The following is a 961,404-nucleotide window of genomic DNA, read 5'->3' on the forward strand; positions in this document are numbered from 1 at the left end:
GCAAGTCGGAAAAAAAAATAAGGAGTGAGAAGAGCTTCGTTTCACGCTCCTCGCAGACACGCAGACCGCAGGTGGAAAGCAAGGCACGCTCGGTCAGACACCTACAAGGAGGGAGAGTATGTGAGAATAGGGCAAGAGCAAGAGCTCCCCCCAAAATAAAGAAAAACAGCGCGTTGAACGTCCAACTCTCGACTATTTCACCGATTGGTGTGGCGGGTAGGGGACGGGGAAAAACAGTTTTGCCAAAAAGGTCGCTACGACTATTGTTCTGGATGAAAAGTTGCACGAGGAATTGATTTCATTTTCATTCATGCACTTGTTATCGGCACGGGTCAATCGCACAAAGCCTGGCCAAGACAGAAGTGGGTTTTACCCTCAGAGTAAAAGTTGAATCAAAAGGGGCATCATTCCAGAGTCATAGCCCTCAACAACACCATCACCGTTTGCCGTGGTTCACCCTCAGCTCTTTCAATCCTGCTATCTTCGCTTTCTTTTTTTTTTTCTTTTTCTGTTCTTGTCACTTTGAGTTTGGCTGCTGCATCCTGGCGGCGGCGACGGTGGTGGTGGTGGTGATGGAATTGGGCGTTTTATAATTTTTCTTTTTCGTTGGAGTAAATAGTCGCCAGTGTCCGAAAGTGGATCCACACAAAGAAAACCCGATATATTCTGCATGTGGTTAGCGCCCTGACACCGTTGGCGAGGACAACTCACAGGCCCCACAACCCACACCCCGGAGGAATGACCCTCTTGGATGGGTACTACTTCCTCAGCGGCAACAACCAACCACCAAAAGTCATATATCGAAAAAAAAAAAAATGAAAGTGCGGGAAGAATAACGAAACCAGAAGGGGAAGAATCTGTCTCGGATCTTGGGAATCAAACGAGTGCCGCACGGGCTTCCATCTTGAGTAAGACGGAAGAATCCTGATTTCGAGGGGTTCGACTCGACTCGGTTCTGCTCTCTCTCTTCTTCTTTTCTTTTTATATATGTACGTACACATGTATATGTGTATTTTGCTCCAGGTATACATCGCATGCATCAAGAGGGTGAGAAAGGGAGAAAGTGGGTGTGTGAGTGTCATGATGAGCCGACAGGACGTCTCTATGTTCCTTTCAGGCATAAAAACACTGGTTGTCATGTACCCTGAGGCAGCAATAGCGGCTGCGACTGCAACTTTGGCTACGGCGCGCTAGATTCAGGTTGAATTTCATCGGATAGGAGTTTGTGAGATTTGACCATGGATCCGTCTAGATGACAATCCCACTAACCAGACACTGCCACTCCCTTGTCCCCTTCCCCCCCCTCTCATCCTCCTCACCAGAGGGGGGTGGAGTTTGAGGATAGAGCGAAAATATGCAGCGTCAATAGCAACAAGTAAACGCTGGCTTATTTCTTTCCAAAAGTCTTGGTCTCATTCTTTGGCTGCGATTTTGTTAGTCGGATCCCAATAGAGAAAAATGCCCTTGCTTGTAAAATATATAGAAAAGTGGCAGAGTTGTACAAGTTTCCCTGGTGGAGTTTTTTTTTTTTCTTTCTTTTCGCTCAGGGCAAAGAAACAGACCCATGAGAGGAAGGAAGGGGGAGAGGACCAGGGGCAATTGGTGAGAATGGACGTCATCCGGGTGGGTACGCACAAAACGTTGTTGGGTTTCAGCAATTTGCAGGTTCATCCTCTGATGAAAAGAAAAGAAAATAACGTGGGACGTCAGCCGGCTTAACCCAGAGTCTCGCGCCTTTCTCATGTGTGCTAATTAATTGCCAAAGGATGCCTCTGTATGTCGAGAGTGTAGTTAGTCAGTCTCTTGCTATCTCCATCGCATCCACCGTCTACCATTTTCAAAAAAGGGAGCTCCTCCTCTTCTACCTCCTCTGCCTTTGCCTCCTCTTTCCAGTCTCGGCACTTGTCCTCTTTTGTCTTTTTTTTCTATTTTTGAGTATCGACAATTTAGAAATCCCCATCCATCGTCACGGCTCACCACCCTTCATCGCCATCTTCAGAGCATGTTCAAAGCTAAAAGCAAAAAAAAAAAAAAAAATTAATTAGGTAAAAATTAAGTCTGACTGTGATTTGTAGAAGGATAGAAACGAGTGATGTGGCATGCTGTGTTTGAACTTGAAAATGCCCCAACCTGAGGCAAGGATATTGGACGCTTATATATCAGAGAGAGGGCCTGTAATCGATATACTAACTATAGCGGCCACCAAGCAATACCGTTTATTGTTTTTTTTTTCATTTCTTGAGGTGGTGGTGCTACGAGTTGGTTGAGTTAATCCCATCTGGTGTCTGTTCCTGTTAAGACGGGTTGTGCTACTCCTGTTTTTTTTTTTTTTTGCCTATTACATATTCTTTATTATGGCTGTCTCCTTAAAAGTCTCTCTTATCCGAATGTCTTGTTCTTCTTAACTACTATTACTGCCACCACCTCTGCCAATACCGCTACAGCTAACACAGCTAACACAACTGACACAACTGACACAGTCAATACTGCTAGTAGCGCTACTACTAATACTGCCACCGTGACTGCCGCTGCCTAAGTTTGCCAGTTAGTTACGAAGCGTGAGAGAGTGTGAGAAATCAACCAGTATACAGTCTGCAAAGTAACAGTATATACAGTACGAGTTATATTCCCAAGTTATTTCTCCAAAAGATAACCCGTATATCACCTTTGAAATTCTCTCCTTTTCTAGTGACCCTTTTGCCCCTACTTCTTCTCCTCCTTTTCACAGAGAGGTAAAGACTGCCACATCCTATCATGTCTTCAAATCAACCACGTCAACCCTACCTTTACCACCAGAGCCAGAACCGTGGCCACCACCACCAAAATAGTTTGTCAATTAATTCAATGACATCGATAATTGAGCCGACTACTCCACCGAATCATGCTCCAAACTCAAATTGTTCACATACAACCCAGGATCATGCTACTCACCTCCAACAGCAGCACTCCAAGACCCCCTCCACTTCAACGAGCACTTCGTCGTCTTCGACCAACAACACTTCATATATGCATAATCGGAGTTTATCTTCAAATGGCTCATTTACAAAATTCAATACTCATAATATAGGTAAATCGGTCTTGTGGGACTCCTCCAACAAGTTGAACCACAATTTGAACTTGCCCAACTTCAGTATCGGCAATGAAGTGGTGTCTACGCCTTTGGTTATGCCTACGTCAAATCAATCCACTTTTGATCCTGCTGCTTCGACTCCATCTTCCCAGCTCTCCTCCTTTCAAAAATTATCATTAGACACTACCATCACTCTTAACAACAACAACCACCACCACCACAACCAACACAACCAACACAACCAACACAACCACAACAATAACAATAATTTTCATGATTTAAACTCGAACACCACCAACACCAACGCTAATGGCGGTCTCGGTCTCGGTGGTTACAAATGTGACATCAATGGTGACAACAAGGAAAACATCTTGAAGAAACACGACAACGAGTCGGATGCTGCTGTCAATGGAAGTGGGTTTCTTTACGGAGTCTTGAGTGAAGCCAACTCGACCTCGTCGGCCTCGACACCACCGTCAACCAATTACCCAAACATGGTGCCAGCCGCAGGAGGGTTCCCACAAAAGATTGACAAGGACTATTTGGCTTCAATTGGCAAGGTCCCCTTGGCCCAGCTCAAGCCGGAGATTCTCAAGCTTGCCAAGGACCAGCACGGTTGCCGATTTTTGCAAAAAAAGATTGACGAGAACTTGATTCTCAACTGCCAAACAAGAATCAACAACTTTGAAGTCATCTTTGACCAGATATACCCCTATATGCATGAGCTCATCATCGACCCCTTTGGAAACTACTTGGTGCAAAAAATGATTGTTTACTGCAGCCAGGCAAACTTGAATTTGGTGTTGGAAATCCTACAATACAACCTCTACCAGATATCCATCAACCAACACGGAACCCGTGCATTGCAAAAGATTATCGACAACTTGAACTCTGCTTCCCAGCTCAGCTTATTGATCCAAGGTCTCAAGCCGCACATTATCGACTTGATCAAGGACTTGAATGGAAATCACGTGATCCAGAAAATCTTGAACAAGTACCAACCAACAGATTGCCAGTTTATCTATGAGTCTATCATTGAAACCTTGTACACGGTTGCTACACATAAGCATGGCTGCTGCGTCTTGCAAAAATGCTTGAACCACGTGACACCCGTGCAATTGGGCCAATTCTCCGAGGCCATTCTTTGCTTTGACAACTTTAGATTGTTGATCAATGACCAATTTGGCAACTATGTCTTGCAGTATTTGATCTCAATCAACTCCTTGGAGGTCAATTACCACGTTTTCCAGAATTTCGTCAAGTACGGCATCACCAATCTCTGCAACTCCAAATTCAGCTCCAATGTCGTTGAGAGGTATTTGAAAAACTGCTTCAACAACGAAGTGGTGAATATTGCATTTGCCGAGTTGAAGTTGGAGTTGATCCACAAGGTGTTGACCAACGAATTGAACATGCTCATCAACGACCCTTATGGTAATTACGTCATTCAAACATTGATTGACATATTGATCAACACGCAAGTCTCGTACCAAAACGTTGAAAAATTGTCCTTGTTATTGCCCAGCATGAGCCATCAAGAAAATCTCCCGGGCCTCCAAGGGCTCCAGGGCCAATCGTTACAGGTGGTTATCATAAAATACTGGTTCCAAAACTGTAAAATCGTTTCTTCTTTTGGAAAACGAATCCAATCAAAGATCAACACCATTTTGAACAACAACAATGTCGCCTTTATTGCCTCGGCGCTGAGCAAGGATCCAAGAAGATCCAGCCAAATGAATGCCAACGGCGAATTTGTCATCAACGATGGCCAAGGCCAATATTGCAAGCAACTAGGCCCAAGCTCTCGTCAGAACCAAAGCTTCACCCAGTCAAACATGAAATCATCAAACAAGACGACTGCAGCAGCCCAAAAATCCTCCGCCGCGCCACCGTTACAGTCGATCCCCTTCCGCAACAGCCTTGCGCAATTTGACAATCGCAACGGCAGAAACGTTGTGGAATTCAACTACCCTTATAAGAGCGTTCTGACAAGAACTCATTCAGTAGCAGGTACCTATTACGCCGAGAACCCTAGAGTCACGAACAACAACTATAATGTCAACTCCCCCACTGCATTCAATAATGACCATCACCATAATACTAATAATATCAATAATAATCATAATAATAATAATACTATTAACAATAACAATAACAACAACAACAGCAATTCTTCTTCTATATACATGACCAATGTCTTGACATTGGGACACAAGAATTCCACTTCATCAACGCATTCCTCGGGCTCAACCACCAGTTTCAGCAATGAGGCATTACCACAAGCGCCCAATCTTGTCCCCAACGAAGACCCTTCCGGTATGGGCGACTACTCCATCCAACGAGGCGCTGCTTTGAAACAGCCAGTTCCATTTGATCAACAAATGAACCCCGGAAACGTGGACCCTGAGTACGCGCACCCACAAGCTTATAATGCCCCATACTACCCAGCCAATGTCGCTCCCCATCATCATCACCATCATCATCATCATCTGCATCATTCTTCCGTGTCGTCCATTTCTCAATCTCACACCCCTCAGCAACAATTGATGGCCAGTTACCCCATGGGAGACGCTCGCAAAGAGCAATTCCCGCCAGTTTTTGGCAATGGATTCAGCGAATGGCCGATGCAACTGCAACCACCCCCAATGCCAACCACCATCCAGGGACACCCTGGTGCACCAACGGCCAATCGCAATTTCATTCACCACTCGCACAATTCCTCCTGGTCTCCAGCTACAGCCTCGGCTCAATCGGGTCCAGCATTCTCCGTGCAAAACTGGTGATTCCATTGTGCAATTCCACACAATCTGGTCTAGTCTTTCATCCAATCCAATCCACAAAAGAAAAAAAAAAAAGGAAACGAAAAAAAAAATCCTAGAGAGAAATGGGCACAATGCACTTTAACGAGTATCAGCTTCTTTTTTTTTTTTTTTTGGTTTTCTGGTTTTCGATTTGTTTTTTTGTACACATCTTATAAAGAGCCTTGTCATGTTTAAAGTCTTTTGTGTTTTATATACCCTCATTCTTTTTTTTTTTGGTTTTTTTTTTTTTGTTGCTCATCAATATTGAAGAAAAAAAAAACGATACAAGTGGGTTTACACTCACCTAGATAAAAAAAAATTCAACAATTTTTTAGTTATTGACCTGTATAAGTGTATAATATAAAAAAGAAGGAATAATCTCTGATTTATTTAAATGATGATAAATTCTTCACACTGAAGGAGGGGGAAACAATGCTACACGAGGGCGATCTTGACGTGAAAAAATAACAAGATCCATTTGACTTCCCGAATTGGCAAAGAAATCGTAGCGTGGAGAACGAAGAAATCGAAACGTATACTTCAACAGCCTTCTTTTATGCAATAATATCCCAGAAAAAAAGAATCCAAATTGGCGTTTTTAAATTTTTATTTTTCGGATTCTTTTTTTCCTTCTTCCTCTTTGCGGAGGCTGAACCGCCCTGGAGCTATTGGAAAGCACATGTTTCAACTCACGTTGGTTGGTTGGTGTTGCACGATTGCGCTGCCTCAGTTTTTTTACCTTATTTTATTTAGTTTTTTTTTTGTTTTTGTTTTCTCTGTTTCTTTGTTTATTTTTTTGCTTCTCCACGATCTCGAGTGCTGCAACCGAACTCGAATTTTTTTTTTTGCAGTAATTCGTTTTTTTTGCAGCATTTGATTCGGAAAAGAGAGGTTTCGGACAGTTGGTAGCAGTGCTGTTTACGTAAGCATTTTTTATGCAACACTAGCCACACCTCTTGTATAGCTCCATCCATCCATCTCTTTGGGTATAGGGCAGAGAGATCCCCACTAGAGATTTTCTACTTTTTTTTTTTTTTTTTTTTTTTCTTTTCTTTTCTTTTCTTTTCTAAACTTCAGCGTTGATAAAGTTGGCAACTGCCTCAGTTAGTAAAAGAATGACATCCTTTTCGGACCCCTCTCCCAAATCGTGAGTGCCGCCAGGGATAATCCTGCTATATTTACTCCAGTACGAAGCAGGCGTCGCTTTCTCAAAATTTTCAAACACTTGCTGCTTGTCCACATGAGCTGGCACAAATTGGTCGCTTCCAGAGTACAAAAGCAAAAGCGGCTTGCTTACTTTCCCAAAAGTTTCCTTCAAGTCCTCCTGCGTCAAGTAGGAAGAAAAAAAATCGTCGTCGCCTCTCTTTGCGGCTAATGAGTAGAATCTGTAGGCTGTGATGGGGACATTAAAGGCGATTTTGCGATACTTTTCCGGTAACAACTCCCTGTCTCTTCCCGTGGCGATATATTCGTCGTAAACTTCCTGCGTCAACTGCTCGAAATCGCCGCCGCCTGTGTAAGAGGCACGAAGAGCCTCTTGATCGGAGACCGGCGCTTGCAATATAGCCCCCTCAATCTGCGCCTTGGACAGCAGCTCCAACCGCGCGACCACGGTGCTCAAGTAATGTAGCGAGTTCTGGCACCCCGTCGAATGTCCCATAACCACAATCTTCTTCCTGCGGCCACCTGCATACGACCGGAAATACTCAATGGCTTTGGCAAGTTGGCTCGAGTCCCGTTCCAAGCTCGCTGTGCCCCAGCCGGAGTAAGCCGAACCGAGAAGCACTTGCACCAAGCTCCACTTGCCCCCGCCATTGGCATGAAATCGGGTAGATGCAGCTTCCGCCAATGCAGGTAGGTACGGAACGTTCAATAGCCCATTCCCCAATCCTCCAATGAAGAGCAAAATGTTGGCCGCTGCTTCCGTTTCTATCTCCCCGGAGTAGCCGGTAAATTCAAAAGCGGTGAGGTTGAAACCGTACGTGTGCAACACTCCCTTCTGGGGAGGAACTTTGCTCAACGACATCCTCTCTTTGAAGCTTGGGGTAGCTATAAACCACTCAATTGAATAAAAAAAGAAATTACTTTCAAGTGGTCTGGCGTAGCAGATAGGTAAAGAAAGCACCTGGATCGTCGTGGTGCCCCAACATTGTATAGGGGTCATCTTTTGACCTTGTCTCAATTTAGTTAGGAGTGTCGCAAAAAATTCAGGTCTCATTTGCGACACGATTTTCCGACTTTGGCGAAAGACAGTGACGTTATAGAGACACACCAGTATCACCCCTGGCGGTACACTCCAAAGTCAAAACCAACCCCGATTGAAATCTTTTTCAACAACCATCAGTTGTTACTTGTTTTTTTCTTTTGAAGCTTTCTGTTTTCAATCAATACAATGGAAAAGTTTGGTTTCAATAAAGTATCAAATCACCCCACTTCTCCGTCTCAACCGAAAATCACTCACAACATTCATATCCCGCACCCTCAGCTTCCGGCACGGGCGCATGCCGATCAAAATGTCAGGAAACAGTTGATTGTCAGCAACTCTCCGGGCAACGACGTTGTCGTGGCCAACTGTGTTGCTGTCAACCCAGGTGATTTTGCCCATGTGCCCAACAAGAGTCCCGTCATATTGGACGGGGTGATTGTCTACTCAATTGCCAAAGATGACCGGATGAAGCCCGGCTTTATTGGGTTGGCGGCCAACATGCGGTCATGGGGCAAGTACTCCTACGACCAAGCTGTGCATGTGGAAAGCTACGATATATTCAAGTCGGGGCAGCAGCAGCAGTACTTGGGGGCGGTAGATTTGCTGATAGACTTTGTCAAGCAAAAGGCCAATGCCTCGCCTTTGAACCATGATGAATTGGTGAGCAACTTCCATCAAAAGTATGACAATCAAATCTTGCAACCGACCCAGGTGATTTACATGGAGTTGCATGGAGTTTATTACTGTGTCAAGGTTGAGCTGGTGCAAGTGATTGATGTCAACACCAAGGACAATCTCCCAAGCTTCCAAGACTCGAGCGATATAAACACCAAGGGGATCTTGATCAAGTCGTCCGACGTGGTATTCTATCCCTATGAAGGGTCCAAGATTGCAATCAACAAGAGCAAAAGTTTGAAATCGAGGATATTTGGAGGTGGTGCTAGCGAGTCTCGCCATCGCACCAGAAAGCAAATCATCAACCCGGATTTCAAGCTAGAGGACTTGGGAATCGGTGGTTTAGATGCCGAGTTCCAAGACATTTTCCGTCGTGCTTTCAACTCGAGAATCTTGCCGCCTGAAATTGCCGAGAAGTTGGACTACAAGCATTGTAAAGGTTTGCTTTTGTACGGTCCTCCTGGTACAGGTAAGACTTTAATTGCTCGTAAGTTGTCGAAAATGTTGAATGGTAAAGAGCCCAAGATTGTCAATGGTCCCGAAATGTTGAGTAAATTCGTTGGTGCTTCGGAAGAAAACATTCGTAACTTGTTTAAAGACGCCGAAGCTGAGTATAAACAGAAAGGTGAGGACTCCGATTTGCACGTGATCATTTTCGATGAATTGGATTCCGTTTTCAAGCAAAGAGGTTCAGGCAAAACCGATGGCACTGGGGTTGGTGACAATGTTGTGAATCAGTTGTTGTCCAAGATGGATGGTGTCGACCAGTTGAACAATATTTTAATTATTGGTATGACCAACAGACTCGACTTGATCGATACGGCCTTGTTGAGACCGGGTCGTTTTGAAATCCAGATTGAGATTGCGTTGCCCGATGAAAAGGGAAGAAAGGACATCTTCGCTATCCACACCAAGAAATTAAAAGACAATGGATTGTTGACTAAGGATGTCAATCTTGACGAGTTGAGTATCTTGACCAAAAATTTCACTGGTGCCGAAATTGAGGGGCTTTGCAACTCGGCCAAGTCGCATGCCATATCCCGCCACACCAAAAAGGGGTCCTTGGCTCAAATCGACTCGAGCTCGATTGCCGATATGCAGATTACGAGAAACGATTTCCTCTTGGCTTTAAACGATATCCGTCCCGCGTTTGGTACCGATGAGGAAGACTTGACGCTGCAAGCCAAGCACGGGATCATACAATTCAATCTGACGATAAGGCACATTTTTGAAAAAGGCCAGTCTATTATCGATGTGGTTAGATCGAGCGAGTCGGAGACGTTGAGAAGCATGTTGCTTTATGGTCCCCCAGGTGTCGGCAAGACCGCTATTGCCACCACATTGGCATTGAATAGCGATTTCCCTTTCATCAAGCTATTGTCAGCTGAAACCTTGGTTGGGATGGGCGAAGCGAAAAAGATTCAGGAGATTGATAACACGTTTAGAGACGTGCACAAGTCGCCGTTGAATGTGTTAGTGATTGACAAGATTGAAAACATCATCAACTACAACCCCATTGGTCCGCGATTCTCCAATGACGTTTTGCAAGTGCTCATGGTTTATTTGACGAAGCAGCCACCCAAGGGCAGAAGATTGCTCATCATTGGTACAACTTCGCAATATTCCGTGCTCAAGCACATGAATTTGACTGATAGTTTCAACGACGTGATTCCCGTGCCCCCCATCAAGAACTTTGAGGAGGCCGGCAAAGTGTTGGATAGATTGGGGTTCATGACCGCGGAGGACCGACACGAGATCTTGAGGCAATTGTCACAGTACGAAATAAACATTGGAGTCAAGAGCTTGATCGATGTGCTTATGGTGAGTCAGTACTCCAGAGATAGTGTGGATGAAGTTGTCGCCAATATTGTTGAGAAAATGAATGCCTAGAGCCGTGCGTGAAAGAACACATACATACATACGTACATATATATTTACACACAACAATTGTAAATTAAATTTTTTTATAAATTGTCTTTGTTCTATTTACCGATGATGGAACTAGCGGCCGTCTCCTTGAGCCACTTCAAATGCGGTATAAACACCTGTTCGCACCTCTGCCTGTTTGTTTCCTCGTCAGCCTCGAGATAGACCAAGTATTGGCCCATGTACCCACTATGGAAATCGAGCGATACATCATTATCAATCGCCAACCCATCCGGTCCGTAGTAATTAGGACAGATGGACTCAGTGAAAAATTGCAACACACGAAGGTCGAAATCGTAGCCGACATTATCATTGATGCTTTCGTACATCCGGATATGTTCGCCTGATTTTTCATATACCAAGTCGTGGTTATCGACGAGCCAATTGGGGTAGAATTTGGGATAGGACAAGTGCATGAAGATGATGTCCACGTCTTCTGGTTGTGGGTTTTGGGCAGCCTGAATTGGGTCGTAGTGCGCGAGCGCTTTCGACGTGAAAGAATCGGTGGCTTTGGAGACGTACCCGGTCCATTTGAACTGTTTCATTGTTTGGTACCAGGGCTCGTTCATAACGGTGGCGGCGGCGATGAATGTTTCCTTGTCGCCTTCTCCTGCGGAGCCTTGGGTCAAGATCGGGTAGTAGAATTGGGGGCCAAAGACGTTGTAGTAGAGACAAAGTAGCAATGTCTTGAGGTGCTTGGTCTTGTTGATCATCAACATCCCGGTTTCGGAAGTAGGGTCGGGTAAGGTGCCTTCAAAGTCGTGGAACCACGAGCTTGCAAAGGTATAGTCCAGCAATGGTTTCAAGTTGGCTTTCCCGCCAGCTTGCTTAACGTCATAGTTTGAGTATCTGAGTTTATTTTCGGTAACTTCAACGCCGGCAATATCGTAAAACTTTGGGTTGGTTGTTCGTGCCCATGCGTCGGGCCACAAGATCAAGTTTGTCTTTTGGTATATGTAAGAATCAAATAAGTAGTCAACGTTTCTAGTGGGAAAATTATCAGAGTCCATGTACAAGACATTTTCAAATTTGGAGCTCAATAGCGCCAACATCTTGTACTGGTACCCGCCAATGCTGTATTTGTCCAGAAGATAACCAGCCAATTGCTTGTCAAAGACATTGCATCTGGCGTTATATTCCTTTTCAATGTGATCGCAGAATCCCTTTTCGTACTCGTCCTCGGATGCTAAAAAAAGCTCAATGGGGAGCTTGGCCCCAGTGGCTCTGATTTGCTTGATGACAAGATACGAGAGCCAGCTGTACTTGCCACCTCCGACAAGGACGTACCCGCTAGAGTCGACATAGTTTTCCCATTCAGGGTCGCTGGGTATAAGATTACCAAATGTTGCCACGCCCTTGTGGGAAATGAGGTCTGGTATATATGTCTGGACATACCGTTGGTGGCTCTCCTTCATGGCGTTGAATGTAGCTTCAGGTATATCCAACACATTCTCGAGATACTCCTTGCTGAAGAAAAACGAGTCGTCGGTTGAAAATAGTTCCTTGGCCTTTTCCGTCTTGTATTTGTTCTTGATGGGCGGCTCGTCGATTTTGAAACTATCCAAATCATCAAAAAAGATTCTATAGTCATGTATTCTTGGGTTTTTCGGTTTCGGCTTGCTTGCCAAGTCGACTTGCACCCCCTCGTCGGTACCGGAGAGACTTTCTCCCGGTGGCCTCTTCCCTCTATGTGTCTCGGACTGTGGTTGTTGGGTATTTGATGATGTTAGTGAGTTATTCAAGAATGTTTGCAAATCATCGGCTCGGATCCTATCTGAGAAAATCAAGTGTGCTCCAACGAGGCATATGGCCACTAGTAGAAGCGCTCGGATTTTCAGCTTGATGATCATTATTTGGCCAACAACGGTGATAGGTAGAGGCAGGGAGGTTGTGCAATTTGTTACGCGTGGAAGAACTTCTTGACAGATTTTCTTTTAGATTCTGTCTGCTTGTATAACGCGGGAGACTATAACGTCAAGCTTGAAGGGAGGGGGGAAGAAGAGGCAATGAAGTGGTTCATTAAAAAATGCATGGGCGAGTTGAGAGGCTCAAGATGGGCGGATAAATAGAGATTCTTTGTATTTGTTAATGAGTGAGTATGTCAACTTTGGGTTGGCGGCTACACAGAAATAGAAACAAAAGATAGCTTTAGGAGCCACTTTCGCTTCATGGATTGGGCGAAAGAGGGTTATGATGATAATGATCCAAGCTTTGTCATCCTCGTCTCGGATAGAGAAAAGTTGATTGTTGTTATTAACACGGTGTACTTTTTGAGGTTCTTGAACTCTGGGTCGTCTAAAACATCCACGTGCAGCTTGCCTTGCCTTGGTTTTAAGACCTTGATTCATGAACTAAATGTTACCCTCTCAATGGGAAAGGGTGGTTAGAGAGGGTTCGTTTTTGAAGGCCCTCCCAGTCCCTCCCAGTCGGCGGCAAATTTAAACTGTCAGCCCAAACCTGCTATCCTCAGAATGATTATAGAACTAAGGTTGAGCTGAGAGCCGTCAGGTTTAGCACTCAGGGAGTCACTTTACGTCATCGAGTGAGAGCAATCGTCAAAATATGCAACTTTTGCCAGTTTATACTCTCTTGCGCTCGGTTTCCCCTTCTCACTTGATGGGAAGGGAGGGGGGGATTTTTCCAAGGGTAAAGAAAGACCTTGCTTTGATTGTCATCTTCTCGGAATCCACAACCTGCTGTTGAGGAAACTACCTGATGGGCATACTCTGAAATCAAAATTAACCGGATCAGTCTATACCAAAACTCAACCGTTTGTCTCTCCTCTTTCTTTTGGTCTATTCTTTCCCTTAGGGTCAAGTAATTGAGACGGTTTTCTTTCATGTTTAGAGTGTCCAAGAGAATGACGCATACATCGAAACTACTCACTCTACCAAAGACATCATCATTCACAAAGCACATTGCGCCTGATAAAAGAATCCCCGATGTGGAAACCGCCCTCAAAAATGAAAATGCCGTCACCAATACTCCTAGGAATTTGATTGGAGGCGGCTTTTCTTGGGTGTTGCCTACACCACGGAACGACTATGATTTTCTAATTGCCAACCCCAGGGCTATGCGGGATTTGGGCTTGGACGCTAGCGAAGCAGGGGAACCAATCTTTCAGGAAATTGTCAGTGGCGAGTTCTACAACGACAAAAAGACCTTTTTGGAGAAAGGGTTCCCCATGCCCTATGCGCAGGCATATGCTGGTTGGCAATTTGGCCAATTTGCAGGTCAATTGGGCGATGGCCGCGTTGTCAACTTGTTTGAAATACCCAAGCCGGACGCCAAGGGCAAACAAGATAACAGAGGAGTCTTTGAGATTCAGTTGAAAGGTGCCGGCAAGACCCCGTATTCGAGATTTGCCGATGGGAAAGCAGTGTTGCGATCGTCGATTAGAGAATATATCATATCTGAGCACTTGAATGCCATTGGGATTCCAAGCACACGTGCGTTGGCGTTGACCTCGCTACCATCGACGTTGGCACAACGGCATGCCGCAGAACGGTGTGCTGTCGTTGCCAGGTTTGCTGAGAGTTGGGTGAGATTGGGCACTTTTGACTTGTATAGGTATAGAGGGGACAGACACGGCATTAGAGCTTTGTCAGATTACGTGGTGAATGAGTTGTTTACGATTGACGGCAAAAAGTTTCAAAATTATGAACAAATAGCCCAATTGAGGCCCGATTTGCTCACCATAAAGGATGGGGAGCTTAGTGACTACGACAAGATGTACTATGAGATAATCATTAGAAACGCAGAGACAACGGCAATGTGCCAGTGCTATGGGTTCTTGAACGGGGTTTTAAACACTGACAACACCTCGGTGCTTGGGTTGACGATAGATTTTGGCCCCTTTTCCATCATGGACAAGTACGATCCAAACTATACGCCCAATTCTGAAGACCATCAGGCACGGTATGGGTACAGGAATGTTCCAACTGCTATATGGTGGAACTTGACCCGCTTGGGTGAAGATTTGGCGGAATTGATTGGTGCTGGGCCAAAGCTCTTGAGTGATGCTGCTTTTGTTGAAGGAGTTAAAGAGGAGTGGGAAGATGACATAATCAAACGAGCAACCAAGATTATTGAGATTGGCTCCGAGATATACATGTACTCATTCACCAAGAAATACGTTGAGACTTTTTTCCAGCGGTTGGGATTGTCGACGCAATTGATTGACGTCAAGAACCCCGATTTGCAAAATGTCAATTTGATTGATGCCATGTTGCAAGTGTTGCAAAAGTTGCAAACGGATTTCAACTTGTTCTTTTTGCAGCTACAAAATGTTGACTATCTGAAGACGGACAAAGAGATTGCCGAGTTATTTTTGGCCAATTACGATGCCAACACCCACCGCGACCACAAGGAAGACATTGTCAGCCAGTTTGTGGCGTGGTTGGAAACTTTTAGAGAATACAGGGAAAAATCCGCAAAAAACTTTGCAGATACGCCAGATGCGGCCAACTACAATCCCAAGTTTTTGCCACGAAACTGGATTTTGGATCAAGTTATAGCTCAAGCGTCGGACTCTCGTGGCGGGAATATAACCTATTTGGAGAAGTTGCAGCGGATGAGCTCGAACCCGTTTGATGAGACTAAATGGGGCCCCGAGTTGAAAGACGTGGAAGAATCGTGGATGCTACAAGGGAACAAGGGAGACGCATACTCGATGTTGCAATGCAGCTGCTCTAGTTGAGTGTCAAGATTATTTTGGAACCTGGGTTGCATCTGCAATTGCATTAGCCACTTCATGTTTTTGCATCTCGTGCAAAGGGCAATCGATATGCTTAATTTTTTTTTGTTTATTCGGTCTACCGGGTGAAGCAATGAAGAACTAGATTTTGTTAGACAAAAGACTTTTCGAGCTCTTGTTTCATTTCCATCTCCATCTCCATTTCCATTCCCGTTCCCATTCCCACTCACAACAGCCAATACAAAACTGCAAATACAAATACATACATCCACATATCGTCGCTGGTGCCAGTGGGCTGGATCTCCGTCAATGAGACGCGTCTTGAAAGAATTTGCTGCTTAAACGGGTGCGTGCACCCGTGGCCAAAAAAAGCCATTCTCAATCGCGGTGGATGGGCCAGTAACAACAGCAGTAGCAGTCGAGTATGTAGAAACACGGTATAGAAAAGAGGGAAAGAAAACACCACTAGAGTGCTGACCCATGCTAGAGTCGATGGTGATTCGCTGCTGTAACGCACGGGATCTTGACCATCTTCTTCGTGTTCCGTCCATGCTATTGTGGGCCCTATACGAGGCCAGCACGCGTGTGCTCCGAACCGTAGGGAGGGTAGTAAATTTTTTCCCTCGCCCTGACTCTATTGTACGGCCACTGCTACTGTTGGTGGTGGGAACAAAAATATCAATAAAAATTTGGCAGCACCTCCAGAATTATTTACAACCAATTTGTTACAACCCTCTGAAAGCTCAACTTCAACCGGCACAACCTCTTTTAAAGTGCTAGAACTCTGCTCTGCGATCCTCTTGTCTGAGCTGGTGGGAGTATCAGAGTCGCCACCCGAAAAAAAAACCAGGTTGGTTCAATTTTTTTTCCTTTTCTACACCGGGAAAGTTGCCAGTTTCACTTTCTGTTCCAGATTTATAAAAGAAAGAAAAAACAAACCTAACCAAACGAATAGTTTCAAGTCATGAGTGAGAGAGACCTTGTGCATCACTACAAGGTGTTGAAGCAGTTTCTTGATATTTCGGACGACCAAGAGACGAGGTCAAAGTCGGCCTCGTCACGAGCTCAGCGAGCTCGTGAAAAACTACTCAAGTTGTCAGCAGCCCAGTTTAAGGAATTGAGCACTGATGTCTATGATGAATTGAAAAGAAGAATAGATGAAAGTCGGGGAGAACCCGACTACTTGTTGCCCAAGTCGAACTTCCATCCAAAGAGAAACCAAGCAAGGCAGAAACTAGCCTCCTTGCCCCAGACGCGTTTCAAGGACTTGGTGGCGGACATTTCTTACGAAATCGAAAGACGTGATCTACATCTTGACCGTCGTCACCAATCGGCCGCATTTAGCCACCACAGCCAGAACAGCCACCACCCTTCGGTTTCATCGGGTCAAAATGGCAGTCATAGCCACATTCATCAACACCTCCAACAGGGTCATGAAAGGACTGCTTCGTTGGCATCGTCACATCCGACTTCCATGGACCAGAACGGCCGCCATAGCCGTCTGGGCTCTCGTCAAATGAACCACTACAACCCTGAAGAGAGTAAACAAGAGTTGAGGAAAGGCAGCGCTGCTGACGACAACACTATCGTCAAGAGTCCCGAGAAAAATGGGTTCCCCATGGTTCCTGAAGAAATCAATACGCCAAACTTTCTTGAAGAAAACAAGAGGCCAAAATTCCCCGAAGAAAAATCCACCTCTAGCAAGAATATCACTTTGCCTAATGCAGAAGCCTCGAATCAGTCAATAGGAGTGCAAACGTCTACCGTTGTACCTATAAAGGCAAATCTTACATGGTCTAGTGATGAAGAGGAGCAAGGAGAGGAAGAAGAAGAGGAAAACAAAGAAAAAGAAGAAGAAGAAGCTGTGAAGGGGGTGAATGAAGCTGACATTGATGACGTTGATGAAAATAATCCAAGGTTGAAGGAATTGAATGGCAGAAATTTTGAAAATCAAAATGGAGGCAATCATTTCTTGGCTGATGATGCAAAACTGCAAGAATTAAAGGAATTGCAATCGCAAGTGGAGCATTACAAAACCGAGATGAGCTCGTTGGCTTTGGCAAATGAGGCGTTATCCGACAAACTTCGATCCTTGGAGGAAGACTATGCTACTTCTATCAATCAAAGTAAATCGTTGAGTGAAGAGTTGGAGCTCTTGGGTGAGGAAAAGGCACGTTGGATCACCAAGCACGATGCCTTGGCAAAATCGGTGAGCGAAAGTGACAAGGCGCTCGAAGAACTTGAAAAAATCAAATCGGCAAATGCAGTCTTGAGACTTGAAAACCAATCTTTGAAAAGTAACACCGCTCCTAATCGCTCGGTGGATGTTTCTCCAAGTCGGTCAACACCAGCGCGTAGGCTACCAGGCGAAGCCACAATTGCAGACTTTTTCGATAAACTCAATAATATGAAACCTCCACCACCACAGCAAACGCTGTCTAGCGCAGAGTTGAAGAACCAAATCAAACTCTGGCAAAGGAGATACGAAGATGCGAGATCAAAGACCATCGCCAATGACATTAAAAAGTCCACCTTGTCGAAAATAGAGCTCAAGCCATTTGTTTCAGCGCAAGGAATGATTTCCATCAAGTTGGTGAGCGACGTCCAAGCTCTCCTGGAATCATTCTTGATGTACCTTTCTCAGGAAAATAATGACCCAGATATCATGTTTGCCAAAGTCTCCAAGATTGCAACTGCAGTCAATGAAATCGCCGCTCAGGGCGATGCTGATCGCGCCAATAGCAACGAGCACTCGGTTCTTCTTCGGGAATCTGCAGCATACTTGCTCACTGCCACTAGATACCGTGCCACTTATAAGCAGTTGTTCCCCAGGTTTGTGGTTGAAAAGGCCCTTGGAGAATTAACTTGCGTGCTTTGCGAACTCATTGCCGCTTGCAAATTAAATGAACACTCTACCAATTTGAGGAAACTCGAAGTGGAAAAGAAAGTTGAGCGGAAATCCATAAGCGAAAATTTCGGCGCAAGACCATTGCGTATGGCCAATAAGTTGAAGGAAGCTCAAAGTAAATCGGAAGGGCAAGGTCAAAGTCAAGGTCAAAGTCAAGGTCAAGGTCAAAGTCAAGGTCAAGGTCAAAGTCAAGGTCAAAGTCAAGGGCGGGCCACTCAGCAAAAGAATCCAAACGTGAGTAGCAAGCCTGGAGATGGATCCGAGGCTGCTTTTCTGGAAACAAAAAGACAGCATATGAATGATGAAAGAGCCCCGAACGTGAGCCACGAATCGAGCACCAGTAACAGAAAGTCGCTCGATTCTGCTGCCGTGGCACACGCGACAGAAGCTCAAACGCCGCTTACACATTCTCATGTTTCAAAAACTGACAACGACCTTGAAGCCAAGATAAGAACTAGTCCCGAGAAATCAGAAGCAAGCCCCTTCATTGACAGTGCAACAGAGACTCCGTCCAGGTTTAAAATACCCAATGTCTTTACAGCATTACGGGACCGGAATCTAGACCAGAAAAAATCAGACGAGCGGCAACGAGACAGAGACCCGCATGAGCCAGTAACTGCAAACGGCTCCACTTTACCACGACAACACACAAACGAAGCTAGATTAAGAAACGAGACACCATTGCATGAAATCACCACCAATAGCAATTCTGCGATGAGGGACCGCTCGTCTCAAAAATTGACCGAGCACAAGCCGGGCGAAGGAAACCATCAAGAACTTCAAGTGCCTGATGAGTCGCTGGTTCGAGTATCGGGCCAAGTACCAAACGTGGTAGTGACAAACGAAGACGACTCTTTGCATGACGCTGCCAACTCAAGTACCTCGCCAGGTGGGAGGGGAATCCCGCAAGTTAATGTCTCTGCCATTGGCCGCAAGTTTGAACCGTCTCCAGAGTCGACCAACACCAAAACGCTGCCATCAACCAAGCCGCTTCCGTTAAAGAACGGCAATATTCTAGACAGGGTTAGGAAATATGAATCCCCTGAAGCCTTGGAAAAGACAACATCATCAACTCCATTAACAACATCAACAGCAACCACGCAAGCCGCCTCAAAAACATCGCCTTCTTCTCTGAAAGCGAATGTTGATGGCAAAGCATTACAGTCGTCGCCTGTGGTGGCTGACAATTTAACTTCTCATGCGCCAACAAGCCACTCGCAGAAAGACCAAGAGCCTGCGTCTGAAGCTCCGCAAGCACGAGGTATTTTTCAATCCCTCCGGAGCAGGTGGGCAGCGGAAGCGAATGATGCACCCAATGCAGGCGAGAAGGAAATCTCACCTTCTCTGAAAGCTGAAAGCCACCCCAAGATTGAAGCCAACACACTGAGAAGTGTAGCTTCAACCAGCAGCCCTCCCCGCGAGAACAACACTAGAAAGTTAGAACCGCAGCAAAACGCGGGTGCAAATGTTGACACTGGGGTGAAGTCAGAGATCGCGCACCGTGTAGTTATGACTGAACCGATGGCATCACATTCACAAGAGCACAACCAGAGTAAGCACCAACATGATAGAACCAAAGCAAAAGAAGAAGACGGGGAGGAGGGAAACGAGGATGGGCAACAGTTTGAAAGGAAAGAGGAAGTCGACGACAACGACGATGACAACGAAGAAGAAGAGGAAGAAGAAGAAGAAGAAGAAGAAGAAGAATTTGAGGGAGAGAGAAGTGAAGCAAGGCAGAGACAAGAGTATCGGAAGTCCATGGCAGCACAAACCTTCAACGTGGATTTGTTTGACATCGATGATCCCGACAACACTTTGACTCAGGTGCTACTTTATTTAGAACACCAAACTGTTGAAGTGATAAACACGATCCAGTCTTTACTAGGCACAATCAAGAAACCAAATGCCACCAGAGGCGACTTGCGTGAGAAATCCAAAGCCATCACCATCGTCATTTCTCAAATGACGGAGGCAACAAACACCTCGATGAATCAGACTCGTAATGCGCAGTTGAGGGAACACGGTAGTTGGGTCGTGAGGTCGCTAGAAGATTGCTACAGAAGAATGAATGCCTTGTGCAGGCCTGGAGAAAGAGCCGACACTGAATTTGCTGATAAGAATTTCAAGCAGAGGCTAGCTGGGATTTCATTTGATATTGCTAAATGTACAAAAGAATTGGTCAAAACGGTTGAAGAGGCTAGTATAAAAGAGGATATCGCTTATCTTGATGCCAAACTACTCAGGCACGAAGATGACTTGACTTAAAAATTCATTTTATTAGAGCTTTCGGCAGGAGGAGGGGGAGGGAGGAAAAAGCTCGGATTGTATATTTTCATTTTTTTAATTTTTGAATTATGTACTTGATTCCTATTAATTTATCCCACGAATTTTGAAAGGAACTCGCGATGAGACTTGGACTTGAGGGTCTCCGTGGTGAAATCTCGCTGCAGCGTGCTTGCGTCGCCGCTAGTTCGTTTAAATCTAAACGGCGTATCTCGCCAGTTTGAACTCGGGGGCTTGTTTGTGTTTTTGTTCTCGGGCTCGGGCTCAGCTTTAGATGTCTCTATCCTGTGCATTAATGCAGCTAGCGTGTTCTCCTTGGGTTGGGCTCGTTCCCGCACCGCTGACGATTTTTGTTGCTTGATCTTGTTGATCTCGGCCACGAGCGCCGCTGTCTCCTCCGCATCATCATCATCATCATCGTTGTCATCGTTTGAGTCTGAGTCTGAATCACTAGCTGGATCCGCAACTGACGGCAGCGCAGCACCTGATTTGGAAGTTGATATGGTATCCAGCGACTCGACTTTCGGTTTCTTCAACTTGTGCTCATCCCGCATGGCATCGAGTCTAATCGAGCCATCATCGATCTGGTCGCTCTTTTTCAAGTCGTCGTTCGCTTTGGTTCGCGTTTGCACGTGGTCGTCGTCTTCGTCATCGCTGCTGGCGTAACCTACAAGTAAACGCTTCTTCTTCAGCAGTAGCAGCAGCAGCGGTGGCGGATGAGTGCCATTTTGCTCGTGTTTCAACTCCTGTACTGCTCGAGTAAACTTCTCCTTTGGTATATCTGATCTGTATTTTAGCTTTTGCTGCTGTGGCAATGCTCTCGCGTGGACTATCGACCCTTGGATATTGAGCCGTCTGCCTTTTTTTGCTTCTAGCTGTGGTCTGTGATTCGTAGTCATTGTTTGAATAGGAGAGAGAGGGGGGGGGAGGGTTTGGGTTAGTGGAAAGTCGTCCTGGGGTTATGTGCCGATAACAAGGTGAATGATAATCATCATCTCTCTATCTCCAAAAAAAAAAAAATCAATTACAGAGCTTGTGTTCATGAAAAACTGAAACCACCAACAAAATAGTTCTTTTTTGAATATAGTCTATGTTTTATTTAGAATTACTCTTCATAGTCAATTTCATTTTCCCAATCTACATCATCGTCTTTCTCACGCTTGGGCAACAACTCACTCATGAGTGGTCCGCCCAACAGCAGCAAGAGCTCATTGACCTGATCAACCACAGAAAGGTCGCACTCATCAACCAACTCGCTATTGATGATCTTGAACCCTGAAGTTAGATTAGATCTAGCATCAGCAATCAACGCCGCGATCTCTTCATTGCTGTCGTTATTGCTGCTCTTTTGCAATTGTGCGATTTCCACATCTCGATAATCTCCTTCTAGTTGGGGATGCAAGCTCGCGTAGATTTCCTTTGCTTTGAACAAGTTGGCGATAGCTTCAATGTAGTAGGCGTCCAAAATTGAATCATTTATATCCTGGACATGGCTCACGATATCGATTGCCGTGTCATATCGTTCCAACTCGATGGCGAGTTTGGACAAGGTGATTAATGGTTGGATGAGCTCAACGTACTCCATTCCAACTTCAAATACATCATCTGCAGCATCTTGTTGCGATTTTTTGGAGTTGGCAAAGTCTTCCAATTGCGTCTTTTTATCCTGGAACAAATCCCATGCCCGGTTGAGAGCTTCAATTGCCTCATCGTTTTTCTGCTGCGAGATTCGAATCGAGGATAATTGGGAGTACGTTTCTGGGTTAGTGGCGTCGACTGATAAACTGTATTGGATCAACTCGTTGCATTTCAGCTCGGCTTCTTCTTCCATGCACAAATCGGTCATCCAGATTTCGATACTGGCAAATATACCCTGGTTTAATTTATTTATAATCCACTGTAGACTCTTATCCTTCCCCGCCTCCGCCTCCATCACCACATTCTCGTTGCCTATTTCAGCTAGTTGATCATTGAGTTTATTCAAACCGGTATTGATGTAATTCAACCCATCTTGTCCCCCAATGATTTGACCAAGATACAAGAATTTCTCCGTGCCTTGTTGCGCCTCTGGGTCAAGCTGGCACGCAGTTGTCAACACTTGGTAAGCTTCCTCGAGCTGGTTATTCTCTAGCAAAGTTTCGCCTAATATCGAAAGGAACTCGGGCGATGTTGAGTTTGATTCGATGTGTGGCGATAGTATTTCGAGGGCTTTGTCTGGCTGTGAAGTAGCTAAGAAAGCCCTCGCCTGTGATATCGTCTCTGACATTATATACCTATATATATACGCGTGTGTGTGTGGTAATGGCGTTAACCTTGTTGGTGTTGTAAAATTGCTGAAGAATGTTGAAATTTGAAAACTTCGAGGCATCTCAAACGAACCCACATCTGATGCGCTTTACTCTCGCCAACTAGAACCATTCAGAAAACACCTCATATGTAATAGACCCACTAGTGATGGACGCATTGACATTCACCCGACTACAAAATGAATATGATATACTCTATTTACTCCAAGTACGATCCAAAAATCAACATCGCCAACAACATTGGTTCAAATATCTTAATCTAACAAGTCGGAACTTGCGCAAGATTCTCAAGTTGCAAATAGATATAGACAGGCTAGACAACGGCACAAAGGTCTCCAAGTTGGGATACAAGAAACAGCAAATTCAGAAATTGGCTCGTTCAGTGGTGAAGATTTCCAAGCTGGCTTATTTCGCTTACGAGTCCATCTTGGTATTGGGGCAGTACCTAACTTTGGGGTTCGCGTTGCTTGGGAACCTAGCTGCCATTGTGCATTTGTTAGGTGAGATTCCTGGGGTTAGAGTTGGTAAATACGAGGTGGGTTATTCGTTGCTGCGACAAGCTGGCTCCACTGCTGGCGGTGTTGAAGCTGGGGCTGGAGGTGACCTTGACGATGATTTCGGCGAAGAAATTCCATTCGATGAACAAAACCACGAGTCTGAACCTGAACTTGAACATAAAGCTGAACTTGGCCTGGAAATGGGAGCTGAAGCGAGCAAAACAACCATCGCGGATCAAGTGGAGAGAACCAAAGTAGAAGACAAGAAAGCAAAGCGACGACAGTACGATACCATGAACCCGCCAACCTCGATCTCAAAGAAGGCCAAGCTGAAAAGTAGCACTAGTAGCCACGCGAGCGAAACCAAGGATAAAATGGGGTCCTCAACGTCTGCTCCCGTCAGCACGGAAAATGTCGCAGTTGTCGCACAAACATCAAGGGATGAGAACACGTCTCCTGCGTCTCTGGTGAAAAGCACCAGCGCAATGTCGATTGACGATATCTTTGGATCAAGTAAGACAAAGAACAAGAAGAAGAAAGGAAAGAAGAAAGAATTGAAAAAAGTGATGTAGAGTAAAGGACAGGGTTCGAGTGGGCTGTGTGTATCTCAGGTGTATACACAGAAGCAAATACAACGGAGCAAAACCAATTTCAGAAAGTCTTTGCCACGTTATATTCTAAATTGATGATTCCTCTTGATGAATGTTGAGTTGATGCAAAAAAGAAAAAAACCCTTCTCAGAGGTTAACTGCAAAATCAGCCCCGTTAAGTTAAAACAAATCTTCTCTAAAATCGCGTAATAATTTTTCTAAAAAACCTCAACTTTACAAACGTCCACTAGCTTTAAACAAATTGTGTGAAACAAAGATAAAAACCGTAGCCTAAAAAAAAAAAACAATAATGAAACTGCAATAATACATTGAAATGAATTTTGGAAATGCCAAAGCCTTAACTCCCCCGCCACGTCTAATTCATCATCAACGCCAGCGCGCGGTTGACAAAGAAAACTTTGTCACTCACCGTGAATTTTGATCCTGCATGTGCATGGCAGGTTGCTGTTGTTGTATTGGCGATGAAAACTGGTCCGCCGATCCAAACTGCTGGTGTGGATACAGCTGATATTCCACATACACGTACGGTTGCGACATTGCGCCCGTCATCAGGCGCAAATATTGCTGTTGCGGTTGCTGTTGCTGCTGCTGCTGCTGCTGTTGTTGCTGCTGCTGTTGTTGCTGTTGTTGCTGCTGCTGTTGTTGCTGCTGCTGTTGTTGCTGCTGCTGTTGTTGCTGCTGCTGTTGTTGTTGTTGGAATTGCAATTGGTATTGTAGCTGTAAATTTTGATATTGAGTAGGGGCGTATTGTGATGGCTGATAAGAAAATAGTTGCTGTGGCTGTTGAAAAGATTCACTTCCGGCAATTCCACCTGTCGATAATTTAGTTAATTGATCAATGTCGAGACAAAACTCGTCGTCGTAATCTTCTCTAGTGGCCATCGCTGGTTTTGGTTCATGTGCAGTAGCTATTTGATCAAACAGGTAAGGAACACTTATTGTTGTTGTTGTTGCTGTTGTTGAACGTGGCGGTGGTGGTGCAGCAGAGTTGGTTGTCGTGTAGTGCATAGGTGGAGCTGTTTGTTGTGGAAAACTTTGAACATTCATAAAGCCCAAGGGAGACCTACTCAGTTCTGACTGTGGAGTGTAAGGAGAATAAACTGATGAAGTTGAAGGGTCATAAGCTGAACAAGAAGTGACCGAGTTTGGAGTATCTGCCTGAGGAGATGAATGAGTTTGATGCTGGCGCTGATGATTATGGTTATGGTTATGATTGTAATACTGGTGGTTGTTGCTGGTTGCGGCTGCTGCGGTTGCGGCTGCGGTTCGTCGAATGTTGGCACTAGTGTGGATGTGTTTCTGATGCACCAAATTATGGTTATACAAGTGTTGTCTCTTGCGCTGTTGTTTTGCCAACTTTTTCAAATTCCTTTGCTGTTTAACTTCTTCGTACACTTTCGAGGCATATGGAAGCAATTCAGGGTCAGTGATGGCTTCATTTTTCTGAAGCTTTTTTCTTAATCTATTCTTGATTCTCAGTTTACCCTTGTAGTCGGTTGGCAAGAATTTACACTCGCCTCCTTCAACGTGGATCTCGCACCACATCTCAGCATTGGTGAAATGTTCTCCACAAAAAAAACAGTTACCGGCACTTGTAGCCCGATCTTTTGTCTTGGTCCCCTTTGGATATTCAAAATGTCTTGATTTTAAATGAGTCTTGTAAGTGTCTCTTCTTGAAAACCCACCTGTTGGATGACACTTGTGTTGGATATTGTTGTCATCAACATAGGTACTTTTTTCAAAATAAGGACATGAATAAGCTTTGTTGCTGGAATGCTTTTTCAAATGCCTGGTAAGGTAACCTTTCACGGTGAAGACAGCGTCGCATTGTGGACATGAAAAGGATTGCTTACCATCGCCAATATCAGATCCAGAATCTGCTTCTTCTTCTTCTTCTTCTTCTTCTTCTTCTTGCTCTTCATTTCCCGCTTCTCCTACTTCGACATCGTCATATGGAGATGCTTCGCTATTTGGAGAAATCGATTGGTCCTTGGTCAAAGTAGCTAGTTTTTGAGATAAGGTGGTTTCGTTTGATGAGTTGGACATTGTTGGCGACAAGTCGTGGAGATGAAACTCGGTTTCTTCTTTGAAACCAGGCTGCTGAGGTGGTGGCATGGAAGCTAGAGCCAGATCGCGGTTCCTGCTGTTGCCGGTGTCGTCTTCGGTAAATATCCATTCTAGCTCCCCTTTGGAGTTTGTGAATGGCAATAGTTTAGTTGTCAAGCCCATAGAACATGACGTTGGGAGCAATGATTGGTGTTTCCTGACCTCCTTTGTTTGTTCAGCAGCTGTGAGATTCATGGACGGGAACAAGGAACAACTACTAGCAACAACAGCTTTGCTGTTGTTGGCCAGTTTTAAATTTTCCCGTTTCAAGGTTGCTTTTCCATTCTTTCTCGAGTCTACCGGAGCACTGGGGACTATGACAAGAGTTGAAAGCGACTTGATGGCGTCTGCTACAAAGTTGTAGATAACGGCGACAAAGGACAATATGACCGATGACATTGCAACCTCGAAAAAAGTAATCCTCATAGTGCTGCCCTCATTCTTGGGTCCAAAATCCTTCATTTGGTGGTGGTACGGATGCTTATCTCGATTCAGGAGTCTATCGGGAGACCTCAGCTGAGCGTGAAATGTCATATTAACAAAGTCCGTGGTTGAGCTTGTTGAGGTGGAAATCAAACAGAATTTTTTCTTTTTTTCTTCTCGAGACAAGCCAAATTACGAGGGGGGGGCTTGCTCCAGTGATGAATATGTATGCAGCCACACACAAGCAGACCTCTACAGTGGCAATAAACGGTATGGGTATAGATTCAAAATTGGTTGTCAAATTGGTTGTCAAATTGGTTGTCAAATTGGTTGTCAAATTGGTTGTAAAAAATGTGTTGTAAAAAAGAGAAAGAAAAAAAAGAAAATTGGCAGAGAGAGAGAGCAAGGGTTGTGCTATGTGTGTTGAGTGTGTGTTGTAAGTGTGTGTTGTGTGTGTAGTGTGTGTAGTGTGTGCAGTGTGTGACCCTCTCTCCCTCTCTTCCTCTTTGGTGTCGCCCCCCCCCTTTTTATTTTTTTGTCGTTTTATTGTCTGTCAGAAAATTTTTTTTGTCGCAATTTTCTTTTTCCTTTCCTTTCCGGCTCGGCAAAAGAATCCGTCCTTTCTCAAGTTTTTGTCCCGCTGTCTCGGGTATTGTCTTTATTAGCGTCTATAATCTCTAGGTGGGGCTTAGTTCATGGGTGGATCGCATTGTGTTGCTGTATCAACATTATGTGCATGTACCAGATACGTTAGAACACTATTACTGCTACTATTCCTATTACTGCTTAGATGTCCGGGGCTGCATTTGTATTGGTTGTCAAAGTAAGGCCGGGGGAGGGGGGGGGTTAATCGATCATGCTGGCGTTCATATGGTAGCGCGGGTTTTTTCCCGTCTGTTTCTCTCTCTCGAAGTGTTATTGTGTGCAGTACGCTTTTGCGAGGATACTAATAGCGACAGACAATAGATAAAAGTGGTTGTTCCGGTTTCACGACTGTATGCCAACCAAGAGCTCCCCCAATGACAAGGAGACCGATGGTTATGATGGGAGATAGGAGAACAGACTGCGGTCAAACTCGATTTTCCGATAAAGTTTTCTAGTAAAACTATCTCCTCACCTCTGCACACTCTAAAAGCTTGCCGGGCCGAACGAGACGCGGCCCTTGAAGGTTATTTTGAAGCTAACCGGGGCCGAATCCCACCACAGTCGAGCCTGAGCTACGTGATGAAAATAGGAGAGAGAGAGGGAAAGAGGTATTTGCTCAATTGTTGTTTGAATATCTCCACCTTTCCTCCATGCAAGTAGATAATACGTACGTAATCACGGATGTAGAAAAAAACACTTTTGGTATCCGTCGGGGTACGGGTGCTTCCTCGGAGTTGCGTAAAAAAGAAAAAAAAAATATCCAGCCAAGGGACCCCGATCCCTGCCCCATAGGCTCAAGACCATGGACCCTGGTTCAACCCACGTAATGAACAGCTTCAACCATTTTACAAGTGAAACAACAAAATCAGAAAAAAAAATAAGAAAATAGAAAAGAAACCACCAGTTGTACGACGTGGTTGGAATTATAAATGTCTGAGGTATGGAAAGATCCCCCTCTGCATCACACTTCCAACCACAACCACATGCCCGTACGCATGACGACCTTTAGCGCAAACGTCTGTATGTGGCGAAAATCTCTTTGCTTGTATAATTGCCAGGACTAACAAATCGTTGACCTCATGTGAAGGAGGTTAGGGGGAGGAGGGTCTCATCATATGATCAACCTCTATGAATATATTCTACGTTTTTCCACTCCTGCTCTGTCTTAAGTGGTAACGCTCGAGTTGAAAAAAAAAAAAAAAACTGTGCAATTATTCCTGAATCATTTGAGAGAACTTGAAATGGTAAAATTGGAAACGGGGTTGGCTTTCAAGCACATCTGGCGTCGGTCAGCTGTAGAGTCAATCTAGACCTTTAAAGAACTTTGGAGGCACTTGATAAAGTTATGCTTGAATTCCAGCAAAGAAAGAAATAAAAAAAACAAACGCAAAATGTCAAGATTTCTCTCACCACACTCATGACACTTTATTCCATGTTAAGATGCGCGATTCTCTTTCCCAACTATACCCAAAAAGCTACGTCGTAGGCTGTATGGTCTTTTTCAGTGAGTAGTAGCAGGATATAGCTGGGTATAATTTGACGTCACAAGACGTCTTGCCGGATCGTCTTTTTTTTTTTCAACCCCCCTCCCCCTCAAAAATAATGAAAAAAAGAAACCTTGATCTGTGGGATGAAGGAAAAATTTTAACCGAACTTACCCTATAGCGTAGTAGTTGGTACCACATACTCAAGAGAAACCGCACCTCCCACATGGAGATCATACAGCAACTTCCCCATATACTGCCCAAAATGACATCCAGCTTGAACAGTAATAATAGTAGCAATAGTAATGGCAGCAGCAGCAGCAGCATTGTACCACAAGCCAAAGCCATAAATCTAGAGACTTTCCACCATGACACGATAGTACACCACGCAAAAGATAACCTGTACTGGTTCTACGAGAAATCAAAAGAGTCATTCCCCGGGCAAGCATTCGGGTTGGAGGTCGTGCTGGTGCTCTATCACACAAGATCGGAATTTCAAGACATTTTAATATTCAAATCGTCAACTTTTGGGAATGTTCTCGTGTTGAATGGTATAATCCAATGTACAGAAAAGGACGAGTTTGCGTATCAAGAGCTAATCACGCATATCCCAATCATGTCCCATGCTAGCCCCAAAAGAGTATTGGTGATTGGAGGCGGCGATTGCGGCGTGATTCGAGAACTAGTGAAACATGTCGAGGATCACACGGTGGAAACGATAACCATGGTTGAAATCGACGATATGGTGATTAAATTGTCGACAAAGTACCTACCGCAAATGGCCAAGTTCCACAACCACCCAAAAGTCAAGCTAGTCATTGACGACGGGTTCAAATTCCTTCGAGAAACCAGCGACAAATTCGACGTGATAATCACAGACTCGCTGGATCCCGAGGGGCCAGCTCAAGAGTTTTTCGAAGCAAACTATTTCAAACTACTTTCGAGTGCATTGAACAAAGACGGCATCGTGATTATGCAATCGTCGGAAAACATATGGTTGGAAATCGCGTATCTAAAAGAATTGAAACTGAAAGCTTCGCGAGTGTTCAACAATGTCAAATATTGCCAGTGTTACATGCCGAGCTATACCTCGGGGCAATTGGGGTTGATTGTAGCCTCCATGGATCCAAATAACGACTTGACGGTGCCCTTGCGGAGATTCGATCGTAGAAAGGAGTCAAAGTTGTTCAAATACTATAATCTGAGGGTTCATAGTTCTGCATTTATATTACCGACTTGGGCTGACGACTATATCAATGGTGAGGAATAAGGGAAATAAAGAGACCAAAAAAAATTCTATACTTTGGGATTTTTTTTTCAATGATTTCATATGATGGCATGGGAGTGAAAGTTTGTGGTGTCACTGTAAATAGCCTACAACTTGCAAAACCGACTAGAAAATGAAAAACTCTCTGCTGTGGGGGCGCTGGATGAACAAATAAATACGAAAGGTGGTCTTTTGTTGTTAAAGTGTTTTCAAATTTGTTTTGTCACGGGCATTTTACTGTTAGACAAGCCCCCAGTATATTTTTTGCACTAGTCGCTAGCAAAGGCCTAAATTGGTCAATGAGTGTAAAGTAATCGAGAGAAAGTGAGTTGTCGGGGGGAGGCAGTTATCTGGAAACTCCCAGGCAGCTCCAGCTGTTGTCATAAATGGTAGATGTCCTTTATGAGGCCCTTCTTGAGGTATACCCGTTTGGTTCTTCTCCAAGTGTGGCGTTTGCGGATTTTCGAGGTCCAACGAGTACTTGGCGGTACGGTGATTCCATTTTACATTGTTACCCTCCGGTGAGTGTAGGAAGTTGAATGGATCAGCGCCAATGTTGAATTCTCAAGGTCGAAGGGACTTTCTTGTTGAACCCCACATATGTGGGTCATTGGTCTCAGTTGTCTCACTCTCGCCCTGTGTGTTTGTTTATGTCTAGATGCGATTGTTATCAGTCTGATTCACTCTGTTTTCAATTTCTCTCTTTAAATTTTTCCATCTTCGTACCCTTTCTTGATCTTCTCCAAACGCAGCATTTTTTTATATTCATGCAGAGCTCCATCAAGGGACTGTTTTTACTATAAGGAAACATGGACGTTGTGAAGACACCTACGAAGCAACTACAGAGGCTAAATCTAACCTCGCCCGGCATCGCCAAACCGGACTTTGTCGTGAGGAAATACTCGCGCACCCTCGCCAACACCGTGCTCAGCGAGCTAACGACAAGAACCCAAAACATCGGAGAAAAGACCAACTTCAAGATTGCAGAGTTCCCACGTTTTACAAGTTCGCCTCGCATCTCCCCGCGCGTGTCGCCGGTAGGGAGAGACTCCATTGCGTTGCACTATTCTGTCCATCCTCGCTCGGCCAAGCGTCGGAAGACTGAGTCAGGGTCGTCGCCAACGGCGCCCGTGCCTTTGGAAAGCTATGAGAAACGAAAGCAAACGCAGAAACCTAGAGCCGCAGCGGCAGCAGTCACGGCAGCAGGCCTCGAGAAGCGAAACCCAAAAATCTCGGCAACATCAACCACAGCAATACCCGCGACAACAACACCCGTGCCATCGGAAAGTTGTGACAAACGAAAGCAAATCCAAATGCAAGCGCAGAAGCAGAAGCAAAACATCTCGAGAGCTTCGTCGAGGATACCCCCCTCGAGGATATCGCCCAGTAGAGGCTCACGCGACTTGCACTCGTACTTGCGCCAAACAACAGACTCGGGATCGCCCAATAAGGAGACCACGGCGCGGTCCAAGGTTTCAGTGAGCCTCACGCCCGCCCCGCTGTTGAGACCGCCTCCTGCGTTGTCCTCGTCGCGCCATGCTTCGGCTCCAGTTCCTGTCTCGTCCCCTACGCGCTACGACTCGCCTACAGTGTCGTCGTCGCAGAAGTCGCTCAAAAAGTACCTCAGGTTTAAAGAACGGTACAACTGAGAAATTATTAAAGTCAAGAAGACGGTAGCGAGCACAATGGGAAGAGAAAATGAAGGGGGAGGGGGCGTTTTGAAAAAGCTCCTATTGGATTCTATAATTATTTGAAAGTTTACCATTTAATCGACAATTTTCGTTTCTTTTATATTTATTCATTTATCATGGGTTCAAGGCTCTACGCTTTTCTCTTGAGTAGGATATACTCACTGCTCTATTGAGTCGCTCCCGCCACGGGCTGAGGGTAAGCCTATTTTGTCGACATGGCACTGCTATTCCCTTGGCCTGTGTTGCCTCTGCTTCTTTGGTGAGCCATCTTTCTCTCTCCTTCTCCCTCTCCCTCTCCCTCCCCTAGCATCTACACTCACTGGGGGGGTTACTTGACTCTCCCGTAAAGTCACTCAAAAAAAAAATCACGTGCGTATCACGTGGTTGTCACGTGGCGTGAGTATCAAATGACTGTCACGTGCTAAATATATCACGTGTGTTTCACGTGGCTACGTATCATGTGATAAACACGTGAAAGCCACGTGATACTCAAAATTTTGTCTTTTTTTTTTTGAACACTTCAACACTCCCTCCCCCCTCTGCCTTCCACTTGTTGGTCGCTCGCTTTTCTCCAGACAAAGCACAACACACTCACCACCAGAGAGAAGGTGTGCACCAACGTCAATTAAAAGTAGTGCATTTGCCCACGACGGTTGCAAAATAACCAGCTTGCAACAAGACCCCCCAACCGCTACTACCTCCCCGGTTTTAACAAGACGAAGCCAGAAGCTAGAATCATGTCTAATCCTGAGGACGACTTTGCCAGCAACATTGACGAGCAGTTGTTGTCCAGCGTTGACCCCCATGGAAAATTGAAGTTGGAGGAGATTGCTCATGCTGCTGCAGTTGTCAATAGCTCCAAACACCAGCTGACCTTGGGCCAGTTTGATCCCTCCATAGACCAGCAACTGCAACAGCAGCCAAAGACGCAGAGACAGAAGCGGAGTAGAAGGCCTAGCAAAGCCAAGCAACAGCAGGTTGAGCTTAGTGATGACGAGTTTCGAAACTTTCAATTGCAACAGCAGCAGCTGCAGCTGCAGCTGCAGCAGCACCAACAACAACATCCACATCAACAACATCATCATCACCAACTACAACAACAACAGCAGCACCAGCACCAGCATCACCACCACTTGCAGCACCAGCACCAGCAACAACACGCTCAACAACAGGCAGACCATGATTACAGTAGACAACAGCAGCACCAGCAACAGCATGCTCAACAGCAAGCGGCCGCTGCCGCGGCCGTGGCTGCTGCTGCCGCGGGCATCAACAACTACACCCACCCACACCACCAGCAGCAGCAGCAAATGCAGTCTCAACCTTCGCTTCCCGAGTTGCAAGCAAAAGTGGACATGTCCGAGTACAACATCCAGATCCCCGACCCCATCGTGGACTCTAAGCTGAGAATCTTCCCCGTGACGGAAAACACCATCACTGCCGAGGGCAACTTGATTACGCGCCCTTACCCCGAGCAAACCTTCAGCAACCGTGATGATTTGAATGAGTTTATCGCCGAGTTTGCCAGAGACAATGGCTTTGGTGTCGTGATTGCCCATTCCAACAAGAAAGCCATATATTACACGTGCGAGTTGGGCGGTCGTTATCGCCATAAAAAGACCAAGAAGATTGACGTGACAAAGCAAGTTGACGTTGGCGACGGATACATGTTGGATCCAGATACCAAGACCAAGAAGTTGAAGTGCCCCTTTTCCATGACGGCGTCGTATAAGAAGTCGACGGGGATGTGGACGTTGCGAACCACTTGTAATGAACATAATCATCCGCAATTGGACCCGTTGATGAACCACCCGATGCTTCGCAAACGCAGCGATGAGCTCAATTTGGTCATTTTGGAGTTGTACAAGTTGGGCACCAAGCCGTCTCATATCGAATCCAAGATTAGGAACCAATACCCTGATGTCTTGATTAAAAGAGAAGACATCTATAATGAGATTAGAGGATACAAGAGGAAGCTAAAGAAACAGCAATCGAGATTTGGGTTTAATAACCCGTCAAGGATTGCCAATGCTGCGTATAGGAAAAAGGCGGCTCAACAAGCGGCTGCTGCTGCTGCTGCTGCCGCCGCCGCTGCTGCTGCTGCCGGTGTCCCCGATCCAATGAATGGCGTCAATGCCAATCAATCTATCCCAGGGGTTCAGAATAACAATGACGCAGCAGACGCAGTAGCTGCCGTTGCTGCCGCCGCTAGCGCTAATGCCTTTTTGCAAAGCGACGGCCAAGACATTTCGTATGATCCGTACCAACACCAAGCTCAACAACAGCAGCAGCACAATCATCAACATCAACATCAACTCCAACATCAACATCAACATCAACAACACCAGCTTTCTCAGCCTCCATCCCATCAGCAACAACTCCAGAATCCGCAGTCACGTGGCAGCCATCACCAACAACAACAACACCAACAAACACATCAGAAACAACAGCAACAGCAACAGCAGGTGCAAGTGCAGACTACCCAACAGCAGCAACAACGCGAACAAGAAGAATTTCAACGCCAATTCGTAGCAGCGACACAAGCACAACAACATCAATTAGACGAGTCGCAGTACCAGCACTACCAGCAACATTTGCAGGACCACGGCTTGCAGAACGACGATGGCTCCGCTGCGGCTGCCATTGCCGCTGTGGCGAACGCGGCGCGCCAGCATCATTATTCCGAGAATGCCGATTTGTCGATGGACAATATCGATAGTCGCTTAGTTGGCGAGTGAACATCTCCTATTTCCCCTCTTTTTTTTGCTTTTCTTTCTTTTGAGATGAATTTGATGTGTTATAGAGCGGTCTATGCTTGCGTTCCAGTTGTATAATCAGTATTTTTGCCTTATGAAATGCAAAATATATATATATATATTAAACCTTGATGAACCTACTTCTCTAAGTTAGAGTGGTGGCGATGACGATGTACCTCACGGTGCAAATTTCACATGCTTTTCAAAATGTCGATTCCTTCGCGTCTCTCCTCGAACAACTTGGCTAATTGGGAAACTTTGCGGCCTCGAATCACCAATTTCTTAGGTGTGATCGGCGTCTTACCATTCATCGAGGCAGGTTCACTAAATTTCGAAAATGCAGCAGCTGTGGTGGCAGCGGCGGCGGCGGAGGCGGAGGTAATCTTATTGAATGATTTGCTTCTGTTGGATGGGGTGTAGTTGTCTTTATTTGATGATTGGAAAGCGGACGCAGTCGACTTGGCGGGGTTGAACCTGAGCTCGGGGCGAGGAATCACTGGCTGATCGCTTGGTGCTACTGAAGCTGTGGATTTGGTAACGTGTCCATTCTCGAAGTTATTTTTGGCGGTTTTAGTGCTTTTGTTTGAAAGGGGTGGTTTCGGTGCAGCTTGATCTTTGTCCTTGGTGGGAGAAGATTGCTCCTGCTTGTTTTTAGCAATATCATCATCTTTTGCCTCTTTCGCTTCGCTGCTTTCTTTTGAGCGGGGTTTCTTTGTGTCTTCCACGCCGCAAACCTTGGTTTCTGAGGAATCGATGATTTTATCTTCGGAGGGGGATGAGTTACTCAAGATATCCTCCGCTTCGAAAAGCACCTCTCTTTTGCGACTAGGTAAAGTGGGAGGAGGAGCCCCAGCCCCCGTCCCATGCTTGCTGCTGGATTTCTTCTTTTGCAAAACCGGTGGTCGAGTCTCCGAAGTTCTCTGAAGCGAGCTTTCTGCGTTCAACCGGGTTATCGAAGTTGAAGAACGAGATTTTCTCTCGGGCAACTTCGGCTTGGTCAAAGACGAGCTCAGGCTTCTTCTCCTGATTGTTGCTAACCGAGGCGAAGAATCGTCATTCAATATACTCAGTGATGAACCTGAATGCACACTCGATGACGATGACGATTTCGACGATTTCAAAGTCGACACGTCATCCAGCTCCACTTCCCTCGATCTCAATTTTGTGTTTTCGCTGAGCATGGACCTCGTGTTGAATGCTATACGTGACTCGTTGTCATTATTCTCGTCTTGAAAGGTAATGTCATAGCTTTCATCAAACGAATCCTCAACCATAGACGTTTCTTGATAATTGCCAAACACAATGTCTTCCACGGAGGGAAACTCAAACAGACCCCTTATTTGCTCCCAATGCTCCAAGACATTCTTGATGAATCGCAGGATAATCTGGGTGTCGCTGTTATCAGATGAAACGACTGTTTGTGAAAGACAGTGCGACATGCACTTGCCGATTGTTGACGAAGTGTGCTTAGTGACGGCTTCATTGAGGATCAATTCATGGAAGCACTCGAAAAGCTGCAATAATAGCGTATCGTAGTTTTCAGTCTGCTGGCAACATCGGTGTCTAATGTTGATTTTCTGAAAGATGCCACTGGTAAACTCAAAATTATCCTCTACAGGCAAAATGATTTCATCCATGGGGATCAATGGGTGAGGAAGCTCCAGTAAAAGCCGTTTGAACGTGGTTGATATGCTGTACAAGTCCCAGTCGTTGATCCAGATCAACTGGTTGCGCAAGAGACACTGGTATAGAATGTCAATCTTCGCCTTTTTACCAGGTTTATAAAATAACAACTCGACTTTGGAGCCATTAGAATCGATAATGTGGAAAAACTGGTATATGTGGTGGTAAAATAGTGGGTGCTTCACGGGTGAAAGCGTCACGTACGGGTTGATCGTTGGCGTCAACTTCATGGACAACTTTATACTCTCCTCCAACTGAAAGTCGTACTCGTAGACATTTAGAGACGTTTTCAACTTGGTAATGTCCAAATACTCGCTGAGCTGGCTCAAGTTGTTGCAGTGGATAACCTCTGTTTGGCCGCCCAAGCCATCCGAGTTTAATGAAAAAGTGTCCATGAGCTTGTTCAACATGACGAGGTTCTTTCTCGTGGAGTTGTAGTTGTACAACATGGAAGTGACAGACTTGATGAACCAGCTATCGTGAACAAGAAAGATTTTCACCAAGTTCCGCAAATTGTACCCACTGTTGTTATCAACCATCATGAAGTTCTTGATAAATTTCAACCCCCAGAGCCAACTTATCCTGTTCAACCCGCTTGAAAATATGACAAGAACATACGGCTTCAAGGGAAGGCACTGCATTAGCGTGGGAATAAGCTCATTATAGTCAATGACCTCCGTGGACGGTAGATACGAAGTATCAAAGATGTAAATAGGATAGTTTGTTATTGGATCACGATAGTCCGTGCCATAGAATATCCTCTCCATGGCAGAACAAAAAACCTCTAAAGTCGCTTTTCAAAAGACAATGCCAACGACGCTGCTCATCCAATTCCTCTTTCTCCTTTTTCTTTTTCAAGAAAGAAGCTTGAATCAACTAGAAAATACCCTTGATATTTTGGCACAGCTTGAAACGGAACCCTTTCCCTCGTATGGTATTTCTATATATACATTGAGCGCGTTTTTAGTGCGTGTTTCGCATGTGGTAGCGTGGGTGCTGCAGATTTGATTGCAAAGAGAGTCCCCCATGGCTCGTCTTCATTGCTGAAGGGCCTCCATTATCCTTTGATGAAAAGCTCAAGGAGGTGGGTGGGGATCCCGACAAACGGGTTAGAAATGGAATGGCTGGGGTTTCGTTTTCTCCAACTCTGGCCTTCTCTGTTCGTGCTATAAAAACAAGCAGCAGTTTTCAAATTCCAAAAGAGCTGAAGCCACTGACTCGGGTGATTGTACCAGGGCTGATTAGACCGCACACAGCTTTCTACTAAGATAAGCACATCATCGCATTGCATTGCCGAGGAGAACCATCCAGCTCTTGCACTGCTTGGTGGGATTGAACCCCCGTGATATCCGCGCCGCACCGCGTGCGTGTATGCTCATATGGTAGCGCGCGCACGTGACCGGCTACAAACCACCATCAACTCTTTCCGACTTTCATTTTGCCACTTTCTCGTCAAGTCCCCACTGTAAAAAAAAAAATTGGATTGAACGTGAACTTGACGAAAGCTGAACTAGACCATCACCGGCTTCTGTTAGTTTGATAATTGATTCTGTTCGTTTTCTTGTTTTCGTATAGCAAAATCGCTCACTTGCAGAGAATTTTAGAGGATGGCACCTGTTCAGGAACAAGCAAAAGAGCAGCATGGTGAGTCCAAGTCTTCTCTGGCAAAGGAAGTTGCAGCCAAAAAAGCGGAAAAGGAAGAAGAGTTGTCTGAAGAAGACCAGCAATTGAAGGACGAGTTGGAGCTTTTAGTGGAAAGATTGAATGAGCCGGACCAGAGCGAAGATGCCTACAACAAGTCCCTTGAAGCGTTAAAGACGTTTATCCAGGAGTCAACAACGTCAATGACTGCCGTGCCCAAGCCGTTAAAGTTCTTGAGGCCCCATTATCCCACGTTGACGGCCTTATACGACCAATGGCTGCAAAAATACCAGGCAAAGAATCCAATTGTTACAAAATTGGCTGACGTGTTGTCGGTGTTGGCCATGACCTATTCCAACGAGAACCAGAAGGATTCGTTGAAATATAGGCTATTGTCTGGCAACGATACTATAGCCGATTGGGGCCACGAGTACATCCGCCACTTGGCTTTGGAGATTGGCGACGTGTATCAGGAAAACTTGGGCGTCAATGAAGACTTGGTGGCACAAGTAGTCAAGCTCGCGTTAAAGATTGTTCCGTTTTTCTTGAAACACAACGCCGAGGCTGATGCCGTTGACTTGCTTTTGGAAATCGAGTCTATTGACAAGTTGCTGCAGTTTGTTGATGAAAACACATACGCTAGAGCATGTCTATATGTCACCAGCGTGGTCCCTTATTTGGCACCACCTGATGACTTGTCATTCTTAAACACAGCATACGCCATCTATTTAGCACATGGTCAATTGACCCAAGCACTAACTATAGCCATCAAGCTCGACGACAACCGGTTGATTCAGCAAACGTTTGACTCGACAAAGGACGATTTGATCCACAAACAATTGGGGTTCATTTTGTCACAGCAGAACAGCAGTTTCAAATTGCCCGAGGAAAATAATAATTCATCTGAAGTTCAGGAAACGATTAGCAACGTCAAATTGGCCGAGTATTTCGCATACCTCAGTAAAGAGTTGAACTTGTTGGACCCAAAAGTGCCCGAAGATATCTACAAGTCCCACTTGGAAAACTCCAAATTTGGATTGGGCACTTCAGGATCTATCGACTCGGCTAAGCAAAACTTGGCAGCTGCTTTTGTCAATGCCTTTATCAACCTTGGCTTTGGCAAAGATAATCTTATCCAGACTGAGGAAGATAACAAATCGTGGATTTATAGAACCAAGGGGAAAGGCATGGTTTCCACGACTGCCTCGCTTGGATCTCTTCACCAATGGAACGTCAACGAGGGTTTGCAAGTTTTGGATAAATTTACTTACTCGGACGACCCCGAGGTCAAGGCGGGTGCTTTGTTAGGTACCGGTATCGTTTCTGCAAACGTTCACGATGATGTCGACGCTGCGCTCGCCTTGCTTCAAGAATACGTCAATGACCCAAACAAGCTTTACCAAACCTCGGCCATCACTGGGTTGGGTATCGCATTTGCCGGGTCCGCTAATGAAGAAGTCTTGAACTTGTTGCTCCCATTGGTGTCCGACTTGGACGCCTCATTAGAAGTCTCGTGTCTTGCAGCATTGGCATTGGGCCATGCCTTTGTCGGGTCCTGTCATGGCGACATTACTTCCACAATTTTGCAAACGTTATTGGAAAGAGACTTTACTCAGTTGACCAACAAATTCATCAAGTTCATGGCCTTGGGCTTGGGTCTCTTGTACATGGGCAAAACGGAACAAGTTGAGGATGTTTTGGAAACCATTGACGCCATTGAACACTCGATAAGCAAGACGTTGAAAGTGTTGGTGAATATCTGTGCTTACGCGGGAACAGGAAACGTTTTGCAAATACAAGCCTTGTTGCAGATGTGCTCATCAAAACCAAAAAGTCAATTGGAGGAAGAAAAAAAATTGGCACAATCGGAAGAAGATCAGCAAAAGGCTGCAGCTGCAGCCAAGAATGAAGGTGACGTTGAAATGACCGACGCGGAAAAAGACGATAAGCCTGAAGGCGAAGGAGAAGGTGACCGGACCACGACCAGCAATACCACTGCCACTGGTGAAGACACTGAAGGCGATGCAAAGAATACTAATAATGATAATAATAATAACGATGATGAGGAGGATGAAGAAGATGATGAGGAGGAGATGGACGCAGACGAGGAGTTGTATCAAGGCATAGCCGTGCTAGGCTTGGCGTGTATTGCCATGGGCGAAGACATTGGTCAAGATATGTCATTGCGCCACTTTAGTCATTTGATGCACTATGGTAACTCCTTGATTCGTCGATCTGTGCCATTGGCTATGGGTTTGGTTTCAGTGTCAAACCCTCAGATGAAGGTTTTCGAAACATTATCTAGATATTCACACGACCCCGATTTGGAAGTTGCCCAAAATGCCATTTACTCGATGGGGCTCGTGGGTGCAGGTACAAACAACGCCAGGTTGGCGCAGTTATTGAGGCAGTTGGCTTCATACTATATTAAATCGTCAGACTCCTTATTTACGGTGAGAATTGCCCAAGGGTTATTACACTTGGGTAAGGGGACATTAACCTTGTCGCCATATAATTTGGAAAGGACTGTGTTATCCAAGACTTCCTTAGCTGCGTTGTTGACAGTATCAGTTGCATTGTTGGATCCAAAGGCGTTTATTTTGAACGATTCCACTACGGAAACATCCCACGAACTATTGTATTACTTGACTCCCGCGGTGAAGCCAAGAATGTTGGTGGCAGTGGATGAAAAACTAGAGCCTTTGAAAGTGAATGTACGGGTGGGCCAAGCCGTTGATGTTGTTGGCCAAGCAGGTAAACCCAAGACCATCACCGGATGGGTGACACAATCCACGCCCGTGTTGTTGAACCACGGCGAGCGCGCAGAATTAGAGAATAGCGAAGAATGGATCACTTTAAGCAACGCATTAGAAGGAATCGTGATATTTAAGAAGAACCCCGAGTTTATGGATATAGATTCATAGAGCCCCCAAATTAAACAAAACAAACCAAAAATATTAAAGAAAAAAAGACAAAAGCATTTGATTTAGTAGTTTAATGACTTTCTTTTCCCCTTTTTTACATATACGTAGCTATGTATATATATATATCATTGTTTTAAATCTATAGTAGATCACACTACTTAACTAAACTCTTGAGCTTTACCAGTCATCAAAAGCCCCACAATCAACCCAAACAATCCCAACACCGACCCAAAGATCTCCACCACCAAGATCTTGACAAACAATGCACTATCGGCAGCATCAGATATCGCAGCCGTCGAGCCGGTAATCCCAACAGCAATACCACAGATCAAATTCGAGATTCCAACAGTCAACCCGGCCCAAAACAAGCTATAGCCAGTATAAAGGTTCTCCTTCGTGTACAAGACCTCGCTACTGACACTAGTCAACTTCGCACTAAAGACAATGGCCATAATCAAGCCGTAAATAGCAACAACTTCACAGAAGATAATCGAGATTAAGTTCTTGGTGGTGATTCTCGGGGCCTTGACACCAGCGCCAAGGATCGACGTGCCCGTGATGAATATGCCCCATGCCGCTCCCACGACCGAAAACCCTATGCATGATGCTATGCCCAACGACGCCCACATGTAAGGCGACGTCGATGTCAAAAAGTCGCCAACGTTGAAGGACTCGCCGGAGCCCGTGAAGAGCATGTACCCGCCCACGGTCAATAGGGAGGCTGCTACTAGTGTTGACGTTGTATACGACATGCTATTGGAGCTCTTGCTACTGTGATGGAGGAGATGCAATTGGTGAATTGAGAAGCTGACGGGCCCAGTTTCTTGCTTTCGTGGGGCTCGATGAAATGTTGATGAAAAATGGTAAAGGTGCACGCACCTCAACAACAATATCAAGACCAACTACAACTACAACAGCAGCAACGAAAAGTCACTGAAATCTCATAGTTTTTACTGTGATTGAAGGTTGTGATGTGGCATTGCTTATGCTGATGTTTGAACCAAGTGTGCCTTTCTCGAGAGTTTGGTTTTCGCTGTTGTTTTTTGCTGTTGCTTTTGGATCACGGTGAGGATTGCTGGATGCCAAAATTGAGCTTGCCTCACGGGTTTGAGCATCATGGGGGTCAAGACACAAGGCAAGTGATGTTTCTGTGTGCTCGGCCCAACCAAATCTTTTTCTTCAACGCTGCTGCTGCTGGTTTCAGTTTTGTTCAATCAAGAGCTCGAATCGTTTGGGTATAGAAGCTTCTCAGATCTTGTTATGCCGTCCCAGATCACTTTGGTTGCAAAGTTTAAAAAAACCGAAAGACAGATGGGCTTTTAAAGAAAAGATGATCCACCATTAAAAGATGCCGAACTGGCAATAATTTTAAAAAGTACCAAAAGTTCAATTAAACAGGTTTTATCCATTTCAAACTCAAGCACGATTATGATGTTTTTACTTTTAATAATATATTGGTTTTGTCTTGTACCAACAAAGGGATACGAGAGTGACTCAGGTATGGTTTTTCCTTAAAAATAAATTTCGGTTGAATCCATTTGATGGGAATCCTGATGATGGTGTTGTGCGTGTGAAATACTGACTGTTTTGCTTTGTTTTTGCTTTAGACTTTGTTGAGGAGAATGAATTGGTTACGGGCAACATGGTGCAGCCCGTGCCTGAAGACGCATCGACGTTTGAGTCGAGTCAAGTACTAGAACAAATCCAACAATTGCCCGAGTTTAATCAGTTGATTGCTGGTTTCGAAGAGATGGAAGAATTGGAATATCAAGGCCAGCAGCAACAGAAAGAGGACAAGGAGGAAGAAAAGAAGCTTCCACCTCAATGTCGGAAACTGGAAATATACATTCACTCTTTACAAGATCTCAACAATATCATTGATTGTGAAACCATTGTTGGTGATATTATCATTAGTGAGTTCAACTACCCTATAATCACGTTGACCAAGCTCAACACTTTGAAAGGGAACCTTACCATTTTCAAGTCGCCCGAGTTGGTTCGTATTGAGAGTCCTCATTTGACCACGATAGACGGCTGGTTCAAGCTTTTTGAGTTGACCTCGTTGGCGTTGATTAGTTTCCCCAGTTTGAAAAAAGTTCAAGTCTTGTGCTGGGAGATTTTACCCATTTTGAGCAACGTTCAATTCCACAATGAAATCCAAGGCATTGAAAGTATAACCATCTCGGATACTTCCCTAACGGGGTTTTCGGGATTCTTGACGAATGAATTAAAGAGGCTCGACATTAATAATAACAGGTTTATGGACAACGTCGAGTGCAACGTCGAGACCATTTCGGAGTATTTCCATCTCAGCTCCAACAGTAAAGAGATGAAGGTAAATTTGCCGAACTTGAAAAATGTCAAGGAGATAAGTATCAAAAACGTTGATATCTTGCAATTGGAGAATTTGGAAAAAGTTGAAAACTCAATGAAGTTGCAGGATAATTACTTTAAGCTGCTCAAATTCCCCAAGTTGAAACTAGTGGGCGGCACGTTGAATCTAGCCAAAAACTCCAAACTAGTCAGTATCGATACTCCGCAATTGGAAGAAATCGCCGGCGGATTGATGATTATCAACAATGCCAAGATTTCCAAAGTCAATAGCTTCCCCAATTTGAAAATCATCGGCGGCGCGTTGGAAGTTAAAGGTGCCATTGACGATATCTCACTCAAGGAGATCAAGTTGATCAAGGGCAGTGCCATTGTCGCTAGCACGTCACCGGCGTTTGACTGTGGCAAATGGGCCAAACTGGAGATTTTACTAGTGGTTAGAGGCGGCAAGATTGAGTGCACCAATGCCAATAATGAGAAAACCACGGCCAGGACGAGAGAAAACGGAGGCAAGCAGCAAAATAACGGCGGCGGAGGCTCAGGAGGAGGGGGACAGAATGGTAGAGGTGATAAACTGGGCCTGGCTCAACTGAAGAAGAATAATAATGGGACTTCCTCGGGACTAAAACAAGCTGGAGGTAATGGTGGTGGTGGAGAAACTTCTACAAATGGCGCCTCAATGAGAATCCCCGCTTTGCAACCGTCGATTTCATTGACTCGTAATATCGTGGGCTTGATCCTAGTTGCATGGTTATGTCTTGATCAATTGTAGAAGAACCAAACTATAAAAACGATGAAAAAAAAGAAAGAATTGAAAAATTGAAAAAAAAGAGAAGACGAAGAAGAAGAAATCTTTTTTTTTTTTACATAGCTAATTAAAAGTAATAGTAATGGTGCTAGTTTGATTCATAAAGATGGTGATTTTCAATATAGCTCGCAACTGAAGGAATCACTTGATTCTTCCAACGCGGATGTAAAACTGCACGATCCTCGTTATCGTTTTCGTCATCATCGTCATCATCATCGTGGGAGCGCGCGCCTCCTATTTGTCTTCTAATGCTCGAACTGCTAATATCAGCCACGGCCCGGTTCAAGTTCGTCACCAAGAAGATATTCTTGGACCAATGACTAGGGATATCTTCATGGACGCCGCTCGAGATCTCCAGGATGTAATCCTCTTGTTTGGCAATCGTAGTCGAGTCAACCTGTCGCGTAAGACAGAACAAGTCGGTCATCTTCATGAAATGTTCCAACGACAAGGACAATTTATCGGGCAAGTAGTATTTGGGGTTCAAGATCCGGATCAAGGTGTCGAAGCCGATCAAGAAGGTGAGTTTGAAATTGGGGTGTTTCACGATGGGGAGACCCTCGGCTGCCGAGTTCAAGATTGCATCAGCGTCGATGTACTCGATGATTGAAAGCGACTTGTCGACAAATTTGGCGTGTTTCGTCAAGCCGATGGCGATGTCGACCTGAGGAAACCGTGCTGCTAGATCATCCGCCATCAAGTGGATCATATCTAGTCTGTGGCTATACATCTCGCCCGATAGATGGTTCGTCAGTTTATCGGCGTTTTGAGTCGACAAGAGAAGGAGGATGCTCTTGTTCGCCATGGGGGTGTTGTCGTAGTTGCTCTTTAACAGCTCTTCGACTAGGGTGTAGTGGCCCAAATGCGGGGGGTTGAATGATGAGTCCAAGACGCATACTCGCTGGGTGGTTGGTGTTATGAGACGACCTTGGCTGTGGTGGTGGTGTTTTGATGCCGAGTATATCACGGAAAAATCTGATTTTGAAGATATGAATTCTTGGAGAGTCTTGTTGAATCTTGACATTGGAATTGGAATTGGAACTGGGTTTGAGGTTGGGAGTATCGTTGCACAAGAAATTAGGCGGTTTTGATTGCAAATATTACATGACGCGATTTTTATTCAGTATAGCCGTGAACTCACGGAGACAGAAACAAGGGAGAGTTTTGGGGAGATTAGAGAGCCACGGGAGTGGGTGCATCACCAAAGTCTTGTACAAGTTCAACGTAGGTTTCCTATTCAGAATACCTCACAATTCATCCTTTTCCGCAGCGACTGCTTCTTCCGCCTCTGGCTTTGCTTCTGCCTCTGCCCCTGCCTCTGCCTCTGCCTCTGGCTCAACACCAGCAATCCCCACCAACTCCGTGTCAAACAACAACACGGCATTGCCCGGAATAGGCCCAACGCCACGCTCGCCATAAGCAACATTGGGATGGCACCACAACTTCCTCTTCTCCCCAACGCACATGTCCAACAATCCCTCGTCCCAGCACTGGATAACTTGTCCTTGGCCCACGCGGAAAACTAGAGGCTGGCCTCTATCATAGGAAGAGTCGAATTTCTTGCCATCTTCAAACGTACCTTTGTAATGAACACTGACTGAGTCGCCCCGCTGTGTTTTTCTTTTGCAGGTGACGGATTTGACAATGTCTAGACCGTGTTAGTTTGGCCGATACAAACTTCAATTTTTGTCCGGTGGATACGACATACCAATCTTCAATTCATCTGGAGATGGAGTTGCTGCCAAGACGCTTGAAATGAGTGCTGACGCAATTGTAAATGTTGTTGCAACTCTCATGGTTGTTGACCGACTTGTATACTACAGGTTGCAAGGGGCAAATAGAAGAAAAAAAAAAGAGTTGAACTGGTTCCTTGAGATCTATTTTTGAATACTCAAGGGGTATTTATGCGCCACTTGAGATAGGCAGTGAATGAAAAGATATATACATTGACCAACTTCAAGACAACTATTATACAAGATATTTATATATATATGTTTACAATGACAAATGTATAACACCAGTTAGAAGTCACCCTTCTTTTCATCCCAAAACTTTCAAATAATGTTACAGCATATTGAACAAAAAAAATCAAAATCAAAATCAACTCCCAAAAAAAAAAAAATCAACAATGAAAGAATGGGAAACTTCCCCACACATCAAAACAGTCAAAACAATCAAACAGTAATGAACACAAACAATCAAAATCAAATAACAAAAACCCATTCTCTGAATTAAAATTTCAAACCCCAAGTTATTAAAATACAATGTATAAGTTAGTTGGTTCAAATTTCCAAGAAAAAAATTCAGAAAATTTGGCGCCCTTCTTCAAGTTCATCTAAAACATCATCGTCGTCTTCCATTACATCCAACATTTGGTATTTGGTGACATCCCACCGGTGCCAGAATTGTTTGATATCACTTGCATCGTGTGATTCAATGTGATCTTGAAGAAATTCCTTTGATCTGATTAACCTCTGCTTGAGATTCATCAACTCCTGATCATCATTGTCGCTTCCAGAAACCAATGAGGCAGGTGTAATATATCCATGCACGTCGTCTTCGACATATGTGGTTGCATCGCAGTATCTCGCCCAAGCTTCGTCAATGGCTCCAATCAAATAATCAAAGCATCTCGCTCTAGCTTGTTTGTCGGCAACTACAATAGAAGCAGCAGCATGGCTTGAATCACAATCCTTCTGATCCTTCTCGTCCGCCTCTGCAAATTCGTCGCCATCGTCGTCATCGTCATCATCATCGCCATTACCCTTTCCACTGACATTGGCATTGGCATTGGCATTGACATTGACATTGACATTGACATGTTCGCCACCTAGTACCTTTTTCAAGGAAATGTTGCTGCCAATGGGACTTGAAACCAATTTGCAGTCTAAATTCTCAATCTCGTCGTCAGACTTCAAAATCTTGATGGCGGACTCGGACGATCTGCGTGATCCGTAAAAGACATGTTTCCTGATGGCATCGCTTCTCTGCGAGTCATTTCCATCCTCGTCATCGTCATCTTCTTCATCATCGCTATACTGGGAAAGCGCTTTAGACAATTGCGCATTACTAGTGGAAAAGGAAACTCTAGTCGAAGCCCTGCGTTTTGCTCGGATCTGGTCCGCCTTGTAACACGACTGCTCGTCATCTGAGTCATTATCCTCCGACGACGACGAATAGTAATTCTTTGTAGCAACCAAATTCTTATTCATTTGGAAATGACTCCTCTGAGCAACAGCGTCATTCTTCAACTGCTGCAAACAGACTCTCTTATTGGCGGCAGGTGCATTGTACAAAAAGTCGCACCTCCGCTTGTTGTTCTTGTTGCCATTATTCAACGAAGCAGACTTCTGGGATGCAATATCTTTTTCAAAACTGTATGGTTTGGGACATAAAGCCATCTTCTCCTTGCTAGTGAATATGTACCTATGTGTTATGAGCAGACTTCCAGTGCGTGTCGGAAAAAAGATATTTCACGACACTGAGTACGACAATAAACTGAAGCGAGAAGAAAAAAAAAAAAAAAAAAAAAACTTTTCTAAGCAACCAACAAAGGCGTCAGCAGTTTCTTTCGGGTGGCAAATCTTTTGTGGTATACCAAAGGGCAAACTAGTAGTAACAGTAGTAGAAGTTCCCCTTTATATGGTAGAATCTATTGACTTATGTATATATATATATGAGACTCCACTGATGATGTGATGTCCAGTATGTATATATATATATATATATGTTCAGATGAAAGACTCTTTCAAGTTGTTGTTGTTGTTGTTGTGAGTATGGTTGGTGTATGGTGTGTGGTGTGTGGTGTGTGTCGACTTTATACTGGCACAGTACAAAAAAAAAATGCTGTGATTTGATTGGTTGGGAGCTGGGAAGTGGCAAGTGGCAAAAGAAGAAGAGAGAGAAAGAGGGAAAAAAAGAGATTGAAAAATTTGGGAAAAAAATTGTGTGACCGATTTATTCTCCTGCTCCGCCGTCTCTCTGTCGCATGCTCTGCTGTCGTCTACAGTAAAGAGAGAGTGTGTGCGTGTAAAGTGGCGGGATAATAATAGGGGTAAGGCTGTTTTCTTTTTTTGTTGTTATGTATGTTTGGATCTTGTTGTGGTCGTGCACCGCGGCCGCATTTCTTGCTGTTTTTTTTTCTGTTGTCTGCTGCAAAGGCGGCACTTGGTAGCGTGTGGATTTCCTGTTCCCGATTGGGTTAATTTTAGCTCCTTTTTTTTTTGACTGACTGACTGATTGAGTCACCGAGTGGACACGTATCATGAAATATTCACTCATAGTGCCGCTACTGCGAACAACCATAGCTACAACAACATCGTTTTGTTACAACGCCGTTTGAACTCTGAAACTCTATTGATGATCATCACAGCTCGTGTTGTCGGAGAAAGCACGCGTCTTTCATCATCCGTCGAAAAAGCCTCTGTTCAATAACCTCTTGTCCCCCCTATTCGGAGATGCGTGTCTGGCGAACAAACCACCCCCTTTTCCATCTACGAAGCCAGTGACAGTCAAAAAAAAGACACAACTAATAATTGGCAAAACTGCAGAAGTTGCAGAATTGCAGAGAAATTGCGGCTTCATGAGTTGCGATTGCATAGCGCAATATCTCTTAATGTCCCAACTCGCCTATCCTCTCTTGTACCCCTTACCCTCACTTCTCCTACTTGTTTATCTGATCTGGATCGTATTGGCGATGGTGCAAAATCAAAAGGGATGTGTCCTTATCGCATGTCCCGTATGTCCGTTGTCGTTCCTCCCAGTCCAGTTTAGACAAGAGCAGATGCTGTCCAGGCACAGAAACGTTTTAGCCTCGCTCCCTCTTCCCACGTTGAGAGCTGAGCTTCTCTCACCCAATCTCGCTGGCACAAGGCCAATTTTGTAGTAGAGTGGTCGCGCCCTCTACAGTTATCATGGACACATTGCACTGCCCGTTTCCGGTGACCCACGAGCTGGAGCTAGAGCTGAAGAGCACGTTTTTCACATCAAGTTGCCTCAACTTCCCCTCCCCACACATATTTTTTCTATATTGCTACAACTGACGCACGGCATGAACAAAGAGCGGACATGAGGGGTGACGCCTAGAAACAGACTGGGTTGAATCCCTTTCGCTTGCCTCTGCCACCCGTGTAATTACCACATCAAGTGGTGGAAAAAGTAAAAAAAAAAAAAGAAAAAGGAAAAATTTCTAGTGAGTTTCGTACCAAATCTGATTACAAATTGCAAATTTCGCAAATAAAAAAAGAGGAAGAAAAGTATGCTGTAAGCTTGCTTTGCCGTTTCATGTGGGGGAAGTGGATCGACTGCAGAAGAGACGTTTCAGCACAGACACTTTTCAGCTGATGGGTTGAGTTGCTCATCACTGGACTCTTTGCTGAGGTTGTGGGGGTCCTTACCTCGATAGTTGAGATTGTAGTGTCAGATCTGCTACTGATAAGATTTACTCCCAAAACAACAATACTGAAGATCACGTGCAATTCTTTTCTTTTTTTCAAAAAAAATCTAATCTAATCTAAACTCCAACTAGAAAATAATCAACAACTTACAACAACCTCTCCCTGGCGTCCCCCGCACTCTCTCTGTGGCGTCACCACCATTTAAAAAACGATCCTCTCGTGTCTAGTACCAGTCTAAAACAGTCAACGAGATGAAATATATACGGGGTATTGAATCAATGAATCAATGAAATAAATGAATGCAATCCGTTTTATCCCCTTTGTAGATTTCTATCATCATGCACCTTTTTCCAATTGCTGGATAAAGCGATCGGCAACCTCTATAAATGAAACATCATTATTGCTGTTGCCGGCGCTGCTATTGCTACTACTATTGCCCTTGCTTCGAGCCTCAAGCGAAGCAAACGATGTCGACTTTGACAGTCCTCTGCTGTCGCTACCGCTAACACTACCATTGCTGATGGTGGCTTTAACGCTTTCTGCAATGCTTTCACCTCCACCGTTGCCCACTGCCCTTTTATTTGAATAATACATGGCATATTCGGGGTCATCCCGGTAATTCTTTTCACGTGGGGTAGTACCAATCATGTAGTCGTAGACCCCGCGCGTGAAAAAATCATCCTTGGCGAGAAGCCTATTCTTGATGGCACTGGGCTTGAGGTAGTTGCGGGTACGACTGGTAAAGTCATTATAAAACTCTTCCAAGTTCTCTTCGGCCTTGACGTAGTCGTGTTGGCTCACTCTCTCGATAAAGTCCTCGTTGGAGTTCAACTTCATGTCTAAATAGCTCATAAACCGAAGCACAAAGTCGATAAACCTGTTGACGTTTTTGGAATTGATGATGAACAATTCGTTATTTTGGAATTTGTAAATGATGTATTTGGTTATGGGGACAAACAATTTGATACCGGTCATCAACAACTTGACTGATATAATGATAAAGATTTGAATCTTGTCAATGGTGGAAATGCTTTCGTCATAGTAGATATTCTTCACACTCGATGTGGAAGCACCATCATAGACTTGCAAATCCTTCCGTAGCGATTGATACAAATTGACTTTGGTCTTGGTGTCCAACGAGTCTAAAAATATATCAATCTTGACTTCGTCATCCAAATTGGCCATCAATTGATCAAAGTCCCGCTGATCAACGGGGCACAGCTGAGTCAATCTCGATGCCGTGGGGTCGTACTCAACAATCTGTTGCGAAGAGGCACCGCCGCTTGTTGGTAGTAAGCTGGGCGAGCTCATGGGGCTTCCAAGAACCCTTTTCTCAGATGTCGACTCGTAATTGCTCTCAACGTCCGTTTCAACATCGGTCACCACTTCCTCAACAATGGGTTTGCTCTTTTTTTTATTGTTGAAATAGGGAATGTGAGGTAGTCTTGCGCTCAATTGGTTCTTACCAAATTGGTAAATTGAACTAGCAATGGCTCCTTTATTGTCATAGGCCATCTTGAACAAAACCTCGTTTGGTGTTGAGCTCTTGACCAAACCGGCAATTGCTTCTTGTGTTTGTTGAGCCTGGACTTGTTCAGGGTTGAGTACAACGTCAATGTTGTTGGTGATGAGTTCGTTAAACTTGTCATTTTGGTCATTGAGGTATTGGCCCATTCTATTTTCTTCTCCTCTTCCTCCACTTGCACTCCCTCTTGCGCGGTCTTCACTAAGAGTGTCGTCTTCAGCCAAACCACTACCGGTGCTGGAGTTGGACATTGCAGATGCAGATCCATCTCTCAAGATCCCGGAAGAAGATACAGCCTCTGGTTCAAACGAGTCACTGCTATTAACTTTGCCGTTTCTCCTCTTGCTCAATCTAGTAGACACAGGTCTAATGTTACTCCTGTCGATGGAACTGACGTTTCTTCTTTTACTAGGTGAACCCAACCAAATGTCTGAATCTGATAGCTCATTGCTAGTGGCAGGATTACTATTAGCGCTAGTGGGTGCAGGCATTTCGGTATTGTGGTTTAAAATAAGATGGTTGTGGTTATCGGGCGAGGTGGTAGCCAGTCGAGCTCGATTACTGATTATTTTCAAATGTAGTTTTTCCTTGGGGCTTCTGTACTGGTTTTTGATGAAGATAGGCTTGACTTCTCCGTTATCCTCAAAATCTGAGCTGTTTTCGTCCGAGGCCGACGTGTATATCGACAATTGATCTGATTGTGTTTGCTGGGAAGGAGAAATCTGGGGTGTGGTTGTTGCCGAATTTTCGGACGATCGACTGAACTTGTTAACTATGGGGATCCTCAGAACAACACCAGATGCCAACGACCTCAAGACCATGATTCAAAAAAAAAAAAAAAATAGTTTTGGGGTTGGCGGTAAATATAATGACGGCACTCGTTGGCTATAAATATAGGATGAGCCCTGTTAATTTCAAATACCTGCGGAGGTGGCGTTACTGGTGCTGGTGGTGCTTCTTGTAAATGTTGACCCTTCCCTGTGGTTTTAACTCTTATATGTAATCAGTTGCTATTGTTCTCCAAAAAAAGAAAAATTGACAAAGGATTGTTTGTTTTTTATTCTGTTTTTTTTTGAACGATAAGGGCCCGATTGGCAGACGATGCAAGAGATGGGAATGCGTGTGGTTATATATCAATGTGTCTATGTCTAATTGTGACGTTTAATGGGGGTTGAAGATGCCCTAAAAATATATGCTCCTTGAATGTGATGCGTAGTGGGGGATATAAAATATCAACAACTTTGGAGAGGCCAAAAATTACCCCGAGACTCTGTGATGACGTTGAAGATCGAATTTCAAGATTTGCTGCTCGACAGGAACACTCGCTCACTATCTCTCTATAGCTGTGAAGCTGTTTAGTGCTGAAGAAAAGGGAGAAATTTAAATGAATACTTATATGAAGATCAAGATGGACGGTGACAATTTGTAGATGTACCTAAATGTTGAGATGATAATTCTTGTCAAAAAAAAAAAAATGTTGGTGAGCTCGGCCTGTGAAAAGATCAAGGACAAGAACAAGGACAGGAGCAAGGACAGGAGCAAGGACAAGAGCAAGAGCAACAAGAAAGGGTTTTTTTTTTACTTTAAACGAAGAAGAAAAGAAAAGAAAGCAAACGGGGGATTTGAGAGATGAACCTGTGAACGTGAATATGAATATGATAAATGGCCTTTGCAAGAGTGACAACTCTTGCAAATCGGCCAAATGAGTGACAGTGTCTCCAGTAACAGCATGTTGTAGTTGTTAGCCTGCGTGGTCAATATGGGTTGGGGTTATAGCGACTTTGGCGAGCTGGTTACCCTGTGATTTGTATTTGGTTAAATTAACAACAGCCACATTGGGACCGTGAGGAGAAAAAATTAAAAGAGTCTCCTCTGGGTGTGTCCCACGTACTTTCTGTTGGCTCAACGCTGATCTTCAACAATCCTGTTGTGTTAAATACACATTTGCACATGAGCAAAAGAGCATAAACCCAAATTGGTTCGATTTTGGATACTAAGTGTGTCGGTGTATAGCTCATGTCCGTTGGCCCACCGAGAAAGGTTATGGCTGGTGGAGCTTTCCCCCCATTAGGTACAAGCTTATTCTGTCGTGTTTGGTGGGGAGGGTAGTGGTGATGGCGGTAGTCACCCTGCGGATTATCACATGCTCAAAAAAGTCAATACTTAAAATCTGTCCCTGCGAAACTTACGTCACAATTTTTTTTTTGTTTTTTGGCTGCAACAACCGATGTGGTGGTGAGTTGGATGAGATGCGGGTATTAATGTCCGTGCACGTGACACGGTTCAATGTCGTATTTTTTCTTTCGTCAATGTCCCGAAAAAAATAATTAATTTCCGCGACACCGGTGCCATCCATCGTGCGTCTCGCTCGGAAATCACTTTTGCGATGTTTCACCATTGACAACGCTTGGTGGGGAAAAAGCAAAGTACACAACTTTTGGGGAGAAATATAAGGTGTGTTTCTCTCTCCGACCAAGTGTTGGATTAACTGTTCAATCCAACCTAATCCCTAGCTAGTTAATGTGAGGAAGCGGAGGAAGGGAAAAAAGGCTAGTTCATGGCTGAACTATAGAGAAAAATCACCAATTCCGGGGGTAAAAGCGAGGGTCCCGACTTTTTGCTGTAGGCAATTACACTGTTAGGGGTCCATGTAGAAAAACCTGATAGCTCTAGATTGACTTGGCCCTGGATGTTGATGGAGAAGAACGAGACTCCTTGTCGCTGTGGTAGTTGTAGCTGTGGTTTTTGTAGTTACCGGAGGCCGGTGTTGAACCTGGGGTCTCCGGAACAACAGGGCGCTCTTCCATTGCTCTTTGGGAATAATAAATAAATAAAAAAAAAGGAGGACACAGATGTAGAGGGGATCCTCAATTCCAAGATGAGCTGATCCTCTCATTACCCAGCACAACTCTATGAATCTCTAGAGAATTGCCCCTTCCTAGTCCCTCCTCTTGGTACTCCGTGCTTGCGTGCTTTCTGGTGTGCCGGAAGTGGTGGGTTCCGCCTAGATCCCTATGTTCGGAGATTGGTTAATATACAGGATGACAAATGCCTCTGCACAATGTATATAAAGACCCGTTGAGAATCGCCGATTTTTCCCCCCAGCAATTCACCCGTGGCCATCTCTTTTTCTTTTGGGTTTTTTATTGGATTCTATCTCCACACCACACCAGATAAGTTGCAATTCGAATTCACCATGTCAAACACTTTGGAAGAGCTCAAAAAGTACACTCAAGTCGTTGCAGACACAGCAGACTTCAATTTGATCAAAAAATACACTCCCATTGACTCGACAACTAACCCCTCATTGATCTTGGCTGCGACAAAAGACCCCCAATACGGCTACTTGATTGACGTTGCCGTTGACTACGCCAAGGACAAGGGCTCGTCTCCAGAGGAAAAAGCCGACCTTGCCTTGGACAGATTGTTGATTGAGTTTGGGAAGGAGATTTTGAAAATCGTCCCCGGGAGAGTTTCGACCGAGGTTGACGCTAGATTGTCGTTTGACACCGAGGCCACCGTTAAGAAGGCCTTGCACTTGATTGACTTGTACAAGCAGCAAGGCATTGACAAGGACAGAATCTTGATCAAGATTGCCTCCACGTGGGAAGGTATCCAGGCTGCCAAGATTTTGGAATCGAAGTACCAAATCCACTGCAACTTGACGCTTTTGTTCTCCTTCGAGCAAGCCGTGGCCTGTGCCGAAGCCCAAGTCACCTTGATCTCGCCTTTTGTCGGTAGAATTCTCGACTGGTACAAGGCTGCCACCGGTGAGACCTACACCGCGGAAACCGACCCCGGTGTCAAGTCCGTTAAAGACATCTACAACTACTACAAGAAATACGACTACAAGACCATTGTTATGGGTGCCTCGTTCAGAAATGTCGGGGAGATTGAAGCCTTGGCCGGTTGCGACTACTTGACCATTGCGCCAAAATTGTTGGAAGAGTTGCAAACTTCAACTACTCAAATCACTCAACAATTGAGTGCTGCTGAAGCCAAGAAGTTGGACATTGCCAAGGTTTCATATATCGATGACGAGCCTGCCTTCAGATTGGGCTTGAACGAAGACGCCATGGCCACTGAGAAATTGTCGCAAGGTATCAGAGGTTTCAGTAAGGATGCCGTTACCTTGTTGGGTGAATTGGAAAAGAGATTTTCATAAAGCTCTCCTCAATTGAACTTGCAATCATTTGCAACACCAGTTTCTTCTTCTTCTTGTTTAGGGTGTATAGACTAGGCTAATGTGAAAAGAAAAGAACAGAAACTTGATGAAATCCTGGTTCTGACAAAAGCGCTTAGAGATTCATTACTAAAAGAGAACCACCAAAGCCAGAGCGATATTGTGGCTCGGTAATTTTTTTTTTTTCGGTTTTTTTCATCGTGAAAATCTGGGTGCTGGGGAAATATGCCCTCTTCAACCTCAACCACAGTGCAGCTAGAGCATCATCACTGCCTGTTTTGACCTTCTGTATTGTCTATTCCAAGCAAGAGAATGGCCCGGCCAGAGACAATAGTCCCAGAGACACCCACAGCGCCCTACCCAATACACGAGAAACAATCGATCATATCGGGGTTCGGTCGAGGTTCGGCAGAGTTGGGCATCCCCACCGCCAACATCGCCGTGACTCCACAATTGAACTCTTTGCCAACGGGGATATACTACGGCTGGTGCAAAGTTCATCCTGATCCCCAGCAATGCGACCTGACGCACGCGCGACCCGATGGCAAGACCATCTTGTTCAACCACGGCAACAAGTTGCAGCAGCTGGAACTTTCCGTGTTCCCCATGGTGATGTCGATTGGGTTGAATCCTTTCTATCATAACAAGGAGAAGGCAGCCGAGATCCATATCATTCGGCGGTTCGCTAGTGGGGACTTTTACGGGGCCTCGATTGAGTTTGTCGTTTTGGGGTACGTGAGGCCCGAGTTGGACTATACTACCAAAGATGCTTTGATTGAGGATATCCAGTTGGATATCCGGATCGCCAAGGAGATCTTGGAGAGGGGTGCCTATGCCAAGTACAAGCACGATCTCGAGTAGGTGGGTTGGGAACTGGATAAGAGCATGAAACATATACACACACACGAATTATTTACATATACATATATAGACACAGTAATAGAAATGATGATCGTTATGTTTGTTTTCTTTCACTATCATCCACCAAAGTTGGGAAGCTTGGGGCCTAAACAGATGTAATGGACATGGCCATAGCGCCATAGCGCCATGACTCCTAAGCGTTTGGCGACTAGTCTGCTACCACATGATCTTTATGCCTCAATCCCCCCCCCACGAGAGATTTTCGAAAAGAGATTTGGTTGGTGGCGGCTTTTCAAGATCTAACCAGTGTGTAAGGAAACCAGCGGGAGACGGCGAGACAGGAGAAGGAAAGAGATGGCATTGCGTGCCGGAAGCTCGTAGGGAAAGTAGAACAACTGTTGACAAAATAACGGGCAATGAGACCAAACTGACTGACGGGGGCAAGCCAAGTGAGTGTATGCAATTAGCGAGTGGCGGGTAATGATAATAAACAGACCATGGAAACATGAGAGCAATTGTAACTGGTCCCTTTATACCGCCTGTCTTTCTTCATTAAGGTGACAGCCACCTGCCCTTTTCTTTTGCTCTCCCAAGGTTTGCACCCCTCACTCGGGCTGTTTGGAGTGCTACTTTGCCTCGTAGTGGCGACAGCGCCTTTATCACGTCATTATCGACGGGGCGTTCCTTTTTCCTGTTTCCTCTTTCTCTTCTGCCACGCCGATAGCAATGGTTAAATTTAGCTGCTGAAGAGCAAGTGGAGTTATCAAATGACATTTTTCAACAAACGACTTTTTTTTTTTTTTTACAATTTACCATAATTGATTGCAGGTTTTATATCGATAGCAGGTTTTATATCGACAGCAGGTTTTATATCGACAGCAGGGCTAGTTTACAAAGTACATATGTATCTACTAAGTTTCCACTTGTGATGGATCAACAATTGCGTGCTAATAGGACTTTGCTAGAAATCTAAGAGAAAACCCCCCTTCCCTACTTCTGCCCCCCCACCCCCCTTATCCACGGCTTATCTTTTCACACAACTCATCTCATCCATACTACTTTCCTTCTAACTGTCCGTGATGAAACTTGCTGGGTTGTCACTGCTGCTGCTGCTGCTGCTACTACTACTACTATTACTGCTGGCTTGGGCTCTTCCTGTGGCGGAAGCAATTGCAGCATTTGATACCAAAGTTGACCAGTGCGTGCTACCCACAACGACAAGTCCATTTTCAGCCAAGGCCGCTTGCAACTACATTGAATCCAATTGCGATGTTTCATACTTCAAGATTTCCCAGCTTTACTACTGCCATCACTATAGCTTATCCTCGCTCATCTTCATTTCATCGTCAATCATACTAGCATTGTGTTTGATTTTGCTAGCATTGAGCATCTTGGTCTCCAACTATTTATTCCGCAATCTAAATGAATTGACGACAGAGTTTGGGCTCAATAACCAGATCTTGAGCTTCATCTTGATCCCACTTACAAACTCCTTCCCCGATCTCATCAACTATTTTGTGATTTTGAAATCGGGTAGCTCGAACTTGGTCATTGGCCAGCTCATGGGCAGTCTACTCATCATGTTCACCATCATCATTGGCTTGATTTCCATACTCACCGGTGTATTTAAAGTGCAACACCCGAAACTACTCATTATTGATCTTTCGTGGATCTTGGTGGTACTTATCTTGTTTTCGTACGTTTTATCAGATGGCAAGATTACACAATTGGAATGCATCATCATGACAGCAGTGTACCTTTGCTACATTGTGTTTCTTAGCATTTTCGATAAGGAAAAAATGAAGACTTACGATGAAGAGTTGGTGATTTGCCATGACGACCATAGCCATGTTGTCAGCCAGCCTTATAATATCGAAGATGCGTTGAGTATCATTACCGATGTTGAGAACCGGCCTGGATACGGCTCGGTTCAAAGTCGCTCGAGGTCGGCGTCTCCTTCGCCGGTGTTGAGTCCGGCAATCACCAGATCTCCTTCACCGCTCCCGACTACACTTTCTTCGATTGATAGTAAGACTCAAAATCTGGGATTAGGTCTAGGTTTGGCGCTGGCGCTGGCGCTGGCGCTGGCGCTGGAACTGGAACTGGATCAAACCATACCACATTTACTGGTCAATTACGCCCCCAAAATTGGAGGCACCACCCAAACTGCACCTCCAATGTCACGACAATGTTCGTACCAACAAAAAGCCCTCACCGCCGGTGCCACCGCTAGAATCACACCCAAGCTCGTGTTCACCTACACCGTTCAAGCCGTGTGCAATTGCATCGACTTCTTTCTCATTTTCCTCATTCCGTTCCACCGGTGCATCGACAATGAAGATAACCCTTGGAAAGCCAAGATACGGCATAGCAAGGTGATGACACTTTGGTATTTCTTTGAGGTGCCGCTCTTGGTGAATTACCAATTTTTTCAAATACCCTTGCATATCCTCATCCCGATCTTGGTTGTTTCGTCACCGTTGGCGTTGCTTGGAAGAAAATACTGCAATTACAACTCCAAACTCATCCTAGTATCAACATTGGGGATCGTGGCCAGTTTAATTGTAGTTTCCAACATTTCAGTCTACATTTTACAAATACTCAAGAACCTCGGCATAATGTGGAGAATCTCCGACTATTTATTAGGCATGATGGTGTTTGCCATTAGCAATTCCATCAATGACATAATCACCAATATAACACTCGCGACAAAGATCAATCCTATCCTCGGCATAAACTCGTGTCTCGGCACGCCATTGTTGATTATGTTACTCGGAGTTGGATTCAACGGTTTTTTAGTCATCAAGAGTAACCAGGGACGTTCAATCAAATTCGACCTCAAATCGAGTGTCATCTTGGACACTACAGCATTAATCTTTACCATTGCCTTTTTGTTGATATTTTTACCGTGGAACAAATGGCAGTTGGATAAGAAATTGGGCATTTGTTTGATTGCGTGGTATTTCTTGATTACAGTTATTAATTTATATTTGGAATAGACGTTACCCAAAAAAAAAAAAAAACAAAAAAAACTACGAGAACATCGCTACGGCCATGTCGTAGTATTTATGCCCCTTGAACTCGTCCATCTCTTTCAAAAACGCCACCTTCTTCTCCCGGTCAATGGCATAGTAAGTCAAGACATTGAAAAACCAGTCGTTTTGAGTCTCCTGGATAATCTCCTTGAACAACGCCAACAAGTGCTCGTCGCGTGCATCTACAATGTGTTCAACATTCAACAATTTCTCATAGATTGCAATCGGCACCGAGATGGTATATTGCAAGTAATTGGTAATCAAGTCCCTTGCTCTAAGAAACTGCTTCAAGAATATCTCCACGTCAATCAACTTGATCAATACTTCATCATTGCCTAAATACTTCCATCCGCGTATGAGCACTTGTCTCGCCAGATTATACCGTTGATGGAAGATGTAGTAATCGGCAAACTTGGTCCATGCCTGCGGGTAGTTGGCGCAAATGTACAAGTATCGGTTATAGTTCATCTCGATGACGCTTACGGGGTAATTTTTCAACTCCAAGAAATCAAAATATTCAAGCCATGCATCTAGCTGTTGTCGCGATATGATCCTGACGTCGTGGTATTGTCGCTTGAATTGTCTTTCGAAATGGTACAACTCGTATACTCGGTTCTGCGCAGCAGTGTAAGCGTCAGTGAAGGTTTTTTTGAGTTGCATCACGAGCTTGTTTCTTTCCCCGCGTTGCCAATCTCGTTCCGACACAATGTACTTCAACTCTTGGTCGCTGACGATCCTGGGGTCGGCAATGTCGCGAATGAGCTCAAACCATTTGCGGTAGAAATACTCATAGTGGTACATGGGCACCTCCAACACTATCCTCAAAAGGATGTAATATTTTCGCTTGAACTGGTTCTTTTCCGTGGCATAAGTATCGAGAAAGCCAAGGTACAAACTGTAAAACTCGTAGGAATAAAAATGGTTGCCGATTGACCGTCTCGCTTCTTCGAAAATCGCCAACACTTGCTCGACATCGTCACTAATGGTATCGACTCGAAACTTCAAATACTCATGCCAGAGCTCAATGCAGCATCTTAGATGCTGCAAGCCACGTTGGAAAACTTCAATTGCCTTGGCGGCGTCCTCACCCAACTTGAATTCCCACTCAGCTAGTCGTACCCAGTACCGGTAACAATAGGGGTATCTTTCCAAAAACTTGTGGTAGGAAGTGCGTAGTATCTCTAGTTTGTCCCACGGTGTTGACTTGGATATGCCTTGTTTGTCATTGTATTCTGCTGATTCAATTAGTCTTTGCCATAGTTTAAAGTTGTTGGGGTCTTTGATCAACTCGGTTGACACGTCTGCCCATTTCTTGGACGCCGACATACTTTAGTATCCAAAACGGCTGGTGGTGGTTGCTCAAGTATCAAACTTGATGCTCAAGAGTTCATGATGTGTATGTTTTTTTTTACGTCCCCGGCCCATCGCGAGACCGAGAGAGGAACTGAGAGAGACCACCATATGGACAGGAGGCCGCTGAACGCCATGGCAAATCTAAGGATTCATTTCTGGTCTTTCACGGGAGTAGCAAAGTCATTATAGCTGATCCTGCCCTCAATCGTGGCCAGCTACATCCATTTGGCCCTTTTCTACACCTCAAATGTACTCTGTGGTCCCATTTCGCAGCCTTATCGCACACACTCTCTCGCTCTTCATAAAAAAATTCTAGTTGCAAAAACGGGACCATTGGCGATATCCCACCATTCATCTGCCATCCCCAGATACACAGCAGCACGAATGTCAGACGACGAAGTTTCGATCGAAGGAGGACTATTTGAAGAGCCAGATGGGTTTCTCCCGCTGCCACCGCAATCGCATTTCGCGACCTACAAGCGCAAAACCCCAAAAGCTCATCCCGAAGAAATCACCATGAAATTGGTGGGCAAGTCTCCACTTTGGGGCCATCTACTCTGGAACGCGGGGATATACACTGCCGATTACCTAGATCGCCACGCGGAGGAGCTCGTGAGGGGGAAACGGGTGCTTGAACTCGGCGCAGCTGCTGCATTGCCGAGCTTAATCTGCGCTGTCAATGGTGCCGCGCAGGTGGTCGCGACCGATTACCCCGACCCTGACTTGATTGACCATATCAAATTCAGTTTTGATAATTTGGAAAAAAGGAATAGCAACCACGGTGATAATGGTGGTATTCTGGAGTATAAAGTGTGTGGGTACATTTGGGGGAACAACGTTGCTGAAGCAATCTATGGCGAAGACAAGCGTGAATTGCACGAGGATGAGAAGTTCGATTTGATCATCTTGTCGGACTTGATATTCAACCACACTGAGCACCACAGACTTTTAAAGGCATGTCGAGAAAGTTGCAAACACAATGGCAAGTGTTTGGTTGTGTTTAGTCCCCATCGTGCCAAGTTGCTTCAAGAGGATTTGAGTTTTTTTGCAACTTGCACGCAGTATCAATTTGAAGCTGAAAAGATTGAGATGGTTAACATGACGCCAATGTTTGTCGAGGATGAGGAAACGGCGGAGGTCAGATCGAGGGTGTATGCGTACTTCTTGATCCCAACTTGGAAAATAGAGTAAAAAAAGACGAAATAGAACCTTTATAGCTCAGCTTAGAGATGTAGAAAAGATGAACTTTTGGGACCTCCCTGAACAAACGGTTGGATCTCCACCGAGTAGCAGACCTCTCTCAATGCGTCCACTCTTGTCTCTCTCTCTCTGTGTGTGTTTTTTAACTAAGTTGTGTATTAACAAATTGTACAAAAGGAAAAAATGATGATGTTGAAGACAACAGCAGCAGCAACTATATTGAAAGGACCATCAACTCTGATGCTGAATCATTATTTTCAAGTCGTACATGTAGTTGTAGTTGCTGATAATCTTGATGTGGATGATGTCGTGAATTTCTTTGTTTTTCGTTCGCTTAAGCGGATTGAGCATTCATTTTTCTCTTACCGTTGGTCAAAGTGACATTGACGAATCTTCTGGTGTACAACAATCTCATGTAAGCTCTGCCCTGGGGCTTCTTTGGCTTTTCTTGCTTTTCAACTTTTGGAGTTTGTGACTTGACTTTACCAGCACGAGCTAAAGAACCGTGAACTTTTCCCTATAGCGACTCAGTTAGTATCAAACGTCACATTCACAAAAAAAAGGACTCTTTCGTGGCATGATGGTGATAAAATGCTATGGGCATTTCTGTCCTCCAAACTTGAAGCACATTGATGGTCTTTTCTCCAAAATTTCGACATGGTCTCCGTGTGCATCCGTTCCTCTCATCGTATCATGCTGCACTCCATCACGGACGATTCAATCGGGGGGTCTTTCGACATACCATTTTGACTTAGTATTGGTGATTACTGTTGTAGATTATGGTTATTCGCCTCTCACTGGTAATTTTTTTGGGGGTTGGCTTTGGCTGACGATACCCATTTCTGTGTGCGTTCTTTTTTTTCCCCGTGCGTGTATCTGCGCCGAAATAGAAGCACGTGCCATATTGACTAGTCACGTGACTATTTGGCGTTTTACAGTGCGAGTGATAAAACACTTGCACGTGCCTTAGGGCTACAAGATCCTTGTTGGCCTAACCTTCCTCCCGTCTCCTTATCTTACATCCCCAGTTTTCTCCTAATTTGCATCTCTAGTCCCGGTACAAGTTGGAAATCCTCAGCAGCTCGTGAGCAGTTCTTCAATTTGGCACTGCTAGTCAATTCGAGGCCCGGGAAAATTCACAATGTCTGTTTACCTGGTATAGAGGACTCAACTTTGTCTCAATCAAGAGACTGTATTTCTTGAATCCAGCACACACGAAGATGCAAAAAAAATGAACTAGAGTTTATCGAAAGCAAATAAAGAAATGCTGGTTCGTGCCTCAAACGTCTACTGATTCTAAAAGAGAAATCTAAGAAAAACCCCACCCGTGTTGGCTCTTGTACCAACCAGCAACAAACAACCTATGCTAAGCTCGCCTTCAACACCATCGCCAACGTAGCCAATACAATAGCCAACACCAAAAAGATCAAAACCGCCACCCCCAACCTCGTAGCGGGGTAGTAATTCTGAGTCAAGTACTTCTGCACGTGGAAATACCGATAAAAGCCAAATAAAAGCGTCAAGATGCCCAAGAGGATGAATATGGCACCCAAGGGTTTCCCATACTTGATCAAGTCATCATCGTCACCATCCCCTCTTGAGCCTGTACTGAGCAATGTGATCACGGAGTTTGTAGTTTGTAGCTTTGCCCCCTTTTTGTCTAACCGGAACAATTGCGTCACGCCGATCCCCAACGTGATAAACGCGAGCGAAGTGCGTAGCCACGCGAGAAAGGTCCTCTCGTTGGCCATGTGGTCTCGTGCGACTGAACCTTTGTTTTCCAACGTTACCGATTTGAAATCTGCCATGTCTAACGCGACTGAGAATTGAGGTAGTTGGTCCTTTACGTGCGCTGGTTTCGATTTGGAATGACGGGGCAATTGATTCGGGGCTGTGTCGTGGTGGTCTCGTTGTTGGCTGCTCGAACCGCTTGGTGCTTGTGTGCTTGACGACGGTGAAGTTTCGTTCTTGTCAATTTGAGATGCGGCGGTCGGTGATTGTGTCACCCGAGGTTGCTCGCTGGATGACATGGCTGATTATTGATTTTTTTTTTTTAACAATACCAATGATAGTTTCCTGGTGGCTTTTCGACTTATTGAATGATTGATCTGTGACTCTACCTGAAGCGATACTTGAAAGAAAGTGTTGTCTCTGGAAGTTTGGCGGGGGTTTTAGTTTTTGAAATTGATTGATTTTTAGGTGTCTTATCTCTAACAATCTCCGAACTTGGGCTCTCTTTTTTTTTCCTGGCTCGTAAGTGGGATTGGGGGTGGAGATTGTTTCGCGTTTAAGGACCAAATGACGTAGAGAGGGGACGCCCAGTCTTGATGCTTAAATTCAAGAAAAATTAACGTTATCACATGTGACCAAATCCAACGCCACAATACGAGGACTCGAAGGTGCCCTCTTTGAACTAGTCATATCAACGCAATAAGGGGGAGGAGGAGGAGGGGGGGAGAGACGGAGGTGTGTAGAAGAGACTGTAGGAGTGATATCGAATAGTCAGCGGCTAATGACTGTCCTTCCAGACGAAACGACGGTTAGCTCTATGTGAAGCTCTCTCTCTTTCTTGTTACCGTGATGTGCATGCGCTTGAGTGTGAGTAAGTGGCATCCAACCGCTGAAAAACCGTTCTCATTGCCAACGAGGGCAATTCTTCAGTGGCCCAAAACAATACACACTTCAACATGATTAACATGGTCTCTTGCAGTTTCATGAGCAATGTGCTAGAGTCCTCGCTAAGTTATAGCGAGGAAAAAACGCCTTTGAACCACGGCAATTTCTGTGTAATAGGATTCGGTAGAACGTCAAAACTCTGGAAAAAATCACTTTCACTAATCATTCCAAAAGGCAGAACTACGTAGTTATTATATCACGGTATTCAGTTTCCGTTTCCTATTCTGTTTATAATCCATCAATAACGTCGAATTATAGGATCCTTAAATTGTTGTTGTTTCTTCGTACTCAGATATTATATTTGATTCATTTTCGCAACAATTTTGAAGGAAAAAAAAAAAAAAAAAAGGTCATTCCATTACATGGATTTTCAAAGGCTTTAGAAGTTGCTAGTGTGGACTTCTAGCACTGTAAACATCATTACCTCAGACGGGAAAAGTATTACATGACCATTGCATTGCGTCTCCTTTCAGTGTCAAAGTTGGTAAAAAAATTTCACTGTAATTCAATGACGAGCCTGGGATTCGAAACTCGGGTTGGCTCGCTGATATTGCCTCATTACACAAAACCCTTCCCTATCTTTTTGTTTTGTTCTTTTTTTGCAACCCGTTCCTGATAGTAGTGCGCTACCAAATGGAATATTCTTATTGGCGTATCCTCCTGCCACTCTACCAACAACTAGTGATGTGGACACCGGTGCAACGTCTGCGTTTCATCAGCTCAGCTTGAACTGGGATTTTCAAGACACAGAGCCAAGAAGCAAAATGTGATGCTACCAACATCAGTGGTTGCTCCTTGAAGAATACGGGGGGGGGGGCGCAACACAAACAATGCACGTGCAATCAAGCAGATAGTCTTCCCACAAGAGATACACAGGGTCTACCCGATCAAAGATGCTGAAATTGCGACAGAACCCCTTCCTCTCGAACCCAAGTAGACTCTGCTTGATTCCAATGAAAAGAAAAGAAAAGAAAAGAAAACAAGAAAAGATTACGTGTCCTTAACAAAATTGTTCTTTTGATACCAGTTGAAACGGACATTCGTCTCTAAAATACAAAGAGCCGAAAAAAAATCCATTAAACAAACAAAAGTGACGAGATGAAGGAGACCATGGTGCAAGTGAGAACCATAGTCAAAGTTCTGCCCATGCCGTCGCCGTGGCCATCTTGTTGTCCGTAAAACACCAGCTGCAACCCATTCTTCAAGTGAGCAGCACCAGCAACCAGCGAAACGGTGGTCACTTCGTACGATCTAAAGCTTCCCAACGAGATGGAATCGGTATCGATGCTGCCGACGCCTATACTTCCCAGGGAATAGGTCTCTTCATTCGCGGTGTATGTCTTGATGAACGTCTGGTAAAAAATGGATTGTGTAGTTCGGGTGATTCCCTGGCTATCTGTTCCCGTCACCCATACCAAGGTGGGACTAACCGATGAAGCCGACGACGACGACGAAGACGCTCCCGCCGACGAGGAGGAGCCCGATGCAGATGCCGTGGTTGTGATGTCTGCTTGGCACTTTGCAATGAGCAAGAATATTACTGAAAGTAGTAGTTGAAAGTTCATTGGTGGAAATAAAAAAATGTATGCAAGGGTGTCTCTATAATCTAAACTCGGTAATGCTAGTAGCGAATAGCGGAAAAATGTTCGCTGTCTCTATCAATGTATTGAGTTGGGTTGGGAAGAAACCTGACTTTGATGATTGGTTTGCGGAAAAAGTAAAAGTCCCGGTAGGTTGAAAATTGTCGAAAAGAAGTGAAAGTGAACGAATGTGAATGTGAATGTGAATGTGAATGTGAATGTGCAAGTTAAAGTGAAAGCGGTGGAGATATAAATCAGCGCCTGGACCCTACTTGAAGAAGAAGAAAAAAAAAAATTTTATAGCCCAGCAAGGAAAACCAAAGGGTTGGGGAGGAAGACGGTGGTGAAGATGAAGATGAAGATGGCGAGGATCTACCCAACTATAAATAGTAGCCACATTCCTGATTTCAGTAGTCAAGAAAGAAATGTAATGTTGCATGTGCCTTGCACAAGCAAAACCCTCCCACAATAAGAAACAGCACAAACCGTAGGATAAGAAATTTAAAAGAAAAGAAAAAAAAAAACAGAAACGACAAACAAGTGCAAGGCCCGGGTATAGGAAGAGGAAGAGGAAGTGGAAGGGCAAGTTGATTGTGATCAGCGATAACCTCGAGGAAAGGAAAGAGGAATAGAAACTAAAGGGAAACCGAAGGGGGGGGAGGGGATTTCTGATTTATTTTTTTAAAATCACCAATCGTCTTATAAATCCTGTGTTCTCGATCTTGTTCTTGGTGGCAGTAGCAATAGTTACCGGCTGCTGGGGTTAACCAACTAAAGAAAAACTGCAACCAAGAATAAATCGCATCATCTCTCGTAGGGATGTGGGTCTGTTTATTTTGGTTTGCCAGTTCAAAGCGGTTAAAGTACATAACATTTCACGGTTCACAGCTCACATTCACATATCGCACATCGCATATCTGATATTTCACACTTGACATTTCCTATTAAATATACAGCGAAACAGAGGACAAGAACAGTTTCAGCTTTTTTTTTAAAACTAAACTCCTACTCGAGGCGAAGGGGGACTCCAACTAGACCCAAGGGTGCAACCCTAGTAGGATCGAGACTAGAAAAGGCTGTGCAAAAAGTTGTCCACCTGCGAACCCCTTCATCTCTTTTCCTCTGCCCCCTCCCCCACTGCCTGGTCGAATCATCCAAGGACTCTGCCTCGGTCCACTCTCGTCCTTCATACCCCTTCCCCTTACCCCCTTCGGCAAAGCAAGCATGCGAGGACTGGGCAGGTTGAAAGCGAATCCAATCTGAACAAAACAAACAGAAACAAGAAGAGAAAATATTGCGCTGAAAACAAACAAAACAATGTCTGTTGCCGTAAATCAAAATTGCACAGCTTGTTCGTTTCTCGTTCTTTTTGTTCTTGGTGCATTTTGCAAACAAAACATCAAATAATTTAATCCAACCCACCCGGATTCAAAGCCACGCAGGTGGCCCAAGCTCATAATTCGACAACAATGCAGCTTCGACCGCGGTCGCGACGTGGGATCCAGGCAACTCTGTTTCGTGTTTCTTTCTTTTTTCTTTCTTTCTTCTTTTCGCTTGTACCGCTGTTGGTTGACACTTATCTCTGCCGCTATAAGAGTTGGTGAAGCAGGCTGGGCGTTTAACCAAGCGGTGCACCTGAAATTCGCGATTTTCAAGCGCCGCTTCAAGAAAGGGGGACAAGGGATTAGGGGGTTTGGCTTGGCAACTTGACCTTTGAAGCACTCTTAGTCTCCACCTAAACAACCACAGGTCTCAAACCACACCCACACACACCTCTCCTTTACGTGAATCAAGACTCCTCGAGGCCAAGAGACAAGCTCACTATAGGCAAGATCAAGATGAAAGCTTATCAGAGTGGACAAACTAAGCAGCTGATAATAAACCAACGGCTAAATTAGCACTTTCTTTTGACAAAACGTGTGTGTGTGTGAGGTTAGAGATAATAAGCCAAAGCTTGTCGGTGCCGTTTTCGTCTCCAATGTGAACCATTTGGGAAAAACCACACGGCGTTCTCGACTCCGCTGCACTTTGGTTGTGGTTTCTTTTCTCTTTGTCTTTTATTTCTCTGCGAGGTGAGTTACGAAGAGCCAGATGTGGAAGTTGTTCCGTCGGGACAGTACCCGTTGCCAATCATCTCACGATGATGAAACTGAAATGAGAGTCCTTACCTTCTACATCTCTCTCCCTCTCTCTCTGTTGAAGTAGTTGTCTACAGTTCAACATTTACATCATAAGCGAGGCAATTTTTTCTTTAGAATTAGACTTTCAAGGGTTAGGATTTCATCCCGACAACAGGGCTCAGCAGCCCGCTCTATGTTTATATTAAAGCTGGCTGGCCAAGATCGCTAATCGATACTACAGAAAGTTTATCCCAGATGAAACTTAAATACAAGTTACTTTTGGCGAGTCTGAATTTGGAACCTCTATCACTATTTTACCCACCCTCCCTCTCGCTGGATCTATCCAGCTGGGGGGGGTTAATCAACGGAAGTCGTGCCGAGTTCTATCCGAGACTTCGGGAACAAAACCTACACAGACACAGGGTATAAAACTCAACCGGTGTTTACAATTGACAATTCTGTATACATCTTGGCTGTAATTCTTCAACAACAAGGCTTTCTCGAATGAGAGTTTTTGGCAGTTGGAATTCTCAAGGGGCATAGCATAGTTATTGACCCTGAGCTTCTTTTATCTTTTTTATTTTTTGAGGACAAACGAGCCGCGAGCTGAGCCAAGTTTTCGTGCTTTGGTAGTTTTTGGCTAGTAGTGAAGCTTGAAATGTGTGCCCTCTCATCCAAATACAGCTTCAAAATTTGTAAAGTTAACACCTCCAACTAGATGAAATAATCAACAGCGGGTTTCTTTGCCGGGATAGCATCCACCTCCTGCGTGCTCGCCTCAAACACAATGTAATTGCGGCGCAAATCATCATCGACCCTCAACACACTAGCAACATTACCGCACCGATAACAATAATTCGGCGCACTCCACACCGTGACCAACTTGTCATCGAACATCTCCCGATACCCCTCCATCACCAACTGGTGCGCGCGCGCAATCAAGCTGAAATCATTCAAGTGCAAAAACTTGCAAACTTCATTCTCGCCAAAGAGGAAACCAGCCCCACGCGGCGAGATGCTCCACCCGGCAACATCTTCAGGATCGCTCCATAACAAATCGCACATCCCGCCTTCGTGCGGCACTTCCTGTTTGCGGTCCATGATGCGGATCTGGTCCACGGTATCGATATCGGGACTCAAGCCGCCATGGATGCAAAAGACCCCCTCTTTACCACTTGAGCCCGGCGAGCCCACAACGGCGCCGATGCTGAGGTAATCAAACACTTCGCAGCAGTAACGCCACACGTTGGCGCTGCCGTATTTCCGCATGCACTCATCGTAGAACCCGTACACGGTGGTGATTTGCCGGCTCTCGTGGTTGCCGCGTATGAGATAGATCCGGTGCGGATATAGTAATTTGTACGCCATGAGAAGGAGGAAGGATTCGAGGCTGTAGAAGCCGCGGTCGACAAAGTCGCCGAGGAAGAGGTATTGCGTCTGCGGTAAGCTGCCGCCCATCTTGAACAAGGTGATCAAGTCGTGGAGCTGCCCGTGGATGTCGCCGCATATGGTCACTGGGGTCGAGATCTGTTGAATGTTGGCTTCTTCTATGAGAATGTCGATGATCCGCGTGCATATCTCTTCGATCTGGCTCTCGGGGATGTATTTGCATTGCTTGATGCTGTCTATGGCTCTAAAGCGGACGATTATGTTAGCTATGGTTATGACTATTTTAACTTCAAGTTGTTTTTGGTACGTACTCTTCTAGATCTAGCATCTTGCCCAGTTGGGGGATTGAATGTACCTGGACGTGGACGTGTGTGGTGGTGGTGGTGGTGGTGATGTTGTTATTGTACGGTACGGGTGTTTTGTCACGTCCCCTTTTTTTTTTTTCAGGCACGAGAGAACACTCCATAAGCCAAGGGTCTCTCCATACTCCCAGGCCATTTGACGGGCAAGCGACCTCGCGATGACACAACATCAACTAGAACCATGCTAAAAGCCAAGGTCAAATCAAGTAAACAATGAGTCTTATCAAAATTACTACTGACTAAATTAATACAAAATCCCCATACGAACTGAATCTAGAATCAACCCCTAAGCTAAATAAAACCATTATTTCTACCTCGCCCGGGTTGGCAAGGTGTATTTCTGGAATTTGGCCAGCAACTGCTTCTTAACAGTAACCTTCTGCGCACCAACAAAGCTGTCTATGCTCACCTTGATAGCCCGGTTCAAATCGTTTTGACTAACAAAGTCACTCAATCTCATCTTGGCAAACGACTCGGCGATTCTCAATATACTCTCCAAGTGACGCACAGTGATGGGGAACGATCCCGTCGAGATGCTCTCTTTTCTCAAATCGGCATAGACTCGAGCAACTTTGTCCATGTCCATTTGGTGCAATTTCGGCTGACACTTGACTCGCGCATACTGGATGTATTTGACAAGTAGATCCTGCGAAATTGGCGAGATTTCTTGCTCCCTCTCGTAACGTATCTTTTGCAATTTCTCTGACCTTGTCCGACTGGCTCTCTCAAGTAATGAATCTTGTTCTTCTGCGGCAGCTTCATCGAATACATCGTCGAGTACGTCATCGGCGTTTGCCGGGTGCGATCTCATGTGTGAATCAATCACAAAACTAGCCAATCTTTCGTCGGCCTCGGGGTTGACCAAATCCCTCACCACACATAAAATGTCAAATCGAGACAAGATGGGCTCGGTTAAGTTGACATTTTGCGAAAGGGGCAAAGTCGAGTTGTATCTGCCACCATTGGGATTTGCTGCTGCGATAATTGCACAACGTGCTTGCAAAGTGGTGACGATACCGGCCTTGGACACCGAGATGCTTTGTTGCTCCATGGCCTCATGGATAGAAGTACGATCTTGATCATTCATCTTGTCAAACTCATCAATCATACAGGTTCCCTTGTCGGCCAACACCAATGCACCGCCTTCCAAAGTCCATTCCCTGGTAATTGGATCCTTCCTCACTGATGCAGTAAGACCAACTGCCGAGGCACCTTGTCCCGTTGCAAAAACGGCTCTACTAGCGGTTTTCTCAACGTATTTCAAGATTTGCGACTTGGCGGTGCCGGGATCACCCAATAGCAAGACATTGATGTCACCTCTTATCGACAATTTCCCATTGACATCCTTGGGTACCCCACCAAAGAGTGAGCACGCAACAGCCGTCTTGATATCCTTGTGTCCATAAATGGACGGAGCCATCGACGAGATAATCTTATCAATGACCCCCTTTTCACGAGCTAGTTTCCTAAACTCGCGTTCTTCTTCTTCAGTCCAGACATTGACCAAATTGTTGCCCCCCATAAATGCACTACTTTCTTTTCTTCTGATTGAGTTGGCCTCAATAATCGTGGCAAAAACGGGGAATCCATTCTTGGCATTCAAATTGCCATCATAGTTGTTCTTGTAAATACCAGTGACTTCTATATCTTCACCGGGCTTTGCGACATCAACCAAGTCCGATAACAAGACGACTTCTCTATGTCTGGGCAATCTACCGGCTGGTACGGTACCCGGTGCTTCTTGCAAGGTGATTCTCTGGTAGTTTCTATACAAGGTCTTTTCCGAGTTCATCTTGAATGGGCCTTTGCTTTGACAATTTGTGCAAAAGGAAATCTTGATTTCAGTATTGGCATCTTGAATAAACGGTCCCAACACAACCCCGCATTTCAAACAGTCAAATTTAACGTATTTCAATTGCGGAAACACCCCGGTTCTTCTGGTGACTACCCCGGATACCTTGACCAATTGGTTCATATTGTTTTCTCTCAAGTCTCTCAAGTTCAACAAGTTGGGGAAATCGGTGATTCTAACGTGAATCTCTTGATGGATTTGAGAATAGTTTGGATAGTGCAATTCTACCGCCTCCATGGCAACAATGTCGAAAATCTTCAACATTTCTTGAGGGCTTGTTGCTAAAAACAAGGCCAAGATGGCTTTTGAGTCCGCCAAATCTCTATAGCTCACCTCTAGTGACTCTGCATTAACCTCACCCAAAGTCCTCATCTTGTTACCATAGACTGAATCACCATTTGCATCAGTATATTCCAAGAAAAACGATTTCAATTCTCTTGCAATTGATCTACTAACGGCTGGTTGCAAGATCCACTCGGTTATACTTGGTGCTTTGATATCAGTTAAGCTTTCCAACGATAACTCTTCATTGAAAGGATCAATCTCCATATCATCCAACATATCATCTTGATCATCTTCAAACTGTTGTCTTCTTCTTCTTCTTCTTTGAATAGGCAATCCGTACTGATCCATTCCATTGTCATCGTCGCCATCGTCGCCTTCATTGCCATCATCATCCAAAAACGCCCCACTTCTGGAACGGTTGGCATTGTTCAATATGGCATCTCTTCTATTCAACTGTTCATCGATTCTTCTTCTCGTTGCCATATCCATTTCGTCAAACTCGGCCGTGTCGTCGATGTTACCATCTCCCAAATCGTAGTGGTCCTGCTCGGGGTTTTCACGATAATCTCTTTCCAAGTTATCCATTAAATCATCACCATCCTCTTCATCCGACGGGTTGAGATCAGCGACATCGTTTTGAATTTCGTTGTCGAGGTCTTCGTCGTCCAAACCTGCATCGAATGGTATAGCTGGCGACGAGGGTAATACTTGCGGCGAAGAAGCAAGATTAGGTGGCGGTGGTGAAGACCTTGTATCGAATGAATCGTCTACGTTGTCGTCTTCCAAATCTTCTTCATTTGGCCTCTTTCTTGACAATCTTCCTCTGCGCGCTGGTGGTGGTGGACTTGACATTTAGCGAATGCGGATTGTTCGATTGAGGTATGAGAGCTGGAAATGTTGGTGAAGGTATCCGTTGTAACAGAAAGGTCAAGATATCAATATGGTGTTGGGTTTAAAAACCAAAAAGAAAATCAACCATGAGATCGACAGTGGGAGAGAAGAGAAACAAGACGCGTCTGGGCTTCTCAACGTTTCCACTTAGATTTCCCAATTGGGATAAATTAAGCGCGCAATGTCGTGAGAACTGTAAAAGGTTATTACGACATTCATAGCACCCACGACATCTCCGACGACATTTATTTTCTTCTTTTTCTGCAGTCGACTGATGGAATAGATAACAGAAACGTGTGTTGAAGCACAGTCTATACACGAGGGTCCCTCAACGCTAGTAACAACTACAATAGCTAGGTGATGGGGTTGTTTATTATTATTTATGTGCCATCGCGAGCATTTAGACTAGCTGCTGCTTGTCTAGTTAGTTACGCATGACATGGCGACACGTTGTCATACCCTATTCATCTCTCCTCGTTTCTCCTCCTCTCTCATGTGTTTCGAAGTTTGGCTTAATGGGCAATATACTTGGTTGATATCACTCCTTTTGATAAACCGGATGACTTGTGGTGTTCACACTGGAGGTAGGGGGGAGGTGAAAAGGAGGAGAGAAGGTGAGGTCTATAGGAACTTGAATGGAGTTGATGGGAAAAGAACCACGTTGTCTATTCATGTAAAATACGCTTACCACGTTGTTTGCTGCTGTGTGTATCTTTACTTTTTGGCAGTTTGCGATGATTGACATCCGTCTGGTTTTGCTTCTCGCTTCTTCCCCTCCTTTCTTTGTGCTGAGACAGCAACTACCAACTGCCCCTGACACAAGGGTGACACTCGGAAAAACCCCTCCCTACTACCTATTGAGCTAAACAGGACAGTTTCAAAATCGATGGAAAGTATCAATACCCATTTCTATTAAAACTACCTACTATGTACCCAAAACTCCAACACAGGAAAACAAAGCTCCAAATTATTAACGAGAAACAAAAAAAAAAAAAAACACACAAAAAACACCATTATATAAACTAAATGCAAAAGAAGGAATACCATTCAAAAATCAAAAGCTCATTTTGTCGAGCTTGAGAATCAACACTCTCATGGCGGGCTAATCAGGACCTCTGAGTAATGGGAAATCGGCTAAACCAACAGCACCAAGATCGTGGTGGAAAAAGCCTTCCCCTGCGCCATGGAAATGTCCACAAGGACATTCAAACAGCTCTTCCTTTTCCACGGCGTGTGTATTCTGTTTGTTTTTGCTATCAAATTGTTTATCAACGAAACCAGGAGCCATCTTCTCCATAATCATTTCATCTCTAGAGGCACTTTGGGTTATTGGTGTATAAGTACCATGAGTACTATTGTGCAGTGCAGTAGGTCGTGAGTGACTTGTCAACTTAAGCGTCTGTTCTTCACTGAAAAACTGTGGTTGCAGCAGCAGCAGCAGCAGCAGCTGTTGTGTACTCATTGTGTTAGCTGGCATCTGTAACGAATATAGCTTGTCTTGATGATCTGAAGTGGAGCAAACAAGTTTGCGCTTTTTACAAGCATGCTGGAGATGATGGTGGGAATTGGTCAATTTATGTACTTTTGCACTTGTTGTAGCCACCATCTTGAGTTAGATATCTAATAAAGAAAATTAAATTGCAAAATAAAGAAAAAAAGGAGGGGAAGGGTGCTGCACGTTGAACAATAACAACAACACCACTTTCAAGGGCTAGTCTCAGGTGAATGAAAACGTGGGAATGGAAATAAGAAGAAAACGCCTCTTCAACCGACAAAAAAAAGCAAATCCTCTGTATCTAAAAAAAAAAAGGGAAAAGAGAAAAACAAAAATTCTAAAATTGGATGGGGGACGTGAGGGGACGTGAGAGGATGGCAAAACGTGTGTCTGTGTGTGTGTGTATGTTTGTTGAACCCAACTTATGCTCTCTTGTTCTCGTTGTTCTGTTGTTGTTGGAGAGCTTTGCCTTGGTGTTCAAGTGATAGCCGGCAACTCTTCTTGTCGATTATATTTGACGGATCCAGCCTCCTAATTGCTTGGTTACCTCCGAGATGCAAGATGCTGCAGTTATTTTGAAATCTCTCCTTACCTTGTGGCGCCCGCCGTGTGTGTCTCTCGTGATGTGGATATCGCTGAACTGACAATTTTTCAGTTCTTTCTTCTTTCTCTGTCTATGGTGTGCTGGTGGGGGGGAAGTCGGGGCGGTAGCGCAGTGCTTTGGGGGCTGCCCACGTCAAAACCTCTGCCCAAAATTCTTCAGTCACGGATGGGTGTCAGCCGTCGTTGTGGTTGTAGTTGCAGTTGTAGTTGCAACTGTAGTTGCTCGTTGTCGTTACTTGTTGTCTCGTTTTCAGAGTTTGTAGTAAAGCGTGGTCGTTACCACAATCAACCCCCAAGGAGAAAACATAAGAAGCCCAAGAAACATCTCCCACTTCAACCACAATTGTTGACGACTTCTTGTTGGGAAACAAAACTGCTATCCGTCAAGATTAACCTTGATTTCAGTAAAAAAGGGGATGTGCGATGTGACAACCACGCATGTTTCAAGTTCCTTTTGGTATCAGTAAACCCACCTCAAGAATGTTCACCCTTATTCTGTAAGCTGTCCTGGCAGCCGTGCTTAATCTCCTCCCCTCTCCCCGCCTCAAACACGAGAGAGCTAGCCTCTCATATTCAAACCAAAACTTGTACTAAATATTGTCGCTATCTGAAACCATTCATGTTTTCTTTTTTTTTTCTTTGTGGATTGCAACCTCCTTTAGAGAAAACGTCAGCTCTTCCCCCCTGACTCCAACGCACATGACTTTGCTTCTGGAGGACCATATCTGTCTGTGCGGCTTATCGCTTCCACCCCAAATGGGGAAAGAGAGCCCCCCCGCTACCATATGCGCAAGTCAATTAGATTGCTTCAAAGAAATTGGAACATTGCAACTTCGACTCGGTTCGATTGCAATTTCTCAGCGAAATTTTGGGCTTCCGCTAGAAAGGAATCCGGTGCTTCTAAAGCTGTGGTGAAAGAAAAATAAAGGACCTACTCTTTTAAACTGTCGAATATATACATATATCTAACATAAAGATAGGGCTGACATTCTCGACAATTTGCAATTGTATATTAGCCGAGAACCTTAAATTTGCAATAGATCTACAGGGCTCGTTCACCAATCGCCCAATCGATTCCATTACGTCAGAGAGGTCTATTTTCACCCAACAACCGCTCGTCAACAAACTCATTCTCCCTCAAAATTCCCCGTTTTATTGGACCAAACTGACCACTGCCATAACCGCCGTCATAACCACCACCGGCTGAAACCTTCACCAGTTTCGAAATTTAGACCAGACAGAATGGAACCCCGCCAACGTGAGCATGGGCATGAGCATGTCCAAGTCAAGGACTCATTCCTAGTGGGCAAAGCGTTGCTCAATTTCACTTCCATTTTCGTTTCGCTAGGTGTCTTTTTATTTGGGTTTGAACAAGGGTTGATGTCCTCCTTGATCACCAACAACTACTTCAAACACTATTACCATAATCCAAGCCCTGCGGCAATCGGTATCATGATTGCCATTTTGGAAATCGGGGCGCTTTTTTCTTCGTTTATTGCAGGGCGGGTAGGAGATTTAGTTGGGCGCAAGAGAACTATCCGGTATGGCTCGTTCATCTTTGTTGTGGGTGCGTTAGTGCAAGCCATGTCGCCAACTATCTTGATCTTGAGTGGAGGCAGATTGATTGGAGGTGTAGCTATCGGGTTCCTTACTACCATTGTCCCCATTTATCAATCTGAAATCAGTCCACCTTCAGATCGTGGCTTTTATGCATGTGCTGAATTCACGGGCAACATCATCGGTTACGCGGCTAGTATATGGGTCGATTACGGATTTTCATTTTTGGATAGCAATTGGAGCTGGAGGAATCCACTCATTGTGCAGCTTGTCATGGGGTTTTTGCTTTGGTGTGGCACTTTTATCATTGTTGAGACTCCGCGCTGGTTGTTGAACCATGACCACGATTTGGAAGGTATGGTTGTTATTGCTGATATGTACGCCGATGGAGACGTTGAGGATGAACATGCCAAGAATGAATATCGACAAATCAAAGAAGGCGTCCTCATTGACCGCATCGAAGGCGGCGAGAGATCTTATGAGTACTTATTCAAGCGTTATGCAAAGAGATTGTCTGTCGCGTGCTTTGGCTTGATGTTTGCTCAGTTGAATGGTATCAATTTGATTTCCTACTATGCACCAATGATTTTCGAAAGTGCAGGCTGGGTTGGAAGACAAGCTATACTCATGACGGGCATCAATGCCATCATTTACGTCTTGAGCACCATCCCACCTTGGTATCTCGTTGACTCGTGGGGAAGGAAACCATTGCTCATGTCGGGCGCGTTGGTCATGGGCATCACCTTGTACACGGCCGGTTGGTCATTACACTTGAACAACGAGCACACTGCTGCCATTGTTGTCACCTCCATCATAATTGCCAACGCCGCGTTTGGTTACTCGTGGGGTGGAATTGGATGGCTCTTGCCTTCTGAAATCTTGCCCCTTTCCGTGAGATCCAAAGGCGCCGCCATTGCCACCGCTACAAATTGGCTCTCCAACTTCGCCGTGGGATTGGCATCGCCAATCTTGCTCGATGAGATTAAATGGAAAACCTATTTGATACCAGCTACATGTTGCATCGTGTCCTTCTTTGCCGTGTGGTACTTGTTTCCTGAAACTAAAGGGTTATCGTTGGAGGAAATGGGGTCGGTGTTTGATGATAAATCATCCATCTTTTCCTACCATGCCTCGGGCAACGTTGGCGGCGATGGCAATAGCAGTAGCAGCATTCGAAACTATGGCGCTACTGCAGATGTTGCCGCTAGACCAGTAGGAGACTTGGCTGCTGCCACCGACTCTGTCCAAACAGTAGCATCAATGCAAAGAAACCCGGCCACCATGCGGCCCGAAACCAACATCATCACGGGCGCCAGCTCCAGCCAGATCCCAACTCACACAGCCGTGAAGTCCATCAAGTCCGACGTTACTGCCACAGACGACACCGCAGCTGATATCAACGTGATTCAAGAGATCGAGCCACCTTCATTGGATGCCATATTGATGTACAAAAAGAATGAACAGCAAAAGCCACCTTTTTACAAGAGATGGTTTGAAAAGGAAGCCACATCAAAGAGCATCAATGATGAAGAAAGCAGATTGTTGTGAAATAAAAAAAAGAAATAATAAGAAAATGTAAAGCTTTTAGATTAGACCAACCAAACAAAAAAAGTAGAGGAACCAGCTATATACAAGAACCCACTTCCAAAAAAGTACATCAAGTCATGTGGATATCCACTTCTATGCTATTTGGTCTTTCGCCTCTTTCGCCTCTTTCAAGGGCTGTTTTCTCTTCAAAGAGCTTGTTCAATTCCCTCTCAATCTCAGAGAGGAGATCTTCGTAATTGCAAGCTTTGGAACGCACCCGCGACTCCCTCAAGTACCGTTCAGCCTGGTCGTACTTTGACAAGTGCAAATTGATCACCCCTAGTCCATAGGTGGCCAACGCCACAGTCTCGCTGATCTTGTTGTTTTCCTTGACAACGTCCTGAGGTATCGACTTTGCAAATTGCAACACGGCCTCGTATGACTTTATCGCCAACTCAAGACAGATTTCCCTCGTGCTGGCAACGTTGTTATATGCAAGCTGCTCCTCGGCGGGGATTTTCTCCTTCAATTTCAATCTCAACTTCGATTCCAGCTCCAGTCCTGATTCGGTATTACCGGCAAGGTCGCCCGAACCTTTGATATCCTCATAGTCGACGTTGGCGACACTGGCAAATTGTCTCTTCATGGCAATCTCTTTCGCTTCCAACTCTTCCGCTTGCATGTAGAAAAGCGACCCCAAGTTGCATTGCGACAAGAGCAATTTGCTAGGCTCAACGTCGGCGAGCAACATGTCCTCGGCCATGTTGACCTTGACCTTGGCTGCCATGGCGAGATCCCCCGTGGTTATGCATATTGCGCTGAGCAAGTCCATCGCGTTGAAAAACTCCTCGGTGAAGGGTTCCCACACTTCGGGGGTCTTTTTAATGCGCGCTACTTCCTCATTCAGCTCGGCGTCGCTGATCAAGATAGTGTCATTCTCCAATGACGCTGTGTAATTTTTCTTCTTTTCCTGTTTCTTTGTATCGCCATTCTTGCTTGAATCGCCGCCATTGGCTTTTGTAAATAGATTGAGCCCGTTGCGGTCGCCAATCAATTTGCTCACTTCATCCTGTGCCACAATCAAATGCGTCACCAAGATGGCCTTGCACAAGTTTGGGTTATAATCACTCAATTCGACCAACTTGATCGCGATGCGCAAATCTTTCTGGATAAGATGGCGCCGATGGTCTCGATCTCTGATTCGCTTTTTGAGCTCGGGGTCGCCTCTCGCGGTCAAAACACTGAGATACAACGAGGCAATCTCATTGTAGATCAACGAAGCATCCTCCATCATGTTCAACCGTTCAAACATTTCCCCTATTTTCAACTGGATGCCAGTATACTCGTCGCTCAAGGGGTCCATTCCGAGCTCCTTGCAATGCTCCAATGCCTCGAGATAGTATTTGAGCGCCAATTGGTAATCGTATTCGCCACGGTCGCTTTCGGCCCAGAGCCCCCTGCGCAAGATCTTGGCGACGGACTTGGGGAAGGTGTGTTTGGGCCACCACACGTAATATGCCATCCCCGTGAACGCCGCTAATCCAAGCGTCGCGTAGAGGAGCTTTTTGGCAAATGGAGTCTTCGGTGGGTTGTAGTTGGCGTAGGTTTGGTTGAAATTGTGGTTGTACTGGGCATAACTTCTGCTGATGATGTAACGTGCCGATCGGGTCCGGCTCTGCTGGCGCACGCAGAGTCTGCTTGATTGCAAATTCCTGAGCATCTCTAGTGTGGATTTTCTTCAAACTTTTAGCAACTGGCTGTATCTCGTTGGTGACTGGTGATGAATCGGTTGATTGAATGCTGGGTAGAAACTTTTGGTAGAAGTCTCCAGAGGTAGTCGTGTACCTTTGTGGCAAACCCCGTTTGATCTGCGTGATATGGTGAATCCCTGATTCTGCAAACTCGAAGCCGGTTCAAACTGGACATTGACTTGCTTCTGTCGTTCACCATTGGCTTCTTGCTTGTTGTTTGAGGGTTTCTACATGTCAAACATCCTTTCCGTGTTCAATCCGCCCCCTTCTAGAAATATACCCGAGAGCGATCTCCAGGATTGTCTACCGTGCACTGCGATTCAATCGGCAGTTGCCATCGCGGGAGGACTATATTTCAGTTCACCAAACCAGTTCAAGGACAAAGTCACCGGCAAAGTCGACATTGTCAAGAATCCGATCTGGTGGCAGAGGAGTGTACGAGGAGCAGGAATCATTTTGTTTGCGTTGGGTGCATATCGAGCCGGTGAAGTTGTTCAGATCTTGTACCATAAGAAGTTTTCTTGATTTCAGGAGATGTGCTCACTAGAAGAGGAAAAAAAAAAGGACATTGTTCATGCCAATCTCAAGATATTGTGAAATTTCGACGGTAGAGGTGTTCAAATTCGCTTGTATTTATTTGTTTTTGGATATCCTTGGGCGCTGCTCAGGTGGAAAAGGGGTGAGGAAATCTTGTATATAGCTCGTGTCAATACCGTCTCCCATTTGTATTTGCACTTGTATTTGTAGGATATGCCATATTCTACGTCTCCCGGACTTGAGCAGCGGGACAGTTATGTTTGTTCATTGAAGTCAAGCTCAGCATCATCGGGTCAGCCAAGTTTTAAATCGTGTTTACTCGACGATGCCAAAAAAAAACAAACGTCAAGTGCCCTTCCTTGAGCCATGATGTGGCTGTAAACTGCTTGGGGCTGGGGCTATCGACTCTTGCGCTTATCAGCAAGCGCCCGGCAAAAGAGAGAAGCTGCGATTCTTTTTGCCAGTGATTGAACATCTCTTTTTGGAATCGCCGGTTGACTTCCTACTCCTACTACCTCTACCTCGCTCTTCGTGAGAAGACGAGGGTCGAAAATGAGAACCAGGAATCGCCTTACCAACGAACGCAAACGGTCAGAAAGAAAGCAGAAGCAATTGAACTGATCCAAGATGAGTCCCGTATGCACTTTTCTGGGTTTTTTGTTGAGCTGCTGCAATGAATGCAGGTAAATTCAAGCCACACACACACGCACTGTTCTTAGGGGGTCCTCAATTACCGGATTTAACTCGGTCCTCGTGTTTGTTGGTTGGTTGCAGCAACTTCCCGTACTGAGTTTGCAGAAGCATACACGGTGTCTGCGTCTTTTGGTTGTGAGCAACTAGCATGTGTACTGTCATGTTGCTCCTCCTAAAAAAGTTGCCTCTTTCGCTGCACACATCCCGAGGGGTGTACACTTTGCTTGTTCTACTGGGTTGAGCAGTTTGAGATGCGCTTTTGTCTAAATGAAGGCTCGTAAAGAAGGCCGATATCTCGCCCCCACATGATGTCGGGCCGGCCGATCAATAATGTGGAATATTCGGTGAGGAAGAGGAGTTTAGAGGAACACGAACAAGGGGTAACTTGCAAATAGTGCCGTCTTGGGGGAAATGCTGCAGTTTTTTCAAGAAATAGAAAATCAAATACACCTGCTGAACGACAAATCGTCCTTACGCAGTCGGACTTTTTATCGTTGGCTCAGGTTAAGGCACAACGGGATTTGAGAGGTTTAAAGTTTGAGGTTAGAGGTTAGAGGGCTGAGGTTTGAGGTTTGGGGATCGTATCCACGGTGGCTAGTGCCTGGCAAAAAAGTTATTTTTTGAAGTGAATCGTAACCAGTGGAATAACCAGGCTCTTAACGTATGTGATGGTGGGTCCACTTCTACGCCAATTTCTGGACTCTGGCTCTTGTTTTTTCCACCACCATCAACACTCACCTCCTTTTTCAAACTCGCCCCCATCGGTTGCTTTTCCGGTTTAAGAGGTAAATGCAAAGCAGGTTACTACTATTACCACCGCCACCAACATCACCATCACCATCACCAGTACCCGCTCCACTGTTAGTTTAGCTAATAAGCAACCATGCTTTCTACGGGTTATCAGTTGCTCCTACTATGATGCATGAAAAAATGGAGTCAACTCCGACTTTGTACAACCAAGAACCATCGATCTCAACGTTTTTGACAATCAATTGTTCTTTTTTTTATTTTTTGTAGGTTGGCCATTTTGGCTTTTTTACTAATCTGTTAGTGATGAACTTTTTTCCGACCAATGGCTCAGAGTCACCCTCATTGGCTAAATCAATTGATACTTGAAGTTGTCTTTTCCAGGTTGGTCTAGATTAGATTCTGGTTTAGACTTGAAGGTGGGCTGCTTTTTTGTTCTATCGTAGAGTCTTGGAATTTGGACGACGTTTGTGTATATGCGTATTTAGGTTGACTGCAAGTTGTTTCACTTTGCACAACGGCAATAGCTCACATTTTTCAATTGTTACCACCACAACATGACAGATGGGATAATCGAGAAAAAAGCAAAAGCACAACTTATGATACTACGGAGAGCAGTTTACAATCGGTGCAGAATGTTGACTTGTCCCATCCGCCTTGCAAATCATGGTCCGGTGAAGGTATAGACACCAGCAGCAGCACCACCCACGTTCAATATCGGTATTTACGACTCGGATCGATACCAGAAGAACAAAACAAAGAAGCAAAGAAATCAAGAAACCAGGAAGTTTAAACTTTATTTGTTGCTGTTCTCTTTTTTTTTTTTGTTTTTTGGCTTTCGACAGGAAAACAAGGAGTACATGTCACTTCCGCGGATTACCGTCTGAAGCCTTGAGAAACCAGAACGGGATGAACGTTCATGGGTTCTGTTGTCATCTGAACTTTGGATAATCTCAAATCACGACGAGAGAAAGAATGGCACCGAAGAAGCCGCTCCAGCCTAACTTTGAGGGGGGGGGAAGCACAGGTGGGCAACAATAGCATCTACGAAAAGGTCGGAATTGAACAGTGAAAACAAACAAAGCAAAAAATTAAAAACTGCTGGAGGGGATATTCGTGCGTCCTCCAGGATTGAGCATCGACCGCTCATGCTTGTCCCACCATGGGCTTACCCCAAGCTCAATCTCAAGTTTGTAAGCTGACAAATGACAAATTTAGTCTGAGTAATGTCATGTGTTGAGCTAAAAAAAAAAGGTCGATTTGACCCAATTACGCAAATCCTTGAAAACAACAGTTTATGCATGAGGAGATAGAGATAGAGAGAGAGAGTTCAGTTTGTACTCGATGGAGTGGATTGTTCTTGAACCAACTTTTACCTAGTTTTGCAAAGTCCCAGACTAGAAACGATGCGTCAACAGTGCGCTCTCTCTTGTTTCTAGTTGGTAAGAACACAAATGCACCCCTTTTTACCCCAACGCTGAGAGGAGAGCTAGAAGAAGCATTACTCTGTAGGTTGAGGGAATTGCGTTGCGCACAGGAGAATAAAGTTTGAGTGCATAACAATTGACCAACTTTGATGAGAAAAAAATATATGGAGCTTGTTATTCATGAACTGATTTATTTGAAGAGAGTGTTTTTGCTGCTATGCTTTAGATTCGCTTTCAACTTCAAAACAACTCATGCTTGAAGGAAAAAGAGCACGGCTAGAGGCGGAGCTTTCCAATGGAACCATTTGCTAACACACTGCTCTTTCTGGGATCAAGAAAACTGCCGTCTAACAAGAAAAAAAGAAAAGCGAGAGAGAAAGCAATGGGGGAGAAAAAGAGAACTAACCAAAAGGAAGCATCGGTGGTAACCACAAAGCAGAAAACTATTCCCGGACTGACCATCGGCCTTTTCCTTTTTGCTCTTTTTTTCATACCTCCTGGGATCCACATTGCTCCGGACAAACGTACTGACTTCCACTCATGTTTAGAGTGAAACAAAGACACACTCAATCATGGACATTTGCCTCCATGAGAGAATTTCGCCATGAGGCGGGAAGGCCTGTAGTACTTCATGGAAGCATCCTTTTTTTTTTGGCATCTGCACAGTTGTATGGAAGGGTGACTACTGATCGGCTGGATCCATTTTTATTTCCGATCTGATGTTAAAGTTTAAGCTTTTTTTGTTTTTTGTTCTTTCATAATATTGTCGACAAGTTGAAAGGCAACTAAGAAAGTTTGGCATTGGGAAAGAGAGAGTGCCTAAAAAGAAAGTCAGACACTTTCTTTTTGTTTTTTTGACTAGCAAACGGATAGGTGTAGTCTGTTCAAAAGTCTTGGCCAGTAATTGACGTTAAACTGTTTTCAACTGGGGAAGAACACGAATTTTGAAAAAAAAAAAAAAACTAACCAAAGAGAAAACTTCTGGATCAATTGTCTTTTTTTTTTTATATATTTTTAGATCCCCGTTGATAATGCAGAATGTAGTAAAAATTAGTCCCGAGACAAACTACTTGAAGTTACTGCAAAAATTAAAACTTAGTACTACGAACAGGAATGGAGAAGTAGAGGAGGAGGAAGAAGAGGAAGAGGAAGAAGAAGCAGGAAAAAAAAAGAACAAATCTGCACAGGGTATGGCACCGACACGGCGAGTGCATTATGGGTAAGATGAGCAAATGGGAGCAAGAGAGGAATTCTAGGAAACTTGACATACATCAAAAGTTGTTCATTGCAGATGGGACTCTATTGTAAGTACGTCAAGTTTGCCGAAAGGGTGGAACGGTTAGAAAAGGATGACGTGAGGCTCGAATTTGGCTTGTTTTTGTCAAACTTACCGAAGGAATCAGCTTAGCTTTACTGCCTAGCAAGTTAAAGTGGACCTAGTATTGCATTGAGCTTCCCCTACCCTCCCCCCGTGTAAATTACTAAATAAAGAAAAAAAAAAAGAAGAAAGTTATGAAATGTTGAAATACCAGCCAACTTGTTCCGTGGAATTCATGATATAGGTGTGGCTATCTTTTTCTTTTCTTTTTTTTTTTTTCTTTTCCTTTTTTTATTTGGTTTTTTTCCAATTTTCTTCTCGGAATTATCGAGAGAGCCCGCAAGGGAGACACTCTATTGCCAATTATGATCAAAGTTTTTCCGAAGTGTATCTGCATAATTGTGGGTGAACATCAGCTTTGATAGTCCTCTTGCTATTGTCATTCGCTACTCACCCACAATCACTTGGGTTGATATGGTATGGACTCGGTGGTCACTACGGCAATAGCAAAGAATGAAATATACCGCTCAGTTGTTCTTTACTTGCGAGAAAAGAGACGTGTTAAGAAGCAAAGAGAGTGCATGGGCGAAACATGATTTCGCCCCGTCGCCCCGTCGCCCCATCTCCCTCCATACGGTGCTTGCTTATCCTGTATTTGACTCCACCAATTTGGCAATTGGATCAGTTGCTAAAACCTTTTGTTTTTTTTTTATTATTCCTTTTCCACGTTGGTTTTAGTCGATCCTGTTTTCCTTGTCACTTTTTACTAAGAGTCGGGAAAAGGACTGAGTGGGCGAGTCAAGTTGGAATGGTTGGGTCGCCAAAGTGAGAAAAAGATAAAAGACGAGTCGAGTCGAGTCGACAAAGCCAAAGACAACGACAACGACGCTGGAGAGGAGTGTTTTAATACAACATTGGTTAAGATACTTTGGGCTGGACAGCACTTTTTTTTTTTTTGATGGTTGTTCCATGTTTGGTCTTGCGCAGAGCTTAATGCAAGCAGCAGCAATTGCTATCTATTCTTCAAGAGAACTAGTGGCAATGCAATGGTCGTCGTATCAGTGGCGGTGGTAAAAAAAGAGGTGGCCATAATGGGGGCCATAGTGAGCGGGAGTGACTGGTGGGAGAAGGGGTGGTACAAACAGTGGGTAGACTCGTCAGGTGCAAGACGCTACCAGCTGCAAAAGTTTAAGACGTTTTGCAGCAAAGTTGTGTTTTGTGTAATTTTTGGCTGAAAATAGTGTTTTTAAAAAAAATCTAAAAAAAGCCAAAGTGACACAAACGCAAGAACAGAAAGAAGAGCCTCAGGAAGCATAAGAAGAAGCACACGAAACGTACCAGGGACTATAAGCATTTTTTAACTACAACTAGAGCACAAGCACACTGCAAGCACTGCAGGTGCTACTAGCTCTGAATACTACCAAAAATACCGGATATTAGCTGTGTCAACCATTTGTGCCAACAAACAGAAACATTCACTCCAGTTCATCTTCAGTTTCATTCTATAAATGAATATTTATTTTCCTTTCAAAAGGTGATACAAGAGCGAATTTTTTTTAAGGTTCTCACTTTCCAAAAGGTTACTTTGATAGCACCCACAGCCATCAGTTTACCAATCCACTCACTCATTCATTCATTGAAGAAGCTCCTACCAAGTTCAAATCTGCCACTATTGGTTATTATACCTATATAACCAGAGTTGCCGCGGATCCCGAAATATTTTTTTTTGTTTTTAAAACCCCTTCAATTGCATCCTTCTGCCCCCCCTTTCTACCCACATCGAGATCTCGAATCTATATCTTAACCTTTGAAACCATATTCACCAGAGTATAAAACAGGTTTGCAATAAAAAAGAAAAATCCACGCGATTATTAAGAGAACAACAAAAAAGAAGGTGAGATCTTTGCTCCAGGAACTATTCAGCCTAAACTGGGAACATCTAACAGTCAGAAATATTTGTTTCATCTTTCATTTTTTGAATTTTATATTCTGTTTTATCTTTATTTTTTATTTTATTTTTTCCATAATCCGTAACGGGGCCCCTCGAGAGACACCATTTGAATAAACCCAGTCAAGTTGTCGACCGTAAATACAGCATTGCCGTCGCATTTTCAAACCCTTCTGATGGACCAGCATTATCAAGAGGGGAGCTACGAACAAAATGTGAAAGCCAGTACTTCGAACCAGCGGCAGTCGCCAGAGCAAGGCTCGGGACAAGAACAACTTCAACAAGTGTCGAATCCACAGTTGTATCCAGACCAGTATTTGCAACAACGTCCTCATTCTGGTTATTATACCGATGCCAGGTACTCGTCGACCCAGCCGCCTCAGCACCTACTGCTCGGTCAGCAGCAAGGTTCATACAACTACCAGCCATTGCAACCAGTTCGCCAACTGATGGGGCTTCCCCCAGCTCCTCAGTTTCCATTGCATAATTCAAACTATATTGCGAGTCTGTACACTCAAATACCCACGCAAAGCCCTTATCCGACCCCGTCACAAGCACCACAAGCACCACAGGCAGCGTCAGCGCCACAAGTGCCACAGGTGACAGCGCAACAACAGCTGCGCTCATCCCAGCCTAACCAATCGCCCGAAACAAACGCTAGGGAGAGACGTTCATACGATGACAGATACGAAGATACGAACAATACATTGTATTATGGCAATGACAGAAACATAATTGCACCCATTCCACCTTTGCATATTCAACAACAATTATTTACGAAAAACGAAGGACATCCACTCGGAGTTGAAAACCCTGAAGCTCCAGGCGGAGAAGGAGGAGGAGGAGGAGGAACCTCCATGCCAGCTTCGCAAGGAAACATTGCCAATGGAAATGGAGCACGCGATGAAGAAAAGACTTTAGCCGAGGTGAAACTTGAAGCTGAAGAGCACGAAATGATTAGGTCGACTTGCACTAGATGCAAAAAGGAATTCATGCAACGGATAATTATCCCCAAGACGAATGAAACTTCTGGAGGAGGACTGAAGGCATTGGCCGAACCCAAGATTTTCAAATTATGTGACCACTGCCGAGATTTGCAGCGGCAAAGGTCACGGAGATGGCAAAAGAAGACCAAAGACAAGCAAGGTGTTTGTAGAAGGTGTGGTACTGAGATTCCGCACGATGAGAGGAAATTCGTCTTGTGTCCATCTTGTCGGCAAAACTTGAGGACGAGAAAAGCGAGTCGAGCGGCGCAAGGCAAATGCGTTCACTGTTCTGGGCCGTTGGACGCTTCAATCTTGATAAAGAATGAAGACGGCAATGTTGTTGTCAGTACTGACTTGTCGCCGACTTTGCGTGCTCACGACGACGAGCCAGCCACTAGAGATGGCCATGGTGGCAGTTACAAAGTCTGTCAAAGGTGCCGTGAAAATGACAAGATTAGAAGAACCAATTTGGAGAAATTGGGCAATTGCAATCGATGTGCTAAGCCGTTGGATTCAAGTGACTATGGCAGACACAAGGTTTGCTCGTATTGCAGAAGCCGCAAAAAGAGAGTCTCTAGAACCTCAGTTGGTGGTGGTGGTGGTGGTAACGGGGAAGAACACTATGCCATGCCACATCCTCAATATGGTGTTGGTCACGATCAACAGCAGCAGCACCAACAAGGTATGATGCATCACCACGCTGTAGCGCACTTGCAAAGCATCCCCGGTTCTTCTGCAGTTGAAGCACCTTATAGCAACGGAATAAGTATGCAACACCCAACTGGCTATCCTCAGCCGTATTTGCCATACCCCGGCTATACACCACAACCTCAACAGCAACAGCCACACCAGCAACAGCAACAGCCTCTACCTCAGTCTTACCCTATAGTGCCAATTGGTCAATACCCTACACATCAGCAACAGTACTACACTCAGCAAGCGCACCAAACATTGCCTCCTTCAGCACACCACCAACCACAGGAACAAAGCGAGGAGTATAATTCAGGTAATTATCAATCGCACCGGTAAGTTTGCGTGAAGCAAAAACAAAGAAAAAAAAAAGAGCTTAAAATATTCACGAAGAAGACGTATATCATCGTTGTTTTAAAACGGGCAACTTTGTCAACTTCAATGGTGAAGAAGGTAGGAAGAGATATGCGTGATTGGATATGGGGTTCTAAAAAAAAGGAAAGCAATTGTTCCTCCGGGGTTTTACGACCCATAATTGATATTTGTTTGGAGGTATTCAATATGTATTTTTATATTCTCATGAATCTAATGTTTGAATTGATGGATAGATGGGTGGAAACATGGATAGTGCATGCTTGAATGGTAAAAAATGTGCCTGTCGTTGACAAACAAACATCGGTATTAAAAAAATGCTCACGACCCCCTAATTATTACACTCTGCTCTTGATTACATTTGCGCTATTGTTGCGATTATAACAGTAGTGGCAGCGACGATAGAAGTAAGAATACAAGAGGAGGCTGTATCAATAGGCCCAGAAGCTCCTGTTCCGTAGATTGCATATTGCATGAGTATATTCAGCGGCAATGGCCCTGGAGTTGTACATTCCGAGGAATTGGAAGACACGCCCCACATACTCGCTTCTAATGAAGAAGTTGGTTAGTCTCGTTGTTGTGATTGAGAAAAATTTGAACAAAAACTCACGAAGCTTTACCTTGGAGAGCTTTTGCCGTGTTTGAAAGTCTCGATCGACTTGCACTTGTTCAATCACGTGCGGTGTCCGATCTTGATCTTGGCTTTCCCTTGTCTTTTGGTGCTTCTGGGTGAACGGAGAGAGCACTACTTGCAACATGTGGCTGGAGAAGTGACGATAGTAGCTCAAAAAGAACATTGAGTTTGCGAGACAATAATCATGAGTGGGTATGTTTACCAATCTGCTCAAACGTATTTCTTCCTCTTGGGGAAAAAAACCCAAGCTGGTTCTGTTGCACTGCAACAAAAAGAGAAACATGCACAAGTGTAGACTCAGCCGACGCCGAATCAACAAAGCTGGACAATGTGTTAGCCTAAGCCGCCTCCCCACTGCTCCTAACTCACATCCACGTTTCTCTCCAAGAGTTCATCCACCCGAGCGTCATCTAACCTTGTGCATTTGAAAAGTGTAAAAAAAAACGCCTTGAAAAACCCGAAGCTGAAAGAGAAAAAAACGCCTTGAACTTGCTAATTAAAGTGGAAGTGATTGTTGCGTCAAGTATACTTGAAATACCTTATATTCACGCTTCTATGTTGTTGCTCTGGTGGGGATAATTGAGTGGATTGTCCATGGGGGCGGCAAAGTTGCGAAATTATCCGATGGCGCAAAAATTGTTCCGTTACGCAAGGGGGCCGAGAGGGGCGGATTGCAGACGAAGAGGCGGAAGAGGAGGTGGAGGCAGAGGAGGAGACTGTGATGTATGTGAGAGACGCGTCCAACGTCCAGCACATATAGCTCGTTTATCGCAACAACGACCACAACAACAACAACAACAACAGCAGCAATAAGTCAGTGTCTACAGAGGTCTCGGTATTTCTCTATCTGACGATTATCCGATACACCCCATGCGGTGAGAACCGGAGAGCACCACTGCTTGAGATTGGATTCAACGCAAACGGGAAGAAATCTTTTTCGGTTTCTTCTATGAATATGAACTTCATATTCCATGTAAAAGGAAATCCCACCGCAATCTCTGTCCAAGATGTATGTATCTGGCGGTGATTGTAGATTGTAGGCGGAGGTTGGCCACGGTGATGGTCGAGCCACGGGAGCGGGCGCTACCAAATGGCGGCGCTCAGACGGACAGCTGGCACGAAAAAGGAAAAAGTTAATCAAACCGATCGAACGTCTTTGGATCAAGAATCACGCTATTAGGTTGAAAAGAGGCCAAAGAGACAGATCCAAGGTATAGCAGGAAAGAGACCGACAGTTTTACAAAGATAGACCCGTTTTTATTTTGCTTTTTTCTCTATTTTCATTTGTCAAGAGCTAGCCGATTTAGTCGTCTTTCGAAAAAGAATGGATTCCATGGCATCAGAATCTACTTCAACTCCAGTTTCAAGGTCGAGGATGAAATTGTTGCCGACTGAACCGGATTTAATAGCGCACTCCAAGCCCGCGGTGGGCACCAGCGCTTTCTCAACCACGCCGCCGATGCCAGCTTACGTCGGGCGTGAATTTTCAGGCCAGCAACCGTCTTCCAATGCGCATATCCTAGAGGCCAAGACGTTGCGGAGAAAGAACTTCAAGAAGCTTTCGCTAGATGCGTCGCCCGTTAAGAGCGAAGTTCCCGTGTTTGACGACTTTGACCAGATACGGCAGTCACAGTCGCTACGACTGTCGAGACAGCGACCTGCGCCCATGCTCAACTTGGCCAACACATCGCCATTCACATCCACATCCACCGGCATAATCCCTCCCGAGTCGCGGAAACTATCGCCGGGTGAAATAGTCAGCCAAACTTTGAATCGGCCTTTGCTGGCGAAAGAGGCTGCGTCTGGCACCACTGCCATGGGGCTATTCGATATAAATGGGAGCAATAGAGACGTTGACCCTGAACTGCGCGCGTCAGCAGCACTCATCATGAATCAAATTTCCAATCTCGATTTGAATAGTCGGCATTTGAAGAAAAACGGTGGCAATGTTTCTGCAACTTCAACAACAACAACATCCTCCACGCGCGGAAATCGTAAACGTCAGACCATCATCTCATCCATCTCACCCAATGCATCGAAATCTGCATCGCCGTTGGAACCAAAACCTCAGATTTCCCTCGACAAACTCTCGGGGAGTCAGTCCCCTCTTGCTACTACAACGACGGGCGGGCTCAAATTGCGTAACCTGGACCTAATAACATTGAAGCAATTGGGACTGGGCAACTCTGGAACGGTGTCAAAAGTGCTACATCTACCCTCGCAAAAGACGATGGCCAAAAAAATCATCCATTTCGATCTGAAAAGCGTTGTGCAGACTCAAATCATCCGCGAGCTACGAATCTTGCACGAGTGCTCGTCCCCCTATATAATTGAATTCTACGGTGCATTTGTGCCTAGTCCCAACACCGTGGTCATCTGCATGGAATATTGCAACTGCGGCTCACTAGATAAGATCATCCCCTTGTGCGAACACCAACAGTTTCCCCTTTTCGTGTTGAAGAAACTTTCCTATGCCATCCTTTCCGGGTTGTGCTACTTGTATACCACGCACAAGATCATCCATCGGGACATCAAGCCGAACAATGTGCTCATGACCCACAAGGGCGAGTTCAAATTGTGCGATTTTGGCGTTTCGCGAGAATTGACGAATTCGCTAGCGATGGCGGACACCTTTGTCGGGACATCGATGTACATGTCCCCCGAAAGGATCCAGGGTTTGAACTACGGCATCAAGTCCGACGTGTGGTCAATGGGGTTATTGTTGATTGAACTCGCCAGCGGGATGCCGGTATGGCAAGACGATGATGATGAAGACGACGAATATGATGAATTGAGCGGGGCTCGGAGAAGTGCCTCGTCGAATGAGGGACCGGAGGGTATATTGGACTTGCTACAGCGGATCGTCAACGAGCAAGCTCCGTCGCTAAAGAACAAAATCAACCCGGTGTCTCGTAAACCGTACGATTCGCAGCTTGCGGATTTCATCGATTCGTGCTTGGTTAAAAATGACGTTGAGCGCAAGTCACCTTATCAGTTGCTCGATGACCAAACTGGGTTCCTTTGCGGGGTCGCTGATGAGAAATACGACGCTGAGCACAAGCTTTGGGCGAAACGGATCAGGAAATTGAATAAGGAAAAGTACGAGACGGAAACGTAAAAAAAGAATTTGTAAATCAGATTCGACAAGTTTGGTTGCCAGTTTTTTATATATATATATGTAGATTGCATTTATATATACATATATATATATTTATATATATATTTATATCGTCATGGTGAATTCACTGTGCGTTATTACATTACACTCACATATCATCACTAACAGCTTTAGAAACCTCGACACCTTGCACTTTCTGGTTATAGCTGGTGCTAGGCTGGATTTTCCTCGTGCTGCGGATCTCATCCATGGCGTAACCGGGGATCTTGATGTTCCAATTCTTCTCCAAATGCAACTGGACATCCTTGGCGTCGATGCTATCGACTTTCCGATGCTTGGCCAACCGGCAAGCAAAGCTAGTAACGGAATAAATAAACTCATCAGCTAAATCCAACAACACCTCTTCGACATTGCCATCAATGGTAGTCTTGCCGTCTCCTTCATCTACACCCACCGTGCTTATAATGTCTTGCAACTTCCGCTTGTTCAACACCCGCCCATTATCGATTGTTGAAGTGCCGCCTTCGAAATCAAACTCGGGCAATTTGGTGATGGCAGGGGTATCCAACAATATACTCAATGAATTGGCCGCGCCTCCAGTCATCGTGGGCCGCGTGTCCACTGCAGGGTTGAAAGGCACTATCGTGGGAGGCTTGATGTCGACCGAGGTCGATATCGGTATCGACGGTACACTGGGCTTGGTTATCCCGGCAAGATTCAACGCCATGGCTGATTTCGATCGTTGCGGAGTCGACCGCGACTCGGTTCCAGGAGACCCAGCCCTAGTTGCACCTCCGGCATTGGGTGTTCCAGCAGTCGACGCGTTAGACGGAGGTGGTCCTCCACCAGATCGGAGCTTCTCCGAATTCGATGCCGAGACCTGCCGACTAGTCACCGGTTGTTGTTGTTGTTGTAGTTGTTGTTGTTGTTGAAGCGGAGTTTGTGAGGCTTGTCGACTTGGTGCTCTTGAATGAATTTGCGCCGCCAGCGGAGGCCTAGGCGCTGGTGTTGGCTGAGACCCGGGATAAGCAGACTGAACGGTTTGAGAAATGGGCTTCACGGGCATTTGAGGCGTTTGTCTTGCTGATGCCAACGAGGGATCTTGGAATGGGACCTGGCCCTGCATCATTTGCTGCGCTTGTGCCTGAGCCGCTTGAGCCGCTTGTTTCTGCTGTTGTTGCGCCATCATCTGTTGCCTTTGTTGTTGTTGCTGTTGCTGTTGCTGTTGCTGTTGCTGTTGCTGTTGCTGTTGCTGTTGCTGTTGCTGTTGCTGTTGCTGTTGCTGGAATTGCTGTTGAAGTTGTTGGGGCTTCTGCTGCAGCTGCATCTGCGGAGAAAACTGCTGACCGTTTGGAGTTTGTCCCATGGCCAAGTGAGGTGAAGGTTGACCGTGGGTTTGTTGTTGTTGTAAATGTGGTGGTTGATGGCCTTGGAATTGATTCTGCTGCAGCTGCTGCAGCTGTTGAGGCTGGAAGGGTACTTGCAGCTGTGGTAGATCATGGTGCTGATTCTGTTGTTGATGTTGTAACTGCATGTGCTGATTCAGCAGCAGCAGCAGCAGCTGAGCCATGTGCGTTTTTTGGTTCTGCACGTTCCTTGCGCCCTGCTGTCCCTGTTGATTTCCCTGTTGATGCCCCTGTTGTTGGTGTCCCTGTTGTTGATGCCCCTGTTGTTGTTGTTGTTGTTGTTGTTGTTGTTGTTGTTGTTGTTGTTGTTGTTGTTGTTGTTGTTGTTGTTGTTGTTGTTGTTGTTGTTGCTTGGCCTGCTGAACCAATTGGTTTCTCATATAAATACCAATTTTCTGAAACTGCTGAAACTTTGTCTTATACTCCACCAATTCTCGATCTATGATTGAAATCTGTTCCTGAGTAGCATTGCCCGCCTTCTTACTCTGCTCCAACAATTGAATCTTCCTCTGCACTTCGGTGAGTTTTTGTCTTATTTGGTTAAACTTTTCCATGGATATTGTGTTTGACGAGATATTAACCCCATTCGCCGTGCCACTACCGGCGCCACTCGAAGTGCTCGAGCTCATGCTTCTTAGTAAGTTATTATACTGATTCAGACTGTTTTGGTTCTGGTTCTGGTTCTGGATTTGACTTTGTAGTTGCAGTTGCTGTTGAAGCTTTTGTCTCGCTTGTTCATCCAATTGCTGCTTGGTTTGAGACGGTTTCGACGATTGATTCATGGCGCTCTGGGGAAGTTGAGAGTTTTGTAGATGCTGGGGAATCTGCTGGTTGTTGTTCATCGGCGTGGCCGAGGGAATATTGTTGATTCCAGTGGTGGCAGGGGACTGAAGCATAGGATTGGGAGACTGGTGCATCATGGGCGTGCCCTGGTTGTTTTTGGACATGTCATTGACCGTGTTTAAAGCGTTGTTGCTATGCAAGTTTTGTTGCGACAAGGGTTTTGGGTAGTTTTGGTTCTGCATAGCTTGCTGATCGGTGGGGTACTGTTGATTTGGATGGGTGACGTGTGGATGTTGGTTCTGTTGAGCCTGGGCAGCTCGTTGCTGTGCCTGCTGCTGTGCCTGTTGCTTTTGAGCTTGGTATCGGGCAAGAAGCCTTCTTATATTTTCGGCTCTACTGAGATGATGTTGCTTAACCTGATCATCGGTTGCCGTTTTGGCAATCTCAAAGTCATTCTTCATGGCCTGAACTAGCTGTGCTAGTTGCTGCGGAGGTATATTCTGCAAATTAGGTGTTTGTTGCGGCCGAGGCTGCTGCTGTTGTTGTTGGCCCTGTCTTTGCTGCTGCTGTTGGTGATGTTGCATGCCTTGCATGCCTTGCACCTGCTGCTGAGACCCGTTACTTGCATTAATGTTATTTGTCATATTATTGGCTGTGTGGTTCTGAGAAGGTCCATTATTTGATGAAGAAGTATTCATGAATTTTTTAGCGATCCAATGCCAATGGTGGTGGGTGCGGTAGCAGCTAAGCGACAGACTTTTTCCAACAAAAACTACGATTCTTCAAAAAAACCAACGTTGCTCTTGATACGATGCCAGCTATCTCGGGAGGGTTTCCAATAGCAGTGCTCTCTTGTTGTTTTGTTTTGAATAGATCTTGTAAGTAAAGTATTTGTCTCAACTGTTGCAAAAGAGGAGGTTTATCAAACGGTGAGTTTGGTTGAAGTTCACGTTTTTTTTTTTTGGCGTCTCATCTTTTCTTTATAACTCAAGACAGGCCAGAAGTCGTAACGGAACCCCATCATCACCACCTACACTCTCACCATCTATCCTAAGAGCTTGTCACTGCATTGATGCGTAGAGAAAGGATTGCTTTTCTTTCCAAATCGATTCAGATCGCTAATTCTATTAAATAACAATGTCTAGTTTTGTTTTCAATAATTCCTGGAATTTATACTTTATTCGCAACGTTCTTCTCAACGTTTGTTCCTTCACGGGGTGCTGGGCCAAGTTTTTGTTGTTGCTGCTGTTGTTGTTCCCTCTGAGCCTTCTCCGCAGCCAATCTCTTAAAGTAGGCAGCATAAGTGAGTTTACTCTGCAGTCTAAGTCTAGGTCCAAAGTGGGCAAACACAAATGGAAGAGGAACCAACAAGACCGAGATTAATGCAAACAAGGTGCCTGCCCAGCCAATGCCTAGATTCTCAAAACATTGCACCGTGAAAAGCGGGAAAACAGATGCTAGCAAGTAACGCAACAAGTTATTGGCAGCTATGGCCGAAGCAACAATGATGGGAGGATAGGACAAGGAAAAATACAACACCACTGAGAAAAAGACCAAGATCAAGCCAAACCCAAAGGGGACTCCGCTGGCAACTGGCGCCATCCAGTGAACCGAAGGTCTACTTGTCCAGCCAAGCCAAAACAAGGCAATGGGTAAACCAATGGAACCAACTTTGCCCACAAGCAATTTTGTTTCTGGTGGATCATAAATCGGCTTCCCGTCGGCGTCCTTCTTGCCTCGCGTGCCATCGGCATTGCGGGGGTAATAGATGGTATAGTCCAAGATGACGTAGAAGACCACGCCCAACACTAATCCAATGCCAACAGAAAGGAACGGTAAACCGGAGACGCCCAAGTCCATGTGGTACACGCCTCTGAATATCACGGGGAAAGCTTCGAAAAAACCAAACAAGACGGCAAAGATGAAAGCAACGTAGATCGACATGAACATCACAATGGGTTCGGAAACCAACAACTTGACTGGCACAATAAGATTGACCCTGGCAACCTTTTTCATAAACGCCAAGTCGAAAACGGGCGTCTCCACATTGAGACCGCGCTTCTTGGCTCTTCTATATAAAATCACCGGTTTAAACGTCTCGGGGCACAATATAGCCGAGGGCCAGATTGCTCCAAAAAACATGAGCAAGACCCACGCGGCTGGCCATTGCCAATTCTTGTATTCGGCTGAAAATCCTCCAATGATTGGTCCCAACACCGGTCCAAGAAAGGGGCACAAACAGAATATAGCCACGGCAAAAGATTGTTCCGAAGGGTCGTTTGACCAAACATCACTAATTGTGCCGGCGGCAATCGATAACGAAGGGCTCGAGCAGAGTCCGCAAAAGAAACGAAGAACCAAGATTGTTTGTATGTTGCGGGCAAGACCGACGCCCATGATAAACAACATTCCAAGGGGCCAACTAAGAACGTAAACGGGTTTTCTTCCCACCAACTCTGAAAGCGGCGCCGCCACCGCGGGGCCGATTGCCAATCCAATCAAGTACAACGTGAGGCCAACCAAGCAAAGTTCTTGAGACGCGCCAAACTTCTTCATAATCTCGGGTATAGCACCGGTGTAGAGCGACGATCCCAACGAGCAACAAAGACACATAATCGCGGCGGTGTACGTGACCCACCATTTTTTCAACCGGGACCAATTCTGCGGGTCGTCTTTGTCATCGGGCCCATCCCAGTCTAGTTCACTCACGGGGATCAACGCAGAGCCGTCCTCACCGCGACTGGTAGAGCTTTCCTGGTTTTCGCCGCTTGAATAGCCTCTATTGTCGACGTGGTCCAGGTCGGAGTTGTACTTTTTTTCGTCGTCGTTTGAAAGTGGCTGAGATGGACCCTGTGCCATTGGTGCTGGTGCTGGTGGTTCGTCCTTCAAGCTGGCAGCTGCAGAGGTAAGCTGTTCACCCTGAGCATTTGTAGATTTGAGCGCGCTGTCCCATTCATCGATCTCGTGATAGGCATTGCCACTGTCGCTGAGATGCGTCGATTTTGCATTAAAATCGGACGAGTTTCCAACAGCTTCACCACTGGCGGGGCTATAGTCAACGCTCATGAGATTCTATTCAAAAAAAAAAAAAAAAACTGCCAAACTTGAATCTTACTTTCCCACAGGGGCCCACTCGCTCTTTTTCCAGAAGAATTCATGATACATATATAGTTTTCTCTATTTTTTTCTCTTTGGATTGTTTCCTTTCTTTTTTCTTTTTTTGTTTGCTTCTGATAAAATTATTGCATGAACAAGAGCAGGTCCGGAAAGGGCTGAAGTTTTCGGCCGGAGATGAAGATGCCAAAATCTTGACGTTGGCGTTATGTCCGAAGCGAGCACAAAACTGGCGGGGAAGCTCTGCTCTTAACTGCGAGACTGGCGCAATGTTCCGCTGCAACGAGCGCTCTCATCTTCACGTTCACCACCACCACCACCACCACTCCGGTTGCCATCACTTGTTTTTAACCCGAACAGCACCAGTGTTGTTTTTTTTTAGCATCTATAGCGTTGTTCGGCATTCGGGATTTATTGCAACGGCTGTTGTTGCCAAAACTCGGATCACGGAACCCGGCTGAATTGACCAAGGGGGGGTTAAAGATGTATGTATTGGCTGCGCTCGTGAAGGTGGCCAGATCCAGTCGTTCCGGAAAAGGAAAAATGGTACACGTGAGGCTCAAACAATCACTGGGTTTTTCCGACGCCCCTTGACAAAGGACCGTGGGAGCTGTTTGAAAAGCCAAATAGTGAGAATGTGAAGATCAAACCCTATCCTCCTTTTCCTGCCTTTTCTTCTCGCCCTCGGGTAAACGACTGGATGAAAGGCGAGCAGGTTGATGGCGAAGGAGGGCGCCCCACGAGTCAAAACGCGTCTCATTCCTCTCGTGTTTTTTAGTTTTTTAATTTCGTATTCCAGAAGACGATGGCGATCCCTAAACTGCTCTTCGGGTCTTCTCGTCTCTCACGGGATATAGGCTTGGTGGAACTTTCAGATTCCGTTTGGAGCCTTGTGTCAGGCTCATGAGGCTGGAACGTTGACAGGGCTAAAAAACGCCACGCCACGCGCTGGGTTTGCTCTGCCAGGGACTAATCTTGCACGGGGTAAGTTCCCTCTGCGCCTTCTCTCTTGCTCGAAGCGACCATGTTGGACCAGCTGGACTCGGAAAGAAACCGTGCCTTCAGGGTCTCCAAGGGGAATAACCAGGGGGGCCACACGGGTGTTGGTGTTGATTCTGCTGCAAAAAAAGTGCATTTTTTGCAGCAGAATCACGAACTGGCCGGGGTTAATTTTCCAGTAGTGACAAGATCAGGTGCTATCTGTAAGACACGAGAGACCCGAAGACAGAAAGATACAGGTGGCTTTTTCCTCCACCAACGACGTCCTTGGGGCGAATAAGAAAGGGGGAAGGCAGGGAGGGGGGATGGATCCGCTTGCAGTTCGTAATTGGCTTTTGCCAGCCTGATGCGGCATATTGCCCTCCCTTACGGGTTCAACGATTTCGAGTCTGTGTTGCAACATTACAAGTATATTCTTGCGAGTCATATCTTCAACGGTTGGCCAAAGTTGGCCAAAGTAGAAGTTAACGGAACGCATGGAGAAATAGATATACACATACCTACCTAGCAGGCTGCGGGCTCTACATCTTATTAATTTGGCTGCCGTCTATAGTGATATATCCGGGGATTGCCTCCACCGGGGTTTAAAACTGGTTGGGATCTCGACGCAAGGGGGCTTGCTTGGTTCAGGCATGGATCCGTCTCGTTATTGAAGTCATCGAAACACGCCACCAAGATCATGCTATTCGTTCCCCCCTAGAGGACGCTCGAAAGGGTTGGAAAAAGAGGTGGAAGAAGAGGATGCAGGGGGTTTACGACGTTTTGAAACCTCCGCTTTTGGCCTATATTCTATCTAATACCGTCTATCGGGGACATTGTTTTCTCCATAGTATGTCTTGGCTCGCACGTATCCAAAGAAGAAATTGCAGCCAAATACAACAAACCCACACCAGAGCACAAATATAAAAAACTTGAAGCTCAAAGGCTCAATCATGGAATTCAAGATCATCCCCACAATCTGGGCATTGATGATTGACAAATTGCCAATGGAATTGGGGTTCTGGTTCATGCATTTCCGGAATTGGTCGCATTTCTTGCGCATCAAGGGCAAATTCAGATATTCCACATCGTCACATTTGTTTTCGTAGTATTGGGTTCTGCAGTTGGCAATTTGCGACGCAAGGTTGACTCGTTGTTCGTATAGTTTGTGGTTAACGTCCGATTTGATCGACGCAAAGACGTAGTAAATCAAATAGACCATGTATAAGGATAGGATGAGGTTGATGGCGAGTTGTAAATAGGAGGATAAAATGTAGGGGATTCGTTCAATGGGGCTGATGTCGGATTTCCAAGGCGCTGGCAACGGTATTAGACTGTTGTTCTCAAATCCAGCCATTTGCTGCTGTTGTTGTTGTTGACGATCTTTGTGTATGCGCAATTCTTGGTCTTGACTATTCATTTGTAGTTCCTGCTCCAACTTCCGTTTGTACCGTTGAAGTTGCGAGTCTTCTTGCGGCTGATCGCCCTCTTGAAAATGGTGATGATGATGATGATGATAATGGTGAATTGTAGAAGGTACCTGATTTACTCGACCGAGCCTGTAGTCCAATAAAGAATCACCCTGGTGAGTTGGAAACAAAGTCGATTGGTCAAAGTTTGCTAGCTCCCGTCGCCTGTTGGATAGTTGGTGGTTGGAGGAACTAACCGGTTGATACGCGCTGATATCAAATTCATAATCAACCGAAGGCTTGCGTGTCTTTGCGTGCGTTTGAAGCGACAGCTGTGAGTCAAAGGCACTCTCCACTTTCGGCGACTTTGGCGATGGGGGCATTAAAAGCAACGGTCTACGAACTGCAAGCCGGGCGCCTAGCATTGTGGGAGAAAGAAAGGGAAACACGCTGGGCTCTGTTGGTGGGCGTTCCAGGCGAATTATGTCTTGCTTGTCGTCGTCACTAACTTCACAGAAATCTCCTTCTTTGTTCCCGTCTTGATCACCGCGGATCATCGACATCGACCCGGCCTCGGAGGCAAGCTCGGCAAGCTCACTGGGCTCATCGATGTCCATCATATCGTCGTCACTCTCGTACACTTGCAGATGATAAACATTGCGGTGAAGCACTTGTTGTCCTCGTAGCTCATGTTTTTTATCCTCTAATGAAAGCGACAGTAGCAACTGTTCATTCAAACTCCCAAACGTATTGAAATCGCCAGACATGAACTCGTATTCAACAAGAAGGAGCGATGACAGCTTCGAGTGTGAGCGTGAGTGTCAAGTTGTGGAATGCTTTTGCTCACAGGAATCAAGTAAATGCGCAAAATTACCAAGTTTGGCTTTGGCTTTGATCTCATCTCCCAAAAAGTAGAGATCCTAACCAACTCAAACCAAAGGAAGAAACTAACAACACCCACACACACGGCCATGGGCTCTAAAAGGAAGCAAAAAGAGAAACAAAAAGACTTTAAAAGGGCCAAATTGAAAGTTGGTAAAACAGCCCAGAAGCCTGACAACTATACAGATACCTCATTCAAATCCAAGGCCATCTCCATACCAGGCCAGTCAATCACCTTCTCCCATGACCCCGAGAATCTTACACACCGGCTCTCACTAACCAAGCATCACTCCTCGGCTACAAGAAAAGAAGTCGTTATAAGTATAACGCAACATCTTCCCGCGAATCCCTCTGCATACAAGGAAATCATCACCAGCATTGTTCCCTTGATTCTCGATGAGTCAAAACTGGTACGGATGGAAGTGGCCACCTTGCTCCAAGCCATCGGCGAGAAACAGCCGGGGCTACTTGATTTGCACAAGCGGAGCGTGGTTCTTTTCATCACATCAGCAATGACGCACATACAACCGGATATAAGAAACACAAGCACCAAGTTCTTGGGCATCTTGCTTGAATATGCCGACTTGAAGCTCTATTTCGTCAAGTTGCTCAAGAACTTCTTTGTGCTCATGAGTTGGTCATTGAAAGATGATTCCAAGTCCAAGGGAGTCTCCGTCACGTCCAACTCCTCGATTCTCCTAGGTGCCAATTCCAAAAAGGCTCGTGTTGAGCATTTAAAAGTGTTGACGAAATTCTTGCAAGTGTCGTTACTCAAGGGTGAATCTGAAGCGCAGGGACTGGATAACTTCCACAACTGCATCATGCCCCACCCGCAAACTTTCAAATATCTCATTCCAAGCGTGCCGCAGGCGTTTTCCCCCTTGAATTTATTTGCCAACGAGTTCAAAGGCGACTTGTTTACTAGTGGCTCAGTGGCTGTTCAAGAGCTAGAGTCCGTGACTACGGAAGATCTAAATACCCGACTAATGATCATGAATGGAGTTTTCAAAGATCGCATGTTGAAGAACTTGACTAGTCTCCATGCTGAAGGCGGCGACGTGGGACGGGAATCGAAGAATTGCAGTGTCTTGCTCGAGGGGATTTAGCCTGTGTATTTCATTGAAATTTCTTCCCTTCTTCCAAGGACCCTCTCAAGAGTCAAGAGATATATAGAACTACCTACATAAACGTTTGTTGTGACTAGAAGTCTGTTTCTACTCCTCTGATGTTTGCTTCATCATGGTGATGGTGATGGTGGTGGTTTTGATAGTGGTGCTACCAACAAGTGGGTTGCGAAATTTTTCAAATCTTGCACCTCAAATCTCTTGAATCTTGGATCTCTTGAGTCTTTTGATTAACCCACTCTTGGTCCAAGTGAAAGATGTTTCGACTGCTCATCAGAACGTCACCGGCAAGATGGTTCCTTGTCAGAAGAATACCTTCCGCCTCTACCACCACCACCCCCTTGCGAAGTCTCCACGCAACATACACCTTAAACTCCAAGAAAAACAAACTGAAATCAAAAAAACTCGACAAGGAGGATGAATATGTCCAACACGAAGCAGAAACAGAGAAAATCACCCCCACGATAGACTTTAAATCCACCGAGACCAAATTCGAAAACGTCCTAGCCAGATTCGAGAAATTGGCCAACGAAATCAAATTGGGCAAAATCAACCCCAAGATATTCGATAATTTGACCGTGAACGTCGGCAACAACACAAATGTCGACGAGGTGCCCTTCACTTCAGTAGCGCAAACGTCGGTCAAGGGCAGAAACTTCATCGTTACCATGTTCGACCCGCTGAACGCTGACAGCATCATCAACGCTATAATCGGCTCGGGACTCAATATGAGCGGCACCATTGACCCCGCCAACAAATTCAACATCAGGATCCCCTTGCCTCCCATCACTCAAGAGACAAAGAAACACGACGCCAAAACGTTGAAGGAGCTCTATGAGAAGTTCAGGAATAACAAGACAGGGTCGATGAATAGCGTGAGAGGCGAGACGAGAAGTAAATTTCAGGGCCATTTGAAGCATCATAAGTTGTCCGACACTGAGAATAAGCAGTTGGAACAATTGGAGAAATTGCACAAGGTGTTTGCCGATAAGTTGCAGGCTTCGTTTAAGCTGTTTGAGAAGGCAATCTTAAAGTGATGAAGAATGAAAACTGGATTAGATTCTTCTCTATAAAACATCTCTTTCTTTGTAAATAGTTTTTCTTGAAAAAAAAATAAAAAAAGGGGGTCAGGTGAATAGCCGGGACTTGTTCTTCTTGCACCATTTGACTATAGCAAGACTAATGTCAATCAACTTCTTGGAGTTGACGTCGTCGTCGGTGATGCAGTAAAACTCGTACGAAGTATCGCTGAGCATGAAACCCGAGACTTGCCCCCACTTAACATACGATAGTTTCTTGTACTCGACATTTTTTAGCGACTTTTTTGCCGTGAGGTGAGATTTGCAATTCAAAAGGGCGTTATAGTAGAACCCCATTTGCAAAACAACGTCTCTGTTATCCTGCGGGTATTCGCTCATGATGAATCGATTAGCGTCACAATTGGCGTCGCGGTTGACGTAGATGAAATGTTTCACGACAAATGGAACCAAGCTCGAAACGGGCACCGCGAGCTCATGGTTGAATTTCAGCAAGAATTGACCTTGCTGGGCCTGTTCTGCACGAGTAGTTATAGCATTGGCAATTTCTTTGAGTTTGTAAAATGCATTCTTGCTGCCGCTGATCAAGATTATCGTCAACTGGTTCCAACTTCGCAGGAAAACATACAAGAACCCATTCTTGTTGAAATTGGGCATGCACAAGGGCACCCACAAGTCTTCGTTTTTGTTTTTCAACGATGACACTATAAAGAGTAACAAGCTGAGATCGGCATCGGGCAAGTTGTGCGGCTTGGCGTGGATATAGTTGGTAATCACGGTGTCCCTAGCCAAAATTGAAAACAATAGTTCGTCATCTTGAAACTCTCGCAATATTTTATCCATCTTGGACCTCAAAGTATACGGAATTCGAAGGCTTTGTTGCGAGTTGAAGATTTGGGTCGCGTAAAATGCAAATGCTTGATCTCCCCAGCCGTAGGTCAACCTCGTGCATAAATCATCCAAGTTTTCCAAATCCAAAGCACTTAAAATCCTCCTCAAGTCGTAGTTTAATCTATTGTGGAAATACTTGTCGATCGCGGGCTTGGACAAGATGCTCAATAAATAAGAATACAACACATGTAGTTGCCCCAAGATCAAGTGGTCAGTCTCGTGAGGTAATTTCGAGATGGCAACCAAGATAATAGGCGCCTTGTTCATCGCCACGAGCTTCAAACCATCTCCCAACTCGACAATTTGCAAATCCTGCTTGAGGTCTTCCTGAAAAGTGTATAGAATAGTAGTCAAGATGCCCATGTACCCCATGACCAAGTCATCGGATCCATTCATGGTATATATAGGTTTCCCCGCCGTTGAAAATATGAAAAAGTGCTTCAACTTGTCGTGGAACTCGATACTGTCGCTACTCTTTGAAATCTTGACGTATCTGTCAAAATACTCCGCCTCCTTCAAATTGCCACCGGTTTTGCTGCTGCAATGGGGATACAAGTCAAGATACGTTGGAGGTTCTCCACCATTCATTGCAACGTGGGGTGATGCTTGAACTCTTCGTCGTACACTAGTGGCGAAATTCGAGATCTCAGACACGTTGAGTTCAGAACTAATACTGGCTGTTTCTATCAGTCGAATCGACGGCGAGCCTATCCTGATCAGTTGGATCTCCAGGTTGATGTTTTCATAGCTTACAGCTGTGGTTGCATCCGTCGTGGAGTTGACATTGGCGTTGGAATCTGTCGGTAGTAGACTTGTTGATTTGGTGGATATTCGCGAGAATTGAGGTCTCTCCATTCTTGGAGCTGTACTAGTAGTATCGGTAAATGTAGTATTTCGCTTCACCGAGGAGGTCGGGCTTGGTGAACCTGGCGCTTGGTGATGATGATGGTGGTGGTTGTGGTTATTAGCGTGAGAAATTGGATGTGGTTTTTCAGATCTTGTGTGGGGAGAAATCGCGGTCGGAACTCGGATTTGCTTATATTACTCGGTATTGGCAACCTCTTTAAGTTTTAAAAACAAGCCAGTAAATGAATGTTAAATAAAACAGGAGGTTCTGCGAGCGGCTAGCTGATCACTAGCTCTAGTTCTTGGTTCGGTGGTTCGTGGTGCTGGCGTTGGCCTTGTCAGCAAAGTGAAAGGACCTGGAGAATTGCCGCCGCCACTTAAGAACACACACATACGTTGGAAAGCCGCCTAACGGATTTGGCATTGCCCAAAAGTTAAGAAGAGTATGCAATCACGAAAGAAGTTGAACCCGTACTAGAAGCTTCAACGATTGTTGAAGTTGGCTATTGGTTGTTATCTCCAAGCTCAATTTTGATTCAAATTACTGAAATTGTGGGTGTACTTGTTCTGCAGTATGAGTTTTTATTTTGGGCATCTCTAGATGCTCGGTTCTTCAATGCTATACCGGTCCTCTGAAGAGCTGGTACATCTACAGAATGACAGATTCTGAAGTTATATTTTACCATTATTAAGTGAAAATTTCTACTACTGATATATAGTTTTAAGTAAAGACATGGATATGTGTCCCATGTCGTGCCATCCAACAACAACCCGCGGGGCTCAACCCATCTTCTCACCTTCTCCAGTAATACCAGCAAATGAATAAAAAGATAAATCCCACCCCGATGAATGGTATATACTGTTTAATCAAAGCCTCTAAATTGATTCTCTGAGCTCTTCTTCGGTATTTGAGCGAGTCCTGTTTCAAGGAACTCGACAAGTCACTCATCTTGTCCAAGGAATCACCTCTATACAACAAATCTTCAATGTTCTTTGTCATGACTTTTTTGACGTCGGCGAGGTCATTATTCAATTTGTCCAAGTTCGACTGAGCTCTTTGGTCTTGATATATCTTTTTCGTCTTGTTGAGGAAATTGTCAAATGACGAAAACCCAAACGGTCTTGCCGTGGGCGCCAAAGCATCATGGCCATGACTGTTGTAGAACTCGCTTGCAACTTCGCTTAGGTACGAAAACGCCAATTTCCTCGGATACGATTTCTTGCAAATGCAAATGTACACGATGTTCTGAGATATTAGATAATGAATGTTGTAGTCTCCCGACTCAATGGTGGCTTGTGGCTCGGAGTTTGGGGTCATCCTGCTAATCAAGATCTTGCATTTCTTCTTTTGTTCCAATAACGACTGCGAATTGTCATTATCATCATCGACCGATCCACACAACGGCAAGGCTAAACAAAAAATAAAAAAAAAATGGTTCATGAGTTAGTATCAGCCCTTTTGGAGCTTCTTGAACTGTAGTTTGAAAGATGGTTCCATACCGTCGTATCTATATATCAAAGTAGACTCCACCATAATCGCTGTGCGCTAGTAAGCCAGGGGTTCAACTCAAGGGGGCGGTCAAGGAGTAGTCCAAGGCGGTTGGTTCCGTTGACGTAGAAGGTGTATCCGTGGTATCTGTAGTATCCGTATGATGTGAGGTGTGTGGTGTATCGTGTTGAGAAATTTGAACGGTGCGAAATTCACAGGAGAGAAGAAGCGGAAGAAGATCACCATCCTGTTTCAACAAAAACCCCATCTCACCAGTTACACCCACAGCCCGTAGCCAAGACCAAGCTCAAGATGGATTTATCAAACTTGTCAAATACTCTACCGCATCTGAAACCGTTGCTGCATCGCAAAATAGACTCGAATAGAAAGCAAGAACGGGAACAGGAACAAGAAGAGGACGAAGACGGCGTGGCAAAGTCTTCATCATCGCCGATACCTTCGTCCACGTCCACTTCGACTTCGACTTCGACATCGTCGCAAGCAAGTCTAGCCGACTATGCCGATCTTACTTCAAACTTCAAAGATGCAGCCAAAGCAATAGCTTCACTATATAACACTGCCTTGAACATGCTGAAACAAAACGCTGGTGAACCAGATGATCCGTCGTCGTCGCTCTCAACCATATTGAAAACGGAATTTTCAAACGCCGCCCGGTCAGTCGCCTCGTTGTACAAGATGGGGCAGACTACACATGCGAAATCTTATGAGCAAGGCTCGTTGGATTGCATAGATGAGCTATTGCAAGTTTTGACTAATGACGAAGATGTTGAAAATTGGGCATTGACCCGGAGAGCAGAAATCATCAACAACAATAAGAAAAAGGACGCCTCCAACACCGCCATAAGCTCTTCTCAGGTGTCGAATACCTCGAATCTAGCAGCAGCAGCAGCAGCAGCAGCAGCGATGCCGACGTCACCAACGACAACAGGGTTTACCAATGACTTGGAGGGTTTTAAAATCCCTCATGATTTTGAATTTCAGTATACCCTGGATTTAAAACCACCTGTGCCTATAAGACCCAGTATACCACCGATTTCCATACAACACAATCTAAGCCAGCGTAATCCTATTGTCAATAAAAAGAACCGGTTATTACATCAGCAAATGTACAAGAAGTTTTACTCGTCAGAGGATTCGAGTGAAAGCGAAGGCGATGATAACAATAATAGCAGCAGACGAATCAAAGTTTTCAAAGACCATCTGAATAGCCCAGCAAAGAAAAAGAGTAAGAAAAAGTAAAACAATAAAGCCAGAAGCCAGAAGCTGTTTTGAAACGATTTTTTTTTGTTTTTTTCACTTTTTTTTTGGGAACAGGGTTCTTTGCAAGAGGAAAGATAACCCTGGAATTTAATGATGAGCAACAAACACAGACTTGAGGATAGTGAAATCGATTAAATTATTTGGAGACGCCGTCTATAAGTCAAATACACACTACAATACACTGACAAGTTTTGCGTCACCAATCTTTATACATATACTCCTCAGTACGCAAATAGTCCATCTTCATTACCTGTATATTCATCTTCAAATTCACTTTCCTCCTCGCTCTCTTCATCTTCTTCCGAGTTGTCTTCATCGTCGTCATCTGAAGATCCCGTGGCCAATGCAAACTCATCATCTCCTTCGTCGCCGTTTGCCAAATTCTCTAGGGTCAAACATAGTAAAGTATCACCTTTAGATTGCGTGCCCGCGATAACTTCATTTGTAGATTCGACTTGACAATTTGTGAGCCTGGATTTCGAGCCAATAATCACGTCACAGCCAATTATGCAATTGTCCAATTGAACGTCATCTTCGATTTTGACTCTATCCAAGAGCAAACATGCATTTAACCTCACTTTTTTACCTATAATGCAATTGGCGCCAATAACACTCTTTTTGACATTGGTCTTTTCGCCCAATACAGTCTGTTCACCAACCATGGAGTCATTACCAACATGAGCCCCTGCTTTATCTTTTGATTGTTGTTGTTGTTGTTGCTGGCTTTGCGATCCTTTATTCATCGCTTGCTGTTTCATGAAGTATCTGTTGGCCTCCATCCACACTGGCAAATTGTTGACTCGGAAAAATGTAGCCTCGCGCGGAATAATCATTAATCCAACGGTTTCCCGAGGCTTAGAGTGTCTCCATGATCGCCTGGCCAAATCACGAACGATTTTGTTGATGCTTCTTGTTTGGAAATAGGTTTCGGTGAACTTGTCGCTTTCGTTTTGGATAATTTCAAATATCTTGTTGGATCCGAGGAAAATACCGCTGTTGAGCAATTTCGTGCTTATGATTGAGTTGGGGTACCTCCAACACATTTGAGTTCGCAACTGCAACATCTTTGAAGCTTCAATGTCTTCCAATCCATAGTGGTCCAACAAAAACGAGTCGTCTTCAATCGAATTGCTATTTGAGTAAACGGTATAGCTCTTGGGAAATGTCTTCAGCTTCTTATCCTCTATATCTAGCTGGTTCTTGTATGCAACCGATAATCCAATTTGATTTGCATCGGTGTTGCGAAATGCCTCAATGAGCACTTGAGGTGGTAGATTGGTAACGAAATCGCAAGGCATGATGATGAAATTTTCAATCTCAGATCTGAACACTGAATTCTTGTAAAGGAAATGCACAACTTCCCCACTATGCTCTGCCGTAAAGGGCATCAATTCAATGGGGGTAGATTCAAACCCCTTTTGCACCTCTTCCGACAGCTCGCTGGCCTCTTTCTTCTTTTTATCCTGTTTGTAGCGGTAAATCTCGTGTTGAACTGCATCTCCGGTTTCTTCAGAAGTCACCACGACAATCTTGGCAAAATAGGCCGATTGGCACCAATCCAAGACATAGCTGAGTATAGGTTTATTAGCCACTGGAATCAAAGCCTTTGGTATCCCTGTTGATCGCGTTTCCGAAAATGGAGTCAACGCTTTTCCCTTTCCGCAGAATATCACTGCAGTAAACTCCATCTTCAAAATATCACCACCGCCACTATTACTACGAGCGACTCTTTCGCTTGCAAGATTGTTCTTGACGGAGGTTGATGGTGGTGGGTTTGGGATGATCAAGAGGTGGAATGCATCAACAGTTTTGGAAAATTTGGCGCTACCAATTTGAGCCTTTCTTTCCATCAATGGCGATTTCAAAAAACGTCGAAGTTGTCCGTTTGCCACTTTGAACAACAGCCAGGGCAAGAGGTCTACAGCAACGTCCAGGGCATATAATAGCAGCATTGAAGCAGAACAGTTGAGCGCAAGACATAAAAAGATTCAAATTTGAAAATTTGCGAGTGAAAACATGAGTTTTGATGAAAATGACCCGTTGTTAAAAGCACTCAATGCCGATGAAGGATCATCGTCAAACCAATCCCCAAATCGCAACGCTGAGGATAATTCTAACCAACAACGACAGGAGAATCCTTCCTCTTCCTCTTCGTCGGCCTCATCGGCGCAGCAGTCAGCACCGGTGGATCCCGAGAGAGAACGAGCACTTCTGAAATTCAAGGACAAGTTGCTTGAGCATAGGAAATGGGATGCAAGGTTGAAAGATTTGCGATTGAGCATACGAGATTTGGAAAAGGATTATGACAAGACGGAAACTGACATCAAGGCGTTGCAATCGGTCGGACAAATTATTGGAGAGGTGTTGAAGCAATTGGACGACGAAAGGTTCATCGTCAAGGCATCTAGTGGACCGCGTTATATTGTGGGCTGTCGTAATACCATCAAGAAGTCAAATTTGAAAAATGGAGTGCGTGTATCTTTGGATATGACCACCTTGACCATTATGAGAATATTACCCAGAGAAGTTGACCCCTTGGTTTACAACATGACCACTTTTGAGCCCGGGGAAATATCATTCAATGGTATTGGTGGTTTAACAGACCAAGTTCGAGAATTGAGAGAAGTGATTGAATTGCCGCTTAAAAACCCCGAGCTTTTCATTAGAGTTGGCATCAAGCCTCCAAAAGGTGTGTTGTTATACGGTCCGCCAGGTACTGGAAAGACTTTGCTCGCCAAAGCAGTTGCCGCCACCATTGGAGCAAACTTTATCTTTTCTCCTGCCTCGGGTATCGTTGACAAGTATATTGGAGAGAGTGCCCGGTTAATTAGGGAGATGTTTGCTTACGCCAAGGAACACGAACCATGTATTATATTTATGGATGAGGTCGATGCAATCGGTGGACGTAGGTTTAGTGAAGGTACCTCGGCCGATCGAGAAATACAACGTACATTGATGGAGTTGTTGAACCAAATGGATGGGTTTGACACTTTGGGCCAGACCAAGATCATCATGGCTACAAACAGACCCGATACTTTAGATCCAGCACTCTTGAGAGCTGGTAGGTTGGATCGGAAAATAGAAATACCTTTGCCTAACGAAGCGGGCAGATTGGAGATTTTTAAAATCCACACGGCAAAGATATCGAAGCACGGCGAGTTTGATTTTGAAGCTGCTGTCAAGATGAGCGACGGGTTCAACGGTGCAGATATAAGAAATGTTGTTACCGAGGCTGGCTTTTTCGCGATCAGAGATGATCGAGATTACATTCTTCAAAACGATATAATGAAAGCTGTACGTAAAGTGGCAGATAACAAGAAATTGGAAGGTAAACTCGACTACGAAAAGTTGTAGTTTAATATTTTTTTGGAAGCACATTTTTGAATGAATGTTATTTACAATGCTATATATATATGTGTATATATATCGCCCACATTTTAGTTTCTTTCTTTCGTTCTTTTTTACATTTCCTATTTCCTCTCTTTAGCTTTTGCCACTCTGAGCAGCTTGTTCAACTCTGAGCAGCTTGTTCAGCTTTGGCCGTCTCTTTAGCTTTTGCCACTCTGAGCAGCTTGTTCCGCTTTGGCCGTCTCTTCAATCAATTGCAAAGTCTTTTCGTAATCTGGGATTTTCTGATTCGACAATGCTTCCAAATGTAAACGCAATGCCGGACTTTCAATCCTGTTCATATGTTGCGCCATCTTTGCACCGATAAACTCTTGAACTTCTTCCGACAATGGCACCAATTTCTTAGCAGGCTTGTCAGCCTGTTTAGCCAACCAGATCTTTTGTTCCATAGTCAAGGGCATCTCTGGTCCCTTGAGTTTAGCAATCTGGAACCCTGAAAGAGTTCTCCTCTTGAATTTACTATATGGATTCCTCAACTGGTTGACCAATTGTTTCGGTATAGTCGACTTGCCAATAGTGTTGAATTCAAACGTCTTTTCCCGAACCACCGCCTCGGGAGTCGACAATGCCCCATCGTTGATCTTTTGCGGTTGGGGCCATGGCAATTCGTAATCGTGGTACTTTATGTATCTTCGAGGTATCCACTGCTTGAATCTGTCATCGTAGTATTTTTCCTTCATGACGACTTTTTCAGCAACAACATAGCGCACTTGCCCCTGTTCATCTCGGTCCTTGCCGACGACTCTGACCTTGTCGCGCGGCACGTAGTCGGGGAAATCAAACACGTGCGACGTGTGGCCTTCGGGCCACATGGGTTTTGGAATCAATCTCTTGGACGAAACATTCGCTAAGGAAACACAGTCGTACTCTGGCGCGTAATTCAACACTTCAACAACTTTGCCTTTATGGGGGCCCTCCGTCACATACGCCAAGTCGCCTTCCATTATACCTGCTTCAAACCTGATGAGTTGCTTCTCTTTGGGAAGCACCGTTGGTAAGAAGCCTTTGAAGCCTGGCAATAGCATTCTGTCATTTTTCTTTTGGTGTTCCACTTGGAAACGCCTGGGGACTTTGCTGAGTTCATATTTGAACCTGGAAGAAGAAGCGACCCAGGACATATTCAAAGAGCCGTAGTTGTGCTTGTTGTTTTGGTGTCGATTTGACCTTCTCCTGCTCTTTCTTTTGGTGGTTTGAAGTGTTCTGAAATTTTTTTTCAGTCTTGATAGAGAGAACATGAGAGGCCATCTACACATAGAAACACATCCTGTTCAGATACGACGACAAGAGTGGGTTGGCAGACATATCAACGATATACATTAGATTCGCTTAGGATTAGCTATATTACAGTATTTCCAGTTATAAAGGACCATCTCAGATGATGTACACTCGTGTTTTTTTTCTCGATTTTGTAATGACATCGAATAAAGAGAGAGGGCAGAAACCCCCATTGACTCTGACAGAATGCTACTCTGTACAGATTCTGATAAACTCTTCCTCATTGACTAGAGTAATAGTGTTAGTAAATGAACAGTTTCTCTCCAACCATTGAAAAACAGGGGGGGCGGGGCAGTCTTTTGTTTTCCAGATACATACTTTCTCCATCTTCATCTAGATCAAACTCGTCAATCATAGCCTGTAGCTCTTCGTCGCTCAAGTTCTCACCCAAATCTCGCGAAATCTTTCTTAGGTTTCGGAGACTAATCTTGCCCGTGCCGTCAACGTCAAACAACTTGAAAGCTCGGCGGATTTCATCAAGCGGGTCTCTCTTGATGATCATTTCGCCGACCGTCTTGTAGAAGTTGTCGTAGCTTAGGAGATTGGAGTCGTCGGCGTCATACTCCCGGATGATATCCAAGACCTCACGCTTGGTCAAGTCGAATCCAAGTGCTCTAAACGCAACCTTGGTCTCGTGGTAGTCTAACGAGCCGTCGCCGTTCATGTCGAATAGCTGAAACGCTTCTCTGATTTCTAGTTTTTGGTCCTCGGTTAGCTCCTGCTTGATATTGTTCATAGTGCTGCCGCTGCTGTTGTTATTGTTGCTGTTGTTGTTATTCGTATTGCTATTGGTGATACTGCTGGCGTTTCGTTTACTGGTGAGCCCATTACTTGTATTTGAACCAGCAATTCCTCCACCTAAAGACGACAATCTATCCGCTCTATTGCCATACATTGATGATTCAGGGGAAAAGAATCCGGCGGGTTGCTTGAGAGCTTGAAGATGAAGGTGAATGGTTTGGAAACGAATCAAGTTCATGAAAGCGACGTGCGCGTATCTTGCAATTTTGGCTGCCATAATTTGGAACGCGTTCAAGAAGAGGACGACGAAGAGGAGGAGGATAAGGAGGAGGCAAGACACCAATACACGTGAATCTTGTCTCGTTGATGCAGAAGATAACAAGAGCCAAAGCAGGAAATGTCCAATGGGGCTCGCAATAGGTGATAAAGTAACTGTGCATGATGAAAAAGGCGTCGTCAGACATATCGGGTACACAAGGTTTGCCCCCGGTGTCTGGTACGGAATAGAGTTGAATGAACCAAGAGGCAAGAACAACGGTACGGTGCAAGGTGTCCGCTATTTCGATTGCACAAAGGAAGGGTTATACGGTGTGTTTGTTCGAGAGAACTTGGTCAAGCCGGACAGAGCTGATGAGGAAGGAGGAGACGAGGAGGATGTCACTAGGGGCATGAACGGCAGTATTAGTCTGATTCAAAAGGAACTAGAGCTCAAGACCAACGAGTGTAAAGAGTTGAAACAAAAGGCGCAGTTGTACCAAGCAGACAACGGATATCTTCATCTGCTCAAAAGTGAACTAGAAGCAAAACTAAACCGCTTGACAAAAGAGCACGCTTTGTTGCTAGAAAAGCATGCTATTGCACAAGAAGAACTCGAGATCAGCCATGAGTTGGACAGAGAGTTGAAGCAAGCAAAAGTTTCCGACTATAGCCTCCAGGACTTGCAACGGCTTGCCGTGATTGCAAAAGACAGTGAATTGTCATTGCAACGGTTGGAGCTGGAACTAAAGGAGAAACAGGCCGAGGCAACACAACTTGCTGATCAGCTAGAGCAGTCCCTGCAACAATTGGCAAAGTTGAAAATGGCTGTACTGGAAAAGGAAGCGGACTTGGTCTCGCTAAAGGAAAGATTGGAATCTTTTGCAGATCTAGAGGCCATGGCGGAGCAATTGTCGTTGGAGAATGACAATTTGAAGAAAGCAGAAAAGGAGTTGCGCAATGCAGTACAGGAAATGAATGAAATTCACGCGTTGGATAAAATCTTGGAGGAGCAGCATATCGAAGTGGAGAAACAACTAAAGCTGGAGTTGCAGCAGTTGCAATCGTTGTGGGAGTCAGAAAAAGAAAAGTGCAGAGATTTGGAAACAGAGATTCAGAAAGCTGCCACAGCAGCAGCAGCGTCGTCTGCAGCCAAGCCGACTCCCAGAACTCCTAAAACGCGACAAGTATGCGCGGAATTTGACACTGATCAGGATCAAGAGCTGTTGTTGCTGTTGTTGCTGTCGTTGAGAGAGCAACTCGATGCTCATGTTGCCAAATCAAAGCTGCACGCCATCCGTTTTCAATTGCTTCAACAAGAGCACGAGTTGGTGTGCGAGAGGCTTAGCCATCCCACGTTAACCACATTGAATCGCGAGTATGTTGACTTGATCTTCAACTTGCGCACGGTAAGGTGCCAACTTGACGTTGTAATGAAGGAGCTTGCACAAGCATTTGGCAAAAGAATCTCTTTTCTTCATGCTTTGGGAATGGTTCGGGCATCTATTTCTGTCGCTATAACTGCTCTCGAGTTCAATTATGGTCATGAATCATTGCAGTTGTTGATTGAGAGCAGTGCCCAAGCTGCTGAGTCGTTCAAGTCTTTGATGGAGCAAATCGTCGAGAGCCTCCTTGAAGGATCTTTCGAATCGGATGAACCAGAGCTATATTTGAAATTGATTGCGGATTTGGAGCAATCTAGGCTTATGCAGTTATGGGACGTGCTTTCCAGAGGAGATGTACATTTCAACGCGTCTAAAGCTTTGCAGATTAGATTCATTTCCGCAATGTTGGATAATTTGACGCTCTATGGGGGAGCATCAAACGAAAAGGAGAATAAAGATGCATCTGTACAAAAACTTCAGACTGCAAATTTGGACAGCGTTGCCGTGGCCTTTAAGCAAAAGTTTGCCGAGGTTATCGATGATGAATTGGCAGATTTGGAAATGTCCTCAAACTTTAGTATTGTGAGCTTGTTTGAGATCTTCCTAGACTGTGCCAAGAACAAGAGAGGAAGCAAAGGCAATGAGAATAACAAACTGGACTCCTTGGAACGATTGCATGATGCCCTTGCAGGAATGGATTTGTTGATCTCAAATGGGTACACTGTCAAACACCATTTGGACAAGTGCGTATACGACATGGAAGTACCTCCTCAAGCAGTCCCGAAACCAGCAACAGAAAGTCAAGTAACCACCACCGCAACTGACAAAGCTCATGTGGAATACATCATACAGCAAAAAGAGGAGCAAATCCGCGATTTCAAATTAAACATATCCCTTTTGGAGCAGAATATGAAACAAATCTCCAAAATGGCTAGTAAAGAAGTTGACATTTCGCGTAGCGAATTGGCTGTCGCCAATCGTGAAATCAAGGAGAAGAACGAAAACATTTCACGTCTAGAGACCGAGAAACTTGCACTTCGGAAGCATTTGGAAATCGCTCAAGAAGAAGCCCTCCTTCTCCATTCTTCGGCTTCAGGTGACATCAAGTCTCAGGAAAAGTACCAAGAAACAGTGCTGCGGTTGGAACGTCTTGTGGATCTCCGAGCGAAAGCGAAACAGAAACAAAAACAAAAAACTGATGGGATTTCCATGTGGTCTGGCAACAAGAAACTTCCCCGATGGAAAGAAACATCCAATTTTCAAAATTTGTCACGACTGTTGAGAAACCTTGCTGAAGTTGCAGAACCAATCGAAATCACTTCATCGAATCGTCCAACGTGGACTCGCAAGCGGTCGTTACCATCATACATTAACTCGGTTCTAACAGAGCAATACATACAAATTACACGCATGCAAAAGGATATCATTTAACCATTACATGAGACAGATTGACGTCGCTGTTTCCTGGGCCATTTCGTCACCAAGTCAATGTTTGCTCGAGGATAAAACCATTCCAAAAACGTATAGACGAAAATGTCCACAATGACAACAAGAACAAAAAGCTTGCCCGCAAACGCGCCAAGTCGATAATACTTACCAAGTCGATCCACAAGCGACTCGTTCACCTCATCTAGATCCAACGAGTCGTACACCACTTCTGTTCGCCGTGCAATATCCCCCCAACTGTACATTTTGCCCACAGAGTCATGGAAATGTGTCGTGTCAATCTCGCCCGATCTGATCTTTTGGATAACTTCAAGCGTGGTTTCCACTAGTGATGTTTCTTCAGGCTCAGCAAAACTCGTCATGTTGCCTGGTAACACCTCGGGTATACCTCCAACTTTTGTAGTGACTACATACAATCCACACGAGACCGCTTCAACAAGCACCGTGCCAAACGCTTCCGTCAAGGAAGGATGTAGATATATGTCACCAAGAACCATGACATCGCGCACTTCTTCATGTCGCACCGCGCCCAACAACTCTACTCGTTCCTGTAAGAAATACTTTTCCCTCGTTTGCTCCAAATCCAAAAACTTGGGTCCGTCGCCAGCAATAACGAATCTCACCCGCGAGTCGGCCATGCATATCTTGGGAATAATAGCATTCAACAAATCGGCGCCTTTATTAGGGAAAAGCCGCGTTATAACGACAATAGTCACCACATCATCATCACCTCCGCCGCCGTCTTGCTCTTCCCTCTCCTCCTTTTTCGTACCGCTTGCATTCTCATCGCCTTTCCGCGGCTTGAAGTCGCGCGAGACAACAGCATTCGGGATAACAGAAACTTTCGCCAGCTCCACCCCAGACCGCAACACCGTGTTCTCGCGGCACGTATGGCTGACGCAAATCACATGTCCCGCGTCCACGAGCGTAAACTTCAAGATCTTGTTGCCCCAGATCGAGCCCAAGTCCGCAAAGCCAAAGAGCGAGTGCTCCGTGAACACCGTTCTAAGCCCCATGGTGCGCGCATGCACGAATGCCTCGTGAGCTAGTGCGCTCCATGTCGCGTGGCCGTGCACTATTTCAATCTGCTCTCGAATGAAGACGTTGCGGAGCACGGGGAAAGAGATGAATATGCCTGGCAATGAGGCTGACCTATACACGGTCTCGATGGGGAGATAGTAGACTTTCAAGCCGTTGGTGAGGTACCTGATGCCGCTGCGGTGGCCGTATTGGTGGGTGATGATGATGATGGAGTGGCCCCGGTCAATTAGCTTTTGCAGGAGGTGGTAGACGTGGAACTCGACTCCGCCAGGTTGCGGGTAAAAGAAATCCGTTACCATTGCTATATTGTAGCCCATCTTGACATCATTTGTGTGTGTGTGGGTGGGTCAGTGTTGGTTTGATCAGCTCTGGAGTAATGGAGATCCATTCGTGAGCGGACTTTTGGCGCGGAGGTGGAGAAAAAGAAGAATTCGTTGCAATAACTCCGATGGTGAAGAGATTACTTGGATCAGCTCTGGAGACAAAAAACCACGAATAAACATATAATCTATGCTTGGGTATATAAATATAAATATATATATGTGAACTTTCCAGAAAAGAAGTTATATGAATGCGTCTCTAGGTAATGAACTTGCCGAGTTTTTAAAGTTTATCACACTCTGATCGTAGTTCCAATTACTCTGCTCGCAAAGCATCAAGGCAAAATCTAAATTGAGTTTTGTCTCCAAGACAATCTTCACGAGTATTTCCTGTTGCACTGGCTGCAACCTTGTCTTGAGTTCGGCGGGAAGATCAGCCACAGTGGGGTTAAGAGCGGGAGCAGGAGCACCGGCACCTGCAGAAGTAGGTGGCTGTATTGGCATGGCGCCGGGTACGTTAGGTATAGGAGCTGACCCAGGAGCTGTAGTTGCAGTTTGATTCCATGGCATTTCATCAGAATAAGGTCTGACAAGCAAGAGATCGCTTGCAACAATCAAGCTTCCATTGGGGCCCGGTATCACCAAAAATGTGCGATCAAAGCATTTCTTGGCCAAGGCAGCCTTCTTGGGCCGACTATGCGAGGGGAAACGAGGTCCGCCGCGGCCCGATCCGTGCGAATCCTGAGTCTCTGATATTTCCGGTTGTGCTGTTTCTTCAAATGATCCATGGATGGTGATAACTATCCCGTTGAGCGTGGGGAATTTGCAGCACTCCATACTAAATGCGCCAGGTTTGTTTACAATGTCGTGCTTGGTCCTGGGTAGTTGTTGAAATTGTTTATAGATTTGTTCTTGGCCCACAGCCACTTTGCTCATTCGCATCTTGGCCGATGAGACACGTGCCAAGTTTCTTGAGTTGGCAATGTAGTTGCCATAGTCTGTGTTTGAACTGTTGCTATTTTCGTCAATGAGGAAAGGTTGCGATGAGTCCAACTGCATCGAGAATTGCGATTCGTTTTGATAAAGAACCATGAGACCGGCTCTGTTTGTGTCCCACAAGTTTAAGAAATTGGTGATAAAGTTTGTCGATAGCACGCGCACATCTTCATCTTGGAAAAACATCGGTTGTGGAGCTTCAAATGGGAAAGTGGAGTTGGCATGCAACACTTGTTCGTTTCTCAAGACTTCCCCATTCAAGACAACTAATCTGGGGAAGGACTTCATCAACTCCAATTTGATCAGCTGGATTTCCGCGGGGTTTGTCGTTTGCACCAAGGGGTTGTTGAAAAGTATAAGCTCGCGCAAGAAATTCAACTTGTGTCTCCACGTTTCAAATGCCTTGATCTTGGAGAATTGGTTATTCAGCAAAGAAAGATTTTGCAATTTGGGAAACGTCTGAGCCATTGAGGAAAGCGACTGCAAGTCGTTCAACTCGTTACTGGATAAATCGACACTTGCGACATCGAGTTTCAAGTCCAGTGCTATTTTCATCAACGCGGGAAAGAACTTTGAGCTCACCGAGACGCTGCCAAAGAAGCCGAGCGAGTTCAACGTGGGGTCCTGCTTCACATTGCTCAAATTCAACATTTTATTTTCCATTTGATATCGAGATTTTAAAAACTCGGTGATTGTCTCTATTGTGTTGTTGGAAGCGCCCAGTGGTTTTGTCCCCGTAATTTGATTTGACAATGCCGATGGCCCTTTAGCAAACCTCAACGATTGGCCGGCAAATTTCACCCCTGACCAATTCAAAAGTGTATTTGCTTGAGATTCATTCTTGACATACCCTTTGAGTAAACGTGTGTTATTGTCAACGCTGTAATTGGTCACGATGACTCTACATTTTCTGGAGATGAAGTTGATACACTCTGACGGACTATTGGCCCCGTCCCATCCCGCTATTTCAACGGGGTACGCGTTGGCTGCAACAAAGGAGTCGACGTTTTGCTGGTGGTCTGCAAATGAGTTCCTGCCTTGGTTACCAGGATGGTAGTTGCCATTGTATCCTCCACCTCTTCCTCTTCCACGATAACTCATACGGACTTGTGTCTTGAGAAACCGGTAAAAATGGCCTTTGAGAATGTTGCTGCTGCCGCTGCTGCTGCTGCCTCTTCGTCTTCTAGACGTTACTGGAACTATACAATGTTTGGTTCTTCACTTCCTTCATTCCCTTCGTTTTCGTCTTCGTTTTCCTTTTTTTTTCAACTCACTCACGTGACTTACAGCGTCACGTGAGTGTGTCACGTGCGTGGGTCACGTGCGTGGGTCACGTGAGTGAGTTCAGCTTGCAAAACACATCACATGCATTGAGTCAAGAACAACCATTGCTACTGGTACTGGTACAGCTACAACTACTCTAAAAACGACAAAACCACCCTATAAGCTCTTTTCATCCTCTTCCTTGACGGTACCATTCTCATGTAAAGTGCCCACAATCTTGTATCTATTTTCAAAATGTTCGTCCCAACTTTCCAACGATTCTAGCTCAATTTTGCTCAAGTTCTTCAAATCGTCAATTGGCTGGTCCAAAGGCGTCAAGACCGCGGGATCAAACGAATTGAGAGCCAAGCCTCTCGAGGCATCTCTACCGGCAAAATTCTCATATGGCCCACCTGGTCCGTAAAAAGCGGCACCCTGCGTCACGTCGTAGACTCTGTTTTTGACAGAAATGAAGATCCTGTCACTGTCTCTGCCGTTGTACTTGGCCAATGTTTTGGGAGTGAATTTGCCCTGGACAATTGTTGCGTCTCTGAGGTGTTCGCCTGCTGCTAGTGGGTTTGAGCTGCTTGCTATCTCCGTGTAGATTTTTCTAACAAAGTATAAGATGACTAATACAACGAGAATTGTGGTGATCATTGCGGCGGTGGTGGGGTGGCTCTAGCGAATATCGGTGGTGGAGTTGATAAATGAGTCTCGGAACCAAAGTATACTCCGGAGGCAAAGAAGAAGTAGAAACGGTGGAACGAGGCACGGCACGAGGAAGGCAAGGGGGGCCAAGGGGGGAAAAGGCCGGTGAGGAAAAAACGGAAAGTTCACGAGATCTGAAATGTGGAGAAGAAACGGAGCAAAAGAAGAAAACGCTGAGAGTATGCCTATTGTCATTGTATTGAGAAATATTAAGCCTCCAGTGCTTCTCCTGCCTGTTTAGTTCTACTTGAGTATGCCAAAGTATCATGGTTTTTGATTGACTCGTATATAAGAAACAGCTGGGATCTGGATCTTAGCCAGAACACACCTCAGTAAAGAAGAGAGCTTTTGGCTGTGGCCAGTTATGGCACTGCCATTGGTAATGACTTTGTTACAGTGCAAACGCAACATCTCAATTCATCAAGGGTACCAAACAAGAAAACCAAAAACAATAGAGTGTTTTGGAGATGTATGCTTTATCCCAATGTGCTCTGATGATCTCCTTTTCCGTCTCTAGGTCGTTGAAACCGCTCCACCACCACCAGTCTCGGCTGAAGTAATGAAAATGTTGAAAAACTGAAAAATTGCCATCTAAATCCAACAACTACAAACCCCTGAAAAAAATATAGAAAAATCACCTAGAACGTAGGCATTGCAACCAATGGGCAGAAACGTGATAGCACTAGATGACCTCACAGTGAACAACGTCGGCGTGTTCAAAAAGATAAACAACGTGGTGCTCGCATGCAAATACCCAGAAGAATGGTACCAGCAATCGCTCGACTCGCCCGATTCGCTAGTGCAATTGGCGTTTTACGCCGAATTGCCAGTCGGCGCAATCAAGGCCAAGTCGTTCAATAACAACATGAGCCATCCCACATTTAATGAGCTGGCCAACTCGTCCAAGATCTTGCAGAAGGCCCCCAATTGCGTCTATATTGAGAGTCTCGCTGTGCTCGATAAATACAGGGATTTGGGGATCGGGCTGCAGTTGGTGGAGTGGTTGGTGGAGCAGACTAGAAATCGATTCATTCATGAGATCATGATCCACGTGGAGGCACGCAATTCAAAGATTGTTGAATGGTACGCCAAGAGAGGATTCGTCAAGGGTGAGATTGTGGTGGATTACTATAAAGATCAAGGGTTGCAGGATCCTGATGCCTTGATTATGAAACGTACAATTTAAAACTAGAGGGGCGGGTGTGGGTGTTTACGTGTATATGTATATATAAATTCTGCTATTCAAAACTAGCTAGTGGGTAGTTAGCTAGTTCCTTCTTCATCTTCTGTGTCTGTGTTGATATCCGTAAATACATCCTCTTCCACTTCTTCCTCTTGGTCACCATCTTCTCCCTCATCTACTTTCTTGCTCTTTTTCGCATTTTTGGCAACTTCACCTCTCAATGCTGCTAATGCACCAGCTAAACTATCCTCCTCTGGATCCGATATATCGCTATCTGACTCTTCTTCTTCCTCCTCCGACTCGTCTTCACCCTCGTCGCCATCTGCTTCCGCCTTCTCCTCCTTCTTCTTCTTGGCGTCCATCATCTTTTTAATACCAGCTAAACTCTTTTCTTTCGACATTGGAGTAACTTCCAAGTCAACTGGAATGTCAACATCAGCACCAAAATAGATATTATTCTTCATCACCAATCTAAAGTTGTATGTGCCAACATTACCAACGGCTGTTGGATAGGGAAATTTAAACGTGCTAACCACAACCTTGTCACCCGCGATCCACTCTTCTTGATTCAAACTCAAATTTGAAAGATCGATATTCTCCAACAGGTAAGAATTGCTTCCTTCAACCAACTTGTTTTCCTTTTGTGCAATGAGATAACAAGACCATTTATTTCGTACTGATTGCGGGAAATATGGTGCATATGCATATGGTAATTTTGGTTGCTGCTCATTGACAATCATGGGGTTTTTCATGTATTCCAATGTTTCTTCATCCTTTAATCGCTCGTCGCTAATCTCGGGACAAGATTTCAAATTGGGCGACTTGACCAAGAACTTGACAGAAACATGAGCATTTGAATGGGGTGGAACCGAGCCATCTTCTCCCGGGACCATAATCGCAGCATCAACTACTCGAAGTGTAGGAAGCAGCCGTGCGACAGACAAGGCTTTTTCCAACTTCTTGTCGTCAGTGATCCCCAATGCGGTTTTGGCATCTTCAGCAGACAAGGTAAGGAGCTTGCCCAACTTCTTGACTGGCTGCTTAACCACAACATCTCGATCAACAAAAGGAAGCTGTAAAATGTCTTGATATTTACCATTTGGGCGAACAGCTTGGATAAGCGCTTTTTTCAAATCCTCTGCTGCGAAAATCGCTTCGTGCAACTTGAAAGCAATGGCGATATCAACCAAACCATCGATTAAAAACGGAAGTATGGCAAGCAAGTCAATCTTCTGCTGCTCCTTGGCGTTATCCAGACTGAAACTTCGATCGAAATGCGACTCAACCAAAGCTCTCTTTTCCGCCAAATTCAACGTGGGTAAAAGCTCCAGTACTTCTTCACTCTCCAAAATGTAGTCCAAAATGGTATCTGGAGTAATGACTTTTGCTGGATCTTTATCGGCGAATTTAAGAACAATGTCACCGGCAGTTCTAACATGCAACCCCTTTCTCGTGTGGTTCTTGACATTGCTCCACCACTTGCCGACAATCACCGGCAACAAGATCCCAATGAGTACAAAGTAAATGACAACCACGACAGACGAGTATTTACCCTCGACCAAGAATTTGGGCAAGGCAATCCCATGAGTTATCGGCTGCTCTCCATCAGGGTGGCCGTATCTGAGGAAATTTTCCCTGGTGGCTTCATCAGTGAGAGCCTTGTAAGCGCTGGTCAACTTGATATACTCCTGCTCCATCTTGAGTCTCGCCTCCTCCGTTAAATCTCTAGGCAATTTATCCGGGTGGTATTTCAACGACAACTTTCTGTAATGGCTCTTGATTTGCTTTTCACTAGCAGTAAACGAGACATCCAAGATCGTGTACGGGTCAAACATACCGGACATGTCCCCTTCTTTAGTCAAATACTTTGCAATGTAAACAACAGTGGCCCATCCAACAATCAACACGAGCAAAGTCTTGTTGAAAATTTTCAGCGATCTTTGCTTGCTCTTGTATGCATTGATGTTGCTTAAATTGGGGACATTGATACTGGCGGAATTCTCCTTGATCGAGCCCTTGATTGCGGCATTGACCTTGTCGGGGTCTGCTGAAACTACCCTCGTGACATAAGTTATCGTCATCGGTATCAAAATAAATGACAATATCGCCAAAACAAAGAATGGCCACGTCTCGCCTTCTTCGTCATAATTATATTCTGACATGGTCTATAAAGCGGTGGGGAGGATGAAAAGGGGATTGAACTATCGGAGCAGCGTCTTTGTATCTTGTTCTTCTTCGTCCTGCTACTGATCTCCATATGAAATCAACTCTTCTGTACTGTTGGAAAACTATTGAGCGTAAAAATTTAAACCGGTTGACGTGTTTCACGCGCACCTGCCACCATCACCATCAAGAGTGAATGTGGTAGCATTTTTTCAAACTACACCAGGGTTCAAGTCACCCTCTTGACCACGAAAGATATATATATGTATTTCATATGACATTAAATAACTAATAATAGTAACTAATGATGGAATAATCTGATTGGATTCTCCACATAAACTATATCATTAGCATCTGCTGCGCTGAAAACAGCCTTGTCCATCACAGATCCGCTTGGTGCAGCAATGAATTTAACACCCGATCTTGCTGCTCTGTAAACATTGTCTGGGAATGGGAAGAACGCATCAGAGGACAATGCGACATTATTCAACTTGCTCAACCATTCTTTTCTCTCTTCTGGGGTCAATGGTTTGGGGATTTCCGCGAATTTGGATTCGTATTCCGATTTCTCCGGTTCATCGGTTGGAATCTGGTTCGATACATACAAGTCGATGGCGTTGGACTTTTCGGGTCTCTTGACTCCCTTGGCCCATTTGAATCCCAATACTCTAGGATGTTGTCTCAACCACCAGTTGTCTGCTTTGTCGCCGGCAAGTCTGGTGCAGTGTATCCTAGATTGTTGACCAGCACCCAAACCGATCACCATACCGTTTTTAGCATAACACACAGAGTTGGACTGGGTATATTTCAAGGCAATTGTAGCAATGGTCAAGTCGATTGTGCCCTGTTCGGTCAAATCCTTGTTTTTGGAAACGATTTCCTTGAACGATGAACCTTTGATGATGGCGTCGTTTCTCTTCTGCTGCAAAGTGACACCATACACTTGTCGGTTTTCCAAGTTTTCAGGAGTAAAGTTGGGGTCAATTTGCAAGACACAGTATTTACCGCCTTTCTTCTTTTTCAAGAGCTCCAAAGCTTCGTCTGAGTAGCCAGGTGCAATGACACCATCTGAAACCTCTTTAGAGATGATTTGGGCAGTTGGCAAATCAACAATGTTGGAAAGAGCAATAAAGTCGCCAAACGACGACATTCTGTCGGCACCTCTAGCTCTGGCATAAGCGTTAGCCAAGGGGGACAAGTTTTCGATATCTTCAACAAAGTAAATCTTCTTTTCAATGTCGGACAACGGCAACCCCACAGCGGCACCAGCGGGGGACACATGCTTGAATGAAGCGGCAGCAGGCAAGTTCAATGAGGCAGACAATTCCTTAACCAATGGCCACGAGTTTAAAGCATCCAACAAGTTGATGTAACCGGGAGAGCCGTTAAGGACCTTGAATGGCAAGTCTCCCTGGGAAACAAAAGCCTGTGCCGGTTTCTGGTGGGGGTTGGCACCATATCTCAAGGGCAATTGGGAAACGTCTTCTGCATACTGTTTTCTGAAAAAGTCCGAAATGGCCACGTCGTAGTCGGCAGTGTGTTCAAATGCCTTCAACGCAAATCTGTTTCTGGTCTCCGTGGTGATGTTGCCATCTTTCAACTCCTCCAAAAAGCCAGAGTAGTCCTTGGGGTCCGACAAGATGGTGACCCTCTGGTGGTTCTTGGCTGCGGCTCTCAACAAAGTGACGCCTCCAATGTCAATCTCCTCAATTGCCTCGTCAACTGTCACGGCAATCTTTGACACCGTCTCCTTGAAAGGATACAAATTGCACACGACAAAGTCGACTTTTTCAATGCCCTGAGCTGCCAAGTCTTCTTCGTCGCTCTCCAAATTTCTAGCCAAGATACCCCCATGGACGGCTGGGTGCAAGGTCTTGACTCTGCCACCCAACATCTCGGGAGCATGCGTAATCGAGGAAACGTCTTCAACTGGGAACCCGGCCTCACGGACCAATTTGGCTGTACCTCCAGAAGCCAAGATCCTGACATTGGCAGCAACCAACCCTTTGGCAAGATCCAAGAGCCCCGTTTTGTCGTAGACGGACAATATGGCTGTTTGCTTGTGTTCACTCATGACCTTGACAAGATGAATAGGAACTAAAGAAATGTGACAACGACGACTACGATTGGTGGGATCGATTGCTTCAATGAGTAGTGACTGCTCTTCCAGCTAGTGTTGAAAAGATTTTTTTTTATGTAGTTGTCCAGTGTATGCAAGATAGTGAAAAAAAATTAAAACCACCCCTTATTACGGCGAATAGAGAGCCAAGTGTAATTACACCAAGGAAGAAGTAGTAGATGGTCAAGTTTGACTGATCTACTCAATTGGATAGAATACCTACAACCTAGCTTTCGAGGGTGGGAGACAGACTCTATAAAACAAGGCTGATAGAGAAGGGGGAAAAATTGTAATGATCTAATGAGATGACGGCTCGATAGAGCCATGGTCTTCCCCCCCCCCCCCCTTTCCTTGAGCCCGCCTAAGGTTGATTGCAATTTCAACAAGTTTGACTTCTTTTCCCCTCCTACCTTATCATCAAATGAGCGCTAGCCGTTTTGCCGCAAACCGGCGGGCCAAACACACAGGCTCATCCCATTTCGAAAAGCAATCGTATCACGTGACCGCCCAACAAATCGAAGCCATTTTATGTGAGCCCCTGCTTCTAGAGATGAGAGTGGAAATGCATGCCTACGTAAAAAGTTGACCAGATTTGTTTTCACCCGGACCTAATTATGATATGAACTATGTGTATGTATGTATATTTGGAGTGAGTATCCAAAGGTTATACACTAGCCAAAGAGCAAAAAAAAAGTAAAGCGTGCAACAAGGCGCTTACTTTCTGTATCTCCACAAGGACAAAGTGTTGTGCTTCTTCCAGGTGTGTCTTCTACCGGCTCTGGTCTTGTTGTACAAGTGGCCCTTGTTGATACCTCTAGATTTCTTACCAGCAGAAGTAAGACCTCTAGACTCTCTGTGTTTGTGGACAGCGTTGGCGATCCATTGGTATCTTGGGTCGGTTCTGATGGCCTTGTGTTGAGGGTCAACTAAAATGACCTCGTAGTACTTGTAGGTGGAGTCTTGGTTGACCCAGTACGAGTTCAAGACTCTCAAGTTAGCAGCTCTTCTGCCAACTCTTTCCTCAGCAGTGGATCTCAATGATCTTTGGTATTTCAAGTGGTTGACACCTTGGTTGGTTGGCTTTCCGTAAGTAGCACCTTTTGGAACAGGTCTCTTTCTGCCACCTCTTCTGACTCTGATTCTGTAGATGACAAAACCTTGCTTAGCCTTGTAGCCCAATCTTCTGGCCTTGTCTGGTCTCGAAGGTCTTGGGGCTCTGTGGATGACGTTCTTTTGTCTGTACTCCCAGCATCTGACCCTGTAAAGGAATCTCATAACATCGGATTGCTTCTTTCTTTGCAATTCTTCCAAGTATTTGTAGGCACCCATGGCTGCGTCTGTGTCTTTGGTTGGTTAGAAAGGGGGACTGTCTATCAAGTGTAGATTTTTTTTCACCTTGTCTTGAAACTTTTTGTTGTTTTTTTTTTCAACCAGTCTCTGTCTACGAGAGATTGTATGTGTGATTGTGTGTGCGCGCAAAGAGTAAGAACTGACTACAGGAACGCTTGTCTTTAAGTACACATTCTGCGTAAAAACCAACGCTTAGGGTCTTAGCATTCTCTATCCTTCAGTCTACAGCTCCTAGTCATTGGCTATACTGGAGACTATGTAAATTTACTCTGTTGCTGACCAGCAGCTCGTGTGGATTGGTCTTTGACGAGTGGTACCAAGATCTCTCGATGTTGGCGCTACCGGATATTTCGGTCTAAGCCCTAAATTGGTCACGTGCACAAATCGGCACGTATTGAAAAGTCACGTGATGTCAGATGAATACGTTTACTGCACATCTCCACTCACACAACTTGACTTTGTAGATCCCAATTCCATACTTGGTGGTAATATGACTTTTCACTAAGCTTTGCCTGTGGTCAGTGTTGAGTGACTATATGTTTAAAACAAATTGGGTGTTTTGCTTCTTCCTCCAAGAATTTGGTGAGCAACTGTTGCAAAATATTAGCTCAGTAAAAGAGTGTCTAGGTAAAAAACAATAGGTAGAGTTCGCCCAAGTATATCAGTTTGCTGTTTTCGACAAGAGTGCGCAATTGCAAGTTTACAAATAAACAAAGCGCACTCACTTTAGATGGCTCTCTTGCTGGACCACTGTAAAGCAGTTGATGTTTGCCCAATATAGGTTTGATCTCACCCCACCTTGAAACTCTGCGGGCCTCGAAAGCGCAATTTTCCCGATTGGGAGTAGGAATATGTTTTTTGTGTAAGTCCCCTATAAATAGATTTAGAGAGAGCGAGAGGAAGAGAGGGAGATGAGATGAGAATGACAGGTGAATGGAAAAGAGTGGAGCAACAACTTGCAATAACATCCACCATCATGACTTTGCAAGACATTCAAGAGCTGACTTCTGTTGTGGGCAATAACGATTCAGAGCTTTTGAATGGAAAAGAAGCGAGTGAATGTCAGATAGCTGATAAAGATTCACAGTTGCAGGAAAAGGGACGCCCATCGGATGTGAATGCACACGAGTCGGCCCATGGACAAGTTTCGGGTGCAGCTGCTGGAGTCGAAACGGAAACGCATCCTGCAAGCAGCACTGAAGAAGAGAGTATTGCGTATGTAAAGGAGGAAGAGGCAAAAACAATTACCACACTGCGAGAGGACGAGACCACGGCACAGGGCATCGAGGAAATGACCCGCAAGGGCAACGAACAGGTGGGACATCAGAACATACAAACCGCTGGGCCCGAAGCCATTCAAGAGATGCAATATAAAGCACGGGAGAATCGAGATGAGGAAGTTGAAAACGCTTCTACGGGTGTACAGACTACTGTAGAAGAACCCATTACAGAAGATTTGCCAGAGAGCGGTCCAACTGCACATAGTGGTGACATCAGCAATCAACCAGATGAGATCGAGATCAAGAATACGAACACGAACACGAATGAGGAAGGTATTGCAGAACAAGAAACGCTCAAACACAGTGAAGTTGGTAGTGAGAGTATACCTCTGGTGCCCCAAGCCACGAGTCAAGATCACCTCGAAATTGCCGAGGAGCAGCTAGAACAGGCAGAGCAGGCAGAACAGGCAGAGCAGGCAGAACAGGCAGAACAACTAGAGGTGCTTTCGGACGAGGAAATCGACGTCGACGATATTTCGAGCTCAAGTGATGGCTCCAGTGACACCGAAGATAGCCAATCTGAAAGTGAAAGTGATGAAAAACAAGAAGGTGTGGCCAATGGGGAAAACGACAACGTTGACGACGAAGAGGACGATGTCATTGATGGACCTATCAAGTCCGTAAACGAAGTCGAGGAAAAGGCCCCCGTCTTGCCCGAAAACTATAAAATCCCCGAAAGTGCCCCCATTGAGATGATTGGCGAAATCACGGGCCTTGTGGATAACGCAATTATAATCCGGGCCAACACCTCGGGGAAATTCCGAGTCTTGAAAGAAGGCTCGATCTTCTGCTTTGAAGATAAAACCGCCATTGGACCAATGTACGAAGTGTTTGGGAGAGTGCAGCAGCCCGTATACAGTGTCAAATTCAACACGAAGGAAGAGTTTGACAAGTTCAAAGACTGCAAAGGTAAACCTGTTTATTACGTGGTTCCAGATTCACAGTTTTTGTACACCGATACCATTAAAAATGTAAAAGGCACTGATGCCAGTAACTGCCACGATGAAGAATTGCCCGCCGATGAACAAGAGTTTTCCGACGATGAAAGCGAGCTTGCTGCTAAACAAGCAAAGAAGAAACGGAAGAACAATGAAGGTAAAAGAGTCAACACCGAGAAGAAGAGCGAAGGGCGCCATTTTGCTAAAAGACAGCATGTTATGGACTATAAACCCATAAACAACACGGCCCCGAGTTCGAGACGATCAAACCCCAGGACGCATGAAAGCCACACCGCTGCATACATCCCCAATCCAGACCAGTACCAGTACCCACTGAGAAATCACCAGGATATGCATGCCCAGTACGCTCCGTACAATTATAACCAGCAGGCTGCACAGTATGGCATTCCGCAAAATCCACAGACGTTTCAACCTCATTCGTCGCCAGCAGGATACCCCTATGCTGCCAATCATCATATCAATAGTGCTAATAACAATCAGTACCCTCAGTCAAACCCACCACCTCCTCCTCAGCATGCCCCTTATCCTTCGCATCCTTACCAAAATATTGGCCAAAATGCGTACCAACCAATGATGCCAGCAAACCCATATGAGCAACAGCAAATTGCTCAACAACCTGGTCAAACTGCAGACCCAGCCCAGCTTGCCCAGTTGCAGTCTTTGCTCATGCGACAGCTTCAAGAATACCAAAACCAACCTTATCAATGGCCACCAAACGGAAGACCCAATCAGTAAAAATAAAAAGAAAAAAAAGAAAAACAAAGCAAATGTGTATATATATAAACATCTGTATATATATGCATTGTGGTATATAACAGGTCTATGTAATGGTATGTATTGAAACTATATACATTTATGGTTACGAATCACGTTGATTCTAAGACCGCCTCTGCCTCTTTCAAGGCAAATTCCGGGAATCCCGCTTGACGAGCAACTTCCAAAGCGTGAGACCGCTCGCTTATCCCCTCTCGTAAGGTACGATCAATAATCAACGGACCGCTATCCTTTTCAGTATTCAATACCCTCGTCTTGTAAAACAGAAGCTTGTCCTGATTGACCCCCTTTTGATCAAGCAACTGCTTCAACTCCTTGGCAAAATGGGTCGCAAAAAATGTCCTGCACTCGCAAATCTGGAGCAAGCTGATCAAGGTTGCGTACGCGATAGCCAAGCCTTCTTTGCCGCTGGTGCCTCTGCCCACTTCGTCGACAATCGCCAACGACTTGTTGGTTGCATTGAGCAAAATGGTGCTCGTCTCAATCATCTCCACCATAAATGTGCTGAGGTCATTGTATAGATCATCCGACGCGCCAATCCTAGTGAATATCTTATCGACAATGCCGATGGTGGCCTTCTCCGCAGGCACGAACGACCCAATTTGTGCGAGTATCACCATGAGGGCATTCTGGCGTAAAAAAGTGCTCTTACCACCCATGTTGGGGCCCGAGATGACCCACATCTTGCTGTTTTTATTAAGTTTCGCGCTGTTGGGAACAAACATTTGTCCAGCTGCCTTGAGGCCCGAGTCAACCACGACATGCCTGCCTTGAGTTATGTCCAAGGTGGGAGTCCTGACTATTTTCGGACACACCCAGCCGTGCTCCTCGGCGAGAACCGCGAACGAGGAGGTGACATCCAAAAAGTCAACCACTTTTGCCAATGCTCGAATCTCGGAGGACTTGTCTGCTACCGCGGCCTTTAACTGGGCAATAATGTTGTTTTCGCATGCTTTGATCGAGCCCTGGATGTCCATGATCTCATGCTGCAAGTTGACCCATTCCTTGGGTCGGCACGCCAAGACTTTGGCCTTCTTGTAGACCACGTTGTCGGCTTGCAATTCAGCAACGGAATCGGTGGCGGCCGGTTTGGCGTTGATGAGTAAAATGTTGGACCAGCGTCCCCACTGCTCTCTTTTCGTCACAGTTGCTTTCGGATCTTCAATTAGCAAATCAGCAAGTATACTTGTCTTGATATTGTTTTCTTTCTCCTCCAATTCTCGAAGCTCGTCATAGAGCTCTTTCAATTTGGGGAGGTAATCACTCCTGATTCTAAAGCTGGGAGCCTTGTCTTGTTCTTCCTTTGTGCGGTACTTGTCGATAAAGGTGTTTGAATAGTCAGCATCATTCAACTCCTCATTCTCCTCCGCTTCAAGTTGTGAACCCTCCACTTCTTCGTTGGAATCCAAAATTGCCGGTGAATCATCTATAATCGCACTCGAGATGGTGCATGCCACCTGTTCCGGCACGGCAAACTCACCAAGTAGCCCTTTGAAAACAGCTAAACCCTCCGGGTCTTTCCCATACTCATCTAGCAAAGTCGACCTGAACAGCTGCAAATCTGTCAATGCCACCGCTACCATTTTCAAATTGTAGATGTCATCGGCACTTCCAACCAATATCTTTTGCAAGAAACGAACAATGTCGGTGCTTTTTTGCAACTGCTGGCGGGTGCTTAAGGTCAACTGCTTATTTTGCGAAAAGCATTTGACAAAGTTTTGCCTGTATTCAATCTCCAGCACGCTCGTCAGAGGAGCTTCTAGCCACTGACATAAAAGTCTGGAACCAGAAGTAGTACGCGTTCTTCGTATAGAAGACAACAATGTCCCCGTTGAGGAACTTCTCCCCAGCGTTGACCTTTCCGTCAACTCCAATGCTTCTCTAGTTCTCGCGTCCATTTGCAAGCTATTTCGACTTTGGAAAGTCGATGGCAAGTCCAAAAGCATCGTCACGTCAGGCAAGTTGACGCTGATATACGACGACGCGAGATTCAACGCCGCCGCGCATTCTTTGCTCAAACTTTCCAAAACTTTTCTCACCGTTTGGAAATTACCCTTAAACTGGAGCTTGTGGTCCCCGTGTATTGTCTTGTGGTACCTGATGAAAAACCTATTCAAAATTTGCAACGGAGGGTACCACTCTGCAAGCTCCTGGTTCGTCAACGAGTACTCCTTTGAGATCAAGATCTCGCTGGGACTGATTCTCGATAAATCCGCCGCCAAGTTGCTCAAGGTTGTCCCTTGCACAAAAGACTCCCCCGTGGATATGTCGATCCAAGATAACCCGACACTCATGTCAGGATTCGCGGGAAACTTGGTCATGTTTGGTGGAAAGTAGATTGCCGTTAGGTAGTTGTTTCTCCCGTAGTTCATGAAGCTCTCATCGATCAAAGTCCCCGGTGACACGATTCTCGACACTTTTCGGTGAATCAAGTTTTCCATGGTCCGGCTCTGAGAGTGGCATTGGTCAACTATCGCCACGGACACCCCGTGGTCTTGGATTAACATCTCGGTGTATTTTTTGATGTGGGCCACGGGAAAGCCTGCCATGGGGATGGTAAAGTCGGCTGTCCTTTTATAGGCAACTTTAAGTCCAAGTTTCGGCGCATAAGTTTCGGCTTGGTCGAAATGTAGCTCGTAAAAACTGCCAATCTGAACTAGTGTGACGCAGCCTTGGTTTGAATCCATGAGGCGCTTGACGGAGTCAAACACGGGAGTGAAGGATGAGCTGGCGGGAGATCCCTGGGCATTTCTGCCTTGACGACCACCCCTATCCCAACTTTCCAAGGACTTTGCGGCCTTTGTCTTTGTTTTTGTCTTGGACTTGGGCTTTGACCTTAACTTGGACTGGGGTTCAGATTCAGATATGGATTTGGATTTGGAAATGAATACAGACGCGCTTGTCCCGAATGATCTGCACCATATTCGACAAAGCCCCACTTGTATCAGTCTTTGCATCACCAAATGAAATACTATACTCTTTGAGATAGAGTCATAGATCTTTCTTGGATCAAAAGGAAAGAAAAAGGACTGTTTCGAGCTCCGCCGTGGAGTGTAAAAGTCAACCCATGCTGGGGATCTCGAGCTGAAAAATTTGAGAAGTCAACTGAAACACGCCAAAAGTTACACAAAATCACCCCGATTCAGACACCGAGATGAGCCGCACATAATGAGGCTGAGGCTGAGAAAGAGACGAAGAGACAGGAAGAAGAGTACCCATATGGGTTGGTTGAAAGTGAAGATAACGTTCGAAAATGTTTATTATACGGCCAAAGATACTTTCAGTCACCCTCACCCAGAATCCTGAACCAGCAGGTAGGAGCAAATACTTCACCTTTTTCGAGTACTTCTCCTGACTGCGGCAGGACGACCCAGCGATGCTCCAACTTTACTAGGTCTTCTACCAACAGCGGTTGATTTTTCGAGTTCTGCTTTAGATGGTTTATCTTTTTCTGCTCCTCGCGCTTTTTTAGGATCTTCCTTAAGAGGGCTTGCATCTTTATCCTTCTTTATCTTCTGTTTTTCCTGTTCCTGTTCCTTCTCCTGCTCTTGTGCCCGTTCCTGCTCCTGCTCCTCACCGTCATGGTCATTGTTATCGTCATCGTCATCGTCATCGTCATCGTCATCGTCGTCGTCATTGTCGTCATCGTCGTCGTCGTCGTCGTTGTCGTCGTCGCCATTGTCCAGGTCAGAAGACTCCTGCGCTTCGCCTTCATCTCCTCCTCCCGCATCGTCGTGCGTCTCGGATCTTGTTCGCCTTCGTGTTGCAGGAGACACCACGTCGGCCTCAGTATCCGCGGCTTTAAGCTTGAGTCTTGGAGATTTGGTGGCTTCGGGTGCATCGTCGCCGAACTTCGCAGCCAGCCGTGTTCTCTTTCGTGAAGGTAGCACGGGTTCCAAATTGGCCTCTGATTGCGTGCGCTTGCGCCTGGTGACCATCCGCGCAGGCGTGCTTTCAGCGGGGGTTTTTTCAGCACCTGTTTCCTCCTGCTCCGAAGTTGCACCTTGTTCGGCGTCTTCTGTCTTTGATTTCAGCGGGTGAGTCTCTGTTTCGTCCGGTGCCGGTGTCGCCTCTGTTGCCTCTGTTTTGGTCTCGTCAGCGCTATCGGACTCATCAGCTTGATCCTCAGTAGAGGCAGCGCCACTAGCTGGTTGCTGTCGACTCGCCGCTTTGCGAGGGGCACGTTTGGCCACAGCAGTGCCCTTCAGAGCGCGTCCTCGCCTTTTCCACGTGCGTGGCTGAGGCTCCTCGGATGGACTCTTTTCCTTCCCGACTTTCGTCGATCGCTCGGAGTCGCTGTTTTCGTCGTTGCTGGAGCTACTTTCGTTGTGACCGTTATTATCATTATTATTCTTGTTATTGTTGTTGTTGCTGCTGTTGCTACTGTTGTCACTTGCTTCATCTGGAGTGTCTGGGCTCTCCTCGCTGCCATTGTCTTCAATTGCATCAAGCTTTGGCAAGTCATAAAGTTGTTCGAGCTTCTGCCACACGTCGGACGCTGTAAGCGGCTCTTCATGAGCAACGCCTTCTCCGTTTATCTTGCTTATAATCATCTCCACATTCTGATGCTTCTTCTTTCCCGCAGGCTTGTAGTCGCAGATCAAGCTGAATAGAAGCACTTCTTCCTCGGTGGTCCACCCTCGCGCTGCTTTCTTGGGTGGGGGTTGGGATTTGACTCGTAGCACAACCATGGCGAAAGTGACTTTTTGTCTATAGGACTCAACCAAGCTTCTCTATGGAAACACTTCTGGATATCGCAAAAAAAAAAATTCACAGTATGGTTGACTCCAAGATGATGCAATTGCTTCTGTCTCTTCCTTCTAGTATTTCTCAAAGTTAGACTCGGAGCAGTTGTGATGGTTATGGTGATGGTGGTGGTTGTTGTTGTCTCGTGCAAGCGTGTTCCAGGAACCTTGCAGTTGCGAAAAGAAGCCCAAAAAATTTTTTTCAGTTTTGAAATGATTGGGGACCGAATTTCTTCAACATAATCGACAGGATTTCAAAAGCCAAAGCCCAAGGTCTAACGCCAGCATATAATAATGCCACGGAAGTTGGATAAAGTGTCCCACTTGATGCGTGGTCAAGTGGGGATGTCCATGAACGTTCAGAACTTGTTCAACCTTTACCGAAAGAAACCGCTCAGCTACCACGGCAAGACGCTATATCAGCAGAAATGGGCAGCCAAAGCGGAAACGAGGGCGTACCACGGAGACCAGTTGAGAGAAAAGAGGTTCAAAAAGGTGTTGTTTGAGCCCGAGCTCAAGACCAACTCTCAGTTGGATGCATCTTTGAAAGGAGAAGATGTCGCGCCGACTCCAATCACTTTGCAAACGTATGCTGTTCTCGAGAAGAGGTTGGAGTTTGCTTTGTTCAGGAGTATGTTTGCTTCGTCGGTTAGACAGGCTCGTCAATTCATCCTTGGTGGCTATGTCAAGGTCAACGGAGTTACGATCAAGCATCCTTCGTTCCCATTACAGAGCGGAGACGTATTTTCGGTTGATCCCGAGCGTGTGCTCTTTGCCTTGGGAAGAACAAAGCCAAACTTGAAAAAGGCAATCAGGGTGGATAACCAGCAGATTGCCGCTTGGAACGCTCATGTTAAACTTGCAAAAGCCAATCCGGAAGAGTTTTGGAAAAAGCAACAAAACAAGCTTGCCTCTTTGGACGACGTGGCCAATCTCAAGTTGCAGGAGAGAGAACAGAGAAAAGAGCTGGTACGGGATAAGGAAATGAAAAAGAAGCAGAATGAAACAACCAAAAACACGGTTTTGAAGGACATTGTTCTTCTCGGCAATGCCGCTGCTGCCGCTGCTGCTGATGCGACTGCGTCTGGTGTCTCCGTTCACACATTCGAAAAATACGGGAAAAATGCAGATAGCAAGTGCCTCCAGGTTTACCAGATGCTATTGGAAAACAAAAGCCCGCTTTTGGAGGACGCTTCCGACGCAGCCATCGACAAGTTTTTCGCCAAGGATGTCGAAAGGACGCCAGACGAGACCAGGTCGGTGAGAAAAGTCATCTCCATATTGAAAGAATTGGAAAAGAGCGAATGGGACAGGATACGGGGCGCTCAAGACGAGTTTGTCGACAAATTTTACCATCCTTCTTTGATTGAGAAGCTCACTCCAAAGCCATTGTTGGATGCAGAAAAGATACTAGAGGACCCGTCGACTGCAAAAGTCGACTTGCAATGGCAGAAAGGTCTCTTTGGCAGAAAAGACCCTTCAAAGTCATACTTTACTCCATGGACTCCACGACCATTTCTCGGCGCGTTTGCCATCTTGCCCTCCCACATTGAGGTCTCGTTTGATACCTGTCATGCCGTGTATTTGAGGGACCCCGTTGCCAGACCTGGCCACTCAGAAGTTATATCTCCTTTCCCCGACCATGTGCATGAAAGAGCTTACATGTATTATATCAAGAAAGGTGCTTAATGAAGAAAAAGGAAAAACAGAAATCAAACTTGTACATATCTATATCTGTCTATATACATATAGAAACTTTTTTGAAGGGGTTACTTGTGAAAATGTTCTCCAACTGTAGAAATGCTTTGAATCCCGGACGCAAGAGCTTATACCAGGAAACATCATGAAATGATGAATTGAAAAAACAAACAAAAAAATAAAACAACAACCTAAATACCAAAATACGAACAAGAAGAAGGGAGTTTTGAGAAAAGAACCTGGATCTTGGTTTTGTTTCGACATGACTCGTGTCACGGCAAAGTTACTCCGCCAAGCGCGGAGTATTTCACCACTACTACCCCCATTACTCAGGGCAACGCGAGATGCAAGGTTGGCTCAATTGGAGTTGAAATGGATCAAGGAAGAATTGCTCTCTTCAGAGTGGGTCCGTGCTGTCGCTTTGAGAAGCCGACTAGTTCCGTTGCAATACATATTAAAGTCTCAGCCGTTTGGCGAGTTGTCCATAGTATGCCGCAAGGGAGTGTTGATTCCGAGATGGGAGACAGAGGAGTGGAGCACCAGGTTGTCTGAGATCTTGGCTCGAGACACGCAGCACGATGAGTTGAACGTTGTCGATGCGTGTTCAGGATCCGGCTGCGTGCCGCTTTTATTGCATCACTTGCTATCACTGAAATTCAAATTGAACGTTGTGGGCTTTGATATCGCCGATCGAGCTGTTGAGCTAGCGAGGGAAAATTTGCAAGTTTACAAGTCGAAACACCCAAAGTGCTCGTCGCTCAACGTTGCGTTTGTCAAGCGCAGCGTATTCGATCCAGATTTAGTCCACCAGCTACCGGGCCCCAAAGAAATTGACCTTGTCACATCGAATCCACCATACATCCCTGCTGCAGACTACAAAAAGTCGATGCAAAGGAACGGTGTCGAGAGGTCGGTCAAACTACACGAGCCCAGTTTGGCGCTAGTTGGCGATAACGAATTCTACATCCACTTGGTACGAAATCTCGTCGAGCCTTCTCAAGCCAAAAGTTTTGTGTTTGAGCTTGGCTACGATCATCAAGCTGAGTGCGTGCGGAGTCTACTAGATCCCTCGGTTTGGGATGTTGGTGTAATGTACGACTCGTGCTCCAAAATCCGATGCGTGGTTGGTTGGAAAAAGCTGAGCAGGTTTACAGATCTCAGAGAGCTATGCAATCTAGTTTATTAAGTTTATCAAAAGGTCTATGGGGATGATTATGGTGAGATTTCGTTGCCGCTTTCCAGAGCTTTACTGTCAGACGCGTCCAAGTCGGACTCCACCGACTCTTCCCGTTTCCTTTTGATACCTTTGCCGACGGCAATGACACTCTCATTGGGGATGACACGTGTTCCCCACAACACATACCCACCACCGCTTCTCATTGTCATCACCGGGTGGATTCTCCCCGGTATGGTTTGGAATGGTCGCACTCTGGTCTCGAATATAGAAGAAGCCAAAATTCTACCATCTTTGGTGAAGTTTTCCTGGACTTCAGCAAGCGGCTCCTTAAATTGGTTATATATAACAATCGGTTTAGAGCCTCCAATTTTGGGCAAGACGTATTCCAATACATCGGGCATGTACAACGTCGATACTGAAATGAAGCCGTCAAAGTTGGCTTTTTCAACCAAATCTATCACTGCATTTACGCTAATCGCTCGATCTCTTCTCTTGATATATTGTTCTTTCAATCGCGTCTTTTTGATCTCAGACTCATCTTGCTCTTCAAATTGAATCCTTTCATTTTCTGGCTCGGCAAACTGTAGCCAGTTAATCGGCTTGATAACTTGGTCAATCACCTTGTCTTCAAAGTCCGAATTGGCCAAAGCTATGACATTGGGGTGCTCATTTTCATGCAAAAACACAATCGTCCCCTCATTGCCCATTCGTTCCATCATCGCATAAGTGAGAACACCTCCAGTTTCGTCAATCACCAAATAATTCCCACCGGGGCGAACATTACCGTAAGATAGCATCAACCCAAGGGACTCCACGGACAAGCCCATCACTCTATTGCTGTCCTTTTCAATATAGTATTCCAAGAGCTGCGTTGCTCCAAGGTAATCCACGGTGAAACGTCTCATGAACTTGGACTGCTTTCTCTTTAAATACTTTTGCTGGGAAAAGATTGTCTTTTTGTCGAAACCTTCGTGGCCAGCAATAATTTTCTCAATGATGATCTGACCAATGTTCGACGAGGCGCCGCTTTTCTTGAGGTCGTCAATGTCCTTCCGTGATAGACTCTGGATCTTTTCGCCAATGTCAATGATATTCTGATTGTTCTCGGCGCTATTGTTGAACATTTTCGACAATTCCTGTCTTTGGACACTTTCATCAGCTTGGCTTAGGTCGAACTGCTCGTCTATACTCTTGATCCTCCGTACTTTGTTGTCTTCGACAATCTCAAATGATGAGCCAAGCAGATGCCCCAAGATATTCGACACTTCAAATGTACCAAACTTCCCCAAACTGATCAACCCGGACTCCTGTAGATGGACAATTTTTAATCCTTCAGATGGCAAGCGCAAGACGACATGCTCTCCAGCGGCAATGGTAGAGTCGTTTCTGCGAGAAACCATTATTCGCTTTTGCTTTTGCCTTGCTTTGTCTTATGTGAAGTCGGCCCTTTTGAAAGTTGAGCAGGTCCAGTGTTTCTTTGTGCAGATGTATTTTTATTTATTTTTTTTTTTTTTAGTGTCTCTTGGATCGTGAACCTCATCTCTCATCTCGATAATTTTCCACTTTCTTTGAAGATATCACCAAACTTGTTACCACCACCACCACAACAAGAGGAAAAGAATGGGTAGAAGAGCTAAGAATAAACAGGGGGCTCCACCTAGCTTTGATGAGTTTCAAGCTCTGAGGGACAAGAAGTTGCAAAAGAGCCAGAAGAAGAGTTTGAAAACTGAAAAGCCAGAGATCAAGTCTAAACCAGCCAACACCAATGCCAACTCCAAAAGGAAACATGAAGCTTTGGAATCTACAAAGCCAACCAAAAAGACAAAGGTGGAGCGCGCACCTAAAGATGTAGAGGAAGAAGAAGAGGAACTTCCCGAAGTAGACTTGCAAGAATTGGCATCTGCTAGGAAATCATTGTTTGATGATTCCGAAGGTGAAGAACAAGGTGAAGACGAAGAAGACGAGGAAGAACTCGACGATGACGAATTTGACGTTGAAAATTACCAAGACGAACAAGATCCAGAAGATCTCGATTCCGACGAAGAAGGTCGGGTGAAGCACATGTTCTCCGATGACGACGACGACGAAGAAGATCTCGAGGGCTTGAACGCCCAAAACATGGAGCTTTACTCTAAACAATTGGACGAAGAAGACGAGCTCGAGGCCGAAGAGGCCCAGAAAGAGCTTTTGGAAGAAGGCACTGTGCAGCCGAGAGCCAAAGTTTTGCCCACTGCCGCCGAAGAAGAACAGATGTCGCAGGGCCCACAAGACGTCACCATGGTGAGGACTAGAATGTTGGAAATTGTAAAGGTGTTGGAAAACTTCAAAGTATTGGCCGAGGAAGGCAAATCGAGAGCAGACTACGTGTCGAGGCTAGTCAAAGACATCTGCGAATATTTCGGATACTCCGAATTATTAGCAGACAAGTTGTTCAACTTGTTTTCACCAGCGGAAGCGATCGAGTTTTTCGAGGCCAACGAGATTGCAAGACCAACCACTATCAGAACCAATACTTTGAAAACTAGAAGACGCGACTTGGCCCAGAGCCTAGTCAACCGAGGGGTGAATTTACAGCCCATTGGCTCGTGGACCAAAGTTGGCTTGCAAATATTCGACTCGCAAGTGCCCATCGGGGCTACACCCGAGTACTTGGCGGGACAGTACATCTTGCAAGCAGCATCGTCATTTTTACCCGTAATGGCTCTAGATCCGCAGGAAAACGAACGTATTTTGGATATGGCTGCCGCGCCAGGCGGTAAGACAACCTACATTTCGGCCTTGATGAAAAACACCGGCTGCATCTTTGCCAACGACGCCAACAAGGCACGTACAAAGTCTTTGATTGCCAACATCCACAGGCTCGGTTGCAAGAACACGATAGTGTGCAACTACGACGCGAGAGAGTTCCCGAAAGTGATTGGTGGGTTCGATAGGATCTTGTTGGACGCCCCGTGTTCGGGAACAGGTGTCATTTCCAAGGATGAAAGCGTCAAGGTAAGCAGGACGGAAAAGGATTTCATTCAAATCCCCCATTTGCAAAAACAGTTGCTTTTATCCGCAATAGATTCAGTCGACGCCAACTCGCCCACGGGCGGAGTTATAGTATACTCCACGTGTTCAGTTGCCGTGGACGAGAACGAAATGGTTGTCGACTACGCTTTAAGAAAGAGACCAAATGTCAAATTGGTCGAAACTGGTTTAGCGATAGGGAAAGAAGGGTTCACTTCGTATCGCGGCAAACACTTTAACCCATCCTTGAAGTTGACAAGGAGGTACTATCCTCACATATACAATGTCGATGGTTTCTACGTTGCTAAATTCAAAAAGATTGCGCCATCGCCACACGATGTTTCCAAAGCTGGTGCCAGAGAAAAGGAAAATGCCGCTCGGGCAGAAGCCGAGAAGGAAGGAATCATCCATGATGATTTTGCCACTTTTGATAACGACGAAGATGAGGCCATCATGGAAAAGTCCAAAAAGATTAGTTTGAGGAAGAAAGGAATTAACCCGCACGCAAAAAAGATATAGAGACAAAAATAATTATTTGCTTCATGAGATGATGTCGTGAACCTTCTTCTTCTTCTTCTTCTTCTTTTCTTCTTGTATATTATTTAAAGTATACAGGCATTGCCTAGACCATGCTCTTTGATATACTCTGGTCCATACTCCTCGTACTCTGCTAGTGAGACATACGCGTCCTTTGAATCTTGACTGTTTGCCCACTTGCTCATTCCATGCCATGGGTCCAACAATGGGTCCTTTGCAATACTCACATTCATTGGTGTACCTGTAGGCAAAAAGCCCCGCAAGTCTCGTTCAATTCTGCCCTTGAAACCAGGGAGAAGCGCCAAACCTCCCGTAATAAACACGTTTTGGGCCATCTTGTACGAAAGCCCTTCTATTGAGAAGTCTCCACCGAGTCTTCTCCTCAACAAGTCGCTGGATATCTCGCTTATACCTGCTTGGTCCAACCCGCCGATTGTCGGTTGGAAAAGGATTTCAGGTACTCTGATCCTTTCCACGTTCAAGTGAATCTGGTGATTCTTCTTGACGATTTCAGGGTGATTTGCAATTTCGTCCGGTGATAGCCCTTCCGCTTGCATGGCAATGGTAATGTTTGGTCTTGGTCCGTGAATGAACTTGTGCAAAACCAGGTTTTTCCAGTCAAAGGAATTGGCTGCTGCAAATGTGTCTTCGTGGTGGAAATTCGGGTCATACTTGAGCAATTCTTCCTCTACTTGCAAAATGTTTTTATTTATCTTTTCCAACTCTTCCTCTAAGCTTTGATTCGAAATCTCCCGGTAAGCATTCCAGTCATCGTCGTTTGTTCCAAAGGTGTCATTGGGGTCATTATCGATTGTCGCGTTTGCATTCCGACGCCTCTTTCTAGACGCTGCTGACGTGGACCCGGTCTCGTCGTTAGCCAAATCGGCAATGTTTTTCATTCGCTGCTGCGCAGCCGCAGATTTACGGTCCTTCATTGACTCCAATAGCTTCTGTCTCTCCTTGTACTTGCTAATCAACTCGGCCAAGTGCAATTTTTTGGTTTGACACCAGTCATCCAAGTCGCGTTCTCTCCACTCCTGTTCCTTTTTCTCCAATTGAGCTTTGGCTTCCTCTTCTTGCCTCTTCAACTCCCGATTTCGCTCCCTAGCTTCGACGTTTGCCTTGTGTAGTTTTTGTTTCCGTTTCTCCTTGATTTGCTCCTCTGTCAATTGATCATCAGGGATGCCAACCAAGGGCCACGCGGTGGCGGCGTCAACTTCATCCTCGCCGTCATCCTCCAAATTCTCTTCACTCAGTGCTGCGCGTTTCAAGGTTCTTTCGAGCGAAGCCATGTATTTTTTGAAATCGGCCAAATCTTCAAAACCAGCGCCAATCAAGACATTTTCAAACTCCTCGGGGCTCAAGTCGGCATTATCTTGCTTGAATTTGGTGTAGTAGTCCCATTCTTCTTGCTTTTGAATCAATTTCTCGGCGCGCTTCTCCTGCGCCTGTTTCTGCAACCGCTTACCTTGCTCCCTTCTCTTTTCGGCCTGCTTCGCCAACTCTTCGTCACTCTTTTTGGTCTCCGCTTTTACCGTGACATCCACCGGCGCTTGAACAACGATATCCTTGTCCTCTAATATATCCATGTCCAAAATATGTTTCAACTCCTCGTGGTAGTCTTCAGATACGTAGCAGAAGTCCTGAAACAAGTTGGTGGTGTGGGTCGCGTTAAGTTTACTGGGGAAATAGGGGTACTTCAAGCTCAACAATTTTGACAAGTACAGCTGTGATTGCGAGCCTCCCCAGTCTATCCTCTTTGCTTGCGTCATCAAGCCCTTGCCATCAACCACTGGGATCACTGATGTCAGTTCATTACTGGTGCCAATCACCAAACCAGTCGACTTCCCATCCGTGTTGGCGTAGAACGAAAATAAGGAGTCCAAGCCAAAGCTGACCTTGGGGACCTGATACGCCTCAAATAAAAGTTCATACATGGACTTGCGCTGGTTGAAGGTGCAAGTGATAGGCTCGGTCATAATTATGGGGTTGTTCAAGCGGCCATTGTCACTGGTGACGCCAAGATGCTCAAACGAGTAGTCTAGCATGAACTCGATATAGTCCCAGTTGGTGATCAACGGACCATCGTATGGAGTTTTGGTGGTGGATTTCAACGCTGGATCACTGTAGACGTCATTGCCTATTATCGTCAAGGTCTTCATGGCCTTTCTATCTCGGTGTCGAGAAATCACACCGGGGAAAACGTTATTTGGCTCGGGACTGTTGGTGAGACCGACTCTCCATGTTGATGTACCAAGGTCAATTGCAATAGGGATATTTGCCTGGTAGTGTTGATAAAATGGCTCAGGTTTGTTGGAGCCTATCGTGACATCTTTTAGCAAGTGCACAGTCTGCGGTTCCCATTTCTCCCTCTCGGGTTCTCTCTTGGACGGTGACATCTGTTAAATTGTACCAAGTCCCGCGGCCTCTCGCAAGTTGGCAGAATTCTTCCGAGGGTGTGTATGTTTCTTCTAGCCTTTCTTGCCTTGGCTGCCTAACTCCTCCCTTCATCCCTCATGGCTATATTATCCACACGTATTTTGTATTTTTCACGTGTCGCGGATATTTGTCGTTTTTTGTTCGCGACAATTTGCGACACCGACAGTGTCGCAAATATTTGTCTTTTTTTGTACGTGTCGCGTAATATGCGACAATTCGCGACACCTGTCGGTGCTCCCTCCGCTTTCCTTTCCCACCTGCCACCCCCCCCAATAACCCGACAAACCAACCATCTGAAATCGATCCACGTCAATTCAACAGTGTGTCCACATTTGCTCATTCCGCTACACATAGAACAACAACAGTCAATCGGTACAGCATGTCCACTGAAGAGAGTCAATTCAATGTCCAAGGGTATAATATCGTGACCATTCTCAAAAGGTTGGAGGCGGCAACTTCTAGACTCGAGGATATTACTGTGTTTCAAGAGGAAGCCAACAAGCAAAAGCCATTGACACCAACAACAGTCGCTGCTGGTAACCAAGCGGCGGATAACAAGTCTCCTCAATTGACTAACACGTCAGGCACTGGTGGGCCAGTTGCTCAACAAGCTAAAGATGTTTCTCAAGCTGCTGCTGTTGCACCAACACCACCAGCACCATCACAAGCAGTGGAAACCCCCAAGTCTGTCCAAGTGTTCCAGCGATTTGTCGATGAATTTGTCAATCCATTCATCAAGATTTCCAACCAGATTGACTCGTTAACAGGAGAAGCTGCGCAATTGTTTGGCGACGCATTTGCTGAACAAGCCAAGTTTTTGGCGATAGTTGCGCAGTCTCAGAAACCGGACATGACAGATGCGGCATTTGCGCAAGCAATGACACCTACCAATGAGAAAATCACCAAGATCAATGCCCTCAAGGACGCGAATAGGAAATCGCCATATTTCAACCACTTGAACTCCTTGAGTGAAAGCGGTGCCGTCTTCTTTTGGATTGCCTTCCCAACGCCGGTTTCGTATATTTCCGATACCAAAGACTCGGCCAAGTTCTGGCTAGACCGAGTTTTGAAGGACTTTAAAGGCAAGGATAAGATCCATTTAGACTGGGTCAATCAAGTGACCAAGATCTTTGACGAGTTGAAGAGTTATGTCAAGGAGTATCACACGACAGGTCCATCTTGGAATGCCAAGGGTGAACCGTTTGCCGAAGTTGTAAAAAAGAGTGGGAGCCAGTCAAGTCAGGCTTCAGCATCTGCTGCTGCTGCTGCTGCTGCACCTCCCGCAGCGCCTCCCGCAGCTGGAGCTGGAGGAGCTACATCTACACCTCCTCCTCCGCCTCCTCCCCCTGCATCTGTCTTTGAAGTTGACTCTTTGAAACCAAAAGAAGTCTCCTCCGGCGGAGGAATGAATGCCGTGTTTGCTCAGTTGAACCAAGGAGCCAACGTCACCTCTGGTTTGAAGAAAGTCCAGAAATCGGAAATGACCCACAAGAATCCCGAATTGAGAAAGCAACCGCCTGTGGCCCCCAAGAAGCCCAAACTGTTGACCAAAAGCGCCGAACATCTGTCGACCTCTTCAAATCCAGCCGCAAAGAAGGAGGCGAAGAAAGAGTTGGTGGACGGCACCAAGTGGATCATTCAGAATTTGACCAAGGCCGACGCAAGTGAGCCAATCATCATTGAAACAGAAATGCACCAGTCGGTGTTTATCGGTAACTGCAGCGACATCACCATCCAATTGAAAGGCAAAGCCAACGCCGTTGCCATATCCGAAGCTAAGAACATTGGCGTTGTTGTGGACTCGTTGATTTCCGGCGTGGAAATCATCAAGGCGTTCAAGTACGGAGTACAAGTCACTGGCGTAGTGTCCATGATCAGCGTCGACAAGTCGGACGAAGGCCAGATCTACTTGTCGGCCGAGAGTATAAAGAATGACTGCCAAGTGTTTACAAGCAGCAGCACCGCTTTGAACATCAACACTCCCGAACCTGACGGTGACTTCAAGGAACAACCGGTGCCAGAACAGTTTGTTTCCACAATCAAGAACGGTAAGTTGGTCAGCGCAATTGTAGAGCATGCGGGATGAACCAGCCAAGGGCCTACTAGGGAAGCTCTTTTTGCTCACATTCTACATAGAACCAAATTGAAGACTGGGGACAACCTTTACCCGTAGTTGTTGCAAGTTGTTGCAAGTGTAGTGGCTGCTTTTTTCGTTTTTCTTCTAGAATGTTCTAGGGTCTCTCTCCTGGAGCGGGGGTCGTGTCTTTCCGGTCAATACACTATGTAAACGCGTAACTCGAAAGCGAGAGCCATGAACTGTGACGTTCAATAAAGGGGGGGAGCTAATAGCAGCAGTTGGACTCGGGGTGCTCCTCAAAATGAGATATATGCGTATATCCACACCAGCAGAAGAGTTCCAACCTTCCAAAGCACATTGCCTACCAGGTGCACCGTGGCATGGAGGCTGTGGGCCGGGGGTTGGCTGTAAATTTTTGCCTTTCCGCTGTTCTCTCTGGTTGTGTGTGTCTCTCTCGCTTGGGCCCAGTGGTGGAGAAAATTTGACAAAGGTAAAGACATCAAAAGATGAGAGAAATTTTTATGAAAAGATTCAGCAGCGTATAAAACAGCCATTTTTTTGCCATTTCCTCTGACAACTGCATCTTACCCCCCCAACGTACACTCACACCTCGCCGAGACCAAGTTACTACTATACCCTTGCCTTCATTCTTTGGTCAACTTTTCATCTATAGAGAGAGGATAATTTTCAAATTTTTTTGTCACCGCGTTGGAGATCAGCAGAATTAATAAAAAAAAACTCCAAGCTCTAGGTATATATATAAGACACACCGGTTGTTTTAGCATTCAACATGGTCAAGGAAACTAAGTTTTACGACGCATTGGGAGTAGCGTCGAACGCCTCCGACGCAGAGTTGAAAAAGGCATACAGAAAAGCAGCGTTGAAGTACCACCCTGACAAAAACCCAACACCAGAAGCAGCAGAAAAATTCAAAGAAATCTCGCATGCCTACGAGATCTTGTCCGACGACCAAAAGAGAGACATTTACGACCAGTATGGAGAGGAAGGGTTGTCGGGACAAGGAGGCGCCGGCATGAATGCCGACGACATCTTTTCCCAGTTCTTTGGTGGCGGGTTTGGCGGCCAGCCACAGAGACCCACTAGGGGCAAGGATATCAAGCACAGTATCTCGTGTTCGTTGGAGGACTTGTACAAGGGCAAAACCACCAAGTTGGCGTTGAACAAGACCATCTTGTGCAGGGAGTGCGAAGGAAGAGGCGGGGCTGTAGGCAAAGTGCAGGAATGTCCCGATTGTCATGGTAGCGGCATGAAATTCGTCACGAGGCAAATGGGTCCAATGATTCAAAGATTCCAAACCGTGTGTGACAAGTGTCAAGGCAAAGGGGACTTGTGCCACGAAAAGGACAGATGCACCGTTTGTAAAGGCAAAAAGACCGAAAATGAAAGGAAAATATTGCAAGTCCACGTTGATCCCGGTATGAAGGACGGCCAAAGAATTGTTTTCAGTGGCGAAGGTGACCAAGAACCCGGCATTACGCCCGGTGACGTCATTTTCATTATTGACGAAAAACCAAACGCCGAGTTCCAAAGAAAAGGCAACGACTTGTTCAAAGAATACGAAGTTGATTTATTGACGGCTTTGGCGGGTGGAGAAATTGCCTTCAAGCACATTTCTGGGGACTGGATAAAGATAAACATCAATCCGGGCGAAGTGGTCTCCCCCGGTGAAGTCAAGTTGGTTGAAGGTAAAGGTATGCCAATTTACAGACAATCAGGTTACGGTAACTTGATTCTCAAATTTTCAGTCAAATTCCCTCCTACTCATTTTGCCGATGAAGATAAGCTTAAACAGCTCAATTCCATCTTGCCTCCTAGACAGGAAGTCTTCATTCCTGAAGATGCCGAGGTTGACGACTGTGATATGGTGAAGTATGATCCTGCTAAGCACCAACAAAGAAGAAGACACGATGCATATGACTCTGATGATGAAGAAGGTCGTGGAGGCAACCCTGGTGTGCAATGTGCTTCACAGTAAATGGTTCATTTTTTTGTTTTTTTAAAGATCTATAGATTTTTTTATATACTACTAATAATAACTGGAAATGTACATAAATCTATGTCCTTATATACTGTTTTGCAGAACGAGATCCAAAAAAAAAAAAAATGCTACAGTTGTGGTTATGATTGACTTAGTGCTCGTGTGTAAAACCTAGTTCGGTGCAACCTTAGTGGCCGGATGACTCAAAATGGAGAGACAGGGACAACTGTGATGGAGTAAGGGTTTCAGCAGTCAAGATGTGCCAGGTGAGTGCAACCTCTCTCTAATTGTGCAACTGGCTCGAGTTTGGTGCTTGACAATGTTTACTACTGCTGTGCCTGTTTTCGAATAGTAAACCACCCCGTCCTCCCCGCGTCCTCCTTCCAATGTGGCTCTTTACTTCTCTTTTTCACGCACTGAGTGGTGTGTTGAAGTATTCGTGGTCGAGTTAGTCCGTCTTGAATATTGTGTGATGACTTGACAAAGTCGCTACAGTAAAAGGGTATCCAACCGCCTTCAGGAAGCAAAGAAAACCACCGATTTTGCACCCGGCTACTGTTCTTTCACGGGCCTCTTCCAAAAGATAACTACCGTTTTAAGGTCCTGCGTCCCCATTCTATCATTGATCAAAATGTCAATCGCAAGAGCTAGAGAGTCAATGGCTCAGTGGCCAACAAAATAGGGACCACGTGAAGCGCAAGACTCCTTCAGTATTTTATTTTCCTTTTCAAGTCATGGAATAGATCTGACTGGCCGGCGTCTTTGTCTTTGTCTTTGCTCTTGCTTCATTCAGAGCAATACCCCAAAATTAGAACATGAAATGATGTGAACAAAAGAAGGTATTTTCTCTCATTTTATTTTATTTTTTTTTTTTTTTGCACCCAAACTTGCAGCCATCTACAAAGTTGACATGAGGTAAAGGAAACAGTTCTCACTTTGTAGTTTTCAACTTCTTGTTGACTTTTACTTTGTAGCCCACTCAGTCAATACTGAGGTGCACTTTGCGAAGGAGAATTTGCTATTTCCAGCAAGAAACTTGATAACCACGACTTGGGATGTGCCTCCGTGAATGAAGGAAAACGCCGTTGTAGGCCGTTTGGTCGGCGAAGAGTCTGCCAGGGAAGACAATAAAGATCCTTGGAGTCCTGAAGAGAGCGGTCTAAAACATTGTACCCTTGTCGTTTTGGCGATCGCAGTCTTGTTTCAATTAGCATATTTGGGAAGGCTGTCAACCTATTCGATTCATTCGTGCCGAGTTGGAAATGCCTTCAAAACGAAGTGGAAGTGATTGAAAATGGGTACCTCAGAGCGGGAGAAGAATAGATTGAAATGGGAGCCAATGGCGACTTATTGAAACAACCACAGTTTTTTCATCACGTCAACCATAGAAGTAGTTGTCACCGTTACCGACTGAGAAGAAGACGTCACTTGCACCGAACGAGTAGTCCCTCACCACCATTGACCAGGTTTTCACAACATACCACACTGAAGTCACCACCACGGTGACTTTATTCCGTCTCTTTTCAAACAGCATGTCTAAGAGGTGAGGTTGTATGCGTACCAGCTGAGGACCCCTCGTTTGAGAGGCGCTTTATTCACACTTTCTCAAAAACTCCGTCTTACGTCTCTCTTTCCTTCCCCCCCCCCCCCCCCCCCATTTTTTTATGGTTGGAGGTTTATGGTTGTCCCACCAACTCTATTCAAAAATATGGTTCTAGACGACCCTTGAGTGCAATCAAGAACTCTGCAAAAAAAAGAGGATCGGGTATGGATATGATCCAGTATAAATAACGCTTGGTTTTTCTTACCACCCGTGCTGCTGGGGGTGGTGATGGTGGTGGCGGTGGTGGTCCACATCATTTGTGACGGCTAGCAACCACAATGAAGCATCATTGCAAATTTTGTCGTGAGTTCTTTGATAACGACATAGATCTAAAGTTGCATCTAGTGCTATATCATGGCATTAAAAAGAAGAGCTGAAGGAGACAAAGATAGTCAGTCAGGGTGGTGATCAAAATCAACCCCCTTCACCCCCCCTTTTTCTACTCCTGGGGGTTTATGGAAGAACATGGGATTTAATCTAATTTTTATGTCTCTATAAACGGTTCATTGCCTAACATCGATCAATGAGTTGGCCCTGGAATGCACCTTGGTGCTTTCCCTCAGTGGGAACTTTTTGTTCTTTTGATTTGCTGAATAAAGAACATAGACCAAGCACGCATCGGTTATCAAACACAATCCAGCAACCAATGTATAAGTACCCCCTAAGTCCAAACTCGAGATCATATTGTCTAAAACACCAGTGAACAAGGCTGCGAGCCAGCATCTCACCAAGTTTAGACAGCTTGCCGAAGCACTTCCCTGGGAGGGGTACAAGTCAACCAAGATGGTGGTGCATATGGAAATGAACAAGGTTGAGGAAAAGGCAATGAGGCTGGATGATATGATGATCGAGACAATATGTCTGCGAAACTGAATGCACCATCCAAATATGACCAACCCAATAATCATCAAAGCTGCAGGCACCACCGTTAGGGTCAATCTTGTTTCAATGATGTTTAAAGGAGGCCGGTGGTCGATTGGCACATCTTCCATCTTTTTATCGTAAAGATCTCTCCGGTATTTGTAATACAAATCCATGCATTTACCAACAATCAAGGAACCAACTAGGCAAGCGATACCCTGGGGCAAATAAATCAATCCCACGCGCATCACTCCATAGTTGTATTTGGGACCTTCAAGCTCAGTGGATATGGAGGCCTGCATGATGGTCCACGCGGCAAAATGCATTCCCAGAGGCAATAACGTGAGAAAGATTTCCTTTTTGGCCAATATTTTCCAGGGGCCCAAGATATCAAATGGTTCCCGCGGAGAAATGGTGCACACGTCATTGGTCATCTTTTTCTTGAAAAAGGGCCAGTATATCAACAAGGCCCGGTTGATGATGCTCTTGGGCATCACCGTGCCGTTCCCAACAATCTTTCGGGAAGTCTCCGCCAAGAGCAAAACCGCTGCAATCAACGTGGCTCCACCACCAATCGCCAAATAAACGAAAATCGATCTCCATGTGCCAAAGCCGCTTATCAACGCAGCTCCCAAGAGCCCGCCAATCCCATTTCCAACCAATTGGATACCCGACACGGCACCAACCATGGTGCCTCTATTTTCCCTAGTGCAGACATCTCCCGAAACACCCGAGCTTATCGCGATCACCGGCGCAATCCCCGCGGCTTGGATGCAACGCAAGACAGCAAGGAGCCAAAAGACATTGGTTTGAGACAAGGCGACGCATGACGCGATGTAGATCACCAAACTCGCCAAGAGCACCGGCCGCTTGCCGAAATAGTCGGCAAGGTTCGACGAGACCGTTGGCGCGAGGCCCTGGCATATCAAATAGACGACGACGGAGATGTTCATTATCGATGTCGACGTGTGGAAGTATTTGGTTAGAGTAGGCAACGCCGGGAAATAAATGGGTGAACTTGACGTGCTCCAAAAACCAATCATGCTTAGGATGCTTATTAGCAAGAGTTTTTCGTTCCTTTCAAAGATCGTGTAGGGAACTTCCTTGTGGGTACGCTCCTTGGTCAAGCTCGGGGTGTTTTCTTTCTCAGATTTGCCATCTTCTAGTGGAGTGTTGTTCATGGTGGAGGGTAGATGGTGAGGAAAAGATGTTGTCAGTGGTGGTTCCAACGCGATATCTTCATGAGATCCAAAAATTAATTATATATACACATATATTCAGTACGTGACAACCCAAAAAAAGAATGTGGCTAGCCCCCCGGGGAAAGCCCTTTCTTTATATGTACCTGTAAAAGAATACAAATGACATTCGTGAAATTGGTAATTGTTGAAAAAAAAAGGCTTCATCATCAGTTGTGGCTATCCATGACTGTTTGATGCAAATGCACCTATTTTTTCGCAGCCATCATGTCAAACAAAAAAAGAAAAAAAGGAAAGGAAGTAATTCTCTTCTTATCTTGAAATCGATGTCATGAAACGGTTGTGCGGTTCCGCTCCGGTCTCACCTTTTTTCGACCACAATCTTGGTGCCCCAAGCGCAATGAAGCAAGTATCTCAGGGGAGGGGGGGGAAGCTCTTTCCGCAACGGCTGATTCATTTACCTTGAGCTATGGAACCTCTCTATCTTCAAACGTAGAAGCCATATGGTTGCCCATTCTCCATCGGGGTTTATGGCCACGCGATCGGAGAAAAAAACCCCGAAGAAGATTACTTGATCGGGACTGATCGTTAACGCCGTAACACCGCGCGCGCTCTCCCTTACCCGCGACACGCTACGTGGGAGAAACTCGCCATAGCCAAAGCTATCACCGCACACACTGAATATGGCAATTGCGAGCCTCGGCTCCGTTCCAACACCATCGATCACAATCTGAGTGTCAATCCAAATCAAACACATTGCAGTCACTGAAAGCTAAATAAACAATACGAGCCCTACATTTCACATCAGTCGCTTCAAGCGTTCTCGAAATTTGCGTAAATGAGGTAAATGCGTATAATGATATTAAAATGATGTAATATATATAAAGAATATGCGAATATCCAAACTACGACACCCCCGTGAAGAATTGAAAAAATAAAAATATACGATGTGATCTTGATCCCAGAAATGAGCCGTGCCGTTGACGAAAAGTAAAAAAAAAAAAAAGATTGATAGAAAATGAAGTTGTAGTAGGGTGGGGTGTTGTCCGCTTATTTCTCCTTTGACGGAATGTTGTATTTTCGAGCTGGGGGGTTTTTCGGAGTCGTGATCATGAAGTTGATGTTTGCCGTGCCCTTGCCATTCTTGGGTTTTTTGGTTGGTGGACTGAGGTCTCTCTCTAATTTGAAGACACTCTTTGAGGAGTCGGGAACTTCGAAATGATGCGACGGGACCTGTGGCACTTGAGGCTTGTGCTTTTGCGACGATGATGAAGCGGGTGGGTATGGTGCCGGTGGTAGTGCTTGTGGTGGTGCGTACGGCTGCGGAGAGTGCGACACTGATGCAAAGATGGGGCCCGCTTGCTGTGCTGGCGTGGTTGCTGGAACAGAGTTGAATCGGTGTGTCCCGGGAGCAGCATAGCTGTGGATATTTGTAGTTGCAGTTGCATTTGCAGTTGCGGGTGGTGACGACGATGCATACAACGAAGGCTGCTGCTTTTGGGACGAGGATGTGGATGCGGTGGTGGTGGGATTTGTGGTGGCGGCAGGGTAGATTGGTTGGTATGACAATGCTCGCTTACGAGAATAGGGTGACTCCAACTCCAAAGCACTGGACTTGCGATGAAGATGCGAGCTTGGTGTAGGCTGTGGTAAATGCTGAGTTTGAGGCACGGGAGGTGGCTGGGGTATAGCTTGAGGAATGGGATAGTAGGAAGGATATTGAGTGGATGTGACTAGATGCGAGGGAAATGACAAAATGGGCAGATGTTGCAGCAGCCTGAGGTGAACGGGCGACCCTTGGTTTTTCTGAGCGTCCAACTTCTGCATTGCATTGGCCTGACTCACGTTTGGAGGTGCATGTGCTGTTGCTGTTGCTGTTGTTGTCCCGGCTTCATCAACTGAGCTTCTTTCCCGTACAAAGGTCTTCAAAATTGAACCGGCACTCGAATCACTACCATCTGAAACAATCCGCCTATGGGCAAGTACGGGCAGCTTATCGGGCGACCTCAAGGGCGACACGAGCGAGCCGTTGGCTTGTATGCTTTGAGTGGTTTCGGAAAAGGAAGGAAGCAACGTGTCCGCATGTTTTCTCTTGATGTTGTGGGAGTCGGAAGTATGGTGGTGCTGGTGGTGAAATTTATGAGATCGTTCCGATAATTGAGCAACAAACTCTTCTGGTTTGGCTTTGAGTTTAATAATTTGGCCAGAAACATGTTCCGAGCTGACTGACTCCGACAAGAATATAAGGGGAATCAAATCGGGGTCGACTCCCAACTCCTTAGCCAACTGCAATAGTTCAGTGGTCTTTGCACCCAAATCCATTTTCATTTCCCATTGTCTCGTTTTCTCCTTTTCCGTCTGCAATTTGATCAAATCCCCCAAGTTTTCCGTATTGTACGGCCATGGCAACTCCTTGGTCTCTTGCAATGGCACATCTAATAGCTCCGACAACTTCTGGTTGATCAAACCCCTGGCTGACCCAGCCATGGCAGCGCCATTAGTTTCATTGTCGCTGTTGTCGATGAGATCTTGAATTGAATGCGAACTCATCAGCGCCTGGTGTTCATAATGCTTATATTGACCACTGTCTACTTTGAAGCTATGTTTCAAAGAGTTGAGGATCTCTCGATCCGAAGCTGATCGTGGTGGAAGCGGTTGCAAACTTTGGTTGTCTGCACGTGAAGATGCAATGGTGGTGGTGTTGCTGCTGGTGATGTTGCTTTTGGTGGAGTAGTTGGGATATGCCTTGGGCGGAGTGGATTTTGAGGACTGAGTTTGAACCAAATCATTGGCCAGAGGACCACTCATTAAATTAACGATCGATAACACTTTTGAAAGATTTTATTTTTGAATTTCTCGAGGAGGGTGCAATGTATCTGCTAGGAGATATCAAGTGACTTTTAAAGTGAGTGTGAAAAAAATGTAAATGTAGGTGTCAAGGCAATTGAAGCAATCCCTGTTCCTCCCCAAGTTGATCGTTTTACTTTCGGATCTGTGATGTAGGATTGAGGTAATGGTTTTTTAATCTTTGGATGGCACCCTCTCTTATACGAACAAGCGCTGTCACCAAGTGCTGAAGCTCAACTGGAGACAATGTGCAAGGCTGGAATCTTGTGCAAAAGGTGGACTGATATTAAAAAGTTCCAAAAGCAAAGAATCACAAATAAAATAATGAAATAAAATAACATAAAGATAAATAAAAGAATCAACGAAGTCGAGTCACGGTATTTATTGCAGCCATGTGGAAAACCTCCTACAGCAACCAGACGATCTTCGATAAAGGGGGATCAACTACTTTTTAAAGTTGGATCCGGTCACTCGGGTTGGTCGTAACCTTGCAAAAGGGGTGTTTAGCAAAAAATGGAGATTTTTCCATTTTCAAACAAGTTCTTGTCCCAGATATTGCCCAAAGCAGTTAATCACCCAGTTGGAGGTTTTTTTAAAAAAAAAGGCTGCGAAACTTTTTTTCTTTCCTTCCCTTGTATTATTAAGTTACTTTAGTTTAATTTAAGGTACATATTATACGTGATGCCTACCGTCAATCTCAAGCAGCACTAATAGACACATACAGATGGATATATTTTGTCAATCTATATACTTAACAAGATCACAAGAAACTACATGGCATTTTTTTTTCTTTTGTTTGTTGGCAAGGACTTAGAGATCCAAGAGATGCAGAACTTGACCTAAAAATATTTCTGAGAAGTTTTTCGAGCTGATGAACCTGTGGGACTCCATATGGCTCTATCCCTTTTCTTTCGTTTCTGTTTGTTTTGTTCTTGCATCAGGCTGTGGCTGTGATGTTCTATATTCGAGCAATACTGTTGCATGAGTGTAAGAAGTATCTTGTATTCAAAGCAGCGCTTTTTCTTTTACTTGTTGTTGCTAGAGTTGGCGGGTAGAGAGAACCACCATCGATTTCCCAAAAAGGGAAATACTTTCAGCATCTGATCTGCACTGAAAAGGAACAACAGCAGCACCACTGGAGTCTAAAAGGTGGCCCATGCGCAGCATCTAAACACTGTTACCTATTTATCAAGCAGAGGTGTTCCATCTCGACGAAGAAGAAGAGGCAAATTGGCTTCAGATTTGTTTGAGATGGAGGATTTTCAGCGATTCTAGCTCGCCTGCTGCACCAACAGCAAAAACTGCAGTGCCGCTGCAGCTGGCACTTGCTTCTCTGGATTAAAAATCACAGGCAATTTTCTATCTCTTCTTTGTCTGGCTCTCTGGCCTTTGTCAAGTGAACATGCGGTGGAATTGGCAAAAATTACCACTATTGCTGCTGAACATGCGCGCATATATACGCGTCAAGAGCCTGCTGCTGCCTCTACCCAGCTTAGGTGAAGTACACTGTCTTGTGAAGAACTCACGAAGCAGGGTAAATGGCGCATCCGTGAGTCCAAACCAGCATCATGCCTTAGCAAGGGCCCTTGAAAGACGGTGCGGCAATTTTCCAAGGTTGCGGATTCCCCTTTCTGGAGACCTTTTTTTTTTTTTAAATCAACATTTGCCAGCAAAGTTGAAGAAGCAAAGTACAGTGCAGTTTCTAAAAACAGTGGAAGCAAAGTAACTGTCTAATGGAACAAGTTTTGGCCAATCTTCCAAAGACGAGACAAAAATGAAGCAAGGGTAAAGTTAAGACGAAAAGCAGACCGGGGTTGATCTATCCTGTAGGCGAACACCTGGCATCAAAAACAGTACACTCACCATTTAGGATACGAGAACATCCTCTCAACTTAGAGATCTTATCGTGACAACTTTTGGAAAGACTTTGACAAAAGCAGTTGCGTTTTCCAACTGTCCCAGAAGAATAGAAAGCTCATTGCGTTTCTGGAAAATAAAAATTAAAAATAAAAAATAAAAAAATGAAAAAGAGCAAAGGAAAAAACCAACACTCGCAATCTTCACCGAGATCTTGATCTACAATGTCCAGAGACGACTAAATGAGTCAAGGAGCGACAAGTAAAGTGGTGCTTGTTGCATTCGGAGGACCGTCATCCAGTGGAAAGACCACCGTGGCCACCACACTCACATCGTTGCTCCCGCACGTGACCCTCGTGCAGCTCGATGATTTCTACTTGACCGATTCCGAGATCCCCATTGACGCCACGACTGGGTACCAGAATTGGGATTGCCCGCAAGCACTCGACTTTGACAAGTTCACTTCCTATCTAAAGGCTTTGAAAAATGGGACTGGAGAATCACCGGTGGAGTCGGTTCAGCTGAAGGATGTCGATTTAAGCTTGAGTTCTAGCGAGCTCGAGACAATCGAGCTGGTGATAGCCTCGCAAAATGATAAATTTCAGGGGAAACATATTGTATTTGTTGATGGATTCATGCTTTTCCACGACCCTGAAGTGATCAAGTTATTTGACATCAAGCTCTTTTTCCATGCTTCTTTTGAGACATTGAAAAAGCGCAGAGAGTCTAGAAAAGGATATACCACAGTGGAGGGCTTCTGGGTCGATCCACCAGACTATTTTGAAAAGATTGTATGGCCCGCGTTTGTCGATAGCCACAAGTATCTTTTCAAAGACGAGGATATGGAGGGTAATTTGAAACCGTCACTGACATCTGCAGAGTACAAGATAAACGACATTGCCAATGAAGAGAGTAGCACGTTATTCAGCCTCGTGAACAAATCCCTAGACGCTATAATAGAAGACTTGTAAACTTGTAAACTTATAGACTTATAGACTTTTTTTTTTTTTTTACTTGTGACTCTTTTTGGATTTTTTGACGGCTTTCATCTCCTTTTCGTAGATGTCACTAGCGCTCTCTTTGGACTTTCTCTTGCCCGTTTTAACACTCACAGTTCCAGATCCGCCCGATTTGCCCTTGGCAGCTTTCGACATGGCTTTTTCATCCCACTCCTCATCGTCGGCAATGGCATATTTCTCCAAATTCAAAGCATTGATCAACTCCTTTTGCTTCTCCCGCATTTCGGAGATCGCTTCACCTCCAGCTTCGTCCAAGTCAGCATGCATCCGTTGTTCAATGTCATCATAATTCTCCTGCTCCTCCTGCTCCTTCTCCTCGATTTCCTTCACCTGCTCATCCTCCAATTCGGGCATCTCACTTTCAATAGCCTTTGATAAAATTCCCCTGAAAAATGTGGAGAATTTCCTCATGGTCTTGGCAAACATCGCCATCGCTTGATTCAATTGTAGATTCAACTCCTGAGCTATCTGATCCATATTTTTATGCTGCAAGCCAATTGCCAACAAGATGGCCGATTGCACTGACGACAAGCTCACGTGATTTTCAGCTCTTCTCGTAAAATAGATTCGGGCAATGAGCGGTAACAAGTCGACAATCACATGGTAATCCAACAAGTTGTTGGCGTACGAGTCCAACCTCTTCAAATCAAATGGCGATAGAGCCTCGTTCAACTGCTCGCTTGTCAAAGGTTTACCTCGTGATTCACTTCCTTCGCCTTGTTCTGCTGCTTCAATTAGACCAAGTGCCTGAACAGCTGGCAATTTCTTGAATTCATACGACAAAAGTTGCAAGAATCTCCTGTGGAAATCCTTGGAAAACTCGTGGAGCCATTTCGTTTCTCTACCTGGCAACGCGTTCAAGACGACTTCCGTGTGCTCTCCCGTGAGATCATTTGGTGTTTGTCTCAAATAAACTGGAGTGAAGCCTGACCTCTTCCAAAACTTCAGCAACTGCGGCGTGAACCCATACGAGACCCCCAAGTAGTCCAAATAGTATGGCGGTTTCTCAGAAAGCTTCAAAAGCAACGGGGGCAACGATTTGGCCTCGCGCAAGGTGATCTCATCCTTGAGCGAAGCATTGGCAAGCTCCTTGCCGGAGACCCTAGTCAAAGTGTGGTCATTCAACTCCGACGACTCGCTTATATCGGTGAATTTTCCAGCATAGTAGTCCGTCAACAACTCCATGGCCCTTGAACCGTAGCCCATGCCCGCGTATTCAGGATTGGTAGCGATTCTCACGACTCTGGCACCTGACAACGAGGCAAACTCTTCATCTTGGAACTGCTGCGATATCAACCATGGGATCAAATCTCCGCCCGCTCGTTGGCCTCTACTCAACGATTTCCGCACCGACTCTTTTGAGATCTCACCTTCTAAAGCCAATTGTATGACACACAACGGGTCGGGGATCCTATTGTCGCCTTCCTCGACTGGCGGGAGGAGCACAAATAGTTGATGAGCTGGAGCGTCCGACATCAACTGAAGATCGTTGGGGGAGTTTTTATAGTGCGAGGCAACATACAAGGCCATCATCTTTTGCAAAAATGCTTCCGAAACAGGATGGTAGGAAAATAACGTGTCTCTGTTTACGTAGAACAAATTGCATTGCAGTGGGTGCGGTGTGCCCTTGGAAGCAAATTTTGCATTCTTGGAAAGGGAAACATCAAGACAAAGCAATTTGTTGAGCCATTTCTCTACTGGGTCACCAGGTGCGTACCTGATTGGCTCGTCCAAGACAACTTCCTTTAAATTCCTCGTCAATTGGCCGCCACCATTCGTCAGTGCCTTATCTCTCGATATAATTTCTAGGTCACTTGCGTGTCCCGTTTGTTGTTGCTGGTCTCGCAACTGCTGGATCAATTTCAAGGACAATGAGCGACCAGTACCTTCGTAACCGTTGATTGTTGACGCCATAAACACCAAGTAAGGTCCCATTAGTTTCTTTACAATTGGAAGTGGAATGGCTGCCGCTTCGTCAATCACAAGTAGTTCTGCTTGGCCCAACACGTAGTTGTCGTTGGGAGAGATGTACTGGATCGTTTGTCTGTGCTCTCTCTTGATGTCGACACGCACAATAGCCTTGTTGAACGAGGGGTTTGTCGACTGTATAATATCGTAATCGGCATGCTCGGTGTACCCCAAGGCGTCAAACCCTTTGAAAATAAACTCAAACAAAGTTTTCAAATTCTCGGGAGATGGAGATGTGACAAATATGTTGGAGTAGCCCTGTGACACTGCCGCCGCAATCGCGACACCCAATGCGGCTGATTTCCCGCGTCCTCGTCCTGCTGTCAAGGTCACCGTGCTTCTCAAGGTCTTTTCGGTAATCACATCGATAAAAGTCAAGATGGCCTGAGCCTGATTGATGGTCTTGGCTAGATTGACTAGACTTCCAGCTGGCTCCACGTCAACCAAGCTCTCCTTGAGCTCCTTCAATTCCTGCTGTTTGGGAAGCAACTCCTCGTCATCTCTCGGAGGCAAGCGCTTGACGTGTTTGCCCCCTGAAACGGGCAACACGTTCAACTCGTCATCCACAACGAGACAGTTGCTGCACGATCCCAAGGATAAAAGAAACCGTTCGTTGAACCTCGCAACAACGTCATCGTGTGCCTCGGTTCTATACCTCGCGTGAATGTCCATGCTCATGGTGTACAACTGCTTCAAAGATGTCATGCTCTTCAACAAAATCACCACGAGCCCGCCTCCTTCAACGGTTTCTATTGTCCTGGCAAGCAAGTTTGGCGTCATGGCCTCAAAGTCCTGGAGTATGCACATTCCATAGGTGTTTCCCAAGATTTTATCGGTTTCTTTATAGTAGACGTATCTGATATGTTGGTTCGAGATGAACGCCTCGAAGGGGTCCTGGTCATTCACTTCCCTCACGCCTCTCTTGATGTCTTTTTTAATCTTTGCTTCTCTCTTTTGTCTGTGTGACGTGAATCCCAAGAGCTTCTTCTTGTAGGCCCAGAGAACAGACTTGTTCATCTTCAAGTCGGCACTCATCATCAAGTAGTGCAAGTTCGGCAACTGATTACGAGCTTTGTCTCCAACAATAATGAAGAAAGATCTCTGTTTCTCCTGAACCCCATTCCTAATAAGCGCCGGGATACGCGCATCGATAGCCTTCTTGCCCATTTTCCTTTTTGACTTATTTTTGCAGCGCAATTAAATGGTTCCGTGGATCGGAAGAGGGCTCTTGATGAGATGCCCCTTGGAAAAAAATCTGAACTGAGCTGTTAAGGAAATGCGCTTTAATGTGCTACCAAGTGTTTCAAAAAATACTTGTACGGGGTTGTCGAAAAGACCTTGGAGTTTGCAGCTTGCAGTTCGCTCAGTTGATCAGAATGTAATAGAAAGAGAAGCTCAAGGCTAATAAACAAGACGAGGAAGTATAGCGTTGTGGTTTTTACCTTGAACAACTGAAAGCAGACCATCAACTTTACATTTTTTGTTGAAACATTCTAGTTCTCCTTTTTTTTTTGTTTCAAAGAGAACAGGTTTTTATGGATAGCCGCCTAAAAAAATTAAAAGTTTTGCAGCACTTTTCCAACCAAAACATGTTTCGACAACGAGGTATCAAACACCCTCCAGACATCATCATCAAATCCGATCCTGTTGTCGGCGTTGGAAATGAAGCTTACGAGAGGGTAAGGGTTGCACCTAGGTCACAGGAGCAGTACAAGATTGGGCCCCCATTTGGAGAAACAACAATAGTCAACCAAATACGGCTTGACTCAACGCGGGAACTAGTTCACCCAAGATTATCGGCGAGGATAGATCGAGGCTTTGATTTGTTTAATGACGACACATGGGTATGCTACAAGAGAAATTACTTTTCGGTGGTTGCAAGTTTTGACTTTGACGAGTTGGGGGCCCGCCAGTCGGTGTTTCAAGAAGACACTTTTTCTTTGGCGGATGATGACGCAGATGGTGCGGCAGATGGTGCGGCACACGGTGCAAATATAAAGCGTTTCCTCATCAGATTGAGCAGCCAATACGCCAATGAAAAGACAAAAGTCAATCTCAATCAACATACCCCGAAAAGAGACAAGGGACCAGTGTCCGAGCCACCAATGGTTCCCGTGATACCGGGCAGAATACCCGAACACCTGGTGATTAAACAGACCTCCAACGTGAAAAAGAGTTCCAAATTGCAAGAGTTTGAGCATCTATTCAAGTGCGAGTATAATCGGCTTTTGCCAACACGCCCGAGCTCGATATTGCTAAACTATGAAAAGGACAAACCATACAACACAGTTGCAAAATACGAGAGGTTGCAGTTTGCGTACGCGCCCAAAAGGAGAGTGTCAAATGGGGCCGAGCCCAAACTTGTTTTGCAAGTGCACCTTCTAGCTGAACTAGCCGATTCAAGCAGGCTTGCTACAGTTGCCGCGGTAACTACTGTTCCCTTTCTTGTGCGCGGCCGGTCTCCTTCCAACTACGAATCAACCTCAAAAACAGACCAAATCTCTCATAAGACCCATAAAATCCATAAAATCCATAAAAGCAGCCCATTGAAGCGGGTGACCAATGTGTCTAATCTCGACAACATTGTGTTTCGCGAAAGACCAACACCAATATCGGGGCTGGTGGATTTTCTGGGAAACAAGGAGAATAATTTCTATGACAATTTTTCCAGCTCCGACGATAAGCCTTTTGAAAACAGTAATCCGTATTTAAAGGACTTGCCCAACGTATCGCTCGCTCTGGAACCCGATTTGAGAGCGCATTACAACATCTATGATGAGATACCACCACTGCTGCTTGATCCTCACTATTATTGCACAAAATCTATTGAATCTGGCGAAATTTTGGGTTTTGCTGAAGAGTTTCAAGACCAGCAGCAGCAGCACCACCACCATCGTCGCCAATTTGCTAGACAATCGCAAACATCACCCGTAAAACCAGACAAGCACACGAGTGAGTTCGCAACAGACCAGTCGGTGACTTGCGTGTCGCCTCGGCAGCTCCATTTTGATACTCACAAAATGGTAAACTCTACTACACTCAAGAGGCGAGAGAGAGAGGCTAGAGAATAGTTACAGAGAAGGGAAAAAAAGAAAAACATACAAGGCGATTGTCTGAAATCAGTCTGGAAAAAAAACCCCAAAGCCGTCAATACCTCCAACCTGCCAACTAGATCAACCACCCACCACACCCACTAAGCCGCTGCTGCAAAACCCAAGAAAACGATGTTATTTTTTAGCTTTTTCAAGACGCTAGTCGACCAAGAGGTGGTAGTGGAGTTGAAAAACGACTTGGAAATCAGAGGCACTTTAAAGTCGGTAGACCAATATTTGAATTTGAAGCTCGACAACATAACATGCAATAATGGTGATAAATATCCATATTTACAAGCTACCAAGAACCTATTCATAAGAGGATCGACGGTTCGATACGTTCACATGAATCCGAATTTGGTGGATTGCACCTTGCTTCAGGATGCATCGAGGAGAGGTACGTCGTTTCAAAATCAGCATTGTTCCAATTTGATCAAACAAAAAAAAAAACCAATGATACTAACCACAGTTTCTTTTTTAACAGAGGCCATGGTGCAAGCTTCAAAATAGTGAGTCGTCGACGGATAATCATGAATGTGTACTATAAGATATTAAAAAAAAAAAGAACAAAAAAAAATTGGCAAAACCATGTTAACGTTTCGGTGTACCTAGTCTTGTCGTGCATTTGGCTCGCGTGTGTCCCACTTCTTTGCAAAAAGAGCAAACTACGTTTCTTCCGTGTTTGTTTTTCGATGAGCGATGTGTCGTTGGAACCGGCGTCGTGGTGGAGTTGGGAACTGTAGTGGTGTGGCTTCCCTGTTCATAAACCAGCAGGCCAACAACAACTCTTTTCGGTATTAGAATGAACTCGCTCTCTCCCTGTCCGTGTATATCCCTATCGCAGTGGGGACATCGCAGCGCCTGCAGTTGCAGTAGTAACCTCGTAAACTCTTGCTCCGATGTGGTGCCCGTGGGGTCAAACTGCGGAAGGCTTTGAATATAGCCATTTACAACGTCTAATTTTCTCGCGTACTCAGCTTTCAAAGCTTCCAATTGCTGGTTTTTTTCAGCTACTGACTTGGCTAGGTTTTCGAGCTGCAATTGCACTTCGCTGAGTGACATAATCTGGTGATGTAGGTGGTGGATGTGGTGGTGGTTGTGTACGTAATGACGGGAATGGCCATCTCGCTCTCCCTACTTTTCGCAGCGACTTTTTGACAGTCACATTTAAGTAGTCACAGTTTTTGTCTCCTGCGGCTGTGATGGCCATTTGGCGGAAGTGAACTAAGTTGCGGTCCTCGCGGCTACTAAAAAATTTAATTGTTCGAAGTGTCCAGTTCGATCCTCGCGGTTGGGATTCTGGCTTCTTGAGGAATCAGACCTGCCATCTCCTGGTAATTAACGACTCAACAGCTAGAGGGAAGTAATTCAGCACAGCAAGTCGTCCGTGACGGAGGCGATACTGGATGGCACATCTTGCATTACTAGTAGCTCGAAAGATCCGTGGTCTACGACTCTGATTTTTTTTTACCTCCTTTAATTTAATTGATTTCTGAATAAGAACAGTTCTCTATAAAAAACCTACATTTTATTAAGTCAAAAACAAAAAAAATCATAATGCATGCGTTTTTTTTAAGACTAATATACCCCTATTGTCTCTGTTTTATGTCCTAAAGATCTTTAATTTTAAACACTTTGGCAACAGTGTGACTCAAGTTCTTTCTCTCGAGGATCATCAAATTGGCCAACAAATAAATCGAGCAAATGGCACTCTTACCAAGCTCTATCCAGTCCTTCGTGAGGATTGACTCTCTGTGGAAAACGAAAAGATATTGCCCTACCCATACAACGACTAACGTGAAGACCGAGGGCCCGATATAGTGAAGCACGGTTCTCAAACTCAACTTGTAGTCGGTGGCGCTGTAGTAGTTTCGAAGCGCAAGAAAACAGTAGCCTATCCTCATCGACATGTTGGCCATGTTGGCAAACAAAAGCCCCTGCAAGCCGAGATTCAAGACTGAGATTAGACAGTACAGCATGCCCAAAATGGCAACGGTGAGTAACGTCATAAAAAGGGAGTACTTTTGCAAATCGCGAGACGTTCCCAAGCTTGTGAAAAAGGCCTCGAGAACACCATTGAAGGCCAAGAATGGCATGTAAGCCACGTACAATGCAAAGAGCTCAAATATGTTTGTATCTGCCCAGTGTCCCCTGGCTCCGAGCATAAATTTCAAAAGGAACGGTCCATTGGTGACACCAGCGAGAAGGATGCACAAGCATAAGTTGAAATAAAACAAGCTGATCATTTTGATATAAGTGAATGATTGCGCAACCGTGTCTTCTTTCGTCTTTGTAACCGCAGTGGTGATTTTGGTCAACATGAGCCGCGTCGACTCTTCCAATGGTTGGAACAAGAGTCTCGCAATGATTGAACCGTAGTTGGAGATGACTGCATAAGTTCCCTGTTCTTCGATAGTGCAAACGTGGCTGATTACAATCTTGTCTCCCTCGGTCAAGAGCTGTTTGAATATCATTTGAACGAAAAAGCCTTTGAATATCTGCAAGACACCGGCGTCAAAGCATTTCGAGTGGGAGGCAACCACGCGATGCAAAGCGTACCGCACGGGCAAGTTTTTGACGTTTCTGTACTTGACAAACGAGTTTGAGTAGAGCACAGCTAGCGTGAGAGCATAGGCGAATTGGCCAGATGCAAACGAAAGAACCGCAGCTCCATCAAACTCGTTTCCAACGACAAATAATTTGCGGGACAAGATGCCCACGCCGAAAAACGTTACCGCACACTTGACAAACACGGCAACCCCTTCATATTTCGACCTCTCGCTGAACTTCAACTCGTACTGGTACAAGCAATAAATCGGCTCAATCGCCAACTCCAACGCAACCGAGGCCAAGAGGAGACCAATTGCTATTCGGCTAAAGGGCAAATGTAGAAGGTGATCTTGAAAATTGGCGGAACGGTACCCTTGCACATAGCCCACAACCAATGTAACGGGCGCACCAATGACGATGGCCAAGAATCCAAGGTTTATAGTCTCTTGCAACGATTTCCATTTGGTTTTCCTCTGCGGTATGCGCTGGGCCGATAGCCTGACTGCCTCTCGGCTGAAAAACAAGATGGTGGACTGGAGCAACTCCACATAGGCGGCTAAGCCAAACACCTGTGGGGTGATGAAGCGAACCAACCCTTGGTTGAGGATAAACGTGAATAGCTTCGTGACAACTTGCACCAAAACCAAGGACGAGATCCCCTTGGCCGACAATTCAACGACGTTTTCCTTGTGTTTGAGCACAGCCTTGGTCATCTAGGAAAAAAGTAAACAGACAAACAAACTGACAAACAAACTGACAATCTGAGATATTTGTATCACTACTGAAGCATACGTTAATCACCGGGATAGGAAAAGTAAAACCATCTTTACAAACAATGTGAATTTTCTGAGGAGAAGCAGCTTGGGTGGAGGAGGAAATCGTGCAACTTCTGCCGGACTGGCGAGAGGGAGAGAGAGATCTCTCGCCACCAAAGCCCGCTAGCGTCCGCACGGGAACAGCGACAACAGCGACAATAGAAACAATTTTCCAGGTGGGTTTTGAAACTTAACAACTTCTAGAAATTCTAGCCATTAAACAGGGTGCTAATGGTAATATACTCAGTACATGCAAGGTGATAATTATATATAGTGCAACCAACAGCCAATATACCTTAAACAAGCCATCGTTCTTTCCAACACATCCCCCATTTTCCAACGGTCCAAACAGCTGGAAAATCTGACCTTGAAGAAGACGGAGAAGAAAAAAAAAACACCACAAACGATTTTCACCACCATCATAAAATACAACAATGGAGCAGAATGCCCGAGACATCGAGCTTCGGGAGCAGGACCGATGGCTACCTATAGCCAACGTGGCCCGGCTAATGAAAAACACCTTGCCCACAACGGCCAAGGTCTCCAAGGACGCCAAGGAGTGCATGCAAGAATGCGTTTCCGAATTCATCTCCTTCATCACCAGCGAGGCGAGCGACAAGTGCTTGCGCGAGAAGCGCAAAACCATAAATGGCGAGGACATACTATATTCAATGTACGACTTGGGGTTTGAGAACTACGCTGAGGTGTTGAAGATTTACTTGGCCAAGTATCGCGAACAGCAGGTGTTGAGGCAGGAGCGGGGCGAGACCAGAATGACGAAGAAACAGTTGAAGCTTCAAGCTGCTCAAGCTACACAGGAGTTAGAAGAGGAGGAAGAAGACGAAGGTGAAAACGGCGTTGGTGGTGTCGGGACGTTGGATGGTGAAGAACAGTTTGAGCTGATACATCCTGCGCAATCCTATGAGTCGATGAGTCTAGGTGAGGTTGACGCCCTAAGTGTCGAAGGAAATTTGGTAGACTCGGCTCAGCCTTAGCCAGCACGTGGTACGGTGTATCGAATCTTTTTTGAGTTGTAATATTACAGGGATTTTCCCATGAGCTGACCTCGTGAATTTGAATGGGTGACTTGACAAAAGGCAGTGGAGAACGCGTGTTGGACGAAACGAAATTTCACCTCATTTTTTTTTTGTCTCTTCTCTCTGGATTCTACGTTGGATCATGCTTGCCATGTTCTGCACCGTGGTTTTTGATATTCTAATTTTACATCGATTTAGTTCTTATGTATTTTCTGTTTCATTTTCCTTTTCCTTTTCGGTTTTCTTATTTTTTTATTTTAGAGTAAATCGCTTCATAGCTTTTACACTTCTACTCTCCAACCGCGGCTCGAGAGACGCGTTGTTCGCGGGAGGGGGGTGGACCTTCCATTATTCTTCTTTATATTCTTCCCCCCCCTCGTCGTCGTCGTCGTCGTCGTCATCTTCCTCAGGAGCAATCTCTTCTCCTTCTTCGCCCTCAGCCACCTCCTCCAAGAGACCGTTCTCCTTGTCCAATTTTGCAGCAGCTTCGTTAAAGTCAATTTGCTTGCCTCTGGTACGTCTACCGCCAGTGATGATGTTACTTTCGTCAATTTCATTCAATTCATCGCCTTCTTCTTCGTCGTCGTCCTCTCCGTTCGCCTTGGAGTCATAGTACTCGTCATCTTCCTCCTCTTCGTCGTCGTCATCGTCGTCATCGTCGTTTTCATTGTCATCTTCTCCCTCATCTTTGGCACCTTCGTCTTCTTTTGGCTTCGACTCTGCTTCATCGTCGTCATAGGTTCTTCTCTTTTTCTTCTTTTTCTTTTCTGGCTCAGACTTGGCTGGCCCTTCAGGCTCCCTCTTCTTGGACCCGTTGGTGCTTTCAGATGCAGTTTCATCTTTTACTTCGTCCTCCTTGCTTTCCTCAACAGCTTCGCCTCCCTTGACATCCACCGGTTCCGCTTCTTGAGCTTTTCCAGCGGGAGCAACCTCGGCCTGTTGATCTTCCTTGACTTGCTTCACCTCGCGTTCGGACATTTTTCAATGAAAAGATTGCTTGTCGTGGTTTATGACTAGTAAGATATCTCCTCAATTGATTCAATTGAAAAAAAAAAAAATGAGTACACTTTGCTGAGCTACTCTGAGATCCCAATCACTCCAATTGACTTTAATTCCAACGGGGAAACTGTGGTTGTCCTTGTAATGGAAACAAATTAGCAACAAAAAAGATGGGGTGAGTTTTTTCGATTGCTCGGTGGATGAAAGTGGTGGAAATGCTGACGCGCAACCGCAACACCAAAATGCCCCTTTTCGTCTTTTTTTGTTTAGTGTTGGAGATGGAATTTTAGTTGGCGGCACTATCGCCAACGGCATCGGGAAAACTTCACCACCTTGACGAGGCAGAAAGACAACCACCAACAAGCAAATACACACACAGTCAGTACGAAACGATGGTATGTGAACACAGCTTTGCGAAAAACCCTCATGATGAATCACTACTAACTTGACTTTTTTCTCTCATTCTAGTCCATCAAGCTACCTTTTAACAAAAAGACAAGAATGTCGGACTTGATCAACTACCGTCTCAAGATATTGACGGTGGACAATAGGACGTACATCGGCTCGCTCCTATCGTTCGACAAACATCTCAACTTGGTGCTATCGGATACAGAAGAGACGAGAATCACGAAAAAAAGCTGGCTTGACATGAAAAAAAGAAGCGAAGCTAGCGATAACAAGTCTGCCGTGAGCGCCAATAATGGGTTGTTGTTGCCAGAGAATGGCCCCGCTGCCAACGAATCACAACCGAGTGTAACTAAGAGACATCTTGGTTTGATTATATTGAGAGGAGAAAAGATCATCAGCTTTTCTGTTGAGACTGCGCCGTTGACCGATGTCAAGACGCGGGTGGCTACGGGCAAGGGAACCAGTCGACCTTTGAAGCAGCCAGTGAGTCGATTAAAGAAGTTGGCATAATGGCCAATCAACAAGAGTGCTGGTTGCATTACTGGATTCGGGCCACGCAGTTCTCAACTCTACATGTCATCAAGGAAAAAAAAATACACTCAAAAATCTTATACATATATATTCAACAACAATTACTATTGTTTTTACCACGATTCTTCTCCTGGGGCGCAGGAGTTAAACTTATAGTTGGTCCGTTGCTAGCCGACTTCAACCCGCCCTGCTCGTTAGTGTCCAATTGATGCTTTGAAATCATCTCGTAGATATTCTTTAGCAACTGATGGAAACTCAAATCCACGTTATCGGAACTCAAAGCAGACGCCTCGGTAAACAACAAATTGTTATCCATGGCGAAATTTCTAGCTTCGTCAGTGGGCACAGCTCTCAAGTGGTCCAAATCGGACTTGTTGCCAACCAACTCTATCACAATATTGGCGTCGGCGTGCTCCTTCAACTCCTTCAACCAACGACTTACACTCTCATAGCTCTCCGTCTTGGCGATATCGTACACAATCAAAGCGCCCAATGCGCCCCGATAGTAAGCCGAGGTGATGGCTCTGTATCTTTCCTGTCCCGCGGTATCCCAAATCTGGGCCTTGACCCTCTTGCCGTCGATCTCCAAAGTCCGAGTAGCAAACTCGACCCCAATCGTCGATCTGCTTTCCAAATTGAACTCGTCCCTAGTGAAACGGGACAACAAGTTGGATTTACCGACTCCCGAATCGCCGATAAGGACAATCTTGTAAAGGTATTCGTAGTCGTACGAGTAGTCGTCCGTGTTATCTGACATTGTAAACCTGCTGCTGCTGCTGTTGTTGGTGGTGGTGGGGGAAAATATCGACGAAATTCAAACCAAGATGAGAACTATGTGTGTGTGTGTGGAATTCCTGAAGGATAACCAAATGGCTTCTGTTAGCGAACAGAAAAAAATATTAATATAGGACCAGACCTGGATGATCTCGATACAAAATTGGAAAGGGTGTTCTTTCTATATTATGTTTCACCTTGCGATGGCGGTGGGGCTAGCAAAGTAAAAGGGGGGGGGGTTGTTTCTGTTTTGCAAGTTGGAAGTAGAAGTTGCCCTAAGCTGTCCTGTGGTATGTTGTATTCTCCGGATGTGTTGTCGTCTTGTTATCGAATACAACCATCTTTTTTTTTCTCTTTTTCTGTTTCTTCCTGTTGTCGTTGTCTCGTGGGGCATTTGCTGCTGCGGTGGCCGTCGCCGCCCCACGGGGCGGGAGAGCGCGGGAAAATAGCACGAGGATAGGTCGATTGTCGTGGTGGAAATGCGAAAAATGGGGCGGTGTCGTCGTACAGCCTCGCCAATATCCATCTTTTTTCTTTCTTACTTTTCTCCACGCGTACAGCTCTAATAGAGACGCAAAAGTCATATTCATTACAAGTTTTAGTCTACAAATGTCTTGAATGCTAGTGCTGGTGTGTTGGCTTGTGTTTTTATTTGGCCACCTGTGACCTAATGTCGGAATCTCCTTTCAACAACCCCGATCTTTGCAAGCTCATTAGATCGACATGGCCGTCGTTTATAATTGAAATTTCAATCAACTCGTCCGCATTCATCTCGTACCCAGATATCTTTTGCGGGTAGTTCAGCTTGCGAATGTGCTGCTCCAAAAACGAGGTGATTTGAATCTCCTTGACCCCAACACGCTCAACAAATTCTTTCCTCACAGTGGCAATATTGTGGATAGTGTGCCTCCATTGGTTTGCTTCATTGAGTGCAAATTTGCTCGTTGATGCATCGAGCACTTGAAGCCGGTAGAGTATACCGACTCTTGTTTGGAAAAACGAAGTGAGTCGAATCAAGTACGAGGCCATGTACTTTAGTTCTCCCACATGTGGATAATAAAGCTCATCGCTGAATTTTTTCGTGCTTGGATACTCAATTTCGTAATTGTAAATGTCAAAATCATCATAGCTTGCAAATACGTCCATCATCAAGGGACTATCAAAGTCTCGAAGAAAGAAAAACTTCATTTGCGGACAAACGGCAAAGAATGCCTTTTTAAACGCCTTGTAGAACAAATACAAGACTTTTTCAATGGGACCTTGCACTTTCTTGCTGGCAATAAACTTGCCGGGAAACACCTTGACCCATTTCAGTATCATCTCATAAAGCAACTCTCGCTGCAAGTCCATATCGTGTAAATTGTCATTGATTCGAGGTATATATTTGTCAATTGCCTCATTGACGAATTTGTAAAGCTCGCGGTATTTTGTACCGAGAAATTGATGCGTAAGATATTCTCTTGAATTGGAAGTGGGCCTAGCGCTTTCAATCATTGGTAGTAAAATCTCTCCAAACCGGCGCAAAAAATGTCGCAACTCATGCAAAAAGGTAGGGTTGTATCCGGGCAAGTAGATTGATCTTGCGATATTGGTCATGAGCTTCAAATAGATGGGCACCAACACCGGCGGCTTCAACGCTGTTGCCAGCAGCTGCACGTTATAAGTCAACACTCCAAACAATCCGTCAACAAAGCATATCGTGGAGTTTAAAGAGCTCTCGGGATCGTAAACGGACATGAGACTCAATATGTAGGACACAGATCCAGCTGTATCGGGGTCATCGTTCTTGCTGAGCATGCTTCTTAGTCTCTTGACAACTTCCCCGTAGTATTTAATGGACTTGACAAACAATGCCTGTCTGACTTTGGCCAATTCGTTACCTCGTGCAATCAGGGCAACGTCGCCGTTACTGCTATAGTACTTGTAGGAGTCGCCAAAGCAATTGGTTATCAAGTAGTTGGTGTTCAAGTTCAACAAGCAGTTAAACATGAGCGCACTGGAATAGCCCAAGTATATAAAAGAATTGAGCCACAGAGTGTACAAGTCTCTGATTTGGGGCAACGAGGCAGTTCCGTCTCTAACCAAGGGAGCAATCGCCTTCATTCGTTTCATGTATTCAATCTGGTGGTTGATTGTTCTTCTCCGTTTGTGACTAAATGTCATTTTCATATGCAATACCCCGTGAATTTGAGGATTGCTCACAACCTTATATGGACTTTCGATGCCAGGAGAGCCTCCATGCATGCTATAGTCAGGATAAAGAAGCTCACTCTGGGCGTCAGTAGGTAAAATGTTGGAAAAATTCTTGAACACCACTAGGCTAGAGTTGCTTCGATTGAGTTTCAAGTTGTCCCTAGTGGTGGTGGAGATGAATTCGTCATCGGTTCTAGTTTTCACCATGGATGGAATCACGCTCGAGCTAACGGCTTTCTTGGTCAAGGTTAGTCGTTGCGGCAACGGCTCTTGCGCCTTGTTCAACATCGACGTTGATTGGCGTCTCGACCGCGGCTTGCTTACTTTCCCCGCACTGGTTCCGGTAACAGTCGTCAGAGTCGTCAGCACCTCTTCTTCGTCTTCATTCGAGTCACTAGAGTCTCCCTTTTGTCGCTGGTTTTGCAATTTCAAAAAGAGTTTCTGCTGCTTAGCTTCTCGGAGCTCTTTCAACTGTTCCTCGGTATAGTCGAGATACGAGCACTTCACTTTATGTTTCCTGCAGTTGATACACGAGGGTAAATCCTCCGAGCACTTGACGCGTCTTTTTTTGCACTTGGCACAACCCAACTTGGAGTTCTTGTGTTTCCGCCTCTTGATTTTTTCAGTCGAGACCAGCGGCGACAGAATAGCCGCCGGTGCAGCCTCTTGGGGATCTATTCGGTGGACCATGGATGAAGAAACCTCTTTGCTGCTCAGTTTCTCCCTTTTTCTAACCATGTCATTTAGGGATGAAATGGATGATGGTGAATTGTCAATACTCTTGGGGATGGTGGAATGGGAGTCGGGTCCGTCGCTTTGCAGAGTGCGACTATTGATGCTGCTAGGTAATATGGGGACGACTAAACTGTTGATATCGCCTTCAGTGAAATTACCGTAATTTACCAAGTTTACACTCGATGTGTAACTTAAAGCATTTATGTTGAAATTGTACTGTGTCTGCGTCCGTGACTGTGACTGTGACTGTGGTTGCGATAGTAATGATGATAACAAAGAGGCGGACCCAGGTGCGTGGTAGCTATTATGGTGGTTTTGATGGAGTAGTTGTTGTGGTTGTTGTTGTTGAGGGTAGTGATTGGTGTTAATAACATGGGCTGGGTAATTAAAATTGATAGTATCATTTGCATGATGCATCATGTTTTGGTAGTGAAGGTGGTGATGGTTGTGGGTCGTGTCTATTGGATAATTGGTCAAGCTGTCGCTGCTAGGGTCGAATGCCGTGCTGCTACCAACCACAATTCTGTTATCAACATCTGTAAAGGCAGCGTCTTTATGAGAATAACCAATATTGCTTCTGTCGAGAGATGTTGCAGCAGCAGCAGCAGCAGTTGTAGTTGCTGTCGTATCTGTCGCTCTTGTTGTTTTTGTTGTTGCGGGAGATGGTGGTAGCGGAGGTGGTAAAGCGTGATTGGCTAAACTTTTCATGTCTTGGTTGTGAGCTCCGCCAATTTGTTGATGGAGAGTAGAAGGGTCGTATGTGGCATGGTTTAAATGGCTGCTTGCATAGATAATCTTTATTTCATCATCTTCTGCACCAAAGTCATCATCGTGATGGGTTGTGGTTGTGTTTAGGGAAGTTGCAGCTACCCGTTGGTTCACATCGCTTTGTGAAGAAATTCTTCCCATGGTTTGCAAGTCAGTAGGCGATTGCTTATGTGCATCGTTGGACCCTGTGGACGTTGCTGCTGAATTATACTTGGAGTACAAATTGAAAATCTCGTCGTCTTGCTTGGCTCGAGCAAGCTGGCGGAGACTCAGATTGTGCAGCGGGTTTTGTGCCATGGTACCGGCGAACCTATCTTGAAGCATGTCCATGAAATCATCCAGCGGCAGCGAGGACAAGTAAGGCAACTCAGACGTTGAATCAAAGTCAAAGTCAAAATCAAAGTCAAATTCTAAAGGAAACCCCATTAACCGCGTTCTGTCTTGAAAACCAATGACGAAAACAATTGTTCCGTCTGCAAAAAATTGTATGTATATATATGTGTCCTGATGTGCACTGAATTGAGTGCCGCCCTCAGGGTATATCTATGTTTGAAAACAGAAAAATTCGATTCCGATAACGGCAGATTCCGTTAACAAGTATACTTATTCTTTTCTTTTTCCCAACTTCTTCTTGTTCCAGCCAAGTGTCAATTAAAAAATACGCGGACGTGTCAAAATTGAATCTGTGATAGCCTGTTTCTCTTTTTTTTTCCAATTGATAATGTATCAGCAGCCCTGTAAAACCAGTGGTGGTTCCCTGCTGTATGTTTGTATGGGTTGAAGGGTGTTGCAAAACTTGTCTCGCTTAAAAACAATCAAAAATTGGGGGATCACGTAAGCGCGAGATTCTCTTTTGAAACAAACAAAAAAAAAAAAAATTGGGGGGCAGGATAGGGAAGGGGAAGGGTGGACTTTTGGCAATATTGTTCAGACCTTGATGAGAAACGATTAATGCTCCCCAGCCGCAATTTTTTATCTAAATTGCACTCAGACAGGGAAACTCGTGGTGTTTCGGGGCTAGGGGTAATCAACAATATAGGGAAAAAAAAGTGTTACCTCGTGCTTTGTTCGTTAGTAAATGGAAAAAAAGAAAAAATATTTGGATTAATTTGCCTGTCTATATTTGTTTGCAAGTTCGTAAATCAACCAAACAATTGGAACGCAATAATAATCAACTAGCGTTGGTGATTCGGATTTCGATAAATCGGTAAGTTTCTTTCGCAACAACCTGTCAAAAACAAAAAAAAAAGTTCACGTCTCTTGGTCTTTGTTTGCGTCTCGAAACTGGCTCTGTTCCTGGATTCTCTTGTCCCGTTTTTTTCTTGGTATGAGATCTTTGGAATTGGACAAGAAACCTGGGGTATGTAATTGTATTTATATATGTCAATGTGGGAGTACCGTGAAAACAAACGATAACCATTTCTCCCCCATTGGTGACCTTTTCTTTTTTTTTCGATGTACGTCCACCACGGGAAGATGCTGAAAGGTTAAACAAAGCAATATCGTTAAAATGCCTTGTGGATTTCACACAAGCGCAAATTCTAGTGGGTTTAATTGAAGATAAAAAGATACATGTCAACACACAGCCCCTGCTGCAGCTGACGAGAGATTACCATTTCCATTGGCATTAACATCACCGTGGGTTGTTCTAAAGAGAAAGAGAGAGAAAGAGAAAAATGTCACGATGTGTTGTTGATTATAGGTACTGCAAAAAGCACATCGCTCACAACGCATCAGCTTTGGGACAAAAGTCACACTCCTATGTCGATACCAAAAAAAAAAGATGATGATGGTTCGCATTGTTTAAAGTGGGCTGGGGTGTGTCATCTGCTGAGGCTATTTGGGCATCAATTGGTTCTGACGAGAGTCAGTAAAGAGAGATAGAGATAGGGAGAGAAGTTTGATTTTTGTTTTGAGAAAAGGGTCGTTTGATGGAGATTGAGATCTTCGTCTTGAATTGTCAACGGTGCATGAGACCGCTAATGTTTTTGTCAAACTAATGGAGCTTGCAAAGAAAATGAGAAATGAGTCAACTGGACCACATTTGTCACAACTAGTAAAACTTCTAGACCTTCCAAAACTTCCAAAGCAGCCCTCAACAGCCCTCTTTTCTTTTTGTTTTCATTTTTCTTCTTCGAGGCGTAGTGACTCGAAGGAACTCAGGTCAAGCTGCTCGTAAGTTGATAGAAAAACACGAGCGTGTCACGCGTGGCTTGTACCAGCTGGGGCATGGTTTTTGGATGATCGTTGATGCTGGTGTTGTTGTTGTTGTTGATACAGCCTCACTTGTCAATAGATCTTTGCCATGTGGAGTGCGTTTTGTCGTTCTCTATGCAATTTACGAGAAAAAGTCACGTTTTAGTCACGTTCCCTCACATTGCTTCTTCCTCCCCTTTTTTTGCTCGCACTAAAATTAGCACGGAGTTGACAGCAGAAAGACGCTGGGGGGAGGGGGGGGAGGGGGTAGAAACAATAGCGAACGAATCTAAATTGCTGCGAAAAAGAAGTATCAGTGCATTGTTAAAGAAGTATCAGTGCATTAATAAAGCCACCTCCAAGGTGGAAAGCGAGCCCCTTTCCTCGATTGAGTGAAGCGACAGAACGCCGTGGGGTTTCACAAAAAAAGAAGTCTTCAAGTGCCAAGGTATCAGCATCTTGACATCTCAAGTATACTGTATTCGTTTCAGAGAAAAGGAGAGGTTCTCATCGACATACCTCTCCAAATCAGTCAGAACACAACTAACTTGATTTTTGACTTGACAGTGTGGCTCCAGCTAAAAGTCTAACCGTTTTTAGTCAATGGTCATTATTATGGGGTCAACACAAGCAACTTGTTTTTAGAATACGACCTGATTGCAAAATTTCGGTTTGCAATGAATTACACGTTGTGAAATGATAAACTAATGCATGTAGCATGTCTTTTCTCAATAACTATAGAAATTTATCTCCAAATAGAACTTTACTGCGCAACACCACTAAAAAAAAATCTGGCGATCTTTGATTGTTATATTGTCTGGCCGGGTCACCAAAAAAAACTGCTTCTAGCCGACTAAGAACCCTAGTTGGTGGCGCAAATGGGCTGTACTTTGAAAGTGCTGATGGTGAAGGTTCCTTAGACTAGCCCTATACTTTCAGCATTCTGGGAGCGGCGCAGGCGTGGATGACCCATTACCCATGTCCTTCGATAGCCGTCACTATCCCTCAGCCCTTTTTCTGCCAGCAGGTTAGCAGCAAGTGAAGAAGCAATTTCCCTGAGAGACCCTTCCGAAGCTTGCAAGAACAAAGTCCACCATATGCTCCGCATTTATCGGTGTTTTTTTTTTTGCTTTTTGCTTTCTTTTTTTGTTTTTTTTTTTTTTTTTTTGATAAGAACATGACATTTTCATTCTGTTTTTTGGCCCACGTCACCACAGCGCAACATCCTAATCAAAAGGAAGTTAATCTTCTATTCCGCTATCGAGCGTGGGTACATGCGCGGCGTTCTCAACAAGCGGGAAATTTTGAGGAGAGAATGCCGAGTCTCCTGGAGGGGAAAATGATAAACACAGCAAAGATATCTTGCTATAACGTGCAAGCAAGGAATTGATCTCCGTTGGAGCGAGCGGAGACTCAAATAGACTAGCCAGAATAAGTCTGATGGCAGAAACACGCAATTCCCAACGGCACAGCATACGCTATTGTTTTTGCTTGAAAAAAGAAGATAAGCTTGAAGAAACAGCCTCTGCTGGGGAAATACAATCAATGCAATTGTGGCCACAAGATAATGTCATCACCGATCACTTACTTTTCGACGTTAGAACGCCGCAATGAGGCAATGTTTATAGGCTGTAGCTTACACACACACCCCAGGTCAACCCGAACCAGCTTGACTCCAAAATTGGAGGAAGTTTATGCGCAATTCTGCCGAACTAACCATGTTGTGGTCAGAAAAAAAAATATACAAAAATAGGTTTTTTATTGTTCTCCCAGTCTTTGCAGGGTTTGGTTTTTTTTTTCTTCTAGAGCTAATAAGCCACGGGACAGTTCCAGCTGGGATAGGGTGGTTTACACACCTAACTGTCTCGTTCAATTCCCAGGGTTCGTAAATGGCAACGAGCATAATGCCGCTTTGTCACCCCCAAACTCAATCACCAACTTTTTATTTATTTTTTTTTTTTGACAAAAATTTTGCGACACCAGGCGAGCAAACGGGTCCACCGTGTAGATTCACTCTTGCGCCGCCAAAAAAAAAAACCAACCACCACAACGGGAAAAAGAGGTGATTTGAAATTCGACTTTGGGTTGGTTTTCTTTTGGAAAGGAAACAAGTTTGCACTGGTGTCATATAAACTATATCATAATTTTTGTTGTCATGATTTCATTCCAAAGTGAAAATTTGTGACATTAGGAACTTGCTAGCTAGCTCGGGCTAGGATGGAAAAAAAATTTACAAACGAACTAGCTTAATAAGCAGCTCATTAGGGGTTTCAACGACATGTTCTTTATTGGACTCGGACTCTCCAATGCCTCAGCATAGAAGAAAAGCAGAGAAGACAATGAATTGGGTATCAGAGAGAAAACAGGGTCGTACTGTTTTCACGAGCCGCCTAAGTGAAAAGCTCATTGCAACCAACAAGGGTCCGAAAAAAATACACATGCAACAATGATGAATAATTGGAAAGTCAAACCAGAGGGGAGAAAGGGCCAAGAGGGGTGAGTCTGGGGGGTTGATTCACGCGATGTTACTAGTGGAGGTGGCAAGCTGAACAGAGCCTAGGACACAAGTTTAAAAAAGTGCTCGTGGCATCATCATGCTCTGTTGAAATATTTTCAGCTTCTACAAGTAAGTTTAACATCTGCTCAGTTTAGGCTCAAGGCAGAGACAGGGACACCAAGGTTTCCAATGTTCACACTTGTTAGTGTTCCAATCCATCCGCTAGGTTTTGATGTTGGTTATTTTATCTGAAACCCATCCGCCTTGGCTCTAACGACAAATCTTGTTTCGACGGGGACTCTGTTTGATGTGGATTTTGATGTGCCTGAACATCGATGGTCGTAAAACACAAAAAGGGAATATAATTTTCTTGGCGATGATTTTTTGGTCCCTGGCAAACAAAAAACTGAGTTATTTATACGTGGACTAGTGGCTTGGAGTTGAGGCATTGAATCGTATAATGATAAGCCGGGTGTGATGAGGATCTTCGGTTTAGAAATATGGTAGGTTCATTTCAAGTACTCTAGATCACGACATCTGCCCCCCATTACCCCCGAAAATCAGATTCGAAAATTGATTGATGTTCACCTTTTTGCGGGAAAAAATATCAACCAAAGCACAAGCAAAGCCCGAACACTAGGCAACTGTTACCGAGTGAAACATCATCGAAATGCAAACCTGTTAAAAAGAAAAAAAATAACAAAACAAAAAATATAAAAGGTTAATTAGCAACAACAATCGATGTGCTGGTGATCGATTGTGTGTTTTAGTGTCGATCTTGCATTAAAACGAGCGGTTAGAGAACTAAAAATTAAAAAAAGTCCACCCTTGATCAGTATGAGAATACGTTCAACAAGCCAAACTCAACACACAAGAGACAATATCTTGCATTGAGCGTTTAAGCTCGGTCTTTACATGGGTTCAAAACGATAAACCGAACAAAAATATGGCAAGCTATTTTGTTTCTGCAGCGTGCATTTTTGGGTCACGTCGGAATTGTTGAAGGGTGAACTGCTGAAGAAGAGCAAGCTCAAGCTAGAGTGCACCGAAATGCTATTGATCACAGAGACATCCGGTAGTTGATTGTGACGCCGTGATTAGACCAAGAATCCAAAAAGCAAAGTGAAAAGAAAACACTCCAAAAGATGGCAATGTTTCCACCTAGCATGCAAGAAGCCCCCCGTGCGTTTGTTCTCCTCCCGAGCCGCGAAACGGAAAACAACAGCAACATATACATATACACATATACACATACGTGCCTGCATTTGCATCGTGGCGAAGCCTTTAATGTTACCGGAATTTCGACAGCGTTTGATGTACCGCAGTGGACTCCCTCGGAGCTTGATTAGGGCTACAATGCTTTTTTCATATAGTGGGGTGTCTTTGGAACGGCAATTGCCAAGATAGAAACCATCATCTGGTTTCAGCACGAAGGAGAAAAAAAACTTACAACTGAAGAAAGCATCAGGATTCTCGGACTTGTCACTACTCACCTTTCCGTTAATGCACACGCCACGCTCGCTGTTGTCCATTCGCAAAGTTCTCGCTGTCAACGTTTTCGCCGATGTCACTTGTTACTGCGTAGTCAGAGCTACTGCCGTTCCGCCCCATAAGGTAGTTCTTCCCCATTTTGAAATTGCTCGCACCGCCTATTCTTGAAAGTCGAGATCTCAACCGTCGATGAATTTGGTAACCTGAGTCCACTGCCCTAACCACCAGCCGTGAAAAGCATGGGGAGATTAAAGTCGAGCCAAACGCACCTCGCATCGAATCAGTCGATCAAGCAAAAAGAGTCACGCAGACGCCGGAAAAAAAAAAAAAAAAAAAAAAAAAACAAAAAAAAACAATATTCCGAGTACGACGCCTCGAGCCGGTAATATATGCACCTTCCACCTGGCACCTGGCACGGAGGGTGGCGTCGGTACCGTGCTCAAACCTCGTGGTTTTTTGATTGGGTGGAGAACCTGTCGCGCGGCGCACGAGATTGTTTGCTTTCAACTTTGCTCCATTGATGAATGTGTACGCACTGCAGTCAATCGACGTGAGCTCGTTTCAGCGTAGAGCTCATGTTGCAAAAAAAAATTAAGCAGTTGGCAATAGTCTTGCCGGTATTAATTTACAAGTTCTAAACATTAACATGAAAAGTTCTAGTCTATAACGATTTGCGATTACTCGTGAAACACGTTTGAGAAAGATGCCGGTCATATTCATGATGATGATTTGCTAAAGATGCTCGGAGCTGAACCTGGCATCTCGTCAACCTTGACTTTCCGCATCTCGCGCAACTTATTGAGTAGTCTGCGGATTTGCGCAAGTGACGTATGGCGATTTTTATGCGGAACCATGATTTCATCGGGTGGCCAGAAGTCTTCCTGGGGAACGGCACCATTGAATAGGTCCCTATAGGCGTTGATCAAGCATTGTTCAAAGTCGCTCGCGAAATGAGCGATAAACGTGTCACTTAAGCTGTACGTTTCCTTTGTAAGGCCGAGGCCCATGTTCCTATAGTGCAGCTTGATCATGGGGTCCTGAAACTCGTTCACTTTGTACCTGGTCCAATAGTCCTGTTGGTGCTTATTGTTGAACAAAAGTTGCAAATCAATCTTGTTATTTAGCTTGGCATTCAAATCTTGCAACGGTAGTGTCATTGGGAAATGCGGGTAATTGTAGAAATTAAAGTTGGTGGTCATAAATTCGTATATGGGGACTTCGCTCAAGGCCTGTGAGACAATCTCGACATTATCAAGGTCGTCAAGAAGATGCTGTAGTATCTGTTTCCTTTGGTGGAAAAAGGTAAAGACCCTGTTGCTGTAATTGTAAATGTCTCCCAAGTGCGGATCGGTAAAATTCGTCGAAACGGATTTGCTCGGTGCTATTGATGCAATGGGGTTCAAGTCCAATAGATGGAGGTTGAAAAACAAGCTTCTCGGGCACATCAGCTGAAGCATGCGCTCCAACGCTCGATATATACTGAGCAATACAGCTTCAATTTCATCAAATGGCGGCTGCTGATCTCTTCTGGAGAAATACGTTTTTGAAGGAACTATAAGCATCCACTGCCGGAACAAGTGGTACGTTGTCGCCATCTGCGCCGGATTGTCCAAAAGCTCCATAAACTTCACCAAGTTGGTGTACATGCGCCGCGTTGACTCATTCTGGAACAATTTTTCATATCGCAGCAAGCCATAGACAATTGCTCGAAGTTCTTGGATGCACGTTGGGTCATAGGGAGGACAGTACCACGCCATGTAAACGTGCTTCAAATAGACCAAGACAAAGTCGTTGGCGAGTTTCTTGTGGTTGGAAATCATGTCGTCTGCTAATTGGATGGTGCCCGATGAAAATGTAAAGCTCTGATCGACGCTCTCGCATTCGTACATCGATATCGTGTTTAAATACATGGACGCGGTGAACGCCATGTTCAAGCTGTGCATGTCCTTGTTGTTCAACAGGAGCCGCAAATTGTAAAGCGCAATCCCGTAGTATTTTACAAAGAGCCTCACAAGGTTTTCTCTAAACTCAATCACTTCGTCTTCTTCTTCGTCGGAGAAAATAGAAAAGTACTGGTATGCGTTGCGATATAGAAACGTGCATGACGATGCTAACAAGGTCGACAATAAAGCTGGGTTGGAAAGCTGGCTAGCGGACAACTCATTGCAGTTGGCCATCATCTTCAGCCGGAATTTCTTGTAGTGCAATTTCAAAAACAGAGTCACAGGGGGTAGTCGCTGATGTGCAGTGGGGTCTGTTGATGGTGGTGCGATGTAGCTATTTGCCATTGTAGAATCATTTTGATCCGCAGTCAAGGATCTAAACTTTGCTTCTACGGGATCTAAAGCTGGGTCCTCGAGAAAACTGTGGTCTGGGGAGGGCGCTATCCCGTTACTTCTATTTCCAATTGGCCCCGCCCTCGAGGTTGTAGACGCAAATAAAATTGTGGAAACCTTTTTGCTTGTTTGTAGAAGATAAGAAAGGGGGGACGTTTAGCGAATTGGATTTCCTTTTTATAATCTTTTTCCTTTACGCCAAACGGGTTCGTTGAGCTAAATATTTGGGGTCTTGGCGATCACTTAAAGTCAGATGGCCGTGGTTTAGGAAGGGCCGCCTTTAGAGAGATACCTGTGCATACGGGTGTCTATATATATACTTACATATGTAGAAGTTGAAAAATTAGATAGCAAGCTTTAGCAAGTGTGTGTGCTCTTTCTGGTTAATTCTTTTTTTTTTTATTTTTGCTTGTTTGACTGCCATCTCACGATATATTGAACGTTGGGCCCGGGTGCTCAATTGCATGATGCGAGTGGCTTGTGGCCAGATCGAAGAATCGTACCCTTACCGTGATAGCTGATAAAGTGTATGTGAAGTAATAGCCGACCGATTTCAGAGTGGCGCTCCCAGAGGCAACTAAACTCATGACAAGCGGCGTATTTTCTTCATTTGTGCATTCTTCCTCCCCCCTCTTCCAAAAATAGGTGATTTTTACCGATACAAATTCCTCAGCAAAGCGTCTTAAACAGTGATATTGTCAATGCCAGGTGCACTTCTTTTTTTTTGGCGGTGGCACCGAGCAGTGACAATCCATTGCAAGAATAAACCGCAAGTTGGGCTTCACAAAGAAACTCCACAAACAATTGGAAATAGACAGTCATAAATCACGAGGACAATAGCGCAGACTATAGACACTCAATTACGCTCCTGCTTTCTTCAATATAATAACAGTACTAAACAAGAAAGGACCAGGGCCTTAGATCAACCGCTGTCTAAAACTTTATAGTTAAAAAAAAAAAGCATCTACTGGTTAAACGATCTCGGGATTAATGTCTCACAGCTCGCTTAGGAACGGCCTAAGATCTGTACGCATCTCTTGTTTTTATTTTTTTTTATTTTCTTCTTCTTCACTTTTCCAGTCGAAAACGTCGTTGGTATTTTGCTTCGATGGATAGAAGTCTGAAGTTTGAAGGTACATGACATGCACGTCATGATATTAGCAAACAGCCAGCATGTAAAACCACATCAACACGAGAGCAGAGCAAAAAACAAATATATAATAGAATCATGCACAACCACACAAGCGCTACAAACCGCCCTTTCTGCTCTTGTTGACGGGGATCATGACATGGTGCTGTTTGGAATTCTGTCTCCTTTTTTTTGTTTTATTTATTTGTTTGTACTTTTTGCAATAGGATCAAACTACTAGCCACACTTCCATTAGCTAACCCCTCCCCCTTTTCCCTTGTCTCCACCTTCACCCCCACCTGACAGTTTCTTTTTTTTTTTTTTTAAGGGGTGAGGAATGCAAACAATTTCACACCTCTTGAAAACGCGGCTCTCAGCACAAATCAGCGCAAATCAACGCAGGTTAGTCCACGTCAGACGACGGACGAAAAACAGAAAAAAAAAGGATAATTGATCATGATCATGAGGTTCAGTCCAGTTGGAACATCACTCGTAAGCACAACCCCAACAAACTGACGTACTCTCCGGTTTTAAGAGCTCGGGGGATATATTTTTTTCTATTATTTTTTGGTATGCGTAAAGTGCAGACTGTTTTGTTCTATGGCAGGAAACATGGATTGGGGTTCCGCAAGCTAGCTCTACCTCATTTGTATACCCCATAAAAAAACAACTTTTAGTGGAGCATTGCACATTGCAGCAAAGCGCCAAAAACAGCAGGGCAAAATTAAACAATCGGGCATGAGTTCTAGACCTTTCTCATTCCCGACTCAAACATGGCCACAGAGAGAGAGAGAAAGAAAGAAGTTCGGTGTGCTGCTGTCCAGGGTTTCAAGCTTTTTTTTTTTTGGCTCATTTTGCAAGCTGGCAAAACTCTCACCCAGGTGTGGAAATTCTTCATCCTGCTGGTCCAAATGGTGCCGTTCAACAAGGATTTTGAACTTTCCTTCCCCAACGCACTCGTAAAAAAAAGGCTCCCAACCCATGTGTCCTTCTTTTTTTTTCTTTTCTTGAAGCGTAAGAAGTTCACCTTGCAAATATGCGATGGAAAGTTCTTGATTTTTTCTTTGGAGATGCGCTGCAGAGAAGCATTCCATAGTGGAACACTCTCACCTCGTAAACTCTCTGTAGTTATCTCTCGCTGATACTTGACCCCATTTGCCTTATTTAGAATGCAGTTGTTGGCTGTTGTTGGCAGCGGTGTGTTCTACATTTCCGGTACGTGCAACTCCGAAGAGGACCGAAGAGGGATTTTTTTTTTATTCAGTTAGCTATTCCCGGCTTTTTGGCGACTTCGGGTTCATAACATTTGAATTTTTCAGTAATCAGCCGACGGCTATTGAATGTGCTTTTGTACTGTGGGAAACAGCCAGAACCGAGACCCAGAGATAGCTCAAACTCTATGCTACACCAAATGACGATTTTAGAAGTCCCACCTTGACGACCCCCCCCTCCACACACACACTTCATCAATTGACAACAATCGAGATTTGACATTTTATGTCAACTGCGTCTTCTGCGAAAAAAATTAGAAACACAAATTGCTCCGTGCACACTTCTTCTTGCACTGACGACTTTTGATACTCCCACTTTATCTGCAATAGTATTCACAGTGACAGATGTTACCCAAAACTACAGAAACAAAAACTATGAAAATACTGAATCTCTACATTTGCCAGGGCGGCAGGAGGCTTGTTTCTTTGTCTGCAGTATCGACCCAAGTTTCACGTCAGCCACGGCAGGAGCTCCGAAACTCGAATGTCCGCCTTGCCTCTCCATCCCCAAAAACTATTGTCAGCACCGCGCAATTTGCGCTTTCGTGGTGCAACGTCGTCTTCTTTTGCGTCTTGGATGTGTCTCAAAAATGACTTTGTGTCACGTCGTGGCTTGGCGAGTCCATCTCCCAGTTCGCTATTTCTCCTCAATGGAGTGTTCAAGTTATGGTGAGTTTATTGTCAAGAGTAGTATACAAGGGTAGCCTCGCAACCAAACAAGCAGACTACTACTGTCCGTGCCTGGCTCGCTATGTACAGCATTTTATGATCCTCTTGCTGGACTGTTATCAGCAGCTCGGGCGACAATTTTTTTTTTTTCATGCTGGAGCACTCTTAGCATAAAACTTACTTCTCCTTGACTATTCAGAGTCTCGTCTCGAAAACAAAGCCTGACATCCGTCAATCCCATTTTCTTTACACCAGAGAGGACGTAGTTTTACAATACTTGAAAAAAGGATCTTTTCACAACTCTATATACAATCCAAACATCTTCCCACTACGGCAGCTGGGCCCACTTTAAAACCTCCAACGAGCACACAACAATAAAAATTGTCGTTGGCAAGGTCAACACTACATAGCCCCAGAACAAAACACCAGACATTTCACGCTGGTAAATGCCATTCAACTGCGAAATTTGGCTCAATTGAATTGCCGGTGGACTTATTGTCAAGACAAAAGCCACAATCAAAAAGATTGGATCGTCCAAGATGGAAATGTTGACATACTTGACAAAGCATGCAATAATTGGAAGCAAGATGATTGACGGTAAGATCATTCTTGAAACTAGCGAACCAAAAAGTATTCTATTGTAGTGCTTTGACGGAGCCGGTATATCTGACGAGGGACACAAATTTGAGCCCAAGACAATTAAAATCAAGGGGATGGAAACAGACCCCAAGCTTGTGATAGCCTCGGTGAATGTATTGTGGATAAACGTTCCTTCGCCATTACCCTCGCCGGCATCGAAAAACATCTGTTGCAACGGGGTCGAAGCCACAATGACACTAATCAACATGGCGTAAAGTGGAGGATTCATAAATGCAAGAAACTGCTTGATCCCTGGAAGCTGGGCCAACTTATAGAAAAAGCCGCCAATTTTGCTGCTACTTTGTCTCTTGTCGTTATCCACCTCTTCTTCGCTCGAGCTGGTTGAAGTTGCAGAAGCAGACGATGGTTCAACTTCATTTGAAACCTCTTGCACTTGATCAATGTACAAAGCCTGCTCGCCATCGTTCAATAGCCGCGTTTGTTCTGAATGCACAACCACGCCATTTTTGGTGTAATACGTGTTCAACTCAAAATGCGATCTCTTTCTCAACAATCTATTAAAGCCCCAGGACCACCTCAAAATTTGTCCCAATTGTTGAAAAATAAGCAAATACAAGATACCTCTACCGGCAACGCTGTTGCTATTGTCATCTGGGATATCATCCCAGTACAAGCCGGGCAAAGTATAAGCTAGACTCAAAGTCAACGACACTGGCAACGAGTTTGAGTTTCCAAACACAGCCATGGCAGTGACAAAGTCCGTTTCCGGGTCATTCAACTGCAAAATCCATGAGGTAAATCTCGAACAGATATATGCAATCAACGTGGAAACGGCGAAAAAGATGGGAATGACAATAATGTCAACCAACTTGGATATGCTTAGCGAGCTAGCCAATTTGGAAAAGACAAGACATGGCGTAAACAAGTCGACATTTAGCGAACTTAGAAGCTTCTGGCCTTGAGTATTGAGTAAACCTGTTCTAGCTGCAATGTATCCAGCAAAACATATAATGACAACTTCGAGTACTGCTTCAAATGTGAGCAAGGATGTATCGAGGTACGAAAGGATGTTGCTGCTGCTGCTAGCGTTATGTTGACCTTGACTGCTGGTATCACTATTACTAATTTCTTGAATAACCGAGTCCAAGATACTATATCTCATTGATTGTTTGGCAGGCGGATTAAAGAAAAATGGATGTTATTTGGATGTACTGAACTCTAGATTCCAAAAATGATTTCCAATGATGATGACGATGATGAATGTGATATAGGTCAGTATCTGTTGTTTGTTTTTTTTTTGAGAAAGTGTAGACCTTTACTCAAGAAGTGTCCCTTTCGTGAAAATATGTACCTAGACGTGTGTGTGGCAGCCAGAGGGGCAAGAGGGAGATTACTGTGTTTTTATATTTGACCCTTAACAGAAAAAAAAAATATACACCATCACCAAATTCTCTGTCTCTTTATCAGCTTACTAGTATATATACAAGTATTTGTATGTATATATACATTCATACAGAATTAATGCTATTGTTGACGTGTATTGCCAAAGCAGCTTCATAGACCGCGGAAGGAGGCAAGAAAGGCAGGAAGGTAAAGGAGGAAAAGAAGGAAAGAAGGAAGGGCCTTAGTCTAGCGTTTACAATAACAATTAATGATGTGATGAAGCGAAAGAGGGAAAGTGTGGCACATACTGCAATTTCCCCCCACCCATATAAATCACAATCCCTTTGTTTCTTTGTCTCATCCCTGATCTGACGCTCAACACCCTCTCTTTGCTCAAACATGCGTTTGGGTCAGGAGAGGGAGGAGGGGCGAGGGGAGAGACAGAGAGCAAAAGCGAAGGTCACTGATTGTAGGGAGAACTAAACGCGTGGGGCAATTTCATCTGGACTGCAAAACAGGCTGATAAGAAGTGAGGAGAGGAGTCGTATATTCTTGCTTGCTTCACTTCCGATACACTCACAACTTTGCTACTCTGCTAAGCCTGCACCTTTTAGAGAAGCTGCAAGAAGAAAACAAGACATGCGAAACATTCTTCCGCCTTTCCCCCTTTGTAAAAATATAACAAGGTCTCTGCTCTTCAACAAGCTGAGAAATTATTTAGCGAACAAAGTTCAAGCAGCAGCACCGTCATCCAAAAAGTTGGATATCACTACAGCCTGTGCTTGCGCCGAATGTCTGGCAGAAGCAGGCACGTGCCTCGCGTCACTTTTCGACATCAAATGGAGATGAGCAGAGATTTCCACTTTCACTTCCTCGCAGCTACAAGCGAAAAATAAACTCTTTTTACCTGTTTCTTGTTCCCAGCTTAAACTTGCTTCATCTGCAACTGATTTTGCAAGGGCTTAGCAGACGTTCAGATCCATCTCGTCTCAGGGCTTAGAATTTCTTGTTCTTTCTCTCTTGTGTATCGCCCAAGCCTTCTCTCTCTCGCGCACTTTCCGCCCCCTTCCCCTTCTCCTCCTACCCTGGCTTGTTTTATTTTCAACTCTCTGTCTCTCACAATAGGACCCGCCCCGTCTTCAACAACAATCAAGTTGCAAGATCTTTATTTTTTTATTTTTGCTTCTACCATGCTGGCAAGAGAGCAACCTCTGCAAAAAAAAAATTTCCTTTTTTCTTTTTTTGCATTTGTTTAATTATTAATTTATTGCTCCGTTGTCAATAGGGTGCATCCAAGTAGGGAGCACGTGCTCGTTCCTTTATCTTCTCTCCTATGCTTGAGAAGTCATGGTAACCTGAAACAGCTGAGTACAGTAACTGAGTATGGGCGCAACAAACAAGGTGAACATTAAAAAAAGAAGATGCTCGAAGTGAGCTGGTTTGCAAAGCCAGAACAGCGTGCAATCTCTCACTTTGCTGCTTTCCCCTGACCTCGGCCCAGAAAATAAACAATTTACAGTCGACTTTACAAAAAAAACAATACTCCTTCTACTTCTAGAAAGGGCTACACATCACAGAAGTGGAAACCTTCGCTCCAACCCCCACCCCCCCCTGAAATTTCTTTTTTTTTCTTTTTTTTGGATGCAGATGGATGCAGTGCCATTTTCGCCATTCTTCTTGTTCATTCCATGCTTGGGTCACGTTCCGCAGCGCCCGTCATTAGCATTAGTAAGTGGGTGGGTGAGTGCATGTCTTTCGAGGATCGGTGCAATTCTAGACTAGCAGGTCGAACGTTTTAACAGTTGCTCTTGAAGCTCTCATCACGGATTGAGACTGAATTGCAGCAGATGGAAGAGAAAACCCCAGTGTTGCAACCCGTGTAGAGCCCTTGTGGAACTCTTGTGATCTCTCTTGTGTGGTGACCCGTATGTGGTACCTCTCTCGCCACAGGCTTCTCGGCCAAGAGGCGCACAAATAGCCTTGGCCATGTCAAATGCCATATCTCGCTTTGTAGACTCGGCGTGTTTTTGGCTTTTTCTAAATCGTGCGTTTGAATTTACGAGGCAAGCTATTAGATCGATCACACCTAGGCAATTGCACAAGCGAAAGATTGTGCAACCTAAGCGTTCGACGGTGGATTTATTTTCGTGGTTCCTTGATACAACCTTAATACAAGCCGCCTCCGCTGCCACCGCTGCCTCCGCTGCCACCGCTGCCACCTCTGCCCTCCCCCTCCCCCTTTTCATCAATATGACGTCTCTGTGGTAACCCCCATCATATACACATTTCAGACTTGCGCGGTGGTAGATACATAGAGAGATAGACAGATAGACAGATAGATAGAGTTAGCAACAGATACGTGGGAGGGTCGCTACCACAGGAGAGTTGTGTCGCGAGTTCCCGGTCAATCGCCGTTATTCTGCGACACGACATTGTTTTCAAACAACATTATAATCCATCATAGTCACCATCCATCATCAGATTAATCCGAAACCAAAACATAAACAAAAAGGCAGGTAAAAAAAAAAACCACAATTCACATCATCTGAGCTGCAATTTTTGATTATCAGTGACACACTTTCTAGAGCTTTATCACTGTATTGACTTACTCAGCACACAGAACACAGCTCACTCACACACTTGCACACACACTCATGAGGAAATACTCGTACACGGGTTAAATGGCGCTATCAAGAAATAAGACCCCCTTGCTTCCACATGTGGCTAGTGAGCGGAGCTGGTCGGCGTCAAGAGCACACCAGCATAACCAGCACAGCAAGCAAGGGTGCCGGCGTCGGAAAGAAACAGCATGTGTCGATAACGAAGAAATGGCAATAAAGGACGAGTTGAGAAACATTGAAGAGGAGTTTGACTACGAAAGATCGTGTGAAGACGACTGCGATTCGTACGATAAAACGCCGTCGCCAAATAAAATCGTCAACTTGAATGATGAAGAATACATGGGGTTTGCGTCGACGCCGCTAAACTCGAACCAGACATTGTCCTTTCTATCGCCGATCAAGAGGCTAAACGATCTTCATTTGGAGTCGAGGGTTATCGACGATGTGGTTTCGGACGAACAGGGCAACGAGAGAGATTGCGAGGATGATGACCAAAACGAACAAGATGATCAAGATATACAAAACGAACAAGACGACCCAAAGAGCCACAATGACCACATTGACGAGGACATTTATGACCAGTACGCAGCAGGGAACAAGACAATAGCAAACAACTCCGACGACTCCGGAGATGAACTAGACATTTCACCTCCAAAGTACATCAACATGAAGAAACGACATCATCTGAATTTCGAACCTGTGCGGTTGGTTACTCCTGTCATGACAGCAGACGCCACTATCGGCAAGGAGTCGAAAATGTCCACATGCCGCACAATCTCGGGAAGCACTCCTGGGTCAACTGTAAAGTACAGTTTTTCTCCCAACGATTCGACCCCATGTCCCATACAACCGAAAAGAAAGAAGCTTCGATTTAACCACACTTCCACAAAAAATATTCTCGACCTCAACTGCGCCAGAAAAACATCAGTACAAGACTTATTTCTGAGACAAGTGTCAGCCGGTAGTCAACTTGACGACGAGTTTGACGAGAAAAACCATTCCACATCCTTTGACAAGCGCAACGATATGGAATCGACGCCGATATCCCAATCGACTCCGTCGTCGCTGCGAGCCTCTACACCTCCATTACCATTACCTGTGCCGTCACAAGAATACGGTCCTGCCATCAATGGCTACAAGTTTGTTCAAAAAGTACAGCCCAAATCCTCCCAATTCAAGTACGAAACTCCCCTCAACTTGAACAGGTACAATCATTTGAGAGACTCGTACAATAGTCGCAATTACCAAATCTTGGGAGAGCTACCCATTACATCAGCTGGTTTGATGAAGGAAAGCGAAGAGAATGTCCATGTGGGGGACAAGAGGATTAAAACTCCTGCTTACGATCCTCTCCACTTGCCGCGAGCGCTGTCAACTTTGGACTTGAATATAGAGGCGATTCGCAACGAGTACCACGGCAGTGCCATATGTTTACCGCTATTACCGCCTCTTTTTGACCAAAAGGACATTCTTTCAGAATCACAACTACTACAAGAACTTACTCCGGTCAAGGTAACCCGGTTTTACGAACTTATACAGGCGGGATCCATGATGGATTTTTTAAAACTGGAACGGTTCAAGTGGCATCCTGATCGATGGGTGGGCAAATATAAAGTCGGCGGCGACACCAAACTGCCGATTCCATTGAAGATTGTTGAGCAATTGAGTCAAATCATAAACGGGTTGATTGAGCAATATGAAGATGCATAAAAAAACAATCCTGTCATACAAGGTCAAAAGTAAAAAAAAAAAAGGCAAATAACGAAAGGATATATATATACATCTATATATATATAGACACAACCATATCACGAGTCCTTTGGAGTTGCTACTTCGATATTATCACTCTCGTCTTTGCTGGCCTCGGTGGGCTCAGATCCAACTTTGCCGTTGCTCCGTGTATCTTCATCTTTATCATTTAAAGTCGTTATCTCATCAGCTTCGTCCGCCAAGTCCACTTCCACATCGTCGTCACCTTCTTCTTCTTCTTCTTCTTCGATATCTACTTCTTCTTCTTCATCCTCGTCCTCTTCGATTTCCTCATCCCCTTCATCACCCTCGTTTATTTTTTCTTCTTCCTCCTCCTCATCCTCCTCCATCTCTTCCTCTTCTTCTTCCTCTTCTTCCTCCTCCTCTTCTTCCTCCTCCTCCTCTTCTTGCTCGGGAGGATACTCATCCGCGGCACCCTCATTATCCCACACGATGTTAAACCTCGTGACCCTCGGCTTTTCAGCCAAGATATTCCTAACCACATGGTCAACTTGCACCTTAGCAGGCGGATTCTCCCTCAACTCCTCCGAATCATACTCGTTATTCACGTAGTAGCCAACGCGCACAAACTCCCTCTCATTGTAAGAACAACTCAATATTATCACGGTGACGCTCACTAATTCACTAGCTGGTATCAACTCGGGACTCGGTGCATCAGCAGCAAATAAGAACGAATTAACTCCAACGGGGACGGGACCAACGAGTATCAGATCTAATTCCTGATCGTGATCGAGCGAATCCGATGAGCCCACGTAGGTCAACTTCCATTCCAAGTCTTCCTTTAGTGGTTCTAGACACTCGAATGTGATTTGGAACTCGTAGGGGTCGGTGAATTTGGCGGGGTTGTTTAGCACTTCTATGCCTGTTAACGACACAATTGACATTCTTAATGGGGTATGTCTCTGATGGAGTGAGTGTATGTGGGTGTGTAGGTGTGGACGTGTTTTTGGATATCTGAGATGCGTCCTTTTTAAAGTTGTTGTTTCGCCTAGGGAGGCCCTGGGCTTGCTCCGCGGAGCAGCCGGCGAAAGAAAAAAAAAAAGCTGGTAGAGATTCTGAGAACGATAGTATTTTAGTGTAAACGAGACGCGTCGTTGTTCACACTCGGTTCAGCGACAAGTACGTCTGCCGTTATGGTGCCTTTTGTATATGCTCAGGAAAGAATGTCAAAGGCAATTCAAACCGGGCGCAACTCTCAATAGTACTTTATACTGGAACACTCATCTCAATCTGAGTAGAAATTGAAATCTGCAATTTGCGAAATTGCACACTCACCAGGCCAAGAAACATATCTCACAGCATGCTCAAATCCGACTCACCAAATCTGCCACACAAAGAGAAAACTGCTCTCCAGATGAGATCACTTTTTAGTAGATGTGATGTATATTAGCAATGGGATAACTATATATTGAAAAGGAATCATGATCCAAAGATCAAACCGAAATGAAATTTTATTTTTTTTGCAAACCCCCTTAAAAAACCCAAGCCGAACAAAAAAAAGCCCCTTAATCAGAAAACCAGATTGATAACCGAGTCAACAGCCACCAGGAATCCAGGAAGAAATGAAAGAATGAATGAAAAAAAAACCAAAAGAAAAATAACCAAAACTCACATCTAGATCAAGTTTTTTGTTCCCAAAGCGTTCTGTTGCCACTTAGTAGCATTTGTCGTAAATAACGACAATTTCAACTTCTCTGCATTGGCCACCGATGCATTTGTCGTAGATCTTGTAAGTGCCACAGTCATCAACGGCACATTCCCAGAAAGTGGTGCATTTGTTCAAGGCCAACAAGTAGTAGCCGTCTTTGTAGACAATAGACCATCCACAGGTAAACAAGGCATCTGGTTGAGTTGGGAAATCAAATTGGAATTGGTGGTTAGCGACAATTTCCCCAATTCTTTTTTCTTCATCGGTGATCACGCCATCGCACAAAGTGAAAGTATCGTAGCAGCTGATATCAGCCGAGCAGTAATCGTAGCACAAGTAGTCATATGAGCTCTTCTTTTTGGAGTAGTAGTCGCCTCTCTTCTTCTTGTAGCCGGAGTAGTATTTTTTGTGTTCATCGCAGTCGTCGTCACAGCAGTCGTCGTCACAGCAGTCGTAGTCACAGCAGTCGTCGCCATAGTAGTCGTCGCCATAGTAATCGTCGCCATAGTAATCGTCGCCATAGTAATCGTCGCAGTCATCGTAGCAAGTACTGTAGCAGTCATCGTAGCAAGTAGTGTGGCAGTCATCGTCACAGTCGTAGTCGCAGTCCTCATAGACTGGGTCTGGGTAGTAGTCATCGCCACAGTCATCGTAGCAAGTGCTGTAGCAGTCATCGTCACAGTCATCGTAGCAAGTGCTGTAGCAGTCATCGTCACAGTCATCGTAGCAAGTGCTGTAGCAGTCATCGTCACAGTCATAATCATAGTCATCATCATAGTCATCATCGTAGTAATCGTCGTAATAAGGTGTTGCGTAAGCAACATCACAGCAAACAGTGTCACAGTTGTGTTCCAACTGGCCATCATCGATTTCAAATGCAATGTAAAGTTTGTCCTCACATAATGGCTTGATAGCTAAAGCAAAGTAGTCATCAAAAGTGGTGATTTCACTGTCTTCACAGCACGAAGTCTTGTATGGCTTGACGTAACCAGCTTGGACAGCGGAAACAACAGCTAAGGCAACGGTGATTGAGAGATGCATATTGATGATGAGAAGTTATCAATGGAAGTGATTGATGAGGAAAATATTCATTTCAAGATCGAGGATTGAAGGTGGATTCTGGCTCGATATTTATACCATTTTTTGGTGCTTGTGGATGAGGTTTGGAGTTGGGAAGGGTCAGTTTTCAAAACGATGTTGGAGATAAGTATGAATGCCATCTCTCATGTAGACAAAAATAAAACAACAACAGCAACAACCACCACCACCACCACCGGCATTTTTCCAAGTCTGGCCCGTCTTTTCACCCATGAGCGGTGTGTGCCAAGCATTCTTGCAATAATCGAGTCCATGAACAGTCTTCTCACAAGTAAGAGTCTCCCTCTCGCCCCTGAATAACGAATGCCCCCTTGAATTTTGCAACCTCTTGATCGAACGGTGTCGGACTTGTTTTTTTTGTTTTTTTAGATCCGTTTCAGGGAAATTTGCGCAAAGACCTGCGGCTCCAAGAGACAAATGAGCCAAAGCAGCGGCCCCGACATCACCCTTCATCCCCAATTGTGAACATTTCTTCACTCAATCGTCTTGTGATAATGATTTTTGAGATTTTGCTTCCGTCACCCCCCCCTGACAAAATGGGCTGTATAACACATTTTTCTTGGATCCATTTTGCTTATTGTTGAGAAGATCTGGGGGTAGGAAAAAAAATTTGACACGCCAAAGCCGTTGGACAAATACGAGAAATTTTTGAATTCTTCATTTTTCATCACCAGGTCGTAAATTGTAGACTTAAAGAAAAGCATACGCATACATCAAGCAACGGCAGCGGCGGTAGTGTTGTGCGCGTATACCACTGGCTGAGATCTTCCCGCTGGTACTCACTCGCATCAACAAAATGAGGGTGACTAATTATCAAAGACACCTAAATGAAGATCTTTCCACTCGCAAATCTCAACTCAGCCCAGTCTCCCCTGCCCCCCCCTGAAATCGAATAATAATGTTTCACCGGTGTTGAAAACGGTGTGGTGTCGGGTCTTGATTTTGCGTCATCTGTCTGAACGACCGATCCAGGGGCGGGGCCGCCTTTCATGGAAAACTACCCACACGAGAAGACATGAGAGATAAGCGCAAGATCGCTTCATCAACCACCCATTGTTCGTGTGTGTGTGTGTGGCCAACACATCTTGATCGAATGCCCAATGTCCCTAGCACAACATGTGTAGTGTTCAGCTTCACCTTCTTTTTGTGATTTCCCTCTTCTTTCCCCCTTGAGCAATTGGTACACATTCAACACCAGAGGCGGGAGTCTTGCTTGACAAGGGTTGGGTTCAACAAGTCAGCATTGGCCCCAATTACCACAAACTCCCTAGAATGTCTAGAATCCCTAAAATTCCCGCGAGTGGGGTCAAATCAGTAAGGTAAAGGTTGCGTCATCTGTGTTGGTTTAATGTTCATGTGGGGGTGGGCCTAAGGGTTGCGGGATTTTCTCAAAGCTCCGTGTACACCATATACACCAGACGTTGACTGACACACACACTGTTTTTTTTGTTTTTTGTTTTTTTCGCAACCGTTTGAATGAAGTGCCCACAGTGCACACATTTTCAAATTCGTCAAGCAGAATTGAAATGCGTTTCACATCTATTTTCTCTACACTTCTTCTCAAAACCCACTCTTCGTGTATGTGATTAACGGGGCCTTTCCCTTGCTCTGTCCGCCCCGACCACCCCCGTCTGGGTGAGGGATTTTCTCCCACCTCCATGAATTTTACTCGAACGCAATCTTATTTTTGTACCCAGAACTGGAACCATACACATCTCAAATTTTTTTTTTTTTGCAATCTTAAGTCACCACAGACACTTTTGAGCAATGATCTTCACAAGTGCAGTGGAAATGAGCATTAGTAGTAGAGAGAATTGAAATGATCCACCGCGGTCAAAGTCAATCGACTCCTGAAAAAGAGACGGATCGACGTCGATCTTGATGCCCACGAGATTTTTTGTATCTTTAACTTTTTGCATATTATCTATCACAATTTACTGTATGTGTCCATAATCTGCTTCAAAGCTCCGCCATCTCTACAGAAGAGCAACCAGTGCTAACAGGTTTGATGTTTTTGTAGCTTAAACAATGCCATCCTCGTAGCTCACTAGTGTAATGAGCGCTTGAGCGGCATTTCATTCGTCCTACAGTGATTTATAGGCACACTTTATTCCCACCAAGCGAGATCTACAGGAGAAATTTGGTTTCAATACTGCTTAAAACACAACTCGATAATGCAGATTATGGCATCCAGAGTGAAAAAAAAGGATAGAGCCGTTTTCGATATTTTAAAAAGAAAAGATGTGGCTTTTTTTAAACTCTTAAACCGGAGACTATGAGGACCTATATATGACCTGTAAAAGATCAAACCGAAAAGTTGAATTTTGAGAACGGACCGAAAAAAAACCACCAAGATGTATATACAAAAAAGACAATAAAAAAAAACAAAGCACTTTGAACCCATGAAAAGCAAAGACTCTCAACGGCATGCCATGAAAAATTGAAAACTTAAACCGAACCGACAACAGGGAATGCACATCTTTTTTTTTCCTCAAAAAGTCTCCGTGATGATAAACTTAGTAGCACTTGTCAAAGATGATGACAATCTCAACTTCGTCACATTGACCACCGATGCATTTATCGTAGATCTTGTAAGTGCCATAGTCATCAACGGCACATTCCCAGAAAGTGGTGGATCCGTTCAAGGCCAACAAGTAGTAGCCGTTTTTGTAGACAATAGACCATCCACTAGAGTACAACGCGTCATGTTGAACAGGGTTATCGAATTGGAATTGGTGGTTGGCAACGATTGAACCTATTTTCTTCTCCTCGTCAGTAAGAACGCCATCGCACAAAGTGAAAGTGTCGTAGCAGCTGATATCAACCGAGCAGTATTCGTAGCACAAGTCGTCATATGCACTCTTCTTCTTGGAGTAATAGTCTTCACGCTTATAGTAAGTCTTGTACTTGCTCTCATGCTTCGTCTTTTCCTTCTCACATTCTTCGTCACATTCTGATACCGGTGCTGTATAGTAGGTGGTGGTGCTGTAGCTGGTGCTACATTCATCCTCACACTCATCAACTGGTTTAGGATAGTGAGTAGGGTAGTAAGTGGTAGAGCATTTTTCATCACACTCATCAACTGGTTTAGTAGGGTAGTAAGTGGTAGAGCATTCTTCATCGCACTCGTCGATTGGTGTGGGGTAGTGAGTAGGGTAGTAAGTGGTGGAGCATTCTTCATCACACTCATCAACTGGTTTAGTAGGGTAGTAAGTTGTAGAGCATTCTTCATCGCACTCATCAATTGGTTTAGGGTAGTGAGTAGGGTAGTAAGTTGTAGAGCATTCTTCATCGCACTCGTCGATTGGTGTGGGGTAGTGAGTAGGGTAGTAAGTAGGGTAGTGAGTAGGGTAGGTTTCACAGTAAACGGTCTCATTGTTGTGTTCCAATTGGCCGTCGTCAACCTCATAGGCAATGTAGATGACATCGTCGCAAATGGGTTTGATGCCTAAAGCGAAATCATCGTCAAAAGTCGTGATTTCGCTATCTTCACAGCAACTACTAGACGTGGAGTACTTGACGTAGCCAGCCTGAGCAGCAGCAACGGAAGCGAGAACAGCGGCGGCGATGGTTTGAAACTTCATTATGAATGTTTTTGCAAAGAGTGGTGGTGATGATGATGATGATGATGATGACAAAAATCCACGAGAAGGGAATGAGGTTGACCCTCTTTTATATTCCAATCTCAAGTCAAGTTTGTAAAACCTGATACAACGAGGCAGCAAATTTGCAAAGTTATCCCCAATAATAGACTCTGCTGCAAAGCTCAGCCACCCCCCTTCTTCTTCTTCTTCCTCCTCCTCTTCCTCCTCCTCCTCTTCCTCCTCCTCCTCTTCGTCCTCCTCTTGTTAAGCCTTTGCTAATGTAGACTATAGCAGTGGATTGAATCAAATTTTGTTGAAGAATGGACATAGCCGCAGTACCCAACACGTTGCCCGCTCCATTAACAACAACAACCGCCGCCGCCGCCGCCGCCACCCCACTCTCACCATCTGAGTTTAAATTCAAATGATATTTTGTTGCAAGTGCAGCAATAACTGTCCCCACCAGAAAGGTTGCCAAAATCCTCCCCCCCCCCTTCCCTTCTCACCACCTCGCTGCCTCCTTGAATGTCTGAATTATTCATTCGATAGGGTATTGAATAAACCACACATGTCAAGAGCCAGTTTATCTTTTCCATTCACTGATAAAGTCCATCAAAATGATTTCCTACAGCAGCCTGCGAGCATTTAGGAACGGCTTTGCCATCCAGCCGTTCCAATTTCCAGCATCAATTGGGAGTCCAAAAAAGGGAAAAAAAAGGCAGCAGCAGCAGCAGCGGCCATAGTGACTGGTTCAAGACCTACCACATTTGCTAAAAATAACTCCCATATAAATTTATATCCTCCCGTATGCCTCTTCCCCTCTTTCAATCTTTGTCACATAGTTCTTCAAGACGAGCAGCAACAACTTCCGTGGGCCGCAGCAGACATACACACAATCTCACGTTCTGATTGGTGAACCCCTTGATCGAAATCAACGCGCCGACTTGCACTTCGGGAAGACAAGGCTGTCAAAACCTTAGCAAATACCAGTTCGCTCCCTTGCTTCTATATTTAGGATGTTGACAACAATTAGCGGTTCGTCGGTCACTTTTGAAGTGGTGGTGACGATTGTGGCTGCAAGTACCTCAGGAAAGCCACCAAACCCTTCTGCCCAATTGGAAATGGTGAAAATATAGGAATCCCTCGAGTCATGACCCAGTATTTTCAAAGCACCTGCAATTTTTCATTAAAGTAGGTGTATCACGTCATGGTTGTGGGAACTCCCTCTGCAAATTTGGCAGCAAAATTGAGAATTGAAGGGATATGCGCAACTTGATCGAGTGGGGCCATGACCAGTGCCCCAGAAATTGGGTTTTAAAAGATAACACACCTAGCTCATCCACGCTCTGGCTTATGGCTATTCCCACTTTGTAGCAACTCGAAGGGGAAGAAAGGTAGAGTTTCATCTCTCTTTCCCGGACGAGTGTATTCGCCATTGATGATGGCATGGAATCAACGATGTATGTGAGACATAACTTCATTCATATGGTAGCGCCTTGCTGCCGAACACATCAAACAAAGTATCAATTTCACCCACCATCCTAAGAACTCGATCAACTCAACTTGATCTTCACAGAAGTTGCTTGAAAACAAAAAAAAACAAACAGAATAAAAAAGGGAAAAGAACCAATGACGGAACTATTAGAACCACCACCACCAGCGGAGGTGAAATCAGAGCCGCATTCACATAATCCACCAACTACAACATCTCCAAGCGTCAACCACACAACCACCACCAACACGACCAACACGACCAACACGACCAACACGACCAACACGACGACCAACACGACCAACACGACGACCAACACGACTACCACAGATCAAGATCCATATGAAGGTTTACCAACTGAGGAGGAAATCAAGAGCAAGTCATTTGACGGGATTCAAGCGCTATACGAACAACTTCAAGAACGGTACAAAAAGGCCTCAATGACGTTAGAAAAGAGCTTTCAAGCTGAAAAGTACCTCAGGATAACATTGTCGTATTATCAGCGTCGGAATCAAGCAATATTGAATATTCTAGATGAGTTGGAAGGTGGTGGCGCTGAAACTAATTCCCACCTCCACCATGGTGATGATCAACGATATGTCATTGATGACGATGAATCTAGTCGACGATTAAAACAGGTGGTGAAAGACGTGCCGAAATTGTCTAAAACGTTAGCATTGTTAATAAACGACAACGACAACGACGAGACACACGACCACAAGAACAGCGAAGAAGAGCAAACATCAATCAATGCAAACTACTTTTTGAATCTATATCTTCTAGAAAAGATACCGGAGCTGGTCAATGACGAATTGATCCAATTTGAACAGAACCCGCAGAGCGTCGACTCGTGGGCGATAAGAACTCACCCCAACTTAGTTAACGCCAACAACAAGCCGCTCACTATTGACCAAGTCAATCAGCTGAACCAGCATCATTATAACGGTGTCGAATTCGATTTGGGAATTGATGGGAAGTTGGTGTTTAGTCCCATGGCTACTACCACCCCCGGCAAAAAGAGAAAGAAGAGGCAGCAAATGTGAAAAAAAAAAACATATTTCTCATTTACATATACGTATATATGTATATCAAAAGATGACGAAAAAAGCTGTTAATACATTATTGACTAATTCTGAATCCGAAATGAACCTCCTCTTTCTTTCTTTAGCACATCTTCCAAAACTCTCGTGTCTTTGGTGAACAATCTAAAAATGAATGCCCGCTTATGGAATGAGAAATTGCCCTTGTCAATCAACCGCACAACTTCAAGAAACAAATCAACGTCATTGAAGATCTCGCTTGCCTGTTCTTGAATTTTCAACCGCGACAAGTCTCGCACAGACTTGTACTCGATTTTAGATAATATCGCATTCAAGTTTTGCAAGTTTTGAATGACCTTGAGCTGTAAAGGAGGCAATGAGTCTTCAATGGTTTTTTCGACGAGACTGCTGAAGATGAGATAGTATTGGAAATCCCGATATGGGTTAACAATTTCAAGATTGAAAAGATTAGCCCGATCCTGGTTTTTCTTGGTGGTGGTGGTGATGATATCCGAGCGCGATTTGGGGTACGCTAACCCTTTACTCTGGCCATACTGGTCCAAAACCACATACCAGCCAAACTCATCCAAGATCTCGATGCCTTCAACCGTGGTGGAAAACAAGCCAATGACGTAAAAGCACAAGCCTCGGATTTCCCAAAGCGGGCAATGGCTGAAATTGTCCAAAACAAGCTCGATCACTGAAGATTTCAAATTGATATTGTACATGGGGTCAAGTAACTGGATGCCATATTTGCCGGAACCGATTTGCCCAATCATCCATAGGTTTTGTTTGAGCAAGTTGAGCAAATCGCAATGGATTTGGTCCTGGTTATCAATGTCCAAAAACTCATCGTCCTTGTTTATCTGGTTGAATATGATTTCAATCGTGGATATCAAATGATCAAGAAACGCTTTCCCCAGACCATCCTGGAAGAAAATCAACCCTTCCTCAGTCGACAACAAACATTTGAAAAAATAAAGCGACGAGCTTTCAATCCCACTTTCGCATGTTTGAACTTCAATCGCGCTGGTATTCACATATGGGTAAAACTGTTGCCGGATCAACTGATCGATTTTCCTGGTAAAGGAGAAATTTTCAATATGGGTAAACCTATTAAATTCGTCTTCCAAGAATCCGTCCTCCAAGAGATAGGCAAATCCTTCTGGATTAGTAAGAAAATGCACCAAGAACTTGCGTCCAACTTGATAATTTGACAAAATGGCGACCGCGGGGCGCCGCGTCAATAACGGCTCGATGTTATTGAAGTCATTTGCTTTGTAGTGCTCGTATAGTTGTTCGATTGACCGTAGCACAATGTCCAGATGCGAATCATACAAGTTTTCAACGAGAATCTCGATGCATAGCAACTCGCAGTCTTTTCTTGCAAATAAGCTTGGGATGAGATTTTTAAGCAAATGGATTTTGATCTTGTAGCTTGAAACACTAAAGCACATCTTGAGGAGACCGCGGAATGGCGAGTCACTCATGGTAAAATTGACATTTTTGAAAAGACTCAAGACAAAAATCTTGTTGCTGCTCTCGGGTTTGTTTGTTGCCGAGATGATGTTGAATATCAAGGTGAAAATCTGCCACGACGTTAAAAGTTCCAATCCTTCCGATGTGTTGCTCAACACTCCAATGAATTTGACATACCCCAATGACGCTGCGCTTTCAAACCTGCGTGCTCCCAATATGGGGTCATTGGAACTAATGCCGCTGTATGGGTCGATTTGGGCAACAATCTCTGAAAGTTGCGGCATCATTTTGCTATTGGCAAGGTATTTCAACCCGACATTTGAAGTGAGCAACATTTCAAGTAGCAGGCAACCGGCAGTCAAGTACTTTTGGAAATTCTTGGCCTTTTTCGAAGTGTTTGCAAATCGATATTTAAACGGCCTGAAAAAGGACATTAACCGCTTAAGAAACTTGGGTGACCTTTCCAAGACTTCTTCGAGCCGTCGTGGGTTGTTCAATGGTCCTTGAATGATGTCAATGAGCAAAGTCCAGTTCCATTCCTCGTACTCCTTTATAGCCAATACCCTGCTGTTTGTGATCATTGCTTTAAACTCGTCGTCATTGACGTGGGAATTGGACTGCACGTATATGTCACTGATCTTGGACTTGACGTAGGAGTTGAACTCGGTGTTGGCGTCAGCTTTAGAGCGCGTCATTCTTACAACTTCAAATGACACCTGGGTGGACACGTTTGGCAACCGCATCTCACATGTAATCAGCTCGTATGGTAGTAAATTATTGGCCGCGGTGTATAATTTAGTTAGCAACAAAGTTGATTTTTTTTTCAAATCATTTGGACTCTCCGGTCCATTTATAATCGTGAGCAAGCTTTCAAAGATGCCATTCTTTATAAGTACATATGTAAGCAAGCCGGTGTAATGGCGTACAATCCCAGCGGTAAAATGGTCCTTGATCTCATCATATTCAAACGGGAAATTCCTGCGTTCATGTTTCTTCCAATTCGAACCTTGCGTGCGAACCAGTTGCAGTCGTTTGAGGTCGTTGAAACGGGTCAAGAAGTCACCAATTGGACTGCTTTGCAACCACGGAAACACTTGAAACCTCAAGCAGTCGAGCAAGATGTCCAAGATGAAATTCTGGGCACGAGAGTTTTTTTTCGTTAGATTTAGCATTAGGTTTCTGATACTGGTAAAGTCATGTATCGAGAATGCCATTAGCCCGTTGAAGTCCTTTAGCAAGGAGGAAATGAGAAAAGCGACTCTCTGTAGTTTATAGTTGGAGATTTTTTTAAACTTGTTGTTGAAGGACTCTAGCGACTCCAGGGTGTCTGGTTCATCAGTGGAAAACACCGCAATTAAAGAGTCCAAGTCAAACCCGTTTCTCAAGAACTTGCGCGAATTTTCAAAATTTAATAGTCGGAGGATGATTAATAAACAACTCGACGAAATTTCAAAGGGGTCTTCGATCAACGAAGTGATAATCAATTTGAACCCACCGGCATGGAAAATCAACTCGGGTTTCACCAATGCAATCTCACACAAGGTCTCCAAACATGCATGTCTAAATCCTTCGGAGATGGGTTCGACAGCTACGCCGTAGTTGGCCACGATAGCTGAGCTCCGATGGTCGTCGATATCGTTACTTTCCACCACGGCAATCAAGGACTTGATCACTCCGACAGATAACAAATTAGCACCCTTGTCGATGGTTAAAAACTTCCTGATCAATTTCAACGCCTGCTCCATTTCCACCAAGTTATACCGCGATTGGTCATTAGCCAAGCTCATGATGATGAATATGAGTATCTTCAGCTGCACAAGGAGAATGAGGTTCTGGTAGCTGGTTATCAAGTGTCTCAAAATCCGATAGCACGCTGACCGCACCTCGGAAACGGGGTGATATAGCATAAATTGAATTCGCGGTAGAACGGTTGTGATTTGCACTTCTTCCTCGAGGTGAGCATAAGTTTGGAAAAGATGCACGAGGTCGTTGGATATTTGGACAATGTAGTGCTCGTCTTTATCCTTTAACGAGCTTAGATTCGATAAAAGATCGCTCAATAGCCAAGTGGGGCTTTCAGGATGGCTCAAAGTGACGGATTTTAAAGAAGACGGCGACGTTGCCGTTGGTGTTGCCGTGGTGGAAGTTCTCGAAGCCTTCATTGATTCAAGGTGGAAAATCTCGGGAAAAGTGGCACTTCGCTCGCGCATCATCTCCGGCCGTTGCTTTTGTAGATTGAAATAGCTGTTTTTGGATCCCGAATCATGGGAATCGCCATTGCGCTGTTGTTTGATCTTGTCTCTTTGGCTATGTTCTCTCTCTACTGAATGGAATGGTATATCTAGTGAAGACAATGTCGTGCTTCGATCTCGCTCCATCAGAGGCCGGACCTGCGGTATCGAGGATGCTTGAGATAGCAGTGGGGAATGCACACTTGCCAACGGCCGTAGCGGTTGAATTGCAGGGTTTGCTTGATTTATCGGTTGGAATGGGTATAAAGACTGTAGGGACCTAGCTGATAAACTCTTTTTTGGTGGTGGTGCTTGTGGTGGTAACGCTGGTGGTGTTGGCGACCGCGGCGAGGCCTGCTGCTCGTTGTCCGAGGCATTGTTGTTGGCAGGCCCCATTATTGTTGCCTCTGTTTGTATGTAAAAGCTGGTTTTATATAAGTTGCCAAGTGTGGAGGATAGTGTATTGACGTTAGTTCCATTGTGATTATTCTCCAACAATGCGGATAGAAAAAAAAAAAAAAAGATTCAAAAATAAAAACTCTATGGTTGCAAAAAAGCTGGTGCTGGAACAAGTAGTGGCAACACTCTAACAAGATGAGAGTCCCTTACAAGAAGCCTATCATGGTCAATGCTCACACTCTGAATGCGTATATGGAGAAGAAATTTTGAACCCAAAAGAATTTCTTTCTTTCGTTTGGCAATTTTATGAATGCTGTTTTGGAGTAAAGTTTTTTTGGTGCTTTATAGAGACGACGTGATTCTGGTGAGTCCAATGCACCCTCGAGCTGGATGTTATAAGTATATGCGCATTGACTGTGTATGAAAGATGTTGGAGAACCGAGATACAAGCAATTTTGAAAGAACTGTGGTAGAAACTGTGGAAAATGAGCCCCCTTGCGCTTAGTCTAAAGGTGTTTTATTATGCATCAACATGAAGCGCAAACCGGCCAAAAAAAAAAAAAGGAAGCTTATCAACAGTTACACTACTGCTGATCAAAACCATGCCGTTGATGAATGCCTCCCTGGTCAATTAACTGATAAATGTGGTCCGTAGATTTCTATACTCTCTACAGATGATTAAAAAAAAAAGTCTGCATTTTACAGCGAAATATCTGTGTGTTGAGAACTGGGCAAATCCGCAAGAGTTCATCATGAGAAAACCCAACGGATTTTGACAAATCAAGTTTCCAGCTATGAAAGAAGGCAATTGTCATGGTATGAATACAATTCCTTCGGTTGTGGTTAAGTTCTAGCAGAAAAAAAAAAAAAAAAAAAAACTGAAACTAAAGCTAAAAAACAAAAAAAAAAAAAGGTTGCAAATGCCCTTGAGAATAGGGGTATATCCACGGGTACTCGTCTTTATATCCCATAAACCATCAACTACAGCTGTAATGAGTTCCCCCAAGAGGTTTTGAAGGAACTCAATAGGGGTTTGGGGCACCAGTTTGATTGATGACAAACTTTTTTTCCAACTTTTACAAACCTCTAAATTTTTAACTCCGAAGCGGGTTTATTCTTTTGTAGTTGGCAGATCGGGAAATGAGAAATAGGCTGCAAATAAACGAGGTAAAGAACTTAGCCGGGTTATAGCACGAATACGTCATAAGCCGGGACCATCATTACCCTGATTCCAACCCTGATGTTCAAAGTACACTAAAACGCCAGAAATAATGACGTTGCAAGTTGCGACAGTCACCATAGCATGCGAAAACAAGAGAACAGCCTCTCTATCAATCAAACGGGGTTTTGAAGAATAAAGATCAAGACAGGTAAAACATGTCTAAAACCAATTTGAAATCATGCTTGTCACGCATGACATGAAAAAAAAGGGTTGTGTTTGTTTATTTTTGCAAAGAAAACTATGATGTCAAAATGCTTGGGAGGTCCAGAACTCAAAGGGTTTTTTTTTACACCGTTTGCATCGTTGCTCAAGTCAGTCAAGGCAGTGTGACGAAGAGGCAGGCTTGGTTGTTGTCGAGACATTAGGACTGCCCTGAGATGAGCAGTAGTTACAGAGGGTGAGAGTACCAACGAAGATCCAGCTACATGTGCCGTTCCACGCACCCCCCCCCCCTTTCTCTCGCACTTCAAGGCGTGACCTGCGCAGTTGCACCTTCAACAAACTGGTATTGCATGGTATGTGCGCAGCATATGAAAATGTGGCCAATTTCATAGCGAAGACCCTATTTTCGCAAGTACCAAGTCTGAGTGAAGTTGGCGTTGTATCCCGATAGGTAAACTCATGAAGATCTCCTTGTGGCCAATTTTAATTAAAGAAAAAGACACAATCAAACGCCTTGTTTTCTTTTTTTGCATCCATTGGTTACGTCATTGGTAATCGAAGCTTAGCTGGAAAATGAGAAGAGGGGGGGGGTGTGAATGTCTCGCGTGCTCAACCACGAGCTGCAACATACATGTCTGAAACCAATAGATTCACAAGCATCTCATCGTTGATGATCTTAAAATTGAAAAGGTGTGACTTTATGTCTAAGACATGGTTCTATGTGCCAATAAGATGGCTTTTGTTGCTTTTCGTTCGAGCCTTGCGGCTTTTTACACCCTCTTCTTATCAAGGAAATAAACTTGAAAAACTGTTGCGAGTATTTTGTCTTGGCTCTTGCAATTAAAATTTTAGTGAGCTTGGGGGAAATCTTCACAGGTATCTGTATCACTATCAGCAGCAGTGCCAGTAGCTGTATCAATCATCTGGCAAGTAGAGCTAGAGTATTTCAAATTATGGGGCGTCACCTCCTTGTCAAATTTTGAACTTGGACAAGGTGTGTTGCCATATAAGGATGCAGAGTGTGAATAGCCCACGTCCTTCTCTCTAGCGAGGCTTTAGCTTTGGCTTTGGCTCCGTCTCGCGCGCCATCATCATTGCCATCACTCAAAACGGGGTCTAGGGGGTCTTGTTCTTGCTCTCATCGTGTCTGTAGACGACCCCCAGCCGCCTGAGACTTGAGCAAGAGACACATACGCTCAAAGAAAGGTTGTTGCGAGAATTGCAACTTGAAGAAATAAAAACGAAGAATTAAAGATTCACCCGAGATGCTTTTGTACGGCACCAGAATCTTTTTTTTTTTTTCTTCCTTTCTTTTCGCGAGCGAGGTGTTTCCGGTGCCCAGAGCCCAGGGCCAGCCACTAGAAAAATACGGCTTCGGCAGCAGTGTAGTTGTTTACCAGTGTGGAAAGAGGTGGACAAGTTTCTCGAATTTAGCACTAGAAACTGCAAGACAAGGAACAAAAAGCATGGGTGCCTTGTTTTTAGCTGTTCAACAGACGCAAAGGGAGAGGAGGACGACGAGGAAGTGCTTGTTGAAACAATTAATTTCTGATGCAACCTCAGACCCCGTATTCGAAGGGGGGGGGGCAAAAAAAGAGCTTGTTCTTGTTTTCGATAAAGTGACAATAAACGACCCTGATCTCGACTCTGAGGGAACCAACCAAAAGAACGAAAACGGAAACGAACTAGATCTCTTATTGAAAAAGATGAAACGGGGTGCACGTTGTTTGAACAGAAGCAGAACTGTGGATGTGAACGACAGGGGCAGATAAAGAGAGCATAAGAAGAGGAAGAAGGAGGGGGGGAGGTTTTGGTTAATCTAGAACCTCTCACCAACAACGGCAACGGGAGCCAGTGCAGGTCGATAAGAATCGGGCGCTCTAAAATTTTCTTTTTGTTTGTTGCATCGGGGACGATCGGAAAATAATTTGAGAATTAATTGGGGAGAAAAAATAGCCAATCCATCAACCACAACAACCACAACAACAATAACAACTTTAACAGCAGCAGCAGCAGCAGGCAAAAGAGATAAGCCATGCATTCCGTTTGTTAATTTTTGTTTTTTTTTCAAAAAAAAAAGGGAATTTTCATCTCCGTTTGATATCTGATATTAAGAGTGGGGGGGGGAGAGATACAGATGAAGCATAAGCTGCTGCCAGCCTTGAAATTCCGTTCATTAAGAAGAGCGCTGGCTCTTGTTTCTTCTTGTTGAGGTTGTTGCTGTTGTTCTTGTCTAGTGGTTGTAGTACTGGTGGTGGTGGGGGGGGCAGGGGAGTTGAGTTTGGGGATCTGGAGGACGTCACACTTTTTCAAATTTCTTTCATTTCTAATTGGGCGAGGGAAAAACAATTACACAAAACCACTGAATGTAATTTGGCAGTATCGTGCCCTGTAGTGCACTATCAAGGGCGGTCTATAGTGGGGGGGGGGGGGGGGTGTGAGGTTCGGCCAAAGAAACAACAAATGAACACACTGATACTGACACTCGCTGGGCTAGAATATATATAAGCACTGAGATTCTAACCATCCCCCCCATATCCCTATACACCCATATCCCCTGCTCTGTTTCCATACTGTTTGCCAGCCTTCATCAGCCCGTATATCCAATCACTTCTTGGTTTATTAAAATTACAACCCCATATATATATATTTATATTCACCTACAGTTGGCTTGCCCTTCTTTATTCGTTTCGTTTCAGCTTCTATCCACCCCATCATTTCATTTGCATTCTTTTTTCTTTTATTTTTAAGAAACAAAAAAACACTTTCAACTTGGACAAGAGCCCACTTTGAGAGTCGAACGTAAAAACACACACACTAATCAGCTGTATATTGCCATCCGACCCACACTTGAAGTTGCGGTGACGTCAAACAGAAGTATACCAAACCCACACTGGCGCCATGGCAACTAAGGTGATTTCAAAACAACTGCAGAGCAGTCCCTCCAGAGCCAACTCCACAAAGCAAAAGTTGGCCTTGTTTTCGTTTGGGTCTGAGGATTTGAGCGAAGAGCAGCCAAGCAGCCAAAACTCCGACACACACAACATTGCGGCTTCGGATATCGAACAGGCTTCATCGTTGTCTAACCAACCTTTCAGCGGCAGTGGCAAGTTGCCCTCTTTGGAGTCGAAAGATTCCTGCATTTTCGAAAGAGACTGCTGTTTTTTAAACCCACAAACTGACAGATCAAACTCAATCTCGTCGTTATCAAACTCATTCCACAATTTCTCACAACCAGCCACCGCTTTTTCCAACCCATCGCAGAGATCGAGATCTTCTACCCACAACTCATCCATCTCGATGAACACATCAAACTCACCAACCAGCAATCCCTTTCAAACCTATTTCAAACACGAAGACCTCATTCCACCAGCGTTGGATGCAACTGCCCACATCTTGAACAAGGAAGATGCAAACTTGGACAATGTCAATATGGTTTACTCGAGCAGAAGAAGCTCGTCTGTTGTGGCACTCAACATGGCCTTGGGCAGACCAATGTCGCCAGCATCTAGGAAAAATTCCATCTACAATACTTCATTCACGCAATTGGACAAGTTGTCCAAAAAGCAGCTGGATGAGACAAACTCGAGTGTAGCACCAGCATCAGCTCAATTGCAAGCACAATCACCAGCACAAGCGCAAGCGCAATCACAACCACAACCACAAGCGCAAGCTCCAACATCGCCCTTGAGTCCCTCTCAAGCCTGTGCTCCACAATTGAAACATTCCAAATCGCAAGTGAATTTCTACTCCTATGCGGAAATGATCAATGAAGAGAGCCAAACGTTGAGAAGACCAACAATGAGCAGAGCCAGTGTTTCTCAGGGAATGTTGCCCACTTTGAGACAGGGCAAGTTTTCAACTACTCCTAGAAAGAGAAACACGTTGAGCTACTCAAACTCTCTCAAGGGAAAATCATTGAACCAATCAGCACCTTCAGCACCAACACAGCTGGGCAATTTGTACAAGTGTTTCATCAAGTCCAAAAACCCAAAAGATGATGATGACAATGTCAGCGACAGCAACACCGATAACGAAAGCTTGATTAGTTGTTCAGTTGCCGATTGCATAAGAGGAGCAACTACCGAAATCAGTGGCCACTGAAGGGAGGGAGAGCCGTAATGAAAGTTTATGCTATTTAGTTCAGCGTTGGAATAATTATTGGAAAAGGAAGAAGAACAGATTTCTCTTTCAACAGCGGGAGAGAAGTATACAGATTAAAGTCGTGAATTCAAAGAGTAATATTACTAATTTTTCATTTCTAAATCTTGGGTTTTTGCTTTTTATATTTTTAATAACTTTGCAAGAAAATGTGTGTTTTTCTTGTGGGGGGTTTTGATTGATTGGTTGAAAATAAAAAAAAAAAATACTTCAATCTGTCTCAGGAGTTGTGGTTGCTTTTTTCACTACATTTAAAATCTAAAGTACTGTGTTTATTAAGTTTGATTGATTGATTGATTGATTGGATCTTTTCTTTTTTCTTTCTTTTGTTGTTTTCTGGCGTATTAGGCGACTGGAAGTTTGTAAATACACAATCAAAAAGAAAACTGTTCTCAAGATAAAGCCGGCTCCTAAACACGCTGCTCTGCTTCCATAACATGAGGGAATAAAACAACATGGGCAATACTCTTATGCAAATGAACTTAATTGTGCTTTGTTTCGCTTCGTTTCGCAAGGCGTGAAGGTGGGATGTGGAAATCAACCAACCCACTCGATGACGACACCCATGAGACTATTCCTATGCGTTGTAGAATAGTAGCATGATACGCTTGTAGAAGTCACTGAAAAAGCTCTAGGCCTGAATTAGAAAGAGGGGGGGGTTAAGCAATGTGCTTATCGCAGCACATTCCCCATGAAAATTTTGCAAGTTTGTGATAAGAGATAGAGCCGGACTCATCAATGAGATTTCCCCGGTTCTTACTTTTAATTTTGGAGTTTTGCCCTGTAGATTGCGCACAATTATATTCTTGTCTCTTTGGTGGATGTCCTACACTCTAATACTTCGTCGATTGCGAAACCGAAACTGGTTGCGAAAGGTGAGAAAGGTGAGAAAAGGGTATTTTCAGTGTCGCAAAAAAACTATGTCTCACCGATTGTCGCGACAGGCTGACAAAAAATTTTCCACCATACTCAAATATCTACGGTCTGGAGATACGTTTTTTCCATCAGTTAAACCAGCCTGTGGCTTTACATTCATTCAACCATGTCATTAGCTCTTCGGTCATGGGGACTCTTCTCGCTCCAAGAGACTGTGCTCGGCGCCATACCGAGACTTCCCTCCATATCATTCCGCTGGGGCGCATCTCACCCCTCGCCCCGAGCCTGCCAACACCACCATGACCATCATGAAGATCAACGATTATCAGAATTGCAGGAGTGGCTAGAGAACAGCAACAACGCCAGCAATCCTCCATTTATGATCGACAACGGCGCAATCTTGAAAGCCGCCCCCAAGAAACGCTCCTCGTACATGCGCAAGAGAATCAAGTTGTACATGCCCGGCAACAAACAGATCAAGCCGCTCTTTAATATCGTGAGGTGTCCCGCTTGCGGAGCCGCAAAGAGATCGCATTTCATGTGCATGAACTGCTTCGGTGAGATTCGTGCCTTTCTCAAAAGAATGAAGCGGGCCGATGGTGTAATTAAGGACCAGGATTTGAATCCTCAAAAGCATTTGGATCCCGTTGATGAGAGAATCATTTACCCGGGGAAATATACTAAACATGAGGAGAGGTTGTTGAGGAAGAAAGATTGGGTTCCGCAGAGGGAAGAGTCGCCGTTGTTTAGCAAGGAGCATATGGTGAAGCAGAAGAGGAGCAAGAGCAAATAAAAAAACAAAAAAAGAACAAAAAATCAACATTCTCATGTATATATATAGAATATTTGCTGCTAGTTCAATAACCACGAGCCTTTAAAAGTAACACGTATACATAGATGTGTATATATATTCAACCACTCTAAATCTCTGTTGCGTCTATCTATATATCAAAAAAGTAAAAATTCTATGGAGCTAGTCTAAAAATTTCCCAATTCTTGTCGTGGATCTTGTCTCTTCTGAAACTGATCCTATCATGTAGTCTACTCAATCCACCTTGCCAAAACTCAATTTCCAACGGCTCGATCCTAATTCCGCCCCAGTACTCAGGACACGGGATCTCGTCATCTTTCAAATCTCTGAATTTCTCATCGAAATCGTTGTTCAACTTGTCCAAATCGCTCCTCGCGGCAATGGTTGAGCTCTGCGGACTGGCCCATGCGCCAATCTTGGAGCCGCGGGGTCTAGTGTTATAGTAGCGCTCGCTAGTTTCTCGAGTAACGTGCTCCATTACCCCTTCAACTCGAACTTGGCGTTGGATATGGGGCCAGAAAAAAGTCAAGCTCGCATATTTGTTAGTGTTGAGATCTTGCGATTTTTTCGAAGTGCCCCAGTTGGAGTAAACTAAAAAACCGTACTTGTCCAACTCCTTCAACAAGACAATCCTGCTGGAAACTCGACCGCTGGGCAATCTCGCCGTCGAGAAAGTTGTCGCTTCAACGATGATGTCTGAACCCTTGGGTAATTGCTCTTGAGCATCTTTAAACCAGCGATTAAACTGTTCCAATGGGTCACGAGCGACATCATCGATGTCTAAGTGCCCTTTGGTGTATTGATACGTCTCGGGAGCAAATATAATCGGTTGCTGAGTCGTCGTTTCTGGATCTTCGCCGCCATCAGTTTCTGGAGTAATGGAAGTTGCTGCTGTTGGAGTAGGCTTCGTTGCTACGTCAGGTGGCACGGGGGTTGATTTCGATGTCGTCGACGACGTAGACGAAGAGACGGTCATCGTTAAGGGTCTGAACTGGACTCGGGCTCTAGCTTGGATAAACAAAGACCTGGCACTGCGTTTGCAAATGGTTTGAAGAGTCATCACCATCATTAAGTCGGGTGATTTTACCCGCTGTGGTCACTGCGCGTAAGATATTTTCTGTTCTCTCATCAAAACCAAAAAGAAGCTGGGCCAAATGAGAATTAATTTTCATTTTTTGCATCTCTGTTTGAGCAGAACTATGCCATCGGAGATCAGCACCGTTGTTCAAGAACCACCACTAAAGAGACAAAGAGCAGAACATGTTTACCCTACGCAGTCGAGAACCATTTCTATTTTAAATATAGCCAATAAGCAGCATCCTTTAAATGTCAAGCCGAGCGGTAACTCGCTTCTTTCATCCACGGCGGAACTTTACCAAAGAAGAAAAGATCTACTAGGTAAACTTTCAGTTTTGCCTAATGAAATCATCTTGTTCATAATAAGCCACGTTAGCGACATCGGGAGCCTTCTATCGTTGTCACATACGTCTCGAATCCTATATGCGTTCCTCTATGATGACGAAAATTGGAAACGAATATACGTTTCCAATATTGGGCAGTTTGAAAAGAAGCCGTGGCTCGGTTCATGGAGAAACACAATCTTGGCTATACCGCAAGAACACGATGCCAAGTTGCAGTTGGAAAACAACCTCTTGTGCTGCGATGAGCTATATCGACCTTACCAGTGCTCGCAAGTCGACTACGTCAAAATATTTCTGAAAATATTAAAGGAGGAAGAGATGTATCATCGCGACTCCTTGCTTGGTCAGTTGGGCAAACTACCAAAGGGAAGAATAGCGAGGATATCGGAGCAAAGTTTCGGTGCCACCGGCGATGACAATGACCAATTCAACACAAAGTACCACGATGTTCCCTTTATTCTCACCGACAATGACCCAAACAGGTGGCCCCAATGGACTTTTACCTCTTTATTCGAGAGATTCCCCCACGTTAAATTCAGACAAGAAGCCGTGAGCTGGGACTTGCAGAGATACGGGCAGTATCTCAAGCAGAATCGAGATGAAAACCCATTGTACTTGTTTGACTGCAACAGCGACGCCATGAAACAACTAAGACAAGAATATACCCCGCCCCATATTTTCCAAGAAGATTTATTCCAACTTTTCCAAACGGCGCATTTCAACTGCCGACCCGACCACGCGTGGCTTATAATGGGATCAGCTCGCTCGGGTTCGACGTTCCATAAAGACCCCAACTCCACCTCGGCGTGGAACGTAGCGATCCAGGGACGCAAACTCTGGATCATGCTCCCTCCCGATGTGCAGCCACCGGGAGTCTCAACCGACGACGAAGAAAGCGAAGTCACTTCCCCCGTGGGCATTGCAGAATGGGTCATTTCCGGCTTCTTTAACGATGCAGTCAAGATTGACCAAGTGCAGATTGGAGTCACCTTCCCTGGCGAGTGCATGTATGTCCCTGCTGGCTGGTGGCATAGCGTCATCAATATCGACGACTCGATCGCCATTACTCAAAATTTCGTGCCGCGGTCCAAATTGCCCCATGTGCTCAACTTCTTCAAGAATAAGCCACTGCAAATTAGTGGGTTCAGAATCAAGGAGATTAAGCAGTGCCTCGATGTGTTGATTCAATCCAGCAACGACGAGTCCTTGGTTGACTATGCTGCAAAATTGAGACAATTGGCTGATGTTATCGAAGACGAAGCCAGGGCCGGGGCTGAGGCTGGGGCAGGTGCAAGGGTCATTGATGATGATGAAGATTGTGGTGAAATTGAAAAATTGCCTCGCTTGCCCATATTTGAAATCTTTCGACAACTTTTAATTGCCGCTGGAAAGGAAGATTTGGTAGGTGAGGCAATGTCACTTGTTGCCAAATGGGAATTGAAGGAGCATCAACTTGAAACTGGCAAGAGCAAAAAATGGGAGGATTTGACTCTGGTTGAAAAGTGTACGGGTTCGACTTTTGCGTTTGATTTCAACGAAAGTGACTCGGATTAGGTCTGGGGCTAGAACCAATTCAAATATAACGGGTTTCTATTTCCACTATATAAAGATTAAGCGGTATTTGGGGGGGGAAACAGGGGTAAGATCTCACCCTGGAAACATTAAAATTCATTTGCGACAAACGATCACTACTTACTCTGCTTGTTTCCGTCTGTTCCAACATGACGTTGATAAACTCTCAAGGCCACCCCCACCGAAGCTGGTATTTTTTTCTTTTAGTATTGGCACCGATCGGTCCCAAGCTCCCAAAAAGAGTTCCTTTCCTTTTTTCTAATACATTTGAATCTCTATTTCCCCTTAACAATCCTCAATTCAAGTTCATTCAAACCTGAATGATCTATTTAAAAAATATATACCCTAAAAACAGAAAATTAATCCAGCACTTATGACAAGTATTTTTGAGCAATTCCATAGAATGATTTACCTTGAGCAAGGGCAATTTCCTTTTCCAACTTGCTAGGTTGTCTCGAGCCATCGCCGCCAGCAAAAGTACCAGCACCATAAGGTGAACCACCGTGGACCTCATCCAAGTTAGCCTGCAAGGCAAATGCATGGGCATATCCCAAAGGCACGAAAATCACACCATGGTGAATCAAAACCGACAAGGCGTTCAACACGGTGGTTTCTTGACCACCGCCTTGAGTACCAGTGGAAACAAAGATACCGGCAATCTTTCCCGCTAAGGCCCCCTTAGCCCACAATCCACCAGTGGCGTCCCAGAAGGACTTGAATTGAGCTGGGTAGTTGCCGAATCTTGTTGGAATACCAAATAAGAAGGCATCGTATTCAGTTAAAGTTTCCGGGGTGGCAATAGGGTAGTTTGGCTTTGCGGGTGCGTGCATCTTGGTCAAGACGTCATCGGACAAGGTCTCTGGCACTTGGTAGATGACAGCCTCGCCACCAGCGGCTTCAATGCCCTGTTTTTCAACTTCTGCCAATTGAGCAATGTGGTGGTATAATGTGTAGATGATGATTGCAACTTTGAAAGCCATTTTATTATTATTCTGGGTGTATCTGTGTATCTATTTCAATTGAGTTTAATGGAAAGGTGTCAATTGATTGAACTGTGAATTGAAGGTCGAACCAGGAATTGCTGCTCTGTATATATATATATTTATACGTATATCTGTGTCTAGGTGTCTATATCCAAGGAGAATGGACAAATACTGTGAGTTGTTTATTTTTGGAGTTAGTGTGGGTCCTAATTAGTTGATGAGTGTGGTGGTATTTCTCACACAAAACCACTTTACTAATGGAAATGTAATCCGGCACCCACCAAAGATCTGTCCTCATAACATCCCGAATCTTTCCACTCTGGCCGTAATGAAAAGAAAAAATAAAGTCGTCGGTTCATTAGGAAGAACAAGTTTATGCTTCAACCAGTCGGACTATACTCTAGCTACTGTCATGTTGTTTCAGACTGGCTCTACTTGGTCGACTACGATTTCTCATCTTATTAATGGTCTTAGTAAAATGCGTGTTAGATTTTGCTTTTTTTTTTGTTGTTTCTCTGGATTCCCAAGTCGTTATGTAAAAAACGTCAGATACCTTTCCTTCTGAGTAAGTGCAACTGTGGCTCGGCCTGTTTTAAGTGGACATAACCGATGAAGTTCAACAGGTAAGAGGCAAGGGGGAGGGAGAGGTCCAAAGCATCTCGGCCGGTTCAGGTTGAATGAGACGCACCTGGTGAAGAACAAGAACTAGCACTTTTCGTTGGACAAGCGGATACGTTTGATGCACTCATGAACGAGTTTTTCACCAAACGCTTCTTACTTGTGAATGTCTTTGAAAAGGTTTCAATCACCTAGTGTCGCTTAAGCGGTGTCAGGGAGGTTTTGGTGCGTTACATCTATATGTCTTAAATTTGTCACATAAAATATTTTTCCTTCATTACGGATTCTTCTAGAAAGACCGAGACCGACGAGGTGATGAGATACGTCAGATTCCTTCCCGGTAATTTGCCTGCACTTTGTCTACATGCTGCGTTGAATGAGTGAACCTGCTGTTGATGTGTATATCGGCTTTCCTTCTCCCACTCTCTTTCTCGTACTCTTTCTTCGAATCTACTCAAGATGCAAGCAGAAACATTCAAGCATTATACAATGTGCACTGTGAACGTACAATTCAACTGTTTTCCAAAAAGTCTCCTTAGACGAGTCTCGTCTCTGTCTCTCTCTCTCTCCGTCTCTGTCTAAGTTTAAGCGCCTCCGATACTACAACACACACCACGCACTTATTATACTTCAAAATTAGGTGTTCATCCCATCCGCATCTAATCCAATGATCTAATCCATTAGTAAAAACAAAACGGCTTACAAATGAACTTATCAAAAGTGAGCCCTGCGAGAGATAGACGCGCGCCATCAAATGAGGTGTGTTATGTTTTTGTTTTGTTGTTTTTTGTCTTTATAGTGCTGCTTCCAAAATATGCGCATGGCGCCTCATAGTGCTGCTAGTGCTTATTGGTTTGTTACTTATTAACAGGACTTGATAAAAAGCCATGAGGGTGGGCTAACTTGCCGGCGGTGGTCAAAAGTTTTAGGTGAAAAAGAATTCGAATTCAGCCACTTTGAATCCTATTTTATCTTTTTTTTTTTCGTTTTCTTAGTCAAGTGCTTTTTGATACCCACCACGGCCATGAAGATTGCAATCATCTATTACTCCACCTACGGTCATGTCACCACGTTAGCCAAGGCAGTTCAAGAAGGTGTGGCAAAAGCCGGCTACAAGGCAGATCTTTTCCAGATCCCCGAAACGTTACCTCAAGATGTTCTTGATAAAATGCATGCTCCGCCAAAGCCAACCGATATCCCAATTGCCACTTTGGACACCTTGACTTCATACGACGCCTTCGTATTTGGCATTCCAACGAGGTTTGGAACCGGTCCAGCCCAGTTTTTCGACTTCTGGGGCTCTACAGGTGGATTATGGGCTCAAGGTGCTCTTGCTGGTAAGCCAGCAGCTGTGTTTGTTTCCACTGGAACTCAAGGCGGTGGTCAAGAGACCACCGTGCGTAACACTTTGAGTTGGTTGGTTCATCACGGTTTAATTTATGTTCCATTGGGCTATGCTAATGCATTTGCTTTACAGGCTAACTTGGATGAAGTCCACGGTGGTTCTCCTTATGGTGCTGGTGCTTTTGCTGGAGGCGATGGTTCAAGACAGCCAAGCAAGTTGGAGTTGGACGTTGCTGAAATTCAAGGTCTGTCGTTTGCCAAAATAGCTGCTAAACTTGTTGGAGGAGGTAAAGCCGTCTCGGCGGAAGACAAGAAGGCTGGTGCTGGTGCTGGTGCTGCAACCACCAACGCTGCAGGTAAAGCCGCTCCTGCTGCGGACAAATCCAAGTCAGAAGCTGCTGAAAAACCAACCAAGGCTGCCGCTGCTCCACAAAGGGCGAAGCAATCAGTTGCACAGCCAGATTCGGCCGATAAAAGTATGTGTTCTAAATGCACCATTATGTGAGCTTCACACCTAGAATATAAACATAAACAGGAGAAGGGTATAGAGGAAATTTAATTTGTAATTTTGAGCTTTTTTTTTTGGTGCGTTTTGAGTTTCAGGAGCAGATGTGCCTTCTTCTTCGTCACTCTATTGAACCACTTTGGTGAGGAAAAAAAAAATAAAAGAAAGAACAAGCACATACCCTCCAGTGTCATGTCTTGGGTTAGTAAAATACTGTCAATGTTGAGGTGGGGGGCAGTTTGCAAGATACATACAAAAATAAGGTAAAAAAAAAAAGGAAACAAGCGAACAAACAAACAAACACCAAATTCAATCTTTCTCACTAGCCAAGTGCAACAATCACCCAAGAACAACCATTTCAAACTTCAAAAAAATGATGTCTGTCTTTCTCACTAATCGAGCTTTACTTTCACGCAATGGTTCAACTTCCTGAGGAGCTTTCCCCCACTTCAAAGTGTATGAGATTCAACGGAAATGGCTTCCAGTTATAATCAAATCATATCAGATCAAATTAAAAGAAAAGAAAAGAAGCTGTGACTGGCTCAAGTTCCTAAACCCTAGGACACACCATTTGTTTACCCGGTTTGAAAAAAAAAATCGCCTCAACACATACCCGAATCACGAGTATTGGTACTATCTCTCAAAGAATAGCCCGTTGATTGGATAATTTTTAACCAGCGGTGTTTGCTCAACAAGGGCTGCAACGAAAATGATACTACCAAGCATGCTTTCTCCTCGACAAAGGGCAAACAAAGTCAACACACACACACACCTCCATGACAATGCCTTTTTCTAAGCTAGCTTAGGATTAAAACCAAGACTGAGGTTTCTCCACACTCACACCCCTGAGTTGAGAAAATCACCAGATTGAAGTCCTTGTCCTAGTGTCCCTTTTCCTCGCGAAACCATATTAAACATGTTTGATTTTTGGTTTTTTTTTTTAAATCAAAGTTTTTATCTTCACGGCGGTTGCTTTTATCCTCCCCATTAAAAAACGTAAAAAAAAACTGAACATCAATAAACATAAAAAAAAAACAAAAAAAAATTTTGGCCACGGGAGTGTTGTTTTTAGGTTTTAAGTTCCTTGGGGATGGGTATCGTGAACGAAATTAAACATAAAAAAGAAAAGAAAAGAAAGGTAAATCCGAGTCAAGATGGGGAGTCCGAAAACTGTAAAGAATTAGACTCTGGTGCGGATTTTCGAGAAATAAGTTGGAAGTTTTTCTTGATAACAGTCTTGATGTGCACAAATTGCTCTTTAGAATGACAAGATCAAAACGTGATGCGTTGGAAAATGCACTAATGAGACGAGCTCCGTTTGTAAAGCATTAATTTCTTCCACACTCGTGATCACTGTCATCTCGAACACTTGAAACAAAAAGTCCCTCGCGTCCGATTCAGTGCAGCATCTTGGTTGCCTGAAATCTCATAAGGGTTCTTCCCTTCTGTCCAACCCACACCAATAAAAAATATACCCAAAACAAGACAAGGAAAGCTTCCCAAATACAAATCGCCTAGTCCTTTTATCTGTCCTCCCCATTCCCCTTGTTTGTGGAGCTTGCAAAAAAAAACCTAAAATATATTGCATGGTGTAAGGATGCACATAAACTCTGGTGTAAGTAGTAGTGTTTCTCAATGGAATCGGAAGTACTTTCGAACGGCTCAACGACGCATCATGGATCCTCTAACTCATTATGTCTGGTTAGTACTGCTGAAGAACACCCCCAAAAGGCATCTTCTTTGCCCGCTTAGTATATTTTGAACATGTGGAGGTATAAGCTCTTTTTCGGAATACATAAAAAAAAAATCTGAGATCGCGATAGGCGGCTAACGATTAGATCCTCGAAAAGACAATATCGTCTTGTTGTTAAAGACAAAAAGGTCCAGTCCTGTTGTAGAATTGTTGTGGCAGTGAGCATATCAAAGACACTAACCAAGAGAAAAGCCTGATACCGCTTGAATGAATGGCGTTATTGTTGTTGTTGCTGTTTGAAGAAGAAGAAGAAGAACAACAAGGTGGGGAAGATTTGTTCGTAAATGTTAGTTTTGTTGACAGGAAAATGTTTGGTAGTGTGCATGTGGATAAAAACCAGGCACGTCTTTGCATCATGATCTACACCAGATTTTACAACCAATTTCACGTGAAAAGAAGGAAAGTTAAACCACCTACAGTTATCCTTTCCTTCCCCTCTTGTGAGAAGTGATTCAGTATCATTCAAGCATGTCGGTACAGCTGGAATGGAATGTAGTGCGAAAGCGACAACTACCGCACATTTACAACGCAGATCAGATGGCTAATCTAGACCAGAGCCAGGCCGCGTCTGCATTGGTTGCAGCAACAGCATCAGGCACAACGACCAACACCATCGCCAAGCCGCTAGGCGTCCCACCTTTAGCTGCATCTAATTCTCAACCCCAGCCAAGCCGCCCGTCTGTTTCATTTGACTTGACCCACTTAAGTGACAGTGAGGAAGACATTGCGTTGGTTTACAGCCGAATCTTTGATCGCCAGCATTTGAGTTCTGAGTCGGTTTCAACTACTCGGACGAAACTGAACTCTGCGGGAGACTGTGGTGTCACTGCAGACAACTTTACAGCGATGCTTGACGCGGAAGAACAGGACAAGTGCAATGATGTTGATCAGCTAAACTCTTCCCAACTCAGCAATGATAATTTTCATCAAATGGACTTTGCTGCCGGTAATGACGAACTCGATGGATACTCAAGGGAAGAAGAAGAGAACTTGCAGTCTCAAACTAGTCATGACGCTGTAGACGATGGAATGGCGAATCAAAAAAATGCAAAAGTCAGGTCTCGCAAGCAGAAAAACCCGGTCGTCGTTTTTGATATCAGCAGTGGTGACGATGACAGTGACGATGACAACAACAATGACAACAACAATGACGACGAAGAGCAGGATATGAGCGACGGTGACGATGAAATTGTGCTTCTTGTTGATGAAAAACGTGGCTACTCGGATGCTCAAGAGGCAAAAGCACCGATGGTGGCAAAGGAAACGCAACATTTGCGAGCTGTACGGAAAGCCCCTGGAAGCAGAGACGATGTTTACGATTCTGATTTTGAAGCAAATTTAGTCACGTCGGGCGAATCCACTAAAGAACTAGACAAAAAGGCCATTTTGGAAGATTTCGCCAAGGTCAAGATGCCCGATCCATACTTTTCGGATCGCGAAGAGGCTGATTGCAAGGCCGAGGAAATTATGAGCAGCTCTACCCAGTGCGATGCTGCTGGCCCACTCAAACAAGTGGTTGCCATCGAACGGGGCCTCATTCCCAAGAAGAGGCCAAGTCTGCTTAGAAAAGAGGCAGATGTCCCCAAGCCGGTTTTGGATGAATGCGAGGCACACAGTCTAAACAGTGATGAGTTTGCCTCGACATCTTCGAAGCGACGAGAGTCGGACGTAGTTTCGATCGATTTTGGGCCCGTTGCAAGGGGCCAAAGTTCAATCAGTGATATTGATGAAAAGTTCAACTCGTTGAGTGAGAGTCTCACGATGGGGCCGGAAAGTGCAATAACAAAGAGTTTTGAAAATTGTAAGCAGGAAACAGAGCTCTTTGTGAAGGAAGAAACGCGTGAGATGGACACATTAACCACTTTGGAGCAACCCAGTTTGAAAGAAGTGCAACCCTGTGAGGTTAAGGAAGAGACTAGGCGGAAGAAAAATTGCATATGTACGAAGTTGCCGATTGCGGAGCAAAAGGTGAAAAATGAGGTGGAGGTGGAAAACAAGGTGGAAAACGAGGTGGAGAACGACGTGGAGAACGACGTGGAAAACAAGGTGGAGAATGAGGCGGAAAATAATCCTAAGATGCAAGTTGATTACGGTGTTGAGGATGATAAATGCCTCGAAACACTTGAATTGCCAGTTGCAAAGGTGGAGAGTCTAGAACCGAAAGTGCGTCTGCAAAAGAGGTCTCTAGATACTACTAGGCAAGAATCAGCAGAATCCAAATCCGGCTTGGCTATTCCTCTGAATTCCAAGTCTGAGGGCAAGTCATTTAACAAGGAGAATGATCCAGCGTCGCCAGCTAGAAAAATGCACAGGAAACGAATCGCTTCCAAGCCATTATCGGCTATTTGCAACCAAGGCTTGAGATCGAGGGTTGGGTTGTCAAAGAGAACGAGGATCGATAGCTTGCATGAGAACATCAAGAGGAAATCAGGTACCTGATCCAAAGCAGCAGCAGTAATAGTCGTAGTCGTACTCGTAGTAGTTGTAGTCGTAGTAGTAGTAGCATCCTTAAATTATTCAAAAAAAAAATGTCACGCTTCAGATCTGATATTTTTACTTGGTGTGTAGGCCCAGGACACCTAGATCAACTCGTAACTCACGCTACCACGAATTCGTTGCAACCACATTGCGCAACGACGCGAAAAGAAAAAAATTCCAAACCTCTTCCATCTTTTTCATCTCTTTCTTTTCATCTCTTCTTTCTTTCCTTCTTCTTCTTTTCTTTCTTTAGCTAATATGTCGGGACAACTTGCATTGAGCGGTCATGCAGGTACGATAAATACCCTAGTGTGGACGTACTCTCTAGCCCGGCAGATTAAAAAAAGAAAAATCTGTTTTTTTTTTTTCGAAATGCTAATGTTCAGTTGTGACTTCTTTTGCCAAAATGGAATCTTGACTCTACGAGCTTTCGAACAGTTTTTTAATTTGTTATTTTTTGCCTTTCGGGTTTTGAAAATTGTAAAATTATTGGGCTGTCTATCGATTTCAAATTGCGATTGGATTTTAAGTTTTTGGATTGAGGTGTTTTCGCGTGAAGAATATGCTAGAGTTTATGACGTAGTTGATTGAAGTTTATTTGGTGGGAGGGAGGAGAAAAGGTAAGGATGTGGTAGAAGATGGAACCAGACGAAACGAAACGTTTTTAGATGTTTGAGGTTGTGCTTCTTTCGTACTTGTCCACTTGAGTTGCATGTTTTCATTTTCTATTTAAAGGAACTTGGACTTAATTTACGTGATGTTGGGTTCACGTTTTTCGTAAATGACGATGTTGGATCTAAAGCTTGAAAAGGGTGCTTGGGTCTCGCTGGACTAGCAGTGCCGCAGATTTCACTGAGATCATCAGGATCTCTTTGCTTGAAGAAACGTGTCTTCCAGTTACGAGACGAGAAAGCCACAAGCAATAAAAAGGGTATTTACGAACTTGCTTCTTCTCCCTCCCCCTCAATGAGTACAGTAGTGAGAATTTAGTGCACTTATAAACAACTAGCCTCTAGTTGTCGCCGCTTCCCTACTTACAATCCGAAACTAATCAAAAATACACAGGGTGTCCTTGAAATGAAAATTTGCCAAATGTTTTAAATTGAAGAATTCAAATTTCAAACATGAACGAGGCCTGGTACGTGACGTGATTAATATAACTTGCTAAAGCAAAAGATCAACAACGAGAACTGAAATATCCTCAGTGCAGGGTTTTTCAAAACCCTTACACTCCTTCTCTCTGACTCGACAACTTCTGTTCAAAAACCAAAACTTTTTTCCTATTTTTTTGTTTTTATTTTTGTATTTGCTAATACGTGTTGTTTGCATTGGGCATTGCAGTGTCGGTGGTGTCGCGTTGTCACCCTCACTTACCCAAGCAGAAAGTGACGGCCACGGGCTTTGTCTTGATTTTTTTACAACGCTTGTTATAGTCTTTCAACTCATCAAACTTCTTGAATGAATTGCAGCCACCTTTGTTTAAACCAGATGATGCTGATGAGTTTGAAGACCTTCTTGTCTCGTCACTTTTCTTACCAAATAGACCCATTTTCTTTTTTTTTTAGTTTTTTTGGAAGAATTTATCTATGCTTCTACCTAGAAAGCCCTTTTTTGTCTAATATGTTGCGAAAGCGGGACTCGACCAAGATCGCGAGTCTTAAATCAAATAGATTCAGTAGTTTCAAAAAATCAAAAAAAACAAGAACACACACACACACAAATTAAAAAAAAATGACGATTATGACAAAGGATGTTGATGGTGAAGATGAATCCTAGAAACTCATCTTGAAGTGGTTGGACCTTGTAGTACACTGGAAATTCGAATAAAAACAAATGACAAAATATGCTAAAACCAAAAAAACGGAGTGGACTGAGTGAGCTTTTGCTGTGTATATATATATACTAGTTTATAAGGAGTGACTAAGATCAAAAATATAAGCTCTTTCTCTCTCTACTTTCGTTCCAAGTTGATGTGAACTGGATCCTGTCTAGATGTGAGCACTGGTGATGTCGATAATGATGAAGGTGGTTGATGAGCAGACTGAACCTCCAGGAAACAAAAAAATGAAAAAATAAAAAAACAGGTATAAGTAAATAAATAAAAAAAAAACTTTCTTAAGTGGTAGTGGGATGGAAAATCAGATGAAAATTTTGTTACTTGAGACGTGTGGGTGTCTGTTAACTCTGAATTGACCAGGCGTCTCCTTCCTCGCTTGCCGTCTCCTCCCTGGATGAAGCTATGAGGAATGTAGCAATATATATAGCAATAACTAGCAATATATATGTAAATATATCCCACACCAAACCTGGTAACTGACTCGAGTGAAATAAAATGAAATAAAAAAAAGAAGTGAAATGTTTGCTAATTGACTGGAATATATACCAACACCAACAACAACACCACCACTAATATCAGTACCAATATACCAATATATCAATTGATCAAATTGTGTGTGTGTGTGTGCGTGTGTCTCTCCTGCAAATATGGGAATAGAACAAATTCTCTTTCTTTTTTCTCTCTCTTTCTTTTCTCGCTGGGGTGTTTGGTGTGTTTGTTCTCGTCACTCGCTTTGGGTGAGGTCCCGCAGTTTTGACTCGCACACAGGAAAAAAGTCAGGGGAAAACAGGAAAAAGCAGCCCCAAGTGCACGCCCCTCGTTTGGCATCCAGAGATACATAATACTGGATAATTTTGCACGTCATTTTTTATTTTTTTTTTTTCCTACACTCCCCCTCCCCCTCTCTCTCTGTGTGCGCTACCAAGTGTGGCCCGCTGCTGCTGTTAGGTTTTGCCCTAATTCAGTAGTATGCAGTCGTGCAAAGTAGGCAGCAATTAGCATATAGGGCACAAGCTAGCTGGTTTGGCTATCTTGACTATGAGGGATTTTTTTTTTCGCCTTTCTTTCACTCGCTCTGAGTCTCCTGGCAGGAAATGGCTGCTGTCTCTTTCTCCTTTCTCCTCTCTCCACTTCTCTTGTTGGCAGCTAGCAATAAGGAAATTTCGTCTTGCAACCGTTGTCGGTGTTTCGAAAACATCGAGTGAAATCTTTCCCCCCTCTACAGAGTATACTGGATAATATGCCGATGTGTTTGTTGCTGGTGTTGAGATGTCGTTAATCTCTCAGGCAAAACAGTCCCACTCCCCTTCTCGCCCCTCTCTACCCCCTGGGTTGTACCCGAGATTTCAGGGGCCGATTCACAAACGACGTTAGAGAGAGAAATACTTTGGAGCCGTACAAAATGGCAAGACAATCCACCCTCACCCGCACCAGCTGAGCTATCTGACTAACTTAAACCGCATACTAAACCGCATCCTGTTGTGCTTATTCTACAGGACGTTGCTCTTGACTACATTTCTCTGGCTCTCTAACCCACTCTCTCTCTCCCTTTAGAGTTCCCCATTTGAAAATCTTCTCGTCAGAGCCTCGACCAACTGCGAAATAAACCAATCGCCACTAAAAAAGGAAACAGAGAGAAAAATTGTGTGATAATCATGGGAAGAAAATCTTAAGCTTTGTTGAGTCATTTCTAAAACAAACAACAACAACATGAACAACATGAACAACATCGTCAGCGCCTCTACTTTCTTTTTTTTTTTTTTCTTCTTACGAGCTGGACTATGATGTAACGTGAACCTCACGAGAAATTGGTCAAAGTTTAAACCAGCTCCATCGGACAATGTCTTTGTTGGCACATAAACTGTTTTGTTTTACTATGTGTGAAATTTATCATTTCCGTGAATTTTCGGTGCAAATTCATCCAAAGTGAATTTTTTTGTTTTTTTGCAACCACAAACTCAATTCACTTCAAAGTCACCACTCCCCCCTCTCCTAACTTCACCTCATTCCGCCAGAACCTTTACTAAGAGGCAGTTTTCTTGTTCTTTCTCCATGGCTAACGTTCCAGAATCAAAAAAACGTTGCGTCCACTCAAGAGGGGAGCATAAATGCATTCTTTGCCTTGGAGAAGAAGAAAAAAAAAAAAAAGAAGAAAAATTGGCGTGGTTCAGAAAAATGACGTTCTTCACGTGGTCTTGTTCTCTTGAAGTGACACTGTATATCATCCGTTTACCTCACTTTCTCTTGTGCGTCGACTGTTTTGTTCTCCGTTCATACATGATTACAGCTTGTATCATCCAGAAGATGCGTTCGTGGACGGATGGCGAGGGCAAAGTCACGTGAATCCCCCGAGAGGTTAAACTATTTTATTCGGATTTCTCAAGGTGATTTGGCACACGGGGCCTTCTTTTTTTTTGACGATGTAATTAATCCCACTGCGTTACATCTGTTTAAGGTGACTTTGCTAGCTGAAGAAGAATGCAATCGTTAACAGTTCAAATTACCAACGAATTATTACTTCTGCTTCGCGTTGGCGTAGGTGTTTTTTTTTTCCTCCCTCCTTTTTGCAGCCAGTTATTGAACGGCGTGCTCGCTTGCGTTCCTCTGGCAAGTCCAAAAAGAATCCGATTTACAGAAAATCAGAACTTCATACAAAAAACACAGCTGTTTAAGCACCTCCACTGCTCTTTCTAGTACTCTAAAGATAGCTTCCTTCATTTTTCCAATACAAGTAAAGGATGTTTGACACCATTTCTTCAATTTTTGCGTTGAATATGCAAATACTGCCGAGAGTTTGCGAAGATTCAAATATTGGCGATAGCAGGCAAGAAACGCTACCGCAAACTCGAGTCGGGGGTCCGTTTCTTCCTTGATTTGATTTTGAGCCAATCCTACAGCGCCTCATCTTGTCGTATCAGGTGTGTTTCAACACTGGCGACTATCAAAATGGTGGTTTTAGCAGTTGTAATAGTGCACTCTAGCTCAAAACGCTTGTCTCAAAAATTACGAGACACGCAGCAGGCAAAGTAGATAAAAAACGTCACACGCGTAACAAAACATCAGTTTTCAGTACGGAGAGGGGCCCAAAGCAGTAGTTGAAAAAAAACAAAAAAAAAAAAAAACAAAAGTTAGAGAGTCGCCATATCATACAAATCAGATCAACGACAACACCAGTCACCAAACCTCAATCACCATCCCACATTCTAGCCACATTTAATTTTCCATTCACCTTAAAAAAAAGCTAAAGAACAAGATAAAATAATGTCATTCTCAGAGGTGGATGTCAAGTTTGCGCAGCCAAAGAAATACGTCGGTTTCGACACCATAACAACCCAGATTGAGAACCGGTTGCTCAAGAGAGGATTCCAATTCAACGTTATGGTCGTGGGAAGATCGGGGCTCGGTAAAAGCACGTTGATAAACACATTGTTTTCCTCGAAGCTCGCCGACTCGCAGGGCCGGAAACTGCCATTTGAACCCATTGAAAAAACCACTGAAATCAAAGTTACTCATCATTCCTTGGTGGAAAACAATGTGCGTTTGAACATTAATGTGATTGATACCCCAGGTTTCGGCGACCAGATCAACAATGAGAAATGCTGGGACCCCTTGGTCAAGTACGTTAAGGAGCAGCATTCTCAGTATTTGAGAAAAGAATTGACGGCTCAAAGAGAAAGATATTTACCCGATACAAGAGTGCACTGCATCTTGTATTTCATACCTCCCAATGGCCAAAAATTGAGACAATTGGATATCCAAGCGTTGAAGAAATTGGGCGATATTGCCAATGTAGTTCCCGTGATTGCCAAGTCCGATAGCTTGACTTTAGATGAACGCAATGACTTTAAAAAGCTCCTTCAATCGGAATTCATGAGACACGGGTTCAACATTTACCCATATGACTCGGAGGATCTTTACGAAGAAGAGAGGCAATTGAATGAAGACATCAAGTCGTTGATCCCCTTTGCCGTGGCTGGTAGCGAGATGGAGATTGAGGCAGGCGGGAAAAAAGTGCTCGGTAGAAAGACCAAGTGGGGGGCCATAGACATTGAAGACGTGACCCAGTGCGAATTTGTCTTTTTAAGAGATTTCTTGACGAGAACCCATTTGCAAGATTTGATCGAGACCACCAATTTAACCCACTATGAAACTTTCAGATCCAAGCAATTGATTGCGTTGAAAGAAAATGCTAGTAATAACAACAACAGCGGAAGCAACAGACCATCCCACACGCAAGCACTGAACACCGCGTTTGCCAACAACGCCGGTGGTAATTCAACGACTGCAAATGCAGCCGCCGCCGCCGCTGCTGCAACTACAAATGCCCATTAAGTGAACATGAAAAAGAATTAAACAAATAAAAACAAAAAAACAAAAGGAAACAAAAGAAAACAGCAAATGCGGTGTGTTTTTGAGATAGCTATATTTATATCGCTCAATTAAGTTCTCTAAATCTTGGTTTGTCACTAATCTAATCTAACTGTCTCCTCTGTTGGAAAGACTGATGATACTAAGACAATAATCTGGTGACCTAGTTCAGTCTCATTTTCTTTGTTGTTTTCAATTTTGACCTAGCGATTTAGGGATATCGGACATGCTCAAATGACTCGACTCAGATCTACTTGGTTTACACTATCAGAGTGGGGATTAATCAAAAACTCAATACATGAATAACTGGTGCATACATACATGCTCTACATTTTTCCTTTACTTCTCCACCTTCACCCACGCTCCATCGAATAAACACATGGTCAAATGAGTCATTTTCCGAGGCGGATAATCGTATCCATTACGCAACGTCAACAGGCTATAAGTCTGAGCCATCCGCGTGAGAACGTAGCTGGCTTCCGTGAGCGCAAACTGCTGTCCCAAACAGATTCTGGGACCACCGTTGAATGGCAAATACGCCCATCCCAATTTCCTCGTTGACTCTTCGAACCATCTCTCGGGTCTATACACATCGGCATCTTTGCCATAATAGTACGGGTCGCACTGAGTTGCTGATATGTTGTAAACTACAAGTTGTCCCTTGCCGATGAAGATGGGCGATGCGCCATCGGGACCACCGCCGTGGGGCAACGTTGTGTCTTTGGTGGCGTATCTCGCGTTACGTGGCACGGAGGGGTACAACCGGAGTGTCTCGTTCAAGACTGCTTTCAAATACTCGCACAGTTTCAAGCTTTCAAATGTGATATCTTCAAGATCAGTTGGTCCGAACCTTTGCAAGATTTCCGCACGGAGCTTGGCCCATTTTTGCGGGTTCCTCGCGAGTTCAAATATGGCAAATGATAGTAAACCAGCGGTGGTGTCTCTCCCCGCGAGCAAGATGTTCAACGATTGGTCGCGTAAGATTTTGGGGTCGCGCACTTGCTTGGCCAACTCGTACAAGAAAACGTATCCATTGCCCTTTTCTTCGAGCTCTTCTGGAGAATAGCTCAAGACGAGGTCGATGTAGTGGTTAGCGAACTTGTGCACCACTTGATTGCAATTTCGGAACTCCTTGGGGTTTACAAGCCAATAGAGATTCAGCAAAGTGGTTCTCACGGCGAGGTAAACTTGCGCCTTGTTGAACGAGTCTGCAAATTGCAATCTTCCAGCGAAATCGAGCTCCTTGGTGTTGCACCCAATTGATTCATCCTGCAACGAGCTAACGCTACTACCGAATAAAAACTCGGTAGCCGAGTCAACGGTGAATCTAAAGAATAGCTCCTGGATATCGAAATACTCGCCCTTGTGAAGATCAATGTGTTTAAACAAATACTGAATGTGAGGTTCCAAGGATCTCACATGGGCAACTTGTTCTCTAGCAAACTGCGGTCTCAACATTGCTCGTGAGTCCTTCCACCCTGCATGGTCCAACGTGAATATACCTTCGCCCAACAATGGCCCAAACGCCTTTAATCTCTCGCCCAAGACGAAATCCGAGAATTGCGTCGCCAACATCGCCTTGATGTTTTCAGGGTCCTTCGTGATCACGACGGTTTGGCCAAAGATCCGGTCCTGATACGTGAAAACCTCCGGGTGATCAACTTCACGGAACCGCTGCTGGCTTATCGCGACCGCTGTCCCTTCTTTCTGGTACTTGACTGTAAGTCTCCCCGTCTTAAAGCCGAACCATCCGTCTCCTCGCTTGTTTAAGATCAGTTGAGCTCCAAGTTTCCTTTTCACGTATAGTGTTCGAACATAGTCGACGACTTTGTATATGACAAAGATGCACGGGACGGCAATGTACCAATGCTGAAAAATCGACACTGATTCAATCATCTTCTCTTGGTTCTTCTTGTTTGAACCACCCCGATGTATGTATATCTCGACTCAGAAAAAAAAAAGGTAATTGCTCTACTACAGGCCACAGAGGGGTGGCATTTGTGGGGGGTCTATATAACCCATCAGCATCACCGTAGACTGGAGATAAGTAACCTCAGGGGTATAGGTCGTGTTTCTCTTTTTGTTTGCTAGAGCAATTGCTTGGTATCTCCGCAACGTCTCTTTTTCCGCAGCAGTACATGTCTATCTTTTGTGCTCGCGCTCGGAGCTAAACGTTGCCTCGTGGCATTCTTCAACGTTTAGGGGCAGAAGCCAAGGCCTAGAAGCGGAAACCTCATTCTCCGTTTTTTTTTCCTCTTGTTTTTAAACATTTTTCCTTGATGTTTGAAGTATAGACGGCAAGATAGCATGCTGGGCCCCAGGGGGCCGTGATTGTACCAAGCGTGAAAGGAGTCGGCTGCTGAATAGAGGGCAAGGGGGGGGTTGGAAGCAAATCGCGGATGTCGGTGATAGTGAGCTATCATCACGGTTAAAGTTATCCGGGGTATCAAATCTCGACGGATGAAAAAAAAGAACAAAAATTCGCTACTCCTGCCTCAGTTCCCTATGGTGCTGACGCTTGGCTGTTCTTTCATAGGACGCTTACAATTGCTCTTTTTCAAGGATACATCTCGCTTACCAAAAAAAAAAACGGTAAACCAGGCTCAACTTGCTGCTATTGCAGAGTATTGATATCCACCATTGACTCGGCGAGTTTTGTAGACCTGATCCATCACGCAAAAACCAGCAAGCCTCGAAAGTAACTACAGTAGACTTTTCCTCCTTATTTGAGAATAATTGTTGTGGCTCAGGAGTGTGGTTGATCTACAATTGGAAAGTTAGGGGCTCAAAACTACATGTGCACACTGCTATTGCAATTCTCAATTGAGGGTTTTTTTTTGGCATTTTCAGCTACAAGCGCTAGTAATCGCTATCCCCACTCCCCCCTCTTCTCATCTCTCCATTTTGACCCAAGCACCATCAAAAAGACACATGGTCAAGTGAACCAAGGTCTTTGGTGGATATTCATAACGGTCCTGCAATTCCAACTTGCTAAAAGTCTGAGCTATTCTTGTAACCACATAGCTCGCTTCCGTGAGTGCAAACTGCTGTCCCAAACAGATTCTGGGACCACCGTTGAATGGCAAATACGCCCATCCCAATTTCCTCGTTGACTCTTCGAACCATCTCTCGGGTCTATACACATCGGCATCTTTGCCATAATAGTACGGGTCGCACTGAGTTGCTGATATGTTGTACGTTACAACAGCATTTTTTGGAATGAAAATGGGAGACGTTCCGTCTGGTCCACCACCGTGGGGCAACGTTGTGTTTTTGGTGGCAAGTCTGGCATTGCGTGGCACCGAAGGGTACAACCGGAGTGTCTCGTTCAAGACTGCTTTCAAGTATTCACACAGCTTCAAACTCTCAAATGTGATATCTTCAAGATCAGTTGGTCCAAACCTTTCTAATATTTCTTTACGAAGTTTAGCATACATATCTGGATTTCTTGCTAGTTCAAATATGGCAAATGATAGTAAACCAGCGGTGGTGTCTCTCCCCGCGAGCAAGATGTTTAAGGATTGATCCCTCAACACTGCTGCATCTCTAGTTTGCTTAGCCAACTCGTACAAAAACACGTATCCGTTACTCTTCTCCTCGAGCTCTTCTGGAGAATAGCTCAATGTCAAGTTCACATAGTGGTTGGCAAAATCGTGAACCACTTTATTGCATTCTTGGAACTCCTTGGGGTTTACAAGCCAATAAAGCGTTTGCAACATGTTTCTAGTTGCAAGATAGAGCTGTGACTTGTTAAAGGCGGCAGGAAACTGTAATCTTCCGGCGAAATCGAGCTCCTTGGTGTTGCACCCAATTGATTCATCCTGCAACGAGCTAACGCTACTACCGAATAAAAACTCGGTAGCCGAGTCAACGGTGAATCTAAAGAATAGCTCCTGGATATCGAAATACTCGCCCTTGTGAAGATCAATGTGTTTAAACAAATACTGAATGTGAGGTTCCAAGGATCTCACATGGGCAACTTGTTCTCTAGCAAACTGCGGTCTCAACATTGCTCGTGAGTCCTTCCACCCTGCATGGTCCAATGTGAATATGCCTTTCCCGAGCAATGGATCAAAATAGCGCAACCTGTGGCCCAATCCAAAATCGGTAAACTGGGTAGCCAATATCGCCTTGATGTTTTCAGGGTCTTTTGTGAAAATGATGCCTTTGCCAAAGATTCTCTCAAAGTAAGTGGGCACCTCGGGGTGATCCACCTTATAGTATTTGGCAACACCTAAATGCAAGACTCTGCCCTCCTCGATAGCTTTGAGCATGGCTTTGCCTTCTTTAAAGCCGAACCAACCATCAGATCTCACATTTAGCATCGGCTTAGCGCCCAACTTCCTAATCAAATACTGTGTATGAAAGTATAGGGCAATTTGAAGGACGATGAACAAGCATGGCAAGGCGATATACCAGCTTTGAATCAATGAAATGGATTCAATCATTTTCTTTTTCCTGCTTATTTCTTCTTTTTTTTTTTATTATTAAAGGGTGGTGATTCAATTATTGCAACGCTCTAAGCGGTTGGCTTAGTTTCTACTGAGTGGCTGATAATGTGGAGTTGCTATTTTTTTTTCCCTATGGTTCAACAATAAAACGGCTGAGACCGGGGGTTATAATTATATATAGCAAGAAACAAGAATCCTTTTGATCAAAGAAACTGTTGAATGTCACACCGAATCAAACCCAAATCTCAATGGGAACAGACGAGTATTTACAGGAATTTCCTGGTATCAAATTTTTTATTTACCGTGCCAATTTTTTCCCGTAGAACCTGTGTTTTTAACTTCTTCTGCTGGCAGGCCAAACAGTAGTAAGAGATAAGACGAGGGGCTTGCGTGTGTGAGCGTGTGTAGAATTTCACACTCAAAAACGGAATAAGTTATGTGAAACTCAATTGTATGGAACAAGCTTCCCGTGGTTGGCTCGTTGATTGGTTCGAATCCCTCAGCAGAAGCAGAGAAAGCAGAGACAAGGAGCTTTTTGAATCAATTTATACTTCTGTTCACTTCTCCTTACCATTGGCTAAAGCAAACCTACTACGCTGGGTGCCATCAAACCACCCCCGCACGGGTTTTCTTTGCTTGAATACCATATAGCACAACTACTGCTACTAGTAAATCAGAGGTCAGACAAATAAAGGGGGTTGTAATACGCATCTAAACATACATACTTGGTTTATATAATAACGGAATTACAGCGCACGATAAATCCGCTCTCGACCAAAGAGGCAGTGTGCCTCCACCCACACACACTTTGAGTTCAAATCTAATCTAATCCACTTGGCTACAGCCAATGAACAGCACCCAATTGGCAATAGTCAACGAGGGTCCCACCACTGGAGAGAGAAAAGGGCTAGAGTTGATCATGGGGATGGTGGGATACCCAAACGACAGCAACTTTTGACTATCGAGCAGGGGTTATCTCGTGTCTACTGTCTCTTCCTGTGACTGCAGGGACAAGTAAGAGCTTGCACTGCCAGTCAAAAACCTATAACAACTGATGCTTAAAGTGCATGTTGCATGTACGCTTTTTCAACTCGGAAAGGTCAGTTTTTGATTCCATGGGTCTTGAAGAACATATTGCAAGGCAGAATTCACCCCTAACTGAAACCTGAACAAGTGTAACAAGCGGGTGGCCCAGCGCGATTTCTCTCTGGCCCCTTTCCCCCCTCAGGACCTCAGATCGGTTTTGATTTTTTCTGTTTGATTCTTGTAACCATAGAATGTAGGGTTTATCGTCAAGTGGGGAAAAGTTCGCCAAGTTCAATTTCGAGTTGATATTCAAAAGAGCCTATCGCCGCCGCCACCATGAAAATGACTTGCTTCTTTTCAGCTCCCACCCCTCGCTCTCGTTTTCTTCTGTTACACATGAAAAAGATTTCCACTGCTAGAAACTGAAGAAAAAACAACAAGAAAACAACGAGAGCTGTGTATCTATAAATGCTACTTGAACTTGAACCCCAGAGCGACGAACGCTTGACTAGATAAAGCCCGGAGACAACTACGTATTGTTGAGGGGCTTTTCATGTGACTAGTAACTTGGTCGGAGCGCGGCGGGGGGGGGGGGGGGGGGGTGTGGGATAAGAAGGGGAACTTTCGGCGATAGAAATAAACTCTGGTGTAAATAAACGCCACCCCCCCCCCCCTCGAAGAGCGTATGTGCTTGACACCAGTCAATGCCAAATGGCATGGAATTCCCTCCTGTTACTGAGGACCTCCTTGCATGTCTCTCTTCCTCGACATGCTACGAGTCTTAATTACCCTGCTCCAGTGGGTAAACTAGCGAACCTCAAGACATCTGTAGCACCATCGTCTTTCTTTTTGACCAGAGACGCGTCTCCAGAATAGCTTTCTCGAGACCAATGTGCAGGAAAAGCATGGAGGTAGCCACATCTGAGAGCAGCAAAAGCGAAGGGCTCCCTTGATAATCTCAACATCAGAACATTGCAAAAGTGCCCAAAACTTGAATAGGCAAGAGCCCGAGGAACCAATCTAAGCTTCGAGAAAGAAAGAAAGAAGAGTGACACTTGAGTGCATTGAAAAACTAGAGGAACCTTCCGCTTGGCTACAATTACAACTCAATCACTGCACTTGTCAAAAAAAAAAAAATAGCTAGAGCATGGGCGTTAAGGGACTTAATCAGCTCATCAAGGAGTACTCTCCCCAGGCTTACACGGAGTACCAACTCAAGAACCTATTTGGTCGTAAAGTTGCCATCGATGCGTCCATGTGCCTTTACCAATTCTTGATTGCCGTGAGGCAGTCGGATGGTCAGCAATTGACCAACGAAGAAGGAGAAACAACATCACACTTGTCAGGTATATTTTACCGTACAATCCGATTAGTGGAAAACAACATCAAACCAGTTTATGTGTTTGACGGGAAGCCACCCGTTTTGAAAGGCGGCGAGTTGGAAAAACGATTGTTGAGAAGAGAAGAAGCTCAAAAGTCAATGGACCAGATTAAAGATGATGGCACTGTCGCAGAAGTGATGAAGTTTGAAAAAAGACTAGTTAGAGTCAGCCGCGATCAGAATGATGAGGCCAAGAAATTGCTTTCGTTGATGGGCATCCCCTATGTCGAGGCACCATGTGAAGCCGAGGCTCAGTGTGCAGAATTGGCTCGTGGTGGCAAGGTCTATGCTGCTGCGAGCGAGGATATGGACACGCTTTGCTATGAACCGCCCCAGTTGCTTAGACACTTGACTTTTTCAGAAGCCAGAAAAATGCCCATCGATGAAATCAAGTACAAGGATGCCATTGCGGGGCTCGACATGACCAAAGAGGAGTTTATCGATTTGTGTATTCTATTGGGCTGCGATTACTGCGAAACGATAAAGGGCGTTGGTCCAGTCACGGCGTACAAGTTGATGAAAGAGCACGGATCGTTGGATAACATTGTGAAGTACCTACAGGAAAACCCCGAAAAGACCAAATACAAGGTGCCCGAAAACTGGCCCTACGACGAAGCGAGACAATTGTTTCTAAATCCAGAAGTGACTCCGGCGAAAGCGGTGGAGTTGAAATGGAAAGAGCCCGATGTGGATGGGTTGGTTGAGTACATGGTGAAACAAAAGGGGTTCAGCGAGGATAGAATCAGGAGTGGTGCTGAAAAGTTGAAAAAGGGGTTGAAAGCCGGTGTCCAAGGACGATTGGATGGGTTCTTTACCGTGGTGTCGAAACCAGCAAAGGAAACAACACCGGTAAAGAAAAATGATAAAAAGAGGAAAGGTAGTGATAAAAACACTCCAGAAACAAAGAAATCTAAAAAGAAGTAGAAACTATTCCCCCCCCCCCCCCTTTTTTTCACATATGTATGAGATTTTAACGAAGTTCTAATCTAATCCTTTGACTTGGGTTTCTTCTTCTCCGCCTCGGCCTCCTTTTCAGACTCAATTTCATCAACGTACTTCTTAATCTCCTCAATGGTCAACTTTTCAATCACGCCGCCAGCTTTCATAACGCTGATTTCGATATTCTTGGCTCCAGTCTGAACAACTTCCAACAACGACTTGACAGTCAACTTCACAGTTTCGCTTTCCGACAAGCCATCTTTCCATTGCTTTTCCAAAAACTCATTGACCGTTTTTGCCGATCTTCCAATCGAGTGCGCTTTCCACGCATTAAAAACGCCCGATGGCTCAGTCTGGTACAACTTGGGCACCGTGTCCAACGCATCGAACCCGGCAATCAACGTCGCGATCCCGAAAGGTCTCGTTCCGCCAGATTGCGTATACTGTTGCTGGACACCAGCCACGTATTTCGTTAGATAGTCGACGCTGACAGCATCTTCTAAATTTAGTCTATGCGATTGCGCTTCAACGCGGGCTTTATCTATGAGGATACGAGCATCAGCATTGAGCCCCGCAAAGGCAAGGAGGATATGGTGATCGATTTTCTGGATCTTGGATGGGGTAGTTCGTGGATCTTGTAGCTTTAATGTTGTTCTTCTTTCGCATCCGAGAACTACAACGTCGCTGCCCTTGACTCCAACGGCGCACGTTCCTCTCTTCACTGCTTCCGATGCGTACTCGACTTGGAAAACATGTCCATCTGGCCTGCAAAAAAAAAAAAAAATCAATATCGTTAGTATATCCAATTTTTTTATGCTCATAGCGGTGGAGGAAATCCAGTGGTGGTGGTGGCGGTGGTGAAGAAAATGGCCTAGACCCCAATTCAATTGGCGGCGTGTGGTGGTACATACGAGAAAATGGATAAAGCACTATCGTATCCACTCATTGCTTTGTACTTGTGTACTGTTGTATGGTCGTTAAATCGGTTGGCTACTCTGACTTGCGCCTTGAGGTCGATCACCGTGAAGTATTTCCCTTTTTTTTTGCCGTTGGAAACAATCGAAAAACAGAAAAAATCAAAAAACCAATTATCAATTATCAAGTATTGCGCATACTAGTCGAGACCTGTACCATCGTAGACCCTTTTAGATACCGCATAGACAAGGCAAAGTGAGCCCAAAGGAAAAATGGGGAAGAAGAAAGAGAAGAACAACAGCAAGCAGCTCAGTACGTCCAAGCAAATGCCAAATAAAGAAAACAACACACGTCTAACGTACTTGTACCAATTGAGCAACATGTTCACTACATCCACCACAAGCACCACCCGTAACTCAGCATCTATACTAGCGAGAGGCTACGACCGCAACTTCGACCTCATCGCGAAAAAGACCGTGTCCAAAATCTCGCCCAATGTGAAACGCACCATGTGCAAGCGATGTCACTGCTTGCTCGTGCCTGGCCTAACCATGTCGATGCGGATTGAAAACTTGAGCAAGACAAAAGACGAGAAACTGGATGTGCTTATATACGAATGCTTGCAATGCGGTCAGTGCAAGAGGTTCCCCGTGGGGCGGGACCGCGAGTATGTTCCGTTCCACGAACGAAATACCGTGGTGACCACCAGCTGACATCGCTCGTTCACTTGAGATCAAGAAATTTTACGATTATTGATAAACTTCTAAATAATTGGGTTATTGATTGGGGTTTGGGGGGGGGGGGGAGAAAATGTCTATACAGATAATACAAGTCTCTTTGCGGGAATGTAGTGGGGCTGGTGAATGACTTTGTTTTTTTTTTTTTCTTTTATGTTTAGACAGCCGTGGCAGCGATTAATGCAGCACCGACACCGGAACCGTCTTTTGCAATCTTCAAGTGCACTTGTTTGGTGGATCCCTTCAAAGGGTCAATCACTTGGAATGCCTTCATGATTTCGTCTTTGAAACCAGGATAAAACTCAATAACGGACCCGTCGCATCCAATTTCAAAGTCCTTGTCGTCGTCCTTGTATTGGTCCTTGACGTCCCTTACAATTGTGGCGATGGGGATGGCAGCCAATTGCGCGGCTCTCTTGGAAATCGCTCTCGTGAGTCTTTGAATGACGATTCTCTCGTGGGTGTTGGTTGGTAATCTCAAGGTGTTTTGTAAAATCAACTCGGACATTTTCAAATTTGTCGAGTCGTCGATTTGGATGTATGAGAGAACCTCCGAGTCCAACTGCCATGGCTGAACCAATCTATGTGGCAAGCTTCCTCCTCTATCGTTGTACAAGTCTTGGAAAATGAACCCCTTTTCAAACAAGTACATCAATGCCACTCTCAAGATCTCACCGAGAAACAACCCACTGATTCTCTTTTCAAACATGTGATAGCCCTTATTGGCGGTTTCAGAGTCGACAATCTGGTCAAAGATTGTGTTTGGCAAGATGTGCAATTCATTGTCAAATGAACCCCACTCAGTGTTGATCACCATCCCCTTAGCTCCCTTGGGCGCATTTTCCAATTTGGTGATTTTGTCGATGGTTTCAAAATAAGCACCATTGGTACCGGTACCAAAGATCAAGCCAATGATGGTGTTGGCGTTGGTGTACGCGGGGTTGTTTGCATAAGATCTCGACAACAAAGTGCCCACGGTGTCATTGGCCAATGCCACCACCTGCACGGGTATTTCCAACACGGTCAAGTTGGCCTGTAACAACTGAACAACATCTCTGCCCACGGTATCGGGGATATCGAAACTCTTGGTCCATCTGAGCAATTTGCCTCTATCCAAAGCCGTTTGCTCCACGGGGAAGGAAAAGGTGAATCCCAACTTCAAATCCTCGCCTTGAGTTTCCTTGACGTCGGCGTGGTGCTCATCGAGAAAAGTCTGGATCTTGTCGGCCAAGTATTTGAAAAGATGGTCGGCGTGATTTCCAACCATTAAATCGTGGGGGATCTTGTATTTCGATTGCTTGAGATCAAAAGTGTGGTCGCCGTGCAAGTCGACCGAGCACACTCGGAAGTTGGTACCGCCCAAGTCTGCTGCCAAATACAACCCACTCTCCTTACCACTGGGCAAACTTGTAACGTAGGAAGGAATCATGGGCATGTGCTTTCTGTCGGGCTTGGAGGCTTCCAACCCCTGCTTCATCGACTCTTCGAAATACTCCGACGCTTTGATCAAAAAGTCGTCATCGATGTAGAACTGGCCTTCGATGTCCTCCAAGGCAGCGTTCAATTTCTCAGGAAGTGTAGTTGCCATTTGCGCAAGTGACTAGTCTCTATTCTTTTGTTTTGGATGAAGAAAAATACCGTGTTTTGAGTTTTTTCTGTGGTAATAAATAGTGGGTTATGAAATTGCTCAAGTGTTATCCCCAGGTGGATGAAATTTTAACTTGCAAGGACTCAATTGGATATCTAGCGACGAAGAGAGGATGTTTTCAAAGGCGTTTGCCAGCAACTATAAAAATATATCAGATGAACAGCCCGATGTATTTCTCTTTCTCGGTTTGTTGCACAACTGGACAATCAAAGAAAAAAAAACAGGCAGGGGAGTTTGGGGGGTAAGAGAGTTTCGCAACAGTTGGGGGAGGCTCGAGATGTGTGGAGAAAATTGCCCTCCTTTTTATATGCACAGAGTAAATGTCTTCTGACAGGAAAGGTTTTGGCCATCTTGTTTATTTGTACATCTGACCCAGTAGCAACAAAGTAGCATAGCTCTCGAGTACAGCCTCTAATTCGCTCAACCGCTTCGGTGGAAGCTTGCCCCTTTAGAGAGTGACGATTTTTTTTTGGGGGGGGGGGGGGTTCGCAGCTTCGGCTGAATAAATTCCATTACACAAAAGCCAGAGGGGGGAACCAGCGTCCGTGATGAGGGAGAGTTTGGGGTTGGGGGTTGGGGGGTCGGGCAAAGGCCCTCTTTTTAAAGAAAGTCTCACGAGTACTGGACGAGCTCCATGGAGATCCCAGTTGGAGCCAATTTTTGACCGCTAGAATAATCCATTTTGGAGAGGAGCAAGGTACTAGTGTTGCCGCTCCCCTCTCCCACGCCGTTCTACAGCTGCCACAGCTGCAATTCCAAGTGCTCCAAAAGAAACGCGGTTGGTTGTGAGACAAACGACAAGGTCCTGTTGAACCTCTCCTCTTCCCAGATGCTCGAAATCCACTCATGCTCTTTCTTTCCTTTTTTCTTTCTTGTTTTGTTGGTCTTTCTCGCGGCTTGCGGCAGAGATCCGCAATGGACACATCTCTAGTCTCTCTTCACCATCTTTGCTTCAAAAGTAGTCCACGCGGGCAGGCGCATCTTCAAGTGGCGGGGGAAACACTTATCAGACATGAAGACACATTAGGGAGTTGCTACTATATATATATATATACATGTATATAAAACAGATGGCAAAGATGGCAACGGCGTAAAGTTGACCTCGCTCAGTGTCAACAAACAAGCACCAGGTGATAATGTACGGGACCAGGTCAGCCGGCGGCCGTCGTTACGCGAGCTACGGATCGGGGCAAGCCTCGTATGGTGCTTCTGGCACCGCATACACTCCGCAAGCTAAGTCTAGTAGAGGCACGCAGTATGGCCAAAGTAGCGAGTACAGCGGATACTACCAACAGGCGGAGAGAGGTCAAAAGTCAGGTTACAAAGGCGCATCAGGTGGGTCAGGCGCAAAGCAGCCCGCTGAAGCGCAATACCAGGGCAGAGGAAGTGAATATTATCGACGGAAGACGCAAGGTGATCCGAATTATAAGCTGGGTAAAGATGGTGTTCAAGCTGATGGCAACAAGCACGACCAAGCCAAAAGGCCAATTGCCGGTTATGGAACGAAAAACCAAGGTCAAAATCAGGCCACGTCGAACAAAACCGTCAACAAGAATGTATCCATCAAGAAGCAGCAGCAGCAGCAGCAGCAGCGTCGCCAAGGCGGGTGGGGTAGGATGACCCACATGATGAAGTGGCCCATGATGTTTATGTTTTGGAGAGGTTTAGGAAGAAGAAGCCACGACGTTGCACCCGTTGCACGTGACGTGCCCACCATTACTCGACAGTCACCACCATCGTCGGAGCCCCGCGGCAAGCAGCAGCACGCAGTGAACTTCAGCGACCAAGCTCCCCAAGCAAGTGAATATGTGACTCCGTCGTCGGATTTAAAGGGCGAAGCACGGAGCGAGGCTGAAGACGTTGCTCCGTGCCCAGGGGGTAACGTGAAGGAAAAAGCAACCACCCCCGCCACCACCAACATTGTTGCACCACAAGCCGCGAGCAGCAGCTTCCCTGAACTCACGCGAAGCCCGAAGATACACGAGTCGCCCGTTTTGGAACCTGCTGATAAAATACATACTCTCAGCGAAATGGTGGAACCGGTGGAAACGGGCGAAAAGGCAAAGGCATTGCGCGATGCTGATTTAAAAGACGAGACTCTGAAGAAAGCTAAGAGAATGAGAATTGTTTCAGCGGATGGTGTTCGGGACACTACAAAGAGTCTACTGGTGCAACCGTCGGAGGGCTCCGCCGACAAAGTAAGAAGTAAGCAGCTGACCCCGCTCAGCGACATACACGCACCCATGCTGTCGCCACATAATGCTCCGGCGTAAGAGGTTAGTTAATGCTAGGTATAGGGTTCAATTCGATCTGGTGATTTTTTTTTGTTTTTATTTATATATTTGTTCTTTTCATTGACAAAACAAAGGTAGTGGAAACGATAGAATGCTTGCAGCTGGTTAAATGTGTCACAGCTGTTGGTGTTTTCCAATCGTAACTCTATCACTTGCGGCGTTCATGGTTCCTCCTCCTCCAGCCGTGTGGGTTAGGGGAAAGAAGCGCCACTTTTCGCGATAATCAACAAACTATTTGGTCTCAAACGAAAACTTCAGAATTGGCTCTTGTGCGCAGGGAAAGAGGGCGAAAAAGTAAACAAAGAGATCACCACCATCCACACTGAAACCAGGCCAATTCCAGGAAACTCAACGAGTGCAGACATAATTGAAAGCAAAGACAGAGAGGACGAAGGAAATAGAGAGCTAGAGAAAGCCATCTTAGTACAGATGGCACCATTCAGACCGTATGGAGGAGACGAGGTCAGAGTCGTTAGTGACTTGTCTCGGTTCGACTTTCTGGGGTCACACCCCAAACTCCGCTCGAGAAATACAACACCGACCAACGCCGAGGTCACCGAGTCCGAATACTCGAGCAAGTTGACCATTGACACTTATATCCCGCTTTACTCATCAAGACTAGATAACAAGCACCGGTACGAGCCTCTACGGAAGGACGAAAAAGAGCATGGAGACAACAAGGCACAAAGGGAAGCGATAGTGTTGCCCAAAAGACGACGATCGGTTGAAAGGCCACCAGTTCCAAAACGCTCGGTTGGGGTCCAAGTGCCTCAGGACCATATCCCCCCGGCTCCAACGCCGCCACCGAAGGACACGAACCTACCATCGCGGGCGAATTCGAAACGCGATTTTTTGCCCTATCCATCCTCCATCACTGCAGTCGAGGGGAACCCTCGTCGAGTCCAGCTTCCTGCCATGCCCCAGCCGTCGGAGTTATACAGCAAGGGCAATCAACAGTTTGACGAAGACGGGTCAAGCGTCTCGTCCAACCGCAGAAAGTTGGAACACGACTTGGTGAGGCAAGTAATGAATCGACCGCTCATCTCGTTTCGCGCAGATCGGTTCGGGCCCGAGTACCATGGCAAATTCATCACCATCGCCGCCAGTTTCTTTCTCTACTTGTTTGAAATATGCTGCAGCATCATTGAAATCGTGCTTGCTTCGGTATTGCTACGGCAAGACCGTGACGTGTCCGTTGGGATATACCGCTACTTTGTAGCTGATGGCTCAATCTCGTTGATCATCTCATTGCTATTTGCACTTCAAGTCATCAATTACGAAAAAAGAAATGGCAGCTTCTATTGTTTGGCAGCCACAATCATCAAATTGGTTTCTTTCTTCTTGATCATTTCGTATATTTTCCCCTTGGCAACCTATGCCACGCTGAAGATCTGGCTGATTAGAAGAGCCAATGGGGCATTCATTATAATATCAACGTTTCTTTGGGTGATAAATTTGGTCATGTTTTCCACGACATTGTACATTTCGCGATTGAACTTGTTGGAAGAGTTGAATATTGATTATTCTAGTAAAGGAGTAGACGGCACATCGAGCAAGTCAAGGGGACAAGGCTACTGGAGTGAAAAGGACCACAAACCGCTTAAGGAATACTACTTGAACGAGAACGGCGAGATGTACGCATTGAATGAAGACTGGGAGAAAGAAGAGCATAAAGACAAGAACAAAATTTTGGTCTACACTTTCTAAAAAAAGTGGGGCCGGCACAGTGACTGTATTTGCAAACTAGATGAATAACGATTTTTTCACGCTAGCACTCAGGTCCACGGGGTTTTGGCTTTTTTTCGTTTTTTTCGATTTTTCGATTTTTCGTGTTTTCTTTTTTTTTTTTTTTTTTTTTTTGCAGCCTTCTGTTAAAGCTGGAAATTATTATTATGCAAATGACAGATTTGCACCCATTTTTCCCCTAACGACACCACCACATAACAAACCTTCAAGGCTTTTTTCGTTTCTTTCTCGTTGAGACAAGTGCTACACTGTGCTGTACTAGACTATACTACGCTGGCCTCATACTATTCTGCAATGAGAGTGTTGATTACTGCCCTTGTACTACAGCTCGCGGCAACGGCGTTGATTCCCCCCAACTGGGCCATCGTGAAGCCGACCATGTTTACACTTTCAGAAGTAAAGCAACGGTTGATAAACTCACTACAGGCGCTAGTGCCTCCCACACAAGGCGACAGGGATCGGATCTTGTTCCAGCCACTATCCAACATCACCGAGGCCGAAGTCTCAAGTACGGCCGCCGTGGCCGAAGAGAATCTCCTATTCATACCTCGCGAATTGATAAACCCTACCATGTTTGAGACGCTAGGCTTGTCGAATTTGTTTGAGCGCACGTTCAAGAATGGCACGATTGCGCCTCAGAAATGGTTGAATTTCACTGCAAAAGACCAAGTCCTCATTCCGCAGGAATTCAAAACGTATTTGCTCTTCAATACGACAACGGTCTTCAACTCCGGTTTGGATTTCATCCAGAGGTACACCGAGCACCGCGCAGGGAAAAGCTATCGCAGTTCCTCCTTCAGCCGATTCTTGGCAAATGCCGTGCCCTTTGAAATCCCAAAGTACTTGGAGCTCACGGATTATTACTTGGTTATTCCCGGAAGTAAGAAATTGCAAAACTTGTCCTCGAATGTGTACAACCGTGGCTTGTTGATGTTTTCCAAGGCCCAGTTGCCGGCATTTAGATCGCAATTGAGCGAGGACAAGCCGTTGATTGTGTTTATGTTTAATGAAACGGAGCCTAGACATTTCCTAAAGCTGACTAACAATGGCGGCGGGCCCAGCTTGCTCAATGCACCCAGGGTCCAGACCCCACCAGAGAATGACCGGCCGAAAACCACCCCCATCATGTCGATAAAGGACTACCTCAAGCAAAACCAAGTTTCCAATTTTTTCGACAGGTTTGCCAACCTTTGGATCAAACAAGTTGGCTACGACTCGCTAATCTCAGCAGTTTTCTGCAACATCCAAAACAGCGGCGACGACGGCGAAGAAGACACGAACCAAAGCTATTGTCTCAAGATCAAGAACCAAATGATTGACGTTTTCCCCGCCTACCAAAATTTCGTCAACCCCCGCAAAGGCCATCTGAAGTTGCATGCAAACTCCTTACACCCCGACCCAAAGGAATTGGACTCTCTTCTGGTTGAAAGCCAAGCCGTGCGACAAGTGCACGACAAGTTGCAAGCCAAAAAATACGCCATGACGTTAGCCACGTTAAGCTTGCTCAAGCACCCCAAGCAAACCATCGAAGCCGCCGACGAAGTATTTGATAAGAAAGTTGATGAAAAACTCACTAGCTTGTCACGCAAGAAGGATCACCTCAAGGACTCCCTCGATGACCGCAAGACTGCCCTCAAGATCGACCTCAGTGAGAAAAAAGCGTATATCGAGGATAAATCGGACGCGTTGGCCGATAAGATTTCCCGCAAGAGAAAACAGCTTGAGCAATTGCATTTCCAGCCTAAGTTGTTTGATAAGTCAGATTACGAAGCGTGGGATATGGGCGATTACGAATGGGATTGCGACTATGAGCATCACCCGGCCCTATGCAGCTGCTCCGATGACGAAAGCCCCAACAAGATCAAGAGCAAGTTCGAAGTGGACGAAGGCAGCTGTTCCGATGGAGATGAAACTGACAAAAACGAGAAAGCGAAAGAAAACGAAGGTGATGATTGTTTCTACGCCAAAGACAAGAAGTACGCAAGCAAAAGGTCGGAAATCCTTGAAGAGGATTCAGTTGAAGATAATCCTCCGAGCCCAGGAGGTGTCAGCATCGGCGGCGGTTTCACTATACCTTTATCCTTGCTCCACTTTGACGACTTGCACAATTACTCCCCACGGAGAACCTCGTATAGCCAAGTGATAAACCTCGATCTGTGGAAACCCGAGCGATTGAAAAAAAGAATTGAATTTAGTGATGATATAACTGAATGCAAGCCGATCACGTGGTATAATCTTTTCCACTATAGCATTTTCGGCGATTCAAAATTGTGCAACGACGAGGTCAAGCTTGGTGCAGTGGACTCCATGTCTTCTCCTGGAGCAGGCTGAACCGGAATCCTCTTTGGCTCAAGATCGAAGACAGACAATACAAAAAATAAAAAGGTATAGGAAGATGTAAAAACAAAAAAAAAATCTCGCGCATAATATAGGTTCCATGAATAATATAAAAAAAAAAAGTCGTAAAATACAAAAGTAGTAACTGAAATGAAGTATGATTTTATGCTCAAAAAAAAAAAATGAAAAAATATGATGAAAAATGAGAAACAAGAAAATGTTATCTGAAGTTCACTTTACCTTGTTGATATCTCTGTTGTTGCTGTTGTTGCTGTTGCTGCTGCTGCTGCTGCTGCTGCGGTACTTGCTGGTACGTGTTGTGCTGAACGTATGGATTTTGAGGACTGCTGAGGCTTCCTTGATAGGCATCTGTTTGACCATAGCTGAACCCACCTGTCGAGCTGCTGCTTGCTCCTCCTGCTCCTCCAGGAAGTGCATTGTAGGGATTGCCCACCATTGTCGTCGAGCTGAGTTGATTCAACAAATCCCTCTTTGAGCTCGAATCGTGACTGGAAGCTGACCCCGATGTGGACATCAATACTTGGCCACTCAAATTCCTGGTCTTTTGGTATACACCATCTTCTTCATACAAATCATCGTTGTCGTCATCAAACATTGTGCTGTCCTTTTTGTTGTTGCCACCATGTTCGTGTCCTTTCATTGCTGTTTCTCCCAAAGCCAACAACTCCATATCATCATCGTGGCTTAGCCCACCGGGACCACCGGTCTTGTTATTTACTGTTCTAGGCAAGAATGACACCCTGTCATCTTTCATGGGTTGGTATCTTGTATCTGGATTCTTGTAGGTCAAGGCCAAGGCACAGGTAATGATGGTGAATAACAACAAAAACAAGGCAAACACGGCATTCAAGATAAAGTAGACGATTGCCATGACAGATGACACAACGTTGGGTTGGCCAAAGACCATGGAAAAGAACATAAAGAACAATGCGTTTATGAAATTGATGACTCCAATGGTGATGTTGAACGCATTTGTTCTCTTGTCCATAAATGGACGAATCCAGCATAATAAGACCAAGTAGACCAATTCAATTGCCCAAACAACGATTGATTGCGGTTTGCCATTCTTTTGCAACACGGCGACAAACAAGGATTTCAAGAAAATGTACAACAATGAAACCGAAACAAACCAGTAGCAGTCAGCTCGATATTGCACATAAAGGAAACCAAATCTATTGAGAAATTTCACGTCTCCAAATAAAAGATATGCTGGGTTCTTGAATTGGGCCACCGATCTTCTACCTTTCATAAACACTCTGATACTTGCTTGTATCAACAAGACGCAGGCCAAGACCAATAAAAACACAGCCACCACGATTGTGCCTGCCGAGTCTCTCGAGGTCAACTCCCAGATACACAACAAACTTATTTGCGGTAAGGCAATAATCAACAAACGGTAAATTGTTCCCTTTATTATACCATTCCATTGCTGTCTGTATTCGTTAAATTTACCTTCATTCATCATCTTGGATCTGATGAGGATCTCAATAACGGCCTTGAACAACGTGAGACACACAATGATGACAAACGCAAAGAAAAATAAAAAGCAGATACCCGTCATGAAAAGATCGGTGATCTCGATTCCCAACAAGTACGCTACTCTTTGAATACCTCTCAAGACCAAGATCTTGCCGGCTAAATCGTCGGCCTTCTCGTCGGTAGAATACAACTCCGGGTCCAAGCTATCTGAGCTACCGAATTCGTCGGAAACTATCTGGATATCTGCTCTCTTTTGGAATCTTTGTTGATGCTCACTAACGAATTGGTCATAAACTTCAATAGCGGCTCTCTTGACCAATTTCTTTTGCACCGAGATTGAAAGATAGCTTGATTCTAAGATATCTGTGGGAGTACCTCCCGTCGATTGCATATACCAGTTGGCGATATTCTGCACAAATCCAACACGAACCAAACCCAAGGACCACATAAAGTTTTGCGCCCATGCAGCAGCAATCGGGGGCACTCTTGCAACACCCATCATTGCCGTGATTGCCAAAGATTGGAAATAGACGAAAAGTGACATTGAGTTGGAAGCAATGTGCGCTGCCGTGCTGGAATGGCCAATAACCGAAATGACACCAGAGACAATGACACCGGCACCTGAAACGGCGGCGATTGGCCAAGCCGCATACTTGGTTTGCACCGTCTTGCCGTTTGACAATGTTGCTTCAACACAAGCCAATTGTTGGAAAGTTTCCGTGTCATAAGCCACGACTCTGACTCTGGCGTCCAAATCGGGAATCGTGTAAGCTATACCAGGTATATCTTGAGTGACCGATTCATTCAAGCGATGTGAAGAACCGATATTGAAATGGCCCGAGGTCAAGGGACACAAGGGGTTGTTACTGGCACCGGGTTGTTCGAAGTTTAAATCGCACAAGGAAAGGTTTCTTTGCAAGACGTTTAATCCATAAGCAATGAGATTGACATTGATACCAATGGTTCTGTTATCAATCGACGACATGGCGTTGACGTTGAAGTAAACGGTGTTATTTTCAGGGTAGAACACGATATCGAAAAATGATGCTGTAAACTGCGAGTTATCCATACATGTTAAAAGTGACGATGATCTAATGAGTTTTTCTGCAGATATGAGATTGACGAGGAATGCCATGCAAATGAAGATGTAATTATGCAAAATCATCCTTGTTAGTAGATTCAATTCCTTAGTGGTGAATGAAAACGCTGAGCAACCGCGTCCTTTTTGACTCTAACTTGGATCAAAGGTTGAAAAAAAAGAAAAAAAAACCAAAACCAAACAAAAAATGACTTGAATCAGTTCCCCACGACGGTTTTCGAGAAATGAGTCTTGAGCTTTCGAGCTTTCGAAAGTTTTTTTCGTTTTTTTTTTCTTTTGTTATTTGATAATAGAACTGTTTCTCTTGGATTAGCAAAAGAAGAGCTGAAAAATTGCCGAAAGTCCCTATAATCTGGCTGTATGTATATATATATATGTGAAGGGGGAAAAAAAAAGGGTAGCAACTTGTTTTAGTTGAAATGCTTTGAAAATCCAGTGCAACAAGTTATGGTGGTTTAGTTTGTTGAAGTGGTGTGGATGGTAAAGTTGACCGAAAGTGGGTTCTGTCGAAGTGAAGTAAATGTAGGCTCTATCTGTCCTTGCCGTTGTTGCAGGAAGAAGAAGAAGAAGAAGAAAGCTGTCTGGTTGAAACAAATTTGGTTGTAAAAAAAAAAAAATTGGAATTTGGTTGTAAAAAGTGAGCACTCGCCCTTTTACTCTCTCTCTTGTGCGCGTGTGGAAGAGTGTGTTGTAATTATAACTAGAGCTGTCGTAGTGAGGTTAAATATAAACCAGTCAACAAACAGCCACCCACTCTGCTGTGGTTGTAGTAATGACTAGTATAGGCTCAACAGTCAGGTGACTGCACATACGTGCATATACCACGTAGTAGTCACTGTCGATGTTCACCAAGACACCCCAGCTGAGCCCCCCTCACTACCACCACCAGTGCTACAACCCCAACTGCCACTACTACCAGTGCTGGTAGTGCCATGTCTACTGCCGCGTCTGGTGGCACCGAGAAATAAATTATATCCTGTTTGAGTTTTGGCCCTTTTCAAGTCACCCCTTTGGAAGAACCCACCGCTGCCTCCAAGAGGGCGCACACCCGTATTCAATAATAATAACAACAGACCGCCAGACTATAGAATAAATACGCGCATTTCAGCCAAGGTTCCACTTGAAGCATCCACCACCACCACTTTAATTTCCCTCTCGCGTACCGATCAGATATACCAAGAATCTCACCTTCGACTTCACCTTCAACCTCATCTTGTCACCATTAGGAGCCCGTCTCCAGTACACGCAACCGACCAATACAAGTCACGAGATCTCAACACTGTAAATTGGCTACATGAAAATGAGAAACCGGTGCTACTCCAACCCACCACACACGCACGCACGAAAAAGAACAAAAAAAAAACAGCGCCTTTTCTAAATTTGGGCGTGCGCGCGCTACCAGTTGGCGGATAGCCAGCGATGACGCTATGTGAGACACACAGCCCCTTAACTTCCTCTCGCCCGGGCCTCTCTCCCCCCCCCCTTTACAACGAGTACACCAAGCGTCGTTTGCATATATATATAGGGATATGTCTTGGATGGGGCTATACTGCTGTCGAGGGCTATATTCTATGATCTTGTCTTGTCCTGTGTGTTTATCACCATTTCGGAAACGAGTGTAAGTTGTAAGTTTTTGCCCAACCACGTCTCGAGGTTGTGGTGTATCAGATTCATCTACCTTTTCAAGAATAAGTTTTTTAAGAAAAAAGCACTACTAAAGAAATATATATCATCAGGAAATATCCGACTACTAGTAGGGAATACCATTGGTGAGTCTTTGGAACTCGTCGTAACCTTTAGTGTAGAAACTCTCCTTTGACTCCTTGATCAACTTTTTGAAATATATGGCCGCCTCCTTTTCCGATTTGTAGGGAACAAACCTATTTCTCAAATTCTTGATGGTTGTGTCTTTGAAACAGGGCAATCCACTCTCCAACATGGGCGTCACGGTACGCACAATCATCTCCATGTAGGGACGACATGCCAAGAAGCCCTTGATACAAAGCTCCTCGAACCATTTAAACGCCTGAGTTTCGTCATTGCCTCCCAAGACCATAATCATCTCATGGGTCAACTTGAATGGCACATTTTCAAACTTGACCCCACCAGGCACAATATCAAAACAGAAACCAAAATCAATGTGCAAGACATGTCCACTTTCATCGTACATAATGTTTCCGTTATGTCTATCCTTAAACTGCAACAAGTACGAGATAATCGAGTAAGCAGCCAACGACTTAACCAAGTTGTTTCTCGCTTGCTGGAACTCGATGGAGTTTTCAGGTCCAAACTTGGTGATGAAATATTCATATAACCCATTCACTGCTTCTCTACCCAACATATCTCTCGAGGTGGAGTTGGGCAAGACATCAATAACACCACAGCCTGGCGCGGTAGCGGTAACCCTATATGGGAAAACATACATGTCCAAGCCTGCATCTTGCCAAATGGTTCTAAACATCGAAATCAACTGCAAGGCCAAAACATCTTGTCTGCAATCGTCACCAACTTTGAAAATAGCACTTTGCCACTTCTCAATTTCCACTTTTTGCGCTTGACCCAACTCGTCATAGTCGATAATGTCCTTTTTGATTTTAAAAGTGGCCATAAAGGGGGCCTTGGCATGTGATTGCAACGGTTTACCTGATTTACGATTAATGTCAACCAATTCACCATCAGGGTTAGACGGCAAATAAACACCTGGCTCAACTTTGATCTTGGCCATCTCTTCGTCGATTTTGGCCTTCTTTTCCGCTTTGCTCTTTTTAATATATGGCTTCAATTTACCCGAGATATCGGTGACTTCATTGAAAAATCCAAATTCTTTATGATAAAATGCCAAATCCGGTTTACTAAAAGTAGCCAACATCTTTTCCTGTATTCTATCCAACACAGGTTTCAAATCATCGGGCTCGGTTGAATCTTCATCCTTGTAACTATTAGCCAACATGTTCCAGATGATTTGATGCGCAAACAACTGGGAAACTTTGGCTGTTTCAATAATAAATCTCTCAACGTATCCCATAGCGTCAAATCTCAATGATTGAACAATCTGCGGAACATAGAAAAAGGTCAAGTTAACATCATGGCTCTCCAAGGATCTCATGGTGTACTGCAAGGTGAATGGATTCGATCCAAATGGCGGCAAGAACAAGGTGATGGCATCAATGGGTGACAACGCGGCCCAGAACAACAATTGATACGATGGCATGTGAGTGCCTGCGTTGAGACCAATGAAAAACTGGACAGCATCCGGATAGTACACGGCTGCAAGGGGGTTCTTGATAATTAAATGCTGCAACGTGTCGTCGATGTTCTTGATTTTGAAACGCATGGCCAAATTTATCGCCAAAATCGGATCGATATCATAAGCTTTGGCAATTTGCGCCGTAGTGATTTGGTTGCCAACTAAAGATCCCGATGTATCAACTGGATTCAAGCTCGTCATCCAAATGTTGAACTTGTAAATCTCGTCATCAAGGAAATACAAAAAGATGGTCTTTTTGATGTCAATGCTGGCCAGTCTAGTGGTGATGGCCGTGGCCATTCGAGCAACCTCTCTCATAATAATTGCTTCGCTCTTGAATTTCAACTTGTTACCACCAAATGGGAAAGTGTTTCTTTGTCTAAACCAAGTCAAAGCACCATCAAAAATTAAATTGGTCAAATCTAAAACGCTTCTCGAGCCCAATTTAATGTGGTATTGCAAAACTTCAAATGAAAATTTAATCAACTCAAAACGCACCAACCTTGAAAGCGGGTGGTATGAAGCAATCCTCAAATTTTGCAAACCCGTTTCCACAAATCTGGTGAAAATCTTGAGCAAATGGTCACTTTGGTTCAACGTGGCTTCAAAGTTACTAGCAAACAACTTGATAATCTCCAAATGAGGTCCAAAGCTTCGTTGTGCCTTTTCGGCCAACCTGTTAACCGCAACCCTGTTACTTGGAGCATATTCCATCTTGTCAAACTCTGGACCGGCAATATCGTATTCTTGTGAAAACAACCCTTTTCTCAATTGAATCGATTCTTCCCATTTCTCAGCAACTTCACTAAGCAAAAGCATACTCAATACCGGTTTATCCTTCATAACGGCAAACCAGACCCCACCGGCATTGATCATGACCGAGGGCTCAAACAAGATGAATGGAATTTCAACCAAGTACCTAACCAATTCTGCATTGTTGACATCGCTCAACAACGTGAGTCCCGCAATCTCACTAAGCAAATGCATAATCTCGTCAGCCGAGGGGAAATCAGAAGGAGCAGAGTTGAACAAGGTGGTTTTCACATTGAAAACCTTTTCTCTAATCGCTTTAAATGCAATGTCGGCCTCTTCATCTGTTCTCAATGGCAATTTGTTGACGAACTCGGAAACAAAGTTCGATCTCCAGTTCAACTGCGCAACAATGGTGGGCAAGCTGTCCAACGAAGACGCGTTAGCATAGGTGATGGCGGACATTTCACGATCGTGCGACGAAATGTTACCTGACATCTCCAATGCAAACGATAACCCAAATTGAATAGGGTTATCGAAATTGAGCTCCTCGTTTGCTGACACATAAGATTGGATCAAACTCTTGGTGTCAATGTTTGACTTGTTCAACAACAAGTTGACCCAATGTTTGGACTTTTCATGGAAACGATTAAAAGTGGAGCATCTCCATTTGTAGTCGTCGGACAATTCAATCCTGATACCCGTGCACCTGGCCCTGAATGTCGTTGTAGGCTCATACTCGTGAACGTCGGCATCAGCAATACTTTGAAACAACAACGTTAAAAGATCGAAAAGTGCAAACAAGGACTTTTTGTGACACAAAGAAGAGGGCACTTTGTTAATCAACAAGTCGGCACATTGAATCGAGGCATCCTGCATCTCCGGAATGGCATGAGTGAACATGGTCAAAATCTTGGTCAACTGGCCGGCAATGTGGTCAGCGGCAAATTGCTTGTTGGCTCCAGTGGTGATCAAGGCAACATACTCCTTGATGATTTGGAAAGCAATCGAACCCAAGTACTTATCGGTTCCCGAAATCTTGACCGAAGGGTCAGTAAAGTACAAAAAGATTTTGGAGCAGTCACCACTGCGCACTCTCAAAGTTTCAATCAAAACGGTCGCAGACAAGAACATCAACTTGGGGTAGGACAAAGTGCGGTGAACTTCGAAAATGTCTCCCAAGAATGTTCTGTGATCCTTGATGTTATGGTTCGATGATCCCCTTCTCAACACAGTGTTCAACTCGATGGAAGTCTCGGTTCTGTCCCATGACAATTCCGAAGCCAATGGCGGCGAGTTGTACGCGATTCTCTCCAACTCGTGCTTGAACATCTTTGTGTTTTTAGAGGTGATGGTGTAGCCATGGACAACCATGTTGAACCAAATGTTTTTGAACAAGTTGATGGTCTCAGTCTTTTGGATCTTCAATGGTTCTTGACCGGCATGGACATCGGGCAAAATCGCAGCCAATGGCTTCAAGTAAATAGCGATCTGGTCACCGATTTCACTAATTTCATTGTGAGATCTATGGTGCTCCAACTGCTGAACGTCACCTTTGCTAATGATGGCCGTCAAGAGCTCGTGCAAGTAAACAGTGTACAATGGGTTATCCGGTTTCAATCTCTTGGCCAAAGTGATTTTAGCCTCAGTCAAGCTTGCCAACAACGCCGTGTTTTTCTTTTCCAATGCATCCGATGACATCTTGTTCAACAACCTAATCAAAATGACAAACTCGCGTTCGGGCAAAAATGGAGCGCATGAACTCAACCCTTTTAAAATCAAGGGACCAATGGCGGAATCGATCTTGGTCACTTTTTGCGACAAGATCGTGCATGCCAACGCGGGAACAGTTTCGTCATCACACGCGTCTGACACTTCAATAATGGCCGTGACTGCATTCTCGCAAACTTTCCTATAGTCATTTTCATCGTATTCACTAGAGACAGCAGCCTTGCTGAATACTTGCGAAACATCACTAACCGAAGTTCTTCTCGACGAGACTGGGGACAAGTCTTTTATTGAACCTGTTTCAAGCCCAGTCATGTTTTTAGCAACTCTTCTAGCACTCTTGGAATGCAAAGATAAACCTTCGTTGCTGACAAAGAGGAGGTTGGTCAATGAGTAAATAGTGGTGACAACAGCATCCTGCGATAATCTCTTGCCCGCTAAACCAACACTCTTGGAGGCCTCCAAACAGTATTGCAGTTGCAATTTCGGGTTGGCGACAACCGAAGTAAACACTCTGGTCAACAATGGACCTACGGTTTCATCCTTAAACACCAACAACGAACCAAACTCAAAAACAGTCAACCCCAAATCTGGATCCAACATGACATCTCTAATCTCGATGCAGGATTTAAACAAGTTTCGTGACGTTTTCAAATCCAAATTGTCGGTAAACATGCTGCAGCTCAAAACCTGCAAGCTGTAGCTCTTGGCCAAGTAACCCAATTTCAAGCGGTTAAAAGTCGAATAAACAATGTACGTTTCACCTCTGTCCAAAAACTCAACTTTGCGAAGCGCCAAATCGGACAAGATCTTGATAATCTCCATGTTGGCTCTGGTAAACTCCAACCCTCCTTCCTTAGCTTTGCCATTCAACTTAGGTTGGCCTTGCCCGTTATGGGAATTGTGGTCGTAAGTGTGTGCAACCTTGGCCAAGAGGCAACTCAACAACGACTCGTCCTTGTTGCCAATAATGGCATTGATAATCGAGCACATTAATTTGGCCAATTTTTCAAGATACAAAATTGGAGAAAAATTGATTGTATAGTCACGATCACGCAACTCGCTATACTCATTTGGCTCGTCATAAAGGAAATCTGAATAAGACTCAACATCGCATAAAAATTCAAAATTGTCAACCGATGCATCCAACATGGTGAAAATCTTGAATGTTCTAGAAGAAAAACTCAAAAAGTGGGCATTCTTGTTCAATCCTTCAATGAACCCCATCAACGTCAAAAAATTGGAGAATTCAGGCTCAACATTGTCGAAAAACTTGTCAATGAATTGGTGGAAAATCTCAACAACTTCATCAAAGTAGACCTTGTTTGCTTGATAGGCCAAGTTGATCAATCCACTAGTCAATTTTTCACTCAACAAGGTCCATGGAGACACAGCAACTGAATTGGACAAGATGTTGTATGCAAACTTTTGATCGGGCAATTCAAACAAGTAGACTTTGAACTTGTCAATCAAGATTTTCACCTGGTTGTTAACCTTCATTGTCTTTTTCGTGGCATCGCACAAGGCAATCAATACTTCATACTCTTTAGGTGCTATGGCAACCGTGGACAACTTCCCATTTCCGTTGGCACTGCCGTTGATGGAAGATTTACGAATTGGTGCTTCTTTGGGAGTGGCAGATAACAACCTTGCAAAATAGTCCTTTTGAATACCGGTGTTGATCTCTTTCAAATTTGAAGGAACATACTCAACGGTCAAGTCGGCGAGTTTCTTGAGAACTTCCCCACGAATGGTACCCCTTGTAATTCCCGAGTAGTCCATCTTTTTTTTTTTTTTGAACTTAAAAGACTCAAGGAATTAGCAGTTGGTGGTGGAGTTTGTCTTTGCTGAAACCAATAAAGGTTTTCCTGGGTCAGTTATATAGGTTTGAAGTTGATATTGTTGTTCTTGATGTTTTTTGTTGTTTTTGCAAGCATCCGGGGTTTTTTTCCTTGCTGGGTAATCAAGCATTATTTTGGCACATGCTCTCTCGCCCTGCAATTCTCGCCAGAAGCGTAACTCGCTAAATTGCAATGCAACTTGTGGAGATTAGAACTACCATGAGATTTTAACCCACAAACTATATAGGAGGTTTTTAATTAGAAGATCTCCAACTGTTGTGACAATCAAGGGCGGACCTTTGAAATCTCTGGATAACATTTCGACAGCCGTGTGGCTGTTGGTCTCTGTGAAAAAAAAAAAAAAAAAAAGGAAAAGAGACGAGCTTGATAAATCTGTCATCGGATATTGATTGCATTGCAAAAAAATATAGTACACTTGCGTTGATGTCAGAGCTATTGGATTGGGCATAGACGTTTGACAAAAAATAAAACACAAATCTTGCTGTTACTCGGAAACCAGGGCATAGTGAAGAGGGGGAGGAGCACCACTAAAGCTCGATTCAACCCAGAAGTGATGTGTATTTGCTCTCTCTCTATTTATATATCTCGCTCATCTAAGAATAAGTCTCAATCAAAGTATCTCTCAAATTACCACCAATGGCATCCGGTTGGGCATCTTGTAATCTGAAAATGGACTCGATGACAGATAACTCAGGAGCAGTGGTGTCACTTCCAGCTACAGCTAACCAGTCATTGACAACCATTCCTGCTCCAACAACGTTGCTACCTCTATTCACAGTACCAGCAACTAAAGGAACCTGTAGCAAACTACTCAATTCTTCTTGGTCTTGTATCGAAGTCTGAGGATGGACCAATCCACCTTGGTTGCTCAATGCGCAATAGGAGCCCACAAGCACGTTTCCTGCAATGGTTTGACGAAACACTTCGACTCCCAAGACATCGGCGATCAATTCTTCGGTTTCTCGTTCTATATCTGGATGGACCAAGGCAACATAGTCATTGCAGCATATCACGTTTCCCAATGCCGACAATCTTTCCTCGACGCGTTGGATCTTTACCGAGTCGGGAAGCGAGTTTCTCAAGTGCATCAATTCTTGGTCGGTGGTTTGCGTTGGAACGAGTAAACCCCTCCTGTTGCCCGCGGTCATCCGGCCAACTATCCGAGTTCCTGCTATAGTCGTGTGAACTATCGGTATGACATCGCCCAACTCGGCTTCAAACGACGAATAAAAGTTTTCCGAGCCACCAACAGCGACCAAACAGTATGAATTGGTTAATTTGGAAAAGACACCCACTTCGTTGGAATTTTCAAATTGTGTTCTGGACGCCATAATTTAGATGTTTTGATAAAAATTTTTCTTTGGTGGTTTTTGTTATTTTCAAATTCAAGGTCAAGCTATAGGTGATGAATATATGAAAAAGGCAAGTTTATATGTCTTGTTCAACTCTGGTGCTTTTATAGGCAAAGGATCGTGACTAATGGAAGACTGCATCTCTTCGCAAAAACAAAAATACTGCTAGTGGCAATTGGTAGTAAAAAAAAAAGTGGCAACCATTGGCAGCAGTGTCTTGAAAAAATTTTCAGACACACTTTTGCGACACGATGTGTCCTCTTTCGGGTTTTCTTTTTTCTTTTCTTTTCTTTTCTCTTTTTGCAGCCAAAAGTCAAAGGTGCGTGAATAGGCATTTACCAGTTGGAATCAACTAAGTAATACAAAAATGTCTAATATGAAATTTTTTTTTTTGTGCGGCCTCTCCATTGATATATTGGTGATTGTATGTTATCGCGACCATCTTGGCCATCTTAAAAACAACTAGAAGCTATTTTTGAAACTCGACAACTTTGGCCCTGGTTTGCTTTTTTTCAAATATTTCGCAGTAGGAGGCTTTTAACAGAAAGATTGGACTCAAGGATTGTGTGCAAAAAACGCTATCCTCTATTGTTGTAAAAGTCCATAGTTATCAAGCTTTGGTTTTCCTCCGAGGTGTACTTTCACCTTTCGTGAGATTGTCCCTTTGCACTGCAAATCGGAAACATCGCGCGACACCCAGCATTGATGCTCTGGTGCATCGAGAGCCAACATCTTGAACAGTTTAATATACCTCGTGCCGACCTTGTTCAATCTCTTTTTTTTAAACTTGTACTTGACGATTTTCAAATCGGGAACCTTGATAAACGAAGGACGAACGAAAAGCTGAGCCACCTCACCGGCATTTATCGAACAACTGAAGAGTAAAGTGTACAATTTGGAAACGCCAACTCTGACTCCAATTCCAAGGCTAATCCCGCCGCTGAGGTAGACGAAAATAGGCGGGAACCCCGGTGCGCCCCCGATTGCATTTTCAACTGTTGCATGGATGTAGAGCGTGATGTATCGACTCATGTAGGCGCCACTTCCATGGATGGATTCAATGCACGCGGTAATCGGAATCCATTTATCAAATAAGTGCACCGTGGCTTCCATCATGGGGTCTTGCTTGCTAATCTCGGTCCAATACCCCGTCAGGATATCATATTGCATTGAGCTGTTGGTGTTTTTGAAAAAAAACATGCTTTGCTTGTTTTGAAGCAAATGGGAATGGTTCAGCTGCAATGCTTCCATTGACTTGACGGAGTAAACTACTTGCTCCTCGAGTTTAGGCGGCTTTGCTTTTCTCCAAAACCCAGCGGCTGTAACTAAATCTGGTGAGTCCGCGTCAATCCAATGGAAATCGTCGTCTGCCATAGCGATCCTCACAGCAAACAGAAGGACGAATACTGTTACTATCAGTTGCAACTTCATCTAAGAGCTGCTCTCGAGGCTACGGAGACAAATCTCACTTACTGTTGGCGATGAGTGAGATTTGTTCAAGATTGTGATGATGTGGAGCATATTCATAATTTGGTAGCGTATGCTCATACTAAGGGGGGGGGGATTGTAGCAGCCATCAAAGAAACTGTCAAAAACGAATTATATCACTGACCTGGGTCCATTACACCGATAAAGAAACCACTTTACTCAAAAAAAAAAATTTAATCTTGTTAGAAATAATGACTAGCAATGACCCCGAACACGAATTGTATCATAATTTGGGGTCTTGAGTCTTCCCACTTGGTGGAATGATTGCTACTGGGGTGGGGGGGGTCTACTTTTGCCTGCAACTGTAGAGTAATATTCTACAATATTCTAGATGGTTCTAGCACGACTTTTTTTTGTCCGTTCGTATGATTAGATTAGAGTTGTTCCGCGTGAGTTTGTATGCCTCGCTCACCAGATATAACTCCACCCTATTGGGCTGTTTGTTTAGCTTGCTATACATTTGCAGCTTTAATCTAACCAAACATCCGATATTCGTCACCCTTATTTAAGTGGGTTCAATTCCTCACAGCAATCATTTTCGAAACTGAAACGATTTGAAGAAAAAGGAAAAGAAGCAGCAGAAGAAGAAGGCGCCGAGGATACCAAGTAATTTGTTACAGGAAAAATGGACGAGACTCAATATACAGACAATGCATTGAAAATCATTACCAATGCTACGAATTTGTGCAAAGAAAACAGCAACACTCAGTTGGTGCCGTTGCACTTTCTTGCTGCGTTCATCCCCATGGATGACACAGAGGGAACAACGTTGTATCTCAAAACGTTGATTCAAAAGGCAAGGTTTGAATGGCCCAATTTTGAGAGATGTGTGAATAGACATTTGGTCAAATTGCCCAGTCAAGACCCACCACCACAAGAGGTTCGACCAAGTTATCAAGCAGGGATTGTCTTGCAGAATGCCAACAAAATCAAGACTCAACAAAAGGACAACTACATTGCCCAGGATCACATCCTTTTGGCGTTATTGGAAGATCAGAGCATAAAGGACATTTTCAAAGAAGCCGGGATCAAAATTGACTCCATCAAGACGCAAGCAATTGAATTGAGAGGAAACCAGAGAATCGACTCGAGGCAAGCCGATGCTTCGAGCAGCTACGAGTTCTTGGCTAAATACTGCTCAGACTTTACGGAAAAGGCCAGAGAAGGTAAGATTGACCCCGTTATTGGCAGAGAAGAGGAGATTCGAAGAGTTATTCGAGTCTTGGCAAGAAGGTCCAAGTCCAACGTTGTTTTGCTTGGAGACCCCGGTGTTGGTAAAACGAGTATTGCCGAGGCTGTGGCTCAGAGAATTGTTGATAACGATGTGCCCAATTTGCTTGTTAATGCAAGATTATTTGCCCTTGATTTGGGTGCCTTGACAGCTGGCGCCAAGTACAAGGGTGAGTTTGAAGAACGGTTGAAAGGTGTCTTGGGAGATATTGAAAAATCCAAGGAGTTTATCATCTTGTTTATTGATGAGATGCACATGTTGATGGGTGATGGTAAGTCAGATGCTGCCAATTTGTTGAAACCCATGTTGGCCCGTGGTGAATTGCACTGCATTGGTGCCACCACGTTTGCCGAGTACCGTAAGTTTATCTCCAAAGATGGTGCTCTTGAAAGAAGATTCCAAACTATCCAAGTTCCAGCTGCCACTGTCAAGGAGACAATTGCCATCTTGCGAGGCTTGCAACCAAGATACGAGATTCATCATGGTGTTCGTATTTTGGATAGTGCTTTGGTTACCGCTGCTCAGCTTGCAGCTAGATACTTGACCACGAGAGCCATGCCCGATTCGGCAGTTGACTTGGTGGATGAAAGTGCTGCCACTGTCGCGGTTGCTAGAGACTCCAAGCCAGAAGAATTGGACACTTTGGAAAGACAATTGCACTTGGTCGAGGTGGAAATAAATGCCTTGGAAAGAGATAAAGGTGCTGACTCGGCGGCTAAGGACCGGTTGAAGTCGGCCAGAAAGCAAAAGGAAAACCTTGAAGAACAGTTGGGTCCTTTGAAGGAGAGATATAACCAGGAGAGAGCAAGTTACGACTTGCTTACTCAGGCCAAGAAGAAGTTGGATGATTTAGAAATCAAAGCGCAGGACGCCGAGAGAAGATACGATACAGCCACCGCGGCAGATTTGAGGTATTTTGCCATCCCTGATGTTGAAAAACAGATTGAAGAGTTGGAAGTTAAAGTTGCCCAAGAGGAAGCCTCGGATTTGGAAAGTTTAACCAAAAACGTTGTTGGGCCCGAGCAAATTTGTGAAACCGCGGCAAGATTAACTGGAATCCCCGTTACCAAGTTGACTGCTGCCGAGAATGAAAAATTGGTTAACTTGGAGTCGGAATTGGCCAGGGAAGTTGTTGGCCAAACTGCTGCAGTAAAAGCGGTTGCCAATGCAATTAGGTTGAGAAGAAGTGGTCTCTCAGATCCAAACCAACCGCCTTCCTTCCTCTTTTTGGGCCAAAGTGGTACTGGTAAAACGCTTTTGGCCAAGAAACTTGCCGGGTTCTTGTTTGCCGATGAGAAAGCCATGACTAGAATTGATTGTTCCGAGTTGAGTGAAAAGCATACTGTCTCGACTCTTCTTGGTGCAGCTCCAGGTTACATTGGGTATGAAGAAGGTGGTAAGTTAACTGAGGCCTTGATTAGAAAGCCATACTCGGTGGTGTTGTTTGATGAAGTTGAAAAAGCCGCTCCAGAGGTGTTGACGATTTTGTTGCAAATTCTCGACGATGGGTTTGTTCACGCTGCCAATGGTACTAAAGTCAATTGCTCCAATGCCATCTTTATCATGACTTCCAACTTGGGTGCTCAATACATTACCGATGCCAAGGGCAGCAAAATCGACGATCATACTAAAGAACTTGTTATGAATGCCGTCAAGGCCCACTTCAGACCAGAGTTTTTGAACCGTATTACCAACATTGTCATTTTCAACAAGTTGACAAGAACCGGTATCGCCAAGATTGTCAAGATTAGACTTAGAGAAGCTCAGGATAGATTTGCCGCTAATGGAAGAGATATCAAGTTATCATTGGACGATGCTGCCATGGAGTACCTTTGCAAGAATGGGTGGTCGCCCGATTTGGGTGCCAGACCTTTGAATAGACTTATTCAACAGGAGATTTTGAACAAATTGGCAATCTTGTTGCTAACGGGACAAATCAAAGATAAGGAAACGGCAAAAGTTGTACTTGGAAACAAAGGGTTGGATGTTTTGCCTAACCATGAAGCCGATGATATCGAGATGGATGGTGGTGACGCATGGGACGATGACGAAGATGAAGATTTGGATGCTTCGAATCTTGATTGATGTTGATTGTATACTACTTTATAGATCATTTTTGGAAAACACTCACCCTTGAGTAGTTTGAGTTGTTAGAGATTATCGCTGGTTTCTCTAGATGTTATGAGATAGCCTTGCCTCAGTCTTTGAGTTTACTTTGTGCATGGTGCATGGGTGCATCACGCGATCAACGTAGCCAGAGGTGAGAACAAAATGTTTTTTATTTACAAGTATAGAAAGTTAAAACAACAGAAACCAGGGTGGGTAGGGCACCTTTACGTCTGATGACCATGTTTTTCATCATCGATGGTTCTAGAATAAACGTCCAGAGCTTTTTGTAATTTCGTTGACAACAGTTGACATTGCAAGAAGATGAGCAAATTACAACAAAAAGGCAAGAGTGGGGTAGCATCGTTCTTTAGTTGGCGAGACATGGTCTCAGTGTACATAGAACGTTTTTGCAGCTATGGCATCTGCCAAAAAAAAAAAAAAAAACCATGCGAGAAGAACGTGTGCAACAACTGGAAGAAGATCATGGTGAGGATCAAACGTTTTTTTCTCCAGAATGAACGTTTCATTACCCCAGATTCCCCCAGATTCGCTCAATTTGATAGTATTCCCTCTCTCCCTCTCTCACTAACAGAGACAACGCCAAAAAGAGATTGTTGGTAGTAAGTAGAAACATGACTTGGATAATCAATAGATGTATAATATTCGTTAATATCTGCCATAATTGAATCAATATTACCAGACTTTTTTTCTTGAAAGTAGGATGAGTGAAAGAGGGGAGTGAAGAAGGGAAATGAAGAAATAGGATTGAGTGGGGCTAGGGTTGCTGATGGTTGGTGAGTTTGTCAAAAAGAAAAAAAAATTGATCTGTTGAATCGATCTCTCTCACCTAATGTGCCCTCGAATTTTGCATCTAGAATGAGATAGACGGCGTCATGAGCAAATACCGTGAGCACTTGTCAGCGGTGCACGAGGCACCAAGTTCACTTCAGTGCAAAGTTTAAAAGCTCTTCCATTTCAAGAAAAAGACAACGACAACAACAAGGACAAAAGTTGATGAAGAGAAAAAAAGATGCCCATTTCAAGGCAATTCAAAAAAAAGTCAACAATTGTAATAATCGTTTCACAAAACACTTGGCAACCGCTTTAACTTTTTCTTCAATTCTGGACTTTTCCCTCTCGCGCTTTTCTTTTCATTCCAGCAATCTTTTCTGGTCGTCTCCTAACTGAACTCCGGAGTAAGTAAGGAACATATTGGATTGTAGTAGAGAACCTCAGCGCAGAGCCAGGTTTTTTTTGGGCTAACTTTGCTTCTTCCTCCATTTTCGTGCGACCCGATAGTAACTGGGCAGGTGCACGTGGTCCTTGGAGTTGGTTTGTTGTCTTGCAAAACGACTGACAAACTAACCAAGTAGTTGAGGTTGACGTTGAAAACGTACACACTACCTTCTTCTCGCTCCTCCTCGCTCTTCCTCCTTCCCCTTTCCCCCTTGAACTCGATCTGACTGGCATCTATGCATGATCTAAACAGCGAGAGACTAACGCGTGCATCATCTCCTGTGCTGCAAGCCCACCCGCCAGCAACATACTATAGCTAAGAAGACGAAAGAGCCACAAAACCCTACCTCCCTCAGTGCAACGTTATGAGTAGCTTTTTTTTTCTTCCCCCTATACTACATAGCAACGCAAGATACACCAATATAATAAAAGTATGACAAAACGAAAACCGTTTTATCCAGCCGGACACTACCTTTCTTATCTCTTTCCTTAAAAATTAAAAATAACAGCGCTCTAATAGAGTGAGCAAAAAACACAAAAAACAGTGAGCTCTGACAATAACGATTTAGCTGGGAGAGTTGTGTAGCAATGGAAAGATAACACCAAACTTTTTCGCCTCTGAGACCAAGTGGTGTAAGGGAAGAGATAGCGGGCAGATAGGGGATTCGGAATCGATTCCACTTGCAGAAACAAAGGCTATTGATTGTCTCTTCAAACGTGTTTACGTTATTTTAGCAAAAAATTGTTTTAGACTCGACATGACAGCATCATCGACGAGAACAACAACAATAACAAGCAGTAAGGTATTTGCCTCCTCCCCGGTCCCCCCCCCTTGTTATGTACTTGTCCTTGTTGTTCTCTCAATAGGCGAAGTAAAAACCCTAGCCATTCTCTAAAGCTTTTCTAAGCCAGGTCCACAGTGCAACCTTTCTGCTTGTCTCGAGGGCTACTTAAATCCAGTGCACAAACTTAGGAAGAAAAAAAGTGATATCACCGAAGACGGTAACAGTCAGCTGAAAGGACGAAACTCTTTTTTTTTTTTTTTTTTTAATTTAGATTTTTTTCCCCATAAACAACCTCCCCCCCCCCCGTGGGTGGTGTGTCTTTGACTTGCCTTATCTAACTTCAACTCACGCACCCCAGTAGATACTACAAAGCAGAAACTAGAACTACGTAATCTCATGAAAAGCACTACGTTGCACGGCATTCGAAAGGTGGGGTAAAGTCCAACTGATCCAGCAAAGCAGAAAAAAATATAGATATATAAAAAAAAGGAAAGAAAAGGAAAAGTAGAGATTAACAGCAAGCAAACGTTCTCCTGGCTGAGAGGGTAAATCGTGGAGATTAGACATGTAGGGCCTGGACAGATGTAGAATGGTATACGTCATTGAGATTTATCTTGCATGGAGTTGTTGCCGTTTACGTTTTTTTGATCTGGTTGAGTCCCGGCATTATCTCGATTGCTGACCCCGCCGATACTGAAGAGCAAAGGGGGGGAAGAGAAGGGGGTGGGAGGAAAACTCAGCCATGACCTCACCTTTTGACCTCACCCCCCCCCCCCCCCCCTGGAGCCAAACCCCCCGAGCTCAGTCAAAAGGAGAGATAACGAGAGCATTTTGATAAGAGCTACTCACTCATGATACTCTACTTCGTCAAGATTTGAATGTTTTCATTTCTATAAACTTACCCTACTCCCTTTTACGTATCTCATAAATCAAATAATACCAATCAATCAGCCATCACATCCCAATTTCTTGATAAGAATTGGAAAATAAAAAAATCAAAAAAAAAAGCAAGAAAGCATTTTTCGTTAGTTTATCGTCGTATATCTCATTAAATTTGTTAATTTGTAAAAGAAAAAATGATGCATGTTACATGTAACATGTACGATTGAGGCCATCCAATCAATGGATCCATCGAGAACAACTCACTGGTAATTCAAAAATCAGCTCGTAGTAGTATCTTCTTGACTGAATCTTCGAAACTTGAGTTTCTTCATCTTGTTGTTGAAATATTGCACTGAGTTGTCCATCAATGTAGACTTAAGACTGCCACCTCGTGACATCAGTGTCAGGGTATTGTTTGTCAGCATGGAATCGGTGCGGCTCGTTGTTGGCGGACTCGTGTTGCTACTGTAGGAGTTCACCATTACCAAATCATTCAATGCTTCAACACGGTCATTCTCGTTGTTGATGCTATCCTGATCGGTTGAAACATCTTCTGCGCTGGTGTTCTTGAAGCATGAGTTTGACAGACATGAACTTGATCCTGATTTATCTTCTTCTGATTGGGGGATGGAGTAATAGTCGTAGCCTGAGTATCTGAAATGGTCGCCGTGTTGTTGTTTGTGAACTTTATGAAGGAGATTACTATTGTGGTGGTGTTGGTGCTGGTGCTGGTGAGGCTTCTGATGTTGTAATTCCTGAATTGGAGGTGGAGACAACGGTGGAGTTAGAGTCATGGGTCTAAACCCTGCCATTGGCTTTTTGTTCTTACTCATTTGTTGATGAGCAGCAATATCGTGTTGTGTTTTGCATAGTTCCGATTGCAATTGCGACTGCTTGCGACAACACCAGCTGCTATGTGAACAACAACTGCTAGCTTGGTTACGCGGCAGCGGCAGCAGCAAGCCACAAGTGCCAATAGTTGGTGGCACCAATGCGCTCTTGCGCCGGTACAAACCCTGTTTGTTATTGGTCAATTTCTTGACAAATTCGTGATATAGATTTTGCAAAATCTCATTAGTAATGTAGAGGGAACATTTTTCAAGTATGTCCGATGAAGGTGGTTGGGCATAGTGTAGTTGCAAAGTCAATGATCCCGGCAAATTGATCTCGTCTTCTGAATCCTGAGTCAAATATTTCGAGTAGATGTGGTGCCATAGATCCATGACCGGCAGCGAAAGTGCCAGCAGTGGCTCTTGTCCTAGCTGATTTTTGTAATTCTTAACATCAATGATGAACTCGAGGTTTTCTTGACAGTGTATGGAAGTGAGATAGGTGGTAAATGTAGTTAGATTGATCTCGCCATCGCATGCACATTGACAGTCGATGATATCTGACAACGAAGGTACATCTTTCAATGCCAGTGAATCGTCATCAACATTAATGTTGGCCGGGGCACTGTTGCAGAAAGTGGTACTATTTCTAGTATACTCAAGGTATTGTCGGTCGACTTGATCTCCATCTTTCAAATATTCAGTCATAACTACTGAAATCTTGAAAAAACCGTACAAGTTTGACTGTGTGGGTGTGAATTTAAGTAAAGGTGATTTAGTTAACAGTGATATATAGATAAATGCAAGGGGATTCGAGTCTGGTTGGTTTTAATTATGTGGAAAAAAAGGAGGGTGAAAAAGTTCAGAGAATATACATTTTTATCATAAAAATAGGATATGGTTGCGAATATATATATATATGTATATCTAGGAAGAAACAAATTCTGAACCCCCAAGTGAGCTCCAAACAGGACTCAAACTCCAGCTACAACCCTAACAAGAACTCTCCAATTCTCCAATTCCAACTCAATTCCACTGAACTCAACTGCAGGCTTTTAATTCTGCAATATAAAACAGAGAGCGAAATAAATAAATAAAAAAAAAAAAATAGAGTTATAGATTTCTGCCCTGATTACACAAAGCAAAAACTAAGCTTTTTTGCATTTTGACTATTATTATATTTGCTGTGTGTTTACACACAGTTTTTTTTTGGCGACAGCGTGCACGACCGCTGCCCCTATTACGCTTTTTCACTGTGTTTCGCTATAGTGAATAGTGGATACTCCACACTTTTTTCTTCCGGTGGTGCCAGTACTACCATCCCCGTAGTGGCCAGTGGCAGAAATTGACAAAAGTTCTACCTACTGGCAGTTTGATGCAGATAGATAGAAACGTTTTTCAATTATAAAGTTCACTTGTGCGTGGAATAAACCCGGGGGACACTCACATGTCTGCAAAACCAACAGAGATTGGAGAAAAAGCAGGGGCACCGACAACATGATCTTATCACCAGTTTTTTTTCTCTTTACATTATCGCTCATCATCCAAACGCCCTCTTCTTCTGCTTCCTTTACTCTTTACTCTTCCTCTTCCTCTTCAGTCGATCATGATATTACCCCACCCGCCTCTTACTTGAATTACCTTATTTCATTTTTACTCCTTCAATGTTCCCTCCAGATAACTCATCGCCTTCTTTCTTTCTCGTCTCGCAGCGTTCTTTCCTCTTTCTCTCTCTCTCCTCTCCCCTCTGCCCTCTCTCTCTTTTCTTTCCTTTCTCTCACTCCTCCCTCAACAACTCTCCACTTGCAAGTACTGTTCGCCATTTTGACTTTTCAACTGATAAGCTTGGAAAACTCAAAAGCCAGATCAAGCAAGAACGCAAAAATGACAACAAAACAGTCCAGCAACTTTGCAAGGCGCTCCCTCTTCCCACTCTCCCACTCTCCCGCTCTCGCGCCTCTTCTCCCAACCTGTTTCTTTCCTTTTACCGTTTCTGAACTTTATTCGTGTAGATTTTTGGTGGCATGTCGACTTGGTGAAGTTGATAAGAAAAAAAAAAAAAAGAAACCTTACGTTTTTTGCTTACCCGGTCCTCGACATATACGGTTTCAACGGCAGAATAGTGAAAAGAAAAGAATAGGTCTCTACACCCGCCAAGCATGAAGAAAAAAGAAAACGAGAGTTTGTTGATGGAGGGTTAGACGGATAGTGGGATGCTTTACTACTGTGTTGTTCTTTTTGGGGGAGGGGGAGTAGAGTTGATGCTTCTTGTTGTTGTTGTAGTTGTAGTTGTTTGTGTTGTTGGTTTGTATCGAGATATCAAAACCCGCTTTACCGTTCAGTGTGTTGTCCATCCAATATCTTGGATAGAGTAGAGCTCAATTCACACAGTGAGCTTCTTCGTTGTCTTTTTTCTCAGTCTAGTTTGCAACCTAGCTCATAGGATAGATTTTAGGTGTAATCGTCATTTTTTTCGCAACTGTTTCAAACGAGAATTCTAAATACACTCTCATTGGTGGGGCATCATAAAAAAAACGATTCTTTTGCTGCTGCAAAGGGTTCAGGGTGGCCCTTGGGGGTTCTGCCTCCCATCACGTTTCTTCATCCCAGCCCATCAATCATTCGATGCTGGAATCGTAGGTCGATTCTTTTTTCGAACCATCTGCTCCAAATATTTGAGGCATTTTTTAGCAAAGCGGAATAAAAAAAAAAAAAAAAGTAAAAAGGTGCTTTTGCTTAGAACCTGTTTGGGCTTTTCTGGCTAATCTTTGTGGCTAAGATTGCAAAAGATTCGCTTCGCATCCCCTTCTCTTTGCCCTTTTCCTTGACTTGACAGACCATACACCCATATACATAAAAATATCCAGATTAGAACTCATAAGCCGACTGAACCCTGTAGAAGAAGCACACACCATCCCATCACCGCCATCACCTCCATCTTCTCGATCTTCTCTATCATCACCTCATGTGCCCCCCAAACGTCATCTCATATGCATCATAATCATCAGATTTTGTATAATCAAAAATTTGCAAGATATGCAAGTGCAAAGAGTTAAAGTTGGTGAGTTTTTTTTTTTTTCCTTTCCATACGTTTGTTTTCAAACCACGGTTTTATTTACGGAGTTACATAATCGTGAATTCGAAAACCGGAGAATTTGGAAAATCGAGAAAGATAAGGTGCACTTTGTTTAAAGCTCAATCTTTACCCTGCATTTGCAAAAAAGAATCCAAAAATTTGGCAGAGCTTGAGCTTTCGGTTGACAATTTTGGATGAATGGCCAATAAAAGTGCCCCCGGACGCCTAATTATCGGCATTGGTACCAACATACAAGTAAAAAGCAACACCAACGGAGTCGCTAGAAGCCCTCTTCTTGTCTCCCGGAGAGGTTCTTAACCTCTTCCTCTCTTTGATCAAATCAAGGAACAGCAGTGGCAGCCACAGACACGTGGAAATCGGCAGGTTTTCCAAAACTTTTTTCTCTCTCTCATATAAATGGCAAGTCTTTCCTCCATAAGTCAATCAACATTTTTGCTTGTTCGAACGCGGACATGGGAACAAAACTCGAAAAGATTTTCTAGTATTCTCCATGTCAACAAAGCTCACCCGCTCGACGTGTAAAATAACTTGTCTTTTGCCTTGTTCTCTCACCTTGTCTCCCTCCTTTCCCCCAACTAAAGAACATATTTCCCCATACCGTTCTTCTTCTTCTGTCCCAGTTGTAGGTCGTTCCTGATACCATCACTGTTCACTAAAATTGCTCTATTTTCTCATGCTGTGGTGGTTATGGAGAAAACAGTTAGACACAAAAGCCACCCAAGATCGCCAGTTGCAAGGAAACAAAAAAAAAAATCTAAACCTTCAAGAGATTGACGAGACAACAAGAACAACTCGAAACTAAATAATTAAAACCCAGACTACAAACCAACCACTCCAACGGTTTTTTTGGTTTGTAATTGGATTTTTTGCAAAAATATGACATAATTTCACCTCCCAGTACCAAACATTTTACAAAAAGGAGAGGAACCCCAGGTTTTTTTTTTTTGATTTTGGCAATCAGTCTTGCATATGCACCCTACCCATGCACCCCTATTGAAGCAACTATAAGAAAAAAAAAAGGATATCCTCTTGAGTAGTGAAGGTGCCACTTCGAATGCATCAACAAAATAATGGCGGTAGAGCAGGTTTATGTATCCCTTCAATCTCGCTTGATATGAGCAGATATTTGAAACAAACCCCGAAAATGGAGATAGCTCGTGTCCAAGACAACATCAACCAATCTTAGCTTGGAAGAAGAAAAATGAAGAGAGAGAGAGGCGCGAGCTACTAACCAAATTTTCATAAACATACACCGTTTCATACACAAATCTACGAACAACAAGCAAGAGCTGTTTTTTGCTCTCGGGACAAAGGGTGAGTTTTGGACTTGTTACCTCGAGATATGTCAACAGATGAACCTCACACCCCACCAGCTTCTTCTCCGAGAATACAACCTCCCCATAAATTGGTTCGTTTCTTGGTTAATTTAAAGATTCAAGTGCAAGTCACAGGGAGCAATTATGTTTGTATGATGTCTCAGAATGTCTATTTTTAGAGGGTAGGGGAGAGGGACCTTGCTGGTTCACGTGGGTACGCTAGCGAGGTATGTATTCTACAACCTAACCAATCAACGAATTAACCGGGCATTCGTACGTCAAGGTGGGTTTTTACGCGTATCACCGTGATAATAAAATGAAAACCAAGGCCAGGGTATTGAGACTTACATACACATTGTTCGTGGGCCAGACAAGAGTATAAGAAGTTGCCAAAAACATTTCAGTTCAATAGGTTTTTTGCTCTGCAACTAACGTTCTCAGCATCAAAAGCAAAGTAAAAAAGTATCGAGCGTTATAAAACAAGTTGAGGATGAGAATGTCGCCTCGTATTTTTCTTTTATTTTAACTTGAAAATTGATGAAACCAGCCATGGGACAGTTTTGTTTTAAATTTGGCCTTTTCTTTTACGAAAGAGAGACAGATTGTATGTTATCAATCTGTAGTAGAAGAAACCAAGTCCACACACTCACACACACGCCGAGCGATATTGAACTTTACATCTTGAGCATTTTGCACTAGATGAGCGGTGTTTGAAAGTCGAGGGATCTCTCCTGCATGAGGCAGACCCAACATTCGTTAGTTGGCGGCCTTATCTTCAACCACGAGAAAATTTTTTACATCAAGTGCTGAGAAGACAGATAAGATAGCATGGTGCAGAAATTGATTGCAAAAATATCACGTACTTGTCGAGTTCAATTAGCGCTTGATTGAACATTTGATAAACCGAGTTTGAACCACCTTTCTCTAACAAGAAAAAAAAAGGATTAGAGATAGTTTATGGTCTAGAATGCAACTCTTGCCCCTCGAGACTCGATTGCGAAAAAACTGCTCAAATTTTTCTTTTTGAACTAGTTGACGTACAGTAGACCTGTATCATGCTTTCTTTTATACTTCCCCTTAAAGAACTAGCATTCATGATTGATGCTGAACCAGCCATGAGCTTAATTTTTCTGCAACGAATTTTCAGATCAATGGTATCTCTGAGAACCACAACTCTCCGCATCCTGAGGAAGTGTTCAAGTTTCAATCACGGCAAGTGAATATAAAACAAATAGGGCACGTCCCATATCTGTTGTTGGAAATTTGCGCCACTCGTTTTCTTGCTCTCGGAAACTAGGCCGAGTTTTCTGACTTTTTGATGACTATTTGCAACCAGGTGCGAGGGTCATTTTTTGCAACCATCGTCCGAGAAAGAGAGAGAGAATATATAGGTAATTCGCCCCGGGGATTCTTAACAACTGCAAGGGAAAAAAAAATCAACTCCCACTGAGCATTGATCGGTGTCACATTGATCGGTGTCAATGCTGCAAAGCAATATCGTGCCAAATAGGTCTATAGACTCCTTCCTGAATCGGAGTAAAAGAGTGGCGAGGAGTGGCGAAGGCAAGGCGGCGCCGTGGTGAAGGCCGTCTCAAAGAAAGCTGTGTTTTTTCTACTGTCCCGGGAGGGACTTTTGAGCTGATTCTGGCGCGATCGCAATCGGTCTTTCGCTTAAGTGAAAACCCCACGATTGTAAACCCCGACGAAAAAATACAAGGTTGCCCTTGCGCCATGGAGAAAAAGAAAAAAAAAAAAAAAGAACAACGGCTGTCACCAACGAAGTTTGAAAAGATGGAGGCGTTTTGTAGAATTGATGAAGAAGCAGCTGCTAGACTAACGGACACTAGCCCACTCTTTTTTCTCATTTTCATTCCTTTACTATTAAGACAGGGGGCCAACCTGTTAGAAGTAGCAGCGTGGAGGGCGTTTCCTGCGAACGCCGAGAGAGAGTAAGAGAGCGAGAGAGTTTGCTACCCCGTGACCCCCGGGGCTTTCAATATTATCCAATGAAACTGGAATTTGATCAGCATTATGTAAGCGCACCCAGTAGTACTACCATTACCACCACCACCACCACCGACCATCGCCCATCCATCTACTGCCTGCACTGGCAGCTGTCTCCTTTTTTTTTTTTTTTTTTTGCTTTGTATGGATAGAATTAAACCGGGCAGATAAAAACTGTCATCATCGACTATCAAACCCTCCGTTCATACAACCTTCCATACTTTCTACAACTTCCCCCAAAAACTTCAAAGAAGAGAAGAAAAATGTTGTCAAGAGCAGTGAGTTCATCGGTGAAGCGTAGTGCAAGACAAGCACAGGCGTTGAAGTCAAGAAGTTTTGCTTCAAGTTTGAAAGTCGCCAATGTCACATTAGCCAGATCCATTCACAGCATCGGACAAACTCCCATTCCAGCAAAGTCCACCGTCCAGTTCCATTCGTTCCAAAGATATGCATCGACAAAAGTGAAGGTGCCTGACATGGCTGAGTCGATCACTGAAGGTACTTTGGCTGCGTTCACCAAGGAAGTGGGCGATTTCGTCAACCAGGATGAAACCATTGCCACCATTGAAACGGACAAGATTGACGTCGAAGTCAACTCGCCAGTCTCTGGTACTATCAAGAGCTTTTTGGTCAATGTAGACGACACTGTTGAGGTTGGACAAGAGATTGCTGAAATCGAAGAAGGTGACGCTCCAGCTGGCGGTGCTGTTGAAAAGCCAAAGGAAGAACCAAAGAAGGAAGAAGAGTCCAAGCCAGAGCCAAAGAAGGAAGAGTCCAAGCCAGAGCCAAAGAAGGAAGCACCACCACCACCAAAGAAGGAGGCACCACCAAAGAAGGAAGCTAAAGAAGAACCAACTCCATCATTCACAAACTTTTCAAGAAACGAAGAAAGAGTCAAGATGAACAGAATGAGATTGAGAATCGCTGAGCGTCTTAAGGAGTCTCAAAACACCGCTGCCTCATTAACCACATTCAACGAAGTTGACATGTCCAACCTCATGGAAATGAGAAAATTGTACAAGGATGAATTCCTTGAAAAAACCGGTATCAAGTTGGGCTTCATGGGTGCCTTCTCCAAGGCTGCTTGCTTGGCAGCCAAGGATATCCCCGCCGTCAATGCCTCGATTGAAAACAACGACACCTTGGTTTTCCGTGACTACACCGATATCTCAATTGCCGTTGCTACCCCCAAGGGTTTGGTCACCCCCGTGATTAGAAACGCAGAGTCAAGATCGATTTTGGGAATTGAGCAAGAAATCTCGGCCTTGGGTAAAAAAGCTCGTGACGGAAAATTGACTTTGGAAGACATGACCGGTGGTACTTTTACCATTTCCAACGGTGGTGTCTTTGGTTCCCTTTACGGTACACCCATCATCAACATGCCGCAAACTGCTGTGTTGGGATTGCATGGTGTTAAGCAAAGACCAGTCACTGAAAACGGACAAATTGTCTCTAGGCCAATGATGTACTTGGCATTAACCTATGATCACAGAGTCTTGGATGGTAGAGAAGCTGTTACCTTCTTAAAGACTATCAAGGAGTTGGTTGAAGATCCTAGAAAAATGTTGCTTTTGGAGTAAAGTAGAGAAAATTTCAAGCAGAATAAAAAGAAGAAGAAGAAGATGATGATGATGTGTAGGAAAGTTGGAATAGATAGAACATTTTATTTAATTTTTTCTTTTTTTTTCGCATCCAAAGGAACTGAAGGAAAGATAATTGATTTGCATCTTGAACATTTCTTTCTTCATTTTGGTGTTGTAGGGTTGGGCAGTAATTTTTTCAAAATACTGGAGTTAGTGAGAAGTTGCACATGGATCTGGGGGATATTTTGGAACCTGAACGAGGACAAGTTGCTCTCGTGCTGTGAGTCTTTGGGGGAGGGGGCTGCACAGCGTAACCGGATTTAACACTTCCTCACCCCATAGCTCAGCTCAGCATGGCCCTTTTCTCAATCATTTTCTATTTAGTCTCTAACGAAACGAGTATTCAAGATATACTCCAGTCATACTAGTTATTGAATCCTGCCAAAATATGCAGAGCAATAGACACATTGAGCTGGGAGAATAAAGTTGAATCCACTTTCCCCGTTGATTATTGACACACACATTTATGCGGCGCAAATCTGTCACAGTAGGGGACTTCCTTTTCGATATTAAAAAGGCACTTACCTTCCCGTGGACCGTGACCCTTCATATCCTCAGGTATAGCTTATTGTTCCACCAGTATGACAACCTTATCCTACTGCTATCATTATCACTAGTACCACTGTCATCACCACCACCATGGCACGTGACATATCAATTTCCTCGCTCTCGTCGGAACTTTTATTTTGTGTAACCCGTGGGGCTCAGTTGTTGCGGAACAATGCCACAATGTGCTGCTGCTGCTGCACCAGATTTACCTCTTTGGGTGCAAAAATAAACACTACTGCTCTGCCAATGTTTTCATATTCCTCGCATTTCGCATCAATAATCGATACTCCAATGTCAAAATTAAAAAAGCACTCTACTCTCTTATCCTCTCTCGAGGTTGCTTCATTCTTTTCTTTATTTTAAGGTACTCTCTCTGCTCTGTTTTCCTATATTTCATTCGATTCCCATTCCCCTCGCTTCCTTTCGCAAATCACAACTTTTACGACCAAACCTCATCAATTCATCCATAAAGAAAAAAATTAAGAAAAAATCCATTGCAAGACACTTGGTCAACTACAGCATCCATACATACAAGACGACATTCATCATGGACAAGTACAATGTCTTTGAGGATTTCAAAAACGATCCCATGTCTAGTGACGGCTTTGATCAGTTTCTCATACAGGACTCCAATGAAATCGATTTCCTCCTCAGTGAAACACTATCGGGGTTGCAAGACCTAGATGTGCCCAGTGGGTTTGCAGCTGCAAGTAATAGCTCCTCGAATCCTGCAAATGGACGAAGTTTCCATTCTAGCGGCAAGTCCAAATCGCATAATAGAGGTATGAGTGGAACTGCCATTTTCGGGTTTGCTGACCACACGAGAGAGTTTTCCATCAATGGAATCACCGATTTCAACAAAGCGCCAACGTCACTCCAGAAATCATTTGATTTGAGAAGCATATCGCCTGGAGAGTTGCTACGCAGTCAGCAGCAGAAACTATTAGCTTCACAACCACCAAGATCATCACCACCAGCAGCATCAGCAACAGCACCACCATTACAACAAGAACAGGCAGAACAGCAGCGCCAGCAGATGCCAAGCCAGGAGATTCTCAATTTCAATTTCGAGGAGAAACCAACGCTCATGACCAAGGAAGAAGATGACTACGAGGAGCAGCAGCAGCAGCAAACATCAAGGAGGATGGCGCAACTGTCGCCAATAAAGCAGGCTACAACTCCCGAGACCCAAATGCAGCCAAGTTTCACCACGCAGCCACGAACTTCAAAGCAAAACGAGTACATTGTCACTAACCAGAACCCCAAATCGTATAAATTCCCTCCGTCGCCTACCCCTCCTCCACTGGAAGCACAGGGCAGGAGAATCGCCAACTCGTACTCGGCGCAATACTTGCAGTCGCTTCAACTGCAGCTCAATCACGCTTCGAAGCTACCCTTTCAATACGTGGATGACTTTGAACCACTCCTAGAAGAAACCACCAATGACAATGAGATTACATATATCCCCTTGCCCATCCAAGAGCCGGCTTATGAAAAGAGCATTAATAATCAAGCAAACATGCCCGCGACGGCTTCTTCACTACTGAGTCAATTGCAAATGGCAGCAGAACTTCCAAGTCGAGACATGGCACAACATCAACCACAACCACAACGGCAGTTACAACGGCAGTCACAACGGCAGTCACAACCACAATCACAACCGCAATCACAACCCCAGCAGGCTCAGGTACAAATGCACATGCTCATGCAAAATGGTTTGAGCAAGAATTTAAACTTCAACACTTTCCTACCACCTCCCACACCACCGACATTATCCTACGACTCCCCCGATTGGCAGTCATCACCCGAGCCACTTTCACCATCGCCTGGTCGAGCTGTATTGAGTCATCAGCATCAGCATCCACACCAAGTCTCACCTTTGCATCCAACTTTGCAAAATGCCAATGTCAATTTCTGCTCACCAGAATATTTCAACTTCCACTCTCAATCATCACCGCAACAACAGCAACAACAACATAATAGTGCCGCATCACCGCATTTCAACTTTGTTGCTCAATCACTGCCTACGCTTCAACAAGCTAATGCAATCCAACAGCAGCAGCAACAATACATTCAACAAGCACTTTATCAAAATGCTGCGGCACCGTCAGCAACATCGGCAACATCACAACAACCCCCATCACATCGAACTTCACAACCACAACAACAAGCACAAGCACAATCACTTGCATCGCAGCCAGCACCGCCACTACCTATTCTCAAACCAAACTATTGTCCACCATCATCACCATTCGCATCTAGTCTCAATTCGTCATCAACGAAATACTGCCAGTCGCCCACTAAAGAAAAGGACCCTTCCTCCCTCTCCTCATCCGCATCACCAACAATCAAAAAGTTCGATAAGCTCCGCAACGACCCCACTTTCCAAACCCCAACGAAGCCACGCCAACAACACCAACAACAGATCCTAGAATGGAGTCCCGTGATATCGCCCAACTCGAAACAGACACTAGCAAAGCAAATCAAAGACACCTCGCCGCGCCGTCGCGTCAAAAAGACATCGCTCTTACCACCCGGTGAACTAGATAACTATTGGATCGGCCCCGATGAAAACAAGATATATACATGCACCTACCGCAACTGCGGCAAGTTGTTCACGAGACGATACAATGTGCGCTCGCATATCCAGACTCATTTAAGCGACCGGCCTTTTGGATGCGAGTTCTGCGCTAAGCGGTTTGTGCGCCAGCATGACTTGAATCGACATTTGAAGGGGCACAGCGAGGCCAAGTTGAGCAAGTGTCCCTGCGGCAAGGAGTTTGCCAGGTTGGATGCGCTCAAGAAGCATCAGGAGAGAAATATCTGCGTTGGCGGCATCAAGGGGTTGGTGAGCAAGCCGCTTAAGAAGAAGAACTTGGCGGATTTTCCTGTGATTAGCGAGACTTTGGAGAGTGTTATCCAAGAGAAGTTGAATGAGGATTTGATTGAGCAAAGTCCGTGAATATCAGAGATGGGAGGGGGATTTCTAGTAATTTAATCAATAAGAAAATTGAAAAAAAAGAAAGATAAAAAAAAAAGACAAAAAAGACTGAAATTTCAAAATTTTAAATCTCCCAGTTTAAGATTTGTATGTGTGTGTTAAAAGAATATATTTTTCCACCTAGCTAGAATATAGTATTTGTAGAACTGAAAAAATAAACATGATGTTTGAGTTTCCGTAAAGCTGAGCCGCTCAACTTTTCTTTTTGGCTATTTGAGTTGATTAGATTTTTTTTTTTTAATTCCCCCCACCAGTTAGTCAAGATCCTTCTTCATTCATGTCTTCTGCTACTTCGGTTCCTGCTGTGGCAGCAGAAGCAGATACACCACTACCACCGGCAGCAGCGGCGGCAGCGGCAGCGGCTTCTTCTTCCTCCTCCAACTTGTGAATCTTCAAATGCTGATTCAAGTTGTCTGATCTGCTAAATTTTTTATTACAGATGGAACAGTCATATGGTTTTTCAAAAGTGTGCAACGATCTAAAGTGCCTCTTCAAATGCTCGTGTCTCTTGAATCGTCTCGAGCAGTAATTGCAAAGATAAATCTTGCTTTCGTCATTCAAATCGGCTTCTTTATTCTCTTTTCTGCCTCTCGTGCGATTCTTTGAGTTGATGATTGACGTAGGGAAGATCTTGGTGTCAGGTGGTAAATCGAGCGAAGCAAGATCAACTTGCACTTCAACACCTTTGGAGATCATGGTAGCAACCGGTGTATCCAACGAGGCAATAATCGGAGTCTCCTTACGTTCAAGCTCCTCCTCGGTTATCTTTTTCGTGCTCTTGATGCACGCTTTCTTGCTGCTGCTGCTGCTGGTCTTGGACATAATCTTGGAACCCAAAATCCGCTTTGATGCCGAGGCCAAGGTGGAATTGCCTGGCGTTGAAGGAGGTGTCAAGTTTTGTTGCTCCATGTCATTCGAAGGCAACCGTTGTACATTGGAAGATGCGTTGGATGACGAGACACTAATCCTTTCACTTGCGTTATCGACAATAGAAGCACCGCTACTTACAGACTGCTGCTGGTACTGCTGGTGCTGGTGCTGTTGGTTTTGTTGTTGCTGCTGCTGCTGTTGTTGCTGCTTGTTCTTTTGTTTTCCGAAAAAGATCGAAGTAGAAGATTGCTTTGCACTTGGTTCTTCCTTTGCCTTGACTTTTTCCTTCTTTTGTTTGCCAGTAGTAGCCGAAGAGGGTTTCCTCTTGCCGACATTCTCAAATAATGCAGCATAGTCTGGTTCATTCAGTTGCGATGTTTCGGAAGTCGAGTTTTCCAATGCATCCACGGCTGCGCCGCTAGTCATAATTGATGGTGTCCCACTTGAAGCAGGGTTCGAGATAGGCTCAATGTGGTCGCCCATCTCGACATCTTGCGACTCAAGTTTTTCCTCCACGGTGGGCTTACCATCTTCTTGTTTAGAGCTCTTGAATCTGGTGAAGAGGCTTCTCTTGGGTGCCTTGACTTTCTTTGTTGACGTGGTAAACTCCGGCTCAGGTTCATTTTCTTCCTTTACCGTGACTGTGTTTGCAAAATTTGAATTTTCCTGAGGAATATGGAGAAACTGATTGGCAATCTCATCCATGTTTGTGTCCACATTTTCCTCCGTCTTTACCTGCAAGTCTTCATTTACAGCCGCTTGTGGAGTACTAGACTTGAATATCGACCGTATCAAATGCCTCGACTGTGGTTGAGTTCCATTACTATTGTGATTATTATTATTATTATTACTGTTATTATTATTGTTATTACTGTTATTGTTTTTGAAAAGCGACTGCGGGGCAGGATTCTGAGCGTGAGGCGGAGATCTTTGCTGGTTTTTATCTCCCATAAAGGGTATAATGTTGGATATCGAGTTTGTAAAGCTTAGGTAGCGAGGGTTTCTCTGCTGCAGCTGTTGACTCTGGGTATTTTCAACAATCGAAGGCCGGCCAAACCCTTCCAGGGAAGGGCGATGCTGGGATCCAGATTGGTGGTCGAACGAGTTTCTTTTGATGTATTGTTGTGCCGAAAAGAATGAAGCCTGAGTCGAATGCAAAGATGAAACGGACTGTGTATGTGATGTCGAAGTTGTAAGGGGAGATAGTTCTTGTTGACTAGCTTGGTTTAAAAACTGCCCATTGGAATGGAGTTGCTGGTGGGAGTGTGAGTGTGAGTGCGAGTGCGAATTTGGCACAAGACTTTGCTGCAGTTGATGAGGTTGTTGCAGCTGTAACAACGCATGCTGGTTAATAACGTTTGCTGCATAGTATGAATCAATGGACCCATTTCTTAATCGACCCACAATTTGTTGATTTTCGCTGTCAAAAAACAAGTTGCGCCCATTTGTAAAAGCCATAGACTCATAAGCAGTATTTGTAGTACCAATACCAGTACCAGCTGCAGCTGCAGCGGCGGCGGCGGCGGCGGCGCTGTTGCTGTTGCTGTTGCTGCAGCTCGCGTGCTGAATATTTTGATAGGACGAAGCTCGAGAGTTGTTGTCAAAGGGACTAGCCTTGATCTCGTTTGGCTGCATGGGGCTCTTTAAAAGACTATTGGGTAGCCCACTGTGGGTTGTATTTTGACTGAACACCGACAATCTATTTCTGGATAGCGAGTCCCCGTCTTGGTTATGCACTCTATTGTTGGTGATGACTGAATTGTTGTCCAAGGCTTGGTCAAAATATAGATCCAGCTCAATGGTGAACGGTGGAGATTCATCGATCTCCATATTATCTTGCTCGTTTCCCATGGCGGTTTGAAGCTGGGTGTTTTGTAAATTTGAGTGAATTTGGTCCGATGCTTGGCTACTTCCATGCTGTGGTTGAGCCTGTAGCTGACTCTGACCCGCTTGAAACTCCAAAGAGTGTTGCGATTGAAACTGCTGGTCCGAGCTTTGAACCTGTCCCGGTATATTGAGCTCGAAATCCATATTGTTAACATCGAGAAAGGCAGTTCCGGCAAGTTGATAAGCAAGGTCATTTTGCAGAGACTCCGCCACGTTGTAGTTTTCATTTGCACTCATGCCATGAAGCTGCGGATAGATCTCACCATAGTCCTTGTTGATGTCTCTGGTTGTGAAATGATGGGACAGAGGTAGCTGCTGGCTCTTGTCTCGTTGCGGCAACTCGGGTGTAATGGCAAACCCTTCGTCTACAATATCCCTCGTCTTGAAATCACTATAGAACTCGGATATTAGCTGCTCCATTTCCGAGTTGGGATCCATGATCAAGTGTGGATACTTTGAGAGGCTCTGAAAACCCTCTGCTTCGTGTGTGTGTGTTGAAACGCAAGTATCTTCGTGGGATCCACAACAGGGTTGGAGTTGGCTAATTTTAGGCTGTATATATTGGCTGTTAAAATTTTTTGTTGTAGTGTGAATGTAAGTGAGTATAGTGTGAACTTATATGAGGCAGAATTCACACACTAATGGGACCAATACGAGTACATTGAAAAAAATAAAGGCTGCGGTTCTGATCCAGACCCTGATTCAGAGTGGAAACACAAGAGAGCAGTGAATGGGAACAGGAATGGGCAGATATTGCTGTTTCTGTATTGGTTAGACGAGCCACTCTCTATTCTGTACCGTGTACAGTCTACAATCTACTGTCTACTGACCACTGCTGGCCTTAAAGAAGCAGACGAGACAATATTAACGCCGGCACCCACAACAAACGTGATGGGAGAGAGAGAAAAGGACGAAGGGGGTACGGGATAACAAGGGAAGTATAAGACCTACTACTAGTGCTGCTACTAACACCACCAGTCCAGTCTACTCCTAACGGAGAACGGATCGACTGCTTCACAAGAGAGCAACAGTACCCTTCCAACCCCGATTGCAATTTTACACGGTAGTTTTGGTTTCCGTTGGAAGAGAGGATGGATGATACATGAAAGCTACTGCCTACTATGTGTATAAAGCAAAAGCCACCTTCGCTTGCTTCTTACTGGCTTTGGCTTTTTTTTTTCGCTTTTTGCTCCGTCTCCCCGCTCACGTGACCGATACCAATATACTCTGCACCATGAGAATATAGAGTTGTGGTTTTTTTCTACATTACCAGATCATCAATCCGTTCATTATTTATGCCATTTATTCGTCTATTTGCTTTTGTTCGGAAGGAATTCGTTGTCTAAGCTTTTGATATCTCGAACCTCGAACCCCCAAGTCAAAATCCTCTTCTCCAGCACCATTCTCCACTCTCTCCTCGATGTGCAGCACGAGGCTTGTCTGTTCATCTTCGCCATCTGGATTCATGATCCTTAAAACCGAACGTCGTTTACTACTTACCAACACTTGAACATCCATTTTGCCGTCGATTGAAGAAATCATTGAACGAGAATCCCTTTCCTCGCCGTCGTCTTCCTCGTCTTCTTCTGCTCTTGCGTCTTTTCCACTTCCATCGTTATCCTGCTCCTCGCCAAGTGTAGATCTTTTTGGAGGGTCGTCAAATGGGTTTGCGCTATACAGTGGCAGACTTTCCCCCAAAAACTGCTCTGAATTGGTTGTTCTCAACGATTTCAACTTGGCTGGCATTTTCCGCCTTATAGCTGGACTTGACAAAGGAGTGTTTGTATAACTAAACGATTTTTTCAAAATATGAGGACGTTTGTGCGATGAGGCACTTTGAATATAGGCGCTTTGCAAGGAAGCTACAGTCGCATTTGGCAGATAGCTTCCATGTTCACCTTGTTCACCTTGTTGCCTTTGTTCGTTTTGTTCACTTTCTGGAGTCACTTGTCTCTCCTCTGATTCATCGTCCACCATGTTCAACGTTTCATTTGAAGCTAGGTAGCTGCTCCTCAACTTGTGCTTGTCGAAATCTTGCCTCTTTTTCATCCATGAATCAATCGAAGCAGCTCCGCTTAGAGTAGAGTTTGAATCATTGACATTAAGATATATTGGCTCATGGCTCAAACTTGTTGGTGGATTCAAATAATCAAACTTGTAATCGAGCTCATTGTAAGTAACATCGTCTCGAGTCTGCTGGCGCAATTTCCATCTCCGAAGAAAGAAAAACACTAGTGCTCCAATTATTATTCCAGCAAATGATAGCAGTAGCACCGTGCTCAAAATGATTGTTTTCTTTGACGACTCCGACAGCGACGAACTGGTACCCAAGTTATTGCTGCTTGCGTGTACCTGCTGTTCGAGGTCTTGAACGAGTTTCAAAGTCTCAACGTCGTATAAGTTGATTTGATAATTGTCAATATTCTGCCTTTTGCCTTCATAAGAGTTATCAGTAGAGTTGATCACCACGAGGGTTGAAAAAATCGTAGCTGCTCCGAGCACTTGACTTATGTCAATAAGTTGTTCTAGTTCTTCCTCTTCCATGTAAGAGGTATTCCACGCCCAATCATTTGTGCTCATTTGAAGCTTGGCATACTGTGGCGTGCTGGCTTGGTCTTCAAGATCGCCTCCTAGCAACAACACTTGCTCGATTTTGAAATCATCAAAAATCGAGGATGTATCTGGTAATGGATTGAAAATCGGTAGTGTCAAGGGATATGTTCGTGAATTCATGGTGGTGGTGGTGGCTGGCGTCGAGCTTTGGCCCATGCCACCATTGTCACCCTTTGCACTTTTGTCACCCCCCAGTATCTGCTTAAACGACCAACCAGAATTGAAATCCCAAGTAGCTAGTTGATACATGTTGAGCCATCCGTTGCTCAGCTCCCCTCCAATCACTAGCTGACTTTGAACATTGGGTGCCCATATATTGGATGCGCCATAAAAAGCCTGGGGCTTTGTTGGCGTTGTGATATTGCTCACTTTGCCCGTATCGAAATCCACAGATAAAAGCCTGTTGGTGATCTTGCCCGTGTTAGTGCATACGCCTCCATAGATGTATATCGTGTTGTTGTTACTGGGGCTAGTCAAGATGGTGGCACTTTCGTAGAAAGACGTGTCTGAAACAGCATCGAAATCAAAAGTCAACGTGGTGTGGTCCCAATCGTCATCCACGTACTTGACAACCGAAATCTCTCCACTGCCACAGCAGTTCTTGTCGCTTTCATCGCCCGGTATTGCAATAAGACCATAAAGATCACCATTGAGAAGAAACAAAGTGGAGCTGATGGGGGGAGGATTCAAGGTTCGGATCTGCTGGTTGTTGTGAAGGTTTGTATGATCTGTCAACGAGCCATTTAAATGGAAGTTGAGTTTGAGCAAGTCATTGTTTTTCAAATGTAGGTATATCTCTCCCTTTTCGTATGAATACAAGGTGTTCCAACCTTTGTTGACGGCTTTATACGGACCAGACATTTTACGGGGCCGTGCGAGTTGTTTTCTTTTTCTTCCTCAGTCCTTGAGCTTTTTATGAGCGATTGGTATTGAACAGTAAAACACGTAACGGATCAAATATCCTATATCAAAACCAGATGAAATGGAGGCAGTGAGATTGTCTCTCTTCTTCCTTTCTTCTTCGTTTTTTATTCACAAAGAAGACTTGTCCCAACATGATGAATTACGGAGAACCAACCGTAGATCTGATTTTTTTTCCTTTTAATTAAAACTATCATCAACATTCCATGCAAAATTAAAAGAAAAAAAGAAAAAGATCTTGCGGGATCGGTGGTTTGTTTACAAATCAACCATCTTTGGTGCAAGAAAAGATATCGTGGGAAATTTTTTTTTTTTTTTCAATTTCACTGAGGTGGTGACCACCTCGCATTCTTCTATTCTTCTCCGCGTATCTCTATGGTCTAGAACCCCGAACCCCATACAACTTGCAGTTGAAATTTTTGGTCCAATATAGCCACGATCACGATCCTGAATATCGTGTTCCTGGTGTCGAATTTGGAGGAATTGTGGTGAAGCAGAGAAGTCGAGAGAGAAGTCATGAACTTGTCTTGAAAAAAGAATCTCAAGTTTAGGCGAATGATGGAAACATCTTGTGGTTAACGAGCTTAGTGCAATTTACTTTTGCTTTGGTCCCACTAGAGGGGCTGTCTCGTGTCTATTCCCACTAGAGATTGCGCAATAGCACAACAGCTTTATCACCTACTCTAACCTTCATCAAGAAGAGTTTTCGGGGTTTTTCTTTTGCTTTCTTGTTTTTTGTTTGTCTCTACTCCAGGCTTTTCCAGAATCCCATCCTCTGTGGAGAAAACTAGAGAGAGGGAAAAAAAATTTGACAATTGCGTCTGGAAGACGACTTCTGATATATGGGATACACAAATACTACCAGATCACGTACAGCTCATCTCATCCGATATGCCCACCAGATCCATCGACAAGATCGACATTGCCTCTCTTGAAGCAGACAACGTTCAAATCGTACTAAGATGCCCATTCCCCCAATGCAATGCACGAATCATTCCCTATTCATCTAAACTTCATCCCATTGCCGTGGAACAAGCTCCTAGTTGCATAGAAGTTCAAGATCTACAATATTGCACAACAGCTACAACAGCAGAGCAAATACCGAGACTTGCCCCCGTTACCACCAAATTCTACCAAATAGACGATGTGTGGGACTTTGACAACATTGGCGTGAGCAGACCTTCGGATGCAATACTGCTGCAAACGCCCATCATGGCCAAGAACAACGAGCAAGTCCATGTCGAGAGATTGTTGATTTGCAGCGAATGTGACCGCGGACCTTTGGGGTTTGCTGGATTATCGACGCTAGACGACAACGATCATAAGAATTTAAAGTATTTTTTGAGCGAGAATAGCGTGGTTTACGTGTTTTGAGTGATAAAGAACCAAATAAGGAAGAGAAAGAGAACCATTTGGGAAGGAGCTCATATCATTTTTGAGCCTGGATCAACGTTTTTTTTTTTTTTGCACACGCGATGGCGCGTGTCACTTTGCAAGTTGGTATGGTTTGCTGAGTAACTGGCTTGCTGGCTTGAGTAATTCTCTAAATGCTGTTTTTGCTTTTTGTTTTCTAACCGGTATAAATTCTGGCAGCCTCGCAGCGAACTCTACAGTTCGCTCTTGGGAAAGTGAGGCAGATGAAGATACAACAAGCGAATGGAAATAAAACTCCATCACGCGTGTATAGCATGATGATGATAATAATAATGATAAGCAAATAGAGAGATAGATTAGCAAAACAAAAAAAAAATAGAATTCAAGCAGATAGATCTGTCCACTTCGTTGGCCGGTGAAAAAAAAAAATCAAAACCGGGGAATGAACGTGGAGAGATGGGAAAGTGGGGAATGGGGAGTAAGGGGTAGGGAGTGGGGAGTTGAGGCCGGGTTTTGCGATTGTTGAATAATTTGTCTGTGTGGTTGCGACACAATTTTTTTTTCCGTCCCTTAACTCCGCTGTCTGCATTTGGAGAGAGATCGAGAGAATGTGTGTGTGTGCTCTTGAACTCAAAATATCAAGGCAAAGAACGTCAAGCCCTTCTAGAGAGCCTAATGTGGATAGTGATGTGGTTGAGGTCTTGGTCAGGTCTGTGGCCAATGCAGAAGGCAGAGAAAGCGGAATGAGATATGTGCGTTAGTTGTCGCCTCGCCCGAATTCCTTGTTCTATACTCCTTTTCGCGTAGTGTGGTTTTTTTCTTTTTCTTTTATTTTGCAACACAATTGAACCAACTCCTAGTCAAACATATCTACGTATATCGAGCACACCTCAAGCAAGATGCCACCAAAGAGAGGACAAACGCAAGAGGAAAAGCTCGCGGCGCTTCTCAAATGGTTTCAATCAAAACACCAATTCTACACTTTGAAAGAATGCGAAAAAGAAGCAAGCAAAGCATGCAAGATTGCCCCTATGCAAATCAAAGATTTGGTTGTAAATTTAGTTAACGAAGGCGTGGTGCAGCAAGAGAAATGCGGCACTACAAACTTGTACTGGTCTTTCAAATACTCTCAACATAAGCAGAAGATGGATCAAACTGCCAGGTTGAAGGAGGAGGTGGTGCAGAAAGAGCAGCAAAAGGGGAATCTAGAGGTCCAGCTTGCCGCTGCCAAACTTGAAAGGAGTCTAGACAATTTCCCTCAACGGCAAGAAGAGTTGTTGCGCTTGAAAGAACTCGAGGTCAAATTGGCTAGTTTGAATGCAAAAGTTGAGCAATGTGAAGAATTGAACAAAGTTGGCAAATTGACACAAGCTATCGAATTTTTCAATGATCTGATTGAGATGTTGCTATCCTATTTGGCTAGAACCACGGCGATTGATCTGTATCAGCTTCGAAAGGAATTCAACATCCCTCCAGACTTGGAAGATATGGACTCTTTTACTTGCTAGCCAAGTTGTTTCCATTCTAAAAAAAAAAAAAAATCAAAAAAGTATGATGTGTAGTTTAGGAGACGACTTCGACACCAGTTTTCGAAAATGAGCTCCAACCCGTGTGTGTCTGGTGGTCTCATCATCATTATCTTCACTTAGCACAACCTCCACCACTGCTGTGAAAGATTTAAGAGCATCAACTTGGTAGCAGCGTGAAAAGATATAAATTTCACAGGCTCTGGATAAAGAAGACTCAAAAAAAGAAAAAAAAGGTACGTGGGGTAAAACACCATAGTCTACACTTAGAAATGCTTGGTTGTCAGGCAATTTGTGTGTTTGGTTTTTTTATCTTACCACTGTTTCAAAAATCGACTGAGCTTTCCACATGATGATTCGATGAACTCAAGAAGGGTTCCTTCCCGCAGAAAAGGTACATTTGCCCTCCGTTTGCCCTCCGTGGGTAGGAGGATGGGGTGGCAAAAACTCCAACTTACAGCTTGTTCTGAGAAATATACAAGAGGTGTGCATGATTTTGCAACTTTATGACAGCAGCAGCAGCTAGAACAAAGCAAACTAAAGAATAAAAACAAGACAGAGGTTTTTTCACGGAAAGAAAGCTGGTGCAATTCAGTGTCGGCTTACAAACAACAATAACAGCAACGTCGACGACGACATTTTGACTTTATTATCCGCCCTGGAAAATTATTTTTACTTCTAGGTGGTGGTAATCTCCGTCTACCGCCGCCCAACCTGTCATACCCGCACACAGACACAGACACTCACTCTCACCCTCACCCTCACACCATTCCCCCTGTGCTACTGATTGCAAAGAGCACAGGCACATCCCAGAAGGAATACATCACATCAGTCCATGAGGAAGGGAGGGGGAGGGGGGTCTATCGCACCCTTTTCTTTGCACGGTAATCCATACTCAATTAAGGACTACTATTCCAAAAAAAAAGAAACATACAAGCGAATCATGGATTGGTGTTCTGATTGATGTTGTTTTGACTGGTTGATTAATTGATTTCATATGAGTTTAAAGGAATAGACGGTGCCATATTCGCAAAATATCCCACTGCTTGTACTTTAGTACTTTCGAAAAGAGGGAGAGGGTGATAAGAGGGAAGGACGTTGCACTAGGGTTAGTGCGTGTGTGTGTAGTACATGCAAGTCTCGTAGCTCGTATATAAGTTGAACCGGTTGGAACTGAACCCCAGATTTCCCAAACTTGCCAAACTCCCTATTTTCTTTTTTTTTTTTTGATTTTATTTCAATTTATCGGCCACTGAATAAATATCCATCCATTCTCCCTCTCCACGCCCTCCAACAACCCCTTATTTTTCATTCTTCAACCTTGAGCCTTGATTACACCACACCAACCGATATCTGACGACAACAACAACAACAACAGCAGCAGCTACAACAGCAACAGCAGCATCTACAGCAACACAATTAACTGCTCACCCGTTTTATTCATCACTTGATTGTTTTTTTTTCCAAAACTATTGAAATAAAACCAAATTATTCAAATTTTTCCCCACTTATAAGAATCTGATCGAGGTGTTTTTTTTGTCTTTTTTTTTTTTTACTTCTGACCCATAGACAAGCAACATGTTTTTCGTACCTACTGTTGCTGAACCACAGCATGCTAAAACTTTCTCCTATTTGGCTGATGGTATCATCCATGATGTTCCAATTGAAGTGGTTAAGGAGATCATTATTGAAAATGACTTGACGGAAGCCGAACTTGAGACCTATGTCAAGACTTTGACAAGACCTTCTCAGCTTCCGAAGTTTCAAGAGTGTGTCCTAAAAACTATAAATAACAATACTACTAACGCCACCAGGATGTTTGTGACGTTGATGAACATTTTCGAGTCGAGAATATTGGCTCCCACTTTGACCAACTCCATAACTTTGGTCAAGGATATGACCGTAAAAGAGCGTGAAAAGTTGTTGATGTCCTGGCGTGATTCTCCTGTCAGTCTCAAGAGAAGATTGTTTAGACTAGTTTTTTCGTTAACCGTGAAGAATTTTGCCGACATGGGAGATTTGGGTGGTGAGTTGCACAACAAGGCTATTCGTTACCCTGGTAAATCTATTCGTGAAACCGCTTACGATGGCCACGTTCCTGACGATTTTAAATACGATTTCTTGAAGAAGCCGCAATTTGACGGTGCTGAATTGTACTTGCCAGACATTGACGTGCTCATCGTTGGATCCGGTGCTGGTGCCGGTGTCATTGCTCATACTTTGGCAAATGACGGATACAAGTCGTTGATTGTGGAGAAGGGTAAATACTTCCTGCCTGACGAGTTTGTTATGAGCGATGGGGAAGGTATTGAAAACTTGTACCAAGGTAGCGGTACCGTTAGCACTGAGTCTCAGTCGCTTTTCATTTTGGCCGGTGCCACTTTTGGTGGTGGTACCACCGTCAATTGGTCGGCATGTTTGACCACCCCATTCAAGGTGAGAAAGGAATGGTACGATGACTATGGTGTCGAGTTTGCCGCTACTGATACGTACGATAAATGCCAAGATTACGTTTGGAGACAAATGGGGGCCTCTACCGAGGGAATCACCCATTCCTTGGCCAACAAGATTATCATTGATGGTGGCAAAAAATTGGGCTACCAAAGTAGAGCCATTGCTCAAAACAGCGGTGGCCACATTCACCATCCATGTGGCCACTGTTTTATTGGTTGCAGATACGGAATCAAGCAAGGCTCTGCAGTTAACTGGTTTAAAGATGCTGCCAAGACTGGATCTCAATTTATGCAGCAAGTTAGAGTCATTCGTATCCTACACGAAAAGGGGGTCGCTACTGGTGTCTTGTGTCAAGACACGGAAACCGGCGTCAAGTTCACCATTTCTGGTCCCAAGAAATACGTTGTTGCCGGAGGTTCATTAATGACACCAGTGGTTTTACAAAACTCTGGCTTCAAAAACAAGAATATCGGTAAGAATTTGACTTTGCATCCAGTCACCGCCGTGTTTGGTGATTTTGGACGTGACGTGCAAGCTAACCACTATGACCACTCAATCATGACCTCGGTGTGTACCCAAGTGGACGACTTGGATGGAAAAGCCCATGGTGCCAAGATTGAAACGATTCTCAACACCCCAGGTATTCAGGCTGTCTTCTTGCCTTGGAGGGGTAACGAAGAAGCTAGAAGAGACTTGTTGCGTTATAACCACATGTGTGCCATGTTGTTGATTACCCGTGACACTTCAACCGGTTCCGTTACCGGAGATCCACACAGACCAGATGCGTTGTACATTGATTATGACGTTTCCAAATTTGATAGGAATGCCTTGTTGCAAGCCATGCTCATCACTTCAGACATGCTTTATATCGAAGGTGCAGTGAGGATATTGAGTCCTCAGCCCTGGGTGCCAATTTTCCACTCGGACATCCCCAAGGACCAAAGATCCATCACCGATAAGGACTATGTCGAGTGGAGAGAAAAAGTCGCCAAGATCCCCCTTCTTCAATATGGAACTCCATTTGGCTCAGCACATCAAATGTCGAGTTGTAGAATGTCGGGTAAAGGCCCCAAGTTTGGAGCTTGTGACACTAGTGGTAGATTGTTTGAGGCATCCAATGTCTATGTTGGTGATGCAAGTTTGTTGCCTACTGCTAGTGGTGCCAATCCTATGATTACAACCATGACGGTGGCCAGACATGTTGGTTTGCAAATATGCGACTCATTAAAAGTCAAGGCCAAATTTTAGAGCTACTAATATTATTTACTACTTTTTTATTTGTGTTGTATATATTTGTATGCAAAGTTGAAGTTTTATATTGACATCTATACAGAAAAAAAATCACGTTGAAAAGAAGAAGAAGGAGAAAGAGTTTTCTCTTTTTTTATGAATAAAATGTAAAAATCAAGTTATTGAGAAGAAGGAGGGGATCCGATTCATGTGTCTTCCATTTCTCTTTCAATATGGACGTCCATAGCCCTGTGGCGGCTGTCCATAAAACCCCGATTGTTGCGGCTGTTGCGCAAACCCATTAAACTGTTGTTGTTGTGGTGGTTGTCCAAACCCAGTGAATTGTGGTTGCTGTTGCTGCATCTGCATCTGCATTAACCCATTCGGCTGAGCCTGCTGCTGTTGTGCAGCGGGTTGACCAGCGGGTTGACCAGTGGGTTGACCGGTAGGGTAGCTATACAACGACATGATATTCTGCTTATTGGTCTGCTGCGCCATCAATTGCGGATTGTTCATAGCCATGAGCTGCTGCTGATGTTGCGGGTTATTGGGGTCAAGATATTCTTGGCCGTTGGAATCTACGTACGAGATTTGGCCCGTGATGGGATCAGTATATTGATATATTTGCGGCATACCCGTGGGCATAGCGGACATGGCAGACATGGCGGGGTTCGAAACTGAGGCTGGCGTCGGGGTATCGCTTAGCCAATCATACGAGGCGGCAGCTGAATTGGCGGTAGCGGGGATGCTATTTGAAGCTTGGGTCAGGGCACGAGGTCTCGAGGGCAACGAAGGTGCAGTCTCTTCCTTGCGAGGGTTGATTTTGGCATCCTGTTCCAAGATATCCAACGCCACGTCAATGTTCCCCGAGCTCAAAAGTAAACTTTCCAAAATGGCATCGGTGTCATTATATCCAAAGCCTCGGATCTTGTTGACTTGCACTCGATATTGTGTATATTCATACGTTGTCAATTTTCTATGCGTCAACCTGGGGACGGGGCCCGCCGCGGTGCTGCTGAAGCCACTATTCGATCTCAGTCTATTACCGGTGGACCTCCTACCGCTGCTGCTCAAATAGCCATCTCTGTCATCGCCATACTCCGACTTGCCATTGTTATCAAAATGATCATTTGTATTACTGTCATCGTCACGGAATTTCCGCAAGATGTACTTGTCTCTGATGTACAGCTCAACAACAGAAACATCATCGTTGCCATCAAAGGGGAATGGCACCTTGCGGCTATTCCATTTCCTTCTGGCTTTTTGGTTCCCGATTTGACTTAATCTCCGCACTTGTTCATCGGTCCAATTGTCCAATGTAAGCGACTTGACTTTTGAAATGTCGTTGTTTGGCGGACCCAAGATTCTCTTGTGCACTGAAGCACATCGTCCGCATAGAAATATACCCAAGTTGTACGAGGCCCATGTTGGATATGTCGAGCCACATTCTCCACATTTATTATTGTTGCCGGAGGAGTTCACCAAATCGAGTAATTGTTTCTCGATGCTTTTCTGGTGTCTCTTCGACATGTTGCAGTGGGAGAAAGCGGAGCTTGTTAAGTTAGTGCTGTTGGTGGTGGTGGTATTAGTACTAGTGCTGGTGCTCTATAGAGGGCTGAGCGTTGAGAAGGTTTTAATGTAAATGTATAGGTTGGTCAAGATGGATGGGGCGTAGCTCGACTATGAGAGCAAATGGGAAGCTTTCGGCAATAAAGAGAAACAGAGAGAGAGGTTTTGGAGCACGTGATACGTCTTTCTTTTGACACATTATTTCACCTGATCTCCAAGGCCAACGACGACAACAACAACGAGGATACGTCAAAGGTGATATCAAAGTCAGGGGAAGATGACGTGAAACGCATCGGTTATTGAAATAGCCTATTTCTAGTAGGTAGAACTGCAACAGGTTTTTTTTCAAACAAGTGTAGATATTGATATCACAGGGGAAACGCACGTATTGGGCTCATGGTCACCTTGTACCATGGGCCATCTCTGGTGCTTTTACGCTGGACGTCATAGACAGAGTACTATTCTGACAATGAAAGTAAAGCGACCACCTGGGTAAAATCACGTTTCATTATCTATCTACTAACAATCTACGTCTGCAAAAACTCTATTCCCTCTCCGGCCCCTCTTTTTCCACCTTTCAATCTATTCATACAAGAGTGACATCATGCTGCGTAGGCGGTGAAGTGACCATCAATCTATCAACCTCAATAGCCACATCATCCAAAGCACCTTCGAGATCCATCTCGAGAAGCTGTTGATTGACCATTTGCAATTGTGTCTTGCTCAATTCCTGTCTTGTCCGATATCCGGTAGCAATGGAAACATGGAGTCGTCCAGTAAATTGGCCTCCATTCGGTACAGCTTTCGCTGAATCTAACGCACAATTGACCCCAGCTTGCACTTGGTGCAAAAAGTCTCTAGTTGGTGCATCAGACAAGTCCAAATAAACGCATAGGAAAATGTTGCCTGTATTGCCGTTGAATTCAACCGCCAAGTGTTTCTCGATTGCCAATGGCACAAATTGTTGCCGCTGTGAAGTGGCTTGTAGGATGGGAGACACAGCAACGGTCTTGGACGTGTTGGCATAAGCGCTCCCAATTTTCGTTAGCCGCTCATCCAACACCTTGATCAACGTATCTCGATTCTCTTCGGGCATCAAGTGGTTCGGCACCACGGTAACGTGCAATTTTATATCTCGTTTCCTGTCCTTGTTTGCAGCAACAAGTTTATAGTTGCGGGCCAAGATCGGTATTTGCTGGCTTACTTTCGCAGTCAACTTGTCTAGCGTATGCGATATTCGAAGTGATGGACGCCATGGTAGAAACACATACATGTTTCTGATTCTTAGTATATTGTTCATGATGGTTGGGTGTTTTAGCAGATAGATTTCAATGGCGGGGAGCTGCGGTGGTGATTCCAAATACGGATTGGTCAATGGTTTTTCTTCTTCCTCTAGCGCTATGTCCTCGCCTAATTCCAATTCTCCTTCTTCTTCTCCTTCTTCTTCTTCTTCTTCTTCTTCTTCTTCTTCTTCTTCTCCTCTGCCTTCTTCCTCTTCTGTCTCTGCTCCTGCTTCTGAATCAGACGTGTAGTTCTGAATCAAGTTCATCAAGCCAGTCTTGGGTTCACGACCAAAGACATCGCTCTGGACTTTGGGCTGGTAGCATCGGTTTTCCACTCAGTTCTTGGTTCCGTTTCCGCTTCCGCGCGGGATGAATATATAATTCACCCTCCACACTTTTCATCACCATCACCAACACCGGTATCATGTCATAGTTGGACAATTTTTCGAAACCAAGTTTGCTTGTGACCTTGTATCATTAGCCCAGGTGACAGTTGCTTCCAGAAAGAAACTATGGTCCTTTCATCGCCAATCAATATCCAGAAATGGATACAAGAGAATGGAGATTTGTTGAAACCGCCGGTGAACAATTTCTGCTTACATCGAGGCGGATTTACCGTGATGATTGTCGGTGGGCCCAACGAGCGCAGTGACTACCATATAAACCAGACGCCGGAGTATTTCTACCAACATAAGGGGACCATGTGTTTGAAAGTCGTTGACGAAGGGGTGTTTAAGGATATTTTGATTCATGAAGGAGACTCCTTTTTGCTCCCTCCAAACACACCGCATAATCCATGTCGCTTTGCCGACACAATTGGTGTTGTTGTTGAACAAGACCGTCCCGAGGGTGTCAATGATAGGATCAGATGGTACTGTGCTCAATGTCAGGAAATCATATGCGAAAAGGAATTTTATTTGACTGATTTGGGCACTCAGATTAAAGAGGCTATTGTTGCGTTTGACTCAAGCAAACAAGATAGAACTTGTCAAAGCTGTGGACATTTCAATTCCTCCAAGAGATAACTGATGTGCTCATCTTCCTTTATCCTCGCCAATCCCCCCCCCCCCCTCCCCGAAGATAAAAGTCAGAATACGCTTTTTTCATATATCCTTGTATATGGCCTTCTCTATGTCTTTTCTAATTCTATATGTAAAATCTATATCTATAACAACACTACGTCGTTTCCTTATTCTAGTTTCTTACTCTTATTGTAAGCCTCGAGGCCCTTATCGAAAGCCCAATCAACGACATGCTCCACAGGTTCATCAAACACATAAGGCAAAGCAGGAACAATGCCCAACCCAATAGCAACAGGCCCATAAGTCTTTAACGCGTGCACCGTAGAATTCTTGAACAATATCGACGAGTAGCGCACCGCGGAATGGATCGTGAACGCAGGCAACCCCATCGACGCGATACTTTGGAAAATGCCTCTTTTCAACGCCACCAACTTCCAATCAGTATCGACTGGGTTATGGGTCTGCAAAAAGGTCTCAGCAGCTAATGGATCAGCTTTAGGTCTAGTGTCCCATGGTTTCAAGCCGGGCTCGTATCGGCCCTCGGCTTTCATCTTGGTGACCCACGCAGCAAATGAAACATCGCCCAATATGTAGAGCCACGAGATGGCGTAGCCGGACTTGACTAGGTATGGATGGGCCACGGGTCTAAACGATTCTCCAATGTCCGAGGTGTACGCGACGTATCTGTGCGAGGCTAAGAGGATGGTTCTGAGTCTGTTCGCGTACGCTGCGTATCTCAAGCCTGATTCTTGCTCAATTGAGTCCACGGCGTTGTCATCGACTGCCCCTTTGACTTTTTCAATTGTTTGGTTTGCTGTTGCTCTTGGTGGAGATTGGCTTGAGCTCAGAATTGCGCTTGACATTCTTAGATGCAGTGGTGGTGAGAGGGATGCAAGTAAGAGGTACGAAGAAATGCAAAGGCGATGAGCTTTGTTTTGGTTGTCCTTGTGGTTGTGGTTGTGGTTGTTGTGAAGTGATGATATTGATGCCGTATTGTTATTATCGCTACTGGCAAATCTCAGAGTCAAGCGGATTTAAAATATAGCGAGAGAGCGTGTGTGAGAGAGAGGCGTCAATAAAATCCTTTTACGGTGTCTATTGCTTCAAAAGTGCAGCACGAGGGACATCCGCCATTCAAATTACTGCTCCTTGATTACAGCCGCAAGAGAAGATGAAGTTGAAAATCATAGTGAGATTCACCAACTCGTTGTCGTCCACGGAGAACTTACCGGACTTAACACTACCCATTAGTGTCAACTTTGATAAAGACAACATCAACAAGTTGATCACAGTTAACTGGTTGAAAGGATCAATACGAAGTAAATCGCCACAATGCAACAACAAGAGATTGAAACTTATATACAATGGCCGAGTGTTGAATGACAAGACCGATTTCGATAAAGAAGTGTTGAGACCACGTCGCGCCGTGTTGAATGAAGATGACCCCATTTATATTCACTGTGTTGTGGGTGAACGGCTCACGAAGAAGCAACTTGAAGAAGAAAACAGACTTGATAATCTACCACAGCAGGTATCAACTACTCCAGATGTCATTGGGTTTGACAGGTTGTTGCAACAGGGATTCTCAGCGGAAGATGTTCAGGATTTAAGAAGACAGTTTTTGCTGCTCTATGGTGGCTCCCTCGCGGCGGGCTCCGGCGCCAGCGCAACCGGCGCCGGTGGTGACGCCGCCAGTTCAGGTCGCGAAATTGCCGATGTGGAAGAAATTGAGAACCGGCAGCGTGAGTTGAGAGAATTGGAAGAACGATGGATTGAGAGCACTTCCAACAACGATTCTCCTGGTGGTGGTGGTGTTGGTGCTACAGGAGCTACCTCTTCCGCCGCCACAGCAGCAGCAGCTACGCAGAATAGTCTCGACGGCGACAACACCGAGACCCATGCCACGCAACCACCACTGCTAGAACTAGAAGAGTCGCAAGTCAACGAGGATTTACTATTGGGGTTTTTGGTGGGGATATTTCTCGGTGTCATCTCCGTCGTTTTTCTCTTACTCGACGACACCATTTTCAACAAACGGCAGAAAATGTCTGTTATTGCCGGTTTATTTATCAATTTCTCCCTAGCCATAGTTCGTGGACAATGGTTATAAGTTTACAACATTATATTTGTAAGTGAAGTCAATGTATGATCTACCAGCCCTCACTAAACCACCTCGTGTAGGAAAAGTTGATAAAGTGAAAGGGCATTAAGATGATCGTTTCTTCGCGAAAAGAAACTCTAATCTCGCCAAAAAAGCTTGACGCTCGCCAACTCGTTGATAATTTAAAGTAAAGAACAGACAAGCAACACGGTTAAAGCTTTGGCTGCCGCACAAAGAAGAAAGAAAAGAAGAAGAAGAAGAAGAAGAGGTGTCCATGGGACAGGAGTTTTGGAAAAAAAAAAATTGAAAATTTTATACTGCGAGGGCGAGAAGAGCTTGTATATTGCTACACAAAATTTATACGACACTTGATGTTGCAAGATCTCTAAAGACCATCAACCAAGAGGCGACAATTTGAGCCTGAGCTCTGGAGCAAAAAAAAAAAGGGACAGTGTTTGGTGTTAGATTAACGTCTCTGTATTCTATCACCAATCCTCGGTAAACGTAAAATCAGGTGAATAAAGCCTGGAAACTTGTTTTTTTTTTACCGATTTGGCTGCACTTGGGAACTAGCAGGATGGATATCACGTGACAAGAGACGTAAAGAATCGTGATTGTCAAAAGCATCCAAAAAATCGTGATTGTCAAAAGCATCCAAAGGATTCCTTGGTCTCATTTTGTTGTCAAATATTTCAATAGTCTGTAAAGAAGGTAAAGAGGGGGTTTTGATCAATCCAAATTAAGTCATCTTTTGAGTGGAGTTTACAAGACGTGGACTGATTGAGAGTGGTGACATCCCTTGGTCCAGCAAAATTGTCAAGCTTTATCCTCCTGATAAGAACACTTTTGAAGCACACGCGTATCTCAGAACCGTACCCTTGCGTATGAAACTTTTTGCTTGACAACAGAGCGTCCTTGTAAGTCATTGCATCGTTCATATAAACACACAAATATCTAGAGAGAGAGAGAGAAAGTTGAGGATATCTCATATAGTTATAACTGTAACGTTGTAGCCAACAATAGTCGAACCAGGGTCTTGTCTTGTTCTCCAATAAAGGGTCCCCCCAGTCCCCTTCTTCCACCACCCTGCTTTTTTTCGCCTCTCTTTGAAACTGTTCCCAAAGTCACTCACTTCTTGGCTGATAGAGTATATCCTCAGAGTTCCCAAAGCTTCAACCTTGTAAAACCCGGGTACCAGTCAGTGGATAAGCTTCGCCTGAGAAGGAGAAGCGCGTGGGATGGGGAGGGGAAGCAAGGGGGTATCGCCTTCCGTGTTTTTCCTTCCTCGCACCGCAGTGGGTGGTGACTCTTTCGCTTTCTCCGTCGACAAACTTTTTTTTTTCTGCTTTTTTCTTCTCGCTGTGCGTCGTGCTGCACAGGGGGGGGGCCGGCTGCCGATTCAATTAAGATTAGATCTAATCGCCCGCGCTCTCCCTGCCTTCCTCTCTCGCTGCACGCAATTATAATTGGGGGAAGTCAGGGAAAGATTTACCCAATTTACACTGTAAAATCTTCATCGACAACCAACAACGCTCGTCTGACCCGCCACTGCACACACAACAAGTACACAGTGGACTCAAGTTGAACTACACCCGTACTTTTCAATTGCCCCCCCTTGTTCAAACAAACCAAAGCAAAGTAAAGTAAGAAAAGAGCAGAACAATGGCGGAACCAGCTCCATTACCATTCATTTACCAGTTTATCTCTGGTGCAGTTGCCGGGGTCTCTGAGATTCTTGTCATGTATCCCTTGGATGTCGTGAAAACAAGACAGCAGTTGGACTCGACGGGAGCCACGGGGGGCACCATCAAGTGCCTCACTACGATTGTCAAGGAGGAAGGCTTTTCTAGGTTGTACAAAGGGATCTCGGCCCCCATTTTGATGGAAGCGCCCAAGAGAGCAACGAAATTTGCTGCAAACGACGAATGGGGCAAATTCTACAAAAAGGCGTTTGACGTCAAGCAAATGACGCAGTCATTGGCTATATTGACCGGTGCCACCGCGGGCGCAACCGAGTCGTTTGTCGTGGTGCCTTTTGAGTTGGTCAAGATTCGGTTGCAGGACAAATCGACAAAGTTCAACGGCATGGGAGAGGTCGTCAAGGATATCATCGCCAAGAATGGTGTTGCTGGCTTGTACAAGGGTTTGGAATCTACCATGTGGAGACACATTTGGTGGAATGCCGGCTATTTCGGCTGTATTCACCAAGTCAAGAGCATGATGCCAAAGCCCAAGGACTCCACGCAAAAGACCTTGATTGATTTGACTTGCGGTACCATTGGTGGTACCGTGGGAACTATATTGAACACGCCCTTTGACGTGGTCAAATCGAGAATCCAAGCTGGCTCGTCAAGATACAAGTGGACCTACCCTTCGTTGGCCATTGTTGGCAAGGAAGAAGGCTTTGGAGCATTGTACAAGGGCTTCATTCCAAAAGTATTGAGATTGGGTCCTGGTGGTGGTATCTTGTTGGTTGTCTTTACGGCATGCATGGACTTCTTCAGAAAAATGCGCGACGAAAAGAAGTAATCCCGGTGAACTTGGAAACTTAAGAACTTGTGGGGAGCTTGGGAAAAGTTATAGATAGCTAGGGAGGAGAGCAACCTCAATTTTTTGATCTTCCCCCCCCCCCCCCCTCCCGCGATTCTTCCCATAATCCCCATAAAAACACACACTTCAAAAAAACACGTCAAAAAAACCCACTTCAAAAACTCGCTATTTATGAATATACGTATAAATTGGTCATACTAACGTGTTTACCCCCAAAAAGCTCTCTGATATTGACTCTCCGCTTCTGTCGCCAAAAGCAAGAAGCCATGGTGAAGCTGTAAAATTTTACCCCCTTATTCTCACTCCGAAAAAAGCAGAGAGATGAAATTTCCCGATAGCGAGGGTTTCCTGCGACCGCGGACTCTCGCGTCTCCGCGGGAAAACCTAACCACAAACCAAGACTATGGTTGTGTCTTTTTTTTTTTTTTTTTATTTCATTGAGACTGAGGCTAAGGGTGAGGTTAGTTCATTCCTTTGCAGAATAACCAGTTTCAGTTTCAGATTGAACAAGAACAAGCCATCTACTACATCGCTCTAATTTTAAATGGTGACTTGGTTTTTAATGAAGATATACATTTTGACACTTTCGACAAAATAACACTAACACACGCGCAAACACACACATAAATACACAAATATTGGTATATATTGGTCTAGATATATAAAACATAGAAAGCTGAGACTGGTACAACTCACTAGTTGAAGATCCACAGATGTTTTCCAAGTTCAAGGGACCCAGGGGAGAGGAGTACGAAATGGTTGAGCAAGAAGCACCACCTGATTCAACAGCTTCCACACCCAATGAGGAAGAAGAGCAAGAAACACCGGAACTGGGTAACGGGAGCCGACAGTCGCTGGACTCGCAGTCTTCTGACATATTTCAAGATCTCGAAGGATGCGCTTCTAAGTCGACACAAGACAATCGGGATTTCCACGACGACCCCCTTTTCCACGCGGTGCTACGAAGGTACCGTAAACAAGGGATCAGCTCGAAAGTATGTGGCGCTATATCACTCGTGTTTCTAACGCTCTGGCTAGGAGGACTAATCTTGTATTCGCAACTACACCCTTCACAATTGCTAGCCAAGGCAACGTGGCAAACTTCAGTTCGTGTCAATGGACAAAATGTGACATTGAGCGCGTATAGCCCGCAATACCAGAACTTGACGTTGGATAACTGGATGCAGGGAAACTACAATGGCTGGAAAGAATCGATTGTATGGTTGAACGAACAACAATACCCCAAGACTTTGGGAGGTGGGTTTTACCTTACCGCGAGAAAAGACCTGGTTGTTCTTAAACAGGTCAATTCCAATTATGAGGAAAACTTTATTGAATCGCGCAAGTTTGCCTACAAGAACAACTTCTTTTACGTTGAGGATATAATCGCCAACCCTGGCGGGCCCATTGACGAGACAAGCAATGTGCATCTTGTTAAAAGCAACATCTTGAAGCAATGGAGACATCTGAGTTTCGCCTTGTATTGGCTATATAATCCCATGCGAGGCACACATACTCCCATTCAGCCACAGCCCGTGACTGAAGAAACGACTTCCTTGGTAGGATTACATTTTGCCGAGTTTTCACCCGATGGCAAACACGTCTTGTTTGCATTCGAGCACAACTTGTATATTCAGGATGTCTCTGGTGGCAATCTACATCAAATAACACAGGATGGATCGCCGGATATATTCAATGGCAAGCCAGACTGGGTTTATGAAGAAGAAGTAGTTGCCACTGATCGAATGGTGTGGTGGTCGCCTGATTCCAGCAAAGTCGTGTTTGCTAAATTGGACGATACCAATGTCATTGAGGTTGATATCGACTACTATGTAAAACTGGTTTTTGAAATAGGCATGCTGTATAAACTGCCGATTGGTCACACTGCTGTAAGTGATGGTGGTGTCAACCAGTACCCACTCGTATCAAAGCTCAAGTACCCGAAGCCCGGCACGCCCAACCCCCTTGCGAGTCTTTATGTTTATGATGTCAAGGAGCAAACCGTTGAACTTTTGAAGAATGATGATGGTGGTGACAGCAACAAAGATCTCGGTGAGGATTTCTTGCTATACCAGGCCATTTGGATAGACAAGGACAATTTTCTAATTAAGGAAACGGATAGAACAAGTACAAAATTTGCCAGAAAGCTATATAGGCCCAGCAGTGGCTCCAATAGCATCAAGACTGTGCACTCGGAAAATGTCCAAGACACGTTTGGTGGCTGGGTTGAAAAGATGAAAATGAAGCCGTTAACTGTGGAGACTGGCAACGACGATGAAGACAACAAGTACGTTGACCTATACGTCTACGAGGGGAAAACTTATTTGGCATTGTTTGATAGTCCCAGTGCACCTGAACCACTGAAAATTTTTGTCAAGCACCAAGCAATCAACACCAAGGCTGCATTTGACAAACAAGAAAACTATTTGTATTTCCTAACCAATGTCAAGAGCCCCATGGACTCCCATCTCATGGGGTTCCATCTCCACCTGGAAAAATCAATGGAGATGACGGATTTGGCAATCGACGCTCACTATTCAGCCGAGTTTTCGCAAAATGGACGATTCTTGAACTTGATGTATCAGGGACCTAACCAGCCCTGGCAACGATTAGTCAGCATGGCTGAGATTCACGATCAATTTATCAATGATGATGCCTCGTCGGTGCGAGAAGTTATCCAGCATCAGCCGATAATTAATCATGCCAAGCAGTACCGCGAGATGATGAAGGAGAAAAACTTGCCCACAGTTCTTTACCGCCAGATCAAAGTCAACAAGGAAGATATATACTTGACGGTGAAGGAGATTTTGCCGCCTAATTTCGACCCGAGCAACAACAAAAAATACCCTTTAATTGTGCACGTTTACGGTGGGCCCGGCTCGCAAACCGTGCTTAAAAAATTCAACGTCGATGCATTGCAGATTTTGAGCAGTTCACTCGACGCTATAGTGTTGGAAATTGAGCCACGCGGCACCGGTGGCAACGACTGGAAGTTCAAAGCATTCGCTACGGAGCGAATAGGATATTGGGGTGCTCATGATATCCAACTAGTCGCTTCCGAATACATTGCCGCCAACAAGCAACTCATCGATGCTGAAAAAGTTGCCATCTACGGCTGGTCCTATGGCGGGTTCAACACTTTGAAAACGTTGGAGCTTGACCATGGCGACACTTTTAAGTATGGAGTTGCCATTGCCCCAGTGACAAACTGGTTATTTTACGATTCCGTGTTCACGGAGAGAATTATGAAACTGCCAGTAGGTAACGAAAACTATCAGCTTTACTCGCGAGTTAACAATGTCCATAATTTCGCACAAACACGCAGGTTCCTCTTGATGCACGGCACTGGTGACGACAATGTTCATTTTCAAAACACCATGTGGTTAGTTGACAAGCTTGATGTTGAAGGTGTTACAAACTATGATATGCAGATTTTCCCCGATAGCAACCATGATATACTATATGACAATGCTAGCAGGATACTATATGGCAAGCTACTAGGCTGGCTAAGGGATGCCTTTAGCGGTAAATTCAATTGACCAAGAGGTTAAGATAGGACTATAGTTGGAGTGATGGATTCTTACCTGAATATACAAATACACACATATACACATATATATCTACATGTTTATGTATATATATATAGGTGTATGTGTGTATACTTTTGACAACCAAGATATTCTGTTGCCAAAAACACACATTTGGATAATTTTGTCGTCAAAAGATGACAGCCACAACCAAGTCATACAAAGGTAAGTCTCAACCCTATATCGATATACTTCCCATAAAAAAGGCGTTTCCTTTTTTGTTTCTTTCCGTCTACATACTCAACTCCTCGTAGTTTTCAAAAAAACGCCATTGGCAAAGCCAGAAGATGAATTGACAAAGTCGTTGAAACACTACATGTTGTATCGCGACACCTTGCAAAAGGCAGTGCGATACACCAAGGAAGAATCAAGAATCCAAAACCTCATCCAATATTGGCGCGAAGTAGCCCAGAAAGCCTCGACTTATATATATAATGAGCAATCGACCAAGTTTGCCAGAATGGGAGGGTTCAAGCATTGGCAAACTGAACAATGGCTACAACAACAAGAGAGCGAAAGAGATAGAATACTTGAAACTTACCATGATTTGCAAATGGAAACTAAGCATCTAGATCCAGATTGCCAGGGGGAGATCATGACGGAGTTCCAAGAGCAGTATGGTTTAGATGAAGATGGCGAGTTTGTTGAGGATTTAGGGGACGTTGTGCCTGTTTTCAGCGACGATTTCCAGATGCGGGATCTTTATCGCATCCTTGGATTGGACTATGATCTCGTTTTCGATTAGGTGGTGTGCCACGGCATGCTGTATGGTTTCTTTTTTTTGTTTCTTGTTTTTTTTGTTTTGTATATATCGCGATTGACCTCTGCTCTTTGGGTCCGTTACTGGTTTGCTCGCTTGCTTGCTTGCTCGCTAGCCTGGGGAAAGAGATCTTGACGATTTATGCGGGAAACAAAGAGAGATGGAGAGAGGGATGGGCCGCAGTCACAAATGACAGAAGAAGAAAGATGAAAAATAATATACGGGTTTCCAGTTTGGCATAGGGTTTGAAATTTTATACCCACCCGAAATTTAAATGAATTTACATTAAAAAAAAAATAAAAGAAAAAGAAAAAGAAAAAGAAGAAAATTAGGGAGAAGAGTTGATCTTATCGCCTTTTTCCCCTTTGTTCAATGATTCCACAGATATACTAGTCAAAAGCCGAAATTTTCACTTCTTTTCCCATTCCTTCCTTGCAGCTCCGTTCTTGCTTACTTTGTTTAGCCCCACTCCATTACCTACACACACACACACACGTTTCGTATGAATCGGCCTGTGCGAAACAAGACAGATGAGATGCTAGATCTGGTGGCGCTGCCCGAGCTTCAACGAGATAACATATCGCATCTCTTGACGAGTCTATCCCAGGGTCTAGATAAATCCCACGTCAAGATCGATGAAGTCGTCGAGGCCGTCATGAAGGGGCTACCGAGCTCGCTCACCATCAAGCAGTTTTACACGTTTGTTTCTGAAGTCATTGCCAGTAGGATAGTACAGCATCCCGATTACTCATTGCTTGCTGGAAGAGTCGAGGCCACGTTGCTACATATCCAGGTTCCACTAACATTCAGTGAAAACATCGAGAGATTAAAGCATTACCGGCCGTCAAAGGGGAAATCATATTCGCCAGTATCTGCCAGACTATACGAAATAGTCATGGCCAACCGCACATTTTTCGATGACATCATTGTACCGCAACGCGATTTCGAACTCACGTATTTTGGAATCAAGACTTTGCAAGCTTCGTATCTTCTTCAGATGGATGGACAAGTGGCAGAGACTCCGCAGCAACTATTTCTTCGCGTTGCCATCGGCATACATTTCGCTGCGCTCGATGCCGTGGAAGAGACTTATGACCTCATGTCTCAAAAATACTTTATTCATGCGCTGCCGACGTTATACAACGCCGGTAGTGAATTCAACTTTTTGTCATCGTGCTTCTTGATGGCAATGAAAGACGACTCCATCGATGGCATCTACGAGACGTTGCACGAAACCGCGCTCATATCGAAATCTTCCGGCGGCATTGGGCTTCATGTACACAATATCAGAGCAAATGGCTCCTACATTGCTAGCACCAATGGAACTTCCAACGGGCTCGTGCCCATGCTTCGAGTGTTTAACAACACGGCAAGATACGTTGACCAAGGCGGCGGTAAACGACCAGGTGCGTTCTCCATCTATATTGAGCCTTGGCATGCTGATATTTTCGATATCTTGGATATGCGAAAGAACCATGGAAATGAAGAGCAAAGAACTAGAGACCTTTTCTACGGGCTATGGATTTGTGACTTGTTTATGCAGCGGGTCAAGTCGGGCGGACAATGGTCGCTTTTCTCGCCGAATGAAGCACCTGGCTTGAGCGACGTGTATGGTGATGAGTTTGTGCAACTATACGAAAAATACGAAAAACAAGGCATTGCGTATCAGACCATCAATGCGCAAAAGCTCTGGTTGGCTATATTGGAATCGCAAACTGAAACTGGTGGTCCCTACATGTTGTACAAGGATGCATGCAATTCGAAATCGAACCAAAAAAATTTGGGAACCATCAAATCTTCCAACTTGTGTTGTGAAATCGTGGAATACTCGTCACCGGAAGAGACTGCAGTTTGCAACTTGGCTTCGTTGGCGTTACCTTCGTTTCTCAAGACGTTTGACGATAGCATTGAGTTTGACATCACTAAATTGCACTGCGTGACCAAAGTCGTTACTAGAAACTTGAACAAGGTCATCGACGTGACGAAATACCCCGTTGAGTCCGCTGAGAGATCAAACAAGAGACATCGCCCCATTGCATTGGGAGTACAGGGCTTGGCTGATTTGTTCTTGGAACTACGCTTACCATTTGACTCTCCAGCAGCTAAAAAATTAAACGTGCAGATTTTCGAAACTATATATCATGCTGCTATTGAAGCCTCGGTGGAACTTGCCATAGTCGAAGGTCCATATAGTTCCTTTGAAGGCTCGCCCGCGTCTCAGGGCCAACTCCAGTTTGATCTTTGGCACCACACACCTTCCGAGCTCTATGATGACTGGGATACGTTAAAGGCCAACGTTGTCAAATTCGGTCTCCGCAACTCGTTGTTGGTTGCGCCCATGCCCACGGCGTCAACTTCACAAATTTTGGGATTCAATGAATGCTTTGAACCTTACACTTCCAACTTGTACACGCGCCGAGTACTAGCCGGAGAATACCAAATTGTCAATAAATACCTCATTAAAGATTTGATCGATTTGGGGTTGTGGAACACGGCAATGCGAAGTAAAATAATCATGGACTCGGGTTCGATCCAGAATATTGACGTTATCCCCGATGAGTTGAAGAGACTCTATCGTACAGTTTGGGAGTTAAAACAAAAGGATATCATTGATATGGCAGCAGACCGCGCCAAGTTTATCGACCAACTGCAAAGCATGAATATTTTCCTCAAGAACCCCACCATTGGGAAGTTGACCAGTTGTCATTTCCACGCGTGGGAACTGGGGTTAAAGACTGGTATGTACTATTTACGGACCCAGGCAGCTACCCGAGCCATTCAATTTACTGTCGATAGCAAAGAAGCTGCGTCGGCCAATAACCACCAGGGGGAAATCTCGCGCAAGAGTTTGAAAAGGAAGAGATACGTTGAAGCACTGCCGATTAAAAAGAGCAAGATTTCGGCTTATGCTACTCCCGAATCACAAGGCGGCTCAACAGGGCCGTACATGGAAGAGGAAGAAGAAGAAGAAGAAGAAGAAGAGGAAGAAGAAAAGGAAAAGGTGTATGATGAGATTTACAATATCCATGATTCCACGCCTGTTGCTTGTAACTTGAAAGATCCAGAGAATTGTGACTCTTGCTCTGGTTGAAACCAATAACAACAACAACAACAACAACCTAAAAAAAGGGAGCAAAAAAGAACCCCCCCCCCCCCCATGGCAATGATAAAGAGATCACGACTGTAAAATTACTTGTAAGTAGCCAACAACAAATGAAGTAAATAAAAAAAATTTCATCACCTCAATTTTCTATTGGCAAAGTCTGCAACTTGTGACATGCCATCCTTGGTTACGAAAAATTTCCTCTTTAGTTTATCTGACCAGATCAACACCCCCAATTCGATGGCATAGCTGGACAAGATTTCGTATTCTTGCTGATTAGCGAAATCCTTGAACAAATATCCATCAAACGTCTGGATTCGGTCTAGTTCCAATTGCCAAAGCTTGATTTGGTCCACCACGTTGGGAGGCAAGACTTCCAATCGATGTTGCGATATAGCACCATTGGTCTTGCTCTGAGGGGCACCGCCGGCGGTATTGATGTTGTGGCTAGCGTCAAATTCGACTTTTTTGTCTAATCTCTCCTGGGCCAACGCGCGCATTTGAGGATGCGCGTGCGTTTCCAAAAACTTGATGATTTGGTCAGCTGTGATTCCATTATACAAGGCATTGCGTACTGATTCCCGTGTGATTTGACCGCAGACCATATTGGCGAACCGCGTCTTCATCTGCACAAACAAGTTCAAAATGGCAATCTCCAATGGCGAATTGGTGTATGCGTAGATTTTGAAATTGGTTTCAATAATCACTGATTCTTGAACGTTGGCGGAGGACGAGATGGAGCTTGCTTCGGACTCGTCCACGGCTTGCTGGATTGCCATTGCGGGAGTCTTGAGTGCTGCTGAATCCGAAGTCAATGTCGTGGCTAGCCGCGTGGGATAAAATCTGCTCGAGCTATTGGTTCGCTGATAAACCAAGCCGTAGTCTTTCAAGTCCGCGAGCATGCTGATTTGAGTTTCACTTAAGCTCGACACGGAGTAGCTATTACCTAGTTCCAAAGACCCTAAAATAAAGATGAAATTTAATACATCCACCGGGTTCATATTGAGTTCCTGCGTAAGATTCAAATATTGGAGCAACAAGGTCCAAATCTGGGCATTGACATCTTGCAACAAAAACTGGAATCCAGTATTGGTGATATTCAGCGCATCGTCACCATCGTCACGATCGCCTCCGTGGCCTTCCATCAACCCACCTAGTCGAAGCAAGCTGAGCACCGATTTCGAGGGAGGTTGCGTTCCTTCAGTGCCAACCATGAAATGCAATATGCTTTCCCACTTCTGAGTAGCAAATGAATCGAGAAACGCGATATCGACAGCATGTTTATCCACCGCGGTACTGACACTGCCAAACGCATTGGGGTCCTGTGAACCAGTAAGAGAATCGCGGAAGTTCTTGCGGAAGGTCGAGTTTAGTCGAATGTGGGTTCCTCTTGCATCATACTCGATCAAATGTAGGGACTCGAGTCTCTTGAGTGCTTCAAACTCCAATTTCTTCGCCAGTGGTTTACACCACTTGTTCAAGTCCCGCACCGCGACTAGTTTCTCGTTGAATATCATGGACATGATGTAAAATTTGGCCATGGGGGACAAGAGTCGATAAATTGAGAGACACGTTGCTGGTGCTTCATAAAGCTTCGATTGCACAGGCTTCGGTAGGTCCTCGAGGTATTGGTTCACTGTTGCTTTGAATAGATTGGATGACATCGTGCAACGTGTGGTGACAATCTGGTGGCAAATGTGGTGGGTTGCTTGGTTTGGGTTGGTGGCAGTTTTGTCTTGGAATCAGCGTCCCTCCTTTTTTTTTTTTTTTCTTACTAGTCTTTCTTTCCAGACTCGAGTCAGAAACACGGCAGTTCTTTGTTGCTGTGTGTTTTGAGCACAACAGATGATACCAAAGCAGAAACTGCCTGATTCAAGCTACTGGTGATTTTGATTCTCTGGCCATGGGCAAGAGAGGTGCTTTTTCCTCTTAAAAGAGGCCAAAGGTGCTCTGCTGGAAGTATCTTATAATCGCTGCTTCCTTCCCTCCGTCCCACCCCTTGGTATAACTGCAAGGCTTTGAACTGCGTTTGGAAGCGAGAAAGTGGCCTATCCATATTCTCACTTACTCTCTATCCACCTTGGAATAAGCCGCTTAATAGAAGTCCGGCCGTAGAGTATTGACATTCCAAGTCATGATCCTTCACAAGGCTATTTCTCATCGAGTGTTGGCGGCGAAAATCTCGACCCCCTTTTCCCCCCTAATGTCGCCGTGTATGAGCGCGCACGTGATGGGCGGCCCGTACCACACACACCACATCCTCCAAGTCATCGCGGGAAAGAAAAAATCAAATTTCAGTACTCCATCTCGATAATCAACTTTAGCAGCAAACCTTCAGTTCACCAGCAACACCAAAACAAAAGATGGCCAAGGCGTCTAAGCAAACGAAGAAGTTCCAGAACAAGCACTTGAAGCATACGATTGAGCATCGTAAGAAAGTTCAAGAGTTCAACAAGAAAGCCTCGCTGAGAAAGAAAAAGACCTCCACGGGAGAGCCACCAAAGCCAAAAGATGGCCGAGCTAAGGAAGTGTTTGACGACATGTCAGTTGAAGATTTTTTTGAAGGTGGATTTGAAGTGCCCAAGGAAAAATCAAAGAGCAAAAAGAAGCAGAAAGAAGCCGTAGAGTCACAAGATGACTCTTCTTCCTCGGAGGAAGAGACTGAGATGAACTTGGAGGAGTTGGAGAAAGATGATCCTGAATTTTACAAATATTTGAAGGAGAATGATAAGGAGCTTTTAAGTGTCAACCCGTTGGATGCCATAAGTGACGACGATGAAGACGGTGATCAAGATGAAGATGAAGATGGAGATAAAGAGATGGGAGAAGCAGCAGAGTCAGATGAAGATGTTGCTGCCGCTGCTGCTGCAAAATCCGATTCGTCAAAAGTGCAAATCACCACCCAACTCGTAAAGAAATGGGGCGAGCAACTTGCTACACCAACACCAAAGATCATCAGAAACATTATAATTGCATTTAAAGCTGCTATAAATATAAACAAGAGCGAAGATTTCAAATACGCCATGATTGACCCACAGGCGTTTGCAGACTTGATGATACTAGTTTTAAAGAAAGTTCCCATTGCAGTGCAGAAAATCGTGAAATACAAGACGAACCAACAGAATGTGCGCACACTTCCTCAAAATGCCCAAGCTAGTCAGCTCGGTGCTATATTCAAGACCCACGCTAGCTCCTACATCACCATGCTTCAGGATATCACCAACACCGAGACTGCCGCTTTGGTTTTGGCGTCGCTTTACGAAGTGTTTCCATACTATCTATCCCAGCGTCGTCTTTTAAAGCAAATCCTCACCGCCGTGGTTGAGGTGTGGGCAAGCGCCAATGGACTCGAAACTCAGATTGCTGCGTTTGCATTTTTAAACAATGTCGTTCGAGAGTATCCAAAGTCGATTTTGGAAACAGTGTTGAAGTTGACGTATTCTGCACTCTTGCAGCATTGCCGAAGAACCAATATCCACAGCGTGGACAGGATCAACTTCTGTAAAAACTCCGTGGCGGAATTGTACGAAATCGATGAGACCATTAGTTACCAAATAGGGTTCGAATACGTGAGACAGTTGGCCATCCACTTGAGAAACAGTATAAACGCCACATCCAACGCTAAGGAAGGGTACAAGACCATCTACAATTGGCAGTATTGTCATTCTTTGGACTTTTGGTCGCGAATGTTGTCTAAACTTTGCAACCCTGAAGTAGAGTTGAGGAACCACAAGCTGAAAGAATCACCTTTGAGACTGTTGATCTACCCGTTGGTTCAAGTTACATTGGGAACCATCAGATTGATCCCCACGGCCCAGTTTTTCCCCATGCGTTTCTACTTGGTAAGGTCTTTGATTAGATTATCCCAGCTGACGGGAGTCTACATTCCACTTTTCCCCTTGTTGCTCGAGACCCTTTCTTCAACTGCAATCACCAAGTCACCAAAGGCTTCAAACTTGCAAGCGTTTGACTTTGAGCACAATATCAAAGTAAACCAAGCTTATTTGGGCACGAGGGTGTACCAAGAAGGTTTGGCTGAGCAGTTCCTCGAGCTAACTGCCGAGTTTTTTGGGTTGTATGCCAAATCCATCGCGTTCCCCGAGTTGGTCACTCCTGCAATTTTGGCTCTCCGGAGATTCACCAAAAAGTCGAAAAATGTCAAGTTCAATAAACTGATAGGCCAGTTGATTGAAAAATTGAACGCTAATGCGCAATTGATCACGTCCAAGAGATCAAACGTGGAGTACGGTCCTAGTAACAAACAGGAAGTTAAAACATTCTTGAATGACTTTGATTGGGCAAAGACACCGCTAGGTCAATACATCCAAGTTCAAAGACAGGTCAAGGAAGAAAGACTCAGAATGCTTAAGGAAGCTCAAAAGGAGCAAGATCGTGCTAGAAAAGAAGAAGAAGAGGAAGCTGAAGATGAAGAAGAAGCTGAGGAAAGTGATTGAGTCGTTATGGTGGTATATAATAGTAACATCTGTCATGGATCTATAGGTATAAAGTTGCCTACTATGCAACTGGGAATATTGTATCGATCTCGTCTAATCGTGAAACTAAAGCAGCAACTTTTCCTCTTGATTCCGTCTCGCGTCCTCAAATTGCAACTGGTTAAAACAGCCTTTTGGCCCTTATCAAACGCAATCGCGCCGTACTTTTCCCAAAAATTAACAGCACTTTCCTCACTCATCAATTCGTAAATGGCCAATTTGCCATCTTTTAAATCGTCGGTGGTGACACCCACCAAGGAGGCAAATTCCTTGTTGCCACGGTAGATTTCCCCAGTACGTCTCCACAAACACGCCGGGATGGCCATGGAAGTGAAAACCCGATCGTAGTCCAACAACATCCGTTCAAAGCTCTCCTCCACCAAGACCAAGTCGACGTCTTTCAACGTTCTCGCAATGGCACGGAACGCGGGTCTGAATATTGAAAGCGGTTTCAAGATTCGCTGTCGACTGGAAATGTTCATGTAATTATCCATATATCTCTGCAATCTCGCGTACCCCTTAGCGTAGTTGTACGGCTGTAATAATCCGGCTTCCAATTTGGCCTTGATGACTTGTTTTAATCTTTCCTCGGGCGAAATTTCAGTGGTGGGGTCTGCTGCAGTGAGGAAAAACTTGTCTCTAGCTGAATCGGAAATCACGGGCGGGTTATCAACCTTGGGGGATTTGGGAGGTAAATTCGCATGACCTTGTAGTTGTTGTAACTGCTGTTGCTGATTTTGATGTTGTTGATGTTGTGGCTGCTGTTGTTGTTGTTGTTGATGATGTTGCTGCTGCTGCTGATGTATTAAAGCTAGAGCTTGACCTTGGCCTTGGCCTTGTGTTTGTGGTTGTGGTTGTGTAGCCAGGCTCTGGGGAGGAGGCATCAGTTGAAACTCATCGTTGGGGAACGTTGGTCCAAACAAGGTTGCATTTGGAGAAAATGCGAGAACATTGTTCAAATTGGAATTGCTGTTATTACCAGCACTCGTGCTGAAGTTGTTCATGCCAAAACTCAATATACTATTTGGGTCGTCGTTTAAAGCTCCATTGACTAGCTCAGGGTCGTCAATCATGGAAAGAAAATCATTTAAGGAACTAAACTCGCTACCTGCATGTTCCGAGTAGAATAGAGGTTCTTGGTTATATGCAAGTGTCTGCGATAATACTGAGTTCTTCATCATCTTGGGAGTTTGAGAAGTTGAAACCTGTGGTGGCTGGGGTGGTTGCGCCTGTGGTTGTCCCTGTGCCTGAGTTTGTGGTTGTCCCTGTGCCTGTCCCTGTGCATGTCCCTGTGTTTGTGGCTGAGATACAGGAGACGCTTGTAAATGATTTTCAGCTTCTTGCGATGGGGTTGAAGGCTCGGAGTTACCATGTGGCTTCCTCAACGATGCTGCTTTCTTCTTTTGACGTGGATTTGACGGCTCGTCGTAGCATAGATGCTGAATGCCTCTCTTGATACATCGCTGACAGGGCCTTGACTCATCACAGATCATGTGTGACCGTCGACAATAAACACAAGCTATCTCCAACTTCTTCTTCCTCTTTCTCGTGCCAGCTTGTTTCTCGGGTTTTAGCTCCGTCTCCATTTTGATCTCGGGCATTGCTTCTTCTACTTGCTCCATTTTTTTCCTTCTTGGTCTCTGTGTCTGTGTGTCTTTTTGACGATGTAGCGTGGATGTTTACGTGTATTGTGTGTGTTTGTATGTGTGTAGGTGGTATAAAGCGGAAACGATTAGAGCCTTTACCGCTGAAACGAGAAAGTTGAAAAAAAGCCAAAACCAAAACCAAAACCAAAAAAAAATTATCATCAATAATTATTACTGTGTATTATTACCATTACCAGGGAGTATTTTACTCACTGGCGTACTTATTCACTTACTTACTTACTTACTTACTTACTAGACTCGATACTCTTCAATTTGTATTATTTCCAGAATCAATACTTGTGCTCAAGTCGTCTCTGTCGAATTCACTTTCGACGTTGTACCGACTTAAAAGAGCCAGTGGTCGTGTTATAAGAAAAGGTCTAGATGTTGGACGAGTCGCAACCTCTTGTGTGCATGATGATGATGATTCTTCTTGTTCGCGCAGATTCGTCGTTTCTCTAACGTCGGAACCTATATCTGGTGTCGCCGCTTCCGCTTCGACGCCTTGCTCCAAATCCCAAGTTGCTCCATAATTCGTTTGGCCTGCAAGTAATTTTGATTTTTGTAATGTGGAATTACACAAGGGGCAACTTCTCTTGAAATTGATGAGCCAGGTGGACAAGCATTTCTGATGGAAGAAATGTTTGCAGTCCAAGACGAGGACTCTAGATTTCAACGGGATGTACTTCTCCAAACAGATGGAGCATTTGTAAGAAGTGAAAAATCCATCTGGGGATTTCAACGTGGAATAGTTTGACTTTTTCTTCACGTCTGGTGGCGGTGGTGGTGGTGGTGCGCCTGTTATTGTTCCATCGGCCGACAGCGCAGAGCCCATCGAGTACGAGCACGAGCGTGACGCCAAAAGAGATTCGCCATTGGCACAATCACTCGGTGACAGCTCGGCACGTCCTGACGCTCTCAAATACGCGGCAAAGCTCTGCTCCGGCACCAATTGGTTCACGTTGTAAATGTACACGGGGAGATCGCGCACCATTTGCGCGTTTCTCCTGTTGATTTGTCTTTTTCTGATTCGTTGCCCGCACACAATGATCCCATAAAAGATGACAATGAAAAGCGGGGGCGAGAAAACCATGGACAACACTATGGTGTACCAGCTGCTGAGATGTGCCGTGGTGATGGTGATGGTCAAGTCATCCTCTTGAAACGACTTGAGCAAAGTGTAATCCTCGTTCGTGATAAACATGACTGGTGTCTCGAGTGTGCCGTCCTGGTTGAAAGTGTTTGAAAACATGGTGATCAAGCCCCTGTAGGGCTCGTCGTTGGCGATGATGATGGTTGAGGGCTCCCACTCGAGTAGTCGCGTCACCTTGTCAACAAACGTGCATCCTCCTCGTAACACAACTAAAACCTTGTCCTTGTACGACTCGGTCTCCTCTCCCTCTCCCACATCGGCACATGCATTATGTGGCAATACCAAGTATTTCGAAGTCAACTCGTCGCCCAATATCGAGCTAAACGAGGCGTACCTCCCAAATAGCTGGTGCAAGGTTGCATTTTCCCCGGGCTGCGTCGTGTTGAACTCAATCATGGAGTCGATGGGGAAAAACGAGTTCATGACGCTGTTGATGGAGTACTCGCTGTTCAAGTCCAAGACCGATTCGCCCGATGCGCCCTTGTGCCAACTCTGGCGCAACTCTTTGATACTATTCTTGACTAAAAACGCTGCGGATTTCAAATCTAGCTGCTGTGGGTTGTAAAGGCTTCTTGTAGTTACAAAAATGGTTGCCAACACTAGGAAAGATATAACAAGAGTCCTCATTTTGCAGTGGCTCTATTTCCAAAAAAAAAAACAAAGAAAAATCAAACTCCATTTACCGCCCCTTCGTTCAAGTTGAGATGAGCATGCGGTACTGAGACGGCTGGTATTCCGGGATGTTGGGTGTATGTGTGAGTGTGGTGTGTATCGTCTATGGGACACTCGCTCGTACCATTAAGGATAAAAATACAAAGCAAAAAACACACGATATTTTCGCGCAGTGTGTATCACCCAAGAGTGGAGCGTACAGCCACAGGAACTACGACTGGTACTACTACTACTACTTCTTACCAAAAAGAGACATTCTAGCAGATGTCAACCAGAAGGAAGTAGGAAGGAAGGCTAATCTTACTCTGTTTATCTGATGCATCTATTCTATTTTCAAATTCTTGCTCAAAAAACGTCTCCTAATCTCAATCTAGGAGCAATATTCATCGAGATGAGCTCTTGAAACAACAACTTGGCAGCATAGGGAATCGTCATTTTGATAATGTTGTCGCCGCTTTTGCACGTTGTGCACCACGAGTTGTAGCCCATAAGACCACACTTGTTGCAAACATCGACTTCGAAAGCATCGGAGGACAACATCAACCGTTCAAGAAGCAACTGCGAAGCACCGTAAGCAATGACACAGTCTCTCTCCATTTCTCCCAACCTCAAGCCACCGTCTCTGGATCTACCTTCGGTTGGCTGTCTCGTCAACACGGCTCTCGGACCTCTTGCTCTCGCGTGCATTTTATCCAACACCATATGCTTCAATTTCTGATAGTAGATGGGGCCGAAAAAGATGTAGGCTTGAAGGCACTCCCCCGTGATTCCCGAGTAGAGCATATCCTTGCCCGAGTAAGAGAACCCCTTGTCGACCAAGATCTTTGACATTTCCTCCAACTTGGAGCCGCCGAAACAAGTTCCGTATTCGAGTGAACCGTTCACGACTCCAGCTTTTCCCGAAATCAACTCAATCATTTTCCCAACAGTCATACGTGATGGGAAACCATGCGGGTTCATGATGATATCGGGTGATATTCCTTCGTCGTTGAAAGGCAAGTCCTCGTGCTGCACAATGATGCCGCAAACACCCTTTTGGCCGTGTCTCGACGAGAACTTGTCACCCAACTCAGGTCTTCTTGTTTGTCTTAACAATACCTTGACTAGTGCTTGGTCGTTGTCGCTAACTGACATCATGACTTGGTCAACATAGGAAGGTTCGGGACCCTTGTAGTAATGAGCGGCTTCTCTGTGACTCTCGGCGGCGGCTTGTGGCTGTTGCGGACCGCCCAACGCCGAGTCGCCTGAGTTGGTGGGGACATGTTTGTTGGCGTACACTTGTCCATTGCTGATTCTGCTGCCCACTTCACCAAGGCCATCGGGTCCCAACGCCCGGTGGGAAAAAATGGGTTCGTTGTTTTCGTCGACCCGCATACCGAGCAAAATATCCTTGGTATGGTTGGGATATTTTTTCAACTGAACGGTGTTTTTACGAACTACTTGACACCGGCCAAAGCCTCTGTCTAGCGAGGATTTGTTTAAAACCAAGGCATCTTCGATATCGTACCCGGAGTAGGACATGACGGCAACGGTGGCGTTTTGGCCCGCAGGCAACTTGTCGTAATTAATCAACTCTATGGTCTTGGTTTTCACCATTGGTTCCTGAGGGTAAACCATAAAATACAACAAGGTGTCGATTCTCTTGAATTGATTGTAAGCTATGGCACCGATGGCTTGTTTACCCATCGCACATTGGTAAGTGTTTCTTGGCGATTGGTTATGATGAGGGTACGGAATCAACCCAGCCACGGCACCAAGCACAGTAAAAGGCTCGATTTCCAAATGCGTGATGGTTGCCTTTGGGTTCGCACCAATGTCTTTTTCGTACAACGCAATCAACGAGTCGTTTTCTTCATTCACGTCTAGATACTCAACGAGTCCCGCCTTTAAGAAATGGTCAAACTCCCATTCGCCATTAAGGAGTTTCTTTAAATGCTCAGGCTGCACTTTGGACTTGCCATTCTCCACAATTATCAAAGGACGACAGATTCTGCCACCATCGGTGGCCAAATGGACAGCTTGGTGGTGGGTGTTGGTGTAGATTGAGATGAAAGCCGACACCTTACCGGCTCTTCTTAAACGACGGAAATCGGTGACAAATTTTACAGGGAAGCGAGTAGCGCCAACTAATGTACCATTGAGATATACTCCAAAATTGCCGTCAACGTGCAAAGTTGACGAGTCCAATCCCAAGATAGACTCGCATCCGAGCGCGATGGCAAGTTTCTTTATCGGAAGCTCTTCGTCGTCCGTAGTGATGTGCGTCATCAAGGCCAAGTTCTTGACAAGTCCACAAGCCTCACCTTCCGGAGTATCTGCGGTACACAACATACCAAACTGCGACGGCTGCAATGCCCTTGGGCCAGACACTTTTCTTGATTTCTCAAACTGCGACGAGATACGCGTCATCATCCCCAAGGCAGATATGTAGGAAAGTCGAGACAAGACGTGGGTGACACCGGCCCTTTCCATCTTGAACCGTTTCAACGACCAGTTACCAGTGGAAATGGCCCTGTTCAAGCCCATGGTGATGTTGTTTGAATGGATGTTGATCGACAAGAGGGCATCGAATTCGGATGTCCTGCTAGGTTTTTTCAATATCTTGTCGATATTGGCCTTGAAATCGGAATTAAACTTTTTGAACAAGTCCTCGAAAAGGAGAGACATTAGCTGTCCGGCAAGCTCCAATCTTTTGTTACCCACGTAATCTCGGTCGTCAACCATTTTAGGATTGTGCATTGCCATCACCACTCTTCGCGCCATCATTGCCATGTAAAGGGCCTTTTCACGGAATTGCAAATCGGTCACGGTCAAGTGTGCAATGATGGTGGTGGCAATCGCTTCGATACCTTCCTGCATTTGCGATAGTTTCGGAGCGCCAGCTCGTCTAATCGTCTTGACTCGCTTACCCAAATAAAGCAATGCCTGTTGCTGGGTGAAAACCCCCAACTTGGCCGCTTCTTCGAAATTGACAACAAACAAGTCCTGGTAGTTTGGGTTTGATCCGCAAACCAACTGGAGTATCTCCAAGTCCGAGGTGATGCCAGCGGCTTTCAACACTATAACAATGGGAACATCTTCGCTGATCGAGTTGTGCTTCAAGTATATCTTATCGTGCTTGGTGATTACATATGTCTTGGATTTACGTTCGTGGGTCGATGATGTCACCGAGGCCTGAACGATACCCTTTTTCTCGTCGGATTCAACAATGATTCTGTTTTTGGACAACTGTTCTTGCACGAGAATGACTTTTTCCGTTCCATTAACAACAAAGTATCCTCCAGGGTCCAATGGACACTCGTCCACCAGAGCCATTCTCCGCTCATCCATCCCTTCCAACATGCACTTGTTCGACCGCAACATGATTGGCATCCTCCCGATTTCCAAATCGTTGTGCCTGATAATCTTGCGGCCCCTGGTGTACTCGACATCTACATAGATCGGTGCACTATAGGTGAGATCTCTCAATCTGCACTCGTGTGGTGGCAAGATCACTTCCTTGGTTCCAGGAGACGAGGTGGATTTATGGCCAACTCTAATGTCGATGTATTTGACGTAAAAGTCCGGGTCAACGTCCGATAGCACCAAGGCGTTTGCTTTCAAGATCTTCTTCAAGTCAGTATCGACAAAGTAGTTGAAGGAGTCTAGATGCTGTTTGACAAGACCTTTGATTTTCAAAAAGGCCGGTAGAAGGTTCCATTTATCCTCGGCGGTGTTGATTTCATCCTCGAGACGTTTGCCTTTGTACACGGGCTTTAGTAGCTCGTTGAAAGCCTGGTCTGATTTCAAAGAATGATTTCCTCGTTTCATTAAAGATGCGTGCGTGCGTGCGTGGTGTGTGTATGTGTATCAAAGGATTGATTGAGGGAGGCGTGGGTAGGAGCTGAGATCAAAAAAAAAAAAAACCTGTCTGGGCCATTCTCTCCTTTGGGTTGAATTTTTTTGAGGTTCGCGATGATGCCACCGCGAAAGAAAGAGATGGCTGTTTTTTTTGCAACCGGTGTACTCAAACTGTCAAAACTTGTCAAAGCAGAGCTCTTGTTCTTTTTTAAGAAAGAGAGACAAGATCTTCCTGTGCTCCTGGTGCTAGAATGTTAGATGTTGTTTCTATTCTCGTGCTATCATGATGCTTTCTTTTTTTTTTTCCTGGGGGGCCTGGATTTGTTGCCACTTGAGTCTGTTCTGCATTCAAGATCTTCCTCTTTCCAAGATGTCCAGCGTGTTTAAAATACGCAAGCTGTTGTTTAAAGAAGGTAAAGATACATATTTATAACAATTTGTTTGAAGTTCTTCCCCTGACTGTTGAAGTCGTTTTACCTAGCAAAATGTTTAGTTGACGTCTTTAAAGGTCAACTTTATGAGAAACAAACAATTTTGCAACCATTTCATTGAAAAAAAGAGTAGAAAAATTGGAAATTTCCGTGACAGTATGAATCAAACCCTCCAAAAGAAGAGCAAATTGTACAAGGTTTTGAAGCCAAAGCTGATTCTGGAGCCCGCGTCCCTACTACTTTCATCCAGAGCTCAACAACACAGGGGAAAAGGGCAAAGGACATGGGACAAAGGAAGCAGGAAGGAAAAAAATAGAAAAGAAAAAAAAAAACAGGAACAGCCCGGATTCGAACCGGGGACCAATAGATTTGCAATCTACTGTAATAAACCACTATACGACTGCTCCCGAGATTTTTGCAACTAGACTATTTGCCCAATTTACTGACACAAGGGAGGCATGTTGATATAAGTTTGTTGGGCAAAAGAAAAAAACCATCGAGATCAAGATCTTGTGGTGGATGGCAAAAAACGACTTGTAGATCTCTCTATTACGTTCAGTTGTATGCAACAGCTGGCCAACACGGAACTTCCCTTTGGCTGACAAACTGCTCGCGATTTCCGTCTCCGGATGAAACATTACAAGGAGAAAAAAAAATCCATCTTTGTCGTCGGGCTGCATGGCTCTGGTTCGAATCAGATGCTAGCAAGATTAAACACTGGGTCAAAAGAGGACCATGCAAAAGCAAAGGCAAGCACAAGTTAGCTCCTTCAAGGACGTCAAATCATGATGATGGCAACAAAGAGATTGATGTCTATTTGATCTGGTCGGGATCTTTTTTTACACATGACCCACTTTGCATGTCTTACCCCGGATTTAGGGGTTCCCGGCGCTACCATCTACGGTGCCGTGTCCTATTGAGGATTTTTTTGATTCTCCGATACCCACTCCCCACTGCGCAGTAGGGGTCAAAATCTTTCAAAGTCAAAGCGTAAAAGACTGGGACCCGTCTAGCATCTCGATTACTATGATGGTGTTCTCTTGTATTTTCGCAGCTCGAAAAAAAAAAAAGAGAAATCGGTTGCTGTCGACAGTTTATTCGTGTGGGTCGAGCTGGCCAATGAATGGGCGTGAATTTGTAAAACCTGTCGCACTCACAGTGTACTAAGTTACGCTAACCCCCGGGATAAAATCCCACGAGAGGAAGGCAGGGAGGGAAAAAAAAAAACGCACAACTAACTGAAATCTTGCACTGGAAATCCTTACCTGCTGGTACTTCTTCTTCTTCTTCTTCATAATCAGCCAACCAGGTACTTTACCACATTTTCAATATTCATCCAAAAGAGCACCCAAGATGTTTAGGTCCATTCTCCGTCCAAGATCCATAAACTGTGTCAGATCGTTAGCCACATCAGTTGAGGAGAAAGCTCCCAGACTCAAGAAATTCCAAATATACAGATGGAACCCGGATACCCCAGAGGTTCAGCCCAAGATGCAGACGTATGAAGTTGACTTGAACAAGTGTGGTCCCATGGTTTTGGATGCATTGTTGAAGATCAAAAACGAAGAAGATGCTACTTTGACGCTCAGAAGATCATGTCGTGAAGGTATTTGCGGCTCGTGTGCCATGAACATTGGAGGCAGAAACACCTTGGCTTGTTTGTGCCGTATAGATCAGGATACCTCGAAAGAGACCAAGGTCTACCCTTTACCACACATGTTTGTTGTCAGAGACTTGGTGCCTGACTTGACCCACTTTTACAAGCAGTACAAATCCATCGAACCATATTTGCAAAGAGGCAGCCACCCCGCTGATGGAAGAGAAAACTTGCAGAGTATCGAAGACAGAGCCAAGTTGGATGGATTGTACGAGTGTATTTTGTGTGCCTGCTGCTCGACTTCTTGTCCATCCTACTGGTGGAATCAACAACAATACTTGGGCCCTGCAGTCTTGATGCAGGCCTACAGATGGTTGATTGACTCCAGAGACGAGGCCACCGCCGAGAGAAAGGCAATGTTGCAAAACTCGATGTCCTTGTACAGATGCCACACCATCATGAACTGTGCTAGAACTTGTCCAAAGGGATTGAATCCAGGAAAGGCCATTGCTGAAATTAAAAAGATACTAGCATTCGATTAAGAGTGCAGCACCCTCGTGTATTTTCTATCCAAGGAAATGTTGTTTCTTTTAATTTAATTTATTCAAATGAATCGGCTGTAGAATTTTTTTTGTCTTTTGTCTTTCATGGAGTAAGTTTTTTATTGACTTTACTTTCTTTTTTAGTTTCGTTAATGCATCAGGTCATGTTTGGATAACTGGTTCCTTGCGGAAAAAAAAAAAACTTGCCAAAAAGCTAGTTACTCGTATACTTCAGTTTAAATGGATTCGCTCTTTGAGATCCATCAGCTCATTTTGGCCGCCGTATTCACATCTTACTCTGACGCCGCGTGTTTTCTTCCCCTTACTTTTTAGGTTATCAAGACGCGCAAATTGCAAACGAAAGGGGGATGGGGTTGACGTTCAAAATCCCAAGAAGACGGCAGTTTGTTGAATCAAACACCAACCGGGGGGGAGAAAGGAAAAGGGGAGGAGAAGAGGATTACAGAATTGAGGATCGAGGAATCCCTGGTCAGCGCCACCTCCTCCAGTATGCAAAGTGAATGCCCCCGCCCTTGCCTTTGCCCTTGCCCCTCTAGACTTGAATTCTTTCCTTTTTTCTCAAATTCACAGGCCTCGTCTAGGATCTGGTTACGGAACGATCTGAAAGCGGAGAAATAATAGTACGCTGCTGATGGCAATGGATAGATTTTTGTCAGGGAAGCGGTTCTTCTTCAGAAAGCTAAACTTCGTTCACCGCATAAAACCCTTTCTCAGGGTGCCTTTATTCAAGAGTAGAGTCCTTGGCTATGCCTCGGATCCGAGCGCAGGATCCAGTTCAAATGTTCATGTTGAATTTTTTTTTTTTTTTCACGCTAATCTTGGTTCAATTCATATCAATCAAAGAGTTAAGGTAAAGTGCTGGTGTTTTCCATTACGGATTTTCCTCTCCCACCACCACCGAAACTTCGGAACATCTAGAAAGCTTAAATTTTTCTGAGAAAAACCGTTGCATAAAGAGGGGCTGATAAACGCATGCCATTCCGGAGTTGCATCGGCTTTTCTTTGGTAGCCGCCTTAGGCTCAGTGGGTCCCTCAGGCTTAAACATCCTGTAAGCGCATGTCCTGGCATCTAACTCTAATTGACTTCTTTTCTAAAATGCAAATAAAAAAAAACCAAAAGGGTAAATGGTTTCTGCCAACAAAATTTTCAATTTCAAAACTTCCTAGTCGGTTGAGACAGTAGAGGGATCATCATCAGATGGAGAAGTCAAGTAGTATTCTGAGTGATGAAAAAGTTGTTGATGACAAGTTCGATAACGCGTTTGCGTTTGTCCACAACCACGAAGAAGTCGAGATAGATCATGCCAAGTTGATGAGAAAACTAGACTACATCATCCTCCCCTTGCTATGCTGCGTTTATCTCCTCCAGTACATGGACAAATTGCTTTTGAATTATGCTGCAGCGATGGGGATCAAAAAAAACCTCCACAATAACGAGTTTGCCAATTTGTCAACCATATTCTATGCTGCATACATCTTTGGAGAGCCTTTTGTCTCATACTGTATGCAAAAGTTCCCCTTGGGCAAGACGTTGGGCGTGTTTATCACGATATGGGGCATTGTAGTGGCATGCCACGCGGCTGCCACGTCGTATGCCTCGCTCATGATTGTTCGAACCTTGTTGGGGATCTTTGAAGCCTCTAGTGCCGTGGGCTTGATCATCATCAGCGGGATGTTTTACACAAAGAGACAGCAGGTTGCAAGAATGGGCATCTGGTCTCTGATGTCAGGGGTGGGCACTATACTAGGAGGCGTGCTTTCCTTTGCTTTCCAGCATATCAAAACCTCCCGGTTCCAGTCGTGGCAGATTTTGTTTTTGGTGATGGGGGTGATTACCGTTGTGTTTGGCATCGCCATCATTTTCTTTTTACCGGATAACGTATACACGTGCAAATTCTTGACGGAGCTGGAGAAGGTTTATATATTGAACCACGTTGTCAAGGCTAACCAAACGGGAACAAAGACTTCCAAGTTCAAGAAGGAGCAAATTGTGGAGTTGTTGTTCAAGGACAAGTTTACGTGGCTCTATTTCCTATTGACAATCTGCGCTCAAATCGTCACGGGAGCTATAGGGACATTCAGCGTGACAATAACACTCTCCTTTGGCTTTGACAATTACCAGTCGGCATTGTTGCAGTTACCCGTTGGTGCTCTTACAATCATCATCATCGTGATTACCACTCAGCTCGTGGCCAATTTCGGTCACCACACCCTCATCACCGCGTCCATGTTTATCCCCTCGATAATTGGAGCAATCGTGTTGACCATCTCCCCCAACAAGATCGGCAACTTGTTGTCATTGTATTTGTTATACAGTGGGTCCTGCAGCATAACCCTAATCTACGCGTGGATCGGAGCAAACACAGCAGGCTCGTCAAAGAAATTCATTCGCAGTGCCATGATTATGATTGCATTCTCAATAGCTTGCATTATCGGGCCCCAGTTATTTCAAGCTTACAGTGCCCCCCATTTTAGGCCGGCAAAGATTGTCATTCTTGTCACACAGTGTTTGTCCGTGCCCTTGACGTTATTGATTGGATGGATGTGCAAAAAGGAAAATGAAAAGAGGGAAGAAGGAACAAACAGCGAGTTTCTTGACCTCACCGATATGCAGAATAGGCAGTTCAAGTATATATACTGATTGACACTTTTTGGGATACCTTTCCTAAGGACTTCTGTATGGATACAGCGTGTCCAAATGAACAATCCTAGCCTTCAACCTCTATCCTTCGCTGCACACACACACATAGAGACACACATGCGCACATGCAAACAGATACGCACTACGTTTCTTCTGACGCTCGACGGTAGGCTTGAATTCTGGAGAAATCCGGTGATAGAGACCCCCCTTCCTTCGTATTACAGACTCTCTATAGCTTACATACCACTCTCAATACACACTCCATTTTTTTCTGTTTCTTTGTACCACTCCCATCAACATGTTTCTTAAAAAAAAAAGGAACGCTTGTTTCAGCATTAATCATCTCGGTTATTGTTGAGTAATCTTAAAATAAACAAAAACAAGTTGACGACATCGAGATACAACGTGATTGTAGCAATGACCTCGTCGTCCAAGTGACACGTCCTCATGATGTTTTGCGTGTCAATAATCACGTAGATACTAAACACCAATGCGCCAATAAGCGAATAAACATTGTCGATCCATTTGCTTCCAGGGAAGAAGATCATGATGAATCCCCATCCAATCAACCCCCACAAAACCATACCCAAAGTACCTTGCCAACTGACAAAATCGTACTTTGTTTGGAACGCAAAGATGGTTAAACCCACGAATATGATCAAAGTCAACAAGATCGCTTCAATCACGATGCCACTTTCAACAAACGCACACGCAAATCCCAAGCTGAACGCTTCGAAAAATGTAAATCCTCCAAGAAGAACCAAATTGATCGGATACGATCTAGCTTTGAAAAACGCACCAATCATGAATCCAATCGCACCAAACAAGGACACAATCAACACCCATGGGTTCTCCAAAGTCCACACTTTGATAGGATCCGAGGAACGAACGACATAGCCGACAATGACCGAAGCCATTAATTGAATAGTCAATAGTGAATAGACTTTGCGAATGAATAGCTGACGAACTGGCAACTCGCAAGCTGCCACGTCAACCGAGTACTTGAAATCGTCGGGGACATTGTCTCCAAATTGCCTTCCTCCGTCACTGGAGTATGGCTCCTGATCTGTATAAGGCATGACTTGGGTTTGGCTTTGGCTCTGGCTCTGGCTCTGTCTCTGTCTCTAGCTCCGGTTTTGGTTCTAGCTCTGGTTCTAGCTCTTGCTTATTGAAATACGTCCAGCAGTTATTTTGGACAAGTGAAAAGAGTAGCAACTTTCAAGTATGAATAGTGTATCCTATCGGTTCCACTCAGGGTAGTCACTCGTGAAGGAGCAATTATATATATATGTATTGGCATCTAGAAGGTACTATCAAAGTTGGTAAGGGGCGCAGGGTAACTTTTTCGGCTGTGCACGACTACTCGTATGGGCAAGTTCAACCCACCCTGGCATGATTTATGAAAGTGCACCAGCACAAGGTTGAATTTGACACATCCAAGCAGGGTTGCTCCGATGCAAGAAAAGGAAAAGGAAAACGTGGAACTAGTCTGTATGCTCTGGTGACGGTGTGATCGATTTCCAGCGTGTACCGGCATTTTAGCCCGGTACGGGGATATTCGTTGAGTTTTGCGCTTCCTTGTTTCGGTTACAGTGATGCGGCTCTCAGGCCCTGAAACATACAATCCATGCATAAAAAAGGCGGAAACCTAGCCTCAGTGGGCATGCTATCAATTTGTCCAGCTGGTTTAACATGGACAAGCTTTAATCAAAAGCAAAAAAGACTTGTAAACAGCAGCTATTATTTGCTGCAAAACAACCTTGAGCAAGGAAATCCGCTCTTGGCGTAATGGTAACGCGTCTGACTACGGATCAGAAGACTGCAGGTTCGAGTCCTGTAGGGCGGGCATTTCTTTTTGCTTTTTTTTTTTTTTCCTTCTTTTTTCTTTTTTTTTTTAACCTTGTTTGACGATTAAGACAGTAAGGTATCTACCGTTTACATTCTCAATGCATTGCATGCTTTGAGGCAAAAACTAGTCCAACGTAAATAAAAAAGAGAAAAAACTCATCTTGAAGGGAGCAGCTACGTTTTTTTTTTTAAGAATTAGAGTCGGGGTTGCAGCATTTGGTAGCCTCGATTGAGAAAAAATTTGGCTGCAAATCCCGTTTAAGGGGGGGGGGAGGGGCAATTTAACAGAGCCGCCAAACAAAAATACTTTTGGAAGAAAAAACCCCTTCGAGAATGCTCCTTCTCTCATTTTTAAAAGTCACCTAACTGGTCATGTCCACGAAAGGAAAGCCAAGTCTAGGAAATCACCTAGCAAAGACTTCAGCGGAAAAAATCATCCGGTGAGTGTGTTTAAAACTCTATTCACTATCTCTACTGTCTCTTGCATCAAGCTGCAAAAAAAAAAAAAACCACCAAATAAAAAAAAGGGCTTATTCAGACGGCTCCGTCTTTTTAGCCCTCCATCTAGGGCCCCATTTCAACAATATGGCAACAAAGCATATCCCAATTAGATCAAGTAGCGCCAATCCAGTCATGCACCAACCAAACCCCATCTTGTCAATCAATATATCCACAATGGCAGTGCAAATTGCAGCAGCCATATTTCTCATCAAGTTCCCAATCGCTACATTGGCACTCGGCTGGGACGGACTTGTTTCAGTGAGATAAGTCGTGGTGGAGACAAACACCCACGTCATTCCAAACCCCGCGAGAAATGTAAAGACAAAAACAGGGTGCACGGGTGCCATTTTCTCCACTGTCCATGCATAGCCGAGGATACCAGTCATTGAGATCAAAAGCCCCGCAATCTGAATCGAGAATCGATGCTCGGGGACATAGTTTTTAGCTCTCAGGGCGAGTCGATCCGAAAGCCACCCGCCAATCGTCGACCCTATAATCAAGGCGGTGCCGGGGCACAAATAACTCAAGCAAGTTCCAACATCGGTGAAATGGTATTGGTCCTGCAACACACTGGCAAAAGTGACCATGACCCCGTAAAACGTAGCAAACAAGATGCCCGAATTGATAGAGCATAGTAACACCGGCGGATACTTAAGAAGTTCCCAGTATCCAACGAGGCTAGGCTTAGGCGGCCGCGAATACCCTTCAACGACTTTTTCCTGGATGCGCGGCTGAACAAAGTACCCTTTCCCAAGACAACTGCCATCGCCAACCAAGAACCTCAATGTTTCCGGCAACAAAAACAAAATCATCAAGTACACCACAAAGCCAAGCAACGCCAAGAACCCAAAGACCCATCGCCAGTCGCCAATGGCAATCAAGGACAACACGGGCCCCAAAACGGGACCCAATTGCGGCCCCCACATAAACACCGAAATGGCCTTGCCGCGATGCTTCGGCTCAATGATATCTGAAATGATGCCAGCTCCAACAGACATGACACTGCTAGCGCCAAACGCCTGCACCACGCGCAAAATGTATAGCGAGACCAAGTTGGCTGGCACCGACGCCAACAAGACATTGGCAATGATGAAAAAGGACAAGGGCAAAATGTACAAAAACTTGCGCCCGCCATAGTCGGCCCACGATGCCCATATCAAGGGACAAAATGCAAATACCGCCATAAACACCGAGACTGTTCCGGCAATGGCTGATCGTGATGCCGCAAAGACATTTTCTAGTTGTGGAAGGATGGGCACGTAGATGTTGCCGGCGATGGGGCCCAATGAGCCTGCTAATGTGGCGATGTACACGATCAAGATTTTCCGCTTCTTGGGTAGAACACAATATTCGCTAGTCATATCTTATGTTAAGGGGAAGGAGGAGGGGGTGGGAGTGGGCTACTTGGGCAAGTAAAAACAATAATCAAAATTCAAAGACATAAAGAAGACATAAAATTAAAAATTAAAAATTAAAAAAAAAAAAAAATGAAAAGCTAGGTAGAAGAAGAACCACCGACGACAACATTAGCACTATAAACAGCTAAAGTGCAACTTCATATTCACTGGCGCGATAGGCCCAGCAGATGTTATTCTTCCCTCAAAGCTTTCGTCCAACGAGATTTTGTACTTTCCTAGAATTGCCTCGATCAAAAACTTGCATTGGTACAAGGCGTACTTTTCTCCTAAACAGGCTCGCTTGCGGCCGTGAAATGCGGGCAACTTTCCCAGACGCTTTGCTTGGGAATAGTTAACAGCAGCTTCCTCAACCGTAGACCCCCATCTCTCCGGTTTGAACTCGTCTGCAGATTCCCAAATGTTTCTATCCCTTCCCGTTCCCATGTTATAATAGCCCACGTATGCCCCCTTGGGGATTCTTATATCGCCCAAATATGCCACTTTGGTAGTGCAGCGGTTGACAATTTGGTTCAATGGCGGAAACAAACGCAAAGTCTCGTAGATCACCGCCGATAGAGTTGGCTCTGGTTCCCTTCTAATCTGATCCTGCACAGTGGGATTCTTGGCTAGAACATGCAACAAGGAAAGCATTAGTAGCAAAGGGTTCTCGTGGCCAGCAACCATCAAGATTATCGAGTTGTCCAAGAATTGTTTCTGCGTCAACTTCCCATCACTTAAGGCTGCAGTCAATTTTGCAGCTGCTCCCCGCCTCGACTGCATAATTTTTGCACCAAACCAGTTGCGAAATTCCTCAACTTCTCTCCTGGCCTTGATGCGACTTGGGATCGGGAATCGTTCCACCGAGGGAAATGACATGAAAAATCGCTTGAAGATTTGCAGCTTGATGTATTTGATCTTTTCGTGCATGGAGATGAGGTCTGCTCCCACGATGCAATCTCCCACGTTTGCCAAAGAATATTTTTGCAAAAGATCGCCAACCATAATCGCAGAGCCCGATTCCAACTCTTGTTCTAGAGCTTTCATAAACGTAGCCGTGTTTTCTTCAATAGGTGCAAGGTCGGGGAACTGAATGCTCAGAGCCACAACTTCTCTGTATTTTCTCCACAAGTGTCCATGGGCTGAGATGACATTGTCTCCCGTGTAAGTGGCCAACAACGACCCAGGGATCTTCTTGTGATTACCGCTTTTCGCGAAAATGTCCTCGTTCTTGAAAATGTGCACCAAATACTCGGGTCTGCTCACAAGGATGTTCCATCTCGACGCAAAGTAGATCTTGACTGCTCCATATTTTTCCAACTTGTCCCGTAAGTATCTCTCGTAGATTTCCAATTGGTCTAAACCACCACGAAAAGACACGTAAAATGGTATCGTGGGTATGTTTCTGGGAAAATTGAGCGGTGGAATCAAAAACTGCACCATTTCCACCACCACCCACATCACCACCACGCACACCAGCACCACTGCCGCCACTGCCACCCACTTTACCACCACAACAGCAGCATGCCATAATAGATCCAGTATGAACATCTTGAACCTGTCAATCTCTAAAATAGATTAAACCAAAAAAATTAATAATAAATAAATAAATAAAAAAAAAAAAAAAAAAAACAAAAGAATCCTTGGATTTTTCCCCCGATATTTAAACCATTCTTTGTTCTTTCCCAATTCTTATTTTTGGAAACTGAAAGAAAATGGATCTATAAAAGCAATCTTGTATCCCGATTCCTTGGTAGATTTGGAGATTCAGTCAAATCGTATCGCAATATCGATAATGGACAGCTCCCCATTGGCATCCAGCGCAAGTAGTAACACGACCGTTGATCGCTACAACCCAATCTATGAAAATATCTGTATGGTGTATAGTCGCAATGACCATACCATCTTGAGCGAACGCAAATTCTTTCCCTTGTTTGACATTGACTTGTTTGCGAAAAAGGTTCATTTGGAGCACAATGGCATCCATCAGCTGGTTGTAGGTGAGTATTTTGTGTGGGAAAAACAGCAGGGACAGACTTGGAATGGCGTCGTTACTGTGCAATTCAACATAACCGAGTTTGAGCTTTGGTTCATTGAGTTGGTTTTAACCCTGTCGAAACTTAACTATGAATACGTTCGCGGTGGTGACAAAGTCACTACTACCCAAAAGATCACGGAATTGTTTGAAAAAATGTTAAAGTATAATGTTGAAAATGACAAATGGGACGCTATCGGCAAACTAAAATTTAGCAAAAGTGTGGAATTTTTCACATCCCACGGGCAACCAGTGGAGGCGGTATTGCCTGCTTTTCCCTGCAAATCATCAAACCAGGAGAAAGTTTATGGAACCATGCCCGATAAAGGTGAAGAGCTAGCCCTTCAACGCTTGATCAAGTTTGCTCGCGAGGTGAAGAAGATATACCCTCCTGGATTCATCATGTGGATTGTCAGCGACGGGCACGTGTTTAGCGATTGCATCGCCGTTGATGATTCTGTAGTTAACGAGTACTCGGCCGCGTTGAAGAAATTGTACAGGAGCATCTGTGACGATGACGATTGTATCAGGTTCCGCTCGTTGCCCGAGATTTTCAAATTGACGCGCTCCTTCAATTGCTCCATGGTTGATCATGTTGAATTGGGCCACTATTTGGACACGGAGATTGACCCCGAGTCGGAAATTTGCCGCAAGATCCTCATGAACTCGTGCGACACTGATAATGGCAAGTTGTATATGGAGGTGCATACACCGGGCCACCCAAGACTCTCGTTATTTCGCGGGTTTTCCAAGTTTATGGTTGAAGATTTGCAATTCCACCCCACTGTCCGGAATATCTCGAGAAAAAAGCTTAAAAAGATTGCCTCGCAAGTTGCCTTTGAAATGATTAAACGAAATGACGCCTACTCCAATTTGGTTGAGTTGATGTTTCCCTTCCATTTGAGATTTTCCATTCATGCACATAACAACGCTGGTCCCAAATTTGGAATTTCGCTTCTAAGAGGACAATGTCTGCCCATTAACAGCATCCAGGACCACAAAGAACCACAGCATATTGACTTGTTGCATATTCCAACCCCCTGGCATAACTCTGTTGTCAAGATTGATGATCAGTATTTTGCAGTCAAGGCAAAGAAGATTGTGGAGGAAGTAGATAAGGGGAACGGATTTGGACATTGGGATAACATTAATCTTCATTATATTTACATTGCCAAACAATAATGATGATGTCGTGAAATCAACCAAAAAAAAAATGAAGGACCAGTTTTTAATCAACCAAAATAAAAAAAAATTGAAAAAACTTGATACTTTGGTGAAAATAAAGCTAATAAAGTGTAGTTATCTGTGATTCATTACTCTTCAATCATCAAGACCAAATGGCTCCTTTTTTCATTGCTTTGCTTTCGATCTGTATCGATCTGTAGATATTTTTCTGTCAAACAAAAACAGACGACGAGAGGAAGGAAAAAAAAACAGGAACAGAAACGAAATTGATCTCTAATTGGAGTCCAGTCCTCTCACCACCGTTTCCCGAAACCACTGATAAAGAAAAAAATATGCCTACTCAATTGCAGATCAAAGTCGACGCGTTGAAAAGGGTCATCAAGGAGGAAAAATTGTATAGACAGGAGGTGGCTGAGCAGGACAAATACGTCGCGCAGATGAAAGCCAACAATGCTGACGAGTACGAGATCAAGAAGCAGGTCGAGGTGCTCGAGGAGAGTCAACGGATGGTGCCTGTTGTCGGTGACAAGATCAAGGAGTTGAAGCAGTCGCTAAAAGAGTATTTGGGCACTTATACTGGGGAAGAGGACACAAGTGAAGCTAAATCGCTAATTTAGTTTTCAAATGGAAAGAATTTGCATTGGATTGAGCTTAGCTGAGCTGAGTTGAGACGCGGCGGTGTATTAATATATATATATATATATGGATAGAAAGATAGAAGTATGTATGTATGTATGTATGTATGTTTTTATCAGTGTTCCAACAAGGTCAAGTTACCAGTGACCACAACATTCTCCAAAATGGATCCGTTTGGAATGTCAATCTTGTCGCCGTCATTACACACAATGATCACAGTTCCCTTCAATTGAACACCTTTGCCGATGCTAACGTTACCGGTTATTGTCAAGTGGTCCAACTCCAATATCTTTGGCATGTGGGGGATTCTCGATTGGAACCCGCTGACTTTCTTGAAATGCGAACCCAATTTGATCAATGGGTTGGAAAAACCATCTCTTGTAGGATCGAGTTTCAATGCACCGTGCTCCAAGTAGAACAAGTCCGATTTGACCAACAAGAGGTCGGAACACGTCTTGACGGGAAGGAATCTTGATCTAGGGACAACTACCCCATGAGCACCTTTGAAATGTCTAATCGCGGCACCAACGGCTGTTTCCAATTGCAAGACATTGACGTCGTTGCCAATAATCTTTTGATTGGGGATGATTTCCGCTTCGATGGCATTGGCTTCAACCAATCTCTTGATGGCCCTCAAGTTGATCCATAAATTGTTGGTGTTGAAGTATTTAAACTTCTTGATACTTTTGAACTCTTCAACGTGTTCCTTGGGCACTTGGGCAATTTCCAATAATCTCACTTCGCCTTGGTAGTTGATCAACGTACCACCTTTGACGTCGGCTCTGGTCTTGTCGGTCAACTCCATGATGTATTCGGCGCCGGTTTCCAACATGTGGGCCAAAATCTTGGTATCTACCGTTGCCCCCAAATTGTCCCCATTGGAGACAAACAAAATCTCTCTTCCCTGGGCCAACAATGCATCGAGCTCGCCCGACTGGACCAAGGCCTCGAACAAGTCACCGTGGCCTGGGGGGTACCAGCTCTCGAGCGAGGAATCGTAAGATTCAGGCACGGGCAACAAGGAGTCCTTGTAGATTCTGGGGAACCTCGATTGGTTAAACGTCTTGACTCTGATTCTGTGGCCTTGGTACTTTTTGATGATCTTGGCGGTGTCGGCGTCGGTGTTGAACGAGTTCATCAACAACAATGGCACGTCGGCGTCGTATTTCCTGTTTAAATGTTCAATTTGTCTCACCGACAAGTCCAAAAAGGTGTTGCCGTCTCTAACCTCAATGACCGACTTGGGGCCAACACAACCCATGGAAGTACCCAAGCCTCCGTTCAATTTCAACACCGCCAACTTGGTCAAATCGGGCGTAGCATCTTCCAATTGCTTGTAGGCAACAACCTCGTCGGCCGAGGGCGATCTGATTTTGTCCCACTCCAAAGTAGTTCCTGCAGCCTTTTCCGTCAAGTATCTTCTAAACAAGGAGAAGAAATTGTCCATTTCGTTCTCAAAGCGGTTCTTTTCCTCAACGTCTTGCACGGTGTCTGCCAAGTTGTTCAAAGCATTCCGCATTTGGGACGCTGCAACATTGGTGGCGGTGTTGTCAAAGGCGTAGGCCGATTGGCTCTTGGTGTGTCTCTTAGTTGACATAGTCGTACTGGTGGTCGTGGATGTCGTAATTGAGGCGGTGTCGGCAGTGGTGGCAGTAGTGTGGTTTGTGGTGGTTGTGATTGGCGTAAATCGACAGTAGTGTGCTTTAGTAGCAGAAGTCGTTGATTCCTGAAATATCACCAACGAAACAAATAGAAAAAAATAAAGCAACAAGGGAGCCGAAACTGAGACAGAGAGAAAGAGAGAGAAGGGAGGGGGGGGAAGGAGCAGAGGAAGGTGCTTAGGTTGCTCTGGCTGCCTATCTAGTTAGTAGCAGTGCTTTAACAACCGCACTGCTCTCGCTATATGATTGGTGGTGTGTTGGGTTGGGTGAGCGTGTAGCCACTGCGCTGTATGGAGTGCTATGGAGTGCCGTGGAGTATCGCGTTACGGAGGGAGTGTTGTGTTATGGTGTGGGCGTGGGCGTTGACGTGTCTTGTTAGACAAAAATTGATCTGCTGTTTTTACTTCCCGAACGTCACGTTCTCCCTGCCTCCATGTTGTTCTTGTTGTTGTTGTTGTTGTTGTTGTGTGTGAGCGTGTCTCTCCGTCGCTTCTATTGTTCTTATAGAAAGACACATGAAGCGGGAAAGGCGTCGAGGCAGAGAGCTGAGATTCCAAGGGTATTTCCCAGGGTTTTTGGGGGAGAAGAAAACAAAGAGAGGCTTTGGTGAGGAAGGGCGAAAGAAATTAGTACCTGAGTAACAACCCCCCACCAGCTAGCCGATCCCAATGCCGTGAAAAAGAATTCTTTCATCGTCGTTGAATTGGTCAATTGACGAGAAGCAAATTGTTGTTTTTGGCCTCGTTTCATCATGGGGAAAAAGGGGAGCTAGTTTTAGCTACCAGCTCTGTGCCAGCCGTTTGGTCACGACCACCCCCCCCCCCCACACGATGAGTAGGATGGTCAAAAAATCCACCAACACAGACCTGACCTGCCATAATGACAGGAAAAAAATAAAAGTAATAAAGAGAGCCTATTGTTCAACATCGGTCATTACGACAGACGGCGTGCTCCCACTTGCAGTAAAATTTGCCTATTTTTACCGAATCGACAGAGGTATTATTCTCTGCTGGAATCGGAATAAACGCAATTTCTCTCCAATAGAAAATAAAAATTTTGCAGCCTTTTTTTTTTCTATTTCAACTAAATTTTTGAAATTGACCACGTTGCAAGGAATAATTTGAACCCATGGTCCCCTGTTTGATTTGTTGTTGTTCTTTTTTTGGGGCTTTTTTTTCTCAATTAGAGTAACAGCCGTGACTTGAAACGGTTTTCACTTTGGCAGGCAGTGTTATTGTAGAAAGCTCATGTCTAGGGGATTCCCTTATCGTTCTAGCTCGTTGATTACTGAATAATTGTGAAGCTTGATGAAGACTGGCATTATTTGTCTTTAAAATGTTGCAAAAAGTTTGAAAAGTTTCCCCAACAACTGATGGAAATGCCGAACCACTCGGTAAGAATTACGCTGGAAGCACTGGAAGAACGTCAATCTGAGCAAAAGATGTCAATGATTGACCCTCACCCTCAATCTAGTCCACAAAATAGGCAAGTTCTAAAAAGCATGGTAAGTCTAATTTGCTAATCAAGTAGTGCATCAAGTCGCTAGTTTGGCCGAGTGGTTAAGGCGATGCCCTGCTATTACACCAGTAAGCTAGGCATTGGGATTTTCCTTCGCAGGTTCGAATCCTGTAGCTGGCGATAATTTTTTTCTCTTCTCATTTTTTTTTTCCGGGTGTATGTTCTTCAACCGCGTCTGTCTCAGCAACACAGTACAAGGCCTACATGGTTCCTAGTCATAAAAAAAAAAAAAATCTATCAATTCAACTTATGTATAGGGGCTTTGTTTTTTTCTATTTAATGGAAGCTTGACGGCGGCTATAGGCTATGGACGGCCGCGCAACCAAACAGCAGTCACATTGCTATAGAATTCTTGCTTTTGTCTACTGACATTGATGGTCAAACCTCGATCTCCGCCATCGAGTGGATCACCCACAGTGCTATAAGCACAATAGTACTTGTGACTTGCCTGTTTTGCCCGTTCGGAAATATGGTCTTTTTGCTCGATCCATGCTTCGCTTTGCTCTTCAAATGTCTTGACATTGACTTTTGTTTTCAATATTGGAGGTATAATCACATTTTCTATAAGCGAGGGGTTCTTCAATAGTTTTTTGAAAAGGGTGTAGTCCAACCTGTCCATGCTGGTTTTAGCTGCTGCTGCACCCAAAGTCAAAGTCAGGGAAGTCGGCAAAGTGACAAAGATGTTGTCGACGTACTCGGTATACTTGCGCACGTATTTCTTGTCAAATGCAGCTTTAAATGAATAGTTATTGCGAAGCCAATTCTGTAATTGATGCGAAGTGGTGGAGATCAACGTGACATCGTCCGTGTCTGAAAGTTGCGCGTACGAAGCCGAGCAAATCTCGCTATCGGCTTGAGGAGAATACACACCGGCCATGACCGGGTAATTATGGTGGAATGCAACGTTGGTGCCCGCCAATTCCTGTCCAATCCATATCGTATCGGGCTTCTTTAACCGCAAGTTCAAGACTTTGTAAAACTCCAAGCTTAGAGACATTAGCAACCCATTCAAGGCTTTTCTCTTGTTGACCACCATCAAGTTTGCATCGATGGCCGTCTTGAAATCTTCATCGAAATACCTGCGAGAGGCACACGACGTTTGTCTCTGGAGATTGAAATATTCCAAATCGCCGCCACTGGGCGAAATGATATTCTTGACAAAGTGGCCAATTTCGTAAAAGCCAGGAGTCGCCTTGACTTTGTTCAAAATGGAAGGGTGTTTGAAAAAATATGCCCCGCCAGATTTGTACTTTACTGCATTGAACAAATTTTGTGGTTCAGTCAACAAGATTGAGTGCTCCGACAAGAGGACCGTGTCTTCAAACGGACTAAAAGATAAACTCAAAGTGGTGATATCGAGATCATACTTGGTTACAGGCGATAGGTCAACAAAGTACAACTGCATCGGCAGGTATTGGTCTGCGTCCACCGTGGCTGCATTAACCAATCGCTTCTTTTCTTCCTCGGGCAAAGCAGTGAAGGTGATTGCAACAGGAAGCTTGCTTCCAAGGTATCTCAACAGCTTCAAAGCGCGCTCAATGTTGCCAACCAGGCGTCTTGTTTCTCCATTTAAAATAGGGATTATTATACCCTGAGAATCGTCAGTTTCGAGCAATTGGTTTATGAGACATTTTGATACCAAGCTATTACTGTTATTCTTCTTCTTCTTCTGTGTCTTCACCACAATACCTTGGGCATCTTTCACTTTGGGAAGATCCAACATCCAAGGATACAACTGTTTTTGAAACTTGTGACACAAGGAATCGGAGATTTCCGGAACACACTTGCCATATACTCTCATGTGGTTCACTTCATCAAATATCCGGTTTTCATAGTTGGCATACAACGAACTCGCTTCTGCAAACTCCCTGGTAATCTCCTCCTCGTACTCCTTCTTCCAATCTTTCCTCTTGTACTTTTTCTTCTCCGCCCTCAATCGTTCCTTTGTCCATTTTTTTTCTTTATACACGAGCGGATCAATTTTCAAACTGGTCCAGGTATCGAGATCCACATGGAAATCTTGAATTTCCTCAAGGTACAAGTTGCATTTCTCGGAAAGCGAACGCTCCGATATTTTCTGAACTTTATCCTTGACGGCCCAACTCGCAAATACAGGATTTCGAAACTCGTCACGAGCTCTCCTTAGATCAAGCTTTTTGTTGTAAAATCGACCGCGGTGGTTGTTCTCGGTGGCAGTGGTGAGAATCTTTTGCCCAGATTGGCGGACTAGTAGCACCAATGAAGCCACGATGAAAACCACTAAAACTTTTTTCAAATAGTATGCTGATCCCATATTGAATCCTGTCTACCCTGAGATCTTTCTAGAAAAAAAAACCAAGGTTTATCTACCATAACTTTCCTTCCCCCCCCTCACCTGATACTTCCAGGGGTAAAAACCCTTTGCCAATCTAAATATGTGAAATTTTGGAAAAAAAAAAATGTCTTTGATTTGGGACAAGGACTAAATAACCGATACACGTCATTATCAAAATGTCAATTGAAATTCATTTTGTTTCTGTTCTCTCCGCCAAAGGAGTAGTATATCACGGGGAAGGAATAACAATCACATTCTACTTGAAAAAAAAACAATTGAAACTTCGTAATTTTACAATTTCTACACTGGAGCCATATTATTTTGTCCTCAAACACACGGCTTACCCACTTCTCCTTTTTTTTTTTCTTCAAGTTCTTCTTATTTCAATTCTTGCAGGCAACTGGCGCTCGACTGGTCGGAAAACTAGCCATGGCCCCGGAACCTTGCAGAAACACAAGAAAACAAGACAATACTATCCCATGGCCAAAGGTACATGTCAGTGATTCCACACACACATACACTTTCTCTTCCTCTCTGTCTCAAGTCATAAAGAGAGATTTTGGTCTTTATCGAAATTTTTCCTCCGTAGGCTAATGATTCACCTCCCCGTCCTCTGAGGAGTCATGACATTAAAATCAAACCCAGGAGCAACTTTGGTCGTTTGCTCCTTGATCCACGCCTCATACACCTGCGATTTCTCAGCTTCCGTTTCGATTTTCACAATCTCCAGTGTGAGTTTCTCTGACCATGAATTAAGTTCATCTCCATTGATTTTGAGTTTGGGCGGGATAGCCGTGGCTGATAATGTAGGCAAGAGCTTGTTGTAGTTGGCGTTTAGCGTGATTGCTTTTGGTTGTTGATACGAGGGGTTCTTTATGAGTGGAACTTGCTTCAATATCGGATCAGCTGCTTTGGTTAGTCGGATTAAACCATTCAAATGCTCACTAGCATCTTTTTTTTTTCTGCTTTCTTGAATACGTACGTCTGTCTGTGTCATCCATCTGGTGCTGCTCAATCGTTTGTGAAGCTGTGGAGTCTGAGATAGATTTCGGAGCGACAAATATTATTGCGCTTAGACCAACTTTCTTTTCGGTTTTTTTTTGCAATAGTAGAGGCTGCTTGGGCTCCACCAAAAATTCAGCAATCTGAAAACTCCTCAAGCTATTGCTTCAAACTGACTGGAAACGGACTGATCTACAAAGGGTAAATACTCAAGAATTAACTATTATTGAAAACCTGAAGCTGTTACTTTTAATATCTTTGGTGTAATTTACTCTTTTTTTTTTTTTTTTGCAACAACTTGTTCTTTCTATTCTACTAATACTAACACTGCCGCCGCTATTACAGTATCAATACATGCCAAAGCTTCAACTTGATAACTTCATACGCTTTCTCTCTCTACCCAGTTTGGCCAGCGATTCACGATGAATGACGGATCAAAATGTAAGCGTTTTCCTGCTTCAAATTGCTCAACGAACGATAATCTCCTTCTAGTCTCATCAACAACCCACCAAATGAAATGTAAACCGACATCTTTTCACGATCAGCGTTCTCTTCAAACTTGTAAACAGTGCCATACATGACATAGTCGTATTCGTCAGCCAACGATTTTTTATCCTCGGGTCGTGGCGGTCTCCACGAGCCATTCGAGGTCAACATCGAGCTGTCGTTGCCTAGCGACGACGCCAAGGCTATAGCTAAGGAGTCATTACTTTTCACGGGGAATAGCTCGCTATTTATGTCTAGGGTGATGTTGACGAGCTCCGACTCCTTGGAGGCATTCGTGGTGTGGCCCGTTATCCTGGTGACTTTGTTGTAACGTCCTGGATCCGTGGAATCGACAACAAACAGATTTTCAAACAAAACCCCGGACATTTCCTGCTCTTATTCTTCTTGCTGGTGTTCTTGTTTACCGGAAAAGGGTGTGATTTCCCCGATGACGTTTGATGATGACGAGGGCCTTCACAGTGGAAAATAAACCTGCCTCTCTCTCTCTTTCGTTCGATGCCTCTATTATCCGCTCTTTAAAAATAAGAATTTCACGGTAGCGCATCATCAGCTGCTGCTGTAGCAGCACCATTTGGTAGCCCACCAACTGCCAAAAGTAATTCCTATATGTTGGTTTCTTGGTGGTGGCCATGATCCTGATCAACCTTGAGCTCGTTGGTCTTTAGTGCAGCCACTGTATATGTTTACATGACGAAAGACAGAAAACTAGCGACTTACTATCTACGTTGCTCTAGATTGGCACACAGTCACGTGATTTGCTCGTGACCCCGCGGGAACTCCGTATACAATAGAACCAAAGTCGTGTACGAGTTGACTGATCCTTTTCAATTGGTCGAAAAGGTAAACAAACCGAGATTGCCTGTGGGCTTTTTCTTCCCCCCCTTAAAGTTTGATGTATCCAATTATAGAACCAATTGCGGGTGATGCCTCGTTTTTTTGTTTGCTCATTTCCACCTCATTCGTGTGGTTCAATTTTATTTCAATTCAGGTCAATCCTGCTAATTTCCACGTCAAAGAAGTCTTTCAATCATCAAGATGGATCCAGTAAGCATCGAGAAGGGCACTTGTGCTGGCGAACGGCAGAGCAAAGACGGTACGCGGAGGAAACGTACCGTCGGAATCTTTGCATTACTCGTGGCGGTGATTCTATATGTGTGCTCCCGAGACACACCACTAGCAGCAGTGACGTGGGGTTCAACGTACAATCTGGAAAATGGCGATCAAACGACGTTTCTGCAGATTTGCGCTTGGAGGATGCTTTTAGGCAGCAGCGGCAGCGGCGAGAGTGCTGCTGGTGGTGGTGTTTTTGAAAAAAGAGACAGCGAGGAAACCGAGGAGCCCCAACGGGATGACTCCGAAACTGCCACTAAGGAGGACAAATCTGAAGCTACCGAAAGCGTAGATGAGAAAGACGCCCAGGAGACCGGGTCTCAAGTTTCCTCCACATCCGATTCTGAAACAAACGAAACGGAAGAGTCTAAACCAAAACCGGTGTATGATCTTCCCGGGGTCCGGTTTGTTTTTGCGTTGTTTGGTTTGATCCTTCTCAATATGCTTGCCATTTGCGTGCACCATGTATATCAAAAGATTACAAGGTCCCAAAAGCTATATAGAAACTTTGAAGATGAGAAATCTCCGTTTTGAAATCGAAGCGGACCGCGGTCTATATGTATAAGCCCCTTAGAGCATTTATATGTACCGTTACTGTTATCCGCCTCTTCGTAGCCCCATACAGAAAAATACGGCCATCTTCGACTTCCGTCATCACCATGCATATCTTTACAGCTCTCCAGCACACAGTATCTATTACATAAGACCAAGCGCAAGCTCGAAATCACGACGGGGGAGGTCCTTCTTTGATGAGCCTTTTTTGGTTGCAAAATTTTGTTAAAAAAAAAAGAAAAACATTTTTTCAAGTCAGATCCAGACAAAGACTTTACCAACCTAGAAGTCTGATTCTACAGGACTATTACAACCACTACTGAACTAACAAGATAAGCAAAAATCAACCTAGCCAGAACGAAAAATTTTCATCCTGTTGCAAGAAGTTTGGGCTCATGGATTACCCCGAAGTCATTTGTCTTTCTTTCTTTCTTTCCCTCTCTCTTTTCTCCGTCGGATTAGTCCGCCGTTGGCGATGTGGAACGCTTTGATAATATTTAGCGAGGATACATACGGCATCCACACAGGCCATGCTCTTCGTCTTTTGTTCGTACGGCAGGGCAGCAAACTTTTTCCTCAAGCAATTGCTTCGTTATATAAAAGGACACGGACTTGACTCCGACCCACTCGGTGATGGAAAGCTCTCCAAAAACATTATCAGCTAATCGAATACTTATTCACTTCAATTTTTTCTGTCGTTTCTTGTTTTTGGTTGCTTACTACCACAGTTGAACATACGGGCAATTCCACACTAGACATGTCGAAAAACTCACACTTGCCTTCGTTAACCACCAGAGTAACGCAAATCTCCTGCGCCATCGTGTGGTGCCTAGTAGCCGCGGGCCCCGTGTTTGGATTTGCGGCATTGAAACCAATCCTCATCGCGCAAGACGTTTACGCATCTCGATGCGACGTCAAGGTTGAATCCGCCGATGCCCAATGCGTTGAGCAGGACTTGTCGTTGAATTTCTTGTTCACTGTTGCCTGTATGGTGACGAATATCTGCGCATTGCCCGTGGGGTCCGTCTTGGACACATATGGCCCGAAAATCACCGGTATAATCGGCTCGTTTCTCCTTACTTTGGGATCGTTGAGTTTGAAATACGCGGCAAGTTTGGAAATTTTCGATGGGTATTTGACGGGTTACACTTTGTTGGCATTGGGCGGTCCCTTTGTTTTCATTAGCTGTTTCCAATTGGCCAACAGTTTCCCCAAGAACTCCGGCTTGATATTGGCATTGCTAACAGGCGCTTTCGACTCGTCGTCGGCGTTGTTTTTGTTTTACCGTCTTTTCTACTTTAGAGTTGAGAAATTGAGCATCGCCAGTTTCTTTACTGGGTATTTGATTGTCCCCATTTTTATCTTGCTTTGCCAGGTGTTTATTATGCCTGGCAGCTCCTACAAGACGGTGGGCACTTTGGCCAAAATCGCCGAGACGGGCATTGATGAAAGCGGAAGACCCTTGGATTCTTCGCTTTTGCTTCCTGCTGATCGCGAGGCTGCTGCAAGCGCAAGCGCAGGTGCAGGTGCAGGTGCAGGTGCAGGTGCAAGTTCAGGCGAAGCTTACTACCAGCCAACAATCTCGGAAACTACTTCGCTATTGATGAGAAGAGCGCCCAACGCGTCAAGAAGGGCATCGACCGTGTCTAGAGCCTCGTACAACTCCGTGAAATCTTCATACGAACAGCAAGCTGATAACAAGTTGGTTGCGTCCACCGGAGGGGTATTTGGTGTCTTGCATGGCTACTCAATCACTCACCAGTTGAAGTCCCCTTGGTTTGTGTTGATGACTTTATTTACAACTATCCAAATGTTGCGCATCAATTTCTTTGTCGCCACCATCAAGGCTCAAGAGTACTATCTATACGACAGCGAGGAAGTTGCAACTACAATCAACCATTTTTTCGACTTGGCCTTGCCGTTAGGTGGGATTTTCTCAATCCCATTCATCGGCTTGATTTTGGACAATTTGACAACGCTTGCCGTCTTGTACATTTTGACCGGGTTGTCGTTGTTTATCGGGGTCATGGGTTTATTATCCTGGTTGCCTGGAACATATGCGGGAATATTGGTGCTCGTCGTTTACAGACCTTTCTACTACACGGCTGTCTCAGACTTTTGTGCCAAAGTTTTTGGCTATGATAACTTTGGCACTGTGTACGGAACCATTATCGCCTTTAGCGGGATCTGCAATATTTTGCAGCAGGTCATGGACCAGGCCACACACGAGTATTTCAATATGAATCCGACCCCAGTCAACACTTTCTTGGTGGTGCTAACGGCTGTGTTTGGCGCTGCTTTGATCTTGTTTGTCAAGTCTCAGGAAAAGAACATCAAGAGAAGAAACCTACAGATGGAAGCTGAAGATGCAACGTTGTCATCTATGCCAAACTAGAATCTAAAACTGAGCATAAAAACTAGTAAAGAAATTCATCTACAAGCATTTCATTCTATTCTATTGTCTTTTTTCTTCTTTTTTTGTTTTTTGATTATCTTTTCAAGAACCTCGTATTTTTTGTTTCTTGCTGTTTGTGACGCTAGGCTCGAGTGCCTTGAGCGGCGGGATGCAACAAACCGGGTTGAAATCTCTCACCTTTTCAGTTCTTGAAACGAATTTCAGTTCTTCGAGAGACCTGCGAGGCTCGCCACCAAAGTCCTGCTTCTGTGGGAAATTGGACAAGATATCCGAAACACTCTTCATTTCTTGCCTTTGTTCTTGTCCGCCGCCTTGTTTTCCTTTTCCACTTGTCTTCTCGAACCCTTGATGAGTTCCAAATGGCCGACTCGTCCAGCAATCAACTTCTCGGTACTTTTCATCAACTGGCCTTGATGGACCTTGGTCAATTTCTGGGCTTCTTTAGCAACTTGTTTCTTGGGCTTGATGATCTTTGGAGCTGCCCTTTTCGGATTCTGCTGCTTCTTGGTCACCCTCAGCGTTCCCTTTGATTTCAACTTGAGATTGCCCTGAGCCATCTAGCAAACGTGTTCTTATCGCTGTAGACAAATAAGGAAGAAAATAGATGATGAAGATCAAAAGATGAGGTTGAGATGAGATCCAGATGGTGTGGTTTGGAGTATCGCCATCTCTCTCTGTCAAGAAAGGAGTCAATGCAACGGAAAAAAAAATAGTCATCTCGATATGTCTTACCATCTCGATCTTTTTTTCTCAATGAGTTGTAAAACACCTACCCATAATTGGTGGCTTCCATAGAGCCTACTACTTTCGATACTCAAGTAAACATATATCTCGGTGTATATATCTTGTCACTCATCAATGCTGGAAAGGTTTCTCATATTGCCAGGGCCAAGGGCCTTGTCGCAGTTCAGAGTCAACAATTTGGTTCAGGAAATTGAGAAAAAGCTCAACCAGCCCGGCATAATCGAGACGGTTGCAAATCAGTATACCCACTACGTGTCTTTGAAACAGCCGTTGAATGCCAAACAGTTGGAGTTGTTGAAAATCTTGCTTACTTACGACAATCCCACTGATGGGTCCGAGTTGAATAAGCAGTTGGCTGCGTTGTCTACAGGCGCAGAGAGTCTTGATTTGAGATCAAACCCAGATTTGGAATTGGTTCAAATATTGCCTAGACCAGGCACAATTTCTCCATGGTCCTCAAAAGCCACCGATATCTCGCAAATTTGCGGTCTTGGCGACTACGTTGAAAGAATAGAACGTGGGTTATCCTTGTTGATCAAGTACAAATCTGGAGAAGCGGTCCAAGTGCACGGCGACGCATTGACCACGGTGTTTGACAGGATGACCCAGACTTTGTACTTTAATGCCAAATTGCCGCAATACGATGACTTGTTTGCCCACCACAAGCCCAAACCACTCATCAGCATCGACCTTTTAGGCGACAGGGGAAACTTGCTCAAAGCAAACAAGGAGATGGGATTGGCATTGGACGCGGGTGAGATTGAATACTTGACGGAGGCCTTCACCAATGTCATTGGCCGTAACCCTACAGACGTGGAGCTTTTCATGTTTGCACAAGTCAACTCCGAGCACTGTCGTCACAAGATATTTAACGCAGACTGGACTATTGACGGGGAAAAAAAGGACAAATCGTTGTTCAAGATGATTAGAAACACCCATGAAAAGAACCCGCAATTCACGGTGTCTGCCTACTCGGATAATGCTGCCGTGTTTGAAGGTCCAGATGGTTATGTTTTCACTCCAGATTTCCAAACCAAGCAGTGGAAGTCGATCAAGGAAAATGTGCAAACGTTGGTCAAAGTCGAGACTCATAACCACCCCACGGCGGTATCGCCATTTGCTGGAGCTGCCACGGGTTCAGGCGGAGAAATCAGAGACGAAGGTGCCGTGGGCAGAGGCTCCAAATCAAAAGCGGGCTTGTCGGGGTTCACAGTGTCGGATTTGAACATCCCCGACTTGAAACAGCCATGGGAATTGGATATCGGTAAGCCAAACCACATTGCAAGCTCGTTGGATATAATGATCGAGGCCCCCATCGGCTCTGCTGCTTTCAACAATGAGTTTGGAAGACCGGCAATCAATGGCTACTTCAGAACCTTGACGACCGAGGTTGAAAACGGTAAAGGCGAAAAAGAGATTCGGGGTTTTCATAAGCCAATCATGTTGGCAGGTGGAATGGGTGCCATTAGACCCGACTTGGCCTTGAAGAACCGCAAGATAACACCAGGGGCCAAGTTGATTGTTCTTGGTGGCCAATCAATGTTGATTGGTTTAGGTGGAGGTGCAGCTTCATCCATAAGTTCTGGTGAAGGTTCGGCAGAGTTGGATTTCGCTTCCGTTCAAAGAGGTAACCCCGAGTTGCAGAGAAGAGCTCAACAAGTCATCGATGCTTGTGTTTCCCTTGGTGTGGACGGCAATCCAATTCAATCGATCCACGATGTCGGTGCAGGAGGTTTGAGTAATGCGTTGCCGGAGTTGGTTCATGACAATGACTTGGGGGCCAACTTTGAACTCAGGTCAATCTTGTCGTTGGAGCCAGGTATGTCACCCATGGAGATTTGGTGTAATGAATCGCAAGAGAGATATGTCTTGGGTGTTGCACCAGAGAATTTGGCCTTGTTTGCTGGTATATGCGAGCGTGAGAGAGCTCCGTTTGCAGTTGTTGGCGAAGCCACCGAGGAGCAGAGGCTAGTGCTCACAGACTCGTTGTTAAAGTCAACTCCAATTGACTTGCAAATGTCGGTATTGTTTGGGAAACCACCTAAAATGTCGCGTGTTGCCGTCACCGAGGATTTGAAATTGAGGCCATTTGACAGCAACAACACTGATACCTTGGACATTGGCGAATCCGTTTCTCGCGTGTTGCAGTTGCCTGCTGTTGGTTCCAAATCCTTCCTCATCACTATTGGTGACAGATTCATTACAGGTTTGGTTGACCGTGATCAAATGGTTGGTCCATGGCAAGTACCAGTGGCGGATGTCGGTGTCACCGCCACCTCGCTTGGTGAAACCGTGTTGTCAACCGGTGAGGCCATGGCGATGGGCGAAAAGCCCACCTTGGCGTTGATTTCAGCCAGTGCCTCCGCCAAGATGTGTGTTGCCGAGTCGTTGTTGAATCTATTTGCCGCGGACGTTTCATCGTTGCAGCACGTTAAATTATCGGCTAACTGGATGTCGGCAGCTAACCATCCAGGAGAAGGAGCTAAATTGTACGAGGCTGTGCAGGCCATCGGGTTGGATTTGTGTCCCGACTTGGGCGTCTCGATCCCAGTTGGCAAGGACTCCATGAGTATGAAGATGAAGTGGGATGACAAAGAGGTTACTGCTCCCTTGGCTTTGACCGTGACTGCGTTTGCACCAGTTGACGATACATCAAAGACATGGACACCGCAACTTATCCCCGTCAACGACACTGTTTTAGTGCTTGTGGACTTAGCCTCAAAAAACAAGAAATCGCTTGGTGGCTCGGCGTTGGCACAAGTTTACAACCAAGTCGGAGACTCAGCTCCCACCGTGCACTCCAATAAAGTGTTGAAATCATTCTTGCAGGCATTGGTGGTGTTGCACAAGCAATTCCCAGTGTTGGCCTACCATGATAGATCAGACGGAGGCTTGTTGGCCACCGTTTTGGAAATGGCCTTTGCCGGTAGATGCGGTTTAGACCTTGCCTTGAGCAGTGGCGAAAATCAATTCACGGAATTGTTCAATGAAGAGTTGGGTGCCGTGTTCCAAATCAAACTCCACGATCTCATAAAATTCAAGGAGATTTTGCAAACAAATGGTATTGATGAAGACTTTGTCCAAGTCATTGGAAAGCCAGATTTCACTAGCCAGGCCATCAGTATTTCATACAATGGAGCGCCAATCTACGCGTCGACTCGTGCTGAGTTGCAACAATTGTGGAGCAACACCTCCTACCACATCCAGAAATTGAGAGATAATCCACAAACCTCGAAAGAAGAATACGACGCTATTGCAGACGACAAGGACCCCGGTATCAGCTACCAATTGACATATGATCCATCTGTACGCAAGGAGTACAAGACCAGGCCCAAGGTTGCCATATTGAGAGAGCAAGGTGTCAACTCCCAGCAGGAAATGGCCTGGAGTTTCCAGCAGGCGGGCTTTGACGTGTACGACGTGACCATGTCTGATATTTTAGAATCAAGAGTCACCTTGGACGATTTCGTTGGATTAGCTGCATGTGGTGGGTTCTCATATGGTGACGTCTTGGGTGCCGGTGCCGGATGGGCCAAATCGGTCTTGTTCAACGACAAAGCTAGAAACGAGTTTCAAAAGTTTTTCCAAGATAGACAAGACACGTTTGCCTTTGGCGCTTGCAATGGTTGTCAATTCTTTAGCAGGATCGCCGAGTTGATCCCAGGAAGCGACCACTGGCCCACTTTCGAGCGTAACTTTTCAGAGCAATACGAAGCTCGGTTCGTCATGGTTGAAGTTGACTCATCTGAGAAAAACAACTCCATCTTTTTAAAGAACATGAAGGGCTCCAAATTGCCAATTGCTGTTGCCCACGGCGAAGGCCGTGCCCAGTTCAAGTCGGCTCAAGACGAGGACAAGTTTGCGTTGGATGTCATCCATTATGTTGACAATTATGGCAATGTGACTCAACAATACCCATTTAACCCCAATGGTTCTCCGCAGGGTATTGCAGGTATCAGTTCAGCCAACGGCAGAGTGTTGGCAATGATGCCTCATCCGGAAAGAGTCACGCGTAAGGAGGCCAACTCCTTCTATCCTCCTGCGCAGGCTAAAAACTGGCAAGGATACGGACCATGGGTTGAGTTGTTTAAAAACGCTAGAGAATGGGTCGGTGATGTATAGGTAGAGAAATGAAGAAATAGTGAAAAAAAAAGAGAAAATAAATAAGTCATACGCAAAGCAAAAGAACAAGTAGTTCATCCCACCCAATAATGCATTTGATTCAATCACACTATCAATACATCTTGAAAAGAAAAATTAAGCGGCAACAGGAGCAGCAGCATCCTCAGCAGCACCCTCAGTAGCTTCCTCAGTAGCTTCCTCAGTGGCTTCTTCTTGAACAGGCTTGTAGTTTTGAACATATGGCGCAGGGACAACTTCATCCTCATCCTTAGCTTCAGCAATCTTGACAGCGTCAGGCAAGGCCTTTGGACCAAATCTGTTCTGAGCAGGGTCCTTCATGATCTTGACCTTGACACCAAGGACACCCTGTCTCATCAAGACGTGTCTAATAGCGATATCGATGAAATCGTTAGTTGGTTGACCAGAGTGGATCATGAAACCATCAGCGTATTTCTGGGACTTGGCTCTAGCGGCTCTCAATTTACCCGAGATCACCACTTCGACACCCTTGGCACCTGCGCCCATGGCGAATCTCAAGACACCGTAAGCGGCTCTTCTGATAGGCAAGCCATTCAACAACTTAGCCTTCAAGGCCTCAGCTTGCACAGCAGCGGACAAACCACGTTCCTCGACTCTCTCAGCATAGATGGCGATACCTTCAGGGGACAACTTGAATCTCTTGACGATCAACGAGGTCAATTCGTGGATTCTTCTACCTTGTTCACCCAAGACTCCTTGAGTGTTGGATGCCTTGACGATAACTTCCAATTTCGAAGGAGTTTTTCTCACTTCGACTCCGGCGTAACCTTGCTCGGCTAATTCTCTGGTGAAGAATTCGTTTAATTCGGCGTAGAAGACACCGTCGGCTACTAACTTCTTTTTCTTTGACAAGATTTGGTTGACCATTGTTGCTGGATAGAGGGAGTATTGGTTGTTGGAAATAAACCAGTATCGTTATGATCAAGGACTTTTTTTTTTTCACTATGTCTATAGCGCTAATGAAGAATTCCTAGCGAGACTGAAAAGTTTCAATCGTACTAGGGCTTTAGCCCTAAATGTTCACGCTACCAAGTTTGTCGCGAATGCCCCTTTTTGCAGCCATGAAAGCTGAAGCTCCCTTACTGGTGGTCTCATGGAACCCATAGGAAAGCAGGATCATTAGTTCGACATTACACATTGTTTGCAACTTACTTTTAAGAGCTAGTGGGTGTTGCTCTACTTGATACTGCCATTTTGCCGCGTTTCGGCCCAGCAGGCCCAGCACAAACGCTATTACTATGTGCTCTTGCAGTAATTTGTAGATCCTTGGTTAAAAATCACAGTCGAAGCATGCTACACTAAGTTTATGTATTGACACCCGTGTGTGCTGAAAATGGGATACTGATTGCAGAAAAGTAGGACATGAGCGCTGAACGCGGAAAGAAGCCAGAGGAGGTTCATTTTATTTTATTTTTTTTGATCCCGCGGTATGTTTTCGTGGCCCGAGGGAGAGTTTGGTTGAAAGTTAGAGCCTGGAGCTGGAAACCACTTGCTTGCTTTCCTCATAAAGTTTTCCTTGTTTACTCACCAAAACTGCATTGATTTGAAGAATCCCATGCATTCAAACACCAGCAAGGGACAGCCAGTCCCCAGTCCTTGAAGCAAGAGTTGAAATTGTATTTTTTTTTTCTTGTTGCACCACAGGTTAGCGCAATTTCCTGGGACAGATAACGGTTTTTTTTCTTTCTATGTGACTTTGTGCCAAACGTCTGAGACAAAAGCTACTACTCTTTGAACCACACTTATCTCCATAACATCTTATCCCCCCCGATGCACGTGAGGCACAGGATACTGTAACCAAAGACAATAGAGTCAATCTTCTTGTTCACTCACCAGTATACCCTTGGATAAAGGAAAAACTTAAAAGATCGCAACACAGTTGATCTGACTAGTAAGAGTTGCCTCAGCCACAGTGTGCAGTATGATGTAATCTCGGAGACTTGTCCCCACAAAATTTCACGGACTTGTACCCCCATTTTATCCGCCCCCTTATCTCTACTCTCTTCCTTTTCTCTTCCCACCCTTGCTTCAGACGTACTTTCAGTGAGATATTTTATGTGGCAGCAAGAGCAAGAAGCAGCGGCAGCAGCGGCAAGGTAGTAGTAGTAATGGCTACCCCAGATTTCAGATGCAGATTTGCCCCATCTTTGATATAAATACCGCTCGCCTTCCTCCTCTTAGACTCTACTTCTAGCACCATTATCTATAACCAGATACCATGAAACAGAATACATTTTTGGCCTTGTCGACTGAAGTGAGCGAGCCTTTCATCATACCTAACGTATCACCAATCTCATCGCCCAAACTCGAGGGCAAGAGCCGTGCTGATAGCATAAGCGGAACAGTTGCTAGCGACCAGCGTTCTCAACCCTTGGTTGCTCATGGCAATGGGGGGGTTGTTGACGGAGACGAGTTATTGTCAAGTAGGAAATCGTCTGCTATTGATTTGAGTTAGGGCAATGGTTCTCCAAGGGAGCAACAAAAGCAGCCGAATTGAGGGTGGAGGAGGTTGGGGCTGATGGAGTTATGCGGGATTTTTTTAGTTCTTGATGGTGTGTTCTTGGAACGCGAGAGGTTGTTTGTATGGGTTTTTATTTCCCTGGCTTATAGAGTATTTATCTTTCAATGAAAGTCGTTGATGATTTATGTACCTGCAATTCTTTATACAAGCTAGTTTGCCAACTATACACAATTGATCTATAGACCAATTTCTCAAGGATGTTTAAGACCAAAAAGGGTAGAACTCGTTGTACTTTTTCAAGTAGTAACCAGTGCTCAATCCGCCCAAGAGCACCAAAAGCAATGGCACCGGTTTTTGAAAGCCGGTGGGGATAGCTCTTCCTAACCCCGCCACGAGCAACAATGAGCTTGTGCCCAAGGCAATCTCCAACCCGTAGTTGGCATTTTGCTTCAACAAGTATCCCGAGTATCCGTACAAGACAGAGACAGTCAAGCCGGCCACCAATGACGGAACGGATCCTTTACGGACATAGCCCATAATTCCGCCAATTGCGCAAAGACCTGATAACGTGAATGCTGGATGCTCCATCTTTATTTCTGTCAATTTAACTTGGTGGTGGTGGAAGAAAAAGAAAAAATAATCAACAATAAAGGGATTGGACTTCTATTCTGGTGGAACAAATTGACGGAGTTTACTCACTTGTCCAAGGGGTGGTTTGCCGAACTTTTCCTCTATTTAGTTCTCTTTATCGACACTCATCCGACCACAACGCGGTGAAAGCGAAAGCGAAAGTGACAGGCGCGTGGTCACGTGATCTTACGGGTCGTGCACTTGTCGACAGAAAAAAAAAAAGGAAAAAGTCCCACGGAGAGTGTGGTCCATCTAGGCCTTGATGTAGATTGCATGTTGTAGAAAAAAAAATAGGCCCTTACTGGTGATTCTCCACTGTGTTTCGTTTTGAACGTTTTGACTTTTCGGATAAGAAGGACAGCCCAAAAACTTGCAGATTCAAGATTTCTCTTAGCGTTTACAATCTGTATCTAAAACCACAAGGCACGAAGCCTTTGCTTACTGTACACTTTCCGGCTTCAAACTCGAGAGGAGAAACTCTCTTTATATACCGAGTGTCCAATAATCTCAAAAACATCACGAGATTTTAACCAGCCTCAAACCCACTTTTTTTTTCCGCCATTCTCCACGGAGACAATATTGAAAAAGCCAAAACGCATCCGAGAGCCGTAGTATACAGATAGCAGTTGATGCAAACAGAAAAAAAGTCTAGCCCATTAACAGCTCTACGGCACAAGCGGGGTTATATAGACGACGAAAAGAAAAAGATTTCTTTCTCATGCTGGTTTAGGTTGCCCTGGCTGCTTGATTATTCACTCATGAGAAACAGAAGGACGATTTTTTTTCCTTTTTTTTTTTTTTTTTTTTCTTTCTCTTGTTTGAGACAAACAACAAAACAACAAGACTAAAATCGAGTCAGGTCGACAGTTGGACGAACCAATACAACAGCAATGCAGTGAAACACAACCTAACCTGCGCCATCGCCATTGCCACTGTCTTGTCCTCCTTGAAGAAACCACTAGTGGCAAAAGTGTTGGTTTGAACAGCCCCCCCCACCTCTGCGCTTGGCTTTAAGTTCGTTCTGTCGCCTGAGACGATGAAAGTGGCGTTCTCTTGTAACCCTTCCAAGTCTTGGTCAGTTGAATAGAAAAAGTTGAACCGGTTCAAGCGTAAAGTTGCAACACGGGAGGTTGTAGAATCTCTAAAAAGTTGAAGCTTTCTCGGTGGGAATGTTAGACACGCGTTTGGCGCTGTTGGCTGGCGAGCTGGCGGCGAGCTGGCGGCGAGCAGTACGCGAAAAAAAAAACAACCCGGGCGAGCTAGCGGGAGTGCGCGCGAGACAGCGGCAGCAGAGCGAGAGCGAAAAAGTGCTGCAGTTGCGGTTGGTGGTGGTGGGCAGCAGCAGCAAACACGAAACTCCTAGCACAGCTCTCTTCAGCTATTCCCACTTTTTGCTCGCTCTCTCTGGAAGGTGCTATCTGCCCTCTCTTGGGTTTTAAAAAGAATACACATAATAAGAAAAAATTATTAACCAATGTAAAACTGGGAATGATCTAACATAACCATTTCCTTCTTTCCACTCCCTTTTTCCTCTTTTCTGCGTTTCCATCAATCAATCCATCAACCAAACCGTCTGGGTTCATCAAGGTCACGGCCAAGGTCAAGCGAAGCGAAGGTTGAAAAAAAGTTTTATATATATATATTGTTGGGGGAAGGCTCAGGAAGATGAATATTTCGTCCATGTTGTCCAATGACGGGAGGCAGCCACCAGGTTATTCCACTGCTTCCACCCGGTACAACGGCAGCGGTTTCCACGATTCGGCCACGGAGACCGTACACAAGGTGAAGACGGAGAATAGCCAGAATGGATACGCGACCGAGTTTGCTGCTGTTGCCCCAGCTCATCCGTTGAAGCAGGTCCACACGAGCCAGCAGCTGGAGGCAAGCTCAAAAAACCCAAAGCCGGAACCGCTGTCGAAACCGCACAAGGTGCCGATCAACGGATCCACCAAAAGTCACAATGAAAACCAAAACGAGACCACGGCTGTTTGCAACAGCCATCCACTGGGGCCCACGCCGCTGGAGCAGAAAAAGGTTGCCTTCACGGACGTGCTCACGCCATCTTTCAATCTAGACGCATTCCAAACGAGCGGGGGAAACACCATTGTTCAAATCGATCCAGACTACAAGGCCACGTTTGAAGCCAACGTCAACATCATCAACCAGTTGGACAGGAACCAAAGCTTGAGCCAGGAGTTGAAATTGCTCAAGTTTGACGAGGTGAAATTGAACAACTATCTTATCAGCACCCACCAGTTTGCAGCCAACTACATCGACAGGGTCGTGGCAGAGGATATCTCATCAAGAACCAACAAGATCAGCGACACCAACAAGAGCAAAGAGTTGCAACACATTGACTATTCCAAACCGTTGCACCACAACAGCACGAGAGGAAAAGAGTACAAGTGGGGCACAACTCGAGAAATACATAAAGTGGAGAACAAATCAAAAAGGAAAAGGCCGTCTGAAGCTGGTGAACAAAGTGCAGCGGCAGCTGCTTCAACCAGCAAAGCATCGACCCCATCGACTCCTTCAACTCATGGCGGCCCAGTACCGATCCAACCCAAAGGAAGCGCTCACGCTACAGATGCTTCCGATTCAAGTGTGAGACGTAGTAGTCGCGCCAAATCAAAGAGAAAGACATACGAGGAAGATGGCGCGGATTTGGACTCTTTATTACTTGACGAAAATGAAGACGAGCAAAACACCAGTATGCGAAAGGGCGAGAGAAAACGAGTCAAGGCGGAAGCGGCAAAGGAAAATGGCAAGGGCAGATCCACTTCCAAAAATGCCAAAGATGCCAAAGATGGCAAAGATGGCAAAGATGCCAAAGATGGCAAAGATGCCAAAGGTGCCGGTGCAGATGCAAACGCAAATGCAACTGCAACTGCAACTGCAAATGCAACTGCAAATGCCAAAGAAAATACCAAAGAACACAAGGCATTCATGCGACAATACGACAACACCTATGTCGCCATTTGGAAAGACATGTCCAGAAAAGATGGTCCAAAAGTGAGTCGTTTGATCCAACAAGCCTCGCAAGCAAGGCTCATCAATTTAAAGAAAACATGTATATTAGCTGCTAGAGAATCGAGAAGGTGGCAACAGAAAAACACAAAGAACCAAAAGGATTTAACCACAAAAGCTAGAAGGGCAATGAGGGAGATGTTCAACTTTTGGAAACGTAATGAGAGAATCGAGCGAGAAATGAAAAAGAAGCACGAAAAGGATTTGGTTGACAAGGCCAAACGAGAAGAGGAAGAGCGTGAATCCAAGAGACAGTCACGGAAATTGAATTTCCTCATTACTCAAACCGAGTTGTATTCGCATTTTATAAACAAAAAGATTAAAACCGACGAGATTGAAGGCAGCGACTCAGACCCCCGGGTCAAGTCGCAAAACAGGGCTCATTTCGACAAATATTCAGAGGTTGACGCTGCAAAACACGATATACTGAGCCTCGATTTCGACAATGACGACGAAGATGCCTTGCATCGTGCAGCTGCACAAAACGCACAAAGCGCGTTGGCCAACGCCAAGAGTAAAGCTGAGCAGTTTGACGAGTCCGAGCCATTCAAGAACCCCGACACAAACGGCGAAGAGATGAATTTCCAAAACCCAACCTTGTTGGGAGACTTGGACGTTGAACAGCCCAGGATGTTAAAGTGTATTTTGAAAGAATACCAAATCAAAGGTTTGAACTGGTTAGCCAATCTTTACGAGCAAGGTATAAACGGTATCTTGGCAGATGAGATGGGTTTGGGTAAAACCGTGCAAAGTATATCGGTGCTTTCCTACTTAGCAGAAACCCACAACATTTGGGGTCCATATCTTGTGGTTACACCAGCGTCCACTTTGCACAATTGGCAGCAAGAAATCTCCAAATTCGTACCTACTTTCAAAGTGTTGCCCTACTGGGGGCATGCTAAAGACCGTAAGGTTTTGCGTAAATTCTGGGATAGGAAATCATTGAGGTATGATAAGGACGCGCCATTCCACGTTTTGGTGACCTCGTATCAATTGATTGTTTCTGATATCGCATATTTTCAAAAGATGAAGTGGCAATATATGATTCTAGATGAAGCACAAGCAATCAAGTCGTCGCAATCTTCGAGATGGAAGTCCTTGTTGTCCTTGAGCTGCAGAAATAGACTATTGCTTACTGGTACGCCAATTCAAAACTCGATGCAGGAGTTGTGGGCATTGTTGCATTTCATCATGCCCACCATTTTCGACTCCCACGACGAGTTTAGCGAGTGGTTCTCCAAGGATATCGAAAACCACGCGCAATCAAATACGGGTTTGGACGAGATGCAGTTGCGGAGATTGCACATGATTTTGAAGCCGTTTATGTTGAGACGTATCAAGAAGAATGTTCAAAGCGAATTGGGCGACAAAGTCGAGATTGATTTATTCTGCGATTTGACCAGCAGGCAAAAGAAATACTACCAGTCGTTGAGGTCGCAAGTATCCATTATGGATTTGTTGGATGCGGCCAACAACTCATCACTGAGCTCAGATGACGCGTCGACCACCTCATTGGTCAACTTGGTGATGCAGTTTAGAAAAGTGTGTAACCATCCCGACTTGTTTGAAAGAGCCGACGTCAAGTCACCAATGGCTATGGTGAAATACGCCGAGACTGGCTCATTTCTAAGAGAAGGCAATGAGCTAGAACTTGGCTACGCGTCTGAGAATTTGATCAACTACGAGTTTCCAAGATTAATCTATGATGAGCTCATGACTCCCAATTTTGGCAAGAACGGGCGAGAAGCAATCTTGGCCAAATTCAACATTTTCAATCCGGAAAACAGTCGAAACTTTGCATGGGCACTTTCATCATCGTCATCTGATGATGATGATGCACAATCGTCCGAGCTTCGAGATATAGTAAGCAAGAGCATTGTTGAAAGAGCCATAGACCTACACAGCTACACCCCGGGCTCCAAGAAAAGCGACAGGATCAACTTTTTATACGAAGGAGATTTCCGACAACGGGGTTTAAAGTTGCATATAGCAAAACGCAGCAACATCTCCCCGCAGCAAATTGAAAGCTCGCGTATTCTTTCCGACTTGTGCAACGTGTCTCAAAAAGTTTACCAAGAAATGTATCTCAACACGCAAGATGCCGCCTATACTCCAATTGCCTCGGCGCCGCCAGTCACCGCCAAATGCTCATCCAACAATTTCCAAAATAAACTAACCAACGAGCTTTTCGACACCAAGATCAGGTCAGCTCTAGCGCCCATGTCGTTGAACAAGGAATACCAACTCATGAAGAATGAAGTTCCAATCCAGCATTATCCTCCATCAAACATGCTTCCCGAACCTTTGAGCAAACTTCATGATTATTCAAACATAAGAATGCCATCGATGGATAGATTTATCACTGAATCAGGTAAGCTTGCCAAATTGGATCAACTTTTGGTCAAGCTCAAGCAAGAGGATCACCGGGTTCTTATTTATTTCCAAATGACAAGAATGATGGACCTCATGGAAGAGTACCTCATTTTCAAACAACACAAGTACATTCGTCTTGACGGTTCATCGAAGCTCGACGACCGTCGTGACTTGGTCCACGATTGGCAAACCAAGCCTGAAATCTTTGTGTTTCTTTTAAGTACCAGAGCAGGTGGATTGGGTATCAACTTGACCGCCGCCGATACTGTTGTCTTTTATGACTCGGACTGGAATCCAACTATCGACTCACAAGCCATGGACCGTGCGCATCGGTTGGGACAAACTAGACAAGTTACCGTTTATAGATTATTGACGAGGGGCACCATTGAAGAAAGAATGAGAGATCGCGCTAAACAAAAGGAGCAAGTTCAACAAGTGGTGATGGAAGGTAATGCTATCGCCACCACCAAAAAAGAGGATTCAGCAGCGAAGAAAAAAGACGTTGCATACTTATTACTTGGAGGCGATTCGACTGGCGACGATGGCAGCAGCGTCACCGAATCCAACAATAACAGCGGGAGAAACACGCCGAGCCAAACTCAAGCACCGAATGTTAAACGCGGCAAGAAACGACTGAGGGAAGATGACGATGAGAGCGACGCGTTGAGTAATAAGAAACTTCAAGAGTTGTATCATGAGGGAGAAGGACGATTTTCAGAAACAACCACACCTGCTCCATTTGGTGCATGATTGGAATCTTTTTTTTCAATGATTGAAAGAAAATGGAAAAGAAACTGAAAGGAGAAAAAAATTTTTTTTTTTGGAATGTATCTAGTAATAAATAAGCAATCAGACATTGAGCCTTTTTGGCCAAAAAAAAAACATAGATAATTAAAAAACCAAAAAGACCTATCTATTCAATTTCAGCTCCAAGTCATTTAAGAATGCGGAACTTGGCATCTTGACAACGTAATGTTCCTCGTGATGAGCATCTTGATCTTGTTTCTGTGCAATGCGTTCAGCATCGCCATTTTTCAAATTTTCATTCTCGTGCTTCAAATCGTAAATCATGCTGAAACTAGCTTCCAATTTCCTCTTTAACTCGTCAGCATTCAACTTGCCGTTATCTTGATCTTCAATTTCTTCACTCCTTACACCTCGAATTGCACCCTCATCATCATCATCATCATCATCATCATTGTCATCCTTCTCTACCAGATCACCATGGAAACTACTCAATTGCGTAGATATCAAATCACTCATTTCTGAAACGTTACTCTGAATCGAGTTCAACGAGAACCGATTATTGTTGGTGGCAGAAACGTTTGAATATCGATTGTTATTTTTGATAGATCCATTGACAATATTAGTATTATTGTTTTTCCTTCGCATTATCGTAGCGTTGAGTTGATCTAAAGTTGGTTTGTTGTAACTTTCAAATTGATTTGCCAAGGGGAGCATGTTGATGTAATTTTCATCGCATGATACTTTTGGGGGTGGTAGTAATTGAGGATAAGGATTGGAAATGGAGGAGGATTTTGTCGATGATGACGAAGAGTTTCTAAATTTGGCCGTGGAATTGGCATTCACATTGGAATTGGAATTGGCATGGGGTGTATTTGTTGGTGCGGACCCATTTTCTTCAAAAACAGTGAGTAGACCCAATTGCAAACCAGTCGAAAGACGGTTGTATTTTTCATTCTGCTTTGGTGTATTAGCTGAAAATGAATTTTTTTGAGTCTGGCTGTGGCCGTGACCATGGCTATGGTCGTGGGAGAGAGAGAGTGGGTGGCTGTGGGTTGTGGGGCTGGTGCTGTTTCCAGCACTGCCTGGTGGTTGAGATGGCAAGGACACGTTTTTTCTCGAATTGTGAAATGCTTTGAGATTGAAACTCTTTGTTGGAATAGATCCACCTCCATTCAGTTGCGGAGATAAAGTAATATTAGACATGGGCGATGCAGCAATGTTACTGATCTCGGGGTTGACTTCCTGGTTAAGTTCAATTAGAGTCTGCTTGTGTAGCATTTTCAAGTGATTCAATTCATCGTTAAAGTTTTTAAAGATTAAAAGCTTCTCCAACTGCTCATCGACATTTTCAATTGGCAAGGACTTGTTATATCGGGTGAAATAGTTGACATTGTTGGTGAAATTAGTTAGCTTTGCCGTGAATTGAGATAAACTCAGTAGTGGCGGCGACATTGCAACGGTTTCTTCAAGTGAAGCTCTTGTTCTTTGCGCAATCAGGTCGCTTTTGGAAAAGGCGAGATTTATACTTGAAATCATTGAATTGTGATCAGTTAGCACATCTTGGAGCAAATCCAATATCTGCACTGCGTTCAAGTGGTTATGTGATGGTTCTTCATTCATGTTGAACTGGTCCATAATGGTGAATGTAAAGAAATTGGGACTTGGCAACTCGCTTAGAGCTAGCAATTGGCAAATGAGCAATTTTCTCAACTGATTGAACTTGTTGATGTTGAAAAGAACTTCTTCAACGTCTGCATCGCTATCACTATTGCCACCACCGCTATTTATGTCCTTTTGGAAATCTTGAGTAAGTATAGCAATATTTATATTGTGTATCGTGCAGTACTGCTGAAATAAATCTCCATTTAAAAGTGGCAATAACTTGGTCACCAAACACCGCAAATTGAAATTTAGTAAAGATAGCGAGCTCAACAACAATGACGAGGAAGAGGGTAAGGTCAGACCCTCGCTTCTGCCATTTGCCATTGCCATTGTCATTGCCATTGCCATTTTCGTGCTCTGAGACTTGCCACGCTTGAGTTGCATCATGTTCAAGACCAATTTTTTATTCATGGCGTAGTTTAATTTCAAAAATGCATTCAACAATTCAAGCACTTTATTGGTCTTGACGATGATTTTGAATTTGCGTACTTTGATCAACTTTGAAGCAAATAGTAGAATAATCTTGAACAATTTAAACTGGGAGTCCATGCTCATGTGCCGTTGACCGGGGATTTGCATGTTTCGCTGCTGCTTAAGCAAATAAATAATCAAACTTGTGATGGTTATCACGGAATGATGAGCGTCATATTGCAAGTTATAGGTGAGTTGGTAATCCAGGCTCAACAAATGTAATCTCGTGCCATCATCATTGATGCTAAATTTGAAATTTTGCGTCAATGCCCCGCGCAGTTTGGATGTATCAAGATGTCGTTGCAACTCCAAATCCGGGTTATCTTTACTCAAAATCATTGAGTCATCAAGCAAGTTTGAAATGATCAAGTTGTATCGAAACTGTTCCCAAAATTGATCCAATTTCTTTTCCAATGATAGATATTTCCTGATGAACTTGGTCATTGAATCAGTCGTTGCTTCAATCACATTCCCCGTGGCTTCACAATAGTCAATGACACTCGGCGCTCGTGAATGTGCCCGCAGGCAAGCATAATCCGGGTGCTGATTATGATGATGATGATGAGGTGACGATGACGATAGCCGCTGCTGCTGCTGCTGCTGCTGTTGTTGTTGTTGTTGTTGATTCAAATACAGCTGGTACAACCCCGAGGAGTTGTTCAGCACGTTGGAGTTTCGCCGTCGGTGGTTTACATAAGTTGGTTCCGGGGGCATAAACGGGTCCTCGTAAAGCGGCGTCTGTCTATACAGATGATCCAGATACTGTCGCTTCATCGTTTGCCGTGGAGTTGTATATTGGTAGTAGTGCTGCTGAGCCGGTTGTTGGTGCGTATGTTGACCCGTAGCAGTTGAAGAACTCGTTGCGGGGGACAAAATGTTACTGAAAGCGATACCTGATGCTGTTGCCGTTGTTGTTGCCGATGTTGCTGCCGATGTTGCTGCCGTTGTTGCTGCTGTAGGTATGTCGTCGTCGTCTATCCCCCAGTCTCCAACATCGGCACTGTTCATCTCCAAGGCTGGCCTCTTGACATCTGATGGAAAGGTTCTAGTCGCAATGTGAGCTGCATCGTCATCTTTGGGCCGGTATATGAATTCAGTCGATAGCGGATTGAATTTGTTAAAATTCATTTAGCGACGATCCTGTGGACGTGATTGTGCTTGCGACTGTGTCTGCGTGTTTGAAGGATGGTGTTCAGCTCTACTGTTTATACTTGATCAATTTTGGCAACGCATGTGAATGCTTGTTTTCGTTTGGCTTGGTGAATTCAACGCGAAAAAAAGGCGGAAATGGACGAAGTTTGTATCTGCTAAGAGCCTAACCGCTTTATCCACGAGTGTTCCCTTCGGCTGTGAGTTGGGGCAGTTCAAGAAGTGCAAGTTTCTTCCTCTGGCCTTTGAAGAGTGTGTTTCGAGAAATCTGTTGCAAAAGGGTTCTACTGGAGTAAGGTTGATGTTTTTCCCCTTTCAAGGATTTTCGCGCTTAGAAAGCTCACCTCCACCGGGTGGTGCAGGCCAGCTGCCACCACCACCACCACGACGGCAGCCGGAAGTGGCAACAATAATAAGGCACAAGTGTATTGGCGACGATGGGAAGGAAGCCGATGTACAGGCGAAGAGGTTCCGGTTGTCGTTTGCGCCGTGCCGTGCCGTTTCGGCTCTATTTGATTTGATTTGATTTGATCTGATTTGATTTGTTATGGGTTCATTTCACTCTATTGTTTCAGCTATAGCTTGTGCCCCGGTTCAATCCTTATGTATATTGCGGAATTCTATATACTTTTATTAATACAGCGTAGCACCCCTTCGTATCCGGGAATGAAAACATTGCCTAGTACATATAATAACAAGGAGGGCGTTGTAAGAAAACAGCATCTTCACATTGACTGCGAAGAATAAAAGGACAAAAAAATCGTTTCGTGAATCTCATAATCTGATGCCTCTGTTGGATAAAGCTGAGTCAGATGATTCGAATGGCACCACCGTCTCCAACTGTCTATCTCTCTTTTTTCTTTATTCAAACCCGGGACCTGACCCCATCGAGCTGAACCAATCAGTGCCAAATGAGTCTCCCAATTCCTCAAATCCCATCAAAGATCCAGCAGCAGCAGCTGCTGATGCATTGCCGTTATTGCTGGAACCATTAACTATGCCTTGCATGGCAATACCATTCAATGCGTCTGAATTCCCCGGTTGCAACGGTTGCGATGGCTGTTGCTGTTGCAGTTGTTGTTGCAGCGGTTGGCCTGCTATGGCTGAGAAATCGTCCAAGATGAGATTGGCGGAGAAGAAGGAATCGTCCATCAGAGGGTCAACACCGGTATTAACCGTGGCTGAAAGTGGCATCTGTATATTAAGCGGCTGTTGTTGCTGAGGTTGTTGGTTCTGTTTCTGGAGTTGTTGTGGCTGAGGTTGTTCTTGTCGTTGTGGTGGCTGCTGCTGTTGTTGTTTTTGTTGTTGTTGTTGTTGCGATAGCCGTTGCTGCTGTTGATTCTGTTGATTCTGCTGCGGTGGTTGTTGCAGTTGTTGCTGCGGTGGTGGTGGAGGCCCTTGCTGCTGCTGCTGTTGAGGGGCTTGTGCTCTTTGCCCTGGTCTATTGCCTTGTTGACTTTGAGCTGGCGTGGGTTGTTGTAGTTGTTGTTGTTGTCTTTGGTTGGGCAGTATATTTGCAAATATAGCATCTCGTTGAGGATTAGACTCATCTCCAACTCTTGAAACTTGCTGAGCTTGTGATTGTTGCCCTTGTTGGTTTTTTTGAGCTAGCTGAGCTAGCTGAGCTTGTTGTAACTGTTGCTGCTGCTGTTGCTGTTGTTCTTGTTGTTGCTGCTGCAAGAACCTCTGTCTTTGCATGTTGTTTTGATTTTCCATCTGCCACAAGGTCATTTGATAAGCATCCAATGATTGAATATTGGCTTCTCTAGGCGGGCCTTGGGCTTGCGCTTGGCTGGGTTTTTGCATTGGCGTTTGAGATGCATTAGTTGGAGCTCCCTGTTGACCCTGACCCATTGCAGGTGACCTTTGCATTGGATTTGGGGCAACTTGAGGCTGGGCAAAAGGTTGGCCGTGGCTGAAATTCGGCTGCTGTTGAGGTTGTTGTTGTTGTTGCTGCGGACTGACAAAAGTATGTGGCATGGGACCAGCACCAGGATTTCCAGCAACAAAGCCTTGACCCGACGGCAGCAGCAGAATTCTCTGCTGCTGTTGCTGATGAGCTTGTGTCAAATTGTTTTGCTGGTATTGCATTTTGAGCTGTTGTAGCCGGGCCTGTTGTTGTACCTGGTTAACATTTGCAGGCGACATGTTGGTTCCAATGGGCATTTGAACTCCAGAAGACAAGTTTTTATTTATTGACGACTGCGAAGATGATGCATTAAGTTGCGGTTGTGGTTGTGGCTTTGGCATAGCAGGTGAATTGTCGTTGGATTTCGAACTTTGAGCAGCTCCTTTACGTGCTTGTTGCACGTTGGCCAGGGGTTTTTGTCGTTGCTGCATCATAGATGGTTGGCGGCTTAGCTGAGATGGGACTTTTGGAATAGCCGGTGGAGGCTGTTGCTGTTGCTGTTGCTGTTGTTGTTGTGGTGGTGGTGGTTGCTGTGGTGGTTGCTGTGGTGGTTGGTTCCTAATCATTGGTTGCATTGGCTGCAGCTGTTGGAATTGCAGAGACTGGGGGCCCTTTTGAGCCTGCTGGTGTTGCATCATGAGTACTTGTTGTTGGAGCTGCTGTTGTTGCTGCTGCTGCTGCTGCTGTTGAAGTCCTGGATACGGGAGTGGAGCCAACCCGTTCATAGCATTATTGACGTTTGGATTAAGTAAAACCTGATTCAATTCCGGATTCGAAGCACTATGCATGGTCCACAAAAGACTCCACCAATCCAATAGTATACACTCATCATCTCCATCTTGATTGTCTCCATCATTGCCACTACCGATACCATTATCACTAATGTCGTTGCCGTTGAGTTTGCCGTTGTGTTTCGCTATATGAGGCGATGAAATGTTTTCCGTTTCTTTCATCAATATAGCAGCCGATTCGTCGTGCCCGTTGCTCTTCAAATAGAGATATAGCTGGTTTATCAAGAGTTGCTGAGAATTCTTGGGCGTCGACATGTTGAAATGTCAATTTGCGGAGTTGCAGTTGTCTTTGCAGTAGTCGTCAATGTAAATGTGAGTGTAAATGCTGGGCTATTGGTTGGGTCTCCTGGCATGTATAAATCTGGCATCTTGGTGGTTTCCGTCCCTTTTTTTTTTCCACCACAGACGGGATTTAAACGTCTACAGTCTTGAGTGGAGAGATGTCAACGGGGCAAACAGCTCTCCTGCTACTGTTACAGCAAACTACTGCTATTGGACTAGATATTCACGGGACCTACAACGACAACAGTACAAGTGGCCTATTCCCAGTTTCATATCCGTCCCCTCTGTCCCTGTCTGTTTGCTTTCTTGCAATGGTGAGCCGGCGGTGTGAGTTTATAATACATCAAAAATATTAACTCGCTTACGAGGGTGTGCTACCAGGTGACCCCCGATAGACCAGGGGCTATAGAATTGGAATGAGCCAATCACTCGACACTCTTTGCGGGGATGTAAAGAGTGGATGAGCTGAGCTGACTCAAGGCGACTCCCTGAGATCCAGTAGCAAGCCTTGAACAACATAAACAACAGACTGAGCAAAATGCAGATACACATCTTGCTGTGAATCTACGGTTATGATAGCGCTGGTGATAAGCATAAGAGAGAGCGAAGGGGGGAGCTACCAGTTCAATGTCGTATTTTTACTTCTGGATTGTCGCGACACAGACAGCAAATGTAAACAGAGGCATGTGATAAGTTTTGATGCCTTATACTAGAGACCACCGTGTCTTATTAACTACACTAACCAATGGTCAATCTTGCCATGGGCGTCAAGCAGGTCTACAACTTGAGTCCGATGTTGACATGGACGGCTTTGGCCTGTGTGTACATGGACAACCCGTACTCACCCAACTCTCTGCCGACACCAGACATCTTGACCCCACCAAATGGTATACGCACGTCGGAATCGTTGGAGGAGTTGATCCAGACCATACCAGCCTCGATCTCGCCCGCCATGACGTGTGCCTTTTCTATGTCTCTGGTGAAAATCGCGGAACCCAAGCCGTACGAAGTGCCGTTGGCCAACTCGATTGCCTCGTCGTCGGTGGAAAACTTGCCAACACTAACCACAGGACCAAAGATTTCCTCTTGCACAATCCTCATTTCCGGCTTCACGTCGGCAAAGATGGTGGGCTTGATGAAGAAGCCCTTGGACAAGTCGCCCTGTTCATTCTTCTCTCCGCCCAACACGACTCTTGCTCCTTCGGATCGACCAATTTCGATATAGTTGAACACTTTGTCGCGCTGGAGCCTGGACACCTGTGGTCCAACAACACAGTCGGGCTCGAAAACTGTGCCTTGCTTGTATTCTTTGGCAACGTGAGCAGCAAGATCTTGCAAAAACTGCTCGTAAATCGACTCGTGAGCATATATTCTTGAAGTTGAACAACAAACTTGGCCTTGGTTCGACATGATACCAACGGCAGCCCACTTGACAGCTTGCTCCAAGTCGGCATCTTGTCTAATGATCAAGGGCGACTTACCACCGCATTCCAAAGTCACCAACTTCATAGTGTCGGCAGCCATCTTGGCAATCAACTTACCAGTAGCAGTCGATCCAGTAAATGCAATCTTGGCCACGTCTGGGTGAACACACAAGGCCGAGCCGGCAGTGGCACCATAACCCGAGACAATGTTAACCACACCAGCAGGGAAACCAACCTCTTTGAAAAACTGGGCCACGTACAACATGGAAAGCGGCGTGATTTCCGAAGTTTTCAAGACAACACAGTTGCCAGCAGCTAAAGCAGGCGCCAACTTCCACGCAGACATGGCAAGCGGGTAGTTCCAAGGAACAATCTGGCCTACAACCCCAATGGGCTCGTGGACAGTATAAGCCAACTTCTTGGGGTCGTTTTGAATTAATCTTCCGGTAATCTTGTCGGCCCAGCCTGCATAGTATCTAAAGGTCGAGATGCACTCATCAATGTCGAAAACGGCATTGTTGTCCTTGTTCTTGCCCGAGTCCCAAGCTTCCATGGCCCCCAACAAGTCGCGCTGCTCCTGCAACTTGTCGGCAATCTTGTTCAACATGATTCCACGCTGGACACCAGTAAAGTTCTTTTTCCATCCTGGCAAGGCTTGCTTGGCGGCAGCCACCGCCACGTCGATGTCTTCCTTCTCGGCTGCATAGACGGAGCCGTTGACTTCGCCCGTGGACGGGTTGATCGAGTCCAAGGTCTTGCCCGCTTTAGACTTGACGAATTCGTTGTTGATGAACAAACCTGAAGGTTGATCGAATTTCTGGCCGTCGGGTAAAGTGACTGGATAAGATAATTCAAGTGACATTGCTGGACGCGAGAGAGTACAATTAGGGGTATGGAATGGAATGTGTTGAGAAACGGAAAAAACAAAAAAAAAATTGAACTGAAGATCCAGTGGGAATTGTCTTTGAATATATATATATATGGGTAGATAGAAGTAGATATACGTAATTATATCAACGGGGTTGAAACATTGGACAATTGCAGATGGCTATGGGGGTCTTACTTTTGCAGGAATTGGTTGAAAAATTGCGGTTTTGTGTCATCTAACCCCCCTTTCCCCCCAAAGCGCATTCTCGCCTTCCCGATTTCCGCAGAGAGCCGCTAAGACGAAAAGGCCCCCCTCGAGCACCATTTTTGACAATTCCTCTACAGCTTCAAGATATTTCGATTAGCTTAAGAAGCCATAACTACTACCCAGCCCGTGGCCTATCCAGTCATTGATAAGTTTCTCAAACCACCAAGGTGTCCTTCTTTTTTTTGAAGAAAAAAAAAACCTCTCAAATTTCACTGATATCGTGGATTGGAAAAAGGTTCGGCTCGCGGATCATAAAGTTACTCAATCGGGTCAATAAATGCGATCCGAGACGAACTTCGGTTAGCAGATACAAGTAAAGCAGTATTAAAACAGCATTAGGCAAGTCCAAATACAAATCAAAAAGACAAAAAATAAATGGATAGATTGCAGTAGTAGTCGGAGTCGGGGTTGGGCAGAGGGTCGGGGGCTTTACAGATCAATGCATCCCGAGAGTACGTTTATTTTCAGACATTCTTGCTGATGATGTGCACATGTACCGTGATAGATATATTTTTTAGGGTCTTGCGCTTGTTTTTGCAATATCTATTGGTTGTGCTTGATAGGGTACAGCTTGAATGCTTTCGAGATTTCAACGAGGATCGAGTAGAGTAGACGTTGATTTCGTTGTATTTGCCCTTGCGACAGTTGGCTTATCTCGGAGCTGTACAGACAATACTATCAAAAGATTTTTCATTTCATTAGCGGCAAATTTCATCAAAATTTATCAACATTTCATCTGAGCTTCGAAAGGTGCTATCCCTTGAATATATGGGTTTCAGCCCTTTCAAAGGGCCAAGGACAACTCCAGCTTCGTAGTATTCAAGTTGACCTTTGAACGTGGCCCGGTGGTTGCCCTGGGCCTTTCCCCCCTAAATCCAAGCGAGGGGATCTCTAGGCTTGAAAAAACCAAAATAGAAATTCTCTATCACCATCATTATCTCTGATTCACGTCAAAGCGGCATCTCTTATCGATAAACTCAATCGATAAACTCTATTGACCAAGCCAACCTACTGCCCTAATTTTTAATCAAATTATGGACTTCTCAGCGTTTGCAGGGCAAAGTCCCGCCCACAACGATTTTCGCAGCGACACATTCACAACTCCAACCATGTCAATGCTCCAATCATTAGCAGCGACAACCGTGGGCGACGCAGTATACAACGAAGACGCCAAAACCAAGGAGTTGGAAGAGAAAGTCGCGAAACTAACAGGCAAAGAAGCAGGCCTATTCTGCGTGAGCGGGACATTATCGAACCAGATCGCCATGAGAGTCAACTTGGCACAACCTCCATATAGCGTCTTGTGCGATGTGCGCGGACATGTATACGAGCACGAAGCCGGCGGATTAACTACATTGACGCAAGCTAGACCGCAGCCCATCTACCCCAAGAACGGCAAGTATCTCACTCTCCAGGACGACATCTTGCCTCATTTCGTGCCTGATGACGGAGAAATTCACGGGGCCCCGACAAAATTGATCTGTTTGGAAAACACCTTGCACGGGATGGTGTACCCTCTCGAGGAGATTCGCGAGATTTCAAACTTCTGCAAACAAAACAATGTCAAGTTGCATCTCGATGGAGCAAGATTATGGAACGCGAGCGTCGCCTCGGGGATCCCTCTCGATCAATACTGCCAATATTTCGATAGTGTCTCGCTATGTCTTTCCAAGACTTTGGGGGCGCCAATAGGCACCGTGCTTGTCTCCACTCGCAAGTTCATCCAAAAGGCTAACCATTTCAAGAAACAGAATGGCGGAGGCATAAGACAAAGCGGGATCTTGGCTAGTATGGCCATTGTGGCCATTGATGAAAACTGGCCGAAATTGCAAGCGACGCACGATATGGCTCGAGAATTGGGGCAATTGTGCCATCTGCACGGCATCGTGTTGGAGCACCCTGTCGATACCAATTTTGTATTTGTTGATATTGCTGCGAACAAGATCAACCCCGAGAAGCTCGTTGAAATTAGCAGCAAACATGGAGTGAAAGTTTACTCGGGACGGGTCGCGTTCCATTATCAGATTTCCAACGCCTCGTTTGAAAAGGCCAAACGGGTGATTGTTGAGGCGTTCGAGTATGCCAAGGAGCATCCATACGAACTGCAGAGTAACTTCAAGTTTTACACTGCGGCGAACTAATAAAGGTTGACGGAACAGTTTTTTATAGAGTGATAGAGACATCCTATTTATTTCTCAACTTTCATCACTTTCTACTGTACTTTTTATCCTGCTGCCTTTTGATATCTCAAAGCAGGACCAACAACGACTCCGCTATGTATATGATTCCGATAGTGGGGTTTTAAGAAGATTGCGCGTTTCCGCGCGGTTGAGATTAGATTCAGGATGAGACCAAACTTTTTCGACCGTTGCACCATCAACCACGATGAATGCAGCACCCAAGCGTACTAAACCACCTCACAGACTCCAGTGTGGTTATATTCACAGTGAAAATCAATCGTGACCTTGAATGTTTTCTCCAAGACGACTACAACTTCGAAACGACACTCCGACTACTAAATGACCTCCCCGCGCAGGCCAAGATCCAATCCCTCGCGTCACCACCATGCAAGATCAAGGCATTGGTGACTCATCTCTTCACGCGATACGTGCTCAATTTCCTTCTCCAAAACCCCCATTTCCAAGAGATTGTGTACCGATACACCGAGTACGGCAAGCCGATGATTGCAGGACTTGAATTCAATTCAAGCTCCTCGAACGACATCGTCGCTGTCGCCGTCACCAAACGTCATCCCATCGGGGTGGATTTATCGCATCGGTATCAGAATGTGAGCGATGTCAACTACATGGACCAATTCAGGCCAATTTTTCACGACGATGAAAGCGTGGGGTCGTATTTCCAGTTTAATCTACTCTGGACTTTGAAAGAGGCGTTTACGAAGTTGTTGGGGTGTGGGTTGAATGTTGACTTGTCGCATTTTTGTTTTAGTGGGATGGAAAGTTTCACCGAGGAGGAATACAGCGGAGGCATCAGCGATGGCATCAGCGGGGAAAGAAATCTCGAGGTGGTACTGGATTGTGAATGGGATAGAATCGATTTAAATTGGTGCGATGCGATATCTATCAACGCCGATAGACTCTTCCATGACCATAGCAAATACGTTGAGAATTGGAAGAATGAGTTTTATTGCTACAGCTCGGTTCTTGAGCCTGGTAGTGGTGAAGAAGCAACACCGACACCGTCGCTTCCTGTTATCATGTCCGTCATTACACCATTCAAAGTTGGCGAGCTAATCTGCTACGAGGTAAACATGTTGAAAATATTGAGTCAATACGTGTAAAAGTCAAGATGGAGGAAGAAGAGATTACTCCGTTTCTCTTTCCATCGTTGCAACCACTTTCCAAACCAAAGCTGTTTCCGTGAAACGAATTAATTAAAAACTAAGAATCAAAAAAGAAAAACTATAAAACATGAAAATAAAACATTAAAATAAACATTTTCATAGCAAATTGAAAAAAAAAAGGAAATTTTTTTCTTTAAATCAACAATCCACCAATGACACCTGCAGCAAGAGCCAACCCAAAACCTGGCTCGGAGTATAATCCAGCAGCACTACCTTTTGAAGATGTAGATTTGCCACCAGCACCACCTCCAGTCGAGTTTTTGCCACCGGCACCACCAGCACCATCTTCAGTGGAGTTTTTATTACTAGAACCAGTACCAGCACCGCCGGCGCCACCTTCAGTTGAGTTTTTACCACCAGTGGCACCAGCACCACCAGCAGAAGAAGTGGAGTTCTTACCACTGGAACCAGCACGACCAGCAGCGCCGGTCGAGTTGTAACCAGTGGTAGCACCACCGGCATCTGGAGAAGTCGAGTTAGATTCGGTGGCACCGCCCGCAGCTGGAGAAGTCGAGTTGTATCCAGTAGCAGCGCCACCAGCACCAGGAGTAGTGGAGTTTGAAGCTGAATCAGGAGCAGCAGCAACAGGAGCAGTGGAGTTGGAGCCAGCAAGTGGTACAGCGGCAGCGCCAGGAGCAGTGGCGGGAACAGCGTCGGGTCCAGCGTCGGGTCCACTTTCAGAACCGGCATCAGAACCGGCATCAGAACCGGCATCAGATCCGGCACTCGAGTTGGAAGGAGCGGCAGCAGCGGCCACGATAGGTGGAACATACTCAGTTTCTCCGGCACTGTTAACGTCACCTGATTGGGTGGCAGTGTCATTTTGAGCAGCTCCATATTCTTCTAAATATTGAGCATAAGCAGCTTTCTGCTCTGGTGTCAATTCATCGTAAGTTAAAGTTGAATCGTCTCTGGCAGCTAACCCAAGGAACCTTCCCTTGTTGAGGATTCTTGCCTGAGCGGTCAAGACTGCTGATGCAATGACGAATAAAGCTGAACTTTTCATTTTATTTCTCGTGTGTGCTATTCCTCGTGGTTCTTGCAAGTGTCTCCTTTCATCTCCACCCAGGAACTTGGGGCTCATGTATATATATATTTATACCCCCATATATACATGATCAGTGACTCTGAATGTCCTCTCTCCATGTTGTTTGGGTTTTTTTCATTGTTTTCCATCGAGAGGGACGCGTCACGGCTTCATCCTCCATAAACGACTGTTTGTGTGTGCGTGCGTGTGGTGTGTTCCTTCGCCATGCACCGCGCCTCAACCATCTAGAAAACCCTTTCCATGGCAAACATTCTCAGGCACAAGGCAGGCATGGAAACTGTAAACATCAATATCAAAAGACAAAGACAAAGACAAAGACGAAGACAAAAAAAAAAACTCCCATTCGTGAAATTGCACAGGGTATTTTTTGTCTGCTTTTGGAAAGTTCCGGTCTTGAAAAAGGCGAAAGAAGAGGCCACTCTGCGGTTGTTTCACGTTCTGGCGTGGTGAGCGTCAATTGCTGGAGCCACCGTATGGAATTGATGCACCTGAGGTGGACGTTCGTATGGTTTCAACGAGGCTGTGCTTCTCTAAATGGGAAAAAAGGAAAACCTTTTCAAATTGCTCTTGAACATGGTGTATTTTACGAGGAATTCAGCAAAACGTGTGGAATCTCAATTGGTTGCCACATGTTTACTAGAAACTGCATCCACGTTTGAATGCTCTTCCTCTTTTCGTCCCAACTGGTTCGCAATTTCACTCTACCCCTTCATCCGTTTCCAGAATTGTCAGATTGTTTTTGCATCCACATGCAATAAACGAATACACCAAGTTCTGGTATAACTCCAACCGGTCAAGTTGTGTATAGCGGTAAGTACAGTAGTAAGTGCACTACTATATCCCCACAGTTTGGATTTTTGCTTTACCTAAACGGAATGCAATTCTTGCAATCGTGGCTTTTTCGATGGGAGGAAAGGGGTCTCACCAGCACTGACAATGTAGACAAAACTTACTTTTTCTGCATCTGACGCGATCATTGCACAGGAACAACGAAACAAGGGTCGCCTCGAGGCTTTTGCTCCCTTTTGTTGTTTGTTTCTTAGAGGTGTATGTGTCGGGGGTGGTTGATGGAGGATGGTGGAGGCGAGGAGTGAATCCAGAATCGTAGAGAGTGTGTCGCAAAAAAATGGGCCAAGACGCGTCATGTGATTCACGACAATACTTGGATCAACTTCTCCTACCAGCCCCAAGTATGGCGAATGCTTTTAGAGTACATACCCCCACCAACCAGTAGATGCAATTGTACAACTCCAAGCACGAAAAGTTTTTCAACAGATGTCTAGTTGCACTCCCGGCCCAGGCAGCGTCGGAAGACTCGAATAAGTTGGCGATTATATACTTTAGTCTCCATGGATTGAAACTACTCCAGAGGTTCAATTTCAGCATCGAGGAACTCAAATATCATGAAAATTGCATATGGGAGACGTATTTCATAAACAAGGGTCACGGGGGTAGCGGGCACTACCAGACGTTTAGGTCAACTCCATATTTCAAAGCTGTCGGTGGAAAATACGATTATGGCGATTTATCAGCTTGTTTCTTTGCACTATACATTCTCATTATTCTAGGCTCCGATTTCAAACGGCTAGATTGGCAGAAACTTTTCAACTACGTGATAAAATGCCAGATCAAAAACGGAGCCAACAAGGGAGGATTTGTCCAATCCGTCAACGACATTGGGTTCGGCGAGACTGACGTGAGACAATGTTATATGGCATTGGTCATACGACACCTTGCGCTGCAACGAACCGCCTTGGTGGACGATATAGATTTGCCCCTGGCGCGCGAGTTCATATTGAGCAGGCTAAGTGTCAACGGAGGATTCAGCTTCCAGCCTCTTGATGAACCGCATTTGGGCTACACATTTTGCGCAATTGCCTCCTTGAAACTTTTGGGATACAACGTTCAGGACTTGGATCGCAGCAAAAACTGGCTTATTCACCGGCAAGTCTCCTACCCTGAAATACTCCATCAAGGTGGTCTAAAAAGTTATGAGTACCACCGAGCAGAGGACATTGGTGGTTTCAATGGCAGAGAAAACAAGTTGAGCGATACATGCTATTCGTGGTGGTGCAACGGGAGTTTGAGCATCATGGATCCGACCCTCAATTTGAACCTAATAAACCAGAACCTAGCAGAGCAATACTTGTTGGAGAAAACGCAGAATCCCATCGTGGGAGGGTTTTCCAGTGTGCCGGACGCCACATCAGACCCAATGCACACTTACCTCGCCTTGGCTGCTTTATCATTATGGAATCGAGACAAATACAACCTTGCTGAAATCGAACCAGTGCTTGTAATGCCCAACGATGTATACGAGAGCTTTTGTAAATGAAAAAAAAAAAAAACAGAACAAGAAAAAGGAAAAAAAAAAAGAACAAACCAAAAAACAGCAACTTCAGTGATAAACACCTCCTGTTGACAGTGAATCCATAAAATACACCGCTCAATCAGCCACGGAGGTTTGTAGTCCCGAGAAGAAGAAGAGAGGAAAAAACAACTAAAAAAAAAACGGCCACAAGCTGTTTGCCTGCCCCTGCCGTGCAAAGAGTAGACACACACCTATAGCTCACATTGCTCGCTGGCACTTTTTTTTTTCTTGCATTTTTCAATTTTTGCAATCGAAAAATATCCACTTCTTCTCAGCACCAACAACCAAAATTGTGGGGAGCCGACCAATCACTTCTTTTTCCTTTTTTTTTCATTTTTTGCACAGACTCCAGTGGTCATTTATCTTTTGGATCGCAGAAGCTACGACTCCCTCTTTTTTCCTCATGACTGATAGATGTCTTCTATAGTAACATCATCCGACACGAGTCATGGCGATCCCAAACTTAGCAAGAAGCAAGATGGAGCAGCAGCTTCGGCAATCAAGTCACCCGATGCAGCAGCCCATATGGTCTCGGGGGCAGTGGCGGGGCTCGTTTCAGCAATCACGCTACAGCCGTTTGATTTGCTAAAGACTCGATTGCAGCAACAGCAACACAACAACAAACACGAAGTGCGGACATCGCTTGCGAAGGAATTGAAGAAATTGAGAAAAGTCAAGGATTTGTGGCGTGGCACCTTACCCCTGACATTGCGCACGTCCATTGGCGCAGGGTTATATTTCACGATTTTGTCCAAGATGCGGTCTTCGTGGGCAGCGTATAGGCTGAAAAGCCACAAGGAGGGCCAGCGCAAATTGAATTTCAAGTCCAACTCGTCGGCGTTGCCCAAGTTGACCCCCATGGAGAACTTGACCACGGGGTTTGTGGCGAGGGCCATTGTGGGATACATCACCATGCCCATCACCATCATCAAAACGAGGTTTGAGAGCAACTTGTACAACTACAACTCGATGTATGAAGGCATCTCGGGGGTGTATTTGGATGACACTCGCAAGGGGGGCCCCCTTGCGTCCAAGGAAGGAGCAGCGGCTGGTGTCACGGGCACGGGAACCAGCTCCGTGATCCTGCCGCGCCATGGATCGCTCAAGAACTTTTTTCGTGGTTCCGCTGCTACATTGGCGAGAGATTGTCCCTATGCGGGCTTGTACGTTTTGACATACGAGTCATTTAAAAATGATATACTTCCACGGTTGATACCACGAAATCTAGGTAGTGAACACCACTCGAGCATAATCAACTCGACTGCCGCTGTGTTGGCTGCTACTACATGCACCACGATAACTGCTCCGTTTGACGCCATCAAGACTCGATTGCAATTGACTAATAGCCATTCGATGTGGAAAACGTTTCTTGACTTGATCCACGAGAAAGGCGGTCTGAAGAACTTGTTTCGTGGTTTGAGTTTGAGGTTGGGCAGGAAGGGTGTCAGCTCGGGGATCAGCTGGTGTATATACGAAGAGTTGATCAAAAGTAGATGGGTTAGAGAATGGTTTGCATAACGTACATGGTAAACGTATATGGTAGAACCGTCACGTGACGAGACTCTGATTTCTCCATAAATTTTTCGATTGTCTATCCGCTGGAAGAGAAAAAAAAATGGCGGGGTGGGGAGAACCTGTGCCAAACTTGAAGAAGGACCAACCGAATCTTGGAAGTAGGACAAGTGAAACAAATCCAAATGAACGACGAGCTAATAAACAGCGCGGTGGCGTTTTTGCAGGATCCGAATGTTGCTTCTTCTCCGTTGACCAAAAAGATTGAGTTTTTGGAGTCGAAGGGGTTGAATCAGCAGGAGATTGAAGAGGCCTTGAACAGGGCCAAGGGCGAATCAAGTTCAAGCTCAAGTTCTTCCTCGACAATCACCCCGACCAATTCAAATACTCGCTCCTCGTCGAATTACCACTCATCACAGCAGCAGAATGCGCCTTTGGACTATTACAATGTTGCTCCTCCGTTACCGGAAAGATCATGGAAGGATTATTTCATAATGGCCACGGCAACTGCTGGAGTCACCTACGGGTTGTACCTGGTGATTACTCGTTATTTGGTGCCTGCAATCATACCACCAGCGCAGTCGGCAATTGAGCAGGATAAAGAAGTCATTAATGAGGAGTTTATCAAGATTGACAAGATCCTTGAACAGTTGACTAAAGAACAAGAGGAAATCAAGGCTCTGAACGAGGAGAAGTTGAAAGATGTCGATACCGTGATTGAAAATATCAACGATTTCCTTACAAAGTACAACAAGGACAAGCTTAAATTTGATGACGATTTGAGGTTTATGAAGTTGGAGACTGATAAATTGAGTCTTTCCGTCGACAAGAGCATGAAGTTTTACAAGGAAAACGTCCATGAACAGTTGGAGGAGTTGAGTGATGAGTTGCAGAGTTTGAAGAACTTGATCAAGTCGAGAAGTGAAGTTGCCAACAGCAATGGCGGAGGAGGCGCTACGGGAGCGAGAAATATTGCTCCCGTTTCGTCGATTCCATCCGCTAGTGACATTTTGAAGAAATCTAGAGCTAAAATGGAGACACCAGCCAAGGACTCGGCGTCAAAATCAACACCAACATCTGCAGCTGCAGCTGCAGCTACTGAAGCTGAAACAAGGCCAGCGAATGGCCGCACGAGAAGCAGTGATGTCACAGAAGCAGGCTTGACGGCAGCCGGTATTCCAACATGGCAAATGAAGCACAAGCAAGAAGAAGACGTGCCCAAGAACGAGTCTTCTTCAGCTAATGACAATAGCAACGTTGGCATACCTGCTTGGCAGCAAGCTAGTCAATCGACAGCGGCCAACACCGAGGAGGAAGTGAAGGAAAAAATCAAAAGTGCTGGCATACCGCCATGGCAGTTGAACAGCGGTGCCAACAAGAGCGACAACAGTGGCAGCGGCAATGCTAGCGCAAGCGACGATAAGAAGTCATCCGGCATACCTTCATGGCAAACTGCAGCTTCATCGTCAAGTAGTTAGAGGTAGTGAAAAAAAAGTGTGTAGGTGGGGTTATGAATAGAATATACACAGTGGTGGATTTCGTAGCTATACTAGTAGTAACAAGTTTAGACTTGTATTACCAGCTGATAAGAGGGGGGAAAAACTCATCTGTGTATGACAAATTATCGACGTTATCCCCATGGCGATTGACCTCATCTGATACTTACCACGGCGCTACCAATTGTCAATGTAATAGAAGAGCAAAAAAAGAACATGATACTGCATACAAGGCAAGCTGCCATTGGTCAGTCTCTTTTGCCAAATCTGCGTCACTCAAACCCGTCACTCACTCTCTCTTATAAACAGTGACGCGCACTGGAGAAAATGCGACACACTTTTGCGACAGCCAGGGCAACGAAGAAGAAGTCTTTGCAAAGAAAAGGAAAAAAGACACACACTTACATTCCACCACAGTGTACAATCCCCCCCCAGTACATCAAGCTTAGCATACCTCCTTAGTTGACCCCACCCCCCTCCCCAACAGTTCAATCTAAAGGCCCACACGACCTACAGGTTGCAGGAAAGAAGAAGAAGAAGAAGAAGAATTTCAAACGAACAGAACAGGGTTTGCCAGGTATATATTAGTTTATATCTCCTGGAAGAATTTTTTTTTTTTACAACCTGTTTGGGCTGGCGGATTCATTATTGGCAATCGTGTGCAATTTTTCTTTTTTTTTTTTTACTTGTTTTTTTGACTACTAAAAGTTTTCAAGCAAAGACAACGGCCTTTTATAACGACAACGACGACAACGACGACGACAACGACAACGCTTTGGTTATAGAAAAGGGACTATCTTTTTTTTCTTCATTTCATTTCGGTCTTTTGTTCATTTTTTCCAACCGTTACCTTGAGTGGGGGAAAGAGGGTGTTCTTTGCTTGCACTTTGTATTTCAGATATTTTGCATTCACCAGATTTGTACAATTACCAGTTTAATTCCATCATCTATTAGCAAAGAGGGACCTTTTATTTTAATACTTTGTTGGTTTTTTTTTTTATACTTTCACTATAGCATTTCATCAATGTCAACTCCAGCTACTACTGCTACCTCCTCCACTGCGATTACGTACCCTAAAAGACCGATACAGACTGTTGCATTCAGTTGTCAGTTGGAGCTTATTGAAAAAATCAGTTTGAACAACTCCAAAAACGAGCAGCAGAACCAAAGATATCATCAGAACTACCCCCACCAACACCATCACCCTCATCCGCAGCAAAACAAGTCCCAAAGTCAAGGTCAAGGTCAAGGCCAAAACCATCATGGTCACCAAAATGGTCACATGAGTAGTGGGAATCATTTAAACAATTATTCAAATAGCAAAGGGCACGGAAGAGGAGGATATGGCCATCACAACAACAACAACTTTTCGGCCCATAACCACCATAGCAGTAGCCATCACCAACACCATTTGCAACAGCAGCAAAACAAGTATGCGCTAGCAGCTGTGGCGGCAGCGGCAGCTGTTCAGCACCAGCAACAACAAACCTACTTGATGCAGCAACAAGCCGCTTTGGCCCAGAAGCAACATCAAGAAGCCCAGCAGCAGCAGCAGCAGCAACAACAGCAAAGAGTGCACCAGAACCAAAGAGCACCTATTATGCATTTCCAACAGCAGCAATTGGGCCAAGCACATGTATTGCACCAGAGGCAGCACCAGCAGCACCAACAGCTACAACAGCTACAACAACAGCAACAACAACAACAGCAGCAGCAGCAGCAACAGCAGCAACATCAACATCAACATCAACAACAGCAGCAGCATTTTGCCAACCATCCGTTTTCCCAGCAGCAAAGTATCAATGTCTACAAATCTGCTCAAGGTTCGATGTTTTCGCAGCCACCTCCTCAAGTATTTGGCGACGACTCCAATGGATCTTTCATTGGCCAAAACACCACGGGAGGCAGTTTTCAGTCGCAATTGCAAAACAACTTTGTAATGTCAAATGGAAGCAACAACTCGGTGAGCTCCACGTCTTCATCGTCGGATTCCACCCCGAGCGTTTTCCCAAAGGTGTTTGACAATTCTCCCAACGTTCTTCAAGACCAAAGAACATCGATTCAGAAGGGCTCACCGCCAAGTTTGTTGTTGTCCACCAGTATCCCATCGGCTACCCCCACCACCACAAGTTTTCTCAACTCGCCTTCCTTGTTATCGACGACTGGCTCCACCAGTAGCAAAATATGGAATGGCGCTACTACTACTACTACAACTAATGTCAATACTACTACGGGTACTACTACCACTACAGCAAATGGGAACTCCACTCCATCGACGATGACCACGGGCTCAATCTGGGCAAAACCAACCTCAAATCACACGGTTGGAGCTCCAAACGGTGGACAATTGGCATCAAGTTTTGGCTCATCCAAGATTTGGTGATCAAGATTGTCATTTTTTTTTTTCTTCATTAAAAAAAAAAAAACCAAATTGTATTTCAAAAATTTCAATCATTGTTGTTATTATTGTGTTGTTCTGTTTTTTTTTTTATTTTTTTATATCTATACATATCGGTTTGGTCATTTTCAGCATGGCTTGTTAGGTATCAGTGTTTGATTTTGTTTGATTTTGATGTTTTTTTTTTTTATTCACGAGTTCAAGTTCAAGTTCAAGTTCAAGTTCAAAAGTGTATTGTTAGAAAGAGGAGTGTTTTTGTTTAATTGTTAATCGGTCAATCCTCTAAATGGAATATTTTCAAAAAAAATTTTGCACAGCAAAGATATAAGAGAAACTCAAAAAATTAAAAAATGGTTGGTTTTATAACAAGTTATTTCAATGGAGAAGACAGGCGTAGGGGGGTTGTGTCATATATCTATATCTATATATAATTATATTGTTTGTCATGAATAGAGACTTAATTACTTTACAAGTAAATGGGGTGGACCCTCTCTTCTGAGTGCGATGAAGAACGTCACGTGATTGCACGGTGAGTCCCGTTGGTTCAGGATATATTGTATTTACCACGTCTATTTAGCCTAGAATGAGAGATGAATCAGTGTTCCTCGCGTTTCAAGAATGAGCTAGCATTGAGGAGACAGATCTGTGGGTGGTTAAATGAAGAACACTCGGCAAATTCTGACCCAGCATCTCTACTACCACCACAACCACCACCGAAAAAGTGTGCCCATTGGGGGAAGGGGGCTTCATCTCCAGACGGACCTTGTTTCAGTCTTTACAAGTGCTGCCCTTTTTTGGTCTCTCCCCCCCCCTCTTCCGGCATTTGTAGCTAAGTAGACGTGCGTTAGTACCGTGATCCATCACACGTCTCCAATTGCGTCTAATGTCCAACCACATGAACTCATGGTCTCATGCCTCAAAGTCCGCCGTTCTGTCCAACATTATACCAAGATAGTATGATTTCTCTTCATGTGTTTCCGCAAGTTCTTCATCGAAGTATACGGCTTGCCGCAGAATTTGCAATGGATGAAAACGGGCTCGGTCCGCTGTTCACTCTTCATTCCACGAGTCACCCAAATTCTTTAATTTTTTTGGCACTTTCTACAATATATTGAAAGAAGAATCGAGGGAAGTGTATATCGAATAGGAATGTATATTTATATTCATGTTGATGTATTTAGATACGCATACGTGTCACTCTCTACTTCTTCGTCTAATTTTTAAACCATAATTCAAACAGCTAGGATGTCCTCTTCCTGACGTCAGCCCCCCCCCCCCCCCCCCTGAAGTTATAGTACAACGTGGTGTTTCTTCTTGACGTGTTTAGTTAGCTTCCACGTCGATGTGAACGACTTGCCGCAGATTTTGCAGTCAAACAAAATTGGTCTGATGTGATTCTCCGTCTCCATTAACTGTGCTTTTTGTTGTTGTAGTTGTTGTAGTTCTTGTTGTTGTTGAAGGGGATGGAATGGGAAAAGTTAAGGGGGTGAGCAGGGGGGTATTTATACAAAATCTTCCCTCGTCGTCTAATTCTAACCATAAATATTCATGGCGTGAGTTGTGGATAGAAGATACAGGTAGAGAAAGTGAAGGAGAGGGAAGGAATCATCACGAAGATATCAGTTGATGAAGAAGAAGATTGTGTCTGTTCCAGATCTCAAATTTTTGCGTAGCTGCTTGAGCCCCAGTCCCATGAGCAAGCACGGCAACTTGGCTGCGAAATAGATTTTGCACTTCTCACAACACCGAGATTTTCATATAACGACATCTCCACCGCTATCACCGTGTGAATTTCCAACTCAAAACCGCTCGACTTTAGTGGGCTGGGTGGGATTCTTGTCTATGCAACGACAGCTCCACCGAAACACCGTCAAGAAACATTGCAAAAAGATGAGAATGCCGTCATCAGCTCCCGATAAGGAGCAAAGACACTAAAAGAGCATCACGGGAGAAGGGGATCCTGATTAAATTTACAGAGAAGCTTAAAAAAAGACGATACGAAAGCTATCCTCGTATCCAGCTTCGATCCGAGTTTTTTAATCAAGGATCCAGTTGCAGTTTTGTCTCGTCCGGCCACAGTTGTATCTCAACTGTGTATTTATAAACTTGAATACAAATATATGTACATGTAGAGTGAGATTTAAGCAGTGGATGGTGTAGTAGGAAGGGCGATATGGCTCATTTAAAACATCGAAATAAATACACACTCCACTGACGAGGCTGAAAGCAGCAGCTTTTCCCTCTTCTACTTTGGTTTCAAGGCCACGGAGAACGGTCAAAGTTGAGATGAGGTGTTAGATACTTTCTCTTCTCAAACTGCTCTCCACGTATCCTGGAACGGTACGAGACTCTGTGCGGCATATCACTGTCTCCTTAGATACAACGAGTCCGTGATTTTGGCTAGGTTCGAAAAGATCTGTGAGAAATTGCAATGTTGGATCCGTTGAGGAGATATTTATACCCAGCATCTTTCTTCACCCTACTCTCTAGGTTGACGCTTTTTGTCGTTTCGGCCCCGCAATTCCAACCATAAATCGTGAAGCCAAAAATGTGTTCCAAGACGACGCTAACTATATATACACATGTACATTTTTCATTTCATTCTTGCATTGGTTAAACATACGCTCGGTCACAGACCATGACTTACACCAGAACTGAAACTGCAACTGAAAGCAGCAATGAGCTTTATCGTTTTCAAGCAAATCTTTCCCCAAATTCTTGCTTTTTGCCTCTCATTTGTACAAATGGACTCTCTCGTAGTGTCGTGAATAGCATTCCCTGCTGTCAAACTCCCTTGCGCATTCTGGACAAGGATAAGACATTCACCTCGTGTGATTGTCAAGATCTTTTCCGGGTTTTTTTCCGGGCTTTTGATGTTTTGGTTTTTGATATTGACAAGTTGTCGTTAGCCCGTTGGAAGATGATAATCTCAGGGGGGGGAAGGAAGATTTGCTGGGAGATTTATACCCCCGACTCGACTAACTTCTCAACTCTTTTTCTTTCGTCTAATTCTAACCATAATCTGGAAGCCAATTTTTCTTTATCTATACATAGTAGAGAGCCTTGAAATAGTTGATGAACCAAAGTGCAAGAGAGGGGAGGCGGATGTTATCAAGGTCACGAAGAATCAAAGTTGGATTCACATCGTATTCTCTGATTCAAACAATTTTTACCAAGTCGACCCGGTTCATCAGCACATCCGTTACCTCTCACATCAAGTACTTTCCTCACCACCCCACCCCCTCAGACTCATTCCATGATTAACCCTCTCATCGTCAAAAATCATGATGGGGTTTTTCTTTCTTAATACAAGACGTTCTTCATCGGCTGCAAAGAAAATTCCCCCAAAAAAGAGTAGAAGAAAAACCCGAGATATCAAGAAGAGACACGCCACCAGCAATTACTTTCTACTTGGTGAGTGTGTGTATATCTCCCTCCAGTAAACTGACGGTTGATTTTGCAACAAGAGGTTTCGGGTACCTGCTCCAAACGTTGCTCGCTATTCCTATTTCCTTTCTCTTCTTTACTTCACGAGACTGCCGCAAAGTGTCCACCAGTGGGTGTGTGTATTTTTTTTTACAACCAAAGTTGGACCAACCCACGTACAGTACAGCACAGTACACATTTATGGCCCATAAGGCTGCAATGCTGCAAGACGTTACGCCGGCAACACTCTTGGACAAAGCAGTTGAAAAAAAACTCTCGACAAAAACCTACATCCTCCTCCTGATCCAACTCAATTCCAAACACTCCATCGACGATGACGCGTTTGTCCAGTTGTTGAAACCTGTCAACGTCTCCACAAGTGGAGAGCTCGAGGACCACCGACTACATCTTCTTGCCGAGCTGTCCTTGACTACCAAATCCAACGCGGCGCGATTCTGGTCCAACTTGATCAAGATTGACCATGAGTTTCAAGCAAGGTATTTAGCAGCGTTTCGTAATGTGTTGCTAAAGAGCGACCTCGTGAATCAAGAAGTGCTCAAATCGACAGTTTATGAATACTTGCCGCTGTATGTGCATTCGTATTTGGACAAACACGCCTTTTTGCAACTGGTGCTTGATCAAATTGCCATGTTGATGGGAGTATTGATGGACCATCATTCGGACTTGGTGATACAGAAAGCGGCCGAGACTTGGGATAAGCTACTAGTCAAGTTCATCTTGCTGGCCCTGCAGTACAACAGCCGATCGCATAGTCTCACGAGGGTAAGAAGCAAGTCAATGTCGATTTTATCTCAGGGCCTGTTGCAAAAGTTGGAAGACATGAGCTTGTCGAGGACTGAAGACGCAAGTGAAGGAGGCACAGGTCAATTTGCTGATGTTGCCCCATTTTCTTTGACCATACATAATAAATTGGACTCGTATTTGCTGATCAAGAGCTTGTACTGGATCCATCAATTCACCAAAGACTTTCAGCAATTGCAGCAGTTGGAAGAACCAGGGGTATTCTTGAAATATTTCATTCTGGAGTTCATCTCGCCGCAAAGACAGTCGGATAAACACCACATTGCTCGATCCTTGTGTGAAGCTCTTGCTGCCACCTTGAATGTGGCGGGGTTCCATTTGTTCAATGTCAAGAACTTTCTCTTGACTAGAGTACCGCCAATTTTTCAGCTTTTGAAAATTGACCATGAAGAGAGCATAAAGATTGTAAGTGAAAAGTTGCCGAATTCAGATGCCAATTTCAAGAGCGTGGTTGTGGATGCGGTTGCGGACGCGGTTGGATCGAAAACTAAGGAGTTTGTAGAACTCAGCACGCAGTTGAGGTTCAAGTTCAGCGAAGAGTTGGCCAACATCAACTCGGGATTCACAAGTCTCGATGAAAATGGACTCGTCTTGTTTTTGCGTGACTTGCCCAAGTCGCTCACGACGTATCAGCTGCAGAAAGCAGCTTCGTACATGATCCTTGGCGCCATTGACGAGCTCATGGGGTTGGGACCGGGACCAGGTTCGAAATCAAAGGAACAGGAGAAATTGAGCCGGTTCTTGCTAGTATTGATGAACAATATTGAATTGTTAAACATAATAGTTTACAATACAAATCTCGACCTTGTCAAGAAATTGATAGACTATACCGATTATGACCAATTCAGCATTGATCCGGACGAGGACGAGTTTCAGGAACTTTATTCGTATTGCGGCATCGCATTGCTCAGCATTTTAGTCATTTTGGAAGTATTTCTGGTTGATATTTCCAAAATCGATATCAAAAACTCGTTTTCAGTCACATTTATCAATTCATTCTACTATAGGTTTGGAATCAATCTCACAAACAGAGTGCCCGCTGAGATTGACGAAGAAGACTCGATGATTGTCGCCAACTACAACACCTTGGTGTCTGAGTGGGTCGGGGCATTGTTCAACGAGTCCAACGACGGATTATCGGATGAGTTGATGAAGAGTTTGAATGTCAAACAGATTTACAAGTTGGTGCCCGTCCTCTACAAGCAAGCAATTGAAGCCACAAACATTGGCAAGATTAGTTTCGCCAGCTTGAGTAACGGCTTGGACTATTTATCGCAAATTTTCCTAATACCGGTGGGGGTATGCTTGATCCACTGGATGCTAAGAGATCCCTTGATCAAAAGAGACTTGAAAAGCAAAATCATCACCGATTTCATCAATACAAACTTGCAAGGCCCGGGCGACTCATCCACACTCATGCTCAAGATGATTTTGAACATTGTTGGTCCTGAGATTTTGAAACTGCGCTTGTTGTCCGCTCAATTGTCCGAGTTGGTGGCACCGCACTTGCACTATCAAGTGCAACCGCTGGCTTCTGACAAGATTTGGAACATTCGGGAAAATTTTAAAAACATCTTTAGTGCCGACAAGCTGCAGCTGCAGCTGCAGCTAACGCCAATATTCAATAGCTTTGATGACTATTTACTTCACAACCAGTTTGAGTTGGCGCAGTTTGTGGTGCAGGAGCTTTACACGTATCAAACTGAGTCGAATGAGGAAAACTTGAAGCTATTTATCAACTTAATGATTTCCATTTTCATCTGGAACTCAGTGAGGAACGCCAGCGATGGTGCGTATTGGAAAGAAGTGCTCAATGAAACTACCATTGCCTCTAGTGAAGTTGTTCCCGCGACGCTGGAGCCACCAGTACCAGACAGCAAGAAGAAAAAATTCAGCCTTTCAATGGATAATCACTACTCATCCATCTTTAATGACGAAAGCAACCCACCTACAGCCATCAAGGACGAGTTTGATGAGATGGGCGATTTCTTAAATAGCAATGACGATGATGACGACGACGGAAAGGACCGAGACGCAGATGTGGAGATGAATGTGCCCACGAGCGAAATCTTGACTGAATCCTTGAGTCGATTGCGACGTGACAATTGCTTACTTGCCCAATTTAGACGTATCAAACTGGCAACTACACGCACAAGCTTGTTTTTCAGCACGGTAAAAATTATGAATGAAAGAATTCTAGAGGAATTGAGCAGTTGTGAGGTGTAAAAGAAGACCAAAAAAAAAAAAAGATTTTTTATTATTTTCAATGTGTTGATTAAATGAATAAATCTCCACTTATCACCCGAGGTTTAACATTGATTGTCTTGGGTTTTTGTTTAATCGGCGGGGACTTTTTGACTATTGGGAAACCATCTGCGCTTTCATCTTCTTCAATGGTGGTTTTATCCGTAGGATCTGTCTCTTTCTGTAAGTTCTTTGATGGTAATATACGAGTGCGTTCTCTTGTCGCTGTTGCTGTTGTTGTGGCCGCGGCGGGTCCATCTTTGGCGCCTTGCAAAGTCTTGGGCAATTTACGCTTGGGCCCCTTGGCTCTGCATTTAGTCGTGTGCTCCAACTTTGACTCTTTAATTTTGTCATCACCGGATACAGTTCTCGCGCGAGGCAAACCATGTTTCACTTGTGGGCGTGGTGAAGAAAAATTTGCACGTGTTTCTGCTTGCGGGAACGTTTTCGCTTTGGATAAGATTGATCCTAATCTTTGCTCGAATGATAGCTCCACGCTACTGTTTTCCATGATTGTCTCCACGGGCTTGTCGATAGCGGCTGGTATCTTCGCTTTGTCATTTGCGGAAACAAAAGACTCAGCATTGACTCTTTTGACCATTTTTGGCGGTGGTTTCGGAGCGACAGCTTTCTTTGATGCAAATGTGCTCACCAGCTCTTGATTATCATCAGCTTCTTCTTTTTCCTGGTCCTTCTTCTTCTTATGGTTGCTGTCGTTTGCAGAAAATGGTTTCTTTTCAGGTTTGCTTGGAGGCACCTTGCGAAGCTGAGAAAGAACTTTGGCCGCGTCATGTTCCTCCTCGACTTTAGCACTGGGTTTAAGTTTGGGTTTGAAACTAGGTTTACCAACCGACATTGTCAGTAACTTTGACCGCAATTGAGCAGTATCGGCATCTTCATAATGTTTCAAATCCAAAGTGGCAGCTTTCGGTTTCACGGGCACCGTGGGCTTGGATTTGCCGATGGAGTTGAATTTATTCTGAAACTCCAATAATTCGGCATTTTGTGCATTTTCAACACTTGGTTTTGGCTTCGGCTTCAATGCTGGTGGTGGAGCTTTTCTTGATGTGGAATCATCCGTACCTTCTTCGCGTTTCAATTTTTGGAAAACTGATAAAAATTCCGGCTCAGGTTTTCCATTCAGCAGCAGCAACAGCCGTAACTGGGGCTTCTGCTTCTCCTTCTCCTTTTCCTTCTTGTGCTCTTCGTTTGTTGCAAGTGTGCTTTGCAAAGGCTTGTTTGGCTTGACAGGCGGGAATGGAGATTTGTTGGACTTGGACTCGGGAGATTTGCTCACGACGCTATCGATCCAGCTCGTACGTTTGGATTTTGGTGGTGAGATTTTCACATTTTGAGTCTTGGCTGCTTGCGGTGTGGATTGGGTGTTTTTTGCCGCTGCTAATGACGAAAGCCAGTCTGGTTTCGTCGCAGTAGTGGGACGTATTTGTTGCTTTTGTTGATGCTGCTGTTGTTCTTTGTCAAACTCCCAGAGTGCTCCTTTGCTAGTCAGTCCACTCTTGATTTGCCTTTCCATTGCACTGAATGAGTTCCCACCGAGTTCTGCATCGCCTTTGATAACCTGTGGTCGGCTCGTTGTGGGTTTGACTGCGCTTACTGTAGGAGGAGGCAGTGGTTTTCTAGCCGCTGGTTGGAATAACCCCACCGAAAACTCCTCGGGGTCCGGTTTATACTTTCTCGCAGGGAGCCTTGGAGGCGTCTTTGCTTGGGCTGCAGATTTACGGTCGGGTAGCCTGGGAGACGCTTCTTTCTCTTCTTCAGCCTGTTGTCTTCTCCGAGGCAACTTCGGTGCATCTTCTTCCTCTTGTTGTTGTTGTTGTTGCTCCAGTAGTCGATTGACTTTTCCCAGTCTGTTGAATTTCAAGTCTGGAGGAGCGGTGGCAGTATACCGTGCACTTGGTTTGGAACTGTTGAAACTTGAACTGTGGTATTTAGCTGGCGATGTGCTATTCAGCCGTGACTTTAATTCGTCGATTTCTCTCTGCAAATCTCGTTGTCTTTGCCGATCTTCTCTTAGCCTCTCCTGTGACAATTGGGACAAGCTAGATAGGAATTCGTCAACTTCATTACGCTGATTGCCCTTTACTTCGGTCATGTGAGTTATGAAAAAAAAAAATACAGTTAAGATGTGTGTTTTATCGCTTGGTTTCAAGAGGGTACCACATCGTCATGAGAATCCATATCACCAGTTGAGAAAGAGAGAAGTTATCGACAAGATTGCGCGTCTCGACAAACAAAGCCGCAACCAAACCTATTCCCGAGGAACAACGCTGTACCAAAAAAAAAAAATGATTAACCCCATCACTTACCCCCTTTCCTCCAAAATCCATTCTCTACAAACCTGAATGTGAGAATCTGCGACTCACTCTGTCGACAGTAGTTATCTTGACGTATATTTTTGCTTAGGAAAATGTGGATGTAGATACAATTTTTTTTTGATGATCCAGTAAACTTGACAATGAAGAATACGTCATTCCATGGATGCAGCTAAAAAAAAAACAACGATAAATTGTCTAAATAATCAGGCCATAAAACACACGGCAAGTCCTCATGGATAGTCCTCATGGCTAGCACTCATGGCTTTCTATAAGTAATCTCAAAGCTGGAAACATCAAATATCGACGTCGGGTCATTGCCCCATTCTTGCCATTTGGCAATCAGATCCAGCTTCGCGGCTTCATTCTTGGCCTCGTCGTCAGCATAGATTTTCTCTCCGGAGCACCTTTGTCTCTTGGTCATCAAATCGACCCATTGCCGTTTCGCATCGAAATCATCGCATAGCAACCAATGCGATCTTGAAGTAGCAATATCCAGCGGCTCATAGCCGGCCTTGATGGCTTTTTCTCGAAGCGTGCGGCCACCTTTGGTATCGGTGGAGACGGCATTTTGCGCCGTCATAAGCGAGTACTGTCTTAAAACCTCGTATTTGCTTGGAGTCACGATGATGGTTTCAAGATCGGCATCCTTGACGCACACGTATCCTCCGGGTTTAGTGACCCTTTTCAACTCAGCGAGCGCTGCAACTGGATCCTGCAAGTGGACCACAACTTGATGTGCATGGACAAGGTCAAAAGTGTCGTCGTCGTAGGGCAATTCGTAAATCGAAGCAATTTCAAATTTTATATTGGTGCACTTGGGCGCAATCTCGTCCTTGTTGCTCTTGGCAATCTCAATCAATTCGCGTGTTGGCTCGACACCGGTGATGAACCCTTGCTCGTTTAAATAGTTTTGCGCAAAGTCAATTGTTATCGTGCCTGGACCACAGCCAACGTCCAATACTTGGAAACTGGGTTGCAACACGTTTGTCACGAATTTTGCTGAGTTGTCCACGTTTCTCCACGTGTGGGTGTCAGACACGGATTTCTTGAACCCACCAGCGTAGTACGCTTGCTCGTTGACCATTTTTTTGTCTGTTTTCTTAAACTGTCAGCATTGGATTGGCAACTGTCGAAAGACAATAACGGGGAGAATGGAAAAGTGGAAAGGGAGCAGTGAAAAGTGGACAAGAGTCCTATGCAGCAGACAGCCAACGGCAAACGGCAAACGAGTCGGGTATTTTCCATGAAAAAAATCCGGAGATCTAGAGCGCGCTTCTATCGACGCGGGGGTTAGAGATGTCCGAGTTGGTGTTTCCTAATTCGTACATATTTATCTCCGCTCCCTCCCTCCCTCGATTCTTATCAACTACTGAAGCCCCCCCCCCCCTACTCCCCCCCGGTGGGAGCACCTTTGAAATAAGGAAAACCTACGAATACTCATCTAATATCTGCTTTATACTTGAATCAAAATTCAATGCTCTTTGATACCATTTTTCAGCATGAGGGTACTTTTCCCCAGCATCAATCCACCAATCCGTACCGCGAGTCACTTCTCTGCGCCCCTCTTCACCAACAAGGAAGGCGATATCGACAATGGTAAGCTTATCACCAAGAAACCACCCCGACTTGCTCTTTGAGATCTGCTCGTCGATTGTCCTAAGGGCAGAATCAAAGCATTTCAACGCAAAATCCCTCGCGATTGTATCCGTGGGGTTATCCCTGAGCCAAATCACGGCTAGCGCTACTGCTCTCTGCGCATGATGGTAACTTTGGAAAAACAACCATTGGGTTTGCTTCCAATTCAATCTTGGTGAATTTTCGAGACTGTAGTGGAATTTGTTTTCGGTGTCGTAATTGGCTGCTATGTATTCAAGCAAAATGTTTCCTTCGTACAACTCGATGTTGTTGGATGTGACAACGCAGGGGGTACCATTGTGCAAAGTGAATTCGAGATACCACTCCTTTTTGGGCACATCTGTTTCTCCTTTCAAGGAGTTTACTTCGTTTACTTTGATGGGCGCGTTAAGGAGCTTTATCAACACCAATGCTTTTCTTCCATTGCCCACGGGTGCTCGAAGTAGATCGATCATGATGGCTTTTCTTTCATTCCTGAGGTGACGGAGCTACTCTCATAGCTTCGCTCTTTAAATGTGCCCCCCCCCCCCCTCTCATATGTCTATACAGGGCTAGGGTTAGGAGTGTTATCAATATAATAGCCCTTTAACTCTGACAAAGGGCGACCCTCGTGGGCGCGAGACTTGAAGCGAGAAACGACTTTGCGTATTGCAACACCAACAAGAACAACAACTCGGTGAAGGGCGAGAGGGGGTCTACTCAACCCCAATCTCAACCTCAATCTCAACCTCAACCTCAAGCTACAAGCTACAAGCTACGATTGTCTCCCTCAAAATATCAAATTTTCCCTCAACTAACTAAGAAAAAAAAAAAACCTATTTAGAAAAATGAGTTGAATCGAGTACTAGACGATCCAAACGAGATACTCTTTCACCAACACATTAGCTTGAAATGGGCTCCTCCAAAATTTGCTTGACATTCTCAAAATTCAATGCTCTTTGATACCATTCTTCAATTCGCGGGTACTTCGCCTCAACATCAATCCACCAATCCGTACCTCGAGTCACTTCTCTCCTTCGATGCTCGTCGCAGAGAAAAGCAATATCGACAATGGTAAACTTGTCACCAATAAACCACCCAGATTCACTCTTGGAGAGCTGGGTTTCAAGGGTAGTGAAAATGGAGTTGAAGTTCTTCAACGTAAATTCTCTCGTGAATGCATCGTTGGGGTTTTTCTTGGTGTAGATGACGGCAATGGCTAGCGTGTGCGCCGCGTATTGTGTACCTTGGAAAAATAACCATTGGTTCTGCTGCCAATGCAATTGGGGCGACTCGTCGAGACTATAGTGGAATTTTCGTTCCGTGTCATAGGTAAACGCGAGATACTCGAGCAAATTGTTGCTCTCGTATAGCTCAATTTCTTTGGATGGGTCAACAAATGTGGGGATGAGGCCGTTGGGGTTTAATTTGAGGTACCATTCTTGTTTAACTTCGGGGGTCGGCCATTTGAATAAGTGGACTTTAATGGGTGCTTCTTTGAGAAGTCGAACTAGGATCAACGGTTTTCTGCCATTTCCCGTGGGTGCTGTGTATAATGTTGCCATTGACTGCCGTTGAGTTCACAAGTGCAATCGCCTAGACCGTGAGAAAGAATGAAAGAATGAGGATAAAAAAAATGATGTGAGTCTTGTATAGCAAAGATGTGACACGATTCTTCAAATGTGTGTGTGGTGGGAAAAGGAGGAATTATTGCCGTGTGCGCAAATCCTGTCAGAGATTGCGTATTCACATAGTTTCACGAGATAAGTCTATGCCGAAAATTTTGCCGAACAAACGCTACTGTTTTTTTCTTTTGCAGCTAGGCAGTGCGGTTTAGAAATGACCACTCCTTTTCCATAGCTCTTCTCCTGAATGAACCAAGTTGCCCTCTTTTTTGAGTACTTTCCCTGTCAATGCTCCAAATACTCGTAAAAGTGGTGGCCCACATGAACACAGAGGAATCAAAACGACAAAGCCGTCATTTGAAGTGCACTGTGGTTCGAAAGAGAACCACCACGTTCATACAGCAGCGCAATGGCATCGAACTGCAACATGAGCATCTCCTACTGTACTCAAACAGACTAATCAAGCATCAACTTGGATCTTACAACCAAGTGAGTCATCATGCCAACGACTAAAGAAACAGTTCGTGCAGACCTTGGAGTCTAATGTCGAGCGCTACCAACCTCTTCATAATTGCCAAACCATTGCTGCTGCTGTTCGGCATGGCTGCAAATCATTTGCAGCAAGTTGCGGCCGTTGAAGAAAATAGCGAGTGCCACCACCCCACTCCACTCGTTTTTGCAGAACCGTCAAGACCAAAGCACGTGGGTCACATCCGCCAAGCCCACAACAAAAAGACAACAGCACCTCCCAAAAAGTGTGACAATTTTTTTTTTCATATCGTGACTCGAAGACTAAGATTAGTGAATAAAGGTTAGAAAGAATAAAAAAGAAAGAAAATATGTTCCCCTTTTTTATTTCTCGTAATGCAACCAAGGGGAAAGTTGAGCCGATTGTCATCTAAAAAACTTAGAATCAAAACCCAAACCCCAAACCTTGATTTACAATTCCATCTAGTTAAATCTAGCAGCAGGATGCGCGCAGTAAGGAAACTTTAAATTGTTGATGGTAAGAAAGTATCCCGCACTCATAGCCCCTGCTTCAACAGCGGCCCTATATCCGAGAGAGGAAAACACGAATCCGTTCCAGAAACTAAAAAAAAAAAGGAAACAATAAGAACCAAACCGTGTTGTGCTGGTTTAGATGGAAGAAGTCTAAGCATCATGCAAAAGTTCGTCTAAAAACCCATTAATTGGCACCCAGCGTGCGTGACTCGAGCGTAGGGGGTGTGAAGGACGCAAGAAAGAAGCGTGTCACTTTTCCCTGCCTTTGGCGCAGTAAATCTGATGGAGATATGGCCAGGAGCTCGGAGTTTAAAGGTAAATTTGACGCGGCGATATCCATAGCAATGTGCGTGCTTGTTTGATCTGAATCGAATTGAATTGATCAGTGGTAAATCTTACTCATGCAGACCCTGCTTTCGAAATCAGATCACTGAGTCATTGATTCATTCGTTATTGAGGTGCAAAACGGACTTCAAAAACCTTGCACTTCTTGCATCGATCTGTTTTAGATAGAATGTAGTAGATCCACGGGGTTATACTGTGGAGTCAATTTCCGAAACCAAAATAATGGTTTGAAACCCGTTCCGGATGGTGATGTTGATTTGCAAAAAAAAAAAAAAAAAAAAAAACCCCGCCATGGAAGGTCTCGGATGACTAGGGTTTACTGAGCCGTGATGTGCCTCTAGTGCTTCGAACCTCTTCTCCGCGTGGAAACCTAGAGAGAGGGAGTTAACCCCAGGACATATCACTGCATGCCTGCATCCATATGAGGAGAGGTGAGCGCTTCTGTCATGAACATGTTTCCTCCTATGCATTCCCTGCAACAACCGTCGAAGGAAAAAAATAGCATAGCATACTTTAGACACATATCGATCATCTGGCGCTGGTATTTGCCTGAAAATGGTCTCAAATTGTAGATGAATCATGAAATCACGTGTCTTGCAAACTGGAGCACACAGTATCGAATATACACTTTGTATTAACCTTTACAAAAGCTATTTGGACAGCGGATCCAGCAATATGCCACATGTACCAGGGAGAGCAACCGCGACATCTGCTGGGGTCACTCTCTCTTAAGATACACGCCTCAAATCACTGAGAGCCGTTCCGTCGAGCAACGACCCTGGTACGATTTCCCTCCCCCGGTTGCAATCGCATCTCGGCACGATTTTCCCTTCCGCAGCAGAAAGCGCAAAAACCAAAAAAAATAAAACCCCCTTTTGGAAAAACGACAGACAGCAAAATAAGCCCGCCTTAGTTATTTAGCTGACGATGCGTCATGTATCCAGCCCAACCCACACCACGCCAGAAGGGAGAAGGAGGCGGGATATAGATTTATGGCAGTTGCGGCTAACAGCATGATGTGTGTTACATGATTTCCATTTTGGCGACAACGAGTAACTGCCAAGGAGTTCGAGAGACAAGAGAGCAATGTAGGTTTCAGTTTCGTTGCGGTTTCTACCCCCTTATTCCCCATCTCATTCCCCCGATCTTTTGCCCCCATTTTTACCTTTATGGACATGAGAGGGGGATAGTATGATGAAACGTACTTTTGTTGTGGGTGTGTTGGCGACGGTGCATCTTGGCGGAGGTGAGAGAAAGTGTTGGATTAAAAATCGCCTAGCTCAGGGTATCCATGGCCATCGCCATGGCCGTAACCACGGCAAAAACCAAAAAAAAGAACACCAACCGTGCGTCGTTGGCCTCGTCCTCTTGACCAGTCAGTCGCTTAGCACCAAGGTGGAATTCAAGTCAATGGGAGGAGAAAAAAAAGTGGACTTGACAGCAGAGCATTTAACTGCTTCCACACCACCCACACAACCGGGGCACTGCACATTGCAAGAGACATGTGATATGTGATGGTGGGAGTGGGCGCATAATAAGCACAAACGAATTTCATTGCAACAATCAGCTCGACTGGTCAGAGGGGGGCATTATGACAGTCTTCTATTGTTTTTTTTTTTTTAATTTTGGATGAGGACGGGTTTATAGGGTTAGTTGAGTTGAGTTGAGTTGAGTTGAGTTGAATTGGGTTGGATTGGGTTGGGTTGGGCGGGCTGATATCTGTAAGACATTCAAAACGCAGGATCTTTTTCGCCCTGTTTCACTTTATCTGATGGCTGAAGCTCTTGTTCCTTTTTTTTAATTATCTGCATTATTGAAGGGGGAAAGGGGGATACACAAGCTCGAAAGATAAGGTGAGCTGGGATAAAACAAAAAAACACATGAATGTAAAGGTGAAGGTGGAGCATGTAAAGCGGCGTGGAAGAAGTAGAGGTTAGCGGTGGAGGCGCGTGGCGAAGCTGTAGCTTATGCGGTCGAAAAAGAACTCACGTCTACTTTCAAAACCCACATCCTATTGAGTGAGATGTATGTCTTATGTCACTTTCCAAACCTTGAGGTTGTGTTCTGCGTGGGAATTGGGAAACAGCGTGAAGCCTAGGCGATTGTTCTGGAGGCAGTTCTACACTCTTTGGTAATTCTTTCTTTCTGAAAAGATACTATTCTATTCATTCTATGCTATATAACAAGTGTCGCAGTCTATCGAGGCTCAATAACTCAGCACCTGTTTTCGTAGGTCGTTATCGTCATCATCAAATAAATATGGAATATGGTGTTTAAAAAAGTGAAACTATTAGTAAGAATTGAAAAAACTTCATTAGCCAACTTCTCCTCATAAAAAATAAAAGCAAAAAAATTAAACATTAGAAAACAAAGTGAATCGAGTGTATATGTAGAAACCCCGAGATATATTATGCAAAAGTTTGATGTTGTTGGATGTGTGCGTGAGCGGTTTTTTTTCCTTTTAAACTGAAAGTAAAGTAGCTGACGAACTGAGTCCACTTGAAGAGTCGTCATTGGTAGTGGAAGTTGATGTGTTAGTGGTATTAGTGGGGGTAGTGGACCTGGCACTGGCACTGGCACTGGTACTTGCCCCAGCGCCAGCCCCGACAGATTTCTTAATCTTTCTAGAGCTCATCACTGAGCCAATGAGAGTGCCAAGGTAGTCCAACTTATAATTAAGCGGCTTGCCAAGGGTATGGTCGATGCCATTACTTGCAAAACACTCCACGTCCGAACTCAGCGTTCTTGTAGTAACAGCAATCAAGGCAATGTCATCGCGAGTCAAATCGCTTCGTACAAACTGGGCGATTTCCACACCATTAACCACGGGCATCTCGATATCGAGAAAGATGCAATCAAACGTGTTTTCCAACACGAGTTTCTCAACTTTGCTCGAGTCGACAACTTGGGTAATCTGAGCCCGAGGGTAGATCTTGAGCAAGATCCGGTTCAAGATTTTCAAATTGATGATGTTGTCGTCGACAATGAGGAATTTGTACTGGTTCAAATTGGGCATTTGGAGCTGGAACGATGCGGGTGTGCTGGAAACATTGGTAAAAGGCGAGCCAATAGGCGACGAGGACGCGCTCAACAGTTTTGGAGACGCAATGGTTGCTGGTTTCAAATTGGATTCCGGTATTTCAAATGGGGTCATGGGTGTGTAATACTCTTCTTCGCCTCGCCGGGGTGCTACGACGATACTGACATTGTCAAACGTATCCAGTATCCCCGACAAGTCTTCGTTGTCGCTGTCATTGCCATGGTGATGATGATGGTGGTGGCGGTGATGGCTTTCTACATCTTCCAATTCGCTTTCTTCCGATCCATAGTAGTCGCTTCCGGTCCTGCTAATGTCCAAGGAAAGCTTTGGTCTTAGCGAAAAGTAGTCTGGTTTGAGGGGCGACGCTGAAGTGGTGTAGGCTCGACTTGGAGTCGATGGTAGTGAAATGGGTGATTTGACTGTTGGTTTCATAAATGTCATCTTGTAAAACAGTCTAAAAAATAATATATCAAAGTCAGGGAGTAGTTATAATATCTGGTGTAACGCTTTCTTCTTCTCTTGTCGGTATAGATTGCAAAAAGGAAAACAAAAAAAAGCCCCTTTGTTTTTCTCTCTATTGGTAATAAGTGTTGACTTTTGCAGTGTTGGGTGGTATCCGTAAAAGACCTCTTAGTTCGTGACTTGTTTGGCAAACTTGTTGAAACCTGAGACTTAAAACTGCAACCCTTCAAACCAGAAGCAGAGGATACTCGAGTATATATATATCATTTGGAGAAGTTCCAACTGACTTCCCTGCTTATTACCCAAACTGCAAAATGTTCGTATTGTTGCAATGCGACAATTAAAATTAAAAAAAAAAAATAAAAAAAAAATTAAACCATAATATGAGGAATCTAATTACCAGAGGCGTACCGCTCCGTGCACGACCCCCTCTCCCGACTTTTCATCAGTTTGTAATCAAATTCCAATCTCAGCGTCTTTTCTGCAAGTTTTGCGTTTTTGCAGGTTTTTGTTTTATTTAACCACTGGTGCCGATAGCGCTTAGTTAAGCTCTCAGCTCTAGCATCAACCATCACTGCATTTTTTGTATTTTTTGTATACAGGCTGAGTAGAAACTTCGTCTGCGGTTGTTATAAGGGTTGCAGGTTGTGGGTTGTGGGCTGTCCCTGTCTACCAACGACATGGTCTTAACTCCATCCGTGCTGCTCGCGACGAGAGGCTTGGGAAGGGACCTCCTTTCTTTTTTGGATGGAGTAATAAAGTGGGTATATTCTCAGCTCTCTTCCGAGATCTATAGCCGAGCTATAAAAAAAAACCCGAGCCCCTAACACCGCCTCTAGGCGGAATATATTCACTTCTCTCTCTTCAGCTCACGCCACTTTTTAAATTCCCTTTTACCTATCTTCTCCCCGCTACGGGTGTGTTGGCACAAGGCGGTGAGAAGATTCACAGGTTAGAAGAACGGGCGTCGTTGTGTTTGGCGGCCTTAGCGCCGGGCTTCCTCGCTGGCTCCGTCAGTTTCCCCCTTTTCTTGACCTCCCTTCACCCCCAATTTCAAGGCGACCCTAGATGCTTTTGCTTTGTACCCTCTCTCTCTCGCGCGCGCTCCGTCCCTGTTTCCGTCGTCCCTCTGCCAATGCCGTCCCCACCGCCATGCGAGATTTCTATTCTCCGTGATGGGAACCTATCAACCAAATAATGAAATTAAAAAAAAAAAAAAGAGAGTGCGCGCACACCCTGTTCATTTTTTTTTTTCTGGTTAGCCGAAGTGACTGCAAACCCGCCTTGTGGCAATCGAACGGGTAATTTTTATACCCTTGAACCTCTCATCCCATCAAGTTGGATTTTGGCATGCTGACAAAGGTGTAGAAGTACAGTTTGACGTGGCTTGGTGGAACTTGACACATGGAATATGCCGAAGTCCATTTTCTTTCCGCCCTCTGGCTCAGCTTCTCGCTCAGTCGAGATTCTAGACTTTCTCAATCTCTAGTTTTGAAGCGCCTCCTCTAGCCAGGGCTCTTTTCCAACCTTTGCCTTGAGAAGATTCCCGAAAAAACTCTGTGGAAGTGGTGGCAGTGGTGCTTCTCCCACGATAACCACGACGGGGCTCCTGATTGCTTCTTCTTTATCCTTTGAAACCCCCCTTTACCCCCCCCCCCCCCTCTTCACTTCATGCCGAGCCGAAACCAAAAAATAAAAGTCTCCTGCTAACCTTAATTGTTCTGATCGTTGGTTTCATCACGGACTCTGTTTGACAACGGTAGTCCGTGGATATAAGTCAGAACCCGTGATAACATCAGTTGGTTGTTCTCTTAATCGTAACGGAGTTGAAACGCACAGCATTCTTTATTTTTTTCCTATTTTACGGTTGCTTTTTTTTTTGTTCTTTCTTGACACTTTTCCATCAAGTGTACACCTCTTCTACTACCGATCCTTCTTTTTTTCTTTCCTTTTCTTATTCAGCAATAGTCACGAACCCCTATGGTCTTGCATGTGGCTAGTTCGTAAACGCCTCCGCGATTCAGCGCAAATTTCAAGGAATTTCAAATCACAGGGGGAAGGATTTGGCGATGATTCTTGACGTTCAGCAAAGTGTTACAGGCAGAGGTATACCTTATAGCAATAGAGATCGGCTTGCTCCGCGCATGCAAAGAGGTTGACGTTCTTCAACACTTTACTCATGTCATTTCTGCAGCACATCCACTTTAGGCTCAAAGAGTTAGTCCCGAAATTTTTCCATTCTTAAGAATTTTGTCAGTTGAGGCCCATTTTTCTCGGACGGGCCTTGATCGCTCCAATTGCAAAAGCACGCATCCTGCTCTTTGCTTGCTGGGAGGATTCATCTAGTTTTTCCCATATCATCGCATCGTGGATATCTGTACAACACACGTCCAACAGCAAAAAGCAATTGCATGACGTTTCCAAATTAGCCTCTTTTATTTTTTGTTGGCGTCATTTGAGTAGCTTCAAACAGCGTTCAAGGGCGATGCCCGTCTTTGACGTCACCAAGAGCCACCTAGAATAGTCAGCTGTTAAACCAGTCCTGAGTTTTGCGCTAACCAACGTCTGCCAGCGAGTTTCCCGTCGAGGTTCCCGAGTAGTTTTTTTTTTCACTTTTGCGAAAACTTGTTCGCTTTGAAACAAGCGAAAACCACGCGTTCCGTTTGATTTCCGGAGTGTCAAGGAGTAACGAGAGAGAGACCAGAAACGATCGGGCTTTGATGGAATGAGCCACCCTCTGCCATTCCTTCTTCTCGTTTCAAATGATAAGAAACCTGAAGATTTCTATCTCGATAACTACACTGATACGTTACTCTAGCGAGTGACCCGGGAGGTTCATCTTTTAGAAGTTTTCTTGGAGTTCCCGGCAGGAGACAGTTCTCAGTCCATTGAGTGTGCAGCCAATGTGGGTTCCATGAATATTATCATATTAATTTATTATTAATTAAGTTAAATGCTCGTAAACGTCAAATATTTTGCAACAGTAGAATTATGAATATGAAATAAAATAATTGATGCTGCAAACCCCAAAACCCCATAAGAGATTCCGCGCCACCATCCTCAACAACGGCACTGAAATTTTTCAAGAATGGTGCCGTGGGAAAGATGAGAGTGACAGAGTAGATCGTCTTTGCAATTACTAGAATAGGCTTTGGTCTGTGCATTGTAATTAGCCATGATTACGAGATAGACTCAAAAGTACATGGGGTGGGGGGGGTCCTTCTTTTTTCAGTTGCCTCGATGCTACGCCATTGCCTTGCAAACCTTCCACCGCATGCCTCGATTCAAGTCCGGGCCAGTCGCATTGCACACCTCGACAAGAGTAGACCGTATCTTCGTTTACAGATGCGTCGACTGTGTCAACTTTCTCCTCACAGCACTGGTCCCGAAGTTTCCATCTCTAATAACCGAAAGAAAATTAGAGGTGGGTGGATGCTGCATCGTGGGTTATGTGTCATGCAGCATGCATCGAACGATTGTTGAATTGCAAATCCCTTCATAAACTTCAAGTTGCAAACAAGATGAGATCAATTCCACAGATCGAATACGAGAAGGAAAATATTGCCAGAGGGCGGAAGGTAGTTACCAATTTTGAAGTTATGAGCTTGTTTGCTTGTTTGTTTGTTTCTGTTGTCAAACGTTGACGTGAAATTTGACGTAATGTAGTGGTGTTTTCTGGCGACGGTGGTTTTTTTTTTTCAAAGGTGTATTTGCAGTCCAAGCCAGGATGAACTGGACTCTTCCTTAATCTCGACCACGCCAGCTTTGACCCATGCAATACAAGTCTTTCAGAGCTCCTTTAGATAACAGCCCGGCTTCAGCTCGGTATATCAACATACAGCACCAGTGAAATATTTTGACTGAATCTCTCAAAATAGATCGACCGATCGATTCTGCTGCCGTATATGCAAAACATGCAACTGGCAACAGTATACGCTTACAATTTACGCCCCAACGCATCGAGGAAAAATTATTTTCTTTATTTTCTTATCAACTGCAATGGTTTGAAGCCATGCGCCAATTTCATTGGAATTGGGAAAGGTTTAGCTTTTAATCTTTGGTGCGTCGAGATATTCCTCTTTCAGGACGAAGAAGAACAAATCTTGATTTAGGCTTTTTTTTTTAAGGCACGGCATTTGCTGTCCCTGCTGGAGTCTATTTTGGAAAGTTTGGAGTAGGGTGCTGGAGTTTATCAAGTCAAGGTACGCGGTTATTGTTGTGTTGTGTGCTGTGACTTGCGTATAACATCGTAGGACAACACCAGAGTTTATGTCGCATTCAGCGAGGGGTGGTTTTTCTTGTTATTGTGGGGGACTGAGTTGCATATCTTCAACTTGGTGAGTTGGAAACAAAGCCCCTTGTTCTTGGCGAGTGTCAGCCTGTGAGAGGAATTGGCATAATAATGTAATCTTGCGGCATTTATCAGCATGTATGGCAAGTGTAAGAGAGGTGGTTGATGGTTGGTTGAATTTCAGGGCTGAGCTGAGCTGAGTTGAGGGGGGGTTAGAAAACCCTCTTATCAGTTTTTCGTAGTAGTTCGTTGCAAATGCCTATTAGACTGCTCATGTTGGTCGAGCAAAGTTTGTCTCTGGAGATTGCAACTGGCACATCCCCGTCACTATGGCGTTTTATGTCGATGTTCAACTGCAGACAAACCATTCCCTCTTTTTTTTGGCGCAGCGTAAAGGCACTCCAAACAAGACTTTTCACCTCCCGTTCCTTCTCCTCCTCTCAACTGCCGAAATGGGAACGTTTACAACTGGCTGCGATTGTTGTGATTGTTGTTGGGTGCCTCGATTCTTCAAAATTGCCAAACGTTTGAAAGAATCCTTTGAGAGTGGGGTTTTTTTGGGTTTCTTCAGGGGTAACATTCGAAACTACAAACCACGAGAGTTTGACCCACGTTTCATTCCATCCTGTGACACTCTCACGACTCTAACGTGGAAGCAGAATAGGAGGATTAGTGGCAAGTGGGTTCAAACGGCGTTATCTTTCTCCTACCCCCTATTTCCTCTCAGTTTTCCAAGTTTCAGCCTTGTTATCAACAGAAGATCCGCGCTATTCAGAACCAAATATCGCCATCGTCGATGAGAAATGGAGCGCATGGTGATATATGGCTTAGCATGCATTCGGTCAAAAAGTATGAATCTCGAATAAACCTCGAATTGATTTTTTTTTTAAATCGTGACTCATGATGAGCCATGAGAATTGAGAGTTCCGATCATTCCATTACCAATTCTTCAGGAATTCCCCTGGAATTGAAAAACCTCATGTTTTTTTTTTGGTTTCAACGCAAACTGTGGCTCTGGCCATCTTTTTCTCATTAATCTCTTTACATGATTGTTCTAAGCCCTCGCAAGCCCCCTTTAACCCCAGTGCTTCAACAAGGAAATATATATATACATACAACTTTTTATTTCTTTGCAATCTCATACATCAACTCCAAACATGCTTCAATGTTGGCACCTTCAGGTGCACATACCGGTAAAATCTTCCATCCGGGATAGCGTGTCTCAACATAATCTCTCAACACTTGGTAATTGTCGCCCTCGTTGCTCAAGTCAGCCTTGGTAGCAACAATAAGCACTTTCTTATCCTTCATTCTCTTTGGGCCAACTTCATCTATCAACACTTGAAGATCCCGGGGCGGGTCAGCCGACTCCAAACTCACTACAAACACCAACCCGCCCGATCTTTCAATGTGGCGAAGAAAATCGAGACCCATGCCTTTGTTTTCAGAGGCGCCCTTGATGATCCCCGGGATGTCGGCCACCGTGAATGGCTCGGCGTCGATCCGATGCTGGATGGTTCCAATCGTCGGCTGCAACGTGGTGAACTCCCAGTGCCCGACTCGCGGCCTGGCCTTGGATATCGCACGCAATAGACTCGACTTGCCCGCGTTGGGCAAGCCCACCAACCCCAAATCTGCAATCAACTTTAACTCAAGGAGGAAATGCGCAGTTATGCCCTCCCTGCCAATTTTGCAAAATCGCGGATTGCGGATATCGGAGGTTGTGAAATGCATGTTGCCCAATCCACCACGTCCACCACGTAGGAAAAGAATCGGTTTTTCAGTAACGTGATCGCAATCGATCCCAAAGATGGGAAAAAGATCCAGCTGCTTCTCTTCATAATCCATCTCCTTATCATATTTGGTGACTTTTTTATTCAACTGGTTAAAGTACTGCTGTTCTCGATAATATTCAGATCCCCTCTCTTTGAAAATCCACCCTTCTCCCTTGGCGTAACTGTTCCGCTGCAATTGGATCTGGCTCAAATCATCAAATAGCCCCATCGAGTCCTCTTGCATCTTCAACTCGATATACACATCATCCATGGAATCGCCCTCTTTACTATTGGCATACTGCTTGAACATCTGCGGATCCGGTATCCATCGAATCACCGTGCCCAACGGTATATCAATCGTGACATCAGCGCCACTTTTGCCGTCCAACTGGCCGGCTCTACCAGGGGTACCATTCATCGCCACGTATCGTTTGTTCAAGCTATGTAGCGAGTTGGTGCCGCGGTCAACAACGTTGATGTAGACGTCACCTCCGGACCCACCGTCGCCTCCATCCGCGGGACCTTGCGCTTTCATATTGTCTTTGAAAAACGAGACGCTTCCATTGCCACCGGCACCTGTGGTGACCTTGATGATGGCCAAATCGATGAATTTTTTCTTTTCAACCTTTTGAGCGCGGCGTGCTTTAGCTGCAACGAGACTCGAGTAGAAAACATGGTGCAAATGATGAGAGTTGCCCGAGAAATAATCAGCTATGCTTATCAAATTCTTGGGTTCCGGCGGCTTGATTTTCTCAGCTGGGGGGTCAACTTGGTCTAGTTCCAGCTTTGTCGGTTCTGCTGCATCGGGTGGGTTTTCTAGAATCTGGTGAATTCTCATCTTTTGCTCTTTGTTTTTTCGATTTTCAACGGTCTGGGTCAAGATTGATTGGTTTTCATTGAGTCTGGGGAAAGAGCTGTGGAATACATAGTTTTGATTGGGTGTGTGCGCTGTTTGAGTTGCATCTTCTGTTGCTTGCTTTATGATCCGCGTATAGTGTAAGCATCTTCGTATCCGTACCAACATTGAAGCATATATATATATATATTGGTGTGATCTTTTGAGGTGGAGGTTGATTGCACCCGTAATAATTTTTCAGTCTCTGGGCTGCCTCCCTGGTGGGTTTCGCGCAATTGCTGCTGAACTGGGATCTTTCATGAACCGTTTTTTTTTCCTACAGTAGCATGAGATGATCATCTCTATTCAAACCCACCACCACTTCCCTAAAATAACCAATTAATATCGCCTCATGTCATCTACGGCATTTCAAGATCTCGGAGTCGCAAAATGGCTCAGCGACTCACTCGAAGCCATGCAAATACGCAAACCAACGTCTATTCAGTCAGCATGCATCCCAGAAATACTCAAGGGACGAGATTGCATCGGGGGAGCCAAAACGGGTTCGGGAAAGACGATAGCGTTTGCCTCTCCCATGTTGACGCAGTGGTCCGAAGATCCATTTGGAATATTTGGACTTGTCCTTACGCCAACGCGGGAACTCGCGTTGCAAATCGCCGAGCAATTTGTCGCTTTGGGGTCGCAGATGAACATCAAAGTGTGCGTCGTTGTCGGCGGCGAAGATATAGTCAAACAGGCGTTGGAGTTACAGAAACGGCCGCATTTCGTGATTGCCACCCCGGGCAGGTTGGCTGACCATATTTTGAATAGCGGGGAGGAGACAGTTGCCGGGTTGAAGAGAGTACGGTATTTGGTGCTCGATGAAGCGGATCGGTTATTGAGCAATAGTTTTGGAAGCGACTTGGAGCGCTGCTTCTCGATACTACCTGCTAGCGACAAGAGACAAACTTTGCTATTCACGGCAACCGTGACTGACGCAGTCAAGGCATTGAGGGAAAAGCCGCGCTCGGGTGATAAACTGCCTGTTTTCATGCATCAAGTTGAATCGGTGGATAAAGTCGCTATACCAAAGACCTTGTCCACGCTCTACGTGTTTGTGCCGTCATATGTCAAAGAGGCGTACTTGAACTCGATTTTGCAGCTTGCAAAATACAAAGAGTCGACCGCGGTGGTGTTTGTCAACCGGACCATGACCGCTGAAGTGTTGCGAAGAGCGTTGCGTAAATTGGATTTCAAAGTAGCTTCGCTTCATTCGGAGATGCCGCAAACTGAACGGACAAACTCGTTGCACCGGTTCAAAGCTGGAGCTGCGAGAATTCTAATTGCTACGGATGTAGCATCGAGAGGATTGGATATACCCACGGTGGAACTAGTGGTGAATTTCGATATCCCTGCCGATCCAGACGATTTCATCCATAGAGTCGGTAGAACTGCCAGAGCTGGAAGAAAAGGTGATGCTGTTAGTATTATTGGGGAGAAGGACATTGACAGAATACAGAGCATCGAGGAGAGAATCAACAAAAAGATGGAATTGTTGGAGGATGTCAACGATGACAAGGTGATCAAGGACTCGTTGCAGCTAATGACGACGGCAAAGAGAGAAGCCATGATGGAGATGGATAAGGAGGGCTTTGGAGAACGACGGAAGACAAACAAGAGAAAACGCGCAGAAGATCCTTTGCCTGGTACAGATCCCAAGGTCAAGCATAAGAAACCATCCTCAAAGCTGAAAAAGGAGAAACAAGTGATTTCTAAATAACCAAAAAACTGAATAGCATCACCTGTAGAAATAAAAATCAGAAAAATGTGAAAAAACGCCGCCGCCAGGGCCGCCGCCATGTACTGTATTTTTCTTTTTTTTTTTTTTGCGCTTACCGTTCCCTGACATATCCCTCTATGAGCATAGTAATATTGATCACGCCCAACGTGAAAACGATGCCCGTCATGCACGCCATCGTAGTCAAATTGTTGAAGTTGTACGTGGCGATCTTGTGGCGCGCATATCGGTTGACAGTAATGAAATAGTTAACGGCACTAAGCACCAAGACAAACAAAGCCAAGATCAACAACATGAACGACGCGGCCTTGGAATACTTCAGATGGTTGAAAATGGGGTGTTTCCTGCGGTTTGGATCCGGTTGCGCTGGTTCTTGCCCCAGGGTATCCAATTTGAAGTTCAACATTATCCCCAACGCGGTAAAGAACAAGGCAGTTGAGAATCGGATGAATGTCAAACACGTGCGTTCCGATTGCAACACGTCGCGTGGCTCCGAAGTGGTCACTTTCATCACGAGGTTGTAGGGGAAGTGAGGTACGGTCTGGGCGTGGTGGGTTTCGGGTTCTTCTGAAGCGGGTGATGCGTGATGCGATTGGATTGGCACCCGCAGGGATGACCTCTGGCGGAGCTGCCCTTGGTCTTGTGCGACGTATGGTCTGGGTTCAAATTCGTCTGCGGCTTGGTCTGGGTTGGCTTGTTGACTCATGATGTGAATGCGTGTGTTTCTTTGAGGTGCCCCATGGTGCCCCCTCCCCTCTCCACATGACATTTTTTTTCGTTTTCTATTATTAGGTTTCATTCGCGATAACAAGAGAGGATTACGTTCATGATGTTTGATCTAGCCAAGTGGCAGGTTCTTCTTTTTTACAATATAGCAGTATTTCTTCCTAACGAAGAGCTTTAAAGGAAATGTAAGTGCTTTTGTTTCTAGATATCTTAGCTCCGTGCACTTTTCTAATTTGACACCTAGTATAACAACGGGAGAAAAGGTAAGAAACTCACACAGCGCCATTGCTGCAAATTTCGCAGCCAAAACAAAAGAAAAGGTCACTACATCTTCAAGGCTGGAGTATAGAAATGCATTAACAGTACTCAACTAGAGGTAAAGGGTCAGCAGACGGGATAAACTTTCTTTTATTTATTTTCACTTGAGATTAGACAACGTTGGTCATATGATTTGAATCAGCATTTGAGCGAAGCCTTGGGGAAAGTGGAGCCACAGCTCAACCGTGGTGTATTTTGTTATCTCCAGTTATTTCAAACGGCGCAAGTCACAAAAAGTAAGGCAACTTGTCCGAGTGGTTAAGGAGAAAGATTAGAAATCTTTTGGGCTTTGCCCGCGCAGGTTCGAGTCCTGCAGTTGTCGTCATTACATTTTTTTTTTTTTTTTTTTTGCATTAGTGTCGAACTCGATGGATGACTTTTCATTGTTAAGCTGGGTGTTCACTCTCACAAAATTTCATCAAGAGATTGAAGGCAGGTTTTCGTTTCAGGTGGACAGGTTCTCAATTGTCAACTTGGTATTCTACTTTTTTGCAATTTTGATGTATTCGCAGGGTTGTGTTTGAATGCTAAGTACTGCGGTATGGATGTTTTTTTTCCTTCTGAATTCTGGTGTTAGGATGCGTTCCGATCTTGGATCTTGTGTCCTGCACCAAATCTGAAAATCGTGGGATTCTGAGATACGGGGTGTCACAAGATTTTCAAAGATACAATCCGTTGATAGAGATTGATGCTCTTTTTATTATGAATTTTGTTTCTAATATTTACTTTATGTTACTAGCATTCAACACAGCAGCAGCAGACGATATTTGCAGTCGTCCCTCTTCCATTTTCCCAGTATTTTTATAATTTGTAGATTCCATACGTAAGCCAAAGCCAGAAATAGCCAAAGGCAGCAAATGCAATTGCAGTGTCTAGAATCACCCAAAGGTCAGGGTATTTCGCTGGAGGATCAACTCCAAAGTCAAGCACATGGTAGGCAATCATAGCTAAATACGTCACGGTCATGACTACCGAGTTCAAGTTGAACTGTTTCGGAATGACAAGCTTGAACCCAATGAGCCAATTGATCAAAAACAAAAGTACAAAGTAATGCAACGTGAGACCGTCCCGGTGCAAGAGCGGGTACATGCTGAACACCGCGACGTTACTGAACCATTGGATAATGGTGATATCACCGGGGTCAATGAACAATAGCAAGAGTACCGGGCACAATGGGACAAGTATCGATTTCTCATGTACTTGGTAGGAAAATAAGTAAAAGGACAAGGCGTTGTATGCGAATCCATAGATTATCGCTCTTGGTTTGATGGTGGAGTTGGCCTTGCCTGCTGTTGCCTTTTTGAGCTTGTAGAAGATGTAGGTGTTTATGGGAAGGATGGATAAAAGTGTTGCCAATAGTGCTAGTTTTGATAGTTGCGATGAATCAATGATTTCACGGTATTTGATCACCACGTTGGTTGTGCACCAGAAATTAGCCACTTTATCTTCAAACAAGCCCCTGTTGAATGGGAAAACACGTACGACTATTTGTTGCACTGCGTCCAAGGGGTGTTCGACAAAAAGAAACGGCAAGAGGTAGATGGTCTGAGTGATGATCACTGTTGCCCCGACTGAAACCAAGGTCTTGAAGCTTTGCAATTGGCTGAGTATGTAAACAAAGATAAACACGGCGTAGTAAAGCCCCATTTGTTTGAAATTGATGCAGCTGACAAACCATATGCTGGCCATGACCAAATTGTTGTTGATCAATTCAATCACCGCATAAAGAAAAAGCCCCAACATCACCGAGTTGTACTGGAAATGTCCATGGTCAACCAACACCAAGGCCGGCTGATTCAAAATCACCAATGCCACAAGGACCTGATCCATTCTCGACAAGTGGAACTTTTTGCCCAACAAGTTGGCCAAAATCAATACTGCAGGGATGTGAAAGAGCAACTCGCTTGCTATACTAGTCAACCGCATGAAGAAAATCAAATCGCGAGACTCGAGTCCTCGGCTTGAACCCAATGCAAACCACGCTGCATCGATGAATTTGCCAATTTTACCCAAGAACCAGCTATGATAAGCAGTCAACGGCGGGTAATCCAACCCCCAATACTGCAAGTCGTAAAAGTACCACTGACTGACCGGTAAATGGTTTGTAATCTCCATCCAGTGTCTTTGCGCTTCAAAATCTCCATACATGGGCGGTGTGGCGTAGCCCGAATGGCCACCTAGCCCCACGGCCGTGCGCAAAATGACGGCCGAGAAAATGAGAATGTACCTTGCCGCCCATTGATCTGGAGCTTTTTCGAAATAATGGAGCAAATCATAAACTGGCGAGTCTTTCAATATGCTAGCGTTGGCCAGGGTCAATCTCGACTGCAGCAGGGAAAACTTTGCAGCTGTCGCCGGCTTGTCTGTTTGTTTTTTTTGGTTTTGTTTCTGAGGTTGACCTTGCGTTTCATTTTGCTTAACCTTGTGAGGTTCTAGGTCCGGTGATTGAGATTTGGAGTGCTTTTTCAGCCTCGTGCCATTTCGCTTCGACATGGTTTCTATGTGAATAACTGGGAGTGGGTTTACTTATAGAAAATAAACTTGACAGTGATCCCGATTTTTCTCTCTCTCCTCTGTGCCGGGCGTCCAAAACAGTAGGAAAACTGACAATGTGAGCAGGGTGAGATACCGTTGCGTTTGATGATGGACACGAGGAGAGAAAGAGGCGGCTTTTCAAAGGACTAGGAGATGACGAGGCCTTTCTTTCTTTTTTACATCCCATTTTCGAAAGAAAGTAGATGGAATTTTTTTGGGAACGGCTACTGTTTCTTGATTTCTCGAATCTCGTAATCATGGCGGCAGGACCGTCTACTTTGCCGGAAAGCAAATTTACGCGCAAGACAGAGAGAGCTGCTTTTGAAGCCCCAGGTATAGATCACCCGACCGACATTGCCTGTCCCTTGGTCTGATCAGTCAATTTGACCAAACGTTGCAGAAAAGACGTGCTCTTGTCCAACTCTCTCCCTTTCTTACACTGCCGACGATAGAAGGGAAAAAGTCGCCTTTAACACTAGGAATGTAGCTGAACTGTTTTCAGCGAGTTTGAAGTCACTACCTATGGCCACTAACTATGGACTCTTAACTACGGTCACTAGCTATTGTTAACTATGGCCAACTTCTCACCTCTCTATCTTCTTCCGTATCCACCCTCGCTTAATTCTAAGACCACGGGAAGACTCCTAGAAGTCCACACTACACACTGGGACGGTAGGTGAACCGGGAACTTGAGAACCACACTAACTATGGAACCAGTCACTAACTACGGCCACTAACTAGTGTTAACTGTGGGGCAACTTGGCACCTCTCTAACTCCTTCAGTTCTCACCCCCACCCAGTTTTGAGACTATGGGAAGACTCGTGGGAGTCCAGACAACACCCTAGTAAGGTAGATGAACCGTCAACTTCCCAACTCCTTCAATACTCAACTTGACTGAGTGCTAAGACCACAGGGTTACTCGTGGGAGTCCAGCCTACACCCCAGAAATGTATTTGAACCGTTTTGGGCGAGTTTGAAAAGGCCAGTAACCAGGGTGTTAACTACGGGCAACTCAGCGCCACTCTAACTTCTTCAGTTCTCACCCTCACTTGATTCTGAGACTATGGGGTTACTCATGAGAGTCCAGACTGCACACTGGGCAGGCAGTGGAACAATTTGGAGAGAGTTTCAAAAGTCCAATCGGGCCGCAGTGTTAACTATGGCCTACCTCACCCTCTATCTTCAGTTCTACACCAGAGTATAAATTGAACTATGCTATCTTCTATATTCTAGACCACCCTAACTCCTTCCACCAACCCCTCCCTCCGGTCGGAATTGGTGTCAGGGTTGGTTTGCTGAAATCCCCTGCTCCACCAGAAGAAGCGGAGAGACACGCCCCCACACACAGAGGGTTGTACCTGACCATGTCGATCCTTACCTCCCACCCTCGAGACGACAAAAGAAAAAAAAGACATAACCAAGTTGGAAGCAGGCCCCCCCGCCTCTTCCTTCATCGCGAAAAAAAGCACCCATTCTTCTACCCCAATTGTACCCTTTGATCGGGTGTTGCTTTAAAGAAAAATAAACTTGAGACGCGTCTTGTTCACCGCTCAATTGTATTTTACACCACACGCGCGCTCTCTCTCTTTCTCTCCTTATTGCCTTCGTGTCCCCCCTTTACTTGTGGGTTTGCTCGACCATAAGACGCCTCCAGATCTTCTACGTTTCGTGTCACTGTGTTGATCCCTGCATCTGCAGATAGATGGGATATACTGGCGGAGACGTAACCCTTGCATCCTATATGGCGGTAGGACGCGCGGATACACGCACCTTCTTCCCCCATTCGTGGGTTCTCCCTCTCGTGCCAACGAAAGACTACCGTGCTCTCTAACCTACAAACTTTTAGGAAGCTCCAGACACTTGACTTGGAGCTTGTTTCATTTCATCAGCGTTATCGAGCGGGTCTTGTTGGTGGTGTTGCAAAATTTTACTTTTAACTCTAATGGTATTTTTTTTTTTTGGTTCGCTGCTTCAACAACCACCAACAACCCTCTCCTAAACTTTTGCGAGATCGAGAATTATTTACAACACTTTTAACTGCTGCTTTTCTTTGCTGCCAACAGAAACCACACACACACAGAGAGACAGGCTTCACTTGACTACTCAGGTGTTCTATTATACAACTGCCTCATTGAGATCCCGTCGCTATCGCTGATTGTCGCAAATTTGGGTTGACTTTGGTTCATAAAAAGAGAAGAAAACAAGAAAAACAAAGGTGTTGCAAAACAGCAACTTCATCAAAGATAACTTGCCTCGAGACCTCGTCGGTAGTCTTATGCAATAGCGGATCTGGCCGTACCTGATACTTTGACACGGCAGACATGGTCCAACATCCCATCTATAACGCACCCGAGAACTCAAAGCATATAAGCACATCATCGAGCGTGTACTCACACCACCCGGGCAAACATCTTAGCACGTCATCCAGTGTCTATTCAGCTGCTGAGCCGGAAGAATATCAACCAAACACAGCAGCCATTCTTGAGGAAGAAGAAGAAGAAGAAGAAGTGGAGGAGGCAAGTGAATATGGAAATCACAACTATTCTAGACCCACCTCGGGTTTTTCTTATGTCGAAGGAGAACACCTCAGTCGCAAAATCGCCAACGAGGAGTCGGTTCAGACATTCCAGTCTTTCAGGACCGCCCACACTAGAAACGAGGACGAAATACGGTACCAGCAGCACGAGCGCGAGCACGAGCGCGAGCGCGACCAGAGCTACTCGTCTTTCCAGAATAGCTCCCTCCCAGAAGTTGATCACCAAATAGACAATGACGAAACGCCTTTGCTCAATGAGTCCGACACGTTTACCGAAAGAAACATGGACAAGACACCCTTGATCGACAACAACGGATACGTGGTGGAAACCGCCGCTACTGCTGAAGAGCCAACTACATTTCTACCTCAACGAGAATTGAGCAAGAAATTCAAACGGTTGTCGATGAGACTTCAAAATGCCAACGCCTCGGAAAACTCCCACCAGTTTATGAGCAGTTTCCAGCAAAATGTCGAAAAGGCCAATATAGCAGCCTCGACGTCTCAAGAGTTTGGCGTAACGAGAAGGAGCACATACTACCAGAAAATCGAGCGGCCTTCTTCCGAGCTTTCCCATGGTGAAAATACGCCAACAAGAGCTCAACAAGGTGAAGATCAAGATCAAGATCAAGATCCAAGTCACTTGCTACGCAGTGACCAGCACTCAGAAGTTAGCTCCGTGAGTAGCTGTGCCTCGAGTATACACACTGATATCTCTAGTGTCCAAGAGCACGGAGATTTAAAGAATAGCTCGTCGTCATTCTTTGTATTCAGCAGCAGCTATCCATCCAGCTACAACATCAAAGGGTCTCAAGCACCAAACGAAGTCCCAGCACGAAGAGACCTCCTTGAAACACCAACTGAGGAGGAAAAATTCAAGGTGTATAACAATGGCACCGAGAATATCTCACAATTGGGTGGACTCAACATCATCTATGATGAAGCAAACAATATTGGCGTAGACCAGCAAAAAGGCACCATAAAGAAGAAAGAGGAGACCCAAACGGAGTCGCAAACCGATGCTGCAAGTTTGCTCGATGAAGAGGACATGTCCTCATTGTTTATACGTGCTTTACACTCCTTTGACTCGTCAACCTTGCAATCTGAATCCGATGCATCCATATGCTTGTCTTTCCAGAAAAATGACCTCGGATTCGTGCACACCATCGATGAATCAGGATGGGGTGAAGTAACCCTCGTTGAGTCCTTGGAAAGAGGATGGATCCCAATGAACTATTTCGCCATTGCTGTATCCGATGAAAAATGGAACGAAGATGAAGAAAACGATGACAATGACGACGATGATGCAGCGGAGATGGAACGCAGCAACCTTCCCAATAGCCATTACCTCAAGCCGTTGTTTCAATCGTGTGGAAAATTTCTTTTAAACCCGCTTAGTCACAAGAATCGCAAAGGTAAATTTACATTTTCAATCAAGGTAGTCAATGCCATCAGAGATGGTGTACGAATGCTTCTTCAGCAAACCGACTGTCTTTCAAGATCGAATGAAATCGTCACCAAGCGTCAAATTGTGCGGAAATCTAGAAAGTCGTTGCTCGCAGATTGGTATAATTTGATGCTAAAGGCCAACGAGTTTAAAGGCACGTCCAACTTTAACAAGATTGAGATTCTCACCTTGATGGTATACCAAGTAGCTGGCAAGGCCATTTCCTTTTTGGAAATCTGGTCGGTTGAAAGCAAGAAAATCGTGAAGCGAGATAACGAGCGCAAGTTGCACGACGACTTGAACAATTACCCGCTTTTGCAGTCGCCGCCTTTGGCCAAGCAAAGAATCACCGAGATCAACGGCATCCTTTTCTCCTATTTGGGGCTCGTGATTGGAAGATTGGACTTGATCGAGCATAACCAGGTTGGGTGTGAGATTTTAGAAACATTGGCGCATCAGATCATCTTGCTCCTTCGCGAACTCTTGTTCATTTCTAAAACAGGGTCAGATTTCAGTTCCAAAAAGCCGGATGATTTGGACAGCTCTTTGGACGGTCTACTCTCGTTGGTCAGCGACTTGGTCACTGGTGTTAAGAACTTGGTGGTCAAGACTGTCAATGAAGGGGAAAATAACTACATCAACAATTTCAACCTGAGGCGAGAATATTTCTACACCGAGGAAGGAGGCACTTTGCTTCAAGTTGCCGCAAAGATGATCAGGGCAATTAGCAGCACCGTCGTGTCTGTGAAGAAGCTTCTTGATCTCACCGGTGACTTTACCTTGAATTCCGAGCGGTCGTATCCTGATTATTCGCGGATGAGGATCGAGCCCCAGGAATTTGTCAAAAAATGCATGGCAGGGATCAAAGGTAAGCTTGCAAACCCAATTCCCAACGGCAATGGAGTTGGCAATGGCAATGGCAATGGCAATGGCAATGGTTACGATCATATCAGTGGCGAGGCAAGCAAGCCGTACAAGGCTAATCGATACTCCATGGTTAGAGCGGGCCACAGTGGGAACTTGGGCATCACCGAAAGTGGCACTGACTTTCTTCAGCATTTCCAAGATTCTCCGTTTATGGCAAATTCTGCCGAATTCAAGAGGTTCACTACCACCGAGCCTTCATCACAGGGGGACGCGGCCGCCATGAACGAAGTTGCCGTTCAACAGCTCCAAAAAGAGCTTGTCATTGACCAAAATGGGCAATTGATTGGTGGGTCCTTGAAAGGGTTGGTATATACACTAACCAATGAGGAAGAACCTCCCGAGAGCTTCTTTGTTTCTACTTTCCTTACCTGTTTCAGAAGCTTTGTCAATGGAATTGACTTGATCGAGGAGTTGATTGCCCGATTCCAAGTGCACGTCGTTGACGTGAAAAACGTCGAATACGAGATCATGTTGAAAAAGAGAAGAAGATTGATTGTGAAAATTTTCCAGTTGTGGATGGAGAGTTATTGGAACCAGGAAGCCGACTACAATTTGTTGACTACATTGATCAACTTTTTTAATGAGGGTATAAGTGACATCTTACCTAATGAAGCCCTCTTTTTGATCGAGATTGGGGCCAAGTTGTCGACTAGACCCTTGATTGAGAACAAGAGCAGTAGGCGGAGATCACCACAAAAACAATTGGTGGAAAGGAACATCATCATGCGAGTTGAGCTGGAGACCGACGAAATATCATTTGGCAACGACCTTGCGTTTGAAATGGCTAGCACCGATTCTGATGCGTCAAGTGCCAAGTCCTTGGATATACCATTGGAATCGTCTTCAACTTCAAATTCATTGCTCAGTCGCAGGCAAGCGGAAACCATTCAAAAAATCATCATGACATATAGGTCGATTTTGGGCGACAGTTGGTGCTCGCTCAGATATCTTGACACTTATAAGCCACTAGACTTGAACAATGTCTTGTCTCATTTCGCCATCATCTGTGATCAAGGATGGGTGCTTTCCAACTATAGACCAAATTTGCTCGATTTCAATGGATTGGAGATTGCCAAGCAACTAACCATGATTGAATCAAAGATTTTCTGCTCAATCCAACCGCAGGAGTTGCTTAACCAGAACTTTACAAACAAGAGAGCTCATCTCAATTTGTCACCAAACGTGAGGATTTCCCTCTTGTTCACCAACTGCTTGTCCAATTATGTTTTGGAATCAATTTTGCGACCCAATCTTGAAGTCAAGGAACGAGTCAATGCCTTGAAAGTATGGCTCAAGATTGCCATTTCTTCGTTGTATTTAAGAAACTTCAACAGTTTGGCTGCGATCATCACTGCGTTGCAGAGCCACTTGGTGACACGTGTGCATTTCATCTGGGCCAACTTGTCGCAAAAGTATGTTGACTTGTACAAGTACTTGGTGTCGATTATCAGCATGGAAAAGAATTATTCAACCTACAGAAGCAAAATCAGAAACTTGTTGAACACCTCGGCCACTTCTTCATCGCCGATCCCGGCAATTGTTCCCTATGTCAATTTGTTTATCTCAGATATAACAACGACAACCGAAGGTATACCGAACCACATTCCTTCATCATCGAGCAACTTTCTCGATCGCAAAGTAATTAATTTCCAAAAATTCTTTAAAATTGTCAAGACTATTGCTGATTTGCAGCAGTTGCAATTGCCGTATCATACATGCGACGAGTCGCCGTCGGCTCTTCCAGATATAGACGTTGAGTATACCGTGGTGCAAAATATCCCGGCTTTACAAGAGTTGATTTTACTAGAGCTTTGGAAGGTAAACATTTTGTATAAGGGAGATGAAGACCGTGGTTGGAAATTGAGTTGCGAGATTGTGCAAGGACGCTAAGTTGACCTTCGTTCTTGGAGGGAGGAGAAAAAGAGAAAAACATCGAGTTATTATTTAGTTCTTTTTGAATATGTAATTAAATTAACGAATTTATTATGCATTAATGATGAAACTTTAAGCAAGAAAGCAAGAATTTCATGGGATGATGTCGAGCTTCAACTCTTTTTTTTCCAAGCATTGAAGATTTTATGGGTGATGCTAACCTGCAGCAATCTCCGTGAACTTACCCCTCACAGCTTTTAAAAACCTGCCCCAATGGCCATTCTTGTGCAAATTTTCCAACTCCAAATCAATGAAATCTTGAGGTAATTCGGGCTCACATTGCTCAACTTTAATCTGCGTTGTCCACGCCAGACCTTCCTCCCGTGATTCTGCATCTTTTTCCTTACCGTCTTCTTTTTTTTCTTGTTCTTCTCCTTCCTCAGGTGTTAGAACATTCAAAACCACCCGAAACTCACGATACCAGTCCTCAGGATCAACACAAGTGAAAATAAACTGAATCCTGCTCGCGTCCACGGGCGTGAAAATCAAGCCACTATACAACTCGCACTTTGATAACTCCAACCCGTTATTACGCATTTGATCCTTGAGTGCGTCGTTCGACTGGTCCAATTCCAATTTACTCTGGGCAATTTGGTCCTGGAGCTGATGCACCAGATCGTCGACTTTGGCCTTGGTTTTCAAAAGCTGCATTTGCTCGTTTACAAGCGACTCGATCTTGGTTTTTAAGGACGACAAGTTTGCCATTTCTTCTGTTTGTCGCCGCAGCATCGATACTCCTTTGGATGTGAGTGACGATAGCTGTGATTTGAGATCTTTTTGTAGGTTTGAAAGTTCAAATACTTGCGTTTTGTAATCCTGTTCTTGTTTCGTTACGAGTTGCTGCTTTGCTGTTAGCTTGTGGTCGAGGTCACTTAGAAATTCCTCCATTTCCAACTTGAGCGTTTCAAAGTTTTGGAGCTGCGTTTGGAACTTGTCGTATGCTTTGGTGTAGGTTTCCATCATGGCCTGGTTCTGTAAAAAAATGTACTGGAGATAGTTGGATGGTCTTTCTTTCTCAATATTTGCTATGGTAAATTTTTGTATGGTATAAGATTGGTTACAACGAAGGAGCGGAAATACTGGATGCCGGTTTGACTTGAGTTAAATTATTCAAATTGGTCGTGATGGTAATGGTAATGGTAATGGTGATGTAGTTTAGCTGGGGGGGGGGGGGGGGGGTTTGCAAAATATCAACAAAAGTCACGTGCCCAAAAACGCCGTTAAGTTTAGGTGGCAGTAAATTTAGATGCCCAACAGCTACTTAATGACGTAAATACACCTTCACAAGCTGTTGTTGCCGCTGTTGCAACTGGTTTACAGTCCATCACGGCAACAGCATTAGCAACTTCTTTTTGCCGACACTGACAGCCATAACTTCGTCTAGTTAGAGAGAGAGGGAGATAGAGACGAGGGGAATTACAAAAGAACGTAACAAAAAAGCTGTACACAGCTTGATTCCTTCATTTCTCCATCATCCATTTCCATGTCTAACTTTCTCAAGAGGGAGAAGCCACGAGGGGAAAAGCAGTCGGTTAGACTACTTACATTCAACACATGGGGCTTGAAGTTCATCTCGAAACACCGCCGGGAACGACTTCAGGCTATAGCAGATGAGCTAGCCAACCCGACCACACCCGATAACGACTATGATATAATAGCGCTTCAGGAGATTTGGTGCGAAGAAGACTGGGAGTACTTGAGCCACGTTTGCCGCAAACGATACCGATATCGTCGTAGTTTCAAATCCGGGATAATTACCGGACCCGGCTTGGCTATACTATCCAAAATCCCCATCGTTGAGACTTTTTTGTACAGGTTCCCCATCAATGGCCGCCTGTCGGCTTTCTTTCGCGGTGATTGGTATGTCGGCAAAAGTATTGCTGTGACGATGTTTCAGTCTCACGATGAAGGCAGCTTGCCCATTGCCTTGTTGAACAGTCACATGCATGCACCTTATGGCCACGGAGATGCAAGCTATTCCTGCCATCGAGCTTGTCAAGCTTGGGATTTTGCCAAATTGGTGCGGATGTTGAAAAAGGCTGGTTATGCTGTTATGCAAGTTGGCGATTTGAATTCCAAGCCCGAGTCGTTGCCCTACAAGATTTTCACCGTTGAGGGCGGATTAACTGATTCTTGGAATGTCTTGCACCGCGATAGATTGATTCCCAACGAAGATATTGCCAAATTGACCGTGGAAGATCAGATCAAGCTTGCTGGTGTCACTTGCAACTCCAGGTTAAACACATGGAGAAAGGAAAGAGCCATGTCGGAGGCTTGCAGATTGGATTACGCACTCATTGATGCTAACAATATTACTCCCGTGAAGGCGGAGGTTAAATTTACCCATTTGTTACCGCATCCTTTGCTTTGCTCATATTCGGATCATTTTGCATATAATGTGGAAGTGTTGGTCAACTCTGTCGATGAGCTCGTGACTCCAGAGCCAAACCATAATCTTGAAGATAGGGAAACCGTGTACAAGGAGTTGTTGGCGGAGATCAAGGGGTACAGAACTTACACGATCCCATTCCAAGCCGCATGGAGAAAAGCATCATTTATATTCGCGTTGCTCATCGTTATTGGCATGCACATTGGTATTATATTTGTGGCCAACATTGCCGGCTGGCTATCGATTATTTTCCTACTCATCACGACACTTGTCATCATCGCCGGTATGCTTAATGGTATGATTTGGTATTTTGGAGTAAGATCTGAGCTGAGAGCGCTCCAGGAAGTTCAAATGGAGGTTGAAGACGCCTACACACACGTCCGGCAATATACAAACCCACGCAACGTTGCCCCTTCACTGCGAAATTCAAAATACATACCAAGAGTGCAAGTAGAAGAGGAGCCACTCACCGAGTGAACTTTTGGAAAAAGAAAAGAAAAATCGAAAAAAAAAGAATAGAATATTATTACTATAGATTTATACCGTTTTCATTTTGTTTTTGTTCATCTAGCTAGAATTAATAATTTGGATTGTCTTTACTAAACTTTGGCCTGGCAATATCCCAGGGCCCTTGTAGTTCGTCTTTGTATTGTTGCAACGAAAGGAAATACGCGGGCATGACGAGCATAATGACAATGACTGAGAGGAGCCAGTATAGCAAGAACTTGAAGTTTAATAACTTCCACATCCACATACTTGCGAGGGAAAAGACAATCACCATGACAATGTGGTGAAAGATGGTTAATCGCTTGGTGTTTCTCAAGCTTGCGTCAAACAAGGGCACGAGGATATTGACCTGGATTGCAAACAAGATGAACAAAAACACTTCCATCGTGTTAGCTAGCCGTGACGCCAACACTATAGCATTACTGAGTGAAATGTTTGTCGAGATGATTGGGCGGTAAACTTTGCCCGTTGAATACTCGTAAAACAAGGTGTTTGCGATGCATAGCATGGACGAGATGGCCCATATAGAGTCGGAAGACGTCGATCGCGTCAATGACTTGAGAATCGGCGACGCTATCAACAATATCACCGCGATCAACACATAGGATCGAATGCTTGAAATTGAGCTCGACACCGCGCCTTCCGATGCCCGATACTTTAATGCAGTAAACCCAGGTATAAGGATACTTGTGCTTGTCATTGTGGGCACCACTGGGTCCCATTTCTTCTCGTATATGCCGATAAACATGAGAATCACAATCAAGATGCACGAGATGTAGAATACAATTTGCAGAAAGTCATCGACCAATTGCCAGTATGAGTATTTCGCCACTGTAGTGTTTCGTTTGAGCTGTGATAGAAATGAGCTATCGGTATAGTTGTCGGCATAAGGTTGCTTTACATAAAGTAGTTTTCTCCAAGGTGGCTTTGGTTCGTTGTTGGAGTAAACTCGTGCTTTTTTTGTCGAGCTTCTTCGTCGGAGACCCGAAGAGCTAGATTGTCTTCTTCCAGGCAAGTTTTGCAGCTTGAACTCATCTTCGACTTTATCCTTCGGCAGCTTCGGCAGCAACGGGTCCAGCTGTAGTGGAGCTTGTCCTTCCATCGTGTTGCGATTGGGAGTTTTTAATTTGTTGATTCTCTGGCAATTTTCAAAAAGATGCGAGACACGATTGTAGTTGTCACATATAAAGACACAGAGGGGACCACCATTGTAGGATACATTGAAGCATTATCAACACATCAATACCGCTGACGCCGACCCCGTCCAACGGCTATACCAAGAATGAGCAACTATTTGATGCCAGGCAGGTCCGAGACTAGCAATGATTTGTTGGTTCCGAAACACCCACGTCCTTCAAACACCGCAACAATCTCTTCGTCAAATCTCACGCCTCAGTTTTTCCTTAACCCAAACTACCCCAAGTCGAAGCAAGGTTCAAGCTCAGCGAGCAATTTCAGACTATCGCGAACAAATACAAACACGACTGATGCATATGCCGGTGGTGTACAGGATGCGCAGAGTATACAGACAATAGACAGGATACCCAGTGCAAAGCCAAGTGTCACGTACCTGGATCGGTTATGGACTCAGATCGACGTGCTTGATGATGTAAAGAGAATGGCGGAAGAAGTGAGGGTTAAAGGCTCATTTTTCGATGAAAAATTCACTAGGGAGATGGAAAAGTTGAAAATACTGCAGCAGAAATTGATGGAGACAATGTCGCTTCAACGGTTTGATGATATGAGTGCTACGGAGGACCAGAATCAACAATTGTACCAGCTCAATTCCAACACGCTACCTACAAACCCCACAGTGACTCGGTCAGCTTCCAACGCAACGAGTGGTGGGCGTGGGCATCTCGAAGTACCAGATAGGCGAGGGCAGCCGCGAGGAGGAACAGGCGAAGGAGAAGATGATGGTGAGCTTGAAGCTACTTCGAATGCCAGCAGGGTATCCCTCAAGGATGAGGAAGAAGCGAAAACCAAGAAACAACAAGAGAAGATCAATAAATTTTTCGCTGATGATGAAGTGCGGTTTGAAACTCTTGCTGTTTACAATAAGGAGAAATTCGACGAGATCAACGGGTATGTACAGAATGTCAAGCAGGATTTGATGAATCTCGGTGAAGCTATCAAACACTTTGATGATTCAACGAAAGATATGTGGTGAACCGCTGAATAAAAAAAAAAAACATGTCATACAAAAAACTCCTCTTCTTTTTCTTTACTCAGTTGACTTTTACTTTAACATTGCTTGGATTGGCTTCAGCTTCAGCCCCAGCCCTGAAATCTCTATCTCCTTGGTAGTTTTCAAATTGGAAAAAAAATGCAACTTCTGTGGCTCGAACACAGTACCTCCAGATCTTCAGTCTGACGCTCTCCCAGGTGAGCTAAAGCTGCAAATGTAAAACCCACGCCGGGACTCGAACCCGGAATCCTTTGATTAGAAGTCAAAAGCGATAACCAATTTCGCCACGCAGGCTCTTTTTTGCATCACCGAACCGTGCCAAATGCTAAGTTCAGCCAGCTTCCATAGAGCAAGCCCATTCGCCCATTGAGTTCACCAACTTGTGCCCCAGGGCGTCTTTATTTCACTCCAGCCATGGCAAGTCGTATTCATTTGTTGTCTAAGGATTTTGCATTCTTCAAACCGAGCGCGTACATACGGGACAGCCCGGCCTTTGCCAATCGAGTTTTTTTTTAAACGGCCGAAACGACAGTGGTCCGAAGCTGCGGATTGGAAAGTCCTATCCTTTATTGCCTTTTCTGTTCTTCTGTTTTTTGTTTAGGTTTCGAGTTGGTTTATTCCGTAAATTCCTGAGTTCAAAGTTGAGCTGGTCATGGGGAGGTTTTGAAGTCGATCTCGTGATGTTTCTGCTCTAAATACGCCCTCTTTTGGGACACTGCGTGGAGGGTCATTGAGCCATATGTCCCACACTGGTGTCCCCCAATTTTTTCAAAAGTGGGTTTATTTCGAACACGATCTACATCTAAAAAAAAAAACATGCAAACAAGCAAAAGACTTCCATCCTCGCTGTCGGATTAACTTGCTCCTGTCTCATGAGATGGAGTTATCCCGTTGTGCATTCGACCCACTACACGACTCAAACGCAGAGTGGTTCTTGGTGGTGGTCAAGGGTTTTTCAAGATTTTTCAACATTTAATAAAGTACTACTGGGCTAAATAAGCAGTTGAATCCTCGAAAAAAAAAAAAAAGTCTTTCCAGGTCTGACTTTTGTTTAATTCAAGCCAAGGGATTGTTAAACTCGAAGTTTGGTTAGGCTCTTTTTTTCCTTTCCTTTTCAATTCATTTCAATCCGAGCTTTATATTCGAGATTGCTAAAACAGAACAATCTTCGGACTTATATATCAATACCAACGTCATTGAAAAAATGGTACATTTGGGACCTAAGGCACCTCAGCGTAGGAAAGGATCATTTACGGATGTGCCTGCAGCACTCATGAGCGAGTTGAAAGAGTTGGAAACGCAATTCACCGTGTCGGGAGAAACATTGCGCAAGATTGTCGATCATTTTGTCACCGAATTGGAAAAAGGGTTATCGAAAAAAGGCGGAAACATCCCCATGATTCCGGGTTGGGTGATGGAGTTCCCCACTGGTGAAGAAACTGGCGACTACATTGCTATTGATTTGGGCGGAACCAACTTGAGAGTTGTCTTGGTCAAGCTCGGTGGGAATCGAGATTTCGACACCACGCAATCGAAATTCCCGTTGCCTGCACACATGAGAACAGCTACTAGTAAAGAATTGTGGGATTTCATTGCTGATTGTTTAAAGAAGTTTTACGATGAAGAGTATCCTGAAGGTGTCAAGGAACCATTGCCCTTGGGCTTTACTTTTAGTTACCCCGCTAGTCAAAACTGTATTACGCAAGGTATATTGCAGAGATGGACTAAAGGATGGGCCATTGAAGGTGTCGAGGGACAGGATGTTGTGCCGTTGTTGCAAGAGGCCATTGAAAAAGTTCAAGTGCCCATGAAGATTGTTGCTGTGATTAACGATACAACTGGTACTTTAGTTGCTTCCAGATACTGTGACCCAGAAACTAAATTGGGGTTGATATTTGGAACAGGCGTCAATGGTGCTTATTACGATGTTGTCCAAGACATCCCCAAGTTGGAAAACAAACTCGAAGCTGACATTTCCGGCGACTCACTAATGGCCATCAATTGCGAATATGGTTCTTTTGACAATGAGAAACTCATATTGCCTAGAAACAAATACGACGTGATGATCGATGAAGAATCGCCAAGACCGGGGCAACAAACTTTTGAAAAAATGAACTCCGGCTACTATTTGGGCGAAATCTTGAGATTGGTGCTCGTTGACTTGGCCGAAAACAAAAAGGTCATATTCAAAGACCAAGACTTGACCAAGTTGAACCAAGTTTACATCCTCGACACTTCATTCCCAGCCAGGATCGAAGAAGACCCATTTGAAAACTTGTCCGACGTGCACGAGATTTTTCAATCCGTGTTGGGGATCCAAACCACCGTGCCTGAAAGAAAAGTCATCCGCCGTATTGCCGAGATGATCGGCAACAGGTCGGCCCGATTATCCGTATGTGGAATTGCGGCTATATGCAAAAAGAGAGGCTACACGACGGCTCACTGCGCTGCTGACGGGTCAGTTTACTCGAAATACCCCGATTTTAAGAAGAGAGCTGCTCAAAGCTTGAGAGACATATTTGAATGGCCCGATGACGTGAAAGAAGACCCAATTATGATTGTTGATGCAGAAGACGGAAGCGGAGTTGGAGCCGCCGTCATTGCTGCATTGACTGAAAAGAGATTGAAACAGGGCAAGTCCGTTGGTATTAAAGGTACATAGAGTTATAAAGAATAGACATAGAGAGACCTTAGAGTCAATTGAACCATTTGAATCTCCAAATCTCCCTTTTCTTCCTCCATGTGCAAAGAAAGCCGTTGATTCACGGGCCAGTTGTGGTGAAATATTTTCTAAAGCGCTCCTATAAAAGAAAAAAAAATCTTCAACCACCACGGCAACCACCCTCCCCACACGAAACTATTCACATCGTCCCCCCCAGCTCCTCCGCCTTCGCCCTCTTCATTCTTCATCCTCATCAATGTCAAGCTCATACGCTAATCAGAGACAGCGCAATGAATCAGGTAATGCATCGTCGCAGGAACCGCCAGCTTACACCTCGACAACGTCCGCCACCGTCGTAGAAACAAGTATAGTGTTTGACGGCGCCAACAGCAACAGCAACCACACTCCACCAGAGCAAAGGCTGCAACAGCAGCAACAGGCAGTGTCGCAGATTGTCATGGATGCACTAAGCGAAGAAAACGATCTCGCTGTGCTTGAGTCCCAATTATCGGCAGATGAAGTAGTCACGAACTCAGATATTGCCAACACGGAAAGCTTAATTGATGAAAGCAGGGTCTTGGACGCGCAGGAGCACGGCCAAAGAATCCGTGATCCGCTGCCGCTGCTGCCGCTACTGCTGCTCAGTATATGGGACATTTTCAAAAAGAGTGCCATCAACTTGGTCTTGCCTTTCATCAATGGCATGATGTTGGGATTTGGAGAGATCTTGGCTCACGAGATTGGGTTTCATTACAAATGGCACGGTGCAAAGATCGAGCCTCCCAGGCGGGCGCAACAACAACAACAACAGCAGCAGCCGCAGCCGCAACAGCCGCGAAGACAGGCTCAAGCTGCTTCCAGGTATCTATAGGATTGTGAGTATGCTGTGCGTGTGCATGTTGGTGTGTGTGTGATTTTTAGACGAAGAGAGTAAAAAGGTGTTGACTGTCTAGAATTAGAGGAACGGGAGTGCTTTGAATTGACTAGTGTATACAACAGTGCTCTAACCATCTCTTTACATAAAGGTGCCTTGCGCCCCTTCATTGCTCACACATTGCTTGTTGTCCTGGTTGTTCCAAATAATGCCATTGGCTAGACCACCTTCCCCCGTGCCCTCCTCGTGCGTCGCGCCGCTTGTCTGTCAGCAAGAATCAAAAATTGGCCCTTTTTTGATCTAAGGGGTTGAGTTGAGGGGGGCCATTTGCAATTGGTAGAAATAGCCCACGAGATTGCTGGTGGGTCGATATTCTTCTTCCTTTTCTTTTCACATTCGTCAACTTCCAATACCAAGCTCGGTGATGTCCAAGACACGTACAGAGTCAGATGCGTTTGGAGAGATTCAGGTTCCAGCAGACAAGTACTGGGGAGCGCAGACCGAAAGGTCGCTCAAGAACTTTGAGATTGGCAGCATCACCATGCCCGTGCCCATCATCAAGGCTTTTGGAATCTTGAAGAAATCGGCCGCCATTGTCAATACCAAATTGGGCAAGCTCGACCCCAAGATCTCCAAGGCGATCCAGCAGGCGTGCCACGAGATCATCGAGGGTGAGTTCAATGACAATTTCCCCTTGGTGATTTACCAAACGGGCTCGGGCACGCAAACCAACATGAATGCCAACGAGGTGATTTCCAACCGTGCCATTGAAATCCTTGGCGGTGTCATGGGAAGCAAGAAGCCCGTGCATCCCAATGACCAAGTCAATATGTCGCAGTCGTCCAATGACACTTTCCCCACCGTGATGCACATTGCCGCAGTGACGCAGATTGAACACAACTTGATTCCAAATTTGGAAAGTTTAAAAAATGCATTTGCGGCAAAGGAGAAGGAGTTTGCCGATATCATCAAGATTGGTAGGACCCATTTGCAAGATGCAACACCTTTGACTTTGGCGCAGGAATTCTCCGGCTATGTTCAACAGTTGAAATTTGGAATCGAGAGAATTCAAGGAACCTTGGCGAGATTATCTCTCTTGGCCCAAGGGGGCACTGCAGTTGGAACAGGATTGAATGCGCCAAAGGGCTTTGATGTCGACATTGCCGCTGAAGTCTCTAAGCTTACAGGAATCTCATTCCACACCGCCCCCAATAAATTCGAAGCGTTGGCGACCCACGATGCAGCTGTAGAAGCATCGGGCGCTTTAAACACATTGGCTGCTTCATTGTTCAAGATTGCCAATGACATCAGATACTTGGGTTCGGGACCAAGATGCGGCTATGGGGAATTGTCGTTACCGGCAAACGAACCTGGTTCGTCCATCATGCCCGGTAAAGTCAACCCTACTCAATGCGAAGCCATGACTATGGTGTGCGCTCAAGTGATGGGCAATAACACGACCATCACATTTGCCGGTGCCTCTGGCCAATTCGAGTTGAATGTGTTTAAGCCTGTTATCGCTTACAACTTGTTGAACTCGATACAATTATTAGGTGACGCTTCGAGATCATTTAGAATCCATTGCGTCGAGGGCATCGAGGCCAACAAGAAAAGAATCAGCGACTTGTTGCACAAGTCGTTGATGTTGGTCACGGCGTTGAGCCCCCACATTGGCTACGATAAAGCTTCAAAAGTCGCCAAGTATGCTCTTGAAAAGGGTCTTACTTTGAAAGAAGCCAGTGTTGAGTTGGGCATGACGACACCGGAACAGTTTGATGAATGGGTCAGACCTGAGAATATGATTCATCCTGAGTAACGAGGCCGGGACTCTCTAGGCTAGGTATGAAAAAGAAAAAGACTGAGACACCCTGACTTTGAATAACTTTTACTTTTGTAGATTTGTCTATCCATGGAGCAATAAAGCTGGAAAGCACTAAAATACCGTCAAAAAAAGCACTACCGTTATTGAAAATGCAGAGGAACGCACTAGTATGAGCTAGTGTAAATCTCCGTTATTACAGAATTGCGAACCAAGAGACTGTGCTAAAGAAGACCTCAGGGGTTTGCAGAATTGCCCTTTTTCAGATGCCAGTGCTGGCGACGGGGTCTGCCACTGCAAAGTTGGCTTTTTGCAATACTTGTGGTGACAAAAGAAATAGGCTGCCTTGTTCTATGACACAAAAACTCATCCTCAAAAAGAAAAGAAAAAATATACAGGCTCACTAGTGGAGCCAATCTGTGGACTGGAAAGACGGTCATTGGTCCTCGCGATTGGATGAAAGTTGGAGATTCTACTCAAAGTTCAGAGAGTCCACGGTTCACAGCTCACAGCTTACTCTAATAGACACGTTTATGGCATTGAAGGTGAAGTTTCAAAACGGGAAAAATTAGTCTATTCTTTCTATTAAGCATCTAGATTACACACTGCAGTAGCCACCATCGACCCTGATATCGGAGCCAGTAGTGAAACTAGAAGCGTCACTAGCCAAGTACAAGTATGCACCCACCAACTCGTCAGCCTCTGCTTCTCTACCCATGGGCGTGAGACCCCACCATTTAGCCCTCTGCGGCTTCGGTATGGGCTCAGACAACAATGTGTTGGTGTAACCGGGACTCACCGAGTTGACCCTGGCGAAACCGGCAAATTCAACAGCTAGGCCTCGCGCCATGTGCATCGCGGCGGCTTTAGCTGAGTTGTAACATGTTTGATAGTTGGGCACGTTGTTGATATGGGCTGATATCGACGCCGTGATAACCAACGAACCCGAGCCTTGGCGTTTAAACACTTCGCCCGCGTACTTGGCACAGTAGAAAACACCATTGACGTTAACGTCAAACACTCGTCTCCAGTTCTCCGGGGTTGAGTCGGGGTTGAGAATCGAGCCCGTGTACCAGGCAATGCCGGCGTTGGCGACAAACACATCGAGCGAGCCAAACTCGTCGACGATCTTGGCAACCGCGTCTTTGACCTGCTCGGCTTTCGTCACGTCGATCTGGAAGAATTTCGATCTGATGCCGTAGGCTTTGGCTAAACGTTCACTGAGACCATTGTCGGTTGCGGCATAGTCCATAATGATGACATCACCTCCTGCTTGAGCGTATCCCTCGGCAATGTTGGAGCCAATGGCCCCGGCGCCACCTGTAACGACGGTGACTTTGCCCTTCAATGAGAACCTCTCGAGGATGTTCTTGGACAAGTTGAATGGCTTTGTGGGGACTTCCCTGTTGGCGTCGGTTTCCGGTTTAATGAGAGACTGAAATGACATTGCTAGTCGAGAGTGCTAATTTTTTTAAACCTTTTGTACTTTTTGGATTGGATCCGATGGGACATCACGAAAGAAACTTGTGTCCTATTTATATATAGGTTACTGAGCAACACCCAGGTAAGCAAAGCATCTCGACTTTTGACGCCCATTTTTTTTTTCACCTTGCCGGAGGAAAGGCCTGGGAGTCGACAATCTCACATGGGGCACATGAAGCGCGTTAACTATGGTGGGATGCTTACATAATCTACCGACCGGAAGAATTGCAAAACGTCGTCTATATGCAGTACATGGAGGATACGGGGGTGTCAAGATACGAACAAACCATGTTAGGCTGATACCCGGATAGGTTGAACTTTGCCAACGAGGAAGAAGAATTTGCGTAGATCTTGTCGATTGAAATGATTTCCATAGCGCTGTGTTTTCTTTTCCTGATCTGGACTGAGCGAGTCAAAAGAGATCATGAAACTTTTCAACATAAATATCAAGATCAAACCTTTTGAAAGTGTGGCTCTGTGTGGGTGATTGGTTTTTTTGAAGTGTGCCCTACCCCCTTTGAATTGAGAGATCCGGGAACTTCTCATCGCTACAGAATGGACTATCAACTCCATCAACCACCAAGCAAGAGTTTACGCTTCAGGCTTTGTGTAAATCTGCTTTTTTTTTTCAGCAAAAAATTATATACTGTGGATATTTCGCAGCCGTTCCGCTTCCCATTCAATAAAAATACAACCTCCGTTTGTCTCTGATCCTGTTGCAAAATCAACCTTCTTTTTGAAAAATTACTACCGAATCTTTTTGTATAAAAGCAGTAGCTCTTACATATCTGAGCGGAGATACGCTTGCTGCCCTTCTTAGACAAGCTCACCACATGAACAGTTTTAAACTTCTCCCTGAAGGTTAAAAACAACCAATAGAATGTTCCTTTTCTGCAATCAAGATGAAAGAAATTCAATCTATTACTAGAGAGAACCACCGGAAACCACTCACTAGGTGTTTTGTTTTATCCGGATGGAGAGAGGACGATGTCTTTGCTGAACGGGACTCAAACGTCTCTCACACCAAATGCTCCAAATTATGAGAGGAAAAACAGCAGACACATCCTTGGCCTCACCCACAAGTCCACTCGGTATGAGGCCAAGGCTGTTGCTGACGGAAAGAAATATAATATCTCGCGGCCAGGTCGCAAAATTGCAACCTCACTTCCCCCTCAATTTCTCTTGCAAAACTCAACCAATTCTTTTCATTTCTAGTAGAGTTACCTTCCCTTCTACTCTAGCCCGATCTCATCTCCAACTACAAAATCTCCACTTTAGAATTGTGACGGTGGTGTTCAAAAACTCAAGCGCAAGCTCCATCACCGGTATTTTGCAGCCTGGTGGATCGCGGTAGTGACGTCAATCCAGAAGAGAAAGAAAAAAAAAACATCTAAATAAGTTTTCAACGACATTCTCAGTGACAGTTTGCGCTTTCACCATCCATCCAACCACCAAGTCGTAAGGTCCTTTGTTTTCAATTCCGAATTGCAATGAGGTTATTTGGATTGGCGGTGCTATCCCATATAGCGTTCGTCAGCGCGATAGTGCCCAACGTCATCAACAGCAATAACAATAATGGTCCCCAGCAGCCAAGGACGGATGACGATGCACTCAATTCCGACATGTCGCTTCCGAACTTACTACATATTCAGCTGATTGGTGATATAAAGAACTATGATATCAGCGGTAATGTCCAGTACGATCTGGGCAGATTGCTCATTAGTCAATATGGCTCGCTTTGGACGAGGAGTTTGTTCCCGCGCGAACTGGAGTTTACCGTGGAAGTGGTGTTCAGATCTAGTGGCACTGGCGAGGATATCATGTTTCTGGATAACCATTTGACGTTCTGGGTGGTGGAACTGAGAACCACTCCCGAGAATTACGATGGGTTTAAGTTTGTGGTGAATAACCGCGACACGCAGGGCCTCAAAATTTTCAACAATGATGGCACGTCTTCAGGGAGTGGAAGCGATGAGAGTTTAAGTTTGAGCATTGGAGATTGCCAGTTCCGGTATTTGCAAAGCGATGTGCCATTCACTTTGAGGATCTCGTATACTGACAAGTGGTTCAAAGTTCAAGTTGACAATAACCTCTGTTTCAAGACTGACCAGGTCCAGATACCAGTAACCCATGGAGGTTACAAATTTGGGATTTCGAGTTTTATGAACCCGCAATCGCTGGAAACGTTTGAGATCTTGGCTGTGAAAGTCTGGGATGGAATCACGGAGGACGCCATTGATGATCATGGGCTTATGGCTGATGGACAATTGAAGATCGACGTTACTGAAAAACAAGTCGCCGTGGAACAACAACAGCAACAACAAGACCAGGAACAAGACACTGGCCCCGATGCAGCTAGAAGGAAGTTTTTGGAAAAAGTCCAACAACAACAGCAACAGCACCAACAGAACGAGCCGCGGATCTCATCAGCTAAGCCCAGCCACGATATGGTTCAAGTAGTCGCTAAAATTGAAAACCTCGAGCATCTCATCGCCGACCTATCCAAGTCCATTGTGCCCAACACCAACATCGACGAAGTCACCGATGTAGTCAAGCAAACCCAATTGACGTTATTGGAACTCAAGCAGACATTCATTCAACAATACTCCGAGTTGCTTACCGCGATCGCGTCACTAAACCAAAAAGTCATTGGCGAGGTAAGAGAACAGCATTATGGCATGGAGGAATTGAGCAGGAAAGTAGATTTATTGATGAATGAACATAAGCAAGTGCAGCACCAGTACCAAAAGCAACAACACCATCAACAACGTAAGGATTTGGAGTTGGAGAGACAGCGGAATGGAAATAACCTTGACGGTTCAAGCGGCTCGGGCTCCGTGGCTGATAGTTTGATCAAGTGGATTTTGGTCCCTCTTGTTGTTATCCTATTGGCTTTGCTTGTGTTTGTTTATCGACTCAGACATGACATTAAGCATTCAAAATTATTATAGATGTATTCATTTGTATATTCTTTTTTTTTTTTATCAAACAGTTGAATTTTAAATTTTTCTTCATCCATGGACTGTACTTTTCCAGGATTCAAGAAGATATGTCTTAGCTGCCTCGCTTGCAGGATTCTCGAAGTTATAAAGTCTAGAGGTTTTACGAATGATGCAAATTTCAAATAAATAAAAATAATGATGATGATGATGATGATGATGATAAACAGAGAAAAAAAAGCAACTCCCAATTTTCAATCGCAGCTCAACTTTGCTGAACGATATCGCCAATCAACATACTATTCAAACTCTTTTTATGTGGGGAGACGGATCTTTTCAAAGGAGATGGCGTCTTGGGGGGTGGAGGAGGAGGTGGAGCCTTTGGCGGAGTCGATGGAGTCGATGGCACCCTCACCTCCGCCCCTTCTTCTTTTTCTTTCTCTTGTTCTTTTTCTTCTGCTCCTGTTTCTTCTTCTTGTTCCTCCTCTTTTTCCTCAACTGGTGCCGAGGACAGAGGGTCAGGAAGAGCTGAGCGTTGTTCCCTGTTCTTGATGGTGACCGCTTTCTTCAACCGAGACTCCAAGCGACTCTTTGATTTAGCAGCGAGTGTTTCTCCCAGTGTAGACGCGGGAGCACTCTTCTCACTGGACCTTGGCTTGTCCATCGACATTACCAAAGGCGGCGGATCAACAGTGTCGTTTGATGGTTTACGAATCTTGGATGATCCTTCGCGACTCACGTTTCTGCTCGAGGATGCACTGCTGCTGGAGTGTTTGCCATTGGTCTTGACTCTGGTGGTGTTTCGCTTCAACTCATTGAAAATGGCATCTTTGTGTCTGAACAAGTCCTGCATTATGCTCACTTGATGCTTATCATGCAAATATTGGCGTTGGTTTGTATCGGGGAACAAGTCAGTCGATGGACGTGGACGCAATACAAGTTTCCCAAACTCAACACACAAGGCATTTTGAAGATTCTTTGCGGCAAGTTTATCCTTTGAGCCTATAATCTGCACGAGCCGTTTCAAATGCGTGAGTAAAGCGTCGAGTGTCGCCAAGTTGGGTTTCGGCGTCTCAGCAAGGACATTCTGAAGACCATTGATTCGCGATTCCTTTTGTGAGTCCTCTTGGTAGTTGTTGTAGAGTAGCCTAATAATGTCATAGAAGCTGGAGGGTATCACCGAGTCTGGTAATTCCATGAGATATAGCTTCAACACGTTGGTGATCGCTATGGGGTCAGCTCTCGATAGATAGTCGTTGATCTTGCGTGGATCATCGAGCCCGTTCAATTCAAGTCTGAGCTTATGCACGTTGGAGAGATGTATCGGTTGAGTCCAAATGTTGATCCTCTCTTCGTCATCTTTCAAGTCCGGGTAAATGTGGTCCAAGTGGCTAAGGATGCACTGGATTAAAAGCGGCACAACTTTTTTGTCCAACCTCGACTTCACCGTCAAGTCGACACCAAAAGTCTGTCTCATGTTTGAGTGGTAGTAATTGTCATATAATGTGACTTGGGGTCTGAAATTGCCAGTGGCATAGTTTTCAATAAGAAATTTCAAGTCATTCTTGGGGTTAATGGTTTCCTCCAAAAGTTTCAACTCCTGCGCAACAAATCGCAAGTTTTTTTCCATCGTGTTGCTAAACGCTGCAATAAAGTCAAAAGTAACCTTTTTGATGGCCCTCAATCTGTCCAATTCGCATTTTTGCATAAAAGTCAAGTGGTCAAATACCAATTCCTCGAATTTGCATCTTACTCCATCCAACGACGCCACTTTGTCAAAGTATTGTCCGTCCAACAGCTCAACCTCGTGGATGAGTTTTGGGTATTGCGACTTGTCATTGTAATCAACACTGGTGACACCTATAGCCTCTTTCATGTCATCAAAATTGAATTGGCCAAAGCTGGTGGAAAACCCCTTTTCAGTTGTTTCTTCGCTCAGAGTTGGCTGAATTTGGGCGATTTCAAAAGCTTTTGGCTTCCACTGATAGTAAAACTGAGACGAATTGATAAAAGATTTCCCCATCGAGCCCACCACTCGGATAAACTCATTCTTGATGAGGTCCTGGCCAAATTTCTCGGCATTCTCCAAGTTTTTATTGAGTTCAGGAACATGGTCCAATGCCCATTGTGTTATCGCGCTGCCCGAGGACACATTCTGATAAGTGCCAAGTATGGCAACCTTGTGCGAGCTTTGGGCAATGCCAGTCAACATTGCCTTCAATAGCAGTTCTGTTTGGCCAAACGTGAGAACAGCATGGTTGAACTCGAATTTTTCCCTCTCTTTTGCTTTAGCTTCATCGTCAGACTCATTCTGTCGCGAGAGTTTCCTCTGAAAGACAAGGTCGCTCAATTCCTCTTGCAACTCTTGTTCGGAATAGCGAGTTTTAAACTCCTCCAAGATCCTACACTTGTTAAAGTATTTTTTCTGCAACTTGTCCACTTGTTGCTGCGCGGACCTCAATTTCTTGTACTCGTCGTGGACGGTGACCGTGGAGTAGTCCACTCGTTGTTCGTGTTCTCCACACCATTTCTCAAAAGGCGTCAAAACCATGAGCTGGATGTTTCCAGCAATGTTCAAATGGACCTGGCCCTGTCTTGTGAAATTCTCACTCAACTCAGTATAGGCGTTCTTGATGGTCGACACGTAATCATCGTTGAAATGGCGTTTACTTGTTGGTTTCGACTCCTTGGCAATAGCCTGAAGCGAGTGGCCATAAAGCAACTCCAGCTCCATCCGTTTCCTTATAAGCTGAATAAAGTCATTATTTTCACAAACACCCTCGTGAAGCTGGCTGAAAAGCGTCTGGAACCCTTGCTGATAGTCCTGGGTCCAGAAATTATCTGCAAAGGACATTTTCCCCGCTCAGAATAACTCTCGCACAACTCCAAAAAAAAGGGTCCAAAACTCGGCAAAGGGCAATGGGAGGTTCCCAAATAGCGTTAAGTATATATATGTACGTATATACCTGTTCTTTTTCCAAGTCAAGAAAGAAAAGAAAACCTAACTGGTTGGTTGAAGCAGATCAAACATGGGAGTGTGATTCTGTAACAACCAGTTTTCGTGTCAGCTTCGGAAAATACCCGCGCTACCAGTTTACTTGCTTTCCCTCGAGGCGACGGGGCAAGAATTCCGTCACCATACAGCCACGCTCTCGTGTATTTCACTCAGATGGTGGCTGGACTTTCTTTCAACAGTCGTCTTGTTGCTCTCAAGTTTGGCCATAAGACTCGTCTTTTTCATCACCACTTTGCTGACCATTCTTTGTCCGGTAAAGGTTTTTTTTTTTGGTGGATAACCCAGCATCGCCAACACGCGAGGGATGAGGGACGAGAGACGGGAGACGACAAGACGACCCACGTTATCATGCCGCGCGGCCTGTTGTCGAGTTACATGTGCTATTCATAACAGCAACCTCTCTCCCCCCTCTCTCTTTACCGAATTGCTTTTGGTTATAGAGCCCCCAACGGCTCCTGAACAAAGCAATAAAAAAACACGATTCGTGTTGAAATACGCGTGTCGGAAAATTCAAGTCACGTGACATTTTCAATCCACCAACAAAGCCTAACAACGATGAACCCCATCGGCATACGCCTTAGTGCTCCACGGCTGCAGAGCGTACAACTACAATAACAAGAGAAGGCTTGTTCAACGGGCAATGTACATGGGGCATAACATCTGAAAATTCAAACAGTTTCCATCAAACATTTGAAAAAGGAATGACGACACTCTGCGTCTGCAAAGTCAACCGAAACGCTTATAGCAAGACAACAGCTTGCTCGGAGGAATCTTGAAACACTAGTATATGCTGTTTCAGCCGCAGCCGCAGCAATAGTCAGCATAACTCACCCAATGTATGTCTACACTTGTCGCAGGTGATGTTGCGAAAAATAATTAAAGGGGCAGTCATTCGCAGCCGCTTTACTGGAGCACCCCTATATTGGTAGCGCCCACCCCATCCCACATGAACCTTCTCGAACCGGCCATTTTCCAAACTTGGCCATCTTCACCCAACCCCAAACCTCTAACTTCCCCCCCCCCCCCTACTTGCCCGAAAGAGATGCTAAGACGGTTCACAAGACAAGGCATTGCGCCGTTTATAAAATTGCAATGCAGAACATTAGCCACATCTTCAAATGACCCACCACCGCCGCTGCTGCCACCACCACCACCACATAAAGATGGACTCTATTTCGGCCAATTCACAAAACAAGAATACGAAGAGGCGGCTCGTGCCATCAAGCAACAAATCGCCAAGCTCGAAGGAGAAATCAAAGGCGACCACAACTTGCGTGAGAACCTCGGCAAAATGGCCCAGTTCCCTGCCCCGTCAAGCGACAGCGCATCATCCCCAACGGAAATCCACAACTTGACAGATTTCTTCCGGCAAACCATCAAATTAACAGGCCCCATCCCCTTGAGCGCTTACATGCGACAATGTCTAACTCACCCGGAATACGGGTATTATACCACGCGGAACCCGTTGGACTTGCGCACGGGGGACTTTATCACCTCGCCCGAGATCAGCTCGGTGTTTGGCGAGATGATAGGCGTGTGGTTCTTTAATATCTGGCAAACTAGCAAAAACGCACGGCCACCGCGCAAGATCAGGTTCATTGAGTTTGGGCCTGGTCGAGGCACGTTGATCCATGATGTGATTGCCACGTTCAACAAGTTTGTTGCCATGGTGAGCCAGGATTACGTTCCGCGCATAGAGGTGGTTTTGATTGAGGCTAGCCCCACGCTACGTCGCGAGCAATGGAAGTTGATTTGCGGCGAGGAGAACGAGTTTGCCGTGGAGGACTCGGGTGTCAATAGAGCTAAATCGAAATGGGGCAATGAAGTCGTGTGGGTCGATACCGAAAAGGCCATCCCTCGTGATGCTGGTGGAGATGATGACGCGCTGGTAAATTATATCGTTGCGCATGAGTTCTTTGATGCGTTGCCGATAAAGAGCTTTGTCAGGGAAAAAGAAGGCTGGAGGGAATTGGTGGTTGACCACACGCCGAGTGTGAACAACACTCAATTGAAATTGGCGTCGTCGCCGGACAAGGAAAAGAAGGAGGGGGAGAAGGGGGAGCTGGAGCTGTCAGATACGTTGGAGGAGACTCAGTTCCATGTAAGTATCTCGCCCAAGGAAACACCCGCGTCAATGATTCCCAAAATCGGCAAACGGTACAAGGACCTCCCCGAGGGCACCCGCATTGAAATATGTCCCGATGCTGAGCTTTTCATGATGAAAATCGCCCAGCTAGTCGCTGGATCTGCACTTGACAATAAGCTGGGGGGAGGAAGCGAAGGAAAAGAAGGAGAAGGTAGCGATGAAGGTGCTGCACTTGTTGTAGATTACGGTCCATCATCTGGTATCCCCGAAAACACCCTCCGCGGCATCTACAAACATAAATTTGTTTCCCCCTTTTACAAACCGGGTGAAGTGGATCTATCCGCCGATGTCGATTTTGAAAATTTGAAAAATGTGTCGCTGACGGTGTGCGATGTGTTTGGACCTATTCAGCAAGGCGACTGGTTGCATAATATTGGCGTGGGGTACCGTATTGATCAATTGATCAAGAAAAACAGCCATGATGAAGAAACGCAGGAAAAAATTTACGGTGCATACAGGAGACTAGTTGACGATGAGGAAATGGGTAAAATTTTCAAGTTCATGGCAGTCTTGCCCAAGGGATCGGACAAACCAGTGGGGTTCTGAAAGTTATTAGAAATGAGAAGCAATTTATATATATATATATATTTAGCTGGTCCGATGAGTATTTATTATTAATAAAAACAGTAATAATATATTTGAGCTTGTTCAATTTAAAAGTTGATTGGTTTGTCAAAGGTGGCCAATGCGGCTTCTTTGAACGCCTCCGACAAAGTTGGGTGAGCATGACAGGTTCTAGCGATATCCTCGGTCGAAGCACCGTATTCCAAAGCCAATCCAGCCTCGGCAATCATTTCACCGGCGTTTGGACCAATGATGTGGGCTCCCAAGACACGCTCGGTTTCAGCATCGGCGATAATCTTGACAAATCCATCAGTGTCCAAGTTGGTCTTGGCTCTTGAGTTGGCGATAAAGGGGAACTTACCGACTTTGTACTTGATTCCCTGCTCTTTCAACTGCTGCTCGTTCAATCCGACCCAGGCAACTTCCGGGTGCGTGTACATCACCGAGGGAATGTTGGCGTAATTCACATGGCCGTGGCCCTTTTTGATGTACTCAGCAGCAGCAATACCTTCTTCTTCTGCCTTGTGTGCCAACATTGGGCCAAACGTGACATCGCCAATGACTCTGATGTGGTCGTGTTTGGTCTTGAACTGGTCATCAATGACCAATCTACCTTTTTGGTCTTTTTCTAAACCGGCCGCCTCAATGTTCAAGCCTTCAATGTATGGTCTTCTACCAACGGCCACCAACAAAACATCCGCCTCAAGTTCGCTTTTTTCGCCAGACTTGGCATCTTCAACTTCAATCTTGACTACATCTCCTTCACGCTCACCTTTGAGCACCTTGGTTCCCGTTTTAATGTCCAAGCCTTGTTTCGTCAAGAGCTTTTGCGTGGTCTTGGAGACCTCGGCATCCATACCGGCACCAATGGAGTCCATAAATTCAAGCACGGTGACTTTGGACCCTAATCTCGCGTACACTGACGCCATTTCTAAACCGATAATACCACCACCGATAATAGCCAATCTCTGGGGAATCTCCTTCAACGACAAAATTCCAGTTGAAGTGACAATTCTCTCTTCGTCGACCTCGATCCCTGGGAATGGAGTTGGCTCGGATCCGGTGGCAACAATGATGTTTTCAGCGTCAACCTCGTATGGTTCTCCCCCTTCAAGCGGCTCGACTCTGATGGTCTTTTCGTTAACAAACGACCCGGTACCTTTCAAGTAGTCAATCTTGTTCTTTTTGAACAACATCTCGACACCGCCCGTCAATTGCTTAACCGACTTCTCCTTGGCCTTCATCAAATTGGCGAAATTGGGCTTGACCTCGCCTCCAACGTCGATACCTCTCTCCTTAGCCTCGTGCTGCACTTGGTGCAACAAATGCGTGTTGTTCAAAAGAGACTTTGAAGGGATACAGCCCACGTTCAAACAGGTGCCCCCCAAAGCACCTCTCTTTTCAATACATGCAGTGTTCAAGCCCAATTGACCGGCCTTAATAGCAGCAACGTAGCCACCGGGACCACCGCCAATGACCACGACATCGTACTTTTTATTGGAGGCGTATCTCACAAAGTGCGAGAACCTCGGTGCTGCCGAGAGCTGCTTGAATGATCTCAACATTGGCTCTGTTTTATCCTAGAAAAATATCTATATACCCTTGGGTGATTGACTTGTATAAAAGAAAAGAAAACAGTCAAACCAAACTGAAGTTCTTTTCCACGTTTGGTACCCAGAGTTCCGGCTGTTTCTCAGTTTTTTTGATTATTTTTTTCCTCTCTGCTGCAGCTCTCAAATCTCATTTGACACCGGCCTTTGCCTTTGATTGCGCTTTTCCCACTCGTGTGTACCTGCTTTGCTTATATATATGAGCATGGGGGCAAGCTGGGCGCGAGAACCCCCGGGGGGAAGGGGCAAAAGAAGAGGATACGGAGAGGAAGAAGGCCCATGCATGACTCCGGAGCCAGGAGGCGAATAGGTGGTCAGTAGAGTCGTGGAAGTTAAGTATTGCAGCATGGTCACGTGCTCACGTTTTCTTTTTCTATCTCCGTGATGCATATTTCGCCATTTTGCAGCCTTTTTCAGCCGGGGAGTGTTGTAGAAGAACACCGGGTAATTAGTAAGCTCCAGCTGCTCAGGCAAACCCAGTTCGTTATAGATGACTCGAAATGACTCGAGCCTTTTGTATAGGCAGTGGGCGAGGTTTTGTTTGCCGGTGTGCTCGAGGGAGGCCCACGCGGGTCAATGATCTCCGGGAGAGCCAAACTCGCCTCCCAGAACTCAGAAATTCTTTTCCCGTTCCCGTGGTTCCAAAAGGGTTCGAGCGAATGGAAGGAGTAGCAATAGCTCGGACCTCGCGTCCCAACCCACTCTCTCTACTTTACTGGGTGCATCGTCACGATACTTCCAAGGTTGTTCCCGCCGAGACGATGGACCGGAAAAACTGGTTTCATTGGAAAAAAAAACCAACACACTATTCCGTAGCAGAGAAAAGTACCCTTATCTATACCTTGTCGTTGACAGTGCAGAGCATGCTCTTGTGAAGAGGCTAGATGATGAATTTGAAGCAACTCGTGAGAGGACATCAACAACCGGTGGCATCCGGGACGAACCAAAAAAAAAAAAAAAAAAAAGAACCAAAAATGAGAAATTTGGGCTTCAAATGGTTGAAAAAAAAAACGTGCCCTTTCACGCCTGGCTCTAGTATCTCGACTAGCAACATGCTGTAACAATCGCAAAGAAAAGGGAAGCGATATTCGCCATTTTCCTTGAAAGTACCAACGGCCAAAAAAAAAAAAGCACGGTAAAAGGAATAAAAAAAAAACACAAGCCCTATGCGGGACTCGAACCCGCAGCCTTGAGATTAAAAGTCTCACGCTCTAGCCGATTGAGCTAACAAGGCGCACTTTGTGCACGATGGCCACCCTCTGCAACAAATATATGCCACTAACATGATGATGAGCAGGCACAAATAGTGGACGCCTCCTATCCTACTTTATTTCCCTCCTGGACAACCTTACAGCTCTTCATGAGCTCTAGTTGTGTCCATATTCTTCACTCAAAAACAGGTTTTGACTAAAAAATCTCTCCCAGCGAAGGGATAGTCAAGACCGCTTCTTTTCTTCCTTTTTCTTCTTCCTCCTTTTTGCTTGTTTTGCTCAACCCATCGATTGCCGTGCGCTCCAAGGCCCTGCCTTTCTTCTAAGTTTGAGCCTTTGCAAGAAAGCCTGCGAGAGCGTGTCAAACTGTCTCCCCCCCCTTTCCGCTTCCCCTGCCGACAAGAGCGTCTTTAAACATCCTCGCTCCTTCCGATCTTATCATTCATTAAGATTATCTTCTCCCGATCAACATGTTAAGTCTTAAATGTTGAAGCCTCGGTTGTTTTGCAATTGGTAGCAGTGTCGGGTTTTATGCGTCAATGTCACATGGTGATTTTTAGGACACTAACGAGGGAAGCAAAACTTCAACTCCAATAGTTCAATCCATTCTTTTAAAGACAACCGATTACTCTTGCCTGCATTCTTTCTAATCTAGTATTTTTGGGGCTCTCAAATGGTTACAACTACGGCAACTATTGAAAGTGTCAACCATACTACCGCGAGCACTCCAACCCTGACAAGCAACAGTACCAGAATCCCGTTGAAAGCATCAGTTGTTGGCAGAACCACAGGGCACCCTTCGAGACAAGAAATCATCGATAATTTACTCAGTTTAGCGAGACAGGAACAAGCCAAGGGGAACTCGTCGATCACAAGTGACAAATTAGATAAGCTTCAGAGCATATTAGAAGAAAAAAACCGAAAACAAACATCGCCATCACCAGCAGCAGGAGAAGAAGAAAACAAGTATAGAAAGTTTCAACGAGTACCCGCAATACCAAAACAGGCTCGGCCACTTCCGAAATTGCCTTCCCTTTTTGACAAGTTTGACGTCAAGAAAGCAGTGAGCAAACCATCACCAGCAGCGCCAGCACCAGCACCAGGAGTGAAGGCCGAAACCAGCAAACGCCAGAAATCATCAAACAGAAACAAGAAAGGTATCAAATACTTTAGACCTCGCAAATTCACGCTTAAACAGCTAGAGTCGATGTTCATCAACGTGCTCGAGAACATTGCCAATTTATTAGACAACTTACACTTACTTTCCAATTTACCCATGTTCCCACAGTTTCTCACCAAATTACTCAAACAAACCAACAAGCTATGGGTGCTCATCCTTGTTTTTCTCATCCGCAAGACCATTTCGCAGTTGTTGAACGTCATACGTAAGATCAGGAAAGTCAACACGGAAAAGGAAATCCTCAACTCCAAGAGCCCCGACAAGTCTGTACTCAACCAGGACATAAACAAAAAATACAACAAGGTGTTGAAAGATTTGAAGTTCGACAAGCTAATGCTTGTTATTGAGTTGATTGGTAACTTTTTGGATTTGAGTTTCAATGTTATCGAATTGTACGGCATCGTGTTGCCCGACTGGATCATGTCGTCTTTGAACTTTGCAAGCATGGCCATGACAATCTACAGAATGAATAAAGACGACGAGTATGTGGACGATGACATTACAGAGGACCTAATATAATAATAACGAATGAATGAAGGATGATTACACTTGGTTAGACTATTTATGACATTGAGAGCTGGTGAATTTAAGAAACATACACATACACACACACAGCAATAGGAACTTCGGACACCTCGTAACATTTTACTGAGGCTTTTTTTTTTGATAGAACAGATATGCAATTACATTTTTTTCCTTTACCATTACCCAAATATTACCTGTACCTGTACCTTTACCTGTACAGGGGACGTTGGTTTTGCTTTCTCTGCCTCTGCTGTACCTTCTGCTTTTTTGCTTATTCCAACATCAGACAAGAGTACTTCTACTACCTTACAGTGTGCCTTGGGGGGGGGGGGGGGGTTTCTTGATAACGGTAGCGCGGACCAGTCCTTTAATCATTGCTGGAGGTTTGGATCATTCTTCGGCTACTGTTGAAACTCCACCTCTCCAATAGACCCAGCCGTGGACACACAGCCTATACTGATGACGACGGTGGCCGAAAGACTTGAGAATGAGCGGGAAACCATAAGGGATGTAGACAAGTACCTAGCCAGCTTAAATGGCAAAATCACAGAGAAATATCTCGCGGACCTTCTTCAGAACCAAGCCCAGTTTGTTTTACAAGCTACGCCCACAGCAGATGAATCCGACTCCGTGTTGAACACGCTATCGCTATCTCAACTCAACCAAAGGAATGACAAGGTCGAAAAGAGGCTATCCGACTTGCGAATATTGAGCGAGACCCACCAAATTCTCAAGGAGATTGAGTCAACACTCTCGAATTTCCAAATGTCCATGAGCTCGTTGCTTGATCTACAACATCTAAGCACGCTTTTCAAAGAGATCAAGAGCCGGTTGATTCCCGAGTATGTGATCTGTAAGCTTATCCTCAAGCAAGTTGTCAAGTTGCATCAGCACTTTAATAGCCTTTTAAATGACTACCTCGGGCTTATCTTGCCCGATGAGTTGACGATTAAAAATGTGTCAATTTTAAACGACTTTAACTTGTTTGTGCTGAAGAATGGGTACGTTTTGGAAAAGTATGCGCAGTATAGGACAAAGTGGGACAAGATGGTGGACGGGATATTCACCAACGAGGAAGTAGAGTTGAAGGAATGCAAAGAAGAGGAAGGGGAAGTTTCACTTGACGTTCAACAGGGAGAGGATTTCATCCAAAGTTTGACCAACTTCATCAAGTTCATCAACAAGGTCAACGTGCCAAACATCAAGCAGTTTTTGGAATCGAAAATCTCGCGCCTTTTAAGCACAAAGATTTTCGAAAACATCGACTCGGTAATCAGGAACCCGCAAAAGATGCACCAATTGAAAGAATTGATGCGCTTGTGTGACGAGGCAACGGCAAAATGGAACATCTTGAGAAAATTTGAAGGCCAAGGTGGCCCGATTGAGCTGAAATTAAGCAAATTGCATAAGGAGTGGATGGTGGATGCATATGTGGATAAGGTAAAGTTGGCCATGACACAACAACCCGGCGCAGTCAAGCAAGTGAAACAAATCAAATTGGACCAGTCCGTGGAAGAAGAAAAGGAAGAAGAAAAGGAAGAAGATAAGGAAGAAGAAAAGGAAGAAGAAGCTGCTCAAGTGAAAGATGATGGCGAAGACGGATGGGAAGCGAATTGGGACGATGGATGGGATGCAGAGGATGATGCCGCGTCTCGAACTTCGAAAGTGGATCATGCATATAGTGGTAGGGGTGATGGTGTTGGTGATGGTGGGGACCACGTTGCGGTCACAGAGATACCCGAGATCATTAAACCAATAATCCAAGAATATCAAAGCCACTCCAGTGACATTTCATATCTTGCCACGGCAATAAAAGCATTGGCAATTGTTCTTTACCCTAGCCCCAAAAACTCATTCTTGATGTACAATGACTTTAAATTAATGTCGCGCGATTTATCTGCTGATGATTCCTTTCTGCAGTTTGCCGAACACACGTGGAATCAAGTCACGATTGCATTTTACCTGGAGTTAAAAGTGCTCGTTAGCTCGTTGAATTTACAGCTGGACGAGGTCTTGCAAGATGAGAATCTTTTGGACGACTACAACATGAACCAAGTGGGTTTAATCTACCGCTGGTTCCAAATCCTTTTTGAAGAAAAAGAATTGCAATCGACAAACTTGGCCAAGTTCAAATTGCTAATAGTGGACTTGGTGGACTTTATCAACAACTACTTGTTGGACTCGATTATCGCATTAAAGGATATCGGCGAGACCCAATGCACAATCATCTCCTTGATCATTGAGAACTTGAACAACATCACCATCCCCTACCTCACATCGCTTGGTATTTCCAAAGACTCAATCGAATCGTTCAACAAACTGCTGAACGTCAAATATTTGCTCAACAACCATTTAAAGGATATAATGGAGAGATTCTACCAAGGCGAACTATTTGATCTATCAACCGAGGAAATCGTTCAGATGATCCACAGTGTTTTCTTACCGAGTGAGCTAAGAGAAGGCTACGTGAGCGAAATTCGGGAATTCAGAACCATGCATTAGCTTTTAGTACACATCACCTTGGATTCAAAAAAGAAAAGGAAAAAGAAAGTAATAATAATAAATCTAGTATTTATCACCATTATTTTTGACATCTGAGTGCGTTCCTTATCATATCTTTTCTTTCTCTTTCGCTGCTTTTTATCATTCTCCGCCAGTAACCCAGCTTCACCTTTAGCTTCGACCCAAGATAGCCCCGCTACCGACGATTACGCAACAACCTTACCGCCGTTGATCTTCTTCCCCGTCTTCGCGATCGTGTTATAAATGGAATCGTAATCTTTATCAGTCTCAACATCGACAGTTTGGTTAGCTAAGGACACGTCGTAACTTTTGATGCCTTCCGTCTTGCTCAAGACCCGCTCGATTGCTCCTGAGCAGCCGGAACAGGCCATCGTTACGTCAAAGTGGTATTTATGGGACATTCTCTTCGCTTTCGTTGCGTGTAGATTAGGATTTTCACGAATAAGGGATTGAATTCGTGCTTAGTGACGAGGGGAAGCGCTGGAAGGAGATTCGATTGTTGCTTTATATGTGTATTCGCCGGCGGGTGGGGGTGACTGATCGAATCGATAAGCGTTCGGCTCGTTGTTTCTCATAAAAAGAAAAAGTGTGGATGTTTTGGCGAGAGCGAAATTGTCGCATTGGATATATATAGATGCATAAATTTATAGATACATAAATGGTTACTAAACGTTCTATCATAACCCTCCCCCCCCTCACGTATGCTTGTAATAGTGTCTTAGTAATAAGAGTGTCTCGGTAGCTAATGTTTCTCATTCTTTGGCGAAGTTAGTTTGGCGACGAGTCAAGACCCGCAGAAACTCACGCTTTGTATAGATAGGATACGTTTCAATCTTCCTCACCAAAGCAGCAAGCGTCATCTTTTTCCGATCCAAATACTGGTCGAATACTTTGGCAATTTCAAAGATGTCAGCAATATCGGCATCGTCGCCGCTATAGTTTAACCCGCTCAATGACACCCCTTCATACTTCTCGTCCATCAAGGGTAACAATTCTTCAATCAAGTCGATTATCAATTTCCGGCTATTGTAAATTTGGAAATCGATCATGCTCTTGATCCAGCCCAAGTCATACTTCTGCTTGCGCTTGATGATAAGCGTCCATTCTTCAACTACTTGAGTTACGGAATCAATGTTTCTGTTCATGACGAATTTCGGGATCGAGTCGTTTGTCTCGGGAAGTTTATCCTCTTCGGTGCGCTGGCGTTTAAGCGAGCGCTTTGGGCCGGGACTAGTATCAACCGGCTCCGCGATGTCTTCCTCTTTTTCATCTTCGCTTTCTTCGCCTTTATCTTCTTCAGGTTCAGTTTCAGCCGAAGCGGCAACCATGACTACTGCTGCATTTGCATTGGACGAGCCTTCTTGCAAAGGATCAGCCTCAATCTCAAGTGGTACGACTGGATAATTAGCATTTTCACTGATGCGATCCTTGGGTCGGAGCTCATTCACGATAAGTTCATCGGTGGGCTTACCACTCGAGATGCTACTCGACGTTTCAACAACGTCGGCACGAGAACTGTACGATTGGAATAGGTTCTTTTTCATTTGGTCGTGGGTGGATATTTTCTTCTTTGATGATGATGACGCTGCTGCTGCCGCTCCTCTCCCGCCCCCTTTCGCTGATGCTGTTCCTGCTGTTCCTCCTCCACCTGCCGCTCCTGCTCCTGCCGCTCCTGCTGCTGCTACTGTTGGAGTGGGAGTAGTTGTTTCCGTTTTGTTGGTTGAAGTAATCAACTCCCCATTACTAGTTTGCTCCGACGACAGCAGTCCCGCGTCGAGGACGCCGCCTCCCGAGGAGTCATTGGAGAAGTTCAACTGCGGCAATTGCGTATGAGTAGATGACAACGAAGCGCCCGAGAGTGTGCTGGCACCAGTGCCATTCGTGCTGGAGCCGCTCGTCTTGCCACTTCCGGGGACTTCTTCTTCTTCTCCTTGTTTGTGGGCAGCTGGAGCACTGTCGGTAGTCGCTGCCGATTGCGGTTTATTGGTTTTACTACTACTACTGTTGTTGTTGTTGTTGTTGTACTCCTTGAGAAAGCTCTTGACCAATTCGACATTTTCAATTGTTTCAGATTGAGTGGCTTTTAGTTCAACATTCAAAGTATGTAACCTACTCAATCTGCTCAAGATCTCCTGCAATTTTTTACTTGTAATCGTTGGTGCCCGAGAAATGATATCCTCTTTGAAGAATCTTAGAATCAACTCGCCACTAAGGTCAAAATGCTGCAATCCGATTCTGGAACAGAACGACGCATAGCGGTTAAAATCGTTGGAGTACAATTTCTTGCTCGCGTCGGATAAACCTCTTAGGACATTGGAAGTTTCGTACAACTCCTTGAGTTTCACGACTAGATGGTCGTGCTCGTCATCTTCGTCTTCTTCTTCAATGATTTGCTGCTCAGAGTCCTGAGTTGGGGTATTGGGACTATTGTGGTTGTGGTTGTGATTGTTGTTGTCCAAAAACCTGTTCATCACCAATACGATGTTTCCTTCCAAAAACTCCAAATCGTAAGCGAGACAATTCAATTGATGCAATTTGAGGAGACTGGTTCTGACATTCTTTAACTTGTATTTCCTATTCTTGCTAGCTTCAAACTGGAGGAAACGCGTGAGGATGTTTTCGTCAATCAACGAATCATTCTTGCCCTTTCTGGCGCAGAACCGAATAAACCTCTTGATGTCGGTGGCATAGGATTTGAAAGTGTTTTCAGTCAAGTTTTGCAAAATGTCCTGGGTCTTGGTACTCTCCAACACCTCGTCATCGAATTTGCGTAGCAATACTTCTTCTCGATCACTCAATCTATGTTTTGTGCTTTCACTGAGACGAGCAAATTTGGGATTCAAGTTGACTTGGCTCGAAGAAGACGTTGAGGAAGAAGGCAACGTCTTTATCTGGGTTTCCAGTTCTCTCGAGGTGCCTCCTGGATGAGGGTTCCTGGCAACATCCAAGTTGGCATCTTCCTCCATGTTGTTGGCACGCTTGGGAGGCGAGATCGATGCATCTGTAGACGGGAGGGACTTGTCAACAATGGAGCTTGAGGCTGTTTGAGACAAGGAGGTCGGGGCTTTATTCAAGCTGAGCAAGCTACCACTTCCACCGCCGGTTGACCCTGAGTTTGTGCTGGGCTCATTGTCCTCCATTTGCCGCTGCAAGTGTAGCTGTTCGAATTGCTGCTCTTGTTGCCGCTGTTGTTGTCTTATAACGATATCCTTGATGAACTGATCTCCCAAGTAAGCATCAGGCTGTTGAGACCCGTAGACAATCTCATTCATGGCGTATAGTTTATTGAGGGGCGATCTTATGCTTTTTATTGTATTTTCACTTATGCTGCCACGCTTTACAATTTCACGATCCACCAACTCCTTAGCCAATTCTAAAGTCACAAAGAAATTGTCTAGACCCTTACTTGCACAGAATCTTATGTATCTTTTCATTTGGTACAAGTACTTTTCCTTTGTTTCATTCCTTAGTTTATTCAAGGTTTTCATTGCTTCTTGGTTTTTTAAGATTTCATTTTCAAACTTTGTTAATAAAGCTTGTTCTTCAGCCGTTCGGTGATTTCTTCGCGTGCTTCCAAACCCAAATTCGGGCGACGCTGCCGGAGCAACGAGCGTATCTTCAAAAGCCTCTGCCTCTGCCTCTGCCTCTCCTTCCCCTTCTCCTTCCCCTTTCCCTTCACCTTCACCTTCACCTTCTATCTCTTCATCTTCGTCTGCCTCTACTTGAATGTCATCTGCCTCAGCCTGGAGGTTTCTCGTTGTTGTTGTTGTTGTTGCGGTTGTGGTTGTAGGGGGAGCTATGGCGCTGATTGAGATTTTTCGCCCTGTTGGCGACAAGCGAGCAACCAGCGCATTGTCCATGACAAAATCGTCATCCTGCTGTTGATCTCGTTGTTCTTGTAGTAGTTGGTGCAGCTGTCCTTGTTGCCGTTGTTGCTGAGGCGAAAAGACATCAAGCATCATAGGCGAAGAGGGCTCTTCATTGTCACCACCAGCCTTTGACTTTGAGTTGCTAGAGCTTGCCACTTCTTGCGTTTGCTCTTCATCTCTCTCAGCCATAATAAACACTCACTCTCTCAAACGGTAGTCTTTTTTTTCGTGATGTTATGCCCTCTAGATCCAAAGCCGTAAATGGTGATACACACTCACACCCACAGACATACACTCGCTTGTTCACTTGCCAAAAAAGCCACACACTCAGACTCAAAGACCGGAACGGGCCAGATCAAAGCTGCTTGTGTGGTTAGTACTGGTACTGTTTGGCCAATATGGTTGGTGCAAGCTAGACGCGATGTGATGCACGACCTAAAAGTATTACACTCTCAGCGTCCTGAATCTTTGTAAGTCCGCTCCAACGTGGCTGGGAAAAGCGGGAGAAGCAGTTGTAGCAGCAACAACAACAGCAGCAGCCGAGCAAGAGGATATGTGGTCGACTATTTATATCAAAATCTGGCGAGATTCTCGAGAATTAATGTTGGTTGGTGGATTGAGTGGCTTCTCATGTTAACTATCCAGCCAGTGCCATAGAGAGTGCTCAACCAGAAAAAAAACAACATTTATTATAACTCCATCGAAACCTCGATCCACACAGAACATGTAATTGGAAGCGATTTAGGGTATTTCTCTATCCGGGTGTTTATTTGGGGAGGAGGAAGGGGAGGGCAAAACAGGTGACTTGGGCCTTGTCTCTGCTCATTACACAATATCTTAATGTTTTCCAAACGGAGGGAAGTATAAATAATTGTCTCTGAAGCAAAGGAGATGAAGAGCCGGCGGTCGACGGCCCTTCTTTTGTGTCTTCCTCTCAATCAGTCGGAGGCCTGTGGAGTGGGGCAAAGGCAGGATAAGGAAGGGCAGGAAGAGGAGCAAGGTGAAAGCAGTGGCATGCTCGGGAGACTGTTTTTCATCTGCCATGGCATTAGGCGGCCTGGAACTTGAAAAATATTTGCGCACTGGGGGGAAGCACAGAATTTATGCTTGTCGACCATATTTGCCACAAATTGTAAACACAAACTGGACATGTCAGTATCACAGATGCAAGCTTGGACGCTATTTGTTGGCGGATTAGAGTTGTCTGTTCATTTGGTTCTTCTTCTTCTTTTTTTTTTTTTTTTTTTTTGATAGGGGGTTATTACGGGTGGGATTGGGCGGCTAGGTGGGAGTGCACCACGATTGATTGCATTTCAAGCTTTTGTTTGAAGACGTGAGAGTGGGAAAACTTTAAAGAGGAAAACTCAACACTGATGAAGAGCAAGAAACCTTGTTTCAGTTTGGTTTTCTTTTGGGTCCGCTTTGGGTTGATTGTTAAAAAGCACCGTGTCTGTCCACGCTGACTGCTTGTTTTTTGACTTTTTTTTTTTACAAGCTTTCATGCATAGAAAAGAAAATGCCGGAAACTACACGCTCTTCTTTGTCAAATCAATCAACAGGTTTCTTTTGCCAAAAAAAAAAGACGGTAATTACTGAGCCACATTCTTGGTTATTTCTTTTGTTAATTGCTCTAGGCAAGTTCGCCAGGTTGCATTTGACAGGATACCTGTTGGTACTAAGGGGGGGGCTCTCTTCTAGCAAAAAAAAAAAAAAAAATAAACGGGATAGGACCTTACATTGTTTAGGACACTTACTCGCAGACTCCCCGTTTCAATGTGTAGAAACCTTACCCTCTTCGTCACCAATGGATAGACACCACACCAACCACTGGGGCCTATTGCAATCGATAAATAATAATATCAAGCTTTCACCGCGTACGAATGATAACATATTTTTTTGCCTCCTTCCGTTTCCTCCCCTTCGTCTCTTTGTTCCACTCTACAGTCTCGCTGTCGTCGTGTAACCTCGGAGCTTGCCTACACGCTGAAAGAGCCAGTGGCCATTTTTGATTTTCACTTGCAGAAGAGAATAGCTGGCAAGTTGCAACGACGTTATGCCTCGATCGACTTTGGCATCAAGCGAGACAGGGACCACATCAAAGCGGCTAAATGTTGAGGACGCTGCATGGTTTTCTTTCTTTGGCGTTGTTTGCTAGGGAAAGCATAAAAGTTAAAGACGATAAGCTCCCTCCTCCTCCTCACTTTTTCTTCCTCCCACTCCTTTTGCTCCTCCTCTTTCCCCATCTCCCCCCCAGGCCCTACTGTACGCTTTGCGGATAATATTCTTTAACTCAAGATGGGAATAAAAGCAAACTCGAGAAAAGCTTGAAGGACCACCCTCAACAACTCCCTAAAAAAAAAATAAAAAAAAATGGTTGCAGGGGGCTATGGTTTTGTGTCACGTTTGATGTCTCAAGATAACGAGACGAACCTGCAAATACACCACCCCCTAGATTGGCCATGATTCAAGAAAGACCCGATTTTGTAAAAACACCCATAACTAAGCCACTTCTAAACAAGAGAATTCAAACTGCCTCTTAAAAAAAACTTGTAGTGTCTGTTTTCTTGGAAAAATTCCGTTCTCTTTTTTCTTTTTTTTCGCAGCACTTTCAAGCATACTAAAACCTGGTGGATTTCGACGTCTCACATGAATCCGAGAAAAAAGAAAGGGTTCTGACTGAGCTTTTCATTTGTTTGCACAGCTAGACTATGCTTAAATGAAAAAGTTGTGCTATGTTGAAATTGTCGTTCATTTGCGTGGGTGAAGTCCAACCACTCAAGCAAGCGGAAAGTCAAAAGTTGGACACCCTGAATCAAAAACTGTGGAGAACCCTTTGAAGTCAGAATTGCAGCAGCAAGACGTGGGGGCCACGTTCTTCATGTTTCGCAACAAGGAGACTCCAAACACTGCACAAAGTCTCTCAAGAGTGAAAAGATACTTGCCAGGGGGGAGGTCACATGGCGAACAAAACTGTTCATAGAGAAGGCTAGAGACACAGTTCAATTGGTCCCTTCCTTGACGGACTATACAGGCCGTCGGACCTTGATTGGTAGTTGAAAAAAGTGTTTTCGTCTTCCGCAATTAATTCGTTTGATCCAAGGCAAGGAGCATGCACAATTTCTGCGTGTTTTTTTTTTTAATTTCAACTGGGGTGAGGAGAAAAGTGCTTTGCAAGTGTCAATAAGAACTAAGCCAGTGGACGAGCACTTCAATATCAACAATTGGTCTGGTTGCTACAGGTTTTGGTAGAGAGCAAGGCCCAGTCAAACCCGCAGTTACACCTTGGGGCCAAAAATTTCATCCAAAACACTATAACCTCTAAATTCGTTAGCCGAAAATCAGTTTGAAGAAACACCTGTCACCAATCTCAACTGGCCCTTACATCGAAATTAGTCAAAAGATGAGGTGGGTGCAAAAATCTAGTGGTGAAAGGCCTCTGGGTTCATGTCCCACAAGGTTGGTCCCCAAGTCTCTCGGCTCGGAGATAAGGTTCCCCACGATCTTCCGTCTAAACTCCTTCACACCACACACCAAACCCCCCTCACCCCCTGCAGCTCTTATCGTTATCTTTCACTCTTGCACCAGCCCTGCCCATTTCTTTCACGAAAACTGCTCAGCTTCTTTTTACGAGAAATGTTCAAATTCCACCCGGTAAAAGGCTCCAAAAGGCTTCAATTCCCAGTTGCCGTTAGGGCGAGCATCAAAGAGAGTGGCTGGCCTCGCAGTCGCCGGTGAAAACCGCGCATCAATCGCGGTTTCAAGCTGGATCTTCAACTTTCCCTCCCCGCCAAAGGGTACCCCACATTTTTAGTCAATTAAAGTTAGACTCTAAGAACTAGATGAGTTATTTCAAGGGGTGAACAGGGGGGAGTTACGAGGAAGGAGGACAAGGGGCATTCGTGGTCTATTTAAACAACACGATTTGCACAGGTCTGTTTTCCTTCTTCCTTGACTCCCTTTTTCTCCCCTTCCACCTCAGCAGAGTTTTATCCAAAAATATGTCCACCATAACCCTAACCAAGGAGTCCCACGCTACACCCGAGAAGTTCAGAATCAAACACCAGGACTCCCTCAGTGTCCTAGGTCCCGATGCAACAACGTCACAGACCAACGCCAAAACCACCGGCAAAACCGATGCGGGCTCACCTCCCATCCAAACGAGATCTAAGGTCGGCATAATTGGAGGTGGATTTGCTGGAATCGGAGCCGCCATCAAGACAATGCAGGAGTTGAACGAGCACGACTTGCTAATCTTGGAGAGACACGATAATTTTGGCGGCACGTGGTACGCCAACACTTACCCGGGCTGTGCCTCTGATATCCCCGCGTTGTGGTATTCCTTCTCATTCGCTTTAGCTTCCAACTGGAGCAGGTTGCAGCCTCCGCAATACGAGATGGAAGAGTACTTGTTGCGCGTTGTCGACATGTACAAATTGCGAGACAAGGTCCAATTTAGAACCTACATTGACCGCTGCGTGTTTGATGACAAACAGGGCGAGTGGACTCTCTTTGGACACGACATGCAAACGGGCCAATTGTTGGAGCACAAATGCTCGATTCTCCTCGGGTGCTCCGGCGGCTTGGTCCATCCGCGGCATTTGCAAGTTGAAGGATTGGATCTGTTCAAAGGGAAATACATGCACTCGGCAGTATGGGACCACTCAGTTGATTTCAAGGGTAAGCGAGTCGTGGTGGTTGGCAACGGGTGCTCCGCCAACCAGACCGTGCCCGCGTTGCTCAATGACCCCCAATATAATGCCGGCTCCATCACCCAGATTTTCCGCTCAAAGCACTACATCTTGCCGCCGCTTCCCGCGGCATTGATGTGGCTCTACTGGTTGCTCAGTTTCAGCTACTATGGCTTATTTGCAGTGCGCTTGCTCGTGGTTGCCATCGCCGAGGGCAAGTTTCTCCAGTTTAAAGGAGACGGTTACATTGCAAATTGGATACGCCGGGTCCGGGCACATTCGTCAACGGAGTACGTCAAGAAACACGCACCAAAAAAGTACCACGAGCAAATCATCCCCGACTGGACCATTGGATGCAAGCGGATGATATTCGACTACAACTACATTCCATCCTTGCATGACCCTAGAATCGACCTCAGGTCCGAGAGAATCAAAAAAGTTGTACCGGAAGGGGTCATTTTGGAAAATGACGAGTTGATCCCTTGTGATATCATTGTTGCATGCACGGGATACGACCTTGAAAAATCATTGCAATTGCCCGTGATGACTAGTTCGGGCGCATCAATGAATGAGATTTGGTCCAGGGAGGGCCCAACTGCGTATCGTACCATAATGGTGAAGGAGGTGCCCAATTTCTTCTTGATGTCAGGTCCCAACGCCGGAACGGGACACTCATCGGTGGTTATGTCGATTGAAAATGCTATTGATTTCTATTTAAAAGTCGCCAAGCCAATTCTTCAAGGCAAGGAGAAATCCGTGGTGGTGAAGACTCAAGCGTATGACACATGGCACAAGGACATCCAGCATGAGTTGAAGCTGAGCATCTTTGGTACTCCCTTGGGTGGCTGTGTCTCATGGTATAACCGTGGTGGACATAACCACACGACCTACCCTTGGAGCCAGATTCATTACTGGTATGTCACGCATTTCCCCAATTATACCGACTTGAGCTATTCTCCTTCTTCTTCTTCAAAGAATGAAAAAAGCCTTGTCGAGGACGACTCAAAGAAACCAAAACTCGATTGAACCAACATTCAAACCCAGTTTTTTTTTTTAATAAAAAAAATAACTTGTCTTTGTCTATCTATAAATCTTACATCTATATCTATATATATATATCTATTCACATCGAGCAACATGAAATGAATAAAAGAAAAACAAAAAAGGAGTTAAAGAAATACTCAATTTTTACATCTCTAGTGGACCGCTTCGAAATCTGCCCTGACGATATTCAGCTTATCGCACATCTCCCTAAACACAGAAGTCCCACCAACACGATTAAACAAATTCATAGGAGTGTCAAACTCTTTTAAAGTTCCCTTTTCCATAACCAAGATTCGTTCGTAGTTCAATATGGTCTTTAATCGATGAGCAATGCACAAGATGGTGCAATGTTTGAATTCCAGGGCAATTGTGCGTTGGATCTTGGCGTCGGTTTCGTAATCAACCGAGCTAGTGGCTTCATCCAAAATCAAGATTTTGCAATCGCGCACTAAAGCACGCGCAAATGATATCAATTGTCGTTCCCCCAACGAGAAATTCTCCCCTTCGTCTTCAACAGTTTGGTATAAATGGAACTTGGAAAGTTCGACATTTTCGTCTTTTGGATCGAGCGTTTTGAAAACGGCGATTTCTTCCAGTGTAACAATACCAGCACGACGTAACGAATCCCATAATGTATCATCGGTGTGTTCATTAAATGGATCTAAATTTGAGCGGATTGTACCGTTGAAAAGCACGGGATCTTGTGGAATGATGGACAAATGAGAACGAAGATCCTTGAGACCAATACTGGCAATGTTGATATTGTCAATGTTGATTTCTCCACTTTCGAGTTCAGCGAGCCGGAATAGCGCAGTCATGATTGATGATTTGCCTGCGCCAGTACGGCCACATATACCAATCTTCTCCGAAGGGGCAATCTTAAGTGACAAGTCTTTGAGAACCAATGGCAAGCCGGCTCGATATTTCATGTTGGCATTGACAAACTCAATTCCACCATGTTCGGGCCAAGATGCCGGTGGCCTGGTTGAGTCAATCTGATAAGGCGCTTCTTGATCCAATTTCAATGCATAATGACAAATCCTCTCGGTTGAGTTCATGTCATTTTCAGCCATGGTGAATGCTCGGAACAAGTTGTTCAACTCACCCGTGATTTGTAACGAGTACGTCATCAATAAACCAACCGATGCCGGCGAAATGCGGAAAACTCGATTGACACAAAGCAACGCAATCAACAAGAGTATACCCTCGGCCAAGATATCCAATTGGATACCCAACCACCGTTGATTTGCATTGACAATAAAGCTTGCCTCGTTGGCCCTGTTCAATAATACATCACCCTGCTTGTCAAATCGAGCCTCTTCTTTAAATGCTTTGATGGTGTTCATGCCACTCAACATTTCATTGACATTGTTGTATACAAATGACCTCAAGATCGCCTCGAGTCTTTTGGCTTCACGATTCGAAGCTTGGTAAAAATTGGCAATTAAGAAAAAGAAAACGAAAATAACCGGCAACGCAAGGGCAAACCATGGCAAATAAATGATGAGCAAGATGAAAACACCAATCATTTTGGCAACTGACTGGAACAACATTCTCAAGTTATCACTAATCTCATTATCAAGCGCATCGGTGTCTTTTGTGAATCTGTTCAAGATTCTTCCCATTGGAGTGGTGTCCATAAAAGACATGGGCGCATACAAGATTCTGTTGATGGCCATGAGGTTCATGGTCTTGGACGAGACTGTGGTTCCCGTGATAAAGACAATGAATGTCACCGTAAGGAACACGACCCAAAGGATATTGAACATGACGTAGATACCAATGTAGAATCCCGCTGGTCTACCTGGGAATTTCTGAGCTATCCAGAATGACAACCACGTGTTGGTGAAAATGTCACAGAATGTGGCAATGGTCAACAACAAGGCAAAGATGGCGAGAAACAACCAAGGGCCAAGTTTACCTGAACCAAACTTAAGATAGTTCTTGTAGACATCAAATTTCAAACTGTTAACGGCTCGTTCTTCGTCGACAATCAATTTACCCTTTTTGGCGTCCTTGTTCAAGTTGTAATCTCGGTACTCCTCGTCGTCATCTTCTTCTTCTTCAACCTCGACACCATTCACTTTTCTTCTGGTTATTTCCTGGGTCGAGTTCATACTCCTCGAGTACTTGGGAACAAACTCGAGCTGGTTTTTTTCTTCTTCAGTCACGCCCAAATCTTTTTCATCAAACTGATTTCCATTTTCTTCCTCTATCGCGTCGACTCCGTCGTCAGCCGCCTCAAACTTGCTATGTTTCATGAGGTTGCTAAAGTCCTGGTTCCTATTAAGCAAGTCATCCATCTCGCCCATGTCAATGGATCCATCGCCATTCAAAAAGATGATTTTATCAGCGCAGCCAATGAGCGATAACTGATGGGTTGCCAAAATTCTCGTCTTTTCCTTGAGCAAGCCAAGAAAACAGTTGTTCAAGATGTGCTTACCGACTCTAGCGTCAACGGCACTCAAGACATCGTCCATCAACAAGATCTCCTTATTGGCGTAAACTGCCCTTGCCAAATTGATGCGCGCCTTTTGTCCTCCGGAAAGGGTTATACCTTTCTCTCCAACTTCGGTATAATCTCCACCTTCCAAATTGTCAATATCAACGTTCAAAGCACACGCATAAATTACATCATCGTAGTATTTTTGGTCAAACGGCGTACCAAATGTGATGTTTTCCCGAATAGTATTGTTTTGGATCCAGGGCGCCCCGCAGAGTAGCAACGAGCCATTGATGTCAATCTCTCCACCATCGCACGTCATGAATCCAGCAATCGCGCTCAACAACGATGATTTCCCCGACCCCACGACACCAGTGATGACTATGAATTCTCCCTTTTGGATCTCGAAATTGAGGTCATTGAGCCCGGCAAAGTTGATTTTTTCACCATCACTCTGGTCTTCTGGAGACGAGCTCGTGGCTTCCTTATCTTTTAGAGAAATCTCCTCCAACTCATCCAACTGCACAGCTTCGCTGTTTTTAATTTTTTCTTTTGTAGTATTGTTTCTATTATTTTTAGACTCTTCTCGAGCTGACTTTTTGGCAGCCTTTTTGGCAGCCCTTTTAGCAGCTTTTTTATCCCGTTTAGCCTGTTTCGCTTCTTTCTTTTCAGCAGCTTTTCTCTCCTTCTTTTGCTGGGGAGTCTCATCTTCGTCCTCCACCTCTTCGAAAATCTCCCAGCTAAAAGAAGCCTTGTTCAACTTGACTGCAACATTATCCGCTGGATCATCCAATACTTTGTAGCCAGGGTAAACTTGTTCTTCAGGTGCTGATAAAAGCGCACCAACTCGTCTAAAAGCCATAATCATATCGGCCGTGGTTGACAAAGCTTGCGGGATAAAGAAAACCATCAATGCCAAAATCTCAAAAGATGACACTGACGAAAACATGTTTGCAGGAGAGCTTGTCTTGCCATCGATAGCATAAAGAATCACGAAAGCAATCATGGAACAGATACCAGTCAAGGTCATCGCCAAGGAGTAGATGATGTTTCTCAACGATTGCATCTTTAAAATCATTTGCATTTCTTGGCCACGTACTTGAGTGACGTTATTATGGTAGGGGTGCTCCCAGGAGTAGTACTTGATCATTTTCAAATTGTTCAAAATCTCCTTCATCAAGTTGACTCGCTTGTCGGTGATTTTGCTAACCACATCCCTATAAGCAAACAATTTCCCAGCACCAACAGACATGAAGCCGAGGAAAACGATAAACACCACTATACCAATCACGGCCGCCACTTTGATGTTTGTGATTAAAATAACAATGGCGATAACTATGGCAACTGGTAAGCAGATCAACAAAGGCTGAAACAAGAAACCAATCTCGACTCTCGACAAATCGGTGGTGATAATACTGGTGATTTTGGCCTGGGTATACTTGTGTCTCGATCTGGCATTGAGCTTGAAAGATTTTCTCAAGATGGCCTTGGTCAACAAGGCCTTGGCGTGGGAGCCCATGAGCCCACTGTAGTAGAAATAATGGGTAAAGAGCGTGTTTGAAATCAACATCAACGCCACCACTCCAAGGGCATATCCAATGCCCTTGCCCACGTTGGATGTCGTTCCCAAACTTCTCTCCTCTACAAACTGCACCAAATACTTGGTCAATAATGGCGTTAGCGACATCCCTGAAAGCGACAACAAGGACATGACAACAGACATGATGATCTGGCGCTTCATGGTGAGGTACAACACGGTAAAGACACTCATCACGGGCAACAGAAAGTCTTGCAAGTCGTCGTGGGGCGAGACCGAGCTGTTTGCAACCGTTTCTTTTCTCTCTTTGCATTTCTTTTCAATATGGTTTTGTTCCGCGCGGGCCATTTCAACTTGCAAGTAAAAGTCGAAAATCTCATGGTAACGCTGAACCGTCATATCGGGCGTCAACTCCCACAAATCATTTGGCTGCAAAGTTCTCGCATAGCCAACTGTCATCAACGGCCACACCCACCAAAAGAAAATCCTCGATACCCAGTTACTCGAGCTTTCCGGGTAAGGCGCACGCTCATCCTCTTTGGGGATCGGGTAGTACTTCTTGGGTATTAGCAGCGTCAAAAGTCTCTTTTGAGGTCTGTAGGTGTTGTTGCCCAACTCTAGCGAACTCAAATCATCATCCATTTGTTCCTGATCGACACTTCTGCCAACAACAATATATATATGAAGACGCGGCTGCTATCAGATGCTGCTGCGACTTTACCTGAATCAAAAGGCAAACCCATGCTGGTGGTGGCATCCCAAGCCTTAAATATCCATGCAATTTAGCAGCACAATTATATTTGCTGCCAAAAACGACCCATGTAGGCTGTGGTAATCTCTCTCCTTTATTTTTTCTGCTTTTGCAGAACTCGCACGGCTCTGGATGTTAATTCCGCCGCCTTTACCCAACACGGCAAGCGGCGCCATTTTATCCCCGCACCACCTGGCTCGCCTAACGCCGCGGTTTCCTCTATTTAAATGGTATCCAATACCATGTGGCAGAGAAGCCCTGGGCTACAGGATCTGGACGTTGTTCTTGTTGTTGATGTTGATGGGGTTCTTGCCTTGGGCTTGCACTTTGATCTCTGCACTCTGTTCTCTTTCCAGCTCAGCCAGCGTGGGTGAAAAATAATTACAGGCGCAAGGAAAATTTCAGACACATGACGGTGCTTTTCGTCTCAAGTGAACTCGCGATGGACGTGTTAGGGGTTAGGGGTTTAGGGGTTTAGGGGTTTAGGGGTGAATTTCGCGAGATGGGAGATATAGGAGAGGACAAGTGGGATTTGAATGACCTGTGGCCTCGGCCAACCAGTACAATGGCCACTTCCACAGGTGCTATCGTGTGTCAAGTGCTATGGTGTGTATATATGTGTGTTTGTTGTGATTGGTATCTTGACTCATCCGGAACACGCAGTGGATGCTAAGCTTGCACGGGGAACCCCTGAATTTGTCCAGCAGAAGAAAAATGAGGGGACATCCGCTGGAACTTTCAGAGTCTCTTTCAGTAGTCTGCTCTAAGAGAGTAGGTGGCATCTTGGGGGGAGGGGGGGAGGGACCAAAGTTGAACACCAGCAGTGAAGAGAAGAGAAGGCTCACTCAGAGGAACCCCGGATGGCGCTTTTGTTTCTCGGGTAATTTCTGCCGAAGCGGAAAGACGGAATTATCCGGAATTATCCGGAATCTCCAGATTCCCTTCCCGATTTGGACATACATGCGCTCTCGTTACTCTCCTCTATATGCTCACGAAGGGCTATTAGTTCGATTAGACCCACTTTGTTCTTCTTTTTGGAGTCAACAAGGGCAGCGGGATGGGCGGAATCTCGATGCGGCAACGTCTTTGGCAGTCTACTCTCTGAAGAACTAGTCCAGCGGCGAAACCTTGAAATGTGGCTCTCTCGCTAAAAAACACCATTGCAGATCAGAGAGAAGGCCGTGCTCTCGTTATCAAGTTATAATTTGCACAGCCCGCTCTCAACAATGCAAGCGCACGGCACCTCGTCTCAACTGGGACTCGTTCCCAGACTGGCCTGGAAAAATATCAAACATAAAACAAAAAAAAAAAACATTCAATCGATGACGCATTTGACTAATTTCTTGCGATAGAGTCACCACATCTCATCCAAGTTCTCACTGACTTGCAACTCTCCGCCAATTTCCTTTGCCAACTCGTCCAACACGGGAACTTTCCACTGCTCCTTCGTTAGGCCAACAACAACGCTTAGTTTGTTCCTAGCCTTGTGTAATTTCGTCTCAAACTCCACTACTTCGTCATCTCCGTTACTCGTAGGTATATCAAACACTAGCAGACGTAGCAGCTTGACACGTGGTTCGATCTGAGCCCAGTTAGAATACGCGTGTGCCTGTTCTTCCCAATCGATAACTAGGCCCTGCATGTATCCAACAATGAGAAACCTCTGGAATCCAGTTTGGTATCCATACTGTTTCCCCTCCATCAATTGCTGTTTGGCGTTCTCAGCCGTGCCTTCATCAAAACCGAGCTTGTAGCTTTCTTCTTCAAGGTTTAGCACTTCATCTATGTCTATTTCGACGTTGTCGTTTTCTGCCAGCATGGTCAACACTTGGGGTCTCTGCTTTTTGAGGGGAGGTGAGATGCCGCGCGGTGCAAAAAAAGTTGCACCAACCAGAACCTCTTTTTTTTAGTTTTTCGTTCTTTGCTGGTGGTGGCGTTAGAGAGGAGGAAAGTTTGACAGATGGAAGAAATTTGATGAGTTCAAATGGTGCAAGGAAGAATCTCAGAAATATCGGCGTGAATCGAGAATATGCGTCTGACTCGTCATCCGAGGACGAGCAAGCTCCTGAAACCGGAGCGCAATTGGAGCAAATAGGGAGCGCCAATGATGATGATGATGATGACTATATGGTCGATACCAATGGTCAACTAAACTCCATGAAAAAGCAAGATGACGACGCGTCGGGAGAACAAGACGATGAGGATGATATGTTTGCAGATGAAGACGAAGAAACAGTTGCTCAAAGTAAGAAAAAAAGAGTTGAATTTGCCCCAGTGCAAGCAGACTCTCTCCATTCAGACGCAGAGCTCGAGAATTATGACAAAGATGACGAAGATGATGAAGATGACGAGCCTAGATTTGAATCATTCAGCATGAAAGAAGAAGAAGCCAACGGCAAATTCGACGAAATGGGAAACTACATCCGCAACAACCCGTCGTCTCCCGAGTCCGGCGCAGACGAAGATGAATACCTAGCAGGATTCGATAGATCTGAAATCCGCAAGGCCCGTTTGGCACAACGGAAAAGAAAACAAGAAGATATACAAAAGGCGAAATCACCACGAGATGGAAAAATGGTCCTCCCCCGCGTGGAAGAAATGCTTGCGGATTTGATTGAATTGTTAGAGCCTGCTGAAAGCTCGACGGAGGCATTGTCGAGGTTGCATACCTCCCTTGCAAAATTGCAAAAGAAGAAGAAAACGAAGAACCAAAAGGAAAGGGAGGTGCACGGGCACAAGAAAGGGAAGGACGTTACCATTGCACGAATTACCGAGTTGTGCTCAATGCTATCTAGGCATTTCGACGATAGCGTATACGACATGCCGCGCGAGGCCTTGATGCGGAACTACCAGAATAGAACCGGTGAAGCATACAGTAACAAAGCTCGAACCCAGCTGCTTAAACGGCCTCGCGAAACATCAGAAGATGAAGACGAAAATGACGACGAAAATGACGACGAGGATTATGGAGAGAAAATATGGGAGTTTCGCTGGCTCGGGGACGATGTCGTCAACGGCCCTTATTCTAGCTACGAAATGCATCATTGGAAAAACTCGTATTTCAATAATGGCGTCGAAGCTCGTAAACTCGGTGAAGATGAATTCACTCACATTCAGCGCCTATACTTCACCGTTGATTGAAAAAAAAAAAAGAAAAAAGACAAAAAAAAAAATTTAAAAGAAAGAGTCTTCTTTTCTATTTTTTTCCTTTATTCATCAGCTAGGAAATCGGCGATTGGGAAGTTTACCGACTTGGCAATGGCTTCCGCAGTGGACCAATCAAGATTGCACCTCCATCTGACTCGTGCAGCCAAGATGTCGGAAGTCTGCGTCTTGTTCAAAAACCCCAAGGAGAATAAAGTGGCAATTTGGTAATTCAAGTCGATATTTCTCGTCAAGGTGAACTTCAGTTTCTCCTGTTCCTTTTGCAACTCCAACTCGAGCACCGCGTCGTCGAGATAAAGCAAATCCTGTTTATCTGACTGATTCAACAGCGGGGCCAGATGCTGGTAAATCACCGATAATATCGCGAGGATTCTTTCCAAATCGACATAGTTGGCATTTAGTAAACGTGAGTCAATGTCATTAGACCGTGTTTTCTTCAGCGCCCGCTTCTTGTATTTCATCACCTTGATTTTGGAGTACTTGTGGAGATCATTGCGTGGGTTGCCATGCGAGGCCAAATATGACGCCAACAAGATGAATTTAGAATGCAAGGGAAGATCCTGTACACTGCCATACCTGGAATTCTCGACTTCCTCTTGACCAAAAATTTTATCTTCATCGCCATCGCCATCGCCATCTTCAACTTCACCTCCAAATTCCTCTTCTTCTTCTTCTTCTTCCGCACCGTACTCTCTAACGTTTGAATTCGAAATCAAATCATCTCGCGTGGTAAAGATCTCCACCTGCTCCTTGTACAACTTGACAAATTCATGTATGCAATAACGCCCATCTTGCACAGGCTTAATAAACCGATCCCAAAACTTCAAAATTAAATCCAGATGCATGGTTACGTCCGAGCCCACATAGTCGAAAAACGTATCAACTACAACACGAACATACCGATTGTAAAAATCCACTTCATAACTGCCACCTCCAACTTCAAATTCAAACAGACACAATCGGGCTCGCTGCAAGATCCGCACAACTTGGTCCTCGTCGTATTCGGGAAAATACACATTGGGGTTGGAATAAGTGACAACCTCACGCGGTATAGCTCCGCTGAAAATGATAACCACACTCAAGTTCTGAACTTTGGAGCATTCCCGGAACCGGCTGATGGCAGGCAACATGGAATCACAATTCTCAAAGCACTGATCAAATCGATCTAGCACCAAAACATGGTGTTTACTATACTTGTTCAGCTTGAACATCTCTTCCAATGCCGTCAAGAGGGCGGAAAAGCCGTCGCTCAACGCAGGCACAAAGGCAGACCCATCTTCAGCACAGCCGCAATCATCTCGAATGGACGCAAAGCACCGCGAAAGTAGCATTTGTCTCGATACACACTCATCGCATCGCACAATTGTATTTCGTACTCCCAATGTCTCGAGAAATGCCGATACCGTGAGTGTCTTGCCCACGGGTTTGAAGCTGTAGACTAAAACACAGGGCGAGGATAGCTCTGCTTCTTGGTTTATGTAAGCGTTGAGACTGTCGATTTGGAAGTCCCGCTCGGTGACTTCTTGCTTTAGTTGGGCTAGTTGTTCTCGCGACAAACTCATCTTTTCATTGGGAGACTTGATGGTGTTTACTGTCTTTGGTTTGGACTCCGAGGTGAAATGAAAAAAATAATACCTTGCAATTGTTTGAGGGGTCGCGTGTAATAAGTGGCGATCGGGCCAACTCGAACCTCTTCGCATCCACCACCCCTAGAATCAAACAAGGCCTAGAGAAACCAATCATAGTTCATTCAACGGGAGCTGTTCCAGATTGGTTAAAAGAATACAAAGTCGATGATAAATATTTCTATACAAGCGGTTGTTTTCTGTTTTTTTTTTTTTTTTTTTTATCAAGATTCTATAAGACTTCCTCAATCCAACCCTTGAGAAGCTGCAAATTGTAAAAATTGGCAACATTCTGAAAAATCAGTACACGTTTATCAACTTCTTCGTAAGTAATAGTTTCAACCCAGTTACCAGAACAATTGCAAAACAAGTCCAAGTTGCGTTTCCTAATAGTTGAGCACTTGTCGCATTTTAAATCCTGATTATAGAAATCGGCGAAAAGTTGCGTGAACTGGGCAATGATTTCCTCTTCAAGTGCAATCTTATTATATGGTTTGCGGCACGACGTGCAGCTCCACACATTGTCGACATCTTCTCGACACACATCGAGATCGCGAATTTGATTGCAATAGTCGCAAATGACATGCGGGATGATGAGCGATGTGCTCGGGTTTGTAAAGATGGCCTGCTTGCTAAACTCCTTCACGTCAAACACTTGCAACAACTCCTTGCGCAAGACCCTCATTTCAATGTTTCTTCTCTTTGTGAGTTGGAAAACGGCGCAAATAAACTTGACAAGCTGAAGCGCAGGGTTGCGCATTGAAAGGTGCGAGCCAGGGAGCGTGGGGAACTCGTATTCCATCTTGAACTCGGGGTTCAAGATTGCCTCAATTTGACGACGATATAATTTTTCAACTCTCTTGAGCAATGGTTTTCTGAAATGCTCAACAACGCCCTCGTTCAAGTCCTCTTCATTGATTTCCTTGGTCTGCAATTTCTTTTGCCCGTTGAGAATGTGCATAATCTGAGTGACCCTCGGCGTTGGAGTCTGAGTTGCAGATTGCGTGTTGCCAATTCCCATCAAATGCGTCTGCTTGTGTTGAAACAAGGCGTCCAAAAATATCAAGAGCCAATCATCAAACTCTTCTCGGAACACAATAGGCAAGTATTGCTTCAATTGCCAGACATTTTCAACGACTAGACTCTGTTGTTCCTCGCTGGTGATTTCAAGACAGCTTCGTCCACCATAGTTGAATTCGTCCATCCAGATTAACAAGTCCCAGTACTTGACAATGTTCAAGTCGAGAAAATTGAAAAGCGGCTTGGACCTTGCTGCTTTCAAGATGTATTGACCGTATGCATAAGAGTTTTCCACTGATATTTTGGATGTTTCAAGAATCAATTTTGTCCGAGTCGCAAATATCACTTGCGATCCCATTCTCTTGAACTCATTCACCAACTGCATCAACGCCTTGCAACTCAAATTATGGACGTGGTAATGCAACGATGGGTCATAGAGATACGAGTCCCTCTTCTGCACCCATGCAATCAACGCGTTCATCACTGAGTCAGCATTGGAGTTGTTTGCCAATGCATCATCCCACCAATCTTTCACCATGGCTCGCAATATTACTAGAGCCGGGGTTGAAAAAGTATCAACGGCAAACGAAGTTGCGCCATTGTTGTTGTTGTCGTCGTATTGCACCGAGTCGTCAGCTAAATCAGTTCCCTCGGCTTCATTGATCAACGAGCTCGTCAAGATGGTGTTGATGGTAAGCGTGCCAATCTCAACCTCCAAGCACGCGGTTTCGTAAATCTCGGGGTTGTTGATGACGGGAAACTCCAAGTTCTCAGGGTTTATAGCGCGATCATTTTCAAACCCGCCATGATCAGGTAACAAGTTGGGGGACCACCATAAAACAATGTTGTTTTCCGTCAATCTTCTTGCATACTCGATATCGATCAAATATCCAACGTTTTGAATTTGCAAATTACATAACGGAACGCCACCATATTTGGCCAAAGCTATCAAGTTTTGGATCCAAGAGCCCAAAGCAAAGTAGTGATTGACTACTCTTTTCGAGATTAGATTTTGCCAACCCACCGCAGGCAATGAGAGCTCACTGCTTGCCATTTTCACGGTGGGAAAGTCCAGTGTGGAACTCAACCCATTAAGAACTTTGTCAGCGTAAGGGGACTGGATTGCAAATAGGGACTTGTTGCTTCTGCTCTCGTGCAACTTCCCAATTGCACGGTTCAATTTTTGAAACAATTTAAGCTTGTCATGGTAGTACGAGATTTCGCTCGACATTTCCAGAGGATACTCGAGAATCCTTCTCACTCTATCCAATCTGTCCTTCTTCTCTTGATATAGCTCGGAGTATATCTTGTGAAAGTTAGCAGGCAACTCCTGTGCATTCAAAGTGGGCTTCAACACAAACATGACGCAGTGATTGTCCCATGATTTGAAAATAGCATAATACTCGTAGCTGCTAGTGACAATGTGGAGTAAATAGACAATGTCCATATCAAATCTCTTCAAGTAATTTTCAGATTCCACCTTGAGCAACTCCTTTGTGTTGAACCCATTCTTCAATCCTTTGCCCAACGCACCGACTTTGGTGTCATCGAATTTGACAGAATTGCCCAAATCAATCACTGCTCTCTCGACTGCCGAGATCTGGCTCTCGTAGATTCCCAATATACTAGAGCTCTGCAATACACTTTCCACGTTGGACATTTGCTCTTGAAAAACTGGTTGAGGCATTGTCAACTTGTACAAGTTAATACTATCGTGTCCATTGGGCAAGATGGCATTTGAGGATTCAATTTCACAACCAGGGATAGTCTGTCTTGAAGTGAGCGGGGCCTTGAAAGAAGCATACACTTTTTTGGGGACATGAAAATTAAAGGTGTGGATCTTGTCCGAGGCAGAAACGTAAACTTTCAAATCACCGGGCTTCAATGGGTCCGGCTTATACTCCAATATCTCCCATTTGGTACCTGCAAGATTCTCAGCTTGCTTTCTAAACATGCCACCCACCGTTGATCGTTGCGCACTTTGCGCTTGGCTTCCAAATAGTCTTTTCCTCCTGTCCCGTTCACAAGACTGGTTCATCCATTTTGCCTTTTGATAATTCAAAAAGCCATGATAATTTTCCGTCATCAAAGGACACGGCCCATTCAATACCGCTTGATTCCTTTCTTCTGCTTCTGTGTCTAAAGCCAACTGGGCCTTGCCTACTTTCCTCTTGCGTGATTTCACGCTCTGGATTTTCGCCTTTGCTGCTGCTGCTGCCTCGCCATCGATTTCTCCAAAATCTTCAATATCCTTAATCTTGACTTGGTCTGTTGTCCCGGAACCGAAAAACGTAGAGATGGAAGTTTGTTGCTTAGAGTTGGCCTTTTGCTCCACTTTTTTCTTTAACCAATCCGGGTGGGCAACTCTTGGAACAGGGTTCTTGACATTTTGCAACGCAGCGGGAATGGTTATAATCTTTTGAACAACCGAGGCCAATCTCTCATAGTAATATTCCCAATCGATAACGTCCCTCGGACTGAATTTCGACAACGATGGATCCTTTAACCATTTCTTCATGTAAAATTCCTTCTTTTCTGACGAAAAGATGGAAACGGGGATGGCTCTTTCGGTAACTGGCGCACCTAGAGGCTTGGCACTTATAATGTATTTTGTTGCCAACCCGGCATCTTTGACCATGTCCTCGCCCAAAAACTCGCCTAGTCTCCTCGCCGTTGTGATGGAGGTGGATTTTTGATCCCCGTATTCGGCCAAGCTCTTCGACATGCTTCTATTTTCACAAATAAGCTCAATCAAGTCTTCGTCCTCCAACATTCCTCCTTTGGTGTCGAGCACATCCAACCAGTTATTGGCCACTGTAGCCACCGCTTGATAGCATGATTCCAAGCTGTCTCCTTCCAAAAACAATTTGAAAATGTCCGATTGGAAATTCTTGATCAATTGCAACTCACCTCTTCTCTTTAACTCAAACCCTTTCAATTCCGCAAGCGATCCATCCTCATTAAAGACGGCGTATCTTTTCTTCAACCCCTTGCCTTCCTCTTTTGAAGTGGGCAAAATCATCGCTTTGTACGGCCCATCAACTTCGAAAAAGATGGAGTTGTCTGACCTTGTCTTGTACTTGAAAGTGTCGGGATCAACCAAATCCTGGTACTGGTCATTGGTGAAATCCTTGTGAACCAAATAGTTCAACATGGAGCACGGGTACTCCAAAAGAATCTTTTTACCATCTTTGCATTTGAGTTGAAAATTCTCGGGAAAGCTTTTGGGCAAGATGCACCAGATACCATCTGTGTCCAACTCCAAGGGTCTTCCAATCCGTTCAACTAGTGCTCTTGCCATCTGGATAATGGTTGCACCAGTGAGACACGTTACACCAGCCATTTCCATCGAGTACCATCTTGATCCTTTTCTCATGACATAACCGTAGAAGGAGTTCAAGATGACCTTGTGTGCCAACTGCAAAGAGTCATACAAGACAACCATCTTGTTTGCTTCATCTCTCGCAATGGTATTGGACTGGTCAATCTTGTTTACTTTGCTTTTCCAGACCTTGGCCAAACCTTTAAATTCGTACCTTCGGTCCCTAAAGCTTCGCACAGTATCGACATAAAAGGGGTTCTCTCTTTGGCAAATGATGGCTTCTCGTGTAACAACTTTACTTTGCTTGACCCGATGGTAGACTTTTGTCGAATATGCACTAATTCTCTTTTTGATAGCTGAGGCCTGCTCAGCATATGTGAGCTCATCAAATGTCCTTTCGGGTAACCATGGTTTTTGTCCGGGAAACACTTCATTCTGCAACGTCCTTTTGATCATATTGTACTCGTTCATCTCCGCTGGGTAATACTCGCCTCGCCATGACCACGGTAATCTCCTGTCACAGTTTTTACCTGGCCGATTGAAATCGCAAGCAGCGCAGTCTTCTTCGGATATCATCGAGTCTGGCTGTAACCGATTCGACGTCATGATGTTAGGGTACATCGACGCGACATCCACATGGTAAATCAACGGTTTCTCAGTTCTCACTGGGCGGTCCCGCAAGTCTAGCAAAGCTGTTTTGATTTCGTTGTAGACCTCATCAAAGTTGTCCACGTCTTTCATCTTTTTGTTATTTTCCACCTCTATGCAGAATTTGATCGAGTTGTGGAGGTTACCTAGAAGCTCGTCGATTGCTGTTGGGTCAACTCTGAAATGCGTCGGGATGTCACTTCTAAACACGCCGGCTTCTAGCGACTCAACATGTCCACCGACGTATGTTTCCGATTCCAACAAATGACCATCATAAAACCTCTCAATGGGGTCGGTATACTTGTTCGGTAGCAAGATGTTGCCTTGGTAAGCTTGAACCGAAAGCAACATCTCACAAAGAGTACCTGTACCTTTGCGGAGCACTTCGTCTGGGTTCAAGGGAATGATGGTACACAATGAAAAGATGAATGGATGAACGTACTTGTAGTATAAATAATATGTCGCCACTGCATCGGAAACCGAGTACTCGGAAAGAAGCTGAGGCTTTTCGTAGGCATAAGGGCACATTAACTCCGGGTCCAACTCTGTAGGGTTGTACCCCAACTTGGCCTTGGTCACCGCTTTTAGACCCTGTGAACCCTGTGGAAGGTACGAATCACGCTTGACCCATCGGAAACAGTCCATATGGACGCAGTATTTGGACTTGTATTCGTCTTCATTGTCCTTGGCGAATCCAATCTCATCAAACATGTCGAGATCGTGAAATCTCGCTCGGTTTTCAACAAAGGGCCAATCAAAGAAATCACCATTGAAAGTGGCAATGACTGTAGGTCGTACATCACGAATGTGCTCAAAAAATCTCAACAAAACGTGTTTTTCGTCCTGTTCGTTGAAAATGGTGAATAAACCAGGGTACTCTGGCTTTGGAGTATACTCGAAATCTTGGATATCTTCCGAGATGATTTCTCTATTGGTGATGAGATATCCTTCCCCGTCAATCATGTACGATATCATCATGATTTGATCGATCTTGGCATCGGGGAATTTCAAAGGTGCCTTGGTGGTTTCGATATCAAACGCTAGCACCACGGGATCGGCAAATGCAATCAACGTCTTGTCCTCAACAAGTTCCACTTTGGAATGCTTGGCATAGACATTGTACCATTTGCCCACCCTGACATTTTTGTCTATCGAGACTCGAACATGGTAGGGGACATCGTATTCCTTGATGTCGGAGATCAATTTCGAGGGGTCGCTAGCATCGACATCGTTAGCCATGGTGTACACATCTCTTGACTCTTTATTTAGCTGGTTTTCCTTGACTATGGGGACAAGCATTCGTCTCGCAGCTAGGAGATCATTGATATTGTGGAAGGTCAACTTGATGAGACTCTTTTTCAAGCCTAGCAAATGGTTGGGCAAGGACAAGTCTTCCTTGATGACGCTGCCAAAGCTCTTTACGTGGCAGCTCTCCAAAAATTTCCGCAACCATTCTTCAATTTCAGATTCGAACTCATTGCTCAAGATGTCAACAAAAAAGTACGGATCATACTGCAAAGTAGCTTTGAAGCTTCCTCCTTCTTTATCGAGAAAGTAGTAGTCCACCCCTGAGTATCCAGTAAGGTAGCTCTGGCTCGGTATCGTTGTGGCATGCATATTAATCAACCACCCTTTGCGTGGTTTATTTCCGTCATTTTCTCCGTGCTCCAACCGGTCAAACCCCATCAACGAGTCCATGTGGTCTATCCGGGACACCAACTCTTTTCTTTGTATCGAGTCATTGAGCATGGGGTTATTTGCTACATGGGGGTCAACCGGCGCGTGTTGCCGGTTCCTAAACTCGGAAGTTTTGAATTTACCATTGCGATTTTCACTTTTGACATACCTGGCAGTGGTTGAGCCTTTGAAGCCACCTCTGGATGTAGATGGCATGGTCTCAATTTTTTACTTATTCGTTTCAACTCTTTTTCTTTTTTTTTTTATTCTTTTCCTTTAGCAGCTTCCTAACTGGGGTATGTATAGTTCTGTAGAGGTATAGATAGATATGTCAAGAATGTATCTTGGATCAGATGGATGGGTTTGTCTTTAATGCCATCATTTTGCTGCCAAAATTGAGTATTGAAAATTGAAAACTGAGAGACGCGTTTTGAGCTGCAAGAGTCGAGAGTCACGTGACACTACATTAAACATTATACAGCCTGCAATTCGACCATCGAGAGCAAGAAAGTCAAGTAGCTTGACAGGTTTGCCCTCTTTGTCCATTTTGAGTAAGCGGGTTGCCTTCAGTGGATGTGATGATCAGATTCAAGGCCTTGTTCCATCAAGTGAGTTCTCAAAATTCTCGCTTAATTCTAGTACCGATTCGCAACATCAACCGTTAATCTCTTCTTTCACGTCCGTGTCCTCCCCACCCTCATTTACTCATGTAAAGAATGATTATACCTTGGATAATCACCGAATAAGCAAACAAAAACTGGATTCTGATTTTCCGCTGGCTGCTGGTGACATTTCCCGCAGTGACATTTATACCACTGCCAATAGTATTGGCAGAGGCGGCAGTGGCAGCAACAGCAGCAGTCGTAGGCAAGATGATGAACCGCAACAGTCTCATCAAGAAGATGGACAAATTGGCAATGAGCAAACACACCGCAAGATAATAAAACACGCCCAAATACGAACCGACAGATTGTTTCAAACATAGCAAGACAATGATGCTGATGTACTTGTAGCCAGCAAAGCTGATGATGTCATAAATCTTACTCTGCGAACATCCCAACAAATACAAGCCGATTTTGAAAATGACGATATCAAGAATGAAAAATGCAAGCGTCTGCGACGCCAAGTATCCAAACACCTGCGGGTGGAAATCGCCTTTCAAGCCCTGGAAGACGGCCCAGAGCAAGATGTACGTGACAAACGACATGAGCGGGATGTACAAGTCGGGGGCATTGACGTCGTGCGAGGGCGGCAAAAACTGGTTTGTGCCCGTTTCCTTGGTGCTTACCCTGCTCCAGTCCCTCTGTCCATACGGGAACAAAATGAGCCAGATCTTCTTGACCACGTACGAGTTGCTCACCTGGAAATAGTACTTGATATCGCCGGAAAACGAGCCAAAGTTTTCCTGAATGTACTGGTTCGACTGTTCAAACCCGGATCTGGCAAACTGCGAGGCCAACGCCGCCGCGGGGTCGTTCAAGAAGTTGAACTGCGCCTGTGGCTGTGGATGTTGCTGCGAATGCTGAGTGTGGGCCGGTGGGTGGTGGTGATGGGCCGACTGCATTGGAATCGGCTGGTTATATTGTGGCTGCGGGTGGTGCAAGTGGGACTGCTGTTGTTGCTGCTGCTGTTGCTGGTACGAATCTGCTGCATACCCAAAAGGATTTGACATGGCTTCCCTACTATTTTTTTTGTCTTTAGTCTATGTGCAAATGGGATGGTGTATAGTCTATGGCCCAATGAGTGAAGGTGTTCTGAACTGTTCTGAGTGTGAAATTGTGGACTGTGTTGTTGAAGATCGGGTGTCGCAAATAATTGTCGTGTCGTGTTTTTTTCTTCTTCCGCTTCTTGCCGTCCCCCTTTGGTGATGGTTACACCGTCTATGGCCAACCCACATGGGATCAGACTCCTTCTTGGGTTGGTTTAGGGGCTGCTTTTGAAAGTCAGTTCTAGCAGCCGACTCTGCCTTGTGTAATACCACAGGGCGTGAGTTGTAGCAACCTGTGGGCCCTTGTTTTTTGTATCGTCAACCACAGCTGAGCGTTATTTCCCTTGAGAGAGGTCCAACTGGCTCAGGAACCAACCAGGTAGAGTAGGTATCCATCTAAAACTCTTACGCCTGCTACATCGAAGTGAGAAACACAACCCGGCTCCACCCATGAGCCGTGTGACGGATCTCTGTGTCTGAGGCAAGGGGGAGGCTTGATCTCGCTCCGGTTCGAGGCCCTGCGCGAAAGCCAGAGTCCAGGAGGTTTGCAGACACATCACACCCCCACGTTGTGAATATAGAGTTGCCGTTCCAGATCAAACATTGCTATTTCGTTTCCTTTGATGAGAAAATTCTCGTATCTCTTTTTTATGAAAAGCCCCCTCGGGGCAGGATAAAAAAGATCGAGAGCCACTTCGAGGAGAGCTGGTTGAGAGGGGCCGTTCTCTATAGATCGCAATGCAGTTCGTACTTGCTCAGTTCACTTGGCAAGGGGGGGGGGGGGCTGATGTAGCGAGAACGGCTCGACTCAAGCAATGAACCGCACATGCTGCTGTTTCTTGTGTAAGCCGACAATCCCTGATTTCACCTTCGAGGGTTGGGTTTCTGACTACTGCCGGGAGATGTAGTCTGAGCTAAACTGCGGGTGGCCTTTTATGAAGTAGATGTAGCTGTGGGCTTTCTTGTAGTACAGCTCTTCGCTGTCGTCTTGTCAAGTTATGATTGCTGTTGATTTAACGCAGAGGGCCGTGGGGGAAAAGTCTTGAAAAAAATAAATAATCGGAGGATAACTACCCTGGCGAATGGATAGATCTGGACAACCCTCCAACTACAAAGTTCAACTGAAAAGCCCAGCCACTTGCTAAACTTGGAGTGACATCTTCTTTTGGCCCTCTTTTTCATCAACATTTGATCTTTTTTTTTTTTTTTGGCTTGTCCGTTAGACTTGGGCAGTAGCAGAAGGAAAAGACCACCGAGCAAACACATCAAGATCAGCCGCTTAAAACACAACCAACCTGTTTTCCACACAGACACCCGATACACATACACATACGCATACAGATATACACAGGAACACATAAATCATGGTGGAAGGCAAAGTGTTTGTAGTGTCGAACCGTCTCCCAGTGACCATAAAGAGAAAAGAAGATGGAAGCTACGACTATTCGATGTCCTCGGGCGGGCTAGTAACGGCACTTCAGGGTCTCAAGAAATCCACCGAGTTCCAGTGGCTAGGCTGGCCCGGGTTGGAGATACCGCAGGACGAGCAAGACAAGGTCAACCGCGACCTCGACTCGCAATTCAACTGTACCGCCATCTTCATCCTGGACGCCGTGGCCGAGTTGCACTACAACGGGTTCAGCAACTCGATCCTTTGGCCCTTGTTCCACTACCACCCGGGGGAAATGAACTTTGACGAGAATGCATGGGCCGCCTACATTGAAGCCAACAAGAAATTCGCCTTGGCGCTAGTTGAGCAAGTGGAAGACAACGATATGATTTGGGTGCACGATTACCACTTGATGGTCTTGCCCGAGATGTTGCGCGAAATGATTGGCACCAGCAAGAAAAACGTTCGGATCGGGTTCTTTTTGCATACGCCCTTCCCTTCGAGTGAAATTTACCGAATCTTGCCCGTTCGAAAAGAGATTTTGATTGGGGTCTTGAGCTGCGACTTGATTGGCTTCCACACCTACGACTATGCTCGCCATTTCCTAAGCTCGGTATCGCGAATCGTGCCCGCGGTCAAGACCTTGCCCAACGGCGTCGAGTACCAAGGGAGAAAAGTCCACATTGGCGCGTTCCCCATTGGTATCGACGTTGAGAAATTCACCGAGGGGTTGACCAAGCCCCAAGTGCTAGATCGAATCAAGCTGCTAAAGCTGAAATTCGAGGGCGTCAAAGTGATTGTGGGTGTAGACCGGTTAGATTATATCAAGGGGGTGCCTCAAAAGCTCCATGCGTTTGAGATTTTCTTGCAGCAGAACCCCGAGTGGATAGGTAAAGTTGTCTTGGTCCAGGTGGCTGTGCCTTCGAGAGGCGACGTTGAAGAGTACCAGAGCTTGAGAGCCACCGTGAATGAACTCGTGGGAAGAATCAATGGCCGTTTCGGAACAGTGGAGTTTGTCCCCATACATTTCATGCATAAATCCATCCCTTTTGACGAGTTGATTTCTCTTTATGATGTCAGCGACGTCTGTCTCGTGAGCTCGACTAGAGATGGCATGAACTTGGTGAGTTACGAATACATTGCTTGCCAGCAGGACAAAAAGGGGGTTTTGATCTTGTCCGAGTTTGCTGGTGCCGCGCAAAGTTTGAATGGTGCCATCATTGTCAATCCTTGGAACACGGAGGATTTGAGTGATGCAATCAAGGAGAGCTTGACCATGCCCAGTGAGAAAAGAGAACACGATTTCAAAAAGATGTTTTCCTATATTTCAAAGTACACCTCGGGGTATTGGGGTGAATCCTTTGTCAAGGAATTGTTCAAATGTCAAGATTAAAATATAAACTGAGCTAAAAGCTGAGTGAAAAATCAAAAAAAAAATTAAAAAAAAACAAAGATGTCTATAAAACTAATACTTGAATGAAATAGTCCAGTTTTCAAAATGTAAGTCTCAATCAAGCTGGCTCAAGTGTGCAACATTCTCTTCCGAAAGCAAGAATCTTCTACCCTTAAACTCAATCAGATCACCGAGCTTTAATTTCGCCAGCTTCTCCATCTCCATCTCCATCTCCATCTCCATCTTCTTCTCCTTTTTATTATCCTCCTCTTTCTTCAGTTTAACCGCGTCTTCAGGCACACTAATCACTTGAGGCCGGATTCCAAACGTCCTCAAGAGAGAATTGCCCAACACGGGACTCGGCATACGTGGCTGATGGATGAAATGGCTATCTGAATAAAGTGCACTCTGAGGCAAATGACTAGTCTTGGGGAAAAAGGGCATTTTAACCAGATGCAGCTCAATCTCCTCGACTTTTTCCTTCACGGTCCGCTTCTCGGGTTGCTTTGGAGGTGAATATGTTTTTGTTTTTTCTTGTTCGTAGTGACTAATGTCCTCCTGGAAGTTTTTAGCTGAGCTGAACGCCGTCATCAAGTAGGGCAATTCCTCCGAGATGGTGGACTTGTACATACTGCTAGATCCATACTCGTAAACCAGGTCTTCCTTTTTCTGGTGCTGTTTTTGGTGGGTAATGGAGTGGACCATGGGTAGATTTGCCGTTGAGGTCATGGAATATTCAGAAAAGGTGTCTTCGGGGCTGTTGGGAGAGTCATTCAACGCATCGTCATTGTCGTCGTCCACACCGTTGACATTGACGACATCATCGAATATTGATCTTGGCTCAGTGCTAGTAGTAGCAGCCGAATCCCGGTTCGATCTGGCCCGATACTCCTCTTGATGCTCATGCCGTATGCTGTGTTGTTGTTGCTGTTGCCTCAGTCTCTCGAGATCATGCTCTTCAATACTCTTATCAATCATCCGCTCCAATTTATACTTTTCAAACATCTTCTCCAAGTCATTAATAACAGCAAGACATTCGTATTTGGCATCAAAGTCGTTATTTAGAATCGCATCGTTCAACTGTCTCAACAACTCGATAATAAAGCTCTTGTAATAGTCCACCATGCTATCTCCTCCTCCTCCTTCATCATTATCATCATCATCGTCCGCACTCAACACCTCCAAATCTCGCCCAATAAGAATCAATTTAGCCTTCAGGTAGAATATACTCAACTCCTCGACAACTTCATTCTTCATCTTGATGATCCGCAAGATCAAGCTCGTCAACATGGCGCCGTCGTCACTCATCAAGTCGCCAACGCTCAACGTCTTGGACAGCTGGCTAACCAAATCAATATCGGATGAGATTTTGACGAGCTTAATGCTCAACTCCGTACATGCAACAATGACCTTATCGGCAATACCGGTATTGAAGATCTTGATCTTGTCGTCTCGATTCGCGAAATGGGTCGCGGAGTTGTAATCCAACGATAAAAACTCCCAGCTTTTAAATTTAAGTTGAATCTTATCGAGTGTCTGCAATATGAGGAAACTTGTGGAACATAGCTTATTGACTTTGCGTTCGCTGATTCCCCGTATTAGTTTTATAATCTGGGTGCATTTGGACTCGTCTCTGTTTAAGTTTGGGTCCGATACGAGCGATAGTATCGGGTCTTGATAAGGTTCTACCTCTGCCATGACGAGGGTGGTTTATCTTTTGTTTGAATGCTAAAATATGGTTTTTTAATGGATAATGCGATTGAAAATGCTGAAGGCCTCAATTTCAAATTTGAATTCCCAAAGTTGGTGCGAGCTATTCTAAAGCCAAAATGGGATGGGGGTATGAGATTGGTCTGAGTATGTTGTTTGGATATAGCCAGCACCAGCACCAGCACCAGTTGTGACTTCCTTAGCGTGCGCTTTCAAAAAGCAAATCGGATGGCCTGATGTGGGTCTTTTTTTTGGCTCCTCCCCACCTTTGAGATATTCCCTGGTCGACAAAACCTGGGCTTTCGTTTAAAGGGTGCCTATCCTTATCTTGTTGGATGCAAAAGGTCTATCAGAGGCTGGTGGTCCTGGTGTTTCCCAGCTACTTTTGTATAGAGCAAGCGGTACCCTGGACGGCTCTTTTTTTTTGGGTAACCGAACCATCTGCCGCTGCGAGTAAAAACAGGTCATTTGGTCACGTGACGCTACATCGAATGATGCAAACCCCAGCCATGTCGGGGCTCGTCTATTTATGAGAAAAAGGGCACCCAATTGCAATGCCTGGGGTCGTCACAGGCTGGCCGGCATTCTTTTGCTTGGTGTGTTCTAGATCGCAAGGATAAGCGTTGCTATGGAGAGAAAATCCGCCAAAGTAGAGCGCAATGCATCCTCCAAGGGTGATCCCATATCATATCTCGATTGGTCTCAGCTACTAGATATGCATATATCTCAGTCTATATTCGGTACTCTATTAATAAATTAACGTAAGTTTGAAGCTCAGCACCTTCTCCTGCTTCTCCCGCTTGGTCTCCACTACCATGTGCGTAGTCCCTTCTCCCTCTCAATCTTGGTAATCATCTTCTCATACCACTTGTCGATATCGCCGTCCAGATGCAATGCAAGAATGATCAATGTCATGTTGTCAAACCCGATTCCCGTGTAGTTATTCGCCATTGTCAAGCTGTCATTCAAGATATATTCGACTATTTTGTTCAATCTCCAGCCGAGCACCAACTTGTCGCGAATCAATTTAACCAATTGCGAGTTCTTGAAGCAGTCCCATATGCCGTCGCATGCCATGACCACAAATTCAGGCTCGCCAACTTCGTTCATGTCGTAAATGAGGATATCCGGCTCAACGGTGACTTGGAACAACTCGGGAGGGATTTGCACGTATTCGTGAGTTTCAGCTCGCGTTTGCTCCAACGAGCTGCCGCTCTCAAGAAAGTGGTGGGGGTTGGTTTTTTCCATCTTGATATTCTGAATGATGTATTCGTTGTTTGTGGATTTCAAAAACGGAATCTTGAATTTGAAATCGCCAAATGCCCGACTTAGCGCCAAGATCTCGTTTATCCGATTATTCACCACGTACCCGTTGCTATTCTCTATTCGCACTCTTTCTCCCATTAGATTCGGTTTCTGGTCAAAGGAAAGTGGTTTCGCACAGCCATTCTGCGTCGACAAGATGCACCGCGAGTCTCCCGTGTTGGCCACGTAGAGCTTGTTGTTGACGACGCACAAGATGATCCCCGTGGAGCCGCAATTGATAAAGTTGCTGTAGTGGGACAAGTCATGGTCGGTTTTGAAAAATGCGTGTTTCAAAAGGGCAATAATGTGCTTGTTGTCACACTGTCTCCGGCTATGGTGACGCAGCGCCTTGTCCTTCTCCAGTAGCAAGTGCTTGAAGATGTGCTTGGCTAAGTGCTCGCGTAGATACTCCGAGCATTGTTTCCCTCCGTGGCCGTCAAACACGCCAAACACTGCTACCGTTTCGTCCTCGTTGATCTTGACGCTGTGGGCGTCTTCCATCGACATTCTGTAGCCCTGCATCGACCCCACACAATAGGTCATCTTTGTATGGCTCTTGTAGTCCAACTCCTTCTCTTCTACAGGATGTGAAAGTAGTTGGCCCATGGTTTCTGCAACTTGAACTAGCTTCCTTGCAAAAACAAACCAATTGGTTAATGGAAAAACTAGCACTTGGCAATAGGAAATGGGGTTTTTTTTCTAATCGAAAAAAGAAAAAACAAAGAAAAAACGCCAGAGCTGGTTATATCAAGAAGAAGATGACTTCAAGCAAAGAGCTCTCTTTGGTCTAATAAAAATTTTGCCTGTTTTTGCTTTGTATTTTAGGCCTGGTTTGTAGGTGTAATATAATTCTCTTGAACCCCAGGGCTCTTCGGTATAAAAATTATTCGCCAGTAGAAACGACATTATTACAGTTGTCATCACGAGACGACATTTTTCCGCTCAAGGGGCGTGCGCGACATTACACCGAGACTGCAGAAATAGGCATGACCGCGACGACATTGCAACAATTAAGCGGCTTTTCTCTATACAGTGTGAAGGATAAGTTGTGAAAGCATGGTTTTTTTTTTTTACTAAAGGGCAGATAGAGCTCAAAGATAGGTGAGTTGGTCCAAGAGTGTCTCTGTTTGTTGAGCTGAGTATACCTTGACTGTTTATTTCCTCAGTCTTTTTTTTCTCAGTCGGCCCTGTCGCTGGCTTGGTTGTCCATGGTACGGTTTGTTGGGCATCGATATCTCTACCCCTTAAGGTCATGCGCGGGTAATTCTCCCCACACGAGATATCAAACAGCAACTCATGCCACAACAAGCGTCGACAAGCAAACCGCCCACACCAGCTGCAACAACTACAAGAAGAGCAAGAGCCAGGGGCCTACAAACAACAGCAACAAGAAGATAGTTCTCCGTGGCAAAGATGAGGCTCCCACATTTCGATTTGGACGCACCGGCGGACAAAAACTACCGGCCGCCAACGACGTTCCCTCTTGGCCCGTTCAAAAAGTACAAGTACAACCCCATACTCAGGCCCGACCCCGACATCGAGTGGGAGTGTGCGTATTTGTACAACGCCACCGCGATTGTGGTTGGGATCCACGTGGTGATGCTCTATCGGGCGCAAAACAAGCAAAAAGTCTCGTCTGTGGGGCTAGCGTGGTCGACCGATGGCGTCAACTTCCAAAAACACAAGAAGCCGGTGATTGCAGCGACGGAGAAGTACGAGCTAGGTGGCGGGATAGAGGATCCCCGGATTGTGCGCGACCCCGAGCTGAAGTTGTTTGTTGTCACGTACACGGCGTACGACTTGCAAAGCGCCCGGTTATGCGTTGCTACTAGCGAGGATCTCTTGCACTGGACGAAGTACGGGCCCATTGTGCCGGCAACGTGGAAGGAGATTGCGATTTCCACCGAGGGGCACCCGTTCATCAGACCCAACTGGACCAAGAGCGGCGCCATATTCAACGAGCGCAACAAAGACGGCAAGTACTACATGATTTGGGGCGATTCGCAATTGCACCTTGCCGAGTCGACTGACTTGAAACATTGGAAGCCTACAAGCAACAACCCCAACGTCAATCTCTGGGCTCGGCAGATCTTGCACAGGGAAAACTGGTTGATTGAAAGTGGCCCTGCGCCCATCAAGATGTCGAGCGCCAACGGCAACAAGTGGATCTTCCTCTACAACGCTGCCACGACTGGTGGCCAGGACTTGGCAAAGGGGACATATACAATCAACCAAATGCTTGTTGACTACGACGATATCCACGCGGGACCTTTGGCGAGAGCCGAAAAGCCAACATTGAAGCCGGAGCTGTATAACGAGGTCTGGGGTCAGGTCAATCAAGTGGTATTTTGCGAAGGCATCGTGCAATTCAACGGGGAATGGTTTCTCTACTATGGACAAGGCGACTCTGAGTTGGGAGTCGCAATAGCTCCTGTTGCTTGACCCTGACCCAACAACCAACTTGACCCGTGGATGGAAAATGACTGCTAATGTGGGCTAGAGTGTCTAGAAAAACTCTGGAATAGAAGATTTAGAATCTTGTGACATGAGTGGCCTCGGGTTATGATCGCCACCGAATGTGTATGTGTGTAGTAAGCGTGTTTCCGCTCTCTGTCAATAAGCAAACACCACGCTGGCAAGAACCACTTTTCAATCCCTTTCCCGTTAGCTTCCCCTTTGCAGCAGCAATAGACAGCCCTCAACCAAGCTCATCTCTTGCTCTAACCAAAAGTGGTGAAGTTGTGTGACTGTAGCGGGTCGTGTGTGGCTGTTCTGATAAGATCAACTTCAAACCCAGCTACCAACCGACCAACCAACCAACCAACCAACCAACCAAGTAACTAACTAACTAACTAACTAACATCCACGTAGACGGAACGACGGTCCTTCGGAATCAATGCAGATGTTATGCAAGATCAGTCTAATGATAAACATCGCAATAACCTTACCAGCCAGCTGAAGGAGCTCATCCAGCAGCTAGAAGAATACCAAACACAAGCACGCCACGAGGATCAACTACTAAGACAACATGAAACGCAGATAAATGAGATTCTACGGATGGCCACTCTACTTCAAAGTGGCTCGCCCGGCTCAAAACAGCAGGTCCACAACGTATACGAATCAATGGATCAAGATGGTCCTTTAACTCCTAGTATAGCCTCGATTACCTTATTAGCTGTCCAGCTCAACAAATTAAAGATTCACGAAAAACGACGCAAGGTGGATTCATTAACGCACGCGAGGAACCAAATGCAGCAAGCTGTGGACGGACTCCGGGGCGATATAACCCAAAAGGAGAAAGAGATTGACTCGATGAGATTGAAACTCTTGCAAAAGGAAGCCGCGCTACTCCGCGATTTCGACGTGGAGACGGAACATCGAATAAAACAAATTCGAGATTTCGAAATGAACAAGATTCGGCAAGTCGAGATCCAGGCGTTGCGTTTGCAAAGCTCCAACTTTAGAGTCTTGCTCGAAGTGAGTTTCCACAAACAGAAACAGAAATTGCTATTTCACCATCAGCCTATTTTGGTTATGGAGGAGTTCTTGGGGTACAACTTGCTGGTGATCAACCAGTTTATCGAGCGGATGATTGTGTTTCAGAAACAGTTTGCCCAAGTATGCAAGATCAATCTTCCGCATTTGGACATGTTGAGTAAATTTTTACCAAACACACGGTTCTATGACTTACTCAAGAAGAAGGAGTTGATGATTACCGGCGGCAAAGAGGAAGAGGACAACGACGATGATGATGACGATGCTGGGGATGAGAATCGGGGACGGAATAAGGGGTCTGCCGTTGGCGGAGCAAGAGATGCGGGCGATAACAAGTCGTCTCCCGCTGGCATGGACGATGATGACGACAACACTTCGGAAAAGATTGTCAAGTTGGGCAACGCCTATAAACTCCCGCTTTCGTCCAAGACTTTGAATTATCAAAGACGAGTTGCACGGTCAAACTCGATTGAGCCCGATGAGTTGAACCAGATCCCCACCATTGTCCGCGAGTACAGCTCTACCCCTTCTTCCTCCCCGTCAAAGCCCACGCTGAGGAAAATCACTATTCCGCATCGAATCATCAATAAGCCGTTCAACAAGTTATCCATCAAGGATTTCCTAGAGTTTTTGGTGATTATAGTGAAAGTGGTTATGAACTTTGAGGTGATTCTACGAGTCTTTTACAACAACAACAACAACAACAACAACAACTCGGAGGAGAAGCTGATAAATCCAGAGGATAGTTGCAGTTTCGAGAAGCTCTTGACGGAGATATCAAGGTTGGACACAAAGTACTTAGTGGACATAAACAAGAGCTTGAGCAGTCAATATGCCATGCACAGCCAACTTCATTTCCAGGAGCGACTCGAACAAGCTTACAACTTGATTATCAATTCTGCTTATGCAAAGCAGCAGCACAACAAGCCTGTCGCGTTGCAGAATCTCAATTTCAAAAACTTGTTTTTGAATCGGACAAAGCTGGACGTTAAGGATGACTGGGACCTTGTCAGTGAGATGCTTTAATATAAACTAACATCGTTGTGCTACTCACCCTGGTACTACTGTTACTGCTCTCATTGGTCTTACCTCTTCACTATCGGAAGTTATTGTCCGTGTCACGTGCGTGCGGCGTCCCTTTCTCGCCGCACACTCGTGAAGGAATTGAGCAACGAACGAAAAGTTGACGGTTTCCAATTGGAAAGAGACCAGCCTTATTTATTGCAACATCAAAACCTATCCCCCCCCCCTCACCACATCCAATCAATACAGAACCCAGCAGGGACTCATTTTTTCATTGAATCTCATTTATTAACCTTTTCCACCAACAATGTCGCTCTCGGATAAGGAACTCTACGAATTGAACAAAAAGGCCGTCACGGAAGGGTTCAAAATCAAGCCCAGAATCCAGTATAACACCGTTGGTGGGGTCAATGGTCCCTTGGTGATTCTCGATAATGTCAAGTTCCCGCGTTTCAATGAAATTGTCAATTTGACTTTACCCGATGGCACAGTGAGACAAGGCCAAGTGTTGGAAGTGCGTGGCACCAAGGCCATTGTGCAGGTGTTTGAAGGTACCAGTGGTATCGATGTCAAAAAGACCCGGGTTGAGTTCACGGGCGAAAACTTGAAAATGCCCGTTTCCGAAGACATGTTGGGTCGTATTTTCGACGGATCCGGTAGACCGATTGACAAAGGTCCCAAGATCTTTGCCGAGGAATACTTGGATATCAATGGATCGCCCATTAACCCCTATGCGCGTATCTACCCTGAGGAAATGATTAGTACCGGTATCTCTGCCATTGACACTATGAACTCCATTGCCCGTGGTCAAAAGATCCCCATTTTCTCGGCGTCGGGCTTGCCTCATAATGAAATCGCTGCTCAGATTTGTAGACAGGCAGGGTTGGTTCGTCCAACCAAGGATGTGCATGATGGACACGAGGAGAACTTCTCCATTGTGTTTGCTGCCATGGGTGTCAATTTGGAAACTTCGCGTTTCTTTAAGCAAGATTTCGAAGAGAATGGAAGTTTGGAGAGAACTTCGTTGTTTTTGAACTTGGCCAATGATCCTACTATTGAAAGAATCATTACGCCAAGATTGGCGTTGACCACCGCCGAATACTTGGCCTACCAAACTGAAAGACACGTGTTGACAATCTTGACCGATATGAGTTCATACGCTGACGCTTTGAGAGAAGTTAGTGCTGCTCGAGAAGAGGTGCCCGGCAGAAGAGGTTACCCAGGTTATATGTATACCGATTTGTCCACCATCTATGAAAGAGCCGGTAGAGTCGAAGGCAGAAACGGTTCGATTACTCAAGTGCCAATCTTGACTATGCCCAATGATGATATCACGCATCCAATTCCAGATTTGACTGGTTACATCACCGAGGGTCAAATTTTCGTTGATAGACAGTTGTCCAACAGGGCCATTTACCCACCAATCAACGTTCTTCCCTCGTTGTCGCGTTTGATGAAGTCTGCTATTGGTGAAGGCATGACCAGAAAAGACCACGGCGATGTTTCAAATCAATTGTATGCCAAATACGCCATCGGTAAAGATGCAGCGGCCATGAAGGCCGTTGTCGGTGAAGAGGCCTTGAGCACTGAAGATAAGCTATCCTTGGAGTTTTTGGAGAAGTTTGAAAAGAATTTCATTAGTCAAGGTGCTTATGAGAATAGAACCATTTTCGAATCCTTGGACTTGGCTTGGTCATTGTTGAGAATTTACCCAAGAGAAATGTTGAATAGAATCAGCCCAAAGATCTTGGACGAGTTTTACGGTAGAGACAGGGACCAAGACGACGACGATGAAGATGAAGATGAAGATGAAAGTCATGACAATGACAACAATGGAAAGAAGAGGGACTTGATCGATGGCTAAGTCTCAGAAAATAATCTTTGTCTTCTCCCCTTCTTTTTATATATAACTTTCCGACGCATTTAGAACAGAACAGAACAAAAGAGATTAAAAATACACTAACTTATCGAAATTGTCTTTTGTTTTTTTATTTCATTATTTTTATAAATTTAGAAAAGTATTTCGAGTTCATCTACGCCGCCGTCGACTTCTTCTTCAAATTTCCAATATGGTTAATAGCCGAGCCGGCCTTAAAGAAGTCAACTTGGTCCTTGGACATGGTATGCTTAGCAACAATCTCAAACTCGGACCCATCCAGTTTCTTTGTAACTTTCAACCTCAATTCTCCGCCATTATCGCCATCTTTACCAATCATATCTTTCAAATCGAGCGTAGTGATCAAGTCGCCCGCAGAGATCAAATCGTAGTCCTGTTCATTGGCAAATGTAAGCGGCAACATCCCCTGTTTCTTCAAGTTCGTCTCGTGGATCCGCGCAAACGACTTACATAATATGACTTCACCACCAAGGAACCGAGGCGACAATGCCGCGTGTTCTCGAGCTGAGCCTTCGCCGTAGTTATGCTCAGCAACCACGATCCATGGCCTTTGGTCCTGCTTCCATTTCATCATCAATTCAGGGATGCCGTACGCGTCGCCGTTCAAGTCGTATGCCTTGTTGACTTCGCCCGTTTCCTTATTGACGGCCCCGATTAACGTGTTGTAGGATATGTTTTCCAAGTGGCCCTTGTATTTCAACCATGCACCAGCGGCGGAAATGTGGTCGGTGGTGCATTTACCTTCGACTTTCAAAAGCACGTTGGTGGAGAGTTCCTGCCCGTTCCATGGTTTGAATGGATCGAGAAGTTGCAATCTGTCGGATTCAGGAGAGACATTGACTTGTACTTCGGGTTTTGGTTGCGGGTTGGGGTCAGGATAATACTCGCTTCTTCCCTTGATGAAGCCCGCGTGCGGCAAGTCTTCACCTTGAGGAGGCTGGAATTTGAAAGTAGAACCATTGGGTAAATTGATTGAATCCGTCACGGGGTTGAAATGGACATCGCCCGAGTAGATCATGGCGGTGACCATATCTGGAGACGTCAAGAAATTCATGGTGTTTCGATTGCCGTCGTTTCTAGCTCTGAAATTTCTGTTGAAACTGGTGAAAATTGCATTGTAATCGGTGGATGTTTTAGGGACATCGGTTCTATCCCATTGTCCGATACATGGACCACAAGCGTTGGCCAACACGATGGCTCCATTCTGTTCAAATGTCTCAATGAGTCCATCTCGCTCTATGGTGGCGCGGATCTGCTCCGAGCCCGGGGTCACGAAAAATGGGATTTTGGGCTTTAACCCTGCTGCTTCCGCTTGCTTGATTATCGATACCGCCCTTGACATGTCTTGATACGACGAGTTTGTGCATGAGCCAATTAAACCAGCGGAAACGGTTTGAGGCCATCCTTCACGTTGGGCCGTTTCGCCAAATTTCGAAATAGGGGTAGACAAGTCCGGGGTGAATGGACCATTCACGTGTGGCTCCAACTCCGACAAGTTGATTTCAACCACTTTATCATATGTGGCACCTTCATCGGCCCTCAAGAATTTGAATTGTTTATTTACCGCGTCAGCAGCTGCGGCAATTGGTTCTCTGTTTGTGTGGATCAAATAACGTTTATGAGCCTCTTGGTAGGGGAAAATCGAAGTTGTAGCACCAATTTCGGCCCCCATGTTTGTAATGGTGGCCATTCCCGTGCATGACAAATTCTCAACTCCGTCACCAAAATACTCGACAATGTAACCAGTACCGCCGCGGACAGTCAACTCTCCTGCCAATTTAGTGATGACGTCTTTGGGTGATGTCCAACCGGACAAGCGGCCCGTCAACTTGACACCCATGATCTTTGGAGCCTTCAATTCCCACGGGGTGCCAGTCAAGGCATCAACAGCATCGGCACCACCAACACCAATGGCTATAGCGCCCAACCCCCCGGCATTGGGAGTATGGGAATCGGTGCCCAACATCATCAAACCGGGCGCACTAAAGTTTTCCAACACAATCTGGTGGATGATACCGGAGCCGGGCCCCCAGAACTGAATGCCGTACTTGTCACCACAACTCTGCAAGAAATCAAACACCTCCTTGTTGGTAGCGATCGACTTCACCAAATCTTCTTCTGCTCCGTCTTTGCCAACAATCAAATGGTCGCAGTGGATCGAGGCGGGCACCGCGGTGGAGCTCATGCCGCAAGTCATAAACTGCAACAAGGCCATTTGGGCTGAAGCGTCCTGCATCGCTACTCGATCGGGATTGAGCTTCAAATACTGCTGGCCGCGGATATCTGCCAAGTTGGATGAAGTTAGACTTTCATTTGGGTCGCACAAGTGGGAGTAAAGGATCTTTTCCGCCAACGTGAGGGGCTGCTCGTTAACAATCTTTTTCACGGTGGCTAACTTATCTATGAGTTTGGCATACGGCGGTGTTCTCGATTGGTATTCTTGCGGCACTGGATGGCTGAATGCTTGCGTTGCAAGGCTTCTTTTGGGTATTTTGGAAGCTTTCACAGCTTGACGAGCCCTCAAACTCAACATTCTTCTCCAATAAAAGTAGAACGTGATATGTGACTTTGACTTTGGTGCTGGTTCTAGCAGTTTTGTCTTGTCCAATGGAATGCAATAGAGAATTGATTACTCCACATAATAAGAGTTGAAATTTTTCACTTTTTTCAGCTTGCATCACGTGACCGCCAAAAGTGCTTATCAGTTTTTTTAAGTATGACTCACTGCCGGATCATGCCGGATTGTTTGATGAGGAATCACCCGGCACAGGTGTTTGTTCAGAACTGTACAGCCGCTTTCCCGCTAGTACTTCTAAACTAGAAAACAGGAAGTTCACGAAAGTGTGGGCAGAAAACAAAAGAAAGATCACGGTTGTGTATTTTTTTTTTTGACTATGTAGTGCTCTTATGTGATTGGGGAGGGGGGGATCATCTAGATGAATTCTGCGAATAGTCAATTGCAATGGACTAGGGATAAGGATTGGAATCTAACAAGTAAACACACACACACACACACCCAGGGCATCATCAAACTGCATTTTTTTTTTTTTGCTTTCCCAGGAATGGGTTCGACCCTTCTCCTTATTGAGAGATTCACCACGCAGTCTGTGTGGTTGTCAGCCAGAATGAAAGGTGTCCCATTTCACACGAATCTTCTCCTTATTGAGAGATTCACCCACGCAGTCTGTATGGTTGTCAGCCAGGGTGAAAAGTGTCCCATTTCACACGAACCTTCTCCTTCTCATTTCATACCTGACCCTTCCAAGCTCGATTGACCCACCCGCAGTCGCGAATGTTGTCATCCTTTGCATCAATTTTGAAGTTTGTATTGGGGTCGTTGTAATTGTCAGCAATACCTTCACCCGCGGGTTTTGAAATGCACATGTAGCGACCATTGGGTAAATGACACCGGATTTGAGATGAGCCAAACGGACAAGGACAGTATTTAGGCGAGTCAACGCATACGCCTGTATCAGCACACAAGTACTTGTTGCAGCCCGAATTCAACATGGCATTTTCATACTCTTGCGGAGATCTCACACCTTGTTGCTTGCTATTTCCACCGTGGCCTCCAAACTGGTTATTTATAAAGTCAAACAAGTTGGCTGATGCTAGCGTGAGTATTAGGACCAAGGATATGATTTTTTGCAACATTGGAGTTGTTCTGTTTAATGGAAGTGACAGATGTTCTTGATACCGTGGCTGGATCTCAACTGGAAAATTAACACGTTAAAAAAAAAAAAGAGAACATGGAATGGTGGCAGTCACGTGACATATCAAGGCACCATGTTCACCATGATTTTTCAACCATATCGATTGATCTGTTTGGCCCTATCCTCTGATGAGTGGCTAGTATCGTTTCAGCCGATGTAGTAATACCTATCTCGAGGATCTCCTACGGGTGCTTGTTGTTTGCAATAGAATTGTATGGCTCGCTCGTAAAATGAAACAACCCTCATGGTGCAAATTGCGCTCGATATCGATATCGAGATATATTCCGCTTGATCTGCCCCCTTTTGCCGTGTAGATTCCTTTTATCGCAACGCAATCCACGGATTTCTTTCGTTTTTTTTTTCAAATTTTAGAGTCATGTCTATGGCAGGATTAAGACAGCCGTCGGCTCTTGAAAGGTATCAGTTGTGTCGTGTCAAGAATGAGTACTATCTGAATTTCAACATCACCGTCAAATACCACGCAGGGCAACTTCATGACCGTGTCTTGTTATCCAATGCGTTGAAAAACTTGGTCCAAAAACACCCGATTCTCGGATGCAACTATTTCAGAACTAACGAAAACTTGGGCGATGAGGACGATTACAGAAACTACGTTGTGCGAGGAGTCGACATTGACTACGAGGACTTGATATCGAAAAGACAGGGAGCAATAGACGGAGAATACTTTGAATACTTGAACTCGATCTTTTTCCAAATTGACGTGAATCAGCCGCTATGGAAATTGATCGTGGTGGGGGATTGTTTGACTATTGTCTGCTGTCACGTTTTCCTTGACGGCAACGGGGGGGTTTTTTTCCATCAGGATCTCATGGCTGAAATCAACAACCTCGCTTCTTCGTCTTCTTCTTCTTCTTCCTCCTCGGCACCATCATCGTCGTTGTTGGTATTTCAGCGTTTCATATCGAAAGCAGATGAAATCACCTCAGTTCCACCGCTGGTGGAATCTTCTTCTCCACTATACCGAGTCCCCTGGTGGTTTGCACTCAAAACCATAGCCTCCCACTATATGCCGTGGTTCTCCGCTTCAGGTACGACGAAATTCCCCTTGTTCAAAACCAAGCCCGTGTCAGCACAACACCATACAAAGTACCGCGTGATTCGGTTTGACAAACTGCAAACGGCTTCGATCCTTTCCCACGTCAAGAAGCAAAAATTGACTTTCACACCTTGGCTTATAGCACAGGTGTTCACCCAATTGCTGGCTTTGAAACCCAATACAGCACTCAGCGCATCAATCCCATTAAACGGAAGACGCTACTACCCGGAGCTTGACCGGTACCAAGTATGCGTGGGAGCAACAGAGATTAAGCTCGATCCGCCATTTCCACCACTGGACACTACATCTACAGCAAATCAAATTTCCCAGCAGCTACGAGACGATCTTGAAACACGAGTTCCCTTCTACAACGTGGGCATGCTTCTACGATTTATGAACGTTTCGGGTTTTCTCAAGGACAAAATCGGCAAGCATGGCAGAGTCACGCTTGAAGTGAGCAATGTTGGTAGAGTTAAAGGCGTCCGCGAGATTTGGTTTGGACAAGATAACGGGCTTCTGACCCACATGCAATTCGACGTTGCAAGTGGCGACGATGCCATGAATATAGTTGTCGCTTATGTGGATGAAGTTGCAAATGACGTTGAGCGAATGTTGCCCGCGTTGGATGCTGAATTTGACAAGATTTTCAAGGAATAGACCCAGAAGTTTTGCATTAGAGACGTAATCTTGCTATAGATAGATTAGTTACTTAATTAGACCGTTTATCTAGAGTATATATGCTTGGTTGCGCACTCTTTAGCAAGCATGAGAGCCGTTCGCGCCCGTGGACCCAACGCTAGCAAAAGTACACAAGATCTCAGGTATGAGGTCATGCCAATTTGCAAGATCTAAAGACCAATAGGAAGAAAAAAAACGCAATCTTGCAATCAACACTTGTTCGAATGTGGGGACTAGTGTTGGTTGAAGTAAAAAATTTACTAATGGAAAATAAAAAAAACGTGGGGGCGAACTGGGAATCGAACCCAGGGCCTCTTCGAAATCTGATGCTCAGGAAGTTGAGTATTCCCAAACGAAGAATCATACCACTAGACCATTCGCCCTTTCTTGTGACGTTGTCGTTAGAGTAGATTGTATTGCCATTACAATCTCCCGAGCTTTCAGTTCCACCACAAGTTTCGGTCAATGATTCAATACTGGTTGTCGTTATTGTCGTGAGTCAGTTATATTCCCATGGGGAGAGCAATCAGCTTTAGATGAATATCTTCGAGAGATTCTTCATCCGTCATTCCAATTACATTTGCTTGAGCATACTGTAAATGATTTTCATCAATTGATAGCAAGTGGCTCATCTCATGTAGGAAGGTTAGTTGGTTTCAATAAAACCAAAGCCTCTATTACATGTCCGAGCAAAACCTCCATTACAAGGGGGTCCGGCCTGGAACGGCGTGTTGAGACTGCAATTTCGAAAAAAGGACTTGAAAGTCCTCTTCAGGATCTTAGATAGTCATCATCGTTCAATAATTCTTCTTTACCAGTGACTATGACTTGATACAAAGTTTGCCAATCTTGGTTCTCTTGAAAACTCTTACTTTTAAATCCGTAAATAGCCTTGATTTTTAAACGGACTCCGAACATGGATCTGCCAGTGTTGAGCTGGTGAGGTCCAGATACACACTCACGACACGACAAGAAACTCGCGATGTTTTCGTTGTTAATTTCGGTTGTTTTTTTTTTCAACCTTATACCAAGCTGCCAGAACCCTCAAAGACTCAACTGCCCATCACATCCTAATCTTTCCTTTGCAATCGTTTCGTTTCGGCAAAATGGCAGGGGCCAGTAAGGCAGATAATCAAGGTACAACTGTGCCGGCTGCTGCGGCGGCACCAAAGCAAGATGCAAGCGCACAACCGAACGCAACCCACTCTACGCCACGTCCACCCCAACAACAACAACAACCACCAGCAGCCCAACAACACCAGCAACAACAACCGCCCCCGCCACAGCAACAGGTGCGAGCCAATCAGCCACAATACTCGCAGGCCGACTTGAATCGAATAGTGCTCGAGTACTTGAACAAAAAAGGGTATAACCGTACAGAAGCAATGTTACGGTTGGAAAGCACCAATACTCCAACACCGGCAGTCGAAGCTGTGACTCCAGCAACTACAACTCTCGCTGCGCCCGGTGAGATTGATCCCAGTAGCGGCCTTAAGGAGAAATTGTCCGAAAATGAGCGAGAATTGCGTGAATTAAAGGAGAAGCAAATACGAATCGAGAAGGAATTGCAAGAGACAAAGGCTCGCGAGGTTCGTGCTGTCAAGGAAGCCGACTTGAAAGAGTTGAGACTATTGGAGCGCAGGACTAGAACTGAAGGTGACCCAAATACGTATTTCACTGCGTACTCAATGTTGCGCAAGTGGGTCGAGTCCAGTTTGGACTTGTACAAGCCCGAGTTGGCACGTGTGCTATACCCTTTGTTCATCCATTGTTTCTTGGAGTTGATCACCAAGGGATTTAGCGAAAAGGCCAAGGAGTTTTTCGACAAGTACAAGAGCGATCATTTGATTTTGCATGGGCTGGAAGTGAGGAGCTTTGCCGGGTTGTCTTTGCCGGAGCATGTCAAGGAAGATAGCGGCGCTGTGGCGTACAGGAAACATAGGTATAGGATCTTGGTGTCAAAGACCTCGTTGAACTTGTTGTTGTATTTCTTGCACGAGAATGAAGCCGTCGGTGGACTGATTTTGATCCGTATCATCAACCAGTATTTGGATCCCGTGATATCCAAAAATAGACCGGACAAGATTGATCAAGAAGGTGAGGCGAACCCCGAAGAAGGGATATCGGAATACTTGGGGAGCAAGAATGAGGTGGAGCAGTTTAATAGTGAAAAAGAGGTGAAATTGGGGAAAATGCCCATTGACTCCGAGGTGACCAAAGAGGTTGAGGCGGAGTTGAAGATCAAGGATGAAAAAATAGAGCCTGTGAATGGCAAGACCCTCACTGCCGAGTTCCAGGAGATGATTAAACCCGACTCGGACTCGCCGGCCAAGGAGTCGTTACCGCTACCCATGAAGGACTCGGCCGATATCAAAAAATTGATTATGCAAGTGGAAGACTCGAGGTCAAAGATTAAACTAGGTGCAATCCAGGCGGGCTCTCCTTCAGTGTGCATGTACACTTTCCACAACACCAACAATAACATGACTTGTGTTGCGTTCAATGAAGACTCGACGCTAGTGGCGGTGGGTTTCCAGGGAAGCTACGTGAAAATATGGAGTCTTGACGGCAAGCCGCTCCAAGGCTCTAGAAAGGACCGCAAGAGCCATCATTCGCCGGACAATTGCCGGAAACTTATTGGCCATAGCGGGCCCATATATGGGGTTTCATTTTCGCCAGACAACAAGTTTTTGATCACCTGCTCCGAGGACAAAACGGTGCGTCTTTGGTCGTTGGAGACTTTTACTGCCCTTGTTTCATACAAGGGCCACAACCAGCCTGTTTGGGACGTCAAGTTTTCGCCCTTGGGACACTATTTCGTCACTGCATCCCACGACCAAACTGCGAGGTTATGGGCCACCGACCATATTTACCCATTGAGGATCTTTGCCGGACACATTAACGACGTTGACTGCGTCGAGTTTCACCCCAATTCAAACTACGTGTTTACTGGGTCCAGCGACAAGACCTGTCGGATGTGGGACGTGCAGACTGGCCATTGCGTGCGAGTCTTCATGGGCCACACTAGCCCCGTCAATTGTCTAGCCGTGTCCCCTGACGGCAGATGGCTTGCCAGCTCAGGGGACGACTATGTGATCAACGTGTGGGACATTGAAACTGGTAGGAGATTAAAGACCATGAAAGGGCACGGTCGTTCGACGATTTATTCCTTGGCCTTTTCCAGAGACGGAAGTGTGCTTGTGAGCGGCTCGGGAGATTGCAGTGTCAGAGTATGGGATGTCAGGAAGAATACAAATGACGCGGGGCCTGAGCCGGAGGCGATCATGGAGAACAACAGCGTCGCCAATGGAGACGGTGCAAGTGAGAATGGGAAATCTCAGCAGCCGCAAAACCAGCAGCCACACCAACAACAAAAACAACAACTGCAACAGCAACAACAACAGCAGCAGCAGCAGCAGCAGCAACAACAACAAGCGAGTCGAAGAGAAGTTATCGCTAGCAGTGATCACATGGCGGCATTTTTCACCAAAAAGACGCCTGTGTTCAATGTGCATTTCACAAGGAGGAATCTATGCTTTGCAGCGGGCGCTTTCCAAGGATGAAAGCAGAAATAGAGGCGAGAGGGAAAGGTTTGTAACTACTTGGACGCCACTGGGCGTGTGTATTAATATATATATCTATCTATCTATCTATGGGATTAATTTCGACAAACCATGGTTTCGCTCGTGTTGTCCATGTACCCACGGCAGGTAAAACTAGCATGCCCTTTCGCGATCAAGACAAAGCCCCCAACTGAAAGTCCCCCCATTTGGTTTCTAGAAACTTCCGTGTTTCAATTAAGCCTCTTTCACCAGGCAAACTCACGTTTCCTCTCTCTCCTTCCCCCTATAACGTCTGAGCAAGTGCTTAGTTTCGCCTTAGTCGAGCGGAAACGCAAGCTGCGCTAAAATCGCGAATAAATCTCCCACACTCCTCCTTCCACTACACAACAGAATTAACTAGATACTGCTCAATTGCAATCCCAAGCCTCGCTAGAGCATACGAATGTTTGTTTTTTTTTTTTATCTTCAAGGCGTTTCGAGCAGGGAATGAAGGAAAACTCCTTAGAAAAAAAAGAGAGATTGCAACATTGTGCCATTCTCTCGTTCGTGGGTTCCAACTGACGAGCTCGATAGCAACAACAACCAAGTTTTCGAAATTGGGCAGGGAAATTACATCATTTCACGCATTTGGTTTCGCGGTGGTGATGATGCTGGTGGTTGTTTCTACGCTACCGTCCACGTCCACGTCCCCCGGATTCCAATTGCCAGTTGCTTGCTGTCTCTCTATGTCTTTGTCTCGAGACAAATGGGTGCAGTCGAACGCCGTGGAGGGCAACTACTCGGCAAGACAATAGACCTGTGTCTGTGTATATGTAGTCCCAATCTAGACTGATGGCAGCACAAAGCTAGATACCTGGGTCAGTTGATGGACGCGAGAGCATTTTTCCTGTGGCGCTGCTGTTGTTGAGAAACCTTTTCCTGTTCGGCACCGGTTTGATGAATTGGGCTTTTCCCTTTTGCTAATTTGTTGATAAGAGCAATCTAGTTACGAAAGTAAGACGCTATCTCAACTATAATTTGAGAGAGAACGATTGAGAGAGTGTGGGAAGCAAACGGGATTCGCCTTGCGTTTTATATGTAAAAAGTGTTACCTATCATTCCCCCCCTCCCAGATATCCCTAACCAAGCACCTCTTCTTTTTGAAAGTGTGGGTGGGTAGTGGTGGTGGTGCTACTTGGCTGGTGATTGGGTGGTTATGATAAATAGGTCGGGTTATGTCACTTTGCATGAAATTTGCCAGCACCTCGTGCTCATAGCCTTTCCTTCCCCATACCGCATAGGAACTCGGAGATTGCCCCCTATTTTTTTTTTCTTGAGGGGGAGGCCGCGGGTGCAAATTTTTTTTGGTTTTTTTTTCACCACTTTTGTCTCCCCCTGTGTGAGACGTGAGGCGTGAGGATTGGGGGGGGGGGGGGGGGGGGGTGCTTGAGCATTGGATTGGAGACATTAACGACCCTCCCGTGTTTTGCTGGTTTCCAAGCACGGCAACGAGAGCTCTAATAATCCAAATCTAGTGAATTTGAAAGAGCAAAAAAAGAGCAAAAAAAGCCACGCTTGCCTGCTAAAAATAGGATTGGGCTAATTGATTGAATGCATTTTCTCATCATCTTCATCGTCGTCATTATCATCTACTGTGTTCAAGTTGCGCCAGAACTGCTGGAATGAGAGGTGTAGAGGCAAACTAGGAATGTGCTGCCACAAAAGTGAAGCAAGTCGACTAAAAACAAAAAAAAACTGTGTGTATAGCAATTGTTCCAACCTTCAAGTATACCGTCCTTTTTTAAATTTTAAATTTTTTTTTTTTTGGTTCTTTTTTGCAACTTCGGGCAAGATGGTCAACGAAAGTTGGTTGCTCGTGATGTGGGATTGGAGTGTGAGGTGATGGGTGCTTAGCAATTTCGATGTATATATAAATGTGGATCCAATTCCTCTCCTTCTTCTGGAACTCCTGGTATTAACTACCTTCTTTCCTTTTTTTCGATACCGAACTCGTCTAGCTAAGTCAATTCATAAAACACACAATGCAATTTCCAACTGTTTTCGCCATTTCCGCCATCTTCGTTGCAGTCCAAGCTGCTGACAGCTCCAGCGGTGGTGGTGTCATCTCCTCGCTTACTTCAAGGGCCTCCTCAGCTGTTGCTGGCGGTAGCTCTTCAGCTTCATCCCAAGCCTCCTCAGGTGGCTCATCTGCTTCATCGCGCGCTTCATCTGCTTCATCTGCTGGTGCCGCTGGTTCATCCTCGGCTGCTGGTTCAAGCTCAAAGGCTTCATCTGCTGCTTCCTCCGGCTCTTCATCCAAGGGTGAAGGTCAAGCTGTTGGTGTTGCTGCTGGTGCCGGTTCATTGGCTGCTATTGCTGGTTTACTCTTGTTGTAAACTTGCTAAAAGTTATTAAACAGGCTTGGCTTTTAAGTTAGATTTTTTTTATATATTTAGAACTTCTCATTAGGAGGCTTTTGTATCCTACCTTTGATAATAAACTAGAACTTTTTGTACATTTTTTTCAAGGCTGGAGCTGTAGGTTTTAGAGATACGTTTCTTGATAGTCTGCGAATCGAGTTGCTAAAGGCTCCATCTTCCAAAACTAAAGGCGAGGTTGGGGATTCGCAACTTCAGCGAATGTCATGGCTTACCCCCTTTTTTTTATTCTCATTTTCTCAAAAAGCACCGTCTAGGTAGCTAAGCGCAAACATCGCGGTATCACGAGATAAGGTGAAACGAGTTGAAACTACGAGATCTAAAAACCAACCAGAGCCAAAGCCAGAGTTTCCTCCTTCTCTTGCCGTGTCATGGTATTTGGTTTGTTTTTTGGGGGGTAGAGGGGTGGTGCCTTATTTATTTACGAAGCAAGCAGATCCAAAAATTTCACCCGCATTTTCTTTTTGTCCGCTTGTTCTTGGCAACTGTGCTTCAGCCGTCCTTTCTTTCGCCAACATGGCTCGACTGCTCCAACAACCCGCTCTCTCCACGTCCATGAACTCCACACGAACCAAGTGCTGAAGTTCAAATCCCAGCCAACTGACCAACCCGGGGATATCTACAAGAGTGACTATTTATAGCAACACAATTGGGCTATGCCGAAGTGGCTTAAAAATGAAAAAAAAAAAGGAGAGAGAGCCATGTGGTCGTTTCAGAATTGGAGTTTCCAACGAGCTATGCGAAAGTGAGATGTGCTAAACACTGGCCGGTTTTCAAACCTCTTGTTTTTTTTTTCTGTTTTCCAAGTCTTGTTGTGTCGGCAATAACACGGGCACTTGCATTGATCGTGCGGCAACGCCTGTCTCCCTTCTTCAACGATCTGGACACAGTTTTTCTTTTTGATTTTTCATATTTGATTCTGGTGAACTGAATGCCTCAATAAATATATCAAAATGACAGAATTCACCCACGGTAAGCTTGCGAATACATGGCTTCAGTCTATTGAAGTTGTCACTGCGAATCGAGTGGCCCGAATTGTAAGATTTGCTGAGTTTCACGCTTTCTTTTTTTATTGCTGAGACCACGTTGGGCATTGGCTAATTGGTTACTGTCGCATCCACGTTGACAGAATTTTTTTCAAAATCCCAGGATGAGATGCCCTTCACGTACGGGCAAGTAGCAACTAAACAGCACTCGGATACTCAGCTACAAGATGAGATGTGATGATGAAAGTTGAATAGGATGAGGTGAGATGAAATGTCGCATTGGAGCCACAGTTATAGCCAAAGTTGCATCTCTCCATCTACCAGCTCCAATTACATCCAAATTGAACATTTTGCAAAAAGGCAATCCTGTCTCTCCAGCTAGTATCACGAGGTTTTTGGCAGGCCCTGGGCTGCTTCACCCTTGCAACGGCGTTAGTCGTGCTCAGAAGGGATAACCTACTTCTCGATTGAATCATAGAATTTAGGCTGTTCCCTGGAAAGGGTAGTACGAGCCAGGCTGACCTCTTGTTCTGCAAATTGGCAATTCTGTCACTGAGTTAGTTTAGAACGATTTTCTTTTGGCAACGAGCAATCTCTACGTTGTATATTGGTGAAGATAACAGTTACGTACCCACCGATGAACTTTATCTCCTTGTCTCTTTTTTTTTTTCTGCCATTTGCAACCATTTTGCAGCCGTTGCGACGTAACGAATCGTAAACCCGCAAGTTGCAATTATTCTCAAAGCAAGTAGGATCGATAAAGGGGAAAGAAAGCATTTCTCGGGGCGTTTGCAACTGCCAAAATTTTTGCATCCTCATGCAGTATATTCCTTATAGGTCCAAGACCTTGAAGTTTGAGAGAAACACTTTTTTTTTTCCATAATTTGGTAAAAAATTTGGGTGCAAAAGTATTTGAAACGGCGCAAGAGTAGTTCACCCAACCCCCCCTGTTCATTTGAACACAAAAAAGACTATACCCACTTTTGCCTGGCCACTTTTCAGAGTGTCATCCGAGTATCTATTTCAATTGAGTGAAAGTACACAATTATGATGGGCCCAATGGCCGAAAGAAAGCATCGATCGAAAGCAACGGGAGATTTTTTTCTTTCTTTTTTTTTTACTCAGTTTCGGTTGATTCAACACCAAATTGTCAGGTCTAGAAAAATACACTACAATGGACCTGAAGCCTTCAGCAAGACTGGAGATAAGTAGCCTTGTGAAGAGAGCCACGGTTTAAACCAACTTTGTACGGGACACATGGTTGAATGATGATGAAGTCATCTCTGGAACTGCGTGAAAGCCAAACGAGCAGTAGTAACGGCAAAAGCAAAAATACTAGCTGTTGGTAAGGCGACAGACGTCGCCTTAACATCAAGAACACGACCGGTCGGATCGTTGACTCTTTCAAAGATTGTTGGAACCTCTTAAGTACTGAGGTGCTGTGAAAAAGAAAGACAAAAAAGGTAATGCTGAGTTGAGCCGCAATGGTCCCATTTCCGCAAACCGAGGCAGAATACCATGAATTCTGGAAATGACGGCAAAAGCCTAGAAGTTGTTCCTCAGCTGTGAACTAGGTATTGATGGAGAGGGAGTCCAGTTTCAAATCAACAACATATGCAGCACTTAGGTGGATCGCAACTTGTCTCTGGAGATATACGAGGGGGGGGGGGAGAGAAGGAGCCAAAATGACGAGCGATTATTACAGTTACATGTTGCTCTATCCCAGGCCAAGCGGGCTGCAAGGCACCAGTGCCCTAGAATCACCAATTCCTGAATAAAGTAGCAGAACAACCAAGGTATCGTCTGTTTGAATCATTATCTGTTCAGGTTTTATAAAGATTATCCACTTATCTCTTTTTCCCATTTTTCAACACATCCATGAGACCTGAAATAATGCGCATTGAAAAAAAAAGGTACATTTCCATACCAGCTTCAGACCTCAACCAACCCAATGCCACGGATAGACCCCAGACGCAACAGAAAGCAGAACAAACCCTACGACCGACCACATGCATTACCTCCTTCCTCAGCAGCATCAACGTCAACAGCATCACCGCCCCCATCCTCATCATCATCCACATCATCATCATACATCCCCCACCAAACACAAGTATCAATCCAACTAAGCAATGACCAACCACAGCCAACGCCGCCGCAGTCGTCAGTGAAAGAACCGAAAGTCATCTCGCACCTAGCAAAGCTAGAGCTGAAACAGCGCATATCCGCAAACCCGCAAGCCAAGACGCAAATCACCCTCATCCTCAGCACCTCCGAAGCGCACATGATCCATCGCAAAAATGTAGAAGCACAGCTACGTGAAAGCTTCCTCGTGGACGACGTGACCATCTCACCGCAGAAGCCAGGCGCAGTCGATCGGCTAGTGACGATATACGGCGCACACGTTAACATCGCGAAGGCAGCAGCGTACATCGCGTACGTGCTCAATGCCGACATCAACAATGTGCACGGCGAGGCGTTCACGCTCAAGTCCTCGAATTACAAATTGCACATGTTGATGACGCGCCACGTCGAGATGGTGCAGGGCGTGCGATACGTGGACAAGTGCCAGAACTGGGAATATGAATTGAACAGCGGCGTGCATGACGTGTTTGTCCAGGGTGACTTGGGCGCGCTTTACAATTTCGTATGCGTGAGCTTGGATCGAGGCTGGAATTGTGATTCTAGCGACATTGCGATTGGCGCTTGCTTTGGTATCCATCTTGACCCAGCCTTAAAGTCGCTGTCTGGTGAAAATGTAGAGATTCAAAAGCGGGCGAGTCGCGGCTTGATGAGTTACTTGTACTCGCAACTGAAACATAGAGATGAGGCAATAGGCACCAGTGCTAAATAAACGCGATAATGACCGATGAACCCCCGTGAATGTTTTTCTTTACTTCTTTATAATCTTTTTATTTGATTTATTCTTTTTATTTTTCGTTTTTACAGTTTTCTTAATCTACACACGAGTTATAGACGCATTCTTACTCTTTCTCGATATCGAGGCAACTCGATCACCTAAACTCAACGCCAACCCTTGACCTTTAGATCTTATCCTCACATGTCCAATGATGGGCCCGTCATTCTGTTTTTCAATGCACAAATTGGCCAACGCATCTTCGCCAAACGTCGAGCGCGAGTATAAATTGGCAGAAAGGAATTGGCATTCTTCTCCAATCACGGCACCCGGGGTCAAGCACTTCATATTGGTACCCTTCATGAGCTCCTCGAGGTACGTCTTTAACGACCCAATCGGCGACTTGATGGTGATTTTGTTTTCCCACTCAAACTCGTTCCACATTTTGCGGAATTGGCTCTCGGAGCAAGTGGCAGGCTTGATGTAGTCCATAATGTCAACGTGGACGTCGTTCAATATCACAATGGTAGACTCGTCCGAGTGTTGTCCATCGTATACAATGTTTCCAAAAATGACACCCGTGTCAGCTGATGTAACCTTGATTGTGGTTTGCACTTTATAAAACCCGTGAGGACCAATGTTTGCCGTGGTGGGCTTGTCCACCACTTTCAACTCCCCGAGCGTGGCAAACTCCACTGACAAATTTCTCAAAGTCGAGGTGGTTTGATTAACCAAGAGAACATCCAACGTCACGTCGTATTGATGTACTCGAACAAAAGCCTCGGCATAGATAGGGTCGGAGAACCCAGTCAATTGTAAAATCTTGCTCAATCTAGGAGCCAAACTCTCCCTCTTGACATTCAGTCCAGAGGCAGCAACGAGATCGTCTATTGCTTTCGAGCCAGCTTTATTGTCCTTGTCGAGTTGTCTAAAGACAATCGCATGGTCCACTTGTTCAGCATGCTCAACCAAATCCTTCGCCTCTGCTTTGGCCTTCTTTTGCTCGGCATCGTTGATTTGGGCCTTGAATGCATCTTTTGTCTCTTCAAGGAAACTCGTGGAGATATTCTCGGCATCTTGTTCGTCATTTAGAATCTTGATATATGAGGCAATTCTATCTGCCGAGTCTTCATCGATCCTCTTTGAAACTAAGGAGCTTTCACCCAACCTAAGTATCGATACCATGATCAACAACGCCTCGGCTTTTGAGGCATTCAAGATCTTCCCCAGAACTTTCGACTCTTGCAATCTGAGGATCAACTTGACCAAGGTGGAAGACAAGACTGCACCGAGGTAGAAATCACCAGCAAGCAAGTGCTTTCTAATGGGTGGTTTCTCTTCGCTATCGGCACTGTCAACCGTTTCAGCCGAAAACGCAGTCTCGGTGGCATAAGTCCCATCAGGCAAGACGAGGGGCCCTCCTTTCTTCTTGTGGTGCTCTTCACCACCGCCATTACTATTTTCCTCTGTCTTTAGTGGTTCTCTTGTCTTCAACTCGCTCGTGATAATGGGCACTTCACCTATGCTTGATCTGATATGTTTCCAAGAATCTTGAATCAAGTGCTCGTCAAGAGCATACTCACCAATAATCCAAAGCGCGCCGCGGAAAACTTTGCCGCTCTTGATGTTGGGGAAGGCAGCAATCAATCTCTTGACGATTGCATCTCTCAACTCGGGGAATTTCTCAACAACTTCCTTGACAAAGGTGATGACCTCATACGCGGCAGTTGAGTTCAAGTCAGCAATCGAGTCCAACAACAAATCAATGACATTTGCGGCAACTTCGGAGAATTTGATGGCCAATTGGTGGATAGCGTTGATTAGCATTTGTCTATACTCGGAGTTCTTGTCGTCATTCGACGAGCTAGTAGCTTGAAGCTCCTTCTTCAACAACTTGACCACATCCTCGACATTTCTCGAAGTGATAAATTGTAAAGTGACATTCAACGCTTTTCTTCTCACGTCCAAGTCCTGCGACGACAACACTCTCAAGATCTCCAACGATAAATCCTGCAACACGCCCGGATGTTCCTTGTTCAAATCATTGATTCTGTCCAAAGTGATAATCTTGACATTGTTATCCGACTCCTTAGTGGCCAATTCAACAAACTTGTTGCCAGCCAAGAGGATCGAGGCCGGATTTGAAGTCAACACCGTCAAGGTGTTGGCCGCTTCATACATCACCACATTCGATGAGCTCTCCACGATTTCCGTAATCAATTGCGCATACTGCTGCTTCAAGCTCGTATTCTTTAACGAATCTCTCTTGATAAACTCGATAAATGCCAACTGCAACAAAGGGTCCAACGTTTCAATGGTGGTGATGTTATCCTGGATATACTGCAACGCTGCGTTTCTGTTCAAGTCGCCAAGGCAAACAAATGCATTCCTCTTGCACACAGAGTCATTTTCATCGTACAAGAACCTGTAGATCAACTCGTCGGCATCGGGGCACAAATGGTCGCTGACTTTGTAAATCGACCACAAGGCAAAAACAGCATTCTTGCGCACATAGGCATGTCTATGTTCAAGACATTGGCGCACATTGGGCACGAGCGTCTCCAACAATTCAGCCTCCTTGAGCTTGGTCAAATAACGCAACGTGTTACCGCGGATGTACTCGTTGGGATGCTGCAAGTCACGCTGGATCGCGTTGCACACCAAGATCATCTCGTGCCTCATCTTACCTGAATCATCGAGCTTGGGACACACTTCCCAGTAGTGGTAGAGGAGCTTCTTCAATTCCTTGTTTCTCGAAGGCATCACGAAACGAATAATGTGCATCAACAAGTCGGGCATGGGGTCGCCATTGAGGATCGAAATGAGAATCTTTTTCATCGTGTCCACCTTGACCTCGTCTTTGCCCTTTTCCAACAACGTTTTGAATTCATTGACGGAGACCCGACTCGCGGTGTTGGGCTCGTAAATCAACGTATACCCGCTCTCACTCATCCCTTCCCTAGCAAGTGTGTTTTTTTTTTCTCTATGTGATGATCAATAACCTAGTAAAGACAGCCAATTGCTACAGCGGTGGTGCTTTCCTTGTTGTTGGTGTAGGTCTTGGTGGTGGTGTTGGTGGTTGCTTGTTGTGTGTGATTGACTTACGTGTTGGTTGAAGATTTCAAAGAAAAAAAAGTGAACAGGCTGCATATGGTAGCGCGCCACTATACTACTATGGGAGTTTTGCAATCCCAACCATACCGTCAAACGGTCTTCTTATTCAAACAACCCATGGACCAGAAACAAAGTAAAAGCAACTGGCAGTGTTTATCTTGATAGACTACTAAGTAAATAAGTTAAATAAATTAAAGTCAGTGAGTTTGCAGTTTGCCTGCTGCTTGTTTGCTTCCTAATTTTGTTTTTTTGGCAGTAGCAGTTAGGCAGTATCACTATCTGTGTCGGGGTTGGCCAAGACTAGCCTTGGTTTATCTTCCTCTGTATCGTCCATGTTGCCACTTCCATTTAGTCCATGAAAGCTGAAAACTTGACTGGCGTTGTGGATGCTATCTTCGTGATCTATCATTCTTTCCGTCATTTCGTCATCCTCGTCCCCGTATTTGTAGCCGCGGTGTTGGTAGTATCCCGTGATCTTGTGGGAGACACTTTGGTCTGAGCCACTAGAGTCTGTCGAGTCTGTTCTCTTGAGGCTTGGTTCGTTTGTGTTGGCCTTGGTGCTGCCGGTGTTGATGCTGACGATGCTCTGGGTGTCGCCGGTTAGCATCGAGGCATCTGTGGTTGTTCTCTTGAGCGAGTTTTCCCTTGAGGCCCTCGTGCTCAGTGAAGTTTGCGAATTCACGTTTCGCAAGATATTGGCCGAGGAGTTTGATACTGGTGTTCGGTTCATGTTGATTGATGGCGAGTTATCGCCTTCTTCGATTTCCGTCGCGAGCAATCTGGGCTTCAAGTGTCCGTGTTTCAACTCAACCCCGCTTGTCTTCATGCGAGAGCTGGTTGTGCTTCCCGCGAGCTTCTTGTACTTGCCATTGGAGTTTTCCTTGGTAGCAGCCTTGTCGATGGGCGAAATCCCCACGGGCAATTTCCAGCGCGAAGGTCCGTTTTCGTTGAATGCCGTGCCTGCGTTTCTTCGAATTGTCAACACATAGTAGGACCGTTCACCTTCGCCTGGTTTCAAGCTGATTGTCTTTTTCAAGGCAGCCAAATTCACGTGTCTGTACGAATTTGAACTGCGAATGGAGCCAACTGAACTTGAGACTCGGTGGAATCGGCGTTGAGACCCTTGACGTCCAAAGCTGTTTATACTAGCATTTGCATACGAATATTGAGACGTTTCAGTCGACTGGTGCTGTAGTGGCGGTGGCATCATCGGCTGGTGCGACTGTGATGGAAGCCCCGCGTTGGACAAATGGGAATGCATGGAGTTGCTATGGTGCATTCGAGACGACGTCCTAGAGAATGGCGAGCGCGAGGACTGCGGCAATGGTGCAGTTGCCGACGAGCTCGTCGAGGGGTTAGTTGAATAGTCGAATCGTTGGATCTGGGTCGGCGAGCTCGCGGATGCCTGTGAAGATCTCGAAGACGCCGAGTCGAATGGATTAGCCGAGGGGGAGGCAAAGTTTCGTTCAAATGGGTTCAAATTTGCATTTGAATTTGGATCTCGTTCGGACTCGGGGCTCTCCATCAAATAGCTTTGGAGGATATTTGGTGAATTTTCAACTGATTCCGTTGGCGTCACGGCTTTGGACTCAAAGGGAGAGTCAATTGGGGACATGGTAGGGTAGGGAGCTTCTGTTGGATATCGGTGGTAGCTAAGCGGGCGCTCTTCACCCACGTCTCCGTACCCGTACCCGTACGATCTCACGCTGCTCAGTCTATTGAGGCCAACCTCATGCCCCATGTTGCGATTCGGAGAAGGCGTGTCTTGAAAAATGTCAGCTTCTGCACGGTCAATGCTTTCGCTTTCACGTCCACGGCCATAGCCCGAGCTTTCATCAGTTTGAGAGTCCTCGAGTTGTAAAAAATTGTCAATCTCGTTTCCCAAATCTGCCATGATATCTTCGCCTCCACGCGGCTCTAGGCTCTCACTTCTCAATTTCGAGTATTCCGAAGTCGCTGCACTATCGCTCTGCCTGGAGCTGGGAGAGCGTGGAGGGTTGTTAATATTTTTGTTGTTTTCGTCTTCGAAATCAAAAGAGTCCCAGTCGCTTGGCAGTTTTCGACGAAGTCGCGGTGAAGTTATACTCTGCCCACTTTCGCTGGCGGAACACGGCGGCGAGTCGAGTCCGGCCAACCTGTTGATATTGTCGTCGCTTGGTGATGGACGGAATTGTGACGGAGGCGGGGAAGTAGGTAGATCTGGACTAGGTCCAAGTCCAAGGCCAAGTCCAAGTCCATGTCCAAGTCCATGTCCATGTCCATGTCCCAGACTAGGCCCAGGAACGGGCGATTTGCTGGATAGCTGGGTCGATGAAGATCTCGAGCGGGCATATGGTTGAGCTTGAACTCTCAAGTTTTGGCCTGATCCTTGCTCTGGTCCGCTCACGTGGATTGCTGGCTTTGTAGTAGCTGTTGAGTAGTTTGACAGGCCGTAGGACTGACTCTCGCTGATGCACTGTAGTGTGCTTGCTGAAGATTTGGAATGGAGCGATCGCTCGCTGTAGGAACCAGGGTGGGTTCCTATACTTAGTGACAGGACACTGCGGTTGTTGTTGCTGTTGTTGCCAGCCAGCAGCTGTGGTTTACCACTCAAATAGGCTGGACCAGCCTGAGCAGCTGGAGATGGCGATTTGGGGATATACCTGCAAGGCTGCTGGCTCGAGGAAGGTGCAGGAGACGGCGAGTTGGAGGAATGAAGTGATTTCTTCTCATTCGAAGAGGCATTACTCTGGTTGAAGATGGACGATAGTCTGGATCCAAAGCTCTTCTTTTCGGACATTGAACTTCTGTTCTTGAATCAACCCGTGTTAAATGAAAGTGAGAATAACTAATGGTCTGTTTTTTTTTTGTTTTTCACTGGTCAATCTGATTTCATCAGTTAGTTTCCAAAATCCAAGCAACCTCTTAATTGATCTTCTCAGTTTCTTCTTGTGGATGTAGCTGTTATCTGTGAAACGACTGGATTCTGTTGTCCCTTGTCCCTCCTGCTGCTAGCTTACTCTTAGCAGTGGTAGGTGAAAGTAGAATGTGCTAATCAAAACTCCCTTCTGAACCAACGTGAAATTTTATCAAGACGGAGAGAGAGTCGTGTCTGTTGATACCTACCAACATGGTAGGAACCCCAAGTACAACCATATCGATACGTTGATAGTTCAAGAGAACAAGAGCAGGAGCAAGAGCAAGACTCCAGCGGCTGCTTTGGTTTAACTTTATCTTTTTTGTTGGTCAATCAGATGTACGGTCGGTTGGCGGAGAATGGAAACGGTCATCGAAAGTCGAAGCATACTCGTGGGTCGACTTACAGAAAGCTAGATAAACTTTACTCGATTCAGTTTTACAAGCTATGCACTCAAGTGCAGTCCCCGTCAGAGTCAAACTCGTCGTCTGCTTCTAATAGGCCGGCTGCTCGCCGACGAAGCACTTTTTATATCCCGCAGATACCAGGGCTGACTAAGTTTGAAGAGTACGAATCGCCATTGAAAGTGATGGAGTTTGTCGAGCATCGACTACTCGCATCGTGTGTCAGTATCCACCTACCGAAGGACGAGAAGCTAGTTTTTATCAGCGATGTGGTTCGCGAGGAGACAAACCCTCAGTTTCAGGTGCAGTTGCCCTACATGCCTCCTCATCTCCACAGATGCATCGTCAAATTGTGGTATAGACAGACGCAAAAACAGGAAAACGAGGAAAAAGAGCAAGACAAGGAAGCGTGGGGCCTCCTCTGCGTCTACAAGGTCGACTTGTGCCTGTTGGTGGAGATAAACACCGATCTAGACGCCGAGATATCGCAGGCTTTCAAAGACAACAGCATGAGCATGCAATTGGGCAACAAGTGGCTCACGTTTGAAAACATGCTCTTGCCCTCGTGTGCCAAGAAACTCACCACTCGTGTCAAACCGCATTCAACTTTGAGCTCCAACAAACCGGTCCTCGCGTACACTTTTGACCAGATTCGCTCTTTAAACAACTTGACGCGAGCCACCAAAGAACTTGCGATATCCAAGGACAATTTGAGGAAACAGATTACGCGATACGTGGAAAAAAACTTGGGCTCGGACACCGTTGACCACTTGCCCCAGATCTTGGACAGGTTGAACCATCGGTGCAAAGTTTTGGAAACCGATATCGAGAGAGTCAAGTCTGTGAATGAAGCTGCAACAAGACATATATACAAGGTGACCCTGAAAATCAGCGACATCAAGCAAACAGTGGCTGAGTTTGACGCGATCCAAGACCAGATAAAGGATAAGTTGGAATTCTGCGACCATGAAGTTGACATTATCCGGGAAAACACGTTTGAAACCAAGGACGAAATCAGACGAGTGCTTCGCGACTACGCCACCATCATCTACCAGGTGATCCCCATCAAACAGGTGTCGACAAGTGCATTCTTTTCCATTGCTGGGTTTGAATTCCCACTGGATCTCAAAGCGCTCAAAGAAGTGTGCTACTACAACGCGATTGCACTCAAGAACATCTACCATGAACCTCGCGCCGATACCGAGGCTCAGCTTCACGAGCTCTACGTTGCGCAGATCAACGCAAGCTTATCACTTGTAGTGCAACTAATGCAGATTCTAGCTCGCGTGTGCTTTATAACTTTCAATCACAAAATGGTGCTCATGGGCAATCAAAGTTATATACTCGACGACGTTTCCAAGACCTACCCTATACATGGGAAGCAGCAGAAACTTAAAAAAGTCGAGCCTTTTGTTTTCCCGTTGTTTTTTGACCCCAAGGACGCAAACAATGAGAAAATCTTGACTAACCAGGGCTCCATTATGATGAACCAGGAGTTTGAGTATGGACTAAGGTTGTTGAATCGGAATATGCGCCAATTGGTGAGCTATATCAAGGCGGATATCTACGATGAAAAGGGCATGGGCGAGATCCCGGGTGAATCTGCAGATAATTTGCAATGGAACTTGAAATATCTAGAGTTGCTAATGACTTCGTGAATCTGCACCACTAACTACATCTCCTCCTTCTTCTTTTCTCTACATTCCTGACTTCAGTCTAGCCCTCAACTCCCCCCCTTCTCCATTTCATCATTACTGTCTTTTATTTTTTATTTTCTATTTTCTATTTTTTATTTTCTAAATAAATATACTACATGTAAATTGAAACCTCCCCGTGGAAATGTCATTTTTTTCTTCTACAACAACGCAACCGCCAACGCACCCAACGCAGCACCCAACGGCCCCGCCGCATGTCCAGCCCCGCCATTGGTCACAGGAGCCTGCCTCGTGACCGTGGTAGCAGCAGCATTCGAGTTCGCCGTCGCCTCCGTGGTGGTAGTAAGTGCCCGATTCGAGCTGGTGCTAGCGGTGTTATAGGGTATACCCAACGGTCCTGCAGACGAGCTCGAGCTCGTGGTTGTCCTGGTAGCTTCGCCCGTGCCCGTGTTGGCAGCAGCGCCGCCTGCTTCAGCTGCGATCCGCGTGAACCACGGGATGTTGGTGGCGTAGCTCGCCAAGGCGCTCACGTCGACGTTCTGGATGGTGGTGTAGGAGTCGTCGGTGTAGGTGAGCACCTGGGTGGCCAACGTCGATAACGCCGCGGGAATGCCTGTTGCCGTGGCGAAAAACCGAATGTAGTCTGTTCTGTGTGCTTGGTAGTCTCCCACTAGCGCGGTGAGGAAGCGGATCTCGGTCTGGTCGAGCGTCTCCGCCAATGCGGCCGGAGTAAGGAAAGCGAGGAGTAGACTGGAAAATGTTGCGAGCTTCATCGTGGAACAGCGGGTATCAAAGTTTCAGCGTTGGCTTGGCCGGTGGATATCTGTGAATGCAAAAAAAAAAACCGTTGATGGAGGTTGGTTTGTTTGAAACTATATCAACTCTTTTTATAAATGGATTCTATCTTTTTTTTTTAAGTCGCTTGTCGTCGCTTGACTCTTTTGGAGGTTGGAATTATTATTAGCACAAAGTACGTGCTGTCTAAGGGTCTCTCTATCTCAACTGCCAGGGGACGAAAAGGGGAATGAAGCCCACGAAATGTGGTGGATTTGGGGAAATTTATCACTTCTTCACCACTTTCTGTATTGACCTTCGGCCTGTTTCTTTTTTTATTTATTTCCTAATTTGGAAGGACGCTTTTGGCTTGCTGCAAAAGGTGTGCCGATTTCGATGTGACAAGATGATGTTTTCTCAGACGGGTAAAACCCACCCACAGACGGCGGCTTGCAGAATAAGCAAGAAATGGAGGGAGTTTAAATGAACAAAGATGGCGTCATACGAGGATTAACGTTGTTTCGTCCTAAAGGCCACTTTCAAAAAGAAAGGTGGTTTTTTTATTTTTTGTCAACCCACTCTTGTAGTTAAAATTCTTCCCCCAAAAATTGCAACATCAAGCTTTTGGAAATACAAAAAAAACGACCTTGATTGGGTGCAAAAAAAGTTGCCTTTGTCGGGGTATTACAAGTAGAACGATCTCCCATGGCGCATGCCGTATGGCTGAAAACAAAAAAAGAGAGAGTTCTTGATTGCCTCAAAATACAAAGAAGAAGAAGAAGAAAGAAAAAAAGACCCCGTCGCATTCCTTTTGCAACTCTCTTGAGTGGTGAAAATTGTGGCAAAGGAAAGCTTTTCAGCAGTTGTATAACAGGATGAGTACTACTACGAGTGTGCTGGTAATGGATATTCCTGAGATGCTTTATCCACCAGGTTTTTTTCCCTATCTTGCCTTCCCCCTGGTTTCGAGGGAGGGGGAGGGAAGGTTGATACTATATAGCCCAAAATCTTTTCTAATGGAACTCGTGGCTTACGCCCAAGACTCATGAGTTTATAAGATGAATGATCTCCCCGCAGCCAGTTGACTAGCCAAGTGGCTAGCCAACTCGTGCAAGTGTTGAATAAACGAAAAAGCCCGAGGTTTCTCTCCATATGGCAATGATTGCAAAAAAAGCAGGTTTGATTGAGAGAGAGAAAATTTACACCCCGCTCAGGATGAAACCGTGTTCAACGTCGATTATCTCCATAACGGACTCGACAACCGTTTCACTAGCACATACAACTTCGGCTCAGAATGGCATTCTCAACACACTGGCACCCTTTGCTAACCTAGTGAATCTTTTTGGGCTGTTGGGGTATCCCAAAGTCACCGAATCCATTTTTTTTTTCTGGAATCCTGAAGACGACGGTGGCTGCGAAACTTGCTGGTAAGTAGAGTGTACCAGGAATTTGCCTTGTTGAAGATACATTCAAAGTCTGCTCTCTTGGCTACGACTTGAAGGGTACATATTTCTCTAGTCTTGCTTGCCCTATGCAGCAGCACAAGAACGTCAAACTAACTGGACTGTGGCCCCAAAACGACACCTCCAGAGGTGTGGCAGGCATATTCTTCTCCTCTATTTTTCTTCGCTTCGCTTCTCTTCCCCAACATGGCATCCCATCTCCGCGTCCAAGTTACCTATCTGTAACAGATTGCCACACTCGTGTGTGGGTCTCCTACTCGTATGAGACCCCGTCATCGCTAGCATGTCGAGATGGACAGAGCAGTCCAAAGCAAAAAAAAAATGCAGTGTGGGAATTTTCGATGCGGTGCGAAGAGAAGGCCCATCGAGAATGTTGAAATTTTTCAAAACACCAGCATAGACTCTTATCAACCAATCAACCAACACATCCTCCCACAGCAACAACAACAAGACAAATCACAGTTGAAGATGGGAAGCAGCAGCAGTAGCAAGAAAGAAAGCAAGTCCAAAGAGGCCAAAGAGGCCAAATCGCCCAAGACACCGAAAGTCAAACAGGAAGAGCCACCAGCAGCAGCAGACGACAACTACGAAAAAAGAATGTCGGCAGTCTTGCCCTTTGCCCAGCCGCTCGCATCCAAGAAACTCAACAAAAAGATCTTAAAGACCATAAAGAAGGCCTCCAAGGCCAAGCACGTCAAGCGCGGGGTGAAAGAAGTGGTGAAGGCCTTGAGAAAAGGCGAAAAGGGCCTCGTTATCATTGCAGGCGACATTAGCCCCGCAGACGTCATATCGCATATCCCCGTCTTGTGTGAAGACAGTGCTGTCAGCTACGTCTTTATCCCTTCGAAAGAGGATTTGGGAAGCGCCGGTGCTACAAAGAGACCCACTTCCTGCGTGATGATTGTGCCTGGGGGCGGCAAGACCAAGAAGAACGCCGACAAAGTCGACGAATACAAAGAAGGATACGATGACATCGTCAAGGAGATTAGCTCGGTCTGATTTGACGGACATGACAAGAGTGTTGAGAAGAGTGCTGTGGTGTTTTTGATGAAAAGAGAAACAAAAAAATCAAGTCATAAAATGTACACTAGATCTTCACGAAATGAGCTCCAGACGTTTATTTTTCTCTCTGGTTCACAATCACTGAACACCTCTACGTAGACAAGGCCTTTGAGTCCGCCATTCTGGGCAAAAGCGGTGGTAAAACTCCAAGGTTTTACGGTTTTCAAGCTTGATGTCATCGGGGAGTGTCGCGACACACTACAGAACCGCGACAACTCCTCCCTCTCTCAAAATTGCGCCAAAAACCGTCTCCTTCACCTTCCCACCTTTGAAAGCATCAACAACAACCACCACCACCACGATATCCATTCTTTCTTTTATTCTTTAGAAATATAGCCATAGATCTTCATCTACCGAAATGTCCAGTTATACCACAGACGCTCCGGGTGGTAGTAACGGCAATAACAGCAGCAAAGATGAGGACCCGGTAACAACTGCTGTGCACTACATCCAAGAACAAGCGGAACTAAGCAAACAAGCCCGGGAACTAATGCCCTACGAGCCCGACCAATGCACGTACGAAATGGGCGAACTCCGCCAATCCGTGTACGCCTGTCTTACATGCTCGCGGGAAAACAACAATACCCCCATTGGAGTATGCTACTCCTGCTCCATCCACTGCCATTCGCAACATGAACTAGTCGAGTTGTTCACCAAGCGCGCCTTTGTTTGCGACTGCGGCACTACACGAATGAGCAAAACTGCCAATGGTGCATGCAAACTAAGAAGGCAAAACAACAACAATAGTAAAGAGAAGGGGAAAGGTGCCGCGTCTTCATCTTCGTGTTCTCCTTCTTCCTCGCGCCACGCAAGCCAGGTGGAATTGCCCGCGGATGATATCCCAAGTTCAACAAATACGTATAACCAGAACTTTCACGGCAAATTCTGTGGATGCCAGCTGTTTTATAACCCGTTGGAAGAAACGGGCAACATGATCCAGTGTTACTTTGGGTTCCTGTGCGGAGAAGACTGGTTTCATGATCAGTGTATTATGGGGTTTGCTCCCGATACGTTCAAGACGAGAAATGACGCTGAAAGTGACAAGAACAGGCGAATCGGGGAGAATATGTTGGACGAGTTGAGCCCACCCGGTTTTGGTGCCGATCAAGCCGATGACCATGACAATGACAATGACCATGACAATGACGAGGAAAATAAGGGTAATGCGGATAATGCGATGAAAGTAGTAGGTGCAAAGACGATGGATCAACCGGAACACAAAGAAAAACTCCATAACGCCCAAGAACAGCAGGCGAAAGAAGAAAAAGAAGAAGGACTGACCAAAGCCGAAAGAGACCAATTGGACGTTGACGACCAGGAAATGATCCGCAAATTGAAATACTTCCCTCAACTATCGAGCTTTGACCTGTACTTGTGCTGGCAATGCGTGCAGAAATTCACTCAAGTGTTTGACGAGTTGGAGAAACGTATACCGGGAGTAGTGGCACTGAAGCTTCCGCGGTTTGAAGGTGTCAAAACAGTCGACGAATGGCACCGCCTTTCTCAGCAGCAGCAGCAGAACAACAACGCACCATCGCCGCCGCCATTGAAAAAGATGAAACTTGAAAATGATCAAAACGAGAATGGCCCACGACGCAAGCAGCAATCCATGTCGATTTTCCTCGCGAACGACTTTAAGCACAAGATCAAAGAAACCCTACCCCAGCTCGACGCAAACTCCAAACTCGTCCAGTTTTTGAAAAACAACCCCTACTTGTACGACGAAGACCCCATCTACCAGCCTCCGATTGACCTGTCCGAAGAGGAATGGTCCACCACCGTGTCCTATTTGGACATGGGCGCCGCTGACGCCATCCACTCCCTACCTCGCGACCAAGCTATCGAGACGATCAAGGGCTACGACAAGATGCGCGCAAAGTTGCGAGATTTCTTCAAGCCTTTTGCGGAGCAGGGCAAAGTTGTCACTGAGGAAGAAGTCAAGAGCTTTTTTGGCCAGATCAATGACGACGATAAGAAGTTAGCCAGGGGCGAATGATCTTGACCAAAAAAAAAAATAAAAATAAAAAAAGAATCTATAATTTTAATGCAACGTGAACTACAGACATTATATATATACACGAAATTCTCCCCCCCTCCCTCTTTTCCAAAAGACACTTACAACTTACTGTTTCTTTGCTTTCTTCTTCTCTTCCAACTTGGCAAACTCCTCCGCCCATACTTTGTTCCCCTCATCTTGCGTGAAATCGAACAAATTGTCAAAGACTTCACTATACCACTCAACGGGGATATAAGTGATGCCCTCCTTGACCTCGTCAGGGATCTCCTCCAATTGAGACTCGCAGTCCTTGGGGAAGATGATCTTGGTGTAACCCGCGCGTTTAGCACCCAAGGTCTTTTCGCGGAGCCCCCCGATCGCCAACACTCTTCCCGTGAGCGTGATCTCGCCCGTCATGGCGGTGTCGTTGGGCAAGGCCCGGTTCAAAGCCAACGAGATCAACGATGATGTGAACGCGATACCAGCGGATGGTCCATCCTTGGGGATGGCGCCGCCGGGACAGTGGACGTGGATATGTGCTTGTTCAAAGAATCTGTTCTCGGGGAATTTCCGAACCATGTATTGCTTAGCAAACGAGTATGCGATCGAGGCTGATTCCTTCATCACGTCCTTCAAAGAACCCGTGACGTGCAAGCCGGCATTACCGAGGTCCGAGCTTATCGAATCGGTCAAGATCGATTCAATGTACAACGCATCCCCATCGCCCGAGGTGTTATAGGCTAGTCCCGTGGCGACACCAGGGTTTAGCTTCTCGTAGATTCTGTCTTTGGTGTAGATTTCTGGTCCAACAAAGTCCTTGAGGTTTTCGGGAGTCACTTCAATTTTGATGTCATCTGGCAAAGCCAATTTTTGTGTTTCTTCCTCCACCTTCTCCGTCTCCGTCTCCAGCTTTGGCTCGCTTTCGCCGCCTTCCTTCACATTTTCTTTGACTTCTTTTGAAGCGTCGCTCTCATCTACTTCAGCTGTTGGGGTTTTGGTCTCGCTTTTGGTCTCGCTTTTGGTCTCGGTGTCCTCAGTAGGCAGAGTGTTGACGGTTACAGGCTTGACAGTGGCCTCGGCAGTCTCGTCGACAGGCTCAGCACCAGTAACAACCTCCTCCATTTTGATCTCAGGTTCTTTTGCCTCAACTTGTTCCACAATCTTCATTGACGCCTTGCTAAAGATTCTATTAATCAAAGTCTTGACATGTCTCAACCCACTCTCACGGCAGTACTTGTCAATCAACCGCGAAATGGTCTCCTTTGGAATGTCAACAAGACCTTCTCTCAAGCCAACTTTCTTACACGCGTCCGGGATCAAGTGCCGCATAGCAATTTCAATCTTTTCGTGCTTGGTATAGCCATTGACTTCAATAATCTCCATACGGTCTCTCAAGGGCGCGGGAATAGCACCGAGATAGTTTGCGGTGCACACAAACAAGACTTTGGACAAGTCCACCTTCACCTCGATAAAGTTATCGACAAAGGCATTATTCTGCTCCGGATCCAAAATCTCCAAAAACGCTCTGGCTGCACCTCCGTGTGCCGTAGTGTCCAATTTATCAATCTCATCAATCAACATGAGCGGGTTCGAGGTCTTGGCATGAGTCAAGGCAGAGATGATTCTACCTGGTATTGATGCAACGTATGTTCGGCGGTGACCCTTGACGTCATGCACGTCTTGAACACCACCAACGGCAATCCTGGTATATTTCCTGTTCAATGCTTCTGCAATGGATTTTGCAATGGAAGTCTTACCTGTACCTGGAGGTCCCGCGAGACACAATATTTTACCATTGACATTCCCGGAAACTTTCCCCACTGAAATAAACTCCAAGATTCTCTCTTTGACATCTTTTAAACCATAGTGGTCACGATCCAAAATCTCCTTGGCTTTCTTCACATTAAAGGAGTCCTTCGAGTATATGCCGAATGGAATCGAAGTGAGCCAGTCAAGGTACCTTTCCACGACATTCAGTTCCATGTCGCTTTGAGTCCCCAACCTTGCGCGTTCGGTCTTGTACGCTTCCAATGCCTCTTCGGGCATCTTCAAATGCTTTATTCGTTCATCAAACTTGACTGCTTTTGAGTTTTCGCCAATACCGGCAGCTTTAAGAAGCTCCTTGGTGTACTCCTTGATGAGCATCTGAGCATACTGCTTTTCAGTTCGTTCTCTCATGTTCATATGCGCCTTGCGTTTGATTTCGTCGGCATCAACCTCGACTTTCAACAAATTGAGTGTCTTTTGCAACCTCTCCTTAACGTCCAAACTATCCATAATTTCTTGAATCTGCTTTGGATCCCCGGAAACTGAACCACCAACATAGTCAGCAAGCATAGAAGGGTTATTCAACACTTTTCTCCCGCTCTCCACTGCTAATGGGTTGGGGGAGAATCCAGCGCACAAGGTCTTGACGCTTTCCACTAGCGCCTGAATGTCGATGTTGTTCTTGTCAAATGGTTCGTCCTCTACCGGCTGGACGGCCGCATAGGAAACAGCATATTTCTTGAGATATGCCGTGGGGAAATCCTTTTGTTCCTCAATGTTTTTATTCTTGTGCTTGGGAGTGCTCAAATCCACCAATCTGACTCTCTTGTGTGGGTATGCTAGAATATGCACCCGGTTTGAATCCAACGAGGTAACCTTGGTGATTTGACACAAGGTTCCAACTTGGTGTACAAACTCCTTATTTTTGACAATGTCAATATGAGCATCTTTGTCGTTTGGATCTTGCACATGGAAAAGTACAAAATAGGGTTCTTTGGTTTCGATAACTTCTTGAAGACATTTGATGACTTCCGTGTCTGTGACAGTAATGGTGCAGAATCTCCCTGGTAAGCACGGACGGTCCTTCATGGGGATGGCCAAAAACGGAGTATACAACCCGGTCCGGGTGTTGACCAAGTGTTTATCACCTTTGGAGCTGCCATCGTCGTTACCATTGCCATCACTGTTGTTGTTGCTGTTGTTGTTGTTATTGCTTCCGTCATCGCTGACCCCACTTTTGGCTCCGCTAGATGCGCCACTGGAAACTGGCGAGTTTGGATCGATACTGACCTTGGTATCCACCACAGCGTCTTCCGCGACGTCGCTAGGTCCCTTCTCCGACACCTCCTCCCCCTTTTCGCTTTTCTCTGGTTTTTCTGGCTTCTCCAGTTTCTCCACCTTGTCGGCTTTGTCCGACTCTTCAGACTTGTCACTCAGCCGTTTCCGCGGCGACTTCTTCTCGGGTGGAGCAGGGTCATCTTTCGAGGCACTGTCAAAGTAAAACGCAGGGTGGTCTCGCATGCTGCCCAAGCCCGCAGGAAACGAAAGGGGAACAGACCCTGCAGCGGGTTCTAGTCGACTTGTCACCTTCCGGTGACAAGTATAGCCACCCACGCGTGTGGCGGCGAATGAAGCGTTCCGAGCCGGACTGGCTGTTTTTCCTTGTTGAAAAACTCGGTGAAGCACGGAGCTTCTACATCTGCTAGCTTGTATCATCTCTCACTCTTTCTCTTTGTCTTTTACAAACCCAAATAAACAAAATCGGTCAGCTTTGCTACACTATCGACGGTCTTTTCTAACTCAAGTGCCAAAGTGTTGCGTAAATGGGATCTTGATTCTTTGAAAAGAAGGTGTGTTCTCCAGAATTTATTCGCCATTCAAACTTCACTGGAAGAGAGGGAGAGAAAAAAAAAGGCTTACTGTTGGAGGTTTGAGCACGCGATGTAGAGTACCGATCATCGCCTTTTACATCTTTTTGGGATTACATATTGATATCCACGGCCGTCAGAGCTTGAGTCTCCCAGGTTCGTGTGGTCAATGTCAGCACGCATGAGAGCTTCAAGTTGCTGGTTGCCGAGTGCGCAAGATAGGATATACATGGCACATTCCACCAGGAGTGTTATTCCGATTCGATTTTCTCCTAGGTAATTAATCGATTGTGAAAACATTTCTCTTTTTCTTTGGCTGGACATCCCACATCAACTCACTGGTTTCAGTGGTGCTTTTGTTTTTTCGTTTCGTCAAGATTGTGTTTTGGCTATTGTCGGGCTCATCGTCTTCGAAATTTGCGTCTTCATACTTGGCCAACTGGTTCAACTCATCCTCGCTATCGTCCAGATGCAACCCAGTCATTTTGTCAAACTTGATCGAGCTGGCACTTGGATTTCTGGAAGCGACAGTCTTTTTCTTTTTCACCATCTCGTGGTCTTCACTAGCATTCTCAAGAGGTCTTGATTTCTTCGATGTTGGTGAATCTTCGGTGCTGGCAGTGGCGACGCCGGTGGCCAAGATTGGATTCGGTACCTGCGTGCTTGCGCTTCGTGATATTCGGTTTGGCGTGAATTCCGGAGAAAGACTTCTCAGTCTTGAATTTTCCCTATTGTCGCCTCCTACATTCTCGTCGTCGAAATTGTCAATAACTCTAGAAGGAGTCCGCGCCTGCCTTTCACGCGTCGGGGAGGATGATGTCGCATCAAATGTCTTTCTCAACTTTGGGATCGATAGAGGCAAAGGCTCGCCGTCTTCTGGTACTTTTGACAACACTGTGCTTGCCCCAGAGGTTTTCCTCTCTTTTTGGTTACTTGTCGGTGAGAAATCTAGCAAGCTTCGTCGACTTTTTTCTTCCACTATTTCGACATCGTTCTCCTCGCCGTCAACATCGTCTTCATCATTTTCATTGCCATTTTCATTGCCATTGCCAGTACTCTTTCTAATCGGTGTCATCAAATCGTCATCGAAAAGTGCAGGAAAGCCATTCGAGAATAAGGACGAGGAAAATCGGGACTTGAACTTATCCGGAGTGAAAATCGAACGCAGCCGCAGCAGTAGTGCTCTCCGACTTGAACTGAACAAAGAGCCGTTACTCGTGCTCTTGATCTTTGCCGCGTTCAACTTCTTGATTTGGCTCTTTAACCGGTCGTTTTCCGTCTTGAGCGTCTGCAACTTCGCCTCTGCCAACTTCAGCTTGGTCGAGTGCTCCTGCTTCAATTTGCTGACCTGGATCTCAAAATCGTTTTTGGCTTTTTCTTCATCTTCACCACCACCACCAACATCATCCTCCACTGGCTTTTTCTTAATCTTCCTGGGGCTTGATCGGGGAGATTTCTTGACCAGAAGCTGGTTGTGTTGCTTCAATATCATTACACGGAAGATCGCCAACACCAAAGAGTTTATCCTGTTTTTATCATCTTGTAAAACTTGCTGTATAGCCTCACGTCGTTCGTAGTGCTCATCCACTAGTCTTTGGTTCACCATGGCTCTCCCTCCTCTGTAGTTAGTGCCAATCTAGTATCCCTTAGGCTGAAAACTGTGGGGTTATCTTCACCAAGAATGTATGTCTCAATTGCGTGTGTGGGTGTTTTTCTGTGTGTGTAAATCCTTCGCGATATATTCAAATTGCACCCGTTACCCCCCAGACACGCGATGAGATTCAAACCAGAGCCATGAACATTAACAGAAAAGTGTTGGAAGATGCAGACATATACGCAGCCTGCAATGGAGTATACCGAGAACAGCTCCAGATTAATAGAAAGTACATATTAGAGAATGAAACCAAGCACGAGATCACACGAGTGCGGAAAGGTGTCAAGGTTGAAATCGATAGGGATGCCGGGGATTTGGATAAAGTATTCCAGTGCCGCGGTCGATTCGTGTCTCCAGATGAAATGTTGGAGCTTATGAAACCGGGGCACTTGATGATCCCCATCGAAGAGCCCAAAAACTCCAAACGGGAGTGCAAACTACCGTCTTCTGACTTGTTGAAAGCTGTGCACTATTATGTCGCTAGCAGGTACACCAAACCTGGGGATGCCGAGAACGCAGGGGTCAGGGCTGACCGATATGTGGAGTCAATGGATGAGACGGCGTTGTTGCTGATGGGTCTTTTGCTAGACAGCTGGATGAACGAGTTTGTCACCGAGGATGTTTGTCGGATGTACTTGCAAAAAGTCAAAGAGAAGAAGAAATTCGACGCGTTTCTAAATGTAGATGAAGAGGATATAGACGTTAGCTCCGATGAGGTTGATGATGATGATGATGAATGAGCTGTTTTAGAAACAAGGCCACAATTTAATCTTTTTTACAAAGGACAAGTCTTTCTTTCAAAGTTCTATCGTACATATATATATTTCCCCCCTCGTTGCACAACTTATTTTTGCAAGTTTTCAGGTACTAGGTGTGGACTTCCTCCGGTTGTTCCACTTCGGTGGTGGTTTTTTCCTTTTCATCCTGGATTTGTTGCTCCTTTCTAGCTTCTTCGACTTTCTTTTGATGTGCCATTTCCTTACCTTCGTCCTTGGCCAAGGTGTCAATGTCGAAAACACGAGAGAGCAACTCGTGAGTGTCTTTCTTGCTCACCATGAGATTGGTGTTGCTTTTGCCTTTCCAAAGTGGTAAAAACAATCCTTCCAAACCATCTCCACGTTCAACTTCCAAGAACAAGCATCCTTCGTCCATTTTCTCAATCCCCTCGGTGAATTCGGGATCGATTCCTTTTGCCTTGATATCTTCAATCTTGGGGAATCCCGTGACAAACAAATACCTCAATAGCTCCAAGTTGCACTTTAAGCGTCTCTCCTTGCCAACAAAATGCTCAATGGTGTGCAAAGCTTCCGATTGAACACGCCATGGGCACCCGACATCACTTCTTTGCGACACAAAGAGCTTGATACCGCCGTGGACTAGCTTTAATTTCTGTTCCTTTATGGTGAGGAGCTCTTTTATAATTGGTGATGTGTAGTAGACTGTTCTTAACGGCTCACCGGTGGCATTTCTCACGAGGGTACAGTCTCTATGGAACAGGTCGGAAAATCCATAGAATGGGAAACAGTCTTTCAAGACTTGAGTGTTTGGGTCGAGGAAGATAAAAGGTTCTTCGTTTGCGTCTCTTGGAAGTCTTTCTTTCCTCTGCTCTGGTTCGGTTTCTGCAACTGACCCTTCCTCTGCCGAAATTGAAGCTGAGACTGGAGCTGGAGTAGCCTCCACCTCTTGGGATGGTTCCATTTCCTTAACATCATCTACCTTTTGTTTTTTAGCTTCTTGAGCGTTGGTTGTTACCTCAGCTGGTCTCTTGCCGGTTTCCTTTTCGTTATCTATTATCTTCTCAAAAACAGTAATGAAAAACCCACCAGTGTTTTGCAAATGTGGATATACTCTGACGCAATTCTCCAAGTGGAATCTTTCCGCCTCTTCGTGCGTGGGTGGGAACACGGATTCTGGCAAATCGCAGACATCACCTTTTTCCTTAATCTCCATATCCTTACCGAAAACCTTCCAATCAGCGACACCTTGGCGTCTCTTCAAGCCCGGTAATTCGTCATCGACATTGACCAATTTGACTTTGTTCCCCCACTTGCGCAACGCGTCCGCGACAACGGCCTCATTTTCAACTGGAGACAAGGAACACGTCGAGTAAACAAGTCTGCCTCCATTCTTCAACAATTGCAACCCACGATTCAAGATGTTGCACTGCAAGGGGTGTAAACCAAGGGCATTCCCTACCCGGAAATCCTTCCAAACGTTGAAATTCTTTCTCATGGTGGCGTCACCAGAACACGGCACGTCACAAAGGATTCTATCAAACTTGAGGTTTTCAGTGTGGCCGTTGAGCTTTATTCGTGGGAACAACTGGGCATCATGATTGACAACCAAGAAATTTGGCGAGTTCAATCTCTTGATCTGGTGCACCAACATGTGGCTTCGTTTGTAATCGGCATCGTTGGCCAAGACAAATCCCGTGGGTAAGCTTTGCTCGTCGTTGGCGTGCAATGCTTCCACGAGCTGAGCCGTTTTGGACCCTGGCGCAGCACACAAGTCCAACACATAATGTTCGGGCTTGACGTCCAAAAGCAAAGGTGGGATCATGGACACGGCCTCCTGTCGACTGATATTGCCCACTTCAGTTTCCAACACGAGGAACCTCTGAGTTTTGGCAAAGTCCTTTTGCTTTTTGATGACTTGCTTACTGACATCGATCTGCCATCCGAGTTTGTCTGGATAAAACGCAATGTTCTTTGGTGTTATATCCGTGCCTTCGAAAGTTTTCCCCTCGAGTTTGCTCACGTGTCTCTCGAGAAAGATGTTTCTAATCTCCTCTGCGTGTTTCCGACTGCCGGTGATTCTGAAGGTCATTGGTAGGTTAGTTTGACAGGTTTGTTTGAATGTATCCCATTCCTCCTCAGGTATGAGGTTCAATGTCTTGTAGTATTTCTCCCAAACTTCGCTGTCTCTGGGCGCATCCGTCCATCCTTCCTTGACTTCAACACTCTGCCTCTTGTCAAAACCTTTCCCCTTTGTGTTTTTCTTATAGTTTCTCTTTGGCATTTTGAAGAACTTGACGCTTGACGATGTTAATCGGAGGAGCATATACTTGTCCTCTGCTTGGGCTTGGTAATGAAAAAAAAAAAAAATTGGTATCTGTCCGATGAGGACGAGCGAATTCGGTTAATGCGGCTCACTGGTCAATCTTGGGCAAACAACGCCCAGTGGAACCACTCCCCTTCCCACCCCTCCCCCCACCTTCCAAAGTGAGGGTCTTCAGCTGTTCTAAAAACACCAACATTCTCCTTTTTTGAATGGGTTCATGTGCATTCTAAGTGGTTTTTTATCTTCCACTCTGCAAAAAAACTTTTTTGACTCATCTACTGAGCATATTGGCAGGCAGTCTATCTTTTTCTTTGTCGTCGTCTCATTGCAAAGTAAAACTAGTGAGTGTGAACATACGGAGATGGAGACGGAGACCTATTAATTATTTTCGGGATTTGCGGTTTTCCTGAAACTTCGAATTTTTGACCATTTTCCAGCAATTAGTCGCCAAAACCTACTGATAAACTCCAATAACCCAGGGTTTTCGCAACACACAACCCCTCCTTCTTTTTTTATCACAATGATATTCACATCAACGTTTCAAATGTACACATATATATATTAGCACACATGGGTTGATTCCAACGTTAGTTCTTACATCCGAGAGACCTTTTTTTTTCGGGGCTAGTTTGGTTATGCGTGTTGGAATTCATCTCAAACCAAATCGGAAAAGAGAGGAATTGAAAATGGCCAATGACACAAAGCCAATGGGGCCTCAAACGTTGCCGCCTAAAAATATTGCCCTGTTCCAGATTTGATGTTTCAAACCCACCCAGTGCAAAGGATTGATGAAACAAACTGGGACTTAGTTTTAGATCCAACCGCTAAAAAAAAAAAAGCTGGCTAACTGGTTTCAATGCAGTGTATTGAATTTCATCCCTTGACACTTTGTCTTTCCTTGGGTTAGGCTGGAAATACAAATCGTATAAAAACCCACCTTACTCTTACTTCCTCCCCCCCCCCCTCTATCAACTCCCAATCCAGGGTTTCCAGGGTTTATGGTTTCTTTGATTTTCACCTAGGAGCCTAGCAATGACATCAACAACCATAGCCAACTTGAAAAATCAAATTTTCCAACCAGTATCCCAGCCACCACAACCTCAGGCACAACCACAGCCACCATCATCATCGACGCTGAGAAAAGTAGTATTCAACATCTCCCAAAATTTCAAAGTGGTCAAGGTCTTGGGCGAAGGAGCATATGGGATAGTAGCATTGGCAGTGCATATACCAACACAGACAAAAGTCGCCATCAAGAAAATCGAGCCTTTTGAACGTCCGCTTTTCTGCCTCCGTACACTTCGAGAAATCAAACTCCTTTCGAAATTCAGCAACCATGAAAACATCGTGAGGCTTTACGATGTCCAGAAACCAAGCAGCTATGCCCAGTTCAACGAAGTGTACTTGATTCAGGAGTACATGCCTAGTGATTTACACAACATCATCCAAACGCACGTATTGAGCGATCAACACGTGCAATTTTTCCTCTACCAAATCTTTAAAGGGTTGAAATTGATCCATTCTGCTGGTGTCATTCATCGTGATCTAAAGCCGTCCAACATTTTGGTTAATGAGCACTGCGACTTGAAAATTTGCGACTTTGGCTTGGCGAGATTGGACTCCGTCAATTATAAGGGGGAGAAGATCAGCTTGCTTACGGAGTACGTTGCCACTAGATGGTACCGTGCACCTGAAATTATGCTCAATGCCTCTGATTACTCCACCGCCATCGATGTTTGGTCAGTGGGGTGTATATTGTTTGAATTGTTAATCTACAAGGCCATTTTCCCCGGCTCCGACTACATTAATCAGTTGAAATTGATCTTTGAAGTCTTGGGTACTCCATCCGAAAGTGAATTGCAAGAAGTTGTCAAGTCCAAGAGAGCCAAGATTTTCATCCAGTCACTCCCCACTAGGCAAAAGATGAACTTCCATGAGTTCATCACCTGCCACCCTTTCCGGAGATTGAAGCACCAGGAGAGAGCTGCCGATTTGAACCCTTTGGCGGTCGACTTGTTGGAGAAATTGTTGGTATTTGATCCTAACAAGAGGTTGACTGTCAAGCAAGCCTTGAAGCATCCATACTTGGCCAGCTATCACGATCCACTTGACGAGCCTGTGACTCTGGCGGTGCCGATTGAAGAGTTTGCCTTTGATGTCGAAAAGAAGGATTTGGATGTGGAAGATTTGAAAAAACAAATCTTTAACCAAATCATGCAACGAAAGAAATGATATTTTGGTCCTAAATTTTTCTATCTACTGGCACTAGAGAGGCTTTTCGATGCTATTTATTTCATTTAATTTTACATGATATTCATTTCCTTCATTTTTTAATTTTCTACTCTTTTTTTTTTTTTTTTTTTTCTTTTTGTTGTTCGTTTCTATTATTCTATACAGCAGCGTTAGTTTCTTTCTTTTAAAATCATCGTTTTTCAATCGTGAAATAGTGGAGAAACAAGTATCCCAATACCAAGAAAATGACCGATAACGTGGCCAAAAGGCTTATATCGTCCCAGAATGCACCAACATTGAATCCAAACGTGCTCAAAATAACAGCACCTGGAACTTCAATAGACAACCCGTACTTTTTCTCCCTCAAAATCAAATCTTTAACCTCATTGACCGCCAATGCCTCGTATGCATAGTGGAAAAGCGAAATCCATTCGAGCCACTTCACTTCCAAGTTCAATTGATCGCTATTGATGAATAAGCCCGCAAACAATAGCGATAACAACAAAAGCAAGACCCCAACCATGGTTGATGTGCCTGGTTCTTTGATCAAGATTCCAACAATCAACATCTCCACAGCAACGGCAATATTGAAAAGCACCAACGCCAAGATGGTCTTTAAGAATGCATTGTGTTCCATTGTCAAGCCAACCAACGGATAAGCGATGCTGATCAACAAAACAGGCGGCAAGACTCTCAATGGAATGATGTCACAAAAGATTTTGCTGACATAGTACGCCAATGGATTATAGTAGTTATTTGCTCGTTCTCGAACAAATATGATTCTTTCCGAGGCAAATGAATGCAACCCCGTCAAAGATGAAAAGCCGAAAAATGCCAACAAGAAGAAGAAAAAACCGAGCCTGTTTTGGAAGCCGCTAATGTCATTTTTGACGTCATAGTAAAGATACCCGGTAAACAAACCAACAAACATTGAAAGGACATAGTGGGCTAATAATAGTCTTGGATTTCTGTAAAGGTTTTTAAATGTTCTTGAAGACAATATTGAAACTTGCCCAAAGAAAGTGGCCTTTTTAATATCGTGTAGTTGGAGGTCTAATGGGATAGGGTGCTCTTTCGTATCTTGGATTTCATTTTGCAACTCTGCTGCCAACGGCGATTCCACAAAAAGAGTATGCAACTTGTTTCGGAGTCTAACCAATGTCTCTTCTTCTCCATCAGCAGTCTTTTGGCTTCCAATCACATCTGTGTTGTACTCGTCGCGGTGTACGGCAAAATGTTCCCATTCTCTGGTGGTATCGACTTGGCTCGGGCTTCTAGTCGATACAAATTCGGCGTGAATATCGGGCAGCTCGTGTAAATCAGTGGATGATGCTGACACTACGCTAGAGTCAGCATTGGACACTTTTACAATCTTGTTGTGATCAACGGTGATGTCAATCAAATAATCAGCAATGTTGTAACCCAACGGACATTTGTAGCCATTTTTGGTAAAAAAATCATTTGCCTTGATCATGTCTCCTGAGAAAATCAAATCGCCATCACTCAACAATATCAACTTGTCAAATAGCGAGACAATGTTACTTCTAGGTTGGTGGATGGTAAAGACGATAGTTCTATTGTAATCACGCGACAACTTTACCAACGAGTCCACCACATTTCTCGCGTTATAGGAATCCAACCCCGATGTTGGCTCGTCCAAGAACAAAATCGATGGCGATGTGACAAGCTCGCACGCGATGGACACTCTTCGCTTTTCACCACCAGAAATACCCCTTTTGAAGCTCGACCCGACAACCCTGTCCTTGATGCCCAATATTCTCAATTCATTAAGCACCTCAATGACTCTAGCTTGCTTCTGTTCAAACGTCATGCTTCTGGGAAGTCTCAACAAGGCACTGTTCAACACAGTTTCATACACTGTCAACGTGGGGATCAAATGATCCTCTTGATCAACAAAGCCGACAATTTGCCTGTAATATTTTGGATCAAGAGACTGGCCATTCACATTGATCGAGCCCGTGATTTTCCCGTCTTTATTTTTTCCGGCCAAGATGTCCAAGAGCGTGGTTTTACCAGCACCTGAGCCGCCCATTATTGCCAAACATTCTCGCGGCTTTACGAGACCAAACACATTGTTCAAGACTTGATGTTGGTGCTTGCCACTACTTCTGCTGTTGCCGTCGCTTCCGCCGCCACCCACTGTGTAGCTGATATTCTCAAAGGAAAGCGCGGCGGGCTCAAAGTTTTGATCAACGATACTTGAGTCGGTTGCAAGTGGCTCGTACCCATTGGTGCTCTTTTTAAACAACGCCGACTCGTTGATGTTTCGCAATATGGTAATGACAAACAAGATGCAGACAAGCACCACACCAATAATCAGAAAAATATTACCCAAGGTTAATTTTGGGTCATCTGGCTGTAGATAGCCGGGGATTTCGCTCTTGTGTACACACTCACCAGATCTGCATTGTAGAGTGATGTAGGGATCCCCAAAGACACTTTGAATCAACTCGTTCATGCTAGGTTCGGAAAAGCGACATTTTTTACTGGCCACATCGCAAGTAAAATCGCCAGGGCCTTTTATAGTCTCTGTTAAAAACTCTGAAATGTCAATTGACCCGTCTTCGCCACAAAGCATACGGCCAGGCAAACACTTGCAAGCAATCTCCTCGCAGTTGTAACGGGTGGTGTTTTTCGCCAAGTCGTAATCCAAGCCGCACTTGTTCAATTCGCAATAAAACGACTCTTTTTGATCGATCCAAAACTGGAAATTGCAGCTTTCGGCGGTCCTGTTGCATGCAAAAGTCGCTTGTGGCTTCTTTCCACCCAATATCGCCAAGATCTTGGGGTTGGTGACATCACACATGGAGTGGAAGCTGTTGACAATAATGCCCTCCTGGTAGCACGTGCCTTTAATTCCATCGGGCATGAATGCATCACAAACATCGTCACGCTCACACAAGTTGCAGTTGATGCCCGACCAGCCCGAAGTGCATTTGCACTCGGCCTTTTGTCTAATGGGTCTCTTGTTGTTGCCGTCTGCCAAAGAGCCACAAAGCGGTTCAGAGCAGTCGAGCCCGCCATAACCAGGTTGACATTCGCACTGGCCCGTGAAGGTGTTGCATTGGGAAAACTGGGTGCACTCGAAATTGGGCAAGTTGCAATTGAAACAGGGCGGACACTCGGGCTTCTTGTCGCCGCCACCTCCCGCACCTTTGCCCTCGAAAAAGACCGACTCGTTTAAATCGCGGCTCACTTCAAATTTGTCGTTGAACAAGCCTCTTCTCTTCACCCGGGTCAAGATCTTATCCAAGTGCTCATTTGTACGGATGGTGACGGAGTCTGCAATTGCCGTTGTGGCCTGTATCAACAATGTCGCTAAACATACTGTCAGTATCTTCATTCTTGAGCTTCCTTCAAGACGCAACCCCGAGACAACAGTGCTATAATTATCACGCAGGACAACTCTTCTGAGTAGCCTTCTCTCTAGTTTTCAAGGATGAACCAAATAAAAGAGGACGAAGACCTATTGAAAGTGTTGCTAAATTGCTGCCACTTTTTGTAAGCAAACGGAGGTGGTTTTGGTGTATTCTCGCAAAAGTGTTGTAAAAAAAGGGAGTCGTGTAGCTGGCCAAAAGGACCGTAGTTATATGCAGTACAAGCGGGATAGGTCAGCCATGCACACTTTTGAAAACCCCCCCAATGGCTTTCAGCTTTTACCGATTGCGGTTGGGGGAGGGATTGAAGGAAGGGGAGACAAGGAGCCAGAAGAAAGGAGGGTTTAACGAGTATGCTGAAAGTGTAAGCTAGTCCTCGTGATATTATCTTATTTTGCTCCTTGATAGTACTCGATGTGGTATCTTGCCGCTGTTGTTGTTGTTGTTGTTGTTATCGCTTATGACAGAAGCAGTTTCAGGGGGGCCCAAAGATAATATTCCACTTATCGTGGATGAGAGTCACGTGACAGGCGGATTCGCACCCCAACGCTATATGCTACAATCTCGTGTCTCTCTGCTTTCATCAACACCCGAGGCACATGCGGAGGAAGTGTAGACCGACAGACAGAGAGACAGAGATTACAACAAAGGCAGATAGACAGTTCCTACTTCCTTCCACCGCAAAGGTTTATCAGAGTCTTGTTCTTTTTATTTGTTATTATTTACAAGATAAAAATCTAAAATGCAATATTGGGATTCTGTAGCGTTTCCACCATTTCGATAGCGGCTTTTGGATCCCTCTTGTTATAGACAAATAACCCTTGTAGCTGGGCCGTGCTCACGTGGTGAAGTGCCAACTTCCTGTACTTGGCCAAAAACTCGTTGCACAACTCTTCCTCGCCTTCGTAGAAGCGGAGAAACATTCTGCGCACTTGGTACTCGGTGGCATTGTCAATCAAAACCTTGTAATCGACACGCCCCGGCCTCAATAATGCAGGGTCCAAACGCTCTGGGTGGTTTGTGGTCATGAACGTTATGCATTCTTCCGCACTGGCGACCCCATCCAACGCATTGAGGAGCCCCGAGAAGGTTACGCCCGAAGTGTAGCCCTGCTCCGCCGATTGCTCTCTTTTGTTGAATGCTGCATCGACGTCTTCCAACAAGAGAATCGACCTGTTGGGAATGTGGTTCATCAAGTGGTTCAACCGGTCATCGGTCAAGTTGTTCTCCGACAAGTTCAAAATGCAAATGTTGTAGTCCAATTCTCCAGCCAATGCTTGGATGAACGAGGTCTTGCCGCTCCCTGGTGGCCCGTAAAGCAAATAGCCTCGTCTATACGGTATACCTCGCTTATGGTACCAGTCGCCACTAGTCAAAAAGTCGCGCACGTCCTCCACCACATCCTCTGCAATCCCTTGATCCAAAATCACCGAGCCCAACAACCGCTTGGACCTGGGCTGGCCAAATGGGCGCCATTCAGGACCCCAAGACGTGAATATGACAGTCTTGCCCTCGTTGGCTTTTATGGCTAAGTTCTTTGCGTCTCGCAACATCTCATTAAACAAATGCCGATCTCGGTATAACGTGGTCAAAGTAACGGTTTCAAAAGGGGTGCCGCTGGTCATATCCAACATCTTGCCCGACCGCTCCCTGTTGACAAGCATAAACGCACCCTTATATCGGATCAAGTGTTTCCCTGGCCCCGGAACCAACGAAAAATTTGTGGTGATGGCGCCATTGTCGTGGGTCACGACACTGGTCTCGACGGATAAATGTCGAGACCGCCGGTGCTTGTGCCTCGACATCCACTCAAGAAACCACAAGTACGACTTGTCCTTGGACGGAATCTCCAAGTCAACCAACATCTGTCGGTACAAGAACCCCGACCCTTTCATTACCCCCTGCCGGGCCACTGCAAGCCCCGTTCCCAAAAGCATGAGGCCTCCACCGGCTGCAAAATACGGATTGTTCATGACAATTTCATTGAACCCCAGCGACAACATCCCCGTGATGCTGCCGTCCGACGCCTTGCGGATCTTGTCGAAATCTATCGACTGCGGAGCCTGTGCCATCTCCTACCTCTGTCCCTGCTTTCTCCTTTATTCCTTATGGATCTCGTGGTTGGGTGTGAAAGAAAAAGAGTGAAAAATATCAGTCCATTCAAGAGATCTGGTTGTGGTTAGTTCTCTCTCCCCACCACGGAGTTTTTTTTTTAGGCAATGTGTGAATCTTCTTTTAATACGAGAATGTGACTGCCACGAGAGGAATAACGACAGCAATTATCCACATTCAAACTTCTTTCCAACAACGAATCTTGCAAAGCATATACTTTCCACTTGTACCCACTAGATAGCATCTATTGAAATCATTTCCCCCGTATTTGGTTTTTCTTCCTTTTTCCTTTTGCTGTTTCTTTTTTTTTCGGCTTTTTTACTTTTCTTTTTGGATTCTTTTGGCCGAACTTACTTCAACTAGACATAGATGTATGATGAAAACACATTTCAGCCACAGAGCAATTCACCAGGGATGGATATTGCAACGTCGGATTTAGAGAGATCGCCCGCGCCAGACCCACTGTCGAGCTCAATTGCGAGGTCGTCCACCGATTTGCTACTGAGCAAGAACCCATTTCGAAGTGCCTCCTCACCGCAAGTACCGCAGCAGCTGCGGGAATCGCTGCATGACCATGGCCATGGCCATGGTCATGACCGTGAAGACATTTTTCAGTGTAAGCAGCCCGAGTCTGAAGGGTCTGATCAGGTGCAGCAGATGGAAAATCGAACAATGATCCCGCGGGATGAGCTTATCAAGTACCCTTTCAAGACCTTGAACAGGATCTTGAACGACCTAAGATGGACCATACCGGTGAGAGACAATTTTGGGGTCAGCTTACTAAATACTCGGCCCATTGAATACTCAGAGAAACTAGTGAGGGTGGTCAATGCTAGCGCGTCGCTGTACCGGACATTTATCCTAAATGGAGGAGTTGAGTTTTGCCCCTCGGTTGAGAAATTCGAATATCCCGAGTCTAAGCTGACACTATGCATAATTCGAGGAATGGTGCTAAACCAGCAGGACGACGAGATGCATCATTTCAGAGTCTTGATTTTGGAAAACAATACAAATCCTTTCATTGCCAATGTGATGGACAAACACCAGTACCATGTTGTACCCGAGTCCCTACTCTCAGAGTCTGATTTGTTTTTATTGCGAAAACGACCCAAAAAAGAAACAGCAACAAAAGGAAAAGGTGAAGATAATAATGATCAAGAAGAACAAGGGGAGCTAGAGGAGGAAGAAGAAGAAGAGGAGGAGGAGGAGGAGAAATCGATAATCGATGACGCATTTTTCAAAAGCTTAAACTCGTTGAGCAACCACATATTAAGAGTAACGGTGTTTAAGCCTGAATTTTCCAAGAACGAGCTCGAGAGTTTGACTAACCCGACAATAATCAAAGAGAGGTACCTCAAGAGCCTAAAGAATCATCCCGACTTGGATGCGGCGCTCGTTCCAAGTCCCTTTCAATGCGCGAGTACATTAATCAAAGTCTTGAAAGGCCCCATATTACTCGGAGACCAGCCGGTGCGGGTTATAAGTCTAGATGCAACGGCGTTGGAAACGCAAATAGAAGTTGATTTTTTAATTGAAAAACTTCGATTCACTTTAAATAAAGAGAAGCGTGAAGTGATTCCTCCCAAATTGCAAGAGTCGCCGCAGGCATTGACAGAGTCGTATATCCGGAAAATGACCGAACTCATCTACCTCGCAAGCAAGTTGAAGCTGGTGAAGAACCCATACCTCAGTCAATACTCGTTTTCAGATAATATGGTGCAAGTTTTCCAAAATATTGCTGAATATGACAAAAACTCAAGCATCATCAATTTCAACAGCAACTACGCCAATCGGTATAGGTTCTTTATCGACTTGAGTGTAGCAGCGCATTTCTCGGACGAGTTGATTATCAAATGCTTTGAACACACTGTGGAGTCAGACCCAGACAATAAGATGATTTACGTGGATGCGTTGAAGGAAATTAGAAACTTTCAATCCAACACCAACCGTGGCCCCAAATTGAATTCCTATTTGAACAAGTTATCGCAGCAGGGCCAATTGGTTGGACTAAATGATTTCTTAGAGGCGTTGAAGATCTTGGGTCTCCAAGTTGACGCTGTGGAAGATGCAAAGAAATTCGACGACGACATTATAATTGCCATGTATCGAGACCAATTGAAGAATGACCGCAGAAATTACCAATACTTTAACAACCAATTGAGAATAATCTCGGTGGCCAAGGAGTCTGACACTATTAGGAATTTTTTGGCAAATGAAATTTTACCCGTTGATATGGCTCTCGCGGAGCTAGAGGTCGAGGAGATCACCGAGGACGAGGTGGTGATCACTGCGTTTGAGTTTAAAGCCGACGACTTGCTACAGCTGAACGGCTTTAATGCGATGGCGAGTGAGGTTGTTCTTTTGAATAGGGCCATTACTTCGTTAGCAATCAACAGACGAAGCTATGCATTGTTGCACTATCTCGAGACCAAGTTCCCCGAGTATGTCAAGACAGCAGAGACTGAAAAGATGAACATACGCGAAGCTTACAACTTGCTTGACGTCAGGGCGAAAACCTCAGAATTTGAGATTATTTCGAATTTCCAAAACCGGCTACTGGAAAGCAAGATCGATGTGCGTTTGTTGCGTTGTGCGTTGAGATTTATCACCGCTTTCAAACATTCTGAGATTTTGGAAAAGTTTTTGGAGTCGGGGAAAATTGATTCCTCATTGTTGCCAGCTGAGAACTGGCCCGCGGGCTTGGATAACATTGGCAACACATGCTACTTGAACTCGTTGCTCCAGTATTACTTTTGCATTAAACCCTTGCGCGACTTGGTTTTAAACTTCAACGAGACAGATTTTGATCTTGGAGAGTTTGCAGATGCCAGGAAGATTGGCGGTCGAAAAGTTGAGCAATCGGAGATTCAGCGGTCGAATCAGTTTATCTACCATTTAAGAAAACTATTCAATGAGATGATCCATACAGACAAGAGATGTGTCCAGCCTAGCAAGGAGCTTGCTTACTTGTCGTTCTTGCCATTGTCTCAACCAGTGACTTTTAGGGACGCCAAGATCGAACCGTCTGGTGAAACACCAGCCGATGAAGCTGGGAACAATGCTGGAGATGTGAATATGGAGGATGCCAACGCTGATGATGCCAACACTAATGATGATGATGATGATGATGATGATGATGATGTTAACGCTGATAACGATGATGACAATAATGATGATGATTATGGTCTAGATGCTTCCCATGAGCTGGGTGTGACCGAATTTGCTGAGGACCCATTTAAAGACAAGGAAACCTTGATCGACCTTGATGGAGAAGCCGAGGAGTTGAAGGCAAACAGTGGGCAGCTGCCAGTTGTTATTCAATCACGACCAGCAGAGGCTTCGCCAGACAACTTTGAGGAGCAGCTTATTGAGGAAGTTGAGACTCCAGACTCGATGGAAGCTGCAAATACATCACCTAAACCTGAATTGGTAGTTGCCGATCCCGATAACCCACTGATTCTTCCTATTTCGGTTGAAGAGATGGAAAGCACAATTGAACTAGGCCGGCAACAGGATGTCACTGAATGCATTGAAAATGTGATTTTCCAAATTGAATTTGCGTTGCCTCCAACGTTGTTAGACGAAGATGGCGAACAGTACGATTTGATAAAAGAATTGTTTTACGGCAAGACCAAGCAGACTATCCTGCCGTTGGAAGCGACTTCCAATGGGGCCAAGGAAAGGGTGTTGACGGAGCGATTCAATAGTTTGATCATCAACGTGAGCGATCATCCAAAGAGCATCTATGACTCGTTGGACAACTATTTCAACGAGGACATTGTAAAATTGGACGAAGGGTTGGTCAAAAAGTCAATCACGATTACCGAATTGCCGCAAATCATGCAATTCCATGTGCAAAGAGTCATGTTTGACAGAGAGAAATTGATGGCTTACAAGAGTGTCGAACCAATACCGTTTAGTGATAAGATATATCTCGATAGATACCTCGACACCGACGATGAAGTCATTTTGCAAAAGAGGAGCGACGTGTTTCAATGGAAAAAAGAGATAAATGCACTCCTCGCCGAGAAGGATGAGATCCAAAGACCGGGCGAAGAGACAAACATGTCAATAATCGAGAGTCTTTCCACTACCAAAAGCTTTCTTGAAAAATGCGTTATAAACGACGATAGGCTCTGCATTGAGCTCACGACGATTCAAGTGCTATCTGACCAAATCAACAAACTCAAGGACCGGCTCGAGGAAATCGACACTAGGGTCAATATTTTGCAATCAAACATCGTGGAGCAATTTCAAGATTACAAAAAAATCGGTTATTCCATCTTTGCAATCTTCATTCATCGAGGCGAGGCGAGCTATGGCCATTACTGGATATATATAAAAGATCCCCATCAACGTGGCGTTTTCCGTAAATACAACGATGAGATTGTGAGTGAAGTTGCTGATTCTGAAGTGTTTAATTTCCTCGAGGGAAACACTGCTACCCCCTATTATATCGTTTACGTCAAGGATGAGTTGGAGCTGGAGTACATCAATCCGTTGAACCGATCAATAAAAAGTTGCAGCTAGGCCTCTACATCCGCAAAAAAAAAAACCCCCCAAGTTTTGTGGATTTGATAAATAAATAAAAATAAAAAAAAGTATAGAATTGAAATACAAATTGCTTTAGATGCTTCTTACATACTGTACAAAAACCATGTTTAAAAAAATCGATGACAGGTGAATAAAATGGAATGAGCTCTGGATCAAAAAATGTGAAATATGCAATGACAATGCTGATATGAATGCAATAGTAATGACGATATGAATGCAATAATGACAATTACAAGGAACCAAAAAAAAATAGACAACAGCTCAATACCTCCAAAAAAATCAAAATAATTACAAAACCACGGTATAATTTTTTTTATTTCCCACCGCTTGAACAATAAATAGACTTTAGCTCAGTTGAAGAGCTAGGAGCCAGAACCCAAACCTAGGCCAATCTAGCCTTTTTAATTGGGTAGTGCATAGGAGGTAATCTCGTCAAGCTCGAATCCAAGCCCAAGTTCAACTTGGATTCAGCTCCACACCCACTAGTGCTCGACTTGCCTGCATGTAGTTTACCTCCTTCGCATAATGAAGCTAATGAAGGTGCTCTGCTGGATAACGGAGTTGGCACTTGAATGCAGCTATTCAATTTAGGCACCACGAGTCTAGGGTGATGTGGTTGTTTTGTAAGGGGGCAAATGAATGATTCTAATTTAGACTCGGATCTTTGCATCTGCGTTGAAGTTGAGGAAGGGAAGGAGAAGTTGTCTATTTTGTCCAATACCGTCTTGAAGTAGGTTGATTGTTGCAGGTATTGAGCGAATAGAGTGTTGTACTCTTGCTTGAGTGATGTGATTTCAGATCTCAAAGCCTCACATGGTTGTTGTTGATGTTGTTGTTGTTGTTGTTGTTGGCAACAAGGGGTATATTGGAGAAGTGGAGTTGTTGGAGTCATGGGAGTTGATGGGCTGCAGGAGAAGATTGATGAGGATCTTCTTCTCTTGAAGGATTTCAAATTTGGGGGTGTCAAGTTCTCAACCCCTGGCAATATTTGAGTTTGTCCTGCGTGTGGCAATGGTAATCTTGGCAACTGAGACAAGGGAGACACCGACGATTTCGGGGTTGCAGTTGGAGTTTTGACTATTTGGCACTTGGGGCCAAAGTACCCTTGCTCTGTTGTAGTGTTTTCTCCTGGAGTTGAAATGATTACGGAAACTGGGGTTGGTACTTGGACGGTGTCAGTTTGTGGTGCAGCAGCAGCAGCAGTAGTGGTAGCGAGAGCGGGAGCAGCAACAGCAGTGGTAGCAGCTGGAATTGTGTCCAACGTAATCACTTCTCTTTGCAAGTTGAGGTTCTTTGTCGACCTTCTCTTGATTGAAAACAAAGTAGCCTCATCAGTGCCCTTTTTAAACTGTCTTTTTGAATGTCTGAAATCCCAAAGCTTGTTGTTCTTCTTGGTTGACTTGTCGCGTTTTTTCTCATTAATCTTGTGGAACCCGTACATGTTCAATTGTCTAATGAACGACTGTTCGTTGCTGTGTTTAAAGTATTTGCCCAATACCGCAGTGAGCTCTTCATCTGCCTGGATGTGGAAAGTTTCGCCGTCTTCGTTCCACCAAATGACGTGGCAGACGGAATTGTCATGCAACATGCGGTATAATTTGTGAACGAATGTGATTTGTGGTTTAGCCGTGGTGGTGGTGGTAGCAGCAGTAGTGGTAGCGATGTCAGTGTAGGCGTTGGTGGTGGTGGTGGTGGTGGTAGTGGTGACATCCTCGGAAACAGGAATGAAGTTGTCTGAGCGCAGCATGGGAGTTGAGCAGAATCCAATGGACTCAATTGCAAGTGAGCCAGCACCTTGAGCCTGGTTTCCAGTTGCAACATTCACAGTGGTTCCTGAAGCAGCAACATCACACAACACGGCTAAATTGCCGGTAAATCTAGGACCAACTCTGCAGCTGAACGACGATGCTGTTTCCATGGTAGTCATGTTAGTATTATTTACAGTGATTAGGATCTCTGATTGTTGTTGTGGTGGTTGTTGTTGTCTGGTTGATAACTGGAAAACCTTCGATTCCAAATGGGGTCTTATATATCTCGAAAGCTTCGGAAATATGTTTTGTATGTGCGCCTCGCTGATCAACAAAAAAAAATGAAAACTCCTTAGGGGGGTGAAATATGTAATGTTTTTCTTCTCCATTGAAGAAAATGTGTCAAAAGTCTTTACTTTGCTTCAAAACAAAAAAAAAAAAAAGAAGGGTCTGGACGCTGTCTCTAGCAAATGGGGGGAGGGGGGCGTACAACGTGGGAATCAATTAAGAATGGGACAGCTTGTAAAAAAATAATGAACTATGACTTAGCACAGGTCACCGTAGATAAAGGGAGAAACGTTTGATGGTGGGTGAACTGATTTTCTTGACTTGGTTCCAATCGAGGTGATATCGGAAGAAGTTTCTTCCCAAGGAACGAAGAAAGTTTTAAGCTTTTTGAGGCTAAACGTTTCTGTGGGCCGTTACTCTAATTTGTCTCGCTCGTGTGTTGGTTTGTAGCTAGTGGTTCTCTAATGATGCTTCTTTACTTTGAAAAGTTTGAAGTTTGCAAACCTTGAAATAGAAGCTTCCAACGAGCACACACTGGAGTTTATTACCCGCAATCAGTGAAACCTGCTGTCTATGTCAGATCTCTTAAAAAAAAGATTAAACCAAGAAATATGCCTACCTTCTTAAACTGCGTCTTCGCCTTCCCTATGGAAAGATTCTTAACCGCCACAGCCCGAACTTGAACAAATGAGGGAAAGGAAAGTAAAGAAAAAAAAAACCTTCACCTTCGATTTGATGCGATGGAAAATGCGTGGGGTTTTGGACACTGTTGGATATGTGGCTTACTGAGGTCGTAATGGCTCTGTGCTTTGGGCAATCCGGATCTTGCGTTTTTCCTTGCGACAACCCTTGTGCGTTGGAATTACGGAGTCGGAAAAATGGTTACTGCCTTGAACGCTTTCGTAGCACTAGATTCTGAGACGAAAGGTATGGATTTAAGGATAATTAAATTTCCGGTGGCGCACACTTGAAGTAAAACTCAATTGAAGCTAAGACTAGCAGAAACAAAGCACTTTGCTTCAAGTCTAAATCTTTTTTAGCTGGAGCTTGTGTTCGTTAGGAAGGAATCGTATTGACTAGCCGCTTCCGAGCACGAGAAGGAGGAGGAAAAGGTGAAGGAGGAAGGCTGCAATTGTTCCCTGTGGATGAGTGGACGAGTGCTGAATTGTTGAAAAGTTGGTAGTTTGTAGGTCTATTGAGAACTTTATTGTTCAGATCTGCAAATGCAAGGCTCAAGTGCTTTGCTCTACTTTGTTGTCCCCAATAATTTGCTGAAAACAAAATAAATTTCAGCTTTCTTTTTTCTTTTTTTTTTTATTTGTTACTTCTTTGTTCTTTTTTTTGCTTTATCTGAAAAAGTGACCCAGGTGGGTATGTGTTTCTTGCAGAACACACTTTTTTTGTCGAATTGGCGACGTAGTTGATTGACACAGGGGATTTAGCAGAATCTGGATTGGCCCGCCAATACGGAAATGTCGCTGCTTAAGTACTCTGTAAAAACACCGCCGAAACTGGTTTTTTTTTTTTTTTGCAATGGAGAAGATCAAGAGTTTTTTGGCTGAGGTGAAAAAAAAACTAGGCAAGGCTCAACTTAGAGGTGATTAGTTAGACAGATGCTCATCTTTGATACAGATACGATGACTAAAAATGAGTTAAGCAAAAAGGAAAAAGGGACTGACCGACGCTTGCAAGAATTTATGGCGTATCGACGAGTAGACTTAAAATGGCATCGATTTTAAAGTTTGAAATTTACACAGAATTAAGCGCATTTTTTTTTCTTTTAGAGTTCTGGACTGATAGCTCTTGATCTACTTGGTAGATTAAGACTAAAGCTTACTAGATTGAGAAAGAGGTAGAACACTTAAACTTCCTCTATGAGCATCAATTTGACGATCAGAATGTGAAAGAATTGGTGCAGCGTAGAAAATGGAAAGGCCATTTGAACAGCTGCGAAGAAAAATTATGAGGGGGGCAAATTATACCATTTACCCGCGAGTCGGTTATTTGCATTCGTCCCAGCATCCGTTCCCTGCTTCCTTTCTTGCTCCTCCTCCTTTTTATTTGCAAGGTCCGCCCATCCAGCCTACTCAACTATTCAATAAAGTCTATTGGAAACCGTATTGTTGAGAGTGACCTTGATTTTTTTTTTCTACTCCATGATTCCGAGGTGGCGGTCCCCAGAAAAGCATGCACCGACAGTTTCATCTAATACATTTCAGAAAAATTCATATCACCAGCATTTATCAGCAACAGCAAGTGTATAGACACTCCCTGACATTCATCTGGCATCTGAAAGGGAATCTCAAAAGTAGATGCAGAAACTAAATTGGGTTGCTAATTGATGAAAACGAATGTAAGATAACCTCCAAAAAACTGCAAATAAAAATTGTCTGCAGAGTATCCCCTTCCGTTCAGATGCATCAAAATATAATAATTTCAAAAAATCGATGACATTTCCTTTATTTTTTTTTAAGGTTCACGAGAGCATGTTTTTTTTTTTTCAAATTAGAGTTGGAAAAGAAGAAAAGAATAAAGTGGACGAGTTGATGTCAAATGTTTCTGCTTTTTTTTGTTTCCAGGAATCGAAACAGGACTCGACGGTTTCTGCAAGTCTGTTTGAAGTTCTCAAATCAAACCCCCTTAGTGTTGCATTCGTGTCGAGTACATATGTAGACCAAGGTCCAATTTAGCCACTGCCGAGTCAACAAGAAACGCACTGCTTCTCAAACGAGGGCTATTTGCAAATACGACTAGATGAATCTACTATGCGTAAAACTAGAGCAAGCACTGAAAATATCATCATTGAGATAGTGGCTTAATAAGCCTTTTTTCTCTCTTCGTAGGTCGGCGACGAATGCGCAGCCGCTTAAGCATCAGGCACCAAGACCAATCATGATAAAAACAATTTTTTTGCAGCTTATGCAGCATCAAAAAAACGCCGCTTAATCGAAAGGAGGGTGCTACGGACAAAAATGGTTTTGTGTTCTTTTACGGATACTACTACTAACAGCCGCGCATTCAACGTGGAGGGAACGAAAGGGATCATCGACATACAAACCTAAACATGATTTGAGGTTCTGGGAGACTGTTTACGTCAGGGTCAGGACTAAGAATCAAAAAAGTAGGGAACCCCCCATCAACAACAAGAACCAAATTAAACAAAACAATTGACTAAACAAGGACAAAAGCCTGAGCCAAAGCCCTATCTAACATAGCGCTCGATCTATTATTACTGATTCTTTTTTCAATAGGGAAAAGAGTTTGACAGATTATTACGCGAGCTTGAGCTTGGAGAGCTTTTCATATCAGATTAGATACTAGTTACATATGAACTTGTCACCATAATTATCAAAACATAATATTCCTCACGATACACGATTAATTGGCACCTTTTTTATTTATTTGCTCATTCTTCTCACTCATAAGTGTAGCTATTTGCCTCAATAAATGACTTTTGATATATTGACTCCCATGTAGCCTCTGTGATGTTTTTATTTGTTGTCATCAACGCAAGATGCGAGGACTTAGCAACGGTGTTATCAAACGTACCCCAATTGTTGGAGAGATAAAGCACTGTTTTCACAAACTTGTCGTCCAAAACACGCCTGAGCCACCCACATGTTTGTTTATTTTTTTGGTTTTTGTATTTTAGGCTTTTGTTCTTTTGAGTCGGTGAGTTTGTTCTACCGAGGAATATGCAATGTCCCCCAAACTCACCCTTCTTTCATCCTTCCCCCCCCCCCCCCCTTTCTAATCCCTCATCCTCAACCAAGGAATGTCAAATGCATTGCCCAGGGAGCTCATTAGTGACTTCCGCTGAAGTTAAAACCTATTTCCATTTCCGTTTTCCCAGGGCCACGCTGTTGTCAAATAATCGCGAATCTCATGTGGTGCTTGCTGGCAACAGAGATATAAAGTGACCGCAGCTCACTTTATCAAGCAGGGACAGAGTGAGACCTGCTTGCATTGTTTTTCTCCAGCAATTACAAAGTCCAGTGACTTTTTCCTCAATAGTGAAAAAAACCCAATCAATTTCAAGGGATCCCTTCTCCAAACATCACTTCTCCAGATATATCATCGCTACATTTATTACCTCTACATTTATTACCTCTATATTTTACTTGCTTCTGTCTGTGTGCAAAAATATTTGACTGCAAAAACATTTTAATCACCGTACAGAGCGCAGAGCAAAGAATATGTAGGGTTACGTTTTGCCGATCACGACAGCAGTTGCACATTTTTTGATGCACTCCAATTCAAGGGTCAGTGTCCGAGCTGAAAAAAGTTTAAACTGCAGAGTTACCGAATATTGATTGGTAACCGGAAGATTCTGACTACGAAAGCCGTCCCGGGAGAGTGGCAGAGGGGCAGAGTGGGGCAGAATGAAGGGGTTCGTGGCTTAGCGACAGTGGCTTGGGAAATGTCTGAAGAGCGTCAGATGCAGTTAGTATTTAAAGAATAGTGCATATACGTTTCAGTCTTTCTCGAGAAAGATGCCACTTTCACATGCCACTTGAGTCGATGAAGGTGTGTTTTGGATTTCTGCTGAAATTAGCTTTCCATCCAATCTGGCGACGGTTTTCTTTTTTTTTTTCAGTGGCTCGTGCCTCATATCTGCAAAGCACTGGAAAGAATTGGTCATTGTTCTGGCGTTACGGAACCCAGTTGTGCCTCTGTGAGTGACGGCAGACGACGTACTGATACGGATGTTCTTTTTTTTTTTCTTTTTCAGTTGTTATTTTTTCACTCAGACAACGCTTGAGCAAGTTTTTGGTAAGCTTGGGCAAGGGTTGAGCTTTGGATGTTTGGGTGTCCGTGACGGAGCTAGCTGTCGATCCTTGCAATTTTTGAGTACGAACACGAACGAGTTTCATGGTTGTACCCTTGTCAGTTGCTACCGACAATCCAATTTGGCAGCCGAAGCTCAGTGCCGTCGAGTACCAAACGTGCCTTTGCCGAAGTGATCTAAACTCCAAAATTATTCTTTGATGAATTGACTTGCTTTTCTTTTTTTTTAGTCCATGCTTTGGAATCGTCAACCAAAGCCATCGATATAATTTTTGCGATTTAATTACGCCTACGTGGAACAAGCCTCGGCCCAGACCCAGGTGGGCTTTTCAGTACACCTCTTCACAGTGGTTACCAGAAGAAAGGGGGGGATCTACTACAACGAAAAGTAGCTAATACAATTCATTTGAAACTAAATGCTGGAAAATTCTCACCCTCTTTAAACCAAAAAAAAATAAACTTTTCATAATCACCATAATCATCATAGTCGTCAATCCATACGCATCGTGTCCTTTTTTTTTCTCCTACCTTTCTTTCAACTCAATTTTAACTTCTTCAAATTTGGTTGCAGTTCCGTGGCAGGATGCAGCATGGGCGGGAAGCGCACCAAGTTCAGATCCAACTCGAAAACGCTTGGTAATCTCGTAGACATGCCAGTGCCAAACCCACTCTGACTCGAATTGCTGCTGCTGCCACGTCTGCAGATGACCAAGTTGGAATGGTAATTCTGCATGACACCAACGCGCAATTTCGACTCGTTCAATGAGGAGGTTCTGCTTAGTTGTAAGTATGGCCTAGCCAGAAGTGGGAGCGAGTGAGCTCTCGATAAATTTGGTTGCTGAAGCTCGTAATGGCGTGGTTGCGGTTGTGGTTGTGACTGTGACTGTGCAGCACCTGTTGCCGCCCAAGTGCTGTCCTTTCTGAGCGGACTACACGATGAATCTTGTCTTTTTCGTATTATCTGCTGTTGCTGTTGCTGTTGTTGGTCAATGACTCCATGTGTAGTTCTGGGCCGTGGCGAAAGATGGTATTGCGATTGTGGGGAGCTTGGTGTGCTTTGACTTATTGTGTACATTTCAACTTGTAGATTTCTATTGGTGATGGTGCTCTTCAAGAGCTGGATCCGTTTGAATCTCTCAGCAGACAACGTTGGAGACGAGATGTCATCGACGATATCCAAAAGTGTCATCATATCTCTAGATTGTTGCTGTTGCAAATTCTGCAAGTGGCAAAGTTTGCCCTTGAGACGCGATACTTCTTGTCGAAGCTGGAAAACATCATCTGGCGCTGATTGAATTGTCAATTTATTGACATTGAGAAGCGACGAAGAGAGTGTTGGAATCGAAGGTCTAAAAGTGTAATCCATTGAATGTCTTGGTTGTTGTCTGCAGGGCTCTTGCAATGGCGGTGCGGGTAAAAATGTCTGCGGCAAACGTTGTTGCTGCTGTTGTTGTTGCTGTTGTTGAGGGTGTTGCCAATTTCCAGGCAAAGGGGGTTGGACATTAATCGAAGCTGAAGGGGTCATTGGAGCACTGACATTATTAGGATAAAGTTGAGCAGCCAGTTGTGGTGCTGTTGGTGGTGCTGGAGGTGCTACAGCTGGAGGTGCTGCTGGAGATGCTGCTGGAGGTGCTGCTGGAGGTGCAGCTGGTAGTGGTGGTGGCGGTTGTAATAGTCTTGGAGCAAAGTATGAAGACTGTGATTCGCTTGTGGGTGACACGCTAAGGTCGTTGATTGGAGTAGGCAACGACGAAGAGTCTCCCGATGGCGAGTTTGACGCTGAGGATGAATGAGCACTTGCAATAGTGGTAACAAACGGCACCGGTTTCAAGTTGACCACTTCACGCTGAGCATTGAGGTTCTTGGTACTTCTTCTTCTTACCGAACTCAAGGCATCCCAACCGCCTTTCTTAAACTGTCCCTGAGAATGTTTAAACTCCCACAATTTTGAGCTTTTGGGGTTTTTCTTGTCCGTTGAGCTGTCGCTGATCTTGTGGAAACCGTACATATTCAACTGTCTAATAAACGATTGTTCGTTGCTGTGCTTGAAATACTTGGCCAAGACGGAAGTAAACTCGTCTGAGGCATTGATGTGAAATGTTTCCCGGTGTTCATCCCACCAAATCAAGTGCGAGATCGAGTCGTCGTACAACATGTTGTATAGCCTATGGATAAATGTAATTTGCGGCTTAACATTGGTACCCAGAGCAGAGTCCGATTTCTTCATCTCAACTGATTCGGCAAGAATATTGCTCAGATCGGAAGTCATGGATAGCAGCGATCTCTTTCTACTTGCAGTTCCAGCTCCAGTTTGCGGCGGCATCAGCTCTTCAAATCCAAATTCTGCAGCAGCTACTTCAGATAACTTTGACAAGGAGCAAACGGAGTTTCTCTTCTCACTTTGGTTGGGAAAAGACATCAATGGTGATTGCAACGTCGACTGTTGCATTTCTCCTGGTATAGTGGTTGCTTGTAAAAAAAAACTTTAGAAACTAAGTTTCAGCCGTTTGATAATTTTCCCTCCCCTTCTGTGGAATTCGACGGAGAAATGCCGTGAACGGATAAAAAAAGGTTGCAAAAAGTGTTCTAATGAGGGAAATGTGCAGCAGCAGCAGCAACAACAAAAAAAATATAAATGTGAATCAGCTGAACCAGGGCGTACAAGTACGAAATAATTTTGAAAGTTACTGTCAATTGGTCGTTGGAAAAATTCGTAGGATACTCGAATCCCAGCAAGTGTCAATGTCCCGGCTTTTGTTTTGGAATATTTTGATCAAGGCCCACGGAAGTGTGAGCACGGTTTTAGGCGAGAATGTGCAGCGACTGTGCGAGAGGGGCGTGGCGTGAAGGGCACTGAGATCTGAACCAAAATACAAGTCAATAAATGCAAAAGGCAATAGCAACTCTCTTTAAATGGTGTTGCAAAATCAAAATATCACGTTCTTGACTTTTCTTAACACCTTATCTTTTCAAATACTCGAGGTAAACACCTTCAACAAAAACTTTACCTTATTCTGCGGTGTAACCGAGGTGTGGTGGCTAGAGTAATAGGCTTTTCTTTAGTAGATGAAATTAGACCTTCACGCAAACTGAACCTTGTCTATCTTATGAACGTGGGAAAAAAAAGCGGACTGTGGCAAAGTGAAACGTTGTGCTCGGTAAATGACTGAACAGCACAGTAGACAGAAGCAAAGCAAGTGAGTTAGCAAGTGGAGTTAATCAAATCAAATGTGTAGCACCCGCAGCAGCAGCAGATATCTAACAAATTCTTCAGCTTTCCTCAGTGTTTGTAATATAGTGGGAGTTCAAACAACTACAGCCTCTCAAGAAGGGGAGGAAAAGTCCCTTGGTATTTATAACTGCAGAAAAGAGGAAGGGGGCGGGTGGAGATTCTGGAAACGTGCAAAGTGAGCTTCTCTTTTGTATCACCAGCTCGATCTTCTTCTTGCCAATGTAGACTCTGAAGCTAAAGGCTAGTATTCTGTTTACGCTATCTGGTTGTCCAGTAGATTATCCAAAGAGAAAGCCAAATAGATCTTGTGTGAAAGTAAAAAAAAGTGTGTGTGTGAAGAACCAGGAATCGAGGAGACCGTCTTGGGCCAAAAAAAAAAAAAAAAAAAAAAAAAAAGAAAAAAAAAACCTGAATCTGAAATTGAATTTCGGTAATTAGAGTTTGGTTTTGACACAAAGCCAGTTTAGTCTTAGAGGGGGGTTTTTTCTCTCTCTCTGTTCAACTCTCTCGATGAGGGTGCAACAAATGTTACACGTATCAATGCCAGCGGCATTTGCACTCGTTTGAAAGCTGGGGATTGCTTCTGAGTGTCATTTGTGAGTTGGTCGCGTCGTGTTCTATCTCTTCAGGGGGGAAGGGAGTGAAGGTAGTTTTGAAAAAAGAAAAAAAAAGATTAAAGACCAAAGTGGAGCCAATTTGGGTCATTCTCACTCCTCCCCACCCTCTTCTTTTCAAATGCCCTGGACCTGGTACATTACCGAAAAACATATCTGGCAGAAGCGGGCTGCTGTGCATGCCTCTCCAGCAACAATGTTATCTCTCTTTGGTGATGAAAATTTTCACACTTTTACAATTATCACACTGCAACGGCACGTTTCCCATGTTAAGCATATGCTACGTTCTACTGGGCAACAACAACAACAACAACAACAAGAAAAGAAAACATTGTGTTGAAAAAAACCATACCGATTGTGTATCTGCGTGAGTGATTGTATATGTGCATGCGTGTGTGTATGTGTATATGTTTGTGCCTACACACACTGTTGTGCCGATCCCACATTTAGAAAATACCTCAAGCAAAATCTACTGGCGAAATAATCGCCAATACATAAGGTTTTTCTGTTCGCCAGAAACTTTCTTTCATCTTTACAGATACGACGAAAGTATCCCGGTTTCTTCGTTTGAGAACAGCGCGACCAAATGAATTGAACTGCCTCGAGCTTCCTTCTCCACATAGGGCAGATAAAGTTGAAAAAGTTCCATTTTTTTAAAAAAAAAATAATTTCTTTGCAATGCACAATCAAATTTCCTACTATCCACTCTGAATTTAGGCCTCGCATAGCCTTGGATAGATTTTTGAGGCGAATGAAGACAACCTGTCAACGTCACTGCCAAAGGGCGAGCCACGTAATTACTTCGTGTGTGGTTGTTTCTTGTTAGCTGTGAGCGATGTGTCATAATGGGAGGCCGAATTTCAGTTGGACTGGAACTGAGCTGATCCGTGGGGGGGTGGGGGCTGAGCTGAGCTGAGCTGAGCTGGGTTTCGGCTCGGTTGGGATTCGACGTTGCTAGATACTCTGACTTGTCCAAATTTCTATTCAGCGTGTGTCTTTTGTGCCGTGCTCTTTTGCTGCTTGTGGGCAAGCACTTGCCTCATCGAAAATGCCAGCTGGGCAAAAGGCTAAGGCACTACGCTAATGTAGCAAGCAGGGAAAATAGCCGCCGTTCTAGGCGAGTGCAGGATTTTTCTTTTTACGATTGAGAGTAATGAAGATTTTGTTTCGATAATTTGATACCAGGATGCCAGGGCAGGGCTGAATCGGAGGCCAGTGTGAGGAAGTACCTCTGTGTGCTTCTGGACTCAGGCTCCAAAGTTGAGTATAGCTCGAGGTCTCAAGGAACGCGACTCTATTCTTTTTCCGCTTTTTTTTTTTAGTCCTTTCTTTCTTTGAAAATGGCTCTAGAGCTGCTAGAACTAGTCGAGCTGATCGAGATGCGATCTGCGTCCAAAGCTAGAAACTGACGCAGGGTGGTGATACGTCATCGATATAAACTTTGATCTTACGCGTGCATTTCGGTCTTAAACCGTGGGCTAAATCCCCCACGAGCAAAAGACTAAAAATGTGGGCCAAATGTTTTTTTAGAGCATTTAAGGGGGTATCACGATGAGGGAAGAGCAAACAATCACAAACACCGCTTGAGTACATCAACGATAAATGGCTCACTTCTCATTTTTTTGCTATAATCCGGGTGCTGGATATTGAGTGGAAACCTCAAGAAAGGCCAAGCTTCGTGCTACATACATATTTGTGATTTTCTATGGGGTAAACCACGGCGACTGTGACTTACATGCCACTCTGAATCGCCGCATTCCTTCGTAAGGAAAGTTCCGCCCCTCAATTGCAGCTTGGCTTCGACCCTTGGTCACAAGTTTCAAATAAAAATTCCCCAACCATCAGAGGAGTCCCGCTTAAGGTTACTCGCTTAATCCCTCTTTTTTTTTTCTTGAAAACGTTCTTATTTATCTTGGTTACAGCTACTTGCCGCAGGCACAGCCATGACAATTTCGCTCTCTTTCTAAATTTTTTTGATTTTTCAAAGCAAGTCTTTTAAAAAAAAAAAAACATCGCCAAATTAGCACTGAGACTTGTCCGCTGGCCTAAAAACTTGCGCCAGGAAATCAAAATGTGTATATAGATCAAAACAATCGGTAACCAGGGTATATACCGAGCATATTGAATAGCACGTTTAACTTTTAATTCTTAAATGATGACCAGACGCGGCTCACTTAGGAAAAGAAAAAGTTGGTCCATCTCGATGTCATCACTCATGTCCCCTCCTCTTCCCTAACGCTCTTCTTTCGGGCCCCACGTTTGATGACATTGGAAAAGAGAGAGCAATGAGATGTGTGGTTTGGAGACTGAATGTGTTTGTATTGAACGATCTCACGAAGCAAGATCAAGTGCAAGTCTTCACCTTACCCTGATCTGCGCAGTTCAAAGCCCAATTGTTTACTTCATTGTCGATGCTTTTTTATTTTATTTACTGGGAGAACAGGAACCTTGACTTACAGTTACACGATGCAAAGAGTCTCGATAGTTTAATCTCTTTTGCATATACGCGATGCCCCCCTCCTCCATCTCCAACTCCGTTCCACCCCCTTCTCTTGCAAATATGATACACACAAATAGCTCTTTTCGACTTGGTTTCCGACTGTCCGAAGCCAGAACTAGTGAGGAACCAAGTCCGATAGCACATCGGTCTTCCCCCTACTTCAACCGAGGATCTGGCGGCCCATGCAAAACTTAGACCGTCTAAAAAAACCCGTCAAGCAACAATTTTAGACGGCACTCTTCCGATCTTTTTCTACGTTCTAATTTCAACACCAGTTATAGGGCTCAATGGCTCGCTGTTGCACTAGCTCTACGCTTCCAACGTTATGAAGATCTTGAGTGCCTGATGGCGATGATGACGATGATGTTCAGTTCCAACTTGAGGAAAATGAAAAGACCGTTTAGGCGGCTTTGCAGTTACGATGGCCTCGACACAACAGGTGTTGAAAAAGTTTGATCGGGGGGGGGGGAGGTGATGTGAGGATACGGCGCTCTTCATCAATTGGCGAGAGAGAAACGTTGACCCTTAAAATTACACACCCTAACAAACGAAAGGAGTTGATATCGATTCCTTATCTTAACCGCGCGGCGAATTTTTTGCTCAGATTGAAACCCTTCATTTATATTGTGCTCTATTTGCTTGCCGTGCGAAGCTGCCTGATGTGCTAAGCCGATATTGCTGGAATGAGAGAGAGATATTTTGCAGCCGCAAAAGAGATACAAACAACAAGTTCTCATTACGACGACTGCTCGACATGCGTGTGCATTTTTTGCAAATCAGTCAGATGCGGTGTCAAGGATCTGGGGAGCAGCAAAGATGTCGACGTAAACGTCCCACACAGGTATACAAACACACAACCAAGGTCTTGAGCAAGTTTTTGTTCGCATCGCGGCGTTTTTCTGCGGGGCCATCGGAGTTGTTGCAAGTTGAAAATCAGAATCCAGACTTTTTAATTTTCCAACCGCGACGACCCCACAACTTCTTCTCAAATCATCATGCAACGGGCTTCACAAAGGAGAACAAGGAAAAAAAACAAACGACTCAGATATAGGAGGGGGGGGGGGGGGGTTTGTGAGGGTCCCGAGGTTAGTTTTCAAAAACCATTGAAGACCCTCCACTCGGTCAAAGAACCAGGTAAGTGGCATATTTCTAAATGCCGTTTCGCATAATTTATAGCCTCGGGATGAGATTTTCACTTGGTGGATGTTATCTAGGCTTTTTATGGCTCCATCACCCGTTTCTTAATCCGCCAATGCTCTTCCCTGTGTTTGATTTTCTTTTCTTGAAATATTTAACTAAAACAAAAGCAGGGTAGCCAATACCACGGGGTTGCACCCTAAGCGAATCCTAAAGTGGAAATGGATAAGTTGCGACTTTCAGAAAACTGTATTTTCAAACCACAGCAAAATATATCGCAGCTTCAATTCGTTCAAAGACAACAGGGGATAATCCCAGAAAGCTCGCAATCAAAAAGATTACAGATGCTGCTAGGCAGAGTTGTAACAAAGGCAGACATTAGGGGCAAAAGAAGTGAGGACGTCCATTGGTGGTTTCGTATAGCAAAAAGTGTTCCGGCCCCACGACAGTCAAAATTCCACCATTTTTAATTGTTACTGCCTTGCAAACATGAACTTGTTCTCTCAAAATCTCCGCTAAAGGAACACGCTTATAGTCTGATTAAGTCCAATTTGATCCTGCAATATTACTGCCCGGAACAAGTCGAGACAACAGCGAGCGAGTTCATTCCACTTGCGTATACCTCATTAACGAAAGCATTTTTTTTTTCTGTTTTACTGGTGGTGGTGCCATCTTGAAATGATAGCATGCAACACCATTTCAAGCAAGTCTTTCCTGTTTAACCGGTTCCACCTTCATCACCGAATAGGTCATCAAATTGGTCTCAGAATTTCTGCTGAACACCTCTCCAATGTCCCACTGTTTTGGGAAAAAAAACTCTCGCCATTTATAAATTTGCTAGCTTGCTTTATGGATACACACACCTCGGGATCATTTCATCTATTTCGTGCATCAACAATGTGACTGCTGTTGAGATCTATTTTCAACGCCAACGCATAGACTTTAACCCATTCTGGGGAAATGGCTGATGCTCTGTTTTATGGTACTTTCTGGCATAACCCTTTATAGCCAAGCCATTATCGAACACTACTAGTATTTGCTTTCAGTCAAAAAAAAGGAAACATAAAGAAAAAAAGCATAAATCTATGAACATGAAATGCGCTTCGTGGTGCATTCAACCCCAAGCCCAAGATTTTACGGGAATCGACGACTTTGTTGAAATGTTACTCCCCTGCTAATATCAAAATACTATCAACCCAGTTGTCTTTTAGTTATTCGGTTCTTCTGAGTAGACGAGGATGCGCTGCTTAAAACACTAGTGCCGATTTTCCCAAATTGCACCGCGCTGGTGACTCCAAGGTGGTTTAGGGTGTTTTTTTTTTTACCTTGTTTGAACCAGATCGAAGATAAGCCCCAGCCTAAAATTAGAAGCAATTTCCAACTGTTTGTTAGGGAACCTGCTCCTTGCAAGGGCTCATACTGCCCAATGCGAAGCCTGAGACAACTGGCTTATTTGAAGTACTCTCAGCCTCGGGTCGCATCTGCTAAACATCCAGCATTCCATTCTAAAGGTTTGCAAGAGTGTTTTCTTCGCCCCGGAGCCGTGGGCGCAAACCGCGTGCTAGAGTCTTGGCTAGCCCCTATTCAGGAGAGAAAGCCGTGGAGTAGTTCTGCTTCAGCCAAGAGGCTTTCTCTTTACCGGGCTTCCATTGCATGAACTGCAGTTTGTGTGGTACGGCACGCGTGGCTTCCATGGACAAAGGAAAAGAATAGAAAACGGAACTCACCAAAAAGAACGAAAAAAAAACGACCCGTGAACTTGCCACTCCACGGAGCCATACACCCAAAAACAGAAAAAGATGTACAGCTGGATGGAAGTTGACGTCTGGCCAGAGATGAGGGACAAGCTTGACCGGATAATACCCACCACACAAACGTCTTCCGCATAGACGTTGGCAGATACATGCGAGGCTATTATAAGCGAACTGAAAGGAGGGGGAGCGCAAGAGGCTCGACAACTTAACCCGATTGATCCATAGTGGGCCCCCCCCTGCTCCCTTTTTCTTCCCCCAGTAAGACACTGCCTGTAGAAAAGATCCACGTCCATTAATTAAACGAGAAACCTGCTGCAAAACCTCGTTTTTTTCCAGTTCCAGTTCCATTTCCACTTTGATTTCAACGCCAAAGGGCAGGTGAAAGGGGGGGCTTACGGCCAAACCAGATCCTCCTTTTGCTTCGGTTTGGTCTCTTTTTCCATACACTGGTGGGTTGAATCACAGCTGAGACAACTACAACTACAGCAGCAAAATTTTCACCAGATAGAAGTTGGCAGCGACTTTTGAGCCCTGGAAGAAGTTAATTACCTACAGGAAGAGAGGCGATCAATCTTGAACTTTTGTTGATAAGCAGGACATGCTATTGTTTTCAAATTACTATTTTTGCCAATTTTGTGGTTGAAAGCGGGAACATCGACCTCGCCCCCCCCTCCCTTGAGGTGTTAGTGTTGCTGGTTGTGCCTGACTGTCTGACTTGCCTGCCTTCACACACTCTGATCCAAGCCACATTAAATGAGCACAGAGTGGAAAACGCGTTCCACGCGCCACGTGTAAATTTCGTGGGCCCTAACTCTGGACTCTGGGTGTGTTCTTACCCTGCTTCGCCCTTTGATGAGTTGAAAACGAAATAAAAATTCGCCAGCGGGTCTTTATAAAAGGGTGTAGGAGGCCCCTCGTCGTCCCTTTCGCGATACCCCACCATGTTCCTTGAGCCAGTTGCAACCAGTTCTCACCACTTGAGCGAATAGAAATAAGAGGTAATGCTTTTTGCAAACGTTTTGCTATCAGTTTTGGTGACCCTGTTTGCAGCCGTTACAGCCCATACAATCCCGGGGCACAGCTCTCTTCAGCTGCAACGTCTCTCCAAGAGAGGAGACCTAGGAGCTGCTGAGCAGATTTACCAGAATTTGTCACCAGAGGAAACAGATTTCATCAATGTGCACATCAAGAACTTGACCGATGCTACGGGGTACTGGTGCGACAAGTGCGTCAATAGGTTGAAATATGCAAAGTATTTGGTGGAAACCTACCCAACACAGGAACACTTGGTGACATTGCTCCTATACAAGGACTGCGTTCAAGAAAAAAGCGTCTCAATGTGCCAATTTGCCGAGTTTTTCATTTCGACTGACCTGAGCAATCATGAAGCGTTTGATGACAAGTACAATTCCGGAGTCACGTCCACGTCAGGTGTCAGTTTCTACGACAACGATTTCCTAAATGTCATCAAGAATTTCAACCTTTCCAGCGAATTGGATATGGAGTATTATTGTTTCTATAGATATGGAACTTGCGGTTTACCGCAAACGCCCGATGTCGAACAACTTTTCAACTTGCTGAGCTGGTGGCCCGCGAAGGACCCCAAATATGACAACCCGCCCACGTACAAGAACAACAGTGAACGGTTCAATGTGGCCCATATCTCCGATTTCCACATTCAAGATTACCACGTTGGAGCCGAATCCAATTGCACTGAGAGTCCATGTGGTGAACCTTACTCGTTCAGCAAAGACCTTCCTGGTAGTGACTACAATTTCACCACATATTACAAAAACATAGACCCAAGCATTGATACTTTTAATTTCTCGTTTTACCCCGATGCAAGGTACGAAAACTCAACCTACATCAAAGGGGACTATTACGATTTCCCCAGATATCGAGGATACAACTACGTGAATGCTCCTGCTACGCCATTTGGTGGCTACCTCAGCGACTCGCCCGAGCTATTGGTGAACAGCTCCTTGCTCGAGGTTGCCAAGTTGCACGAGCTGAAAAATTTCGAGCTCCTCTTATTCACGGGAGACATGGTCAACCATGCAGGCTCCCACATTGGACCCAACACCACCAAGCAGGAAGAAATTAAAGGTTTCAACTTGATTAAAAACTATTTGGGGAACATCCCCATCATGCCATCTCTAGGCAATCATGACGCATGGCCCTACGCCCAAGTGGCTCCTCTCAAGTATGACCGCCAAAACGAGTACCAGTACAACATTGACGAGATGGTGGATTTGTGGATCAACAATGACTGGTTTGACGAGAAAAACGCCACGGAATTGAAGCAGCACTACACGGGCTTTTCGTATGTCACCAATAGGGGCTTGAAGATCATTGCATTGAACTCAAACACCTACTACGTGGCGAACTTGTGGACTTATATCAACCAGTCGACCGAGGGTGACTTGTTTGGCAACTGGAAGTTTCTCATTGACGAATTGCTGGAATCAGAAGCCAAGGGGCAAAGAGTCTGGATAATGGCCCATGTTCCACCGGGTAACGATGACGTCTTGCCCATACAATCGCGAATCTTTGGCAAGATCGTCGAGCGGTTCTCGCCGTATACCATTGCCAGCTTGTTTTACGGCCACACCCACCGCGACGAGTTTTCCATCTTGTACTCTAGCAACACCACTGCTGCCGATGGCGTCGCTTCCGAGGTTGTCAACATGGCCTGGATCGCGCAGTCAGTTTCCCCCTTTACCAATTTCAACCCTTCGTTCAAGTGGTACGAGGTGGAACATGAGAGCTTCAACATTATCAATGCGTACAACCACTATACGCAATTGAATCTCACTTTCAATAACGGAGGCGAGGAGGCGCAATGGCAAATGGAGTATAGTGCTCGGGACTTTTACGATACAAACAAGGACTGGCCCACGGATGCCCCGTTGAATGGCACATTTTGGCATAATTTCGTGGCTCAGCGATTGTGGAACACGAGTGACGTTGCTTTCAGTCAAAAATACACCGATATGAAGTATAGATTGAGTCCATTCACGCCTAATTGCACGGGGGGAGATGGCAAAGTGAGCGACCAGTGTTTTAACGACAACAACTGCTTCATCAATTTCTACTCCGATAATACCATAAATTGCAAGAAATCGTAAAAACATCCAACCTGACTTTCAGTTCAATTTGCGTTTCCTTTTTGTTTTTTGTTTTTTTTCAATAGTTTATAGATTTCATTACGGTTTTAGATAGTTATAGAATGCAGGGGTAATGATCGACATCTTGGTAAAAAGTAGAGTACTGTGGAGGACGCAAGTCTTTACAATCAAACAACTGCCAAAAAAAAACAAAAGAGAACAGCTGATTTGGCAAGCACTTAAGTTGCAATTAAGTCTCAATGTACTAAACGTTTTTCGAACTTAATAGTCGTGAGCTAGGAGATATCAAGGTGATCGTTATTGGAACACTGTTTTAAGTGGTAATCAGCGGCTTTTTTTTTCTTTTTCTTTTTTTTTTTTTATAAGGCTGCGAAAAGCAGCACCAGCTATGGGGTGTGATTGAGTATACTCTCTACAACATATCATCGTGTGTTCGCGGACTCATTCATATCATACACTTTAATTTCGAGAACTAGGAGAGTAATGTAAAGAGGCGCATCAGTTGTTTCACCACTAACTGCAACGTATCAAACTCATCTTTCGTATAATTACTTAGAATCGTGATTTCTTTACTTCACCTACTCAATCATCATCATCATCATCATCATCATCATTCATCTGCCTTCTTCCTTTACCTCAGCTTCATATTCATCAGCAACGCTGCTAGCTTCAGAAACAGTGACACCAGAGCCCGCCTGTTGCCGCCCCATCGATAAATGACTGCCGCTGACCTCGGTAGCTTCCACCAGCGTATCTCCCACTTCTTCAATTTTCGGAGCCTTGGCTTGATCCTGGAGATCAAAGCTCACAGCGCGACGAGGTTGCTGATGTTGGTGTTGTTGTTGCAGTTTCACCTTTAACTTGGACTTGCTTTGGGGACTAACACTACTAGCTTTGATAGTCAGCGCGGGGGTACCACCTTGATGTTGATGGTGCCTTTTCTTCTCCCGCTTAACTCGATTCCTCAACCCTTCAATAGTGCTATCGAGTTCAAAATCCGATTTGGGTGTAGGGTAAACAAAGACTTCTTCATCTTCGTAATCGTATTCATCTAGCAGTGTCGGTTCAGCTCCACCACCTCCTCCTCCTCCTCCAGCAGCAGCAGCAGCAGCAGCAGCGGCACTGCTTCTCGATTCATTCAAATCGTGTGTCTTCCACGTACTCTCCCTACTCTCCCTACTTTCCCTATTTTCATTCTTCAATTGCATAATCTTCGCTAGTTGCTCCTGCTCTTTACGTCTCAACAGCTCCAAATATGCAAACTTCGCCTTGCGCTGCATCTCCTTGCGTTCCATCTCATCGAGATCGAGATCGAAATCAGCATTCTTGTCAGTTGTCTCCTTCACCTCGCCATCATTATTTTTTTCCTCAAACTTAACCTTGACGCGAGGAATAACCACATCGCTTTCAACAGACAGCAACGTCAAGAACCAGCTGATCAAAGTTAGATTCAACCCCGTGATTAACCCGATCCCCAAGCCAATGTATACTGAACACATCAAAAAATGGAAAGTGGTGCTCAAAAACATTTCAAATTGGTTAATGATCCATTCTGTGTCGTATGGCATATTCGAGTAGGGACTCAAGGGCGATGCCAACAAATGGGGCGACGTGGTCGAGTCCAACTCGAGCAAATACGAGATGGGCTTCAATGGGAGCTTAGCTGGTATCAAGACGCATATCGATACAAGGTATATTAGTGGGAGGTAGATTGTATTGTACACTATCAAGTGGATTAGGGAATAGGTTAGCGTTATTGGTGATACTGCTATTAGGAATAGTTCTTTCAACATCGCGAAGCTCTTGGGGGAGAGTGTGTTTTTGAATCTGGTGTTGATAGAACAGAATGTGCTAAAGGAAAATATCCCTCTTTTTGCTGGTGGTATTTTCAAGTGGAGTTTGTAAAGTTGTTATGCTAGTTGAAGGGATGGATGACAAGTCTGCTTTTGACCTCAAAAATTTAATCTCCGAATTGGTTGAATATTGGCCAAACCGATCAGTAACGTGTACTCTATCCCAACCCTGTTCAGCTTTTGAAAAACACCTTGGTCTTTCAGCAAAAGGCAGCCAATGTGCCACCGTATATGCACGTATACCTCAAAATATACGCCAGTGTCAAGGTTGCGTCACCTGCGACTGCGACCGGGATTGGAGATTGGAAATTGGTGTGGTTGGTGTAAACGTTTCCTATTTACGATCAGAGCCCATGGCATATATATGAGATTGTCGTGTTTTCAATTTTGTATGTTAGTTTGTTTGTTTGATATTTTTCACGTGCTGCAATGAAACCTCCACCCAGAGAAACCAAGAGGTCTACAACCTACACACATTCAACCCATACACATGAATTTCAACTTCACATCAAGTCAGTTCAAAAAAAAACGTGTATAATAAACGTAAGGACGTATAAAATAATCTCTAATGCACCACCACTTATGAAAATACTTGTTGTCATATCGAAAATAATAGGTTGTCAACATATATATATATAAAAAAAAAATTGGCCTGTTGGAAACAGATGTAAGTCGTTATTATTGGAGATCCCCAATTTGAGTCTCTCTCGTGTCATAAAATTGTTGGTTAAGCGTGAGCTTGAGTGTAAGCGGGAAAAGCTTATTCACGAAAGCATGCTTAGTGGAGCAGAGGCACTTTCAATATTGCTTTCGCCTTCGTTTGATGGTCTATGTGCATTGACTTGGGCGGTTCTAGTCTCGGTTGAAGTTGAAGTTGGGTCAGAGTCATCTTGCGAGTCAATGGTGAGGATGCTATCGGTATCACCTGCCTTGTTGAGTGATTGCCTCTCCTTTTCCTGCTGCTGCTTCAACTGGAGTTTGGTGAATTGAGATTTGATGTAATCAAAGTAGTAAGCACCAAACACGTTCCAATGGAACTTCACCAATGTTGCTATTCTTTGAGCAATATTCTTCATTTCCGTTGGAGGTTGAGGTGCTGCTGCCGCTGATGATGATGCCGATGTTGTAGCTGTAGTAGCAACAGCGGTACCATTGGCTGAAATAGTAGACTGCAACGAGCTGCTATTAGCTGCTTCCTTTTCAAATTCGTCAGACTCGATAATCTTGAGTATTTCTGAAATCAACTCTTTGAAAATCTTGATTTCCATCAACCCGTAAACTTGTGAGTTTGGTTGAATGTGTTTCATTAGCCAATTGTGGTTAAAATCAATCAATGATTGTGGGAGGTTGACGGGAACAGCTGATGCAGGGTACAAGTTCTTGACCAATTGCAATGAGATGGCATTGATGTTTTTGGTCCACTTGATGTTGCCGTTATCGTCAGTAACAATTGCAAGAATCTCTTGTTGGACTTTGGCGATATTGGCTGGGGTAAGCAAACTCGTGGAGGACTTGGAGTTAACCACTTGCTGCTTGTAGAGAAAGACGCACAATTGAACACACACCAATTGACGAACATCTGCTCGGAGCAAGACTAGCCTCGTGTGGTCAAAAGTCAACGTCAGTGGGAACTCGGTGGCCATTTGACGGCAACTCAACAAATCGGTGATGGAGCTGATAATCATTGGTTTAAGTGTATATTCGTCAATCTCCATCGATTCTTCATTTGCTTCAGATCTCTTCTTGATGAGCTTCTTGTAGAACCAATTGAGGGAATCGTTAATGTTGATCTTGTGGTGGTTGATCAACGTTTGAAAGTAGTCACGCTCAAACTCAACTGCAGTCTCAATGAGCACAGGTCGAAGGATTCTAATCTGGTGGTTGGCAACATCCAACTTCATGGCTTCCAAGATTTGGAAAATCATGCGCAAGCCGCCAACCAAATAGGAAACGCTATTGTAAGTTGCTGCATCGATAAATTTTTGGTTCATTTCCAATACCCATGAGTCTCTCATTGGGGCACAGTGCAGTTTAAAGACATCGCCCAACCACCTGCTCATATCAACAAAATCAAATGAGCCATGTTTCAATTGTTGCACCAATAATTCGATATCCAAGATTTCATTTACTTGCTGGCGATCTTTTGTTGGAAGAAGCGACAAGAGAATGTCTCGGAGGGTGGTGAATAATATAGGTAATCGATTAATCTTGATTTCCCGTTTGGTCTCCTGGTTGAAAAACTGCTGACATTCTTTTTGAATTTCCATCCAATACTTGTCAATGATTGATTTCTTTCTCTTGCCACGTTCGCCATCCAAGTTGGGTCTAAATTGTAATTGCGGGTCAAACAAGATATCGTGGCGTAGTTGAGGGTTTTTGAGAATTTCGTGAAGGTCAATTTCCTTGAGTGATTGCAAATTGATTGGTGGTAAAGGAGGAACATTGGCTGATGCATTGGATAAGGAATGCGAAGAAGAAGATGATGATGATGATGAAGTTGCAGCAGCGGCGGCAGCGGCGGAGGCAGCAGCAGCAGCAGCAGCTTCCTTTTTGGATAAAGTTGCAGTATTTGGTTGGTAAAGGTTTTGCTTTTTCCTTATACTGGGGAAAATGGCCGAGTTTGGGTTGCTGAAATGGATAATCGGTAATGACCGGGACCTAAATTTACGAATGAATTTGGGTGTTTTGGAGATGTTGGTCTGTGGTGGTAGGGTGGTGGTTCCTGCTGTTGTGCTAGTGGCAGTGGCAGAAGCACTATTTGTTGGTGTTGGAGTATTGGTGGTGGTGGTGGTGGTGATTATAGTTGGGTTTTGGTGTGTATTTGTTATTGTAGTTGATGTATTTGCCGGTGTTGCTGAGCTTGATGACGAAGAAGGAGAGCAAGTGGTAGTAGCAACAGTCATTTCGACGTCTTCGGAGGGAATAGCGGTAGCCAAGTGGTGTCCGGTGTCTAATCTTAGCCTTTTGCTACAATCTGTTGATGAAGAAGATAAGCGTTTTTGGCTCCCATTGGTGGTGGTGGTGGAGAGTTCCAGCGGGGAATGGGACGTTGGAGACACCTGGACTGTGTTTGAAGGTGTCGACGAGGGCGTTATCACTGTGTTTTGGTGTGTCTTTTGACTCGTCATGGGGTTGAAGCAAACCTGTCTAAACTGGGAGGTTGCCGTGGGCTGCATCATCATCGGTTGTGGTGCGTGGTGCTGGTGGTGCTGGCAGTGGTGTGGCTGTTTAAAATGGGGGTGCTTGTGGATGTGAATGTGGTGGTGGTGGTGGTGAAGACGAGGATCCGTTGTAGGGTCCAGCTCTTCGACCCTGGACGCAGTAACAGTGGATCCTTCCCGTTGGTTGGATGCTGACGCTGACGCTGAAGCTGAAGCTGAAGCTAACGCTGTAGCTGAAGCAGCAGCTGAAGCAGTAGCTAAAGTAGTAGTCGTCGTAGTAGAAGCCAGTGGCTGTGATGATGGCGACGACAAAGACACCTGTTCTTGTTGTTGTTGTTGTTGCTGCTGCTGCTGCTGCTGTTGTTGTTGTTGAGCCATTTGAGTCTGAGTCTGAGCCTGAGCTTGAGCTTGAGTTTGTTGCTGCTGCTGCTGCTGCTGTTGCTGCTGATGATGGCAATGACGATGATGGTGATGGTGGTCTTCCGAAAACATTTAGAGAAAAGAAAAGTCCCTGTTGCCTTCAAACTAGTTGTTGCTGCTAAAAGTGATGGTTGTCAAAAATGAACTTTGCTAGCAAAAAAGGAAAAAAAAAAAAGAAAAGGTTTGAATTTGAATAGAGAAGAAGAAGAAGAAACAACAGGATGAGTGATGGCAAGTGTATCAGACGTAGATGTAGATGTAAGCTCTCTGGGTGTTTGAACGGGGAGTATCGAGTAGTTTTTTAGGGTGTTGGAGTTGTTGGAAGATTGGAGTGAGTTAATTAAAAAAAAGGCAAAAAAATTTTGAAAGTGTTGTAAAAAAAAAAAAAAAAAAAAAAATTAAAACCTCCTTTCTTTGTTTCTTTGTCGCTGTATCTGATACTAGTGGGTGGTACTTGTAGCAGTAGTGCAGTTGCAGTTGTGGGTTTTTGTTGTAGATATTGCGGAATATATCGATGGAGAACTTTTTGGGGAAGGTAGATGGGAGAAATATGGAGTTATAAGTTATGCTGGAGATTCGGGAGATTTGTCGCCGAGAGGAGCGGGAAGGGGTGTGAGGGTGTGGGTATACGGTGTAAAAGTGGCTGACTTTGGGTTAGATTGTGGATTGGGGCCAATTGGAGCCTATGGGAGCAGTAAGCAGAAAGCTGGAAGCTGAGACGGGTCAGTGAGAGCAGAGATAGCGAGAGGGTGTGTCGTGAGCCGAGTAGAGTCACTGCCAGTGGGCAGTAGTGGCAACGGCAGTAGTAGTAGGAGTTGTAGCCAATGCAGCTGGTGGCAAAATAAAAAATTATCATGGCGGGAATTTGCGACACTGAAAATGAGACATTGAGAGACACTCCGCTGAAGGGAGTAAGTGGTGACCCGGCCCAGTGTGTGACTGACTTCAACGGAGAGTGGGTGGGTTTTTGGTGAGTGTGAATTTCTTTTTTCTGCTGGCGCGCGCTACCAGGTGGTGTCGCAACGGTTGGCGTCAGGTGAAAAAAGGAAAAAACCCGGGCGCTACCATGTGCCGTGTGACGGGAAAATAGCAGAAGAAAAGAGAAGGCCAGGCAATTTGCTTGCACACACCCACAAGAGAGAGGGTGAGGGTGAAGATAATACTAAATTATATCGTAATCGATGGGCAACAGCCTCCATCGTCATTGTCACCAAAATCCGCTAAAATCAACACAGTCTCCTTTCTACATGTACCCCCCCCTCTTTTCCAATCAGTCTAAGGTTCTAGTCATTCAACAGAGTAGAGAGCCTCGGTATATGGAGCCTTTTTTTTTCTTTTCTTTCTTGTTTTTCGTTTTTTTTTTTTTTCTTTTCAGCAGAGATTATTATCAAGAGGGCTGGGAAATCGAGAGGAATAATTATCCACCCTAGGCTGTAGCTCCAGTTACAGGCAACAATAACAGGGCAAACGCTGAAGATAAAACTTGGTTTTATATGTAGACGATATGCATATACGCAAGCGTCGTTTGATTGCTTTACCGAAAGCGTATAAACCACTCACCACCACTATAAAAAAAAAACCAGCTGCTTTATACCCAAACTTAGTTAGTCTGGGTTAAGGTAGAGGCTGAAACGGAGAAAGGCGCAAAAAAATACCACAAGCAACCCAACCCAACCAAGAACAATCGGAACGTGATTCAAAAGAAACGCAAGTACGGTTGGCGTGTCGAGAATTGAATCCGCCTTGGACCAACAGCCATCCGACACAACAAGAACGAGTGGGAAAAAGGCTAGTGAACCCTTGCTTTTCGTCCACGCAAACGTTGATGTTGCCATTGGATATACGCCGTTGCAACGCGACTTTTGAAAAAGTCACCTCACCAGAAGAAAAAAAAAAAGACTAGACTCGGATCCTCGGGTATCAACTACACGCTGTCATGAGCCAATACACATCTTTAAGCTAGCCTCGTCAGCTTCACCAGCTTAGCCTCAGTCCCATGGACTCACCTCTCGTCGCCCGCTTCCTCCCCCATCATCCGCAAAGACCAGTCCCGCTGGCCCCTCTCTCTCTCTCGCGTTTTCACTGCAGATACAACTCCAGCTCCAATTTGCCCCAATCGGGAAGCAAGTAAAGCCCCCCGAGCCGCAATTGTCTCACCTTTCGGTGATGCTGACGGCGCCGGTGAAAGTCGCCCAGCGCATCCCGCCCAACACCGACACCCACGCCAGAAATGCCACCCGCCTGCCCCCCATCAGCGCATCATCTTTTCTTTTTCTGTTGTCTCGCTATCTCAAACCTCAAAAGGGAAGGTATTACAGATCTGTTTTTTTTTTCTTTCTCCTTCTCCCCCTTCCTCCACAACCACTAAAAGAAAAGTACCTCGATTTTCTTTTCTCGTTGACGGAGAGAGGTTTTGTTGGCTTTCAAGTGAGGCGATTTCGCCTACCGTGGCCAAGATCAAAGTTTAAAAAAAAAAAGAACAGAGCTGAGCAGATCGTCATCTTTGAGTCTATCCGTGGGGGTAGTTTGGGGGGAGGAGTGTGTGCAGGTATATCCGCAAATCTAGTAAGTTGCAACGATTCTGGGAGATGGCTTGATAATCGGGTACGGGGTTAGATTGAATGAGCAATACTGAAGCCAATCAATTCCAGAGGTTAGCGTAAAGTGCCAGAGTCCAAAATCTCGCCACGGCCAAAACACATTCTCGCCTATTCCTCTCCCAACAAAAAAAGAAAGAGATAATGTCATCATTGCTCTCATCCTGGGTGTTGAGTGTTTTTCTTTTCCTTTTGCTACAGATTGAAACCAATGTTTCACCTTAAATCACCCCTTCACTTTCCATGAAGGAAAAAAAAAATTCCAAGACATTCTTGAATGCTTCTTCTTGCACAAATCGTGATAATAATAGAAGGTCAGCGCGCGGGGCATCGCTGCTCATCGCTGGAGATCACCATACCGAAAAAAAAAATCCGCTGTTTTTTTTTTATTTTATTTTTGCACCCTCGATTCTATTTTGCAACTTTGTCCCCATTTGCCCCATTTGCCACTTTGGTTTGTACTTGGATGCCCTTCCGCCCTTTCGCCTTTTGCCCTTTCGCCTTTTGCCATCCGACAATAGACAATGTTCGTCCGATTCCAAATTGTCTGACCTGGCATAATCCATTTTTTTTTCTATGTTGAGCTCTGTAAGCGAAATTAATTCTCATGATTTTATTTTTTTTGGGATTATTTGGCTGCGAAAAATTGCAATATATACAATGTTTGACTCTGTTTGTAAGATGTGCCCAAGTTGTTTCCTTTTGACTCTCGACATGGATGAAACGTTGCCAATCTTACACTGTAAAGAGCTACTTTGGTCACAAGACGACTAAGACGAGCAGCGGTCAAAACACTCAGCTAGGTTCAACCGTGAGTTGGTCAGATGTGAGAGCATTAGAATGGGATGCTGCTCTGCAAAGATTTCAAAACTAAGAAAAAAACACTTCGATTCAAAGTACCGCCGTCGTCGGGGGAAATGGAAAGGATGGCCGCAAGGCAGCAAAAGTACATTTCGCTAAACTCAAAGCTTTGTAGGTGGAACCTATCTTCTGCTGCAGTTTCCACGACAACTCGTCAAATGTTTAAAACAGGTACGGAAACAAAGGGTGGTTTGACAGCATACAAACTCAGTCTCCCCCTCCCGCCCGTGCTACGACGGATCAATGCAGAAACGAAACTTTTGTTTCAATTCCCGGATCCTCGTCTACAAATGTTTTCGGCTAATTTCGCACGTTTCAAGCATGAAATGTAATCGTCGCAGAGCCCCCCTGCTGTTGTTTATCTGTTCAAAATGCAGAGATACCAACTAATAAACTGGCTACACCCCCAGCTCTCCCCATCTTCCCTCCCTCGTAGGTGTTGTTTGTGTTCTAGGTTGGGTTGAGATGTCTAGGTTTTATCCCGACCGAAGCAGCTAGCCATTGAGGTGTCTGCTTGTTGAAAATTAACTCAATTGGACAACGTACAGTCTAGATGGGTAGTATAAATATGTAAGCCTTGTTGTAAATCACAAATGTGTTTCATCCTTGCTCGTATAAATGGTTATTTGAGTCTCAAGCATTGGATCTGCACCGACCCTTGACTGCTTCAAAACCAACCCAAGAGCATCTTCTCATAAACCGTCTGCTGCTTGTTGTCTGTGGTTTGTAGTTTGTTTGTTTTGACAGCTGGCACGTCACAATGCCAAACAATACGATACCTTCTGCTTCTTTTTGCTCCTTTGGCCTATTGTTCTGTACGCCATTTACCCTCGAGCGAATCAAAGAGACAGAGAGAATATCTCTGGACAAAGAAGGAGAGTTTTGCAATCAACAAGTTCTAAACCCACTTCAACAATCATTCCACCACTCCGTGCACCCCTGTCTCTTTTTTTTTTTTTTTTGTTTCTTCTTTTATCAATATAACAATTGAAGGTTCACTTGCTTCCGAGCCAGTACATCCTACATCCATTTTTGATCCTTTCTCAACCCATTCTACTACGCAGGCTTTATTGCAAGTTGTCCCACTTTGGATCCCGCACCTAGAAGAGGCGTGTGTGTGTGTTGTGCTGTCTCTCTTTCTATTGTTTCTCCAACACGGAGGGCCTCGCGGGGAGTACACAGAAGGCCATGTCAAGAAGGATAACTACGAGATCTACGATACCGTCGGATTCAACAGATACCAATTACAAGCGAGATATAACTTTCCATGACGACGATGGTAATGCCGTTGACCTCAGTTTTCCACCGGATATCCCTGTTCTAAAGACGCCCACGGCCACCAAAACGGAGCACAACAGCCACCACCACCGAAACAACAACAATATTGCAGCAGAAGCTAATCCGAACGGGGAACAGCAGCAGCCGTCGCCGGATTCACTGAGCCTTGCAAACTCAAGTCCTTCGAATGGCAGCAGTGTGCGGCACTCCCACGTGCAGCGAACGACACCGTCGATATCGAGGACTCGAATACAGGATCTTCTTCACCCGTACCGACGACCTGCTGCGCCCGTTTCCCAGAAGCACCATCTTGGAACGCCTCCCAGTAGCCAAGGAGCAGCGTCACCATCTTCATCCTCCACTTCTTCATCTTTACTTCGGCCCATTTCATCCCTGGGGACGTCGCTTTCGCCTTCGCTAAGCTTCATCTTGAATAAAACTACGCCGCCGCCAGAATCAGCACCGTCGAATATCTCGATTCGAGTGGATCCATCTGCTCCATCTAGTCGCAATCATCATCATCATGTTTCACTTCAGAATTCACCACCATCAGCAACAACAACAACAACAACAACAACAGCCGATTCGGAAAATCTGAGCAACAGCGAGGATACCTCTGCAACTACACCACGAAACAATCACGGTAATTGCGCATCAACAGTGGAACAACGACTAGGTCAGATCATGATTGAACATTTGCGATATATGGGTCTCATCCCGGAACCGAGTTTATCGCAAACGGCACCTGATCCCGCTATTTCAACGGTTGAGGAGATCAAGGTTAAATTCAACCCTACACCTCCAAAGGTGTTTAAATGCCGGTTTGAGATTGAAATGGTGCAGGGTTCTGGTGATGATGAAGAGGTGGGTTCAGCTGCTGTTGAGCAAGACTCACAACTGCTGCAATCGCAAAAGAACGTGTCTTTGCGTGGTGATGAAACTATTCCAATCTCAAAGAATTCAATTTCGGAAGTAGACGAAGATGAAGATAAAAATGAAAACGAAAAAGAAGAAGAAGATGATGAAGACAAAGTTGAAGACGACAACGAACAGGAAGATGAAGACGAAGGTGGAGTCAAAGAAGAAGACGAAGAAGAAGACGAGGATGAAGTTGAAGACAACGACGAAGATGAAGAAGATGACGAAGATATGACCCATTTACAAACGAGCGAACCGGGACACAAGGTGATTCTCGAATTTCACTACAAAGTGAAACAAACCATCAATTTCCACGAACTACCACTAAATTTATACATCACGAATCAAGAACTCATGAGCTACTTGACGCAAAAAGTCGTCTTTGGAAATAAGGATGGCATAAGCAACGTGCCACCGGAAAATAGAGAAAAAGCATTAGACTTCTACGAGCTATTCTCGTTGCAAACTAAAATTAATATGTTGTTGGATTTGGAAAAAGTCAAATGTTTTATTAATGGAGTAGAAGTGATGATGTAAAATAAAAGGGAAACCACTTTCAAGTGGGTGTTTTCAAGAATACAATTCTTAATAATGTAATTAATATATATATGTAACACAACTAATAAACAGTCCTGTAATGCAATTGAAGCTGACAAAGTGCAGCCACCTCGTGCTCGTGCTCTTGCTCGTGCTCGAGCTCGCGCACCCCACCTTAATCAAGGTGACCAAAGCTAGGTGGTGGCGGACCGGTCTCCCACACCACTTGCGACGACCCCAAAACAAACTCCATCGAGCCACCATTGGGGCCAAACAACGTGTCATGGTCAACCCAGTTCTTGTTCCATTTTTCACCATTGATTTTCAAACTCTGCACATAGATGTTATCCAGCGACAACCCCAGAGCACTAACTTCGAAGACAGCGCCATTCTCCAAATGCAATTTCAAGTGGTTCACAAATGGTGATGCAATTAGATACGTAGTGGTTCCTGCGATGGGGTATATCCCAATCAAGCTGAAGATGACCCACGCTTGCATGGCGCCCCCATCGGAGTTACCCGGTAAGCTCTTGACACCAAAATGGAAATCATGCTGCATGATGTACCGCACCAACTCCACAGACTTCCACTGCTCATTAACGAAATTATACAAGAATGGAGTGAGGAAACTAGGCTCGTTTCCGACATCGGCTATTTTCTTCCCGTGTAAAGGGTACAAGTCATCAATCCTCTTGGCAAATGTTTCCAGACTTCCAACAAGCTGGATCAATTTCGCGATATCGTGAGGAACAGCAAAGCCGTACTCAACTGGTTTTCCTTCGTATTCGTCATTTCCCCAATAACACCCGCCACAGGACATGGGGTCGTAATCTTCATAGTTGAATGACCCGTCGGCGTCACGCGGCTGAATGAAGCCTTTGTAATCGTATCCATCAGCTTGAGCATCTTTGTTCCAGATGTTCTGCCATTGCGATGACCGGCGCAAGTATTTAGCGTGGTCGTCGCTCAACCCGAGTCCCTTGGCAACTTGGCTCAATGCAAAGTCGTCGTACGCGTACTCCATGGTTCTGCTGACTGATCGAGTGTAGTTTCGCGTGATGTAGCCGTATTGCAACCAGTCAGGTAATGCGCCGCGTCCTTGCTTAGTTGAGGCATCGGGGGCGAAGGAGTCGTACCAGTACGGAGGCTGCACCTCGGCGTTCTGCTTCATTGCCGCGTAGGCTTGCTCCCAGTCGACGTCGGGGATGTGCTTAACAAAGGCGTCAGCCATCACGATATCCGAGTTGGATCCGCCTTGCGTGCGGCCGTTCTGGTTCGCTGACCTGCCATCGGGGGTCCACCCTTCGTTCAAGTAGATGTTGGTCAACGCCTGCACTATTTCGGAGCCCCGTTTGCGGCTGACTATATTATGCAAGGGGTTGAGACACCTGAACGTGTCCCAGATGGTGAAGAAATCGTCGTAGTAGACTTGGTCCGGTTTCCAACCGGGGTTCGGGTTTTCGCCTGTGCGATTTGATGGAATGAGGTGAGCCCCGTACAAGTTGGTGTAGAACTGGTCAACCACCCGAGGGTCGGAGCTCACGACTTCAAACTTGTCAAACACCTCCTCGTTCCATATCCGTTGCGTCTCCAATACGAGCGAGTTGAAGTCCTGTTCGTGGTTGATGTTGGAACACGCCTGCTCTCGCGAGATAAATGATATCCCCACGTGACTCACCACTTCCGAGACCTCACCACCGAAATCAAACACCAACCCAAATGAATCGCCTCTTCTGCTAGATCCAACAGAATAATATCCAGGTTGAACAGCGTTCCCCTTGTACCGAGTAACTTGTATAGCCGGCACCGAAAAGTTGCCGCAGAAATACAACGTCCAAGGATCCTGGTTTCCCCAGCCACCCTTGAGAGTCACATACCCACCGTACCCCAGCTCAGTCCCTTCGATGATCCCCTTTACGAACCGCTGAGTCCACCACGGCCGCTCCTGCGCCGTCAAATGATGCGACACATTAACCAATACCTTGGCATCGACCCCCTTTTCAAAATTGTACTTTAATATCCCGAACCGCTCACCAGCCGCGAGCTCGATATCAACACCCTCGGTAGTATTCACGGCGTAATAGCCAACTTTGCCCGTATCCAGCTGAGACCGCGTTAAATTCATCTCGATTTCCGGGTTGAACTCGCTCGTGAATGGCAATTGCGCCACCACGCCATACTGTGGAGCACCACCAGTGCCGCTCTCATGCATCATCGATAACCCCGTAATGACTCCACCCGGAGCATATCCAGAATAGGAATTGCCCCATTGATGATTTATTACATCCACCCCTAATTTCACCATCCCAAAGGGCCGCGTCGCGCCAGGGAACACGTTGCCCGTGCAGTTAGCGCCGTAAAATACGTCGACCCGGTTGATTGCGTCGTGGTTCCATTGTGTATTCTGCTGGATGAGTGGAAGCGGCACGAATTTCGTCCATGGCCATGACACCGTTGGAGTGGTGTAGAAAATCCAAATGCAGAACCAGAGCCAGGGCCAGAACCAAAGCGAGCGCGAAAGCGATCGTACCATCTGTTTTAGGAATGTGTCACGTTCAAAATTGTAGTTGTGGTGGTGGAAATAAAACGCAACAAAGGTTGAAACTTTTCAATTATATATATGTATATGTAAAAGCCATTATTGTGGTCCGCGCGCCAACGGTGAATGATATGGCATTTTCATCTCGGTTTTATATTTGGCAAGTGAAGGATGTCATCTAGCGGGTTTTGGCTGATAATTATATATTCCCTTTTATTTTGGTAGTGGAGGTGGTGGTGGTAGGTTGCAAAAAGTGCCTTGTTACACAATGCAAGAGCAGGTAGGGGAAAAAAAAGGGGAATCGGGAGATGCGAGAATCTCATCGACGAAAACGGGCCGTGAAAAGCAGGCGGATTTTGACGATGAAAGGGCGAAAGCTGGATTGGACAGACTCATAGTTTGTGGATCCGCCTTGGACGGGGACACCATCTAGTCAACAAGAACTCGTACATCATAGCCGCTAAATAACCCCCCTAGTGCAATGACGGAAAATCTACATCGGACATAATAAAACCAATTATCCTGCTGGTCATCGACGACTATTTATTCCTCACCTATCGTTTTCTTCTTCTTTAATCCGTTTTCGTACCCTTCCCAACGCCGCTGCCGCTGCCAGCACCCACTTCGCGTCTGGACGATATATTATAACTCAACAAGTTGCAAGGCACTTTTCCTTGCAAACTGAATACGAGAATGCAAGACTCCGATATTATATTATATTCTGTCTCGTTATGCAACAACTCCGTTCGTATCTTCCACCCAAGGATCCCAGCGAAGGATTACGTAAGTGCAAATGATAATACATATAAACCAAGGCTCGCACTTTCTCGAAGACTTGAGATTGAATTACAGAGGCCTATGTTCATCAGTGATGAAAATGGTGGTTGTTCTTTTTTTTTAAAAAAAATTGAATTGTAACGCCATGCTTGGATTTGTCTACTCCGAAAAGCCCCCTTAGCGTTTGCGCTTTTGTACCCTGCAATTGCAGCCTCCGCTCAATGCTGCAAGTTTTGATAGTTTCACCTTGCACGCCAAGTGCCGGGTCGGTGGTTTCCCCCCGAACAAGCTTGCAAATGACACCACGGAGATCAGTCAGGCATCGGGCTGCCGCCACAACTACTTCAACTCTGATACAAAACTGTTCACATTTATATATACAAGCGACTATAGCTTGAAAAAAAAAAGGGGAAAAATCTCCAGCATTTTATAACGCGTGAACGAAGTGAATATTGTCTATATTTGTTCTCGTCTTTAGCGGTAGCTCAATTTATGTGGCCGAAGCTAGGTGGAACCGACCCGGTGTCCCACACCACTTGCGACGACCCCAAAACAAACTCCATCGAGCCACCATTGGGACCAAACAACGTGTCATGGTCAACCCAGTTCTTGTTCCATTTTTCACCATTGATTTTCAAACTCTGCACATAGATGTTATCCAGCGACAACCCCAGAGCGCTAACTTCGAAGACAGCGCCATTCTCCAAATGCAATTTCAAGTGGTTCACAAATGGTGATGCAATTAGATACGTAGTGGTTCCTGCGATGGGGTATATCCCAATCAAGCTGAAGATGACCCACGCTTGCATGGCGCCCCCGTCGGAGTTACCCGGTAAGCTCTTGACACCAAAATGGAAATCATGCTGCATGATGTACCGCACCAACTCCACAGACTTCCACTGCTCATTAACGAAATTATACAAGAATGGAGTGAGGAAACTAGGCTCGTTTCCGACATCGGCTATTTTCTTCCCGTGTAAAGGGTACAAGTCATCAATCCTCTTGGCAAACGTTTCCAGACTTCCAACAAGTTGGATCAATTTCGCGATATCGTGAGGAACAGCAAAGCCGTACTCAACTGGTTTTCCTTCGTATTCGTCGTTTCCCCAATAACACCCGCCACAGGACATGGGGTCGTAATCTTCATAATTGAACGACCCGTCGGCGTCACGCGGCTGAATGAAGCCTTTGTAATCGTATCCATCAGCTTGAGCATCCTTGTTCCAGATGTTCTGCCATTGCGATGACCGACGCAAGTATTTAGCATGGTCGTCGCTCAACCCGAGTCCCTTGGCAACTTGGCTCAATGCAAAGTCGTCGTACGCGTACTCCATGGTTCTGCTGACTGATCGAGTGTAGTTTCGCGTGATGTAGCCGTATTGCAACCAGTCAGGTAATGCGCCGCGTCCTTGCTTAGTTGAGGCATCGGGGGCGAAGGAGTCGTACCAGTACGGAGGCTGCACCTCGGCGTTCTGCTTCATTGCCGCGTAGGCTTGCTCCCAGTCGACGTCGGGGATGTGCTTAACAAAGGCGTCAGCCATCACGATATCCGAGTTGGATCCGCCTTGCGTGCGGCCGTTCTGGTTCGCTGACCTGCCATCGGGGGTCCACCCTTCGTTCAAGTAGATGTTGGTCAACGCCTGCACTATTTCGGAGCCCCGTTTGCGGCTGACTATATTATGCAAGGGGTTGAGACACCTGAACGTGTCCCAGATGGTGAAGAAATCGTCGTAGTAGACTTGGTCCGGCTTCCAACCGGGGTTCGGGTTTTCGCCTGTTCGATTTGATGGAATGAGGTGCGCCCCGTACAAGTTGGTGTAGAACTGGTCAACCACCTGAGGCTCGGGGCTCACGACTTCAAACTTGTCAAACACCTCCTCGTTCCATACCCGTTGCGTCTCCAGTACGAGCGAGTTGAAGTCCTGTTCGTGGTTGATGTTGGAACACGCCTGCTCTCGCGAGATAAAAGATATCCCCACATGACTCACCACTTCCGAGACCCTACTCCCGAAATCAAACACCAACCCAAATGAATCATCTTGCTCGGTTGAGCTAATGGAGACACGGTTTTGCTCCACAGTTGTGCCTTGAAAGCTGCTTACACTTTGAGCAGCCAGGGAGAAGTTGGCGCAAAAGTACAAAGTCCACGGTTTTTGGTCGCCCCAGCCTCCCTTGATGGTGGTATATCCATGGTACCCCAGCTTCGTGGCATCAATTGATCCGTTAACGAAATATTGCGTCCACCACGGCCTCTGGGGAGCTGTCAAGTGATGCGACACGTTGACCAACACTTTAGCGTCGACGCCATCGTGGTAGTTGTACTTCAATATCCCGAATCGCTCACCAGCGCTGAACTCAACGTCAACGCCATTGGTAGTATTCACGGCGTAATAGCCAACTTTAGCACTATCCAGGTGAGCGCGACTCAAGTTTGTCTGAACATGGGGATTGAAGTCACCCGTGAATGGCAATTGCGCAACTACTCCGTACTGTGGAGCACCACCCGTGCCACTTTCATGCATCATCGAAATTCCCGTGACGACTCCACCTGGTGCATAGCCAGAATACAGGTTGCCAAAACTGGGATCGATGACATCGACGCCCACTTTAGCCATTCCAAAAGGCCGCGTAGCCCCGGGAAACACATTGCCTCCGCCTTCTGTACCGTAAAACAAGTCAACATGGTCCAATGCACTGGAATCGGATGTTCTATGACGTAGTAGCCAGGCCGGGATAACATTGCCGTCAACCACCCAGGGATAAGCCAACGTCGCCGTGGCAAAGACAACTAGATTCAACCACATTGTAGTTTGCCAAAATACTGTGCTCGACGAGCAACGCCAACACGGGCGGGAAGGGACAAGCCATGGGTTTTAAGTACTGTGAGGAATCATGGGCTATTGTTGTGGACATCAGCACCAACGGCGTACACCGCCAAGGTTTTCTAACCCTGATTTTATATTACATCTTATTGAAGCTCGTGGGCTATTGTTGTGGCCATCAGCAGTATTGGCGGACATAGCTAAGGTTTCCTAATCCGTTTTTTTTTATTACTATTATCTCAAATTGAAGCTCGTATAAAAGTGCCATGAGCATGATGCGTTTAATAAGGCTTTGAAATAGTAAAAAAAGGTTATGGACACCACAGTTCCTTCTAGTGGACCAATACTAAGGGTGGGATGGAATGATGATGGAGTTCACGGGCATTGTTTGTTACACAAGGCGCATACTAATACGAATCGTGGGGGACTTCATAACCGTCGGGGCGTCGTGGTGCTCCATCGTGGGCCACATGTAATTAATAAACCCACCGCTTGCAGCGTCAGGATTAGGGTTGGCCCTGACGCTGCATCTATTGGCGCATGTAGTCCTCCTTGTCATGGCTGTTGGAACAGGCTTGATGGTGGGGTTACGTAAGCCCCAGTGCTGAATCTAAAGATCAAAAAAAAAACTCTATTCGGTTAGGGGTCACTCCGGCACAGCCCTTTAACAGCCGGTGCAACACCACCACCATCACCATCGCCTAGGAAGAGAAGAAAAAGAAGAGAAAGAAGAAAAAGAAGAGAAAGAAGAAAAAGAAGAGAAAGAAGCTTTTATTGTGGCTTCGTGATGGTGTTGGAAGGCACTGGGGTTTTGCCCGTGCTGACTTACAGAGTGAAATCTTTAACCAAAACGATGTGATGTGGGAAGGGAGGAGGCTCAAGCGCTGGTGATGCAATTTTTTTTTTCTTCTAAACTTTGCATCTTGCACATTTGATGCTGCAAAGGAAGTTCGTAAATGAGTGCAGGCTCATTCTCTGGCGCTGGAGGTTCGAGGTTTGAGGTTCGAGGCTTGGTTGCAAAAGACCATGGTAGTGGACGGGCACTCTCCGATTGTTTGCTTCCTCAACGATTGAGTTCATTCCCTGTGCGCGGTGAGACAAGAGGGAGCCGAGGTACAGGACCGGCCTTATTCTATCAAGGGCTTCATCTCGCTCTCGTTCTCAGCTTATCGAAGAGGCTCAGAATTTAGCTTCAAAATCATGTTCAACTTCAAAAAAAAAAAAATGTTGAGCAAGACGAAGACAATAGAGGTTTTATCTATTCCGCCCGGAATATACACCTGTTTGTTAAAAAAAAACCAGTTTGAAAGAAAATGGAGCGGATATTGCAGCCAACGGAAAGCACATGACAGCACGAAACTTTTCAATGAAGCTTAAAGAATCTTGCTTGCAAGTTCAAGGGGGGGAGGGGGGGTTCTCTTCATATAGAGGTAAGACGCAAATAGTAAATGACATCTCGTAAATCAAAGCATCCCCTGCGCTGACAACCGCAGGCTTAAAAAAAAAAAAAAAGAAAAAAGTCTCATGAAAGTGTAGGTTTAGAGGACCCCTGGTTGAGATATATATAGCCTCCAGCTTCATTCCGGTTCCATTCCATCACATGTGCCTCCTCTGTGCAGCTCCCCGTAAAAGAATCTTCTCTTTAAACTACATTTCTTGCCCTTTATTGTTTTGTTTTTTTTTTTACGATCTTGACTAGTTTGAATCATTGGTTGATACCAACACGGCCAGTCCCTAGTCATGACGATCTACCTACAAAAAGTTAATACGAAAACGAGCTTGAACCGGATAGTGCTTGTTAGCTCGCTGGTATATCGCCCTTCCTCTCTCTCTTGCTCTCCCTGCCTCTCCCATTCCCCCTCCCTGGCTGTTACCTCCACTATCAAAAGAAAGAAGCAGAGAGGCGCACCAAACCGGAATTTTTTTTTTTTACTCGTTATGACTTCTAACATACACACACATACGCTCTTCTCATTACATCACGTCCCACCGACCTTCTATCTTCCCCTCAACGCAGTAGAACCCCGTTCATGAACTCAACAAGCTAGCAAATACTTCAAACCAGATTATCATGAGTGCGGCGGCAAGGAACAAAAAGCAGCAGAAGTGCGTCAACTGCGGCCACACCCAGTTTGACGTGAACAGATACACCGCGGCCGGTGATGTATCGTGTCTTCGGTGCGGCACGGTCTTGGAGGAAAACCCCATTGTTTCCGAGGTCCAGTTTGGAGAGTCTTCAAGCGGAGCCGCAATGGTTCAAGGGGCCATGGTGGGGTCCGACCAGGCGCGAGCAGCATTTGCAGGGGGCAGACAAAATGCCATGGAGAGCAGAGAACAAACGATTAGCAATGGGAAAAGGAAGATTCGACGTCTTGCGGCCTCGTTGAAAATTGCCGATTTCATTGCCGATGCTGCGGGCGAGTGGTTCAAATTGGCCTTGACAAACAACTTTGTCCAAGGAAGAAGATCCAACAATGTATTGGCGACTTGCTTATATGTCGCATGTCGTAAAGAGCGAACTCATCACATGTTGATTGATTTCAGTTCACGGTTGCAAATGTCCGTGTACTCACTAGGGGCGACTTTTTTGAAAATGGTCAAGGCTTTGCATATCACCTCGTTGCCCTTGGCCGACCCATCGTTGTTCATTCAGCATTTTGTTGAGAAATTGGATTTCAAGGAAAAGACCACGAAAGTGGCCAAGGATGCAGTGAAATTGGCCCATCGGATGTCGGCAGACTGGATCCATGAAGGTCGGCGTCCGGCTGGGATTGCTGGCGCGTGCGTTTTGCTTGCTGCTAGAATGAACAATTTCCGTCGTAGCCACGCCGAAATCGTGGCCATTTCTCACGTGGGGGTGGAGACTTTGCAGCGGAGATTGAATGAGTTTAAAAAAACGAAAGCGGCCCAGTTGTCGGTTGAAGGCTTCCGTCTGGACACTTTGGATGTTGAAAGCTCGAATCCGCCATCGTTTGACAAAAACAGGTTAACAGAAAAGAAAATCGCCAAGCGGCTCCAGCAGCTGCAGCTGCAGCAGGATACGTTCAACGCCTTGGATACCATGTCCGAGGAAAATCGGAAAAAATACTTGGGCACCCTCACTTCCGACGAGCAGCAAAAGCAAATCATCATGAACACCATCATGAGCGACATTACCATCGACAAGGACTTGATCAACGACCAGATCCGCCGGATCTTGGCGACAAAGAGAAGCAAGTTGGTGGACTCGCTTTACAAGAACCCCGCTGATGCCAACGATGACATTTGCGACGACGACAAGATCTGGAACGCCAACTGGCCCAAGAACTTGGCCCTATTGCCCAAGACTGCAGATGTCTTGGAGATGGTGTCGTCTGCAGTCGAGTTAAACTCCGACGATGACGATGTTGTAGTTGAAGAGAGTCGCATGACACCCGAGGAGATCGAGACCAAGGAACGTATCTGGATGGGGTTGAACCACGATTACATGGTTGAGCAAGAGCGCAAGCGGTTGAAGCAGGAGGCCGATGAGTTGACTGGCAACACCTCGGGTGCGTCGAGTAGCGGGCCGCGCCGTAAGCGACAAAAATCGGTGCCGCCAGAGATCCAACGCGAGATTGGCAACATTGAGTTGGACGAAGATGGCACGCCGAGAAGTGCTGCTGATAGTGCCAAAATGTTTATTTCAAAAAGTTCGGTTTCGAAGAAGATTAATTATGAATCCTTGCAAGGCTTGTTTGGGGACAAGTTTTGAATATTTTTGAGCTGGTTACCCTCGAGAGGTATAGATACATATATTTATGGAGTTTTTTTTATGTTTGGTGCTGATATTATGGTGGAATGGCGGCGGTTGCAAAATCTGGTTGCTGTAGATTGGTGTGTGCACGCTACCACTTTCGATGCTCATCTCTGTTTCTACAGCATTGGCTCTTCCCGTCCCCACCCAAATATAGAAACTGAAACTTTTTCTAAAAAAAAAGAAGAAGATACCACCAACCACACTAGAACACATCAACCACTTGAGACAGCCATGGGGAAGCAACGAAGAGCGGCAGTGTTGCCCACGAACATCATATTGCTCCAAAACGTGGTGCGGAAAGACCCAGAGTCGTACCACGAGGAGTTCCTCCAACAATACTCGCACTACGAATCGCTTCGAGACTTGTACTTGGAGAACCCCACCGGTACCGACTCCAACTCCACCACCGAGTTCATCGAGTTGATCGGATTCGTCTCGGCGGTATGCAGCTGCTACCCCAAGGAAACCAGCAACTTCCCCCAGGAACTCAAAACTTTACTCCTTCAAAACCACCGCAATTTGACGTCTGAGCTCCGCGAAAAAATCATCCAGTGCTTAACCATGTTGAGAAATAAGGACATTATCTCGGCGGAGAGCTTGATCCAGACGATATTCCCGCTTTTGACTGCGTACGCCACGGGGGTGACGCACGCGGGGCAGCACGTGAAGCAGATGCGCCGCCAGATCTACTCGACGCTCGTGGCGCTTTTGAAGTCAGTCAACACGGGCACCAAGAATCAGCGACTCAACAAGTCGACGCAGGCTCTGCTTTTCAATCTTTTGGAGCAGAAGGATACGCAGGGTTTATGGGCGACGAAATTGACGCGGGAGTTGTGGCGGAGAGGGATATGGGATGATTCGCGCACGGTGGAGATTATGACTCAGGCTGCATTGCATCCGGATTCGAAAGTTGCCATTGCTGGAGTGCGGTTCTTTTTGGGGGCGGATAAGGAGAGAGAAGAGAATTTTGAGGATGATTCGAGCGATGAGGATGGGTTCGATATGGGTGCGTTGAAACATAAGCTTGAAGTCAATAAGAAATCGTCGAAACGGGGCAAGAAGTTGGAACAGGCGGTGAAGCAGATGAAGAAGAAGAAGCTGGGGGCAAAGCACTCGGCTACGTATTTGAATTTCTCAGCGATACATTTATTGAGAGACCCGCAAGGTTTCGCAGAGCAATTATTCGATACTCATTTGAGCTCGAAAAACTCCAACAAGTTCGACTTGGACCAGAAGATCTTGTTTATGAATTTGATCTCGAGGCTAATTGGAACGCACAAGTTGATCGTATTGGGCATCTACTCCTTCTTTTTAAAGTACCTCACGCCGAAGCAACGAAACGTGACCCAGATCATGGCAGCGTCAGCTCAGGCCTCGCATGATTTAGTACCACCCGAGAGCATCGAGATTGTCGTGCGCAAGATTGCCGATGAGTTTGTCAGCGACGGAGTCGCGGCAGAAGTGGCCTCCGCGGGGATCAACACCATCCGCGAGATCTTGTCGCGGGCACCATTGGCGATTGACGCGTCCTTGCTCCAGGACTTGACCGAGTATAAAGGGTCCAAATCGAAAGCGGTGATGATGGCAGCGCGGTCCTTGATTTCGCTCTATCGTGAAGTCGCGCCGGAAATGTTGCTCAGGAAAGACCGAGGAAAGACCGCTAGTATGGAGTTGCAAAAGGGCGATAAGCCGAAACCTCGCGGTCCTCAATATGGGGTTGAGCAGAGCGTCACTGGTATCCCAGGTTTGGAGTTGTTGGCCAAATGGAAGCAAGAGCAAGGCAAAGACGGCAATGAAGACGAGGAGGATGATGCTAATTGGGAAGTCGATGAAGGTGAAGGTGAAGATGGAGGTAGCGACGTTGAGGGGGAGTGGGTTACCGTTGATTCGGATAAGGAAATTGATATTTCCGATAGTGAGGATGACGACGATGGAAAGGAGGAATTGGAGAAGGAAGACGATGTGTCTGATTTAGACTTGTCTTCAGATGAGGAAGTTGAGGGTGATGCTGAAGCTGAAGTTGACGGCGACGTGGACGAACGGCCGAGAAAGAAGGCCAAACTCGATTCGCAAGCAGAACAGCCCCCATCAGCCGAACAAGCAATGGCCGAATTGCTCTCGTCGCGCATCCTCACCCCAGCAGACTTTGCAAAACTCGAAGAATTACGAACCGAAGCCGGCGTCAAGAACCTCATGGGCATAGCCAACGAAGACGCCGTCGACTCCACTTCCTTAGTCGGCAAAGTGAAATACAAGCAGTTGCGAGAAGAGAGAATCGCCCACGCGAAGGAAGCCAAGGAGGATCGCGGCAAATTTGGCTCGCGCAAGGGTAAACGTGACGCGGCCCATTCCACTACCAACAGGGAAAAAGCTAGGAAGAAGAACTTTGTCATGATGATTCACAAGAAGGCAGTGCAGGGAAAGCAGAAGTTGTCGTTACGTGATAGACAGAAAGTTCTTCGTGCTCATATCGACAAGCAGAAAAAGAAAGGAAAGTAGTAGCAGCAGTAATAGGAGTTTGGGTTAGTTAATTGGTTTCTTTTTGGTAGACTTATAGATTTACATTGGTTACATACTGCTACAAAAAAAAAAAAAAATTGAAGAATGGAACTTGAACTGGCTTGAGACACTTGGCCACTGCATGAACTGAAGCATATAATACAAATTGGAAAGTAAAGACAAAAGACAAAAGACAAAAGACAAAAGACAAAAGACAAAGACAAAGAAAAGTAGAAAAGAAATACTTCCTTTCTTTCGTGTCAGCTCATGAGCTGGAAATGAGTTTCTTCTTCTTCTCCTTCTTTTCCTTCTTTTCCTTCTTTCTCTTCTTCTCTTTCTCCTTCTCCTCACGACTAGGTTCTTCAATAACAGCAGTAGTATCCTCCTCTTCTTCCTCGTCATCAACTTCAGTCACTTTGGGTTTCATGTCATCGGGGCTCTTGTGGCCGTCGGCATATGGAGCAGGTGGGGCCTTGTAGTCGGTACCGTCGATTTTGCTCTGCTCGTACTTGCCCTTTTCAACAAGGTATTCCTTCATCTCCTCGTCGTACTTGTGTTTCCACTTTTCCTTTTCCTGAGGAGTGATATTGTCCCAACGGTCCTTGATCATCTGGTTCATGTCAATGGCGCTCAAATTGGGCAAGTTCTTATTTTTGCGCTCGTCGCCAATCTGTTTGCGCAAGTTGAAACTAAATGCGAAAAACATCGTTAATGGCTTTTTGGGCGCATTGGGGTCCTTGGTGACTTTTCTCTTCTTGGTCTTTTCGCCACCAGCACCAGCACCAGCACCAGCACCAGCACTGCCGCTGCCGCTGCCGTTGGCTGACTCCAACTCGTGCTTGACTCCCGAGGTGGCCTTGACGGCAGCTTTCATTGCCTCCTGGATATCGTGCAACTGTTCGCTGGTGACGTCCTCTTCTCCGCCGGTGACGACTCGGTAAAAGTTGACGGCCGAGTTGGCTGCTTCTGAAGAGGCCTTACTTAGCTCAAACAAACTCGAGATGAGCGCATCCTTTGCGTTCTTGAAATCACTCATTCTGACGTTGGTAAATGGATGGGGTCCTTATAACTGATAAACGTCCGGGGGGGGGATTGGGTCCTGTTTTAGGTTTCAAAAGGGGTTCTTGTTTCTGAGGGTTGCAGATATAGCCTCGAGTCTTGGTGTTGACAGTTTGTATTTCCACTTGTAATGTATCGGAAAAAAAAATCTAATCAACCAAAAACGCAGAGACGTGTTTCTTGATGTTTTTGATGTGTTGATGTTCGGAGGGGGGGCGGGGGGTTTTTTGGTGGGAGGGTATGGCGATAGGGGTCTGGCGGTTTGCGGTGCTACTCTCCGTGGCGGGGAACTTTTGGGTCGAGCTTGGAAGGAACTCGGGGCAGTAAAAAAAAAGTGGACGGTGCGAACTCGCGACCTTTTAAAGAATTCTCGTTAGAATGTTGGGAGGAAGGGAGGGGGAGAGAGAAGGGGGGCGGTCGGGAAGTCGTGGGAACGGGGGGAGGGGGCCGGGGGGTGTTGGACGTGGAGCGCCGTGGAGCGCCGTGGAAGGAAATTTTTGGTGTTTTCTCGCGTCGGGCTTCTACCGGCGAATCTCGCAGCAACGCCAAAAAAAAATCACCACCACCATAACAACAACAACAATAACAAGAACACCAAGGGGTAGAGAGAGAGAGAATAAAATTGGGGGAGTGCGGCTTGTCGGCTGACTACAAAGGTAACTTCTACTGCTGCTGCTGCTCGTTAATTTCTAGCGAGCGAGGGCGCGTTTGTTGTGGTTTTAGATGGGCACTAGCCGAGTGGTGGTGGTGGCTGCCGTTAGGATACTTGGTGGTTTCGTCATTTGCAGCTAACTCTTATCTTTCTTCATCCGTTTCTTGTTTCTTTGTTTGCCAGTCTGGTACCCGACCGAGTCGGTCAACGCTGTACAAGCTCACGGGGAGTGATAAAATCGGCCATCTCCTCCCGTGTGGCGGTCACGTGTTTCGTCTGAACTTGGTAGCGGCGTGTCTCCCACTGTGTGTGTGCTTTTTTTTTTACCTTCTCTCTCGCGGTTGTTTCTTCCTCTCTCCCCCCCCTCTTTCGACGCGGTGCCCTTGTGTGAGCTGAGTGTGGCACTCGGTAGAAGAAATGAGTGTATTGAACCGGATTGGCCTGAAGTCGCTCTACGCTTTGACGTGCCCCGGCCAAGGTATAGTCAGGGCCGGTCTTTTAGACCCCAACAAGCGGCACCTTCCTTTATTCCAGCGTGACCTTGACGAGTTGGACTCGGCATTGGGACAAAAGTTTTCGCAGCATCTTTTCCTCAACGGCGCGCCTAACAATAACGAGCAGTTCTTGCAGCACACCAGCAACGCTCAGCCGGCAATCTTGGCCTCCACTTACATCACGTTGAAGGTTTTCGACACGGTCTACCCCGGTGTCAATTTGCTCGGTAATGCTCGGTTTTTGCTTGGCCATTCGTTGGGTGAGTACACGGCCTTGTTGCTCAGTGGGGTGATTGATTTCACGACTGCCGTGAGGTTGGTTCGACTACGAGGCGAGCTAATGGAGAAGTTGGTCGAGAGAAGGAGCGCAGAGAGTGAGGAGAAGAAGGAGTATGGGTTGGTTGCATTGATGGCGAGACCGGGCGACCTGTTTGAACAAGTGCTCGATGCCGCGCGGCAACAGGGCGTATTGGGGAACATCAACTCCAGATCGCAGATTGTCATCTCGGGAGAGATTGCAGAGTTGGACAAGTTTGTCGAGTCCTTCAAGGCTGCAGGCAATAGCAGAGCCATCTTGAAAAAGGTTTCCTTGCCCGTGAACATCCCCTTCCACAGTGAAATCCTCAAGGAGATTGTTCCAGAATTGAGGTCTTTTCTCAAGGGAAAGACGCGTGAGCAGAAAATCCCCATAGTGTCCAATCTTGACGGATCGGTCTCCGCCACTGCTGAAGAATCGGTGGAAAAGACATTGGTGGCCAACTACCTGCCTGTGCAATGGTTGAAATCGATGGAGCTGCTCCCAAAGCTAGGGGTGGATACTGTGTTTAATTTGGGCCCCGGTAACCTCATCCATAACATCAATTGCAAATTCAAACTCGAAAACTGTTTGATCGATGAGATTCCTTAGGGAGTAGCCATCATTGAGCCGATTCCAAGCTTTTAACTCCTACTGGAAAGAGACAACTACTGTAAGAAATACTCAAATATCAACTATCGAGCATCAAATACATGGTTTAACTTATTCGCTTTTTTTTTAGAAAAAAAACCTTGGTCTTATTCTGACTCCATGTTGTTCCGTCCACCGTCAGCCATGAGATGAGTATACTCTTCCTACGCGGTGGGACAAGGAAGTTCCTCTAGTCCTCTCAGCTATGTAGAATAATATAATCACTTATCGGCACGAAAAAATAAGAAATGAAAGAGATGCGCTCGGTTTTTTTTTTGACTCCGTTTCGTGGAGTGAAAGCTCAGAGCTGGAGAAATGCAGAAACATGAACAAGTTCCACCAAAAAAACAAAATATCTCCGTCAATTAATCAAGGGTTATACACTGGAGAACTTTATGCAATTGCTCTCCTGCAGTGAAATTACCAATCATGAAAGAAGCCCCGTGAAGTACTGTCTATATATATATTTCGACATGTATGGGGAAGCACTCGTGGTGGAGTCAATTTTTCGTTTTTTTTATTATTTGATTTTTTTTTTCACATTCTCACGTGGAAGGGGATTGTAGATTAAACGCGGCACCCGCCATTACTGCCATTTTGGAACGTAAATCGTATATCGTTGAAATTTTTCAGATAACCACTTCTTCTTCTTCTTCTTCTTCTTCTTCTTCTTGCTTTCTTTTTGTTTTATTTCTTTCTTTAACATCTCATCACAAAATGACAGCTCAGATTTTGGATGGGAAGGCCATAGCATCGGATCTTCGTAGCAAGATCCATGACGAAATCGCCCAATTCCAAATCAAGCATGGCGATTTCAGGCCCCACTTGTCGATAATCCAAGTTGGCGCCAGACCAGACTCGTCAACTTATGTCAAGATGAAGTTGAAAGCAGCTCAAGAAGCCAATATCGAGTGCGACATCATCAGTTTGCCAGAAGACGTCACCGAGTTTGAGCTTTTGAACCAAGTTGCAAAATTGAACGGCTCGTTAGACGTCGATGGTATCTTGGTGCAATTACCCTTGCCTCAGCACATTGACGAGACAAAAGTCACCAATGCCGTTTTGGCCAACAAGGACGTGGACGGGTTTGGACCTTTCAACGTGGGCGAGTTGGCTAAAAAAGGGGGCGAGCCTTTATTCTTACCCTGCACACCAAAGGGAATCATGCACATGTTGCAAGTTTCAGGGGTCGATATCGACGGCAAGAACGCCGTTGTCTTGGGCAGATCCGATATTGTGGGCAAACCAATCGCCAACTTGTTGACCAAAGCCAATGCCAATGTCACCATTGTCCACTCAAAGACCCCCTTGGACCAATTGAAAAACTTTTTGAGCAACGCCGACATTGTCGTTGCCGCAATTGGCCAAGCTGAGTTTGTCAAGGGCGAATGGATCAAACCTGGCGCAGTGGTGGTCGATGTGGGCACCAATTTCATCCCCGATGACACCAAAAAATCAGGCCAGAGAATGGTGGGCGACGTTGAATTTGAAGCGGCCAAGGAAAAAGCCGAATTGATTACACCGGTGCCCGGTGGCGTGGGGCCCATGACTGTAGCGTGCTTGTTGGAGAATGTCATCATTGCAGCAAAGAGACACTACAAACTTAACAACGAAACTCCTAAATTCACCAACCCTTTAAAATTAAACTTGCAAAAACCGGTGCCTTCAGACTTTGAGATCTCGCGTGCGCAACAGCCAAAGCGTATCACCCAAGTTGCCGAGGAAGCCGGCATCTTGGACTCTGAATTGGAGCCATTTGGTTTTTACAAAGCAAAAGTCTCGTTGGACATTTTACAACGTTTGCAGAATAAAAACAACGGTAAATACGTCTTGGTGACCGGTATCACGCCCACGCCATTGGGCGAAGGTAAATCCACGACAACTGTTGGTTTGGCCCAGGCGTTGGGGGCCCATTTAAACAAAAATGTCTTTGCCAATGTGAGACAGCCTTCAATGGGACCCACTTTTGGTATTAAAGGCGGTGCCGCGGGCGGGGGTTATTCGCAGGTTATCCCCATGGACGAGTTCAACATGCACGTGACTGGTGACATCCACGCTATCACCATGGCCAATAACTTGTTGGCTGCAGCGATCGACACGAGAATGTTTCATGAGTCGACGCAAAAGGATGGTCCTTTGTACAAGAGATTGGTACCGGAAAAGAAAGGCACGAGATCATTCACCAAATCCATGTTGAAAAGGTTGGAAAAATTGGGTATTGACAAGACCGACCCTAATGAGTTGACCCCGGAGGAGATTACCGCTTTTGCTAGATTGGACATTGACCCTGAATCGATCACTTGGAGAAGAGTCGTTGACTGTAACGATAGATTCTTGAGAGGCATAACCGTGGGTCAAGCACCAAGTGAAAAGGGGTTCACCAGAGCCACTGGGTTTGACATTACCGTTGCTTCGGAATGTATGGCGATTTTGGCCCTTGCCAACTCGTTGGAAGACATGAGAGAGAGATTGGGCAAGATGGTGATTGGCTCCTCCAAAAGCGGTGTTCCCGTTACATGTGAAGATATCGGGGCCGCGGGTGCCTTGACTGCATTGTTGAAGGATGCCATCAAGCCAAACATTATGCAAACGTTGGAAGGCACACCCGTGTTTGTCCATGCTGGTCCATTTGCCAACATTTCCATTGGTGCCTCGTCGATCTTGGCCGATAAGATGGCGTTGAAATTGGCTGGTACTTCGGCCGACTTGACTCCCGAGGAGAAAAAAGAGCAAGAAGGTTATGTTGTCACCGAGGCAGGGTTTGACTTCACCATGGGCGGAGAAAGATTCATCAATATCAAATGCAGATCAAGTGGATTGGTGCCCGATGTTATTGTTATTGTTGCCACCGTTCGTGCATTGAAAGTGCATGGAGGTGGACCCGAAGTCAAGGCTGGTGCTCCATTGGCTCCCGAATACACTCAAGAAAACGTCGAGTTGTTGAGAGCCGGGTGCTCCAATTTGGCCAAGCATATTGCCAATGCCAAATCCTATGGCTTGCCTGTGGTTGTTGCTATAAACAAAATGTCTTCCGACAGTGACAAGGAGCACGAGGTCATCAAGGAAGAGGCATTGAAGGCCGGTGCCGTTGACGCCATTGTGTCGAACCACTGGGAAGAAGGTGGTAAAGGTGCCGTTGATTTGGCCAATGGGGTCATTGAAGCAGCCAACAGCAGCGATAAAAATTTCAATTTCCTTTACGGACTCGAGCCTTCGGTCGAAGATAAGATCTCAACCATTGCTAAGGAGATGTATGGTGCAGCAGAGGTTGAGTTCCTTCCTGAAGCGCAAAAGAAGATTGACTTGTACACCAAGCAGGGATTTGGCAAGTTGCCAATTTGTATCGCAAAGACGCAATATTCGTTATCCCACGATGCAACTTTGAAAGGTGTACCCACGGGGTTCAAATTCCCCATTAGGGACGTGAGAGCTTCTATTGGAGCTGGCTATTTGTATGCCTTGGCTGCCGAGATCCAAACCATACCTGGATTGCCTACCCATTGTGGATTTATGAATGTCGAAGTGAATGAAGATGGCGAAATCGATGGCTTGTTTTGAGTAAAAACCCTGAGATCAAGAACAATAAACCACCACCACCACAACAACAATAATAATAATAATACTAATAAGAAGAGGAAGAGGAAGATTAAAACTTATTCAACCCAGTTTTAACGAATGTTATGAAAGAAAATTTTATTTAAAGTCACAATTTTATTTGGTATAGAGCTAGTATACCTGCAACACACGGAAATTACATTTTAACTTATGTATTGTTCAACACATATAATTCAACAGCATTTAGAGAGGGAAAAGAAGAGCGTATGGTTCTGCTTGACTTGACTCGTAGTCGTTGCCACCATTAGGAAGGGTCTCTCATAACACTTTCCAGGCAAGTTGTATCTCTAGTTCCTCTAGTTTCTCCGGGATGGAAAAACGGTTGAAAAGTTTTATGTGTGGGTTATTTTAACATGGACAGACTGACTAAACCGAATAGCGAGAGAAGAATAAAAATAAAAAAAAAATTATCACCATCATCGGTCAACAAAACTGATAACGAAATAAACCACCCTTTGCACAATCATCACCATCAAAGGACGCAGCGACAGTTAAACTAGCCTTAATCTTAGCCTCGAGAAAGATCAATAATTTCATTGTATACCTTTTCTTCTTTTTAATTCAATAGCATTTCCATAGCTTGTATCTTGACTATTTAATCTGCAGCACACAGCACACGGCACACACGATGAATTCACTTAGACACCTCACGAAGAGATCAATGCACCTCGCGCAAAGGTCAATCACCAACGCATCTCCCGTAATCGCCAAACAAACCTTACGCCACCTCACCAAACCGACCACCACCACCACCACTAGATTATTCAAACCAGTTGCCGTTTCCACTAGATACCAAAGATGGTACAGTGTATTGACGGAGACGCCCGCGGCCAAGATATACGACTACAAGGGCATAAAAGAGATTGCCTCGCACCCGGAAAAATACCCCGACGCAGTGTTGGTCGACGTGAGAGAGCCCGTTGAGTTCAACGATGGCCACATCCCAGGCGCAATCAACTTGCCCTTCAAGAGCAGCCCCGGCGCGTTGGATTTGAACGCCGAAGAGTTCCAAGAAAGCTTTGGGTTCGATAAGCCTGATGCTGAGAAAGAATTGGTGTTTTACTGTCTTGGTGGCGTGAGGTCTAGCGCTGCTGAGGAATTGGCTCATACTTTTGGGTATAAGAAGAGAGGTAATTATTTGGGCAGTTGGGAGGATTGGTTATCGCATGAGAACAAGAATAAGGCAGCATGAGGAAAGATTGAAGTGGCGGTGGTGGTTGAGATGTTACCCTAATTTCTTTTTCTTTTTTTCTTGTTTCTTGTTTATAAGATGCAGACCTTTCATGAAGCCACCCCCAGTCCTCTTGACTCAAGTTCGTTGCAACGCTTGAATCTATCTGTGTATTCGATGCAGATGTTTATAGATTTTTTACAGGAAATAAAAAAGAAAAACAAAAAACAAAAAAAAAGCTAGTCTAGTTATTATTGGATCTGAATTCCAATTGCTTAAACTCTTTACCCAACCGTCTCTTTCTCTTCCTTTCCATAGCTTTTTCTCTCTGCTGCGGCTTCATACTATCAAACTTGGCCTTCTGCAAGATCTTCCTCTTGTCGCTGCGCTTCAAGAAATGAGGCTGGGTCGATTTGCCCAGTTTGACATCCAGATACAGTTTCTTCTTGTACTCGCGCAAGATCAGATTCTGCAAATCGCGAGTCTGCAACGTGTCCATTCGAGATTTGAGCGACTGGAGCTGCAATTTCAACTCTTCCTTTTCGTATGGGTTAAGTTTCAGCTTGGGGTCCTTCAAGATGGTTTCCATCTTGGCGATTTCTTGCTTTCGGTACTCGTCCAAGAAAGCATAGTTTTTGCGCGCTTGGTTCATGTCTGCTTTGCCGTATGCGGCATCGAATCTGATGTCTGAGTGCAATGATTGCGTTTTGCGAGCGGAGGGTAGGCCGGGGATTTCGCGGATTCGCGAGACGGGTTTTTTGCTTGAGGCGATGGCGGGGGCGTGTTTGCCTCTTTTCTTGCTTGTTGTTGTTGTTGTTGATTCCTCGGGTGCTGAGTCGGACTGCGAGTCGTCTGAGAAAAACTCGTCCTCCTCTTCGTCGTCATCGTCTGCCTCTTGTTCTTGTGGGGCTTCTCGATTGATCTTGAGTTGGGCTCTATTCAATGCTCCGAATGAAATCCGCGACATTTCGTCATCATCATCGTCCTCTCTTTTATTTCCTGCGGCTCGTTTGCTTTTTTTGAGATACTCATCTTGCTCTTCCTCTTCTTCTTCGTCTTCTTCCTCTGTGTACCTCCTGATCCTATCTCGTTTTGGCATTTTGGAACTCGTCATGTCGAGTATGTGGTCAATATGCGATGCCGCCCCATCATCTTGAATATGGAATATATGCTGGCGCTACCATGTGTCGGCACGTGACCTTTTTCAATATATGGGAAAAATAATGATCTACCAGATGCTGCGAAAGTATAGAGAGGGGGGGGGAATTCCAGTGGGGCCCTCGTTTTGCCCCCATGATCTCATCTTCCAGCCAAACCCTCTCTCTCCAGACAGTAGTTCTCTCGTGTGACGGTGTGGATACGAAAGTCGCCTCACCATGTCCACTACAAGTAAGCTGCTGCAATCCGACTCTAGGAATTCTTGCACTGTCGAGTGTATTTTACATAATTTTTTTCCAAGACAAGAAGCAGCCCCCGTTTAGCAAAGTATCCATCTAGCCTAGGGAAAACAGAAGTCGCCTTTTGCTGTTGAGACCAGTTGGCGACGACGCGAAAACGTGGTTTTTTGCAGTTCCTAGGGGAACCGGGCCGCGGCGTGAGTCGTAGCCTGGGTCGATGCTGGTGCCACGTTGCGGCGTTGGGCGCGTGGGCGTGGTGGGAGATTCGCGAGAAGTTACCCCTCTTTCTCGTCGTAGCTGCACGGCGACCCCTCGCCCGGTCACTTTTGGCAGCAGCACCAGCACCAGCACCACCAGAAAAAAAATATTTATTATCTTTTGCGGTGGGGGCGAATCCCGGAGGTTTTCTTTTTTTTGCTTTCTTCTGTTCCGTCCGGCTGTCTCGCGTAGATGTCACGGGGGGAAGAGAAAGAAGCCATCGGAGAGATGGCGATGGACAGTTGCCACAGCTCATGGGAACAGACTCATCTCTCCTTTTCAAAAAGCGGAACAGGTTGAAAGACTGGTACTACTCGTAGTGGTGGTGTGAAGAAGGGAGACGGGGTGGGTCTGCTCAACGCATCTGCAATGATAGGCGCTGTTTAACAGAACTAAACCTCGGAGATTAACCAACCTGGCCCCTCTAAGAGGTTACCACTACGACATGAGCGTTCAACTTGTTGTTTCGTTCCAGAAATCGCAGATTAGACTACACGACGCTACACGAGATTGTATCCTACTGTATACTCTCTATAATCTCTCTTTCTCTGGGTGGCATATCGACTCTCGAGCAACACTTCCTCCTCCGATACAACAACCACCCAAAAAAAAAAAATTAAAAAAAGTTTCGTTCGAATCTGCAACTTTTTTTTTTTTATCTTTGGCATATCGTCTCTTTCTTCGCTATATACCACCGTTTTTTCCTGCCACTGTCATCCCAGCATCAGCATTATATCCATATTCAAGTAGAATGTTGTCTAGATCATTCACACGTATCTCAAGAGTATGTCCCAGTTTTTTTTCCAGCTCCAGCAGCACCCAAACCCCTCCCCCCGGAGGGGGGAGGGGAAACAAGTGAGTTATTGAATTTTGGTGGTTGTTTTTTTTTTCCGAAGAAAAAAAAAAAAAGAACTTGTTGCCAGATCTCCCAGATCAGAGTAAATAGCGCAAGTCATTCAACTAAGGAGGTCAATTGAGTTGGACGAACTTGTCCATGTGGCCATTGGGGACCATTGGGAAGGCCTTGGGGAGAGATGGATCGAGGGGATGCGTCTGTTTTGGTGGTAATTGACAAATGTCCGACATACACCAGGCACACGTTTTTTTTTTCTCCCGCAGTTAATGCCGACCGAAGCCTCCTTCTTTTTTTCCCTCCCCTTTTCGGTACTTCCATTATCACTGCCACTTGTCCATAATGCCGGCCAATCTGTACTGTGAGAGACAGAGGTCAAGTTTGTTTTTTTTGGCAACACCAGTTGTTCAATATCCAATGGCTCCATCCAGGTTTAGGTATATCCCATATCTATCTATATACATACGTGAGTACTAACAGAACTTTTTCCTTCTTTTTTTTTTGTTTTTGTCTAGTCTGTTTCTCAACAAAAGAGATTCTTATCATTGCATGAATACCGTTCAGCAGCCTTGTTGAGCGAATATGGTGTTCCCATTCCAAGGGGTTTCCCAGCCACCACAGCTGAGGGTGCCTTTGATGCTGCCAAGAAGTTGGGAACTAACGAGCTAGTCATTAAGGCGCAGGCTTTAACTGGTGGCCGTGGTAAAGGCCACTTTGACTCGGGCTTGCAAGGTGGAGTCAAGTTGATCTCGTCGGCGGAGGAAGCCAAGGACTTGGCCGGCCAGATGTTGAACCACAAGTTGATCACCAAGCAAACCGGTGCGGCCGGTAAGGAAGTTACTGCTGTCTACATTGTTGAGAGAAGAGACGCAGACAAGGAAGCTTATGTTGCCATTTTGATGGACAGAGCTACTCAGACCCCCATGATTGTTGCTTCGTCGCAAGGTGGTATGGACATTGAAGGTGTCGCCGAGAAAGACCCCGATGCAATCAAGACTTTCCCAGTGCCCTTGGATGCCGACTTGAGCCTCGACAAGGCCACCGAGGTTGCCTCCGTGTTGGGATTCTCCAAGGATGCCGTGCCCGAAGCTGCCAAGACCATCCAGGCTTTGTTCAAATGCTTTATCGAGCGTGACTGTACCCAGGTTGAGATCAACCCTTTGTCCGAAACCCCCGACCACAAGGTGTTGGCCATGGATGCCAAGTTGGGCTTTGACGACAATGCCTCCTTCCGTCAAGAAGAAGTTTACTCATGGAGAGACCCAACTCAAGAGGACCCAAAGGAAGCGGAAGCGGCCAAGTATGGATTGAACTTTATCAAGTTAGACGGAAACATTGCCAACATTGTCAACGGTGCCGGTTTGGCCATGGCCACCATGGACATCATCAAGTTGTACGGGGGTGAGCCTGCCAACTTTTTGGATTGCGGTGGTGGTGCTACTCCAGAAACCATCGAAAAGGCGTTTGATTTGATCTTGTCCGACCCAAAAGTCAACGGTATCTTTGTCAACATTTTCGGTGGTATTGTTAGATGCGACTATGTTGCCACGGGATTGATCGCCGCTACAAAGAACTTCCAATTGGATATCCCAGTCGTGGTTAGATTACAAGGTACAAACATGGCTGAAGCTAAGGAATTGATCAACAATTCCGGCTTGAAGTTGTTTGCTTTTGAAGATTTGGACCCAGCCGCTGAAAAAATCGTTGAATTGTGCCCACCTGTCAAAGCTTAGAGGAAAACCCCCCCCCCCCCCCCCCAAAAAAAAACACCAAAAAAATAGAAACGCACAAACCAAGAGGCCTGTGTAACTTGAACATTTCGTAAGCTAAAGAGGAGTTTATAGAAACAATACTCAACATTAGATTTTCCCGCAAGAACTAGACTTCTAAACCTTTCTATCCTCCCTGTAAGGCATATTTATCGTTATTGATCGCGGTGTTGCAACAGTGTCCCTACGCTCGCGAGAACTTAGCAGTAAGGAAAAGAGAAAAAAAAAATTCCAACCCGTCAATCTCTTGCCACCAACAATTTGTTGACTTGCAAGACCACTACCCGCACCCCTCAGTACATCCAATTGACTCAATAAACAAACCTCACGCTCCATCCAACCCATTTAACCCCCGTTTATCCACAACCACAAACACAACAGGATGTTTTTAACGCGAAGCGAATACGACCGAGGAGTATCGACCTTCTCCCCCGAGGGCCGTCTCTTCCAAGTCGAATACTCCCTCGAAGCAATCAAGCTCGGCTCGACCGCCATCGGGATCCAGACGTCACAGGGCGTCATCTTGGGAGTAGAGAAGCGCGTCACGTCATCCTTGCTTGAATCAAGCTCGATTGAAAAGATAGTTGAGATTGACCACCATATAGGATGCGCCATGTCGGGATTAACTGCCGACGCGAGATCGATGATTGACCATGCGCGTGTATCGAGCTTGACTCACAATTTATATTATGACGAGGAGATTGGCGTGGAGAGCTTGACGCAGAACGTGTGTGATCTCGCGTTGCGTTTCGGCGAGGGCGCCGATGGTGAGAAACGGTTGATGTCGAGACCTTTTGGAGTGGCGTTGTTAATTGCCGGAGTCGATAAGCAGCGCGGGGCCCAGTTGTACCATGCTGAACCGTCGGGGACGTTTTATCGATACGAGGCCAAGGCGATTGGGAGCGGCAGCGAGGGCGCTCAGGCGGAATTGAATAATGAGTATCACAAGAGCTTGACTTTGGAGGAGGCCGAGTTGTTGGCGCTCAAGATCTTGAAGCAGGTCATGGAGGAGAAATTGGATTGTCAAAATGCCCAGTTGGCTAGCGTTACTGTCGACAAAGGGTTCCAGATTTATAGCGACGAGAAGACGGATGCTATCATCAAGGTTTTGAACGAGCAGGCTACTGATGAGGATACCGTTGTGAGTTAGAGTAAAGAAAATAAACAAAAAAAGAAAAGTGAAATAGATCATTTGTATCATTCTGGGAAACATGCTTCTAGTCTCTGGCTAAGGTCAAGTAACTTTCGATTCTCCTTCTCGCCCACCACCTTGATCGTCATTAAGAATTTCCCCAATAGTTCACCAAAGCGTTGGTATCTGCTGAGGAAACTTTCAGTCATGTAATCGAACCTCTTTTGCACCAGCTCGTCATCCATCTCCTTGTTGAACCGCTCCGGTAGCTCCACCGCGAAATCGCGCTGTAGATCGCGGTTTATCAACACCAAGTACCGCTTCATGTGCACGGTGTAGTTCTGGAACTTGCTGATAAAGTCAAAGATATCACGGAGACATTGGATCGTTTCAAATCGCGTGTGGAGCGAATCGTTCAATAGAGTTGTTGTGAAACCCTGGATGTCACGCACTAGTTTCGTCACGGTGTGCTCTTCAACCACATTCTTGTCGTCGTTCCTCTTGCCGATCTGAGAATCGAAAATCGCGTTATTCTTGTTGCTGCTGCTCCATTGCAGCGGCAAGTTGAAAAAAGCCTGGTTCGGGTCCTCGACATTGGATCCGAGATCCTCGCTGTTCATCTTTTCCTTGAGCTGGGTAATCAGCTTTTGCAAAGCTTGATAGTTTTCCTCGGTGACGTCGTGCATGACATAGCTTTGAACTTCACCTACAAACGCCCTTATCCGTGATTGCAATATTCGGCATCGAAGAATCCATTTCCGTGCTTCGACAGTATGCGTCGCGTCTGTCCAGACTTTCGAACAATTGAGCTCCTGCCAGCTCAAGTCGCTCTGCTTTGCCACAAATTTGAGCATAAATAGGAACTTGAACATGAGCTCGTATTGATATGACGTTTGCTTTACAACGGCGAGATTCAAAGGGAAGGGCAAGGATAAACTTAGATCAACGCTTAGAAAAGTATAGTCCTCGGTTTTGTCTTGCCCTGAATGCGGCGTCGAACCTGTAGTGTCGGTGTGATTACGTACACCACCACCCCCAACACCAACACCACTAAAATCCCCTCTCCTTTTCTCGAGCATGGCCGAGGAGGAAAACTCGTCGTCGCCCATAAGTTCCTCAATCATCTCGTAGAAATTTTCTGCAGATATTCGGAAACATTGACTTCTATTGACCAACTCGCAAATTCGAGTTTTGGAACCCACGTCCACCTCGGTCTCTGATTTAAAAATTTCATTGTATTCGCGCTGGATGCTGGATTTGGATATTCGGTACTTGCTCCGTTTCAACTCCGGGTACGCTCTCTGTAGAAAAACATCAATATTGAACGAATTGTTGAGCAAAAAGAGTCTTTGGTAACTAGCGAGCAAGCTTTGCAAGTTGTAACCGTCTAAAAGCAACTTGATCAATAGTTTGTTAGCCCTGCGGTAAAATAGATCAATCTTTAGCTCCAAATCCGGAGCATTGAGGCTGTCGATACGTTGCAAACTTTCATTCAAAAACTCAAAATTCTGGAATCCGGTGCACATTTTGAAAATGCTCAAATATTTCCCTGTGTTGAGTATCTCTAGTTGGATCTTCAGACTTGTAAATTGCTCCAATAGCCCATCTTCCTTGATCCAAAATAGCTCTCTCCAGTAAAACTCGCTTTTCGTTTGAAACTGGCCTTGTAATCTCCCGGACAATTTTGAAATGCGAATCATAAACTCATCAAACGGGTCGTCGACGAAGCCATCTATTAGCCACTGGTTGAGCATGTCAACGTAATGCACGCTTGCCGCGTCAAACACCTGTGATAAATACTCTGTCGATTTCATGTCTCCTTTGAAAACCCGCATTCGTTCTTGTATAATCTTGAGAACAAGGCCACCTTTGCATAGCTTGGATTTCTCCGTGTACAAATGCGAGGCCTTGTTGGTGGCACTTGCAGTGGTGGTGGCTGTGGCTGTGGCTGTAGCGGTAGCTGTAGCTGTTGCTGTAGCTGTTTGCGTCTTTAGCATATCTTCTTCCGAGAACACAGCTGTCGCTCGCTCTTCATCGGCTCGGTAAATGCTCAATGCAATAAGGTAGAGATGTTCAATTTTGATCGACACTTTTTCCAAAAGAATCTGCTCTAAAGAGTTCATGCTGAAAGTTGTGTTGAACTCAAACTCGTTTTCAATCTGTAAAAGCACCGTGTCGTAGTAATCGAGAAACTCGGTTATCGCTTGACAAAGCGCCTGGACCGTTTTCCCGTGGGTCTCATTGTCGTAAACTTGAACAAAGGCTTTCAACCCGCTGTACTGTTTACCAATGTGGCTCATTTTCCTAGCAAGGTTCTTCAAGGCTATATCCAAATTTTTGGCAAACTTGAAATCGGGGCCCCGTATCCTCGAGGAAACGGAAAGCGGGTCGTAGCTCCGACTGTAGTGTATATAGTTTCCTTTCAATCCAAGCAAGACAAAGGTCAAATCCTTGATAATGAGTGCTTCTTGAATGGAGATGTTGTCGATTTCGCTGAGGAGTGGTGCCGAAGCTTTCTGGCTGCCATCGACTGGTGTGTGTATGCACGAACCGAGAACGCCAAACTCATTCCGCATATCCTCCTCGTCTAGGAGGCCAACAAAGTCGCGTATGGTTGCTGGGCTCGATTGCAAGTTCCGTAGTCGAGTGCTCAGCTGCACAGGTGTATAGTTCCCGCGCGGAGACTGAAACAACGGCGATGAGTGAAAGCTCTCCCAGAGCCGTTGTTGCTGTGATTGTTGTGGTTGTTGCTCTTGGTATTGATCCCGAGATCGTCGTGTTTCCGACGGTAGACCACTACCAAACGGTGACGTGAAGTGGCTCATGCTAGTCATATATGGGCGTGGGGAAAGAAAACACTGATTGGTTTACATTGGTTGTAGAAAAGAACAAGAACAATACCCACTGTTGGGCATCTGCAGCTCTTCGGTATGGTGTTGATATCGAGAGGTCGCTCTAATGTCAACAAACGACAAAACAAGAAAGAGATAACGCGTTCGTACTCCAATTTGGTAGCGCGGTCAGATATATCCATACGGGGGGTGGGTGGTTTCTTCAGAAGATTCAACTTATCCATTCCTCGTCCTCATCCTCGCCCTTGTTCTCGTCCTCATCATCACCATCTCCCTCGTCTAGTTCCAACTCCGAAAGTAACTGTCTTGCTGCTAGTTCGGCCTCCTCTTGTACTTGCTTCAAGCCCGACAAATCCTCCAAATAACCCGCTTCATTCAAGCATTGCTTGACAAACTGCCAGCCTCTCTGCTTATACTCAGCTATAACCTTGGTCGAGCAAGCTGCGCAGTGGGCGTAGTTTGGCGCATGGAACTTGGATTGGGTAAAACTGTGCAAAAAACCGCGAATCTGGTGTGGAGTTGCTCCAAACTTGGACGAGCCGTCGTGTTTCGCATTTTGCTTATCTGGATGCTGCAAAAGCGAGACCAATAGTTCCACGGCTAGCGAAGACGCGACAAGAGCACCGCCTGGTCTCGTCACAGTGCACATTTGATCCAAGGTTCTATCCGATAGACTATCCTCGGGCGCAACAATGTCATTGCAGAAATAGCATCCTAATCTTGAACCTTGGTCCTGCTGCACTGAACCATGCCGCATGACTAAGTAACTGTCGAACCCCAAAGCTGCATTGATCACGGTTTTGCCCTTGGCTGCCCCCATCACCGTTGGTAGCCATCGCGACTCCCGCGAGTCCATCAACAAAAATACAACGTCGCTTTCGTCAAATAGTCTATTCAAATTTTGATATTGCGCAGCCTGAGTCTCTTCGTCAGTGATGGGGTGTCCAATCATGGGCACTTCCAATTCAAACCCCTTGGCGTCAACGCCGGGAAAGATTCTCTTGAGGTTGTCGGCAGCTGTGGTGGCCTTGACTCCACCTCGGCCGTGCTCACTAAAGCAATCTTCGAAATTGAAAAGCAGCTGTCTCACGGGGTTGCTATAGGAGACTCTTCCACTATCCACAATGGAGATATCTCTCACTCCCCAGCCTAATAAAGCTCGAGCCACGTAGCTTCCCAAGGTGCCCGCGCCCAACAACAACACTTTTTGATTCTTTATAACGTCAAGCTCAAGCTCGGGAGCTATCCTCCACCTCATTAATCGGAGATTCAAGTCCACTGCCTGCGAAGCTAATTGCCTTGGGTTGCTGAGTTGACTCAAATCGGCTAGTTTGGGGCCGAGCTTGCCTTGGCTCGTTCTTTCCCAGCCCACAATTTTCAAATCCTGGGGTAGATCCATGAGCTGGAGGTCTAGTGAAAACGAGCTGTAGTTATTTCTGTAGACAACAAGCCTAATATTCTTGATGCCCTTGTAGGCCAAAAAGTATAGGTAGTTCTTTAGCTGGGCCGAGGGCCGCCTATCTGAGCTCAAACAGGAATCAAAAAATACAAAACAAGATAAGTCTTTGTCTTGGCTAAACAGGTCAAGGAGCTTATTATCGCTAAGTTGGTAAAACTGCCCCTTTGCCTCTGCCTCTCCGCTTGCTTCACTAATGATGAGCTTCAAAAGGTCCTCATCGACGGACAGTTTCCTGGTAATCTCCCATGAACTCTGCAACGTGGGGAACGCCACCCAGTAGTAAAACTTGTATTTCTTCAAATCTGAAAAGCTAATCATGCTGAACCTGTTGAAAGTGTCGTAGTCAAACTTGGTGGTGTTTTGCATAGACTCAGCCATTGACCGGCCCCATTGGTTGAGTAAGTCTTGCTTGTTGATGGCTTTGAACTCCTCAATCGTGTTTACATTGGTCAAACTCCCAACCAAACTCCAAGCCCCTGCATTTGAATCTGTCTCTGTCTCTGTCTCTGCCTCTGTCTTCGTCCCTGTAGCAAAACTCCTGTCATCAAGTCGAAGGATGGGCTTATCGTCAAATTTGTTTAATTTCGATGGCGGTGACTGGAACCCGCAAATTTCACGTGTGGAGTCGTCTAACTTGTATTTTTCGAGCTTCAAATGAGCCAACTGGGTGAAAAACGAAGACTCAACAAACGATTGGAGAGGTGTGAATCTCAAACTGGGGGGATCTGACGCCATGGTGTGCTCTACCTGTCTCTGTGTGTGTGTGTTGCCTTCCGCTACTTGAAACCCCAAGGCTAAGCAGCGTGGAAAGCGCAATCAGAGAATCTAAATAAAATGTACGTGATAAATCATCACCACCCCTCCACTCACAACCCCAGAGATAAAGATAAAAAAATAAAGGGAAAAAAAACACATGCTTGCCTCTCGTTCATCACTAATCTATGAGATCTACTTTTTATTCCATTGGTGTATCCTGTAAAGTCATATCGTCCAATTCATCGAGCAATTCGTCAAGTTTGATAGTAGGCGCATCCTCATCCTCGTCTTCATCAATATCGTCATTGTTGTCCTCGTCGTCTTCTTCTTCACCACCGTCATGTGGCGCATTCTCACCGGCTTTGTACATATTGATTGTCTGTCTCAATTCCTCATCTTCTTCCAACTCACGCAAGAACAATTCGTAGTCTCTCTCGGCTTTTTCTTGTTCTTGCCTTGCCTGTCTCGAGTCGTCATTGGCAACAATGTCATTATGTTCTCTAGCCATTCTCTTCAACTTCCATTTTCTGTTCTTTGATTTCTTAGATTTCCTTGCATAGTGTTTCTTCACCAAGACAACTTCGGCAGTGTTGTCGGTGTCCAAAGTGTCCCACAACTCCGAGTTGAAGTTTGTGTTTCCCAAGTAATATCCAAGACAAGAGTCGCCTGGATGCAAGATTGCTCCGAGGTGAGATCTGACGTAAAAAGTTTGGTCGTTGCTGCCCAAGTTGCTTGCCCGACTAACTTCAATATCAGCGAGCACGTATTTCCCCTTGACATCGCCCGTGGGCTCAACGTCTAGCACCACAAACTCAACTAGTTGAGTCGCGTCCAATAACGATGGGAACGGAGCTCTCCAGTAAACTTGCGACGACAAATCGGCCGTTTGCAACGTGTTTGGGTCGACGAATTGCATGGCATTGTTGACCTTGCTACACAACACCAACCGTGAGATGTTACCCATCGAATGCGCCAATTTCTTTGGCAAAACCACCAAATCGTCACGACAAATGGGAGCTATTTCAACAGAGTACGAGAATTTGTAACTCGAAGACCCCGAATGGATATCTGTACTCACAAGCTCCTCGGATTTTTTCACCTTAACTGGCGCAACCGAGGTCAAGAAATCAACCATTTTCGCGGCATGGTTCTTTTGAGCGTAAAAGAAATCCAAGCCATCCTTGGTTTCTTGTATCGACACGGTGTCCATGTGTGCATTGTGCTTCAAGATCAACTGCTCCAAATACAAAAACGTTCTCTTGTGGGGCACCTTCTGCCTGATTTGAACTGTTGCTCTCCATGTGTTGGTGGTGTAGGATTTGGCACAATCAGGACACTGCATGGCAATGACAACGTATTCAACTTCAAATGTTTGTTGCACTATAGTATTGGTCATTGCTTCCCCCTGCACCGTGATTTTGACTCTGATTCTTCTCGAGTGTGGCTCTGTCCATATGAAGGAAGCGTCGACTAGCCTCACCTTGTTCAACCCCTTGAGTCTTCGAAGACACAATGCGAGCAACTCCCGTGACTCTAGCTGGGCTCTAATCCACTGGCCTGGAGGCTGAAGAAACCTTTCACAGTTTCTGCAAAAGGAGACGTTTGCCTCTCTAGGGATCCCTTCTGTAATGTCGACATTCAATTTTATGCAATCGTAGCACATAACGAGCCCCTGGGACCCGTCCATGGGAACACCACAGTTGCAACATAAAACAGTTGCCATCGGGCCGCCTGCCCCACCATTCTGGCTTGGGTCAAGCTGAGTATAATTTGACATCTCTGAAGAATTCTATGGTGAAAAGATAAATAAAAAAACAAAAAAAACAAAAAAACCAGAAAGAAACTAGTGGAAACGCTGGTTTGGCCACTGAACTTTTGGGATTTTGGGCTTCTGGGGCGTTTTTTGCTCCTGCTCCAAACTCATCTCAGATTGAGATTTTCGAACGTGAAAATTATACCAGTCACGTGACCCTCGTCCCCAGCTGTTTATCTTTTTCAACTGTCTCTCAGCCGAGTTGGTCGAGCAAACGCATACCACCGACCTAGGTCAATCCAAGTCAACTCAGTCAGCTCACTCAGTAGACTCACGCGTGCCTTTTCAATGGTTGACCGAAAGAGAACTATAGCTGTGAGGTCTGAGGACGAAGACGAAGACGATGTTCCGTTAAACAAAAAGACCAAGGTGGAGACGGAAGACAAAGTGAGAATCAAGAACGAAAACAACGACAACAAAGTGAAAATCAAGACTGAAGACGACGATGATGTCGACGACGCAGAGCAAAATGGAAACGTTGTCAAAGAGGAGAACGGAAGCGAGAATGAGCATGAAGACGGCGACGGTGATGCCGAGGGTGATGCCGAGGATGACGGGGATGCAGATGGCGACGGAGAGGGCGACGAGGACGAGGACGATGAAGTGGAAGAGGAGAAAAAGAGAATTACAAACATCAACTTTGACGGAGAGATATACACATTCAAGGAGAGACCATCTGTGGTGGAAGAGAACGAAGGCAAGATTGAATTCAGAGTGGTCAACAATGACAACACCAAGGATAGCATGATTGTGCTAACAGGGCTCAAGAACATTTTCCAAAAACAGTTGCCCAAAATGCCACGCGAGTACATTTCTAGATTGGTCTACGATCGATCGCACCTCTCGATGGCGGTCATCCGTAAACCACTAACAGTAGTGGGAGGCATCACCTACCGACCGTTCAACGAGCGAGAGTTTGCCGAGATTGTGTTTTGCGCCATTTCTTCAACGGAGCAAGTGCGAGGTTACGGTGCTCACTTGATGAATCACTTGAAGGACTACGTGCGGGCCACATCGCCCATCAAGTATTTTCTAACCTACGCCGACAACTATGCAATTGGATATTTCAAAAAGCAAGGGTTCACCAAGGAAGTGTCCTTGGACAAATCGGTGTGGATGGGGTACATCAAAGACTATGAAGGAGGCACGCTAATGCAATGCTCGATGCTTCCTTGGATTCTTCGCTACCTCGACCTGGGCAAGATCTTGCTCTTGCAAAAGGCTGCAATTGAGCGCAAGATCAGGCTGCGATCGAAATCAAACGTGGTTCGACCAGGATTACAGATATTCAAGAATAACAAGAATGCGGTGTTGGACTTTAAGGATATCCCCGGTTTGGCAGAAGCCGGTTGGCTGGAAGAGATGGATAAACTCGCGCAGAAACCAAAGCGTGGCCCTCACTACAACTTTATGGTCACCTTGTTCTCGGATATGCAAAACCACCCCTCGGCTTGGCCGTTTGCTGTCCCAGTCAACAAGGACGAAGTTCCAGACTACTACGAGGTGATCAAAGAGCCCATGGACTTGTCGACGATGGAGCTGAAACTCGAGAATGACAAGTACGAGTCGTTTGAGCAATTTCTTTACGATGCCAGGCTCATTTTCAAAAATTGTCGCTCCTACAACGGCGAAACAACGACATATTTCAAAAATGCAAACAAGTTGGAAAAATTCATGAATAACAAGATCAAGGAGAGTGCTGAGTACTCTCATTATCTAGACTCATAATATACTACTACTACTACTACCACCAACTATTGGGAACCTATATTTTTTCCACTTTTTTCTTTTCCTTTTCTTTTTCATTAGTCCTGGCTTTGAAATGTTTCTGTTGGGTCTTCTTGCCTTCCTCTTCTCTCCTGTTCCCTCTTCTCCTTCAGGTTCAGGGATCATTATAATTCCGAAGTTCCGGGCAGATCTCAGCAACTACGCGCGTACATAATAATTTAACCCATAGCCAAAAAATTAAAAAAATAGAACATCACAATTGCTCTGTGGATTTCGACTTATCCGGGCCACCTCTTTTCACCAATTGAGTTTGTCAAAAACACCAATTGAGCTCTCACATACAAAGACAGACATACATAGCACACATACGAGCCAATGACAGCCAAAGTCTTTGAATACCGCGAGTCCGTGGAGGTAGCCAATGCCGTGGGAACGTACATCGTTGAGAACCAGGACGAGGCCATTGCATCGCATGGCTCTTTCAACATTGCTCTATCGGGAGGCTCGCTAGGCAAAGTGTTGAAAAAGGCATTGGTTGACAACAAGGACATCGGGTCCAAGGTGAAGTGGGACAAGTGGAATGTCTACTTTAGTGACGAAAGATTGGTGCCGTTGGACCACAAAGACTCCAACTACGGTCTTTTCAACGACATGGTGTTGAAAAACTTACCCCCTGCAGAAGGGAAGCCCCATGTGCACACCATTGACGAGGCATTGTTGACGGGAAGAGAAGGCCAAGTTGAAGGAGCTGACGAGGCAAAGGACAAGGAAATAGCTGCAAAATACGCAGCAGCATTACCTGCGAAATTCGACGTTATATTATTGGGTTGTGGGCCAGATGGCCATACATGTTCGTTGTTCCCCGGGCACGCATTGCTCCAGGAGAGAAAAGAGCATGTGGCATACATTGGCGACTCTCCCAAGCCTCCACCAAGAAGAATCACATTCACCTTCCCCGTGTTGGAGAATGCCACTTCGATTGCCTTTGTTGCTGAAGGTTCGGGCAAGGCACCTATCTTGAAGGACATTTTCACCAACCAAGCTAGCAAGTTGCCCTCTAGATTGGTGAGTGACATCACCTCGGGTGTTTCTGTCTACTGGTTCGTAGACTCTTTGGCCGTCAATGGCGTTGACGTGATGACAAGCAAATATTAGATAGACGATAGACTTATAGAAAGTAGCATTTGGGCCTCCAAGCCTCGTAGCTTATGGGGTGTGTGATATTGCTCTGGATGAATGCAATCAACCTCGTGGTGATGGATCTGTTCTTGCACTTGGTAGTCCCGGGTTTCTTTTGCCTGTTTGGTGAAAGTGTAAAGATAGCTGTCAACCAGATTGAGTAATCTATCGCAGGACCTCTTTCTTCCTGCAATCATCATCATCATCATTGTTGTCATCACCGTTGTCTTCATCACTGTCATCATCGTTGTCATTGTCAATTGCCAGTGCTATTCACAAAGTATCCAATTGAAACAAAAAAATACAAAGTTGTGAAACCCCCCCCGGCACTCCCTCTTTTCCTTGAATCCACCCCGCATAAAAGCTGGGAAGCATTTATTTCATTTGAAATTCACATCATGGGTATGTTGTTAACTTCTGGAGGTGATGCAATTTAAAGAAAATGCAAAGGATGTCATTGTATGCTAACGATTATTTCCAAGGACTAGGTGTCGCTCTATGGCTATGCCCTAAATCCAACTCCCTGATTTACGACAAATTGAGCACACTACTGGGTTCCCTAAACACATTGTTCCCCGGCCAGTGCCCGCGATTCGAGCCTCACGTGACGATCACCACCAACGTTGCAGTCGACTTGCACGACAAGGCCCAGATGAAAGAGGATGTAGATAAGATCTTATCTGCCAGTGCAGTGGCATTGCAGTCGTCGCTACTGAAGTCGCATTCCGATCTTGTGACCTTGGGCAGCATTCGCAGCGAGCGGGCATTTTTTCGGAAACTCTACTTTGATGTTGCCCCAGATCCAAACTTGATATCCTTTGCCAGGATCATACGGGAAATCTTTGTCATTGCGCCTGAAGATATCGAGATTGAGAACAGGAAACAGAACCCGCACTTGTATACGACTGATCACCACGGCAATGTCATTAGGAGAAAGTCGCTGAAAAAGCATTCTAGTAGGAGCACCGAGGAAACCAAAACAAAAGAGTTTGACACCGAGGAGATTCGAAGGAGGGCGTCGTACAAGGCTGCAGAGTGGGCGGAAAAGGAATATCATCCTCATGTCTCTTTGGTGTATAGCAGTCTTTGGCCGATCGATACTGCGTTGTGGAGAACCATCAAGACGAGAATCACTGATTATCTCGGTGTGGACGACGTGGACAGAGAAGACTTGGAGGATATCGGATACGGCTGGGATGGAGGCGTGTTGAAGTTGGTGCTTTGCGAAGGAGACGTCACGGAGTGGGTTGTTTTAGGAAGTGTGGACATCCACTGAACTTGAACTAAACTGAACTGAACTGAACTAAGTAATCCAACTCATTCACCTTGTATAGTTTCTCGAAAAAAGAAAAAGAAGAAAGCGTTTTGACTCTGCCAATTTGAAAATGTGATATTTAACCCTGGAGTGACGAGTGGCTCGTAGGTTGCAAATTTCGCAGTGAAAAAAAAAAAAAAAAAAATTAAAAAAAAGTGCTGCAATCGTCTTCTTTTTCATCACGGGAAGGCAGTAATACTTTTCAGTAAGCTTCATGACCGAGGACCAACTTGTGGATCGGTTCCAATGCCAGACTTGCTCGGAGTGCTTTAGGGACCCCTTATCAGCTCAGAAGCATTTGTCGGCCACGAGACACAAGTCCATCAAATTATGCGACACCGATGAAATATTGGAATGCGAAGAATGCCTGGATCGCAACATTCATCAACTCGCCATCCTACGGTACGGCCTTAATGATATGAGCTTGCTTTGTAGCGAGTGCCTCGGCAAGGATGACTTAGAAGAGGAAGAACCGTCTGCAAAATACACACTTTCAAATGGGGCAATTTTGGTCAAGCTCGACCAGTATCTCAAATTCCGAGACCTCGAATGCACATTGTGTGGAGCAGGCTCCAAGCTCTATGTGGGAAACACTTCCAGGGGGCAAGTAGCCACCTGTAAAAACTGTTTGCCGCAATACGAGTCTCAGAAGATCAATTTTGTGAGTGAAGATGACGACAGGTTCCTAACGGAATTATTGGGAATCAAGGATTTCGTGCCAAAAGCTTCCACGGAAGGTGGGAAAAGAGGACGAGGAAGAGGTGGGAGATTGGGGGGCAAAGGACGAAGTGGCGGTCGACCTCCTAGAAGGGCTAAAAAGGAAGACCCCGATGCAGAAGCTAGAAGAGCCCATTATCAGGAGTCGAAGCAAAACGCCTTAGACATCAAATCGGGATCCATGGTCAAGGCTATTGGATCGGTGAATATTGGCGGATTGAAAAAATTTCTGCCGGAAAAGTCCAGCAGCAAATTTAGTGCCAAAAAGAAACCATCATCAGGCAAAGATGGTTCAGGTCCAGGTCCAGGCAAAGGACCAGCGGTCAAAGCAAATGGCTCTCGGCTGTCACCATCTCCACGGGTTGACAAGGATGTTGCTGCTACCGCTCGTGCCTCAAATGATAACAAGGCTTCTTTGCTAAAGAAGCTGGAAGTGAAGAGGACCGGTACGAAGAAGCCCGAGGCAAAGAGGGAGAAATCTCAAGTTGAGGGGCAAGTGGCAGAGACGCATCCAGTAGAGCAACAGGGGGGTTCAGAAAAGTCCCTTCAACCAAAGAAGAATAACGATAGCAAGAAGCAGAGAAACCAAAGTGAGCCTAGTAGTAAGCAAGCAAAACAAGGCAAACAAGGCAAATCGAAACCAGGTAATAATACAACTTTGGATTCAAGAGACGCTGCTTCAAATGGCGAAGCCATGGAGAATTCCCAAAGTAAAAACAGAAAGAGTCAGTCACCATCCATCAAAAATAAGCTGAGTTCCCTGGTGGTTTCCAACGGCTCTGACCAGGCCAAGAACAAGGACAAGAACAAGGACAAGGACAATAGCAGAAACAAAAACAAAGACAAAGACTCCTCCGAATCTGATCTCGTGATACCGCCGTACATCACGAAATATCATCCATCTTCTACTTTGAAACTAAGCTACGACAACTTGGATGAATACTTCCGAGAAGTGAGCTTCAACATTTTCTTGGAGGATCAGCTTACAAACGTGCTGAGTATTATCGAGCCCAAGGATTTGATGATTGAATGGTTTGCAGACCAGGACAAGAAAAACACGCAATATAAAGTCAGTATACCGATGACACCAGAAGTTGCAGACAGGTTTATTTCAGACAGGTTTAAGAAATTGAAACGGGACCCGTTTCAAAAGGACCAAGCCATGTTTTTGATTTTAGACGATGATGTGCCTTGGTATGGCCGAGTTGCCACTGTTGATGGAATCAAGACGGGCAAGAACAAAAGGACGGCCAAGATTGATTATTTCAGCTTGGTTATCCAGTTGTACAGTTGGAACAATCAACCACTCCCCAAAACAGTCCACGCGCAGCACCTCAAGCTTCTACCCGCGTCGGTGCCGGTGAGTCGTATTTTCAACGCCATGGACAGTATATCGAACCCCAGCTTCATCAAGATGTTGTTGGGCAAGGAACCCATCAAACAGATTTACTTTAACAACCGCATCAATTTCTCGTCCAACTTGAACGATTCACAGCGGGCCGCGATCCAGTCCGTGTTGAACAACAAGATTAGTGTTGTTCGTGGTCCTCCAGGAACGGGAAAGACCTCGGCCATCTATGAAACCATTATTCAATTGTTGGAGTCGTTGAACACGTACCCGATTTTGGTTGTGGCGGCGTCCAACATTGCCATAGACAACATTGCCGAGAAGTTGCTCGCCAAGCACGGTAAGCTGATTTTGAGGATCACTGCCTCGGAAAAGGAAAAAGAGTACGACAGGTTGCATCCACTCGCTGGTATATGTTTGCACCATAAGATATACGATGCCTTGCCGTTGAAACTTCAACAAGTGCAAAATGACTTGAAACGAGGCACCGGTGCAGTAAGTGCCAATGCCTACAAAAATTTCATGCAGGAGAAGTTCCAAATTACGAAACAACAAGTGGCACAGGCGAAAGTGTTGTTGACCACCACCGTGGTTGCTGGTGGACCGCAATTGAAGTCAGTTTCCAAGTGTCCCGTGGTGATAATGGACGAAGCGACCCAATCGTCGGAACCAAGCACGCTTATCCCCTTGGCTGTGCCCGGAGTCGACAAGTTTGTCTTTGTGGGCGATCAAAAGCAATTGAGTTGTTTTTCGTTGATTCCAGCTCTCTCGACTTCGTTATTCGAACGAGTTTTGTTGAATGGAACATATAAAGCTCCACATATGTTGAACACGCAATACCGGATGCACCCTGCCATCAGCGAATTCCCAAGAACGAGATTTTACGGTGGCGAGTTGAAAGATGGAATTGATGCCAAAGCGCGAGAGATGAATGGTATCCCTGCGAATCCAGTCTATTTTTGGGACACTGCAGGTAAAGCCCGCGAGCAATCTGTTCGCAATTATCTTCGTGAAGATCGAGGCTACACATTTTACAATCGCGATGAAGTCTGGTACGTGCAGCAGATTTTGCGAGTACTCATCTTGGAAAAGGGCATTAGCAGGGACCAGATCGGGGTGGTTACCCCATACTCTGGCCAACGAGATTTAATCTCGTCCATCTTGGTCAAGGACGAGGTGGTCAACCCTACCAATGAAGAAATGCAAGTTGAAGTTGACATTGACGATATCCGAAACGATTCCAAGCCCGTTACCATCCATATCGTTTCCGGCATCATGATTGCTTCGATTGATGCATTCCAAGGACGAGAGAAGAACTTTATGGTGATGTCCTGTGTGCGATCTAATGCGCAGGGCACGATTGGGTTCCTTCGCGACGAGAGGAGATTGAACGTGGCGTTGACGCGAGCCAAGTACGGGTTGATTATGGTTGGCGATGTCTCGACGTTGAAGCGGGGCGATCAATTGTGGAGAGAGTACATTGAGTATTTGCAGCTGAAAAACTCTATTCACGGCGGTGACAGATTTGAATACTTGTAATTAATCACATTTATAGAAGAAATTGATAGAACTTGATACAATAGAACTTGGAAACGACCCCAGGTGGTTGGAAATTGCGGTGACGAATCAATCACCAAAAAAAGAAGAAAAAAACAAGAATTGTAATGTCGACAACTGCAGGACTCGAACCTGCGCGGGCAAAGCCCAAAAGATTTCTAATCTTTCTCCTTAACCACTCGGACAAGTTGCCTAACTTTCTGTGACTGAAGCCTTTTAAATTTACAGTAGACAATAATCTTAATCACGACCAGCTGACACCATCATCGTGTATCCATTAGATCAGGGCTGAAACCTGTCAAGACTGCATTGCAATTGTTGATGGGAAATCCACGTCGTAATCAAGGCCAGGATATCAGATAAGTACTACTCATTCTCGAATAAACGCATCCCTTGCTTGATCCACCTCGATCTTCCAGTTTGACCTTCAAGACTCCTCAACTTTCCGTTTTTTAGCCTCGCGATTAGTGAGGTGTTTACATCCGCAAGTAAGCACTAACTTTCGTCTTGTTTGCGTTCCAATTCAATTTCTCTTTTTTTTGCAATCGCGTCATACTGGACGTCGGTATATTAATAAGCTATCTGCGAAAGCAACTACTATTCCATAACCTCGTTTTTTCTTCTAGCTTAGCTTAGCTCCGGAATTCGCCAGTGCGGGTCTTAGCTCCACACTGGTGAACTAGGGAAGGTAGAGGCGAGAGGAGGGGGGGTTAGCTTTGCTGGTGTTTGCTAGTTTTGCGTTGTGGTGCTGACTAATTGCGCAGCTTACAGACTAGGTCGTTTTGCAACAAGACATGCAAGTTGCGCAACGTGCCCGGCTTTCTTGTTTTGAGAACTCGTATTATCCGTGAAAAACGGACAACTTGCCAGCTAGTGTTATATTTTGCCCCCAACGTTGAAGTTTTGGCTTCTCAGTCCCTGCAAAAATTGTGAAAAATTGGAAATCTTTCGCAACAAATCACTGCCAAGTTGATCCCAAGCACAAACACACATATACCAACGGTACACCTACCCACAGTAAGTGTTATTTGCAGCATATCACTTACTCTATCGAAAACTGAGCAACCTCAAGCCACACGAAAAGCTCGAACGCATTCTTGTTGTGGGGTCTAAAAATCGACATAAGCGGCTTTCGGGTTTAATCTATCGGATCAATGTTGGCGCATTTCCGAATGCGCTAGAAGAAATCAAATCTTACATAAGCCTGCAGCAGCAACCACAGCAGCAGCAGCAACGGTCTTTTCTTTGAAAATAATCTAAAAGCACATCATGAGATGTAAAATAACTAAGCAATGAGCAATGTCTTCTCCGTGTTTATAAATTGCAACTGAAATACACTTTTTTTAAGAAAATGAAATTCGTAGACTGCCGCTCAAATCCATTAATTGAGCTCCACCCAGTGTAGGCCAATCACGACATCATGACAATTGAAAACCAATCATCTTATGAAGACTCACCTTCATACGTAGTGAAAGGAGCACCGCAAGTGCCCTACTACACTCCGCAGCAACCAATACCAGCAGGCACATTCCTAGAAAACACCGCGTCTCCCCAGGCACCACCGCCCGCGATATTCACCCCCATCAAAGTCGGTCCGCTTGAGCTCCACAACAGGATCGGCGTGTCGCCCATGTGTCAATACTCCGCCAACGACAACTTCGAAGCGACACCATACCACTTGATCCACTATGGCTCCCTCGTGACGCGCGGCCCCGGGATCACTATAGTGGAAAGCACCGCCGTGTCGCGCTTGGGCCCGCTCCTGCCTCACGATTTAGGCATATGGACCCCCGAACAAGCGCGCGCTTTGAAACCCGTTGTGGAGTACGCGCATTCGCAGGGGCAGAAGATTGCGATTCAGTTGGGGCACGGCGGCAGGAAAGCGAGTGGACAGCCGCCGTTTGTGCATTTGGAGCAGGTCGTTGATGCATCAAGTGGCGGGTGGCCCGATGACGTTGTCGCTCCAAGCTCGATCGCGTTCCGCCCCCATGGGAACTACCGTACTCCGCACGAGTTGACCACGGAGGAGATCAAGCAGATCATCAAGGATTTCGGGGACGCGGCACAGCGCGCGGTTGAGATTGCCGGGTTTGACGCCTTGGAAATCCACGGGGCGCACGGCTATCTAATCAACGAATTCTACTCCCCCATTTCAAACCATCGAAGCGACGAGTACGGCGGCTCGTTCGAGAACAGGATTCGTTTTCTCAGTGAGATAATCGACGAGATCAAATCGAAAGTCGATACTGGTAAGGTATCGTTGTTTGTGCGTATCTCGGCCGCGGAAAACAGCCCCGACCCCAACGCATGGACGATTCAAGATTCGATAAGATTAGCCGATGTCTTGATTTCAAAGGGGATAAGCTTAGTTGACGTTTCGTCGGGTGGCAACGACTCTAAGCAAGCAGCGAGGGGAAACATCGCGAAGGAAGAAAGAGAACCGATGCATGTTCCCTTGGCAAGGGCAATCAAGAAACACGTTGGTGATAAGCTTGTTGTCGCGTGCGTTGGTCAGTTAGATGACGCGGTGCAAGTTAACAAGTACATTGAAGACGGCACTTTTGATGTTGCGTTGATTGGACGCGGGTTTTTGAGGGACCCGGGTTTAGTTTGGAGTTTCGCTGATACGTTGGGGGTCAAGTTGGCCCAGGCTTTGCAGTTGGGTTGGGGGTTCTGGCCTCCTAAGCAGCTGATCATCGACTTGATTCAACGCACTGAGAAATTGAACGCCGGGGAATAATGTAGAGATTTGAAAATAGAAAGAAATAGACTGTTACCAAAGTATATACCCCACATTGTAATCTGGTTGCTCGGGGGGACACACCAATTGACTCGAACTCGGACTTTTTCACTCAAAGGTTAAGCCAACGAGAGATCTCACGGGGGATCTTCCCACAAAGTGTCGTTGACCCGGCCGTGCTATAAAATTCCGTAAGTTTGGGATACATGTAAGTTGCAAAAAAAAAAAAGGGTTGAATATCTATTACATATACTACTCTAAATATAGAAACGTGAATTGTGACTTCTGCTATAGTATTCAACTGTTTTCCCTGCTCTTCAAGTCTTCTCTCACGGGTGCAGCATAGCGACTTTAGTATCAACATACGTGTGGAATCAATTGCAGAATCAAAAAAAAAAATGGAATTAACGCAACTTTAAAAAGATTTATTTAAAAAAAAAAGCATAAAAAACGGTAAAAAGAAAATCCAACACTGACCACACACCTTTTTGAAATAATTACTGAGACCAATGTAGGTCCACCCCATCTCCATCTCGGTATCTTCTCTCTTTTTCTCCTTTGTTTTCCATTGTATCCTCACGGCTCTAACATCAGTATGCCATGAAATAAGGATTGGCATAGCCCACAAACTTGCTGGGATGTCCACTAAATGAAAGTGCTCCCGGTTGGTGATGTGGTGGGGGTGGCGGTGGTTGATGGTGGTGGTGATGACGATGATGATGTTGTGGAGGAGGAGGAGGAGGTGGTGGTGGCTGATGTGATGGATGTGTTGGATGGTGGTGGTAGGTGTTTGAGTGAGGATGGAGTGGTTGATATTGGTTTATTGGAGCAGTTCCAACATATTGAATGGCCAAGTCCGCATATGCTTTATAACCCCAGTCATTTTCATAACTCACAGGTGACGACAAGGATGGATAAGGTGGTAGCGATGGTTGAACAGGCACGGGGGCAGTGTATCTAACTTCTTGTTGTTCGTAAATCGGCGATGACGACATTGAAACGTAGGATGGTTGATAGGAATATCGGTTTGCTGAAGTAGCAGATTGATTTGAGTAAAAAGTACTCGATGGGGAAATTGTTGGAGTGATACTGTTTTGCGTATAGATAGGATCAATCGACGCTGCTGTTGATGCAGCAGCAGACGATGATAATGATGATGAGGAAGATGAAGAAGAAGTAGTCGAAGTTGCTTCTCCATATTTCTCAACCCAGGTTTTCCAACATTCTTCCAACGTCAAGATATTTGATTCAAAATTGACCACGGATAGACTCCACTTGACATCTTCGAGCCATTCCTTTTCAGTGTTGTTCAATATAATCAATTGCAAGCCGGTGGCCCCGCACCATGACTTGTTGGTAAAGGTGTTATCATCGTTGAACTTATTAGCCAACACTAAGCCAACAACGAGAAAGTTGAAAATTTCGTGTTCAGTCATGGTTGGTTTGATTTTCTTTGATGAAAATCTTTGATTCATATACTCCAAGGCAATGATAATCGATGATTTCGGCAATCTAGTTGCAAACAAAACCGATGAGACCAAATTTTCAAAATCTTTTGATGGACTCCTTGCTTGCTTCAACATGCCAAAAGCGCACCATGCCAAAAACGACGACATTTGGTTCAAGTTGTATTCCAAAATGGAATTTATTCCACCATTAACGGAAGCTTGTTCTTGAGCCATGTGTGGTGCTGGTACTTGAGGAGCAGGCTGGACGTCAGCCACATGGTTGACTGGCACGGCAAGTGGCCGTAAATGCACCCCGTGACCATGACCATGAGCAGCTTGCTGTTGTTGTGCAACCGTCGGCTGGTAGTACGACTGAGTTGGTCTATGTTGTTGTTGGTGATAGTTTGAGTAACTGGTTGGGGGATAAGCGTAAGATGACGAGTGTGTATGGCCGGGAACCGGAGCCATACCTTGATTATAAGTCACGTTCATTTCTATAACTTGAAATGGTCAGTTGGTTTGACTTGTTGTTGTTGTTGTTGTTGTTGTTGAATATATATATCTTGTATATGTGTAATATTCGAGTTGAGAATCTTAATGAAAAGTTCTCAATATAAACTCAGATTCAAAGTGACAATAACCAGATTGCTGATGGTCTTTGCTTCAAAGTGGGGAGTGGAGGGAGGTTTGGCAGTAAAAAAAAAAAAAAAAAAAAAATAAAAATTTATGGATCTTTTGCACTGACTTTCTCTTGTGTTTGACCTCTTGAGCTTGACCTCTTGACTTGACCTCTTGAGCTTGCCCCCTTTCTATGAATACAAAGCAACTAAAGGTTATTGAATACCAGAAACACTGTTGAGTTTTCTATAGTGTGACGAAAGAATGGACTCAGTTCTCCCTTGTCTTCTTCTTCTTCTTCTCGTGCGGTATAGATATGAAAAGTGTGCTTTTTTTTACACCAGATAGTAGCAGCAGTAGTAGTACCTGGAGTGGAAGAAAGCAACGCTTTTAAATCTATCCAAACCCTTTCCTTAACGTGGTTGATTTTTTTTACCTGAAAGGAGGGAAGGTTTGAAAAGTTATTGGGACGTTGTTAGAAATGAACAGAAGTTGAAGAAGAAGAAGGAAAAGAAGAGGAAAAAGAGGCGTAGGAGGAGGTTGAAGTACTGACGATTACACCCATTGTTTCGTTATGAAAATTTTTAGCTGCAGTGGCTCTACTTACAGCCACCACCAACAGAGCGAGAGGGCGTGCGTGCGTCTCCAAATTTTATGGGCCGAGTCACACGCCCACGCACCCATACACACACACACAGCCAACCGGGGGACCGCGAAGAGAGGAGTGGTACGAGAAAAGCACCAGGCAGAGAGAGCTAACCATCCCTGCTAACAACCTCGCTCTCTATACATAGGTACATACATACACACCCAGAGCGTCTGCTATCTTGAGCATGCCATACAACTAAGGAAATGGAGAACCACTAGAGGTTGACCAGCCTTGGTGAAAGCCCCCATTGGTGCAAGCACATGGTTGAAGTGGCAATGGCCCCCGGGTGCAACGTGGACTCGCCTCTGATGAGCAGCAAGAGGCAGAAGATAAAAGAAAAAGAAGCATGGAGCCAGCGAGAGTGAGGAGAGTCAGCGGATGGTTGGCCTAATGCCTAATGCCCTAATAGCTCTACCGCCCCCCCTCTATCCATCCCACTGTAGCTGTGACGTGAGGCACGTGATTCCAAAAGACAGCAGCAAATGCGCGAGAGGCAGCGAGAGGCACAGCTTGGCAACGAGAGAGATGGGATTTAGGCGAAGGACAAGGACACGGACTACAACAAAGTCATCTCTCTCTCTATCTTTTCTTTTCAACACTTTGCCGCCCCGTCTGCAACCACGGCTTCTCTCTGCTTCCACCGACAAGGCGCAAAACGGGAGTTTGCTATCCAGTACTAGAAGTCTTTTGCTTGTTTGCTGTTTTCCCACGGCTTCTGCTGCAACTTATACCCCCTATACAAGGCCCTCCTCCTTCCCCTTCCTTCTTCCCATTTTCAAGCAGCTGATTCTTTTAATTTTTCTTTTTTTTGCTGGGAGACGGGTCACGTGCATTTGAAATAGCAACCGGCCCTCCTATTGATTTGTTTAGTTAGTTGATTAATTAATTTGCGAGAAAAAGATTTATCTAGGGATCAACCGTCATTGGAGAAGTAATTAGGGTGAAGATTGCGTGCGACCGTGATCTCTTTCCTGGGGTTAGCGTCTCTTCTCTATCTTTTGTCTTTTGTTTCCATTTTATTCACGGTGGTGGTGGTTGTAGTTGCCGCTACTGCTGAACAGTTTCTCACAACAAGAAAGAAACGGTTCGGAAAAAGAACTAGAAATTCACACCGCCACCGAGAATCCCTCCCTAAGCCCTCAAGCTCTCACCCCCGGGCTGAAGTTTCTTTTTGGACGGCGGTAGCACGTTGCCCTGGCTGATGCCCTGAGACTACACTAAGCTTGGATGAGTGAAAAAATCTCCCTTCTTCAGCAAGTGGGCTGCCAAAGGGTTCCATGCAAGTCGATGCTCGTATAACCCACTCACGGGATCCCGTGAGCGGCAACACCGACAACTCACAAGACGCGTGATATAGTGTATCTCAGACTCAGATCCACAATATCCGTTTCAAACCTTGATCTTCAAAAAAAAAGCAGGTTTATAGAGCACTTGTGAGGTTCGAGTAGGAGTCATGTGTTGATGGTGTCGAGCCAATGGCGACCTTGTCTGCGCAGTATGGAAATGCAAGTATCTATGTAAGTTTGGATCTCCGCCCGAGATATTTCTCCGTTGTCCGTTTTTGGTTGTTTTGTTTACATTTCGTGTTTTTTACCACCAAGACGCCAAATCCCCCCCAAATCCATCTCCTCCCGCCCATTGAAGTGTATACAAAGTCTGCCCTGGATACCAACCTCAGTCCTACCCTGTTTCCTTTTTTTTTTTTTTGCAACAGCTTCATCACCACATACCATGGCGATTCCCTTGTACTTGAACATCAAGGAGTCAACTAGTGCTGCTGCCCAACCGGGTGAGGAAAAATTGCACCCTTCCCCGTGTTTTTCCATCACGCAACCCGATTCGATCTCGTTTTCAGATGTCACCTACGAGTTTGCCAAAATCTACCTGGGAAAAGAGCAGAGCTATCTAGACTTGGTCAACAACTCAACTAGCTCGTGTGTCGTGTTGGTCGGCCCCACTGGAAGTGGCAAGACCACCACGCTCAGATCCTTGGTCCGTTTACAGTTGCAACAAAGCAGCAATCAAGGCACAACCCCCTATCTTACATCTTTTGAAATCAGCAACAACAAGTACGCCGTCGACTTGTTGGACACACTGAGCTCGGCACCTCCCAAAATCTCAATGGCGACCGATTTTGAAAGCAAATTGTTGCGAAAGAAAGCCAGTGCGGCGCTAGTCAAGGAGGTGTTGAAAAAAAGATTGACTCAAGCAACCGAGTTTAACCAACACTCGTCGAGATCCTGTCTCGTGTTGACTCTCTTTTGGGGCAACTGCAGAACCACCTTTGTGGATATGATGGGCAGTGAACGAAACTCAGCTTCGAGCTCCAATGTCTTTGCCAATACCAACATCTCTTCGATCACTCAGTTGATGATCAATAATAAACACAGCAAGTTCAGGTCTCATAATTCCATTGCAAACTACATCTTCAAAAATAAACATCTCAAAGTCGTGCTCAATTTGGACCCATTTGGAGACGAGGCCTTGGTCAAGTCCAGCTTGTCGAATGTGGCAGAGGTGGTGAAGAACTATTCCTTGCAATTGGAAGAAGCAGCTAGTAATAACAGTAGTAGTAATAGCAGCAGCCACCCCGGAAGCAGCAGTGCTATTGCTAGTGACAGCCCACGCAAACCTCAGAAAAGAGTGCCTAGCTATTCCTTGCCTACTGTTTCATCCAGTTGTCATGTGCCAAAAAAGAGGAAACTCAATAACCCAGGGCAAACACCAATCAGCTCATTGGCAGACAAACCACATTATGTTATTCCCAAGTTGACGACGTCTGTGTTTGCCACTGAAATGCGGATCAAGGCAAGAGCAACCCTTTCTGCCAGCGACCTCAAAGTAAGAAAAACTCGCGGTCGTTTACCCGTGAAGCCGTTGGGAAAAGCAATCTTGTCCCATGCAAACGACTCCAAAACTGTTCTCCAATTGAAGCAGGAACAAGCGGAAATAAAAGATAAATACAGAGACTCTATTTCAAACATCAAAGCAGACATCGGCATTTTCAAGCAAGAGACAATGGACTTGGTGGAGGCCTTTGCCGCTTTGAGAAAGCAATTGCAGCATCTCGAGTCCAAACAAACTCTCAATGTCCAGCAACTTGAAATTGCCGCACAGGAAAAGACTCAATTGCAAGGTGAGGCTAGTCAACTTTGCTCGCAAATTGACCAACTCAAAGCTGCCAAACAAACTCAGGAAGAACTTATTGCTCAACTTGAAGCGGAGCAAAAATACACCAATGCCGAGTTGATCAAGAGCAACGAGAGCTATGCTGAGTTGTCGGGGTTAAAAGACTCCCTCGAGCAAGACCTTGCACAGGCTCTAGTTGAAAATGAAAAACAATCTGCCCAAATCAAGTCAACCCGTGAACAACTAGCTAGTGAACAGTTGCAGTCTCAGGACGAAGCCAGGAAGCATCACGATCGACTTGCATTGCTTAATCAAGATTTAACCGTGAGTGAGATGTTGATTGAATCCTTGCAAAAAGAAAAAAAGGAACAAGACGAGAAATTTACCCGTTTGGAAATGGACTTGAAGGATGCGACAGACAAATTGCACTTGCTGGTTGAAAAGAGTACCACGGCGGACAAAGAGTTGCACAACTTGAACTTGCTCTTGAGTGCAAAAGATGAGGAAATCCGAAACTTACAAGCGCAGTGGGAACAAGGCCAGCAACAATTGCAACGTGACCAGAGTTCAACAAGGCTTCTCTCTGACGAATTAGCCAAAGCTCAGCACCTTCTCGAGGAAAAGGAAGCATCACTTTGGACAAGTTTGCAAATTGAGAATGAGTTGCGTGACAAACTCGCCCATGCTGAACAGGCGAATCAAGACTGGGCATTGAAGTATGGAGAGGTAATTGCAGTTGAAAAGCTGCTCAATGAGAAATTGAACTCAGCGATGGCGAGAAAATTGGAGTTGGAAGCAGCTGCTTTGAAAAATGGAAACTCGAGTAGGGAAAGAGAGGAACTCTTGATGAAACTGAACCAGACCGTCACCGAGCTTCAAGCTGAAGTTGGAGGATTAAAGTCAAGAGAAGCAAATCTTCAAAGATTATACAACGAGTTGAAACTGGCAAAGTCACAACAAGAATCGGAGCTGTACCAGAAATTGACCAGCTTAAAAGAAACTCTTGAAAATAGAGACCATGAGCTATCCCGAGCTAAGGACGAGTGTCTGAGATTGCACCAGAACATCAGAGAACAATCCAAGACGGTTGCAGCCTTGGAGGCGCAAGCGCATGCGGGAGAAGCAGAACACAAGCAACAGCTTGAACAAATGGCGTTGGCTCATGAGTTGGCTCTCAAGGAGAAAGTAGAAGCGGCTCGCGTGAGAGAAGCAGAGTATGAATCACGCATCGAACAGATTGATATGGCCCATGAACAGCAGCTCAGGGAGAAAGATGCCAAAATTGCGAAATTGCACGCGCAAGCGCAAATACTTGAACACGATCTCAGCAGTAGCAATCCGTTGTTTTCAATCAAGAGCAACTCGCCGCCTCTCTCGGGGTTCAATCCGCATGACATATACGAGGACCAAGTGGTTGAGCGAAGAAACACCACGGAGTCGAGCGATGCAAGTGGCTCAAGTGGTGCTAGTCGAGAAATAACCCCATTCTCGCCCATCAAGATGAAACCACACCACGATTACAAGAGCCAGATCAAAGCTCAAGTCAAGAAGAACACCCCCAACAGGATCCTACAGCCTTCCTCCTCCAATCGGGTATCGCTGCTGGAGAAAAAACTGAAAAAGAAGCACGGCAAGAGCCATAGTAACAAACTATCATCTCCATTTAACGAAGACAAGCGATCGAGCAAATCGTCACCTTTGAAATCTATACTCGTATAAACTAACAAACCCCAAACGTAGCCCGGCTGATATCAATACACACAACTTTTAATACCTTTAAAATGCCTTTAATTGATACTCTCCATACCATACAGCATCTCCGACAGATTGTCACATTGCCAGATGGTCAAAGGGCACGAGCTCACACAGTGCGTCGATCAGTCAAGAACCTCGCAATCGAGCCCACGCCAACAACATCAACGCACCGTTCAAACCAATTCAACAACAACGCCCCCTGTTTCTGCCCATAGGTAGAGCCCATGCACCGATACAAATACTTAATCAACGTATCGCGCTGCTCCGAGCTCAACAGCTTCACAAACACACCAACGTCGGCATTATTATTCTTGATCGAGCATAGCGTTTCAAAGACGGTGCGCGCGTGCGTTTCTTTTGTTTGGTCATCTGAGGCGTAGGGCGCGGTATCGAGGGCCATCTGCAATGCTGCGGCGAAGTTGCCTTGGGATAACTGGGTGCGGATCTGGTTGGATATATCTGTTATATCTGCGTGCGATTGGGCAGGAGTGACGGAGGAGGTGGGGAAGAGGTCAGCTGGTGCGAGGTGGGAGTCGGGGTCTAGGGCGTCTATGTCTATTGATCTCCACTTGTCTGTCATTGTGGTTGTGATGGTTGTTGTGGTGGTGGGAATTTGGGGTGTTGAACGGCCGAGATTTTTATCTGTGTGTTGGATTGTTGTTCGGGTGGGTTTGCAGTGGGCTCGGCTGTACTCCCAAAACCAAAAAAAAAGAGAGAGAGCCCGAGCTCAGCACGGGGTTTCAGCACAATTCGTACATGCTAAAGGTGTTTGTTTTTTAATTTATACGTTTGGTCTATTTAGGAGATAAGTATGTAGTTGGGAGAGTCTACGTAGCGTCAATCTCTAGGGCGGGAAGATGCCTTTGTTCAAGCTTTTAGACACGGGCCCTGCGAAATGGTCTATTTGCAGAACTTGTGAGCAATTGTGAATACCGACGGGGGTTTCTTCCGCTGCAAAGTGTAGCTAGAGCTCAAATGGCGAGGGTTTGCCAGCGGATGAGTCTCTAGTGTACTCCTCAAGATCCCAACCCCAACGCAAAGAGGTGCGTTCCCCATCCAAAAACGCATCAGCTTGACCATCATCTGGATTATCATCTTGATTATCTGGGCTATCTGGATTATCATCTCTGGGACACACAACCCTAAGCACTCTTCTTCGTCTTCTTCTTTTTCGTTGTCGTCGTCGTCTCACCGCCATTGTGCTCCTCCTCATCCCCAGCCTCATACGAATCAACAAACTCCAACACAGAACCCATAAGCTCGCAATTGTCAACAATAATAACCACAAGCCCATCACTGCCAACTTCATACTTGATATGTCCATCATTGGGTATCGCGACAGCTTCATCGAATGCATCAAAGAAGCAGTTCACCGAGTCGAACGTTTGCACCGAGTCGAGCAATCTCTCTTCCATCGTCGACTCCTTTGATGTCGGTTCGTCTAGCACCAAGACTATACGGAGGGGGTTCTCTAGGTCTTCTTCCGGTGGGATATCTTCTGCGTCTGACATTATGGATGGAAGATCAAGATGAGGATTATCTTTGCGGGTTTGGTTGTTTTTTTTTTTTTTTCAACGGCGAAATGAGTTGCGAAATGTACATTTTTTTTTATTTGAGCCAGAGGGGTTAAGATTCAAGTACATTCAAACTACTTAAAACTGAGGTCAATACAAAAGAAATACAATTAAACACTTTCAAAATCAGATTTTTGGTCTATCACGCAGTGGTATCAAAGTTGGTACTCTAAGTTTTCACAACTTTGCCGGGGATAGTTATTCTTCCCACTCCTTGAAAGTGTTGATCAAACTGTTTGTAGATGGATCGTGATTAGCAACAGGTTTCTTATCTTCCAACTCTTTGCCGATAGCCTTGGCCAAGATCTTACCCAATTCCACTCCCCACTGGTCAAATGAGTTGATATTCCAAACTGCACCTTCGGTGAAAGTGACATGTTCATAATAAGCAATCAACGCGCCCAATGCTGCAGGAGTAATCTTTTGGGCCAAGATCGATGTAGTGGGTCTATTACCACTAAAGATCTTGTGAGGGGCCAACTCGTCAGAGGCACCCTCGGCTTTAACTTGCTGTTCGTCCTTACCAACCATCAAAGCTTCAGATTGAGCAAAAAAGTTCGAGGCCAACATCTTTTGGTGCTTGTTGTTTTCAATTGGGTTTTGCGATTGAGCAGCCAAGATGAAATCGGCGGGGATCACTTTTGTGCCTTGGTGGAGCAACTGGAAGAATGAGTGTTGAGCATTTGTTGCTGGCTCACCAAACAAGATTGCACCAGTTTGGTAGTTGGTAAACACATTGGCTCTAGTGACAGATTTACCGTTGGATTCCATCGACAATTGCTGGAGATAAGCAGGGAATCTGTGCAAGTATTGGTCAAAGGGAGCAATCAAATGAGTTTGAGCTCCAAAAAAGTTGTTGTACCAAACGGAAATCAAGCCTCCAATCACGGGGATGTTGTTCTCCAAAGGCTCATGCAAAAAGTGCTGGTCAACTGCTTCAGCACCTTTCAAGAAATCGTTAAAGTTGTCAAACCCAATGTAGATGGCCACCGATAAGCCAATAGCGGACCAAACAGAGTAACGGCCGCCGACCCAGCTTTCAAAGCCAAACATGTTGCTTGGGTCGATTCCAAACTTGGTAACCTCTGGTTCGTTGGTTGACAAGGCAGCGAAATGCTTAGCTATAGCCTCGGTGTTGTCATTGGTGTGTTTCAAGAACCAGTTCTTGGCCGACGTGGCATTGGTGATGGTTTCAGCAGTGGTAAAAGTCTTTGAAGCAATCAAAAACAAGGTTGTTTCGGCATTGACGTTTTTCAAAATCTCAGCAATGTGGGTACCATCGATGTTGGAGCAGAAATGGACATTCAAGCCCGGCTTGGAGTAAGCTTTCAAGGCCTCGGTCACCATAACCGGTCCCAAGTCGGAGCCTCCAATACCAATATTCACCACATCGGTAATTGCCTTTCCCGTGTACCCTTTCCATGAGCCGTCTCTAACCGCAGTGGAAAACTCCTTCATGTGCTGCAAGACATCGTCGACCTCCTGCGCAGTGTCCTTGCCATCAACAGGCATTCTTCTCTTGGCCCTGTTTCTCAATGCCACGTGGTACACTGCGCGATCCTCCGTGGTGTTGATGTGGTCGCCCGCAAACATTTCGTCTCTCAATTTCTCCACGCCTGCTTCTTTGGCCAACTCAATCAACTTCGCAAAAATGTCCTTGTCGACCAAGTTTTTGGAGAAATCGTAGAGGATCTTGGACCCATCGAAGTTGGTAAAGATGCGTGAATATTCATCAAATCTCTTGGGGTCCTCGGCGAAAGCCTGCTTGAGGTTGAAGTTTTTACCCCGAGTCTGGTAAAGCTGTTCCAATTGCTTCCAAGCGGGTAAGTCCGTTGCTAATTTGAATGAGGTAGCCATGGTTTTTTGTCTGTGTTGTGGGCGTTCAATTGACTTGGTGGGCAAATGAAAACTGTTGTAGAAAGGAGGGTGTTTTTTTTCTGAATAATGCAAGCAGTAAGGGGGGGGGGAATTTCACGAAAAGGGTTCTGAGCAATTACTAAACACCAACAACCACCACCACCACTACGGCCAATACTACCGCACAAGCACATGCAGACACAGACACTCATGCATTTTCAAATCGCGCTTACTTACTCCTCCTCACCCTCCACTTCCCACCTCTTCTCTCCGTGCTGCTTGCCCCCCGGGGCGAAAGGGAGGTGGAACTGTTACGGTTCCGCCGACACACGCACGGTCCGAGACGGGAAAAAAAAAGAGCAAGCTAAGTCCTCCCACCAGAACCGGTTCCGGAATTAGTGGAAATAGAAAACCCCCTCACGTCACTCAAGGGTGATGAGTGCCCGCCGGTTGGAGTACTATGGCGCAAGACGAAGTTCCCCGAAATATATATATAAAAGACCTATCTACTCTTGACTTATAGGGGCCAGGGGGGTCATAAGGCCAGGGGTCTGGAATCTGGATGGAATCTGATCTGAGTGAAAAATCCGACGGTGTGTTTGGTGAAATGGAAATCTCTCGTTCTAGAATTTTCGCTGGCACAACCGGGTTGAATCTGGAGAACTCTAACACCCTCTTCGTCGATTGCTTTTGCCTTATGATATTAAGCAGCAAAACGACGCAATACGGGTCCTTTTCAGTAGAACGGTATAGGGGAATGAAGAGAAAAATGTATCAGGACGGTGGAGCCCCAGCTGTGTGTGAGAGCAGAACCACCACGTAGTGTGGATTCCAGCCAGAGTCTTGTTCGAACGTGGGGTCTAAACACCAATCAACCGTGCTATCACTCACTTTTTCGTGACTACATCTGTAACTAAAATCACTTTCACGAAGGAAATTTTTCCATACTTTTGCAAGAACAGGTTCCATATGGTCTGCATGGATGAGGGATGAACCCGTTGGAGCGGAAGGGAAGGGGGTAATTAAACACCACCCCCTATTCAGCTTCCACGGCGATTTTTCGCGTTCTCCATCTCCTTCCATCACAACTCTCTCCATCACTCCCCCCAGCCAGCACCCTCCCCTCCCAGAACGGATTCCTCAAACCCGAAGACGATAAAGCGGTTTTACGCGAAAACAAAATCTCAATACACGAACGAAAGTTGCCGCTTCAAAAGATGGTGTTAGTGTCAAAATGGGCCACCGCTAGTGTGGAAGAAGAAAGGCACCCTGCACAACCGACATTTAAAGAACCTAGCATCTCGACAACCACCAACACCAACAGCAGCAGCAGCAACAGCAGAAAAAAGAACCAGCCTGTGCCTTTCACCGATCGTGATCAAGAAGAATTTGATCGTCAGATACGACAAGGTACTTATCGCCGAAACAAGCACGGTTCCTCACGTGGTGGTGGCCATAATGGACATGGGGGAGGGAGTAACAGGCATAGAGGCGGTCACAATGGCAGGAAACCACATGACAAGGTTTCGGGGATAAGTACATCTACGGTGCCTGATCTGCCTCGATCGACATCAGATGCGCTTTTGCCTCGGGGCCCTGAAACTCCAGCTGCTAAAGAACTAGCTGCTAGGATTGCCTTGCCTTCATCTGGTAATAAACGACGTGCTCGCAAAAAACCCAACGTATCTTCTTCAAACTCCACAAAGTCCACTGAGACAGCAGGGACAGGAGAGGTGGGAACCGCACAGACAGCAGGGGCAGATGATACGGCAAAAACAGACAAAGCAGACGATCTTACTCAAGATTTGATTAGACAATTTGAAAGTTTAGACAGTAGTGGTAGAATAGACTGGGCCAGTTTTGATGAATAAAGATTTGGATGAAATGAAAGTGTCGTCGTAGTGGTGGTAATGGTAGTTAGTGCTGTAGGCTCATGTATCGAGCAATTTCTCCTCCATGATAGATGTATCTCGTCCCCACATCCCTCAAACCCTAAAACCGCCCCAGGTTTTTCATTCATTTTGAAATAAAAAAAAAAAAAGCAAAAACACTTGCCACCATTTTCCCCATTCTTTTTCCCCTTTGCAAAGTGGTCAAAATTCGGATGAATAGGTTTGATGAATACTAAATGAAGAATGCTACGGTCAATCCCAACTCAGCCATGGTTAAAGCTGAATCGATGTTTGAAATTCCGATCCATCGCAGCCACAGCATTAGGAACTGTACGATTCTACAACAACTTTCAGAATAAACCACCACCACCAGGACAACCACCATCAAATCAATTGGATTCAACGCGATATCACAACCAATTGATCCACAATGCAGTCAAGTCCAGGCTTAAACTTTCACCATCTTTAGGGGCTTCGAGGAAATTGCCATTTAGAACCATTTTCATCCTTATAGCAACGTCGTCATCCCTCTCGATGTTCTTCTACCTACTAGTTCAGCTATTCAAATTCCACAACGAAGAGAAGGAAGAAGATGGCAGTAACAAGAAGAAGAGGAAGAAACTGCGATCTATTTTTCTTCCGCTTTGGCTCAACCCAAACTTGATCCGCCGCAAAACGTTTCATTTTCCTCAAGGCGTGCGGTATTTGGACGAGGAATACTACGAGTATCTAATGACTGAAATTGCCCAAATGTGCCATACAAACCCCGAGGATATAACCAAGAGAGAGATTGATGCATATTTGAAGCAATTGGAAAACACCAATGTCCACTATAGTTTACTAGAGAAAATCTCCATGAATAAGAAAATTCGAGAAATATTCGGCTTACCGTTGACTATAGAAACTGGCGATAGCGTCATGGATATACGGGTCGAACTAAAGTATCCTAGTGTATCAGGATTGCAGATTAATCTCGATTCCAACACCACCGGCACCGCCACAATCAGCAGGATCAAATGGGCAGTTCAAATATTCAACTTCAAATCCGTGGTGGACGATTCCATCAACTCCATTAGCGGCGCTTTTGAAACCTTGGATAATGCACCCGATGCAGTCCTCCATGAAGCCAAACTGGATCAGGAGCCCCTTGAAATCAACAACAAGCACAGATACTATGAGATACACTTCCAGCACCAAGTAACAGTCAAAGATCAACTGGGCGATAAAGTGGGTAAATTGCACTACAAGGGCACAATTGATTTCGATCACCCGTCGATTAATCGAGGTATAAAGCTATGCAACGTTGATCTTGTATATAGTGACACCAAGTATAAAATCGTCTAACGTGGCCCTTATTCATCTGCACCTGCCTCCGCACCTGCCTCTGCCTCTGCATCTGCATCGGATATGCTCAGTAGTTCATGAGTTCCTTTCTCCTCCTCTTGCTCATCGCGTGCGTCTCGCTCATCGCGCTCATCGTGTTCATCTTCGATTTCCGAGTTTTCGTCGTTGCGCGTATACAACGCGTAAACGGCACTCTTGAACAAGGTATACACCAAAGGGATCTTTGTTTCGAGCTCGCGCAAGTTCTGCGTTAGTCGCACACTGGCATTGCGAGGATCGTCCTTGGCGATGAACGACTCTAGTATCCGGTTGATCTTGACGAGGTTGGTGTTGATGTTTTGGTACTCTGTCAATACTGCCGATTCCAAGTGGGTTAGATGGGCGATTTGCGAGTAGTCTACTAGCTGCAAATCCTCGGGTTCCGGATCTCGATTCGACGTAGCCATCTCTGCTGTCTGCTGTTTGCTTCCCGTTGGTGATATGTGGGGTTAGCAGTTCGTGGTGGTGGTGGTTATGCGATAATACGCTTTGACCGCGTCTCCCCCCTGTTGATACTTCCCGTGCGGCTCGCGCCCAAAATAGGCAGGCAGTGCGGCGGCGGGCATAGCTGATGCTGAGACCTGCATATAGCCATGCGAGTATAATATGTCACTTGAAACTGCAAACCTCCCCTTCCAATCTGATTGCTACTGGTGACCAAACAAAGAGAGAGCACACCATCGTCATCACCATCCCATCCATTTGCTCGTTATTCTTCCCGTCCCCAGTTCTTTTTTGTGCTTTTCTTTGTTTGTATACTTCAATTCCAGACGAGCTCTTTTCCTGGGGCAAGTCAATTGAATTTCAGAGATGTCTACAGCTACTCAAGTCCAGCCTCAGGAGACCGCCGGCTCAAAGGGGGTCAGCGACTCGACTCCTCATGAAGCTCAGCCGGGCATGCCCACAAACAAAATGGCAGCGGGCGACAAGATGAAGAAGAAGTTGGTGAGAGCGCCTCCCAACACCAACCAAATGAAGTACAAAGTCTGGCTCGCAGGCCACACCACGTCCTTGGTCTTTGGTACAATATCGTTGATATTCCAGGTCTTTTGGTTGCCCAATAAATTCTACATCAACTCCATCTCCTACAGGTTAGCGTTGCTCGGTGGGTTCATTGCATTGACGGCGACGTTCAGTCACAAGTTTGGCTTACATTTCTTGCCCCCGATAGCTACCTTACTCAGCCACCAAAACTTCCAGTACATGATCTTGGCCATCGTCTGGTGCTTCACATTCAAGTCGGTGTTCAAGATCGTGCCTTTTTTTCTCATTAGTCTCTTGCACTTGGGCTCGATGAAGAAAGTGCACGCTGTGGAAAAGAGACAGGATTTTTTGGCGTCGCTTATCGCGTATGATGAGTTAGCGTTGATTTTGATTTTGGTCTTGAGAACTTTGTTCTTTAGGAATAGTTCCGGGTTCCAATTGGTCTTGTTTTTGATTTTCTACTGGTTGAGGATCTTGTACAACACCGAGACTGGCAATTTGTTTGGTGCTATTGTTGACAGACTCGATGGGGAAGTTATGAAGATCAAAAACCCCAAGGTTCAGCATTATTGGTCAAAAACGAGACAGTTTGTTCGGGAAAAACAATGGAGTGAACGTCATGAATAAGCGATGCATGCAGGTAGTTAGAGTCCGTGTGGAGATCTGGACGAAGTGTAGAGACTATATGTAATTTTTTTTTATTACCTCCAGTTTACTTGGTATTTATTGCAAAATTGTAGAACCTCCTAAGCAGTTATGTTAAGTGGTGGGTAATAGCGGAAATGGCGGTACGACGAAATCTCTCTTTCAGCTACAACAAAAGCAAAAAAAAGTCTCGACGAATTTCAACTCCGCCCATCCCCTTTACCCCCATCAACCGGCAAAGTTCAGTAGAGAGCACACTCCTGGACAACAACAGCAACGCTCTTAACAAACACCTCCACTGAAATGTCAAAAGTTCCCGCAATCTATCAATTGGGCCACTTGCCCATCAAAGACCACGTCTTTTCGCCAGACCGCACCATCTTGGCAGTAACCAAGGAAAACCAAGTTGAAATCTACAAGATCAACCCCCAGAACCTAAGCGCTAAACCGCAATTGATTGCGCATTTGAGAGACCACGACAAGACAGTCACTTCCGTCGACATCTCCCCAGACGGCACCCGCATCCTCACTTGCTCGCAGGACCGCAATGCCTTAGTCTGGGAATACCAGGACGGAGAATTCAAACCCACGCTCGTATTATTGCGCATCAACCGCGCGGCCACCGTGTGCAGATGGTCGCCCGACGGCTCCAAGTTTGCCGTTGGGTCCAGCGATAGAATCATCGCTGTATGCTACTACGAAGCCGAGAATGACTGGTGGATCTCGAAACACTTGAAGAAACCCATCAAGTCGACCATCACCACGTTGGACTGGCACCCCAACGGCGTGCTCTTAGCGTGTGGCTCCACCGATGGCCACGTGCGTGTATTCAGTGGATACATCAAGGGGATCGACGCTAAGCCCGAGCCGACTCTATGGGGCACCAAGTTGCCGTTCCAGACCCTATGCGGCGACTTTACGAATGAAACGATGGCCTGGATCCACGGCGTCAAGTTTAGTCCCCTGGGCGATGCGTTAGCTTGGGTCTCGCATGATTCTAGCTTGGGGGTGGTTTACCCTGCAGGCGAAGGAGAACCACCGCAAGCAGTATGGAACGTCAAGACGGACTATTTGCCGTTCAAGTCCGTGGTGTGGACGGGGGAAAATCTGGTTGTTGTCGGTGGGTTCAATTGTAACTTGGTTGTTTTCCAAGGCGATGTCTCCGGCTGGAGCGAGGCGTACAAGATTGAAGAGCAAAAGGACTTGACTGAAGAACCAGCCAAAGTTGCCGATGACGAAGATGACGCTGAGATTTCTTCGCACCAGGCTTTGAACATGTTTAAACAGATGGACTTGAAGGGAAGAGTTAATAAACCTAGCGGTGGTTCTCTGAAGGCTTCAAAGGCCTTGAGCACTATTCATCAAAACACCATTGCAAGTATCAAGAACTTTGCTCCTGGAAAAGTCTCAACATCGGGTATCGATGGAAAAGTTGTTATTTTCAACGTATAGAGGGTATAATCAACGATTTTTTTTTTTAACCTTCTGAGAAACATTTTGTATTTGAGAGTAGAATCCTATATACTAGAGATAAAAACCTTGACCTTTTTAACAAGTTTAGCTCATTGAGAAAGTGCGCCTTTCTTTCAATCAGTAATTCCCAATCACTGTTCAATCTAATTTTTGCGAGTTAGTAAAAAGAAAGCTTCCTCCTGGTAAATGCTGCTGGGAGGGGGGGGGTTCACAATATTTGATCAGTAAATTGAGCTTTGGTAAATAGAGTTATCTTCAGCTAGTTTGGTTCAGAAGCAGAACTGAAATAAATACTTTTTTTCATCATCAAAATCATGAGCTCCCCCCCCTTCTCACCCGACTTTGCAAAAACTTTGTTTCCACATACCCTTTATTTCATAGTTAGTAAGTGAGCCTCGCCAACTTCCAGCTTTCCATAAGCTTCAAAGACCTCCTAAAGACCAAAAAAAAAATCAGATGGTGATGCATGTTGTATTATCCATTGGATCACGAAATTCACCGGACAGAAAAAATGTAGGAACATATTCATCATTTTTTTTCATTCAAAAGTGTCCTCTTTTCGAAGGAAAAAGCAGAAAATAAAACATACTAAATCATGGTTAATATCAAGCTGGCAAAGTGTTTCTCAAGCTCACATATATACATATGTTATATGAATACAAATCATAAACGAAGAATTCCTTAACGATATGTCCTGCATGTACATCCTCAGTTCAAGTTAAATATCATTGATTTTAATCATTTTTTTGCGTATATGTATATATGTTTATGTATATACATAGAAGCGTCGATGGACTGATTAGCATACCAAGTAAGTCATGATCGTATCGACAACGGGTTGTCCATACCATCGATGATTTAGTTTACTGAATAGTGAATCTGTTGCAAAAAAAAGCTGGTTGTAAAGTTTTCCAAGTTTCAGAGTGTTGAAATTTTTGAAGATTTTTTCTCCAGTGAGACATCTCACAGGTCACGTGATGATGCAACGAGACATTTGCGGAAAGAATACGCGGACTTTTAAGTCCCGTACAATGTCATGATGTTGGAACGGACGCTGTTGGGCAGAAGGACAGGCGTTGACTTGCCACGCAGAGCTTGTTGCCAGTCCGTCCAAGCAGTACCCTATCATCCCCCAACGCAGAGTGGGCTTTGAACCTCAACGGGTCCAATGGGCAGTCCCATTGGCGGTGTGACCCATTACAAAAAAGAAAGGGAAGATAATCTACAGATCCAGAGAGATTTGAATATTTTTTCAGGGGAGTGAAAACACCCCTAACTTTTTAAACTCCGAAGGATCTTGATATTTCACACACACTACAACACACACACTCTCTCAAATGCAACTTCTAACCTAACCTAACCTCAGCACACGAGTGAAAAAGCTAGCGAGCTTGTTGTAGTTGCAGTTGGACTTTGAGCTCGAAATTGGAAAAATATTTTCTCACACCAAAGGTAAGTAAAGAATCCCACCCCTTTACCCCCCTGGGTAGCAGTTTGCGAAGCAAGCTTACACCTCGCTTTTTCTCATCATCATCATCATCGTTGTTATCACATTGCCTTGAGAAGCGGATTTGTATGGCAACTTCAAATTTCTTCGAAAACGTGAAATTTAACCCTGGTTACATTAGACGCTCTCTCATCAGCTGCAGTACATAGATTGTCTGTATATATACCCATAAAGGTTTTTCTTCAGGCTAGAGAGAGCACAGGCCGAGGAGCAGAGTTGCCTTGAAAAGAGATTTCGTTGCCAAGATAGAGGATTCAGGTACAGGTAAGCACCACGGGAATCACCTTACGTATCACGCAGATAGTGTCGTTATGGGTGTGTCTGGGTCGAGTGTATGTGAGTCGTCTCCATTACTCGGTACTACCACCACCACCAACAACTACAATAGCAACAGCAAGGGGTCGGATAACTCAGACTCTTCATCAACGTCAGCGAATGGTGTCAACAAGTATTCACCGATAAACAAGCGAAGTTCATATAGCAATCTAAGACATGCCCCATACTCGTCATCTTCATTACTGTCTAGCTTACCATTCCAGCAGCACTCACCACAGCCACAGCCACCGCCATTGCCGCAGTCGGGGTCGGGGTCACCCGACCTACACCGGCCTCACTCTGGAACCGGGTTGAGCAATTTGGCTCCTTCGTATGACCACGACGACGACTACGATGATGACCAAATGGCGCGGTCGAATTCGAAACGCCGCTACTCGTTTTCAGCTAACGAATACGTGAGGCTATTTCCCGATAGACCGCTATACCAGCGTTTATTATCGAGCCACCACTCCGTCACCAACCCAAACTCGCCATTTGACACTTATGTCGCCAATAATCGAAGCACTCCTCAGTTGGGCGGCCATGTCAATGGAAGCAGCGTCTCGTTTGCCACGGACGAGCCTCGGAGATTGAGCATAATCGATATCGTCAACAACTTGAGGCCCTCGAGGTTGATTGGCAATGTCAAGCCTCTTTGCAATTGGTATGCGTGTTACAAGGATGACCCAGAAGACATCAAAAACAAGGGGCTCCGCAAATTCTACACGGAGCAAAACTACTTGATTACCAAGTTCCAAGAGATTGACAACTTTTTGGATGCCGGAAAGATCCACTATAACATGTTGAGTAACTATAGCAATGATGCCACACGGGTGGCGTTGGACAACATCGAGGAGATTGACGAAAGCGTCAAGTCCAATTCCAATTCCGGCCACAATAGCCCCAGCAGATACACCAAGAACGGGAGCACGTTAGAAGACTCGCCAAACGGCAAGAGCCCGTTTATAGCTTCTCAGGACTTGGAACGTGTTGGTGAGCTCACTGCCGCGGCAAAATACACCAGGTTCTACGATGTCCCGGGAAATGTCGACCTTGACGGGGGCAAGTTTCTCGGTTTCAACCAAGAAGAAGATAGTCAAGCTGTGCTACAGGCCATCTTGGTGAATTTCCTAATCAATATTATTTTGTTGATCGGCAAAATCATAGTTACGCTATTGAGTAACTCCTTGTCCATTGCTGCGTCGTTGGTGGACTCCATCTTGGATTTTATGTCCACGTTCATCATCTACATTGTTAATAGGCTCGCCGCGCAAAACAACCATGAGGTTGAACACGCCTACCCCGTTGGCCGGTCAAGACTCGAGCCACTTGGCGTGCTAATCTTCTCAATCATCATCATTATTTCCTTTTTCCAAGTTGGCCAAGAATCGTTTAAACGGCTATTTTTCAGTACCCCTGAACAACGAGTGCCGGCCACGGTGGGGTTGGACGCAGTGGCAATCATGTTGATCACCATCGTTGCCAAACTAGGTTGCTGGATATGGTGTTCCAAGAGCGCTGCGTCATCGGTGCAAGCGTTGGCTCAGGACGCAATGACAGATATCGTGTTCAACACCGTTTCGCTATTGATGCCTTGGCTAGGCCACATTCTCAATATCTGGTGGTTCGATCCGTTGGGCGCGTTGTTTTTATCCGTATATATCATTTTCAGTTGGGGCAAAACTGCATTTGAACACATCAACAACTTGACCGGTGCCGTGGCTGATCCGTTGGAGTATAAAGTGATACTTTACATGGCATTGAGGTTTGCCGAACCCATTAAGTTCGTCACCGCGTTGAAAGTTTACCATGTGGGCGACAATTTGAACGTGGAAATCGATGTTGTTTTCGCTAATGATAAGTTCAATTTGAGTTTCAAGGACTGCCACGACATTGCTGAGGCTTTACAGTATAGTATCGAGAGCTTGCCCATGGTTGAAAGAGCATTTGTCCATATAGATTACATGGAAGGTAATTACAAAGGCCATCTCAAATAAAAAATAAATATAAAAATAAGATTAGAATGTGTCCGTGTCTGTGTGTGTCTGTCTGTGTTTGTTTATTCCTCCCGTTTCATCCTAGTATAGAAAAACATGGGACACTTCTTGTAGGCAAAAATCCAAGCTGTTGGCGAATTTGGAGATGATATCTTCGCCTTCTTTCATGATGATTCGACTAAACTTATCAGTCAAGAGCTCAACAGTCTTGAGCACTTTATTGCGGCCGGCTTTCGTCGTCAACTCCTTTGCTTCCAAAAGTGAGCTCAGTTGTCCCTTTTCCACCAACAACGCCGCGACTTTGATATATATCATGCCGCAGTAGTAGGCACAAAAGTGGATCTGGTCGGATAAATAGGCAACGTACAGATCGTTGTTTATGGCATTGATGTGGAAAATCACCGCCTGGGAATGCAGGTACATCTTGACCAACTCTTCAACCAGAGCCTGGGATAAGACTTGGTTAGCATTAGTCAAGTCCATCATTTTTTTTTTACCAGCATCGTTTGCCTCGGTTTCGGTTCTCTGAAATAAGCGGAAGTAGTAGATCAACATTGAACAAAAGTTATATGTGTACTCAATGAATTGCAATGCCGGTTGTTGAAGCAAATAGTCCCAGTTTTGATGCCATTCGGCCATATCCTTGAGCACGATTTGGAAATCGGCTTCCATTAGTGAAGGCAGTCTCTTGAGCGACTCGTCGTTGCCAAGTTGAAGGTACTTGTAGGCTGTTTGTAGAACTCCTACTTCGGCAACCATTCTGCCGTCGAAGTTGGTGGCGTTGAATAAACTCAATGCTGAGCTACAATACCTGATCCTAGCGTCGTCCAACACGGCCATTCTTCCGGAAAAGACCGAGTTTACCATGTGCACCAAACATAAATGGTTATAGATTCGTAGTATAGTTAGCGTCTCATATTGTCCCATGGCTGGGCTAGCAGCGTGAGGTGACGGTGCACCTCTCCCTAGATTACTACTGCTACTAACCCCAACACCACCATTACCATTGCCACTGCCACTGCCACTGCCACCACCGCTTGCGGAACTCTCGGTGGTTTTAAATAGTTGAAAAGTCGATTTGGTCAAGAAGGTAGTGATACCGACACTCGATAATTGCCACGGGTCCAAATTAAACCCCACAAGCTCGGGATCTTCATCCGACTGAGCAACACTAGCAACTAGGGCCGACATTGAAGTTGCATAGATACTAAGCACTACCAAGCTCTGCAAAAACTCCACCAACCCATACTCGTTATCCGTGAAACAAGTGTATTTCAAAAACGCTTGATTCAAATCGTGGATCAACACTCTAATCATTTGCCGGAATTTCTCCGTGTTGACTTCATCATCGTGAATCGAATATCGTATACTCATACAGCAACACGTGGTGAGCAACAATGGAGACTTGTATTTCAAATCAAGCACCAACTCCTCAGTGGCCCGCGACGCAGGAAACGAAACCCAACGGCCATAATTTCTTCTGAAATCTTCAATCAAGTCAACAACTTCAGCCTCGGTCAAAATGCCCAAGTCTAGTAGACTATTGTGGCTAGGCCCGCCTCGTTCAGTGCGAGCCGACGTGAACAAGCTAGTTATAGGAGTAGGGTTAACGCTCATGGGTTTAAACTCGCATTCTCGATTCACAATAGCAAACGGAGAAGTTTTCAACGTCGATGAAGAAGCTTGAAAAATTGGTGCGTTTTGGTCCATATCTCCAATCGGCAACATTGAGTTGGATCTTGAATGAACACTGGAACCACCACCACCACCATTATTCTTCGGTATTAGTGTACCACCAGCACCGAAAGATAACCGAGAATCACGGCCGATCATTTCGCGCAATGCTTGATTCCCTTTGCATATTCGGATGAGTTCTTGTACGCCATTCCAGATCATATCCAACTTGTCCCCATTTCCGTTGATTGTGTTGTTCCCAGTGTTGTTGTTAAAATCCACCGCAGTATCCGAAGAGCTTCTCAAGCCGTCCGCTTCTTTCGAAGCTTCGTCTTCAAACGAGCAAACTTTACTAATGAATCGGCACCTCAAGCACGAGTTTGGGTTCTCCGGAGACCTGAAACACCGCGTTTTCTGCTTGCGGCACAATTCGCACGCCTTGAGTGTCCGTGAGGCCTGAGCCAATCGCCGTGTTTCACTCGTTTTGTTATTTGCGGCAGCGGAAGCTTGTTTCTGCTTTTTCAATGGTGGCGTTGTTTCCGCTGGTGAAGCCAGTGCTTCCTGCATCTCGCTATGCGATGTTTCATTTTCCTCAACCATGATATGTATATGTGTATATGGAGTCTACAGGCCCTTGGAGAATATAAAGGTGGTGAAGTGGAATTTTGGTTGTAAAATTGGTGAAAGTTGCAGGGGTGGAGCTCCGTTGGAACAACGCAGCTCAAGTCTCTTTTTCGCCAAAGTGGCACGACTTTTGAAATTTGTATACTCTGAAGAAGGCATCTCTGCTATCTTCATTGCGTAGGGATGTGAAGCATATGGGAGCAGATTACAAGGAAGAAGAAGGGGGAGAGTGGAGCGGGTGGAGCGGGTGGAGCGGGTGGAGCTATTGTCGGCGTGGACGCTGTTCACTTGCGCAAGGGAGAAGCAGCTAATTTGATTAAAGGTGAATGGTTGAAAAGGTTTCCCATATACCCAACGTAAGCCAAAAGTCTCTAGCCTCTACCGTGACGACTGGGTTACACGAATACGAGCCGGTTGAAAGCTCGAGATACAACGTCCCTGTCTCGGCTGCGAAACAAAACCAGACAACACTCGGGCTGCAGTAGGAGTCAAAAATTGAATAATTTATTAAAAAATTTGAGCCATCTGCAAAATGAGATGCATCCCATCACGCAAGCCATTCCAACCACCCAAGATGGGGGGAGAAAAAAAAAAAAGAGGCCCAGGTGAAAACTTGTAGAGCTTATATTGCATCCCCGTTTTTTTTTTTACAACCAACCAATTGTTAGTTTGATTGATTCAATTGACTTGATATTCGCTTTTTTATCGCCATACGAATTCGCAGAACAGAATGTCCGACTTCGATAAGTATTCAACTCCGTTGTCATCGAGATATGCCTCCGAGGAAATGTCGCGCATTTTCTCCTTGAGAAACAGGTTTTCCACGTGGAGAAAGTTATGGCTCAACCTCGCCAAAGCGGAGCAAGAGGTGGGTCTCGATATGATCACAGACGAGGCCATTGAGCAGATGTCGCGTAACTTGGAGATCACCGACAAGGAGATTCAAGAGGCCGCGGTGGAAGAGAGCAAAGTGCGCCACGATGTCATGGCCCACGTTCATGTCTTTGGTGAGACATGCCCCGAGGCCGCTGGTATTATCCACTTGGGAGCCACCTCGTGCTTTGTCACCGATAATGCCGATTTGATTTTCTTGAGGGACGCTTACGACGTTTTGATTCCCAAGTTGGTGAATGTTATCGACAGATTGAGCAAGTTTGCTTTGCAGTACAAGGACTTGCCCGTGTTGGGGTGGACCCATTTCCAGCCTGCCCAATTGACTACCGTGGGCAAGAGAGCGACTTTATGGTTACAGGAACTCTTGTGGGACTTGAGAAACATGGTGAGAGCCAGAAACGATATTGGCTTGAGGGGAGTCAAGGGTACCACGGGTACTCAAGCATCGTTCTTGGCCTTGTTCCATGGCGACCACGATAAAGTTGAGGAGTTGGACAAGAGAGTGACTCAGCTTTTGGGCTTTGATACCGTTTACCCATGCACGGGGCAAACTTACTCGCGTAAGATTGATATCGATGTCTTGGCTCCGCTTGCCTCGTTTGGGGCCACGGCACACAAGTTTGCCACCGATATCAGATTGTTGGCCAATTTGAAGGAAATTGAAGAACCATTTGAAAAATCGCAAATTGGATCGAGTGCCATGGCCTACAAGCGTAACCCCATGAGATGCGAACGTGTGTGTTCCTTGGCCAGACATCTTGGCGGCTTATACAACGATGCCGTGCAAACTGCATCAGTGCAATGGTTTGAAAGAACTTTGGACGACTCTGCAATCAGAAGAATCAGTTTGCCCTCGGCGTTTTTGACTGTTGATATTCTCTTGTCCACGATGCTCAACATCACCTCTGGCTTAGTTGTCTACCCCAAGGTTATTGAGCGTAGAATCAACTCGGAGTTGCCATTCATGGCTACTGAAAATATCATCATGGCCATGGTGGAAAAAGGTGGCTCAAGACAAGAGTGCCACGAGGAAATTAGAGTCTTGTCGCACCAAGCCTCCGCCGTTGTCAAGCAAGAAGGTGGTGATAACGACTTGATTGAAAGAGTCAAAAATACCGAATATTTCAAGCCCATTTGGAGCCAATTGGACCAGTTGTTGGACCCAAGCACATTTGTGGGAAGAGCTCCTCAACAAACGGAAAAATTCGTCAAAAATGACGTTGCCAAGGCATTGGAACCTTTTAAAAACCATATCTCCGAAGAAAACGTTGCTTTGAAAGTTTGAAATACCCAAAGTACTTTATGTCGTATATGTTTATAGCACAAATTTTAAGAAAAATTGAACAAAATTCAAACCTCCATGAATTAAACCAAGTTATAAATATAAAACATCTATAGCATCTATGTAGTATAAGTGGAAATAAAAAAAAAAAAACAAAAGCACACACACAATGTCTCAAGCTTTCCCTTTTCCTCCCCATCTTCACAAATAATCTAATACAAAAAAAACAAAAATATTGAAAATAAAAAAAAAATATGGAAATATAATAGGAATGTGCTAGAGTCGAGACCAGTCTCTTTAAGCATATCATTTCATCATCATCATCGTCATCATATTTGTTTGTTCATAATAAATTTCTAGTCTTTCTCATCAAAAGTGACGAGGTTGATGTTGAGGTGAATAAGATTGAGGTTGAGGTTGAGGTTGAGGAGCTGGTGGCATGTAGCGAGCTCGTTGTAATGGTGGCAGTTGTTGTTGTTGTTGTTGGGGTGTAAGCAATTGGCTCATTCCCCTATGAGATTGGTATTGTTTCGAAGGATGATATTGCGGAACAAAAGGGAGCGAGATTGAAGGAAGCTTAGTTGGACGGAATGGTGGTGGTGGACCCGAAACATGGCTAGAGATTGAAGAGCCGTGCGGAGTCTGAGGTAATTGAGGCAATTGAGGCAATTGTCTCAATGGTGGTAGTTGAATCACGTTGGGAGACGTTGGACCAGAATAAGCCTGAGGTAGCGCCAATTGTGCCCCTTGAAGTCCAACCTGGGATGGCGCTCGTGCCTCGATTGGCGATGGTTGTTGATACGGTGGAGGTGGTGGTGGTTGTTGTTGCTGTGGTTGTGGTGCATTGTACATTGGTACTTGAGGTTGTGAAGACATTCTGTTGAAAAAAATTGGTGGGCGAGACATGGGCACGCTGGACATGCTGTTCCTTTGCGGGTTTGAAAATGAGTCAAAGGATTGAGACCTGTGCTGTAAAGTATGGATAGGTTGCGGTTGCTGATGGTGTTGGTGTTTTTGGTGTTGGGGGTTGTGCAACAATTGCTGAGGGATAAAAGGTCTCACTTGTTGTGGAGACAAGGATGGTAGTCTGCTAGCTTCCAACTTCACTTCAACGGGATGTTGAAAAGTTTGAACAGCCGGTGAGCTAGAAACCACCTTCTTTTCTTCTTCTTCTTCTTCTTCTTCTTCTTCTTCTTCTACTTCTTCTTCTTCTTCTTCTTCTTCTTGCTTTATTGCTGCTGCTGCTGCTGCTTCTTGGTCTTTGTCTTTGTCTTTGTGTTGCGCTTCTTCTTCTTCCTCTTCCAGGTCCATCTGGTTACCACTTTCGATAATCATTCTCTTGTAGTTCTCCAACACTTTGTCAACTGGAAATGTAAAATAGACATTTCTATTGTAGCCCGAGCACCTTTTAATCTTTAAATCGTTTAAATCGTCATTTTCAAACTCCAATTGAACTATTCCGTTAAACAAGTCCCTTTCAAAAGATCTAAAGTCGGTGTATAACGAGTAGTTGACCACTTCAGGAACAAAATAAATCTTCATGTTACTCTTGTATCTTGGTCTAGCGATAATCTTTTTGAAAAACAAATTGTTTGGAGTTTCGCCTTCTTTACCCAATGAATGCAACATTTCATCCGAGTTTTCTTCATCGTCAATCAAGTTAAAGTCACCAGGCGTAGCAGTTTCCAACTTCAAAATCGAGCTTCCATGAACATCGTCGGTGGTTGATCTAGTGATTCTAATCAAAGTGTATTGTTTCGATTGGAAAAGAGTACTCACGGCGGTGTCGAGCGAGTTAAAAGTCGGAGTAGACTGGTTCATCTCGTTGGTGAAGGACTTGATAATCTTGTTCAGGTAGTCGCTCAAGTCAACAATATTGTTATCAATCAACTGGACCCCTTTGGAAACCAAGTTTTTATTGCAATTGGTAAAGTCGCAGTTGTTGGTGGGTCCACCGCCACCACTGGGAACACACGACTTGTCGTCAATCAAGTTCTGGAGCTGGTGCAAGCTTTGCTCGTCATCAAACAAGGGAAAAAACCTTCTTTCTTCGGTGAATGGGATAAGGCAATGGTACAAGGAAAACAAGTTGCTCGACACCGTCAACTTGATCTTGATGCCAGCTTTCAATGATTTAATGTGCAATTTAGATTGCTTGGTGTCACTGTTTTTCCTCTTTGTCGAATATTTTCTTCGAATGGCCAACTTTACAAACTTCTTTGAATTCAAAATGTTTTTATGAATCTTGGATTTGGGGACGCTGTCTCTTAAATGCACCAAGGGTTTGTGTGAATTGAATATGGAAGGGCTCACTTGGTTTGGGAGTGCAGGGCTGCTACCCGTCGAGTTGCTGCAAATTTCGTGAGCAGCACAAGCGGTTTGTTCTCCTTCTTCTATCTCTTCCTCCTCTTCCTCTCCTTCCTCTATTTTGATATGAATGTCTCTTCCACTTGTCGACGACGATGAAGGGCTTCTGCTGCTAATGGCGCTAGTTGCTTCAAGCGGCGAAATCGGCTTGGAGCTCAATGCTCTATCACTCGACGAGGGCGAAGGGTACACATAGTTGCTCTCGTTGTTTTTGCAAAGATTGGGAAGACTCGCAACATGTTTAACAGATCCGAGATCTGACAAAAAACTCTGGCCGGGCAAGCTTCTGCTTTGGTATGGAGACGAGCCACCGCCAGCTGCTAAATCTATGGCACCGAGGCCTTGTTCAAGTTGACGTCTGTTGATAGCTTCATCAGCATTTAATAAATCCAACAATCCACCCATGTCAAAGTGCGAGGTTATTTGATTTTTTTGTTCTATAATGGGGACCTATAACCGAAAAATATTAAAATAAAATAAATAATCAAAAATTGAAAAACCTGGTGGATAAATCACAACTTTGGGCAGCTGAATGATATGGTGAATTGGTGAAATGGGGGGGGGGGGATGAATATGTTCTTCTTTGATCCTTGGAATCAATAAGATCGAATCTTGGATCAGAATGGAATTGAAATCGGAAAGCTAAGGGGGATGAGGGGCAGGAAAGGTGGGATATTTATATTAGAAAAAAAAAAATTTGAACCACATTAACAAAGCGAACGGAATCCGCTCAAGAGTTTCATTTGGTTACTACCTTTTCAAGCCAAGAACAGAGAGAAATAGAGAGAAAGGGACAGTGTGTGTCTGTGTGTCTGTGTGTCTGTGTGAGGTAGGGCAGGTTCACACACATACACACCCACCCAGTCCCTTTCAAATAGGTCAGTTTGCAGATCATCCAGAGTGTGAGTGGTAAACAACCACGCATGTGGGTTTTTGTTCAAAAGAATAGCTTTCCCTGCAGCTCAAGTGTAAATGCGATCTACACCTGCACAAAACTGAAACATTCACCGCCTACATGGATCATGTAGAGGGCTACGACTTTTTTTATTTCATCTTTATAATTTTTTTTTTTTTGCAGCTCTACATACGTGGTTTAAGTGGCTTGACAGATGTTGACTGTCGAAGTTATTGTCCACTAAGTTGAACAGGCTCAACGTACTGGCTCTAAATCTGCTCGCGAGCGACCTAACCATAAGTCGTTTGTCTAAAAAAAAACTCTCAGAAAGGGGTTTAGTCTCTCGCCATGGAACATTCCGTCCTTTCTCTGTTGTAGTGTGGCGGATGTCCAGCCGCTACAGCCGCTGTATAGGAAAAATGGGAAAATAGGAAAATACGGCTGCTGATAACCTGGCTCTGGCTCCTGGCTCTTGGCTCCAGTTGGGGGTAAATTTCCCCCCCTTTTGGATCTTTCCAGCGAGGTTATGTTCCCACGACGCGGGTACTGGGCAAAAACAAAAAATACAACAGAAGATGCCGTTCTCTCCAGCACTGCTTCACGCAACGCCAGCATCTTTTCAAACCATGCTTCTAGTCCCCTCTTTGTCTCTTTCCACCTGTAGCTTCGAATGGGAATGGAAAAGCATGAGGAGGAGGGAAGTGTTAGGGCACGCTTTTGGCGTTGTCTCCTTGCATGTTAAACAAAGCCCTTTGCAATGATTTTTTTTTTTAAAAAAAAACCTCCAAAATGATAAGAGAAAAAGAAGCGGGCAAACTCCGAAAAAAGACAAAAGAGAACCCCAAGTTCAAAGTTGGAAAAGCAAAGCCAGAAGATGCTATAATTTTTGTGTCTCAGATGTGAATTGGTTATCTCTCCCCAAAGTACAATTGAATCAAGCAGCCTAGCCAAGTGGATTAAGTGCTGGATTGATGGAGGTAAGTGGCAATGCATCCAATGCAAGAAGCAACCCTCCTTCGCAGCTAGCTCCAAATCTTTTTTTTTTCTCTGTTTCGCAGTGCTTGCTGCAAAGGGGTTTATTATCCATGAGCTCAGGGTTAGATTGTATCTTGTGAAAGGCGTACAAATTTGTTTTGGCTTCACCGAGTCTTCGAGTTTGCGTCGCCCAATGTTGAAGAACAAAGGTAAACTTGTCAAAAAAGTTTAGACTTAACCGTTGAGGGCAATAACTACAAAAAACAAAGAAAGCTCCCGTTGAATACTTGCTACACGGGGGTTTTTTTTTCCAACTTGCAAGGAGCGGGAATGCAAGAAGCACACGCTCCGTCACGCTCATGCTCATGTTCACGCTCATGTTCACGTTCATGGTATACCAACGACAAAGCTGCCAGAAAAGTGGTGGTGTTCGTGGGCCTTTTTTTGGTTCTGTTTTAACTCAACCGGGATAATAGAACGGTCAACTTTTGATTCAACCGTGTTTTTCAACGTCTGTTCTTGGAAAGCCTGACGGGTTAGAGAGTGTCTCTTCCTTTTTTTTGGTTTCTTGCTTGATCGCATGGTTAGGGTTGGGAATGCAAGGTTTTCTTGAAAGACAATTGAGTTTGGGTTTAAAGTTCAAGAGCGCTTTGTAAAGCTAGCCCGGGTAGCAAGTGGCGGTGGGCCGCAATCCCCAGCTCCGGGAAGGAGGAGAGAGCGGTGATTGTGCAACTTGTTTTCATTCGTGTATCATCTCCGTTCTTTGCTTCAGTTTCTTGTGGTTTATGTTTTTTTTTTGTTGGCCATCGATTGAATCTAAATTTTTGCATTGTGTGGTGACGATCATGGTGATGTAACTGCTACAACACGAGGGCAGGTGCAAGCCTCCCCTCCGAACTCCCTACTCACGCCTCTCACCTAGCAGCTCCCTCTTGGAGCGCAATTTAGCAGGCTAAAAGTTTTGCCTTGTCAAGAAATGACGTAGCAAGATATTTAAGTTTAGTTTCTCTTGGCTTGTGGGCTAAATCCTCCCCAAGGATCTATAAACGAATTCATGGAGAGGGGGGTAGGGGTAGGGGTAGGGGGTTTCATGGTTGAAACCAATTGTGGCTAGTACACTCTAACTGAGCGTGGCAAAAAATAAAAAAAGTTTATTTTTTATTTGTTTTTGAAACTTCACTAGCCACACTGAACGGTTGAAGAGAAAAACGCAAGGGTTGAAGGGGAGTTTCAAGGTTCAAGGGGGGTTCGAGGGTCAAGGATCTCAGCCCAAAGTGAGCCGTATAGTTGCAGTCCTGTAATCCAAGACCAACTAAAGTTGAGTATCAAATCTCAAGGTTGCTGTCTTTTCTCTACGCTATCGAAATTGCTTGAACACTTGTATAACCATGGGTAAAAATTTGGCTGCGACATCTAGAGTAATTGGTATCCATGGTGTCAAAAAATAAGGAAAAGCTTATTCTAGGGTTAAAGTTTCAACCCTTTGAGTTGCAGTTTTTTCTTTTTGACAGCGAGCTAATGCTTGGTGGCCACCACCCCCCTCAAAACAGGTTTAGTCCAAGACATTTATCCCTGAGCCGAGGAAACCCATCGATTTGGGTTTTTTCTTCAAGGCCACATTCGAGTCCCCCCCCTCTTCCATCAACGTACCTGAAGAATGATTTTTCAACTCGGGCAATTCCAGTTCCTATCTGTTTCATCGTTGCTTTTTGAGACAGGAACGCGTTCTATCGAGTAAGCGCCAGAAACGTGTTGAGAGAGAGAGGCTGGGACAAGGGGCGAGGATAACTAATTTGTAAAAACGTTGGTTCAATTTAGTTGGTTATGATCACCAGCAAAATCTGCCAAAAAGCAGGGCGAACTTGCCTTGTTTCATCACGGTAGGGACAGAAACCGGAACCCCCCTCTCCTTTTTCCCCGAATGTGGAACCAAAAAAAAGAAAACTTGGTTTAAGTTTCTGACCAAAATGCTGGAAAGAAACGAAAACAGGAGGTTGCAAAATGTTTGAGGTTCGCGAACATCACAGATGTTGCTACTGATGTCGCAGCTAGAGAGCGCAAGATGGTTTTTTTTTTTTGTTTTCAAATTTGACAATTCTCGGACAAAAGAAAGAGAGAAAGAGATCAGGCACTATCCACCTGCAGTCGAGTCGCTTGTGGGTGTGGGTTACGCTCAAGGTATCTGGTGTCTAGAAAAGAAACACCGGCGTTGTCTTCGTCATCTAAAAAGGACTTGATAATTTTCTTCAACTTACACGCACTGGTCTCTATAGAAACTGACCTGACGTCAAGTATCTAAATATCTGTCTGGCTTTCAACAGAATTGCCTCAATTTATCAGAGATACAATTACATAAGAATATGTGCAGAATGACACAAAGCCAGCAGATTTATAATTAATCTTTTTTTGTTTTATTATTTATTTCGAGAGCTAAATTTATTGATAATCTGTTCATGTAAGATCACCTACGTCTTACCTCTAATCAGTTGCAACCAAAAAAAATCGAGCTTTTTGTTGTAGTTCTAGAGCTCCACGGGACTCCATAAGACTACCATGGCACGCCTCCTCCTCTTCCTTCTCCCTCAGATCAATTATCTAAAAAAAAATTCAATGGAAAAGACGAGACATCGTCTTCCCCCCCCCGGCAAGTCTTTCTCAAATTCTTTTTTTTTTTTAGAAATCCCCTAGCCAACCCAATTTGCCACAACTATAGCTTCGAAATAAATATTTTTTAGGCGGTTTCGTAATGGAAATTGGACGAGAGCAGCAAAACCTTGTCTTATTCACTAAATAGCAACCTCGCTTTAGTTGAAGTAAAAGAAAGGAGCAAAAAAGGAACAAACGTTTTACGTTTTGATGTGGTTGGTCCTCCTCGCTGAGATAGCAACTTTATCTCAAAATTTTTCTCCTGAAATTTTGCTGCGGTAGTGTGTGAATTTCATCTGATGACGATATGCTGATGATGAAATTTGTTGTCGTTGTTGTTGTTGTTGTTGTGTTGTTGTTTGATTCTGTGGCACTGGTAGTGCCGGCACAAAAACGTTTTGAGAAATGGAATCCGTTTTGAAGCCTTGACATATTTGCATTCGACTGCTCGTACTGCTTACCACTGCCTCCAATTTAGTTTTGGTCCGTTCCAACTATAAATTTGTTTTTCTAGCTCATTGATACCGGCTCCACTACCCGCCTCACCCGGTGCCGATAAAGCCTCCTCTATTCTTCTTTCTCCTCCCCTCCCCCCCTCTCTCTTCCCTCTCTCTCGCATCCCCCATCCCCTAACTTATCGTGCATTTGTCTTTGGCAAAAATTTCAAATTTCAAAAAATATACAAAATATACATAGTTAGTTAGCAATCCAGTCCAGATTAGTAACTGGATTTGCAAAAAACAGCATGGAGGGAGAGATAGCACAACCTTTTTTTTTGCTTTCTTTTTATTTACCTTGAGAGATAAGACATTCGAGATAATGATAACCACCCCTGTGCTTCGCGACCCGTCTCCTTCTCTTCAAATGCGAATTTAAATTAATGCATCATGGTGGCGATGGTGACGAAGACACGAGTTCTCCTCCCGCTCTTTTTTTTTTCAAAGGGAAAACGCTTAGCCTCGTGGTGTCTCGCTATTTTTAATTTAATATTTGTCAACTGGCTAAATATTTAAAACCATTGAAGATTTAAAATTAAAAAAACAAAAAGCACACCCACAATTCGGGGTTATTCCCTTGCTCTAGTGGGTGTGTGCATTTAAAAAAAATAATAGTCAGCAAAGCTCGTCAAGTTTTCATTTTACTCCCACTCCTTGTTTTGAGCTCTGTCGATTGTTTTACTTTCTGGAGTAAGGCCCTGATAAAACTCTATGTCATTGAAAATGTCTCAAATGTAGTCGTTCCTTTTCTCGCTTAAAGCTGCTTCGAAACGAGCGAATCTTTTGCGAGCGTCTAGAATATTTCCAAAAATTGCATCCGTTAGGAGAGAGGAGCGAGACGGCGTGGGAGCGAGAGATACAGATACAGATACAGGTATAGGTACAGATGGAGATAAAGCCAGAGATACATCCAGAGATAAGTGAGGTGCAGGAATTTATAAAAGGAATGGGATAAAAGAAATCACGCGCTCTCGCCACGTCTGAATTACATATGTTTCAAGTGACGATGAAGCCGGGTTGGGGAAAACAAACACGGCTCTATCTGCGTTTGAGAGCTGGTTGGTTTAGTTCTCTGGGTAAAATGCATAAGCGGCTGCCACAAGAAGTAGCGGTTGAGCGGTTGAGCGCGTGATGCTTACGTGGCTGCAAAAAAATTCAAAGCTATAATATCGGCTGCAAGTGCAAGTGGCCAGGAACGGAAGAAATCAGGCTACATATCTCTTTGTAAAGTTTCAAGACATGATGAAAGCAAGTTCTGAACAAAGCAAGATTCTTGCAGAATTTGAATCGTTTAGTTCAGCCATATGTGGGGAGGTAATCTTCCTGCTACACAATGCATCATTATGAGGAGAGAGAGGAGGGGCGAGCTCAATCTGGGTGCAGACTGCAGCATGGCACAATTGTTCAAAATGTTACGAATTACATTCTCAGGTACAACAAGCCAGGAACGGAGTAAATCATACCCTCCTTTTTTGTATATTTTTTTGTTCCAAGAGACGATAGAGTACCTTTTTACATTTTCAATTGAACAATCGAGATTCTCTCGGGTTTATCAAGTTATGAAAATGCATCAGGGGCCCAATCCCGGGTGCATCATGCACATACCCAGGCACAGGCACGCACACACACACACACGCATACAGCACGATTATCAATATCCGTATCAATATCAATATCTACATCCATATCTCTATCAATATCGAGTTACAATCAGGATGATTATAAGAGAAGAAGCACGAGTCGAAGAAACACGTCTTTGACCACGTCTCTTGCAGGTTTCAAAAGTGGAGCGTAACTCTTGGTCAAAGAAAGGAAATGCTCATAACGGGAACCGAAAGGAAAAAGAAAACCCAGCTTGACCTAAAAGTAATTCCAAAGAGAGCAAATAACAAAAAAACAAAAAAAAAGGGAACTGTGTGTGTGTAGGGGGGTTGCTTAGAGTTGGAGTTCGAGAAAGTGAAATGGGGAATGGGGAATGGATGAAGTCGGGAGGGAAAACGAGGCTACAACCGAAACCGTTGTCAAAACATTCATTCCCCATAAAGACAAAATTAACAGCAGTAAACCCCTTGATTTGCCAAGGGCTGAACGGTGAACACTGAATGCATCTCTTGCCTTCAGGGTTCTTCACATTTCATTACTTCATTAATTCGAAAACCCCATCAGCTCATATATTTTGCGCTGTCCCAATTCGGCAAAAATGGCGATGTTTAGTTCGCCATGAGGTGGGGGCACAACGCGCCCCCCTAAACATCGGGGCGCGTCAATTCTCGGGGAAACAAAACTTTTGCGACACTGAAGCCGATCACCACTATCTGTACGGGTATAACATACACAAGTAACCATAACTTACTGGCATTTGCGTTGACCCTCCTCAGTCCAACAGCTTATCTCATGATGCAAGAAGCTCCGCCTAACAATAGACGAGCCCTTTTTCCACGCTCGACTTTGTCACACATTTCGTCTTTGGTGTGTTTTCATTTATTTCCCGAAGAACGAACCCTGCCTTCCCACTTCCGTATCGCGGTATCAAGAAATAAAAAAAGAAAGATACGCCGGCATTGTTCTAGCTGCGAAAAAAAAACACACACATCCAACTACAACCACTGTAATTCTACCCTCCACGCGCCTCAGACAATCAGACAATCATACAATTAGTAGAGTGATGCATGCATGCATGCAGGGAGGGAAGGAGGAAGGGAAAGAAAGAGAGAGGGAACGGAGGAGGGAAGCGGAGGAGAGCCCTGAGCTTGTGCTCGTTGCTATGCTCATCTAACCGACAAACGTTAGAAGCTCAAGATTAAGAGATTGAGCAGAGCGGTTAACATGTCTTCCCCCCCTCCCTCCCTCCTCTTCACCCGGTGATACCAAGAGGGCTTGAGAAAATGTCGTGCGTTCACTGCATAGCTGCGACTTTTCCTTTGAACCTCCAATCCCTCTCCGATCCCCTTCCCCTTTGCCACTTCTGCATCTCTCCCGTGCTGCACGTTTCTAAAAATATCAGAGTAATTTATTGGACTTGGCCTTGGCCTCTGTTGGCGTTATGACAGCTGATTTTGGACTAGCTAAGGCTCTGGTAAGTCCGTAAGTGACGAAACCACCCTCTCTCCTCACCCCCCCTTGCTCTCAATTTTTTTGTTTTTTCCTTTTTTTTTGAATGAGTAGTTCAAGGGGGAAAAAATAATGGATAGATGGTGAAATCTTCTGAAACTGGAGATGTGGCTACTGCCCGCGCCACTCGTGGTCGAAACTGTCAAGGTTGACTTCCACCACTCGTTCTTTGTTATGTGAGCACTAGAGGAGATTCGATTAAGAACAGCAAAAGAATAGTAGAAAGAGACGAGGTTGCTTCAAAAGTATAGCAAGATAAGATTGCTTCCAAAGTAAAGCAAGATAAGATCATCGAGGGATATGCTATAAGCTCACCAATTGAGACTTTTAGCTCTTCTTTTATTTTCTATTGTGATTTAATACATGGCGTATATATATATATAGAGAGAGGAAATCTCTCTTTGCACCACTTGCCCTAAGTAAACCCATCCAGTTTAATTCTGCTGGTCGATAATAGCATCGATATCTTCAACTTCCTTCAACTTATAATCCTGGGCCAAGGAAATTGACACCTTGTGATCGTTGTCATAAATCAACCGTGCCAATTTGGCTTGCGGACCCCACCCGTTGACAGGAGCATTCAACTTAAAAGGCTCTAGCCACCCCGTGATTTTGACGAAATCAGGTCCCATCGTGACGATTTCATGAATGAGATCCTCAATACAGATCCAACCGATATTATCGCCAAATTTGTCTTCGACAACTTGGTTATTATCCAACTTAATGGTTTTCTCCACTGGCTGTTCCAGAGACTTTGACTTTGACTCTGGCTCGTCGTCGTCGGCGTTATCCTTGACAAGCTCCTTAATCTGGGCTCTTTTTTGGAAAAGCTTCCGGATCGACGAAATCGAAGGCTGGCCAATAATGACGTAGGGGGCAATCAAGCCCAACAATCTGATGGTTGCTTCGTTAGCTTTAATGAATACACCCGTGTTGGACTGGGTCAACTTCAACACCTGTAGTATCTGGTATGCCTTTTTCGGAATCTTGAGTCCCTTGGTGTGGTTGGGTATTCTAATCAAAAATAGTAACTTGTATTCGCCTTGATCTTGAACTTTGCCCTGGTGGGAGCTTGTGGGTTTCAGCAGCGCATCTGTCTCGCCGTCGTCAATCTTGTTGAGCTTTCTCGAGGCGTTTTTGATTCTCTTGCGTTCAATCTCATTTGATTTGTGGTTTCTGAGTAACGTCTCAGCCCGAATGAATTTCTTCTTTTTTTGCTCTAGTTTGCTTCTCTTGTTAGCTGCAATCTTGTCCCGGATCTGCTCCTGTTTTTCTAATCTTTTGCGGTCGGCATTCTTTCTTTTACGTAATAGAATCTCTGGATTTGAATTGAATACAGCCATAGTGGTTTGATCGGGAGTAGTGGTAGTGGGGGATGGTGCTGAAATGGCTAGTGGAGTTGTTACTGCTTGATATTTTTGTTAGCGATGAGATGAGACTATTAAAAAAAAAAAGTTATAAAAATTTCAGAAACGGTGTCATGTCATGAAAATTTTGTTCGCGACACGGTTTTTTAGCAGACATTCGCGCTGTTATAGAGTGATAACTCCGCAACAACTCCGTGTCTTCAAGCCTACCGCTGAAAAGCAGCCACCAAATTTCTATTCTGAAAACCCAACAGAGGTTACGGAATGGACGTAGACAAGTCCCACCACTCTTTTCCCTTAAGTTTTTTTTTTTTTTTTTTGGGGGGGTGGGGTTTGCATTGAGCATTTCGAATTGAAACTACATGGCTGCGATATCGAATTCCCTTTTTTTTTTTTGTTGCATTTTATTTTTTTTCGCAGCCATTTTTCTTTCTCAATCACGCTGCCAAAATGCAAGGGACTCAACTCAAGAAGAAGAAATACAAAACAAGCAAACTTGCAAAAACATGGACGACATTTTTTTGAAGAACTTCACCAAGTCGTTTCAATTTGGAATTGAATTGGAGCCTGCGGTTTCTTGTGGACATGGACAGGCGCGGCGCGCCTTCTCCCGCACATCCTCCCGTTCCCAAAACAGGAGATGCATGGGTCCTACGCTTTCTAACTCAATCAGGGCAAATGTGATCGAAGCCGATGGAAAAAGAACGAGACTGCCGGTGCGTGTGTGTGTTGAAGACGGAGGGAGGGTCAGGCGCCGGTGAATTGGTTATCCGAGGAAACTGGGAACTTTGATGAAAGAAGCGAAAACAGTCGTGATTTGAACGAAGATCCCATATTCCAACAATGAAATTTAGTCGATATTTTTTTCGCGACCGTGTGCAATATTCGGGACTCTGGATGAGGCAATTTTGCCCAGTTTAGTGGGTCACGTCAACCAGCACGATTTGATCCTCGTGGTTCATTTTGTTGTAACCATTGTTTTCCAGGTTCAAGCTTCGTTGCAAATGCAAAGGGGGTGTTTTTTTTGCTAAAGTTTTCCTCAAACTACTTTTCTCCCACCGTGCAAAGTCTTTTGAAGAAAACGTCACATTTGACTTTGGCCAAGGTGAGAAGTAGTGTTATCTCATTAGCAGCTCTCCCCCCTCAAAACTGGTATGCATCTTGACTAAATTGCCACCACTAGTGGGCAAGATTTCAGATTCTAAATTCGATTGCAAAAACCGCATTTCTTGTTCGACAGCTCCATAACTTAGATATGTGCCTTTTTTTTTTGTCTGATCACTGCATGCCTGTGGAAGCAGTGGTACTTGGCTGCAAAAGACAAAAGACGCAAAAAAGTAAAAAAAAAAAATCAAACGTGAAAAGTAAAATTCGGAAATAAATAGCTCTCGCCACTTGAGGCGAGTTCTGACATTTGATGAATTAAAAAAAAAAAAAAATGAAACTATGAGACGGTTACGAGAGACGCTGCAGCTTGCGATTGCTTTCTTTTTTTTTTAATTTTTTGAACGCCCCGAGATCTCACAACCACTCCAGCTCCAGGGGGGTTATGCAATTGAACCAAACAAAGTAGCACAGCATACTGTGTTCTAAGCTCCTGAAATGGTAAAATGTAAACACGAGGAGGAGCAGGAAAGACTGAGAGGGAGAGACGCATGTTCAAAATTATCGATTCAATTTGCTTCGAGCACAGATTGTAAATTTCGGGGAGGGTTTCGCTTGCATTGCCAATTCGCTCGTAAGCAAAGATTTTGCTGCTGCTGCTGCTCAACGCATTTTCGCTGGTATAAAAAATTTAGTCTTTTCAATTATCATTATTTAATTTGAAGTGATTCGAATAACGGAGTTGTTTATGGTGGCATTAATTACAACACGCGGTAGGTGCGGATCACACGTTGTGTGTATGTTTCTTGTCTTGATTATCTTCAGATGAAGCAGAGCAGAGAATCGAGGATTGAAAACGGTGGAGACGTGGCGTGCGTTATTGATACTTTCCCAGGTACAAATTAGTGCCAACGTTTGCTCCCCCCTGAACTGAGCTAAAGTGTCAAAAAATTCGAGTTCTTGGAGAAGATATCTTGCCCCTTGATTAACATTTAAGAACAGAGGCTTGAACTATTACCAAAAAAGAAAAACTCAAACCGAGTGGCAGAGTATCAACAGTGAAGGAAGCTAATCACGCAAGCCGTCAACCGTCAATTTCTTCCCCCTTTTCGATTGCTCATCAAGTACAAAAAAAAAAAAGAAAAGAAAAAACCATCATATCATTCGAATAGGCCAGGATCTGACCAAAAAAAAAAAAAAAAAAGACAGTCCAATGCACCAAGTCTCCTTGAGGCTGTAATGAGATATTAAGCAATGAAGCTTGAATCCCAGAGCTTGATGACTTTTGGCGAAGCATGAATTTCTTAGCATGAGCTCGAGTATTTCAAGAGACCGCCTGTGATATCTCAGGTCAAGAGAAACGGATCTTTTTCTAATTTTTTATTTTTTGCTTCTTTTGCTTTTCTTGGTCCTAGGATTAGAGTTTTGGGACCCTTTCATTCAAAAGCTTTGAGCTTAGGACGCCACCATCATATCACTCTCTAACGTCATAGACCATTCCTAGTCTCCAAGGATATCAAGAGTCCAGAACTGATAAGAAGCTTGACCAATTCCAAACACTGTTTTATAGGCATAGACGAAAAGCTGAAATTTGCTGAGCCAACCATCAAAATCTCGATTAAGTGGATAGAGAGCTTTTTTCTTGAGCATATTCAACCCCACGGCATCTTCTCTTGAGGTCTGTTTTTTCTTTTTTTTTTTCGTCGAGATAATCCCGGTTAGTCGCAACAAGTGTCAAATATAGCCTCTACAGATTGACAGGATTTGTCCTCGAATTACAGTAAATTACTACAGTAAGCCCCCAACAAGCACAACCTCATATATATATAAATATACATGTGCAGGGTATAGGCCAAATAAGCCAAATCGATACGGGCAGGCAGGTCACATTCTTATATACGCAGTTGGCGCTTTCTTGAAAAAATTTCAAACCCGTTTCACGACTCTCGACAGCGTGTTTGTATTGTCCTATCTTGAGAATATCAATTGCTGATTTACCAGCTCTTCAATGGCAGCTGAACAACCAACGGGGGGTGGGGGATAAAAGCAAAACCCAATCTCATGAAAAAAAAAAGAAGAAAAAGAAGAAAAAAAAAAAGAATAAAAAGTCAAAAACGGGAGGAGTGGCAAGTGACAACGAAATAACGCATAACCCATAACCCACTATTACCGACACCAACACCTCGTATATTGCTCGGAAAGACGAGGAAAGGGGATGCTGTGATTGTTGTTATTTGTTGTTTTCGTGGTGGTTGTAGTATCCCATCATCGAATGAAAATTGCAGTGTGATGTAAACAATGCCAGTCCTGAAGAAGCGGGAAAACATCTTAATCTAGCACAGCAGACGTTTGCGTTTGTTTTTGTTAAAAGAAAAAATTCTCGTTAATTGTATGCATCAAGAAAATCTATTTTTTTTTTTCGGGGTGGTAGGGGGTAGGGGGTAAAACGGGAGCAATATCGAATTTTGAACTGTGAAGTTTTTTTTTTCTTCTTTTTTTTTTCCTCTAAAGATGAGCCAGGAGGTAGTTTCGAGATAGCCTCAAACGTGATGATTGAGTAACTCGGGAGAAGGGGCAAGGGAGGGTGAGGTGTAGGTGTAGGTGTTGGTGTACCAATTGCAGCCCCGGGGTCAGGACCTTGCTGACAGAATCCTTTGGGTGTTTAGGCGAAGAACTAGCACACTCCCTGTCTTTCTGAGATTCGCACGAAGATGATCTTCGTTGCGCGGGCGCAACGTTACCGAATCTTCGAGGTTTTTTATTGTTTTCATCAAGTCCAATTAGGAAGCAGAACAAGAGAATCGAGAAAAGTCTCTTTGGTTTGGTTTTTGGTTTGATGCTCCAGCCATGTAGATTCACCTTGGTAGCAAACGACGCAAACTTTTAAATACTAGACGGATCAATGTCACTTCAACTGAAATTCTCCATACCAGAACAAATAGAAAAAGGGGGGGTTGGGGGGGTTGGGGGTGTTGGTGGTGAAAAGAAAAACAACAACGAAATATTCCAATTGACGACAACAACAACAACAAAAGCAAAAACAACAAAAAACAACGATGAAATGGGAGGGTGCTGCACCTTATTTCCTAAAGATGTTTGCTCTTGTCCTTGTCCTTGTCCTTGTTCTTGTTCTTGTTCTTAGTTTGAGATTAGGAAGATAAGGTGGTCTTTGCTCTATCCACGTCTTTTGGTGTAAGTCGACGAAGCCCAGAGTGGCGAGATTATACGGATGGTGGTAGGTGGTGGTAGGTGGTTGTCGATGGTTTGGTAGCGTATCTCGTATCGTTTGATAAAACCACCCATAATATTAAAGCCAGAGATGGCTGTACCTGACTTGCTGAGCCGCACCCTCTCCCCCCTAGCTTAAGCTTCTTTTTGTCTTTCTTAATTACTATGCTGCTTCGGGTAATTTGTTTACATATCATTTTAGCTTTGTGTCTCAGGCTCCAGTGTTGTTTTGATCTGCTAACAAAGTTCGAAAAATAAAAAAATAAAAAAAAAAGAAAACACACATCCTCTCGGAAAGTTATATCAAAAAGTGGTTCAACAACTCTATCCTCCCTCTTTCTTTTCTTTGTCTGTTTTGCCTATCACATATGTATACTTTTTTATTTTTTTTGTTTATTTCAGAATGATAAGCTCCCTCTTATTGCTTCTCCTAACCCCCCCCCCATGACCCCCCTCGCCCCCTCGCCCCTTCGAGTGTCATGAAAAAAAGTCCGAGATTCTTGGGACTAGTGACAAAAAAAAATCCACCAAATTTCACTAGTTTTTTCAACAAACGGTGTGTGAGTGTGTGCATGTGCGTCAACCCTTAACAACAAGTCAGTGTCAAGTGATAAAGTGCATACGAAAGCACTTTTGATTTCAAGCAAACAGTAAAAAGTCGATTTTTAACAACGAAAAAAAAAAAAAAAATCTGCTAATCCCATCTATCTTCCCACCGTACAGCTTGAGTTTCAAAAGAAAAAAAAAACACTGCTTATCCATACATATTCCACAGGTTACTCACCGTATCTGAGATCAACCCACACTCAAACTCAACGCCAACCCACCCATTTTACTTGAACTTTTTCTTTTTTTTTGCATGTTCATCCTTTCTTTTTGTTCTTTGTCTTTTGGTATTTTTTTTTTTAATTCTCCATATTCCACTCGCTAATCTCACACCTGGTTGTTTCGTTTCATTTCATTTCATTTCATTTCATTTCAATTTCGTTTCGTTTCGTTTCGTTTTGTTTCGTTCCTTCGGTGAATACCTTACCACCAACGCCTTCATTCCTTTTAATATCCGATTCCATTCGTCAATTAAGCGACAGGAACCTAAATTTTTTTATATTTAGTCGTTTGCACACCCTCATAGACCCACTCAAGTTTTTAACTTCCATGATTTTATGAACCCTGAAGAACAGTTTACCCTAGAAAATCAGGGATCGAGGCAGACACGACAGCAACAGCAGCAGCAGCAGCAGCAGCAGCAGCAGCAGCAGCAACAACAACCAGTGTTTCAACCTCCTCGAGTGGATCGTCACTATGAGTATCCTGTTCAAAATATTTATTTGCAACCACAGTCACAACCTCAACCTCAACAACTACCCATGGGCGATACACAAAATTTCATTGCACCAGGGGTTCAGCTACCGGCCCAACTTCCCCAACAGTCGTATCAAACGACGAGTGGTGTAACACCTTCCCATGCGAGACATGGCAGCATTGGTCTTGATCTTAGTATACCTCCACCACCACACTTGCAAACTCCACAACAGCAGCAACAACAACAACGACAACATCAACAACTACAACAACAGCAGCAGCAGCAACAACCTGGTATTGGGACTTTCCGAGGGTTTCCCCCTAAAAGTCAACAAACTAATATGGCGTTCAAACAACCCTCGACTCAGAACATCTATCAACCTCCACAACTGTTGCAACCCCTTCAACAACTCACGCAGCCACAGATACAACCACAGGTACAACCGCCCAATGCTTTGAACTTTCAAGGTGGGTTCCCGCAACAAATGGCTGGCATACCGGATGTGGCTTTGTCTATGCCGAGTTCGTCTCGACAACAACAGCAACAAGCTGATCGACTAAATCCGCATTTCCAACAGACTTATAGCATTCCACCATATCAAACCAGCTCTATGGGAGCACCAACTCAAATGTCCTTGCAGCCATTACCGGAAGGCACGACTTCGCTTCAAGAAGCTGCCGCTACGGCGGCGGCGGCGGCGGGGCCACCGGTGGAGGAACTGCCCGTGCAGCGAAGTCGGAGCAAACGACATCGACGCACTGGATCAACTTCAAGTACAGGAGGTGGCGCAGTTGCAAATGAGCACGATTTGAAACAGTTGGCAATGGAAAAACTGGCGACACCATTGGCAGAATTGGCCCAGAGGATCAAGTTGTTGGAGAATGATCAGCAACAACCACAGCAACAGCAGCCACAACCACAACTGCAACTGCAACACCCACAGCAGCAGCTGCAACAACAACAACAATTGACCAGTGCTGTTGTTACAGGTATACTGTCATCCCTGTCTTCCTCAGATCCTAGCAACAACAAGGAAACCCAACGGCTGATATTCGGAATGGTTTGGCTACTCAATTCATGTGAAGTTTCTCCCACGGCAGTGATACCGAGAAATAGAATCTATGCCAGGTATGTGCAAATATGCGCCGATTTTGGCCTCTCCCCCTTGTCACCGGCAAGCTTTGGCAAATTAGTAAAGATATTGTACCCCAATATAACCACGAGAAGACTTGGAATGCGAGGCCAATCTAAATACCATTATTGTGGTGTCAAGTTGAAAGGCGATGAGAATATGCAGCTGCAAATGATCCACCAACAACAACAGCAGCAGCAGCAACAGCAGATACAACAACAGCAGCAGCAGCAACAGCAGATACAACAGCAGCAGCAGCAACAACAATTGATGAGTGGTTTTACTAGCGGCTCGGTGCAATCGCCGGCTTCTTCAGTAAGTTCCTCGGTGTCATTTGAAGAGTCGCCAAGCTCATTGCAGCAAATTCAGTCGCCATCATATATGCCAATCAATTCTCCAAGTATTAGAACATCCTCTGCTTTTGCAAGTCAATTGCCGCTGGTGGCTCATATGAAATATGTTCCGAACCTTTTCAACTTGTTAAACGACGAGACGATTTCTCTGGAGACTTTTCCCTATTCCCCAATAGTGTTGCCGTCCATCTACCCGTATTTGCCCAATGATGCCGATCGTGACCTTGCAGACACTTTGCATTCGCTATACAAGGTCCATGTCAACTCAGTTTTTGAATCATTGAGATATATGCAGTTGAAAAAGTTGTTTAGTTGCTTCAACAACTTCAATAGTATTCTCACAGTACCGGTGTTCCGATTGTATACGACTGATTCCGTCTTGGAATGGGTTAAACAATGCGATTTGTTGATGTACAAGAAAATGATCCGCATGTTGTCCAAACTTCGACTCCAGTTTATGATGCCGCAAGAAACCATTGATCAACTTAAACTGATTGCTCACACTTTTCTCAAAACGTTGTCAAACAGCATTGTTACAAACAACAAGATACCCAAGAACTTTATTATTATGAAGCTCAAGCTAGCCAAGCATTTCATAAACTTGTTGAATCGTTTAATCAAAAACTTGGAGACGGGCCAGCCCGCGTCACGTATCCTCAATGACGAGAATGAGACCCTAGCCATGGTTCAAGATTGGACCAAACTAAATTTTGACGAGTTGGTTGGACGCGAGATACCTTGCAACGAGCAAAACATAAACTTGTTGATCCACATCATGACTTCAGAAGTGCCGGCACTTATCCGGCCACCGCCGCCGCCGCCTCCTGGTGAAGAACCAAGTGATGCAACAGGTTTCCCGCCCTCGATGCAAATGAATAAATTTGCCGAGTTTGTGGGGGATCTACCCAACCGATTTCCTACTATCAACGCGAGGTTATTCTTGCTCTTGACCTCGAATTTCCTCACAACATGTCTTCGAGAAATCAGCTTGTCAAGTGGCGAAGGGTTTGGAGCATGGTGGATAGTCCGATGCTGGGTTGATGAGTATTTGGCATTCCATATGGAACTTGGTGGGTTCTTTAAGAGTGATTTAAAACCACGCTCCTCGCATCTGCATCGTGCATCTCATTCGCATTCATCGTCGATTTTCCTTCAGAACCAGCAACAGCAGCCGGACTATTTGTTGTATGAAGGTCAGCAAGGTAATCCTGGCTCGTCAACGCAGCACCAACTGCAGCTGCAATACTTGTCATCCAGCTACGATAGTTCATTTGGGCCAATTGATTTATTGGAGACTTCATTTGACTTTGACCCGAGATCTTTGGCCACGGGAGATGTTCTACCTGAACAAACTGACGCGCCTCTTTGAACCTCGTTGCAAAGTTGTTCACAGCCAAAAAAAAAAAAAAAAAAAAAAAACCTAATAGCATTTCATAACTGCATCAATGAGAAAACGGGAAAAAAAAAACCACACCCACATTCACACTCTGGTCCAGCTCCCGTTCCCCCCTATCAACGTTCAAATTTTTCCTTCTTTGATCCCGCATTATTTCTAAAGGTTATATATTTTTTATTCTTGATTTTTCTTTTTTTTTGATTCTCAACTTCCTCTTTCAAACATATATTCAAATGGGTCTTTTTTTTAATAGATAACTGCAATTGATGGAGTTTTAATAGGACCAGCAACTGAAAAACGAGGTTTGGTTGTAAAAAAAAAAGAGACTCTTGATGTTTTCTAATTTTTTTTTTTTTCTCGACCGCGACATTTTTGGTTGCAAAAAAAAAAAAGGATTACTGCGTGTTGGAACCACCTCACCGCTGTAGCCATATCTACTGGCACACATGGTTCCCAAATCTCTCACCATGGAAAGAGATCCCAATTGCAAACATTTTGGAGCCTTCTGGGTATATCAAAATAAAACAGCAACTGGTGGATATAAATCCAAAGGTTGTCACTTAACAACAGACAAAGAAAAATAAGGAAAAAAAACTGACGATTCCTGCCGTTGCTTCTTTTTTATACCTTTCTATTGACCCACGGGTATACAATAATGACAGCTATCGAACATGCCAGTAGAGCGTTCAAGTCGACGCCGGAACTAACGAAAGTCCCCAGCATCAAGGAATATTGGAAGCAACGACTCTGCGACAAGTTATCCCAGGATGTGTACATTTTCCCCGTGGATGAAAACTCCAAACGTGAATTTTATGATACCATATCCAATGACAAGATTGTTGTATTTGGCAAGGACAAGTTCCCTTCAAACAGGGGCATTCGTGCTGAAAAGGAAATGAATATCGGTACTTGCGTCATGGAGGTTTCTGCATTTTCTGCCTATTTTGAGGAACCAGAAGAAGAGGAGGAAATGGAAGAAGCTGGTAGAGGAAGTCGCAGCACTCTGAAGGGCAGCAACAGGAATGGTGTAGGTAGCCATAACACCACCAAGTACACCACCACCGCCACTAGAAACAAGAGGCGGAGGTTGCCATATCAAAACTTTTATGAAGAGATCCTCTTGCCCTATGTTGACTTTAGTGGACTACACCGAGTCGAGTCCGAATTGGTGCACCTCACCATGATTACTTTGTTCAACTACTTGGAAAATAGTGAATTTGCATGCTTGGTGAACAACTTGTGCACGCACCAAAGACAGATCCGGGCCGATGGCGAGATGGCCAAGAACAGAGACCGGATTAAATGCGTCATTGTTGAAATGTTCATTGCCTATTTCAACGATTTCATCCCGGCAATGGCAGCGTTCAAAAGAGGTGAAGTCCGGATTGCCAAATCGAGTTGGAAATTTTTGGAAAATTTGATCAATTTAGTCTTTATCAACTATTCAACGTTGATGAACTACAAGTTTGAAGCCGTGGGTTACAACTTGGATCCACAATTTGCCATTATCAATCATAGCTGCTTGCCCAATTGCATCCAAATTGAAACCCCACCACCGCCACCTAATAATAATAACAATAACAGTAGTGGCGGTTTGGGTTGTGGTGGCAGTTTGGGTGGTGGAGGTGGCTGCGAAAAAAATGGCGAGTTCAAATTAATCAATTCTTTACCCATCAAACCCAATGATGAAATCACGGTGACATACATCAACACGGCTATGCCAACTGAGATTCGCCAGTATCAGTTGTTCAAGCGCTACTATTTCAGATGCACTTGCCAGTTGTGTACACTGAAAACCGATGTGTTTTTCACCATGCAATGCTTTTCCTGTTTCAAGCCCGTCAAGTCTCCCAGCTTAAGCGGCGTGTTGAATGCACCCAATACCATACCCAAGGAATCGACTTGCTCCCACTGCTTTCATGAGCTCGACGTTGACCTTTACAAAAGACAAGTCCAGATTAGGAATTTTTTCATGGCCTTGATTTTGAACCCAAGCTCAAGCTACAATTTACCGAATGAAGGGTACTTCAGTCTTTTGCAGAAGGAATTCATCGGCTTGGTGGAAAGAACGGGCAACTCGGCGTTGATCAAGATGCTTGACCAAGCAGTGGAAAACTTCCAGCTTCCAACGGGGATAATCGACTTTGTCAAGAGTTTGATTGATGAAATCATGCAAAAAAAGGTATTTCAACTATGTGCATTCCCATTCAACGTCATTGTTCGCTCTATCCTTGCCACTTGCGAAAAGAGAGATTTTGCTTCCGGGATGGAATTTCTAAAATACTATTCTAGAGAGATGTTTGCCGTGAATTTCCCAGCTGACTTATCCAACCAGTTGTTCTTCAACGAGTGCTTGTACCTTGAACTTGCAAACTCAATCATGGAAGTAATGGATCATTTGAAAGAGGAGAAAATCGCCACTTGTTTCGGAGCGTACTCGGATTCGCTCGAGTTGTTGGCACGCTGCGCTTATTTCTTCTATAAGCATGTGACCAGTAAGAATGAGCTCGAACAAGTCGAGGAGAAGCTTGGTGAGATCCGTGATGAGTACCCCAAGATCAAATCGACATTGAGTTTACATTCGTGCTTGGAGAAGTTCTTTATCCATGCCAATGCCAACATCTACATCACCACCACCAGGCTCTTGATTTTCAACGCCAAGCAGGAACAAGTGACATTATTCCACACGTTTGACACCGACGATTTCTTGTGACATGCAGAAGGGATAGGGCAACCTCCCCTTCTTTCCACCACCACGCCATCAAAACCAGTTTAGATGAATACCAAAAAAAAAAAAGGAACCCTCTAGCACTAGCACTTCTCTCACCTCTTCTTGTTTAGGTTTTTTTTTTTCTTTTTCTATTTTTTAAACATCGTTTAATGCAACGCATACAGCTCCCTTGTGATGTCCATTATATTGTCTCACCGTCTCGCTATTTGACAAATCCCATAGTCTGACATAATGGTCAGAACACGCAGTGACTAAGTAAGCACTATCGGCACTAAACGCGCAATCCCAAACCCACCGCTGGTGGCCTTGAAGCGTAGTTTCCAAAGCGAAATTCTGTTCAGTTGACCATATTCTTGCCGTGTGGTCAGCAGAGCAAGTAGCCAAATGCTTCATGTCGGTGCTCAACAAGACCCTCGTGATATATTTCAGATGCGATCGGAATTTGGTGACGGGTGTCAATGACGTTAAATCTTTGTCGTTTTGCATGTGCCACACATAGCAGTTGCCGAGGTTGTTTCCCGCCACGAGCATCGATCCGTCGCTAGCGACACTCAACGAGTTGATAGGGACATCGTCCTCGGGGATCAAGTGGTGAGTGCACTGATTCTCCCCCAAGTCCCACACCCGGATATTGCCATCTTGGTCGCAGCTGATCAATTCGCCTTGATTTGGGTGAATGACTACTTCGTTCACGGGGCAGTTGTGCTTAAAGTTTCTCTGCACAGAAGGCGATCTCACATCCCATACTTTAACCGTGCCATCCTCACTCGAAGTGACCATCCATTTATTCTCTGCTTGGAACGCTAGAGAGGTGACGTTTGTCGTGTGGCCTTCAAAAGTCATCACAGGGTTATTGTTGTTATTCGAATTGCTGTTGTTGGATGAGGACCCCACCGCTGCAGCACCGTTCGAGACCGACCCATTACCGGCTGAGCCATTCTGTCTTATATCGTAGAGCCGCACATACAAGTTTCCTGCGGCAGCAAGGTATCGTTTATCCGATGTTATCTCCAATCGGTTGACTTGCGAATCTGCATGAGCAATTGTCCGAGAACAGACCCCCGTCAAAGCGTCCCAGAATCGTATTGTATGGTCGTACCCTGCCGAAGCTAAGATGACAGACATGGACGTGTTCAGAGTAGTATGGAGCTTGGTGTTGGAAAAACTGGGCGAGACGCAATAAAGGAATAGATAATCTTCAAGAACTTCAGAGAAGAAGAAATCTAGGTTTGGAAATTTCTCTCTCATGCGCACTCGCGAGAGAGAGGGAAACAACCAAAGTCAGGGTCAAAAAGTATGCATTCTCTATAGATGATAGTATATACATTCATGAAGATCATTTACAAAAGAAAGAAAGAAAAAAAAAAAAAAGGGATTACTACATTTCAACAACTTACCTTAACTTAACCTTGTCCTAGAAGTTTTGCTGTATAGCTTGTTTTTGAGCTGGTGTCAAGTACGTCGGATAGTCCACTTTGTATGTGATTTCTAGGTCACCTTTCTGGCCGGGGGATTTGCTGATTGGCATACCCAAGCCCGGGTACGTCACACTGGTATTTGGCAGGACGGGGCTCGATCTGCTCAAGGGGATCCTTCTTCCGTCTATGGTGGTTGCATCTTTTTCAAACCCGCAAAGCGACTCCTTGAATGTTAAATGCACATTCATTTTGATATTATTACCGTCTCTCTTGAATGTTGGATGTGGCTTTTCCTCAATGACAAATTGGATAGTCTGTCTTGCTCCACACTCGGGTTGGTAGTCTCCTTCGTTAGCGAAATTGACTTTAGTGCCCGATTTCCAGCCAGGTTTGATGTTAACTTCCAAGACCTTCTGTTCTCTTGTTCCGCTGGGATCTTTCCTTGTGATTTTCATCTTTTTAGTAGCACCATTGTACAAATCTTCCAAAGACACTGGTAGTCCTATAGACACGGTATCTGGCTCGGGTCTACGTTGTGCCCCGCCACCACCACCACCCATACCGCCGAATCCACCAGGCATTCCCCCGCCAGCTGACCTGAACCCACCAGCACCGCCAAATGGATTTCCCCCAGCTCCACCAAAACCACCTCCACCGCCACCTCCGCTTGAGCTGAATGTGAAGCCATCGTCTCCCATACCGAAACCGCCCATTTGCGAAAAGATGTTGAATGCATCCGCTTGTGAAAAGCCTCCACCGCCAGCAGTACGGAATCCACCTCCTCTGCCTCCACCGCCAAACCCGGCAAATCCTGCTCCTCCTGGACCACCTGCTCCACCAAAATGTGCGCTTGGGTCTTCAGCCGGTGCATTGCCTCTAGCGGCATCTAGACCGTAATTGTCGTATACTTCTCTCTTCTCTGCATTCGACAATATATCAAAAGCTTCCGAGATTTGTTTGAACTTCTCCGTGTCACCCGTTGGCTTATCCGGGTGAAATTTCAACGCTTGTTTTCTATACCCTTTCTTGATCTCTGCTTCACTCGCACTTGGCTCTACTCCGAGCAAATCGTAAAGTTTCTTATCTTTGACCATGGTCCTTCTTTTTCTCTATTTTTTTTTTTCTTTCTTTCTTTTGCTCCTCTTGATCAGTGCTCCCTTTCTGATGAGTATTTTTGCTGATTCTAAAAGTTGAAGTCAATCAGTTCGATTGCTTGATACTAGGAAGTGGGAAGTCGGAAGTGGAACAGGGGGGAGGAGGAGAAACGTAAATAAGTATTCGATGGTCAATTTGGTACAGATAGCAACTCAGGGAGCAGCCTATGGGTAATTTTGTCAACTTCGGAGCCTATATGCGCGCGCTACCGCGTGAGGTCTAATCTGACAAAGTGGTCCTCCCTCTCGAGCATTCATGGTACATTCTAGAATATTTCGGTTGGCTGTCACGTGACTCTTCCATTTGCTGTTTGGTTGTCCTACATCTATCTACACCAAAAACTTCAGAGTCAAGTTCTATGTAACTTCGGGACCACGTCGGTGATAGTCACAGTAAACATAAATTTTTCATTTCCACAAATGGTGAAGAGCTCATATGTATATATGTAGATGTATATATACATTTTTCCTCCTCCGAGATGTTTTTACTCTACACAATCCAAATCCAAATCCATCACCATGCATTCAGGTTCAGCTTAGGCAATGTTTTTTTTTCGTCAATTTCACCTAATCTTGTTTCTCACCAGCCAATCTTTTTTGCTTCTTTAAAGCTCTAGCCCGGATAGACTGATGCATCTTCAAGTTCAACGTATTGGCAATCTTGGAGTAAACACCCACGGTGTTTTCAATCGCAAAATGCATCAAGGCATGCGTCCAATATGGTGTACTAGTAGCAAATCTATCCTGAGCTCCGTTCCTACGACCTACCGAGTTCAAGGTAGCTGCAACAAACTGCTTGGGTGTGGGGATGGTAGCTGACGGACGCTTGATTTTGGACATTGCAGATGTGACCAAATACGATATAACCAATTCAACGTCGACTCCAAAAGGCGCCAATTCGCCTGCTAAAGCGCTAGACCAAGCTTGCAAGAACGCCTTGGAGCCCGAATAAGTCGCCAAGTATGGGGTGGGCAAGAGACCACCGAATGAGCCCATGGTCAACACCAATCCTTTCAACCGGGCCAGTTTCGAGTTGGTGGTGTTGGCTCTCTCCACGGTGGATACGATATTGGGCGCTACAATTTGCGTGATTCTCAACGTTGCCGTATTGTTGATGGTGATTATATCTCTCAATTCCTTTTGCTCGGTTTCCAAAAATGGCACGGGGATGGAGTGCGATTGGCCCACGTTATTGACTAATATCGTGACTGGAGTATCGAAGATGGCCTTTTCCAATTCCGAGTAGTTGGCCTCGTCGTCTGCTGCTGCATCAAATGCCACGATTTTGGTGCCGACCTTGTAGGTGGCGCTGATTTCCTTTGCGAGCAATTCCAATTTCGATTGGGTTCTTGACACCAAAACGATACTCATGCCGCGTTTGGCCAATTGCAAGGCGAATTCCTTGCCAATTCCATCCGAGGCCCCGGTAACGACGGCCCAATTGCCCGTGTAGGCACCAAATTTCCTATAATCAACCGGTGGCAAGATAAATGTGTCAAAGATCAAGGAACCAAATCTGAGGAGCAAAATCGTAAGTTTCAAAGTTCCGAAAAGCAATGGCACTAGTAATGCATATTGGGCGTATTCGGAGTCAACAATTGACTGTAAGAATTGATCAACCTGTGGGATCAGGGTGATCAGACTGGTCATATTTGAAGAAAATTGTGGTACTAGTAGTAGTGGTGGTGGTGCTCGTGGCTGTGGTGGGGACTTTAATTTTCCAAGGCCGGAGTGTCTCCCTCGTTTTGTTTTGGATTTTTTTTTTTCTCAGATATTTGCAAAGGAGGAAGAGGACGGTAGGTAGAAGAGAAGAGGGTACTCGGACGACCAAGTCGACCACGCGATAATGCACCAGTAAAGTCGATCCTGTTTAGAGCTCAGTCACTGGAGAGGTGGGATTTATTTTTTCACAATCATCATTTACGAGTCATTATTAGAAAGCCCTATACGTACATAAACTCTTCAAGCTTCTCCGTAGTCAATTGGACGTGCAACTCTTCGCGCGCAGCCAGTTTCTCCAAACTGGACAACGACATCTCCAACTTCAACTTCAGTTTCTGCAACTCCACAATCTTGTCATCAATGGCTTGAAGTTCAATGTATCGTTCTTCCAATTTTTTCTGGGTGGGCTCATCTGTAACATTCAAGATATTAATCCACGGGTTTGCAAACTCTTTCAACTTCGTATCGTGTAAGAATTCCTTGTAATGTTTTGAGTTTTTATCTACCGTGCCTCCAGCTTTGAAGTACTCTCCCAGATGATGACTGCCATTTCTCGGTCTGGCACCTGGAACTGGACCTGGACCGGCTCCGGCTCCGGCTCCGGCACCAGCACCAGCACCAGCACCAGCACCAGCACCAGCACCAGCACCAGCACCAGCACCAGCACTAGCGTATCCACCTCGATAACTTCCCCGGTGGTTTGCGCTCAAAGGCGCAGTTTCGTGATGGGAAGTGCCACTACCTCCACCTCCACCTACACCACCGGCACCAGCTCCAACTCCAGCACCGCTGTCATCTCGACTGGACCTGTTTCCGGCGTTGCGATCGCCCCGGAAAGTTTCTGACCCACCATGGTCCGCATACGAGCCCAGCCGACTCCTGCCTTCGTAATTGTAATAGCTTCCGTGTCTGCTGCCGTAATGATCATCTCCGCGGCCTCTATACGAGCTCCTGTATCCACTATCTCGATATTGAGAGTTGTAATGGCCTCCTCCACTACCTCGTCCCCGTCCTCGTCCTCTGTAGCCTCCTCCTCTGTAGCCATCTCGGCTATCTCGGCTATCTCGGCGGTAGCCGTCGTGCAGATAAGAGTCATAGTCGTCGCCATATCTCGACGAGCCTCTCAGTGAGTTATATGGCATTGGTACTCTTTTGCTGTGTGATGTGCTGTGTTTTGTTGTATCGATGAAATGAAATAGGCTGGAGTGGGTTTCTTGTCTGTCGTGTAATTTTTTTTTTCTGTCGGGTACCAGCAGCAACGCTTGACGTAAAATTTTTGCGTCACCCAACACTCAGACACTGGGACAGCATATGTGCTCAAGTAGGGATGTTCATGGCAAGCAAGACCATGAGCAGCCCCCCATTGATAATACTTTCAACTGGAACTTTTTTTTAATTTAAAATGTGGATAGAGCTGAAATTTACAAATTCTGAAGTAGCACTCTTACCAAGCCAAGGAAAACCTCTCACAAGTCGTTTAAAAAATCCAACTGATCAAATCCGCCACACAAGATAGAAGCCTCACCCTCCTCTACTCTGTTCTTCCCCATCCCCCTCCACCTCTACAGATGAGATCATTTTTTTTAGTAGATGTGATATGTATTAGCAATGGGATAACTATATTTTCTGAAAAGGAATAGGACCCAAAGATCAAACCGAAAGTTTTCTTTTGTTTTTTTTTTTGCAACCCCCCCTTAAAAACCCAAACGACCCAAAAAAAAGCCCCTTAACCGATAACCGAATCAATATCAAAGTCGGGAAGAAATAAAGAAAAAAAAATGAAAAACCAAAAAACACACATCTAGATCAAGTAGTTTTTTTTTTGTTTTTTTCCCAAAGCATTTTCTTGCAACTTACTAGTAGCATTTGTCGAAAATAATGACAATTTCAACTTCTTTGCATTGGGCACCGATACAAGCATCGTAGATCTTGAAAGTGCCACAGTCATCAACGGCGCATTCCCAGAAAGTGGTGCATCCGTTTAAGGCCAACAAGTAGTAGCAGTCCTTCCAAACGATGGACCAGCCGGAAGTGAACAAAGCGTCAGGCTGAACTGGGTTGTCAAATTGGAATTGGTGGTTAGCAACGATTTCTCCAATTCTGGCTTGTTCGTCGGTGAGAACACCATCGCACAAAGTGAAAGTATCGTAGCAGTCGAGGTCGCTGGTGCAGTAGCAGTGGCACAAGTCTTCGAATGGGTTCTCGTAAGTGGAGTTGTAGCCTCTCTTCTTCTTCTTCTTGTCGGTGTACTCGCAGCAGTCATCGTCACAGCAGTCATCGTCACAGCAGTCATCGTCACAGCAGTCATCATCGCAGCAGTCATCGTCACAGCAGTCATCGTCACAGCAGTCATCGTCACAGCAGTCGTCGTCACAGCAGTCGTCGTCACAGCAGTCGTCGTCACAGCAGTCATCGTCACAGCAGTCATCGTCACAGCAGTCATCGTCGCAGCAGTCATCATCGCAGCAGTCATCGTCACAGCAGCAGTCATCGTCACAGCAGCAGTCATCGTCACAGCAGCAGTCATCGTAATAAGGTGTTGCGTGAGCAAAATCACAGCAAACAGTCTCACAGTTGTGTTCCAACTGGCCATCAGCGATTTCAAATGCAACGTAAAGAACGTCGTCACATAATGGCTTGATAGCTAAGGCAAAGTAGTCATCAAAAGTGGTGATTTCACTGTCTTCACAGCACGAAGTCTCGTATGGCTTGACGTAACCAGCTTGGACAGCGGAAACAAGAGCTAAAGCAACGGTGATTGAGAGATGCATATTGATGATGAGGAGTTATCAATGGAAGTGATTGATGAGGAAAATATTCATTTCAAGATCGAGGATTGAGGTGGATTCTGGCTCGATATTTATACCATTTCATCTAGTGCTTTTGGATGAGGTTTGGACTTGGAGTTGAGAGGGGAGGGTCTTTTTTTCGAAGCGATGTTGGAGATGAGTGTGAATGCCGTCTCTCATGTAGACAACAACCACCGCCAGCACCATCATCACCGCCTTTCCAAGCATGGCCCGTCTTTTCACCCATTGGCGGTGCACGCCAAGAATTCGATACTCTCTCGCTTATCTTCATAACCAGTGTTGGTACGAGTAAGCACTCCATTCGCCGTAAATATCCCAGCCTCTTCATCGAACGGTGCCAGGCCTATGTTTTTTTTGTTTTTTTTTTTTTGCAAAGACCTGGTTGAGGTCAATGGCGGCCCCGACTTCCCCACTCCAGATTTTCAATCACTTAAACCGTCGCAAAAGCTAAAAATAGTTCTTGCTCTGTTACCGACCCCTGCTAAAATTGCGCTGGGTTGTTATGTATACTTGTCTTTTCTATTCATTGTTTTGTTTGAAAGATCCTGGGTGAGAGTTTCTACACGTCGCAAGCCGTTCGTGAATCTTTTTTTTTTTTCTACCAGCTCGTAAATTGCAGGCATTAAGGTGTCGCGCTGCGCACGTCTGCCAATGTCGCGCGGCCCCCCTCTTACACGCCGCATGTAGAGATGAAGGGAAGTTCTACTAGACTAGACATTCTTGCTACTTGAGCTTACTCCGCTCCGGTTACTCGTCCTACAAGGGACCTCAAAGATGAGCAAGCGAGATGGAAATGTTGCAAGCGGTCTATTGTCGCGAGTTGCCTTTGTGTCATCTGTCTGAACTAGCGAGATCTAAGGCCCCGCCGCCTTTTTGCATCGGGACTTTTTTATCCACGCCAGAAGACCACATGATGAGGGCCAAAATCATTTCGCTTTTTAAATCTGATGACTCGTATTTACACTGGTGGCTAACACATCCTGATCAAATGCTGCTCTCACAGTATTGTTTACCTTTTTTTTTTATTGTGATTTCAAGCTTCAGCAGCTGGTACACGTACACCAAGGATTCCCATAATACAGATACCTCTCATTTTACCATATACTCACTAGAATTCTCGAGCGAGTATTGAGGTAAGATCTTTATGGAGTAACATTTACGTCACCTGTGCTGTTTAAGCAGCATGTGGGGTGTCCGAGTTGGGGAATTCCACTATACATCATATTTTGCAATCGATCAAACATTTCATTACGCACATTTCGCAACCAATATCAGCTTCGGGTTCCAAACAGTTAGGGGTGATTGATTACAACACCCCATTCTTTTACCTTTTCATGCGCGTTTTTCGCAACCTCAAACCCCCCCCCCCCCCCCCCCCCCCGCCGATACATTCCGTTATCCTCTAGCAATCGTAACTTTTTTGAGTTTACACTCTACTGCCTACCTTTAAAGGGTGAGCTAAACAAATGAGCTTCTCCCTGCCTTTTCTCGATTGAGTTGTTTCTCTGACGTATAGCTATCCGAACAACAGCAGACTCACACACATGCATGTATATACATTCATGTAAAGATTATTGAAACAACAAACGCCCAAGCACTGGTAGGGACTTAGCAAGGTCATCGCACTTGGCCATATAATTATCATCACTTTTGCTTCTATATAAGACTTTCACCTCGTATACGATACTTTGAGAGTGATGAGTGCGGACAGAAACACCTCACGGCAGTTGATTCCCTATGATGTGTCACATATATATGTGGTGGGCTCCCTCTACCCCCAAGTAGCAGAACATTACAAAGCATATCCCTAAGTTTCAAACAAGTGACCATAAGCAGTTCGTCTTGATAAGTGAGAGCAGACAAAAGTGAAGAAAAAAAGTTTGTTGAGCTGACCGATACTAGCTCACAAACATCTTCAATCTCCAACTGATGAGGTTTGGTGAAGCCTTAGAGGAGGAAGAACCAAGACCAAGCCCCCGCCTAGAGCTACTCCAGATATATACTACCCGAGTTGTATGTATGTATGTATGTATACATTTATATACATAGATGTCCTGAAGAGGACCAAAATACCACTCACTTCTGCGGTTGCTATTGTTGCTGGGCTCTCAACAATAGAGATTTGCATAGATGAAGAAAGAAACAATCTCATGAAATAATGCAAGAATGCATCTCATGGCTGGGGCTAAATTAAGATGCGAATTTTGCAATTACAGTCTTTAGTTCAAAACGTAAATCAGCTTGTGCATGTATCTCTTTTAACCACGCGATGAGATCTGGCAGTGGTTGTCTAACCAGTTCAGCGTCGAGCTGGATACAGGAGTATTGGGTTGGAGACAGGTTGTGGCTGGGGGGACTCTAGCGATATTACCTTGTTGGGAGTATTGTTAAACAAGTGGTAGCGTTGTGTCCCTTTTGTCTACTGTAAGTATCATGGTTGCAAATTTTCTGGCGGCTGTTTGTTGTGGTTGCGATTGCTGTGGGCAAGAGCAATGGGCAATAGCACTGCGAACGCTGTCACATTCTGCGGGGAGAAGCGTACTCCCAGATGCTGTACTTTCCTCAGTCGCATTACTGCCGGAAACTAACCCCAAACCAAACCAGACAAGATCTCTCTTTTTTTAAGCTTAGCCAACCATATAGCACACCCCCGTTCACCTTGAGACACGAACTTCTGCCTTTCATCCTCGTCAGCAAGGTAGCCTTGGCAAAAAGAACACCACTGGACAAGAGTTTCTCCACTCCAACGGGCATAACATACAACAAAACTCCTCTGCCCGGCTGGCAACCCCACTTTTGCTCCAACCAACGAAAAAAAAAAAAGGTAGTACATGGCTTCAGTGGCCTCGCATTCACATCCACGTTCACGACAAGCTAGGAATCGAGAAGATGGAAATCTGCTACTGCTACTGCTACTGCTACTACCTCCATCGCCACCACCTTTGAGGAACAAAGAAGAGGAAGAAGAAGAAGAACCAGCTCGGTTGTTGCTTCCGCCAGTTTTCGAAATGGACCTTGGTTTTGACTCGGCTAGAGACGTTGAAGCGCCTTTAAAGAAGCTTACGTTTATTCTAGATAAGAAACAAGAACCATTCGTTAGTGAAGGCAATCTTGCAAAACACACATTTGAACTCGCAAAACCAGGCAGCCAGTCACACGACTCCTCTTGTTCTACTCCTCCTCCGCAAAGCTTACTTCATCTGTACGAAGAAGTCGACGATTCATACGACGACGACGACGAGTTGTTCGACGAAGCATCGTCATTGATGGAAAATGGCAATTTGCCTCATTTGCTGCCAGCATCATGTTCGCCAATTCGAGACAAAGCGTGCCACTTGCGCGAAAAGCCCAATCAATCACCATCAGCAATGCCAAGTACAGACTCGTCAACTTACCTCAGGAATGCATTGATGCAGCTGAAGTCATGGCGCATGAAGATTAGTTTGGACTTTGACGAGATGTGCCGTGCTGTAGGTGCGATTGGCTGTAAGAACCGCCAGCAACGTGAGTTGTTGGCGTTATTGGAGTCACGCAACGAGGTCTCCATGCAAAGAATCCGCGAGATGAATCAGAGTGTGGCCAGGTTGAAGTTAATGAGGTGCGATTCGGGACACGATGCGCGAGACGCAAGCTTTGATGAGCTGGAAAATGAGGCATTAAGTGAGAAAAATTCGGGCACTACTATCCCTAATGGTGAAGGGCTGAGTGTTGATGCGTTTAATCTTTGTTTGGCAGATTCTGCTATAGACAAAAATGAAGTTGAGTGCGCTTGCAATGACGAAATTAATCAAGCGTCAAAGGACATGGACTCGCGTGTTGTTGTTGCTACTGGCGCAGCCGAAACTCACCTCGCGCAAACTGGCATGAATCCACGGAAACAAAAAGACTCGGTCAACGATGAGCTTGTCTTCTTGCAACAAGATCTCGTAGGTGAAGAAGATGAAGAAGAAAAACAAGCCGAGGAATCGGAAATTACTACTAATGACGTTACGAATTTATCATTTGAAAAAACCACTACAAGCAAAGAAGAAAAGTTACCATTTAGGCAAGACGCATTTGCTACTGCCATCTCGCACGAATCTCAAACTGCACCACAATCGACAAATTTCATCTACTTTGCAATTTTTTTACTACTACTTGCATTTCTAAAAAGTCAAGTCTAGTTGACATAATGATACCCCACTGGCCTGTTTCCCGCTCGCCCCAGCAAAAGAAAAATATACAAAAACTTGCATCTTAATTCTTAATTTCTATTACTCTTTCATCTCTTGTTCTTCACCTTCAGCCTCCTCTGGATTACCCCATGTTAACCGAGAAATTGCCCTCATGGATGCCTCCCCCACTGGGTAAATCCACCTCGGTGAAATAAGGATGGATCAATGCCCGCTTAGCCGAGATTCTCTTGCTAGGATCATAAACCAACATCTGCTCCAACAAATTGACTCCAACCTCGTCCAAACTAGGGACAAACTCCTTCAAATCCTTCTTTTTCCACTGCGGGAAGCCCGTTTTGAAATCGGGCAAATACTGCACTTCGGGCCAAACCGAGTCATTCGGAGTGCCCAATACTCTAAAGATCCTGAAAATCTCATCAATCTCCAGGTCACCGGGAAACAAGGGTTTACGATTGCACATCTCGGCAAATATACAACCAACGCTCCACATGTCGACCCCCGTGCTATATTGTTTCCCGCCCAACAAGATCTCGGGAGCGCGGTACCACAACGTCACCACCTCGTGCGTGTATGCCCGGAGCGGCACCCCAAAAGCTCGCGCAAGCCCAAAGTCTGCAAGCTTCAAATTGCCCTCCTTGTCAATCAACAAGTTCTGCGGCTTAAGGTCCCGATGCAACACGCGGCGCGAATGACAATGCTTGATGCCGCGGATCAACTGGCACATGAACCGCTTGATCATCTGCGGCTCCAACCCGGTGTTACTGCCCGAAGGAATCAGCTCCATGTATTTCTTCAAGTCCAAATCCAAGAATTCAAACACGAGATAAAGCTTATGCGAGTCCAGATGGATAATGTCGTATAGTTTCACGATGTTGTCGTTCTCCATCTCCTTGAGGAGCGAGATCTCGCGGATCGCGGTCGAGGGCACGCCTTCGTCCTCGGACTCAAGCCGGATTTTCTTGAGCGCCACGATCCGGTTGTTGTGCTTGGTGTCTAGCGCCTTGTACACCACGCCGTATGTGCCCTCGCCGACTTTCTCCTGTCGTTGATAATCTGATAGTTCAACCATGGATGATGAGGGTGGTACGAGTGGAATCAAGGGAGGTCTTTATTTTTTTCTGTTTTTTTTTTTATTCGGGAGATCTTGAGATCTGGGTTGGTACGTTGAGCTTTGACTACGACGACGATTTATGAAATTGTGAAATATTTTTTTTTTTATTTTTGGTTGTTTTGGTAATTAATTTTTTTTTTTTTTTTATTTTTGAGGGGGAGGAGGAAAAGGAAGGAGTTGTTCAACAGTGATACACGCGTCTGGATGTTTTCTTGCTACTCGCAACAGCCACACCCAACCACCCAAACTCACCCTTGACTTGACGATGTAAGAATAGATAGAGGGTTCATCTACTGGTTTTCATGTCGAGTAAATCTCTAGAGTTATTCGTAAATCTAGAATCTATATATATATGTATGTATGGGTACATATACTCGTCATTGCTCAGCAACAACTCGCAAGATGCCCTTCGCCAGCTTCACACACCTTAATCTCTCTGCCCCATTCACTATTCAAAATCTGCTTACTGGTGATTCTTCTCTCGGGCTTAGGATCCAATATCGAATAAATGACATTTCTGCATCTGGCTCTTTTCAAATTCTCAATGGGCTCGTAGCCAGAGGCATCTTTCCTCTTGGCGAGATATTCTTCGAAAAACTCATCCTTGGTGGCATCGGCGAGTTTCCACAATTGTCGACCAGTTCTCATGGCCATGTAAATCACACCGCACGACCAAATGTCCACACATCGAGGATCAAATGTTTCTTGGTTATACTCTTCAGGGGCAATATAAGGTGATGAGCCACAAACCCCTTCACTGAATTGGATTTCGTTTTCCCAGGCCATTTTGAAACACTCGGAATTACCAAAATCAGTAATTTTGAGCACCCCGTTTTGAGTAAGCAAAAGGTTTTCCGGCTTCAAATCTCGATGTGCCACGCCCATATTATGCATGTAGTTGACTCCGCGAATCAACTGCTTGAAGAAGCAATCTGCCTCGGCGTACTCGAGTTTACCCAGAGCAATGATGAGGGTGTACAAGTCACCACCAGAACAAAACTCCATAACTTCGCAGTAGTCACCTTTGGCATCCTTCAAAAGATCCAAAGTGTCGATGATATTGAGATGTTTCAACGACGACGAAATGCAGAATTCCGAAGTCAATCGCCTGTTGTATTTTTTTTCATTCTCTGATGGTTTCCTCTTGAATTCCTTGACTGCATACAATTTTTCCAGCGTACCGTTTGAAGTCACAGTGGGAGACGACTCCGTTGGTGAAGATGTTGACGACGATGTTGTTGCAGGAGCATCGATTTTCTTGTGCGATATTCTAACCACACCAAATGAGCCGCGGCCAATGACTTCTTGACACCTGCCGTATTTTTCAACAAACGAACGGCAATCTGGTCCAGTGGGGGCATTTGGGTCCTTGTGGTTAGTGACAATGTCAGCTGTTCCTGGTTGGTGGTAGGGACTAGTGTGGTTCTTCACTTGGCTGACTAAACCGGAGAACAAAGTCGGCGGATGGCTAGCGTCTGGCAATTGCAGCAGTTGCTGTTGCTGCTGCTGTTGTTGTTGCTGATGTAACTGAGATGTGCTCTGTTGCATTGCCCCTTGTAAGATATCAGGCACGGCACTTTTAGCTTCGTCTCTCAATTTCTTAGCCCCTAGTAGATCCTTCAACATATTGGACAATTTTTCGTGTCGTTTAGCTGATTTCAAATGGTGTTCATGGCTGCCATCTTCTAGCATGACGAATCGAGGTAGCATTGCCGTTGTTGCTGTTGTTGTAGACGACACGGGCTGTGATGATGTGCCGCTGACCAATGATGCAGCAGATTCATTCTTTTGTTTGGCCGAGGCAATCGAGTTTGAAGACGTTGCCTTGAGTTGCTGAACCACTTTTCGTGATGACGAACGCGACACGCTTGGTGAAGTTCGGTTCGAGGTGGGTTGTGGAACCGAAGTGGGAGCTGGAGCTGTAGTGGGTAACTGGGGGATCTTCTCCACAGAGGCGTGTCTTGAGCCATTTGCTGGTACAAAAGTAGTGCCACTGGCCAATGTTTGCTTTCTTTGATCTAGGGAATTCACCAGCATGGGGGATGTTGTTGTTGACACGTTATTGGTATGGTTATTACTAATGTTATTCACAGGAGATGGGGATCTAGTAGTGGTTAATTTTGGAGACGAATTTGCCGACGCTTGAGGCGTTGCTGCTGCGGCATTATTTAAGCTCTGGTACGAGGCAGCAGTGTTGACCAGTTGGGGCTGTGGTTGTTTAATCTGTCTTAGTGGGGTCACTTCATCGTTTTCCACTTGCGATAGTAGATAGTCCTCGTCGTGAGTGTTGGCATCTTCTGGTATCGTCGACACGTTTGTCTTGACAGTGGCGACTGTTGATTTCGATTGGCTTCTATCTCGTTTCGGATGTGGTTGTGGTTGTGATGAAGATGCAGACGAGGACGTGGATGTGGATGACGAGGACGTGGATGTGGATGACGAAGGGGCGGCGGGCGCAGCAGGGGGTGGCAAATCCGGACTCTTCAGCTTACCCGGTTGTGGTTCATCTTGATGTGGTTGCTGCTTAATCGTGGCTAAATTGGTAGAAGACTTACCAAACAACTTTCCCAACTTTGATAAAGTCCCTGCTTTGGACGAATCACCCATATCTCTGAGATTTGGAGCAGCTACTAGACCAGCCTAGACCTTTGGGCTTGAACTATACCGACTTTGTATGAAAAGTGGAGTTGAAGTGTGGATGGTAGGTTGGTTGTAAAAAAAAAAAAAAATGACTTGTGTATCTGCTGTAAAAGTGGCAGCCAAGTTTTACAACTCACCCTCTCTCTTTCACCTACTAGCCAACCTTTATATATTACCTACTACGTTATTACCAACAGCTAATTTAATACAATAAAAGAAAAAAAAAATTGTGATGCAATGTGAGTGACTGACTGACTGACAAACTGTACTGTGCCGCTTAGTGAGTGAGAGTGTGAGTTACTACCACTAATAAAATTTTAATTTTTTTTTTCCTTGCCAGACGAGCACGGATTTACCCATTTCACTCATGGGAGTATCGTGATCGACTGTAAGAATGACAACTCTAGCAGTGGAAGGGGATCCCAGATAGAGGAGTAGTGGGTTGTGCTGTATCCCTTGGTGATGGTGGTAATGATGACTAATAGACTAGTAGCTGAACTACTCTGCTCTGCTCAACGTAACCAAACAGTCAAGAAAATTTTTCAGTGAAAGTAGGCGGGATCCAAAAACAGCAGCACTGGAGAGAAAAAGCAGCTCGTGTTGTTTCTGCACTCACTTACCGCGTTAGCCAGGTGAAGAACCAGAGGAAGAAGATGGCCATGATGGTGGCTGTAACCCAGCCACCGCCAGAACAATAGTGCCAACCCCATCGCCAGTGGCAAATAATTAAAGACGAAGGAAAATAAAAAAAAAAAAAGAAAAAGAAAAAAGGGAAAGGCTAACTCTACAGGTACACTAGACTGTCTCTGTCTCTGTCTCTGTGTCGCAGTCTTGGTGTCGCTCATCTACATCTCAAACTGCGAGTCAAGCAACTGAGTAATAAATGTCCATGTCAACGTGTGTTTGTTTGTTTACAGTTGCACCTACTGCTCTTGCAAACAGGATGTGTGTCCTTATTTTTTGGGGGGGATATTATTGATGGCAACTATTGCGGGCTGAGAAATTTGCAATTTGTTTGCCATTTAATCCCTCGTGTTCAACTCTACTCTCTCCCTCTCACTTTGTCTTTCTTGCGTTCTCTTCCTTGGTTATAATTTAACCTACAACCGTATCCCATCCACATGGGAGGGGGATTGTGTTTTCCCGCAATCGAGGCGAAATGAGGCTTTAAAATTTTTTTTTTTCGACCTGACTTGTGTTTGGTTAACGAAAAGAGTTAAAAAAAAAAAGAGCCTAACCTTGATCCAACGCCGTGACTTTACCATCCATCCCCTTTCCCTTGCCTCTCCTTCTTTTTTTCCGACTTCCTTGTTCGCAGGCCCGCAAGAGAAGAGGGGATCATCTCGTGAAAGAGGACCATTAAAAAAAAAAAATTTTCACCAATCCAAGAGATTTCCCTCGACTCGAATCAATTCCCCATCTTCAATTTGTCCTTCTTCTTCTTCCTCATCTTCTCTTGTCATTTTCATCGCATATACACTGAATATAATACGTGGAAAAATAAATGGAGGAAAAAAAAAAAGCGCAATTGCGGGGTGAATGGATTGACAAAATTTTGTGGCTGCGGCTGAAATCACGGGATATTCAGGAAGCACTAGCGTGGGACCCACATCCCACCAATCACCGTTTCCGAACTCATGAGAGACAGAAAACATGGAAACAAACTCGGTCAATTCAACCAATCCAAGGGCAAAAGGCTGCTCTTCGCACAACTATGTGAACTGACTTCATTTTCATTTGTCAATGACCACCACCCAAACCATGGAACACGTTGCGTGTGGGAGGGAAAAAAAAAAAAAAAGAGGATGTTACGATGACGTGCAAATTTGGCAAATCGATTCAAAATCTAACAGCATCGAGATCCCCAATCAGGTAATGCCACGCGCAACATCGCCCCCCCCCCTCACAACTTTTGCGCATAACCAGAGATCTCTCTCTCACAACGGCAACAAACCTCAACTAAGATCCATGACGCTCAAACGCTTTCAATTTTGTCTATTTGAGACTAAGCCTCGTCTGAACACAACAAAATGACGGGTGCCGGCCCGTTCCCCCCACGGATATTTATTCGGGTATGGACTGAAGAGCAAAGAAAAGACAGGCGGTACCCCTATTCCCATCAAGAGAGCCCGTTCAGTCATCGGGATATGAAGATGAAGCTCCTACGTCATTGATGTTATTTCTTCTGCTCACTCACTCAGTTGGGCTCACGTGACTCGCCTGGTTGAGCATCGCCACTCGCTTGTATCACGCTGTAGTCATGCGAAGCATAGAGTTGATGCGATGTGTGTTGGTGGCGGTGGAGACCTTAAAAATACCCCCCCCTCCAATCAGCAAGTGCAAGAGAGGAGGGCAAGACACGCCACGACACGAAAAGACTACTTGCTCAGGGCTCAGGGGGGGCAGTGGAGGGCTCAAAGCTTCGGGATCGTTCGCGGCCTTCTTTTTAAGTTTCATGAGTATTTTGGTGGATTTTTTGCCGGTGGGAAACTTGTTTGAATCCGGATATGTGATTAACCCCCGAACTCTTCAAAGATACATAATATGGGTAGGACGCGGGGAGCAAGAGGATGATTGACGTGTCGCAAACGCGGGCTTCTTGACATTGACACTGACATCTCGCTACCATTCACTGCCGCTCCTCCTCGTCTCCGTGAGAAAATGGTTGCAAATAGCACCCACGCCTCCAAAAACAAACAAAGTTTTTGACTTTGACTTTACCCCCATCCCCGCTCAGTTCAAGTCGTCAAATCAAATGCGGAGTATTATAAGCCAGATGAAAACCTAACACACCTCCCCTTTTCTTCCCCCCCCCCCCTGGACAAACTTGAACTCGAAGTTGAGCTAAACTTGCAAAAAAAAAACCATTTATAAACCCCCCTAATCCGAACCATCGTCAATTTTCAGTACCTGTCATCAAAACAATAAATCCCCATTTTATTCTCGGAAAAAAAATGCACAGGAATGTACCAGATGAAGCCGCCACAATCAGCACATTGAAACAAGAAGTCCAACGCTTACAAAACATAATTAAAAGTTATCAAAACCCCATGAATGCAGACCCTAAAAAAGACGTTCCATTTGGAATCATCAACAACCCGGAACCACCATCGCGGCCACCACCACAACCGAAGCGAAACTTACATTCCTTGCACAAGATTGTAACGGACGTGGGCCTCACGCCCGAGATGGTGACGCAATCATTCGAAAAGGACAAATTTGAACCGTGGCCCCGCCACGAACTTGATATCTTAGTTGCTGCCGTCAACTACATATTCCACAAAACCATGAATTTCAGATGGACCATGAAGGGTCAATATCCGGAGTATGAGTTGAATGTGAGGAGTTGTTTCCGTTTGGTAACTGATGAAGCATGGGACGCATTCATTGTGAAAATTCGTGGCGTGTTGGAGCGAAAGGGGATCCAGTTGCCGTTAAAAAAACCGAGGTCAATCTGAGTGTGTTTGAGATTAGACAGTTTCAATCTAGAAGATCCCGAAATTTTCACTCAGATGAAGCTATCGAATCTACCCTGGTGTTGACGATGATGTTTGTGAGGGGCCACCTTGTACTGGTTAAAAGCAACTTGAAGAGAATTCTTTTATTTGACGACCCCCAATATAAATTTACGTAGAGAACACCTCCCCCTCTTTTCTTCCTTCCTTCTAGTTATCTAATGTGAAAGTCTCAAATGTCTCTGTCTCTGGCTCTGATTCAAAAATCAAGTTTTCGCGCATGACAAAGAACATCCTCACGCAACGGCCACCTGTAGTAGCCTTTTGTGTTTTATCTATAAAACAGAGAGTCTAGTGATTCACTAGCTACTCGTCGTTAAAATCGTCTAAAATCTGGATCTCACATGGCCATACATAGAATATCGATTGAATCACCTCACATTATCACTCTTTTTTTTTTGCTCAAGGCCCATCTTTTTTGCCACTGGTCCAAAGTGCATGCTATATGGCAACTTGTCCGAGTGGTTAAGGAGAAAGATTAGAAATCTTTTGGGCTTTGCCCGCGCAGGTTCGAGTCCTGCAGTTGTCGTCATTTTTTTTTCTTTTTTGCTCTTGTGACCAGTACAAGCTGCTTTTATTCAATATTGAATCAAGCTGGTCATTAGGAGGAGGGAGGGTAGTTTGCACGTCTGGCCAGCTCGACTTTTTTTTTGTTTTTCTTTTTTGCTGGTTGTATCAGAACGGGTTTGGCCCACTCGCCAAATTATTTCCCAAAGAGCATGCCTCGGTATGAAGAGTGAGTGTGAGCGTGGGAAAGAGAAAGAGCAAGATTATGTCTGTTCATTCTTTCCTCGTTTTTCGTATCTTTGCAAGGCGAGAGGTGGGTTGGTTTATGTGAGCGTGAGTACGTGTATGGCAAGCAATTCACTTGGTTACTGCGCTGGCATGGCAAAATAAACGTAAAAGTTTTCATATGAGTTGAACTCCTCTGTTGAAACTGCAACTGAAGCTGCAGCTGATCCGATCATTGCCCTGAGCTAGTGTCTCGTTCTATCTTTCCCGCAAATTTGCTCCCTTTTCTCCTAAAAATTTACCAACACGTTTGCTCATTTCTGTCCGTCCGAGGAAAGAGTATCTTTTTTTCTTGAGCCAAGAGTAAAATTCTCTTCACCGTCGAGTGAAGGACCCTCGTTCATATGTGTGTGTTTGTATGTGTGCGTCTCGTTGCCCAGGGTCAACTCCCAGATTAGGTCGAGGGATAGTGAAAGACAAGTAAAAAGACCATCTAAAAATGATCCGATATTTGCATATTTATAGTATATGTATCACGGTCAAATAGATCTGTACAAATGCCTATATTATGGTACTCTTTAGTAGTACTCACTCGTGGTGCTCATTTTAGTAGCAGGCAAGACGACAAGAGGACTTGTCTGTGGAGTACATGGGATGATACTCCTGCTCAAAGAAATACAAGCTCTGGTTGTGTGGATTTTTTTTAAACACTTGGTATAATCTCCCCATCCTCGTAAGTAGATTTTTTTGTTCTTACAGCTGATGTGGCCGATCTCCCTTTTTCTTCTTTTGATTCAACTACTAGTTAGTCGTGCTGGTTGTTTCCAACTATCAAAGGTACAGCTATCAAAGGTACAACAACACCAGCTTTTACAGCTTTTCACATTCAAGCAACGCTCACTCACTGGCACAGGCATATAGCATCATTTACTCAGAAACCACCCTTCCCCCCCCCCCACACACACACACCCCTCCACTATACCCCCTACTAGAGATCCTTCACTCTCTCACTCACTCATTCCTTCATTCATTCATTCATACTCATAGGAAGATCAATAAATAAATTAAAAAAAAACAACCCCACGTATTCTGCTGACCTATAATGACATCCGAGCATGGCAACCAAAAACCAACGGAACCTCAAAATAGTCAGGCCGCCACGGCTGAAAACACTATAAAGACTAACAAGCTGCACGAAACGCCGCCTCTTCCGCCACTAGCCTCGGCCGTGGATAGGATGAGAGGCTTGCTAGAAGAAGATGCAAATCTACGTACCAAGGGTGTCAAAGATGCCGATGTGGATTGGTTTATGAGAGACTCGTACATGGATCCCCTTGTTGCTCATCCTTCGAAGCAGAACGATTCGTGGTCAGATCCAAATACGAATACAAATTCAAATTCAGAGGCAAAGCCCACGGCAAAGGAGTCGGCTGCTTTATCTCCTCCTCAGTCACCGTCCCATTCAGTAAGCACCCACCTCAACGCCAGCATATCCAACACCAACGACTCGAATACAACAAAGACAAAACCATCAGTCACACCTATTCAGGAAGAGAATATCGCATCATCGCCTGAAAATTTCAGTCACGGCCACAAGGCCAAAAAGAGAAGCAACTCGGCAGGCGGGTTGTTCTCAAAGCTTAAAGGGAAATTCCACAAGGATACCTCGGATCCGTCACCAACGACAACCACAGCAACGTCGTCATCGACATCGACTTTGCCTGTTCGCAACCCTAATATTTTCAAAGACAGCTACGATATGAATATTCCCAACTCAAACTCAAACTCGAAATCAACAGCATCAGCATCGGCATCGGCATCGGCATCGGCATCAACACCATTCGACTACTTGCCTTCGGGAGGCCATTTAAACAGATCCATGTCAACACCAGCATATTCAAAAACAACCAAGGACCCGAGACTAGAAGAATACATCAAGTTTTACCAGCAAAAGGATGGACGGCGCGCTTCCAATGCCTCGCGCAGGTTGTCCACGGTATCTGGACCATCAGAGCCAGATGATCCATCCTTTTTGCCAAGTGCCTTGGTCAACGGCTATGATACGGTCACCTATAATCAGCTGCCAGCACCCACCATGCTGCAAGTGCAATTGCAATCCGACCTGGCGGGCTCGAAAGTATCTGGCTTCTTCAAGAGGAAAGCAAACTCGCAGTCAACCGGTGACCAATTGCAACGTGCTGTCTCGCCAGCTTACCTGCCCTCACCCGCGCCCGTTCTCCCGCCTGCCGTGACCGGTTTGGACTTGAACCCCAGCTTCAAAGGTTTGAAACCATTGAAAAGGGTAGCATTCCACTCGTCGACATTCTTAATAGACCCACCACAGCAGATTCCGTCGCGAACACCGAGAAAGGGGAATGTCGAAATACTCCCTGGTGGAGTCGTTCATGTCAACCCCTTGACGGAAGAAGATAGAATCGCCATTGAAAAGTCACAGATGGGCAGAGGCGGAGGAATAGTTGTCGGAGGCACCGGTGCCCTCGGCTTTATCAAGAAGGATGCCGACGCCGATGCCTCCAAGTACACAGACGAGGCAGATGAACCTGCAGACAGCGGCGACGAAGATGACATGAGCGAGGGACAAGATTCAATGACCTCCGATGAACCAGAACCCGAGGTTAGCGCAAAAGCCAAGAGGATTGCCATTGACAAACCAATGACTCATCATCATCCTCACCTGGCGGCCTGTAGTTACACTGTACCGGTTGAAAAAATGGCCCTTGACACAATGTACTCCCGATGCTGCCATTTGAGAGAGATTTTGCCTATACCGGCCATCCTCAAACAAATTCCACCTGGCTCCATGGCACCGCTTCCCATGTTGCAGTTGAGAAACCCAAGTCCCACCATGATTGAAATACAGACATTTGCCGACTTTTTGAGGATTGCTCCCATTATCTGTGTCTCGTTGGACGGTGTCAGCCTCTCGGTTGAGCAGTTTAAAATTCTCTTATCGTCAATAAGTGCCAAGAGGCAGTTGGAAAAACTCAGTTTGAGAAACACTCCAATCAGTCAAGAAGGATGGTCCTTACTTTGCTGGTTCTTATCAAGAAACACGGTTTTGAACAAGCTTGACGTGACCCAATGTCCTGCACTATCGGTGAATGTCTTGAAAAGGAAAAAGAAAAAGCCAGATTCTAAAAAAAATGAAGACGAAACCATTAGAATGACATGCAACAAGGATAACAGATCCGATATGGATTGGTCGTTGTTTGTAGCCACGTTGGTGGCACGTGGAGGTATCGATGAGTTGATCTTGACTGGATGCTGCATCACCAACGTGGAAGTCTTTGAAAGCTTGATGCAATTGGCTGTGCTGAAAAGAACCTCCCGTTTAGGCTTGGCTTTCAACAATTTGACTCCACGACATTTGAAAATTGTTGTTGATACCTGGCTATTCAAGAAGTTTGCACGCGGCTTGGATTTGGGTTACAATGATTTCTCAAGTTTGCAAATGTGGAAGATCTTTCTGGACATCTCCAACAAAAGCAATTTCGAGGAGATGTTGTCCAATGCTTCCTTATCGTTCTTGAGCTTGAACTCAACAAACTCAATCTTCAACGACTTGTTTAAAGAAGTGTTTGAAAATGTGTTTTTGAGGTTGCCAAATTTAAAGTACCTTGATTTTTCCAACAATCAAAGGTTGTTTGCCACTTTTGGCAAGGACGCCAACCTTGTGCAGCACAACGAATCGCAAGAAGTTAAAGAATTTTCAGTGGTGCAGTATTTCACTTCGAAACTTCCCGTGTTTCAAAAATTGATCAGGTTGCATTTGGAGAATGAGAACTTTAGCCAGTCTTCCATCATGCAGATCGCCAAGGTGCTCCCCTTTTGCAAGAATTTGGGCTACATTTCCTTACTCGGCAACGTCGTAGACTCGACTTCAGCATCCGATTTGGTCAATGCAGTTAAAAGCTCAAAGACAATCATCAATTTGGAGTGCAATTCGGAAAACTTCCCCGAATTGTTCAAGGAAAGACTTGGTTTATACACCATGAGAAACATGGAAAGGTTATTGTACGCGTCGGACAAACACGATGCCCATTCAACGGCATCTGCGGCATCACTAATCCCCAATTCCTCCAAGGCCACCATATCCTTGACCGAGCAATTGAACTCGATTCTTCTGCTCAGGGGCAAACAAAAGTTGGACTTGCAATCACCGGAAATCAAAGCGTTTGTATCGCGAGCAAGCTCAATAAGGTCCGAATTGAAAAACTCCATTGATGAGCTTCTTCAGTTGCAGTTGAGGGGAGACTTGGACTTGGACGGGAAGGAAACGTTGATCCGGTTCATCTTTATCGACTCCAGTATCGAAAAGGGTTTGCAATTGATTGATCCTAGCTTGGCTGATCACGCGCCTTCTACCCTGGCAAACATGTACTTGATCAAAAACGGTGAGGGCCATTCCACAGGCCACTCTTCAACGAGCAACTCCGAATCGGATAGCTCCAACCAGAACGAGGATCAACCGACCAAGCCTCCCCATGCCTCGGTGCCAATAAATCAAAGCCCACTTAGCTCTAAATCGAGTTCGCGGACAAACTTGGCCAATTTGAACCGAGAAGAAGGTTCCGTGCTCAAGCTCGCCAAATTGAAAGATTACCATCGTCCCAACAGCGAGGTGGAGCTTTCAGGAGACGAACTACGAAAAAAATTGATGAGTATAGAATTGTCAGATTTGGACAAGGTGATTGAATACTTGGGCGATTTGAAGAAGAACGGGTTGAGCTTGGAGCTGGTTTTCCAACAAAAGCACCCCAATGGCAATAGTGAGTGTGAAGATCATGATATATTGAATATCGCAGGCATTCAGCGCCAGTTGAAGAATTTGCAAATGAGGTCGGAACCAGGACTGGGAATGGGACTGGCACTGGCACTGGCACTGGCACTGGGACCTGCACTAGGACCTGCACTGGAATTGGCACAGGGACTGGGACCGCATGCGGTGCCGGGATCCATGGCCACTGCAGCCGGCGATGATGATACATTGTGGGATAAAAAGCATCAGCAGGATATAAATTCATCGTTGAATGAGACGTATGATCAAGTTTTGAATGACTTGACACATTGATTACTTAAAAAAAAAAAAAAAAATTTTGCATTAATAATTAATAAACATTTTTTGGGATAGAGACAGACTTGAGCACTTGCTCGGCTAACTTTCCTCAATGGAGCTAATCCTCTTTTAACTTCGTCCCTGACAATCTACGTAGAAGCACCCGCTTGAGATTTTGAGATATTTCTCCATTTCCTCCCCTCAAGTGACCCGGGCCAAGAACTTTGTCCCTCCATATAAATCATGTCTAATGCTTTCAATAAAACGATACAAAAGAGTATCAACAATGAACTCCACATGTCTAGTAATCCTCTTCATCAGAATCAATAACTTCACGTCCCTTATACGCCGCTCTTCCGTTCTCTTCTCCCTCATCCTCCTTTCCATCTTCCCCTTCCCCATCTCCATCTCCCCGCTCGCCGTCCTCATCATCTTCATCATCATATTCATCTTGTCGTTTCTCAGCCTCTTCTGCGAGATCCTCACACGCGTCAATCCAGTCACTATACACATCAACAGCCTGACTCAAAGCATTAATCGAAGTCTGGAAATTTTGACCGCATATCTTGCAATGTAGTTCACCCAATTGGTTTCGTTTATCCAAGGTGCAAATCACGGATTTCTCGTGGTTGCAGAATAGACAGGTGAACTGGGTGTCTAGCGTCCTTTTTTCCTTTTTGGTTGGTTTTCGTGCTGCTGTTTTCCGCTTTCCCATGGTCTCTGGCTGATTCCGATGATTGGTTGATTTGATGGTGATGGGGGGGTTGTGCTTCGTGGAGATCTTGGAAATTTTGGATTTTTTTCGGAGGTGCAGCGAGCAACGAGAAACCAGCGACAAACAACCAAACGCGAGAGAAGGAAGATTATTCACTACAAGGGGGTTTTTATTTTCACGCTATGATTGTCTTGCTTGGGACTCTTTGGAGAAACTTCAAACGCTAGACTTGTTCTCAGTTCATCTCTCCATAATAGGAGCAAATCTACATGTTTCTAGCGCAGCAAATCAATTTGGAGCAAAGATATAAAGACGCCCCGCTCATTGATTAACAAGGCTGCTGCTCATGGAGCGATGAAACCAAAATTTTGTGATATATAGCCAATCTTTTGGATGGTTTGCATTGTGAGAAGTACGCTCAACTATAGTGTGATACCCAGATACCGGTTATAATCCATGAGACGCTAGGGATTTTTTTATATTTTTTCCAAATCAAGAGTCAACCCGATGAATTCACCATCAGCTGAGCTTTCTTCTTTAGCCTCATTTCCATCCTCATTTTCTCAAACTTCATCTTTTCTGCCCGTTCCTGGCTAGGATCCTTGGCAGGGGTAAGCAGGAGATTTTTTACTGAGTTGAGTGACTCGATACTAGACCTGGGAGTACTCGAAACGCTCAAGTTGCTGCCATTCTTATGGTAACTGAGCCCGATTTTCAATCCCGGGTTGTACTTGTTATTGAGTTTCATTCCGTACTCGTACAATTTCAAATCATCTTTCCTTCTAGCGTAGAGCTTAGTAGCATCGTGATAGAGATTATTGACAAATGCTTCTCGCTGTGTTGGAGATGCAAACTTTGGGATCGGATAATGTAACAACAAAGAAAGACAATCGCTGAAATCAGAAGTGACGATATCGACTTTTTGTTGAATCAAAAGTTGGATAATCATAAAGTAAAGAATCTCAATCAAGCTCGATAGTTCAGCACTCGTGTTCTTGTGATGCGATTGGGTGGCTATAAGCTTATCCCAGACGAAATTGGTTGTTTCCAAGTCGTTCCCGAGCTCACGCAAGAGCACGAGTCTCAAGAATTTGATGATCCACAACTGCGACTCGAGATTGAGCTTGGTAGTTAGCGTGTAGTGGATGAACTGGTCGACTTTCATCAAGTAGATGTTGAACTTGTCAAACAGCTTCGAGAGCCGGGTCTCGGATTCGTAAAAATTCGTAGCTATGCCGCTCGCAAGGACAAACTTGTTGAACACAACAAACATATCGTGGCATAGAAAGTTTTTGTTGTACAAGTTCACTATTGCCTGTTCTTCCTTCGTGAGCGAAGTTGCGGCGTTGACGTCGTAATTTATCGACTCCTTGTAAAGATTCCAGTAAATCAACCCCAAGATTTCGTGAAGACCTTGCTTATATCCAATTTCCGGGTTGCATTTCGACCACACGAAAAGAATCTCAATCAATTGCCTCCTTATGTGGACGGTGTTTGGGTTATTCAAGTCATGGAAAAACGGCTCGCCTGGAAAGAGCCTCTCTATATCTAAGATTATGCATTCTAGCAACTCTAGATCACTAGTTTCCTGTGGCACAGTTTTGTTGTCACTACCATCACCGGTGGTGGTGGTTTCAGATAATGGATCTTCCGTGACATGCACACAATGAGTCTTTCTCTTTAAAGACTTGGTTCCACGTAGCGCCAGTTTATGGTTGATACTGGATTTCCTTGTGGTTTCCCGCAGCTGGTAATAAGCACTATCTTGATCTAGACTGTGCCACGGTATTCTCATGTCATCTCGCGTGATGAGTTGATGGAACACTATTCGCGAATCATTGAGTTTATCCGACCACGTCGAGATCTTCAATGAACCTGTAATTAAACAAGTCTTCCATAGCAAAAGCCGCAGAAATAGTCGTGGTTGCTGTATAAATGTGTAGTCACCGTCAGTTACAGCTTTTCTGAAATTGTCGAGGTTCCCCTTGTATTTGTCTATTGTGAGAAGGACTTTTAAAATTGTTTCATTTTCCTTGGACATAAAAGGCGTGCTGTTTGAATTGAAAAGGATCTTCTTTTGTATTGGTGGTTGTGTTAATGGTGGTAATGGTGTGTATGTGTGTGTGTGTGGAGAGAAACGACTCGTTCCTAAGCGTAAACTCTGCGCGATACTAATTATCGTGGTGGTAATGGTGGTGCAACTTATACTCGGATGTTGATCCTTTTTTTCAATACTTGCCCCGAAACCTACCCCCCTCTCCACAGTCAACTGGCTATAACAACATATACTATAGGAATAGATAACTGAAATGGCAGACGAAAACGACAACACGCATGCTGGTGCTCGGCTAACTAAAGAACAGGAAGATGAATCGTTGAAACTCCAGAAAAGTCTAGAAAGTCTATCTTCATGGGAGAGTGAGATGAGCCAAGTTGACACGGACGCCGAGATCTACCGGATCAAAAAGAGCCAGCCGATGTACGCCAAGCGAAGACAGATATTGAAACAAGTACCCAAGTTCTGGTACATTATCCTCGCCGAGAATGACGATTTTGCAGACTATATAAGCCCCGAAGACTTGAAGTATCTCGAGTATATCGACGACATTCACGTTCAATACCGCGTCGCCAATGGCGACGGAGCCGGTAATGTCAACCCAAAGGATTTCGAAATCACCATTAGCTTTGCCGAGAATTCGCTTATACCGCAGCAGAGTGTCACTAAGGAGTTTTACTCTGTAATGGGCGACGACGGCGAAGAGCACTTGAAGTCAAAGCCAGTCTCTGTTGAGTGGCCGAAAGAACTAGCAAAGATCAACCCGCAGGCAGTGAAGGAAAAGTCCAAGGGCAAAATCATGACACCTGAAGAGAAAAAGAGGTACAGGCTAGGCATGAAGTCGTTTTTTGCCTGGTTTGCATGGACGGGCGAGAAGCCGGGCAAGGAGTTTAGAAACGGGGAGGAATTGACTCAATTGATTGCGCAAGATCTATTCATCAATGCCTTGCGGTACTACATTGTAGCCCTATCGATGGATTCCGATGGCGGCGATGGGGACGAAGAAGACAGCTCAGAGGGAGAGGAATTGGATTTGAGCGATAATGATGACGGCGATAAAAAGAGGGCTTTGGAAGATGCTGATGATGAACCAGATAACAAGAACAAGAAGATAAAGAAGAAGTAGATAGATTATCGTCACATAATATAAAACATTTCACGCCATATAGCTTCCCCCCCCCTCCTTTTCCCCTTTTCCCCTAAGCAAAAAAAAACAAACTAACCCAACTTCTTTAATCTAAGCAAAGCAGTAAATCCCTCAATGAAATTCATAACGTACCATTTCAATCTAACGTCAGTAGGAGCTCTACGTCTCGCTAAAAAGGGTCTTGCAATGAACAATACCTCGCTCAAGTGGATCGCAGCTAATCCAATACATATTTTCAAGGCGTTCAACTCGGTGAACTGGTAAGCTGAAAATGCCAATGGTGGCAAATACAGCACAATTCGTTTAAACAACGCATCGTTGGCAAACAAGTTCCTCAAAATACTAGGGTTGTAGGCATTGATCAACAACACTATCCAAGTAGGGTACATCACCAATCCACCCAAGTCCGGTGCAACAACCTCGGTCAATTTCTTCATAGCAAAGCCCTGTTTATTAGCACAGTATTTAGCCATGGCAATCAATTTGCCCTTGATGTCGGAAAACGATTTAACTGGCACTTCCTCGCCCTCGGTTTCGGCATCTGTCCAATAAAGCGCCAATGTTTTCGTGGTTGCCGGGTTGATGATATCATACTCGATGACGATGCTTTCGGTGTCAACTTTGGTGATCCTGACCGAGTCCTCTACTAAAATCTTGGGATCGACTGCTCCGTACACCACAACGTAATCATTCAACGATAATTGGTGATCATCGTTCATGTGAGAAATGATTCTAGCGCTAGGGTCTGACATTACGGGATATTCTTTCCTTCTTTACAAAAACAAAAGGGCAGCTGCTGGCGGAGTTTTGAATGGTCGTCTAGAATTTGAAGATTCAGGGGCCTCGTTCTCTCTTATATATATATGTACCTATATATATGATATATGTATCGTGTTTGAGTTAAGCTCCTTTTTGGCAATTAACCTTAACGTGTGTGCTTATAAGTCAGTGGTACCTGTAGCGGATAATAAGCAAGCACAGTTCCCACTTTAGCGGATTTATCTCCATCAATTTCATCCAGTGCGGGGGGCGTGCAATTGGGTTCAATTGTCTCGTGATTCCCGACAAAAAAGAAACTTGGGTTAGAAATCAGTTGGCAAGGGGGTTGAAATTTGGACCCCCTTCCCGGCTGCGTCACCGTTACTCTGTCAACACTTGAAAATCACCACTTGAAAATAGCAGAGATTTCTCGAATAGTTGTTCCGCGACTTTGAAAGCCATCTTGGTTCTAGCTAGTGGGAGAGCGGATTACTCTTCTCAAGGATCTCAAAATGTGAGAAACTCACATCGGCTGATTTTCACTGAAAACTGAAAAAAAAAAAAAGAGAAAACCTTCCAGAAGACGCGTTGTCTGGTCAGCGTTGCCGAATCTTACGCCTCGCACCGTAAGTAAACGGGACTCTCTTAGTGGAGAATAATCTTCAATCGGGAATCAGGTCTAGTTCCTTGTCTTTACGAGACACACCAGGCGGGGAGGGGGACAAGAAAATATTCGCTTTGTCCAGACAGACCCCCGCTGGTTCCCCAAAAAGAGTAAGACCAACCAAGATCCCGATCGGTTTCGAGAGTAGCATCGAGTTCCATAGCAACAACGCAAAAACCTGCATTTTTAGCTAGAAAGTAACATTCTCACACATGATGCTGTAAGCCTGATCTAGTTTTGTAATATAGGTAAAACCATGCCAGGTCCAGAATCTCAAGAAAGGGCGAATGGTCTAGTGGTATGATTCTTCGTTTGGGAATACTCAACTTCCTGAGCATCAGATTTCGAAGAGGCCCTGGGTTCGATTCCCAGTTCGCCCCCACTTTGTTTTTCTTTTCTTACTTTTTTTTTCAACTTTGCTTCTTGAGTATCTGGATTGATCATGGCTTCATGGTTTGAGTGAGGAGATAGTTTGTTATTCTTCTACTGAGCTTAACTTTCTGAGTAAGCTACAGGTGGTTGGTGGGTTGTTGGCACAGGTTTGGTTATCTGTTTTTGCTTTTTTTCGTTTTCTTTAGCTGGAAAAAACGACGCGTATGTAGCGCTTGTTGGCAGCAGCAGCAGCAGCAACAGTAGGAGCAAACACACTCCATAAGACCCAAACCCCAGAACAACCATTCCGGCATGGCAGAGATATCGGCAAAATCTATAAAGAGTGATCTCGAGGATCTCACTAGTCAAAAATACTCGTTTCTTCGGGCAAGGCAAGACTTTGAAAACTCGAATGTCCTGAACCCAAAGGGAGTCGAAGCGGGCGTCGACGAGTGGAAACGTATATTTTCCAGACTCACCTTCGACTACCAAGAAAGAACAATAAGAGAGGAGTTTCTACGTAAGCTATCGTCGCTTAGCAAGGACCAGTTGCTGAAGATCAACGACGAAGTCAAACAAGCCCTTGAAGTCGAGTTTGAGTCGGCAAGACAAAAGTCAAATGAACTTGAATCTGAGAGGAGGAGCAAAATCGACGAGCTCGTGGTGATATCAAACGAGGTCAGCTCGTTATATACTCAGTTCCAAACTAGCAAATCTCAGATTGAAGCAAATGTGGCCGAGGCAGCTGCGCTAGAAGAAGAGATTGAACACCTCTTGAACGAGGAAAATATAGACAAGGAGGTCTTGCGGTATATGCTAGATAATGAAGTGGAAGATTTGCGCGCGCCGCCACTGCAAGAAAGCAAAGACGAAGTTGAGGATGAAGTGAAGCAGGTTGAGGTGGAAATCGAAGGCACGGAGAACCGTTATCATGAAGAGGTGAGGAAATTGGAAGCTTTGGATGAAAAAATCAAACTGTTGCAAGCTCAAATACATGGTAAAGAACCTGTCGACAACGAACTACAGAGACAAACTTTGTGGTTTAAGGAAATGACTAGGATTCTAACAAGTTTGGGAGGAGTGGAGACTGCGGATTAATTGAGATATGTGTTTTGAGTGATTGCCGTGAAACTCTACGGGGCAGGACCCGATGTTTTTTTGTTTTTTTGGATGGTGAATAGAAGGATATTGGAATAGGCCGACTTTGAATTGGGCATTGATCAATTCGGATTTTGGGCTGGCCCTTCCATGCAAGAAAAGCACCTCTTTATAACTCATGATTCGTGCACAGTTTACTCGGAAAAGGACATGCTCTTGGAGCAGCTTCCTCCAGTCCTCCGCATATTTGTGCTTTAGAGAAAAGTGTACTTCTGCACTCATAGCTTCTGCACGGTGCAAAAGTAAATGAAGAATGAAAATGTACTACTAATCAATGTATGATATATTCTCTAGGCGTTGTTCTTGTTGGCTAGTATATATAACGAGAACTGGCTTGGTATCAGATTCCGGTGAGTGGTTGTGAATTTCGCAGCCATTTCGGTGCAAATTACTTCCAAAAAAAAAACACCCTAAGATTATGAAACGGAAGTATACGTCTCTCAACAATATTCTATGTGCTATGTCTAATGCTAAATGGGAGCCTGATGGCATGGAAACTTCTCCAAATAAGGCCAAATTCTGTTTACTTATATAAAAGCTGCATGAGCTGGTATTTCTTACCGATATAGGTGGCCCGTAATTACACCATTTGTAAGGAACAGGCGTGGATGGTTTAGTGGTAAAATCCAACGTTGCCATCGTTGGGCCCCGGGTTCGATTCCCGGTCCACGCAAAGCTTTCTTTTTTCTATTATTTTTTTTTTTCAAATCACCACTGGTTATCTCTTCTTGTAGATCCCCACAGTTTGCATTATGAGTGCCCTGGACTAGTGAAAACACATTCAACTGAACGCCACGCGTGTCGGCTTTTACTATGCTGTGACTCCTTGGAGATTGGATGGTGCATTGAAATCATGAAAGACTCCATCTCCCCAGAGCTCATGTCACAAAGATGCGCTATTGCGCGCAATGTCCATTTTGGGATTTTTTTCCTTTTTTTCCGCTCGTCAAAGCCTGCGAATTTATGCCTCTTTTGAGGGATACCACCGAACGTGCGGCTCCGACGTAGCTCAACTATTTTTTTTTTCCTTCTCCTGAATATCCTTATCGGATTAGCTCGATTGAAAAACCCCTTACATGTATATCTCCCCTGGCTCCATATTCCTTCGTGCTTCTTCTACTTCTCATCCCTGCCTTCCTTCACAACATCATGCTTTGGTTTAAAGCGTTCTCACTTGCGGCATTGAGCAATGCGCTTCTACTCCAACAAGTATCGAAACTCGATGACTCCATACTCCTCACGAGTGGACCCACCAAGGAAGAAGGAGCATCCGTGGCACGGACATTAGTCCACAGAGAATCGTTGGTCAACGTCAACACCATCAAGACAGTCAAGTCGTCCGATGGCTCAGCTTTGCGCATCCCCGTGTCGTCAATGGAATACTATGCCGATTGCGATGAAGATGGTGATCCCTATTGGCTCGTGATTGACATCGGTGGCCCTAACCAAGACATAATTAAAGGCTCGCCATTCTCGTTTTCAATTCGAGACGGCGATCACCCGGAATGGGATAAAGTTGCCGAGAATTACCCCGGAAAAAGAGAAGGGTCCAACGCTGGATCGCCTCGCGTGCAATTGTTTGGCAGGCTCGAGTATGTCAATTTCTATAATCCCTTTGACCCCAAGAAATTGAAGTTGGAGAAATGCTTTTTGGAACGCCACCCCGATGCCGCGTTGTGGTTGCCCGATATTGTGATTTCGCCCCACAAGTCCCACTGGACTAAGATTAAAGTTGAAAGTATCCACATCATTGGCGGGTTCGGAGATACTGCCTACATCGGCACGATTGACTCTGAGGAGTACCACTCGGCTGAGATTATCGAGCCACCCACGGATGAGGAAGGAAGAGGTTTATAAAAATCGATTGCATTTGCCTCTATATTAGCTCTAGAATTTCGTATCTACTTAGCATATTTATCTATGTTTGCGCCCGTAACACCAAACAGGTTCAGCATCGTTGGTTTAGTCGGCTAATACTTCACATGTAGTAAAAAAAAAAAAAAAAAAAACCAAAGGGAAAACCAAAGGGAAAACCAAAAGCAAAAGCAAAATCACTGTTATAGATCAATCTTATCTCCAACAGTGACATGTTCAGCCATGGCTTCCCTTTGTAATTGTTTCTTTCGTTCCCAGAACTGCTCAGCTTCGAAAACGGCGTTCAAAGCCTTGCCCATGGTGTCATGGTCAGTCATGAGATTGACATGAGCAGAATTACTAGCAAATTTACCAACAATCTCACCGGTGCCTTTCATCTTGTCGTAGTATGTGAACCCCTTCCGCTCGGGCATGAGCCATTTCTGGTGGATGACTCCGTCTCCGTGTCCGTAGAAAAACTCGTAGTAGTTGCCATTTCGGATATCGTCCCGCAGCCGCACCACCGAGCCTCGCACCGAGGGGATTGCATTCCCGTAGACTATGGCCATTGGCGGGTACTCGGCTGCCAACGCCGGATTGAAATCTAGCGACTGGACATATTTCTTTGTTGCTGCAAGCGTTTCCGATAAGTATCTGTACGAGTCAGCAAAGCTGAAGGAGTAGTTTTCATCTTCGGGGACGGCGCTGTTTTCCTTTCCCGCAAAGCCATAGTTGCTATCCGTTGGCGAAGAAGGCATGGACGCCGTTCGTTTCTTTAGCGAGGATGAACGGTACATGTTGGAAAGCTTCGACCCAATCAGATTTATGCTTGGGAATGATAATGACGAAGACGATTGTAGCGACGATTGGGTCGAGCCGTTCCTGAGGGGGTTGATGCCACTGCTTGCCGATGAATTGAGCTCTGCTGTTGCTGATGTTGCCGCTGCTGCTGCTGCTGCTGCTGCTTCAGCTGCAATCTTTCTCTTTTTGGAAACCAACGGGTTCAAGTTATACTCCACCCAGTTGTCTGGATCGAAAAAGTCAATCTTGTAGCTCTCCTTAGTCTCTTTGTTGTAAAAAGCCTCTCCGTTCATGGGTAAAAACACAAATCCAGACCTCATCATGAAGTTCGACTCAAAGGTCAAAATCTTGTCTGAAAAAATAACCGAGTCTCCGTACCGAACGGGACCCAAGATGTTTAGACATTCACTTGGCGAGCCCACGTATATAATCGACCGAAACAACTTGGGATTCCTCTGCAACGCACCATGCACCATCAATCCACCCATGGAGTGAGCAATCACCAAAGTCGGCTTGCCCGTTTCCTCATATATTTTCTGCAAGAACTTCTCTATGTATCGCGACGCGTAATCACCGCTCAACCGCCAATCGTATCCAAGTTCCTGGATATTGACATTTGGGTTGGCATCTAATTTGTTGATCAATTTCTTGCATATATCAATGGGGCCAATGTTTTTAAGCACGCCGTCGGGGTAGATTTTGTCTTCCGCGTTCAACTCGTCTTCCTTGTTTGGCCCCAAGAGAAGATCGATTTTCCTCAAATGGAAACCGGCTTTCAAAGGTATCCAAACCCGTTTCTTGGTCTTGGAGTCCCGCAATATCGACCCTCTATAGCCACCCAAAATGACAATGTTTCCATCGATTCTCTCGTATATGGACTCGTAGTCTTTCAACTCCTTTTTCTTTTGAGGTAGGATTTCATTCACATTGGCTGCTATCGAGTGCTTGATAGCTCTCAAGCGGCCCGCGTCCAAACCTTTAAAGTCTCGAAAGTAGTTTGCCTCATCCTGGGTGCTTACAGTTTGCTGCCGCTGGAGTTTCAACTCAACTTCCCTGCGTAGTTGTGTGGTTTCTTCATCTTCTTCACTATTGACAAACGGCAAATCTTTCTTCAAGTTTTGCAACTGCCGGGTCAAGTTATGCTTGATAGACTCCAAACCTCCAAAAGGCAACGAAAACGAAAAAACTTTTTGCGATTGGCTGTAATTCTTCATCTTGGAGTCGGAAAACGTGTTGTCGGCCACTTGAACTTCTTGCTCCTCGGTTGGTGCATTGGGGTCACTAGCTGGGTGTGGCCTATCGTGCTCCACCTCATCTTCCAAGTGCATGCTTGCTATCGACTCTCCACCAACTATCGACTCGGCATCGTGTCTGGTGAGTTTGCGACTAAGAGGGTGATGATGATGATGATGATGGCTTGTAGCTTCTTCTTTCCACTTTTGGTCCAAGTCTTTTGGTTCATCCTCTTCAAACACGGGCTGGAACGCTCTGATGTGTTCATCCTCAATTTCCTCGTCTCCTCTACAATTGATGCTTTCTGAGCGGGACTGAGGAATACTTGCCCCGCGAGCCGAGTGAAACTCCAGTTCGTCCGTGGCAACACCTTCATCTTCGTCGTCATTCAGCACATCCTCGTCGTCCAAGTACGTATACTCGTCCAAAACTTTAAGGCCTGGGTCAATGGAATGCTGCGGCAGAATCAATACCGGCTCTTCCTCAATCTCGATGACCGGTTCGGCGCTGTTCATGTTGACTGGCTATCTCCGGTAAGCTTTTATGACTGGCTGTTTTTTCTTTTTTTTTGCAGCACACTCGAATGCGTAAACTCCGGCTGCCCTGCTAACAAATTTGAAGCGATAGAATTCTTTCTCCGGGAAAGGATTCAATTATGGTGATGAATGTGATGATGACGGGAGTGGATAGGAGGTCTCTGAACTTGAAACTGGACCATCAGATGGGAGGGACCAAAGAGATCACACACATACACTAAAATAGCTCAGGTAGTTTTCTCTTTTTTTGGTTCCTTTATCACCTTCCGCTTTAATTTCGCGGGACGGTGCAAGTGAAAGGGCAAGTCACCAATTTCTTCGGGTGTTTTATATTTTTATCTCCCCGTCTTTTTTTTTTTTTGCCGACCGGCTCAGGGGACCAGAAGAAGAAGAAAGATAAGAACAAGCTAACATTGCAACATCTACTCAAATAAAGGACTCTTGGAGGAACAAGTTCAAACAAGCAGCTTTCATTTGTTCATTTAACGTTTTCACTGGGGAGTGCTTCGTTGTCTACGCCCGACGTTCCCGCGATAGAAACCTTGTTCCAAAAAAACAAGCTGATAATGAATGGAATGCAAGGTACTCACTTATCTCTCTCTGTGCCTTTTCTTTTCATGTTCCAGTTCTCACATGACAGCAGCTTTCCAAAAGTCAAATGATGTTGGAATCCTCGTGACAGCAATATCCCAACTGCTTTCTTTTTTCCCCCCCCCAAAACTACCCCTTTGAATATCACAGGCCGATTGCTTCTTGACTGACCACCTCTTTCCAGAGAGGCATTTTTTTTTGTTTTTTTTGCAGCTTCAACAGCAACGAAGAAGTTGGTGCCGTGCGCTGCGCGCGCGAGAGAACTCGCCGGCTGCAACCTTATATTTTTCGTTTCTACCGATGACAATCCATGAGAGAGTGGAGTTGTCCCATCAGCCACTTCGATCCTTGTACAGAGGCTAGGTTAGTCAATTTACTTGTATTTTAGGTGATCTGGGCCAAATTGCGAGTGTGTTTGATATCAACTATGAGTCGGATGAAAGGCGGTGAGCCATTCTAAGAAACCACGAAAACCGTGTAAAACCGGGAAAAACCTTTCAGCATCCTGTAAGGGGGGAAAAATAGCTTCAATTCAGCTCTCTCAAACTTGATAATTTTTCTTTTTTTGTATTTGGTAGGAGCATTACAGTAGCGATAGCCAAACCATTTACTAACTCCAAGAGCGTAAGGATGCATTTATTCCTGTGCATCTCTGTTCAACTTCATAGCCCATGGCAATGCCGATAACCGCAAAGGTGAACAAAACGGTTAAATTAGACGTTATCTATGAAGTCAAATGGTAGGTCAACCGTGCTTGCTCTCCACCAAGAAGACTTTGTGGCATCTGCCGAAGCAAAACACCTTGATCCTTGCATGAGCCAATTACCGCAAGTAATGAAAGCCAAGGCGAAAACTCAGATCTTCCAAAAACATTCATACCCCTTCTAGAACCGGACCCCAACAAGAGTGTCCTTGGAGTCTGAACGCTGATATCGCTCATCCTAACAGATATAAAGAGTGTAGACCAGCGTCTAGGCTAGACAAAGGCATTTGGTAATCAAGCCCCGCAGCAGCAGCACCACACACCACCCCCATCGTGGTCCAAGCATGAGACACGCACTCAACTACATTCCTTGCTGTACAACGTTCATGATAGAATAAAAAAAAATACCCAACCCAACTGATCCCGTTATAGATATTATTTGTTTGGTACAAATCTTCGGTCGGTAAGACCAGCTAGGCAGTAGATACGAAAAAATCTACAAAAAGAACCATGCATCTTTATGTAGACGAGTCTCGTATATTTCCGCAGCTTTTCAAAAAAAAAAATAAAATAATCACAGAGGATAATTACACCTGCGGCATTGGAACTGATTATATGTATGTGGGAGGAACGCTTTTCCGGGGAAAGGAAAGGGGGTTTTGTTCGTAATTGCAAATGCTTTTAACCGCCGCCGATAACCGTTGAGCGGCCGTTACCAAGAGGAGTTCAGTTCGCTGTATTGGAAACATGATATGATTTATGATGACACACACAGGGGAATTCAAAAGAACATTCTTTAATTTCTTCTATATCTCCGGTGCAAAATAAATTTTCAACGAAATGGATCTGAGCCAAGGCCGCCACTTCAGATTCTTCTACAAATGATTTTTTTTCGAATAGAATGAAAAGAAAAAAGAGAAATGGGTATGGCCATTTTCGAAAGCTAGAGAACAGAACTTTTTTTTTTTTTTCTAATAAAAAAATCAATGACTCAATTTTCAATGTAAGATGCGCAGCAGTATAAGCTCAAACCTTTGATTCCTATTCTCAATTGGCACTTGCGGTAGAAGAGAGCCCGATTGAGCCATGGTGTAGACTCTACAATAATACTGGAAGTATTGGTGTCGCCAGACGGTTAATATATTCCCGCCCTTTTGCAACAGCTTTTCGCGAGCAACAACTGAAAAAAAAAAGACCTGCCCTTTGAATGAACAAGAACACCGAACTTCAGTCATGGGTGAGCATGAGCGGGTGGCTTTGGATGAAGAGAACATGAGGCTTGTGGTTTTGTCTTGTTGAAGTTGGAAACAGTAACCACCCCCTTCCCCCCCGTGTTCACTTCTTTGCTGCAAAAAAAAGTCCACCCCTTGCCCCCTAAGAAAAGCCCCCTTAGTGTATTTCCGGCTCAGATTTTTTTTTTTCGCAGCCATTGCCATTGGCACGCGACGAGCAAATGCTTAAACCTTCGATGAAGCGACAACCATTTTTTTATCACCAACACTCTGGATTCACCTTTCTTCGATTATTTTTCGCTTGCAAACAGTGGAAAGAAAGACTCTCGTTTCACTGGTTGTGGGTGACCATGATGATTGTTGAATGAGTCAGCGCAAAGATATGTCGGCAGCCAGCGTTGGGAAAAAAAAGGGGTTCAATGGGACACACACCACCATGTCGGGAGACATCGTAAAGTGCATTCTCGATGTTTCGCTTCTTCCATCCACACGCAGGATCCACCCGGGATCAAGTGGACCGATCACCGTAGGTCTACTTTATCACCCGCCCCATCCCCCAGCTGATGCCACTGACACAACCTCTCTCTCAGCAAGTTTCATTCGCTTCCTCTCCTCCAGAAGTCCACATGCAAGGTCTAGCGAATCAAATACACGGCATTGGTAATGTCGACCGATTGCACAAAAAAAAAGGACTTGCCAGTTACGAGCCAATACCAAATATGCCGAAATGCAAATTGCCCAATACTTGGTCTCAATTCCAAAACCTCATAGAAAAATAAAGAACATCAAATGTGTAGTTGAAAAGGGTTCTATCAATTTGAGGAATAGAAGTAGAACACTGCAACTCGTCAAGAGCACAAGAGGTTTGTTCTCCTGAATTCGGTAGACTGTCCAGCCCATTCTCAATGAAGGAGGCGACGAACATTGTTCAAGAGGTGCTGACGGACCCCGACTAGTAAGGTCGGGTCTAGCGTCTCGACGTACCGTGTCTCTCTCAGGAACGTTCACAGGTGGGCGAGTCCTAGAGAAAGAGAAGCTAATGTCCTCTCAACAACCAGAAAACAAGTCATTCTGGGAAGATAGGGTGCGGTGGCGTCTTTGCAGACAAACGAAACAATCTCCTTACCCCCTTCCCCCCTTTCCACTGTGCATTTGTCGAAAGACCATATTCCATATCCACCCACGTGACTCCAACCAGCGTCGTGCCAGCAAGAACAAGTCACACAAACTTAGGCAAAAAGAAGATGCAAAATTAGTAAGCGGTTAAAAACAAACTCCCCCTGGCCATTTCACCCTCTCTTATCAGCAACACCCATGCTCACCCATTCAAAAAGGGAGAACCCTTGACCAATAGAAGGAAGGGGATCAGCAAGCTTGCATAGCTCCCACCACACTGCCCCTACACAAGCTTCGCCCCTATTTTTCCAACGTAAGCTAGAAAGAAAGAATAATCAAACGTTTGCCGTTAGGTGAAAATTGCCCGCTGCAAAGCGCAATATTTTTCTCCTACTGGTTAGCAAACTGGACAATGCAAGCAAACGACGCGTTCGCGAGCACAGGCAAAATTTCTCAAATAAGTTAAAAACCAAGCACATGAATATGTATACAAACCATAGTGAGGGCTAGAGCAAGAGCGAGGCATAAAGGGCAAAGTGCATTTTTACGAGCTGCAGCTCGTGCGTCATGGCGATAGCGTGCTAACCACTGCGTGTTCCTCTCGTCTCTCGTCTCGCGTTGTAATCTTTTTTTTTTTTTCATTTCAACGCTTGCTGCCCCACTCGAGATATATAGATTTCCCCACATGAGCTCAAAGCTTTTCTTTTTCATGCACCCCCGTGGATTGACTCTGCTCATACCAACCCCGCTGATCATCCATGATGGATGATGGATGAGGGAACTGTCGTACGTTTGAAACAGGCATCTCTATCTTGTATTTTTTTTTTTTCGTGCCGTGCCTTGGCGTCAAATTTTATGACTTCCCAGCGACGACGGAAATGGATTAAATTTCAGGGCGGAATTGTCAACGTGGGGATTTTCGTCAGGTACGGTGTAAGACGAGCGGACAGGGGTAATGCTAGCGTCAGCGTGCTACTACTTTACGACAACAGGGGGAGAGGGGCGATCTTTGCTTTGTCTTTTTCTTCCCCTGTCTGAATGAAGCTAGAGTCTTTTTTTTTCCTTTGGCGATGCTACCACGCATCTTCTGTTGTAGTTGGTGTCGATCGTGAGTGCCTGGGGGGGGGGGGGGGGGTTTGAAGTCGGTGATGTCTACATCCTCCTCCAGCCCCCAATGACAAAGTTCTGGATTTGACGTAATTTCGCCTCCTTGCAAGGCTCGTTAGACGTTGTCGCGTCGTCAACTAGGGAGAAAATAAAGTAGAACCGCTGTTTTATCCGTCATCGTTGATTATATGCTATAGTAATTTACTATTCTTACAAGTGCGTAATGCGTGAGCGTGTGCGTGTGCCGGGTGTGCGGCCGGGCGTATTATAAAGTTACATAATGAGGCTGTTGATCGTAGGTTTCCTGCTCAGATTCTCCTGCCTTTGTCGCGCTTGGTGTACTTGCTGCGCGTGTGCTCCTGAGTGGGGTTCACCAGGCGGCACGGCAAGCAGCGCAAGCAGTGGGGCGTCCTTCAGCGTGTTTGCGTCCACAAACACGTCTTCGTCTTCCTCAGCGTCAGCTTCGTGGTCAGCGTCGTGGTCAGAGACATCACTCTCGCGAGGACGTGCTACTGTTTGCTGTTGTTCTTGCGATGTTGCCGGGTTTTTCCTCTCTTCGGAAATCAGCAAGTTGGAACTGGATTTGATGATGGCGCTGACTGAATCGGCTCTTTTCATCGACACATCCTCCAGATTGCGAGGCACGGCTTCGTCCTCGTCAATCATCATCGAATCTTCATCCTGCTGCAATTGCGATTGTGGTTGCGGTTGGTGGTCGTGGTTCAACACGCCTCTGAGCCAGTTGCTCCCACCGGAACCACCAACGCTTGCGCTTTTCGATGCCGGTGCCTGTTGCATTTGCGGTTGTTGTTGCTGCTGTTGCTGTTGTTGTGGATTGGCGGCATTATTCGCCACGCCATTGTAGTTTGCACTGTTGGAGTTGTTGCTAAAGATCGAGTTTTCCTCAGTGATGGTGCCGTGGTTGGGTAGCAAGTTCTTGAAACTTGGCAAGTAGACGCTTTCTCTCGTGGCAGCAGTGTCCTTGGTGTTCAGACTCCACTGGCTCGACGAGGCGGCGGAATAAAGACTAAAGTGCTGCGAAACGGGCGACTTGATCGAGGCGGTGGACGTGGTAGAAGTGGTGGTGACACAGGGTATAATCGAGGACGCGGTGGTGATTGTCGATGCGCGTGCGGGATTGTTCATTATATTTGAACCTCTTGATGATAAGGAGACAGACAGTGCGACAGATAAACGGCTCTCGTAGTATTGTTGTTGTTGCTGTTGTTGTTGGTACTCTGTTGATCCATAACGAGCAATGCTGCCATCGCTATGACGATGCAGTTGTTGTTGTTGTTGTTGTTGTTGTTGCTGCTGCTGTTGCTGTTGGTTATGGTTAAAGACAGGAGACATTGGCGACCCTAAGTTTGGAGTTTGCGAAGCGATGGAAGATGGCGCTGCTGGCGCTTGCGAATAGCTATTTGCTCCAATTGTGCTTGAACTAAACGTTCTCTGCATACTCTGCGACGAAGAATTGACATCATTGAATGAAATTGAATGCGACAATGTTGTAGGCGTAGGTGCGCTCAGACTCAGATCATAATTCGAATGGTGTAACGACAACGGCTGAGGTCTCGATCTCGACCTCGATTTCAATCCATATTGAGGCATTCTCAACTCATCGGAACTGTCATTAGTTTCTTCTTCATCATCTTCATCATCGTCATTATCACGATGTGGCGGTGGCGGTGGCGGTGGAGGTGGAGGAGGTGAAGACGCAGCGGGACCCGGATATTGCTCGTGACTAAGTTGGTGAGGCAACGGAGGCAATGGTTTCTGATAGTCTCCCGTATGAGACGTGGGGCTTCTAGGCACATGTTGGTGATGATGATGTTGATGTTGGTGATGATGTTGAGGAGGGGGCGGCGGTTTATAAATATACGACATGGGAGGCTGGGGATAAGTATTGGGCAAGTGCGGATTATGTCCGGCAAATGCCGCTTGCTGAATACTTGGCTGTTGTCTGAATAAATTATGATGGTCGCCCTGCAACTGTCTAGCTTGCCATGCCAATTCGCCATTGGCAGCTTTCTTCTTTTGCTGCTGTTGCTGCAACTGTTCCTGCTGTTTCAATTTCTTCTTCAGTATCAGCTTTTCAATCAAGAGTTTGCTATCGCTGTTATCCTTTGTCAAATAGGTCTCATACGCGTGAACAGTCTGCTTATGCTGTCTCAAATTGTCCAATCTGCTGAAATTCTTGCAGCAGTAAGGGCATGTAAAAGGTCGTTCTCCAGTATGTTTCCGCTTGTGTCTTGCCAAATGTTCCAGTCGAGTAAAAGACATGCTGCAGCCAGGGTAGCCCGTGCATTGGAAGACCCTCCCCTTGCTGGACCGTTTATTCTTGGCCTTGGCATTGTGGTCCAAGGAACTATTACCACTTTCAGCCGATGAATTCGAGGACATGGTCGAATAGGTGGAGTTTGTCAAAGTGGGAGTCAAGGATGGCAATTGGGTTGACATGATCTGCGAGCCAGTCAACGCGGGAGGAGCTCTCAATGCAGGTAAATTGTCATTCAGTCGGTGAACCACCGGCGGAGGATAGTAGTAGTTGTTGTTGCCGTGCTGCGGAACCGGCTGCGACTGCATCGTCAGTGCCTGGCTAATCGACGAAAGTGTGTTGAAAGGAGGTAAATTCGACACCCCGGGCATTTGCTGTGATAATGAAGGTGGCGGAGGTGGTAATTGTTCTTGCTGTTGCTGCTGTTGGAGTTGTGGTTGTTGCTGTTGTTGCGGCTGTTGTTGAATCGGATAGTGACCGTTGAGACTAGGGTGAGACATGAGACCTTGTTGTTTATTGATTAGTATTTGCAGCATCCAAAATTAACGAGATATTTGGTGGTTTATGTTCTTTTTTTTTCGGCTTTTTGAAGTAATGAGTGTAGGATATTTGAGGTGAACACGAGTGAATGTTGGGCTGACAGGAAAGATTTCAATCAAATTTTTGTGTTTTGCTTTTTTTTCCTTGTTGGAACTGTTTTCCCGGGTGGAGGTTGAAGAAAGCGGATGTGTGTCTGTGGAATGAGGATGGGTTCCGGCGAAGGACGACGACAGAGGAGGGTGGAGGAGCGTATATATATAGATATATATGTAGATATATTTATAGATAAAATGTGAAGAAAGAAGTAGGTTGTTTTTTTTTTTTTTGGAGTATATATTCTTGCAGGTTTATTTGATTGGATTTGGCTCAGTTGAGCTCGCAGTGGTTTTTTTAATTTTTTTTTTTATTTGTATGGCTATGTAGAGGTGGATAAATGTATGTTATTGTTGAAACCTCCATGAAATGAAGGAACTGCGTCAAAAGGATTCAGGTGTATATATACTGCAACTACAACTACAACTACAACGTAAACAACAACGTAAACAACAACAGCAGCAGCAGTAGCAGCCTCTGCGGCTATTTTTGACCAACAGGGGGGACGAAGAAAAAGAAGAAAAACAGTTGAGAGACACCAGAGTCTCAACAAGAGTCAATGGACTCTTCCACTTCTTCTTCTTCTCTTTTATTGTTGTTTTCCGTTTTCTTATTAAAGTTTTTTTTTTTAAAGAAATTCAACAAGGTAAGGCTCAAATGCTCAATTGCATGTTGTACTTGCGACCTCACTCGACTGTTTGTTCACGCCAACAACAGCCTCTGAAGCTCTGACCTAATAAAAATGTACATATATATACTAACCATTGTCTCTGTAGGGAAAAAAGAGCGAGGGTCACTGGCTGTACATGTACAGGTACAACCACTACAACTATAACAACCACCACTACCACCACCATAACCATCTCCACCACCGTATGTACCAGTGGTTAATCTACTCAAGCAAAAAGACTTGATGTTACAGGGGTAAAAAATCAAAAATCAAAAAAACCAAAAAATAACAAACCTTCCAGCAGGAGAGATCTACAGGGTGATTACTGTGCATTTGTATACATTCCGCTCTTATTCAGAGTTTAGTTTGAATTGAAGCTGAGCCCTCTCTGTCTCTCTGTCTCTCTATCGAGTCGGCATGTACTAGCGGAGAACGGCAGTGCTTTGAGAGAGACATGGCAGCACGACACGGATAGAGGAAAGGAAATGGAACATATCCGAATAGATCTGGAAGAGCGTTCTTTTTTCCCCCCTTTGTCTTAGGCGAGTCTCCCCTGTTTTAGAAGATGACGCTGGCATGGTGACGCTGACAAGCTGACGTGGTGCTGGTGGTGGTGCCTTTCCGATTGTCTATCTTTTTCTTTTTTTTAAATTTATCTAATTCTCTCTCGCCCTTGCCGATCGGAAAATTCCATGGGTGATCATCCAGAGGGACTAACTTTCCACTAGAGCTGATTTACCCTTGGTGATCCTGCAAATGTTTTGTGAGCAGGAACGGGGGAAAGGGGAGGGGGAAAGAAGAGGAGGTAGAAGAAGAGAGGGGGGGGGTAGCTCGGGATCGACATGGTAACTATTTTTTTTTTTGTTCAAGGAGAGTTGTCAATCTTGAAAATAAAATTTAGTGCACCGGCTTCTCTACTCATTGGTCGATTGGCCGACTGGGTCAGTTGACCAGTGGGGTTTTTTGGAATTGTTTGGCAATGTGTGTGCTTGTGTGTGTGTTTATGGCACGCTGGTTGGATTTACAGTTTCTCAGGCTCTGTTGAACTGGCGTATGTACCTGAAACGTCTAAAACTCAAAATTAAAAAAAAACAAAAAAACAAAAAAGAACGAAATAGAATCCAACATGTTTCAGAGTGGATTTGAATGTTAGCATTTCTAGAAATTACAACCTACAACCTACAACCAGCGGCAAACTTTAGCTAGTCTTTTTAGAACCACTAGAACTAAAACACCACCATTGCCCACCGCCGGGAGTAGAGATATCTGTTGAGTTGCGCGCCTGCATCAATCGTGATAAGAGAAGAGGGATGGTGTGGGAAAAAGAATTTCCTAGATATTATTGCAAACTAAAAAAGAAAACAAAAAAAAAAAAATACGAGGGAAGGATTTATCACCAAAACTAGAAGTGGAATTAGGTGGTTATGGTGGTGGTTGCATCAGTCGATAATTGATTCGAGTTATAGCAGGCTCACTTCAATTACACTACTTCAAGTTCGTCGACATCTTGTTGACATCTCTCGTCTTCTGTATTTCACCTCAAAGGTCGTCCCTGCCTTGGTGGGTTGGTTGTCTGCTGGAGAGAGAGAGACGGAAATAACCTGGCGATCTTCAATGCCCGCCGGCGCTTAACTCCGGCGCTTCTTTTTCTCCCCTTCCCCTAGTGCCCCTTTTGAATTATTTAGTCAGTAAGTGGGTGGTACATGCAAAAGAAGAAGCAGGTGCGGCTTGAAACGCCCAGAGCCAAAAACAGCTGATCTTGGCTTCTTTTGTGTGGCAATCTATTTTAGGAAAGCGCTCGGGGAGAGGGGGGGCTAGATTCACTCTACGCCACGTACGTATATTTGGATGCACCCGCCACTCTGAATCTAAGAGAGTTGGTTTTACCAGTCAGAAAGAAAAAAAAATTTTGAGCCTGGCACACACCCACCCACCCCATACAAACAGACACACCGAGGCAATCACCGTTGATTACCGAGCCCAATTATTATTCCCTTGTCTCTGGCTCAGGCTCTGGTTCTTGGCAACAACAACAACGGCATCATTTTAACAGCTCCACATGGGATCTCTTTTGAAGCGGCAAATCCCATATCCAGAGGATCCAGATGAAACACGTTCAACAGCCCACTCAAAGTAGTACCACTGCCACCACCACCCGTTTCTTCTTGATTTTTTTCCCCTTTTTTTGTTTCCTTCTTTAGACCTTCTTTGTTTTATGTTTTTTTTATACTTTAGCCTCTTTGGCTGGAGCTGTCACTGGCAGTATTTTGTTTGCAACTCAAACGTTCTCTTTTCTTCGCCCGTCTTTCCTCCTCACCTTAATTGCTTTAGCTTCATAACTACACCAGCTCTTTTTTTTTTTTTGTAGATGCTGGTGCATTCCGGTGGTGTTGACTCTACTCTCGCCAGAATGCAAAAAAAAAAAAAAAATTGCAGCAACAGCAGCAGCAGCAGCAGCACCAAAAGGCCAAGGTTCCACATCAAGTAAAAAAGAGACTAATGCACACACAAGGGCTTAAAAGCAAGACTCTACCTTATCGAGCTCCTCCTCCTCTTACTTCTTTTATTGTAGTCACATCTGATAAGGTAGAAGACCGAAACGCCGTAGTGATTTCATTCTCTCGACGTCAACGAGACGCTATTGCAGATGCAAGATGCTACTCACTGGCTATACATGGCAACACAACATTCGCCTCGAGGGAAGAACAACAAGAACAATAACAAGAGGAAGTAAGTGCGAGATATTGTTCTGGACATTATTGCAAGAAGATATAAAACCAGCGGGCCAAGACGTCTCTTCTTTCCATTCCTTATTGCTGCTGCGGTGTATTTGTTGTTGTATCGTCCGAGAAAGATCCTGAAACCTCTCTCGTTAAAACCTACCATCTGGATATCTCTCTTGGACGGAAAGGACGAAAAGACGAAACAACCGTGCTTTTTTAGACCGGAGGGGGGGAGGCCGCGTGCGGCCATACAATGGTCCAACCATTCACAATCCTCTTCATTAACCACCTCCTTCTTTTCCCATCCTCCTTCTTTTCCCATCCTCATTCGGTTTTCCCCTGAGGTGATGCTTTTTACGCGACACACACGTTTGCTACGTATTCGGCACAATATGCCCTGGTGATCGCGCCGAACTGACCTTCGGCAACGTGACCTGAAATATACGAGATTTGTTTTGCCTCTCAACAAACGTTTTTTTTTTTTGGTAACCTCTACGTCACGTGCCCTTTCTTAAATTCTTTTGGGTTCTGACTTTGTAACCGCAGCGTGCCTTTTGTTAAAAACTGCAGTTGCACACACACTCTCCCGCCCAGTAAATAGAAAGAAAACAAAAAGCCCCAGACCTGCAAGACACACAGGCCAGCAGAGAAGAGACAGCGAAGTGAGCTTGTTGTGGTTTTAGCTTCCAATGCATCGCGTATTCCAATCGCCATTATTAAGTGTTAGTAATATCAACATTAAGACAGATGGAAACGAATAGAGAAAAAAAAACCCGAAAAACCCAGAAATACCCAGAAAAACCTAAAATCTCTTCCATTTGCTGTTAACACCACCGCTATTGTCACCCACTGGGGCCGAACTCCACAAGACTAGCTTTTCTTTCTTTTTTAGAGAAAATAAAAGATTTCCGCAAGTCGCCCAGGCACGAGGTACAAGATGGGAAAAGGGGGAGAGAAACGCAAGCTCGGCATAACAGGGGCAAAAGTAAAAAATACGGCGTTTGTTGTTAAAGCCGGTCTTTTTCGTTCGCAACCATCTCGACGACTAGGCCTCAAACGTTTCCCAATATTTTTTTACCTGGACTGAGCCGATTGTTGTAGATTCAAGCAGTAGAAGTGGGAAATTAATGTTGTAACAGCAGAGAAAAGCACACAGTTTCTCTCTCTCTCTCGTGATAAGAGTAGTATGCTTGGTGGTGGTGGTGGTGCAATTCGGGCACCATTCGATCATGGCTAGACCGTAGATGTTCCGCTCAGCTGCTTATTTCTTGAAGAAAGTCGAGATTGATGTTAAGGTTGTGAGACCAATAACGTCACCAACTGGGACGCAAAAAAAAAAAAAACAGAACTTACGTCACTCCACGTCACCAAGATTTTTCCATTTTTTGGTTTTTTGCGCTTTGCTGTTTCGGATATGTCCAAGTTCACATCTCGGTCAACACCACAGGGGAAGCGGGGGGCTATGGACGCAAGGACGCTGACGTTTAAGGAGGTGATGTCAATCGATGATGGTGTTTTTCATGCGAGGGGGACAGTCTAAATTCGTCATTTCCACCACCGATTCGAGTTGCAATCGTCCTAAATTGGGAATCGAGAGAGGAAAATAAATGCAATGGACATGTTACTCTCCCCTTCTGGGACATTTGCAATTATTTTTTTGCTTGATTGATGGAAAATCTGGGGAAAAGAGAGAGAAAGGGGGGGGGAGGGAAATGGTAATTGCCGCTTAATTGGTAGACGGAACCTCTTGCTCTTGGCACCTCCCCGACCCCCCTAAGCTATGGCGAACCCAAGCTATGCACATTAGGTGATGTGGCTGGTGTTGCGCATGCTCTGGCGAAATAAAGTCACCGTTTTGTTGAAATTAAAGGATGTGCCCTAATTATCGAGAGTCGGTTCAAAAACTGTTGCAGCCATTTCACGTCCATATCCTTATTCAGATCCATGATCGACTCGAAAAATTTGCTCCCCACAAAATTACAATCGCACTATTCTTCACATTAGCACTCGATTGGTCTAGTTGATATAAGCTAAGCCATAGCAGATTTCAAGCTACCCTTCACCCTCCACTTTATGCACCTGGCCAAAAAAAAAAAAAATACAAGAGACGATAAAAAATTATCCGTTTTTTTCAGCAATCTTAAACCCTTCAACCGTTTTTTTTTTCGATTTTCTGCATCTGCATTTGGTTATCGTGGTTGAGATATGGCTGATAATCACATACATTGCACGCCAGTGAGTGTGAGTGTGTGGGGCTAAAAGGATGGGAAAGTTGATTGATGTTGCAAAGTACATAACTGAACGGTAGCTCTAGGGGAGTAAAGAGTGAAGGCTCACGAATAGACTTTAAAGGTTTCGGAGAGAACAATCTTTGGAGTTCTACTGTTAGTGGGGAGTAGGGATAAGAGGGGAGGGAGGGGAGGACAGGCGAGGCTGAAGTTGCACACTGGGTAAATGGAAAGAAAGAGGCGAAAGAGAGAGAGACCAAGTTAGGGTTGGTTTTGGGAAACTGATTTCCCCCTGTTGTGGTGCTTTCAGTGGAAATAGACTATGCCGGCTCAACTCTTCTACTCAGGTACGTTATCAAAAGGGACTTTGCTTTTGCAACTTGTGAGCAGGTTGTTGGAACAAAGTAGTCCAGATATTGACCCCAGGTATATACACATGGTAGCACACATATCCCCCACTACCAAGTGCAGATAGAGATAAAAGAAGTTTCCATAAAGTTCGATTTTGGTCTCTCTCTATATTTTCTATCACCATAGATGATACACCCATTCTGCCACCTCTCCAACACATATACCACCACTCCAGCCTCCAAAAAAATTCTCTTCACCACACTATCGAGAAGCTCAACAACCGTCGATATAGCAGAAAACGCACCACCGCTTACTAATTGGATCTCCACAAGTGAAGGCAAAAAAAAAAACTCCCACATTTCAAAGGCAAATCCAGTTTTTTAAAGGGAACGGAAAAAAAAAAAAACGTCACGTACATCAAGGAACCCCGTTAGCTCAAACTATATACATTACAAACCCAAAACACTTTTGGCCCTGGCTCTTCAAAGTCTCCAACCACTTTCAACCAGAAACCAAAAGATCTCAAAAAATACAAATACTCTGCGCGTCAACTAGTCGAATCTTTGAAAAGGAGTGAATCTTGCGTGTTCTTTCTCATAAACGTCATCTTCAAACGATTTACCATAGTTTTCTAATCCCATAATTCACAGAAAAATCTCAGTTATCCCCAATGTCACTGTAAATCGATCCCTTTTTGCCATCAGATCCTACTAATAACATACATATACATCTACACATTTTTTTTTTTTTTTTTTGGTTTCAAACACATTCAAGAAAAAAAGAAGAAGCTGGCTCAAACTATTCCAACAATGGTGAGAGAGACACATTATTATGATGTGCTATCGGTTTCACATAATGCTACGGTTGAAGAGATATCGCGAGCTTACAAACGACAGGCACTAAAATGCCATCCGGATAAAACAAACCACGATCCAAAACTAACAGAGCAGTTTAAGGAAATGACCCGAGCCTACGAAGTGCTAAAGGACTCGAAACAGAGATATATATACGATCGATATGGCCAAGCCGGGTTGGAGCGAATCGTTGTCCAGGAGTCACCAGCACCACCGAAATCGAGAGACCAACCTTCAGAAGAATCGGACTCGTTCGAAGAGTCAGATGAAGATTATACAGCAAGCTTCCTGTCGCAGCAGTTTCCAAACTTATTCACCACCACGTCATCGAGCCGGCGGAATGCTGGCCGCAACCACTTTGGTCAGCAGCAGCAGCAGCACCACCCGTTTCAAAACCACGACATCTTTTCCAGGGTCTTTGATGACATGAACTCGATGTTTTCCAGCCACAATGCATTCTTTGCCTCCCAGTTCCAATCCTCAATGCCCCAGACCAGTCACATAACCGAACGAATAGAACCTTATGGCACACCTATCCAAAACCAGCTCTTTAAAGGAGAGAATATCCACCACGTAAACGAAGTCACCTTGTCCGATCTAATGTATGGCAGAATCATCAAGCTCTCACTACCGAAAAACATAAAGTGTCTCCACTGCGATGGGTTTGGAGGATTGAATCCTTCCACATGCAAGAGCTGTTTGGGTTCGGGACAAGTCTTGGTTACTCAGTATACCCAGTTTTCCCATCGAAGACAAACAAAAGTATGTCCCACTTGCAAAGGCAATGGGATTTATTTCAAACCCGTGGACAAGTGCATATACTGCCAAGATGGCCACGTTGAACAAACAAAAGTTGTGCAGATAATTGTACCACCAGGATTACGTGACGGCGACAAGATTGTTCTCAAGGGAGAAGGCGACGAAGGCAGAAACATCATCCCCGGCGATTTGATCGTGGAGTTGCGCCAAAAGCATCATCAACTGCTAACCAGGAGAAATACCGATTTGTTTATGGACTACAACTTGGACCTCAAGACGGCCTTGCTTGGCGGCGAGGTGATGATCCCCAATTTCCTACGCGTGGGCCAGTTTCTCAAGATTTTCATCAACACCCACGGGTACGGCCGCATCAACAGCCCCTCTGTCCAACAGGGGGAAGTATTGGGTACCATCAACTCGGGAGAGCCCAAGATTGTGAAAGGCTTGGGGATGCCCATCAATAGAGAGGTTGTTGCCAATGGCGGATACATCATCCAGGAGAGCCACACCGCTTCGCTCCCTTTGCTAAGTGAATTTGAACGAGGCAACTTATATATAAACTTCCATGTCCAGCTCCCATCCGTGGAAGAGTTTACGCAAGAAGGGTTGATCAACCTCCAGAATGCTTTACCGGGGAACTCTTCCTACATTGCATCGCCGACCGAACGGATCATCGAGTCGCACCTCTCCAGCATCCACGGCTCGAAATCCAACCCTATAACAATTGATCCGACGCCAAGTGCTTCGACGGGAGCGTCGCCGCGGCTGAGCAAAGAGAGCTTCACGGGCAAGCCGAGGCCAGGCGGGATGAAATGGAATAGCGACCCAGAAAACGCAGCCAAGACTCGTACTGATTATTTCAGTCCCAGTGGCGACGAGTTTAAGCAACAAGCTCAAGCCCAAGCTAAATCTCAATCTCAGTCTCAGTCTCAGTCTCAGTCTCAGCCCAAGAAAAGAAGATTTGATAATGAATCCAGAGCAGAAGGTATTGCTAGTGGCTTGTGAAGAACTGCAGTTTATATTTTTTTCTTCTTGCAACTTTAGCTAGCTATGTAATTCCTGTTTAACGACCTTATGAAATATGTCAATTGTAAATATGTCACAACCTTTAAACGCAACTCGTGTTCTGTTTTAGGCTAGACACATTCCCCGTATTTCCGGCCACTTGGTAGCTGCTTCGGTCCCTCTGTCTTTCTCTCTCGCCAGATCAGCCGGTTGAAGCATTTGTTAGCACTGCAACAAAAACATGCTACCCATATGCAACCAAAAAGTTGAAAACCAACCGTATCACCACCGGCACCTGCAAAACCTTGTCCATCCTCCCAGCCTCGCTCCCCAGGTGTCCCAGAAAAAGAGCAAACAAAATAAACCATGCCGCCGCAGCCCGTACTTGAGCCGTCACTAATCAAAGACCTATCCAACCACATCTACGAGAAACGGAAAGCGACTGCGTTCCAAATCGAAGCAATAACCAAGGCAGCCCTAGGACGAAATGACTCGCAAACAATCTACAGAATAATTCAAGAACTAACAAACCTCACCACGTTATCGGGCGGCGGGTCCGGCTCTTCAAATTCCAACTCCAACTCAGCCAAGATGGGAGCCATAACCGCGTTGGGCAGCGTTAGCGTGGCCCTTGGATCATTTGTCATTGCTTACTTCTTGGAAGATATCATCAAGCCGATATTTGCCACGTTCAAAGATACCGATGCGCGCGTGAGATATTACGCGTGCGAGTCGCTATATAACGTGGCCAAGATTGCCCGCGGGGAAATCTTGCTCTACTTCAACGAAATCTTTGATGTGTTATGTATCTTGGTGAGCGATTCCGAATCGAGCGTCAAGAATGCGGCTGATATCTTGGACCGTTTAATCAAGGATATCGTGAGTGCCAAAGCTACTAATTATGTCAGCATTCTCCATGCGCAGCATCCAAGTGCTGCTGATAACGACGAGATGAATGGCAATTACGATTACGATTTGGCGGTGCGGTCCAATCTTGTTGATGCCCAGGGCAACACTATCCAGATTAACCACCAGCAGGATCCACTGAAGGCGTTCCAGTTGCCTAAATTTATTCCGACGTTGTTGGAGAGGATGTACACTATCGATCCGTTTACAAAGAAGTTTTTGTTGTCGTGGTTGGAGCTCTTTGATGATATACCGAGCTTGGAGTTGATTTCATTCTTGCCCAGTTTTTTGAAACCCTTGATCAAGTTTTTGTTTAATGGGGCTCCTCAGGACATCAAATTGGAAACGCAGAATTTGTTGAATGTGTTCTTGAAGGAGATTCGCGCTGTTGCGAGTGTCAAGTTGGAGTTGAAGCGCAAGCGCAAGGAGATGGAGATTGAAAAGGCACGAGCTGGAAAGGAGAAGAAGAATGAACAAGTGGAGAAAAATGGCAAAGAGGTACAAGCTGGCGAAAGTGGCGAAACAAGGGAACAAGGGCATGAAGTTGAAAAATCCAACGGCAAGGCGGAGGAAACGGAGGAGGAGTTGGTGATTGATGAGGATGCAAGTATCACTTCGGAAAGCACCACCGTGTTTAGAAGGAAAGAAATTATGAAAGAGGGCCAAAACGGGCAAGAGATTGAGGAAATTGAAGGCGAAGAAGAAATTGAAGATGAAGATGGCGAAGAAGAAGAAGAAGAAGAGGAAGTCATCTTTGGTCAGAATATATACATCGACCACCTGAAAATCATCACCATCCTTCTTTCATTCCTACAATCGTTTGGACAAAATACAAACAAGGCCAAGAATGACTTTGCAGGGGACTCGCACGAGACGTTGTGCGACGTCCAGTTCATCTGCTTGAAATGGCTCCAGGAGTTAATCGACATTGCCCCGCAGGATATCCTCACGAGCGTACCCGAGTGCGTGGCCATCATATTGAAGAACATCTCCATCACCGATGAGCAGCAGGAGTTTGAGTTGCGTGACCAACTAATCAACTTCAGCTATAACATGCAGACGTTTTTGAACAAGTTGCACAATGATATCGACGCGTTTGAACTATACGGATTGAACCGCGAGAGCATCGCTTTATTCAACTCGGTCCAGTTGCCGCACATGCTTTCGGCAATCATCAACGAATACCTTGCTCCGTCTCCCATTCACAACAACGAGTTGTCGAGAATCAACTCGTTGGAATGGCTCATATTCGTTTACGAGCGCGTGCCGGTTGATTTTTTGAAATTCTTCCAGAGCAACGATAATGGGTTTGAGTTGACGGATTTGTTGAAATACGACACCAGCAACGATGTGATTTTAAAAGTGTTGCAATTATTGGCTAAGATTTCAGAAACGAACCAAGAGTTTTTCAAAGATTTCATCTTCAAACTCATCAAACTCTTTGAAATCGAAGGGTTTGAAAAGAGCAGCAAAGTTGAATTCATCATTCGCAAATTGTGCCTCACTCTCAACTCGGAAATCATCTTCACGACCTTGTCGGAGGTTTTCCAACAAGAGTACAACTCACAGCCTTTGACGTTTGCCGACTTGGAATTCACCAACATGATGATTGTGACATTGAACAATATCCTCCTTACGTCTTCGGAACTTTTGCCATTCCGCCGCAAGCTAAAGACGCTAGATATACTTGATGATCAGAACTGGTCACTCTTTTCCAATCTTTTCCAATCGTGGTGCTTTGACTCCTCGAGTGCAATCTCACTATGTCTCCTCACTTGCAACTACCACTTGGCCTACCTCATAATCAAATCGCTCTCGGAATTCGAGATCACCTCACAGTTGTTGATCCAGCTAGACGTGTTGGTGCAGTTGCTCGAGCTGCCGATCTTTATCAAATTGCGCCTTCAGTTGCTTGAGCCGCAGGAGTACCCTGACTTGTACAAGAGTCTTTACGGCTTGCTTATGATCTTGCCGCAATCCACCACGTTTATGAGTTTGAAGAACCGAGTCAGCACCATGGTTAGTTTCCAAGCTGACCAATTTGGCGCGCTAAGGCTACAGAATAAAAAATGCTGCGGGAGCGAAGAGCAAAAACGCAAGGATGAAGAACGCAAGGTTGTTGAGTCGAGAAGTGCCGAATTGTTGAAACGGTTTGTTGGCGTTCAGACTCGATGCGAGGAGCTGCTGCATTCGAACTCAAAGGGTATCAATTGAGATTAGGCTTCTTGTGAAGATATAAGTTTCATATGATTAAGAGTAATGATTAATACCAGGTATGCAAAAACAATTTTCACGGGAAGGATCACTCTTTTTTTTTTTTTTTTTGGAACGGTTACAGATTTACGATATTGCGCTCTTGTAACGATTTGGAGTGCTTGAGGTCAAAATCGGCGTTTGCAGCAACTACAGTTTTTGAACGAGGATCTGTCCAAAAACACAGCTACCCCCAACTGTGGCATAAATCAAGTGGTTATTGGCGGCTTTCTGAAGGGTGGGGCAATTCAAGTGGAATTTATTGATGAATTTGTCCAAATCGAGTTGGATCTTCTCAGCACGCCGTAGAATGCATGTGGTGAACGCCGCCTTAACCATATTGAGATAAATCGTCAAATAAGCCAAAGAAAAGACCTTGAGATCTATAAAATCATGGTGGCCTTGTCCAAGGATCTACACCCAACCGGACAGCGTCCCTCCGGTCATCGCCATATGGATGGAGTCACATAATTTTGTTTTATACATTAACAAATAAATAATCATCGCTAAGTAAACTTCAAGTGCTCAAGTTAAAACATCGCTCTTTCCAGCATTCTCGTCATCGTCATTGTCATCGTAATCGATAGATAAATCATCCAAATGCAACGTATCCAAAATCGAAGTGTTGAGCGTACTCGCTGATTTCTTCTTCTTGGTCGTAGTGGTGGTGGTGGTGCCGCCGGATGAAAACGCAGCTAGGTTCTCCAATTGCAAAAGCGCAGTAGTTGTTGCATCCTCGCTTTTGCCTAGGGGCGATGTCGGAATTGTATCCAGCAAATGAGCTCCACTTGGTCCATTTGGTGCAGTGGCCATGGATGAGATGGAAAATTCTGTACAATCAGCTGAAGTGACAATTGGTTTCTTTGCTTGTTTCTGAACCGCGGGCTTGTTCACTAGGGAAGGCATAGATGATACGTGCTTGGTAACCATTCCATTGGCAATACTCGGCATGATTATATTAACGGGATACAAATCTTGGCCTTGTTGGCGCTTAGTTGGTGTACTGTTTGACGAATGCAGTTGCAGTTGCAGTTGCAGCTGCACCAACATATCTTGGAAAATTGCCGGGTTTTGAAGTATCAAATCATCATTATTGTAGTACGGCGACGACGATGCTTCCGATTTCCTAGGTGATTTGCGTTGATGCCGAGGGTGGTGTTCACGAGGACGGTGATGGTCACGATGGCGATGGCGGTGGTTACTCTGAGTTTGACTTTGACTTTGACTCTGAGAAGAAAAAGTCGAATTTGACGAATCCGTTGAGCCACCGGTGGAAGCAGACGACCAAGAATGGGCCAAACCATGGGGCACGTCATCGCTAAAACGATGCAGTTTCAATCGATATTCAACCTTAGCTGCCACTGTACGACGCAACAAAATCTCCAACAACAACCTCACATTCAATTGGTTCAATTCTCTCGTGTTCAAGTGCTTGCGGTCCTGGGGAAACAAAGTCTGGAATCTTGGAGGTATACCTTTGATTGCACCCTCGGCACCACTCTGTTCAAACACGCGCGATTTATAATTTTCGTACAAGACATCCATAAATTTAACCGATTCCACCTGGTTTCTAACCTCACTAGTAGTTTTCTTTGGCTCAGTCTTGATATGGTAATGGAGTTGAGGCTTAGGGTGCAAGGGTTGAGTGAAGTACCAATACTTGATTTGGTCAGGAAGAATCGACGCCACGATTGATTCATAATTGCTGGACTTGATAAACTGATCAAATTGTTGGCGCGTTTTGAAATTTGCAAGTGTAGTTGTTGTGGGTTTGAGCTTGGTGTAACGTAGTGATCGTTTGCGCATCACGGGGAAGGTGAACTTCGGCCACAACCAAGGCAACCACCAAGATGACGGTGACGATGATGATGACGATGATGACGATGCGGCCGGGAAGGCGGACGATTTAGCTTTTGGCGGTGAAGAAGCGGATCTGTGATCTCGTTTGCAAGTGGTGTTTCTTCGTGTTATGCGACCTCGATTGCGTAGTGTTGCCCGTCGTGAAATCACAGAGCCTGATCTTTTCAAACTCGATGAATCAACAATCACCTTATGGTGATCAGGGCTGTGGCCACTCGCCAGGTTTCCATTTTCGGCTTCTCGTCGCCTGTGGCTAGTTTCATCTTCAAACTTATGCGAGATCCGTCGATATCGCGTGGCATCATGCCATGTGTTGTGCTGGTGCAGCAGTTGCTTTCTTCGATGGACCGTATCTTGCAGATCTTCCTCGTCGGTGTATAGTACATGAAATGGATTATTGATGTTTTGGGCAGGAGCAGGAGCAGGCGTTTTATTTTTAGTTTTAGTCTCGGCCTTAGTCCTGGGCTTAGTCTTGGGCTTGGATTTGGGAGATGGTGGATTTGATGTCGTGAATGCTAGTGGCGGAAGCGGTGGATTGTGTGGCTGAGGTAGATACGTTGTTGTCATTTAGTAGTAGTAGCAGTAGTAGCAGTAGCAGTGGTATCGCTATCATGTGTCGTTTGATCTCAGCAAGAATGGGAGATGGATCCAGTAGCTGACGATTAGGAAGTAAAAGAACTGAAACAGAGCTCTTTTTCCCCTTTTTCCCAATTCACCCATATCTTGGGTGTGTTGTTTCCCTCTCGTGTAGTGATGTAATGTAGGAGGTTTTTCTATGCAAAATAACGACTGATTCGAGTGGGATAGTTATTGCTGCGAAATTAAAAAAAAAGGCAAAAATGGCTGGTTGAAGTTTCTCTAAAATTATCGTGGCCTTTTGTGTCATATCCGTGCGAATTTTTTTTGCAGCCTCTTGTTTTTGGTGGAATCTTCGACAATGTTCAGGAAACCTCTGGGGGGGATGGTATACAGGTCGAGACTGCCATGAAAGGGTGAATAAAAGCTTTGGACTAGGCTAGGTTTGGTTTCCTAGTTTTCGAGCAACGTTATAAACGAAAATGTGTGTGTGTGTGTGTTTGTGCGAGGCTATACCACTGATTGCAAGTCATCATTGATTCTGAGAAAACTCCCAGGTATTTCGAAAATCAAGCTTGTGAATGTGAGAAACTGGCTACTGGAGTCGCTTGAGTGTTTTTTTTTTTGTTTCCGAGACTGACGAACAAGCCTGGGTGATTCAAGGAGCACCAGAATAAGGAGAAAGGTAGGGAGGGGGGTGGGGTTGGTTGGCCTCGTCCGTTCTGGAGACCTCCTTTGCATTTCAATCTATAGACAGGACTTTAAACTTCCCTCATCATCTGCTCCTCCTCTTTGTTTCGTTCAACAGTATGGTTGCCATTTTGCTTGTATCATCCTCAGTTTCAACGAACTCCTTTCAAAAATAATGATGTTCTTCAAACAAGCTCCAGAGTCTCTACCCGGTCTCTTCATCATGAACATGATCCATCTTGGGCATCGGAGTGACTATTTTTCAGGTGATCTTTTTTTTGTTCCACATAGTCTAAATTGAAAATAACATTGAGTCCTTTCAACGAAGTTCCAGCAGGTTTGGATCTTGTTGGTGAATTGAGATGTTGTGCCGGTAAATCTATTCTCCTTTTCTGATCAATCATGATTGCCGGGTAGGTTTGCTATTTTCAATTTTGGAAGGTGCGACCGCTGTGCCGGGTGGGTTTGTGGTCGTTTTTCTTAGCAAAATATTAGGCCGGGTAGGTTTACGTTTTTTCAATTTTGGAAGGTGCGACCGCTGTGCCGGGTGGGTTGAGTCTACTATTTTTTTTAAAAAAATTTGTGCCGGGTAGGTTTGCATTGTTTTTTTTTTTTTTGTTTGGAAAGCTGTAACGAATAGATTTGCTGGAGGTGAAGGGATGAGTTGACACACTCAATCAGCGAATCCGAGTTGACGGGTGCGTATTGCACTTGTGTAGTAGTCTCCACTAAGTTGGTCTGAACAATGATAGCTCCCCCCGCAGGCTAAACCTCTTGCACCATCTGAAGTTGAATTGCTTGCAAAAAGCCTACTCACTGCCTGAGACAGCAGTCCCTAATTGTGATCCTCTCGTGAGTATACCTCCTTGAACAAGATCTCTCACAACCTCATAAAGTTTTGGTTTTGCTTTTACAGTTCGATCAGCAACTTTTGACTTCTGAGGCATTAGAGTATAGGGTAGACTGAGAATGGTTGAAGTTTTGGATTCATTCATTGAATAGCTTCTTTGGACTATATAAAGTTTCTTCAGTGTGTGAATGTTTTCTTTAGTGGTGCCTGCTCTTGCACTATCTTCAGGCAGGTTTGATTCTCTGTGATTGTCGGGGGCTTTTGGGGGCTTTTGGGGGCTTTGGCCCAAAAAAAATGAGCAGAACCATCAGAGTGGTGTGAACGCCGCAGCGATCTCCAGAGCCTGGGTCGAATTGGCAGCATCCAGCGGTATACCAGTTATCCCAGAATAGAGGTAGAGGAGACAAAGACTACAAGAATCAAGGTAATTCACAACAAGCCAAGGAGAATATGACAACCAAAAACAAACCAAAGCAAACAGCAATAAACCAGTGACCCACCAAATATATAGCCAACGCCAGCCAGCCAAAGCCATCGAGCCTTATTCAATTCATCGAACCTTACTGAATTCATAGAGCCGTATCCCCCGCCGAACCATAACCACTAAGCCATATTTCAATGAAGCCTTATACCATCCGGTCGTTTTTTTTTTTTTTTTTTTTTTTTTTTTTTTGCAACCTTATCCCGTCCAGCCGTTTTTTTTTTTTTTTTTTTTGGGGGCAGCCCTTATCCCGTCCAGCCATACTTGGCAGCCTTATCCCATCCAGCCATAATTGGCAGCTTTATCCCATCCAGCCATACTTGGTGCAGCTTTATCCCGTCCGACGAGAGATCCTGCAGCCTTATCCCATCATCGAGCCATTCTCCCTCTCCTTCCCCTACTCTCCTCGCGCAGCCATGACCATCCAGCCCTATATACATGTGGCCCTATATACATGCAGCCCTATCCCATCCGACAAACATTCTTTTTTCTTCAACAACCCTATGCCATCCTTCAAGTGTGCACTGCACTGTTCCTGGCTGGGGTTTTTTTCTCATTCCTGTTCGTCTTCCGGTTTAGTTGCCCCATCTGTGTTTTGGCTTTCTGGTCTGGCTCCCCACTCTCCTTGCCCAGCCATGACCATCTAGCCCTATATACATGTGGCCCTGCAGTCTTATCCCATCCGACAAACATTTTTTTTTCTTCAACAACCCTATGCCATCCTTCAAGTGTGCAGGTAAACCATTGGCCCTGCAGAGAATTTTGAGCCGTTGCAGTTTCCAACGGGACTCGTTGATTCGCCGGCTGAATCGAGAGTTGGTCCGAAGGTCGGCTGGCTCATTTTCATCTGCTTTACGGGTCTGTTCGTTTGGCCTCACTGCACTATTCCTGGCTGGGGTTTTTCTTCTCATTCCTGTTTGTCTTCCGGTTAAGCTGCTCCCTCTCTGTGTTGGCTTTCTGGTCGGGCTCGCCACCTTTCCTTTTCCTTTCTCTCCCCTTCTTTTTTTTTTTTTTTTTTTTTTTTTTTTTTTGGCTCTCCGGTTGAACTGCTTTGTCCCTGTCCGTCTTCTGGTTTAACTGCCCAATTTCTGACCTTCTGGTTTAGCTGCCCTGTTTTTTTCTTTTTCGGCCTTCTGGTTCGGCTGCCCTGTTCTTGCTTTTTCGGCCTTCTGGTTTAGCTGCCCTATTTTTTTTTTTTTTTGTCGGCCTTCCGGTTTAGCTGCTCTATTGATTTTTTTTTTGACCTTCTGGTATGGCTTCCTTATTCCTGTTTGTAGCTCTCTGGTTAGGCTTTCCTTTCCCTGTGTTTGGCTGTCTAGATTGTCCCATCCCCCCTTTTTTTTTAGCTCTGATCTTTTGCTGCCCTGTGCCCCCCTTATGCTCACGAACTAAAATGTGTGCAGAGAATCGCACCACACCCCATAAGCACGAGCAACCATTGCATATGTCGTAGGGGTTCGTATCCTGACTGGAGCGATGATGGGGGGAGCTGGGTCAGCTTTTGGCTTAGCACGAAAACAAGCAACAAGGGATTGAACAAGCTCAACTATTCTCCTAGCTATTGACTTTTTGGTTTTCTTAATGTCAACAGCTGAATCAACGGAGGGAGCACGCTCAATTTTTCGGCTAGCTTTGGAGGAATTAACATTGTTTGGTTTTTCGGCCTCCGGTTCCTTGTGTCTCGTAGTTTCAACAGCTGTAGCAATGGGGGGAACAATCTCATTTGGTTTGACAGCCTCTGGTTCTTTGGGTGATTTGGAAATAGCGGCTCCATGTTTATCAGCTTTGCATGTAGGTGCACCCCTCTTCTTGGGAATAACTAGCTTTGGCGTTTCACGTCCCAATGCTGAATACTGGTGCTGGGGCTCGTCGCTGTTGTTGCTGCAAATGCTTAGCAAGTCCGCATTTCCTTCTTCTTCCTCAACCTCTATAGCAAAATACGGTTTGGGTTGTCTTAACCTGCGGAGGATTATGTCTTCCAAGCTTTGCGAGAAAGACTCCAATGCTGGACCATCGGAATAGCAACTGGACGATGTTTGAAGTTCACGTGGCTCATAAGCCTCGTGATTGTCCAGATTGGCAATGTTTGTCTCAGCAGGTCTAGGTTGAGGTTGAAATACAGCGGATTCAGCAAATGTAGTGGGTTGAGTAAATGCAGCCAATGCGGTGGGTTCGGCATATTCAGCGTACTCAGCGTATTCAGCATATTCAGAGGGTTCGGCGGGTTCGGCGGGTTTGGCGTTATCAGCAGGTTCATCCAAATTAGCAGCAGGTTCAGGATGATCCAAATTAGCGGTGGGTCCACCAACTGGGGGACATTCATTTTTTTCAATTGATGCAGATAATGCATCAACTTTTTCTTCTTCAACAGCAGTATCACTGGCTGGTGAACATTTCTCTTCTTCAATTGATGCAGATAATGCATCAACTTTTTCTTCTTCAACAGCAGTATCACTGGCTGGTGAACATTTCTCTTCTTCAATTGATGCAGATAATGCATCAAATTTTTCTTCTTCAACAGCAGTATCACTGGCTGGTGAACATTTCTCTTCTTCAATTGATGCAGATAATGCATCAACTTTTTCTTCTTCAACAGCAGTATCACTGACTGGTGAACATTTCTCTTCTTCAATTGATGCTGGTAAAGCATCAATGGTCGTAGTTTTTTTCATATGGAAAAACTTTCTAAACTTTTCCTTTTTTGAGATGTGCTCACCGCTTGGTGAACATTCTTCTTCTGATGCTGATGCTGATAAAGCATCAACTGTTTTGGTTTTCTTTATTTTGAAAAGCTGCTTGAGCTTTTCTTTTTTTGATTTGTGCTCATCGACTGATGGGCACTTTGTTTCTGTAGTTGATGCTAATGAGGCATCAACTGTTGTTGCTTTTTTGAAGTGGAAAAGTTGTTTAAACTTCTCCCTCTTTGACGTATGTTCGCCAGTTGGCGAACATTTGGTTTCGTCTGATGCTGATGAGGCATCGAAAATTACTTGAGTTTGATTGATTCTTTGCATTTTTATCTTCGAAATGCAGTAAAAAATTTAATTGATTGGTGAAGAAGGAAAAGAAGAAGGGAAATAAAAAAAGGTCCAGTTGGTGGAATTGGAAATGGGTCCCAAAGGTTGTTCTTAAAATATAGTTAATTTGCAAAACCATTTCACGTATTTGTGTATGCTGCTTGTGGGGTGGGGGTGGAAAAAAGCAGGAGCGAAATACATGGGGTTTTTTGCAACCATCTCATTCATTTGTGTATGCTGCTTGGGGGTGAGAAGAAGCAGGAGCAAAATACATGTGGTTTTTTTGCAGCCATTTCATATTTTCCAGTATGCCCATTTCCATCCCCCAAGCAGCATTCGCGTAAAAAAAAATGTCTTGCATTATTTTACAGTTGGTAGCATCTACTACATCACGTGCCTCTACTTGAAGAGTGCACCAGAGCTGCACAGCACCCAGATGTCAGAGATAACTGGTTCAAGTAGTGACTGGCTCAATCAATCCAGGACCCTGACGCGCTTTTCTCAATACATTCAATTGCAACGATATAGAAGTGGTGCCGCTGTCGAGTCCAGTCGGCTGACTGGATGTAAATATTCTCGCCGGCTCCCGTGGCCGATTGAATCTAGTTGAGCCTGCAAACCGTTGCATGATTCGAAGCTACAAAACAATTTGTATGATAAGTATAAATGAGTATGCGACTTTGTCACGAATCACGCATTTCTCTCAAGACAAAAGGAAAAGTTGGCATGAGTGTCACGAGTGCCTTCGGTTCTGTTACAACCCAAAAGCGCAATCATCTTAAGCATCTTCCATAGTCATCCTCTTTTTTTCGCGTAAACTTCACTGAAAATACTATCAATTTCTTCCCAAACGATGATCATACACATTTGGATCATCTTTTTTTTTCTCTCCTTTTTTGACAGACATTGTGCCGGGTAGGTTTGTCTTGTTATATTCTTTTTTGTTTGGAAAGCTGTGACGAATAGATTTGCTGGAGGTGAAGGAATGAGTTGACACACTCAATCAGCGAATCCGAGTTGACGGGTGCGTATTGCACTTGTGTAGTAGTCTCCACTAAGTTGGTCTGAACAATGATAGCTCCCCCCGCAGGCTAAACCTCTTGCACCATCTGAAGTTGAATTGCTTGCAAAAAGCCTACTCACTGCCTGACACAGCAGTCCCATCATAGAATAGTTATCATAGGTGCTTGTAAAACTTCCCCTTGAAAAAGTTGAGCTAGTTTGGCCGAGTGGTTAAGGCGATGCCCTGCTATTCCATCAGAGAGCTAGGCATTGGGATTTTCCTTCGCAGGTTCGAATCCTGTAGCTGGCGTCAATTTTTTTTTTCTTTTCTTTCATTTTTTTGTTTTTATGGCCAAATACAGACGATAGTCCATCTAGTGACAAGCAGCCTCAGCTCTCTACTAGAGACGAACTAAATCAAGAAAAAAGAGTGAAACAAAAGAACCCTTTGTGAAACAGGTATCAATCTTTATTCACCCAGTGCGGGTTTCAAATAGTCAAAGCAGAGAGCTTGTGAAATCGCTTGCCTTGTCCATTTACACCTCCTTTTCTGAGCCAATTTCGTGGAACCTCGTTATATATTTTTCTTTCTTTTAAAAAGCTGAAAAATGTAGACTTTAGAGAGTCTGTTCCCCAATCTTCCCAGCTCTGGTGCATGAAGTTTGAAAATTTGGTTGTGGAACAGGGAGAACGCGACTACGCCGCCGAGGCTCTGACCTGATCTTCCCCCCTCTTTCCGTCGAGAGTGCAAAAAAAAAGCGTTTCACTGTAAATAATACAGTTTGCTCAATGGCTTCAAGTCTCTCCCAAGGTATGTCTGTGTGTATGGGAGCTCTAACTACAACCTACCATGTCTACATCACTGGATCGAGTTTGATCGACGCGTCTAGTATGTGCTTTCCCCTCCGACAGATGTAAAACAGTCATGCTGCAGTGTCGCGGAAAACCGGTGTCGTTTCAAACGCGTCACGCACCAACGACACTGGACACTATAAATTCTTCACAGACAACAACAACAACAACAACTACAAAAAAAAAAATCAGTGATCTGTTCCCTTTGATCTTGCGAGTGATTTTTTGTTTCAATTCAATTCTAACTAGACAAGAGGCAAACAGAAAAGAAAAAAAATGGATAAACTTAAGGAAGTATGTTTGAACGTTCTACAATAGCACGAACTCTCCAATCAACCCTCAAAAGATAGTTGTGTTCGAGACGATGGTTCAATTGGGAGGCGCACCCTCCCCAGGTTTCGTCAATTAAGTAGTTTGGGATTTGGGAGGGGGCGGTCGGGAACGAACTACGGTCATATGAATTCCTCGACGCAGAGTTGATTGGAGGGACCTGATTCGCTGAAAACTTGTTCTGTTTTTTTTTTTTTAGAAAGGAAAGAGTCTAGGTCGACGAAGGATCAAGTTTCGTTTGATTGCACTGTCTATTTCCCCTCGCCCAGTAACCCAACCCAACACCTTTTATTATTGACAAATGTACTAACTCAAATTTTTTTTTTTTCAGAAAATCAACAGCTTGAAATTGGATTCCGAGAAGTGGCAAGAGAAGTCCGAGGAATTGGCCGAGAAGATCAAGGAACTCGAACAAGAAAGCTTGGAAAAGGACAACCAAATCCAAGCTCTTACTAGAAAAAACCAAGTTTTGGAAGAAGAAGTTGAAAAATTGGAAGGTAACCTTGGTGATATCAAGCAAGCTGCTGATGAGTCTCACTCTTTGAAAACTTCCAATGACAATTACACCAAAAAGAACCAAGTCTTGGAAGAGGAATTGGAAGAAGCTGACAAGAATTTGAAAGAAACTACAGCTAAATTGAGAGAAACCGATATCAAAGCTGAGCAGTTGGAAAGAAAGGTTGCTAGCTTGGAAAGCGACAAGGAGGAACTGGAGAGGAAATACGAGGAATTGACTGAGAAGTACAACACCGTCAAGGCTGAATTGGATGAAATCAGTCAACAATTGGAAGCTATTTGATTTTGTACTTTTTTTTTTTAAAAAAAAATCAAATCAGATATTTAGAAGGCTGTTCTTGTTTGCTTCGTGAATGGGTGTAGGTCTACCCTCCGCCTCCCCTCCTCCTTCACTCCTTCCCTCAGTATCAATCAAATCATCAATTAATACAATTAGCGGGCGCATCACTTTTTTTTTTTAATATTTAACAAGCTTATGGTATTTATTTTGCATATATCGAAAAAAAAGAAAGATTACACGTATTGGAGTAGAAATGCTTCAAGAGTCGACTACCGACTGTTGACTAGTGACTGCTGAAACCCGACTCCTTTCACGTGGGAGTAGATCTCTCAATTGACACACAACTTTACTCGCAAGAAGGACAATGTCTCCTTTTTTTTTAGACATGTCCGTGCCTTTTTATCAATTGATTAGCGAAAATCTCAAAATTTTTAACACATTGCAGTGGTATGACGTACGCTCTGCAGTGTTCGAGATTAGTACCAGTGACTACAAAGGTTTATTTCTTATTTTGAAGAAGAATAGCCTTTTACTTAAAGTAGCTTGCTTTATTTTTAATTGCGAGGAAATGAGAAGACGTTGAAATCACAACCGACCAAACCAAACCAAGCCGTGGTTGTCTGTCCGCTTGTTTGTCCGTTTGCTCGATCAGTCTTTTCAGCTAGAGTTCAGCGCAAGGCTGGTTTGCTTTTTTTTTATCCTCTCATTTGCATGGGATGGGTGGAATCCTCACCTTTAATGAATTGTTACTGGTATCTCCTTCTTTTTCCAATAGTAACTGGGCAGAAAAACCTCCTTGATTATACTTACGTGCTTAATTACTTAGTAGTAGTAGCTTTACCGAGTTGCTCCAGTTGCATTGGCTTATCGGACCCTGCCACTTTCCTTCCCTCCTTCCCTCCTTCCCTCCTCACCCCTCAGCCCCTTTTCGCCCCCTGGCGGAAGTTTGCCGAACGGTTGGAACAATATTACTTGTTCAGGACAACGACTTGAAGAGCAGTTCACTAACACACCCTCTCTTTTCCAACTCAAAGTGATACGAGAAAAAAAAAATATCACTGTCTGAAGAAACAGTATCAGCCTATTATTAAATTTTAATTCTTAACAGGAAGGACCCTATATCTTAACAAAGATTACACCAACAAGAACACCATCGCCATCTCCATCGCCATCACCATCACCATCGCCATCGTCACATTCATTTGAAGAACCCTCTTGCTCATCAGAAAATTCCAAAAACCTCGATTTTTCCAGGGAGGGTCATTTGCGCATAATCTTTTCTTCATCCTATTTCATAGCTAAACTCCAGTTAAAAAAAACAAAAAAAAAACAGGATAACCTTGAAACAAGGGCAAAAGCCATGCCGATTTCAAATTCCATAAGGTCACGGTTTGGCAATAACCTCGAGTCCCACCAGGTTGACGAAGATTACACCATACTGCTGTCAAGACAAGCATCACAACGCACAAACCTGGAGACGCAACTACTACTACTGCTGCTGCAGGACCAACCTCGTCCGGTGCCGGAAGAGCCGAATTATCCTGGGTATACCCGAGGCACCATAGAAGCCATGGACCCGCTTGACCAACTCGACGATTATCAAGACCCAGTGCAACTACCCACGTACGAGCTATCGCAACGTTTGCATCTGCGCCTGGGGCTGGGCGAGACGGAAGAAACCCATGCAAACACCGAAGCCAGGTCCTTGGGGATTCACATATATACTCCAATACCTTCGTTGCCCATTCCAAGAGTTACCCCGATGATGCAGCTGAACTCTTCGGATTCATCCATGTCGCCAACACCCACGTATCCACATCCGCATCCTTCGTTAAACCACACACCTGAGCTCACCTCCGCCACTGGCAACAACAACAACAGCAACAATACAATTTCTTCGCTTGCTACAACGTCACGAGCAAATAAGCTCCAACAATCATCAATCAAGAAACTAGGACTCAAATTCCTCAACGCCAGACAGCATTTCCTTCTTGCATGTTGCCGGGACGTCTCGCTAATCCCGCCATTATTTTGCTTATTCCAATCTTGGAAACGAATCCATTTCGACCACGAAAACGCCTTGGCCAACCACAAGATTACCACAGCAAGAGGCTTGGAACATTTCCTTACTGGCGTGTGGTGTATTGTCAGCGCATATTTGTCGTACTCGATTCTAGACTCGCTCCTCGTGCGCTGGATTGTGACTTACTCTACATCAGCTGCGATTGTGCGTGTGCTTTCAATGTCGACGATTATGATTACACTTGAACTATATTTTGTCAATGCTTTTAGCGCCGAGGGTTACAAATACGGTTTACATATTTGGATCTTGATTAGCTGTTTGTTGACCTTGACTTTTATTGTTCAGAATTTCGTCACCCTGAATTTATCTTTGGAGCATTATCAACAACAGCAACAGCAACAGCAACAGCAGCACCACCAGCATCAGGATACATTTAGCGCTGTTCGAGTTGGCGAACACGGACATAGTTCAGCAGGAGATGTAGTCCGAGAGGAACGAAAGATGAGACGCAAGTCGATCAAACCACGTCGATTTTTCGATTTTTACAACATTGTCGTCTTTGCTGTTGTTCCTGTTGGGCTAGCAAGTTTCATCACTATGATTGGGTTGCTTCGGTCCTTGTTGATTTTGAGAATCGATGTCGATCAAGCCTTGACTACCGTTTCCTAATTGAAAGCAAGTGTTTTAGTCTGTCTGTCAATGGACACGAAAATTGGGACGATTCTCAGACGAAGAGGACGAACTAGCATAGACGAAACTCAGCAACTCCGCAACTCCGCGACGAGTGGGAAGGGATGGAGGGTGATACTCACTTTTCTAAACTTCGACGTTGATACCTAACCACGTGTGAATTTTTTCCCGTTCAGTGGAGACATGGGCACAGATTATTTGAAAGCGTTGGAAAATAATGTGCTCAGATGCCTGCCTCGACGCTTTACACTAATTCAATTTATCTTTTTTTTGGGAAATTTGTTTGATTTGATATCAATCATTTTTATTTGTCTTTTTTTGTTGTTTTTTCAGTTCTATAAGCTTGTGCCGACGATCACATAGAGAGTTTTTTTTGTTTTATAGATACCAACCTACAATATATTTATTTTTTTGGGCTAAGACAACTTGAATCCATTGCGTTTTCCTGTTGAAAGATTTATCCGGTGTCGAACGTGTATATATTTTTCCCTGCTGTATTGCAGCGCACGAAGCGGAATTTTTCTACACGATATACTTGACTCTTGACCCCATCACCAATCTATAGCTACGTCTCACCGCTGTTGTGCGAGTCTGGTTTTACTAGATCTAGATCTGGTGGTCATGCCAATGGTGACGATGGCGATGGTGATGGTGTGAAGAGCAAGTGGTAGCACCGTGTTCCCTCATCTATAAAAAAGGAAAAACATCATCAGCACAACTTTTTCTTCAGTTTTTGGCCCCTTTTTCTTTCCTTTCTTCTCCAATCAAAAAGTAAAACAGGGAGAAATTTGCCACGACGAGATAATGTAAACGCTTCCAAGTTATACTCGTTGCCATTTTTTTAAAAACATAAAAATGTGAAAAACACCCTCCCGAGATTGAACCTCCATGCCCTTTGTAGGAAGTTTGAAATTTTCAACACACGAGAAATTTTGAATGTCGATCAATTTTTGAAGGGTACACTTTTATCCGCTTAGTTCTCTTGCTTTTCTGTATTTTTTTCAAAGGGGACTGATGGAAGAGACTTGAGGGTTTGGGGCTTAAGAGGTCTATGACCAGAGGTAGAGAGGCCGGCATTGGTTCCACCGCGCAGCTTACTTGGAGCCAACACTCATCCGAGGTTGGGCCAGGGACCACCTCACTGGCCTCGAAGTTTAAAGTCACACTGGACCGTTCCCACTATCCCACTATTCCACAATTGATCAACAACGTACCCAGTGCTTCCCCCCATAGACCCTACAATTTATCCCCATTTGATTAACTCTTTAGAAATTTTTGTTTTATATTAGCTATACATCTCTCTCTTCTTCAAAACAAAACAACCACCAATCATAAAATACAAAGAGCCACATTCCCAATCAAATCGAAATCATGGTTGTCAGTCATCGGCAAAAGTGGCAAATTTTTTTTTTGTTTCAAAAAGCTGCTTAAACTTCATCTTCGTCGTCGTCGTCGTCTCGAAAAAGTTTATCTAAATTTGTTGAATCCAATATCAGTAGCTTTTTCTCTGAAACATTGACGGCACAAGTCCAAACCGTACTTTCTGATCAAACCAGAGTGTGATGAACAATGACGACATTGTCTTGAACCTTTACCAAAGTTTCTTGGGTGTGAGAACCAAACGTTTTCGTGTGCCATATTTTATTCTAGAAAAATAGTCAGTATTTTGCGATTGCTTGACAAAGGTTGATGGTCGAGGTGTAGAGGTGTAGATGTGTAAATGTCTGTGTGAATGAGTGAGACGAGCGGGATGAACAGAATTGCTCTGAAAATATCCTTTTTTTTCATAGTTTTGTCACTTTGCCCTCCAAGAACGCCTTGTTCTTTCGATGGACTGGATGGTGTCTTTCCCTCTCTGTGAATTTAGTATGTAACTTGTGACTTGAACGACAATCTTGGCTGCATCAGGAGGCAAGAGAGCCCGCTGGTGCATCGTAAAACCTCCAAAATGGGTCATTGCCGTTGATGTTCTTGATGTGAAATCTTGTGCCCTTCTTTGACTTTATTCCTGTACTTGTTCATTTCCAAACTTGATGGACTCGTCGAATGGCTCTTCTTTTTTTGATCTGTCCCAGTTCATCTCCTTCATCCACATCTTTCGTGTCCCATCTTTTTCAACCTCTATGACCCCCTTCGTTGAGTACATACTGTTTTGACGTTGTTGACAAGGGTTTCGACTGTCTCTCTACTGCTACTTTGAAATTTCACTGGATTTTTTTCTACAGTGCTCACTGGGTTGGCTCGCCCGGACTGCGCTGCACCAAAAAAAATAGCTTGTGTAATGTTAGCAGCGTCCCATCTTGTTAGCTGGTCGCGTGATCTTCACGTGATCTTCACGTGATACAATTAGGGCTTAGACACCCTCAGCACACGTGACACAACCTTTGCAAGTCATCTCATCTCTCCACTCCTTCCCCCCCGCGATGGATGGATGAGCTAGTTGAAGTAGGCCAACAGAATAGCCCGATTAAGATAAGAACGACACAGGTTTATTTGCCGAACAGACTACCATGGCCAAGGGAGGTAACCTGCATAGGAATACCTTAAAAAATGACCACAAGCCATTCAAGTCGAAACATGCCACGAAAGGCCAGTTGAAAAACCAATACAAGGGTAAAGTCGAAAAGAGTGCCAGTTCGGGAAGCGTGTCCAAGCCATTGGACAAAGTTGCGAGAAAGAACTTGGCCAAGCAATTGAAAGGTAACAAGATTCTAGAATCAAAGTTGGCAAAGAGTCTATTCGAGGGGAACTCGGGAGCGCAAAAGATCATCACAATAATATGCTTGACCAACGATTTATCTCCCGTAGATATTGCCAACCAGTTATTCAACCAAGATAAAGAACAGCCTCAAGCGGAGTTCCTGTATCCGGGAATACTGAACTTGCAAATCAAGAAATTCAAATCAAACTTTAAAGTCATCTTGCCCAACCAGAACAGCATATTGGATGTTCTAGATGCCGCGAAAGTAGCCGACTTTGTCGTGTTTGGAGTCTCGGCAACGCAGGAAGTGGATGCAGCCTATGGAGAAAAGGTCTTGCGAGCGTTGTTGGCTCAGGGTATCGGCTCCGTGGTCGGGGTCTTGCCCAATCTTGCGACCGCATACCCCAAGCGAAACCTCCAGCTCGATGTGAAACAGTCACTACAGTCGTTTTTCAACCACTTTTTCCCCGCCGAAGATAAACTTTACATGTTGGAACTGGATTCCGAAAACTCAAACTGCCTTCGGTACTTGTGCCAAAAATTCCCGCAACTGGTCACATGGAGAGACTCGAGAAGTTGGCTCGTGGCAGATACACTCACCGCTACGGAAGACGGGATAGTTGTCGAGGGAGTGTGTCGAGGCACGGGGTTCAATGTCAATCGATTGGTCCACATTCCAGGCTTTGGAGATTTCCAAGTCGACAAGATTGAAAAAATTGCCAAATCGAGCAGCAAGAATCGTAACGAGATGCAAATCGACGAAGATGTCGAGAATTCATTTTTGCCTGATGATTCTAGAGATACGTTGGACGAGTTGAATCCTGAACCGATTGACGATGCCTTAGTTGATGAAGACAACATGTGGGATGACAATGGGGCATTTGGTGTGCGGTCGGAAGGCAAAATCTACTTTGATGACGATGCCAGCGCCTCACAAATTGCGAAACGAGTGCCCCGGGGTACCTCTGAATACCAAAAGAAATGGTTTGTGGAAGATGTCTTGGATGAAAATGCCTCCGATTTGGAAGATGAAGAAGCAGAGGCAGAGGTAGAAGAAGAAGAAGTAATGGCAGAAGAGGAAGAAGAAGGAGAAGAAGGACAAAAAGAAGGTGCATTTATCAATGCCACCACCGACTATGCAGACTCCGAAATGCACATAGACTTATCACCCGAGGAAGAGCAGCGTCAATTGGAAGAGTTCCGCAAAGCCGCCAAGGAAGATCTTGAATTCCCCGACGAAATCGAGTTAAACCCACAAGACTCGGCAATTAAAACCTTGCTGGCGTATAGAGGCGTGAAATCACTTGCCAATTGCGACTGGGAAGTTGACGAAAAAGACGTGGAAAAGCCAAGCATATGGCATAGGTTGCTACGCATATCCAACTTCAGAGCCACCAAGAACCGTGTCAACAAGGAATTCATCAAACACGTTCAGATCCAACCAGGCAATCGCATCAAGTTACTCATCAAAGCACCAACGGCAATTTTCGAAAATGTCGAAGTCAATGTGAAACCATTCACGGTTTACGAGTTGCTCGAACACGAACATCAGCTCGCCATGGTGAATTTCTCGTTTGAAAACTGGGAAGAATACGAAACACCCATTGCCAATAAGGAGGCCATGATTGTACAATACGGACCACGAAGACAACTCATCAACCCTATTTTCAACCAGGGCTCCAACACGAGAAACAATGTACACAAGCAAGAAAACTACCAGCATCAAGGCATGTCAACCATCGCCACTGCCATTGCACCGGTCTTGTTCACCAATGCACCCGTGGTGTACTTCAAACCAGGTGAAACTAAAGGAGACGTCGAATTCATCGGCAAAGGTTCATACTTGGGCTGCGATCATACTCGTATCATTGCCGAACGAATCGTCTTGACTGGCCACCCAGTCAAGATCCATAAAAAGGTCGTTACTGTACGTTATATGTTTTTCAATGCTCAGGATATCAATTTCTTCAAAGCTGTTGGGTTATTCACCAAGAGTGGAAGACTGGGGTTCATCAAGGAAAGTTTAGGAACTCATGGCTACTTTAAGGCCAATTTCGATGGGAAGTTGACGTCTCAGGATGTCGTTGCCATGAGCTTGTATAAGCGTGTATGGCCCGAGATCTCAACTATGTATGAAGCGTAGACTAGAGAGTAGCGATAACAAACGATTTTCCTTTGTCCTGTCTTTTTAATTATTAATTACGGCTTTGTGTAAAACGACATTTTCTGCTTTTTGTGACATTTGCAAAAATTTTGCAATCATTTTTTTTTTTGCAACCAATTCTTGCAGATTGCATAAGTAATCGTGAAAGAAAAACAAAAAAAAATATGAAAGAACTAAACGTTGATAAGACTCTATAAAAGACTATGCTTTAAGGAGTAGGGGGGTATACCGAAATTGCGAAAGAAGACCGAACAACTGGAAAAACTGGAAAAAACCGGGCAGAACTTTTTTTTTTGTAGCGAAGAAATTTCCCAAGAATAAATATTTAACCACGATACCGAAAATAAAAACATGAACACGATGAAATGCGTTAAAAAAAGTAAGAATCAACAAAGAAAAAATGAAACATAAAACATAAAACAATAAGGAAGTCGAGTTTTTTTTTTCTTTGCTGATAACCGAATTTTTCAATTTTTCTTTTGTAGAAATAGGCGTTAATATTTATTAAGACAAAAGTCCAACGGCCATCGCGACAAGTGACAACAAGATGGAATTGACGCCAACTGATCCTGCACCACCTTGTAAGACTGAGGCAGCTGATGAAGCCGGGTTGGTGACTGCCGGTGGGACAGCTGGTGAGGTTGAGGATGAGGTTGAAACTGCAGCAACAGTTGTTGGCGATGATGGTGATGATGATGATACCGCAACTGGAACTGATGGCTTAGCAGCTGAGCTAGGGATCAGGACTGGAGAAGTTGGATGGGTGGAAACAACAACTGATGAGACAGTGGTGCCTCCAACAACCACAGGCGTGGTGTAGGTAACGACGCTTGGTGTGGAAGGAGCTGGATGAGTAGAAACAACAACTGATGAAACAGTGGTGCCTCCAACAACCACAGGCGTGGTGTAGGTAACGACGCTTGGTGTGGAAGGAGCTGGATGAGTAGAAACAACAACTGATGAAACAGTGGTGCCTCCAACAACCACAGGCGTGGTGTAGGTAACGACGCTTGGTGTGGAAGGAGCTGGATGGGTGGAAACAACAACTGATGAGACAGTGGTGCCTCCAACAACCACAGGCGTGGTGTAGGTAACGACGCTTGGTGCGGAAGGAGCTGGATGGGTGGAAACAACAACTGATGAGACAGTGGTGCCTCCAACAACCACAGGCGTGGTGTAGGTAACGACGCTTGGTGCGGAAGGAGCTGGATGGGTGGAAACAACAACTGATGAGACAGTGGTGCCTCCAACAACCACAGGCGTGGTGTAGGTAACGACGCTTGGTGCGGAAGGAGCTGGATGGGTGGAAACAACAACTGATGAGACAGTGGTGCCTCCAACAACCACAGGCGTGGTGTAGGTAACGACGCTTGGTGTGGAAGGAGCTGGTTTCGTTGTAGTAACCACCGTTGGAACTGTGGTACCTCCTGTAACCGTCGTCTTGGTGTATGTGGTTGCAACTCCTGACTTGGTGGTGGTAACAACAGTGGGGACGCTCGAGCCGCCAATGACGGTTGATTTAGTGGTGGTGACGACAACGCTGGATTTAGGTGGACTAGGTGGAGTTTCGCAAACAACAGTTCCGGTGACAGTCACAGTACCTGGAGAAGTAACGGTAACTGGCGATGGCTTGCAAACGGTTTGAGTGCATTTGGTAACGGTAAAAACGGTGGTCTCTGGGCAGTAGGTGGTGTAGTCAGTGACGGTGTAGCCAGTCTTGGTAACATCCGTTGTGTATGAACTTGGGCGCAAGATGGAGCCACTAAGTGTCACTGTAGAAGGTCCAGTAACTGAAACAGTAGTTGGTGAACAGTGATTGTCCTTACAGGTGGTAATTGTGAAAACGGTACTTTCAGGACAGTAGGTGGTGAAGCCAGTCACCGTACCTTGTGTTGTGACCACAGTAGAGTTACTGTAAGCAGCAGCAGCTGACGAGACCAATGCGAATAAAGCGACCGATTTGGTGATGACGTTCATAGCGAATGGAGGTGGGTGGAAAAACAAGAACAACAACAACAACAACAAAAACAAATTCAACAAGAATTGCCAGTTGGAGATGAGGAGGAATAGTAACGATTTTACAGCAAATAAAATGGCAAGAGATTGAAGCTCCTTTATATGTTCTCTTGATGAAACGGGTACGGCATTGGCACCATTGCTTCTCTACAAGCCAAAAATTTATATCACCACAGAGGGTTGCGACGGGTAGGGTTGCGAAAGGACAGTGGTTTGTTTCTTTGTTGACTTTTTTTTGGCGGTGCTTTTTGCGGTGTGAGTGTGTGTGTGTTTGCTGTTTTCGTTTATGATGGACTGTCTTTCCATTCGCAAATATGTCAATCCTAAAATAGAATCCTTTTGACTGTGTTGGAGGAAATGATTGCAAAATCTCTTGATGGTGGGAAAAGGGGTGGAGCTTTGTGTCATTTTTTGCAACTTGCAACCTCCAGTCAGAAAAAAAACCAGTGTTGGTTGAGGGGCATTGTTCTCGCCCTCCCTCGCTCGCCCCCTCTTTTTGGCTAAAGGGGGTTTTGACGCAAGTAATTTTGGTTGCGAATTCCATGCCTTTGCGGCTAGAGGCTTCAGGAAAGAGCCCAGCATCGCCGTTTAACGCCGGGTGCCGAACAAAGAGGATTTTTTCAATTACGTGCAGACTGTAATCAATTAGTGATCCACTCTCAAAGGGCACATAAACGTCCTGGTGGGCATGTCTTTCATATTTTATGATTTCAATCTATTCTCTGTTTTTTTGTTTTTCCACCAGAAGAGAGCAAACAACAGTACCTGGCAATTTCACAACAAGAATTTATTGATTCATCCGTGGAACAGGGTAGCAAAGGAATGGGAAGAGATGGAACGTATGGCGAAAGGGGATTGAGATGTGCAATTGTTCAGCATTGAACGTTTCCCTCGCCCTTAATCTCAGGAAAAGCTGGCATGGTTTGAAACCTGAGCCAACTACTTGTAAGCTTGCTTTGATTGGCAATGGTATCGAAAAGTATAAACACATCACATCCTCGAGGAAGGGATATGTCACATGTGTCGTGCCGTCATCCCACTCCTTCTCCCCCCCCCCCCCTCTCACATGTTGCTCCATCTTAGTTAGAGCAATCTGTACTGATTAAGGAAGCCCGCAATTTTGATCAACAGATCTCGTAATAGAAATTCATGTAGGCAACTCACAGTCCACGTTGCGAATCTAGAGCCACACAAAGTTCATCTCCGTGATTATGTTACCAACGAACGACAACAACGTCGCCCCGATCAAATTTCTGTCCCGGTACGTTCAAATAGAACAAACGAAAAAACGAAAAAACGCAGATATCCGGCGCTTGTTTGCCATTGCCATGCCAACAAGGTATACCTGAAGAAGACTTGGTTCGAGGTTGCGGAAGAGGAGGTTGACCTGACCTCCTTGCCCATGCACGGAATAGAATGTACAGGCGAGCCTCGACTATCGAAATTTCTCTCATATGTGGCTTCCTAGCTTGGGCTAACTTGGGCTCAACTTGCGCTCAATTTGGGAATCTCACTAGTGCTCGCCAGCGGGTTACCGTGTGAAGCGTTGACATTATCCTCCTCCCCCTACACTCCTACGCCACTACGATGCTCCTCTACTGTGCTACAGTGCTACTATGCTACTACTCTACCACGCTGTTCTTTGCCCATTCCGCTGCGCGGAGTTGAGTAAGAAATTACTGCCCATCGGTTGTTGATGTTGATGCTCCCTTGAGTTTGCTGTCTAGTTCCCATGGCTTACAACGGCAAGTTCGAGCACGCCCATAACACGCAGGAGCAGCGCATGTATTTTGTGGATTTTCGTATTGTTTTCCACAATTGAAAGCAAAGATTCGAGGACAACCTTGGGGAAAGAAAAAAACAAAAAGCAAGACAAATGCCATAAATTAAAATGCTTAGTAGTGAAAAATGTAAATTAATCGTTAATGTTAACGTTACAGAATCTATAAATTAATATGAATTAACTGGGTATACCGAATATGCCAAATGCTAGATGCTTTTTTAACCAAAAAAAAGGTGGTCGGGGAAGGGGACATCGTGAACGTCATGAAGAAATCAAGAAACGGATAATAAATTTCAAACCGAAGCTGCATTTTTATTTTTTTAAGTAAAACCGAAACAAATGATGAAACGAGTGGTGAGAAATAGAAAGGATGACTTGCAAACCAACTTTTTTGAACGTTGTTTTTTTTTGGTTTTTTTTTCTTTAAGCAAAGAAACCCAAAGCAATGGCAAAGACTGACAACAAAATTGAGTTGACAGTTTGCGAGTTTGCACCGCCTTGCAAGACGGAAACAGCCGTTGATGGGGTTGAGACAGCTGGGGCAGTGGTTGAAACAGCGGCAACGGTGGTTGGAGCGCTGGTGGTTGGGAAAACTGGGGTTGGTGCTGAAGTGACGGTGGTTGGCACAGAGCTGGTCTTCAACACTTCACCTGGGATAGTAACGGTTTCACCAGCGGTTGGGGACAAGGTAGCTGGAGCACAGGTACCGGCAGAGCAGGTGGTGATGGTCAAAACGGTTGATTCTGGACAGTAAGTAGTGAAACCTGTGGCGGTGTAAGTGGTAGGAACGTAGGTAGCTGATGGGGTTGAAACGACAACGACGGGGGTGGTGGATCCGCCAACGGTGGTTGGGCAAACGACTTCACCGGAGATGGTGACGGTTGCTTTACCTGGTACTGAAACAGTGGTTGGTTTGCATGTGCCAGCGGAACAAGTAGACACAGTAAAGACGGTGGATTCAGGGCAGTAGGTGGTGAAATCGGTCACGGTGGTTTGAGTGACAGTTCCTCCAACGACACTGGACTTGGTTGAAGTAATGACGGCTGGAGGTGGAGTGTCGCAAACAATAGTTCCGGTGACAGTCACGGTACCTGGAGAAGTAACGGTGACGGGAGATGGATGACACTTGTCCTGACTACATTTGGTAACGGTGAAAGTGGTTGTTTCCGGGCAGTAGGTGGTGTAGTCAGTGACGGTGTACTCCGTGGTCAAAGTACTGTTGGTGTAGGAAGCAACTGCCGAGGAAGCCAAGACGAGCAACGAGATTGATGAAGTTAAGAAATGCATGGCTGGGAAAAGAAAAGGAATAACAAGAAAGCGAATGGTTTGTTTGATTGAATTGCAAGGTAAAGTGCATAAAAAGAAAACCTTGAGAATTTGGTCGAAACAAGTAAGATGTCTTGCCCCCTTTATATATATCTGAAATCCGGTTGATGAGAAGTGCTTTGCACCTCGTTCATTTCGTTCATCATCTCGTGGACATCTTCCTGATCCTGTGGAACAAGTTCACCGCTGCTGAGCTATCTTTAGCAATGCATGTTGGCAGAAAGAAAGTAAAAACTAAAAAACAAAAAAGCAGAAAAGGTTAACATCCTCATGCTGTTGCTACGAACCCATGCTTTGTGAAGGAGCAATAGAAATGGGGCATGAGAGGAGATTGTTTTTGTTTATTTCGAAACGGCGATTTCCTTAATTAGCATCAGATGAGACGGATGGGTCTCTGAGAAATGGTTGCCAAATGTCGATCTGTTTCCCGTTGGTCTTTGTGTCACAATTTTCAAGTTTGCAACTGCTGCAGCCCCGATGAAATTTTTTTTTTCACAGCAATTGTTTTCCGGCCCAGTGCTGTTCAGAGTGCTAATAACAGCTATTGATCTGATCTCTTCATTTACTGCTTCTCACTTCCGCCCACAGGCTAACCGAAAAGAAAGAAAATAAAAGCTCATGCACAGCTACTTTACGAGCTAGCTTCTCTCTCGTGGCTGAAAGTGCAGCTCCCTTCCAAATAGGCCGATTTTCTCGTTTTCGACGCAGAAGCAGAAGCAGACGGAGAAGGGGGAGAGCGTTGACAGTCGCTGCTTTCGATCGCAAGATAAGCCCATTTTTGTTTTTTATTAACGCCATACGCGACTCATTAGCAACGTGTTGGTGTGAAGAGCAACTTTGCATAAAAGTATGCAATTTCATTGCCGTCAAGATTTTTCTTTTTGTTGGTTTGTTTATTGCACCGCAGATCTCGAGAGAAACTGGGCTGCAAACTTTTTCTTGACGTGGGCAATGCAAAGTTTCGTCTCAGTTCGTAAACTCAGGCTCAAGATCCAAGATAGCGGGCATCGAAGAATGGTGGTTTATAGTCGAGAGGCCTCTCGAGAGATAGCGCTGCTCAAGCCGCCAAGTTCTTCGAATTAGAAATTCGCCAAAAACTAACCTGAGCCACAATCTAAATGATAAACATGTGTCAAGATCCTCTGGCATATTTTTACACTGCCCCCCCCCCCCCCCCCCCCCCCCCAAACGTTTTATTTTGTCTATGAAGGGAGTGGGGGTCTATATGCAATCTCCTTGCCTAGGTGATGAAGAGTTTTCATTAAAAAAAAGTAAAAAAAAACGGCATTCTCCAAAGTCGGAGATGCGATGGGCTGGGTCGAAACACAACAAAGTATGTCGCTAGTCGGGGATTTTTTTCATGCAAGTTTTATTACCCTTTCAACGACTGAGCAATCAACCGATCATAACCGCCGCTCTGCGACTGCTCTCCCTTTCAACTTTCAACCTTAGAATTCCGCTTTAGCAGTGCCGCCTGAGCACGGGCAATCTCCGCTGACGAACCTGCTGATTTGTTGGTGATGTCCGACCAGTCGCCAGGCGCAACTATTTACATCTGGTGAGCTATTAATATCAACCTCCTTCGCCCAAAAGAATGCACATGTCTCCTGATAGTAGTCAGTCATTGCACCAATGCTGATCTGCGTGCCTGCGTGTAAGTGCGTCTCTTCTCTACGACCTCTTGCTTTGTAGAAACTCAGAGAATAAGACTTTCATGATTCCTTTTCTTATTGATTGGATTGCTCAATCGAAACATCTACATAACTAAGAAAATCATTCAAAATAATCTCATGCTAGTTGTTTCTTTTTTTTTTGTTTCTTTGCCTCGGGTTTATCTCGAGGGGTTCTCTTCTAGCTCGGAAGTTGACCCATCCCTAGAGTTTGTTTTGCCCCTCCACCCCCGCTTCATCCGCCACGTTCGTGCTGCTTGTACTCGATAAACCTCTCGAGATTGTTCCATGTTTCCTCCATCCTCAACTTATTTGTCGGCTGCTTGTTCTTGTCTGTTTTCTTGTACACTTCCTTGATTCTCGGCTCGATGCTCTTCAACCACGACAAATAGTCCTTCTCGACAAAGATCTCGTGGTCGTACGGGAAATTCATGTCTCCAAAGATATCAAAGAAAAGGTTAAACGACTCAACAATAACCTCAACAGCAATCGTCTCGTTGCGAATATCACACGCTGCCGTGATTGAACTTATAAGCTTTTGCGAGATGAGATAGGTTATCTCGGTGTTTGCAATGACAACAGCAACAGTCCCCAAAACACCAATGACCCCGGGGAACAAGTCGTAGTATTCCTCTGCTAGTGGCACCTGCAACAACTGCTCAATCAAGTCGTGCGGCATTTTTTTCTCAGCCATCTCAGGCCCATGGCTCTTCAAAATGGCCCATAGGATGCCCAAGCTCGACTTGCGCAAGTGTCTCTGCATCGCCCGCAACGTGAGGTCCCACAAGGCGAGCGATTGCTCATACCACGCCACGGGGATATTGGCCGTGCTCAAGAGCAACCAACTGAGGTTGTTCAATGCTGCTAGAATCTGGTCCTCTAGCTGCAAGCTCGGATTGTCTAGTTCAACTTTGAGCAACTCGGTCAACATGGGATATATCTCCCGCAAAATTATTTCCTCTACGGAACAAGGCAATTGCACGGGTTCGCCCGGCTCAGTCTCATTCTCCGACAACGACTCCAACACGGTGGTGAGGATGGTCAACCCCGTTTCAATGACCGACAAATCGCTTTCCACTTCCAGCTTGGCCTTATTGGACGAGTTCAAGTCCTGTTCAATCAGCTCTGCATCTTTTTTAATCACGTGCTGCGCATTATCTGGGTTTTCAATTTGGTCAATTCGCGTCAAGACTTGCTCCAAGTCGACGCTGGTCGAGATTGCAAATATGTTTTTCATGGTCTGGCCCAACTTTTCTTGTTTCCTCTCATCGTGGCTAGATAGCGCATCATACTTGCAGAACTTGATTCCTTCGAGATAAATCTTGGCCGAGTTATTCTTGTATCCCGCGTCTTCAACAAGCGAGTTCAACTGGTCCCACTCCTCTTGATATTGGCCAAGTTTCTCGATAAACTCGGTCGACTCGACGCAAAACTCATATAAAAGCTCGAGCAAAGTGTTGAAAAGCTTGGTCGATAGCACCAACTGGCCATGCGTGTGACCGTTGACTAGCCGCAACACGAGATCCAAAATCGGATCAATGCGTGCAAACACGGCGTCGTAGATCGAATCGTCTGCGCTCGCAAGCACAACAACTAGACTCATGATGTTTTCACAAAAGTCAAACAATAGTTGCACTTTCGCCACGGCGCTCTTGTGTTCCTTCTCGTTACTCAAAAACTTGAACGACTCGTTGATCTTGTTGAGCGCAGCCTCGACACTGGTCCACACCCCTAGCCTCCACAAATGCTTGGCCACGTCCGCGCCTTCTTCAATGGCGATGTTCCGCAATAGCCCAAACGCATCCAACGCGATTTCGTCATGTGAATCGTTCAAACACGTCTCCATCACCACCGCGACCAATTTCTCCTTGAGCAAAAGGTGTCTCATTCGCTCGTCCTCCACAAGCACCGTTATAGCGCTTAGGGCCATGGATTTATCGTTGGGGATTGAAGATCGAAGTTTGTTGATGAGGGGGACAATCTTGGAATGCCGCGTGCTTTCATCCTTCTTTGTGAGCTGCGGCGTCTTCAGCGCCATGGGATTGACCCTGGCCTTCTGGTTCTTTCTTCCCTTCTTGAGCTTCCCCATGTTTGTTTATTTGGAGTCCTGTGTGTGTTTTTTTGATAATTTATCCAGCTTTTCGAGAAAGTGTAAGCATTTTGGCTGATGCGCTTTCCCTCTTTTTTTTTTTCTCTTTTTGGTCCTCATCGAGAAGTTGTTGATTTTTTTCAGAACACTTTTCTCACTCGGTTTTTCTTCTTTTTGCAGCCATCGATCAAGAGGATGGATGATGGCAAGAGCTCAGTGCCGTGCGGTGACCTGTCCCCCTCTCTCAACTCATGTATTCTACGTGGAAAATAGCCCTCCGAAAAAAAAAAAAAAAAGATGCCACCGCAAACCTCCACGAATCTTTCTCGGGAGTCATCTTTACTCCTGGCGATTTTTTTTCAGAGTGGTATCAAAGGCTGGAGTAACCCACTGCTACTAGGGTAGCAGATGATATTCAGTGTGCTGTATGTATTGGACGCTGGAGAGCCTATAAAAGAATAAAAAACCGAAATAGTATAAAAATGGTTGTTTGGCGAGCAGCCTTCTCTTGCCGGCTAAAAAGACGGCTGCTCAAAAGAAAACCAACAACTAAACAACTGATAAAATGATGGTGAAAAAAAATAGGCAAAGAAAAAGCACACTTCAAGCTCCCCAGGGTCCTTCGAGGTTCCGCTCATTCTCTCTACCATTTCTTGAAATTGATCTTGATGACAACCAATTCAATCTTTCTGGAAAACTCAGTGATGGGTTTATCGTAAACTTTGTAAAACGTGTCGTCGACAGCAGAGTCCCAGAATGTAGTCTTGCCGTTCAATGCCAACAATTTGAGGCCATCCTCGTATTCAATGGACCAGCCTTTGGTGAATAGAGCGTCAACCTGTGGCGGATCATCGAATTGGAATTGGTGGTTAGCCACGATCTCACCAGTTCTGCCTTTGTTGTCCTTCAAGACGGTATCTTTCAAAGTGTACCAAACCAAACCAGGATAGTAGTCAATACTCAATGGGTAGTGCTTCTTGTAGTCATAGTCATAATCATCATCGTAGTCATAGTCATCGTAGTCATAGTCATCGTAGTCATAGTCATCGTCACCACCACGTTTCCACTTGTCATCCTTACCTTTTTTCTTATCATGGTGATCATAGTCATCGTAGTCATAATCACATGGCTTTGACCATGGGATTTTCTTATGGTCAAACTCAAACTGACCATCATCCAACAAGAAAGACAAGAAAATCTTGCCCTTGACTTTGACGCCCAAAGTGAACTTCTCGGGGTACTTATCGTAGTCGTAATCGTCATGGTGATCGTAATCATCATGGTGATCGTAATCATCATAATCATAACCACCGCGTCTGACTAACTCTGCTGCAGCATCTTGGTCAGCTTGAGAAAGCACAGTCGAACTAGCAATGGCACAGATACCGAAAGCAGCGAAAATGGATGAAAGCTTCATGATGTTTTTGGCGAATGGATGTCTTGGTTGTGATTGATCTTTCACCAATCCTTGTTCTTCAACTCAGGAGGTTTTTCATCTGCTTTTATACCATGCGATTAGCCACTTCACACCGACCGTCCGCCACTGAAACAATCCAAAAACCGTGGCTTTTTCTTGTTCAAACATCGTGGTCAACCAATTTCAACGTGCTCTTCATTGAAGTCTCTCCCCCCTTTCTTCCTCCCTCTTTGCTCCTTCCTCTCTTTCTGCCCCCCAACATCATACAAATGATGAGTCAAGGGCATGCCACACGTCTGTGGTGGCGTCCTTGGGCCGAGAAAACTCTCAGCTCCCACATTTGGAAAAAAAAGACCACCCACCTGTGGATATACAGCGCCTTCCTTCTTTCTCGTGTATGTAAATTTCAGAGAGGAAAAAGCAAACGAAAGCTATCTATGCGGGTTTTGATGATACTTGATATTTGACACTTGATCTTAAAACTGTGGAAATTAGTCACCTTTTGCTTGGCACTAGAGGGTTCAACTGCTGTGAATTGGCTCAGCTTGCGAATTCGACCCCATTTACCCTGTCGCATTTTCGTGATGTGAGGAGTCTCAATTCTCCACATTTCTGGTGTTTTTATGTTTTCACCAGTAATTCTGCCAGTTTCGACTTTTTATTTCTCTATCTACAAAGCAAAAAAGAACGAAAAGAAAAAAAAACCATTATGTATCCCAAGAAATGAATTGCCGCCACGGGTGTGTTAGCTCTCCCGTGGACGATTTTCCTGTAATTGTTCTTTCAACTGCTCCAAGCTCGCCTTGTCTTCTTCGCTGAAATTTTTCTGCGGATCAGCAACAGCTTCGAGTTTCTGCCGTAAGTCAGCCCATGATTTGATGTCGACTTTTGGTTTTTCGTAATGCACGTCCAGTCTCAAGTTTCCGTCCTTCTCTAGTTGTTCTCTTGATGATGTTGATTGTTAGTATTAGTTATTGTTGTGTTTGGAGGGGGGTGGAACATACACTACGAGGGGTTTCCAGAAGTTGACTCCAAAGAACCACGATGCCACAATCGCTACGCTTGCTACCGCAACTTTACCTCCTCTAGATGACATTTTTCCTGCAACCAGTAACGTGGTGAGTGAATGAATCAATGAATCAAGGAATCAATGAGCGGAAGGGATTTTCGCCGATGGTGGATGGTTGTATCCATCTCTGGCGAGAGAGGCGCGATTGTATGCAGGGCGATGAGGACCTCTCCAATCTATCAAGGGATCAGCTTGTTTCATACCATGGAGGATCTCCCCGCCCAACAAGCTCTCTTTTTTAACTCACCGGAGCAGGTTATACTTGCCCGAGTTGTTTGGGCAAATACGGTTGCGCCTTGGAAACTCTCATTTGAGAAGTTGTCGTTCCATCTGGTGTGATTATACACGATAATTAGAGAGAGGTCTGTGCACGCTGGGGAAACCGCGTTGGCAAGCTAGGACAGCCTTGGAAAATGTGAGATCTGGGTCCTACGCCGCAAAGTGGAGTTAAATTCCATTTAGATCTTGTTCTTGAGCCGATTGGGTGTGTAGATCCATGGAAGAAAAGTCAAGATTTTGAAGATTCCAGGGTTCTTTTTCGGGTACTTGATAATTTTCTGAATACCTCCCCCAACTATTTTCCAAAGTCCCAACTCAGCCATGTTTCCGGTTGGTTAGAAGCTACGTTTCCTCTGAGGATGTGCAATCAACAAACTTCGACACCCTTAGGTAAGTAAGAATGTAAAAAAATGAAAAAAAAAAATCTATTACTATTCTATATCGTCAATGTCTCCATTTGAGTCCAAGTCTGAGCTTGAGTCCGAATCGGTTAAATGTTCCTTTTCGTCGCTGCACCCGACAACCCCCCACTTGATACTGGTAACTTCTTCCAAACGAGTCAAGATCTCACACATGGGCGTAAATAACCCAAACTGTTTGAATTCGCCATCATAAGAATGCAACATTCCCAAAACACCCAATCCATGAGCCTCGGGGTTCAAATCCTGCAATTTCGTCAACACCCAGCTTCCACTATCGCCACCACTAGCGAATGCCACGTTGTGTTCCTGTGAGTTGACGATAAACTCCAGCGAGTGCATAGCTCCATCTAACCAGTAGACCAACTTGATGCCGTTCAAATTGCCGCGCGTGTACTTTGTAGTCGATCCATACTTGAACACTTCAATGCCATGGTAACTTTGCTGTTGCTCAAACGACGAGACTTGCGAATCGACATCCTTTGTGTCTTCCAGCACCGGTTTGGGAGTAAACCTTTTCAAATTCAACACTTTGCGCACGTACATATTGTCCATAATCAACGCCGGGTCGTACTCGTTGAACGCCACGTCGTCGCCCAAATAGTTGGCAGAGCACCTGAGTTGCTTATTAACTTTGATGATTGCCAAGTCGGATAGTTTCTTTTCGGTTACGCCGCTGATTGCATTCGTCTGGGTGCTCAACGCAATCAAGGACCTTTCGCCCCATATGATCTGGCCAAATCTCAACTGGGGCAAGTTGCGAAACTCGCGGTGCTCGCCTCTTTCTTTATCAAACACCTTGATGTCCTTTTGCGGAAACATCTTTTCTAGCTGGTTCAAGACTGCCTTGTACGCCACCCTCGAGTCGCTCATCGCGCCGCCGGCTCGATCGTATTGCGACCTCAATGCTTGCTTGTATAGTGCAATTAGAGCAGCCGAGGGAGCCGCGATGTTGGCATAGGAGTTTGGATTTTGCGAGTCGAGGCAAACATGGCCACACGAAATGGCAAATTTGGAAGTGGTGTAGCTTTTCAAGTGCGGCTGTTTTTTGAGATTGATCTTGGGGTAGATGTAGCCGCCTACGGTTCCCGAAGTCTTGAGTGAACTTTCAGTGGAAATGGACATTGACATGGGTGGCTCCATTGGATCGGTTGGTATTCGGAATGGAAGCTTGAATTTTTGTGGTGGTGGTGGTGTAGGTATATTGGAGCTTGACACCAGCTGAGGTAGTGACAGGATATTGGCCAGTGGCTGCGGCAGTGGATGCACCGAAGCCGAGGCGAGCTCGATGCGGTTCTTGGCGATGATGATGTGGATGTCGTCGTACAATTCCTGAATAGCGCCCGCCAATTTTTGATGCATTGGTTGAGGGTCAGGGTACCCAAAGTATAAGCAAAGAATCTTTAGGCTATCGGAAACACCCCTCATGATGGGTGCTACAAATGATCCATTTTGTTCCTTAACGGAGATAGTAGTTTGCTGAGACATTTTGTCGATTATTTTGGACATTGCTTCTTCATTGGGGAACTTGCCATTATCTCGTTCACCAACGGCAAAATTGCGAGGTTTGACAAGCACATCATTCAGCAGCAGCAGCAGCAGTTGAGCATCGTTTTTTAGTTTGGCGGCAAAATCATTGAAATGCTTCACCAATAGCAATTTCAATTTGATGTGAACTTCTTCTTTCAACAAGTTGTCATAAAATGTGAGATATATCTTGACAATTTTTCTCAAGCTCTTGTTGTTGCGAGTACTGACATTTCCCTGGTGTCCCTGGTCGCCATTTCGCAGTTTGTTGGTGAAGTTTTTAAAGCAGTCAATCAGATTAATGACGGCAGTAGTGAGATTTATAGACGAGTTGTCATACTGTAGCATAATGTAAACCAAGTCTTCGCTGATTTGGTTCAATTTTTCCAACGTGCTATGATCTTCTGGCGCGTGGCCTTGGCCCTGTGGGTCATTTTCGTTTTCTTCAACTACATTTAGTGTGTGTAAAGCCTGGCCAAACCCAAAGCTATTGTGGAGTTTCCGAAAGCCACTGCCGCTGGAACTTTGGCGTGATGACTGTTTACTTGAGTAAGATGATTGTTTGCTGGAAAATATCGAAAGACTTTTTGCGTTTGAGCTCTGGTCGCTTGGCCCGCCTGAGCTTATTCCAGCATCCAGTATAGTCGGGTTCAAGTTCAAGCTTGCATCGTAGACCCCCTGGTTTGCGCTAGAACTGGACCTGCCACCGCCTTGTCGCCCAAACATGGGTCGAAGGTCTTTTAGCGAATCCTGTGACTCGTTCGAGTTGATGCTTCTGCTTGGACGTATTTCCGGTTGAGGCCCCTGGGTGCCTTCATGGTCCGAAGAAGGTAGATTACGGTCTCCGTCTCCGTTGTCACTCAGGTTAGATCTCCAAAATCTCTTCATCTTGGGACCAGCAATGGATGTACCTCTATCTCTCTATATCTCTATCTCTCTATCTCTATCTCTCTATCTCTCTCTATCTCTCCTTATCTACTCTTGTCTGTGTTTTTTTTCAGTTTTTGCTTCTTCAGTTTTCCTACGGCACTGCTTGGACTAGTATCCAATAACAGGTGCGTTCTTATTCTTGTTCTTGTTCCGTTCAAAGAAAGCACCATGCGTCTATCTGGTGGTACTCTCTTTCCCCCATGCACGAAGGGTGAGTGACTTGAAAATTTTCTTTCGCCATTCCACCACCTTTACGAAGCAATGAACCATACAGCAAGTGCACTTTAGAACTAGAATAGACCGTAGGCAGGAAAGAGCCTGCACTATAAAAACACACCCCGACGCCCTGACACCCTACTCCCCTCTTGACGGAAGGAATGAACCACGAAGATGGCCTGTGTGTGTCTCCGCATTGGTGTGCATCACGTGACACCAGGCAGGAGCAAGCAGGTATAATTTTCCGCGCAACATCAACCACCTCCTCCTCCACCCAAAAAAAAGTTGAAAGATAACCGACAAATGTAAGAAAACGATATATTATTCCCCAGACCGGACATTTATTCCCTCGAGCATTCCCAGTTCTTCAGGCGTATATATTATATGGGCTAGAGTTGTATTGTTCGTGAGTTCGATCGTCATCGTCTTCGTCATTTGTCATTGTTATTGTCATTTATATCGCCATTTCATAGCAGCATTTCCGAACATCATTCATATTATTCACATCGCCGTCGGGTCGTCGTCACTCTCATCCCGTTATAGTAAGTTAGTTGTTCGTGAGTGAGTCTGTCTGGATCCAAGCTCCAAGTTTCGTTTCAATTTTTTTTTTTCCTAAATCCCGCTAAGGTCTTCTCTCAATAGGAGCAAAAACAGGGCTTCCCCACCTTTTCATACTCCACATCCTCCCCTTCATACATCCTCCACTTCATACGTGAGAAGTTTTACTCACCAAAAGCTTCACACTCCTAGAGAAAAAGAACAGGAAAAAGAAAAAGAAAGGGAAAAAGAAAAAGAAAAAAAAAGTAGCCCAGTGATGCCCGTTTACTCCATTTCCCACGTTGAAAATGTGCGAGTTTGTGTGGTGATGGTTGGTTTGCCTGCTAGAGGCAAATCGCTTATATCTCAAAAGATTGTGCGATATCTCTCGTGGTTGTCGATCAAGTCCAGATGTTTCAATGTCGGCAGCTATAGAAGAGAAATCGCCAAGGACGCTGTGATTGATGCCGAGTTTTTCGACCCGCTCAACACGGAAGGGTTGCACTACCGTCAGCAGGCTATTGATGCTGCCATCTTCGACATGATGAAGTGGTTCACCGAGGAAAACGGAGTGGTTGGCATATTGGACGCAACAAACTCGACCCGCAAGAGAAGAGAAATGATTTTGAGACTTTGTCGCGAAAACCACATTGAGCCGTTGTTTTTGGAGAGTTGGTGCAACGACAAGGAGCTCATATTGCAAAATATTGCTGATGTCAAGACAACTTCGCCAGACTATATCAAAACACCAAATGATATTGCCACTCAGGATTTCTTAAAGAGAATTGAATTTTACGAAACTGTTTACGAGACTATGGATACCGCAAAAGATGCAAACTTGACATTTATCAAGTTGGTCAATGTCAATTCGCAAATCGTGTTGAATCGCATTGAAACTTATTTGGAGAGCAGAATAGTATACTACGTTATGAACTTGCATATAAAGCCGCGAAGTATATGGTTATCGAGGCACGGAGAGTCCGAATTCAACTTGACTGGACAGATTGGCGGAGATGCAAACTTGTCTGAACGTGGCTGGAGGTATGCAAAGAAGTTGCCCGATTTGGTACTCAAGTCCTTGGGAGAAGAGCTTAAACATACAAACTTGACTGTTTGGACATCAACCTTGAAACGTACCCAGCAAACCGCTTCCTTTTTACCCTATAAAAAGTTGCAATGGAAAGCATTGGATGAACTAGACGCGGGCGAGTGTGACGGTATGACCTATGAAGAAATCGAGGAAAGATTCCCCGATGACTTTAAGGCAAGAGATGACGACAAGTATGAGTACAGATACAGGGGAGGCGAATCCTACAGAGATATAGTGATAAGGTTGGAGCCTATAATTATGGAATTGGAGAGACAAGAAAATATCCTCATCATCACCCACCAGGCTGTTTTGCGTTGTCTTTATGCATACTTCATGAATGTTCCTCAAGAGGAGAGCCCCTGGATGTCGATCCCTTTGCACACGCTCATAAAGTTGGAGCCTCGCGCGTACTCCACTTTGGTGACTAGGATCAAAGCCGATATTCCAGCTGTCAGCACCTACAAGGAAAAAGGCACATCACAACTTGGAGAAGCGAAAACGGGAGAACTAATTTTCAAGAGTCGAGACTTGATAAACAACAGCGAAGAAGCCCTTTGAAACGTGAAGTATAAACCAGTAAATTCAAAAGAAATGAAAAAAAAATGAGAGAACAAAAATTATGAAACTTTCTTGCAATTCAGGATACCCCCTTCCCCGTCTACATTTTCCACCGTCCACCCTCCTTCCAGAATTGACCAGTGTCTCTGATATTTGGTTCTTCTATAATTATTGAAAACACGAGCTAGAAATAAACATTTACAAAATTCACACTCCTAATACACTCACTCATTCTCACTCTCACCCTCGCTCCCTCCTCTTCCCTCCCTCTCATACACGCATTATTAGTATCCACGAGGTGTTGTAGCAGCCACGGCACTGTAGGAACTGTAACCTCTTTCTTTCTTCACTCAACATGACATCTCTTATTTCTACACACTGGCAAACTTCTTTGCCTGTTCTCTCACTTTTTTAGTATAAGCATTCTTATCCTTGACAAACGTCTTGTACGCGGCCTCTTGAGCAGGCGACTCTGCATTCGGAGTGTCCAATAGCTCTTGAACGCCCAACACCAACTGTTTCAAGGTGATTGCGGGTTTCCAATCCTGTTCTTCATTCAAAATACTCAAACATATCGTGCCGCTGGGATACACGTTTGGGTGGAAAAACCCCTGGGGGAACTTGACTTTTGGCGGTTTCGACGGGTACTCGTCGGGGAACTCCAATTTGATCGGGTAGATGGCACCTTCCCATATTGTGCCTTCTTTGCCTGGCACCCCTGCGGACCATAGTTGCAAATTCAACGAGCCGTCTGCGTTTTTAGCTGGTTTGGCAAAAAAGCCAAACGGATGATCTTTCCTCCACTGTTTTCTTTCTTCTTGCAATCTAATCTTGCAAAGGGACATGGTTTTGGAGCCGGCTTGAGTTGTTCCGTTTTGGTTGATCTCGGGGTTGACCTTGGGGTTAACGTTGTGTTGACACGGTTTGCGGGACGGGGTCTAACTATTAAGCTCGCGACGACAGCCGAGACAAAAGATGTATGGCTATAGCAACCGATGGAGGTAGAGGCGGACGTTGATGATGGTGCTGGTGCTTGCTGCTTGCTGCTTGGTGCTTGGTGCTTGGTGCTTGGTGCTTGGTGATGATATCGATAGATCCCTATCTCCTGCACTGTGGTTGAGTTGTTACCGCGAGGCACGACCACCTTCACGCAGCTCACGAAATGGCAGTATACCGAGTCCTCTGGCAAGGCAACCTATGAATAGAGTCGAGTTAGTTTAAGAAACACCCCCCCTCCGAGGAAAGAGCAAGGGGAGATGATTATTGAGGAGATTGGTAATGACTTTGTCGACACTTTGTCCGTTGATCCACAGACGCAATCCGCGTACAAGAAACGCGAGCCTAGCGAAGATGAAGTGAATCAGCAGCTCGTTGACGACCTATTGACACCAAACGCAGAGCTCAGCTGGGAGTTGCTTGACTTGATACAGGAAAAGCCGCAGGTGGATAGAGACAGGGTAATTGACCGACTAGTCATAAACCCCGGCTCGTTGAACCGGACCAAATTTAGATTCAAGAGGACCGGCATCCACGGGGACATTTCCGGGTACCAGGAAGAAGTCGATTTGAAAAAAGTCAACTCGTCGGCTTCGAATTCGTTGCATATTGGTAGAGACTACTCCTCCAAAAGCGAGAGCTTGAGGGGCCAGTCGGGGTTCTTGCCCTTCCAGCCAGGTGGATTGATCCAGCAAGCTGCACAGGATCGTGAAGTCAAGGACAACACGCTGAGCTTGCATCGGAATGACTATGGATTATTCGATATACCTCCCGGTTTTACTAGAGGATTGCAAGTCGGTGGTGGTGGTGGTGGTGATGATGATGATGAAGAAGAAGAAGAAGAAGAAGGGCTCGATTTGGAGACTGGCGAGGAGAACATCGACAGCAATGGTCTTGGACATGACATTGTCGAACCCATGAAACGCCACTCTTTGAACGATAAAATCACTTCTGGTGGTGGCGGTGGTGATTCCAAGGGCACATCTGAAGAAGTGCCCTTTGACGCAGAGGAAATCGAGGGACTTGTCCCCTTTGACTATTCCTCATTCAAATACGAGAACAAAAAATCACTCGATAAGCGTACGTGGGCTCACGTGGTTGACTTGGACCACAAGATTGAAGATTTCAACGAGTTGGTGCCCAACATGGCACGGACCTGGCCGTTTGAGCTTGATATTTTCCAAAAAGAGGCCGTCTTCCATTTGGAACAAGGGGATTCTGTATTTGTTGCCGCACACACGTCGGCTGGTAAGACTGTTGTCGCCGAGTACGCAATCGCAATGGCCAATAGGAACATGACCAAGTGTATCTACACTTCACCAATCAAGGCACTTTCGAACCAGAAATTCCGCGATTTCAAAGAAACTTTTAAAGACATTGATGTGGGGTTGATCACGGGTGACGTGCAAATTAACCCCGATGCAAACTGCCTAATTATGACCACGGAGATTTTGAGATCGATGTTGTATCGCGGTGCCGATTTGATTCGAGATGTCGAGTTTGTCATCTTTGATGAAGTGCATTATGTCAACGACATTGATCGTGGTGTCGTTTGGGAAGAAGTCATCATTATGTTGCCCGACCACGTGAAATATATCCTCTTGTCTGCCACGGTGCCCAATACGTTTGAGTTTGCCAACTGGGTCGGCAGAACCAAACAAAAGGATATCTACGTCATCTCAACTCCCAAGAGACCTGTTCCGTTGGAGGTTTTCATATCTGCCAAGAATAAACTATTCAAAGTCGTCGATTCCAATAGAACGTTCTTGGAAGGTGAGTTCAAGGCACATAGGGACTTGTTGGAGGCTGGAAACGCAAAGAAGGAATTGCCCTCCACGACAATGGGTCTGGGAAGCCGTGGAGGTCCTGGCGGAACTGCGAGAGGCGGAAATCGAGGTGCAAGTGGGAACAGAGGAGGGGGCAGAGGCGGAAGAGGTGGCGGTGGTGGTTCCATGACAGCAAATCGCGGGAACTTTTCTGGCCCCAAGAGATTCGGAAGCGACGGGCCAAATAAAAAGACCTGGATAGATTTGGTTTATTATTTTAAGCAGAACTCTTTGTTACCCGCTGTCATTTTTGTCTTTTCAAAAAAGCGATGCGAAGAGTATGCAGACTCCTTGAGGGGAGTCGACTTTTGCAACGCCAGGGAGAAATCTGAGATACACATGTTTATCGACAGAGCCGTTAGCCGGTTGAAAAAGGAGGATCGGGAACTTCCGCAAATTATGAAAATCCGCGATATGCTCAGTCGAGGCATCGCCGTGCATCACGGTGGGCTCTTGCCCATAGTCAAGGAATGCATCGAGATTTTGTTTGCCAGGACCTTGGTCAAGGTCTTGTTTGCCACGGAGACTTTTGCCATGGGGCTCAATTTGCCGACAAGAACGGTGGTGTTTAGTTCCACGCGGAAACACGACGGCCGAGGATTCAGAAACTTGCTACCTGGTGAATTCACACAAATGTCCGGGAGAGCAGGAAGAAGAGGCTTGGATAAGACCGGTACCGTTATCGTGATGGCTTACAACGAGCCGCTCTCCCCCACGGATTTCAAGGAAGTGGTCTTGAGCGCCCCCACAAAGTTGCTGTCTCAATTTAGGCTCACGTACAACATGATTTTGAATTTGCTCCGAGTCGAAGCGTTGAAAGTGGAGGAGATGATCAAGCATTCATTTAGTGAAAACTCGACGCAAGTGCTCTTGCCTGAGAACCAGAAAAGGTACGACTTTCTTATGGGCCAGATGAAGGAGGTTGGAATCGCCAACTGCTCCAAGTGCTCCTTGCAAGGTGTTGAGGAGAGCTGTAAATTATTCTTTGACTATGAACGAATATATGGCCAGTGCGTCGCTGAAATTCACAAGTCGCCGATATTGAAGATCCAGCTTCTCAGGACGGGAAGGTTGGTTTCTTTTAGAGACAAGAACTCAACCACTCGCATTGGGTTTGTGATTAAATCGGATACTGCATCCGAAAGCATCTTGGTTCTCACTTTTGACCATGGAGTGGAATATGAAAAATCTGCTCAAGAGTCAACGCTTCCCTATATTCCAATAACAGGTTATCTTCAGGCCTCCTTCCCCAGGATCCACTACAACGGCTCGATGAAAGCACTCACAATACCCTATGAGAACGTCATGTTTATCAGCAGTTATCTGCTCAGGGTGCTGTTGATTGACGTGCTCAACGGAACCCCCCAAGCGGTGAAAGCTGCCGAGGAGCAGATAAAAACCATTGTGAGACATCAGTACTGGTTGGAAGAGATGAAGTTTAAGCAAAGCAAGCACTTGTCGTTGCACGAGTTGTCTATGGAGAAAAAGTCCATCGTGGAAGAGTTGCGCAAGTTGAGAGCATTCAAATGTGCAAACTTCAAGCAGCATTACTCCGAGTTCCGCAAACGCCACCACATTGCCGAGGAAATCGAAGGGTTGCAAAGACTCATTTCGGATGAAAATTTGGACTTGTTGCCGGATTACGAGCAGCGGCTACTGGTGTTGGAGACGCTTGGGTTCATTGACCCGCAACACAATGTAGTGCTCAAGGGCCGGGTTGCGTGCGAGATCAATGCCGGGTGGGAGTTGATCATCACCGAGCTCGTGCTCGACAATTTCCTCGGCGACTTTGAGCCCTCCGAGATTGTTGCCTTGTTGTCGTGCTTTGTATACGAAGGGCGCACCCAAAAAGAAGAGCCGTTGTTGGTGACTCCGCGTTTGGAAGAAGGTAAGAAGAAAATCTTGACTATTGCAGACAAGTTGCTCAAGGTGTTTATTGAGAAACGGGTGCTACTCACGTCGGAAGAAGAGGACTTTGTGGAGAGCAAGAGATTCGCCTTGGTCAACGTGGTTTACGAATGGGCCAACGGGTTAAGTTTCAATGAGATCATGCAGATGAGTGTCGAGGCCGAGGGAACCATTGTGCGTGTTATCACCAGGTTGGATGAAATCTGCCGTGAGGTGAAGAACGCCGCGTTGATTATCGGTGATTCTAAATTGCATTTGAAGATGGCCGAGGCTCAGGAGAAGATCAAGAGGGATATCGTCTTTTGCGCTTCTTTGTATTTATAAATATCCATTCATTCATTCATCCATCCATCCATCCATCCATCCATCTATATACATATATACATTGCTATTAGATTTACACGGTTGCATACTCTTAAAAAGAAGAAGAAGAAACAAAAAAACATCAATCCCCCCCCCCCCCATCTTAAAACCGTCTACCAAATCCGCGAGCGACTCTTCCACGGTGGGGGTTTGTTTTTTTTTCTTTGTTTTCCCCGTCTATTCGTTGCTAGAAAACGTAGTCCACTCTATAAGCTAGAGTTCACGTTAGACATTGGCATTGCGTCTCGTGTCTTGTGTCTTGTGCCTTGTGTCCCTCATCTGGCGTCTCGCGTTCTATGCTTGTTGGCTCTTTACTATTTCTATAATTCCTCTTTTCCCATTTATAACCTTGCCCATAAACTCATCAAATTGATCTCGATAGTTGGCGTAAACTATTCCAATCATGGTGTAGAAGCTGCCCACTGCAGTAGCTTTGAAAACGTGGATTTTTTTCTTTTCAAACTCCTCCTTCTCGACAAATTCAGAAATTAAAAAACCCAGGTTCATCGAAACACAGCCAGTGAGAGCGTTCCATTTCATAAATTCCCGAATCAAGTCCCCGTTCGTCACCATTTCCATATCTGAGTTCAACTCGAATTCGGAGTACGACAAGTACCGCACGTCTTGGAATATGCGAAAGTAATTGATGATGGACAATTGGAAACTAAACTTGCCCAAGCTCCGGAGCTTTTCCGTCTCGAGCATCGTCCGCTCATCCCCTGTTAGTCGCGCTGGGATTTCCGCGTTTGTGAGCCCCTTGGAAATGGCGAGCAATTCACGCGGTGAAAGGGTAAGTGGCGCAAGAAACGCTTTGAGGTCATCATGAACTGCGGCGGGGACGGTGCTTGTGTCGAGTGGATGTAGTCGCAGTATCCGCATCTTATGTGGATTCAGTGGGCCCTGAGAGAAGCAGGGGATGATAAACTGAAACGCGGTCTGAGTGTTGGTAGTGGTGGTGGTCATAGAGTCCACACCTTGAGTGAATTCTTCATCCATGCCGTTATTGACTGGCGGGGGTATGTGTTCGTGGACTGCATTCGAGATGTAGCGTTTGTTTCTTCGAAGTCTGACTTTGCGAAAGCCCCGGTACGTCCTTGTGATTCCCATCATTCTCTGCGCTCTTTCATGAAAAGAGATAGGCCACGAAGGGGGGAAGGAGGCGGAGGTCGACGTAATGATTAAATATGGTTGGGATCTTTCGACCTAAACAAAAAAGAGCGGATCAAGTATAGATTTGCAACCTTGCGTGTGGGAAATTTTTCACCGCACTGGAAAGGTTTGGCGAAAGATGAGAAAGAGATGGGATCACCAAAAAACGCCAGATCCCGGTCCCTTGATATAAGACACTTTTTAAAACAACGAGATGTCGTCCAAGTCGACAGCCAAGAAGAAGAGCAGCCAGGCTCCGACGCCAGACGCTGGCAGTGCGCCTGCTGGGTCTTCCAAGAAAGTCAAGATCCCCAAATCGTTTATTGTGCGCCCACACAACCTTCACCCCACTTGCAAAACGGCAGCGAATGTATACTTGCAACCACAGATTCTTGAAGCTTTGGAGTTCAAACCGGGGCAATTTGTATACGTTGGTCCTTTGTTGGGGCAACCTGGAATCATAGCCGCCGTGTATCCAAGCGACAACGTTGCTGCTGAGAATGTGATTTGCGTATCGGAAAGTTTCCGCAAGCTTGCTGGTTTGCTTCTAGGGGACCGCGTTGAAGTTGCCAGGACGGAGACTCAGCCCACATACGCTACAGATGTCGAAGTTTACGGTGGTGGTGACGGTGATCTTGCCCCGAAGGCCATTCTTGAGCAGGTTGGACTCGTATACCCAGGATTGTCCCTCGAGAACGACACTCTTGTTGTTGTCGATGTCAACACCTCGATCGAAGGTCTGATGCAGGGACTCGACTTGACGTTGAGAGACGGGGATAAAATCACAGTGTCGCCTCCATATTTATTTACACCTCAAACAACGATTCGAGCGAGTGAAACGCCAAGCCCGTCTCGTTCCAAGTACCCCAATCTCCCCGACCCGCTCACTTATTCGCAAATTGGCGGTCTCAACAAGCAAATTGAATCGCTAAAATCGACTATAGAATTGCCGTTGCTCAACCCAACGCTCTTTTCAGATTTTGGCATCTCACCACCGCGAGGGATCTTGCTCCATGGCCCGCCAGGCACGGGTAAAAGCATGCTTCTACGCTGCGTGGCCAGCTCCGTCTTGAATGCCCACATCTTGTCGGTCAACGGCCCCTCGATTGTGTCCAAATACTTGGGCGAGACCGAGAATGCCTTGCGCGGCATTTTCGAAGAAGCAGCCAAGTTCCAACCGCTGATCATCTTCATGGACGAAGTAGACTCGCTAGCTCCCTCGCGTAGCTCAGACGACACGGGAGAAAGCGAAGGACGCGTAGTGTCGACTTTGCTAACATTGATGGACGGAATGAGCCAGCTGGGCAAGGTTGTGGTTGTTGGAGCCACCAATCGCCCCAACGCAATAGACATCGCATTGCGAAGGCCCGGCAGATTTGATCAAGAGATTGAACTTGGTATACCAGATGTCGAAGCGCGGCAAGAAATCTTGCAAAAGCAATTTGAGAGAATGAACCCCGACAAGTTTGAGCTCGATGACGCCGATATCGCGGTGATTGCATCGAAAACCCATGGATACGTTGGTGCTGACTTGACGGCCTTGTGCCGCGAAGCGGTGATGAAGGCCATAAACCGCGGTCTTGCCGCGCGCTTGCCGCAATCGCAAATGAAAATCACCATGCTGGATATCGTGGAGGCCATGGCTGAGATCCGGCCGCTGGCGATGCGAGAGGTTTTCTTGGAGATGCCCAAAGTTTACTGGTCGGATATTGGAGGCCAACAAGACCTCAAGCGGAAGTTGATCGAGGTGGTGCAGTTGCCGTTGGAAGCGGCACCGTCGTTTGCGGCATTGGGGATCACTGCACCCAAGGGGGTGCTCTTGTATGGCCCACCAGGGTGCTCCAAGACGCTAGCGGCTAAAGCACTAGCTACGGAGTCGGGGTTAAACTTCTTGGCCATCAAGGGCCCCGAGATTTTGAACAAGTATGTGGGTGAGAGTGAGCGCACCATTAGAGAGATTTTCCGAAAAGCTCGAGCGGCGGCGCCTTCCATCATCTTTTTGGACGAAATTGATGCCATTGCTGCCGATAGAGATGGAGACGGTGGCGGTGGCGAAACATCGGCTTCGAGAAACGTGCTTACTTCGCTTTTGAATGAAATTGATGGTGTTGAAGAATTGAAAGGCGTGGTGATTATCGGTGCTACGAACAAGCCCACTGAGATTGACTCCGCATTGTTGAGGCCTGGCAGATTAGATCGCCATATATACGTGACGCCGCCCGATTATCACGCCCGATTGCAGATACTTGAAAACTGTTGTCGCAAATTCAACTTGGTCAATATTGACCTTGGGGAAATCGCCAGCAAAACTGACGGATGCTCCGGTGCCGAAGTTGTTCTTTTATGTCAAGAGGCTGGTCTCAATGCGATAATGGAGAATCGAGATGCCAAACGTGTCGAACGCAGGCACTTTGTCACGGCATTACTGGGGATAGCAAGAAACATCACTCCCGAAATGTTGCAATATTACAAAGACTTTTCCGATAAATCAGGAATATCCATGTGATATCGGACTGTGTGGAGCTCGTTAACGTCGATTCATTATCAAAAAAAAAAGAAAAAGAAAAATTTAGACTGGAAAAAACAAAAAATAAATATACACGTGAGGCATTACCACCAGTTTACTACTGTTGTTGACATCCTTCTTGCAAATTCTTTTCTAAATCAGGAGGCAAGTCCTTATCGCTAAACCCAAACGGATCAGCAGCGCCGCTTTTGGAGCCTCCGCCCAAACCAGGCAAGAAATCGCCCGAATCACCAACCAATTCCAGTGGAGGTTGGCCCAACTCTTGTAAACTTTCCAAAAGCGAGTTCACCTCGTCACGCTGCTTCTGGTTGGAGTCACTGTAGTCGGAACTTTCGAAAATCTTCAAGATATCTTTGGTGATGGCATACTGTTTTTCATAGTTTTGCAACTTGGATTGCTCCAACTTGTCCTTGTTCTCTTCCAAGTACTTGGGGAACTTCAGATTGAGGTCTTTGATAGGCTCGTATAATACGTCTTTTGAACTCAACTGCTCCAACATTTCAACGAGCAATTTGCTCATATCCATATCTCCGCCGCCCAAACTTGCGTCGCCTCCCATGCCAGCTAATAGTTGCGTCAAGATGTCCTCAGGGTTCGAGCCCAAGGGGTCCTTCTGGATCTTGGAGTCAATGTCCTGGCCCGACTTTCTCAATCTCTCCATGGTCTCCTTCATGACGTACTCGAAATTAGCCGGCTTGGCCTCCTCGGCTTCAACCTCGGCCCGGTGGTTAACTTCAAACTGTTTGACTAGCGTTTCAAACTGTTCCTGGGTTTCGCGGTCTTCGATCTTCATGTCTTGGATCAAGTCTGCTATCGATTTCTGAAAGTCGTCACCGAGTGGGTTCGTGGATGGTGATGATGACGGTTGCGCGGGCGCTTGTGCTGCCTCTTTGGCGTTTCCCTGCGACTGCCACTCGGTGTCGTTGACTGTTGATCCTGGAGGCTTGCTCAATATGTCATCGGCGAAATCATCCAAAAGATCGTCCAAGTCGTCAACATCGTCACCTCCTCCTGCTGCTGCTGCTGCTGCTGCCGTAGTGTTCAGCTTGGCCGCTTCTTCTTCTTCCGCTTTGCCTGTTCCTTGAGCCGTCTCGGCAGTTGCAGCTTCCACGGTTTCTCCGCTCGTTGAAAGTGCTGCGGACGTTTCCTTAGGAACCTCTTTTTCTTCTTTTTCGGCTTCCGGCTGAGTGCTAGACATATCGAGCTTTTTCACTTATGACCGTATCCAAATGTTCCCTAGAAAAAAATTGCAACTAAGTGTCTATGGAAGTTGGAAGGAGTGGATGGTGAACGGGGGTGAGGTGGGATCAGCTAAATGTTGGAGGTTGCGGTCGAAATTTCAATTTTCACTCTATTTTTTTTCCGCTGACCGTCTCGTGGTGCCGCCGCAGTGCCGCTACTCTCGCGAGGACTGGCGGCAGTCGTCGCGGTGGCCGCCGCGGCCAGTCCTCGCCAGGGCAGGGCGGAGTCGACCTGTAACTTTTTTTCTCGTTGTTTTTTTCACGAGCCACGGCATGAGTTTCTAACCACGGTGTAACCGAGAACCTCCTTCTGCTCCCCCGCCTTTTTTTTTGCCTCTCTCACACATTGTATATCTCGTCCCCACATAAGTTACTACTAACCAGGCCCTACAAGAGACACACCCGTAGGTAAAACTCGGAGGTAAGTGGTTACACCGTGTCTCAAGGATAGTAGAAGCAGAAGCAGAAGCCAAAACCATTTTGGATCATCAAATAGTGGTCTCTTTCTCGGGACTGGGTGTCGTTCTGCTCAGAAATTGCAGCCGTAGAGTACTACCCACTCATGCTACAACTTGCTATTCAATTTCGATGGAGTTGCCTCCATTGCTAGAGAGTATGCAATGTGTGTGATTCCCCCGACTTCCTTGTATCATTCATCACCTCTCTATACTGCTCCAAGCTATATACATAAATGCATACTTTTTTTTTCATTTTTTCATCTTTTTGTTGTTGTTTTACAATTTAGGCTTTGAAGCATCGGCACCACCAGCGGTGGCTTCAGGGTTAATCTCCAATCGGCCTGATTCCGAACCGGGTTCCACAGCATCTTGTCCAAAAAACACAACAGTGACGGTCAAGTCGTCTCTATATCTTCTTGAAACTGGGTTGGGGATGGATATTATCATGGAAGTCTGCTCTTTTGAGCCGCCGTTGGATAAAGCGTTTCGTATCAAGTGCGTCGACACATTTTTATCTTGTAACAAAAACCCGCCGCCGCTGCTCTTGCGTATTGGCTTTTTGCTTGCCTTATCCATGGTGATATCTTCCACCTCTGGCAACTTGTTCTCGCCCACGGTGCCAAAAAAGTTCCATAGCGACTTTTGAGGCCGCACCATCTTCTCCCGCTCCATCCATTTGACTACTAGCCCGACTATCTCTTCATTTGTCAACATTTCGTAAAGACCGTCACTTGCCATTACCAAGAACTCGTCGTTATCGGGGTTGATTTTAGTTGATGTAATCACCGGTTCTGCCGTGACATAGGGCGGCGACTTCAAGTTATTTGGCAATCGTTTACCGAAAAATTGTTTGTATATACGTTCTTGAATCGATGCCGGGAGTTTATATCGACAGTCGCCAAACGCTCTTGTGGGCTCCAAGCTGCCCAACACGCGTCCGTTGCGGATAACATTGGGCTCATCCGGATGCTCACTGATAATCTTGGCAACTTCGGTTGGATTGGCACCAGTCTGGTCGATACTCAACTGTCTCGCAGTCCAGTGGTTATTCCTGAATGAACCTAGTATTGCTCTCGAGTCACCGGTCACGGCAACTTTCAAGATCTTGGAATTGGTGTCGTAAAACGCCAAGAGCGCACACGAGCCAGATAATGCCGGCATTAACAACTCTGCTGCTTTAGCTTTACTGCCATCGGTAAGCAATTTTTCAATGTTTTTATTAACAATTTCGTGGTCCAACTTCAAAAATCCATTCTTGATGGCCTGGTCAATGGTGGCACTATTGGGGACATATCTCAAGTTCTCCTCGCCTTGCACGGGCTTGTAAATAGTGCCCAACTCGGAAATGACATAATTGATCATTTGGTCTCTCAATTTCGAGCTGGTCGTCCAGCCACCGTGTCCGTCAAATACACCAAAAAACATCCAGTCGGTTGTAGCTTTGATGTTATTGTCCTGCAATATAGGCACTTGAATTATCTCTTCGGCTCTATCATCTTCAATTGGCGAGTTGGAAGGGAGTTGGCAAATGTCATATCTCTTGACACCTTTGCCTCTATTGACATAGTAGCTTTCCTCGTATTGGCGCAATTTCTTGTCAACTTGTTCTTCGTTTAGCAAAAAGACACCTTCTTTATGTTGCTGGTGACTTATACTATTCTTTTGATGTATAGAGGATGTGCTAGTCGAATATAACTTCTTGTCATCCAAAATCGGCGGTGGGCCCTTTGCCGAAGTACCAGACGAAGCAGAAGTGGATTGCGTACCAAGTTGTTGCTGTTGTTGCTGCTGCTGTTGCTGTTGTTGTAGCTGCTGTTGTTGTGCCAGGGCCGATGAGGGCACTGTATCCAAGTTATAGTAGTTGGATTGGCTAAGCGCGACATATGAACCAACAATGATGACGCCCGTGACAAACGCAACGTTCTTCCCTTGTTTCTGATACTGATTCTGGTCTTGCTTTGGTATGGATTTGAACAAGTTTTTCGACAAGTTTCTCAAGTTCGACGTTGATGTTTTCGACGACGACGACATAAATCGTTTGCTGATCATTTGAAGCTGTTTGTTTGTTAGATAGATGAACTTGGGTCTGGCCGATAGAACGTATGACATTTCCGCAAACTTTTATCGACGAATATATATATGTATATGTATAGATTTATTGTCTGGAGGGGGGTGGGGAGTGCCACACTGGCGGCGAATCAAAAGGAATTTCGGTTGGAGGAGAACAGGATGAAAAAGCGACTTCAGTTTGGGTCCGCACCGTGTACCAGCCGGCTTGACTTGAGCTCTATAACGTTGCAGTCGAAGGAATTGAACCAGTGAAAAGGTGCTGGTTCCGTCTTCTTGTTGTTGTAAGTAGTATTGGTGGTGGTTGTATGAGCGATAATGAGTGCTCTTTATTCGTGGGTGTATTGGTTCTCCTGAAGTTGTTGCTCTACTATTTTCTTAGTCACGTGTACACGACCACGACCAACTGCTTCCACTCAGCCGAGGGCTATCAAACCGTCGAATCTGGCTGTCATCATCATCAGCCAACCAACTAACCAGCCAGCTATCTTTGCTGAGATTTGATATTCCGGGTTTGAAATTGCTGGGAAAGTTGCTAGGATGGTCTCGAAACAAAGTGGCCAAGTATGAAAAGAAAGAATCGAACTAGGCCTCTGCGACGTTTCTGCGCAGGAGGATCCAAGCTGAACAAAGGGCAACGTAGCACTGCACATGTAAATTCCAAACAACAACAGCAGCAGCAAGAAGAAAAGCTTGAGAGTCTTGAAGCGAAATACAGTCGATTGGGCACAGATGATGCTGAACTAGCGTCGTCGACCTCGAATTACCCGTGGCACCTAATTCCTCCTCGAATCGGGCTTGATCAGCATAATAGTAGTAGTGCTCGGCACCGGCAACTGCAATTGCAATTGCAGTTGCGCTTGCCCTTGCTCCAGCAGCTCTGCGCTGAGCAAATTGCCTATTCCACCGCTGGGCTCACCACAGGCTTGTTGCGCCGGTTGCCGTGGCGTATCGCCAAAAAAATCTGGGAGCTGATCTTGTTCAACAACATGGACTCCTTTGACATCTACGCGAAATTTGCACTCATATTTGGCCATCTGGTGGACTTTAGAAGCCACGCGTATGATATCCAAACTGTGACAAGTCGCGCCGCCGTGTTGCGCAAGTTGAAGGTTCCTCAAGGCCATTATCGCATGGACTGCGTACCGGGGGACGTCTCCGTTGACGAACTCGCCATGCAACTAGCTCGAGTCAAACACCGCGTGGTGTTGGATATACGAGACTCCAGCTGGCCAAGGGAAGCTTATTTCAATCTATACAACGTGCCAAACTTGTATGGTTTAAGTTTCAACCATTCAAGCATTGACGATTCTTTCCTATACAACTTGGGTTCGGCTTTGGTGTCTAGTTGCAAACTTGCGCGTTTGGAGTTTGTCAAGATTCACGACACCAAAGTTACGGCGCAAGGTGTGCAAAGTTTTCTAAACTTGGTTTCTGGGTGTGAAAAGTGCCAGTTGAGTTACGTGCAGCTGGATTACAGAGTCCTGGCCAAGTCTTGGTCGATCATGGACGATACGCTCCGGCTGCTGTTTAAAAATCAGCAGATTGGAATGGCATTTACAAAGATGCTTGATGCTGGCACAGTCACCCGAAAATCTTCTTCATCTTCATCTTCCTCAGCAGCAGAATGCCAGCAATTCAGAATAGTGGACGTGTGCGTCATGGGCGGTGTGTCTCCTCCATACAGCGCCGACAAATTATGGGCTAAACGAGCAAGAACGGGACGCGTGACTCTGCTGGGTTTCATCAACATTCGACGGCCAACGCTGCCCAACAAGGCTAAAGAGTGTCCATCTCGCAACGAAATACAGCCGGCATCTAAAAAGAGAAAAGTAGTCAAGACCAGTGCTAGGGACTATTTCGGTATATAGAGTTTCAACAATCTCACGAATAGTCAATGTCTTTGTCAAATTTTTATTTTTGCTTTTTGTTTTTTCTGGTAGACTTATAAGTTACTAGAATAATAGAATACTTATTCATCATCGCTTCCAATGTCGAAATTCTTGTATGTCTTCGGTAAGGGGTCATCATCATCATCGAAATCATACTGGTGACCAAAGTCCTCGAAGTTTTCAAAATCTTCAAAATTCTCAAACTGATCGGCTGGTTCCGGCTCAGGTTCAGGTTCAGGTTCAGCAGATGGTGTGTTGCTTGAAACGCCAGGAGCCAACCCACTGGAAATGGCGCTGGGGTGGTGTTGGTGTTGTGGTGGTTGTTGTGGTTGTCGGCCGCTTCCAAATTTTAAATGGTCCAAAATGTTGTGTGCCAATGGTTGCGGTTGGCCCAAACCAAGGTCTATTGGACGAGAATGGAAATCTGTATCCGTGTGGGTCTTATTATGAGCCCAAATGTCTGAAAGTGGGGACGCTATAGTGTTGTTGGCTGTTGCAATATTGCTGGTAGAATCGCCACTGCTAGCTTGAAGTGGAACATTAGTGAAAGGAGCAGGAGCACTAAATTGGTCGTATTTGGACTGGTGACTCCAATCAGCAGCTTGATGTGCAGCTTGACTTTGAATTTGATTTTGACTTTGAGTCGCGACATCGGCAGGAGCCGTCGGGCTGACAACGGCCGGTTTTCTCCCCAATAATCCCATCAATCTATTTGCCGAATTGGACGACGTCGACTGCTGCGATTTGGGGTTTGCGTTTTGAGTTTCACTCGAGCCTTGTATCTGCGCCGTGGTGGATATTGTCGATTCACTAGTTCGAAGAGCTGCTGTTGCCGGTGGTGGCGGCGGTGGTCTTTGTGAGCCGTCTTCGGCGGTGGCAGCAGGTTTGCGGAGGAGACTCAAAAAGTCTCTGGTTGGAGAAACAATGTGCGAGGTTTCGTTGGCATTGGAATCGCTCGATTCTTTACGTAGTAAACCGAGGAACCCGTTTGAAAGTTTGCGCTCGTTGGGAATTGGAGCAGTGGAAGAAGGCGCGGTGGGTTTGCCCAAGAATCCTAGTATCTCCTTGGATGCTGCGTCGTTCGGTTGTGCCTGCTGACTGGTGGCTGGCGGTTGGAAAACTTGTTTTGCCTGCTGACTGGTGGCTGGCGATAGCTGCGCCTGTTTCACCTCGTCATTCACCTTTGCTGCTTCGGGAACAGGATCTTGGCCTACAGTTGCCGACTCCGCACTGGGTGCTTCTTTTTTAGGACCGAGCACGTCCAGTAGATTAGCTGGATTATCTGAACGTTTGAGTAATTTAATCTTTTTCCCCGCTGTGGGCTGTCTTTGGTAAGACGATCTAATAGACTCCTCAATTTCGTTTGAGGGTTGTTGGCGCAGCAGCGAAGACCTTGGGGGTTGTTGTTGCTGTTGCTGTTGTTGCAGCAGCAAAAAAATGTCTGGCAGTGCAGATCCTGCTTTTGGTATTGTAGCTCGTATTTGAGTTTTCTCAAGAATCTTTGTGGGACGCGTTTTGGCCAAATCGGACTGCTGGCCATTCGCTGCGCCCTGAGGTGCTGGAGCATTGGCGCCTTGCAATTTCTTTGGAAACACACTCAACAACTCCTGGGCTTTCGACCGGATATTTCCTGTATCGGTGGTCTTCTTTTTAACAAGATGGTCCACTTCGCTTTTGGTGTGCATCTTGGTCCTTAGTATAGACAAAAGCTCCTTTGAGTTTGTGTGTGGCTTCTGCAATTTCTCGGGGTTTGGCGGCTCTAGTTGCTGATTATAGTGCGCTGGATGGTGGTGGTGGTGGTGAAATGCGGTTGCATTCTCGTAACCGGGAAAGTGGATTGGTTGTAAATTGTTGGTGAGTGCGTGCCGACTCGATTGGTACTGTCCCATGTTGGCATGAGTGGAAGGGATTGGAATTTGGCTCGAAACGTGGCCGGAAGCAGGCTGGGCCCCAGCTGCATCGCCAGCCAAACTAGGATCGACGCGTTGCAAGATATTCAACAACTCTCGGCCGGCATCGGGCCCCTTTTGAGGATGCGGTTTGTTGATCCCCATAAGCTCTTTCAATTTAATCTCCATGCGTTTGATTGTCTCTTCTTCGTTTCTCATGCCCTGGCATTTGCTGATCCACTCCAAGACGGCCTTCATGATGGTTCCAATGATGAAGTAGCTATTCGAGTTGGCCTTGATCTTTTTCGGCAAGTTCTTGACACTAAACCATTTGATCTCGGAAATCTCAAACCGGGCCACTGGCTCAAAAATTGTATCCTCGGGAACATTTTTAACAAGGTAAATCTTGTAGTTCTTGCCTCTAATCGTGCGCTCAACGTAGTCGTTTTCGTCGATATAGTCCCTGCAGTTGAACCCGATTTCCTCCTCCACCTCTCTCACCGCGCAGTCGATATCGCTCTCGTCCTTGGATATCTTTCCTCGAGGGAACGACCAGGCGTTGGACTCGGTGCCCTTGACCAATAGCACTTTCGTCAAATCGGGATTGAACAAAGCGACGCCCCGCACGGGGATGGTGCTCTTGTACTTCCCAAATCTGGCAAGAGCGTCCACCGGATCGCCCCACTTCCATATTATGGGGCATTTCTCCAACAATCTCGCTGAAAAATTCTTCATTTTCAATGCGGGCAAGCTGGGGTTCAACTGTCGAACAAAGTCCAAGTAGAACCAATGGGCTTCTTCCACTTGAAAGAATATCCTTTCAATTGACGACAAGTCCTCCTCGGGCACGTTCACAACAAACCGCACTAGCAAGTCCTCTAGCACTTGATCTAGCGACTGGTCTGCTAGACCCTCTCTTAGCTCTATCGACATCTTCTTTTTTCGTTTAACGGCAACTTGATTTGGCTCAATCCTTCAACAAGTAGTTTGGATTGTTACAGCACCTTGACTTGAGTTGTTTCTGCTTTTTCGTTTCACCACGTATGTGTTTTATAATGCTGATTTAAAGGTAATTACTGGCGTTTTGCTTCTATTGAACAAGTCTTGAACAAGATGATCAACACCATTTAACATCAACAACAACAGCGACAAGCCACCAGAGAGTCTGTCTAAAAAAAAAATTCGGCAAATGCAAGCTACCAATTTCACACTACCCTTTAAAGAGGAAAGCAGCCGGGGGGAGGCAGAAGTCATAACCAATACAACCAATACAACCAACACGAGACAAGCACCCTACACTCTCCATCTCCGTAACTATGAGTGCTCGAGCGTCAAGACACTTTAGTATTGCCGCTAGGTGGTTGGAACAACGGGCCCCGCCTCGGTTTGTCAACACGTTCAACGAAGCAACCAAGGCTGCCCAGAAGAAGTCATATGCCATCACGAGGCCCATTGGGTTGGAATCGCCAATCTTGCTAAACCACAGGTTGTCGGATACGTACTCCTTTTCCAACATCAGAAACGAGCTATTTGGAGAACAGGCCAAGGAGAGGCGTCAGCGGAACTTGAACTATGACTTGAAACACTCGCCAATCTACGAAGCCAAATCATTTGAACATACAAAGGGCAAGATCTTCACCCCTCCGATCTCTTGGTTCAAGCAGGACAAGTCGTTGTACTTTCCCGACTTTGTGGCCAAGACATTGACGGGTAAGCAAGAGAGTCTTTATGCTGCCTTGAGCGACAAATACAGCATTGTTCGGTTATTTTCGTCAATCACTGGTGACAATTGCAGCCGCTCCTACTTCAAAGTCAACAACCAAGACTACTACACCACCGACTATGCACAGTTCACTAAACAGTTCCCCCACTTTCAAATCATCGACATCAACATGCCAACCAGCTGGATCAAGGGTTTTCTCTTGAACTTGTCGATCTCCAACTTGAAGAAGATTATCCCACCGCAGCGATACGACCACTACTTTATACTTCCAGGCCACATATTGGCTCCCGAAGTCAGGGAAACGTTGCATTGTGACAATCAGTGCTCGGGTTACATTTACATTCTTGACTCAACGGGAAAGATTCGGTGGGCCTCGAGCGGATATGCAACTGCGGAAGATTTGCAACTCGCGTGGAAAGTCGTGAAAGGGTTGGAGAAGGAGGCATCACAGGCGGCCAGTGCCCGAGTTTAATAACAGGAAAAATGCGCTGTAAATAGAAATATACATAAACCAGCACCCCTCCATCACCGAAACACACAGTAGTTCTGCTTACCGTCTTCTCGGAATTAGGCGGCTTTCAGGGGCGGAGAGGAAACAGCGGAAAAGGGCTTAATTGGACCGGTGTAGCCGACGTGGTAGCGCTTTGCCCAAGATCATCTCAAGCTTTTCCGCATTTGCTTCGCAGGAAACTCGTTTGATCCCGTCCGACATCTACACCATGTTTCTTGTTGTTTTTTTTTATTTTCAAATTGAAACTGAAGCTGTAAGTCCCAGGCATAGTCCTTAGGCATGACAGTATCGCAAAGTGTATGTGTCCAACAAATACAGCCGGTGCTCATCATAGGTGATGAACTTTTTTCAATTGGGAATCTCTCTGACAATCCAAAATACTTCAAGCATGGAGATAATATGTTAATTGACTTCTGAATGATGAGTACCAAAATCGAATGCCAACGCGGTATACTAACAATACATTCAGAGCTTGAATCAGTTCTATCTAAGTTGGGGAAAGAAAAGAAGGAGGGATGCCATGCGCCTCATCAGTCGCTTGTACCATCCATGGTGTTGAACATGAGTCGGGCCTCCAGTACAATTGGACCTTCATTAGACCTTGCGTCTGTTTCTTCTTTTCTTCCTTCTGTCCTTCCTTTCCTTCTTCCTTTCCTTCTTCTCCTTCTCCTCATTCTCCTTCTCCTCATTCTCCTGGCTCAATCACCTCTCCCGCGTGTAAGTGGGGGGGTGGTCGCGCTCTTGCCCTAAATTATCCTTTTTACACGTGACTTGGATGTGTCGCGAATTTCTATGCAGCTTTTGTCTGTCGTGTAAAAAAATGACACAGACACCAATGTCCCCCCAGTCTCCGTGGTGGTAGCGCCTCTTCAACCCAGCACTCAGTAAGAGTGAAAAAATTCAAAGTAAAGCCTACTGCAATTTGTTCATACTTACTTCTCCAGCAACGTCACAAGCAAACACAAGACTCGATACATAGAACATGTCTGCCATCCAAAAAGAAAAGGTTGATCAACAACCAGAGGAGCAAATCCACAAGATCAGAATCACTTTGACCTCGACCAAAGTCAAGCAATTGGAAAACGTTTCTGCCAACATTATCCGTAATGCTTCCCAATCCAACATTGTCAAGAAGGGACCCGTTAGAATGCCAACCAAGGTTTTGAAAATCACCACCAGAAAAGCTCCAAATGGTGAGGGTTCCAAGACTTGGGATGCTTACGAAATGAGAATCCACAAGAGAGTCATTGACTTGCAAGCTCCAGCTGCCACCGTCAAGAAGATTACTCAAATCACCATTGAACCTGGCGTGGATGTCGAAGTCACCATTGCTGCTTAAGTGCTGCTTGAGTAGTAGAGCACGGGGTTGGTTTCCACGAGATAAGTAATTTGAAATCTGAGCTGCATCCAAGTGCTCTAGGCGCCGTGTGCTTTAACTGGCACGCTGACGTTGCGGGTTAGCTATCAGGATTTGGTGTAGCAACTAACATCCATTTATTTCTAGCAAAAAGTAGAAGTAGATGATTAATATATATATATATACATATACTCATTCTGACTTGAAAATGGTAGTTTTCTAGAGTTACCACCAAAAAACCCCTCTATCAACTCGGTTAGGAACTTACCCACTGTCCACTTAAGTGAGCCTCTACTCTTCAACTCATGCATCCTTCTATCCTTTGAGGTGTCTCGAGTGTTTTTTCATCAACCAAACTTAGTATGTAACATATACATGTTGAACCTTTTGGTGATAGCCACAAGGAATAATTTTTTTTTTTTTGCAGCTAAATGAAGCGCGCAATATTCCAGAGATGAGAGGCCGCCAACTTACCCACTGCTCCACTCTTAGAGCACACCTTTGACCACCAACACTACAACAACAACAACAACCAGTCCAGAAGATGAAGTTGGACACGTCCCATATGAGGTCTCTCACCTCGGACGACTTTCGGGTCTTGCAAGCCGTGGAGCTTGGTTCTCGAAACCACGAACTTGTCCCCACGCAAATGATCCACTCCATCTCGGGGATGAGATCGCCATCTGGTACACAGCGAGCTATAGGCGACTTGGCCAAATTGAAGCTCGTGGCGCGGCTCCGTAACGCCAAGTACGACGGGTTCCGTCTCACGTACAACGGATACGACTATCTTGCACTCAAATCGATGTTGAATCGAAATACCTTGTATTCCGTGGGCTCAACCATTGGAGTAGGTAAAGAATCGGATATCTTTTCAGTGAGCGACCCACAGGGAGTGCAAAAAGTGATCAAAATACATCGATTGGGCCGCACGTCTTTCAAGACGGTCAAGAACAATAGAGACTATTTGAAGAATAAGCAAACGTCCAACTGGATGTACTTGTCGAGATTGGCTGCTGCTAAGGAATACCAATTTATGCAAATCTTGCACGAAAGCGGCTTCAATGTGCCGGAGCCGTTCGATAACTCGAGACATTGCGTTATGATGGAGTGGATCAAGGGTATCCCCATGAAACACCTCAACTCGTCCAACATAGGACTGATGGACTACAAGAAGTTGTATTCTGACTTGATGAACTTTATCGTGAAATTGGCCAAGCACGGATTGATCCATTGCGACTTTAATGAATTCAACATTATCATCAGGAACGAAGAAGACCGCGCGGCAAAAGGCGATGATTTCGTCGTTATTGATTTCCCGCAGTGTGTCTCGATTGAACATGACGACGCCAAGGCGTACTTTGATCGAGATGTAGAAGGGATCCGTGATTTTTTCAAGAAAAAATTCCGATACGATCCGCAACACGACCCAACGATGCTTGATACTGAAGGCTACGGAGACGGCTACAAGTATGCTTATCCTAATTTCAAAAGGGACATTATCCGTGAGGCTCATTTGGATAAAGATGTGCAAGCCTCGGGCTATGCCAAGAAGAAAACTGGTAGGCAAGAAGATAAAGATTTGGAGAAGGCTGTCTTGGGGATGAGGATAGCTACGAACGAGGATGATGATCTTTCTGAATTTGATAGTGAAGACGGTTATGACAATGATGATGAGGAGGAGGAGGGAGAGGAGAATGAAGATTATGAGGATGATGAAGGCGATGACTTTGAACACGACAATAGTGCCAACAACGATGATGAGGAGAATGAGAAGATCATAGAGGCGATATCGGCGGGGGTTGAAAACTTGAAAATGGACAAGCTCGGAAACTACATACTAGAGTAGAATAATAGAGGGTGTTCGTTTGTTCCTTTCTCCAATGCAAAAAAAAATTATTGTCTAAATTACTATTCGTAGAAAGCGTTGAGCGGTTTTTGATTTTTTTTTTAAATATACAAAAGAATTAAGTCAAGACATCTTTTCTTAACGAGTAGCCATACCCTTGGTGACAGCTCTCTTCAAAGTCAATTCAGCTTTTCTGTAGTCATCGGCAGAGGAGTCTTCAACTTCCAAAGTTTGCAAAGCTTCAGACAAAGCAGTCACGATCTTGTCCTTGGCGGATTTCTTCAATTTAGCGCTCAAGACTGGGTCGGTGACAGTTGATTCAACTGAAGCAACGTAAGCTTCCAATTTTTGCTTTTGTTCGTGTCTTTTTGCGAAAGCGTCATCGGATGACTTGAACTTCTCAGCATCGTTGATCATCTTTTCAATTTCTTCGGTTGACAATCTACCAATGGAGTTTGAGATGGTGATGTTGGCGGATCTACCGGTTGACTTTTCAACAGCGGTAACCTTCAAGATACCGTTGGCGTCAACTTCAAAGATAGCCTCCAAAACGGGTTCACCGGCTTGCATTGGTGGGATGTTCTTCAAGTCGAATTCACCCAACAAGGTGTTTTCGGTACAGTTGACACGTTCACCTTGGTAGACTGGGAATTGCACGGTGGTTTGGTGGTCGGCAACAGTGGTGAAGGTTCTTCTCTTGATGGTTGGAACGGTGGTGTTTCTTGGAACAACTGGAGCGAAAACGTTACCTTGCATAGCAACACCGAGAGACAATGGAATGACATCCAACAACAACAAGTCCTTGGTTTCGTCGTTGGTGGATTGACCGGTCAAGATAGCACCTTGCACAGCAGCACCGTAAGCAACAGCTTCATCTGGGTTAATGGACTTTTCCAATTGCTTACCGTCGAAAAAGTCGGACAACAATTTTTGGACTTTTGGAATTCTGGTAGAACCACCAACAAGAACAACTTCGTCCACTTGGCTCTTGTTGATCTTGGCATCCTTCAAGACTTGTTCAACTGGGTCCAAAGTCGACTTGAACAAAGCTGAGTTGATGTCTTCGAATCTAGCTCTGGTGATGTTTGCTGAAAAGTCCTCACCGTCAAACAAGGAGTCAATTTCAACGGTGGTTTGGGTACCTGAAGACAAAGATCTCTTTGCTCTTTCACAAGCGGTTCTCAATCTTCTCAAAGCTCTAGCATCTCCCGAGATATCTGAACCAGTCTTCTTTTGGAACTCCTTCTTAAAGTGCTCCAACAAGTTGGTGTCGAAATCTTGACCACCCAAGTGAGTGTCACCAGCAGTGGCCTTGACGGTGAAAACACCACCGGTGATGTTCAACAAGGAAACATCGAAAGTACCACCACCCAAATCGAAAATCAAAACGTGTCTTTCCTTTTCGGATTTACCAGCACCCAAACCGTAAGCAATAGCAGCAGCAGTAGGCTCGTTAATGATTCTCAAGACGTTCAAACCAGCAATGGCACCAGCATCTTTGGTGGCTTGTCTTTGAGCATCGTTGAAGTAAGCTGGAACAGTAATAACAGCCTTTTCAACCTTCTTACCAATCTTGGCTTCAGCAATCTCCTTCATCTTGGTCAAGACCATGGAGGAGATTTCTTGTGGCGAGAAAGTCTTGGTTTCACCCAAGTACTCAACTTCGATTTGTGGTTGGCCGTTTTGCTCAACAACCTTGAATGGCCATGACTTGATATCTTTTTGAACAGACTCGTCATCAAAAGCTCTACCAATCAAACGCTTGGCGTCAAAGACAGTGTTCTTTGGGTTCAAAGCAGCTTGATTCTTAGCAGCGTCACCAATCAATCTCTCTTCACTAGTGAAAGCGACGAAAGAAGGAGTAACTCTGTTACCTTGTTCGTTGGCAATAATTTCAACTGCTGAATCGTAAGTAGCAACACATGAGTAGGTAGTACCTAAATCGATACCAATAGCACCTTGGAAAACACCGTCAGCCATCTTATATGTCTATTATAGTCCTGGGGGGGGAGTTATGGGAAGGGTGAAAAATTGGAAAAAAAAAAGAAGGAGAAGAAAGAAAGAAGGAAAGTAGCGAAGAACTAGTAAAGGGGAGACTCCAAGTGAAAAATTTTGTAGGTTTTCCACAGAGCCTGCAGACAGTGAAGATTGCAAAAATTGAAAATTTTTATCTTGAATGGGTTTTTTTTTTTTTTAAAAAGAAATTTCTTTCAGAGTTTTTTTTTTGTTCACATTTGCTCTGCTCGTGGTTACTCTATTCTGGTAATGGCGCTGTAACAGTTCGGCTCATCTCTCCCTATAGCTTTCTTTCCCCCCCCCCCCCACCTCTCTGAACCTCTGCCTCTTTTATTCACCTCTCTCTCTCTCGCTCGAGGTTACCCCTAAGGTATATATAGGGTATGGTTTCAATCTATCTGCGGCACTATCTCGATTGTGGCTAGGTTGTTGTGGGGCTGGGCTAAGCTAGGCTAGGCTAGGCTAGGCTGTCCCTTGTACCTCAAAATCTTCTCCAGTTTCTACCACACAGTTCTTGTGTCACCCACGATCCTACCAATCTCATCGATTGCAATCTTGACGTTACCGACAAAACCAGATACAACGATATCCTGCTTGACATTTTTTTGCCCCGTCACTAGAAAATGCCGTGTGTCGTCTCGTCGAGGTGGTAGCACGTTGATCCAGCATTTCAGCTGGATCCTGATGGAGTTTAATCTACTGCCGCCTCTGCCTATGATCTGGCTCACTTCTTGCTGGTTGAACTGCAACATCACCGTCTCCATCTTCTGTGTCTTTGCTCCTTGTTCAGTTTTCAGCTCTGTCTCCTTTCCGCAACGCTTCAACGTTTGTAAGGGGCCGGCTGATTCGATGGGAACGACGCTAAAATCGTCCAGCTCGCGTTTAATCGGTTTTTGCAGCCACCACATCATGTCGGCTCCCAGGCGCGTGAATTCCACCGTGCCGTTTTTATATCTTCCATGTAGTTGGAAAGCGTCCTCGAGGTTGCCTTTCACAGTTATGCATTTGTCCTTTTCGAGTAGATAGTGGACAAACAATTTCATAGCAGCAGCAGCACGAACTCCCCTCCTTGGCAGCACAAATCTCACCTCCCAACGAGAATGCAACAGGACCCTGTCAATTCGAATATCGCACTCGCACTCCGGATCGATCTCTAGGCTAATTGGATGAAGCTCCTCCTTTACCTGTCTAAGAACTTCCACTAGGGAACCGGTGGAGCAGTACAAGGTAGGTGGCGGTGGTGTCACGCTCTCACAAAGTGGGTCAGTGGCAGCTGGCTGCAACCTCTTCAAGTCGAAACCAAAATGGTCCCCTTCTGCGAGTAGTGAGTCTATGGAAATCATGCCCGAGATTTGTAACGGTCAAGCTCTCGAGTGCCATCATACAAAAAAAAAGACCCCAATTGAAGGCTGATATGGTGTGTGTGTAGCGGACGCGTGGTTGGTGAACTTGATCATTTTGCAGCACATTTGAAAAATTTAAACCCCCCTCCTGCACTTCTTTTTTGTTTGGCAACAAGTATTTATGCGTTCTTGTCCCATACGCCACGATTGCAGCCAGTCACCAACATATTATCATCAGATGCGGCAATATAGTTAAAAGGCTGAAACCAAGGTGACACTGGGAAACTGGTTGTAGAGTTTACTCTCAGTCAAAATCAATCCTCTCGCTGGGTCCTGGACAGTGTCGAGAGGCCGTTGGATGAAAGAAAAAATAGAAACCTCCCCGCAATAGCTTAAGGCGATTAAGCCCTGATCCATGAGCCATGAGCCAAAAAAACGATGGGAAGTGTATTAACGATTAGCTATAATTAAAGAAAAAAAAACCGAGTCTATTCTAAGTCTTCTATTAGTTTAGTTTTGGGTTGTTTAACTGGACTTGGTAAAAAGACAATTTCAAGCAACTGCTTTGAATCACCCTACCTATGTCAAATAAGAAGTAGTAGATTCATTTGTGCAGATTGCAGAATTCTTCATCTTCGCTTCTCTCCTCATAAAAAGTTCGGGCAACTTCGTATAAGAACTGAAACTGGTAGACTGTTTGAACCATCATCATTCGTCTGGATCGCAACAGCGCAACTGCCTTGTAGATAACGTCCTTGTTGCTGACGGCGGCTGCCGAGTCCAACAACTCCTTGAATGTTTCTCTGTCCCTGAACAAATGGTCATAAATCATAAAAGTGCCCGACCTTCCAACTCCTGCTGAACAGTGTACAACGGGTACAGGTGGGGATCCACTGCCGCTATAGCTTTTTACTTGCGCGACGTGGTTTGAAATTTTAGCCAATGGCTTAAACGAGGGTGGAACTTTGGCATCTGCCCATTTATAGTAGTAAAAATGATAAACCTTTTTCGTCTTTTCTCCAGCTTTCAACTCCAACTGCGTTAAAAGATAGTCGTCGTCGGCGTCAACAGTCTCCTGCACGTTTGCAATCTCCATCTCGCCATAAACGATGCCTTCCTCCTTGTTCTTTTGCGAGAAATCCCACGATTCGCCAGCCGCGGGCCAGTACCGATCGCACTTGACCATACCTTGCTCAATCAAAGGTGTCACCATGACAACGATGATGACGTCGTTGCCCTGTTTTTCCAGCTCGCTAAAACACATGGACCAAAAGTGGTTTCTCGTGGCGGGCAAGGGCCCCTGGCACGCAATGTAGTCGTTGGCGATGCTGCCGCGGTTGGTTTCAAGTCTCATGTACGAGGCGTTGATGTAGTCGGAATAGGTGGCGTCGTCAACCACGGGTATCTTGACCCGGGCTCTGTCGTAGGGTGACACGTTTGCATATCGGTTCCGTGCCTTGTTCTTCTTATCTAGCGCGGCTCTCACCGTCCAGATCGAGTCGACGTCGTTTAGCCCCTCGATGATTCTATTGGATTCTATCTCATTCAACTCGTTGAATTTGTCCTTTTGTTGCTCGGCGGTGACGGTTAGCACCGTCGGCGTGTTTGCGATGGGGGAACTGGTTGTAGTCGTGGCTGATAGTTTGCTGCCGTTGGGCATTGGCTTGATCTTCTTGAAGATGTTCATGCCTCGAAATGAGAATTGGGGGAGTAGCAACTGCATCGCTGTATCGGTAACGATTTAAGTGTCTGTAATTTCTCTCTCTCTCTCTGTCTTTCTCTATAGTTTAGATCGCACACCCCTCAAATACACTCTTGCCTCCTGAGACGGGATGATGAAATTGAAGAATTGATCAAACTGTACAAGGAATATATACTTGTGTGTGTGTGCTGTTATTAGAATTTACTCTTTTTCTATCCCAACTTCAGACGAAGGTCTTTTGCCAACTAGATGTCTGAGTGTGTGTGACCACGACCAACAACGTAGTAATTTCTAAATGCAATTAAAAATGGCTTAAGAGGGGTGGCGCTTCTTAAACTTTACTAATGTTTTTTTTTTTTTTTTACTGGGGATTGCTATCTTAGCCCAAGCCGAAAAGCAAGAATATGTAGGTGGAAGACGCCCGTGGAGGGACTTGTAACGTTATATATGGCATGGCATCTCCAGAGTCTCAACCACCACGAGTTGGGGGCGAGTTGGGGGGGTTTCCACAAGGGTAGTTAGAGCTACTAACAGATTTTCAAGAAAAAAAAACTCCCTAAACGTGTTTTGAGTGTGCGAACCTCGCATCTGATGATTCAAATGCACCGTGACTAAACGCAAGCTTCACGGTTCAAGTCATCAAGCTCAAGCTGAAACAACGCACGCATCGTCACCCCCATGAAGAGTTAGCTCGCAGAAGGTGTGTCTCACATCCTCTCTTCTGTAGTTTTCAAAGCCCCGTAACTTTTACCCCCTTCGTGTCGGCTTTTGTTGATAACACCTGCGCACGGCATACTTGGTAACCTTGGAGTTCTCCGGAGTTGTCTCGGCGTGGGGGGGGGGGGAAATGCAGCTGCAAAGTAAGTGGTGGAGTTGGGTAAAGTTAGTGTCCTTGTAGAATGTCACCAACATCAGGGCTTTTATTCTCATAATTGAAGCCTTGTTAGCTCAATCGGCTAGAGCGTGAGACTTTTAATCTCAAGGCTGCGGGTTCGAGTCCCGCATAGGGCTTATTTTTTTTCCCTTCATGCTCAAACTGGAGGGGATACTCTTTTTTTTTTTTTTTTTTTCCTCGGTGAGAGGTGTGAAGGGCCCATCCTGAACAAAAAGACCATGTAGACACGGGCAATAAGGAACAAAACATCTCTTTGGGATACTTATGGTCGCCCAGCAATCATTTTCACTCTCAGTATATTTGTTTGGCATTTGCATCTGCAATTTTGGTGAACATTGCTGCAAAAAAAGCTGCGAAAAAAAAAAAAAAAAAAAAAAGATCATACACAACTCCGAAATGTAGTGGTGTCGTTGTTTTATACAACTAAAGACTATAAACATTCCTAGATCCTGCAAAAGGATTCCTCTTCTCAAAGACTTACTACATACTGTAGAAAACAACCTAGTCAAGAGCTCCGGAAGTTTTGTTTCTTGCGGTTTTGAAGGGTCAACTAGGTGACAACACCTGGTAGCAACATCTAACACCTAGCCCGCAAGTCGCATACGCAGAAAGAGAAACTTGCGCCCAAATTTTTCAAGAGCTTGATCTTGATTTGGGTTTTTGAGAGCAAAAGAGCAAGAATCAATAGCTCAAGACACAAACATGGACAAGGTCTTGATAATTCTACTTTCACTACTAATCGGATTCACGATAATCCTTGTTCAGTTTTTCTTGCAGTCTGGTGGACTAAAGTCGATCAAGATATCGAGCAACTCGCCACACTACAAACCAACATTTTTGATTTGCGGACCAAACAACGCCGGCAAAACTGCTCTTTTCTTCAAACTAACCGAGGGGGAGTCACAAGCAGGAGAACTTCCCACGGGAACCACTACAACAGTATCGTCCATCGAACCCAATTTCGGCACGGTCGTGCTCCCCATCGCCACACCGCAAATCGGCAAGAAGTTCCAATTGGTTGACTATCCGGGCCATTTGAAATACTGGAATCTTTTCCGCAAATTGATCAAGCAGGATATCACCTTGTCGCAGATCCTAGGAGTGGTAGTGGTGCTTGACTCAAGCAGTGCCCACTGGGCCAAGGATAGCGTTCAAATTGAGAAATTGAGCAAGTTCCTATACAACTTGTTGGCAATCACCGAGCGCAAGCAAAATGGAATCGATTTCCTCTTTGCTGTGAACAAGAGCGACTTGTTTGACTCGTTGCCCGTGCACAGAATCCGGTCCATTTTGGAGCTGGAGATCAACAAATTGATCAAGAACGAAATCAACAGCTCGGCCAAGACTTCGGGGATAGATGCCCTTGGAGATGGAGGCGATGACGGCGATGACGACGGCGAAGGTAACGGTGCCGGCGACGGTGCAGGTGGAGGAGGAGGAGTCAGTAGAGAGAGCTTGAGAGAGTTTTGGTTGGGTGTCATTGGATCCAGCGACGAAGATGCCGTTTTCACATTTGACAAGTTGGAAGGCAATATGGATTTCGCCAGTGGCAGTGTGACGAAAAACAAGATTGGGCCGTGGGAAGGCTGGTTTGACGAGAAGGTTGTCAATCCTTGATGATAGTCAACGTCAACCGACTCATCGCCTGAGTAAAAAAAAAAATTTGTTAAACTGTTAGTTCACAGGTTAAAAAAAAGATTTAATTAAAACTTGTCGGCTTTCTTGAAGGTAGAAATGCCATTGACATGGACCCGGTTTTTGTTTTACAAACTGTTTCACGGGAAGGGACATTGCGTGGCGTGGTGCGAGGTGAGGTGAGGTGACGTGACGCGTGTGCTGCTAATACATTTTAGTCTCAAAAAAAAAAAAAAAATCCCAACAGAGCTATAAATATGTGCAAGGGGAACATTTCCAGCTATGGTATGGATTGTTTGTTGACTTACCGATTGGCTCATAGCAGGTGCCCAGTATTTAGGAGGAGGTTGGAGCTAGCATATTATCACCTTAGTCTTGAGCTATTGAGAGTAATGCCCTCTCTTTAATGAACGAAATGAAAGAATAGGCTGATTTCTCCACCTTTCGCAGTTCCAATTTTCGACTGATGAGATAGTGGAATGGGTGGATCTTCAAACTGGAGTATGTGTAAAGGTGCTTCTCGGTCGACGTAGAAAAAGCCGGTGGAGGCACTGCGGGGTTCGGCGATTTGAGAATGAGCAGGGTGGGGTGAGACCTAGACCTGAAACATGTTTCTCAAGTACATTATATATATTATATATATATATCAAGATGGCACGTTCTTGACCTGCTTTGGCTGCAAAATATCGGCCCCGTTGGAGCCTTGTTGCGCGCTTCTTCTATTTTTTTCGGCCAATGAATGCTGAGATATTACAAGCAGAGAGTCACGTGACTGGGGATCGGCCTGCGTACGCATGTGTATTATTACATAAGGGTGAGCAAGAGAGAAGAAGGTAAACAAACATTCGATTCGAGAGCAGAGGGAGGGAACAAGGAGCCGGGGGACTAGTTTAAGCGAAGAAATTTTAACCTTTGGCTTTTCGCAAGCGGAATTGAAAGACGAAGTGTTCTCCATCTACTACTCTCGTCGTCGAATGGAGAGCAGCAGGGCGAGATCTGATTTGGATCGATTTTGAAGCACCGCCATGTGTTGATGCTAGCAGCCGAGACGTGGGGTGGGGCGGAATCGATTGTCGGACTTTTGCCAGGCCAAGGCTGCGCTCACTCTCTCTCTGTGTCTCTGTCTCATATTTCATTACAATTTTGCGAGTGCTGATTGGCGGGCTCTATACCCGGTGGGTGGTTGACAGTGTTCTTAACATCTCGGTAGCTCAAATGACACGGTAAAAAATTTTGCTATAATAAAGCTGCAGCCAGTTGGTAGCGCACGCACACCGCATACAATTAAACTACCGGAGTCCGTTGATCGGAGCCGACAACGACCACAAGCACCGGGTTATTCTTGTTGAATCCCCACGGTGCTTTCCCTCTTTTTTTTGGGGGGAAATTCAGAGAGGATAAAAAAGCGTCACCCGAGCCAGCCAATTGAACTCGTTGTGGCCATAGGCAAGGGTAGAGGATGGGGTTTCCCACCATAAGCGACGACTCTGTTCTCTCGAAAGATGTACTTACATAGTTGGTGCAATGTCTGCACACTTGTATTGTTACATTTTGACTAAAGATTCGCATTTGATTGGTGGAGACGCAAATCAGCGAAAAAAATAAATTAAAAAAAAAAAAAAAAGGTGTTGACTATGTACGCTGTGTGTATTATGTCTTTACTATGTGTTCACTATGGAGTAGTACTACTAAGAGTAGAGCTGGAAAGTCTGGGGGGGGAAAAAGAGAGAAAGGAGGGAGAGAGAGGCAGCAGACAGGGGAAAGAATTTTCGTTGGAAATATAAAACTTTCAACATTTCCCACTTGCAATTGATTTTACCAGCTTTTGATTTTTTTTTTTTTTTTTCAAGTGAAGACAGGAACCACCCCAGCACACTTTTCCAAAAATTCACTGTCTAATATGTTGTCGGCTTCGAGAACAGCTGTTAGGGCAACACGCTCGATTCGTGGTTTAGCTACTGCTATCAACAAGGACTCGCAAATCAACCAGAACTTGTTGGAGACCCACTCCTTCATCAACTACAAGAAGCAGTTGGAAAACCTCGACATTGTCAAGGCCAGGTTGAACAGGCCTTTGACCTACGCTGAAAAGATTCTTTACGGCCACTTGGACGATCCTCACGGACAGGATATCGAGAGGGGAGTCTCTTACTTGAAGTTGAGACCGGACCGAGTTGCTTGTCAGGATGCTACCGCGCAAATGGCCATTTTGCAGTTTATGTCTGCCGGTATGCCCCAGGTTGCCACACCTTCAACTGTCCACTGTGACCACTTGATCCAGGCGCAAGTTGGTGGCCCCAAGGACTTGGCTAGAGCCATTGACTTGAACAAGGAAGTTTACGATTTCTTGGCCTCGGCCTGTGCCAAGTACAACTTGGGTTTCTGGAAGCCAGGCTCCGGTATCATCCACCAAATTGTTCTTGAAAACTATGCTTTCCCAGGTGCATTGTTGATTGGTACCGATTCCCACACGCCAAACGCGGGTGGTTTGGGTCAATTGGCCATTGGTGTTGGTGGTGCCGATGCCGTTGACGTTATGTCTGGTTTGGCTTGGGAGTTGAAGGCCCCCAAGATTATCGGTGTCAAGTTGACTGGTAAAATGAGCGGCTGGACCTCACCAAAGGATATCATTTTGAAATTGGCTGGTATCACTACCGTGAAAGGTGGTACCGGTGCCATTGTTGAATACTATGGTTCCGGTGTCGAGACTTTTTCGTGTACCGGTATGGGTACCATTTGTAATATGGGTGCTGAAATTGGTGCCACCACCTCGGTGTTCCCATTCAACAACTCGATGGTTGACTACTTGGACGCTACTGGAAGATCCGATATTGCCCAATTTGCCAATGTCTACAAGAAGGACTACCTTTCCGCTGACCCCGGTTGTGAATATGACCAAGTCATTGAAATCGACTTGAACACTTTGGAACCACACATTAACGGTCCATTTACTCCTGATTTGGCTACTCCAGTTTCCAAGATGAAGGAGACTGCCATTGCCAACGACTGGCCTTTGGATGTCAGAGTTGGTTTGATTGGTTCATGTACCAACTCCTCCTACGAAGATATGACCAGAGCTGCTTCCATCATCAAGGATGCCGAAGCCCACGGTTTGAAAGCCAAGGCCTTGTACACCGTTTCCCCAGGTTCCGAGCAAGTTAGAGCCACCATTGCCAGAGACGGTCAATTGAAGACTTTTGAAGATTTTGGTGGTGTCGTGATGGCCAACGCTTGTGGTCCATGTATCGGTCAATGGGACAGACAAGACATCAAAAAGGGTGAAAAGAACACCATTGTGTCGTCTTTCAACAGAAACTTTACTTCAAGAAACGACGGTAACCCAGCCACCCACGCTTTTGTTGCCTCGCCAGAAATGGCCACTGTTTACGCCATTTCGGGAGACTTGGGTTTCAACCCAATCACCGACACCTTGGTTGGTGCCGATGGTAAAGAGTTCAAATTGAAAGAGCCACAAGGAGTCGGTTTGCCACCAGATGGATACGACCCTGGTGAAAACACCTACCAGGCCCCACCACAAGACAGAGCTTCAGTGGAAGTTGTCATCTCGCCAACCTCGGACAGATTGCAGAAGTTGACTCCATTCAAGCCATGGGACGGCAAGGATGCCGAGAGATTGCCAATCTTGATCAAGGCGGTTGGTAAGACCACCACCGATCACATTTCTATGGCTGGTCCTTGGTTGAAGTACCGTGGTCACTTGGAAAACATCTCCAACAACTATATGATTGGTGCCACCAATGCTGAAAACGGCAAGGCCAACGAGGTCAAGAACCACTACACCGGCAAATGGGACGGTGTTCCACAAACCGCTGCCGCCTTGAGAGACGCTGGCCACAAGTGGGTTGTCATTGGTGACGAGAACTTTGGTGAAGGTTCGTCTAGAGAACACGCTGCTTTGGAGCCAAGATTCTTGGGTGGTTTTGCCATCATCACCAAGTCCTTTGCCCGTATCCACGAAACCAACTTGAAGAAGCAAGGTTTGTTGCCATTGAACTTTGTCAATGTGGCTGACTACGACAAGATCAACCCAACCGACGAAATCGACTTGATTGGCTTGACCGAATTGGCCCCAGGCAAGAACGTCACCATGAGAGTTCACCCAGAAAACGGGGAAGCTTGGGAAACCGAATTGTCGCACACTTACAACAAGGAGCAAATTGAATGGTTCAAATACGGTTCAGCCTTGAACAAGATGGCTGCTGCTGAAAAGGGAAGCAAGTAAGCTATTTTTTTCTTAGGTAATGTAAGCAAAGAGAGTTTCTTTTGATCCAATCACTTTAATGACCCATTGACCAAGTACTAGTACTACTATATATATATTCATCTTGAGTAATTAGTATAACTTTTATACACCATTGAACATATTTATTTACCAAAATAAAAACAACAAAAAGGTACGAAGACAATGTTTAGCATACATTCAATTACTTGGTGAAAGCAGGACAACTCATTACTCTGAAACGTGACGCCCGCTATGGTACAGGAGGAGAGCGCCTTTGTCGAGCTGGCGGCTTGGTTAAAAGGAAATGGTGCGCGGGTGTTTAATCTTTCATTTTCCATTTCTTTTTTGTTGCCGTTCGGTTAGTTGGATCGTCCTGTTTCGCAACAGTGCTTCAACAACAATAGCTGGCAGAGTAGAGATAGGGATAACGTCAGAAACTTGCAGCAAAGTTTTCTCTCTTTTTTTCTTTGTTGGTTTGCAGCCTGACATATTTCAGAATGATGATTCTCCAAAAGTATACTTCTTCCCACAACTTCTAGGCTTTCTTTTCCAGTGAGGAGTGTGTTTTCTCCATTGGATGACATTGCACCACTACAGAAAGACTCATCAACAGTATGCCATATCCGGAGCTTAGATGCGGGGCACAGTCGCTATTGGAGCCCATGGCCCCCAACAAGGACAACGCCTTCAACCCTTGCTTTTTAACAGCCACCCTAGCACTACTGAGTTTTGTCTTTGCAATATCTGGGTCACTTGCACTCGTTGGACTACTACGGAGCCCCAAGTTTGGCAGCCTGTTGCTGTTGTTGCTGCTGCTGCCCAGAAGCACAGGCTGGTGGCACTACTTTCGTCTGGCAGCGGTCTTGGTGGAGGTTGTGGTGTTTGCCTACGTGTCGAGCTTCATTAGCATCCACGAACGGTTCGCCGATCAGAAACTCGTGGCGTTTGGCATCACCAATTTGCTCCTCGTGTTCATCATCTTGCCCTTGCATGCCTTGGAGCCGTCGCGTGCGCCCGTGCAGCAGAGCGTCTTGTTGATTTGGTGGCCCATTTTCACACTCTTCATGATGGCATTGTATTTCCAGGATAACTATACCGATTGGGTCGTCATCCAGCTGGTGAAGTCCATCAAGCTGGTGGAGTTGTTTTTGATTCTCGACGCCGTGGCTATTTTCTACATGGAGTATTTCCGGTGGAGGCCCAGTGCGGAATTGATCACGGCTTTTAAGCAAAGGGGAGACGAGGCGAAGCTCAGAAAGCCAAACGTGATCGAGGAGATTACCTTCACCTGGATGAACGAGTTGATCATGAACTCGTATAGAAACAAAACCGTCACCAGCACGGAGTTGCCCGACTCGCCAGAAAAGGTGTCGACAGAGTATTCCGCCGACATTTTGAAAAAATACTGGCGCGGGGGAAACTTGGTGTTGGCATTGCTCAAGGCGTTTGGCGTGGGGCTCTTGGTTTCGTTTGGGTACGAAATGTTGGGGAAATTGCTCAATTACACCAAGCCGCAGCTACTCCGGTTCTTGATCTTGTACTTCAGCATCGACAACCCGCCCGCGTTGCAAGGGTTGTTAATTTGCTTCGCCATGTTTGTCAACTTGATCGTGCAGACTTCCTTGAATAACAAGTACATGTTGAAGAATCTCGAAAACGGGTTGGACGTGCGCAGCTCGTTGATCTCGCTCATGTACCAGAAATCGCTTGTGCTTTCAAGCGAGGCAAAGCTCAAGACTTCCTCCGGTGACATCATCAACTTGATGTCGGTTGACATCAACAGAATCCAAAGTATGTTGCAGAATTTGAGCATCCTCGTGCTTGCCCCCTTTGACATCATATTGTGTCTCGTGTCGCTCTGGCCCCTCTTGGGCAAGTCGACGTTGGCGGGCGTTACCGTGATGGCGGTGTTGATCCCCGTGAATGCGGTGTTGGTGCGGTACTCGCGCAGATTGAACAAGAAGCAAATGAAACTCAAGGATGCACGAACAAGAATCATCAACGAGATCTTGACGTCGATCAAGAGCATCAAGTTGTACGCGTGGGAGAAACCGATGCTTGGGAAATTGAATGAAGCGAGAAACGACAAGGAGTTGAAGAATATGGTCTACATCAGGCTCGTCAGCGTGGCCTCCAACTTTGTGTGGTACATCATCCCCATTTTGGTGAGCTTGTTGTCGTTTGGGTGCTTTGCGTTGACCCAAGATATCCCATTGACTCCCGACATTGTGTTTCCGGCCTTGTCGTTGTTGAACTTGCTTTCTTCGCCGCTTTACGAACTACCTGCGGTGATCACCTCGGTGATTGAAGCACAAGTTGCCATTGACAGAGTTTGCGATTTCTTAAAGTGCGAAGAGCTCGACGAGAGTTTCTTTCGCAGGCTCCCTCGCACGAGCAATGTCAGCGTCGGGAAAGTAGTAGTCGAAGTGAAGAATGCCTCGTTTTACTGGACCAGAAAGAGCTATCTTGACGAGGAGCAGCAGCAGCAGCTGCTGCTGCTGCAGAATATTGAAGCGGGCGAGGGCGACAAGTTCCACGCGTTGAGAAATGTAAACTTTTCCGTCAACAAGGGTGACCTTGCATGTGTGGTGGGTAAAGTCGGCAGCGGCAAGACGTCCTTGTTGTACGCTTTGCTTGGACAAATGATCGTAACGCGTGGAAGTGCAAAAGGAGATGGAGACGGGGATGAGCTGCCACCTCCATCTGTCGAGATCAATGGTTCCATCGCGTATTGCTCCCAGCAGCCGTGGATCATGAATGCATCAGTCAAGGAAAACATCTTGTTTGGATGCAGATTCGACCCCGAGTTTTACGAAAAGACAATCGACGCTTGCCAGTTGAAGCCCGATCTTGAGATTTTGCCCGATGGCGATGACACGCAAGTTGGCGAAAAAGGTGTCAGTTTATCCGGTGGACAAAAGGCCCGGCTTGCACTTGCGAGAGCCGTTTATGCCCGCGCTGACATTTACTTGATGGACGACGTGCTCTCTGCTGTGGACTCGCACGTGGGGAAGCAAATAATTGAAAAAGTGCTTAGCCGTGGTGGGTTGCTTGGTTCCAAAACCATTATAATGTGCACCAACTCCGTGTCGGTGTTGAATTACTCCAGCAGCATCAGTCTTATTGACGAAGGAGTTTTTGTTGAGACTGCAAAGTATCTCGATGTAGACGAGAAGCACCATCCGAAGTTGTTCAACTTGATCAAAAACCATAGCAAGGACACAAACGGGCCAGATTTAGTAGCCTCGCTGCCATCAAACACTACTGCATCGGATTCGTCGCTGCCAAGCCTATACGAAGACAAAACACCTCAGGAAACCGCCCCCGCCATTGCCACCACCACCACTACCACCCGTCAGAAAAATGGGTCAAGCTCAAGGAGAGCCAGTATCGAGACTTTCCACTGGAATCCGCTCCAGAAACTCTTGCCGAATTTGAAAACGGGCCAGATGCAAGAGGAAAGCCAAAAGGGTAAAGTTAAATGGTCAGTTTATTTCGCTTATTTCAAAGCTTGCTCAAGCACCGGTATTGTTGTCTGGATGGCCGTGCTAGTTCTCGGCATTGCTCTATCCGTTGGCGGCAATTACTGGCTCAAGTACTGGACCGAGCAAAACTCGGAACTGGGGTCTAACAACAATGTATGGAACTTTTTGTTGATCTACGCTGCCTTTGGAGTCGGCTCGACAATCGCAAACGTCCTCAGAACAGGTATCCTATCGTTGTGGCTCGGGTTGAATGCATCCCGCAAGATCCACGACTCTATGGCTGTCCAAATCATGCGTGCGCCAATGGGTTTTTTCGAAAGAACCCCAGTGGGAAGGATCATGAATCGATTCACGAGCGACATCAACAAGATCGACTCTGGCATTCCGTTTGTGCTACAAATGTTCGTCGTTACCATCACACGCACGGTTTTCACTTTGTTGGTGATAAGCTTGGCGATCCCAGCCTACGCCTTGGTGATCTTGTTCCTATCGGCGATATACGTCTACTACGAGATTTACTATGTTTCCATCTCGAGAGAACTCAAGCGCCTAGTGAGTGTCTCGAGATCTCCCATCTACGCCCACTTGGGCGAGAGCTTGAACGGCATAGATACAATCAGAGCATATGATCAAAAGGAACGGTTTGATTACATCATGAACAAAGTCGTGGACTTTAATCTTAAATCCGTGTACATGCTCACGTCCATTAACCGGTGGTTGAACTTTCGGTTGCAGTTTGTGGGAGGGTTGGGCGTGTTGGCCGCGTCCTTGATGTCAGTTTTCAGTCTCAAGACATCGCATCCGCTCAGTGCTTCCATGGTTGGGTTCATAATGACGTATGCGTTGCAAGTCACTGGATCGTTGAGAGCCGTTGTGCGCGCGTCTGCAGAGGTGGAGTCCAGCATCGTTGCCGTTGAAAGGTGCTTGGAGTATCTTGAGTTGGACGAGGAAGAAGCCAAAGAAGACCCAACTCGCTTGGTGCCACCGTTGAACTGGCCCCATAATGGAGCAATAGAGTTTGCAAACTTCTCCACTCGATATCGCAAGAATCTCGATTTGGTCTTGAAAGATATCAACTTAAGCATTGCAAAGCACACGAAAGTTGGCGTGGTGGGAAGAACCGGGTCGGGAAAGTCCTCGTTGGCGCTTTCCATCTTTAGGATCATTGAGCCTGTTGAGGGAAAGATTGCAATCGATGATATCAACACCAGCGCCATGTCGCTCTACGACTTGAGACACCGACTCAGCATCATACCGCAGGACTCGCAGTTGTTCGAAGGCACAGTTCGGCAAAACTTGGACCCGTTCAACTACTACACCGATGCAGAAGTGTGGAGAGCGTTGGAGCTCGCGCACTTGAAAGACCATGTGCTCAAAATGAAGAGCAACGATGATACAACAGACGACAGCGACAAGCTACTCAACAAGGTGAGTGAATCGGGCTCAAACTTCTCTTCGGGCCAGCGTCAACTAATGTCGCTAGCTCGAGTCTTGTTGAAGATGCAGGATGCCAATGTGCTAGTTCTAGATGAGGCCACCTCTTCTGTCGATTACGAAACTGACAGAATCATCCAAGAGACAATCCGCACCGAGTTTAAAGATAAGACGATCATCACGATTGCCCACCGTCTAGAGACTGTGATGGATAACGATTGCATCATCGGCTTGGACCGCGGTGAGTTGGTGGAGTTTGATACCCCGCAAAATCTAATTGACTCGAAGGAGGGAGTTTTCTACGAGTTGTGTAGACAAGGAGGGTATATCAAGGAATAGCGAAGGAGGGCAAAGAAGAAAAAGAAAAAGAAAAAAGAACAAGAAGTTACATTTAAAATGTTGACACTTTTATAGACTTATAGACATATTTACTATTGAACTAGTGGGTTTCTTTGAACTTTGGTGATGATGGTAGGGATTGGGGCTAACGGAAAGGGGTAGTGATGTTTCCGCTAATAAATCAAAGATATCGGCTATAAAGCAAGAAAAAAAAATGAATATTTCTTTCCGCAATTTCCAAATCCCACAGCTCCACAATTTCAACCATCTCGAGTCGACTATACATATTCACAATCTATATATATATATATTTATATATAAATACAGTCAGATAATCTCCCATCAACTTGAAAAGATCTATTGAAGATGGCCTCAACAGCACAACACGCGTCAAAGTTTGCAAGATTCATGAACTCGGAAACGGGGCCCAAGACGGTGCATTTCTGGGCCCCCGTGTTCAAGTGGGCGTTGGTTGTAGCTGGAATAAACGACTTGCAGAGACCAGTAGAGAAGCTAAGTGGTACTCAACAGATTGCCTTGTTTGCCACGGGGGCAATATGGACTCGTTGGGCTGGGTTTGTGATTAAACCGAGAAACATTCTCCTTGCCTCGGTCAATTTCTTCTTGGGTGGTGTTGCTGGTTACCAGTTGATTAGAATCGTTAGGTACAGACACGATGTGGGTGATTCTCCAGGACAGATTTTCAAATACATCATCAATGGCGACCCTTCGCAGACCTCCCAAGCTGCAGCCCAAACTCCAGCTCACGCTGAACTGGAGAAGAAGTGATGGGATAGATAGAATTGGACGGACTTGTTTTCTTTTACTTTTTGTTCTTTTAATTATTATCAATATTATTTGACATACATTTCTAAGAATCTATCATCATTTCATCGTCGTTGTTATTGTCATTGTCATTGCCATTGTCATTGTCATCGTTTCCGATTTCAATTTCGATTTCGACTTCGTCCTCTGGGTTCGCGCCCGATGTGCTCTCCATGATGGGGCTCGTTTCTTTTGAAGGTGACTTTGACTGCACCTCGTCCTCGCCATGCATTTCAGCGCCGTCAGGAACATACTGTGGGTCGGTCTCTCCTTCTAAGTCATTGTCACTGGCGTATCGATCCTCGTGTTCTCCGTTTTCGTTTTCTCTTTCCAGATTCTCATTCTCGCTAGCGTTCTCCTGTTCATGATGACGATGATGGTGATGATGAGACTCCTCCTCCTCCTCTTCTCCTTCCTCCTCCTCCTCGTCTATCTCCAGCTCTTCCTGCTCTTCAACTTCTCTAGCTTTGCTACTTTCGGCTCGAATCGCAGCAACTTCATCAGCAACCTTCCCTAGCTTGTTGTCCAAAAAGTCCTTCAAGAAGTTATCTCGAATAGTCCATGATCGGTTCTGAGCCTGAATGGTGTTTTTCATCGACATCAAAATCTCAAGCTGTATTCGTTTCTCAACCCGGAGACGAAACTCGTAATTGATCAATGCTTGCACCAACTCAAAATCGGGATATAGCATACCTGGCAGGTCGGCATCGAGCGAAAAGAGCTGCTCGAGTTTAAAGTTGCGTTTGTTGAGGTCGCGGGCTCTTTTGAGCAAAGTTGGGTTACCAGTGCGCTCCACGGACTCCATGCTAACTGAAAACTCGGGGATCTTGATGTTGGAAGTCAATTTTTCATACGTTGCACTTGTCTTGTCTAGCTGCTGGTTCACTCTGGCCATCAAGCCTACAATTCTATTGTATTCCGTAATGTCGTTACCGATGAACTCCAGGTTGGTTTCATGCTCCCAGTCCTTATACTCCTTCTGAAGCTTGCTTATGCTGAATGAGTCAAGGATGAAATTCCGCTTGAGAAGCTGCACTTGTTCAGTTGAAACCGGCTTCGTTTGTAGACTACTGTTCAAAGTCATAAACTCACGTGCGGAAGCAAACGTGTCCAAGCTTTGGCGGAGACTAGCCTGGATGGCCTCCATCTTTTCCCTTGCGTCATTCGCGACCAGGGACATTGGTGGATAGGTTGTAAGAAAGGGGGGGGGGGCGCGTAAATGGGATAAGAGAAAGCCTCTTGTAGCTCAAGCATAAGAATGTACATCACCAACCTCATTTTGTTGATTTTTCGTTTTGCAGCACCGATCCACAAGAGCCGCACTTTGTTGTTTTACAACGCATTTTCATTCCACCATTAAGCACGGGACTGTTTTCAACTAGCTCCAAGCTTGCAATAGGAGAAGGAGTCAAAGAGATTGAGATTGGGATTGAGATTGGGATTGAGAGAGATTGAGACCCCATGGCGCTACAAGTCGACGTTCATTCCATACGAAAACACTTGCTCAACGCGACAACGCGATTGACCAAACTCCAACTTTACCAGGCAGCCAAATGGTCGGCCGAGGCCTTGAATGGTTTACGCAAATCCGCCAACGATGACCCTCAAACCCCCAGTGCGCCCGCGCCTTTGCTTGGGCCGGAAGACCTAGAAGATCAGGAGAAATTGCTACTTGCCCAGGCATACTTCAACTGCAAGGAGTTCCAACGAGCAGCGCAGGTGTTGGAGGATTGCAAAAGCGGAGACGCGATTTTTTTGAAATTGTACTCGACGTTGATCTCTATTGACAAGCGAGATAGTGACAAGGGGGACGGGTTGATTATTGCGCGGCTGCAGAGCCAAGTGAATGTCAGTCGAGGGGCAAACGACTTGAACACGGACCAGGGCAAAACGGACAACCACGACACCAGCGCGGACTCGAAGCTAACCGATGCCTTGATGGAATCGGAGAGCTATTTGGCCTCGAAGGAAAACGCATTCTTGTACTATTTCAGCGGGATGGTGTACAAGAGAAAGAAGTTGCAGCAGGAGGCCCAGAGGAGTCTATACCAGTCGCTCCTCTTGTTTCCCTACAACTGGTCGTGCTGGAAAGAGTTGATTGACTCCTTCACCACGTTTGAAGAAGCCAAGAACTTTGTTGCGAGGGCGGTCAAAAGGAACGATAGCCTCTGCGGCACAGTCATGTTCCAGTTTTTTGAGATGACCATTTTGCAGGAAGCACAATCGCGGTCGCCTCGGTTGTTTCAGATAATAGACGAGCTCGAGGACCTTTTCCCCAAAATGGTGTTTGTCAAGGAGAAGAGGTTTTTAACGTTGTACAAGAACCTTCAGTATTTCGAGGCCGAGGCCATCTTTGACGAGATCTTGATCGAGGACCCGCTTCGACTAGACGGACTAGATACTTACTCCAACATGTTGTACGTGATGGAAAAGAAGGCCAAGTTGTCGTATTTGGCGCAGTACGCGTCGCAAGTGGACAAGTTGCGGCCCGAAACGTGTTGCGTTTTAGCCAATTACTACTCCATCAACAGCGACCACGAAAAATCCATCATGTACTACCGGCGCGCTTTGATGTTGGACAAGGACTGCTTAAGCGCATGGACGCTAATGGGACACGAGTTTGTGGAGTTGAAAAACTCGCACGCCGCGATTGAGTCCTACCGGAGAGCCGTCGACACCAATCCGAAAGATTTCCGGGCATGGTACGGCTTGGGGCAAGCTTACGAGGTGTTGGACATGCACTTGTACGCGCTTTTCTACTATCAGAAAGCCACCAACCTTCAGCCTTTGGACAAGCGGATGTGGCAAGCACTAGGGAACTGCTATGAGAAGATTGACCAGTTAGACGACGCGTTTAAGTCGTTCCAAAAGGCGTTGGACGTGGGCAAGTGTTCTCCTGGCGATATAGTGCTGGATAAGCATCTCACTACCGAAGACAGCATGCAGTTGCAGTTGGGCGACGATCACAGCGCCGAGTACCTGGTGGAGCCGCACATTTGCTTTCGTCTCGCCATGATTCTGCAGAAGAAGGGCGACTTGAAAGCGACGCGCAAGTACATGGAGCTCTGCTATGCGCAAGAGAAGCACTGGGGTGCTGGGGACGAGGCGGCGCGGGCGAGAATATGGCTCGCCAAGGATGCATTGAGCAGTGGCGATCCGCAAGCTGCATACGAGATGGTGAACAACTTGAATTACGGCGGTGCTCACGAGGTGGAAGAAGCAAGAGCTATCGCGAGGGATGCTCGCAATAGGATGCCAAAGTAATGTCACCTTCAATATGTAAAAAAAAAACATCTAAATGCAATGCAGAGCAGAACAAAACAAAACACAACAAAACAAAAGAAGTATTCTCCCGATAGAGCATTTTTGTTGATTGCGCTTTCAAAGTCAATGTTATGAAATTTTTTCTATATTATCTAGAAAGGTGCTTCTATGTGTCTGTTTTTCTTTTTTGAATTTTTTTGGTTTTTTTTTTTTTTTCCAATTTGGAATTATTCAACTGCAATGTAGTTTATTAATAAAAATTTATTTGAGACCGTAATCCCTGATTTCATCATATAATTGAAACAAGTCGTTTTCGTCCTTCAAGTTCTTGAGCACATGTTCAACTGCCCGAGCAAAGACCGATACCAACTTGCTTAGTTCTTCTCGAGACACGCCCGTGTTGATGTTGATCAACAACTGGGGAGGATTCACTGGCAAGTTCTCGTGTTCCAAAATCAACTTTGACCGTGTGATCAAGATGCCGCCCTCAACGAGGACATAGTCGACTATTTTCTGCAAGACAAAGGATTCGAGATTCAAGTATTCGTCAAAGGCGTTCAAGTGCTTCGCGGGTTTGCCCTTGGTGACAAAAGTCGAGTTTCCATATAACAAGGGCAAATTGAGCTCCTCACGGTAAGATTCACTCAAGGCTAGATGGATCATTGGGGATTGCGGAGAAGAGACCATTGTTATGGGAAGATCCTTCAAGCTTCGCAAAAAGGCATCGTAGGTGAAGGAAGTGAGCTGGTGGAGTGTGGACATGAGCTTGGAGTTGCCGGTGCGGGGCTCCGAGGAGTCCCTGATTTCTCTGATTGCCTGCGAGGCCACTTTTGCCGAGTATGGGGGTAGTGCTGCACTGAAAACGTATGCATTTGACGATATTCTTTGGTGGTGGATCATGGGTTCCACACCCACGCAAAAGCCGCCCGAGGACGCAAAGGAGTTTGCCATGGAACCAATGGTTATCGCTATTTCGCCTCTGTCGATTCCATAGTGCTCACACAAGCCTCTTCCCGAGTTACCCAACACTCCGATAGACAAGGACTCGTCCAAGAAGAGTCTGTACTTGAACTTGTTCTTCAACTCCACGATCTTGGGCAAATTTGCAATGTCTCCCGTGTTTGCAAACAAGCCTTCGGTGATGATAAAACGTCTTCTTATCGGCTTTTGCTTGGCAAGCACCGGCTGCAACTGGTTCAATATCTGCTCCAAGTGCACCGTGTCATTGTGGTCGTACCACTCGATATCGGCACGACTAACAATCAAAGCCTTTTGCAACGCGAGATTCACATCTCGATCAACCACGCAAAGATCGCCTCTTTTCAAAAATGCGGGGATGACGGATCCCGCGGTGACAAAGTCTTGCCCGTAGATGATCGCTTGCTCGGTGCCCAAATATTTTGCCAAGTCCTCTTCAAGACGAACGTGTACATCCTGGGTTCCGTAAAAATTTGGCGGTCCACATGCACCAACACCCGCATATTCAATCTCTTGCTTGGCGGCCTTTTTCACACTGGGACTTTCGTTGAGGTTGAGGAAATCCTGCGACGCAAGATTAACCACAAGCGGCCCTCCTTCTTCTTCTTTGTCAGTTTCCTGGGCAAGCTTGTTGGTGACGGCAGTCACCACGTGGACATGGGCGCCGTTTTGTCCAATTATCTCTGGGATCGATTTCAACTCCCAGCTTTCTAGATCGGTCAATCCTTCAACGAGCGGTTCAGGAACCCATTCGTTGCACAACTCGTCGATTTCCGACTGGGAAAACTTGACAATCTCGGATTTGTTCTCCTTCTTCTTCGCGGTGAAAAAATAGGTGAGTGCAAATATAAATAAACAGTACTCAAACAACGATCTGATGGGGTCGTTCTGATACGAAGACTTGATGTAGCGAAGAATAATCTGGCCCCCGGGCAAGTGACCCAACGAGTTTAGACAGTAAAGGAAGTTCTGGGCAAGTGTGTTTTGTAGAATCTCCCACGACTGCGACAAGGGAGGCGGCAACGACGAGGCCAATGCGTTGTTTATAATGGTGGTGATGGTGGTCGTGGTGGTCGCGGTCGTGGTAGTGGTCGTGGTAGTTGTAAATAGATGCAGAGACGAGTCCATTGAGCTGTGTTTTTTTTGGTGGGAAATAGGGGCAAGTGCCAAAACCTTTTTCGAGAATGGTATCAATGAATAGATTGGTAAAACGAAAAAAAAAAAAAAAAAAAAAATGGAAACAAGGCTGGAAATTGATTGAATGCTAAGGAAGGGCCGGTTGACGTGACTTGATGGACCTCTTCTAGAACAGTAGGTCGTGGTGGTGGTGGTGGTTTGCACTTTAATGGAACTCCTACTTGCTCTGTCGCTCGCTTTCTTTCTTTCTTTCTTTCTTTCTTTCTTTCCTGCTTTCTTTCTTTCTTGCTTTCTTTCTTTCTTTCTTTCGCTCACTGCCTCTCTTTCTGCCTCTCTGTCTCTCTGTCCCGTTCTGTCTAGCTGTCTCGCTGGGTGGGTTGTCGTATTTTCAATAAATTGCCGCAACGTCAAAAAAAAAACGGTGAAGATTCGGCTACTTCTCTTTTACTCAGTGAGGATCGAGCACACGACCCCTACCCCCAATATACGTGTTTCGCATCCATCAATGCACCAATGCACCATTTGTGCTAGAACTGGATTAGGCTATAGATATATATACATAGTGATCTACATACTTCTAGGGAATAAATATCTTGGACACGCCTCGTACTTCGCTTCTGCAGCAAACACAGCCTTGGATACCTTTGCTCACCAATCTCAATCTGCAAGGCTCGCAAATGGCAAAGCATTTGCACGGCCATGTGATGATCTCTCGCATGTTTGTTTGGCAAATGACGCAGTCGAGCGACCTCGAATTGTCATTCTCTTCGTCGTCTTCGTCTTCGTCGTCTTCTTTTTCTCCACCGCCGCCGCTGCCACTGCCCCTGCCACTAGAACTCTTGTCCAACTTCCGTCTCTCAATCATCAAGTCAATCAACTTGCGCCCTTCGTCCTCGCTGAAGGTCTGGTTGGAGCAATTGGTCCCATTGGGGGCACCGTACACTTGCTGGTACCGAGACCTCGTTAGTCTACCGCCATGCTGAATACGACGCTGGGTCATCTGCAAGTCATTCCCGTTTAAAATCTCATTCAACCCCTCGCTGTCAAATAGCTCAAGAAGCGGCGAAACGGGAGCGAGCTCTTGTTGCGAGCAGGCCGAGCCCCGGTCCAGTAGGTTGAAAGTTATTTCCTCCGCGTCGGACTCGGCCTCCAGCTCGTCTCTTGTCTCAGGAACGAAATCTTCCGAGTCGTCCACTTCTTCAAATCTTCCTCCCATTATAAGAGCCACATACTGTGAATCCAACTCTTCGGCTGTAAAGTGGCGCAAACTGACACCTGTGGCAGTATCAGTATTAGTGGTGGTGGTAGTAACAGTAGTTGCAGTAGTAGCAGTAGCAGTAGTACTGCCTTGAAGATTCGACAAACGGCCTCTTGCCTTGACATACTTTCTCAAGAATTTCGGCATGGTTTGCCTTCTCCGCTGAATCTCGTCTCCTTCTTCGTCTTCTCCTTCGCCATCATGTTTCGCACTCACTCCTCTCGCTTTAATGCCCGTGGTTCGAAGCATCAAATGCACCGAGTTGAAAAAGATCTTATCAACAAGGATACCGTAAATAAGCTGGCCAAACTCCACGAGTATTTTCTTGCACATGGTGCGCCGTCTCTTGAACACGCTTCCTGAAGTCAGTTGCCGGTCTTTGCCACCATCTGCACCACTCGACGAATTTGCGCTGACCAATTTTAGTCCTGGTTTACTGACAATGTTGTTGTAGCCCAACACTTGGATTCTGTCCAAGCACGGGCCCAATTCGGCATCGGGCGAGTTCGAGTTCATCAGCGCAAAGCTCTTGATTTCCTGCCATATGCTGCGCTCGATCCAGGTATCGGTATCTAGTGTCACGAGACTCAACTCGGTGATGTAACTAGATTTTCCAGCCAGAGTGATCGCCAAGACTCCCAAGTTCAACAACGCGGTGTAAAAGTCATCGGTCAAATTTATGTTGAAGCTTGAAAGCGGCAGTTCTTGCTCCTGCCCCACGGTGACCTCGTTCACGCCAGCGTCATCCGTGCTGCCTTCTTCGCTCGTAAAGAAACTGGCATAGTTGAGCCCTTGGAACTGGAAGCCGTTGACGGCTGCAGCTGTGAGGAAAATGATGCCACTCACCAACACGATAAATATGATTAAAATTTGCGGGGCCAACGTCAAAATCAAAATGTACGGGAACTGAATAAGCCGTTCGTGTGCAATGGAGTTGACAAAATAGGCTAGGAATCCGAGACCCATCACGCTCAGCGGGATCAAGCGAAGGCGATTGCCGTTCAATATTGCGCCAACATGGATATTCAAATGGTTCAAAATCAGAAATAGCGATGTCATTAAAACTTCTTCGGTGGGTCGCTTGTAATTGTAAGAATTGCTGAAAAAGAAGGCAGCATTACTGCTAAATTCTTGAAATGCCAATGAATGCTCAAATATCGTTATCCCGCTTTCAGTAAACGGCTTCTGGCCCTGAATCGATGCAATGAACGTTTCAATAAACGACAGGAGGCAGAATGTCAAGAAAATCGGCCAGTACATGTCACTCGTGGGGCCGATCATGACCTGTTTTGCGGGTGTTTTCATATACTTTTGGTTGTCGAAATACTGGGGGTCGTACGAAAAGAACCGCGCTGGTATCAACCTGTAGAACCACCCAATGCACGACGTCTGCGCAAGCCCGAGGGATTGATTCAATTTCAAAGCCACCAAAACGTTCATGAGCTGGCAAATCAAGAGCGCAATTATCCCCAACCTAAAGCATAGCGTGCTGACACGCTTGAGGGTAGTAGCCAGCTTATACGCGGCGAGCAAGTTCCCCGGGCGTGTCAATTGTCGCTGACGATTGATTGCAACTCGCTGATTGTGGATGTTGTTCGTTGAAGCCATCACCAAAGTTCGGTTCAACACCAACGCCATCACCAAGCACGATAGGCCGTAGATCGAACAGCAATACTTGCTTATCGCAAGAAGCCGGTTCCAAGGTATTCTGTTCAAATCGGACTGCTCGCTTTGATCCCAGAGAGCTTGTATTGAGGACGATAGGAGCTTCATGAGAGCAGGCCCTACTTCCTCAACCCCCGGTTCCCGTGGTGGAAGTGGATCGGCGTTCCTTTCGTTGACCGACATAACCCAGTAATGAAAAAAAAAATTGGCTCTTGTGGGAGGTCGGACAAACCGTGCCAATTGATTAACTTTGATGGGTGGGCACGTAGCTAGGGAGCTAAGTAGATCGTGGTGGTATAATAATCATGCGCAAACGGAGATCGCCTAATCGTGTGAAAATTGGTAGCTCTCACCCGATCGAAAGGGATGTCGCATTTTTGAGTGTCGCATCTTTATGTCTTTTTTGCGACATCGGCTCGGCAATAGAAAGTTGCACCAAGCCCAGATCTTGCGGGTTTGTAGGTGAAGTGTATGTGTATGTGCGTTTTTGCTCTTTTTCATTTGCAATAAGATATACCAAGGCTGGTTACAACAGAAGGCAACAAGACAGAAGGGCATATGGGCAAGAAAATACTACCGCCTCCGCCCCCTTCATCTTTGAAGAGCCATCAAAAGAGGGCGCCGGAGAAGGAGCACTCGAACTCACTCCCATTACCACCGCCTCCACCTCCACCATCATCATCATCATCACGATTACCACCACCACCAGGACCACCACCACCAAGAACAAAAGCTTTTCCCTCTCAGCCTCCGCCTCCGCCTCCGCCTCGTCGAACGCCTACCACCAAACGCATTCCAGATGCCCCGACCTCAAATGGGAAAAAACCGCGTACGGTTGCGCGACCGCCAGAGGGAATAGCTGTCAATGGGCTCGGAAGGGATGCGACAAGTGCACTTGTTCTTTCCAGTAAGAATGAGCTCGAGATCCGCAAACGGAAATGGACCCAGCTCCAGAAACAAAGGTTCAAAGCAGCAGCAGCAGCAGTGGGGGGGTTCTCGGGCGCGCCCTCGGTGCAAACGAGACCCATCGAAATGCCTCCGCAGCACTTGCGGAAGATCATCAGTGACCACGCCGACATGGCTCTGCAAAAGGTGACAAAAGACAAGCGATCTCATTTGGGCTCGCTAAAGTACTTGCCGCACGCGTTGTTCAAGTTGTTGGAAAACATTCCACAGCCCTGGGAACCGTCAAAGGAGGTGAAAGTGTTGTACCACAAGACCGGTGCAATAACTTTTGTCGATGAGATACCGCGGGTCATCGAGCCTGTGTACACCGCACAATGGGCAGCCACTTGGACAGCCATGCGCAGGGAAAAGCGAGATAGGAAGCATTTCAAGAGAATGAGGTTCCCGCCGCTAGACGACGAGGAACGGTTCTTGGGGTGGCTCGAGAACTTTGACGACGTGGACTTGCCTGCTGCAGTCCGCTCGAATGATATCGAAGAAAAAACTGAACCAGGAGCAGAACCAGAAGCAGAAAAATCTGTTGAGGGCTGGTTTTACGACGACAAGCCTTTGCTCGATAAAGAGAGCCACGTCAATGGATCGTCGTATAGAAAATGGCTGCTCGACCCACTCACCATGAAGACCTTGCTAGATGTGTCGCAACCGATCTTGAACGGCTCGGGACTGCATTTTCGTCTCAATGAACTCATTTCTGCCAAGAGTCTCAGCATATCGATACCGGGCGGACCTAAATTTGAGCCCCTCAACAGGAACAAACTAGGCGATGCCCAGCTCGAAGACTTCACCGACTTTGACTCGTTGGACAAAATCATCCTCAGAGGCGAAATAAAACCCGAGTCCAAAGTCGACTACCCTCATGTCTTCAACTCATTTGTCAATGCAGTCGAGGTGGGAAATTTGCACGCTGAACCAAGCTTCAGATTCAGACAGTCACACGGCCAGAACGAGTCGGTATCCAATTTCGGGTTTAATCCAACGTATGCCCCCGTGGTCAAAAGAGGAGCAGCAACGCAGAAGCCCGATTTTTTCAGCAAAGAGGTGGCCGTTGTGCCATTTTTGCAAAACGAGGGACTTGCAAAATTTACGGGTTTGGAGCAGAAGACGTTGAATGCTGCTCTAGGTTTACTAGACGCGCCCTTTCCGTTCAATCGTCGTACTGGAAGAACAAAACGAGCAGAGGATGTCGCATTGACAAAGTCGTGGTATGTATCTCTGACCACTAGATCGAGCCCTTTAAAGACACGAATATCGTCTCAAAAGTTGTTGAAGAACCAGGTGCTCAATCAATTGCGTAAAAATCGAAAGCTGGAACTGGCACTGAAAAAGACTGCCAAAGGCGGGATCATCAAGGGGTTAAAGTCTACAAAGTACTTCCACCTGACGCGTATTGACTGGTTGGAAGCCGGTATCCAGGTCTGTCAACAAGGTTTCGAAATGTTGAATTTGTTGATCCACAAGCGGGGGTTGACGTATCTACACTTGGACTACAACTTCAACTTGAAGCCAACCAAAACGTTGACTACAAAAGAACGCAAAAAGTCGAGGTTCGGAAATGCATTCCATTTGATTCGAGAATTGCTCAGGGCCATTAAAATGATTGTTGACTCGCATGTGCAATACCGCTTGGGGAATGTCGACGCATACCAATTGGCGGATGGGATATACTACGTCTTGAACCACTTGGGACAATTAACGGGTATCTACAGATACAAGTACAAAGTGATGCACCAAATACGACAGTGTAAGGACTTCAAACACATTGTCTATCACAGGTTCAACAAGCTCATCGGCAAAGGACCCGGTTGCGGCTTTTGGCAACCGGCCTGGAAGGTGTGGATTTTCTTCTTGCGAGGAACGATTCCTCTCTTGGAACGATGGCTCGGAAATTTGATAGCCAGACAGTTCGAAGGGCGGCGGTATAATGATACGGCCAAGACTATAACCAAGCAACGAGTGGACTCTTACTACGACTTGGAGCTCAGAGCTCAAGTGATGCACGACATTTTGGAAGTCATCCCGGAAGGGATGAAGCAAAGCAAATCAAAGGTGATTCTTCAGCATTTGAGCGAGGCCTGGAGATGCTGGAAGGCAAACATTCCGTGGCACGTTCCTGGACTACCGGAGCCCATAAGGAAGATCATCGAGCGATATATTAAGGCAAAGGCCGAGGGCTGGATCTCGGTTGCTCATTACAACAGAGAAAGGATACGGAAGGGGACTCATGTTGAAAAGACAGTGGTGAAGAAAAACTTGGGCAGATTGACGCGGTTATGGGTCAAAAACGAGCAGTCGAGACAGCAAGACTTTGGAAAGAATGGCTCATACGTGTCTCCCGATGAGGCGGTCAAGATTTTCCAAAACACTATAAGCTGGTTGGAGAGCCGAAACTTTAGTCCCATACCTTTCCCCCCAATTTCTTACAAGCACGACACCAAGCTTTTGTTGCTTGCGTTGGAGAACTTGAAATCCTCCTACAATGCAAATGCAAAACTCAACTCTGCGCAGCGAGAAGAGCTAGCCTTGATCGAACAGGCTTACGATAACCCGCATGAGTGCTTGGCTCGAGTCAAGAAGCACATGTTGACCCAGCGGATTTTCAAAGAAGCAGGGCTAGAGATGATGGACTTTTACAGCCACTTGTCGCCTGTGTATTCAATCGATCCTTTGGAAAAAATCACTGATGCCTATCTCGACCAGTATCTCTGGTACGAAGCCGATAAGAGACGCCTTTTCCCCAACTGGATCAAGCCCGCTGACGACGAAATTGCCCCCTTGACTGTTTACAAGTGGTGCCAGGGAGTAAACAATTTGAAGGACGTGTGGCTGACCTCGCATGGCGAGTGTAACGTGATGTTCGAAACGAGTCTAACGGAGTTTTCGGAAAAAGTGGACTTTACACTCATGAGCAGGTTGCTCCGGTTGATTATGGATCCAAACATTGCCGACTATTTAACGTCAAAGAATAATATCAACATAAGGTACAAGGACATGAACTACGTGAACCAATACGGTCTCATTCGAGGCTTGCTGTTTTCCTCGTTTCTTTACCAGTACTACGGCTTGGTGGTCGACTTGCTCATTCTAGGTTTGGAAAGAGCCTCGCAACTAGCGGGCCCCGTGCAGGCTCCAAACAATTTTTTGCAGTTTCAAGATGCGGATGTGCAGACAGCGTCGCCTTTGCGTTTGTATTCAAGAAACTTGAACAAGATTCACATTTTGTTTCGATTCACGCATGAAGAGGCAGAGTCCTTGATTCACGACTTTTTGGATGTAGATGCCGCCCACGAGGAGCTCGCTGGTTACAATAATCACCGGTGCTGGCCAAAAGATTCCAGAATGAGGTTGATTCGGCACGACGTAAACTTGGGCAAGGCTGTGTTCTGGGAGGTGAGCTCTCGCATTCCGTCGTCTTTGGCTGCCATCAGCTGGAGCAGCACATTTGCCTCGGTGTATTCGAGAGATAACATAAATCTATTGTTCCAGATGAATGGGTTTGAAGTGCGCATTCTACCTAAAGCACACTTACTGGAAACCAGCCAAACACAGGAGAATGTTTGGGACTTGGTCGATAATCGCACCCAGGAGAGAACAGCCAGGGCCTATTTGCAGGTCTCCCAGGAAGCAATTGACCATTTCAGAAACCGGATACGGCAGATTTTGATGTCTTCCGGTTCAAGTGCATTCACCAAGGTGGCAGCAAAGTGGAACACGGCCCTCATTTCGTTGGTGACCTATTTCAGAGAAGCAGCCGTGGCAACGCCGGCTCTCTTGGACGTTTTGGTCAAATGTGAAACTAAAATCCAGAATAGGATCAAGATGGGTCTCAATTCCAAAATGCCATCACGGTTCCCACCAGCGGTTTTTTATACACCGATTGAGCTCGGTGGACTAGGGATGCTAAGCGCTTCGCATGTCTTGATACCGGCATCCGATTTGAAATGGTCCAAACAGACTGACTCCGGTATCACCCATTTCAGAGCTGGGATGACCCATGATGACGACAAAATGATTCCTACCGTGTTTCGGTACGTTACAACGTGGGAGAATGAGTTTCTTGACTCGCAAAGGGTCTGGGCAGAATATTCAATCAAGAGGGAAGAAGCCATGGCCCAGAACCGTCGACTCACATTTGAAGACATGGAGGGAAACTGGGACCGAGGTATACCGAGAATCAGTACATTGTTCCAGAAAGATAGACACACTTTGGCGTATGACAAGGGACATAGGGTGCGCAGAGTATTTAGGCATTTCGGGAACGGGCGCTTTAATCCGTTTGCGTGGACCAATGGACACCACGATGGTAAATTGTGGAACTTGAATGCGTACCGAGCAGACGTAATCCAGGCGCTTGGCGGCATTGAAACCATTTTGGAGCACACTTTGTTCAAAGGCACGGGGTTCGACTCTTGGGAAGGCTTGTTCTGGGAGAAGGCGTCAGGATTCGAGGACTCGTTGAAGTTTAAAAAGTTGACAAACGCGCAACGAACAGGTTTGAGCCAGATTCCGAATCGTCGGTTCACACTATGGTGGTCCCCCACCATCAACCGAGCCAACGTCTACGTTGGCTTCTTGGTTCAGCTAGACTTGACGGGAATTTTTTTGCACGGCAAGATCCCGACACTCAAGATTTCGCTTATCCAGATATTCAGGGCGCATCTTTGGCAGAAGATCCACGAGAGCGTGGTGCAGGACTTGTGCCAGGTGTTTGATAAGGAGCAGGAGGTTTTGCTGATTGACTTGGTTGAAAAACAGGCCATACACCCGCGCAAGTCGTACAGAATGAATTCATCTACAGCTGATATCGTCTTCACTAGTACCTACAGGTGGAACGCATCGAAGCCCACACTTCTCAATGACAAGGACGACGCTATGATCTTATCCACCAAGACATTCTGGATCGACGTGCAGTTGCGATATGGCGACTACGACTCGCACGATATATCTCGATACGCGAGGTCAAAGTACTTGGACTACACCACCGACGGCACAAGCTCGTATCCTTCACCGACGGGGATTGTCATTGCCATCGACTTGGCGTACAACATGTACGACGCGTATGGCAACTGGTTTCCTGGGCTCAAGGCCCTCGTGAGAAATGCTTTGAAGGAAATTATGAAAGCAAACCCGGCCCTATACGTGCTACGCGAACGGATCCGGAAAGGTCTACAATTGTACCATGCCAAGCCGCTGGAATCGTTCTTAAACTCCAACAACTATGCGGAGTTGTTCAACAACGACGTGCAGTTGTTCATTGATGACACAAATGTCTACCGTGTCACCGTGCACAAGACCCTCGAGGGCAACTTGGCCACCAAGCCTATCAACGGGTGTGTTTTCATTCTCAATCCTAGAACCGGCCAGTTGTACTTGAAGGTTATCCACACCTCGGTCTGGGCGGGGCAGAAGCGGTTGAGCCAGCTTGCCAAATGGAAAGCTGCTGAAGAGGTGACTGCCCTTATCAAGTCGTTGCCCAAAGAAGAGCAGCCTAAACAGTTGATTGTCGCTCGAAAAGGTATGATGGATCCATTGGAGGTGCACATGCTAGACTTTCCCAACATTTCAATCAGGCCCTCGGAGTTGCATTTGCCGTTTGCGGCCATCATGAAGATTGATAAGTTAAGCGAAGTGGTGTTGAGAGCCACCGAGCCGCAGATGTGTCTTTTCAACTTTTACGACGACTGGCTCGAGCGCATCTCACCGTACACTGCGTTCTCGCGGATTATCTTGATACTCCGGGCGCTTAATGTTGATTCAATCAGCGCGACTCAAATCCTTTGGCAGCAGGGTGATGACGCCGAGGCACCGGCGCATCACATATGGCCCACGTTGACGGACGACCAGTGGGTTGACCGCGAAGCTCGATTGAGAGATTTGATTCTTGAAGAGTACTCTGCAAAGTATAATATCGACGTACAATCATTGACCCAGTCGGAAATCAGAGACTTGATTCTAGGACAAGACATTAGAGCTGCTAATTTCAGGCGACAACAGCTCCTGAATGTCGATAAAAAGGCGCCTCAAGTGGAGAACAAGGACTTGGCTGCCATTAAATCGTCAACAACAAACATCCACGGCGAGAAGATTACGACTGTCACCACGACCAATTACGAGCAAACCACGTTCTCGTCGAGAAACGAGTGGAAAAATCGAGCGCTTGCAACCACGAGCTTGCTCAGTCGCGCAAACAAGATCTCTGTCCTGTCCAACGATCTAATCGAGGACGACGACTACACCTTCATTGTGCCCAAAAACATTTTGCAGAAATTGGTGCAGGTTTCGGATCTGAGGATCCAGGTTGGCGGATTTATATACGGCAAGTCTCCCGAGGGCCACCCGGAAGTGAAAGAGATTAGGTGCATTGCAGTGGTTCCGCAGTTGGGAAGCTCGAACTCGATTCAATTCCCCCGGCAAAAGCCGGTGAGCCATGATGGGTACTTGGAGAACCAAGGGTTGGAGCTACTAGGCTGGATCCACACCCTGGCGCGCGAATCTGAGAGCATGAGCTCTAACGACTTGACAATGCAAGCGCAGATGTTGGACAAATACGACCCTAGATTTGTGTGCATTACCGCTTCAATTAACGCCGGCTCAGTTACTTTAGCCGGGTTTGAGACTACGCAAGAAGGCTTCGACTGGGGAAAAGAGAACCAGGACATGCTATCAGCCTCGCCCGAAGGGTTCCGTTCCGATTTCTCGACAAAGAGCCAGCTCATCTTGTCTGATAAAATCGTGGGTACTTACATGACTCCGGAAGACGACATTTGGAACTACTTTTTCATGGGAGCAATATTCAACCGCAATGATCTCTACTCGATGAAGGTCGACATTCCACTTCCCTTTTACGATGTTGTGCACCGCCCCATCCATTTCACCAATTTCTCGAATTTGATTGCAGAAAGAGAAGAAGAAGCCGTCCAAGAAGATGTATTTGGATGACGAAATATCTATTTGTACATATGTAGCTATATTATATTATATATATATATTCATATTCATGTACACACAGATCACATGTATTTATATTTACATGTGGGCGTGATTTACATTTTGTGTTTGAGTTCACCTGAGCTAAGCTTTTTGAACCTCGACATGGGAATTCCCGAAGTCCAATGTTGAAGGCCCCTGTAAACCTCTTGTGAGTTCACAGCGGATATTGCTGGTTTATACATTGCCTTTAGCAACTCCTTGTTTTGAAGAATCGAGTCTGGATGCAAATCCTTGGTGGCCTCCAGAAGATAGCTCAGAACATGTTGGTTGAACTCTTCTGTAGACTTGAACTGGCCCTGGAACTCCCTATTGACCAAACCAGACCTAAGCATATCTGCGCCCGATATTCTTTTAGATAAAAGCAAAGCCTCGGATGCCTTTGACCAGCCCAACCTCTCAAACAAGGTAAACGAAGTACCACCTTCGGCGACGATCCCAATGTTTGCAAAAGGAGTTAGCAAAAAGGTCTTTGAGATGTCATGCACATATACCAAGTCACACAAGGCAACGATGGCCGCTGACAAGCCGATGGCAAATCCATTCACGGCCACAGCCAAGACCTTCTTGTGGCTCATGATCGTTTGCACCAAATACGTTTGTCTTGCAACCGACAATTCGAGCCACGTATTCAACTCGCTGTCCTGTTTGCCGACATATTCTGCATTGGCACCGGCGGAAAATGCCCGCCCCGTGGACTGGATCAAGGTGATGACAGTGTCTGGCTCCTGGTTTGCCTGGTCCAACAACTTGCATATTTCATCGTATTGCGGAATGGTTAACGAATTGAGCTTTTTGGGGTTGTTGAGGGTGATGATGGCAACGTTATCTTTTACTTCGTATAATATGAGATCGGAGTCTGACATGGTCTCGGTGGTTGGGGGAGTACACAGATGGAAGTCGGTGGAATTGCAGTCGTAACCCCCTGCCTCTACCCCTCATATAACTCTATCGTCTTTCGAAAATTGGGATTAGCCGAGCAGGTGGTAGTTTTTACGTGGAAAACTCCGCTCTCGTGGTGGTAGTCACGTGATAGCTTCGTGGCACTCACTAGTGCATGTGCATTCGACATGCATTTGCATTTGCGTCAAATGTAGCTGTGTACGTCTGCTTCAAAAAAATATATGGGCTCTGACAGTTCAGATGGTCTATCTCTGCCATGGTACACAATGGAGTCAATTGTGCTCTGCAGAAAAGTGGAGTGTAAATTATTGTACTTTTAAAGTGTTTTCGATTGTAAATTTGTTTATGTTTATATACTCTGAATGTCATTCTTTCAGTCTTTGGCGTGTACTTCTCGATCTGAGCTCAACAAGTGCCCTCTGAGATTTCAGTCCATTGCACTGTTTATTTCGAGTCTCGACTTGAGAGATGGGCTACAATTGAAGAGAAAGAGAGGGAGAACTGCAAAAACTTAACGCAGCGCAACATACCCAGTGATCACTAAGTAGATGCACCCTTTCGACCTTTATTTGGTTGGTTCGGCTACCAAACGTAATAATTGAATGCAAGTGATGTCCCACAGCCCAGTTCCAACTTAAAAAAAAAAAAGTGCTATTTTTGAATGGCATGATACCCCAGCCAGGTTTGGCTGCAACAACAAAAACCTGTTGCTGCAAACGTCACATGGTAGCGGTATTCTTTCGGCGGGTGATTGTACAAGAGTTTGGAATTACACTCTCAGTTATCTTTCTGGCCAAGTAGGGGCGGAGGGGAGTGGAAAAGAGGACATGGATAGGTTGCTGTAAGCTATGCAGAAAGAAGGTGCAGACTTTGAAGTCCAAGTGTTTACTGCGGTCTATTAAAAAAGAAGAATTTTGACTGGATTTGGATATAAAGTGGGTTCAAATTTATGAAGCTTCTGTCTAAACAAGCACCAAATATTGAGGAAAGTCCCCAAGCACAGTGCAAACACTCGCTGGAACAATTATCAATTTTAAGTACCAGGGAGAGACAAGTAACAAGATGTGAAACTTATACATAAGTAGAGATCCAAACGAAGACATTTGAAGCATGGAAACAAGTGGCTGACCAGAGAGATAACATGCGACCAAAAAAAAAAAAAGTTAAGGAGGGGTTGAGCAGATCGATCCTCTCTGCCTACCCGGCCACATCAAACCACCCAAAAGAATTCTCTCGTCAGCAGAACAGCTATTCGTTCCGACTGCCACAAGCGCGAGGGTCGGGTAAAGTAAGCAACACATAATAGTGTAGTACTCACTACTGCGTGTATATATTTAAAAAAAAGGGTGTCGGGGAAACCAAGATCATGTGTTTGTATCGGCCTCAGACATAAATCACAGCCCCATTTAATCGGGCCTTATTTTGGTACAGGCACCCAAAGAGAGTCAAGTACGGTAGTACTTGGACAGGTTTCTTAATGGAGGAGATGCGCGCACGTTGAAAATCCAAAGGCTACATAGGAAAGTGTGGCGTATATACTTTTACCATAGCTTTGTTGGTTTATCCAGGCATCGAGGCTCACCAGTGTCGAACGGAGGTGATGTGGTACTCAATGGCATACAAAATCTTCTTGAGGTCAGCTCGGGTGACGTTTTCTCGCATAAGGAGCAACTCAAGCGGGTTTTCGCCATTCATGTACTTCAACAACTTGTAAAAAACAGCAGTGAGTTCCATAGATAATTTGCATTCGAAAATCACCTCGTTGATCCACCGTCGTTCAAGAGTAGACGCTCTCCCCGGGTCCAAGATGACCACGTCGTCATCCTCAACCATGGTCACCGTGGATGCCTTTTTCAAGTGCTCAGCCAACTCGTTTCCTGAAGACTTGGAATACGAATCAGCTTCAGGGCGCGATATAACGTTATCTGAGCTGGGGACAAACTTTTTTTCCACAACCTTCGAGGTATTATCGGTGCTCTCGCCCTTGCTCTCTATGCTTTTACCTTTCTTGCCCCGTTTCGAAATGTTTTCATTCTCAATGTCTTCCTCCACTTTAATTCTTATAGCCTTTGAGATCTTGAGCCAGATGAATGTTAGCTGCTGGGTCACGTAGCCAAACCGGTGCAACCAGCCGAGCGCCTGCAAATAGCTATGTCGATGATCGCGAGAAGGAATGATCGAAGCAAACTGCTGTGGTTTGCGAAAGTGGGGCGAAAGGAGTTTGAGGAAATGCGGCAAAGATGGCAACATGGAGAATTTTTCCTTAAAAGCTAGGGTATCGTTGAACAACTTGGTAGTTAGTGGAGCCATCGGCGAAAGCACGTAAACGGACCGCGCGGATAGCGGCGGAATGACCCTTGCTCGCCTCCAGTAGATCAACTGGAATGCGAGTTCTCGAACGTGTCTGATGTCAAAGCTCGGAATCCTGACCGTCAACTTGATCAAGGATTCCGTGGGCTTGATCAGCTTGATAAACTCGGCCAACATGGAGTCGTTGGCAGTTTTCATATCCCGGATGATATTCTCGGGGTCATCGAGTAGTAAAAGTGCAAAGTGGACAATAAGGTCTTCCTCGTCCCCGTCGACCTGGGTCAACGTGTCGTGGGACTGGCCGTACCGTGTTGACTGTCCTACGTTTATAAGTCCGTTGCTGCTTAGCAAGTTCACAGTTGACGAAAGGTAGGCCCCGGGGATAAAAGGCACCGAAGGCTTGGGCAACGAGGGAAACTCCGACTTGATTGGTATTTGAAAGGACATGGTCTTTGTGTCGATGAGCAAGTTGGCAATCTTGGACGACCCGATAGCCTCATAGCAGTTGAAGATCATTTTGCAAAGCGACGAGCGCTGAAGCATTGTAAACTCGTCAACGTTTTCATCTCTCATCTTGAGAATCTGCTTGACTTGTTCTCCCATGAAATCGTGCTTTTGCTGTGCATGCTTGAGAGCGAGCGACAATTTGGAAATGACGTGCTGGAACATTTCGTCGATGCGGTAATTCAGCTCAACAGGCGGCGGGTTCATCACAAATGCCACGTGAAACATGTTCAAGTTGATGGTTGACGAGGACAGCTTGCCGTTGCCCTGCGCATTTTTGCTTCGCTGCTCTTCATTGTCATTCTCATTTTCGTTCCCGTCGTCATTGTCCTTGTCCTTGTCCCTGTCCCTGTCCCTGTCCCTGTCCTTGTCCCTGTCCTTGTCCTTGTCCTTGTCCTTGTCCCTGTCCTTGTCCTTGTCCTTGTCCTTTTCCTTCTCCTTCTCCTTGTCCTTCTTCCTCTTCTTCCCATGCCCGCCGCTTTTTTTGCTAGACGCAGACCTCCATGTACCATTGCTGTTTTTGTGAACAGGCAACCCGAGGAATACCTTGTCCTCTACGGCTAGTTCAAACCTGGTGTTACACATTTCTCGCGGAGGAGACAACATTTCACAGAGATAGGCCGGGTCGATCCCAAATAACTGATCGCTTATATTTGAGCGGCGGTCGGCGGCCTTGATCTCGCCGGCGCTCACTTTGGTCCGCTTCTCCACTCCGTCTTCAGCAGCTCCAAGCCTCGGATCGCCGTGTCCAAAATTCCGGAGCGCAGACTCTTTCTTTGCAGGAAGAGCTTTCCTTTTCAGTAACAACTTGGTTCGAGCTATGTTTTGCTCGTCCAAAAAGCTCTTCAATTCGAGCTTTGTTCCCAAATAGAAGTGGGAGTGGTCAAAGTCCCAAGCTTTCAAGTTCAAGCCGTAGGCGCCCCGGTGGTTGGCGTTCTGTTCATTGAGAATATTTTGGTCGTCTTCATCTTCCAACAAGTCTCCTACCTTGCTCTTGTATTCATACAATTCGTCATCTTCGTCATCCTCGTGCTGGTTCTCGTCTTTATCTTTGTCGGAAGTACTGAAAACTTTGTTGTCCGTCCCGCGTTTCGTCGACGATGAGGTGTCTGTCCAATTGAACGGATATTTGTATATGAGTTGCGGCCCACTGTGAGTTGAAATGACGAGCAATATACCCACCAAGCTTGGATTGGGTAGATTGAAACTCATAAGGCAATTGTTTTGCTCATGCTTTGCCTGGCCCGCCGCAGGTTGAATGTAGGTTAAATTGCCAAAAAGGGAAGTCGTCAGGTAAGCATCACCATCAAGTAAAATTTCAACGCTCTATCTCTCTCTCAAACACACACTCACAGCGAGAAAGAGAGCGAAGGAGAGACGGAGAGACAGAGTCAACGCTACAACGCAAAACATCTCAAAGTGTAAACCCCGCATAAATAAATACTCTATAAGACACCTACAAGGCTGCTAGAATCAGCTCACCAATTCCACTCCTCTTCTTCTCTTCTCGTCTTCCTTTTTTTTTTACAACTTGTGTTTAACTTCTCTAGCAGCCAATTGCGCAAATCTTCCTTGTGGAACACCTTCCAACCATTTTCCCAACCCTCTCATAACTTCTTGGGAGTTGGCATTGTTGATGGATTGGTCTCTAGAGAGCTTGAGCAACTGCTTGTTTTGCAAAATGGAATCCTCATGCAAGTTCTCAATAGCGTCAGTTAATTCGTTTTGCACAGCTTGGTTGAACTCTTCAACTGTCTTGTGCTTACCATCGTAATGCTTGTTGATGAAGCCTGCGTTCCAGCAGTCTTGGCCGCTGATTGGCTTGGCCAAGAACAAAGCTTCGGAGGCCTTGGACCAGCCCAATCTCAGGAGCAAAGTTGCAGACGACGCACCTTCGGCAACCAATCCCAAGTTGGCAAAAGGGGCCAAAAGATAAAACTTGCTCAAGTCGTTGACGTAGATCAAGTCACACAACAACAACAAAGCCGAACTCAATCCAATAACAGGACCGTTGACAGCTGCAACCAAAACCTTTTTATGGTCGTTGAACAAGTTGGTCAACCACACGTTTCTGGCCACAAATCTGCCTAGCCAGTACTCGTGGGTGAACAACTCCGCTGGATCAGTCTGCATCATCTTCTTGTCGGCAAAATTGGCACCAGCACTGAAATACTTACCTGTGGCCTGTATGATGGTCATTACAGTGTCCTCTTCATTGTTGGCCTGTTCCACATACTTACCCAACTGCAAGTACTGCTCGCCATCCAACGCGTTCAATCTCTTTGGAATGTTCAACGTGATAACGGCAACCTTGTCCTTAACTTCGTAAATGATATCGTCTGACATTGTGTTTCGCTGAATCGTAGTATATATGAAGGCTGTCTTCTGCTCAATGGAAGGTGCTGGATCAGAATCAGAAGAAGGAGAAAAAAAAACAATTGGAAGAAATTCACTTTACGGCAGATTTGGTGGAAAACACCAAGACTTGAAGTTGAAACCTCACTGTAGTGGATGCAGCCGGAGATAAACTATTTAAACAACAGAGTCAACCATTGTATATTCCACCAACGCATGAATTTGAAATAAACCTCCTTTCCCCACAGTTGCGACAACGCAGCAGAAAAAAAAAAGATACCGAGGAACCACAATTCCGCGCATGTCTTTCGGCTTGTGATGATGGAAGAGAACACCAATACAACACACACACAAGCATCAACATTGATGATTCTCTAGCACGCTCTATGGAGGAAAAAGTTTCGAGGCTGGGAGCATCATAGAAACGCCAGAGCTGGTAATGGTGACGCGATGTCAACAGAAGTCGTCAGACTCCGCCCTTCTTACCACGTCCTCGTTTCTCCTGAAACTGAACTGAAAGCTCACATACGTCTTCCGCTTCCACAGCAAAGACTCAGACACGGCATTCGATAAGTACGGTCTCTCTCCCTGCTAGCAAACTTTGCATGCGTCGACAATGGAAACGGAAGAAAGAGCGATTATCCAAGGCCGACCATCCTCCATTGCATTTGCAAGAAGATGCATGAGGAGAGTCATCCACTTGCACTCCATGGCTCCGTGAATTTTCTGCTGGAAACGTGGCCGTGAGAGATCCCATTCAGGTGTCGTGTTGTGTGAATGTTGGACCACACAACCCCCCTCTCCCCATCCCCCAGATCGCCACCAACACCATCCAGAACTGGTAATGGCTGCAAAAAAAAAAAAACTGAAAACAGTAAAGTCAGCATTCCCAAATGCATGAACATTCCAACATTGGTATAACACGTTTATTTTTGACGAATTGACCCCTCCTCCCCCCACTTTTCTTCTCCTGCTGCATCGCAATCGTCCATCCGCACTTTTTCTTACTTGATAACCAATATATAAACAGCGGCATTCAAAAAAAATGTCACCAGTCGTCAGCAAAATGAGCCCAAAGAAGTCAATAGACTTAGCGTTGGTCCAGAGCCTCAGTTTGATTAATCTACTCGTTGCTTTGAGGAGGACAAACAAGATGAATCCACCACTGCCGACCCATGATTCTATCAATGGTTCAGGTTCAGCTGGGTCAAAGCCAGCCACGCCAGCGAATGCGGACTCTACGTGGACATTAAACTCTGTCTCTGTCTCTGTCTCTGTCTCTGTCCCAATCTTGTCGGTTGAGAACTCAGACCAATTTAGCCAGTTGTTCGCATTGAAGCCTGATAACGTGGCTCGATTAAAACCGCAAGAAGAAACCAACGCAGAAGCCAGAGCAAAGACCAGTAAGGGTGTAGCCGTTCATATCGAGAAGCCAATGACGCTCGTGGGGACATGTAATGGAAACAAAGCCCAGCTGGCTATTTGGCAATCGAAGCAGTCACCTACACCATCATCGCAATCGCCGTCATCGACGTCATTGCCGTCTTTGACGTCAACAACCTCCCAAGTTGGAAGCCAAATCGCCCGCAAGTGAGACAGTTTCCACCATGACCAAAAGTTCAAAGAAAACCACTGCCTTATCGACTTCTCCATATGAGGATGAGCACCACTGCGCCTGGGCTTCCAATCACCAGGGCAGGGTTAACCTGTCCTTGTCTTTCGAGATTGACAGCGGCACAGACTCAACTGCATGCACTCCGGAAGAACCATCGACAAGGCTATTCCAGAAATTCAAGCTGCTGATGCTGCATCAAAAGACCACCATAAGGATTATTCTCCAGCTGCCAAATGCACGGACATGGGTTCTACTCAAGTCATGTCACTTGGTACAAGTCCCGAGCACGAGCTTGGGGCTACACAGGACATTTCTATTCAGAAAACTTCCATTTCCAGAAATGGTGCTTTCCGGGACACAGTACTTTCCCAAAGCTCTCGCCTCAAAGCTGCAGCTATCCAAGACATGCCCTCATTCAGCGACTTTGGCGCACTGCTAAACTCCACACAAAGGGCAACAACTGCACTTTTAATTGAGCACGCGACCGCTGAGATTGCTACTGCCAATGAAAACTTGACACCGAAAACAGCTTGTTCTAATGCCGTTTCTGGATATTGAATGCCTTTGATATAAACCTCAGCTAATCTAACATGTGAAACCAACCAAATGGTTTATATGATATATTCAAAACATCATCTTCTACATTCTCAAGGGCTCACCTCCGCATATGTCAGCGTGGTAGATTTGAATCCTCTGCACCTCCTGCTTCCAAAACTCTGCTTTCTCTATTTTTTTGCCCTTCTTCTGAGACGACGAGCTCAATACAATTACAGCCTCCAAGCCCTCCTCCTTCTTTTTATTCTTTTTCCTCCGTTGTTACTCTACCTACCTAATATGGCACCTTGGTATCGAGTAGTTTTGAAACGTTTTGAAGACTTTACTAAAACAAGGTTGACTCGAGTCAGCGCACAGAAACCAGTCATGAGAACTAGCTTCCCACTTTGACCCACGAGTTCCATGAGGTCAGCTTCTTATCCACCCCCTTGCAAGCTGGTGTCTTGCCGGGATTGTCCAGAGACACACGTGCGTGCCATTTTGAAGCAATTGAGGGGTGGGCAACTTTGCAACTTTTCCAGCTGCAAATGTTCGTGTTGCACTAAATATTGATGTGTGGATGTAAATATTTCTGGTGTTAGGATGTAAATATATCTGGTGTTTGGATGTCAATAGATCTGGTGTTTGGATGTAAATAGATCTGGTGTTTGGATGTAAAAAATTCTGGTGTTAGGATGCGTTTGGATCTTGTGTGTCGTGTTCCTGTCACGTGCCACTTCCCCCACAGGGGATCTGGGGCACAAGATCCGAGATGTGTGTGATTCCAAACACCCACATTCTAGCGTCCACCCCCAATAAAACTAACACACGGTGGTCCATGATTGAGCATAGGACCAGTTTAGCTCACACTTGCAAAAGCAAGCACGGGCCAACCGCTGATAGTGCAAGTGCAGGAGCAAAGATCAAGATTGGCCGGTGTCAAGGAGGTGGTGTTGCAAACCCCAGAGAGTGGAACCGACAATATGCACCGCAACTTGCTGATGATGAATTTGACAGCATTGGCGACTTATGCCAACTCCCATGAACGACTGATAGTACCAATTTCATCCCTGCGTGCGAGTGCCAGAGAGATTGCAGAACTGGAGGGTCCGGAAGGAGACGAATACGTCCCAACAATCAGTCAAATCTAGAGATTCAAAAAAAAAAGGGTGAAACGAACCAAGAGCCTTTGGAAGCATTGGTTTTCTGGCATATTTTCCATTTCAATTCCTGAAGAGATCAGTGAGGGAAGGTAAACCCAGTCAAGCACAGCAGGGTCAACAATGCAACGAATCCAAATGAAGGAAAACTGCACAACTGCAAAGAAAACGTCTCTAGTCAAGGCTTTGCACCTCAAACCTCTCAAAAAGCAGACGACATGCACTGAAACAGCGTTGCAAACTTGTTGATCAAACCTCATCAATTTTAGCTGTCCAGACACAGAACGATCCCGCACCATTCGAAACCAGGGATATGTGCTGCAGCTTTCCAATGTTATCACAACGAATGCTCAAAGGCTCTCCAAATGTCAGAGGTCATTTCACTTCTACTTTCACCACGCCATTCAAATGAAAGTCAATCCGCTTATGGCAGTCAAGCACCAACTTAACCAAGAGCCTCGCACAGTGACTCCGGAATGCGCCATTGATGGCTCATCGGGCGCCAGCATGTGCCGCAGTAAAAATGATGTGCTTCCTGCCTCTTACATTATTAATATTTAGAAAGTGCACCTCTTCCACTGATGAATGTGCACTCTGCTGCTCTAAACAAGCCACCCCAAAGCTAAATCTGCAAGTCCTCTGAACCATTAATTTTCACTATGATCACCGCTTTATAGAGGATGGTGATGCAAATTCAAAGCCTCGAAATGGATTCAAGACACACACAACCTCGCTAAAACACATACAATGTGTCAGACGAATCACAGGGGAGTACCCCAAATGGATGGGCAACCCACTCCAAGCGGAATAGCGAGGCTAAACAAACATGAGTGGCAATTGCATATTCCAGGACGCCTACCTTCGGTGCATCCTCATCATCAGTGTTGATCACCCTGAAAATCATGATGTATGATGCTGAACCTGCGTGTCCGAAAGACTGGGGTCAGCTGACACTCAGAAAATGCTATGATCGTAAGGTTGCAATCGGAAATTCCATGTTCATACCACTCAGATGAAAATTTTCACTCAAAACTCGTGGACTGATGCATTCCTCCACTGACTTAACCGCTTCTGCAAGCTAAAATGATGTCAGCCACTTTCTTGGGAGAGAGAATCGAACAAGTTACACTGTACACTTCATGTGAGCTAAATCTAATCAGCCTTTTATGGACCCATTAAACAAAGCCATGATGTTCCGGTGAAAAACACCGGCTTTCAATCAAGGCGAGAAGTAACGAAGAAAAGAAACCAAGAAGAAGTGTAGAGGGAGGAGGCGGGTAGAAGACAGAACCAGAACTTTTAACAATGAGATCTACAAGTATTGATTGAGTATATTTGCCACCATTGCAACTTTTGCGCACAACATTCTGTACTCGACGGCACAAAGTAAAAGGATTAATTTCATAACAGAGCTCGTCCGTGGTGAGCCTGAAACCTGGACGTCATCCGTTATACCTCTATCATGACTGTTGATACATACGAAATACTACTACCACCAATTACTACCAGATATCATATTCCTGGTGAAAAAGTTGACTTTTGAAGTCACTGGAAAACAAAACATCCCACTTTGCAAATAATAAGCTCAGACACTTGCTACGCCCAAGTCACACTTGCTACATTTGATGCACTTCACGAATATGTCACGCACTCTGCGTTGGTGACGAATTGGTCTTCCTTATCGCTAAATCAATGCATTGAAGCAGCAAAGGTATTGCAAAGTAGACACAGTAGAAAAGCGTAGACCTCTCACACAAAATCTGGTTTTATATACCAGATCCTATCTCAAACCAGATTTTGAACCAGATTTTGTACCAGATTTTAAACTAGATTTTGAACCAGATTTCAAGCAAGAACTTGAGTATGATTTTACCTCCCATTTCAAACCAGATTTTGAACAAGCTTTCACGTAGTATTTCGTAACCAGATTTTCGGTGAGATTTTAAAGAAGATGTGAACCCTTTACCAAACAAAACCCTATTTAGTATACGATCTCAATGGCCAATCTTTTCCCAACTAAACAACGCCCAGGGAATGAAAGAAACGCACCAGCAAAATCTTCAAGTGTTGGAACTGTTGGATTATGCTAATGATCAATGCCTCAGAATAAACTTTGCCTGGACACGATACGAAAGCTATGACTCAGAAAACGCAAATATTGTCACTTGAATATCTAAGAAATTGATGAATTTGCCCAGCATACCTAGGATTCAATTAAATGGCGATAACTTTACAAGCACATTGTTACCATTTTTGTTGGATCGTTCAACTGCAATAGGCACGAGTTTAAAAGTGATGGCGTCCACTGTATCACCTTCACGCCTCCGCCATTACCAACCAAACGGGCGTTTCATTGGTGGCTGCTTTGAAAATTGTGTAATTTTTAGTGGTCAGCTCGTCTTACCAAGTCGGTACTCACCACCTTCACGGCTTACCATGATTTCCTTTTCGCTCCAACATAATTAGAGTGCAGTTGACATTGTCGTCGGTAGGATCAAATCCGTTCACGCTAAATGTCTTTTCGGCATTGATACTTTCAAAAATTACGCGTGGCATCCACAACATTGAGTATCCACGAACTTTTGCAGAATGGTCTTCTACGACAAGTGTGAAACGGTTCACATACTATAGCATATGATTTCACTATACGTCCCAGGATGGACATCTCCTTTCCGTGAATTCCTTGCAAATTACCGGTCGAAAAGACTGCTTCATGAGCTCGGTCATTGTTGTCTGAGCTCATGTTTGTGCACATCTCTCTACTTGCTGCAAGCTCGATTTTGTATCTCTAGAGTTGATTTTGTATCTGTTAGGCAGATCTTGTGTTATTGGATTACCATAGACGGCATCAAAATCTTTCATAGGTTGGAGATCTTCGATTAGATTCGTATCATGCATCGCAGGTTTTGTCCTCGGATTGGAGATTTTGTGCTTTGAGAATGGGAAAATGATCGCAAAAAGTTTGTATTTGCGTCGAGATTATTTGTTTTTTGGTAAGCGATTCGGTTTCGATTTTGCGTGCGATCTTCCGATCCTTTCCATCGAAGAGGATTTCATTTTCGGAGTAAGCTACAATGAAGTCTGGCCCCATGGGTGTGTAGTCGCAGTTGTTTATTGTACGTTCTAATATTATCTTGCTCGACACGCCGCCGTGGGTTGCTAAGAGAATACGTTTGCGTTTCCCACAAGCGGAATGTTCCTTAGCAGTGGCTAAATCTATTTGTTGTTGTACACTCCGGGAGTAACCGAAAGATTGTATCTTAGATTTTGAACTTTATTGGTGAGCGATGTTCACAAAATCCAACTACACAAGATCCGTTTGTAGGCCACAAAACTCTCTCTTGCATCCTTACACCAACTATCAAAGGTTTGCTGATTGGGGGTTGTTAGCGTGATCCTTTCGCAGACGTCATAAATGCTTTTGGACCAACAATGGGTTGGCATGGTAGTAGCTTGTTCAATAGTGGGCGTTTGACAGTGGAAGAATTGCTGCTTAAAAAATGTCAATTACGCATTTATGAAAACTGGTCGGAGAGGTCGGAGATGTCGCAGATTTTGCAGTGAATGTCCTTGTTAGGCAAGTGACTTGCGTCGCATTCAGGAGTTCGTACTTTTCTGAAGGAATAAATTGGTTTAGTGGGTGCTTGACTGCCATAACTGGATTGACTTTCATTCAAATCATGTGATGAATACTGAAGTGAAATGACCTTTGGCATATGGGGAACTTCTGGGAATCCGCCGTGAATGCATTAGAAAACAGCATACATCCTCCACGTCGCTGCTTGATATGGGATATTTCTGTGTTTAGACAGATTGGCATCGATGAGGTTTGATCAACAAACTTGCAACACTGTCTCAGTGCATATTGTCTGCTTTTTGAAGTTTTGGCTGCAAAGCCTTGAATTGAAACGATTTCATCTTTTCAGCAGATAATTTCTGACTAGTCTGCAGAACCTACTTCAGAATTCACACTAAAACATAAAAATCCTTGATTATGGGAATCAAGTCGGGAGTCGCGCGGGAAGTAAGGGAAGAATGTGGTAAAATCAGAGTGAAGCACGTTACCAGTAGCAGGTGTCATTTGGACCATGACCTAGTAGAACTAATGAGAAGTTAGATTGAAACCGCCATGACCTCTGAGCGCAGATCAATCACAAGCTGATCCTTTGCAATATGCTTATGGTGTCAGTTCTCTCCTGCTCGATGTACCTGATTTTTTCGCGACTTTATCTCAAAATAATCAATGCAAGGGTGGGGAGGGGGGCTGCTTATTAGTGTATGAAAACCGTAGCAATTCATCTGTAAGAGCGAGGCAGCATGCGTTGTGCACGCTAGTGCTAAGAGTGGCGGGCGGCAATTCTTGAGGGTGGTGGTCGCCACACGACGATTAGCTACAATGGTTAGTTTATGTGCATCAAGTTGTACATCTACCCTGTCCAAAAGTCGCGATTTACCATTTTGGTTTTGACAAGTCAACTTCAATATAAATTTGGCTCCCAGTGTTCATGCAAGCATGCGTACACTTGCAATTCCAATAGCGAGGTCGAGCTTTTCTGAGGCTACTGAGTGTCTTGGCTAGACCGTAGTCTCAGTTCTGTCGTGGAAAGCTGTGTATAAACCAGCCTGAGCGCCTCCATTCACCCCTCCTCATCCTCGTCCTCCTTGCATGTGTTGCCCTTGCTATCCGTTCCGAGCCTGTCGGTGGAGTGCAGAAAAAGCAACGCAACAATGATTGTCACCAGGCCATTATATTTATCTCCTGGGTTCAAAGTTGGCCATCAACTCCGGAAGGAGGCTCTGAAAACTGTGTGGTTACTCGTACATTGCGATCGCCCAGCAAAGTCAAACGTGAACCGCATCTAGACGTCATATTCATGCAGGAGGGAGAGACTCGTATTTTGGCGACGAGTCGTGATGACAATAAACATCTTCGAGTGGCAGGTTTGAGTTCAGAGCTTTGTGTGTCGCCTCTGATTTATTTGCTTTAGCAAACCCCATCTCTCTGTAGGAGTCTATTATTTCCAAAACTTCATCCGGGCAGCCTATTTCTCAACCCGTCTCTCTCCATTCAGAATTTCCTGCAAGAGATAGTTGGTCTCGTTTAGCAACGATGGTAGATCCGAGATCTGGCCCTCGTTGAAGCGTCCAACCAAAAGCCGAATGTCTCTCGTTTGTGTCGAGGTGGTTGTGTTTGGTATCTGCGCCTTCTCCGTCAAACGCTTCAAGTTGAGTCTTGCTTGTCTCCGCATGGCGGCGAGTACCCTGATGCGCAAGTTATTCTGGGGCCTGTCGGGAAGCTTTAGCTGGGTTTCCAAAGCTGTCTGGATCTTGTGCGCGACATTATCCTCGCTTTTGATTCTCTTGGTAAACTTATCTGGGAAGTTAATCACAACTTCTTTTTCTTCTTTTTCTTCTTTTTCTTCTTCTTTCAAAAGTTCCAGGCTAGTTGTCATCTCCAACTCGATTGCTGAAAACGGCCTGACTTGTTCCGCCACCTCCTCAATTACACCAACAACCTGGCTACGTGTCTCGTTCGAGATGCCGTTCCCAAAGCCGATTTGTACCGCAAGCTTTTCGGGGAAGCTAGCGGTTTCGGGCCTGTTCAATAGCTCAATTTCTGCAAACAAAAAATGGTGAAGTATGGTCTGCGTCATCAAGAATGGCAAGTCGTTGGAGTATATGGATTCCGTGGAGTAAAACACGGCAGCTTGAAGGGATGTGGAGGAGACGCCGAGCGAGTTGTCCCTGTCAAGGACCAAATCCAAATTGTAGTCCCCTCTGTCGCCAAGACCACTCAAATTGTCCACCAAATTGACTTGAAGCAACCCGCTTGTCAAGTGTTTTATCTCTCTATCGATCTGTATCTGTGTCGACTCAATAAGATCCGGCAAATCAAACCGTTGCTTTTCGAAGTTGACTGTCACTGGAATCCTGACCACCAAGTTGTCAAACAAGACGGGACTCTCTCCAGCAATTGAGTTGCCCATTTTGAAAATCGCCCATGGCGAAATAGCGGCGACCAAGAGCGCTAGGACGGCTAGAAACATTCTGCTTCATTCAGCGTCGACGCAGAGAGTGTGTGGGGTGTGGAGATGGTAAAATGCCACATGCCGTGGGCGCACAAGAAACCCAAATGCAGCACAATCAAAGAAACCACCAAAAAAAAAAAAAAAAAGATGCGAAATAATTCATTCAGTAGTTGCAAATGCCTCTTCCTCTCTCAGCAACATGTCTGCCGTTCCCTCAGTCACCGTTCAAGACGGTTTAGACCCCATGGCACAGGAAAACGAGTTTGTTCACGATATTTACAATGAGATAGCGGAGCATTTTTCCCAGACGCGATACAAGCCGTGGCCGATTGTTGAAAAGTTTTTGAACTCAAGACCCAAGTACTCCTTGGGGCTCGACGTTGGGTGTGGCAACGGTAAGTACCTACAAGTGAATAAAGACCTCTTTGTCATTGGAACCGATCGGTCTGAGGGCCTCATTGAGTGTGCTCAGAAATTGTCGGAAAACAGGTACAACCTTGGCATCGCAGACAGTTTGTTTCTACCTCATCCCGAGGACCGCTTCGATTTCGCCATTTCCATCGCGGTTATTCACCACTTTGCGACCGAAAAGCGCCGAGTCCGGGCGATTCTGCACATCTTGTCAAAATTGAAGAAAGGCGGACAGTGTCTCATTTACTGTTGGGCTCTTGAGCAGGAAAAATCTCGCAGAGGGTACAAGGAAGGCGACGACCAAGACATCTTGATACCGTGGGTGTTGAAAAAGCCCACCCTGCGGGCGAAAAAGCCTCGAGCAGGAGCGGCGAAGAAGCGACTGGCGCAGCAGGCCCCTGACGACGAGGTCAGCCGTCCACCAGCAGAGGATAAGGAGCAGGAGCAGGAGCAGGAGGAGCAGGAGGAGGAGGAAGCCACAAAGTACAGGTATTACCATTTGTACAGGGAGGGCGAATTGAAGAGTAATTGCTTGATGACGGGCGCCTGTGTGGTTGTTGATGATGGTTACGAAAAGGATAACTGGTGGGTGATTGTGGAAAAACTGTGATTGTAAATATACAATTGATGCCGTGGGGTGGTCCCCCTCATCTTTTTTTCTTATTTTTTTTGGGTTAGCGTAACTAATGGTGTTTGTTTTTCTTTGGTAGATCAATTGTCCTCTCCATACTGGTCTTGGTGATTCGTAAAGAACAGCGGAATGGTTGTTTGAATATTACCACCAAAAGTCGTCACAGCAGTGTCAGTTCGGGGTGAAAAAAAAAAAAAAAAAAAAACTGATTCGGATTGTAGTTCGTGATTTTTTGATTTTTTAGATAACCCCGAGACCCGAGCGGTCCCTTTTATGAACAAGTACGATCCATGTACTCTCCCCAGGAAAGAAACGATAAACTCGTGAGGGCAACGGACCTAGATGCCTTGAGCTGTAGACATAGCATCAATGAAAAGCTGTACCTTGCTCCGAAGGACGATTTCATTAGAGATCTAATCAGGTCCTACGAACTGAACTTGCGGTGGTGTGAAAGCTACACTGCAATGTCGGCAGCACGGACTGTGAGAGGTGCATTCAAAGAGAACAAGTTGCCCTTGATCAACCGCGGCACGTTTCTACGCACTGTTTCGGTGACTGAAATCATCTCCAAATTCATCAAGGAGTTCAACGGGAAGTGCCAGTTGGTATCATTGGGGAGTGGGTCAGACACCAGGTTCTTTGGTCTTCTAAAGGACTATCCTTCGGTAGTCTTTCACGAGATTGACTTCCCGGAGTCGGCTCGAATCAAGAAACTTGGGATCTTGAACAGCCAGCGACTACGGCGTGTGGTGGGCGTGAACGAAGAGATGGAGCCCGTGGCCCCGGTGATCACTTCAAAAGAGGAATTCGCGGCCTATGATGCTGAGATCCACACTAGCAATTACCATCTTCATGGAATGGACGTGCGCGAGATCACTGCAGACACGCCGATCACCGGCCTAGACATGACGAAGCCCACGCTAGTCATAAGCGAATGTGTTTTATGCTACTTGTCACCAACGGAGTACGAACAGACCATTAAATCATGGGCAGCAAGGGCAAAAAATGTGACTGGGTTCGTAATTTACGAGCCAATGTCGCTCAATGATCAGTTTGGAGAAACAATGTTCCACAACTTGCTTGCACGAGGGTTGAACTTGCAAACACTCAAGAAGTATCCGTCGTTGGAATCGCGGTACGCGTGCATGACAGAGTTGGGTCTTGACAATTTGCATTTGACCGACTTGAGCAAAGTCGGGCGATATGGGCATGCCGCCGATGGCAGCGAAAAGAGCATAATCCCGGAATCCGAAATAAAGAGAATCAACGCATTGGAATTTATAGACGAAGTTGAGGAGCTAAAACTATTATTAAGTCACTACTGTTTATGCTATGGTGAAACGAGGTCTGGTGACGAGTGCCCATCCTTTTCTAGTGTGAATGATTGGAACTGGTGAAAAAAGAAGAAATAGCAAAGCGTCAAATATGCAGTGAAAATTGCAAGATCCAAAGTAACCCCCTCTTCCCCCCCAATGAAAAAAAAAAAAGAAAAAAAAAAAAGACAAATTGTAGCCAACTCTTGGCCACTGAGACCCTTACTTGAATTTCCTCAAATTATCCCAACCAATAGAGTTGCAGTTTGGCAATTTTACCACCTCTATCTTTGTCAAATAAGTCGAGTTGGATTCCGGGGCATATGTGCTCACATACTGTATTGGTTTTTTCACCAGAGGAATTTCTGTACCGGAGACATTGGTTGTTCTCAAACTCGTGGGCAAATGCCTCATGATTTCCGGGTGATCTGCAGGCGACGCAAATCTTGCAAGCACATTTAGCTGCGGCGTCTCCACCACTTTTGGCGGCGGCAAAGGGACCATCAAAACCTGTCTCTTTTTCTCGAAATCCTGCAGTATTTTCTCCTTCTTCTCCTGAAATTCGGACTCGAGTAGCTGCAACTTTTCGGCAAACTCGTCTTCGTCCTCTTGGCTCTCAAACGTGTCATTGAGCGACGCCTCCAATTGATGGCGTCGTTTCTGCTCCTCGATCTCTCGACGTTCGTCCACGTAAAGCTGCTGCGCTTCGGCAAGCTGCTTCTGCTCGTCCTCGCGCAAGATGCGGATCCGTTCATGGCGGAGCTTGTCTTCCTCGGCCCATCTTCTCCGCTCTTGGATTGCCTCTTCTTTCTCCTCAATCTCCTTTCTTTCCGTCTGTAGAGCTTTGAGCTGCTCAAAATCGAAAAGCTTAAACTTAAAGTATGCCCTCCACGTATCGCGAGATATTTCTCGGTAGGAGTTGAGCAACACGTTGTATTGTAAGCTATTGTGCAACATCTCGAGATTCGAGTAGTCCTCTGTGTACTTGCGCTGGTCGGCAAGAAGACTCTCGACATAGTCCTTGTTGAAGCTCGGGTGGATCAACCCTTTGAGGTCGGCCTTGTATCTCCCCTGCAGCGACAATTTGGCCTTGTGGCTCTTTTTCTTGCTGCCTGTCGTGTGTATCTTGTTGATTTTGTTCATCAAAGCGGCATCCTTGTAGTTTCCCGAGCCAGGTCCTCGGTAGCTTTTCGTGTAGTAGTATTTCGAAGGGGAATAGTTGTCATTGTCATTGTTGAAAGCCAACTGCTGCACGTTCTTGGACACTCTGCCTCCTGTAGCTCCTCCCCACCCCTCATTGAAGAGAAACGATGAGTTAGAAGTCGGGTTCAAGTTTTTGGCGTTGAATGAATGAGGTATCGCCTGGTGGTTAGACGTCACGTAGTAGTTGGGGACCTTGCAGAGGTGGTTGATGCTAAACTCGCTAATGTATCCCTGTCCCGGGATGACCGACTCGCTCAAATCCACCGTGTTGGGGTCAACGTGAACGTTGTTCTTCTTTGATTTTCCGAGCGGCTTCCTGACTGCGCGCTGTCTGTCGCTCTGCTCGCTGTCCTCATTGATACTGATATCGGCGAAACTGTGGCCACTCGTGATTAATTCTCTTTCCGGGAAAGAGAGCTTTGTGTTTGGCAAAAATTTGAGCCCTGCCGACGATAGGTTCTTGTAAAAAGCCAACTTGGACATGGAGTTGAGGGACCCAAACAGAGCATGGCTCAAGTCTATGGTTGATTCAACAAAACCGTACTGGGGAAAGACCTGGCTAATCGTCACCTTGTCCTCGTTGCGGTACTTCAAGTCATCTGCATGTTTGTGAATGTGCCGATGCTTGTGTCCAGCTGCACTCTGGTGGTTCTCCACCTCGACGCCAAGCTCTACTGGCGAATCGTCAGCCTCGTCCTCTTCTTCGTCTTCGATGATATCATCGGCAGCTGCATCGTCTCCTTGGCTGATGCTCGTCGGCCTCAGCCTCGGCTTTGGCTCTGGCCCTGGCCTTGGCCTCGCCAGCTCTCCTCTTTCCTTGCTTGCAGTCTGCTGTTCAAAATTCTGGGGCTTCAAGTCGTCGGCTTTGGAAACAACCAACGAGGCCTCGGTGTAGAATAACTGTTTGTCCGCATCTTCGACTCGAATCAAATTTAGATTCGCCAAAGCCTCGTTGGTGGCGGTGTCGGTTTTCAAGATTTTGGGCTTTGGCACGCCACTCTTGACCATTCGTGCAACCAACTGATAGGATGAGGGGTATCTCCACCGCTTGGCCAAGTCCTTTATCATCACATATTGAACCCCGTCCAATTCAAAGAGGTCGACCCCCAACTTCGCCTGGTCGCCTTTCACGCGGGTAATCCGCTCATCTAAAATCTCTCTGTCCTCGTTCATTCTTTCCCTTCCTTTTGGCTTTTTCCTTGTAGCTGTCGTTTGTTTGTTTTGCTCTCTTTTTTTTGAATGCCAGCGCTGGTATTTGTATGTTTTGGTTGAGCTGGGCATAAAAAACAGGCAGTTTCACTCGGTGTGTTTTGTTGTTCGAGATCGCAGTGTCGTGTCATTTCCAATGTGGTTCGCGACAATCACTGGGAGAGTCAAATAAAGGAACACTCGAGGAGCCACCACCACTAGCACCAACGTCTGCCTATTAGTCATCATCACCTCTGTCATTTCATAAAACTTTATATATACAAATGGGATGCTAGACTATTGGAGCATTTGTCCGGCCTAAATGTTTTGAACTCTTGGTTTTTTTTTTATTTCTGGTTTGCTTTTGCTCTAGGAGAAATTTAATGACTTTTTAGAATCCAGGAAGAGACTAGTACTCGAGTATAGAGAGAGCAGTCTTTGACATTTCATGGCTTCAAGAGCAACTCTTATTAAAGCAGCAGGTAGGGGGGAAAGAAGGGGGGCAACCCAGCAGCCAGTGGATTTCCTCCAGTTATGTGCAACAAAGGAACTAACAAAAAATTGGCACGATTATTGTTGAAAACTAAGAGATTGGAACTTGGAAGCTTGAAATTGTAGAAGTAGGAGCGCCCAAAATAGCTCCTATTAATTTATCAAATATCCCTTCATGAAGTACCCTGGAACGTCCATCGCGAATCAAGAATCTCGGATCTGGGGGAGGGGGGGTTGAGGGGATTGATATCTGATCTTAAGATTCAAGATTTGAGATGCAAATGCATCCAAACATCAGATTTCAAAAAAAAACACATCCTAACACCAGGTTTTCAAAGATCCATACCGCAGTACTTAAGGACTGGTTCCAGAAATAAAAAGACGAGGCAGAGAGAAACGCACAGCTGAAGCTGTCCTTTTCCAATCGTGATGAAAGTAGGAAGGGTAAGAGTGTGGAAGCAAAGTTTTTAAACTAGTCCGGTTTGTAACCGCTCACTTTATTTTTAGTGTAAGTATCAGAATGTTGGCGTCGAGGTACGAAAGTTACCATTACCCTATAGATTTGTCCACATTTTTTAGAATGGGAAATTGGCCAAACTTCCCAAACACCGACAAACAGGGGGAGAAGAAGGGGAAGAGGAGGAGAAGGTAAACCCCGCGAGACCAAAAGGAATGCTCTTTGGATTAGTTATTATTACAATCGCTGGTGGCTCTTTCTCATTATATTTCGCCGCACTTTCCAAACACCTCCGATTCTCGCTGGCACGTCATGGTTGAGGTACGGAGTGGCAACTCTCTTTAGTTTCTGCGCTTTCAGCTTTGCAGTTTGATTAGTCGCTTCTGGCTCGCCGGATCCGTACATTTCCGACGTGGGAATGCTGCCGTTTCCTCGTAGAAAGATGATCTTGTCGCTATTGCTCAACGATTTCTGCATGCTGGCGGCGACGTCAAACGGTGCGTATAGATTCAAGTAACGCTCCGCGGAGTTGATGCTGTGGACCAAGACCAAGCCAAGAAATGTCTTGTTTCGAACTTTGTCGAGCTGAGATGAGTCAACCACATTGGGGAAGATTCCGTGCTCAACATCTTTCTTGACAAATTTCATAGGCTTAAGTTCGTGGTTCATTGCGTATACCCCAAACACCAAAGACTCTATCAAGTAGGGTACATTCAGATGATTAAACTGCGGACCCGCCTCGAAGTTCAAAACGGATACCGCGCAGAGCCCAGCGCCAGCTTCCCCCACTTGATAGCTCAACTTCAACGGGGAGCGGTGCGTCAACTTTGTGCGGAAATCAAGTTCTCCGTTGCAGTCACGGTGGAAGTACAGGATGAGCTTAAATGCCCGGGACTGAACAGGGGCACCTTTCGCTTTGCCACGGTGTGCTGGCAACGTGTCAATATTGTCCAAATTTAAACCGGAGAGCAAGCTTTCATTCTCAATCGACTCGGGGGAAACAATGCTGGTCAAGAAAACCGTTGAGGTCGGTTCCACCACGTCTGATACTTGGCCCAACAACTCGACGCCGTATCCTTTGACCCATCCGGGAGTGTTGACGATCAAAACGTACCCCTTGGGAGCAAAGTTTGCCAGGTATTTGCTGAAAAATGTTTTAACAATGTCGACGTACCTGGACGGAGCTTCCATGGGACTAGTGAAGCCATAGTACTCGTTCCAGACATCGATTGAACCTGCGCGGTCGAAACTGATGTCAAACTCTTTCGCCACGGTCATTGAAAGACAATAAGGGTCCGAGAAGTCCAGCTGGCCAGGATCAAGCTCGAGGTAAACCACGGGCTGCTTGCGGTGCAAGAGAAGGTAGCTCATGAAGGATTTGCAAAACGTCGACTTGCCCGTGTTCTTCCGCCCAATGAGCATGTACTTCTGCAGGTGTCCTCCTCCGGAATAGACGTGCTCCTGGAAATACCGGACCCACAGATCGTCCAAGCTCAACCCTTGGACATCATCGTTTCTCCCCAATACTATCTCAAACGTGTATTCCCGAAAGACGTCGAGCGCGCCCTGGTCACCGCGCATGCACAAGCTCTCCAAAAATGGATACAGCTGATTCAAGTGTTCAATACCTGTATGATAATCATATAATCGAATCTCTGCCCTTTTTGAACCTGGATCTGGCCCTGATTCATTCCAGTTTGCAATGACCGGTGCCGATTGACCGCGAGGCGCCAGGAAGCTGTAAAACGAGTCTGAGTCTGAGTCTGAGCCCGAGCCAGGCCCGAGTCTCAAATAGTTGTCAATTTTCACATCTCCCGAAAGAACTTCAAGTTTGAAATGGCCTTGCACCAAAATATACTCCCCCTGTTCCAAAACCACCTTGACTGCGCCGTGTTCAAGTTGCATATTCGACTGGTTCGGAATAAAGTTTGATTCCTCGATCCTGAGCCTGGCGTCCAACTCCGGTTTCTGGCTTTGCTCCCGCGATGCGCCTAGGCTATTGAGCACGATTGACTTTTGGCCGGGGCTCTCTGCCTCCAGATCCTCTTCGTTGTCGGAGTTGTCGACGTATTGAATTAGACCATCTTCTACCTGCAGCTCCTTAGCTCTCGCCAATACCTCCTCTTTGAAAGCGGCGTATGCGCTCATTTAGGAGAGTCCAAAGCAAAAGAAAACAACAACTGAAGTTCCACTGAAGTTGCATTGATCTTCATCTGCTGGATAATCTCTGCTAAACTGGATTGGAAGGAAAAAAAAAAAAATGCAAAAATTATGACGTGCCAGCCTCGCGCTCGGTGATGCTGGAATTTTATTCCGGCCGATGATGGTGGGAGAGAAAACTGCCATAAATACGATAAGCACGTCTCTCCAAGGGCATTTTCAAAGGCGCTAATACGGTAGAGGTGGTGGTAACTGACTTTCCAAAAACTTTCTATAATATAAAAAAAAGGCAAAAACAATCAAAAATGCAAACTAAACAAGTATTAAAAAAAAAAAAAATGAACTTTCACGTTGAGTTGAGTCCCAGCTCTTGCGTTGATAAAAAAAAAAATGCAAAAGAAATGCAAAAAAAAAAAAAAACCAACGAAAGCAAGCTTTGGTTTTCACTAAGGGTACAACAACATCGCATCCATGTTGATGGCTTTGTTCGTGGGGTCTTTATCCAAGACGGATTCTGGATCGACATATTTGTTGTATTTGATGGAGTACGATTTCATCAAGGTGAACCCCAACTTCATATAAAACTTGCGGTTGGCCGGGTTCGAACTTTCCAAGTAAATGTAGGACTTCTTGTTCTGGTTCGAGAATCGGGTTCTGGAGTACTCAATCAACAATTTGCCCAACCCTTTGCCTCGCATCAGTGGCAACGTGGCAATATCGTTGAGGTACCAAATGTCAACGTCACACGGGAAATGATGGGCGTCTTCCTTTTTACGCAAGAGCTGCTTAATCAAAACTTCGTTTCGTACTTTTGTCAAAAATGGGAGTTTTTGCTTAAACACTTTTGATCTGCATTGGCCGCGGATGGCTTTCAAGTTGAACTTCAAACAGCTCTTGTGCATGGCGTCTCTAAAGGACAAGTCGCCCGAGGCAAAGTAGTCGTCGTCGTCGTAGTCCGAGTCCAGACCAGAGCTAGAGTCGCTGATGTTGGAGCCGTAGATTTGGTTCCACAACGCGCAGCCCAAAAAGGGGAACTTGTCCAACTTGACGTCCAAGTCGACTAAAGATTTCTCGAAATGGTTATCCTTGATAATGAGGATCATGCCGTCGGTGGATAAGCACTCATAAGCGGCGTACTCAAAGTAGGAAAGCATCAAGTCCATTTTCTTCTTCTTGTAAACCGGCTTGGGGGTGATCTCCTTATCGTACTTGGAGGTGTTTAAAATGTAGTTGGTGAAGGGGTCGTCTTCAAACGCCAACACCAAAGTCTTTGCCACTCGGTGGTAGTCTTCCAACTTGGCAATTTCGATTGAGATGTCCAACGAGTTTGGGATGGAAAATGACGACTTCAAAGGCACTGCAGGGTGGTAGTGTTGTCTGTGTTCATCAGCGGGGACGTTTGTGAGGGGGCCATTTATGGAGCCATTTAACAAACGACGCTTGGGGTCGGACGTGACCGACTCAAAGCTGTTGGAACGATCCTTCTTGAGTGTGGTGGGGTTTTGCTTTTCAGCGCCACCACCAGCAGCACCCTCACCGTCATCACTATCAACAAGAGCCGATTCTGCAACTGCAACGGCAACAGCAGAGGCAGCAGCGGCAGCAACAACAGCGGTAGGCCGGTTGTGGTTTGCATCGCGGCTTTCAAAAAATGAAAACTCCTTTGACTTCACAGTTGTGAGAGGAGCAGAGTGAGTATAACCAGAGGTAGCAGCAGCAGCACTAGCAGCACTAGCAGCATTAGCAGCATTAGCAGCATTAGTAGTATTATTAGTAGTAGTAGTATTAATTCTTTTTGGGGTAATTTTGGGCAAGACCTTGTCAGCAGTTAGTCTCAGGGAGTTGATATTGACAGGAAATGTCGCGGATCTTGGCTTGGTGGCAACCAACTGGCCACTCCCTCCTTGGCTTGAGCTCGAACCATCGTCAACCTTACGTTTCTCATCAGGTGCAACATCAATACCATTAGGTGAATCTGCAAACTCTCCAGCATTTGTAGTTTGAGACTCATTGCTGACATTGATGCCGTCCTCGATAAGCTTCAGATCAACAGTCCTTGGTTCACGGCAAGCACCTAGGGTTCTTTTATCTCTAGGGTCAATAAGAATGGTTCCAAGCAAATCTTTAGCAACACTTTTGTCTAATACCTTATCGTCTTGTACTCCCTGAGACTTAGGTAGTCGCGGTTTGCCCTTATTACTTGAATCATGGTAATCTTCTGAACTGAGGGCAAGCATCATTTTTATTCATCTATAAGGTTTCTTCTCAGTTGACCAATACCGTGTAGAGTTAAATTGAGTGAAGTTGAGGAAAGGAAAGGGAAAGGAAAAGGAAAAGGAAAAGGAAAGGGAAAAAAGGGTAAAAAAAGTGGCTCAGCGGTGGATGTGTTCTCAATTAATATACACTGGGCTGCCCGACACTTGCAACACGTTGGCGTCGACTTCTTATCTCTGCGTTTCAGTGTATTGCATTGTTGTGTGTGTGTTGTGTTGAGTGTGTAGAGTCACACATGCTGTGCGTTTCACCACCTCTGTTGCGTTGTCAAACGGCTCCACCCCAAAAGGGAAACTCAAACCCCGCCCCTCCAAATTGGCAAAAGTAAAGCGCATGTCACGTGACCGTCCTATCGCTGTCTACTATAAGTCCCACCCTAGCAGTTCCAGTAAAGAGTAAAGAGAAAAAAGTGGGGGCAAGCAAGAGGGGCCAAAAAAAAAATGTCACCACATACCCCATCAACTCCAGCTGGTTTCGAAAAGGAGACCTATGATGGAATGAGATGGAGGGGAGAAGGGGAAGGCGGGGGGAGGGATGCGCTGATTGTTGCTACGGAAGATTTTCTCGGTTGCTGGCAGTTGCCAAGAGAAGCGACGTTGAAGGGGGATGCACACGTGACTCCATACTATATAAATAGAACAGCTTCCCTCAAAAGCCCAGATCCTCTCTCGCAACCAGACTACGAAAATCTACATCGAGATTCGGTGGTCAATCACTGAATTTCGAAGCCCATCGCGTAGTAGGGAGTTTTATGCTCTGCGTTATTGTTCCAGCGGAACGGACTTAGGCTTCATCTCCTTTTTTTTTTTTTTCCTCCTTTGTTTAATTTGCGCTTCTAGATCGGGGCAGTCGAATTGAGACTGATAAGATACGTGAAACGCATACAAAAGGGAGGTGGGGTGGATGTTGCAGAAACAGAGATGTTCTAGAGATATGTGTGTGTGAGTGTGTATGAGTGTGGCTCGTACTGGGAGGTCCAAAGAAGGTTACTCCTGGTTGTAGTAGACTCTCAACCACACGGGGACGTGGCAGGTGCTGGAAATATCAGGGTTACATTTTTGGATTTGACAATAATTTGGCTTGAAAATTGCACCCAATAATCAGTTGATTTTGCAGTAAACCCAGGCTGTTTTAGTTGTTGTTGCTGCTGCTGCCGCCGTAACTATTAATTGAGAGTTTCTGCTATCGCTCTGTCCCATTTGCAGCTTTCTCACCACTACAAAAGAGGCATAATATGACTCCGCCGATATAGAGAACCAGCACGGGGATGGGTGTGGGTTTGAATGCCAAGTATACGTGTGTGTGTGTGTGTATTTTGTAGGTCCGTGGTGCGTGGGTGCGTTGTGGGTGAGTATGGTGGTGGCACGCTACCAAGTGTCCGATGATGGTGATGGTGAACTTATCAAAGTGGTAGCAACTCAACAACCCGTAGCCCAATATTCATCCAGAATTCATCCAAAAGGGACATACCCTCTACTCCAGTAGACTCAACCAGATAGAAGGCAAAAATCAATTAATCAACACCAGGCTACTGCTATCATCCACAAGGGTTATTGAACTGTCGCCATACACACTCAGACCCATACACATATACATATACACACACACTTTTTTTTTTTTTTTTTTGTCTTGCTTCATACGCATTGAATTTAGGCCGGGAAATCCAACCACACACACACACCCACACACAGACACATAGAGGTAACAATCACTAAAAAAAAAAATACCTCGCCGCAACTGCATCAACTTGAGAATATACTACAGCAATAGACCATGGGTAATAACTCGTCCAAGCCAAATGGCTCCTCTTCTTCCTTATCGTCATCGTCCAAATACAGCGGCGGGGCTGGTCCTTTGCAACGGACAGATACTTCCAACTCTGCCAAGTCGTCACGTTCAATAAGGCTGAAACTTTCTATTAATAGCAGCAGCAGACTTTCGTTGGATGCTCGCGACAAGGGAGCTGGAGCTGGAGATGGAGATGGAGACGGTCAAGGACAAGGACAAGATCGTGCTGACTCTACAAATATAGACCCCGCGGAGGAACTGCAGCAATTGCAAAATAATAGATCGCCCACGAAACCACTTTCGAGAAAAAACTCATCGGGAGAGGCCAATGCCGAAGTGCCGTCGTTTTCGAGAAACAACAGCTCGTCGAATCTATACTCGACTTCGTTTTCCGATAACTCAAAGTTGCCGGCCTCGATGAAACAGATTCAACCTAAGGAACCCATACTCATGAGAAGAAACACCAACGATACCATCAACACTTCATTGAGTATCTCCGGGTTTGAGTCGCCCGTGATGAACTCGCCGTTGATGTCGCCCAATAATGGCGCTAGTATTTCCAGAACTTCAACGCACTCGTTACCTTCATTGCACCAGTCGCCGTCTGGTGGTGCCGATCTGTTGGCAGTGCCCGATCTGCCTTTTAATCAGTCCAATGGGGTACCAAAGTCGCCCAATTTGAACGCCAACAGCAACGAAGAGAGCAAGAGTATCCAAAGCAGCCGCCAGTCGCTGGCTGCCGACTTGACAGAGTTGGCAAAGACAACTTCACAAGTGAATAACCAGCTTCACAAGCAATCAACCACGTCGTCCTCTTTGGGCGGGGGCAGCAACACCATTGAGATTGAAGATTTGATCCAGAGACTATTGGATGCCGGCTACAGCGGGAAGAGAACAAAGAATGTTTGTTTGAAAAACACCGAGATCCAGTTGATTTGCGCCACCGCGAGAGAGTTATTCTTGTCGCAACCGTCGCTTTTGGAATTGTCTCCACCAGTCAAAGTCGTTGGCGACGTGCACGGCCAATACGGAGACTTGATCCGTATATTCACCAAATGCGGGTTCCCTCCTCAAACAAACTACTTATTCCTTGGCGATTACGTCGATAGAGGCAAGCAGAGCTTGGAGACGATTCTCCTTCTCTTATGCTACAAAATCAAATACCCCGAGAACTTCTTTTTGTTGCGCGGCAACCACGAATGCGCCAACGTTACTCGCGTCTATGGCTTTTACGACGAGTGCAAGCGGAGGTGCAACATCAAGACGTGGAAGCTATTCATCGACACCTTCAACACCTTGCCCATCGCGGCCATTGTGGCCGGCAAGATATTCTGCGTCCACGGCGGCCTTTCGCCGGTGTTGAACTCGATGGATGAAATTCGAAACATTGCCCGTCCCACCGATGTGCCCGACTTTGGGCTCCTCAACGATCTACTATGGTCGGACCCGGCAGACACGATAAACGAATGGGAAGATAACGAACGAGGCGTGTCGTATGTTTTTTCGAAAGTCGCCATCAACAAGTTTCTCAGCAAGTTTGGCTTTGACTTGGTCTGCAGAGCGCACATGGTTGTCGAAGACGGCTACGAGTTTTTCAACGACCGAACGTTGGTGACGGTGTTTTCGGCACCAAACTACTGTGGCGAGTTTGACAATTGGGGAGCCGTAATGAGTGTTTCCGAGGAGTTGTTGTGTTCTTTCGAATTACTAGATCCATTAGATAGCGTTGCATTGAAACAAGTGATGAAGAAGGGGAAGCAGGAGAGGAAAACTGCACAGAGTTTACAAAGAATACAATCCCGGTGAAATACACGTGTTTTATCTGTCTCTGAGTGTATATATGTATATCGCTTTGTATCTTGATGTCTATTGCAGTTTTAATGAACTTTTCAATAAATTTGGGAGATAAGATATTTCGTTTGTATGTTGGACTCCAGAGTCTCCTCTAGCCGCGTGGGAGAGAAAAAGGGAATAACTACCACCATAAAAGAATCCGAGATCTCTTCTGCCAGCCGAATCCCCACCCCGCTCCCATAAAACTATAACTAGATTTTCCTCGAAAGTTTCATTCAATCATCATGTCCGACCAGTCGCAGTATAGACCAACAATCCATCAGTTCCTACTACGCACCGAGAATCTACAGCCATTGGTAACGGCAGTACTGCAGCTTTTATCCGAAACGAGCGCAAACCAAACACGCCTCGACCAGATCTGCCATGGCATCGATACCAACTTTAGATTCCCCCATCAGGTATCCGTCACTGAGCCAGCTCCATCTCCATCTCCATCTTCAGCTTCAGCCTCACCTCAACACACGCCACACACGCAACCTCCACAATCCGATGATTCTTTGACGTATCTAATTGAGCAGAAATATGGATATCGACGGAACGCAGAAATGGCAACGTCGCGCGATTCAGCTATGGACTCGCTATCGCATCAGATTTCGTTTTTGAAAAAGTTGAAAGATGAAAAAATGGCCATAAATCGCGAGTTGTATGCGATAACTCAGGAGTATGAAACAGCGGTGTTTACTGAGATTCTACCTGAGCTACGCCGCAAGTTGCAGCTGGAGATGCTGCTGGATTTTGTGCGTGAATTGTTGGAGTTGAAATTCGCCAAGGATGCAGATGTGTATCGGGCTTATGTCAAGAGCAAGAGTCAGAGTTAATCCCCCCTTTCCCTCCTTCCCCCTTTTTTTTTAAAAAAAATGTGCGTTTTTTTTCTCTTTGTTTTCCAGTCTATAAAATCTCTATAGTGTACTACTAAGATCAAGTGCCCAAGATCTCATCTCTGAAATGGCGTTGATAGTTGATCTTGCGAGGCTTCATCCGTCGAACTTCATGGCTCTTGGCTCGATTCTCGATCTTCTGGGCCTCTTTTTCGCCACGGGAAATTTCACGGGAAGTGACGCCAGGAGCAAATCTCCGATCAACCAACGCCTGGGTCTTGCGGCCGTCTTCATTGGATAGCACCACCGGCAAGGCAATGTTTTGCCTGTAGTAATGCTGCATTGATCTGTGTCCGATGCGCGAACCCAGCGGGGTCGTGAGTTCTACGCCCGTGGGATCAATCTGGACCAAGGTGTAGTTATCATTGATCCCCGAGCCTTCACTTTCATCTTGATCGTGATCTTCGTCTTCATCCATACCTTCATCTGCATTTGCTTGTCCACTAGAAACAGCATCGTCAGCAAAGCCAACTGATTTTGAGCTTTTCTTTCTGGGCTTGGTGGTTTCACCAATACTAAAGTCGTAGAACTGGGCAACAGTAAGCTTCTCCTCCTTCAGCTCATAGGGGATCTTGCAGTGTCCTTTCACGTAAATATGCTGTCTCAAACCTTCGGTGTTTCTCGCTTGGTATCCGCACACAAGACACTCGTCGTTGGCAGCTGCGTCTCGGAGGTACGCTAGGAGGCCTTCGACGTCAACCAAATAGGTTCGTTCGGGGATATATAGCCCGTGTCTCTTGAACATGTGCTTGATGTTGTCTTCAATTTCTTGGTTCTCAACACCACAGTAAAAACAAGACGTAAGCGACATCAACTGAGCATTTTCCTCCTCCTCTTCTTCTTCTATTTCTTCTTGTCCGGACAAATCAGGGTTCTTTTCTTCGTCCAGATCGAGCTCAAGAAACTCTGCGTCGAGATCAGTCAACTCGCGAGAGTCGGTGTAATACAAATCCGAACCGGTGTGTATCGGTTCCAAGTCATGTCCACCATGCTCTGAGCCGTCAGTTAGTGAAAACTGTGAAAACTGCGATGCCACTGAAAGAGTTGGACTCAAGCTTCTTTCCTTCTGCTCCATTTTCACGGGCGAGCGTGTCATGAATCTTCCTCGCATTTCTTGCTGAGACCTCAGGAGATGGTGATGTTTTTTCTTTGAGTTGTGCTTCACTTTCCTCATGGCAACATAAAATCCATCCTCGTCTTCGTTCTCCTTGCTTTCATCAAACTTTATATCCTGGCGTAGCACTTTTTCCGCAAAGACATCAGATGCGATGGAGGGAAGTTGGGCAACTCTTCGCTTGAGATTGTACCTGTGCCAGTCGGTCTTCATGTGCTGCCGTTGCAAATCGGCATTGATGAAGCGAACGTTGCATGTGTTGCATGTGAATGAGCTAGTCTTTGGGTTGGAACCGTTTGGTAAGCTGTTCATCTCTTGAATAATTTGGAAAAGGACAGAGAAATGGAAGAACAGAGATGTGGAGTTTTTGGCAGTCAATACTTTTTTCTTCTAGCAATCGACTTGCAACCCACTCGCAGCCACTTGCACCCCCACCCACTCACTTACACTTACAACTTGAAATATCGATCTTTTTTACCACTTCAGCGGGGGAAATTATCGTACAAGTGGCAAGCTTGACCTCTGAAGAAATAAGACGAACACCTATCAGCTATTGGCTATTTATTCATGCTTATTTATGAGAGTGGGCTCGTAGACACACGATGCCAGTGTGTGGGATGAGCGCTGCTTCTTCTTCTTCTACTTAGTCCTCTCCCCGCCACAGCGGGACAAAACTTGATCGCCAAAGTGCATTTTCCGCAATCTAAATATAAATAGATAGATACCATATATCTTTCAAGCAAAGCCTCACACCACAGATTTAACTTCGAAAAACCTCTTCAAGTAGTAAATCTGGAAGATGGAGTTGGCAGCAACAACGAAAATCTGGAAAACAGACCACCATTTGACTCTCGAGTTGGTCGACTCGGCCGTGTTTCTATGGGTACGTTCCCTAATCACCAAGTACCCCTGTTCAGCCTTGACTTCATCGGCCAATTGGCTCAATCTCTGGATGGCGTAATCCAAGGTGTCTGCCTTTGGATCATTCACGTCGACGTACACCACGCCGTGAATGTTGAAACTCACGTCCAAGTCGACGCGGCCGGAACGTTCGTTGGAGAAACAGTACTTGTATTTCCCGCTTGATGTTGCGCGAACGTGCTCGTCTCCGTGGTCGAGACTGGTCTTCTTAAGCACCGTTTGGCCTTGGGGCGACGTAACGTAGAAGTCAATGTCGTATTGCTCCGAGTTGTGCGGGTTACGTGAGCCCACTTGGAAAGTAACAATCAACTCGTCGTTTTTTTTCAAGTTTTCGAAAAAGCATTGCTTTCCATACGGCTGTAAGAGCACGGTGTGACTCAATGCCGACGCAATGAATATGCTGAACAAAAGAAGCAACTTCATCGTTGTTGTTGAAAAATCAGTAAGTTCCTGTTCTTCAAGTGGATGATGATGATGATGGGTAAGTTGGTGGAATGTGATTGAGAAGGTGGAAAATTTCTGGTGTTTATGGCGGTATGCGTTGTTAAATTTAATCGAAAGTACAAAAAAAAAAATCACGTGACGCAAATTTTGAACAATTTATGTCTAGAATGGATTTGAGATAGACAGACGCGTTCAGCAATGGATAGTGAATCAGTGCCAATTTCAACTTATACCAGTTCAACTACACCTTGCTTTTGGGTGGAAAAAAGAGGTCAGGTAGAGTTCAAGGTTTTGAAGTCTGAATACTAGTTGTATCGATTATCTATTTACTTGTCGTTTTTCTCTAACAAGGATCTAGTTGCGTTTCTAGCTTGTTGGATAAGGAATAGATCACACAATACTATGGCAGCCATAGCCTCGACAATGGGGACAGCTCTGGGAGTGACACTGGGGTCGTGTCTTCCTCTTGCGGCCAACACGCCGGCTTTGCCGTCGTAAGTGGCGGTTTCTTGCTCTTGGCTGATTGTAGCTGCAGATTTGAACGCCACGGAAAAGTAAATGTTTTCGCCGTTGGAGATCCCGCCTTGAACGCCGCCGGAGTTGTTAGTCTTGGTCTTCAATCTCTGGCGTTCTTCATCGTAAACAAAGCGGTCATTGTGCTGTGAGCCTGGGATGGCAGTTCCCAAAAACCCGGACCCAAATTCAAACCCCTTTGTTGCCGGCAAGCTCAACATTGCATGGGCCAATTTCGCTTCCAACTTGTCAAAGCAGGGCTCGCCCAAGCCAATGGGACAGTTACGAATGACGCAAGTGACAACTCCGCCGATGGAGTCCTTGGCGTCGCGGTATTTTTCAATGAGTTTCACCATTTCGTCTCGCACGCCTGCATCGGGACATCGAATGGGCCCGGTTTCGTCGACTTCGTCTCTGGTGATGGTATCGAGGATCTTTTGGAAAGTCAAATCTTGAGGATTGCGGTTCATGGAGACTTCTCCAATGGACGAAACAAACGCCACGATTTCAACATTGTTTACCTGGGCCAAGATTTTTTCGGCAATGGCACCGGCGGCAACTCTTCCAATAGTCTCTCTGGCAGAAGATCTGCCACCGCCCGAGCCTGATTTCAATCCATACTTCTGGATGTAAGTGTAGTCGGCATGGCTAGGACGAGGATACAAGTCGGTTTCACTATAGTCTCCCGGGCGGTGGTCTTTGTTGCGCACCATCATACCAATAGGGCTTCCCAAAGTGACGCCGTTTTCAGTTCCACTTTGGATTTCAACTGTGTCTGCCTCGTTTCTAGGTGTGGATAATTTACTTTGTCCTGGACGTCTTCTTGTCAATTGTGGTTGGATGTCATCGGCGCTGAGTTTCAAGCCGGGTGGGCAGCCGTCAACAATGCACCCGACCGACTTGCAGTGGGACTCTCCATAAGTGGTGACTCTGAATAATGTACCAAACGACGACATTGCAGACACCTGGTATATTTTTCGATGATGTGGGATCTACTATAATGTGTGGGCTGTGACTCGTTTTCACTCTGACTGAAAAATGTCAATATTTTTCGGCCTGATTTTTTTTTTTTTTTCTTTTGGTGATTGTCGCGAAAGTGGGAAATCTCGACACGACACGACGAGTGAGATGGTGTGACTAATAGCTAGCTGTTTTCGCAGCCATAAGGACACACAGCAGTTAGTGCCGCTAGGGAAACAGGTCCTTCGAGGAATCTCCTAGCTGGAAAACTTTTCTATACTGAAAACAAAAAAAAGAAGAGAGAGAGAGAAAAGGGCAGCGAGACGCAAGCTTTTACAATAAGATCTCGTGTATGATGGCCCCTGCGGTGTTAAAGCTTCTCCTGGTGAGTTAGGTATGTAGACATATTTTTCCAAGCGTCGCGTGCGTGAAAAGTGTAAACTCGCAATTTGAGCTATGTCAACAGTACACGAAAGAAGAATACAAGGAAACGGCTCTCTATATACCGCGGTGGTCGTTTACTTTCAGCAGTGGATACGAGCAGAGAGCTGTCCCACCGCCATTTCCAATCCCGAGTGATTTAACGGCTTTGCTTTGAATTTTTTTTTTTTTTTTTTTTGACATTTTGCTTTGGGGGGGGGGGAGGAGAAGGGAATAAGCTGGGGGATGGGGAAGCTATATAATAATCTATTATCAGCGGCACACATCGCGGACATCGCAGACGTCGTAGACACCCTAGACATTTCAGGCGTCTCTTACCCAAACAATCTTGTATTAGGAGAGGAAAATGAGACAGTCGAAGTTCCCCATTGACGGATTGAAGAATCACAAGCCGGTTGTTGTTATCAGTGTCACTGTCGATGTCGTCACCAATGTCGTGGAAACTCACCTCTTTCCATTTGCGACAATCCAACAAAACACCAACTGTATCGGCGCATTACATAATCCCTGACTCAGCTGCGTGTATTTTCAACTCGTCATTAGGCAAAAAAATGCCTTGGTTGCCTCGGTTCAGCGGATCTATTTTTATTTCCAAACCCCCCGAGCTACCAAGTTGCCCCCTTTATCTCACTAAGCAACTTTGCTGTGTGTGTCTCTCCACTGTTGTGTATAGTTTCTTAAATCCCTCGGTGATGGTAGTGGTAGTATTTAAATAGAGAACCTTCTGATCTCAACAGCCGACAACCACCCACATTCTCTCCACAACTTCACAATCTCAAGTACAACTTCAACTTCAACTTCAACTCCAAATCCAAATCCATCTCCAACAAGATCGCCATTTTTTCTCAAAGAAAGGACCCGCTATTTTAATTTTTTTCATTTTTTCATTTTTTCATTATTTCACAAATCCCAAATTTCTGAATTTTGCAAAGTTTTAAACGATGGCTCAAGCATTTACAAACGTCAAGGAATTGCCACCAGACCCACTTTTTGGTCTCAAGGCCCGGTTCGTCAAGGACCCCCGCTCAGATAAAGTGGACTTGGGCATTGGTGCCTACAGAGACAACAACGGCAAGCCCTGGATCTTGCCCGCAGTCAAGCAAGCCGAGCAGAAGTTGATCAATTCGCCCGAGTACAACCACGAGTACTTGTCGATTAGCGGATACGAGCCTTTTTACTCGAGCGCCGCCAAGGTCTTGTTGGGCGACGACTCGCGCGCAATCAACCCCGCGAGACTTGTTTCGCAGCAAACGTTATCAGGCACGGGTGCATTGCATATCGCAGGTGTGTTTTTAAACAAGTTTTACACCGGCTATCCAGATGCCTCGAAAGAGCCTCCCACCATCTATTTATCCGCGCCCACCTGGGCCAACCACAAGCAAGTGTTTGAGTCGTTGGGGTTGATTGTTAAGACGTACCCTTACTGGAACAGCGCCACCAAGTCGTTGGACTTGCAAGGGTATTTAACTGCTATAAGAAACGCCAAGCAAGGCTCGATTTTCCTTTTACATGCGTGTGCCCATAACCCAACTGGATTGGACCCAACTCCGCAACAATGGGACCAGATTTTGAAAGAATTGGACGCCAAGCAGCATTTCATCTTGTTTGATTCCGCGTACCAGGGCTTTGCCAGTGGCGACTTGGAAAAGGACGCTTATCCTATACGCCGAGCAATCAATGACCAATTGATCACTCAGGCACCCATCATAATATGTCAGTCTTTTGCCAAGAATGTCGGCATGTATGGTGAAAGAGTTGGTGCCATTCACGTGGTTTTGCCCAATGATGACCCCGTTTTCGCTAGAGCAGTTAAATCGCAATTGAACTTGATTATCCGTTGCGAAATCTCCAACCCGCCAGCTTATGGGTCCAAGATTGTTTCGACAATTTTGCAGGACCCTGCTTTGTACAAGCAATGGAGACAAGATTTGAAGACAATGAGTTCAAGAATTATCAAAATGAGACAAGCCTTAAGACAGAAGTTGGAGGCGTTGGGCACTCCAGGTAAATGGAACCACATTACCGACCAAACGGGAATGTTTTCGTTTACTGGGTTAACCGCAAAGCAAGTGGAAAGGTTGGAAAAGAAGCACGGTGTTTACTTGGTCAGCAGTGGAAGAGCTTCAGTTGCAGGGTTGAATGATCATAATGTCGATAAAGTGGCCCATGCAATTGACGAAGTTGTGAGAAATGTCGATGCCAAGTTGTGAGACCACCACCAATGGACTCTGGCCTCTTTTGCCGTTGCCGTTCCTCTCCCCACACAAACATGTATAGGTCATCTAATCCAACGCTCATCTTTTAATGTAAAAGCCATTGCAAGATAAGAGTAGATGCAATTCCTTTTTTCGCAAGCCCGTCTTTCATGATACATCCAGCTGAAATTTTGTTTTGCTTGAGTCGATACAGTTATCCGAAGCCAGCACCGTCAATACGATGCACTTGATCATATCCACGTTATCAAAAAAAAGGTGGGGTTCAGAAAAGGAAAAAAAAAGTAAAGAGTGGACGAATTGAGAGTCGAACTCAAGGCCTCCTGCTTGCAAGGCAGGCGCTCTACCAACTGAGCTATACGCCCTATCCTTGAATTACATTACCACGCAGTATACAACAATAGCATTGTCATGCCCCATCTCTCAGGAATCTGCACCCAGGTGGACTGTTTACGAGAGGACATCGGGTGTATCTCTTTTATCTTGTAAATCCCAAAAAAGAATGAAGCCAGCGGACTGTTGCTCTGAGAAACATCACGGAAAAGAAATTAGGTGTTCAGGAGAATATCCAGAGGGAGGCCTCTTCAAGCTGCAAAAAAATAAAACCAGCAAGTATACTGGTCTCCATGGAACTTCTATGAAACGAGTGTAGGCGTTTGAGCTCCTTGATCCATCAGCTTAAGCTTAAGTTTAAGCTTATGTTTTCCTTTTATCATATGAAACGAAAGTTCCAGTATTCTAAGGGCGAAAAGGAAAAAGAAAAGCAAAAAAGTATGCGCAAACCCGGAATCGAACCGGGGGCCCAACGATGGCAACGTTGGATTTTACCACTAAACCATTTGCGCCTGTTTGTTGTATGTGGTGATTATCTGCATTACATGAGTGTGGTTTTCAAAATTGAATCGGCAGGCACGCCGTTGTTTAAAAATTTGGCAGATTCAAAAGACATTCTTTTTGAAGAATGTCCCACCGACTCGAGTGACTCGAGCTTCCGCTATTCCATGAGGCGTAACTTGGCACCTCCCTAATTTGAAGACCAGGTGTGATGATTGGGCAAGGGAATCAAAGATCAAAGTAAAAAAAAGCAAAGAAACAGGCGTTGCTCTTATGGTTGCAAAAAAAGTTTGAATCGTCGGGTCTCTTAACCGTAGTGATGCTCTTGTGAAATGACAAATGCTTCCATAAACTTTAAAAAGGACTTGTCCTCGGAACCGTGATGCTGCAATTGCTCCTGCGCCAGGAAATTCAAGCAAAAACTCACCAGTACATTCAGTCGGGAATGTAGAAATGAGAACTATAAATCGAGCGTGTCAACTATATGTCAGTGAAACATCTCAAACCCCCCATCCTCCAATCCCCTTGTTTTCTAGTCCCCGTTCAATCTGCTTAGTCTGTGATCACATTTTTGTAGAAAATCAATTTATGTTATCAAGTCCATACGCGTCTGTGCAAAGACAGGAAAGTTGCTACTTATAATCTAGCGGTGTGTCAAGCTCTCCGATAATGATCCGCTAATATCTATCCATTTCTGTCGTCAAATTAAATTTGAAACCTGGGTTTTTGTAACATGATTTGCCTTTACCGGAGAGAGAGATGTTAGAAGTTTTGCACATTGAACCTGTGGCTTGAGCTTGACATCAACCATTGCTCACTCCATCAACGTACCTCTGGCTCCCTCAGGGTCACTTCATTAATAATTAGAATGTTTATATTAAAAAAAAAAACATCAATACCTAATCTACATAACCATCATGAAAATTCGATCCCGATAGCTTTTAAATTTTTTTTTGTTGTCGCATCATCGTGTATTTGCCTCTCATTTTTATCCTTCTCCAGTTTCGCTAACTTCCCAAAGAAAACTCAACTTACTTTCTTCTGAAAGAGCAACCTTCGGTCAATTTAGCCTTACCACCAGTTGGAGTGCACAAGACGGTAGAACATGAATCGCAAGTGACGGCGGTTTGAGCGTGGGAAAAGACAGTGGTGATGTTCAAACAACCTTGGCATTTGACATCCATGAAGAAGGATCTTGGTTGTTGCACCAAGGTCTTTAACTTGTATTGCTGAGCTTCAGTAGCTGGGGATGGGTGTAATAAATCTTGAACTAAAACCTAGAGAAATTTTGAATGTTAGTATACTGGTGATGCTAAATTGAAAAATAGTGCCAATAATTCAACGAGAATGGAGTGTTCGAGTGAGGGAAAGATGAATTGGAGATGGGTGTCAAAAATCCGAGATGCACATCATTTCGATCATCATCTTCATCGGAGTGGTTCACCCCGGAGATACTGGGGTGCAAAGTCTCTTCGTATCGGATCATTTTGAATTCCAATTGCCACTCTATGTTGATCACGAGGAGATGCTCTGACCAAACACGGACAACTCCAAAAAAAGAATGTTTTCATAATCTGTCTTGTCTTGTCCTATCTTGCAAAACGATACTGATCCACCTCTCATATATAAAACCAAGACCCAAAAAAACATGCTCCTAATGATCGGTAACAGAGTAGTCTAATACCTTGGGTGGTTCCCACTTGAATCCAAATCAAAAAAATTGGGTCTCCACTATTCAATAATCCTGAGCTCATGTATCATTCTTTCCAATCTCTCCATTCTCTTCACTCTTTCCCTCGTCCATGGGATGGCATATCAACGGTGGTGTATCCCACATACCATATTGTCTCTTGCTATTGATGAACTTGGTGTATTAAGTGCTAACGTCTCCTCCTCCCTGCGCCAGAAATTTTGATGAAAAAAAATCACCTATCGGTGTATAGTGAGGGTGAGGGAGCGAGAGAGAGTGTGTGAGAGTGGCGCTCAGTTGGTAGCAGCTGGCATCGATAGGGCTTAACCCTACATCCAACTTTCATTGTCGCGGAAAATAGCGTCCAAATGTCACGACACACGCTCACAGTATGTTACAGTATGAACGTCTATTTTGCAGCCATGGCAAAGTCCACATGTCAAAGAGGAAATGCCGTTGGTATTGGTGCTCAGCGTAAATGACAAAAATATACCAATATAGCGTGAAAAGGTAGAGGAGTTGCCGATTGAGGTATCGGGCATTTGAAACTGCCCAATCTTAAAAAAAGACAATCAAGTTTTTAATTTTCGTTCTAGCGGTTGCCACAGTAGAAGTCCATTCGGTGCCATGGTGTTTCACAACCAACGCCATCAGCCTCGGGACATGACCACCGTGAAGCTTAACTGAAGGAGGAAAAATCTACAACCAGAGCTTATCATTATCAAGTTGGAAGATAAACGCTATTCAAATGTTAAAAAAAAACGACAAGCAATCAATTTATATAAAAATTTAAAACAGATCATATAAAATATATACCGAAACGTGATTCAAGATTCAAGACCGAACTTAGCCCCATCACTTCCTCTATCTCACCACTCACTTCACACTCTAACGCAATCACGTAGCATAGCGCCCATCATCATTCTCTTAGGAGTAAAAAAAATATACGACAGCTTTCAATATAGTTATCAAAAAAAATCAGGTTCGACGCCCCCCAACACCACCAACAAACCAACAAACCAACCAGCCAACCACCACCACTAATATCTCATCATTTCCAATTCATCAAAAACAAACAAAAAATTCACCAACTCAGTATGTATTGCCCATCCACCAACGTCTCATCCATATATTGCTCTATCTCATGTCTCGAACTTCTTATTTGAGGAATCATTTACAAGGGTCTTGTCCAAGCTATAAAAAAGAAAAAAAAAACGCCTATTAAAAATAAACCACTTTCAATCTTCAATCGTGAACCTCTTTTTTTTTTTTTTGCAGCCATAAAAAACACTCCTCTAATAAAATTTTAAAAACCTCAACTTTAACCAAAATAAAATTGTTGAAACATTTAAGATATTGTAATAATACAGAATCAAACAGAGGAGAATCGGTGGTAATACTACTATACAATGAAGCAAATTGGTGTCAAATGCAAAAATTAAAACTTCAACAAGTGCGAAGTGATGTTGATGTTGGTGATGATTGTGATGCCAGAGATTGCATAAAATGACTCTAATATATTGTTTAGTGGATGTCTTGGTTTCTCCTCGGTTGAATTGAAATGAATGTGGGTTTGTGGTGGTGGTGGTGGTAGTGGTAATAGTGGTGATAAGATATATATGTACTTGTATATGGAAAAAAAAATTTGCCGTAACATTATAAATCTCTAATGTACAAGTGTGTGTATGTGTGTGTGGTGGTGGTGGTGGGGGGGGGGGGGGGGGGGGGTCGTAGAAACATTAATGTTGCTGTACTGGATTGCTTTGGCGGGGGGGGGGGGGGGGGGTAGGGGGGTAGTTGAATTGGGGGTGTGTTAAGCGAGTGACGGTGATGATAGTGGTGGTCATGGTCCTGGTGGTGGTGTTACTTTGTAGCCTTCTTTGGCTTCCTGTTGGCAGCTTTCCCCGCGCCTGCTCTTGCATTGTTTACATCGCCAGGAGCCTGGTATCTTGGTTTCTTATCGGCTGGTTTCAAAATCTGAAACGAACATAATAAGGACTCGTCCACCGACATCATGGCCCCAGCGTTGTCAAACTCGCCACAGTAGTTTGGTGCCGAGAATAGTGTAACCAATTGTCTCTTGCTAAAGAATTCGTATCCATCTTCAACAACCTGGTGTGCTCTACAGATCAAATCCATATCGTGCTTTTGCAAAAACCTCGAAACCACATCGGGACCAAAAGTAAACGAAACACCACGGTCGTTTTCCGACCACCCTGTGATATCCTTGTCGGGATCCGACCACAACAAGTCGCACAACAAGCCCACATCGGGGATATCTGTTGGCCTCATGACTCTTCTTATTTGCTCCATGGTGTTCAAATCGGGCGATAAGCCTCCATGCATACAAAAGATCTTTTCGTCTATAATGGCAGCAATGGGTAAGCAGTTGAAGCAATCGGTAAAAGTTTTCCACAACTTGATATTGTATCTTCTTTTGCACTCGTCGTAGAAGCCGTAAATACGATTAATCGATGCACACTCGTGGTTGCCTCTCAAGATGAAGAAATTCTCGGGGTATTTGATCTTGTACGCCAAAAGGAGGCATATGGTTTCCAAACTCTGCTTACCTCTATCGACATAGTCACCGAGAAATAAATAGTTTGCTTCAGGGGGGAAACCTCCGTATTCAAATAGACGCAACAAGTCGTAATACTGGCCGTGGATGTCACCGCAAATCTTGATGGGAGCTTCTAATTCTAATAATATGGGCTGCTGGATGAATATCTCTCTAGCTTTAGTGCAAAGATAGCGAATCTCGTGTTCCTGTAACGTGACCTGTTTACCGGGTCTCGAGCCTCTCACTTCTAACAACCTATCGACAATAGAGTCGATATCTGCAACTTCCTGGTGATCGGTAGACATCTTTTGCTTTATTGTTGGTTTTTTCTGGTCTATATATATATTTATATATTGAAAATGGAAAAAAAAAATGAAAAAGTCAAGGACCAAAAAGAACGATTATGTCTGATTAGGAATCGAAAAGACCAAAAGTAAGGGGAAGGGGGGAAGCAGGAGGGGGGTGGGTGGGGCGTGGTTAAAAAAAAAAATTCCAAACGACGATGGGTGTTGGTAATTACGTGTTCAAAAAAAGTGACTGAGCTTTTTGCTTTGTTTTTCCTAGATGAAAACAAGCGTGGTTGAAAACGGTAGTTGAAGACTATTCAAAGTTGCCTCAACTGCTTGATTGATTGATTGATTGATTGGATGAATCTAACCTGGTCCCTGTAATATGTATGGATATACACACGCTGGATATTGGAACGGTGGTTTGCTCAGGTTTAATTGGTTGGAAGGACTATGAAGGAGAGAGATTTGTAGTATGAAAAAAAAAAGTGCGAGAATTTCAAACTTTTGTTGCGTTGCTCTTTGCCTTTCTCCTCTCTGGCCCTTGTTGTTGTTTCGCCCTCCCTGGACGAAAGTACACACCCTCCTCCAGCCAACCACCACACGCCAAACAACCAACCATGGTCCCAGTAGTCCCCAGGTCGAGGCCCCCCCCCTGGGGGCCTCTCTCTCCCCCACGTCCACGTCCATGGCTTCTTCTTCTGCTCTCCATCTCTCTCCCTCTCTCTCTCACTCTCTCTCTAAACGCAGACGCATCCTCTGACTCACCAACCCATCACGAACCACCAAAACCCAAGTTTGGGCTCAGTTTTTTTTCTTCCTAGAGTCAAGCCCTACACTTTTGGAAGCTCTTACGGAGTGCAAGCACTTCAATCTACTTTCCATCCAGCTGTTTTTTCCATTTCCCTTATAAAAAAAAGTCACGTGGACTTGCTGTTTTCGAGACCCAACTTGTATGTCATCGAGGATTACGAATGTTTCCGCGTGCTACCGTTTCTGAAGGGCAATTTCGATTGTGGTGGGTGGATCTCCGGAGAGCGCAATTTGCAAAGAGAGAAACGGACCTTAAAGTCCGTGGCTTGTGGAGTGAGTCACGTGGATGGCCCGTTTTAGCATCGAGGTGCGGCGCATTATTGTCTTAGATTCCAACTGGTCTCGAAGTTGTCTGTGGCTTGACATCAGCTCCAAGTTTGTCAAAAAAAAATTCAGAAAAAAGACAGATAAAAATACCACTTCTTGGTGTTTCATTTTCAACTCCGTTTGACTCAACAAGTGCCATCTCCTGCTGACCCTTCAAACACCCAGTTTTTTTTTGGCCATATTTGGGTTGAATGGTTGATACAGCAAGGTCTGGGTCGTGCAACGCAGGGCAAAAAACGAGAGATAGCGCAAAATCTACCGATCCCCTTGAGTATTACTATGGTAAACCCGATATCGCTGGCCGTCTTCCCACCCCACCTACACCTGTTGCAATCCATACGCCACAGCCCCTTTAGCTTCCAGTTTTTGCCTTGATGAGCAGAGCGGCGCAGCTGCAGCAGGCACCGTTTCCCAACAAATACACGCTGCGAAAAGTAGCAGCATCCGATAGTAAACCGTGTTCAATATGCTACAAACCAACAACCACCGTGCTAATTTCGGACAACCAAGCAGATTTCTTCTACGTGTGTGATTTGCACTTGCAGGACGATCAATTTGCTACTGCGATAAAGGAACAAAACTACACCGATTTGCAACTGGAGGTGGAAAAGTTAAAAAATGAAGTTGAGAAATTGAGGAAAGACGTTGATGCTGAAAAGCCGTATCTCTGGGGATTAAACAACTACTGGAAAAAAAGTGGCAGCAGTAGTACTAGTGGGGGTGGTGATGACAACAAGGTGGAGAAATTGCCAGCTAAGCATGACAACAAGTACCAATCATTAAAGAACAAATTGGGCGAGCAGTTGAATTCCCTTCAAGCAAAAGAACAAGAGGTAGAACTGTTTAAATTCAAGAATTTCGCGTTGCAGCAAACCATTTACCGCAATAGACTTATGCTCCACCAAAAGAAGAAATATAACGTGGAAAGAAGCAGACAAATCCAAGAACTGGGGTTCTTTCCCACGGCACCTAGCCATAACATCAGTTGAAGAAATTGGACTCATCTGCACTGCAAGGTGTTTTCCTCTGTCATAAACTTTGCAGCTCGGTTCTGGTATCGACCAGGAAGAAGAAAAAAGTTCAAAAGGTTTCAACTCTAGTGACAAGCTCAGGGAGATGTCAGTGTGCCACGCTTTTCAAGAGAACTTTCCCTGCGACTGCGCTGGAATTTACAACTCTCAACTGCGACTTTCGCTATGTGATGTCGACGAGGACACATGTCCAGAACCGGCTATTTCGGGAGAGTGAACCGCTCATTCAGTTCAGCAAGAGTAAAACAGTGCGACCCTTGTGTCGTCACGAATTCAAGTCAATCACCTATTTATAAAAATCTATACAATCTATATATATATACAACCCAATTGAAAACTCCTCATAAGGCAGGAGGGGCCTCGTTCTCCTCGCGTGCTCTGCTTCTAGGCAAAACCTGCGCCTGAAACTTGGCCATATCCGGCTCCTCTTCCACGGCGTCTTCCACGGCGTCTTCAACAGGCTCCACCGCCTGCACTTCTTCAATGTAATGCTTCAACATGCTCTCAATGCCATTCTTTAACGTCACCGAGCTCGAATCGCAACTACGACAAGCGCCTTTCAACTTCAAAAACACCGTGCCGTCATCGGGTCTGAACTCAACAAACTCAATGTCTCCGCCATCGTCCTGGATCGCGGGCCTTATCCTCGTAAAAATCAACTCCTTGATCATCTGCACCACCTCGTCGTCATCCTCATTGAACGCGACATCGCTCGATAATCCGCCCCCCGCGGCATCTTCATCGTGGTTAATTATAGGCAAGCCCTGGTTCAAATACTCCGTCAAGATGGCGAAGATCTCGGGCTTGAGCAACGGCCACTCGTAGTGCGGCGATTTCTCCACCGTGATGAAGTTTGAGCCAAACATGATGGATTTCACGCCGTCGATGCTGAATAATCGCACGGCCAAGGGGGAACAGTGTGCTTCTCTGCCGCTTAGAAACTCGCGCGTTTCATTCTCGCCTAATATCGACGTCGATGGGAGAAATTTCAACGCTTGCTCGTTTGGCGTCTCCGCGGTCTGGATGAATAGCGTCCGCACCGATTGGGTCCATCTTGCAGCACGACTTGATCGCGTTGGTGCTATGGTTCGTGTTGCCAGCGACGCGGGGGCGGGCGCGGCCAAATAGGTTCTTGAAAAGCGAGTCTGATGTAGTAGCACTCTATTGAGAGATCGCACGGCTCTGTACATTGTTTATGAAGGTGTTCTTTTCAAATTCGGGCTAGAGCTTTATTTTTAAAAGAGATGATGGCTAGGTTCTGGCGATGGGTATTGGCGTAAAAGTGCTATTTATCGGAGCAAATCGAACACCAGAGAAAAAAGAAAAAAAGAAAAAAGAGATCGGTTGCAGCAATCACGTGAAACAAGTCAAAAATATACGTGGTGCTCGTATGTATAGGACGGCTTCTATTCTATTTTTCTATATCTATATTGAAACCCTCCTATACATATATATTCATCGAGTGAGTGCAGCAGTATGGTGTCTAACCAAATAAAATCTTCTCCACAGTCGATGCTGCATTCTCCTCAAGCTTGGCATCGGAAACTTCCCCGGATATAGTTTGATCCAACTGCAACTTGTTTTCCGCAAGCATCAAAATGTTCGTCTCCACGGTATTGTCGCAGATTAATTTGTAAACCACCACTTCCTTGGTTTGCCCCACTCGGTGAGCCCGGTCTTCGGCTTGCTTATCGTCGTGCGGATTGAATGACTGGTCGAATATAATGACATTGTTGGCCGCAACCAAGTTTATCCCGAACCCGCCGGCTTTTGTCGAAAGCAAAAAAATGGGGATGGTGTCGTCGTGGTAAAATGTATCGATGGTATCTTGACGCTCTTCAACTCGCGTTCCACCGTCGAGCCTCACAAACTTGTACTTGAATATCGACAAGACGTACTCCAAAATGTCCAACACTTGAGTAAACAATGAAAAAATCAACACTTTTTCTCCCTTTTTGTCAATAATCAGTTCCAACAACTTGTCGAGCTCCTTAACTTTCCCGCTATCCAAGAAGGCATCCTCGCCCAAATTCCATTTCTTCATCGTGTGAGGAAACTTCATGCACAATCGGTGTAGCTCGAAATCGGACATAACCGTCATGTCCTCGTAGATGTAGGTTTGGTTCGCTTCCATATACTCCGGCTCGCCCATAATCGCCTTGGCCATGTTTTTCAACTTTTTATCGTCGTAAATGACTCTAAACAACAACGGGTGCAACGCAGCCTTGCGCAATTGCATCAAGACGTTGGAGCTGGTGGGGATTGGATCTTCCTTGATCAACTTCATCACTTCTGCATTTGACAAAGTTCTCCTCCGTTCTCTCTCGGCTCTCCATCTTCTTCCGTCCTTGATGAATTTATTGTATAATCTCTCTTGGTCAAGCGTCAACTTGCAATGGCAAATCTCGTGTTTTTTCGCAGGCAAGTTTTGCAACACCTGGTCCTTGCGTCTTCGCAAAACAAACGGCGTCATCATCGTCTTGGCGTTTTTGATCGCTTGCACTGATAAAAGCGGGTTATAGTCCTTTTTCAGACTGGAGTTGCCACTAGCGGTAACACCGCTCGATTTCTGTTTGAATATTTCGGCCAAATCTTCTTTCTTGTCGTTAAACACACCTGGCAAAATGAATGCGAGCAAAGACACGAGCTCCTTCAAGTTATTCTGAAGCGGCGTGCCCGTGAGCAAAAGTCGGAAGTTGCCCTTTAGCCTCATCAATTTGGCGTACCGTTCCGAGTTGGAGCTCTTGAGAAGATGGCCCTCGTCGTAAACCACCACGTTGAAGTCCTGGTTTTTCAAAAACTTGGCGTCGTGCGCCGATCCGCACGCCATCGAGTACGTGGTGACAAGCACGTCAAATTCTGCGCTCTGCAACTCGTAGCGCAACTCTTCTCGTTCCTTTTGCGATCCATAATACGCCTGTACTCTGATCTCGGGGCAGAATTTTTCAAACTCACGAATCCAGTTTTCAATGGTGGAAGCAGGCACAACCACCAAGTGCGGGTGTTTTTCGCCCGTCTCCTTTAAGTGCGCCATGAATGCAATCACTTGGCACGTTTTGCCGAGCCCCATCTCGTCAGCTAGAATACATGATAGTTTGTTGTGGTAGAGCAAGTTGAGCCAGTTCAAGCCAACTTGCTGGTAGTTGTTCAACACAACCTCCTCTTTCAAAAGCAGGGGCTTGCTCTTGATATACTTTAATCCTTTCTTCTTGACCTCCACGACGGAGTCTTCGTCTGCCTCCTCTTTGTCAAGGTCAACGACAGCTACATCACCGTCACCATCATCATCTGCTGGGTTCAATTCAACCATATCGAGCTCTCCGTCTGCACCAGTTTCAGTCACTCCCCAGTGCTTCATCTGGGTCGAGATGGTGTTTCCGTACTCCGAGCACTTTTTCACCAAGGAGTCGATGGCCTTGTATCCCTTGAGGCTCGACTCCGTCTGCTCCACGATTCTCAACCCGAGTTTCTTTTTCCTGCTCTTCTTGTCCAGCTCGTCAATTGTAAAACTGTTTTCAGAAATGTCATAGATGGTGTTGAACGGGCGTTGGCTGACGAGAATCTCTGCTGTCTGCGGCTCTACTCCTGAAAGATCGATTATATCCTCAATCACTGCCGTGTTGAGGAACTCGAGAATCTTGTCATCGATGGAGGTCAACCCATGCACAACTTCCACGTCGCCATCTCCGTCCGACATCGAGTCACTAAGGTTGTTGTCTTCTTCCTCCTCTTCCAACAACATTTCTTCGTCGTCACTTATAACAACGAGCTGCTGCTTTTTAGGCTGGTTTTGGAGCTGCATTTGCTGTTTTTGAAGTCGCGCTTTCTTGTTGTTCTCCTGGATTCGCCTTTCCACCTCCTCGAGCTCGTCCAAGGGCGACGCAGTGCCGCTCCTGCTCAACGGCGACGCCTCTTCTCGGAAACTAAACTTCGAGCTTAGTGAATTGGGCGCAGTAATTGGCGACGAAGACTCTGAACCGGACGACATGGCACTTTCCAACGCCGAGCCTCTGACCAATTTCCTCTTCTTGTGTGCGCCCAAAAGCGAGTCGAGTCGCCCAAACCTCTCCAGCGTGGGCTGGTGCTGCGGCTTGAGCGTGGGGTTTCTGTACTTGTTCAAGATCGACAGCTTGGACTTGATCTCCACTTTCGTGGATGTGTTGTTGTTTTCTCGAACAGGCGTAGGCGCGGGCGGATCCAACTTGACCCTTGCCTTTCCTTTCATCTTGACGGGCGAGTCGTTTTCGTCGTCGTCGTCCTCATCGTGATGAGACGACGGCGCCACGTTGCCGGCGCCTGGTTGCGCATCACTTCCATTGGGCTTAGTGTCCTTCGATAGAGCCTCGTACTCCAACCGCAACCGCTCTTCTCGCTGTTTCTGTCGAAGTCTGTTTTCTTCGCGGATCCACTGCTCTTTCTCTAGACGCTGTTTCCTCATAAATTCCTCACGGCTGTAGTTCTCCTCTAGCCACTTGGTGATGTCCCGCAACACACCGTTGCCCTTGATGAAACCCTTGAAAATCTCGCTTTCGCCTAGATAGTCGAATCTGCGTCTCACCATGGGGAAGTCCTTATGCGCGCGGATCTTTTCCCGCTTCCTCTCCAACTCCCTTTGCCTTGCCTCGTCGATCTTGGCGTTGAGACTTGGTTGTCGTGGTGCGGACACTGCATCGGATGGAGACGAGGGAATCCGAACGGGCGACGTCAGGGGCACCTGGACCAGGTTCTCGGATGCGAGCTTGCCGTTGTTCGGTTTGTACCAACTCATAAAACAAGAGCTTCAGGTTTTTCCAGGAAAGTAAATGGGTGGTGGTGAAGCTCCTCTTTCCAGAATGGTGTTGTCAAGCAATCTTGGCTGCAGAAAATTGAAGGGGAGAGAAAGAAAAAATTGCGTCTGCTCGAAAAGATTCCACCACGCGTCAGAAGCATTCGCGAGATGAGAGCACATTGAGTTTTAACCAAGATTGCCCCCCTGGTTTTTTTTGGCATTGCAAGTGTAGTTCCCGATAGTGCGGAAGAAGAGATATAGAGTTGAAAAAGGGGGGGGGATGTCCCTTAGTGGCCTCTTTAAAAGCGCTTCTTCTTCATCTAGAATCCAACTTTTTCAAAAAAATTTCAATTACAAACTACCTAAAATCAAACTGAACAATTTTGCACCCAAACTAAAGAAAAATAAAAACCACCAAAAAAACACCCAAATTTGAAGAACACAGCCACAAGTGTGGCCGTTAGAGGCCGTATTCTTCGTACTTTTCCTTGAGATAGTTTTCGTCGTTTAAATGCTTCAAATCGGAAACGGGTCTTTCGCCCATGACGCTGATTCTGTACGCGTGTCTGATGACGGGCTCGTCGAAATCGACGCAGGGTGTGTGGACGGTGGTGGCGTTGTTCCACAAGACAATGGTGTCGGGCTGCCACGAGACTCTGACTTGCAAGTCCTGCGACTTTTCAATGTGGTCGTACAAAAAGTTCAACAAGTACTCCGACTCTTCCTTCTTCAACTCAATGATTCTTCTGCCAAACTCCTTGTTCACGTAAAGATGTTTCTTTCCCGTGGTTGGGTTGACTCTGACAATTGGGTGGATGTTTGTCTCGGCTTCTCTTCTCGTGATACCGCCGGCCTTCTTGTTGGCTGCCGCTTGCTCAACCGACGAGTGCAAAATGTGCAACCCTTCCAATCTTTCCTGCATGGCGGGGCTCAATCTGTTGTAGGCCTCCACGGTGTTGGCAAACAAGGTGTCGCCGCCGCTTTCGGGCAACTGGAGGCACGAGAACAAGGTCAACTGCAAGGCGTTGAGCGAGTAGGAGCAGTCGCTGTGCCACAAGATGGAGTTCAAGTTTTTGGCGAAAACCGAGTCAATCTCCTCCTGCGAGGCGCCGCGGAAGGTGATGTGCATTTGCGGGAACTTTTCAGGCGCACCGGAAGTTGGGTGGGTGTGCAAGGTTCCAAAGTACTTCATAAAATTGATGGCAAACTCGGGGCCCTTGGAGTTGAAGTCCTGGTTCTTGAAAATCACCACCCCGCGGTCACTGACGAACCGGGCCAAGTCCAGCTTGGCTTGGTCGTCGAGTTGACTCAATTGGATACCATCAACCTCTGAGCCTAATCGTGGCGTCAATCTCTTGATCTTCTGGGGCCCATCAGCGGGGAACAAGCTTGACAAGTTCTCACTGGCGTCGAGTCCCCTGTCGTGGAACTTTTGGAATTTGTAGGGTGGGAATTTCTGCAAGGGGTTCCAGGTGGGCAAGTACTCCGGGTACAAGGCCAAGTTCTGGTTCTTTTGGCTCACGGTGAAGCTGCCTTGGGTGGTTTTACCGAGGTGGGAGGGCTGGAACTGAGAAGCGTCGTACTTTTCTTCAACGGAAAGTGCAACTGGAGCCATGATGGTGATGATGATAGTATATTATTCTAGAATAGCCTTGTGAATGTTGTTGGTTGATGAGAATTCGTGTGGCACTTTCCAGGTTGAAATGGGAATCCCCGCCCTTTATATATCAGGCACCATTTGTATAGATAAAAGTGTGGATAGACCGACCCGACCAGAGTCTAAAATGTATTGTGAATGTGTCTGGTGCATAGTGTATGGTATCTGGTGTGTGGTGTGTGATGTATAATGTACCTGGGAGCAATGCTTGTGGGTGCAAAATTTGCCTATTGAATTTGCAATGCGAGAGCCACAGTTTCCATCTCAGCCCACGAAATGGACCAGTTTGTAAGCACCGCTTCTCCACCATTTTTTGAAGCAACTATAGCATATCAAACTCCGCCACGGAGTTTGTCCAGGGAACGTCTTGCTTGGATAATTGCCCACCGCCCGATCTAGCTGCTATCTCTGTCGGAGAAGCTCTTTAAAACCCAGCTGGTCTTGTCCCAGGGGTTTATCTTCCGGCTGGATTTGAAAGCCAGCCGATTTTCCACTCTTCGGCTGGAACAGACGTCAAAAAGAGTTCCCGAGGAGATTTCTTCGGTTGATCAGCGAGATGCATCTCAACGCCTATTTTCGGTTGTTTGCTTCTGCATCCCATCCGAACGATCTCACGAAGCCCCCCCCCCCCCCCTCCTTCTTCCTTCCCCCTAACTTCAACCCCCTTTTTCTCTCCCCCCCCCCCCCCCCCCCCCAAAGATCTCAAAACAGGCAATTCTTATGGATATCTAATCTCGAACCGCATTGTCTCAACATGGTCGCGTCGCCTATTGAAAAAGCCGGCTTTGTCACCTTCTCTGCTTCCCCGATAAGCCTCGATTTCGAAAAAAAAGCTTCGGTGGAGAATGCCATCCGAGAAGACGAAGAAGATTAAAAAAATGGACCTCGCACATTATAGCTGGAACAAGTAATTGCGCGTTATCTGATGCTGGTAAATTTCACCAAGCTGAAACAACCCCCCCCCCCCCCCGTCTTCTTCTTTTAATTTGTTTGTCAGATGTACACAGTTTTGGCATGCGGGTCGAATGGAAACTATCAACTAGGCCTAGATAACAACGACGACCAGAGTCAGCTACGGCCGTCGGTATTTTCGAGCCAGAGTGAATTTTCATCCACCCGAGCTGACGCAGGAACTGAGACAAGAATAGAGGCTAAACCAAAAAAGATTGCTTGCGGAGGGAACCATACCTTGATCCTTCTAGAGAATGGAAAAGTTTTCAGTTGTGGCAGCAACGAATATGGCCAAACTGGACACCCGGTAGAAGAAGAAGCCTTCATTGCCACATTTAGAGCGGTACCGGATCCACCCGATGGGGCCAAGTGGATCGCTATTGCATGCGCTTGGGAATGCTCGTTTTTCATTGACGACTACAACAGGTTGTACAGCTGTGGCAATGGGGCCAAGGGAGAACTAGGGCTCGGGACATCAACCAGGTGCCAGCGCACCATTGCTCAAGTCAGGGAATTGGGTGCTGACATCGTGAAAATTCACTCGTCCATGAGCCACGTTGTTGTGCAAACGAGCCTGGGCAAGCTCTTTGGCTGGGGAAGCTGCAAGAAGGGGCAATTGGGGGTTATGGACAAGCAACTGGTCACAAGGGGGGCCGTTTGGGAGCCCGTCGAGTTGAACTTTGAAGCGGGAGTTGACCTGGCACAAGTGGACGATTTCCAGACGGGAAGAGATTTCACGGTGGTGCTTGCGACCGAAAGGAGTCAGGGCCCCAACCGACTAACGATATGGGGAAAGTCGACAGTGGATGTGGAAAAAGCCAATCGAGAAATTGAACAAGGTGCGGGGCATGGGGGGCTTGCCGCGATGTGGTCGTCTGTGCATTGGAAATCGCTCAAGAGGGGAATCATCTCCTTTGGCACCGACACCCACGGCCAGCTCTTTGACTACGCGCTTCCGCACCCTGAACGTGCCCACAAGCTAGACTTTACAGTTGGAAGCGAGCATGGTTTGCTACTTTCCATGAACAAGGTCTACGCCTGGGGCTGGGGAGAGCACGGCAACTGCGGCGAACCGAGCCTCAAGAACACCGATGGCATCACATACAACTACTTGAACCCTATATACGAGGGACCTCAAGAAGTCGTCCTCATAGCAGGAGGCTGTGCCACGAGCTGGGTCGTGATCAAAGCCGACTGAAGTCTTTATAGAAAAAAATAACCCCCAATTGTTTTTGGAAAATGTCACGAAGTATCTTCACCATATTCATCTATTGTAAAATACAACAAAAAGAGAAAAATCTTTCAATTGTTTCACACGAAAGATGGAGAATATGTTCATCGTGGTTCTTATAGGATGATTTGGATCTCTTTCAAAAAAAAAAAAAAAATTCTTAAATTTAAAAAAGTCCGGGGACTTGAACGGTAATATAACGAAATACTACCAGTGTAGATGTGGTTTCAAGTCTCATCCAAACTCCATGGATGATATTTCCTATGGGAAGTAAACCGAGGCGGAAAAATCACAACGAAAAAAGAAAAAAGAAAAAAAACACTTTCGTCGGGACTGTCGCCCTTTCCCCATAAAAAAAGCAAGCCATGGCTGGTCCCCGTCACACTAGCTGTGGGTGGACATGTAGAATGCAAAAAAAAAAGAAGATGGACTGTTGGTGAAGGTATACGTATACAAGGGTGGTTGTTGGAAGAAAAATCTCTTCAGAATTTCTGCGATGTTCCCCCCACTATTGGCTTTTCATGTGGTAGCGCATTGATCGAGCAATATTACACACTCGCCATGGCCCACTCAGATATGGAGCGGTCTCACCACCAACACCATCTTCCACATCCTCAACATTGTTGTCTGAATCGGTCAACAGGGTTCAGGGCTGGTTTTTGCATTCTTTTTCTACTGATGCTGGTCAATTAAAACAGTCGGACGGCGCAAAAACTTCAAAAAGCAACAACAACGGCAAATTGCAACCTCGAGAGATGAGCACCAACAACGTCTTTGGAGCAATATGCCTGGGCAGACCCATCATTTTGGCCCAGCAAGTCGACACAACCAAATATATGATATCGATACCCAACGCGTCGAAAGTGCACTACGTTACCATATTCCTATTGCCCAATTCGCCCTTTGTTGATCCCAACTTGACGGCATTGGTTTATTTCCAAACACCCAGCTCGCCGGCGCAGTTACAACAACAACAACCACAACAACTGCTGCTGCCCGAGTTTCGGTTGTTGGGTGCACTCAACCCAGAGAAGCCATCGGCTATTTACAAGTTGAATAACCTCGCGGCGGGCAGTGGCGCCTCGCAAGCTGCGAACCGCAGCAGCAACAGCAACGGAGGCATGGATTTAGACATGGGCGATGGCGATGCGGCAGCAAATGCAAAAATTGATCCTAACGATCCCTTCACTATCAACATCGGCATCTCGATTGAGCCTACGGCGCAAGCAGAGCAAACAATTGCCCAGGCCAGAGCCGACCACACTGGGTTGGTTCTTGCGCGAAATACGCCAGCCAGTGTGGCTGCAAAAGACCCCAACAGCACCGCGGTGTTGGCGAACAAGATTGTGGGACACGCCTACAACTACTTGGCTAGTTTCATTGACGCGCTGGGGAAAGTTCCCATCAAGGCGTTTGACAACTGGTGGGAGAAGTTCAAGACCAAGTTGCAAAACAACCCAAACTTTTTAAACGAGATCCAGGAATAAACGTGTGGAGTTGAACATAGAGCTCAAAAAAAGAAAAGAGTGGCTAGAACTGGTCCAAAATGAATTCAATGTTATGTCATGTAATGCAGGTGTCTATCGTCTCTAGGGTGGGTCCCGTGCCATAGCGCAAACTTCCTCGGTGGTCTATACCCAGTTAGTTTGTTTGCCCCCTTTCTAAATAAAATAATCAATCGCTATACTCGTTGTCCCCGCTGTATCTTGTCCCTTCCCTGTCCCTTATCCTTCAAGTAGTGTTGCATCACAGCGGGAACTTTCACCTATCATTCGGCCGAATGAATTAGACTGTGTAGTTACACCAACTAGAGGTAGTTGGCCTCTCGCAAGTCTCTTCCCATCGCGTCGCATAAAGAAGAGATGAGACGAGGGGTCCCCATCGCGCTGGCACGAGGAATGAGCCACAATTTTTTTTTTTTTTTTTTCTTTCATACAAATTTTTCATCAGATATTACTTATACCCACAAGGTACATCCCATCCTGTTCATTCATCGGAACCTGCTTATTAATTGTTTCTTCATTGCGGCCTTCCTTTTTGAATATCGTTAGCTGTTGCTGCTACTCCTCCTTCTTTTTTTACTTTCAGTTTTGCCACTAGTTTCCATTTTCAGCTCACACATTATTCAAGCACATAGACCATCATGACTGTCGACTCATCAACTAATTACAAGTTTGGCACCAGAGCCATCCACGTTGGCGCGCCAATAGACCCATCCACGGGTGCAGTCATCGAGCCTATTTCGTTATCGACTACTTTCGGACAATCTGAGCCTTCAAAGCCATTGGGTGTCTACGAGTACTCGAGATCTGCTAATCCCAACAGAGACAATTTCGAACAAGCTGTGGCGTCATTGGAGTCTGCCAAGTACGCCATTGCGTTGGCTTCTGGTTCAGCCACCACGGCGTTGATCATTCAATCTTTGCCCGTTGGAGCTCATATCATCTCCGGGGGTGATGTCTATGGCGGTACCCATAGATACTTCACCAAAGTCGCCAATCACCACGGCGTCACTGCTGAATTCGTGGGAAACTTGGCCGATGACTTGGAAGCTACTTTGAAGCCTGAAACCAAGTTGGTCTGGGTTGAAACTCCATCTAACCCAACTTTGCAAGTCACCGATATTGCCAAAGTCAAGCAGATTTTGAAAAATCACCAGGAAAAGACCGCAAATAAGGTCATATTGGTGGTTGACAACACCTTCTTGTCGCCGTACGTTTCAAACCCTTTGAATTTCGGCGCCGATATCGTCGTTCACTCGGTCACCAAGTACATCAATGGCCACTCTGACGTGGTGATGGGTGTCTTGGCCACCAATGATGCTGAATTGCACGACAGATTGAGATTCTTGCAAAACGCCATTGGATCGATTCCATCCCCCTTTGATTCATGGTTGGCTCACAGAGGCTTAAAGACTTTGCACTTGAGATTGCGCCAGGCTTCAAGCTCGGCTCAAAAGATTGCCGAGTTCTTGCAAAGCAAAATCAAGGACGGCTCAATTATTCACGTTAACTACCCCGGTCTCCCCGACCACAAGAACCACGATGTGGTGCAACGTCAGCACAGAGATGGTTTGGGCGGCGGTATGATTTCGTTCCGCATCAAGGGAGGCTCCAACGCTGCTTCGTTGTTCACTTCTTCGACTAAGTTGTTCACCTTGGCCGAGTCTCTCGGTGGCATTGAGTCGTTGATCGAAGTCCCCGCTATCATGACCCACGGCGGCATTCCTAAAGCAGAAAGAGAGTCCAATGGAGTCTACGACGACTTGGTCCGAGTCTCTGTTGGTATCGAAGACACCGATGACTTGATTGAAGACATTCAGCAAGCTTTGAAGAAGGTCCAGTCGAGTATTTAGAGATATTACTTATAGATGACTAGAACTGAATGAGAAATTGAATAATAAAGAAAACAACAAGAGAGACCTTCATTTTCGTATGAACAGTCTGGCTAGGTTGTAGTTGTAGTTGTAGTTGTAGTTGCGCCAGACCTCCCGTGTGAGCTACCTTCTGTCAAAAAAAGACACAACCCTCGCTTGCGGCAACTGCTGATGTTGCTGCTGGCCTTTATCGCCTGAATGAGCCACCGTCTTCATTCCAAAGTCCTTAACAAACTAGAACCCCCACACACCAATTGCTATACAACTTGGATCCTTTCCTTTTTTTTGCTAGATAGTATGAAAGCTACGTCTCTACTAGCTATAATATCAGTAATAACTTCACTTGGCCACGCATCCTCGATAAGCAGCAGCAAAAATATCATCTGCAACCCAGAAGACGCCAGTGATTGTTACCCCAAACTATTTGAGCCGAGCGAGCAGTGGCAAACGATCAGACCGGGACAGGAAATACCACCTGGGCTACACGTGAGATTGAACGTTGACACATTGACCAAGGAAGCGAAACTTATGGCTCCCGAAGATAAAGACAAAGATGAACATGTGAATGAACTCGTTGTGGGTGAAGGTGGCGTAATCGACCATGACCATGATGATGATAAAGAAGTGGACAAGTCGAAGCTGTCGTCGGTGTCACCACAGCAAAAACTACGGGGGGAGCAGATTCAGCAGATATTGAAGAATAAAGTTGGCTACAAGCCCAAGACTCGAGTCAACACGCAAGATTTGACGAATTTCCAAGGTGCCATGGGTGAGATTGGCCAGTATGACATTAGCGGCGCCACCAGTGAAGACGATAGGAGGCTAGACTTGGCGCTTGAGACGTTGGAGGAGTACGTTCACGATATCGAGTTGGGAGCCAAGTTGACTCATAACACAGATGTGCTTTCCAAGTTGGTCTACTTGGCTCAACATGGAGGCAACGAGCAACTCCTGGGCAAAATCTATAACATCATAGCTTCTGCGTTGAGGAATAACCCCGACGCGGTGGATAATGTTGTTGACGGCGGGTTTGATTACGTGTCATTCACTAAGGACTTGTTTGATCAATTGGGCAGCACCGGCAATGATGCCATTCAAAAACGGATCCTTGGGATCATTCAAGCATTGGCTCAAAATGCCAAATTTGTGCAGCGTTTTTTCACTTTTGGCACCGGCGAAGATGGATTGGATTACATTGTTTTACATTTCAACCAATTGGGGCCCCAGGCTAAACAACGAGCAGCTAACATCTTGCAGGACTTGCAAGTGTTTGGCAAGTCCAACGACAGACGCTCAGTCGAGGACACCGATCCCAACTCGAACGTGTCGCGTTTCATTCAGCAGACGCTTGCCGAAAACAAGCTCCTGGATCCAGCTGAGTTTAAGAAATATTTCCAAAACTTGGTGAATTTGCACCAACTGGACTCCGAGTTGAAACCCATGAGGGAGTTTTTGAGCTGGTTGAGTGAAGAGGTTGAACTGCGCAAGGAGAAGAGGAAAAGGGACAATGTCCCCGTGGAAGAAAAGGAATTTGACGAAGCCATGATGAGGGCAAGACATGAGGTCTTTGGAAATCCCATGGGGTTGAGAAAGGCTATCGCTGATGAGTTATAGAAATAAGATTTTCGTAAAAATAGAAATTGGAATGAAACAAATGGACAAGAATTAGTCGAATAGTTTAGATTTATTCATTAAAATTACAAAAGTGACCGCGACCGTAACCACGGCCATTACCGTGAAACGTAGATATGCTAAAAGTTGAAAAAGAAAATGACCCACATTCTCTCTCTATTTTTTATTTAACTAGGCTTCAGGCGTTTAATCAAACAAACCGAATCCCATATCGTCGTCAGATTCCTCGGCAGCTTCTTCAGCAACTTCTTCAGCAGCTTCTTCAGCAGCAGCACCACCAGCAGCAGCAGCTCCACCAGCAGCAGCAGCGGCACCACCAGTTGGGACACTGGACAATTTCTCGTTACCTTCAGCAATCAACTCCTCGATGGATTTGCCGTCCAATTCCGAGATCAATTTCTCAACTTTGTCGTCTTCGATCTCAACGTCAGCGGCTGAGAGGACGGCTTTGACGTCTTCGGCTGAGGGGGTTGATTTACCGGCGTTGACTAATAACAAGTATGCTGCTAAGTATTTCACTGGACGCAAGAAATGTTAGTATTGCCTGTGCTTTCTCTACTTTTTGGAGGTGGAGGCGGTTAAACTCTATTGAGAAACTATCGTGGAGCCGCTGGTTCTAGTGATTATGTTCAACCTTGTACACGTCTGTCATTCTTGGATGTTTGGTGACTGGAAAGCATTCTTCTCTCTCAATATTTGACTCAGTCATAAAACGGTTTCGGTTCGAGTAACATCTGTCAAAAGAAGAAAAAAGCTGAACAAAATGAGTCGCTCGTCAAAATCATCTCCCTATATGACTCCAAGTCCTTGGTCTAATGAATCATTTATAATCTATTCAATTCCCACTTCCATTTCATGAGTTCACGGGTGAATCGGCTAGGTTGTCTCCACGAAAAAAAAAATGAGTTGTCTAACATAGTCCCCCACAACTTCCACGTCTCTCTTCGTCCATTTTTATTCCAGCCCGTCGTTTTGCTTGTTCAACATACTCTTTATTTGTTGGTTATTGTCTAAGAAGCTCTACTAATCCTGATTTCCAGCTTCCGATTAAGCACACTCTAAATTTTTCATCACGAGGATGAAGAGAAAAAAAAAAACCGTCACATCCACGTCACGTGATTTCTGTGTCCAATTTGCTCCACTGTCGCGAAACATTCGCGACTTCATTTGACAAAACGCGACACTGTTTTCGAGCCAGCCTTTTCTTAGGCCCGTTTGCTATGCCAATTTGTGGCTGCGGTGGAGGACGGAAATGAGGAGATCTATCCCGTAAAAGAAGACAGCCACGAGGTTCCTGTACTTCTTCTACATCGATACTACTCATTGCCCTTTGCTCCTCAGCACCATCTTCTTCTGACCAGAAACATGTCAAGATCTTGAAAACTGAAACTGAAGCAACTGAAGCGGAAATGTCCTTTTATGAAAGTATTTGGTAGCGCGCCGTTTCACGCCACACGGCCTCTTACAAATCGTACCGCGCTTGTTTGGTCGATCTCAGATGTGTCTATCTGTTGGTGTGTGTGGGTTATCGTGGGACTCACTCGAGTTGAAGTGCCAGTGTACCAAAATAGCCAAGTCCTTAAACGACTCGAGGACGCAAGGAAAAGCGCATCTCAAATGACATCGCCAAAGCCATTCCCCGAGTTATCGCAGGAGCAAGAACAGGCTCTAGTAACCAATTTGCAGCAATGGAGTTTGGCTAATGGGTTGGTGATGTATCCACCTAACTTCCAGCCGTATCAAGTCAACGTGGCTCCCATCACGTTGTTCCCCACCCCGATCCCGCGGTCGAGCTTCAATGACGCGGTGGAGGTGCAGCAGATATTCAATCAATTGTACGTGCTGCTAATTAGCAAAGAAAAACTGTGGCTAGTCGGGATCCTTGGGGACTTGGCCAAGTTTGATCCTGATTTCACGGGGAAATTGTTTGCGATATACCAGGATTCACTTGTAGAGGGCAAGGCGATGCAGCCTTTATCGTTGGGGTTGTTCAGGTCCGACTATATGGTGGACTCAAAGTTGAACCAAATCAAGCAGATTGAGTTCAACACTGTAAGTGTTTCGTTTGGTGGCTTATCTACCAAGATTGGGGAGTTGCAGAACCATTTGAACGGCAACGGGCTCTACGATGACAAATATAGCTTCAAGTACTATGAAGATGAAGAACTTCCCATTTCACAATCTGCCCAGGAGTTGGCTCAGGGCTTGGCCGATGGTGACTATTATTACAATGGAGAGCTGCCCCATGATAATAGTGGTGGTGTCAAGAGTACTATTGTTTTGGTTGTGGTCCAGCCGAATGAAAGAAACTCGTTTGACCAGAGATTGGTGGAGTATGCGCTTTTCAAGAACCACGGCGTGCGATCATATCGAGTCACCTTGGAAGACGTTGCGGACCAAATCACCGAAAACGGCGGCAAGCTTTACGTCCGGTCCACCATGGATGAAATCTCGGTTGTATACTACAGATCTGGCTACGGGCCCGGCGACTATGAGCTCAACCCGGACAAGAGCTGGCACGCCAGGCTCTTTTTGGAGAAATCAAAGGCTATCAAGTGCCCCTCTGTCTTGACACAGTTGTCCGGGTCCAAGAAATTGCAGCAATTGTTGACCAAAGAGAGCATTGTCACCAAGATTCTACCAGATCTCGATCCGAAAAGCTTACAGTTGTTGTTGTCGACATTTGTCGAGATCTTGCCATTCGACGACTCGGAGGACGGGCAATTGGCCGAACAATTGGCCTTCAAGAAACCAGAGAGCTACGTTTTGAAGCCGCAGCGCGAAGGTGGGGGCAACAACATATACAAGGCTGATATTCCTGGGTTTTTGAGCGAGTTGAAGAAGGAAGAATGGGGCGCGTACATCTTGATGCAATTGATCAACCCTCAGACACACAGGAACAAGATTATCAGAAACAATGAAGTATTCCACGAGGAAATCGTTTCCGAGTTGGGGGTTTTCGGAACAACGGTGTTCAACGAAGATACTGGAGATATAAAAACGAATAAAAACGCCGGCTGGCTCTTGAGGTCCAAATTTGAAACTAGCAATGAAGGTGGAGTTGCAGCGGGGTTTGGATGCGTCGACAATATTTATTTATATTAGAGGAACAACCAAAAAAAACCAAAAGTACAGAAATATAATAATAGCAAATACAGTCAATCAATCAATCAATCAATCAACGTGGCATTTTAGAAATCGGATTCGTCATCTTGTCCGCCGTGGACTTCTAACCCTGCGTCCAATCGATGGGTATTGACTACCGAGGCTTCTGGCTCACGAAGGCGAGTTCCCGTGTGCATTGAGCTATTACCTGTACTCACCACGGTATTGGGCTCGTTTGGAACCAACTGGGCAAGCTTTGTTGCTTGTTTCTTCTGCTGCGGGACCAAGTAGTTCCTCTCTGCATATTCTTCTTCGTTCTTATCCAAATCGACGGCCCATAACGCGGCACCGATGTTGTTTGTAAACATAAAGAAGATGTTGAAGACTGGAATCATTTCTAGTAGCAATGCCGCTAGTCCAAAGGCCATATAGACCGGTTTGTTTTGTTTATAGCTAGCATTGATCTCCTGCGTCGAGAGTCCTCGCATTTTGTAGTACCGGTCGTGGGCCCGCAACCCCTTGGAACTGGCTCTGAAAAAGATCACAACGAAGGGACCGATAACGGGGATCATGCCCACGAAAAATAGCACTAGCAATTTTGGCACCGTGAAGGGGAATATCGACAAACCGGGCAATCGCCCCAAATACTTTGTCATTCTTCGAACGATGGGCAACTGGCGGTTTTCTATCCTTCTGGCCTTGGAAATTCTCACATAGATGTCATAACGCTCCCTACTCAACACGGCGTCGTAGGCGACTTTTTGGATGTACGGAAGCAAGGTGACGGTGACCAAGAAGCAAGCAATGGTGCTCGAGGTCCAGTAGATGGAGTACCAGGCAAACACCATCCCCAAGGGCCCCGTTAGTAGCATGTACACCACGAGCTGAGCAGGGTAAATAAAAATGAACATGAGCAGATATATCGTCATGGTGATCATCAATTGTGGAATCAAAACGGTGAGGTAGAGCGGCCATATCTTGGGGTGTTTCCAAAAATATAAAAACCCCTATAAAGCTGTTGCGATTAGTATATAAATTTATGATGGCGGTGTAGTAGTGGTAGTAGTCTGTGTGGTTTGGTTGGTGTTGTTTTTTTTTTGAAACATACTTGGAAGGGGTAGATATATGATCCGGACCTGATGATACTAACGAATGGTATGGTCATGGGCTATACTTGCATTCTGCTTGGAATGAAAAAACGGGTGAATTTATACCAGATTGGAAAAATGGGTTAAGCAAAATGTGCTGCAAAACTTTGTGGGGAACGCCCGGTACACACCGCCAACAACAAGAACAACAATACCATCAAGAATAACAACACCACTTACAACAGCAAGAACAGAGCGCGGTCTTCTAGACCACGAAAGTCACCAAAGCGAGCTTGAAATCCGGCCCAAGAGTCCGTCAGTTTGAAAGAACGGGCTTTGGATCCTAACTCCCCATTCTGCCCTAAAGGTGTTGTTGTTATTGCGCTGGAATAACTCCCTCCTACCACCGACTCCCTGCTGTCCAAACTACGAGGAGGCCTGATTTCCCGTTTTCCTTAGCGCCCCGGGCCCGAAAACAAGTAGTTATATCACCTATTTCGTGGAACCACATGGAAAGAGGATTCTCAGATGAGGGCCCCATTATCGCTTTCACCGAGAAACGGCTGCAAATTAACGCTTGAACAAGACCAATTGTATATTACAACAACAGCCCCAGTAGCGTAATCATCAGTTGAAAGGTCCCTTGGCCCAGTTGGTTAAGGCGTGGTGCTAATAACGCCAAGATCAGCAGTTCGATCCTGCTAGGGACCACTGTCGTTACTTTTTATTTTTTCCTCTTTCCTCCATCGCACTAATCATCCTCATCAATAATCGTCTCTGCTAGCTGCTCCATATGAAAACGACCCTGAATAACTTTGAGGCATCTAGATGGGACTGTCTAAGTACTTCAAGGGTATAAATTATGAAAGTTTGTGTGTAATTGGCATTCGCTTGCTTTCTCAATTATTTTCATCCAAAGTTTGCAGCCATTTAACTTGAAATTTTTCCTAATTTTTTTTACAACATCCTCGAACCTATGATCTTGGGATCGAGATCTCGTATCTACCACCACGACAAGAGATATAGAGGATAGGGACGCAAGGGAATTGATCGCAAGGTCAATACGAGGAAAGAAGCAAATGGCCTCTCCCTCTCTCCGGGTTGTTTTCTGCTTTTTTTTTGACACCACGGGTATGGGAAAGACTTGATTGTGGAGTTCCAACTAGAGTTTTAGAGAAAAAACCACCAACAAGAAAGAGGATGACAATATACACTTTTCTCCTTGCGCCACTTGAATAAGCCCCTAGCTTTTGCTTGCGATGGTATTCTCAAACATAGCAAAGGAAAAGTTGATACACTTCATTAAAGATGTACGTCTTCTATTTATGCTTAATTTCCATCTATGTACAATCTGCCACCCTAACCAAAAATCGACTTTCTTCTTAGTCCCCCCCCCCGATCCTGCCTCTACCAGATATACACCACCAGTTTAAAGCTTGAACCGCTCAACTTTATTAAGCTTACGCGCAGTACTGGCGTTGTTCCGTGTACCTTGGCCCCTCACAGGGAATCCCAACGCATGCCTCGAACCAGCATAAGAGCCTATATCCTTTTTCAACTTGATATCATTATTGATCTTCTGCTTGAGATGGCCCTCTACTGTCAAAAGCGAGATCTCCTTATTAAGCTCCATGATCTGCGGCTCTGTAAGCTGGTTCATTCTGCAGTTGGGGTATATGCCGATTTTCGACATTAGCTTTGAAGCTGTGCTGTAGCCTATCCCAAATATGGTCTTGGCTAGCCCGATCCGCACCGGGAAGTTGTGTTTGATTGCTTTTCCGTATACGACTACTGCCATTGTTTCTGTGGTGGGGTTTTTGACTTTGGTTTAGTCTGAGTGTCGAGTTGGGTTGGGTTGGGTTGAGTTGGATATAGTAATGAGTTTTTTTTTTTTTTTGAATGGGGTTGAAATTTTTAGTGTCGCGTTTGTATTTGTCGCGACACACTTTTTTTTTTTTGCAGCCACCTGGGTGTTCAATAGACAGTGGGGGGAGGCAGACAACAAGAGGATAAAGGTTACCAAAACTTCCAAATATGCTCTAGAGCAGTCTATATATATATAAAGAGGCACCATATTAATACCTCAAAAGCTTTAGTGCTCTTCATCTATTTATCAAAAAAAGTTTTTTTTTTTGTCTGCGTGGTTAAATTTTCGACTTATTCTTAGCCACCAGCAGTTCGAACTCATCAATATCATCAACACACAAGCCACTCAAGGTCGGATAAGCAGAAGCAAACATTTCGGCATTGGCACTCGAGGCATTGCCCTGCTTGACCCGCATCGCGATCCCCTGCGATATAACGCACAACCGCAACAATCCAAACACGTGACCCACAGTCCACAACTCAACGGGATCCTGCCCCTTGCCCCAATTAGCTAGACGCGAGTACTGCGTTAACTCATGCACGAGAAATTCTTGCGATGCTGCGTCTTCTTTACCTATGGTAGCCTTGACGGGGCGCATCAACATCTGCGCGAGTTGGTTCGGCACCGCGAATAGTTGTAGGAAGTTGGCCAAGTCAAACAAAGGGTGGCCGATGGTGCACAATTCCCAGTCCAACACTGCTACGACTTGGTATGTGACGGGGTCGAATAGCAAGTTGTCGATTTTAAAGTCGCCATGCACCAAGCTCAACTTCTCCGGGTCCGGCGGAGCGCTCCATGCGAGAAACAGGGTGATCTTGTCGAAATCCGGGATCGGGTCAACGTACTCGGATTGCTTCTGGTGAATCTGGGTCAAGGTGCGTAGCTGTCTACTGAAATAGCTCGACTTTTTCAACTTTGCCAAATTCTGAAACTGCGGGAAATGCGATGGCGGCAATAACTGGATCAATGCCTCTGCGTCGAGCAAGTGTATCGCGGCGGCAGTCTCGGTTATGCTGCGCCAGATGGTTTCGCGGGTTTGCGTATCGGACTCCTCTATCGCGGGCAAGAGCGCGGGGTTCTTGATCTGGATCCCCTGCACGTAATCCATAATGTAGAAGACGTACCCGAGCACACTTTCATCTTCGCATAGCAAGTGGACTCGCGGCACGGGGATCTTGAGCCTCGCTGACTCGTTCAAGATGTTGATGGCGTTGAGAATGTAGAATTCGCGCTCGATGGCGTGGGCAGACTTCGAGACTAGCTTGGCGTTCTGCGTGGGCTTGCGGCGCAAGACAAACGAGCGGCCACTCGCGTCTTCTAGGTAGTATGTGGGGTTCGACTGGCCAAATGTGAATTGTTTGATGGTGGTGTATGATGCGGGGAGGTGGGCATTGTGGCTGATTATCGTCTGTAGTGGTGCCCCGTTGTTTTTGTCGGAGGTGGAAGAAGTGAGCTTGGACAAGTATGCGCGGAGACCGTCCTGGTCGATCGGAGACCTCACTTCTTTCAATTGAGGAGCTGACATGGTTGCTCAGCTTTGATGAGTTGAAAAAAAAGAAGTTGAAGTAATGGAAAAGTTGAAATTTCAGGGGGGTTTGGCGGGGGTTTATATGCCCTCGTCATTTTTCTCTCTTACTTTCAAGTGGGGGAGGAAAAGAAAAGACTGTGCAAATTGCCGAGGGCCCTTTGGTGGGCCGAGATTGCGGATTAATTTTGACGAGACGAATATCCAGCAAGAGAAGCACCAGCTCCGGCGTGGTTTAATAATAACAACAACTACACGATCTTACAACTGATTACAATTCATTGCAGTTCATTTCACGGCATTATAATACAAAGACTCCGGGTGGGAGAAGAGGGTGCCCACCGCCTCTTTATTTAACATTCAACGAGTAATAATTGTAGATCCCACGCTGACTAAACTCAACGGGCCAAACGTCTTCCACGTGTTTCTTGTCCTTGTACCCATTCAACTGGTAATACCCAATCGAACAGTTGACCTTGCGTCCAGCATATTTCAAAAACTCGGGCTTCTTCAGCTTGGTGACTATCTTGTTACCAGTCTCCAAATCGTAGAATACCAAGTTTGATTGGTTCACTTTTTTGTATTCGCGTTCATTCATCTTGTAGATCCAGGCTCGGCGTCCTTCGTTGTCGTAAAATTTCCAAATCTGCGGATTGAGACTAGTGATGTCGTCTAGGAATGACTGCTGCTGTGGTTGAACGCGGAAGCAGTCGCCGCGGTTGGTGTACTCGTACAATTGTTTATAGTCAAACTCCAACGCCTCGAGGTTGCTGTTGAAGTTGCATTTGAGAAAGGTGATGATGTTCTTGTTGAGGGACTTGACCCCGGTGACATCGAGGTACTTGATTGCCGTATTGTCTTTCATGAAATCGTTCAATTCGTCAACGGTGAGCTGCAGCGCGTGACTGATGTTGAGACTGGTGAGAAGCGGGAACCTGGCCTTGATTGTGAGGAGAATGCGGTAGTTGATGGGCATGCCTCCTATATTCAAGTATTTCAAGTTGGGTGCATTCAAGTGTCTCAATGTGTAGAGCAAGTAGGCGTCCGACAAGGGGCTGACGACATTGGTGTCGATTTGCAAATTGAGCCACTCGAGCGAGTTTTGCGATGTCGCGGGGTGGGTCGTGAGGAAATGGATCAAGTCCTTTGTCGTGAGTTTTGAACATCTTGCAAGGGATAAATGGGTCAATCGCACCGTTGGGGCAACCTTCAACAAAATGGTGGACGAGATGGCAGTATGGTTCAAGTCCAATCTCTTTAGCCTGGTTGAATGCGTCAATACTTTTTCCAATACATCCTGCGACAAGTTGGAGCAGTCGTGAAGGGATAGTTTAGTTATGGAAAGCGGCGATTCAATAGGCAACTCTTCGAAAGCGCGAGCAAATGCTTCACTGCTAGCACCGCAAAAGTCCAATGCCTTCATCTTGGGCAACTTGTTGAACAAGTAGTCCAACACATTGACATCCAAGTCATCCTGGATGTTTTCCGACGCGAGAAACTCCAGCAATTTCGGAGTCATGGATAAGGCATGAGCAATGGTTCGCGAAGTAACCATCTGGATTTCCTGGTTCATTCTACCAGTTCTGCCCAACCCTATCGATGTAAACTGTTGAAAGTCCATAAACTCGACGTATTTGCCAATGATGGGGTTGGCTTCCAAATTGTGCAAAAACTTGTCAAACGAGTGAGGTCGATTGAAGATGGTGTATTTGTAAATGAAGCATAGGGACAACTGGTGGAATTTTTTGGATAGTAAGGGGATGGTGTTTGCAAATTTCTCCAAGTTTGAATTTATGGAAGAGACATCGGTGTCCACATAGACATATTCAATGATTCTGTACAAGATTTCCAAAGGCAAGGCGAGCAAAGGCGAAAATTGTTCTTGAAAAAATTGTTCTTCCAGTTGCGATCCATCTAGTGCTGGTACTGGTGGTGGTGCAGCGACAGCTTCTTTTGAAATTGGTTCTACTTCTTCAGCATAGGATGAAGCAGGAGATATATCACCAAGTTGGTTTGTGATTGAAGTTTCCAATTGTTTCAACCTGCGAAGTGATTCCTCTTGTTCTTGATCTTCATGTGGATGGTGGTGCCCGTAATGTTGGTTGTAGTGAAGGTTTTGGTTGCGGTGGTTATGATATGAACGGTGGTTGACATCAATCATGGATGCATCATCTGAATAATAGTTGTAAGATTCATTCGACGTGATGGGACTTAAAAAGAAAGCTGACGGGTACTGATGCGGTTCATCGGGCGGTGAAGTTATTGGAATGAGTGATAAATCATCTTGTTCCTTAGCAGCTGTGGGTGTAGTAGCAGTAGCACTACCATCACCATTCCCATTCCCATTTTTGTTACTGGTGATGCGCCGTAGAAAAGACGAAGACGACGACAAAGATGAAGCATTAACTCCCAGGTTCGCCTCATATGGAGCTCTCAAACTTTCAGCTTGCTGCTGCTGTTGTAGTTGTTGTTCATCTTTATTCTTGGATAAATGCTGGCCCATGATTCTGAAATAATTTGTTATACTCCGATACGACGATGATCTGTTGCTTGCCGTATCTACTGGACGAGCAGGTGAAGAAGTAGAAGCAGAAGAAGCAGGACGAGGAGGAGCTATCTGTTTATTTTCGTCTGATGGCGATGATGGCGTCGTGCTGTCACTGTTGGCAGCTGTATTAGTTGTTGTTGTGTTGGTTGTATTGGCTGTGGTTGTAGTCGTTGGAGTAGTAATGGAAGCCGACTGTAATGGTGCAATAATCTTGTTAAACATCCTGTTCCGGCTCCGACGCTGCTGCTGCTGCTGCTGCTGACGATGATGGTGACGACGATGAGGGTTGCAGTAGATGCAAGCAATGTAATGTGGATAAAAATGCAGTGAGATTAGTTTCTTTGCATTGGAAGAAAGAGAACAAGCCAGGTTTGGGGTTTGGAAATTCCCACTCGCACTGAGCAATGCGTGTAATTTATAAGGCCCGGCAACAACGTTGGTTGGTTGAAAGAGGCACTTCTCGATCACCAAATATTGGGCCAAAGGGACAGAGGAGACGACAGAGGAGACGACAAAGGAAAAGACAGGGAATGCGAGTGGCAGTTACAAGCTCAAGTGTGTTGACGGACAACAACAACTGTGGTTGTGGTTGTGGTTGCCGGTGGAATTGCAATTTTTATTGCCGTCCAACCAAGTGAGAGTTACCTGCGCCATAGGCCGTGGGCTCTTTGCCCGGTCTTCAAACCAACCGACCAACGCTCAATCATACGGCTTTCTTGCGCCACTGGGAACCACCTTGCCTCTCTCGCTTCAACTGCTGTCAAATTGGCCGCCAGGATTGACAACACCAGAAACACTAGAGTCCGAGTATCGCAATTACAGGCATACACCCGAGTAGCCTCCCAAACGAACAATACGTCGTTTTTTACCAGGCCCTGCCTTATCTCTTACTCTTATCCACCCAGCAATCAAGATCTATAGCCAATCAGCAAGCATCCTGTTCAAATGATGCTGCTAGAGAAAGAGTTCTGGCTTGTTGTTGTTGTTGCTGTTTTTGTTGGGGTACAGTGTGGGTTGATTTGCGGAGGCCACTCTTGTGGGAAAATATGGGGTAAAAAAATAAAAGGCACCGGGATTCGAACGCCGATATTTTTTCTTCAAAAGCAGTGTCGTGTCGCATTTTTCCGACTCCATGGGACACATCTCGAGGGGTGCAGAGTTATATATTGTATGAACGCTCCAGGGTCAAGTTGGCAAGGGTGTAATTCTTATATATATAAGGTAAACAGTCTTGGTCTTCAAAGTCCAGCTTTATCATATGTTCTCCTCTTTCCTAAACGCGTCCCATGTTTCGTTCAACTTGATAAAGACAAACTTGCAAACCAACTCGACTCGAGGGTCTAGCCCACGGCTTGCCAATTTGTCAGGGTGTATCGAACTGATGACTTTCATGTATTGGATCTTGACTTGTTTTGGTAGCACGAGATCTTGCAGTTGCAAATGAAGTAGTTTGTCATTGGCTAAAGTGATGGGAAGGATCACGTGTAGGTCAGCTAGCAATTTGCGTAGTTCGTTGTTTCTTTGCTTGGACCATGTTTCTACTTGGGACTCTATCTGGTCTTTGATGAGTGGATCTAACTCTGGTTTTTCCTCCACCGACTTGGGTTTCAGTGGCGCCCCGTTGACTGGTTGTGACCGTGCTGGCTTCGCTGGTTGTGGCTTCGCTGGTTTCACGGGTTTGTAGTTTTGCGGATTGACAATTTTATCAACACGACGCATCCCGTCCATAATCTTCTTATCCATACATCCCAATTTTTGAATCAACAACGTATACGAATCCAAAGCATCTTGATACTTCTCCATCAACTCCAAGGCCTCTGCTTGAATCAGCACTAATTTCACATACCAATACTTTATCGGCTTTTCAGATAACAAGATCCGCGAATCATTGCATTCTTCCAATGACATTAGGCTCAATGAATCTTCGACATTGACCAATGCAGGCTTCAAATGGCCCAGTAGTTTGTTAATTAATGCAAGGTTGGAGTTTATCACAATTCGTAGTTCATGTCTTGGTGGTAAACTGGTCAAGGATGCACCATATAGTTCCAATGCTAGTGTGTAGTCTCCAGTGGTGTATGCTTGAGATGCTTTTGTTTTATTCGTGGTATAGTCTGTCTGAATAAATTGATTTAGGGGTGTTGAATCTCGGAGTGATGACGACTTGGTGCTTGGTGGTTGAGTCGATGACGATATTCCAATAAGATCAACTTCAGAAACCGGCTCACCTGGTGGTGCGGGTGATGGTGAAGGAGCTGTTGACGGTCTTGGTGATGGTCTTGGTGATGGTCTCCCAACAGTCTCCAAATTGGCTCGACTGCTACCGGAACCATCGGGCCTAGCTGAGTCATCCTGCAGCCTCTCCAATCGGCTTGCATCACTTTTCAATGATGCACTCAAATCCAGAGAACGACCGTTCCCATTCCTCCCTAATCCAGAGCCAGAGCCAGCACCACCAGCACCACCAACGCCAATTTTCTCTTGATTCCTTGCATCTAATCTCTCCCGCAACCTAGCGCGTTCTTTCTCCCGCTGCAACCTCACCACACGCTCAATCTCAACACGATCCATATCTTCATCATCATCATCAGCCCCGCCGCCCCCGTAACTTTGTTCGTCTCCATTTTTCCTATGCTTAGCTTGATTCTTCATCCACGCAGGCACGCCAGCTTCAGCACCGCCAAACTGGTCAATCTGGTCCATGATTTTGTTCTTGGAAAAATTGAAAAACGCCCCTGCTTTTCTATAAATATCGTTCCCGAGTCCATTAAAGTTGATGCCCTCGGGGCGTGGGCCCAATACCGAATCATCGTAACTAGTACCGGATTTTTTTTTCTTTGAGCCGTTGGAAATAATGTAGTTTACACACGATTGTAAATTGGGGCCGCAATTGCGAAGTGATTCGTTGGCTTGTTCAATGTCGAATCCGATATTGACTAGTTCTGCGATGATTTCGTCTCCGCTGGGTTTAGCTCGGGGAGTAGATGCACGGCTTGGTATATCTGACGCCGAGTCCCGTGGCTTGGCTCGAGTCAGTTGCAGTTGTTGCAGTGGTTTTGGTTTTTCTGGTTCTGAGAACACGTCGATGAAATCGTCATCGTCCAATAGCGACTTTCCCAGCTGAGCCCCGTTAGATGGCCGAGGTTGAACTTGAGGTTGATGCCGAGACTGAGGCTGTGGTTGAGGCTTGGAAGTCATGAAAATGTCGAATGGGTCATTGTCATCTTGCTTTGCGCTCAATCTACTCGAACCTGTGTTTGACTGAGGAGTCACCGACGGCGAGGGAATTGTTTCTGGAGCACCGGAGAAACTCATAGCGGGCAGTGCTGTTCCTTGGCCTCTTGGTTGAGGCGAAAGTATATCCAAATCGGACCAGCTTGAATGTGGAGGATTCAGAGACTGGGAACCCTGTTGTTGCAATTTTTCACGTTCAGCCAACGACAATTTGTTCATCCTTGCATTCGTGAGGCCAACTCCACCACTACCAACACCATCACTAGACTGTCTCAGTGTGCTTGCCGATTGAAACAAATCAGCAAATGCATCTTTCTTTGGTGGCATATCTCCCAAATCTTTTTCTTCCCCCCCCCGCTGTTCGTATTGACACTCTCGAGAAACAGCAGCAAAAGGCAGATAGCTCCTGGACGAACAAAGTTGAAAAAAAAAAAACAGCAAGCCGCATCCGCTAGACGCTCCATTGATGAAGAAATACGCCAAAGAGATCAACAAAACGGGAAGTGGCAGAAGAAGCCAAAAATATAGAGCACGACAAAGAACTTGCTTATATATTGGATTTAAATACGTTTGCATCTAGGCGTGCCTCGATTTCAGCGTCACTGTGACCCAGCAAGACCCCAGCGCTTTTCAACAAATCAGTAGTTCTCTTGACGATGACATCCCAATCTAACGGCACTGTGCCTATGGACTCGTTAAACTCAACCGTCTTGGTCCATTCACGGGCATCTTCGGCCGAATAATCCAAATTGGCAGCGATATACTCGACGGCCTCGTCGGTGTGTTCATTATAATAGGCAATGCCCTGATTCACAGCAGCGACAAAGCTGGAGATGTCCAGTTTCTTGCTCTGCACGCTCTTGGTCGAGGCAGCCAAGACCCACGAAGGCCACGGGGTGTATATCTCGCCAATCTGCTTGATTTCGCCGGAATCGTAGTATTTCTTGCTCGTAAAGTACTCCCACATGAACGCATCGCTCGGCCCAGCTGACCCAACTGCCCCCACCCGCAGGGCAACGTGGTTGACCGAGTCTCGCAAGTTGCTGAAGTTGGAGCAGATGACAAACTCGTTGAACTTGTCCATGCCGAGCTTATGCGCCAAGACAAAGCTCATCACATAGGAACCCGAGCCTATGCGTGATATTCCAATCTTGCCGTGCTGCGAAAGATCCGGTAATGAAGTGATGTTTGTGCGATTGGCGCCCGTGCTCACTGCCCATAGCAAAGGCGACTTGACGTAGTTGTCCAAGAGCTTGATCATGTCGTTGCCCTTGGCTATATTGGCAATGAAAGCTTCCGTCAAGCCAATTGCCACGTCGACCTCGTCGTTGTTGAGCAAATTGATCAATCTGCCGCTTCCTTCTGGCACTTTGACAAATTCCACAGCGAGGTTCTTCCCCGCGTAGTAGCCTTGCTGCTCGGCAAAGAAGAGCGGGGTGGAGAAGTGTTCGGGGATGTAGGCGACTCTAAGTTTTGACATTACTCTGGTGAAAATTTTGCTCGACATGGCCCAGCACCTCGTGGTAATGTATTTTCCTTTTTCGCAACTGGTGCTTTCCTCCCGCGAGGGTTCGGTGATAACATGTCGTCTCAACGGTTGCTGCTCGACGTGAAGCCACCACCAAGACCACCAAAACCTCCACCACCAACCTCTCTAGAGAAGCAGCTACGAATCATACACCTCCATGGGTATTCCAAAAAAAAGAAACAACTCGATTGATTCTTACAATTAATACTTTGAAAAAACTCCCAACCTACCAACTTCCCAACTTCCCGCTATCTCTCTTGCCCGTGGAAACGAATGCCTCTATATATATATTAAAAAACTCTTTAACAAAAAAAAACAAAAAACGACAAAAAACCAAAAGACTCAGCAACAGGAACTTCTAGCATCGCCGGTATTGGCATTTGTGCTCAAGTCGATTCTGCCTTCATTCGAGGAAGGCTGCGAGCCGCCTTGCCTGGCCAGGCTTGTGTCGGGTATCTTTTCCCCGATTCCAATAAATACTTCATTGACGTTATGCGAGGTTTTAGCACTGGTTTCAAAGAAAAGTAGCCCTTCTTCATCTGCCAAGGCCTGCCCCTCTTCAAAACTCACTTTCCGCAACAGCTCCCCGTCTGCTGATTCCGGCTCGTCTTCAACCAAGTCGTATTTGTTGCCCACCAACGCAATGGTTATGTCCTTGCTTGCTTGCTCGTGCAATTCCTTCACCCAGTGTCTTGCCTTGATGAAGGATGCCGGCTTGGTTATATCGTAGACTACCACGGCAGCCTGGGCGTTTCTATAGTACATCGGAGCCAACGAAGCAAATCTCTCCTGACCAGCGGTATCCCAAATCTCATACTTGATGGTGCGATCGCCAATTGTGCATTTTTGTGTTAGGAAAGCGGCCCCGATGGTTGGCTCTTTGTTCTCTTGGAAGTCGTTTGACACGAATCGTAACACCAACGATGATTTCCCGACGGCTGCCTCTCCGAGTAACACTAATTTAACTGCCGTAGCAGGCGCAGGGTGGTGGCTCATTTTAAACAAATAATTTTGGCAGCACAGGTGTTTGATTAGGGGGGGAGGCTTCCGAGTTCGTGAAGTTTATATTATACTGTCAGTCTATGCAAAGGGCGTGTGCTATACGTCTTGTAGGTGTTGATAGATGGATGGTTGATTGGTTGATTGGTTTCTTTTGGTTACCTTGGCTCTCTGGCTCTATGGCTCTATGGCTCTCCAGTTCTTTGGTAGATAGTGACAGAAACATGACAGTGTGTGTTACACGACAATCTTTCTTTGCCTCCTTCTTTTAGGGAAAATTGCACGACCTTTTGGGTAGATCACGAGACCGTATGTCACGTGCCCACCACACGCTTCCGCTTCTTTCTTTCTTTCGTATCACAAGTCACCAGCTTTCAACAACAGCTTTTATCAAAATTATACCAATGGGCTCTACCCCATGGGGACAAGAGTACCTGATTCTAGGTTGCAAAAAGCACATACCATGTTGGCAAGCTGCGCCAAAGAAGGCAATAATGGTAGCAATTCTTGGCCTATATTAAGCGGCTTTTGGCGGCGTTTCCTCTTTTTCTTTTTGGAATTTCATGCCAATTCGTAAGTTGAGTTCACTAAAGTCTCGGGGAACTTCTTAAACACCTCAGCTGTGTCAACCTACAGTAAGAAGCTAGATGTTCGACTCTTTTTTGTTGCCTATTCAAGGGAGGGGTATAGAGTAAGTTTGTCAAGAAAGGAAGCAAAAAAGAGCCAAAAAACAAAACATAAAGCAGATTGCAAATGGGATCGCTCTCCCTGTTCTCTAAAAGCCGGTAATTAAGAAATGGATGGGACTGGAAATTCAACCAAAGCAAAAATGGTCGACGCATCACTGAAATACCGGTCTGAAATAAATCAATCATCACGATGCAAGCAAGCTCCCCTGAAAAAAGAAAAGCCCCCCTGGATCCGGGGCAACTGTTCAAAGAAGTAAAAAAAAAAGAATACCACGTTTGAAACACAAATGCATAGGCTACAAGCTTTGCCGTTGGGCTGGGAAAATAGCCCTGAGTTCACCTTAATTACCTCAATCCTCGATAAAATGATCCCAAAATGAGCCTCCCCCCCTGGAGAGAAAGCATACGGTATGCTATTCTTTGCAGGTGCAACCTGTACCTTTGCTAAATACCGCTCAGGCAACAAGCAACAAAAAAAAAAAACTGCCCAATTGAGCCAGCATTTAAAATTTTGCAGCCACCAGCTGCGAAACAATAGCAAACAATGTGCTCGTTGGAACAGAAGCTCATGCCATTGCGAAACAATACCGCGGGAAAACAAATCAAGGGCTGAAGCATGATTTCTAGATGGGGACAGATGAACCAGTAATTTCCTTTACCGCACGGTTGACTGTGTATTTTCCCAGCAATGTTGAAGTCAAGTTACTCTATATGTGGATACTTATATAAATATATATACATGATGAGGACAAACTTGCGAGAAGGGTCTCAGGAGGCATCGGCCAAGGCTAACTTTGCAAACGTTTTACTCACACCATGCAGTTGACAACATGGCTATTAGTTTCAGCCGGGGCCTTCCTGGTGGTTAGCAGTACCCCAGTGGAGAAAAGAGCACCACCAAAGACATTCTCACTTCAATTTGACGTGGTGCCCGCGAGAAACTCGAGAAAGAGAGACGAGCTCGTGCCGCTCGGAAAAGACGATTTCCTGTGGCAATACCAGACAATGGTCCACTTGGGCTCCAACAAGCAAAAGATCACGGTGGCTCTCGATACGGGCAGTTCTGATTTGTGGGTGCCGGCGCAAGGCGTCACTTGTCAAAGGGCCGGATGCGACAGCGATGGCACTTTTGACCCCACTTCTTCTCTGACTTTCCATAGAACGGGCACTCTGTTTGCATTGACGTATGGAGATGGAACGAGTCTGCGAGGTTACTATGGCAAAGACGATTATTGGTTCAGTGATGGCACCAAGCTTCCGCAGTTCCAATTTGGGATAGCGACCCAGGTCTCCACAAGTAACGGATTGTTTGGTATTGGGAAACAAGCGGGAGAAGCTGCTAAGCCCCAGTATCCCAATTTCCCCTATGCTTTGAAAAATGCTGGTATTGTTGACGTTGCTGGCTATTCCTTGTACTTGAATCGTCAACAGGCCAACACGGGCAACATTGTCTTTGGAGGCGTTGATACCGCAAAGTACTCCGGAAATTTAACGGTGATGGACATTGCCAATTACCAATGGCTCGGAGCAACTCTCAGCTCTATCAAAAGCACCAATGGCCAGAAAATCAGCATCAACAAACCTGTTTCCTTCGATAGCGGAACCACATATCTTATTTTGGAACAAGACTTGGCCAACACCATCTTCTCAGCACTCGGCTTGGACGGCAACGGACAGATTGCATGCAGCGACATCAGCGATGACCAAACGGCCGATTTCACTTTTGGCGGCAGCGTGACTATATCCGTCCCCTACAGCGACTTGTTTGACTCGTACGACGGGGTAACGTGCTTTGCCCGTATCTACACCAGCCGGCTCGGCAGTTTCTTTGGCGACACATTCTTGCGAAGCGCATACGTGGCCTTCAATTTGGAGAGCAATAAGCTCGGTCTAGCGCAGTCGAAGTACACCGCTGACTCCAAGATTGTCAACTTCTGGTTTTAACCACCAACCGCCACTTTGCTCGCATTTGTTTGACACTTGTTAGTCGTCTAGATTGTAAAACTACAATAAAAGAAGAACCCCTGAACCCAGCTCATTTGTAAAAATACCGCCCTTTTTAGAACCAGCAGGCCAAGCTGCTAGCTCAAACTCAAAATCCATAAAAGTTGTCCAAGTTTAACAAATCGCCTCTATAGCTCTATCTATTCTATATCTCTATGCTCTACAACTTAGTGAAAGTAAAAAGGGATTTGTCACTTTTCATACCGGCTCAAATCACCCCGGAACAAACCAGCAACAATCTTCTTCTCCTTCACCGTTTCCTCAACTAAACCCTGCACATCCTTGGGAAACACGCGTCCGTACCAGATAAAGTCCCGGCTACTTTCGCAATGGCGAGGGTAGTAAAGCACATTGCCCGCGAACGCGTGGCCTCCAATGTGGGTGATTTGCCCCACATAGCACTCGTGCCTCAACCCCTCCTGGGTCAACACCTTGTCGAACTCTTCCGTTATGAGTGGTCCTAATATGCCACATCGTATATCTCGCTCGGTCTGGCCGCACGTGACAATCAAATCTTTATCCAACTCCATTTCAGTGAAATTGGCATCGTCTACTGCAATTTTGGCACGCCCTTCAGTGGTGCCGGTAGACTTGACAAATGGGTTGTATACTTTATGCGGAGTGGGCGAAGACAAGTATTTCTGCATAAACTGGTCCGTGTGCCTGATGTCGAATTTAATCGCCTTCATCTCAGGGTAGAGAAACACCAATTGATCCAGCAGTTTGGTGACGCCATAACGGAGTAAAACACTTTGGTGGTGGTCCAATACAATGCTGGACACTGACACGCCCTCCGCTAACGGTATTTGTGCTTTGAGTTGCTTGACCTCGTGAGCTAGCGTGCCTTGCCAGTCTTCGATCCTCGAGGGAAACTCGTCCATCTTGTTATCGTGCGTAGTCAACAGCATCACATGCTTGGTGGGGATGGCGCCGCTGCGGTCCAACGGCTGGTCAAAGTTGATCTGCTTGTCTGGTGGAAATGTCGGCTCGCAGAATGTGCAGCCAGTGTCGAAGGTGGGGGCAGGAAGCGTGGTTGTTAAACGCCAGTTTATCGGCGCATACCGTGGTCTGCTCCAGCTACTGAACCCTCGAACTATTCGAGTCACCATTACCGTGAAGAAGACTATGACGTTTAGTTGGTGTAGGCGGTGGCGGTGTTGGTGTTGGTTGGAATGCCATTGCAAGTGGAAGCAGTTTCGAGAGATGCCGGTGGAGTCTTCCCGTGGACGAGATGGAATGAGCGGCCCGCGAAACACGGAGAGATCGGATCGATAATGTCGTTACACAAAAAAAAAGTTTATGCTCTCTCTATATAGAAACGTACTGCTCTTTCAATTTCCAGCCTTTCTTCACGCCGTCCCAGTCAGCAATCTCCCTCAACATTGATCTGATGATGATCATGTCCTTGTCCGACACCAATTTCAAATTGTTGCCCTTGATGATATCGTTTGAGGTGCTGAAGTGGTCGACCTGAGTGGATAAATAGTTTAGCAACTTCTCCACCGTCTTTTCACGGTCAAGTTTTTCCTCGTCGCGTTCATTTTCAGACTTTAAATCGTTCATCTTTCTCAAGTTTTCAAGAATTGCCGCCGAAGATTCACTTTCACCTTCACCTCCACCTCCACCTCCACCGTTCGTTTTCCTCTTCTTGGTACCGAAAGTTCCCTTTAGTTTACCAGCACTGCCGAACCTCCCTGTCCAAGTAGGTGTCCCGATTTTATTCTTCCTCGCCGATTGCCGAGACTGCCTCAAGGCATTGACAGCTTCGTTGGCATATTTGCTGGCCTCTTGTTCAGCTAAACTGGCCTCGTAGCTGTTGGAGTCGATGATCTGGTCGTGCTTCAACGTGCTGTGCACACCACTTTTGGCAAAGATTCCCTTCATGAACCTGCTATCCTCGTCACTTCCACCATCTTCGCCATCGCCATCGTCGTCGTTGAACTTGTCTAGCTTCGAAACGCCGTTGATTTTGGCGACTTGGTAAAAGTCGTCGTCGTTTCTATACTTTTTCTTCATCAAGGAATTGTCTTTTCGAATCTTGTCGCCGCCGTATTTCTCTTCTCCTTCGGCATTGAACATGTCACCAGTTTCAGTCCCTTGCTCACTTTGGTCCCCTAGCGTGAACAAGTCGTGCAAGTCGCTATTCTTGAAGAACCGCCGCTGTTTGGGGTCTTTCAAAATCTTATTCTGCAAAAAGGTTTTGAATATCTGGCGATGGTAGATCTTCTCTTCAATCGAGCCGGTGGTCATGAGCCGGTATATTGTAATGTCCTTCTTTTGCCCCAACCTCCATGCCCGTTCTCTTGCCTGGATATCAGTGGACGGATTCCAATCGGGGTCGTAAATGATGACTCTGTCTGCACCAGTGAGATTCACCCCCAAGCCTCCTACTTTGGTTGTCAACAAAAAGACGTGCAAATTAGGGTCATTGTTGAATGCATCAACCAACAGTTGACGATTGACTATGGGGGTACTACCATCCATCCTCAAGTAATTGAATTTGGCATCCTTTTTTTGGTCTCCCAAGACTGGCAAGTTTGCAACAAACTTTTCCAAAATGTCCAACATCTGCCTCGTTTGGCAAAACACCAATGTCTTGTGCTCTTCCTTTTGCCATAGTTGAAGTAGGTTCTTCAACACTTGCATTTTGCCCGACTTGGAGGGATCGCCGTAGCTTTCCCTGTGCATGAGGGCTTCCCGATACACCAAGTCGGGGTGATTGCAAATCTTCCTGAGAGTGTCGACTCCCATCAAGACGTTTCTCTTGCCCTTGATTATTGCATTCAAGTCCTCGCTTTCAAGAAATCGCTCGTACATTTCCTGCTGCGCTTGTGTTAATCGAACAAATAAAACCATTTCGTTCTTTTTCGGAAGGTCCTGCGCCACGTCGTTCTTTAAACGTCGTAGCAAATAGGGCGAAATAAGATCGCGTAGCACCACGGCGCATTTGTAAGCAGTCTTGACTTGCAAGTTGTTCGAGTTTGCGTACCCGCCAATCTTGATCGGAACGGCAAATTGCAGATCGAAAACAGGCAAAGTTCCCAACCGGCCGGGGAAAACGAAATCAAATAGCGACCAAAGCTCAGTGAGATTGTTCTGGATTGGTGTTCCCGACAAGATTATTCTGTTGACGGTTTTGATTTGCTTGCATGTTAAAGAAATGTTCAGATCGGGGTTCCTGATCTTGTGTCCTTCATCTAGAACGCAATACCCCCACTGTTTCGGCAAAATGTATTTCGAATACATTTGCAACCCGACATAGGTTGTTACCAACACATGTCCCTTTTCCTGCACTTTGTCGATTATCTCCTTGGCATTGATCTGCGACTTGACACCCTGGAGGGAAGACTTCAGAGTCTTGGGGTCCCAGTCTTCCATAAACTCTTCCAACTTTTCTTCGGATATTTTCCTGTCTTTCGACATACCAGAACCGATGCTGTGCAAAATGACACATCGTAGCGGCGGCCACCATCTGTGAAACTCGTTGACCCACTGATTTAGCACGGTGGCCGGAACAACAACAATGACCGGCTTGTCCAAAAGTCCAGAATAGTGGAGACCTGCCAAGAAAGAAATGACTTGGATGGTTTTACCCAACCCCATTTCGTCCCCGATGATTCCACCAGTCTTTTGCGAGTACAACTCCCATAGCCACTGGACACACGTCTTTTGATAGTCGAAAAGCGACGGGTATATGTCGCCCGGTAGCTTAAATGTGTCGTTGAGCTTGGCATCCGCGATGCTGGGATGTGGCTTCATCCACTCAGGCTCGTCTGGACGCTCATCAGTTTTTCGTAGTTGCGACCTTCGCCGTATCCAAGCCTTCAATCTTCTCTGGTACCGACTTTCGTCGCCATCGTCTATATTTCTAGTCTCAATCTCTTCCTGCTCTTCCTCCAACTCTTCCTCTAGCTCTTGATCTTCAACAGCGTCTGGCTCCGCTGCCTCTTCCTCATACACGTAATCATCGTCTTTTGCCTCTGGCTCGTCTGGCTCTTCCTCGTCCTCCTCCACGTATTCCTGGTCTTTTGCCTCTGCCTCCAAGTCTTCTCCACAACTTTTCAACTCATTGACATCTTCATAAAACCCCGGTTTCCGCAAAAAGACATGGCTCTGCTTCTCGTCACCGGGACTATCTAGCAGCTGGAACGCACTCTCGTTGCCGAAAGCAGTAATCTTACCCGTTCTGATGAGATACTCTCTCTCCGTCTCATCGGCCAACTTGCCGCCACCATTGCCACCGTTACCACTACCGCCTTCACCAGCTTTCCGTTTGCTATTTTGTGACTCACTGAGGGCTTTTTTACTCTCACCTAAACGCGTCTTGACATCCTGAAAGTCCAGCTTCCTTTCTGCGAGCTCATTCTCTTCTAACCACTTGATCTGCTCCTTGATACGCGTCCGTTCACTCACTTTCGTGTTGGGGTTGGCTAACCTGCTACGTAACTGGTTAATGTGCTTGATAGTGACATTGAGATCTTTGGTTGCTCTCTCCAACCTCTTCTCATCTTGCTCGATATCTTTGATGAGAAGAAGCCTGTTTGCCTTGTTGGAGATGTCGTTTTCCAAGTCGACCTGGTCAAAGAGCTGGACTTCTGCCATTTGGGCCAGCCGGTCAAAACTTGAAGCAAGTTGGTGGAATGAAGTGAAATGAGGTGTGGTACGGCAAGGGTATGGTGTGGCAAGGTCTTCGCGTGATGTACACCTCCACATCGAACGGCCCTTATTTTTTTTCTCCCCATGATTTCACTCTGCGCGGGAGAATCGCGGGGGGGACAATGGGGCCAAGTTGCCACGGCCTAGCGAACAGAGATGAGAGGAGGCAATCTCAGCAATAAGCCATTTTTAGAAACCAGCTGGTGAAGAAGCAGCTTCCTATTTCTGTGCTAGAGCTTGTAGTTTCAGCAATGCCGCCAGATACACATTCTCCTCGTCGTCGGCGGAAATCAAGCTCTTCAAGTCCAACTCTACATCCTCGACTTCCTTGTCGTTCCTGCTCACATCCTTGCTGAACGTGTTGAACCATTTGAGCTCGCCTTTTCCAAAGATTAGATTGTAGGCATCTCCAGGCTGGTTTGCCCTGGCTGTACGACCAACTCTATGGACATATTCTCTGGACGAGTTGGGAAGATCGTAGTTGATCACATCGTGGATGGAGGTCAAGTCCAAGCCTCTCGCTATCAAATCTGTCGCCACCAAGATGTTAATCTTTCGAGTCGCAAAATCTTTCAAGATCCTGGTCCTGATGGAAGTGCGGTTGTTTGTGGAGTTCATGAATGCAACTTGCACCAGCGGGTCAAACACATCGAACAATAGTTGTAAAAGACTGGATAAGCGGATCGACGACTCGTTTGATTTTGTGAATATGAGCACATCCGAGGTCTTGTGCTGGGAGATGAGGAACTTGGCAAGGATGAGCGGCTTGATCGAGCTTTTGGCGACTCCAAACTTCAAATTGTGTTCCGTTAATGTTGCTGGCACCGAAAACAACTCGTTGACTAGGTGCTGCGAGTCATTCACAATAAGCAATCTTGGTTTGTAGAAGTCCAAAGCGGACAATTTCCCAGCATCCGTCGTCAAGGTAGCGGAAAACACTAGTTTCTGGATCTTTAAACTCCAATTGTTGGCAATATCGTACTGCTGTTCTTGTTTGATTTTGTTGATCAAGATCAGCGACCAGTTCTGGAATGATTGATTCAAAAGTCTATCGGCTTCATCAACCACGAGGAACCGTAAACTCGATAATGACACTGAGCTCAACCCCAAGTGCTCAACGAGTCTACCAGGGGTACTGATGATAACATCCGGCACAGAACTCTTTAACTTTTCACTTTCCTCCTGAATGCTAATGTCGCTTTTCAAGCTCGTGATTTGCAAGCTCGTTCCTTGCGACAACTGCAACATGGTGGTCCGTACCTGGTTGATCAAGGGCTTGGTTGGCACAAGCACGATAGCCCGCACTCTTGGCACGACTCTATCTCGTAAGGATTCAATCACAGGGATCGAGTATGCGAGCGTTTTTCCCGAGCCGGTGGATGCATTGACCAACACATCTCCAAATGCGTCGGGCTGGATCTTGTTGGCACCTAGCTCGGGGATCATCTTGTTGAGCACGCCAACTTGGACGGCAAAGGCATTATCAAACGCGAGTGTTTCCAAATTCTTGACCATGGATGGGGAAAGGGCATATGCGGAGAAGGGCTTGGTTTCTGTTGTTGAAATGTATTCGGGTTTAGTTAACCAATCAAGGTTTTTGAGGTAGTGCGACGTTGACTGTAGCCGTCTATCTCGTGGGAGTTGGGGTTGTGGGAGTGGTGCAAGGTCCTGAGTCTCGATTTCCTCCTCGACATCTTCGGTTGAGTCTTGTTTTGTATCGCGAGCTGCTGACTGCTTGAACTTGTCAAACACCGACTGGTGCTTTGTTTCGTATTCGTGGACCAGCGCTTCGCGGGCTCCGTCAATCTCCATATCGTCGTTGTTTGTGGTCCTCTGTAAATCTTCCTCGTGTTCGTCTTTTTCGCTTTCATCTTCCTCGTCCTCCTCCTCACTTGACAGTTCGCTCGACAGGTTGCTTTGCTCGGAGGAGGTGCTGGACACCTGCTCGTCCACATTTGCATTTTTGAGCGCGTCTCTTTTCCTCTTCTTCAAATTGGGCCTTTCCAACAGACTGGCCAGCACGTTGAACTCATTATCTGGATCGTACCTCACTCCAAACATTCCCTCCCTATTGTCCTATATTTGGTTGAACTCGTGACGTGTGCTGTCAAGAAGTTCAAATCGTTTCTGCATCTCATCTCAAATCAGTGTCGTGCGGCATCTCTGGAAGCCGCGCTTTCCAGAGCAGAGAGCACTGGGACTTTGCAATTTTTGCAGCTATCCGAAGGTTCAACCAGCACAACAGCAGACAAGAACAGACAAGAGCAGACAAGAGCAGAAAGGAGGAATACAAGAAGAGAGAATTCGAAAGGTCAACCACATATTCAGGTCAACGGCTTTTTTCTAAATAAAACTAGCGTTTATTAAAAGCTCTATAATTAAAAAATGAGATGTCAAACCTGATCTCTCTCTTCCATGGAAAAATAAATGAGCGTACTGGCGACTTTATCGAACCCCTCCCCAACCTCAACGCAACACACACTTGTTCTTTTGTCTGGTACCCTTTGGAACACGGAATAACCAGTAAAGCGCACCAGTCAAGATGATATTACCGCCTATGAATGCAACGACAATACCCCAGTTTCTCCATCGTTGGCTAAACTCGGCATCGATACCACGTAAAAAGCCATTTGTCGATGAAAGCTGACAGTACCTGCATTCACCATTGACAACGGTTGAGTACCCACCATTGTTTTGAATAAAAATTTCCAAGTATGAGCTGCACGACTGTCCCTCTGGTGGAACAACCGTGACTAATTCCTCCCGTTCACAAACAACGGCAGCATTCGCCAACCCTGTAGCGAGCATGCCTTGCACCAAATACGTGAAAGGATTCACGTAATACATAAACACCCAGAACCCGGGCATGGCTGCTCTTGTGGCCAAGACGCCGCAGAAGGTGAGGCAGAGGGTAAATAAAAGTGTAGCAAGATTTGCTGCATTAATCTCTTCCTCTTGAAACGATACGCACAACTGGCCAAAAGTGGAAATGAAAACAAACAATGCCGTCATCAACAACCACATTAGAACTCCTCTAGAGTCAACTTGGTCCGTGGGCTCGGCGTTTCTGTAAAGACCCACAGGGTAGTACCAACAAAAATACGCAACTGTGCCCATGAAGATCTGGAACGGTATCTCCGAAGTGATTTGAGCTAGAATAAACGCAACCCAACTAAAAGTTCTCGAGGGCGCTTCTCTAGTTTCATATACATCCCTGTGTTTAATATAGGAAGGAAGCATCTGGTCAATCAAGGTGGTGAGCGGGAGATACGACATGAATATCGAGTACATTTGGTTCTGCAAACCTTGGACTGAGTTATGTGCTTTAAAGAAGGAGAATCCGTTGAAAATGTAGGCACCAGCAGTTAGGAACAATTTGGAGTAGATGTATCCTGGCGATCTCCAGTCTTGGACAAGCACTCTCTCGGTCACAATCAAGTACTGCTTCCACAACGGCGCAGCGTACGTTTTGTTTGCTTCAGGGTCAGTGTCTCTAGGTAATTTCGAAAGCTCGGTTTCCATTCTACTCAATTCGTTCTGCATTGCCTGGTACTCGTTCGAGTTTTTCCACGCCTGATAATAGTCTGCTTTTGCACGGGAACCTGGAGCGGCACCAACGACATGCAACATCCATTCGGCAGGGTTGGCATCTGCAGGACATAAGTCCGCACCTTGACTTTCAAAGTACTTGATCATTGTAGAACATCCTTTACCCAAGTCACCAAAGTAGACCGTTTGACCACCTTTTCGCATAAACAAAAGCCTGTCGAATTCCTGCATCAAGACAGCTGAAGGCTGGTGGATGGTACACAAGATGGCCTGTCCGTGGTCTGCCAATTTTCTCATCATTTTACAAATCGACCACGCAGTCTGCGAATCCAAACCCGAAGTGGGCTCATCGAGAAACAACAACAACTTGGGCTTGGCGACTAACTCAACACCAATGGTCAACCTCTTTCTCTGCTCGACATTCAAACCTTCACCGGCAACACCAACCAATGCATCGGCATAGTCGGTCATTTCCAACAAGTCAATAATGTAGTCAACATATTCGTCTTTTTCCTTTTTGGACACACTGTTGGACTGTCTCAAGTACGCGGAAAACTGCAATGCTTCTCGAACGGTGGACTCGGCCAAGTGCAAATCCTGCTGCTGGACATACCCAATGGATCTCTGGAAAGACGAATCCAACTCGTGACCGTTGACCATTCGCACACCATCGGTGATCTCACCACTGGTGACACGCTCAGACAAACAGTTCAACAAGGTGGTCTTACCGGCACCAGAAGCACCCATCAACGCAGTGATTTGCCCCGGTTTGACCCAGCCGTCGACGTGGTCCAAAATGACTCTGTGCTCGCTCTTGATCTTGACCTGGTAGGTCAAGTCCTTCCAAAAGAAGATTTCTCTGTTGCTTGGGATTTCCGAGTCATCATTGGAGGTAGACTCTTTTCCCTCCTCGAACCTCTCAGCTTCAGCCTCGGCTTCGTAACCAACTTTTTCATTTGGCATTCCTCCAAACTCGGAATCGATCTTGGCCTCTCTAGCTCTTTTTCTCTTCTTCAATGACCCTTTCAAGAACAAGACAATCTCGCCCTTTTGCATTGCTCCTTTGTTCAATTCTGTGAGGCAAATGTAAGTCACCAAAAAAAAAACAGTAAAACCAATGACGATGCCAAAGTTTCTCCACTTGTGTCCGTTGGTGTAATTGTAAAGACTCTTGAGATAGTCTGAGCCATTGACCATGATATCTCCTGGACGGGAGCCCTGGGCGGTACACACTCTGTCTGCATTGGAAATACCCTCGTAGCCAGGTCCACTAGGAACAAAACCGGCACATTCAAATGATCTTCCTTGGAACTCATTCAACATTAGTGATTCAAAAGCATAAGCAATGGGATTGATGTAATTGATCCATCGTGCCCATCCTAGCATCATCCGAGTCGGGATAACAAACCCAGTATAGATAATCATCGCCATCAATAGAACAATGGCTGGGGTCATGGCCCCGGCAAGCGACGTCGAGACAGCACCAATGGATCTGAACAAGTGCGACATCACCAACGTACTCCATCCACAGATGAGCCAAAAAAAGAAAAACCTACCTGTATCTCTCCTGAGATTGACCATGAAGTAGAACACGAGGTTGAAGGACATTGACATGAAGAATTTCACTGGTAAGTCAGATATGATCCCCGCAAGAGCATCCGCTGCCGGTCGGTAAAGGGCGTACTTCCTATGCTTCTCCACAATAGGCCTGGCTTCGAAAAGCGCCATAATCTCCAAAAGAGACGAAAATGCATTGAACAAGACGCCAAAGAATATCGCTGCTCCCCTATGATAGAACGACTTTGTGGTCTGGCTCATGTTGTAAAGAACGGAAGACAAAATGAGACCCATGACAAGCTGGCCAAAGATCATAAATAGTGAGATGGAAGGGTCGCCCTCCATTCTGAGAAAGTTTCGGTGGATAATATACTTGACCTGCATCATGAATGAAACCCTAAAAGGAGAAGATGGCTTCAAGCTCTTGGCTTGCGCAGCAGCATGAGAATCGCGAAAGGACTTTTTGGTATCTAGTTGCTCACATGCAGTAAAGTGCCGATCAATCTCTTGACACAACTCAGCATACTCGGGAGAACTCTTCCAGTACTTGTCAAACTCCTCAGCAACTTTGGGAACTTTGTTCTCGTACCCGGGGCGAGCAACTCTCTCCATTGGATTCGTGATTGAAGTTAAGAAATCGGCAGTGGTCTGTCTATCGGGACACTCGTAGCCCATTCTGATGAAATACTCCTTCGCTTTATCTGCCCTCCCAAAGAAGATCTGATAGCCTTCGTACAAGACCACCGCGTTATCAAACAAGTCATACGCGTCTTGCGAACATTGGTAAATGGCAATCAAGGGGGTCTTTTCCAAAACAGTGGCCGAGGTCTTCAACGCCCGCACAAACTCCAATGCAGTGGCAGCATCTAAACCTCTAGTGGCATTATCCCAACATTGGATGTTGGCACCGCTGAGCGAAACTTCAGCAATTGATACTCTTTTTCTCTCACCACCAGAAACTCCCCTGACAAAGTCCCCACCGACTTTTGTGTTTCTCGTGTGCATTAATCCATAAGTGGCCATGTATACACTGGCCATGTGCTTTGCGTACTCTTCCCGAGCCACACCTGTACCACGATTGTGTGGGGTTCTGAGTCTTGCGGCAAACTCCAAGGTGTCACCAACGGACAATTGTGGGAAATGGATATCGGATTCAGCCGAGTAAATCACATCACCTCTGTAGTGCTTTTCAATATCTTTTTGCGTCAAACCATCGTATGTTATTTGGGATTCTTTGCCAATGTGGAAACCATACGTGTTACAGGCAATGGTCTTGAGCAACGTCGAACAACCACTACCGGGTCTTCCCAAGACAACAGTCACTTCACCGGGTCTCATGATACCATCCATATCTTTCAAAATGTTGAACATTTCAGACTCCTTTTCCTGTCGAAGCATTCGAAATGCCTCTGTTGCAAGTTTCCATAGTGCATTAGCCACAGTGGGCTGGTAGTCTGTGTCATTGGCGACACCGTAAGCTCGCAAATCCCGATAAGCCACGCCCAACTTGAAAGGCCGGTAGTATCCAGGATCACTATCAAACATCTTCTTCATGTTTTTAACCCAAAACTTGGCATCAAAGTCGTCTGAATTGGGATCCAACTTGGTTGTCGCAGCTTTGCTGATGGGGTGAACACCGGGAACCTCGGACATGTTGGTGAGGAATTTGCAAAGTCCCGTACCGGAAGCATTGTCTTCGAACGAATTGACCGTAAGGGTTCGCGCTAGATCCCTAACTTCTTCCTCGTCGGCATCGCCCCCCACGCCTTGGTATGCTGCTGCTGCTGCTGCTGCGTCGCGATCCGAGCTCGAGTTGGTCCGTTCGGCCCGGTTGACCTCAAACCCTGGGCTGGAAGCAAACATGTTGTTGTTGGAAGTTTTGAACGTGAAGGTTGACCCTATTCAGACCCGACATGAGATGGCAATGCAAAAAGAAGAAAGGATTCAAAAGCTTTATACCTCGAATTGTCCTCTTCCTTTTTTTTTTATGTGAATGAAAACTTCATTCTGCTTACGGCGGCTGATTTTCACGGGCTTCATGAACTGTGGAAGAATTCATAACCCTTCAACAATTAAACACGGGGTCGTGTTTTGAAAAAAAGAAGTCACCAGTTTTCAGCCATCGGTTTGACATTCTGTGAATATACAATAGTTGGAAATATGTGTGTGGGGCGGCGGGTTCTTGTTCTTGAAAAACGCCAGGTGCCTGCGTTATATTGCCCTCTCTTCGGAGCGACATTAGTTCTTTTCTTGGAAAAATTCAAATACTGCGACAATGCATGGCTAGAACGGAGTATTCTCGGATAGCTTGAACCTTAAATGGGATACCCGTGGTAAATACTTTTTTCGTTTTTGGGGCAATTCTCAGCCACCAAACGACCCGATAAGCAATCAACTATGAATATACATGCGCAAATGTGGCTTTGACATGCACATGTCGAACTTGTCGTTAAAACTTGCTCAAGTGGATACAAACACATTTACACCGCAATGCCAGAGAATGCCGCGCGAACGAATACTTCTTTTTTTTTTTCTGCTTTGAAAACCGATGATCTGGGGCGGCCTTGTCCCCACGCAATACTTGGGTATTTCTGAGCCATTAACTGTGACTGGAAGGTCCAAAAAAATGAGGGAGAAAACCGTTTCATTCACTAGGGTACCTTCTCTCATTCTCGGGGTTGAATTATGACTGAAACTAGGGACAGGCCAGGATAGGATAGGACAGGACGGGACGTTGATGCGTTTTTTTTGCTCCGTTTTTTTTTTTTTTTCGAAATGGTATCCAAACCTCCCCCCTATAGTCTGTGTCTAAACCTCCCCCCCATCACTCAATCTATTTTTGGATCAAACTTCAGATCTAGAATTTCCATTTCCTGCCGTATCAATCATGGAGACGATCTAACAAGATCTAACAAGATCTAACAAGACCCAACAAGATCCAACCTGATACTCTCATGTAGCTGAAAGCTATACCCTGCTACAGTCTGTCATGTGCATCTTGTCCACGGCCCTCATAAAGGTGAGTTCTTATAAACGCATCCCGGCACCTCTTCTTACTGTTTGTGGAAGCCCAATCCGATCGAAAAAAAGGCACCGTGGAATCCGTTGCCAAGAATATATTTTAGTCCCTCTTGCATTTTGAGCGCAAAAAAATACGACATGAGTTGGTCGCTGTGTGCGTGTGTGTCTGTCTATTATGGGATCGATGCTACTGGTTCTAGCAGCACCATCTGATCTCTTCTTCCCTAAAACGTATAAACCTTGACTTCGGTAGAAGCGATCAGCACAGTCATACATGTATGGTAAGTTTATTCCAGATTCTCGGGTGTATGAAAAAAAAAAAAAATTTCGGATAAATTTTGCCAGCAAAAGGTGCAATTGTAACGTTGCTGGAAATGGGGAACCGGCTTCACCCCGAAACTAGTATCGGCTCAACGAAAGAAAACAAAGAAAAAACAAACGCAACCGTCATAATATACCCGGTTTTGAAACAGGTAGTTCCTTGCGGTCAATGACTGTTTTGAAGTTTTTTTTTTTTTCAGCTCAATATGGGATACTGAGAAGAATGCTTCAGGTACTCAGACCGCTCTCCTTTCTTGTCGTTCTTGCCTTTCCTGTCGCCGCTGCTGTAACCGTTCACGCAAACTCTCAACGCCGCGCTGACTCAAGAGAACGCGGGGCAGTTCGGGTTGAGCCGAACCCGGTTCTCGTGGCAACAAGTGTTCTGTGCTTGCTTCAGCTGAAACATCATCTTGAGGCAGCTCGGCGTGATTGTTGTTTGAAATATCTAGAACTGGAACTCGAGCACCGCCTTGAGTCCATCGCTGATGATCCGATTTTACATACTTTCTCGTAGGAGGTTTCGGTTTGGCTCTCCTCAGATAGTGTCCATATCGAGTCAAATTGAGATACGAGTGTCTCTGCACAAAGCGTTCCACCCATTTATTCCCTAGCTTCTCTTGATAAGCGTTCGCCTTCTTCAATATCCTCACAGCTTTTTTATGGATGTCCGCGTGGCAAGGCGGGTTGCCCTTCTTGATCCGCTCTTGAATCCAGTCCAGGAGTTCTTTTTCTTGACCTTCGGTTAATTTCTTCTCTTTCGCTGAGACAGTGTTTCCCGAACGCCACCTGCGATAAAGCGTCGGGTAGGGGATATTGTATTTAGCTGCTATCGTGCGAATCGACGACTTTTCGCTGCTGCTGTACTCTGCAATAGCGCTCCGAATTCGCAGCTCCGCATCGCTCTCCCTCGCGTCGTTATTGGTGGGGGCTGCAGTTGTCAGTTGGAAACTTGTCAAGCTCAAACTTCTGCCCTCAGCTTCAGCTTCCCCGTGTGCTGGCGAGGCAGAACATGGGTTTGGTGCTTCATTATCGCGGCTGACTAGTACAACTTCACCATTTTCCAAAACCCTGACGCTCGCTGCTGACACCACCGATACTCTTGGCCATAGAAGGCCCGCCGTGCCAGGTGATGACGTCATGGAGTGTGCCCGACTGCCAGCTAATGTAGCAGCGTTATTCTTCTTTGAGCTCGACTTGATCAGTAGAGTGTTTGACAGTTGAGTCCCTGTGACGGGGCTCGCACCTGTGGCGGCAGTTTCTACAGCAGTAGCAGCAGTAGCAGCAGCATCAGCAGCAGCAGCACCGGGGCCAGATGTGTTTGGTGCTTCTCTATTATGGGTGCCTATTGTGACTTTACCATTTTCCAACACCTCCATGCGACTTGTTGAGCCCGCTGACGGTTTGGGCTGGATACTCACCGGTCGGCTAGCTGGAAGCATGTTTGATTCCCTGGGCTGGATACGGCACGGCTGACCAGTGGCAGGCATCGTTTGACGTTTGATTACGTGGGTGAGTCTCAAGGGCTGTAAGTTTCCGCGCGGTGTTTTGAGAGATTGGAGATTCTGGCAACACGTCTTTGCCTGAAACATCGAATGAAAACAACCACCACCACCAGAACCACTACTACTACAACAACTACAACTACAACTACCGAATTTGACCAGCAAAAGAGCCAAGTTGAGGAGCAAAACTTTACAGTATGGAGAAAAAAGTGGCTTGAGGCAGATCAGCCACTTGACCGCATGTTGAGGCTGCAGGATCGACCTGGATATGTGCAAAATAATCGCAGCAACACCACCACTGAAGAGTCCCCTCCACCTCTAGATGCGTCAAAGAATGCTATCACTTACAAGGACGCAAAAACTTGCTCTATTCCGATGGAGTGTTGGTCGTGATATCGCCACTGGCCCTGCCGTGCTGCCAATGAGCCGCATCCTGAGAGGCGCTCACGACCACCACCAACTGATGATTTTTTTTTTTTTCACTTGCACTTCTCCCAGACCCGGTCTAACCAACACCACCAACAGCACCATAACCATCGAGATCACCAATGCAAAGAACACTTACACTTCTAGGCAGGTCGGCGTGGAAAGGGCCATACATAGTGCCGCTCCCTATAGCAAAGGCAGTTCAAAATAACAAGCCAATCCGTACCAAAGCTCGCAGTTGCACGATTATCCCTCAGTTTGTTGGTTTGAAATTTGAAGTTCACAATGGGAAAGACTACGTCGAGGTTGAAATCACCGATGATATGGTTGGGCTGAAACTAGGCGAGTTCGCTCCCACGCGGAAGAGATTTATGTATAAATATTCCAAGAATTAGTGGATTCAGTGGGTGGAATGGTGTTCTATTTTTATTATGGATGGAATTATGATGAATTTTACTTTGTTTCTTCTTGCACTTGGGCAGACGGTAAGGGGAAGGTGACAACAATGAAACGCAACGAAACCAAACAAAGAAAAAAAAATTATTGGAGGTCAGTGGTGGACTGCTGCTGCATCGTGTAAATATACATAACGATAGAGTTACAAATAACAAGCATGAGAACTGGGACTTCAGAGTCCGTCGTGTACATCAAAAGCTCTAGTGTCTATACATCTACGAACCTCGCCTCCCCCCTTTCTTCTCTCACCCCCCACGTCTAGGATTGAAATCTAGTCGACTTTGCCTCAACTCGCCCGTTCTATCCACGTTAGGCCAATGGCCCCAGCCACTCAACCTAATCACCAAAATAGTAGCGTTATCATCACCGCCCACGTATTCGACAAACTTGACAACTTCCAGCGCACAGTTTTGCGGACTGGCTTTGCTATGGCCTGACATCTTGTGCCGGGTCATTACTATATCAGCGACTTCCTGGTCCGTCAAGACATTTGTAACTCCGTCGCTGCAGAGCACTAGGAAACACTCATCGCCGCCAAGGCCGTTGATTGTGTACTTTTTGATTTCGTCAGCGGTCAAATGCAGATTGATCTCGTGGGAGTCGCCGATTATGAGCTGGGTGAAATCGGGCTCAGCCGTGACGCCAACTTCTTTATAGTTGTTGTCTCCAAACGCGCGGGTGTTGGCCAATGCAATAAAACGCTCCTCGCCAAACGAGTCGGCCATGAAGAAATTCGCCGCGTACCGACGCAACCGTTGGCTTTCAATCGGATTCAGCGGGTGGTGGTCCTCCGTGAGCCCATTGGCAAGCCCATTCTTGTCAACAAGAATCGCGCGCGTGTCCCCAACATGTGCGATAGTGAGTAGCGAAATCGTCCTTCTGTTGAAGTAGAAATTCTCAAACACCGGCTGGAATTGTGCTTGTTGATTGGTAAAGAGGGTCTGGAGGTAAACGGAGGTGCAAGTTGAGCCCAGCTCTTGAATCCTCTGGCACATTTCATAGTCGGTATTGAGGAATGACACCGGTATTCGGAGGTTGAGGTCGTTCTTGCTCAACTCTTTGGTGAAGTTCTTCAATCGGATCTTGCTGCCCTGCCACAACTCAAAGGCCTTTTCGCGGTGCTTGTACCAACGCTTCCAATAGCCTCCAATATTTTTGGCATATTTCTTTGCCAACTCTTCCTTACCCTCGATCAACTCCTGGGTGGCACTCTCGACATTGTCGGCCAAGTGCTCGCTCAAGTAGCTGCTGCATTGCTCTCCTCCATGCCCGTCGAAAACATTGAAATTGATGATTGCTTGGTCATTGATGCTGAGCACTTTTGCCGAGTACTTGTCCTCGTTATACGGACGATTGACCCGGCTTGTGGCGTGCCCAAAATGCAGCGGGCTCTTGAGAAGCGGCACTCGTAGCTTGCCCAGGGCCAATGGCTTTGTGGTGCTGAGTGGGAGATTTGGCGACCGATCTACTGCGGTAAACACAATGGAATCCGAAGCGTGTCTCGAAATTACTAGAGTCCCATGCCTTTGAAATTGGAATCGAGTACCTAGACGTCTAATTGACATGGAATTTTTTCGTGAAAGGGGGGGGGGACGACAAGTGTAGGACTATGGGTGGTGGGACTTTCAATGGGTTGGATTGTTAACCAATTGAGGTTTCAATAGTGTGTTAACTCGGCTGGGTGTGTTCAAGAAACTCGGTGGCTTTGCTCGGAATTATATTTCCGGGGGCTACCAGCCGATTGCATCCCAGGCCCCCTAGGCCCCCCCCCATCGCCAAGTCCGGGGTATGGAATAACATCCAAATTTTGTTTCTTATGTATATTAAGTATATCTCTATAGAACCACGTTCGGATTGGCGTCGTCATCATAATTAAAGTCATCCAATGGTTCGTCTCTATATGGTCTTTGCGCCGCCAGTTGCCCCGGCCGGCTTCTGCCGATGAATCCGTTGACCGTGTTGCTGACTCTGCCCCAAAAACCCTCTTGTGCAGCATTCAAGGTGCCATTGTAGTAAATGGGTTCCTCTTCTACCAGAGAGTCGATTCGATTGTGCATCGACTCGGCAAATTGTCTTCTGTTGCGCTCGTAGTTGGCGTCCGCAGGATTGGCGCCTGCATTGTTGGCATTGGTGTTGGTATAGCTGTTTGTCAAATTGAATGGCCTTAGTTGCATTTCTCGTCTCGACATTTCTCTGGAAATGATCCGTTTTGCCTCAACAATTACCAAATCCACTCTCTTGCCCAAGTCGCCATCGTCCAGCTCACCGTTATCCTCATCAAACAACAACCAGGCGTCGAAATCGCCTCCAAAGCCCAATTTTTTCTTGAGTTTGGTGTAAACATGGAACATGGCCAACAACACAGGCACGAGGATCAATCTGGGGATCCAGTTGTTTAACAAGTTGAATAGTCCAGTCAAATGCACAGACTCACCATACCAAGTTTCAAAAATCGAGTCTCGACTAACAAACAAGGTGATAAAGTTGTAACTCAAGGGAATGGTCAACCTCGCAATGTACATTGCGTACCAGCAAGCCAGCACGGGGTCTGAGTTTCTAGGCAACAAATGGTACATGTTAAAGATCTTCAATTGGGTGAGCGAGTTCAACGCAGCGAAAAGCATGTACGAGAAGATCAACGATAGAATCACAAACTGCAAAAACGGGTGATTGTGTAAGCCTGTTGAAAAAATGAAGAAGTTAAGTAGCGAGAGCTTGGTTGAATGGAAAAACTCAGACTGGAGGATAACCAATGACGAAAAAGCAAGCACTATTGCATCCAACTTGCTTGCCCATGGTCTTATGTAGTACCAATAAATAAAGTTGAATCTCGGAGACCAAAGCACGCGGTGGCTGTCAACTCTAAACGTCAATTCTCGAGTCGAAGTTGCATTCAAGGTATCCTCAAGTCTAATGATTTTGGAGACCAATCTGTTGAATTCAGACTGGTAGCCAATGATCCTGTGCAAGTTCAGACTAAACTGGGAGCTGAGCTTGGTCAAGAACGCCTCGTCCAATTGGTCTCTGTCAATTGTGGTGTTGTCGTGTAAGTACTGCTTCTCCACATGCTCTCTGATATCCTCCGGTATATCGTCATAGAGCTTCAAGATCCAGTCGCGGAAAAGGAAATCCTCTTCCGACGACGACGTAAAGTTTTGTTTTAAAACTAAAACCTTGAGCACGTCCTCCCTGAAAGAAATCTTTGCATCTTCCAATTCGTCCACCAACTTTGGAATCTTCATATACTGGTGGTTTAAATACTGCATCACCGAGCCCTGCATCCACTTATCTCGCGGGATGCTTGTCAACCCGTGTCCCATCAACCAGGTGGCCAAGATGAGCGAGTAAATGTGGGCAATTGCTATAATCATCAACTTTAAATGATTGAAATTCAAGCCAACTTCGGTGATCAAGTACACCAACGCCACGAGCGCCACCCCAAGCATGATCAACTGGAACTTCAAGTTCTCCTTCACGGCATCAACTAGCTTCTTCCGGGTGTCTCTGTGGCCAGACCGGTAGAATTCCAAAAGCATGGGCAAGATCAACCAAGTGAGAATGAATGTAGTCCAGTAGTTGGACTTCCAAATGTAGAGAATGTACTTGTCGGGTATGCTGATCCACGAGAGCTGTTCCGACGACTGTGCATTGTGGAGGATGTAATCCGTCGGCAAGGTAAAAATAATTGAGAGCGGAATGTAGACTCCCAAGGTCAACGGGACGGTTAGATAAAGTGGGTACTTGAAAATGTTGATGTGGTATTGAATACCAAACAACGATAGTAGTAGAATCAACGTGTAAGCTATGGCTGGAATCACCCACATCGTGTCAATGTATAGCCTCTTGAACCGACTAACCCTCTTTACCTGTAGACCTTTAGCACTGGGGGATAAGCAAATCAATCAACCAAGCTAATGGGCCATGGCCTTGGTGGGTTTTCTCGATCAATTCCTGTTCCAAGTGCACATGAACCGAAAGGTCACGTGACTCAAAATGTTGCTGAGCCGCACACACTTTTTACATCCAACCAACCTACCCCCATCCCCTTCTTCCACCCCCCCTCCCCTGGATCGGACTCAAAACCTGTAGATACCGGTTATAACCCCGTTGACAGCATTTTCGTAGTGTAAAAAATACCTCAACTTGGACTGACTCCTTTTTGACACCACCACTGCAATGTCAGAGACGCAATCCACACAAGATCCGTCGCTGGAGGAAGCTCCAAGAGCAACAACGACGAATTCGACGACAGCGGCAACGGAACCAACAACGACGGCGACGATGGCGGCAACAACTGATGCACCTCCAGACCCACCGAATTATGACCAGACGGAGGCCGAGTCCGAATTGTCTTCTTCATCCCCAGCAAAGCCGGTCAAGGCCAAGAAATCAGTCGGATTTGCTCCACCCCCAGTGGAAGATCTCAGAGAACATCATGCCAACATCAAGCGTAAAGAAGAAGATGAGCTTAAATCGTCGTCATTCCACAAGATCCCTCCCGAGTTGGCTTACCTTGACAAGAAAAAAGCAAGTACCGCTGTTCCCAAGCCCATTGACCAGCTGCCAAAGCTTGAAAAGCCCAATAGTCGCTTTAGACTCGCCGATTTGCCCGACTTGAGCAAAGCCAAGCTCTTTGATGTCAAGGACTTGTCGGTTCAAAACAAGGAAACCGAGTTGCAGTTCCACTACACCACGTTCAATTTGCCTCCTAGCTCCGATAGTGTTATTGTTGATGTAAAGTATGCGTCTTTGAACTCGTTTGATTTGAGCAAGATCAATCAGTACTTGTTGAATTTGAGCAACGTGAAAGTAGGGTTGGGGTATGAATTTGCGGGAGAGGTTCAATACGTTGGAAGCAGCATGAGCAAGAAGTTTGCAGTTGGGGACAAGGTGCTAGGCATGCTTGATCCAACGAGCAGACGCGGGGCATTGTCTACTTCTCAAGTCATGTACCCAGGCTCGAGAGATGTGTTGCTTAAAGTCAGCGATGAAGTTTTGGACCAATTGGATAAGATTGACATTAATTTGACTGGAATTCTCGACCATAAGGAGTTTAAAGTTGGCGAGGAGGAGGAGGAAGAAGAAGAAGAAGAAGCTGTCGGTGAAGTTGCTTCACAGACTGACAAGCTGTCGCTCAATTCCAAATCGATGCCCCCATTGGCCAAATTATCCTCGGTGTCACTCCTTTACAACCACTCGAAGCAGATGCTTCAACATCTCGACCCTGGCCTCACAAAGGCCAACATTTTGATAAACGGGGCCGACACCGACATTGGTCTTACGATGGTCCAGATCGTCTTGTCTCAATACCAGTTTGACTACCTCAACCTCATCCTTGTTATTCGCGAGAAATCTCAAAAGGAAATGGACCAGCTTCTTGCTTATTTTGAAAAGAAATACTATGACCCATCGCGCCCCAAAAAGGTCCAATGCGTCTCATTCGACGTGGTCAATGATGGACTCTACTTTGCTGGTGAACGTGTTCCGACAAGCTATAAGAAACCGGACTTTTTTGCAACGGAGATTATCAATTCGCTCTTGATTCTGCATGATGGAGAGTTGATTAACGAAGGCAACATAAACGATTACAAACTTGACTTTTTTGTGGATCTCATTGGATGCAAGAAATATTTCCAAAGCACGTCGACCAAGTTGCACGAGATTGAAACTTTGAACTTCCCATACAAGCAGCACACTTCGTCCTCAATTGAAACTCTTTTCCAGGCAAGTTCAAATATTCCATTCTTGGCTAGGATATTGAAGCCCAAGAAGTACAACTCTGCCGTCGTTAGCGGTTGCAAATTCACGTTGCTGAATCCAAGTTACAACATTGATAAGCTCATTGATTTTGCCGAGCAGGGCGTGACAAACCCTTGGAACAAAGGATGGGCGAGCGGCTTTTTGAATAATTGGACTTCCTATTACTACTACGAAGAGATTTACTTGAAAATCAAACGCAGCTGGTGCGAAGAAGCGCTCAGGATGGTCCTTGATAACCAGCTCAAGTTCAAGATTGACCACTTTGTCGACTGGAGGAAAGATTATAAAAAGTACATTAAAGAATTGAAAGAGAATGATGGCAAGGTAATTTTTAAAGTTGAGGATTTCTGAGCTGAATCACATATAGATCAAGGGCTGATGGCTCCAATTGTTTCGTTTCGTTTCGTTTTACCTAGTACAAACAATGTTCCCAATCCGCTAGCAGGACGGATAGAATTAGTTTGCATTTATGTACATTGTTTTCTTTTTCTTTGAGTTGAATGTAATGAATAAAAATTTTCAAGAACAAAAGTGCCTGCTTGCAAACTTCACTAGACTCATCGAGGAAGTCACAAGTGTTTGTTTAATCCCGATGACTCAGATCAGGTGAGTTTTCTACACCACAGAGTTCAACATGGCGAGATTATGGCCTTTGACACGTAGAAGAGCAGGATATTTTCGAAGGGGACAGAATTGGAAAAGATAAAGAACTAAAAAAAGAGCGTTGATGGTAAGTGCCTGGATCATGAAAACTTTCTGGAGTTCTCAATAGGGAACATACCACAAGAATTTGTGACTGAGTGAAAAACAATGGAATCACCAAGGTCCGGCACATTTGGCATTTTGGAATCTTACTGGGGCGAACGATTAAAAGCCCAGGTATGAGTGATCAAAATGCATCACTATAGTGTTACACGCTACGAAACAAAAGGGGATAAATGAAGGAGAAGTAAAATCAGTATCTCTAGCTCCCGTTAATGTCTTGTTTTTGCATCCATAGAATATATCCATCGAATCGACTTTTTCTTCCTTTTTTCTTAGCAACCCGTGGTCACTCCGTGACACCCGTGATCCCCAATCATTTATCTTTTTTGATCTCATACCCCGTTTCTAGTTCACCATTCTAATTATACACGAAGGGGAAACCTACTTCCAGAGAGTGAAAGTGAATGTGCAAGTGTAAAGGGGAGAGGGGGATGGGACGAGGATTTAAGGGGTCGAGTATATAAACCCCAAATATCTTTCTTGTGGGCCGTTTTTGCCCCATGCAACAACAATAATAACAACGATACACAGACAAATAGGCAATGACTCCGATTTTAAAGTGGCATTTTCGTAAAAAATGCAATGCAAGATTCACAGACAAGGCTGACTTGTGGGCGCATACACTGAGATATCATCGATAGCCCTGCGATTAAAAAAATAAAAGAAAAAAAGAAAAGAGAAAAAAGTCTAGTGAGGTTTCAAAATGAAATGAACCTTGGTGGTGAAGATTGCATGCTTGTCGATGATCAACAAGGGCTTGAGCACATGGCAAGTCATGAGCTGATGCTTTTAGAAAAGTCACCAACCTCAGACTTCTCCAAAGGTTTTTCTCAACAAATAAACAAGACCCAGTGTTTCAATAATGGATCTAGAGCATGATAATTAAGGTTTTAAACGAAAGCTATCCCAGTATGGAAAGACCAATTTCTAAAGGAAAGAGCCAGAAGTTCTTTCTTTTTGCCTTTAAATATCTTCTGAATCCTGTTGATCCTTAAAAATTCAGTAAAAGCTACGTATTTTTAATTCAGCAGGGGACCAACGATGCTCGCGTTGATACATCATTGCACAGTGTGCAACGCGCGATTTACTAGCGCTTCGGCGCTATGCGAGCATTCCAGGAAATGTCATGATTTTTGGTGAAAAAAAAGGGGAGGGAAAGGAAGCGAAAATAAGGGTGTTTTGTTTGGGAAGTAGAAGAGAAATTGGTCAATACGTTGCCAGTTCATGATGGCTGAGCAAGGGATGAAGGACTTATCTGGATTCTAGTCCAGACTTGTTGTCAAAGGTGAGACAGTGGGGGAAAGGGGGGGGGGGAGGTGTCTGGTGTCATCAACTTGTCATCTGAGGAGTATGTAGGTATGTACTTGCCAATTAAGAGATAGCTCATTTGATAGCTACGTCTAATCGTCCTGAATCGTCTTTATATCTCCGCCGTTTTCCCGTCTCTTTTCCTATCGTGGATTGTTTGCTGTTGCAAGTGATGGAAATGGTGCTAGAGTCGAGTTAAGGACGACTCGTGCATATACACACTCAAAATCTTTCTTACTAATCATCAAGAAGAAAACTGGGTAAATAGACGTGATCATATTGGCCCAGAATCGCAAAGTTGATTGCTATACTTCCCGGCAAAAGTGGTTAATCATGAGAATTTGTTGTGGCATAAATGCGTTTCAAAGTAGGACGCAGAGTGCTTAGGAAAGTGACGATGGTAACTGGCTCGAGTTTTGCTGCAGTAGTGAGGGGTGTTGACAATTGTGTTAGAGATTAGAGCGGAATCAAGAAGTGACAGCGGTGGTGGTGTTGGATCAGTTATGGATCAGTTGTTTTCCATACTCATTTATTCGATACATGTAAGCGAAATCTTCCTTTCTCTCTTTCCCCCCCCACACATCCCCAATTCGTGACGAACTAGGCACTTCTGACTCTTGCCAGTTCCAAATGATAAATTCAATTAAGCTTATAAACAAAAAAAAAAAGAAAAAGAGGAAAAAGTGCCAGTTCTTGAAAAACGTGTCGCTTACACGCGAATGTGGGGAACGAACTGGTATAAAACACACTCTGAATCCTCTCATCTTGCTGTTGCTGCTGTTGTTGTTGCGTTTATAACACAAACGGACCAACTGGAAATCGAAAAGGCCGCAAGATGTTTCATTTTTACTTGTGCGAAATTTGCGATGAAGGATTCGACAGAAAATCTCACTTGTATGAACATATGAGGACTTACCATGGTCGGTGAACATTTCGAAAATCAACTACGAACGAAGGGGGTTATTCTTATTGAAAAAGAAGGGGTATCGGCAATACGTTGAGGTTTTTTTCTCTTTTTTTTTTTTAGGTGGCTAGGCCAAGGTGATCAACTACAACAACAACAACGAAAACTGATGAAGGGAGGGATCGTTGGTTCAAACTTGTTTCAAAGGCATTGCTTTTTTGGTATGGATTTTTCTTTTATGTAGTAATGGAGAGGATATCTTTTTTGCCTTACTGAAATTGCGACAGCTGACAACTGCGCTCTACTCGGATGGTCACCGTTTTGAACTTTTAGCTTTTCCTTCTTTCAGGTCCCATGACTAAATATCAAGAATTTTTGAGCATAGACGACGGCCAACGGTTTAGTTTTGCAAGCAATTTTGGGGAAAAAGACGTCATAGGTAAATAATACTCGAAAGCTTGATATTCTCACGCCTCGAGTCTAACCCACCACCACCACCAGCAAAAAAGAGAGAAAAAGAGACGGCTCTTGTTGAGTAGAGGCCGACAATATGATTGTAAAAGAGTGTCAATAAGGGGCATCGACTTGGAATGTCGCTGTGAAACAATTTTGAGGTTATTTTCACGCGGTAGAGGAGGCTCTTGGGAGAGTCATCACAACAGCGGCAAATAAATAAATAATCTTGACAGTAGTAGGGGAAGAAGAACCCATGCTGGCTGGGACCTTGAAGCAGTACTGTATGACGTGGTGCATTTGTTCAACAAAGAAGAATTGTTGATAGCGACGCTTCCTCTTTGCACCACGATTAGTGTTTTAGACGAAAAGGAAATCGCCTCCTCTCTTCCCCTCTTTCCCCATTTACAACATTTTTCTAGATTCAGCATTACAAACGGGAACGAGTGATCAACTTGTAGTAGTGTTGAAAACAAAGAATAAGAAGGCTGATAGAGAACAAATCAAGTGAGGAGCCGGCTTAGCCGTAATATCAGAAATGATGTGGTTTGATTTCTTTTTCTTCTATCTTTTCTTCAAATCTTGAATGCTGGGGGAGCTTCACGGGCTTATTCATGAGCAAACCAAGACAGAATATGGGTAAACGAACAAGTGGATGATACACGGCGCGGCTTTCGCAACTTGAGCGGTAGCAGGGGGAATGGGGAGGAAAGGGGAAGAGATCTGCGCAGTAGAAATAACCGCGTAAACTTCCCGCGTCTCTTGCTGTTCTTAGCTGTCTCACAACCAAGACACTCCGTCTGAAGAACAAGCTAATGGTGACTTTGGCGCATTAATGTCATTGGCGTGGCAAGGAGTTTGTTTTCTTGCTGCAAATGAAGAAGCTCAAACGGGTTTGGGGGTGATTATGGTTCTTGTATTAGAAGCTGAGGTTTGGATGAGGGTACAGGCAAAGGCAAAAAGAAGAGGCAAATTCTATTGTCAAAATGGACCGTCAGAAGCAGATAAAATCTTGATGGTTCAGATCCTTTAAAAGAAAATGCTATACATGCAGCGAATATACTGTGAGCTTCATACTAATCTTATTTATGCCTGCGGACGACGAATATGATTCACTTCAAAAAAATGGGAGGTGAGAAGGTGTTCAAGTATAAATAAACTTTTGATTTTCCCATCTCGACTATTCGAATTCTGTATACATCACCGCCTCGAGGCACTGATCTAATCAGATGATTCATTGCAAATCGTGCCACCTCAACTTTTACAACAAAAATGATTACAATTGGCACCTTCCACTATACCATGGCTTGAAAATAAAAAGAAATTAAGGGGTTGGAAGAGATTGGGGAAGCAAAAAAAAAAGACAAAACTGGGGATATACTCACGATAGATTCGAGGTACAGATCCAGTTGATAGTTTTCTGAGAGAGTGCCCCATTATTAAGACAACGATAGTGGCGCAATTTCGCAACTTGTCGCTGAACCATGGAGTATGGCATGACCGGGCTCACGCCATGGATGATTTCCAACTTTCCTCAAAAAGATAATATCATAATAATTCATTCGTTTTCTATTTTTATTTTTCAAGCTTTGGGCTTATCAGCTTATCGACAAAGTTTATCCAAAGCATTAATATGGGTGTAGGACGAATAAAAAAGTGATTTGCAATGATTCCAGAGGGGGTAGTCTAAGGTTTTAGGGGGTGCAGGGTAAATTACCCTTTAATTTTCCATCGTTGAGTGTTGCTGCTGCGTACAAAACCGTTTGAACTAGCGAGCCAACTAAAGAAAGAGTCAGTGCTGCGATGAAGACACATTGTGTATAGGTGGTAAATGCGAGATAGCGTGTCTGCCTTTTTCAAATTCACAGACAAGGTTCTTTTGTGTGGTTTCTAATATATAGTGGTCCTTGGGTCAATGCATTGTATCTCGAGACCTTCATGTTCGTATTCTTCGTCGGTCGAAATTTTGAGTTTTTTTTTCTTTTTTTTTTTCTTTTTTTAATTTGGACTTATTGAAGATCACGGATTGTTGGTGAGTTTTGCTTGGAAATTATGGTTTTAGACGAAGTTTTGTCAATTACATACCTTGGCTGCCGAAAGAAAAATTTTATATTGGATAGATACTTTCTTATAAATAACCCCCCATTCCCGTAGAGCTGTTTTGGATGCAGAATCGCAAGATTACAGGACACCTCATCGCGGCTTAGTAGCACGAAAGAAAAAGGTTTCAGAAGTCAACCTAAGGATATGGCGATCCAGTGCCCCAAGTGCAGAATGTATTTTGAAAAAAGGAAGCAATTCTACCTCCACGAATGCTAGATTGATCAAGTCAGATCCTGAACTTATCGAGAGTGAGGGAAGAAGTGAAATGATATAAACCAAGGACTGTCGAGCGCAAAGATGAGACGATTTGAGTTATGAAATTTCGAGAGCAGAGTGATGGGTGTTTTTTGTTTGTTTTTTTTTTTTTTTAAATTTGGCTCAACTTGGGATATGCAGAATTTATCTGAGATATAGCTTGTGATACGAAGTATCTTTCACCAAACCGAAATGAATAGTGATTTTGTATTTTCTTTTCGTGGTGACTCTTTACGCTAGAGCAATTGTGCCTAGGCTTTGCCAAAACGCTCTTTGCAACTGGATGTGGGGCAACAAGCTAGCTCCGTGCGCAAAAAGAAAAAATTACATATCATCGTCTGATCTTTCGCAACAATATTTACGTACGCTTCAACAGTTGGGCGAGAAATATTAGAGGGTTATTTCTGCTTCACCCCCCAAAACTTTTCAAATACACCACATTTCCTTTAAGTTTTTTTTTTGCAGTAGGAACACAGAGTTGGCTAATGAAAGAAAGATAGCTTTGTTTTAGTCTCTATTAGGCTCAGTGCTCAACGTATTGCCTCGCAAGTGGAGTTTTTTGTCCATTTCTTTCTCGAAGCACTTGTGGCATTTGGTGCAGAACCACCGTTCAAGGAGCTCGGAATGGTGTTGCAATTGTGGTAGTTCCACAAAGATATTTGTCGAGGGTTATTTATATAAAAATAAAACAGTGTAACGACAAATAAGCCATTCCGTCGCCTTTCGTCTAGAACCATAATATGAAGAATTTAGACGCGGGGGAGTGGCCATTTTTTTTGGAGTTAGAGATGGTAAAATTCCCCCAAACTTGATTATCAAAAAATTTTTTTTAAAAAAAGAGAGATGGAAAGAGAAAGAGAAGATTGCTCGTAGTTATCACGAGGCTCTTTAAAGAAGGTGAAGTCAGGTGTTGGATAAACACAGACCGTTCAATTTATTCCGATAGATAAGGAAGCTGAATCAGATCCAAGCCATGCGAATAAAGCGAGCAACTATATATAAATCTACCAACAAGTCTAATTATTATTAACCAATACCCTTCCGCTTCCACTTTTTTTTTTTACCCCCCTTGTCGTTGGTCATTTTTTGAAACATTTGCTTCTTCTTAATTGTCTTTTTCGTGGATTAGCATGATGAGTTCTAAACATGTGTACTTGCAAGCTTGTATGCAGTGGGAACCATTTGTCGGGACAAATACTGCAATACCACTTCATACCACGAGGTCCCGTTTCTTTCTCTTCTATATATGTTTATATATTGGACAAAGGATCTTGAGGTGGTTGCCATCCTGAAAGCTCAAATGAAAACAAGTTTCAAGTTTTGAGCTTTATATACATATATATATAAAGCAAACTTGTTTTTGTCTTTGAAATGTGTTTATTTGTCGTCTATAACTATAATAGTTTTTGCAGTGAGTAGAGGGAAAACTGAATTCAAGATCTCTTGTTTTTGGTAAAAAAAAAAAAAAAAAAAAAAGAAAAAAAAGCGAGTTGATCTCTGGGACAAGACGGGGTCAGATGGAGGAATAATCATTAATTGGTGGAGGCAGGTAAACCATCATCAAAGTGCAGCGCTTTGCCATGTTGAGGAAAACCCCGTAAAACTGTCCAAAAAGGTATACCACCGGGGTATTGGAAAGTTGGCGAAGGTCACGTGAGTGCTTGTCCACTCGAGGTCCATTTTGATAACAAGAGCAGTGTTCGATATGCATCCAAGCAATAACAGTTCCGAATATGAGCATCACTTCTGTGCTAGGTTTCCTGATACTCACGTTAAAGTGATGAACTCATGTTACGTATGAAATTACAATTTTCTTTGGAGCCCACAAGAGTATTCCGACTTTTTCTTCTGTGTCGACGCCATTTTGAATTGAAAAAGAGGAGGGAGAGAAAGAAAGGGGGCATTTTGCATAGAAGATGAGATTGGCTCTGTTTGCAAAAAAGAGACTCAACCTTTGAGCTTTGGTGGCATGCCTTGCTTGACCTCTTTTAAAGCATGGTGCATCGGGATATGCTTCTTTCCGTTGAGACTAGGTCATCTCCAACTGCGGCAAAATGACAAATTCCGCGCGAGTCCACCACAGACACACATCTGGCACTTAGTACTTGGCATCTAGCACTTGGCATCTGGCATTTGGCGTTTGACGTTTTTGTAACGTCATTCGCTTGTTGTATTCATCCAGTGCATGATCAACTTGAAAGGTGAAATCGTTAGCTACCACGGAGGTTTACGGATCTTCGCTACCGTCTCATTCCGCAGCAACCACTACCATGACCACGAGATTGATTGCGAAAAAGTCTCTCCCCCTCTAAATGAGCCCGATCTCGCGCATTCGTTACACCTCTAGAGACGAGAGACCTGAGAAAGGGGAGGTTAGGGAAGAGCGTAAGCAAAGTTGAATACCGATGTCTAAATCTCAAAAGCTCGACGCCAGCTGCAAAAAAAAAAAGAAAAAAGAAAAAAGGAATAAAAAAGGTGGAAGAGTTTTTCATTGCATTATTGATGGTGCATGCTATGGTAAGAACGGGGTTAGCCAAGCAAGCCATACAAGTCATGGGTAACTACAAAAATACAGAAAGAAAAAAAAGAAAAAAAGTTGCATTGCATTGCATTGTTTCCTTCTGTTGGGCTTGGTGATGACAACAACAACATCAGCAATAACGTTCTTATACTCTGGCCCAAAGCGGCTGAATTAGGGACCAGCAATTCACAGGACAATAGCGCCAAACAACTAAGCTTCACTGGAATCCTCTTTGATGTATTTATAACTTTAAACTATTTAGTTCAGGTCAGCTTGGTTTGGCTTGGTTTGGTTTTTGATTGGGGAATCAGGTGATTCTGGTTTCGCGATGGAGTGGAACGGGGGGGGGGAGGTGGAGAAAAAAATCGAGAGAGATTGAACCACTGTGTTTCGCTTGGCTTGGCTGACTAATTCGACCCACGCTAGTCGAGGGATTAAAGACGGGTGTTTTCTGTTTTAGGTAGACTAGCGCTTAGGAGCTAGTAGTAATGGTGATGCTACTATTGGACCAACTTAACCCAACTCCAACCCCTTTCTCCCCACAATGGATTCAATCGGATGATATATTATTTTCATTCAGAAACTCTTTGCTCGCAAAAATTCGTGGATTTTATTATTTTGTAGAACGATGAGGATGAAGATAGAGAGGGGGGAGAGGGGGGAAGAAAGGAAGGAAGGGGAAAAAGACGGATGCGGAATGCTGGATGATGGATGAAGGATGTCAAAATCCATTCCAGTCTCGGCATGATGGGAGGGCGGGAAATCTCCAATGAAAAGATGTATCCGGGGTATTTTGGGTGCTGGAGGGTCGAAAACAGGACCTTGTAGTCGGTTGTGGTGCTCGAGATGGAAAGCCCCTTCCCCCGTTGGAGAAAAGTTTAACCATCTTCATCTTGTCCTCCATGACCAGACCCATTTCAGTTCCGGTTCTCACCTTTCAAATGGGGAGGAAGTTTAACACCTGACACATTGGATGAGGTACCTTATAAAAACAAACTAGCAGGAATCAGCCAAGAATATAGAGTTCAAATAACCTAGAAATGCGTTTCCCATGGATAATGGCGATCAAAGTCCACACACGTTGCGGGATTGTGGGTCTTTTTTGGTTTCGGTAATCAAACAATAATTATTAAACCACACGGTGCATGTTGAATGGGACGGTTTTGTATTTAATAAATTTCACGAAAATTATCAACCCATTTTGCAACCTCATTTCTCGTGATCCTCCTGACTCTTCCTCTACTCTAGTTGATATATATATAAGTCTTTGCAAAGTTCTTGGTTGAAAAATTTCCCCCAGTTGAAAAACTTGAAGAATTTCAAATTACTGTTCCCATCAACATTTACTGACAATGACACTGATTTACAAACAACAGGACTTGACTCCTGCCCAGATTAAGCTTATCAAAGACACGGTGCCCATCTTGGAGTCAGCGGGCGAAACCTTGACTGCCAAGTTCTACCAGCGTATGATTGGCGGCTACGATGAAGTCAAGCCCTTTTTCAACGAAACCGACCAGAAATTGTTGCGACAACCCAAGATTTTGGCGTTTTCCTTGTTGCAGTATGCTAAAAACATTGAAGACTTGACGCCATTGTTGGGATTTGTAGCTCAGATTGTCTCCAAACACGTTGGATTGCAAGTTAAAGCCGAGCACTACCCCATTGTTGGCGGATGTTTAATTGAAACCATGAAGGAGTTGTTGCCCAAGGAAGTGGCCACGCCGGAGTTTATCGAGGCTTGGAGCACTGCTTACGGCAACTTGGCTGCCATCTTGATTGATTTGGAAGCTAAGGAGTATGAGAAGGAGCCATGGAACGGTTTTAAGGACTTCAAAGTCACCAAGATTGAAGACGAGTGCGAGGAAGTCAAGAGCGTCTATTTTGCACCCGTTGATGGCAAGTTGGGCGCTGTGTTGCCGGGACAGTATGTGTGCATTCGATGGTCATTGCCCGGTGCCAAATTTGAGAAATCGCGAGAATACTCCATATCGCAGACTCCGCAAGACAACAGCTATCGTATTTCGGTGAGAAAATTGCCCGATGGCCAAATTAGCGGCTACGTCCACCAACAATTGAAAGTCGGTGATATTTTAAAAGTTGCTCCTCCCAATGGTAACTTCTACTACCAAAAGAGCGATGCAAAGGAATTGACGTTGTTGTGTGGTGGTATCGGTATTACTCCCTTGATTTCAATAATTGAAACTGCCGTGTCCCAAGTAGACAAGATTAACTTGTTGTACTCGAACAGGACTAGTGAATCAAGAGCATTTGGTCCCTGGTTGGAGCAAGTCAGCAAAGCCAACCCTGGCAAGTTGAACATTGTCGAATATTTCGATCAGAGTTGTAAAAAGGGTATTGCTGGCGCACAAGTTGTCAACAGAGCTTTACAGTTGAGCGATGTGGACAGCGTTGTTGGTTCGGGCCAAGATGTCTACTTGTTGGGTCCTAGACCTTATATGAAGTTTATCAAGGACCACTTGGACAGCAAGAATGTTACTGTCAAGTTTGAATACTTTGGTCCTTGGGATGTCTAAAATGCTAGAATTTTCATATACACCTATACCTATACACATATACACATATACACACATATATATATGTATACATATAGTAGCTTTTTCTTTTGCATGTACATAAATATTTCGATATTTTTGGCTTGAATGTGTGTTGTTTCGATCGATGAAGTTGTGCAACCCTCGATCGCATTTACCTGCCCGATTGGGAAAAGCAACCCCGAACCCGAGAAGGTACTGAAAATTTGTTGATTTTGATTGCATTTTTGCTAATCCTCCCGTCCCCTCTATTCTTCCACCCACGTAGTCCCATAGTCTGCGTTGAATCTAGTGACAGAGTTGTAGCGGAACATCTACTCCAATTAGATCATCTACACTCTTCCTCTACATATATGTTGCGCCGCATCAAAAAGTTCAAAAAACCTTGACACTCTTGACAATGTTTGAGAAGCTTGAGTAGCTTAAGTTTCTCATTGGTGGCCCCGTTCCATGGTCACTCAGGCCGGTCTGATCCAAAGACTAGCAAAAAAAAAAAACCGAATCTCTGCCCGATTTTCGTATTTCTTCTTGATCCAGATCCTGATTTTGGTGCTAGTGCTAGTGCTATAACCGTGATCTTTCAACTTATTCAAAAAGCGTTTGTCTCATGCCTCATTCCTGGCGATTCCACAAGTAAAAATAAGCATTGGCACTTTCGTCGTACAAAACTTTTCAAACCCATGCATCGAGGTGCCGGCCACTGCATCCTCGCGCATCGCGATACAAACCACCACAGTCTCTCTTCTTCTTCCTCATTTGGGTTTTCTTTTATCAATTGGCGCTGTGTGATTGGACTATGGACATTTTTGAGTGTCTTGGAGATATCGGGAAAAAAATGTTTCAAACAAGGGCCACTATTTCACGAAACATGGCGACATTATCAAATTGAGCACCATGACTAACGGCCAAATACACCGGCAGGTCTAGTTTTTTCACTAGGTATTGATTGAGCAAGCGAAGTTGGTCGTCTTGCGACGTGCGGTTCAAGTAGGTCGAACTATCGGCGATGGTGTAGATGTAGTCGCCCATGGGTTGCTGAGTGGTTTCAATTTGATTGATATAGATTGTATAGGGTGTGGGTTTAGGGGACGAGTGTTTGGTGATTACTATTTCGTATGTTTTTGGTCCTATCGTTATCTCTTTTGTTATCTGCATCGTCTTGGTGGAGGTGGTGGAAGACATAGTGATAGTTTGGTGCTGGTGGTGATAGTGTTGGTGTGAAAATTTCTGGTGGTTCTTTTTCTTTTTTTGCTCCGTGATTAATTGGGGGGCTTGAGCCGGGTAGGTTTCGATCGGAGCTCACCATATCGGGAATGGGGTTCTGGGGGGTTCTGGGGGGTTGGGTGTTTTTTTTTCTTTTTACTTCTATACATCAAGATACATTCACGATTAACTACAAGGAAATAATTATTTGAAAGGGAGCCTGGCTAGAAAAAGAGAGCTTGCTAAAAAGGGAGGACATTTTTGGAGGGTTTTTATTGTTGTTATTGTAGTAGTAGTTGTTTTTGGAAAATAGGAAACTATAGTGAGAGTAGGACGAGGTCTGGAACGAAATCATGCAAAAGTCTGAGGCAGCACGCCGTAGTCCACCAGTCGATATCAACAGGGTTTCTTGCTACAGCTACAGGGTTTTCTTTTTGTCTTTTTGTTTTTTTTTTTTTGGTTCTGGGTGGGGGCTAAGGGACACGGTCAAAGTGCTCTATCGTGCAGTAAGTGGCCCTCTTTTGCTGAGAGCTCTATATATATACATGTATATATATATTGCGGGTGAAGTCTCCTCCTCTTTTGCTCGATTGGACTACCCTTTGGAAGTGCTTCAATTGCGTCAGCAGCATCAACATCACCAACCATACCTATCACCCCTCATACTCTTGTGCTGAAGTGGACAAAAAACGAGTTTTGGTGTATCGTATTTTTTTTTTTGCAATCAAAATTATATTCGCCTCACCAACCAAACGACCAACTTCATTGGAAGGATATAAGCAAAACGACGATAATCCACAAGAGTAAGTCGACCCTCCGTCCTCCCTTTCCACCCTTCCTCAATTCCTCCCCTCCTCTCCCAGACAAGAATAAAAGAAAATACCAACCTAATTCCACTCAACTTTTCGGTCTACCTTTTTCTTTGATATTGCTTGAGCAAGCCCAGGTGTAATAATAAATTATATCACTGGCGGTGCTCTGTTTACATAAAAACCACCCTGATTGGGGAAGTTTCCAGATTGTATCTTTGGGCAATTGGCGAAATAGTAGCTGCTACTCGCTGGTAAATACAACCACCGGAGCCAACACCACCACCGCCCGCCGCCACTGTCACCACCTCCGACACCACTACCACCGCTAGCTGCTTCTTATCCGGCCAAAAGAACTTGAACCATACCGAGCGTATCCTAAATAATTTGAGTTTTGCACTTGCTTAATTAAGAAAAAGTCAAGCTTCTTTAAATTGCCAAACTCGAACCCAAAAGTTCATAAGTTGGAACCAAGTTTCCCTCATTTCCACCTACCAGTTCCATTTCCCAGCTCCCAGTTCCCGTTTTCCGTTTCCTTCACTTGTTGGTTCTGCTGGTTTCGTTGTGTCTCTTTTTTTTCTGAAAGAGTCTTTTTGCAAATCACTTGGAGATTCCCTAGATTTCGAAAAAGATCCCAGCAAGAATTCCACCTGTTTCAATTGGAAAAAAAAAAATTTCACCTTCAGCAACTTTCTTCCAAGTCCAACCGGTGAGGGTTTTTTTTTCTTATAAAGAGACTCGACCAATCCTGTTATTCAGCCCGTCAGAGTGTGAGTCAACGAGTGAGTGTGCAAGTCGAGGCAGGGTCGCAAGTTTATTTGGTCCGCATCCGTCACCGCTCGTCAAGAATTGTTCCGCTTCGTATATTTTAGCACTGGCTGCAGTAGGACGAAAATTGGAACCCTTTAAGAGCTAACCAGAGCCAAAAATCACCACCAATCTTCACCGTTAGCACCGCCGTTGCCGCCAGCGCCTTTTGGTCCGTCTAAACGCACACTTCCTCACCTCCCTAGGCTGCAAACTATAGTCTGACTGAGTTTAAACTACAAGTTTTTGTTTTTTTGTTTTTGTTTTTTTAGCTAGGGTGGAGCTACTAGTGCCGAGATTGACGTTTTATCGAGACTATTGAAGTCTTGCAATTGCAGCCGCCTCCAACAACAAGTGCAATGAGTGGAGTAAACGAAACAACTACTTCGTCTTTGTTGCCGTCGTCGTCGTCGTCGTCGTCAACATCAACGTCAACGTCAACAACGCTGACCATTTCGAGCACAACGTCGCAGTCGCAGCGCACAGTTGAGACTCTGCAGGCTACCGAACCTGCTTCGACCACTGGCAAGAGTGAAGAGCCAAACTATGAATTGATCAATAGATTAAATGAAGATATATTTAACGAAAACAGGTTGGATGCAGCTTCTGCTTACTATTCGTATTATGGATTCCCCGTAGTGTTACGGATCCACAGTTTAAACAAGAAGAACGAAAAGAAGTTGCGCGGGATCGTTTCGAGTTTTCCCAAGTTGCAATTGAATGAAGAGCCACTTCGAGGAGACGAGGTTCGGGGCAAGTACTTTAGCGTGCTGTTCAAGTGCAAATCGAGCTTGGACGAGTTGATCTATGCCTTGTTTGAAAAGGGGATCAAGTTTGAGCTCGACTACGGCAAGTTTGTATCCCACCCAGGGGTATTGTTTATCAAGAATTTGACTAGCGACTTGGTCTTTGGCCAATCTTCACAACAAGAACTGGTTGATTTCGTCACCATTAAAACTGAAGATGAAGAAAATGCAACAAAGAATAAGTTGTTTGAGTTTTTGTGGGAGAACTGCCATTTCAAGTCCTTGGTTGAAGTTAAGCTCTTCCGAAATGATTCGGGAGTCAACCGTCACTCTGGAAGTGAACCGTCATCATCCTCAAGTTCCTCATCTTCCTCATCTTCCTCATCTTCATCTTCATCTTCATCTGCATCTTCACCACCGCCGCACCATTCCTCGGCGTTTGCCATTGTCAAGTTTTCAAACTACTTGGATGTTGACTTACTCATTGACAAATTCAACAAGATGGTCCCCAATAAGTTCAATACTAACCCCAACACGCCATTATTTCTCAATAGGTACTTAAACAAGAGGGAACGGCTGGCGTCGGTGCAAGCATTGCACGCAAGTGGTGGTGCTGCCGCTGCTGCCGTTTCTGGTGGTGCCGCTGCACCTTTTCTTAACCCCACATTCCGCCATGCCGCAGCCACCAAGTCACTGCAAGAGTCTATGTCAATATTTGCCCAAAGGGGTGGTCATCATGCCAACCTGGGACCAATGGCCAATTCAACCACTACAATGGAACATTTCTCTCAAATTATAGTGCAAAACTTGACCAATTTCTTCCCCGTGCAAGATAAACACACGCTGAAGTTTGAATTTGAAAAATTCATCGACAAGTTCAAGAGATTTGATAACGTTATCGACTCAATTTACTTTCCCATTTGCATCGACAAGAATGACCAGCATGCGCATGGCAGCTGTCCACCGATGACGGCGGGGCAAAACTTCAAGATTATGGACTTTGGGTACATCAGATTCAAGCCCAATGTGAAACTCGCGGAGAATACATTGAGAATATTGTATTATTTGAATGGATTGAACTGGGAAGAGTACAAGAAATTGGATACCAAGAATTTGCCTTCTTTGATGGACCAAGTGGAGGTCGATGAGGATGATGAAGCACCAAAAAGCGATAGGTTGAGTATTACCATTGCACAACACAAGCACAATTTTGAACTATTCGCCCTGGCTAACCTGTGCTATTTGACTTATAACACGTTAAACATCTCCCCCGCAACCGCCACGAATAAAGCGCCCACGTTATCCGTGATCAATATCAACTATCCCAACCCGTTATACACCATCAATACGTTTATACGATGCGTCAATTACCAAGAAACTAACTTGTATGTCAACAACTTGCCCCACATTTTCCAAAATGACGACGTTAGCTGGGAAACTTTTTGGAAGCAGTTTGGCGCTATCAAGTCAGCCAAGATCATCAAGCCTCAGTTTTACGCTAACCAGAATAAAGAAGATGAGACTGATGCGGTGGATGTCGACGTTGGCGAAGAAGAACCTAAAAACAATGGACGCATTGGGTTCATTTTTTACAAGACGTTTAAGATGTCGATCCGGGCGATCTTGATGACAAACAATAAATTGGTTCACGTTTCAAATAACAACCCCGTTGTTGTTCAATCTAGTTTTGCAATTCAGAAATCTAACCCCAAGACTAGCACCACCGTTGTGCCTCAGTATATCCCTCAACCAGCACCACCCCCACCACAGCTACAACTACACCAACAACAACATCAACAGCAACAGCAACAGCAACACCATCAACACCAGATACAGCTACAACAGCAGCAACAGCAACACCATCAACACCAGATACAGCTTCAACAGCAGCAACAGCGGCAGCATAGAGTCGGTGCGCCCCATGCTCACCAGATTGCCGCTATGCATTATCCCACCCACACTCAAAATTTTGCATCCATTCCCATTTCATCGCCTACGAAAGCCAAAGCTACTTCACCCACGGCAGGTTACTACACTTATCAGCCAATGATGTCGTATTACTACGGGTATCCTGCTACTCCCTATATGTACGGCGCCTCCTCAGCAAATTCGTCTCCCGTGGCGATCAACATGGGGTTGCGCTCAAGCGGGAAGAATGTCATGGGTGGCTACTATTACGATGGTGAAGACCCGCAGGATGATAAACGTGCTGGTGGTGGACATGGCGGAGTGGCGTCTTCCAAGATGCTGATGCTGAGCAGTGGCATCTTTGTGCCTCTGGGTGGTGTTGGAGGCAGAGGAGAAGGGTATTCTTATTCTTAATTTACTTTTTCAAAAAAAACAAAAAAAAAAAACGGAAAAAGGAATTGGAAGGACTTTGTTTGATTTAATGTAGGGGGGGTTTTGAGCGAGACGTCTCCTACAAAAAGACGAAAGTGGACAGAGGACTGGGGAAACCTGGACACAGACTTTAGGTGCTCTCAACCTGGTATGTAGCGAACCTGATGAATTTTTTTTTCTTTTCTTTTTTATTGAGTTGACTTTACTGCAATCACCGTAGACACTTCCACAACATCCAGCCAAAAATGAAAAAAAAAGGTTAGAGAAAAGTGCCCTGTATCCCCCACCTGATATCGTCCAGATAAGAAGAGATGGAGCTAGAGCCATCCAGGTAAAGTTCCGCACAACTTAGAGGCTGCAGAGATTATCCCACGAGCCGATTGAAAATGTATTAAATTGAACTCCAAAAAAAAAAAAAGACAAAGTCTTTGTTTCTAAATCGTAATATACAAGAGCCACCGCTAATCTGAAAACCTGAAAACCCGAGAACCCGAAAATCTGACAACTTGGACGGCCGTTGGCGTGGATTAAACCATCATCTGTCCAACCTTTTGAAAAAATGACCACTCCTCCTCAAGCACCAGCATCTATTTTTGAGTTGGCAACATTCCAAATCTCTTCTTCAAAGTCACACGCTGTCTGGAATATTTGTCATCGGGACTGAATCTAGCTGGGTGGGCCGAGTCTGTGATGGTGCCGTCTTCCGTGGTCTTTTTGAGCGTGTAAATTCTCTTGCCTTCTTGGTCCAAAGTGTACATCAAATGCATCTTGGCTGCTTGTTCTTCGTGACGAGGTTGGTCTGGTGGAGCAGCGGCTTTTGACAATTTTTCAACATTCGAGATGGCCTTCGCGTGTGTCGCATTTCAGTGTCGCATTTCAATGTCTCATTTCAGTGTCTCATTTCAATGTCGCGTTTTGCTCGTATTTTTTTGCGACACCAGCCAGAGGCTAAATCGAAATTTTGAAAAATTTCCTACTGGCAGTATCGGGACCCGATTACTTGCAAGGACAACAGCTAAGGAACGGCGGGGTGCTGGAAGAGTCAAGAAGTAGGAATGGTCACAGTCAACAACACCCTCAAGAACGTTAAGGCCCACAGGCAGTCGATATTGAAGAACTTGTGCGCCAATTTGATCCGCAATGAGTATATAGTGACCACCTCAGCCAAGGCCCGCAAGGCACAACCCTTGATTGAAAAATTTTTGTCGAGGCTGATCCACGCCAATAAGCAGTACCCGGAAAACGACAAGAGGCCGGTGACAAAGCGGATTAGCGAGATTGCGATTTTTGGGTATTTGCAAAATGCCGACCGCACTGAAGTTGGAACCAAGGTGATCAAGGAGTTGACTTCGAGGTACAAGAACAGAACGCAAGGGTTCACCCGTGTTATCAAGTTAGAGCCTAGGCTAGGCGAAGACAAGGCCTCGATGAGCGTGTTGGAGTTGGTGGATTCCAAATATGAAATCAAGTTTTGGTTCACTGCCAAGGCCGTGGCCAAGTTGGAGCTTCAACAAATCCCCTTGGACGATGTCACCGAGTTGAATGTGCGCAAGCTAACTGAACGGAGAATCGACGGGGAGCAAAAGTTCAGGGATGCTGTGGAGACTTGCAAGCGTGAGTTTTTCAAGATGGGCGTCGACGCGGAGGGGAATCAGGTGATGGATGACGGTGTAGATGAAAAGTTGAAGTTGCTGTTGGAGAGTTTACCTAACATGAACCGACACGTTGGAAACTTGAAGGGCAAATTGTTGGTTTCTAAGAAATTCAAGACCAAGCTGAGGCCCCAGAGAGCAGAGGTGCAAATTCCCCAGAGTCCGTTTTTGAAACAAACACAAATGTGATGGTGTATGTTTATATATATATTTGTAAATAGACCTTTCAATAGCATGAAAGCGGGAGGGGACCATTGAGAGGAACGTAAACCTCTTTTGAACTCTAGGGCTGACTTTATTTTGAATCGGTAAAAGGGTTCAAGCTTCTTCTACTGCTCACGATTCCAAAATGCAGTCGAAGGGCATGCCGCGCGCTTCTGTCCCCACCAGCACCCAAATTTTACAATTCAAATACCACAACCGTAACCGCCACAACTTGCACAACCAAAATCTTAACCACAAGGCCAGCGCCGACTCAAGCAAGTTTGCAATGTGGTTCTCCAAGTCCAATTTTGAGGTCAAGGGCAAAACAGCAATAATAGTAGGTGCATCGCAAGGTCTCGGGGTAGAGCTAGCCAAACAGCTCTATTTACAAAACTGCACCGTTATCCTCGTGGCTCGTACAACGAAAAAACTCGAGTTTCACGCTGACCAAATCTCCCAATTGACGGTTCCGTCGACTCATACCGCAAAAGCCACTTACTTCACTTGCGATGCCGCCAGCTATGGCAACTGCGAGGAACTATGGAAGAATGTTGCAGCTGGCGGCTACGAACCCGATATCATCATGTGCTGTGCTGGATCCAGTGTGCCCAAGCTCTTCGCCGATTTGACCGCTGCCGATTTGCAATTGGGCATGGACGTCAACTACAAGACCGCCATTAATGTCGTGCACGCGGGGTTCAAGCATATGATGGCGGTCAACCACCAGATACGCCCGCAGGAGTGGACGAAGCGCAACGTGGTGTTGTTCAGCTCCGTCGTGGGCTTATTCCCATTCATTGGCTATGCGCAGTATGGGCCAATGAAGTCCGCCGTCGACTCGCTCAGCTTGATCTTGAGGCAGGAGTTGAAGCCGTATAATTTCCGAGTGAGCTGCGTATACCCGGGCAACTTTTTGAGCGAAGGGTACGAAGAAGAGCAAAAGACCAAGCCTGCTATAACTCGCGAGATTGAAGGTCTGAGTCCCGCGATTAGCGGCGAGGAGTGCGCCAGCATTGTGTTGGACCAGCTACAGAAGGGGTACGACTCCATCACCACCGACTTCATCGGGTGGGTTTTAAGCTGTAGCGTGCTTGGCACGCGGCCTAGACAGTGGGGGTTGATTCAAGTGGTTGTTGGGTTGATTTTCCTGATTATCGAACCGATTGTTCTGTGGACCATTCAAAGAGATATTTCGAAATCCGTCAAGTAAAGATACCTTAAATATATATATATATGTATGCATTTATATTGTTTATTTTTATTTTTGTTTCTTGCTTAGTTGTTCGACTATCTTATCGGTCAATTTGCTTGCTTCTTCGTCCACTTTGATGCCTAGCTTGTACCAGTTGATGGAGTAAATCCAGTTCACCATGGTGATTATTTCATCGTTCCATATATCTTTACACGTCTCGGTCCAGCTGGGTCTCAACGTTGCCGTTATGTGGTTATTTGGTATTGCTGTTTGTCTGTAATCCGAATCGGTGAGGATCCTGTTGTTTATGATATGGTTGGATTGTTGTAGTTGCTTGGATACAAACTCCAGGTTCTGGCGGAACGTGTAGCCTAGATAGTAAGTTGATGCCGATGTCAACAAGACGCCAGCAAGAAACCCATGTATTCTGCCACCCATTGCGAAGTTAAAGCTGAAGTAGAGCTAGTCTTGTATGGATTTGCTGGTTGCAAGACAAAGCTCAACTGCCAGAGCAATAGGCTCTGGTGAAAAATTCGGCGCACCATTCGCATCCAGCCCCAACGAGAGCCCAATTGGTTGGAACTACAAGAACAACTACAAGAACAAACAGCGGCAAATCTCAAGCTTCGTTTATGTTATTGATAAGTTATTTACAGATAGCGTTCCGTCCCGTACTATACTAGCCCTTGGTTGTCAGCTTCTCCTTCCAAGTGTTTGCTAATGGCGCTGTTCAAGAAAGGGATAACTTCGATCTTGAATAGCTCACGTGACACACCGGCCGATCTCATGTCCAAGACCTGTTTAGCAGCATCTTCTACGTCATAGAGCAAAAATGGCAACTGTTCCATGGGCCCATTCAAGGGCAACGACAACTCGCTGCCCGGGTTCAGCTGCACATACTTTGCAGCTTTCAAGTCCGCTTGGAACTCCACGCCCTTGACGAAATTGACATCAATGTCGTTGGCCAACGTATCGACATTCAACACCGGTTCAATTCCGAAAAACGCATAGCACAACCTATCAAACTTGTCTTCGTCGGCTTCCCCCGACAAGTAGCGCTGTTTGAACTCGTCGAGATACTGTGTGCGTTCCTCATCAACCTCGGGTGTGGCTTGCGCTCTCTCGAATGCAATATGGCGCTCCAACAAGACTTGCTTGATTCTCTTTTGCGACTTCACGAGCTTGGCGTCCAAGTCGTCCCACCTCCTTGCGTCTCCCATATTGACAGACTGGCCCAAACGCACCTCCCTCGCGAGAATGTTTCGTTCCTTGAGGATGATGTACCACAACTGGTGCAAGTCTTCAAACGACTTGAGTCGAAGTTCTGCGCTTGTCCATTCCCTCGACTCCATGTCCAACTCTTCTGACTCTCGTAATGCTGTCTCGGTGGATGCGCCGTGGGGGAAAAACTGCCAGAGCGGGTGGTCCGGGGAGACGTCAAAGTTGGAGACCGTTGGTGTGATGGGGGTGCGTAGTTTCACTGCGTTGAGGTTGGTGAATGCAAGCTTTTTGGTGCGTGCTAGACGCATGCACGTGGTCAGTAGCCCTCTCTTGATCAGAAACGACATTTTTCTTCTATCCTGTTCGGGGGTGGTCGAGGTGGTTCAGACTTGAAGATGCCTCCTGGGGGGGTTGGATTTTCTAAAATTTTTCACTTTTGGCGCCCAGAGAGAAAATCGAGAAACGAAAAAATTTGGATTTGGATAGAGCTCTCGTGAAGAAGCACCAAAACAACCACCACCAGAGCAACCAATAGAACAAGAAGCTTCAGAAATGTCAACAGCGGTACAGACGGAACACCAGCAACTGCAAGAGCCTTTGGACCTCATACGGTTTCAGTTAGATGAGTACATTGTGGTAAAATTAAGAGGAGCTAGGGAATTAAAAGGGAAGTTGCAGGGCTACGATTCACACTGCAATATGGTTCTCAGTGATGCTATAGAGACTATATATTCCGACTCCCTCGAGGTGCAGCCGATAACCAAAAAGACAGAGATGGTGTTTGTTCGAGGAGACTCGGTAATATTAATAAGTCCCATAGTGCCAGAATAATAAATATATACATTTATATATATATATCATGAACCCATCTCGGTATCTCCGTCACCTGATGAATCCCTGATGATGGCACTGAATTGGATCACTTTGTCAGCGTTGGATTCCCAACTTAAACGAGTCGATTCGCCTTCGTTTTGCAATGTTTGGATTTGCTCGATTGTTTTGGCAATGAGGCAATCATACTCTTCCAACGTGGTTGTAGCACCGAGATCATGCAATGCTGACCTTGAAAGCTTGTAGATTATACTGGAGTCGTCTTCATCGTCGTTCAATTTGTCAAATAGTCTCGTGTTTGAACCAATAAATTCCGAAATGTTGGTGGTTTGCGTGATTTTCGACTCGGTCAAGTCCGTAAATTGTCGTTGGAGCTCCTTTGTATCAAACACTAGCGACTTGAAATCTATCTCCATGGATTCCTTTTCACGCTTGGACTCGTCCTTGCCTAGCATGTGGATCATTGTCGGGTACATTGTCCTGGCAGTCGACGAAACTAGATTCGAGTTGAAGCTCTTGGTTAGAGCGGTGATCCTGTCCAATAGCGGTTTCTGCATGGTTTCGATATCGTTTATTCGTGCCACCAACTCCTGATCTCGTTTCGTTACTTCTTCTAGCTGCAGCTTGATGCCTGTTATGATATCTGGTTTCATTGTCTTTTGAATTTGCAAAAAATTGTCGAGTTCTTGCATGTGCGTTTTATAGGTTAGCTCGGTCTTCAGCAATTCAAGTTGTAGCTGGTGTAGTTTGAAAGACAATTTGGAAGACAACTTTCTGGGGGTGCTTGACACTTGATCGGCCTCATCTTGGTTGAGTTCTCTAATGATTGTTGAGTTGACGAGGAGGATTTCCTGCCGGAGCTTCAAGTAAGCGGCAAATGTTGTATCATAATACTTGAGATGGTTATCTACTGTGTCATAGATCAACCTTAGCTGCTTCTGAGTAGCCATTTGCACACTTTTTGGCGATGTTTGATGAAATGGAGGGTTGATGTGGTGGGCGGGAAAAACCTTGAGTGAAATTTTGGAGGTGCGGCTTTCCAAACTCTTGCAGTTACAAGACACCTACACAACTTTCAACCAGTTCCCAACCAGCTTTCCCAACCTACTCAAATGGCACAGGAGGGACAGGAGGTACAGGAGCTACTGAGGCTGACAGATGCTTTGCTATATGTTTCGCTAGTTCAACAACTATCAGCATCGTTGCAAAATGAAGATCAATTGTTGCAGCAACTTCAACTCATCAGATCAACCACAGCAAACACCCACCCACATTACACCTCCGCTGCAAACTTGTTGAACATTTTCTTGGTTTTCACTTATCCCGAAACCGTGCCAAACGACTTGGTGACTGAAATTGCAGAATACATAATCCTGGGGAGAAACATTGGCGGTATTAGTGAAGATGACAGAGTTTTAGAGCTAAGGGCCGCACCAATTGACAATGAAACGTCATTAATTCAAACTGCCGATGATTTGCTAGATGAAACCACAGCACAAGCTCGGCTTTTGTCATTCGAGTATGACCAGTCACTACCAAACAACTTGAACTTGTTGCGTTTCATCCAGGCCAAGACGTTAAAGTTGAGTTCCTTCTACAATGACTTGAAGGATATCGACTCCTTTTATAAAAATGTCGATTTCGCCGAGTTTCAAGAATGGAACCTCGGCGTGCTTGATCCGTATAGATACTACTGGCTGAAGTTTGCCAGAGCCAATCCCGTTGATCTGAGTGACTTGAATGCTTGCCTCAGTTCGCCTTTCGAAGTCCAGTTTCAGATTTTGGTGGCGCCGATCGACAGCGGACACGTCAAGACTTTAGAACCTTGGTTGAGTCATACTATAGTGCCATTGCTTAAATACAACAAATTCAATTTGGAGCCATTGCTGAAATGGATGTTTACCGAGTTTCAAGGCTCGCTTTTAAGCAAGTTTGGGTTGTGGAATATCGCCATTACCTTGCTCTTGTCCCAACAACAACAAAAACAAATCCCATCCGCTGAAATGCTGGGTATTCTTAACAAGTACTTGACCGCGTGCTACTACTATGCGCTTCGACGCTCTGAGTCTGGATTATCGTCTGTTGAGTTGACTAAATTGTACGATACGATGGGGGCCACTTTATCTGCAATCAGCAACCAGAGAGCTTTGCCTTCACCAGCCATTGCATCTCTTGACCTTAACCTGTCAGCTACGACATACGACTCGTTTGACGAGTTTTCATCTGCAAATAACCCTTTGTCGCCATTGTTTGAACCTCGCAATGCACCGTTCCTTCGTGATGCCGTGACTACGTGTCAGCGATTGTACCCGATTAATAAACTTACACTAAAGGAGTATTTGGAGTTCAAGTTCAATCCAAGCGACTCCATGCTTCAAAAAGAAGTTTCCAAAATCACCAGCAGTATCAATTCGTCAAATTATGAACAATTGCTTCGTCTGGTTGACGTTTTTGAAGATGTATTTGTCTCGAGAGAGAAAAAGGCCAAAATCGACTATGTCATTCTTGAGAGATTGCTCATGGCAAACTTGTTTGATCAAATTGACAACTTGATTGATGGAGAGAAAAAATTGAATTTACCAGTGGGGCAGATTTACGAATTGGTTAGTGATAAGTTGTGGGACTCTTTCAATTTCGCCAGTAATATCAACGACAAGATTGGTCATTTGCATGAAGCGAAACGATGTCTTGAATTATTGGAGAAACTAACAATGAATGATGGTGATGTGCAGCTTGCTAAAGACGAGCGCGGGCAAATTGTCAAGCTCAAGCACTTGTTCAAGGCCATGGCCGCGATGAAGAATTTCAAGATTGTGGCTGAGAAAAACAAGCCTTTCACTCCTCGACAACTACTCCAGTTTTCGGGACTGGCCTCGCGCAGTCAGATTAGTCAGATTGACCAGATTGACGGCAAGAGCTGCTTCCAACTACTCAACATTATCCTCGAGCAGAATCCGAAATCATACCTTGCATTTGAGAAGCTATTCCGAATATTGAACGATTTGCTCTTATATTTCGAAGGCGACGACGATGACGCCCACGACCAACACGAAGCGAGCTTCTACTTTAACAAGTTGAAAACCGCCTGTATTGAAAGCGCCCTTGTGGATAACAACTTTGCCTTTGCATATACTCAATCCGTTGAGCTATTTGAGCATTTCACGAGATCACACTTGGTGCCTGCGGGAGAGTTTTGGCTTACTTTTTACCAAGTTGGCAAATTTGTGTCTCCCGACTGGATCGACGCGGCGGCGCCACAACACGAGATGTTGGACATTTGGATCAAGCAACGCCAGATCTTGTCATTGACCTTGGAGAAAATCGACTGTGGCGAACATGTTAGGGTCATATTGGACCAATGGCAGAGACTCAATCTACTGGTGGAAAGACAAAGCCGTGAATCCGACGTTGAAAAGGCAAAGCTATTCGCCGCTGGTGGGGCTGGTGGTGGCATAAACGAAGGAGACGTTAGCTCAAGAACTCAGGAGATCATCACTGACGCTACAAAGACGAGCAATCACGCTGGCGAGAAAATTTCAAATTTGCTTGTTTCTGGTTTAGGCTGGGCCATCGGCGCTCATAAATAGAACCCTATCCACCTCACTTCACTTCAACCCGTACTTCCTCCTCTATTGGCGAACGACGGCGGTATCAAAGCTAACACTGTGGCCTGTGGTGATTGTCCAAAGGTCAAATTGGTGTGGTGGGAAAATGCGAGCCTCGCGGAAACCAAAAAAAAATTTGGAGGTCACCGTTACCACCTTCATCACCTTTACCTTGACCAGCCCCATCATCTGTATAGAAATCGCTTCATCTTGGGTATCTATCTGTATATATATAAATAGCTAGGGGCAAGTCAAGATCAGCAAGGCCCACTGAGCTTCCCTGATCAAAAAAAAGAAAGAAAAGAAAGTACCCATACCATTCGTTTTTACTCATTTGGATGCACATCTTGAAAAGAAAAATCTCCCTACTAACGTTATCGTCAACTCAACTTCCGATCAGTTATCACGCGTCTAAAGCCTTCCATATTCCATATCGTCGTACGGCGAACTTGAATCGAACTTTTGTGTGCCCGCTGCACCATCAGCGTAAGATGCAAGACGCGCTTCTAGATTGCAGCCATTCGGCTCTTGAGGGAGTGGACTTGAATGATTCATTTGGCGACGAGACCGATGAGAGTCAGCCTTTGAGAAACGAAAATACACACGTTGTGGAAAGCCGAGCTGTGGTGGTGAAACATAAAAGACGCGATTCAAGTCAATCTGTTGCAACAGCACAAGGTAACATGGAGGACAAGATATATCTGGAGTCGTTTGAATTCAGCGATAGCACGTCGCTGCGACATGACACCAGATCTCAAGATAATCGAGCAATGGAGGTCAAAGATGCTGAGAATCGGCTTGAGGGGGGGGAACGCGACGACGACGACGACGACTCGTTTATGTTTAGTGATAGTGATGACCCTATATTGAACCAAGCTGCACCTATATCCAGAGGCGGCGATGCTATCGCGAGCCAAGCTGATTATATAGCTGCACTATCACGAGGCCAGCTGTTTCTGAGCAGTGGCAGCGTACCGCTGCTGTTGGCCAGAGATGAAAGGGTCGCGCAGCGAATGGTCCAGCCTCGGTATAGTCCCGATAGTTTTGAATTCAGCGATGGCGACGAATATGAAATTATTGCGGCGGCCATGTATCAAACTCAAGAAAAAGCTCAATCTCAAACTCAAAGTCAAGTCCAAATTCAATCTCAAGCACAAGCTCAAACTCCAGCTCAACTACGCGGGATTAAACGACCTGCTTCACCGCTTGAAAAAAGTGTACATTCAGCTGTGAATACACAACGGCCGCCTATACCCCAATCATCCTCAGCTGCAAAGGCGCTGCAGAATAAAGAAAACGCGTATAAACACACCATGACTTCGTCACCCACGAAGCTGTCTCCCAACTGCAGCATCATCAACGCGTTTTCGCCGCCTCCCTTGCCTCCGTTCAACGACTTCAAGGTGCCGCGGCAGAATGCGCGAAACTATTCGACGATCCCACAATTGGAAAGACCAAATCGACGGCCTGTTAACTCAACTCTACTTCTCGCAACTCAGAAGCCCACAATCGAAAATATTGACTCTCAAGTTGGTAATGAAGCTAAAAAAGTGCAGCCGATTATATTGTCGAAAGAGCAGGAAATTGTGCTCCAGCGTGTTATGCTGGGCATTTCTCTATTCTATACTGGGTCCGCAGGTACTGGGAAATCGGTGCTCTTGCGGTCGATTATCAAATCTTTACGGCTCAAGCACTCACTGGGTATAGCGGTTACTGCGTCAACTGGTCTTGCTGCGTGCAACGTTGGTGGTATCACGTTGCACAGTTTTGGAGGGATTGGATTAGGGACCGGCACAGTTGATAGTCTCATCAAAAAAATACGAAGAAACAAAAAGGCCCTGAAACGATGGTTGGAAACCAAGGTGCTCATTATTGATGAAGTTTCCATGGTTGATGGTGAATTGTTGGATAAATTGAATGCAATCGCCAAAAAATTGAGAAGAAATCAGGCTCCTTTTGGTGGGATCCAAGTCGTTGCATGTGGTGATTTTTATCAACTTCCGCCTGTGGTTAGAAAACTAGACGACGACGGCAATGTTCGCGATGACGTTGAGGCCTTTTTCTCCTTTGAGTGTCTTGCATGGAAGGAAACCATCCAGCAGACGATTATCCTCAAGGAAATCTTTAGACAAAAGGGCGATCAAATGTTTATTGATATGTTGAATGAAATGAGGGACGGCCGAATATCCGAAGCCACCGTGAATGAGTTCCGGAGGTTGAAGCGCGACTTGGACTGTCCCAAGGGTATTGTGCCCGCGGAGTTGTTTGCAACGAGATACGAAGTTGATAAAGCAAATAAAGCCCGCTTGGCTGCTCTACCTGGAGACGTGACAAAATTCAAAGCTATAGACACGGGCTCTTTACCCGAACCGCAAAAGAGCACTTTACTTGCGAATTTCCTTGCACCAATGGAGTTGCACTTAAAAAAGGAAGCTCAAGTTATGTGCATCAAGAATTTCGACGAAACGCTAGTCAATGGATCGCTTGGTACCATTGTGGATTTCATGGACAAGGACACGTATATGAAGGCGTTTGCACCAGGTGAATCCATGGAAGAAAATGGATTGATGAAGGATTTTGCATTTAATGACTCTGAGCATTCAACAAGTGGTAGTACTAGTACCAGTACTAGCAGTGGTGGTGTTGGTGGTACTGGTGGTGCAGTCACTACTGGCTCGTTAACACAAATGAATCTAACTGAAGAGGAAAAGAGACGCAAGGAGAGGAAGTTGGATATGCATGATGAATTGTTGAATGATTTCAAAAACAAAAAATGTCCGCTTGTGAAATTCTTGGCTCCCGATGGAGTCAATACTCGAACCGTGCTTGTTGAACCCGAAGAATGGACGGTTGAAGATGAAGACGGCAATGTCTTGGTGTCTAGAGTCCAATTTCCGCTTATGCTTGCTTGGTCGCTTTCCATCCATAAGTCACAGGGCCAAACTTTGAGTAAAGTGAAGGTTGATCTACGTAAAGTTTTCGAAACGGGTCAATCCTATGTTGCATTATCGCGGGCCACGTCAAGAGATGGTTTGCAGGTGCTCAATTTCAACGAGAGACAAGTTAGATCTCATCCAAAAGTTGTCCAATTTTACAAGTCACTAGAACAAGTCCAGAAAAATACTGAACAACGTAAATTTAGAGAAACGGGTCAACAGAAGCTCAATTTCGCCAGCGTTTAATATGTACATATAAATTAGAACTCATTTTCTTTTGTTTTTTTTCCTGTGTTTTTTTGTTCTTTTTTTTTGGTTCAACGTAAATACGTTGGTTCGTTTGTATCATGTCTAAATAGTGAGAAAGTGCCCAAAACAAACTATATGAATAAATTAGAGGTGCCTTTTTTTTATTTTGGTTACATTGTGTTTCTTCGGTACAATATTTTCCTCTCTCCGTTGTTATTGCTGTCCCTTTCGACAAAGCCGGCAATGGCAGGTAGTTGCTTATTGTTTTCCCATTTGGTGAACAATTTATCGGCGTAACCCAAACCAACTTGGTAAATCTCGTCGAACTTGCCAAAATCCAAGGTGGCGTAGTTGTCGATTGGAGGACGCAAGTAGTACACGCCAGGGATACGTTTGGCCTCTTCCAAGGCATTGACACTGGCGACATAGGCTAGCCTGAGCTGGATGTCCATCATGTTGGGGACATTGGGGTGTTTTGAAAACGGGTTCCATTTGTTGAACACCACCCAGAACCCACTCAAGGTGTCTCCGTAGTTCTGGGGCGTGCGGTCATCAACTGAACCTACGTCGACTGCGAAAATATGCTTTGCTCCACGTCGTTTCATTTCCATCACGGGCAAATTATCGAGGTATCCGCCATCTAACAACATGCAGCCTTTGAATGCAATGGGTGGTAGCAACCCGGCGAGCGACATGGAAGCTCGAATAAACCTCCAGGCGTAGCCACGCTCGTGAATGTCCATTGTCGAATTTGTAATGTTGGTCGAGTTGCAAAAATACTCGATCCAAAAATCCTCAATTTCGGTGAATCCAAACACTTTCCATATACCGCGATTGAATTCGTAACCGGTGATGTATGACGTGACTGGGTAAGTCAAGTCAAATAGCATCCGCCAGACGGAAGCAACGCGTCGGGAAAACTTTTTGGCTCGGCCGTAGATGGAGACAATGTTGTAATCCTTGGCGTATAACCCACCAACAAAGGAACCAATGGATGTCCCGCCTATCATGTCGACGGGTATTCCGTGTCTTTCCAAGGCCGTGACTACACCAACGTGGGATATGCCTCGTGAACCGCCGCCGCCCAAAACCAAGCCCACGGCTTCATTCGATAGGATTCTCGCAAGGCGCAAGAAATCGTTCTTGTGTGGCTGGATCGAGAGATCCTTCAGCTGCTCGTCGCGTTTCCAGCTCATGGCCATATTTCTTGCTTCTTCAAATTTGGAGATGATCGAGTTGGAATGGACAAACTTGGCTGCCATTTCGTTGATAAACGATTTTTTGCTCGATCCAATGGTTTCGTTGTTGCGTTCAATGTACATTTGAATATGATGGTGTCCTCGTACCCATAAACGGTTCTTGAGCCATTGGCTTGTCGAGCCGGATACAACGTATTTGTCCTGGTGGATCAAACACAAGTCTGTTCTCGCCGTCGTTTTCATCTTGATCAAGAGCTGCTCGTACTCGCCAATCGAAGTAGCAGTGGCTTGGTCTTCTGCGTCAGCAAGGAGCAAAATGCAGTCACCCTGGGTTATACATGTGGACGTCCAGTTTGATTGAACCGGAGAGTCGCATACATACACGATGGTCTCGTATTCTTCTTCCAAGTAGGCAAAATAACCCGATAGCTTCAACCGCACGAGGCTTTCGTCGAATGCGTGCCTGCCCAAATGGGTCAACGTCAGAGCCTGGTCTAGCGCCATCACGTTGCGGCCAATAGCTTTCAACGCATGCACCAACTTGTCAGCAAAGTCACGCACGGGGAGCCCCGAGACTGTGGGGAGGATAGTGATGGTTTTGTAATCCGCCGAGACAAAGCTGGCGCTGCTTGTAGAAGTGATGAAGTTATGCGACATTTGGCCAATGGATTTTTCAGATGATAGCACTTTTGCAGCGACTAACCGCGACACTTTGACCATAATGGACGGATTTTGGAACGATAATATTTCAAATAGCGTTCTCGGGATCCGGGCAGTTTCCGAGTCCCGCACGGCGATCAAGGAGTTGGATCTTCTCGACGCCGTCAACACTTCAACTTCGCCGATTGATTCTCCGTGTCCGTACTCGCCCAACACTTCAACGTCTTTCTTGTTCGAGTCCTTTTGCTTGCTCTGTCTCACCACTCGGAATCTACCACTTAGCACCACGTGGAATCCGTTGGCCAAGTCGCCTTGTTTGCAAAGAACATTACCCGCGGGGATGTGGCACCACTCGAGCGCATAGTCTATAGTCAAGATCTGTTTTGACAAGAGGCTCTTGAACTTTACCGCGACGGGGAGCTGCAAGAAGTAAAACTTGTCGAGAAGGTGGTTGTAGTCATTCTTGGCTATGTACGCCACCACGGCGCTGGATTTCTTGGGCGTCTTGATCGAAACCAAGGATCTAAACCCAACGACACAGGACAAGTAGCCTGCAATACCACCTGGACTCACGGTGTATACGTATTTTGAAGACGTGGTTTTTGCATAAGTTTCCGGCTGCTTGTAATGAACTTCCAACGATCCACTAATGACGTAATACAAGCCGCAAAACACCGAGTCCTGCTGCACGACCGTGGTATCGGGCTCGATATACTTGAGCTCCATCGCTTTTGAAAACGCATCCTTGACATTCATTTCGCTTATTGGGTTGCGCTTTTTCTGCTGTGGCTTCAGCGTGGTGGGCAAGTTGTGTTGCGACGTTGTTCTGCGGGTTTTCAACTGCAGGACATTGATGGTGTTCATGAGGGACTCGTTGGGGTTGTATTTGAACACGTTATGGTATCCGCCGCTGAATGCGGGACTTTTTATTGATCCATTGCTCAACCCTGCAATCGAGCTATTTGATGAGTTTAAACTTTGGAAATGAGCCGGCTCCAGGTGGAACAAATTGCTCGACTCGTTTATACCGACAATCTTGAAGATATTCTCCACAATGGCAATTCGCAACGAGTTTTCCTCGGTTTCTTCGATATTGTCGGTGAAATTGATACGATTGTCGTCGTTCAATATCGATGCAGACGATTTGTTGACTCTTAATTTGGGGTCATCGCGCGAAATGGGCACCGAGGATAATAAATCACCGGGATTGTTGCTCTTGACTCTCGAGTTCAACAAGACGTAGCGCGATGCTGTACGTTCGAGTGGGCTTCGTCTCGGCTGTCTAGCGTTTTTCTTTGAGCTCTCGTTGCCCTGCTGTAACCTCTCAATCAAGCCGTCGACGAGATACCGCGGCAATCCCACATCGTTGGATTTGTTCAACTCAATCTCCAGCTTGAATATCTCTCCCGTCAACCCGAGGTAGTTGTGGATCGTGCTCATGGTGACCTTGTACATTCTTGTCAACACCATGGTCACTATATGCGAGGTTGACTTTGGATACTTTATCTGGACGCGTTCAAACGCCGAGTGCGGGATAATGGCAATGGTGATGGCGTCGCTGTGCTTCTTGATCTTTGGCCGTACAATAATCTCCGGGTACTGTTCACTCTCTGATTCTTGTTCATTGAAGCCGCTTCTCAACCGCAGTCCGGCTTTGTTATCCAAGTAGTCCAAATTGAGAGACATTGTGCTGTCATCTAGTGCAAGTGGCGTCATCACGGCGTCCATCCGAGCAGGTTTGAACAAGTCTAAAGTTGAAATTAGGGAACTCAAGGGGGCACCACTCTTGACTTCGTTCAATAACTGGTAGTTTTGTTCGCCTAATCTAAAGAAATCGTCATTTTCTTCAAATTCTGAATTTAGCATGGCATTGCTATTACTATTATTACTATTGTTGTTGTTCTTGTTGTTGTTGTCATCGTCATCGTCATCGTCATCGTCATCGTCATCGTCATCCCCATTCAATTTTTCCGTGCTGTTCTTTGTCACTTTGGTAAATACCTGTGCTGTGCCCTCCACCACAATCAGAAACCCGAGCTTTTCATCTAGACACATGATTTCATCGCGGGAGAGCTTCTGCGTCACCATGCTTTTCGTGAGCTCATGAAACACCGCCTTGTCCAAGTAGCCAAACACCTTAATCGCCATGAGGAACTCGTCGAGGTAGTTTGTAGGCTTGGCATCCTGAGGCTTTTCCACGAGTAGGTTGGACGAGTTTGCCTTTTGGTACTGCGTGTTTGCTTGTGTTGGCATATTGTCTCGCGTGATTCCTTGCCTTGTTAAATCCTTGGAATACCCCGTGAGGTACTTGTACCGAATCACTAGCACCGCACCAAGGGCAACGAGGGCTGTCACCGACAACATCGACGATAACTGCAAGTTGATTTCAAAGTTCTTGGAAAGAAGATGGAGGATGGTTTTGGGTAGGACCACCATGGTGAACCTGATTGACGTGTACAATAGCGACTGGTCATGAGAATAGCCACCGGCTGGTTGCAAAGTTGTAAAAGCTTCATGAAACCGAGACTCTAGACCATCATCACCGACCCAATCTGACATTTCCCTCCTCCTGCTGCTGGCAATATATTCTTCAATTGGGAAAGAGGAAAGAAGTGGTTATTCTATTAGAGTCCGCCGAATAGCAAGCGTCCACCAAATCAAGAGTCGGTGTGGTGTCCTCGGGAGGGCCGCCCCCCTCCAAAAGCTGCACACAACTTTTGGTGGATCCAGCTGCAAGTCACGTGATTCGATGATGTATACCAACTCACGTGACTCAATTTTATACGATTCAATTCAATTCAATTCAATCTATCACAGGTCTATTCCTTTACAAAAATTACAACAACGGTAAAGAAAGTCTAGTGAGTGTCATATGACAAGCAGCCGAATCTACGAAGGATACGTTCGATGCCGTCCATACCCAATTCCAAGTGGTGTAGCTCGGGACCGTAGCTGATTCTAACATAATTGTACCAGATGACTTCTTCCAAATGGCTTAGGTTCTGAGGATTGATCAAAAAGAAGAACCCGGGGACAACAATCACTTTTTCGTGCAAGCACTCGTGGAAGAATCCGAGACAGTTGCTCAATTTGCCCGGCAAATGGGACAAGTTGAGCCATAAATAAAAAGTCGAGTTTGGAGTGTTTTTCTCGTCGAAATGGAATCCCATTCTCGATAATCTGCCAATGATGTAGTCGCGCTTCATCTTGAAGTGCAACTGCAAGGCCTTCATTTCTTGTCGCACCTTGAGTGGTTGGAGGAAGTCGATAGCAGCAAACTGGAAAGGCGCATTCGAGCCCCCGTCCAAGAATGAGCCAGCCGACGAAAGCGCGTTGATATAGTCTTCGGGGCCCAAGACCCAGCATATTCTCCAGCCGGGCAATCTAAATGCCTTGGTCAACCCGTTCAAGATCAACACGGGGTCCAAATTGACATCTTCGACGTATTCGGCTGAACTAATCGAAGAACCCGTGCATCCATCGTCATAGTAATAGTGGGAGTAAAACTCATCCATAATCAATAAGCATTTTTCACGGCACATATTGTGGAGCGCGTGCAACTGGTCTGGCTTCATGCAATGACCGGTGGGGTTTCTCGGGTTAGAGGTCAACAAAGCACTAACACCTCGGGTCAACTCTTCCTTGATCATCTTTAAGTGCATTTCATAATTGTCTGCCTCTTTCAACGGAACGGGGATGGGCGAGAAATTCTTAAACAAGGACAACATCTCGGCGTACGCAGTATAATCGGGCAAGAAGAAGGATAAATAGCAATCGCTAATAATCGAGGCAATTCTCGTCAATCCTGCTCTGCCGCCGGGGACAATACACACGTTCTTGTATGTGTACTTGCTGGGCTTGTTTGCTCTGTATGTTTCATTATAGTAATGAGCAACTGCTTCTCTTAACTGCTTTATACCTGCCGTTGGTGCGTACTCTCTGGAAGCATCAGGAACGCTGATTGTCTTTGGTCGCGGGAAAGAGCCGGGAATAGTATCTCCGTGCTCTGGCGCACCTTGGCCCAAATTGGCCCAGTCTCCCACGTGCTCCGAGTCGTAGCCGTACTCTCCGGCTCTTTCAGTCGCCCACAACACCCCCGTTGACGATTGCTTGGAGTTCATGGCGGGCTTGTAGATGCTTTCATTGAACTTGGGTTTAGGCAAGGGGATGGGCGAAGCTTCTCTGCCGTTTTCGGATTTGGATAATTTGCTAATCAAAGTCTGTCTATGGCTGCGGTTCTTCAAATTGGGAGTAGCAGTGCCCGTGTTTCTGCCGGGGATCGGTTGATAAATGGGCACATCTCTTGCATGTTGCGGGACTGGTGCTCTGATTTTGGCATCGTGGGACTCGCTGGGAGAGTGAAGCGGGGCTGTTGAGTTGGTTTGGATGGCTTCAAGCAAGGAGGAAGCCGACCTTTTCAAAGCCGGGGGTAATGTTGATTCTAACCTCTCAAACTCGAGCAATGATTCTTGGTCATTGTCGGAATCCTCGTGAAAGCTGGATGACATGGCGGGGGCAGGTATGAAGCAAGTCTTGAAGAATTGGGTGGGAAACTCACTGTCAACTGTTACAACAACAAGAAGAAGAAGAAGAAGAAAGAAGAAGTGGGCAAAAAAGTGATGAAATTGAAAGAATGACTATTAGCCAGTCGAGCCGGTTCAGGAGGAGGCCAGGAGGGAATCTCACGATGGACGTAGTGGAAAAATATGGTCCAACTTTAGCAATTTTTGTGTAACAAAATGGCCGAGTGGAGCGGGAAGGCCCCTCACTTCGAACCAAGTGCAAAGAATCAACCCCTTTTCCCCTTTTCCCCTTTCTTTCTTTCTTTGGTTCCTATAAGCACATAAAAGAGAAGTAGCTGGAGTTTCTGAGTATAAGAAATTACGTCTATTGAACAAAAGTATAAAAGAATTGAACAAAAATCTACCCATCTATCTACCTACTCTCTCTCTCGCGTACCTTGAGGCCAACTCACAAGCAGCTTTCACACCGGCGGACTTGGCACTAACCTCACTCTGAGCTCACTTTCTTTCTTTCTCATCACTTTAGCGATAAATAAGTAGCAGTAGCCTCTTTTGAAGTATTTGACGCAGTCTGGGTGGACTCACTCTTGGCAGGATATATCTTTTCTCTTTTGAATCTCTCACCAACGCTCTTGAGCCTGGACTTGACAGTGTCCAATGTAGAAGTCGTTGACATTACTGATACATTTGAAGATTCAACTTTTTTCAACTGCGACATGACCTTGGTGTATCTTGATTTCGATTCCTATGTGAGATCTGGGTTGGTGATTAGCATCCTACTTGAGACAAAGTAGGAATTCGCAGCCATATTTATAGCCCACGTAGGGGTGGAGAGGAAGGAGTGGAGTTAGCGGTGACTCAATAAGCTTTCTCTTTAGTCTCGTGCAGAAACTAGTTGGTTGACTGTTCTACTCTTTCGTATACACGTCTGCGTGCTCTGTTTGCTGCTGATTGACTCGACTCGACTCGAATTGGCTCGTCCTTAAGGGCTAAAGTTGCAACTCGTGTTGTTGTGATGACTAATGGGGGTCATTTGGTAGCGCGTGTTTTGTATTCGTAGAGGTGTGCAAACACTACCCCCTTAGCACCACCCTTTTGTTTTAGCACATCAGTCACCACGGGCTTTGCTATACGTGAGAGCTGCCTTCATGCTTGCTGCCTCGGTTTTCTTGCTGTCTGCTTTAGCTTCTACAAACGGCTAGATTCACATACCCTTAATTTGCAAGAAAACAAGAAAAAAAAACCGTGGTGGGCAATTTCACAACCAAGAGTCCATATATTATTAGTAATGTATTCCTCTTCTCCCCCCCCTTCCCCCCCTCTCTCTCCATTTATATTTGCTGTTACCTATAACTATTCCCGCCAATTCGAGACAACGGCTTCTACTTGCAACTGAAATGGCTCTGGAAGAAAGATTGACTCTTCTTTTCGTTAGTGGTAGCAGCAGCAGCAGCAGCAGGAGCGGCTGGAGTAGCAGCAGTACCTTGTTTCTCTTTAGAGTCAACAAGTGCAGTGTCGTCCTTAGCGTGTTGAATTCTCTTTCCTTCCGATTTGAAGATGGACTTGACCTTGTCCAAGGTAGAAGTGGTGGATCTAACTGATACGCTTGCAGATTCAACTTTTTTCAAATCTGACATTGTTTCAAGAATGAAGCTTTTCCAGCAAACCAAGATAAATGGGCCTAGTGTGAGATACTATAAAAAATTGACAAAAATCTGTTGTTTGTAGCTTTGAAATGAGTCTTCGCTAGTAGCAGCTGGATTGGGCTGGAGTGGTGATTTGAACGACCTGGGAAGGAGGAGGAGGAAGAATGAAGAAAGGGGGGATATTTCTCCCTATTTAAGGGGCGATGTTGCAAATGTTACTCGTCATATCAACAACTCCAACCCCCAAACCTCAAATACCAAACCCCCCTAGGTATCTGAGACAATTCAATAGAGATAAGCTCAGCTTTCTCTTGGCCTGATAAGAAGACAACATAATGTATCCATACATGCAGATATCTATCTATCTACATCTATATATATATTTACACTCAGTAACAAAGTAACGTAAACACATTTCTAAAAAAACTCAAGCAAAAGAACCCGCCTTTTGACAATTCCCGTTTTTCCTTTTTTTTTTCAATTTTTTTCTATTTTTTTTTTTCACTTTAGACCCTTGACTTATCGCTCTCCATGAGATCCTCGACGTTTTCTGTTTCCGGTTTATTGGTGTCGATTTTAAACAACCGGTTGTCATGGTTTTCATGGAAAATCTCCTCTGTTTCGTGTCTCACGTTGTTCAACACAATCTTGTGCGCTTTTCTCGCGGGGATCTTGGAGTCGAACAATTTGTCCATATCTTCCAATGCAATACCTTTGGTTTCAGGCAACATGAAATAGACAAAGGGCACTGAGGCTGCAGCAACACAAGCAAAGAAAAAGTAAAGTCCGTAGGAGTGCAACGTGGCAATCATGTTCTGGGTCCATCTCGACATAACAAAGATGGCCACCCACGACATGGCTGCGTTGATGGCCTGGACAAAAGATCTGATGTTCTGGTCAAAGACTTCGGCGCCGACAACAAAGGGACCGCCCGACCACGCGGTGATGAAGGAGGCAATCCAGATGTACATCATGCCGATGGCGGCACGGCCACCGGGTCCCGCATGCACGCCTGGCTTTGTAGGGTCGTTGATCTTGAGGTAGGCTCCAATGTACCAAAAGCAAAGCGAACACAAGGTGGACGAGCACATAAAGGCAATGCGTCTTCCAAAGGTATCAACGACAAAGATGATGTAGATAAATGTGCAAACAAACTTCACCACGCCAAACATACCGGTGGAAAATAACGAGGCGTTGGTTCCTTGCACGCCCAAGCCTTTGAACAATTTGGGGGAATAATAGTTGATGGCCTGGATACCCATAAAGTTACAGAAAAGGAAAAGCATCACCGTGATGAATAACCGGTAAAGTAGGTTCCAGTTTTTAAAGAAAACTTCATAAAATGGGTCCATGATCCCCAATCCGACTTTAGCTCTTTGCTCCTCGATTTGCTCCTTGCACTGATTGATCTCGTAAACGATGTATTCGTCATCTTCCGGCAATTGTCTAAACCAAGTGAGATTTTTCACCGCTTGCTCGTATTTGCCAACTTGCATCAACCAACGCGGACTCTCCTTCATGAAAAAACTACCCATGAAAAACAACCCACTTGGGATCAACTGGATAGCAAAGGGGATAAACCATTGGCTTTTGCCAGGTGGCAAAGTAGAATCCACACCATAGTTGATCCAGAATCCAACCAAGTCACCCACTCGCCATCCAATTTCGTAACTGGCTGTAAGTTGACCTCTAATAGCCGGCGGCGAGATCTCCGAAATGTAAACCACCGTCAAGTTTGTCGAGCATCCAACCGATAATCCAGCCAAGACTCTGCCGGCGTATATAGGACCAAGACCGCGGTTGTGGTCAGCAGCAAGCATCACCCCTGAGCCCAAAGTGATCAAAAACGCCGCAAAGAGTAGCGGTATTCTTCTCCCAAGATAGTATGAGGCCGGGTACGAGAAAAGGGCACCAAAGAAACAGCCAACGTGGAAAACTGAAATAACGTTGGACACAATGGCAGCCGAGTTGGGAGCTGTATCCAACCCAAACTCTTTTTGGAACGCAGGCAACGCCACGGCACCACCAATGAAGCCGGAATCGTACCCAATGATGATAGCCGCTGCTGAGGCCATGATTGCCGTTAAATAGACACGGTAGTTGTACACTTGCGGCGGCGTGGGTCTATCTTCGACTTTTTCAAAGATATTCTTCATCTTGAACCATTTCTTCTTCTTCTTCTGGTTCTTCTCTTCTTGCTGCTGTTCTGGTAGGGACGCATTCGAAGCTGGGCCGATGACGTCGTCCTTTTTGTTCGTGAACGAACCACTCGACTGCTCGTCCAGCTTATCTGAGAAGTATGAGCTTACAACTTTTTCAGTCGACATGATCGCTAATGTAGACTGTGTGAAGTAGACGGGAAATCCACGATTATCCCTTCTTTACTCTTCTTCTCCTTGTGAGATCTCCAAACCCTTTTATATCGACGGTCTGTAGAAACGTTAGCTTGAAATATTTGACTTTTTTTGTTTGAAACAATAAGTCAATTTCACCACTTGTCTTCCATAGCTGTTAGTTATGCGCTATCGCAGTCCATGGCTCGTAATCCTGCAAACTGTTCTACTTTTCCACTTTTCTTCACATTTCTAGCAAATCGGCGCCATTACTTAAAATTTTGATAAAAAAAGAAAAAGAAAATTTTGAACGTGAACAAATTGACACTACAAAATTTCATAACCCAAACCAACAGTATATCGTCCAGTAGGCATCTCCTTGTTTGGCTTAATTATTGGTCCTTTATACAAGAGCGTACCAAGTGGCTTTTTTTTTACTTTGCTAAAGACAGTTCAACGTGGTTTCACAGTTTTATTTTTCCGCCTGATAACAAGAACAATAAAGAACCCCTTGGCCACTTATTTTCGTCGTATGGAATCGATAAACCTCATCGCTCCCGTCTCAAGACAAATTTTTTTGGGGTTTTTTTTCTACAACCGTCATACGATGTACTGGAAACTAAGCGCAGTGGATAGCCTGTCTTTGTTAGGCTGACCTTTTGCTAAACTTGCCACTGTCGATTGTTTGGATCCTCCACTTTATGTGGAGAACCGTGGGGGAGAAGGTGGGGGATCTCAAGGGTTTACGGTTTTTATTGGTTATGGGTACTTTGTTTACCTGTGAAGCAACACAACGAAGGCTCTTCTCCACAAAATTACGACCGTGGAGTATCTACGCTTTGTCGTGCTGTCTAGATTGCGGGTGGTGTGGTTTCTTTCAAGACGGCCATGTCCCTTGGGAGTTCATGTCTCGTTGAAGAAAAAAAAAAAGTGTTGAAATCTTGGAGCTATCAACGAGGGGAAAAACTTTTTTCCGAGCAATGTTCCGTGTCTCATCAGCAGCAGGCGGAGTCAATTATTTGACTTTGCCCGTAAAATTAGACCCTAATCCGCGTTGAAAAGATCCTCGTGAACAGAATTATATTTTTTAAAAAAAAAACGAACGTCATTTCAATCCATCACCGGTTATAAAAAATTTAGCAATGTTTTGGTTTTTGCCCTGCGTGCTCTTGTTGTTGATTCACCGAGTTGGTGGTTCCTCGTTGTTGTTGTTGTTGTTGCTGCTCCCCCCCCTTCTTACCCCCGTCCCCCAAACAAGAAGAAATGCCGAGAGATGATTTTGCAAGATCGATGGCGATGGGGCATGGGGGATGAGGGAGGTGGGCAAAGGGTCACCAGGGTTTTAGACTAGACGGGGTCAGCTCACCGTAATCGAGAAGATTGATGGCTCCGAGATCTCGGAATTCAAGGCAGTTTCTCTCCCACCACACCAGCAAAACGAGTCGGCGATCTTCCCCACTTTTCCAGTCAAATTTCAACCATGAGGACATGGCTCACAACAAAAAAAAAAAAAATTTCACCAAAATTACTAATGGCTGGATAGGCAAAGTGAGGATGGGAACATTCGGATGTACCTAGATGCATCGCTTTTTCTCCCTTTCTCTTCCCCACCTTCTTCTTCACCAGTTGCTTTTGCGGCTGGTACGAACGACGTTTGCTTCCCTTCCCCCTTTGTTCGGCAACTATAATTTTTTTTTTTTCTGAGAGTCATGAGATGTCATAGGTCATAGTTTACTGCCGACTAATTTCTACTATAGGAATTAGACGTCGAATTCCGCAGTTGCTACTCTCCCACCAATAAGTTTCAGCTTGCCCCTGTCGCTTTCAATTTTGATCGATTTTGACTGTGTATGGAATTCAGGTGGTCCTCTCAAAATAGTAAAAAAATTGCTTGGCTCACTGCACTGCGCGCATTTCGTGTTCGCCAACTTTCCCCTTTTTCGGTGGCGAGTTCGGGTTTAATTCAGCTACACCTTCAATCCGTGGCTCGGAAAGCGCAAGTGTTTTAATCAACTCCAAGGGGGAGGGGAAGGGACCACTTATGAGATGATCAAGCTAGAGATTAAAAACTTTTTTAAACAAATTTGGGGAGGCAAATGCTAGATTATTCCCCCTGTGTTGACCCCAACTGTCTGGTCTGGCACAATAGAGTCATGGCCATGCGCGCTGCCGTACTTGAAACTACGTTAGCCGATGGCCTCGACTCGAAAGTAGAAAAGCTTACTCGGTCCCAAAACAATGGAACGCTTCAGAGGAGATCATTGGAATACTTGCCGCAGTTATATAGCGAAGACGAATGAATATGAGAAAGGAAAATACCAAAAAAAATTCTAAAGTCAAACAATGCTTAGTTGGTGTTTTAAACACTTTTATTCTTGTTTCCAAGGCTATTCAGAAGTGCTCTCAAGTTTGCAATTCGGAGAGGGAAAGAGAAACAGTGCAATGGATCCCTTGAATGGTTCCGTGGCATGTTTGATGGCTGCAAAACTTAGCTCAGGGCCCCGTTCTTTTTTTTTTTCTTCACTTACGAAACAAGTCTCACACTTCTTGTACCTCTCCCTCTTCCCCCCACGTGAAGTTTAGGCTATGTGACTGATTACTAACTGTCTTCAAAACTCAGATTCACTTAGCATCTGTAATGTCTGAAAAAAATAAGTGGTAAAGCAGCGCAAGCATTGCAGCTAACGCTTAAGTAGCCCAAGAGTTGCTTCGTACAAAGTGGAAGGGAGAGAAAAGAAAAAAAGGGGGTTGTTCTTTTTTTTTCGCAGCCGTCAAATGTGTCACTTCATGGAAGGCGCCAAAAGCTAAAATTGCAGATAAAATCATCTCCTCATTCAACAAGTTTATGTCAAGAGTGCCCCCCACACAAGATCACAACTGGCTATGCTTTGCAGCTAAATTACTTCTCGCGACCAATAGCCATTTAGTGGCTCAAGCACCGACATGGGTAAATGATTCTATTCATTTTCTCGTTCACGTGACCTTTTGCTCTACTAAATGGTAACAATTCACCGTTTACTGAATTCGCACATCTTGTTCACGTACGGAGGAAGGGTGGGATGTCAGAAACCACGCTAGCATATAGGTCCTAGGCTGCTCGCGCAGCACTATCAAGACACAAAGGCAGTTTTCTTACCCATCTCGAGGTCAAGAGCTCGCAAGAATAAATAAAAAACTTGCGACTGGGCTTGCCCACGTACCCGCACCAGAACATTATATGGGCAAAGATATTTTACTCTTTCCTAGTCGTTTTCCAAATAGAAATTGAAAGCTCCCTGGGTGGAATTACAAGTTATTACCTTTGCACCCAATAAGTCAAAACCAAGAGTTTTTAGACCCCCTCTCTGCCACCTAGCTCCTTATCCCTCTTCTTCTTCTTCTCCTCCTCCATATGCCTTCTTACCTTACCTTACATTTGCACTTTTCTTGACTTCTATCTTTCCCGCTATATATCTACAGCATGAATTCCTCATCCCCACAAAACCCCTCACTTACTCCTTTTCCCACCTCCAACCCATAGGATAAATGAAAAGCATATTGGTATTCAGCTTTGCAGTAATAATATCCACATTTTTGCCAGCAGTCATCGCCATAGACCGACAACTTTACGATGAACTAGTGAGACAATTAGCCAACGGGGAAATTGAGCCGACACCGAACCACGATAAGGACACGAGAATTGAATTTGCTTTCGATGACGGCCAAGTGAATTTCAGATTCAGCAAACACTTCAAGTCCAATGGCACGGATTTGACGTTGGCGGTTCAGTTGTTACGACATGCGTTGAGTGGTGAACAGTATTTGGATGCGGTGATTTTGTATGACCATATTACGAGAGACGGGTACACGGGCAATTATGTCTCTGGTACTGAAAATGCCGAGCTTGCGGTTTCGGTGAAGCAGATGGGGCTCGATTTGGCCCAGCACCTTCACAGTTCTTCCAATCCCGATATCAGACGTGTGTTTGAACAGATTGCCGAGGCGGATGGTGCAACTGGCGGTGCTGGTGACAGTGACAAAAATGGTTTCAAGGAAGATATTCCCAAGGCGGATACTCCTGCAACTACAGTTGTTCCGGCTGCAGCTGTTCCGGCTGTAAAATCTTCATCTTCGGCAAATACCCTGGCTGCAAAATCTTCATCTTCGGCAAATACCCTGGCTGCAAAATCTTCATCTTCGACAAATACCCTGGCTGAAAAATCTTCTTCTTCGATAAATACCCTGGCTGAAAAATCTTCTTCTTCTGTGGTAAAACGTCCGGCTACAAGCTCGGCCACAGCTCCTCCTCCCGGTGTTTTAGTGTTGGGCAACCCCGGGCGACATATCTTGACTTGGTTTAGATACGGGATTTAAGAATCAGGTGGACCACAATTCACGTCTAGACAAGGTGACACTTTTTCGACCATGGAAAAATATATACATATATGTATATATATTTGTTAGATCTACTATACAACATAATACCGAACTTGAACAAACATGCAAAAAAAAAAATGCTACATTGCATTTTTGTATGCGTTAAGCCTCTCTAGCTGATGCGTCAGGTCGAGAACCTCTTTAGCTATTCTTTCATTGATCCGATACATTTTATATTACATAAACACCCACACACCCACACACACAACCCACACAGAGAGAGGGTCAACCCGTGGCGTCTATATCAACCCACTCAAAGTCAACTTCTCCAAAAAGGGAGGCAAATCGTCTTTTCTAATCTCAATTACCGATGAGTCAAAACTGTCGACTCGCACTTTGGCTCCCGAGGTTTGCGATAGTTGCAGGAACGCAACACTAAACTTATTCAACCGCGTCGTCATGGAATCGGCAGTGATTCGCTCATTGTCTTGCTCTTGCAACAACTTGGCCTTTTCCGAAGCCGACATTCCGCGCGGGTACCGTGGAGCCATGCCAATGACAAGATAAGTGTCGCTTGCCGAGTCAAGACTTGCCACTACCAAAGGCTTGAGCGAGTTGGTACCGTTTATGAAATCGAGTTCGGCCAAGTTTTCAATGAGCCATGACCCAAGCTTGGAGAGGATAAGTGGGTTGATGAATATCTCCAAGTCGGGTACGGCACCATCGTTCAAAACGCAAAGACGGTATAATTTCAAGTTTTTGATCATTTTCCGCTCGAGTAGTGACATACCGGTTCGAAATGTAACCTGCTGTAAGTTCTTGGCGTAGTCTAAACCTTTAAAGAGCAAATCGCTTCCCTTGAGTTTGTCAAACGAGGAATGTGCCGCCGTGTTGGTGCCGCTGATGCTGCTGTTGTTAGTGGGAGCAAGCGACTTGTTGATGTTCAATGCATCCCAAGATGACCAGAAATTCTTCAACCATGACGACTCCTTTCTCTGCATTCGTCTTCGGATCCTCTCTTCCTCGCTATCTATAAGTCTATTATCTTCTTCGTTTATCTTGGATGAGTCCTGAATGAATTTTTCATCGAGTTCTAGTAATGCACTGAGTGCTTCCACGCACTCCATGGCTGAAAGCTGTCCCGAGTACCCGTAGGTTTTGACAAACCCTTCGCGCACTATACCTTCAAGCCCATAGATGGGCAAGTACCGCCGGAAAATGATTGGTAGTTGCCGCTTGACTTTGATGTCCATGTAGAGCCATTTCTGCTGCGCAACGGCAAGCGATACCCCCATTTTCGCAAATAGCTTATGTAGCCGCTTCTTGCCGTCGTCGGTCCACAAATTAAGCTTTGAATTGACGTGGCTTGAGTAGAAGAAGGAGTCGTACAACGTCCAGTGCCGCAAAAGAAACAAGTGGTAATCTCGTTCGATCCGGAGCATTGTTTGGTCAGCTCGCTTTTTGTTGGAGGACTCGTGGCGCGGATTGAGTCTCATGACTTCCTCCTTGAGCAATGGCTGAAGTTTGTCGTAAATCTCTGGATAGTGGCTGTCCAAAGAAGAAGTTCCAATAATGGCGATCCACAAGCTTTCCAAGTTGGTTTCACCAATGGCCGTGAGCAATGCGTATACGGTGATTGTGTTGGATGTCCCTACAGTGGATCCTTGGTTGTAGTATGCCTGGATTATATCCTCGCTTGCAGATTTCCGCTGACGTCGCTGTTTCTTCAACTGTTTCGACAGGCGTTCCTGGAGCTTCCTCTTTCTCAAAATTGACCCGTCGGAGTTGTCGGAGTTGTTCTCAGCCAGCTCTTCTGCTGGCTCGTCTTCATCGGTATCCACATCCTCCTCGTCAGTTTCAGGCACTTCATCTTCGTCGTCCTCGTCGTCGTTGCTTGGGTCAGAATCGGACTCATCTTCCTCCGCCACCAACGCCTCGTATGCTTTCTTCTCTTCTTGCAAATGACCATCAACATAACCATCATCCAAACAAACAACAACATCCGACCCAAACAAATTATCCAAGTTCCACGGCCGGTTCCCGTCGATAATATAGATCTTCCTCGTAAACTCAGCTTCTCGTTTTTCCAAGTCTAAATTGTCGACGTCTCGCACGGTGCCCGAGGCACTTGCATCCAACAATTCCTCGGGGTTGATGTTCAAAAAGTTCTCCACGTCCAACATGGCTCCGCACCCTATCAAAATCACGTTGGCCACGTCTGAATCTAGCCTCTCGTAGTGCAGTTTGAGGTCCTTGTAGCCCACCACGGGAAGGAGCTGATACTGGACGAGCTCCTTTTTGAATAGCACCAGGAGCATCTTGGCCGCGCAAAGCGAGTCGACGTCCAAGCATGATACAAATATCACTAGCTTACAGGTTGAATGCGAGAGCGACGTGCGTTTGAGATTGCGGTATGCTGACAAGTAATGATTGGGTGCTATATACATTTGACGTCTGTATCATGAACAATGTTGTTGTGGAAAAAAATGCTAAAGAACGAATAAACGAATCAATGAATAAAAAAAAAAAAAAAAAAACAAAATCTATCTATGCTGAAGTGGTCGGGTTGGACTGGGTTGGCGAAATGTAGGCTCTTCTCTTTTTTTGGGGGGGCGGGAAAGTGTTGGTTGGATTGCTTGGGTCGCCAGACTTTGAATCAAAACATAAAATTTGATGAAACGCGTCTTGGAATGAGTTTGATGGTGCAAAACCGCCGCACACACACACGCACACACACTTACGATTACTCCACCTTCAGCCCAGAAGCGGAGAGCAAACTACGGCACAAGTCACAGCAAAAACCCTCTTGACACTCCAGCTGCTTATCTTAGACGGGAGGGTGTCTGGTGACGGGCAACTTGGAGTTTGAAAAGTAGTGTTGCAGTGCAGAAACTAATGCCACAATGTCACGTGATGTGGTTATCTAGGTCACGTGACTTGGTCTCGAAAAGAGGAGCCAACTTTGCTATTCACCAACGCTGCGAGCAGTTTCAACCATTCTCTCGGAGTCACACTTGTTCTGGACAAATGGTGGAAAATAAAGAGTTCAAGTCTTGCCTTTTGATATAACTGTACATAGATAGATAGATAGATAGATAGATGTAGGAAAATTACTTTTGCTACATAATAAAAAACACATCTTTTTGTCGTCTATGGATACTGGCTTGGTCTAAGTCCAAAGTATCCATCAGGAGCACTCAGTGGGTCCAATCTGCTTCGGCCACCCATACCTTCGATACCGTTCCACATAACGTCGTTACCCCACCAACTGATGTTGTACTCCTTGTACTGCACAGCAAAGAAGATGATGATTGCGCTGAAAGCAACTCCGGCATCCATGGCTCCGGAAAAGACAAAGTTGTACTTCTGCCACCAGGCCAAGTAACGGCTCTTGATGTACCACATGAAAATGATCGACATGTAAAGGCCTCCCGTGTAGAAGGACAAGTTATAAGGAGCATAGTACAAGAAACCACCAACAACCAACGTAGGCTGGAAGTACTTGGTGTACTTTTTGGGAGCGTATTTCTTAAAGGCAATGCATGGGAACGCAGCCAAGAACCCAATAAGGAAACACCATTGCAAGATAGGGTACAAGCCACTAAACACTTTTCTGGGACCAATGACACCCCACAAGATCGAGGCACTGTAGAAAACAGTCGAGCTTGGACAAGTAAACTTTTGGGTGTTTGTTGGCTCACAGTAGTTTGGAATGTTGTCAATTTGGAAGTTGAGCACAGCCAAACCAAGGAACGAGGAAATGAAAATCGACAACATTTGGCATCTGAAGATGGCTCTTGGTGGGATTTTGAGATAATGGCCCATTTTCTGATCCGAAATGTAGTTTTGTGCTTGGCCATTAATGTTGTAGCCAAAACACTTTAACGTGATAAGAGCCAACCCGGACCCTTCAAACATGAATCCAACAATCAACTGAACCAAGACGTTCAAGCCAAACGAGAACCCGGTTGTAGCGTAAATGGCGGTAAGTGGGATCAAAAAGACAAAATTTATTCCCACGGCAAAGAAAATACCCCAGACTGGCGTCTGCACGGGGTAGAGCGAGACGCAGATTATCGCCAAAACGATGGACACCACGAGAACAATCAAAAACACCCAGTCGGGCACTTCCTTGTACTTGCGCATCATGTTGGTGTGTGGGTCGTGGAAGCCTTCGTAAACGGAGCCTCTGAAGTTTTTGAAGCCACGGGTCAAACCTTTGATGGCCTTCCAAATGGGCTTCCTGTTCATAAACACCTCGTAAACAATGGAGAATGGGTAAAGGGCAATAAAAGCACCGTACACCACCAAGTTGGCAGCTGAGTAGTATGGTGGTCCAACTTGTTCATATTTGGATTGGTCAAACATGGTGTTTTCGTCAACAATGTCCTTGACATTGTATCTGTTACCATTCTGGTCAAACAACGATGAACTGTTAATGGGGATATAGCCCGTCCATTTGTAGTTGCTGTACCATAACCCAACAATGACAAAAAATCCGAGGAAAGACCCAATGTATTGGTTCAATTGGGCGTAGAAGGGGTAAGTTAAGCAACCGTTAAAGTTCAAAATGTTCCAGTCAAAAGTTGGGAAAGGGTTCAATCCCAACCCGGTTGCAAAACCAGTAAGCGAAACCAAGTTGACATTGTTTGGAGATGGCCAAGTCAACCAGTTGAAATAACTGAGTGCTTGGAATAAATAAGTGGGGAACCAATTGTACAAGAATGAAAAGACAAAAACGCCAAAGAACCATCTGTAACGCGAGATCGTCCAGCCATTGATGTTTTCTTTGCTTTCTTTTTGCAACAAGGCCTTGTTCAAACTGAGAGTTGGCAAGATGGTTGGCCAAATGGATCTAGTTGGGTAAATGGCGAATCTTCTCAAGATGCCGGCAAAGCCGATACCCAAGTAGTTGGAGGACAAGATGAGCAACACCTGGTAGCCAAAGTCGACCCATTCGTTGTTGTAAAAGATTTCCAATTTTTGAACGTGGAGATTGTAGCTCACGTACGAGATACCATTGGAGACACTGTAGAAAATGGTAGCCAACATTTGTTCCTTGTGGTTCCATGGACCCGGGTTCAAGTCAAACGAAAATTTACCAAGCTTGATTGTCTTTTTGGGCAAGATCTTTGAAATCAAGACACCCGATGGGTAAAGGAACAACTGAACAACCGCGGACGACAACGAGATGGATGGTTGTCTTTCAGCAAAGAACTGATTGATGAATGTACCGATAAGGGTCCAAATGGTACCAAGAAGATATACTCTAAAAGTTTCACATGGGATGCTGGGATCGTCGAATGGATCAGTGACGGCTCTCACTTCAGGATAGGGGGAGTGGTACGCGATTAAAGCGGCTTCTAATCTAACTTGCAACTCCCAGTCAACAATCTTGTATGCGGAGTATTGTTCTTCCTCGGGTGAGCTTGATTGTGATGCCGAACTTGCATCTGGAACATCTTTTTCAACAACTTTTTCAGTAACGTTATCCTTTTTCTCATTGGACTCGGATGAAAGGTTTGAGTGGATTTGACCTGGTGCAGTAGCAAGCAACTCTTCAATCAAATTGTACTCGCCAGTTGGGAAGTTGACATCTTCGTCGTGCTCAACCAAGGCCTCTTTCAAGATTTCAATTGACTCTTCAACAGTCAAGTTTTGGATTTTTTCAATCAAGAAGACGGCTGCTGGTGGCAAGTCACTGTAATCAACAATGTTGTCGAAATCCAACCTCTTCAAGATGAGTCTCTTTTGGGTTTCAGTCAATCCGGTTCCGACATCGGCTAATGAAAGTGCTAGGGACTGCACAGCTTTCAAGTCCAATTCATGGTCCTCTGCGGCAAGCCTGCGGGCGTTGGAGGCTACCACCTCAATCTTCTCACTCATGGGCAGCTGATTGACTCTGGTAACTGGTTTGATATCCCAACGTTCAACTCCTTTTTTTTGATTCTATCATTTCATGGAAAAAACTTTGAACAACCTTTTATACTTGCCTCAGCCTGTAGCATAGCTGATAAGAGTCCCCCCAGAAAAACACCCATTTTGCAACATAACAGAGAGATCGCAGTAGATAGCGGAAGATGTCAGCCACACTTTCTTTGGTAAGGCGTTAAGCGTCTTGGAAAAAGTGAAAAATGAATAAAAAAAAAAAAAAAAAAATTGCGACCAGAAATTATTATTGCCCCGACTGCTCAAGAAAAATGTGGGAACAACGTTGAATCATTGAATGCAACCATCATTACCAGTACCACCCCAAAGTTTTATTCTTGTTATTTTTGCAGCAATCGACGCACGGCTCTCGTGATCTGATACATCTCTGAGTCTCGTAATCATTTTCTTTTCCTTTTTTTTTTGACCTGTTAAGCGAACTTTGAAACGGTGTGACTAGTCGAAAATTTTATCTTCACCGGGCACACCTTGGCAAGACGGGCGAGTTACACCAAAGTTGTAGCTGTTGGTGAGGCCAGAAATCATCCTGTAACTTTCGTGATAAAAACCTGCCTCCCACTCCCTCTTTCTCTTTCTTTATCTTTTTCTTGTCCCCTCTTCTGCTTCTTCTTCTTCTTCTTGACCTCGCCATCATCTGATCTTATCTTATCTTTTCTAACCAATCTCGGGCTAAAACCTTGTTTTTCCTCTGCATCTTGACAAAGACCCGTGCACGGCTCCATTCCCACAACATGGGCCTTTTGCTTTTTTCTTCGAATCCGGCCTTGGCATGTCAACAAAGTATTTCTTGATGAAATGTTGTGTTTTTTTTTTCTCTTCGAATTTAAACACTTTTTGACGGCCCCTGAAACCCTTTGGTGGTGGTGGAAGGAATTTCAAATTCTTTTTTTTAAAAAAGAAAAAGAACAAAAAAACAATTTAAACAGCTGAGTGTTGGAGACGATGTTGCATCATGTCGTGGTTGTATTGACTTGGATGGGTTTTTTTTTTCTTCCCGAGGATGAATCGAAACGCGTTGGTGACTGGGCAAAACACGTCAGGTCAAGAGTTTTCGAGTCTCTTGAGTGCCCAGTATACATGCATCAATCTCCCCAGTGTTTCAAATCAAGCTTTGCGCCCACCGCAGTTGTTCAATTTCCCGGCAGCGAGGATCATATCCTGTTCAAACGATGGCACACGATGGACGGAAGTTTGTTCTTGTAGAAAGAAAGAAAGAAAAAAAAATGAGTGATGCCGTACCAATTGCCAAGTCAAAACCGTCTCGTGGAACTTCTTATTTTTCAACACGACCACCAGCCAATGCCACTACCACTACCACCACCACCATCACTACGGCCACAGCCGCCGATACCCCGCCAAAGATAATTAGTGTGCGGCGGAACATAACCATTCGCCAATGGGACTCGTATACCCCAGGTCCATTATCTTCTTTCTTTTTAGGCTAATCACGAATGATAAGAGATAGAGGATTGGTCAGATAAGAAAAGATCAGAGAGATCCATTGCAAACGGAACATTTTGACTCCTTGAAGCCGTGCAATGACCGGGGTTGAACTTTTTTTGAAGAAGAAGAAGAAAAAGGAAAAGAAGCGGAAGGAGGCCAAGGAGGTGTTAGCCGCGGTTTAAAGCGGGATAAATTTATTTTTGCAGGTTGAAGCTTGCTCTACTCTCATCGGATGGTGGAAAATCAACTCTAATCTTGGATGGTTGGGGTTTCGAAGTGGTGCGAAATGTTTCTGATCTCCCTCCTCTCAATTTTTGGATTAATCGAGTGCAAATCTCGCAGCACGCGGACTCATACAGCAGCTCGTCTGAGCTTCGAAAATGATGAAGAACGGCCGTCTTTCGACTTGGTCTGCCCCATACTGCAATGGCGATTATCTGTTAGAAAGAGGAAGAAAAAAAATAGCAAAAAGAAAATGCATTAACCCGGAATCGAACCGGGGGCCCAACGATGGCAACGTTGGATTTTACCACTAAACCATTAATGCTTCTTTGTTGTAGGAGAAGAAGCTCCAAATATATGATTAAGCTATTTTTTTTCACGTGTCTAGACAATCCACTTCTTGAATCGTACCAACAACGTCGACCCTGGCAATCATGCCGGGCAAAGACGCTTTGAATTCACATCCCGAGCTGATAAAGAGCCTTTGTACTGCCTTACTTTTCATTTTTGTCAACGGACTGTGCTTTTTCCATTTTCATCCAGATTTTGCAGAAAAGGCAAGCAAAGTTTATACAAATTTTGCAACAATTTCCACAGGACTAGACAATTTGCAACAATTTGTTAATGAAAGTCTATCAGTGGGACAAAAATAGGGTCATTCTGGTTTTGACTCTTGCTCAACGACATTTCCCTTTTTTTTTCAACTGTTACCGGCGCCGTTCAGGGATCAATCACCTGTCGCCTTGACCACCCGCGTGCTAGCAATACCAAGACCAAAGAGAACAGCGATGGAACATCCCCCGGAGAAGTCGCTCAGAGTTGAATCGAGAATTCCCGACAGCATCACATGCTGCACAGTTTGCGATTCGCATTTTGCTCTTTACAATTTTCATTCTGGCGCGAATGAGACGACGATACGACGGTGCAATCAAAACTCCTAGTGTCGGAAAAATTATTTTTTTGCAATCTCTCTCCGGATTATTTCATCGTCGGGATAATTAGCAAAAAAAAAAAGAAAAAAACGAGACTTGACACACACGCATCTCCAAGAGGTTGCAATCATGGGTTTTGGTGGTTCCTATTGGTTCAAGATAGGGGGCAGACCTAGAGAGGCAAAACGCCTCGAAGCTAAGCGCGGTTGAAAACACAAGACGCGAGCCCTTAAGAGAGAGAGAGAGAGAGAGGCACGAAGCTCTGCAATGTGGTAAACACGGTACTAAATCCCTGTGATTATTTGGATTTTTTTTTTATTTCATTTTACACATTCCAGGTGGCTGTATACTCTCTATATTGTCTCTATGATAAAGTGTTGTCTCTCATCGTTTATCGCGTGTTATGTTGAGCCTCCAGGTGCTCAAAACCAAATTTTTTTTTCCTAATCGTCGAAATTGTTGAATCCTGGGTTACAAGTTCTGACTACACCATCCTTTTCGGAAAGGTTGTTCAATGCATCGAAATCTTCCTTTGACAAGGTGAATGTCTTGATGTTGGAGATGACTCTGGATTCAGTAACCGATTTAGGCAAAACCACAGTATCTCTTTGAACAGCCCACGAGACCAACACTTGCGCGGGCTCAACTCCATTCTTTTCGGCAATTTCAACAATGGTAGGGTTCTTGAACAATGGAGAGTCAGTCGAGCCCAAAGGCGAGTAGGCCTCCAACTTGATGTTCTTGGATTTTAAAAACTCAACCAATTCAGGCTGGGTCAACAAAGGATGTGCTTCAACTTGATTTGCAGCTGGCACAACGTCGACTCCATTGGCACTCAACAACTTTTGCAACTTCTTCACGGTAAAGTTGGAAACTCCAATAGCCTTGACTTTTGAGCTTTGCTTGTAGATCTTTTGCAATTCTTTCCAGGTATCGACGAAATCCCAATCTTCGTATGGCTTGTTGGTTTCCGGGTTCGTTGACACTGGCCAGTGGATCAAGTACAAGTCGACATAGTCCAAGCCGAGCTTAGCAAGCGAGGCATCCAAAGCAGCTTCCACGTTCTTGTGATCGGCATTCCAAAGCTTGGTGGTGATGAACAATTGCTCACGTGGGATCTTCAGGTCTTTGATGGCACGGCCAACTTGTTCCTCGTTGCGGTAGATGTGTGCCGTGTCAATGTGCTTGTATCCGTTCTGCAAGGCTGCCAAGACGGCTTTGTAAGCGGCGTCATCTTCAGTTGCTTGCCATGTTCCCAAGCCCACTGCTGGAATCTTGGTTCCGTTGTTTAAAGTGAATTCAGTAGCGTTGACGGTCAATTGAGCTGGCATTCTTAGTTAGTAGATATGACTTGATGTTTAGTTAAGAGGAGAAAAAGGAGATCGTGACGTTGAATCTGAAGCGGCACGAGTTTATATACTGAAAAATTTGGATTTTTTTTTTTGGAAAGAAGTCCGTGATTTCTGGAACGCTTCCAGCGCAAAAGCCACACAATTCTGGAAGGCACCTTTCATACGTAATCTTGCATATTCCAACCACCACATTAACCACCACAGTGAATCCCGCAATCACCATTAGCGGCTCACCTTGTTGCTTACTCTGGTGTGAAACCTTCCATTGCTTGCTTTACCCAGACTTTGTCGTTGTTTGCAGTCTGGTCCAATCGAGTTCTTATTGGTATGGAGCACACACGTAGCTACCTCGGACTGATTCTTGCCCGGGGTGATCCCGAACAAGATTTGGCACTAGCACACTACCACCTTCAATCTGGAGCACACGTGATCAAGATTGCCAACTATCAACACTTTTATACTCTTTATTCAATATTCTAGGGTATCGGTGTGAGTTTGCACAGGGCGCCAATATAAAGTAGAGCACGCTCCTAATTTTTTTTTACCACCGGCGTATGGTATGTGAGATAAGGCAAACAGCTGCCTACACTGCTACTCAAAGCTCCAAAAAAAGGTGTCAAGAAGCCATAAAAGTGGCAATGGAAGCACTTTCTTTCATTTCTGAATCGCATGTAATTCACCATCCATTCGTATGCAAGGGCTTTTTAATTTTTTTGTTTTTTTCCATCTGGCATAACGTGGCACCAGGGCTGACGGAGAGACGATACGCATAGTAGATTTCTTCCTCTCTTTTTTTTTTTACCCTACAGAGATACGACGATCGGCTTGTCGCAAGTACCTTGCGCCACATTGCATGAAGTAAGAATTGACGGATATGCCCACGGCCCAGGGCCAAAGGATGCTGGCCGTTAGCAGCTGGCCGTTGAATGTTGCCTCGAATCAGACAAAGATCATGGTTGGAGTTGGAGCTATGCGAACACTGACGCGTTGACGTTGATGTTGTAGGAGAAGCTCTGCTTTTCTCCTCGTAAAGTAAGAAGAATGTTGAACTTGGATAAATTGAACTAGTGGCCAGCTGGGTTAATTTGGCAATCTATTGCAGCAGGCGTCGAGCTAGTGATATTCCCGACTGCGCATCATCCAACATGCGAGTCTCTCGCGCAGGGGGGGGGGATAGAGAGACTTACATATACATGTGCCTACTTGTGCGTACGAGAATGCAAAGTTTGAAATGTAGACGAAGGTGCTAGACGTAGTTACTAGACAAAGATACGAGACGAAGTCACCAGTCAGAGTACCCCTTTTCTACACATTCCCAGCAGGGATCATCGAGTTATCGGGATTATGTGTGCTGCGTGTATCGATTTTTTTTAAAAAACGACGAACGTCGAGATCGATTATTGCTATAAATAATGTACTTTCTTTCCACTTGTGAGTTCAAGGCGTGCCGGAGCAGAGCCTGAATTCTCAAAATTCCAGCTCGTGAAATTTTCATAAGCTGAGCGACGACTTCTTCTTCTTGTAAATAATAGTAGTAGTAGTAGTGGAGGTGGTGGTGTGTGAATATTCTACCCGAAATTAACATACGAGGTTTATTTGCGAGAGATCTGTGATAAATCCTTGGTTGCGTCCATGTCGAGTGAGATATTGCCTGTGATGGAAGTTAGGCGGTGTTGCACGTTGTCTTGTCCACACAGGTTGGATTGCTTAAACCGCCATACCCATAGGACATGGCGCATCTGCTCACATTTGCACAGCAACCTGGAGTCTGGGGGGCCCGAAACACACACACCTCTCAGCTTTGCTGTCTCTTGCATGGCTTTCAAGCACGACTCAGAGGCTACTCGACGGCGGAGGGGGGAGGAAGGTGACAGCTTTGGACATACTAAGGATAATGTGCAGCTCTTGGGGGTTTTATTTTAGCGCAAAAAAACCCCCTTGTATTTTTTTTTTTGAAGCTTTGAGGACACTCGCCAACCACCACCCCCCTTGTTTCGGCTATGCGACACCTTTTCGAGAATGCAGGTGCAGAAAGAGCGGAACTTAGCGAAACTAAAAAAAATCTTGGAGATTTCCGTCTCACTAGGAATACGAAGGATTTCAATAATTGGTGCTCTTATTTTAGCAGGAGGAGTAGGAGGAGGAATGAGGGAGGAAATCTAGATTTGCTGGAGTCAAATACGACACGCTAGCAACAACAAATACGGTGAAAATTTTGCACCCTTTTTTTTCTTTTACAATAGAAACGCCAATTATAAAGCGGATTAAAATGAAACCCACAACAACAACAACAACAACAACAACAACAACAACAGTGTAGGGGGTCCTGGAATTCTTTCAGAAATTAAAATGAGGCAATTCTGTTTCACTGTTTCACTGTTTCACTGTCTAACTGTCCAAATGTTTCGCCTTTCCTTTTTGGAGCCTCTTATCAGTCGATTCCCTTCCTCCAACTTCCTCTCTCTCTCTCCGTATACAGTCTCCTGTCCACTCCAGAACTACAGCTGCTCAAAGGGAGAACTACTCAAAGGGTATATCGTCTAAACTTGCGTCCGTCACATGCTTTGTGCAATTTTAGAGGGATATGTAGGCGTGTATGTGAGTATGTGTGTGCCTCCAATGATTTACAACGTGCAATTGCTTAAACCTCTTGATATGCTCCTCCACTCACCCACTCGCACATACACCTTCTCTTGTGCAGAACTAGGCCCACAAAGTCACTTACGATATCCGCCAAAGTCCCGTGCTTGTTCACGCGAAGGGGGGATGGCGGGACGAGTAAATCAGTGAGTGAGTTTGAAATTCAGCTGTGAGGAAAGTAGTGCGTGGTTTTTTTTTGCCTGCACCGGTTGTTGCTCATACAAAGAGTGAAAATAGGAACCCTGAGGTACGAAATTGTTTGTTCTTGAACAATACTGCGTGTTTGCCAAATGCACCCTCCTAGGTGGCAGTAGTGATGATGCTCGCGATGCTGGGGGAGTCACGAAGCGAAAAATTTTGCTTTTGAACTGAGGCAGGCATATCTTGTGATATGGCTAAGAAGATTTACAAGTGCTAACTTGAAGAAGAAGCTGATGATGAAGGAGGAGAAGAAGAAGTTGGTGGTTGCTGTGTTGATCGTCCCCACTCCGGCAGGATTGTGTGGTTGGTTCTGGAATAGTTCCGAAATTCCTTTTGGGCAATAAGGCAGGGAGGAAATAAGGGAATAAGGCAATAATTTCAGCTTAAACCACTCAATACATTGCACATTTTTTTTTTTAATCCAAGCTACGTCATTTTTAAATTAAATTCAAGCTGTTTGCAGTGATGTTGGTGTTGGCGGATATGGTTATGTAGCACGGAAAGCAAAGCAATGCATACTGGCATAAACCCACGTTCCGCTACAAAGCAACTTTACCAAGCCTGGTTGGCTAGCTGGGTAATTTAACCACCTCTTATCACGCAGATTTAACCTGCAGAGCATTAACCAAAAATTAAAAGAGTCAAACACCAACAAGAGACAGGCAGAGACACGCAGAGAGAGAAAGAGTAGAGAGGAATAGAGAAAGAGACGAGCGAGGATGAGTTGATGATGATCTGCATAGCTGACTATTCTCAGTTTTGTCATGTACGGGCTCTAGAAGTTTAATAAATGACTGAGAGAGAGACACCCATATCTCCAAGCATAAACAAGTTTCCGATGCTTGTTGTTTGCAGTCGATGATGGGAAGAATCCACTGGAATATTGCAGAGTTATATAAACCTTGAGCTCCCTCCTCGCTTCAGAACCAACCAGAGATCACTGCAAAAATCTGTTAGATTAACAGATCTCGACTCCAGCCAATAGGAACCGCTCCAGATTCCACCACCACCACTCACTCACCAACTCCACTTACCGGAAGAAGCATAAGACGAGGAGGAATCTACTAAGCTACAGTCTCTGCACTATTTAAAAGTTTAAACTTGAATCAAACCAAACCAAGCCTATTCTCAGCGCCATTTGCGAACAACAATCCGTGCTATCCCTCCCTACTACTTGGATACTTTAGCACTTAAAACTCAGCACTCAGCACTCAACACAACGTCAACCAAGCAACCAACAAAGCAGCAAAAGCCCAACCCCCTTCGTTCTTTGTTGAAGCTAAGTTCAAAAAAATTTAAATAAAAAAAATAAAAAAAAACAATTTGCGCAATCTGATCGCTTGTCAAAATTATTTTGAACTTTCGTCCCTTGCATATTGTTACATCCAACAACATCAACATCAACAACGACTTCTTTCCACCACTCCAGTACATTTTTGCAACCATCACAGGCGTAGTTGGCACAAGTGAGCATTTCTAGCCGATACTTTTACCCGTGTCCATTCCACAGTTTGCAAGTTTAGTGATTGAGCCGAGTCACGCCAGAGATCTAAAACCCACCACTCAGTACCACTACTCGGTTTTTTTTTCCTATTTATTTATTATTGGCCAAAGGCATCAATCAAACAAAAACCCAAGGCCAGCTTATACCCGAAGCTTATTTTAGCCTTTTAAAGTTGTTCCATTGGTGAGATTTTTTTTTTATTTGCATTCAATCACCACTACGTCCATCAGCACTACCACTACAGGCTCATTTGAAAGTCAAGTGTATTGGTTCAACTATTTAAAAGTTTAAATTCCGCATTGCCCCAGAACCTTCTTCGTGCAAAAGTCTGCCACTCCGTCCGTTCTCAACAAGGTCATCTCATCTCAAACCCGGACTCAAACTCGACTCGAACTTGAGCCATTTACTTTCTCTTCCAAAAAGCTCTTCTTGTCAATCATTTTACTCCCCCTACTCCATCCCTTCACTCTCCCAACTACCACAGAGCACAGCGTTTTTTTACCAACGGTTATTTAAATGTCAACTTTTGTGATACCACAAGTTAATCAAATGAACGGAAATTTCAATACATCTTTACCTCAGCAAGGCGCTGGAGTAGCAACCACCATGCCTGCTACTGCCGGTGCTCAATCCCAGTCGCAGTACCCCCAGTCTCAAGCTCAACAGGGGCTGCAACAGCCATATGGCACATACTACATGTACAATCAACAAGGCCAACAAAATCCGCAACAGCAGCTGCAAGCTGACTATTCTTCATATAGGCCTCAATACCAGTACCCGTCGTCGCAAACTGCGGGATACTACCAATCTGGCCCAACGCAGTTATCCCAGGCACAGCCACTGTATACTAATACCAGCACCGCTAGAAACTATACTAGTGCTCCTACAGCAGGGGGGCCGCAACCACCTTCTACGACATCGTCCATCCTGCAACTGCAACCGCAACTGGCTGCAGCACCAGCAACTCAATCCACCCCACTACAGGACACGTTGAACCCTACAAGCACGTCTACCATCGGCCAGTTTCAGCCACCCGGTATAAGACCACGCGTCACCACGACCATGTGGGAAGACGAAAAAACGCTTTGTTACCAAGTGGATGCCAACAATGTCAGCGTTGTGCGTAGGGCCGATAACAACATGATCAACGGCACCAAGCTTCTCAACGTGGCGCAAATGACAAGGGGAAGAAGAGACGGTATTCTTAAGCTGGAGAAAGTTCGACACGTGGTGAAGATTGGATCGATGCATTTGAAAGGTGTTTGGATTCCTTTTGAAAGAGCGTTGACGATGGCGCAACGCGAAAATATCGTGGACATGTTGTATCCGTTGTTTGTGAGAGATATCAAGCGCGTGATACAAACGGGAGTTACTCCCAACACTGCCGCTGGTGGTGGTGGTGGCAGTGGGAGTGTATCGGCTGCCGTTGGTAGTGCAGGAAATGGCTCAGCTGGCGGCGCTTCAACAGCAGATGCAACCACCGCTGCTACTACTACAACTACAAGCCCCGTCACTAGCAAACTCAACCCCAACGCCAATCCCCAACAAGGAGCCGCTTACTACCAAAACTACACCCAGCAATACCCACAATCTTCATACACTACTCAGCAGTATAACGGGTCCACTAGTCAGCAGCCTCAACAGCCAGGTGTAAATGAACAACAACAACAACAACCACAACAACCACAGCATCCTTACCCTCAACAGCCTCAACTGCAACAGTATACCAATTACCAACAAGGATACTACCCCAACGCGAATGCCGCAGCAGCCACGGGCGGACAATACTATCCATACCAACAGCCTTACAACAGCAGCTACCCACAACAAGGAAGTTACAACAACTACGTTTACCAGCAACAGCAACAAGCTGCCGGAGCCGGGGGTGCCCCACCCAGCGTTGCCGGCACTGCAGCTCCTTCAACCCAACAATCGCCGCTCGTTCAGCAATCTACCGCGCAAGCTTCACCAGTCCAGGGCTCAGCCAAAGAAGAGAAGTAGCGTCGTGTGCTTTCCCGCAGCTTCACGGCCTTTTTCATCTTGTCTTTTCTATTTTTTTTAACATCAATTGTCCATCAGTGCATTTTTTACTTCTCTTAGAATTCGCCAAAGCTTGCGGAACAGAGTGTATAATTATTTCATATAATTTAATCTTAGAGCTATTTACTACACCTCTATCTCCATCTAGCCTAAATATCTGGTAGGTTATTCGCCTTTTCGTCTAATGTGACGCGTAAGCCCTGCATTCCCTGCATTTCTGTCTCTCTCTGGGGAAGGGGGCAGGCCACCAAACATAATAAGGTTACGTAGCGGGCGCGGCATTTTAACGCGACACGACAGAACTTTTTTTTTGACACCTACATTACAGGATTCTCACCAAGCACATGTACTATCCTTGTTAAGACCTTCCACATCCCCCTCCTCCTCCAGAGAAAAATCGTATGATTTCAACGCATAAGTGGCAAATTTAGCTTGCTGCATCTGTACGGTTCTATGCATTCTTTTCAACCTTTTCTTTTTTACTCCTTCTTACATTGGCTATATTAACGCAACACAGCGCAAGAATTGGCGAGTTGGCTTTTACATTTCTTTGTTGATCCACAGCCTAGTTGAAACCACCGTGCATGTGCATGTGCTAACTCCAGCTTCACGTTTTACACCCCTAATTTATGAGGCGGAGTCAATCGTTCATTCTTTTTTTTTGTTGTTTTGTTGGAGGCAAGCGAGGCGAGGTTTAGCCGATGATTACCCGAGACTCCTATCTGCCGAGGTAGTTTGGAGGCGTGGTCGGCACAGGTGGGCAAATGGAGCCGAGTGAGTGAGTGGGTGGTGTTTCATGTGCTGGTTCAGCATGATGTGCTTCCATCTTGGGTGTATGTACGAGTATATGTACGTGTGTGGGGAGAAGAAGAACAAGGCAAAGACGGTGCGAAACAAACCGTGCTGGCCACGTCTCGAGTTTGTTGGTTCCTTACGTGACGCAGGGAAAGTAAGGTTTAAAAGAACAAGTGATGCAGGTTTAGTTGGGGCAGTTGCAAGAGAAGATGTATGGGATGCGTCGATGCGTTGATGCTGTGCAATCGAAGCAATTGAGGCAATCTCTAGAGATACATGCCATGCCTTGACGTTGATGTCATGGCTTAAGCCTCGCAAGATAGGTGAGTTGCAGAAATACGATGTTGGAACAAAGCTGCTCGTGAAAAGAGAGATCGATGTAGATATGGGTTGTTTCAAATATCGCAATTGCAAATGGGGAAGAAGGGTGGGGGGAAATGTGGACGGTTTTATAAACTTTGAAACTCTGGTAGATTAGTCATCGGATTTCCGTATCGTAATGGTGTTTTTTTTATTTTTGGGATACGACGCGGATCAGAGGATTCTGATGAAGATTATGAGTTTCAGAGCGGTTTGGGACACTGTTAGCGCTTGACGAGTTCGTCTTGGTGCGATGGCTAATCTTTCCTGTGGGGGGGAGTGGCACTCCTCGCGAGCTGGCGTTTTGAGAGTCTCCCGACTTTGGATTTTAGCTTACATTTATTACCATGTCGGAGCCGTTGCTATCTTTTTTTTTGCCGAACTGAAAACGGCGCATGGCTCCATCTTTTCGGGCCCTTTTGGCTGCAAAAAAAAAAACGCCCCGCGGCCATGAAAAATTTTTCTCGGTCACGTGCGAGACGCAAGGAAGAAATGGCTACATCTATCGTCTTTCTTGCTGTCGTATTCATGCGTTCGCATTGCTTCAGTGTTGTTTTGGATTTGACAACAATGTGTTGACAAGAAGTAGTTCTGAAATGACAAATTTGATAGTGCGTGTTGAAAAAGTCACTTTCCATCGTGCACTCTATTCTCTGTGGGTATTACTAACGGAGGTATTTTTGATGACACCCAAATATTGCAAACACAGTGGACGGTTCAGCTGACCTGCAAGTGAAGAAGCGTTTGGTGACAGCGTTTCCAATATGAAATTGTTCCCAGTTGAAGCTTCCGCTCTTCTATTTTGGGTACAGGGGTAAGCAGAGCCGGTGCCTGCTTATACCGAGTGAAGCAGCACAGAAGATGCACCTTCTGATACTACTCGCTCAAACTTTGTAGAAGGTAGCCTGAAGTACAACAGTGCTGGAATAAAGCCCAGTGAACCCGCTCTTAGATGAAAGTTATCGCAATAGTAATTGAACTTAGTACGAGAGGAACCGTTCATTCAGATAATTGGTTTTTGCGGCTGTCTGATCAGGCAACGCCGCGAAGCTACCATCTGCTGGATTATGGCTGAACGCCTCTAAGTCAGAATCCATGCTAGAAAGCGATGATTCTTGCCCTGCACATTTTAGATGGATACGAATAAGACTCTTGTAGTCGCTGGACCATAGCAGGCTGGCAGCGGTGCGCTTAGCGGAAAGGCTTTGTGTGCTTGCCGGCGGATAGCAATGTCAACATGCGCGGGGATAAATCCTTTGCATACGACTTAGATGTACAACGGAGTATTGTAAGCAGTAGAGTAGCCTTGTTGTTACGATCTGCTGAGATTAAGCTTCAGTTGTCTGATTTGTCTAGGGACAGACGGGCGTGGGCCTGTCGGTTTGTAGACGCTGGGGGCGGCGTTGTGCCGGGTAGGTTTGGCCGCGCCGGGTAGGTTTGGTCTCGCCTGGGAAGAGGTTTGTGCCGGGTAGGTTTGCTGAAGAGACGTGTGACAACAGTGGAACGGGCTGACTGGGTGAATTGTTTTTTTTTTGTTTAATTTTTTTTTTTTTTTTTTGCAAAGACAGTTGGCCGGGTAGGTCTGGAGGAGGGATGATTGAGGTGGGTTTTGTCAAAAGGACAGTTTGGTAAAGAGATGTGTGAAAACAGTTGTGAGATCACGTGACGGTTTTCACGGTTTCGAATCCCGGGTTGGGTTGCAAATAAAAAGACAAAAAAAAAAAAAAAAAAAAGAGTTCGAATCCGGGTTAGGTTGCAAATTCTCTTTAAAAAAAAAAAAAAAAATACAAAAAAATGTTGCAGCACGAGCATTTCGAATCCGAGAGTGGGTGCGAACGAAAAAAAAAAAAAAAAAAAAAAAGATTGCAGCACGAGAGTTTCGCGTATGGTCTCCCACTACACTACTCGGTCTCGCTCTTAGCAGCTTAACTACTGTTGATCGGACGGGAAACGGTGCTTTCTGCTAGATATGGCCGCAACCGAAATATCGATATTTTCAGGACACTATGATCTGTAAAAAAAAAAGAAAAATTGGGGCGCAAGAGCCGTTGGCCACAAATGGCTTTGTATTTCACAACCCCGTTGCAGGGTGCTACTGTGTGGGCTGTTCTGTGGGCTGTCCTGTGGGCTGCCGCACCTTCATCTTTGCCAGTTCACCGATATACCTCGAGTTTGCGTGGTGTTCACTCTTTTTCGCTTTCACCACGATTTTGTCTTGATTCTGGAAGAAACACTGCCAGTTTTCAGGCAAAAAAAAAAAAAAAAACCAAAATGTTTCTGTGTCATTGACCTTACGATTAAGGTTTTTAGACTCTGTAAACGGTTTTGGGCTGCCACAATTGGCAACCATTGGCAACACACTCAGACCACACTATTACAACACCCAGAACACACCCAGAACACACTCAGACGACACTCAGACGACACTCAGAACAGTCTCAGTACAGTCTCAAGCACACTCGCACTACCTTGGCAAAAGGCAGTCGACGACGCGCACCAAGTGACAAGAGCACAGCACTTCCTATTTGGGATGCCGTTCGCGCACACATCTCAACTGTCCTCAAGTTACACAAGCACTTCTCATTAAGTTCTATCCAAGCCGTTTACCTGAATAGATATTACTTATCCAAAGGGTTCTTATGCGAAAGCAAAAGACAGTTTAAAAAAAAAGCGGTGAAAGCTGCTTGGACTTTACTGTTTAAGGCCAAGTTGTTGAGTGGGGAGAGTCTGTGAGTGATGCACAATCACAAACTGCTGTTTACACTACTACAACATGGGCGAGTCTCTGTGAGACAAGCCTGAACAGTCTTATATCAAATATCTAATCATTTTTGTATATAAGCACTGAAGGATTTAGTGGATTACTAGCTGATAGCAAGTGTTCTAACTAAAACCCACTCGGGGGTCTGCCTCGTTGAATAGCCGGACGTCGCCGTCTGTGATTCCTCGAGCGTAACTCCCTCCATGGTTGGTTATGGTAAACCTGTGATGCTGTTTTGCGTTTGCAGTGTTTACCGGACATCACACCAGGAGAACTTAAAGAGGGCTATATGGATGTGACGAGTAAACACCGGTCGTCAAAAGCTGGTGCTTGCAAAGTCACCGGTGGGTAAATTCCCACCAGCAATCTGAGTAAACTTCGTTAGACACTTACCCTAGGGTGTGTCTGTATGTAGTTATCTGGTTGATCCTGCCAGTAGTCATATGCTTGTCTCAAAGATTAAGCCATGCATGTCTAAGTATAAGCAATTATACAGTGAAACTGCGAATGGCTCATTAAATCAGTTATCGTTTATTTGATAGTACCTTACTACTTGGATAACCGTGGTAATTCTAGAGCTAATACATGCTTAAAATCCCGACTTTTTGGAAGGGATGTATTTATTAGATAAAAAATCAATGCCCTTCGGGGCTCTTTGATGATTCATAATAACTTTTCGAATCGCATGGCCTTGTGCTGGCGATGGTTCATTCAAATTTCTGCCCTATCAACTTTCGATGGTAGGATAGTGGCCTACCATGGTTTCAACGGGTAACGGGGAATTAGGGTTCGATTCCGGAGAGGGAGCCTGAGAAACGGCTACCACATCCAAGGAAGGCAGCAGGCGCGCAAATTACCCAATCCCGACACGGGGAGGTAGTGACAATAAATAACGATACAGGGCCCTTTCGGGTCTTGTAATTGGAATGAGTACAATGTAAATACCTTAACGAGGAACAATTGGAGGGCAAGTCTGGTGCCAGCAGCCGCGGTAATTCCAGCTCCAAAAGCGTATATTAAAGTTGTTGCAGTTAAAAAGCTCGTAGTTGAACCTTGGGCTTGGTTGGCCGGTCCATCTTTTTGATGCGTACTGGACCCAACCGAGCCTTTCCTTCTGGGTAGCTCATGTAGCGAACCAGGACTTTTACTTTGAAAAAATTAGAGTGTTCAAAGCAGGCCTTTGCTCGAATATATTAGCATGGAATAATAGAATAGGACGTTATGGTTCTATTTTGTTGGTTTCTAGGACCATCGTAATGATTAATAGGGACGGTCGGGGGTATCAGTATTCAGTTGTCAGAGGTGAAATTCTTGGATTTACTGAAGACTAACTACTGCGAAAGCATTTACCAAGGACGTTTTCATTAATCAAGAACGAAAGTTAGGGGATCGAAGATGATCAGATACCGTCGTAGTCTTAACCATAAACTATGCCGACTAGGGATCGGTTGTTGTTCTTTTATTGACGCAATCGGCACCTTACGAGAAATCAAAGTCTTTGGGTTCTGGGGGGAGTATGGTCGCAAGGCTGAAACTTAAAGGAATTGACGGAAGGGCACCACCAGGAGTGGAGCCTGCGGCTTAATTTGACTCAACACGGGGAAACTCACCAGGTCCAGACACAATAAGGATTGACAGATTGAGAGCTCTTTCTTGATTTTGTGGGTGGTGGTGCATGGCCGTTCTTAGTTGGTGGAGTGATTTGTCTGCTTAATTGCGATAACGAACGAGACCTTAACCTACTAAATAGTGCTGCTAGCATTTGCTGGTATAGACACTTCTTAGAGGGACTATCGATTTCAAGTCGATGGAAGTTTGAGGCAATAACAGGTCTGTGATGCCCTTAGACGTTCTGGGCCGCACGCGCGCTACACTGACGGAGCCAGCGAGTATAAACCTTGGCCGAGAGGTCTGGGAAATCTTGTGAAACTCCGTCGTGCTGGGGATAGAGCATTGTAATTATTGCTCTTCAACGAGGAATTCCTAGTAAGCGCAAGTCATCAGCTTGCGTTGATTACGTCCCTGCCCTTTGTACACACCGCCCGTCGCTACTACCGATTGAATGGCTTAGTGAGGCTTCCGGATTGGTTT

General features: G+C 45.2%; 373 protein-coding genes across 373 annotated transcripts; 171 read left to right on the forward strand and 202 right to left on the reverse strand. All coding sequences in view use genetic code 12, as the record gives it.

Moving 5' to 3' along the window:
- Positions 1-3,006: 3,006 nt before the first annotated feature.
- On the forward strand, positions 3,007-5,853 carry LODBEIA_P15080 (uncharacterized protein; the record flags this gene model as incomplete). The annotated part of the gene is made up of 1 exon (XM_066971404.1): positions 3,007-5,853. One exon carries the CDS (start codon positions 3,007-3,009, stop codon positions 5,851-5,853), a length of 2,847 nt encoding a protein of 948 aa, XP_066828446.1.
- Positions 5,854-6,937: 1,084 nt separating this feature from the next.
- On the reverse strand, positions 6,938-7,897 carry LODBEIA_P15090 (uncharacterized protein; the record flags this gene model as incomplete). Its single annotated transcript, XM_066971405.1, has 1 exon — positions 6,938-7,897. The coding sequence occupies one exon, from the start codon at positions 7,895-7,897 to the stop codon at positions 6,938-6,940; it is 960 nt and encodes a 319-aa protein (XP_066828447.1).
- Positions 7,898-8,263: 366 nt separating this feature from the next.
- LODBEIA_P15100 (uncharacterized protein) lies at positions 8,264-10,642 on the forward strand (the record flags this gene model as incomplete). The annotated part of the gene is made up of 1 exon (XM_066971407.1): positions 8,264-10,642. The coding sequence occupies one exon, from the start codon at positions 8,264-8,266 to the stop codon at positions 10,640-10,642; it is 2,379 nt and encodes a 792-aa protein (XP_066828448.1).
- A 92-nt stretch (positions 10,643-10,734) lies between these two features.
- LODBEIA_P15110 (uncharacterized protein) lies at positions 10,735-12,528 on the reverse strand (the record flags this gene model as incomplete). Its single annotated transcript, XM_066971408.1, has 1 exon — positions 10,735-12,528. The coding sequence occupies one exon, from the start codon at positions 12,526-12,528 to the stop codon at positions 10,735-10,737; it is 1,794 nt and encodes a 597-aa protein (XP_066828449.1).
- Positions 12,529-13,517: 989 nt separating this feature from the next.
- LODBEIA_P15120 (uncharacterized protein) lies at positions 13,518-15,377 on the forward strand (the record flags this gene model as incomplete). The annotated part of the gene is made up of 1 exon (XM_066971409.1): positions 13,518-15,377. One exon carries the CDS (start codon positions 13,518-13,520, stop codon positions 15,375-15,377), a length of 1,860 nt encoding a protein of 619 aa, XP_066828450.1.
- Positions 15,378-16,338: 961 nt separating this feature from the next.
- Positions 16,339-20,547, forward strand: LODBEIA_P15130 (uncharacterized protein; the record flags this gene model as incomplete). The annotated part of the gene is made up of 1 exon (XM_066971410.1): positions 16,339-20,547. The coding sequence occupies one exon, from the start codon at positions 16,339-16,341 to the stop codon at positions 20,545-20,547; it is 4,209 nt and encodes a 1,402-aa protein (XP_066828451.1).
- A 110-nt stretch (positions 20,548-20,657) lies between these two features.
- LODBEIA_P15140 (uncharacterized protein) lies at positions 20,658-21,464 on the reverse strand (the record flags this gene model as incomplete). Its single annotated transcript, XM_066971411.1, has 1 exon — positions 20,658-21,464. The coding sequence occupies one exon, from the start codon at positions 21,462-21,464 to the stop codon at positions 20,658-20,660; it is 807 nt and encodes a 268-aa protein (XP_066828452.1).
- A 206-nt stretch (positions 21,465-21,670) lies between these two features.
- Positions 21,671-22,831, reverse strand: LODBEIA_P15150 (uncharacterized protein; the record flags this gene model as incomplete). The annotated part of the gene is made up of 1 exon (XM_066971412.1): positions 21,671-22,831. One exon carries the CDS (start codon positions 22,829-22,831, stop codon positions 21,671-21,673), a length of 1,161 nt encoding a protein of 386 aa, XP_066828453.1.
- Positions 22,832-23,019: 188 nt separating this feature from the next.
- LODBEIA_P15160 (uncharacterized protein) lies at positions 23,020-23,940 on the forward strand (the record flags this gene model as incomplete). The annotated part of the gene is made up of 1 exon (XM_066971413.1): positions 23,020-23,940. One exon carries the CDS (start codon positions 23,020-23,022, stop codon positions 23,938-23,940), a length of 921 nt encoding a protein of 306 aa, XP_066828454.1.
- A 444-nt stretch (positions 23,941-24,384) lies between these two features.
- Positions 24,385-26,547, reverse strand: LODBEIA_P15170 (uncharacterized protein; the record flags this gene model as incomplete). Its single annotated transcript, XM_066971414.1, has 1 exon — positions 24,385-26,547. The coding sequence occupies one exon, from the start codon at positions 26,545-26,547 to the stop codon at positions 24,385-24,387; it is 2,163 nt and encodes a 720-aa protein (XP_066828455.1).
- A 2,355-nt stretch (positions 26,548-28,902) lies between these two features.
- On the forward strand, positions 28,903-29,907 carry LODBEIA_P15180 (uncharacterized protein; the record flags this gene model as incomplete). The annotated part of the gene is made up of 1 exon (XM_066971415.1): positions 28,903-29,907. The coding sequence occupies one exon, from the start codon at positions 28,903-28,905 to the stop codon at positions 29,905-29,907; it is 1,005 nt and encodes a 334-aa protein (XP_066828456.1).
- Positions 29,908-30,713: 806 nt separating this feature from the next.
- Positions 30,714-31,553, forward strand: LODBEIA_P15190 (uncharacterized protein; the record flags this gene model as incomplete). Its single annotated transcript, XM_066971416.1, has 1 exon — positions 30,714-31,553. One exon carries the CDS (start codon positions 30,714-30,716, stop codon positions 31,551-31,553), a length of 840 nt encoding a protein of 279 aa, XP_066828457.1.
- Positions 31,554-32,332: 779 nt separating this feature from the next.
- On the forward strand, positions 32,333-34,333 carry LODBEIA_P15200 (uncharacterized protein; the record flags this gene model as incomplete). Its single annotated transcript, XM_066971418.1, has 1 exon — positions 32,333-34,333. One exon carries the CDS (start codon positions 32,333-32,335, stop codon positions 34,331-34,333), a length of 2,001 nt encoding a protein of 666 aa, XP_066828458.1.
- Positions 34,334-34,542: 209 nt separating this feature from the next.
- Positions 34,543-36,801, reverse strand: LODBEIA_P15210 (uncharacterized protein; the record flags this gene model as incomplete). Its single annotated transcript, XM_066971419.1, has 1 exon — positions 34,543-36,801. The coding sequence occupies one exon, from the start codon at positions 36,799-36,801 to the stop codon at positions 34,543-34,545; it is 2,259 nt and encodes a 752-aa protein (XP_066828459.1).
- An 840-nt stretch (positions 36,802-37,641) lies between these two features.
- Positions 37,642-40,599, forward strand: LODBEIA_P15220 (uncharacterized protein; the record flags this gene model as incomplete). The annotated part of the gene is made up of 1 exon (XM_066971420.1): positions 37,642-40,599. The coding sequence occupies one exon, from the start codon at positions 37,642-37,644 to the stop codon at positions 40,597-40,599; it is 2,958 nt and encodes a 985-aa protein (XP_066828460.1).
- Positions 40,600-40,757: 158 nt separating this feature from the next.
- On the reverse strand, positions 40,758-41,351 carry LODBEIA_P15230 (uncharacterized protein; the record flags this gene model as incomplete). The annotated part of the gene is made up of 1 exon (XM_066971421.1): positions 40,758-41,351. The coding sequence occupies one exon, from the start codon at positions 41,349-41,351 to the stop codon at positions 40,758-40,760; it is 594 nt and encodes a 197-aa protein (XP_066828461.1).
- Positions 41,352-42,241: 890 nt separating this feature from the next.
- Positions 42,242-43,702, forward strand: LODBEIA_P15240 (uncharacterized protein; the record flags this gene model as incomplete). The annotated part of the gene is made up of 1 exon (XM_066971422.1): positions 42,242-43,702. One exon carries the CDS (start codon positions 42,242-42,244, stop codon positions 43,700-43,702), a length of 1,461 nt encoding a protein of 486 aa, XP_066828462.1.
- A 124-nt stretch (positions 43,703-43,826) lies between these two features.
- LODBEIA_P15250 (uncharacterized protein) lies at positions 43,827-44,762 on the reverse strand (the record flags this gene model as incomplete). Its single annotated transcript, XM_066971423.1, has 1 exon — positions 43,827-44,762. The coding sequence occupies one exon, from the start codon at positions 44,760-44,762 to the stop codon at positions 43,827-43,829; it is 936 nt and encodes a 311-aa protein (XP_066828463.1).
- A 223-nt stretch (positions 44,763-44,985) lies between these two features.
- LODBEIA_P15260 (uncharacterized protein) lies at positions 44,986-45,534 on the reverse strand (the record flags this gene model as incomplete). Its single annotated transcript, XM_066971424.1, has 2 exons — positions 44,986-45,386; positions 45,447-45,534. The coding sequence occupies 2 exons, from the start codon at positions 45,532-45,534 to the stop codon at positions 44,986-44,988; spliced, it is 489 nt and encodes a 162-aa protein (XP_066828464.1).
- A 507-nt stretch (positions 45,535-46,041) lies between these two features.
- Positions 46,042-47,139, reverse strand: LODBEIA_P15270 (uncharacterized protein; the record flags this gene model as incomplete). Its single annotated transcript, XM_066971425.1, has 1 exon — positions 46,042-47,139. The coding sequence occupies one exon, from the start codon at positions 47,137-47,139 to the stop codon at positions 46,042-46,044; it is 1,098 nt and encodes a 365-aa protein (XP_066828465.1).
- Positions 47,140-49,470: 2,331 nt separating this feature from the next.
- On the reverse strand, positions 49,471-51,480 carry LODBEIA_P15280 (uncharacterized protein; the record flags this gene model as incomplete). The annotated part of the gene is made up of 1 exon (XM_066971426.1): positions 49,471-51,480. One exon carries the CDS (start codon positions 51,478-51,480, stop codon positions 49,471-49,473), a length of 2,010 nt encoding a protein of 669 aa, XP_066828466.1.
- A 2,375-nt stretch (positions 51,481-53,855) lies between these two features.
- LODBEIA_P15290 (uncharacterized protein) lies at positions 53,856-54,824 on the forward strand (the record flags this gene model as incomplete). The annotated part of the gene is made up of 1 exon (XM_066971427.1): positions 53,856-54,824. The coding sequence occupies one exon, from the start codon at positions 53,856-53,858 to the stop codon at positions 54,822-54,824; it is 969 nt and encodes a 322-aa protein (XP_066828467.1).
- A 330-nt stretch (positions 54,825-55,154) lies between these two features.
- LODBEIA_P15300 (uncharacterized protein) lies at positions 55,155-55,703 on the forward strand (the record flags this gene model as incomplete). The annotated part of the gene is made up of 1 exon (XM_066971429.1): positions 55,155-55,703. One exon carries the CDS (start codon positions 55,155-55,157, stop codon positions 55,701-55,703), a length of 549 nt encoding a protein of 182 aa, XP_066828468.1.
- A 1,079-nt stretch (positions 55,704-56,782) lies between these two features.
- On the forward strand, positions 56,783-58,702 carry LODBEIA_P15310 (uncharacterized protein; the record flags this gene model as incomplete). Its single annotated transcript, XM_066971430.1, has 1 exon — positions 56,783-58,702. One exon carries the CDS (start codon positions 56,783-56,785, stop codon positions 58,700-58,702), a length of 1,920 nt encoding a protein of 639 aa, XP_066828469.1.
- Positions 58,703-58,735: 33 nt separating this feature from the next.
- On the reverse strand, positions 58,736-60,064 carry LODBEIA_P15320 (uncharacterized protein; the record flags this gene model as incomplete). Its single annotated transcript, XM_066971431.1, has 1 exon — positions 58,736-60,064. One exon carries the CDS (start codon positions 60,062-60,064, stop codon positions 58,736-58,738), a length of 1,329 nt encoding a protein of 442 aa, XP_066828470.1.
- A 411-nt stretch (positions 60,065-60,475) lies between these two features.
- On the forward strand, positions 60,476-61,282 carry LODBEIA_P15330 (uncharacterized protein; the record flags this gene model as incomplete). The annotated part of the gene is made up of 1 exon (XM_066971432.1): positions 60,476-61,282. One exon carries the CDS (start codon positions 60,476-60,478, stop codon positions 61,280-61,282), a length of 807 nt encoding a protein of 268 aa, XP_066828471.1.
- Positions 61,283-62,652: 1,370 nt separating this feature from the next.
- Positions 62,653-63,321, reverse strand: LODBEIA_P15340 (uncharacterized protein; the record flags this gene model as incomplete). Its single annotated transcript, XM_066971433.1, has 1 exon — positions 62,653-63,321. The coding sequence occupies one exon, from the start codon at positions 63,319-63,321 to the stop codon at positions 62,653-62,655; it is 669 nt and encodes a 222-aa protein (XP_066828472.1).
- A 1,722-nt stretch (positions 63,322-65,043) lies between these two features.
- LODBEIA_P15350 (uncharacterized protein) lies at positions 65,044-65,532 on the reverse strand (the record flags this gene model as incomplete). Its single annotated transcript, XM_066971434.1, has 1 exon — positions 65,044-65,532. The coding sequence occupies one exon, from the start codon at positions 65,530-65,532 to the stop codon at positions 65,044-65,046; it is 489 nt and encodes a 162-aa protein (XP_066828473.1).
- Positions 65,533-68,381: 2,849 nt separating this feature from the next.
- Positions 68,382-69,384, reverse strand: LODBEIA_P15360 (uncharacterized protein; the record flags this gene model as incomplete). Its single annotated transcript, XM_066971435.1, has 2 exons — positions 68,382-69,300; positions 69,368-69,384. The coding sequence occupies 2 exons, from the start codon at positions 69,382-69,384 to the stop codon at positions 68,382-68,384; spliced, it is 936 nt and encodes a 311-aa protein (XP_066828474.1).
- A 344-nt stretch (positions 69,385-69,728) lies between these two features.
- On the reverse strand, positions 69,729-72,407 carry LODBEIA_P15370 (uncharacterized protein; the record flags this gene model as incomplete). Its single annotated transcript, XM_066971436.1, has 1 exon — positions 69,729-72,407. The coding sequence occupies one exon, from the start codon at positions 72,405-72,407 to the stop codon at positions 69,729-69,731; it is 2,679 nt and encodes an 892-aa protein (XP_066828475.1).
- A 3,379-nt stretch (positions 72,408-75,786) lies between these two features.
- LODBEIA_P15380 (uncharacterized protein) lies at positions 75,787-77,649 on the forward strand (the record flags this gene model as incomplete). The annotated part of the gene is made up of 1 exon (XM_066971437.1): positions 75,787-77,649. One exon carries the CDS (start codon positions 75,787-75,789, stop codon positions 77,647-77,649), a length of 1,863 nt encoding a protein of 620 aa, XP_066828476.1.
- Positions 77,650-77,758: 109 nt separating this feature from the next.
- LODBEIA_P15390 (uncharacterized protein) lies at positions 77,759-79,348 on the reverse strand (the record flags this gene model as incomplete). Its single annotated transcript, XM_066971438.1, has 1 exon — positions 77,759-79,348. One exon carries the CDS (start codon positions 79,346-79,348, stop codon positions 77,759-77,761), a length of 1,590 nt encoding a protein of 529 aa, XP_066828477.1.
- A 262-nt stretch (positions 79,349-79,610) lies between these two features.
- LODBEIA_P15400 (uncharacterized protein) lies at positions 79,611-79,904 on the forward strand (the record flags this gene model as incomplete). Its single annotated transcript, XM_066971440.1, has 1 exon — positions 79,611-79,904. One exon carries the CDS (start codon positions 79,611-79,613, stop codon positions 79,902-79,904), a length of 294 nt encoding a protein of 97 aa, XP_066828478.1.
- A 6,321-nt stretch (positions 79,905-86,225) lies between these two features.
- LODBEIA_P15410 (uncharacterized protein) lies at positions 86,226-88,064 on the forward strand (the record flags this gene model as incomplete). Its single annotated transcript, XM_066971441.1, has 1 exon — positions 86,226-88,064. One exon carries the CDS (start codon positions 86,226-86,228, stop codon positions 88,062-88,064), a length of 1,839 nt encoding a protein of 612 aa, XP_066828479.1.
- A 1,991-nt stretch (positions 88,065-90,055) lies between these two features.
- Positions 90,056-91,849, forward strand: LODBEIA_P15420 (uncharacterized protein; the record flags this gene model as incomplete). Its single annotated transcript, XM_066971442.1, has 1 exon — positions 90,056-91,849. One exon carries the CDS (start codon positions 90,056-90,058, stop codon positions 91,847-91,849), a length of 1,794 nt encoding a protein of 597 aa, XP_066828480.1.
- A 148-nt stretch (positions 91,850-91,997) lies between these two features.
- LODBEIA_P15430 (uncharacterized protein) lies at positions 91,998-94,682 on the reverse strand (the record flags this gene model as incomplete). The annotated part of the gene is made up of 1 exon (XM_066971443.1): positions 91,998-94,682. The coding sequence occupies one exon, from the start codon at positions 94,680-94,682 to the stop codon at positions 91,998-92,000; it is 2,685 nt and encodes an 894-aa protein (XP_066828481.1).
- A 526-nt stretch (positions 94,683-95,208) lies between these two features.
- On the reverse strand, positions 95,209-97,104 carry LODBEIA_P15440 (uncharacterized protein; the record flags this gene model as incomplete). Its single annotated transcript, XM_066971444.1, has 1 exon — positions 95,209-97,104. One exon carries the CDS (start codon positions 97,102-97,104, stop codon positions 95,209-95,211), a length of 1,896 nt encoding a protein of 631 aa, XP_066828482.1.
- A 1,840-nt stretch (positions 97,105-98,944) lies between these two features.
- LODBEIA_P15450 (uncharacterized protein) lies at positions 98,945-100,306 on the reverse strand (the record flags this gene model as incomplete). Its single annotated transcript, XM_066971445.1, has 1 exon — positions 98,945-100,306. One exon carries the CDS (start codon positions 100,304-100,306, stop codon positions 98,945-98,947), a length of 1,362 nt encoding a protein of 453 aa, XP_066828483.1.
- A 93-nt stretch (positions 100,307-100,399) lies between these two features.
- On the forward strand, positions 100,400-101,527 carry LODBEIA_P15460 (uncharacterized protein; the record flags this gene model as incomplete). The annotated part of the gene is made up of 1 exon (XM_066971446.1): positions 100,400-101,527. One exon carries the CDS (start codon positions 100,400-100,402, stop codon positions 101,525-101,527), a length of 1,128 nt encoding a protein of 375 aa, XP_066828484.1.
- A 275-nt stretch (positions 101,528-101,802) lies between these two features.
- On the forward strand, positions 101,803-102,582 carry LODBEIA_P15470 (uncharacterized protein; the record flags this gene model as incomplete). The annotated part of the gene is made up of 1 exon (XM_066971447.1): positions 101,803-102,582. One exon carries the CDS (start codon positions 101,803-101,805, stop codon positions 102,580-102,582), a length of 780 nt encoding a protein of 259 aa, XP_066828485.1.
- A 90-nt stretch (positions 102,583-102,672) lies between these two features.
- Positions 102,673-104,328, reverse strand: LODBEIA_P15480 (uncharacterized protein; the record flags this gene model as incomplete). Its single annotated transcript, XM_066971448.1, has 1 exon — positions 102,673-104,328. One exon carries the CDS (start codon positions 104,326-104,328, stop codon positions 102,673-102,675), a length of 1,656 nt encoding a protein of 551 aa, XP_066828486.1.
- A 784-nt stretch (positions 104,329-105,112) lies between these two features.
- Positions 105,113-105,853, reverse strand: LODBEIA_P15490 (uncharacterized protein; the record flags this gene model as incomplete). The annotated part of the gene is made up of 2 exons (XM_066971449.1): positions 105,113-105,729; positions 105,820-105,853. 2 exons carry the CDS (start codon positions 105,851-105,853, stop codon positions 105,113-105,115), a joined length of 651 nt encoding a protein of 216 aa, XP_066828487.1.
- Positions 105,854-106,120: 267 nt separating this feature from the next.
- LODBEIA_P15500 (uncharacterized protein) lies at positions 106,121-107,068 on the forward strand (the record flags this gene model as incomplete). Its single annotated transcript, XM_066971451.1, has 1 exon — positions 106,121-107,068. The coding sequence occupies one exon, from the start codon at positions 106,121-106,123 to the stop codon at positions 107,066-107,068; it is 948 nt and encodes a 315-aa protein (XP_066828488.1).
- Positions 107,069-107,310: 242 nt separating this feature from the next.
- LODBEIA_P15510 (uncharacterized protein) lies at positions 107,311-109,041 on the reverse strand (the record flags this gene model as incomplete). Its single annotated transcript, XM_066971452.1, has 1 exon — positions 107,311-109,041. One exon carries the CDS (start codon positions 109,039-109,041, stop codon positions 107,311-107,313), a length of 1,731 nt encoding a protein of 576 aa, XP_066828489.1.
- Positions 109,042-109,105: 64 nt separating this feature from the next.
- Positions 109,106-110,443, forward strand: LODBEIA_P15520 (uncharacterized protein; the record flags this gene model as incomplete). The annotated part of the gene is made up of 1 exon (XM_066971453.1): positions 109,106-110,443. The coding sequence occupies one exon, from the start codon at positions 109,106-109,108 to the stop codon at positions 110,441-110,443; it is 1,338 nt and encodes a 445-aa protein (XP_066828490.1).
- Positions 110,444-110,637: 194 nt separating this feature from the next.
- On the reverse strand, positions 110,638-111,522 carry LODBEIA_P15530 (uncharacterized protein; the record flags this gene model as incomplete). The annotated part of the gene is made up of 1 exon (XM_066971454.1): positions 110,638-111,522. One exon carries the CDS (start codon positions 111,520-111,522, stop codon positions 110,638-110,640), a length of 885 nt encoding a protein of 294 aa, XP_066828491.1.
- Positions 111,523-111,961: 439 nt separating this feature from the next.
- LODBEIA_P15540 (uncharacterized protein) lies at positions 111,962-112,790 on the reverse strand (the record flags this gene model as incomplete). The annotated part of the gene is made up of 2 exons (XM_066971455.1): positions 111,962-111,999; positions 112,091-112,790. The coding sequence occupies 2 exons, from the start codon at positions 112,788-112,790 to the stop codon at positions 111,962-111,964; spliced, it is 738 nt and encodes a 245-aa protein (XP_066828492.1).
- Positions 112,791-112,917: 127 nt separating this feature from the next.
- LODBEIA_P15550 (uncharacterized protein) lies at positions 112,918-115,584 on the forward strand (the record flags this gene model as incomplete). Its single annotated transcript, XM_066971456.1, has 1 exon — positions 112,918-115,584. The coding sequence occupies one exon, from the start codon at positions 112,918-112,920 to the stop codon at positions 115,582-115,584; it is 2,667 nt and encodes an 888-aa protein (XP_066828493.1).
- Positions 115,585-115,587: 3 nt separating this feature from the next.
- Positions 115,588-116,957, reverse strand: LODBEIA_P15560 (uncharacterized protein; the record flags this gene model as incomplete). Its single annotated transcript, XM_066971457.1, has 2 exons — positions 115,588-115,610; positions 115,751-116,957. 2 exons carry the CDS (start codon positions 116,955-116,957, stop codon positions 115,588-115,590), a joined length of 1,230 nt encoding a protein of 409 aa, XP_066828494.1.
- A 246-nt stretch (positions 116,958-117,203) lies between these two features.
- LODBEIA_P15570 (uncharacterized protein) lies at positions 117,204-119,057 on the reverse strand (the record flags this gene model as incomplete). The annotated part of the gene is made up of 1 exon (XM_066971458.1): positions 117,204-119,057. The coding sequence occupies one exon, from the start codon at positions 119,055-119,057 to the stop codon at positions 117,204-117,206; it is 1,854 nt and encodes a 617-aa protein (XP_066828495.1).
- Positions 119,058-119,396: 339 nt separating this feature from the next.
- On the reverse strand, positions 119,397-119,876 carry LODBEIA_P15580 (uncharacterized protein; the record flags this gene model as incomplete). Its single annotated transcript, XM_066971459.1, has 1 exon — positions 119,397-119,876. The coding sequence occupies one exon, from the start codon at positions 119,874-119,876 to the stop codon at positions 119,397-119,399; it is 480 nt and encodes a 159-aa protein (XP_066828496.1).
- Positions 119,877-120,588: 712 nt separating this feature from the next.
- On the forward strand, positions 120,589-121,113 carry LODBEIA_P15590 (uncharacterized protein; the record flags this gene model as incomplete). Its single annotated transcript, XM_066971460.1, has 1 exon — positions 120,589-121,113. The coding sequence occupies one exon, from the start codon at positions 120,589-120,591 to the stop codon at positions 121,111-121,113; it is 525 nt and encodes a 174-aa protein (XP_066828497.1).
- A 77-nt stretch (positions 121,114-121,190) lies between these two features.
- LODBEIA_P15600 (uncharacterized protein) lies at positions 121,191-123,272 on the reverse strand (the record flags this gene model as incomplete). The annotated part of the gene is made up of 1 exon (XM_066971462.1): positions 121,191-123,272. One exon carries the CDS (start codon positions 123,270-123,272, stop codon positions 121,191-121,193), a length of 2,082 nt encoding a protein of 693 aa, XP_066828498.1.
- Positions 123,273-123,574: 302 nt separating this feature from the next.
- Positions 123,575-125,347, reverse strand: LODBEIA_P15610 (uncharacterized protein; the record flags this gene model as incomplete). Its single annotated transcript, XM_066971463.1, has 1 exon — positions 123,575-125,347. One exon carries the CDS (start codon positions 125,345-125,347, stop codon positions 123,575-123,577), a length of 1,773 nt encoding a protein of 590 aa, XP_066828499.1.
- A 759-nt stretch (positions 125,348-126,106) lies between these two features.
- On the reverse strand, positions 126,107-126,721 carry LODBEIA_P15620 (60S ribosomal protein eL15; the record flags this gene model as incomplete). Its single annotated transcript, XM_066971464.1, has 1 exon — positions 126,107-126,721. One exon carries the CDS (start codon positions 126,719-126,721, stop codon positions 126,107-126,109), a length of 615 nt encoding a protein of 204 aa, XP_066828500.1.
- A 997-nt stretch (positions 126,722-127,718) lies between these two features.
- LODBEIA_P15630 (uncharacterized protein) lies at positions 127,719-129,716 on the forward strand (the record flags this gene model as incomplete). The annotated part of the gene is made up of 1 exon (XM_066971465.1): positions 127,719-129,716. The coding sequence occupies one exon, from the start codon at positions 127,719-127,721 to the stop codon at positions 129,714-129,716; it is 1,998 nt and encodes a 665-aa protein (XP_066828501.1).
- Positions 129,717-129,847: 131 nt separating this feature from the next.
- LODBEIA_P15640 (uncharacterized protein) lies at positions 129,848-132,712 on the reverse strand (the record flags this gene model as incomplete). Its single annotated transcript, XM_066971466.1, has 1 exon — positions 129,848-132,712. The coding sequence occupies one exon, from the start codon at positions 132,710-132,712 to the stop codon at positions 129,848-129,850; it is 2,865 nt and encodes a 954-aa protein (XP_066828502.1).
- A 372-nt stretch (positions 132,713-133,084) lies between these two features.
- On the reverse strand, positions 133,085-134,446 carry LODBEIA_P15650 (uncharacterized protein; the record flags this gene model as incomplete). The annotated part of the gene is made up of 1 exon (XM_066971467.1): positions 133,085-134,446. The coding sequence occupies one exon, from the start codon at positions 134,444-134,446 to the stop codon at positions 133,085-133,087; it is 1,362 nt and encodes a 453-aa protein (XP_066828503.1).
- Positions 134,447-134,794: 348 nt separating this feature from the next.
- LODBEIA_P15660 (mitochondrial 37S ribosomal protein uS4m) lies at positions 134,795-136,189 on the forward strand (the record flags this gene model as incomplete). The annotated part of the gene is made up of 1 exon (XM_066971468.1): positions 134,795-136,189. The coding sequence occupies one exon, from the start codon at positions 134,795-134,797 to the stop codon at positions 136,187-136,189; it is 1,395 nt and encodes a 464-aa protein (XP_066828504.1).
- Positions 136,190-136,460: 271 nt separating this feature from the next.
- On the forward strand, positions 136,461-137,384 carry LODBEIA_P15670 (uncharacterized protein; the record flags this gene model as incomplete). The annotated part of the gene is made up of 1 exon (XM_066971469.1): positions 136,461-137,384. The coding sequence occupies one exon, from the start codon at positions 136,461-136,463 to the stop codon at positions 137,382-137,384; it is 924 nt and encodes a 307-aa protein (XP_066828505.1).
- A 26-nt stretch (positions 137,385-137,410) lies between these two features.
- On the reverse strand, positions 137,411-138,775 carry LODBEIA_P15680 (uncharacterized protein; the record flags this gene model as incomplete). The annotated part of the gene is made up of 1 exon (XM_066971470.1): positions 137,411-138,775. One exon carries the CDS (start codon positions 138,773-138,775, stop codon positions 137,411-137,413), a length of 1,365 nt encoding a protein of 454 aa, XP_066828506.1.
- Positions 138,776-138,995: 220 nt separating this feature from the next.
- On the forward strand, positions 138,996-140,903 carry LODBEIA_P15690 (uncharacterized protein; the record flags this gene model as incomplete). Its single annotated transcript, XM_066971471.1, has 1 exon — positions 138,996-140,903. One exon carries the CDS (start codon positions 138,996-138,998, stop codon positions 140,901-140,903), a length of 1,908 nt encoding a protein of 635 aa, XP_066828507.1.
- Positions 140,904-140,986: 83 nt separating this feature from the next.
- Positions 140,987-143,320, reverse strand: LODBEIA_P15700 (uncharacterized protein; the record flags this gene model as incomplete). The annotated part of the gene is made up of 1 exon (XM_066971473.1): positions 140,987-143,320. The coding sequence occupies one exon, from the start codon at positions 143,318-143,320 to the stop codon at positions 140,987-140,989; it is 2,334 nt and encodes a 777-aa protein (XP_066828508.1).
- Positions 143,321-143,739: 419 nt separating this feature from the next.
- On the forward strand, positions 143,740-145,446 carry LODBEIA_P15710 (uncharacterized protein; the record flags this gene model as incomplete). Its single annotated transcript, XM_066971474.1, has 1 exon — positions 143,740-145,446. The coding sequence occupies one exon, from the start codon at positions 143,740-143,742 to the stop codon at positions 145,444-145,446; it is 1,707 nt and encodes a 568-aa protein (XP_066828509.1).
- Positions 145,447-146,227: 781 nt separating this feature from the next.
- LODBEIA_P15720 (uncharacterized protein) lies at positions 146,228-147,433 on the forward strand (the record flags this gene model as incomplete). Its single annotated transcript, XM_066971475.1, has 1 exon — positions 146,228-147,433. The coding sequence occupies one exon, from the start codon at positions 146,228-146,230 to the stop codon at positions 147,431-147,433; it is 1,206 nt and encodes a 401-aa protein (XP_066828510.1).
- A 2,109-nt stretch (positions 147,434-149,542) lies between these two features.
- On the reverse strand, positions 149,543-151,081 carry LODBEIA_P15730 (uncharacterized protein; the record flags this gene model as incomplete). The annotated part of the gene is made up of 1 exon (XM_066971476.1): positions 149,543-151,081. The coding sequence occupies one exon, from the start codon at positions 151,079-151,081 to the stop codon at positions 149,543-149,545; it is 1,539 nt and encodes a 512-aa protein (XP_066828511.1).
- A 1,068-nt stretch (positions 151,082-152,149) lies between these two features.
- On the reverse strand, positions 152,150-153,907 carry LODBEIA_P15740 (uncharacterized protein; the record flags this gene model as incomplete). Its single annotated transcript, XM_066971477.1, has 1 exon — positions 152,150-153,907. The coding sequence occupies one exon, from the start codon at positions 153,905-153,907 to the stop codon at positions 152,150-152,152; it is 1,758 nt and encodes a 585-aa protein (XP_066828512.1).
- Positions 153,908-156,045: 2,138 nt separating this feature from the next.
- Positions 156,046-156,774, forward strand: LODBEIA_P15750 (uncharacterized protein; the record flags this gene model as incomplete). Its single annotated transcript, XM_066971478.1, has 1 exon — positions 156,046-156,774. One exon carries the CDS (start codon positions 156,046-156,048, stop codon positions 156,772-156,774), a length of 729 nt encoding a protein of 242 aa, XP_066828513.1.
- A 39-nt stretch (positions 156,775-156,813) lies between these two features.
- Positions 156,814-159,957, reverse strand: LODBEIA_P15760 (uncharacterized protein; the record flags this gene model as incomplete). The annotated part of the gene is made up of 1 exon (XM_066971479.1): positions 156,814-159,957. The coding sequence occupies one exon, from the start codon at positions 159,955-159,957 to the stop codon at positions 156,814-156,816; it is 3,144 nt and encodes a 1,047-aa protein (XP_066828514.1).
- Positions 159,958-160,379: 422 nt separating this feature from the next.
- Positions 160,380-161,861, forward strand: LODBEIA_P15770 (uncharacterized protein; the record flags this gene model as incomplete). Its single annotated transcript, XM_066971480.1, has 1 exon — positions 160,380-161,861. One exon carries the CDS (start codon positions 160,380-160,382, stop codon positions 161,859-161,861), a length of 1,482 nt encoding a protein of 493 aa, XP_066828515.1.
- Positions 161,862-162,014: 153 nt separating this feature from the next.
- On the forward strand, positions 162,015-162,392 carry LODBEIA_P15780 (uncharacterized protein; the record flags this gene model as incomplete). Its single annotated transcript, XM_066971481.1, has 2 exons — positions 162,015-162,279; positions 162,367-162,392. 2 exons carry the CDS (start codon positions 162,015-162,017, stop codon positions 162,390-162,392), a joined length of 291 nt encoding a protein of 96 aa, XP_066828516.1.
- A 1,100-nt stretch (positions 162,393-163,492) lies between these two features.
- On the reverse strand, positions 163,493-165,145 carry LODBEIA_P15790 (uncharacterized protein; the record flags this gene model as incomplete). Its single annotated transcript, XM_066971482.1, has 1 exon — positions 163,493-165,145. The coding sequence occupies one exon, from the start codon at positions 165,143-165,145 to the stop codon at positions 163,493-163,495; it is 1,653 nt and encodes a 550-aa protein (XP_066828517.1).
- A 536-nt stretch (positions 165,146-165,681) lies between these two features.
- LODBEIA_P15800 (uncharacterized protein) lies at positions 165,682-166,242 on the forward strand (the record flags this gene model as incomplete). The annotated part of the gene is made up of 1 exon (XM_066971484.1): positions 165,682-166,242. The coding sequence occupies one exon, from the start codon at positions 165,682-165,684 to the stop codon at positions 166,240-166,242; it is 561 nt and encodes a 186-aa protein (XP_066828518.1).
- Positions 166,243-166,632: 390 nt separating this feature from the next.
- Positions 166,633-167,262, reverse strand: LODBEIA_P15810 (uncharacterized protein; the record flags this gene model as incomplete). Its single annotated transcript, XM_066971485.1, has 1 exon — positions 166,633-167,262. One exon carries the CDS (start codon positions 167,260-167,262, stop codon positions 166,633-166,635), a length of 630 nt encoding a protein of 209 aa, XP_066828519.1.
- A 413-nt stretch (positions 167,263-167,675) lies between these two features.
- Positions 167,676-168,201, forward strand: LODBEIA_P15820 (uncharacterized protein; the record flags this gene model as incomplete). Its single annotated transcript, XM_066971486.1, has 2 exons — positions 167,676-167,678; positions 167,752-168,201. The coding sequence occupies 2 exons, from the start codon at positions 167,676-167,678 to the stop codon at positions 168,199-168,201; spliced, it is 453 nt and encodes a 150-aa protein (XP_066828520.1).
- Positions 168,202-168,313: 112 nt separating this feature from the next.
- On the reverse strand, positions 168,314-168,979 carry LODBEIA_P15830 (uncharacterized protein; the record flags this gene model as incomplete). The annotated part of the gene is made up of 1 exon (XM_066971487.1): positions 168,314-168,979. The coding sequence occupies one exon, from the start codon at positions 168,977-168,979 to the stop codon at positions 168,314-168,316; it is 666 nt and encodes a 221-aa protein (XP_066828521.1).
- Positions 168,980-169,644: 665 nt separating this feature from the next.
- Positions 169,645-173,118, reverse strand: LODBEIA_P15840 (uncharacterized protein; the record flags this gene model as incomplete). Its single annotated transcript, XM_066971488.1, has 1 exon — positions 169,645-173,118. One exon carries the CDS (start codon positions 173,116-173,118, stop codon positions 169,645-169,647), a length of 3,474 nt encoding a protein of 1,157 aa, XP_066828522.1.
- Positions 173,119-179,592: 6,474 nt separating this feature from the next.
- Positions 179,593-181,164, reverse strand: LODBEIA_P15850 (uncharacterized protein; the record flags this gene model as incomplete). Its single annotated transcript, XM_066971489.1, has 1 exon — positions 179,593-181,164. One exon carries the CDS (start codon positions 181,162-181,164, stop codon positions 179,593-179,595), a length of 1,572 nt encoding a protein of 523 aa, XP_066828523.1.
- Positions 181,165-184,609: 3,445 nt separating this feature from the next.
- LODBEIA_P15860 (uncharacterized protein) lies at positions 184,610-186,043 on the reverse strand (the record flags this gene model as incomplete). The annotated part of the gene is made up of 1 exon (XM_066971490.1): positions 184,610-186,043. One exon carries the CDS (start codon positions 186,041-186,043, stop codon positions 184,610-184,612), a length of 1,434 nt encoding a protein of 477 aa, XP_066828524.1.
- Positions 186,044-188,945: 2,902 nt separating this feature from the next.
- Positions 188,946-190,595, forward strand: LODBEIA_P15870 (uncharacterized protein; the record flags this gene model as incomplete). The annotated part of the gene is made up of 1 exon (XM_066971491.1): positions 188,946-190,595. The coding sequence occupies one exon, from the start codon at positions 188,946-188,948 to the stop codon at positions 190,593-190,595; it is 1,650 nt and encodes a 549-aa protein (XP_066828525.1).
- Positions 190,596-190,693: 98 nt separating this feature from the next.
- Positions 190,694-191,539, reverse strand: LODBEIA_P15880 (uncharacterized protein; the record flags this gene model as incomplete). The annotated part of the gene is made up of 1 exon (XM_066971492.1): positions 190,694-191,539. One exon carries the CDS (start codon positions 191,537-191,539, stop codon positions 190,694-190,696), a length of 846 nt encoding a protein of 281 aa, XP_066828526.1.
- A 770-nt stretch (positions 191,540-192,309) lies between these two features.
- Positions 192,310-193,344, reverse strand: LODBEIA_P15890 (uncharacterized protein; the record flags this gene model as incomplete). Its single annotated transcript, XM_066971493.1, has 1 exon — positions 192,310-193,344. One exon carries the CDS (start codon positions 193,342-193,344, stop codon positions 192,310-192,312), a length of 1,035 nt encoding a protein of 344 aa, XP_066828527.1.
- A 2,573-nt stretch (positions 193,345-195,917) lies between these two features.
- Positions 195,918-196,985, reverse strand: LODBEIA_P15900 (uncharacterized protein; the record flags this gene model as incomplete). Its single annotated transcript, XM_066971495.1, has 1 exon — positions 195,918-196,985. One exon carries the CDS (start codon positions 196,983-196,985, stop codon positions 195,918-195,920), a length of 1,068 nt encoding a protein of 355 aa, XP_066828528.1.
- A 1,629-nt stretch (positions 196,986-198,614) lies between these two features.
- LODBEIA_P15910 (uncharacterized protein) lies at positions 198,615-199,520 on the forward strand (the record flags this gene model as incomplete). Its single annotated transcript, XM_066971496.1, has 1 exon — positions 198,615-199,520. The coding sequence occupies one exon, from the start codon at positions 198,615-198,617 to the stop codon at positions 199,518-199,520; it is 906 nt and encodes a 301-aa protein (XP_066828529.1).
- An 83-nt stretch (positions 199,521-199,603) lies between these two features.
- On the reverse strand, positions 199,604-203,623 carry LODBEIA_P15920 (uncharacterized protein; the record flags this gene model as incomplete). The annotated part of the gene is made up of 1 exon (XM_066971497.1): positions 199,604-203,623. The coding sequence occupies one exon, from the start codon at positions 203,621-203,623 to the stop codon at positions 199,604-199,606; it is 4,020 nt and encodes a 1,339-aa protein (XP_066828530.1).
- A 4,288-nt stretch (positions 203,624-207,911) lies between these two features.
- Positions 207,912-209,114, forward strand: LODBEIA_P15930 (uncharacterized protein; the record flags this gene model as incomplete). Its single annotated transcript, XM_066971498.1, has 1 exon — positions 207,912-209,114. One exon carries the CDS (start codon positions 207,912-207,914, stop codon positions 209,112-209,114), a length of 1,203 nt encoding a protein of 400 aa, XP_066828531.1.
- Positions 209,115-210,213: 1,099 nt separating this feature from the next.
- On the forward strand, positions 210,214-210,840 carry LODBEIA_P15940 (mitochondrial 54S ribosomal protein bL32m; the record flags this gene model as incomplete). The annotated part of the gene is made up of 1 exon (XM_066971499.1): positions 210,214-210,840. One exon carries the CDS (start codon positions 210,214-210,216, stop codon positions 210,838-210,840), a length of 627 nt encoding a protein of 208 aa, XP_066828532.1.
- A 172-nt stretch (positions 210,841-211,012) lies between these two features.
- On the reverse strand, positions 211,013-211,927 carry LODBEIA_P15950 (uncharacterized protein; the record flags this gene model as incomplete). Its single annotated transcript, XM_066971500.1, has 1 exon — positions 211,013-211,927. The coding sequence occupies one exon, from the start codon at positions 211,925-211,927 to the stop codon at positions 211,013-211,015; it is 915 nt and encodes a 304-aa protein (XP_066828533.1).
- A 130-nt stretch (positions 211,928-212,057) lies between these two features.
- LODBEIA_P15960 (uncharacterized protein) lies at positions 212,058-213,833 on the forward strand (the record flags this gene model as incomplete). The annotated part of the gene is made up of 1 exon (XM_066971501.1): positions 212,058-213,833. The coding sequence occupies one exon, from the start codon at positions 212,058-212,060 to the stop codon at positions 213,831-213,833; it is 1,776 nt and encodes a 591-aa protein (XP_066828534.1).
- A 389-nt stretch (positions 213,834-214,222) lies between these two features.
- Positions 214,223-214,831, reverse strand: LODBEIA_P15970 (uncharacterized protein; the record flags this gene model as incomplete). The annotated part of the gene is made up of 1 exon (XM_066971502.1): positions 214,223-214,831. One exon carries the CDS (start codon positions 214,829-214,831, stop codon positions 214,223-214,225), a length of 609 nt encoding a protein of 202 aa, XP_066828535.1.
- A 1,645-nt stretch (positions 214,832-216,476) lies between these two features.
- On the forward strand, positions 216,477-217,301 carry LODBEIA_P15980 (uncharacterized protein; the record flags this gene model as incomplete). The annotated part of the gene is made up of 1 exon (XM_066971503.1): positions 216,477-217,301. The coding sequence occupies one exon, from the start codon at positions 216,477-216,479 to the stop codon at positions 217,299-217,301; it is 825 nt and encodes a 274-aa protein (XP_066828536.1).
- A 2,221-nt stretch (positions 217,302-219,522) lies between these two features.
- LODBEIA_P15990 (uncharacterized protein) lies at positions 219,523-221,493 on the forward strand (the record flags this gene model as incomplete). Its single annotated transcript, XM_066971504.1, has 1 exon — positions 219,523-221,493. One exon carries the CDS (start codon positions 219,523-219,525, stop codon positions 221,491-221,493), a length of 1,971 nt encoding a protein of 656 aa, XP_066828537.1.
- A 5,137-nt stretch (positions 221,494-226,630) lies between these two features.
- Positions 226,631-227,701, forward strand: LODBEIA_P16000 (uncharacterized protein; the record flags this gene model as incomplete). Its single annotated transcript, XM_066971507.1, has 1 exon — positions 226,631-227,701. The coding sequence occupies one exon, from the start codon at positions 226,631-226,633 to the stop codon at positions 227,699-227,701; it is 1,071 nt and encodes a 356-aa protein (XP_066828538.1).
- A 375-nt stretch (positions 227,702-228,076) lies between these two features.
- On the reverse strand, positions 228,077-229,633 carry LODBEIA_P16010 (uncharacterized protein; the record flags this gene model as incomplete). Its single annotated transcript, XM_066971508.1, has 1 exon — positions 228,077-229,633. The coding sequence occupies one exon, from the start codon at positions 229,631-229,633 to the stop codon at positions 228,077-228,079; it is 1,557 nt and encodes a 518-aa protein (XP_066828539.1).
- Positions 229,634-230,628: 995 nt separating this feature from the next.
- LODBEIA_P16020 (uncharacterized protein) lies at positions 230,629-232,185 on the reverse strand (the record flags this gene model as incomplete). Its single annotated transcript, XM_066971509.1, has 1 exon — positions 230,629-232,185. One exon carries the CDS (start codon positions 232,183-232,185, stop codon positions 230,629-230,631), a length of 1,557 nt encoding a protein of 518 aa, XP_066828540.1.
- A 2,176-nt stretch (positions 232,186-234,361) lies between these two features.
- On the forward strand, positions 234,362-235,519 carry LODBEIA_P16030 (uncharacterized protein; the record flags this gene model as incomplete). Its single annotated transcript, XM_066971510.1, has 1 exon — positions 234,362-235,519. One exon carries the CDS (start codon positions 234,362-234,364, stop codon positions 235,517-235,519), a length of 1,158 nt encoding a protein of 385 aa, XP_066828541.1.
- Positions 235,520-235,581: 62 nt separating this feature from the next.
- On the reverse strand, positions 235,582-236,480 carry LODBEIA_P16040 (uncharacterized protein; the record flags this gene model as incomplete). Its single annotated transcript, XM_066971511.1, has 2 exons — positions 235,582-236,299; positions 236,446-236,480. The coding sequence occupies 2 exons, from the start codon at positions 236,478-236,480 to the stop codon at positions 235,582-235,584; spliced, it is 753 nt and encodes a 250-aa protein (XP_066828542.1).
- A 295-nt stretch (positions 236,481-236,775) lies between these two features.
- On the forward strand, positions 236,776-237,162 carry LODBEIA_P16050 (uncharacterized protein; the record flags this gene model as incomplete). The annotated part of the gene is made up of 1 exon (XM_066971512.1): positions 236,776-237,162. The coding sequence occupies one exon, from the start codon at positions 236,776-236,778 to the stop codon at positions 237,160-237,162; it is 387 nt and encodes a 128-aa protein (XP_066828543.1).
- Positions 237,163-237,343: 181 nt separating this feature from the next.
- LODBEIA_P16060 (uncharacterized protein) lies at positions 237,344-238,774 on the reverse strand (the record flags this gene model as incomplete). Its single annotated transcript, XM_066971513.1, has 1 exon — positions 237,344-238,774. The coding sequence occupies one exon, from the start codon at positions 238,772-238,774 to the stop codon at positions 237,344-237,346; it is 1,431 nt and encodes a 476-aa protein (XP_066828544.1).
- Positions 238,775-239,970: 1,196 nt separating this feature from the next.
- LODBEIA_P16070 (uncharacterized protein) lies at positions 239,971-241,107 on the forward strand (the record flags this gene model as incomplete). Its single annotated transcript, XM_066971514.1, has 1 exon — positions 239,971-241,107. The coding sequence occupies one exon, from the start codon at positions 239,971-239,973 to the stop codon at positions 241,105-241,107; it is 1,137 nt and encodes a 378-aa protein (XP_066828545.1).
- A 450-nt stretch (positions 241,108-241,557) lies between these two features.
- LODBEIA_P16080 (uncharacterized protein) lies at positions 241,558-242,835 on the forward strand (the record flags this gene model as incomplete). Its single annotated transcript, XM_066971515.1, has 1 exon — positions 241,558-242,835. One exon carries the CDS (start codon positions 241,558-241,560, stop codon positions 242,833-242,835), a length of 1,278 nt encoding a protein of 425 aa, XP_066828546.1.
- Positions 242,836-243,168: 333 nt separating this feature from the next.
- On the forward strand, positions 243,169-245,205 carry LODBEIA_P16090 (uncharacterized protein; the record flags this gene model as incomplete). The annotated part of the gene is made up of 1 exon (XM_066971516.1): positions 243,169-245,205. One exon carries the CDS (start codon positions 243,169-243,171, stop codon positions 245,203-245,205), a length of 2,037 nt encoding a protein of 678 aa, XP_066828547.1.
- A 226-nt stretch (positions 245,206-245,431) lies between these two features.
- Positions 245,432-247,780, reverse strand: LODBEIA_P16100 (uncharacterized protein; the record flags this gene model as incomplete). The annotated part of the gene is made up of 1 exon (XM_066971518.1): positions 245,432-247,780. The coding sequence occupies one exon, from the start codon at positions 247,778-247,780 to the stop codon at positions 245,432-245,434; it is 2,349 nt and encodes a 782-aa protein (XP_066828548.1).
- A 1,780-nt stretch (positions 247,781-249,560) lies between these two features.
- LODBEIA_P16110 (uncharacterized protein) lies at positions 249,561-255,317 on the reverse strand (the record flags this gene model as incomplete). The annotated part of the gene is made up of 1 exon (XM_066971519.1): positions 249,561-255,317. One exon carries the CDS (start codon positions 255,315-255,317, stop codon positions 249,561-249,563), a length of 5,757 nt encoding a protein of 1,918 aa, XP_066828549.1.
- Positions 255,318-255,990: 673 nt separating this feature from the next.
- Positions 255,991-256,728, reverse strand: LODBEIA_P16120 (uncharacterized protein; the record flags this gene model as incomplete). The annotated part of the gene is made up of 1 exon (XM_066971520.1): positions 255,991-256,728. One exon carries the CDS (start codon positions 256,726-256,728, stop codon positions 255,991-255,993), a length of 738 nt encoding a protein of 245 aa, XP_066828550.1.
- A 606-nt stretch (positions 256,729-257,334) lies between these two features.
- LODBEIA_P16130 (uncharacterized protein) lies at positions 257,335-258,123 on the reverse strand (the record flags this gene model as incomplete). The annotated part of the gene is made up of 1 exon (XM_066971521.1): positions 257,335-258,123. One exon carries the CDS (start codon positions 258,121-258,123, stop codon positions 257,335-257,337), a length of 789 nt encoding a protein of 262 aa, XP_066828551.1.
- A 739-nt stretch (positions 258,124-258,862) lies between these two features.
- LODBEIA_P16140 (uncharacterized protein) lies at positions 258,863-261,553 on the forward strand (the record flags this gene model as incomplete). The annotated part of the gene is made up of 1 exon (XM_066971522.1): positions 258,863-261,553. One exon carries the CDS (start codon positions 258,863-258,865, stop codon positions 261,551-261,553), a length of 2,691 nt encoding a protein of 896 aa, XP_066828552.1.
- Positions 261,554-264,758: 3,205 nt separating this feature from the next.
- Positions 264,759-266,018, reverse strand: LODBEIA_P16150 (uncharacterized protein; the record flags this gene model as incomplete). Its single annotated transcript, XM_066971523.1, has 1 exon — positions 264,759-266,018. One exon carries the CDS (start codon positions 266,016-266,018, stop codon positions 264,759-264,761), a length of 1,260 nt encoding a protein of 419 aa, XP_066828553.1.
- Positions 266,019-271,990: 5,972 nt separating this feature from the next.
- LODBEIA_P16160 (uncharacterized protein) lies at positions 271,991-273,307 on the forward strand (the record flags this gene model as incomplete). The annotated part of the gene is made up of 1 exon (XM_066971524.1): positions 271,991-273,307. One exon carries the CDS (start codon positions 271,991-271,993, stop codon positions 273,305-273,307), a length of 1,317 nt encoding a protein of 438 aa, XP_066828554.1.
- Positions 273,308-274,466: 1,159 nt separating this feature from the next.
- Positions 274,467-276,881, forward strand: LODBEIA_P16170 (uncharacterized protein; the record flags this gene model as incomplete). Its single annotated transcript, XM_066971525.1, has 1 exon — positions 274,467-276,881. The coding sequence occupies one exon, from the start codon at positions 274,467-274,469 to the stop codon at positions 276,879-276,881; it is 2,415 nt and encodes an 804-aa protein (XP_066828555.1).
- Positions 276,882-277,178: 297 nt separating this feature from the next.
- LODBEIA_P16180 (uncharacterized protein) lies at positions 277,179-280,115 on the reverse strand (the record flags this gene model as incomplete). The annotated part of the gene is made up of 1 exon (XM_066971526.1): positions 277,179-280,115. One exon carries the CDS (start codon positions 280,113-280,115, stop codon positions 277,179-277,181), a length of 2,937 nt encoding a protein of 978 aa, XP_066828556.1.
- Positions 280,116-280,979: 864 nt separating this feature from the next.
- LODBEIA_P16190 (uncharacterized protein) lies at positions 280,980-283,151 on the reverse strand (the record flags this gene model as incomplete). The annotated part of the gene is made up of 1 exon (XM_066971527.1): positions 280,980-283,151. The coding sequence occupies one exon, from the start codon at positions 283,149-283,151 to the stop codon at positions 280,980-280,982; it is 2,172 nt and encodes a 723-aa protein (XP_066828557.1).
- Positions 283,152-284,102: 951 nt separating this feature from the next.
- Positions 284,103-284,585, forward strand: LODBEIA_P16200 (uncharacterized protein; the record flags this gene model as incomplete). Its single annotated transcript, XM_066971529.1, has 1 exon — positions 284,103-284,585. One exon carries the CDS (start codon positions 284,103-284,105, stop codon positions 284,583-284,585), a length of 483 nt encoding a protein of 160 aa, XP_066828558.1.
- Positions 284,586-285,484: 899 nt separating this feature from the next.
- On the forward strand, positions 285,485-286,093 carry LODBEIA_P16210 (uncharacterized protein; the record flags this gene model as incomplete). Its single annotated transcript, XM_066971530.1, has 1 exon — positions 285,485-286,093. One exon carries the CDS (start codon positions 285,485-285,487, stop codon positions 286,091-286,093), a length of 609 nt encoding a protein of 202 aa, XP_066828559.1.
- A 1,596-nt stretch (positions 286,094-287,689) lies between these two features.
- LODBEIA_P16220 (uncharacterized protein) lies at positions 287,690-289,813 on the forward strand (the record flags this gene model as incomplete). The annotated part of the gene is made up of 1 exon (XM_066971531.1): positions 287,690-289,813. The coding sequence occupies one exon, from the start codon at positions 287,690-287,692 to the stop codon at positions 289,811-289,813; it is 2,124 nt and encodes a 707-aa protein (XP_066828560.1).
- Positions 289,814-290,023: 210 nt separating this feature from the next.
- LODBEIA_P16230 (uncharacterized protein) lies at positions 290,024-291,325 on the reverse strand (the record flags this gene model as incomplete). Its single annotated transcript, XM_066971532.1, has 1 exon — positions 290,024-291,325. One exon carries the CDS (start codon positions 291,323-291,325, stop codon positions 290,024-290,026), a length of 1,302 nt encoding a protein of 433 aa, XP_066828561.1.
- A 625-nt stretch (positions 291,326-291,950) lies between these two features.
- LODBEIA_P16240 (uncharacterized protein) lies at positions 291,951-292,913 on the reverse strand (the record flags this gene model as incomplete). The annotated part of the gene is made up of 1 exon (XM_066971533.1): positions 291,951-292,913. One exon carries the CDS (start codon positions 292,911-292,913, stop codon positions 291,951-291,953), a length of 963 nt encoding a protein of 320 aa, XP_066828562.1.
- A 246-nt stretch (positions 292,914-293,159) lies between these two features.
- Positions 293,160-293,672, forward strand: LODBEIA_P16250 (uncharacterized protein; the record flags this gene model as incomplete). The annotated part of the gene is made up of 1 exon (XM_066971534.1): positions 293,160-293,672. The coding sequence occupies one exon, from the start codon at positions 293,160-293,162 to the stop codon at positions 293,670-293,672; it is 513 nt and encodes a 170-aa protein (XP_066828563.1).
- Positions 293,673-293,836: 164 nt separating this feature from the next.
- Positions 293,837-294,532, reverse strand: LODBEIA_P16260 (uncharacterized protein; the record flags this gene model as incomplete). The annotated part of the gene is made up of 1 exon (XM_066971535.1): positions 293,837-294,532. The coding sequence occupies one exon, from the start codon at positions 294,530-294,532 to the stop codon at positions 293,837-293,839; it is 696 nt and encodes a 231-aa protein (XP_066828564.1).
- Positions 294,533-294,840: 308 nt separating this feature from the next.
- LODBEIA_P16270 (uncharacterized protein) lies at positions 294,841-295,779 on the forward strand (the record flags this gene model as incomplete). Its single annotated transcript, XM_066971536.1, has 1 exon — positions 294,841-295,779. The coding sequence occupies one exon, from the start codon at positions 294,841-294,843 to the stop codon at positions 295,777-295,779; it is 939 nt and encodes a 312-aa protein (XP_066828565.1).
- Positions 295,780-297,432: 1,653 nt separating this feature from the next.
- LODBEIA_P16280 (uncharacterized protein) lies at positions 297,433-298,299 on the forward strand (the record flags this gene model as incomplete). The annotated part of the gene is made up of 1 exon (XM_066971537.1): positions 297,433-298,299. One exon carries the CDS (start codon positions 297,433-297,435, stop codon positions 298,297-298,299), a length of 867 nt encoding a protein of 288 aa, XP_066828566.1.
- Positions 298,300-299,033: 734 nt separating this feature from the next.
- On the forward strand, positions 299,034-301,859 carry LODBEIA_P16290 (uncharacterized protein; the record flags this gene model as incomplete). Its single annotated transcript, XM_066971538.1, has 1 exon — positions 299,034-301,859. One exon carries the CDS (start codon positions 299,034-299,036, stop codon positions 301,857-301,859), a length of 2,826 nt encoding a protein of 941 aa, XP_066828567.1.
- A 185-nt stretch (positions 301,860-302,044) lies between these two features.
- On the forward strand, positions 302,045-302,652 carry LODBEIA_P16300 (uncharacterized protein; the record flags this gene model as incomplete). Its single annotated transcript, XM_066971540.1, has 2 exons — positions 302,045-302,072; positions 302,162-302,652. 2 exons carry the CDS (start codon positions 302,045-302,047, stop codon positions 302,650-302,652), a joined length of 519 nt encoding a protein of 172 aa, XP_066828568.1.
- A 517-nt stretch (positions 302,653-303,169) lies between these two features.
- On the forward strand, positions 303,170-305,758 carry LODBEIA_P16310 (uncharacterized protein; the record flags this gene model as incomplete). The annotated part of the gene is made up of 1 exon (XM_066971541.1): positions 303,170-305,758. One exon carries the CDS (start codon positions 303,170-303,172, stop codon positions 305,756-305,758), a length of 2,589 nt encoding a protein of 862 aa, XP_066828569.1.
- A 146-nt stretch (positions 305,759-305,904) lies between these two features.
- On the reverse strand, positions 305,905-307,434 carry LODBEIA_P16320 (uncharacterized protein; the record flags this gene model as incomplete). The annotated part of the gene is made up of 1 exon (XM_066971542.1): positions 305,905-307,434. The coding sequence occupies one exon, from the start codon at positions 307,432-307,434 to the stop codon at positions 305,905-305,907; it is 1,530 nt and encodes a 509-aa protein (XP_066828570.1).
- A 699-nt stretch (positions 307,435-308,133) lies between these two features.
- On the forward strand, positions 308,134-310,224 carry LODBEIA_P16330 (uncharacterized protein; the record flags this gene model as incomplete). The annotated part of the gene is made up of 1 exon (XM_066971543.1): positions 308,134-310,224. One exon carries the CDS (start codon positions 308,134-308,136, stop codon positions 310,222-310,224), a length of 2,091 nt encoding a protein of 696 aa, XP_066828571.1.
- Positions 310,225-310,256: 32 nt separating this feature from the next.
- On the reverse strand, positions 310,257-311,885 carry LODBEIA_P16340 (uncharacterized protein; the record flags this gene model as incomplete). The annotated part of the gene is made up of 1 exon (XM_066971544.1): positions 310,257-311,885. One exon carries the CDS (start codon positions 311,883-311,885, stop codon positions 310,257-310,259), a length of 1,629 nt encoding a protein of 542 aa, XP_066828572.1.
- A 292-nt stretch (positions 311,886-312,177) lies between these two features.
- On the reverse strand, positions 312,178-313,689 carry LODBEIA_P16350 (uncharacterized protein; the record flags this gene model as incomplete). The annotated part of the gene is made up of 1 exon (XM_066971545.1): positions 312,178-313,689. The coding sequence occupies one exon, from the start codon at positions 313,687-313,689 to the stop codon at positions 312,178-312,180; it is 1,512 nt and encodes a 503-aa protein (XP_066828573.1).
- A 390-nt stretch (positions 313,690-314,079) lies between these two features.
- Positions 314,080-317,544, reverse strand: LODBEIA_P16360 (uncharacterized protein; the record flags this gene model as incomplete). Its single annotated transcript, XM_066971546.1, has 1 exon — positions 314,080-317,544. The coding sequence occupies one exon, from the start codon at positions 317,542-317,544 to the stop codon at positions 314,080-314,082; it is 3,465 nt and encodes a 1,154-aa protein (XP_066828574.1).
- Positions 317,545-319,358: 1,814 nt separating this feature from the next.
- On the forward strand, positions 319,359-320,144 carry LODBEIA_P16370 (uncharacterized protein; the record flags this gene model as incomplete). The annotated part of the gene is made up of 1 exon (XM_066971547.1): positions 319,359-320,144. The coding sequence occupies one exon, from the start codon at positions 319,359-319,361 to the stop codon at positions 320,142-320,144; it is 786 nt and encodes a 261-aa protein (XP_066828575.1).
- A 1,219-nt stretch (positions 320,145-321,363) lies between these two features.
- On the forward strand, positions 321,364-322,806 carry LODBEIA_P16380 (uncharacterized protein; the record flags this gene model as incomplete). The annotated part of the gene is made up of 1 exon (XM_066971548.1): positions 321,364-322,806. The coding sequence occupies one exon, from the start codon at positions 321,364-321,366 to the stop codon at positions 322,804-322,806; it is 1,443 nt and encodes a 480-aa protein (XP_066828576.1).
- A 335-nt stretch (positions 322,807-323,141) lies between these two features.
- On the reverse strand, positions 323,142-323,885 carry LODBEIA_P16390 (uncharacterized protein; the record flags this gene model as incomplete). Its single annotated transcript, XM_066971549.1, has 1 exon — positions 323,142-323,885. One exon carries the CDS (start codon positions 323,883-323,885, stop codon positions 323,142-323,144), a length of 744 nt encoding a protein of 247 aa, XP_066828577.1.
- Positions 323,886-325,184: 1,299 nt separating this feature from the next.
- LODBEIA_P16400 (uncharacterized protein) lies at positions 325,185-326,516 on the reverse strand (the record flags this gene model as incomplete). Its single annotated transcript, XM_066971551.1, has 1 exon — positions 325,185-326,516. The coding sequence occupies one exon, from the start codon at positions 326,514-326,516 to the stop codon at positions 325,185-325,187; it is 1,332 nt and encodes a 443-aa protein (XP_066828578.1).
- A 171-nt stretch (positions 326,517-326,687) lies between these two features.
- Positions 326,688-328,100, reverse strand: LODBEIA_P16410 (uncharacterized protein; the record flags this gene model as incomplete). Its single annotated transcript, XM_066971552.1, has 1 exon — positions 326,688-328,100. The coding sequence occupies one exon, from the start codon at positions 328,098-328,100 to the stop codon at positions 326,688-326,690; it is 1,413 nt and encodes a 470-aa protein (XP_066828579.1).
- A 244-nt stretch (positions 328,101-328,344) lies between these two features.
- Positions 328,345-329,766, forward strand: LODBEIA_P16420 (uncharacterized protein; the record flags this gene model as incomplete). The annotated part of the gene is made up of 1 exon (XM_066971553.1): positions 328,345-329,766. One exon carries the CDS (start codon positions 328,345-328,347, stop codon positions 329,764-329,766), a length of 1,422 nt encoding a protein of 473 aa, XP_066828580.1.
- A 335-nt stretch (positions 329,767-330,101) lies between these two features.
- Positions 330,102-330,386, forward strand: LODBEIA_P16430 (uncharacterized protein; the record flags this gene model as incomplete). Its single annotated transcript, XM_066971554.1, has 1 exon — positions 330,102-330,386. The coding sequence occupies one exon, from the start codon at positions 330,102-330,104 to the stop codon at positions 330,384-330,386; it is 285 nt and encodes a 94-aa protein (XP_066828581.1).
- Positions 330,387-330,520: 134 nt separating this feature from the next.
- Positions 330,521-332,002, reverse strand: LODBEIA_P16440 (uncharacterized protein; the record flags this gene model as incomplete). The annotated part of the gene is made up of 1 exon (XM_066971555.1): positions 330,521-332,002. One exon carries the CDS (start codon positions 332,000-332,002, stop codon positions 330,521-330,523), a length of 1,482 nt encoding a protein of 493 aa, XP_066828582.1.
- A 1,886-nt stretch (positions 332,003-333,888) lies between these two features.
- On the reverse strand, positions 333,889-335,877 carry LODBEIA_P16450 (uncharacterized protein; the record flags this gene model as incomplete). The annotated part of the gene is made up of 1 exon (XM_066971556.1): positions 333,889-335,877. One exon carries the CDS (start codon positions 335,875-335,877, stop codon positions 333,889-333,891), a length of 1,989 nt encoding a protein of 662 aa, XP_066828583.1.
- A 619-nt stretch (positions 335,878-336,496) lies between these two features.
- Positions 336,497-336,899, reverse strand: LODBEIA_P16460 (uncharacterized protein; the record flags this gene model as incomplete). The annotated part of the gene is made up of 2 exons (XM_066971557.1): positions 336,497-336,804; positions 336,881-336,899. 2 exons carry the CDS (start codon positions 336,897-336,899, stop codon positions 336,497-336,499), a joined length of 327 nt encoding a protein of 108 aa, XP_066828584.1.
- Positions 336,900-337,317: 418 nt separating this feature from the next.
- On the reverse strand, positions 337,318-337,773 carry LODBEIA_P16470 (uncharacterized protein; the record flags this gene model as incomplete). Its single annotated transcript, XM_066971558.1, has 1 exon — positions 337,318-337,773. One exon carries the CDS (start codon positions 337,771-337,773, stop codon positions 337,318-337,320), a length of 456 nt encoding a protein of 151 aa, XP_066828585.1.
- Positions 337,774-338,442: 669 nt separating this feature from the next.
- Positions 338,443-339,051, forward strand: LODBEIA_P16480 (uncharacterized protein; the record flags this gene model as incomplete). Its single annotated transcript, XM_066971559.1, has 1 exon — positions 338,443-339,051. The coding sequence occupies one exon, from the start codon at positions 338,443-338,445 to the stop codon at positions 339,049-339,051; it is 609 nt and encodes a 202-aa protein (XP_066828586.1).
- A 775-nt stretch (positions 339,052-339,826) lies between these two features.
- On the forward strand, positions 339,827-341,464 carry LODBEIA_P16490 (uncharacterized protein; the record flags this gene model as incomplete). The annotated part of the gene is made up of 1 exon (XM_066971560.1): positions 339,827-341,464. The coding sequence occupies one exon, from the start codon at positions 339,827-339,829 to the stop codon at positions 341,462-341,464; it is 1,638 nt and encodes a 545-aa protein (XP_066828587.1).
- A 302-nt stretch (positions 341,465-341,766) lies between these two features.
- On the reverse strand, positions 341,767-342,042 carry LODBEIA_P16500 (uncharacterized protein; the record flags this gene model as incomplete). The annotated part of the gene is made up of 1 exon (XM_066971562.1): positions 341,767-342,042. The coding sequence occupies one exon, from the start codon at positions 342,040-342,042 to the stop codon at positions 341,767-341,769; it is 276 nt and encodes a 91-aa protein (XP_066828588.1).
- Positions 342,043-342,343: 301 nt separating this feature from the next.
- Positions 342,344-346,351, forward strand: LODBEIA_P16510 (uncharacterized protein; the record flags this gene model as incomplete). Its single annotated transcript, XM_066971563.1, has 1 exon — positions 342,344-346,351. One exon carries the CDS (start codon positions 342,344-342,346, stop codon positions 346,349-346,351), a length of 4,008 nt encoding a protein of 1,335 aa, XP_066828589.1.
- A 135-nt stretch (positions 346,352-346,486) lies between these two features.
- LODBEIA_P16520 (40S ribosomal protein uS3) lies at positions 346,487-347,257 on the reverse strand (the record flags this gene model as incomplete). The annotated part of the gene is made up of 1 exon (XM_066971564.1): positions 346,487-347,257. The coding sequence occupies one exon, from the start codon at positions 347,255-347,257 to the stop codon at positions 346,487-346,489; it is 771 nt and encodes a 256-aa protein (XP_066828590.1).
- Positions 347,258-348,608: 1,351 nt separating this feature from the next.
- On the forward strand, positions 348,609-348,845 carry LODBEIA_P16530 (uncharacterized protein; the record flags this gene model as incomplete). The annotated part of the gene is made up of 1 exon (XM_066971565.1): positions 348,609-348,845. One exon carries the CDS (start codon positions 348,609-348,611, stop codon positions 348,843-348,845), a length of 237 nt encoding a protein of 78 aa, XP_066828591.1.
- Positions 348,846-349,112: 267 nt separating this feature from the next.
- LODBEIA_P16540 (uncharacterized protein) lies at positions 349,113-349,439 on the reverse strand (the record flags this gene model as incomplete). Its single annotated transcript, XM_066971566.1, has 1 exon — positions 349,113-349,439. The coding sequence occupies one exon, from the start codon at positions 349,437-349,439 to the stop codon at positions 349,113-349,115; it is 327 nt and encodes a 108-aa protein (XP_066828592.1).
- A 1,722-nt stretch (positions 349,440-351,161) lies between these two features.
- LODBEIA_P16550 (uncharacterized protein) lies at positions 351,162-355,631 on the forward strand (the record flags this gene model as incomplete). Its single annotated transcript, XM_066971567.1, has 1 exon — positions 351,162-355,631. The coding sequence occupies one exon, from the start codon at positions 351,162-351,164 to the stop codon at positions 355,629-355,631; it is 4,470 nt and encodes a 1,489-aa protein (XP_066828593.1).
- A 159-nt stretch (positions 355,632-355,790) lies between these two features.
- Positions 355,791-358,889, reverse strand: LODBEIA_P16560 (uncharacterized protein; the record flags this gene model as incomplete). The annotated part of the gene is made up of 1 exon (XM_066971568.1): positions 355,791-358,889. The coding sequence occupies one exon, from the start codon at positions 358,887-358,889 to the stop codon at positions 355,791-355,793; it is 3,099 nt and encodes a 1,032-aa protein (XP_066828594.1).
- Positions 358,890-359,771: 882 nt separating this feature from the next.
- On the reverse strand, positions 359,772-361,865 carry LODBEIA_P16570 (uncharacterized protein; the record flags this gene model as incomplete). Its single annotated transcript, XM_066971569.1, has 1 exon — positions 359,772-361,865. The coding sequence occupies one exon, from the start codon at positions 361,863-361,865 to the stop codon at positions 359,772-359,774; it is 2,094 nt and encodes a 697-aa protein (XP_066828595.1).
- An 804-nt stretch (positions 361,866-362,669) lies between these two features.
- On the reverse strand, positions 362,670-364,178 carry LODBEIA_P16580 (uncharacterized protein; the record flags this gene model as incomplete). The annotated part of the gene is made up of 1 exon (XM_066971570.1): positions 362,670-364,178. The coding sequence occupies one exon, from the start codon at positions 364,176-364,178 to the stop codon at positions 362,670-362,672; it is 1,509 nt and encodes a 502-aa protein (XP_066828596.1).
- Positions 364,179-365,485: 1,307 nt separating this feature from the next.
- On the forward strand, positions 365,486-366,592 carry LODBEIA_P16590 (uncharacterized protein; the record flags this gene model as incomplete). The annotated part of the gene is made up of 1 exon (XM_066971571.1): positions 365,486-366,592. The coding sequence occupies one exon, from the start codon at positions 365,486-365,488 to the stop codon at positions 366,590-366,592; it is 1,107 nt and encodes a 368-aa protein (XP_066828597.1).
- A 248-nt stretch (positions 366,593-366,840) lies between these two features.
- LODBEIA_P16600 (uncharacterized protein) lies at positions 366,841-367,752 on the forward strand (the record flags this gene model as incomplete). The annotated part of the gene is made up of 1 exon (XM_066971573.1): positions 366,841-367,752. The coding sequence occupies one exon, from the start codon at positions 366,841-366,843 to the stop codon at positions 367,750-367,752; it is 912 nt and encodes a 303-aa protein (XP_066828598.1).
- Positions 367,753-367,948: 196 nt separating this feature from the next.
- Positions 367,949-368,821, reverse strand: LODBEIA_P16610 (uncharacterized protein; the record flags this gene model as incomplete). The annotated part of the gene is made up of 1 exon (XM_066971574.1): positions 367,949-368,821. The coding sequence occupies one exon, from the start codon at positions 368,819-368,821 to the stop codon at positions 367,949-367,951; it is 873 nt and encodes a 290-aa protein (XP_066828599.1).
- Positions 368,822-370,097: 1,276 nt separating this feature from the next.
- On the forward strand, positions 370,098-371,198 carry LODBEIA_P16620 (uncharacterized protein; the record flags this gene model as incomplete). The annotated part of the gene is made up of 1 exon (XM_066971575.1): positions 370,098-371,198. One exon carries the CDS (start codon positions 370,098-370,100, stop codon positions 371,196-371,198), a length of 1,101 nt encoding a protein of 366 aa, XP_066828600.1.
- A 450-nt stretch (positions 371,199-371,648) lies between these two features.
- On the forward strand, positions 371,649-372,752 carry LODBEIA_P16630 (uncharacterized protein; the record flags this gene model as incomplete). The annotated part of the gene is made up of 1 exon (XM_066971576.1): positions 371,649-372,752. One exon carries the CDS (start codon positions 371,649-371,651, stop codon positions 372,750-372,752), a length of 1,104 nt encoding a protein of 367 aa, XP_066828601.1.
- Positions 372,753-372,931: 179 nt separating this feature from the next.
- Positions 372,932-374,224, forward strand: LODBEIA_P16640 (uncharacterized protein; the record flags this gene model as incomplete). The annotated part of the gene is made up of 1 exon (XM_066971577.1): positions 372,932-374,224. The coding sequence occupies one exon, from the start codon at positions 372,932-372,934 to the stop codon at positions 374,222-374,224; it is 1,293 nt and encodes a 430-aa protein (XP_066828602.1).
- A 1,042-nt stretch (positions 374,225-375,266) lies between these two features.
- Positions 375,267-376,625, forward strand: LODBEIA_P16650 (uncharacterized protein; the record flags this gene model as incomplete). Its single annotated transcript, XM_066971578.1, has 1 exon — positions 375,267-376,625. The coding sequence occupies one exon, from the start codon at positions 375,267-375,269 to the stop codon at positions 376,623-376,625; it is 1,359 nt and encodes a 452-aa protein (XP_066828603.1).
- Positions 376,626-380,267: 3,642 nt separating this feature from the next.
- LODBEIA_P16660 (uncharacterized protein) lies at positions 380,268-383,114 on the forward strand (the record flags this gene model as incomplete). The annotated part of the gene is made up of 1 exon (XM_066971579.1): positions 380,268-383,114. The coding sequence occupies one exon, from the start codon at positions 380,268-380,270 to the stop codon at positions 383,112-383,114; it is 2,847 nt and encodes a 948-aa protein (XP_066828604.1).
- A 49-nt stretch (positions 383,115-383,163) lies between these two features.
- On the reverse strand, positions 383,164-385,245 carry LODBEIA_P16670 (uncharacterized protein; the record flags this gene model as incomplete). The annotated part of the gene is made up of 1 exon (XM_066971580.1): positions 383,164-385,245. The coding sequence occupies one exon, from the start codon at positions 385,243-385,245 to the stop codon at positions 383,164-383,166; it is 2,082 nt and encodes a 693-aa protein (XP_066828605.1).
- Positions 385,246-385,724: 479 nt separating this feature from the next.
- Positions 385,725-386,552, reverse strand: LODBEIA_P16680 (uncharacterized protein; the record flags this gene model as incomplete). Its single annotated transcript, XM_066971581.1, has 1 exon — positions 385,725-386,552. One exon carries the CDS (start codon positions 386,550-386,552, stop codon positions 385,725-385,727), a length of 828 nt encoding a protein of 275 aa, XP_066828606.1.
- A 343-nt stretch (positions 386,553-386,895) lies between these two features.
- On the reverse strand, positions 386,896-387,558 carry LODBEIA_P16690 (uncharacterized protein; the record flags this gene model as incomplete). The annotated part of the gene is made up of 1 exon (XM_066971582.1): positions 386,896-387,558. The coding sequence occupies one exon, from the start codon at positions 387,556-387,558 to the stop codon at positions 386,896-386,898; it is 663 nt and encodes a 220-aa protein (XP_066828607.1).
- Positions 387,559-387,984: 426 nt separating this feature from the next.
- Positions 387,985-388,647, reverse strand: LODBEIA_P16700 (uncharacterized protein; the record flags this gene model as incomplete). Its single annotated transcript, XM_066971584.1, has 1 exon — positions 387,985-388,647. The coding sequence occupies one exon, from the start codon at positions 388,645-388,647 to the stop codon at positions 387,985-387,987; it is 663 nt and encodes a 220-aa protein (XP_066828608.1).
- A 3,868-nt stretch (positions 388,648-392,515) lies between these two features.
- Positions 392,516-393,535, reverse strand: LODBEIA_P16710 (uncharacterized protein; the record flags this gene model as incomplete). Its single annotated transcript, XM_066971585.1, has 1 exon — positions 392,516-393,535. One exon carries the CDS (start codon positions 393,533-393,535, stop codon positions 392,516-392,518), a length of 1,020 nt encoding a protein of 339 aa, XP_066828609.1.
- A 5,434-nt stretch (positions 393,536-398,969) lies between these two features.
- Positions 398,970-400,646, reverse strand: LODBEIA_P16720 (uncharacterized protein; the record flags this gene model as incomplete). The annotated part of the gene is made up of 1 exon (XM_066971586.1): positions 398,970-400,646. One exon carries the CDS (start codon positions 400,644-400,646, stop codon positions 398,970-398,972), a length of 1,677 nt encoding a protein of 558 aa, XP_066828610.1.
- A 223-nt stretch (positions 400,647-400,869) lies between these two features.
- LODBEIA_P16730 (uncharacterized protein) lies at positions 400,870-402,237 on the forward strand (the record flags this gene model as incomplete). Its single annotated transcript, XM_066971587.1, has 1 exon — positions 400,870-402,237. The coding sequence occupies one exon, from the start codon at positions 400,870-400,872 to the stop codon at positions 402,235-402,237; it is 1,368 nt and encodes a 455-aa protein (XP_066828611.1).
- A 112-nt stretch (positions 402,238-402,349) lies between these two features.
- On the reverse strand, positions 402,350-402,961 carry LODBEIA_P16740 (uncharacterized protein; the record flags this gene model as incomplete). The annotated part of the gene is made up of 1 exon (XM_066971588.1): positions 402,350-402,961. The coding sequence occupies one exon, from the start codon at positions 402,959-402,961 to the stop codon at positions 402,350-402,352; it is 612 nt and encodes a 203-aa protein (XP_066828612.1).
- A 1,139-nt stretch (positions 402,962-404,100) lies between these two features.
- On the reverse strand, positions 404,101-405,792 carry LODBEIA_P16750 (uncharacterized protein; the record flags this gene model as incomplete). The annotated part of the gene is made up of 1 exon (XM_066971589.1): positions 404,101-405,792. One exon carries the CDS (start codon positions 405,790-405,792, stop codon positions 404,101-404,103), a length of 1,692 nt encoding a protein of 563 aa, XP_066828613.1.
- Positions 405,793-408,156: 2,364 nt separating this feature from the next.
- LODBEIA_P16760 (uncharacterized protein) lies at positions 408,157-412,632 on the forward strand (the record flags this gene model as incomplete). The annotated part of the gene is made up of 1 exon (XM_066971590.1): positions 408,157-412,632. The coding sequence occupies one exon, from the start codon at positions 408,157-408,159 to the stop codon at positions 412,630-412,632; it is 4,476 nt and encodes a 1,491-aa protein (XP_066828614.1).
- Positions 412,633-412,830: 198 nt separating this feature from the next.
- Positions 412,831-413,637, reverse strand: LODBEIA_P16770 (uncharacterized protein; the record flags this gene model as incomplete). Its single annotated transcript, XM_066971591.1, has 1 exon — positions 412,831-413,637. One exon carries the CDS (start codon positions 413,635-413,637, stop codon positions 412,831-412,833), a length of 807 nt encoding a protein of 268 aa, XP_066828615.1.
- A 520-nt stretch (positions 413,638-414,157) lies between these two features.
- Positions 414,158-415,540, forward strand: LODBEIA_P16780 (uncharacterized protein; the record flags this gene model as incomplete). The annotated part of the gene is made up of 1 exon (XM_066971592.1): positions 414,158-415,540. One exon carries the CDS (start codon positions 414,158-414,160, stop codon positions 415,538-415,540), a length of 1,383 nt encoding a protein of 460 aa, XP_066828616.1.
- Positions 415,541-415,640: 100 nt separating this feature from the next.
- On the reverse strand, positions 415,641-416,672 carry LODBEIA_P16790 (uncharacterized protein; the record flags this gene model as incomplete). Its single annotated transcript, XM_066971593.1, has 1 exon — positions 415,641-416,672. One exon carries the CDS (start codon positions 416,670-416,672, stop codon positions 415,641-415,643), a length of 1,032 nt encoding a protein of 343 aa, XP_066828617.1.
- A 180-nt stretch (positions 416,673-416,852) lies between these two features.
- Positions 416,853-417,740, forward strand: LODBEIA_P16800 (uncharacterized protein; the record flags this gene model as incomplete). Its single annotated transcript, XM_066971595.1, has 1 exon — positions 416,853-417,740. One exon carries the CDS (start codon positions 416,853-416,855, stop codon positions 417,738-417,740), a length of 888 nt encoding a protein of 295 aa, XP_066828618.1.
- Positions 417,741-418,962: 1,222 nt separating this feature from the next.
- LODBEIA_P16810 (uncharacterized protein) lies at positions 418,963-420,420 on the forward strand (the record flags this gene model as incomplete). Its single annotated transcript, XM_066971596.1, has 1 exon — positions 418,963-420,420. The coding sequence occupies one exon, from the start codon at positions 418,963-418,965 to the stop codon at positions 420,418-420,420; it is 1,458 nt and encodes a 485-aa protein (XP_066828619.1).
- A 256-nt stretch (positions 420,421-420,676) lies between these two features.
- LODBEIA_P16820 (uncharacterized protein) lies at positions 420,677-421,291 on the forward strand (the record flags this gene model as incomplete). Its single annotated transcript, XM_066971597.1, has 1 exon — positions 420,677-421,291. One exon carries the CDS (start codon positions 420,677-420,679, stop codon positions 421,289-421,291), a length of 615 nt encoding a protein of 204 aa, XP_066828620.1.
- Positions 421,292-421,718: 427 nt separating this feature from the next.
- On the forward strand, positions 421,719-423,110 carry LODBEIA_P16830 (uncharacterized protein; the record flags this gene model as incomplete). Its single annotated transcript, XM_066971598.1, has 1 exon — positions 421,719-423,110. The coding sequence occupies one exon, from the start codon at positions 421,719-421,721 to the stop codon at positions 423,108-423,110; it is 1,392 nt and encodes a 463-aa protein (XP_066828621.1).
- Positions 423,111-423,711: 601 nt separating this feature from the next.
- Positions 423,712-424,560, reverse strand: LODBEIA_P16840 (uncharacterized protein; the record flags this gene model as incomplete). Its single annotated transcript, XM_066971599.1, has 1 exon — positions 423,712-424,560. One exon carries the CDS (start codon positions 424,558-424,560, stop codon positions 423,712-423,714), a length of 849 nt encoding a protein of 282 aa, XP_066828622.1.
- A 1,525-nt stretch (positions 424,561-426,085) lies between these two features.
- On the forward strand, positions 426,086-427,546 carry LODBEIA_P16850 (uncharacterized protein; the record flags this gene model as incomplete). Its single annotated transcript, XM_066971600.1, has 1 exon — positions 426,086-427,546. One exon carries the CDS (start codon positions 426,086-426,088, stop codon positions 427,544-427,546), a length of 1,461 nt encoding a protein of 486 aa, XP_066828623.1.
- Positions 427,547-427,799: 253 nt separating this feature from the next.
- LODBEIA_P16860 (uncharacterized protein) lies at positions 427,800-430,388 on the reverse strand (the record flags this gene model as incomplete). Its single annotated transcript, XM_066971601.1, has 1 exon — positions 427,800-430,388. The coding sequence occupies one exon, from the start codon at positions 430,386-430,388 to the stop codon at positions 427,800-427,802; it is 2,589 nt and encodes an 862-aa protein (XP_066828624.1).
- A 1,204-nt stretch (positions 430,389-431,592) lies between these two features.
- On the forward strand, positions 431,593-433,242 carry LODBEIA_P16870 (uncharacterized protein; the record flags this gene model as incomplete). The annotated part of the gene is made up of 1 exon (XM_066971602.1): positions 431,593-433,242. One exon carries the CDS (start codon positions 431,593-431,595, stop codon positions 433,240-433,242), a length of 1,650 nt encoding a protein of 549 aa, XP_066828625.1.
- A 107-nt stretch (positions 433,243-433,349) lies between these two features.
- LODBEIA_P16880 (uncharacterized protein) lies at positions 433,350-434,825 on the reverse strand (the record flags this gene model as incomplete). Its single annotated transcript, XM_066971603.1, has 1 exon — positions 433,350-434,825. The coding sequence occupies one exon, from the start codon at positions 434,823-434,825 to the stop codon at positions 433,350-433,352; it is 1,476 nt and encodes a 491-aa protein (XP_066828626.1).
- Positions 434,826-436,754: 1,929 nt separating this feature from the next.
- LODBEIA_P16890 (uncharacterized protein) lies at positions 436,755-437,780 on the forward strand (the record flags this gene model as incomplete). The annotated part of the gene is made up of 1 exon (XM_066971604.1): positions 436,755-437,780. One exon carries the CDS (start codon positions 436,755-436,757, stop codon positions 437,778-437,780), a length of 1,026 nt encoding a protein of 341 aa, XP_066828627.1.
- A 465-nt stretch (positions 437,781-438,245) lies between these two features.
- LODBEIA_P16900 (uncharacterized protein) lies at positions 438,246-440,288 on the forward strand (the record flags this gene model as incomplete). Its single annotated transcript, XM_066971606.1, has 1 exon — positions 438,246-440,288. The coding sequence occupies one exon, from the start codon at positions 438,246-438,248 to the stop codon at positions 440,286-440,288; it is 2,043 nt and encodes a 680-aa protein (XP_066828628.1).
- A 773-nt stretch (positions 440,289-441,061) lies between these two features.
- Positions 441,062-444,367, reverse strand: LODBEIA_P16910 (uncharacterized protein; the record flags this gene model as incomplete). Its single annotated transcript, XM_066971607.1, has 1 exon — positions 441,062-444,367. One exon carries the CDS (start codon positions 444,365-444,367, stop codon positions 441,062-441,064), a length of 3,306 nt encoding a protein of 1,101 aa, XP_066828629.1.
- A 3,809-nt stretch (positions 444,368-448,176) lies between these two features.
- LODBEIA_P16920 (uncharacterized protein) lies at positions 448,177-449,892 on the forward strand (the record flags this gene model as incomplete). The annotated part of the gene is made up of 1 exon (XM_066971608.1): positions 448,177-449,892. One exon carries the CDS (start codon positions 448,177-448,179, stop codon positions 449,890-449,892), a length of 1,716 nt encoding a protein of 571 aa, XP_066828630.1.
- Positions 449,893-450,062: 170 nt separating this feature from the next.
- LODBEIA_P16930 (uncharacterized protein) lies at positions 450,063-454,532 on the reverse strand (the record flags this gene model as incomplete). The annotated part of the gene is made up of 1 exon (XM_066971609.1): positions 450,063-454,532. One exon carries the CDS (start codon positions 454,530-454,532, stop codon positions 450,063-450,065), a length of 4,470 nt encoding a protein of 1,489 aa, XP_066828631.1.
- Positions 454,533-455,995: 1,463 nt separating this feature from the next.
- On the reverse strand, positions 455,996-456,460 carry LODBEIA_P16940 (uncharacterized protein; the record flags this gene model as incomplete). Its single annotated transcript, XM_066971610.1, has 1 exon — positions 455,996-456,460. The coding sequence occupies one exon, from the start codon at positions 456,458-456,460 to the stop codon at positions 455,996-455,998; it is 465 nt and encodes a 154-aa protein (XP_066828632.1).
- A 155-nt stretch (positions 456,461-456,615) lies between these two features.
- Positions 456,616-457,782, forward strand: LODBEIA_P16950 (uncharacterized protein; the record flags this gene model as incomplete). The annotated part of the gene is made up of 1 exon (XM_066971611.1): positions 456,616-457,782. One exon carries the CDS (start codon positions 456,616-456,618, stop codon positions 457,780-457,782), a length of 1,167 nt encoding a protein of 388 aa, XP_066828633.1.
- Positions 457,783-457,850: 68 nt separating this feature from the next.
- LODBEIA_P16960 (uncharacterized protein) lies at positions 457,851-459,368 on the reverse strand (the record flags this gene model as incomplete). Its single annotated transcript, XM_066971612.1, has 1 exon — positions 457,851-459,368. One exon carries the CDS (start codon positions 459,366-459,368, stop codon positions 457,851-457,853), a length of 1,518 nt encoding a protein of 505 aa, XP_066828634.1.
- A 295-nt stretch (positions 459,369-459,663) lies between these two features.
- LODBEIA_P16970 (uncharacterized protein) lies at positions 459,664-466,314 on the reverse strand (the record flags this gene model as incomplete). The annotated part of the gene is made up of 1 exon (XM_066971613.1): positions 459,664-466,314. One exon carries the CDS (start codon positions 466,312-466,314, stop codon positions 459,664-459,666), a length of 6,651 nt encoding a protein of 2,216 aa, XP_066828635.1.
- Positions 466,315-466,795: 481 nt separating this feature from the next.
- LODBEIA_P16980 (uncharacterized protein) lies at positions 466,796-467,770 on the reverse strand (the record flags this gene model as incomplete). The annotated part of the gene is made up of 1 exon (XM_066971614.1): positions 466,796-467,770. One exon carries the CDS (start codon positions 467,768-467,770, stop codon positions 466,796-466,798), a length of 975 nt encoding a protein of 324 aa, XP_066828636.1.
- Positions 467,771-469,170: 1,400 nt separating this feature from the next.
- On the forward strand, positions 469,171-470,589 carry LODBEIA_P16990 (uncharacterized protein; the record flags this gene model as incomplete). The annotated part of the gene is made up of 1 exon (XM_066971615.1): positions 469,171-470,589. The coding sequence occupies one exon, from the start codon at positions 469,171-469,173 to the stop codon at positions 470,587-470,589; it is 1,419 nt and encodes a 472-aa protein (XP_066828637.1).
- Positions 470,590-470,703: 114 nt separating this feature from the next.
- Positions 470,704-472,287, reverse strand: LODBEIA_P17000 (uncharacterized protein; the record flags this gene model as incomplete). Its single annotated transcript, XM_066971618.1, has 1 exon — positions 470,704-472,287. The coding sequence occupies one exon, from the start codon at positions 472,285-472,287 to the stop codon at positions 470,704-470,706; it is 1,584 nt and encodes a 527-aa protein (XP_066828638.1).
- Positions 472,288-473,109: 822 nt separating this feature from the next.
- Positions 473,110-474,210, reverse strand: LODBEIA_P17010 (uncharacterized protein; the record flags this gene model as incomplete). The annotated part of the gene is made up of 1 exon (XM_066971619.1): positions 473,110-474,210. One exon carries the CDS (start codon positions 474,208-474,210, stop codon positions 473,110-473,112), a length of 1,101 nt encoding a protein of 366 aa, XP_066828639.1.
- An 807-nt stretch (positions 474,211-475,017) lies between these two features.
- Positions 475,018-476,046, forward strand: LODBEIA_P17020 (uncharacterized protein; the record flags this gene model as incomplete). The annotated part of the gene is made up of 1 exon (XM_066971620.1): positions 475,018-476,046. The coding sequence occupies one exon, from the start codon at positions 475,018-475,020 to the stop codon at positions 476,044-476,046; it is 1,029 nt and encodes a 342-aa protein (XP_066828640.1).
- A 120-nt stretch (positions 476,047-476,166) lies between these two features.
- Positions 476,167-478,125, forward strand: LODBEIA_P17030 (uncharacterized protein; the record flags this gene model as incomplete). The annotated part of the gene is made up of 2 exons (XM_066971621.1): positions 476,167-476,184; positions 476,476-478,125. The coding sequence occupies 2 exons, from the start codon at positions 476,167-476,169 to the stop codon at positions 478,123-478,125; spliced, it is 1,668 nt and encodes a 555-aa protein (XP_066828641.1).
- Positions 478,126-478,429: 304 nt separating this feature from the next.
- LODBEIA_P17040 (uncharacterized protein) lies at positions 478,430-479,986 on the forward strand (the record flags this gene model as incomplete). Its single annotated transcript, XM_066971622.1, has 1 exon — positions 478,430-479,986. The coding sequence occupies one exon, from the start codon at positions 478,430-478,432 to the stop codon at positions 479,984-479,986; it is 1,557 nt and encodes a 518-aa protein (XP_066828642.1).
- Positions 479,987-480,155: 169 nt separating this feature from the next.
- Positions 480,156-482,552, reverse strand: LODBEIA_P17050 (uncharacterized protein; the record flags this gene model as incomplete). The annotated part of the gene is made up of 1 exon (XM_066971623.1): positions 480,156-482,552. One exon carries the CDS (start codon positions 482,550-482,552, stop codon positions 480,156-480,158), a length of 2,397 nt encoding a protein of 798 aa, XP_066828643.1.
- A 713-nt stretch (positions 482,553-483,265) lies between these two features.
- LODBEIA_P17060 (uncharacterized protein) lies at positions 483,266-483,673 on the reverse strand (the record flags this gene model as incomplete). Its single annotated transcript, XM_066971624.1, has 1 exon — positions 483,266-483,673. One exon carries the CDS (start codon positions 483,671-483,673, stop codon positions 483,266-483,268), a length of 408 nt encoding a protein of 135 aa, XP_066828644.1.
- A 435-nt stretch (positions 483,674-484,108) lies between these two features.
- On the forward strand, positions 484,109-485,446 carry LODBEIA_P17070 (uncharacterized protein; the record flags this gene model as incomplete). Its single annotated transcript, XM_066971625.1, has 1 exon — positions 484,109-485,446. The coding sequence occupies one exon, from the start codon at positions 484,109-484,111 to the stop codon at positions 485,444-485,446; it is 1,338 nt and encodes a 445-aa protein (XP_066828645.1).
- A 1,127-nt stretch (positions 485,447-486,573) lies between these two features.
- On the forward strand, positions 486,574-489,030 carry LODBEIA_P17080 (uncharacterized protein; the record flags this gene model as incomplete). The annotated part of the gene is made up of 1 exon (XM_066971626.1): positions 486,574-489,030. One exon carries the CDS (start codon positions 486,574-486,576, stop codon positions 489,028-489,030), a length of 2,457 nt encoding a protein of 818 aa, XP_066828646.1.
- A 2,021-nt stretch (positions 489,031-491,051) lies between these two features.
- Positions 491,052-491,405, forward strand: LODBEIA_P17090 (uncharacterized protein; the record flags this gene model as incomplete). Its single annotated transcript, XM_066971627.1, has 1 exon — positions 491,052-491,405. The coding sequence occupies one exon, from the start codon at positions 491,052-491,054 to the stop codon at positions 491,403-491,405; it is 354 nt and encodes a 117-aa protein (XP_066828647.1).
- Positions 491,406-494,384: 2,979 nt separating this feature from the next.
- LODBEIA_P17100 (uncharacterized protein) lies at positions 494,385-495,284 on the forward strand (the record flags this gene model as incomplete). The annotated part of the gene is made up of 1 exon (XM_066971629.1): positions 494,385-495,284. One exon carries the CDS (start codon positions 494,385-494,387, stop codon positions 495,282-495,284), a length of 900 nt encoding a protein of 299 aa, XP_066828648.1.
- Positions 495,285-495,389: 105 nt separating this feature from the next.
- LODBEIA_P17110 (uncharacterized protein) lies at positions 495,390-498,239 on the reverse strand (the record flags this gene model as incomplete). Its single annotated transcript, XM_066971630.1, has 1 exon — positions 495,390-498,239. The coding sequence occupies one exon, from the start codon at positions 498,237-498,239 to the stop codon at positions 495,390-495,392; it is 2,850 nt and encodes a 949-aa protein (XP_066828649.1).
- A 424-nt stretch (positions 498,240-498,663) lies between these two features.
- Positions 498,664-501,180, reverse strand: LODBEIA_P17120 (uncharacterized protein; the record flags this gene model as incomplete). The annotated part of the gene is made up of 1 exon (XM_066971631.1): positions 498,664-501,180. One exon carries the CDS (start codon positions 501,178-501,180, stop codon positions 498,664-498,666), a length of 2,517 nt encoding a protein of 838 aa, XP_066828650.1.
- Positions 501,181-501,634: 454 nt separating this feature from the next.
- On the forward strand, positions 501,635-503,359 carry LODBEIA_P17130 (uncharacterized protein; the record flags this gene model as incomplete). Its single annotated transcript, XM_066971632.1, has 1 exon — positions 501,635-503,359. One exon carries the CDS (start codon positions 501,635-501,637, stop codon positions 503,357-503,359), a length of 1,725 nt encoding a protein of 574 aa, XP_066828651.1.
- Positions 503,360-503,556: 197 nt separating this feature from the next.
- On the reverse strand, positions 503,557-504,129 carry LODBEIA_P17140 (uncharacterized protein; the record flags this gene model as incomplete). Its single annotated transcript, XM_066971633.1, has 1 exon — positions 503,557-504,129. One exon carries the CDS (start codon positions 504,127-504,129, stop codon positions 503,557-503,559), a length of 573 nt encoding a protein of 190 aa, XP_066828652.1.
- A 1,785-nt stretch (positions 504,130-505,914) lies between these two features.
- LODBEIA_P17150 (uncharacterized protein) lies at positions 505,915-506,592 on the forward strand (the record flags this gene model as incomplete). Its single annotated transcript, XM_066971634.1, has 1 exon — positions 505,915-506,592. One exon carries the CDS (start codon positions 505,915-505,917, stop codon positions 506,590-506,592), a length of 678 nt encoding a protein of 225 aa, XP_066828653.1.
- Positions 506,593-507,013: 421 nt separating this feature from the next.
- On the forward strand, positions 507,014-508,651 carry LODBEIA_P17160 (uncharacterized protein; the record flags this gene model as incomplete). Its single annotated transcript, XM_066971635.1, has 1 exon — positions 507,014-508,651. One exon carries the CDS (start codon positions 507,014-507,016, stop codon positions 508,649-508,651), a length of 1,638 nt encoding a protein of 545 aa, XP_066828654.1.
- Positions 508,652-508,777: 126 nt separating this feature from the next.
- On the reverse strand, positions 508,778-511,939 carry LODBEIA_P17170 (uncharacterized protein; the record flags this gene model as incomplete). Its single annotated transcript, XM_066971636.1, has 1 exon — positions 508,778-511,939. One exon carries the CDS (start codon positions 511,937-511,939, stop codon positions 508,778-508,780), a length of 3,162 nt encoding a protein of 1,053 aa, XP_066828655.1.
- Positions 511,940-512,566: 627 nt separating this feature from the next.
- Positions 512,567-513,892, reverse strand: LODBEIA_P17180 (uncharacterized protein; the record flags this gene model as incomplete). The annotated part of the gene is made up of 1 exon (XM_066971637.1): positions 512,567-513,892. One exon carries the CDS (start codon positions 513,890-513,892, stop codon positions 512,567-512,569), a length of 1,326 nt encoding a protein of 441 aa, XP_066828656.1.
- A 188-nt stretch (positions 513,893-514,080) lies between these two features.
- On the forward strand, positions 514,081-514,680 carry LODBEIA_P17190 (uncharacterized protein; the record flags this gene model as incomplete). Its single annotated transcript, XM_066971638.1, has 1 exon — positions 514,081-514,680. One exon carries the CDS (start codon positions 514,081-514,083, stop codon positions 514,678-514,680), a length of 600 nt encoding a protein of 199 aa, XP_066828657.1.
- A 127-nt stretch (positions 514,681-514,807) lies between these two features.
- LODBEIA_P17200 (uncharacterized protein) lies at positions 514,808-516,958 on the reverse strand (the record flags this gene model as incomplete). The annotated part of the gene is made up of 1 exon (XM_066971640.1): positions 514,808-516,958. The coding sequence occupies one exon, from the start codon at positions 516,956-516,958 to the stop codon at positions 514,808-514,810; it is 2,151 nt and encodes a 716-aa protein (XP_066828658.1).
- Positions 516,959-518,032: 1,074 nt separating this feature from the next.
- LODBEIA_P17210 (uncharacterized protein) lies at positions 518,033-519,232 on the forward strand (the record flags this gene model as incomplete). The annotated part of the gene is made up of 1 exon (XM_066971641.1): positions 518,033-519,232. One exon carries the CDS (start codon positions 518,033-518,035, stop codon positions 519,230-519,232), a length of 1,200 nt encoding a protein of 399 aa, XP_066828659.1.
- A 190-nt stretch (positions 519,233-519,422) lies between these two features.
- LODBEIA_P17220 (uncharacterized protein) lies at positions 519,423-522,596 on the reverse strand (the record flags this gene model as incomplete). The annotated part of the gene is made up of 1 exon (XM_066971642.1): positions 519,423-522,596. The coding sequence occupies one exon, from the start codon at positions 522,594-522,596 to the stop codon at positions 519,423-519,425; it is 3,174 nt and encodes a 1,057-aa protein (XP_066828660.1).
- Positions 522,597-523,367: 771 nt separating this feature from the next.
- LODBEIA_P17230 (uncharacterized protein) lies at positions 523,368-524,702 on the reverse strand (the record flags this gene model as incomplete). Its single annotated transcript, XM_066971643.1, has 1 exon — positions 523,368-524,702. One exon carries the CDS (start codon positions 524,700-524,702, stop codon positions 523,368-523,370), a length of 1,335 nt encoding a protein of 444 aa, XP_066828661.1.
- A 454-nt stretch (positions 524,703-525,156) lies between these two features.
- On the forward strand, positions 525,157-529,272 carry LODBEIA_P17240 (uncharacterized protein; the record flags this gene model as incomplete). The annotated part of the gene is made up of 1 exon (XM_066971644.1): positions 525,157-529,272. The coding sequence occupies one exon, from the start codon at positions 525,157-525,159 to the stop codon at positions 529,270-529,272; it is 4,116 nt and encodes a 1,371-aa protein (XP_066828662.1).
- A 406-nt stretch (positions 529,273-529,678) lies between these two features.
- LODBEIA_P17250 (uncharacterized protein) lies at positions 529,679-531,214 on the reverse strand (the record flags this gene model as incomplete). The annotated part of the gene is made up of 1 exon (XM_066971645.1): positions 529,679-531,214. The coding sequence occupies one exon, from the start codon at positions 531,212-531,214 to the stop codon at positions 529,679-529,681; it is 1,536 nt and encodes a 511-aa protein (XP_066828663.1).
- Positions 531,215-536,655: 5,441 nt separating this feature from the next.
- LODBEIA_P17260 (uncharacterized protein) lies at positions 536,656-538,569 on the reverse strand (the record flags this gene model as incomplete). The annotated part of the gene is made up of 1 exon (XM_066971646.1): positions 536,656-538,569. The coding sequence occupies one exon, from the start codon at positions 538,567-538,569 to the stop codon at positions 536,656-536,658; it is 1,914 nt and encodes a 637-aa protein (XP_066828664.1).
- A 7,789-nt stretch (positions 538,570-546,358) lies between these two features.
- LODBEIA_P17270 (uncharacterized protein) lies at positions 546,359-548,485 on the forward strand (the record flags this gene model as incomplete). The annotated part of the gene is made up of 1 exon (XM_066971647.1): positions 546,359-548,485. One exon carries the CDS (start codon positions 546,359-546,361, stop codon positions 548,483-548,485), a length of 2,127 nt encoding a protein of 708 aa, XP_066828665.1.
- A 614-nt stretch (positions 548,486-549,099) lies between these two features.
- Positions 549,100-550,278, reverse strand: LODBEIA_P17280 (uncharacterized protein; the record flags this gene model as incomplete). The annotated part of the gene is made up of 1 exon (XM_066971648.1): positions 549,100-550,278. The coding sequence occupies one exon, from the start codon at positions 550,276-550,278 to the stop codon at positions 549,100-549,102; it is 1,179 nt and encodes a 392-aa protein (XP_066828666.1).
- An 824-nt stretch (positions 550,279-551,102) lies between these two features.
- On the reverse strand, positions 551,103-553,991 carry LODBEIA_P17290 (uncharacterized protein; the record flags this gene model as incomplete). The annotated part of the gene is made up of 1 exon (XM_066971649.1): positions 551,103-553,991. The coding sequence occupies one exon, from the start codon at positions 553,989-553,991 to the stop codon at positions 551,103-551,105; it is 2,889 nt and encodes a 962-aa protein (XP_066828667.1).
- Positions 553,992-558,565: 4,574 nt separating this feature from the next.
- Positions 558,566-560,110, forward strand: LODBEIA_P17300 (uncharacterized protein; the record flags this gene model as incomplete). The annotated part of the gene is made up of 1 exon (XM_066971651.1): positions 558,566-560,110. The coding sequence occupies one exon, from the start codon at positions 558,566-558,568 to the stop codon at positions 560,108-560,110; it is 1,545 nt and encodes a 514-aa protein (XP_066828668.1).
- Positions 560,111-560,285: 175 nt separating this feature from the next.
- Positions 560,286-562,643, reverse strand: LODBEIA_P17310 (uncharacterized protein; the record flags this gene model as incomplete). The annotated part of the gene is made up of 1 exon (XM_066971652.1): positions 560,286-562,643. The coding sequence occupies one exon, from the start codon at positions 562,641-562,643 to the stop codon at positions 560,286-560,288; it is 2,358 nt and encodes a 785-aa protein (XP_066828669.1).
- Positions 562,644-563,911: 1,268 nt separating this feature from the next.
- LODBEIA_P17320 (uncharacterized protein) lies at positions 563,912-566,230 on the reverse strand (the record flags this gene model as incomplete). Its single annotated transcript, XM_066971653.1, has 1 exon — positions 563,912-566,230. The coding sequence occupies one exon, from the start codon at positions 566,228-566,230 to the stop codon at positions 563,912-563,914; it is 2,319 nt and encodes a 772-aa protein (XP_066828670.1).
- Positions 566,231-568,319: 2,089 nt separating this feature from the next.
- Positions 568,320-569,981, forward strand: LODBEIA_P17330 (uncharacterized protein; the record flags this gene model as incomplete). Its single annotated transcript, XM_066971654.1, has 1 exon — positions 568,320-569,981. The coding sequence occupies one exon, from the start codon at positions 568,320-568,322 to the stop codon at positions 569,979-569,981; it is 1,662 nt and encodes a 553-aa protein (XP_066828671.1).
- A 276-nt stretch (positions 569,982-570,257) lies between these two features.
- On the forward strand, positions 570,258-572,525 carry LODBEIA_P17340 (uncharacterized protein; the record flags this gene model as incomplete). The annotated part of the gene is made up of 1 exon (XM_066971655.1): positions 570,258-572,525. The coding sequence occupies one exon, from the start codon at positions 570,258-570,260 to the stop codon at positions 572,523-572,525; it is 2,268 nt and encodes a 755-aa protein (XP_066828672.1).
- A 265-nt stretch (positions 572,526-572,790) lies between these two features.
- LODBEIA_P17350 (uncharacterized protein) lies at positions 572,791-573,561 on the reverse strand (the record flags this gene model as incomplete). The annotated part of the gene is made up of 1 exon (XM_066971656.1): positions 572,791-573,561. The coding sequence occupies one exon, from the start codon at positions 573,559-573,561 to the stop codon at positions 572,791-572,793; it is 771 nt and encodes a 256-aa protein (XP_066828673.1).
- A 1,092-nt stretch (positions 573,562-574,653) lies between these two features.
- Positions 574,654-575,637, forward strand: LODBEIA_P17360 (uncharacterized protein; the record flags this gene model as incomplete). The annotated part of the gene is made up of 1 exon (XM_066971657.1): positions 574,654-575,637. One exon carries the CDS (start codon positions 574,654-574,656, stop codon positions 575,635-575,637), a length of 984 nt encoding a protein of 327 aa, XP_066828674.1.
- Positions 575,638-576,393: 756 nt separating this feature from the next.
- On the forward strand, positions 576,394-579,234 carry LODBEIA_P17370 (uncharacterized protein; the record flags this gene model as incomplete). Its single annotated transcript, XM_066971658.1, has 1 exon — positions 576,394-579,234. The coding sequence occupies one exon, from the start codon at positions 576,394-576,396 to the stop codon at positions 579,232-579,234; it is 2,841 nt and encodes a 946-aa protein (XP_066828675.1).
- Positions 579,235-579,952: 718 nt separating this feature from the next.
- On the forward strand, positions 579,953-580,483 carry LODBEIA_P17380 (uncharacterized protein; the record flags this gene model as incomplete). The annotated part of the gene is made up of 1 exon (XM_066971659.1): positions 579,953-580,483. The coding sequence occupies one exon, from the start codon at positions 579,953-579,955 to the stop codon at positions 580,481-580,483; it is 531 nt and encodes a 176-aa protein (XP_066828676.1).
- Positions 580,484-580,706: 223 nt separating this feature from the next.
- On the reverse strand, positions 580,707-581,576 carry LODBEIA_P17390 (uncharacterized protein; the record flags this gene model as incomplete). The annotated part of the gene is made up of 1 exon (XM_066971660.1): positions 580,707-581,576. The coding sequence occupies one exon, from the start codon at positions 581,574-581,576 to the stop codon at positions 580,707-580,709; it is 870 nt and encodes a 289-aa protein (XP_066828677.1).
- Positions 581,577-582,868: 1,292 nt separating this feature from the next.
- Positions 582,869-584,703, forward strand: LODBEIA_P17400 (uncharacterized protein; the record flags this gene model as incomplete). The annotated part of the gene is made up of 2 exons (XM_066971662.1): positions 582,869-582,901; positions 583,486-584,703. 2 exons carry the CDS (start codon positions 582,869-582,871, stop codon positions 584,701-584,703), a joined length of 1,251 nt encoding a protein of 416 aa, XP_066828678.1.
- A 418-nt stretch (positions 584,704-585,121) lies between these two features.
- Positions 585,122-585,889, forward strand: LODBEIA_P17410 (uncharacterized protein; the record flags this gene model as incomplete). Its single annotated transcript, XM_066971663.1, has 1 exon — positions 585,122-585,889. The coding sequence occupies one exon, from the start codon at positions 585,122-585,124 to the stop codon at positions 585,887-585,889; it is 768 nt and encodes a 255-aa protein (XP_066828679.1).
- A 47-nt stretch (positions 585,890-585,936) lies between these two features.
- On the reverse strand, positions 585,937-588,696 carry LODBEIA_P17420 (uncharacterized protein; the record flags this gene model as incomplete). The annotated part of the gene is made up of 1 exon (XM_066971664.1): positions 585,937-588,696. The coding sequence occupies one exon, from the start codon at positions 588,694-588,696 to the stop codon at positions 585,937-585,939; it is 2,760 nt and encodes a 919-aa protein (XP_066828680.1).
- A 238-nt stretch (positions 588,697-588,934) lies between these two features.
- On the reverse strand, positions 588,935-590,917 carry LODBEIA_P17430 (uncharacterized protein; the record flags this gene model as incomplete). The annotated part of the gene is made up of 1 exon (XM_066971665.1): positions 588,935-590,917. One exon carries the CDS (start codon positions 590,915-590,917, stop codon positions 588,935-588,937), a length of 1,983 nt encoding a protein of 660 aa, XP_066828681.1.
- A 220-nt stretch (positions 590,918-591,137) lies between these two features.
- LODBEIA_P17440 (uncharacterized protein) lies at positions 591,138-592,715 on the reverse strand (the record flags this gene model as incomplete). The annotated part of the gene is made up of 1 exon (XM_066971666.1): positions 591,138-592,715. The coding sequence occupies one exon, from the start codon at positions 592,713-592,715 to the stop codon at positions 591,138-591,140; it is 1,578 nt and encodes a 525-aa protein (XP_066828682.1).
- A 324-nt stretch (positions 592,716-593,039) lies between these two features.
- LODBEIA_P17450 (uncharacterized protein) lies at positions 593,040-594,479 on the forward strand (the record flags this gene model as incomplete). The annotated part of the gene is made up of 1 exon (XM_066971667.1): positions 593,040-594,479. The coding sequence occupies one exon, from the start codon at positions 593,040-593,042 to the stop codon at positions 594,477-594,479; it is 1,440 nt and encodes a 479-aa protein (XP_066828683.1).
- A 375-nt stretch (positions 594,480-594,854) lies between these two features.
- Positions 594,855-595,634, forward strand: LODBEIA_P17460 (uncharacterized protein; the record flags this gene model as incomplete). The annotated part of the gene is made up of 1 exon (XM_066971668.1): positions 594,855-595,634. One exon carries the CDS (start codon positions 594,855-594,857, stop codon positions 595,632-595,634), a length of 780 nt encoding a protein of 259 aa, XP_066828684.1.
- A 422-nt stretch (positions 595,635-596,056) lies between these two features.
- Positions 596,057-596,934, forward strand: LODBEIA_P17470 (uncharacterized protein; the record flags this gene model as incomplete). The annotated part of the gene is made up of 2 exons (XM_066971669.1): positions 596,057-596,060; positions 596,147-596,934. The coding sequence occupies 2 exons, from the start codon at positions 596,057-596,059 to the stop codon at positions 596,932-596,934; spliced, it is 792 nt and encodes a 263-aa protein (XP_066828685.1).
- Positions 596,935-597,187: 253 nt separating this feature from the next.
- LODBEIA_P17480 (uncharacterized protein) lies at positions 597,188-600,577 on the forward strand (the record flags this gene model as incomplete). Its single annotated transcript, XM_066971670.1, has 1 exon — positions 597,188-600,577. The coding sequence occupies one exon, from the start codon at positions 597,188-597,190 to the stop codon at positions 600,575-600,577; it is 3,390 nt and encodes a 1,129-aa protein (XP_066828686.1).
- Positions 600,578-602,015: 1,438 nt separating this feature from the next.
- Positions 602,016-603,335, forward strand: LODBEIA_P17490 (uncharacterized protein; the record flags this gene model as incomplete). The annotated part of the gene is made up of 1 exon (XM_066971671.1): positions 602,016-603,335. The coding sequence occupies one exon, from the start codon at positions 602,016-602,018 to the stop codon at positions 603,333-603,335; it is 1,320 nt and encodes a 439-aa protein (XP_066828687.1).
- Positions 603,336-603,925: 590 nt separating this feature from the next.
- On the reverse strand, positions 603,926-605,275 carry LODBEIA_P17500 (uncharacterized protein; the record flags this gene model as incomplete). The annotated part of the gene is made up of 1 exon (XM_066971673.1): positions 603,926-605,275. The coding sequence occupies one exon, from the start codon at positions 605,273-605,275 to the stop codon at positions 603,926-603,928; it is 1,350 nt and encodes a 449-aa protein (XP_066828688.1).
- A 2,506-nt stretch (positions 605,276-607,781) lies between these two features.
- LODBEIA_P17510 (uncharacterized protein) lies at positions 607,782-610,898 on the forward strand (the record flags this gene model as incomplete). Its single annotated transcript, XM_066971674.1, has 1 exon — positions 607,782-610,898. The coding sequence occupies one exon, from the start codon at positions 607,782-607,784 to the stop codon at positions 610,896-610,898; it is 3,117 nt and encodes a 1,038-aa protein (XP_066828689.1).
- A 142-nt stretch (positions 610,899-611,040) lies between these two features.
- On the reverse strand, positions 611,041-611,514 carry LODBEIA_P17520 (uncharacterized protein; the record flags this gene model as incomplete). Its single annotated transcript, XM_066971675.1, has 1 exon — positions 611,041-611,514. The coding sequence occupies one exon, from the start codon at positions 611,512-611,514 to the stop codon at positions 611,041-611,043; it is 474 nt and encodes a 157-aa protein (XP_066828690.1).
- A 562-nt stretch (positions 611,515-612,076) lies between these two features.
- LODBEIA_P17530 (uncharacterized protein) lies at positions 612,077-612,445 on the reverse strand (the record flags this gene model as incomplete). The annotated part of the gene is made up of 1 exon (XM_066971676.1): positions 612,077-612,445. The coding sequence occupies one exon, from the start codon at positions 612,443-612,445 to the stop codon at positions 612,077-612,079; it is 369 nt and encodes a 122-aa protein (XP_066828691.1).
- Positions 612,446-612,706: 261 nt separating this feature from the next.
- Positions 612,707-614,365, reverse strand: LODBEIA_P17540 (uncharacterized protein; the record flags this gene model as incomplete). The annotated part of the gene is made up of 1 exon (XM_066971677.1): positions 612,707-614,365. One exon carries the CDS (start codon positions 614,363-614,365, stop codon positions 612,707-612,709), a length of 1,659 nt encoding a protein of 552 aa, XP_066828692.1.
- A 2,135-nt stretch (positions 614,366-616,500) lies between these two features.
- Positions 616,501-617,601, forward strand: LODBEIA_P17550 (uncharacterized protein; the record flags this gene model as incomplete). The annotated part of the gene is made up of 1 exon (XM_066971678.1): positions 616,501-617,601. One exon carries the CDS (start codon positions 616,501-616,503, stop codon positions 617,599-617,601), a length of 1,101 nt encoding a protein of 366 aa, XP_066828693.1.
- An 8-nt stretch (positions 617,602-617,609) lies between these two features.
- LODBEIA_P17560 (uncharacterized protein) lies at positions 617,610-618,047 on the reverse strand (the record flags this gene model as incomplete). Its single annotated transcript, XM_066971679.1, has 1 exon — positions 617,610-618,047. The coding sequence occupies one exon, from the start codon at positions 618,045-618,047 to the stop codon at positions 617,610-617,612; it is 438 nt and encodes a 145-aa protein (XP_066828694.1).
- A 403-nt stretch (positions 618,048-618,450) lies between these two features.
- On the forward strand, positions 618,451-619,251 carry LODBEIA_P17570 (uncharacterized protein; the record flags this gene model as incomplete). Its single annotated transcript, XM_066971680.1, has 1 exon — positions 618,451-619,251. One exon carries the CDS (start codon positions 618,451-618,453, stop codon positions 619,249-619,251), a length of 801 nt encoding a protein of 266 aa, XP_066828695.1.
- A 321-nt stretch (positions 619,252-619,572) lies between these two features.
- Positions 619,573-620,721, forward strand: LODBEIA_P17580 (uncharacterized protein; the record flags this gene model as incomplete). The annotated part of the gene is made up of 1 exon (XM_066971681.1): positions 619,573-620,721. The coding sequence occupies one exon, from the start codon at positions 619,573-619,575 to the stop codon at positions 620,719-620,721; it is 1,149 nt and encodes a 382-aa protein (XP_066828696.1).
- Positions 620,722-622,560: 1,839 nt separating this feature from the next.
- Positions 622,561-624,561, forward strand: LODBEIA_P17590 (uncharacterized protein; the record flags this gene model as incomplete). The annotated part of the gene is made up of 1 exon (XM_066971682.1): positions 622,561-624,561. One exon carries the CDS (start codon positions 622,561-622,563, stop codon positions 624,559-624,561), a length of 2,001 nt encoding a protein of 666 aa, XP_066828697.1.
- Positions 624,562-624,642: 81 nt separating this feature from the next.
- LODBEIA_P17600 (uncharacterized protein) lies at positions 624,643-626,835 on the reverse strand (the record flags this gene model as incomplete). The annotated part of the gene is made up of 1 exon (XM_066971684.1): positions 624,643-626,835. One exon carries the CDS (start codon positions 626,833-626,835, stop codon positions 624,643-624,645), a length of 2,193 nt encoding a protein of 730 aa, XP_066828698.1.
- A 754-nt stretch (positions 626,836-627,589) lies between these two features.
- On the forward strand, positions 627,590-629,038 carry LODBEIA_P17610 (uncharacterized protein; the record flags this gene model as incomplete). The annotated part of the gene is made up of 1 exon (XM_066971685.1): positions 627,590-629,038. The coding sequence occupies one exon, from the start codon at positions 627,590-627,592 to the stop codon at positions 629,036-629,038; it is 1,449 nt and encodes a 482-aa protein (XP_066828699.1).
- A 366-nt stretch (positions 629,039-629,404) lies between these two features.
- On the reverse strand, positions 629,405-631,807 carry LODBEIA_P17620 (uncharacterized protein; the record flags this gene model as incomplete). The annotated part of the gene is made up of 1 exon (XM_066971686.1): positions 629,405-631,807. The coding sequence occupies one exon, from the start codon at positions 631,805-631,807 to the stop codon at positions 629,405-629,407; it is 2,403 nt and encodes an 800-aa protein (XP_066828700.1).
- An 8,153-nt stretch (positions 631,808-639,960) lies between these two features.
- LODBEIA_P17630 (uncharacterized protein) lies at positions 639,961-640,869 on the reverse strand (the record flags this gene model as incomplete). The annotated part of the gene is made up of 1 exon (XM_066971687.1): positions 639,961-640,869. The coding sequence occupies one exon, from the start codon at positions 640,867-640,869 to the stop codon at positions 639,961-639,963; it is 909 nt and encodes a 302-aa protein (XP_066828701.1).
- A 5,519-nt stretch (positions 640,870-646,388) lies between these two features.
- Positions 646,389-649,382, forward strand: LODBEIA_P17640 (uncharacterized protein; the record flags this gene model as incomplete). The annotated part of the gene is made up of 1 exon (XM_066971688.1): positions 646,389-649,382. One exon carries the CDS (start codon positions 646,389-646,391, stop codon positions 649,380-649,382), a length of 2,994 nt encoding a protein of 997 aa, XP_066828702.1.
- A 682-nt stretch (positions 649,383-650,064) lies between these two features.
- Positions 650,065-652,122, forward strand: LODBEIA_P17650 (uncharacterized protein; the record flags this gene model as incomplete). Its single annotated transcript, XM_066971689.1, has 1 exon — positions 650,065-652,122. One exon carries the CDS (start codon positions 650,065-650,067, stop codon positions 652,120-652,122), a length of 2,058 nt encoding a protein of 685 aa, XP_066828703.1.
- Positions 652,123-652,275: 153 nt separating this feature from the next.
- LODBEIA_P17660 (uncharacterized protein) lies at positions 652,276-653,265 on the reverse strand (the record flags this gene model as incomplete). Its single annotated transcript, XM_066971690.1, has 1 exon — positions 652,276-653,265. The coding sequence occupies one exon, from the start codon at positions 653,263-653,265 to the stop codon at positions 652,276-652,278; it is 990 nt and encodes a 329-aa protein (XP_066828704.1).
- Positions 653,266-653,554: 289 nt separating this feature from the next.
- Positions 653,555-654,652, reverse strand: LODBEIA_P17670 (uncharacterized protein; the record flags this gene model as incomplete). Its single annotated transcript, XM_066971691.1, has 1 exon — positions 653,555-654,652. One exon carries the CDS (start codon positions 654,650-654,652, stop codon positions 653,555-653,557), a length of 1,098 nt encoding a protein of 365 aa, XP_066828705.1.
- Positions 654,653-655,279: 627 nt separating this feature from the next.
- On the reverse strand, positions 655,280-656,362 carry LODBEIA_P17680 (uncharacterized protein; the record flags this gene model as incomplete). Its single annotated transcript, XM_066971692.1, has 1 exon — positions 655,280-656,362. The coding sequence occupies one exon, from the start codon at positions 656,360-656,362 to the stop codon at positions 655,280-655,282; it is 1,083 nt and encodes a 360-aa protein (XP_066828706.1).
- A 293-nt stretch (positions 656,363-656,655) lies between these two features.
- LODBEIA_P17690 (uncharacterized protein) lies at positions 656,656-657,576 on the reverse strand (the record flags this gene model as incomplete). Its single annotated transcript, XM_066971693.1, has 1 exon — positions 656,656-657,576. One exon carries the CDS (start codon positions 657,574-657,576, stop codon positions 656,656-656,658), a length of 921 nt encoding a protein of 306 aa, XP_066828707.1.
- Positions 657,577-658,290: 714 nt separating this feature from the next.
- LODBEIA_P17700 (uncharacterized protein) lies at positions 658,291-659,205 on the reverse strand (the record flags this gene model as incomplete). The annotated part of the gene is made up of 1 exon (XM_066971695.1): positions 658,291-659,205. The coding sequence occupies one exon, from the start codon at positions 659,203-659,205 to the stop codon at positions 658,291-658,293; it is 915 nt and encodes a 304-aa protein (XP_066828708.1).
- Positions 659,206-662,075: 2,870 nt separating this feature from the next.
- On the forward strand, positions 662,076-663,407 carry LODBEIA_P17710 (uncharacterized protein; the record flags this gene model as incomplete). Its single annotated transcript, XM_066971696.1, has 1 exon — positions 662,076-663,407. One exon carries the CDS (start codon positions 662,076-662,078, stop codon positions 663,405-663,407), a length of 1,332 nt encoding a protein of 443 aa, XP_066828709.1.
- A 133-nt stretch (positions 663,408-663,540) lies between these two features.
- Positions 663,541-664,488, reverse strand: LODBEIA_P17720 (uncharacterized protein; the record flags this gene model as incomplete). The annotated part of the gene is made up of 1 exon (XM_066971697.1): positions 663,541-664,488. The coding sequence occupies one exon, from the start codon at positions 664,486-664,488 to the stop codon at positions 663,541-663,543; it is 948 nt and encodes a 315-aa protein (XP_066828710.1).
- A 426-nt stretch (positions 664,489-664,914) lies between these two features.
- LODBEIA_P17730 (uncharacterized protein) lies at positions 664,915-667,137 on the reverse strand (the record flags this gene model as incomplete). The annotated part of the gene is made up of 1 exon (XM_066971698.1): positions 664,915-667,137. One exon carries the CDS (start codon positions 667,135-667,137, stop codon positions 664,915-664,917), a length of 2,223 nt encoding a protein of 740 aa, XP_066828711.1.
- Positions 667,138-670,124: 2,987 nt separating this feature from the next.
- On the forward strand, positions 670,125-670,628 carry LODBEIA_P17740 (uncharacterized protein; the record flags this gene model as incomplete). The annotated part of the gene is made up of 1 exon (XM_066971699.1): positions 670,125-670,628. The coding sequence occupies one exon, from the start codon at positions 670,125-670,127 to the stop codon at positions 670,626-670,628; it is 504 nt and encodes a 167-aa protein (XP_066828712.1).
- A 1,891-nt stretch (positions 670,629-672,519) lies between these two features.
- On the forward strand, positions 672,520-676,509 carry LODBEIA_P17750 (uncharacterized protein; the record flags this gene model as incomplete). Its single annotated transcript, XM_066971700.1, has 1 exon — positions 672,520-676,509. One exon carries the CDS (start codon positions 672,520-672,522, stop codon positions 676,507-676,509), a length of 3,990 nt encoding a protein of 1,329 aa, XP_066828713.1.
- A 286-nt stretch (positions 676,510-676,795) lies between these two features.
- LODBEIA_P17760 (uncharacterized protein) lies at positions 676,796-677,209 on the reverse strand (the record flags this gene model as incomplete). Its single annotated transcript, XM_066971701.1, has 1 exon — positions 676,796-677,209. The coding sequence occupies one exon, from the start codon at positions 677,207-677,209 to the stop codon at positions 676,796-676,798; it is 414 nt and encodes a 137-aa protein (XP_066828714.1).
- Positions 677,210-677,708: 499 nt separating this feature from the next.
- LODBEIA_P17770 (uncharacterized protein) lies at positions 677,709-679,250 on the reverse strand (the record flags this gene model as incomplete). Its single annotated transcript, XM_066971702.1, has 1 exon — positions 677,709-679,250. One exon carries the CDS (start codon positions 679,248-679,250, stop codon positions 677,709-677,711), a length of 1,542 nt encoding a protein of 513 aa, XP_066828715.1.
- A 268-nt stretch (positions 679,251-679,518) lies between these two features.
- On the forward strand, positions 679,519-680,391 carry LODBEIA_P17780 (uncharacterized protein; the record flags this gene model as incomplete). Its single annotated transcript, XM_066971703.1, has 1 exon — positions 679,519-680,391. The coding sequence occupies one exon, from the start codon at positions 679,519-679,521 to the stop codon at positions 680,389-680,391; it is 873 nt and encodes a 290-aa protein (XP_066828716.1).
- A 92-nt stretch (positions 680,392-680,483) lies between these two features.
- On the reverse strand, positions 680,484-681,164 carry LODBEIA_P17790 (uncharacterized protein; the record flags this gene model as incomplete). Its single annotated transcript, XM_066971704.1, has 1 exon — positions 680,484-681,164. One exon carries the CDS (start codon positions 681,162-681,164, stop codon positions 680,484-680,486), a length of 681 nt encoding a protein of 226 aa, XP_066828717.1.
- Positions 681,165-682,519: 1,355 nt separating this feature from the next.
- Positions 682,520-683,305, forward strand: LODBEIA_P17800 (uncharacterized protein; the record flags this gene model as incomplete). Its single annotated transcript, XM_066971706.1, has 1 exon — positions 682,520-683,305. The coding sequence occupies one exon, from the start codon at positions 682,520-682,522 to the stop codon at positions 683,303-683,305; it is 786 nt and encodes a 261-aa protein (XP_066828718.1).
- A 1,209-nt stretch (positions 683,306-684,514) lies between these two features.
- On the forward strand, positions 684,515-685,222 carry LODBEIA_P17810 (uncharacterized protein; the record flags this gene model as incomplete). Its single annotated transcript, XM_066971707.1, has 1 exon — positions 684,515-685,222. One exon carries the CDS (start codon positions 684,515-684,517, stop codon positions 685,220-685,222), a length of 708 nt encoding a protein of 235 aa, XP_066828719.1.
- Positions 685,223-685,422: 200 nt separating this feature from the next.
- Positions 685,423-687,768, reverse strand: LODBEIA_P17820 (uncharacterized protein; the record flags this gene model as incomplete). The annotated part of the gene is made up of 1 exon (XM_066971708.1): positions 685,423-687,768. The coding sequence occupies one exon, from the start codon at positions 687,766-687,768 to the stop codon at positions 685,423-685,425; it is 2,346 nt and encodes a 781-aa protein (XP_066828720.1).
- A 5,043-nt stretch (positions 687,769-692,811) lies between these two features.
- Positions 692,812-695,352, reverse strand: LODBEIA_P17830 (uncharacterized protein; the record flags this gene model as incomplete). Its single annotated transcript, XM_066971709.1, has 1 exon — positions 692,812-695,352. The coding sequence occupies one exon, from the start codon at positions 695,350-695,352 to the stop codon at positions 692,812-692,814; it is 2,541 nt and encodes an 846-aa protein (XP_066828721.1).
- Positions 695,353-702,230: 6,878 nt separating this feature from the next.
- Positions 702,231-704,039, forward strand: LODBEIA_P17840 (uncharacterized protein; the record flags this gene model as incomplete). Its single annotated transcript, XM_066971710.1, has 1 exon — positions 702,231-704,039. The coding sequence occupies one exon, from the start codon at positions 702,231-702,233 to the stop codon at positions 704,037-704,039; it is 1,809 nt and encodes a 602-aa protein (XP_066828722.1).
- A 366-nt stretch (positions 704,040-704,405) lies between these two features.
- Positions 704,406-707,159, forward strand: LODBEIA_P17850 (uncharacterized protein; the record flags this gene model as incomplete). The annotated part of the gene is made up of 1 exon (XM_066971711.1): positions 704,406-707,159. The coding sequence occupies one exon, from the start codon at positions 704,406-704,408 to the stop codon at positions 707,157-707,159; it is 2,754 nt and encodes a 917-aa protein (XP_066828723.1).
- A 564-nt stretch (positions 707,160-707,723) lies between these two features.
- LODBEIA_P17860 (uncharacterized protein) lies at positions 707,724-709,625 on the reverse strand (the record flags this gene model as incomplete). Its single annotated transcript, XM_066971712.1, has 1 exon — positions 707,724-709,625. The coding sequence occupies one exon, from the start codon at positions 709,623-709,625 to the stop codon at positions 707,724-707,726; it is 1,902 nt and encodes a 633-aa protein (XP_066828724.1).
- A 3,418-nt stretch (positions 709,626-713,043) lies between these two features.
- LODBEIA_P17870 (uncharacterized protein) lies at positions 713,044-714,327 on the reverse strand (the record flags this gene model as incomplete). Its single annotated transcript, XM_066971713.1, has 1 exon — positions 713,044-714,327. One exon carries the CDS (start codon positions 714,325-714,327, stop codon positions 713,044-713,046), a length of 1,284 nt encoding a protein of 427 aa, XP_066828725.1.
- A 2,475-nt stretch (positions 714,328-716,802) lies between these two features.
- On the forward strand, positions 716,803-717,655 carry LODBEIA_P17880 (uncharacterized protein; the record flags this gene model as incomplete). The annotated part of the gene is made up of 2 exons (XM_066971714.1): positions 716,803-716,820; positions 717,188-717,655. The coding sequence occupies 2 exons, from the start codon at positions 716,803-716,805 to the stop codon at positions 717,653-717,655; spliced, it is 486 nt and encodes a 161-aa protein (XP_066828726.1).
- Positions 717,656-719,012: 1,357 nt separating this feature from the next.
- Positions 719,013-720,344, forward strand: LODBEIA_P17890 (uncharacterized protein; the record flags this gene model as incomplete). Its single annotated transcript, XM_066971715.1, has 1 exon — positions 719,013-720,344. The coding sequence occupies one exon, from the start codon at positions 719,013-719,015 to the stop codon at positions 720,342-720,344; it is 1,332 nt and encodes a 443-aa protein (XP_066828727.1).
- A 2,531-nt stretch (positions 720,345-722,875) lies between these two features.
- Positions 722,876-725,209, forward strand: LODBEIA_P17900 (uncharacterized protein; the record flags this gene model as incomplete). The annotated part of the gene is made up of 1 exon (XM_066971717.1): positions 722,876-725,209. One exon carries the CDS (start codon positions 722,876-722,878, stop codon positions 725,207-725,209), a length of 2,334 nt encoding a protein of 777 aa, XP_066828728.1.
- A 525-nt stretch (positions 725,210-725,734) lies between these two features.
- On the reverse strand, positions 725,735-727,207 carry LODBEIA_P17910 (uncharacterized protein; the record flags this gene model as incomplete). The annotated part of the gene is made up of 1 exon (XM_066971718.1): positions 725,735-727,207. The coding sequence occupies one exon, from the start codon at positions 727,205-727,207 to the stop codon at positions 725,735-725,737; it is 1,473 nt and encodes a 490-aa protein (XP_066828729.1).
- A 2,245-nt stretch (positions 727,208-729,452) lies between these two features.
- LODBEIA_P17920 (uncharacterized protein) lies at positions 729,453-730,316 on the reverse strand (the record flags this gene model as incomplete). The annotated part of the gene is made up of 1 exon (XM_066971719.1): positions 729,453-730,316. The coding sequence occupies one exon, from the start codon at positions 730,314-730,316 to the stop codon at positions 729,453-729,455; it is 864 nt and encodes a 287-aa protein (XP_066828730.1).
- Positions 730,317-732,260: 1,944 nt separating this feature from the next.
- Positions 732,261-734,114, reverse strand: LODBEIA_P17930 (uncharacterized protein; the record flags this gene model as incomplete). The annotated part of the gene is made up of 1 exon (XM_066971720.1): positions 732,261-734,114. The coding sequence occupies one exon, from the start codon at positions 734,112-734,114 to the stop codon at positions 732,261-732,263; it is 1,854 nt and encodes a 617-aa protein (XP_066828731.1).
- Positions 734,115-734,757: 643 nt separating this feature from the next.
- Positions 734,758-735,531, reverse strand: LODBEIA_P17940 (uncharacterized protein; the record flags this gene model as incomplete). Its single annotated transcript, XM_066971721.1, has 1 exon — positions 734,758-735,531. One exon carries the CDS (start codon positions 735,529-735,531, stop codon positions 734,758-734,760), a length of 774 nt encoding a protein of 257 aa, XP_066828732.1.
- Positions 735,532-736,276: 745 nt separating this feature from the next.
- Positions 736,277-736,627, reverse strand: LODBEIA_P17950 (uncharacterized protein; the record flags this gene model as incomplete). Its single annotated transcript, XM_066971722.1, has 2 exons — positions 736,277-736,475; positions 736,536-736,627. The coding sequence occupies 2 exons, from the start codon at positions 736,625-736,627 to the stop codon at positions 736,277-736,279; spliced, it is 291 nt and encodes a 96-aa protein (XP_066828733.1).
- A 683-nt stretch (positions 736,628-737,310) lies between these two features.
- On the reverse strand, positions 737,311-739,713 carry LODBEIA_P17960 (uncharacterized protein; the record flags this gene model as incomplete). The annotated part of the gene is made up of 1 exon (XM_066971723.1): positions 737,311-739,713. The coding sequence occupies one exon, from the start codon at positions 739,711-739,713 to the stop codon at positions 737,311-737,313; it is 2,403 nt and encodes an 800-aa protein (XP_066828734.1).
- A 1,072-nt stretch (positions 739,714-740,785) lies between these two features.
- On the forward strand, positions 740,786-742,156 carry LODBEIA_P17970 (uncharacterized protein; the record flags this gene model as incomplete). The annotated part of the gene is made up of 1 exon (XM_066971724.1): positions 740,786-742,156. The coding sequence occupies one exon, from the start codon at positions 740,786-740,788 to the stop codon at positions 742,154-742,156; it is 1,371 nt and encodes a 456-aa protein (XP_066828735.1).
- A 371-nt stretch (positions 742,157-742,527) lies between these two features.
- Positions 742,528-743,001, reverse strand: LODBEIA_P17980 (uncharacterized protein; the record flags this gene model as incomplete). The annotated part of the gene is made up of 1 exon (XM_066971725.1): positions 742,528-743,001. The coding sequence occupies one exon, from the start codon at positions 742,999-743,001 to the stop codon at positions 742,528-742,530; it is 474 nt and encodes a 157-aa protein (XP_066828736.1).
- A 411-nt stretch (positions 743,002-743,412) lies between these two features.
- LODBEIA_P17990 (uncharacterized protein) lies at positions 743,413-747,210 on the forward strand (the record flags this gene model as incomplete). Its single annotated transcript, XM_066971726.1, has 1 exon — positions 743,413-747,210. The coding sequence occupies one exon, from the start codon at positions 743,413-743,415 to the stop codon at positions 747,208-747,210; it is 3,798 nt and encodes a 1,265-aa protein (XP_066828737.1).
- Positions 747,211-747,543: 333 nt separating this feature from the next.
- On the reverse strand, positions 747,544-748,128 carry LODBEIA_P18000 (uncharacterized protein; the record flags this gene model as incomplete). Its single annotated transcript, XM_066971729.1, has 1 exon — positions 747,544-748,128. One exon carries the CDS (start codon positions 748,126-748,128, stop codon positions 747,544-747,546), a length of 585 nt encoding a protein of 194 aa, XP_066828738.1.
- A 484-nt stretch (positions 748,129-748,612) lies between these two features.
- Positions 748,613-750,904, forward strand: LODBEIA_P18010 (uncharacterized protein; the record flags this gene model as incomplete). Its single annotated transcript, XM_066971730.1, has 1 exon — positions 748,613-750,904. The coding sequence occupies one exon, from the start codon at positions 748,613-748,615 to the stop codon at positions 750,902-750,904; it is 2,292 nt and encodes a 763-aa protein (XP_066828739.1).
- Positions 750,905-751,022: 118 nt separating this feature from the next.
- Positions 751,023-752,123, reverse strand: LODBEIA_P18020 (uncharacterized protein; the record flags this gene model as incomplete). The annotated part of the gene is made up of 1 exon (XM_066971731.1): positions 751,023-752,123. One exon carries the CDS (start codon positions 752,121-752,123, stop codon positions 751,023-751,025), a length of 1,101 nt encoding a protein of 366 aa, XP_066828740.1.
- A 777-nt stretch (positions 752,124-752,900) lies between these two features.
- LODBEIA_P18030 (uncharacterized protein) lies at positions 752,901-754,673 on the reverse strand (the record flags this gene model as incomplete). Its single annotated transcript, XM_066971732.1, has 1 exon — positions 752,901-754,673. The coding sequence occupies one exon, from the start codon at positions 754,671-754,673 to the stop codon at positions 752,901-752,903; it is 1,773 nt and encodes a 590-aa protein (XP_066828741.1).
- Positions 754,674-755,257: 584 nt separating this feature from the next.
- Positions 755,258-756,562, forward strand: LODBEIA_P18040 (uncharacterized protein; the record flags this gene model as incomplete). Its single annotated transcript, XM_066971733.1, has 1 exon — positions 755,258-756,562. The coding sequence occupies one exon, from the start codon at positions 755,258-755,260 to the stop codon at positions 756,560-756,562; it is 1,305 nt and encodes a 434-aa protein (XP_066828742.1).
- Positions 756,563-756,663: 101 nt separating this feature from the next.
- On the reverse strand, positions 756,664-759,405 carry LODBEIA_P18050 (uncharacterized protein; the record flags this gene model as incomplete). Its single annotated transcript, XM_066971734.1, has 1 exon — positions 756,664-759,405. The coding sequence occupies one exon, from the start codon at positions 759,403-759,405 to the stop codon at positions 756,664-756,666; it is 2,742 nt and encodes a 913-aa protein (XP_066828743.1).
- Positions 759,406-759,788: 383 nt separating this feature from the next.
- On the forward strand, positions 759,789-760,667 carry LODBEIA_P18060 (uncharacterized protein; the record flags this gene model as incomplete). The annotated part of the gene is made up of 1 exon (XM_066971735.1): positions 759,789-760,667. One exon carries the CDS (start codon positions 759,789-759,791, stop codon positions 760,665-760,667), a length of 879 nt encoding a protein of 292 aa, XP_066828744.1.
- Positions 760,668-761,688: 1,021 nt separating this feature from the next.
- LODBEIA_P18070 (40S ribosomal protein uS10) lies at positions 761,689-762,045 on the forward strand (the record flags this gene model as incomplete). The annotated part of the gene is made up of 1 exon (XM_066971736.1): positions 761,689-762,045. One exon carries the CDS (start codon positions 761,689-761,691, stop codon positions 762,043-762,045), a length of 357 nt encoding a protein of 118 aa, XP_066828745.1.
- Positions 762,046-762,607: 562 nt separating this feature from the next.
- On the forward strand, positions 762,608-763,912 carry LODBEIA_P18080 (uncharacterized protein; the record flags this gene model as incomplete). The annotated part of the gene is made up of 1 exon (XM_066971737.1): positions 762,608-763,912. The coding sequence occupies one exon, from the start codon at positions 762,608-762,610 to the stop codon at positions 763,910-763,912; it is 1,305 nt and encodes a 434-aa protein (XP_066828746.1).
- Positions 763,913-764,050: 138 nt separating this feature from the next.
- On the reverse strand, positions 764,051-765,892 carry LODBEIA_P18090 (uncharacterized protein; the record flags this gene model as incomplete). Its single annotated transcript, XM_066971738.1, has 1 exon — positions 764,051-765,892. One exon carries the CDS (start codon positions 765,890-765,892, stop codon positions 764,051-764,053), a length of 1,842 nt encoding a protein of 613 aa, XP_066828747.1.
- A 536-nt stretch (positions 765,893-766,428) lies between these two features.
- On the reverse strand, positions 766,429-767,271 carry LODBEIA_P18100 (uncharacterized protein; the record flags this gene model as incomplete). Its single annotated transcript, XM_066971740.1, has 1 exon — positions 766,429-767,271. The coding sequence occupies one exon, from the start codon at positions 767,269-767,271 to the stop codon at positions 766,429-766,431; it is 843 nt and encodes a 280-aa protein (XP_066828748.1).
- Positions 767,272-767,875: 604 nt separating this feature from the next.
- On the reverse strand, positions 767,876-768,958 carry LODBEIA_P18110 (uncharacterized protein; the record flags this gene model as incomplete). The annotated part of the gene is made up of 1 exon (XM_066971741.1): positions 767,876-768,958. The coding sequence occupies one exon, from the start codon at positions 768,956-768,958 to the stop codon at positions 767,876-767,878; it is 1,083 nt and encodes a 360-aa protein (XP_066828749.1).
- Positions 768,959-770,570: 1,612 nt separating this feature from the next.
- LODBEIA_P18120 (uncharacterized protein) lies at positions 770,571-771,485 on the forward strand (the record flags this gene model as incomplete). The annotated part of the gene is made up of 1 exon (XM_066971742.1): positions 770,571-771,485. The coding sequence occupies one exon, from the start codon at positions 770,571-770,573 to the stop codon at positions 771,483-771,485; it is 915 nt and encodes a 304-aa protein (XP_066828750.1).
- Positions 771,486-773,403: 1,918 nt separating this feature from the next.
- Positions 773,404-775,746, forward strand: LODBEIA_P18130 (uncharacterized protein; the record flags this gene model as incomplete). Its single annotated transcript, XM_066971743.1, has 1 exon — positions 773,404-775,746. One exon carries the CDS (start codon positions 773,404-773,406, stop codon positions 775,744-775,746), a length of 2,343 nt encoding a protein of 780 aa, XP_066828751.1.
- Positions 775,747-776,360: 614 nt separating this feature from the next.
- LODBEIA_P18140 (uncharacterized protein) lies at positions 776,361-781,004 on the forward strand (the record flags this gene model as incomplete). Its single annotated transcript, XM_066971744.1, has 1 exon — positions 776,361-781,004. The coding sequence occupies one exon, from the start codon at positions 776,361-776,363 to the stop codon at positions 781,002-781,004; it is 4,644 nt and encodes a 1,547-aa protein (XP_066828752.1).
- A 366-nt stretch (positions 781,005-781,370) lies between these two features.
- Positions 781,371-781,793, forward strand: LODBEIA_P18150 (uncharacterized protein; the record flags this gene model as incomplete). The annotated part of the gene is made up of 1 exon (XM_066971745.1): positions 781,371-781,793. The coding sequence occupies one exon, from the start codon at positions 781,371-781,373 to the stop codon at positions 781,791-781,793; it is 423 nt and encodes a 140-aa protein (XP_066828753.1).
- Positions 781,794-781,875: 82 nt separating this feature from the next.
- Positions 781,876-783,009, reverse strand: LODBEIA_P18160 (uncharacterized protein; the record flags this gene model as incomplete). Its single annotated transcript, XM_066971746.1, has 1 exon — positions 781,876-783,009. The coding sequence occupies one exon, from the start codon at positions 783,007-783,009 to the stop codon at positions 781,876-781,878; it is 1,134 nt and encodes a 377-aa protein (XP_066828754.1).
- A 281-nt stretch (positions 783,010-783,290) lies between these two features.
- LODBEIA_P18170 (uncharacterized protein) lies at positions 783,291-785,093 on the forward strand (the record flags this gene model as incomplete). Its single annotated transcript, XM_066971747.1, has 1 exon — positions 783,291-785,093. One exon carries the CDS (start codon positions 783,291-783,293, stop codon positions 785,091-785,093), a length of 1,803 nt encoding a protein of 600 aa, XP_066828755.1.
- A 261-nt stretch (positions 785,094-785,354) lies between these two features.
- Positions 785,355-787,199, reverse strand: LODBEIA_P18180 (uncharacterized protein; the record flags this gene model as incomplete). The annotated part of the gene is made up of 1 exon (XM_066971748.1): positions 785,355-787,199. The coding sequence occupies one exon, from the start codon at positions 787,197-787,199 to the stop codon at positions 785,355-785,357; it is 1,845 nt and encodes a 614-aa protein (XP_066828756.1).
- A 586-nt stretch (positions 787,200-787,785) lies between these two features.
- LODBEIA_P18190 (uncharacterized protein) lies at positions 787,786-790,314 on the reverse strand (the record flags this gene model as incomplete). Its single annotated transcript, XM_066971749.1, has 1 exon — positions 787,786-790,314. The coding sequence occupies one exon, from the start codon at positions 790,312-790,314 to the stop codon at positions 787,786-787,788; it is 2,529 nt and encodes an 842-aa protein (XP_066828757.1).
- Positions 790,315-790,689: 375 nt separating this feature from the next.
- On the forward strand, positions 790,690-798,033 carry LODBEIA_P18200 (uncharacterized protein; the record flags this gene model as incomplete). The annotated part of the gene is made up of 1 exon (XM_066971751.1): positions 790,690-798,033. The coding sequence occupies one exon, from the start codon at positions 790,690-790,692 to the stop codon at positions 798,031-798,033; it is 7,344 nt and encodes a 2,447-aa protein (XP_066828758.1).
- Positions 798,034-798,137: 104 nt separating this feature from the next.
- LODBEIA_P18210 (uncharacterized protein) lies at positions 798,138-798,947 on the reverse strand (the record flags this gene model as incomplete). The annotated part of the gene is made up of 1 exon (XM_066971752.1): positions 798,138-798,947. The coding sequence occupies one exon, from the start codon at positions 798,945-798,947 to the stop codon at positions 798,138-798,140; it is 810 nt and encodes a 269-aa protein (XP_066828759.1).
- Positions 798,948-800,562: 1,615 nt separating this feature from the next.
- LODBEIA_P18220 (uncharacterized protein) lies at positions 800,563-803,010 on the reverse strand (the record flags this gene model as incomplete). Its single annotated transcript, XM_066971753.1, has 1 exon — positions 800,563-803,010. The coding sequence occupies one exon, from the start codon at positions 803,008-803,010 to the stop codon at positions 800,563-800,565; it is 2,448 nt and encodes an 815-aa protein (XP_066828760.1).
- Positions 803,011-803,322: 312 nt separating this feature from the next.
- Positions 803,323-804,144, reverse strand: LODBEIA_P18230 (uncharacterized protein; the record flags this gene model as incomplete). Its single annotated transcript, XM_066971754.1, has 1 exon — positions 803,323-804,144. The coding sequence occupies one exon, from the start codon at positions 804,142-804,144 to the stop codon at positions 803,323-803,325; it is 822 nt and encodes a 273-aa protein (XP_066828761.1).
- An 8,360-nt stretch (positions 804,145-812,504) lies between these two features.
- Positions 812,505-813,509, reverse strand: LODBEIA_P18240 (uncharacterized protein; the record flags this gene model as incomplete). The annotated part of the gene is made up of 1 exon (XM_066971755.1): positions 812,505-813,509. The coding sequence occupies one exon, from the start codon at positions 813,507-813,509 to the stop codon at positions 812,505-812,507; it is 1,005 nt and encodes a 334-aa protein (XP_066828762.1).
- A 181-nt stretch (positions 813,510-813,690) lies between these two features.
- On the forward strand, positions 813,691-814,512 carry LODBEIA_P18250 (uncharacterized protein; the record flags this gene model as incomplete). Its single annotated transcript, XM_066971756.1, has 1 exon — positions 813,691-814,512. The coding sequence occupies one exon, from the start codon at positions 813,691-813,693 to the stop codon at positions 814,510-814,512; it is 822 nt and encodes a 273-aa protein (XP_066828763.1).
- A 311-nt stretch (positions 814,513-814,823) lies between these two features.
- On the forward strand, positions 814,824-815,930 carry LODBEIA_P18260 (uncharacterized protein; the record flags this gene model as incomplete). The annotated part of the gene is made up of 1 exon (XM_066971757.1): positions 814,824-815,930. The coding sequence occupies one exon, from the start codon at positions 814,824-814,826 to the stop codon at positions 815,928-815,930; it is 1,107 nt and encodes a 368-aa protein (XP_066828764.1).
- Positions 815,931-816,068: 138 nt separating this feature from the next.
- Positions 816,069-818,222, reverse strand: LODBEIA_P18270 (uncharacterized protein; the record flags this gene model as incomplete). Its single annotated transcript, XM_066971758.1, has 1 exon — positions 816,069-818,222. One exon carries the CDS (start codon positions 818,220-818,222, stop codon positions 816,069-816,071), a length of 2,154 nt encoding a protein of 717 aa, XP_066828765.1.
- A 1,201-nt stretch (positions 818,223-819,423) lies between these two features.
- On the reverse strand, positions 819,424-821,334 carry LODBEIA_P18280 (uncharacterized protein; the record flags this gene model as incomplete). The annotated part of the gene is made up of 1 exon (XM_066971759.1): positions 819,424-821,334. One exon carries the CDS (start codon positions 821,332-821,334, stop codon positions 819,424-819,426), a length of 1,911 nt encoding a protein of 636 aa, XP_066828766.1.
- Positions 821,335-821,792: 458 nt separating this feature from the next.
- Positions 821,793-823,586, reverse strand: LODBEIA_P18290 (uncharacterized protein; the record flags this gene model as incomplete). Its single annotated transcript, XM_066971760.1, has 1 exon — positions 821,793-823,586. The coding sequence occupies one exon, from the start codon at positions 823,584-823,586 to the stop codon at positions 821,793-821,795; it is 1,794 nt and encodes a 597-aa protein (XP_066828767.1).
- A 1,807-nt stretch (positions 823,587-825,393) lies between these two features.
- Positions 825,394-827,214, forward strand: LODBEIA_P18300 (uncharacterized protein; the record flags this gene model as incomplete). Its single annotated transcript, XM_066971762.1, has 1 exon — positions 825,394-827,214. One exon carries the CDS (start codon positions 825,394-825,396, stop codon positions 827,212-827,214), a length of 1,821 nt encoding a protein of 606 aa, XP_066828768.1.
- A 272-nt stretch (positions 827,215-827,486) lies between these two features.
- On the forward strand, positions 827,487-828,080 carry LODBEIA_P18310 (uncharacterized protein; the record flags this gene model as incomplete). The annotated part of the gene is made up of 1 exon (XM_066971763.1): positions 827,487-828,080. One exon carries the CDS (start codon positions 827,487-827,489, stop codon positions 828,078-828,080), a length of 594 nt encoding a protein of 197 aa, XP_066828769.1.
- A 100-nt stretch (positions 828,081-828,180) lies between these two features.
- Positions 828,181-829,566, reverse strand: LODBEIA_P18320 (uncharacterized protein; the record flags this gene model as incomplete). Its single annotated transcript, XM_066971764.1, has 1 exon — positions 828,181-829,566. One exon carries the CDS (start codon positions 829,564-829,566, stop codon positions 828,181-828,183), a length of 1,386 nt encoding a protein of 461 aa, XP_066828770.1.
- A 435-nt stretch (positions 829,567-830,001) lies between these two features.
- On the reverse strand, positions 830,002-830,598 carry LODBEIA_P18330 (uncharacterized protein; the record flags this gene model as incomplete). The annotated part of the gene is made up of 1 exon (XM_066971765.1): positions 830,002-830,598. The coding sequence occupies one exon, from the start codon at positions 830,596-830,598 to the stop codon at positions 830,002-830,004; it is 597 nt and encodes a 198-aa protein (XP_066828771.1).
- A 347-nt stretch (positions 830,599-830,945) lies between these two features.
- On the reverse strand, positions 830,946-832,088 carry LODBEIA_P18340 (uncharacterized protein; the record flags this gene model as incomplete). The annotated part of the gene is made up of 1 exon (XM_066971766.1): positions 830,946-832,088. The coding sequence occupies one exon, from the start codon at positions 832,086-832,088 to the stop codon at positions 830,946-830,948; it is 1,143 nt and encodes a 380-aa protein (XP_066828772.1).
- A 1,386-nt stretch (positions 832,089-833,474) lies between these two features.
- Positions 833,475-834,743, forward strand: LODBEIA_P18350 (uncharacterized protein; the record flags this gene model as incomplete). Its single annotated transcript, XM_066971767.1, has 1 exon — positions 833,475-834,743. The coding sequence occupies one exon, from the start codon at positions 833,475-833,477 to the stop codon at positions 834,741-834,743; it is 1,269 nt and encodes a 422-aa protein (XP_066828773.1).
- Positions 834,744-836,611: 1,868 nt separating this feature from the next.
- LODBEIA_P18360 (40S ribosomal protein eS27) lies at positions 836,612-837,422 on the reverse strand (the record flags this gene model as incomplete). Its single annotated transcript, XM_066971768.1, has 2 exons — positions 836,612-836,857; positions 837,420-837,422. 2 exons carry the CDS (start codon positions 837,420-837,422, stop codon positions 836,612-836,614), a joined length of 249 nt encoding a protein of 82 aa, XP_066828774.1.
- A 1,711-nt stretch (positions 837,423-839,133) lies between these two features.
- Positions 839,134-840,135, reverse strand: LODBEIA_P18370 (uncharacterized protein; the record flags this gene model as incomplete). The annotated part of the gene is made up of 1 exon (XM_066971769.1): positions 839,134-840,135. The coding sequence occupies one exon, from the start codon at positions 840,133-840,135 to the stop codon at positions 839,134-839,136; it is 1,002 nt and encodes a 333-aa protein (XP_066828775.1).
- A 1,496-nt stretch (positions 840,136-841,631) lies between these two features.
- On the forward strand, positions 841,632-842,246 carry LODBEIA_P18380 (uncharacterized protein; the record flags this gene model as incomplete). The annotated part of the gene is made up of 1 exon (XM_066971770.1): positions 841,632-842,246. The coding sequence occupies one exon, from the start codon at positions 841,632-841,634 to the stop codon at positions 842,244-842,246; it is 615 nt and encodes a 204-aa protein (XP_066828776.1).
- A 383-nt stretch (positions 842,247-842,629) lies between these two features.
- LODBEIA_P18390 (uncharacterized protein) lies at positions 842,630-843,478 on the reverse strand (the record flags this gene model as incomplete). The annotated part of the gene is made up of 1 exon (XM_066971771.1): positions 842,630-843,478. One exon carries the CDS (start codon positions 843,476-843,478, stop codon positions 842,630-842,632), a length of 849 nt encoding a protein of 282 aa, XP_066828777.1.
- Positions 843,479-843,771: 293 nt separating this feature from the next.
- Positions 843,772-847,056, reverse strand: LODBEIA_P18400 (uncharacterized protein; the record flags this gene model as incomplete). Its single annotated transcript, XM_066971773.1, has 1 exon — positions 843,772-847,056. The coding sequence occupies one exon, from the start codon at positions 847,054-847,056 to the stop codon at positions 843,772-843,774; it is 3,285 nt and encodes a 1,094-aa protein (XP_066828778.1).
- Positions 847,057-847,516: 460 nt separating this feature from the next.
- LODBEIA_P18410 (uncharacterized protein) lies at positions 847,517-848,671 on the reverse strand (the record flags this gene model as incomplete). Its single annotated transcript, XM_066971774.1, has 1 exon — positions 847,517-848,671. The coding sequence occupies one exon, from the start codon at positions 848,669-848,671 to the stop codon at positions 847,517-847,519; it is 1,155 nt and encodes a 384-aa protein (XP_066828779.1).
- A 1,039-nt stretch (positions 848,672-849,710) lies between these two features.
- LODBEIA_P18420 (uncharacterized protein) lies at positions 849,711-850,862 on the forward strand (the record flags this gene model as incomplete). The annotated part of the gene is made up of 1 exon (XM_066971775.1): positions 849,711-850,862. The coding sequence occupies one exon, from the start codon at positions 849,711-849,713 to the stop codon at positions 850,860-850,862; it is 1,152 nt and encodes a 383-aa protein (XP_066828780.1).
- Positions 850,863-851,650: 788 nt separating this feature from the next.
- On the forward strand, positions 851,651-852,382 carry LODBEIA_P18430 (uncharacterized protein; the record flags this gene model as incomplete). The annotated part of the gene is made up of 1 exon (XM_066971776.1): positions 851,651-852,382. One exon carries the CDS (start codon positions 851,651-851,653, stop codon positions 852,380-852,382), a length of 732 nt encoding a protein of 243 aa, XP_066828781.1.
- Positions 852,383-853,038: 656 nt separating this feature from the next.
- On the forward strand, positions 853,039-854,250 carry LODBEIA_P18440 (uncharacterized protein; the record flags this gene model as incomplete). The annotated part of the gene is made up of 1 exon (XM_066971777.1): positions 853,039-854,250. One exon carries the CDS (start codon positions 853,039-853,041, stop codon positions 854,248-854,250), a length of 1,212 nt encoding a protein of 403 aa, XP_066828782.1.
- Positions 854,251-854,568: 318 nt separating this feature from the next.
- On the forward strand, positions 854,569-855,885 carry LODBEIA_P18450 (uncharacterized protein; the record flags this gene model as incomplete). The annotated part of the gene is made up of 1 exon (XM_066971778.1): positions 854,569-855,885. The coding sequence occupies one exon, from the start codon at positions 854,569-854,571 to the stop codon at positions 855,883-855,885; it is 1,317 nt and encodes a 438-aa protein (XP_066828783.1).
- A 204-nt stretch (positions 855,886-856,089) lies between these two features.
- On the reverse strand, positions 856,090-856,583 carry LODBEIA_P18460 (ribosomal P2 domain-containing protein; the record flags this gene model as incomplete). The annotated part of the gene is made up of 2 exons (XM_066971779.1): positions 856,090-856,421; positions 856,547-856,583. 2 exons carry the CDS (start codon positions 856,581-856,583, stop codon positions 856,090-856,092), a joined length of 369 nt encoding a protein of 122 aa, XP_066828784.1.
- A 937-nt stretch (positions 856,584-857,520) lies between these two features.
- On the forward strand, positions 857,521-859,008 carry LODBEIA_P18470 (uncharacterized protein; the record flags this gene model as incomplete). The annotated part of the gene is made up of 1 exon (XM_066971780.1): positions 857,521-859,008. One exon carries the CDS (start codon positions 857,521-857,523, stop codon positions 859,006-859,008), a length of 1,488 nt encoding a protein of 495 aa, XP_066828785.1.
- An 86-nt stretch (positions 859,009-859,094) lies between these two features.
- LODBEIA_P18480 (uncharacterized protein) lies at positions 859,095-860,173 on the reverse strand (the record flags this gene model as incomplete). Its single annotated transcript, XM_066971781.1, has 2 exons — positions 859,095-860,015; positions 860,117-860,173. The coding sequence occupies 2 exons, from the start codon at positions 860,171-860,173 to the stop codon at positions 859,095-859,097; spliced, it is 978 nt and encodes a 325-aa protein (XP_066828786.1).
- Positions 860,174-861,525: 1,352 nt separating this feature from the next.
- On the reverse strand, positions 861,526-861,894 carry LODBEIA_P18490 (mitochondrial 37S ribosomal protein uS13m; the record flags this gene model as incomplete). The annotated part of the gene is made up of 1 exon (XM_066971782.1): positions 861,526-861,894. The coding sequence occupies one exon, from the start codon at positions 861,892-861,894 to the stop codon at positions 861,526-861,528; it is 369 nt and encodes a 122-aa protein (XP_066828787.1).
- Positions 861,895-862,240: 346 nt separating this feature from the next.
- Positions 862,241-863,488, reverse strand: LODBEIA_P18500 (uncharacterized protein; the record flags this gene model as incomplete). Its single annotated transcript, XM_066971784.1, has 1 exon — positions 862,241-863,488. One exon carries the CDS (start codon positions 863,486-863,488, stop codon positions 862,241-862,243), a length of 1,248 nt encoding a protein of 415 aa, XP_066828788.1.
- A 349-nt stretch (positions 863,489-863,837) lies between these two features.
- Positions 863,838-866,258, reverse strand: LODBEIA_P18510 (uncharacterized protein; the record flags this gene model as incomplete). Its single annotated transcript, XM_066971785.1, has 1 exon — positions 863,838-866,258. The coding sequence occupies one exon, from the start codon at positions 866,256-866,258 to the stop codon at positions 863,838-863,840; it is 2,421 nt and encodes an 806-aa protein (XP_066828789.1).
- A 1,032-nt stretch (positions 866,259-867,290) lies between these two features.
- On the reverse strand, positions 867,291-869,597 carry LODBEIA_P18520 (uncharacterized protein; the record flags this gene model as incomplete). Its single annotated transcript, XM_066971786.1, has 1 exon — positions 867,291-869,597. The coding sequence occupies one exon, from the start codon at positions 869,595-869,597 to the stop codon at positions 867,291-867,293; it is 2,307 nt and encodes a 768-aa protein (XP_066828790.1).
- A 220-nt stretch (positions 869,598-869,817) lies between these two features.
- LODBEIA_P18530 (uncharacterized protein) lies at positions 869,818-870,750 on the reverse strand (the record flags this gene model as incomplete). The annotated part of the gene is made up of 1 exon (XM_066971787.1): positions 869,818-870,750. The coding sequence occupies one exon, from the start codon at positions 870,748-870,750 to the stop codon at positions 869,818-869,820; it is 933 nt and encodes a 310-aa protein (XP_066828791.1).
- Positions 870,751-871,140: 390 nt separating this feature from the next.
- On the reverse strand, positions 871,141-871,794 carry LODBEIA_P18540 (uncharacterized protein; the record flags this gene model as incomplete). The annotated part of the gene is made up of 1 exon (XM_066971788.1): positions 871,141-871,794. The coding sequence occupies one exon, from the start codon at positions 871,792-871,794 to the stop codon at positions 871,141-871,143; it is 654 nt and encodes a 217-aa protein (XP_066828792.1).
- A 1,508-nt stretch (positions 871,795-873,302) lies between these two features.
- Positions 873,303-874,430, forward strand: LODBEIA_P18550 (uncharacterized protein; the record flags this gene model as incomplete). The annotated part of the gene is made up of 1 exon (XM_066971789.1): positions 873,303-874,430. One exon carries the CDS (start codon positions 873,303-873,305, stop codon positions 874,428-874,430), a length of 1,128 nt encoding a protein of 375 aa, XP_066828793.1.
- Positions 874,431-874,681: 251 nt separating this feature from the next.
- Positions 874,682-875,599, reverse strand: LODBEIA_P18560 (uncharacterized protein; the record flags this gene model as incomplete). The annotated part of the gene is made up of 1 exon (XM_066971790.1): positions 874,682-875,599. The coding sequence occupies one exon, from the start codon at positions 875,597-875,599 to the stop codon at positions 874,682-874,684; it is 918 nt and encodes a 305-aa protein (XP_066828794.1).
- Positions 875,600-875,798: 199 nt separating this feature from the next.
- On the reverse strand, positions 875,799-879,092 carry LODBEIA_P18570 (uncharacterized protein; the record flags this gene model as incomplete). The annotated part of the gene is made up of 1 exon (XM_066971791.1): positions 875,799-879,092. One exon carries the CDS (start codon positions 879,090-879,092, stop codon positions 875,799-875,801), a length of 3,294 nt encoding a protein of 1,097 aa, XP_066828795.1.
- Positions 879,093-879,365: 273 nt separating this feature from the next.
- On the reverse strand, positions 879,366-881,207 carry LODBEIA_P18580 (uncharacterized protein; the record flags this gene model as incomplete). Its single annotated transcript, XM_066971792.1, has 1 exon — positions 879,366-881,207. One exon carries the CDS (start codon positions 881,205-881,207, stop codon positions 879,366-879,368), a length of 1,842 nt encoding a protein of 613 aa, XP_066828796.1.
- A 405-nt stretch (positions 881,208-881,612) lies between these two features.
- LODBEIA_P18590 (uncharacterized protein) lies at positions 881,613-886,115 on the reverse strand (the record flags this gene model as incomplete). Its single annotated transcript, XM_066971793.1, has 1 exon — positions 881,613-886,115. The coding sequence occupies one exon, from the start codon at positions 886,113-886,115 to the stop codon at positions 881,613-881,615; it is 4,503 nt and encodes a 1,500-aa protein (XP_066828797.1).
- A 1,715-nt stretch (positions 886,116-887,830) lies between these two features.
- On the reverse strand, positions 887,831-889,033 carry LODBEIA_P18600 (uncharacterized protein; the record flags this gene model as incomplete). The annotated part of the gene is made up of 1 exon (XM_066971795.1): positions 887,831-889,033. One exon carries the CDS (start codon positions 889,031-889,033, stop codon positions 887,831-887,833), a length of 1,203 nt encoding a protein of 400 aa, XP_066828798.1.
- Positions 889,034-890,223: 1,190 nt separating this feature from the next.
- LODBEIA_P18610 (uncharacterized protein) lies at positions 890,224-891,543 on the reverse strand (the record flags this gene model as incomplete). Its single annotated transcript, XM_066971796.1, has 1 exon — positions 890,224-891,543. The coding sequence occupies one exon, from the start codon at positions 891,541-891,543 to the stop codon at positions 890,224-890,226; it is 1,320 nt and encodes a 439-aa protein (XP_066828799.1).
- A 270-nt stretch (positions 891,544-891,813) lies between these two features.
- Positions 891,814-893,802, reverse strand: LODBEIA_P18620 (uncharacterized protein; the record flags this gene model as incomplete). The annotated part of the gene is made up of 1 exon (XM_066971797.1): positions 891,814-893,802. The coding sequence occupies one exon, from the start codon at positions 893,800-893,802 to the stop codon at positions 891,814-891,816; it is 1,989 nt and encodes a 662-aa protein (XP_066828800.1).
- A 352-nt stretch (positions 893,803-894,154) lies between these two features.
- On the forward strand, positions 894,155-896,089 carry LODBEIA_P18630 (uncharacterized protein; the record flags this gene model as incomplete). Its single annotated transcript, XM_066971798.1, has 1 exon — positions 894,155-896,089. The coding sequence occupies one exon, from the start codon at positions 894,155-894,157 to the stop codon at positions 896,087-896,089; it is 1,935 nt and encodes a 644-aa protein (XP_066828801.1).
- A 9,310-nt stretch (positions 896,090-905,399) lies between these two features.
- Positions 905,400-906,584, forward strand: LODBEIA_P18640 (uncharacterized protein; the record flags this gene model as incomplete). Its single annotated transcript, XM_066971799.1, has 1 exon — positions 905,400-906,584. One exon carries the CDS (start codon positions 905,400-905,402, stop codon positions 906,582-906,584), a length of 1,185 nt encoding a protein of 394 aa, XP_066828802.1.
- A 3,196-nt stretch (positions 906,585-909,780) lies between these two features.
- On the forward strand, positions 909,781-912,489 carry LODBEIA_P18650 (uncharacterized protein; the record flags this gene model as incomplete). Its single annotated transcript, XM_066971800.1, has 1 exon — positions 909,781-912,489. One exon carries the CDS (start codon positions 909,781-909,783, stop codon positions 912,487-912,489), a length of 2,709 nt encoding a protein of 902 aa, XP_066828803.1.
- A 1,073-nt stretch (positions 912,490-913,562) lies between these two features.
- Positions 913,563-914,348, forward strand: LODBEIA_P18660 (mitochondrial 54S ribosomal protein bL17m; the record flags this gene model as incomplete). Its single annotated transcript, XM_066971801.1, has 1 exon — positions 913,563-914,348. One exon carries the CDS (start codon positions 913,563-913,565, stop codon positions 914,346-914,348), a length of 786 nt encoding a protein of 261 aa, XP_066828804.1.
- A 160-nt stretch (positions 914,349-914,508) lies between these two features.
- LODBEIA_P18670 (uncharacterized protein) lies at positions 914,509-915,573 on the forward strand (the record flags this gene model as incomplete). The annotated part of the gene is made up of 1 exon (XM_066971802.1): positions 914,509-915,573. One exon carries the CDS (start codon positions 914,509-914,511, stop codon positions 915,571-915,573), a length of 1,065 nt encoding a protein of 354 aa, XP_066828805.1.
- A 48-nt stretch (positions 915,574-915,621) lies between these two features.
- LODBEIA_P18680 (uncharacterized protein) lies at positions 915,622-915,993 on the reverse strand (the record flags this gene model as incomplete). Its single annotated transcript, XM_066971803.1, has 1 exon — positions 915,622-915,993. The coding sequence occupies one exon, from the start codon at positions 915,991-915,993 to the stop codon at positions 915,622-915,624; it is 372 nt and encodes a 123-aa protein (XP_066828806.1).
- A 236-nt stretch (positions 915,994-916,229) lies between these two features.
- On the reverse strand, positions 916,230-917,123 carry LODBEIA_P18690 (mitochondrial 54S ribosomal protein uL29m; the record flags this gene model as incomplete). The annotated part of the gene is made up of 1 exon (XM_066971804.1): positions 916,230-917,123. The coding sequence occupies one exon, from the start codon at positions 917,121-917,123 to the stop codon at positions 916,230-916,232; it is 894 nt and encodes a 297-aa protein (XP_066828807.1).
- Positions 917,124-917,633: 510 nt separating this feature from the next.
- On the reverse strand, positions 917,634-918,557 carry LODBEIA_P18700 (uncharacterized protein; the record flags this gene model as incomplete). Its single annotated transcript, XM_066971806.1, has 1 exon — positions 917,634-918,557. The coding sequence occupies one exon, from the start codon at positions 918,555-918,557 to the stop codon at positions 917,634-917,636; it is 924 nt and encodes a 307-aa protein (XP_066828808.1).
- Positions 918,558-918,719: 162 nt separating this feature from the next.
- On the forward strand, positions 918,720-921,194 carry LODBEIA_P18710 (uncharacterized protein; the record flags this gene model as incomplete). Its single annotated transcript, XM_066971807.1, has 1 exon — positions 918,720-921,194. The coding sequence occupies one exon, from the start codon at positions 918,720-918,722 to the stop codon at positions 921,192-921,194; it is 2,475 nt and encodes an 824-aa protein (XP_066828809.1).
- A 509-nt stretch (positions 921,195-921,703) lies between these two features.
- On the forward strand, positions 921,704-924,394 carry LODBEIA_P18720 (uncharacterized protein; the record flags this gene model as incomplete). The annotated part of the gene is made up of 1 exon (XM_066971808.1): positions 921,704-924,394. The coding sequence occupies one exon, from the start codon at positions 921,704-921,706 to the stop codon at positions 924,392-924,394; it is 2,691 nt and encodes an 896-aa protein (XP_066828810.1).
- A 173-nt stretch (positions 924,395-924,567) lies between these two features.
- On the reverse strand, positions 924,568-928,815 carry LODBEIA_P18730 (uncharacterized protein; the record flags this gene model as incomplete). The annotated part of the gene is made up of 1 exon (XM_066971809.1): positions 924,568-928,815. One exon carries the CDS (start codon positions 928,813-928,815, stop codon positions 924,568-924,570), a length of 4,248 nt encoding a protein of 1,415 aa, XP_066828811.1.
- A 299-nt stretch (positions 928,816-929,114) lies between these two features.
- LODBEIA_P18740 (uncharacterized protein) lies at positions 929,115-930,764 on the reverse strand (the record flags this gene model as incomplete). Its single annotated transcript, XM_066971810.1, has 1 exon — positions 929,115-930,764. The coding sequence occupies one exon, from the start codon at positions 930,762-930,764 to the stop codon at positions 929,115-929,117; it is 1,650 nt and encodes a 549-aa protein (XP_066828812.1).
- Positions 930,765-932,931: 2,167 nt separating this feature from the next.
- Positions 932,932-934,752, reverse strand: LODBEIA_P18750 (uncharacterized protein; the record flags this gene model as incomplete). Its single annotated transcript, XM_066971811.1, has 1 exon — positions 932,932-934,752. One exon carries the CDS (start codon positions 934,750-934,752, stop codon positions 932,932-932,934), a length of 1,821 nt encoding a protein of 606 aa, XP_066828813.1.
- Positions 934,753-938,283: 3,531 nt separating this feature from the next.
- Positions 938,284-939,111, forward strand: LODBEIA_P18760 (uncharacterized protein; the record flags this gene model as incomplete). Its single annotated transcript, XM_066971812.1, has 1 exon — positions 938,284-939,111. One exon carries the CDS (start codon positions 938,284-938,286, stop codon positions 939,109-939,111), a length of 828 nt encoding a protein of 275 aa, XP_066828814.1.
- Positions 939,112-939,413: 302 nt separating this feature from the next.
- LODBEIA_P18770 (uncharacterized protein) lies at positions 939,414-941,561 on the reverse strand (the record flags this gene model as incomplete). The annotated part of the gene is made up of 1 exon (XM_066971813.1): positions 939,414-941,561. One exon carries the CDS (start codon positions 941,559-941,561, stop codon positions 939,414-939,416), a length of 2,148 nt encoding a protein of 715 aa, XP_066828815.1.
- Positions 941,562-942,264: 703 nt separating this feature from the next.
- LODBEIA_P18780 (uncharacterized protein) lies at positions 942,265-945,000 on the reverse strand (the record flags this gene model as incomplete). The annotated part of the gene is made up of 1 exon (XM_066971814.1): positions 942,265-945,000. One exon carries the CDS (start codon positions 944,998-945,000, stop codon positions 942,265-942,267), a length of 2,736 nt encoding a protein of 911 aa, XP_066828816.1.
- Positions 945,001-948,103: 3,103 nt separating this feature from the next.
- LODBEIA_P18790 (uncharacterized protein) lies at positions 948,104-948,991 on the reverse strand (the record flags this gene model as incomplete). Its single annotated transcript, XM_066971815.1, has 1 exon — positions 948,104-948,991. One exon carries the CDS (start codon positions 948,989-948,991, stop codon positions 948,104-948,106), a length of 888 nt encoding a protein of 295 aa, XP_066828817.1.
- A 4,915-nt stretch (positions 948,992-953,906) lies between these two features.
- On the forward strand, positions 953,907-955,358 carry LODBEIA_P18800 (uncharacterized protein; the record flags this gene model as incomplete). Its single annotated transcript, XM_066971817.1, has 1 exon — positions 953,907-955,358. One exon carries the CDS (start codon positions 953,907-953,909, stop codon positions 955,356-955,358), a length of 1,452 nt encoding a protein of 483 aa, XP_066828818.1.
- Positions 955,359-961,404: the final 6,046 nt, after the last annotated feature.

Source organism: Lodderomyces beijingensis (assembly GCF_963989305.1).
Source record: "Lodderomyces beijingensis strain CBS 14171 genome assembly, chromosome: 2".
Taxonomy (NCBI): domain Eukaryota; kingdom Fungi; phylum Ascomycota; class Pichiomycetes; order Serinales; family Debaryomycetaceae; genus Lodderomyces; species Lodderomyces beijingensis.